The following is a 1,153,433-nucleotide window of genomic DNA, read 5'->3' as shown; positions in this document are numbered from 1 at the left end:
GCCACTTGGCTGCCCCACAGCATAGTTTTGAAGAGGGACAGAGTTGAGAAGACAGAAAAAATAAAAGATATGGTGGTGGGAAGGAATGGATGGAGGGAATTACAAGCAGCAATAACTGTGGAAAACTATAGAAGTAATGTCTATGATGTACTTATGAGAAAGAATGTGATCCAAGAGAGACAGAACTGATGGTATCAGAACACAGACTGAAACACATTTTCTTCTACTTCTTTTACTTTATTTCCCATGAGGTTTTATATTTTTGTGGGGGAGGGCATATTACATTTACTATTTATTTTGTTTAAATTAATTTTTATTAAAGATATCATTTGAGTTTTACATTTTCCCCTGATCTTGCATCCCTCCCCCCTCCCCCCCCACAGACAGCACTCTGTCAGTCTTTACTTTGCTTCCATGTTGTACCTTGATCCAAATTGGGTGTGATGAGAGAGAAATCATATCCTTAAAGAGAAGAGAAGTCTAAGAGGTAACAAGATCAGACAAAAAGCTATCCGTTTTATTTCTTAATTAAAGGGAATAGTCCTTGCACTTTGTTCAAACTCCACAGCTCCTTATCTGGATACAGATGGTACTCTCCTTTGCAGACAGCCCAAAATTGGTCCCAATTGTTGCAATGATGGAATGAGCAAGTCCTTCAAGGTTGAACATCACTCCCAGGTTGCTGTTACGGTGTACAGTGTTTTTCTGGTTCTGCTCATCTCACTCAGCATCAGTTCATGCAAATCCCTCCAGGTTTCCCTGAAATCCCATCCTTCCTGGTTTCTAATAGAACAATAGTGGTCCATGACATACATATACCAGAGTTTGCTAAGCCATTCCCCAACTGTAGGACATTTACTGGATTTCCAATTCTTTGCCACCACAAACATGGCTGATATAAATATTTTTGCACAAGGAATGTTTTTACCCTTTTTCCTCATTTCTTCAGGGTATAGACCCAGTAGTGGTATTGCTGGGTCAAAGGGTATACACATTTTTGTTGCCCTTTGGGCATAGTTCCAAATAGCTCTTCAGAAGGGTTGGATGAGTTCACAGCTCCACCAACAGTGTAATAGGGTCCCAGATTTCCCACATCCCTTCCAACAATGATCATTATCCTTCTTAGTCATACTGGCCAATCTGAGAGGTGTGAGGTGGTACCTCAGAGAAGCTTTAATTAGCATTTCTCTAATAATTAAAGATTTAGAGCATTTTTTCATATGGCTATGGATTACTTTAATCTCCTCATCTGTAAATTGCCTTGGCATATCCTTTGACCATTTGTCAATTGGGGAATGGCTTTTTGTTTCAAAATTATGACTCAGTTCTCTGTATATGTTAGAAATGAGTCCTTTGTCAGAATCATTAGTTGTAAAGATTGTTTTCCAATTTACTACATTCCTTTTGATCTTGGTTACATTGGTATTAGCTGTGCAAAAGCTTTTAAATTTAATGTAATTAAAATCATCTAATTGGTTTTTGGTGATGTTCTCCAACTCTTCCTTAGTCATAAACTGTTCCCCTTTCCATAGATCTGACAGGTAGACTAGTCCTTGATCTTCTAATTTGCTTATAGTATCGTTTTGTTTTGTATGTCTATGTCCTGTAACCATTTGGATCTTATCTTGGTAAAGGGTGTGAGGTGTTGGTCTAATCTAAGATTCTTCCATACTAACTTCCAATTTTCCCAGGAATTTTTAGGAAAGAAGGAGTTTTTATCCCAATGGCCAGACTCTTTGGGTTTATCAAACAGCAGATTATTATAATCATCTCCTGTTTTTACACCTAGTCTATTCCACTGGTCCACCACTCTATTGCTTAGCCAATACCAAACAGTTTTGATGACTTATGCTTTATAATATAATTTTAGATTGGGTAGGGCTAAGCCACCTTCTTTTGCACTTTTTTTCACTAAGCTCCTGGGAATTCTTGACTTTTTATTTCTCCATATGAATTTACTTACAATTTTTTCCAACTCAAAGTAATTTTTTGGAATTTTGATTGGTAGGGCACTAAACAGATAGTTTAGTTTTGGTAGAATTGTCATTTTTATTATATTAGCTCTACCTATCCATGAGCAGTTGATACTTGCCCAGTTATTTAAATCTAATATAATTTGTGTGAGAAGTGTTTTATACTTGTTTTCAAAAAGATTCTGAGTCTGTCTTGGCAAATAGACTCCCAAATATTTCATATTGTCTGAGGTTACTTTGAACGGGATTTCTCTTTCTAGCTCTTCCTGCTGTTTCTTGCTAGACATATATAGAAAAGTTGAGGATTTATGATGGTTTATTTTATAACCTACAACTTTGCTAAAATTGCTAATTATTTCCAGTAGTTTTTTAGATGATTTCTTGGCATTCTCTAGTTAGCCCATTATGTCATCTGCAATGAGTGAGAGTTTTGTCTCTTCCTTCCCAATTCTAATTCCTTTAATTTCTTTTTCTTCTCTAATTGCTGCTCCTAACATTTCTAAAACAATATTGAATAGTAGTGGTGATAATGGGCACCCTTGTTTCATCCCTGATCTTACTGGCAATGCCTCTAGCCTCACCCCATTTAATATAATGCTTGTTGATGGTTTCAGATAGATACTGCTAATTATGTTAAGGAACAGTCCATTTATTCCTACACTCTCTAGTGTTTTTAATAAGAATAGATGCTGTATTTTGTCAAAAGCTTTTTCATCATCTATTGATATGATCATATGATTTCTGATAGTTTTGTTGTTGATAGAATTGAGTATACTAACAGTTTTCCTAATATTAAAGCAACCCTGCATTTCTGGAATAAAACCTACTTGATCACAATGTATTATCCTAGTGATGACTTGCTGTAATCATTTTCCTAAGATTTTATTTAGGATTTTTGCAACTATATTCATTAGGGAGATAGATCTATAAATTTCTTTGTCTGTTTTAACTCTTCCTGGTTTAGGTAACAGTACCATATTGGTTTCATAGAAAGAGTTAGGCAGAGTTCCATCTTTCCCTATTTTTCCAAAGAGTTTATATAGGATTGGAACCAATTTTTCCTTAAATATTTGGTAGAATTCACTTGTGAACCCATTAGGCCTGGAGATTTTTTTTTAGGGAGTTCAGGAATGGCTTGTTGAATTTCTTTTTCTGAGATAGGGTTGTTTAGGTATTTAAACTCTTCTTCATTTAACCTGAGCAACTTCCATTTTTGTAAATATTCATCCATTTCACTTAAATTATCAAATTTATTGGCAATAGAGTTGGGCAAAATAATTTCAAATTGTCACTTTAATTTCCTCCTCATTGGTGGTGAGTTCAATTTTTTCATTCATGATACTAGCAATTTGGTTTTCTTCTTTCTTTTTTTTAATCAAATTGACCAGAGGTTTATCAATTTTATTGGTTTTTTCATAATACCATTTTGGTTTTATTTATTAATTCAATAGTTTTTTTGCTCTGGATTTTATTAATTTCTCCTTTAATTGTTAGAATTTCTTATTTCGTATTTGATTGGGGAGTTTTGATTTGTTCTTTCTCTAATTTTTTTAGTTCCATGTTTAGTTCATTGATTTCCTCTTTTTCCAATTTATTCATATAAGCATTTAGAGCTATAATATATCCCCTGAGAGTTTCTTTGAATGAATCCCATAGGTTTTGGTATGTTATTTCATCATTATCATTATCTAGGATAAAATGGTTAATTCTTTCTATAATTTGTTTTTTGGTACACTCATTTTTTAAAATGAGGTTATTCAGTTTCCAATTTGTTCTGGGTCTATATCTCCTTGGCCCAATATTGCATATGACTTTTATTGCATTGTGGTCTGAGAAAGATGTAGTCACTATTTCTGCCTTTCTGCAGTTGATCATTAGTTATTTATGAACTAGTACATGGTCAGATTCTGTATAAGTTCCATGTACTGCAGAGAAAAAAGGTATATTCCTTTCTATCCCCATTCAGTTTCCTCCATAAGTCTACCATGTCTAATTTTTCTAACAATCTATTTACCTCCATAATTTCTTTCTTGTTTGTTTTATGATTCAATTTATCTAGATCTGATAGTGGGAGGTTGAGCTCTCCCACTAGTAGAGTTTTGCTGTCTATGTCTTCTTGTAATTCTTTCAGCGTCTCCTCTAAGAATTCGGGTGCTGTCCCACTGGGTGCATATATATTCAATATTGAAATGACTTTATTGTCTATGGTACCTTTTAGGAGGATAAAGTTTCCTTCCTTATCTCTTTTAACGCTATCTATTTTTGCTGCTGCTTTGTCTGATATAAGGATTGCTACCCTTGCTTTTTTTACTTCAGCTGACGCAAAATTTATTTTGCTCCAACCTTTTACCTTTACTCTATATGTAACTCTCTGCTTCAAATAAGTTTCTTGTAAGCAGCATGTTGTAGGATTCTGGTTTTTAATCCACTCTCCTATTTGCTTATGTTTTAATGGAGAGTTCATCCCATTCACATTCAAGGTTATGTTTACTAATTCTTTCTTGCCCTACGTGCTATCTTCCCACTGTTTGTATTCTTCCCCCTTTCCCCCCTTTTATCCATATTCCCCAGTCTTTTGTTTCTGAAAACCACCCCCTTCAGTGAGTTTGCCCTCCTATATCACACACTCCCCTTTCTTTCCCCTTTCCATTTTTCCCTTTTCCCTTCCCTTCCTTTTGTTATTTCCCCTTATTTCCCCCACTCCCCTTCCCTTTCTCCATTCCCCCCTCCCCTTTTCCCCTTTTAATAATTGAATAACTTATAATAACTTATAAGTTAACTGAGTATGTGTAGGTTGACTTTAAGCCAAGTCTGATGAGAAGAAGATTCAGGTGTTTCTCCTCTGCTCCCTTCTTCTTCACTATTACCATAGGTTTTTTTTTACCTCTTAGTGTAAAAAGATTTGTCCCATTCAATCCCCTCCCTCCTCCCGTCTCTTTCCTGTCCCCCTTTTTAGGGTGGTAGTGTTTTTTTTTAGATCCTTCGATCTAAGTCATAGAAAATTCTGAGTGTCTTGCCCTTCTAGTTCTGTATATTCTATTGAATAGAGTCAAAATTCCTGAGAGTTATTAGGGTCTTTCTCCCAAGTGGGTTTAAAGCTAGTTACATCCCATTAGATAGTAGTCTCATGGATAGATCATGAATGTCCATCCTTTCTGGCTAGGTGTATTATCTTTGCTAGAGTTACATTTCTCAAGGTTTGTGAGAGTCTTTTTTTTTTTTTTTACCCCCATGCTGGGATATAGCCAGTTTCAGCTTCTGGATTGCATTTTTTTCTGTTTTTCTGTTTAGCTCTGGTCTTTTCATCAGAAATTTTTGGAATTCTTCCATTTCATTAAATGTCCTTCTTTTTCCCTGGAAGAGAAGGCTTAGCTTTGCAGGAAAGTAGATTCTTGGCTGCATTCCAAGCTACCGTGCTCTTCAAAATATCTCGTTCCAGGCCCTTCGATCCCTTAAAGTTGATGCAGCCAGGTCCTGCATGATCCTTCCTGTGGCTCTTTGATATTTAAATTGTTTCTTTCTGGCTGCTTGCAGGATTTTCTCTTTTATCTGATAGTTCTGCAGTTTGGCCACAACATTCCTTGGTGTTTTCATTTTAGGATCTTTTTCTGGTGGGGATCGAGGTACTCTTTCAAGAACTACTTTGCCCTCCGATTCCATGATATCAGGGCAGTTTTCCATCACTAGATCCTGTAATATTAAGTCCAGGCTTTTTTTTCTCTTCAATGTTTTCAGGAAGTCCTATGATTTTCAGGTTGCCCCTCCTCAATCTATTCTCAAGGTCAGTGTTTTTGTTGATGACGTATTTTACATTTGTTTCTATTTTTTTTATTTTTTGATTTTGTTTAACTGACTCTTGCTGTCTCGTGGAGTCATTAGTTTCTGTAGACTCCATTATTTTTTGGGAGGAGGAGTTTTCTTCATTAACCTTTTGCAACTCCTTTTCCAATTGGTCAATTCTACTTTTGAAAGAGCTTTCCATTTGACCAATTGAGGTTTTGAGAGAATCAATTTCTTTTTGCATTTGCTCATTTGAGTATCTGAGAGAATTGTTCTCATTTTTAATTGTCCAGTTGATGATCTGAGAGATTTATTCTCCTTTTGTGTTTGTCCAGTTGTACTTTCTAATGTTTTGTTTTCTTGTTGCAAGGTATTAATTGTCTCTGCTAAATTTTTAAGCTCCTTCCTTATTTCTTCAAGGAAGTCTTTCTGTGCTGGAGACCAGATTGTATTCTCCTCAGAGGTTCCAGTTCTCTCTGAATTAGGGTCTTTCCCTTCCAGGAATTTTTCTATGGATCCACCTTTCCGCTGACCCTTCTTCATTGTGCTAAGACCTTGAGTTGGGGGGGGGGGGGGCTGGTTCACCTGGGCTTGGAATTACTAAAGGCTGTACTGAGTGCAATTTCTCTGGCTGGCCAGTAGGAGGTGCTGGTTGCCCTCTCTGGAGTGTCTGTGAGCCTTCTCCCTTTGCCCAAAGGGAGGAATCAGAAGTATTGAATTCTTTTGCCTTCAATCAATGGTGGGCTTTACCCTGGCCTGAGGTCATTCCTTAGCTGGGCTGGTTCTTCTGGTCACACACCTGGGCCTGAGGCAGAAGTAGTTTGCATTTGTTTGAGATGAGGCCTCTGTGCAATGGAGGCATACCCTCACAGTTTCTCAGACCTGAGCAGTTTAGGGATGGTGTCCGCAGCTCTCCTGTACCAGAACTCTATCCCCAGTCAGGTTCCCGATCTCCAGGGGGACAGCACCAACACCAGCACCTCTCTCCCCACGGACCCAAGCCCCTTTAGTCCAGCCCTACCTCTGATCCAGCAGGTCCGACTCTCCAGCCCTCAGACTCCCAGTTCCAATTCAGCTTTTAATCTGGCTGATCCGGGGCTGATCCTCCCTCTGAGCCCTGACTCACTTGCCCGAATTTGGACAAAACTGCTGCCAGAGACAAATCCTGAAGTAGATGTTCTTTCTCTTGGCTTTTCTTTCTGGGTTTTGTGGGTCAGATTTGTTTTAAGAGGTTTGTTTCTGTGATAGATGGGGAAGAGATCAGGAGACTTTAGAACTGTGCCTGTCTTCTCTCCGCCATCTTTGTCAGAAGCTATGTTTACTCTTAAACAAGAATATTTTAGCAATGTATGAATAAATGAAATTTTTTTTTAAAAATTATCAGAACCAGTATTTGAACACAATATTTCAGAATGCCAAAACTCCAAATGAAATGAGAAAAACCATAAGCACAACAAAAGGTACCTTTTAAGTTTTGTCTGGGAAAAAGGAGTTACAAAAAGGGCAAGATCAATGCTTTGGTACAAGAAATTGGGAAATAATCAAAAGATTTTTTCAGGTTTCTCTATCAAGGAGAAGTATATTTGGAATAGAAAGGATAAAACACAAATTTAAGAGAAGAGATGGTACAAAATAATCTACCTGCACCAAAGAATAAAAGTCTTTCTCAGGTTAACTATTTCCTAGGATATTGAACCATCTCACAGATGGAATTCCTGAGTATCACGGTCTTTGAAAAATTGTGGAGAAACACCAAAGAAGCACAAATGTCTTCACTTTATTGATAAGGAGGATAATAGTGTAGTTTTTAGACTATAAACCACTGAGGTTGACATATGGAAAATGTATAGAATACATTATTAAAAGGATGGAAACTAATGATGACTAAGGGCCAATATAACTTTATAAAGTCAGGTCAGATAAATTTATTTTCTTTTTTTTTTGACAGTGTTGACTGCAATATCAGGGGAAATCTATAATATATAACTACAAAATTTATGAAAATATTTGATGAAGTCCCTCATCCCATCTTGTGAATTAAATGGAGACGAGTGGTCTAGATGGTAATAAAGTTTAAAAAAATACAGAACTATATAAATACTGACTCAAAGAGTAAGCATCATCAAGTTGGAGAGAAAAAACTATGGAAATTTTTATTGTGTTGCTGAAAATTTTATTAGTTGCTTTCCAGTTTGACTAACTTTATGTGACTAGGGATTGTTAAACCCCAATGTTTCCCTGACCTCAGTAGAAGCCCCCCCCCCCCAGAATGTTGGAGAAGGCTACAAGGAATTTTGCATTCCCCAAAGTCTGAGGATCTAAAATATTTTTGTTTGTGATCTACATGCTCAGTACTTTTTTGGGGGTCCATCAAAGCTTGTGTTTTGGGTTCCTAAATTTTTTCCTAAAATTTATTGAATGTGTATATTTATAATATCCATCTGTATCTACCTTGTTTCTAATTAGCATAATGTGCCAGATCTAATAAATTGGAATTCAATAGTATTCAAAGCAAACCTCTATAATTGAGTTTAATAAATCATCTTTGCAAACACAGGATAAGGAGCCTTTGGTTAGATAACATTTCTTGTAGAAAAAGACCTGGCAGTTTAGTGGCAATCTAGCTCAATACAATGATATTTATGCCTAAATATATGAAGAAAGGAGAGAGGAGGGAATAAAAGCAGCCCCCCAAGGCCAATATTTTCATTACCTTGAAAAAGGTCTAGTACTTTCTGGTGATTGCACTTTAAGGATTTAGATGGAGCACAACATTAAAATGTAGTTCCCAAAACTGATCACAGGTTATTGATTAATAAATAAGTGACTTAATATGGTAAATAAAACTATGTCCAGTACTCTCTTGAACATGCTTTGTTTTGACTTTCCTCTTCTATTTGTGGCGCAGTGATGTATTCAAGGAAAATCTTTCCAGTCACTCTTCTTCATCCTCAGCCTTTATTTTCTTTGTCTACTTGGGTTTCCCAATATGATAATCTCCCTCTGTCTTGGAAAGTTGTAATAAATTAATATAAAAAATGTTCTTTTTCCAGCTCTGAGTGTACTCTTACTCTCATTATAGTTTTAAATCTTTCTCTAATTCCTCTCTCTGGAAACTCTCCTTAATTCCTTCCTCCCAAATATGTTCATAATAGGTTTCTATATCCAGAAAATCAAATATCTGATTTACACATTTATTTGAAATTGCCAGTTTAATCACAAAATAAACTTTAAAACTCTAAAATTAAGGTAAACAAACTTTCAAAAAGAGTCATGCCCATTCTTCTAGGAAAAAATTTAGATTTCTCTTTCTCTTCAGGATATGAAGAGAGAAAAAAGTATTAAGTGACAGGGAAGCCATTCTGATATGCCTTGAGCTTCATAAAAAAGTGAAGAGAAGAGTTGGGGAGAGAGAGATAGATGGAGAGGAAAGGATAATTTGGGTTCAAATCCTTACTAGCTTTTGGACCATGGAAGAGTCATTTAATCTTTTTGAGACTAAATTTCCTTATCTGTAAAAAAGTGGTTCCATACTACTTAATATATAGTAGTAGTTTGGTATTTAATGAGATAAAACATTTAAATTCTTGGGAAATATTTACACACTTATTTGAAATTGCCAGTTTAAAAACAAAAAAAAACGTTTAAACACTAAAATTAAGGTAAACAAACTTTCAAAACAAATCATTCCCATGCTTCGAGGAGCATTTTCCTTCAGTATATGAAGGGAGAGAAAAAAAAAGCATTAAGTGACAGGGAAGCCATTCTGATATGTTTTGTGCTTCATATATAAAAGTTGATTCTACAATTTTGTAATCGCAGCTTTGAGTCTCCTTCTACAGGAATTACCTTGTCTTCATTTGTAAGGAAAAGGTCTAAAATGTTCATATATATTCAATGCAAGTAAAAGTTTTCATTAATTTTCTAGGTAGGTAATAAATAATCCTTAATTCTTTATATTTTTCTGTCACTTCCATTATCATTTATTAAATATGTGAAAGAATTCCATTAATTTCTGTAGATTTTACTCTATTTTACCCACCAATATTTCTTTTGAAATTTGTTTGCAGTAGTTTAAATATTTGTCATATGTAGAGATTCCTCATATAGTTTTTGCAGAGAATAAAGAGACTATCCTCTCCCTGAGAACTTCCCATCTGCTAATTTAAAATTGATTTCAAGCAATTTGAGTGACTAAGAAATTCTTGCTGTAAATGACTCCTTAGGAGGATGGATTGGACTGGTATGGATTATAATTCTTTTTGCTACAATGTTCATGACATGCACTAATGAAAGTGTTCACCTTTATGCTCATCTTGATTATAACCAAGGTATTTTTAATGCTACATGAGAATAATTTTTTCTTTTTAGATTAGAATGGAACAAGATAATTGAGGGTTGTACTTGACAAAAACTTAAATCTAATAATGAAGGCAATATTGAAGTTGTAATTCTAATATATAGAAAAATAAGCAAAATTCTATTTTTTAAAATTAGTAATAAAATTATTTTCCAGGATAATATTCTGCACCGAAAAATGAGTAATAACTGTAAGTAAAACAACAGTGTCAGGACAATGATATGCATAAACCATAATTAAAGAATACTTGCTAATATTTGTGGTAATGAATGATCATTTGGAAAAGTATCAATATCTTTCATATTGATAACAATAGGAAACAATCTAGGCAAAATTACTACACTTAATTAACCTTAGGGTATACCAAATAGTGCTTACCTCAGGAACATAGGGTATATGTTATAGAGGAGAATAGGGGAAAAAAGCATATAAAATACAAGATACCCCCCCAAAAAAAACCCCAAATCTAAGAGTAACAATTTTATGATGAAGTCCAATCTATGTGGTGAGGATTTTGACAATGGTAATTTATGCCAGGTCTCACAGGATAAAGCAGTGATGGGTGAGTAGAGAGAAGCAACAGGAATATCATAACCACGTTCATATGATGATAATTCTACTATTCTTATCAATTCTCAGGATGAGTTAAGTTCTTCTGTGATAAAGTTATTGTGAAAGCATTATTCTTTTGCATGCAACCTTTTTTAGGACCTGAGCCAACACTGAAACTCTACCCATAACATATTTCACTCAGTGTTTTCTATGTCACCAGTCAGTATCTTCCCATCCCTGGGAGCCCAAAATTGTGGGTGAGGGTGTGAGACACAAAAACATGTTTTTCTTTAGAAACTTTTCCTGAAAAAAAGACTTGTTTCCTCTATATAGGCTGGATAGTTAGTCAAAGATAAATTCACTTTCTTCCTATTGTTAGAATGTAAGACACCCACAAGCAACTCTACTACTTGATCCTTTGATGAAGGACAATCATTAGGTTGACCACTAATTGCTGAAATGATAGCAATATAGAAAAGATTTAGTTTCAGATTACAAAAAGTAAAGAGCTTTGATGAATCTTCATGCATTATTTCCCATAGTGATTGCATGAAATTGGCATTTCTGCTGGAATCCATGAAGCAGACTGTTTTGTGCTTTTTCAGCCTGAACTCAAGTAGAACCTGATTTACTACTGTTCACTTCACACTGCTTCCCACTATACTGTGTACTCAATATATATCAACACTATTGATGGATTATAAACCTCTATCCCTGTATACTGGAGCTCAAGTTTTGATTCCCTTTAATAACACAGCAAGCATTCACATTTATTTCTAATTGCTAAATGGGGAATGGGAGGTTCATTTTTGTTTTTCTTATGCTAGTGATATATTTTCTTTCTTTTTTTAGGACAAACAAGTAACCAACAAAAAATGTTGACAGTATCTTTACTTTCTTTTTTCTTTGAGAATACTCATGGTATTTAGAGAGCAGGATGCACATTTGACAATTACAATTGACCAACTAACTTTTAAAGAAGTTTCACTACTTAGGAAAAACTGGATCAATCTATGGACTTGGAATTTTTGAGCCTTGGCTCTTATCATAGCTGTAAGTTATGATTCTCTTTATTTTACTGTTACAAATATGATATTTGTTTATACAAAGTTTTAACTCTTGTCTGCAGGTATATAACAATATTGCCTGAGTCTGAGTCCCTAACTATAAGATATGGAATTCACACATTTCCAATATTCATGGCTGTTGTTGAATAATCAAAGAAAATTTTCTTGCTAAACATTTATGTACCCTTGACTCAAAAAGAACTACTGTATTAGACTGTCTTTAAATAAATGGAAACTGCTTGCTCAAGTTGTGTGAGAGATGAGGTAGAGTTGGTGAGAACAGAAGAAGAGAGGTCCTGAGTTCTGACTTAAAGCTTTGAGAAAGAAGATATATAAATTCAACAGTTCTTCATGTCCCTGATAGGAAAAAAAATCTTTGAGTAGAAATGACATATAGAGAAACCGGTAATCTTTGTCACATACCTCCTAAGATTGAAACACTAGACAGTCCAAGGAATTTTATCTTGAGTGGGATCTGGGACTCTCCCCCTCCAGATGAACCGAACTATCTTGTTCCCAAAGGGATAGCTCAATTATATTTTGAATTGCCTTACATACATTCTCCTAGACATAATTTCTTTTATTTCTATTTTGCTATAAACTTGAATGCATAGCTTTCTGATTGTTTCATCTGTTTTGGTTTTTTTTTTATATATTTGTAATGTGCATTCATTATGGAACAGGCACTGGTAGGAATAGGGTCAAACTTGAATATAGAGCTTGGTACACTCTTTTCTAATTAAGAGACACCTATGAAAAGAGATAGCTCCTCTAGAATAATAGTGGGCAGCACAGTAACAAAGTGAATATAGTACCAAACATGAAGTCAAGAAGACCTGAGCTCAAATCTGGCCTCAGACACTTACACCTGTGTGATGTTAAACAAGTCACTGAACTCTGTCTTAATTTCCTCATCTGTAAAATGACTTAGAGAAGGAAATGGAAAGCTACTACAGTATCTTTGGGAAGAAAACCCTAAATGGGTCAAGAAAAGATTAGAAATGATTGATCAACAACAGTCAAATAGTATTTAGGGGAGCAAATAGATATAACTCTAGTCCAATATTCCTTCTCTCTAAGGAGAACAAAGTGGCTAAGCTCTTCCACCAACCTTTGTCCGCTCTTGGCAGAAATCAAAATCTCCCTTCAAAAAGACTAAAAAGAAAGGATCTAGAGATTTCTATTGTTTTGTTTACATAAATCGTATCTAGTTAGTCCTAAATAGAAACATAACCTACATAGACAAAACAACAATAGCACCTCCATATAGCATGACATACAAGTATATTTTATAAAAAGAATATCAATATAATACATTAATTTGTTCATTTATTTATCCTGGTTCATGTTAAAGGATTAATAGTATGTTTTCCAACATAGTATACATGTTATGAATGCTCAAAAATACCAATTTCCTTTGACTTTACATTGTCAAGGTAAAAAATCACCACCTAGCTGTGCTTGTTTATAATATTTTTAACCAAAAGTATATTTATCCTTTGTAAATGTGAATTAGTCACAATATTAATATATGATGATAATTGCTTTTGAAAGTACCTAGCTGTGTGACTTTAGGCAAGCCACTTAACCCCACTGCCTTGTGAAAACTAAAAAAAAGAAGAGAAAAGACTTCTAAAGTTAATTTAACATATCTATAAATAAAATGTACATTATGACTCTCAGAATGCCCAGAACCTTGCCTGACATTTTTACCTTTACAAACTAAATGTATTGATTTATTTTGTATTTTGTATCAGTACATTTTGTAGGTCATATTGGTAGGTTTTTCCTAAAGTTCAATAATTTAAATTCAGCTATGCAATCAAGTTAGAAGGGACAGTCAATCTGTAGCTGAATAAGAATTTTTACAATAAATTCCCCAACAAAATGGTAACTGCTTAAAGATCTCAAGGAATAGAAAACTTTCTTCCAATCAAATCATTTATCACTTTGGGGACACTCTAATTATTAGAATATTTTCTTTAAATTGAATTAATTATTAAAAGGAAGATTTTATTCTAAATGCACAAAACATTGAAGGAAGATGGAAATTGTTCTGGAGCTTAAAGTATACTAGTAGAATTGGAGTTAACTTCATATTCCACCTCTAACACTATTGGCAACAATATAGGTAAATCTCTTAATTTCCTTAAACCTCTCTCAACTGAAACTTGAGGAATTTGTACTAAATGACCTCTTAAGTTGCTTCTAGGTATAAATCTGTGATCATATAATCTAATAGATGACAATGACAGAGAGAATAGAAGAAATATATGCATTGTATGAGCTTCAAAAAAGGAAAAACAGTTGAATAGTAATTGCAGAACAATGATCAAGAAGTGTATACTGAATTTCTCTCCTGACTGCTATTGAGGAGGAATGAAGACTTTGTTTTAACACTAAAAAGGGTAGCAAAGGATATGATGCTATTAGAATAGAGTTTAAAATATAAACCTACTCTATTTGCTTTTTATTCTATTCCTTAACACTGGATAAATCCCATAACTAATTTATTCACTTCTTAATCATAGAACTTTAGAGATGGAAAAGACATTGAAGATAATCTAATTCAAGATGTCCATTTTGCAGATTGGGAAATGTATTGCCATGAAAAATAGCAACGAAAAACACAATTCCATCAACTCTTATCCATTCTTCTGCCAGGTCACTAATATCTCTGTACTGACTAGATCACTGAAACACACATATTATATTGTTGTAATAAAAATATTTTCTAGACACCATATTGAGCATTTAGAAAAATATTTTTTATTCTTGCTCTAGCATTTTATTTTTGCTGTCTAGCAAACCAATTTAATGAATCTTCAGGCTTCTACTATGTGTAGAATACTGTTCTGGCCATTGGATAAGATGCTAAGTTCAGATAACAATCCCTTCCTCTTTTCAAACTTTCTACTTAATAATAAAGTGCCAATAAATATTAATACATAGTAATAAATGATAGTCATATGACTGATTATTTTTATAAAGCCCTATGTGAGAACTTTAAGAAGAAAGTTGATGGATAAGGAAGAAGACTCCTGGGAGGTGAAAGATAAAGGGTGAACTGAGAAAAATGCAGTGGTATAGGATAAGGGTAGGAGAAGGTGAAGAAAGAAAATAAAAGAGAAGAAAGGAGAGGAGTGAAGACTAGAAGAAGGGATGGAGAAGGAGAAGAGGGAAGAAGGCAAAAAGTAGAATCTGGGGAACACTATAAAGAGGAGAGAACAAAGGAGACAAATGAGAGAAGGTGAAAAAGGCAGTAAACAGCTAGCCAAAAAGATGGTAATTGATAATGGAACTATAATTTCTACAACATAGTTTCAGATTTAGGAATAACAGGCACTTTGTCAGGGATGAAAAACACTCTGAAAAATGTGTTTTTCTCTAGACTTATCAATTTCATCAAGAAGGCTTTAAACTCAAAATGGAAATAAAGAGAAAAAACTACACATACAGGATACAAATCTAGGAAAACAAATATATCAAATGATAATAGGAAAAACAGGAAGAAGCATATCAGTGGCGGCCTGTATACAGGAGATATGATGCAAAAAGGACACCAGCCTTAACATATTCTTGGTCTCAAATATTTAATAGAAATCTTCAGACAATTGGAAATGAGCAAAAATTGACAAAATAAGCAAGATATGCATATCATAGGCATTTCTGAGATTTGATGAGAAGAATGCATGATAAAAGAGAATATCTTATACAAAGGATCCTGTTAAGTAAAGGAAGAACTAAAACAAAATTTTACATCAATTAAATATAACTATGAGGAAATCCATGATTTAATGAAAAGCATGGTATGTATCATTAAAGCAAGAAATAGAAGTAATACTATAGACAAAGTATATTGCAAGTCAAAAAGGGGAAAGAAATGATTTTTTCTTCATGAATGGAAGTATGAAAAATTAGTGATGAGTTATTAGTTAATCTATATATTGTAACATTTGCCAGAGCTTTCTCTTTGCTGAAAACAAAGCAATGCATAATTCTTAATTTTCCTTGATGATAATTTCATTCTTTAAAAGATCAAGTAAATAATTCAAAAAACTTCAAAGCTGACCTATTTATACACAAAAAAATAAAATAACATGCTAAAAAACATAAATAATAGAAATTCTGGTTGATACTGACTAAATGAGGAAAACAAAGTGATGATCAGGTGAGGGAGTAGCTAGGGTCTTCTTTGACCTTATCAGTGGTCTCAAAAAAAAGGAAATAATAAGCTCTCTAGTGAAACACTAGGCTTTGCAATAGAGAGCATCTGTCACTGTTTCAGACAGTAAGATAGGAGGATTTAAAGTGCTACACAATTTCAAAAATGTAATCTAGTCTTTTTTTTCCAAATATTTTTACCAGTAACTATACATTGACTATGTCTATGTTCTTATAGATGAATTCTATCTTTTAATAGTCTATAAAATTATTATTCTTCATCTATCTGGTTTCCTTTATGTGTACTGGTAAGCCAAAGAGTTGAAGATTTCATTTTAGGAAACAATTTGTTACAAGCATATTGCATTCACTCTTTAGGAAACTTCCCCTCTCCTTTCTGTATCCTCTACTCTGGTCTCTGTCTCTGTCTCTGCCTCTCTATTCATAAATAGATGTGTATAAACATATTAATAACTATGTCCATATATGTATAGACATATACATATGTATATATAAATACATTTTTCCTGAAATTCTTTTGTACTTGATAAAAGATAATCTTAACATATTATTTCTTTTTGTTTTCAATGTTAGCTTATTTCCCTAAATGGATTTCAAACTACAACAAGATAGGAACAATATCTTATCCTTCTTTTCTATATTTTGAAATTATTATATAAAACTCTTCAATAAAATGTTATTTGCTTAAGGAATAGACTATCATCACCGTGAGAACAACTCAAGCTCTGCTCATGAGACCTTGGACCCAAATGGTTGAGTTTTCACCTTGTCTTGCCCCAAACCAGGGCACCATTTCACTTCTTGAACATTTTCAAATCCTAACTGCCCTGCCCCGACGTTTCCAAAACTTCTTTCCTTTCACATGCTGTCTTCTATTATTCAAATGTAAACTATTTTTAAGTAAAAGTTATTTTGAAGAATTTGTATTTCTAATGATTAGTACTCTCAGAAAATTAGGAAGATATAAATAAATGCATTTCAATTATTCATTTCTATAGTATTTTCATTCTATGATAGTATTTCATTAAGGGAAATGCTGGGGGTAGCTAGGTGGTGCAGTAGATAGAGCACTGGCCCTGGAGTGAAGAGGACCTGAGTTCAAATTCAGCCTCAGACACATAATAATTGCCTAGCTATGTGACCTTGGGCAAGTCACTTAAACCCATTGCCTTAAATAAAATTAAAAATAAGAATAAAAAAGAGAAATGTTGACTGCTTCTATGGTGCATTAATCTTCTTAATTGCTGTGATTACTAAATGAACTATATTACTAATCCATGCTTACTAGAGAGGATTCAACATGTCTTTTTAAATGTCAATTTTAACAAACTATGGTTTTATTAACATCATAGAGATACTTTTAAAAATATGTATTTTTAAAACAACTTTCTATCGCAGATAGGCCTTTACTGGGGATACAAATGTAGAGACTATACAATTATTTTCTTCCACATCATGACTTTCTCCATTGTGATTTCAATATATCACAGGTCAGCACAAGCAATTAAATGAGAATTTTGGGGGGGGAGTTTTGTGGAATCAATACTCAACGTGAAAAGGTCAGCTGATGACACAGGGAAAGTGTAGAAACTCAGAAAAGCATCAAAGATATGTATATTATTTTATGTCCATATTGAGTATAAATATAAAATGTAATATAATATGAATTTATACATGCTATATATAATATACATTTAATATTTTCTAATATTTTTCTTTTAATTCCATAATAATTCAGACTTTTTCTATGGTACAATGGACCAAAAAATGTGTGCATTATTTTCACATAATTTTCAAATGGGGGGTGCAGAACCCATGATTTGAAAGGGATGTCTATATAGATCATGGTTTCAATATCTTCAAGGCAAAAAGACCAAACAAATAATTATACTCTAAAAGAAGAATAAGATAAGTATAAAAGAGAAATGTAGGAAAAGTACTATGAAAAATATAAAGAAAACTTTCATGTGGAAAATCATGTTACATGTTACATGTGTATGGATTATGGATTCATTTTGTCTACTTGTCTGTATAGCTTGTCTTTTTGTGTGTGCGCGTATTATATATATATATATATATGTGTATATATATATATATAGTACATTTCTATATATTTATACATCTACATACACACAGAAGCAGGTATGTCTCATTTTAATGAATTTCACTTTCATTGATTCACATATATTGCAATTTTTTCATAAATTAAAGGTTTTTGGCAACCCTGCATCAAGCAATTCTATCAGCATCATTTTTTTCAACAACATGTGGTCACAATCATGTCTCTGTGTCACATTTTGGTAATTCTTGCCTCTAACTTTGAAAGAAGTTGTACTGTGAGTAAAATGCTAAGAAACAGCATTGAACACAAAAAGTAATCTTTCATGAAGGGAAGAATCAATCAAGGTAGCAAACTTCATTGTTATCTGATTTTCAGAAATTACCACAGTTTCCCCAGCAACCACCATGCTGATCAATGAACAGCCATGAAAATTGAAGAAAAATTCTCTTACCAGAAAAAAAAGATTATGATTCCCAGAAGGCTCAGAAAACATTTGGTATTTTTTAGCAATAAATTATTTTTAAATTAAGGTATATACAATTCTTTTTTAAAAAATAATACTATTATACACTTTATGGGCTTTAATTGTACAAACATAACTTTTATGTGCATTGAGTAATGAAAAAAATTGTGTGGCTCACTTTATTGTGTTATATACTTTATTGTGGTATTCTGGAACCAAACCCCATAATATTTCTGAGATATGCCTATTTACTTCAAGAACAACCTGAAAAGATGTTTTAACTATTTCCTTATTCCTTTAAATATTTTCATAGTTCCTGTAACTCATTCAGCTTCTCCTCTAAAAATCTGGATGTCATACTGCTTAGTGCATACGTATTTAGTATTGAAATTACTTCATTGTTGGTGGTACCTTTTAGGAGGATATAGGTTCCTTCCTTTTTTCTTTAAATGAGATTTATTTCTGCAGCTGCTTTAACTGAGATAAGGATTGCTACCCAGCCTTTTTCACTTCAGCTGAAGCAAAATATATTCTACTCCCCTTTTACCTTTATTTCTCTCTGCTTTAAATGTGTTTCTTGTAAGCAGCATATTGTGAGATTCTGGCTTTTAATCTACTATGTTGTTCATTTCTGTTTTATGGTAGAGTTCATCCCATTCACACTCAAAGTTATAATTACTAACTCTTTATTGTCCCCCATGATAACTCCCTTCTGTTTGTATTTTTCCCTTTTTCACTTCATCCCAACTCCCCAGTATTTTGCTTCTGAATAGCACCTCCTTCAATGTGTTCATCCCCTTCTATCCAACTCCCATCCCTTTTCTTTCCCCTTTCCCTTTTCCTCTTCTTCCATCCCTTCCTTCTATCAGTCCCTCCTTCCCCCTCTCCTTGCCTTTACCTTATTAATACTTGAAAGGTAATGTGTGCATGTTAATCTCTCTTTAAACCAAATCCGATGAGAGTAAAATTCAGGTACTTCTCACCTCCTCCCTTCTTCCCCTTCATGTGATTTAATTTGCCCCATTCAATCTCCCCCTCCTTTTGTCTCTTTTCTGTCCTCTCTTTTTTACTGTTATTTTTTTAACCATTCCATCAAATTCATGGACATATATATTCCCTCTAATAGAGTTATTAGAATCTTCCTCCCAGGTGGGGATATAACCAGTTTTATCTTATTGGATAGCAGTTTTTTTTTCCTTTTTCCCTGTTTATTTTTCCATGTATCTCTTGACTCTCCTGTTTGAAGACCAAATTTTCTGTTTAACTCAGGTCTTTTTATCAGGAAAGATTGAAAGTCTCCTATTTCATTAAATATCCATCTTTTCCCTTGGAAGAGAAGGCTCAGTTTTGCAGGATAGTGAATTCTTGATTTTAATCCAAGCTCACTTGCTCTCTGGAATATATTCCAGTCCCTTTGGTCGCTTAATGTTGATGCAGCCAGGTCCTATGTAATTCTGACTGTGGTTCCTTGGTATTGGAATTGTTTCTTTCTGGCCATTTGCAGGATTTTATACTTGATCTGACAGTTCAGGAATTTGGCTACAATATTCCTTGGTGTTTTCATTTTGGGATCCCTTTTTTGTGGGGGGGAGGTCAATGTATTCTTTCAATGATTAATTTGCCCTCTGGTTCCAGGATATCAGGAATAGCTACCTCATTATATCCTGTAGTATAAAGTCCAGACATTTTTTCTTCAAGGTTTTCAAGTAGTCCTATAATTCTCCCCCCCCCCCCAAGGCACTGGGGTTAAGTGACTTGCCCAAGGTCACACAGTAAGGTAATTATTAAGTGTCTGAGGCTGGATTTGAACTCTGGTCCTCCTGATCCCAGGGCCAGTGTTCTATTCACAGTCCCACCTAGCTTCCCCTTGAGTCCTATGAATCTTAAAAATGTCTCTCCTGGATCTATTTTACAGATCAGTTCTTTTGACAGGGAGATATTTTATATTTTCTTCTATTTTTTATTTTTTTTATTTTAACAGATTTTTGGTATCTCATGAAGTTACTAGTTTCCACAGATTTCAATCTGTGGAAATTTTCTTCATTTACCTTTTACATTGTCTTTTCTAACTGGTCAATTCTATTTTTTAAGGAGTTGTCTTATTCTATTTGCCCAATTGTGTTTTAGGGAAAATCATTTTCTTTTTGCCCTTGTCCAATTGTATTTTCAAAAGATTTGATTTCTTGTTGTAAGATGTTAATTTTCTCTTGCTTTTCCTTTCCCAATTTTTTCATTTGATTTTAATAGTCAATTTTGAGCTCTTCTAAGAAGTCTTTCTGAGCTGGAGACTGAGTTGATACAATTCATATTCTCCTATGAAGCTCCACCCCTTTCTGAAATGTTATCCTTCTCCCTAAAGTAATATTCAATGGACCCCTCCTTGCACTGGCCTTTCTTCATTTTGGGCCCTTTCCCTAGAGTTGTATTGGGAGTTGTATTGGGGGAAGGGCTAGTTTGTAGACCATCAGAGTTGAGATTCCTAGACGCCTTTCTCACTGGAATTAGGAACTCCAGGGGGTTACTTAGTTCTGAGGGAAAGCCAGGAGAGTTTAAAACAGTACCTTCTTTGTCTTTGCCATTTTGGCCAGAAGTTGCTAGAGTATTTTCTAACCAAAAATGTAATAACTCACGTTTTTATACCTCTACAATAACCAAAAAACATTTTCCAAATGTAAGAGAACAAAGGAGACCTCTGATGATTTCTGAATCTATTGAGTTTCAGTGAAGTCACTAGGATTCTGCAACAAATGACTTAACTCTTCCTATTCTTATGAAATGAACAAATTAAAAGGATTAAGATAAGTGGTTAATTGTGGGAACTGAGTGGACTACACCAACTCCATATTGTAATTCAATTCTAAAGCTAGTTTAATTTTTATTTCAAATACAGTTCTACACAATTTCTATCTTGTGAGAAAATTCATTCAGTTATGGGAATTGAGAGAAAATTTATTGTTTGAATGCAAAAGTTAAAAAGCAATAACAAGAACAACTAGTAAATGAATGAAATAAATGACTTGGAAAATAAAAATAATTGAGTTTATGAGCATATTAATTTATTAAGCAATATACATACACCAACAGCCTAACAATCAGTTCTAGGTTCCTTTCTCATCTGAAGTTTTCTATATGAATACAGGTAATATGATTTCTAATTAGAAGAAAGAGTGAGGATATTCTTAGTTGGGAGGGGCAGAATGAACAGTTACAATTATCTGAAATAAGAAGAAAAGGTGTCTCACTCCTTCCAAATGTCTGTAAATAATCAATAGAATATGGAAACACTAATGATTTATCACTATGGGGCCAGTTTTCAGATTGGACAAATAGGTTGCTTAAGATGTATAATTGTGAGCTGGAGTCAGAAGTACCTGAGTTCAAATCCGGCCTCAAACACTTAATAATTACCTAGCTGTGTGGCCTTGGGCAAGCCACTTAACCCCATTTGCCTGGCAAAAACGTTAAAAAAAAAAAAGATGTATAATTGTAAGACAACATGCATTAATCTTTGGAGTCCACTATGTTTTCATTCAGTATAACTTAGGTCCTTGGTTATGGCTCTCTAAGCAACAGGGAGATGTAGTTTATTTTTCCAGCCATGCAGGGTTACGTTCAAATCATATAATAAAATTTTCTTCCAGTTTCCACAATCGAATGATGTTTTCTCACAAGACAGAAATTTGATTAGCCCCATAATTGAAGAGAAATAAGCTAGTTCCAGAATTGAGTCACAAGTCACATGGTTCACTCAATTAAACAAACTAACCACTTGCATCCTAAACCCCTTGATTCCCTCATGGATCTGCTAGAGAAATAAAAGTCATATGAAGGGAGTCAGGGGTAGAAGTAAAGGTAAGCATTTCAGGTAGGTGTAAGTGTGCTAGGAGCCTGGAAGAGCCAGTTACTGTCACCACCAATGTCACTCTTATCAGGGTGCAAACAAGAAAAATATGTTGTATGTCTAGGAACAGACAGGCAGACAGAAGTGGAATTAAAACTGAAACACCAATACAAAGATTATGTTATTAAGAAGGAATCACATGGCGTAGACTCAGAGTTCCTAAAACTGTTTAAAATGATGAGAGGAGAATTGACAACCTCTTCTTCCTCATCCACTCTCACTATCTTTAAAAAGTGATCAACCTATTTTTCTATTTACGGATGTTAAGAAATTTATTTTGCCTCCTCTTCTGTTTCTGTTTTATTTTCAGTTTCATTAAGATAAACTAAAATTAATTTCAGTTTCATTAAGATAAAGCAATTAGCCACTGCACTGCTGAACCATGCAGAGAAAGAAGTAAACAGTAGAAAGTTAGGTTTTACAACTTTTGGTATCCTCCTGACATGGAAGCTCAGAGCTAAACATAGAAAAAAAAATTTTTTTAGTAATAGTAAGGGAAAAAAAAAACATGAATCTAAATTATTCCCAGGGGGAAAAAGTATTTAGCAATCTTTGGTTCAAAGAAGATTGTGAGAGAGCTGAATGCTAATAGTATTGCTGAGAATTCTGACCTGGGCTCTTCTTCCACTGTCTTCCAACTGTGAAACAAGAGGACTATACCTTCCAAAAGGAAAAGCCAAGAGAGTGACTTGAGTTTTCCCTGTAAAGACAATTATGTCTGGACCAAATACACTCATGTAAAGGGAGGGTTGCATCTCTAGCTTATTATTTCCCAGTGGGAACTGGATCCACCAGAATTCTGTGAGAGTTCAGCAAGTTTTCACCTTAAAAGTTGCACAAGGGGCTAACAGATGAGATGTGGTACAGAGTCAAAGAGGGAAAGGAAGAGAAAAGGTGAAAAAATAGTAAATTCAAGTGTTTTCCCTGATTTGTAGCTTTTCCTGTTAGGTTGAGCAGACATTAAAACTTCCACAGCTCATACTGATCTAGGACTTTAGGGAGTTGACACAATACCACTACAGTAGCTCCTTGGAGGATATTTCCCTCCTATGGTCAAAGAGAGTTAGAATTTTGAAATTTTTGCAGTATAATTTTGCAACTCTTTGATTCTTCCCTGTTTGTGCTAGGAATCAACAGCTATATAATCCTAAGAATTCACTTGTTCAGTATTCTTAGGAATACTGGGAAAGATGATAAAATTCTAGACATCAAGATTTAACACTTTCATTATTCATTCATTACTAACATATCTTTTTATTGTTTTTTTAATCTGATTTAGGACTAGACTGGAGACAATTTTAAGTCATGGATTTTTTTGTTCCTGGAAGTATGATTAAGATATTGCTTGATGATTATGGCAATATTTGCATTATAAAGACTGCACCATACCATCAATACTTAGGAAAAATGCAATGTGCCATTGAATAAATACAGGGAAGGAAATAAACACTAATGATTTATGGAATGTGATAGAATAATATACTCCATAATGCTCAAAAAAATATTGATAAGATTTGTGGAGACTTTTTTTATTCCTTCAACTATGTTCTAGGAATTCATAGGAAAGTTTAAAATGTGCATGATGAGAGAGGAATGACCTGAGGATTAAGTATGGAGTATACTAGGAATAACACTGGCAGAAAGCAACTCATGCCCAATGATAAAGTGATAATACATCTCACTAATTTAAACTGTATTGATCTGATAACCTTCAGTAATGGAGGAGATTAATATAGTTAGCAGTAGAATATAGACTGTCATAAAAGTAGTCCTTTTCAAAAGACCAATCTCATCCACTAAAAGAGTAATTCTTTGATTCCTGGTTTAGATACGTTCTGGGATAAGTTTGATTTAGTAGTTCAAGTTTGCAATTGATATTAAAAAAGACAGCCATCTAGCTTTCAATTAAAAAATCTATTTAATTGGTATTACCATGAAAAGTCAGAAATTATATATCATCAGTTCAAATGGAAGCAGCTCCCTTCACCTACACATTCACAGTGTCATTTCATAGTCTAAAGAGTGTGTTGACTCCAGATCACCAGGGAATCTGTAAAGACATTCTTTTCATTTGCTCACCTTTTTTAGTGCCTTAGGCAGTTGGGAAGTTACAAAATGATTCAAGCCTTTGTTTCAATTAATTCTTAAAAAGATCCTCATTACCTTTTTAGTGAAAAAACTAATGTAGCCTATTTGAAGTACATGCTAACAAACTGATGAAGCAAGAAATGGAGTGACAGGGAACCAATGTGGGAAAAATTGGGATGCTCATGAAAATATAGAAGGATTATTTTTATGTAATCTATTTCTTATGTAATATTTTCATGTGGATTAAAAAGTGAGTTATTCAAATCTTAGATGTTTATGGTATTCATTGTTTGAGACAAGATTAACAGTCAGAGAGAAATGATAGCAATGAGAGTAATTACTGCCAATTGACTTTAGAATGTTTCCTCATGTATGGACCATCAAGACAAAATGAGAAACTGCCTCAGGTTTCAATGCTGAAACTTAAAGAAAATGTTTTCTGGAATGATTGGTACATTATGCAGTTACTCATCTAAGATGATTGCCAAATTGAAGAACTTCTAAATGTTTTAATTACAAATACCTATTTGAATCTACATTCATGAGATCTCATTTTCTTTCTTAAAATTTAAACAACCAATTATGCAAAACACACATGCACATACACACACATATGTTAGTGATTCAAAAATTTACTAAAATAAAAAACACTTTATCACATAACATGGAAAATGACAGAGAACAAAATCTTTTGACAATAATACAGTTTCCATTAAAAAATTTCCAAACAATAAGGATAGAGAAAATGAGTGTTATTCATTCCTTTATCACAACTTATATGAGTTCAAGGTCATAACCTTTTTCATTGAACTCAATCCTGAGGACCTGGTATTTGATAGTAACTTTTTCTTGAAATCAAAGAGGTAAAACATCTATGGAAAGACAAAATACTAAAATGTCAAAATTCTTAATGCAAGCTCTCCATGAGCTATGGGGATCCCCCTCAAATGAGCCATCAAAATGATGTCACTTGAATACCTGTCATTCCATGATCAAAATGAGCTATGTGGTCTCTCCAAAATCCACATAATTCATCTATTAGCCTTTTGTATGACTTCCTTTACTACTACTAATTAAGTTTTAGTGCAGAATTCTATGGGGTATAGTTCAAAAGAGAACCTGGTCTCACCTCTATCCAAAGAGCCCTCCTCTTTACTCATAGAGAGAAAAGAAAGATAACACAAAAATCTAAGTGTCCCCAAGGAATTTACAGGACACTGTAAAAATACATGCATATAGAAAGTTGAGTAAAGATAATTTTGATGAAAGAAAGCTCATTCTACTCTCACTTGTCTTAACTGAACATAATACCTTTGGTTCTTCACATCAAAGACAAGGTACACTTGTATTACATACACATGGATCTCAGTCAGGAGTAGAGATAAGGCAGGTTCTCAACCATGCTCTCAATAATATCTAATGACATTATTGCTAAGCATCAAGTTGATAGTAAGAGGAGAAAGAGAATTTAAATTAATAATAATTATAATCTTTCTCTGTCATGAGGTAGAGAATTGATGAATATGGAGAACAGGGATCAGAGAAAAGTCATTCCCACATTTCTAACCTAGTTCCAACCCTCATCATTGGAAAAGAAATTTATGTCTATCCCAATTTCTTTCATTTTCCCTCTCCCCATTTATAAAGAATGTTACTAGAGGAGGAATAGAGAGTTTCTTCAAGAAAATGAAAATAACAGCCTTCCATTACATTTCCTTGACTGGTATTTCTGGGCCCCTCATTATACTTTCAGATTATACTTCTCAGAATTAAATGAGTTAACATATGTTAAGTACTTTTCAAATGTTAGAGTACAATATAAATACTAGTTTTGATTAACAACAGTTAATTCCTTAGTGGGAAGCAGGATTCCATAGTCTTAAAGATCAGTACAAAGGTAGCAGCTACTTGATGCCTATGACATACATCCCTTAGGCAAGGAAGCTTACACTGGTGTAAAATCTGATTAAAATGTTTTCTCCTTAGCTCCCCAGAAGACAAATCAACAGTGGCAGCTAGATGTTAATGTTGTGACCTGCTTAATTAAGAAAATGAACTCTACAGAAAAAAAAAAAAACAACTTTGACATATTTGATCATTTACCAAATTAGCAAAGTGATTCTATTGAAAATATAAAAATGTTCCAAGTTTGCATTTCTTTTATAACTATAATAGTCTATATATAATCATAATGATAATATCTTGAATTTCTTTGCATAGTCATTTACAATTTATAAAATTATTTATAGAGAGCTTTATAAATTATAAATCACTATCCATTATCTCATTTGATCATAATAACTTTGAGAAAGAGTTAGAGTAGGTATTATACTCCTTTTACAGCTATTCCTTTCTTCTGAAGCTTAGAAAGATTGATATTTTTAAGGTCATATTTAGTAAAAGGGAAATTAAAGTCTAAAATGAAATAAACTCATAGAAATTCATAGATTGCTAGAGCTGAAAAGGACTTTAGAAATCATCCTAATTCCTACATTTCACAGATAAAGAAACTGAGACCCAGTGAGGTGATATGACTTCCCAGTGTGGCATAGCTACATGTGGCACAAACTGAGATTGAAGCCATGCCTGAATGGTGCCTTAGAATAGGCACTATTCTTTAAAAAAATGAAAACAAAAATCCAATGAACTTCTCTGTACCATGCTCCTTCCCTGTGTCCAAGATTTCCATAATTCTTATTTTATTTACCAGTTTATCCTTATTTGTAAGTATAAGTACCAGACTCATGCTTGGTAGCATATTTTATAATGTCTGATTCTTGAGATGTTGAAGTTGTTGGATTGATAGAGTTAGAGAGTTATGAGGAAGGATAAAGGTATTGGAATAGTGATACTGAGTCTAGAAACAATAGAGTAATTACCCAGGAGCAGAGGGCCACCAGACTTGAGGAGGGAAAGAAAAGAGAAATAGGTCAGGTGAATTAGCCCAGGTCAGAATAATGCAGCAGGGTAAAACTTCCATGACAATCATTGTGGCTATTGAGTCCATGCATGACTATTCCAATGGAAGCATGACTTCCAATCTAGGTGAAATAAGAAAACCCATTCTCTTAAAAAAAAAATAGATTCATAGTTGGCAGCTCCTACCATTCCCATTCCAAGTCCTATGACTGTATGCATGATAATACTTATACTACATTAGACTGCAATAATAATAATAATAATAATAATAACAATAACAATAATAACAACAAAACACTAAAACAGTAAACTAGCAATTTAATGTTCACAAAACGCTTTCCATGTGTTATCTTCCCTAATATTCATAACAAATCAGGAAAACACTGGCTATTATTATCCTTATTTTATAGAAGAATCAAGCTGAGAGAGATCTGCATCCTAGACCTTTCGAATCAATTCAATTTCTTAAAGTACTTATGTGTACAAAGCATTATGCTCAAATACTGAAAATACAAAGAATTAAATATGGTCCTTGTAGTCAAGTAAAAGAAGTAAGATATACACAAATAACCACAATTCAAATTTTAATGTGCATTTGAAGGATAAAATTGAGAGAAATATCTTCTTTCTTATTCTTTTTCCTCCTCTCTTAGTTCCTTCATTCCATCCCTCTATTTTTCACTTTTCTTCTTTCTACTAGTTTCTTCACCTCAGGTTGGGAAACAAAAATTAAAGCAATTCTAAATTTCTATCTCATACTCATCAGATCTGAAAAAATCAAAAAGAAAATGACAAATTTTGAAGGGGCTGTGAAAAAACTGGTACATCAATGTTTTATTGATAGAACTGTGAACTGATCTAGTGATCATGGAATGCAATTTAAATCTCTATCTCCAAACTACTAAACTATGTTGAATTTTTGACCTAGTAATATTTTTCCTTGGTCTATACTCCCCAAAGATTTTCTTTTAAATAAAGGAGAAGAACTCATTTAGACAAAAAAAAATTGTGGCAAATTCTCATGTATAGAGGTGTGTCCATGAATTAGGACTGAACAATATAGCTGAACAACCAAAGTCTACAATTTTTAATCTTTTTTTCTAGGATATTTTTTATTTTAATTAAATGATCCTTGCCAATAGTGATAGAGTTGAAGTCTGATCTTCAACCATTTTTATTCAAAATTCATTCCTTCGAGAAAACATTAACATTGATTTGGTGGGCAAAGATTGGGCAAATAGTAAAATGCATTTTACCAATGCGCGAGCACACACATGCATATATAAATATGTATGTGTTTAGAAATTTAGGTCTATATGTTGGGATATATAGGTATATATGCATCACTATAAATTTATTTATTTATTTATTTTATCCTAGGAGAATGTAACTCTTTCCTTATTTCATAATCCATACTTCAATGATGGGACAATGTCCACTGAAATTATTCTCTTGATGAAATTAAATGTTGATTTTCCAACTGGATTTGAAAAATGTAGATGTGATTCCTATAAACTGATTGATGCAAAAATGGATTTTTTGAGCCAATAAGAACAAGAAATTATCAATAGTTTTCTTTATTTAAAGAAGCACTTCATCATATGAGAATAGGATTCAGGAAATCAATAATCTAATTGTGTTAAAGTTCAAACTTTGTGGTGGTAGAATAAATTAATTTAAAAACACCTAGAAGTCAAATTGACTTCCATAAAAAATAATATTGAGAATGAAAGTTGTTCTATTGTCTTCTTTCTGCATCAAAGCTTCTTTCACTTAAGGATCCAAGAATTTAATTAGTCAACAGCTAATTAATATTTATTTGAGAGAAAAATAACCATTTGTTCTCTTTCACTGAAAAGCATACATTTTTGCTTTGAAATAATTGTACTCTGTCATAGATAGGGATAGGGAAGAAAAGATGAGCCCAATTTTGATGATGCAAAATCAGTCATTAGATCATTTCCTAAATGTTCAGAAAGCAATATCCTAACAATTATTTACTGATTAAATGTATACATTAAGAAATGTACCAGTTAGTAAAAAGGGCAAACACAAAGTTACTCTTTTATAACTTCATCACTTAGGTGGTATTGATTCTAAAAAAAAAAAATCCAAATTCAATTTCTGAAGGTTAAAAGCAGATTCAGATGATTATATTTAAAAAAGAAAAATCTTATAATCTAATTCCTAATTTTTACCCAAATTAAAGATAAATAGAAATTTAAAATTCTTTCCTGATAACATATTCATTAATTCATAACATTAAACATATCTGCTTTTAATCTCAAACTATTTTATGCAATCATGGCAGAAAATTCTCTAATACAATTTTTCTAATGTTTCTAAGGGTGTCAAATTATTTATGTAGCACATACTGTACAATGTGCATTTCCTCATATTTTAACATCAAGCTAGGGGGAGCTAGGTGGCACTGTGGATAGAGCACCAGCTCTGGAGTCAGGAGTACTTGAGTTCAAATCCGACCTCAGACACTTAATAATTGCCTAGATGTGTGGCCTTGGGCAAGCCACTTAACCCCATTGCCTTGCAAAAAAAGAAAAAAAAATTAAAAAAAAAAGAAAGAAAATCAAGCTAACTACATTACAAGGAACAAAATGACATACTTTATGCATTTGCAGAAATGAATGTAGAAACTTACTTTTCCACAAAAATGATAGGACAGACCTGTTCAAGTACCAAGAAAAGCTTGGCTAAGGATTTTTAAAAATAATTGTTAATCACTTCCCAGATGAAGACATGATGGCATAAAACTAGAAAGATCCCAGAACTTCCTGAAAGAACTTAAGTCTCTAAACAGACCCTAACACAACAGAATGCACAAAATGACAGAGAAAAACAAATTCTAAACTAGAGATATTTTGGAGGAACTTCAGAAAAGGTCAGTCTCAAGTGAGTAAAAGGAGCATAACCCAGCATAGGTGGAAGAGTTGAAAAGCCAGTAGGAGGCTCTAAACCACAACATAACTCAGGTCCTGGCTCAACAGTCCAGGAATATAGCAGACAACAGTGAGGGTCCCAATTCCAGCTCAGAAGACAAAGTTCTAGCCCAGAAATGCTAGTGAAATAGGTGAGAATGAATCAGGTAAAGGTTCAGGGATCAAAGCACTAGCACAAAATGCTTTATAATCTACCTCATAAGACAGAGAAATTCTCCCAGCATGATTACAAAACACTTTTCATACAATTTAAGTCAGATCTAAACAAATGGAAAAATGTGATTTGCTCATGGGTAAGCCAGGTTAAAATGATAAAAATAATAAATTCATTGACATACCAATTAAATTAGCTAAAAACTATTTTACAGAGTTAGGAAAAATATAGTAAGGAAATTCAGGTGGAACAAAAAAATGGTCAAGGATATCAAAGGAATTAATTTGAAAATCAAAGAAAGGTGGCATAGTTATATGAGATCAAAAACTATATTATAAAGTGACAGTCACTAAAACTGTCTGGTACCAGTTAAGAAATAGAATGGTGGATCAGTAAAAGAGATTCAGTACAAAAGAAATAGTAGTAAAATGACTATAGTATTTACTGTAAGATAAACCAAACACTTTAGTTTCTGGTATAAGAACTCACTATTTAATAAAACTGCTAGGAAAACTGAAAAATAGGATCGTCAAAAACTATGCACAGATTCATCTCACAGCCTATATGAAAATAAGGTCAAAACAGTACAGGAATTAGCTATAAAGATTGATGAATAAATTAAGATAACAATAAATAAATAGTCTATTTATTCAATCTTTGGAGAAGGGAGTAGTCTATGAGCAAAACAATACATTACAAATTGTAAAATGGATGGTTTTTACTATATTAAGATGAAAAAGTTGTTGACCAAACAAAAGTAAATGCAGTCAAAATTAGAAGGAATGCAGAAAGTTGAAAGGCAATTTTCAGGGTTAGTGATTTTGATGAAGAACTCATTTCTAAAATGTATAGAGAACAGAATAAAATTTATAAGATTACAAGTTATTCCTAAATTGACAAATAGTTAAAGACTATGAACAATTGTTTACAGATGAAGAAATAAAAGAGATCTATAGTCATGTGAGAAAACATGCTAAATCATTAAGAGAAATGCAAATTAAACCAACCCTCAGGAACCACCTCATACTTATCAGATTGGCAAAGATGACAAAAAAGGAAAATGATAAATGTTGGAGATGAAGTGCAAAACTAGGATACTAATGTGCAATTAGTGGAGTTCTGAACTCATCCAGCCATCCTGGAGAGTAATTTGGAACCATGTCCAAATGGCAATAAAAGTTACCCCTCTTTTGATCTAGTAACACCAACACTAATTTTATATCCCAAAGAGGTCATAAAAATCTGGAAAAATCCCCATGTATAAAAATATTTATAGCAGCTCTTTTTGTCGGATCAAATAATTGGAAAATGAAGGAATGTCCATCAATTGGGTATTGATTGAACAAGTTATAATATATTAATATTATGGAGTATTACTATTCTGTAAGAATCATGAGCAGCTAGACTTTAGAAAAACCTGGAAAGATTTGAATGAATTGATCCTGAATGAAGTGCACAGAACCAAGAGAATATTGAACACATTAATGGTAACATTGTAAATGGAAAATGATATCCATATTCAGAAAAAAGAAAAAAAGAAGAGCAAAAAAGTTAAAAGAGCAATTACTATAGAAACCTACTAGGGAGATAAAGATGATAACAATATCACCTCGGAAGAACAAAACAATGATAAATTACCCACAGTGGGTAGTCTCAAAAGAGTCTATGATTTGGACTCAAATTCAAAAGTTCTTAGAAGAGCTCAAAAAAGAATTTAAAAAAACAAAGAAGAAAGGAATGGGGCAGGAAGGAGCTTCTGAGAGATGAATAGAGAGGAAAGAGAAGAGGATCTCAGGAACACAAACCCCTGCCCATGACCAACTGAATGCAAATAAGGAAGATACTGACTTGTCTGCTTGCCCATCTACTTATAAAATGATTTGCAAAGACAGTATTTTGTGATTTTTCTTGTCAGCATTGCTCATTAATTTTTCTCTTGCCATTTCCTTCCTTATCACTGCCATATCATAACACATACACTTAAAATTTATTTGATGCTTGCAATTTTGTAATGTATTTTGTTTCCAAATAATGACAACTAGTATTCATATCATATGTTTTATGGTTAGCAAGGCACTTCATAATTAATATCTCATTTTATCTTCACAATAATCCTAGGAGTTTCCATTTTTACAGTTGAAAAGATTGTGGTAGACAGTGGTTAAATAATTTTCCCAAAGTCACACAGCTAGGAGGTATTAAACTGTATTTAATCTCAGGTCTCCCTGACTTCAGTACTAGTACTCCATATACAGCATCAAACAGTTGACTAATGAAAGAACTTTTACAGTATTCTGAGTGAGTATTTTTTGATAGAACTGTTAGATTCATAGCTCAAGACTTAACTAAAGACTTAAATTGAAGTACTCTTTTTTCCTCTTTGTCTTCTACTCTATTTCTGTCTCCTTTTAAATGAAGGAATAATCATATATTAAGCTCTTTTTATATGCAAAATACTCAGCCAACCACTGAAGATATAAAAAGAAAAGTAAAACACTCTCTAACCTCAAGGAGTTCATATTCTAATGGGTAAGTCATCGCATATGGAAGATTTCAGCTACAAATCAGGAGCAAAAAGTTCTGCATTTTTTATGGTGCAATGACAAAGCAGATATTCACTTTTAATATCATTCTCATAGGTAAAATTATGTTTTTAATGACAAAATATTTGATAATGGAAGAGCTTTCTTTTCTGGGTCTTCTGTAACTCTTACTACTGAAGGAGCATTTTCCATATTACATCTCCAAAGGGCTTCTGTGTCTATCTGTGTCTACTCTACTGAAGTGGCAGTTGGAAGGGACTTCTGAGGTGGAGCAAAGATGGCAGCAAGAAGCTAGCATGCTCTAGGAGCTCTTCCCTTCACTAAGCTAAATGAAGCCCCTGCATAGACATTAAAGGTGCAGATCTCTCCAAAAAAGGACAAGATCCAAAGAAGTTTTTAATTGGTAGACATCATGGAGCATCTTCAGTGATATTCTAGCCCAGCTAGAAAACCAGCAGAAGTCTTTTAGCCTCAGTGCAGTAGAAGTCCTGACAGCTATATAGCAAGGCAGTAGGGAGGGTCCCAACCCCAAACAAAGTACAAACCCTGGAAACACTGGAGCAAAAGACAGGACTGGGTTGGGAACAAGCCACTCATAGGCAAACCCTGGACATAAAGAAGGAAACAAACCTCTGAAAAAAGCAACAACAAGAATACATGGGAAATATCTAGATCAAGGACAAGCCAGGGATCAGACCCCAGACGCAAGTCTATTCTCCCTATACCCCAGGATTAGAGCTCAGACAATCAAGATGAGCAAAAGATCTGAAAGACTATTCACTATAGAAAGCTACTATGCAGAAAAAGATGATGACAATGCCACCTCAGAAGAAGAAAACTGTAAAAAATTACCTACAGGGGACATCTCAAAAGATTCTATGAACTAGATTCAAATCCAAAAGTTCATAGAAGATATTAGAAAAGAATTTAAAAACCAAAGAAGAGAGGAAGAAAAAATGGAAAAAAGAAATGAGTCATGTAAGAAAATTATGAAATAATTGATCAAAGAAATCAACTGCATTAAAAGCAAAAAATAATTAACTGGAAAAAGAATGTAACTCTTCAAAAGATAAAATTGATCAATTAGAAAAGGAATTCAGGGCCAGCTAGGCAGAACAGTGGTTAGAGCCAAGCCCTGAAGTCAGGAGGATTTCAGTTTAAATGTGGCCTCAGACACTTAATAATTGCCTAGCTATGTGATCTTGGGTAAGTCACTTAACTCCATTGCCTTACATAAATTTTTTAAAAAAGAAAGAATACTTGGAGGATTAAAAACTCCAAGAGTTATCATAACAAAATTCCAAAAATCTCAAATAAAGGAGAAAATACTGCAAATATCAAAAAAGAAATAATTTAAATACAAAGGAGACATAATCAGACTGATAAAGGACCTGTCAGCTTCAACACTGAAGGACCAGGGACCTGGAATGCATATGTTGGAGGGCTAAGAACCCCACTACCTGGTAAAAATTCAAAATATTTTGTCAGGGGAAAAGATGAATAGTCAACAAAATAGAAGACTTCCAAAATTTCCTGATAAAAATACCAGAACTGAACATAGAATTCAATCTCCAAAAACAAGACTCAAGTCATGTATAAAAAGGTAAACAAACAAAACAAATGTTTGTCAAGAACTTCAAATTGTATGTTACATTAAAAAGGGGGAGGAATAACAATTGTAACTCCTGAGAAAAGCATTTCTCTTAGGATAGTAAAAGAGTTGAATATATTTGAAGAAACTGGAGTTAGAGAATATAAGTATGATTGGTTCTTGTCTTTCCACTGAAGAGGACCAAGATGACATTACTATGTATGAGACAAGAAGCCCAAATGAAAAATTGAGGTGTTTACTCAGTTTCCTTTGGCCAACTTTTAATTCTGCTTTGCTCATAAAGCCTAGCACTTTTCTCTGTGCTGGGCAGTCTAGAGCTAATATTTCCCTTACCTTACAATGAATTGAAAAGTTCTTAAGAGAGAACTTCAGAGTGACCCAGTACTTAGAGCACATAGAAACTCTAGAGTTAATTAAATCAGAAATGTTTTTAGGGCTGGATTTAATCCATACTTAAGTTACCAAAAGTTTAAATATTATGATTGGGGAGCTAAAGAAGGAGTGTGGGAGAGTATTTGCTGGGGGGGAGGCAAAATGGTTAATGAAATGATTTGGCTTTGCATGATGCTTTGGTTCACGAGGAGTGTATGACCTTGGAGGGTATATATAAAAAGGATGTAGGGTATAAAATGCATTTAATTTGACATGATTCATGACACTTGAGAAGTGTATTTCTAATGAGAGAGAAGAGGGGAGTATACTTTAGTGACTATCAGGCAATGATGCATATAAGGAAATCAATCAATTTGTGATTGTACTTTGATAGTACTTTTGAATTTATCAAAGCAAACAAGCAATCAGGAAATCAATTAATAAACTTCTGATTGATGGTACTTTAATTGATGATAGTTGATTAATAGTATTTGATTGAAAGTACTTGTACAGATAAATAACACCAGTGGAAGAGGCACAAGATCTACTATAGTACAGGGAAAGAAGGGAGGGTATGAACACTAAGTAATTTCTTTTCAATAGGTTTGACCAAGAGAGGGAATAAGATAAATTCCCATGGGTTTAGAATCTATCCTGCTCTGCAGGGAAGTGGGAGGGGGAGCAGGGAATGGAAAGAAAAGTGAAGAAAGAACTAATAAAAGGGAATATGAAAGTATAAGTGAAAATAAACTGAAAGTAAAAATTTAAAAGAAAAGTTAAAGGGAAGAGGAACTAAAACTTTGGTGAGTCAGAATAAGAGGAAAGGAAAGAGAAAAATATAAATGGGTAAAGACGGTATGGAGGGAAATACAGAAATAGTAATAGTCTCTGTAAATGTGAATAGGCTGAATTCTCCTATAAATGGAAGTGGATAGCAGAATGAATTAAAAATCAGAATCCTACAATAAGTTGTTTAAAAGAAACACATTCAAAGCAGAGAGATACACACAGGGTAAAGGTAAAACCCGGAACAAGTATTTTATGCTTCAGCTGAAGTAAAAAAATCAAGATAGTGATCCTGATCTCAGATAAAGCAAAAGAAAAATTAATTTCAATAAAAGGGATTATGGAAGGAAATGACTTCTTAAAATACACCATAGGAAATGAAGCTATATCATTATTAAACATACTATACCTAGTGGCATAGCACTCAAATTCCTAGAGGAAAAAACCAAATGAATTAGAAGGAGACATAGACAGCAAAACTTTAACAATGTGGGACCTCAATCTCCCTCTCTCAGAATTAATAAATCTAACCACAAAAGAAACAAGAAGGAAGTTAAGAAGGTGAATAAAATCTTAGAAAACTTAGATATGATAGACCTCTAGAGAAAATTTAATAGTGATTAAAAAATATGCTTTTTTTTGCAACACACAGCCTATAACAAAATTGATCATGTACTAGGGCATAAAAACCTTAAAATCAAATGCAGAAAGGCAGAAATAATAAATGCATACTTTTCAGAGTATTATGCAATAGAAATTACATGCAACAAAAGGTCATGCAAAGATAAACAATAAGTTAATTAGAAACTAGGTAACTTAATTTTAAAGAACAAGTGGATGAAACAACAAATTATAGAAATAATCAATCCAAGAAAATGATAACAATGAGACATCATACCAAAATTTATGGGATACAGCCAAAGAAGTTTTTAGGGGAAATTTTATCTCTCTAAATGGTTATATTAATAAAATAGAGAAAGAGGAGAACAATAAATTGATTATGCAACTAAAATGTTTTTAAAAGAACAAATTAAATATCCTCAAATAACAAATAAGAAATTATGAAACTGAAGGGACAGATTAATAAAACTGAAAGCAAGAAAATCTTTTATTTTATAAGTTAGTTTTATGAAAAAACTATAAAATAGATAAACCAGATAAATCTTTTGTTAACCTGTTTATAAAAAAAGAAAGAAGATAACCAAATTACAAGTATCAAAGGTGAAAAGGGTGAAGCAATCACAAATGAGGAGAAAATTAGAGATAATTCAGAATATTTTGCCAAACTGTATGCAAATAGAATTTATAGCCTAAGTTAAATGCATGAATATTAGCAAAAATACAAACTGCCCAGATAAACAGGAGGAAATAAAATATTGAAATACTATTTTAGAAAAAGAGATTGAAGAAACCATCAATAAATTCCCTAAGAGAAAATTCTCCGAGTCTAGATGATTTAAAGTGAATTCTTCTAAACATTTAAGGAATAATTAATCCCTATTCTTCATAAACTATTTGAAAAAATAGGAGTTCTGCCAAATTCCTTTTTTGACAACAATGCTGATACCTAAACCAGGAAGAACCAGAACAAAGAAAATTATAGATCAATCTCTCTAAAGATCATTGTTGCAGAAATCTTAAATAAAATTTGAGCAAAGAGATTACAGCAAGTTATTAAAAGGATACTATACCATTATCAGGTAGGATTAATACCAGGAAGGCAGGAATGGTTCAATATTAAGAAAATACTCAACATATAAATAACAAAGCCAACTGAAATCATATGATTATCTCAATAGATGCTGAAAAGGTCTTTGATAATATACGTCACCCATTCCAATTAAAAATACCAGAAAGTAAAGGAATAAGTGTCTAATCTAAAACTATTAACAAATATATGTAATGGGGATAAACTAGGAGCATTCCTACTAAGATCAGGGGTGAAACAAGGTAACTAAACTGAAAATAAATGTTAGCTTTAACAATTGGAGAAGAAAAAGAAATTCAAGGAATCAGAATTGGCAATTAGAAAGTAAAGCTTTCACTATTTGCAGATGGTAGATGGCATGTTTAGAGAACCCGAGAAAAATCATCTAAAAAAACTCTTTAAAACAATTAACAAATTGAGCAGAGTAGCAGGATATAAAATAAACCCACATAAATCATCAGCATTCTATATATATATATATATATGGACATCAGATTCCATTTAAAGTAACCACAGAAAACTTTAAATACTTGGGAGTCTACCTTTCAAGGTAAGCCCAGAAACTGTGTGAACACAATAACAAAGCATATCTCACACAAATAAATTCAGATCTAAACAAATGGAAAAATGCCAATTGTTCATGGCTAGGTCAAGTTAATATAATAAAAATGATAATTCTGACCAAACAAAATTACTTATTCAATGCCAGACCAATCAAACTATAAAATAATTATTCTTACTGAGCTAGAAAAAATAGAAACAAAATTAATCTTGAGCAATGAAAGGTCAAGAATAACAAGGGAACTAATGAAAAAAAAAATGTAAAGGATGGTGGCCTAGTTCTACCAGATCTAAAATTATACTATAAAGTGACAGTCATCAAAAGTGCCTGGTACTGGTTAAGAAACAGAATAATGGATCAGTGGATTAGGATGGGTTTAAAAGCAATGATAGTAAATAACCACAGTAATCTGTTAATTGACAAAGCCAAAAACATTAATTTCTTGGATAAGAACTCACTATTAAACAAATATTGTTGGAAAAACTGGAAAAGAGTCTGACAAAAACTAGCATCTAGTTACATCCAATACCAAAATTAGGTGAAAATAGGTTCAGGATTCAGATATAAACTGTGATACCATAGACCAATTGACAGATCAAGAAATATCTGTCAGATCTTTGGAAAGGGGAAAAATGTATGACCAAGCAACAAATAGAGTATATATTATAAACTCCAAATTGGATGGTTTTCACTATATTAAATTAAAAGATTTTTGAACTAATAAAAACCAATGTTGCAAAAATTAGAAGGAAAGCCGAAAGCTGGAAACAATTTTCACAGCTAGGGGTTCTGATAAAGGTCTCATTTCTAAAATATATAGAAAATTACATCAAATACAAGTCATTTACCAATTGATAAATGGTCAATGGATTACAAACAGAAATTTTTCAAATGAAGAAATTAAAGCTATATAGAATCATATAAAAATGCTCCAAATCATTAACTGATTAGAGAAATGCAAATTTAAACAAATATAAGGTATCAGATTGACTAAGATGACAACAAAGGAATACAATCGATGTTGGAGAGATTGTGGGAGGATTGGGACATTAATGTCTTGTTGATGGAGTTGTGAACGGCATCCAACCACTCTGGAGAGCAATATGGGACTATGCCCAAAGAGTAATAAAAATGATCATACATTTTACTCAGCAATTGCAATACTAAACCTATATCCAGAAGAAATCACAAAAAATGGAAAAAAGTCCTTCATGTTCCAAAATATTCATAGCAGCTATTTTTGTGTGGCAAAGAATTGGAAATTTAGAGAGTAACCATCAATTGGGCAATGGCTGAACAAGTTATAGTAAGTCATAAAATATTGACAATAGGTCTATAAGAAACCATGAATTACCAGACTCTAAAGAAGCATGGAATAAATTAAAGAAACTGAAGCTAAGTGAAGAGAGGAGAAACTTGAAAACATTGTACACGTTAACAACATTGTGAATTGGTCAGCCTTGATGGACACAGCTTCTCTCAGTAGTTCAGATGTTGAGGGTCAGCTTTTGTAGGAAGGAGGACATCAATATACCAGAAACTAAAGTAACCAACAACAAGCATGTGTTCTAGCTCATTAATGGATTGATTGGTTCACCAATGAACCCTGACTTAAACATCTAGCAAGTTAGAGTTGTAGGAAGTCCACAGACTTCAAAGGATAAATATCGTAAATTTAACCATTGAAGACATGCAGCTGGGTTCATCTGATTTGTCATGTCTGAGATAAGTTTTGTTACAAAAGTCTGGATACTCAACAATAAAGTCAATCAATGTTCAGATGCACGCCTGAGTTGTCAGGGGTCCAAACAGGGGATGACTTGGAGGGGAATTAGTGTTGAAAGGAAAGACATGTCTGGACATCCTGCAGGTTACAGAGGGAGCTATATTGGGGATATATATATATATATATATATATATATATATATGTATGTATATGTATATGTATATGTATATATATATATATATAGTTTATTTTTTCACTAAGTTTAAATAGAGGGCAATAATATGGGAGAGGGACAATCTAAGGATAGAGGATATTAATTGAGAATGTTAAAGCATATAGTCAAAGAAAGATGCTTGGTAATAATAACAAAAAAATTGGTAGAATTTCGTGAATGTGTACAAAAATGTTGTCCATGAATTCCAGAAGGAGTGCTAAATGCTAAAAAAAATGGAAGATAGAAATCAAAAAAGAAAAGGAGGAAGAAGAATGGTGGCCTTTACCTCCAAAGCCACCTCATCCTAACCTCAGGATCCCTTGAAAACTGTCTAAGGACAATGCAATCCCCATCCAGAGGAAGAAAAACAAAACAAGCAAAAACTAAACTACAGAATTTTAATGAAAAATACATTCATTCTTTTAAAAATTTCTCTTATGTATTTCTTTCCCCTCTCAAGGTTTTCTTTCTTTTTCCTTAATCCTAATTCTTCATACTGAAAATGGCATCTGAAAATTTGTTGTATGTATAATATTTACCTGAATGTTCACTGATGAAGGGAAGGTGGTGAGAAGGGAGTGTTGAGGAAATTATGTAACTTAAAAAATATACATATGCATGTAGATGAATAATGAAAAACTTTCATAACATGTAATTAGAAAAATAAAATAGGACCTATGAGATCTAATGCTGAGCAAAAGGAACAGAATCAAGAAAACAATATACACATTAACAACAATGTGAGATGAACAACCTTGATGGAAGCAGCTCCTCTCAGCAGTCCAGAGAGCTAGGAGAACCATATTAGACCTGCAATGGACTATATCATCCCCATCCAGAGGAAGAAAAATAAAACAAAACAAAACACACACACACACACACACACACACACACACACACACACACACACACACACACAAACCCCAACCCTGCAGAATCTGATGAACACTTTATTAAAATTATCTCATATATCTCTTTCCCTCAGTCCTAATTCCTCATACCAAAAATTACTAATCTGTAAACATGTTTATCAAAATAAATATGTACAATACTAACCTGACTGTTCACCACTGAGGGAAGGGGGATGGGAAGAGAGGGTGGGAGAAAATTTTGTAACTTAAAAATATACATGTGCATATGGATGAAAATAAATAAAATTTTTTAAAAAGGAAGAAAATTAAATAAAAGAGAAAAAAATAAGTAAAAATTAAAATGACTCTTGTGCTCAGAGTCCTGGACTGTTTCCATTGGGGTCAGAAGGAAAGTATTGGTGTTGGTGGTTTGAATTAACTCTTGTCCATGATGTTGATTCTTGCATCTCCTCCAGGGTGCATTAACTTGTCTGACTTACCTATCTAAGCAATTTACTTAACAGGGTCAATTGTTCATTCTTTCTCTGTTTCACACACACACACACACACACACACACACACACACACACACACACACAGACACAAACAGAGAAAAGGATTTCATTCCTGAATGCCCCCAGTATCTATGGGAATAGAAATCATTGGGGTTTTCAAATTCACCTAAATAAAACTTGGTGTACACAAGAGTTAATGTCTAACTATGTTAAACTATAACATTAGTGAGCTCTCACAACACAGCCCTTTATCAGCTAACATTGAAGTCTCTTGATTAAATCATATAAATTCTGTACATATCAACTCATCTCAATTGTTAACAAGAGAAAATTTTTTGAAAAGTGAAACATTGTTATTCAGGAGCAGTTTTAGCTGACAATGCAACAGAATGAAGAAGAGGGAAGAATTACATATATTATAAAAAGTACCCAGTTTAGGAAGTGAAGTGATAAATGGTAGTGGCATGCAAATGCAGGATGTATTACATCTAGTGGTAGAATCCAGACTATTAAAATGATCTGTCAATAGAACTAAAGGAAAGTTTAGGTGATGAATAGCTAGCAGCTGCACCTTTGCTGTATAGTCAGGAATTTATAATGAGACTCTAGGTAATGCTGGTTTACTTGCTTCCCTTTCCTCCTTCCTCTGCTTTTTTTGACAATTAAGCATAGTTTGGGGAAAATTTTCTAAACTACATTATATAGGTAGATTCCTTATATTTTAGTTCTCATTTTTACTTCATATTGAAATTTCTAGAGTAAAGCAATGAATCATTTTAGTTTGGCCTGCCTACAAACAGAATTGCAAATTGTATTTTCAAAAATGGTTAGAAATAAATACTGAACTAGTAAATGCTTATAAAAGCAAAAATACTTTGAACTAATGATAAAATATGATAAACTTTATTGTCATAAATAACATTAATGTTCCAAAATATTGTTAAAGAAAAAAGTAGTTTGATATTTTAATAATCTCTCCTCTGAATGATAGGTAAGGAATTTATATAAGCCTAGAGATCATCTACATCAAAAGAATTCAAATGACCTTGTGTTTTTCATTAAACATTAAATTATCCTAGATAATAGCTTTCAAATTAAAAAAGAACATATATTCACTGTTGTTTTTAAAGACCTAGCCATTTAATATTGCTCATTAATATAGCAATATTTAATTATGTATGTGTATACATATATGTATGAATATTTTTGTGTCTATATATGCATGTGAGAATTCCTATGTTTGGGTATCTGAAAACTTGAGATTTCAACAACCTTGTTTTTACAGGAAAATTATAATATATGTGCTTAAAATATTGGGGTGAAGGGCACTGACATGTAAAGTATTATACGAATGCAATTACATGAATTCAGTCAGTCTCATTTAACCAGTTCTCAGCATGACTGAAGTGCTTCATCATTCCTTCCATGTGTATATCGCTCAATTTTCTTATCAAGCAAACCAATACAACCAGAGAACCACAGTATTTGAACAGTAACATTCTAGAAGAATTATCTTGCACTCCTTACCTTTATCAAACTCTCACAGCAATTTTTTTAAATGAAAACATTCTTTAAAACTCACTTGCAATCTTTGCCAGAGGGGATTTTTTTTACCCAACTTCCAATTTTCCACTTCTGTGGACTTCTCTCTGCTTCAACATTTCTGAATTGTGTGCATTTGATAAAAGCATATTTTCAAAAGTGAAACCAAGCAACCCTTCTCTTCTCAACTTTTCCGGGTGGTTGCATTAGTTTCACATCGTATGTGGTCTATGGTTGCAGACTTTGCCTAACAAGAAATTGCATAACCTTTTTTTGATATCATAATTCTGCAAATAGCATTGAAAATTTTATTTTAAAAGGATTAAAAAATATATACTGAACAAGGAGACTCTTATAAACACAAATATTTTGAATTGATGATAAAATGCAATACATTCATGTGTGTGCATATGAGTGTGTGTGTGCACACGCACACATGCAAGTGTGTGTGTGTCAGAGAGAGAGAGAGAGTTTTAATCACAGAGAAAGATTGTCAGGGAAATAAAATTTTTAAAAATGTTCACAAAATCTTTCCAACATAGATAACATAAAAGGCACTTACTGAAATAAATCATATACTGGCAACTTAATGTCTTGCAGTAATGAGAAAATTTGAAGACATTCCTAGCAACAATAGATCATACTACTCCATCAAAAGGAGCCTAAGATAAAATGGGGGGGGGGAGGACTACAATGCTCATTAATAGAAGGAACAGCCATGAACATTTTTAAAAATAAAGGAAGATATCATCTTTAAAAAAAATGGAGTTTGAGAACTAGGGAAAATTTACTTTAAACAGATCAAAAATATTTTAGAAGTGTACTTCATATTTAATTTTCATAATTCCCACACTCTTGTGGAGCTGAGAAAACATATATAATTGCTTCTAAGATTCATGAAGCTGGGAATACAATAATAGCTTTTGAGAATTTTTATAGTCAAGATGACTAGAAAGCACAACTATTTCATTCTGGGTCTCTCACCTTAGAGAGGAGAGTTCAGTCTCATGTTCAACCCCTGCTCAGAAATTTGGGTTTTTCAATTTAAGCAGAGGAGGGTCTGAATCTCAGTGCTTGGTTTGTGCAAACTGGTATCAGAAGATTAATTGAAAAGCAAAATTCCAGTATTTAAGTATATCATGACAGATATGTGTTCCCTCAGACTGTACCAATCATGTTTAAGAATAGCTCCTCTTGGTGCATAGTATCATGCAAGAAATCAAATTAGAGAATGTTATTTTAGAATTTTATTTTTACTGTGATTAGAATTAAAATAATAGAAACTGTGTTCATAAGGGATATTTTTATCAAATCTTATGACTTTAGTGAATTGTTCCTCCTCAGGCTAGGAATTTATCTATGTAAGAATGAGGGGCAGTCATCTAAAATTCAACTATCCTATGGCCTAAATAGTTCTAAAAATATTGACAAATTTTTTTTGAAAAAATAAATTCTCCTTTTAAAATATCCTCTATCGATGATGAAAAAGGGTAAAAACATCACTTGTACAAAAATATCCATAGTGGCCCTGTTTGTGGTGACAAAGAATTGGAAGTCAAATAAATGTCCTTCAGTTGAGGAATGGCTTAGCAAACTGTGGTATATGTATGTCATGGAACACGGAGGGATGGGAATTCAGGGAAGCCTGGAGGGATTTGCACGAACTGATGCTGAGTGAAATGAGCATACCAGAAAAACACTGTATGTCCTAAAAGCAACATGGGGACAATGATAACCTTGATGGACCCACTCATTCCATCAGTGCAACAATCAGGGACAATTTGGAGCTCTCTGCAATAGAGAATGCCATCTGTATCCAGAGAAAGAACTGTGGAGTTTGAACAAAGACCAAGGACTATTACCTTAAATTTAGGAAATAAACCCTGATATCTTATTGTCTGATCCTGCTATCTCTTATGCTTTATGTTTCTTCCTTAAGAATATGATTTCTCTCTCATCACACTCAATTTGGATCAATGTACAACATGGAAATAATGTAAAGACTGACAAATTGTCTTCTGTGGGGGGTGGGGGAGGGAAGTAAGATTAGGGGGAAAATTGTAAATCTCAAAAGAAATAAAATCTTTATTAAAAAAATATCCTCTATCAAACATCAGTAGCTTTTGTCATTATGATATTGGTACATAATAGAAATGTTACAATTAATTGGATTATAACTTACATCCCTTATATTACAGAATGGTGAGCTATTTCTGGCTTCTCATTTCAGTTCAGTTGTTTTTTAGTTGTGTCTGACTCTTCATGATTTCATTTGGGCTTCTCTTGGTAAATACACTGGAATGGCTTTCCATTTTTTTTTCTCCAGCTTATTTTATAGATGAGCAACTGAGGTAAAAAGGTTGAGTAATTTGCCCAGGGTCTTATAATATTTTCACAGATTAATAACATCATTCCATTACTGAATGCTTAATTTAAATACTTTAACAGTATTTTGTATTGTTACTGCTCTTACCATGTCACCACTGATAATGGTCCTGATAATGGAATGAACAGTTCATTTGTAGTCAAAGAATCTGGGGTATAATCCTTATTCTGTCCCTAGCTGGCTATGTGACCTCAGCTAGTGATGCAGTGGCCTTGGGGTCAGACGAATGGAAATTTGAATCCAGCCTCAGATACTTGATACTCACTAACTAACTGTGTGACCTTAGGCAAGTCACTTAACCCTAATTGCCTCACATTCAGGGGCAGCTCCATCCTGATTCATATCTGGACACTGAACCCAGATGGTTCTGAAGGAGAAAATGAGACTAAGGACTTAGCACAGCAACCCCCCCCCACTTAAATTCAGTTCACTTGCCTTTGATGGCATCACCTCTCTGATGTCATGGTCTTCTTAAAGAACAAAGGACAAACATCATCATCATTATCATCATTATCATCATCATCATCATCATGTGACCTCAGACAAGTAACTTTATCCTTCTAGCCTCAGTTTTTTTTTGGGGGGTTGTTGTTGTTGCTTTGTAAAATGAGGGGGTTGGTCTAACTGTCTTTGAAATAACTTGCATTCATAAATCTGTAACCTGTTAACACATGCTGGCTCCCCATTTATATAGGTTTAAATACAAATACCCTAGCCTTGAAAAATCGAGTCTCAGTTGGAAAAGACTTCAGAGACAATTTAGTCAAACTCATAATCAACCAAGGATCCTTTTCTCAAAACAAACAAAAAAAAAACAAAAAAGATATTTAAAAGTGCTTAAGCAATCTTTCCTCTGATAACTCTATTAATGTAGAACCTTATTTCTGTGGCATCCTACTCCATTTTAGGATATATCTAATTGTCAGGATTATTTTCTTTTTATCAAACAGAAATCTGCCTTCCCTTAATCTTTAATTCTTCTGCTGTGAACAAGCAGAATAAGATTAATCCTTCTTTGAAACAATCCTGAAAATACATAAAGATAGCTATAAATTTAACCCATAACTCTACCTTTCAGCAAGTGTCGCTCACATGTACTGTTCAAGAGTTCTATCACTGCCCTGAATGATCTTTTCTGTACACTCCCACTAATCAATGTTCTAATAAAGTGGTTCATAAAATTAAATATTCTATTTATGATATGACCAGAGTGAAGTTGAGTTAAAGTATCATATCCCTTGTTCTGGATGCCATATCTATCAATGCAATCTAAGTTAGTATTGTTTTTTAACTGTAGTATTGCATTATGGCTTCAAATTGAGTCGTTTTTTTCTTACCCAGCTGAACTGCTATCTAGCCTTACCTGTACAAGTAAAGTTGACTTTTTTATAACCCAAATGTCATATAATGCTGTTAAATTTCCTCTTCTATGAGTGTATGTGTGTGCATATATGTGCTTCTGTATCCAAGAGAGTGAAAGTAAAAGAAAAGGGGTGGAGGGGGAGAAAGATTAATCTTTAATGTGGCAACTATGGCATATAGGGGTCCTCAGAATTAGTTGAAAGCATCATGAGACTCTGTATAGATTTGATATGATAATTGATGATAATCCAAGTATTTCTTCTTTTCTTTAAATCAAAATACACAATAACTTCAAGATAAATATATTTAAGGAATTAACACTGTAAGAATATTTGAAATGGAAAAGTTCCCCATTTCTAGGTTATGGAACTTTCACACACACACACACACACATACACACACACACAAATACACTGTATAGGTAGGTAAATGGAGAATACATAGGACCTATACATAAATGACTCACACATGATGATTATATGTGGAGAATAACAGTGATTATAGCACTTCTCTTATCTAGAACTGTGAGAATGCTAATCAAAAAAGGAAACTAGGTTAGTTTGGTGTGTGTCTTGATGAAATTATGCTGACACTTCACAATCACTTTTTTTTTAAATTAGTTATCACTTTAATAATACAGACTAGAAGTTTTTCATAGATCTGAAAGTTTTCAGAATAAGCTCACTGGGCTATTATTAGCAGACACCTTTTCTTTAGCCTTTGGGTTGGGTAATTATATTGTCATTGGTGGCCTTTAAGATTGCATTTTCTCTTGTTTATGTTGAAAAATATTTTTAAAAGCATGGGGAAAATGTACTTTGCCTTAAAATGATAAATAATATTTGCCAAAACCAAGAGTCAGAATTATCAATAATGTAAAAATACTAACAACCTTTATGACAAGATTAGGGGCAGAACAAGGAATTCCACTATCACTATAATTTGATAGTTATAGAAATGTTAACTATATTAGTAAGACAAGAAAAAGTGATTGAATAAATAAGTACAAAGAGGAAATAAAATTGAAAATTTTTGCCTCTCTCTTTTTATCCTTTCCAATATCAAAGTCCTCAAATTACTTTTGGTATTTTATTTTTTATAGTTTCCTTTTATAGCTTAGAAAAGAATAGAATTCTCCCTATTATTTCATCCCTTCTTCTATTTCAGTGATGTCAAATTATAATACTCCTTTCCATGAATATTGTTTTAATCTCCCCTATAAACACTTTGTTTTTTCATTTTCACTTGGAAGAAATTCTAAAGTCTATTCATAGGAATATTAGTTCTCAGTGGAGGCAGTTGGGTACCCTAAAATCCAACTTTATGAGGGCTTATTTTTATCTTTTTCCTTATCTCTTCTGGTATATTTTCCTTCTCTTTAAAAATTTTTATTGTTTTTTTTCAGTCCTTTTTAGTCCTTTCTGAGCTGTGTTTTCCTCCCCCTGATTCCCAATAACTTCTTCCTTTCAGCCTCTACAATGGATTTGGAACTAAAATTTGATTCTTTTTCAAAAAACTGATATCCCAAAACACCCATTCCTCATGTGAAATTTGTTCATACTCCTTTCTTGTGCCCTCCCTTATTTGTGTCATCATTTCACAATACAATCAGAGTATTAGGCTGTAATAATAGGCATTAATAATCATCCATCTCTCTGTGAGCTATACTCCTAAGCTTCTATCCTTATTGTCTCTTCACCTGAAAGGGGAAACTTGAAATCCTCTCATCTACTTTTCCTCTTATGGTCTTAACCAGACTTTTCCTGTACCAATCTCTTTTCTCCATCCAACAAGAATTCTTTTTCTAAAATGTCATAACCTATAATTTTAGAAATTAGGGAATTTTTCCCTGAAATATTAATTCACTTGTTCCATCAAATTTCTTTCTGATTTTTCCTATATAATATTTCTCTAATTCATTGATACCTATTCATTTTCTTGATAAATTTCAAAAAAATGTTGGATTCTAAAAAAAGGAAATAAAAATGATTCAGTCTAAATTTTTTAAACTTCTCTAGCCTCAGTCTTTGGAAAACAAATATTTACTTTTATAGGTGTAAGAGCATAGATTTAGAGGTGGACAAAACCTTAGAGGCAAGGAAGACCTGATTCCAAATCCAATCCCTCAAACATTCGATAGCTGTGTGAATACTGGCTAAATCATTTAACCTGTTTACTTCAGTTTCTTCAACTAAAAATAGGGTTTATAGCAGTTCCTTACCTTCTAGAACTATTATGAGGATTAAATGAAAAACCAATGCTAAAGAATTTAGCACAAGGCATGGCACAATGTGATTAATGAATCATTAATACCAATCTAGTCAAACTCCATCTTTTTTTTTTTTTTTACAAATGAGGAGACTGAGAATCAGAAACATTAAGTGAGGTTTCCCTTTTTCAAGATTCCTCATAAAGCAAAGCAAGAAGAGGCAGAATTTATCCATGAAGCAAGGCAGAAATCTAATTGGTTTTCCTTTAAATCCTGTGCTCTTTCCAATGCATCACCTATGCCTTCCCAGTATTCTTAATGTATTGATATTTCTTCAGTATGGTCAGTTTTCTTTTAAAAAACACTATACACTTCTGGGTTCTTTTGAAATTTTTTGTCTTTGATGCATAAGCCCAGTTTTGTGAGTTATATTATTATATGTCAAATAATCTTTCCTTTTTTAAAATGGGTCTATTACAATTTTTTTCTTTAATATCCTTTAAATGTAGAGTAATTCTCTGTTATACTGACTGGTTGTCCTTGAACCTTAAATGGATTTTATTTCTTTCTCTTTCTGTGAAATTCTATTCTTTGTTGTTACAATACTGATGTATTGTGCATATAATTCTAAAGAAAATAAAAACATAATTATAAGCCTAAATACATTAACTTTCCTTAATGAAAAGAAAGAGAATGGAGGAAATTTTTTTAAATACCACACTTTCCTTCAAACAAGAAACATAGTAAATACATATGACTATAGATTCATAACTGGAAAATTAAAAGGCTCTGGAACAATCCTATGATTTTACAACTGAAAAAAACTGAGCTTGAGAGAATTTAAGTAACTTGTTAAAAGTCATATAGCTGAAAAATGTTTGAGGCAGTATTTGAACTTAATACTTCCTCACTCTAAATTTAGCATTTTAACTATTTTACCTAATTGTAATGGAAAATTTAAAAAAAACAAAGTTCAACAATTCAGGAATCACTAAACCAAAACACAATGAAAAAAACCTAGACCAGCATACATGAGGTAATATAATGACAGCAGTAAAGACTAAAGCCTGGAAGGAAACTGTATTAAGCTTACAGGCTTAAAAATATCATTATTATGTATATACACACCAAATGGCTTAATATTTTAGTTCTTTTTTTTTAAATTTATTTTTATTTATTTTAGGCAGTGGAGTTAAGTGACTTGTCCAAGGTCACATAGCTAGAGATTCCATCTAAGTTTTGAACTAAATTGAACTAAATTGAACTGAATTTATTACTGAGACATGAATAGGGAATTCTTAGAAGTTTTTAAAAATCAAATAAGCAATTCTTTGGCATATTTTGGAAAAAATATATATATAGTATTAATTATTCTTGTTGAGTACCTTCTAAAGTCCTGGTCCATTTTTTGATCACAGGATACTAAGTTCTCAATGCCTTCTTTTGCTATAGTAAAAAAATGAAAGCACAATAGAGTCTCAAAAACAAGCACCATTTTTCATTCTGCCAAGTTCATGAAAGTATTGCAGTTAATATATTGCTTCCTTGCTAATGTCATGGCATCTTAAATGTACTTTATTTTCACATATATATATAATGTACATGTATATATATATATATATATATTAGCATATAGTCATAGCTATGAATTGAAGGAATATTGAATTATATATTTTTAAGGTTTATTTTTTAAAATGTTTATCTTTAGAACATGTTTTGAATACAATGACTTGTCTTCTCAGTCACTGCCATAACTCTGGTACAGATCCTCATCACTTCAAACATATACTACTGCATTAGTTTGATGGTTGTTCTGCCAGCAACATGCTTCAGTCTATCCTCAACTCAATTATTATATTGAGTTTCCTAAAGTGCAGATATAACCATAATGCACAGACACACACACACACACACACAGGTACTCTAAAACCCACACCTCTTTTCAGTAAACTCTGGTATCTCCCTATCACTTTTAGGTTTGGCTTTTTAAAATCCTTGATAACTTGACTTCTTTCCTACATTTCTAATCCTCTTTATACTTTAATCCCCTTTGTTGTACAATGGTCTAGTCTCCTTGCTAAATTTCTGTCTCCAAAGAATGTTTATTGCCTGTCCCATATAGCTGACATACTCTTCTTTCTCCTCTGTATATCCTTCAAACCTCAGCTAAAATTCCATTTTATTCAAGAAGCTTTTAAATGTTGTGCTTTCTCTTTGAGACTTTCCCCAACTAATCCTATATATAGATATATATACATATATATACATATATATCTTGTTTATACATAATGTTTGTATATTGTTTCTCCAAAGTTCCTTGAGAGCAATTTTGTTTTGTTTTGTTTTTGCCTTCATTTGTATTTCCAAGCTTAGCACTATGCCTAGCACATAGTAGGCATTTAAAAAGCCATTTGACTGCCTAACTCACCCAACAAGCAATTCCTTATAACAAAAAAAGTAACAAGAACAATGGGGGGAATATAATAATTCACCAAAATGAATGCATATATTAATGTATTGTATTGCACATTCAGTATTCTATACTCTCCCACCTCTGCAAAAAAGGGAGTGAGGTACATTTTAAGTCTTTCCTAGGACCATACTTTAATTCAATTTCAATTCCAGAGTTAGCAAACTATTGACATATGAATTGAAGAAAATAATGGCACCTAATCAATATTCTTTCTAAATAGCTCTCATATGAGCATCTAACTGTGGGTGTTCACATACACTCCTTTTTCAGATATTATTTGTTATCCTGAACATGCAGGAATTGGTTTGTGGGCCAGAGAAATTGACTGTGCTAACTTCCAGGGCAGAACCAAGATGGTTACAAGAAGTTAACATGCTCCAGGAGCTATTCCCTACACAAAACGAAATAAAACCTCTGCATAGACAATAAAGCTATGGATGTCACCCAAAAAAGAGAAGATCAAAAGAAGTTTTCAATGGTAGACATCATGGGGGATTTTCAGTGAAGGTCTTTCTTTTGGGGGGGAGAAAGGAATAGTAAAGCCCAGTGAGGCAGGAAAGGGGGGAAAGCTGGGGGCGGGGGTGCTTTTAGCCTCAGTGCAGTCCAGGCTTCAGAAATAGCACAAGTCCCAGCAACTAAATAGCAAGCCAGCAGGAAGGGTTCCAACATGAAACAAAGTCAGAATCTTGGGAACACTGGGGCAAAAGAATATTTTGGGAACAAACCACTGCGAAGGTAGAACCAGGACAAAAAGAAGGAAATAAACCTCTGAAAAGCTGAGGAACAAGAGATAGAAAGAAAAATTCCATTTAAAGTAATTGCTGACAGCATTAAATACTTGGGAATCTACCTCCCTTAGGTCAACCCAGAAACTTTATGAATACAATTACAAAGCAATTCTCACACACACTAAGTCAGATATAAACAATTGCTCATGGTTAGGTCTAGCTAATATAATAAAAATGACAATTCTACCCAAACTAAATTATTTATTCACTGCCATACAAATCAAACTACCAAATAATTATTTTATCAACCTAGAAAAAAATAGTAACAAAATTCATCTGGAGCAATTAAAAAGTCAAAAATATCAAGGGAAATGATGAAAAAATTGTAAAGGAAAGTGACCTAGCTCTACCTGATCTAAAACTATACTCTAAAGTGGCAGTCATCAAAACTGCCTGCTACTAGTTTAGAAACAGAGTAATGGATCAGTGAATTAGGATAGGTTCAAAAGAAAGAGGAGCAAATGACTGCAGTAATATGCTATTTGACAAACTCAAAGACATTAGCTTCTGTGTTAAGAGTTCATTATTTGACAAAAATTGTTGGGAAAATTAGAAAATAGTATGGAAAAAACTAGGCATAGAATAACATCTTGCACCCTATACCAAAATAAGGTCAAAATGGGTACAAGATTTAGACCTAAAGGGCAACATCATAGACAAATTAACAGACCAAGAAATACACTATATATCAGATCTATGGAAAACGGAGAAATTTATGACCATAAAAGAAATAGAGTCCACTATAAATTGCAAAATGGATGATTTTGACTATATTAAATTAAAAAGGTTTTACACTAATAAAATCAATGTTACCGAAATTAGAAGGAAAGCAGAATGCTGGGAAACAATTTTTATAGCTAGGGCTTCTGATAAAGGTATTGTTTCTAAAATATATAGAGGATTTCATCAAATTTAAAAGGTTACAAGTCATTCCCCAATTTATAAATGGTCAAAATTTTCAAATGAAGAAATTAAAGCAACATACAATCATATGAAAAAATGCTCCAAATCATTACCAATTAGAGTAATTTAAATTAAATCTAAATTAAATGAAATGTAAATTAAAATAACCATGAGCTATCACCTCACACCTATCAGATTGACTAAGATGACAAAAAAGGGGAAAATGATCAATGTTAGAGAGACTGTGAGAGGATTGGAATGTTAATGCCATTGCTGATGGTGTTGTGAACTGATTCACTCATTCTGGAGAGTGTTATGGAACTATGCCCAAAGATCAATAAAACAGATCATACCATTTGACCCAGCCTTTGCAATACTAGGTTTATATCCATAAGAAATCATAAAAAAATGGAAAATCCCACATGTTCCAAAATATTCAAAGAAGCTCTTTTTGTAGTGGCAGTGACATTGAGGGGAATACCCATCAATTGGGGAATGGCTGAACAAGTTTTGACAAATGAATGCTATGGAATACTATTGTTCTATAAGAAAGCATAAATGGTCAATCTCTAGAGAATGACGGAATGAATTACAAGAACTGATGTTGAGCAAAAGGAACAGAACCAAGAGAACACTGATTACATTAACAACAACATTGTGAGTTGATCACCATGCAAAAGAAGAAAAATAAAACAAAACAAACAAAAGACCCTTTAGAATCTGAATGAACACTACATTCCCTTTTAAAATTTCTCTTATGAATTTCTCTTCTATCTCATGGTTTTCTTTCTTTTCCCCTTAATCCTAATTCCTCACACTAAAAATGATTAATCTGTAAATATGTTAAACAAAAATGTGTATGAATAATATTTACCTCAATGTTCATCCCTGATAGGAGAGGGATGGGAAGGGAAGGTAAAAGAAAATTATTTATCTTAAAAATGTGCATATGCATGTTGGGACTAGGCTTCCAAAGGCAGACAGCAATTCAACTGAGGACAGGGTAAGTTTTTAAAGGTAGAGAGATTAGGGGACACATGGATGGTGGTGGTGAAGGAAGGGAGTTTGATAACCAAGAGAGTAAAGATGACATAATTAGAGAGGGAGATAAGGAACTCTAGCTAAAAGACTTGATTCAGTAAGACTGGGGCAGGAATCTTTTGTCCTGTTGATAGGGGCTTGTCTTGTGCCTTGAGGGTAAAGATTTGCCTAGTCTTTGCTAGGTGGTAAGGTACTTCACAAAGTTTCAGTGACCTCATCATTTCCCCCCTCAAGGAGTAGGAACCCAAATTCATTTGAAGAACAGGAATAAAGGTTTTCTATTCTGTAACTGTTTCAGGCTAACAAGAGGATTAGAGATGTTTCTGCTTTACAGATTTCTTCTCTAGAAGGAAGATGATGTAAATAGAGCATATGGGGAATCTAGTGGATGCAGGAAAGTCTCTATAGGGACTATCATCTCTAATTTAATAGACTCCAACCTAGAGAATACAATCCTAGTAAAGCAGACTCAGGATTCATGGTTCAAATATCGAAAAGGGGACAAGGAAAAGATGGATTGACATTTTGACAAAATCAAAAGAGACAGTACTATTTGGTAAACTGATCTAACAAATAAAAGGTATACAGGGGCAGCTAGGTGGCATAGTGGATAAAGCACGGGCCTTGGAGTCAGGAGTACCTGGGTTCAAATCTGGTCTCAGACACTTAATAATTACCTAGCTGTGTGGCCTTGGGCAAGCCACTTAACCCCATTTGCCTTGCAAAAGCCTAAAAAAAACAAAAACAAAAGCAGTAAAAGGTATACAAAGCAAGGTGGTGACAGTGATGCAACTTTAGAGCTGTTCCTCTGAAAACATACCATGCAAATCTTGTTCAGGTATGCTTCTCAGAGCAGGTGTGTAAATCAATTTACTTTCAAAGATTTTCACTGCTAAAAGGACATCAACACAAATTTTTCCTAGCAAACAACCACATCAAACTTTACAATTCCATTATTAGAAAATGAAATTTAGAACCTTTTAGATAAGGGAATTTATTCTTTTGATTGGTCGGTTGTATGCTGATATATAGAAAACTCAAATAAAACCAATTTTTATACTCTGCATTATTCAGTCCCACATTTTGGAAGGTAAGATTCCACTAAGAAATAGATAATAGAACATTTCTATAAGAATATGAATTCTAATACAAAATGAATTCATTAAAAGTTGCTAGATTGACTTCATTCCTAACAAAAGGTCTCAGGATGGTGCATACATATATACATATATATATGTAAATATGCTTTAGACCTTCAAACATTGAAGGACAGGAACTGAACAACTTAGGAATTAAAATACTTTCATAAGAAAATGGACTCTAATATTAAAGTGAGTGCATTAAAAGTTTTTGGATTAACTTTAATTGTAGCAATAGATTCCAGGATGGTTTGTGTGTGTGTGTGTGTGTGTGTGTGTGTGTGTGTGTGTGTGTGTGTGACTGTATATGTGTATATACATCTATCATAAATTTCAGAATGGTATAGGGTTCAGTAGGCTATTTACAATAATATGTTTTCAATTTTTAGCCATGTTTAAAATGAACAAAACCCCTAGTCGAAAATGGATCGCTCCTTAAGACATTTTCAAGAAAGACCACAGGTCACCATCCTATTTCTGTTACAACTAGCTTTGCTGATATTCCTGTTCTTAAAACAGACTGTCATGATAAAGAATCATATCCTGCTATCATAAATCTTTATCATGTTTAATTATCCCCATAATATTGTGAGATACTACAGTATCTTGAATACTATGGGATTTGTAGCTAGCAACAGATGTCAAATTTGCTTAGCTAGTGGACAACTGGAGACCAAATGTCTTGAATCTTATACCTCCATCTTACCATAGTAATATAGATGTGCTTCAGGATTAGCCTATAAGATAAGGCTTTAATACTAATCACCTGGCATGAATATAGAAATTTGTCATAAAGAACAGCAACAAAAGGACATATATTCAGATGACAGTTTTTGGCAAAGATCATATAGACGGTAAACTGCATTGATACAGATCTAAAGTCTGCCAGTTAGGAGAAAGCTATCTCACTTGTGCCAAACAGTAACTCTCCCAGCCTTTCTCATGAGTACTCTTGAAGTTCATGCATTTGAAATCCCATAGAGTTGCTGGCATCATAGATCATTTATAATGTATTATTATTAATAATAATCATAATAATAATAACTGGAACCAAGACTCAGAACAAATCAGTTAACAGTCCTTTAAGGTCCTTCAATAGTAAATTCCCATAATCAGACTGTCAGGTGACTTCAAGTCCAAAGGATCCAAATGTTTCAAGTGTTGACTTAATCTCATGTTTATATCAACAAGAGAACCACAGGAAAACACAAATTATCTTGTTAAAATTGCCAAATAAGTTTCCTTCAAAAAGCTTAGAAAATAAAGACTTTCAAATATAATAATTCAAATGATAGTTATATTATGAAACATTGCTTATTTATTATACTCAAATAGACAGACTATTGTTCTCTGAACTTAGGTTACTCTTAAGAATTTTGCATATATCTCCTCACCTATTCTAATTCCATATTAAGCAATTAAAAAAAATCAGATTTCTAAATTAGACTGACACAAGATAGCTCATGAATTGTTATTCAAACTGAAGTGACATTTCCATACTAAAACCTTATTTCTTTGAGTAAAAAGCAGAATGCCAAGAGAGTTTCTTCACTTTAACCTTTTGAAGAGATTCTTCAGGAACTGAATCTTATATATGTATTAAGATCAAATACTAACTTAACCCTTAGGTGATGGACTGGAAACAAATTCAGATCAAAAAAGCAAGATCTTTTGCATTTACTACTTGTTACAGTAATTTAGATACTTTCATATTAATAGATCCAATATTAAATGATAAACTTCCACTTTTTCTGTCTTAATAATAGAAATTTTGTCATGAGAACGATAAGCAGGGACATGATTATAACAACACTAAAATTGGTTCTCAAGGCCTATACACAATTGAAATTAGCTTAGCGTATGGAACCAGGTGGAAGTTTTCTTGTATAGGACTATCCAACTTTTCCAAAAATAACCTCCCTACTTTATTTTCAGGGACAGATATCCCATATGTTGCTTTTGAGCTGCTGACTGCTGATGTTTCTCTGAATGTATCCATATAAGGTCCAAGATTATAGAAAACCCAAGAATGAAACTTCAAAAAAAGAATATTCAGAGTCTCATTAATCATAGTAGATTGGACATAAATATTATCAATATCAAATTATTATTGCAATAAGTTAGAACAGTTGTTTCATGCCAAGCATTTTTCAATCATGTGATCTTCACAATAATCCTTGTAGATAGGTGTCATTATTTGTTTTCCTCTTACAGAACAGTAAACTGAGGTAGCAGGCACAAAGTTATTTGATTGAGGTCACACAGTTAATAAATTTAAAATCAAATACAGATTTATAGTTGCCTAATGGCAACATTTTAAATTCTAAGATTCAGTAATCTTAGCACTTCAAAAAAAAGATTATTAGCCATAAAGACTTATAACCAAGGTCACACAGCTAGATAATTTTGGAACTCATGTCCTTCTGACTGCCATGGCATGTGCTCTATCCACTGCTCCACCTAGCTACCCTTAGTTGTCATTTTATAATACATTTTAAAGTCTATTAACCTTTCTTCATTCCATCATCAGTATGCCAGCAAGCACCACTGTGATTAAAATAGTATATATGGCATTGTTTATTTTTTTTCCCAAACAAATTATGCTGTCATTTCACCCATGTCTACCAAATATTCCATATTGGGATTTTACCAAGAATGTTGCCCAATGAGTAAATTACCTAAGGGAATACCCTCATTATTATTCTATTTTACCATGAGTCATTTTCTTTATTTACTTATTCCAGTATTACAGAGAGTTTTATATTCCCTCAGATATAGGTCTGTATGTCTCATATTGTGATCATATTAAACATATAATTTTATTTCAAGTAACTATGGGCATCTTAGTTTTACCTTTTCTGATATCCTCTCCAAGATATTGGTTTATAGTATTTCCAATTGTATGCCATAAAGAAGTTGTATCAGTGGACACCTTTGTTAGGAATAATAGGAATATTTAGTGTTAAAGGATATTGTAAACCTGGAATAGAGAAATACACACCAAGGGTTGTGTGAAAATGGAAGCAATGCCAAATGGTGGCAGATTCAAGACAGTGGGGATGACAAATGATAAAGTTTCTTTTATTCAGCGATTGCTATATGACAGTCATAGTTCTAAGGTCTAGGGAGAGAAAGAAAAGTACAACATTCTCCTTGATCTCAATGTGTTCCTAATCTAGAGGGTTGAGGTGAGAGGGAGAGAGACAATAGGCAAATGGGAATGTATAAAATGAATGTCTTTTTTAAAGAATTTATATTTTTAGTTAAAAAGTACTGGGAAGAGGCAGCTAGGTGACACAGGGGATAGATCACTGGGCCTGGAGTCAGGAGGACCTGAGTTCAAATCCATTCTCAGACACTTAATAATTGCCTAACTGTGTGACCTTGGCCAAGTCACTTAATGTCATTGCCTTAAATAAATAATTTTTTTTAAGTTTTTTAAAGAACTGGGGGAAGAAACTATAATTTTTGAAAAAATGCATTGCTAGAAAAATAATAAAACTGGTTTTCTTGGGTCTCATCATAGTATTGAAAGTGCAAAATCTTAGTTTTGAATATATTTTCAAAAGGAAACTAATCCATCCTGTGCTTGAAAGAGTTTTAAAATTATTATGAATAAAAGCAATATTGTTCCCATAAAGGTGCTTCTTCTCAAAATGATAACTTGCAATATACAGAACAAAGGACTGGAAATCAAAAAATTTGACTTTGTATCATCCTGTAAGCTTATATAGCATATACATATATATATATATGTACATACATATATATATGTATATATATATGCTCTCTGAATCTGTTTATTTATTTTTTACCATATTCCAGAGTGTATGGTTGCACAACTCATCTAAGGTGACCAGTCTCTACATTATTAGGTATATCTATTGAATTAGAATAGTATGGTAAAAATGAAGTTTTTCCTTAAAAGATATTTAATTCTTCCCATCTTGAAGAAAGTCACTGAAAAGAAGAAAGTCTTCATTTACACCAAAATGCTAATGGTGATATTCTTTTTCATCGCTAAGAATTAGAAATAAAGTAGCTGCCTATCAATTGTGAATGATTCAACAAATTGTGGTCAGTAATGAATGTAATAGAATTATTATTGTGTTGTAAGAAATGATATATGTGATGAATTCTGAGAAAAAATGAAGATTCAATGGTTTCTGGCTCTAAACTTCTGACCCTGTGATATGGCAATACTAAGGTAGGAGTTGCTTTTTTTTAAATAAATTTTATTTGAAAACCAAATAATTATTTGCATTATGTTTAAAATGTATGCATATATAGTGAAATTCAAATTAGAGGATAGAAGACAGATATGTAGAAAACATGTTGGTGAAGAAGAGCTTCCTTCTCCCCCCCATTTTCCTTCTCTCATCCTGATGCAAATTAAAATCTGCTGTGTGTATTAGTGAGGTTAGCAGAAAAGAAGAACATAACTAATCTACAGTGCCTGTCACACCTACTTATGTCAAATCACAATAAACTTTTTTTAATGGATATCTTTTAATATTTAAAATTATATCATATTATTTATCCCCTTATTAGAGTATAATTTCTTTGAAGGTAGTAATTTTTTATATGGTGTTTATCCCTCTTCCTGATCAACATCACAGATAATCTTTCGATCAGCATTCTCTGTTTTTGCTAATTCTTGGAAACTTTTATTAAAAATCTCATGAAGCATTCAAATTATTTTGTTTTGCTAAATTCCCTCAGATATCTATATTCTGTCTGACTCTTTTATACAGTCATGAACTAGTTTTTTTTCTTAAGACCTTTGGTTCCCTTTAGTTCATTACCACACATCTTGATCAATCTATAAAATATTTCAATGGTACATAAAGCCTTCCCTTCATCTTCCCCCAATATGACAACCAATGCATACAGGAACAGTAAGGATTTTTTTTTTCTCACTGACTCACTACCAAGGCCTAGGTCTCCAATCTCAGTATTATTGGCAATACATTAATATATATTGACAGATAGTCAAAACAGAAAATCATATTTTAAAAACAGTAACTTATGATATACAGTAGATAAGCTATCATTGATATTTCATATTATATCTCCACGCTGTGTATCTGTGAATAATTATTAAGCCCATCAAAGGGGTCAAAATCTTGTTACCCTCTATCTTAATGTTTGAAAATGTATTCTCTTTCTTTCTGACTCTCAAACTGCAAAGGGTAGAATTGTGATATTTTCCCTCCATCCTATTCCCACCCCAATAGACAAATTTGTCATGATTGTCTTCCTTTCCAACTCCTAGGAATCTTTTTACCACTATTTGACACTGGCTGGAATTTTCTGTCTCTGAAAAAAAGCAATTAAAAGGAATGGCTAGGTGGTGCTGTGGATAGAGCACCAGCCCTGGAGTCAGGAGTACTTGAGTTCAAATCCAACCTCAGACACTTAATACTTACCCAGCTGTGTGGCCTTGGGCAAGCCACTTAATCCTATTGCCTTGCAAAAAAAACCTAAAAAAATAAAAAGCAATTAAAAGGCCACTATGACATACATACAGAACCTATAATATTGGCTATACCCTCCCCACTCTCAAGTACAATACAAGTATGTATCCATTTTATGTTCCAAGGTAAATATTCTTTAAAACTCACTAGCTAGCTGCAACAATATTCAATAAGTATATATATATATATATATATATATATATATATATATATATATACAATCTTTCTACAACCCTAGAATTTATTGCCAACAGTCCTATCAATTTCTACTCTCTATACTGTGGCATAATTATGCTATGTTCTTAGTACCACAGGAAATTTAATATTCTCTCCTAATAACAGTTGCTCTGAATCTTCTCCTTGGTGTACACCCTAATCAGTACTTTATAGTGCACCTAAATGGACAGACTTCTAATGCTATTGAGATATATTGACACCATATGAGTATTCTCCACCCTTTATATAGTAAATACACCTTGAGATTAGTATATAAGAGTCAGGCTGCTACATTTATACTTCCATCCAGAGATAGTATAGAGGGCCTTGAAGGTTCATTTATATGAATTTGCAAAACAGGAGTGGGGGCAATAATGGAAGGAGGTAGAAATTAACATAAAATCTAAGTGAGTTAGATCAAGAATAAATGAGACCAAGGGCCACCCTTAATGGCACAATAAGAGGCAGAATTTAGCTCTGACAAAGAGTCTTAATTCAGAAATTAAAGCTGAGCAAGTGCATTAATGAAAGAAGCCAACATATGAGCACAAAAAATGTAGGCAAAAAGATGGCCAAAATCCAGTCCTAACTTCACAACAATTATAAGTAATCTTAATGGGAAAAAAGGGAAGGTAGCATTTCCAAAATGAGTGTTAAAAGGAATGAGGTAAGGAATCAAAAATGAAAGAAAAGCTTTGGAAAAAAGAAATGAAAGGAAAGTAAATAGCTGAGAAGAAAAAGTGGGGAGAGTAGAGCATAATCATGCAGGGAAGTCAGAAATTTACCTTGAATATCTTTATCTTTCCTAAGAAACAATGTTTTGGGACCTCTAAATGGATTCTGGAATGACAGCACCCACAACAAATCTGTTTAGAGCATTTACCAACTTTAGGGTATATGGCAAGGACATCAGAAAAGTCTGATCTTTCTAGGGTGGAGGGGAAGCATGACCCAACACAAGAAGTAGAGCAGAACCCAGAACAGAGAACTGAGACCACTGCAGAAATGGTGCAGAGGAAGCCAACCTGAGGCTCTAAGTCACAAGAGAGATCTGTGGTACAGGAAGTCTGGCCAAGTCAGCCAAAAGAAGAGTAGGACAGCTAGAAAGATTCCAAAACATGTCCCCTAAACCCCAGCTCAGCTGACATTACTGGGTTGAATAGCCATAATTCAATGGACCAGTTTCTCCTCTTCCCAGTGCAGGTCCCTCTCCCAGCAAGCCACTTTGGGTAGTGGATCCCAAAATGAGTAAGAAAAGTCAGAAAAAAGCCTTGCCAATAGAAAGCTAATTTGAAGATAAGAAAGAGCAAAATTCCATCTCAGAAGAGGACAAATAAAAAGTTTTACATGTGAAGCTTCAGAGAGAAAAATGAATTGGACTCCAGGTCAAAAAGTCATCTTGGAAGAAATCAAAAAAGTATTATAAAAACCAAATAGAAGTTCACATCTGACCAAGATGGCAGAGAGAAAACAGACACTATGTGTCTCCTGATCTTCCCTCATAAATAATATGAAACAAACCTCTTAATGGAAATAGAATATACTTAATCAGAAGTGATGGACACTCATGACTTTTCTGTGACTTAGATAGAATGATTTAAAAGCAATACCTCCTTTAAAAGAGTGACAGTAAGGAGCCTGGACGATGGGGGAGACTGAATGGGGTAAATCTCATTACATTAAGCGGTACAAAAGACCTATTGTAATAGAGGGGAAGAAGGGAGGAGCTGAGAATAACCTGAATCTTCCTCTCATCATATTGGGCTTAAAGTTAATTTATATACACTCAGTAAAGTTAAGAAATATATCTTACCCTTCAAGTATTAAAAGGACAAAAGAGGAGGGGTAGGGGAAAAAAGGGGGAACTAACAGAAGGAAGGGAAGAAGGGGAAAAAAGAAAGGGCAAAGGAAGGAGAGGGGTTTTGATGTAGAAGAGCAAACACACTGAAGGTGGCAGTATTCGGAAACAAAATACTGGAGAATGTAGAAAAAGGAGAAAAATACAGAGGGAAGATAACATGGAGGGAAATAAAGAGTTAGTAATTATAACTTTGAATGTGAATGGGATGAACAGTCCTTTAAATGTAAATGAATAGGGGTGGTTAGGTGGTTCAGTGGATAAAGCACTGGCCCTGGAGTCAGGAGTGCCTGGGTTCAAACCTGGTCTCAGACACTTGATAATTACCTAGCTGTGTGGCCTTGGGCAAGCCACTTAACCCCATTTGCCTTGCAAAAAATTAAAAAATGGGGCAGCTAGGTGGCGTAGTACATAAAGCACCGGCCCTGGAGTCAGGAGTACCTGGATTCAAATCTGGTCTCAGACACTTAATAATTACCTAGCTGCATGGCCTTGGGCAAGCCACTTAACCCCATTTGCCTTGCAAAAACCTAAAAAACAAACAAACAAACAAAAAACCTAAAAAAAAACCCAAAATGTAAATGAATAGCAGAGTGGATTAAAAACCAGAATTCTACAATATACTGCTTACAAGAAACTCATTTGAAGCAGAGAGATACATATAGAGTAAAGGTTAAAGGCTGGAGCAATATATATTTTGCTTCAACTGAAGTGAAAAAAGCAGGGGTAGCAATCTTCATCTCATACATAGCAGCTGCAAAAATAGATAGTGTTAAAAGAGATAAAGAAAGAAACTATATCCTCCTTAAAGGTACCATAGATAGTAAAGTAAATTCAATGCGAAATAGGTATGCACCCAATGGGATAGCATTCAAATTCTTAGAGGAGAAGTTGAAAGAGCTACAGGAAGACAGACAACAAGACTCCACAAGTGGGAGACCTCAAACCTCCCACTCTCAGTTTTAGATCAAACTAAGCATAAAATAAATAAAAAGGAAGTTAAGGAGGTAAATAGATTGATAGAAAAACCTGGATATAATAGACTTATGGAGGAAATTGAATGGGGAAAGAAAGGAATATACTTTTTTCAGCACTATATACAATTTACACAAAAATTGAACATGTATTAGGGCATAAAAACTTAGTGAGCAGTTGCAGAAAGCTAGAAATAGTGAATACATCTTTCTCAGATCATAATGCAATAAAAATCATATGCAATATTGAGACAGGGAGATATAGACCCAGAACTAATTGTAAAGTAAATAACCTCATTTTTAAAAATGAGTGGATCAAACAACAAATTATAGAAAGAATTAATTATTTCATCCTACATAATAACAATAATGAAACAACATACCAAAACTTAAGGAATTCACTCAAGGTGGCTGTCAGGGAATATATTATATCTTTAAATGCTTACATGAATAAATTAGAGAACAAGGAAATCAACAAACTACATATGCAACTAAAAATTAGAAAAAGAACAAATTAAAAAGGCCCAATTAAATACGAAATTAGACATTCTACACATTAAATGAGAAATTAATAAAATTTAAAGCAAGAAACCAAGAGTGGGTTTTATGAAAAAACAATAAAATTGATAAACTTCTGGTCAATTTGATTGAAAAAAAAGAAATAAGAAAACCAATTACTAATATCATAAATTAAAAAAGGTGAACTCACCACCATTGAGGAGGAAATTAAAGTAATAATTTTGAATTATTTTGCTGAACTCTATGCCAATAAATTTAACAATCTAAGTGAAATGGATGAATACTTACAAAAATATAAGTTGCCCAGGTTAAGTTAAGAGAAAATTAAATTCCTAAACAATCCTATCCCAGAAAAAGAAATTCAACAAACCATTGTTGAAATCCCTAAGAAAAAATCTCCAGGGTCATATGAATTCACATATTAATTCTATCAAACATTTAAGGAACAATTGGTTCCAATTCTATATAAACTCTTTGGAAAAAATAGATCTTTCTATAACACTAATACAGTGCTAATACCTAAACCAGGAAGAGTTAAAATAGAAAAAGAAAATTATAGGCTTATCTTGGTGATGAATGTAAATGCAAAAATCTTAAATGAAATCTTAGCAAAAGGATTACACCAAGTTATCACTAGGATAATACACAGTGACCAATTAGAATTTATCCAAGGAATGCAGGGTTGGTTCAATATTAAGAAAACTGATAGTATAATTAAATATATCAATAAAAAATCTATCAGAAATCATATGATTATATCAATAGATGCTTTAAAAGCTTTTGATAAAATACCCCACCAATTATTACTAAAAAACACTAGAGAGTGTAGGAATAAATGGACTGTTCCTTAGAATAATAAGCAGTATCTATCTGAAACCACCAACAAGCATTATATGCAATGGGGATAGGCTAGAGGCATTCCCAGTAAGATTAGAGGTGAATCAAGGATCCCCATTATCACCACTACTATTCAATATTGTACCAGAAATGTTCACTTCAGCAATAAGAGAAGAAAAAGAAATTGAAGGAATTAGAATTGGGAAGCAAGAGACAAAACCCTAACTCTTTGCAGATGATATGACGGTGTACCTACAGAATTCCAAGAAATCATCTAAAAATCTAGTAGAAATAATTAGCAATTTTAGCAAAGTCACAGGATATAAAATAAACCCTCATAAAACCTCAAAATTTCTATATATGACTAGCAAGATACAGCAGAAAGAGCTAGAAAGAGAAATCCTTTTCAAATATAAAATACCTGGGAGTCTACCTGCCAAAGCAGACTCAAAAACTTTTTGAAAAAAATTATAACATACTTCTCACACAAATAAAATCAGATTTAAATAACTGGGCAAACATCAACTACTTATGGTTATGTCAAACTAACATAATAAAAATGGCAATTCTATCAAAACTAAACTATCAGTTTAGTGCCCTATCAATCAAAATTCCAAAAAATTAACTTTAATGAGTTATAAAAAGTTTTAAGTAAATTCATATGGAGTAATAAAAAGTCAAGAATTTCCAGGGATTCAATGAAAAAAGTACAAAGGAAGGTGGCTTAGCCTTCCCAGATCTAAAATTATATTATAAACCATCAATCATCAGAACTCTCTGGTATTGGCTAAGAAATAGACTGGTAGATTAGTAGAATAGACTAGATGCAATAGCAGGAAGTGATTATAGTAATTTGTTGTTTGATAAACCCAATGAGTCCAACCATTGGAATAAAAATTCTTTTTTCGATAAAAACTGTTGGGAAAATTGGAAATTAGTATGGAAGAAACTTAGATTAGACCAGCACTTCACACCCTATACCAAGATAAGATAAAAATGGATACAGGATTTAGACATAAAAAAAATTATAAGCAAACTAGAAGATCAAGGAGTAATTTACCTGTCAGATCTATGGAAAGGGAAGCAATTTATGACCAAGGAAGAGATGGAAAGCATCACTAAAAACAAACTAGATAATTTTGATTACATTAAATTAAAAAGCTTTTGCACAGATTAAACCACTGTAACCAAGATCAAAAGAAATGGAGTAAATTGGGAAACAATTTTTACAACTAGTACTTCTGACAAAGGGCTCACTTCTAAAATGTATAGAGAACTGAGTCAAATTTATACAAAACAATAAGTCATTCCCCAATTGACTAAAAGTCAAATGATATGCAGAGGCAATTTACAGATGAGGAAGTCAAAATGATCCATAGTCAGATGAAAAATTGCTCTAAATCCTGACTGACTAGAGAAATGCGAATTAAAGCTTCTCTGAGATACCACCTCACACCTCTCAAACTGGACCACAAAGGACAATGATCAATGTTGGAAGGGATGTGGGAAATCTGGGACACTAATATATTATTGGTGGATCTGTGAAGTCATTCAACCTTTCTGGAGAACAATTTAGAATTACACCCAAAAGGACAACAAAAATGTCCCTTTTATCCAACAATCACAGTGCTGGGTCTATACCCTGAAGAGATGATTAAAAAAAGGGTAAAAACATCACTTATACAAAACTATTCATAGCAGCCCTGTTTGTAGTGGCAAAGAATTGGAAGTTAAGTTCATGTCCATCAATTGGGGAAAGGTTTACTAAACTGTGGTATTATGTATGTCATTGTTCTATTAGAAACCAGGAGGGATGGAAATTTGGGGACAGCAACATGGGGGGTGATGATCAACCTTGATGGACTTGCTCATTCCATCAGTATAACAATCAAGGACAATTTTGGGCTATTCGCGATGGAGAATACCATCTATAACCAGAGAAAGAATTGTGGAGTTTGAACAAAGACCAAAGACTTTAATTTAGAAAAAAATCCATTATCTTGTTATGCAATTTTGATATCTCGTATACTTTATTTTTCTTATTTAAGGATAAGATTTCTTTCTCATCACATTCAATTTAGATCAATGTATAAAATGGAAACAATGTAAATACTAACAGACTGCATTCTATGGGGGAGAGGGAAGTAAGATTAGGGGGAAAATTGTAAAACTCAAAATCAATAAAATCATTCTAAAAAATCAAATAGAAAAAATTGGGGAAAGAAATTGAAGAGAAATTAAACATCTTGTAAAAGGAAGATATATATATATAAATATATATTATATATATATAATAATAAAATATAAATCCTTTAAAAATACAATGGGGGGGGCACAGCTAGGTGGCACAGTAAATAGAGCACGAGTCCTGGAGTCAGGAGTACCTGAGTCCAAATCCAGCCTCAGACACTTAATAATTGTCTAGCTGAATGATCTTAGGCAAGTCACTTAACCCCATTGTCTTAAATTTAAAAAAAATTTAAATACAACTGAACTAATGGACAAAGAGAAACTTCTTTGAAAATTGAGGTTGACAAATTTAAAAGAAGATTCAAAAGCTAACTGAAGAAAATACTTCCTTGAAAAATAGAATTGGACAAATCAAAACTGATGACTCTATAAGTCATCAAGAATCAGTCAAAAAAATTAAAAATAATTAAAAATTGAAGCAAATGTAAAATACTTCATTGGAAAAGCAAACTGACATTGAAAATTTAAGAATTATCAGATTGCCTGAAAGCCATGATCAAAAAAAGAGCCTGGACAACATCATTTAAAAGTTCATTGAGGGGGCATCTAGGTGAAGAAGTGGATAGAGCACTGGCCCTTGGGGTCAGGAGTACCTGAGTTCAAATCTCACCTCAGAAACTTAATAATTACCTAGCTGCATGACCTTGGACAAGCTACTTAACCCCATTACCTTGCAAAAAGAAAACTAAAAAAATTCATTGAGGAAAACTACCCTGTCCTGCCTACAGAGAGCAAAATAGTCATTGAAAGAATTCATCAATCACCCTTGAAAGAGATCCCAAATGGAAAATGTCAAGAAAAATTTTAACCAAATTCCAAAATAATCATAAATAGAAATATCCCAAATAGAAAATTTTGCAGGCAGTGATAAAGAAGCAATGAAAATGCCAAGGAGTCACAGGAGATTACACAGAATTTGGCAGTATCAACATTAGAAGATTGAAGTGATTGGAAGATGATATTTCAGAGGGCAAAGGAGCTTGAATAACAACCGAAAATCAATTGCCTGTAAAACTGATAATACTCTTTCTAGGCGAAAGATGAACATTAAACAGAGTAGCTATCTTTCAAATTTTCCTGATGTAAAGACCAGAACAGAGTAGAAAATTCGATCTTCAAACACGAGATTCAAGAGATACATATAAAAGTAACAGGGGAAAAGAAAAAGAATGGTATTCAATAGGAAAGGGCTTGTAATATACCTCCATGGGAGGATATTTAAAACTCTTGAGAAATATATCTTTATTAGGGGCAGTGTACTTTGACAGAAATTATGGAAATAAGTTCATTTTGATGGGAAGATAATAAAGGATGTTATAAATGGATTTTACTGGGATGGGAAGAAGGGGGAGGTAGAATACAATAAATTATGCCTCAGGAAGAGATTCAAAGGACTTATTACAGGGGTAGCTAGGTGGTGCAATGGATAAAGCACCAGCCCTGGAGTCAGGAGTACCTGGGTTCAAATCTGGTCTCAGACACTTAATAATTACCTAGCTGAGTGGCCTTGGGCAAGCCACTTAACCCCATTGCCTTACAAATACCTAAAAAAAAAGGACTTACTACAGTAGAGGGAAAGAGGGACAGAATTGCTTGAATCTTGAATCTTACTTTAATTGGATTTGATTCAAGGAGGGAAAAATATATACACTCAGGTTTAGAAACTGATCTTATTAAATATGGAATTTAAAGGAAATGGAAAGAAGAACTGATGGTATGAAGAGAAAAAGATAGGAGAAAGGACAAAGAAAAGGGAGGGTGTCTGATAGAAGGAAGGGCAGATTGAGGGAGGTGGTGATCAAAAACAAAACACTGGAGAGGAGGAAAAGAATGAAACAAGAAAGAAAGCAAAATGGATAGAAGTTAGAATGGAAGAGTTAGCAATTGTAAATGTGGAGGTGATTGAGATGAACTTTGCCATAAAAGAGAAGAGTAGGACTCTGTTTTATATTCTACTCTTCTCTTTTATGGCATAGTCCTACAATATTGATTACAAGAAACATATTTAAGCAGAGCAGTACATACAAATAACAGTAAAGGCTGGGGAAGAACATAATATACTTCAAGTGAAGTGAAAAAAGCAAAGAAAGCAATGTTTATCTTAGACAAAGCAAAATGCAATCTCATTAAAAGGGATAAGGAAGAAAACTACATCTTTCTATAAGTTATCATAGAAAATGAAGTAATAGGGGCAGCTAGGTGGCATAGTGGAGAAAGCACCAGCCTTGGAGTCAGGAGTACCTGGGTCCAAATCTGGTCTCAGACATTTAATGATTACCTAGGTGTGTGGCCTTGGGCAAGCCACTTAACCCCATTTGCCTTGCAAAAAAACCTAAAAAAAATGAAGTAATAGCATTACTAAACCTATGCACCAACTTGTCTAGTACCCCAGATTCTTAGAGGAGAAACTAAATGTGTTAAAGGATGACATAGATTATAGAACTTTTGGAGTTAGATGAAATAAACATCAGGAGAAAATTGAACGGGGATGGAAAGAAATATAGTTTCTTCTCTGTGGGACATGGCACCTACACAAAAATTGATCATGTATTAGGACAAAAAAATCTCACAATCAAATACAGAAAGACATAAATATTAAATGGATCATTTTCAGATTATGATGCAACAGAAATTACATTTAATTAAAGGGTCATGGAAAATAGAAACTAAATAATCTAATGTTAAAGAATGCATGGTTCAAGATTTAAATAAGAGAATTGGTAGATTGGCATTAAATTATGAAAGAACTCAAGTACCAGACTAAAGACTTTGAACTTCAACAGGCTAATTGCTGTCAACTGTCAACTAATATTGGGGAAGCAATACCAAACAGGGCATCCATGAAGGAAGAAGCTGTCTGAAAAGGACATCACTTCCTGTTGACTGTTAGATGGTCTATGAGTGTCTCTTTTCATTCTGAAACTGAACTGAAACATGAAAAAAGTCTGAATCCATCCCAACCTCCAACAACAGTTTCAGAAAGTGGTATCTTTCACTTAATCAAGAGAATGAACCATAGGAATCTGGGAATCATAATTCAGACCAGGCTTTGCAAACAGTATTGTTGCCCAGAGGAGCAAGAAATAGTCTTCAGGAGGAACATTCAGGACCCAACCCAGGGGAAGAACTCATCTGGCAGAAATGACAATTTGGGGGCAGCAGGAGCAGTTAGTGCAGTGAATAGAGCACCAGCCCTGGAGTCAGGAGTACCTGAATTCAAATCCAACCTCAGACACTTAATAATTACCTTGCTGTGTGACTTTGGGCAAGTCACTTAACTCCATTGCCTTACAAAAACTAAAAAAAGAAAAAAAAAAGAAAAAGAAATGACACTTTGGAACTTGGTGGAACCTAGGTAGAAACTGAGCTAAGTTTGATCCATCCCCAAAGACTAAAGTAGTTTAGAGAAGAGTATGTCATGTAGGTACTGAGAGAAATGTCTGTACTTTGTCCTTGCTATATCTTTGAAATAGCTATCCCTTTTTTAAAAAATGACCAGAATTAAGTGATTAAATTAAACTATGGTACTAGCAAATCATCACTAACAAATGGGGGGACTGAACTGGCATGGGCTTCAATCAATGACAGAGAAAGGGACATCTTACAAACCCCAAAAGTACACTGGGGCCCTGTGGGGGAATGTAGCCAAGCTGCACAGAATAGAATAAAATTAATTTTTTTCTTAACAAAAAAGAATGCATAGTTCAAACAACAATCTATGGAAATAAGAAAAATATTCATCATAGACAATGACAATAATTCAAGAAAGCAGCAAAACTTGTGGTATACAGTCACTGCCACAAGCCCAAGTGTCCTTCCAGGACCCAAGGACCCCATGGGCTGTTCCTGGATGTTTAGAGCTGGTTTACTATACTGTAGTCCTTTCCAAACTCTGGTGGAACTGACCCTTCCCATGGATCTTCCTAGTTGTCTTGGATCTGAAAGTTGCTTCAGTCAGTCTTTCTGTGGGTTCCACAACTCAAGAATTTGGTGATTGTCATAATTTAAAGGCACTTTAAGTGACCTGGGGCAGAGCTTCTGGGATTTCCTGCCTTCACACCATCATCTTGACTCCACCTGAACTAATAAATTAAATAAAAAATGGTAAAATCAATAAACTTTTGGCTCATTTGGTCAAAAATGAAAGAAGAAAATTAAATTTCCAGTATCAAAAATGAAAAGGATGAATTCACCACTAATGAGAGTATTTTGCCAAACTGTATACCTATAAATTTGACAACCTAAGTGAAATGGATGAATATTTTCAAGATAAATTGCCCAGATTAAAAGAAGAGGAAATAATATTCTTAAACAACCCCATTTCAGAAAAAGAAGTTGAACAAACTTTCAATGTTTGTTCCTAAGGAAAAATAAACCATGGCCAGATGAGTTCAAAAGTGAATTCTACCAATATTTAAAGAACAATAATGTCAATTCTATATAGCTTATTTGAAATGGATGAAGAAAGAGTTAGACCAAATTCCTTTTATAATACCAATTTAGTACTGATTCCTATATCAGGAAAAGTCAAACAGAGAAATAACATTATAGAGCAAGAAATTGAAGGAATTCAAATAGGCAATGAAGAAACAAAAAATCAAATATGCTAAAAATAAAACAAAAACTACTTGAAACAATTAATAAATTTATTAAAGTTGAAAGTTGCAGGATATAAAATAAGACAACATAAATCTTCAGTATTGCCACATATTACTAAAAAAAGGTCAATAGTAAGAGATAGAAAGATAAATTCCATTAATGTAACTATAGACAACAAAAATATAGGGATTCCAGTTGCTAGACAAATCCAGAAAATACATGAAAAAAAATTACAAAACCTACTCAAACAAAGAAAATCGTAGCTATATAATTGGAAAAATGTGAATTGTTCAAGGATAGGCCTAATTAATATAATAAAAATGACAATTCTAAATAAATTAAATTACTTATTCAGTACAATACCCATCAAAATGCCAAAAAATTATTTATAATGTTAGAGAAAATAGTATTTGAAAAATAATTTTCAATTCAGTTCTGGTCTTTTTATCAGAAAATTTTGGAAATACACTATTTCCTTGAAAACCATCTTTTATCCTGACAGAATATGCTGAATTTTTCAGGGCAGCCAATTCATGGTTGTAATCCAAGGCTCTTTGCCTGCTGAAATATCATATTCCAAGTCCTCTGATCCTTTAATGTTGAAGCTGACAAGTTCTGTGTAATTCTGATTGTTCCTAAATTGTATTTAAATTGCTTCTTTGTGACTACTTGAATTATTTGTTCCTTTACTTGAGAATTCTGGAATTTGATTACGATATTCCTTGGATTTTTATTTGGGAGACTCCCTTTTTTTTTTTTTAGGTTTTTGCAAGGCAAATGGAGTTAAGTGGCTTGCCCAAGGCCACACAGCTAGGTAATTATTAAGTATCTGAGGTCGGATTTGAACCCAGGTACTCCTGACTCCAGGGCCGGTGCTTTATCCACTGCGCCAGCTAGCCACCCTGGGAGACTCTTTCAGGAGGTGTTCTATGTATTTTGTCAAGGAAAATTTTATCTTCTTGATCAAGTATATTAGGACAGATTTCCATGACAATATCCATGCTCTTTTTTACATCTAGGTTTTCAGGGAGGTCAATAATTCATAAATTATTTCTCCTGGATCTAATTTCTAGGTCATTTGGTTTTCCTAAGTTATTTTACATTTTTAGGCAGCTAGCCTCAGACACTTAAAAATTACCTGTGTGGCCTTGGGCAAACCACTTAATCCTATTGCCTTGCAAAAAAAACCACCTAAATTATTTTATATTTTCTTCAATTTTTTTAAGTCTTTTGATTTTGCTTATTGGAACCTTGTTTATTCATTTATTGGAATGGAGAGAGCCATTAGTTTCTATTTGTCCAATTTCATCAGTTAGATTTTATGCTTCTTTTCCAATTTTTTAATTTTACTTTTTGATGTGTTGTATTCCCTTTCCAGTTGATTGATTTTATTTTTTGATGAGTTATAATCTTTCTTTAGTTGGTCATGTTTACTTTATTTTTACTTTTTTTAATTTTTTTTAAATTTATTTACACATAACTAAAATATTCTTGTTTAAGAGTAAACATAATACCCCTCCCCCACAAAAATATAAAACCCCATGAGAAATAAAGTAAAAGAAAAAGGAAAAAAATGTGTTTCAGTCTGTGTTCTGATACCATCAGCTCTGTCTTGGGTGGATTTATCATAAGTGCATCATAGTAGTTACTTCCATATTTTTTCACAGTTGCTGTTGCTGATTATAATTCTCTCCATCCATTCCTCCCCACTACCATCTATTATGTTTTCTCTCTCCTTTCACTCTGTCCCTCTTCAAAAATGTGCTATGGGACAGCCAAGTGGTGCAGTGAACAGAGCACCAGCCCTGGGACCAGGAGGCCCCAAGCCTACATCCCACCCCAGAGTAAAAAAGAAAATGTCTTATATCCGACTATTGTCTTCTATGATCTACCTTCTCCTCTATCACCTACATCCCCCTCCCCTCACCCTGTCCAGCTTTTCTCCTTTTTCTTCTAGATGTCTATACCCTATTGCGTGTATATGCTATTTCCTCTCTGAGCCATTTCTGATGAGAATGAAGGTTCCCTCATTCCCCTTTGCCTTTCCCCATTCCATACCATTGCAAGAGCTATATGAAATATCTTTTACCTGAAATATCTTAGCCTATCCCACCTCTCCTTTCTCTTTCTCTCAATGTTTCCCTTTCACCCATTGACTCCATTTTTACAGTAAATTATATCTTCAAATTCAGCTCTCTCCTGTGCCTCATCTATAAATGCTCCTTCTACCTGCTCTATTAAATGAGAAGGTTCATATGAGTATTATCAGTATCATCTTTCTATAAAGGAATACATGCAGTTCATCATGATCATTAAGTCCCTCATAATTTATCCTTCTCATCCATCCTCTCTATGCTTCACCTGAGTCCTGTAATTGAAAGTCAAACTTTCTGTTCAGCTCTAATCATTTCAATAGGAACATTTGAAATTCCCCTGTTTCATTGAAAGTGTATCTTTTCCCCTGGAACAGGATGTTCAGTTTTGCTGGGTAGTTGATTCTCAGTTGCATTACAAGCTCTTTTGCCTTCTGGAATATTATAGTCCAAGCCCTATGAGATTTTAATGTAGTTGCTGCTAAGTCCTGTGTCATCCTGACTGCAGCTCCATGATATTTGAATTGTGTTCTTCTGGATGCTTGTAATATTTTCTCTTTGACTTGGGAGTTCTGGAACTTGACTATATTCCTGGTTTTTTTTTTTTTTGGATCTCTTTCTGGGCAAGGAGATTGTTGGATTCTCTCAATTTATATTTTACCTTCTGCTTCTGGGATATCAGGGCAATTTTACTGTAGAAATTCTTTAAAAATGATGTCAAGGTTCTTTTCCTGATCGTGACTTTCAGGTAGCCCAATAACTTTTAACTTTTCTTTTCTGCATCTGTTTCCCAGATCAGTTGTTTTTTTCAATGAGAGATTCCACATTTTCTTCTAATTTTTTTCATTCTTTTGATGCTGAGTTATTATGTCATTTTTCGCAAAATCGTCAACTTCCTTTAGCTCCATTCCACAATTTGTTTTACTTAGAGTGCTTTCTTATCTTCTTTTCCACCTGGCCAATTCTGCCTTTTAAAGTATTCTTCTCCTCAATGATTTTTTGAACTGTTTTATCCATTTGACCTAAGCTGAGTTTTAACATGTTATTTTCTTCAGCATTTTTTGGACCTTCTTGACTAAGCTGCTGACTGTTTTCATTTTTTTCCTACATCTCTCTCATTTCTTTTCTCAATTTTTCTTCTATCTTCCTTATTTGATTTTCAAAACCTTTTTTGATTTCTGCCCAACTTTTATATTTCTTGGAGTCTTCAGATGCAGAAACTTGGACTTTCTCATCTTCAGATTGAGTATTTTGATCCTCAATGGGACCAAAGTATTTGTCTATGGTCAGGCTCCTTTTTTTTTCCTGTTTACTCATGGGGTGCTTCCTGAGCTTTTAAGTATTATTGGGACACCCCCACACACAAGGAACTCATTGTGTAAGGCTCTGATTACTCTCTTGGTCTGTGAATGAGCACAAGCTCACCCCACTTCCCTGGAGGCTGTGAGGGGTGGGGTTCCTGCTCTATGGGGGCCCTAGATTTCCACTAGGGTCAGAATGTGGTCACAGCCCCAGAGTCCTCTTCCTGCTGGGTAGCTCCACAGGCCTACTTCTGTTTCCTGGGATCTGGGCTGCACTGAGTACTGCGGCCACCCTGAGAGCTCATTCTGGCAGAGGTCTCCCTGCTGATCTTCGAAGTTGTGCTTGGTGGTCCCTGGTGTGGCAGGTCAGGAAACTTGCTTCTGCTGCAGGGAGCAGGCACTTTCAGGTGCCTGGGGCTGCTCCTGGGAGTCTGAAGTTCCTTTGCTCTGATACAGTGCCACCTCTCCAACCCTGTGGAACACAGTTTTTCCCACTATTTTCTAAGTTACCTTGTACTGGAGCATTGCCTCATTGGAACTGTATGTGGGTTTTCTCTCTCAAAAATTTAGAGTCATAATTTTAAGGTTTTTAAAATATTTTGGAGAAAGCACCTAAGAGAAGCTCTTCTCCTACCAGCATCTTGGCTCCTGGCCATTTTTTTTACTTTTAAAGCAATTGATTTTTTTTTAGGTTTTTTGCAAGGCAAACAGGGTTAAGTGGCTTGCCCAAGGCCACACAGCTAGGTAATTATTAAGTATCTGAGACTGGATTTGAACCCAGGTACTCCTGACTCCAGGGCCAGTGCTTTATCCACTATGCCACCTAGACACCCCAGCAAGCAATTGATTTTATGGTGCAAATTTTCACAATTCTCTTGCATAATTCTCATTTCTTTTTTCTGTTTTTCCTTTTCCTCTCTTCTTTGATTTTTAAAATCTTTTCTTCCATGAAATTTTGGATTTGAGTTCAATTCATGAACTCTTTTGAAATTTTGTATGTCAGTAATTTGTCACTCTTTTCTTCTTCTGAGGTCACATTTTTACCATCTCTCTCTGAATGGTTTCTATGGTTAGCATTTTTATTAGGTTTTTACTCATTTTGATAGTTGAGTTCTGCTTCAGGAGTATAGGGTGTATCATTCTAAAATTTTTGTGCTGGGACTAGGGTCTGGTCCCTGACTTATCACTTGCCAAGGTGTTGCCTATGCAGAAGTTTGTTTCCTCCTTTATATCAGACTTTGCCTATGCAATGGTTTGTTTCATATTGAGTCCCATCTATCCAATGTTCTCAAGGTTCAGACTTTGTCTGGGCTGGGGACCCTCCCTGCTGACCTGCTATCTAATTGAACCAGGACTTGGGCACCTATATAGCTGATGGGACCTAGGCTGCACTGTGGTTAGAATCTTCCATGAGCTTTCCTGTTCTCCTGCCTAGATCAGCTACTTTTCCCTCTTTCCTCTGAAGAGGCAGACCCTCACTGGGGATTCTACATGATGATTAGAGCTGAGAAATTGTGTTGTTCTTTGTTTTGTTTTGTTTTGTTAGAATCTCTGGCTTTAATATCTGCTTTGAGGTTTCATTTAACATTGTGAAGGGAAAAGCTTCATAAGTATGCTAGCTTCATGCTTCTATCTTGGCTATGTCCTGGCAGTGGTGAGTCAAATTTATAACAGTACAAGTCATTCACCAATTGATAAATGGCCAAAGGAGATGAACAGGCAGTTTTAAGATGATGAAAACAGTTATAATCATATGCCTCTCATTCCTTTTTACCATTTTTCTTCTTCCTCTCTGTTTTTTTTCAGAAGAATCATATACATATACATATATATAGTCATGTGAAAAAATTTCTAAGTCATTATTCATTAGAGAAATGCAAATTGCAACAACTCTGAGTTATGACCTCTCACCAATCAAATAGGCCAATATGACAAAAAAAATGATAAGTATAGAAGAGGATATAGGAAAACTGGAATATTGTTAAGGGAATTGTGAACTGATCCAGCCATTCTAGAGAGCAGTTTGCAACTATGACTGAAGGAAATGAAGCCATGCATACACTTTGATCTAGTAATATCATTACTTGGTGATTTGATTCAACAATACCACTTCAAGAGATCATAAAAAAAAGAGGAAAAGACTCATATGTACAAAAACATTTACAGCAGCTATCTTTACAGTGACCAAGATTTGCAAATGGAGGGATTGCCCATCAATTAGAACAATTGAACAAATTGACTTATATGAATGTGAGATAATACTATTGTTCTTTAAGAAATCGTGAATGGGTAGACTTCAGAAAAACTGGGAAGGAATTACATGAAGTGATGCTGAGTGAAGGAAATATTGTACACATGAAAAGCAACATTATGTGATGATCAAATTAGTTCTTTTCAGCAGTACAGAAATCAAACACAATTCTAAAGGACTTGTGGTAGAAAATAATGTCCACATACAGAGAAAGAGCTATGTCTGAATGCTGAAAAAAAGTATACAATTTTCCATTTTAAAATTTTGTTTTACAATGTAAAGACTAACAGATTGCCTTCTGTGAGGGGTGGGGAAGGGAAGCAAGATTAGGAGGAACACTGTAAAATTCAAAATGAACAAAATCTTCATTTAAATAAAACAATTTGCTTTATCTTCTTTTGTTTTAACCTCTCACAGTTTTTTGGTTTTCTTTTGTTCTGATTTATCTTTCACAACATGACTAAAATCGAAATATGTTTAAGATAGTTATACATGTATAACATATCAGATTGCTTGCTATCAGTAGTTGAGGAGAAGGAATGCAGGGAGGGAGAAAAGTATGGAACTCAAAATCTTACCAAAAGATGAATATGGAAACCTATGTTTGAATGTAGTTGAAATAATATATCAATTTAAATTAGAATAAAGGTGGCAAAACTTATCTATGAAATAGAAATTAGAATAGACCAAGGAGAATTCAATTACTCTAAAAGAGAGCAAGAAATAGTAGAAAAAAATAAAACAATTGAAAAAATGAAGGTCAAGATAATTTAAGTATCAGTGGACTTCCTGCAAACTGACATGATTTGAATTCTTAAGAACACTGGTCACACAATGACAAGCATCTTCATAGGACTTGTGAGTCCAGTAACTTGTTGGAGAAATAGTATAAGGCATATAATTTTAAACATTTATATCGCAAGGATCCATTTTTTTTCCTATCAATTTATAATTTGGGAAGGATGCTTAAAGGAAGGGGAATGAACAAAAATGAGTCTCCTCAAAAGAGAATCATCATTCTTTTTGTTAAGAAAAATATTAAAGAAAACAAGAAAATTCAAAAATTTCTGAAAAGCAGTTCAGTTTGGATAAAAATATGTGATACACACACACAAGGGGGGGTTGCAAGGCAATGGAGTTAAGTGACTTGACCAAGGTCACACAGTTAAGTAAGCATTAAGAGTCTTGAGTACAGATTTGAACTCAGGTCCTCCTGATTCCAAGACTGGTCCACTGCACCACCTAGCTACCCCCAAATGTGCTTTTTGCTTTTATTGTGTTTTTTTTGGGGGGGTGCATTTTAGTTAAGAATAAAACACTTTTAAAACAAAAAAAGCGAATTTCAAGCAATCAATCCAGATCACTTTGTGGAGACCACTGTTCAGATGAACACAGAAGTTGGAAAGCATATTTGAGCAGATTTCACAGCAAAGAACCTTGACATGGTTCTACAATTTACTACCTGAGAGATCTTAGGCAAATTACTTAACTTCATGAAACTTAATTTTTCTTGACTGTAAAATGAAGGGAATTGTCAAGATGTCTTGTAATCTTCCTTTCAACTTAAAATATTTGACAAAAATGGTAATAAATATGTTCTTCAAAATTCATTTCATTTGCAGGGGAGGGGGATAAAAAATTTCTTCTTAAAAATTTCCTCCCCAACTCCCATCACACTTGGCCTAGAGTCATCTTTGGTAAGTCCATAGATGGTACATTTGAAATCTTAGTCAGTTAAAACCATTTGAAACAGAAGTGGATTTATATAGCACATTCATAAGCATACTCAATCAATGTTTTCCTCTTTCTTCTTTGTGTTTAAATGTTTTCCAAAAAAGCCTCACATTTTTATTCTGAGCTTTGTGCTACACAAAGAATATATAAAAATGACATGTCTTTAACCGTGCTGAGTATACTTGGGAATAGACCTAATAGCTTAATGCATAATAATTATGGCTTTACTGTAAGAGCAAAGAGAAGCAAGGAATCAGCTAATAACACTGAGGTTATTAATGGTGTTTAAAGATCATTTGCAAAGAACATTAGTTTCTGGAGGAAATAGTCATATTTTTGTTGGAATCTAATTCAGTTGACATATTTCCATTGCTGACCTATTCCAAAGCTGTGCAAAAATAATTTTTCTCTTCTTGATTTTATATTTCTAATTTCCCAAAGAAGATTGTAAGGTCACTACCACAATGTAAATTGAAATTGCTTCCAATATCATTAGTTCAGTCTAGAGTTTAAAAGTAGAAAGAGTGGAGGTAATGACCAAAAATCCTTCCTTGAAAAAAATGAGCATATTAAATAAATAACATTCCAGTCCTAAAGCAGTTTTACAGTATTTTTAATCTAGTTATTACCCTACTACCTTGATAGAAAGAAAAGACCACATGAAAGACTAATCTTGAGTAAACCATTTTGATAGTTGTCAATTTAGCAAATGTTTGTTGAATTAAATTCAATTGAACCTGTCACTTAAGTGAGGGATGGAGAATCTAGTTTTTTCATGCAAATTAATTATCATTTACATGGATAAGTGAGTAGAGCCAGGTCAAAATCAGATGTTTCAATTCTAATAAAGTAGAAAACTTCCTTTTGATTGGGACAGACAACAATCTTTATGTATACATGCATACATACATTCACATATGTGCATATTATGTGTGTGTGAATGTGTGTAAACACCTCAGTTGTTTTTAGTTAAGGCCATCTCAGAAGATCAGCTGATACTCAAGCACACTGAACATCACCTGATAGTAGTACTTAATTTCTGAGTCTAACAAGCTGAGGATTTCAGATATTCAAAGAAAGAAATAGACTCTGGAAGCCTAGTCAGAAATATTAGTGTTTGGATGCAGGGTGGGGAGTTGATAGCAATGATATTCTAGTCATATAACTGTCAGTAAAAATACTATAAACATCTGTACTTATTATTAAACAAGAATCTGGTTTTGAGCTAAAGTTGTCCCACATGAATTGTGGCACCATTTTTCATATCAACATTGTTGCTTTTTTATTTTATTTATTTTATTTTATTTAAATTTGATTAAAGGGGTAGCTAGGTGGCATAGTAGGTAAAGCACTGGCCTTGGAGTCAGGTGTACCTGAGTTCAAATCCAGTCTCAGACCTAGCTGTGTGGCCTTGGGCAAGCCACTTGATTCCATTTGCCTTGGAAAAAACCTAAGAAATTTTTTTTTAATTTAAAAAATAAATAAATAAATAAATTTGATTAAAAACAACTAAACCTGGTAGCATCAAACTACATGTCATATGAGGTCTAAAGTTTCATTATTAATATTATTGTTTTCATTTCAAGTCTGGGCAATTTAGATCATTTAAGATGGGCTTAGTTTACAGCTCATATATTAAATTCTATGTCAAATGTCACAACATAATTTTTCTTTTGTATTTCAAAGATTTTTTAAAAATTTTCTGGGGGTATTCTTCACTTACACTTTCAACATGGCATCCTGTTCTTAAATGGCATGTCAGACCACAATAATACTTGATATTGTACTATCTTACCTCACTTGATTGAGACTGTTCATCAACAAATGGAAAATAGATTAATGGGGGAAAGCTAATGGTTTCAAGGAAAAACTGAAAGAATGTGTACTGGGGAAAATATAATTACCTACAAAGACATATAAAAGGTAATCTTTTAGTTTTCTTTAACTTTATTAATTCATTTAGCTTTGCTAATGATAGGGGACTGAAATCTTCACAGGTTATGCAATTCATTTCATATCTTTTCCTTGATTATTGAGAATACATTTTAATTGCAGAAAATTATTCTTCAAATGAGACTTTGATTGTTTATTATAACATTGAATAAAATCATATTGACTATATCAAACTAAAATAGAATTAATAGAATAATGGCCTCTTAGAGATGATAAATACTTCATTCAACCTTTATATTTTACAGATTTAGCATTACCCATAGGCTATTTACACCCACACATGATAAAGGATGTCTCCAAATATATTTTTGTTGTCTATTTGACTTGAACCCTTAATTCTGGGTTTATAACAGTAAATCTTTTCCAAAATCCCATCCTTTTTTTTCTTCCTTGTCTTGGCAAAGAAAATAGAGCTTCTTAGAGGTTAGTAGACAATAATCACTAGACTATTGATTATGCAATAAATATGGATTGAACAAACTATAAAAGAGGAGGCTACTACTGAGTGATGATGTTAAAGGAAGATTTTGGAAATGACAATGGAAAGTAAAGAAGATTTTAACTCCTCTATCACAACCAGAGATTCTGAAGCTATTAGAGAATGTGAAACTAGTATTTGTGCATTCTGGAGGGATTCAGGTCTCAGAGAGAAGAAAATGGAGGAATCAGAAAAGGAAAATGTTTAAAATGAAAATCAATTTGTTACCTATGGAGCAGGTACAGTGGAAGGGATGAGTACCTCTAGAGTGAGATATGAAAGGAGTTCTGTAAAGAAAGTCAGAAATAGAGGAGCAGTCAGTGAAAATTACAAAAAAAAAGGATTTAAACAATGGCATCCTGGGGTTTAGAATCACTGGAATGGGAAGGGAAAGACAAAGATGAGATATGTTAATCTCTTGAATACTTTATATCATTTTTTCATTTTACCTAAGAGTTTTTTTTCCTTGTGGTGGATTTGTCCCATGGTATCAAGGCCTCTGTGTCTAACTGAAAACAGAAGGTAGGATACATGAATAAGAGTAGGAAAACTGATGTGGATTTTTCGGGAGCCAGACAGGACCAGAATATGTGGATGCCCAGGGAAGCTAGGAAATATTTCTAGGCAGGAAACAACAGTAACAACCAAGAGTCAACATAACTTGATTAAAAACAAGTTAGGCTTTTTCTTATAACCTTATAATAAATAACCTAATATCCTATTAGTCACATAGATCAATGAAATGTTCTTAAAGAATTAAGTTTGAAAATCTCATTAGTCTTTTTTTTTTTAATTTATGTATGTGTGTGGTAGAACAAAGTCTCTATTGAGTTAGGCCTGCCTTTATCAGAAAGATAAAGTAAACTTTAATTAAGTGTGTCAAATATTTCATCATCATGATTGCAAGTATTTCACTTTTCAAAAAGATCTCTGCACTTCAAGGATGGTTATTTTGTATATGGCAGCAAATGTCTGTGGCTGGATGACCTAGATTTCAGAGGTCAATAGATAAAGCCAACTGGGAATGGTAAATCAGATTTCTACAAATGGAAAACCACCTGTGCCTTTCTTCAAGTCCCAGAAAAATCTCATCTTCAGCAAGAAATCTTGAGAGGAACTCCTTAATGTTAGGGCTTTTCATACATGATTATCTCCCATTTATTCCCTCTTGCCAATGAAGGGACCTAAAATGAAACAGTGCAATATGCCAAATAAAATCATATATTGCCCAAGAAAAGACTTGTAGGTGAGTGAAAGTCTTACAAAGGAACAGAGAATTGAAAAGAATTCTTTAGTTGTTCAAATGGGAGAGAAAAGGGGGTGAGATGATATAATTTTTAAAGGTTTTAAGATGGGAAGAAGGTTTTAAGAGAGAAGACATCTGTAGATATCATAAATCAGAGAGTAAAATGTTTGGAAAGTCCTGAGTCTGTAGTCACTCCTCAAAATCTTGAGACATTTAAGGCTGGACTGGCTCTAAATGGCACAGTGGATAGAGCACTGGTCTTAAGAGTTGAGAGGGCAGAAGTGTGAATCCAGCCTCAGACATTTGACACTTCCTAGCTATGTGACCTTGGGTCAAGTCACTTAAGCCTGATTGCATGGCATCCAGGGTCATCTCCACTTGCTAGATAGCTCTGAAGGAGAAAGTGAGGCTGGTGCCTTAGTATAGTACCCCCTCACTCAAATCCAATTCATGTATCATGGCATCAATTCCCTGATGTTGTGGTCTTCTCTGAAAATGAAGGACAACTATTATTATTATTATTATTATTATGATATCACCTTTTATGTCCAAATCATGTAGCCATTTCAACCTTATCTGGTATAGAATATGAAATGATCCATACCTAGCTTCTGACTGGTTTTCCCAGCATTTTTTTCAAATTGTATTCTTATCCTAGCAGCAGTAGTCTTTGTGCTCATTAGAATAGAGAGCTACAGCCATTTTTCTACTGTTTCTTTTTCACCTAATCTAATCCACTAATCCATTACTCTATTTCTTTGCCAGTAACAAAAAATATGATGAATATCACTTTACAATATAGTCTTAGACCTAGTGCAGCTAAACCATGTTCCTTTACTTTTTTGAGGGGGGCTGTTTTTTTTTTTTTTTGCAAAGCAATGTAGTTAAGTGATTTTCCCAAGGTCACACAGCTAAGTATTAAGTGTCTGAGACTGGATTTGAACTCAGGTCCTCCTGACTCCAGGGTCAATGTTCTAGCCACTATACCACCTAGCTGCGTCTTCCTTTGCTTTTTTTAAAAAATATTTTCATTGATATTTCTAACCTTTTGTTCTTCTAAATGAATTTTGTTCCTTTTTTTTTTAGTTTTATTAAATAATTTTTGGTACTTTGATTGGTATGGTGTGCTAAATAATTAATTTAATTTAATAGTTTAGTGTACTATGTTCTATGAGCAAATAATATTTTCAGTGGCTTAGAACTGACTTTATTTAGTTTTGCAATTGTGTTCATATATTCTCAAGCATTTTGTGTTGTCTAAAGTTACTTTAAATGGAATTTCTTGGTAACATATAAAAATGCAAATGTTTTGTGTGGATTTATTTATGTGCTGTAATTTTCTTTAATTGACAATTTTTTCCAATAGTTTTTTAACTGATTTTCTAGAATTCTCTAAGTATACTTCCATATCATCTACAAGTGATAGTTTTATTTACTCATTGCCTGTTCTCATTCCTTTAATGAGATTGGATTAGAATATTGGATTAGAATATTGCATTAGAAATTTCTTATTTCTTCTTTTATTGCTAAAGCTAACATTTCTAATCCAATATTGAATAATATTTGTGACAATGGGCATCCTAGTTTCATCCCTTTTCTTATTTGGAATACTTCTAGCTCATTCCATTACATATAATACTTGATGGAGGTTTTAGACATTTTAATTAACATTTTAATAATGTTTCTAGTGTTTCTAATAGAAATGGGAGCTGTATTTTGTCAAAAAGCTTTTTTAGCATTTATTGAGATAATTACATGATTTCTGATAGTTTTGTTATTGATATGGGCAATTAGTTTTCCAAATATAGACCTATGCCTACATTCCTGAAAAAATGCTAATTGATCATAGTGTAGTGTCCTAGGGATAAACTGCTGTTATTTCTCTGCTTACATTTCATTTAAAATGTTTATATCAATATTCACTAGGCAAACTGGTCTATAATAGTCTGTCTTGGTTCTGTTTTTTCCTGATTAGGTATCATAACTATATTTGTATAATGAAAAGAATTTCTTAGAACTCCTTTTTTTGCCTAATTTTTCAAGTAGTTCATTTAGGTTTGGAATTAATTGTTATTTAAATGTTTGTTAGAATTTACTTGTGAATCTATCTGGCTTTGAAAATATTTTTCCTTAAGGAGATCATTTATGACTTTTTCAATTTCTTTTTTCTGAAATGTGTTTAAGTATTTTATTTCCTTTAGAGTTAAATTGTATAATTTACATTTCTATAAATTTTCATCCTCATTACTTCAATTGTCAGATTTATTGGCATAAATTGAAAAAATATCTCTTGAACTATTACTCTAATTTCCTCCTCACTGATGGTGAATTAAACATTTTCGTTTTTGATATTGGTCATTTGGTTTTTCAATCTTTCTTTTTATAAATATAATTAACCATAGATTCATCTATTTTATTGTGTTTTATTTCATAAAACCAACTTTTAGTTTTATTTATTAGTTCAATAACTTGATTACTTTCTATTTCATTAATTTCTCCTTTGATTTTTAAAATGTAAAATTTATTATTTAATTGCTGATTTTTAATTTGTTCTTTTTTAGCTATTTTAGTGGCATTTCCATTAATTTGGTTTCCTCTTCATTTTAATTATGGATGCATGTATAGATATAAAGTTTCCCTTAGTAACTGGTTTGGTTGCAATCTCATAAGCTTTGGCAGATTCTCTCATTATTGTCATTGTCTTGGATGAAATTATTGATTGTTTCTATGATATGTTGTTTGACACACTCATGCTTAAAAAAATTATGATATTTGGTTTCTAATTAATTTTTACTCCAACATTCTATGACCTTTCTAATATGTAATGTTTATTTAGCAATGATCTGAAAAAGATGCATATATTATTACTGCATTACTAATATTTGCATTTGATTGGGATGCATTTTTGCCCTGATACATCATCAGTTTTGGGGGGGAGGTGCCATGTACTACTAAAAAAGGAAAAAAGGTGTATTCCTTTCTATTCCCATTCAATTTTCTCCAAGAGGTCCATCATATCTATTTTTTCTAAAATTCTATTCACTATCTTAATTTCTTCTTTATTTTGTCATCAGATTCATCTCATTCTGAGAGAGGGGGATTAAAGCCTCCATTAATATAGTTTTGGTGTTTATGTCTTCTTTTAATTCAATTAACTTTTCCTCTAAGAATCTAGATGCTCTACTACTTTTTGTATATAAGTTTAGTATTAATATTACTTCATTACCTTTTAGGAAGAGTATTTTTGATCCTTATTCCTTTATTCTTTTTTTCTTTTTTTTTTGCAAGGCAATGGGGTTAAGTGGCTTGCCCAAGGCCACATGGCTAGGCAATTACTAAGTGTCTGAGGCCAGATTTGAACTCAGGTACTCCTGACTCCAGGGCAGGTGCTCCATCCACTGCACCACCTAGTTGCCCCCAATCCTTATTCCTTTTAATTAGAACTATTTTAAATTTTGCTTTGTCTGACATCAAGATTGCTACTCCTATTTTTTTTATACTTTCACTGAAATAAAATATATTTTGTTTCAGCTATTTACCTTTGTTTTGTGCATATATAGCTTAAAATGTAAAACAGCATATCATGGGGTTCTGTTTTTTTTAATCCACTCTGCTAGCCACCCCTGTTTTATGAGAGAGTTTATCCCACTCACTTTCATGGTTAGGATGAATAAGTCTATATTATCCTCCATCTTATTCCCCTCTACCGTTTTTACTTCTCTCTTTCCTTTCACCCTATCACTCTTCACCAATGTTTTGCTTCTGACAACTCTCCCTCACAATCTGCCTTACCTTCCTAAAGCCCCAATCCCTTATCTTTCACTTTTCATCACCTTCTTCTAGGCTCTTTTCCACCAGCACATCCTTCTGTTTTCTTTCCACTTTCCCTCTTATTTCCCTAAAGGAAAGACAAATTTCTATGTTTTCTAATTACATGAAAAATTAGTTTTCAACTTCTATCAATTTGCAAGTTTATGAATTCCACACTTTTATAACACTTTTTCCTCCCTTTTCATGACAGTGAACAATCTGATAAAAATTTTACAAGTACAATCATACTTAACAATACTGTGAAAGAAGAATCAGAACAATGGGGGAGTGGAGGAGAGAAACATGAGAAAGATTTAAAAAAGAAAAGAAAAGAAAATTTCAAAAATGAACATAGTATGCTTTGCTCGACATTCAGACTCCATGGTCTTTTTGTGTTGCTGTTGGTGTTTTTCTTACTGGATGTAGAAATCATTTTCCATAAAAGGTCCATCAGGATTATGCTTGATCTCTGAACTGTTAAGAGGAATTGCATCTATCATAGATGATCCATTTCACAATACTGCTGCTAATGTGTCCAATATTCTCTTGAATCTGTCCACTTCACTAAGCATCAGTCCATGCAAGTCTTTCCAGACTTTTATAAAGTTCATCCTTTTGTGATTTCTTACAGAACAATAGTACTCTACAACATAATGATTTGTTCAGTCATTCACTGATTGATGGGCATTCTATTTCCAACTCTTTGTCTCTGCAAAAAGAAGTGCTATAAATAATTTTATACATGTGGATCTTTTTCCCTTTTTTAAGATCTCATGAAGATGTAGACATAGTAATGATTTTGCTGGATCAGAGGGTATGCACAATTTTATTTTCCTCTTGGTATAGTTCAAAATTGCTCTTCAGAGAGGCTGGATCAGTTCATAACTCCACCAACAGTGCATTGGTTTCCCAGCTTTCCCACATGCTCTTCATCGTTGAATGTTTTCCATTTTTTGTCACCTTAGCCAATCTAATAGGTATGAGGTAGGTATCTCAGAGTTGTTTACTTTGCATTTCACTAATCAAGAATGATTTAAAGCATTTTTACATGACCATAGATATCTTTAATTTCCTCATCTGAAAATTGCCTCTTCATAGCTTTGACAATTTTTTCATTTGGAGAATGACTTGCAATCTTATAAATTTAACTGAATTCCCATATAGTTTAGAAATGAGTACTTTATTAGAAATATTGGTTGTCAATATTGTTTCCAAGTTTTCTGCATTCCTTACTATCTTGATTGAATTGATTTTGTTTATTCAAAACCTTTTTGATTTAAGGATATCAAAATCATCAATTTTGTCATTTATAATGTTCTCCATATTACGTTTGGTCATAAATTCCTCCTTTTTCCTTAGCTCAAAAAAATAGACTATTTATTGTTCTCTGAATTTATCTATATTAGTATCATCTTTTATGTCTAAATCCTGCACCCATTTTGACCTTACTTTCTTATAGATGGTGAAATGTGGGTCTATGCCTAGTTGTTGCCATACTGTTTTCCAGTTTTTCCAGCAATTATTGTCAAATTGAGAATTTTTATACCAGAAGTTAGGGTATTTGGGTTTACAAACAGAGAATAGCTATACTTATTTACTGCTATTTCTATTGCACCTATTCTATTCCACTGATCTACTTTTCTATTTCTTAGCCAGTATAAGTATCAGACAGATTTGATAAATGCCACTTTATAATATAGTTTTAGATCTAGTACAGCTAAGATACTTTTCCTTTGCATTATTTTTTCATTAATTTCCTCAATGATCCAGATGAATTTTGTTACTATTTTTCTAGCTCTGTAAAATAGGTTTTTGGTTGTTTGATTGTTATGGCACTGAATAAATACTTGAATTTAGATAGATTTTCCCTTACTTTTGTATCATCTTGGCCTGTCCATGAGAAATTAACATTTTTCAAGTAGGTTAGAATTGACTTTACTTGTATGAAAAGTCTTCTGTAATTGTGTTCATATAATTTCTGGATTTGTCTTGGCAAGTAGATTTCCAAGTATTTTATATTCTCTACAGTTACTTTTTCTTTCTGACTCTTGCTGTTTTGTTTTTGGGGTAATTTATAGAAATGTTTATAATTTACATAATGGTTTTATATAATATCATTATATAATCATATTATATAATACAACTTGTTTTATATCCTGCTACATTGCTGAAGCTGCTAAGTATTTCAAGCAGTTTTTTTTTACTTGATTTTCTAGGGTTCTCTAAATATACCATCATATATTGATAAGGAGTGAAAGTTTTGTTTCCTCATTTTTGATTCCAATATCTACAATTTCTTTTTCTTTTCTTACTGCTAAAACTGACATTTTAAATAAAATATTGAATAATGGTGTTGATAATGGGCATTTTTGTTTAACACCTGATCTTATTGAAATATATTGCTAGTTTATTGATATTACACATAATGCTTGCTGGTAGTTTTTACATAGATACTTCTTATCGTTTTAAGGAAAATTTATTTCCTTTTTTCCTCTAGTATTTTTAACAAAAATCAGTACTGTGTTTTGTCAAAGTCTTTTCCAGCAACTGTTGTGTTAATCATAATGATATAGTCAATTATGCTGACTATTTCCCTAATATTGAACCATCCTTGAATACCTGGTATAAATCCTACATTAACATGGTGTATTATCTTAGTAATACTTTGCTGTAATTCATTACTAAAATTTTATTTAGGAGTTTTGAATCAAATTCATTAGGGAGATTGGTCTATAATTTTCTTTTTCCATTTATGTGCTTCCTAACTTAGATATTAGTATCATGTTGTATCATAAAAGAAATTTGGCAAAACTGAATTTCTACCTATTTTTCCAAATAATTTATCTAGAATTTGGATTCATTATCCTTTAAAAGTTTGGTAGAATTGATTTGCAAAAACATTCAGCCCTGGAGATTTTTGCTTAGGGTGTTTACTGATAGCTTCTTCAATTTCTTTATCAGGAAATGGAGTTACATTACTATTTTATTTCCTCTTCTGATAATCTGGACAGTTTCTATTTTTGTAAATATTCATCCATTTCACTTATCTTATCTGATTTATTGTCGTATAGTTGAACATAATAAGTCAGAAATATTACTTTTCATTTCTGATAGTGGTAATTTGGTTTTCTTCTTTCTTTTTTAAAAAATCAGATTAAACTAAATCTATTTTATTGGCTTTTCATAAAATCAATTCAGTTTATTAGTTCAATAGTTTTCTTTCAATTTTATCAATTTTTCCTTTGATTTTCATAATTTCTGATTTGGTATTTAATTTTAGTAATTTTTAATTTTTTTCTAACTTTTTTAGTTGCATGCCCAATTCATTTATCTCCTGTTTCTCTATTTTATTTATATAAAATTTTCCCTAATAACTGACTTAAAATTATTTCAATGAGTTGTTATTTGATCCATTCTTTATTTACATATTTAGCTTTAAATGAATTTTTAGCTAATCTTTCCTTGGTCCTTTATTACATACAATTTTTATTGTATCATGATCTGAAAAAAGATGCATTCAATATTTCTACCTAACTACATTTTTCTGCGAAGTTTTAATGCCCTAATACAGGTCAATTTTTGTGTAGGTTCCATAAACCATAGAAAGCAACGTATCATCCTTTGTATTCTCATCTAATTTTCATTTTTGTTTTTGCTTCATCTGAGAACAGAGTTCCTTCCCCTGCTTTTCTTTTATGTCAACTGAAGTAAAATTTATTCTGTTCAAGTCAAAAAAATATGCTTAATTTTTCATGATTGTTGATTTTTTTAAAAAAATTATAATTAATTTAATTATTTTTTCAACTACATGCAAGATAGTTTTCAGCAATCTTCTGTTTGTAAGGCTTTTGAGTTCCACATTTTTCTCCTTCCCTTCCTTCTTTCCTCCCTGGCTTGCTTCTGATGTTGCTTGTGATATTTCTGTTTCTTGTGATTTGTTCTCTATGAGAGGTTTGTCCTACCCAGTCCAATCTACTCCACTAGTGTTCCTAAGCTGTAACTTTGCCTTCTGCAGTGGATTTGGGACCCTCACTGCTGGCTTGATCCTGGCTCTTTGAGTTGGGACTTGAGTTGCACTATGGCTAATAGACTTCCCCTAGTTTTCCATCTCTCCTACCTACACTGGGTTATATTTCCCCTTTAATCCACTTGAAACTAACCTTTTCTGAAGTTCCTTCATGATATCTTGATTTGAAAATATGTTTTACTCTGATTTTTTTGTGTGTATTCTTTCACTATAATGTCTATTTAGAGGCTTCATTAAAAGCTACTTCAAGAAGAGTTCTGGTAATTTCCCAGCTTTGTGCCACCATTTTTGCTGTATCCAGGAAGTATGGCAAAACAAATTTCTAAATCCAATTGAAATGTATGTTAGTCCCTCTTTAAGCCAAATCCAATAAAAATAATAATCAATCAATGCTCATGCCCTCTGTTCTTTCCCCTCTAATGTAATATAGATCCTTTACACCTTTTCATTTGATGTAATTTACTCTATTATTTCCCTTTATTTCTTTTCCTAGCAGAATTCTTTTTTAATGCCTTAATTTTCTATATCCACATCAAAATCAACTTAATCTCAGACTCTCAGTACACTCCTGATAGAGATACAGTTTTTTAAAAAACATCCTCTCTTATAGGGGTGTAAACAGCTTGATGTGACTGTATAATATTTTTTCTTTCCTGTTTACCTTTTTATGTATCTCTTGAGTCTCTTATTTGAAGATCCAGTTCTCCTCTGGTCTTTTCATCACCTAAATTTGAATATCCTTTATTTTATTGAATGTCCAACTTTTCCTGATGAAAGATTATGCTTAATTTTGCAGCAAGTTAATTTTTTGTTATAAGTTCTTTTGTCCTCCAGAATATGATATTCTGGGACCTGTGATCCTTTCATGTTGAAGCAGCCAAGTCCTGTACAATTTTGACTGTGGTTCTTTTGTATTTGAATTATTGCTTTCTGACTGCCTGCATTATTTTCACCTTGATCTAATAATAATTCTGAAATTTGACTACAATATGCCATGGTTTTTCACTTTGAGATCCCTTTCAAAATGTTATTGCTGGCTTCTTTGAATTACCAGTTTACCCCCTTGTTCTAGGACATCAGCACTGTTTTCCTGGATGATTTGCTGAACTGTGTTGTCCAGGCTCTCATTTTGATGATGGCTTTCAAGTAGTTCACTAATATTTAAATTATCTCTTCTGTATCTATTTTCCAGATCAGTTGCTTTTTCTTCTTTTTTTCTTTTTTTTTTTGCTTAACATTATTTGATTTTTTAAACTTATTTTTACAACTATATGCAAGGATAGTTTTCAGCAATTATCTCTTTGCAAAATTTTGAGTTCCACATTTTTCTCTGTACCTTGCTTCCTTCTCCCTGAGAGTAAACTAACATATGATATATTTATAAACATATTGCTATATTAATCAGGTTATGAAAGAATAATCAGAACAAAAAAGAGGAAAAATCCATGAGAGGGAAAAAACTTATAAAACATAAAACAAGTTATAAAAATTTTAAACAGTAAATTTTGGTTTCTATTCAGACTTCATAGTTTCTTCTCAGAACATGTATAGTATTTTCCATTACATCCTTTATATACTGCTGAGATGAGCAAATCTATCATAGTTGATTACCAGGCTAAGTTACTATTAATGTGCATAATGTTCTTCTGCTTCAGTCAGCATCAGTTTATTCTGGTTTTTGTAAAGTCCCATCCCTCATGATTTTTCAAGGCAGTGGGGTTAAGTGGCTTGCCCAAGGCCACACAGCTAGGTAATTATTAAGTGTCTGAGGTCGGATTTGAACCCAGGTACTTCTGACTCCAAGGCCGGTGCTCTATTCACTGCACCACCTAGCCGCCTCTTCTCATGATTTTTTACAGAAGAAGAATACTCCATCACATTCATATATCAAAACTTGTTTAGCCATTCCCCAACTGATAGGCATCCCAACAAATTTCAATTCTTTTCCACTACAAAAAGAGCTACTATAAAAATGTGAATATTTTTTACCCTTTCTTGTGATCTCTTTGGGTTTCAGTTGATCTGTGTTGTTGCTGAAAGTCTCCTACTGGTTTCCACAACATCCTCTTGCACTGGGCCACACTATTCCTTCAGCCAGGTGAGACACAACTTTACTAAAGTCTCTCCAAGATATCTCAAACTGAAAAATGGGCCCACTTTGGCTTTCTGTGACTTCTGTCACTCCAGAATATATTTAGAGGTTTGATTAACATTGTTTTTATGGTAACCTGGGAAGATCTCAGGGAAGTTCCAGGCTTCTCTCCTCCATCTTGGCTCTGCTCGTAGGTTTCTATTTCTTTTAAGGTAAAACTACCCCCAATTTGCATGAGGGTATGGATTAGGATATTTCTCTTAAACACAGAAGATAATAATTGCTTTTAATAGCTATTCTCATATACTAAGAAATAATATCTATAACATTAAGTTTATTATTTTTGCATTTTTTCCATAATTTATTTAGTATTTTTTCAGTTGAATGCAAAAACAATTTTCAGTAGCAATTTTATAAATTTGAACTCCAAATTTTCTCCCTTCCTCACTTCCTAACTGTACCATATGCCTCAGCTCCCTCACATTGAGAAAATAAGCTATTTGATATAGGTTATGCATGTAGTCAAACAAAAACATTTCCATAATAATCATGTTATGTGAGAAAACATGGGACCTCCCCCCAAAAAAATCAAGAAAAATAAAGTTTAAAAATTATGTTTTCATCTATATTTCAGACACCATCAGTTCTTTCTGAGGGCAGAGATAGCATTTTTCATTGAAATTTCTTCAAAATTGTCTTGGATCATTGTTTTGCTGAGAATCGCTAATTTATTCTCAGCTGATCATCTTATTAGATTACTGTCTTTTTTACACAGTATATTTCACTTTGCATTGGCTTATCTGAGTCTTTCTAGGTTTTTCTGAAAGAATCGTGCACATCAAGTCTTGTAGGAAAGTTACATAACATCATAATCGCATGGCACAATTTGTTCAACCATTCCTGAAATGATGACTATTCCTCAGTTTTCAGTCCTTTGCCACCTTGTTATAAAAATTTTTGTATATATATATATATATATATGTGTGTGTGTGTGTGTGTGTGTGTGTGTGTGTGTGTGTGTGTGATTTTCCTCTTTGTTTTCTAAATCTCTTTTTGGATACTAATTTAATAGTTGTATTGTATGGTTTCATAACCCTTTGGCCATAGTTCCAAATTGCTCTACAGAATGACTGAAGCAATTTATTACAACTCCACTAACAGTGCATTAATGTATCATTCACCCTCATCCACATCCTCTACAATATTTGTCATTTTCCTTTTCAATTCTATTAGCCAACCTAATAAGTTTAACCTGGTACCTCAGAATAGTTTTGATTTTCATTTTGATTTTCATTTCATTTTCATTTCAATCAATAGAGCAATTTTTTTGTTTTTTTGTAAAGTAATTGGATTAAGTGACTTGCCCAAGGTCAGCTAGGTAAGCAAATCAGGTTGGATTTGAACTCAGGTCCTCCTGACTCCAGGGCCATAATCTATTCACCACACCACTTAGTTACCCTAATAGAGCACTTTTAATATGGTTAAAAATAGTATTGATTATTCCATTAGAAAACTATTCAATTTCTTTGAATCATTTATCAATTGATAAATGGTTCTTGTTTTCAAAAAAATTGACTCAGTTCTCTTTTTTATGAAATTGAGGCCTTTAAAAGAGAAATTTGATTCAAAATATTTTCCTAAATACTACTGATAAATGTTTTTTCCTTCCATCCTTCCTATTTATTCTACTCTCTCTTTCTGTTCACCCTGTCCCTCTTTAAAAAATGTCTTGTTTCTTGGTACCCCCCTCCTCTAATCTGCCCTCCCTTTTATCACTGTCTCTCCTTTCTCTTATCTCGTTCCCCTCCTACTTTTCAGTAGGCTATGATAGATTTTTAAACCCAATTAAGAGTATATGCTATTCCTTTTTTTGAGCCAGTTCTAATGAGGTTCACTTTTTTTTCCCTCCACTAAAAATATTTTGTTTTCCTTTCCTATATTAATGAATTTACCTCATTCTACCTCTTCTTTTCCCTTTTCCCCAGGGCATTAAGTTCTCATTCCTTCATATTCAAGTCACTCCAGTGCATTTGTTTCTATATACTTCATTTAACTATTCTAATAATGAGAAAGTTCTCATGAATTATCAATATCATTTTTTGCATGTAGGAATGTAAACAGTTTACCTTTATAAGTTCCTTATGATTTCCCTTTCCTGCCTATCTTTTTATACTTATCTTTAGTCTTACATGTGAAAATCAAATTTTCAATTTAGCTCTGTTTTCATCAAGAATGCTTGAAAATCTTCTTTATCATTGAATACCCACTTTTTTCCCCTAGAGGATTGTATTCATTTTTGCTGGGTATATGATCCTTGGTTGTAATTCTAGTTCCTTTGCCCTCCAGAATATCAAATTCCAGGTCCTCTGGTCCTTTAAGTAGAAGCTAGTAGCCCTATGATACCTGATTTATTTCCTTCTGCATGTTGCCAATATTTTCTTCTTGACCTGGAGTCTCTGTAATTTGGTTATAATATTCTTAGAAGATTTCATTTTGTGATCTCATTCAAGAGTTGATATGTGGATTTTTTTCCATTTCTATTTCACCCTCTGGTTCTATTTTCTTTTTTTAATTATCTCTTCTGGACCTATTTCTAATTGTTTTTCCAATTAGATAATTCATATTTTCTTCTATTTTTTATTTTTAAAAAATTTATTACTTGATTTCTCATGAAGTCATTAGCTTCTGTTTGCTTAATTCTCAATTTTGTGGAATTAATATCTTCAGGGGATTTTTGTATTTCCTTTTCCATTTGGTCAATTCTACTTTTAATTTCAAGTCTCAAAGGGATTTATTAGAGATTCAGATAAGAGAAGGCTTATATGAAATTCCATCATAGCATTGGAAAGCATTTGATTCAAGTATGGATTATAGTAATATAACAAAAGTTCTGTTATTTCACTGGAAAGTTATAGATAACTCAATCATGTCAGTATTGCAAAGCTCTTCTAGCATTGAAAAGTTTATGTGGCATTTTGAGATGGATTCTCCCACATTTGGACTACTGTTCATCAGATTCCTACAAAGCCTGCTAGAGGTACAATGTGCTTTGGATTTAATGACTTTCCATACCAGTTGCTATCTCAGTCAGATGAACTGTTCTGGGACATTAGAATACATTCATTCTTCCAACAAACAATTATTAAGTTATTTGAGTCTTTCTGGAAACCACTCAACTTCCAATTTTTCCTTTCAAATATATTTTATGTGTTTCTCCATAGTTCATACTGTACTTCCAGATTCTTTTTAAGTACAGCAGTACCAATGAGTATTACAAATCAATTTTCCATTATGTACAGAGATAAGGACCATTTTATTCAACTTTCTTAAAGACAAATTAAACTAATGATATCCTATCTTTTTGGTCATGTTACGCTTAGGGATCTAGCTACATAATGGAAACACAGAAGAAAAAGAATTAAACAAGGCAAAAGAAGAATGATCCTGGGTTAAATGTATAAAGAGAATTTAGATGTGGGGACCAAGATCAAGATATTTGTTGCTGCTGCAAGGGAATGTAAAGAATTATAAAGATGAGGGGCAGAGCCAAGATGGTGACAGGAGAAGAGCCTCTATTAGGTGCTCTCTTTATATATAATATTTCAAAACTCATAAAATAATGACTCTAACTAAATTTTCAAGAGACAGAACCCACAGAGGGACCCGGTGAGGCAGTTCTCCAACCCAAGGTAACCTGGAAGATAGTGGAAAGGTTTGGCTCCACAGAGTTTGAGGGGGTGGCCCACCAGAGTGAAGGAATTTCAGTCTCCCAGAAGCAGCCCCAGGGCACCTGGGGAGCCTCAGCTCATGGCAGCAGGAGTAGTTTCCTGACCTACACCCCCAGGAGCACCGGGCACAACTTGGAAGATGGGGGCAGGGCTTCTGCCAAAGCAAGGGTGTGAAGCCTAGTCCTCAGGGCACTCAGCAAGCAGCATGGCCACAGCAGCCCAGATCAAGGAACCAGAAGCAGACAGAGCTGGTGAGCAGGAGTCCCCAGGCAACTGAGCCTTGAGTGCTCAGTCTAGGTAGGGGAGTGGAGAGAGACTTCCAAGGGCTGTCTTACATACCTGGAACAGGACTCGGGGGCTCTGTCCACATTCAGATCCTGATCACAGGCTAGCCCCCCCCATAGAACTGCAGGGGCCCCCCTCAGCCCCATGACAGAGCGGTGTGCTTGTGGTCAATCACAGAACAAGAGGGAAGACAGAGCTTCAAGCACTGAGATCCTTGTGGGGGTATGTCTCCCAATAATACTCAAAAGCTCAGGAAGCACCCCAGCAGGCTGGAGAAATAAGTAATCATAGAAAAACAAGGAATGCCATTGAGAAATACATTGTCTACAATCCCAAGAAGAATCAAAATACTGAATCAGAAGATGAGGAAGTACAAGTTCCTGCATCAAAAGACTGCAAGAAAAATGGAAATTGGGCTCAGGCTATGAGAGAGCTCAGAAAGGATTTTGAAAATCAAGTGAAGAAGATAGAAGAAAAATTGGGAAAAGAAATGAGAGAGATGCAGGAAAAACATGAAAATGAAGTCAGCAGCTTAGTCAAGGAGATCAAAAAAATGCTGAAGAAAATAACATGTTAAAAATCAGCATAGGTCAAGTGGATGAAACACTTCAAAAAGTTATTGAGGAGAAGAATGTTTTCAAAAGCAGAACTGGCCAGATGGAATTGGTAGAATGGAACTAAAGGAAGCTGCTGACTTTACAAGAAATCAAGATACAATACTTCAAAACAAAAAGAATGAAAAATTAGAAGAAAATGTGAAACATCTCATTGAAAAAACAACTAATCTGGAAAACAGATTCAGAAAAGATAATTTAAAAATTATTGGGCTACCTGAAAGTCATGATCAGGAAAAGAGTCTTGACATATTTTTTAAAAGAATTCCTACCAGAAAATTGCCCAGATATCCTAGAGGGAAAAACAGAAACTGAGAGAATCCATTAATTTTCCCCTGGAAAGAGATCCAAAAAAACCAATTCCCAGAAATATTATAGCCAAGTTCCAGAACTCCCAAGTCAGAGAGAAAATATTACAAGCAGCCAGAAGGACACAATTCAAATATAATGGAGCTCCAGTCAGGATCACACAGGACTTAGTAGCAACTACATTAAAGGCTCATAGGGCTTGGAATATAATATTCCAGAAGGCAAAAGAGCTCGGAACACAACCAAGAATCAACTACCCAGCAAAACTGAATGTCCTCTTCCAGGGGAAAAAAGATGGACTTTCAATGAACCAGGGGAATTTCAAATGTTTCTGTTAAAATGGACAGAGTTGAACAGAAAGTTTGATTTTCAAATAAAGGACTCAGGTGAAGCACAGAGGAGGAGAAGGGTAAAATATGAGGGTCTTAATGGTTATGGACTACATAGACTACATAGAAAATGATACTGATAATACTCATAAGAAACTTCACATTTAATAGAGCAGGTAAAAGGAGTTTTTATAGATAAAACACAGGAAAGAGCTGAATTTGAAGATATAATGTATTGTAAAAATGGAATCAATGGCTAAAAGGGAAATGTAATGGGGTAAGAGGAAGGAGAGGTAGAGTAAGCTAAGATATTTCATATAATAAGATTTTTTTTATTGCAATGAGCTATTGCAATGATATGGAAGGTGGGAAGGAAAGGGGGAAATGAGGAAACCTTTCCTGTCATCAGAGGTGACTCGGAGAGGAAATGGTATATATATATATATATATATATATATATATATATATATATACATATATATATACATATATATATACATATATATATATATATACATGTATATATATATATATGTATATATACATGTATATATGGTATATATATAATGGTATATATATATTTATACATGTATATATGGTATATATATAATGGTATATATATATATATTTATATATATATATATATGTCTATATATGCTCAATGGGTAAGAAGATGAGAAGGGGGACAGAGGGAAGGGGAGAGATGAGTGAAGAAGGAGAGGGTGAACCATGGGTGAGAGTGGTCATATATAACACATTTTCTTTTTTACTTCTTGCAAGGAGCTGGGATTGGACAGCCTGTCCAGGACCATAGGGCTGGGTGGTTGCTGGACCTTAGGGCTCCAAGCCTCTTGGCCTCAGGGCTATTGATCAGTCTGATGCACCACTCAGCTACCCTACAGCAGAGACAGAGTGAAAAGAGAGAGAAAATATAGTGTATGGTAGTGTGGAAGTATGAATGGAGGGAGTTGCAATCAGCAATGGCAACAGTGGAAAAATATGGAAGTAGCTTTTGTGATGGACTCATCATAAAGAATGTGGTCCACCCATGACAGAGCTGGTGGTGTTGGAACACAGACTGAAGCACATTTATTATCATTATTATTATTATTATTATTATTATTATTATTATTATTATTATTATGGTAGGAGTTTGTGGGGCAGGTGGGGTTGGGTGGCTTGCCCAATGTCACATAGATTATTGGGTGTCTTAGGCAGGATTTGAACCCGGGTGCTCCTGACTCCAAGGCTGGTGCTCTGTCCATTGTGCCATCTAGCAGCCTCTACTATTATTATTTTTATTTTATTTTATTTTGGTTTGGTTTGGTTTTTCCAGGGCAATGGGATTGGGGTGACTTGCTCAGGGTCACACAGCTGGATGTCTAGGGCCGGATTTGGGCTCAGGTGCTCCTGTTTCCAGGGTTGGTACTCTGTCCACTGTGCCACCTCACTGCCCCATCATTATTTTATTTAATTTTAATTTTTCCTCTTTCCTTTACTTTATTGCTCATGAGGGTCTACATTTTTTGGGGGGAGGATATCATGTTTACTCTTAAACAAGAATATTTTACTAATGTATAAAAAACATAATTTGTACAAAATTAAAAATAAAAGAATTATAAAGATGAATTGTATACAGTAAGCATTTAATATGGAATTTGCAGAGGGCCAGCCCCAGGGAGTGATATTCACATATCCTTGGTGACTTTTTCCATCAAACATATACATGGATTATTGCTCGTTGTATGGAACTGTTGGCTCACCAGTGAACCCTGACCTAGGATAATCTGTGGCCAGGGTAGTTGTAAAAAGGTTTCTTTGATAGAGAAGTATGCAAATTTCTAAGAAAAAATATTGTAAATTTACCCAAGAAATTGTAAAAGTGGGTCTCCTTTAACCGTCATTCCCGAGATAAGCTTTTGCTATAAAAAGTCTGAGTTTCCAAAAATAAAATTGGTAGATTTTCACTTCCCTACATTTTATGTTTGGATGTGTTTGTCTACCCGATCTGATTCTTGGAAATTCATGTCCAGACCCACACCAGAGCTATTATGGGTGATAGGAACTGGTTATTTTGAAGAGAAGACATGGGGGAGCACTTCATATTTTAAGTATTTTAAGCATTGTTACCTACAAGACTTGCTTCATTTTTACTCCAGAGGTCAGAACTAGGAGCAGGAAGGAGACACTGAAAGACAAATTTAGACATCACAACAAAAAGCATATCCTTAACAATTAGAGTTATTGCGGAGTGAAATAGGCTATTTCAAGCAAGGGCAGCAAGTTCCCTCTATTGGACGACTTCAGGAAAGGCTGGCTGACCACAGAGAGACCACTACTGCATGGACTTCTTTTCCAAGCATGAGTGATCAAGATCCCTTCCAACTATGATATTATGTGGTTTTTTGGACTAGTACTATCTTTGTTTAATAAGCAGAAGGAACAATCTAACAGAGGAAAACCTCCAGTGCTCTTGGTGCTCATTGCATATAATGATATGCAAAATGGGCAACTACAGCACTGTAATTCATCTGGATTAAAGTTTGATAGTAACTCTAAGACCTCTTTCCAACCTTCCTTTTGTCCATCCTTGCTCCTTTGACAAATGTGCAGATTACCAGGTGTGGTAATCACCCAGCAGAGGGGGAAGGGGGAAAAGAGGTAGCAGACATGCTCAGGAGCTGGTTTCCTAATTAGAAGTGTGACCTGAAAACAGCTTTGTGGGATGTGTGACCAGTTAATCAGAAGAATGTAGGATGGTTCTAGTACAGTGAGAGGAAAAGGGATAGGATAGCAAGCCATGGGAAGAACAGAAAATCCCTTGGTTATGGAAACCCCAAATGAATGTCACTGCCTCAGAGAGACCTGGACTTAGTTCTTTTGCACAGGCTCTTATGCCAGCCTGGAATGCACTTCCCTCTTATCTCCCACTTGGAATCCCTAGATCCCTTCAAAATTTTCCCTGATCTACAACAAATGATCTACTGAAAAAACAAAAGACTCCTAAGGAAGAGAAAGTTTCATTTTAATATTGGTATCCTGGAATAGTGCCTGGCCCAGAATAGTTGCTTAATAAATACTTGCAAGATGGTTGAGGGAAAGAAAATTCATGAATGTGCTGAAGGGATGCTCCAAGGGACTCTTTCTTGTCCTATAGATAATATAGTGTTGTGCATAATTAGAATAATAATTTGCATAATGCTTTAAGATGTACAAAAGGCTTAACCTTGCAACAACCCTGTAAGGTAACTAATATAAATATTATCCCTGGGGCTGCTAGGTGACACAGTGGATAGAGCACTGGCCCTGGAGTCAGGAGTGCCTGAGTTCACATCCAGCCTCAGACACTTAATAATTACCTGGCTCTGTGGCCTGGGCAAGCCACCTAACCCCATTCACCTTGCAAAACAAAAACAAAAAAATAAATATTATCCCCATTTTTAAAAAAAGGAAATTTGTCAGAGTCGAGACCAGAGTCTAATAGACAGATGACATAGGTAATTCATTACAAAACACAACACTTCACAAAAAGTTCATAATAGAAGTGCAAAGTATTCTACAAAGTCCAAGAGAGAAATCTTGTTATCATGGGAGAGTCTTCCTGGAGGTGATAATATCCAAGTTTTACTTCATCTGAACAAAGTCTCAGAAAGTGCACATCTACCTTCCTGGGAAAGAGTTTTACATCTGCAGGTCTCAGAATCTCAGTATTTGTCTACTCAGAGTTTAATAAAAACTTAGGGGAGGCAGTAAGTAAAGACTATACAATGAAGTGGCAATTAGATCTGACATTAACACTGTGCTGAATTTCTTCCTGTGTCTACACCTCAGTTTCCTATTCTGTATAATGAGATGTTTTGGTTAAATCATCTTTAAAATCCTTTCCAAGGTTTCCAAGGAATAAAACTAAGATTTCAACAATCCTGGTTTAATTATGAAAAAGTTTTTGCAACTTCAAGCAAATTTAAAATGTAAAAGTTAGCTTGAACTTGCTTTCACTTTTTAAGAGGCCTGGGTTACTCTCCTTTGGAAGAGACAGTGATCAGAAATGGGTCTCAAATTTTTGAATGGGCAACAAAGGTAAACTAAGACAAACTATGTGGATGGAGAAATAGTTTTCACTATTGAACTAATTTGGTCAAGAAAAAGAGAATGATGGTTTGAAATATGTTGTCCTTCCCTCCTATAGACTAGCAATCTATAACTAACTAACTTTAGGAAAGGGGAAGGAGGAAATTTGGAACTCAAATTTTCTTTAATGAATGTCAAAAATTATCTTCACATAGTATTGGAATAAAATACTATTTTAAAGGTTATAAACAATTTGATTCACAAAAGAAATCACATCCCTTGATCAAATGATCTCATTTTAAGAGCCATATTCTAAGGATATGGCTAAAGGTGGGGGGGAGCATTGTTTTATTATAAGTATTCATATCCACAGTTATCCCTTCCACATGTGGGAATGGAGGAAAGAAGTATGGCCCTCCTTGATTCAATTAACTTTTTAAGGAGCTCAGTTTGTTTTTTCCTTCAGTGTTCTGTGCCTCTTTTTCTATTTGATCATATCTTCTCTTTAAGATATTCTTCTACTCATTAGCTTTTTGTACCTCTTTTACCATTTAGCCAAGTATTTTATAAGGTATGTTTTGTCAGCATTTTTTGGTATCAAGCTATAGACTAATTTTTCATAATTTTCTGATATCACATTTCTCTTTACAATTTTTCCTCTGCCTCTTTTATTTGATTTTCAAAATCTTTTTTGAGCTCTTCCATGACTAAGACTAATACATTTCTAGGAATCTATGGATACAAGAGCTTTGACTTTGTTAACTTCTTAGTGTGTATTTTGATCTTCCTTGTCACCATAGTTATGTTCTATGCACATAATTTTTTTTGTTGTTTGATTTTCCTGATTTACTACTTGACTTTTAACTCTTTGTTAAAGTAGGACTATGATACCAGGATGGCGGGTACAATGTCCCTAGCTTCAGGAAGTTTGTGCAGTCCTTTTCAGAGATACTTCTGGGAACCTGTAAGTTTTCCAAGGTTGTGTGATATAAGGAGAGGTGTTTATTATTCCCCTTGACTATACCTCAGTCTATAATTGACCACAGACATTCTCTTCTGCCCTGGAACTGTGAAGAGATCTTTGGTCCACTGTGGCCATAAGCTCTATTATGCTACTGCTCCTCCCTGCTCTGGGACTGTCACTCAGAATTTTAACCTATATCTAAGTCTGAGTAAGTAATAGAATCCTGCCTCAGTGCAACAAAAGAGACCCCTGTGGTTCTCTTCTGACTAATTGTTCCACACCTTTTCTATTTAAAAGCTGAGAGTTTCAGAAGCAGCTACTGCCATTGTTTCTAGTTTGCTAGGGTGGGGTCTGCACCTGCCTAGTCTATGCTGAACTGCACTCTTCATCCTACCAATCTTCTAGGTTGTCTTGGGCTGGAAAATTATTTCACTCAGTCTTTAGAGTTATTATTTAAAGTTATTTTAAGGGATTTGTGGAGAGCTCAGGTGATTCCCTCCTTTACTCCACCATCTTGGCTCCAATTTCCAAGGACTAACTTTATTTAGGAAAACAGCATTTGAAATCCATCACTTAGATGCTTTTTTGCAATATGCTTTAGGTGTAACATGCGTATAGATATTAGAAATATTTTTGCATACATGTGCATTATGTGATTTGTATTACATATGTGTGTCATGGTGGCAAAGCTCTATATGTTCTGTTATCTGACTAACCCTCATTAAAAATAAGAGTATTTTGTCAGCCCTGCCTGCAATCTAGCTGGAGAGCAAGATTGGCAGAAGAATATCAAACCTTAGGTGTTTTGGGGGCAGCTAGGTGGTACATGGATAGAGCACCAGCCCTGGATTCAGGAGGACCAGAGTTCAAATCTGACCTCAGACACTTAATAATTGCCGAGTTGTGTGAACTTGACCAAGTCACTTAACCCTATTGCCTTGCAAAAGAAAAAAATAAAAAAACAATCCATAAGTGTTTTTTTAATACACCTATGGTTTGATACTGTAAGTCTGGAGAATACACACATAGATGATAATATATACAGATAGAGAGATATGTAGATAGAGAGATCAATAGATAGAGACACACATGCATGAATACATACATGCATATGTATTTATGTATGTTGCTGTTGTTATTGGTTGTCTTTTGTTCTCAAAGATCATGACATCAGGAAGGTGAGACCATGACAAACAAGTGAATTAGATTTGAATGAGGGGGTACTAAGTCACCAACCTCTCTCCCTCTGCTCCAGAGTCATATGGGTCCAATTGTCAGATATGAATGAGGACGACTGAAGATGACCCTGGATGTGAGGCAATAAATGACTTATCCAAGGTCACATAGCTATTGTCAAGTGTCTGAGGTCAAATTTGAGCTCAGGCCCTCCTGACTCCAAGGTTATTGCTTTAGCTATCCATCGCACCACCTAGTTGTCCTAAGATATGTATGTGTAGATATATGAATGTTTACATATATGTATGCATATCCATATATATAAATATATATATGGCAAGTTCAAATATTTCTTATTTTTTATAAAGAGGTATGATTCAAAGTTGTTCAGTACAAAAATTACTATCCCTAATCACTCTACAGGTAGAAAAGAGTCCTTAACTTACACTTGCTAGTTTGTTCCCTTTACCAAAAGTATTGGTCACCCAAAACACCATCTTGATAAACCATAAACAATTATATAAAGTAGCAAAGAGAAACTAGAAAAGTTATGCCAAGTAGAATATAACAAAAAATACATGGAAGCAAATGAACTTTTCATCTGGGAGAGCAATAAAATACAACAGCTCAATTAGGGAAAGTGGGACCAATATTGCCCAAACAGGGACATGATGGGGGGACTGGGTGCTCTGACTTTGGGAATTTAATTATCCATTTAAAAGTGCACATTCTTCATTTCAAGATTGATCTTTCCTACAAGAACCATCAAAATATGCCTCTAATGAACTGGAATATGTCTTCTCTTCACATAGCTCGTCTGCTCCTATTCAGTAAAGAATTATATGTCTTGTATGAAGGGAAAGTATCTCAGGAAAATTATTTGAATTGGGGATAGGAATAGATCCTCTGACCTGGGACTAACTCAGGTCTATCCCCAGGTAATTTAAATTGAATGTTAGAGAACAATAAGATAATTGGCAATCATTCAATAGATAGCAAAAAAGAGATCTCCTTAGTAAGCAAAAAATATTCAACAGAGAGAGGCATTCTGAGTACCTCTAGTTAATCCAGACAAATAAAATCTTTTCCCTAATCTGTTCATAGTTTTCTGCTAGCCAAGTATCAGAGAGGGTGCCTGGAGTTCCTTGTGGTTGATTTTATACTCACATGATTAGGCAGTAATGTTAACAGTCATTTTTTTAGTCTCTTGAGCCAATTAAATCTCCTGGATAGTCCCAACATCCTTTAAGGGAAAATCTAACCTAAATTATATGGGGTCAGTGGTTAAGATATTGCCTCTCCCTCAGCAGGGTTACATGTAATATGTCAGGAAATAAGACTTGGAAAATAAGGAGCAACAGACAATATGAGATCAGTATGTTCTCCAAAGCATATATTATGCAAATATTTGCTCTTTACAAAAGTCTCTAATTTTTGTATTGATGTTGTTAATGCCCCAGAAGAAGTTTGTAGTCGACAGATTTGCTTGTAGAAATCTTGCTGTCTCTTTCTTTCTTTTCTCTCAGGAAATGAATAGTTTTCCAGAATTTCATTTTCAAATGCTATTGTTCACCTAGACTTTTAAAGAAAAGCTCCTGCTTCTTTGTTACTAATCCCAAGACTAAGTAATGTTTTCCCCCCTATCCTTTTAAATTCTGTAACATTTTATAATAAATTTAATACATGCTGACATCAGATATTGTGACAAATTGCTCTGGCACTTTTTTTTCTACTTAACAAGTAATTTGATAATTTATACATCCTCAGAATTACTGGTAGGAAAACCTATTTTTATGAGTAGTCCATGGAGGAAAATATAAATCTCAATCTATTTTCAATATCATTATATTAACTTCAGTTTTGACAACTAATCTGCACACTAATATTTGCTATACAATTTTAATGTGTACCTTACATGATTTCTGTATATGCCAGGTTTGTCAGACCTAGATTCTAGTCTACTTTAGACACATCTAAATGTGGATCTTACAAGATTTCTGATTATGCCAAGAAGGAGAAATATACTGGACCAGTTGTCAGATCTAGGATAAAGTATACTTTATGCTCTTAATCTCCCTTTGTATCACTTTATTCATTTTCTTATGTCATACATTTTATAGAACTAAGGTAAATTTATTCAGTGAGGTAATGAATAAGTGAATGTTATTTGTCATTGAATATGGAGAGGGATATGATAAAAAGAATTTATATAGAGGTGTAGAAGATTTTATCAAAGAAATATGAGTGAAAAAAGACAGGGGTTAGCTTCTTATCAAGGAAAAACAAAATACCTGCATGATCCATCATTGTTGTTGTTCAGTTGTTTCAGTCATATCTCTTCATGACCTCATTAGGGTTTTCTTGTCATAGATATTGGAGTGGTTTTCCACAACCTTCACCAGTTCATTTTCAAATGAAGAAACTGAGACAAACAGGGTTAAGTGACTTGCCCCAGATTATATAACTATTAAGGATCTGAAATCAGATTTGAACTCAGTTCTTCCTGACTTGAAGTCCAGCACTCTATTATGCCATCTAGATGCCCTCAAATTCCATTGGCATCCTCTTAATGTCAAGAGAAAGTGAGAAAGGTGAATTCTCTTTTTTACCAAGGCCATAAACAAGAGGTTCATGAAATGCCTTCTAATTTGCATCATCAGAGGAAATATTCACATTGATAATATCACATTGAAATATTTGACTACTGAGCACTGCTATAATTTTCATTCATTTTATAAATACCTCAACCGTCTAATATATCACTGTGTTAAGTTTTGTGGGGATACAAGGAATAATAAGAAGTCAAATACTCCTTGCCTTCATGAAGTTTGTAGTGTTGTAGGGGAGATAATAGGTACAAGGTTTCTTGAACTCTTTACATCAACTGCTGATTCACTAGATGTTTTCTATAAGTCTAGTAGTCCACATTGGTGTGTATATATGTTTTGATTTATTACTATGAAGCAGTTAGGTAGCTTAATTAGCTTAGAATACTGGATTTTCAGTCAGGAAGATTTGAATTCAATTCTGGCTATAGATACCTAGTAACTGTATGAACCTAGGCAAGGCATGTAAACTCTGTCCTATCAGTTTCCTCATCTGTAAAAAAGGGTAAAATAATATCTACTTCTTATAGTGGTGTTAAGGATCAAATTTAATAGGTGAAATATTTTATAGTAAATTAATTTTTATAAAGAAGATATTTTAAGAATAATTGCTCGAAACATTCTCCTTAACCCTGGTACACACTCTTCCGAAAAGGTACAGTAGTAAGGGATAAGGTTAGAAAACTGATTATGTCACAGGCAATGGGTTGCCTCCCACTTCTGTACTTCATTCACAGGATCCTCATAAAGTCTCCTTAGTGTAACTCTCTCTGGACACTGAGGACTGACTCCTTTCTGGAGCCCATAATCATGACATGTAAAATTCTTTCAAGTTGTTATTGCCCTTAGTAATATTTTTTCATGTTATTTTATTTTCCCAATTACATGCAAACATTGATCTTTTGTAAACTTTTCAATTTGACAATTTTCTACCTCCCTCCCTTCCTTTCTTCCTCCCTAAGGAAATGAAAAATTTATTATAGGTTATTCATGTACAATCATGCTTAAAATATTTCCATATTAGTCATACTGTGAAAGAGGGACCAGAACTATAGAGAAAAAAATGAGAAAAAGATAAACCTACAAAATAAGTTTAAAAAGTGATATATAATTGCCATAAATCACTACTATACTGTTGGTCACTACCATTGATACCATTGCTACCACCCAATTCTATCTAATGATAGGACTTCTTGTGGGACATCTGAATATCCTCAATTCCATTTCAAAATTCCAACTTAGAATGTTCATTCATCCAAGAAAGGGAAAGAATGCATACAAAGAGATGGAGGTAAAATAGTCAGATGCTCATAGCCTCTGTAGGCCTATGAGGGTCAGATGTGATACTATTCCACCCCAATTTTTTTTTGCAAGTCAATGGGGTTAAGTGACTTGCCCAAGGTCACACAATTAGGATTTATTAAGTGTCTGAGGCTGAATTTGAACTCAGGTCCCCCTGACTTCAGGGTGAGTGCTCTATCTAATGCACCATCTAGATGCCCCCTTCCATCCCAGTTTTAAGGAAGCAGTTAAGGAGTCCTAACTTCTCTTGATTACAAGAGAAATAAATTGAATTAGGAGTGACCTGCCCTTTTACATACTCACTCGGTTCTGACTTAACAAACCCTAGATCATCAATTCTTTCTCCATGACCAAATAGTAGAATTCATCATAGAGTACAAACCATGCTTAATAACCCAAAATTGGACTTAGTAGACTGAAGTTAAGGAAGAAATATCTGTGTATAATATATCAGGAAGGGCAAATCCAAGCATGCTCTCTCTGTTACATTAATATTTTAGTGTGTTTAAGATGGCCCCCCACATCTCAGAGATGTTCTCTCAATCTAAATATAACAAAAACAAGGCTTTTGCTTACTTATAAGACGAGGAATTTTATCTTCTTTGTAGTAATGTAGTTAATGTATAAACAGCACACCATTCAATCCATTAAGTCCTAACTCCTTGAAAGTCTTTCATAGAGTGATTTGAAAATAATAATCATTTTGAACCTACACCACAATATTTCACACTTCTAATTTCTTTTATTACTTTTGGGTGGGGTCCTATGAATCCAGAAAGAATGAAGTACACACAACTATTGTTGCAGTAAAGCTTAGTATCTTCCTATCTCCATTTCCCAATATTGGGTTCCTAGAATTCAGTAGTTTACACAATAATTCTGTATTCCTCCCTTGGATACACAAATCCCTCAAGTTCATCTAAACCAAAACTAGAAAAACAGCTCTGTCCCTTCTCCTGTTGATGTCCAAGAAGGAGGTAGTGCCCCTAGATACTGGTCACTTCTAGTTTGTGGTCCTTTGATTCTAGGCTCCAAGTCTTGTATAAGGTTATACCACTCGGTAGATTTATTATAGGTTCCTTCAGTTGAGTCCAAGTGACTTACAGTTGTCTCTTGTCTTGCTCCTGTGTTCCACCCAAAGGAAAATGTCATGGAAAAAGGGAGAGATGAGTTTTTCTAAGTTATATTTATCTATCTATCTATCTATGTATCTATCTATCTATCTATCTATCTATCTATTCATGTATGTATGTATGCATATATATTTATATGTATTTATTTATTATATTTATAAAATGTATTTATAAATGTATTTATAAAATGAATGAAAATTATAGCAGTACTCAGTAGTCAATGTATATGTGTGTGTGTGTGTGTGTGTGTGTGTGTGTGTGTGTACTCCTTCAATGATGAATAGAGTTCTAATCCAACACAGCATTGTCTCACTCTGTGTTAGAGGACAGATAATCATGCTGCAATATATATATTTATAGTGGGAAGTTTATGAAAATCATATTAAATTCATTTAATTAAGTCAATTAAATCCATTCCTTCAAGAATTGTTCAAAATTTAGCAGTTTTCATTTGTACTTGATGAAGCCCCTGCACATTAGCTCTAGTCTAAACTCATCTAACTCTTCAAATATCATTATTTCTTTTCATTCTTTGTAGCTGACTACCCCCTCCAGTTATAAACTTGAAGGCTTTTTTTCCAGGGGTGTTCCGGAGCCAGCTCAAACAAACATAGGAGAGCCAATTGGTAAATTTTCAATGTTAGCAATTATAGCTTTAGAAATCACCAAACTGTAAATCAAAATTTTATCAACTGTTTTGTTGAATTTCAAACACTGAACAAGTTTTGAAGAAAATTAAACTTAAAATTGTGTTTTACATTATTACAGAGCTGGATGTTAAACATTTATTAACATGACCCTGTTCTTTCCCCTTTCTGCTGAATTATAGATGAAATTTACTTTGTATACCCTTGATGTGGTGTCCTACCACTACCAAACTATCTGTCAAGTCTCTGCAAGCATACTCGTCAAGTCTTTTCAAGCTTTGATATTCTGTACAATTTAAGAGTACCTTCAAGACTGTCTAAAAATAGACTCCTTGGAGCAGCTAGGTGGCACAGTGGAGAGAGCACCGGCCCTGGAGTCAGGACCACTTGAATTCAAATCTGGACTCAAGCACTTAATACTTGCCTAGCTGTGTGAACCTTGAGCAAGTCACTTAATCCCTTTGCCTTAAATAAATAAAGAAAAACATTTTAAAAATACATTTAAAAAAATTCATTCAAATTCCATTTTGAAACAAAACCCAAAAAATTCACTTAAAAATAAACTTTTTAAGGTATTTTGGTTTTGCTTCTGGCATCTCATATTTGTTTCCCTCAAGGGGCACAGGAGTTCTTTTCTAAGAACAATTCTAGTCTAGGTCTTTGTTTGCATTGTGCTATGATAGCATAGACTGTGAAATTTGGAAAGCTATCAGCACTTTAAATTACTCTTGATATTTCAGATGGTCTTTCCTTTTAGGTCAATGTTGATCTGTCTTCAGATACTCCTTCATTGATGAATAGAGTTCTAATTCAACACAGCACTGTCTCACTCTATGTTAGAGGACAAATAATCATGTTGCAATTCTTTCTAAAATTCCTGTCTTAAAAAAGAATTTAAGAAAGGTTCTTTCTTGTCTTCAGATAATTCAGTTTTTCTTTCTTATACTGCTTAATGAATACTTCTCATTTCTTTAAAGTATTAATGATGTCTCCTAAAATTTTGTAAATATTTTTGTCTCAAGTTATTTGATATGTGTTTTAAGTAGAAATCTTCTATGTGGCTCTGTCTTCATTGCTGGGAACAAGTGCTCTAGGGATTCATCATTCATATGACTTAAATCAGTGTCCATACTTGTAATGGATTCAGTAATGCAGTGGTTATTAGCACTCAAAAATTTAAGCCAATAAAAATTTTCTAAAAGTAGTTGGTTTAACTTGAATGAAAACAGACTGTAAAACTAACTGAAAAATAAATATAAAACTACAACAAAAAACAAAAGCCATTAATTTTTCTCCAGTATATCCCTAAAAACTAGGATATAAAAGAGATGAAAGTCTGGGGTGAGGAATACATTCTCCACTGGATCCCAGAAAATGGAAACAGAACTCAATAAACCAAAGACAAAATCCCAGAGGTGTCCATTTAGTTCTCATGCCCCCAACTCACATGGACAATTCAGAGAAACCACTCTCTCTTGAATTAGAGATGTAACCCTTGTTACTTAAAGTGAAGCTGTTAATTTCCCATAAGGGTGCTTCCCCTTAACATTTCAGCAGAATAACATTTATTTGATAGTCAAGGAAAGAAAAATTCTTATGAAATATTTCTCCACTAAACCTGGGACATGTTATCCCACCAATACATATAAAATCCTTCAAGGATTGTAGGCATAAACTTGAATTCAGTGAAGGGTTGATCAATGTTTAATAGCTCTCAGATAGAAAAAAGTATCCATCACACTTTGCCTAATCTGTAAACTTCAGCATGAGTCAAAATGAGCTAACTAGCACACCTATGCAAGGTAAAACACAATGATATTAAAGACAATGACTTAACTTCACTTTCATCTAAATTGGTTTTAAAAAAGAAAATAATTATATGTATTTAATTGGTAATAAAAATATATCTTATAGGAACTTTCTGGTTTGAGCCAAGGAATTCCCCAGAGTTTTTCCTGAAACAACATTAAATGAAGCCTCTAAACAGTTTCTAAAGCAACAGAACCCACAAAAAGACAGAGTGAAGCAACTTTTCAACTCAAGATTTATCTTGGAGGAACTTCAGTGAAGCTCTGTCTCCCTTGAATGAAAGGGGAGTGCAGACCAACATAGGCAAGGGAACCAAGCAGTCAGCAGGAAGTTCTTAGCCACAGAGTAGCTCAGTAACCAAAACATCTTGGTCCAGATTCAACAGACCAGCACAGAGCAAATCAGGAGTGAGGGCCCCAACCCCATGTCATAAGGTAAACTTCAAGCTTCAGAATAACTGGTACGGTAGCCAGACTCAGTCTGGTTACCCTAATGCAGGGAACAGGCACTGAGCACCTGAAATTTCAGTTTGGAAATCCAGGGACCAGACTCCAAACCCGAGCACAAAAAAAAACAAAATACTCTTTCTGTCCCTGGAACAGAACTCAGCTTTCAAAATGAACAACCACTTGCACAACAACAAGCAACAGAAAGGAGTACTATCCATAATAATGTTGTGTGACAAGAGAGAGAAAAAAACCAAATTTCTATCTAAAACTAAAATCAGATAATATCTCTAATGAGTTTAAACATGAAATCCCAGTAAGATCAGGGGTGAAGCAAGGATGTCTATTATCGAGGTAGCTGGGTGGCACAGTGGATGGAGCACCAGCCCTGGAGTCAAGGAGTATCTGAATTCAAATTGAGCCTCAGATACTTAATTATTATCTAGCTGTGTTGACCTTGGCAAGTCACTTAGACCCATTGTCTTGCAAAAATAAAAAAATCAAAAAAATTAAAATGATGTCTATGATTATAAATTTGTAGTACATATACTAGTTATAGCAATAAGAAAAAAGAAACTAAAGTAATAAAATAGGCATTGAAGAAAGAAATCTATCACTTTTTTGCAGATATGAAAGTTATATTTAGAGAACTCTAAATAAGTTAAAAACTAGTTGAAGCAATTAAAAATTAAATAGTAAAACAAAATAAATTCACATAAATCAAAAGCATATATATATATACATATGTGTATATATATATATATATATATATATATATATATATTAGGAACACAATGTTGCTATAGTACTGTTATTCAGTCTTATTTGACTTTTGGTGAACTCATATGGGTTTTCTTGGCAAAGATACTGAAGTAGTTTGCCATTTACTTCTCTAGTGGATTGAGGCAAAATAAGATAAAATGACTTGCCCAGGGCCCATAGCTGGTGAGAGATTGAGGCCAGATATTAACTCAAACTTTCTGACACTTTATCCAATGAATCATCCAGCTCCCTCCAGGAACAAAATACTTTAGGTCCCAGGCCAATCTGGACATTATTTGGACTTTGATTGACTCAGAGTGAATGTAAATAGCAATTGTCTATATTTTGGCTAGTGCCTTCCTCTCCTTCTTTGACTTTTCTTATTGGTTTGTTAAAAGAGGCCGTTCTTTGCCTTGTTCCTTTTTTACCTAGTTTAATCACTAAATATATATTGTCTTCAAACTGAGATCTGTTAAAGACCACTGCATCCATGCCAGTATCCAGTTATGGATCCATATCTAGGTACTGGATCCAGATGACTCCCAAGTACAAAGTGAAGCTGTTGACTTTGCATTTCTTCGTCCCTTAAATTATTTCACTTGCATGTCAAGTTAACACTTCCTTGAAGTCATAGTACTCTTTGAGAATGCAGGATAAGCAACCAGTAGCAATGACAGCAAACACTATAGCAAATGAAAATATTAATGTAGTGTTTGAAAAATCCAAAAATCCAGAAACTTTGGGAATCAGAAATCAATTTAGAACAAAAAATGCTAGGAAAACTAGAAAGCAGTTTGGCAGAACTAGGCATAGTCTAACAGGTTATATACTGCATAACCAGATGGATAAATGATTTAAACACAAAGGGAGATAGATATCATTGATAAGTTAGAGGAGCATAGGAAAATGTAGGTGTCATCTATGAATAAAGGAAGAGTTTATGACCAACAAAAGACATAGGTAATTAGGAGATAGAGGCAATTATAGGAAGTAAAATAATTTTGATTGCATGAAATTAAAAAAATTTCACACAAACTAATCCAGTCAACACTAGAAAGCAAAAAGGAAACTGAAGAGGAAAACGTTGTAAGAAGTTTCTCTGATAAAGGCATCATTTCTCAAATGTATAGGGAACTGAACAAAATTTTAAAAAATAAGAATCATTCTGTTGTGTCACGGTGAATACAGCACCAGGTCTGGAGTCTTAATCTTCCTGAGTTCAAATCTTACCTCAGCACCAGGTCTTATTTTCCTGAGTTCAAATCTTACCTCAGCTATTTTCTCTCCTACAATATGAGTTAAAGAAAGAAATGGAGAAGCACTCCAAGATCTTTTCCAAGTCTTCCATGAAGAGTTGGGTACAACTAAAATTATTGAACAACAAGAAAGGATATGAAAAAAAGTTTTCAAAAAAAGAAATTCAAGCCATCAAGTCACATAAAAAACGTTCTAAATCAATATTGATTAGAAAAATGAAAGTTAAACAACTTTGAGACACTACCTTACATCTATCAGATTTCCTTTTAGGAAAATAACATGCTGGAGATGATGTGGAAAAATTGAGATGCTAATGAATTTTTGATGGAGTTGTACAATAGTCCAACCATTCTAAAGAATAATTTGGAACTGAACCCAAAGTGATATGAAACTGTACATACCCTTTGAACCAACAGCACCATTACTATATCTATATCTCAAAGAGATAAAAGACAATGGGAAAAAACAACTTTTTGAACTAGAAATAATTATAGCAGCTCTTTTTTTTGGTAGCAAAGAGTTAGAAATCAAGAGGGTACCTATAAATTGGGGAATGGGTGACCAACTTGCTTTATATAATTGTGATGAAATACTATTATATTATAAGAAGTGATAAACAATTTTGCAGAAAATTTGCAGAAAAAATACTTGAGAAGATTTAGATGAATTTAGGCAAAGTGGAGTAAAACCAAATTGTGTATAGGAAAAACAATATTGTAAGAATGACAGTAAAAGACTGAGCTACTCTAATCCAAGTGATCCAGTGATCTAAGACAATCCAAATTATCATAACTGTGCAAAATTGAATGTATTGAAGAATACTTTTAAAAAACTTCATCCTTTTTGTGTTGTAGAGGACCAGCCCCAGGGAGTGATGGTCACAGATCCTTGGTGATCTTCTTCATCAAAGGTGTGTATGGATTATTACTCATTGTATGGATCCTTTGGCTCACCAGTGAACCCTGACCTAGGATAATCTGTGGGTCCAGGATGGTTGTAAAAGGTTTCTTTGATAGAGAAGCAAGCATTTTTCTAAGAAAAAATATTGTAAATTTACCCAGGAACTTGTAAAACTGGGTCTCTTTTAACCAGTCATTCCTGAGATAAGTTTTTGCTATAAAAAGTCTATATTTCCAAAAATAAAGTTTGTAGATTTTTCACTTCCCAATCTTTCATGTTTGGATGTGTTTGTCCACCCTACCTGACTCTCAGAAATCCATGTCCCGACCCACACCAAAGCTATTGCAGGCAATAGCTGGTGCCTGAACAGGGACTAACAGACTGACAGACAGACAGACAGATGGACAGATGGACAGACAGATGGACAGGCAGCTGGACCTGGTGGGGAATCAATCTTGAAAGGAAAGATAAAGTCTGGACACCTACAGGTCAAAAAAATGCTCATAAAGGGATGGCAGGCAATTAAGGTAAATAAGTTTTTTCATCAGGTCTAAAGCAGAGAGCATTAAAATGGGAAAGGGACAATCCAAGGACAGAGGACATTATTTGAAAGTGCTAAAGCAGATAGTTAGAGAAAGGTTTGTTAATAACAACAAAACAAATGGAAGAATTTGTTGAATGTGTACAAAAATGTTGTCCTTGGTTTCCAGAAGGAGTACTAAGTACTGAAAAATGGGAAACTGCAGAAACAGATGAGTGAACATTTTAAACAGCAAGGTCAGAAGGCATTCCCTATAGGAGTCTTTTCATTGGGGAATATTTTAAAAATCTGCCTGACACCACCTGAAAGTGTTCCTTTGGTTCAGAGGATATTAAAAGTTGATGTAAATGTTCAAACTATTCAGCAGGAAGATAAGAGTAAAAAAGAGTGGTGGCTTTTACCTCCAACTCCACCTCCAGACCCATGCCTGCCTCGTGGTAGAAGGAGGGGTGTGGAGGCCAAGGCCTAAGGGCCCTACCTTCCCAGGAGAATGCTCCTCTGGGCTCCCACTTTACCAGAGTCTCCTGGAGGCCTGCCCCACCCCCTCAGGTACCACAGGGGCTGTTGTTCCTGGGCTTATGGAGGTGGTGGCTCCCCAGCCAGCTCCACCTCTTCCTAATAACTCACTTTTTGCTCTTTTACGTTCTAAAGAAAAAAATGTTACCAAAGATAAGGGCCATATGAATATTGCTCAAATAGCCACTCAAAAAGCAATAGACAAGGGAGAGAAGATTCCATGGGACATGAGAGAGTCATTGTTCTCTTTTCTCATACTTGAGAGACCTGATCCAAAGATTTCAGGGATTGTTTTGAGAGAATACAATAATTTAAATTTTAAAACATTTAGAGAATTAAAATCAGCAACAAACACTTATGGTAAAACCAGTCCATATGTTTTGAATAAAATAGAAATATTAGGTAGACAAATTTTAGCCCCAAAAGATTGGACCATGAAAGCAAAAACTACTCTTACAACAGATTACTTAATATGGAAAACTGAATTTTTTGAGAATTATACTAGTCAGACTAAAAGAAATGAAGCAGCAGGGTTAAGACTAACATTTGAAATGGTCTCTAGCCCATGGGCAGGAGTAATAATCAAATTGGGTATAGTTTGCAGGCAAATGAACAGGCATGGCTAAAACTGCCTGAAAAAGGAGGCTATGGGAGTGAGAGATCAGACAGCTTGTTTGCTCATGGCTCGCTTATCTAGATCTTGAAGTTAACTGAGAGAGGATTTTAAAAAAAGCAGTAGATAAGAGAGAGAATTGTTTCATGAAGACTTGATAAAATAAAAATGCTAAATTTTTTAAAATGCTGTTTATTTCAAAATGACAAGATAATCAGGTTCATTTTAAAATACATAATCTGATTATTACAAAAACTAAAGGGACATTGAGGATTTAAAAAAAAAGAGAGAGAGAGAGAGACTCCCCTCCCAGAAAAGATTTAGGGCTGTTGAAGTTATTTGGTTTACTCTAAACTGATAGGGGGACAGGGGACATTCCAATTAGGCTGAGGGATTTTTGAATGACTGTTTGCCTTCTCAAAAATTGTAGTTATTTATGGTTAAAATCAAGAATTGTTATATATCAAAACCTTTGAATGGAAAAATGTATTGTGAAAAATGGAAGGTCCTCTGCATTTTTCCTATGGTTTCTTGGAAGATTTGTCACCTTTGGTGGTATTATCCTGTTGTTTTTTGTCTTTTTGTAATATTTAAAGGGACCCTCTAGTGTGAGAGCAGAGTGGGGTTTCCCCGGATTTGGGGGAACTCTCTGCTTCTAAATGCTCTGACTCCGTTTATGTGTCTATATGTGTTTGTTTTAAAATATGGGCAGAGAGAAGCTCTCAGTAGTCTCTCAGGTCTGCTGTTCTCTGTATTCTGATTGGCCAATGTTCTTTCCATTCTCTCTTTTCAAAATTAGATCTTTTTTTCCAAAACTCATGATTGGCACCAAAACAGGAGATTTTCCTGAGAATAATGTTATTTTTGGAGGAGAAGGGGTTCTAGGGGTTCTATTTTTTCCCCTTGTTTTCCAGTGTCTCTTTTCTGGTCTGATACTGATTTGGCAAATTACTGCTCTTAATTACATATATATATATATGAAAAGTAAAAAAATTGGGGGGTGAGCAAGGAATGATAAACAGTAAAGGTAAATAATTGGTGCATACTACCTTGATATCTCAAAATGTGAAGAATCTCCAATTCCCGGAACATTATTTTGTCAGTGAGGATAGAAAGCTCTTTTAAGTTAAGAATATTGAGAAGTTAGAATAGCACTGATACAGATAAGAAGTATTGCAAACTTTTATATTTTGGAAAGGAAAATAATTTAAGTTAATTTTGAATATGTTTGGAATTTATAGGAGAACTTTAAAGAAAATCTTGTAAACATAAAAAGGAATTTTAGAAACATTTGGTCTCAAGAAATTTTTATGTACTACAGAATTTTAGGGAGTAAAGATAATATACATTAAATTGAAATGTGGTATATATAATTAGTAAACTTTGTATAAGAATAGATTCAGACAATTTTTTGAAATTTTAATATTGTGTTACAGTAACAAACAATGGATGAATTGAAGTATCATCCATCACCTTTGTAAAGATTTGTTATAAGAAAACTGGAGAAACCTTGCCAACAAGGTCAGGAGGAAAGTCTTTTGGCTCAGAGTTTGTGAAAAGCTGTGCTCTTGCATCTACTGTTTCTTAAAGGGAATATTTATATGTAAGATCAAAGTAACTTATTTAATATCTGTTATTTAAGAAGAAGAAATTATATATGTGCCCTATAACCCTGGAATTGGTAAAAGTTCTACATTGGATTTTTTGAAATTATTATATATAAAACTAAATTCATATAGAATCTTATTTTTCTTTTTGAAAATAGGAGTGTATTTGGACAAGAGGAAAATAAGCTTATAAAACAAAGATGTGAAAGAAATTTATGTGTAACAGATATGTAGTTATAAGGTTACCTTTAAGAGAATGAGATGTCAGCATGGAAACATTGTTTCATGTAGGTTAAGAATTTAATGTTTAATTTTTAAAAAAGCAAAAATGGTAACCTTAGAAGAAGGTTGTATAAGAAGATGGGAATTTATAGCTTAACTGCAATTATTTCCAATAATACTGAATAAATGTGAGAGGCTTTGAAAAATGATTGTAACCCATAGTTAGGTAATTTACTGATAAGCAAGATGTTGTAAAGTTATATGATCTAGTTTTATCAAGATAAGCTATTTTACTGTAATGATGTCAAAACCTGGAGTTAATGATTGACTGCTCTGTAGAGATAATAAGGGAAAATATCTGAAGTTATGACACTCTATGTTTCCCTGAAATTTTTAGACAATGTGATAGACATTCTAGACCTGTAGGTCCAAGCATAAATGCAATTTAAAAATATAATTTTTAATCAAAAAAGAATGAATTATATGCCCAGTTAATGGTATTAATAGAACAGCTACAAACCCTTTATATTTTTACAGATATTAAGTATAGTTATAATGTGGTCAGATACGTAGAAACAGCTTTTATTAAACATGGCACTGATGAAAAAATTATATCAAGTCTTTAAAGAGTTACAAGAAGTTATAAGAGATAGATATAATCCTTTTGAATATATACATTCCTACACTGAATTGACTGGGCCTATATATGAAGGCAATCATAGGGCTGTTCAACTAACCCTTCCACTTCTTATAAGCTTAATAGAAAAGCAAGCTAGGCAGTGTCACAAAAAATTTCACTAGAATGCCTCTTTATTAAGGAAAGAATTTAAAATCACCAGAGAGCAAGCAAGGAATATAGTAATATCCTGTCAACTATGCCTTCCGTATTTACTTACCACTCCAAATTATTCTAAGAATCCTAGAAGCCAGGTTTCTAATGAATTGTGGCAGATGGATGTGACTCATTATGCACCTTTTGGAAAAATGAAATTTATTCATGTTACTGTAGATACATTTAGTTCATGTGCAATGGCAACAGGACAAAGTTGAGAGGCCACTCAAGGTATGATTGATCATTTATTTCATTGTTTTGCTATTGCAGGAATAACAAAATCTATAAAAACAGACAATGGCCATGGATAAACTTCTATGATATTTAAACAATTGAGGGCACTACTATATATCCACTTAGTCAAAACCAAATCTTGTAAATTGTCCTAGACTTCTCCCTCTCCTTTGACTACATTTCCAAAGAAGATATTAAAAGAAAAAGAGCCTCCTCTTCATCAATGGATAGAATTTGGGCCTAGAATACAGAAGACCTGAGTTCAAACCTAGCCCCTGTGAGCCCAGTTTCCATTTAGATAATATTAATAACTGCCACTCTAAGCTTTTGTGACAATCAAATGAGATATCATTTATCAAAAAGCACTTACCACAGTGCCTAACACATAACAGGCACTGTATGTATATATATATATATATATATATATATATATATATATATATGCATTTCTTCCTTTCCCTTTCTATCTGAGACTAGAATGAAAGAGAATATTAAAAAAAATTGTTGATGATTTCAGATGACAATACAACATATGAAATTATCTTTGAAACCCAAAATATTTGGGAATCGCAATTTTGTACATGAATGGAATTATTATTTTTCTTTATTGTTTCAAAAATTCCTTGACAGTTTTTTTTAACCCAGGGAGAATTCTACTCTACTTCAAATTGTGAGACCAGTATTTATTGATTTCATTAATATATTTCAATTCCCCCAAATACTTCAAGGCCAAAATAACTTGGGAAACATTGTGATAGATTATCATAATATTCATTCAGTAGTTCATTAATGTAAAATAACAAGTTTTAATACCAATAATCCAGTAGTCAAACTAAAAACCTACTATAGTGGGTTTAATTGGATTAGTACATCTCTTAAAGTGAATTCTAATATTTAAGTAGGAAAATACAGTGCCATTTCTCAGATTTCAGATATTAACTGAACTAAAAAATTCTAATTGCTTGAACTCAAGCACACAGAATATACAGGAATTTTGTAATCAGAATTCCACAATGAATATTATATAATACCCTGAAGTAAATATTTATTTGATGAAATGAGCTGCCTCATGAGGCAGTTTCTGTATTTAAATAAATGCTGAATGAACTTTTCTTGGATATGTGGTAGAAGGGGTCCTGTTTGGATATGATAGAACTAAAGGACCACTGAAGGTTCTATCAAAACTGAAATTCTATGATTTTTGTATCTCTTCCCGAGTAACATTCTCATTTAGAGTATATTTGTAAATTCTTAAAGCATGGAAATACATTTTATTCAACAACTTTCATTATATGAGGAATCTCATGTATGGCAACGGAAGTTTTAGTTTTCTTTTTAATAGTAAATGGTATGTTTTATATCTTCAAATGCAAGTAATATATTGTTGGTATTCACACAAACCAAGTAATTGAAGTTCATTCAATTAACATATTTACAAATATGATATGAAAAAATTACCCCAAATTTAGAAAGGAATAGTTTCTAATGGAATTAGAAGTAGTATATTAGCTACAAATACATATTAAATATAGTGTGAACAAAGTATAAGAACTGAACCTGTGACTTCATTGTTTCTGATAAGAAAACTTCCTTCACCAATCAATTACTTCTATAAAGTTTAAAAGTCTTAGAGAATTGTTTAGAGAAATCTATTGGTCAGATGACATGCCTGGGGTCATGCAACTGTCACGTATCAAAGACTAGATTTGAATTAATGTCTCCCATGGCTCTGAGGCTAACTCTCTATCCATTATTCCACATCTCTTCATAGGGTAAAAGGAAATAATATTTAATAATCCTGAAAAGGGGGATGGCTAGGTGGGGCAGTAGATAAAGCATCGGCCCTGGAGTCAGGAGTACCTGGGTTCAGATCCAGTCTCAGACACTTAATAATTCCCTAGCTGTGTGGCCCTGGGTAAGCCACTTAACCCCATTTGCCTTGCAAAAAAAAAAAAACCTAAAAAAAATTCCTGAAAAGGTAGATTGAAGTCAGATTCTGAAGGGTTTTAAATACCAAAAAAAAAAAAAAAAAAGAATTTCTATTTTATAGTTAATCCAAAGCTGCTGGAATCTTGTAAGTAGAGAGAGTAATATAATTGGATCTGTGCTTTGGGGCTTTATTTACCTGACTGAATTTAGAAGAGAGAAGAGGTAAGGGATACAATTAAGAAATCATTGAGAAGTGATAAGGGTGTGAATTAGGACAATATCTTTGTGATTTAAACAAGAGTATTAGTGTGAGATAGCTATACCTGCCCAATTGTTCTCATCCTACTTCTGTTTTTTCTAGCAAAATGTCTCTGCTTTCATGTCCATTTTCTCTTCCTCAATCACTTCCTATTAACAGACTTTTTTTCTGATGCCAATGTCTTTTCACATTTTTTAATGTTTTTATTTTATCTATTTTTTTCCTTTTCCACTGGTAACATATAAAAACAAATTTTACTATCAATTTTTAAAACTTTGAGTTTCAAATTCTCTCTTTTCCCCAACAGATCCCTCCTCATTAAGAAATTAAGTAATTTGATGTAGTTTGATGTAGGTTAAAAATGTTTCATCATGCAAAATATTTCCATAAGTCATGTTGTAAAAAAAAATAATGTCTCTCCCAAAAAAAGAAACCTCAAGAAAATTACATATATAGAAGAATGCATCAATCAGATACTGTCAACACTCTCTCTCTCTCTCTCTCTCTCTCTCTCTCTCTCTCTCTCAGGATAAATAATATTCCTTATCATATTTTCTTCACAGTTTTCCTGGATCATGGCACTGCAGAGAAAAATTACATCATTCACAGCTATCACCTAATAATGTGGTTGTTACTTTGTAGATAGTACATTGTACATTCACATTGACTCTGCTCAGGTCTTTCCAGACTTTACTGAGAGTATCCTACTCATTATTTCTTATAACGGAATAGCATTCCATCATAATCACATTTCATAATTTGTTCAACCATCCCCTTAATTTCCAGTACTCTGTCATTAGAAAAGAGATGCTACAAAGACAAAGGTCCTTTTCATTCCCATTTTTCATCTCTTCTGGCGTACTGAACAACAAATAGCATTGCTAGGTGGTTTATTAGCCCTTTGGGAATAGTTCCAAATTGTTCTACAGAATGTTTGAATCATTTCACAACTCCTCCAACAATATATTAATGTATTTTTTCCCCTTCATCCACTCCAACATTTATTATTTCCCCTTTCTGTTCTATTAACCAATCCAATAGTTATAAGGTAGAACTTTAGACTTATTCTAATTTATTCAATCACTAGTGAATTAGAACGTTTTTCTTTGGGGTAGTTTGAAAGTCTCCCATTTCATCGAACGTCCATTTTTCTACCTGGAAGAATATGTTCAATTTTGCTGAATAGTTGATATTTGGTTATAATCAAAACATTTTTGCCTTCCAGAAAATCATAACTCAAGCTGTACCATCCTTTAATGTAAAAACGAATAAATCATTTGTTATCCTGACTATGTTTCTATGATAATTGAATTGTTTCTTTCCTGACCACTTGCAATATTTTCTATTTGACCTGGGAGTTCTGAAATTTAACTATAACATTATTTGGGGATGTATTTCATGAGGTGATCAGTGGATTCTTTCAGATTCTATTTTACCCTCTTATTCTAGAATATCAATTTAAGTTTCATTGATAATTTCTTTTGTTTGTGTGTGCATGTTTTTAATTGATATTTTATTTTTCCAGATACATGTTATGAAAGTTTTTCAACATTTATCCTTATGCATATGCATTTTTTAAATTACATAATTTCTTTCCACCCTCCCTACTCAGCCCCCCCTCAATTATTAACAATCAAGTGAATATTGTACATACCCATGTATTAAACATGTTTACAGATTAGTCATTTTCAGGATGAGGAATTAGGATTAAGGGAAAAGAAAGGGATACAAAATACATGAGAGAAATTTTTTTTAAGTCTATGTAGTATTAATCATATTCTGAAGGGTAGGTTTGTTTGTTTGGTTGCTTGGTTTGGTTTCATTTTGTTTTTCTTTCTCTGGATAAGGATAATATTGTCCATATCTGGACTCCTAGAGTTGTTCTAGCTCTCTGAATTGTTGAGAGGAGCTGCATCCATCAAGGTTTATCAACTCACAATATTGTTTTTCTACTCCCTTCATGCAGCATCAGATCCTGTAATTGATTCCATACTTCTCTAAAGTTAGACCATTCATGTTTTTTTATATAACAAAAGTATTCCATAACATTCATATCCATAACTTGTTCAGCCATTCCCCAACTGATGAGCATTCCCCCCCCCCCACAGTTTCCAATTCTTTGCTGTAACAAAAAAAGAACTGATGTGAATATTCAGGAATATGGGAGATTTTTCCCATTTTTGTATGATTTACTCTGGATATAGGTATAGTACTGGAATTTCTGGGTCAAAGGGTATATGATCAATTTCATTGCTTTTTGGGCATAGATCCATATTGCTCTCCAGAATGGTTGGAGACGTTCACAGTTCCATGAACAATGCATTATCAATCCTCCCACAACTTCTGCAACAATGATCATTTTCCCTTTTTGTCATTATAGTCAAACTGATAGGCATGAGGTGACATCTCAAAATTATTTTAGTGTATTTCTCTAATTAATAATGATTTGTAATATTTCTTCATATGATATATATAGTTTTATTTTCTTTATTGGAACTGTCTATTCATATCCTTGGGCCATTTGTCAATTAGGGAATGACTTGTAATCATAAATTTGATTAAATTCTCCAAAATTTTAAAACAAGACCTATATCAGAATGCTTAGCTATGAAAATTGTTTCCCAACATTCTGTTTTCCCTCTAATTTTGGTAGGATTGGTTATATTAGTGGAAAAACTTTGGGATTTATTATAGTTGAAATCATTGATTTTGCAATTTATACCATACTCTATTTCTTGCTTGTTCATATATTTTCTCCTTTCCAAAAATCTGACATATTTTTTGATCTGTTCATTGGTCCATGGTTTTGCACTTTATGTTTAAATCCTATTCTTTGACCTTATTTTGGTATAGGGTGTGAGATGTGGGTCTGTGCCTAGGTTTTACCATTCTATTTCCAATTTTCCCAATAATTTGGTGAAATAGTGAGTCCTTATTCCAAAAGCTAATGTTTTTGGGTTTACCCAAACAGTAGATTTCTATAGTTGTTTACTACTGTTTCTTTAGAACTTATCCTAATCCATTGATTCATTACTCTTTTTCTTAACTAGGTGGTTAGTTTACTTTTGATATATGATACTAGTAATTTGGTTATCTTCTTTCTTTGTTCTATCAAATTTTATTGTTTTTTATAATATCAGCTCAGTTTTATTTATTAGTTCAATGATGTTATTATTTTCAGTTTTATTAATCTCTCCCTTGATTTTCAGAATTTCTAATTTTGTATTTAATTTGGAATATTTAATTTCCTAATTTTCTAGCTTTTTTAACTGTATACCCAATTCATTGATCTCCTCTTTCTCTTTTTCATTCAAAAAAGTATTTAAAGATCTAAAATTTCCCCTCAAAACTACTTTGACAACTTCTCACAGATTTTTGGTATGATGTCTCATTGTTATCAATTTTTTGGATACAATTTTTTATTATTTCGATGATTTGCTGTATAATCCACTCATTATTTAAAATTAAGCTATTAAGTTTCCAATTATTTTTTGGTTAATCTTTGATTACCCATTACTGCACATTGCTGCAATCTATTGCATCATGATCTGAAAAATATTTAGCTTTCTACATTTGATTATAAGGTTTTTATGTCCTAGTACATGGTCAATTTTGGTATAGGTGCCCATGTACTGCAGAAAAAAAGCTATATACTTTTCTATCTCCATTAAATTTGCTCCAGAACTCTATCATATCTAAGTTTTCTAAGATTTTATTCACCTTCTTAACTGCCTTCTTATTTATTTTGTGGTTGGATTTATCTAGTTGTGAGAGAGGGAGGTTGAGGTGCCCCATTATTAAAGTTTTGCTGTCTGTCTCCTTATAATTCACTCAATATTTTTCTCTAGGAATTTAGATGCTATACCTCTCAGTGCATGCATATTTAATAATAATAATATATCTCCATTACCTATGGTGCCTTTTAAGAGAATATAATTTCCTTCCTTATCCTTTTAATGAGATCAATTTTTGCTTTTGCTTTATCTGAGATCAATATCACTATGCCTGATATTTTTACTTCAATTGAAGCATAATATATTTTCCTCAATCCTTTTACCTTTCCCTGAGTGTATCTCTCTACTTCAAATGTGTTTCTTGTAAACAACATATTGTAGGATTCTGGTTTTTATCCATTTTGTTATCCAGTTCTGTTTCATGGGAGAGTTCATCCCCTTCACATTTATAGTTAAGATTGCTAATTCTCTATTTCCTTCCATGCTATCTTTCCCCATTGATATTTTTCTCTTTCTTTTCTCTTATTCCTCCTCACCAACATTTTACTACCTTTACCCTTTAACTTCTCTTTTAGAATTTAACTTTCAGTTTATTTTCATTACATGCCTTCCCTTTTTTCAAATCCCTTCTTCCCTTTTCTTTCTCTTGCTCCCTTCCCCTTTTCTGTAGAATGGGATAGATTTTTAAACTCAAGTGGGAATGTATTTTATTCCTTCTCTGGGCCAAATCTATTGAATAGGATTTACTTAAGAGTTCACACCCTTCCTTCATTCAATGTAATCTAGAAGTAGATCTTTGTGCCTATTTATTTGGTGTTATTTATCAATTCAAGTACCATCAAATCATGTATCATTCATCAAAATCTGATTAATGGATTGCTTGATTAGCTCAAAGTACTATCAAAGTATAATCACAGATTGATTGATTGATTGATTGATTTTTCTGATAAATAGCATTGCCTCAAAGTCACTAAGTGCCCTCCCCTCTTTTGTCTCATTAGAATTATCCTTCTCAAGTGTCTTGAATTACCTAAAATTACAATCATTTTCAAATACCCTCCAAGGACACACAATCCTCCTGAGCCAAAGTATCATCAAAGTCAAATTATTTCATAAACAATTTGTACCACATCCCCCAAGCATACTCTGTCCCATACTCTTCCCTTTAGTTCCCAAACCTGGGTACTTCAACCTTTGTCAACCAAAGTATGGATTAGGTCCAACACTTCCAAGCAGGTTTTCACCATCTTTGGCTAAAATCAAGACTCAAAGTGCTCTATGTACTGGGACATTCAGAAGGTCTCTCTTAAAATTTTTACAATTAATTATAAGGTATGGCAGACACTGGATCAGGCTTGCCCAGTATAGATTGACCTCATCAGAGAAAGTGCTAAGATTTATTAGCAAAGCAGAATTAAAGTAGGTCAAAGAAAACTGAGATGCAAGTTTAAAGTAAAGACAGTGAAGTCATCTTGATCCTCTTTAATGGAAAAACAAGAACCAACCATACCCATATCCTTTTAACCTAATTTCTTCAGTTATATTTGTGAGGGGCAAAAATGCTGACTTTTCAGAAACATAGTGCTAAATTAGTCTAAGTCATAGGCCTCAGTTTCTATTTCTCAAGAATCAGGTGAGCATAAGAACCAGGATATCTGGCTAGAAAAATTATGTCACCCTAACCACATAAGGTGTAAACAAAGACAAGCAAACCCTCCCTTCTCTTTGGACCATCAAGTTTGACCAAAGAGGAGGGGAAAGGGGGTGTGGTTTGTGTGATTTTTTTTAACTCTGCTTCAGCTTCTGTAATTGGCTTTTCCTGATCTCTCTCTCATAGAGAATTAGGAACCGCCCAGCTTCTTGAAAGAACTGAATTAAATTTTAATTCTTTACTGCCACTTTGAGAGGACTCCAAGTAGTCATTTGGAGTTAGGGACTCAATACCCCACACATATTCAACCCTTTATCCTAAGAGAAATACAGTTCTCAAAAGTTACAAGTGTTATATCTCCTGCTAAATGAAATAATTACTAAAAGTTTTTTATAAAACTCTTTTCCTGGTCAAAGATTGTGTTTCTTAAGCTATCAGGAGGATTGGAATGTGTCCTCTTTAGACTTAGAAAGGAAGATTTGTCCTGCCCACTTTAATCACTTTATAATTTGAAAAGGGAATTTTGCCTCACCTTCCTTAAATTAAGAGAAGAATTCAGTCTTTAGACTTTACAAATAAGTACTTATCTGCCCTCTCAGGAAACAAACTCAAAAACTCAAAAACTACTTACTTCCTACAATGAAAATAGCTTTGTAGAAGAATGTCTACTCTTATGTATCTTCTGTCCTCATCTCAGGAAGATCATTCTCAGAAGATCCCCATTACCTAATGATGGTGGGTAAATCCCAGAGAAATAAACTTTGTGTCTAACCTATTAATTTTTGTTGTTGTTACTTTGTTATTTAAATTCTGTTTTAAAGTTACAATTTTAAGTTAACACTTACTTCCCTTACAAGATTGTATATAATTTGATCTTTGTAAAGTAACATTTGTTTTCTTATGAATTGCTTTTTCCTTCCTTTTTTCCTTTACCTTTTTTAGTCTTATATTTGGAGATTGAATTCTTTTTAAAGTTCTTTTTAATCAGGAAATTTTGGAAGCCCTTTATTTAATTAAACATCCATCTTTTCCCTGTCAATATATCTGAATTTTGCAGGGTGATAAATTCTGGATTGGAATCCAAGGTCTTCTATCTTCTGATAGATGATATTCGAGGTCCCCAAGTACTTCAAAGTGGAAGCTGATAAGTTCTCTCTAAGCCTAATTATGGTTCCTTAATATTTAAATTGTTTCCTTTTTGCTGTTTGCAGTATTTTCTCCTTTATTTGCAAATTCTGAAATTTGGTTAAGATAGCCCTTGGAGTTTTCATCCTGGGGCCTCTTTCTGGAGAAGTTCTCTATTTCTTCAATGCCTATTTTGTGTTTTCTTACTCTGGCAGCACTTTCCCCTCATAATTTCCTCCAAGATATTTTCCAGGTTCTTTTTTTGATCTAGTCTTTCTGTTAATTCCAGTAGTATGTAAATTATCTCTCCTGGATCTATTTTCCAGGTCACCTGCTTTTCCTAAAAGGGACATAAAAAGTACCTTTATTCAATTTTTTCAGTTTTTTTTATTTTGTTTGATGAGTCTTGTAGTCTCATAGATTCGTTACTTTCTATTTGCTCAACTCTAATTTTTAGAGTTTTATTTTCTTCAATTAGCTTTTGTGTTTTCTATTCCAGTTAATCTATTTTATTTTTTGGAGAGTAACATTCTTTTTCCAATTCATTATTTTTACTTTTAAAGGAATTTTTTTTTCCTTTGGTCAATTTTTCACAATTTTCCTGCCTCACTTTCATTTATTTTTTCTATTTTTCTTCTTCCTCTCTTCTTTGGAGTTTAAATTCATTTTTAAGTTCTTCTAGGGGGGTTTGTATTTGAGTCCAATTTATGGACTCCTTTGAGGCTTCCCATGTAGGTAATTTTTCACTGAATTCTTCTTCTGACATGGCATTGTTATCTCTTTATCTGTATGGTAACTTTTGATAGTTGTTAGCTTTTTTGCACATCTTGATTGTCTGAGTTCCAACCTTTGGGTATAGGGAGCATAGACCCAAGGTTTTTATGCTGGCACTGGCATCTGATCCATGACTTGTCATTGGCCTAGATGTTGCCTGTGCAGTTCAGGACTTGCCTTTTTAGAGGTTTGCTTCTTCCTTTATGTCCAGGTTCTGACTATGCCTAGCCCTGTCTTTTGCCCCAGTATTCATAGGGTTCAGACTTTGGGATTGGATTCCCTCCCTGCTAACTTGCTATAGAACTGCTGGGACCTATGCTATTGTTAAGCTGTTGGGACCTGGACTGCATTGTGGCTGGAAGCCTGCTATTGTCATTCCATACACCTAGCTGGCCTTTACTTCCCCTTTTCCCCAAGAGAGACAGACCTTCACTGAAGATCTTTCATGATGTCTCCAGTTGAAAACTTCTTAGGCTCTTGTCTTTTTGGGGGGTGAGATCTGTAGTTTTAATATCAGTGTAGAGGCTTCATTTATCTTTGAAAGGGAAAAACTCTGGGAGTGTCCTAGTTTCATCCTGCCATCTTGGCTCTGCCTCCTTGATAATTTCTTGAAAAAATAATGTCTGCATTCTGTTTTTGATTATGAATTTATTTCAGTAATTTTTAAATGATCTCTCCTGATTCCATTTTCCAGGGCAGCTTTTTTTCCATTAAGACCATTCACATGGTCTTCTAGTTCTTCATTCTTTTAGTTTTGTTTATGTGTTTCTTGCTTTCTCACAATATTGTCAGGTTCTCTGCCCAATTCTATATTCTAAAGAAATATTTTTCTTCAATGAACCTTTGCACCACTTTTCCATTTATTCAATTCTCCTTTTTAAGGCATTCTTCCCCTCATTGGCTTTTTGCACCTTTTTCCATTTGGCCAAGTCTAGTTTTTAAGATGTTGTTTTCTTCAGTATTTTTGGTGATTCTTTCACTAAGTTGTTGACTCATTTTTCACAATTTTTGCTCATTACTCCTATGTCTTTTCCCAGTTTTTCCTCTACTTCCCTTACTAAATTTTCAAAATTCTTTTTGAGTTCTTCTCTGATCTGAAACTATTTCATATTTTTCTTAGAGGTTTTGACTTTGTTATTATCTTCTGAGTGTGTATTTTGATCTTCCTTATCACTATAGTAACTTTCTATGATCAGATATTTTTCTTCTGTAATTTGCTCATTTCCTCAGCTCATGACTTGATTTTAACTCTTTTTTAAAGTAGGGCTATGATTTCAGGGTGGAGGGTTCACTGTCCCAAATTTTGGGGTTTTTATGCCTGTTTTTGGAGATACTTCTAGAGACCTATAAGTTTTCAGTTATTCAAAGGTGGTATGATCTAAGGAGAGGTTTTTACTACTCTCCTACCCTGTGCTCTAGTCTTGGGCAAACAAAAGCACTACTTTCTGCTCTGGAATTATGAGGAGGATCCCAGTTCTCCTGCTGCAGCAAGTTCTGTTGTGCTACCACTTTTCCTCTTCCTGGAACTGTGACCCTGTACTGAGACCCAGATCCAAGAATAGGTAAGGCAAGTGAGTCTTGCCTCAGTGATAGGAAATAGACTTTCTCATCTCCCTTATCTCTTATGGCCTGAGAGCTCCAGAAGCAGTTGCTGCTGCCTGTTCAGTGACTTCCAAGGACTGCTCCAGATCTAGTGAGGCTGGGTCTTCACTGCTGAGACTTGTTTTGGACTGCTCCCCTTTCACTGGGATGCAAAAGACTTTCTGCTGACCTTTTAAGTTTTCATTGACAATCTCTGGGCTGAGAAATCTAGAAACTGACATCACCACAAATAGTCCCATTGCCTCTTCTTCTTCTTTTTTTTAAGGATTTTGCAAGGCAAATGGGGTTAAGTGGCTTGCCCAAAGCCACACATCTAGGTAATTATTAAGTGTCTGAATCTGAATTTGAACCCAGGTACTCCTGATTCCAGGGCCAGTGTTTATCCACTGTGCCACCTAGCCACCCCTCCCATTGCTTCTTAATAGGTTGCCAGGGCCAGTCTGTGCCACTACTGTGTTCTCTTACAGCAGTACAACAGACCTTTCCCACTGACCTACCAAGTTATCTTGGACTGAAAATTGTTTTACTCTCTCTTTTTGTGGGTGCAGCCATTCCAGAATTTGTTTAGAGTCATTATTTAAAGGTATTTAGAGTAGTAAAGAGGATATAGCAGCAGCTCCACAGACAGGAAACCTGAGTTCAAATTGATCTCAGACACTTAGCAATTGCCTAGCTGTGTGACCTTGGGTAAGTCCCTCTTAATCCCATTGCCTTAAAAAAATAAAATTTAAAAAAAAACATTATTTGGAGGGATTGGGGATGGTGGTGTTTGATCAAGTCTTTACCTTGACTTTGTAATCTTGGTTCCACCCAAAAGCCTCCAGATTTTTAAAAACCTTCACTTGATGCTACCATACCCATAGATATTTCATATCTCTCTTCCCTTTTGTGCCCATTTAAGAAAAATATCACCATTTCCACTGCCTTCTATCTTCAGTTTTAACCCTCTATAATTTTTCCTCTGACCTCAACAAATGAGGAATTGCCAAAATTTAATGTCCTTTTGCCAGTTCTGATATTTCTTGTCCTCTCATTATTTGATTATCAAGTACCTTCTTTTTGAATGTTCTCTCTTTTCTAGAGTTTTTGTGAAACTACTTTCTCCTACCTCTCTTGATATGTGTCTGACTGCTTTTTCCCAGTCTCCTTTTCTGGTTCTTCATTCATGTCATTCTTTCTAAATGGCTCTATTCTCTTTTCTTTGTATGCTAAAATATAATATCTGGTGATCATACCTGTTCTCATGGGTTCAACTATTATCTTTATGCAGTTGAGTCTCAGATCCATATATTACACTAATATATTTGCAGAACTATATAATTCTTAATCTGACACTCTTAGACACCTCAAATTGGATGTCTGGGCAACATTTCAAACTCAATAAATTCTATCTCCCTCACTATCTCCCTCGCAAACTTTCTCCTTTAAGAATCCCCTTACCCGAGAGGCTAGGTGGCAATGGATAAAGCATGGGCCTTGGAGTCAGGAGTACCTGGGTTCAAATCCAGTCTCAGACACTTAATAATTACCTAGCTTTGTGGCCTTGGGCAAGCCACTTAACCCCATTTGCCTTGCAAAAACATGAAAAAAAGAATCCCCTTACCATTGCTGAAGTTACAATTATTCCCTCAGTCACTCAGACCTACAGTTCAATTATCATTTTCAATTTATTCTTGCTCATCTCATATATCCAATATTAAGCCTAATCTTAGCATATTTACCTTCATAGAATCTCACAATAATTATATTATTTTTCTTCTCCATTCATATAACCACAACTGTAACTCAGGTCATCATCTTGGTACTATTATTGCATCTGAAAGAATACTTGGACTACTGTAATAACCTAACTAGAAGCTATTTACCTGGGTTCTGTGAATTCTATAATATTAGGTATTTTATGCATTTTAAATTATTTTTTTCCCTGAGAAATCTAAAGACTTCAAAACTGCCAAGGAGTATATGGGGCAAAAATGGTTGATTTTTAGTTTTGTTTTATTTTGGTTTAGTTTTTATTCCTACGGGCAAATAATAAGTATTCAAAAAAATTTTGTTAACTAAGAGTTTCTACTTTATCTTGTAGATGGTTCAGACCATAATATATTACTGGACAATGATGTTTGATTGATATGTTTTCTAGTTGTTCATGCCTTGAATATTAAACTATTATCAAGATACAATTGAAACAAAGTTTTGTCCTCAGAGGAAAAGTTTTCCTCTTATCTTAAAGACAATTTTGTTTATGAAAATGTTTTTCAAATTCATGTAAACTGAATAATATAAATTAAATAACTGTCTTTATTCCTTATTTAGGTAAAAATTCAACTCTGGGAGAATTTCTGGGGTAGAGCCAATATGGTGGCATGAAGCTAACCTGCTCCCAGAGATTTTCCTTACACAACACTAAATGGAGCCTCTGCATAGGCATGCCACCAAAAAAAGTGAATATTCAAATAAGTTTTCATCTGTAGACATCATGGAGGATCTTCATTGAAGATCTGTTTATTTGGGGGGGGGGGAAGGTAAATTAAACCCAACTAGGCAGTGGAGTGGCTTTTAGCCACAGCACAGTCCAGCTCCCGACAACTTGACAGTAGCATAGATCCTGGCAGCTATATAGGAAATCAGCAGTGAGAGTCCCAACCCTAAAGAAAGTCTGAACCCTAGGAATACTGGGGAAAAAGACAGGATGGGTTGGGAACAAGCCACCGCATAGTAAGAACATGGAATAAAGAAATAAACAAACTTTGGCAAAGGCAAAACCAGAACTGCATAGGCAACATCATAGTGAATGACAAGTGAGGAAGCAGATCTCAGCCCCAGCATAAAAAAAAACTTGGGTCTATGCTTCCTATATGCAGGATTGGAGCTCAAATGGTCAAGATGAGCAAAAAAACTAAAAGAGGCCTCACTATCAAAATTTACCATGTACATCAATTGGACCAATACAAAATGAGAATAATTCTCTCATATCCTCAATTGGAAAAATGCAAAAAAAAAAGAAAAAAATTCTCTCAAAACCTCAATTGGTCAAATGGAAAGCTCTCTCAAAAGTAGAACTGACCAATTAGAAAAGGAGTTGCAAAAGGTTAATGAAGAAAATTCCTCCCCCCAAAAAAGAATGGAGTCTACAAAAACTAATGACTCCATGAGACAGCAAAAATCAGTTAAACAAAATCAAAAAATAGAATAAATAGAATAAAATGTAAAATACCTCATCAACAAAACCACTGACCTTGAGAATAGATCAAGGAGGGGCAACCTGAAAATTATAGGACTTCCTGAAAACATTGAAGAGAAAAAAAGTCTGGATTTAATATTACAGAAACTAGTGATGGAAAACTGCCCTGAAATCACAGAATTGGAGGGCAAAGTAGTTATTGAACAAGTATATAGATCCCCACCAGAAAAGGATCCTAAAATGAAAACACCAAGGAATGTTGTAGCCAAATTCCAGAACTATCAGATAAAAAGAGAAAATCCTACAAGCAGACAGAAAGAAATAATTTGAATATCAAGGAGCCACAATAAGGATCACACAGGACCTGGCTGCATCAACATTAAGGGATCGAAGGGCTTGGAACGAGATATTTCGAAGAGCAAGGGAGCTTAGAATGCAGCCAAGAATCTACTTTCCCGCAAAGCTGAGCCTTCTCTTCCAGGGAAAAAGATGGACATTTAAAGAAATGGAAGACTTCCAAAAATGCCTGATGAAAAGACTAGAGCTGAATAGAAAATTTGTACATCAAACAGGAAGTTCAAGAGACACATGAAAAGGTAAAGAAAAAAGGGGGGGTGGGATGGTAAAAGGGAAAAACAACCCTGCTACTCAGTAAGTTGAAACTGGCTATTTCCCAGCAGGGAGGAAAAGATTTGGATAAATCTTGAGAATTGTAACTCTAACAGAGAGAATATACCTAGCCAGAAATGATGGACATTCATGATCTATCCATGAGACTGCTATATAAAGAGATGTAACTGGCTTTAACCCCATTTGGGAGAAAGACTCTAACAACTCTCAAGAATTTTAACTCTATTCGATAGAATATACTGAATTAGAAGTGACAGACACTCAGAATTTTCTATGACTTAGATAGAATGATCTAAAAAACACTACCTCCTTAAAAGGGGGAACAGGAAAACGATGGGAGGAGGGAGGGAGGGGATTGAATGGAATAAATCTCATTACACTAAGAGGTTCAAAAAACCTATGGTAATAGAAGGGAAGAAGGGAGCAGATGAGAAACACCTGAATCTTCTTCTCATCAGACTTGGTTTAAAGCCAATCTACACATACTCAGTTAACTTATAAAACATCTAATCTTTCAAGTATTAAAAGGGGAAAAGGGAAGGGGGGCTCAGAGAAAGGGAAGGGGAGAGGGGGTAAAAAGGGGAAATAACAAAAGGAAGGGAAGGGAAAAGGGAAAATGGAAAGGGGAAAGAAAGGGGAGGGGGTGATATGGGAGGGCAAACACACTGAAAGCGGTGGTATTCAGAACTAAAATACTGGGGAATATGGATAAAGGGGGAAAGGGGGGAATACAAACAGAGGGAAGATAGCATGGAGGGCAATAAAGAATTAGTAATCATAACTTTGAATGTAAATGGAATGAACTCTCCCTTAAAACATAAGCAAATAACAGCAGAATAAAAACCAGAATCCTGCAATATGCAGCTTACAAGAAACTCCTTTGAAGCAGAGAGATACATATGGATTAAAGGTAAAAGGTTGGAGCAAAATATATTTTGCTTCAGCTGAACTAAAAAAAGCAGGGGTAGCAATCTTTTTCTCAGACAAAGAAGCAGCAAAAATAGATAGCTTTAAAAGAGATAAGGAAGGAAACTTTATCCTCCTAAAAGGTACCATAGACAGTAAAGTTATTTCAATACTGAATATATATGCACCAAGTGGGACAGCACCCAAATCCTTAGAGGAGAAGCTGAAAGAACTACAGGAAAACATAGACAGCAAAACTCTACTAGTGGGAGACCTCAACCTCTCGCTATCAGATCTAGATAAATCAAATCATAAAATAAAGAAGAAAGAAGTTAAGGAGGTAAATAGATTGTTAGAAAAACTAGATATGGTAGACTTATGGAGGAAACTGCAGTACATGGAACTTATACAAAAATTGACCATGTATTAGGACATAAAAACATAATGATCAACTGCAGAAAGGCAGAAATAGTGAATACATCTTTCTCAGATCACAATGCAATAAAAGTCATATGCAATATTTGGGCCAAGGAGATATAGACCCAGAAAAAATTGGACACTGAATAACCTCATTTCATAAAATGAGTGGACCAAAAAAAAATTATAGAAAGAATTAACCACTTTATCCTAGATAATGATAATAAGGAAACAACATACTAAAACCTATGGGATTCATTCAAAGTGACTCTAAGGGGCTATATTATAGTTTTAAATGCTTACATGAATAAATTGGAGAAAGAGGAAATCAATGAACTAAACATGCAACTAAAATAATTAGAGAAAGAACAAATCAAAAAGCCCCAATTAAATACCAAATTAGAAATTCCAAAAATTAAAGGAGAAATTAATAAAATAGAAAGCAAAAAAACACTATTGAATTAATAAATAAAACCAAAAGTTGGTATTATGAAAAAATCAATAAAAATGATAAACCTCTGGTCAATTTGATTAAAAAAAAGAAAGAAGAAAACCAAATTGCTAGTATCATGAATGAAAAAGGTGAAATCACCACCAATGAGGAGGAAATTAAAGTAACAATTTGAAATTATTTTGCCCAACTCTATGCTAATAAATTTGATAATCTAAGTGAAATGGATGAATATTTGCAAAAATAGAAGTTGCCCATGTTAAATGAAGAAGAGATTAAATACCTAAACAACCCTATCTCAGAAAAAGAAATTCAACAAGCCATCCTTGAACTCCCTAAGAAAAAATCTCCAGGGCCTGATGGATTCACAAGTGAATTCTACCAAACATTTAAGGAACAATTGGTTCCAAATCTATATAAACTCTTTGGAAAAATAGGAAAAGATGGAACTCTGCCTAACTCTTTCTATGAAACCAATATGGTGCTGTTACTTAAACCAGGAAGAGTTAAAACAGAGAAAGAAAATTATACACCTATTTCCCTGATGAATATAGATGCAAAAATGTTAAATAACATCTAAGCAAAATGATTATGACAAGTTATCACTAGGATAATACATTATGATCAAGTAGGATTTATTCCAGGAATTCAGGGTTGGTTCAATATTAGGAAAACTGTTAGTATAATCAATTATATCAACAACAAACTCATCAGAAATCATATGATCATATCAATAGATGCTGAAGAATCTTTTGACAAAATACAGCATCCATTCCTATTAAAAACACTAGAGAGTGTAGGAATAAATGGACTATTCCTTAAAATAATTAGCAGTATCTATCTGAAACCATCAACTAGCATTATATTCAATGGGGAGAGGCTAAAGGCATTCCCAGTAATATCAGGGGTGATACAAGGGTGCTCATTATCACCACTACTATTCAATATTGTATTAGAAATGTTAGCTTCAGCGATTAGAGAAGAAAAAGAAATTGAAAGAATAAGAATTGGGAAGTAAGAGACAAAACTCTCACTCTTTGCAGATGACATGATGGTCTACCTAGAGAATCCTAAGAAGTCATCCAAAAAACTACTGGAACAATTAGCAATTTTAGCAAAGTTGCAGGCTATAAAATAAACCCTTATAAATCCTCAACTTTTCTATATATGTCTAGAAAGATACAGCAGGAAGAGTTAGAAAGAGAAATCCCTTTTAAAGCAACCTCAGACAATATAAAATACTTGGGATTCTATTTGCCAAGACAGACTCAGAATCTTTTTGAAAACAATTATAAAACACTTCTCACACAAATTAAATCAGTTTTAAGTAACGGAGCAAATATCAACTGCTCATGGATAGGTAGAGCTAATATCATAAAAATTACAATTCTATCAAAACTAAACTATCTGTTTAGTGCCCTACCAATCAAAATTCCAAAAAATTACTTTAGTGAGTTAGAAAAAATTGTAAGTAAATTCATATGGAGAAATAAAAAGTCAAGAACTGCCAGGAGCTTAATGAAAAAAAGTGCAAAAGAAGGTGGATTAGCCCTGCCTGATCTGAAATTATATTATAAAGCATCAGTCATCAAAACTGTTTGGTATTGGCTAAGATATAGAGTGGTGGACCAGTGGAATAGACTAGGTGTAAAAGCAGGAGATATTTATAGTACTCTGCTGTTTGATAAACCCAAAGAGTCCACCCATTGGGATAAAAACTCCCTCTTTGATAAAAACTGCTGGGATAATTAGAAGGTAGTATGGAAAAAACTTAGATTAGACCAACAAGTAACACCCTTTACCAAGATAAGATCCAAATGGTTACAGGACTTAGACATAAATAAAAACAACAATACTATAAGCAAATTAGAAGATCAAGGACTAGTTTACTTGTCAGATCTATGGAAAGGGGAACAGTGTATAACTAAGGAACAGTTGGAGAACATCACCAAAAATCAGTTAGATGATTTTGATTACATTAAATTAAAAAGATTTTGCACAGATAAAACCACTGTAACCAAGATCAAAAGAAATGTAGTAAATTGGGAAATAATCTTTACAACTAATGGTTCTGACAAAAGACTCATTTCTAAAATATACAGAGAACCGAGTCATATTTTTAAAAGAAAAATCCATTCCCTAATTGACAAATGGTCAAAGGATATGCAAAGGCAAATGAGGAGATCAAAGCAATCCCTAGCCATATGAAAAAAAATGCTCTTAATCATTAATTATTAGAGAAATGCAAATTAAAGCTTCTCTGAGGTACCACCTCACACCTCTCAGATTGGCCAATATGACCAGAAAGGATAATGATCATTGTTGGAATGGTTGTGGGAAATCTGGGACACTATTACACTGTTGGTGGAGCTATGAACTCATCCAACCCTTCTGGAGAGCTATTTGGAACCATGCTCAAAGAGCAACACAAGTCTGTATACCCTTTGTCCCAGCAATAGCACTACTGGGTCTATATCCTGAAGAGATGATGAGAAAGGGTATACACATTACTTGTACAAAAATATTTATAGCAGCCCTGTTTGTGGTGGCAAAGAATTGGGAATCAAATAAATGTCCTTCAGTTGGGGAAATGACTTAGCAAACTGTGGTATATGTATGTCATGGAACACTATTGTTCTATTAGAAACCAGGAAGGATGGGATTTCAGAGAAACCTGGAGGGATATCTTATTGTCTGATCTTGTTATCTGTTAGACTTCTTGTCTCTTCTTTAAGGATATGATGTCTGTCTCATCACACCCAATTTGGATCAAGGTATAACATGGAAACAAAGTAAAGATAACATATTGCTTTCCCTGGGGTGGGGGAAGGGAAGTAAGACAAGGTGGGGGGAGAATTGTAAAACTCAATATCTTTAATAAAAATAAATTAAAAAATAAAAATAAGCAAATAGAAAAATAATGTAACTCTTTAAAAAAGAAAATCAAACAACTAAAAAAGGAATGAAACTCAGCAAAGAGTAAAATTAACCAACTGGAAAAGGAAACAAAAAGCTAACTGAAGAAAATAAAAACTTGCAAATTAGAATTACACAAATAGAAGTCAATGAATTTATAAGACTTCAGGATTCCATCAAAGAAAAAAGCTTGAAAAAATTGAAGAGGGAAAAAGTAAACAACCTGGAAAATAGATCCAGGACAGATAATTTGTGAATTATTAGACTTCCTGAAAGCCTAGATCAAAAAAAGAATATGGAAAATATCTTTCAGGAAATTATCAGGGAAAAATGTCAACAACTGCTAGAGCAAGGAAACAAAATAAGCATTGAAGAATACACAGAACTCCTCCAGTAAAAGATCTCCAGAATAAAAACTCCAAGGATTATCATAGCCACATTTCAGAATTCTCAAATAAATGAGAAAATACTAAAAGTAACAAAAAGAAGCAATTTAAATTCAAAGGAAACACACTCAGATATACACTAGATTTTTCAGCTTCAATACTGAAGGACAGGAGGACCTGGAGTTCCATGTGTTAGAGGGAGAAAAGACCTTGGATTACAACTAAGTATTTACTGCTCTACAAAATTCAGTATATTCTGCCAGGGGAAAAAATAGATATTAAACAAAATAGAGGTCTTCCAAAATTTCCTTATAAAAAGAACAGAACTGAACAGAAACTATAAGTTCCATATACAAGCCCAAGAGATACATAAAAAGGTAAATAAAAAGGGCAAGAAAAAAAAACCAAAGAAAAATAAATGTTAATCAAGAACATTAAATTGTATGCATTTCTATAAGGGAAGGTATAAAACTTGAAATTCTTAGGAGTGGTATTTCTTTTAGGACAGTTAAAGGGTTAAATATAGTTTAAAAGATCTAATTTAGAGAATATGAGTATAGTTGGTTCTTATCTTTCCATTGAAGAGGACCAAGATGACATCATTATGTTTGAGACAAATAGCCCAGATGAAAAGCTGGGATGCTTATTCTAAATTTATATGTCTCAGTTTCCTTTAACTTAATTTAATTCTGTCTTGCTCATGAAACTTTTGCCAATGAGGGCATCCTATGCTGAGCAGTCTTAAGTCTAACATAAGTTATAATCAATTGTAAAGTTATTAAGACAGACTTTCAAAGCTTCCTGGGACTTAGAATATTCAGGGACTTTATAGTTAATTAAATCAGAGATGACTTTAGGGGCAGAGGGTGGGAATCTACTTAGGAGGATGAGGAAGTGATCTTATCTTAATCCATATTTCAGATAACCAGGTTTTAAGAACCATGGATGGGGGTGATGCCCATCAATTGGGGAAGGGCTAGACAAGTTATGGTACATGAAAACTATGGAATATTATTGTTCTATAAAAAACAATAAATGGTCAGACTCTAAAGAAGCATGGAATGACTTATGGGATCTGATGCTGAGTGAAGGAAGTGGAGCCAAGAGAACAATTATATATCAACATTATGAGATGAAGAACCTTGTTGGAAGCAGCCCCTCTCTGTAGTCCAGAGAGGTAGGACAACCATATTTGACAGATTATGGACTACATTATCCTGAACCACAGGAAGAAAAACAAAGCAAAACAAAATACACAGGAAAAAAACCCTACTGAATCTGATGAACACTTTATAAAAATTATCTTGTTCTCTTAATCCTAATTTCTCATTCCAAAAACTACTAATTTGTAAATATGTTTAACAAAATATGTATGTAAAATGCTTATCTGATGTTCCCAACTGAGGGGAGAAGGGTGGGAAGGGAGGGTGGAGGGAAAATTTGTAACTTGGAAATATACATGTACAAATGGATGAAAATAAAATTTTAAAAAGTGGGGCGGGGGGAGGAAGAACCATGGATGGGGTGCTAAGGGGGAGAGGGGAATTTGGGAAAGATTATGCTTGGGAGTGGTACAAATGATTCTTGAAATGATTTGAGTTTACATGATATCTGGTTCATAAGGATTGTGTCCATGGAGGGTAATTGAAAAGGGGGTGAGGTATAAAATGATTATAATTTGATTTGATTCAAGACTCTTGAGAAGTGTTTTTCTAATGAGACAGAAGAGGGAAGAGTACTTAATAGTTATGAGGCAAAGCTCCTTATGAAGCAATCGAACAATCAATTAATCAAAGTTTATTGAAGGAACTTTGATTGATAGTACTTGACTGATAGTACTTGATTGATAGAACTTCTATGATAAATAACACCAGGTGAAGAGACAGAAAGATCTATTATAAAAAGGGAAAGAAGTTGCACTGCTAGGTGATGCAGTGGATAGAGTACTGGTCCTGGAGTCAGGAGTAACTGAGCTCAAATTCAACCTCAGACACTTAATTACCTATCTGTGTGGCCTTGGGCGAGCCACTTAACTCCATTGCCATGCAAAAAGAAAGAAAAGAAAAGAAAAGAAAAGAAAGAAAGAAGGGAGGGTGTAAACACTGAGCAAATCCTATTCAATAGATTTGACCCAGAGAGGGAATAAAATATATTCCCACTTGGATTTAAAAATCTCTCCTACTCTGCAGGAAAGTGGGGAAGGGAAGGGAAGAAGTGACAGATAAAAGTGAAGGTGAAGGTATAAATGAAAACTAAACTGAAAGATAGAATTTAAAAGTTAAACTGGAAAGGGAGTAACACTTTGGTGAGGAAGAATAAGATAAAAAGAAAAAGAAATAAATAAATGGTGAAAAAAAGCATGGAGGGAAACACAGAATTAGTATGTTTAACTGTATATATGAATGGGATGAACTCTCCCATAAAATGGAAGTAGATAGAAGAATGGATTAAAAAATTAGAATCCTACAATATTTTGTTTACAAGAAACATATACATAGGATAAGGGTAAAAGGATGGGGCAAAATATATTATGCTTTAGCTGAAGTAAAAAAAAGCAGGGGTAGTGATTCAGATCACAGATAAAGCAAAAACAAAAATAAATCTCATTAAAAGGGATGAGGAAGGAAACCGCATCTTCTTAAAAGGCACCTTAAGCAATGAGGTAATATCATTATACACCTAATGTTATAGCATCCAGATTCCTAGAGGAAAAACTAAATGTATTACAAGGAGACATAGAAAGCAAAATTTTAAAAATGGGGGACCTGAATTACCCTCTCTCAGAACTAGATAAATCCAAACACAAAATGAACAAGAAGGAAGGTAAGGAGGTGAATTAAATCTTTGAAAATTTAGATATCCTAGAGTTCTGGAGAAAACTTAAAGGTGATGGAAAAAATATATCTTTTTTCTCTGCAATTCATGGCACCTGTAATAATTGAACACATGTTAAGGCATAAAATGTTGCAATCAAAATGGTGAATGAATGAAATAATAAATGCATACTTTTCATAGCACAATGCAGCAAAAAAAATTACATGTAATAAAGGTTCATGGAAAGATAAACCAAAAATCAATTGGGTACTAAATAACTCAATTGTAAAGAACAAGTGGATCAAATATCAAATCATAGAAAGAATCAATAATTTCATCCAAGAAAATGATAATAATGAAACATCATACCAAAATCTATTTGCTGCAGTCCAGGCAGTTTTTGTTTCTTTCTCTTTTTTTTATTTATTTACACATTACTAAATTAGGACTGTTGTAAGAGCAAACATAATCCCCTCTCCTCTACAAAAATAGAAAAACCTCACCAAAAACAAAATGAGAAAAAGAGGGAAAAAATGTACTTCAGTGTGTGTTCAGATACCATCAGCTCTGTTTCTGGGGTAGATCACATTCTTTATCAGTTTTTAGGGGAATATTTATATCTCTATATACTTATATGAATAGAATAGAGAACTAGGAGATCAGTGATTTAAGTATGCAAATAAAAAAGTTAGCAAAAACAAATTAAAGATTCCTCATTACATATCAGATCAGAAATTCTGATAATCAAGGTAGAGATTAATAAAATTGGAATCAAGAAAGCCACTGACCTACTAAATAAAACTAGGAATTAGTTAGATCAAAACCCATTAAAATAGAAAAACTTTTGTTTAATCTGACTAAAAAAATGATAGAAGAAAACCGAATTAACATTATCAAAAATGAAAAGGGTGAACAAATTACTGATGAAGAGGAAATGAAAGAGATAATTCAGAGCTATTTTGCTAAATAATATACCAAGAAATTTGATACCCTGAGGGAAATGGATGAAAATTTATAAAAATATTTACAAAAATACAAACTGCTCAGCATAGCAGAGAAGAAAATAACCCTTTTTCAAAAAAAGAAATTGAAGAAATCACCAAATCACTCCCTAAGAAAAAGGCTCCAGGTTGGGCTGGATTTACAAGTGAAGGAATAATTGATTCTTATTCTACAAAAGCAATTTTTAAAAATAGAAGAGGTATTGCTAAATTTCTTTTATGCTAGAAATATGGTCTGATACCTAAACCAGAAAGAAACAAAATGGACAAAGAAAATTATACATGTTCTCCCTGATGAATATTTATGCAAAAAAATCTCAAACAAAATTTTAACAAAAATATTACAGCAAGTTATTACTAGAATAATGCACCATGATCAGGTAGAATTTGTATCAGGTAGGCAGGGAAGTTTCAATATTATGAAAATACTTAATATAATTGAACATATAAAAAACAAAACCAAAAGAAAGCATATCATTATCTAAACAGATGCTGAAAAAAAACCTTAGACAAAAATATACTATCCATTCCTATTAAAAACACTAGAAAGTATAGAAATAAATGGAGTTTGTCTTAAATTAATAGTATCTATCTAAAATCTTCAACAAATATTATAAGTATTGGGGATAAACAAGGAGCATTTCCAATAAGGCCTGTCAAGAAACAAGGATGCCCATTATCATCATTACTATTCAATAGGTAGAAATGTTAGCTTTAGCAATCAGAGAAGAAAAAGAAATTGAAGGAAATCAGAATGGCAATGAGCTTTCTTAACAGATGATGTGATGGTATACCCCCAAAAATCACCTAAAAAACTCTTTGAATCAATTAACAAAATCAGTAGAGTATTGAGATATAAAATAAAGCCACATAAATCATCAGTATTTTCATATATGAACAATAAAGCCCAAGAGCAAGAGATAGAAAGAGAAATTCCATTTAAAGTAACTTCAAACAATGTTAAATATTTAGGAATCTACCTCCCATGACAAACCCAGAAACTGTATGAACAGAAGTATTAAGGACTTCTCACACAAATAAAGAGCTAAACAATTGGAAAAATATCAAATGCTCATCATTAGGTTGAGTTAATAAAATAAACATAGCAATTATACGCAAATTAATTTACTTAGTGCTCTACCAAACTAATGAATAATTATTTTACTAAGCTAGAAAAAAATTAGTAATACAATTTATCAGGAGCAACAAAAGGTCAAGAAAGTAAGGTGGTCTAGCTGTACCAGATCTAAAATTATACTATAAAATGGCAATTATCAGATTGCATGGTACTGGGTTCAGAAATAGAATAGTGGATTAGGCTAGGTTCAAAATAAATGGGAATAAGTGACTATAGTAGTATATTGTCTGGCAAACTCAAAGACATTATCTTCTGGGATAAGAACTCACAAATTGATAACAATTCTTGAGAAAACTGGAAATCAGTGTGGCAAAAACTAGGCACAAATTCACATCTCACAAATTAAAAGCAAAATGGGAACAAGATTTAGGCATCAAGTGCATAGACCAATTAACAGACACAGAAATATTCTCTGTGTCTGATCTATGGAAAATGTAGAAGTTTATGAACAGCAAGAAATAGAGTTCATTATAAATTGCAAAATGGAAATAAAATCAAAGTTACCAAAATTAGAAGAAAACCAAATGCTGGAAAAAAACTTTCACAGCTAGGCATTCTGATAAAGGTCTCATTTCTAAAATATATAGACAAATGCATCAAATTTATAAGGTTACAATTCATTCCCCAATCGATAAATGGTCAAAGAATATGAACAAACTTTTCAAATGAAGAAATTAAAGCTATATATATATATATATATATATATATATATATATATATATAATCATATGAAAAAATAAATGTACATTAAAACACCTATGATGTATCATCTCATACCTATCAGATTGACTAATAAGACAGAAAGGGAAAGTAATCGATGTTGGAGAGGTTGTGGGGGAACTGGGGTATTAATAATTAAATGTTCATGGAGTTTTGAATGGATCTAACCATTCTGGAGAGCAAAATGGAACTATGCCCAAAGAACAATAAAGTTGATCATATCCTTTGATCCAGCATTTCTAACATTAGGTCTGTATCCAGAGGAAAATCATAAAAATGAGAAAAGTCGCAAATGTTCCAAAATATTCATAGTGACTCTTTTTTATGGATGCAAAGAACTAGAAATTGAGGGTATGTTTATCAGTTGAGGAATGACTCAATAAGTTATCATATATGGATTTTATGGAGTACTAGTGTTCTATAAAAAACCAGGAATGGTCAGTCCCTAGAGAAAGATGGAATGAATTCTAAAAACTGATGCTGAGTGAAGGGAGCAGAACCAAGAGAACATTGTACACATTAACCACAGTGTGAGTTGATCAACCTTGATGGATGCAGCTCCTCTGAGCAGTTCAGAGAACTAGGACAATAGTATTAGAACAGCTATGAACAATGCTATTCCCATCCAAAGAGGATAGGAAGAAAGAAAAACAAAACAAAACATAACCCAATAATCCCCTGCAGAATCTAAACAAACACTACATTCACTTTTTAAAAACTTTCTTTTATTGATTTCTTTTCTGTCTCACGGTATTCTTTCTTTTCCCTTAACCCGAATTACTCATACCAAAAATGACTAATCTGTAAACATGTTAAACAAAAATGTTGATACTCAATACTCACTTGATTTTTCCCTGCTAAGGGTGGGGGGGGTGGGAAGGGAGGGTAAAAGGAAAGTTGGTAATTTTAAAATATGCATATGCATATGGATGAATATAGAAAAAAATTCATATCATGTAATTATAAAAATAAAATATCAATTAAAAAAAAGAATCCAACTCCAAGTCATGACAATGAGAATCATATTCATATGCTCTTCTTCTATGATATTAAATATTTAGTTTGTTTTATATTTGTAGAATATAAGATGTTGGTTTATTTTGCCAGAATGCTTTTCAATTTCCTCAGCAGTTTTTAAAAATATATTTCAGTTTTATTGAATATGTTGCTGAATTCCATTATTTATTTTTCCTTCCATCTTCAGTCTGTTCCACTGGTCTATTGTCCTTTTATTTTTTAAAAAACAATTGGCTTTTTTATTATAACTGCTTTATGATATAGTTTTAAGGAATGGTAAGTATCACTGTTTCATTTCTGTATTTTTGAAATTTCCCTTGAATGCTCTAGCTATTTAAATTGCTCTTTATTTTTACCCAATGATATTTTATTTTATTTTTCCAATTCTGTTTGAAAAATTTATCAGTATTCATCCTATTAAAATATAAAAGTTATTTAAAGTTTTTCTAACTATTTCCTGGTCAAAGATTTATATTGAAAGGAAACCTTATCTTGCCCTCTTTAAGTCAGAAAAGAATGAGTCCTTCTTAATCTTTGAAAGAAAGACTTGTCTTGTCCCCTTAATCCCTTCATAATTTAAAAGGAAAATCTAGTCCTGCCCTCCTTAAATTAAAAAAGAATTCTGTTCACCTTTAGACTTCAAAAAGTGTAGTCCTCTTGCCCTCCTGGTACTTAAACTTAAAAAAAAATGCTACCCCTCTCTAGGACAATAGCATTGTAGAAGGATGGTTTTCTGAGATCATATAACAGAATGGTCTCTAGGCAAGTTTAATATTTTGTCTACTCTTATAGTTTAAGATTTTGTCAACTCTTATGTATATCCTGTTTTTACTTTTTTGTTTTGCTTCTTAAACTTAAAGTTTCTCTGGGAATTTTGATTTTTTGTTTTTGGATTCTCACAGGTTGGTGAGAATTGTTTTGGTTTGAAACAGCCAGGTGGGTGCTCGAAGCCTCATTTTAGATCTAAGTGTTCACTCTTTGGAGTGATCTAGTGGTTAGATCTGGCTCCTTTGTTTGATAAACTACAAGGGTATTTCTATCATAGGTCCAGTGTCTATTATATGGTTTTTGTTTGCTTATTTAATGTCTAATTATGTCTTTTCATGTTTTACTTTTATCTACAATTACTGCTGCTTAACTTAATATTTATCAGACCCTGGGACAATCTAAATCTAGGGTCAGATATCCAGTAGAGAGAACTCCCTGCTTTTTAATGACCAAACATTATTATTCAAATGACCATGAAGTTTGTTGGTGTTGGTGTTGGTGTAAATTAACAAGTAATGCCCTAAAATTATGTTTGTCAAGACGGGAATCTTTTGAAAGACCTAAATTGAACTATGTTAAAACAAAGCTAATAAGGCTTCTTTTTATTTATTTAAGGCAATATGGTTGGTTAAGAGTTAATTGCCCAAGGTCAAACAAATAGGCAATTATTAAGTGTCTGAGGTCACATTTGAACTAAGCTCCTCCTGTCTCCAGGGCCAGTGCTCTATCCACTGTACCACCAAGCTGCCCCTAAAGACTTCTAAATATGAGTAGGGATGTTCTAATCACTGGTTTTATGAAATGTTAGAAAGAGCATAAGGCTGAAATTTCTTCACTTAAGGTTTAAGGAAAGGGGTTTTCTTTTCTCTAAACCTTTCACCTACCTTCAATTCCTCCACTTATGAAACCTCTGATGCCTTCCAAATAATCTCTTTTCTCCTTTCTGATTTTTTTTTTTAGGTTTTTGCAAGGCAAATGGGGTTATAAGTGGCTTTCCCAAGTTATTAAGTGTCTGAGACCGGACTTGAACCCAGGTACTCCTGGCTCCAAGGCTGGTGCTTTATCCACTGCACCACTTAGCCTCCCCTTCCTTTCTGACTCTTCTATTCAGTTTCAGTCTACTCACTCTTCTTACCCTCCTATCTCCTCCTTGTTCTATTCCCTTTTCCTATTCACCACTGCATTCCATCTCTTCCTCATTCTGTTTTATTCCAACTCCTTCCTATGTCTCCACTATGTCTCTCTTCATTGTCTTGTCCCAAAAGACTCTGTTTCTAATAACGTTTCCCTAGATCCAGATAAAAGGCCAAAGCCTAACACTGTTGGCATCTATCTCTGCAAGGTAGTAAATAGATCATGTTGTCAGGCCATTCCATCTATAGCTGCTTCTAATGTTAAGCCTTGCACTGTCCCACAGTAAAAAGATTTTATAGATTTCCATGATACCCAATAAGATCCAGTAGGCTTTAGTGAACAATTTAAAGTTATGTTGCAATCCTATCACCCCAAGAATTCCAGACATTTGCTGGTCAATCATAGTTTGAGTTTGAAAGAACAAGGTGAAGAATTGCTAGAGAAAGACAAAAATAAACCTACCTTTGAGGAGCTTCAGGAAACACATTAGGTAGTTTATGTAAATCAGCAAAGGCACTATTATAGAAGCAAAAACTTTAATAGAGGTATTCTCACTTGCTTTTCTCCAACCAGAGGATTTTTCAAAAATCAAAAATGTTATTCAAAGATAAGATGAGACAGTATTTTAAGCAAATTCCAGTCTAAAGCATGATGAGAACTAAGGATAGATTCAGCTTCTCTCTTATTTTGCTAACAATCTCCAATCTTCTAGATCATGAAATATTAAATTTACTCAGCCAGAATGGCAAAATAAACATCCACAGTTTATAGGTAAATTGGCAGCTCAGGGGGCACTAACATTGATGACCCAGGCAGCCAAAGATTTCCAAGAGAAAACAGAATTAAGAGCAAAAAATGATACAATATTTACTATGCAACTCATACAATTAATTTCATTTATTCATAATCCATATGTCACTAGGAGGCAGTCTGAAGAATAAGTAACAAGGATTTATTATTTATTGCAAGGAACCAGGGCATTGGGGGAAAAAAACAATGTAAGGCCCTTCTCAAAGATTTAGAAAGTAATAAAAAACCAGGAATTAAAAAGTCCTTCCCACAGTCTTTCTGAAAACTTAAAATTTCTCCTCTTTCAGCTACTCTGCTACAGGATTATTTTTATCTACTGTCCTTCCTGACTTCTATAGTTCCTACTCCCCTGCTATCTCTTGTTTGTTGGGGGTTCTCACATTTTGAGATGATTGTTTTTATTTTCCAGCTAGAGTGAGTGCTGGAGACATACACTTAAAATACATGGGTTTATTTGGAGCTTGTCTGGCACTCTGTTGTATTTGTTCAGGGACCCTCTAGTGTGAGAACAACGGAATTTATCCTTGAAGTCTGACTTGGCTTATCTGTTTTATGGGTGTTTGTTTTAAACTGTTTGCTCCATGTAGTGCAGCCAGAGTGAAACTCTTGGCTATCTCTGTCTGGTCAGGTTTGCTGTCCTATCTCTGTTTTTACTGGCTAACTTCCTCTTCAATCTCCCTTTTCAAAATGAGATCTTTTTTTCAGCTGGACCACAGGTTATAGAAGACTGAAGTCCTGAGCTGGAGTCCAAAAGGTGAACTCCATTCCCCCATACTGGACCAGGAATTAAGTAGAGGGTAAAACCTAAGGAGATCAGGATACAAATTTTACATTAAATAACCAATCAATTGTAAGGGGGAGCTCCACCCAATTTGAGCAGCCTTTAAGATTGCAAATTGTTTCTGTTACAGTCATAATACTCTACTTCTATGCACTTTACATCTCAAGAGTAGGTGGTAGTCAATTTACATCTCCTCCCAATTTCTACATTTGCAATTCTCTTCATCTTTCCCCTGCCTCAGATTCTCCTGGGTCTTTCAGAATACATTTGTAGATGAATGCATTACAGCAAAGACTTCATGGAGGCAGGGTCCAGAGAATGATTGGCTGGCACATCTGGTTGGTGTCCTGCAGAGTCTGATCTCAGAGATCTACAGCTAGAGAAACAAAACTCAAGGAAAAAACTTGAGCAAGCAAAAACCAGAGATATTGTAAAGAGAAGGCTATTTAATAGAGGTACAATAATGAGGAAAAAAACTAGAAGGTTTATAAGGAGCATGAATTATACTTTATGATCCTAAGCCAGTATTAAAATACCTTTTATAAGGACACGTGTTCCAATATAACACAGATTTGTTGATGGATGTCACATAACTTGTAAACAAAAGCTCAAAAATAGTATAAACAAATGTATTGAAAAAGCATTTTTAAACTGCTCATGTCCAAAAAGTAATTTGCAACAAAATTTTCTATTTTGCTTTGGCCATGTTCAGAATGAACAAAAATTCTAGTTGAAGAATGAATCTCTCCTTTAAAGCAGCTAAAAAATACACCAGTAGGCATTATTCTGATCCACTGGCTCACGCTCATACTTAATTATGTTGTTCCTGGAATGATCATGGCAATTTGCTATTACAGAGTAGAGAGGGACACAAGGACATGTTCCCTTATAAAGTCGTACAAACAATCCTTTTCAATGAGCCAGGTGAGGGATTCCTTTAAGAGAATCCTACCCTACTTGGTACTGATATCTAAGGAATTTGACTTAAGGTTGTTTGCCTAGTATGAAAATTTTGAATTTATTCATTTGGGGCACATAGTAGAGGGAACATTTGAGACAGGGAAATGGTTTTTTTCTGCTAAACTGGCCATACATCTTATGGTGCTCAAGGCAATATAGGCCCTTATCTAAGTTTTCAAGTTCTTTAGATGAGGTCAATGAACTTTTGGTACCTTTACCCTCCCTGATATGGATTTCCCGCCAGCATAAGGCAAACCCTTTTTAACAAAACAATGGATGCCTGAGCTAGCTTGAAAGGATTAAGTATTTGAACTATAGCCCCTCATCTACATCTCCTTAATTACCTCTTCTCTGAACTGAATATTTTGGTTACTTTGAACATTTTAAAATAAGGAATGTAATGGAAAATCTAACCTATTGTAAGAACATCAGTGTTGTAGAATTCAGGCAAAATCTGGTGATGTAAATGTGTAATTATAATTGTCAAGTGTGAGGAATACCGGGTGTTTGGGTTCCACAAGAATGTGAAGGGAGAATTGATACATTACAAAGACTAGGGTCTGCCTATATTGTTGCCTATGTGTGAGACAGACAACCACCAACCCAATTAATTAAAGGAGAGGCTTCTTAAGATAGACACAGAAGCAGTTTTATTCCATTTCTTCAGAAAAAGTCACCTGCTTTTAACCTAGTCTCGACCTTCTCCTTTGGGCATGCTCAAGGAGATCTAGCAGTTCTTGCTCATTAGTATAATGAGCAGGGAGGGGTAAATGTGTAGGAACCAATGTATCAATTAGATTTGTGACCTCATTCCAAGCATGAGGGGGCAGGAACAAAGCAGGAACAAACTTGCATAAAAGACCTTCCATTTGTGGAATTTCTTGCCCCAGGCTCCTACCATGAGAGAAGTGGATTATTTTGTTAAGATATCTTAAGAAAAACATTTTAATCATTCTGGACTAAGTATTTTCATACCATTTATAACACCAAGTTTGATTTAAATTAAGGTTAAGTCAAGACTATTGGAAAAAAAATCTATTGTGATAAAATTTGTAAAAGTCTGAAAAATTTTCATCTGTAAATTAATTCACCGTAATTGATAGGAGCTGTATCCAACTTTGATTACTGAAATCAGTCAGGATAGGGAATCTTGTATATTTTCATTGTATTGCTGTTTTAATCTAAATTTTCTGAGATTCCATGGCCGAAGCAAAATTTATATTTTAAATTATATGTATAAGATTAAATTCTCGAGGAATTTCACTTTCATTTGAGAATGAGTATTTTTTTAAGGGTTTTTTTTTGCAAGGCAAATGGGGTTAAGTGGCTTGCCCAAGGCCACACACAGCTAGGTAATTATTAAGTGTACTCCTGACTCCAGGGCCAGTGTTTTATCCACTGTGCCACCTAGCTGCCCCTGAGAATGAGTGTATTTAGGGCAGCTAGGTGGTACAGTGGATAGAGCAAGGGCCCTGGACTCAGGAGGACATGAGTTTAAATTTGGCCTCAGACTCAATAATTGCTTAGCTGTGTGACTTGGGCAAGTCACTTAACTCTACTGTCTTGCAAAATCCCACCCCCTCCCCCCCCAAAAGAGAGAATGAGGATATTTATGTAGAAGTAAATTTATTAAATAATATGAAGTCAAAGTTTAAACCTTTCCTTCTGTTTTGACTGTTTTAAAAAATGGTATTTGAGTAGGAAAATATGTTAAGTGAAAATACAATTTTACCCTGCTTGGAAATCTCATTGTTCGTAAAGTGGGTTTTGTGTTTTAGTTAAGTTTTATTTGTTTAAAAGGATTTCAAAAAAAGCAATGCTTTGTATTTATGTCTATATTTAAACATGGCTAATAACATACTATAAGAATTTTTTTTTCATGAAGTCATTTCAAAAGGTAATTGGATCAGTGCAACGATTAGGGACAATTTTAGGTTATCTGTGATGAAGAATGCCATCTGTATCCAGAGAAAGAATTGTGGAGTTAGAACCAAGACCTTCAATTTAGGGGAAAAAAAATTATTTTATTATGTAATTTTACTATCTCTTATACTTTATTTTTCTTCCTTAAGGTTATGGTTTCTCTCTCTTCACATTCAACTTAGATCAATGTACACTAAATGGAAACACTGTAAAGACTAACAGACTACCTTGTGTGGGGGTTGGGAGAGGGCTAAAATTGTAAAACTCAAAATACATAAAATCTTTCTTAAAAAAGGGCAATTGGGATTGTTGGATTTTTTTAATCCCAAGTTTATTTCATTTTTTTTTACCACAGTCCCTGCATACAACAATAGAATTTAATTATGAGGTTCTTCTGTAATAATATATCATTGTTGTCACTGAATGTTTATTGTCACCCTGTGGCATATTCTGATCCTTTAGATTATAAAGTTTAGAGTCAAATCTCCTGATTATAGGAAATTGCTATTAAAGACCTCATGAGACTGATAATTGAACTTCTGAGTTTGAAATCCAGGTATAAAGGAAATTTAGGTTGGACCAATGACTGAGACCAGTTGTCCCATGGGGTTCATAGATATTTGTGAGAGACAGGTTCATTGAGAAAGACTGAGGGAGCAGTTGTTCAACAAGTTCTTAGACTGGATTTTCCTATTTCATTTCTCAAATATGAAATTTGGAAATGCCTTAACTGACAGATTTAAAATCTGGCTCAAGGTATTTGGTCATCCACCTAGCCTTACCTGGAAACTGACATTTGGATGAAAAAAGAATAGTTGTCCTTTCTTCTTTTTTTTTGTTCTTTAGGTTTTTTTTGCAAGACATTGGTTAATTGACTTGCCCAAGGTCACAAAGCTAGGTAATAATTATGGTGTCTGAGATCACATTTGAACTCAGGTCCTCCAGACTCCAGGGTTGGTACTTTATCCACTGCACCACCACCTAGCTGCCTTTGGTTGTCCTTTCTTATATCTTTGATCCTTGTGATAAATTCCTATAATCAGGTCAGGTGATCAGTATAAAGGAAAAAAAATATATGCTTACAACTACCTAATTCCAATAACCAGATAGGCTAACCTTGATAATTGTCAGCTTCCTACTCTTGTGAGAATTAAGATCGTTTAGCTTTTTGGGGGGGAGGAGGTTTGTTTTTGTTTCTGGATTTGTTTGTAAGGCATGAGGTTAAATGACTTCCCCCAGGTTACAGGACAAAGTAAATATCTGAGACCAAATTTGAACTTAGGTCTTCTTGATTTCAGGGCTGATGCTCTATCCACTATGCCACCTAGCTACCCCTCTTTTAGCTTTTCAAAATGCTAAGGGGATATTTAAGCAAGTCAACTAAAATACATATAAAGAAGGATAATCTGTGGTCTTTTTTTGAAACAATATTTTTGTTTATGCTTTTTTTTCTTTTCCTGATTTTTGATTCATGGACTAAAGGTTAAAACTGATTATAAAACCACCTACTAGATAAACACTGTTCCAAAAATGATTATTCTTATGGAGTGTTTTTTTTTTTTTGGTTAGTCAAACAGTATCTTTCAAGTGGAGGAAAAATGAGGTAAGGTCAAGTGCTTTAGAATGAGTCTTAAAATTTTGTTGTTTAAAATTTTCAATTTGTAAACCAAGGTATCTGTGTGACAATTAGTCATAGGTTTTGACATAAAATTTGTGCTGAGACATTTCTTTTATCAGAAAGGAATATATATATACAGGTAACCTGAAAGTACTTGGAAAAAGCCTGGCCATTGACAGACTCCTAATGAAACAAAAGCTATCAGATGTATCCAAAATAAAGAAGAAATGGACCAAAAGTTTATTTGCTTTCTCCCTCTTGTACTTCTTGATTGTATGGGTGATTCTGTAAAAGGGGGACTACTCCTTTTTGATCTTTGTAATTTGTCCTTGATCTGTAAAGGGGTTGCCTCCTCCCTAACCCCCATCCCCATATATAGATGTTATATTTGTTGCCTGACTACTCTTCCAGCAATCTTAGGTTTCCTAGAGATGTTACTTTTCCTTCTGAGATGTCCTTCATGGTTTTTAGTTGTTCTATAGCTAATGTAATCACATCATCTTTGATCAAAATGTGAAAATATAATAATTACTATAAGTTTTTATAACTATTACCTGGTCCAAAGGTTGATGTTCCTTAGACCTGGAAAGGAAGACTTGCCCCATCTTCTTTAAATCAGAAAATAATGTGTCCTCTTTAAACTTTGAAAGGAACACTAGTCTTGTTCTCTTTAATCCCTTTATAATTCGAAAAGGAAATTTCCTCCTGCCCTCTCTAAATCTAGGAAGAATTTGGCCCACATTTAAACTTCAAAAACAAGTAGCCATCCTGGCCTTCAGGTACTTAAGCTCAAAAAAATGTTACCTCCCTCAAGGAAAATAGCATTGTTAGTAGGATGGTTCTTTAAGATCAAATGATAGAATGGTCTCCAGGCAAGGTTAAGGTTTTGTCTACTTTTGTTATGTATATTTTGTTTCCCCTCCCCTTGGTACTGTAAATTTTGTGATATCCTCATCTCAGGGAGATCCTTCAGAGATTGTTTCTATTACCTAATGGGGTAGGTAAATCCCAGAGAAATAAAACTTCTCATCTAATCTATTTTTTTTTGTTGTTGTTGTTGTCATGTTATTTTAGCTCTATGTTTTAAGGTTCTTTTCTTTTTATGGTTTTTGCAATGAGGGGATTGACTTGCCCAAGGTCACACTGGGTGATTATTAAATATCTGAGGCTGGATTTGAACTCAGATTGCCCTGACTCCAGGACAGGTACTCCATCCACTGTTTTAAGGTTCTTAAAAACTTGTAAACTAAGAGTTTTTACTTTGTCCTGAAGATAATTCAGATTATAATATATTATTGGAGAACGATGTTTGATATATTTGTTAGTTGTTGATGTGAATATTAAACAGTTATCAAGATATAATTGAAACAAAGATTTTCCCTCAGAGGAAAAGTTTCCTCTCATTCCAAAGACAATTTTATTTATGAAAAAGTTGTTCAAATTCATGTAAACTAAATGATCTAAATTGTCTATAGTTTCTATGAATTTTTCTCTTCATTAATTATTCTTTATTCTATTCTACCAAGACTATTTTCTTTATGTTTTTCCCAAGTACATCCAAAGATAGTTGTCAACAATCATCCTTTTGCAAACATTTGTCTTCCACATTTTTTATCACCCTCTCCATGACAGCAAGCAATCTGATTGTCATATAAGAACAATCATGTTTAATATATTTCCCTATTGGTCATGTTGTGAAAGAATTAGAATTAAGGGAAGAAACATGAGAGAGAAGTGCGCTAACATTTTAAAAGTGAACATTATATACTTTGTTCTGTATTCAGATTCCATGGTTTATATCTGGATGTGGATGAGATTTTCCATAAAAGATCTCTAGGAATGATCCTTGATCACTGAACAGATGAGAGGAACTCCATCCAACATGGCTGATCATTTCACAATGCTGCTGACAAAGTGCATAATGTTCTCCTGGTTCTGCTCACTTCACTCAGTATCAATTCATGCAAATATTTACAGGTTTTTCTAAAGTTCAGACACTTATGATTTCTTACAGAACAATAGTATTCCATAACATTCATATAACACAACTTGTTCAGACATTCCCCAATTCATGTGTATCCCTTCAATTTTCAGTTGTCACTATAAAAATAGCTGTTATAAATACTTTTCAGTATATGTGGGAAATTTACCTTTCTTATGATCTTTCTGGGTTATAGAGGTAGAAATAGTATTGCTGGAAGAAAGCATATGCACAGTTTTACTGCCCTTTGGGCAGAGTTTCAAATTGTTTTGAAGAATGGTTAGATTTCTTGACAATTCCAACAACAATGTATTAGTGTTCCACTTTTCCCAAATTCCCTGCAACTTTGACCATTTTCCTTTTGTCATTTTAGAGAATCTAATGGTTGTGAGGTGATATGTCAGAGTTGTTATTGCCTATTTATATCCTTTTGACATTTATCAATTGATTTATAAATTACACTCAGTTCTCTATATAGTTTAGATATAAATCCTTTATCAGAAATAATAGCTGTGAAAATTGTTTTCCAGTTTTCTGCATTTCTTCTAATCTTGGTTGCAGTGGTTTTGTTTGCATAAAATCATTTTAATTTAATGACAAAATGATCTATTTTGCAATTTATTATGCTCTCTATCTCTTGTTTAGTCATAAACTTCAGACCTTTCCATAGATCTGAAAGATAGACTATTCCTTGTACTCCTAATTGGTTTCATCCAGTATGCCTAAGTCCTATAACCCATTTTGAATTTCTTTTGGTATAGGGTGTCAGATGTGGGTCTATGCCTAATTTTCTTTCTTTTTCTTTTTTTTTTTTTTTTGCAAGGCAAATGGGGTCAAGTGGCTTGCCCAAGGCCACACAGCTTGGTAATTATTGAGCATCTGAGGCCGGATTTGAATTCAGGTACTCCTGACTCCAGGGCCAGTGCTCTATCCACTGTACCACCCAGCCACCCTATGCTTAATTTTTGCCATATAATTTTACAAGGAGTTTTTTCAAACAGTGTGTTCTTATCTCAGAAGATAGTGTTTTGGGGTTTTTCAAACAGTAGACTACCATAGCCATTTGCTTGTTTAGATTTGACTTTATTTGTGTGAATTTTTTGTAATCAGGTTCATTAAGTTTTTGGGTTTGTCTTGGAAAGTAGATTCACAAATACTTTATATAGTCTATAGTCATTTAAAATGGAATTTCTCTTTCTCACTTCTTTGATACTATATAGAACTGCTGATGATTTATGTGGATTTGTTTTATATCCTGCTACTTTGCTAAAATGTTTCAAGTAGTTTTTAGTTGGTTTTCTAGGATTCTCTAAGTATATCATCATATCATTTACAAAGAGTTTGAGTTTTGTTTCCTCATTACCTATTCTTTTTTTATTTTGAATTTTACAATTCCCCCCCCATCTTGCTTCCCCCCCAATCCCCATAGAAGGCAGTCTGTTAGTCTTTACATTGTTTCCATTGTGTACATTGATCTAAATTGAATGTGATGAGAGAGAAATCATATCCATAAAAAAAGAAAAATAAAGTGTAAAAGGTAGTAAAATTGCATAATTAAGATAACTCTTTTTTTTAATTAAAAGTAATAGTCTTTGGTCTTTGCTCAAATTCCACAATTCTTTTTCTGGATGCAGATGGTATTCTCCATTGCAGATACCCCAAATTCTGCCTGATTGTTGCACTGATGGTATGAGCAAATCTATTAAGGTTGATCATCACCCATGTTGCTGTTAGGGTGTACAATGTTCTGCTGGCTCTGCTCATCTCACTAAGCATCAGCTCATGCAAATCCTTCCAGGCTTCCCTGAATTACCATCCTTCTTGGTTTCTAATAGAACAATAGTATTCCAGGACATACATATACTACTGTTTAAGCCATTTCCCATCTGATGGACATTCACTCAATTTCCAATTCTTTACCACCACAAACAGGGTTGCTATGAATATTTTTGTACAAGTGATGTTTTTACCCTTTTTTCATAATCTCTTCAGACTATAGACCCAGTAGTTGTATTGCTGGATCAAAGGGTATGCATATTTTTATTGCCTTTTGGGCCTTAATTCCAAATAGCTCTCCAGAAAGGTTGGATGAGTTCATAGCCACCAACAATGTAATAGTGTCCTAGATTTCCCACATCCTCTCCTACATTGATCATTGTCCTTTCTGGTCATATTGGCCAGTCTGAGAGGTGTGAGGTGGTGTCTCAGAGATGCTTTAATTTGCATTCAGAGCAATTTTTCATATGGCTATGGATCACTTTGATTTCCTCATCTGTAAATTGCCTTTGCAGATCCTTTGTCCATTTGTCAGTTGGGGAATGGCTTGTTTTTTTTTTTTAAAACTTTGACTCAGTTCTCTGTATATTTTAGTTATGTATCCTTTGTAAAAATTGTTTCACAATTTACTACATTTCTTTTGATCTTGTTACAGTGGTTTTGGCCATATTGCCTTTTCTTAATTACTTCAATTCCTTTTTCTTCCCTTACTAATACAAAGCTGTCTGGCACTGGCTAAAGAGTAGAGAAGTAGAGCTGTGGAATAGATTAGGTCCAAAAGAACCAGGAGTAAATGACTAGTAATCACTGTTAATTTTGTCAAAGACTTTTTCAGCATCTATTGAGATAATTATGATTTCTGTTAATTTGTTGTTGATATGGCCAATTTTGCTCATTCTTTTCCTACTATATAACCCTTGCATAATTGGTATGAATTTTAACTAATCATTGTGTACAATTTTGGTGATCATTTGCTGAAATCACTTTCCTAAAATTAAAAATTTTCACATCATTATTTAGTAGGAATATTGGTGTATAATTTTCTTTGCCTGTTTTGGGTGCATCCTGATTTAGGCATTAGCAGCATATTGGAATCATAAAAGGAATTTGGCAGAACACATACTTTATATTTTTTCAAATAGTTAATATAGAATTGCAATTAATTGTTCTTTAAATGTTTGGTAGAATGAACTTATAAATATTTCTTCTTTTAGATATTTTTCTTAGGGAAGTATTGATGGCTTTTTTGATATCTCTTTCTAAAATGGATCTTCAAATTGCATTTTGTCTCCTGATATCTACATTTGTTTTTATTGTTGTAAAATACATTAATTTCATTTATATTATCAGATTTGTTGGCATAGTTGGGCAAAATAGCTCCAAACTATTACTTTAGTTTATACTTCATTGGTGTTTTAACCCTTTTCATTTTTGATACTACAATTTCAATTTCTTTTTTAATAGATTATTGAAGGTTTATTGATTTTATTGCTATTTTCATGAAACCAACTCTTACTTTCATTTATTAGTTTAATAGTTTTCTTTCAATTTTATTTATTTCTCCTTTGATTTCAGACTTTCTAATGAATTGCAAATATTTAATTCATTCTTATTCCTACTTTTTTAGTTATTTTTCCAATTTATTGATCTCCCCTTTCTCTATTTTATTCTTGTAAACATATAGACATATAAAATTTCCCCTAATGACGGCTTTGCTTGAACCCCATAAGTTTTGACATAATGCCTAAGCACTGTCATTGCCTTAGATGAAATTGTTGATTCCTTCAATAGTTAGTTGCTTAATTCACTTATTTTTGAAAATTAAGTTACTTTCCCGTTAATATTTGTTTATTTTTTCCATGACCATTTATCTTATGTAATTTTTATTGCATCATGATCAAAAAAGGTTTCATTTGAACTTTTTATTTTTCTGATTTTTGGAATTGGATTTGATTGGAAGATTTTTTATGCCCTGATACTTAATCAATTTTATTCTGGGTGTCATGTACTAGTCAGAAGACTGTATATTCCTTTCTATTCCTATTCAGTTTTCTGAAGAAGTCTATCCTATCTAATTTTTTAAAAGTTCTATTCACCTACTAAACTTCTTATTTATTTTATGGCTAGATTTATCTGATTCTAGATGAGGGTTTGACCCAACTAATATACTTTGCTGACTATATCTTCCTGTAACTCATTTCTCTTCTCCTCTAAGACTTTGAAAGTTATATCACTTGGTGCATATATGATCAATATTTATATTACTCCTTTGCTTATGGTATCTTTTAGGATGTTATAATTTCCATCTTCTGTTCTTTTAATCAGATATATTTTTGCCCTTTTTCTGAGAATAGAATTTCTACCTGTGCTTTATTTACTTTAGTTGAAACCTAATATATTCTACCCAGCCCTCAATATTTATTGTTTAGGCATGTCTCTTCATCATATGTGTTTCTTGTAAACAGCATATTATAGAATTCTGATTTTCAATCCCCTCTGCTAGTTGCTTACATTTTATATGACAGTTCATCCCTTTCACATCCATAGTTATGGATAACTCTGTATTTCCATCTAGCCTATCTTCCCCTGTTTGTACTTTTATCTCCTTTTTCCCCCTTATTCCTCCTCATGGTTTGCTTCTGACTCTTGCCTCCCTTAATCTTTCCTCCCTTTTTTAGTCCTCTTTTCTTTTCTTTTCTTTGCTTTTTCTGTTCTTTTCTTTTCTTTGCTTTTTCTTTTCTTTTCTTTTCTTTTCTTTGCTTTTTCTTTTCTTTTCTTTTCCCTTTCCCCTTCTTTCTCCTTTCTTTCTTTTCCCCCTCCTACTTCCCTGTAATGTAGGATAACTTTTCCAAACCCAGTTGATAATGTATGTTATGCAGTCATTGAGTCAAATCTATTGAGAATAAGATTTACTCAGTACTAATACCCTTCCTTCTTTCCTTCTACCATAAAAGGTCCTTTGAGTCTCTTCATGAGGTGTTATTTGTCCTCCTATGCTTCTGACTTCTTCTTCCAGTATAATAATTTTGTTCATGTCTTGGTATTTCTTGTACCCACCACCTCTATCAACACATATTCCTTTGAAATGCCCTGGGCGAAGTACAGTTCTCAAAGTTTATAAGCATCATCACACCATTATCACTTCATACCTTTACTCTCTCTCCATGTATGCTCCTCTCAAGTGTCGCATTAAAAATATAATTCTTGCAAACCAAAAGCGTCATATCATAATCAATTTATACTCATACACTCTGTCCAAGAACATGCTCTCCAATTGTCTCAAATATAAATAAAATCCTGAAGAGCTAAAAATTTCACCATATCAGAGTCAATTTATTCCCAGAACCCCTTTCCACATATACTCTCTCCAACATTCTCAATAGAAATATGACCCTTAAGAGCACAAGGATCATCACATCAGAATCAATTTATACCCACATTCTCTAAGTGTTCTCCCTTTAACTGTTCTAAGAGAAATACAATTCACAAGAGTTAAAAACATTGTCTTCCAGTGTAGGCATGTAGATAATTTAGTCTTACTAACATTGTTTTCTTTCCACTTACTTTTTCATGCAACTCTTGTCTTATATTTGAAGATCTCTGTTTAATTGAAAATCCATCTTTCCTCCTGAAAGATTATGCTGAATTTTTCAGGGTAGGTGATTCTTGGTTGTAATCCATGCTCCTTTGTTATGTAAACTATCATATTCTAGGCCTTCAGATCCTTTGAAGTTGAAGTTGATAAGTCCTTCATAATTCTGACTCTGATTCTTTTGTATTTAAATTTCTTCTTTCGGCTGTGTACAGCATTTTCTCCTTAAGCTAATAATTCTGGAATTTGGATATAATATTTCTTGGAGTTTTTAATTATGGTAAGCATTTCTCAGGGGGGATCAACAGAATTTTTCATGGACTATTTTATCCTCTTTTCTAGGATATTAAGGTAGTTTTCCATGATAATTTCCTGAAAAACCATTGCCCAGTTTCTTTTTCTTCTTGTGACTTTCAGGTAGATCCATAACTCAGAAATTATATCTTATGGATCTCTTTTCCAGATTGATTGTTTTTCCTAGGAGGTACTTTACATTTTCTTCTAATTTTTGGCTTTTTTGATTTGTTTTTTATGGATTCTTTATTTCTCATGTAGTCATTCATTTCCAATTGTCCATTTCTAGTGTTTATGATTTTATTTTCTTCAATTAACTTTTGTGTTTCCTTTTCCAGTTGGTCAATTTTACTTTTAAAGGAGTTGTTTTCATCTTCCATTTAATCAATTTTGCCTTTAAGTTTATTTTTTCCTTACTCATTTTATTAATAATTCTCCTGCATTTCTTTTCTCAATTTTTCTTCTTTCTCTCTTCTTTGCTTTTTAAAATTCTTTTGGAGTTTTTCCTAGGGGTTCTTTTGCATTTGAGATAAATTAATAAGCTCCTTTGAGTCTTTACATGCAAGAATTTTGTCACTGCTTTCCTCTTCTGAGATGGCATTTTGATCTTCCCTGTCAGAATAGTGGCTTTCTTTGGTTATGAACTTTTTTATATATTTGCACATTTTTTTAATTTAAAAAAAGGTAAAAATAGTATATTTTGATTTGTATTCAGATTCCATAGTTCTTTCTCTGGATTTGGATGACATTTTCCATTGCAGATCTTTTAGAGTTGTCTTTGATCACTGGATTTTTTTTAAATATTATTTTGGTTTATTTATTTTTATATACTACAATAATTTTGTTAAAAGAGTATACATAACCCCCCCCCCCAAGAAGATGAGAAACCTCAAGAATAGTGAGAGAGAGAAAAAAAAATATACTTCAGTCTGTATTCAGATTCCAATAATTTGGGTGAGTTGCCTTCTTTATCATAAGTCCATCAAAGAAGTTGTTTCAATATTTTACCCACAGTTTCTATTTAATAGCTCTATTCCTCCCCATTCTCATTTACTTTAGTCTCTCTCTCTCTCTCTTTTCATCCTGGCCCTGTCCAAAAGTGTGTTGTATCTGAATACCCTCTCCCACAGTCTTCCCTCTCTTCTATCACCTATTTCCCCCTTCCCTCCCCCCATGCCCTTGTATCCTTTTCCTTTCTTCTCATTTTTCTCTAGGGTAAGATAGGTTTTTATACCCTATTTAGTGTGTGTTATTTCCTCTCTGAGCCATTTCTGATGAGAATGAAGGCTCACTCATTCCCCCTCGACTTCCCTTGTTCCATGCCATTGAAAAAGTTTTTTCTTGACTCTTATGTGAAATTTCTTAGCTTCTTCTTCCGCTCCTTTCCCTTCCTCTCAGTACTTTCCTTTATCACCCACTGACTCCATATTTTTACTATATTATACCATTATATTCTGCTCATTCCTGTACCCTGTCTATATATGCTCATTCTAACAACTCTTATAAATGAGAAAGTTTATATAAGTTATCAATACCTACTTCCCATGCAGGAATACAAACAGTTCAACATCATTAAGTTTCTCATAGGTAGTCCTTCTTGTCGATGCCCTCTATGGTTCACCAGAGTCCTATACTTGAAGATCAAACTTTCTATTCATCTCTGTTTATTTCCATAAGAAAGTTTGAAAGTCCCCTGTTTAATTGAAACTCCATATTTTCCTCTGATAAAGGATGTTCAGCTTTGCTGGGTAGTTGATTCTCAGTTGTAACCAAAGATTTTTTGCCTTCATGAATATCATATTCCAATCTCTGAAAGCTCTTAATGTAGATGCCAGATCCTGTATAATCCTGACAATGGAGCCTTGGTAGTTGAATTGTTTGTTTCTGGCATCTTTTAGAATTTTCTCTTTGACTTGGGAGTTTTGGAGTTTGACTTTAATATTTCTGGAAGTTTTTCTTTTGGGATCTCTTTCAGGAAGTGCCCAGTGAATTCCCTCAATTTTTATTTTACCTTCTGCTTCTAGGACCTCAGGGCAATTTTGTTGCATTATTTCTTGAAAAATGAATTCAAGGCTCTTTTCCTGAGCATGACTTTCAGGTAGCCCACTGATTTTTAAATTATTTCTTCTGGATCTGTTTTTGAAGATTATTGTTTTTCCAAAGAGATATTTCACATTTTCTTCTAATTTTTGGCTTTTTTGGGAAGAGTTTTATTTCTTCCTAATTGCTTGCAAAGCCATCAGCTTCCTTTAGTTCTATTCTGCATCTGAAGGAGTTATTTTCTTCAGAGAGATTTTTAATCTCCTTTTCCAGCTGGCCATTTCTGCTTTTTAAGACATTCTTCTCCTCATTTGCCTTTTATTTTGTTTTTTCCATTTGGCCTAAACTGGTTTTTAGCATATTATTTTCTTCAGTATTTTTTTTTATTTCTTTCACCAAGCTGCTGATTTGATTTTCATGATTTTTCTGCATTGCTCTCATTTCTCCTTCCTGCTTTCCCCCCACCTCCCTTAATTGCTTTTCAAAATCTTTTTTTGAGTTTATCCATAGTCTGAGACTATTTTCTGTTTCTCTTGGAGGTTTTGGATATGGAAGCTTTGATTTTCTCTTCATCTGAGTATATGTTTTGATTTTCCATGGGACTAAAGTAATTTTCTATGGTCAAATTCTTCTTTTTGTGTTGTTTACTCATTTCCTCAGCCCAAGACTAATTTACAGCACTTCCAAGGCCCCCCACTAAGAACTTTATTCCTCCAAGGTCTTATGCTCTCTTGCCTGTGCTTTGATATATAGATGACCACAGTACTCCCCTCTGTCCTGGAGCTGTGAAGAGGATACTTAGTATCTTAGTATGGAAGGCCAAACTGCAACCTGGATCTGAGTGTATGTAAACAGCAGAGTCCTGCCCCAGGGAGAACAGAGAGATTCCTGCAGTCTCCCCTGATCCCCTTTCTTCAGATTCTCACTGTAGGTTCTGCAGCCCATGCTCCTCACTCCACACTCATTCTGCTGTAGCAGTTTTTTCACCATTCCTTCAAATGGTTCCCAGTTATCTGGGCTGGGCTGGGCAGGGGCCTTTTTCCCACTCCTGATCCTGGTAAAACACAGTTTTCCCATGGAGCTTCTAAGTTGTCTTGGACTGGGAAAATGTATCACTTAGTCTTTCTGTGGTTTCTAACCCCTCTAAATTTGGCCTAGAGTCATAATTTGATGGTTTTTGGAGTTTTTGGTGGAAGGAGCTCCCGGGAAATGCTGCCTTCATGCTGCCATCTTGGCTCTGCCCTATTTTTGCTCATTTTGAAAACCGTACTTGGTTCCTGGGATATGGTAGCTATAGTCCCAAGCTTTATGTGCTGAAGATCAGGTATCTAATCCCTGTATTTTTCCTGAATAGTCTTAGATGCTTGTGGTTTGTTCCCTGCATTAGGGAAGGCTAACTCAGTTCTATCTGCTACAGCAGCATTCTCTAACCCAAACGTTGCCTTCTAACCTGGGATTAACACCCTCAATACTGGCCTGCTGTACCTTTGTTATTCTGAGTGGGATCTGAGCTGTGCCCTGGTTTACAGCCTCTTGGTGGCTTCACAAGCACACTTATGTTGTGCTACCTTCCCCTTTTTCTTACATGAGCCATATTTTCTGAATTTCTTCTAGGATAAGTTGAGTTTATAAGTTGTTTCAATTTTTTCTGTGTGTGGGGTGGGGCAGGGTGGGCTTCATGGTTCTGTCACTTTAGGATCTGTTTAGAGACCTCATTTAAAGTTGCTTAAGTAAAAGCTCTGGGAGCTTGCTAGGTTTCTGTCACCATCTTGCCTCCTTTGTGGAAGTCCCCTGAATATTATCTTTAAATTATCTTTATTAGTTATAATTTTTATTTCATCAGTCAATAAAGGATGTCCTAATATTTCTACTTTTCTGTATTTTTATGAGATTTTTGCCATTTGTATTCTAAATATGCAATGTGCAGCTGTTTTAATTTACTTCTGGTTTGGATTGCGAAACACAAATTGCACTCTTACAGAGCATACTCCAGATTTATTTTATTAAGAAGACAAAGACAATACACTTTCCTATTGTAAAAATATAAAAATATTGCAAAACCCACTATGAACCATTATTAACTCTTAACTATTGGAAGCCACTTTTAACAATGGAAAGTACTATATACATCATCAAATTGGGGAAACATCTATAGCTGTATCATACAACTGAGGAGTACTGGTTCAATCTCCAGAGAACATCCATTGGAAGATCCTGGGCAATGTGTCCATTACATGAGTGACATTCCAAAGAGTGAAAGGGGCAGCCCTGCTTTCATCCTTCTTCAAACAAAGAAGGCTCTCAGTCAGCTAGAAGGTATGATTGAATGCAGGTCACATCTGTGTTGATCCAGGATATTTTTATTACTGGGAGAGTAACCAGTTCTTCCCAGGAAGCAAACTACTCAGATATCTATGTGTAGCAATGCACAGAGTACAGGCATTTTCCATCAAGGATGACATGTTATATAATAAGATAATGGAGTAGTAATGAAGCAGGCATGAAGTGGTCATGGCCTATACTACTATGGTCTATATCCATGGGAAGGGAAGATTACTGACAATTATAATTACCATTTCATCATGGTACTTGATCAATTTCTATAAAGATATCTTGTATAATTTATAAATATTTGCAATCTTTTTGGTTACTAATCAGGAATCTCCACAGATCTGTAATAGATATTTCTAAAATACTCTACATATTCAAAGTTCCTGTTTTGTTTAATCTTACTTATCTTTTAGTTAGAATTGTCTAACTTTGAAAGGGTATGTAGAAGTACACAGTAATTATAGTTTTGCATTTTATCTCTATCTATGATTTTTAAATCATAATGTAGTTTTCAAATTGATCTTTTATAGATCTGTCTGCTTAGTTCATAGGCTGAGATCATGACTATTATCTCAACTTTATTTTTAGTTAATAGGAAGCTTAGTCAATTCTTGATGTAGCCCCTATTTTTATCTCTGAAATTATAAATTTCAAGTGAACTTCTTATAAACATTTCAACTTTATTTTGGTATAATGTGTGAGATGTAGATTTATGCTTAGTTTTTGTCATTCTATTTTCCAGTTTTCCCAGCATTTTTTGTCAACTAGTGACAGAAGTTAGTGTCTTTGGGTTTATCAATCACTAGCTTACTATCATCAGTTACTACTATTTCTTTTGAACCAAAGCTATTCTATTGAACTACTTCTCTATTGTTTAGACAGTATCACATCATTGTGATGACTGCTGTCTTACAATATAGTTATAGATCAGTTACAGCTGGGACACCTTCCTTTGTATTTTTCCATTAATTCCCTTGATATTTTTGACCTTTAGTTCCCCAAGATGAAATTTGTTACTATCTTTTCTAGCACTGTAAAATAAATATTTAGTAGTTGATTAGAATGACACTGAATATATAATTTTATTTAAGTAGAATTGCCATTTTTATGCTATTAGCTAAGTCTACCTACCAGTACTTAACACTTTTCCATTTGTTTAAATCTGACTATATTTGTGTGAAAAGAATTTTGAATTTGAGTTTGGGGTTTGTCAGGGGAGGTAGATTCTCAAGTATTTCAGGTGGGCTACAGCTACTTTAAATGGATTTTCTCTATTTCTTGCTGTTGGGTTTTGTTGAGAGTATACTAATGTTGATGATTTATGTGAGTTTATTTTATATCCTACTACTTTGCTAACCAGTTACTTAGTTTCAACTAGTTATTTAGCTGATTTTCTATGTTTCCTAAGTATGCTATGTCACAAGGGAGAGCTTTGTTTCTCATGACCTATTATAATTCCTTCAATTTATTTTTCTTCTCTTTATTACTAAAGCTAGCATTTCTTTCTTTTTTATAAAGATTTTATTTATTTTGAGTTTTACAACTTTTCTTCTAATCTTACTTCCATCCCCCTGTCCCCCACAGAAGGCAATTTGCCAGTCTTTACATTGTTTCCATGGTATACATTGATCTAAACTGAATGTGATGAGAGAGAAATTATATCCTTAAGGAAGAAACATAAAGTAAAAGAGATAGCAAGATCAGACAGTAAGATATCAGTTTTTTTCTCTAAATTAAAGATAATAGTCCTTGGTCTTTGTTCAAACTCCACAGTTCTTTCTCTGGATACAATGGCATTCTTCATTGCAGACAGCCCCAAATTGTCCCTGATTGTTGCACTGATGGAATAAGCAAGTCCATCAAGGTTGATCATCACCCTCATGTTGCTGTTAGGGTGTACAGTGTTTTTCTGATTCTGCCCATCTCACTCAGCATCATTTCGTGCAAAACCCTCCAGGCTTCTCTGAATTCCCATCCCTCCTGATTTCTAATAGAATAATAATGTTCCATGACATACATATACCACAGTTTGCTAAGCCATTCCCCATTTGAAGAACATTTACTTGATTTCCAATTTTTTGCCACCACAAACAGGGCTGCTATGAATATTTTTGTACAAGGGATGTTTTTATCCTTTTTTTCATCATCTCTTCAGGGCACAGACCCAGTAGTGGTATTGCTGGATCAAAGAGTATGCACATTTTTGTTGCCCTTTGGGCATAGTTCCAAATTGCTCTCCAGAAAGGTTGGATGAGTTCACAGCTCCACCAACAATGTAATAGTGTCCCAGATTTCCCACAACCTTTCCAACAATGATCATTGTCGTTTCTGGCCATATTGGCCAGTCTGAGAGATGTGAGGTGGTACTTAAGAGAAGTAAAGCTAATATTTCTAATAAAATATTGCATATTAATGGTGATAATGGATTTCTTTTTACCTCTGATTTTATTGGAAATTCTTCTACTTTATCCCCATTAAATATAATGTCTACTGATGGTTTTAGATAGATACTACTTATTATTTTCAGGAAAATTCCATCCATTCCTAGACTCCCTGGTGTTTTTTAAAAGGATTGGGTGCTATATTTTCTTTTATATTTTTCTTTTTATTTTTTTGGGGGTGCTACATTTTTCAAAGACTTTTTCATGTTTGTTTTGTTTTTGATATGATCAACTATTTATTCTAATACTGAACCATCCTTTCATACCTGGTATAAATTCCATCTGATCATGTTCTATCATCCTAGTGATAACTTGTTGTAATCACTTTGCTAATAATTGACTTACAATTTTTGCTTCAATATTCTTTAGGGATATTGATCTATAATTTTCCTTGTCTGTTTTGACTATTTCTGGTTTAGATATCAGTACTAAGTTGCTGTGATAAAAGAAATTTGTCCCAACACCTTTGCCATTTCTTTTTCAAATAGTTTATATACAATTGGAATTAATTATTCTTTAAAAATTTGGTAAAATTTACTTGTAAATCCATCAGGCCCTGGGCGTTTTTTCTTAGAGATCTTATGGATGGTGTGTTCAATTTCTTTTTCTAAAATGGGGTTATTTAAGTGTTTTTTTCCTCTTCTGTTAATCCGGTTTTCTTGTAAATATTCATCCATTTCACTTATATTGCCAAATTTATTGTCATATAATTAGTCAAAATTGCTTTAAATTATTTCATTTCTCCCTCAGTCATCATGAATTTACCCTTTTCATTTTTGATACTGTTAATTTGGTTTTCTTTTGTTAAATCAAATGAACCAAAAGTTTATTGATTTGGTTTTTTTTTATAAAGACAAATTTTTTATATTAGTTCAATGATTTTCTTGATTTCAATTTTATTAAATTTTCCTTTCATTTTCTGAATTTCTAATTTGATATTTAATTTGGGATCTTGAATTTTCTTCTTTTCCAGAATTTGTAGAGTGATACCAATTTCATTGATGTTTTCTTTCTCTAATTTATTCATATAAACATTTAGAGACCCCAAATTTTATCTAATATCTGCTTTGGTTTTTTCCAAAAAGTTTTGGCATGATTTTTCAATCTTGTCATTATCTTTATTGAAATTGTTGATTATATTTATGATTTGTTGTTTGATTCATTCATCCTTTGAAATCAGATTATTTAAATTTCAATACATTTTTAGTTTATCTTTTCCTTTCCAATTATTGCATATGATTTTTTATTGCACTATGATCTGAAAAGGAATCATTTAAAATTTCTTTTTCTTGACATTGTTTGTGCCCTAATACATGATCATTTTTTTGTGTAGGTGCCATGTACTGCTAAAATAAAAGACATATTCCTTTCTCTCATGATTTCATTTTCTTCAGAGGTCTATCATATTTAACTTTTCAGAAATTCTTGATTTATTGACTTCCTTCTTGTTTATTTTGATAGTTGATTCATATAACTCTGAGACAGGGAGCTTGAGGTCCCCCACTAATATAGTTTTACTGCCTATTTCTTTTTTTAAACTCAATTGGATTCTCCTTTAAGAATATGGATGCTATATCACTTGCTGCATTTTTGTTTAATATTGATTTTGCTCCTTTGTTTATGATACCATTTAGGGAAAAATATAGTTTCCTTCCTCATTCTTTTTAATTTCATCTATTTTTGCTTAGGCTTTATTTGAGATTAGGATTGCTTCAGCATATTACACTTTTACCCAGTGTATGTCTCTCTTCTTCAAACGCATTTCTTATAAGCAACCTATAGCAGGATTCTAGTTTTATTCACTCTGCCCATTTTATTAGATAGTTCATCCCATTCACATTCAAAGTTATAACTACTAACTCTGTATATCCCCCATTCTATCTTTCTACTAGTTGAAATTTTACTCTTTCCTTATCCCTATTCACCATTGCTTTACTTCTAACTGCCCTTATTTCTGTCATTCCCTTTCCCCTTTCTTTCCCCTTTCCCCTTTTACTTTTACTCTACCTTCACACTTATCCCCCCTCTACATTTTATCTGCTCCGCCTTCCCTTTTAACCTCCTGTGTCCCTTTCGGATAGGATAAATTTCTAAACCCAATTGGGAATATATGTTATTCCCTCCTTGAACCAAATTTGTTCAGAGTAACATTTACTCAGTGTGCTGACAATCTTCCTTCTTTCTCTTTACTATAATTGATTCTTTGTGCCTCTTTATGTGGTGTTATTTATCCTCTTAATGGTTCTGCCTTCCTCTCCCAGTATGATACTACATCACCCCACACTATCTAAAAACATTCCTTAAAAATGTCCCAATAGATGCTATAAGTACTATAAGTATCATTAAAGCATAATAAATGTATACCCTCACCCTCTTTCTAAGTATGTTTCTTTCAACTGTTCTAAAAGAAATAAAGTTTTCAAGAATTAGAGATAATCTCATTTAGAAAAGTTTGATTTTATTGATTAACATTTTTTCTCTTTCCATTTATCTTTCTATACATCTCTTGAATCTTGTAATTGAAAATGAAATTTTCTCTTCAATTCTGGTCTTCTTTATAACATAAGTTTGAAAGTTCTCTGTTTTTCATCTCTTCCCCTGAATGAATATGCTGCATTTTGCACAGTTCATGATTATAATCTAAACGTTTTCAGAAGCCCTAGCTGTGAAAATTGTTTCCCAGCATTGCTTTCCTTCTAATTTTGGCAGCCTTGATTTTATTAGTGCCCAAATCTTTTTTAATTCAAGATATTCAAAATCATCCATTTTGCAATTTATAATGTACTCTATTTCTTTCATGATCATAAATTTCTCCCTTTTCCATAGATTTGACAGACAAATTATTTCTTGGTCTGTTAATTGAACTATGGTGTTGCACTTTATGTCTAAATCCTCTACCCATTTTGACTTTATTTTGGAATGGGATGTGAGATGTAGGTCTATGTCTAGTTATAACCATAAGATCTTCCAGTTTTCCCAACAATTTTTGTCAAATAGTGAGTTCTTATGGTAGAAACTAAAGTCTTTAGGTTTGCCAAACAGTAGATTGTTGTAGTCATTTACTTTTGAACTCATCCTAATCAACTGATCCATTCAATACTCTATTTCTCAACCATTAATAGGCAGCTTTGATGATTGCACTTTATAGCATAGTTTTAGATCTGGTAGAGCTAGGTCACTTTCATTTACATTTTTTTTCATCAGTTCCCATGCTATTCTTGCCCTTTTGTTGCTCTAGATGAATTTTGTCACTATTTTTTCTAGGTTGGTAAAGCAGTTATTTGGAAGTTTGAACGGTATAGCACTGAATAAGTAAATAATTTGGGTAGAATTGTCATTTTATTATATTAGCTTGACTTAACCATGAGAAATTGAAAATTTTCCAGTTGTTTAGATCTGACTTTATTTGTGTGAGAGGGACGTTGTGTTCATACAGTTTCTGGGTTTCCCTTGGGAAATAGATTCCCAAGTATTTAATGTTGTCTGCAGTTATTTTAAATGAAATTTTTCTTTCTATTTCTTACTCTTGGGCTTTGTTGTTCCTAGATAGAAATGCTGATGATTTATGTAGGTTTGTTTTATATTCTGTTAGTTGACTGAATTTGTTAATTGTTTCAATTAGGTTTTTTTTTTTAGGTTTTTGCAAAGCAAATGGGGTTAAGTGGCTTGCCCAAGGCCACACAGCTAGGTAATTATTAAGTGTCTAAGGTTCAAGTGGGTTTTTAAATTATTTTCTTAGGTTTTCTAAGTATACCATAACATCATCTGCAAAGAGTGAAAGCTTTGCTTTCTCATTGCCAATTATGATTCCTTCATTTTTTTCCCTTTTCTCATTGCTTATGCTAACATTTCTAATAATATATTGAATAGTAATGGCAATGATGGCCATCCCTTGTTTCTCCCCAGGTCTTATTAGAAACTCTCCTAGTTTATCCCCTACATATAATACTTATTGATGTTTTTAGAAATATACAACATATTATTATTATTATTATTTTGAATTTATTTTTATGAAAGATATTATTTGAGTTTTACAATTTTCCCCCCAATCTTGCTTCCCCCCCCCCACAGAAAGCACTCTGTTAGTCTTTACTTTGTTTCCATGTTGTTCCTTGATCTAAATTGGGTGTGATGAGAGAGAAATCATATCCTTTAAGAAGAGAAGAGAAGTCTAAGAGGGAACCAGATCAGACAATAAGATATCTGTTTTTTTTACTAAATTAAAGGGAATAGTCCTTGCAGTTTGTTCAAACTCCTTATCTGGATGCATATGGCACTCTCCTTTGCAGACAGCCCAATATTTTCCCGATTGTTGCACTGATGGAATGAGCAAATCTTTCAAGGTTGAACATCACTCCCATGTTGCTGTTAGGGTGTACAGTGTTTTTCTGGTTCTGCTCATCTTACTCAGCATCAGTTCATGCAAATCCCTCCAGGCTTCCCTGAAATCCCATCCCTCCTGGTTTCTAATAGAACAATAGTGTTCCATAACATACATATACCACAGTTTGCTAAGCCATTCCCCAATTGAAGGACATTTACTTTATTTCCAATTCTTTTCCACCACAAAGAGGGCTGATATAAATATTTTTGTACAAGTAATGTTTTTACCCTTTTTCATCATCTCTTCAGGATATAGACCCAGTAGTGGTATTGCTGGGTCAAAGGATATGCACATTTTTGCTGCCCTTTGGGCATGGTTCCAAATAGCTCTCCAGAAGGGCTGGATGAGTTCACAGCTCCACCAACAGTGTAGCAGTGTCCTAGATTTCCCACAACCCTTCCAACAATGATCATTATCCTTCCTGGTCATACTGGCCAATCTGAGAGGTGTGAGGTGGTACCTCAGAGAAGCTTTAATTTGCATTTCTCTAATAATTAATGATTTAGAGCATTTTTTCATATGGCTATGGATTGCTTTGATCTCCTCATCTATAAATTGCCTTTGCATATCCTTTGACCATTGGTCAATTGGGGAATGGCTTTTTGTTTTAAAAATATGACTCAGTTCTCTGTATATTTTAGAAATGAGTCCTTTGTCAGAATCATTAGTTGTAAAGATTGTTTCCCAATTTACTACATTTCTTTTGATCTTGGTTACATTGGTTTTATCTGTGCAAAAGCTTTTTGATTTAATGTAATCTAAATCATCTAATTGGTTTTTGGTGATGTTCTCCAACTATTCCTTAGTCATAAACTGCTCCCCTTTCCATAAATCTGACAGGTAGACTAGTCCTTGAACTTCTTATTTGCTTATAGTATTGTTTTTTATGTCTATGTCCTGTAACCATTTGGATTTTATCTTGGTAAAGGGTGTGAGGTGTTGGTCTAATCTAAGTTTCTTCCATACTAACTTCCAATTATCCAGCAATTTTTATCAAAGAGGGAGTTTTTATACCAATGGCTGGACTCTTTGGATTCATCAAACAGCAGATTACTATAATCATCTCCTGCTTTTACACCTAGTCTATTCCACTATTCCACCACTCTGTTTCTTAGCCAATACCAAACAGTTTTGATGGCTGATGCTTTATAATATAATTTCAGATCAGGCAGGGCTAAGCCACCTTCTTTTGTACTTTTTTTTCCATTAAGCTCCTGGCAATTCTTGACTTTTTATTTCTCCATATGAATTTACTTACAATTTTTTCTAACTTGTTAAAGTAAGTTTTTAGAATTTTGATTGGTAGGGTACTAAACATATTTTAGTTTTGGTAGAATTGTCATTTTTATTATATTAGCTCTACCTATCCATGAGCAGTTGATATTTGCCCAGTTAATTAAAGCTGATTTAATTTGTGTGAGGAGTGTTTTATAATTGTTTTCAAAAAGATTCTGAGTCTATCTTGGCAAATAGAGTCCCAAATATTTTACATTGTCTGAGGTTACTTTGAATGGGATTTCTCTTTCTAACTCTTCCTACTGTTTCCTGCTAGACATATATAGAAAAGTTGAGGATTTATGAGGGTTTATTTAATAACCTGCAACTGCTAAAATTGCTAATTGTTTCCAGTAGTTTTTTGGATGATTTCTTGGGATTTTCTAAGTAGACCATCATGTCATCTTCAAAGAGTGAGAGTTTTGTCTCTTCCTTCCCAATTCTAATTCCTTCAATTTCTTTTTCTTCTCTAATTGCTGATGCTAACATTTCTAATACAATATTGAATAGTAGTGGTGATAATGGGAACCCTTGTTTCACCCCTGATCTTATTGGGTATGTTGAACATCCATCTTTTCGCATGACAGTGTAAGCTGAATTTTGCAGGTTAGTAAATCCTTGCTTTAAATCCAAGGTCTTTTACCTTCTGATACATGGAATTCTAGGTCTTCTTTGTACTTCCATGTTGAAACTGATAATTCCTGTATGATTCTGATTGTTTTTTCTTTTGTCTTTAATTTGCTTCCTTTTTGCTACTTGCAGTATTCTCTCCTTTATTTGAGAATTCTGGAATTTGGCTATGATAGCCCTTAGAGCTTTTATCCTGGGGGTCTATTTCTGGAGGAATTCTATATATTCTTTCAATGATGATTTTGTCTTCTTGCTCTAGCAGATTTGGACAGTTTTCTCTAATACTTTCCTAAAAGTTGTTTTTCAGGTTTTTTTTTGGCTTAAGCTTTCTAGTAGTCCTAGAATTCATAAATTATCTCTCTTAGATCTATTTTCCTAGATCATTTGTTTTTCCTAATTGGTAATTTACATTTTCTTCAATTTTTTCAGTCTTTTAATTTTGTTTGATGGAATCTTGTAATCTTGCAGACCCATTGGTTTCTATTTGTCCAATTCAAATTTTTAGGGTTTTATTTACTTCAGTTAGCTTTTGTGCTTCCTTTTTCAGTTGGTTAATTTTATTTTTTTTTATTTTTTGCAAGGCAATGGGGTTAAATGACTTGTCCAAGGTACACATTAAATCTCTGTTTCTGAATTTGAACTCAGGTCCTCCTGACTCCAGACTCAGAGCTCTATCCATTGTGTTACCTAGCTGCCCCGATTCTATTTTTTGATGCATTACATTATTTTTTCAGTAGGTTATTCTTACTTTTAATGGAGTTGATATCTTTGGTCAATTTTTCATAATTTTCCTGCATGCCTCCCATTTCTTTTTTTTCCATTTTTTATTCTTCTGTTCTTCTTTGGTTTTCAAATTCTTTTTAAAACTCTTATGAGCTTTTGGATTTGAATCCAATTCATAGACTCTTTTGAAACTACCACTGTGGGTAATTGTCACTGTTTTCTTTTTTCCAAGGTGGCATTTTTTCCATCTTTATCTGCATAGTAGCTTTCTTTAGTGAGTGCATCTTTAGCTTTTTTACTCATCTTTAAATGTTTGAGCTCTAATCCTGGGGTAGAGGAAGTATCATCCCAATATTTTAATGCTTGAGGAAGGGATCTCATCCCTGGCTTGTCCTTGGCCAAGATGTTGCCTGTGCAGTCCAGGTCTTGCCTTTGTAGAGGTTTGTTTCCTCCTTTATGTCCAGGTTCTGCCTATGTAGTGGTTTGTTCTCAAGCCAGTCTTGTCTTTTGCTTCAGTGTTTCCAGGGTTCAGACTTTGCTTGAGGTGGGGACCCTACCTGCTGACTTGCTATCTAGCTGCTATGTTGTTTTCAAGGTGGTGGGACTTGGCCTATACTGGGGCTAAAAGCATTCTGCTGGCTTTCTCTGCTTTCCTGCCTAGCTAGGTTTTACTTTCCCCCAAAGAGATAGACTTTCACTGAAGATCCTCCATAATGTCTACCCTTGAAAACTTCTTTGGCTCTTGACTTTTTTTTTTTGGTGGGTTCTGGAGCTTTAATGTCTCAGCAGAGGTTTCATTTAGCTTTGTGTAGGGAAAAGCTTTAGAAGCATGCTTACTTCAAGTGACCATCTTGGCTTCATACAGAAGTGGGATCAATTTTGTTTTTAAAGAACTTGTTTTTGTTTTCCATTTGTCCAATTTTATTTTTAAAGATACTGTTTTCTTTACTTAATTTTTCATAACTCTCATGTATGATGCTCATTTTTTCCCTCAATTTTTCTTTTTCCTTTTTTCTTTGGATTTTAAAATCCTTTTGAGTTTTTCTAGGAGGTCTTTTTGTATTTGTGACCAATTCTTAATCCACCTTTGAGATTTCACATGTAGTCACTGCTTTCCTCTTTTGAGATAACATTTTTTTTACTTGTATGTTTTTCATTTTTTAATTTTATTTTTATTTTTCTTCAGAAAGACAATTTTTTTAGGTTTATTTTTTGCAAGGCAAATGGGGTTACGTGGCTTGCCCAAGCCACACAGCTAGGCAATTATTAATTGTCTGAGGCTGGATTTGAACTCAGGTATTCCTGAGTCCAGGGTTGGTCTCTATCCACTGTGACACCTAGCTGCCCCTCAGAAAGAAAATATTTTTAATAAAAATTTTAGTATTATAGAGTTGTTACATATTTATCAGAAAATAGTCAAATATGTTTATATCCTTTTGTATTTTGTCAACTAACAATGTTACTAATCTGTTTTTTGTTTGTATTTTCTTTTCCAAATTACATGTAAAAAAGAATTGTAAACATATATTTTTAAGTTCTAAATTCTTACCATCCTTCCCTTCCTTCCCCCCACAATTAGATATAGATGATGCATGTGCTGTCATACAAAACATATTCCTAAATTAGTCAATAGCCACATAGACTAGAAATACAAAAGAAAACAAAGAAAGGAAAGTAAAAATACTGTTGTTATAATGTAAAGTCTTCTTCTGGTTCTACTCATTTCCCTTAGCATGAGTTCATATGCTTTTCTTAGTTTTTCCTGAAACCATCCTGCTCATCATTTCTTATAGAAAAAAAATCCCAAAATAATCACATACAACAACTTATACAACCATTCCTCAATTGAATATTCCCTTAATTCCCAGTTCTTTTACACCACAAAAAGGAAACTGCTTTATATATTTTTGTTTATATAGGTCTTTCCCCTTTCTTTAATTTTTGCAGCTTATCATTTTAATTATTCCTTTTTCTTCCTTTTTTCTTATATTGATTTTTATTATTGTACAAATTATGTTTTTTAAACATTACTAAAATATTCTTGTTTAAGAGTAAACATAATGCCCCCCCCAAAATATAGACCTTCATGAGCAATAAAGAGGAAAAAAATTAAAATTGAAATTAAAAAATAATAATAAGGGCAGCTTAGTGGTGTAGTAGATGGCCCTGGAGTCAGGAGTACCAAGCCCAAATCTGGCCCCAGACACACAACAATCACCCAGTTGTGTGACCATGGGCAAGCCACCCCAACCCCACTGCCCTGCAAAAACCAAAAATAAAATAAAATAAATAAAATAAAATAATAATAATAGTAGTGGTGGTGGTAGTAGTAGTAGTAGTAGGAGTAGTAGGAGTAGTGGTAGTAGTGGCAGCCAGGTGGTGCAGTGGACAGAGCACTGTCCCTGGAGTCAGGAGCACCTGGGCTCAAATCAGGCCTCATACACCAAACAATCACCCAGCTGTGTGGCCTTGGGCAAGTCACCCAACCCCATCTGCCCCGCAACCCACCCCTCCCTCCAAATAATAACAAGAAGAAATGTGCTTCAATCTGTGTTCCAACACCTCTAGCTTTGTTGTGGGTGGATCACATCCTTTATGATAAGTCCATCACAAAAGCTACTTCCATATTTTTCCACTGTTGTCATTGTTGATCACAACTCCCTCCATTTGTACTTCCCCACTGCCATATATTGAGATAATATTTTGACCATTCCTGTCAGCATACTACCTTTCTATGGCTAGTACTCCTTTTTTTTTTATTTTTTGCTCATTTTGAAATTTGAGCTTTGCTCTAGGCATATAGGTTACCAAGCTTTTTGTGCCGGGAACCAGGGCTCTGGTACATGGCATTCTGCTTTGGAGTCTCAACTGCTCAGTTTGCTCTGTGCATTAGGTTTAGCTCAACCAAATCCTGCCTGCTGCACAAACATTCCATATGTCTTCATTATGTGTAGTGTCATCCTATATATTTACAACCTCATGAAAAAATGGGACTTAGTGTCAGAACATGCTCTTTCACTTTTCACAGTCATGGATAAGATAATTGATCAGCTCCTCTTTTGGTCCTGACTTCACTTTACAGTGTTCTTCCTCCTGTTTTCTATTTTCCTTGGTGTATCTGTGCTGAAGACTAGCAGACTTCAATGTCTTTAGTTAAGAGTTTTGTAGTTAACTTCCCCTGATCAAAGCATAATGCTCCCTATCCTATTCCTTGATCAGGGTTTTAGAATGGTCATCTGTCTCTCCCCTTGCCCCCCCCCCCCCCCCCCCCCATTCTGCTTGGCTTTTTGTGCCTATTAGCACTTTCTTGATCAGGGTGGTGGAGTCCTTTTAACTTTGTCTTCATCTTGGTACTTCCAGGAGTTTTGTATTTCCCCATAAGTAAGATGCACCCTTTTTCAAAAAATTTGGGGTCTAAAAACTGGGAGCATCTTACATAGTTATTGTAGATATTTTTACTTGCATTTCTGACTTTTTCGCACTTGTTGTCTATGTGATCATTGTTTTGCATTTGTTACCAGTATAGTAGGCTATGTTTTTCCATGTTCTGGCTAGAAATAGTTAGAAAAGATTTTTGTATAGTGTTGAATTTAAGTTCAAAGTGATCCAGTTTGCAAAAGTTAATGGAAATCATGCTGCTGAACATAAGTTTTGGCCTCCAACTGAGAAAAAAAAATGACTGGATAGGGAAAGAAGAAACTCTACTGAAAATGCCCTGGCAGAAGGCCATGAGAGGCAAGTCAACAAAATGACCTGAGTTAGAGAGGAAATTGAAGAAATGGATTGAAGAGCAAAGGGCTTGCGAAATTCCATTGAAACTATTCCACAAAGATAGTTCAGTTTGAGGCAAGATGAAGCAAGAAATGCTGATGAAAAAGAAATGATTGATTTCAAAGGATGACAAAACTGATGCTTCAGATTCATGAAATGGAATGGACTAAGTATATGTACATGCACAAGACTTGCCCAAAAGATGTCTGAAAGCCAAGAGCAGAAGGTACTTGAATTTTATGATGAATAAAACTTAAGTTCAATAACTTTATGTAATACATTTCTTTTCAAATTTTGGGCCCCCAAATTAATGTGTCTCTTATACATGGGAGTATCTTATATACATGAGGAAATATGGTACCTAGCAAAGTATTTCTATTTCTAGATTTCCCCCCATCAGGAACATGTATGGTTTCAGTAGTCCCTAGGGTTTCATTGATTAGGGTGCTGGAGGGTCTGTGAACTCCTTGGGTCCTTAATTATCAGAGGGTGGGTAGATTTTTTTATCCTCACTGACTTACCTGTTGGAGTATTATCATTTTTCTTTCTTCTGAAGAGCATTCAAGGCACTTAAGAGCATTAAAGGCATCCCCAGGGATGACTTCTCTTCTATTATCCCCCTTCCTCTAGAATTTTTTCTCTTAAGGGGCTGAGTAGTCTGCACAGCCTGGGGTTTCCTCAAGTGCAGAGTTTATAGTCTCCTTACCTTTACTAGGGCTACCTTAAAATTCTAGCAACCTTTTTGTATAGTTTGGGGGATATATAAAGTGGATTTTTAAAGTTTCTATTTGAATCTTTTGTTCATTGTTTTACCTGGTGCTGGAGTAAAAGAATTAAGTTTGGTATTACATGAGTCATCCCATCCCGTCAGAAGGCTCAGTCTTTTTTTTTTTTTTTAGGTTTTTGCAAGGCAAATGGGGTTAAGTGGCTTGCCCAAGGCTACACAGCTAGGTAATTATTAAGTGTCTGAGACCGAATATGAACCCAGGTACTCCTGACTCCAAGGCCGGTGCTTTATCCAATACGCCACCTAGCTTCCCCCAGGCTCAGTCTTAAATTAAAAATTGAAAGCAATTTTAATCCCCATACAAGATTCTACCTTTGTTACTAACACATTATACAGTATCATATATGATTTACTCATTTTGTAAAAGAAGATTTTAAAATTTCTTGTTTGTAAACTCATGGAACTTTACCTCATTAAAATAACCACACATCTGGAAGTATATGCTAATTTATAATTATATTTTTGTAATAACAACCTATATAAGCCTGCTATTTTCTTCATAAATACTTCTCTACTAATTTCTACCACTAAAAAAAAAACCAGCAATGAATGTAAATATTCAAAAGAGCATTGAAATGCCTATAATCTTTGTATTATAAATATTTGTTTATGAGTAATTCATATAGTGGTCTAAAAGTAAAAGTGCTCACATTGTATTTCTGATTGTGAATAATTAAGATTATTTCACAGAGTGCTTTAGTTAGATTTGAAATGTGAATGTTTTATTTTCCCCCAGTAAATATACAATACACATTTTTGATAGTACTAGTAACCAACTTTTTATGCCAATTTAACTTTGCTGTACTAACAATACCAATGTAACACATTAATAGTTGGGAATTTTTTGGAGACTTGAACAAGCTACAGACAAAAATAAATCTAGAAAAACAAATTTAAAAAGTCTAACTGCTGCCACAACATCCCCATCTTAAAACATGATGAATTCACAATCAAGGGTTTGTATCAAAATGAGATTTACAAAATAGTAAATTAAAGCACATTTGAATTGTACTATGGGTTGTCTTAAGTACAAATATTAGAAAGGAAAAATCATACACTTCATGTAATGCAATGGGGAGAGAAGTATTGTTATATATACCAAATTCTTGCCATATAATTTTAGAAGCAAAATATATAGGCAGATGAACAAGTTAGTCAATACCATGGTCCTGTACAACTTCAATACTGACACACACAATCACTTCCCATAGGAGCAGATAAATCACATATCTGAAATTAACTGGGATGCTTATGATTATGTTGTCAAGGAATAATAGTATAAATTTTTGACAGAAATTGTGAGTAAAGGTGTTCCACCAAAGCTAAACATAAACTAACTCAACACCCATCAAAGACATTAAAATTCTTAGAACAATAAAATATGAAGCTATCTATTAATAAATTTCATAGACTCATGGTATAGTGAGGGATGATAGAAGTCACCTTATCCAACTAACCCCCTCCACCAGAAGATATTATTTAAACATCTCTATGGGTAGGTCTTCTCCATATAATATGTAAGTGAATGAAAAGTCTAATGATTTAATTTTCGTGGTCTATCATTTAACCTTTCTTACACCAATCTTGGATTCAATTATTTTTCTATGTATTCTACTTTCATTCTCTTCTTGAGCTGGACTCATATTCAGTGGTTTTCAGGTAGCTCATCATGGCTAGCACCAATGCTATCTCTACTTTAAAATGGTATAGAAAAGATTTTCAACAGAAGTACTATGTCTACAACATAAATACAGAGCCCGAGATGAGCATTTGCTCTGATAGTCACAGGCATTTCATAGAAAGGAGTTCCTCAAACTAAATAGTATTGTGCTTATGCAGAGGTGGACATGAGGTAGCATTATCCTTGACTGCAAAGTGGGATGAAACTCCCTATATTCACATAAATCTGAGGAGGCCTTCAATTTGTAGATTTATATGGACTTGTTCTGTGACATATGGAACAGAGTACCAGGTATAATGAAATTACAATTTTACTGATATAGTCAACAAGGAAAAGTAGACTTTGCAGTTAGTAATGAATGTTTATATATTTGATTTGATGTCTTGGCTTACATCCTATTTGACTTCTTATAGTTAGCAAGATGAATAATGGTTTTTGATTTTAATATTATTGCTAAATTCCATTTGATAACTATAGTATTATTGTATGTCAATATGTAGGCCATATTCTGGTAAAATACACTCTCCATTTTCTAAGGAATAGATAAGACCAATTTACTTAGATTGTGAGGATAACAAAGAACATACATCATTCTGATAAGGCATTTTAGCTAAATATATTGTCACAATAACCACTCATTTTCTGCCCAGATCCTTAAATTTTATGTTGTTTGAGCAGATATGAGTGTTTTAGCAGCTACTGTCAACAAGTTACATGCATTTGACTAAAATAACACAATCCTCAGATATATGAACCGAATTTTGAGACTGAGAAGTTTTAAATTGAGTGAAGACACTCACATTAGGCATTGCAAATAACATGGTCTAAATTCCTCTTATGTAAGGTTTCTGGATGTTCATGTTATCATTTCCAACACAGTGCTCACATTATCATCTCTTTCATATCTCAAGAAAACCGAAGCTCGTTAAAGTTGCAGACACTGATGTTAGAAAGCAATCTGGATAGGAGCATGTGGGTATGCCCAAAAGTGAACTTCAATTTTGTTTATTGTCCACTGTGAAGTCATTGGTATGGAGTGAGGAACAGATGTTTCCTTAGCTCCCAAAGCATAGGCTGGTTCTTAACATTTTCCTATATTCATATGGGTTTAGGAAATGTAAAGGGAAGAAACAAATTTTACAATACCCAACTATTTTTCTAATACAAAGAGACGTAGAACTGGGTAATTCAAGCCAATAATATATTAAAATGTGGACTTAAAAGGTCCTTTCATTTCAGAGTTGGGGCCAACTCTTTACTGAAAGAACAAGCGAGTCCTCTTGGATGATGATGAAAAAGGATAAACAAACTCTAAAAATGTAAATGTGCCATGTGGACAAACTTTAAAACTGCAGTTTTCAAAACAGCTTTCACAAAACAACTAGTAGATATTTTAATAATTTTCTTCAAATTTGAGTTGCAGAAAAAATATTTTTTTATCATGAAAACAAAAGATGAAGTGGGATGCTTATTATTAATGGCCACTTCCAAGGTTTGGTTTTAATCAAAAAGTTTATAAATATGCATGCTTTTCTTGGTAATTTTTTTTTTGATTCACTCATAAAAGTAGATCAATATATTTTTGGTTGGTAGTCAATTTTTGAAAATGTTTTGCTTATTTCAAGAAATCTGCCTTTTGTGAAGTAAAACATATTCAGTACTGCTTTTAATACTCAGCACTTATAATTTGACTACAAATTTGGTAGAATAAATTTTACTTCTTAAAATAAAACATTTTATGCAAATTGCATTGTAAAAAAGTTATGAATTTCAGTGATGCAGCTCTATCCTCTAGTGTACTGTGCATATATCATAAAGATGAAATAAGATATTATAACATTTCATATTTGGAAGAAGCCTGAGTATGATCTAGAGATAAATTACATCTTTAACTACTTGCTAGATATTCTAGAGTTTATATTATTTGCTGCCTTGGGGAATTATATATATAATATTTTGACTTAATGGGTTGGAGAGATTAATTGTTACAATTCATAAAATGTTTTTAAAAAACTAACAAATATAGGTTTAGTGAAACACCTTAATTTCTTGTTTATATTAAATCACAAATTATTCAATTATATTTGGGCAAGTAAAAACTGATATTGCAGATTACCTTTTTTAAATCAATTTTAGTTTATCATTAGTTACCTGCATATTCTATACATATTCATTCCTAAATGCACCTTTCTTTTGAACCCCCATATACTTTTAAAAATAGTAAAAGCAGCCATCTTGCTTTTTTTTTTTAATTGAATTATTCCCTGATGGTCAAAAAAGCCTTCCCCAATATTAGTTTTCCTTTTCATCTTCTACATATTCCTAAAACCCCAGTGGAAAACCATGTAACATCCTGCATTATTCAGCATAGCTTACAGTACATAAACTCCCTTCACATTCAGTCTTTTTTCTTCATGTCATGAGGAGTAGAGATTTGTGCTTATCACCAAATAAAATTGCAGTGCAAACTTTAAACATAAAAGTTACACAATTAAAAGTTAATATATATGGCACCACAGCCTATTCACATAAAGTATAACAGACCAATAAGAATAGACAATAAAACAGTAGAACAAAGCTAATAAAGAGAGTGACCTTGCATAGCAATACAACAAAAGAAATTATATACAGAGGAAAATCCTTTTCATCCTGGAGGGTGATTTTTTTCTTTCTTTTCTATATACTCCTGACAAGAAATAGTTTAAGGTGGATGGTGTCTTTAAGAGAATACAAGTAAAATATCTGTGGGATATGTGTGGCTGTGAGTCTTTACATTGCATTTACAGTTCTTTTAATAGTACATAAATAAAGAAATTGTTCATTGCACTGTTTAGTGTCATCACTTCCATGAGTTTAGACCCGATGGTCCTTCAGAGCAGCTTTTCATTTTTCTTCTCAACTACTCTAATACAAGGAGAGAGAATGAGAGAGAGAGAGAGAGAGAGAGAGAGATAAATAAAAAGAAATTCACAAAAAAACAAACAATTGCAAAAATTATGCAAAACAGATAACACATGTGAGCTGGAACACATCTTATAGTCAATGTTAGTTTTATGAAAGCAAAGTTTTGCTCCAATCTCCAGTTGTACAAGGAGAAAGGAAAATCAGTTTAAAGCATGCTGATCATTAGGAAAATGATAAACAAATGTTAAAGTTATTTAGTTTAAAAATAAGGGTAGGTTCAAATCAGGTTCAGAAACATGGATGAAATAGATTACTTAAGTTACTCATGGCTTTTATCTTAAACATTATTCTCAAAACTGAAAGACATGAATGAATCAGACCTCTGCAACTTAATATTTGTGAAACTTCCAGTCACATTGATTTGTTTCAGAATCTCTGTTTATTTATTTGTAAAATGGAGAAAATTTTTCTCTGGATTGTTTTCAGAATCAAAAATAATGGTATTTCTTATTAGTAGACTTTGAGGACTTTTGAGGACAGAGTATGATGTATTACATCTGCATATTCTCTGCAATTAACAGAGCACTTTTAACATATGTGGTATTCAATAAAAATTTGTTAAAATGAAACGAAGCATTATATAGATGTAAATCACTATTCATATGGAGGAAGTGTAGAATAGCAGACTGAGGGCTGGTCTTAGAGTCAGGAAGAACTGGATTCAATTACATATTATATATGTAATATGTAATTGAATATATATATGTATATATACATATATTATATATATATATGTATATATGCATATATATATATATATATATATATATATATATATATATAGAGAGAGAGAGAGAGAGAGAGAGAGAGAGAGAGAGAGAGTCAAGGATCAGTCATTTCTCCATTTCCCAGGCAACATTCTGAGAATATAAACTAGAGATGTCTTGTTAATATTCATTGGTGAAGGAAGTTTCCACATGGAAAATTTCATCACTAGTAAAATTACAAGTTTGAAAAAGGAACAGTTGCATGTGCTATTATAAGCATAGAATTATGTATTCTAAATCTAGGACTATGTTGAAGGTCTTATGCTGAAGGGAGAAAAATATATTTTTAAACATTTGTAAGATCCTCTAGGAGCTAGAAAATGAAACTTCTAAGAGGAATTTCACTGTAGACTGGTATCTATATTAACAAAATCAGGCAAAAATTTGACTGAAATCTACTTTGTTTTCTTGCCAAATTTAAAATGACTATTTAGAAATACTATATCAGTAAGTCTATATTATTTAGTGGATCCAAGCTGACAATGGAAAAAACCACAATACTTTATAAAACAAAACAAAATCAAAATCACAATATCCTTGTGTTTATGTGCTTTCAATAAGCACCAGAGGTTCCCTAAAATTTCCAGGAACAAACATATAATCTTTTTTGGCTTTTACAATAGTATATCATAACCTGATCCCTTCCTATCTACCTTACAGACCCCAAGTAATCTGATATTCAATGACAGTGGTCTTCTTATAGTTCCCAGAATAAGACATTCTTATCTCTTAATTCCATGCATTTTCAATGTTTGCCCTCCATTTCTAAAACTCTCTTCTTCATCTATACCTCTTGTCTTTCCTGATTTCTTTCAAGTCACAATTAAAAGCTCTTTTGCAAAAACCTTTCCTGATCCCTCTTAGTGATTAAACTTTTTATATAAGATTATCTCCAATTCATTTTGAATAGACTTGTCTGAAAAGACTGATTTACATGTTGTCTCCCCATTTAGACTGTGAGCTCATTGAGGAGAGGAGAGGGAATATTTTTACCTTTCTCTGTACACCTGGTGCTTGGCATAGAACTTAGCATATAGTAGACACTTAACAGATGCTGATAACCTGACCAAACATGCATCAAAGGACTAAAAAATGCTTTAGTTTCTTTAAGGTAACCACGTTATTCTTTTGAAACCCTACTTGTTTTGCTTAACAACCACAGACTTTTAATCTATGATAGAACTAAAAACAAATTTGGTCTTTATAATAATTATCTCTTTAGAAGATTAATCTTTCTCTTTGAGTATGGTATATTACCATCTTAAAAAAATTACAATCTGAGGTATAAACACTACAAATTCAAAAATATTGAGAAGTTAAGCCAGGTAGGTTTTTAATTTTCTTGAACAAAGCTGATTAAGGCATTTGGAATTTAGGCATGGGGAGAGCCTTTCCTATTATTTGTAACATCATGCTAGGCACAAAGTAAATATTTACTAATTTTTTATGCATTTCTTTAGACGTCAAAGTGTGGAAATTAATTTAAAATAAGTTTAAAACTATTCTATTCACATTGATACAGCACTTTAGGTACTAAAAATTTTAGTCTTTTATTCATAATAATTCTGTGTAAATATTTCTGTTATTTCTCTTTTAAAATTAAGAAAACTAAGGCCATGATAGTTTGAATGGCATTTCTACATCTGGCAAGTGTATGGAGTAGGATTTAAGCTCAGGTCTTCTAATTTCAACTCAGATATTCTTTTCCTTTCTATAGAAAACAAGTAAATTCTCACAAAACTCAAAGTTCAATTAAATAGGAGAATTGAGTCAGAACCTTTGATTCTTTAAGTATCCCTAGATTTCTAACCTTTCTACTAAGATTTTTTTTGCTAGCTTTCTTCCATTATAAAGGTCCCCAATATTTAAAGAATAAATTCTGAGTTTGAAAATAAAAACCCAACTTTAAATCAACATTTTATATAATAAATAAATATTTAACAACTTAAATATTTGGCTTCATTTGGTTTCATATGAAGCTAACCTTCTTCTTGCTTCTTGCCCATTCCTTCAATAGATAATAGATATATATATATACAAATATACATAGCAATATACATGGATGAATGTTTATATACACCTACATATATAACTCATATCTATAAGCTATATCTTGTTATTCATATAATTTACATGAATAGTACTTTGAAGTTATTGGTCTAATTAATAAAAATGTGAAACTTTAGTAGTACTTCAACTGTCAATTATGAAACAATGCCCTGCACTGTAATTTTGATATTCTTTTTTTTAAGTTTTTTGCTAGGCAAATGGGGTTAAGTGGCTTGCCCAAGGCCACACAACTAGGTAATTATTAAGTGTCTGAGACTGGATTTGAACCCAGGTACTCCTGACTCCAGGGCAGTGCTTTATCCACTGTGCCACCTAGCTGCCCTATGTTTGATATTCTTAAAAAAGAATTAACTATTTTCTGAATGGAAAAGACTAATCAGCCCATGAAAGACTCTCCTCTGAAACTTGTATAATGATTAATTTAACTCAATTGACAGAACCCATTTGTTGTTGTGTTCTTTCCGCTGTGTCTGATTCTTGCTAACACCATTTGGGGTTTTCTTGGAAGACAAAGGAAATGACTTGTCATTTTCTTCTTCAACTTGTTGTTTGAAGATATTCAAAAGGAATAAGTATTTATTGAATATCTACCTGTACCAGCCACTCTGCTTTACAAATAAGATCTCATTTAATTTTCACAACAATTCTATGACATAGATGCTATTATGACTCCTTTTTATATAATTGGAAGAAATTGAGATACATAGAGGTTGAGTTACTTGTACAGGGTCACACAAATATAAAATATTTGAGGTTAGATTAGAATTCAGGACTTCCTGATTTCAGGTCCAGGATTTTTATCCACTGTGCTTTGCCTATGGTCAGAAGGCCAGGACATGTCTGAAGCCAAACTTGAATTCAGTTTGTGACATTTCATTCTGTAGTTTCTTATGATTGTTAAAAATAGGATTGTTAAAATTAAGACCAATAGGTTTTTTAAAGAAAAAATTGTGGCAAAAGTTCATGAATAGTTCAGTGCTATAAAGAGCAATGATCTGATTTACTGTTAGGACTCAGCTCAAAAATAATGATCTGAAATTTCTCTGGCAGTCAAGATGAATTTCTTTCCACTCTAATTAGTTTCATACAAAATGTTACCTCTATATCATTTTTAAAATTACAGCCTCTTTTAAACTGTAATTAGAAACTACTTACATAATTCACCTGTAAACTGTCCTTGACTATTGGATCCCATATAGCCTAGATCAAGAAGGTCACTGGCATTGCGCTGGTGACTTCCTCTCAGAACCTCTCCTTTCCTAGGTCCAGTTGATCCTTTTGAAGAAGCCGTTCCTGATGAGCTGTGTCCACCTGGTGAAGGGAAGCTGGGCTTACTATAGGGTACCAGTGCCTCCTCTGAAAAAGAAGTATAAGAAAGAACTGAAAAAAAAATTTGCCTGGGGATGGAAGAGACTTTCAAACTAAACTGGAGAATGTTTTGCTTGATGGTTTACTTTTAGTAAAATCAACAAACCCCCAATATTTCAGAAATTTCTACAGGTAAACAGAATTAGATCCAAGCAGGTTTTGCTTAGTGATGTTTTACATTATTTATAAAATTTGGACTCATGATAAAAGGGAATTGTACATAATAAATCATAGTTTGCCTATCAAAAGCAGTCTTGAAAATAACTTTTAGAGCTCAATGAAATTAAATAGATTTAAATTGTGACATTACTTCAATTAATATAAATGAAAACCCAGAGTAACTGTTAATTAAATAAGTTTCTTGAAGTTTAGTTGTTTCTAGCAGTAGGAATTCTTTTGGAAGTTCTTCATTTACTGAAAATAATAGTTTGGGGAACTTCTTAGTGTAATCAGTATTTCTGTCCTCTTACAATTTGATAAAGGATAAAATTATTTTCCATTTTTGTGAGAGTTAATTCTATTGATTTTAACCCTTCTGTTATCAGGGCAGTTGTATTTTAAATATACTATCTTTTATACATTGCAATTTGCAATTGCTTTATCATTATATATTCTTTTTTTTAAGGTTTTTTTTTTTTGGGAAAGGCAACGGGGTTAAGTGGCTTACCTAAGGCCAAACAGCTAGGTGAAAAAGAAAGCAAGGTATTTTTTCTGACCTACTTAGTGAAGGTATTGCAATCCATTAATTGTCTTTTACATGTCCTAATATAATTTTCATATTAAAAATACCTGGTAAAAAATAAACTTAAAATGTCTACACTTTGTTTTGGACTATATCACCACACACCTGATCCAAATGTTTGTTTGTGTGGGACTTTCCTTAAATCTTCTTGATCTTCTGTGGAATTTATCCATTCCTGAATTTCCCACTGCCATTCTAGTGAGGTTCTAACTTGTAGATACAATGAATTCTTTGTTTTATTTTTGGGAGATGCATGTTGCCTTTCCAGAGAGCTTCCTTTTCTCTTTCTGGAATTTTTCTATGTTAAAATCATGTTGGCTAAGGTTTATTTGATGCCTTAAATCCTGAACTGGTGAGGTATCTGGTGATGGTGGAAGATCTAAAAACGTTAAATAGGGTTTAGAATGAACTAAAGTATAATGGAATAATATTTTAGTTTCAATCTGATGAAAAACAATGACCTAATTCAAGTAGAACTAGAAAAAAATTAATTAGAGGAAAATATGATCAATTCTTAGATTTATAAATGCATAATGTTGAAAATCATTTATTACTTTCTACCAATGGGTCCTCTCAACTCAGTAATGGGTCCTCTGAAATGGAAAAAAGTTCTTCTTAGCAAAGGATATGTTATAAGCTGCAAACAGGAACTAGAACTAATAGGAATATAGAAAGGAATTAGGAATTTGCTCACAAATGTTTCCTTTCCTACATGCCCACAACCTCAGATTTTCTTCCAAAGCAGACATGCCATGACACATAAGAGCATTAATAGCATTACAGAAAATGTGGGTTTCTAATCAAGAGCCTAAGAAAAAATTAAAACTCCTCTGATGATCTCCACAGGAAATGATACCGTTGCAAATATTAGCAACTGTATGCTCAAGCACACATGGCAGCTGACTGTCTGCAACCATGTGGGTGGCATATTTAACAGCAGTTCAGAGGTTAAGTTAACATTCATTAGATGCAATTAACATTCTGCCTGACAAGCAATTCTGGCTATCTGTTTCATGAGTTAGCTAACGAGCTACAACTAATACATTATAATTTTTCAATGTACTATTTTTTAAAAGCAATAACTAATGCTCAGAGTACATACTGAATGTTTCATGGGGTTATAAGATCATGCATTTGTGAAATATATTGCTTAATGCTGCCTGGGATCACTGTAAAGTTATGTTATAACTTGCTCTTCCCTAATTTTATTCTCTATCAATTTCCCCCAAATAACTGTTCCATATTTGCTTTTTTCCCTTCTGTCCTCCAATATCACCTCCTTTCTCCTCCCTCTTCTCATTTTAAAATATCTTGAAATAATTTTTCATCTCCTTCTTTATTCAGGGGTAGATACGGTTCTTCTCCTAACCAAACCCTTACTTATACTCATGATCCTATACCTCATGTCTCTATTGACAGTCTGTTCTGAAAGTATACCAACTCCAGTTCCCCAGCTCCCATTCATCTTTTCCTGTCTGTTGACTTCTTTGCTCAGTTCTCTGTGCTGTTTTTTTTGTTTTTTTTTCTGCTAATCTCAGTTAAATGACTTGCCCATGGTCATTCATCTAGTAAGTGTCAAGTGTCTGAGTCTGGATTTTAACTCAGACCTGACTGCAGAGTTGGTGTTCTATCCACTGCACCACAAGCTCTCTTCTGTGTTATCCTTGGAAAATAAAAACAACAAAAGCCTCAACTATATTCTCCTATCAACCTACAGTAGCATCCTAAATTTTTCCTCCTTAAAAAAACTTTCTCTCCCTTCACTCTCCCCTCAACTTGCCACCCTCCTTTTACCTTTATCAATCAACTATGCTGTCAACTTCAAAGTTTTCAGTGATCTTTGAAGTTCTAAATCCAATGGTCCTTCCTCAGTTTTCATCCTTCTTGATGACAAATTTGATACTGTAGGTCACCTCTTTTTCCTTGATACTCTCTCCTGTCTGAATTTTCATGACATAAATTTTTCCCTATCTCCTTTTATTTGCCAGTTCTTTCTCAATTCTACTTTTTGTGCTCATCCTCCAAAGGTCCTGTATCAGAACCTGTTCTCTCTAAATACTCTGTCAGTAATATAATCAGTTTCTGTAGGGTTTAACTAAAATAGTAATGTTTGTCCTTCATTTTCAAAGAGGACTATGAATCAGGGAGATGATACCATGACAAGTACATGAATTGGATTTGAGTGAAGGGGTGCTGTGTTAGATCACCAGCTTCACTTTCTTCTCTAGAGTCATCTGGGTCCAGTGGTCGGATATGAATCAGGATGACTGGAGACGGCTCTGGATGTGAGGTAATGTTAAATTGCCCAATGTTAAACTTGCCCAAGGTCACACAGCTAGTAAGAGTCAAAGGTCTGAGGCTGGATTCAGACTGCTGTCCACTGGACTCCAAGGCCAGTGCTCTATCCACTGCACCACCTAGCTGTCTCAAGGTTTAACTATACAAATCCCTCACAAATCTACATGATTTTTTTCTCTCCTAGATTCTACACCTGCATTACCAATTACCCACTAGAAACTTTCAACTGGAAGTTTCCATAAACATCTCAAATCTATGTCTGTATCTAAGACATATTTCTATCCCTAATCCACTCTTCTTTATTTTTCTTTTTCTATAAAGGGTACCACCATATTTCTATTCACCCTGGTTCATAACTTTTGATTGATTATTTCCTTCAAAATAATGTAAGTTTAGAGGGTAGGGGGGCTATTTCTTTTTTATCTTTTTATCTCTAATGGGTAATATCTTAGTGTCTGGAACAAATTGGGACTTAAAATTAAAACACTTGTTAATTTTTCTGGATATCATATTCATAATTCTTATAACATATACTATATATGCATGCACATAATAAAATTATATATAACACAGTAGTATTTAATTCTTCTAAATTTATTTGTTGTCTTTTGTCCCTCTTATTGATTTGTGAAATATCTAGATTATAACTACACACAAAATTTTACTATCCCTTCTTTATATTTCTTCTATTTCTTCTTAGGTGGTTTTCAATTTGACCATATCAAAGTTTGGACAAAGTTCCTTCTTTTTTTTCCTTTCTTCTTTTTTTATTAGTACTAAAAATTCACTTGGGTAAAAACTATGCTTTTTATTTTGAAATTTTTCAAGAGTCAGAGTTTTTTCTTCCTTTTTCTTCTTTGCTTATTTTGTTATAGTTATAATTTTCTCTTTATTGATCTATTGAGCTTTCAAGTAAAATTGTGGAGAGAAATTATTTCCAAGTTTCTAACATTTCTAACATAAATGTACATTTCTGTATATTTTATTTATTAATTTACTCTTCTTAAAATCCAGATGGTTAGTTAAAAGGAAATTAGAATTAATTCAGTAAGAAAGATATTTTCTTTAAGGATCCATAAAGAGCTTCTTTCAAATGATTTCAAAGAAAATTTATAGTTCTTTTAATTTATAGAGGAAATATTAAGTCATGTTTATTTTGATGGGGTATTATCCTGTAATTGAAGTGATGATGATTATACCCTGTGAGGATCTGTTTAGGGAACTCTCTGAGCTATACTGCTATTCCCACTTATCATGTATGACCTCCAGTTAAATTAGGAATTACTAATTATTCAAGATAACAAGGTCAGTGTCTGGGGAAGGAAAGTTGCATCTGGAACATTTCTTTCAGAATAAAATACTATTTCTAGATTGAGCTGTTTGCTATACAACATGATTCATATAATGCTATATTATATGAATTTAGTAATTTCTTTTCTATTTAGAGCTGTCTTCAGTGATCTGTTACAAATATAGAAAATCTTTTCATGAGTATCTGAAGTGTCAAGCATTGAAAGAAGACCTAGAAATGTGTAAAACAAAATTGTATCTTTTCATTCTAGCTTTCTATTGATTTCCTCCCCACCCACAAATGCCTCCTTCTTATTAGAAAATCTTCCCTTAAAAAAAAGAAATGCGTAACTTTTAAATGAACAATAATGATAGCTGCTTAAGGCAGATGAGATTTAAATTCCTTATATTCTAACAACAGTTAGTCACATTCTTTAGGCATTTAATATCAGCAAAAAAGAAGACCATTATATTCTTTGATATAGACAAATTAAAAACCATACAATAATAAATGGTATGAAGAGTGAATGGATCAAGCAATGATAAAAGTATAAAGCTATTGATTTAATCAGTTTGAGTTACTGAGTAATGGTTCTTGAATCATTATTCAGTTTTGATGTTGATTCATCTCACCATTTAACTATATTTTCCTCTGTGATGAAGTCAGTGTAGTAAGGTGTCCACTATTGAAATGGAAGACAGAATGAGATCAATTTTATGACCTTGATATAAAGTGGTATGGGAATGTAAAGCTAAATAAGAAAGTTTACAGTTTAGGGGATGAGGAAGAATAGAATTAGGCTTCCAACTCTCCATTTATATGTTGCTGCAGCTACTAGAACTGGAACATCTAATATTCTACTTAGGGTCGATTTATACGCTTGGAGTTTTATTCATTTCTGTATATGTAGACATTATTTTGTTACTTGTGCTATGATTTTATTGGTAAAGGAGGCTTTTCAGTGAGGAAACTAACTCAAACCAATAAATCTTGGCACCTATAGTTGCTGTAGAGGTACCACAGCCAGTGTGTGTCATGTCAGATCTAACTCCAAGGTCAGATGTTCCCCATTCACTAATGCTATGCTGCCTCTTACCTCATAAAATACTAACATTAAATCCATAATACCAGAGTTATTGTGACACATTTTTTAATCTTTCAAAAATCAATGAAGCAAAATAATGTCTATCTATTAAGTTTTAGTACCATGCAACTAAACTCCACCAAGGGGAAAACTGTTTTCCAGTTGAATGGTGTGAATTGGTTTCTGATTCTATACTTTAGTGTACTATAATTCCTATTGAATAATTCTAACATTATCCCTTTGAATCATTGGTATCATTTTGTAAAATGAAGTACAAAATTTAATTGAGAATAAAAACTTAATTGAGAGTAATAATAAAAATATTCTTTTCTTTTTAGGTTTCCTTGAAATGAACAGAAATAAAATTAATGCTTTCTTTTGCATATATCTCAAGAACAGTATAGAGTAAGTAGTCTTCTTAGGAATACAATTGGGACTATGGCTACCTTATCAGAGAGATTGGACAAAGTATATCTATGAACTCTTGGGGGGTCTATAATAAACTCTTTAGCTCCTCCTAAATGTCTTGAGAAACTAATTAAATACATTTGTGGTGTCAGCTATATATATCTTTTTTCCTTTACTTCTTAATTTTTATTCTAATTGAGTGCATTTGTGTGTGTGTGTGGGGGGGGTGAAACTAAGGAGGAGGAAGATGTTTTTTTTTTTTTTTAGGTTTTTGCAATGCAAATGGAGTGAAGTGGCTTGCCCAAGGCCACAGAGCTAGGTAATTATTAAGTGTCTGAGGCCGGATTTGAACCCAGATACTCCTGACTCCAAGGCTGATGCTTTATCCACTACGCCACCTAGCCGCCTGAGGAGGAAGATGTCTTAATAGTCTTATTAGATAATTTTCCCCTTCATTTAAAACACAACTCATACTGGCTCTTATTTTCTGTATTTCACTGAAATAAAATACAGATTTAGAGATTTTTCTAGGTAAATACCACTTTGTCTAAATTCCTTGTTTTACTTTCTAAGAGACTTATTTGTTGTATATTTATCTTATTTATTAGTTATTTAACAACAAAATCTTTGAGGGCAAAGTCTAGGTCACTTTTGATCCTTGTAGTACCAGTGCTTAAGAAAGTGACTTGAATTAAAGAAATATGATTTGTACCAACTTATAACATCCACTTATGCTTGTTCTAACTTCCTAATGTGGAGATAGCAATGAGATAAAAACAAATAAAACAAAACAAAACAAAACAAAAAACCTACCATCTGTCACTCCCTCCCTGCGATGAGGCTGGTCATATTTACCTCCCTTGTGTTTTTTAGTGGGTCTTGGCCTCTGACTCTGATTTAGCGCTGTACTGGTGTTACTGTCAGTAGAAAAGGGACTGGTTGGTCGTGGTCTTTGAGAAGAAGAGAATGCTTTGCCTAAAAAGAAAGACAAAATGGAAAATACAAAACCTTATTATAATAAAGATGACTTTCCCCTTAGATATCTACTCTGATTAAAGGAGAGCTAACAATATTCGTTTTCCTAAAAGGATATTTTGGTCTCTTTTTACTCTTCTGATCAAGCATAACAAAGAATAATACACTACTCAAAAAAATTAGAAGAAAAAACTCCAACTAACCCAATTTTTGGCTCAATATGTCTAAGATTTTTGAATAAGTTAGTTCAATTTATTTCCATTATGTACTAATATCTACAATTCACTACATTCTGATTTTTCTTTCTATCATCAATGAGGAAAATTTCAAAATTAGCTAGTTGTTATGTTAGTCAAATTTCATTCTTTAATTCTTAGAAAAAATGAGTTTTTGATTTCCATCAAAAGAAAAAAATAGACACTTCAGAGAAATTCCTACTTAGATATGTTTATGAAATGCACCACATATAAACATTTTTTTAGTTGTTCTTCAGTGATAAATTTGGGGTTTTCTTGGCAAAGATACCATAGTGGTTTACTGTTTCCTTTTCTAGTTGTTTCTGATGTAAGGGCTAAGTGATTTGTCTAGGGTCACACAGGTGGTGCATGAAAGTCAGATTTGATCTTGCTGAAGATTTCTTCTTGATTCCATGCCATGCACTCTGCATTGCACCATTTAGCTGACCCCTCCTTCCATAAACATATCACACAATTTATTTTCTACTTTTTCCCCATACGATCTTTCACCTCAGTAACATTAAGTTTTGTGATACACAAAAGTTTAAGTATCCATGTATACTTAATATATTACAAGTACAAGTATACTTTTTTTTTGCTAAGTAATGGAGTTAAGTGACTTGCCCAAGGTCACACAGCTAAGCAACTAATTGTGCAGTGCCTGAGTTCAGATTTGAACTCAGGTCCTCCTGACTCCAGGACTGGTCTATCCACTGTGACACCTAGCTGCCCACACCTAGCTGCTGTACAAGTATCCTTCATAATAAGATACGTGATACTCAGCAGTCTAAGTGTGCAAGTATAAAGTACTCATGACTTTCCACTTCTAACTTGTGAAATCATTATGAAAACCGTAATCATTTTACTTTTGCTTTAATGTATGTATGTATGTATGTATGTATGTATGTATGTATGTATTCAAGGAAAGATGGTAGAATTATCCTGGTTTTAAAACAAATGCTAGATAACAATTTTAACACCAAATAGAATCTAACATGTATACCTTCTACAAGAAAGCATTTGGCATAGAGGAAAGAAAATTGGATTTAGAATCTGAAGGCTTGAGTTCCAGCACTAACTGATATTCCAAGCTTTGTGAATGTGAATTAGTTACCAAGAGTTTCATTCATAATATGAAGACAATACACTACCAAGAATCTTATAAAAAGTGACATGGCATCTATTGTTTATTATTATTAAAAATGATTATTATGAGAAAAGCACATTATAAAACTAAAAATATATACAAAGTTGAGCTAATGTGATTATTATATAAATATGTATTATTTATTCTAAACACACTTATCTAGCTGCTTGTCTTTAAGGTAATCTGATATGTTTCCTAATGTTTATTAGTATTAGAATTCATGAAGAAAATGAATTTATGCTACCTAATTTATTAATTTCCTTTAACTTTTCAAATTGTTTCTGCATTTTGTATATACCACATAAAACACTCAGTGAATATTCAATTTATGACCTAAACTTTTTCAAGCAAAAAAAAAATAAATTAAAAAAACTATTATCTTCCATCACATTGTAATTTAAATGTTAAATCCAAGAAAAGTCTACAATTCCTAGGCAGAAGAGTAAATTTAATATTTCAAACTTAATATTTTTTCTTCTGTGGATATAAATTTGAATTATATAGGGCATTTCTCTCTGTCTCTCAAACTTTTCAGCAACTTGTACTCTTGTGGGAATTGCCTCAGGCTACATAAACTATGAGTCACAGGTGGGGATAGAGCTCAAATCTTCCTGATTACATATGAGAGGAAGGAACCTTTGTATAATGGGTAGAGAGCTAATCTCTGCCTCCTAGGTTCAAATTCTATCTCTGAAACATTGACTATACAAACCCTGAGAAGTTACTTAAAAATTTAGGGACCTAGCCAATTCTTTTAAGATTATAAATAGCATAGTATTGCTGATTTCCCTTGAAAGAGGACATTTTCTCATTATTTATATATTAGGTACACACATACACTTAAGTGGATTATTAAAGCAATTTTGTTTCAAGAAAGACAAAAATGAAATTTAGTGATAATTTCTTAGAGCAATAAACAAGGTTCTTTTTTGGAGCAGTGAAAAATAAGGTACCATTATTTATTTCAGAAGGAAAAACTGAATTTTTTTTTGCAAGTCAATAGAGTTAAGTGACTTGCCCAAGGGCACATAGCTAGGTAATTAGTAAGTGTCTGAGGCCACATTTAAACTCAGGACCTCCTGACTCCAGGGCTGGTGCTCTATTCACTGTGCTTGCTACCTAGGTGCCCCGAAAAACTGAATTCTTAAAAAAAAACCCCTATATTTAAGAACCATTAAATTTAACTTGCAAATTCTTTAGGTGTCTTTTTAATTAGCATCCTGTAAAATAAAGTAAAAAAAGCAATTATTGGATTAAATAACAAATCTCAATTAACAAAACTATCCCGCATTTGCTCTTTTAGAGTGACAAACTTAGATGCACTTACCCCCATGCTTAGAAAGGCTTCCCAGAAAATGCATTTGCAAAAGAAATAGACTAGAAGTATAGTAATAGAGATAAAAGCTGAGTACTTTTTTAATCACTAGACAATTTACTTATTGTATGAGGATTTTGCAAAGCATGAACTATCAGATAAGTAAGGCCAAAATTAGTAGCAGCCTTGCTGAAATATAAAAAAAAGAAACATGTATCAATTAATTTATCTAGAAGTAGATAATAAAGGGAATAATTAGAAGACAGAATGATGCTCTATTACTTAAATTAGGTAGTTATGGTAAGTATTTATCCAGATTATTTGAGGAGAAAGATGATCAATAGGATGAAAAAGCTCATATGAATAGCATAAGGTTTCCACATGCAGAAACTGGCAATTTTGAATCTACCAACCTGTTTCTGTAAGACTGGTTCCATCCAGTCTAAAACCAGCTTTATCTGCTGCTGCAACCAGTGCTTGTACAAAACTGTTTCTGGTCAAGATGGAGTCATCTGAGGAGCTAACTACACTAGATCTATGACTAGAAAAGTTATGATCCTCATCAGATGCAGAACCCCATCCATTTACCATTGAACCTAAAAACAAACGTAGTTCTCCAGTGAGTTGTATATATCTTATATATGAACTGTTTGTATAATTGCATATGGTGCAGAGAAGATGCCACATTTAAAAAATACAATTTTAGGAAAGGGATTAATCTTTGGTCTTGTGATTTGATTTATATTAGGAACTTGAAATGAAGAAAAATCTGATGCAGGTTAGCATCTTTTCTGCAAATTATAGGCTTAGAGAAATGCCTTTGAAAAGGTAATTGATTAGTCCAGGGTCACCTATTTTATGTGAGAGGTGGAAATGGAAGTCAAGTCTTCTCCAATGCCAGCTCTTAATATAATGTATTGTTTCTTTATCAAACCAAAATAGGCTCTTAAACTAAACCCAACATCATTAATTTCAATGATTTCCTTAAAGAAGTTACATGTTAACATTTCAATGTGATGTGATAAAGATATAGCACATTTTCCTCAAATAAAAGAAATACATGTCATGAAATAGTTCTAATTTCTAAAATCACTTTGAATTCCAGAAACACACACAGATATATTAAGATAAAATGAAGTACTCTGTTTTTCTACCTTTTTTCTCCCCTCTACTTTATTTAATAGATGAAATCTATAAGTTTTAGTTAATTGTCAGGCTTTCATGCCTTCCATGCACTTTAAAAATCTGATAAGGAAAAGCAAAATAAGGCAAAAAACAATAATAACAAGAGCACACAGAAATTTAAGGGGTAAGAAGAATCTGTCAACCTGAAAGTATATTAAGTGTAGCAGTGAGGATGACTGAGTTTTGATTCTGTTTGCCAAAATCACACATTTTTTTTTTTTTTGCTTTCCAAACACAGTTCACTTGTCAAACAGTTGCAAGGAAATTAAGATAACAGAAGAAACTGAGCTTCTTCAGAAAGAACAACATTTGATTCCAAGTCAAGGACCATCAGGCAAAAGTTACAAGAGAAATGATGCAATGAACTTTTCCATATGATACTATAGTAGATAGGAGGAAACAAAATGGTCACAAAAAGACTTTAGAAAAGAATACACTTCTTAAAATACTGCAAGGATATTAGAGTTACTTCAAGGTTCTTTATAGTTCATTCATAAAATCTATGTTTTAAGAAAAATGTAATTTAATTTTTTCTAAATCCTTTTTTCTTTAAGTAATGACCAATTTTTGTCATATAAAAAATCTTATAAATAGGGAATATAATTACAGAAAATTCTTTATTACCTGGACAGCTGAAGGAGATATCTCAGAAATACAATAATCAAGAATAAAATAAATATTTTGTCTATATATTCAAGACAATAAGTCCCCACATAATTATATAAAAAGATTATCTAAATTGAAAGAATGTTATAAGAACAAAATTAAAATGACTGAAGTTTAAGCACTAGTTCAGAATATTATATCCATCTGAATTTGGTTTTGGTATTACAGAAACATCTTTTAATATTATATTTAGGCTTAATATTAATAATTTAATGATATTATAGAATATTCAAGGAAACATTAAAAGTAATCATAATCTTTTGATAATTCACAGTGTTTAACTAAGTTACTGAAGCCATATGGTAAATAAGGTTTCTGGTTAAATAAGGGGAGGGAAAACTAACCTCTTTATCCTCTTAATTTTTTCTTGTTTCCTAGCCTCAAACAAAATGTACTTTTGATTACATTTTTAGAGAGGACAGGAGGCATAGAGTTAGAAAAGGAAGAGCCAAAACTCTTTTTTCGCTGCCAATCTGTCCTCATATGTTCTTTTCCTGTACTTTGAACTGGCTAACTCTTCAAAGACTCAACTCCAACTTATTGTAGGAAGTCTTTCCTGACCTCTTGTCCCCTCCAAATCTCAATATCTTCCTATATTGAAAAACTAAAGAAGTTATTCTAATCCCAGATAAAGAAATGGTACAAATTTCTGGCCAATACAAACAAGGGATATACAAAAAGGATGGTGTATAAATAAACAAGATTTCTAAATTCTAAATTTCTAGATTCTAAACAAGAATCTAAAGCATTCCTTCTCCCCTCAGAAATGTTGCTCCAGCCATGGTAAGGAGGGGTGAACCTATAATGTTCATTGAGGTTAATATCATCTCTCTTGCCTATCCTCAATCCCAGTTATTTTATCCATGTTTGGTAGTGTATGTGCTGTCTCCTTCAATAAACTGAAAACTCTTTTATTTTGACTTTGCATCCTACAGCCCTAACAGTGATTGGGCATATAGTAGGCATTTAACCAAAGCATATTAATTATTTTATGGTGGTGCTAGCTCCCAATAAACTCTAAATAGAAATGGTGATATTGGCAACAAAAAAGTGATATAATAACAATAATGTTATATGTGTAATTTCCATATATATTTCAAGCATATTATATTTGACTACATAAATTTATATTGTTTCAACATTATATTGTAAGCTCCTTGAAGGCAGGGCATATTTAACTCTTGTTTTTTTTCATGTAATGAGTACATATTTCCTACAAGGAAAGTAGTACCATGATTGATTTATTAGAAGTATATGAGAAATTTGAATAAAAGTTATGTATGGTTAATAAAAGTATACTACTGAAAAATAAAGCAAACAATGTGTGAGTGATAAAACCTAGTTAACACTAGAAAATTTGAAATATAAGTTGCTAAGCAATCCATAACATTTTGACATTTTATAACTGAAAGTATTATCAATAAATACGTAAACATATCATAAAATGAATTCATGTCACTTAGTCCAATTTATTTCTATCTACATTTTTAATCTTGTCAGATTTTCCAGTTTTCAAATTGCTGAAAAGTCAAAAAATTCTTAATTATATTCATACTACTAAAAAATACACATTAAGTAGATGCTCAAATGTTACTGAGCAGTAAAATACTATGATATAAAGTGGCATCTTGCTGTGTCTCTATTACATCTTCAGCTCTAAAATTAATTTATGATCAGTCATCAATTCATTTACATGTCATTTTATGCTAAATCATTCCTAGTTGATGAATACCCTAGATGCATTAAGCTTGAGTAAATTCTATACTTTATAATATGACCTTACTAATTGTGGCATTATCATTTTTATGACATTAAAAAAACAATCTAGCAGTTTTCCATTTTCTGAACATATATTTATTCTATGAATCACACTTATTATCAAATACAATCTGCCTGTCTATAAAATAAAATCAAAGCTATAATTTATCTCTGAGCAAATCAATCTAAATAAATATTGACTTCAACTTTGACAATAGATGACTTAAGTAATTGATGAGCCCTACTCTATAAAAGTTGTTCTATTCCATTCAAATATATTGCATTTGCAAATATTCAATACATAAGAAGATAACAAATATGAAATGAATGTAAAATATATTAGTTTTATACTTTTAACTATGGAAATTGAAAATAAGTATGAGTATTTAAAATATTTCAAAGCTATTGTTTCTTTTGAAAATTTATTTAATTGATTTTGACAATGATAGTAAAAACATGGAATTGTGTTACTTGAATTTTTTCCAAATAATTTTTGATCACAGTTTGTATTCATCACATCCAATTTTTAGTAACTAAATTTTTAAAAGTTATATATCTTAATTTCAAGGAAAATTTCCAGATTTTATCAAAATTTTTATGATTTAATATTTTTTTTTTGAAAAGTGGACTGTACCTCTCAAAGCAATAAAATAGACATCTCCTTCCAATTGGTATATTCATGGACTCTAGTATTAAGTAGGAGAGTTTTATTTGTTTATTTGTTCTTTATTTGTTTGTTTGGTGAATACTTTCAGTTTTCAGACCACATTGTTATAGTACAATTCCATAGGATTTATATTATCATGTAACAGTTACAGTAAACGTCTAACTACTGATATGGGCTTAAGGAATAAGGATGAAGTTATATTTCTTGAACTCCGATCCACATTAATGAAGCTGAAATTTCCTTTGATTCCCTTTGATCAGGGAAAATAATAACTAACATTGAAATAATTTTTTGTTTCCTAGATGAATGAGATAGAAGTAACATTATATCTTTAAATTTGAAAATTTGGGAATATAAATTTGGGAGATTTTTGACTTTTCAGCAATTTGAAAAATCTGCAACAGCTAAAAATGTAAGAAAACAATTTGAATAAGATACATAAATTCATTTTCTTTATGTATTTAAATATATTTATTAAATTGCTGATTGGGTTTAATAATCTTGCAAATATATGTGAGAGAATTATAACTAGAGGAAAACATAAATGAGGAGTCAGTAATTATTTATTCAGTGCTATCATTTTAAAATATTTTTTTAAATGATTTCCATGGCTGTCTTAGAGAATTCATTAGAAATGGAGGAACTTATACTTTTCCCTCTCATTTGCTTTTGACTTTTTTCATGAACAACCAACAAAGAAGTGTCATTGCTGAATCACTAGTATAAGAAACAAAAATATAGATACAAGTTATTTTTATGGAAATAGTTTCAATACTATGCATTTTTCCTAATATGAAAGCTGTCTGAAAACAATGAAGGTAAGTAAAACCGTGTAATTTCATGTAGAGTCTTTTTAACCCTGCCTGTATTGGTTAAGTTTTGAATCTGATTCTGGTTTTTTTGGGAACTTTTGGGAATCCATACTAACTTGACTGTCCTGTTTTAACAGGATATTCATCAGGTTAATAAGTTAATAATATATGAAAGTAGTATAGAATTTTAACTGAAATAAATTATTCAATTATCCCAAACCATACACGAATTCAGAGTCAAAACTATCTTAGGTTGAAATAAAAATCTTCTATGTGACCGCTTAACATCTTAAAATAACTAGCAAGCAAATGGAAATGATGTGTTTTTAATTGCCCACCTCATTTAGCACTGTTAAATCAAATCTTAAGTGTCTGAAGGAAATAGAGGCACTTTAGCTCATTACTCATTAGCATACTACTCTTTCTAACATTCACATTTTATAGAATATATGCACCCAGAAATTCCATCTCCCTTTGCGAGAGGATACATTTACTAATAAGGTTAGTTCTAGGTTCAACAATTAAGACGTTAAGTGTCTTTCCCTTCAAACTTATTGTAGAAATTAGGTGGCCAGGGGGAAAGGCATGTTATCTGAATATCTGAAATTATTATATAACTCCATGTTTCTAAAAAAGACATAGCTTTATTTAGAAATGAACTGATCTCAGCCTATTATATCAGAATGTCTAAATATTTTTATAAATGACAGTAATTTAGTTGATTTCACATAGGAAAGTAGGTCTTGTTTTCTTAGCTATGAAAATTTCAATTGGATGATTGCTAAATTAACTACAGTAGAAGTGTAATTTCCTTACTCTAATAATATTTGAATACCTTGTAGATGCTAACAAATGAAGATGTAAATGTTCAAAATGATAGTGCATTTCCATCATTAATAATAAGCAACAAGGATAAACTGATTTTTAAAATTTATTTGTATGTAGAGCCTTTGCTAAATTTCTAGTGGGAAGGCTTCAGAGTTATTATTGAGATATGCAAAAGGATGCAAAATTATAACCCAAAGGAGATTAGGGCTGTAATTTAGCTACCTAATGCAATAAATCTCAACCCCTTTGAATTCCTAGATTTAAACTTTAATTCGGTAACCTTCATTTGGAGCTGGTTTTGAAATCATACCAAGTAGAGCTGCAGTCCTTAAACCTTCATTAACTTAGCAAATAGAATGACTTGAATGCAAGGAGACAAAAGGAAAATTAGGATAGTGCATTGCACACAATTTAATTCAACAAGGGATGCTGAGGAAAATTATAGGTACTGATTTTAGGTATTCATTATTGTCACATTCCAGTTTCCATCACTGGGAGTTTCAATGTATTTGCACACCTGCAATGCTAGATAAGGGTGTAAAAATCCTTAGAACTTAAAAATTAAATGGAAGAACATTTAAATGCCATCTAAGAGGAATGGCATTCTAAAAGAAAGTACAGAAATTAGTGGATTCTCATGAAGGTTGTACATTTGTAATGGATAGTTTTCTTCTCATTGAACTAAAGTATCATATATTTTTGATGTTAAGTAAAGGATTCATTATCTAAGGACAAAAGCAGTATTTATTCACACATGCTCATATGGTTTAAAATGTATTTCAAAACTAATATTTAATTCTGGTTCCAAATTTTGATGAATTCTTTTGCAACCTCTTGCACTGTGGCTAGAATCAAAAGCTAAGGAGAAAACTGAATAAATAATTATCTTTTTCTAGAATAAAACTATCAAATCCATGAATATCAAAAATTTTCTTTATATATTATGTTTTCTTCATTTTAAAATAATATTTTGTGCTGTCCAGTAGAAATCTATTCTGAAGTTTTTTCTTATTTTATCAGTAAATATTTTACAAAATAAAATATCTTGAGGCTTCTAAGATTGCATTCACTAACATATGAAATATATCATTTCCAAAAGCCAATTTTAAAAGATGTAATAGACTTGCTTCTTTGATAGACTGAACTTCTCAAAAGCTTTGAATATAATTGAGTTTTCTTTCATGTCTTTAGAGCTTTTTAAAATTCATGAATTTTCTTATCACTTTTGCAGCAAAGCAAAAATATGTCCAAATCCCTTTTTTGAATGTGTTTAGTATTAATATATTTAAACTATTATAGAAATAGAATGAAATAAACCTTGCTAAAATGTATTTGATATGTAATACATTTAAAATATATCAATAAGGCTATTATTTCTGATAAGTCAATTGTTACCTGTTACAGAACTGTCTAGATTGTCCATACTGGATCCTGGAGTCTGCTCTTGACCTCTCAAGGGTCTAGTAATTTCTAATGCTTCTTCTTCCTCTTCCTCCTCCTCCTCCTCCTCATCGTCATCATCATCATTATCATCATCTGGAATATCCATCTCCAAATCTGAAATCAGTGTTCCTGAAACATAACCTAGTGGTGGAACTGGGGGCTGAGGAGGATGACTGTTGCTCTGGATGTGCCTATAAGAGGAGAAAAGATACCTTTACACAGAATATATTTTAAGTTAAAAAAACACAAAATGTTAGTCTTTCTAATGATGACAACTTAGTTTATGAAGATGATTTATCTATAAAGTAGCAGTAGCTTACCATTTCCATTCAATACTAAATGTTTAAAAACTTTTATTCCTATTGTTTAGCTTAAACATTATATTGATAGCTAGGTGACACTCTTGACAAAGTGCCAAGCCTATAGTAAGAAAGTCCTGGATTCAAATCCAGCCTCAGACAATTATTAGCTGTATGATTCTCAGTAACTTAAGTTGTCTGCCTCAGTTACTCATTTGTAAAATAGAGATAATAATACTAGCTGACTTGCAGAGTTGTTGCAAGGAACAAATGAGACAACATTTGCAAAATGTTTAGCACAGTTGCCTAATAATGCCTGTTCCCTTTCCCAACCTTTATGAAAAATTAATTAGGTTACAGAAATATATCTCCCTATGCACGAAGACTCCAAATGATAAAGTAATATGTAATAGTGTAAAGTTCATGGAAGTGACCTAGGAGATACAGATTTCTGTTTTATTATGCCCGAACTACTTATAAGCCTTATCTAGGTCCTAACTTCTTTTTAAAGAAGGAGATTGTTGTAGATGATCTCAAAGTTTGGTTAGGACTAAAATTGCCTTCTTTGACCTCTATATCATCTTTAAACTCTCTCTTTTGGTGATCTCTCCTATTTCCATTGTTTCATTATTGTCTCTACACCTGACTGTGTAATCAGTATATCAAGTTTTTATCTCTCCCCTGGTTTAAAAGCATACCTTTCAGCTGCTTCTTGTACAGTTTTACTGAGTTGTCCCAGTCCTTCACAAATTTGACATGTTCATCATGAGACCTATTTTTCCCTCAAGACTATTATTTTTTCCTGATTCAGTAGCAACATGACAGGAGTGTGGTCAGATGCAGGAATGAAAGGGAATGATCAATGAATTTGTAAATCAAAATGAGAAGTAGGTTGGTGATATTTTAAGGGTATCAATAAATAGCTAGAGTACCAGTTATTCTTGTGTGCAAGTGATCTGGAGCAACATTGATTGTCATGAATAGAGCAAAAAAGAAAAAATAGCAATGTTTTTAGTGAGCATACAGTATGAATTGGCCTACATGTCCATTTCCAACTCAGCTATACCCTGTTGGATGCCATTGTGCCCCTAGGAACTTCAACTTCTTGTAAGTTACACCCTCCCTGGAATTCACACATTTGGCTCTCCGGCTTTGAGGTCACTCTGATTGGAGAGGATGGAGGATAGAAAATGAAGTTCCATCCACCTAATTCATTAAGGAGGATTCTCAGGATGATGATCTAATCATTTCCCATTCAGCTATACTCCTCTAGACTTCATGCTCTACATTAGATATCCTTTCCCTTCCATTTCTCAGATTTCCTTTGTTTTCTTTTCTCATTATGTTGTTAGACTTAAGAGCAGAGACTGTTCTTATGCTTTCCATTTTGTCCTCAGGCACTTAACATATGCCTAGCACATAATAGGCACTTAATAAATTACTACCTGAATGAATTTTGAGGGTTTTTTTCAACTGTCTCGTTCTTCTCTTGGTCTTTGTTTTGGGAAGAAAGTCTTTGAGCAACCTAGTATACCTTCGTCCTAGTGATCAGATTTTAAAATCTTGGAGTAAATTTTTTTTAATTCTTCCCCTTTACTATCTACTAAAGTGAATTGTTTTCAATTTTACTTTCACAGTTGTCATTCCTTCCTCACTCATTCGCAATAATACACTTCTCTCTCAGTCAATGACTTCCTAATTATTTTCTCTACCTTCAGTTTCAGTTTACATGGTTTATAAAATATCATTGCTTTATGTAAAGGTATGCCCATGTTACTTTTACCCTTGTTCAAAAACTTCTTGCAGCTTTCTCTTGAAAAAAATTCAAACTTAAGCCTGACATTTAAGACCCTCCACAATCTGTTTTCAACTTAACTGTGAATCTTTTTTCACTGACTCTTCTTACATAGTTAATGTTTTAGCCAAACTGAATACTCTTCCCCTTCTGCAGATTCAAGTAAGGCTTTTCCTACCCATCTACATCGATTTCCCCTGCTTCCTTAAAATTCATTCACTTCCAAATGTCTACCTCTTGAGGACCTTTTCCAAATAAGTCCTAACTTGGTTTCATTTCCACCATGTACCTTCCCTGATCCCAGCAGTTGAAAGTGGTATTTTATTTTAGATCAACTTTGTCTAGAGCTGGGGTTCTTAACTTAAAGACCGTGAACGATTTTTAAATATTATGATGATTATTGAATGATAGATGGTCTTCTTTATGATTCTACATATTTTAGTATTTAAGCATTATTCTAAAGAATTACAAAGATTTCCTCAGACAGCCAAAGGGTTGCATAAAACTACAAAAAAAGCTAAGATCCCTGGTTTAGAATTTCTTTCTTTGAACTTTTTACATATTATCTTATGGCTTACTTAACTATACATATAATTTATCCCCTGATTAAGTTAACTCATTTAGTCAAGCACTTACTACATTCCACTAAAGCTGGAAAAACAAGGGCAAAAAATAATAACAAAAATACAAACCTTGCTTTTAAGGAGCTCATTGTCAAGTTTTTCATCTTCATAACTTAGGTAGTGCCTAATGGAATGTCCTGTATGTTATTATAAGTGCTTAAAAATTATTTGTTGAATTGAATCTAGATTTAGAAAAACCCCTCTATTTCCTTATATTGTGATGATATAGAGTAAGGGGGAAAAAAAGAGGTATTTCAGCTCAGTTTATTTGAACATAATTCACCTAAATGAGAAACTGAGAGTCATCCTCGGGTACCAAGAAGCTGATAATGGCTATTTTATCAACTTAGACTACAAAGGACTGGTCAGAGAAGAGAGCAAGTTATTTTCATATTTTACAATATTTTGCAGTGACATTAGATTTTTGGCAAAGATTTCTATTAAAAACCTATTATGTATGCAATTGGAGTTCTTCCCAAACTTTTTAGTGAAAGATTGCTTACTATCCAAAAAAATGGCACAAATCCTTATTGATAGATAAGTGAAAATTCTTTCATTTGTGATATGCTATTAAACATCTTGATGAATGCTTTTATTTGACATTTGAAGCCTTTTTTAAAAACCTTGATAGGAAAAGGTCACCTGCTATTTAGGTGAGATTCAAACGATGTCGACATTTATTTTTGCTCCTTTTGCTCATCTTTTAAGTAGAATCAATGTCCTTTCATCTAATTATCTTGCCAATGTTAATTAGTTCTTTTGCATTGATTTCATATTTATTTTTTAAGTATCAGTTTTAGTGTGCATATATGATCATCTTTTGTATGAGCACTTCACATGTCTATGATCAGTGATTGAAAGTTAATTTCAATCTGAGAAATGACAGTTCTAAAAATTTAAGTCCTCAGCAAGTTATAGAAAACTGAGTTTTTCCTTAGTCCCTGAGAATGATAGGTATAAGTATAATAATTGTGAGATGCAAATATTTACTCACATATTAAGTTCCTCTGCTATCCAATTTCTTTTCTGATTTTCCTGCCATTTTAAGTGAAAAGGTAAGGAAGATAATATTACTCCAGAACTTCAGTCTTGGTTTTCCACCATCTTTCAGTCTTCATTAATCTTTGAAATGATAACTCAAATTAACTAAATAATGACTCACTTTGAATAAAATAATAATCAATGGTAATGTTAATTGGATGCAAAATCTCTTAATTTTTTTTTTCTTTAGCAAATCCTTAATACATGATTGCCACAGAGAGTATTTGGGAACCACAAAGAAAAAAAGATGATTTACAAGTGGTTTAAAGATCTCTCTCTCTCTCTCTCTCTCTCTCTCTCTCTCTCTCTCTGTCTCTGTCTCTCTCTGTCTCTCTGTCTGTCTCTCTCTCTCTCTCTGTGTGTGTGTGTGTGTGTGTGTGTGTCTTCCTTCCCAAAGATATATAAATAAAAGATATAAATATTTTTATTCAGAAAGTGATATTTCAATTTAGAAAATACCTGAGAATAATGATACAGCTATATTTTGGTATTTATTTCCTTTGGCAATTTGTTCCAATCCCATTTTCAATTTAATTTGAGAAACTGCACTTAATAGTCTAGTTACCACAAAGATGTAAGATCAACATGTAGTGGTATTTCCATAAAATTTCAAGAGATGATAATAGGAAAATATACTTTGATATTTATCCAAATTAATACTATAAAGTATCTAAGTGTTGTCAGTTATTAAAAAAAAACGATAATATAGGAAGAAACTAATAAGATATATGTATAAAATTCCAAAAATGATAGAGACATATCAATTCACTGCAATTAATTTTATGCTATTGGCATATATTAATAGGGTTGTATTTGGATGGATTTTGCAACTTGTAGAATTAATGTAATATGGAAAAAATAATAGCCTTGAGTTTATAATTAGTCATCTTTTAATTTAATAATACTATTATTATAACTATGATTATAAATAGCATTTATATAATGTTTTGAAGTTTGTAAAGCATATTAGTCATTGATTTTAATCCTCACAACATTTTTTGCAAGGTAAATGCTATTATTATCCTTCTATGACTAAAGTGAAATTGAGAGAGTTTAAGTTGCCCAAGGACAAACAGTTAATAATTATTCGAGTCAGGATTTAAACTTAGGTCTTCCTAACTCCAAGTCTAATTAACTACTATGATATGTACATGTGGTTGTCATGATAAATTTGGTGTTATCAAACATAGTATTTTTTCTTCCAAAATGTACATATTTGCATATAAAATGTATGTGTATGTGTTAATGAAACAAACTTTTGAGGAAGGAATTACAGTTGAATGTCAATAACAGAAGTTTATTATTCACACAAGCTACACATACCTAGAAATTTTGTCGGTGTATGTATTTTCAATTCAACAGGGAATGGGGGAAGTGGAAGGGAATAAACATTTATATAGCACCTACCATATGCCAGGTACTGTACTAAGATTTTATAAATATATCTCATTTTAACAGGCTTTTTAATGCCAACTACATGCAATATATATTTCAATTGTCAGAAAAATATGGATGCTAATCCCATTTTAGAAATGAAGTTAATTACTTAATTTTGTAATTAACCATCTATGAAATGTGGAAGTTTCATTACATGAACTCTATGGTCTCTTCTTGCTCTACTCTTCTATGTGTTTGAACACTATATATATATATATATATATATATATATGTATATATATATACATATATATATATGTATGTATGTATGTATATACACATGCCGATTTCTTCAGACCTCTATTTCTTTAGTTGTTATATTTACCATGTTTGCTTTGTTAAATCAAACTGATAAGCCCTGGTCAGCTCATCAAGGTGAGCCTGAAGCATGGGCTCCATTTCTTCATGTGGGGAAGGTGTTAGAGTTGCAGTAGACTGCTGTCCAAATGAGATGGCAGGTGAAGAGGCCACTCCTCGAACAGGAGGTGTTGGGACACGGTCATCATCTTCTTCTAGCTCATCCTCCATGCCTTGGTGTAAATATGTTTGAACTGGTAATGGTGGACACCAGTCATCACTGTCATAGCTGAAATTTTCAAATGAAAGCAAAAGAAAATTATCTTGACAGTTAAACAACAGCCACCATATCTAACTAGTTGTGGTCACTTTATCTTTTTGTTTAGGAAAGCTAAAATTCTAAAGTATTAATATGCTAATAATTGCCTAATGTGCTAATGTTCAATTGTTTGAGAAGAAGTATAAGGAAATGAAGGAAATGAAGTTTTGTCTGTGGTATAGACTGAATGCATTACCTTGGGCAAGTCATTTAACTTCTTATTTCTCTAGGCAATTTCCCATGCCAGTAAGTTTTAAAAAAAGATCCTAATCTCTATTGCTAGGTGGAATTTTCACATTGGCAATACCCATACCAAAGAAATCAAAAGTCTGGTAAAAACAAATAAACATCTTTGGTGCTGGATATAACAAATCTTATGTTTATTAACTTACTTTTCCAAATCAATCATATCTGCTATAGTTCTGTATTGTTTTTTATAATATATCTTAATGTTTTTCCCCTGAAGTCCTCCTAATAACTGAGGATTGAGAGCAAAATTTTTTGCTTTTTTAATACTATTTTTAAATCTTAGTGTTGTAGACATTTTGCAAGATTTCCTTACTAAATCACAGACTCTAAAGAAAGAAATTCTTGAAGTTAAGAAAGTTTTGAGAATGTTGTTATATTTTAACATTGACCAAACTAAGCTGGAGAGCAAGGAATTCTATAATATGACTTTTAGATTTTTGCACACACCTAAAGGGCAACTAAACTGATACCTTCAGACCTGGACTCATCTACATATTCAAGTTATTTCCTCTGGGATCTCCCAATACAAACTTAAAACAGAACTTTTTTTATCCATTTTTGTGCAAAATCAATTCTCTTTTTTATTTTATCACATTTTGAAAAATATCCATAAGAAGCTCAACTTGTCATTTTTCATAACTTTCCAGTGTTTATAATTTGATATTATATTCCATTAATCTTCCTTTTGAGATTAAAATATGAATTCAACAAAATAATTTTCTTTACTGTAATAAAGCAAATCCAGTTATCTCTTATGCAACTATTTTTATACCAGATTGAGTGATTCTGGCCACAAGTTTACCATCGTGTCTAACGATTTAACCATGGAGCTTAGTATTTAGAGGAAAAGTTTATCATATCATTCATATGGGTTCTTTTATTGTCCTGATAATTTGAAAGTTTAAGAAAGTGTAATAAAATAAATATTGTTATCCTGTTAATTGATAATGTCAACTGGCTCAGAATTATAGATATGTTTGTCATAATGGTGTTCATTTCAGTCATAGCAATGTGATTATTGATCATACTGAATAATCACAAGAAAATGTTTATAACTGGTTATTTTGGAAAGGTTCACTCATTTATTCAAACTCATTTCTTTGTTTACATTTTAAAAAATTTAGTTCAAGGGTCATCAACCCTCTAAATTTTATTAATCAGCACAATAACAATCATCACATGTAACTGGAATTATTCAGGATGTCACTTATGGCACTTAGAGAATGAGCAGTCATGACTTAAATCATAAGATTTTTGAGTTGCAATGAAATAATGAGGCCAACTAGTCCAACTACCTCATTTACTTTTTGAGAAATTTGAGTCTTAGAAAAGTAACCTGGCCTTAAGAAGATCAAACAGTAAGTGACAGAGAAAAGATTCAAAACCAAACCTTTTCAGTTGCTGTCTAATCCAACACGGTTGCCTTTTTTTTTTATCTGATTACGGAAAGAAGACAGAATATATAAAATAAATCATCAATATTAAAAGCTTTGTAGCTAGTTTCCTTAAGTTTTTCTTTATTTTTTTTTTAATTTTTCCCATTTCATATGTTTTGGGATATAGTCCTCTCAATCTCACCTACTATGGTAGGGCCATGGCCAGTCTTACTATGAAATGGGAGAGGGCTAACCCATGGCACAAAAGAATTTCAAAAGGAGGAGGCTCCTAGGTGGTAGTTTAGCCAAAAATTCAACCCATATGAATATAGGGAATATTACTGAACAATCTCCTACTCTATTATAGAGACTCAAAATACAGAGACTTCTTTATCCAAAAATACTGATGGTTCCAAATTGGTAATCTGGGTACTCTATCACATCCAACTAAGTATATCTTTGACTTGGGAAGATCGTCATTTCTACAAAGTTTACAAATGCCACCAGTCTTGGATCTGTCCACTTCAGAAAAAAATAAGAGGGAAACTGTACTTGTCAGCACAAGCATCACATATTTTTGATCTCTATTTTGATAGCTATATATATTTGGAAGCTAAGAAAGAAGTTTTTTAAGAGAACTTATTTGTGTATCATCAGTCATTCAGATCAAGTTATTAATAAATTTTGGGAGGGTTCTTAGTCTCTCATAAATTGCTTAATTAGCTTTTCTGGCATTAAAAAATGACTATCTATTCTCAGAATTGCCTATAATTTAAAAATATGATACATTTGTTTTGAATGACAGAATTTCATGTCTGTTTGCTTTTTTTTTGCTTATAAAAAGAAATGACTATAAAATGTTCTTGTTCCAAAGATCTTTGAGATAGTGCTTCAAAAACATTATGTAGTTTGACTTATTAGTCAGTTAAATAAGAAGTTAATACTATTTTACCTAGGAATAGTAATAAGACAGACAAGAAATCAATGTTGCACAAGAACTTTGTTCAAGGTCAAATATAAGGATAAAATTAGTAGTAACAATGCAATGAAGTCCAACAGTAGCAAAGAAATGTCAATTTACATTTGCAACTGAACAAAATAGTGATTTTTAGATTGAGCTCTTCCTAATGTCATATGAGCATTCTAAAAAATGCTCAGTATTAGGAATAATGGGAAATAATAGAGATTGCATAATTTTGCCAAGTGACATTATCCAGAAAGATGTGTTAATGAGAGCAATTATCATCCTGGGCTGCTGCATGTTCAGAACAACTATCATTAATTCCAATGGAGCCATGATTTGATAATTTTTGAAATGTGAAAACTTTAACATGGAATGAATTTTTAGGGATATCAGTGATGGTAATTAATTTCTGAGCAATTAAAGATCAGTATGTAGCATTACAATTAAAAACTGAGTAGAAAAATCAGTAGTTTGAAGTTTTGAGCAAGAAAGTATTATATTTCAGTTTATTATATATCTTAATAGAGTAGTAAATAGTAATACTACTTCTAATGACATAAATAAACCACAACTAAAAAATTGTTGATAAGGAAAATTAATAAAGAACATAAAAATTTGTGATTGTGTCCATGTTTTTAGTATCTATGAGTAAATAGTATGTATATGTGAATATATACAAATTATTTACATTTGTATAAAAGTTTTAAAAGGTTCAATATGTGATTTTTTTTATTAAAAATGTAAAGTTCTATCACCTATGATGTGACATTATCACAAATTTACAAGTGGTATAGAATTTTTGCCTATAACAATTTCCTTTTTATCACCCTTCAGTAGTTTCTTCTAATCTGTTCATGATTTTCTGGTGTATTTATTTTCTATTTTGTCATAAAAAGTCAACCTTTCAAAATTCAATCCTGAGATTTAGAGATTTAAATTCTGACTTTTTCCATCATTTCAGTAATCATTTTTATAGTGGGGAGATATAAGGCTTTGCATATAATAGAGTTAATAAATATTCATTGAGTGAAGATATATTGAACTAAAATAATGAAAATATTTACTATTAAAAGATATTTGCCCAAAATCTACCTCTTACCCTTACTTTTTGAGGGTGGGGGGTGAGGGAAGGGATTAGGATAGAGGATAGGACTGAATATCCAGAAATGAGAATACATTAAAAAAAGAAGTAAAATATTTCTATCTTTCATTTTTTTGGTAAAGTTGATTTCCAGGTCATGCTTTTGAAACTCTGGTTACAATTGTCATCAACATGGCATTGACAAATAACTGAAATTAGTAATATAATATATTAAAATCCAGAAAAATCAGATCTGGAACATCGTGAAACTTTGAATTCTTCTGAAAGTATTCATTGTTTGAATCTTAAATAACCAATGTGTGTATTCTGGAAAAATATACAGTTATACATGTATACATATGTATATGTGTATATATGTGTATGCATACTTCCTGGAAGAAAATATGCTACTACCAAAGAGTCAAAGCTCATGGCACAAAACTATATCAGTTTACTGTTCTTATATAGGAATATAGGAAATATAGTCTACAGGATACATATATTGAACTTTAGCTAAGTTATAATACAATTAAAATGATTTATATTTCTAGAACGTTATACCAATATGTTTCAGTTTTTATGTTTCAGAAATACATATGTATAGGAAGTATATTCATGTGTATAGGACATACATTCATATGCACTGGAAAAAATCTCTAATTCAGGGTCAAGTGAATAGATTAGATTTATTTTGAATGAATCAATTTTGACTTCAAAAAGTCAGAAATAGTACTTTACAAACATTAGTATGTTCTATTGAATTTGCTTTGCTGACTCTAAAGTGGTGAGGAAAATGGCAAGAAAAAGACATGAAAACTTAAACCTTTCCACATTTCCTTGATCATTCTTATTTTTTGTTTGGTTGACCATCTTTTTCCTTTGAAAGTTTGAATTTTCTAATTGTTCTGTCTACTATATTCAAGATAAATTCCATTTGCCTCAAGTCATTTTTATATTCAGAAATGTTCAGACTTTCCTTCCCAAAAAACCTGGTTTCACTGCTCTCTAGCATTCTGCTCTCTAAGGACCTATCTAATACCTGACATTATTTATATCTTTAATAGTATTTATATCTTTAACATTTATCACAGAAGGTCACACACTCTATTTTATCACAAAAAGTGAAAGGTAGTCCTTTTTGTGTCCTTTACAGATGTGCAATGTCTGAGGGAAATTACATCAATTAATTTAGTATATAGGCATTTGGGTATATATGGTAAGTGACATGAAAGGGAGGCAGCAGAGGCCATTTAGAAGGAAAGGTCAATTTGGCATTATATAGAAATTTCTGGTTTGAAAAGTTAACCTGCAAAACTCAGAATAGGCATGTCATAGAGAACATGAGGATGTTATTTGTTTATTGAGATAAATAGAAAGAGCTGGAATTAGTCTACAAAATTATAGAAAGAAAATTAAAAATGTTACCAATTGTGAGGAAAAACTATTCAAATAATTTTGGAGGGGAATTTAAATTTTGGCAAAATAATCTGGATGTGTACCTGTTAAATTATTAAATTCTAAATTTCACATATGTAGTTCAAGAAGAATTGGTTATTTGGATAACATTGTGGGGAGGGGCTGACTTATGCAATGATCTGTGTAATGAGTAAAGTGATTTAACTCTGAGTCAAAATCCTGAAACAAAATCCAGCTTCAGAAACTTATGGGCTGTGATCATGTTCAAGTTACTCAAATTTTCTCAGTCTCAGTTATCTTATCTGCAAAATGAGCCTTATGATAGCATCTTTATAACAGAGTTGGTATGAGAATCAAATGAATATGCAAAATGTTTTGCAAACCCTAGCACTCTGTATAAATATTAATTAGTGTTATTATTATTGTTGTTATTTTGATTTACAAACATTTTGGAATTTTCAGACATTATTCTTTTTTTTTGTATTGTGCTAAAAGCAGATATAAACTGTGCGCAGTTGACTAAAATGAGCAATATTTGACTGTCCCAAATACAAATACACATTTGTATGTATATTCCAAGTAATTCAGGTATCAAAATCCAGTGGGATGAGATGCTGTCCTTACTGGTGGAGATCAATTCCCTTCCCCTGTGTGAGAGGCAAGGTTGTGTGTGTGTGTGTGTGTACAGTGTACATGTACATGTATGAACAAACACACATATAAACCTGCATCACAGTGTGTGCATGCATATGTATATTTATGTGTCTATCCCTATATTGGTAGAGATAGAGATAGAAATATCTTTATAGATATATAGGGTAATTAGGTGGCAGTGGACAGAGCACCAGCCCTTGAGTAAGGAGAATTTTCTAATTTAAAAATATTTTTAACTTTTCTTACGATTACCGCATAAAAACTTATGATTCCCTTACCCACTGACCAGGTAGGTAATTGACCTAATAACACTAAGTTATTATAATATGATGCAATTTAATGTTTTTTCTAAATACAAAGTCACTAGAAAATTGTAAAGGATGATGAAATTTATTCTCTTTTAGATCTTCTTAATGTAAAATTAATGGCTTCTTAATGTAAAATTAATAATCAATACTAATTCTATAAGCCTATTCTATAATATATAGTAAATATAAGAGAGATTAAAAAGAACTTGACCTAAGAGATAAAGAATGAATCTTTGAGTTGGAAAAATCTAATTTTAAGTTCCATCTCTGAGATATATGGTTCTGTGACCTTGGAAAAATCAACCTGTCTTTGTTCCAGGTAGCTCTAAAATTTTATGATATAGAATAGTTTCAAAACAAGTCAACAAAAATTTATTAAATATTTATTATGGGCTGGTCACTGTGCTAAGAAATGAGGTCACAAAGAAAAGCAAAATCAGTCAGTTGTTAATCAATCAATATACATTTATTACAGTATCTATCATATAATCTGCAATGGTGATGGGGGTTGGCTTTCTGAGAGCTCCTGACATTGATGAAATTATAGATCTGACCCAAATTAAAATACATAAGCTAAGCTAAGCATAGAGGGAAGGTAAGAAAAAATAATTTTATATGATAACTTTATTATATATGTAAAGGCAATAGGAGGTTATACCAAATAGACTTGCAGTTTCATGTGTAATCACATTTTTATTATACTATGTTATGGAAATGTTTGCTTTATTCCATAAATTAAAAATATAATAATATATATCTATATAATATATAAAAGACATATGCATGTATGAATGTATATTTGTATATATCTTAAGAATGTTACCCAGCTTCCTGCTGATCTGCTGAATAGTGTTCTAACTCTGTGCCAGGGAGGGGTTGGACTGGAGGAGGTGGTAGTGGGACATTAGCCCAGTTTGATCCATTGTTTTTCTGCGATTTAGAAGCATTTTTATTTTTCTTCTTTTTTCCACTTTTCCCACCTGGAAACAACAAATGTTTCAGAAATACTAAATATTAGTGCATTTTAAAAATAAACTAAGGATATATATATATATATATATATATATATATATATATATATATATATATATATATGATTTACTCATATTTTTAAAACACCCTGAATCATTGTGTTACAGTTGGTAGTATAAACAATAAAATTATGTGAGAAAAAGTTTAGAAAATTACTCTAAATGATATTTTTCTTTTGACATTCATTACAGCACTTCAAAACTGAATAAGTTAAAATGTTTGCAATATCAAAGTACATTTATTGATATATTCATGTCTACATATTCATAGTCATATCATATATTTTCATGTCTGTAAATTCATATATTTTTCAAAGAAATAATGAACTGTAACACATTCTTTCAAATGTCAAATTTTCATACATTTATGATGTTCTTTTGCTTAAATCCTCTGTGGAAAGTGAAATGTTTAAGGATCTAACCCCCAAAAGGCATTTTGATAAAATTAATTCATAACAGCAATATTTTTATCTTTAAACTCTTAAAATCATAGATTTAGATACTTGTGAATTTTTCAAAGTGCTATTTTACAAACATTAAAATTAATAATACTTTTTTTTTTTTACAAATAATAAGAACTGTTCACTGGTTCAGCAACATGATTTAGAATGGGACAAACATTTTGTACACTTAGTATTGCAAAAATTTCACATGCACAGAAGAACAAATTCAAAGTAATTCAGCAGCAGCCTAGTCAGTTCAAGTTAAAAAAAATTAGCTTTTCTTTATTAATGAGAACACCACAATTTCTTTTGTTTGTCTGTTTTTTGCAAGGTGATGGGTTTAAGGGACTTGCCCAAGGTCACACAAATGGGTAATTATTAAATGTCTGAGACTGAATTTGAACTCAGGTCCTCCTGAATCCAGCGTCACTTCACTACCCCCACAGCATTTTAAGAATATGTAGTAACACTTATTTTTTACTATCAAAATCGAGGTCAATGTAAGTAGGGAGCTCGTGGTCATTAATTTTTTTTGATAGTAGAAATATTACTTCCATGATCATGTAGTTATTCCAAATTGCAGACCAAAAATAAACAATCATGTACTTGAAGAGAATGAATCACAATGATTTGTGGATATCTAGAGTCATCAGGCTGTTTTCTTGGTTTTCTATTAAAATCAAAATCAATTTAATATTTGGCATCTTAGAAAATTAAATTCTGAGGATCAGGAAAAAAATTCTATTAGTACAGTTTGGTAGTGAAGACAACCTTTCAAGGGATAAGAGAATAGTGGATAAAATTCTACCTCACCTCTTTTCTACTCTCCAAGGAATTTTTACTTCACAAAATAAGACATTATAATAATTTTAGCAGATACATTATTTAATTTGTAGACAATAATATAATTATTGCAGTCAAAAGATATTTTATGCTGTCTAGTGGACATTTCATTGAGCTGAAAGAATACTAAAGCTAAAACTTTAATGTAGATGCAATAGCTAGTTTTTATCTTTATAGAATTCTTACATACTAAAATGTATTAATATACTCTTCTACTGTACAGAATACGCGGAATGTTATGGAGAGTAATGAAAATATTGCTACAATTATAATAAATTATGAGTTAATGGATATAATCTTCCCTTTAACATACTTACATTAATATACTTTTCCTTTATAAATACATATACTTAATTTTGCTCCTGTTGTTATTTGTATGGCAGTTAAAAGGACAAATTTCTCTGACCTCTTTTCAATGTCTTTTTTATTTATTTACTATTTTATTTTCCCCTGTTATATTTTTTTAGGTTTTTGCAAGACTATGGTTAAGTGGCTTGCCCAAGGTCACACAGCTAGGTAATTATTAAGTGTCTGAGACTGGATTTGAATTCAGGTACTCCTGACACCAGGGCTGGTGCTCTATCCACTGCACCACCTTGCTGCCCCACCCCCATTATAATTTTTAACATTTATTTTTAAAATTCTGGGTTCTAAATTATTTTATTTCCTCCCTTCCCATATCACTTCAATGAGAAAGCAATCAAATTGATAAAGGCTATAAATGTATAGTCATGCAAAACATTTCCATAATAGTCATATTGTAAAAGAAAATATAGCCCACTCAAAAGAGAAACCTCAAGAAAATAAAGTGAAAAAGTATGCTTCAATTTGTTTTCTGAAAAGTATGATCTTTTTCTTTTGGATGGACAGAATTCTTCATAAGTCCTTCAGAGAATTTTCTTAGTTCATTATATTGTTGAGAAAAACTAAATCATTTACAGCTTATCATTCTACAATATTCCTCTGTGTTCACAGTACATTTTACTATGCATCAGCTCATGTAAGTCTTTTCAGGTTTTTCTGAGAGCATCCTGCTCATCATTTTTAAAGTAGAATAGTATTCCATCATAATCACACATCACAATTTGTTCAGCTATTCCCCAACTGATGGGCATCTCCTCAATTTCCAATTCCTTGAGACCATAAAAGAACTGGAACAACTGAATTTGTACATAAAGATACTTTTCCTTTTAGTTTTTCATCTCTTTTGTGACATAGCCTCTTCCATATAATTATTACACTTATTTATGTAGCACTTTTCCTTAGTCCTATGAATTAAGTAGTGCAATTATTATCTCCATTTTAGAAATAAATGAAATCAGAATCTTAAGAATTGAGGTGATATGTCTATCATCAAGCACTGTCTGTGGCAAAGATCATACCTAGGCTTCCTGATTAAAATTTCAACATAATGTTTACTAATTCATAGAGCTTCTGTTATGGAAATATGTGCAAGCAAAAAGTCACAGATGTTTCCTCTAGTTTGCATGTAGTATTTGAACCTAGGAACAAGCACTGTAATTGATATTGGGGGTTGGGAGAATGGATTCTGAAGCATTCTGATTCATAAACCTAGAAGAAGTTATCTATCACCTCACACCCTGTAATTGTTCAAAAGTCCTGAATCCTCAGCCAAAAGAGTTCAAATCATGTTCCCCTTTTCCCAAATCCTTTGTCTTAAGGTCCTATTTAAATCATAAACTCAAGAGGGTGGATTCCTCAGTTCTAATTGTTATCTTAATCTGAATAAAGCAAATAGCTAGTGCTGAGCATCACATTCTTGGGATTTAAAATACTCTGTTTGGGAGTGCAGAGAAACTTGCGTACCATATATAAGATCACTGTAGGACTACTGATTTTCATAAATACATAAGGGCAGGAAGAGTCAGAACTGACATAGGAGTGCACAAATAGGCCCCCACAGAAGTAGTGTCCTAGCCAATAGTCCCATCATAGAGCAGAATGACTCAGGTATTGATAATAATAGCTGTCCTCCATTAGCATATGAAAGTAGGGAAAGCAATTGATTGTGGCAGAGTAGGGTAGACCCTAGCAGGCAAAAACAAGGACTAAAGACAACAGAAAGCAAGAAGTAACAAGTCAATAAGATGAGAAGTGGGTAGAGATTCAAATGGTAGTGGACAACAGAGAGATATAGGTCCCAGAGATAGTATAGCAGATAGCAGAATAGTTCCCAGAGGCATTGGTAGTGCTCGAAAAGTGATTAATTGCATGTGCAGGGGGAAAAGGCATGTCCATAGCTTTATATTATAAACCACAAATTGTAGGCAAGACAATATTTGGAGATCAACTTTTCCTCAGATTGAGCATGGAGGAACAGGATGTAGTGTTATTGGGAAAGGGACTGTTTTCTAGCAGGGAAAGTTAAAATGTCTAAGTAGTACCTACAGAATGGATTAGTCCCTCAGAGACCTTTGATGAGGAAAAAAAAATTTGCATCCAAATTCCCCGCTGGCCTTCCCCAGATTGGGTTCTTAGAGAGGGATAGGATCCTTAAGTCCTGGATGGTAGGCTAAGTGGTTGATGGTACAGGACAGTTTTCCCTCACCTATAATGAAGATTACAATGCAATTCATGATTGATCTCTTAATATAAAAAAGATGGTCATAAGTAGGAGTTAGCACAACAAAAACCAGGACAATTATGACTACAGCAGAGATAATGGATGACAATTCTTACATAGGCATTAATCCTCAAAAAAAAAAAAACCCAGAACAACCAAAAAATATTCACCAATGTCCCTCTACTTTAGTCTTGGTTTGTAGCTTTTCTCAAGTTAAATAATTTACCATCAGTGTGGTAGCTGACCTTGATGCTATTTTTGTACTCATTGAAAGTAGCTGACATTACTGAAAACATGATGATAAAAAGCAAAGGAGCTAGCATATTGTTTTTTATTATTTTTTCTTTAATTTATTTACACATTACTAAAATATTCTTGTTTGAGAGTAAGCATAATACACCCTTCCCCACAAAAATATAAACCCTCATGAGAAATAAAGTAAAAGAAAGAGAAAAAATGTGTTCTGTGTTCTGATACCATCAGCTCTGTCTCGGGTAGATCACTTTTTTTTTATCATAAGTCCATCATAGAAGTAACTTCCATATTTTTCCACAGTTGTTGTTGCTGATTGTAGTTCCCTCCATCCATTCCTCCTCACTACCATCGATTGCATTTTCCCTCTCCTTTCACTCTGTCCCTCTTCAAAAATATGCTGTAGGGCAGCTGAGTGGCACAATGGACAGAGCACCAGCCCCAAGCTCATATCCCACCCCAGAGACCCAGCAACCACCCAGTCCCGTGGTCCCGGACAGACCACCAATCCCAGCACCTTATAAAAAGTAAAAAAGGAAATGTGTTATATCTGACAATCCTCTGATATGATCTACTCTTTCCTCTCTCACCCACATCCTCCCTCCCCTCCCCTTGTACCCCTTCTTTCTCTCATACTCTCTTTAGTGTGTATGCTATTTCCTCTCTGAGTCATTTCCAGTGAGAATAAAGGCTCCCTCATTCCCCCTCACCTTCCACCCTTCCATACCATTGCAAAAGCTACATGAAATATCTTTTACCTGAAATATCTTAACCTATTATACTTCACTTTTCTCTTGCTCCTGGTATATTTCCTTTTGACCAACTGACTACATTTTTACAATATATCTTCAAATTCAGCTTGCTCTTGTGTCACATCTATAAAAGCTCCTTTCCTATAAAAGCTCTACCTGCTGTATTAAATGAGAAAGTTCATATGAATATTATTATCAGTATCATCTTTCCATACAGGAATACATGCAGTTCATCATCATCAAGTCCCTCATAATTTATCCTTCTCATCCATCCTCTCTATGTTCAGTTTTGCTGGACAGTTGATTCTCGGTTGCATTACAAGCTCTTTTTCCTCCTGGAATATTATATTCCAAGCTCTATGAGACTTTTAATATAGTTGCTGCTAAGTCCTGTGTCATGCTGACTGCAGCTCCATAATATTTGAATTGTGTTCTTCTGGCTGCTTATAATATTTTCTCTTTGACGTGGTAGTTCTGGAACTTTACTATAATATTCCTGGGGGTTGTTTTTTTGGATCTCTTTCTGGGGGGGATTGTTGGATTCTCTCAATTTCTATTTTACCTTCTGCTTCTGGGCTATCAGGGCAATTTTCCTGTAGAAATTCTTTAAAAATGATGTCAAAGGGGCAGCTAGGTGGCACAGTGGATAGAGCACTGGCCCTGGAGTCAGGAGTACCTCAGTTCAAATCTGGCTTCAGACAATAATTACCTAGCTGTGTGGCGTTGGGCAAGCCACTTAACCCCATCTGTCTTGCCAAAAAAAAACACCTTAAAATAAAAAATAAAAATGATGTCAAGGCTCTTTTCCTGATTATGACTTTCAGGTAGCCCAATAATTTTTAATTTTCTTTTCTGAATCTGTTTCCCAGATCAGTTGTTTTTTCAATGAGAGATTTCACATTTTCTTCTAATTTATCATTCTTTTGATGCTGTTATTGTGTCTTGATTTCTTGCAAAATCATCAGCTTTCTTTAGCTCCATTGTACAATTTGTTTTCCTCAGAGAGTTTTCTTATCTCCTTTTTCATCTGGCAAATTCTGCTTTTTAAAGCATTCTTCTCCTCAATAACTTTTTGAACTATTTTATCCATTTGACCTAAACTGGCTTTTAACATATTGTTTTCTTCATCATTTTTTTTTTTGGATCTCTTTGATTAAGCTGCTGACTTCATTTTCATGTTTTTCCTGCATCTCTCTCATTTCTTTTCCCAATTTTTATTCTATTACTTGATTTTCAAAATCTTTTTTGAGCTTTGTCATAGCCTGAGCCCAACTTCTATATTTCTTGGAGTCTTTAGATGCAGAAGTTTGGACTTTCTCATCTTCAGATTGAGTATTTTGATCCTCCATGGGACCAAAGTAATTGTCTATGGTCAGGTTCCTTTTTTTTTCTGTTTACTCGTTTCCCCAATAGTTGCCTGATTTTGGGGTGCTTCCTGTGCTTTTGAGTGTTATTGGAACACCCCCTGAAAGGACCTCAGTGTGTATGAGGCTCTGATTGCTCTCCTGATCTGTGAATGGCCACAAGTTCACCCCCTGCCCTGGAGCCTATGGGGGGCGGGGTCCGTGCTCTATGAAGTGGCCTAGACTGCCACCAGGGTCTGAATGTTGTCAAAGCCCCAGAGTCCTGTTCCAAGGATAGAGAACAGACCTCAGCAGTCTCTCTCCACTCTCTTACCTTCCATGAGCTGGGCACTCAGAGCACAGCTGCCTGGAGGCTTCTGTTGAACAGCTCCACAGGCCTGATTCCATTTCCTGGGATCTGAGCTGCACTGAGGGCCTGGGCTTTGCACTTGCTCTGGCAGAGGTGTCCCTGCTGATCTTCCAAGTTGAGCTTGGTGTTACCTGGGGTACAGGTCAGGAAACTGCTTTTCCTGTCTACAGTTGGGCTCCCAGGTGCCCTGGGGCTGTTCCCAAGAGGCTGAAGTTCTTTCTCTCTGGTATGGTACTGTCCCTCCAACCATTGGAACAGAGTTTTCCCACTATTTTTCAGGGTGGGGAATTGCCTCACAGGATCTTTCTGTGGGTTCTGTCTCTCAATAATTTAGTTAGAGTCATAATTTTAAGATTTTTGAAATATTTTGGAGAGAGCACCTGAGAGAGGCTCTTTTGCTGCCATCTTGGCTCCGCTTCCCTAACATAAAGTTTTACATTACTTCTTCAATGACTGGAAAAGCTTGAGAGCATCATTCATTATCCAGAATCTGGAAGTATAACCAATGTATAATACTCATGAATTTCTCCAGATAAGCAAAATTAGACATAATTTTCCACAAGAATTCAAAACTGATGGTATCAAAGACCTTCATGTGCACAGACCTGGAACTTCTTTTGAAATTGTCAAGACAGCAAACACCATATTGATCATTCCTCAGCACATTGTAAAGCCACACCGTCTTCAAGGTAGTGATTGGGATTCAAATAAATTAATAATTGGTTCACTGAACTCAATATAAAATTAGCTTTAGGTTCTGCCAAACTGGTGTGAACCTACTGAATCCTAGCTGGTTCTAGGTGAAGGATCAGTCTTTAAGGAAAGACTGGTGAAAATCTTCTAGTAATGATGAAGATAATGAGCCCTTACCCATCATTTTACAGAATAATCAGAGATAGACAATGGAAGAATCCTTTTAATTCTGGGGGATGATCTCCTCTTGCCATGTCACCCATAAACATTCTGTTAGTTTTTGTATAAGCAGTGTATGAGCCTTTTGTCTAAGACTGGCCTGTAAATCTCAACTGGAATAGAATCAGTAATAGGTATTTTGCCATGTAAGAAGAGCATAATGGCATTCAAAACCTCTTTTTCAGTTGCAAATTATACTAAAAAGAGGTTGGCTTCAACCTGGGGTATAATGGATTGAAGAAAGGCAGTTGAGAACATTATAGAAGTTTTCAGTCCATTTCTTCTGATGTTCTTATCACTTACTAATCAATGTGATTCTATCAGCACTGAGATGCTTCATAGGTTTCTGTATCAGAAAAGCATTGTTTTATTCTTATTCTTACAGAGCCAAGAATTCTGCATCTCCTCAAGTTTAAATTGTCCTTTATTATTATTTTTATTTATTTAAGGCAATGGGGTTAAGTGACTTGCCCAAGGTCATGCAGCTAGGCAATTATTAAATGTCTGAGGTCAGATTTCAACTCATGTACTCCTGACTGCAGGCACAGTGCTCTATCCACTGCACCACCTTGCTGCCCTGTACTTTATTTTTGATGGAGTTAAAGGCTGCCTTTGAAGATCACCTGGAAAAATAAAATAATGGAGACTATGATTCTTTCTCAAACTGAACTGTCAAACATTAAAATTCTGCTGCAGTGATAGTGTGACTCCTGGAGGATGGTTGTGATGTTAGAATACCAAACATTTATGTACCTAAAGAATTATTTTATGGAGAACTCACACAAGGCAAGTGCTCACATGGAGTTAGAAGTGATACAAAGATACTCTCAGTCTTTCTGAAGAAGTCTGGAATCAATTGTATGGCCTAGAAGAAATTGGCAGACTTCCTAGTAATGCTGTGTCTGCATCAAAGAAGGAGCTGTGCTCTATGAACAAAGCAGAATTGTAGTAGCTTAGAAGAAACATGAGATGCTCAAATTTAGAGACATCTCAACTCCAAATGTTTAAATGGACTATTTGTGTCCAATCTGTGGTAAACTCTTCTGAACTTGTATTGGTCTGATTAGTAAGTCACACTATACCTTGATTCCCACATAGTGATATCATTTTGGTCATTTTTGATAATGACAGACTAAAACCATTAGGGTATTTTTTCATTAAAGGTCTTAGACCATCCTTGAGGTTTGGTTGTTTCAGGTTAGTGGGATGATTTTCTGGTCACAGAAACCAAGAGGAGCTCCAGGCGGTTTCTCTGATACTTGACTTGTGAATCACAATGGACAATTCATGCAAGGAATTCATACTCAGTTAAATCAGCCTAGCCTTGCTGAATATCATTTTCTTGTTATAGCTAAGTAAATCTCTTGAATGACTTATAAGGTTCTCATTTTTTTTCCAATATTGAAACTAAACTATCAGCAAACCAGCCTGAGTCAGATCTAGGCCCAAGAAGTGATGGTTAAAGATGAATTTTCATATGGATTTGAGTCAGAACCATTTGCATGTAAGAGCTTTACTACATGTAACTATTACCTTTTGCTAGGGAGTGGTAACTATGTTGGAGGTATGTGGTCATGATACTTCTGCTTTTCCTATTCACTGTTAAAATGGTTTTATGTCAGGAAAACTACTATGAATTTAAATTATTGTCACTGCAAGAATTTTACTTTTTTAAAGAGAATTTTTATGCTGTTGGATTTTTTAAAAAATCTTTCATTTATTTGTATTAGGCTTCTCCTATAGTTTTGCCTATGCTAGGTGTTTTTCTAGATGTAGTAGTAATTTAGAAAAAGTTCTAACAATATTTAAGAATTTTGGGAATTTTGGTTCCAGGGTATGATATTGGAACAGCATTTATTTTACCTATACTTCCCTTAAAAGAGGCAAGGGGACCATTTTTAGGGACATAAAATAAAAAAACAAACAAACCTCAAACTAATACACAAAAACTGACAATAAACTGCCTACTGAAACTTTGTATTCATGAGATCTGGCCAAGTTTCCACTTTCCTTCAGGGAGTCTTTCTGATCTAGTGAGGGGTACAGTGTTTATTGTTAGAAAATTGCATCATTTCAATTCTATGGTAAGTTTATTTTTATTGCATTTTATGGTACACAAGTGTTGCTCAAATCCAAAGCCTGAATCATTAGGTTGGCCTCAGATAGACCTGGTCCGAACTGAGCAAATGGGTGTCCATATAGTCAAGTCATTCCTATTTGACTCCTGAGTCATCTAAGCATTCCAGATTCAGTTTAAAAAAGAAAAAAAAAAACAAACATGTTATGACTTTCCCAAATATGCCCTGCCCAAACATGTTCTTTACAAAATCATAATCACTCCCTTGCACAATATAATGGTCTTTCATTCAGAGTGTAACCCTATTACACAGAAAGATATCTTATGGGACAATAGACCTTGGGGACCAAATGATGCTCAAACTTGTAAGCTTAATAAATGCATTTTTCTTTCTGATTCTAGTAATATGGATGATCCTAGTAATATGTTGTTCTGAAACCCCTGTGGTTCTTTGCTGTTTGTCAGGTGGGGTTTGAAAGACTGACATGCCACTGTTGGGAAAGCAAGCAATCAGGAGGGGAAAGTTCTAATTAGGGAGAGATTTCCTGAGGAGTTCAGTGGTTACAGATATCATCCTCGGCTCTCTTGTGATCTTTATCAATGGGTAAGGCAAGACATTAAAATCAGTGAGAGTACTCATTCTTGTGGCTGTTTCAGCTTAACTTAGATGAAATTGTTAAAATGATATAGAATATAAACAAAATTAATCACTGAGGCCTGTACCAATGATGTGGATATGTGTTGGAAGGAAGGAAATTATAGTGAAAAGGAACTAGATTATATTCACCAGAAACATGTAAGAAAGTATAGAATTCATAAATGAAACTCCTTCAGGGGTACTATGTATCTTTTGAGTTGCTTTTCATTTCATGCCTTATACAGTGAGTGAGATCACAAGGGGTCCAGAGGATAATATCCTGCAAATAAACTCAGAGGGGGAAGGTCAAAGGCTAGAGATATTCTTGGTATACCTACTGGAATACGGGAATCAGTGTCAATTTGACCCTTTGTCTCTCTTGTGGAGTTCACAGGACCCCTTTACCTTTACTTGAATTCTTACAAAGATTTGATTCCTGTCTAGAAGAATTCTGAATGGGACCTAGACCTACCCTCCAACTTCTGAATCTATGCACCAGCAAATATTTTGCCCTAATGGGGGAGACCCAGCACTATTTACATCTCCTGAAAACTAGAATTCAAATTATGGTAATCCCTGGAAGGGTGGCTCCTCATGGCAAAACTAAGTCCCTTTATGCAAGTTCTACTACAATACTCCTATAGAGAGAACAAAGGACCAAACCCATGTGATGATAAGGAGCCTTTCTTCTGCTTACATAGACAATTATAACAACTCCTGATGAATGTGTAATACTGCCATTGATCTATTATCCTATCTGATATGGCTGTATTGCCACTAGGAGTCACCACAAGATGAGAACCTAGACCCTCTCTGGTTGTTCACACTAAGCAATACCAATACAGGAAGCCCTGATAGGAAAACTAGCAGGGATTTTGAACTTCAGTCTTATGAAGTAGTAGTGTTATGTGACCAGTGGAAAAGACCAATGGTAAATGGTACTGGAGACTGACGATAGATTTTAGAGAACTTAACAAGGCAGCATTCCTTAGAACCCCAATTAACTGACATGATTACCCCCCAAAATAGATATTGAGCACCAAGGGGATTAGTATGAGTTAGCCAATGTATTCCTTCCATGCTCCATCCCTAAGAAGGACCAAAAACAGTTTGCCTTCCACCTGGCTAGGCTTCCATTAAACCTTAATTATCTTGCTTAAAAGATAACTTAACATTCCTTCTAAATATATCATAAGTTAGTGGTCTGGACTTCAGCCAGAGATATGTACTTCTTTCCCTTGAGTGTCGATCCTACATTATATAAATGGCATAATGATTGTTAGGCAAGAGACTGCCAAAAATACTTTAGACCAGGTATTAAAGTCCCTTATGGCAGATTAATTGGTTAATGGCACATAAAATCTCAAGCTAAGTATGGTCCCATGGGTATATATGGGTATGATAATCTTCATGAGAAGGTTATCACTATCTAGACAATATGTTGTCCTCCTTGAACTTATTCATTTCTGATACCAAATGTTGACTGGAAACTTTGATAAACAGAGCTTTCAGAGAGTGCAGATTTCCTGGTCCAAAGGCAGCACCACCTACCTTGAGAATAGAAACATAAAATAAGCTCTAGAGCAATAGGTCATGCCACAACCTTATAAAGCAAACTACAATCAATACAAGACAACTTGCTACAGTGATGCTTCAAGACTTAGAACTTTCAGACTCATATTCACTAGCTCTTGCATCCATCACTGAAGACTTTTTGGATGATTGAATCTTTGGAAGCAAAATGGAATGAAATCTGATGTGGGTACTAACATATGAACTAAAATAGTATCCATTATGCTACATTACCACATATTTATAACTTGTCTCAATGAATCAGAAAGACCTATGGAATTTCAGAAGAAACAAGGAATATAATCAAGCTCTCTCTTACAATGTTAACTGAATATCAAAACACACCAATAATGACCAATTGGTCAGTCAACTGAGGCATCTATCTAACCCTCAGAAGAGGTTAATAATACTGTTAATCAGTATCCATTTGCTAGAAACTTGAAGGGCCCCAACCCAGACTCCAGAGAAGATTCTAGATACAAGTCTAGATACAAGATAGCTGCTACTTTATGTATTCCCACACAATGGATAATTTCATCACTAAAAAGCAACATCTATGCTGGAAGTCTGAGCATTCTGAGTATATTTCTGCTGATAATGGGATATCAATTCTTTCTTTGATCATCATTTTTTATTATATAAATATTTTATTTTTTCTCAATTACATACATGGTAGTTTCTACCAATCATTTTTTTGCAAGGTTTTGAGTTTTACAAGTCTTTCTCTCTCACTCTTTTCCCTCCCCCCTCTCCCCAATAGAAGACAATCTGATATAGTCTTTACATTTATATCCATGATATGTATTGATCAAAACTGAATGTGTTGGGAAAGAAGAAAGAGATCCAAAAGGAAGAAAGAAAACATTAGAGATAGTAAGATTATGTAATACATAACACAACTTTTAAAAATTGAAGATAATAAGCTTTGGTTTTTGTTTAATCTCCACAGTTCCTTTGCTGGATACAGATGGTATTCTCCATCATAGATTAATGGGACACCATTTCTACTAAATTAATCTGAGAATGAGCAAGATCAAGAAATCACATGTTATCTACATACATACTATTAACCATAAAGGATTAGCCTTTTACTTCTCTGGCATGGATTGGTTAATTCCGTTCCTTAAACTGTTTCATCTTGAACTCTGCTGTTCCAAGAAAGAACTCTATTTGCTGGACCGAATAATGGGATATGAATTACCAAAGACTGGAGATGGAGATGAAGATCCAAGATTTATGCCAATGCAAACATAGATCCAAAAACTAACAGTTATTGCCCCTGTCATTTTTCCCCCAAAGGAAAAATTCAGAGGGTAGATGTTTTGTATGCTTGTACTCATTTGCCCTCTGAAGTAGTAAAAAAAAAAAAATTGACCAGTAAACCACAGATATTAAAGTCCTTCTCAACTGGTTAGTACTTGATTATTTCTTGAATAATCAAGACAGAATGTGTGCCTTAGTCAGTACCTTGTGCTATTACTAGATTAACATTATTGGATAGGTAGAACAAGTAATAGATTGAATTAAAGAATAGGCTATGTAACTCTTTATGTTGCATCAGAATGAAGCATGTTTTGGACCTCTTCTCCTATATAGGTCTAGGTTCTGGCTAACTTTGCTAGTAATACATCAGATTGACAGATATTATTGACCCTGGAAATAAATAGTACAGAATTCCCTCAATCAAAAAATTTAAGGAGTCTCAGGTATGAAGGGGGTAGATTGTATAACCTGGGCTATCATGCCTGAGCAAGACTGACTCTATTTTGTGAGGACACCTGTATTTGCCTCTTGAGTACCCTGAAGCACAACAGATTGTCCAAGTTATGTAAGGCTTGGTGAAAAATATACCATGATACTGTTTTCTAAACATGTTCTTTGTCTAAACATGCTCTTCATAAAACCATACTCCCATACCTCAAACAACTTTGTAGGCTCCTGTTACATGACTAGTAAATTTGCTGAGAAACTAACATTTAATCCCCAATAAATAAAACTCCCTACTACCAGCACTTTCAGTTATAAGTCTGATAGCCTAGCTACCTCATATGCTACCAATGAGACACTAGTGACACCAGAAACCACATGACTCCTAAAGCTGAAGCATAATATATAGTTGATTGCTGTAAGACCAACAGTATCCATTTTTAGATATTCTTCTGTTTTTTTCATGCCTGTCAGAAGGTCAAATCAGAAAGATGCCTCAAGTTCTTCACTGATCTCTATCGTTTTCCCAAAGGACCATCAATATGTCTCAATTCCCCCTAGGACTTGAATTTTGTGAATATTCTAGGTGGCCTTATTAGGATCATTTCATAGAAGCATGCTTTAGGCACAGAATATAAATAGAAACTTATTGATTAACCAATCAAGTTATTTAACCAAATACATTTTTGTGAGCTGACCTGGGAATGTTCTTCCAATTCCCTCTTTCTCATGATACCCTAATGTCTGTCTTGGCTCTTTCTTTCTTCTTATGGACAAGGATGAAGAAGTCAACATCCTTTGCTGAAAATAACTCCTGTACCTTTATGCTTATTTCTCTTCTCATCCATTTATGATTGTGTTCTTCCTGAAGATATTGCATCTTTCTCCTCTTTACTGGCAAAATATATAGAACAAGTCATATGTTTGATGCCTTTACCTCTTTATAACTTTATTTTATTGAAATCTAATTTCAACTCAAACAGCTTAAGGTCATTAATGACTTCAATCCTGATTTTAAATAGTTTTGGTTGTTACTGTTGATCATTTTCTTTGACTTCTCTGTAAGATTTTATATTGAGGACCATGATGTCTTTTTTTATATACACTCTATTTCTTTGATTTCTTTCATTTCCTTCCTAGGCTTGTTTCTGACTTTCTATGGACTTCAAAACCACATTCTGGAACACCCCCCCAGAATTTGGAGATTTTTCACATTGGAACTGTTTAAGATCCATGTTATCTGATCACCTCGTTATATCCCTCCATAAGGCCTGCCTCCTTACCCCTCACATTTTACCATTAGTAATTTACTTTTTTGAGTGTTTATTCTGTGAAGGGGTCCAGATCAGCTACCCTACTTTCCTGTAAAAAATATATTTGAGGTTTTCTACCAACCACTCTGCATCTTTTTTCTTTTGCTAGTTCCTAGTCATTCTTTCAACACTTAAATGAGAGTATATTCAAGATTTTTCTCTTTCTTAAAGTTTTTCTTTATACTTACTTAGTGATCTTATCATCTAATCCCAGTGTTTCAATTATCACATTCATATGAATGAATCTTAAATTTCTACATACTACTTTATCATGTTCTCAGAGTTCAAATGCAAAATTTTAGACCTGGATGTCTAGCCAGGAATTCAAAGTTGGGTTCCTCTCTTCTCCTGACCTACTGAAGAATAAAATATAATCTTATTTATTATCAAATTTCTCTTCTTGAAAAAAATTGTCCAGGTATTTTGAAATTTTTATAGGTTTTTGAATCAAACATTTTAAAAATGGAATGAATGTAAGTATTTATGAAGTAAAGGACTGCTAATATAAAAAACAGTTGTACTTCAGTTATTTGTAGAAATTGGCTTTTAATTAAAAACAATGTATTTTTTTTAAATAACAGTCTTCCTATGAGACTGAACACAAGAATTTGCACTGTTAAGAAAAAGTGAATAAAAAATAAATTGAACTAGCAAAGCCAAGATGGTGGAGAGAACCCTGGAACTTCCTTAAGCTCTTCCTGACTTTTTTAAAAAACAATGTTTATTTTTCAAACAATGAACTAATTCTGGAATGACAGAATCCACAAAAGAAAGGAGTGGAGGGAGAGTTGACCAGGAGCAGGGAGCACTATTATTCAATATTGCATTAGAAATTTTAGATTCAACAATAAGAGAAGAAAATAAATTGAGGGAATTAGAATAGGAAATGAGGAAACAAAATGAGAGTTTTGCAGATGATAAGATGATATACTTAGATAATCCTAGAAAATCAACTAAAAAACAACTTGAGACAAATTAACAGCTTTAGTAAAATTGCAAGAAATAAATAAATCTTCATAAATAATCAGCATTTCTATATATTATCAACAAGGCATAGAAGCAAAAGATAAAAAAGACAAATGGCATTTAAAGTAGACTACATGGGGCAGCTAGGTGGCACAGTGGATGGAACACCGGTCCTAGTGTCAGGAGGATCTGAGTTCAAATCTAACCTCAGACACTTAATAATTATCTAGCTGTGTGACCTTGGGCAAGTCATTTAATCTCATTGCTTTGCATAAAAACAAAAAAAATAAAAAAGAATGATCTAAGTTAAAAAAATAAAGTAGACAACATAAAATACTTCAGAATCTATCTGTCCTGCTAAACTTAGAAACTATATGAAAACAATTACAAAACACTTTCCCCACAAATAAAATCAGATCTAAATAATTTGACAATTGTCAATTGTTCATTGGCGAGCCGAGTTAATGCAATAAAAATATTAATTTTACATATTAGATTACTTATTTAGTGTCATGCCAATAAAACTCACAAAAAAATAATTCTATTGAGCTAGGAAAACAGTAACAAAATTTATTTGGAAGAACAAAAGGTCAAGAATGTCAAGGGAATTAATGAAACAAATGCAAAGGAAAGTGATCCAGCTATAACAGACTTAAAATTATAAATTATAAAATTATAAAACAGTAGTTATCAAAACTGGTTGATCCTGGCTAAGAAATAAATTTGTAGATATTTGGAATAGTATAGGTACAAAAGAAATAGTACAAGTTACATTAGGTACAAGTAGTAAATGACTACAGTAATCTACTCTTTGAGAAAGAGATAGAGAACATTATACAAAGCAAAATGGGCACTTTTGACTACACTAAATTAAAAGTTTTTGCACAAATAAAATCAATGCAACCAAGATTAAAAGGAATGCAGTAAGATGGGAAATCAATTTTTATAAAGACTTTTTTATAAGGACTCATTTCTGAAATATCTGAGCCAGATTTTTATGATTAGAAGTCATTTCCCAATTAATAAATGGTCAAAGGTTATGAACAGGTAGTTCTCAGTTGAAGGAATTAAAGTTATCTATAGTAATATAAAAAAATTCTCTAAATCATTACTGATAAGAAAAATGTAAATTAAAAAACCTCTTGGATACCACCTCATACATATCAGATTAGCCAAAATTACAAAAAAGGAAAATGATCAGCATTGGAGGAGATAGGGGTAAACTGGAACACAAATGCATTTTGCTAAAATTTTGAAATGGAGAACTTTCTGGAGAGCAATTCGGAACTATGGTAATAAAATTGTTCATACCCTTTGAACTAGCAATACTACTCCTAGGTCTTTATCCCAAAGGTAAAAAGTATACACACACACACACACACACACACACACACACACACACACATACATACACACAGACACACACACACAAAGACACACACACATATATATATATATGTATATTTATTTATTATAGCAGTTAATTTTGAGTGGCAAAGAATTGGAAATTGAGGGCATGTCCATCAATTGGGGAATGACTGAACAAATTGTTATATATGAATGTGATGGAGTGCTGTTATTTTATAAGAAGTCATGAGCAGCTGGACTTCATAACAATCTGGAAAGACTTGAACGAAGTGATGCTGAGTGAAGTGAGCAGAACCAGGAGAACATTGTATATATAAAAGCAACATTCTATGATGATCTTGCCCTTCTCAGCAGTATAAAGAACTATGATGAAAAATAACACCTACATCCAGAGAAGTAACTATGAAGAGTCTGAATGCACACCAAAGCATGCTATTTTCAATTTTTCAATTTTTTTTTCTGTTTTTTCCTCTCAGTTTTTTTTTTTGTTCTGATGTTTCTTTCACAACATGGTTAGTATGGTAATATACTTAGTTATATATGAATAACTTTTATTTAATTACACTCTGTCTCAGGGAGGGAAGGGATAGGGGAGACAAATGTGGAACTTAGTTTTTTTGAAAACTATCTTTTCATGTAGCTGGAAAAACAAATAAATAAATTTAATTTTAAAAAAAGAAGATAGTTTAAACCACTTGGGAATTACTAGAGGCAGCAATTGTAATAACCCTAAAATTTAATTCACAGAATTTTTGCTAGAAGGTTGTTTTGAGATCCATGCCAGTGACAACATCTTTTTAACAATGTTTTCATTATCTCTTGATCATTAAAATCCTTTGGATGGGTTCTAAAAACAAATCCAACTTTGAAAATTAGAGCTTAGAGTTTTTTCATTAAAAATAATTGTAGCTGGTACATAAATGAGGATAGTGTGGGATTAAAAAAAAAACAAAACCCAAACCATGATGCATGTTATTGAGTTACAATATTATGGTAACAGTAGTTTTAAGGATAAATGCCTTAATATGGTAGTGGTATTAACCATATTAACAATTTAATTTAATTTCTAATTGTTATTAGCAATAAAGGTCAAAAGTTGCTGAAAAGCAAGAATTTCTCCTTATGTAATGAACCAACCTGAGAGACTGCCACTTCTTTCTGAGCTGTTGTGGGAGCTGGTAGTGCTGAAATCCTGTGACTGGTTGTGTGGCATTCTATTAGACAATCCCTCAGCCATTCGGTAGTCAGGGATGTAAAGTAAGGCTAAGGGTTAAAGGGCAAAGGTCATAGTGGCATCATGTGATTAGTTCATAGCACAGGCCCATGCAGATCATGCAGTTAGCAAATTAGAAGCAGATGTTGTGGGACAGTGAAGAAATAGTGTTTTGCTTTATTTTTTTTTGACCTATCTGTCCTAATGAAAATACAAATGGGAGACTGATTACATGAAAAAGAATGAAAAACATGGAAAGGCTGGATTTAAGTGAAGTGTGGTTGTGGTGGTGGTTGGGCAAACTACCATACACATGCCGGTTTAATTATTTTTTTTTTAGGGTAATAAACCTGATAATGAATCAGAGTCAAAACACAAGTTTCTAATTCATGCACAAATAATACAACATTAACTCCAAGAAGTTAATAAGAACCTCACTCACCATTGTTACCTTTGTTTTGATCAGGAAGAGAATAACCAAATCCAATCAAGTCTGTTTTCTGCTGAATTGAACTTTTCCACTGAGGATCAGGAAGTTCAACAGCTAACTCATGAATGCTATTGGAGTGTAGGATCTGTGTGGTGGCATATGGTGTAGCTTGTGTTATTTGGCTTGAACTATTATAAGCTGTTTTGGTGGTGAAGTCAATGCTGCTATAAATGGCTCCATCAGAAAGCATAGTAGCTGTTTTATCCTCTTGGCCTGGCACTGTAGGCAGCACATCTGTGGTGAACATGGGATAATGAAACAAAGCAATAATGCACAAGGAGTCTAATATTATGAGGATTTAAGATGAAAAATAAACATGTCATTCTGCACATTTTCATTTCAGCTGGAATGGTCTCCATGATCCAGTGAAGGGAAGATGATGTACAGCTATCAGTATCTCTAACAGGATAACCCCTTATCCTTCACAACTCACTGCCTAAAAGCATCTCCCCTCTTTCATCCATGCCTTCCTCTCACTCCCTCCTGGTACCTTTAACCATGAAAGCAAACTTTGGAATATTTCACAATTGAAGAATATTTTCAATTTTTCATTCTTTTTTTTGGGTACCAATGGAATTGTCAGAACCTTATGGAAAGAATGAAAATAGTGAATATACAAACTGAAGAATAAAACATCTTTTACTTCCTCTCCAAAGTCATAAAAGAATTATTAAGATGTCCTTTCCAAATTATTTTCAAATTTTTTTTGCGTGTGATTTTGCTTTCTAATTATCTGATTTTAATCCCAAACTGGGAAATTAAATGTGGTACTATGTTTGACAAACTTTTTTTTTCCAGGAAAATATTCCTCAATAAGTAGTAACTAGATGAATTTAACAGGATTTAACTAGATAAAGCCATCTCACTGATCATTCAGTTAATTTATACTATTGACTTTTGCAACTAGAGAATTAACAGTTTCAAGTTGTAACAGAGTAAAATAAAATCTCAGAAGCAACACTGAATATCAATCACTGCATTTGATCATTTTCTGCATCTTGAAAAGTTTTTACAATGCACTTCGTAATTCAGATATTTCACATCTCCAGTAACTCTTTTTCTCCTTCCTGGAAAAGCCATTCAAAGAAACAATCATATGGAGTGATCTATTTGTTATTCTACAATACTGAGATCAGAGAGAGATTAACTATGATCAGCTTTCAATAACTAGTAGTCAGCAAAGTTTTATAGGACTTGTTTCACAAAACAACGTAATCTCAGATTTCAAAATGACTAAAAATTGTTAGCATTTTAATTGGTCCTGTTAATAAAATATATAAAAAGATATTAGATTGTCCCTGGGCCTAGATAAACACAGTTGCTAAGTAGAACCTAGACCCTAGAAAGATTTAGGACTTCTTTGAAAAATAAGAAGTAACTGCTAAACATGAGATACTATTATAATAATCAGTTAAACATTTTTAAAAATTCTTTCTTGGTGGGGGAGGAGGAGTGGGAGGAAGAACTTCCTATCTCACTCAGAGTGAGAAATGTAATGGTTACTCTTTGACCCAATCCGAATAACTATCAGCAGTGAAATTTTAATCTGCTCCATTTTTCTGACCTGGGTCAGTTTGCCATTAGTTCCATAGGATGGTGGCCCCTTACTTTTGGGGCTTTGACATATTGGTTCCAGACTTAGTGAAGATGAGATTAGCATTAGTCCTACAGCTCAAAGTTCCTGAACTCATTAGCACCTGTCTCCTCAGTACCAGGAATTACAGGTCTATGCCACAAGATAACATAGCATGCCAGCTTGCTTTTTCTGAAATTATTCTACAGTGATATCTGATGAGGCAATGGGACCAAGAAAACATTAAAAAATATTAGAAGTCTGATACTATAATTTTAATTTAAATCAGAGTTCTAGTCTTAGATTAAGAAGTTATAACATCAAAGAAAGATATAATTTTCTTGGCGATGTGGTGAAAGACAGTAAGATGTAATGGTTAGAAAGCCATTCTCAAATCCATGGAAAAAAATGGGTTCAAATCCCACCCTTGACAAATACAGGCTGTATGATCCTGAGTAATTTACTTAACCTTTGAGTCATCTAAATCTGCAAGTTGTAGAGTTCCTTAAAATATTTAAAGTATAGGTTATTCCTATTATTTCTGAAGTAAAAACAATTTTAATTCATACAATAACATATTTAAACAAAAAGAATTGTGTTTAAAATAATATGAAATCCAAATAAAATAAATATTTAAATGTTCATTAAATATAAATTTATAAGCCCTTTAAATTTACTTTCTTGGCATGAGAACTTTATAATGATTTTCTATAAATCTGTATTTTAGTCATATACAGGAGAAGATATTTGAGAGCAAATAAATATATATATTCAGGTAATACATAGAAATTGAGTTTTTGATCCTGAAATATAATCTATATCATAGCAATAGGATTCAGGTTCTATGGTGAGTGCTGGGGATTCAAATGATAAACATTAAAAAGTTTGGGTCCTCTTCCCAAGGAAACTCCTCTCTATTTCGGGAAACAATACACACATATATAAGTATATACATAGATGATCATATATACATACCATGTACATAGGTGAAAAATATGAAAATTTGGGAGATATAAAGGCATTATCAGGCAGGAAAATTAGGAACAGTTAAAAATGTACAATCATCTATATCACATAGAGAAAACTTTTGGGTTGATTCATAATTTTCTGGTTCAAATTGTTGCTTTCATCTCATTTGATTTATTGCACTAGCATTTCAATTCAATGAACAAATGAAATACATTATGTACATGCCTTCAAGACAACATAATTTATGCAGTCAGGCATATAAGTCCCATCACTGGTCCCCTCAGTGATCTGTGAGGATTGATTATTCTTAGTTGCTGGGTTGACAGTAAGTACTAGTTATCTAGCTGGGAACTCCTTTCTCTTCCTAACAGACTAGACTCTTCCAGTTTAAAGTAAATTATTAAATAAATAATGTGTATTTCTTACTCAAATTGTTACCAAAAGCCAGAAGAGGAATTAGTTAAGCTCTTTTTCTCTGTATAATTTTTGACCTCTAGTATTGGTAAGGGTTAAAATAAGATATCAGTTAAATCTTGTTTTCTTGGTGAAAAAAGAAAATATATATATATATATATATATATATATATATATATATATATATATGTTTAGGAAGAGAAGGAAATATAACTAGGACTTTGGTGTCATTTAGCTTCTTGTGTCAGGTGGTACTAATAACTCAAAATTAGGGAATTCTGATTAGCTTCTTTGACAGACAAGGGATTAGTTGGAGTCTAGAGACAATGGAGAAAACCATGATTTTCATGACTTATGTACTTGTGTCAATCAAGGCCTAGTACAGTGTCTTGCACACAGTTTTCACTTAATAACTACCTATTAAATTTTTTCTTTAGGTTTTTTCAAGGCAAATGGGGTTAAGTGGCGTGCCCAAGGCCACAAAGTTAGGTAATTATTAAGTGTTTGAGACTGGATTTGAACCCAGGTACTCCTGACTCCAGGGCTGGTGTTTTATCCACTGCACCACCTAACTGCCCCAACTACCTATTAAATTTAAGTGATATTTTAGCCAATCAGCCTTGCCCAATCAGGTACTAAAAAGTATACAGTAGATACAGAAAAAAATAATTTAATAGTCATAATTATCACTAAAGAAATGCTTTGTAATGGAAATGACTGAATAAAGGTAGAAAATATTGTTTCTCTAGCTTCTAAGTGTTTTAATTAAACAGACCTAGAACTCTTCTCACTATACTACATAGCTACCTCAAAACTGCCCACATGATTTCTATCACTATAATTTCTGATGGTGAAGATATTAATGGTACTAATTAAGTTGATACACAATATTCTATATACAGTATTATGAGAACATCATCATTAGCTAAGGAATATGTCTTGATAATTGGAAAAATTGACTAGAAAAAATTTTAGAAGGCTATAATGACAAAGAAAAGAGAATTTAACTTTGAAAAACAAAACTTACCTCCACGACCAAAATTTCCAATGTCATTTGGCCCACTACTACTATTGTTCACAGGCAAACTGGTAGCTGGCCAGGAGTCTGCAAGCCAAGGGTAAGTTGGGTCACTTGTATCTAGTAACCCTGGTCGGCTGAAGTGGGATGGAGGGAAAAAATAAAAACTTCAAGTTTGATAAGACAATTTGAAATATGAATATTAACAAGAAAAATGTTTTATCACCTGTTCTCTATAGTAAGAAATGTTAAATCAGTTAAAATTTTATTTTCTTTGAAATTATGTAGATTTTCAGAAATTAAAGACCTGAAATAGTTCATTAGGAATATATACAAATCACCATTTTTTCAGGACAAGTGGAAGCACCTTCTAGCTTCCAAACAATTTGTATTTCCTGCCTTGAAATAGATGAGAAGTTATCTTTTAGAAGTTATATTCTAAACTGAAATTGATGATAAATTTTGTCCTAAAGGGAAGAATCATTCAAACTGACTGCTAATATAATCTATTTCTTGTACTTTAGCCTACTATTTCTTCATTTCAAATCCCAAATGTGTGCCTGTCATCTACAAGCTGCCATCCCATTTTAGAAACTTTCCCAGTTCTTTTAGAAACAAACAAGTTGCAGCAGAATTAATGGAAGTTCCTTACAATTATGAAAACTAAAGCAAACTTGCAAGTTTTTTAATTATAAAATAGTAAATGATATACCAAAATACCAAATAGCAAAATGTCAAAATGAAGATACTGATGCTTTTAATGGACAAAATTAATGACAAATTTAATGGACAAAATTCAAAATACCTATTCCAAAATTTGAGAATAACTTATGAGACAGCTTATTCTTGTGACATAGTTAACTATGAAAACCCTCTTGTTAATACAAACATAGGAACCTGACTGTTTTTCAATTTACAAACACACTTCCAAAGAAACAGTAATATCCATAATTGTTGTACTTCCTCCCCCACCCCAATAGACCTCTTCTGGCACAATCCCTAAGAGAAACATGCGTTTCTATGGAAACTGCAATAAGGCAATCTAACAGCTTTTTTTGCTGCATCCACTTGCTCTCATTAGGTCTAATCTCTTTTTGCTAAAATATATTGATTAAATGGGAGACTAGAAGTTATTACCAGAGCCTAATTACAATCTCCATATTGAGAAAGAGAAAATAGTTGAGGATGGATGTGTTTATCAGGTTTTATCAATTTCAACTGAGTAACTGAAATTGCGGAATCCAGGCCTATCAATCTATAATTCATTCATCATCCATGAATCATTTATTTTGTCATTGATTATATGTAATAGTTCACTCACAGCAATTTAGCGAGAGCCAATAAGAAGTCTTAAACAACAGCAACTTCATTTGCTAATGTCTATTTAATGCAATATACATCCTGCTAACAAATGAACACATTCCTAGTGTTATTTACTACTAATTTCTTCTTAAGCATCTGGGAGATATGAAACATCTGGGTTTAATTCCTCTAAAGTGCACTACAGATACAGCATTAAACCTCTAGAAAGTCATTTAATTCCTTCCAGAATTCTCAGATTTACAAGTGATCATTTATTACAATAATAGCCTTTTCTATAAAGTTTCTCTGTTTTTGCTTAAAAATAATATAGAATTGAAACAAAAGATTTTAGCATACCTTCCATTGCTCATTAGTCCTGCATCACCTCTTTGAAAAGTGACTGTTAAAAAAGGAAATCATTATAAAAATTGCTATCAGTAACAAATGCATTTTGACCCCTAGTTAAGTTTCTGGAAGCTTTAACAAAATGTAATCAAAATAATTATATGTAGAATAACAAATAAGAGTATGACTAAGTTCTTTGCTCTAATTAATGAATCATTTCAATATGATATATAGTATTATTTTAAATACATTTATTAACATCATAAAATGTATTTAATAATTGGTCTCTTCAGGGCAAAGATACTTGTTAGTGATAGAGATTAAATGAATTTAGATGTAAAAATTCATTATTTCTTCATTGATTTATGGCTATGCTGACAAAATCAGACTATAGTAGGGTACCATTATATAATGATGACTATTAATGATGAAAATGTAATAAATTATAGCAATGCAATAGAAATTTCATCAAGAACATTTCAAATTATAAAAAGCTTGCTACTATACTTCTCAATTTGAAAATGAATGTTAACAGAGACTAGAACTAAAATTTCATAAATTTAAGGAACTCTCAGTACAATATCTCCCCATGCTGATGCAGATTAACAACTGAAGTGCTGAATAGGAATATTTCATAGCTAAATTATATAGCTGGTCTGTGTGAGAGTTAGGGTTTGAATTCAGGTCTTTCTGACTCCAGGGCTAGTCCTTTATCTACTAGATACACTCAATATTGGTTGAACAGAAATATTCAAAATCACCAGAAGTACATTCTATTAAGTCTTCGAAGGTTTGTGGTTTTATTTTGCTCTGGTTTTTTGATACCCAATGTCTAATTCAATACCTTCAGAAGAGATGGGGTAGGTCTTGAAATGTAATTATTTTGTTTCACAATAAATCACTGTGAATTGTAGACTATACTTATTTTAATACCATCTAGATGTCATGGAATGCAAGTCCTTTTCTAATTAGGAGCCTTTAGAATAATAAAACAACACAAGAATATTCCATGAAATTTACAAGCTGAGGGCACCTTTCAACTTAAATGATGCCGGCAGTATACAAAGCCATCAGTCTATAAGTGATTTTCATATATGGGTCCAAAAGTAAACATAACAATGCTCAGAGCAGTGGGTAATTCCAGAGGTAGGGGAAATGCCATTTCACATATGTAAAACTGCATATCCTTCCTATCTTAAATTAGATCAAAATAACAAACTACAAGTGAATATTGATTAATGTTCAAGAATATTAGAAACAAATGAAACACTTGTAAACAGAACTTTTTTGAATGGAAGATTTTAGCTACTTAAAGGATCCATACATTTTGTAGTCAAACCATTTTTTTCATAATTTTACCTACTTCAAGTTGTTAGAATCAAAATTTATTTTTTTTAAGTTTCAATTTTTCACAAATTCTTTTTAGGTTTTCATCAATACCTGGCCCATAGTAACCAACTAATGAATTCCTGCTGATTAGGAGTTTATCTTCAAATAACTATCATTTCTCTTGAAAACATGAAGAAGTAACACAAGAGGAAAAAGATCTGTTAAGACCATAGAAGATAGTGGCATTAATGTATCAAGCAGGTCTATCAGAAACAAAAATCATAGTGCGTTATCAATTTTTCAGGTGTTTCAGAAACTCATTATAAAACAAACCTAATTAAAATCACTTCTGATGACTTGCTCCTTTGGAAAGGTGCAACCCCTCATTTCCTATTTAAGTGAATTTGCTTCAAACTAGGAGTCAACAGTATGGTTGAACCACATTTGTGTGTGTGTGTGTGTCTGTGTGTGTGTGTGTGTGTGTGTGTGTGTGTGTGTGCGTGCGCGTGCGTTTCGTCTTTTTTGGCAAGGAAATGGGGTCAAGTGATTTGCCTAAGGTCACACAGCTAGGTAATTATTAAGTGAATAAGCTAATATTTAGGTATTATTATGAATATGTAAATAATTAGATATTGACTATGTCTGAAAACACAGTGTTAGGAAAAATAAGAATAGAAACTAAGTTATTCCCAGTAATTTGAATGCCTTTTTCCCTTTTCAAATATTCTGTCACTGTCAAAGGAATAAAGGGTACAAATAGTACTGCAGTAAAGTATATATGGACTAGAACCAGAATTGGCTGCTAATTATTTACATTTACAATTAAAAAAATCAACCAACATTAATTTATGTAAAAAATTCAATATTTTCTATTTGTGGTGACTAAGAATATAAAAGTATAGTGAAGCAAAAAATATCATTCATAAAAACTTAGCTCAATTTGTTCTTGGACAACAGACAGAAAACTTGCTGCTTTGCCTTTCTTCAAATCCTTTCCACCTGGAAAGGACCTAAAAGAGCATATTTTTTTCTGCCATATTCAAGACTATAATTGCCATTACAGCCATATCTGTATATATTTAGGGAGTATGCAAACTGATGAAATGGATCTTTGTGTGTTTGTGGGACTTGGGAATCCTGGGTGGGAGTCCCATATCTAAACCCCCTTTTGTACATGATATCAACCATATATATATTTTTTTTTCAGACAGTTTTAGATTCAGTTACAGGGAAAACTATTTTAATCCACTTTTTCTTCTCTACTTATTTCCTGTTTTAATTAAAGGATTAGAGCTAGGAACATATTGTATACTGAACATCACTGGAAGACTTTAAAGAACCACATGTTTTTTAAACAATATGGTACAACTTGGACGGTCTTGCCTAGTATAACTTGATTCATACACCTGTTTGTTCATCTGAGAACAATTCTACTTAATTACTTCTTCTTTTAATTAGGTCCTTGATAGTTATGGTATTAAAAGAAAAGAAAATAAGGAGAAGGAAATGATTTTGATCATCTTGTTGCAACCATGAATTTAAAATAGGAAAGTTTGAAATAACCAATGAATATTTTAAAGAATTCTTAAATGATTGTATCTAAGTATGATATTCTCCTACATGAAGAAATTAGTTTGTTATTTTATATATTTTTTACTTTTTGTATTTTTATATTTATATATTTTACATATTTTATTACTTTATATAATTTTTTAGTGATGTATAATTTATAAATTCTCAATAGATTGCAAATTCTTTGAGGGTAGGAATTGTTTTACTTTTGTCTTTGCCTCTTCAATATCTAATCCATTAACATGAATCAAATAGGCAGTTAATAAATATTTGTTTAATAGAGTGAAGGCAGGTGAATTTTAGTGAATATTTTAATAACTATAGAAAAATGTTTATAAAATATAAATATGAGAAAGTTACTGCAATTTTTTTCCTGAGGCATTTAAGTCAAAGTGTTTTTATATTATACATGAAGTACCCACACTATTAGCAGACAGGGTTAATCCCAATCACATGCCTACTAGTACTGAAAAGTATAGTAGATTGACATTTTGAGGCCAAGAAGCTCTGTGTGTGTGTGTGTGTGTGTGTGTGTGTGTGTGTGTGTGTGTGCCTATCTCTAGTAAACCACATTTTCCTAACACAAATGAAAACTTTAATGTTGCCAGCCAGTTCTCATTCCTTTTCCTGATAAGCTGTTTCTCAAATATGCATGTAGATTAATCCTCTTCTAATAAGTATTAACTCAGACTAGATAATCAGTGTATAAAAATTCCATCAAATCTATTGGCTGCTTTTGGATGATTCTGTCAAATAATTTATAGTACAGCAGTTTTAATACTGGTGCATAAAATATTTAGAAATTTATAATTTCTTCTCTAATTTTAATTTGTTTATATTGACTCAGTTTCACAAAATCCATAATCCCTAAGGGTAATACACACAAAGAAAACTTTCACTTGTTCATGGGAGGAAGTACAATTGCTTTCAACATTCAGTTGATGGCCTATGCTATCATAACATGATGACATTTTAATAAATATCAGAATATACATAAAAGATACTTGAATTCTACCATCTCCTCTCTTTTGCATGTTTATGCAGTATTCATCTATTCAGAAAGATTTTTTAAAATTCATTATATGTAATGAAATTTTCTCCTTTGTTTCAAAAGCTACCTCATTTTTTAATACTCTCTTCCCACATTTCCATTTCTGTAATAGTCACTAAGGTTATTAATTTCTTCACAGGTCAGGAATCAATATGAAGTGACTAAATTTTCAACAAAAAGAGCAACAGTAAACCCCATCCCTACTGTTTCTGGGAAAATGGAAAGAGCCCCCATATTCTATGGGAAGGGAGCGATACCTGTTTTGTTCGAGCTCCCCTTCTCTGTGCCACGTGCAAACCTGCCATGCATATTTGTATCTGAGGAATTTGAGTAGAGGGTGAACATGAAAAAAACAGGTTGTTAGTGTATAATGCAGCCTTCAGGTTATCTTTTATTTTTGGGTGGCTAAAAAGTAAAACAATTTTGGCCAAATTCTCCTCTCAGGTCATAAAATGCATAATACATAAGAAAACTGATAGTTGCCTGTTAACAAAGTTTAAAATAGTTGTCATTCTCCTATGTTTGATGCATGTATTTGTATTTAATTCTCTAGTATCTAAAAGGGGAAAGCTTAATACTGAATAACAGCTTTTAAATTTTCATTCAAGTGTGATCTAAAGCAATGTAATTATTATTAAATGGAGCAAGGTTTTAATCAGCTGTCATTCAACCATATGTGTGCACATTAAGTATCTTTTCACTTGCTTGATGCCTAAAAGGAACATCTCAAAATCGAATAATAGCTTTTAAGTTTTCAGTCAAGTACAATTAAAAACAGTTTAATTATGATTAAGTATAACTAAAGTTGGGAAGTAAAAAACTGTCGAAGTACAGTAATTTCAGTATCAGAAATGTACTGTGACCCCAAATATATTTACTTTCTGTTCCTAAAAGAGAGACAAAAAAAATGAAACCAATCTGATTTTCTGAAGACCAAATGAACCTGTTTCATATATTTCCTCATGTAAAACACTGCTTATCAACATTTACTACAAAAGGAACAAAAATTGTATCTCTTTAAGTGAGTATATAATGTAAGAGTTTAACATAATGCCAATGAAAATTTTAAACTGTATATTGTAGAACAAATTTATATACAAACTAAAGTTGTAAATTCTAAGTCAAAATACACTATTTGATTTGGTGATCTCATAGCAAAGTTGTTTTTCATCATTAAAATGTATAATCAATATAGTGGCAAGATTATATATAAATATACATGCATATATAAGTTCAAATACTTTAAACTTTTATCTGAAAAGAATAGCATAAAAATTATTCCATTCTATCTACTATGTGGAAATGAAAATGCCCACCTAATTCCAGTGTTTCTAATATTTGGAAAGAATGTACTTGTAATTAGTTTTGCCTTTAACTTCCAAGGTATTTTTTTCCTTAAGAAAATACCTAATAAAAAGGATTAACATTAATAGTTCTGATTTGCTGCATACCACAGAAGATAAAATTTGCAGTATCCTCAAGATGCATAAATTCATCAAAGTGAATGGAATTTAGGATTTCATGAAAAGTTTTATGTTCCTTTAAGAAAATTTACATTACTTAAATTGTAAGAAATGCAAAAATGCATATGAGGAGAAGATGAGGATTTGTGGATATCATTCCTTTGTGGGAAATAGTTTAAGATCAAAAGTGTATATATATTTCTATTTTCAAATGATAACAACTGAAGAAATGTACATGTTTTAAGGAAAAGTTTAGTGCTTAAAAACATGCAGACTTTTTTGGAGAAAAACTATGGTTATGATAGAAGAAATAAACTATCAATGTAGCATTATTTTTTTTGGATGGGAAGAACTTCTGCCTGTTTGTGCTCTAGTTCTGAAATATTAGAAGTATAAGAACTTATTGATCAAGAAAGTTACTCTTGATTTAGAATTTCTATTTCTAAAATATTTTATCCTGTATTCAGGCATACTATCTTTATGATAAGAAATATTCACAAATATATGCAGATTAATTACAGATTATCATAAGAGAGGAATTTGACCTTTTGTAAAACAAAACAAACAAACAAAAAACACCCCAAACCAAGCAAAAATAAACCAAAACTCCCACCCTATTTTTCTGTAGCTATTAGCCTACCAAAAACATTGGCCTGATAACTGTCAAATTATTTTGATTAAAATGATTAAAGTGAATGAATCAACAAATAGATAATATGACAAAGATGATGTGAGTTTAAATAAAGGCATGTTTAAATTTTCCCTTTAAGTAATTATGTATATCTCATTACTATTATTTTGTTATCAATGAAGATGAGTAAAACTAAGTCTTCCTCAATTTTGTGTCTCTCATTATTAAGAAATTTAGAGGAATATAAAACAAATGAATGAAATGGGATATGACCGAAGAAGCACATAGCTTGATGGACAATACCTGCAGGGGTGAAGGTGAAGGACTGAACTGCAAAACAAGAAGGTAAACAAATCATAAGTTACAGTTTCTGTCATCAATCACTAACTGTTGGGCATTTCTTTCTTTAAGAATCCCCCATTTGTTTTGTGTTACTCTAATTGCAACGATGTAGCTTTATGAGTTAGCCAGTCAGTAGCCAATGAGAAACAAAAATGGCAGAAGGATGATTACATTTTATGGTGTTTGACTTTAAAAGTATGTGCTATAGTATTTTAAATGGAGGAACAAATTCAAACATAATAATTATGATTTTTCTTTTGCTAAATATTTGTTTTTTGCAAATAGCTATTTTCAGTATCAAGTTCTAAATATTTTTTCTTAAGAACAGTTAAGCGTTGTCAGTGTTGGAATTAACAATACATTAAATAATGGACCTATTGCTTGAATTTTAATGAATGTTAGGACCTTCACTCAAAAAATGTGCTGTGCCAGTTTACTCACAGATAATAAAATATCTTACTAATATAGTAAAACTTTTAGGCTATACTACCAAAAGTTAGAACTAACTGAGTTGTGGTGGAAAGTCCTGAAAAGTTAAGTTCTAGTTATGAGTTCTAGTAATAGCTATCATTTTCCAGGTACCTTTGGACACATACTATCACCAAAATTCTATGATCTCTTTGAATCTGTTCTAAATCAAATGATGTTTTTAAATGTGATCATATATTTCATCTGTCCTGCCAAATGTCAAGTCTAAATACATACATGTATATATATATATATATATATAATTTAATTAAAAGCCTTTTTGCTATTTTTTAATGATTTTGATGTTCTTAGAGTCCTACTGAAAATTAATCAGTGGAAATTTTAATAAAATTGTTAAATGACCATGATCATCTGAAGCAGAAGGCTGTCTTGAACCTTTCTACAAATGTTTCCTTTAAGAATTATTTTTAAGCACCCATATGAAATCCTTCAAAAGCCCTTCTTGCCCACCCCATTTTTGTTTGTTTGTTTGTTTGTTTGTTTAAAGGGAAAAGTATTTTTTCAATTAGCTATTTTTGGGGACAATTTGTATTAAGCTCCTATTCTCAAATAGAAAATATTTCAGTTATTTTTATAAAATTTTGTAAAATTCTTTTAAAGACAGAACTGGTATGTTTCAGGAATGCTTTTTCAAATATGGCCCTCAGATCAAGACCTCAGGACCATGCAAAGGGGCTCTTACCATTGTTGTAATTGTTGCACTGAACCAATGACTCAGAGAAATAACTATATATTCTGTAATGATGTTTGTGATCTGTTTCCAATCTGATCAAATGCATAGTCTCATGATAATAATTTTACGTATGTTGAGCACTAGTTGAAGGTATATTTTCAACATACTTTCAGAACACACAAACTAAGACTATTCATTAATTCTATTCCTAAATCATTCTTTTTCTTATATCTTTGTATCTGGGTATTCTCTGTCAGTATACCATCAATCTGAAATGAGAAATAGTTCCTTACCAGCATAATTGCTTAGTCCCTTTCTCTTCTTTCTGCGCCAGTACAACCAGATGCTGAAGCCCATCAGAATTACCCAGCATGCACCTCCAATACCAGCTATAAAGGCTGGCTGCTTTACAACATCTGTTATTTGCTCAGTTATGCTGTTGTTATTTTCAGTGATGACAACTTCATTACGTCCTCCTTAATGGGAAAAAAAAAGAATTAAAGATAAACATCAAGAAAATGAATAGGCATACTCATACATAAATACATCTAAGAAGACAGACAATTTTCTAAGATTGATTCTTGTTTCTTGCTATGCTTATTTTTTGCTTAAGGTCATAAACTTGATAATTTTGTATAATTGGCAGTAATGTACTATTAAATACTTATCAAAACATGTATTAGAACCTAAAAAAATTAGTAACCTTCTTCAAATAAGGGCACATTATTTCTAAAAGCCATGAAACTGAGAAAAAATACTGAAGAATATAATTTATCACAGAGCAATGGCTAGGTGGATATTTCCTCTGCCTGTTTGGCCTGGCACTTTGACCATACTAACATATTTAAAATCTCTAGTTATGTTTGATATCATGATGCTTCCTTTTTTTCTCCATCTGATGCTGAAAGAATGTGAAATCAGAAATATTTTGATGGCAATCTGTCACGAGACAAGAAGTGAAAAGGCAAAGAGTCAATGACAGCATGTCCTGTGAGAGGAAGAGCATGAAGGTCAGTGTCATTTGATCATAAAGTTGAGGTGAATAAAGTATAAAAGGATTGAAAAAGCAGGGGAATTTTAGTTGTTAAAAATGCCAAAGGAAAAATGATATATTTGATCCTGGAGGTAATGAGAAGTCAGTGGATTTTGAGTAAGTAGTTTGTGTGACAAAGTCAGACTAGCACTTTAGGTAAATCACTTTGGAAACTAAGTGAAATATAGACAGGAGAGGGGAGAGACTGGAAATAGTTATTATGTTGAAACATAAGCTCCATGAGATAAAGGACATTTCTTTTTGTTTGTATTTACCCCCAATGCTTAGCACACTGATTGCTTAATGAATGAATGTTTTAAATTGGCCATGATGTTTGCTGAATCATGCAGACAACTTTAAAGACTATATTTAATGTCCAAAGGTACCAATAGTAGTTAGGATTATATAATGATTATTTATATATATATATATATATATATATATATATATATATATATACATATATATATATATATACACACACACACATATATATATATATATATATATATATATATATATATATATGTAGGTATATAAAGTGCAAAGCACTTTACAAATATTTCACTTTATGCTCATGACAACCCAGAATGGTAGATGTTATGAGTAAATCTGAAATAAAAATATTTTTTCTAAAACTTTATTTAAAAACCTTAAAAAATGTCATTAACCAGTTATTTATGGGCTGTAAGAATCATACATACTTAATGCTTTCATTATCTAAATAAGTGTAATTATTTCATATTTTGTGTTTCATATTTGATATTTTGCAGGTTATCAGTTCAACTAACTAGTGCACAAAGGGACGTGTGTGACCTGTAATGTTCCATTGTACCAGTTGACAAAAATATAATGATATAGATTATCTTCCTCTCGTGGCAGACTAATGAAGAACAAAACTAATGTGCTGGACCCCAAATTAATTAGGCATATCACATTTGACTGTGCCTATTCTTGTGAAAGTTTGTACCTATTCTATATATTATGCCAACTAAATAATGTAAGTGTGAAAGAACCAAATGATTACATAAAAATAATTATATTATTAGCCAAAATAATTGTAAATAAATTTTTTACTATTCAATTTGAATTTGGATATCTAGCATCTATCTCTTTATTGTATTCATGTATATATATATATATATATATATATATATATATATGATCATAAGTCCCAATGAAACAAAGAACAATTAAAAATAATTTCATTTTCTTATGTAAAAAATCATCATAAGAAAGGATGTCTCGGATCTAAAAGATTTTCACTGCTTGTAATAATAGATAATTAGCTTTATGTTGAAATATATAATATTTCAATCAAGCACTTCATCAATGACAATGATCAACGAGGATTCTGATTAAAGAAAGGGGAACAAGATATGTGTTAAAAATTAAAAAGGAAATGAGGATTAGATTAAGTTTCTTTGTATCTAAAAAATAATAAATATACACATACATATATGTCTACCAGACTAATTTGTTATAGCAGAAATTTTTGGATTCTTATTAAGAAAACAATTAAATTCCTTTATCAGGAAAACATTTAATGTAAAAAACAAAAATAAATTTTCAAGGAACAAGAAGTTTTCATTATTAAATTGTGATTACTTCTTATTTCAAATATCTCAATACTGTTTTCTACACTACTATCTTCAATAAGACATGCCACCATTTTAGTTCAAAATGAGAATAAAATTAATGTGCTAGCTAATGCTTCTCAGGGAAAAAGTTAATAAATTCAAAATCATGTTTCTAATACTAAGCTAACTTTCTTTAACAGAAATATCCATTCAAATTATTTTAGTCTTTAGAAGTTTGATTAGAACATCATTAAAATATGTGATCTAACAGTAAGCTCTGATAATGGTAGTGTTATGGGAAAAATAAAATGTGATATAAATATGAAGTGAAACATTTAAAATGAAAACAAGAGTAAGCTACTTCTCATGTACACAACACACACAGAATGTACATAGCACACAAATATATGCCTTTACTCTAAACTAATTGTTCAATAATATAAAATTTTACAAACTTAAATTCACTAGAACTGTTCCTAAGCTAGATATGTGACATTCTGAATTGCTAAAAGAAATGTCTCTGAGTCAAATGGTTGTGTAAACTGAAAAATGTAATCCTCTTATGGAAAAGGAGCCAAGAAGTCAAGCTGATATAGCATGGCAAGAGATAATTTTCCTTTAAGAAACTGAGCGGAGTAAAATAGAAACTGTCTCAAAAAAAATGAGTGGTTAAAATATCTAAAGTTATACTATAACCATCTAGGAAATTATTCACTTTAATCTTGTTGGTCTGCTTAGAAGGCTTATGGAGAAGGTTTTTGTTGAACAATACACATACATAGTTAACAGTGAATTTTTATTCATTTGAATTGGTTGTCATCTCCAATTTCAATACATAATTGCTTTAATAAGATTGCTATGATCTGGATTTAATTTTATTGTATAAATATAAATTTCATTTATTTACAGACCTCAATGCCCTGTTTTAAGTAGAGAGGGCAGATACTGAAAAGTCTACATATACTTGATAAGTGCATCTCTTACTGGGGGATGATGAGAAAGAACTTAAATGATATCCCCAGGCATTAGATAAACATTTTACTGTTAGATATTTTCTTCATGATGAAGATTTTGAAGTTATGATTAGAAGCATCTATGCTAAAGGTAATAAAGATTTTATATATATGTATATATATATATACATATGTATATACATACATATATTTGTACTTATATGTATATCTCTACCTATCTATTAATATTATATTATATCAGTTTTAACTAAATATAGTTGACTTCTCAGGTAAATTTTTTGTGATATGCTCAGATTCCTTTTCTCCATCGAATTTATGTTTTTTAAATCTTACAATGGAAAAATCATAGAATTTTCCCTTGCAGCAATATATTAATTCCATTTGAGAATAATTAATTAAGAATAGGCAGACATTTCAAAAAAAAATTTGATCATCAGATTTTCTTTTGTTTAAATTTAGGAAATTATTTGAGAGAAAGGAATAATTTCCTGAGAATACCTGAGAAACAGTTTTACATGTTTAGCAAATCTTTAGATTTTTGGAATTAAAGAGGAGCAGCAGAATAATATTATAATTACTTTAGTAAAGTTAAAGGTGAGATTTAATTTGCGTTTCTAGAAATCTGTCTATATTTCTAAATGCATAATGAAGAAAGATTTCTAGAATTATTATGCTAAGCAGTAAGGTAGTACAGTTGAAAGATTACTATAGCTGAAGTCAGGAAGATATGACTTCAAATGGGACCACAGGCACTTAAATAGCTGTGTGATCTTGGGCAGGCTCTTAACTTAAATTTGCATAAATTTTTTCATCTATAAAACAGGGATAAAATAGCACCTATTGTTATGTTGACCAGAATAGACAGCATTTAAGTGTCTTGTAAATCTTAAAGCACCATATAAATGATAGATAATATTATCATCCTTGCTAACAATAATAATAAAAATAAGAAGTCATTCCTTTAAAGGAATTATTATTATTATTATTGTTGCTGTTATTGTTAAGAACATTTTATTGAAAGTAAATAACTAAATATTTTAATTTAAATTTTTAAACAGATGTGTTTAATATTATTTAACTTAATATCACTGTGTCATTGTTAATAAAACAACAAAAATAATAGTTTCCAATGTCTTATTATGTATGGAACCTATGCCAGTAGAATGTAGGATCTGACAAGTTCTAATTCTATTGAAAAGCCTTCAAAATTTTGTCTTCTTTTTGAAGACCAATCTTGGTAAGTCTAGAGAGTTTCTTCATCAGTAGATGATAGACCCTTTAGGTATAGCAAACCATGAAACAAAGAAAAATACAAAAAAAGTATTATATTTGTGACCTCCTCTGCATTCTCATTGATTATAACAACATGATAGAACTTTTGCCAAGAATATTAACATAACTGTTAGAGTCTAAATTTTAAATCTTGTTTTTCCCAATTATCATTATACCAAATATTATTGGAAAAAACTGACTCACAACTGAGGAGTCATCCTAGACTCCTCACTAGCATCAACATCCACCATATTCAATTTCTTGTCAAGACCTATTAATTTCACCTTCACAACATTTCTCATATATGTTCTTTTATATCTTCTGACAAGGTTCGGGTCCTTATTACTTCACATTGGACCTTTGCAATAGTCTACTGGTGAGGTTGCTTGTCTGAAGTCTCTCTCCACTCAAAATCACCATCATTTTAGCCATCAAAGTGATTAACCTAAAGCACCGGTCTGATTATGTCATCCTTTTACCCAATAAACTCTAGTGATTCCCTCCTGTTATTTTGTCTTCAAAAATCTTTATAATCTAATTCCTTCCAACATTGCCAGTCATACTTTACTCCTTGCCATGTATTCTTTAATCTAGTGATGCTGGCCTCCTTGCTATTTCATGAACAAGACAACTTCATTTCATTTCACAAGGCATTTTCTCTGGCTGGCTCCAGTGCCTTGAATTTTTTTTCTTCGTCTTCACCTATTGATTTTTCTGGCTTCTTGTGTGAATTGAAACCTCATCTTCGAAAAGTCTTTCCCAATCTCTCTTAATTCTAGAGCCTGCCTTTTAGTTATTTCCTATTTATCCTATATATAGCTTGTTTCTATATATTTGCTTGTTGTCTACCCCATTAGAATGTGATGTTCTTGAAGCAGAATTGTCTTGTGCCTCTTTTTGTATACCCAGAGTTTAACATCTAGTAGGAACTTAATATCTTACTGATATTTCTATACAACATTCAATCAAATTATTTTTGAACCAAATTATTTTTGAACATTCTAGCAGCTAGTTAGTTTCATGACTTAGGAATTTTGTGGGATTACTCTGCTCATAACTTAAATAATTCTGTGAGCAAATTTCATAGAGGGGGAAGAAAACTTATTCCTCCCAATAACCAGTTCTGTATACAATGAAGACCAGCGGATGAGTGACTTTGATCCAAGTGAAGTACAAGAGTTAGATGATTGAATATGCTTTTCATTCTATGACTATGTAAACAACCTTTTTGTTAGTTATTGAATGACTTCATTTCATTGAATTGCTTCAATTCCTTCCAAAATTGAATCTGAAATCATAGATAGTACCAGGCAGTTAGAAGTTGACCCTATGCTATTTCTATACTAAGCAGTGAAGACTTATTTGAAAATGGAAAAAAGTACTAAAACATATTTGGTAGAAGTTATAAGTAAATATACTTTGGATCATTATACACAATGAAAATCTGTAATGATTTGTATTAATAGTTTGGAATGATCTGTTCCCTGAGGTGGTGAGTTCATGGGAAGTGTTTGTGTTGTTTTATTTGTTAAGAGATTACATGGAAAAAAAATTCAGTTTTGTGGGTTGGGGTGCAGGATGGTTCTAGGGTCTCATCTATGACTTTGAAGCAGAGATGACACAAAGCACATACTCACCAATTATGATGGGCTGTGGATCACTTTTCACTCCAATTCCTGCATTGTTGCTTGCTGCAACTTCTACCTGATATTGAATGCCTGGAAATAACCCACCAATCACCACAGATCGAATTGATGCATCCACAGTTTTGTTGATATGAAACCGAGTTTCATTTCCCAAACACCAGATCTAGAGTGAGTAGAAGAAAAACAACAAATCATATGGATAATATTTTCATTGTAATAAAAATATTAATTTATATTATAAAAACTTACATAATGAATATAGCTATAAATAATATAATAAAAATTAAATAGAATAAATAAATGCTTAAAGCAGTAATATTAATCTTCAAAAATATTAGCTTCCAAAGGAACATCAAATGTGTGCACAAATTGGAAAATAAAATTAGTTATAAGATATGTATGTACATATAAGCTTAAAGTAGTATAAAATGATTCTAATGGGTAATTCAGCAGGAGGCAGTTAGGTGGCACAGATAGCACAGACTATATTTGTTATGTGATCCTGGGCAGGTCATTTAACCCTGTTTGCCTTAGCTTCCTCAGCTATAAAATGAGCTAGAGAAGGAAATGACAAACTACTCTAGCTTTGCCTAGAAAACCCCAAAGGGGCCACTATGAGTCAGACAACAAGAAAATAGCAGGCATAATGCTATCTTATTGCTATAGATAGACTACTACTTACTCACTCTAATAGAATATTGAATATTATCATGTACAGTATGTCTGGGTTAAAGTCATTTCTTGATTTTTTCTCAATTTAAACAGAATTTATGGAATTATTCACTATAAATGATAAAATATTCACTTCATCTAAAAGTCAACATGTATAGTAAATATCTCTGTACTATATATTTAATTCAAGCAAGTATTTGCTTAAAATGTTTAAATTATCAGCATTAGAATTTATCCAATGATATTGGTAGCTATTGTTTATTGACAGATAATTTATAAAATATATCATTACATAATCTTTATACAATAAGTATAAGATTAAAGCAATTATTAATAAAATTCTCTCAAAGGGTTAAGTTGCTTTATCTTAAATAAAGGATTAAATCTTCTTTGAAAAAGCCAAACCCTAATAACCAATGTAAGTCAATATAAGTACTTCTAAATAATATCTATAGATTAAATAGATAAACAATACCTGTATTTTGTCATTATAGACAAGATATTTTAGATCAAGACTTATAATGTTCCTTATGATTTAGTAATATATCACTTAGTGTAAGATCTATATCTTTTCATAAATGAAATAATCATGGAACCATGCTTTTTTTTTTTTAACAGAAGAAACTAAATACTCTAGCAACCAAAAAAGGGCATTGAGCAAAGTTCCTCATTCCAGTAAGTGTAAGTTAATTTCTTCCTGACAGCTGGGAGGATAGGGGGTTGATCACAAGTTTAACAATCCTCTGAAGTAAATTCCTTTTTCCAGATCCATTTCTCTTTTTCATTGGGGCCTTCTAAAGGAAAGTCCTTTTTTACTTTATTTTTCCCTCATGCAGTTTCCTTTTGTCCATGATCTTCTGCTTTAAGGCCCCCCCTTCCAAGAAACAAAAAAACCATGCGACTCGACCTGTTAATTCCTCAAAATATCATTTCTTATTTAAAAGCAAGGATTTCTGTAGTGGAATTAAGAAAGTCTAATTCAGTGTTCTTCTTTGTCCAATGGAATTATATTCGAAACAAATTTAGTTCCTCTTTTTTTTAAGCCATCTTTGTAAATTAGTCAGGGTCTCTGACATTTGAAGAGTCAGTTGACTATGCTGAAACAAACCTTACAAATTAAAACCATACTATACTTGGATATACTTTTGTCTCTATTCCTTTATTTCAGATAATTGAGTATACAACGTGGGGTGGAATCTGACCAAAACCAGAGATCAGAACTTGGGGTTTCAATCCTGAGGACTTTTTTCTCTGAAGGAATTATCACATATAAGTTATCTGCCATCATTACAAACAGTATAGTCCATTGAAAAGCTTTTGTTTTATAATCATTTCAGTTGGGTCTGATTCTTTGTGATCCCATTTGAGGATTTCTTGGCTAAGATATTGACATGGTTTAACATTTCTTTCCATTTTACAAGAAAACAGAGGCAAACAGCTTAAGTGGCTTTCCTAGGGTCAAATAGGTGATAAGTATCTGAAACCAGATCAGATTTGAATTCAAAGAGATGAGTCTTGAACCTAGGCCTGACATTATATTCACTGCTCCACCTAGCTGCCCCAATATGAAGTATTAGGAGTAATAAATAACCTTGGGTTCTCAAATATCCAATGTTTATTTTTCTTTCTCTGAATGTTTCTTCATTATATCAACAGTGTTACTCTTAAAGAAATTGGGTATTATTATATGAATTTATGAATAAAGAGTTATTTTATTATGAGGATTTATTTTAAAAATTGTTTTGTGTACTTAAAAATGTGATGTTTTGAATTAAATTCCAGTTTTCACCTTTAAATTTTAAATTCCTGAGCAAAAAAAGTCTTAAATTCTGCTTAATGTTCTTTATTAATGATGTAGATACTCCATGAATATTCAAAAATAAAATCACAAGTTTTCAATTATAGATTTTTAATTTTCACAAATATTAATGAGATTTGAAACATTCATTTTTGTACTTTAATCTTGATAGATTTAGGATTCTATTCTTCCCAATCAGGTATATTCTCTATAACAAAGAGGAAAAAAGAAGAAAATTATGAGGCATAAGTTTTTTACACTAGCTTAAAAAAATTCATGGAAAATCAGTCAGTTCTCTTCAAGCAATGCTAAACTAGGTTTTTAAAGTTTTTCACTGAATACTGAAATAGCAAATTGGATCTTAATTATGTGTTCTAATTACACATTTGTTATATATTATTTTGGTAACTTTAGGTCACAATTTTTCTGTTCTGTTTGTCAGGAATATTTTCCTTTACCACTGTATATCAAATTGATATATATGAATCAAAAACTTTTATTATTTTATAGGAATTATTGAACAGTATAATTTCTAAATAGAATTTCTGGAATAAAGTATATCTAGTAATTTTTTTTCTTTAGTATTCTGTTCATACCTTATACTCCTGAATAATGCCATTTTGATGATCTGGAGGCGGAGGGTCCCAGGAAACACTGATACTTGTGCTGTTATGGTTTCCAATTGTTAACACTGTGACAGATTGTGGAGGAGCACTTGGAGCTGCAGAGGAAGAAGGAAAAAAATAAATTAACAACATGAATCTAACTTTCAAAGCAATAGTTTTAAGTATTGCTAGTTTACGAAGATCAGCAATGGTGATTTTGGAAAATTCAGTGATAACCCTAAATGCAAATGAGGAAGACTTAGACATTTTGAATAAAGGAAACTTTGCTATACCTTTCACAGCATATACATTTGGGAAAGATGTTTTCTCCTAGTATTAATATTAGAAATTAGTACTGAAAAAGACAGCTTGTTAATCAGTTTCCTCAATTACATACAGGGAGAGAGATTGCCACCTTTGATTTCTCTATTTGATCCAATAGAGAAAAAAATTGGGAGGAACAATTATGTAAGAAAGAAAGACTTGAACTGTATTAAAAACATCTTTTTCATAACGTCATATCATTAGTCATTCTGAAAGCCAGAGAATTACTGAAAATCAAATGGTATGCTAAAAACTTTAAACTTTAGGCTTGCAAGGTAAGTGAACAAGCAAAAACTCATTGGCAATATATATTTAAGTTTGTTGGGGCTGGATTATGGAGTGGGACAAAAGATAGGAGTATCACCTTAGTTGGTAAATGTTTTTCAATGATGGATATCTTCCAAATCAAATTTACAAATGACACAAAATACTTTGCCAATTAAAACAACTCACAACAATCCTAAACAAAAAATTAAATTTCAGAGTGCTATAATAATTTATTTTTATTATAAAAATATATGCTAGACATCAGGAATGATGAATTTATAAACTTTTATGTCTAACATGGAAATGGGATCCAAATATTTTAAATATATTATATGGTAGAATATTACATGACCATGCATTTGTGGGCATGTTGGTTATATAGGTCACCAAAGTTGTTTTTTGAGTTTTCCCTATGAGACAATCCCTCTCAGAAATGTGACACCATGCTTTTAATTCAACAACTTATCTGGCAGTCCTATTGTTATTAAATAGACCATTCTGAAGAATAACATTCTTAAAATGTGTTTCTCATTTTCCTTGGCTTTTTTTTTTTGTTTGGTAGAGTCATGCCAGCCTCACAACAGGTCAATTATTGAAATGTTCAAGCTTCTTTAGAGGGGTGAGAAGGAACTCTAATCAGTGCTCAATTTTTTCCGGATATAATTCCACTGAATTCTCTTTGTTAGTTTCAAAAGATGAAAGAGGTGGGAGTGAATAGATTCTGAATTATGATAAATACCTAATATAGAGGGAAAAATCCAATTAAGGAGAAATTGAGTTCAGAGTTCCAAATTAAATTAAATCTAGAGAGAATTTCCATTTTCCCCACCAACATACTGCCCAAGAAGTTTCGTTTTCTACAAAGCCTAATCAATCAGCAGTTCCTAAAAGTAATCACCATTCTGAAATATTTATTTAATTTGGATTTCCAAATATTTAAAAAAAAATTAGATTCTTTAAGAAGATAGGTTACTAGGGGCAGCTAGGTGGTGCAGTGGATAGAGTGTGTGTGTGTGTGTGTGTGTGTGTGTGTGTGTATGTTTCTGTGTGTTTATAGTATGTGTGAATGCTTCAAATCACTTATGAAAATAATACTCTTCCTAAAATGTCTGTACTCTAAAACATTAAAATTATTTTAAAAATTTTTTGAAAAATTTGATGAAGCATAAGCTATTTGATTAGGGAAAGGAGGGGTGATATTACAATGATTATTTATTTGTAGCAAATCATTTCATTTAAATCCAAATGACTTACAGAATATTTTCCTATTTGTTGTATTCAAGAAGGTTTTTTAAGTGAATAAATGATAAGAAGGAAAAATAAAAGACATTTTATATTGCTTTAGTCAAGGCAAAACCAGTTTAAAAATACATTTATCCATGCCCAGATCATATAGCTTACCCTTTGTATTAGCAGGGAATTTTTTTTAAACTAAATAGAAAATTATTGAATAAAATCAAGTTGCCATCAATTTAGAAAGTTACTTGCCAAACCATGTTGCATTATAGACTACCAAAAACACCTTACTTCTTTTATATAAATAAATTGACAAGAAAAAGATGTTGCCTACATATTTTGTGTTCCATAATTCCCTTCCTTTTATTCTTGTTCTAAATCAGGCAAATTCAACCCACTGTGAGTCCATTTTGGATTTTCTTGGCAAAGATATTAGAGTGATTTGCCATTTGTTTGTCTAATTCCTTTTACAAATGAGCAACTGAGGCAAACAGTGTTAAGTTGTTGAGATTCAAACAACTAATAAGTGCCTAAGGTTACATCTGAACTCAGGTCATCCTGATTCTGTATCCATACTCTCTATTACCTAGCTGCCACTTCACAGACAGCAACAAAGAACAAATGGAGGTGTGTGTGTGTGTGTGTGTGTGTGTGTGTGTGTGTGTGTGTGTGTGTGTGTGTAAAATGAGCAAAAGTTATAAGCATATTGAAAAAGACTGATGTTATACAATGTTAACCATAGTCAAGCAATAAACATTTATTAAGCTTCTACTATGTACTAGGCACTGCGCTAAACTTTGGGGATAAAAAGAAAGGTTAAAGAGAGTCCCTGTTCTCAAAGAGTTTATAATCTAACTGGGGAGAAAACAAAAGAAAAATTGAAAAGACAATTGAGAGAGGAAGGAGCATGTTTGGAGGTGGGGCAGGGTAAAGTCTCTTGTCTCTTGCTTCTCTGTCAATGCCCACACTTCTAACAAGGAGACCAATTTGAGTGGTATTTTGAACACATCCATTTTACTTAAGATAGAGCCCACAGTGTCCCTTATCAAGTGGGTGGGGATAATCTCCTTTGATATGCTGTTTTAACTGCTTTTCCCTTGTGCTCAGACTTTTATTCCGATTTCTGAGAAATGGATTTAGAGAGATTTGTTTCTGTTATGTGTTATTTGCCTTCAGTTTCAGGTGCAATAGGTAACCTGCAAGACACCTAGGAGTCTGAGCCATGGTTTGACTTTAGAGCCAGGAATACAGCCAGAAGAGTGGGGTAGGTCATCCTGGCATGGACATGCAGGAAAAAATTGAAGTGATTGATATGCAAACCTGAGGGGAGTGTTTGGACTTGGAGAGTATGCTTCCTTAATTAGAAACTGAGCAAATGAATCCTTTTCCCTTCCCCCCAACCCCAAAATAGAGGTGATACAGGGAAGGATATTGAAGGAATCTTGTTTGTGTATTTGGGATTATACTTTTGAAGTAAATATTTTTTGGTCAAAAATAGTATGATTATCAATGGTTAATGGACATAGGGCAGATGGAATCATTCTCTGAAACTGAGGAGCATGGTTGATGGGGGGGTTGGAACCATTTTCAGGAAGCCTAGACAAAATCTCAATTTCTTTAAAGGAGATGGAATGGGGCAAGGGAGGGTGAAAGGAAATCATGTAACATAAAAATATGCAAATGCATGTGGATGAATGTTGAAAAACTTTTATAACATGTAATTAGAAAAATAAAATAAAATATCAATTAAAGAAACTCTAGAAAATGCATAAAATGTCTGCAAGTAAATCTACCAAATTGTATGTAAATCTCAAAGAAAGTAATTATGAATTGATCTCAGGCCACAGAAGAGTTCAAAAGGAGTTTAAAAATCTAATAAGAAAAGAAGAGAAAAATTGAGAAGAGAAATTATGGGATTTATTATATTGCAAAGAAGAACTTTATGAAAAAGAGTCAGTATCTTGGTAAAGGAAGAACAAAAAATATAGAGAAAACAGCACCTCGAAAAAACAAAATAAGCCAAAATGAAATTTTTAAAAAATTAAGGCAATGGGGTTAAGTGACATGCCTAAGGTCACACAGCTAGGCAATTATTATGGGTGTGAGGTCACATTGGAACCACCTAGCTGCCCCTGAATTTTTTTTTAAATTCACTCTAGAAAAATAATTCCTTAAAAATAAGAAATGGACAAGTGGAAACTGATAGCTTGAGGAGAAATCAAGAAACAAAAAAACTGAAAGTATGAAAAGATAGGAGAAAATGTGAAATATCTCAGTGGAATAACAACTGACCTGAAAAAAATAGATCCAAGAGAGAATATTTAAGAATTACTTGACTACCTGAAAGTCATGATTTTAAAAAAAAGAGCCTAGCCATCCTATTTTAAGAAATTATAAAGAAAAAGTACACTGATATAGGTCCAGAGGGGATCATGAAAGAATGTAATAATCATCTCCTAAAAAAGATCCCAAAATGAAAAGGAATATAATAATCAATCCCTGAGTTTCCAGGTTAAGGAAAAAATATCACAAGCAGTCAAAATCAAACAATTCATATATCATAGAGCTAGTGTCAGGATAGCATTAGAATTAGCAGTTTCTACATTTAAGGATCAGAATTTGGAGTAGATATTTCAGAAGGCAAAAGAACAAGATTATAGTCAAGTATCACCTATCCATCCATCTAGAGGAAGGAAAAACAAAATAAAAAATAAAACACACACACACACACACACACACACACACACACACACACACATATACAAATCCTTCCAAATTTGATGAACAATTCATTTTTTTTTTTTAGGTTTTTGCAAGGCAAATGGGGTTAAGTGGCTTGCCCAAGGCCGCACAGCTAGGTAATTATTAAGTGTCTGAGACCGGATTTGAACCCAGGTACTCCTGACTCCAGGGCCGGTGCTTTATCCACTGTGCCACCTAGCCACCCCCTGATGAACAATTCAAAAAAATTATCTCTTATGTATCTCTTTCCCTTAATCCTAATTCCTCATGCTGAAAATTAAATGTGATTGGATAATTTGCCCCCCTCCCAAAATTAAGAAATGAGAAAGAAGAATGCACTGGGAAAGGAGGAAATGGAGATGCTGAATGAGACAAATTACCTGACTAAAGAGATTCAAAAAAAAAGATCTTATGGTGGAGGAGAAGATTAGAGAATGGGGGGAGGGGAAGAGAGAGATAAAACTCATGAACTTTACTTTCATCAGAATTGTCTTAGATTGGGAATAAGATACACTCTCATTTGGGTGTAGAAATCTATTTTCCCAAACAGGAAAACAGGAGAAGATGAGGACAAAATAAGAGGACACTCTTAGAAGGTATGGTAGAAGGAAGGTAAAAGTCAGGAACAAAAAACTTGAGAATAGATAGGATGAAAGGAAAGTCTGATAAATAAGCAAAAAATAGGATGAAGGGTAATACTATACTATCAAGTTTCTCTAATAAAGACCATATTTCTCAAATATATATAGAAAATGAAGTCAAATTTATAGAAATAAGAGTAATTTCTCAATTGATAATTTGTTATAGGATAAGAACAAGTGGTTTTCAGATAGTCATCATAGCCATGTATAGTCATATGACAAAAAGGCTCTAAATCACTATTGATTAGAGAAAGGGAAGTTAAAAAATATCACTTCTAACACTTTATCCCAAAAGCAAAGAAATGAAATTGAAGGGTTGTCTATCAATTGGGGAATGACTGAACAAGTGGTTGAGCATAATTGTGATGGAATACTATTGTGTTTTAAGAAGTAATGAGCAAGATGCTCCCAGAAAACCTTGGAAATACTTACATGAACTGATGCTAAGTGAAATAATCAGAATTAGGAAAAAACATATACAATGTGATTAGATCCTACGCAGCAATTAAAAGAATAAGAAAAACTCTATCTGTCAAATCTAAGGAGAGGGGAGAAACTTATGACCAAACAAGAAATAGAGAACATTATAAATTGTAAAATGAATGATTATGACTACATTAAATTAAAAAGGTTTTGCACTAATAGAACAAATAGGCACTGCAATTCTTCAGAGCATCAAAGAATTGAAAAGGAAGATGAGAGTGAGCAGGACTGCATTTTGAAAATGCAAATGATCCAAAACTCCTCTCAGCACAAAATCTCACCTTTAAACATCTATATTCTTTCAGAAGTAATGGATGGATAAGAATCAAAACTAGAGATGAATCAAAAGTGATTGGTAATGCATTGGTAATGCATGGCAATGCCTGGATAGCAAGTCTCATTAGAGATATTTTGAGGAAATGCATGATTAGATAAGAATGAAAGTAAGGGATAACAATAAGTAAACAAAATGGATAATTACTCTGATACCTCATAAATAAATGTAAAAAGACCCAGAGGAAGGTCTCAAACATTTGGTAAATCTTATTTAGTGGATATATAGAGAAACCATAATACATCAGGGACAGTAGCTACAATAATTAGATGATAGATTCATTTACATATTAAAGTATCAAGCAAATGGAGGAAAGGGAAATTTAAACATTACCATTTTAGTTTGGCATTTTCTATTATTTATGATCATAGCCTAGCCCTATGTTAAAGATGACCAAAAAAGGAATTAAGAAAAGTAATAAAAAATTGACATTATGATCTTAGTAAAATTTTATAATGAATTTCAATACTGACCTTCCTCAGTTGTACGAACTGACTTTGATTCACTGTCCATTCCTTGAAATTCATTAAAATATGGTCGAACTTTAATTTCATAAGTCACTCCTTTTTTCAGATTAACTAGAATAGCACTGCGTTCTAAAGGTACTTTGGCATCTAAGTTTTGCCATGCTGATGGAGACTGGAGTCCAGATGTCTGGCGATACAAAACCCGGTAACCTTGTATAAATTGGGGTTGACGATCAACCTGAAAAATAGAGAAAAGAGCATTAAATAGAAATCAGTTATGTCTATGTGATCTTGGGAAAACATTTAACCTATTTCTGTGCCTCAGTTTCTTCACTGGTAAACTAAAAGGGCTGAATTTTAAGTTCTGTTCCAGTTCTAAATCTAATTGTAGAAGGGAAGCTGAATATCCTAGGCAGACATATTAGGATGCTTGTGTAGGCCTTTCCTTGGAACATTTATGAAGATAAACTTGAACCTTAGCAACTTTAAACTATATATGGTGTGGCTGTGGTACTTTCTGTGAATTTACTCTGGTCACACCTGGTCACACATGTGACCAGCTCTGGTCTATAGCTAAAGTGCATGTGCATGACAATGAAGTCGGAATGGTTCTTTATTCCCTGTGTTGGAGTCAGGATGTTTTGTCAAAGATAAACCAGGAGGAGCCACCTGTTCAGTAATTTTCTAAAATATAAGCAATATCTACCATTATCTACTGTTTTACCCTCTTTGAATCTTTTTCCTTATATTTCTGAGATTAAGTGGGATTCCTTCTGTCCCTGGCCCAGTAGCTTGACCATGGTAGCAAAAGTAAGCCCCTATCTGAGTGAACCTGAAAGTGGATTACAGACTCAGTTGCTCTTTATGTGAGTGTGTGTATATGTATGTTTGTATGAGGGCGTGTGTGTGTGTGTGTGTGTGTGTGTGTGTGTGTGTGTGTGTGTGTCCTGAGACAGCTGATCAAATGACAATTGTGTGTTGGTGCTTCTAGACTCCATAGCAGTCTTGTGGATCAAAAATATCAGGAGCTCCTAGTTTCAAGCACTGGGTCTCAATCCTCTTACTACACATAGATTTAGAACAGGAAAAGATATTATAGTTCAACCTTTTCATTTTGCCAAGTGAAAAGATGAAAAAAAAAAAAACTAAGTCAGAGAATGGCTCCAAAAAGGATAGGGCCTGTGAGTTAATTATTTTAATAGTACAGATCTGAAATGAAAGTGAAATATGTATTAAGCAGTATTGGAGTTGTTTCATATGTTAAATCTTTGTCAAAGCATACTTCTGAATTTCGTTTTTTTCCTGATTTTAAGTATTTTGCATGTGTGTGTGAAGGGAGTAGGAGGAGGAAATAAATGAATACCTGAACAATTTTTTGATTAGCTTTTTAGAAAGTGCCCTGTAAATCTCTTTGGGGAGATCTGAAACAGGAATCATTATCTAAGCTTTTTTGAAAAATTTTCTTGAATTTTATTCTGGCGTAGAAGATTGTTGAGCTAAGAAGAATTTTTTTTTTTTTTTTTGCTAGGCAATAGGGTTAAGTGGCTTGCCTAAGACCACACAGCTAGGTAATTACTACGTGTCTGAGACCGGATTGAACCCAGGTACTCCTGACTCCAGGGCCGGTGCTTTATCCACTGTGCCACCTAGCCGCCCCAGAAGAATGTTTTTTAAAGGCCAGGTTTCTTTAGGACAGAATCTGATCAACTTCTGTTCCTTTGTGGGAGAAAAGATACCCTCCTCCACCTTCACCTGGTTGTGCTCTCAAATATAATTCTATGATCCTGTGGCTAATTGCAAATCATTTTATCCTCACGATGAGCTTCAAACTACTTATTCTCTCATAATAATGGTATGATGAAGTTTATTTTCTCTTATCCCCTTGTAACTTCTACCCACTAAAACTAATGTCTATCCTCCAAAGAAAAACTGATCACAGTACCTCATATTAGAATCCAATGCTCTCATAAGTGACCTTTTCCACCTTTTCCATAACCATCTAGGAGGTACAGCAGAAATAATGGGCTTAGGAGCAGCTAAGTAGTGCAGTGGATAGAGCACCGGCCCTGGAGTCTGGAAGAACTGAGTTCAAATCAGACTTCAGACACAGTAATTACCTAGCTGTGTGACCTTGGGCAAGTCACTTAACCCCAATGCCTTGCCAAAAAAAAAGGAAGAATGGGTTTAGAGGCAGAAAGATCTGAGTTCAAAACTGACCTCAGACACTTAGAACTTATACAATTTTTTTCAGTTTGGTTTTCTTATCAGTGAAATGGTTATGATCCAAAATGATTCAGAATTCCCCATCATTTCCCAGTTACTTCTATACAACGGTGCCTTCACTCCAACAATCACTGTTTCTATTTCGTGGTATTCTCTTCTTTTTAGCTATCCTAGAATTTGATCTCCATGCTACTCTCTGGCTACCTTTCTTCCATTAGAAATCCCTTTAGAGGAAAGAACTATCTTGCTTATAGTAGTTGTATCTTCAATTCTTAGCACAGTACATAATAAATATTTAACAAACTTTTTTCCCTCTCTTTCCCCTCTTTTTTTCTCTCCCTCCTTCCCTTCCTATATTTAAAGAATAGTAAAATGTCCCAGTTAAGCTTTCTTTTTTGCAGACCATACAACCTCAATTTCATTAAGAGAGTTTTGAATGGAATTGTTACTAGCCAATTAATTACACATTAACTTTAGTATCATTTGTGAGACTTGGAGATGTTGGAATAGGACATGCCCAGCATGGCAGGCCCAAATCAAAGAAGGTACTGTAAAGCAGAAGCAGTAGTTCCAAAGAAACAAGACCTTCACAAATCTAGAAACGTCTTCATTCCAAATGTTCAAATGAGCTATTTATATGACCTAAGGTAAAGTCTTCTGAATTCGGTTATCTTCAGAGACTATGAATAATCACAATTGGTAGCAATAAGCAGAACAAGTTCTTAATTCTCTTTATTAAATGTGCCAGGCATCTAGTTACAGTACTCAAGATGTAGTTTACTTAAGGCTGAATATAAAAGAACAATCTCTTTACTTGCTCTGAACAATGTACCTCTATTGATCTAAGTTAAGATCAAATTATTTTATACTCTGAAAATTCTTTTGAAATTTTCTCAGGGTAAAAGAAATTTGACCTAGGTTTCAAGTGATTAAAGAACAGTCTCCCATTAACTACCTTTCGGACCTTGCATGAGTCATTTAAATTCAGGCAGATTTTTGATGGAGTTAATAATATATGATTTTCCCTCAAACTATATGTTTTCTTGTGATATCCTTGATGCATCTCTTATCTATGGCTAAGTAAATCATTTTTATGTTTAACTGATTAATGACCTACAAGCATCTCATTCCATTTTAGATAGTATATGTGTCTTTGTGCATGTATGTGCTAGCATGTCTACCTATGTTTCCATTGGTTTTGTCTTGGTCCTAACAGAAGACAAATTTATGTTAGTCTCAGCTGAGAAAGCAGTAGACAGCTGGGGGCGGGAAGAAAAAGATAAGACTACTGAAGCAGAATCCAAAAAGGCAGAAATAGAATCAGTTCAATGTAAAGATTAAGGTGTAACTGTTAAAGTGCAGTCTTCCTTTCAAGGTGGTCTGCTAGATCAAAATTATTTACATAATAATTTGCTTATTAAAATACTCCTGCTTTTTCCAACTACATATCTGTATGAAGGCAGATTTGTCTTCATATATATATAAAAAAATCTATCCCAATAGGTTGAATATAGATGCAGATATGAGAATTAAACTACCTTTTTAAATCCTATACATTAAAGATATTTTGCAAAAATATGTGGAACAATGCAACTTCTCACTTTTTGGGGGGGAAATGTTTTTTTACAAACTTACTTATGCCAATATGTAACTTACGTTAATCTGTAATTTTTATTTTTTTTTGGCTTTTACAAGGCAATGGGGTTAAATGACTTGTCCAAGGTCATAGAGCTAGGAGCATTATTTTTAAATAAATTAAAACATATTTTACAAATTTATCTAGAGAGAGAGAGAATTAGAGTTGCACCCTCCATTAAAATTCTACTCTGTTGCTTCTTCATGGCATAGAACGGACTATTTTCAAAGGTTATGGCAGAGAAATACATAATCTATTAATTACCATCTTGGCAATTCTTTTTTTTTTTTTTTGCAAGGCAAATGGGGTTAAGTGGCTTGCCCAAAGCCACACAGCTAGGTAATTATTAAGTGTCTGAGACTGGATTTGATCCCAGGTACTCCTGACTCCAGGGCTGGTGCTTTATCCACTATGTCACCTAGGCACCCCTTATCTTGGCAATTCTTAAAGCATGGGTCTGGGAAAGAACTGTTATGTTCATTTGCCAAGGATCAGTCTAATCGAGTTTTTTTTGTTGTTTTTTTTTTAGATTTTGCAATGCAATGGGGTTAAGTGGCTTGCCCAAGGCCACACGGCTAGGGCTAGGTAATTATCAAGTGACAGAGGCTGGATTAAATTCAGGTACTCCTGACTCCAAGGCCAGTGCTCTATCCACTGTGCCACCTAGCCACCCCAATCAAGTTTTAAAAGGTTCATCAGCCATCTAAATAGGTTTTTACTTTACCAGATTCAGGAAAAATCTTAAATTCACAAGTTTTTACTCCCCCTTTTTTTTTTAAGTTTTTGCGCGGCAATGGGGTTGAGTGGTTTGCCCAAGGCCACACGGCTAGGTAATTATTAAGTGTCTGAGGCTGGATTTGAACTCAGTTACTCCTGACTCCAGGGCTGGTGCTCTATCCCCTGCACCACCTAGCTACCCCCTTTACTACTTTTAAAAATTGTAATCCACTAAACTACATAGTATGCCTTATAAGCAAAGACATGGTTTTGAAGTGGGAGAGTATGACACTTTTTATTTCCCTCAACATACTTTCTTTTGAAAATTGTAAGAAAATGAACTAATCAGTTTTCTCTATAAAATAAGAGGGTGTAATGTAAGTTAATCCTCATCTTTACAGACTAGAGGTTGTATCAGGGCCATGCTGTTGTAACTTCAAAATGAAATGGGGCTCTTGGTTGTTTTATAAATATTTATATTCATGAACAACCCGACCAAAAACAAAAAAGTCATAGGGCATGGATTTATTTCTGGTAGGAGGCAGAAATTAAGGATATACTTTTATTATTTTAACTTTATTTGGACAGTGTTTTAATACAGATCTAATTCTTAAATCTCTCCACAGATTGTGATTGGGAATTTCTCATATTTTCCCAGCTTGGGACACATTTTCTTTAGTTCAAGTACAATACTTATAATGGGAAAGGAAAAAATAACAGCAAATTGTCATAAACTTGTAATACATAAATGTTGATCTCAATCTGAGACTTCTCTACTTTGCAAATTCTATAGCTAACAAATGTGTAGATATATATATATATATATATATATATATATATGTGATCCTTTCTATTTAGATATCTAGGTAGTTGATTGTACTTTTACAACTGAGTCAGCTCCAACTCATCAGAGATTTTCGAGAATTAGTGCTACATTTCTTTGGGGATACAGAAAGAATATGTGAGCCCTGAACTAAAGACTGAGTACATTTTTTTAAAGTGTCTATTAGATCAAATACCTAGTTTTTTTTAGTATGCATACATGTGTATTATTGAGTACATGTTATTGTTTTATATACATGTATTTTAGAAGCATATATGTATAAATATCCCTAACAATTTGTTTTGATGACATTAAAGTAAATTAATTTTATGAAGTCAAATAGAGATGTCACAATTGTCACTGTTAAGAAATCTTCCAACATATGTTACAACGATATTATGTTTGCATTTTATAAACTTCTCTACATTCACTTTAAGTGAATTTATGCAGTGAAAGAGAGACATAACTCACAATAATAGCTTGTTAATACTGAAAGAAACAAGCTGTGTTTTTAAAAAGAACATTAAGCAGCTGTTTCCAGATGAAGGGAGGCTGTAAATCAGGGTAAATTGGTTTTATCCATGTTTGAGTTTCATTAATTAAATGTTTTACAGAGTTTATGAACCTCATGTTTATGACAAAATGTTGCTTTGCCCACTTTACTCCTCCTTGAAACCACAGCTTAATGGTGACTTACTTAATAACTAATTGAGTTTCAGGTGTTTTAACATGAATTTATATGGTTGCCATAGTTTTTTCAAGGGAGTTAAAAAAAAGTTGTTAGGGAGAAAGAAAAAGTAAAATGTCTGAATATATTTCATTAAAGAGAATGTACTGTTTCTTTGGCATATGCAGGCCATACTGTTTCAATAAATATTTTTAGGTTATAAATAATCATTATATTTAATATATATTTAAAACTATATATTTGTGAACATTAATTTTATAGGGAACTTGATAGTTTTTAAACTAATTGCTATTAAATATCAATTCAACAATAATTTGAAGGGAAGAGATACTTATTGATACTCAGTTTCCAGATATATTTCTACAGATCACATCTCATCTTTTCCTTCTCATTCTATGTGACTTTTTTCTTCTTAATCCAGTAGGAACCAAAGAAAACCCAAGTGTAAAGTCATATATTTCTCTAATAAATCTTTTAAAATGACTTTTTAAAAATAACTTTTGTTAATAATTTAGAGTAAACTTCCAGACACTCCTGTTATTGTATTTGAGAAACATGCACCCAATATATATCATGTTGGAAGAAAGTCTTTAAGACTGGATTTTGCATTAATTAAGCATTTTTTGTAATAATTACTAATCTTCAGAGTAGGAATTTAATATGCAGCATATCTTTTACTCAATTATAAAACTACCAAGAAGGAATCAGCTATAGAATAGTTTGAATTAATTTTCTCATTGATTTTATTTTTTTTCCTAGCACTCATCTATTTATTTATTTTTGTGACCTTTTTATTTATTTTACCAATTACATATCATGTTAATTTACAACAATCATTTTTTGTAAAGTTTTGAGTTTCACCTTTTTATCTCTCCTTCCATTGGCTCCACCCTCTCTCTGACAGAAAGCGAATTAACATAGTTTATCTATATCTAATCTATATCTATAATCTATATCCATATCTGTGTCTATACCTATGTCTATGTCCATGTCATCTAGGTCTATGTCTATGTCTATGTCTATGTCTATATCTATATCTATATCTAATCTATATATCTATATTTATATCTAGGACTAGATCTAGATAGATATTAATATAGATCTATGCTTAACATGGTTTATATAGATACAGATATAGATTTTAATTATATTTATTAATTATTCAAAGAATCAAATTAAAATGGGAAAAAAGATTAGAGAGAAAAATAACAATACACAAAACAACATTTAAATATTGAAGATAATAAGCTTTGTTCTGTATTCAAACTCCTCAGTTTCTTTTCTGAATATGCCTTTTAGAATTTATTTTGATTATTGTATTGCTGAAATGAACATCATTTTTGATCATCAAACTATATTGCTTCACTTAACATCAGTTTATACAAGTCTTTCCTGGTTATTCTGAAGTCCCATTCTTCATAATTTCTTCTAATAGTTCAAGAATGTTTCATCATATTTATACACCTCATTTTTTCAGTCATTCCCCAATTGATGGACATTCCTTCAATTTCCAATTTTTTTTGGCCATTATAAAAAGAGTTGCTATAAATATTTCTGTATATGTTGGGTTTTTGGCCCTTTTTTTGGTAATATTTTTGGGATATAGACCTAGTAATAGTATGGCTAGATCAAAGACTATAGTTTTAATGCCATTTGGGCATAATTGAAAATTGTTCTTGGTTATGAGATATTGGTCTATGCCAAGTTTCTACCATACCATCTTCCAGTTGTACCAGTAGTTTTTATCAAAGAATTCCACACATGTCATACACAATAATATATAATAATTTATAATTCATTGTCTTTGATGAAATTACTAATGTTTTTCTATGATTTGCTACTTGATCCCTGATTTTTTAAGAGTAGGTTATTTAGTTTCCAATTATTTTTAGGTGTGTCTCTCCATGGTCCTTCATTGCATGTGATTTTTATTGTATCATGATCTGAAATGGATACATTTACTATTTCTGCCTTTCTGCATTTGATTATGAGATTTTTTTTTATGACCTAAAAATATTTAAATAGAAACACTTCTGTTTTCTAGCATGTTGCTGACAAAGTTTCACAGGCATATTACAATGAGGTCACACAAAAGCTCTGTAAACCTTCAGTTTTGTAATCAGTCTAATAACTCATCTCTCCCATACTTTCAGAGACTCCCAAATATGAGCTAGCTAGGGCAATGTGTGTTTCAAGCCTCATTATCAATGTGTACCTTGCTGGAAGGCATATTAACAGGGTAAGTGAATTTATTCACAATATCAAAACTTCTCCATTTGTCATTAACCAATTATTAACCCAAAATTATCCCAAACAGTAGAGAAATCAATCCATGCTTTGCTGCATCTCAGCTTCAGAGTATTTACTGAGTGTATCAGCTGCGAACAGAAGATCATGCACCAAAACTCCCTCCACTTTGATCTTGGCTTATAACCCTTTCAGGTTGAAGAAATTGTCCAGCAGCAATGCTGTGCTCTTTTTTCAGTGAAATTTTTGATGCAATGACTGGAAACATCATATTAAAAAGCAGGGGAGCAATGACAGTCTTGTTTCACTTCATTAGTGACTGGGAAATCATGAGAGTATCATCCACTATCTAGAACCTGGGCACACATGTTGTCAAAATTGACATACAATCCTGATGAACTTCTCTGGACAAGCAAATTTTTACATAATTTTCCATAAGCCCTCACAACCAAAGGTATCTAATGTCTTGGTCAGATCTACAAATACAGAACTACTACTGGCATTTTTCCTGGAGTTGTTGGGCAATAAAAACCATATTGACTGTTCCTTAACCCTTTTTGAAGCCACACTGACTTTCAGGTGATTCTGTCTATTGTGAAGGAGGCAAAGGACTCTGGCAAGAATCTTACCAGCAATGACTAAAAAGAAACACTCCTGTGATTATCACAGGTTTTATTCCCTTTACCTTTATAGAGATGGACAATGGAGGCATCCTTGAATATCTGGGGAATAGCTTCTTTATGCCATATAATTGGACAATTTCAGTCAGCTTTTGGATGAGCAACTGATCCATTTTATGCATATAGTAACAATCCAAAGTGTTTTTGGAATGTGCTGAAGGCTATTTATGAGCCAAAGACATATGGAACATCCCAACTATTCTGTGCTGATGAAATCACATTGCTTAGTGATAGAAACATGACCCTAGAGAAATGGGCTGAACACTTCCATAGTGTTTTTTAACAGACATTTGTATTGACTATTTACTTCCAGGTAAAGTCAACCATTCTTAACTGAAGTTCTAACTGAAGAAGAGGTTTAGAATTCCATTAGATTCTTTTCATGTGGCAAAGCACCTAGTGCAGATTCTATTCCAGCTGAGATTTACAAGGAGAGAGGAGGGGTCCATTTAAAAAATATTATAGTTCTCAGGAAGTAGGTACCTGTATAGGCAGCCACTGATGTTGTTTGTTTCTCCCCCCCCCCAAGAGTACAAAAGAGAAGAGAGTGAGATAAAACTGGGAAAGAACATAACTTTTATTGATGTTTAAATCATGCAACATCTTATAAAATCGGCACTTAAAACCATTTTTTTGGACACATTGCACTGGAACAGTTAAATGAATAATGTTTGTCCTTCATTTTCAAAGAAGACCATGACATCAGGGAGTTGATGCCATGACAAGCACATGAACTGGATTTGAGTAAGGGGGTTCTGTGTTAGGTCACCAGCTTTACTTTGTCCTTTAGAGCCATCTGGGTACAGTGGCCAGATATAGATCAGGACAACTGGAGATGACCCTGGATGCAAGGCAATCAGTGTTAAGTAACTTGCCCAAGGTCACACAGCTAGTAAGAATCAAATGTTTGAGCCTGGATTCAAACTCCTGTCCTTCTGACTCCAAGGCCAGCTAATCCAGGAGACAGGAAGGCCATCTGGTCTCAAATACTTCTCTGACCCTGAGCAAGTCATTTAATCCTATTTGCTCCAGTTTTCTCCTTTGTAAAATGATCTGGAGAAAGAATTGGCAAAACACTCCAGTAACTTTTTCAAGAAAACCACAAATGGGCTCATGAAGAATTTGAACACAATGAAACAAATAAGCAATAACAAAACAATAACAGAACTCAGAAGCAAATACTGGTTTGACATTAGTTTTGTCAGAAACCATTGCACATTTTCCTGTAATTCTGCTAGAGTTTTGTGTTGTTGAGTTGTTTTTATTACAACTAGCTTAGAAAAATACTTTTTTTTTTCTATTTTGAAAATTACTGATACATTTTTGATCTCAAATATAAGAAAAGAGATGGGTGTTTTCTTATTAAATAATGTCTTCCAAAAATTTAAACATAATGGACATAATACTTAAAGGATTCAAAATAACATTTTTCCATAAAAATTAATATTTTCATGGCATTAGGTAGTTTTTCTTTCATTTATTAAGTAATTCATTTTTAGTGCTTCCACTAAATTAAGACATACAATAAAGAAGAATTATTTAATGAAGTTACAAATCACTTACTGTCCATGTGACTTGAACTGTGGTAGGTGTCAACACAACAGGGTTATGAAGACGTACAATGACATCTCCTAGTTCCTTCTGTACTTGTCTGTGATCTACTCCTTGTGCTGGTGGGCTTATATCTGTAGGTACATAACCATTCCCAAAGAGCATTTTGTTGCTGTTATTTCATAGTAACATTTAATCAATTTTACAATATTATGTTAGTTTAAGGATTTAGTATAATCTGGTCTTATAAAATGGATCATCAAATAATTTTTAAGTATCCGGTTACAAAAAGTTTTACTGGACAACATGCTGAAAAAGAAATTATCATCACCACTAGAAGGTTAAGTTTCCACAAAGGGAAAAATCATGTTTAAAACAGGTCTATTTGAACCTATATTATTTTCTTAATAATGAGCAAGATATCAACTAAAATATTTTGTTATAATATTCATTTCATAATAGTAGAGAGAATAAGATAAGTTATTTCTACTCAAATTTAGGAACTTCATGGGCAAGTTATGTCCTACTAAAAATGCAACATTTTAGAAAAGTAAATTAATTCCTTTAGGCAACAACATGATGTATCCCGAGCACACTTATAGCTAGTGTTTTGTGATAAACCACTGTTTTTCTTTTCCTGATGTTTTACCCAGAAATTCAAAATAGTGGCAATTGAATTGGGAAAAAAACAACAAAAAATTATGAAGGGGAAAGATGGTTGAATTTATGGGTATTATGTTTGTGTGTGTGTGTACTCACACATGTGTATTTGTGTGTATGTATATGTTAGAAATAGATAAGGGGAAATAGGCTAGAATAAACTTTTGGTGACAATATTCTCCCTCTGGTTTATCCTAAACAGAAGTGGTGATCTAATTAATAGCATTATAGCTATCTGGACAGAAAACAAGCACATAAGAAGATGGAACAAGTTTGAATATAGATCTTCTTGGCAATATAAGCAACATAAGGCAATATAGTAGATTCAGAGGGCAGCTAGGTGGCACAGTGGATAGAACACATGCCTTGGAGTAAGGCGGACTTGAGTTCAAATCCAGCCTCAGATTTGGGCAAGTCACTTAATCCAATTGCCTTGCAAAAAAAAAAAAAAAGCAAATACATATTCACTATATTTTACTGTCCTATAACTCAATCAATTTATATTTATATATATAGTTCCAATTTCATGTTAGAAAAAGAGACTACTCCTATAAAATAAGGTATATTGTATAAAAGTATCTATAAAATGGTTTCCCACTTAATAATTTTAAAACATGGAAGTTTCAACTATTCTACATTGACTTTTGAGGCTGAATTTTCCTTTTGATATACTTTTATATATTATATATTAGGAACTACAATGTTTAAAATAAAATAAAATTATATGCTTTCACAGCATTGTTATTACATTATGCACTGTTATGTACTTCATGATATTCATTAGACTCTTGTTATAACATTAAAATAGATTTGAACTTAACTTTGGAGATAGTATAGCAATTTGACTTGATTTTAATTTCCCTTTGTATGAATATAAAGTTTTAAAAATTTATTTGATTCTATGAAAAAATTAATTTTCTTTTAGTTAACTGATACTATTTTTTAGTTGTATGCATCATCCTATACCCTAATGTTAACTTTAACTGATGTCCAGTTATTTGCTGCTCAATGAGATAAAAATAAGAGATACTTAGATATTGAAATCATGGATGACTTTTGAAGGCTGAACTAACCAAGAAGTTCATTAATTAAAAAAAGGATTTTTTTTATACTCAAATCAAATCCCATGTCAACAATAGCAGTGATTGAATTGGCCCACTATACAATGTTAAGTCAAAAGTAATTGTGGTATTCAGACAAAAATGATGAATTTTCTTATTAGAAATTTATTAAAAGTGTATTTATTTTATCTTCTCTGTATTAAAACAATCAAAAACAACTTTTGGTGACTCCAATTTTTCATTTTTAAATGCATTTGAATCTATTATATTAATCACATAAGACAAAATATCCAATCTTCTAAGACTCATTTTGATATAGTCTATATTATATTATTTACAAAAGTGCCATTTCTTCCATTTGAGGAAATCAAATACCTCATTTCATTGTAATTGCTAAATTTACAAATTTAATTTTTTGTCTTACATTTTAAATTCAATTATTTAATTTATTCATTAAATACAGAATCATGTAATTAGATTTATATCCTGTTAAGGATAAAATATAACCATTATTTACATCTTCAAATTCCTTATGCTTTTTTCCTTCCACTAAGATAGGCTCTTAATCATAGAAAATTAATCATATAACTATTTAGTAAACAATAGCAAAATGTCTGTTCCCACCTTTAAATGTCAGTAACTTTAAAAAAGTCCCCTATTTAATATATTTCACCTGAATACTTTAATGAACCATTCCCCTTTATAATATTATGCCAGTTATCATCACTGAAACACAATATAATTATAATTTGTAATGCTTTTCAGAGAATAAAAATATCATTTTGTATTATATTTTTTTAAAAAAAGACTTTTACAAATAACTAACAGGTCCCTTTGACGTATAAAATAAAAAAAAATGACAGACCCTTCTTTATATTACATGATCATATTCACCTTTGAGGCTAATGGGGACTAATTCAGTAAAAAAGAAAAACATAAAAATGTGGCATAAAAATAAGGGGGGGAAATGTTTTTATACTTGAACCACAAATTTCTCAGCTAGGGCATAAAACACACTAAGAAGGAAGAGAACTTATTATTATAAGATTTTATAATAAGGTTCAGTCTATTGAGGAAGAAATATCTTCATTTCCCCCCATTATACATAGATAACTTCAGCAAAGTTTCATTATACTCTCACAGTCCATATTTTCATATTTCACTCACAAACTCACATACACACACATGCACACATCCTTACTAATGATAAGGTTATGTAATTTTTCTATTCTATGACTTCCCTTACTATCCTTGCAACTTTCCAGAGTAAAATATCTCTCTCTGTTGCCATTTCCTTAAATGTATAGTCTCCACTATTAGAATATATGTTTCAGATGAGGAAGGATACAAATGCAATAAGTTGTTCATAAATACTTTTCCATTCAATAGCTGGACAACTTAAAAGATAAAAACTTCCTTAATTTTAATCATGTACAAATGAGGGATATTGGTGTGCAATAAACACTTCCTTTCCCCTCTATTCTAAAGTATTCTGAAGTCTTCATCTTTTATTTCAATTTTTCTATGGTATCTTGAACAAAGAAAATAAAATGGAACTTTTTAAAACTAAGTCAACAGGACTAAGAGAGGCAAACTATCTTGCCAAAATGAATAATATATATATATATATATATATATATATATATATATATATATACATACATACATATCTTCATTTCAGAGTCAAACCTAATGAATAAATATTAAAGGTCATCATGAGATACTCATTTATCCTTGATCTTAACTATTTTATTCATAAAGCTACACCAAATTTATCTTTCTAGGCATCAAGAATAAAGTCTGATTTTTTTTTTTTCAAAATTACCTTGTGTGCGCACAGGATCTGACATGGGGCTAGGGTCACTAAGACCTTGAGCGTTGATAGCTCTCACCATGAACAAGTAGATTGTATTGGGTCTCAGTCCTCTTACAGTATACAGTGTCGTCTTTACATGGTTTGCCACAGTTTGCCAGCTATTGCTCACTGATTGACTGAAATGAGATCGAAGATTTACATTTCAAGCATGGGGAAAACAGGGCATGAATGATGTGGTTGAATTTCAATGACAAAGTTTAATGGTTGGAAATTAAAGGAAAACGCAGCAGAAAATAAAACACAAAGCACTTGGAATTTGCAGCTCAGTAAATGAAATGTTCTGATGAATTCAGATAATTCCACAACAAAGCAGAGCCTAAGAAAAGTGCCATGCACAAAAAAATAAACTCAGTTCAAGAGATGGGACAGCCTTTGCTAAATGCACTGCAGCCACGAAATGAACACCTGTAAAAGGAAAGGGGTGGGAGTGGGGACCAAGAATCACAACATCAAATCTGAACAAGAAATATGATCCTCTTAAATATATGCAAATATATGTATGTGCATTTTATATATATATATATATATTTATACATATATACCTTAGAAAGAATTAACCTGTAGAAAGAATTAATGGGCTACAGAGTAAATTATGCCAACACATTTTCTTGTTACAAGATGTGTTCTCTTTGCATCAAATCCACATGCAACATTACAACAGAGCCTTCTAAAACTACATCTGTAAAAGAAGAAACGGAGCGTGGAGTAAATATAGCTTTTTTTTAGGCTTACATTCTTAATAAAATTAGACAGTATATTGTGATCTCTCTGAATAGTGAAATAGCATTACATTTAAGAACAAAAAGCCATTCCACAATAGTTACAGAATGTCATTTTAACACTTTAAGCTTTAAGAATGAGGAAAGAATATGATTTTTAAAAATAGTTTCTAAATGTTTTCTTTTTCAGAAGACTTAGTACATCAAAATATTAAAATTATAAAAAGCACTTACTTATTTTCAAAAGAATTTTAACTATTTCTGATGAAATGCAAATAAAGAAATAGAGAAGCAAAGCTATATGAAGCAAAATTTATAAAATTCTAGGTTTATTCAACTTGATTTTTATTATATTTTATAATTATATAAAATAAGCATATTGAACTAAGAAAATAAGAATTTTATTTATTTTCTTGTATATCTTAGGACAATTAAATCAATTTGCATTTTATATTTATATATAATCTCACTTTATACATAGATATGCAATATAAACAGATTAATTCTGAAAATTTAAAACATGTTTATCTGTTCCCGTTCCCAAAAAGCATATATATTCTAATTGTGGTTTAAAATTTTTTTCTCAAACATTCTATAAATATACATTTGAATATATAAATTTCAAATATTTTAATTATTTTAGTTTATTCATGCTTAGTAAATGTACTCTATTCATATTTGTACTATATAAATGCATACACATATCTCTCTATTCCTATCTGTCTGTCTGTCTATCTATCTATCTATCTATCTATCTATCTATCTATCTATCTATCTCTCTATCTATCTATCTCTCTATCTCTGTCATTTACCTACCTATATTGGAAAGTGCCTGAGTTTAGCTATTCTGTCTAATTGACTAATTCTATTGCCATCTTGAGACACCAATGATCAAGATCAAGAAGAAAGGATCAATTGTGTTTATGAGCAGTCAACTATATCCTTGCAAATCTGAAGCCACAGACCTATTGTAATTTTAATTTTCTACTTATAAACAACTTATTAATGTAAATGAGAACTGTCTCATCTTTGATTTCTACTTAAGAAATACAGTCCCTAAATTAGTTTGCTAAATTGACATTTTCAACTTAACATCACTATTATAACTATACTTTAAGAATATATGTACTATATTACTACACTTCTAAGCACATAAAACTTTAAAAAAATAAAAAAAAAACATTAAGAAGAAAAATTGTTCACATACCTAAAGGCCTCAATGATATATGCACTAGCTGGTAGAGTTCCAGGACTGCCTGGCTGCCAGGACAAGGTGACACTGTTCTTACTGACATCAGTGACCTGAGGTTTGGATGGTGATCCAGGCAGGTCACTTAAATCATAATTTTTACTGATTGTTGCTCCAGATTCTGTATGGGGATCAAATGTAAAATAGTTAGCTTTCACTACTTAATAGATAATATTGTTCTTTTTAGAAAGATTGAGTTTTACAGTTTTTTGCCCATTCTAGCTTCCCCTCCTTCCCTCCCCCAGAAGGCATTCTGTTAGTCTTTACATTGTGTCCATGGTATACATTGAATATATAATATTGTTAAAGATATCAATGTGCCCTCCCTACTTTATACCTTGCTTATGTCACTCTGTCCCTGCCCTAGAATACATTTTAAACAGTAGTCACACTGTATTAGCCAGTAGTCACATTGCATTCCTACCTCCATTCCTTTGCTCATACCACAATCTCAATTTGACTTTTAAAATCTTAGCTCAAATATTAACTCCTCCTTGAGGCATTTCCTGTTTGCTGAAGTGGGAAATGACCTTTTCTTCCTTTGAATTCTATAATTCTCATCCCAATCTTAGGATGATAGAATCATGGATCTAGGGTTGAATGATACCCCAGAAGGTTTCTCCCTTAAGTCTCACATTTTACAGATGAGGCAATTGAGGTACAGAAAGTTAAGTGACTCATTCAAGGTGACACAGGTAATAAAAATGAGAGGTAATATTTTAACCAGAGTACTTCAGGGAAAATGCTTTTTCCATGTATCATGCTATTACCTCCTCCTCCAAGGTTCTTTTTTGGATTAAAATTATTTGTGTCATATCCTCCCACTCACTGTATTAAAATATAAAGTCATAGAGCTATGACAGCTATTAACAACAATAACAAAAATATATACAAGTTGTAATTCTTGCAATTTCTAAGACCTTTATCCTTTAACAAGAAAGAAATATTTTGTATAATTTTCTTTCTTGGACTTCCATCTTTGTCAGATTTCTCTTATTTTCTCTTTCTTTTAATATAAGAGTTGTAGTTAGAATGCTAACATTTGTATTTATTTTGTATATTTTTCTTTCTTGGGCTTCCATCTTTGCCAGATTTCTATTATTTCTCTTTCTTTATATATAACAGTTACAGTTAATATGCTGATAATTCTGGCTCCTCTTATTTCACTCTATGCTTTCTCATAAAGTTTGTTCCTTATTTCCTTATAAATTTCATATTTAGTTTCATTACTAAATAAATCATGACTTATTTATATAGTTTCACTAGTTAGATGTATTTGTGATTGTGGTTTTTAACTATAAAAACAGAACCGATAGGTCACTTTTTTCTTTTTAAATTTTTTGGAGGGATAAATGAAATGTTAAGATAAGCTCTGAGAGCTATTTATATTATTTTTTAAAACTTTTATCTGGTTTATTTTCCATAAGCATTTTTCTCACTTACAATTTTTCCTTTTAATTGTAGAAATATTTTTCTTATGCAAAATCACAGAATTTGAGAAATGGAAAGACTTTCACTGATTACTTATTCCAATCCATATGGGAAAGGCAATCCCATTACCTGCCAAGTAGTTATTAAGACTGTGTGAAAACTTTCAAGAAGAAAGGATCTGAAATTTCTCGAGGCATCAGATTCCAATTTTTGGACAACTCTGCTAGAATTTTTTTCATGACAGCAAAGCAAAATGGGTGTCTTGGCTCTTAGTTCTATTCTCTGAAGTCAAAAATGTCTAATCAGTCTTCTACATGACAGTTCTCAAAACAATTAAAAATCACTATCATGTCTCCTCTCTTTTTAAGATTTTAAAAATACATTGTTCCTTTAATTGCTCCTCATAAAATGTGGACTCAATGTATATTGAATAATGTATCAATTGTTCTCTTGGTTCTGTTCACATCAGTTAATACAAATTTTTCTTGGTTTCTCTGAAACAATCTTGACTATTCCATTATGTTCATATATTCTTAATTTGTTTGATCATTCACCATGTCTTAGTTGCCAGGGCAACTGCCTTTATCACCTTTATCAAAGCTCTTCTCTTAATTTTTTGTTGGTAAATATTGGTCCTTTTCTTCTTTTGGGATGCTTACATTATTTTAGCTCAAGCTTCTGTAGTTCCAATCAAGGCAGGAAGGCCTGGAATGTGAGGTTCATTATGTATTGTACACCTGTTATTCCTGGACTGGTCTAGATAAGTTTAGAAAGCTTATCATTTTCATGGTTAACATTTGGAAACTTTCCAATTTATCAATGTCCCTCTTTATTGTTATATGTCTTTTGATATTACCCATAATGGCATTAGCTGTTTTGTTTTGCTTTTTGACTTACGTAATATATGGATTACTCATATTGAACTTGCAATTTTCTAAAATCCCATATCCTTTTTTCATTTCAATTATTGTATAACCATGCCTCTAATAGGTTAGTGAAGTTGAGCTTTTGTTTAAGTGAAACACTTTGCCTTTATCCTTTTTCTATTGTATTAGAGTCAGCACAATGCTCTTTACTGTTGGGATCTTTTTTAATATTGATTCTGACACATAATATGTTAGCTATCTTTCATAGTTTTGGGATATCCATAAATTCTATAAGTTTAATACATGTACCTTAATATAAATCACTGATAAAATTTTTAACAGCAGAGGGTCAATCATAGTTTCCTGGGATATTTCATTGGAATTCTCCTATCATCCTGACATTGTATCATTAACAACTAGAGTACTCCTTGAATCTGCCCATGTAATCAGTTTTAAAATATATCTAATGTTACAGTCATCAAATCCACATATTTCTGTTATCATCACAAGAACAATACTTTCTTAAAAAATCCAGATAAACTATATCCACTCCTACCACTTAGTTTATCCTATCAAGAAAGGAATGAACTTAATCTAGAATGATGTTTTATTTTTTATTTCTCTTTCTAATTAATATTCTCTTTCATACATTTTAACACTTATCACTTTAATGATCAATTCTAGAATTTCTCCCAGTAATAAACTAATCAAAAGCAACAAGAAACTCTTACTATATCCTTACTAATTTTGGGTATCAACTCCCTATTTACCCATTCCCCCAATCATTTCTAGTCCAAAGTTGATTCTCCTTGTAGAGAAAAAGTAAGAATTAAGCAGTCTGTAATCTCATTTTTGTCACACTCAACCCAATAAAAGTTCCTATCCAATCCTCCCCAAATATATCCCTTTACAATCTCCTTATATTTCCTTGTCAAATTGCTCATTCTGAGATTGAGCCCTGCTGACATTTTTATAGGAAAATGTCATACTCTTAGAAACTTTTTAGTTACCACTTTTTTATATTAACAAATTTTAATTTGTTATTGTGATCCCTTTGTACCCATATCACGCCTTTTATTAAATCTTATGATATTTCCTCCCCATTGGAATTGTTTCCCTTTCTATCTTCAGAATTTCTCAAGCATATGCCGTTGTTCCTGGCATGTTTTCCCTGTAGCTTTACAGACTTACGGATTCTCTTGGCTCATCTCACATTGACACCTAAGTTTAGCCTTAGATCTATATTTTGGACATAAAAAAATAACTTGAAATCTTCCAGTTTCAAAGATAATGATCTATACCAAATTATTGTTAATAAATATTTGTTGATACAAGTACTGTTTTTCAAATGGATACATGTAGGTCCTGATCAATCACATTCATCGTCATTGTGATGGGACTTGTGACAGTACAAAAAAGAGATATGTTAAGGTCTCTGGTTTAAATGCACTTATAATATCTAATACTGATTTAACCTTCATTAATACTTAGACCATTGATATCTTTTTTGGCAGTCCATTCATAATTACAGATCAGTTCTCCATATTTTCTCATGGGGCACTTTGTATTTCTAACAATTTCAGAAGTTATTGTCAATCCCCCTCTGCTCTATTCCTTCTAAAATATGACCCCATCAATGTTAATCTTCTGATCATTAGATTTTCTATAGGTAAAGAGGGTGGAATTTAGACAACAAATAACATCTGTATCTCGTCTTATCTAATAGGAATGCTAGACCTTAGGCAGAACTTGACAGAACCCTAAGAATCTTCCCACAACATTAGATAAGTATTTACATGGGGGGGGTCTATTCAATAGAAGTTATTTAATCAGGCAAAATTTTTACATCTAAAAAAATTTAGTCTGCTCTCTCAAGTATTTCAATAAGAACTCACCAGTTACGTCTAACACAGCACTCCATGACGTCTCTCCACTTGAACTTGTAGCCACACATGTGTAAGTGCCAGTATCAGAAACCTATAGTCCAAAAAAAAGACTTTTTAGATAAATATTGCATTTCATTTGAGATAATCTTTAATTCCTTAAGGTAAAACTAAATGTTTGTCACCCTACTATAAGGTAAATAATATAGATAAGAGAAATACAAAGAAATCTTTAGTTATGGAGTTTTTAAAGTTTACTTTCCCAATATTTCTGCAATTGATTTTGAAATAATATGGCAAAGACACATCATGATTCACCTTTCCCTATCATACTATTAGGCTATGATATATTATCCTTATTTGCTTAGTAATTCTAAGAATTAGTCTATGTCTTTTTGCCTATATCTTTAACTTTCTCTGTATTTCTTTACTTTCTTCCTTCTCACTATACATGGAGATTATTTTCATCACCTAAAATTGATTTCCAAGGAGAACTATTCATGACATATTTAAAAATTCAGTATATAATATTTTCTCAGAATATTCAGGAACTTGAACTGATATATTTCAATAATTATTTAGTTTGTAAGTCTGTAAGTAGCAGTGAAATTATTTCAATGAACCTGTAAATGAAATTATGACTTAAATAAATTGTAAGAGAAACTATGAGTATACTTGAGCACATAAGCAATAAACAAGTAGACCATTTCTTTCTTTTTTTTTGTTACTTTCTATTTTCTCTAAACACATGAAAATGTGCAAAAAATGAAGTCATGAAATTAGATGAGAGAAGAGAAATAAAGATATTTTGCTTCAAAAATGCCTAGTTCTCTTAAATCTAACTATGACATTTGTCTTCCTCCCAGGGGTTTCCCCTGTATCCAGATAATTGAGCTCAGGTCTATTAGCTCCAGCTGTCAGAAAAATTTCATTTTTTAATCTGGCTCAAATTGAACTGCCGGATGTACTACCATGTACCCAAGACTCCTTCCTAGGTTATCTCTCGCTCTTATCTTGCTTAATGATCCTATCAGATTCTATAATTTCAATTATAATCTAATTTTCAGATCTATAAGATTTATTCTAATCTCTCTCCTGGGGTATATAGTCTTGCATCAGCAATGGCCTCTTTACACATTTCAAACTGTATATCCTTTAAGAATCTCTGACTCAATATGTTCAAAGCAGATTCATCCCCCCCCCCCCCCATCCCTACTTCCTTCAAATTTTCTTCTCTTTATCCTTTTCTGGCACTACTGGAGGGCATTATGATCCTCCCAGTCATATAAATTCAAAATTTGGATGTTCTCGTCTGAACTCCTCTTTCATATTCATTCCCCCAATCTAATCTGCTACCAAGATTTGTCATTTCAATTTTCATATCTCTCATTTAATGTCCCCTTCTCTTCATTTTTACAGCCATCACACTGGTGCTATTGTTATAACTTTCTGGTTGTTCTTAATTTCTCAAGTCTTTCTTCACTCTACTCAGTACTTTACTCATCTGATAAAATGTTCTTCCTAAAATCAGATAGATTATGACACTCCCACTCTTATTCAATACACTCCAGTGGTATCCCATTAATTTCAGGAATAAATGTAGCATCTTTGCTTGATTTCTAAAACTCTTTAAAACCTGACCTCTTCCTACCTTTACAATCTTCTTTCACTTTCTTCGCTCCATGTTTTATATAAACTATTTCTATACAATACTAGATCGCCCAACTCTGCACATTTTTACTTATTGTCTTCTATGACTAGAACTCATAGTCTTCCTTTAATTATGAGCTAAAATCTAATCTTTCTTAAGAAATCTTATTCAGTTCTCCTAAATCTTAGTGTCTTCCTTCTAAAAGGATCTCTGGTTTACATTGGATATATTTTGTACACAGTTGTTAGCATGCTATCTCTCTCAATAGACAAGGCTTACTTGAAAATAAGAAATGCGTTTTGCCTTTTTTCATGTCATTAGTATTGAAGACAGTGCATAGCGCTGTTAAAAAATGTTTGTTGTTGATGAACAATAAAATCTGAAGTATCAAGAAAGTGCATCCATCCAACCATCAAGTGTGACAGGAAAGGAACTTAATGACTACAAGAGTGGAAGTAGTAGTGTGTAAGCAAGTGTAAGCATAGAGATACAAGAGTATATATACATATATATATATATATATATATACACACATATATATATGTGTGTGTGTGTGTGTGTGTGTGTGTGTGTATACAAACAAGTAAGTTTGTAAGTAGCAGTGAATTTTCGCTCCTCAAAACACAAGTCAAGAATACACACATATTTGTTTATGTATATGTGTGCATGTATAAAGAGATATAGATTTGCATCCACAATACTTAAAAATATCCCTATATAGCCACACACCATACATACATACATATATATACAGACATATACACATACAAGCATATATATATATATACACACACAGAGAGAAATGTTATTATGCAGTTAATTGTATGCCTATGTAGTACTTAGATGTTTTTAATTTCTCCCAAATATTTTGATATATATATATATATATATATAAATATATATATATATATATAAAAATATATACACATATATGACATGCAGATTTTTATTAATTTCTGTCACATAGTTTGAGATAAATAGATAAGATCTATATAGCTGTCTGTCTATTGATCTATTTCTATTCCAAATTATGTGAAGAAATGAAAAAAAAAACCTGTGCATCACATTGATATATCATCTTTCAACACAGATTCAGAGAACTTTTCAGTAAAAAGAAACCTTAGAGATTATCTAGGATAAAATTTTCAACAATTTATGCTGTTAATCCTTTAAAAAATTTCAAATTAAAACATTTTCAATTTCAATATTAGTTTGAAGATGATTTTGTATTTCATTTTAAGAGATTCCTTGCTCAATTTTCTATTTATGAATTATGTTATTTTTTATTCCAAAGAAAGCAAAGCTGAGGGGAAAAAAGGAAACTGAATTAAAAATTCTAGAGAATATCAAGGAGATAAGGTTTCCTCAAATGAGCAATGCAAATGTACAAAAGAAAACAATAGGGATAAAAAAAACCTGAGAAATCTCCTCAAAAAAGAGATACAAGGGATCATTTCATGAAAAACTGGACAGGATAAAAGAAAAAATTATAGGGACTTAACAGAAACTGAAGAAATTAAGAGATGACAAGAATATATAGAACTTTATAAGAAATATCTTAACATCACCGACAAGTATGATGGTGTGATTACTGATCTAGAGGTAAAATTCTGAAATTGCAGTCAAGTGAGCCTAAGAAAATATTGCTAACAATAGATGATGCAGTGAAAGTGCTGTACTCAATATCAGCAAATTTGAAAAACTCAAAAGTAGTCACTGGTTTGGAAAAGGTCAATTTACATCCCAATCCTAAAGAAGGGTAATGCTGAAAAATGTTATAATTATAGAACACTTGCACTCTTTTCACATGCCAGCAAGGTCATGCTTAAAATTCTACAAGCTAGACTAGAATTACCAGAGAAGCAGGGTGATTGTCAGAGAGGTCGAGGAACTAGCGACCAAATTGCCAACATTAGTGGACAATGCAGTTAAGCAAGGGAGTTTCAAAAAACAAAAACAAAAACTTGTCTACTTTTGCTTCACTGACCATATTAAAGCCTTTGTAAGGATCACAACAAATGTGGTAAATCCTCAAACAAAGCAAAAAGCAAGATAATATTGTCTTTTAAGGAAAATGTACATGGGTCTAGAATACACAATCATAACTGAATATGAACAAATGATTGATTTAAGATTGGAAAAAGAATATGGCATGTTGTATAATGTCACCTTATTAACTTATATGCAGAGTACCTCATGAGAAATGTCAAGCTGGATGAATTAAAATTCAAAATTAAAGTTTCCAGGATAAATATCAAAATCTCAGATATGCAGACAATACCACACTGATGACAGTAAGTAATATGGAATTAAGAAACCTCTGGATAAGAGGAGAGTGGAAAAACTGGCTTTAAACAATATAAAACCAAGAAAAACTAAATTAAGATCATAAAAAAACTATTCTTAGTTTTGACAAACAGAAGAGAAGAAATGGAAGTAGTACCATATTTTTATATTCTTTGTGTCATAGATCACTAGAGTGTGACTGAAGCCATGAAAAAGATAATTTGTTATAAGGAAAGTTATGGCAAAACTGGACAGCATGCTAAAAAGCAGAGACCTCATCTTTCTGACAAAGATTTGACTAGCCAAAGCTATGATTTTATTTTTTCATAATCATGAATGGCTCTGAAAATTAGACTATAAGGAAAGTTGAATCTTTCAGAATTACCACTTTAGAATCATGATTCCAGAGAAGAATTTTAAGAGTCTCTTGGGGAGAATTTCAGCCAAGATGGCAGAAAGAAGCCAGGTGCTGTTTTAAGCTCTCTTGCTTTTCCTCAGAACCATCCTGAATCAAGCCTCTTAACATATTGTAGATAATCAGAATCCACAGAAGATCAGAAGGGAACATCATCTAGAAAGGTCTGTCACACAGAGCAACATGGAGTAGAAACCCAGCACTGGCATGGGCCCTGGGGTGAGGGAGGGGACTGACCTGAGAGTCACAGTGAAAGTCTTTGCTGTATGCAGCATGTCTTCCCCACACTGATTACCTGAAGAGAGCCTCTGACACAGATTCAACCCCAGGCCTAGGAAGTAAGCCTCTGACACCTCTAACATAGACAATTCAGAGAAAGCTTCTGGTTCCTTACCTGAGGATTCACAGAGTCACCCCTGGGAATTCCTGACTCCAGTGAGTTCTCAACACTGAAGGTCTGCCAACCAGCCTCTCCTCCAAAATAAGACCCAGGGAAAAAGCTAACATCCCCCAAAAGAAGAAGGTTAATGCAAAGCAGGTTCTATTGAATATTACCTTGGAGACAGAAAAGGTAGAATAGAAAGTGTGAAGTTTCAGAGGAGAATGTGAATGGGCCTCCAACACATAAAGATTTCTTAGAATGAGTTCAGAAAGGAGTTTAAAAAACAAATGAAAAAATTGGGAAAAGAAATACAAGAGAAAATTATCATTTGTGCATTTGTCCAATTGTATTTTTAGAGGATTTGTTTTCTTCTGTCATATAACTGGCCAAATGCAAAAAAGGAAATGATTCCCTTAAAAATACAATTGTGCAAATGGAAAACATAACAACTCCTTCAAAAATAGAATTGACCAGCACTTCCAGGGCAGAGCCAAGATGGCTGCATGAAGCTGAGCTTTTCCCTAGATAATGCTAAATGAAGCCTCTGCACAAACATTAAAGCTACAGATCCTACCAAGAAAAAGAGATGATCCAAAGAATTTTTTTTTAGGTTTCTGCAAGGCAAATGGAGTTAAGTGGCTTGCCCAAGGCCACACAGCTAGGTAATTATTAAGTATTTGAGACTGGATTTGAACCCAAGTACTCCTGATTTCAGGGCCAGTGCTTTATCCACTGTGCTACCTAGCCACCCCTAAAGACATTTTTCAATGGTAGACATTGTAGAGGATTTATAGTGAAGGTCTGTCTCTTTGGGAGAAAAGTGAAAGTAAATCCCAGTGAAGTAGGAGAGCAGGAAAGCCAGTGGGGTAGGGGGTGGGGGTGAGGTTTAGCCCCAGTGCAGTCCAGATCCCAACCACTTGACAACAGCATAGGTCCCAGAAGCTAGGTAACTGAACCTTGGGAAGAGAAAAGCAAAAAGCAGAACTAGGTTGGTAACAAATCACTGCATAAACAGAACCTGGACATAAAGGAGGAAATAAAGTCTGCAAAGGCAAGGCCTGGACTTCACAGGCAACATGTTGGCCAATTACAAGCCAGGGAAAGATCAGAGTCCCAGCATAAAAAGCTTGGGCCTATACTGCCTATGCCCCAGTATTAGAGCTAAGATATTTCAAGATAAGCAAAAAACAAAAAAAAAAATGCTCACTATAGAAAATTACTATGCAGAGAAAGATGATAACAAGGGCATTTTGCAAGAAGAAAAGAATGGAAATTTACTCAAAGGGGTAGTCTCAAAGGAGTCTATGAATTGGACTCAAATCTAAAAGCTCTTTTAAGATCTTAAAAAGAATTTAAAAAACCAAAGAAGAGAGGAAGAAGAAAAATGGGGGAAAAAAAGAAATGAGTTATTCAGGAAAATTATGAAAAATTGACCAAAAAAAAAATCAAGTCCTTTAAAAAGTAAAAACAACTAACTGGAAAAAAAAGAATATAACTCTTCAAAAAATAAAATTGACCAACTAGGAAAGGAATCACAAAAGTTAATTGAAGAAAATAAAACTCTAAAAATTAGAATTAAACATATAGAAACCAATGAATCTATGAGACTACAAGATTCTATCAAACTAAATAAAAAGGCTTAAAAAGTACATATTAGGAAAAACAAATGACCTGGAAAATAGATCCAGAAGAGATAATTTATGAATCATTGGACTACTAGAAAGCCCAGATCAAAAAAAAAAAAGACCCTGAAAAACATCCTGCAGGAAATTATGAGGGAAATCTGTCCATATCTGCTAGAACAAGAAGACAAAATAGCCACTGAAAGAATACATAGTACTCCTCCAGAAATAGATCCCAGGATAAAAACTCCAAGGGCTATTATAGCTAAATTCCAGAATTCTCAAATAAAGGAGAAAATCATACAAGCAGCAAAAAAAAAAAAATTAAATACAATCAGACTTTCATAGGACTTATCAGTTTCAATACTCTAGGACTAGAGGACCTGGAATACCATTTTCAGAGGGTAAAGGACCTTGAATTACAACTCAAAATTTACTAACTTGCAAAATTCAGCATTTAGTGATAGGGGAAGAATGGATGTTCAATGACATAGAGGACTTTCAAAATTTCCTGATAAAAACACAGGGACTGAACAAAGAATTCAATCACCAAATGCACAACTCCAGAGATGCAGAAAAAGGTAAATAAAAAGAGAAAGGAAAAACAAACAAAATAAAGCAAATTTTATTCAAGAACATCAAACTGCATACAACCTTATAAGGGAAGATATAACACCTGAAACCCTTGAGAATTGTATTTCTCTTAGGATAGTTAAAGTATTGAATATAATTGAAGAGATTGTATTTAGTGTATATGGGTGTGGTTGGTACTTGACATCACCATACATGAGACAAAAAGCCCTGATGAAAAACAGGGATATTTATTCTAATGTGTCTCATTTTCTGTTGATCTACTTTAATTCTGCTTTGCTCACAAAGCTTAGCACTTTCTCTGATGTGGATTGTAAGCAGGGCAGTCCTTACCTATAATCCACCCTAACATTCTTAAGAGAGACCTTCATAGTCCTACTACTTAGAGCACTTGGAGACTTTATAATTAATTAACTCTAAAAATGACTTTAGGTACAGAGGGTGAGAATCTACTTAGAAGGGTTTAATTTAATTCATAATTCAGTTAACAAAGGTTTAAGTACCCTGGATGGGGAGCTAAAGAGGGACCATGGGAGACAATATGCTTGGGGTGGGGTATAAATGATTCATTAAATGATTCAGTTTTGGATGATATTTTGACTCATGAGGATTGTGTGTTTTTGGAGGATATTTGAAAAGGGGATAAGGAATAAAATGATTATAATTTGATGTAATTCAAGATTCTTGAACAGTATATCCCTAATGAGACAAGAGGGGAGGGAACATAGTGAGTTTGAGGCAATGCTGCTTATCAATCAATCAATCAATTTGTGATTGTACTTTGAGCTTATCAAACAACCAATTCAACATTTGATTGAGTGTACCTAATCAATAGTATGTGATTAATAAATAACAGCAGATAAAGAGTCACAAAGATCTATTATGCCAGAAGGAAAGAAGGGAGAATGTGAACACTGAATAAATTCTATTTAATAGATTTAGTCCAAGAGGGGGGAATAAGATATATTCCCACTTGGATTTAAGTCTATCACTCTCTACAGGGAAATTGGGGGGGGGGGAAGGGAAAGAAAAGAGAAGAAGAGACTGATAAAAGGGATGGTAAAAGTATAACTGAATATAAATTGTAAATTAAAATTTAAAAGAAAAGTTAAAAGGAAAATTAAAAAAAGAAAAGTTAAAAAAGGAAATAAAACTTTGGTGAGAAGGCATAAGGGAAAAGGAAAGAGGAAAGACAAATGGGGATAGATAGCATAGAGGGAATACATAATTAGTAATCTTAACTGTAAATGTGAATGGGATGAACTTTCCCATAAAATGGAAGCAGATAGCAGAATGAATTAAAAATAATATGTTATTTACATCAAACATATTTAGATGCACACAGGGTAAAGGTAAAAAGGATGGAGAAAAATATATTATGTTTCAGCTGAAATTAAAAAAAATCAGGGTAACAAACCTGATCTCAGAAAAATCAAAAGAAAAAATAAATCTCATTAAAAGGGATAAGGAAGGAAACTACATCTTTTTTTTAGGTTTTTTTTTATGCAAGGCAAATGGGGTTAAGTGGATTGTCCAAGGCCACACAGCTAGGTAATTATTAAGTGTCTGAGACCTGATTTGAACCCAGGTACTCCTGACTCCAAGCCCGGTGCTTTTTCCACTATGCCACCTAGCTGCCCCTGAAACTATATCTTCTTAAAAGGCACCATAGGCAATGAGGTAATATAATTATTAAACATATATTATATATTATATATATATATATATATGTGTGTGTGTGTGTATGTGTGTGTGTGTGTGTGTGTGTGTGTGTGTGTGTGTGTGTGTGTGTATGTGCAAAATGGTATAGCATCTAAATTCCTAGAGGAAAAGCTGAGTGAATTAGAAGGATACATGGACAGTAAAACTTTAATAATGGGGGACCTCAACCTCCCTCTTTCAAACCTAGATAAATCTAATTACAAAATAAACAAGAAGGAAGTTAAAAAGGTTAATGAAATCTTGAAAAACTTAGATATGATAGGCCTTTGGAGAAAACTTAATGGGGATAGAAAAGAATATACCTTTTTTCTGCAATACTTGGCACCCATACCAAAACTGACCATGTACTAGGGCATACAAAAGCTTACAATCAAATGCAGAAAAAGGAGAAATAATAAATATATACTTCTCAGATCATGATGCAATAAAATTATATGTAATAAAGGGCCATGGAAAGATAAATCAAAAATTGGAAATGAGTGGATCAAATAGTAAAACATACACATAATAATTATATCCAAGAAAATGATAACAATAAGCCATCACACCAAAGTTTATGGGTACAACCAAGGCAGTTTTGAGGGGAAATTTCATATCTCTAAATACATATATGAATGAAATGGAGAAAGAGGAGATCAATGAATTATGTATGTAACTAAAAAAGGGAAAAAACAAATTTAAGATTCCCCAATTTAATATCAATTTAGAAATTCTGAAAATCAAGAGAGAGATTAATAAAATTGAAAGCAAGAAAACCATTGATATAATAAATAAAAGTGAGCTGTTTTGTTAAAAAAAATAGTAAAATAGAATAAATCTTTGGTTAATCATATTAAAAAAAGAAAGATAATCAAAAATGAAAAACATGAACTCACCACCAGTGAGGAGGAAATTAATGAGATAATTCATAGCTATTTTGCTGAACTATATGCCAATAAATTTGATAATCGGAGTAAAATGGATAAATATTTAAAAAAAATACAAACTGCCCAGATTAACAGAAGAGGAAATAAAATACTTGGATAACCCCATTTCCGAAAAGGAAATTGAAGAAACCATAAATAAATTCCCTAAGAAAAAGTCTCCAGGTCCAGATGGGTTCATAAGTGAATTCTACCAAACATTTAAGGAATAATTAATTCCTATTCTACATAAACTATTTTTAAAAATAGGAGGAGTTCTGCCAAATTCCATTTATGACACTAATATATTGCTGAAGGAGCAACCAAAACAAAGAAAATTACAGATCAATCTCCCTAATAAACATAGATGCAAAAATCCTAAATAAAATTTTAGGAAACAGAATACAGCAAGTAATTATTAGAATAATACAAAATGATTATACAAGGTAGGCAGGGATGGCTCACCATCAGGAAAACACTCAATACAATTGAACATAATAATAGCAAAACCAATAGAACTCCTAAGATTATCTCAATAGATGCTGAAAATGTCTTTGATAACATATAACATCCATTCCTAGGGAAAAAAAAAAACTACAAAGTACAGGAATAAAATGGAGTTTTGTTTAAAATAATAAATAGTATATATCTAAAATCATCAACAGATATTATATGTAATAGGGATAAACTAGGAGCACTTCCAATAAGATCAAATGTGAAACAAGAATGTCCCTTATCACCATTAATATTCAATAGGATATTAGAAATGTTAGCTTTAGCAATAAGAGAAGAAAATTAAAGGAATCAGAATTGGCAATGAGGACACAAAACTTTCACTCATTGCAGATGATATGATAGCATACTATCTGAGAAAATAATCTTAAAACATGAATTGCTCATAGGTAGATTTAATATAATAAAAATGACAGTTCTACCCAAATTAAATTAATTATTCAGTCATAGTGATAAAATTACTAAATAATTATTTTATTGAGATAGAAAAAATTGTAACAAAATTCATCTGGAGTAGCAAAAGGTCAAGAATATCATGGGAAAAAGATTAAAAAAAATTAAAGGAATATGGTCTCACTCTATCAGATTAAAACTACAGCAAACATGTAGTCATCTAAATTGCCTACTGTTTGACCTACTCAATGACATTAGCTTCTGGGATAAGAACTCATTATTTGACAAAAATTTTGGTGAATACTGGACCATATTATGGCAAAAACTAGGTATAGACCCACATTTCACTTCCTATACAAAAATAAGGTCAAAATGGGTACGTGATTTAGAAATGAAAGACAATACCATAGACTAATTAACAGACCAAGAAATACTCTGTCAGAAAGAGGAGAAATTTATGACCAAGTAAGAAACAGAGTACATTATAAATTGCAAAATAGACGATTGTGACTACATTAAATTAAGCTTTTGCACTAATAAAATCAATGACCAAAATGCTCCAAATCATTATTGATTAGAGAAATGCAAATTAAAACAACAATGAAGTATCATCTGACACCTATTAGATTGTCCAAAATGAGAAAAGGGAAAATGATCAATGCTGGAGAGATTGTGTGTGCATTGCTGGTGGAGTTGTAAATTAATCTACCCATTCTGGAGAGTAACATGGAACTATGCCCAAAGAGCAATAAAACTGATAATACCCTTTGACCCAGCAATTATAATACCAGGCCTATATTCAGAAGAAATCATGAAAAATGTCCCATATGTTCTAAAACATTCCAAAACATTCTCAATAGCTCTTTGTTTGTAGTGGCAATTAATTTGAAATTGAGGGGATGCCCATCAATTGGGGAATGGTTAAACAAGTTATGGTATATGAATGTTATGGAACACTGTTGTTCTATAAGAAACCATAAATGATCAGACTCTACAGAAACATGGAATGAATTTCAGTTTCTGATGCTGAGTGAAGGGTGCAGAGCCAAGAGAACATTGTACACATTGACAACAACATTGTTGATGGACGGAGCTCTTAGCAGTTCTGAGAGCTACAACAACACTGTTAGATCAGTTAAGAACAATATTATCCCCATCTAGAGGAAGGTAAACAAAACAAAACAAAACAAAACAAATGAAACAAAAAAAAATTTTCAGGATCTGATGAATACTTTTTAAAAAAATTCTCTTATGTATTTCTTTCCTTTAATCCATACTGAAAATGACTAATCTGCATGTTTAACACAAATGTGCACGTATAATATTTACCTGACAGTTTGTCAATGAGGGGAGGGGGATGGGAAAGGAGCGTGGAATGAAAATATGTAACTAAAAATATGCATATGGATGACTGTAGAAAAATTTTCATAACATGTATCTGAAAAAATAAGATATCAATAAAAATAGAATTGATCAATTGAAAAAGAAAATGCCAAAGGTAAATGAAGAATATTTTTCTTTAAAAAAAAAGATTGGAACCTGTGGAAAGCTAATGATTTCATGAGACACCAAGAATCTATTAAACAAAATTTTAAAAGAAACAGAAGAAATTGTAAAACACCTCACTGGTAAAAAATTGACCTGGAAAATGAATGGTAGTTAGGTGGCTTAGTGGATAGAGTACCAATCCTGAAGTCAGAAAGACCTAAGTTCAAATTTGGTCTCAGACAATTACCTAGCTGTGTGACCTTGGGCAAGTCACTTTAGTCCATTATCTTTTATTTTTAGGTTTTTGCAAGGCAAATGGGGTTAAATGGCTTGCCCAAGGCCACACAGCTAGGTAATAATTAAGTGTCTGAGACTGGATTTGAACCCAGGTACTCCTGACTCCAGGGAAGGTGCTTTATCCACTGCACCACCTAGCCGCCCCTTTAAGTCCATTATCTTGCAAAAACAACGAAAAAAAACTTATGAATACTTGAAAACCTTGAAGAACAATAACAACACCCATAAAAAACAAACAAACCCTGGACTCCATATTTCAGGATATAGGGAAGAAGAACTGTCTTCATAGCCTGGAACCAGAGGGCAAAATAGTCAGTGAAAGAATATATTGATTACCTCCTGAAAGAGATCCTAAAATGAAAACACCAAGGAATATGGTGGCCAAACTGCAAAAGTATTAGCTCAAGGAAAAATCCTGCAAGCTGCAAGTGACCAGAAAGAAACAGTTCAAATGCCAAGGAGTCACAGTCAGGATTACACAGGACCTGGCTGTATCACATTAAGGGATTGAAAGACATGGAATGTGGTATTCTGGAGAGCAAAGGAGCTTGAATTACAACCAAGAAATCACAATCCAGCAAAACTTAGCTTTTTTTCAGGTTAATGATGAACCTTTAACAAAATAGCTGACTTTCAGTCTTTCCTGATGAAAAGACCAGAGTTAAACAGAAATTTTAATCTTGAAACAGGAGACTCAAGAGATATATGTAAAGATAAACAGGGGAAAAGAAAGAATAACTGTTATCCAATAAGATTAAAATAGTTCCATCCCTACCTGGGAGGATGATTCTCATAACTCTTGAGAATTGTAACTTTATTAGAGGGAACAAATATTCTTAGGTAGAAAATATGGAAATTCATGGCATGTCCTTGACTCTTATGGAATGATTTATAACATACATATATATTTTTTTCCTTAAAAGGGTAAGACAGTAAAGAGGAAAGGGGAGGCTGAATGGGGTGAATAAAATGGTATGAAGTGGAGCTTAGGATCTAATGCAATAGAGGGGAAGAGGGGAGGAGGTAAGAACCACCCAAATCTTGCTCTCATCAGATTTGACTCAAAAAAGAGATAAAACACATATTCTCAGTTAAATTTAAAAGTTTACCTTATCCTTCAAGTATTAGGAGGGAAGGGGGGAAGGGAAGAAAAGACTGACAGAAAAGAGGGATGGAAGAAGGGGAAAAGGGAAAAGGGAAAAGGGAAAGAAAATGGAGGGATAAATAGAAGGCAGTAAACACATTGAGGAAGGTGGTATTTATAAGCAAAATACTGGGGAAGAGGGCTAAGATGAAAGAAGGAGGAAAAATATAAATGGAGGGGAAATAAGATGAGGGCAAGAAAAAGTTAATAATTATAACTGTGAATATGAATAAAATGAACTCTCTCACAAAATAGAAGCAGACAGACGAGTGGAGTGAAAACCAGAATCCACAATATACTGCTTACAAGAAACATATTTGAAGCAGAGAGACACATACAGAATGAAGGTAAAAGGTTGGAACATAATTATGCTTCAGTTGAAGTGAAAAAAGAAAAGGTATCAGTCCTTATCTTAGACAAAGTAGTTGCAAAAATAGATCTCATTAAAAGAGATAAGGAAGGAAAGTAAATCCTCCTAAAAGATACCATGAACAATGAAGTAATTTTAATACTAAATATGCACACATCAAGCAATTTGGTATCCAAGTTCTTAGAGGAGAAGGGAAATGAGTTACAGGAAGACATAGACTGCAAAACTACTGGTAGGGGGACCTCAACCTCCCTTTCTCAGAATTAGATAAATCTAAATGTAAAATAAGACGGAAATTAAGGAGTTGGTTAAGGAGTTAACAGAGTGGTTGAAAACAAATATAGATAATCATCTTGAGAAAACTGAATGGGGATAAAAAGGAATAAACCTTTTTTTCTGTGGCACATGACCCATACACAAAAATTGATCATGTATTAGGGCTTCAGAACCTCATAATCAAATGAAGAAAGGCAGAAATATTGAAAGCAACCTCTTCAGATCATGATACGATAAAAATCACTTGGAATAAAAAGTCATGGAGAGATAGATACAAAACTAATTGGAAACTAAATAACCTAATTTTAAAGAATGAGTGGATCAAACAACAAATAATAGAAGGAATTAATGATTTCATTCAAGACAAAGACAATGATGAGACAATGAATCAAAACTTATGGGATACAGTCAAAACAATTATTAGATAATATATCTCTAAATGCTTACATGAATAAAATAAAAGAGATCAATGAGCTGAGAATACAGCTAAAAAAAGTTAAATTAAATTAGAAATCCCTAATTAAAAACCCAATTAGAAATTCTGAAAATTAAAGGAGAAATTAATAAAAACCAAAAGCAAGAAAACTATTGAACTAATAAAGAAAACCAAGAGTTTGTTTTATGGAAAAAAAGCTGTGTGACCTTGGGCAAATCATTTAACCTTATTGCCTTGCAGTTACCTCCCCTCCCCAAAGGAATGTATTCAAAACTGGGAAACAATTTTCATAACTAGTGTTTTTGACAAAAGACTCATTTCTAAAATATATAGAGAACTGAGCCAAAACATAAAAAAAGTCATTCCCCAATTGATAAATGGTCAAAGGATATGGAAAGGCAATTCTCAGACAAAGAAATCAAAACTATCTATGGTCATATGAAAAAATTGATCTAAATAATTATTGATTAAAGAAATACAAATTAAAAGATATATCATGTACCACTTCATACCTTTCAGATTGGCCAATATTACTAGAAATGATATTGATCAATATTGGAAGGAATGTGGGAAAACTAGGGTAATAATGCATTATTAAATTTTTTAGTATACTTTACTTTTTTTCTAAACAATATATTTATTTTGAGTTTTACAATTTTCTCCCCAACTTACCTCCCTCCCTCCCCCCTCCCCCCCAAGAAGGCAATCTGTCAGTCTTTATGTAATAATGCATTATTGATAGAGTTGTGAATTGATCCCACCTTTCTGGAGAGTACTTTGGAATTCTTCCCAAAGGACAATAAAAATGTGCGTATTCTTTGATCCAACAATACCACTATTGGGTCTGTATCCTGAAGAGATAATGAAAAGGATTAAAAATCCTACATGTACAAAAATATTCATAGTAGCTGTTTGCAGTGGCAAGGAATTGGAAATTGAGGAATGCCTATCAATTGAGGAATGACGGAACAAATTGTATATGTATGTGATGGAACACTATTTTTCTATAAGAAATCATGAGGGATGGGATTTCAGAAAAGTCTGGAAAGACTTTCATTAATTGATGCTGAATGAAATGGGCATAAGTAGAAGAACATTATACACACTGACAGTAACATGAGGTGATGATCAACCATGATGGACTTGTTCATTTCAGCAGTACAATAATCATAGACAATTTTAAATGACTTGTGATGAAAAATACCAACCAAATCCAGAGAAGGAAATGTGGAGTTTTAATGGAGATCAAATCTTATTACTTTCAATTTTTGCAAGTTATCTTTTGTGTTGTATATTGGGAAATTTTGTTATCTCTAATGATTTCTTTCTTCCATTTGGATCTGATTCTTCTCCCACAGTAAGTTCAATTTCAATATATGTTTATCAAATTTAGAAATGCAAAGCCTATATCAGATTGGCAAGGCAGAGGGAATGGAGGAGGGGGAGAAAAATTGTAAAATTAAAAGCCTTGTTAAAAAAAAATTAGAAAAAACTACCATTGTAAGCAGTTGGAAAAAAAATAAAAAATATTTATTAAAAAAAGAGTCTCTTGGACAGCAAGAAAATCAAATTAGTCAATACTTTAAAAAGTTAATTAATTGTAAGTTCAAATATTAAAGGTGAAGTTTAAAAATTTTGATCACATAATGAGAAGACAAAATTCTTTGGAAAAGACCACAATGTTGGGAAAGATTGAAAGTAAAAGGAGAAGAAATTGGCAGAGGATGAGCTGGATGGATAGTGTCATAGAAACAATGAACATGAGCTAGGAGATAGTGGTGGATTAAAAGGACTGGTGTGCTGGGGTGACAATTGAAGGACTGAAAAACAAGAAAAAAGAAGAGAACCAATTTATGCTTAAATCATATGAATGTACTGGAATAAGCAAAAGGTATTTCTTAAAATTCCTAATTTGCTTTTTTAATTCTGTAATAATGTCTTTCAAACTGTAACAATATGTAGAGTCACAAAGATTAGAACCAAAAGAAATATGGAGGAAATACTTGGGACAGGACAGATGCAGTTACCTCCCCTCCCAACAGTACTCTATATTATTTACTCTATGCTAAATTCTATCTTCCTGGTTCCTGTTGGCTGAGATAATCAAGAGGTTCTGAGGGCTAAAGGCAATGGCAACAACCTGGAGTCAGGAGGACTTGAGTTCAAATTTGACCTCAGACACTTAATAAGTACCTAGTTGTATGACCTTGGGGAAGTTACTTAACCCCATTGCCTTATAACCCCCTACCCCCCCAAAAAAAACTTAAACATAAAAATTGCTTTTCCTAGAGAATTAAAAAGGCATAAAACAAAGGTCAAAGAAGGAAATAACAAATTATATCAATTTTTTTTTTGCCAAGAAAACTCCAAATGGTATTACAGAGGATCCAATCTGACAGTAGAGCAAAATAAAACAAATGGAGGTTTAAGATGAATGTCAAACTTAATATTATTTTATGATACATATTCAATTTATATATATATATATATATATATATATATTTCTAGGTTATGCCTTTGTCAAAATGAAAACTTAACTATACAACTACATTTTGTTAAATAATAAAGTTATTGGAAATAATCATAGCATATAGATAGTATCACTGGGCATTAGAAAAAGAATTCCTAATTTAAGTTTTTTAAAGTGCTAAAAGAAACTAAATATATATAAAATAACAAATAGCAAATACAGGGCAAAAAACTGGTATATAGTACACATCTCTTTCTAGAATTACTTCAGATAATTTTATAGATCTCTTTGAAATATTGACTTATATTGAAATGTTTTGAAATGAGTAGATATTTGAAAGACAAAAATCTTCAATACAGAAGACTTGCTTCCATTAATTTATTATTATTATATTTGGGAAAATGCATACTATGAACATCTCTGACAACAACTGAAAATTAAACTACTGAAGACTGAAGTTCCAAATGCTGGAACAGAGGTGTCAGTAGGGAGAAAAAAATTATATTGAATATGAAAGTAATTCAAGATGAAACACTGTAGTCCATGGAACATTATGAATAACTTATTCATATGGTAAGTGTGCCATGGTTTAAGGTTCTAGGATTGATTCTCAGTTAAATTCTAAGTATTTGGCTTTTATAAGGACTTTTACAATGCTCATTTTTATTTCTTTTCTACCTTTGTGCATTTTTAACTTGTGTTTAAATTGTATTGACACAATGTTCTTTACCATATTACTTCCTTGCTTTAATATTCTTGTTGAAGGAAAGTCAATAAGTAATTTATTTTCATTATATCATTAATATATTTTATTTCCCAACAAAAATAGTATTGTGAAAAGAATGAAAACTACTAAATGTAGGAATAAATGCATATATTGTATGTAATAGAAACATTTTATATTTGATAAATTAAAATTCATCTTATTGTTTCTCCATATTGTTAAAGGAATGACAGGGGAATTATTGTATACACAACCCTTTTTTTTCAACTGTAATTCTTTAATTATTACAATCATTAGAAATAGAAGACCTTTAGAAACATTATTCCCAAGCAAAAATTAATAAGTAGTTTTTGAATTTTTATAATTTATGAATAAAATATTCACAGTTCTAAAAAATACTACCAAAGCAAAAAACAAAACAAAAACTCCCCAAATCACACAAACCCAAACAAATGTCATTTCTACAAATGTGTCATACTAAGCAAACACTGCATTTTATCACTGCTGTTGAAAAGAAACATACAGTTTTTAAAAATGTGCAAATGTTATGAGATGTGACAAATGATTAAGTAATATTGCATCTACTTGTCATAATGGTGAGGTTTAATAATGAAATTATCCACCTGAAGCTGTTGTTGCTTTAATTGGAATCTATTTTCTCTCTCAAAACCAAGTCACTCATTAAAATAACAATTAACTAGTAGAAAGACAACAATGCTTCAATCAACAATGCTATTGGTCTGTCACAGATGTTTTTCATACTAATACCACTATGGGAAATTAATTAAAGAAAAATTGAAACAAAAAACGATCTATCTATAGAAACTTGTATGAGTAAAAAAATACATTTAAAGGTGATCTTTGTAAAAAAGAATGATTTTCTCCCATTTGAGTTTCACCCCCTAAAATACTATAAATTTTTTTATTATTATCATAGATCATTTTTTATATCATCATCACACTCATCTTAATTTAGTTTATTTTTAAAATTTTTTCTTTTATTTATCTTTATTGGTCATTAATACTTCATATTTTTCCCTCTGCCCTTTCATCTCTACATGTGTATGGATCAGGTGCTTCAAACAAAGAGATTAATGTGCTGGCACACTCCATTACCTACTCTTATGTTTGCAGAGTTGACTGCAGAGAAACCCCTAAGAGCTCCTGTCTCAGAGAGACTACTCAGAAATCTGTCAATGTGCAAAAGGTTTGTTTGAGATCATCAAGCTCCCACCTTTAATTGCTACTTTCCAACACTACTGGCAATCTTGACTATTCAAGCACACCCTTTACTCCAGTTTGTACAGGAAAAATGCATTAACCTTCATGGCCCAAACCTCTTTTTAGCCCAGAGAGAAAAGCTAAATTGTTTATTCAAGGAGAGCTAGCATTAATTTTTTAATAAATTCCATTTCAATGAGAGGTTAACAATTTATGATCAGTGATGAAACAGTGAAAGAAAATTTTTTTATAATTAATGTTTTCTTTGAATTAAACTATCACAATATTATTGCTATTTAAGACAAATCCAAGTTTTGTTCTATTTTCCATAAAAAAAAATTATTTATATAAAAGTAGAACATACAATCATCTCAGAACCATAGTTTATCTCAAAATCTTAAAAATATAAGCACACACAGTATGAATAAATAAATAAATAAATATAGTTTTAGTACATGGAACTAATTTAGATTTACTTTACAAAAAATCTGCCAATTTAACAGTCTAAATTACAAATTTATAAAATACTTAAAAAAGAAAATGTTATTTCATAAGACAATATAAAAACTTGTGAGGTTTCTAGTTCTGACCTCATTCCTATCTCTATAGTCCTTTATAGCTTCCTATCTACGAGATACCTTGTTTAGCCTAACAACTGAAATATTAATCTACCACTGAATTGATGGTTTCCTGTATTTTTCTCTGTGTAATTGACTGATCACACTATCCTCATAGTTACTCATGGCAAATAGCTTGACATTTTGATTATTCATCCTCCTTTTTCTCCATGTGTATTCAAAAGGTTTTGATGACCTTTCTACAAAATATCTTTTAGATCACTATTTTTCTCTACTCTTCAACAATAAGTTCCTAGAAATCAGATCAAAATTCAAACCTAATATAAAATGACTGCCTGCAAATTGGTGCTCATTTTATCTCTTCACTTCTATTAACACATATATTACAATATAATATTTTCAAAATATTCTTTTCATTATTTAATTCTTCTAATAAAGGATTTTCTGTATGGCCTATTGGTTCCAATTTAATTTTCACAATCTCTCTCTGGCTTTCTAGCAACTTCTCCAACCTCCAAAGCTACTTATTCATCTAATTTCAATTCCTATTAGTCTACAACATGCACATATTCAGGTTGGTCTACATAAATTATTTTTTTCTGAATCAATGAAAAACATCTGATATTTCCAAATTATTATTGGTCCTGAAGTTACAAATCTTTTTTTTAAAGAAGTTATAGTTATATATAAGTTATAAATCTTTTTTCCTAACTGGGAAACTAATACACTGTTAGTGGAGTTGATGAACTGATCCATCAATTCTGAAGAGCAATTTGGAAGTATGCCTAAAGGACAATAAAACTGTACATGCTCTTTCATCAGCAATACCACTAGTAGGTCTATATCACAAAGAGATCAAGAACAAAGGAGAAAGGTCCATAGGTACAAAAATGTTTAAAGCAGCTCTTTTTGTAGTGGCAAAGAAAAGGAAATTAAGGGAATGCCTATCAATTGGGGAATGACTACAGAAGTTATGATACAAGAATACTAGGGAATATAATTGTTCTGTAGGAAACAGTGAGTGAACTTCTGGCCAAAATGGCAGAGAGAAGCCAGGCACTGTTTTAAACTCTCCAGGATTTCTCTCAGAACCAACATGAATCAAGCTCTTGACAGATTTTGGATGGACAGAATTCACAAAATAACAGAGGTGAACATCTTCCAGGAAGGTCTGTCATGGGGGTAGGTGTGGGTATGCCCAGGGAAGACAGCAGAGACCCAGGGCACTGGGTGGCAAGTTGAAGGTGGGGCCTAATCTTAGAATCCCTCTAAAGTATGTCTGGTAGCCGAACTGGGAGAGCTCCAGCATGTGGACAGAGAGAGCTCCAGTTCCACTGCCCAGGACACTCATTCAGTTAACATGGCTAGTATGGACAACTGGAACCTTGAGACCCCAGTGTTACCAGAGGAGACCCCAGTGGGGGCTGTGGGATGGCCTGATTCTTCAGCACAAACACAAAAACAGCCCCAGGTGTTCACACTTTTCCCCAAGGTCAAGGTGTGGGCAACAAGGCTTCCCCAGCACTAACTGTCCAGAGTCCTGATGACCTAGGGTTGCATGAGGATAGCTCAGCTCCAGTCCAGGCCTAAGGAGTGAACCTCTGACACCTCCAACACAGACAATCCAGAGGAAACTTATATCATTCTTTACTAGTTTGGATCCCTGAGTAATTCCCTCCAGTTCCTAAGCCCAGGGAGCAAGGGCTCTAGGGTTCTCAACACTGAAGATCTGTGAACTAGCCACTCACTCAACACAAGACCCAAGGGAAAGTTCAGGAGAACTTGCTCTGATATCCTGAAACCAGAAGGCAAAATAGTCATTGAAAGAATCCATCAATTACCTCCTGAAAGGGATTCCAAAATGAAAATATCAAGGAATCTTATGACTAAGCTCCAAAATTATCAAATCAAGGAGAAAATCCTGCAAGTGGCCAGAAAGAAGTAATTCAAATACTAAGGAGTTGCAGTCAGAATTACACAGGATCTGGCTCCATCAACATTGAGGGATCAAAGGGTCTGGAATATAATATTACAGAGAGGAAAAGAGTTTTGATTACAACCAAAAATCAACTCCAGAAAAACTGAGTCTTCTCTTTCAGGGGAAAAGATGAACATTTGACAGAAAAGGTAACTTTCAAACTCTCCTGATGAAAAGATAAGAGTTAAAACAGAAAATCTGATTTTCATACAAGACTCAAGAGACACATGAAAAGGTAAATGGGAAAAGAAAAGTTATCCAATAAGGCTAAACTGGTTCCATCCCTACCTGAGAGGAAGATTCCCATAACTCTTGAGAAGTATAACACTATTAGAGGGAATATACTTAGTCTGAAGGCACAGACATACCATGAATGTGTATGTGTATGTATATGTGTATGTATATGTATATGTATATGTATATGTATATGTATATGTATATGTATATGTATATGTATATGCATATGCATATGCATATGTATATATTTCATTCTTTCATTAAACAGAGAAGACAATAAACAGATGGGAGGAAGGAGGAGGCTGAAAAGAGTCAATTACACGAAAAGGTGAAAGGACTTATTGCAATAGAGGAAAAGAAAGGAGGAGGAGGAGGAGAGACCCAGGGGAATCTTATTCTCATCAGATTTGACTCAAAGAGGGATTAACACATACCCTTAGGTGAGTTTAGAAATTTATCTTACCTTTCAAGTACTAGGAGGGGAAAAGAGGGAGTGATAGAAGGTAGGAAAGGATGAAGAGGAAAAGGGAAAGGGGAAAGAAAGGGGAAAGTGGTAGATAGAAGAGGGAAACATATTGAGGGAGGTGGTATTCCAAAGCAAAAAACTAGAGAAGAGGGATAAGGTGAAAGAAAGGGAAAATATAAATTTGGGGGAAAAGCATGGAGGGAAATAGAGAGTTAATAATCACAAAAGTGATTAACAAAGTGGATAAAAACTAGAATTCTACAATATGTTACTTACAAGAAACACATTTGAAGGTGAGAGTTATATAGAGTTAAGGTTAAAAAGCTGTAGCAGAATATATTGTTTCAGCTGAAATGAAAAAAAAATAACAGTTGTAGCAATCCTTTGTTAGGGAAAGCAGTTGCAAAAATAGAGCTCATTAAATAAGTGAAGGAAGTAAAAGACCATGACATAATTTCAATACTAAACATGTGTGCACCAAGTGATATAGCATCCAAATTCTTAGAGGAGAAGCTAAATGAGTTAAAGATAGCAAAACTCCTGGTGGGGATTTCAACCTCCCTGTCTCAGAATTAGATAAATCTAACCATAAAGTAAGTAAGAAGAAAGTTAAGGAGGTAAATAGAATGTCAGAAAACTTAGACATGATTGACCTCTGGAGAAAATTTAATGAAGATAGAAAGGAATATACCGTTTTTCTGTGGTACATGGCACCTACACAAAAACTGATCATGTATTAGGGCATTAAAAACCTTATAAATAAATGCAAGAAGGGAGAAATATTGAATGTATCCTTTTCAGATCGATGCAATTTAAAAAATCACATGCAATAAAGGACTATGGAGAGACAGACCTAAAACTAATTAGAATCTAAATAACCTAATTTTAAAGAATGAGAGGATCAGGGTCAGCTAGGTGAGACTGTGGTTAGAGCACTGGCCCTGGTCAGGAGGACCTGAGTTCAAATGCGGCCTCAGACACTTAATAATTACCTACCTGTGTGACTTTGGGCGAGTCACTTAACCCCACTGCCTTGCCAAAAATAACAACCCCCCCAAAAAAACCAAACAAAAAGAATGAGAGGATAAAACAAAAAATTGTAGAAAGAATTTCATCCAAAAAAATTAATGATTTCATCCAAAACAATGACAATAATGAGACAACATTCCAAAATTTATGAGATACAGTCAAAGAAGTTATTAGGGAAAATATATGAATAAAATACAGAAAGATGAGATAAATAAACTAAGCATGAACTAAAAAAGTTAAAGAATAAATTAAATTTCTCTAATTAAATAACAAATAAATTCTGAAATTAATCAAAAGCAAGAAAATTGTTGAACTAAAAAAGGTGGTTTTATGAAAAAAATAAATAAATTTTTGATTAATTTGATTGACAAAAGAAAGAAGAAAAAAATACTAGTATCAAAAATGAAAAAGGTGGCTTCACCACCAATAAGGAGGAAATTAAAGTATTAATTCAGAACTATTTTGCCCAATTATGTGCCAATAAATTTGATTATCTAAGAGAAATGGATGAATATTTCCAAAAATATAAATTGCCCTGGTTTAAAGAAAAGGAAATTAAATACTTAAATACTCTTATCTTAGAAGAAGAAATTCAGCAAATCATCAGTGAACTCCCTAAGAAAATATTAACAGGGTCAGTAGAATTTCCAAATGAATTCTATGAAACATTCAAGGACATATAGTTCCAATTCTATATAAAATATTTGAAATAATAGATGAACAACAAAGTCTGTCAAATTCCTTCTTTGACAGCAATATGGTACTGATATAAACTAGAAAGAGTCAAAAATAGAGAAAGAAAATTGAAGACTTTCCCTAATGAACAAATTTTAAATATAATATTAGCAAATTAATGTCAGCAAATTATCACTAGGATAATATATTATGATCAAGCAGGATTTATACCAGGAATGCAGAGTTGGATCAATATTAGGAAAACATATTTGACCAAATCGATAACAAACATAACAGAAATTAAATGATTATCTCAATTGATACTGAAAAAGCTTTTGATAAAATACAGCACATATTCCTACTAAAATACTAAAGAACATAGGAATAAATAGAATATTACTTAAAATCATAAGCAGTATCTAAAACCATCCACAAGCATTATATGTAAAGGGGATAAGATAGAAGCATTCCCTGTAAGATTAGGGCCCAAACAAGTATATCTGTTATCACCACTATTATTCAATATTGTATTAGAAATGTTAACTTTAACAACAAGCGAAGAAAATGAAATTGAAGAAATCAGAATTGATAATGAAGAAACAAAATTCTCACTCTTTACAGATGATATGATGATACACCTAGAGAACCCTACAAAATCATCAAAAGGTTACTGTAATCAATTAGAAACTTTAGCAATGTTACAAGATATAAAATATACCCACATTTCAGCAGTAAGATAGCCACAGATACAGCAGTAAGAGAAAGAAAGATATACCCCATTTAAAATGACTGCAAACAATATGTCTACCTGTGTCTACCTGCCAAGGCAGATTCAGAAGCTTTATGAAAGAACTATAAAACACTTCATACAAATAAAATCAGTTCCAAATAACTGGGCAAATGTCAATTGTTCAAAGGTAGATCAAACTAATACAATAAAAATAGCAATTCTATTTAAATTATTTAGACCCATATCAAACTTCTAGAAAATTACTTTATTGGACTAGAATATTTATTAATGAACTCATATGAATGAATAAAAGGTCAAAAATATCAAAAAAATTAATGAAAAAATGCAAAAGAAGGTGGCCTAGCCATTCAAACCTATATTATAAAGCATCAGTCATAAAAACTGTTTGGTACTGGCTAAGAAATAGAGTGGTAGATTCAATGGAATAGATTAGGTGACTATAATAATCTGCTGCATGATAAATCCAAAGATTCCAGTTTCTGGGATAAAAATTCACTCTTCAATGAAAATTTCTGGAAAAACTGGAACATAGTTTAGCAGAAACTAGTTATAGACCAATATCTCACAGCCTCTACCAAGAAAAAGTTGAAATGGGTGCAGGATTTAGACCTAAAATGTAATATTAAATGTTAAATAGGACAATAAGGGATGGTTTACCTGTCAGATCAGTGGAAAGGAGAGCAAATTATTACCAAAGATAAGATAGAAAACATTATAAAAAACAAACTGGTTAAGTTTGATTACATTAAATTTAAAAGATTGTTGCATAAACAAAAACCACTGCAACCATGATTAAAAGGAATGTAGTAAGTTGGGAAGCAATTTTTGCAACTAGTATTTCTGACATTTCTAAAGTATATAGAGAACTGAGTCAAATAGTCATCTCTCGATTGATAAATGGTGGAAGGATATAGAAAGTAAATTCTTAGATGAGAAAAATCAAATACATCTATAGTCATATGAAAAGTATTCTAAGTTATTACTGATTAGTGAAATACAAATTAAAACATCTCTGAGATACCACCTCATACCTCTCAGATTGGCTCTCATGATTAGAAGGAAAATTCAATATTGAAGGGGATGTGGGAAAACTGGGGCATTGATGCATTGTTGTTGGAGTTGTGCACTAATTCAAATTTTCTGAGAGGAATTTTGAATTATTCCCAAGAGCAATATATATGTGCATATCCTTTGATCAAGCAATACTCCTACTAGACCTGTATCCTGAAGAGATCATGAAAAAGGGTAAAAATCACACATGCACAAAAATCTTCATAGCAGCTCTTTTTTGTAGTGACAAAGAATTGGAACTTGAGGGAATGCCCATCAATTGGGTAAAGGCTGAAGAAATTGTGGTTTATATATGTGATGGAACACTATTGTTCAATAAGAAATCATGTGGGATGGGATTTCAGAAAAGCCTGGAAATTCTTGCATGAATTGATGTTGAGTAAAATGAACAGAGCCTTAAGAACATTATACACACTAACAACAACACGGGATGATGATCAACTATGATGGACTTGTTCATTTCAGCAGTACAATAATCTAAGACAATTTTAAAAGCCTTGTTTCAGAGAAGGAAATATGGAGTTTAAATAAATGCCAAAGCTTATTATCTTCACTTTTTAAAAGTTGTAAATTTTTTCTCTCTAATGTTTCCTTTCTTCCATTTGGTTCTGATTTCTTCTCTAACAACGTGATCAATTCTGACTTATTTAGCATGGTTATAAATGTAGATCCCATATCGGATTCCTTTCTGTCGGGGGAAGGTAGAGGATGGGAGGGTGGGATAAAAATTGTAAAACTCAAAACCAAGCAAAAAATATTATTGGTTAAAAACTACCTTTGCAGGTAGTTGGAAAAACAATATTTAAAAAAAAAGGGGGAAAAGAGATAATGAGTAGATGGATTTTAAAAAAGCATGGAAAAATTTGAATGAAATGATGCTGAGTGAAATCAGTAGAACTAGGAAAATATTATACATAATAGCAGTAACAAACTGAGATGGATCAACTATGATTGACACACCTTCTCTCAACTGGTCAATGATCAAAAAATACCCAGAAATACACATCCAGAAATACAAAAGCAAAAAATAAATCTCATTGCTGAACAAAGTGTATTGTGTTCACTCTTCAAAATTTCTTTTATTTTTTCTTTTTTTCTCATGGTTTTTTCCCTCTTCTAATTCCTCTTTCACAATATGATTAATATGTAAATATGTTTAACACAATTGCACAGGTACAACTTTTACCAGATTGTTTACTTTCATTACTATAGGAGAGGAAAGGGAGGGTGGTAGAAAAATGTGAAACTCATAAATTTGCAAATGAATGAATGTTGAAAAGTATCCTTGCATCTAACTGGGAAAAAAAGGAAAAAAAACCCTTTAATTCTTTATTTGTTAAATTAGTGTGGTGCACAAGTAAGAAGTATAGGAATTTTGTATAGATATTAATGGTTAAAAGAGGAAAACTATTATTAATATTAAAGTTCAAATAGCATATATAAATACATAGAACATCATTAAAGATATAGTTATGAAGAAGCTTATTATTCCAAGAATTTGACTTACACGTAAATTCTTAATCTGCAGTGTTCCTTCTTCTTGTAAAGATGTTCTTGGATCTCTAGTCAGAAAAGTGAATCCTTCCTTTAACCAGCTAATAACAGGAGGAGGATCACCCGTGGTTTTACATTTCAGCAGGGCTGTACCATCTACTGCTAATGTCTGGTTGGCTGGACCTTGTAGAATTATAGGGGGAGGCTTATCTGTCAAAACTAAATGATAAAGATGATTTCAGGACATTGTATATGTTTAAAAGGTACTCTTTTCTTTAAGTTGAGATAAAAAACTCGTCTATAGAACTTAGTTATTTGACGAATAATTAAGAATTTTTTACTGTTTTAATAATTATTAATTATTTAATTTAATAATTATATAATATATAATTATATAGAAAATATAGTATATTATACAATATATTATATTAGTATTTATAATATTAAATAATAAATTATTTAATTTAAAATAATTATTTAGAAAGACAGTGACTTGTTGATGTTGAAATGATAATGAGCTGTTTTATAAGTATTTGTAAATTATTGATTTTATTTCAAAATAACTTAAAGTAATTTTTTTACTTGTCTATATTCTCTTGCTTTCACTTTACAGCAGTTTATGCAGTTGAGTCATCTCCTATCATATTTTCATTAATTTGAGTTAGGCATGTTAACCCCATGTTTAATGTTTCCTATTTAATAAGATAGATGAATTAATTCATGGTTCATTGTTAAATAATTTTATCATATTTAAAATGAAAATGTTAATACATATTTTACATTTGATTATTTGCAGTATATCACAAAAGGTCAGGTTTAGATACAGTATTCCATTGTCTAGTGATTTATTTGCAAACAAATTTCCAAGTCCTTAAAAGACTTTATTCACTGATTCCACTCTCTACTACAATAGAGGTGAATATTTCATATTTAGTCATGTATTTGGCTTCATGATGTACATGCATATCTATACAACAATGGATTCTTTAACAGAGGTTCTACTAATTTTCACTAGGAGATTTATGTATGCTAAAACCTTATGTTACTGGTAAAATGCTCTAATGCTTTCACAATCCCAATGTGGGGGAATGAACATTTAATTACTGCATATTTCAACTCCTCCAAGTCTTTCTAAACCTGATAGTCTTACTGCAAACCATAAATTTTAAAGGGATAATACACCTAGCATAGTGGAAGATTTACTTTGTTGCTTTCATTATTTCAGATATGTCAATGTACTACATTTTTCTGTTGTTTCCCATGATGGGCCTCTATCTTTTCTTTTCATGAATGATTCATTTCCTTTTATAAAAAGAGATATTCTCAATATCTTTTATGTTACTTCACTTATACAAGCCACATTGCTAATAATTCAGCCTATTTACACTCATCTCTTTACATTGTTGTTTAGTTACTTGTAATTTTAATTCTAAGGCTGCTGTTCCATGGTTCTCAGTTATAGGACATCACTGGAAGAATAATGGGGCTTGAGTCCACAAAGATGTGCTTTTGATGTGGCAAGACAGGATTAATGAAAACATTGCATAATTTTTCAAATAGAAGAACCACTCAATATTGCTCTCAGTTTATTTTCTGAACATTGTAAAAAAGAAAATACTTTGTTTTCATGTAGTTATGGTTTGGGGTGTTCAGGAAAATGTAATTTACTTCTTATATTTAAAAATTCCAGGATTAATATTCATTTACTCAAACAAAATATCTATAAATATCTAATTATTTAGTCTAACATTATCCAAAGGTGCTCATTTTACTGAAAATATAAATTTTTATCTGGTGGTTAGTTGTCATTTTGAGAGAAGATCACTCAATGATCACCTTTACTTGGAGTCACAATATAGAATAGCACTGATATAAATCTAATGTGGAATTATATTGCTATTTATCAAATTTAGAAGACAAAGGTACATTAAACATTTATTTGAATTTAAAGTACCTAAATTTGCATAAAATTGAGGTATGATATTCATTTTTACTAGTTTTTGAAATAATATTCCTAAATGGATATAGAAATATGAAGATGCTTAGAAACATACTACATTTATGGCATTGGAAGTTTTCTTTAAAGAACTAGAGACTAAACCATAATTATATATTTACAGTGAATAAGGAACTACTGACATAGAGTGAGATAACTTAAAACTAAGTAAAAGGGGAATTGTTTGGATTATGTGAGGGAACTGAAGCTAAAAGCACAATATATCTATTTAAATAGTTACTAATATCATTTCTAAGATCATAGAAGAACAGTAAAATTGTATATTTATAGTAAATTTAAGAATATAAAATATAGTACTGGATTGTTAGGGATTCATGGTGAAGATCTTATATTCACAGATCTTATAGATTTATATAGGTCCTCTGCAGTTAAGTGGACAAGAATTGTACAAAATGAAACCATGCAGAAAGATAGTGATCTCAGTTTTGAGAGTGACTTCATACATTGATGAAATCACATATAGATCAAAGTAACAAAGCAATTATTTATGAGTTTTTCAAACTTTAATTTTGGAATGTCTATTAATAATCAAGCAGAAATATTCACTGGGCATAAATCATTAGCAATAAGTTCCCCACAGAGAACAGCTTTCTTTTACAAAAAGAGACTGCAGTTAAATTTAAAGAAGCATTCTTCCATTCTTTCTAAAAAAGACCTTCAAAGAAGGCAATTTTTTTATTTGTAATTTTCCCTAATCTTGTCATTTGGTCATGGGGTTTGCCTTTAAGAAGCTATTTTTGCATTATATAATAGGATAATGATTTTGGTTATCCTCCTGGATATTTTTTTAAATTTCCAACTGGTATTGCCACCACCTTTATATGATATGGCAACTCCTAACTTGAATGTGATATCCTTACTACTCATATAGTTTTAGAAATGGACTTGAAAATATAATATTTTTAAGATGGTTACTAGAATTTTTTGAAATTCTATTTTAGATTCAGGAACTATGACAAAAATCAGCAAAAAAAATGAATGAAAACATTGCATCTTCTGTTCTTGGTCTATTGACAACTTTGAGGTTTTTCTGTTGTGATACTGATCACAAAACACATGCTAAATATTAGATAAATTTCAAGGAACTTGATATGTATGAGAATTTTTTTCTTGTCATGAATATGTTAACAATAGACTGGTAGCATTATGCCTTTCTATATCCTGAAATTGTAATGAAATCATTAAGTAAAATATAAATAGCATATTTTAAAAGAAATTAAAACAATTTTACAGAAACATTAATATAACAAGAATCTTGAGTAATAATGTTTAGGTTTAAGAACATCAATATGAAAGCTTACTAGAATCTATTTTCTTTTATTACAAATCAATTTGTACAAACTAAGGACGATATTTGTCCAAAGACAAACTTTACAGTCAGTGAGAAAAGTCACTTATGCTTTATTTAAATATAATTCAAGCTTATATTTTAGTTTCACAAGTTCAATTCTACTCATATAATATTTATAATATTTGGGGATGGAATAAAACATAAATTCAAATATTTTATATCAACATGTATTTTATTTTAAAATGTATTCTTTACAGTTATTAGAAAGGGCATACAATAGTTTTTCCCTTCTGTCAAATTGGATGTCTTATAGTACTTTAAAAGAGAATGATCAATAAAATAATTGAAAATCTTCTGGTCCAAAGAAATGTTCAGTTTCAAGGATGTTATGGTTGAGATATCAACATGGCTTTCCATGAGACTAAAGTCAATAGGTAAATGAATACTTAAGGCTTTTAGTGATATATAAATAAATCTGTGGTCTTCGCTACAGATTCCTAAAATCTAATTTTCTGTTTTCTATTCTTAAATTTACCATAAATATACAATATTGCTAAGTTTCTTCTATGTTCTCAGAAATAACATAAGTGACTATTTAAAAATATATAATTCTAACTTCCTTTTCCTTCTAATACATGCAGCATATACATAATACATACATCAATAAGAATGAATTTCTATGAATGTCCTTTTGGGGAACATATGATTTATATTAAAATGCTGAATATATTAATCTAAAATCAGCAAAATTATCATTCAACTTTGCATATTTTATTATATTAATGCTTTTACAGTAGTCAATTCCCTTGAAATATTTCTAGATAAGAACAATTAGAAAAATATTACAACATAAGCAATGCTATAAATCACACAATTAATCAATTTGATATGGTTTTTACTTTGATTCTTAATATCAATTGGATCTTAATTGCCATGAATCATGGAGGAATGTGTTAAAATAAAAACTGTGACCTACTAATTATTAAAATATTAATCAAAATTCAAAAAAGTTATGCTCTATAATTTTAAATAAAAACTTATATTAGTATATAAAATTATATATCTTATTTGTAAAATCTTCAAATTGTATTTCTACTTTCAAAAACAATGATTTTCATAATGTCAACAGTATTGACTGCCAAACTATTTAATTGTCTTCTGAAGTAAAAATCAATGTAAGAATAACTATTTAATATAATGATACTAAATGTATTGACTCATCTCAATCATAAACCTATATCATTTTGTGTCATTTTTCATGGCTCTCTCCTTTTCTTTATTTTTATTTTCTTAGGTTTTTGCAAGGCAATGGGTTTAAGTGGCTTTCCCAAGGCCACACAGTTAAGTAATCATTAAGTATCTGAGCTTAGATTTGAACTCAAGTATTCCTGACTCCAGAGCTGGTGCTCTACTCATTGTGCCACCTAGCTGTCTCTGCTCTCTCCTTTTTGATGCACGAAACAAAAACTAAATTGGAACCTCTGGTTCTATAGTAGAATGACATAAATTTAGAATGACAGCTTAAAAATAAATTAATCATGCTACATTCATTTCTTTGGAGGTTTAATAATGAAAAAATAAAGTATTCTACAAAGCATATCAGTCAAATGAACATGCATTTCCCTTCATAAACCATTTTCTCACTTAAAATTATTTGCATTTTATTTCAAATGTTAGCTAGCTACTTTGTTCCTTTTTTGTTTCATTGATGTGGTTTTTCTTTTTTATTAAAAATTAATAATATATTTCAAAATAATATTATGCATTGCTGGATTACTAGCTATTGCTTAGGATAGTAAAAGACAAAAAAATTTCTGTATCCAAATACTTTCAACTAGATATATTTTCCATGCAACATATATTAGGATATTTTGTTAATTGATTGCTGAAAAGGATAAGAACTTTAAAATATTAATGATTATATTTTCATCCAATAAAGAAAAATAAAATGCAGGAGACCAAAAAACCTTGACTATCTAAAGGAAGAATGTCTCATCACTATTATCCTTGAACTCTATAGCAGTAAATCTCTAAAATAAAACATCGGCAGGTGCAGCCATTTTAACAGCTCAATGACCTCTCTGTTTTATTTTTTCCAACCACAGACACAGTATTGAATCAGGCAGCATCATGGGCAGATATTTTAAAAAATACTTCTTTATGCTAATTCCAAATGACCTTTTAATCTACATGTAAATTTAAATTGATTGACAATCGCAGTATTTTTGAGAGAGAGAGAGAGAGAGAGAGAGAGAGAGAGAGAGAGAGAGAGAGAAAAATAAATCACAGAACAAAGATTAGACTCTCAGTAACTAGTGTAAGAAAACTCAGGGCTTATGAAAATTTGAGATGGCAAAATTATTTCTCCTTGTCATAAGGATATGGACATCATTTAGGAAAGTATAATAATTACTTTTATGCTCAAACTTTTTCTACTCTGTGTCTGAATTTTTCTTAGGAAAATGAGATTATTCAATATTTAATATATTTTTCAAATTTCATTGTGAATGTAGATGTCATGTTTATAGATAATCTGTGATTACAGCAATAGTATCAATGAAGCTGATTAAAAAGGACAAATCTAATTGGGGAAATATTTGTATTATTTACTAAGAGTCGTCCATTATATTCTAAAATTAAAATTTCCCTTTTAATTTTTATTTGCTTTTTATACTCATTATTCCCATTGGGAAAAGAAATGCTGTTTAAAAACACTTGGATATTATTCAAACAAGATTTTCATTATACTAAAATTTTTAAAATAAACAATAACATATGGGCTATTTGATCAGCAAAAAAAATACATTTATAATTCGGTTTCTAGAAAAAAATCACTAATAATATAGCAAACCAAATAATGGTTCTCACCATCAGTAACTTCCAGTTGTGCCTTTGCCAAAATGCTTCCTGCAACAGTTAAGGCCTGACAAATGTAGTAGCCTGCATCAGACCTTTGAATGTTTGTAATAGTAAGATCTCCAGTTGGTGACACTGAACATCTGCTGTTGGGTTGTTGAGGCTGGTTTGGGAAAAGTAAGTTCTGTGGAAGCAAATACAATTTTATCAGAATTCTTTTCACCCCTCAGATAAAAAGAACAGATAAATTTGATGGAAGAATATTAACAAAGAAAAAATTCTGTACTTAAAATAGAATGAAGTAAAACCATATAAATACAATGAATTTTGTGGAATTCTTGATGACTCAAATGATGCTTTATAAAGGTTTACCAGAGATTCAAATAAGATATTAAGAGAAAATTATCAGTATTTCCTTTTTATGATCCAACAATGCTAAATGAAACATAAGAAAAACCGCAACATTAATAACTATTTATTTAGCACATTAAAGCACATTAAGTTTTACAGGAAAACTTAAATAAATTATCTCTTTTGCTCTTCTCAAAATCTCAAGAAGCAGGTATTATTATTATTATTATTATTATTATTATTATTATTATTATTATTAACCAGTCCCATTTATAGATGGCTAATTAGGAATGGAAGAGCTTAAGTGATTTGACAAATGATTATGAAATAAATGTAATAAGTGTGCATGAGGCAAGATTTGAAATCAGTTCTTCCTGATTCCATGCTTGAGAACCTATTATTCAGAATGAATTATGAACATTTAAACCAAATAATAGTGCAGTAACAACGATAATATAACTCAACAATGGTATACAATTAAAATTATATGTTGAATATTTTGATATAAAAAATTGAAAATTCCCTATATATGTTAAGTTTAAAATAAACAACAACTTGATTTTCATTGAGTGGAAGAAAATATAAGGCCTAGGTGATAAATGATGAGAGGGAGTGGAATAAAATTAACCTTATCCTTAAATGAGCACATCATCATTACAAAGTTTCAAAAGTTCTTTTATTAGTAAAATAATATTAACCTGCTTAATCAGTGTTATTTTATTATAGCTAAAATAAAGAAAATATTTGTTCCTAGTCATACTAAAGTACATTTCTAGGTTGGAATATAAATATATATCAACATTTATGTTGTAATTACTCATAAAAATAAACTTTTGGTATCAGTTTCTTAATATGGCAATCAATTCTCCAAGGTTTGTAATTGTTTTTGGAGTACAATAAAAGACACAATACACATTTTTACCTTAAAATGTTTTTTACCCTTGAAGACCAATAGAAGAGGATAAAATAGGGTATTAGCCACTTTTCAATTATGCTAAATTATTTTAATACAGCAAATGATGTACTACTTTAATTAGAAGCTTTTTACTCTTTACTACAACATGATGAATGTCTACTTTATTATATTCAAGTGTGTCACTATAAGCCCACTTTACATAAACATTATCATATGATTAAAAAGCTTTCTAAAAAGAGTGATGGTTGCGAACAGATAAGTTCTATTTGTTAAAACTGAAAATATTATGCCCCTCCTAGAGAAATTTTGTTACATTAAAAAGGTTGCAAATCTTTCATACAAGTGTATGATGTTTTTATAATACAATAATTATTCTATAGACTCTAAAGTGTTGCTGAACTAAACCAATCACAAATATTGGAACCTAAAACCATTTGAAAATGTTACAATAATTCAAAGCATGCACTTTCATTCAATTAAATGTTAGAATACTAATATATCGCATGAGCAAGTTACTCTCTGAGATGCCTCTTTCTATAATGTCATTTCAGCTCATCTGAAAAATTAGTTGATATGGCAAATCACAAATGATTTAAACTAACCCATCATTTTTATTAGACACTACTGTGACATTAGTCAAAGTGGGTTACAGGCAACAACAAAAAATGCAATCCCAGGCCCTCTTTTTACCTAAAAGGGCCTGGGTACCTTTTAATGCTAAGTAGAATTAACATCATATGTGAGTGAGATTATAGACCATTATATTCATAATCTTACCATTTGTATTGATGTATTGATGTATGATGTCATCATAAAAATTGAATATCATAGATAGTGAAATATTTTATTTTAAAAGCTTCAGAATTCAAGGATTGATATTATTAAACTTTATCAAGCTCTTCTTTCTTGTACGTGAGTGGTACATGACTACCCATATGTATGTGGTAGGGGAAAGAATAGTAAAAGAATTTATATGAGGCTAAACTTTCAACTATACTGAAGTCAAATAATTAAATACTTTCTTAATACAAATGTGCAAATCATGAATAAATATCCAAGCTAAATTTTCTTTAAATTGAAAACTTGTTTTGTCCAATGATGAAAAGAAACTGGTGATATAAAAGTGTAATGTAGAATTGAACACAGGCATAGCAAAGTAAGTAAGGCATATACCTTCTGGGTTCAGAGAAAGTGTGGGGGATAAGAGATTACACAAACTAAAGTGTATAATGATCTAGACCTAGGAAAGGACTGGTTCAAAGGATATATGTGATAATAATTTTTTTTCTTTTTTTTTCTTTAGTTTTTGCAAGGCAATGGGGTTAAGTGGCTTGCCCAAGGCCACACAGCTAGGTAATTATTAAATGTCTGAGGCCGGATTTGAACTCAGGTACTCCTGACTCCAGGGCTGGTGCTCTATCCACTGTGCCACCTAGTCACCCCGTGATAATAATTTCAAGTTATAGTTTAGAGTTCCCTATAGCTGAGGTATCAAGCACTGATGGTAGATGCCTCACAGTCTTTAACCCTTTGAGTTGTCCAGTCAGACTAAAATGCAATTGAGAAATATTTAGCAACATGAAAAATTATGAAATATAGACAATAATAATGTGTGGGTTTCCAAATCAGTATGTGGTCCTCAGGAATCCATTTATGTAGGGATTAATGGCCCTCATTACTATTTGAGTATGATACCATGAATGACTTATCTAGAGTCATATAGCAAATAATATGTCAGAAAAATATTTGAACTAGAGTCTTTTTAGCTTTACTCACTGTTCTAGACTACCTTTTATGATAGTTGAGAAAATAAAAACAATTCCTTAAAATTTGAAGATAAGTCTATATTATATAAATTTTAATATTAATTAAAATGAGAACATTAGACTATTAAGGTTTTTTGTTTTGTTTTGGCAAGACAATGGAGATAAAGTGGATTTTCCAAGGCCACACAGCTAGGTAATTATGAAGTGTCTGAGGCAGGATTTGAACTCAAGTACTCCTGACTCCAGGGCCAGCGCTCTATCCATTGTGCCACCTAGCCACCCTAGACTATATTGTTATAAAACTTATCCTATTTTCTTTGTATCATAAACTGATTATAGTTCATGAATTAATCTATAATATTTGGTCTTGGGATTACCAATTTAGAACTGGAAAAGCATTAAAGGATTGTGATGAGAATTAAATATGATAGTGTATTTAATAAATTGTGCTCCATAAATGACATAAACAGTGTCTGGAAACTTCTATGTTTAATAGGTGTTAGCAAGTGAAAGACAACAGAACCTAAGAGGTATGAATTCTAGAGAAATTAGGAGAATATAAAAAGGACAATTAAGATTTTTTTTTTAGGTTTTTGCAAGGTAAATGGGGTTAAGTGGCTTGCTCAAAGCCACACAGCTAGGTAATCATTAAGTGTCTGAGGCCTGATGTGAATTCTGGTACACCTGACTCCTGGGCCAGTGCTCTATCCACTGGGTCACCTAGCTGCCCTGACAATTAAGATTTTTGAAACATTATTATAAGAATTTTTATATGATATGAAGTAAATTAGATTTGATTTCTGCTTAATTATGCTTTGATACTGCATTAAGCCAAGTCTGGCTTCAATCATTGTCCTGAAAAAGCTCTATTATGCTAATAAAGATTGTGAGCGTGAGTAGAACAAAATGGAAATCAGACAGTTGAACATGAAGAGAAAACATAGACAAAAATAAGCTAGGTTTTGAAATGAAGGGATGGGAGACCCCAAGGTTAATTACATCATGTTCAGAGCAGTTTTAGAGGAAGTATGGGCTTTCTCTGGCAGGAATTAACATGAAGATAGTGATGCTTCTGTTAGGAACATTAATATCTTGGACAAGTTGGTTATAGTGGCATGCAACTGCTGTATCTCTTTTGAGTATCTTTATCTGAATTAATGTACTATCCATGCCTCATGAAAAAAAATATTCTAAAATTGCATCCTCAAAAAATCTCGAGAAGAAAATAATGTAGATATTTTATGGAGAAATTTCATGGACAAACAGCACATTAAAAATTCTAATATTTAGCTCTGCTAATCTATATATTTGTTATAAGAAGAATCACTTTCTGGGGCAGCTAGGTGGTGCAGTGAATAAAGCAGCAACCTTGGAGTCAGGAGTGCCTGGGTTCAAATCGACCTCAGACACTTAATAATTTGTAATTACTAAGTGTCTGAGGTCGGATTTGAACCCAGGCACTCCTGACTCCAAGGCTGCTGCTCTATTCACTGCACCTCCTAGCTGCCCCATTTGAGAAAACATCTTGTATAATACTAGGCATGTGGCTATATACCATGATATTATAGTCATTATAATATATATAAAAAATAATTTTTTTGTTTCTTTCCTTACTCTTACATAGTGATTCAGTCTTATGATTTGTCAGTTCTTCTACAACATCTATGTCCTTTAGTCCTTTTATTTTCAAGAACTCTCAGTTTAATGTCTGAATTATTGATAGTTTCAGGTATGAAATTCCTATGAGATGAATAATTTTCAAATTTAAGATTATGAGAGACCTTAGTGTCAATGAGAGTATTCAGAGATGTTAAACAACTTGCCACCACAAGTATTTGAGGCAGTACTCAAACTCAGATTTTTTAAATTACAAGTCCAACTTGTAGCTATTATCTGCTGCCTGTCAAAAAAAAAGGGGGGAAAAGTATTTCTAATGTCATTAGACATTGTTTGGAGCTGGAGAGGACCTTAGTAATCGTCTAGTTTATCTGATTTTACAAATGGGTAAATCAAATTTCAAAGAAGTTAAAATGCCCAGGATAATATAATTAGACAATGATAGAATCACATATGATAGAACCCAGGTCCTCAAACACCACATGTAGTATTTCTTTTTTTTTTTTTTTTGCAAGGCAATAGGGTTATATGACTTGCCCAAGGTAACACAGCTAGGTAATTATTATGTGTTTGAGTCCAGATTTGAATTCAGGTCCTCCTGATTCCAGGGCCAGTGCTCTATCCATTGCACCACTCAGCTGTCTCTGTTTTTTAATCTCACTTTTTTTCATGTTATTATTCATTTAAAAAATCTACAATAGTTTTCAGTGTCAGATTTAATTAACAATGCATGTGACTGTTATCCAATCTTTTCATTCACTTATATTTCTGCATGTATTCCTTCCTTTTCATTTTCTTATACTCTGATATTACTTGTTCTTAATATTTGTCTCTACTGAAGATGTACTTACCTCTTCTATATCAATGCAAGACCCTGATCTAAAAAAATCATCAATCTATTCCTTATAATTTTCTTTCAGTGCTATCTCTCCACTTTTATATAATCAGTATATCAGCATGTACTTGCTTGCATATCTTTGCAACTATTCCTTAATGTTGTCATATGTGTATGTTTGTATATGTACATTTATAAAATATATGCCACATCTGCATATATTCATGGAAATATTGTGCAACAATTGTAAAGGTACTAAATAAGTATGTGCATGATTATGTAATGACTATATAGAAGTATGGAGAGAGTACATAAGAAAAGTTGATGGAGAGTTGCTCTTATTATTTTTACATTCTTTTTTTTAGGTTTTTTAAGGCAAATGGGGTTAAGTGGCTTGCCCAAGGCCCCACGGCTAGGTAATTATTAAGTGTCTGAGGACCAATTTGAACCCAGGTACTCCTGACTGCAGGGCTGGTGCCCTATCCACTGTGCCAAATAGCTGCCCCCTACATTCTTTACATATAAAGTAAATATATAAATTTATATGTATAAGGTGTACCTTTTCACATGGAGAAGTATACTTAGACTCAGCTTAGAAGAAAAAAAAAGAATTCTAAGATGGAATTAAGGAGGGAGGATATTCTAGCAATGAGGAACAGCTAGTGCAAAATCATGGAGATGAAAGATGAGTGACACAGGAGACATAGCAAGAAGGTCAGTTTAGTTAGACCACAAACTGCATGAATAATATATAATACACAGTAAAATATAATAGAGTAATATAATATAATATAAAGCTAGGAAAGTTCAGAGTGAAATTACATATCAAATCTCTTCCATTTAAAAAAAATTCTCAATGTAGTTTATTATCCCTTCAACCTATTATTTGTCTTTTGTTCTTGAAGAGGAACAGTAACAATAAGAGGATGTTATCTAAGTTGAAGACCTTGACTATGTTGTCTCAATCAGAGTGTACTCAAACCAAATTAAAATGCAATTGAAAAATATTTGGTAATGAAAATAAAGTAAAATAAAATATTTCTAATATCATATGGTTTATTCACATGGATGCATTAATGACCCCAGTTTCTATCTAAATTTGCATCTAATGGTCTGAACTATTGTTTTTACTTCTTTTTCTCCCACTCTATTCTTAAGCCTTGGCAATTTGGCTTTAAACTTCATAACGCAACTGAATTGTAACCCAAAAAAGTTAATAGTGATTTTTTGGTTTTTCTTAATTCATATTTCAATTTCAAATAATCAGTAAGTAAAGGTATTTTAAATGCCTACTATGTTCTGGGCAGTGTGCTTAGAACAACCAACTTCCCTATAACTTCTGAAACCTTGGAGACATCTTCCCTCTGGGATAGTCTCTCTATTCTGTATTGTTATGATACTTGGCTCTTGGTCTGCCTTGGTTCTACAAATTGTCTAATCAGTCCCCTTTGCTTGGTAATCACTCATTTCATACCCTTTCACTGTGAACATATTCTGTTATAGGCCATTTTATCTTTTCTCACTTCATTCTCCCATATAGTAACCTCATTAGATATTAATATAGATCTGAAAAGTGCCTTATTTCTGGTCAGGCACTTTTCAGATCTATATTAGTATCTTTTTTTTGAGTTCTAGTCCTTCATTGTTAAACTGCCTATTGAATGAAAGAGGAGTTCTGTCAAATTTCTTTTATGACACTAGTAGGGTGCTAGTACCAAACACCATAAAGAGTAAGAGCAGACAAATTTCCCCACAATGAATACTGATGCAAATTTTTTTGGTTGTTGTTGTTGTTTTTTTGCAAGGCAAATGGGGTTAAGTGGCTTGCCCAAGGCCACACTGCTAGGTAAGCATTGTGTCTGAGGTCAGATTTGAACTCAGGTACTCCTGACTCCAGGGCTGGTGCTTTATCCACTGCACCACCTAGCTGCCCCATGATGCAAAAATTTTAAATAAGTTTTTAGCAAAGAGATTACTTTATTAGTTGGATAATATACCATGATCAAATAGGATATATATATACCAGTTATGCAGGGATGTTTCAAAATTAGGAAAACATTCAACACTGCCATAACAATAACAAAATTAATAGAAATCATATGATTATCCCAATAGATTCTGAAAAAGCCTTGGGAAAAATACTGCACCCATTTCTATTAGAAACACTAGAGAGCATAGGAATAAATAGAATGTTCCTTAAAATGATAGGACGTATCAAAAACTATCAGCAAGCTTTATATGTAATGAAGATAAACTAGAATCATTTCTAGTAAGATGGGGGTTAAACAAGAATGCCCATCATTTCAATTATACAATATTTTATCAAATGATAGTTTTCACCATACTATTTTCCAATTTTCTCCATTAGTTTTTGTCAAATAGTGAATTCTTAGAATACTATAATCATTTACTAGTTTCTTTTGTACCTAATCTATTCCACTGATCCATTTCTCTGTTTCTTAGCCAGTAGCAGATAATTTTGATGACTTTTGCTGTATAATACAGCTTGAGATCTGGTATAGCTAGATCTGTTTAGTTTTATCAATAAGAAAAGAAAAAGAAATTAAAGGAATTAAAATAGGTAAGGAGAAAACAAAACTTTTACTATTTGCAGATGATATGATGGTATACTTAGAGAATCCTAGAAAATCAGCTAAAAAACTTCTTGAAACAATTAACAAATATTCTGTATTACTCTATATGACCAACAAAACCCAAGAGCAAGAGATTGAAAGAGAAATTCCATTTAAAGTAAATGAGATGACACAAACTACATCAGAATCAACCTCCCAAGATAAATTTAGAAACTACATGAATATAATTCCAAATTACTTTTCACACAAATAAAGTCAGATCTAAACAACTGGAAAAAGGTCAATTGGTCATGGTTAGACAGAGGTAACATAATAAAAATGACAGTTCTATCACAATTAAATTAATATGTAGTGCTTATCAAGCAACTATCAAAATATTATTTAACAAAGGTAGAAAAATAGTTACAAAATTCATCTGGACCAACAAAAGGTCAAGAATATCAAAGGAATTAATGAAAAAATGCAAAGGAAGATAGACTAACTATACCATATCTAAAACTATATTATAAATCAGCAGTCATCAAAACTGTCTAGCACTGGTGCAGAGGCAAGATGCTGGAGTAAAGGCAAATACTCCCATGAGCTTTTCCCCAAACCACTCCAAATATCTTTAAATAATGACTCTAACCAAATTCTAGGGTGGAAGACTTACAAAAAGATTGAGGGAAACAGTTTTCTAGCCCAAAATTACCTGGAAGAACTGCGGGAAGAATTTAATACACCGGGGTTAGAAAGGCCCTCAGGACAGCAAATTGGCTCCAATCCTCCAGAAAAAGACCATGGGGTGCCTGGGTCCATGGTAGCAGCAGTAGTGCAGTTTTCAGATTTCTCAGTCCAGGGATCAGGACAATATGACAGGTCAGTATGAAAATTCAGCCACACCAGAGTGAAAGTGGAACCCAGTCAAGCAAATCCTTAGTGCATACTTGGATCCCCAGTAGACCTGGGGAGCCACTTGGAAGGGAGCCACTGGGCATTTGCTTCCAGAGTGCTCAGCCTACAAACAGTAAAGGGGTTGGGAAGATTGCAGAGGTCTTTTTGTTATCCCTGAGTTAAGACTCTGTAACTTTGCCCATACCCAGATACAGTGTATCCTTCATCCTGGAAGAAGAGTGCCACCTTAATAAAGAGTTAAAATTAAGTGAGTGATAGCCTGGGGATATGAGCAAACAAGAGAAGAAAAAAAACAATCTGACCACAGGCATTACTTTAGTCCTGTAGAGGATCAAAATATACACTCAGAAGAAGATAAAGTTAAAGCTCCTACCTTCAAAGCCTCCAAGAAAAATAAGAATTGATCTCAGGGCTATGGAAGAGCTCAAAAAAGTTTTTGAAAATCAAGTAAGGGAGGTAGAGGAAAAATGGGAAGAGAAATGAGAATGATGCAGGAAAATCTTGAAAACCAAGTTAGCAACTTGGTAATGGAATTACCAAAAAATACTGAAGAAAATAACATTTTAAAAACCAGTTTGGGGGGCAGCTAGGTGGCGTAGTGGATAAAGCACTGGCCCTGGAGTCAGGAGTACCTGGGTTCAAATCCGGTCTCAGATGCTTAGTAATTGCCTAGCTGTGTGGCCTTGGGCAAGCCACTTAACCCCATTTGCCTTGCAAAAAAAAAAAAAAAACTAAAAAAAAAAAACAAAGTTTGGGTCAAATGAGGAGAATAATTTAAAAAGCAGTATTGGCCAGATGGAAAAGGAAATAAAAAAGCTCTATGAAAAAAATAAGTCCTTAAAATGTAGAATGGAGCTAAGGGAGGGCAGAGCAAAGATGGCAGCATAGAAGCCGGAATTCCCAGAAGTTCTCCAGAACATTCCAAATGTTTTAAATTATGACTCTAATCAAATTCTAGAGTAGCAGAATCCAATCCAAGACAACTTGGAAGAACAGCAGGAGAGTCTGTTCTACTGGGGCTAGAAGGGACCATAGAACAGCCTGGGCCACTGTGCTGAGAAAACCAGCCTTCCAGGAATAGCTCAAGGGGTACCTGGGCCTCTGGGGACACCTGGATCCATGGCAGGAGGAACAGTTTCTAGGCCTCACAGCCCAGGAACAGCCAAGCACAACTTGGGAGGTTAGCAGGGAAAACTTTGAAGTACCAGAATAAGTGCAGGGCCCAGTGTAGCTCAGACTTCAGCAACTTGACCTTGGAAACCAGAAGCAGGCCTGTGGGGCCAGCTAGCACTGCCTCTAGAGTGCTCAGCCCACAGACAGTAAGGGGACAGAAAGAGACTGCAAAAATCTCTCTTCTATCCCTGGGACAGGACTCTGCTGCTGTACATCCTTAGATCCAGGTCACAGTCTGGGCAATTATTCTAACACAGAATAGCAAAGACCCTCCTCACAGCTCCAGGCCAGAGGGAAGGGATTGTGATCATCTACAGATTAGAGCACAGAACAGAAGAAGAGCAGTCAGAACCTCTCAGAAGACATTGAAGGAACGAAGGTACTTATGGGGGTTCCCAAAACACCCTAAAACTTGGGTAGTACATTAAAACCAGGTTATAGACCAGGGAAATGAGTAAAAAGAAAAAGAAAAAGAATCTGACCATAAATAATTACTTTGGTCCGATTCGGAATCAAAATATGAGCAAATTCAGAAAATGATAAAGCTAAAGCTTCCAAGAAAAATAGGAATTGATCTCAGGCTATGGAAATGCCCTAAAAGATTTTGAAAATCAAGGAAGGTAGGCAGAGGAAAAATTGGAAAGAGAAATGAGAGAGATGCAGGAAAATCATGAAAATCAAGTCAGCAGTTTATTGAATGAGATACCAAAAAACACCGAAGAAAATTACATGTTAAAAACCAGTTTAGGTCAGAGAGGAAAAAAATGAATACCTTAAAATGTAGAATTGATCAGATGGAGAAAAAGAGATAAAAAAGCTCTCTGAAGAAAATGTAGAATGGAACTAAAGCAATTGGATGACTTTGTGAGAAATCAAGGAAACAATAAAACTAAACTAAAAGGATGAAAAAGTAGAAGAAACTGTGAAATATCTCATTGGAAAAACAACTGATCTGGAAAACAGATCCAGAGAGAAAATTTAAAAATTATTGGACTACTTGAAAATCATGACCTGGAAAAGAGCCTAGACTTCATTTTTCAAAAAATTCTCCTGGAAAATGCCCTGATACCCTAGATGTAGAAGGTAAAAATAGAAATTAAGAGAATCCATCGATTACCTCCTGAAAGAGATCCCAAAATAAATACTCCCAGGAATATTATAGTCAAATTCCAGAAGTCCCAAGTCACAGAGAAAATATTACATTAATGGATCATGGGGTTTGTAGTATGATATTCTGCAAGTGAAGAGAGAATGAATTACAACTGAGAATCAGCTACCCAGCAAAACTGAACATCTACTTTTAAGGAAAAAAAGATGGACATTCAATGAAATAGGGGACTTTCAAAATTTCCTGTTGAAACGACTAGAATTGAATAGAAAGTTTGCTCTCCAAGTACAGAACTGAAGCAAAGAAAAGCAAAGGTGGACAGGAAGGACAGATTATAAGGATTTTAATGATGCTGATGTATTCCTCCTGCATGAGAAGATGACACTGATATAATATTCATATGAACCTTCTCATTTATTAGAACAGATAGAAGGAGCATAAATAGACAAGGCACAGGAGAGAACTGAATATTAAGGTATAATATATTATCAAGATGGAATCAATGGGAGAAAAAGGAATGTACTGGGAGGAAGGGAAAGGAGAGGAATAATGGGCTAAGATATTTTATATGAATCAAGTTAAAACATTTACAGTGGAGTGGAAGCAAGGGAGGTGGGGGGGATGAGTGACCTTCATTTCCATTGAAAATGGTTCAGAGAGAACACAACATACACATTTAATAGGCTATAGAAATCTATCTTACTCTAGAGGAAAAAGGAGAAAAGGGGACAAGGAGAGGGGCAGGTGGGGTATAGGTGATAGAAGAGAGGGAAGATAATGGGAGAAGGTAGTCAGATTCAACACAGTGAGGAGGGACACAGTGAAAGGAGAGAATAGAATAAATGGAAGTGGGGAAGATTAGACAGAGAGAAGTACAGTTAGCAACAACTGTGGGGAAACAAAATATTGAAGCAACTTATCTGATGGATTATGATAAAGAATGTGATCCAATCCAGAGATAGAGATGATGATATCTGAACACAAATTGTAGTACATATTTTTTTCTCTCACTTTATTTTTCTTGGTTTCTTTATCTTTGTTGGGGGGAGGGGAGATTTTGTTTACTTCTACAACAAGATATAAATAAAAATGTTTAAAAATATCACTTAAAATGGAGCTATAAGAAGCTGATGACTTTGCGAGGAAAATCAAGAAACAATTAAACAAGTGGTGGAATTAAATTAAAGGATGGAATTAAACAAAGGATGGAAAAACTAGGAAAAATGTGAAACATCTCATTGGAAAAAACAACTGTTCTGGAAAATATAACCAGGGGGAATAATGTAAAAATTACTGGACTACCTGAAAATCATGATTTAAACAAAAAAAGACCTTAGACTTCATTTTTCAGGAAATTCTCCAGGAAAATTGCTCTGATATCCTATAAGCAGAGGATAAAATAGAAATAAAAAAATCCATTGATCACCTATTAAAAGAGATCCCAAAATGAAAACTTCTAAGAATATTATAGCTAAATTTCAGAAGTGCAAAATCAAAGAGACAAGATAACACAAGATTTAGCAGCTTCCCCCATTAAGGATTCATAGGACTAGTTATATAATATCTCTGGAAGACAAAGGAGTGTGGATTGCAATGGAGAATCACACTACCCACCAAAACTGAACAAATTCTTCAGGGTAAAAGATGGATATTCAATGAAATAGGGGACTTTTAATCTTTCCTTTTGAAGCAACTAGAGCTGATTAGAAAGTTTGATCTTCAAGTTTAGGAATCAGGTGAAGTATAGAGGAGGTGTATGGAGCAGCAAACCATCAGGGATTTAATATTGTTAAAAACATATGAACCTTCACATTTAGTAGGGAAGTTAGAAGGAATATATATATGGCACAAGAGGGAGTGGAAGTCAAAGGTATATTAAATAGGGGAGTTAATGGGGGGAGAAAAATGGAGTGGGAGAAAGGGAAAGGAGAAGTAGAATAGAGTGTTATTTTACAGGCAAAAAAGGCAAAAAAAATCTTTTGCAGAGGAGTAGAAGGGGAACAGCTAGGTGGCACAGTGAATGGAGCACCAGTCCTGGAGCCAGGAGGACTAGAGTTTAAATCTGGTCTCAAACACTTAATAGTTGCCTAGTTGTGTGACCTTTGGCAAGTCACTCCAATCCCATTGCCTTAAATAAATAAAAATTAAAAAGGGGACTACAAAGGAGTAGAAGAAGGGGGAGCTGAGGAGGAAGGAGTGAGCCTTACTTTATCAGATGTCGCTCAGAAAAGGGGAGTAAGGCACACTCCTCAATTGGGTATAGAAATCTGTCTTACCCTAAGGAAAACAGGAGAAGAATGGGATTGGAGAATGGGGATGTGCAGGACGGGGAGGGTGTAGATGATGGAAGAGAAGGAAGATTGTGGGAAAGAGTAGTCAGATCCAACACATTTTTTGAGGAGAGACAGGGTGAAAGAGAGAAAATAGAATAAATGGGGGGTGAGGGATAATGGGATAAGGAAAATCCAACCTAACCAAAGCAACTAGGGGAAAAATGTTGAAGCAATTTCTCTGATGGACTTATGATAAAGAATGCAATCCATCCCAAAGACAGAGTTGATGGTGTCTGAATAGAAACTAAAGCATACTTTCCCCCCCCACTTTATTTTTCTTGCATTTCTCTTTTTTTGTGAAGGGGAAAGGATTATACAACATCACTATTATAACAATTTTTCATGGCTACACATTTTTAGCATACCGCATGAAATTTATTTTCTCAATGTGGGGAGTAAGGTGGCAGGAAGGAAGAGAATTTGGAACTCAAGGTTTTAGAAATAAATGTTGGGGGAGCGGCTAGGTGGCAGTGGATAAAGCACTGGTCCTTGGAGTCAGGAGTACCTGGGTTCAAATCCGGTCTCAGACACTTAATAATTACCTAGCTGTGTGGCCTTGGGCAAGCCACTTAACCCCATCTGCCTGCAAAAACCTAAAAAAAAGAAGTAAATGTTGAAACTTCTTTTTTTACATATAGGTGAGCAAAAAAAGTTAAAAATAAAATTATGAGATAAAACAAAATAAAAGAATTGTCTAGCACTGGCTAAGAAATAGAGAAGTAGAACAGTGGAATAGATTAGTCACAAAAGAAGCATTAGGAAATGACTATTATAATCTACTGTTTAATAAAAGACAGTAGCTTCTCACTTTATGTCAAAAACTGCTAGGAAAATAATATGGCAAAAACTAGGCATAGATTCACACCCTAAACCAAAATATGGTTGATATGGGTACAGAATTCATTCATTCATAACTAGAGCATAACTAGAGCAGTTAAGAGAACAAGAAATAGGCTATGTTGGATCTATGGAGAGGGGAGATATTTATGACTAAATAAGATGTAGAAAACATTATAAAGTGCAAAATGAATGATTTCATTTATATTAAATTAAAAGGCTCTGTTTGTGGCAAAGAAATGGAAATTGAGGGAATGTTCATCAATTGGGGAATGGCTTAAAAATTGTGATATATCTATGTGATGGAACACTATTGTTCTATTAAAAACCAGGAGGGATGGAAATTCAGGGAAGCCTGGAAAGATTTGCATGAACTGTTGCCAAACGAGATGAGCAGAACCAGAAGAACATTGTACACCTTACAGTAACATGATCAAACTTAATGGACTTGCTCCTACCAACAGGGCAACAATCAGGCACAATTTTGGGATATTTGTGATGGAGAATACCATCTATATCCAAAGAAAGAATTGTGGAGTTTGAACAAAAACCAAAGACTATTTAATTTATTTTATTTTTTCAATGTTTTATGGTTTTTTTTGGCAAGGCAATGGGGTTAAGTTGACTTGCCCAAGACCACACAGCTAATTAATTATTATGTGTCTGAGGCCAGACTTGAACTCAGGTACTTCTGACTCCAGGGTTGGTGTTCCATCCACTGCACCACCTAGATGCCCCTTATTACCTTTAATTTTTAAAAAAATATCATATTATTCAGTTCTGCTATATCACATATTATATATTTCTTCCTTAAGGATAATATTTATTTCTCATCACATTCAATTTAGATCACTGCATACTATGGAAATGATGTAAAGTTTAATAAACTGCCTTCTTTAGGTGGGAGGGAAAAGATTGGGGTAAAAATTGTAAAACTCAAAATAAATAAAACTTTTCTAAAATTAAAAAAAAAGTTTTTGCACAAACAAAACTAATTAAGATTAAGAGGAATACAGAAGGCAGGGAAATAATTTCTTCAGCTAGTATCTCTGGCAAAGGACTCATTTCTAAAATTTGTAGAATGAAATTTATATGATATGTGATCCTTCAATTGATAAATGGTTAAAAGAAATGAATAGTTAATTTGGGTTTTTTTTTAGAATTGAATGCTGAACTTGGAGTCAGGAGAATCCAAGTTAAAATCCTGCTTCAGACATTCACTATGTGACCTTAACAAAATCAGTTAACCACTTTGTGTAGATTTGAATTGATAATAATACCCACTTTCTAGAGTGGTTGTGGGGATTAAATGAGATAAAATATGCAATGGCCTTTGAAAATATCTTATATCTATAATTATATAACATAAACAAAATGTATATATTTATTATCTATATTATGCAACAAGCATATACATGTAAATTATATAACATATATAAAAGTTAGTTCTTATGTGTTTTGTCTAGATGAAAAACTAAGGTTCACAAATATGGTAATTGAGGTAGTAAATAAGAGTTAGGATTCAAACCCAAAGCCGTCACTCCAAAACTGAAACACTTTGGATTGACCCCTGAATAAAGGATTAGAATTCAAATCTTGGTGAAACTGTTCTTTTTGTTTTTATAATTCTGAGGAAGTCATTGAAGTCTTCTGAATTACATATAGAAAGTAAGGGGGTCAATAAAAAGATTTCTGAAATGTACTTTCCAAAACTGATGACAAATGTATTATTCTTAAATTTTTTCCATAATGTAAGCATGAGTTTTGAAGCTAAACTCCTCAAAAAATAGAATTTGGTAGAAATAGCAATGACTCTTAAAGCTAGAAATGTAATATATTCTAGAGTAACAAAAGCTTCTAATTCTACTAATGGTCTGTGACACAAATCTTTAAGTCATTTAGTCATTGATTTGTGTAGGTCCAGTTAGAGCATAATGTAGTGCAGATTCAAAAATATATACTATAGATAATCCCTGAGTGTTAGCATAGAAAGAGAAGCAGTATCTATTTAAAACAGTTGGATGAAATTTCTAGTGATATTATATTGTGTATTATTATAGTGTCTGAACATCAAGGCACAAATCTAACCAAAATGATAACTCTACTTTGTAATATTTTCCCCTATATCTAACATTAGCAAAGGACTTGCTTCTACAGTATGAAGGAGCTAAATGTAGAATTCTATTTGAACAAAATCTATTATATGTTACCTTGTATCTTTAGAAGATTACTTGCTTTTTCAAAGTCTCTGTGTTATCCCTGAATAATTCTAAATCAGAAGATATACTGATTTTTTATGCTTTTTTAATAGGAAAATAAATAAAAGTAATGCAATTTTTTCATATAAAAGTATAAATATGAAAGAAATGAACCCATATAGAACATTGCAAATTGTATTTTTAAGTAGAAAAGTTGAGTTCACAACTTCTTTTTTTTTATAAGCAATGGGGTTAAGTGACTTGCCCAAGGTCACACTGCTGGGTTAAGTGTCTGAGGTCAGATTTGAACTCAGGTCTTCCTGACTTCAGGACTGGCACTCTACACAGTGCGCCACCTAGCTGCCTTTCTTTCCCTTTTTTTAAAAGATGGTATGAGTCTATAGATCCAAAGGGAGAGAAAGAGATTTTTCCCTTGTCTTTTAAGTATTTATTTGATCTAAAGGAGATGCTACACTCTCTCTCTCTCTCTCTCTCTCTCTCTCTCTCTCTCTCTCTCTCTCTCTCTCTCTCTATATATATATATATATATATATATATATATATATATATTTGTGCCATGACATGTTCATAATAGTACTAAGAATAATAAACCTCAGGCTCAGGTTTATTATTCTTAATACTATTGTGAACATGTCATCGCACAATTATAAGAAAGGTAAGTATCATATGATTCATAATGTAATTAGATAAGACTTAAAATTCATTTTGCTAAAGATGTCTGATTCAATAGATATGTATATACTAGGTCAGAGGATAAGATCCTATTTTTCAAATATTAATTTATTGAGGAATGTATTGCAAGCAAAGCTTAAATCAGACTGCTCACTGTAGTCTCCAAACCTAGTGACTTTTTGTTAAATTAAAAAAAGAGAAATTAAAAATATTAAGTACTGAAGCACAGATCAAAGGACAGAAAGAAAGCGGAGTAAGAAATCAGTGTCTCTTACTACATTATAATCCATAATTGGGACTCTAAAAAAAATTGCATGTATCACCTCCCTTTCCACAGGTCCTGTATGTCTCCCTGATCACCTAAATGGGAATCATCTTTGGAAAGGAATCAGATTCTGAAGGCTAAAAGATGAAACAAAAGTACATCAATAACCACCCCTCTTGCCTCTATACTAAATGAGTGCTTCAGACTGCCAGGCAGAAATGAAATGGTTTATAAAGAATTGATAGCACCAATGGGAGGGAGAAGGCAGCAAAGTGACAATTTATCAGTAGCACAAAAACATGAATTAAGCATATAGACTTAATTTTATGATGCATTTCATTAATATAAGAAAAATGCTTGTGGCAGGAGACGACAATTGCTAGATTTAAAAAAATCATTAGGAAATATATTGGGTGAGATATAAATTTGGGAATATGGATAAGGATTGGGTCGATGATTTCATCAGTATAGAGAATTCCTCTGTGATAAATTTTCTATCAAAGCAGGATGTCTCATTCTTTCCAAGTTATAGTTTAGAGTTCCCTATAGCTGAGGTATCAAGCACTGATGGTAGATGCCTCACAGTCCTTAACCCTTTGAGTTGTCTAGTCAGACTAAAATGCAATTGAGAAATATTTAGCAACATGAAAAATTATGAAATATAGACAATAATAATGTGTGGGTTTCCAAATCAGTATGTGGTCCTCAGGAATCCATTTATGTAGGGATTAATGGCCCTCATTACTATTTGAGTATGATACCATGAATGACTTATCTAGAGTCATATAGCAAATAATATGTCAGAAAAATATTTGAACTAGAGTCTTTTTAGCTTTACTCACTGTTCTAGACTACCTTTTATGATAGTTGAGAAAATAAAAACAATTCCTTAAAATTTGAAGATAAGTCTATATTATATAAATTTTAATATTAATTAAAATGAGAACATTAGACTATGTAAGGTTTTTTGTTTTGTTTTGGCAAGACAATGGAGATAAAGTGGATTTTCCAAGGCCACACAGCTAGGTAATTATGAAGTGTCTGAGGCAGGATTTGAACTCAAGTACTCCTGACTCCAGGGCCAGCGCTCTATCCATTGTGCCACCTAGCCACCCTAGACTATATTGTTATAAAACTTATCCTATTTTCTTTGTATCATAAACTGATTATAGTTCATGAATTAATCTATAATATTTGGTCTTGGGATTACCAATTTAGAACTGGAAAAGCATTAAAGGATTGTGATGAGAATTAAATATGATAGTGTATTTAATAAATTGTGCTCCATAAATGACATAAACAGTGTCTGGAAACTTCTATGTTTAATAGGTGTTAGCAAGTGAAAGACAACAGAACCTAAGAGGTATGAATTCTAGAGAAATTAGGAGAATATAAAAAGGACAATTAAGATTTTTTTTTTAGGTTTTTGCAAGGTAAATGGGGTTAAGTGGCTTGCTCAAAGCCACACAGCTAGGTAATCATTAAGTGTCTGAGGCCTGATGTGAATTCTGGTACACCTGACTCCTGGGCCAGTGCTCTATCCACTGGGTCACCTAGCTGCCCTGACAATTAAGATTTTTGAAACATTATTATAAGAATTTTTATATGATATGAAGTAAATTAGATTTGATTTCTGCTTAATTATGCTTTGATACTGCATTAAGCCAAGTCTGGCTTCAATCATTGTCCTGAAAAAGCTCTATTATGCTAATAAAGATTGTGAGCGTGAGTAGAACAAAATGGAAATCAGACAGTTGAACATGAAGAGAAAACATAGACAAAAATAAGCTAGGTTTTGAAATGAAGGGATGGGAGACCCCAAGGTTAATTACATCATGTTCAGAGCAGTTTTAGAGGAAGTATGGGCTTTCTCTGGCAGGAATTAACATGAAGATAGTGATGCTTCTGTTAGGAACATTAATATCTTGGACAAGTTGGTTATAGTGGCATGCAACTGCTGTATCTCTTTTGAGTATCTTTATCTGAATTAATGTACTATCCATGCCTCATGAAAAAAAATATTCTAAAATTGCATCCTCAAAAAATCTCGAGAAGAAAATAATGTAGATATTTTATGGAGAAATTTCATGGACAAACAGCACATTAAAAATTCTAATATTTAGCTCTGCTAATCTATATATTTGTTATAAGAAGAATCACTTTCTGGGGCAGCTAGGTGGTGCAGTGAATAAAGCAGCAACCTTGGAGTCAGGAGTGCCTGGGTTCAAATCCGACCTCAGACACTTAATAATTTGTAATTACTAAGTGTCTGAGGTCGGATTTGAACCCAGGCACTCCTGACTCCAAGGCTGCTGCTCTATTCACTGCACCTCCTAGCTGCCCCATTTGAGAAAACATCTTGTATAATACTAGGCATGTGGCTATATACCATGATATTATAGTCATTATAATATATATAAAAAATAATTTTTTTGTTTCTTTCCTTACTCTTACATAGTGATTCAGTCTTATGATTTGTCAGTTCTTCTACAACATCTATGTCCTTTAGTCCTTTTATTTTCAAGAACTCTCAGTTTAATGTCTGAATTATTGATAGTTTCAGGTATGAAATTCCTATGAGATGAATAATTTTCAAATTTAAGATTATGAGAGACCTTAGTGTCAATGAGAGTATTCAGAGATGTTAAACAACTTGCCACCACAAGTATTTGAGGCAGTACTCAAACTCAGATTTTTTAAATTACAAGTCCAACTTGTAGCTATTATCTGCTGCCTCTCAAAAAAAAAGGGGGGGAAAAGTATTTCTAATGTCATTAGACATTGTTTGGAGCTGGAGAGGACCTTAGTAATCGTCTAGTTTATCTGATTTTACAAATGGGTAAATCAAATTTCAAAGAAGTTAAAATGCCCAGGATAATATAATTAGACAATGATAGAATCACATATGATAGAACCCAGGTCCTCAAACACCACATGTAGTATTTCTTTTTTTTTTTTTTTTGCAAGGCAATAGGGTTATATGACTTGCCCAAGGTAACACAGCTAGGTAATTATTATGTGTTTGAGTCCAGATTTGAATTCAGGTCCTCCTGATTCCAGGGCCAGTGCTCTATCCATTGCACCACTCAGCTGTCTCTGTTTTTTAATCTCACTTTTTTTCATGTTATTATTCATTTAAAAAATCTACAATAGTTTTCAGTGTCAGATTTAATTAACAATGCATGTGACTGTTATCCAATCTTTTCATTCACTTATATTTCTGCATGTATTCCTTCCTTTTCATTTTCTTATACTCTGATATTACTTGTTCTTAATATTTGTCTCTACTGAAGATGTACTTACCTCTTCTATATCAATGCAAGACCCTGATCTAAAAAAATCATCAATCTATTCCTTATAATTTTCTTTCAGTGCTATCTCTCCACTTTTATATAATCAGTATATCAGCATGTACTTGCTTGCATATCTTTGCAACTATTCCTTAATGTTGTCATATGTGTATGTTTGTATATGTACATTTATAAAATATATGCCACATCTGCATATATTCATGGAAATATTGTGCAACAATTGTAAAGGTACTAAATAAGTATGTGCATGATTATGTAATGACTATATAGAAGTATGGAGAGAGTACATAAGAAAAGTTGATGGAGAGTTGCTCTTATTATTTTTACATTCTTTTTTTTAGGTTTTTTAAGGCAAATGGGGTTAAGTGGCTTGCCCAAGGCCCCACGGCTAGGTAATTATTAAGTGTCTGAGGACCAATTTGAACCCAGGTACTCCTGACTGCAGGGCTGGTGCCCTATCCACTGTGCCAAATAGCTGCCCCCTACATTCTTTACATATAAAGTAAATATATAAATTTATATGTATAAGGTGTACCTTTTCACATGGAGAAGTATACTTAGACTCAGCTTAGAAGAAAAAAAAGAATTCTAAGATGGAATTAAGGAGGGAGGATATTCTAGCAATGAGGAACAGCTAGTGCAAAATCATGGAGATGAAAGATGAGTGACACAGGAGACATAGCAAGAAGGTCAGTTTAGTTAGACCACAAACTGCATGAATAATATATAATACACAGTAAAATATAATAGAGTAATATAATATAATATAAAGCTAGGAAAGTTCAGAGTGAAATTACATATCAAATCTCTTCCATTTAAAAAAAATTCTCAATGTAGTTTATTATCCCTTCAACCTATTATTTGTCTTTTGTTCTTGAAGAGGAACAGTAACAATAAGAGGATGTTATCTAAGTTGAAGACCTTGACTATGTTGTCTCAATCAGAGTGTACTCAAACCAAATTAAAATGCAATTGAAAAATATTTGGTAATGAAAATAAAGTAAAATAAAATATTTCTAATATCATATGGTTTATTCACATGGATGCATTAATGACCCCAGTTTCTATCTAAATTTGCATCTAATGGTCTGAACTATTGTTTTTACTTCTTTTTCTCCCACTCTATTCTTAAGCCTTGGCAATTTGGCTTTAAACTTCATAACGCAACTGAATTGTAACCCAAAAAAGTTAATAGTGATTTTTTGGTTTTTCTTAATTCATATTTCAATTTCAAATAATCAGTAAATAAAGGTATTTTAAATGCCTACTATGTTCTGGGCAGTGTGCTTAGAACAACCAACTTCCCTATAACTTCTGAAACCTTGGAGACATCTTCTCCTCTGGGATAGTCTCTCTATTCTGTATTGTTATGATACTTGGCTCTTGGTCTGCCTTGGTTCTACAAATTGTCTAATCAGTCCCCTTTGCTTGGTAATCACTCATTTCATACCCTTTCACTGTGAACATATTCTGTTATAGGCCATTTTATCTTTTCTCACTTCATTCTCCCATATAGTAACCTCATTAGATATTAATATAGATCTGAAAAGTGCCTTATTTCTGGTCAGGCACTTTTCAGATCTATATTAGTATCTTTTTTTTGAGTTCTAGTCCTTCATTGTTAAACTGCCTATTGAATGAAAGAGGAGTTCTGTCAAATTTCTTTTATGACACTAGTAGGGTGCTAGTACCAAACACCATAAAGAGTAAGAGCAGACAAATTTCCCCACAATGAATACTGATGCAAATTTTTTTGGTTGTTGTTGTTGTTTTTTTTGCAAGGCAAATGGGGTTAAGTGGCTTGCCCAAGGCCACACTGCTAGGTAAGCATTGTGTCTGAGGTCAGATTTGAACTCAGGTACTCCTGACTCCAGGGCTGGTGCTTTATCCACTGCACCACCTAGCTGCCCCATGATGCAAAAATTTTAAATAAGTTTTTAGCAAAGAGATTACTTTATTAGTTGGATAATGTACCATGATCAAATAGGATATATATATACCAGTTATGCAGGGATGTTTCAAAATTAGGAAAACATTCAACACTGCCATAACAATAACAAAATTAATAGAAATCATATGATTATCCCAATAGATTCTGAAAAAGCCTTGGGAAAAATACTGCACCCATTTCTATTAGAAACACTAGAGAGCATAGGAATAAATAGAATGTTCCTTAAAATGATAGGACGTATCAAAAACTATCAGCAAGCTTTATATGTAATGAAGATAAACTAGAATCATTTCTAGTAAGATGGGGGTTAAACAAGAATGCCCATCATTTCAATTATTCAATATTTTATCAAATGATAGTTTTCACCATACTATTTTCCAATTTTCTCCATTAGTTTTTGTCAAATAGTGAATTCTTAGAATACTATAATCATTTACTAGTTTCTTTTGTACCTAATCTATTCCACTGATCCATTTCTCTGTTTCTTAGCCAGTAGCAGATAATTTTGATGACTTTTGCTGTATAATACAGCTTGAGATCTGGTATAGCTAGATCTGTTTAGTTTTATCAATAAGAAAAGAAAAAGAAATTAAAGGAATTAAAATAGGTAAGGAGAAAACAAAACTTTTACTATTTGCAGGTGATATGATGGTATACTTAGAGAATCCTAGAAAATCAGCTAAAAAACTTCTTGAAACAATTAACAAATATTCTGTATTACTCTATATGACCAACAAAACCCAAGAGCAAGAGATTGAAAGAGAAATTCCATTTAAAGTAAATGAGATGACACAAACTACATCAGAATCAACCTCCCAAGATAAATTTAGAAACTACATGAATATAATTCCAAATTACTTTTCACACAAATAAAGTCAGATCTAAACAACTGGAGAAAGGTCAATTGGTCATGGTTAGACAGAGGTAACATAATAAAAATGACAGTTCTATCACAATTAAATTAATATGTAGTGCTTATCAAGCAACTATCAAAATATTATTTAACAAAGGTAGAAAAATAGTTACAAAATTCATCTGGACCAACAAAAGGTCAAGAATATCAAAGGAATTAATGAAAAAATGCAAAGGAAGATAGACTAACTATACCATATCTAAAACTATATTATAAATCAGCAGTCATCAAAACTGTCTAGCACTGGTGCAGAGGCAAGATGCTGGAGTAAAGGCAAATACTCCCATGAGCTTTTCCCCAAACCACTCCAAATATCTTTAAATAATGACTCTAACCAAATTCTAGGGTGGAAGACTTACAAAAAGATTGAGGGAAACAGTTTTCTAGCCCAAAATTACCTGGAAGAACTGCGGGAAGAATTTAATACACCGGGGTTAGAAAGGCCCTCAGGACAGCAAATTGGCTCCAATCCTCCAGAAAAAGACCATGGGGTGCCTGGGTCCATGGTAGCAGCAGTAGTGCAGTTTTCAGATTTCTCAGTCCAGGGATCAGGACAATATGACAGGTCAGTATGAAAATTCAGCCACACCAGAGTGAAAGTGGAACCCAGTCAAGCAAATCCTTAGTGCATACTTGGATCCCCAGTAGACCTGGGGAGCCACTTGGAAGGGAGCCACTGGGCAGTTGCTTCCAGAGTGTTCAGCCTACAAACAGTAAAGGGGTTGGGAAGATTGCAGAGGTCTTTTTGTTATCCCTGAGTTAAGACTCTGTAACTTTGCCCATACCCAGATACAGTGTATCCTTCATCCTGGAAGAAGAGTGCCACCTTAATAAAGAGTTAAAATTAAGTGAGTGATAGCCTGGGGATATGAGCAAACAAGAGAAGAAAAAAAAACAATCTGACCACAGGCATTACTTTAGTCCTGTAGAGGATCAAAATATACACTCAGAAGAAGATAAAGTTAAAGCTCCTACCTTCAAAGCCTCCTAGAAAAATAAGAATTGATCTCAGGGCTATGGAAGAGCTCAAAAAAGTTTTTGAAAATCAAGTAAGGGAGGTAGAGGAAAAATGGGAAGAGAAATGAGAATGATGCAGGAAAATCTTGAAAACCAAGTTAGCAACTTGGTAATGGAATTACCAAAAAATACTGAAGAAAATAACATTTTAAAAACCAGTTTGGGGGGCAGCTAGGTGGCGTAGTGGATAAAGCACCGGCCCTGGAGTCAGGAGTACCTGGGTTCAAATCCGGTCTCAGATGCTTAGTAATTGCCTAGCTGTGTGGCCTTGGGCAAGCCACTTAACCCCATTTGCCTTGCAAAAAAAAAAAAAAACTAAAAAAAAAAAACAAAGTTTGGGTCAAATGAGGAGAACAATTTAAAAAGCAGTATTGGCCAGATGGAAAAGGAAATAAAAAAGCTCTATGAAAAAAAATAAGTCCTTAAAATGTAGAATGGAGCTAAGGGAGGGCAGAGCAAAGATGGCAGCATAGAAGCCGGAATTCCCAGAAGTTCTCCAGTACATTCAAAATGTTTTAAATTATGACTCTAATCAAATTCTAGAGTAGCAGAATCCAATCCAAGACAACTTGGAAGAACAGCAGGAGAGTCTGTTCTACTGGGGCTAGAAGGGACCATAGAACAGCCTGGGCCACTGTGCTGAGAAAACCAGCCTTCCAGGAATAGCTCAAGGGGTACCTGGGCCTCTGGGGACACCTGGATCCATGGCAGGAGGAACAGTTTCTAGGCCTCACAGCCCAGGAACAGCCAAGCACAACTTGGGAGGTTAGCAGGGAAAACTTTGAAGTACCAGAATAAGTGCAGGGCCCAATGTAGCTCAGACTTCAGCAACTTGACCTTGGAAACCAGAAGCAGGCCTGTGGGGCCAGCTAGCACTGCCTCTAGAGTGCTCAGCCCACAGACAGTAAGGGGACAGAAAGAGACTGCAAAAATCTCTCTTCTATCCCTGGGACAGGACTCTGCTGCTGTACATCCTTAGATCCAGGTCACAGTCTGGGCAATTATTCTAACACAGAATAGCAAAGACCCTCCTCACAGCTCCAGGCCAGAGGGAAGGGATTGTGATCATCTACAGATTAGAGCACAGAACAGAAGAAGAGCAGTCAGAACCTCTCAGAAGACATTGAAGGAACGAAGGTACTTATGGGGGTTCCCAAAACACCCTAAAACTTGGGTAGTACATTAAAACCAGGTTATAGACCAGGGAAATGAGTAAAAAGAAAAAGAAAAAGAATCTGACCATAAATAATTACTTTGGTCCGATTCGGAATCAAAATATGAGCAAATTCAGAAAATGATAAAGCTAAAGCTTCCAAGAAAAATAGGAATTGATCTCAGGCTATGGAAATGCCCTAAAAGATTTTGAAAATCAAGGAAGGTAGGCAGAGGAAAAATTGGAAAGAGAAATGAGAGAGATGCAGGAAAATCATGAAAATCAAGTCAGCAGTTTATTGAATGAGATACCAAAAAACACCGAAGAAAATTACATGTTAAAAACCAGTTTAGGTCAGAGAGGAAAAAAATGAATACCTTAAAATGTAGAATTGATCAGATGGAGAAAAAGAGATAAAAAAGCTCTCTGAAGAAAATGTAGAATGGAACTAAAGCAATTGGATGACTTTGTGAGAAATCAAGGAAACAATAAAACTAAACTAAAAGGATGAAAAAGTAGAAGAAACTGTGAAATATCTCATTGGAAAAACAACTGATCTGGAAAACAGATCCAGAGAGAAAATTTAAAAATTATTGGACTACTTGAAAATCATGACCTGGAAAAGAGCCTAGACTTCATTTTTCAAAAAATTCTCCTGGAAAATGCCCTGATACCCTAGATGTAGAAGGTAAAAATAGAAATTAAGAGAATCCATCGATTACCTCCTGAAAGAGATCCCAAAATAAATACTCCCAGGAATATTATAGTCAAATTCCAGAAGTCCCAAGTCACAGAGAAAATATTACATTAATGGATCATGGGGTTTGTAGTATGATATTCTGCAAGTGAAGAGAGAATGAATTACAACTGAGAATCAGCTACCCAGCAAAACTGAACATCTACTTTTAAGGAAAAAAAGATGGACATTCAATGAAATAGGGGACTTTCAAAATTTCCTGTTGAAACGACTAGAATTGAATAGAAAGTTTGCTCTCCAAGTACAGAACTGAAGCAAAGAAAAGCAAAGGTGGACAGGAAGGACAGATTATAAGGATTTTAATGATGCTGATGTATTCCTCCTGCATGAGAAGATGACACTGATATAATATTCATATGAACCTTCTCATTTATTAGAACAGATAGAAGGAGCATAAATAGACAAGGCACAGGAGAGAACTGAATATTAAGGTATAATATATTATCAAGATGGAATCAATGGGAGAAAAAGGAATGTACTGGGAGGAAGGGAAAGGAGAGGAATAATGGGCTAAGATATTTTATATGAATCAAGTTAAAACATTTACAGTGGAGTGGAAGCAAGGGAGGTGGGGGGGATGAGTGACCTTCATTTCCATTGAAAATGGTTCAGAGAGAACACAACATACACATTTAATAGGCTATAGAAATCTATCTTACTCTAGAGGAAAAAGGAGAAAAGGGGACAAGGAGAGGGGCAGGTGGGGTATAGGTGATAGAAGAGAGGGAAGATAATGGGAGAAGGTAGTCAGATTCAACACAGTGAGGAGGGACACAGTGAAAGGAGAGAATAGAATAAATGGAAGTGGGGAAGATTAGACAGAGAGAAGTACAGTTAGCAACAACTGTGGGGAAACAAAATATTGAAGCAACTTATCTGATGGATTATGATAAAGAATGTGATCCAATCCAGAGATAGAGATGATGATATCTGAACACAAATTGTAGTACATATTTTTTTCTCTCACTTTATTTTTCTTGGTTTCTTTATCTTTGTTGGGGGGAGGGGAGATTTTGTTTACTTCTACAACAAGATATAAATAAAAATGTTTAAAAATACACTTAAAATGGAGCTATAAGAAGCTGATGACTTTGCGAGAAAATCAAGAAACAATTAAACAAGTGGTGGAATTAAATTAAAGGATGGAATTAAACAAAAGGATGGAAAAACTAGGAAAAATGTGAAACATCTCATTGGAAAAAACAACTGTTCTGGAAAATATAACCAGGGGGAATAATGTAAAAATTACTGGACTACCTGAAAATCATGATTTAAACAAAAAAAGACCTTAGACTTCATTTTTCAGGAAATTCTCCAGGAAAATTGCTCTGATATCCTATAAGCAGAGGATAAAATAGAAATAAAAAAATCCATTGATCACCTATTAAAAGAGATCCCAAAATGAAAACTTCTAAGAATATTATAGCTAAATTTCAGAAGTGCAAAATCAAAGAGACAAGATAACACAAGATTTAGCAGCTTCCCCATTAAGGATTCATAGGACTAGTTATATAATATTCTGGAAGACAAAGGAGTGTGGATTGCAATGGAGAATCACACTACCCACCAAAACTGAACAAATTCTTCAGGGTAAAAGATGGATATTCAATGAAATAGGGGACTTTTAATCTTTCCTTTTGAAGCAACTAGAGCTGATTAGAAAGTTTGATCTTCAAGTTTAGGAATCAGGTGAAGTATAGAGGAGGTGTATGGGAGCAGCAAACCATCAGGGATTTAATATTGTTAAAACATATGAACCTTCACATTTAGTAGGGAAGTTAGAAGGAATATATATATGGCACAAGAGGGAGTGGAAGTCAAAGGTATATTAAATAGGGGAGTTAATGGGGGGAGAAAAATGGAGTGGGAGAAAGGGAAAGGAGAAGTAGAATAGAGTGTTATTTTACAGGCAAAAAAGGCAAAAAAAATCTTTTGCAGAGGAGTAGAAGGGAACAGCTAGGTGGCACAGTGAATGGAGCACCAGTCCTGGAGCCAGGAGGACTAGAGTTTAAATCTGGTCTCAAACACTTAATAGTTGCCTAGTTGTGTGACCTTTGGCAAGTCACTCCAATCCCATTGCCTTAAATAAATAAAAATTAAAAAGGGGACTACAAAGGAGTAGAAGAAGGGGGAGCTGAGGAGGAAGGAGTGAGCCTTACTTTATCAGATGTCGCTCAGAAAAGGGAGTAAGGCACACTCTCAATTGGGTATAGAAATCTGTCTTACCCTAAAGGAAAACAGGAGAAGAATGGGATTGGAGAATGGGGATGTGCAGGACGGGGAGGGTGTAGATGATGGAAGAGAAGGAAGATTGTGGGAAAGAGTAGTCAGATCCAACACATTTTTTGAGGAGAGACAGGGTGAAAGAGAGAAAATAGAATAAATGGGGGTGAGGGATAATGGGATTAAGGAAAATCCAACTAACCAAAGCAACTAGGGGAAAAATGTTGAAGCAATTTCTCTGATGGACTTATGATAAAGAATGCAATCCATCCCAAAGACAGAGTTGATGGTGTCTGAATAGAAACTAAAGCATACTTTCCCCCCCACTTTATTTTTCTTGCATTTCTCTTTTTTTGTGAAGGGGAAAGGATTATACAACATCACTATTATAACAATTTTCATGGCTACACATTTTTAGCATACCGCATGAAATTTATTTTCTCAATGTGGGGAGTAAGGTGGCAGGAAGGAAGAGAATTTGGAACTCAAGGTTTTAGAAATAAATGTTGGGGGAGCGGCTAGGTGGTGCAGTGGATAAAGCACTGGTCCTGGAGTCAGGAGTACCTGGGTTCAAATCCAGTCTCAGACACTTAATAATTACCTAGCCGTGTGGCCTTGGGCAAGCCACTTAACCCCATTGCCTAGCAAAAACCTAAAAAAAAAAGAAGTAAATGTTGAAACTTCTTTTTTTACATATAGGTGAGCAAAAAAAGTTAAAAATAAAATTATGAGATAAAACAAAATAAAAGAATTGTCTAGCACTGGCTAAGAAATAGAGAAGTAGAACAGTGGAATAGATTAGTCACAAAAGAAGCATTAGGAAATGACTATTATAATCTACTGTTTAATAAAAGACAGTAGCTTCTCACTTTATGTCAAAAACTGCTAGGAAAATAATATGGCAAAAACTAGGCATAGATTCACACCCTAAACCAAAATATGGTTGATATGGGTACAGAATTCATTCATTCATAACTAGAGCATAACTAGAGCAGTTAAGAGAACAAGAAATAGGCTATGTTGGATCTATGGAGAGGGGAGATATTTATGACTAAATAAGATGTAGAAAACATTATAAAGTGCAAAATGAATGATTTCATTTATATTAAATTAAAAGGCTCTGTTTGTGGCAAAGAAATGGAAATTGAGGGAATGTTCATCAATTGGGGAATGGCTTAAAAATTGTGATATATCTATGTGATGGAACACTATTGTTCTATTAAAAACCAGGAGGGATGGAAATTCAGGGAAGCCTGGAAAGATTTGCATGAACTGTTGCCAAACGAGATGAGCAGAACCAGAAGAACATTGTACACCTTACAGTAACATGATCAAACTTAATGGACTTGCTCCTACCAACAGGGCAACAATCAGGCACAATTTTGGGATATTTGTGATGGAGAATACCATCTATATCCAAAGAAAGAATTGTGGAGTTTGAACAAAAACCAAAGACTATTTAATTTATTTTATTTTTTCAATGTTTTATGTTTTTTTTTGGCAAGGCAATGGGGTTAAGTTGACTTGCCCAAGACCACACAGCTAATTAATTATTATGTGTCTGAGGCCAGACTTGAACTCAGGTACTTCTGACTCCAGGGTTGGTGTTCCATCCACTGCACCACCTAGATGCCCCTTATTACCTTTAATTTTTAAAAAAATATCATATTATTCAGTTCTGCTATATCACATATTATATATTTCTTCCTTAAGGATAATATTTATTTCTCATCACATTCAATTTAGATCACTGCATACTATGGAAATGATGTAAAGTTTAATAAACTGCCTTCTTTAGGTGGGAGGGAAAAGATTGGGGTAAAAATTGTAAAACTCAAAATAAATAAAACTTTTCTAAAATTAAAAAAAAAGTTTTTGCACAAACAAAACTAATTAAGATTAAGAGGAATACAGAAGGCAGGGAAATAATTTCTTCAGCTAGTATCTCTGGCAAAGGACTCATTTCTAAAATTTGTAGAATGAAATTTATATGATATGTGATCCTTCAATTGATAAATGGTTAAAAGAAATGAATAGTTAATTTGGGTTTTTTTTTAGGTTTTTGCAAGGCAATGGGGTTAAGTGGCTTTCCCAAGGCCACACGGCTAGGTAATTATTATGTATCTGAGACCGGATTTGAACGCAGGTACTCCTGACTCCAGGGCCAGTGCTTCATCCACTGTGCCACCTAGCCGCCCCTGAATAGTTAATTTTCACATGAAATTAAATCTATCTATAACTATGAAAAGTGCTCCAAATTAGTGATTAGAGAAATGAAAATTACATTAACTTTGAGATACTACCTCACATCCTCATTGGCAAAAATGCCAAAAAAGGAAAATATTGAAAAAGACATGAGAAAATTATGACACTAATGTAATATTGGTGGAGTTATGAATTGATCCAACCATTCTGGAGAACAATTTGGAACTATGCCCAAAGGGCAATAAAACTGTGTATACGATTTTATCCAGCAACTCGTCCTATATCCCAAAGTGATCATAAAAATAGGGGAAGACCCACATGTACACAAATATTTATAGCAATTCTTTTTGTACTGGCAAAGAATTAGAGAATGGCTGAACAAGTTATGACATATGAATGCTGTGGAGTACCATTGTCCTGTAAGAAATCATGAACAACTGGACTTTAAAAAATGATGGAAAGACTTGCATGAACTGATGCAGTGTGAAGTGAGTAGATCCAAGGGTATACATTAATAGCAAGATTGTGAGATGATCAACTATGATGGATGCAGTTTCTTTTACTATGCCCCATTGTGTGAATGTCAGACAAGTATATATAATTCTAAATTGAATCTCTCTCTCTCTCTCTCTCTCTCTCTCTCTCTCTCTCTCTCTCAGAAGAGATGAGTGCTTGGACTCATGACTTCAATCTTCTCTTCCCAGAATTGCAGAAACCAAAATTTCCTTTGAAGGAGAGTGATCTGAGGAGGGTCTTAAAGGTATCTATTAATGGTTTCTTCTAAGTCATATAGAAACTGATCAAAAGAGATACATATACATAACCTACATGAACTGACATAAGAAGTATTAGGTTGAGTTAGAAAATTATCATGAATGATTGGGAAATAAGGAGAAAATTAATAGAGAAGAAAGAATTATTATTTAGCTAATCTTTACATAATGGAGAGGATAGCAAGAAATAGAAAGTTTTCCAAGAATAGTAAAGAAAAATGAACAAAGCATGAAGCATATATGACATTCCACAAGTATTCCTATTTGAAAAATAGGAATAAAAGCACTGAACTGATAATACATTTAAAGAAAATGAATTCAATAAGTCTGGAAAGTCAGTAGGGGATACCATATTGAGAAGGACCAGTTGAATAGTTAAAACCCAGTTTGACCATTTCCAATATATTTAGTAAGCAATAAAGAGGTGAAGATAGAGGTGACATGATCTATGGACAGGATAGACCAGTATGGGAGAAAGATTAATTATATTTTTATTACAATATTCAGTGATAGGAAAAAAACGTGTTGGCCAGTAGGGAAAATAAGAGTCAAGCATAGATGCTAGAGATATTGAGGCTATAGATAGATATTAGTGATGGAGAAGAAAGAAAGAAAGATAATAAAATCATGGGTTTGAATTTGGAATAATAGATGCCTTTAATAGAAATAGTCAAGTCAAAGGAAAGAACATGTATTAATGGACAGATGATAAGTTCTGTCTACAACATCCTGATTGAAGGCTCGAGAGGTATAATGATAATTCTAAGGGAAAAGTTTTCTAATATGCTAAATAAAGTCATTAGATTTTTATAAGAATAAGGACTCAACCTCTTAAAGTTACAATGTTAAAAACAGCATTCATTTGGATATATAAATTCCAGGTTATAAACCTTCAGGCTTATTACTTTGCAGTTACAACTTGCATCTCTATTTAGAAAGGGATGCAAAAGCCTGAGAAAATTATTTTGGTTCACTGGTACATAAACATTGCTGAAATGGATTAAAAATGAGTTTATTTGGTTCAGTATACTTAGGGTTCTCTCATTTAAGTGGAATTTTCAGAACAAAAGCTTGGAAACAAAAAGGTCTTGATCTATAGATGATTTGTGCTTAATTTCCTCCAAAAATATCTTTAAAAATCTATAAAATATGACTTCCTCCAAAAATATCTATATCTAAAAGTCTATAAAGATATAGCTCTTAGAGTTAAGCAAAACAAAACAAACAAAACCTCAAATACTACATAGATATGTAAGTTTAGAAGCTGGCAATCACTTTAATTTTTGAACAAAGAATAAATTTTTTCATAAAATCTTTCATAAAATCTAGGAATAAAAGAATTCTCAGAGACCATCTAGCCCACCCTTCTCATTTCACAAACCAGAAAATAGGTCTGGGTGATTCAGTGATTTGTTCAAATTTTCTTAAATATCTATATGATATCTATATCAGAAGTGTAATGCAAATTCAGAATCTCTGTCTCTAGAACAAGTGATTTTTTTTTTCTGCACACTGCCATACTACACTTTGGTAGTTGTGGTGTATTTTTTTCATTGAGTAAAACTATACTATAAAGATTCTGCTATTGAGATGAGAAAATTGTGCTGAGGAAGAATGCTAAATTTGCATCATACTTGACATTTACTTGGTCATGTACCTTTGGGCATTATTTCTAGAAAATAATTTCTAGAAATAATGATTCATATATAAAAGGAAGTAGTTGTATCTTATGGCCTATAAAATCTCCTTCAAACTATTAAATGAGCTAATTTATTAACATCTTATAGATAAAATATTTCAAGAAGCAGGAAAGTGTTACAACCAGTTGGGGAAACTAATGGGGAGTATTAGATGGGTTACTAGATGTGTTCTTATGATAAGAGGCTCTTTTAAAGAACTAGGTAGTAGCTTAAGTTCAGGATATAAAATAATGACCATAGTGATAGATTTACTGGTTCAGGAAATTCTAGATGAATAAAGAATCTCCTGGTATTATTATCTTTGAAATGGAAAAAATAATAGGAGAGTTTAATTTTTTTTGAAATGTATAGTATTTCAGTTATATTGTGATTTAGCTATTCTCAGACATCATGGGAATTTAAACAACATTTACAAAATTATTTTTATGAGAAAATGCATAGAATATTCAAATGATTTATACTTATAATGGTTTATACTTTTAAATGGTTTGGAAATTTTGGGGATAAAAAGTTTTATCATTGTTCTGCACAAATTCTAACCTTGAATGTAATTCTAAACTGAATTACATTCAAATCAATCTATCCTACATCAAATAACTTTGCCTTGTTACTTTCTTTCCTACTGAAAACTGAGGAAATGGAAAAGGTTTTTTTTTAATTTATGAATTCTACAGATAATTTTACATTCAAAGAATACACTGGATTTAGAATCATTAAATGTGGCTATTTTAAAATATCTCATCATGAGTATAAAAAATGCTCAGTTTTCATCAACAAGTGAACAGCTTGAATGGCATTTAAATAATACTTATAGTACTAAAAAGGAAAAAACATATCTAAGAAAAAGAAAAAAGAGGGAGACTATATTGAGAAAAATTATTCTTCAAATAAATGGTGAGAAAAGACATACATTCACTTAAACTGTTAAAATGCTATAACCTGTCAAGATGCTATAACTGTAATATCAGCACTTTAGCTAAATTCAATAGGCCCATCATATCCCATTATCTCATTTTAAAAAGGCATCAAGAATATGTCAATCTTCCTCTCTGATGCCAGTCAGACAAGACAGAAATCCAGAAATGTGATAATGCTAGAGCATTCTTTTTTAAGATGAATCTTCCATATGCAATTCTTGTATTTCTCATTAACATTAAATATATATAGATAGATAGATAGATAGATATTAGATAGATAGATAGATAGATATGTATATATATATATATATATATATATATATATATATGTCTTATAAGACAAGCTTTTATTTCATTGGTAAGGTCTTATTTATTTTTTAGGTTGCATATGCCTGCTACTAATATACTGGGAATGAAGCAAGTGTTTATAGCTCAAGACTTTATCAGTGCCACTTAAAATGAAAGCACAGTGGATTTGGTGACAGAAGATTCACATTTGAATACTTGGTTCTTCTTAATTTGAACAAATCACTTCTCTCTGGGTTTGAAATTTCATTTTAGCTTGATATCTCTTGTCTTAGATGATCTTTAAGATCACTTACATTCCCAGACCTTACAAACTTGATAACATAAATGTTTAGGGGAAGAATATAGATGTATGTATGTAGATGTTGCTACATCTAGGTTACAAAGTAGATAGGACCCTTGAGCTAGAAACAACTGGGTTCAAATATTGTCTCATATATTAATTAGCTGTGTGATCTTGAGCAAGTCAGTTAAACTCTATTTAGCTTATTAACTTCATCTGTAAAATGAGAATATTCTCTACTTCCCAAGTTTATTAGGAGGAACAAATGAAATAATATTTGTAAGGCACTTAGGACAATGCCTCACACATTGTAGGTACTATATAATAAATAGCTCTCATTATCTTTATTGCTATTATGCCTATAAATATTATTTCTCTGGAAGTTGTGATGTTTTTGCTAGATTAAGCAATTCATTATTTATTTTTAATGCAATTGGCATGCACAGATTATATTAAATTTATTTGTAACACAGATCTGTTTCATATGCAGAGTGTCCCTTGGAAGGGAAATCACTACATGGAGAAATTAAGACTCCTGCTTCCAGGACAGCTATGATGACATTTAATGTACACAAGCTAAAGAGCTTGTGGAGCATGTGGAGACATTCTAGTTTTGGTCTGTTAATCATATGGTTAGTAGTAGCCCTTTTTGATACTCTTTGTAACTAGAAATGGGAAATTTTTAAAAAGGTTCAAATGACTTTGGCCTCTTTGCTCAGTCACTTTGCAGTAATGGCATCTGGTAAGACATCAAACTGTAAGGAGAGAAACGTTGACATTTTTCCCATATTGAGGGATTAAAGCTGCCAACAAGATTCTCTGGTGTCCATGATTTAGAATCTGGATTTTGAAGCCAGCATGACATTGCTTCCTCAAATAATAAGAAAGACCTTATGAGCCTAGGTCATTAAAAATTGCAATGAGAAAGCATCCAAGAGCCAAGTTATACATGGAGATGAACTTGGAAGGATCAATGTTTTACAGGAACTGAACAAAATATGTGTCCCTGAGTATTAGGGGAAGATATATGTACATTTATTTTTTTGCTATATCTTTGAAATAAAGGTTCTTTCATAATAGTGAATTTGTTTTATTTTATTTATTTATACATTGTTTGAGAGTAAGCACAGGGGTGGCTAGGTGCCACAGCGGATAGAACACGAACCCTGAAGTCAGGAGTACCTGAGTTCAAATTTGGTCTCAGACACTTAATAATTACCTAGCTGTGTGGCCTTGGCCAAGCCACTTAACTCCATTTGCCTTGCAAAAAAAAAACCACTCCCTCACAAATATATAAAACCTCATGAGAAATAAAGTAAAAGAAAGAGAAAAAAATGTGTTTCAGTCTCTGTTCTGATACCATCAGCTCTGTCACAGGGTGGACTACTTTATCATAAGTCCATCATAGAAGTTACTTCCATATTGTTCCACAGTTGTTGTTGCTGACTGTAATTCCCTCCATCCAGTCCTCCCCACTACCATCTATTATATTTTCTCTCTCATTTTCCTCTGTCCTTCTTCAAAAATGTGCTATGGGGCAGCCAAATGATGCAGTGGACAGAACACCAGTCTTGGGGCCAAGAGGCCCCAAGCCCACATCCCACCTCAGAGTCCCGGATAGACCATCCAATCCCAGCACCTTGGAAAAAGTAAAAAAGAAAATGTGTTACATCTGACTATCCTCTCCTATGATCTATCCTCTCCTCTCTCACCCATATCCCCCACACCCCTCCCACTCTCCCCCTTCTCTTGTTTTCGTTCTAGATATCTATATCCTATTGAGTGTGTATGCTCTCCTTTCTCTTACTCCCAGTACATTTCCCTTTCACCCATTGACTCCATTTTTACAATATATTACATCTTCAAATTCAGCTCTCTTCTGTGCCTCATCTGTAAAGACTAACAGACTACCTTCTATGGGGGGGTGGGGGGAGGGAAAGAAGAATAGGGGAAAATTATAAAACTCAAAATAAATGTTGATAGGTTGAAAAAAAAACTCCTTCTACCTGCTCTATTAAATGAGAAGGTTCATATGAGTATTATCAGTATCATTTTTACATGCAGGAATACATGCAGTTCATCATTATTGAGTCCTCCATAATTTACCTTTCTCACCTACTCTCTATGCTTCACCTGAGTCCTGTATTTGAAGGTCAAACTTTCTGTTCAGCTCTCGTCATTCCAAAAAGAACATTTGAAATTCCCCTGTTTCTCTGAAAGTCTATCTTTTCCCCTGGAAGAGGATGTTCAGTTTTGCTGGGTAACTGATTCTCAGTTGCATTCCAAGTTCTTTTGCCTTTTGGAATATTATATTTTAAGCTCCACAAGCCCTTAATGTAGTTGCTGCTTAGTCCTGTGTAATCCTGAGTGCAGCTCCACACTATTTGAATTGTGTCCTTCTGGCTGCTTGTAAAATTTTCTCTTTGACTTGGGAGTTCTGGAACTTGACTATAATATTTCTGGGGGTTATTATATTTTTTTATCTCTTTCCAGGGGAGTTCTGTAGATCCTCTCAATTTCTATTTTGTCCTCTGCTTCTAGGATAACAGGGCAATTTTCCTGTAGAAATTCTTTTAAAATGAGATCAAGGTTCTTTTCCTGATCATGATTTACAGGTAACCCCAAAATTTTTAAATTATCTTTTCTGGATCTGTTTTCCAGATCAGTTGTTTTTTTCAATGATATAGTTCACATTTTCTTCTAATTTTTCATTATTTTGGTGTTGAAGTATTGTGTCTTGATTTCTCACAAAGTCATCAGCTTCCTTTAATTTCATTCTACAAAGGAATGATTTGTTTTCCTCAGAGAGCTTTCTTATCTCCTCTTCCATCTGGCTAATTCTGCTTTTAAAGAATTCTTCTCCTCAATAGCTTTTTGAACTGTTGTATTAACCTGTTATTTTCTTCAGCACTTTTCTGAATCTCCTTTGACTAAGCTGCTGACTTGGTATTCATGTTTTTCCTGCAACTCTCTCATTTCTGTTCCCAATTTTCTTCTATCTCCCTTGCTCAATTTTCAAAATCTTTTTTGAGCTCTGTCATAACCTAAGCCCAACTTCTATAGTTCTTTGAGTCTTTGGATGCAGAAGCTTGGATTTTCTCATCTTCTGATTGTGTGGTTGGTCTTTCATGGGACCAAAATAATTGTCTATGGTCAGGTTCCTTTTTTTTCTGTTTACTCATTTCCTTAGCCTGTGTTTTGTTTTGGGGTGCTTCTTGAGCTTTTGAGCATTATTGGAACCCTTCCCCCCACAAGGACCTCAGTGTGTGAAGCTCTGACTGCTCTCATGGTCTGTTGAATGACCACAATGACCCTCTACTATGGAGTTGTGGGGTGGGGTTCCAGCTCTATAGGGGGCCCAGACTATGACCAGGGTCTGAATGTGGTCAAAACCCCAAAGTCCTGTTCCAGGGACAGAGGGACAGACTTTTGCAGTCTCCCTCCACTCCCTTACCTTCCATGGGCTGAGCACTCAGGCAGAAGCTGCCTAGAGGTTTCTGATGGATGGCTCCACTTGTCTGATTCTGTTTCCTGGGATCTGAGCTGTGCTGAGTGCCATAGCCATGCTGAAGGCCTTGGCTTCTCATTTGCTCTGGCAGAGGTCTCCCTGATAATCTTCCAAGTTGTACTTGGTGATCCCTGGGTTTCAGGTCAGGAAATTGCTTCTGCTGCCAGAAGCCAGCCCTCCCAGGTGCCCTGGAGCTGTTCCTGGAGGCTTTAAGTTCATTTGCTCTGGGATGGTGCAGCTCCTCCAACCCCATAACCCCATGGAACAGAGTATTCCTGCTATTTTCCAAGTTACCTTGGGATGGAAAATTATCTCAGGCTTTTTTTGCGGCTTCTGTCTATAATTTAGTTAGCATCATAATTTTAAGGTTTTTGAAATATTTTTTGAGAGAGCACTTAAGAGAGGCTCTTCTCCTGCTGTCATCTTGACTTTGCCCCCCTCCCCCTCATGTGAATTGATTTTAAATGACTAAATGGATCTGGGGTCCATTCAAAAATAATGATACAATAGCTAGAGTACAGGAATTAGTCAGGAAGAATTAGATTCAAATTCTACTTATGATAATTACAAACTTTTTAACTATAAGCTATTTAATCTCCTTGGACCTTAGGCAAAACCCTAAATCTATGAAGTATAATGATCACCATAGATGGAAAGAGTTTCCATGTTTAAATTAATTTTTTATACCACTAAGAGACAAAGGATTCAGAAAGTGAGCTCAGTTTTAAGCTATTAAATTTAAACAGATAATATCTAATGTGCATATACATTCTATTGTAAGTATAATAGGAACTTGATCTTATGAAAATTTTGCCTGATTGTAGTTTGAAATAGACTTTATTATGTGACAAATAGATTTTAAAATGCATAGTCAAAAATTTCCAGTATGCAATTATTTTAAGAGACAGTCTTAAGCTTTTATTTTCTCAATAATTATATTTTTGAGATCAGGTTTAATTTTTGAATTTATTTAATTTGAAGTAAAAACAAAAATACCACTACTTCCTTAGAGGTAAGACTTAAAGAAACAAATATTTACAATATTTGCATTTTTCTAGCTTTTCCTTTCATGCATTGAAAGGTAAGAATAGCAATAATAATTATGATAATAATAATATTTACATTGTGTGTTAAGTTGAACAAATTTTTTTAACAAATATTTGATCTTCCAAATAATCTGGTTATATTTCTGATACTATTAGGCTTATATTACATAAAGAAATTGAGACTGAGAAAGGTTGGATGTCTAGAATCAAATATATAGTAATTGGCTGAAATAGAAGTTACACTCAAGTCTTCCTTATTCCTGGTCTAGTCAATAATAGTCAAATAACTAGCAAGAGACTGAGGCAGGATTGAAACCTCTGAGAAATGGGATGTCATTAACCTAAAATTTCTTACATAATGGGTACATGCCATAATTTGCTAAGTTTAGGAAAAAAATAGACCAGGATGATGCAACATTACATATTTTTTACCATGCCCTATATTTTCCTTCTGTACAACCAATGCATCAATAATGTACATCTATCACTTCAATTCCAAAATTAACTTTTCACAAAAACATCCTTAGAGATGTTTTTAAATGTGAGTATATAAATAAAGAAAATTGGTAAGTTGCTGCTCCTGAGTCAAAAAGTTATTTATTTATACACTATGATGATGATGATTATGATGATGATGATGATGATGCTTTCATCATCTGTTCTCAGAGAAGATCATTACATCAAGAGAGAAAATGCCATGAAAGTACATGAATTGGATTTGAGTGAGGGGGACTGTGCAAAGTCACTAGGATCACTTTCTTTTCTGAAGCCATCTGGGTCCAGTGGCCCAGTATGAATCAGGATGATTGGAGATGCCTTGGATGTGTAGCAATCAGGATTAAATGATTTGTCCAAGATTACACAGTATCAAATGTTTGAGACTGTAGTCAAACTCACCTTCTCTTGACTCTAGGGATTAAAAAAAATGGGCAGAAGAAAGTCCTTGCCTTCAAATATGCTTACAATCAAACAGAGTAGTAAGCAATATACATATGTATATGTGTACATTATATATATATATATATATATATATATATATATATATATATTTATATGAACAAGCTGTAATAATAATTGAGATTTATAAAAATGGAAGGCACTACAGTCAAGAGGCTTTGGAAAGGTTTCTTATAGAAAATGGGATAGAATTTGGGAATGAAAATAAACCATTGAAGTCAGTAGGCTGAGAGGAGGGAGACTATTTCAGGCACAGGGGATGGGCAGAAAAAATGCCCTAAGCCAAGAGATGGAGTATTCTGCTTGTGGAGCAGTTAAGGAAGCCAGTGATGACTGGATTTAAAAGGTATCTGATGGAAAATTAAAGTGGAAGAAGACTGAAAAAGTAAGAGGAAATTAGGTTTAGAGGATATTGAATGCCAAAGAGAGGATTTTGTATTTTTATCCCAAAGACAATAGGGAGCAACTGGAATTTGTTGATTTGGGCAATAACATGATTAATTATATGTACACTTTAATAACTGAAGGGAGGATGGATTGAAGTGAAGAGACAAGGCAAACAAAATCTCAAAGGAGAGAAGGTAATACACTTGGGAGATGCTGCAAAGAACAAGACCTTGGCAAGTTTGGATAGGGAAAGTGAGAGATAGCAATGTGCTTAGGATAACTCTTATAGGATTGTGTTGCCCTCTATAGTAGTAGGGAAGGTAGGAAGAGTGAATGGTTTAGGCATAAATGAAACATATTCATAAGAGACAAAAGTACTCACCATATATTTAAAAGTGACAGTTTCCTTAATTTTAGACAAGTTAAAGTTTGAAATTTTACATATGAAATTTGTTTATTGTATAGACATGCAAAAGAGAAAACTTTAAAAGTTTCCATTAAGTCATGCATCCCTGGTTTGCCTTTGATGCTTTATTAATTTTCATCTGATAAGCTCAGGTTTTATTTGTGATATTTTATGCAGTTGCTGCCAAGCATATGGTATGCAAGATGCAAAATAATAGAGGACTCATCTTTAGAAGCAAGGCAGCTGGTGGATTTGACAGTTCTATTCCAAATTACTCATTGTGTTTGGAGTTGCTACTAGGAAAAAAAATGTGTTGCCAGGCTCCAAAATAGATGTCCTTTTTTATTTATAAGCTGATGAAATACTTCCAATAGAAAATAAGAGTTTAGGAAGCAAGATATTCATCCCTGTTTATCCTGTTTACTTCTGCTTTTTCCCTTATCAAATGACTTTTCCATATGAACAAACTGATATTCCAATACTTTCAATTAACTATGTTGTGTTTTTTGTTTTGATTTTAGCACAAATAATGTTTATAGATCAGTAAAAAACCTCAATATTGAGGCAGTACTGGAGAGGCTGGATTTTTCTTGGACTAAAGTGACAATAGATTTTTGCAACACTCAGGTATTCCATATGAAATTTAGATCAAAATGTTCACAAATGGACAGAGTACCCATAGTCTTCTGGCCAAGATGACAATAAGAAGCCAGGCACTGTTTTAAGCTCTCCTGGCTTTCCCTCAGAACTGACATGAATCAAGACTCTTAACAGATTTTGGATCCACAGAACCCACAAAAGAACAGAGGAGACTATCTCCCAACAAGATCTGTCATAGGGGAGTTTGGGGTGCCCAGGACAGGTACAGAAGGGTCAGGCAGGAGTCTAACCTGAAAATCTCAGCAATGGAAGCATAAGTTTTTGTGGTGTGCTCAGTGGGTGACTGGGAGAGCTCCAGTCCTTGGATTAGGAGAGCAGGGCTGCCCAGGACACCCATTCCACCAGCTCAGCTGGTCTGGAAGGCTCTAGACCTTCAGCCCCTATGTTTCCAGGATAGGCTCCTGCATTCCAGTGAGAGAGCCTGACTTGCTCCAGGACAACCACAGAAACAAGTCCCAGGTGTTTGCACTTTTACTCAAAGGCCTAATGTGCTCAAGGATATCCCCAGTATTGATTATCCAGAAAGACCCTTTGACATTTCTAGCACTGACAGTCTAGCCCAAGGGACTAGATTGTAAGGGCACAGCCCAGATTCAGCCCCAAGGTTAGGGAGTAGGCCATTGACACCCCTAACATAGACAATCCAGAGAAAGCTTCTAGAGTTCCTTATTGGTTGGGTCATTGAGAAATTCCTTGGAGTTTCTAACCTCAGTGAGCAAGGCCTCTGGGGTTCTCAACACTGAAGGTCTGCAAGCCAGTCCCTTCCCCAATACAAGACCCTAGGAAAAGTTAACATCCTAAAATGAAGAAAGTTCAGCACAAAGCAGGGTTTATTGAATGTTACCTTGAAGGATAAGAATACTAACTCAGAAAAGGAGGATTGAAGGGATACTTTATGTGAAGTGTCAGCAGAGAATATGAATTTGTCTCCAGTCCAGAAAGACATCTTGGAAGAGATCAGAAAGGAATTTTAAAATCAAAAGGAAAAATTTGGAAAAGAAACAAAAGAGAAAATTAGCACTATGCAAAAAATTAATATCTTACAATAAGAAATTACAGAAGAAAACAAATCCTTTAAAAATAAAATTGGACAAATGCAGAAAGAATATAATGCCCTCAAAAACAACTGGACAAATGAAAAATGATAATGATTCCTTCAAAAATAGATTTAACAAAATGGAAAAGGAGATGCAAAGCTAAATGCAGAAAATTATCTGAAAAAAAGACTGTAATCTGTGGAAGCTAATGAATTCATGAGATACCAAGAATCTGCTAAAGAAAATTAAAATCACTGAATAAAATTGAAGAAAATATAAAATACCTCATTGGTAAAACAACCAACCTAGAAGATAGATCGAGAAAAAATTACTTAAGAATCATAGGACTATTTAAAAACCTTAAAAACTTAAAAAAACCCCCAAAACCTGGACTCCATACTTTGGGATATAGTTAAGGAGAACTACTCTGATATCCTGGAACCAGAAGGCAAAAATAGTTATTGAAAACATTCATTGATTCCCTTCTGAAAGGAATTCCAGAATGAAAACACCAAGCAATATTGAGACCAAACCTGAGATTTATCAGATCCAGTTGAAAATCCTGCAAGGGGCCAGAACGAGACAATTCAGATACCAAGGAAGCACAGTCAGTATTGCAGAGGACCCGACTGCATCAACATTAAATGATCAAAGTACTTGGAAAATGATATTCCGGAGAGCAGGGGAACTTGGATTAATACCAAGAAGCCACTCTCCAGCAAAACCGAGCCTTCTCTTTCAAGGGAAAAGATGAACAATTAACAAAATGGGTGACTTCCAAAATTTCCTGATGAAAAGAGCAGAGCTAAATAGAAAATGTGATCTTCATAGAGGAGATTAAAGAGATACATGATAAAGATAAACAGGGGAAAAGAAAAAAAAACTGCTATCAAATAAGACAAACTAGTTAAACTAGTGACATTCCCACCTGGAAGGAAGATTCTCAAAACTCTTGAGAACTATAATTCTATTAGAGGGAATATATATTTAGGCTGAAGGTATGGACATTCATGACATCTTCATGACTTTGATGGAATGATTTAAAAAAGATTTCCTTAAGAAAGAGGGGACTGTAAAGAGATAAGAGAAAGGGGGAATACCTGAGTTCAAATCTGGACTGAGACACTTAATAATTACCTAGTTGTGTAGCCTTGGGCAAGCCACTTAACCCCATTGCCTTGCAAAAAAAACCCCCTCTAAAAACAAACAAACAAGAATAGAGGTACAAAGGACCTATTGTAACACAGGAAAATAAAGGAGGAGGAGAGAACCATCAGAATTTTACTCTCATCAGATTTAGATGAAGTTGGATTAACACACTCAATTTAATTTAGAAATTTATCTTACCTTTCAAACATTAGGAAGGGCAGGGTAGAGATGGAGGGAATGGCTGAAGGGAAGGAAGGAAGGGGGGGAAGGGAAAGGGGAGATGGTGGATAGAAGGGAGAGACATTGAAAAAGGCAGTATTCAGAATAAAAACACTGGGGAAGAAGAACAAGGTGAATGGAGGGGAAAAATACAAATGGAGGTGAGATAGCATGGAAAAAAGTAAGAGTCAGTAATGATAACTCTGAATTTGAATGGGATGAAAGTTTCCATAAAACAGAATCAAGGTAGATTATAAACAAGAATCCTACAAAATGCTGCTTACATAAAACACATTTGAAGCAAAAAGATAATTCCAGAGTAAAGGTTAAAGGCTGGAGCAGACTATATTATGCAGCAGCTCAAGTGAAAAAAGCAGGAACAGCAATCCTTATTTCATACAAAACAGTTGCAAAAATAGATTCCATTAACAGTGATTAAGAAGGAAATTATATCCTCCTAAATACTACCCAAGACAATGAAATAATTTCAATCCTAATTGTGTATGCACCAATTGGAATAGCATCCAAACTCTTATAGGCAAAGCTAAATGCATTACAGTAAGACAGCAAAACTCTACTGTGGGGGACCTCAACTTTCCTCTCTCATAATTAAATAAATCTAACCATAAAATAAGTAAGAAGGGAGTTAAGGAGGTGAATAGAATGTTTGAAAACTTAGATAAGGTAGACCTCTGGAGAAAGCTGAATAGAAGGGAAAATTGAATGAAAAAGAAGAATTTACCTAACTTTTTTGAGGTATATGGAAAGTACACAAAATTGATCATATATCATGGCATTAAATCCTCATAATCAAATGCATAAAAGTAGAAATATTGAATGTAGCCTTTTCAGACTATGATACAATAAAAATCATGTTCAATAAAGGGCCATGGAGAGATAGACCTAAAAGTAATTAGAACCTAAATAACCAATTTTACAGAATGAACGGATCAAACAACAACTCATAGAAAGAATACATGATTTCATCCAAAACAATGACAGTAATCAAACAAATACCAAATTTATGGGATATAATCAAAGCAGTTATTAGGAACATATATCTCTAAATGCTTACATGAATAAAATAGAGAAAGGAGAAATGAACTTAGCAAGTAACTAAAGTAACTAAAAAAATTGGAGAATAGCAAATTAAAATTCCCAAATACTAAATTAGAAATTCTGAAAAGTAAAGGTGAAATTAATAAAATCAAAAGAAATAAAACTATTAAACTAATAAATAAAACCAAGAGATGGTTTTATCAAAAAAATTAAATATATAATTTTGGTTAATTTGATTTAAAAAAGAAATATGAAAACCAAATTACAATTATCAAAAGTGAGAAGGTAAACTCATCAGCAATGAGGAGGAAATTAAAATAATTCAGAATTATTTTGCCAAACTGTTTGTAAATAAATTTGATAATCTAAGTGAAATGGATGAATATTTCCAAATATACATATATATGTATATATATGTATATATACGCATACATACATGTATACATATACATATATCTATGTGTGTGTATATATATATATATATATATATATATATATATATATATATATATATATATATATATATATATGCTGGCCAGGTTAAAAGAAGAGGAAATTAAAAACTTAAAAGCCTAATTTCAGAAAAAGAAATTCAAGAAGCCATCAATTAATTCCCTAAGAAAAAAAAAATCTCCAGGAGCAAAATTTTAAAAAAATAATTTAAAATACAAAGAAGAGAGGCTGAAGAAAACTGGAGAAAAAGAAATGAGAATCACACAGGAAAATTATGAAAAATTGGGCAATGAAATCAACTCCTTTAAAAGTAGAAATTACCACCTGGAAAAAGAATTTAATTTTTAAAAAAAATTGATCAACTGAAAAAGGAAACACAAAAGTTAATTGAAGAAAAAAAAACTCTAAAAATTAGGATTGAACAGCAAAACCCAGTGAATGTATGAGACTCCAAGATTCCATCAAATAAAATAAAAAAGTTTGAAAAAAATTGAAGAAAAATCTAAAGTGCCTTTTAGGAAAAGCAAACAAACTAGAAAAATGATCCAGGAACATAATTTACAAATCCCTGGACTTACCAGAAAGCCTAGATCAAAAAAGAACCTGGAAAATATCTTCAGGAAATTATCAGGGAAAACTGTACAAATCTGCTACAGAAAAACATAAAATAGCCATTGAAAGAATATACAAAACTACTCCAGAAAGTGAGCCCAGGATAAAAACTCCAAGGGCTATTATAGCCAAATTATAGAATTCTCAAATAAAGGAGAAAATTCTGCAAGATACAAAAAGATTCTTGCAAAGTGTATTTCTAATGAGACAGAATGGGGGATGTATAGTGACTCTGAAGCAATGCTGCTTATCAAACAATCAAGTAATCAATCAGTCTTTGTACTTTGACAGGACATAGAGTATTTTATCAAGCAATCAAGCTTTATATGAAATCTTTGAAATCCTAGAAAAATCTTAAGAAAATGTCTCAGGTCCAAATAGATTTACAAGTTAATTTTATCAAACATTTAAGGAATAATTAATTCCTATTATATATAAACTATTTTTTAAAAATAGGTATACTACCAAATTCCTTTTGAGACCAACATGGTGCTGATACCCAAATCAGGAAGAACCAAAACAGATAAAGGAAACTATAAATCAATCTCCCTAATGAACATTGATGCAAAAATCTTAAATAAAATTTTAGCAAAGGGATTACAGCAAGTTATTACTAGGACAACACACCATGATCAGATAGGATTTCTACCAAGGAATGGTTCAATATTGGGAAAACACTCAACTTTGTCGAACAGATCAATAGCAAAAGCAACAGAAATCAAATGATTATCTCAATAGAGGCTGAAAAAGTCTTTGATAAAATACAACATTCATTCCTATTATAAACACAAGAAAGAATAGGAATAAATGAAGTTTTCCTTAAAATAATAAGTAATTTCTATCCATTACCATCAAAAAATATTATATGTAATGAGTATAAACTAAGAGCATTTCCAATAAGATCAGGGTGAAACAAGGATACCCATTATCACCATTCTTATTCAAAAAAGTATTAGAAATGTTAGCTTTAACAATAAGAGAAGAAAAAGAAATTTAAGGAATCAGAATTGACAATGGGGAAGCAAGCTTGCACTCTTTGTAGATGATATGATGGTATCCTTAATGAATAGAGAAAATCATCTAAAACTACTTGAAACAACCAACAAATTCAGCAAGAAGCAGAATATAAAATAAACTCATATAAATCATCAACATTTCTATAAATGAACAACAAAACCCAAGAATAAAAGGTAGAAAGAGAATTTCCATTTAAAAATAACTGCAGGCTTCTGGCCAAGATGGCGGAAAGAAGACAGGCACAATTCCAGAGTCTCCTGATCTCTTCCCCATCTATCACATGAAACAAACTTCTTAGAGGAAGTCCGACTCATGGAACCCAGAGAGAAAAGCCAGGAGAAAGACTATCTACCTCAGGATTTGTCTCCCGCTGCAGCTTTGGTAGAATTCGGGCGGATGAGTATCAGACACGGATCAGCCAGAGTAACAGCTGAATTGGAACCGGGAGTCTGAGGGCTGGAGAGTCGGACCTGCTGGATCAGCGGTGGGGCTGGATGAAGGGGCTTGGGTCCGCAGGGAAGCAGAGGCACTGGTGTTGGTGCTGTCCCCCTGGAGCTTGGGAAAGGGGCTGCAGGGAGAGGTCTGGTGCAGGAGAGCTGCGGATGCCATCCTTAGGCTCCTCAGGTATGAGGAACTCTGAGTCCACGCCTCCATTGCACTGATGCCTCCTCCAAAACAAACAATTGCAAACTACTTCTGCCTCAGGCCCAGATGTGTGAGCCAAAGAACCAACCCAGCTGAGGAATGACCTCAGGCCAGGGTAAAGCCCACCATTGATTGAAGGCAAAAGAATTCAATAGTTCCAATTCCTGCCTTCGGGCAAAGTGAGAAGGCCTCTCAACCAAGGTCACAGACACTCCAGAGAGGGCAACCAGCACCTACTACTGGTCAGACAAGGAAACTGCACTCAGTAAAGCCTTTAGCGATCCCAAGCCCAGGTGAACCAGCCCCCACCAACTCAAGGTCTTAGCATAATGAATAAGGGTCAGAGGAAAGGTGGATCCATAGAAAAATTCCCGGAAGGGAAAGACCCCAACTCAGAGAGACCTGGAAACTCTGAGGAGAATACAATCTGGTCTCCAGCACAGAAAGACTTCCTCGAAGAAATGAGGAAGGAGTTTAAAAACTTGGGAGAGACAATTAATACCTTGCAACAAGAAAACAAAACCTTATAAAGTATAATTGGACAAACACAAAAGGAGAATAAATCACTCAGGTCATCAATTGGACAATTAAAAATGAGAACAATTCTCTCAGATCCTCAAATGAGCAAATGCAAAAAGAAATTAATTTTCTCAAAACCTCAATTGGTCAAATGGAAAGCTCTTTCAAAAGTAGAATTGACCAATCCGAAAAGGAGTTGCAAAATGTTAATTAAGAAAACTCCTCCCCCCCAAAAAGAATGGCGTCTACAGAAAGTAATGACTCCACGAGACAGCAAGAGTCAGTTAAACAAAATCAAAAAATAGAAAAAAATAGAAGCAAATGTAAAATACCTCATCAACAAAATCACTGACCTTGAGAATAGATCAAGGAGGAGCAACCTGAAAATTATGGGAATTCCTGAAAACATTGAAGAGAAAAAAAGCCTGGACTTAATATTACAGGATCTGGTGATGGAAAACTGCCCTGATATCATGGAATCGGAGGGCAGAGTAGTTATTGAAAGAGTACATCGATTCCCACCAGAAAAAGATCCTAAAATGAAAACACCAAGGAATGTTGTGGCCAAATTGCAGAACTATCAGATAAAAGAGAAAATCCTGCAAGCAGCCAGAAAGAAACAATTTAAATATCAAGGAGCCACAGTAAGGATCACACAGGACCTGGCTGCATCAACATTAAGGGATCGAAGGGCCTAGAACAAGATATTTCGAAGAGCATGGGAGCTTGGAATGCAGCCAAGAATCTACTTTCCTGCAAAGCTGAGGATACTCTTCCAGGGAAAAAGATGGACATTTAACGAAATGGAAGAATTCCAAAAATTTCTGATGAAAAGACCAGAGCTAAACAGAAAATTTGGACATTAAACAGGAGGTTTAAGAGACACATGAAAAGGTAAAAAAAAAAAAAGAGGGGGGGTGGTAAAAGAAAAAAAATGCAATAAATGTAACTCTAGCAGAGAGAATACACCTTGCCAGAAATAATGGACATTCATGACCTATCCATGAGACTACTATCTAATGGGATGTAACTGGCTTTAACCCCATTTGGGAGAAAGACTCTAATAACTCTGAGGAATTTATACTCTATTCGATAGAATATGCATAACTAGAAGGGTCAGACACTCAGAATTTTCTATGACTTAGATAGAATGATCTAAAAAAAAAAAGAACACTACTGCCCTAAAAAGGGGGACAGGAAAGAGACAGGAGAAGGGAGGGGATTGAATGGGGTCAATCGCATTACACTAAGAGGTACAAAAAACCTGAAGGGAGCAGAGGAGAAACACCTGAATCTTCTTCTCATCAGACTTGGCTTAAAGTCAACCTACACATACTCAGTTAACTTATAAAACATCTAACCTTTCAAGTATTAAAAGCGGAAAAGGGGAGGGGGGATGGAGAAAGGGAAGGGGAGTGGGGGAAATAAGGGGAAATAATAAAAGGAAGGAAAGGGAAAAAGGGAAAGGGGAAAGAAAGGGGAGGGCGTGATATAGGAGGGCAAACACACTGAAGGGGGTGGTATTCAGAAACAAAAGACTGGGGAATATGGATAAAAGGTGGGGGAAAGGGGGAAAAATACAAACAGAGGGAAGATAGCACAGAGAACAATAAAGAATTAGTAACCATAACCTTGAATGTGAATGGGACGAACTCTCCCTTAAAATGTAAGCAAATAGCAGAGTGGATTAAAAACCAGAATCCTACAATATGATGCTTACAAGAAACTCATATGAAGCAGAGAGATACATATAGAGTAAAGGTAAAAAGGTTGGAGCAAAATATATTTTGCTTCAGCTGAAGTAAAAAAAGCAGGGGTAGCAATCTTTATCTCAGACAAAGCAGCAGCAAAAATAGATAGTGTTAAAAGAGATAAATAAGGAAACTATATCCTCCTAAAAGGCACCATAGACAATAAAGTCATTTCAATATTGAATATATATGCACCCAATGGGACAGCATCCAAATTCTTAGAGGAGAAGCTCAAAGAATTACAGGAAGACATAGCTAGCAAAACTCTACTAGTGGGAGACCTCAACCTCCCATAATCAGATCTAGATAAATAGAATCATAAAACAAACAAGAAAGAAATTAGGGAAGTAAATAGATTGTTAGAAAAATTAGATATGGTAGATTTATGGAGGAAACTCTATGGGGATAGAAAGGAATATACCTTTTTCTCTGCAGTACATGGAACTTATACAAAAATTGACCATGTACTAGGACATAAATAACTAATGATCAACTGCAGAAAGGCAGAAATAGTGACTACATCTTTCTTAGATCACAATGCAATAAAAGTCATATGCAATACTGGGCCAAGGAGATATAGACCCAGAACAAATTGGAAACTGAATAACCTCATTTTAAAAAATGAGTGGACCAAAAAACAAATTATAGAAAGAATTAACCATTTTATCATAGATAATGATAATAATGAAACAACATACCAAATCCTATGGGATTCATTCAAAGCAACTCTCAGGGGATATATTATAGCTCTAAATGCTTATATGAATAAATTGGAGAAAGAGGAAATCAATGAACAAAACATTCAACTAAAAAAATTAGAGAAAGAACAAATCAAAAATCCCCAATTAAGTACCAAATTAGAAATTCTAAAAATTAAAGGTGAAATTAATAAAATTGAAAGCAAAAAAAAAAACCTATTGAATTAAAAAATAAAACCAAAAGTTGGTATTATGAAAAAAACCAATAAAATTGACAAACCTCTGGTCAATTTGATTAAAAAAAAGAAAGAAGAAAACCAAATAGCTAGTATCATAAATGAAAAAGGTGAACTCACCACCAATGAGGAGGAAATTAAAGTAATAATTCGAAATTATTTTGCCCAACTCTATGCCAATAAATATGATAATCTAAGTGAAATGGATGAATATTTACAAAAATATAAGTTGCCCAGGTTAAATGAAGAAGATATTAAATACCTAAACAACTCTGTCTCAGAAAAAGAAATTCAACAAGGCATTACTGAACTCCCTAAAAAAAAATCTCCAGGGCCTGATGGATTCACAAGTGAATTCTACCAAACATTTAAGGAACAATTGGTTCCAATCCTATATAAACTCTTTGGAAAAATAGGGAAAGATGGAACTCTGCCTAAGCAGGAGATGATTATAGTAATCTGCTGTTTGATAAACCCAAACAGTCTGGCCATTGGGATAAAAACTCCCTCTTTGATAAAAATTGCTGGGAAAATTGGAAGTTAGTATGGAAGAAATTTAGATTAGACCAACACCTCACACCCTTTACCAAGATAAGATCCAAATGGTTACAGGACATAGACATAAAAAACAATACTATAAGCAAATTAGATGATCAAGGACTAGTCTACCTGTCAGATCTATGGAAAGGGGAACAGTTTATGACTAAGGAAGAGTTGGATAATATCACCAAAAACCAATTAGTTGATTTTTGATTACATTAAATTAAAAAGCTTTTGCACAGATAAAACCAATGTAACCAAGATCAAAAGAAATGTAGTAAATTGTAAAACAATCTTTACAACTAATGATTCTGACAAAGGACTCATTTCTAAAATATACAGAGAACTGGAACATATTTTTAAAACAAAAAGCCATTCCCCAATTGACAAATGGTCAAAGGATATGCAAAGGCAATTTACAGATGAGGAGATCAAAGTAATCCATAGCCATATGAAAAAATGTTCTAAATCATTACTTATTAGAGAAATGCAAATTAAAGCTTCTCTGAGGTACCACCTCACACCTCTCAGATTCGCCAGTTTGACCAGGAAGGATAATGATTATTGTTGGAAGGGTTGTGGGAAATCTGTGACACTATTACACTGTTGGTGGAGCTGTGAACTCATCCAGCCCTTCTGGAGAGCTATTTGGAACTGTGCCCAAAGGGCAACAAAAATGTGCATACCCTTTGACCCAGCAATAGCACTACTGGGTCTATACCCTGAAGAGATGAAGAAAAAGGGTAAAAACATTACTTGTACAAAAATATTTATAGCAGCCCTGTTTGTGGTGGCAAAGAATTGGAAATCCAGTAAATGTCCTTCAATTGGGGAATGGCTTAGCAAACTATGGTATATGTATGTCATGGAACACTATTGTTCTATTAGAAACCAGGAGGGACAGGATTTCAGGGAAACCTGGAGGGATTTGCATGAACTGATGCTGAGTGAGATGAGCAGAACCAGAAAAACACTGTATACCCTAACAGCAACATGGGAGTGATGTTCAACCTTAAAGGACTTGCTCATTCCATCAGTGCAAAAATCGGGAACAATTTTGGGCTGTCTGCAAAGGAGAGTACCATCTGTATCCAGATAAGGAGCTGTGGAGTTTGAACAAAGTGCAAGGACTATTCCCTTTAATTTAGAAAAAAAAAAACCAGATAGCTTATTGTCTGATCTTGTTACCTCTTAGACTTCTCTTCTCTTTAAGGATATGATTTCTCTCTCATCACACCCAATTTGGAACAAGGTACAACATGGAAACAAAGTAAAGACTGACAGAGTGCTTTCTGTGGGGGGGAGGGGGAGGGAAGCAAGATTGGGGGAAAAATGTAAAACTCAAATAATATCTTTAATAAAATTAAATTAAAAAAAGAAAGAAAAGTTCAAAGGAAAAAATAACAAAAATAAAAATAACTGCAGAAAGCTTTAAATACTTGGGAATCTACCTCCCAATGCAAACTCAGAAATTGTATGAACACAATTAGAAAGCAAATCTCACCCAAATAAAATCAGATCTAAACAACTGGAAAAATGTCAATTGCTCATGATTAATCAAGCCAAAAAATAAAAAAGACAATTCTCCTCAAACCAAATTACTTATATATTGCCATAACAATCAAACTACCAAATAACTATTTTACTGAGATAGGAAAAAATAAAATTCATCTGGAGCAACAAAAGGTCAAGAATATCAAGGCAATTTAAGAAAACAAAAGGAAGGTGGCCTAGTTCTACCAGATCTAAAGCTATCCTATAAAGCGGCAGTCATCAAAACCGCCTCGTTTGAAAATAGAGGAATGGATCATTGGATTAGGATAAATTCAAAAGAACCAGTAATAAATGACTACAGTAATCTACTGTGACAAACCCAAACACATTTGTTTCTGGGTACTCACTATTTGACAAAAATTCTTGAGAAAACTAGAAAATAATATGAAAAAAATTAGGTATAGACCCACATCTCATACTCTAAACCAAAATGAGGTCAGAAAGGGTACAGGATTGAGACATATAATGCAACCTTATAGAAAAATTAATAGACCAAGAATTATTCTTTGGAGAAATTTGTGACCAAGCAAGAAATAGAGTACAGTAAAAAGTTGCAAAACAAACAATTTTCACTATATTAAATGAAAAAGTTTTTGCACTAATAAAATCAATGTGGCTGAAATCAGAAGGAAAGCAGAAATCTGGGAAACAATTTTCACAGCTATGATTCTGAGAAAGGAATCATTTCTATAACATATAGAGAACTGTATCAAATTTATAAGGTTACAAGTCATTCCCTAATTGATAAATGCACAAAAGATAGGAACAGGGTTTTTTTTTTTTAAGAGTTTTGCAAGGCAAATGGGGTTAAGTGACTTGCCCAAGACCACACAGCTTATTAAGTGTCTGAGACTAGATTTAAACTCTGGTTCTCCTGACTCCAGGCCATATAAAATCATATGAAAAAGTGCTCCAAATCATTAATGACTAGAGAAATGTAAATACTATGAAGTATCACCTCACACCTATCAGATTGATTAAGATGACAAAAAGAGAAAATAATCAATGTTGGGGGATTGTAGAACAATTGGAACATTTAATGCATTGTCAGTGGAGTTGTGAACTGATCTAACCATTCTGTTTTGGGGATTTTTTAAATATATATTTGCAAGGCAATGGGGTTAAGTGACTTGCCCAAGGTCACACAGATAATTATTAAGTGTCTGAGTTCAGATTTAAACTCAAGTCACCCTGACTTCAGGGTTAATACTCTATTCACTGTGCCCCTGATCCAAACATTCTATAGAGCAATATGGAATTATGCCCAAAGAGCAAAAAACTGATCATACTCTGACCCAGCAATTCCAATACTAGGTCTGGATATAGATCCAGAAAAAATCATAAAAAATGGGAAGTTCCACATATTCCAAAATATTCATCACAGCTACTTTTTGAGGTGGCAACAAATTGGAAATTGAGGGGATGCCCATCAGTTGGTGACTGGTTTGAACAAGCTATGGTATATGAATATTTTAATACTATTATTCTATAAGAAACCATAAATAATAAGACTCTAGAAAAGCATGGAATTTATTACAGAATAAGATGCTGAGTGAAGGGAGCAGAATCAAGAGAATATTGTACATCTAAACAACAACATTGTGAGTTAATCAACCTAGATGGATGCAACTCTTTCTCTTAGCAGTACAGAGAGCTATGGACAATGCTATCCCCATCCAGAGGAAGAAAAACAAAACAAAACAAAACAAACTAGTAAAAAAAAAGCTCAGAATCTGATGACCATTGCATTCACTAAAAAAAATTCTCCTATGTATTTCTTTCCCTTAATCCTAATTCCTCATACCAAAAATGACTAATCTGTAAATTTGTTTAACACAAATGTGTATGTACAATATTCACCTGACTATTCACTACTGAGTTGGGAAGGGAAATTATATAATCTAAAATATGCTTATGCTTGTTGATTAATATTGAACACTTTCATAACATGCATCTGGAAAAAACAAAAGAGCAATTAAGATACATGTTATATGCATCTTCTAATTTTTGGGTTTTTTTATTTTATTGCTACTTCTAGCTATAATGACTTAATAACACTTTACCAAAATGAATCTAATAGGCAGAAAACTATTTTAACTAATAGGTGTATTATACAATGAAAAATTCAAGTTTTCATAATTATTTCTGATATAGACACTGACAATATATTCCTGGAGAAATTTAACAGCATTATCCTTGTTTTAGACAAGTTGACCTAAACATATAGATAGAAACTTACATATATATATATATGTAAATGTATATATGTATTTAAATATGTGCATATGTAAATAAATGCATACATTTGCATATATATACACACATACAACATATTTATAGTCAAATGGTCATTTTTTCTTATCATATAATTAGAAAAGATAGTTTTAAATATTTTCCTTCTTTTTTTTTGTTTTTTGCAAGGTGGTGGGGTTAAGTGACTTGCCCAAGGTTACACAGCTAGGTAATTATTAATTGTGTAAGGCTGAATTTGAACTCAGGTCCTCCTGAATGCAGGGCAGGCGTGCTATAAACTACACCACATAGCTGTCCCTTAAGCATTTTCAATAAGATGCTGAGTTAAAAATTTTTCTACTTTCCTTCTATCCCTTCATAATCAGTACAGTCATTGGATGTCAATTATATAAGTGCAATCTTATTAAATATATTCCCTTTCTTTTTATTTATATGAAGTTTAATTGATTACATTTACCTAGTGAATACAGAAATAAGTACAAAATATTGTAATGAAGTTTTTCCCCTCCAGGTGCATAAATATTTAATGTTATTGTGTTCCCAGTTACAAAAAGAAGTTTTGATGTTTTTAATTAACAATTTTTATCATTGAATTAAGAAACTGGATTTCAAAATCCCCCCAATGTATAGCAGAAATAAACAATAGTATTTGAAAAATAATTGTTTATTTGTTAATAAAAATATTAATTTAAGAAGAACATTTCTAACTCAGATATCCTGAGATGCCTATGTGAATCATTTCCATGTATAATGTAAAATGAAGTACTATAATACTTATATTTTGTCTTAGTTTATAACTACTTGGCTCTGTTTGCATTCTTTCTTAAATTTCGTCATCTGGTCAAAGTTTCCTGATGAACATGAGAAAAATTACTTTAAACGGGCATCAATATGAGGCGATATGACAGGCCTCTTCTTTCAAGAACAACTCTGGATGTTGCCTGCTCCACTTAATCCTCCTTGAATTCCTCAGATAGATGCAATCCCCCCCTTCAGATTTTCTTTGACAACTCTATCTGGACCAATTTTTTAATTTTCATATCCTATCTTTATAATTATTACTTTTTTATGTAGCTTATTAAAACATAAGCTCTGAAAGAAAAGAGATTGCATTCTTTTTCAACTTCCTATTGCCAGTGTCTTGCACAAAAAGGCATTTAATAAATAGCTGCTTAAAATTAAAAATTTAGAAGTCTTATGTTTTCTCATTTATAAATGGTGAAGAGTAGAGTAGAGAATAGAAAGGAGTAGTTCACACATCTAACATTCTGGGATTCTGATGATTTAAATTTGAAATATCCAACTTTAAGAATATTAGCCCCCAAATAGAAAAAAATGATGCAAATGCTGTGGTAGCATATGTGAATAAGTTAGAAAAGTAACAGGCACATTTCAAAAATGAGAGGTCAATATCTAAAAGGTGTGGAAAAGCAAACACCATTAATAGTTGCAGTAATTTTTATAGGCCACTTTGGGGTCTTGGAAGGGTAGTCGTTTGGTTCACTGCTGCAATAATTTAGCACGTATCCATTGGCTTAAATAAATTCATATATTTCTTAGTAATATTTTTATTTTTGACATTCTTAATGGATTGGCCATAAGTATTCTAAAAGATAAAATATATTTGTACAAAAATTTCAAAATAAATTGTATCACAATGTTATCAAATGACTTTTAATTTTTATTTATTTTACTTTTATCTATGTTTTATTTTTAACTTATTGTCCTTTGAGTTTTTTTAGTTAGAGTTTATAATGAATAATTAAAATCTTAGCTAATAGTTTAAACCATTAGGATTTCATACTGTTACTACTAAACTATCAAAAATACATTAACTAGTATAAATTACTTAGTCCTTAGTAGTGTACACCTTTTGTTCGGTGAAATATTTGAAAAATACAAAACGAGAAATGTTTTCTGTCAGAAGTAATAGTTGTTCCAATTCAGCTTCCCTATCTTATTTCAACTATCTATAATAGCATGAAGATAATGTTAATTTGATTACTAAAACATTTATCATACATTTATTTTAAGACATGCAGACAATAAGCATATAGCAATAATATTATGCCTCCCTCCTCCCAACCAAAAAAAAAAAACAAAACCCTGCAACTGAAAATAGTTAAAAATAGAAAGGCAAGAGAGCAGCTAAGTGGCGCAGTGGTTAGAGCACCAGCCCTAGAATCAGGAGGTCCTGAGTTCAAATTCAGGCTCAGAAACTTAATAATTGCCTAGCTGTGGGACCTTGAGCAAGTCACTTCATTGCATTGCCTTAAATGAATAAAATGGTTTTAAAAATGGAGATGTAGATGACTAATAAATTCCTAAACTTTAAATCTAAGTATTCTCTTAATAGGGTTCACTAAACAATGAGTTTTAGAGATACTTCACAAAAGAAAAAGGGAAATAAATTATCTATTTATTTTTTATTTTTTCAATTATCTATTTCTTTAAGAAAATTCAGCCAACTTTTTTGGTGCCCAAATATTTGTCTATTTGACAAAACCTATACATATAGTTTATCCAAAGTGATAAAGTGATGAAAAGATTAAAATAATTTTCTTGATGATCAAATCCCCACCTAATATGTTAATATAATATGTCATGAATGGACAAATAAATTTCATTCAATTAAATATTGTTTGCATGAGCTATGAAGCACTGCATAATGCCATGCTAAATGATTAGAAGGATGGCTACTTACCAACAGGGCGAGCTGTAGACATTACAATGGTGTGGTGAGAACATAAAAAAGAAATTAAAAAAAAGAAAATTGTCAGAATGCATGATGACTAATGTTACATTTAAGAATGGACAGTAGTGTGAATTTGAAATTTAGAAATTTAAATGTGACCAAAACTTTGGATTATTTGTTTTTTTTAAAAAAGGATAAAACTAAAGCAACTTTTTTGCTTTAAAAGAATAAATATATGACATATCTTAGAAATGGTTGCAGTGAAACAATTGACAAATATTTTGGATAAACATATGCTATGATTATTTATCACAATGAATGCCTCTTTGGAATAAAACTGCATTGTCCTACTAAAATATTATAGTATCTGATGATATCTACTAAAATTAAAATCTATCAAAGATCATGGTAATAAAGGAAGTAATTAATTGTCTATTTTAAATACCAACAGAATTTTAAATATGGCTAGTCAGAAATCTTATAAGAAAATACCATGCCACTAATTTCACTTACTGATAACAGCACATCATTTTTCAGTGACTGGAAGAATTGATGAAAATATAACAGGTTGAAATGACCTTAGATATTTTGATTCAATACATCCTAAATTACTGTAAAGTAAAATTTTCCTTGGAGGAGGTATAGGAAAAAAATAGTTAAATCTTATATCTACTAAGGATGACTTAAAAATGACTATTGTCGCAAATGATCTTATGATTATGAAGTAAAATTTTTATTTGAGAATACAACTATTAGGTTAATGTTACTATGCAATGGTGTTCAGTAAAATGCTAAATGTTCAGGAAATCTTACTCTTAAGGAAAAAAATTAGAAAAACAATAAAATTTAATAAATCAATCAGTGAACCATACATTTATTTTAACAATGTGAAAAAAATAGCATAACTTTAATGGTACGAGGCAGAAGTTGAATCAACCTCAACATGTGACCAAAGTAAATTATCTGTTTGTAGTATTGATATTGCTACAAAATTTGGGGAAGGATTTGCTTGGATTTTCTTTTCTAATATTAGGTATGTATATAAATTTATAATATTTCACTTGATAGTATTTAGTATGCATGGTATGGATTTTACATGATGATGTTTTGTATTTCTCCTACGTGGAAAAAAAAAGTCAATTCCAGTGTCTTCTGAAATATGTTTTGAACACTCTATCAGGTATGGTAGGTTACTTGATTTTAGTAGAAGGGAAAACATCATAGAGAAAGACAACTCTCACCCAATGTCCTTTCATATACCTTTTTTACTTCTAAACACAAATGAAAATAATGACTATTTTGATAGAAATAGCTGGAGTTGATTTTTAGCAATGAGATTTCTCCATCTTTTTGTCAATGTATGCTATAAATGTTAGTTAATATCAAATTTGGTCTGTTTAATTACATACCCTTTTTCATTTACATTTCACTCTGAATTTTGAACATTTTTGGTTCTCCAGTGCTTAATAACCATGTTTATGTCCTATACTACGATATATTACCCCTTTTCAGGGAAATATATTGATGAAAAATAATCTTTAAAAAAGACAAAATTCTTTTTCATTTTAATTTAGATAAGCCCTCAAAATGCAGACTTGTTTCTGATGTTTATTAAGGTAAACTAGTATTAAGAGAAATTATCTACTTATTGGAATCAGTCAATGGAAAGAACACTGGAATCAGAGACATTGCATTCAAACACCACTTCTGATACTTACTTATGCTTTGGTGCTTGGACAAGTGATTTAACTCTCTGGACCTCAGTTTCCTCATTGTCAAAATGAGGAAGTTGGACTAGATTATCTGTGATGTCCTAAGTCTTGATGCATGATACAATGATCCAACAAAATTACTAAGGAATTCAGTCAAATTTTGCATATATATACTGTCAAGTAACTAGTTTGACTGAATTATTATATTGTTTGCTGTGAAGTCAGAGAGAAACAACCAAGCTAGGAAAACCATAATTTTATAAGAACATAGGACTATGAGATTCATTACTAAAGTTAATCTGGTACTGTGTAAGGCTTCAATTGGCAAGGGAAAAAACAAAACAAAAAGATAGCTAGTTTCCGTGGTCATGCTAATATTTATTTAAAATTTACATTTAAAAATAATGGTATTCTTACCTTTTAGATATTAAAATATCTGTTTTCATGTTGTCTCATATGAACCTTATCATAATATTTTAGCAAATTATTTGGGGGAAAAACTTATCTTTGCTATGTAATATTGCTTTGTTTAGAAAGTTAATGGGTTAAATTAAATTGCGCTGTGTCCCAGAATTCAATGCATGAAAATGGAAAATGAGCTCTTTAGTCAACTGATTCCTGTAATCTACAGTGAACAAATACTCTACTGTGGGTACAAAAAAAAGAACCCTAGATAATGGGATTTTTTCTTTGCTAACTTCTCAGTGTTACACTGGAAATAATCAAAACATTCTACTAATCTATAATATCTTGGGATTTAACTTTAGAACAATATATAGTTTATTTATATAGTTATAGGCATTGTTGAGTACAGATTTGTGGAAATTTTTTTCTTCATATCATTTTGGAACTTTCAGTCATAGATAAATTCGTAGAAACAAAGTGAACATTTCACTCACTTTAAACTTTGCTACACAGTGATGGAACAGGAATTTTTGGAGAGGTAATTTAATAAAAATAACTGATACTAAAAAAAGGGAAGAAAAAAAGGTGTTTAATTCTCCTTAGAGATAAAATCCTCTTTTTAGTAATTTAGTAAGTACAGGGTAAACTAGTTAAATCAAATAAAAATGTTTTGCAAAATATAGTTATAAATTCTAAAATTTTCTGACAGAAAGGAAAAAATAATTTGATGCTATGACAAGTAGAACTACAATACAAGTATTTTTATATATTAAAAAATTTTTAAAGCAATAAATAGCTCATATTTCTTATCATTTATTTTGTTAGCAATATTTTCCAAATGGGCAGCTACTTATCTTTATGTTTTCCAATAAATTATAGAAGGAAAATGTACTTTATGTATAATTAGGGCATCTACATTGTTTTGTTCAGCTTTTGAATAAATTTCATTTCTGACTAGAAAAAGAAAAATAATCTTCAGATCATGTGAATAGTAAACATTGACATGACATTTTAAGAAAAAAGGAATATTAGGAGTACTAGAATTAAGAAGTTTAAATTTGAGTCTTTTATCTGTCACTAACTAGTCACAATACCTTATGAAAGTCACTTTAGTTCTAGAATCTTAATTTTCTCACTTCTGAAGGGAGAAATGATGTTTTAAAAGGTGTCTTATAGATCAGAAATTCTGATACTCATGTCATTTGCATGGCAAAAAAACTGTCAGATATACCTACTCAGTTGCTCTTCATTAAAATATTTATGCCAAAAAATCTTCTAAGAAAATAGCTTGTTTTTAGATCAACTACTATATTTGGGTTTTAACAGACTGAGAAAAATAATTGAATGAATGATAGTAGGATTACTGATCAATGTTACATGATATTTAAATAGAGGTTGTGTCTAAAGCTCCAAAAGCAAGTGAAGGTCTTATCTCTTTTAGAAAAAAAAAAAGAAATAACTGACTGGATTTAGTTCTCTGAGAAGTTAGTTCTCACAGTGCCAGGACTAGAACAACCCTTGTAAAAACTAAAAATGTAACTTCCATATTCTCTTCATCTTTCTTATGAGCTGTGAGCATGCAAATATGCACAAGGAAGAAGAAAGCAGTCATAGAATTGTGAGTGGAAATCAGTGGATGGGAAGAAGTACAATTTAGGCTTGAATAATGAAGTCACTTCTACTTTCTTTTAGATGGTCTTATTGCCTAATTACAAAAAGTATGAATGGAGAAGGCATCAATTAGGAAAATACAAGGAATGATTGAAAAATAAAAATATATCTGCAATTTTATGTTGTTATATGAAAATGAATGTATCTATTGTACCTATGTAAATAATACTTACAGAGCACATTGGAATATTTAATTTTTCCCAAGTGGGTCAAATGGTATACGTAGGGGACAGCTAATGCTTTCTCTCCTACATTAGTACTTTCACTGACTTTGTAAATATGTTCTATGATAGGGATGATGCATAATTTTGAAAAGTAAAGGTCATCATAAGAAAGTTTATTTCATCTTTTAAAATGCTATGATTTTCAAAAATTATACAGAGAGCAATTAATTATCTATGAATATAGAAAAAAAATTCATAACTAAGTGTTGGACTAGAAAGAACAATTGCAATTAGTTTGATAGCACTACTTAATGGAGTATCTTGTTTACTTTTACCAATTCCATTTAAAATAAGATAATCATTAAAACATTTGAAGGAATGGTCTTTTAAATAAAAAAATAAATTAGAATAGTTCTTTCCATTGAACAGAATTAGTGAAAATAGCATATTAGAATATGTTTAATTCAATCTAATAAAAATCAGATTAGAAAAAACTTTAAGGGGGGGGAAAATGTATAATCTGAAAATTATATACTCTCCAAACAGACCAAATAGTTATTCATTAATCATCTGATTAAGATTATTTTTGAAATTCTAAGTCACTTACCTCTAACAGTGAGAGTAGCAGCTGCTTCCACTCTTCCAACCCGATTCTCAGCAACACACATATAGGTGCCCTCATCTGAACTCATGGCTTTTTTAATCCTCAATGTGTAATCATCTTTGATGTCAAATCTAAATCAGAATAATAATTCTATGTGATTTAGGAAATTCTCAAGGAAACAAAAATTCTTATTTGGATAGTATAATGGAATTATATCAGGTTCATATCTTTTTATGATTAATTATGCAAAGTCAAATGACAGTACTCAATAATTGTCATGAGATTTTCACTGCATCTTGCAGTATGAAGTATTCAAACCTTTTAAAATGATATAATTAATTTTGACACATTCAGGTGATATTAGGACATTATCAATTAAAGAATAAATCAACAAGTATCCTGTAAGTATGGTTATAGGCCAAATACTGCACTAATCATTAAGCAGTCCCTGACCTTACTGAACTTCATAATCTAAGACACAGGACAATATCTTCATATACAAGGGTGAATAGTATGTATAAATAATACAAGTTATTCAAAACATTTTATTTCAATTTAAAGCTATTAATATTTTCATGAGTTTAAACATATTAATTATAATATAATCAAAATATAATATAATATTAAAATTAACTATAAATCTTCATATTTGTATTATGTTGGTAAATGTTAAAAGCTAGCTTTCTGAAAAGCAAAACTATGTAAGTCACACTTTTAAATTGAATCTGCAGTATTAACATTTGTCAATTGGTTTTGGGAAAAAGCAAAGCAAAAAGATAGCTAGTTTTAGTTGCTGTCATGCTACAACAATAAAACATAATGTCATGATTTGTAGTATTTGTCAATTTCTAAAAATGTATATGAATATATATATATAATAAATGTATATGTAAATGTGGATAATTTAACAGTAATGACTCAACTCAATATAAGCAAATTACTGGTGTATTCCTCAATTATAAATCTCTCTCTCTCTCTCACAAACTTTCTCCTCTCTGTAATAGCAATAAAAATACATGTTGCTGATGATGTTCATTTAAGTACACTTCTGCCTAAACATTATATATAGTTACTCTTTTCTAAAGCTGTTAATATTTTTGGTTTTGACTTTTTTTTAAAGTGGTTGGGACAAAAAACATTATTTAAATATATTTAAAACTTAGAGAATATTTAGACAAAAAAGGTACTTTCAAGTTTGGTATAATAATATTCATGGTATACATGCAATGGCCAGAGTCTGCATTTAATTACAACAAAGAAAGATAGAACAGATGTAAAAACATAGTGAGGAAATTTTTTAAAAATGGGTTATTTTGATTGTGAAATTTGGCAGTCTGTTTTCTTTTAATACATTCATTGTTGCTTGCTTTGATTAATGACAGTTATACAATCATGTGCTGACAGTTTCTGCCACCTAGACACATCTTCTTCTGATATGAAATACTACTGAAAAATAAAATACAATACAATCAGATTTGGCCCCTGGACAACCTGTACTATCATCACTGTACCACAAATTGAGATTCATTGTTACCTAGCTGTGACAAAGTGATAAAGTGGGGAAAGAAGTTTTGTAATTTTCTAGAAATAAAGGGGTGAAAAATAAAATAAAAGAAAATTGTGTAAAAATTATTATCATCCAATGGACCAAGTAGAAAATATTTATTGTATTTATAGCTCAACTTATATATAGTGCTAAATTTATTCACTTATCTTTAGATTTTTATAGATAAAAAGAATTTTTGTTTAATCTAAAATCACTTCCTTCTTAATTTCCTTTTTTACTTATTTTATGAAGATTGTCTAATGATAATTAATAGGAAAAATATAATTCAATTAAAAATATAAATTTTATTTGAAAAAATATTGGACAATTAAATAATTTTCTCAAAATCAATTTCTGCTTTTTTATTACTTCTGAAGAGAAAATGCATAAATAAGAAGCATAATCATCAACAGTAATAGTATTTTCTTTGGTCACATATATATACATAGGGCTAGGTAGTTTTAAAAATACTTTCTTCAAAACCATTTTTTTTCTGAGAAGGTAAAGTCAAGGTGGTAGAGAAAACCAAGAAATTTCCTGAACTCTCCCCATTTACCTTCAAGAACACATTAAATCAAACCTCTAAACAAATTCTGGAATGACAGAATCCATAAAAATATGAAAACAATAGTGAAAAGAATTTCCAGTCCAAAATAACTTAGAAAAACTGCAAGAAAGATCTGTCTCACTTGGGTAAAAGGGGAGAGCAGTCCATTTGCAGACAGTGGTCAGGCAAACCAGAGATAGATTCTCATCACAAAGTAGATCAGCAACCAAAGCCCTGTAACCCTGGCTCTGCTACCCAGTAACCCAACAGGATAGAGGGAGAGGGCTCCAGCAACAGTAGCTGTTAGCCTTGGAACCCTCTGCACAGCAGGTGCTACTGGGATGTTGATCCCAGACCAGTGGTAAAACCATAAGCCCCAGAGGCCCTGGACAGAAAGCAAGACCCCTGTCACTCAGTGAAAAAAAAGTTTGGGACAGTGCCCTCCATACAGTAATGAAAGAGGCTAGAAATTGAGCCAAAAACAAAAAGTCATGACTATAGAAAGTTACTGTGGCAACAGACAAATTCAGAAGAGATAAACAAAGTACCTACATATAAAACTTCAAAGAGGAATATGACTTGGTCTCAAGAATTCTGGCAATATTGTTTTAGATTATTTAAAATAGCCAGACCTGAGAGTATATCTGCCTAAATAGATACAGGAATTATATGTATATAATGCTTTTAAAAAAGAAATCAGATATAAAGTAATATGTATTATTCATGAATTATTAAAGTCAATATAATAAAAATACATTTTTATCTAATTTATTTATTCAATGCCATCCCAATAAAACTATCAAATAATTATCTAATTGAGTTAGAAAAAATAATAACAAAATTCATTTGGAAGAACAAAGGTCAGGAATTTCAAACATACTAGTGGATAAAAGATATAAGGAAGCAGATTTAACAATAGCAAACATTAAACTACATTATAAGGTAAGAAAATTGCATAAGTGTAAAATGAATAATTTTGATTATTTTAAATTAATTTTTCTGGTATAAATAAAGTCAATGTAGCCAAAAAAATGCAGAAAACTCGGAGGAAAATTTTCAAAGACAGATTGTCATATAGAAAATGACTGAGTTGGAATATTTCTGTGGTGTAGGAAATAATGTTATTGATTTAGAAAACATGAACTTATAAATAAAGATGCTATCCAACTTTCAGGAAAAGAGATAAGTACAAATAAGCCTAGTAGAATTTTACATCAAAGTATTTGGGTATATAAGTATATAAATGCAAATGTATATAGATATCTCTCTATATTTATAAATATCTTTGATTAATTGTGTCCTTCTTTAGGGCAGGGGTTGGATGGGAGGGAGGGGGAAATAAAGTAAAAAGTTCAAAGAAAATCTACAAAAGAAAAGAAAAGCTATGTAGCTTTGATAGCAATGCATAGGATAGCAACATAGGTTTTCTTGAAATGGGAATTTATTGTTTTATATTGAATCTTATGTTTTGTTATGTTTTCATATTTTTTTCTCACTGAATTCAAGTTTATAAGAATAAAAATATGTGGGTCAAAAATAATAGAAACAATTAGAATTTCAAAACAGAAAATGACAAATCTAAGACAGCATACTAAAATTTATGATATGTAGTCAAAGCAGTACTTCCATGAAATTTTACATCTCTAAAAGCTAAGATTAATAAGTTGGCTTTATATAATCTTTCTTCCTTAGAGTAGCCATGGTTTCAAATCTATGCATGCTGTTGATTTCAATTATTTGAATGTATTAAATTTGATTGGAATCAAATTAAGAAAATTTGGAATAGCATGAGGAAAATCTTTCTAGGTATTATCTTCCTATTACATGTGTTTCTTTTGTTATTATTTTTAAGTGTTTTACAATTGCAGAAAGCTCATTTTATGTTGATAAATTACTCAATACTTTTTAAATACATATTTTTCTAGAACTATTTCTTTGAATAAAGACTTGAAATTTTTCTTTATCCAACTGATTTATTAATCATTAGCTTACACAGTAGGAAAAATGAAGTTGAAATTTGGTCATAAAGACAAAGTGTATACAGCATCCTACAGAGTTTTGTAAAAACATTTTAAAATTCTTACATTCCTTAAACTTTATTCATATGTCAGCAAGTAAAAATCTAAGTAACAACTCCTAAGATTTTCTATATCCTTCAGAATCATCTTGAGCACAATAAATTTGTATATTTGACACATTTCATGCTATCATACTGATGGAATTGACATAGGAAGTTTATATATATATATATATATATATATATGTATATATATATATATATATTTCAAAAAATCTAAAGCATGTTTTCTAAACATGGTGTTTGAATTGACTATAGAACAACTGATACAATAATTAATAAGTAACTTGTTCAACAATTGGATTAACCATTGACTAAGATTTCAATAAATTAAGAGATCTGGAGTCCCATCAAAGTGAGTATTCTCTCCAGATATAAAGTTTCTTATCTGTCCTGTTCTGGACAGATAAAAATAGTTCATCTTTACGCATAAACCTTCTCCAAAAGATTCTCCAAACATTCAAGTTTCCTTTCTTTAATTCTCTTAATATTAAGAGATATAGTGTGTGGGTGATCAATCTTTCATTTTTAACTCAATATTTAGCTTAATGTAAAGAAATCAAGGAAGGAAGAAGATAGGAAGGACAGAAAGGACGAAGGGAGGAAAAAGGGAGGAAGAGAGGATGGAAGAAAGGGAGGGATGAAAGAAGGGGGAGAGGAAGGAAAAAAAGAAAAGTTCTCAATATATAGCTTTATTTAATAGCCTTCCTTCCAAACTGAGAACTATTAAAAACTTTAGCTTAAAAAGACCAAGGCTTACCATCTACATCTATCTGCAGTTGTACTGCTGATGTCATGGCATCATCTCCCTGCTGTCATGGTCTTCTTGGAAAATGAAGGACAAACAATAATCTCCGTGAGATCTGTGACTTACATTGATAGAGCTTTGCTCAAATATTATCCATTTATTGATTGTTCCAGGGAAAAAAATTAGTTTCAATGAAAGTATAATATGAATGGCTGTTCAATCACCTTTCTTCCTTTTAGTCAGTTCCAGGCCTAGTTCACTGCTGATTTTTAGTATCTAAAATACACATCTTTATAGATATTCCTCTATAGCATTTACAATTATGTCTTTCTCTTTTTGTCTTTACCTTTTTATTGGTAATTTTATAGAATAGGCCGAACAACAGTTATTCTCAAACACATAGTTTCAATGTTAAATTCACCTATTCATTGCTGCTTTATGCTTAGTAGTGTCTTAGGAGGTTTCTGTGATTTCATTTTATGTGCAAAGAAATCAGATATGCCTACAAAACTTTAACTACTATGTAAGTATTCATCTTCTTATTATCAACATTGCTTTTGTCATCACAAATATGATTGGAAGTAGTGTGATGATATTTACATCCTAATACCTTCAGAAGCCTCAGATGACTCTTCTCTCTACAGTCATCATTCTAGTTTAGGGATTCATCACTACTTGTCTGGCTATTGTAAAAATTCTTAACCATTTTCCAAGTACTCTTTCTTGTAATTCATGTTTTACATAGCTACCTAAATAATCTGTCAATGTGATTCTCCTACTCAAAAGATATTTATTGACTTCCTATTTTCATTGTGATAAAAAGCAAAGTCCTTATTGTGACTTTTTTCTACATACTGGCCCCCTAACAAGTTTAGTTTACATTAACTCACTTCCCACACTATTTTTCTAGTAAAAATAAACTATTAGCTCTTTCCTTGATTCATCCTGACATTTTCTGCCTCATAGTTCAAATAAAGGCTCCCCTCCTGCCTCTATCACTGTCTTTCTATTGAAAAATCACTTGGGCAATGGGGTTAAGTGACCTGCCCAAGGTCACACAGCTAGGTAATTATTAAATATTTGAGGTGAAATTTGAACTCAGGTCCTCCTGCCTCTAGGGTTGGTGCTTTATCCACTGGGCCATCTAGCTGCCCTCATAATCTACTTTGAACTGATCTATCCTTTGCCCCCAAACACTATTATTTTGCATCATATTTATTTGTATCTTCATATTCCTTCCATTAGAATACAAATCAAGAAAATATCTGCATTTTAAAACTAAATATATCTTGTATATCAACAAACTTTAACTCATATATCATTTAGTAGATACATTTTAGAGTTTCCTGGGTCAAATACAGATAACTGATATGCTAAGGTCCAGAAGTAGCATTTGAACACAAGTCTTTCTGACTCCAAACCCATCTCTCTATTCACTATATGACACTAGCTCTGCAAAACAATGCTTTGATAAATATTTAATAAATTCTATTAGATTTGAATTTGGTTGAATCATTTCTAGAAAAATTATAAGGATGTGCCATCTAGAAAGAAATAAAATTGTTAATTATATAAATTACAAAAGAATAGTGATGAATAGGTACTAGAAATAATAACTAAATCACTTAAATTCTTTTTTTAATTTAAAAAAATTGTGATTGTTTAGAAGGCAGATCTGTAAGATCTTTTTTTCTGAACTTTTTATCTACATGGGAATTATCTTGGAAATAAGGATGTAGGGATGAAAATTTGAAGGATGAGAATTCTCAGCCCTGAAATATGACTTGCATCCTTATTCAGTATGCAAGCAATATAGTAGACAATCTTTATCAGCATCTATAGTGTAGAACATTTGAGCACCATATTGTCAAATTAAAGGCAGCAAAAAAGAAACATGGGTTGGAAATCAGAAAACAAAAATGCATCAAAAATCCTGAACTCCTTCAATTAATTTAAGAGACAAAACTCAAAATTTTAAGGTAATACAAGGAATCAGTGTCAAAAAAACTCCATTCAACAATAATCAATAAATTACTTTTGAACTTTAAGAAGCAAATATTGGAAAGGTTGGAACGGAGAACAACTCAGCATATGAGAACAGATCTTCATGAGCTATCCTATGGTTCATGTAATCAACAAGACATAGGACTGGATAATTTCTTTGATCTGCATGATTTCCAGAATTGAAATTATGTATCAGAAATAAAGTAATTTGGGGCAGCTAGGCGGTGTAGTGGATAAAGCACCGGCCTTGGAGTGAGGAGTACCTGGGTTCAAATCGGTCTCAGACACTTAATAAAATTACCTAGCTGTGTGGCCTTGGGAAAGCCACTTAACCCCGTTTGCCTGCAAAAACCTAAAAAAAAAAACTGAAAAAAAAAGAAATAAAGTAATTTTAGTCCTATCTATTCTAAGACTGCAAGAATGGAAAAAGGTAAAAACTCCATGGAATAATATTTAACTTAGTGGCCTGTCCAACACCATCCACCATGATCCTTGTTGCAAGGTTTTCTGTGTGTTTGCAATGAAATACAGTCCACATTGTCCACCAAAATAATCAGAGTTTAATGAAAAAGTGTCAGTCTCTCCTTTTTATAAGAAAGGAAATATTTACTCTAGATTGTACACATACATAAGTCCAGAGTCTTCCCATTAGGATACTTTCCTAAGGGCTCAAGCCTCCTTCATTGCAGTAGTTCTATAAAGGGATCATGAGAAGAGAAAGCTGTGAAAAACTTCCAGTTGTCCATAGCATAACAGAACCTTAACATAAATAAAATGATATTTGAATAAAATAAAAAATGGAAATCTATGAGGAGTAAACGTAGAAACTCATCTGTTTTCCCTGAAACACCTCTAAATACCTTTCCATAAAGACTTTAAACAGATTCTCAAGTGACAGAATTCACAAAAAGCCTGGATGAAGCAATTTTTAGTTTAAGACAACTTGGAAAATCTGTGGGACGGGTATGTTACACCAGGTTTAGACAGGACCTGGGGTTCAGCCCAGACTATGTCTGAGCAAACTGGCCTCATCCATCCAGGAACAGACCATGGAGTACTTAGGTCAGTAGCATTGATGGCAGTTTTCAGACCTCTCAGCCCAGAGGCTGGACAAATTTGAAGTGTAAAGAACCATTTGATATTGACTTAATAATTATTCTCCAAGTCTTCCAAAAGTGTTGTAATGTTTGCCTTAGTTTCTCATTAAAGGTTTGTTAATGTGCTACAAATATACAAAATAGATTGATGTAAGAGTAAGAATGCTAGAGCACTTGAAATTCACAAAGACAATTGTCTTGTATTAAAATACTATTATATCAATTACAGCAAGAATAATTGATATAAAATTTGACATATTCAGTCAGGAAGTTAAAGCCTAGGCTCAAATGCATTATCATTTCTTTTAAAGAGAAATATCCATTGATTCTACCTTAGAAAAGGCATTGAAACTAAACATTTAGTCACTTGGTATACACGAAGTTACTGGACATCATCAGAAAATACATTAAACAGTCCTTTATTGTAATATGGAATCTTCCTCCAATGATTTTAAATTGGTATTTGAATCAGCATACAAGAACAGCAGAAGGCACCTATCATCACTCTTGGCTTTTACTTGAGTTATAAGAAGGCTGCTATGTTTATAAAATATGAGCTTTTATTGTACTATTTTTATTAAACCACAAAAAAGTAATAACTATCAATCTGTGTAACTTTGTAAAATATTGACAACATGATAGTCTGTTTTGGGATCATTTACATCTTAACTTCATTGAAAAATGTAAATAAATAATTTTATTTATAAAAATCTGATAACTTTTTTTTTAGGTTTTTGCAAGGCAAACGGGGTTAAGGGGCTTGCCTAAGGCCACACAGCTAAGCAGTTATTAAGTGTCTGAGACCAGATTTGAACCCAGGTACTCCTGACTTCAGGGCTGGTGCTTTATCCACTACACCACCTAGCCACCCTCTGATGACATTTTTTATTTTAGGTTTTTGCAAGGCAATAGGGTTAAGTGGCTTGCCCAAGGCCACCTGGCTAGGTAATCATTAAGTGTCTGAGATTGGATTTGAACACAGGTACTCCTGACTCCAGAGCCGGTGCTTTATCCACTGTGCCACCTAACCGCCCCTTATATTTTTAATAGATGTTACATACTAAATGCTTATAATCTTCAAATCACATTATTAATTCTATTTTACTTGAGAAACCTAAGGCAAAAAGAGAGTAATTTACTTGCCCAGTGTCACATAACTACTAAGTGTCAGAGGCTGAATTTGAAGTAATGTATTCCTGACTCCAGGTCCAACCAGTTGCCTATTAATAGAAGGAATGGGATAAAAAGTTTTCTAGTCCTGAGGACAAAATTTTGTGGGAATGTGATGATCTATCATCTCCATCATTCTCTCTGCTACTGATGCTTTCATTGAGCTTAAAGATAATCAGCCACATTCTAATTTTAATTACAAAAAATTGTTTGCATAAATGTCATATATAGGAATAAAAGTAGGATACCTTTTTAATATTTGAACTTCATGGAACATGATAGGAAAAATTATCTTATGTATTATCATAATTCTCATCATAATATTTGCTACATCCTTTAAAAATATAGTCTACTAAAAGACTTAAAGTAATTAAAAAGCTAAATCGCTGATGAATATGCCTCATGAAATTATTTTATAAGTAATTTGACTAATATAATAGAAGTTTAAATAGTTTTTTTCAATGAAAATATTCCTGCTCCAAACTCCTCTCTTCCTAGTCATATAATCAAATCACAGATTTAGTGGTAGAAGGGATCCCAGAGTTTAGATAGTCCAGATTCTTAATTATACAGCTGAAGAAGCTAAGGCACAGTGAGGTTAAAGGAAAGAAAATCAATACTACAAAGCAGACCTTTGTTTTGAATCCAGTTCAAAGGTCCCAAATTCAGTATTTTCCTTTTTTATTTCCCATTATTTTGATGTGTTTCACTTCGCACTAGTCAATGGATTTGTTTATCCCTCTCTTTTTACACATACACACTGTTCCTCATATTATTTGTGTATATAACAGGAATGAGATCTGATCTGCTGGGTTGGGACATCTTTCTTGGAATTGAACTTGGTTACATTGTCTCATGGGGATACAAATGTACAGATTCTGGAAATACTTGTGGTTGATAGAGCAATTCCTTCTTAGTCCCTATCATTGAGCATGGATTATAAAACTAAAAGAAAACAGAAAAGAAAAAAAGAAAAGAAAGAAGGAAAGGAATAGAGAAAGGAAGATAGAAAGAAAACAAAAGAAGAAAAGAGAAAAGAAATGGAAAGCAAGCATCAGTGACTGAACAAAGATGAGTTTTACACTCTCTAGTTTTAAAGAATGTTAAGTTTTGACTTCAACCTTTATTGAAGCAACAATTTGGGGGATCATAACTAAAGACAGCTGGTAGTTGGGGGTAACAAAGAGAAATTCTATCCCCTTAGCAATATATGCATAGTAGAGATTATTACACCTCTATATTTATTTCTTTGCAAATCTGAAAAAAATACTTTGTAAGGGCCCAGGCAGATTTTGTGGTAAGAAGCAATAACATTGTACCTATGAACACTTTAGAGTGGCTTGATCCAAATGGGAATCTGCCTAGCTGAAATTGTGACACATGAAAATGAAGAGTAATTTTGCATGTTCAAGCTTTGTTGAGACCAAAAGTGGTCATCATTATTTGGAGCTGGAGGATTATTAGCTTCACTCAGATACTACTGCTACTATTTTAAGTATAACTTGGATGTTCACTTGGGATTTGAAGGGTTAAGTTCATTAAACTCTAATTGCTCAATTCCTTTTGGGAAACCTCATACATATTCAAAACTTAACTGAATTTATTGAATCCTATTACTGTGTGAGTTTAACTTTCATTTAACATGTTTTTTGACTTTGTTGGTATCCACTAGAGAAGTTTGCAAATGCTCTGTTTTGTAGTGTAATCCTATTTGATTTGCCCTTTGTACTCAATGGAAAGCTGTAGGGATTGTTCCATGTTCTTGACAGGTCTACAGAGGAATTTTCATCTAGCATTTTTTTTTCTCGTTTGAGATTCCTCTAACTCTGGAATTAATTGGGGATATTCATTTTTTCTTTTTTGCTTTTCCCTCCCCAAAGTCTTATTATTTTATTTCAATTTTGTTCTTTACTATTTATTTGGGGTTAACAAAGATCTTTATGATCAAGTAGGAGAGAGAGTGATCTATGAGAAAATTGTGAAATGTTTCCTTGCTAAATTCATGTAAATTTGTATTTAGGTAGGGGTAGTGGTATGAGTATAATCTTCAGACCTATTATCATCTTTGGTAGATCTTGACTCTTAGAAAAGAATATAGAGACTAAGAACATAGTTGAATGGCTTGCTCTGATTCTTTGCATTTGGAAGGTCTTTGATATCTGTATTATGAGTACTTATTGAGAAGAAGGTTCAACATATGAGAGAAGAAGAAACTTAGATAGAAAAATCTTGAGCTTCACAGAATACTTTCTCAGAATCTTCATTTCTACACTTTCCTAAGTAACTCATTATCCTCCTCTACAAAGTTCTTCCAAAGATTTGTCATCCTTCACAAAACCTCTTTCTCCTCTTTTTCTAATTAGCTGAGAACTTTATTTTGCATTTTATAGAAAATAACTAATGGAGAACTTCTGGCCAAGATGGAGGAGAGAAGACAGGCAGAGTGCTAATCTCCTGATATTCCCTCATAAACAATATGAAACCAACCTCTTAATAGAAATCCCAACAACAAAACCCAGAAAGAAAAGCCAAGACTCAGATAAAATGATTTAAAAACACATCCTCCTTAAAAGGGGGGACAGGAAGGAGACAGGAGGAGGGAGGGGATTGAATGGGGTAAGTCTCATTACATTAAGAGGTACAGGGGTGGCTAGGAGGCACAATGGATAGAACACTGGACCTGGAATCAGGAGTACCTGGGTTCATACCCAACCTCAGGTACTTAATAAGTAACTAGCTGTATGGCTTTGGGCAATCCACTTAACCTCATTTGCCTTTCAAAAACCTAAAAAAAGAGGTACAAAAGAACTATGGTAATAGAGGGGAAGAAGGGAGGAGATGAGAAATACCTGAATCTTCCTCTCATCAGACTTGATTTACAGTTAACTTATATACACTCAGTTAACTTAAAAAACATCTTACCTTTCAAGTATTAAAAGGGAAAAAGGGGAGGGGGGATGGAGACAGGGAGGAGAAGAAAAAGGGGGAATTAACAGAAAGAAGGGAAGGGAAAAAGGAAAAAGGGAAAGGGAAAAGAAAGAAGAGGGGGTGCATATAGGAGGGCAAACATACAGAAGGGGGAAGTATTCAGAAACAAAATACTGGGGAATAAAGATAAAGGGTCAGATTTAGATAAATCGAATCACAAAATAAACAAGGAAGATGTTAAGGAGGTAAATAGATGGCTAGAAAAATTAGACATGATAGACTTATGGAAGAAATTGAATGGGGAAAGAAAGGAATATATCTTTTTATTCTGTAGCACATGGCACCTACACAAAAACTGACCATGTACTAGGGCATAAAAACCTAATAATCAATTGCAGAAAGGCAGAAATAGTGAATACATCTTTCTCAGATCACAATGCAATGAAAATCATATGCAATATTGGTCCAGGGAGATATAGACCCAGACCTAATTGGAAACTGAATAACCTCATTTTAAAGAATGGATCAAACAAAAAATTATGAAAATAAATATTTTATCCTAGATAATGACAATAATGAAACAACATACCAAAACCTATAGGATTCACTCAGAGCAGCTGTCAGGGGATATATTATATCTTTAAATGCTTACATGAATAAATTAGAGAAAAAAAGAAATCAATGAATTAAATATACAAGTAAAAAAATTAGAGAAAGAACAAGTTAAAAATCCCCAAATAAGTACCAAATTAGAAATTCTAAAAATTAAAGGAGGAATTAATAAAATCAAAAGCAAAAACTATTGAATTAATAAATAAAACCAAGAGTTGGTTTTATGAAAAAAACAATGAAATTGATAAACTCTGGTCAATTTGATTTAAAAAAAAGAAAGAAGAAAATCAAATTGCTAGTATCATAAATGAGGAGGAAATTAAAGTAATAATTCAGAATTATTTTTCTCAACTATGCCAATAAATTTGACAATCTAAGTGGAAATGGATGAATATTTACAAAAATCTAAGTTGCCTAGGTTAAAGGAAGAGGACATTAAATATCTAAACAACCCTATCTTAGAAAAAGAAATTCAACAAGTTATCATTGAATTCCCTAAGAAAAAAATCTCCAGGGCCTGATGGATTTCACAAGTGAATTCTACCAAACATTTAAGGAAAAATTGGTTCCAATTCTATATAAACTCTTTGGAAAAATAGGTGAAGATGGAACTTTGCCTAACTCTTTCTATGACACCAGTAATGTGCTGATACCTAAACCAGGAAGAGTTAAGAGAGAGGAAGAAAATTATAGACCTATCTCCCTGATGAATAAAGATGCAAAAATCTTAAATAAAATCTTAGCAAAATGATTACAAGTTATCACTAGGATAATACATTTTGACCAAGTAGGATTTATCCCAGGAATGAAGGGTTGGTTCAATATTAGGAAAACTGTTAGTATAATTAATTACATCAATAGATGCTGAAAAAGCTTTTGACAAAATACAGCACCATTACTTTTCAGTCTCCTTTGCTGGTTCCTTAGTCAGGTCATGCCATTTAACCATTGTCATTCCTCAGATTTCTGTCATAGGTCCTCTTGTCATCCCTCCATTCTACTTTAATTTGCAACTTTATTAGCTTCCATGGGATTTTATTAACATCACTATGCTGATGATTAGGGCTGGATACTTATCCATTGCTAACATCTCTGGTGACCGCTTCTTTTTCTCTAACTGCCTTCAGATATCTTGAACTGGATGCCATTTAGACATCTTCAAATCAATATTTCAGCATATGATTCCCCCCCTTAACTTCTCCTGCTTTCCAAACATTCCTCTGTCAAGGACACCACCATCCTCTCAGTCTCCCACAGTCAAAATCTAGGAATTAATCTCAACTCCTCACTGTCTTTTCCTTTTCAAATCCAATCTGTTGTCAAATTCTTTTAATTTAAACATTAAAACATTTATCAAATATCTCTGATTAGGAATTGAGTGACAGCAAAGCTACATTATGACTTGACTAAGGTCACATATTTGCCAAAAGCATTGGTAAGATTCCATAGGTGAGTCTTCTAATTATCTCCAATTGCTTATTGGATAGATCAAACTGGATGACTCAGAGGCATCTTGAATTCAATTATGTAAAAAACCTAATTAATTATTTTCCTCTTCCAAACCTTTGCTTTTCTTAACTTTTCCGCCTTACCTATAAGTTAGACAGCATACATTGCTTAGAGGAGACAGGATTAAAAATTCTAATTCTGAGGATATGGAAGATCTCTAAAACTTGTCATTTGCCTTTTTCCCTGCTCCTAGAGTCTCCTATTCCTTATCATCTTTCCTGTCTCTATCTCCAATATTCTCCTTGCACTACTTATTTGACCTACTGAGGTAACTTATTAACCTCTGGATTTTGCCACTGACTCAGTACTTTACCCTTAAGGTTACTGTAACATACTATCTACCCTATAGTTAAACTTCTGTGGATTGTTTCCTCAAATTAAACTGTGAGCACCATGTGAGCAAAGACTATCTTGCTTTTTCTATTTCTATGCACAACACTTAGAACATCTGCCACATAGTAAGCATTTACTAAATGCTCTCTTCATTCATTCATTGTATTAGATGATTATTAACTGTTTTGCTTTGTCTGGCATTTGTAAAAAGGCCAATAATATATTAATTCAACATTTCATTCTTTAATTTAACTATATGCTTCTGAACTAAATATTCTAAATAACTTTTAAATTGTGAGTTTATGAAGTTGAAATTTTTGTATATAGTACAGAAATGCATCACTCTATATCCTAAGTCAGACATGTCATGCCACAGATCATATTTCACAGATTATATTTAAGTCATAGATTCTACTGGTATTTAGAATTAATCTTCTTAACTAGCTTTATTAACTCTCCTACTAGTATTTAGGATATCATTATCTTCTCTGTCACCCAGGCTCACAAATTTAGATGTCATGCTCTACTCTTTACACTCTCACTACCTTCTTCCCACTACATTCAATCTGTTTCTAAGGCCTTTAGATTTTATTTTTTGTATTATCTCTCACTTATCTCCATTTCTTTCTCCTTATGCTACCACCATGCTGATTCAGGCCTGCATCATTACCTTCACTCACTATGTAAAATCTTGCCTTCTGCAAGAAACCATTTCTCTTCACCTTTAATCCTCATGCTTTCCTTCTTTTGATCAATTCTAATGTATGCTCAATATAGAATGATTTTTACATAATGATTGGATGTGGAATTTTGAGAGAAGTCAGTGTCAAAGATAACACAGATTATGACATCAAATGACTTTGAGAATGGAAGTGTCATCAAGATAACCAGAAAATAATAAAAAGACAAATTATATGGGGTAGATAACAAGGCTGATTTTGTACACATTACACTTGAAATGCTCAAAGGAATTTTAGGGAGAGATTCAGCTAAAAGATGTAACTTTAGTAATGCAACGTTGGGAAGACAGAAGTTTAGATTTAGGAGTCAATTAAGCAAAATATCCACTGTCCTTGGGAAAGGATGAAATCTATAAGTTAACATATAAAAAACAAAAGAGTACTAAGGGTAGTAATTTGGGGAGCACCTACATTAAAAGGAATAAAGATTGATGTTGTATTGTGCTTTGCAAATTTTAGGAACTTAATATGCATTTGAAAGATCAGCAGAGAGATTGGAGAGGAGATCAAATTAGTTTAAATTATAGATCTTGAGACTAAAAGACATTTTAAATAGGTGCTATTTAAGATGAAATTAAACATAAGAGATGAATAAACAATTTCCTTGTAGCACTGAGGGATAACTGAGCTCCAAATATTATGATTTCTGAATTTGATCTTATGACATTCATCTACATAGGAGCATGGATAGAGAAGGTAAATGAATGGATTTACCTGGACTTGAAGAAGACAAGCAGAGATGAATGAAGTTTTCTATTATTTGAACCTCATTCTTATTGATTCCATCCAGTGCCCTACTATTAGCAGCTGAGTTAGAAGGACCTGAATTTAAATCTAGCTTCATACAATTACTCTATGTGTGACTCTGGGTAAGTCATTTAAACTCAGTCTGTTTCCTCAAATTTAAATTTTTTAGTAGCACTTGAATGGTTATTGGAAGAATCAAATGAGAACATTTGTAAAGAACTAATAGTTCCTGAAATATGACAGAGACTGGATAAATATTTATTCACTTCTGTCCTCCTCTACACATACTTGATAATCTTTAAACAGCAGCTATTTAAAATAATGGTGAAGTTCTAAGTTGTAGTGGTTGAAATAGAATAGACATGGAGGTCATAGGACTTAATATTCAAAAGTTGGGAGAACACTCTGCTGGGAGAGGCCCAGTCATGTTTCACTTCACTCACACCTTTGAGTTTCTCTACTTTTCCTTCTTCTTGTCATATATCTGTCTGAGGCCTGACTTTCCTGACTGGTGACTATCCACTTAAACCACTGTCTCAGGAGGTGTCCCTATCATGCTTTACTTCATTCATAACTCAACCCTCTCTACTTATCCTCCTCTAAGACTTGTCATGGATATCTTTCTCTAGTATCCAAGCCCCTCCTTTCCACTTTACTGTCTTTTCCCATTAGAATGAAAGTACCTTGTGCATAGAAAGTCTGTCAACTTGTATGTGTATCTTCAAATGCCTAATACATAGTAAGTGCTTAATAAATGTTCTCTCTATCTCACTAACGGGGCAATCAATATGGAAATTTTAATGTTTGAGGCAGTTGGCAGGGGATGGAAAGGATGCTGAAGATACATTGAACTGGCTACCACAGTGAAAATCAAGAATGAAAAATTAGTACAAAAAATTCCATTTTACTTTTATTATTCTTATTTGCAGATTTTACTTATTTTATCCATAACATTAATAATATCATGATCACTTTTAATTAAAAATTGATATAATTTTTTGTCCAGGTCTTAGTCAATTGATAGCAGAAATTATTTATCACTATCTACACTGGACAGATAAAATGAAACAAATTTATTGAAAAATAAAAATATGCATAAGGTTGTGAATATAAGAGAAGTATTGAAAGAAGAAATGATTCCTAACCTTAAAGAGCTGAATCATAGAGAAATTAATGTCACATTTTCAAGGTCTCAATCAACATAATGTAGCTAGAAAGCTAGAGAAGAATTAATTATCTAGCATTCTCCCTACGCTTGCCTATTATCATTAAAGAATCTCATTTCCAATTCTTAAATTACTGTCTATATGTCTATATTAAGTAAGAAAAAAGTAAAACAACATTTACATCTTTTGTTTGTTTCATAGGCCTGCAATAATAACTAGTGATCCTTTTATTAGTTTTTGAAAATATATAATGTATACATTATGATATAAAATTCCATTATGTAATAGTCTTTATTTAAATTAAATTTTTAATAAAATGCAAAGGTAATGTTCAACATTCATCCATTGCAATTTTATGAGTTCCACATTTTTCTACCACCTTCTCTTCCCTCCCCCCTCATCATGGCAGTAAACAATCTGATCAAAGTGGTACATGTACAATTGTGGTTTAAATATTTCCATATTAGTCATTTTGTGAAAGAGGAATTAGAAAGAACTAACAAAAAAATTAGAAAAAAAGGAAAAAACAAGCGAAATTTTAAACAGTATGCTTTGTTTTACATTAAGACTTCATAGTCAAGGGACCCAGAAATACAACTATAAAGTTTATACTTCGCATAGATTAAAAGAAAAGGAAATGGTTCATTAGTACAAAAACTGAATAGATTCCCATCAATTGGGGAATGACTGAACAAGTGTAAGAAATGATGAAAGTTATCTTTTCAGAAAAGATGGAAATATTTATAGGAAATAATGCAAAATTAAGTGAGTAGAACCAGAAGAAAAATGTGCACAGTGACAGTAATATTATAACTAAAAGCAATTATGAAAATGCTTGGTTATTCTAATCAATACAATGATACACAAAAATTTTAAAGAACACGTTTGAGCAATACTTTCCACTTTCACTGCAGAGCGCATCATAATTTTTTTCTCTCTCTCTTTTTCTTGATTTATTCCCCATAAGACAAGAAATGGGAAATATTTGCATATCTTGCCTTCTCAATAGATGAGGAGAATGGGAAAGAATTTGCAACTGAATTCATTTTTAAATCATCCTAGGAAAGTGAGGAAGGGAAGGAATATCAATTTATTAAGTGCTATTTGCCAGAGGAAATTTAGATGGCACATTGGATAGACCCTGGAGTCAAGAGGACCTGGGATCAAATCCAGTGTCAGACACTTGACTCTTATGAGCTGTATGACCTTGGGAAGTCACTTAGCCATAATTACCTCGCATCTAGGGCCATCTGCAGTCATCCTGAGTCATATGTGGCCACTGGATCCAAATGACACTGGAGGAGAATGTGAGACTGGTGACTAAGCACAACACCCCCTCACTCAAATCCAATTCATCTGCTTGTCATGGCATTACTTCCCTGATGTCTTTTCTTTGAGAATGAAGGAAAAACAATAACAACAACTATTTGCCAGGCACAGTGTTTCACCAATGTTATCACCACTCTTGGAGACAGGTTTTATTATTATCCCCAATTAAAAATATGAGAAACTGAGCCATATGGAGGTTAAGTGATGTGCCCAGGGTCACAGTGCTGATTAGATCTGGGACTGGTCAAGAAATCCAACTAGACTTGGCCTTTCTGATTTCAGATTCAGTATACTCTGTGCACCCTTCAGCTTTTATGTTTTCCTAAAGGAGAAGGAATCATTTTTTCTTAGTATAAAATTCTTTTAATATCAAATTATATGTAATACCATTTATAGATGAATACTATAATTTTAGAACAATTTCTTTTTAAGTAGGTAGGGATAGTTCCTCCCATTGCCATGGGAACTCGGTATGTTAGAAATTCAGTTGCAGAGGATTGCGAGTGAAGACTCAGAGCTCCCCAGATTCCCATGTTTCTGACATTTTAGAAACTTCTTTCTTTCAGAGAAATCACTTACATTATGGAAGAAGGAAATATGTTTGGGTTCATTTTTATGTTTCCCTTGCCAAGTCTGTCAAGGAATTTGGAAATAGGAATGAGGTCCTATTTAAAAAGTAAAAAACAGAGACATGAAGAAAACAAATGTGCTAACTTGAGGATAAGAAGAGATGAGGATGGAAACATGAGAGCAGACCATACCAATAGCCTGACAACAAAGACTAAATCATCTGACAAATTTGGTCAGATAAATATAGCCCACAATTCCTTTCTCTTGCCCTATCCTTCTCTCTCCTCCTCCAGATCCCCATTTTTATCCTTGGAATGGGTTGAGTAAGGTTTATATATAGCTGTTCAGCATATATCTTTCGGTTAGCCCTCCCAATGGGATAAAGGAGGTATAGGAGATGAAGACAAAAAGGAGTGAATTCATTTTCCATTGCAATTTATATTGCAACTTGCATCTTATTTTACTATTTTTGATTTCCAGGCTACTGCTAATAACCTTTAAAGTGACTTTTCATCTAAGTTTGTGAATTTCCTGACTTGAAAGATTCAATCAATCATTTAGATAATTTCTGAAATTTTGATAATTTATTAGTTTATAGAATACACTGTGAATTTCTCTTGAACCAGAAAACTGTATTAATAAGGAAAATCCTGTAAACAGTTGATTCCTACAGAGGAATGTGAGAGTAGCTGCCTATGAGTGTACAGAGTACACTCTTTAAGGACTACTTTACACACACACACACACACACACACACACACACACACACAAACACACAAACACAAAATACTAGATCCACAAAGGTAATCCCCTCCTTGTTACATTCATTGAAGACATAGTTACTGAGCAAAGTCAGATGTTCAGACCCTGAAAGAAGACTATACAGATCAGTTCTATTTACAGATATCTTGAAGGGAAGTAAAAAAATTTTCAACTAATCTCTAAATATTGAAAACCTGGAAAAATATTTTTTCTTTATAAAATAATTTAAAAAGCTACTAGAATGCTTCATAAATGCTAACTTTTAATGGAAAATATTTCATTTTATATAAGGTAAAGAGGAAAACTCCATCTTACTGACTGGATAATTTTAGATGACACAGTTACTGTCCAAAGTATCACTAAAAATTTGGTAAAAATGAAATGATCTGTAAATCTTATTCAAATTTCACACACTGGTAAGATAAAGAAATGTCACAGTCTATTCAACATCCCACCCCACAGGAGTTTATATTAGAACAACTCTCTTTATTCTAAGAGTTAAATGATATTACAAAGCAAATGTTGCTGATTCTGGTCATGTTCAGTTTTAAAGACATTACCATTATTCTTTATCAAAACCTCTATTTTTTGCTCCCAGAAAATTAAATTTTATGGTATTGTTTCCAAATAGAAAAATAAACTCTCTAAAATGTCATTCAAGGGAGGGAAATATTCTGGCAAAAGTATACACTTTTCCCCTTCACAATTATATGATTCCGGTGGTAGGATAATGATAGTGATAATAAAATTTACAATCCTTAATTTTCAGTGTTGAAATACATTTGAAAATATTGAAATAAAACTTATTTTAGGAAATACATGTCTTTATCTTTTAACATCATAGTTTCTATAAAATTTAGTTGGATTTATATTGATGTAACTATTACATTCAAATGTATGAACATTGTGAATAAATGATTTATTCTTCATATTTAGTTGTCTGAAGTAATATTATAGTCAATTATACTTTTTTTGCAAGGCAGTGGGGTTGTGTGACTTACTCAAGGTCACAGAGGTAATTATTAAGTGTCTGAGGTCAGTTTTGAACTAACTTAGGTCATCCTGACTCCAGAGCCAGTGCTCTATCCACTGTGCCACCAAGCTGCTCCTTTAGTAACAAATTTTTGCTAACTTTTTAGACAATGTATAAAACAAAAATGAGGACTCTTTATCATATGGTCATTGTCTGTAAAACATGAATATCTAGGATTTAATTTTGACATGCTTTAGGTTTAACTTAAATAAAAATATATTTCTCTAATAATTTTAATTCAAGTATTCCATTGATTCAACAGCACTTATTATAAACCTGCATAATGTACTTTGTTAACTATAAGTAATACACTGTCTAAGGAAGATAACAATAGTATGCCAAAACTATCGAGATATGGATCCTCTCCTTTCATTATTGCAGGAAAGTTAATATTCAATTGTTCAATTATCTGATCTCTCTTAAACTACAAGACTCTTAAGATAGCATAGGTACAAGTCAGTCATACAATAACATTTATTTAGTTTATCAAGTGTCAGGTATTGTGTTAATAGAACTCTTGAGGTCTAATGGGGAAAATAACCATGTACAAAGTTGCACTCTCTCTCTCTCTCTCTCTCTCTCTCTCTCTCTCTCTCTCTGTCTGTCTCTCTGTCTCTCTGTCTCTCTCTGCATACGTATGTGTGTGTGTGTGTGTGTGTGTGTGTGTGTGTGTGTGTGTGTGTACATAGAATGGGACACACAGCAGGGGATATGATCTGGATACACACCCATCAAAAGAAATGGAAATGAGAGTTCAATTAGGTAAGAAAAGAATAAGGAGGGTATCACAAAAATCTAAAAAGAAAAAAAGTATAAAGGAGAAGAGGTTGATGAGAATACCTAAAAGGTCATTATATTTGGCAATTAAGAGACAGTTATTAGCTTTGAAAAGAGCAGTTTCAGTTGAAAAATTAGGTCAGAAGTCAAAATGCAAAGACATAAAAAATAAATGAGAGGAGAGGAAGTGGAAGCACCTATTATAGATGACCTTTTTAAGGAGTTTAGCAGTAAAAGTCAGGAGAGATATTGGATGATAATTAGTAATGATTGATGAATCATATAAGAGTTTATTGAGGATCAGGCAAGACAGGCACATTTATAGGCAGTAAGGAAGGACCTCCTAGATAGGAGAAATTGAAGATAAGTGAAAATGTGGGGTTGATAGAGAGGGTAATTTGCTGAAGAAGTGGGTGAACTTTGGTAAGAAGGGTCAACTCATATGAAGCAAGAGTGAAAGTAGAGATAATGACAGGAGGCATCTGGGTAATATGAATTGAAGAGAGAGAAGAGGGAACTCTGGCAATAATATCAATTTTATCAGTAAAATATGAGACAAGATTATTACCTTTGGGTATGAGGGTAAAGAGAAGTTGTAGAAGATTTGAGAAGGGTTGAAAAGGTTTAGAAGAACTTCTGTGGCGATTAGTGACTGTCAAGCTTTTCACTTAGCTATTTTTAGCTTTCACAGAACAACAGATCTATTTTCTTCTATTCATGAATTTTCTGATGACATCTTTCTTTTTTGTATTTTCTCTAATTTTGAATTGTAAGGCAATCCATTCATGCCCTTCATGCGCTTCTCATTGTTATTTCACAGCATTTGGCTTCAATTAGTAGTCCATGGTTTGGAGCCATATAATATTGCAGGAAGTATGTGGTTGTTAAAAATATGAACTTTAGTTTCTGGAAGAAGCTTGATTTCAATGAAAAACATATGTTATTTCCTCTCTTCCTCCAGCTCAGTTCTAGGCCTATTTCACCAACACTTTCAATTCAAATAAAACACTCAGGAGGTCATTTTTTTTACGTTTCTGCTGGGCAAATGGGGTTAAGTATCTTGCCCAATGCCACACAGCTAGGTAATTATTAAGTGTCTGAAGCTGAATTTGAACTCAGGTACTCCTGACTCCAGGGCAGGTGCTCTACCTACTGCGCCACCTATCAGCCCCTGGAGGTCATCTTTTAAATAATTAAATATTCTATTTTATATACTACTTTAGTATTTTCAAAATATTTATCACATATATTATTCCTTTTGAAACTCAAAATGCACCTAATCATGGCAACTATTGTAACATCCTCTTTAAATAGGAGAAAACTCAATCTCACAGGGATTGTGACTTTCCAGAATTCACCAAACTAGGAAAATCCAAACTCAGTTTATCTTAATTTTAATTTTAGAGTTTTATTCATCATTTCCAAACTCAAAGTATAATAGAAAAATGAGTATTAAACAATAAAAATATACTACCTACTTTTTTTTCCCTAAAGTACATAATAAATTCAACATTTAACATTCAAAGCTGTCCTACTGGCTTGAGAAACTCAAGACATGAAACTCAGACATGCTTTATTTGAAAACACAGATGAAAGTTTTAATTTCTCACCATGACTGGTTTCTGTGATAACTAAAATTAATGACAGAAACTAAACTTAGCAAATCAAGTAATTTTATCCAAATGCATAAGAAATGTCTGAAATGAAAATTGTAAAACTCAAAATAAATAAAATTTTTAATTAAAAAAAAGAAATGTCTGAAATGAAATGTAATGATTTTTAAGCAACACAATCAATTATTTAAATTGAGAAACCTACGTTGGACTAGAAATTATTATATAGTAATTTTTTGCATATTATAACGACTAAATGTTTTAAATAAATATTTTCATAGGAATCAACAATTGAACATAAAGATAACACTGATTAAATGTTTTAGTCAGAAAACTTCCAGGTTGTTTTTATAGTCAGTGTTTAGTCTCTGTTCTGAGATATAATAACACATCTGACTACTGAACATGATTAAATGGAGGCTTCCTATTCACCTCACACTCAAAAATGTCCAACATAGAGCTCATTATCTTTTTTTTTCTAGGCCTTCCTAATCCTGTTCTAATTCAATATATTCTATAAAAACATCATAATTCTTCCTTTCATTCACATTAGCAATATCAGAGTTTGTCTCAAAACTTCAATTTCACTCATGTTCCAAATAATGTTGCCAACTCTTACCATTTCTCCTGCTACCATATAACTTTCTCCCTTATATAGTCATTGTATGAGTAGTCTACATCTTCTCTCTGTCTCTATCTCCTCTTGTTTTATTGCTTTCCAATTATATGTAGAGATAATTTTCAACATTATTATTTTTTTTTTAGTTTTTGCAAGGCAGTGGGATTAAGTGACTTTTCCAAGGTCATCCAGCTAGGCAATTATGTCTCTGAGACCAAATTTGAACTCAGATCCTCCTGACTTCAGGGCTGGTGCTCTAGCCAGCACTCCACCTAACTGCCCCTCAATATTCATTCTTGTAAAGTTTTCTTTCTCACACCCTTCCCTCTTAAGTTTAGCAAGTTATCTGATAAAAGTTATGCATGTACAATTGTTTTACACATTATTTCCATTTCTGTGAAAGAAGAATCAAAAGAAAAAAGGAAAATACTGTAAGAAGGGAAAAGAAAAAAAAGGTGAAAATAGTATGCTTTGATCTCCATTCAGATTCTATAGTTCTTTCTCTGGTCTATAATAATTGTCTTTGATCACTGCATTGCTCAGTTGAGCTAAGACTCTAATTGTACAATGTTTCTGTTAAAGTATACACTGTTTTACTGGTTCTGCTTACCTCACTCAGAATCATTTCATGTAAGTCTTTTTTAGGGTTTTCTGAAATTTCCCTACTCATTGTTTCTTATATTGTAATATTATTCTAATATATTCATTTGCTACAACTTGCTCAGTCATTCCCCAGTTGATGGCCTCCCCAATTGAAGGGTATCCCCTCAGTTTCCAAATCTTTGCCATTACAAAAAGAATTACTATGATTATACTTGCATATATGGGTCTTTTCCCTTTTCCCCCCTTTCTTAATCTCTTTGTTATACAGATCTAGTAGTGCCAAATCTGGATCAAAGGGTATGCACAGTTTTATTGCCTTTTAGGCATATTTCCAGTTTGTTTTACAGAATGTTTGAATCAGTTCACAATTCCATCAACAATTCATTAGTGTCCCAGTTTTCCCCAGTGTAAGTGTGATGAAAGAAGCTTGGAATTTGTATAGATATCGGAGACACCAATATCATTCACTATATCTAGAACCCTCATTAATTGACTTGATTCTGTCTTGCCACTGGACTGTGATGACTTTGAAAATGAGAATGAGGTTCATAACTTCATACAACTTGTTCATTAAATCCAATTCACACACAGATCAAAAGATGTCACCTATATTATTTTACCCTTCTAATCATGAAGTCCAGTGGTGATAGACAATTGATGAAACACCAGGTCCAGATTACACTGGGTGCAGTAGTCACAACCCTGCACACAGGAGCCTCAGACCATAGGGTCATCTGCTTAATAGATGCAGGAGTAGGATTTGACAGACCCCTGGGTGTCTGAGAAGCCCTTTAAGGATCTCACTGCTTATTTCCTGGTGTGAGGAAGAATTTAGAAAAGGTGCTCAAAGGATTGCCTGCTTACTCAACTCTAGCCTGAGTACCAAAATAGGTGAGGTTGAAACACACACAAAGAGAATGCAAAAGTTTCTTTAAAGATGATTTTACTAATCATGTGCACACTCATAGACAATATAAGACTCAATAGACCTGAAAGATGAACAATTCATTGTAATAGATCTCTTGCAAATATCACTTCCAAATAGTAGCCCTAAGTGATATAAGACTGGCAAATGAAGGACACCTTATTGAAGTCAGATCTAGATACACATTTTTTGGAGTAGTCACAATGAAGAGGAGGTCTGTGAAGCTGGGGAAAGTTGTGAAATCAAAATTGATGTAGTCAACTTTATATGCCTACCAAAAGGAATGATAACTAGGTCCAAGATTCCACTTGCAAGAAAATACCATGCTACCATCATCACTGTCTGTGCTCCCATCTTGTAGAACCCTGATGAGGTCCAAAAAATATTTATGAAGACTTGGAAACCCTTATCATCAATGTACCTGAAGAGGACAAGTTTGTAATTCTAGTTGACTTCAGTGCTAGAGTAGGTTCAGACTATCAGACATGGCAGAGAATCCTTGGGAGGAATGGAGTTGGAAAATGCAATAGCATTGGTCACTCTCTATAGAAGACATGCATCTCATGACCTTCTCATGACAACCAACATGGTCTTCTAGTTACCTAAATATAATAAAATTCTTGGGTGCAACCTTGCAACAAACATTGACATTTAATAGATTGTATGATTATAAGGAGAAGAGACAGACAGAATGTGAGAGTGGTGAAGGCAATGTGTGGTGCAGAGTGCTGGAGTGATCACAGACTCATTTTCTCAAAGCTATACATTCACATGTAACTGGAATATTAACTGCAATGCACAATGATTACCAGAAGAATTAATTTCAAGAGATTAGAGTGTTTCTCTGAGCAGTTTTTGTTAACTGGAGGGAAAGGTGACCCAGTATACAGTTGGCTTTAGTGGAGTAGAAAAGGAGTGGGAAGCTTTCAGAGATTTGTATAGCACTGCATTTGCTCATCTGTGTCAGAACACTTGCAAACATCAAGACTAGTTTTATGAAAATGATGGGGAAATAAAGAAGTTGGTAAATGAAAAACAAGAACTCCACAGGGTTTACTAGCAGGATAGTTCATTTCTAAGAAATTTATTTTCATCACAAGTAAAGTACAAGTCAAGTTTAGAGAGATTTTGATTCTTGACTCAGAAAGAAGGCAGATGAAATTCCATTTTATGTGGATAATAACAATGATGGCCTGAAGGCTATTAATGGGGAAAAGACATATGGTGCATCTCGACTGCTCATTGCTGATGGAGTCTCATTGATTAGTGATCAGTTAGAGACATGATCCTAGAGAAATTCACTGAACACTTCCATAGTGTGCTTAACAGACCATTATCAATCAAAGCAGAAACCAATACATCCCTTACTGAAGTTCCAAATGAAGAAGAGGTTTAGAATGCCATTAGGCTTTTTTTTTTTATGTGGCAAAGCACCTGGTGCTGAATCTATTCCATCTGAGAGTTATAAGGTAAGGGGTTCATTGAACATACAAAAGTTGACTGAAATTTTCTAGGTTTCTCTCTTAGTCATTGCTGGCAAGATTCTTTCCAGTTTTCCTCAATTAATTGATTCTTCCTGTGGAAGATGGTCACATAACTGAGAGCCAGTGTGGCTTCAAAAAGAATTGAAGAGTCAATATGGTGTTTGCTGCCCAACAGCTACCAGAAAAATGCCAAGAGCAGAACAGGTGTCTATATGCTATGTTCGTAGATCTGACCAAGTTCTTTGATACTGTCAAATTATGTCAAAATTTAGTTGTCAGGAAAAATTAATCAGTATTGTATGCAATTTTCAGAGGGCCATGCATGCCCAGATTTTGAATGGTAGATGATACTCTTGTGATTTCCCCGCCACCAAGGTTGTATCCTTGCTCCTGTGCTTTTTAACATAATGTTTTCAGCCATGTCATCAAATGCCTTCACTGAGGATAAACATGGACGTCATCAAAGTCAACCACCACCATGATTCTTCAACTTTTAAAGACTACAAGCCAAGACCAAAGTGAAGGGAATATTAGTATATAATTTTCTGTTTGCATGTGATTGTGCACTCAATGCAAACTCTGAAGCTGAGATGCAAAAAAGTATGGATTTATTCTCTATTGCTTGTAATAGTTTTGACCAACATTAACACTTAGGAAAACACAGGTGCTCCAACAGACAATACTAACCCATCAACATATGGAACCATTTGCTAACAACAAATGTTGAAGCTCTGAATATTTTGGATAAATTCACTTGCCTTTAGAGTGTACTTTCAAGAGAGGTACTCATTGATAATGAGGTTTAAACACACATTGCTAGAGATAGCTCAGTATTCAGGAGGCTCCAAAATTAAGTGTGGCAGAGAAGTATACTGACTACTAAAATGAAATTCTACAGGACCACTGTGCTGACTGTTGCTATATGCCTGTGAGACTTGGACAGTCTACCAGCACCAAGACAGGAAACTGAATTGCTTCCATTTAAATTGTCTTAGGAAGATTCTGAAGATCACCTGGCAGAATAAGATACTAGACACTGAGGTCCTTTCTTGAGCTAAAGTGCCAAACATTCATTATTTCAGAGAGCACAACTATAATGGGCTAGCCACAATGTTTGAATACCAAAAATACGTTTGCCAAAATACTATTTTATGGAGAACTCACACAGGGCAAGCCCTCACTGAGCATGTCAGAAGAAGCAATAAAGAGACATTCTAGAGATCTCTCAGGAACTTTGGGATTGATTGTGCTGCATGGGAGACATGGGGATAGGACTACCCAGGAGCTCAAAGATAACATGAGATTTAGAAGTTTAGAGTACACACCACAGGTGTGCCCAGTCTGTGGTAGAGCATTATAAATTCTTATTGGTCTGATTTACTACAGGTGGAGACACTATAACTTGCCTCTATAGTAATGTCATTGTAGTCTTCAAAAAGGAAGGACAAGAATAATACATTTTCAAAGGACTCTATAAAGAATTCCTATTTAATTCAACATTCTCCTTGTAGTGTGAAGGGAGATCTTCAGAGCTAATTACCCCTAATTTCGTATCAGATATGTGAGGTGGAAGAAAAGAGCTATATATGGACCTAACAAATTTCTCATGGATCAGTCAATATCTTTGATATTAGCAAATGAGGTAATAAGTTTGATAAGACATATTTATAAAGGACATGGGCACTGTGAGAAGGCACATCTCTGAATGGACAATGGGTTGTAATTTCCAAATATGACTACACTGTTTAAGGAGATTAATATCCTAAAAATCCAAATTCATGATGGAATTTATTCATCCATTTACATCAACATCTCAGAAACAGATCTCTCTCCTCTTGACACTTGACACTGGGGACATCGATGAACTGCTCCAAAGATGGCATAACAGCAGAATAGCTGCCACTTTCTTCATTGACTTCAGAATCTGTGGTGCATTTTCTTTCCAGGAAAGAGCAAAAAGAATCTCATCTTTACAAAGAAAAAAAAATTTTTGAATTTCAATGTTGTCACCTCTCCTCTTTCCTGATCAACATGGTGGGCCATCATGGGGGCCCAGCCCAGAAGGTCCTGGAAATGCAGGTTATCATAGGACTTGTTGGGGAGCATGACATGAGTAAAGGCTTGTGGCAGTCCAGGGACTGGAGCAGCAGGTTGGGACCCATTGGCATGGAGTGGATCAGACTAAGGATAAGACACTGGCTCCAGGCCCAGACCCCAGCCCAGTCAAGCTTTTCTCACATTCATCCCACTCCCTAATAGAAGAGCCTTAATTTCTTCATCTGAAAACTTCTTGCTCATAACCTTTGACAATATATCAATTAGGGAATGATTTTAAGTCTAATAAATTTTATCCAGTGTTCTATATATTTTAAAAATGAGGCCTTTATAAGAAACACGGCCTGTAAAAATTGTTTCTAAACTTTTGGCTTTCCTTCTAATCTTGGTTATATTGGTTTTATTTGTGCAAAAAACTTTTCAGTTTAATGTAATTGAAATGATCTATTTTGCATTTCATAGCATTATCTATCTCTTCTTTTGTCATAAAATCTCCTTCTTTCCATAAATCATACTGGTAAACAATTCATTGCTTTTTTAGTTTGCTTAAGATGTCACTATTTATGTCTAAATCATGTACATATTTTGAACTTATCTTTGTATATGATGTGAGATGTTGGTCTATCTATGATTTCTGCCATAAAGTTTTCCAGTTTTCTCAGCAGCCTTGATCAAATAGTAACTTCTTATCAAAGAAACTGGAGTGTTTGGATTTATTCAACGAAGATTTACAACTCTTTCATACTCTATTTCTTAGCCAGTCCAAGCAGTTTTGATCACTGCCACTTTACAACATAGTTTTAGATCTGGTATGGAGAGGTTGTCTTCCTTTGCATTTTCTTCACATGATATAATTTACTTTTTGTCTTTCCCAATAAATTTTGTTATAATTTTTCTAATTCTATAAAATATTTTTTGATTAGGTGGATTGGTATGGCACTAAATAAGTAGATTAATATAGGTAAAATTCTCATTTTTAATTATGTTAGATTAGCCTACACGTAAGCAACTGAAATTTTTCCAGTTGTTTAGATCTAACTGTATTTGTGTGAAGTGTTTTATAATTATATTCATAAAGAACTTAGATTGTCTTGGCAGGTAGATTCCAAAATATTTTATGTTGTATGTGGCTATTTTGAATGGAATTTCTCTTTGTACCTCTTATTTGGTGTTGTGGCTTGCTTCCTTGGGGCCCACAGTGGTGATCTCCCTCCCAGAGGGGAACTGAGAATAAGGAGTCAAGCCACTACTGCCTTATGCCTCCAGCTCAATTTTATTACTGCTTAGCTATTACATATATACTGTTAGATCTTCCAGAGTAGAACAAAGAATAATGAGGTAATTGGGGGGATACATCAAGATGTATGTGCAGCATCTTGCATTACAGGATCGGGGGGTACCTTAGGGAGAAGGTGATAAGGCATAGCTGTGTCTAGTGCCCTTCGTCGGTGGGGCAGAATGTCCAGCTACCAAGGACTCCAGCTCCCAAGGACTCCAGCACACCTTTATCTCTAAGGGCAACTTGCCAGCTCCTGAGACTGTCCAGGTGGTGGTCCGTTAGAATAGCCTGTGTTCCCACAATTTGGAATTTTGCCATAGCTTCGAATTGATCTCTCCAGCACAAGTTTCCCTATTCTTCAGTTCATCTCCACACAGGTGCCAAATTGATATTCTGATCAGATCATGTCAACTCCTTGAAACATGAGTTTTCAAGGGCTCTCTAATAGTGCTAGGATAAAATTCAAATTCTGCTTTTGGACATTTAAAATTTTCCATCTGGCTAGAACCTAATGATATTTGGCTTAATTGCACTTTATTTCCCTTCAAAGATTTAATGTACATATCAAACTAGAGACTACATGATGTTCTCTAAATTCCCTATCATATTACATCACAAAAGAAATGTGAAATATGCAAATTTAGAAAATCTAACTCAAATGTTTACATGGGCTATTTGTGCCTGACATGATGTGGAGCATTTCAAATTCATGTGGTCTGATCAGTTACAGTTACATACATGGCAACTTGAGTCTAACATAATGATATCTTTTTGATATTCTTCAAAAACAAAGGACAACAATCAACCATCTCCATGCCATTGCTCCAAACTTTTGAACTGTATTTATTCCCCTCTCACCTCTACTCCATAGATTACCAAACTTTAGTAATGAGTTCACTAATACTATTGTTGATTCAAGTGATATGGTGGTTTATTAACATTCCTCACATCATTCAAATTTTTTATATGCAGAGTTAGATTAACTTATATTTTTCTCAACAATATCTATTTTCTACAATTTTCCCAACATTTTAGTTGGAACTAGCCCCGATTTTTGCCATCTTTTCCAATTTGGTATATGAAACCTCAGAATTGCAATAATTTTTAGTTCTCTATGTTTTGGGATATTTTGCATGATTTTAGTGTTTATTAATTCATTTTAAAAATTGTTTGTGTCCTTTGACCTCTATTCTTTTATGGAATAGTTCATTGTATAAATCCATAGATATATTTTGAATGCTAGACTTGTAAGAGAGCTCTTTTCCCCAATTGGTAGCTTCTATTTTGGTTTTTATAAATTGGTTTTATTTGCACCGATTTATCTAATACAAATTATGTCTCTTGTTATAATTATTCCTTCTTTTAAGAATTTTTATTTAAGGAGCAATGAGGTTAAATGACTTGCCCAAGGTCACGCAACTAGGAAATTATTAAGTATCTGAGACCACATTTGAACTCAGGACCTCCTGAATCCAGGGCGGGTGCTCTACCCACTTCGCCACCTAGCTGCCCTGTTATCATTATTTTTACCTTCTTATGAATTCTCCCACAAACTAGAATTGTATGCTATATAACTTTACATTCATTCCTTCTTAGTTTTAAATGACAATAGTCTTTTATATTTGCATCCTAATTCCTTTGTACTTTAAAGTTATATGAGTAAAGATTTTGATCTAACTCTACTATCCACCATCCTGCTTTCCAGTTTTTTCAATATTTTGTTGAATAAATTATATTTCTATAATATCTTTGTGTTATTGGATATATCTAATACTGAGGTAGATGATTTCCTTCTAATTCATATCTAATTTTCTTCTAATTCATATCTAATTTATTCTGCTATTGCATCTTTCTACTTAAACTAAATGTTTTTGACTAGTACTTGAATCTTTTAAACATTAGGTCTTTCTCATTCTTTGTTGCTGTCATTTTAGTGATTGTCTGACTCTTCATTACCACATTTGGGGTTTCCTTGGCAGTGATACAGAAATGTCATTTCCTATTCCAACTCACTTAATAAATGAGAAAACTGAGGTAAGCAGAGTTAAGGGACTTGTCCAGGGTCACACTGGTACTCTGTTCACTGAGGCATCAAGCATTCTTTCCTACTTTGTGAATATTGCTATTATTAATATTATCCTTGAGATATCTGACCTCTTCTAAAAATTTTTTGCTTGACTCTATAAAGAAAACCCTTTGCTATATACATTAAATTTCTGTATTATTATATTGACTATTTTGGCATAGCATAGTCAACAACAATTATTTTAAGAAGTCTTCCCTTATTTTTATAAGTAGTTTCATATTTACACAGTTCATCTATTTGTGTGTGTGTGTGTGTGTGTGTGTGTGTGTGTGTGTGTGTGTGTGTGTTTGGGCCTAAAGGTTATCTCCCAGATTGAGTATTTATTCTGTAGTTGTTCTTAATGTGTTTTTGCACTATTTCTATTTGATTTAATTTATTTTTGACTAATAGACAGACAACAAAAGATATTTTGGTACATTTATTTTCCATAGTCAAGTTTGCTCAAGTCACCCTGATCCTTTGGGATCTTTTATATAAACCATTTTACTAACTGCAAATGGAGTTAATTGTGTCTCCTGCTTGTCAATTATTATTCCTTTAATTTCACTTTCTAGTCTGCCTACCTGTATAAATGTGCAAATATGTGTACAGATGAGTATGTGTGTATATATGAATATGCATTTATGCAATATATACATGCATGAATGCATACATGCAGTCTCTCAATGGGTTAACCCCATTTTGCTGCAGTGTATTGCCTCCAACTCCACCTCAAAGAATCCATAGCTTTCATCAAATAAAGTTCAAGTCCTGCCTTCTACAGCATTTACTGATCCCTTTGTATTCCCAATTCCCATCACAGTGCCAAAACATAGTAGACAGTGATTAACACTTGTTGACTGATTAACCAGTTGGAAAAAACTCTTGTTATTTTGAAGTTATTATACTTAATGACCTAATATTCTGGGATTCTATCATGCACAGTTATCAAAGAGAAATAATTTTTCAGTTTGAAATTCTTACCTTCCTCTGGGTAAGTCTGTATCATCCTTCTTCCATCTAACTGTTGGTGGAGGATCTCCCTGGACCTGACATCGAAATTCAACAGCTTCTTCTTCCAGTATCACTTGGTTAATTGGCCGTCTGAGGAAAGTGGGTCGCTCTTGGGGGGGGAAAAAGGTTTCAAAAATGAAGTATTGTGAACATTTTGTGGGAATAGTTTATTATACTTCTGTACTCAGTGTGGCTATCCATGAACACTCTTTTCTATGCCCTTTTCACTTCTCTGTTATTTCTCCTTGATAATATCATTCCTCTCACATCATTCAATAAACAAGTCCAGGCAGTTGATTTAAAAATCAATGTCAATATCACCCCAACTTTTTCTAAGAATACCAGACCAGAATTTTTAAATGCTTGTTAATGTTTCCTTTTGGATGTCCTAAAGATATCATCATCCTCCCAAATCCCAAAGATTTAAAATTTTATTGTTATTTTTAAAGACTTTTAAGACTCCCCTCCTTTTTTCTCAGATCTCAATCCAATCTGATAGAAAATGTTATTGAATCTACACCTGCAATATTTCTCTTGTCCTTCTCCATCTCTCTGCTTACATAGGCCATTATATTATCTTACCTGCACTATTTTCATAGTCTCTTAACTGTTCTACTTGTTCCTTCTTTTTAAATTTTGTTCCATACTGCTGTCAAAATAATCCCCTTAATAAACAAGTCTCATCTATTTCCCCTAGAGGAGCTGTGGAGTATGCTAATCATGGATTAAAGAAGATGGGCTTTCAAGTCTTATCTGAGACACTTATTAGCTATATGAATGACCCTGGGCAAATAATTTAACCTCTCTGAGACTGCTTACCTATCATAGAACATAGCCTTTGTGAGAGTCAAAATGATGACAAATTTATGGAACTTTGTGAACCACAAAGAAATATATAAATGCCTATTATCATTATTTATTATTATTATTATTATTATTCTTGTTGTTGTTGTTATTGTTATTATTATTATTATTATAGCTTTCCAAACAGTCATTTAAATTCCATTTCAAGCCCATTATTACACCACCTTTTCAGCTCTCTTTCATACTGTCCAAATTGGACTATAGCTTTCTCCTTTAACATTATTTGTTTTCTCTGACTTCCATATTTCTGTGTTGGCTATTCCCATGTTCCCTCCTCATTTTTCTTATGGAAACCCATTTGATTTCATATTATATCCCCCCTTTTCATGAATCCTTCCTTGATTATCCTGATAAATAGTGGCACCTCTATCAAAAAAATTTTCTTAGAGCACTTTGTAGTAGGCTACAGATACTACAAAGTAAAGTAGAAGAAAGCTCTTCATTCCCATCATGAATACCAAATAGAACTATGGTTACTAATTACATAGATATAAAGTTGGAGATAGTAGTATTGCCTTTCCCCTGACCCCTCCAATGACTATGATGACTCAGTAGCAACAGTTACTTAAAAGTGCTATTGTGGCAAAAAAGGAACCAGAAATGAATGACTACAGTTGTTTTTCAACAGTATAATTTGTAAAAAATATGTATATGAGTTGGCATGAACATTGCATTCCTTAGAACACTTGGATTGTCGACAATTTTCCACATTATTGTTAGTTATGTTGCTTTACATTTTCAAAGATTTGTCTGTTATTCCCATCTGCAAACAACTCAAAGTATTTTTAACTTAGTTTTTATTTTGCTTCATTTTCTTCCACCATTCATTTCCATGGCTGTCTCTGTAAACCTATTGCCTTTTTTCATGAACTTCATCATTTCATACTTCCGTGCATTAAATATATGTGTACATATATATGTATACATACATGTATGTATATACATACATTTTAAGAAATGATGGTTGCATTCTCTAAAATGCATTAGTTCTTCAATTAAATTAAGTTTATTTTATGTGAAAACAATCTGAAATTTTGTGTGTGATTTGTTATTGTAAACTGTTTATTTTCATTTATCTTCCAATCACAGAGATATGTAGATACTCAAGATCTTATATTGAAATAAGAAAAACCTACCTAGAAGGAAGAGATGGCTTCAATAACTTTCATAAGATGATGGATTCAGAGATGGAAGGAAGGGACTTTAAATATCTTTCTGACTTGGAAGTTCAGTGCTGTACTAACTAGCACACCATGGTGCCTCATCTTAAAAACTCTATACTTTGTTTTTGTCAATTGCAACCCTCAATGCTATCATTTTCTATAAGTTACTGGGATACTGTTTTGCTCAGCATATAGGAAAATATTTTGAGTTAGTTCAACTTTATTTTACTACTCTCATTATTTAAGAATGCTGAGTAATTCCAATATATGATCTTGAGTCACAAATCCAAAATTATTCTACCCACCATAAATTTATGGGGAAAATCTCAGGTGGGTCCTCTTTACTACCTCTTATCACACCTCAGAAATAGTTGTATTTATCTCTAATTGACTACTTATTTAACTGCTCACACAAGCCTTTCCCAAGCCTTTTAATCATTTTTCAATCTTCCAATGTCACTGCATTTCTCCTGTACACAATCATTACTGGACCATGATCCTAACCCCCAAATATACCATACGTATATATAAAAGACAGATTGAATTTACCTTCTGATCACTGCTATCCTTTGCCTTTAAAGACAGTCCACATTTCATGTCTATCAATTAGATCTGATGTGAAATTTCCTCAATTTCTTGTGTTGCATGTAAAACTATTCTCAGTGGTCTGTCATGGCGAAATAGTTAAAGTCTTATATTTTCTTTATCTATATCTCTTGCAATTGTCTGTTCTTTTCTCAATACTTCACTACACTTTAGTACACAATATACACTTTAATACACTATACAAGAGTGTAGGCTATTATAACTCTTCTTTAAATTAACTTTTCACTTATTCAGTTAAAGTTTCTTTTACTGATTTTTAAAATAATTATATACGAACACATATATATGAAATATCTTTTGGTTCTTCATTCTGTATCAGTTTGAGCTCATTTTATTATTATAGTCCCCAATTATTCATATAGAAATTATATTTGAACTCATTTCTGTTTAGCTTTTGGGGGTACTACTTCCATAAAGAATGCTGACATATATGATCTATGTATCTTATAATTATATTGCCAGGAGTAGAAGTACTTGACTAAGGGATGAAGAAAATTTAATCATTTTTCATACTTATATACAAAACTGTTGCAACACTTTTTTTTCACAGTTCCTACAATATTAACTACAGCAATTCTTGGTTTTGTCAATTTGCATAATATAAATGCCAACTCAGATGTACTAATCTTGCATTTAACTTTCTATAAGTGAATTAAAATGCTTTAATATTTAATCTATAGCTCACATTTTTTCTTTGGAAACCTGTTCATTTAATTTGATCATTTATTATCTGTGGATAATTTATTCAATTTCCTGTTTATTTTGTATGCAATACTTTAATCAATGATAAAGTACAAATATTTTTCCACTTTATAATTTTTCTTTGAATTCTGAATTCATTGCTTTTGTTCATTTATGATTCCTGTCAGTTTTTTGCAGTCAACATGTTTTTCTTATATTAGAATGAACTATTATTTCCTATAAAGTATGCACATTCTATTGTAAAAAGTGAATATAATTCTCTTCTCTTTTTGTTTTTACTTTTAAAAAATTCAGAAATGAATTTTGAGCTTATTATAGTATATTATGATAATATCTATAACCATTGCCCTAAACTTAATTTCTACCAAATTTAATGCAAGTTTTTTTTTCTATAAAAAGTTGTTATTCTATAAAAGAGAATATCTGACCTAATAATTTGTTAATAGATTTATTAAACTTTTGGTAACTTTTATTTTTATTTCTTGCTAAACTAGTCTATTCCTTGATATACCTTTCTATTTCTTATTAATACCAGATTATTGCTTTATAATATAATATGTCATTTATATTTTTTATTATTGTTTCTCTTTAGATTCTGGAATCTTCATATTATTTGTTCAGTTATATAAAGTATCCAATAAATTATTTGATTGACATAGCACTAAATCTGCAGTTTGGAACAAACTCAATATTTATAGTATATCCATAGCTCAAACTTAAGTAGTAAATATTTTCAATTATATAACTATTTTTTCTAGGTCTTCCAGTTAAAATGGCAGCTCTCCCATTTAAACCCCATCTAATAATTGAAAAGTGACCTGGAAAAACAAATTATAAAAAGTGAGAAAAATAAAATAATTCCCTCCATCAAGCACAAAAAGAAAGCCAGAACCTGGCAGACTAGATCTTACCAAAGAAGGCAGCATACATGGGGGTATAAATTGGAGAGAGGATCTATAACAGGAAAGTCATTCAGTATTTGTCAAATGAACCTTAAGTGAGTCAGAATTCTTAAGAGAGGAGGTGCAAGCCAAACTGAGCTCTAATTGTGAAGGATCTGAAGTCAAATTAAACTATTGTTTGTCAAGTAACCCCAGTTCTAAAATTCATTAGTATGGGAATCTTTCCAAATTGGTTTAGATCAACTTTCCACACATGCACTGGGGGCAGGCAGAGTCAGTAAAGGTGAGAGAAGATCTCTTTAGTTTCTTTAATATCCTTTAATTTCTCCTCCAGTTATTGAGTCTCTTCAGATTTCAGGCTCTTCCACATTTCAGAGGAAAGACAAATAAGATCAGTCTTCTATGATCTTTAAGGATAAAGAGTCTGAGAAGACAAGAGAATAGCTGCTGACCTTCTTACTCTTATCTCCAACTTACTACACTAGACTGTGAAAATATCCCTTGGACAAAATCAGGTCTCTTTGTTGTTCTGTGTCTCATCACTCTCTGTCACCGTCTCTAAGTTGTTTCTTCATTCCTACATTCTGTACTGTGTCATGTATATATTCCTTTGTATACATTCACTGATTACTTGCTAATAATTTGGATTACATGAGTTTCTTGAATTAGTGCTATGTATGTTCATTATGAGATAAGTATTTGATGGGAAATGAGTCAAGTCTTGAATTTAGAGTTTGGGGTCCTCTTTTCTTCTCAACATTGAAACAATAATCAGAAATTAGCCTGAATCTGAAACTTATATCCCTGAACTGAATATTAAGAGGGAAAAGATAGTAATAATTCTGTCAAGGTGCACTTTCTTTGAGGAGAGTAGAATGGCAAAACTTATGTTGGCACTAAACTACTGCTTTGCCTCCAGTTAAGAATTAAAAGACTTTTGGGAAAAGGTGTGGAGAGTGCCCATCCACTGGGGAAATGGATAAACAAGCTATGGTACATGAAGATTATGGGACATTATTGTTCTATAAGAAACCATAAATGGTTGGACTCTAGAGAAGCATGGAATGACATGGGATCTGAGGCTGAGGGAAAGAAGCAGAACCAAGAGAACAATGTACACATAAACAACAACATTGTGAATTGATCTATCTTGATGGAAGTACCTCCTCCTCCCAGCAGTTTAGAGAGCTAGGACAATTGTATTAGCCTGGCTTTGGACAATGCTATCCCCATCCAGAGGAAGAAAAACAAAGCAAAACCAAAACCAAAAACAAAACAAAAACCCCTTCATAATCAGATGAACACTTTATAAAAATTATCTCATATATCTCTTTCCCTTAATCTTAATTCCTCATACCGAAAATTACTAATCTATAAACATGTTTATCACAAATATGTATGTCCAATGTTAACCTGACTGTTTGCCACTGAGGGTAGAGGGGTGGGAAGGGAGGGTGGAAGAAAATTTTGAAACTTAAAAATACACATGCGCATATGGATTAAAAAAAAGGTGTGGGGAGAAAAGGCTGGAGATATCTAATCTGCTTCCCTGTGAGCCATACACTCTCTTGCTACAAATAGTCAGCTCCTCACAAGTGAAGTCTCACCACAATAGATACAGGGAATAAATTTAGCCCATATAGGTCACTGTGCAGGAAGATAAGTACTAGCCATTCACTCTTCAACTTATCATTATCAAAAATGGGAAATCTACTCAATAACAGAGTATTTGTGCCATAGGAGCTGTTTGGATGCTTGAGTCAAACTTGCTTTGAAAGATAATTCTAGAGCTGAAGCCATGGCAGAGTACCCAGCTGGATAATAGACCCATAGAAGAAGATAGTGACTATCTATGGCCAAAATCCATAGTATGTTACCAGTATGATGAGTAAGATACAAATTAAGAAAGAGGTTGAGGACATAAGAAGCCTGAAGGAGATTAGCACAAAATCCCAACCTACAAAAGGAGGTTTAAATAGGAATTAATATAAATTTCTGGGAAAGCTGGAAAAATGTAACCAGCTTTTCACAATATGTATTTTATAATAAATACCAAGTAGATATGTGACCTAGAATCAAACAACCAAATATCATGCTGTAAATAAAATTAGAGGAGCTAGAAAAGAAATATTGCTAACAGAAGAAACTTTTTTTTTGCAATTTTTGTTTCTTTAGTGAAAGCCTAAAAGAATTTAAGCAAACTAGTAAGAAGAATATGAAAGAGCAACTAGGTGGAGGCAGTGGATAGAGCATGGGCCTAGAGTCCAGAGCACTTGAGTTGAATTCCAACCTAAATACTTACCTAGCTGTGAGACCTTAGACAAGTCACTTAACCCATTGCTTTGCAAAAACAAAAAAGTATGAAAAATTCCAAATTACTAATATGATAATTATAAATTATAACTTTATTGATGCATTTCATATCTATGAAGTTGTCAAAGGTGACAAAAATGAAAATGATAATTGGTGGAAAGACACATTATTACACTGATATTGGAAGTGAATAGTGACACAACCATTCTAGAAAATAATTTGGAACTTTATCCCTTTTGTCAAATCATTGAACTGTGCATAAACAAGAAGCAATGGACTCTACACACAAAGATACTTTATCTGATTATCAAGCATTTTTTTCTACACTTCCATATCTAACTCTAGAGGGAAAGAAGACAAAATTGAAATATTGTACAATAATATTTACAAATATACTTTTTGTTGTAGCCAGAAACTGAAAGACAGTGCTCATCATAATGAGTCATAATGCCTAAACAAATTAAGATATATGAATGGAATGAAGTATTATTGCATCAAAAGGAAAGATAGGTTCAGATATGGAAGACCTTAAATGAAGGAGAAAGAATTATGTGAGTAGAAAAAGAACTATTTATATAATGACTACAATGTTGTTAAGCAAAACAATTGTGAGACTTAGAGAGATTATGATCAATTCAATTACCAAGCACAGAAAGCAGACTTGTCAGAAGAGAGATAGGTTTAAGTGCAGAATAAGACAAATATTTTTAGACATAAAAAACTGCAGAATTATTTTGTGCAACTATACTAAATTGTTAAGAGAAAGGATTTTCTTTTTTAAAGGAGCTGAATTAGGAAATATTGATTGCGATGCCCATTAAGGAATAAAAAAGAAAGTAATGGTAATGAATCATACAAAAGCTAAAAAAAAAACCCAAGTTCCTTCAGAAGGGAACACAATCAAAAAGGTCTTTTATATTAAATTTGAATTGTGTTTTAAAAAATACCATGCTACATGTAGTGAAGAGTCACATTTTCAAATGTAGGCTTACTTTTTAAAAAAATACACTGAAATTTTAAAGGTTATTGAAGTATATGTAGTTTTTAATAATAAGAGAAAATTTTAAAACTCATTTTTATTTTTATTTTTTACTCTTGAATAAAATACTATTTAAGCTATTTTTTAATTAAATAGTTTATTTTTCCAACTACATCCAAAAGAAGTTTTTAACAATCTTTTTTTTGCAAGGCTTTCAGTTTTTTACAATTTTCTCCCTCCTGTCCTTCTCTTTCAATGTCTCCCAACAGAAGCAATCTGATATAGGCTTCACATTTGTAACCATGCTAAACATAGATGAAAATTAAACTTGTTATGAGAGAAGAATCAGATCTAAATGGAAGAAAGAGAACATTACAGAAAGCAAAATTACATAAGACAACTTTTAAAAATTGAAGGTAATAAACTTTGGTCTTCATTTAAACACCACAATTCCTTCTCTGGATATGAATTTCATTTTTCATCACAAGGTCCTTAAAATTGTCTTTGATTATAGTATTGCTGAAACGAACGAGTCCATCATGGTTGATCATCAACCCATATTGTTGTTAGTGCACATAATATTCTTCTGGATCTGTTCACTTCACTTTGCAGCAATTCATGCAAGTATTTTTAGGTTTTTCTGAAATCCCTTCCCTCATGATTTCTTATAGAACAATAGTGTTCCATCCCATACATATACCACAATTTGTTCAGCCATTCCCCAAATAATGGATATCCCCTCAATTTCCAGTTCTTTGGCACTACAAATAATGAATATTTTTTGTACATATGGAATTTTTACACTTTTTCATGATCTCTTCAGGACATAGATACAATACTGGTATTGTTGGGTCAAAAGGTATGCACGTTTTTATTATACATTGGGTATAATTCCAAATTGCTCTCCAGAAAGATTGGATCAGTTTACAACCCCACCAATAATGCATTCATTTTCCAATATTCTCACATCCTCTCTAAGATGGATCATTATCCATAGGCCCAATTAGCCAATCTGAGAGGTATGAAGTGGTGCCTCAGAGTGTTTTTACTCGCATTGCTTTAATCAATAAAGATTTAGAGCAATTTTCATAGCACTATAGAAAGCTTTGATTGCTTTCTCTGAGAATTTCATTTCCATATCCTTTGAACATTTATCAATTGGGGAATAACTTTTTTTTTATAAATTTGACTCAGTGTTCTATAAATTTTAGAAATGAGTCCTTTGTCAAAATCAATAGTTGTAAAAATTGTTTCCTGATTTAGCACATTCCTTTTTATCTTTTATCGTTTTTGCAGTGTTCTTGTTTCTGCAAAAAAAAATTGAATTTAATAAAATCAAAATTATCCAGTTTGTTTTTTAATAATGTGCTCTATCTCTTCCTTAAACATAAAACACTCCCCTTTCCTTAGATATGACACATAAACTAGACCTTGTTCTTCTAATTAACTTACAATATATCTTTTATGTCTAAATTCTGCACTCATTTTTATTTTATCATGGTATAGGGTGTGAGATGTTGGTCTATTCCTAATTTCTGCCATAATATCTTTTAGGTTTCCCAGAATTTTTTTTATTGAAGAGTGAGTTCTTATACCAGAAATTGGAATCTTTGGTTTTATCAAACAAGTAAATAGTATAATCATTGCTGTATCTTTTGCAATTTGTCTACTCCACTGATCCACCAATCTATTTTTAGCTAGTAATAGACAGTTTTAATGACTGATGCTTTATAATATAATTTTAGATCTGGTAAAGCCGAGCCACCTTCTTTTGCAATTTTTTTTTATTAAATCCCTTGATATTCTTGACTTTCTGCTTCTCCGTATGAATTCAGTTACTATTTTTTTCTAGCACAGTAATGTAGTTTTTTGGAAATTCGATTGGTATGGCACTAAATAAGTAATTTAATTTAGGTATATTTGTCATTTTTATTATATTAGCTTGAACTACCTATGAGCAATTGACATCTGTCCAGTTATTTAGATCTGATTTTATCTGTGTGAAAAGTGTTTTGTAGTTGTTTTCATAAAGTTTCTGAACTTTATAATATATATATATATATATAATGTATACATACATATATAAATATGATATGTATACAAACATTTACATGTTTACATAAAGTTTGGAAGTTAGACTCCCAAATATTTCATTTTGTCTACAATTATTTTATTTATTTATTTAAATATTTATTTATTTATCTACTATATATCCTGCAATTTTGCTAAAGTTGCTAATCCCAGTACTTTTTAAGATGATTTTCTAGGATTCTCTAGTTATACTGTCACATAATCTGCAGAGTGAAAGTATTCTTTTCTTCATTACCAAATCTGATTCCTTCAATTTCTTTTTCTTCTCATTGCTAAATTTAATAATTGTAATACTAAAATGAATAGTAGTGGTGATAATAGACATCCTTGTTTCCCTCTGATATTACAGGGAATACTTCTAGCTTATCCCCATTACATATAACGATTATGGATGATTTTAGACATATACTGGCTAGCATTTTAAGGAACATTCCATTTATTCCTATGCTCTTTAGTGTTCTTAGGAGAAATAGGAGATGTATTTTTTTCAAAACCTTTTTCAGCATAGATTGAGATAATCATATGATTTCTGGTAGGTTTGTTATTGATATAGTCAATTATTCAGATAGTTTTCCTGATATTGAATCAATCTTGCATTTTTGGTATAAATTCTGCTTGATTACAGTGAATTATCCTAGTGATAACTTGCTCTAATCATTTGCTAATATTTTATTTAAAATTTTTGCATCCATATACAAATTGGAAATTGGCTTATGATTTTCTATCTCTGTTTTAACTCTTCCTATTTTAGGTGCCAGTACCATAAAATCAAAAGCAAGTATACTTTTCAATTAATATAGAAAAATAGGAGTTGGTTTAAAACAATAAAATAGGTAAACTTTTGCTTAATTTGATTAAAGAAGAAAACCAAATTTCTTGTATCAAAACTGAAAACTGTGAATTCACCACCAATGAGGAGGAAATTAAAGAAATAATTCAAAACTATTTTGCCCAACTGAATGACAAAAATTTTGATAATCTACAAAAATATAAATTGCCATGTTAAAAGAAAAGAAAATTAAATGCTTAAATAGCCCTATCGCAGAAAAAAAATACAATTCATCAATGACTAAAGAAAAACATTTCCAGGACCAGAAGGATTTACAATTGAATTCAACCAAATATTCGAGAAATAATTGATTCCAATTCTATATAAACTGTTTGAAAAGATAGGTGAAGGAGGTCTGCCAAATTCTTTCTATTCCTTGCTTGACTGTGTTTTCTATAATTCATTTTTTCTTATTCTGAATGATTTGAGATATATGTACTAAAAGGAATTGGTCTTAAAAATGGATTTATTAGACTCCCAGGAATATTAAAGCCAAATGCTAGAACTCCCAAGTCAAGGTGAAAATATTACAAGCAGTCAGAAAAAAACAATTCAAATATCATGAAGTTACAATCAAGATTATACAGGATTATCAAATATAAATTATGAATTATAAAAACAAAATAAAATGTCAATAAAATTAATCAAGCAATGATTTAATCAAACTTTGAGAATAGTACTTCTGTCAGAATAGAAATATGTTTTGACAAAAGGATTATAGGTATGAGATGGGGTTAAATCAATAAAAGTATAAAAAGAAAGACTTTACTAGAACAAATTAGGCATTAATGTATAAATAACACCAGGGGAAGAGGCACAATGACCTATTAGAGTGGAGGGAAAGAAGCCAGGGAATGAATACTGAGTAAGTTCTTTTCTCAATAGATTTGGCCTAGAGAGGGAATAACATGCAATCCCAGTTGAGTTAAAAAGTCTATCCACCCTACAATAAAGAGGTGGTGGGGGAAGGGAATGAAAGGGGAAGAAGGGACTGATAAAAGGGAAGGCAAAGGTAAAAGAAAAAGCAAAATTAAAGCTTAAAAGATGAGTTAAAGGGGAAATGGAGCAATACATTGGTGAGGAAAGAGATGAGGAAAGTATAATTGCGGAAAGATAGAATGGAGAGAAATATAGAATTATTAACCTTAACTGTAAATGTGACTAGCATGAACTTTCTCATAAAATGACAGCAGATAACACATGGATTAAAAACCAGAATCCTACAATATATTGTTTATAAGAAACACATTTGAAGCATATATACAGGGTAAAGAGATACATACAGGGTAAAGGTAAAATGCTGGAGAAAAATAAATTATGCTTCATAGTTAGTAAAATAATCAAGGGTAGCTTTATGAATCACAAGGAGTCATAGACAGCAAGTCCATAATACTGGGGGGAATCTCAACCTCCTTATCTCACTTCTAAATTTCAATTTCCCCATCTATGAAATTACAAATATCCCCATGGATGAAGAAACTGAAATGCACAGAATTGTGGATCAGATGGGATAAAAATAGAAATTGTTTTGCAAAATTAAACTGCCATATAATTGCTGATACTATTGTTGCTATTAAAAGGAATGTTGAGTCTCATTTTAAATGTACTCGTTTTAATTGGACGTTTTTCCTTTACCTGTATTTTTCTGAGATAATGAGGTTTTCTTGTATTAGTTTATAGCTATACAAATGTTATGCTATTTTATGTTTGTCCTTTTTTTAAAGAAATTGCAACATCTAAAATACCACATTTGAATTGATACTTAAGGTGGGAAAATTTACTTTTTTTAATGATAAGTTAGTATTCTTTGGTAAATGTTTAATTTTTATAAAGTCAATATTCATATGAATTTTACTATTTGTGTAAACTTGAGCATGAAATTTTACCTCTCTTGGTATCAGTATCCACTACTTTAAAAATGAAGCTAATGAACTTGAATAAAACAAAATCTTAAGTCTCTTTTTTTACATTTCAATGCCTTTTTAATGAAGTCAAAATCTTCTTAAATAAGAAGGGAATGATGTAATTCACTGCTTTGGCCTACTGCATGTCTTCCTTATGCTACTTTGTATAGCACCTTAAGATTTGCAAAGCAGTTTACAAATATTATAGTATTTATCTTATCTCATTTGTTCCTCACACCTTCCTTGGGAGACAAGTTCTATTAGTATCCCCATTAACCACAAATGAGGAAACTAAGACAGACACACAGAGGTTAAGTGACTTACTTAGGGTCAAACAGTTAATGTTTATGGTTAAATTTGAACTCAAGACTATTGGATTCTAAGTTCAGTAAATGTATATTTAAATGTTACACTTTTTTCTACCACCCTTGCTTCCCACACCCTTCCCTTCATTGGCAAACATTCTGGTAAAAGTTGTACTTATACATTTGTGTTTAACACGTGTTACTCATTTTGTGTATGAGGAATTAATTATAAGGGAAAAGAAAGAAAACCATGGGGTAGGAAGGAAAACAATAAGACAAGTTTTATAAAAGTGAACATAATGTACACTCAGGTTCTGTAGAGTGTTTTTTTTTTCCAGTCACTTGTTTTTTTCCTCTTCTGAATGTGAATGATTTTGTCCATAACAAGTCTTCCAAGGTTGTCCTAGATTTCTGAAATGCATCCATTATAGTAGAGCAACTCACAAAGTTGTTAATGTGTTCTGCTCCCTTTGCTCAGAATCAGTTGTTGTAATTCTTTCCATGCTTCTCTAAAATCCAATCATTCATGATTGTTTTTAAGATTTTTTCAAGACAAAGGGGTTAAGTGCCTTACTCAAGGTCACAGGGCTAGGTAATTATGAAGTGTCTGAGGTTATATTTGAACCCAGGTACTACTGACTCTAAGGCCAGTGCTCTATTCACTGCACCACCTAGTGGCCCCTCATTCATGATTTCTTATAGAACACTAATATGCTATAAAATTCATATACCATTACTTGTTCAATCATTCCCCAACTGAAGGGCATACCCTCAATTTCAAATTTTTGTCCCTACAAAAAGAACTACTCTAAAAATTTTTGACTACGTTGGGCTCATATTGGTATTGCTGAATCAAAGGATATGATCAGTTTTATTGATCTTTGGGCACCATAGTTGCTCTCCAGTATGGTTGAATTAGACCACAACTCCACCAACAAAGCAACAATGTCCTAAAACATCCCATAACTTATCCTTAAGTAATCTTGACCTATCTGATAGCTGTGAGTAGGTACCTCATAATTATTTTAATCTGAATATCTGTAAGCAATAATTATTTGGATCACATTTTCATATGATTATGAATAGTTTTAATTTTTTCATTTGAAAACTGCCATTTCATATCCTTTGAACATTGTTCAATTGGGGAATTATTTGTAGTCTTATAAATTTGATTCAATTTGCTATATATTTTAGAAATAAGAACTTTTGCAGACCCCCTAGTGGGAAAATTGTTCTAAGGTGTGGATCTTTGCCTAGCTTTTTCCATACTATTTTCCCAGAAGTTTTTGTCATATCTTATCCCAGAAGCTAATATCTCTAGGTTTTTCAAGCAATAGATTACTACAGTCATTTACTGCTGTATCTTTTGTTTTCTTGTTGCAAGGTATTAATTGTCCCTCCCAAATTTTTAAGCTTCTTCCTTATTTCTTCAAAGAAGTCTTTCTGTGCTGGAGACCAGATTGTATTCTCCTCAGAGCTTCCAGGTCTCTCTGAGTTGGGGCCTTTCCCTTCCAGGAATTTTTCAATTTATCCACCTTTCCTCTGACCCTTCTTCATTATGCTAAGACCTTGAGTTGGGGGAGGGGGCTGGTTCACCTGGGCTTGGGATCTCTAAAGGCTTTACTGAGTGCAGTTTCTCTGGCTGGCCAGTAGGAGGTGCTGGTTGCTTTCTCTGGAGTGTCTGTGACCTGGGTTGCGAGACCCTCTCCCTTTGCTTGAGGGAAGGAATTGGAGCTATTGAATTCTTTTGTCTTCAATCAGTGGTGGGTTTTACCCTGGCCTGAGGTCATTCCTCAGCTGGGCCGGTTCTTCTGCTCACACACCTGGGCTGAGGCAGAAGTAGTTTGCATTTGTTTGTTTTGTAGGAGCCATCAGTGCAATGGAGGCGTGGGCTCAAGAGTTTCTCAGACCCGAGGTGCCCAGGGATGGTATCCACAGCTCTCCTGCACCAGACCTCTCCCCGCAGCCCCTTCCCCAAGCTCCAGGGGGACAGCACCAACACCAGCGCCTCTGCTTCCCCACAGACCCAAGCCCCCTTTGTCCAGCCCCACCTTTGATCCAGCAGGTCCGGCTCTCTGGCCCTTAGCTGTTAATCTGGCTGATCCCAGGCTGATCCTCCCTCGTTGCCCAGACTCACTCGCCAGTACTTAGCCAAGGCTGCTGCGTGAGACAAATCCTGAGGTAGATGTTCCTATCCTGACTTTTCTTTCTGGGTTTCTCAGTTTGGATTTCTTTTAGGAGGTTTGTTTCATGTGATAGATGGGAAAGAGATCAGAAGATTTTAGAACTGTGCCTGTCTTCTCTCTGCCATCTTGGCTGGAAGTGCTGTCTTTTGTATCAATTTTGATCCATTGGTACATTACTCTATTTCTTAACTAGAAGCAGTCAGTTTTGACTGACATACTGTGAATGCACATACCTTCAGCCAAAATATATTGCCCTCTAATATAATTTCAGTTCTCATGAGTTGTGAGAAATTTCCATTTCAAGGAATCTTATGGAATAACAGTGTTTTTCTTTTCATTTATCTTTTGAATATCCTAGTTGAAGATCAAATTTTCCATTCAGCTCTGGTCTTTTTGTCAGGGAAGTTTGAAAGCCATCCGTTTCATTAAATATTCATCTTTTCCTCTAAAAGAGAAGGTTCAGGTTTGTTGAGTAGTAGATTCTTGGTTGCAATACAAGCTCCCTTGCTTTCTGGAATATCATATTCCAGACTCTTTGATTCTATGATTTTGATACAGCCAAGTCCATTATAATCCTGACCGATGCTCCTTGGTATTTGAGTTGCTTCTTTCTGGTCACTTGCAGGATTGTCTGGAAAATTTGGTAACTCTGGAATTTGACCACAATATTTAATGTTTTAGTGTTTTTGTTTAGAGATTCCCTTCAGAATGTGACTGATAGATTATTTCCTTGACAATTTTCCCTTCTGGATCCAGGATATCAGGGCAGTTTTCCTTAATTATACGTTGAGGGGTAAATTTCACATCTTTTTTTATCAAAGTTTTAAAGTAGTTCCAGGATTCTTAAGTTGTTTTTTCCTGAATTTATTTAAACTCCTTTCCAATATCTTCTAATAATTCTTTCTGATCTGCAGACCAATTCCAATTCTCCTCTGAATCTTCACATACTTCCCTCCTTCTCTGAGATAGTATCTTTATCTTCAAGGTAACATTCATTAGACCCTATTTTGCATTGGTCCTTTTTTTTTTACTTTGGGATGTTAGCTTTCCCTAAGAGCTTGTGTTGGGTAATGGAATGGCTCACAGAACTTTGGGGTTGAGAACACTAGAGGCCTAGCTTCCTGGAGTTTGCTGAGTGGACTAGATGTTTTCTCTGGATTGTCTGTGTTGGAAGTGTCAGCTGCCCAATACCTATGCCTGAGGCTGTATATGGCTGCCCTGAGGCAACCCAGTAGCTAGGTTAGACTCACAGGGATGAAAATGCCAGTGGATAGGCAGCTGGGGAAGTCTGTTGCCCACACCCAGGCCTTTGGGAATGATGAGAACATATATTTATGCATTTGTAGCAGGGAACAGCTAGGTCTTTGCTCAAGAAAGTCAGGGGTCTCCTCTGGGAATGCCAGGGGCCAGTGGTTAGGGTCACCCAGATCAGTTCTACTGACCAAAACCATGTCCTAGGCAGTAACACTGGAGCTCTCCCCATCCTCCTATCTCACATACCTCAAAGTCTTCCTCTCCCAGTCTCAGATTAATCACCCACCTCACCCTGCTGCCCAATCACTGGATCTCTGTTTTCTGTCTTGGCATGCCCATGCTACCCCCTATGACAGACCTTGCTGGATGTTGTTGTACTCTGTCCTTTTGTGTGTTCTGTTAATCCAAAAATCAGTTAAGATTCTTGATTCTTGTCAGTTATTTTTGGAGTGAAAGCAGAGAGATTCAAACAGTGCTTGGATTCTCTCTGTCATCTTTAATATTTTTAAAATATTTATAATATATTTATAATGAATATTTATAAAAATATGAACTGCTTAGGTTGAAAGAAGAGGAAATTACACACTTAAATAACCCTATCTCAGAAAAAGAAATTGAACAATTCATCAATGAACATCCTAAGAAAAATATCTAGGACCAGATGGATTCACAAATGAATCCTACCAAGCATTCAAGGAACAATTAGGTCCAGTTCTATGAAAACTATTTGAAAAAATTGGTGAAGAAAAAGTTCTGTGAAATTCTTTCTATGACAACAGTATGGTGCTGCTACTTAAATTAGGAAGAATCTAAACAGAGAAAGAATATTATAAACCAATTTCCCTAATGAATATGAATGCAAAAATATTAAATAAAAGTTTACCAAAAATTATAGAAAGTTATCATTAGAATATTACAGTATGATCAAGTAGGATTTATAGTAGGAAAGTAGGATTGGTTCAATAAGAGGAAAACTGTCAGCAAAATTGACCACATCAATAACAAACCCAACAGAAATCATACGATTATCTTAATAGATGCTGATAAAGCTTTTTGAAATTTTATATTATTACAATAATCTTGTTATGAGTAAACATACACTCTCCCCCCCAAGAAGATGAGAAACCTTAAGAATAATGAGAAAGGAAAAAATGTACTTCAGCCTGTGTTCATATTCCAATCTGTCTCTGGGGTGAGTTGCCTTCTTTATCACAAGTCCACCAGAGAAGTTGCTTCAATATTTCTCCCACAGTTATTATTACAAACTGTACTTACCTCCACTCTATTCATCACCACTCTCATTTATACTGTTCTCTCTCTCCTTTCATCCTGTCCCTGTCCAAAACTGTTTTGTATCTGAGTACACTCTCACACAATCTTCCCTCTCTTCTATCACCTATTCTCCCCTTCCCTCCCCCGATTCCCTCTCATTCTATCCCTTTATTCTCATTTTTCTCTGGGTCAGATAGATTTCTATACCCTATTAAGTGTGTATGTTATTTCCTCTCTGAGCCATTTCTGATGAGAATGAAAGCTTACTCATTCCCCCTTACCTTTCCCCCATTCCACTCCATTGAAAAAAGCTTTTTATTGACTGTTAAGTGAAATATCTTAGCCCTTTCTTCCTCTCATTTCTCTTCCTCCCAGTACTTTCCTTTATCACCGACTGACTCCATCTTTTTACTATATTATACCATTATATTCAGTTCAGCTCCTTCCTATGTCCTGTCTATAATATATATATATATATATATATATATATATATATATATATATATATGCTCCTTCTAACAGCTCTTATAAATGAAGAAAGTTCATATGAGTTATCAATATCTTCTTCATATGCATTAAGTTCCTCATAGTTAGTCCTTCTCATCCATCCCCTCTATGGTTCACCAGAGTCCTGTACTTGAAGATCAAACTTTCTGTTCAGATCTAGTTGTTTCAATAGGAAAGTTTGAAATTCCCCTGTTTCATTGAAAGGCCATCTTTTCCCCTGAAAGAGGATGTTCAGTTTTGCTGGGTAGTTGGTTTATAACCAAGATCTTTTGCCTTCCAGAATATTATATTACAATCCCTACAAGTCCTTAATGTAGATGCTTTCAGGTCCTGTATAATCCTGACTATAGAGCCACAGTCATTGAATAGTTTCATTATGGCAGCTTTTAGTATTTTCTCTTTGACTTGTGAGTCTTGGAATTTGGCTGTAATATTCCTCAAAATTTTTCTTTTTGGATCTCTTTCAGGAGATGACTAGTGAATTCCCTCAGTTTCTATTTTATCCTCTGCTTCTAGGATCTCAGTGCAATTTTACTGTATTATTTCTTGAAAAATGAAGTCTAGGCTCTTCTCCTGGTCATGACTTTCAGGTAGCCCAATAAATTTAAAATTATTTCTTATGGATCTGTTTTCGAGGTTGGTTGTTTTTCCAATAAGGTATTTCACATTTTTTTCTAATGTTGGGCTTTTTGGAAGAGTTTCATTTCAAAGTCATCAGCTTCCTTTAATTCCATTCTGCAGTTGAAGGACTTATTTTCTTCTGAGAACTATTTAAATCTCCTTTTCCAGCTGGCCAATTCTGCTTTTTTAAGTCATTCTTCTTCTCATTTGCCTTTTTTCCATTTGGTCTAAATTGGTTTCTAACATTATTTTCTTCAGTATTTTTTGTATTTCTTTCACCAAACTGCTGATTTGGTTTACATGATTTAGCTGCATTGCTCTCATTTCTCCTTCCAATTTTTCCTCCACCTCCCTTAATTACTTTTCAGTCTTTTTGAGCTCATCCATAGCCTGAGCCCACTTCCTATTTCTCTTAGAGGCTTTGGATACAATAGCTTTGAGTCTGTCATCTTCTGAATCTTCCATGGGATCAAAGCAATTTTCTATGGTCATATTCAACTTTTTCTGCCATTTGCTCATTTCTTCAGCCTGAGACTAATTTACTGCACTTCCAAGGCTTTGGGGCAGGGGTTTGGAACACCCTACTGGGACTTTTATTCCTTCAAGGTCTTATGCTCTCTTGCCTGTGTTTTGATATGTAGATGATCACAGTCTTCCCCTCTGCCCTGTAGCTGTAAGGAGCATCCCTGTTCTGCTGCCTTAGTATGGAAGCCCAAACAGTAACCTAGATCTGAATGTGGCCAAACATCTCAGTCCTGCCTCAGGGAGAGCAGAGAGATTTCTGCAATCTCCTGCTATCCTCTTACCATCTGTGGGCTGCAGGTTGGAACCCCTGTTTCCTGCTGCTGCAGGTTCTCACCCTCAAGGCTGTTCTGAGGCCAGTGATCCTGCCCTCTGTTGAAGCAGAGTTCTCTTACCACCCCTTCAAGCTATTCCTGGTGATCCCTGGGTGTGCTGCAGTCAGGGATTTTTTCCAATCCCTGGTCCTAGTGAAACACACCTTTCCTATGGAACTTCTAAGTTGTCTTGGATTGAGAAATTGTATCATTCAGTCTTTCTGGGGGTTCTGCCCCTCAAAATTTTGGCTAAAGTCATAATTTGACAGCTTTTGGAGTTTTTTGCAGGACGAGATTCAGGGAAATCTTGCCTTCATGCTGCCATTTTGTCTCCACACCCATCCTCCTATAAAGCTTTAGTAAAAAATAAAGCAGTCATTGTATTAAAAACATTAAAGAGCAATCTACAAGCTTTATATGTATGAGGGATAAGCTAGAATCATTCCCATTAAGATAAGTAGTGAAACAAGGATTTCCATCATCACCATTATAATTCAATATTGTATTAGAAATGCTAGCATTAGCAATAACAGAAGATAAAGGAATTGAAAGAATTAGAATCAGTAATGTAGAAACAAAACTCTAAGTCTTTGCAGATGATATGATGGTATACTTAGGGAATCCTAGAAAATCATCTGAAACACTACTAGAAACAATTAGCAACTTTAGCAAAGTCACAGGATATCAAATAAACCCACATAAATCCTTATCATTTCTCTATATTACCAACAAGATACAGCAGCTAGAGATAGAAAGACAAATCCCAATTAAAATAACTACAGAAAATATATAATATTTGAGAGTCCACCTGCTAAAAGAGATTCAGATATTATATGAAAAAAAACAATAAAATGCTTTCCAAATAAAATCATCTAATTCTGGGCAAATGCCAATTGCTCATGAGTATGCCCATCTCATATAATAAAATGATAATTCTAGCTAATTGAATTACTTATTTAATACCATATCAATCAAACTTCCAAAAAATTACTTTACTGAGTTAGAAAAAAATAGTAATTAAAGACATATGGAGGAATAAAAGGTCAAGAATATCAAAGGAAGTAGTGGTAAAAAAAATTACAAAGTAAGGCAGTCTAGCCATGCCAGAGCTAAAAATATATCAAAAAGCATCATCCATCAAAACTGTTTGGTACTAGCTAAGAAAAAGAGTGGTGGCTCAATGTAAGCAGTTGAGTTCAAAAGAGACAACTCAAAAATTACTATAGTAATCTACTATTTGATTAACTCAAAGATTCCAGATTCTGGGATAAAAAAGTCACTCTTTGATAAAAACTGCTGGGAAAACTGGAAGATAGTATGACAGAAAGTAGTTATAGGCCAACATCTCACACCCTAGACTAAGATAGAATAAAAATAGGTACAGAATTTAGACATAAATTATAATATTATAAATCAATTAGGAGAATAAGAATAGTTTACCTTTTAGATCTGTGAAAAGGGGAGCAATTTATGGCCAAAGACGATATAGAGAACTTTATAAAAAAACAAATAGGATAATTTTGATTATATAAAGTTAAACAGTTTTTGTAGAAACAAAACCACAGCAACCAAGATGAAATAGAATGTAATAAGTAGGGAAAGAAGTTTTACAACTTGTGTTTCTGACAAAGAACTCATTTCTAGAATGTATAGAGAACAAAATCAAATATATATTTAAAAAAAACCCCAACATATCCCCCAATTGATAAACAGTCAAAAGCTATGGAAAGGTAATTCATAGACATAGAAATCAAAGATATACATACATATGTATATGTATATGTATATGTATATATATATATATATATATATATATATATATATATATATAGTCATTTGAAAAATTACCCTAAATCGCTATTAATCAGAGAAATTCAAATTAAAACATCACTGAGATACCACTTCACACCTTTCAGATTCACCAAGATGACTAGAAAGGAAAATGATCAACATTGGATAGGATGTGGAAAAATTGGGAAACTAAAGCATTCTGCTGGAGTTGTGTAGTTATCCAGTCTTTGTGGAGAGCAATTTCGTATTGTGCCCAAAGTTCAATAAAAAATGTGCACACTCTTTAATCTGGCAATACTATCACTGGATCTGTATCCTGAAGAGATCATGAAAAAGGGAAAAAATTCTTCATGTACAAAATTATTCATAGCAGCTGTTTTTGTAGTGGCAAAGAATTGAAAATTAGGGGCATGCCTATCACTTCAGGAATGGCTGAACTACTTGTGATATATGTATGTGATATGATATGATATAATATGAGAAAAAGAAAAATCCTGGAAAGACTTCCATGAATTGATGTGGAGTGAGATGAGTAGAAACAGAAGAGCATTATGTATACTAACAACAATATGGGATTATAGTCAACTGTTTCGGCAATACAATATTCAGAGACAATTTTAAACGAGATATAATGAAAAGTGACATTCACAGCCAGAGAATGAACTGTGGAGTCTTTAAGAAGACCAAAGCTTATCATCTTCAATTTTTAAAAGTAATCTTATATATTGTCATTTTTTTCTCTTTAATATCTTCTTTCTTATGTTTGGGTTTGATTCTTCTCTCACAACATAGTCAATATGGATCTTTTGTTTAGCATAGTTATAAATGTAGAACCTATAACAGATTGCTTTCTGTCAGGGGAGGGGGAAGGGAAGGAAGGGAGGGTGCAAAGTATAAAACTCAAAATCTTGCCAAACAAAGTTTGCAAACCTGCAGTTAACTTATAGTTTGAAAAAATTAATATTAAAAACAAAACAAACAAAACAAGATAAGGAAACAAAAACTTTCCTTCATTATTCCTTTTAATGAGATATATTTTTGTTTTTGCTTTTCCTCAGATCAAGATTGCTACCCCTAATTTTGTTACTTCTGAAGCATAATATATTTTGCTTCTCCTGTTTTATATTCACTAATGCCTAACTTCTTCCTTGTATTGTCCTTTTTATGTATTTATTGTTTTAATCCTCACTTATACCTACAGTCCCTTTGTCAAAATAAACTTTCACTCTTTACTGAGAGAAAATCATTCTCAAAGGTTCATTTATTGATTTCCTCATTGATTCATTGATAACCAGCATTGCCTCCTAGTCACTAACTATCCTCCCCTCCTCTCTCTCCTTAAAAATATAATTCTCAAGAATCATTATTCACATCAAACAATAATTGATTGATTCTGCCCCCTCTTTACAAGTACCCTCCATGAACACCTCATGAGCCAAAGCATTTCATGGATCATTTATCTCTCTCCTATCACCCTTCTCCCCAAAGCATACTCCTTCCAATTGTAACCGAAGCATAAAGCAAAGTTGTTTCATAATCTTTGCATGTCCAGTCTCTCTAAATATATTCTCTCCCTCTGTCTCTATAATACTTCAGTAATAGCAGCACAGCCCTCCCCCACCTGAGTATCAGGTACACTCTATCCCTCTGACCTTTTAGCACTCAATCCATGGTACTTACTGTAACTCTTGTTAACTAAAGAATGGATTAAGGCAAGATGCCCTCCTAATCTATTTATTTCCAACCCTTCTAAGTACACTACCACCCTTTGTCCCCATTGTACTATAACTTTAATTAAGTATCTAATAAAGGAGATTCCTTCATGATTTAAGTACGTATAGAGGCTCTAAATAGTCTCCCTCCCTCTCTCTCTAAAGGAAATATAAAATAATGAATATTGCTTCATGTCTCATTTATGCCTATATCTTTTCTTTTAGGTTTTTGCAAGGCAAATGGGGTTAAGTGGCTTGCCCAAGGCCACACAGCTAAGTAATTATTAAGTCTGAGACTGGATTTGAACCCAGGTACTCCTGACTCCAGGGCCGGTGCTTTATCCACTGTGCCACCTAGCCACCCCCATATGCCTATATCTAAGTCCCATCAACTATATTCAACCCTTTAACTATCCTAAGAGAAATGCATTTCTCAAGACTTACAGGTGTTATCTTCCCTTGTAGTGATGTATACTTTAATGTATTGACTAATGTTTTTTCTCCCCTTTCCATTTTTATGTATCTCTTGAATCTTGTATTTGAAAATCAGATTTTCTGTTTGGTTCCATCTTTTAATCGGAAAATTTTGTAAGTCCTGTATTTTACTGAAAAATCCATCTTTTTCCCTGACAGAATATGCTACATTTTGCAGCCTAGATAATATTTGCTTTTGATCCAATGTCATTTGCCCTATAAAATATCATATTCAAGGCCCTATGCTCCATTAATCCTGAAACTGATAGGTCTATTTAATTATGATTGTGCATCTTTGTATTTAAATTGCTTCTTTTTTCAAATGATAAGAATAGACAGTTTTCAAATGAAGAAATTAAAGATATATATATATATATATATATATATATATATATATATATATATATATAAAATCATGTGAAAAATGCTTCAAATCAATATTGGTTAGAGAAATACAAATTAAAACAACTCTGAAGTATCACCTTACATCTACCATATTGGCTAAGATGACAAAAAGGGAAAATTATCAATGTTGAAAAGGTTGTGGGAGGATTAGAACATTAATATATTGCTGGTAGAGTTGTGAACTGTTCCAGCCATTCTGGACAGCAATATGGAACTATGCCCAAAGAACAATAAAATTATGCATACCCTTTGACTCAACAATTCCTATTTTAGGCCTATATTCAGAAGAAATCATTAAAAAAGGGAAAAGTCCCACATGTTCCAAAATATTCATAGCGGCTTTTTGTAGTGGCAAAGAATTGGAAATTGAGGGGATGCCTAAGAATTGGGGAATAGTTAAATAAGTTATGGTATGTGAATATTATGGAATGTTAGTGTTCTATAAGAAACCATAAATGGTTGGTCTCTAGAGAAGCATGGGATGAATTATAGGATCTGATGCTGAGCAAAGGAATCACAATGATGATATACCCTGATGAATGCAGCATCTCCCAGCAGTTCAGAGAACTAGAATAAGCCTATTAAAACTTCTATGGACAATGCTATCCCCATTCAGAAGAAGAAAAACAAAACAAAAGACCCTTCAGAATCTGATAAAAACTACATTCACTTTTTTAAAAAAGTATCTATTACATATTTCTTTCCCTTAACCCTAATTACTCATACTGAAAATGACTAATCTGTAAACATATTCAACATATATGTGTATATACAACATTAAATCAACTGTTCAATGCTGATGGGAGGGGGATCGGAAGTGAGAGTGGAAGGAAATTTTGTAACTTAAAATATATATCGATGAATGTTGAAAAACTTTCATAATTTGTATTTGGAAAAATAAAATATCAATAAAAAAGGAATAAGCATAACATTAATTGATTTTTTTCCTCAAAAAAATCATGTCATGTGACCCTGGACAGACAAAAAATTGTGGGTTTTTTGGCTGCTTGCAGTATTTTCTCATTTGGTTGAGAAAATGGAATTTGAGAAATATGGAATTTGGCTATAGTAGTACTTAAAGATTTTATTCTGGGGTGTCTTTCTGAGGGTGTTCTGTCCATTCTTTTAAGTATTATTTTGTCTTCTTCATCTAGTATATTAGAACAGCTCTCCATGATTATTTCCTGTAAGATATTTCCCAGGTTCTTTTTCTTATCGAGGCTTTTAAGTAGACCAGTAATTCATAAATTACATTTCCTGAATCTATTTTCCAGGTTTTTTGTTTTTTTCCAAAAGGTATTTTATATTTTCTTCAATTATTTTCAGACTTTTGATTTTGTTTGCTGGAATCTTGGTATCTCATAGAGTTATTAGTTTCTATTTGTCTAATTGTAATTTTAATGGTTTTATTTTCTTCAGTTATTTTTTGTGTTTCCTTTTCTCATTTAAATGAGTTATTTTCATTTTCCAGTTGATAAATTTTACTTTGTGATGAGTATCATTCCCTTTCCATCTGATTGAGTTTACTTTGCATTCCTTTTTCGGTTGGATAATTTCATTTTTTTTTTGAGAAGTTACATTCTTTTTTCAGTTAGTCATTTTTACTTTGAAAGGAGTTGATATCATCACTAAGTTTTTTTATAATTCTCCAGCATGGTTCTCCTTTCTTTATTCCATTTTTCTTCTTTGGTATTTAAAATCTTTTTTTTTTTTTTAGTTCTTTGAGGTTTTCAATTTGAGTCAATTCATAAACTCCTTTGAAACTTTCTATAGGTAATTTGTCATTGCTTTATTTTTCTGAGATGGCAATTTTATTAACTCTATCTTAATATAGCTTTCTGTGATTAGCATTCTTTTTGTTTTTTGTGTTCATTGTGATAGTTGAGCTCTGTTCCTGAGGTTTAGGAAGTATAGTTCTGAGCTATTGTACCGTGGCTGGTATCTGGTCCCTGGTTTATCACTTTCCAAGAAGTTTTCTAAGCAGTCCAGGATTTGTCTATGCAGACTTCTGCTTACTGTTTCATGTCCAGTTTCTGCTATGAAGTGGCTTGTTCCCTAATCCAGTCTTGTTTGTTGCCCCAGCATTCCCAGGGCTCAGGCTTTGTTCTGGGTAGGGACCTTCACTGATGATCTATCTACCTGAGTCGGGACCTGGACTGCTATTTAGCTGAGGGGACCTGAACTACTTTCTTTAGTTGCCAGGACCTGGGCTGTGTTGTGGCTCAAAACCTCTCTCCAGTCTAGTTGGACTCTCTTTCACTGAAGAGAGAAACTGTCACTGAAGATCATCCATGATATCTGTAGTTGAGAACTTGTTTTACTCTACTTTTTAGTAGGATCTGTAGCTTTAATGTCTGTATAGAAGTTTTATTTAACATTACATAGGGAAAATATTCAGGAGCATACTAGCTTAATGCCGCCATCAAGGCTCTGCCCCAGAACCCTAGGAACTGTCTCAGAATTCCAAATAATATCTTTAGCTTACTTTATTTCTTCCATGTGCATGAATTACAAGCTCTTTTATTCTTTTTTTAGAGAGACAATAGGGTTGTCTCTTGTCCAAGGTCACATAGCTCATGAGTTTCAAATGTCAGAATATAGATTTGAACTTAGGTCCTCCTGACTCCAGTGCTGCCACTCTATCCCCTGCAACATATAGCTGAAAACAGTGAATTTCAAACAAGCTGAAGATCTTGTAAGATGATTAGGTATCCAGTCACTAGAACACTCTCCTACACGAACTCAACAGCAGCCTGGATAATTTTCAGGACTACTCTGCCATTCCAGAAACTTCAAATTGGCTTTTTTCCCCCCATCAGAAATGTCCTTGGAATAATTTATTAATTCCCTCCACAGTGATCCTAAAAGTGTTTGTTATGATTTATGATGGTGACCCAGGAAGTTACTTGAGCCACAGTTTCTAAGGGGAGGAAAAAGAGAGTAGTTTCTTATTGTTATGACCAGAGCAACTCGAGTTAGGATCTTAGTAATGGGCATTTTCTATTCCCTTCCGTCAAAATAAAGTTTTGCTTAGTGATTGAAAACAATCCCATATTGTTGGAGATATAAAGTTATATCAAGTAGTCCCTGATTTGAAGGAGAATAACAATAATAACAACAACAGCAACAACAATAAAACTGTTTGGCTGCAATATTCACAGAGACATGAATGGTAAAAATAATGACACACATAGAAATCAATTGATATATTAAAATGAGATTTGAGAAACCTGACTGCATTTTTAACTTTTGTGTCTTATTGAAAGAAAGAAGAAATTCCTATAATCAAATGATAGTGAAGTACTTAAGATTTATTTTAAAAATTATGATGAAGAAATGACAACTTTCAAGGTTAAAATATTCATATTTTCTCAAGTACATTTTTTTCTGCAGTGATATGTGATCTATATAAAGTCTTTGAACTCATTGTTACAAATAAAAGAAGTTTAATATATGCAAATATATTTTCCTTCAAAGTATTTTGGATATACATCCATATGAACATGTACAAATCCTGTCAGCTAAGTAAAAAAAGACTGCATATTGCCTGTTAAACAGATGATAAATTAATAGTTTTCTATGCATGAAAACAAAGAGGTCCCTAGAAAAAAAAATTTGTTTCCTTGAATAGAATCTGACTGATAACTTCCAAATAATTATAATGGTCAAATAAATGAAGGATAAATGACTAATAAAAGAATCACACTAACATCTAATTTTGCCAACTAATGGAAACATAAGGGGGAAATAAGGAATTGACATAGTTCAAACACATTATTAGACACTTGAAAATTACAACATTTTTTTCTGAGTTGACACTTTTTATGAAGCATGACCAATATAAATTGAGGAGAAAGTTATCTTAGATAATTTTCTGCATGTGTATCATTAAAGAGAATTCTCTAACTAGTCCAGTCTCTAATCATACAACTATAGAGTGTTTAGAGGAAATGTCATTACCAATTCAATGAACATTCTTTATGTCAGGTTAACTGGATTTGAATCACCTGCACAACTTGCTTACAAGGTTAATCACTGCAGCAAATAGTTCTCCAGCAGTCAAACCTGTCCAATTCCAAATAGGAACTTTGGAACATGCAAGCTAAAATATTCAAGTACCCAAGTATGGTGGTATAAATATTATCATTTTCTCAGCAATGCATAAAATACAATATATTTAAACTGACAAAGCTTTCATAAATTCAAAATGTATTCATCTATACTATTTCAAAATATACATAAATTTATATGTATGTTCATATGCATATATAGGTACATATCTATTTATATATGTGTGTATGCTTACCATAAAGTAAATTAAGCAGTTCTAGACCAAACTTTTGTTCAAGGAGTATAAAATTGGCAGTATTATAAATCAGCTATTTTCCAGATGATTTTTAATAATTCGTAAATTTTTTCTTTGACATTATATAGATAGCTAGTTCTTATGGGTGAGTGCCATAGTGTTCAACAAGAAAGTACAAAGACACTTAAAAAATAGAGCTAACTATTACAAGTTAAAGACTATCAGACATGAGTTTGTTAAGCAGGTATTCAATGGAATAATTTCATCTGGGTCTAGGAATGGCACTAACTTCTCCCTTTCTTTAAATTAACTGTCATTTAGGGAGATGGTGATAGTTTCTATTGTGAATTATGTGCTTCTATAAACCCCTCCAAAAATAAGTGTTCACATATTAACAATCTAAATGTAATTAAGTTTTAATTATCTTAATGTTTATCTGTGCTAAGAATTTTGTTCAATTGTGGTATAATACATAATGAAGATTGAATTATATTTAAATGTTCTTTAACAGCCTCTCTTTTTATTTTTGAGGTTAATTTTTTATTATTTTATTTATTTTCATTTATTTATTCCTATTTTGTACAAATAATTTTTTATACATTACTAAATATTCTTGTTTAAGAGTAAACATAAAGCCCCCTCCCCCCCAAAAAATATGTAGACCCACATGGTCAATAAAGTAAAGGGGAAAGAAAAAATTAAAATTAAAAGAAAAGAAAATAATAATAATAATAATAATTGTAGGTATGGCCAGGTGGCGCAGTGGACAGAGCACTGGCCCTGGACCCAGGAGCACCCAAGCCCAAATCCGGCCCCAGACACCCATGAAAGCCACCCCAACCCCACTGCCCTGCAAAAAACAAAAACAAAAAGACCCAAAATAAAATAAAATAGTAGTAGTAGTAGTAATAATAATAATAATAATAATAATAATAATAATGATAATGATAATAATGATAATAATGATAACAATGATAACAATGATGATGATGATGATAATAATAATAATAATAATAATAATAATAGTAGGAGTGGCTGGGTGGTAGCCAGAGCACTGGCCGTTGGGCCAGGAGCACTTGGGTCCAAATCTGGCTTCAGACACCCAACAATTGCCCACTTGTGTGGTCCCAGGCAGGGCACCCATCCTCATTTGCCCTGCAAACCCCTCCAAAAATAATAATAATAAAATTGTGCTTCACTCTGTGTTCCAACATCACCAGCTCTGTTGTGGGTGGATCACATTCTTTATGATAAGTCCATCACAAAAGTTAATTCCATATTTTTCCAACGTTGCCATTGCTGATCGCAACTCCCTCCATTCGTACTTCTCCACTACCATGTACTATATTTTCTCTCTCCTTTCACTCTGACTCTGCTGTAGGGTAGTTGAGTGGTGCAGCAGACAGATCTCTGGCCCTGGGGCCAAGAGTCCCTGAGCCCACATACCACTCCTTAGGCCCAGCATCCATGCAGCCCTATGGTCCTGGACAGGTCATCCAATCCCAGCCCCTTGCAAGAAGTAAAAAAGAAAATGTGTAATATCTGACCACTCTCCCTGCCCCCTCAGTGGTCCAACCTCTCCTCCATCACTCCCATCACCTCCTTCCTCCTGTCCTGCTTCTCTCCTTCTTACTCCAGATGTCTATACCCCATTGAGTATATATGCTGTTTCTTCTCCTAGCCACCTCTGATGAGAGCGAAGATTCCCTCATTCCCCCTTGCCTTCCCCCTTCCATATCATTGCAATAGCTCATTGTAATAAAGAAAAATCTTATTATTTGAAATATCTTATCCTATTCCTCCTCTTCTTTTGCTTTTTTCCCCACTATATTTCCCTTTTATCTATTGACTCCATTTTTACACCACAATATATCTTCAAATTCAGTTTTCTCCTGTGCTTCATCTATAAAAGCTCCTTCTACCTGCTGTATTATATGAGAAAGTTCATATGAGTATTATCAGTATCACTTTTCTATAAAGGAATATATATAGTTCATCATCATTGAGTCCCTCATATTTTCCCCTTCTCCTTCACTCTCTATGCTTCACCTCAGTCCTGTATTTGAAGATCAAACTTTCTGTTCAGCTCTGGCCATTCCAACAGGAGCATTTGTAATTCCTCTGCTTCATTGAAAGTCCATCTTTTTTCCTGGAAGAGGACATTCAGTTTTGCTGGGTAGTTGATTCTTGGTTGCATTCTAAGCTCTTTTGCATTCTGGAATATTCTATTCCAAGCCCTTTGAGCTTTTAATGGAGTTGCTAAGTCCTGTGTGATCCTGACTGCAGCTCCATGATATTTGAACTGTGTCCTTCTGGCTGCTTGTAATATTTTCTTTTGACTTGGGAGTTCTGGAACTTGGCTATAATATTCCTGGGGGTTGTTTTTTTTTTATCTCTTTCTCAGGGAGATTGGTGGATTCACTCAATTTCTATTTTATCCTCTGCTTCTAGGATATCAAGACAGTTTTTCTATAGTAATTCTTTGAAAATGATGTCAAGGCTCTTTTCCTGGTCATGACTTCCAGGTATTCCAATAATTTTTTAATTATCTTTCCTATGTTTTCCATATCAGTTGTTTTTTCAATAAGATGTATCAAATTTTCTTCTAATTTTTCATTCTTTTGATTTTGAAGTATTGTGTCCTGATTTCTCATAAAATCAGCAACTTCCCTCAGTTCTATTCTTTGTCTGAAGGATTTGTTTTCCTCAGAGAGCTTTCTTATCTCATGTTCCATCTAGCCAATTCTGTTTTTTAAAGCATTCTTCTCCTCAATAAATTTTTGAACTGTTTTATCCATTTGACTTATGCTTGTTTTTAGCATGTTATTTTCTTTAGCATTTTTTTGGATCTCCTTGACTAAGCTGCTGACTTCTTTTTCATGTTTTTCTTGCATCTCTCTCATTTCTTTTCCCAATTTTTATTCTATCTCCCTCACTTGATTTTCAGTCTTTTTTGAGCTCTGTCATAGCCTAGGCCCAATTTCTGTTTTTCTTGGAGTCTTTAGATGCAGGAGCTTGTGCTTCCTCATCTTCAGATTGAGTATTTTGATCCTTCTTGGGATCACAGGCAAAGTATTTGTCAATGGTGCTCCTCTTTTTCCTCTGCCTACTCATTATTCTAGACTATTCCTGGTTTTGGGGTGCTTCCTGAGCTTTTGAGTATGTCAGGCTCTGTCTTCCCTCCTGATTTGTGAATGACCACAAGCACACCCCTCTGCCACAGGGCTGAGGTGGGGGTGGGCTCTGCTGTTCTGTTGGGGGGTCTAGACTGCAATCAGGAACTGAATGTGGTCCATAATCCTAGAGTCCTGTTCCAGGGACAGAGGACAGAGCTTGGCAGTCTCTCTCCACTCCCCTACCTAAGCTCAGCACCCATGCCCTGGGGGCTCCTGCTTACCGGCTCTGCCTGCTTATGGTTTCTGGATCTGGACTGCCGTGAACTCTGTGTGCAATGAGGGCTAGGCTTCACATGCTTGCTCTGGTAGAGCCCCCCCCCCACTGATCCCCAAAGTTGTGCCTGGTGCTCCCTGGTTTGTAAGTCAGGAAACTGCCCCCACTGCCATGAGCCATGGCTCCCAGTGCCCTGGGGTTGCCTCCAGGATGCTGAAGTTCCTTAGCTCTGGCTGGCCACCCCTCAGATCCATGGAGCCAAGCCTTTCCACTCTTTTCCAGGTTACCTTGGGTTGGAGAACTGACTCATTGGGTCCCTCTGTGGATTCTCAACAATTTAGTTTATAAGTTTTAATCAAGAGCACCTAAGAGCAGGTCCTCTTCTGTCACCATCTTGGCTCCTCCCTCCGGTTTGTCAACAGCCTCTCTTAATACTATTTTAGATACTTTTTATGTTATTACTAGAATAGTCAACATCTTAAAGTTTAAAAGTAGATAGTATATAGATTATATTTTAATATAGTTTTAAAAATAATTATATTTTGCATTTCATGTTGATTTTGGTTATAAAGCACCTGCACATATATTATTATTTTATTTGATCCTCACAATAACTGAATTAAGTTGGAAGGATAGATATACCATTTTCTTCTTTTGGAAAAGATTGGAAAGAGCTATGTGATTTAAGATTCATAACCAGAAATTCAAAGTCCCAGTACTCTTCGGCAAAAAAGAGTTTTTTTTTATCTACTTCATATAAATGTATAGGTACTAATTCTAAAGTATAAGAAAAGGAAAAGATTTTTTTAAATATGATAGCATGTTGTAAAATAAATATTCTCCAGTTGAGAGAATGTTTTATGTATTAGGAAACATAGATAGTACTCTGTCATTTTAAAATGTGTCTTCCTAAAAGCAAGATAAAAGTAACTTTGATTTTTGCTAAAGTTTTTAGAAAATTTTCAGACAAGAATCTTAAAATCATAATATTACTAACCTATAGCTCAAGGGACTCCAGAAATAATCTAATCTAATTCTCTCGTTGTTTTATAGTGAGACCCCTGAAGCTCAAGAGGCAAATCAGCTTTTAGTATGTAGCTTAACCTCTCTGATATGGAATATCAAAATCTTAGAATGAGGGATTAGATGCATATAATTTTGTTCTCAACCATTTATCTATGATCCTATAATATTCTATACTTAGAATTCCTCAATGAAGCAGAATGACTGAGGAGCAGGGGTGTTTAGTTAACTTTGTAATGCTGCAAAATTAAATACTTGAGACAACAAAACTCATGTGAACAACATAGGTAATTATAATTTGAACTCTTAAGTGTACAATTTATATTAGATGCCTTCTCAAATATGTATTTTTGGAAATATATTCTTTACCAGCTACAACTCTTCAATAAAGAAATCACAATGCCTACACCCTTTGATAGAGGTATCCTAAAAATGCAATGGTCATGTGGTTTCTGAAGAATTTAGCTAAACAGAATAATCCTTGAGAGGGAAACACACACACACACACACACACACACACACACACACACATGCTTACAGGCACACATGTGTGGGTATAATTTCCCAAAAATACCTTATCACAAGGTTTTAAGAATACATAAGATATTCAAAGGTACATTTTAAACTTGAGTTAACTAAAAAGATAAGAAATATTGAGTTAAGAAAATAACTGAGGGGCAGCTAGGTGGCACAGTAGATCGAGCACCAGCCCTGGAGTCAGGAGTACCTGAATTCAAATCTGGCCTCAGACACTTAATAATTACCTAGCTGTGTGGCCCTGGGCAAGCCACTTAACCCCATTGATTTGCCAAAAATAAAATAAAATAAAATAAAATAACTGAGCAGCTAGAAATTATATATTAAAGTAATATGTTTCAAAGGAAGAATGATAAAAATATATCTCAAGATACCTGAGATCTTCAACTTACAGAATAAATACAGAATTAGAGATAATGAAATGTTTCCCTAGGATCAAAGCTGCAGTTAGCAATAAAGGTAAAACATTATGAGACAAAGCACCACAACATTTTGCAGAAATCATTTCTTGCTTACTGATAATAAGGATTGCAATATTCTTTTAAAGCCACATAATTGAAATGGCAACAATTTTCCCAAAGTCAGCTTTTTTCTCTAATAATTATCAGTGGCATAAATAAAATCTTTTAAGATAACTTGGAAAATTCTCCGCACCATGCCAATCCTAAAACCTTTAATTAGGCTACCATATAATGTGGATTTTTTTGTTCATTTAAAATCTTTTTTTAATTATATAAATGTTTTATTTGTTTTCTAATTATATACAATAGTCATTTCTACCTATCACTTTTTGTAAGTGTTGAATTTTACAACTTTTCCACTTCTCTCCTCTCCATAATTTCTCCCTTCCACAGAAGGTTGTCTGTTAATTTTTGCATTGTTTCATGATATTCATTGATCAAAATCGAATGTGTTGAGAGAAAAATAACATATCTTTGAGGAAAAATAAAATCTTAGGGATAGCAAAATTATGTAGTACATAAGACAATAGGTCATAATTTTTGGTTTTTGTTTAAATTCCACAGTTCTTTTTCTGGATACAGATGCTATTCTCCATCACAGATGCCCTAACATTGTCCCTGATCATTGTACTGATGGAATGAGCAAATCCATAAAATTTGATCATCATCCCATGTTGTTAGGATATACAATGTTCTTCATTGCATCAATTCACACAAGTCTTCAGGTTTCTCTGAAATCCCATCCGTCCTGATTCCCAATAGAACAATAGTGTTCTATCACATACATATACCACATTTTGTGGTATATTCCCTAATTGATGAACATCCCCACGATTTACAATTCTTTGCCATTGCAAACACGATCTCCTCATTGTATAGACAGAAGTGGTCCTAGTGGGTCAGAGGGTTTGCACACTTTCATTGCCCTTTGGGCGTAATTCCAAACTGCTTTCCAAAATGATGAATCAGTCCACAGCTCCACCGACAATGCACCAATGCCCCAGAATTTCCATATCCCTACCAACATTGAACATTATCCTTTCTAGTCATATTGGCCAATCTAAGAGGAAAGAGGTAGTACCTCAGATGCTTTAATTGGCATTTCTCTAAGCAGTAATGACTACAGATAGCTGTGATTTTCTCAACTGCAAATTGCCTTTACATATCCTTTCATCATTTGTTAATTGGGGAATGTCTTGCTTGAGTTTGAATAAAGTTGACTCTGTTCTCTATCTATTTCAGAAATGAGTCCTTTGTCAGAAACACTACTTGCAAAAATTGTTTCCCAATTTACTACATTTCCTTTATCTTAGTCAGAGTGAATTTTTTGTGTAAAAGTTTTTTTAATTTAACATAATCAAAATGATCCAGTTTGGTTTTTATGATGTTCTCCATCTCTTCCTTGGTCATAAATAGCTTCTCTTTCCATAGATCTGACAGGTAAATATTCCTTGTTATCTTTGTTTGCTTATTATATTATATACCCCTTATAGGGTATGAGATGTTGGTCTGATCGAAGTTTCAGGTCATACTATCTTCCAGTTTACCCAGCAGTTTTTATTTTGTTTTGTTTTTTTAATCAAAAAGTGAGTTCTTATCCTGGAAGCTGGACTCTGGGTTTATCAAACAGCAGATGACTATAATCATTTCCTGTTTTCTCTTTTGCAGCTACTCTATTCCACCGATAACTCTATTTTTTAGCCAATATCAGAAAGTTTTGGTTAATGATGTTTTATAATATAATTTTAGATATAAATTTAGATTAACCCACTTTCTTTTGCATTTTTTCATTAAATCCCTTGATATTCTTGACTTTTTGTTTCTCTGTATAAATTTAATTATAATTTTTCTAGCTCACTAAAGTAATTTTTTGGAAGTTTGATTTGTATGGCACTAAATAAATAGTTTAATTTAGGTAGAATTGTCATTTTCATTATATTATATTATTTATTATTATATTATATCATTCTGTCTATCCATGAGCAGTTGATATTTGCCCAGGCATTTATTTATTTATTTGTTTGTTTGTTTGTTTGTTTGTTTGTTTGTTTTTATGTTTTTGCAAGGCAAATGGGGTTAAGTGGCTTGCCCAAGACCACACAGCTAGGTAATTATTAAGTATCTGAGACCAGATTTGAACCCAGGTACTCCTGACTCCAGGACCAGTGCTTTATCCACTGCGCCACCTAGCTGCCCCTTTGCCCAGTTATTTAGATCTGATTTTATTTGTGTGCGAAGTATATCATAGTTGTTTTCATAGTTTTTGAGTCTGCCTTTGCAAGTGAACTTTCAAATATTTTATGTTGTCTGTTCTGCCATTTTTAAAAATAATTTGTTTGTAAAACACAAAGTCATCTTCTGCTTGGGAGAATAAGCAATATAAACTAATCTGCTATTATTTTAATAATAGCTTTATTTATAAGCCATATGCATCTTATACAATTTAAAACTTCATATCTTTTGTATTGAGTTAGAGAAATCTTAGAATAATAAACATTCTAGCACAGCTCTAAAAACGGGATTGTTACTTAAAGATTCATGGAAAATAGAAAATTGTACTCTATTGTTCTCAATAATATGACTATTAGAAGAATTGTAGGGAACTGTAAGGAAATGTGGGGAAAAACACTCCTTATTCAGGTCATCATTTCACTGCCATTCTTTATACTTACAATAGCATTTCTGATTCATTATCAGTTTTTCTAATCAGTATCATATAGACAGTAATAAATATGAGTCACAAAATATATTATGAAGCATGCTCGGAAGTTAAAATAAGGTTCCTTGCAATAACAGGGTTCAGGATATTGGAATTTTGTGGGAGTTAAACTAAAACTATTATGGGAGTTAACCTAAAATAGATAAAGAATTATTAGTTTCACTTTTTTTAAAAAGTTATTTTAAATGGAAAAAGGTCACATTTGAATAAAAAATCATCAAAAAACTGCAAAATACATACACTTTAGAAAATACTCATGCCTCAAGTTAAATTATTTTCTCTAAAATTACCAATGAATTTTTAAGTGCCAAATCTAATGGGTTTTGACACTATTGTTTACCCTACAGGAAGAAATAAAGTTATATTTTTATATTTATTATTTTGATTTAATGTTTGGAAAAATTATTTTACTCTTTAAATACAGCTCTATGTAATTAAATTTTGTATCCAGAATGTCACAGAATCTCTCTTTGGGATTCTGGAGATAGTTTCAATGAATTTTTGGTTTCCCTGAGTCATGAAGTCACCAAAATCATTCTTCTTTTTGGCTACTATAACCAATATTTGTTTTGGGTCCAACCAAGTTGTGTTTTGGCTTAGCCTAAATTTTATTGAATAGCCATCTCAATCTAGTACCACTTTCAAGTTGCTTTGTTAGCAAAATTGTTTTACTGGGTAAGGGTTGTTCTGTGGTTTGCTTTGACTTGTTTAAATCCTATATAGTATAAATCTAGAATTTGATAGATAGAAAAAGACACCTCCTTTCTGATTTGCTCTTCTCTACGAAATGATCTAGTATAGTTCTTTTAAAAATTATTTTGTATTTATGGATTTTTTTAAAAAAAATAATTGTTTATTTTGAATTTTACAAATTTTCCCCTAATCTTGCTTCCCTCTCCCCATCCCCTGTGGAAGGCAGTCTGTTAGTCTTTACATTGTTTCCATGGTATACATTGATCTATGTTGAATGTGATGAGAGAGAAATCATATCCTTAAGGGAAAAAATGAAGTATAAAAGAGCAAAATTACATAAAAAGATAACTTTTTAATGAAAGATAATAGTCTTTGGTCTTTGTTTTAAACCCCCACAGTTCTTTCATTAGATAGAGATAGTATTCTCCATTGCAGTTAGCCCCAAATTGCACCTGACTGTTACAATGATGGAATGAGCAAGTCTATTAAGGTTGATCATTACCCCCATGTTGGTATTAGCATGCACAATATTCTTCTAGTTCCACTTATCTTGCTCAGTATCAGTTCATGCAAATCTTTCCAGGCTTCCTTGAATTCCTATCCCTCCTGGTTTCTAATAGGACAATAGTGTTCCATAACATTCATATACCACAGTTTCTTCAGTCATTCCCCAATTGATGGACATTCACTCAATTTCCAATTCATTATGACCACAAACAGAGCTGCTATGAATATTTTTGTACAAGTGATGTTTTTATGCTTTTTCATAATATCTACAGGGTATAGACTTAGTAGTGCTATTTCTGCATCAAAAAGTATGTACATTTTTCTTGCGCTTTAAGCCTAATTACAAATTGCTCTTCAGAAATATTAGGTGAGTTCACAGCTCCATCAACAATGTATTAGTGTCCCAGATTTCCAACATCCCTTCTAACATTGATCATTCTCCTTTCTGATCATATTGGCCAGTCTGAGAGGTATGAAGTGATACCTCAGAGTTACTTTAATTTGCCTTTCTCTAATAAGTATAGTGATTTAGAGCAATTTTTCATGTGACTATGCATCACTTTGATTTCCTCATCTGTAAATTTCCTTTCCATATGCTTTGACCATTTGCAAATTGGGGAATGACTTTTTTTCCAATTTGACTCAGTTCTCTGTATATTTTAGAAATAAGTCCTTTGTCAGAAATACTAATTGTAAAACTTGTTTCCCAATTTACTACATTTCTTTTGATTTAGGTTGCAATGATTTTGTCTATGCAAAAGATTTTTAATTTAATGTAATCAGAATAAACTAATTTGTCTTTAATGATGTTCTCCATCTCCTCCTTGGTCATAAACTGCTTCCCTTTCTATAGATCTGACAGGTAAACCACTCCTTGATCTCCTAGTTTGCTTATAATATTATTTTTATGTCTAAATCCTGTATCTATTTTGATCTTATCTTGGTATAGGATGTGAGGTGTTGGTCTAATCCAAGTTTCTGCCATACTAACTTCCAATTTTCCCAACAGTTTTTATTGAAGAGAGAATTTTTCTCCCAAAAGCTGAACTCTTTGGGTTTATCAAACAGTGGGTCACTATAATCATTTCCTGCTATTGCACCTAGTCTATTCCACTGAGCCACCACTCTATTTCTCAGCCAGTACCAGACAGTTTTGATGACTACTGCTTTTTAAAGTAATTTTAGATCTGGGAGCACAAATCAAAACTCTGGGCGTTTTCACTTGCTTTTCACCCATTCCTGGAACTTCTCTCTTCTTATCTTGGCTCTTGTCTATCTTAGAGTCCTTCAAGTTTCAACTGAAGTCCTACTTTTCTACAAGAAGCCTTTTTTTAGTTGTCCTTTATCTTATTGTCTTCACTTTCCATTATTTCCATTCTATATATAATACATAAATAAATATACATACATGATTTGTATATAGGTAATTGCATACTCTATCACAGTGTGATTTCCTTGAGAATCCTTTCCTGAAGGATTGGTTATTTTAATTTTTGGGATTTTTGTTTGTTTTTGATGGGGGTGAGTTTGCCTTTCTTTTTATCCCCAGATCTTAACACAGTGCCTTGAACATAATATTCATTTAATAAATGCTTGTGGACTTGACTTGTTGGTAATGTCATAACTCTCAAAATTATGTTCTCAAATGTCATGCCAGTAAAATGTAAGGTTTGGAATTATTTCATTGTAGAGTGGGTTGAAAAATTAAATAAGGAAGTGTAAAGGGCTTCTATGATAGAGTAAGGTGAGAGAATATAAATTTTAGTGAACTCAGTTATATCATCCTTTGGCTCCATTCAATAGTATTTAAATTGTAGCAGTGGTTGAGTGTGGTAGACATAATCAATAATTCAATAAGGTGTGTTTTAAAAGACAAGGACAATAATGATAGAAAGCAGAAAGGGTTTTGAGAATAAGAATAAGGATAGAAAATATTTGAACTAACTGATGTCCAGATATGCTAAATTAAAACAAACTAGAATATTTTAAATTTCTAAGGAAGTTTTACTTAATGTGAAGCAATCAGAACAAAAAGATGCCAAAATAACCTTGAAATCCTGTCAACCAGGAAATGCATAATCTCCTTGCCAAATGAAGATAAATAGAATTCAACTGCAACACTATTTTAGAATAAATTTAAAATTTTTTGGAAAAACTCAGATTAGGATAAAAGAAGATAATTAACAATCTAATTTGATATTATAATGATAAATACATAGAAAAACAGAAATTCATAAAAAAGAAACCAAAGTCAAAGAATCTAAAAACATTTAAGAATGAATGTGAGAATTGCTTTCTGTGGGCCAGGGTGGGGGGAGGAAAGTAAGATTGGGGGAAAAACTGTAAAACTCAAATAAAATCTTTAATAAAAAAGAATAAATGTGAGAGTAAAGAGAAAGGTGATAATAGCAAACATTATTTTTTAAAATTTTTTTCATGTTACCACAGTAGTCATTTTGCAAAAGTAAATATGACCACTCCCCCACAAAGAAACAGAAACTTCAAGAAAATACAGTGAGAGATAAAAAGCATGCTTCAGTTTCTATTCAGATACAATCAACTTTGTCTTTCAGATTTATAGCATTCTTTATCATAACTCCATCAGAGAAATTGCTTAAATATTTTTTCCACAACTACTATTGCTAACTGTATTTCCCCTTCATTTTATTCTTCCTCACTCCCATTTTTCTATTCTCTCTCCCCCTTTCAACTTGTACCTCCTCCAAATTGTGTTCTATCTGAATATCCTCACCCACCTCTTCTATCCTCTATACCACCTTCACCCCTGTCCCCTTTCTCCGATCTCTTTCCTCTTCTATTTTCTAATAAGTTAAGAAAGATTTCTATACTAAGTTGGGTTGTGTATGTAATTTCTTCTCCAAACCACTTCAACTCCCCCTTTGTACTCCACTGCAAAAAACTTTTTCTTGCTTCTTTTATGTGAAATAACTGCCCTTTTGATCACACATTTCCCTTTTTCCCAGTACATTCCTTTATTAGCCATTAACTTCATCATTATAATATATTATATTTTCATAGTCAGTTCCCTCCTGTATCTCATCTATATATGCTCCTTCTAATTGCTCTAATAGAAGAGGTCCATATGACTTATCAGTATCATCTTCCCAAGCATGAATACAAGTAGTTCATCATTCTTAAATCTGTAATAATTTGCCCTTCCCATCCAACCTCTGCTGAGTCCTATATTTGAAGATTAAACTTTCTGTTCAAATCTGGTTTTTTCAACAGGAAAGTTCGAAATTTCCCTATTTCACTGAATATCCATGTTTTCCCCTAAAAGAGGATGATCAGTTTTGCTGGGTAGTCAACGCTCAGTTGTAATCCAAGTTCTTTTGCCTTCTGGAAAATCATATTCCGAGCCCTATGATCCCATAACATAGAAGCTCCTAATTCTTGTGTTATCCTATATATAGTTCCATGACATTTGAATTGTTTCTTTCTGGCTGCTTGTAATATTTTCTCCTTGACTTGGGAGTTCTGGAATTTGGTTACAATATTCCTGGGAGGATTTTTGCGGGGGGAATCTCTTTCAGGAGGTTCCCTCCTTTCAGGAATTGATTCCCTCAATTTCTGTTCTATCTTCTGCTTCTAAGATATCAGAGAAATTTTGCTGGATTATTTCTTGAAAAATGAAGTCAAAGCTCTCTTCCTAGTCATCACTTTCAGGTAGTTGAATAGTTTTAAAATTATCTCTCCTGGTTATATTTTCCAGATCAGTTTTTTTGCCAGTGATATATTTCATTTTTTTCTAGTATTTCATTCTTTTGGTTTTCTTTTGTTTCTTGATTTCTCATAAAGTCATCAGCTTCCCTTAGCTCCATTCTATGTCTGAAGAAATTATTTTCTTCAGAGAGCTTTTCTACCTCCTTTTCCATCTAGTCAATCCTACTTTCTAAGGTATTCACCTCATTAACCTTATGGACTGTCTTTTTCATTTGTATTAAACTATTTTTTAAGATTATTTTCTTCAGTGCTTTTTTTGGTATCTCATTCACTAAGCTGCTGACTTGGTTATATGATTTTCCTGCATTGCTCTCATTTCTCTTGCCAATTTTTCCTCCATCTCCTTTACTTGTCTTTCAATATTTTTGAGCTCTTCCATAGATTGAGACCAATTCATATATTTTTTGCAGGCTTTGCATATAGAAATTTTGATTGTGCTGTCTCCTGAGTGTTTATTTTGATCCTCCATGGGACCAAAGGAATTTTCTATGGTCAGATTTATCTTCTTCTATTGTTTGCTTATTTCCTCAGTCCCAAGGCTTGATTTTTAAGTCTTTGTTTAAGGTAGGGTTCTGCTTCCAGGGTGGAGAATGTAATGTCCAAAGCTTTTGAGGGTTTTTGCAACTGTCTTTAGGGATACCCTCAAGACACTTCAATTCCTTCAAAGTCTTATGAGAGTCTCTGACTGCTCTTTTGGTCTGTGCTCTGATATGTGAATGATCACAAGCACTCCCCTCTGCCTTGGAGCTGTGAGGAGGCTCCCTGCTCCTGTATGGCTCCTCTTACTGAGATTGATGCCCAGATTGCAATTTGGATCTGAGCATAGGCAAAGCCACAGAATCCTGTTTCATGGATTGATAGCAGAGAGACCTTTGCACCCCCCCACCCCCCCACATGCACACATACACATCTTTGATTGCCTCAAAAGCAGCTTCCTGGTGATTCACTGTTGGATAGCACCTGTTAGGTGGCTCCCAAGTCTTTTCCTGATGTCTGCACTGAACTGGGCTTCAGTATCACTCTGGTGTCACAGAGCTTTCCTGCTGAACTTCCAAGTTGTCCTTGGAAATTCTTGGGCTGAGAGGTCTGAAAACCTCCAGGGCTTCCATGGACCTAGGTAACACTAGGGATACAGATGGCCCTTGGGTTGTTCCTGGTTGGCTGGAGCCAGTTTGCCCCTGCACAGTCCATTTTGCACTAGGGCTCTTTCTAACCCTGGTGAAGCAAAACTTTCCCGAGGATCTTCCAAGTTGACTTGGGCTGGGAAATTGTTTCACTCAGTTTTTCTATGGGTTCTGCCACTTCTAGAATTTGGTAGTAGTTATTATTTAAAGATATTTGGAGTGGTCTGGGGGATAGGTTGTTGGAATTGCTACCTCCCCTCTGTCATCTTTGCTCTGCCCTCCCTCCAATGAGAAACATTCTTTCAAATTTTCACAACTAATTATTTTCTCCTGTCAATGCACATTTGCCAATGCACATTTGAATGAGGAAGGAGTATGTTATTATTATTATTATTATTATTATTATTATTATTATTACTGCTGAAAAAGTGAATAATTAATATTAATCTTTTCATATTCACAATACTTTTGAAGAATAATTTACAGGCAACAAGAATAGTTAATGAAAATTCTTGTAAACAATTCTCTGTGTTGGAACACATCTTTTGAAAAATACAATTGACTGAGAGTATAGGGAAGATAAGATCCAAATAAGCTTACTGTACTTAATTTTATTTTGTAGAACATATTTGATATTAAAACCTCTCTTATATTGTGTTTTTTATGCATATAGAATGTTAAGGTAAATAAACTTCCTTGATAGAAGAGATAACTTCATTTGAGGATCCTCTGATTATTAATTTCAACTGAGGCCTAAAAGAAGAAGACTTATGATCACAAAAAAGTATCTGACATGAAGTTTTTACAGCGGAGTGTCAAACTGAAAGAGGTGCTTCCTGTTTATATGTTACTTATATTTGACTGAATTTTATCAAACTGTGGAAAAATACAGAGACTTTTAAATTAATTCCATGAACAATTAATGAATTTAAAATTATTAAACACTTCCAAGCATTGTGCAAATAATGGGGATACCAAGAAAGAAAGATAAAAATGGTCCTTTCCTTCAAAAATGTCATATTCTAATAAGGGAGAATGGATCTATCAAGGAACATAATATATATATATATATATATATATATATATATATATATATATATATATATGTAATAGGAGGTATTTTCATAGAGAAAGCACCAGTAAGTAGGTCCATGAAAAGGTGAAGCAAGAAACACTTCCAGGAATAGATGACAGCTCACTACAAGGAGATGGAGACAAGAAGTGATGTGTACAAGGAACATCAAGGATACATGAATAGTTGAATAACAGTCTTATGATAAAGTTTAAAATTTGGTACTGTAAAACTTGCAATGAATGGAAATGAATAGAGTGTAACAAGACTAGAAAATATAAAAAAGATTTCAAATTGTGAAGAATTTCAAGTGTCAAATAGAGAGCACTGTATTTGATGCTGGAGAAAAAACAGCAAGCCATTACAGCCTCCAGAGCAGGAGGATTACAGATATACACTGAAAGGAAATCATTTTGTTATCATTTGAGTGAAGTATACATTAGAATAAGGATTGGCTTGAGGTAGAAACATGAAACAGAAAGCTATTGCAACAGTAAAGATCAAAGTTGCTTAGAACCAAAAGATTGTGAAAGTAGAAACAAAACATGCATTAGTTGATTAGATTTATGGAATGAGTGAGAATGAGGAGTAGAGGATGATACTGAAATTGTGAGCTTATGTAACTGGGATGACAGTAGTGCCCTTGACACTTATAAGGAAATTTGGAAGAGATGAGTGTTTTGGGGAAAAGATAATGAATTCTTTTTAGATATGTTCAGCTGAAATACCACTAAGACATTCATAGATGTTCAAATGGGAGTTAGTGATATGGATATAAGGATCCAGAGATATATTAAGACTATAATGAAATAGATATACATATACACACATCATACCTACATACACATATGCATATATACATGTAAGTGAGTAGAGATGCTAATAGAACCCGTGAAATCCAATGAGATCAACCAAGGAAGATCCTTTAGAGGAAGATGAAAATAGGATTGGAATTTTGAATGGAATATTGCAGAACATTAACAGTGAAAATAGACAAGAATTATACAGGATGAAAAGATATTGAATAGTTGTGATCTGGATGGAATATTTACACAGATATTATAAAAGATTGTTACATATGATTATTTCAAAATAAAAATAAAAGCTAATCAACAACAAAATCCTCTATCATCTATAAGAATATATCAGACTAAAAGTAGAAGTAGTGCCCTAAATAATAACTTTTCTGAAAATTATTACTTTAGGAGCTCTATTTGTCAATTTTGCATTTGCTTGTTTTATATATAAATGTTTATTTTTCTTTTTTAATATTTCATTATATTTTTTATGAAATTATTTTTAAAAATATGAGTTAGGCAAGGTATCACTAGGAATTCCCATCAGTCCAATACCTTCCATTATAGCATTTAGAAACTATAAAATTTTGTGGAACCATTATATCTGAAAAAAATTCAAAGCCTTGTATCTCTAATTAAGTCTACAATTTCTGTGGAAATTTGATCCTAATTCATGAAAAATAAAATTCATTAAATTTTTACGTACTTCTATATTACAAGAATAAGAGTATGACTAAGTATATCTTTAAGGTACAGAAGAAAATACAGGAAAATTATTCTAATATAATCATATTTCTTGCAACAACATTTTTGAAACCATATATTAAATCTCTTCAATTTTCTAGTTAAGGCAATTTTATTTGAATTTAGTACTAAATGATATTACTGCAATTATTTAGTTGGTTAGAATATTTGTAAGAACAAATTCTTCAATATAGTAGATATATAATATAAGGTCTAACAAATCAGCTTTTAATGACCACTAATTTTACTAGTACTAGACAAAGCTATACTTTATTAGTTATAGACTAAAACCTATTTTTAGAATATTATAGTTGACTAAGGAAATATAAGATAAAACTAATACTTCTCAGAATGCTCAAAATTGAAAATTTGTACATTGACTTTGAATGGCTATATTTTTACTATTTGATTTGAAAAATTATTGGTTATCCCAGCTCTCCCATTTTGGATGTCAAGTTGCTAAGTATACATTACTCAGTTTTAAGGTGGCTCTTTTGTATATATTCATAAAATATAACTTTAACCCTATGTATGTAATATGAATAATAAATAAACTTTTAAATATTTCTACTCTGTTCTTAATTCATAATTCTTTAGGGCATGGGGACCTTCTTTAGGAATCTATGCAAACCTTTACAGTCACAAAATGAAAAATCCCCTAGCTATAACTAGTAACAGTCACCTTTAATGTCTTTCACTGAAGTACATGATCATTATTCTAAAAAAAAGTTAAAATTTATGAAGAATACAATTGCATTATCTGTATTATACAAAATATTGTAAAGGAAAACTACCTTTCTTCATTAATTCACTCTGAGACTTGAATGAGATTTCTTAATATTGACCTCAACAATAAGGAAAATTATTTAGATTTCCATATCTCTTTAATTCTCGCTTCTCCCTAATGTTTTTACCTCCATTTCTCTATATTTCTCCTTTTCTCAAAATGTAACATATCTTCTGCCCACCCTTATCCCCTCCACCCTGCCACAGTAACAATTGCAGAACTTGAGAACTGGAAAAGATCAGAAAGCAACTGAATTTTACTGTCCACAAAAGGAATACTCACTAAAAAATTTCTACAAGTGGAAATTTAGCTTTTGCTTGAAGACCCCCCTCATACTCTTTAAGCATCCCATTCCATGTTTTTTCTTGACTTAAAACCTATGTTAACCTCATTGAAAATGCTACTTGGGTTCTGAATTTGGGGGCCTAAATTCTAACCTCTCCATGTAATGATGTCTCAATTATCCCTGAATTACCAAAAATCTAACTAGGAAAATCCAAACGATGTTCCAACTCTTATAACAACTTTGATCTCTCCCCTGTTTCATGTTTATTTGCTTCATAATTAGGCACAAATGCCTAATCATACATGAGAATAATTGCCTGGTTTCTAATTACTCAGTTAAGCCCTGACAATTTTAAAATCAAAATGTATCATGTTAACACAAGTAAATTTCTATTTAATTATAGTATATAAAATATTAAATAGTTGTAAAGTCTATTTTATGCAAATTAAATAGCAAAATAAAATGTTTTAATTTAGGTTTTCTTAAAGATGAATTGAATAAACAATTACTTTAAATTTTCTATCCCTGTATATTCTTTTTATTAGATTTAAAATTCAGTTTCAAAAGGATATAGTAGCCAAAATGGCCACCAAAAACCCAAATATAAAATCCTAGAACCTTAGACCAAGAAGGGAGCTGAGAGATAACTAATTTAAGTTCCCCATTTCAGAAATGAGGAAAATGAGTTTGTATGATTTGCCCATAATTACACAGATAAAGCCTGAATTGATTAGTCTGTCTCTAAATTCAGTCTTCTTTCTACCTAACCAAATTGCTCTCTTGAATATTTAATAAATGTGTAGGCCAAAAATGATAAATTCTCAATTTGAGGAATATAAATATGGTAATTAAAATTCAGTGTTTCTTGATCAAGTATCTCAAAATAAATCCAATGCCAGTTAAATAATAACATAACTATTACCTAATTTATCAGCCATTCAAATTGCAGATAAGCCATGGAAAATATTTTTATAACTTGAAAGTCCAAGTCTAGTATTTTCTTATTAGATAAAAATGATAACAATCTATGACAAAAATAATAATTTTATAAGAGATGTCTTTACCAAAGACGGTCAGTTCTGCTGGATCACTGTCTCTTTCTCCCACCATGTTTGTGCCAACACAGGTATACATGCCTGCATCACTCTTTCTAGTGTTTGAAATCATCAGTTTCCCACCACGGATCTGTTTCAAATAAAATATTAATGTTTATATAAATATATTAAATTCTTTATTCCATAACCAATAATTAGCAGCATATCTTTTTTTTTATTTAATGAAACCAAATAGGGAGGTAAGTCAGTCATATTCTAAAGATAAAAGAGGATACTTGGAGAGCTTGAGTATTGGGCTCAACAAAAGGATCCTCTAATGGTAAGACTCTTTGAAGAAAATTTATGGGGAAAAACATATCCTAGATTTTACTGCCAGTTCTTCATATGAAATAGGAATAATTCAGGAAAATAATATTAGATATTCACCAAAGGACAAAATTATCAAATATATCTTAACCATGTGTTCAAGTGACTTGGAATAGCCTCTTTGTCTACTCCAGATCTAAATTTTCTCTGACTTGGTATCTAATTAAACCCTTATCAGTTATTCCACTCACTTTTCTTTTGTACAAATCCATTAAGTATTTTCTCTATAACCTATCTACATGATACTTTGCAATTTCCCAGAAAATATTATTAGTGCTTATTTTAATAAGCACTTTGTGAATGATCAAAAATTGTTTTTCTCTAAATTCCACACTTACTGGGAATCAAACCCCCTTTAGCAATGAGGATTTCATTAATGTAGACAGCCAAGATAGGAATAATAAGCTTTATTATTTTTATGCTTCCTGGATTTGATTCAGTGATATAGACATAGCCTGTGGATAAAGAAAATCCACCTGCTAAAGATGAAAGATGACCATGGAAAGGCATTGATCCTCAAATTCAATCAACGATAGAGATTAAGTTAGATGAAATTCCACTTTGAAGAATGAAAATTATACTTAGCAGTGCTTCAAATACCATTGATTTTAGGAAATCCTCAGGTGAGACAACTCAATAAAATGCAACAAATGATGTGGACTTGGTCAATCTTTTTTTTTCATGTTATAAATATGGATTTTCCTTGTGCACAAAATGTAGTAGTTAAAAATGAATCTTTTAAAAATATCTGAAATATTTATTTTAATTTATTAACAAAAATTATATAAAAATTTATATGAACAAATTAATTAAAAATAAAAAGAAATTCTATTCATCATAAGTGCTTGCATCTTAAAAGATACAGATTTGTTTAATGGAGGGAAGATCAACTTTGAAGTTAGAAAAACTTTGATATAAATTACCTCTGATACATATTAGATTTGTGTGGGAACAACTTCACAATGTCCCTGTAATTCCTTAAGAATATAAAGATGAACTGTTAATCTGTATCATATGGTAAAGATTTCAGATGAAGTGTCCACCATCTGATAAAATAACAGGTCCATACAAAAACAAATTATTATCTAAAGTGCTTTTTTTCACTTTATGTCCTTTCTAAACATCTCTTACATCTTATTGAAATGAATTATTTATCATTAAAATTTTTAAAAAAGGAACATGGAGAGACATATTCATTTATACAAATAAAATGCTCTTGACTTATTAAAAATAAGTTCAGGGATAAAGGATTCAGCTTTATAAAATCTTGATCTATGTTGGATATAATCTGGAATTTCAATTGGACTCACACTTATTCTGTCTTCCCTGTCATCAATTCGAACTTTGTCCTTCTTCCAGTAGATGGTGGGCTCTGGATGCCCTCGGGGAGGCTGGCACTCCAAGATGGCAGGCTCTCCAGCTGCCACAACAACATCTGTGGGATTTTGCCGGAAGTCATCTCTTAATACTGAGAAAAGAGAATGAAAGTTTTAAAATATCATATTGACAGCAATTTTCATACATGGGAATTTAAGCAAAGTGTGCTTCTTGAGTTAATTTATTTGTAGTAAAAGTTTCCGGGTGATTATCATTGACAAATCATTGTTCTGACTGTTAACATTTAAAAAAAACCTCCAGAAATCAATTTACATATGCTATAGAACTTGGAGTAGAGGCAAGCAGCAAGAAAACTCTATGAGATGCCTTTCTTATGACATGAATTCAGATAGGACATGAGTTGTTTTCATTAAATTTCTTAAGGTAGATTCATTGATTAACATTTTAATATACTAGCATCCATATACACAGGCCTTCATTTTCATCCATTCTGTAATTCCACCTGCCAAGTGACATCTGGACAGCGTGACATGCAGAGGAGAAATAACCCTTATAACAGTTTTGTCAGGCTGACATTTGCCTCTTTTCATTAAGGAGAACAGCAGGTTGGACCTCAATTGTAATCTCTGAAAATCTGGCATGTCTTACTCTCCAACTGTCACCTATATACTTTTGGGGGGGGGTTTGTTTGTTTGTTTATTTGTTTGCTTCAGGGTAAATAAACTGCCTGGAGAAGTGATTCATTGTTTACTGGATTGAAGATTTATAATTTTAAGATTAAAGTAAGTATTAAATTTTAAAGGCTCTAAATTGTAAAACTGTTCAAGTCTTATAGGGCTTGCTGATATACCTAATGCATGACTGCACCTATTTTCTCTATTCATATTATAGTCGTGACATGATAGGTATTCCAATGAACAATAAGGAAAAATGGTTCATGACTGATAAAAGTAAACAAAATTAAGCAAAGAGTTTCTCATAAATTACACTCCTGTAAATTGGGATTAGGTAAATTATAAGATGTAATGTCCTATAATGGTATCTAGTTCCCTTTTATTCCAATTCATTGATCTAAGTCCCTGGGTTAATTGACATTTTCTAAATTAATAAATAAATATTCATCTCTTGAAAATAGTTCCAAAGAGATAATTGAGAACTGTAGTTTTCCTTTTCTTGACTTTTTGCTACATATTCTTTAACAGAATTTTCCATCTTAATGAAGTCATAACATTTGAAAGATTAGAAATAGTCTCCCATTGAAGGAACAATCAAGAAAACTTCTCCCTGGGTTGATCTTTCTCATTGTTTAAATAGTTAATCTAATGCTTTTAATAGTAAGAAAATATCTTAAAGTTTACACTGAGAAATACTTATTTTCTGTCCTGTCAACTTGTAGGCAAGAATGTGTGATCTATATGCATAAATTTTGTTTCTCTATGGTTTGAGGTATATGTACATATAAATGTGATAGACAATTGTGGTCTTACAATAATTTCCTTCTAGCAGGTTAAGTCCTCTATGTTTTGGTGCTTAATTTAATTAATTTATAATACCTAAACAGCTGCTTATTTATACAGTGCTAAAAAGTGCAAAAACATGGTAACAGGGTGATGAGTACTACAGTATCTGAGTCTGGCAACAAATGATATTTTGGCAAGGACCCAAATTATTCTAAAATGGCACATCTGGCAAGTTGAAACTGGCTTTAGAATTGATTTCCTAACAAAAAGCATGCCACACAGCAACTCAAAAATTACTTATAACTAATGCAAATCATTCTCAAGTACATTTACATTTTGACCACAACAATAAAATTTCTGAAAATAGTATCCTTTGACTTAGGAAACAAAAATAAACACAAATAGCATTGAAAACTGTAGCAGCATAACTAAATAGAAGGCATGGGTTGCTCCTGTTTAGCAATAGATCATATGTTTGTGGCAATTAAAGGAAAGAAAAGATTTCCATTTGCAAATGAAGTCAAGAAACCCAACTATGGATAAATACTTTTATGCTTGCAACTCATTTATCCCTGAAATATAACAATACAACTAAGGACTACATTCTTTGACAATAAATAAAATAGTCTGGTGTTGCATGAGTTTGTGAAATTTGCTTTTATTTATCTCTTCATATCATTCTCTTTATTTCAGTTTATCTAGAGAATCAAAATCCAAAATAGATGGATAGATAGATAGATAGATAGATAGATAGATAGATAGATAAATATTTAAAGTTTCAGTAGGAATAATAAAATCTTCTGGGCAATGTTAACTTAAAAATATTTATGCATTGGCCTAAATAAGATGTCAGCCATGACTGTGACAGGTCAACTAACCTTGAATTTCTCCAGTGCTTTTTAATTTTATCTGATCTTTGTATATGTGAACTGATATGATTTTACTTCTTAACGTTTTGTAACCACAAGTTTTACTTTTTACTCTCAAAAGTATAAATAAATCAATAGTATATATCAGAATATATTACATACATGTATAGACACATTTATGTTCAGGCACTATAATAAACAAAGGTGATGCTCTCTTTCAAGGATCTTTGTTAATTTTCTCTATCTTCCCCCTATGAAATTGATGTTAACTTTTCAAAAGCACTAATCCAGAAGAAAAGTGTTTGAAAGAACAAACCAAGGTTATTCTCCTGACAGATAAATGGCATTTATCTTATTGTTAATTATGGCTTTTTTTTTGCTTTTATACCTAACACCAGTCAAGAATGTCTCTCCATCCATTCCTTGAAGGCCCTACATTTATGGAATTATAGATAAAACCCTTCACTTTTCCCCTCACTAGGACTGAACAAATAAGAGAACTTCAGGTGAGTTTTTAACTTATCTTCCTGGAACCAGCACTTCATTTTACTTTTTAGACATTTCTAATCCACTATACTCTCACCATCTTCCTCTTCTTATTCTCCTCCATCCAGAACCGTAGACTCCATTCCTGGAAGCCTGAGCACTGTTAGGTTGGAGTTTTCTGTATCTTCTCTAAAACTAGAATTCTAAATCATTTTTCAGTCATTTTAAAAACCATATTGCTGCAGTTGTGCCTATTCCTTCCTCCTCTATTCTAACCTTCTTATATCTTTGTATCTTAAGCTCCTCTGGTATAGGGACTATCTTGCTTATTTTTACTTGTATCTCCAACACTTAGCATAATGCTTGGCATATACCAAATACATGCTTTGGCATTCATTCATTTATTCACACATCCTAATATGATACTTTTATATCCCTCAATCAATTACTAGTGGTAGATAACTACTTATTCCCCATAATCAACATCTTGCAGCACCTGGAGAGATCATTTCTAGCATACATCCAAGATATTTGCCTAGGCACGCACACACACACACACACACACACACACACACACACACACACACAAACTGAATAGTCCTCTGAGCCTCTAACTTCTTTAAGGGCAGAAACTATTTTTTTTTAATCTTCATATCACTAGAAATTAGTGTAGCATTTTGGGTAAAATAAGCATTTAACAAATATTTGTTGAATGGAAGTACATTGAATAAGATTTGAACAGGAGCAGGAATCATCATTCAATCCCAAGTATGAGCAATAGCTAGTGGACTTGGTGCAACTGAGTTTCAAAAATACAGGCAAAACAAGTTCTTTTCTCAGCCAATCAGTGAATATTGATTTTTCTTGAGTCTTTTCTTGGATATTCTTTCTTTTCCCTGTTCTTGTTTTTGTACTTCTTTTCTTTATGGATTTCCTCCCATTTACAGCAAATTTCTTAATTACAAAGTCCGAGAGAATATAGATATGATAGAACCAGTCATGTAAAGTAATGCAGGACAAAAGAGAAGGAAAACTGTCCTCTTTTTACTTTCAGAATGGAGTGTTGTGCAACAAGAAAACACAATATTCTAGACCTAGAAAACTTCCAACTCTTCCAGAAGCTTCTGTTTGTGGATGATATCACAATGATTTTATCAAGCCTTAGAAAAATAAAGTCCATATCAGTGATATCCACAGACACTTGTAATTCATGAAGAAAAATTAGAAAGATGCATATTTTTTCTGGATTATAAAATGTAGCTGAAAATTAAAGAATTAGAAGTTAGCTCATTTAGTGTGAATCTTAGACAATGTAGATAGAAAATTATCTCAGTTCAGCAATTAATCAATAGAATATAGTCATTCCTTCCTTCTCTCTGATACAGAAATACTAATGAAATCAACAGCTCATCACTCCAGGGATAGCACATGAGCATTTGTGTTTTATAGTTCCTTAGTATCACAATATTTAGGAAAATTAATACAAAGCTGTTATGTAGATGAATTGGAAAAGAAAAGATTGAAAGGCATGGACATAAGTTGGAAGATAAGTAGAATGATGATAATATTGCAATGAGAAAACTTTAAAGTATTTCCACTGCATAAATTCATTTTTTTAAACATCAATATTTTTCTATTGAGCTAAATAATTGTGAATCATGGAAAGTCATCATTTCATAAGATTCAAAACCATAAGTTCCAAAGTTTCAATATAAAGATCCATAGTGGGTAAAATTAGTTTACAATGTGCTATCAATTATAAATTATAATCAAACATAAAAGTCAGTATGAGGATGTATAGGTTCAAAAAAGGAAGAAGGCCAGTTAAGTGGCCAGAGATGGATGGGCAAGTACTGACTTTTGATAACCATGAAATACTAAAATAACCAGAGAAAGGCCTCCATGATATTGACTAGATCATCTATAGAAAATTTTCTTTTAAATGATGTATATGAGAATAAGAAAGGATGAGAAGGTACTGACAGATTATGAGCTCCACTACATTAGGGATTAGCCACTTTGATGATATCACAGGTCCATGTAAGTACCTGAGTACTTCAATCCCCTTCCACAACAAATGAAATTTGAACTGGAAGACATAGTTGAGTCACGTAGAATGCTTATCTTTGTATATCACTTTTATTATTTTCAAAGTGTTTTTACAAATTACACACACACAAACACACATATATAATATATATATATATGTATATGTATAGATAAAGATATAGATATATAGATATAGATATAGATATATGTTCATGTTCAAGTTGATGTCTTTTTGGGGCAGCTAGGTGCCGTAGTGGATAAAGCACCAGCCCTGGAGTCAGGAGTACCTGGGTTCAAATCCAGTCTCAGACATTTAATAATAACCTAGCTGTGTGGCCTTGGGCAAGCCACTTAACCCTGTTTGCCTTGCAAAAAAAAACCTAAAAAAAAAGTTGATGTCTTTTTCTATTTAAAAATCTAATAATAGCACAGAATCCATTCTAGATACAAGAAGCAGGGTGCTATATGGGAAAAAGCATTGAATTGATCCAGAAAACATCTTCTGGTTCAGTTCAATACCATTTTGGGGGTGACTCAGGAGATCAATTAATCATTATGTACACTGCTTTCACATCTATAAAATGAGCATGTTGGATTACATAATTCCTAAAGTCTCTTCAAGTTCTGAAGTTTAGGATTTTATATCATTTAAGAACATATTACTGCCCATTGAATAAGCTAAGTAAGGAAAACGTACCCTTAACCTCCATGTATTAGCAAAGATAGATAGATAGATAGAGAGAGAGAGAGAGAGAGAGAGAGAGAGAGAGAGAGAGAGAGAATACCATCCCAATTATATTGCACAAGATTTTTCCTGTAGTATTTTGTGTGTTAATGCATAAAACAAGTTCTGATAGGAACTAGTTCATTAGGACCTTTTTTCATATGTGTCTGTTATATGTGTCAGAACACTGTTATTGTTATCAAAAATAGAATAAATCAAAGGAAAATGAACCACAAGTATTAAAAATGTGAGATCCAATGATGAGTTTTCTTCTTGTATTTTGCCTTTTCTTCTAGTTTCTCCCAGCTGAACAATAAAAAGGTTTCAGTACTAAGAAGGACTCATATGTATTAGATAAAATAATTGTAATAATCTCTTTGTTTCTGTAGAGAAATGAGATAAAAGAAACAAAATCAATCATATTTTGGCTCTCAATATTTTAGGATAAAAACAAAAAGTTGTTTGAATGTTTTTTACTTCATTTATGACAAAAGAGATATTAAAGACTTTTTTTTCTCTCAAACAAGGTTGGTGGATCCAGCAACAGCTTAAGTTTGTCAATTGACAAGATAAGTTTGCTCTGTATGACCCATTGCCTTCTCCCTCCCATATTAAGTATTTTCATGAAGAAAAAAAATGTGATGCACCTACCATATGCAAGAAATTGTGTACTAATATAATATAAAAATAAATTTTATGCAATTCATATCCTAGACTAATTTAGAATATAGTTATAATCTAATAGAATATAATCTAATACGATATATAAGATCAACTATTACAAGTCAGAATATGACATCTTATTAGAAGAGATCTCATGTCATAAAAATCACATGAGATTTGAAAATGGAGACCTCACTTCTGGCTAAAGGATCAGGAAAATCATTCAAGGTAGATGAATTCTTTGCCTTAAAGAAAGTGAAAAGTGTAATTCTCTGGAATTCTCCAATTTGACTTGCTTCCCAAGAAATCATCACTGAATTATGCTGCAAGATTGAATCTGGCTGGTACCCTCCCCTTTGCTCTCTGACTTGGGTAGGGTCAGGGACTTCAAGGCTTCAAATTAAAGAGAAGGCTCAGCAAAATTTTTGTCACCATTTTGATTATCTTAATTGCTTCTTCTCCCCTTGCAGTTTTTCAGTTTCCTTTAGTATATTATCTCCCTTGTTATATTGCATGTTCCTTGAGGGCAAGAATTGTCGTTCCGGCATGTAGAAGGAACTTAATTTTTAATGACTGAATAATACTGAAAAACAGGTGTGTGGGTATTTTGGACATATATGCACACACACACATATATATCCATATACATAGATCTGCATATAGACATCTGTGTATGCATTGTGCAAGTGAGTACACATGTTTATGCAGATATCTCTCTGTGTGTGAGTGTTTGTGTGAATGGTGGTGATCAGGATAAGATTAGGGGAATGGCAACTAGTCCAGCTTTGCAGGAACAAAGTTTGTTCAAATGAGATCAGTAGAAAACAAATTTGTAAAGGTAGACTTGGGACATATAGATGGCCTTTAATGCCACTGAAAGGGTTTCTGCTTATTTTCTTAGCAATGGGGAGTCATTGTTTGAGGAAGTGAATTGATATGAAATTCATATATGAAAGGAAGTTTACTTTGTCAACAATGTACAAATTTAATTTCATTCCACCATCATTTATTATGATTGATTCATAAAATGGAATGGTTAGATGACAGAAAGGAAAGACTGTAGGAAGTAAAACCAGGTGGGAAATTATGCCATTAATAATCAAAAAGAGGAAAATTTTAGCAGTTGATGTAATTGGTGATGGAGAGGGATAAGTCAAAGTCAAAGAGGATTATGAGGGTTTAAGACTAGGTAACTAGGAAAAATGTAGTGATATAACATAAATAGGTACAGACTATAAATTTAAGAATCATATAAGTAAAAGTAATAACTGAAGCTACGGAGGTTGGTAAAATTGAAATTAGAAGGAGAATGAAAACAGAAGAGAAGGCTAATGGCAGAACCACATGGAATACTGAGGGGTCTTAAAGAGGAAAGGAGATAAGAAAAGGAGGGATTATAAAACTTAAAAGGAAGACCAAGATATTATAAAGAAAAAGGCATAATTTAGAAGGAAGTATATTCAATAGTATCAAAAGTAGTCAAGTGATAAAAATGAGATCTGTTGAAAAATTTTTCTTTGACAATTAGTTATCAAATATAAGATATGTGTATTTGTGCAAAGGTGATCTAGTATAGATCATTATACTTATAATGATAGAACATTATATTTAGAAGATATTTTTTTGGAACATGTTGGGAGATATGTTTCATAGATGTATTAGCAGTACAATCATGGAAAGTCACTTTAACTTCAGAGAACCTCAGTTTCTTCATTTTTAAACTGTGCCTAACAGTGCTTGCAGTACTTATCTAATAGGGATGTTGTGGGAAAAAAGGCCCTTGAGAAATTTAGTGTTGCAGTAGTGCGTGAATCATTTAGTGCAATCAATAACTTTGATATGGTTTGATGTTGTGCTTCTGTTTGTTTCAAATAGGTCAACATAGAAATCTGACCTTGAGTTGCTTTTCATATTTTCATTTAATTTTTCTTGTATTCATGTGATTCACAAATATTTCATTGATCCTTTGGTTTTGTTTTTCATTCTCTGGTTTTAAATAATGATATGTTAATCCAAGAAAAGTGCAAACATTGTAACATTTAAAGAGATGTTACAGGGCTTCCTAGTGTGGAGAAGTCAAGTGTTTTAGTCTAAAATGAAACTATCAGATACTTTGAAACACAAAGAAAAATGTTGTCAAAAATTTTGAAAAAATTGCTAAGAACTGTCAAGTAGTCTTATTATATTCCAGAAAACAGTTAAAGGGCTTTCAGAAGGATCTGTTAGATAGAAGGGTCCATTTTAGAGTACGTACAATATATTTGAAGTGGGAAGAAGTGAGAAGAAGTAAGAAGACATAAACAAAAATTACCATGAATAAAAAAGTTTATTATAGTCAAGAAAATGCAAAAACTGAAGAATTTAAAATTAGACAAAGTTGTTTTTCTTTAAACTAATGAAATTAACTTTTTCATTTAAGGCTACAACAAATAGTGAGAGAATATCAAGTGAGCTTCTAAGATCAGAGAATCTCTCTCAGACTGGAAAAAATCTACCCAAAATTATTGTGATGAACTTTTTTTTAACATCTAATGGGTCTGAAAGTCTCTTTTTTAAAAGAATGGTGATTTAAACATATATATATATACACATATATATATGTATATATATATATATATGTGTATATATATGTATATATGATGGAACACCAGTGTTCTATTAGAAACTAGAAGGGACGGACATTCAGGGAAGCCTGGAAGGATTTGCATAACTACTGATGCTGAGTGAGATGAGTAGAACCAAAAGAACATTGTACACCCTAACAGCAACATGGAGGTGATGATCAACCTTAATGGACTTGCTCATTCCGTCAGTGCGATAATCAGGCACAATTTTGGGGTATCTGTAATGGAGAATACCATCTGTATCCAGAGAAAGAATTGTGGAGTTTGAACAAAGACCAAAGACTATTACCTTTAATTTAAAAAAAAGCCATTATCTTATTATTTAATTTTGCTATCACTTAACTTTATTTTTATTTCTTAAGGTTATCATTTCTCTCTCATCACATTCAACTTAGATCAATGTAACCATGGAAACAATGCAAAAACTAACAGACTACCTTGTGGAGAGGGAAAGCGAGATTAGAGGGAAAACTGTAAAATTCAAAATAAATAAATTAATTAATTTGTTGAAAAGAATGGTGAATTCTGATAAACATGCTGATATGCTAAAAAGCACACATTTTTTTGGAGTGATATCACTTCCCAAATTGGAATGGATAGTGCAATAATGCCATATTTCATTAAATGTTATAGTTATTTTTTCAAGAAATAGAGGTAATGTTATTAAATGGTTTGGAAATTCACCTGAAAACTTATGGGTTACAATCAACAATAGGCAGAGCAAACAATGTGATAAAAAGAGTAACTCATAATGAAGAACTAAAGAATGCCAAAATCTTATGAAATGATAACAATTAAAGTAAAAATAAATAACCAGCAAAAGTATATATATATATATATATATATATATATATGTATGTATTATATAAATGTATATGTATCACATTAAAAGATATTTCAAATTTGTGAAAAACAAAGTTTACTTTATAAATCTCTTTAACTCCACATAAATAACCAGCTGCCAAACTTTGACATTATTTCTACCTGACTTGCATCTAATCTTTTCTCTCTACTTACACAGCTACTACCTTAATTCAATAAGGAAGAAATATCTTCAACTAGACTCTCCTTTGCACACTTTCACTTTCTCTGAGAAAGACATCTATCTCTAAACAAATGCTCTCTTATTACCAAAAATAAAACAACATTGATTGACATATCTCTCTGATATTCTTAAATGCTCATGCAGTCACAGTTCCTTACTCCAATAGTTTGCCCTAGACACAGGGCCATCTGAATTCTATTTTTTTTTAAATTTCAGTCCAACAGTACTCCCAAGTTTCAATATTATTAGGAAGAGTAATATAAAGTAAAATCATATACATATATATAACATTACATATAAAATTATATGAAAAAATAAAGTAATTTAAAACTCCTTTATAGCTAGATTGTAAAGGGAAAAACTGAGAGGCGTAGAAATAAATGAGGCTACAAAAACAATAATCTTGAGGTAAACTGATGAAGACTAGAAGTAAAAAATTGTTGAAGTTATGGAAGAAGAAATAAGCCCAAGAAACATTTTGGAGGAAGAATAGGTAACACTAGATTAGAATGAAAGAAGACTTCATAGATTTGAGGATGGATGGCAAAGGAAATGCTGGTTTCACTGAGAAAAAAGAATTTGGAATATGGAATACATTTGGAAGGGCAAAAGGGTAAATGTCATTTGGGACATGGTTACTTGTTGAGAAGGTTGATAGAGTTGGTGGACACATCTATAAGCATGATTAATAATAATATGAGCAAAAAATAAATATCTTAAAATTTATTTTGAAGAAGTGAAATTTCTAATTGTTTTTTAATGTTTTGTAATTTATCTCACTCATTCTTTGTCTTAAATCATAACTAAATAGGACTAAGGAATTCAGAAATCTATGACTAAAGAAAATAAGCTATGTGAAAATTCACATAAGAAAACTTAATAAGAAAATAAATACAGCACCAATTAGCTCATGGTTCATAATTAATCTTAAAGCATGAAAGAACAGAAAAAATTAGAATGTTGCAGAAATTGTTATTTTATATGGTATGAAAAAATTATTTTTCTTTTAAAAATAATTCTAATCTGTAGAAACCAAAACATTAAAGGTCAGTATGAGCTTATATAGTGTACCCAGAAAAATTAGAACAAATTACTTATAATTTGAATTATATAGATTTATATTTATAAATCCATCATTATGAAATAAATCTCTTAAGATATCTCTTGCAGAATTGGGTGATTGGAGAAATTTTATATAGTGAGTAGACATCATTGCCGTGCTCTGTGTAAGCTTATATTCCAGAACATCTCTAATACTAAGAGGATTCAAAAATAATACTTGGTCAGACCTGATTAAATAAGTGAAAATTAAATAAGTGAAAGGATCCACTTATTCTAGCTAATTTACATGGCGAATTACCCAGAGAGATAAGAAAAATGCATAATAAGCAATATTATCATTGACTTGTTCAAATTTATCCATGGCATTATGAGAAATATGTTTTAATGAAGTGGAATAAAAAGTCATGCTAAAGTAATAGTAAAATCTAAAATGACTAATTCTTTATTTCACTATCATTTTATGACCCTGCTCTCTCTTCATCCACATCATAATAGCAAATATCACATATAGAGAAAAGCCTTTATGTCTTCAATTAACATTTAAAACTCGATAAAGAATGCAGTGAAGATGTGTGGGAACAATCATAGACTCTATATAAAGTGTGTCATGCCTATATCACTTTGAGGGTGAGATTTGGGGGATGATTTATAAACTCATGTGTCATATGTGGTAAAAAATATCATTGACATCTGATCTTGATTGTTGTCTCTGGCAAACATTCTTTTGGGTGATAGTTAAGAAGTGAATTTTCATGTTGCTTTAACATTTGGTAGACACATTCAATGTGAAGACAGAGATCTAATATTTGACAGTGATATGCATTGCATATCCAAGAATTTATGAGAAGGTTGTGTATTGAGATTAATTAAAGTTTATTCGGTGTCATTTTCACCCTTATATGAACTGCTGTCCTTGAAACTGTTCAGACAAGAAAGATATCATTGAAGTATCATACACTAGACTGATAGTGTACTAGAAGACAAGTGCATCAATTGATATTGATTGTGTAAAAAAATATTAGCATTAAGATAAATATCTTCAAGGCAATTCACCTATTCTTCTCCAAACCAACAACAAACATAACAAAAATAGATTTGGGACCAGGACAATTAGTTTCCTAGCACCTGTTAATTTAGGTCTAATTCCAGCCCTTGTCAAAATGGAACCTCATTTAACTACAACATTATAAAGAAAGTGAATTCATTTTTTTGGATACTTATTGAAAAGAACTCTAATAGTGCTTCATAGTTTGTTGGACAATACATACAAAAATATTCCAAATCTCACAACATAACTGTAATCATATTTTTTGCTATATTAGTTTTTGGTCTGTTAACATACACATGCATACCCCAAAATCCCATAACATTTTTATAGAATTTACATTTATGTGATTATTACAAATAACCATCTGTCTGTTTCTAATGTTTCAATCTGGTTTATATCCCATGTGTCCCTACTGTATGGTCAAAGAATCAAAGCTGTATGGTAGAAGTAGGACTGTCAGGAGATTTGAAATAATTATATTCTAGTTGCCTCATTTTTTTTTCTATGTTGCTCTCCCCATATCCTTTCAGGTTTCTTTACCCTGAAGACAATGAATGCTTGATAATATAAGGAGAAGAAGGAAAATAAAGCTCTACACATTCATATTTATTTTTAAATATTTGGACTTTAGGAAAATATGTCTATTTTATATATGACTCTACAACTGTCATATTTAATTATAAATAGATATGAAATTTATATTAATGAGGTCTGATCCTTTGACTTAAATGGATTATTGTTTTCCTATTTTATTAACTCTATCTGAAAGCATTGGCTTTTATGGCATCAAAAATGTGAAAATTTTCATAAGGGTTATCAGACTCATGAGGATCTTCCAGTTATTCCACACATCCCTAATATCTTTGATTATTGCTCCACTATATCTCTCATATGAGGTAAGGGGAGCAACATGAATTACAGTGCTCAATAACTGCCAGATGTCATGAGTTATAAACTCAATAGTCTAAGGATTATTACACATTAGGGCACCCTACAGTGCAAGGATATTCTGAAATTTATTTGTAATTTATTACCTATTGGCAGAGTCTCAAGGTAATTTTACCCCTGCTGATGAAATGAGGCTTGGGAGGGGAAGAAGGTCAAGGACAACTTTTTTTTTCTTGTCAAAAATGTCAGTTAGTTTGTAACTTATTATTGCTTTTCCTTTTCGTCATTTCAATACAAAATCTTAGAGAAGGAAAACCATTCATAACTTAATTCAGGTCTACCTAACTCATTACCATCCTTTCGAATTTAAATTGGACAATTTTTCCACAAGAAAATAAATTGGAGCACTCACCATTGGAGGTCAGACTTACATGTCAGCTATGGATACCATCATGTTCTACTATCTGAAATATTTCTATGGATCTAGACCAAAGCTTAACTTTTCCTTACTATGCTTGGATTTTTTAAATGTAAATATGGTAGTACGTGAAAAAAGTACCTTCCCCATGTTTGTGAAGCTTCAATAAAATTTGTTGATTGTGATTTGAGGATGTCTTCACTACTGAAAAATTTACATTTTTAAAAATCATATTGAGATGAATGTTGCTAAAGTAGCATCCCCTGGAAACTAATATTTCATAATTTTCTACTGGTTAATGTAAGAAAAGATCATTTTTCAATTAAATAATAAGGCATGTATGTTACAAAGGATGACTGGAGGAAAACGTTGCCTCATTTATCTATATGCAATTATCTTCTTTTCCCCATCTAATGAATTCTGAATAGTTCATTTAAATGCTTAGCAATATCATTGCCCATTATAGTATAAATCTCCAACATCAAAATTGTGCATTGATGGTCAAGAAAGTGTATATTCAAAAAAATTTTATGAATGCAAAAGTTCAGTGCCAATGATTTCAAAAGCTGACATTACAGATGCAGAGTTACAGTGGATTCTGAATCAGAAAGATGTTTTCAAATTCTGTCTTTATGACCTTAGGAAAGACATTTAAACGTTCAGTGGCCTTGATAACTCTAAAAAATATAAATGGCAGAGTAATGATCTATCTGCAAAGATCCTGAATTTTTTCTCCACAGCTTTCCTACTTTGAAGGTATCAAACACACTCAGGTCAAATACCTCAACAACACTTTGGAGTATGGACCAAAATAAAAAGGAAAATGCTTACTATCTTATTTTAATGTGTTGATATATTTATATATAAAAGGAAATGTATAAACAATTCAACATGTACCCCACAAGGATGCTCAAGTACTATTTTTGGTGATTCTCTTTTTATTATAACCTGCAACCACTGTCCTAAATTTAAAAAAATCATAATCTAAAGAAAACAAAAAAACTAACAATAATAAATTAGTGACAATATAGAGGGTAATGTATTAGAAAATTATGTTTTGCCTTGGAAAATGAAATCACTGAATTTTATCTCATACTGATTTTATTTTTAATATACAAAATAGTTTGGAAATATAGAATTATTACTATGTGGATTTCCTACAAAACATACTAATAATTTCAAAAAAATCCTAAGGGATACTATATGAAAGATTATTTAACATCTTTAAAATCTTAATGGGTTTCACTGTCCCTGTTATTTTAGAAGATATTAACAATCTTATGAATAGATAATAAAATAATTTTTCTCTAGTAACCCCTCATATTTTCAAGACATCTAGAATCATATTAGTTCACCCACAAAAATATACTTAGCAGTATGTGAAAATATTTTCTATTATTATGTACTGTTATACCTAATATGTTGCTTCATGGACTTGCTACCAAGTCATAGTCAGGGACATCCAAAGATAAAAGAATCATGAATAGAATCACTCCCTTCCTGCTTAGATAGAAAACTAATCCCTACACAAATGTAATTATATTCTGAATACACATAATTATGTAAGTCTGCTTCCTCCTACCAAGGGAAGAGACCTAGAGTCATTAACTACAAAGAGTTTAATGATTTACTGGAATATTGCCAACCTTCTATTATCTTTACAAATGAAAACACACACATATGCATGCATATATATGCACATGTATCTGTATGTGCTTCTGTATGGCAAACATTCAGTAGAAGCAGTTGTATCGACATGCTTCCCCCCCATCACCAAAACCTTGTAAAAGAAGCAAAAAAAGAGGAAGTCAAAAGGAAAAAATGTGCTAATAGGAAAGGACAATCATTTTCATGTTATTGGATCAGAGCATATGTCCAGAAAGCATTAAGTGAGAAAGAGAGAGAGACAGAGATAGAGACAGAGAGAGAGAGAGAGAGAGAGAGAGAGAGAGAGAGACAGACAGACAGACAGACAGACAGACAGACAGACAGACAGGTAGACAGACAGACAGACAGACAGACAGAGACAGACAGAGACAGAGACAGAAATAGAGAAGGCATAGCTAAGGAAAGGGCTAAGTAAGAGGGGAAAGAAATCCAAGAGACTGATAGAAGGGAGGGGAGATTCAAGGAGGTGGTGGTCAGGAGCAAAACACTGTTGAAAAGGGATAAGTTAAAAGGAGAGTGAAACATATAAATAGGGGAAAAATAGGATAGAGGACATATAGAGTGAGTAAACATAACAGTGAATGTAAATGTGAAAACTCTCCCATAAAATGGAAATGGATAGCAGAGTATATTAAAAATCATAATTAAAAACAATGTGTTGTTCACAAGAAGCACATATGAAGCAGAGAGATACACATAGAGTAAAGATAAAAGGCTAGAGCAGAACATATTACACTTCAGCTAAAATAAAAAAAAACAGGGGTGGCAGTCCTGATCTTAGGCAAAGCAAAAGAAAAAAAAAAACCTAAATAAAAGAGAAAAGGAAAGAAACTACAACTGCTAAAACGTACCATAGACAATATGCCTATGCACTAAATGCTTTAGCATCCAAATTCTTAGAGAAGTTAAATGAGTTAAGGGAAGAAATTGACAGCAAAACTAAACTAGTAGAAGACTTCAACCTTCCTCTCTAAGAATTACATATATCTAATCAAAAATAAACAAAAAAGAAGTTAAGAAGATAAAGAAATTTTTTGAAAAATTAGATATGAGAGATCTTTAAGGAAAAGTGAATTGGGGCAGAAGGAAATATACGTCTTTCTCAGGGTTTCTTGGCATCTACACAAAAATTGACCATGTATTAGTACTTAAAACCTAACAGTACCATGCAGAAAGGGAGAAATTCTAAATGCATCTTTCTCAGCTCATGAGTCAATAAAAATTACATGTAATAAAGCATGATAAAAGATAGACTGAAATTAATTGGAAAATAAATAACTTAATTTAAAAGAATAAGTAGGTCAAACAATAAATCATAGAAACAATCAATAAATTGACCCAAGAGAATGACAATAATCAGAAAACACACCAAAACCTATGGGATGCAACCAATGCAATTCTTAGGAGAAATTTTATATATCAAAATGCTTACATGAATATAATAGAGAAAGAAAAGATGTATGGATTGGACATAGAATTAAAAGAGCTGGTAAAGAACAATTTAAAAATTCTCAGTTAAAAATGAGAAATAAAGAATGATTAATAAAAATAATTTTTAAAATATAAAATAATAAAAATGAATTTGAGAAAACTATGGAATAAGTACATATAAGTAATAGTTGATTTAATGCAAAAAAGTTCCCTTTGATTAATTTCATTAAAAAGAAAACAAATTATCAATATCAAAAACTCAAAAGGATGATTCCACCACCAAATTAAAGCAATAATTCAAAGCTATTTTGCACAACTGTATGACAATAAATATGACAATTTATGACAAACCATCAATGAACTCAGGAGGAATAAATCTCAAGGGTCAGATAGATTCACAAGTGAATTATTCCAAACAATAAAAAACAATTATTTTCAATAGTATATGAGCTATTTGTAACATGGGCAAAGAAGGACTCTTACCAAATTACTTTTATTACAGTAATATGGTACCTAAACCTGGAAGAGCCAAAACAAAGATAGAAAATTACACACCAGTTTCCCTAATGAATATTGATGCAATAATTTTAAATGAAATACTAGGAAAGAAATTATAGCAAATTATCACCAGGATAATACTCTATGAACAGGTGGAATTTATATCAGGAATGCAGAAATAAGTCAATACTAGGAAAACAATCAGTATAACTGACCACATTAGTAACAATACTATTTGTTGAAAGGATATGAGATGATTTCAGACTTCTTATGTGACTTGTGAATTGACTCCGTCATTTTGAAGAGAAATTTAGAACTATGCCCAAATAGACATAAAACTGTGTATATCTTTAGTTCTCAAAGTACTATTATATTTGTATCCTAAACAGAATATAAAAAGTGGGAAAAGACACACATATACAAAAATATTCATTGCAGTTCTTTTTGTGTTGGCGAAGAATTGGAGATTGAGGGAATGCACATCAACTGATGAATGATTAAACAAGTTGTAGTATATAAATATATTCTTGAGAAATTATGAACAGGTGGATTTCAGAAACAAAAACAAAATATATGGAAACACTTAGATGAACTGATGCTGAGTGAAGTGAGCAGAACCAAGAGAACATTGTACATAGCAAAAAACATTGCATGATGATCAAGTTAGACTTAGCTCTTCTCAACAATACAGTTTTTAAAGATAATTATAAAAGATTTGTGATAGAAAATACCATCCACATCCAGAAAAATGACTGTGAAGTCTGCATGCAAATCAAAACATTATTATCATTTTTTAATTTTTTTTCTTCTCAGGAATTTTTCATGACTGATGCAGAAATGTGTGTAATATGACTATGCATGATTATTTTCAGATTAGTTGCTATTATAAGGATAGTTATGGAAAGGGTGGGAGAAATAAAATATTACAAAAATGAATATAAAAACAATTTTTATATGTAATTGAAAAAAATAAAGTATATAACTGAAAACTCAGCAGTCAGAAGTGTCTGATCCAAACCAGAAACTTTAGTATATTACAGAAAGTAATGTGAGAGGCAAGCTGGAAGCTGCAGAACAGGTGATAACAGAGTCTTGGAGCCCGGATAATATAAAGTTAACTCACAATGCATCTCCAAATGCCCACCTCAGAGAAATGAAAGTAATGTTCACATTATAGAGACCCCAGAAATCACACTGCAATCAAACTACTTGGACTACATATTTTGATGTCATGAGGTTTATAAAAAAGGATATGTACCACCACAAGGTCACAAGCCAAGGAGCTCAAAATGAGATGCTCTGTCTACAGTCAATTTCTTTTCTATTGCTTGCATCTCTACAATAAAAATTCCTTTAAGTTGAATTGTAATAGTAACCTTAGCTTTTTGCAGGAAAGGTGACATAAAAGACATCAACAGATATCCCTGTTCCCAACAAAGGAGAGGCAAAAGGAGCAAGTCATAATTTATAATTTCATTTTTAAATACAATTATCAAGGGTCATAGAGAAAGGATTTCTAGTGGGGACCTGAAGTAGAATTTGTGGATGGTTGAAATCTATACCAGTATAGCTTATGATGAAATCATAGATTCATTGAAATTTCTAAATATAACTATAAACATGTGTATATTAATAATACATATATATGCACTTTAAATACATTTGTATAAACAAAATATATATAGGTAATCCAAAATCCTCCTTTTAGATCCTGGTGTCTTTAACAAAGTCTATATAAGAAGCTTCAGACAGATAGCAAGATTGACAGAATTCTTAACCTTTTTCTTTGATTATTGGATTAATAGTTGGAACATGTGAAAAAAAGTCTTGAAAAGCAGGAAATGAATGAAAAAATGGTTAATTCTTAAAGTGGGAAATTATATTGAATTTTTATTTCCATTTATGTAAAGTAAACACTAAGAATGTAAACTGAATGCATTATGAAGAAATCCAGAAACTAGAGAGTGTTAGCTTGATGGGCTGTATTTGGATAAAAGTTGAAAATCAATATTGCCATTGAAACAATGAAATTTGAACAGAAAGAGGAAATATATGAGGGACTTTTTAAAAAATAACAGCCCCCCCTCCCAAAAAAAACCCCATGATAAACCCCATGTAAAAATTCTGATTGAGATGCATTATATAGGATTGATACCATGATAAAGCAGATATTTAAATGGTTGTTTGCTTGTTGTCCTTTACATATAAAGAGAATCAAAAAGATTTAACTACATTTGTACAGTGTATTGTACTATGGCTAATAAGACCTATTGGAAGCTGACATCTCAAAATTTGCACATCTAATATTTCTTTTGAACCATTGCAATTGTGCTTTGCTCATAGAATGTAGCACTTTCTTTGATGCCAGACTGTGTCTTCTACCTGTGTCTCCAGTATCTCATAATTTATTACAAAGAGTATCCTTCTATTGCTTCCTTTGTCTGTCACAGTAAGCACTACATTGTATGAGTTCTCTGAAAAATGGTCTTCTAATTTGAACATGGTGAATCCATGGGAATTGCAATCTATGCAGAAGAGTTTGAATGTTGGGCAGTTTAGTTTGGGAGAAATTTCTCCATTTGCTGTTACAAGTGTAGATGGTATGACTTTGTTGGATAATGGGGAAGCTTTGTTTTCTTTTTAATTATTGGGTCAAAATTAGCACCACCAGCAGAGAAAGTATCAAAATTTTGTTGCACTTAACCTCAGGGGGCTGCATTGAGTGCATTTGTAATAGAAAGTTGTGTACCAACTCTCCCTGCACTATATTCTTCGCCTGTAGTCTTTTCAAGTTGAATAATTTATGGAATAGTAACTGACTTTGATGCTGTTTTTATCCTATTTGAAGGTGCCTCACATCACTGAAAACATCATGCTTAAAAGACAAAGGGAAAGCATATATCCCTGCTTCACTCCATTGGTAACTGAGAAAGTGTGAGAGTATTGTCTACTCTTTAGAATCTGGGCAAGCATGCTGTCATGAAACTGACATATAGTATTGATGACCTTTTCTGGGCAACAAAATTTCACCATTTCTTTCATTAACCTTTGCAACTGATGGTGTCAAAAGTCTTCTTTTAGATCAATGAATATTGTGAAGAGACTTCTATTTTGCTCCTGACATTTCTCTAGGAGTTGTCAAACAATCAACTGTTGTTCTGCTCTTTCTGAAGCCACACAGGTTTCCAAGAAGATGACCATCTTCTGAGGCTAAGGATTAGCCTATTAAGGAGTATTCTAGGCAGAATCATGCTCACAATATCTAAGAGAGATATCTTCCATCTTCCTCTCCCCTGAGTGTCATAGGACAACTTACTTTCCTTTCCTTTATAGAGATGGCCATTATAAGGACTTTTGAACTTCTGAGGAATAACTTCTTCTTGACATACAACTTGGGAGATTTCACCTTCTTGTATGAGCACTGAATCCACTGACTTGTACATTTCAGCAGGAATAGAATAAACACCAAGTACTTTGCCACATGCTAATTCCTTTCAAAACCTCTTCTTCAAGGTCATGAAAAAGGGTAAAAACATCACTTATACAAAAACATTCATAGCAGCCCTGTTTGTGGTGGCAAAGAACTGGAAATCAAGTAAATGTCCTTCATTTGGGGAATGGTTTAACAAACTGTGGTATATGTATGTGATGGAACACTATTGTTTTATTAGAAACCAGGAGGGATGAGAATCCAAGGAAGCCTGGAAGGATTTGCATGAATTGATGCTGAGTGAGATGAGCAGAACCAGAAAAACAGCAACATAGGGGTGATCATCAACATTGATGGACTTGCTCATTTTCCTTCAGTGCAACAATCAGGGACAATTTTGGGCTATCTGCAATTTGGGGCTTTTCTGTATTCAGAGAAAGAATTCCGAAATTACCTTTAATTTAGAAAAAAAACTAGTTATCTTATGTAATTTTGCTATCCCTTATATTTTATTTTTCTTCCTTAAGGATATGATTTCTCTCTCATCACATTCAACTGAGATCAATGTATAACATGAAAACAATGTAAAGAATAACAGAATGCCTTCTGGGGGGGGAGCAAGAATGGGGGGGAATTATAAAACTCAAAAGAAATAAAATCTTTCTAAAAACATCTTCTTCAGTTGAAAATTCAGCTAGAAAGGGATTGACTTCAACATGAGATAAATGCTTAATGGCTTTAGCAATAAATGATTATAGTCTATTGATAACAGTAGACAGTTCGTAACTTCTGGATCAAGTTATCACTAATCAATGTGCTTTTGTCAGCAATGAATAACTGAGATGTACCAGAGATCTTCAGTCCGTAAATGGCCTTCAGGAAATCTTAAAACCTTTGGATTGTTGCTATGAACATAAAACTAAATTTTATCTGCTATCTTATGAAACAAGAATCTTGAAACCTGCATCTCTCTAAGTTTTACTTGCAGTTTCCTTTTGATGGATATAAAAGCTGATTTAGTTGAGGCAGATGAACTATCCTACTGGTAAGCCCCGTATATTAATTTAGCAAACTTCTCAATTTCTCCACCATTTTTGTCAAACCAGTATTGGTGTTTGAAAGTGTTCTAGCCCAGTTGAGTAATTATGTTACTGTATACCAAATCTCTGAAAGTTATTCAATCCTTTTCCACTTCCACTAACCGCATGTTTGTTCAATTGTCCTTCCAATTTTCTGAATAGTTCCAACTTAGAGAAATGCTCTAATCTATTGATATCATTCATCTTGCCTGGAGACTGCCGATTTTTAAATGTGAACACAAAATTTGGAGTGGATAAGTCCAAGCATGCTATGTTACACAATACTTCTCTGTCACTCCCACATTCTGTCTGTCTCTTCTTATAATGACATAATCTATTTAATGTCAATATAAAGATGCAATCATCAAGTTTTATTACATTTAGGAAAATAGAAGACAGAGTTGGTGATGAGATCATGATATGCGAATTTTCATTAGCAAGTGATCACTAGTCCTGTTATTTCTGGCTATATTCTTCTCATGACTCCCTGAATTGTCAGATTGTTTGTGCTTACTATGGCATTAAAGTCACTCAGAATTATATGCTTTTCTTCTGTTGGTACTTTGATAATGATAGTCTTCAGGTCTTCACTCTCTCTTCCAGAGTCGTCATAGTACAATGGCAAGGCAACAATCAAAATATCTGGCAATAACTCAGTATTCAGTGGATGACCTTGGTGTCTTTGAAGCCTAACCAAGCTCTAAGCACTCTACAATGCCAAACTCTGCCACCTGCATGGCCATTAGAATAAATTGTTCTTATCTGCCCATTCTGCTGAGGCAAGTCTTTATATGCTCAACATGAACTCCCTCAACTTTTTGAAAGCTTGAGACTCTTTGATTCCTCTAAAGTTGGTTTAGCCCATCTGCCAAAACAGTTTCATGTTACAGCTTCTTAGAGTCACAAGTGAGAAATGGATAAATCAGGTGGTTGTCAATGGTGGACAGTAGCCTTAACTTTTAGGCATTACAGCCCTCACATCAGAAATACTAGACTTCTCTTAAGATGAAAACCAATATTTAAGTAATAGACACATATTGACACTTAAAGCCAATAATTCCTTGACTTGAGTAAGCAGAAGATAATTCTATTCTACATCTTATCTTCCAAAGGAACAAATTTGAATTTGGTGCTGAGTAGAAATTATGGAAGCTTTTCAGGTATCATTTTACCTTACAATTATTGATAGAAAGGAAAATGAAAGCTATTTATTCCTAGATTTTAGAGAACTGATTGTGAAGAGACCAAAGGAAAGATAGTTAAGTGATTAGTACATTTATATAGAGAAAGTTAGTCCAGAAGGAATGAAGTTCTGAAGAATCAGTTTTAAAGATATGCATGGAAGAAGAGGAAAAGGATGGGGAAATAAAAGGTTGATGGGGCCACATAAAGACTAAATTAGAATCTTGTAAATGTTGTATAAAGAAAGATAGAAAAAGGAAGGAAACAAGATGTTTGCAAATATGAAGAATTATTTTGTAATACTAATAGCATACATATTCATGAAGTGTGAAAGATATAGAGAATAATCAAAGAGATTTTTTAAACAGAAAAGAGGAACAAAGAAGAGATAAAATCATTATTAGGAGCTTAAGGAAATGTTAAGGGACAAAGGAAGATAAGTGGACTAGATCACCTGCTGATTTCTTTGCCATGAGAATAATGTTTGCCCTGGAAAGGAAATAACCAAATAACCCCCAAACAAACAAAAAGCAATGAAAAGAAATTAGATCCCTAAGATAAAAAAGATAAAACACCAAGGTGCTTTTGATAGGCTCAAGTCTCTGGTACTAGATGAACTATATCTTATGGCACGTTTATAAAAAATGTGATTCCTAAGACACCATCAATGTTCTTTGAAAAATTTTGAAGAGGAAACACATTGCAATACAGATATAGGACAAATGTCCCAGTTTGCAAAATGGAGATAAAATCTAATGTGCATACTGTGGGCCAATGAACTTGACCTCAATTTGCAGGAATTTCATTTTTACTTTTCAAATGACTTTAAGATGAGCAGAGTTAACAATTCTTTTAAAGTGAAGAAAAGAAAATTTATAGATATCTGTGTACAATAGAATGAAATTATTAAACCTATTATTCTTAGATCTTTTGAAAGTGCCTCTATATCAGGGAGCATCACAAAATGAATTCTATTTTGTCTTAATATAATTAATTCTTAATGAAACCTCCCCTTTAATGGTAAATTCAATTTAATCTAATCCTTGGTATGTCAAGCTCATTAAAATGTTAGTTAAAATTCATTAAAATGCATATTGAGAGGTAACAGCTTCATTAGTTCAAAATTATATAAAAGAAAAAATGAATGTTTTATTATCATTCAGTTGTTTCTAAAATATCATACATTTGCATAATAATAAGGATCCATTACATTTTCACTAGATCATAATGATTAAATAAATAAATCAGAAATTAAACATGTCTTTCCTAAAAAATAAATTTGCTATTATAAAAGGCTGATTTTTCATTCATGAAAAATACCCGTTTCTATATCTTGGAGGGACAAAAAAGATAAATAAACTAAGATGGTAAATGCAATTCATATGAACTTTTTTATGTTGTACTCTCTTTTCCAGAACACTCTACCCATCTCCATTCCTTTCAAAGGTCATTTCCATCTAAAAAGCTAATAATGCCATGATGTATAATTATTCATAATTTACAAATATACCTTTGACTCTTAAAGATCCTAATTTCTTTTCTTTCCTTGTTTTTTAGCTTTTTAAAATTTTCTTTAATATATTTACACATTACTAAAATATTCTTGTTGTATGAGTAAACCTAATACCCCCTCCCCCCACAAAAATATAAAACCACATGAGAAATAAAGTTAAAGAAAGATAAAAAAAATATGTTTCAGCTCTGTCTCAGGTGTATCGCATTCTTTATCATAAGTCTATCATAGAAATTACTCCCATATTTTTCCACAGTTGCTGTTGCTGATTCCAATTCCCTCCATCCATTACTCCCCACTACCTTCTATTTTATTTTCTTTCTCCTTTTACTCTGTCCCTCTTCTAAAACATGTTGTGGGGAAGTCGAGTGGTGCAGCAGCAGACAGAGCACTGGCCTTGGGGCCAAGAGGCCCCAAGCCTACCTCCCACCCTAGAGACCCAGCAACTGCCCGGTCCCATGGTCCCAGATAATCCCACCATCTAATTTCTTTTCATTGCTTTTTGTTTGTTTGGGGGTTATTTGGTTATTTCCTTTCCAGGGCAAACATTATTCTCATGGCAAAAGAAATCAGCAGGTGATCTAGTCCACTCATCTTCCTTTGTCCCTTAACATTTCCTTAATAAATGCAATATATTTGACTGACTTCCTCTATGATATCCTCTCCTCTATCACCTACATTTCCCCTCCCCTCCCCCTGTCCCCTTTCTCTCCTTTTTCTTCCAGATTTCTATGCCCTATTGAGTATGTATGCTGTTTCTTCTCTGAGCCATTACTGATAAGAATGAAGGCTCCCTCATTCCCCCTCAATTTCTTCCCTTCCTTACCATTGCAAAAGTCATCTCTTGACTCTTTTACATGAAATACCTTAGCCTATTCTACCTCTTCTTTCTCTTACTCCCAGGACATTTCACTTTCACCCTCTGATTCCATTTTTACAATATATTATACCTTCAAATTCGGCTGCCTCCTATGGCTTACCCATATATGCTCCTTCTAACGGCTCTAAAAAATGAGAAGGTTCATGTGGGTATTATCAGTATCATCTTCCCATGTATACATGCAGTTCATCATCAAGTCCTTCATAACTTTCCCTTCTTGTCCACCCTCTCTATGCTTCACATGAGTCCTGTACTTGAATATCAAACTTTCTGTTCAGCTCTGGTCATTTCAAAAGGAACATTTGAAATTCCCCTGTTTCATTGAAAGTCCATCTTTTCCCTTGCAATAGGATATTCAGTTTTGCTTGGTATTTGATTCTTGATTGAATTTCAAGGTCTTTTGCCTTCTGAAATATATTCCAAGCCCTACAATCCCTTATTGTAGTTGCTGCTAAATCCTGTGTAATCCTGACTGGCTCCATGATATTTGAATTGTGTCCTTCTGGCTGCTTGTAATATTTTCTCTTTGAATTGGGAATTCTGGAACTTGGCTATAAGATTCTTGGAGTTTTTTGGGGGGATCTCTTTCCAGGAGAGATTGGTGGATTCTCTCAATTTCTATTTTACCCTCTGCTTCTAGGATATCAGGATAATTTTCCTGTAGAAATCTGATTTTTAAAAAAAATTATTTATTTAAAGAAATGGTGTTAAGTGACTTGCCCACAGTCACAAAGCTAAGTAAGTATTAAGTGTCTGAGTTTGGATTTGAACTCAGGTCCCCCTGACTCCAGGGCCCATGCTTTATCCACTGAACCATCTAGCTGTCCCCTGTAGAAATTCTTTTAAAATGAGGTTGAGGTATTTTTTCCTGATCATTACTTTAAGGTAGCCCAATAACTTTTAAATTATCTTTTCTGCATCTGTTTTCCAGATCAGTTGTTTTTCAATGAGATATTTCACATTTTTTCCCTAGCTTTTCATTATTTTGATATTGAATTATTGTGTCTTGATTTCTCACAAAGTCATCAGCTTCTTTTAACTCCATTCTACATCTAAAGGATTTGTCTTCCTCAGAGAGTTTTCTTATCTCCTCTGCCATCTGGCCAATTATTCTTTTTAAAGCATTATTTCCCTCAATAACTTTTTGAACTGTTTTATCCATTTGACCTAAGCTGGTTTTTAACATGCTATTTTCTTCAACATTTTTTTAGATCTCCTTGACTAAGTTGCTGACTTAGCTTTCATGTTTTTCCTGCATCTCTCTCATTTCTCTTTTCAATTTTTCTTCTACCTCCCTTACTTGATTTTCAAAATCTTTTTTAAACTCTATCATAGTCTGAGCCAAACATCTATATTTCTTAGAATCTTAAGATGCAGAAACTTGGACTTTCTCATCTTCAGACTATGTGTTTTGTTCCTCCAAGAGACCAAAGTAATTGTCTATGGTCAGGTTTCTTTTTTTTTCTGTTTTCTAATTTCCTCAGTATGTGCCCTGATTTTGGGGTGCTTCCTGAGCTTTTTAGTATTATTGGGACACCCTCACAAGGACCTCAGTTCATTCAACTTCTTATGGGAGACTCTAACTGCTCTCCTGGTCTGTGGATGATTACAAGCTCACCTCTGTGCCCCAGGGCTGTGAGGAAGGTCCTTGCTCTATGGAGACTCCAGACTGTGACCAGGGTCTGAATAGGGTCAAAGCCCAAGAGTTCTGTCCCAGGGACAGAGGACAGACCTTGATGGTCTCCCTCCACTTATCTTCTGTGGGCTGAGTGCTCAGGAAGAAGCTGCCAGGCGGTTCCCTGCTGGATGGCTCTGAGAGCCTGCTTCTGTTTCCTGATAGATGGTGAAGGCCGCAGCTGCACTGAGGAGGGCCATACTGACCTGGATTTCATGCCCTCTCTGGCAGAGGTCTCCCTGCTGATCTTCCAAGTTGTGATTGGTGCTCCCTGGAGTGGAGCACTTCTTTTGCTGACAGGAGTTGGGGCTCCTAGGGACCTAGGCATCCTGGGACTGTTCCTGGAAGGCTGAAGTTCCTTTGTTCAAGTGAGCTGCTGTCCCCTCCAACCCTGTGAAACAGAGCTTTCCCACTATGTTCCAGTTTACCTTGGGCTAGAGAATTGCCTCCCTGGATCTTTCGGTGGGTTCTGCCTTTAGAAAATTTATTTAGACTCATAATTTTAAGGTTTTTGAAATATTTTGGAAAGAGCTCCTAAGAAAGGCTGTTCTCCTGTTGCCACCTTGATTCCACCCCACCAAGTTCCTAAGTTCTTCTAAAACTCAAATGCTACTTTCTATATGAAACTTTTCCCAGATATTTGCTCCTTTTCTTTCCTCTATTTGCAATGTCCAGGAGAGGTGATTTGCTCAGCATCAAACTACCAGGAAAAGATAGGGATGGACTTGAACTCATTAGTGATAAACGAATATACCTATTAATGTTGTGAATAATTTTAAATATAGTAACTGTTCAGAAAATATTGTTGAATAAGTCTCTTGCAAACATATTATCATAGATCATTTATTTCATCCCATGAGTTGAGCATTTCATATTCATTTTATGGTACTCTAATTATAATTTAAATTCTTATTTGACTCCCTACCAAAAAAGATTGATCATCACATTGTTCCTCTGAAATAATTTGAGACTTCAATTCTAGAGTTAATCATTGACTCTATTTTGAGGGAAATATATATATATATATATATGTGTGTGTGTGTGTGTGTGTGTGTGTGTTTATTATATATAAGCTGCCATTTTCTTCCTATTCAATAAAGTATAGTTGCTTAACAGAATACAATAATCTGTAATCATCAGGAGCACAGACAGAATATACCTTTGAAAATTAAATAACATTGTCTACTTGATCACTGCAATGATCGGCTCTAACATAAAACTGTCACATCATAGGAGGAAGAAAAAAATTCTATAACCTTCTAGTGCCAAATTGAAGGAATATAACTTTATTTCAGTTGTTCAGTATAGTTAAGGAATAATATGATCCAGGTAATTGGATTCTTAATTTTAAGTTAATTGATATTAGAGATCTCATCTGGATTTTTTAAAATTACTGCCCTAAGGTTCTTTTTAACTGATTTTTTTCAGTTATAGATATTAACTGGGTTTTAAATTTTGTGTCTTTCATCACCTTTCTGATTTGCACTATTGACCAAGGCTGAATTTAGAGTGTCAAATAAATTCTAAGTATTTAATTTTAATAATTATTCTTTTTCAAAAATATCATTTTACTTCCCTATTCCCCGCCACACACACACACACAGAGCAAAGATGGCAGTGTGAAGACAGGAATTCCAAGAATCTCTTCCCCAAAATACTCCAAAAGTCATAAAATTATGATTCTAACCAAATTTTAGAGAGGCAGAGCCACAGAAAGCCTGAGTGAAACAATTTCTATGTTCCAGACAACTTGGTAGATAGGAGGGGAAACATCTGCTCCACCAAGATCTGGGGTCAGAAAAGTCACAGCAGGGCCAGAGCTGCACCAGAAACAAACCAGCTCCATCCTTTCAGGAACAGCCCAGGGGCCCTGTGTCTCTGGAGGCACATAGGTCCATGGCAGCAGAACAGTTTCCAGAACTCTTATTTTCATTATTATCTTTTCAATAAACTAAATATAATCATACATCAAAATGTGATTGCTTGCAAAGAGAAACCATCTCCATTATGATTGCGTATTTGTTTACCTATTAACTGTGAATCTTCAAGTTTTTAAACTATCTTATTCCTGTGTTGTATTCATGGAGGAAATGATCTAATTATTTTTATATAGCAGTTAATAGAATTTCAATAAAACAATGGTTAAAGATTAGAATTGTATAGCATATTTTTTCTTTTTTTTTAAGGTTTTTGCAAGGCAAATGGAGTTAAGTTGCTTGCCCAAGGCCACACAGCTAGATAATTATTAAATATCCAGGCCAGATTTGACCTCAGGTACTCCTGAGTCCAGGGCCAGTGCTATCCACTGTGTAACCGAGCTGCCCCTGGATAGCATATTTCTAAGAAATTGGACAACATGTTTTAAGAAGAGAACATATTCTTTTGGAAAAAAATAAAAATTTAAAACACAATATAATTCTGAAGGGGCCTGGAACTGTATATTTCTCCCTTTATCTTAGTGGTAATACAAAAAAAAAACCATCTACTCCTGCAGGTCCATTTTCTACTTTCCATAATAATATTTCCATAATAATTATTTCCAATAATAACTATTGTTATTAGTCACAGAAAAGCATCTAGTCCATGTCCTCAATCTTTAATTGACTTCATAGAGAGTATGATCATGAGCTACTCAAGCTGCCAATTGTGCTGTCAATGACTCACACATGGCATTGTTAGTAAACATTGATCTTTAAAAGGGTGAATTGGAGATAGTGATCTGAACTCTGTGTGAGCAAGAATAAAGACATAGCTAGAAAAATACATTTTTTCAGCCATATTTTCCAATTGAAGGAAGACATTTAATGAGGTTAAAAGAAATGCTAAGGACTTCCAGCCAAGATGGCAAGAGAGAAGCCAAGTGCTGATTTAACTTCTCCTGGTTTTCCCTTAGAAACTACATGAATAAACTCATTAACAGATTTTGGATCAACAGAATCCATAAAAGAACAGAAGGGAACATCTCCCAGCAAGGTTTGTCACAGAGGAACATGGGCCTGCCCATAGAGAGAGCAGGGAACATCAGTGCAGGGAGCAGAGACCTCACCCCCAATGAGTTTGGGAGACTGACAGGGCCTTCAGGACAAAGACAGAAACAGTTCCAAGTGTTCACACTTATCCCTAAGGCCTGGGTGTTGGTAGTAGCCTTCCCAGCATTAACTGTCCAGAAAGAGCCCTTGGTATTTCCAGCCCTAACAACCTAGCCCAGGGACTGGGTGAGGACAGTCCAGATCCATCCCCAGGCTTGGAGAGTGGGCTCTGACACCCCCATCACAGACAATCCAGATAATGCTTCTGGAGTTCCTTACTGATTGGTCCATTTAGTAATTCCCTGGAACAAGGCATTTAGGGTTCACAACACTAAAGGTCTGGGAACCAGTCCCTTCCCCAACACAAGCACCTAGAGAAAGCTAACTTTCCAAACTGAAGAAAGACCAGGCAAAGCAAGCTCTATTGAATATTACCTTGGAAATAAGGATACTAACTCAGAAAGGAGAGTACAGAAGGGATGCTATAAGTGCAGCTTGGTCTCCAAACCAGAAAGCCTTCTTAGAAGAGACCAGAAGTGTTAAACAATCAAATGTAAAAATTAAGAAAAGAAATGCAAAAGAAAATTAACACTAAGCAAGAGAAAATTAAAATATCACAAAAATGACAGAATTAAACAAATTCCTTAAAGATGCAAATGGAGAAATGCAAGAAGAAAAATGAATGAGTGAATCAAACCACAAGTCATAAGAAAGAATTCATGATTTCATCCAAGACAATGACAATAACAAGATAAAAAACCAACATACCCAAACTTAAGGAATTGGAGAATATATAATATCTCTAAATGTTTATATGAATAAAATAGAGAAAAAGTCAATAAATGCACTGAGCATGCAGCTAAAAATGTTAAAGAAAGAACAAATTAAAAATTTCCAATGAAATACCAAATCAGAAATTCTGAAAAATACAATTGAAATTAATAAGAAAACCAGAAAACTATTCAACTAATAAATAAATCCAAGAGTTGGTTCCATGAAAGAAAAACAATAAACCTTTGCTTAATTTGATTGAAAAAGGGAAAGAAGAAAACCAAATTACTAGAATCAAAAATGAAAAAGATGAATTCACCACCAATGAGGGTGAAATTAAAGTAAGTTCAGAAATATTTTACCAAACCATGGCAATAAATTTGATAATCTCAGAGAAATGGATGCATATGTTCAAAAATATAAATTTCCCAGGTTAAAACAAAAGGAAATTAAATATTTAAATACCCTTTCTCAGAAAAAGAAATTCAACAAGCTCTCTATGAACTCTCTAAGGAAAAAAATCTCCAGAGTCACATGGCTTCACAATTGAATTCTACAAAACATTCAAGGATCAATTGGTTCTAATTCTATATAAGCTATTTGAAAAAAATATGTGAATGGAGCAGCTAGGTGGCACAGTGGATAGAGCACCAGTCCTGGAGTCAGGAGGACCTTTTTTCAAATCTGGCCTTATACACTTAATCACACACTTAGCTGTCTGATCTTGGACAAGTCACTTAACATCTTTGCCAAAAAGAAAAAAAAAAACAATATGTGAAGAATATTTTTGTGTTGTTGTTTTGTTTTGTTTTTCTTCCTCTGGTTGGAGATAGTATTGTACATAGCCATACTCCTAGGGTTGCCCTGGCTTTCTGAACTGCTGAGAGGAGCTGCATCCACCAAGGTTGATCACTGCACAATGTTGTTAATGTGTACAACGTACTCTTGTTTCTACTCCCCTTCACTCAGCCTCAGATCCGGTAATTCTATCCATGCTTCTCTAGAATCTGATCATTTTTGGTTTCCTATAGAACAATAGTATTCTATAATATTCATACACTAACTTGCTTAACCATTCCCCAATTGATAGGGATCCCCTCAATTTCCAATTCTTTGTTACTACAAAAAGCCACTAATGAATATTGTGAAATATGGAACTTTTCCCATTTTTTTATGATTTCTTCTGAATATGGCCTAGAATTGGAATTTTTGGGGCATACGGAATGAACATTGCTCTTTGGGAATAGCCCCATATTGTTCTCCAGAATGATTGGATGAGTTCACAACTTCACCAACAATGGATTAATGATTAATGTCCCATTCCTCTCACAATCTCTCCAACAGTGATCATTTTCCCTTTTTTGTCTTCTGAGTCAATCTGATAGGTGTAAGGTGATACCTCATAATTGTTTTAATGTGCATTTCTCCACTCTAATGATTTGGAACATTTTATATGATTGTATATAGTTTTAATTACTGCATTTGAAAACATCTCTTGACTATCAATTGGGGAATGACTTATATCCTTATAAATTTCATGCAATTCTCTATATATTTTAGAAATGAAAACTTTATCAGAACCACTAGCTTTGAAATTTATTTCCCAGCTTTCTGATTTCCTTCTACTTTTGGCAGCATTTGTTTTATTAGTGCAAAAGCTTTTTAATTTAATGTAGTCAAAATCATCCTTTTTGCAAATTATTATATACTCTGTTTTGTGTTTGGTCATAAATTTCTCCCCTTTCCATAGATCTGAGAGAATATTTCTTGGTCTGTTAATTGGTCTAGGGTATCGTATTTTATGTCTAAATATTATACCCATTTTGCCCTTATTTTAGTTTAGGGTGTGAGATGTGAATCTATGTCTAGTTTTTGCCAGCTATTTTCCAGTTTTTCCAACAATTTTTGTCAAATAGTGAATTCTAATCATAGAAGCTAATGTCGTTGAGTTTGTCAAACATTAGATTACTGTAGTTATTTCCTACTGTATCTTTTGAACCTGTCCTAAATCCACTGATGCATTTCTTTATTTCTTAAACAGTATTAGGCAGTTTTGATGACTACTGCTTTATAGTATATCTGGTAGTATAGTATAGTATATCTGGTAGAGCTAGGCCACCTTCCTTTATATTATTTTGTCAGTTCCCTTGATATTCTTGACCTTTGTTGCTCAAGATGAATTTTGTTACTATTTTTTCCTAGCTTGGTAAAGTAGTTATTTGGTATGGCACTGAATAAGAAATTTAATTTGAGTAGAATTGTCATTTTTATTATATTAGCTCAACTTAATCATGATATTTTTCCAATTTGACTTTATTTGCCTGAGAAGTGCTTTGTAATGTTGTTCATACAGTTTCTGAGTTGACTTTGGGAGGTAGATTCCCAAGGATTTAATATTATGGGCAGTTATTTTAAATGGAATTTCTCCTTCTATCTCTTGCTCTTGGGCTTGGTTGTCCATATATAGAAATGCTAATGATTTATATGGGTTTATTTTATATCTTGCTACTTTGTTGAATTTGTTAATTGTTTCAGTGAGTTTTTTCTAAGATTTTCTCACATTCTCTAAGTAAGTATATCATCTGCAAATATTGAAAGTTTTGCTTCCTCACTGCCAATTGATTCCTTCAATTTCTTTTTCTTCTCAGTGCTAAAGCTCGCATTTCTAATACTATATTGAATAGAAATGGTGATAATGGGCATTCTTGTTTCATCCCTGATCTTACTGGAAGTACTCCTAGTTTACCCTCATTGCATATAACATTTATTGATGGGTATTAGATATGAGAGTGTTTATATTTTAAGAAAAACCCCATTTATTCCTATTCTTTCTAATATTTATAATAGGAATGGATCTTGTTTATAACAAAGACTTTTTCAGTATCTATTGAGATAATTCTATTTCTCTTGGTCTTGTTATTGATGTGTTCAATTATGTTGAGTATTTTCCTATTATTGAAACTATTATCTACCTAGTATAAATCCTACCTGATTGTGGTGTATTATTCTAGGAATAATTTGCTATAATCACTTTGCTAAAATTTTATTTGAGATTTTTGCATCACTATTCATTAGGGAGATAGGTTTATAATTTTCTTTGTTTGTTTTGGTTCTTCCTGGTTTTCATATCAGTGCCATATTGGCATCTTGAAAAGAATTGGGCAGAACTCCTTCTTCTCTTATTTTTTAAATAGGTTATATGTGTAATAAGAATTAATTGTTCTTTAAATGTTTGGTAAAATTCACTTGTAAATTCATCAGGATCTGCAGATTTCTTCTTAGGGAGTTTGTTGATGATTTCTTCAATGTCTTTTTCTGAAATGGGGTTATTTAAGTATATTATTTCCTCTTCTGTCAATCCGGGAAGTTTGCATTTTTGTAAATATTAATCCATTTCACTCAGGTTATCAAATTCATAGCCATGTAGTTTGACAAAAAAAGCTCTGAAATATCTCTTTAATAGCCACCTCATTAGTAGTAATGCACACTAATCATTTTTGATACTGGTAATTTGGATATCTTCTTTCGTTTTTTAAATCAAATTAATAAAGGATTATCTATGTTATTTGTTTTGTCATAGTATCAAATCTTAATTTTATTTATTAGATCAATCATTTTCTTGTTTTCAGTTTCATTAATCTCTCCCTTGATTTTAAGAATTTCTAATTTGGTATGTAATTGGGGATCTTTAATTGTTTTTTTCTATTTTTTTACTTGCATACTCAATTTATTGATCTCTTCTTCCTCTATTTTATTTATATAAGCATTTAAAGAAAAAAAATTTCCCCTAAAAACTGCTTTAGTTGCATCCCATAAATCTTGGTATCATGTCTCATTGTTATCATTTTCTTGGATGTAATTATTTCTTATTTCTATGATTTGCTGTTTGGTCTACATGTTCTTTAAAATTAAGTTATTTAGTTTCCAATTAATTTTTGATTTCTCTTTCCATGACCCTTTATTAAATTTAATATTTATTGCAACATGATATGAAGTTCCATTTATTATTGCTGCCTTTCTACCTTTGATTATTACTTTTTATGCCCTAATACTTGGTTAATTTTGGTGTGGGTGTCATGCACTACAGAGAAAAAAGTATATTCTTTCCTATCCTCATTAAATTTTTCCCAGAAGTCTGTGATATCTAAGATTTCTAAGAATTTATTCACCTTCTTAATTTCTTTCTTGCTTATTTTGTGGTTAGATTAATCTAGTTCTGAGAGAAAGGGAAGTTGAGGTCCCCTATTATTAAAGTTTTGTTGTCTCTGTCTCCTTGAAATTCACTCATCTTTTTCTCTAAGAATTTGGATGCTATACCATTAGGTGCATACATGTTTAATAATGAAATAGCTTCATTGCTTATACTGCCTTTAAGATGTAGTTTCCTTCCTTATCCCTTTTTATGATATCTGTTTTTGCTTTTGCTTTATCTGAGATCAGGATCATTACCCCTGAATTTTTTTTTTACTTCAGTTGAAGCATAATATATTTTACTCTGATCTTTTACCTTTACCCTGTGTGTGTCTTTCTGCTTGAAATGTGTTTCCTGTAACCAACATTTTGGAGGTTTCTGATTTTTAATCCATTCTGCTATCCTCTTTTAATTCATTTTATGGGAGAGTTCATCCAATTCACATTTATAGATAAGATTACTAATTCTGTATTTCCTTCCGTGCTATCTTTCCCCATTTATATTTCTCTTTCCTTCCCTCTTATTCCTTCTCACCAAAGTTGTATTCCTTTTTCCGTTCAACTTTTCTTTTAAATTTTAACTTTCCCTTTTATTTTTTCCACTTAATATCTTTGCCTTCCATTTTTATCAATCACTTCTGTCCTTTTCTTTCCCTTCCTCTCTCTTCCCTGTAGAGTAGGATATACTATTTTAAAAGTATCACACAAAGCCAAATCATTTCATGAATGTTTTGTACCCCAGGCACACTCCCCTCCTTTTGCTCCCAACCATGGAATTTAAAATCTTGTTAACTGAAATACAGATCATTTCCAACCCTTCTAAATATGTTCTCCCTCCCCCAAATTGCTAAGCATTATGTGCAAAGCAAAATTAAAGTAGATCAAAGGAAAATGAGACACATAAGTTTAGAGTAAACACTTTTCTTACAGGTTTTTTGTCTCAAATATAGTGATATCACCTTAGTTCTCTTAAATGGAAAGACAATCAGACATATCCATATCTTCTAAATCCAATCTCTTCAATTATATTTCAACTCTTTAATTATCCTAAGAGAAATACAATTCTCAAAAATTTCAAGTATTATATCTTTCCTATATTGTTGTCTACAATTTGATGGTTTTGATTAACATATGTTTTGTTTGTTTACTTTTTATGTATCTCTTGAGTCCTGAATTTGAAGACTGAATTCTCTGTTCAGTTCTGGTCTTTTTATGAGGAAATTTTGGAAGTGCTATATTTTGTTGAACATCTGTCTTTTCTCCTGCCAAAATATGCTGAATTTTTCAGGATAGTAAATTCTTGGTTGTAATCCAAGGTCTTTTGCCCTCTGATATATGGTATTCCAGGTACACCTTTCCTTTATTGTTGAAGTGGATAAGCCTGACCAGGTTTCCTTTCTATTTAAATTGCCTCCTTTTGGCTGTTTGCAGGATTTTCTCCTTTATTTGAGAATTCTGCAATTTGACTATGATAGCCCCTGGAGTTTTTATCCTGTAGTCTCTTTCTGGAGCTCTATGTTTTCTTTCAATTTCTATTTTGTCTTCTTTCTCTAGAAGATATGGAAAGTTTTCCCTGATAATTTACTGAAAAAAAATATATTTTCCAGGTTGTTTTTATGAACTAGACTTTCTGGTAGTTCAATAATTTATAAATCATTTCTCATGGATCTATTTTCCAGGTTGTTTACTTTTCCTAAAGGTACTTTACATGTTCCTCAATCTTTTTTCAGCCTTTTTATTTTGTTTGATGGATTCTTATAGTCTCATAGATTCATTGGTTTCTATTTATCCATTTCTAATATTTAGGGTTTTATTTTTTTCAGTTAGCTTTTTTTGGTTTCCTTTTCCAGTTGGTTGATTTTACTCTTTGCCAAGTTGCATTACTTCCCAGTTGATCAATTATATTTTTTGAAGAGTTACATTCTTTTTCCACTTGGTTATTTTTACTTTAAAAGGAGTTGATTTCTTTTGACAATTTTTCATAATTTTCCTGCATGACTCTCATTTCTTTTTTCCATTTTTCTTCTTCCTCTCTTCTTTGGTTTTTATTTTTTTTTAACGTTCTTCTATAAGCTTTTGTATTTGAATCCAAATAGACTCTTTTGAGACTTCCCCTGTAGGTAATTTTTCCCTGTTTTCTTCTTCTGAGGTGGTATTATTATAATCTTGATCTGCATAGTATTTTTCTATAGTGAGCACTCTTTTAGCTTTTTTGCTCATCTTTGTCTGAGTTCTAAACCTGGGTTATAGGGGAGTATATACCCAAGATTTTTATGTGGGGATTGGGATTTGATCCTGGCTTGCAATGGACCAAGGATGCCTATGCAATTCAGGCATTGCCTTTGCAAAGCTTTGTTTTCTCCACTAGGTCCAGGTTCTGCCTATGCAATGCTTTGTTCCGAACTCAGTGCTATCTTTTTCCCTAGCGTCCCAGTTCAGACTTTGTTTGGGGTCAAGTCCTTCTGTGCTGGCTTGCTATATAGCTGCCAGGCCAGGACTTATACTATTGTCAAGCTATGGGGACCGAAACTTCATTGAGGCTAAAAACTTCCTGCTGGTTAGCTAGGCTTAACTTCTCCTATTTCCCCAAATAATCAGACATTTTCTGATGATCCTTGATGATGTCTACCTTTGAAAACTTCTTTGGATCTTGCATTTTTGGTGGAATCTGTAGCTTTAATGTTTGTGCAGAGGCTTTATTTAGCATTGTGCAGGGAAAAACTCTGGGAGTATGGTACCTTCATGCCACCATCTTGGCTCTGTCCCAGAAGTTCCTGAAAAACTTTTGACAAAATACAAAACCCATTCCTACTAAAAACACTGGAAAGCATAGGAATAAATGGAATGTTCCTTAAAATGATAAGCAACATCTACCTGAAAACATCAATACGCATTATATGTAATGGGGATAAACTAAAAGCATTTCCAATAAGATCAGATATGAAAGAAGGATGTTCTTTATCACCATTATTATTCAATTTTGTATTAAAAATGTTAGCTTTAGCAATAAGAGGAGATAAAGAAAGTGAAGGAATTAGAATCAATAATGAAGAAACAAAGCTCTCACTCTTTGTAAATGACATGCTGGTATACCTAAAGAACACTTGAAAATCATTTAAGAAACTACTGGAAATACCCAGCAACTTTAGCAAAATCACAGGATATAAAATAAACCCTATGTATTCTCAAAATGTCTATATATATATATATATATATATATATATATATATATATATATATTACTAACAAGATATAACAGCAAGAGATAGAAAGAGAAATTTCATTTAAAAGCACTACAAATAACATAAAATATTTGGGGGTCTACCTGCCAAGGCAGACTCAGACACTTTATGAAAACAACTATAAATCACGTTTTGCACCAATGAAATCCGATCTAAAAAACTGACAAATAACAAATGTTCATGGATAAGCTGAGCTAATATAAGAAAAATGACAATTCTACCTAAATTAAATTACTTATTTAGTGCCAAACCAAAAGAACGTCCCAAAATTACTTTACTGAGTAGAAAAAAATAGAAACTAAATTCATATGGAGGAACAAAAGCTCAAGAATTTCAAGAGAATTGGGACTCCCCGGCCATGTCATCTGAGGAGGGCCAATCAGTCTGGCTGCGAGCTAGGAGTTGAGCTTCCTCTCCTGCTGCCAGTCCGCGGGCCCCCGACCCCGGCAGACTCATCAGGGCTGCCTGCAGGTTGGGGTGTGCTTTCAGAGCTGTAGTGTGAGGCCCCTGGAAGTGTGATGGCAGGGCGCCTTCGTCCTTATGACAGCAACTCCAGCGATCCAGAGAATTGGGATGGGAAATTGCATGATAGACCTCGCAAACTTTATAAACACTCAAGCTCCCCGTCTTGTTTCACTATTAAAGGAGGAGTGGACCACAACAAAATGAGATTACGTGGAGCTAGTGGTGGACATGAGGGGTCAAGAGGTAGATGAAGGTCTGGTGACAGATCCCGGGACTCCTCCCATGAAAAAGCAGAGTCACAGTTAACTTTCTATATTAGAAATGTAACTTCTCCCATTCGGCAGCATCACATCGAGCAAGAAAAAGATCATAGTTCTTCTTGCCCAAGCAGTCCTCGTCCTCAAAAAGTTTCCCCCAACGGTTCCAGTAGCAGTGTTGGGAACAACAGCAGAAACAGCAGTCAGCCAAGTTCAGATGGAGGTTGTAAGACTTCTGGGGAAATGATATTTATGTATGAGAATGCCAAGAAGGGAGCTTGGAGTATAAGAACATCAGAATGAGTAACATTAGCTGTGGATAATACTAGATTGTTGTAGATCCATCTGTTTTTACTGCACAGCCAAATACAGTGTTGGGCAGGATGTTTGGAACTGGAGCTGTTTACTTAAATAAGTAAACAAGTACACATATCCTAATGGAGACTATGAAATAGCAGAGTTCTAATGTAGTTCAAGCTATTTTGGATACAAAACCGGAATAATCCCTTGTCCTGATGGCATATATATTCCTGAACTAAGAGAAGCATGTGACTATCTTTGTATCTCTTTTGAATACCGAGGTCTATCATGCAATTTCCCATCCCAATTTTCTGGATCGCTGGAGTTGCTGTCATAAGGACGAAGGCGTCCTGCCATCACACTTCCAGGGGCCTCACACTACAGCTCTGAAAGCACACCCCAACCTGCAGGCAGCCCTGATGAGTCGGCCGGGGTCGGGGGTCCGCAGACTGGCAGCAGGAGAGGAAGCTCAACTCCTAGCTCGCAGCCGGACTGATTGGCCCTCCTCAGATGACATGGCCGGGGAGTCCCAATTCTCTTGAAATTCTTGAGCTTTTGTTCCTCCATATGAATTTAGTTTCTATTTTTTTCTACTCAGTAAAGTAATTTTGGGACGTTTGTTTGGTTTGGCACTAAATAGTGTTCTCATGCATGAATTATCAAATGATGGTGCTTGTAGAAAAATTGAGTTTTATTTAGAGGAAATGATCCTCCCTCTGATGGTGGCCAGTGCCCAAAGTGGTGAAAGAGAATGTTATATAGTGGTACTCACAGATGATGATGTGGTCTGTTGGGCTGAAGAATACCCGCCACAGATGGGAGAAGAATATTCACAGATTATTTATAGCACGAAGTTGTATAGATTTTTTCAAATACATTGATGTGGCCAAATCTGTTTTGAAGGAATGGGGGGGTCTTAAGAAGATTTGATTGGTTATAGAAGGGTATCCTACTTACAAAGAGAAAGTCAAGAAAAGGCCTGGTGGGTGCCCAGAAGTAAACTTCAGCTATATCCAAAGACCTTTTACTGTCATGTCCTGGGAGAAGAAGGAAGGAAAAAGTTGGCTTGTGAACTTCCACTGTGTGAAAGGTAAGTTTATCACAAACCTAGTAGCAGCTGCCAAGGACATTCCCCAGGACCAGATGGTAGTCATGCATCCAACACCTCAAGTGGATGAGCTGGATATTCTACCTATTCCTCCTCCTGGCAGCAGTGAGATGAATCCTGAGGGACAGAGTCCAATGCTGTGATGGAGGCAGCCCATCTCTCAAATGCTAGCATACTCCTCTCACCAGTGATGCTGCCCTCATTCTTCAGCACTGCAAAGCCAACTGTTCTTCATTTTGAAATGCACACACCAGTGTTTAGGAGGGTATAGTGTGGACCACTTTTTTTAAAGACCAAAGCTATAAAATATGACATCCTGAGGTTCCTCTTATATAAATGTATTTGTTTACCAGTAGGTTTGTGAAATTGGTCCTTTGTGTACTGGACAGTTCTCTCTTGTTTATTTTTTCATTTTTTTAGGGTTTTTTTTTTGCCAGGAAATGGGGTTTAGTGGCCTGCCCATGGCCACACACCTAGGGAATTATTAAGTGTCTGAGGAGGGATTTGAACTCAGGTACTCCTGACTCCAGGGCTGGTGCTTTATTCACTGCGCCACCTAGCTGCTCCCAGTTCTCTCACATTTAGAAATGGTGGAATTGACATAGACTTTGGCCATAACCCATACAACATGCAATAACACAATATTGATAGTAGCACTTTAAAAGTTCCATGGAATTCTTAAAGCCATTTTTATAGTTGTGATACACAATGCAAGTTTAAACCAGTGCTTCTATCAAAACCTCTTCAGCAAAAGGTGGAAATGCAGTCATCATCTGTCATTTGTTAGTAGTGTTTGCTACTCACTGTTTGAGTGAGCACAAAGTATTTACCACTGGGCTCATTGAATGGTTAGGATGATATTTAGTAGCTGTTTAGTCTGTTTTCCAGTGCAGTTTTTTACTCATGTGAGTCACATGCAGGGATGTGAACAGCAGACGTGATTTATCATCCAGTCTGCCTTACCCTTAATCTGTTCACAAATATTTATTTACTGACAAGGTATTTTCATAAACATCATGGGATAGGAATGAAGTGTTCACTTCTCATTTACTAAATGATTGTAAACTTGAGTTTTCATTAAAATAAACTTACATTGTTTTCAAAAACATTCAAAAAGAATTTCAAGAGAATTAATGAAAAAAAAATGCAAAGGAAGGCAGCCTAAGCTATACCAGATCTAAAATTATATTATAAAGCATCAATCATCAAAACTGTTTGGTATTCGCTAAGGAAGAGTGGTAGATCAGTGGAATAGTTTAAGTGCTAAAGAGATCTTAGTAAATAACTATAGCAATCTACTCTTTGATAAACCCGATGATTCCAGGTTCTGGGATAAGAACTTATTCTTTGATAAAAACTGCTGGGAAAACAAAGCTAGTGTGGTAAAGCCTAGGCATAGACCAGCATCTCACACCTTATACCAAGTTAAGGTGAAAGATAATAGACGTGAAAGATAATATTATAAGGCAATTAGGAGAGGAAAGGAATAATTTACATGTCAGATCTATGGAAAGGGCAGCAGTTTATGACCAAAGAAGAGACAGAGAATATTATAAAAAACTAACTGGATCATTTTGATTTCATTAAATTAATAAAGATTTTCCATAAACAAAACTACTGTAACCAGAATTAAAAGCAATGCAGTAAATTAGGAAATTATTTTCATGGCTAGTGTTTCTGACAAAGGACTCATTCCTAAAATATATAGAGTACTGAATCAAATTTATTTTAACAAAGTCATTCTCTACTTGATAAATAAATTTTCATAGGATGTGGAAAGGTAATTCTCAGACAAAGAAATCAGATTTATCTACAGTCATATGAAAAATCATTCTAAATCACCAGAAAGGAAAATGATCAGTGTTGGAGTGAAGGTGGGAAAACTGGGATGCATAGTTGGTGGAGTTGTGAACAGATCCAACCTTTCTGGAGAGCAAAGGGCAAATACATACATACATACATACATACATACATATATACACACACTCATATATATATATATAGATAGATAGATAGATAGATAGATAGATAGATAGATAGATAGATATTTGTGTGTGTGTGTGATGGAACAATATTGTTCTATAAGAAATCATGAGGGATGGAATTTCAGAAAATCCTTGAAGATCTGCTTGAATTGCTATTTAGTGAAATGAGCAGAACCAGAAGAACATTGCATACTCTAACAACAACATGGGATGATCAACCATGATGGACTTGTTCATTTCAGTAGTACAATAATTAAAGACAATTTTAAGGGACTTGGGATGGAAAATGCCATCCATATCCTGAAAGACTGTGGTGTTTAATCTTCAAATTTTAAAAATTGTCATGTATTATGTTATTTTGTTACCACTAATGTTTTCTTTCTTTCTTTGGAATCTGATCCTTTTCTCACAACAAATTCTATTTCTATGTCTGAAAATGTAGAATCTATGTCAAATTGCTTTCTGTCAGGGGGTAGGAGGAGGGAATGGAGGGAGGGAGAATAATTGTAAAACTCAAAACTACAAAAAAAGATTGGTAAAAATTACCATTGTATGTAGTTAGAAAAACAATACAATATTCAAATAATGTTTAAAAAATAAAGTTGTGTTGGGAAAGGCCAAAAAATGTTAAATTTCAAGTACTCAGTAGTCAGCTGACAAAGCTGCATGTAGATTGAAATTCTGAGTCGTATCAGAAAATATTACATTCAATGGCAGAAAGACATTGGGACCTAGACTGCATTGTGATTAAAAGCTTCCTACTGGCTGAGTAATCTTTATAAAATTAATGATCATTCTTAGCCATGTATTTTCTAAACTGAAAATTGTTCACTTAAGCCCCAAAAGTGTTTGTATGTTTTGAGTTTTTAATCAAAAAATCACTAATCTATCTTCCTATGGAAAGTTTCAATCTACTCCTTTCTAAAAACAAACTTCCTTTCTATAGCATTAAATTTTCCACTTTACTTAGAGGTGACTCACAATCATCTGGCATTTATTAAGCATCGAGTATATACCAAGCATTTTGCTAAGACATTGTGAAACTAAAGAAAAAGAGAAAACAAAATCAGTTCCTGTTTCAAGGAACTCAATCTACATCTTTGGTAATTTTCCTGAATTGTTGTGACTAAAACAAAACAAAACAAAACATCATGAACTAACTAATCTTATCCAAATTTAAACAGTATATATATATATATATATATATATATATATATATATATATATATATATATATATATAATATACATATATATATATGTGAGTGTGTGTGTGTGTGTGTGTGTGTGTGTGTGTGTGTATGTACAATCTTCTTGTGGACTTGTATCCAAAAGCTTTCTAAAAAAGGTTTTAGAATTTTTGTAAGAAATTTCAAAGCTTTCCTCTTCTGAGAGTTTTACAGTAATTGGAAAATTGATAAGAAGAGAGGTTTTAGAGAAGATATTGAGTTCCATCTATCTTTTTAATATGTTGAATTAGAAATTGCTAGAGATGTTTCAGTTCAATATGCCCAAGAACATTTGATGATCAGCTCAGGAGAAAGATATGAATATCAGTGAATATCTGAACTCAAATGATGATTGAACCCAAAGAGTTGATAATAACTAAGTATAGCAGGGAAAGGGTAGAAAGTCAAGAGTAGTTAAATAAGTAGCAAAAGGATCAAGATAGAGTACTGTTATAAAAATTTAGAGAAGAAAGAGTATTCAGTAGGACAAAGTTACCAAATGAGTGAAAGAAAAGAGAGGTGAAAAAGTATGTAGAGTGAAAAAAAAACATTTGCAATTTATGAACTCATTAAAAACTTCGCAGAAAGAGTTTTTGGTTGAATGATTAAGTTTGAAGTCAGAATGCAAAAAGATAAGAAAATATTGAGTGGATAGGAAGGAAGGCATCTGTGTAGATGATACCTTTTCCAAGGAATATAGCTATAAAGGAGAGAAGACAGTTATTACGATGGTTGGATCAAGTAAAAGTTTTTTAAAAGATGGGGGAGACATGGTTGGGCTTTCAGCTAACAGAGAAAGAGTCGGTAGACAATCTGCTAAAGAAGAATGAACTGAATGAAGGGATTTAAGATAGCTATGGAAGGGTATCCTGGCACAGGAAAGAGCAGTTTCTTATTAGATACAGAAGTGAAGGTTGAGACAAATGGGATAGATGTGAAAGTTATATGAGAAGGGTAGGAAAGAAGCATGTGATCTCTTCAAATAGTTTTAATCTGTCCAATGAAGTATTCAATGAGATACTCAGCTGAGAAGGTAGGGGGAAGGGCATGGCAAAACTTGATGAAGGATAAAATGTCTTGGAATGTCCATTTTGGAAAAATAGAACAATAGTGAGTAGAATAGTAGAAAAGTAAACTAACTAGGGATCTATAAAAATGTTTGCTGAAAGTTATTTCCTTAATCATAAAATAACTACTAATATGACATCCCTCCTCCCATTTAAATAAAGTTCCATTATCTTCTATAAAAATGTAAATTCCATTATCATTTAAAACTTTTCACAATCTGGCCCCTTTCTACCTTTTCAAACATTATACTTGACTCCCTTTTCCAACAACTATGCTGTCACAGTAGCCCTCTTACTATTTCTCTGATCTCTTCTATTTCCATGCTTTTGCAATTGCTGTTCAACACATCAAGTATGCTCTCCCTCTTCATCTCTGCCTCTTAAATTTCATAACTTTCTTTTTAACTATGTTCAAAACCCACTTTCTGCAAGACATTTTTCCTTTTCTCCCTAAATGCTAATATATTTCCTTCTAAGATTACCTTTCATCTATTTCTCTCATATATATATATATATGTATATATATATACATATATATATATATATATATATATATATATATATATATATAATATAATTTGCAAATAACCAGGAAAAATATTTAACTCGTGGGCAAGGAATAATTTCATTTTTCTTCATAGTCCCAGAGTGGTGTAGTATGTGTCATATATCATAAAGTATACCTTAAAAATGCTGACTGACTGAGAACCTCATATAGTTAATACATTCTAGAATAACTTTCCTCTAAAGAGCCAAATAATCAATAAAATTTATGTAATAGATTTGTTTAGAAAGCATTTTTATCCTAACAAATCTGTGAAGTAAGCAATGCAATTATTATCATCCCATTTTGAAGAAGATAAAATTAAGGATCAAAGAGGTTAAATGATTTTCCTATATTCACAAAACAGAGAGCAACCATGTGAAGGACTCAGTTTTTATGGCTGTATATCTGTCTAGTCATCTTTTCAATAAACTACTGGTTTTATTAAAGAGTTTTACTTCACAAATGAAATGATGTAAGCTAATAATGATATCTGGAACCTATTTAAGTCTGCAGAGGATTTTTTTCTCCCAAGTTTGGTATGAAAAAATGAAGAGAATAAAAAGAAAATGGATATTTTTGCCATGCTTTAGAACTTTTCTTCTAGGTGTTTTTTTCAATCACTATTTTTTTTATTTGAATGTTTCCCTCCCCAGCCTAATCCTAACTAATATTCAATATTTTCATCTAAAGTATGAAAATAAAGGCTATTATTATTATTCAAATGATTTACAGACTTTCCAAAAGAGTTGAATATCACTGCTCATTCTGGTCATTCAGATTGTCTTCCATAATATTTTTCTCTTTTTGAAGGCATGAACTAAATGATAAAGCATCCATACAACTGAAGTCTAGCACTATTTCAGCTGTTACATACTCCTGAGAAACCAGGAAATAATTTTTCTGCTGCCCAAAGATATCTTTTTAAAGGAAGTCATACACTTAGAGCAATTGCTCTTGAGTTTTTACCACTTAACAAAACTATACCTCATCTTGATTCTGCTGCTTTATGTAATTTATTATCTAAGAATATTTGGGCTATTAGAAAGCACAATAGTAATTTTCATTATCAAGAATAATGATGAATTTGCTAACCCTATTAATAGATTCTGTTCATTGTGTTATTTTACCAAAGGTAATACTGGATTTATACTTTTCTGGGTACTTTTACTTAGTCTCCCTAGGAATCTATTATATATGTTTATGAGATAACAAGCCAAAGTTGGGGATGTAGGCTGTGGCCATGGGACTACTAAAATAAAATAGAAAGTGAACCATCCACATATACAAGCTACTTCTTTCAGACAGGAAAAAGAATCCTGGAAATGGCAAGACATCCCTACATTAATCTTTCCTCTAATTGAGATTCTAATCTTTCTTCAAGTTGAGATTCATGGGCATCATCTAGGAAAGCAACAACTGTGAAAAAGAGGTCATCCATTTAAACCAACTGTCAAGGATATGCAAGCTAACCCAGATAAAGAGAGAAATAGAAAGAAAGCAGTATGTGCCACAAAGTCAAAAAATTAACGAAATCCTGACCACCCTCTCTCTCCCCAGTCAAAATGCCCATGTATCTTGTCCACCCCCCCTAATTAGAATATGAACTGCTTAAAAACAAGAGTTATTTTGCTTTGCATTCTGATTCTAAGGATTTTGGATTTAGTAAATACTTAAATTCTTTCATTCACATTACATTACCAATCACCTTATCAACCAAAATATTATGACTAAGAGCCTGTATGTTAACCTCTTGCTTTATACTAAATATAGACACATCTGCCTAAGGAAAGCAATTAGCAATAGTAGAATAAATTCCTCTTAATTTAAGAAAATCCACCATTTAAGAAGCCATAGTAGTGTCACTAAAATATTAGACAAATGGTTGATGGCTTTTTTAAGGATATTTAATGCCTTAGCACCAGCAAGAACATTATATAACAAAGTAAGAGCTCTGAATTGTAGATTGAGATTTTTTTTGACTGGAAGGATATAATAGCTCTTTTTCCTTAAGCATAAATTTTAATAAATCAAAAATAGGCATCATAAGGCATGTGGGGGGAAGGGGAAGAAAAGGAAATGCAGGGTAAAAATGACCCTAAATAAATAAAGTGTGGCAAATTTGTGGATAAAAAGAGGAGTTAGAGTATGTTGTATAAGCTAACCATAAAAAGTTGTGAAAATAAAGGGCAAGATGGGATGAAACCTTGAATCAAAAACAGTGGGCCATTTTCATTCCAAAGAATGAAGTAAATAGACTCTTCCAGACTCAATAATCAGAAAGTATATTTGTGATCATTGTCTTAGAGTTTGGTATGGAATATGAAAAGGGTCTTAACCAGTTTTTCAAAATACAGTTAAGGAATATATTTCAGGAGCAATGAAGGGAGAAAATTTATTATTCTAATAAATTAGCAGAATGAGAGAAAATGTAATAAGCCATAAGTCTTTAAAGATTTTCTCTGATGAATTATTTTCATGAAAACATTGCAAAATTAAGTTAAAAACTGTAAAGCACATTTAAAGTTGACTTTAAATTTCAGCATGATTAGGAAACTAAATAAAAATTATACATAATTCTCAATGTTTAGTAAAATGTTTAATGAACTGGGAATTTTCAGTAAAGAGAGAAATCATGTGGGCAGAAAATAACATACCCAAAATTTCTTGCAATTATCTCCGAAAGGTAGTAAGTGGAGGGAAACATTTTCAGTCTTGAAGAATTAAGTAAAAGTAAAGAAGAATAAAGCTGCTCTCACTGATAGAATGACGAATATGATAAAATAAATATCAAGGCCTTTGGAATTCAAGAGAACTTTCAGCTTGCACATACTTTGATGATAGATAACATTTCACTAAATGTTTTAATTTTTAACAAATTTGCATAGTATTAATGGCATATATATATATATATATATATATATATCACAGCAATGTACTTCATTTACATTAACTCATTTGGTCCTAACAATAAGTACTTCAAGCATTCTTAAGTCTATCGTAAAGATGAGGAACCAGGCTCAGAGAGGTTAAATCTCCAAACACATGGACAACATCAACAAAATTTTTGAATTCAGGTCCTCCTGGTGACTCCAAGTCCATCTCCCTTTCCCTCTTCATTAGATTGTCTCATAGTTAAATAAAAAATATTGTCTAGTTTCTCTTAATGCCATGAAGAGCTTTTTAAAACCATAAGGACAAACAGTGATCTGTTAAAATATGTAAGATGGTAACTCAAATAATTACTTAAAATTTTAAAATTTAATTTAATAATCACATTACACATGTATGGCCAAATGAAAAGATAGCAGATAGCAACAAAATGTATAATAAAAATATGCAGATAATTCAAAAGTTGAATTCTATCTCATTGTTTCCCACAACCTGATTTCAGAAAGCAAAACTAGCCATTATAAATTTAATTTATTTTGCTTGCCTAGTTCATTTGTTAAAGTAAGACATAATAAAGAAGCATAAATAAAGTTGTAGAAATGTCTACAAATTTTAAAAAAGTTAACAAAAATTCAGGAAAATTTTGAAGGAAAAAAGTCTCCAAATATTAATGATTAAATCAAAATTAGCTCCAAATTAAAATTTATGCTTTCCACTTACAGAATCATCAAAAATTATGTTATAAGCTAAAATATTTCAGTCAAATGATCCTTAGTTCATTAGTTTCCTTATTTTCAAAATAAGAAAAAACTATCATTTATACCAAGAAAAACTTCTTTACCTTATTTTCTTATGATTATGAGAAAACAATAGCAAATTCCCTAGAGGTTTTTTACAGTCCATTAAAAAAAATAAACTTGAGTAATTGTTTAAACCAATTCATATTTTTCTGGCTAAGCCTGTAGAAGCCAAATAAAGTACATTCAATCACATAGATTAGGTACTCAAAATCTATCATGTCTATCAGAACTATTTCTGTAAAAATCTTTCATCCAGTGCATAGAAATGTGGTTTTGAGTTACTTTCAGTTAAATATTATAGAAAGATGACTATATTAATATTTTAATTAAATATATTAATTTCTATCCTTGTGTAAAATAACCAACCCGCTAAAAGGAGAGGATGGATATGGAAAAGGAAAAGAAGGAGGAGGTAATAGAGAGAAAAAAGAGAATATGGAGGAGAAGAAGAAAGAGAATGATTTATGTAGATACAAACAATATCTAGACAAAAAAATGCTAGATTTGATGTGATGGAATTTTAGTCTTAAATCACAAATCTCTTAGAGCTAGAATGCCTATGTTTTCTCTCCTATATACTGCAAAAACTTTTACTTTGGGAGAAGGAAGAAAATTGAACCTTTGATTTAATCTTTTAAAGGAACTACTAGCTAGGAAACTTGTTCCATCAACAACAATTGACAATTCATCTGTATTTTAGATAGCCTTAGAGAGTTTTGGGGATGACTGTGAGATTAAGAAACCCATGGTCCATAATGTAGCTATTTTAGCAAAATAGAATATATTTAAATAATACTATTCATCTTATTCCACTTAGAAATTATTTTTAACAATAAAAGAGTGCTTCTAACAAGATCAAAATGTCTTGAAATGCTATAAATAACCATCATTAAATGTATTTTTTCTATTTTTAATTGGAAATTAAAGAAATTTACATTTTTCTCTTTCATTTTCTTTCAATGTATCTTTACAACAATTCTGACATGCCAATAAGTTTAAATGTTTCATATTATCAAGTTTAAGGCTGCAATTAAAAAAACACCAGCATTTTAAATGATTTAATAAGATGTTGGACATTGTATACTATATTTTAATTCTAAATAATATTCAGGCTACATTATAATTGCTCTTTACTATGGTTGTATCTTTCCATTAATCAACTGATATTAATGATAAAATTTTAAGCATTTCATATAAGCATTTTTCTTTTTTTGTTATCATTACACGGTTCTTACCTCTCTAGGATCACAATTGACTTACTTTATAAACAAGTTTATCACATTCAAAAAGAAATAATTTCTCTGCTCATATTGATTTCCTACTGCATGATATCCTGGAATTGGTTCTATGCACTATATAAGGGCATTGTATATTATCCTTAAGACTAGGTATGGGTTGTATTTTTGTTTCTGATGTAAAGCTGTCAAAATGAAAAAGTAGACTTGAGCACACTCATCATCATTTTCCTATCAGATTATAAATTGGAATTGCAGAAAGATGATTGAATTCTAGAATAATGCACCAAAATCAAGATAAATGTAAAGAGCACTCGATTTGAAGTCATGTGACTTAGTTTTAAATTCCAACTTGGTCAAATTCTGCCTTTGTGAAAACCTAGCCATTTATTCTCTTCAGGTTTTAATTTTCACATCTGAAAGCAGAAGTGGATGAAATAAATGATGTCTAAATTCTTTTCTAGATTTAAATCTGTAGTCTTATATGTGTCAGTATAAACTCAAATAAAAGTAGTAAGAAATTCATGAAGCTGAATGAATAATAAAAGTCAGAAAGAATATTAGAAGAAAGAACTAATGATAAGAAAAGTAGGAAACAAGTCATTAGAATGACTAAGGGGAAAAATAAGACAAAAAGTAAGAAATAATCTGAAAATTATTAAATTCTATTAATTTACGGAAATTGATATAAAAATCCAAGGAGAAGGGAAAACATTACAATAAATTTTATGAGTCTCTTCTCAGACTCTCTTCCCCATGATGATGGAACAACTTAACTTGCAAAAAGATTAAAAAAATACAATTATTAAAAGAGGAAATATGGATGGACAACAAGACAAGGATTATGACTCTCAAAAAAAGACAAATAATCATAGAAGACTTAAATAAAATAATAGTTCTCCAAAGGAATAAATTTTCATCAAAAGAGAATTGCAGATGTGAAATTAGAAAATACAAAAATGAAAAAATAATCAAAAACAATCAAAATACAAGATTAGAACACAGAAGATCTAAAAACTAAGAAAAATAAATCAATGAGAGATTAAAAAATAAACCATCTGAGGATAATCAGTCTTCTAGGGAAAAAATAAAAAAGTCCAAGTTCCATGATTCAGAAAGTAATACAAAAAAAACTGCACCAAAATATTAGAAAAGGAGATGAGATAGGAAAAAAAAAATTTAAGTCACCAAGAAATGCCCATTCAAATTGGAGTTCAATGTCCAATGTTGATATGATGGATAGTAAGGAAAATCTGGCTTCAAGTCATCACTATCTATTTGATCTTCTGACCATTTATCCATTGGAGAATAGGTTCTTGATAGTGTATACATTTATATATCATGATATATATATGTATTAGATCCTTTAAATTAAATTCTTATCATCAATATTCCTACCAAAAAAGCATTTCATTTTTTTCATGTAGCTAATCTTTTATTTTCTAAAAAAAATTGATTCATTTAAGGCAAGGTCATATTTAAACTCAGATTCTCCTGACTCCCAGGCAGATGCTCTAACCACTATCAACACCACGTAGCTGTCCCAAGGACATTTTTCTTAGTCAAAGTTGAATAATACTAAAGGAATAGTACTTTCTAAAATTTTTCTTATTTAGTTTTTCAATATATGAGTCAATAAAATGTGCATTGTGAAAAATCAATTATGCCTAATTTCTCACTTTTTCTATAATATCAGGAATATCATTTGAACAAGAAATATACCTATGAATGTTAAATATGCCATACAAATATCATTACATTCTTTCCTCATTCTATGGCTAAAATCAATAAAAGTTTATATTGCTGGTGAATCATAGATAATTACATGGCATTGAAAAGAATGATTTATCTGAAGCATAGATATAAAAACATCAGTCAAAATGACAGAAAATCAATATAAAATTTTCTCAAAATTAACAAATATAAAAATGCTGATGATTTATGTGCATTTATTTTATATGCTGAATTTGTTAATTGTTTCAAGGAGTTTTTTAGATGATTTTCTTGGGTTCTTTCAGTATATTATCATTTCATCTGCAAAGTGAAAGTTTTGCTTCCTCATTTGCCAATTCTGATTCCTTCAATTTGTTTTTCTTCTCATTACCAAAGCTAACCTTTCTAATACTATATTGAATGGTAATGGTGATCTTATTGATCTGATCTTATTGGGAATGCTCCAAGTTTATCCCGATCATAAATAATATTTGTTGATGCTTTGGATAGATACTCATTATTTTAAGAACAACTCCATTATTCCTAAACTTTCTAGTGTTTTAATAGGATTGGATGTATTTTATCAAAGGCTTTTTCAGTACCTATTGAGACAATCCCATTTGATTTCTATTGATTTTGTTATTGATACATTCAATTATGTTGAGTGCTTCCTTAATAATGAACCATCCCTGTCTATCTGTTATAAATCCTACCTGATCATGGTGTATTATCATGGTAATAATAACTTGCTGTAATCTCATTACAAATTTTTTTTAAGATTTTTGAATCAATGTTAATTAGGGAGATTAATCCATAATTTTTTGAATGCTTTCTTCTTCCTAGTTTTTGCATCAGCCCCATGATGTCTTAGCAGAACTCCTTCTTCTCCTATTTTTTAAAAGAGTTTATGTAGAACAGGAATTAATTGTTCTTTAAATGTTTGAAAGAATTCACTTGTAAATCTTTTTTGGACCTGGAGACTTTTTCTTAGGAAGTTTATTGATAGTTTCTCCAATTTCTCTGAAATGGGGTTATTTAAGTATATTATTTCCTCTTCTGTTAATCTGGGCACTTTGTAAGTATTCATCCATTTCATTCATCCATTTCATTCAAATTTATTGGCACGCAGTTTGAAAAAAAGCTACTTAGTATCTGTTTAATTTCCTCCTCATTGGTGGTTAGTTCAGCCTTTTCATTTTTGTTACTGGTAATTTGGTTAACTTATTTCTTTTATTTTTTTAAATCAGATTAAACAAAGGTTTATCTATTTTATTGTTTTTTTCATAAAACCAACTCTTAGTTTTATTTATTAGATCATTGAACTTCTTGCTTTCAATTTTATTAATCTCTCCCTTGATTTTCAGAATTTCAAATTTGCTATTCAATTGTGGATCTTTAATTTGTTCTTTTTCTAGCTTTTTTAGTTGCATATGCAATTCATTGATCTTATTGTTCTCTATTGTATTCAAACAAGTATTTAGAGATATTGTTTCCTCTCAAAACTGCCTTGCCTGCATTCCATAAATTTTGGTTTGATGTCTCATTATTTTATTTTTTATTTCAGTCAATGGGGCTAAGTGACTTGCCCAAAGTCACACAGCTAGGCAATTATTAAGGGTCTGAGGCCAGATTTGAACTCAGATACTCCTGACTCCAGGGTGGGTGCTCTATCCACTGTGCCACCTAGCTGCCCTTTGATGTCTCATCATTATCATTTTCTTATATATAATTATTCACTATTTCTATGATTTACTGATTGATCCACTCATTTCAAATGAAGTTTTTAGTTTTCAATTAATTTTTGTTTTTTCTTCCTGTGACCTTTTATTACATTTAATTTTTCTTGCATCATGATCTGAGAAGCATGCATTTATTATTTCTGTCTTTCTGTATTTGATTATTAGGTTTTGTTGCCCTTGTATATGGTCAGTTTTGTTATAGGTGACATTTACTGCCAAGAAAAATGTTTATTCTTTTCTATTCCCACCTTTATAACTTCCTTCTTATGTATTTTGCTGTTAAATATATCTTATTCTGAGAGAGGGAGGTTGAGGTCCCCTATCATAATACTTTTGCTTTCCATGTCTCCTTGTAATTCACTCAAATTTTCCTCTAGGTATTTTGATCTTCTAACACTTGGTGCACCTATGTTTAATAATGATATAGCTTCATTGCCTATGGTGCCTTTAAAAAACCTAGTTTCCTTACTTATCCCTTTTTATGACATTTGTTTTTCTTTTTGTTTTATCTCAGCTCAAGATTGCTACCTCTGATATTTTTTTATTTTAGTTGATACCTTTCTCCTGTGTGTATCTCTCTACTTCAAATGTGTTTCTTATAAACAACATATGGGAAGATTCTGGCATTTAATCCATTTGCTATCCATTTCTGTTTTATGGCACAGTTCATTCCATTCACATTTATAGTTAAGAATGCCAATTCTTTTTTCTCCTTCCATGTTATCTTTCCCCATTTATAATTTTCTCTTTCCTTTCTTCTTATTTCTCCCCATTAAAAGTTTAGTCCCTTTCCCCTTTAACTTTTCTTTTAAAATTGAACTTTCATTGTTTTCACTTATTCCTTCATCTTCCCTTTTCTCAATCCCTTCTCCCCTTATCTTTCCCCTCCCCTGCACCTCCTCCTTCTATGTAGAATAGGGTAGATTTTTAAACCCAAGTGGTTATGTGTCTTATTCCCTCTCTGTTCCAAATCTTTTGAATAGAATTTACTCAGTGTTCACACCCTCCCCTTTTACCCTCTATAATTATCAATCTTTGTGCCTCTTCACCTGGTGTGATTTCTCTCTCAAGGACTATTAATCAAATATCATCAACCACAGCTTAATTAATTGATTGATTGATAAGCTCAAAGGGTTATAAATTTTGATGTGAAGCATTGCCTCAAAGTCACTAAGTCACCTTTCTTCTTCTATTTCAATAGAAGTACACTTTTCAAGAGTCTTGAGTTACATCAAATTATAATCATTTTTTTACCTTACCTCCTTTTTTTCCAAGTACCCTACAAGGACACAATCCTTATGAGTCAAAGTATCTTCCAAAGCCAAATCATTTCATGAACTATTTGGACTCCTGCCCCCAAAGCATAATTTCTCCCAAATTTCCCCCCCCTCCCCACCCAGGGCACTTAACCCATTTTAAAGTAAACTATGGATTAAATCCTACTTCAATTTAATTAACTATTAGAATCCACCTCCCCCCACCCCATCCAGGGCACTTAATCCCTTAAATAGGCCTTAAATTCAACCCTGATTTAATTAACTATAAGAATTTCAAAGGGCTCTAAGTCCTGGGGCATTCTGAATGTCTCACTTAAGAACTTTACAATTGACTGTAATTTATGGGAGACATTGACTCAGGGTAGCCCAGCTTATGATGCCCTCATCAGAGAAAGTGCTAAGCTTTGTGACCACAGCAGAATTAGAGTAAGTCAAAGGAAACTGAGACACTTAAATTTAAACACCCCTGCTTTTTCATCAGGGTTTTTTGTCTCAAACATAGTAATGTCATCTTGGACCTCTTCAATGGAGACACAAGATCCAACCACATCCATATCATCTATGTTCTATCTCTTCAATTATATTCAATCCTTTAATTATCATAAGAGAAGTAGAATTCTCAAGAGTTATGCATTATAGGTTTGAAAATCAATTGGTTTGAAAACCAGTTTGATGTTTTTGACTTATATTTGTGTTGTTTTGTCCTTCCCCCTTTCATTTATTATTTAATGCATCTCTTCAGTCAGATATTTAGTGATTGAATTCTCTGTTTGGTTCTGGTCTTTTCTGTCAGGAAATTTTCGAAGTCCTCCATTTTGTTGAACATCCATCTTTTCCTCTGATAGTATATGCTGGATTTTGCAGGGTAGTAAATTCTTGGATGTAATCCCATGTCCTTTGCCCTCCAATATTCCAGGTCCTCTGGTCCCTCAGTATTGAGGCTGATAGGTCCTGTGTGACTCTGATTGTATTTCCTTCGTATTTAAATTGTTTCTTTTTTGTTGCCCACAGTATCCTTTCATTTATTTGAAAGTTCTGGAATTTGGCTACAACTGTCCTTGGAGTTTTTATCCTGGAGTTTCTTACTAGAGGGATTCTGTATTCTTCCAATGGCTATATTGTCTTCTTGTAGCAGATTTGGAGAGTTTTCTTTGATAATTTTCTTCATGATATTTTCCAGGTTCTTTTATTGATCCAGGCTTTCTAGGAATCTGATGATTTGAAAATTTTCTCTCCTGGATCTATTTTCAAGGTCATTTTCTTTTCCCAAAATTTACTTTTCATTTTCTTCAGTTTTTTCAGCCTTTTATTTTTTGTTAAATGGAGTCTTGCAGTCTTGTAGATTCATTGGTTTCTATTTGCTCAATTCTAATTTTTAGACTTTTATTTTCTTCATTTAGCTTTTTTGTTTTCTTTACCAGTTGGTTATTCTTACTTTTAAAAGAGCTGATTTCTTTTATTAATTTTTCATAAATTTTCTTCTATAACTCTCATTTCTTTTTTTCCATTTTTTCTTCTTCCTCTCTTCTTTGGTTTTTAAATTCTTTTTTAAGCTCTTCTATGAGCAGTTGGATTTGAGTCCAATTCATATACAAATTTGAGACTTTCTCTGTGAGTATTTTTCACTGATTTATTCTTCCAACATGGTATTGTTATCTTTATCTGCAAAATAGTTTTCTAGAATGAGTGTTCTTTTAACTTTTTTTGCTCTTCTTTGTTGTTTTAGCTCTGGGCTATAGGGAGTATAGATCCAAATTTTTTATGCTGGGCTGGTATCTGATCCCTGGCTTGTTGTTTGTCAAGATATTGCCTATGTAGTGCAGGTCTTGCTTTTGCAGAGGTTTACTTCTTCCTTTGTGTACATGTTCTGTTTTCACAGTGGTTTGTTCCCAATCCAGACTTGTCTTTTGCTCTGGGGTTCCAAGGGTTCAATCTTTGTTTGGGGTTGTGACCCTTTCTGCTGGCTTGCTGTCTATCTGCCTGGACCTATGCTGTGTCAAGTTTTCAGGACCAAGACTGCACTGTGACTTAAAGCCTCACACTGGCTTTCTCCCTTGCTGGAGACAGACCTTTTCCCCTAAAGAGATAGACTTTCACCGAAGATCTTCCACAATTTCTATCATTGAAAACCTCTTCGGATCTTCTATTTTTCTTGCTGAGATCTGTAGCTTTAATATCATTGCAGAGGCTAAATTTATTTTTAGTAGGGAAAAGCTCCAGGAGTATGTTAGCTTCTTGCAGCTATCTTGACTCTGTCCAGGAAGTCCCTAGAGATAGGTTTTGAATGAATAACTGTCCTCCAGAACACTGACCTCCAAACCAGAAGTCTAGCTACTTGCTAAGCAAAAAGCAAGAAACTAAGGAATATGTGTTCATACTGTCAAAGGGTAGAAAGATAAGCTATCTCCAGTACAAATTCATCAAATTTTCAGAGCTCCAAGATCACCATGGTTTGAACTCTCATGATATTTTATTATATTAATATATCACAATTATTTAGGCATTCTCAAATTGATGGGAATCTTCATTTCACTGCTGTCAAACTCACCACACACATACACACACACACACACACACACACACACACACACACACACACACAGACACACACAGAGTCAGGAAGCAGAGTTTGAATAATCTCCCTGCTACAGAAGAAAGAGACAGACATACACACTCACTCTTACAAGTTGTTTCCTGTATGAATTACTGACACTCAGTAGAAATTACCTTTATACATTCTTAAAGTCATGTATCTGCTCTTTCATGGGTTTCCTACACAGAAACATTTCTTTTCCCTACCCCCTCCCTGGTCCAATCCCACTTTGCAGCTGGACCTGGAGGTCTTTGTGTAGGATCTTCTAGCCTAGAACATTCCAAGTTTCATCATTGCACAAAGCTCTAGTCAGGAGGAAAAGGAAACATATCCCCCAGTCCACCTTGTCTTAATTTTCAAAATTCTTCAGGGTTTTGCTGATAGCTACCCCAATATCAGTGCAGATCAGAGTAAAGGCATCACTAGCTGCATTATTCCAGTTACCTAGCAGTGTTCTCCTAGGACATTACCTTCCCCTCAGTCCTCTACTGGCAGTCAGTGAGAAGGAAGTGAGTAGAGCTGGGGAACAAAGTGGGTACAAGGTGGATTTTGGGATGATGGAGGGGAAGGGTGAGTATCTTTATTCTGTTTGCAGATTTTTTTTTGTTTCTTAAACAAAAATTGATTTCTTTACCTCCCTCCCTTATCCTCATCCCAACAGTTATACTCCAAAAAAAAGAAGGAAATTCTTCATTATTATAGCCATCTCCCTGGTCCCCCAACGGAGATAGCATCTCCTGGAAAACTTCAGGGGAGTTGTGCTGCTGTGATGGTAGCTGCATGTGCTGTTCCACTGAGTCAGATCATGGGTGATCTGATGTTCTTTGGGTCACTGTGGCCACACATTCACCTTCTCTTCTGTGCATACCTGAAACTGTCCCTAGGAAGTCCTGCCTTTGTGGCAAAGCTAGAGCCCCAGATGGTGAGGCTTGGGTAGGTAGCAGCATCCACTGACAGATATGGGTCTGAATAAAGATGGCATCTGGAAGTTACCGATGACCACCTGAGGGGCCAAGGACTTGGATGCATCACGGGAGTGGGGGGGCCACATGGTTCAGGTTAGGTTGGGTGCTAGGATTTCAGGCATGAGCTGTGCCCTGAGCAGGAATGGAGTAGTGGGAAATCTGGGCAACAATTGCCCTGCAGAAGTTGGTGATTCTTTGATAGTCCAAGGAGAAACCAGGTTGTTGTTTCTGAAGTTCTCTGGTGTTCTGGGGTTGGGGGCAGTGGGGGGGGGGAGGGAAAGTGCTGTTTTGGAAGAGCAGCTGTTGGCTAGCTGGGACAATGTTGCTAGTGATGCCCTTTACTCTGATCTGCACTAATATTGGGGTGAATCTCAGCAAACCGTTTATTAAATATTTAATTTTCAAGTAGAGAAATTAATGGGAGAGGCAAATATTTCTAATCCGCTTTACTCAAAATGATTGAATGGACTAATGATTTCATTCAATTGAATATTCCCTCTAATGGTTCTGATGGTTATTAGTCTAGGCTGACTCAATCTGGGTCACTCTAGTCATTATCTCCATACTTTTGGCACAGGGAGTCTATTCAAACTCTTGGAGATCTTCCTCATTTTTTTCCATGACATCTAAAAGATACCAGTGGACTATCAGTACATCTTTTCATCTCTTATGAATCAGAGAATAATCCTGTAGCTGAAGTAAGAAAGGCCTAAGTTCAAATCCAGCCTCAGATATTCATGGGATCCTTGGAAAATCATTTAACTTCTACTTCCCTCAGGTACCTGATCTATGAAATGAATAAAATAGCACCTAACTCCCAGGTTTTTTGTGAGGATAAAAAAAACTATAATCATAATTGTCAAGTGTTAATGTGCAAAATAAATGTTAGATGTTGCTAATAATTAATAATTACTGTTATAATAATTATTTTCTTTTGAAATTCTTTACTCTCTTTGCAATCTATTCACATTGGTTATTGATCTATGCATATTTATTAAGGGCTTACAAAGTACCAAGTCCTGTGCTATGAGCTGGGGATGCAAAGACAAAAATGAAACAAAAAAGGACTTATAAGTATCTCAACAGAGAGTGCTTTATTCCTAAAGACTCATTAATAGATTTGATTTTTCAGTAATTAAATAATTTTCCATATAATTCTAACTTTAATTTTTTCCAAGTGCTAATAATAATTTTTCTTTGTTCACATATAAGAATTCTAATTCATATCTTAACTTCTTTCTCTTTAAAGTTTCAGGAGGTAGTGAAATATTGATTGCCAATAAACAAAAAGAAATATGACCTTTTAAGGAATTCCAGGCAAGACAGTAGAGAGAGGTCAAGTACTGTTTTAAGCTCTCTTGGCTCTACCTCAGAACTGACATGAATAAAGCCTCTTAACAGATTTTGGAGTCACAGAGCCCAAAAATAAACAGAGTGAAACATCTTCCATCTGTCACAGAGGGAGCATGGGCTGACCAAGGACAGAGCAGAGACCCAGAGCATTGTTGGACTGGTGAGGCCGGGGACTAATCTGAACACTTCCTCAATGGGATCACAAGTCTTTGTGGTATACACAGTGGGCACACTGGGAGAGTTCCACCATGGCTGCCCAGGACAGTCACTGGTCAGCATGGTGTCAGGTCTGGACAACTTGACCCATGAGTTCCTGGCATTCCTAGAGGAGCCCTCTAGGTGTTTCTGAAACAGCCCCAGGATTTCATACCTTTCCCCAAAGCCTGGGTGCGGCCAATGGACTTCCCCTGTGTTGACTATCCAGAGAGAATTTATGGCATTTCCAGCACAGATAACCTAACCCCAAAACTAGGTTGCAAGGGGACAACCCAGATCCAGCACCAGGCACAGAGAAGATGCTGTTGATACTTCCAACACAAACAATGTAGAGAATGCTTCTGGCATTCCTTACTGATTGGTCCACTGAGTAAACCCTTGGAGTTTCTAACTCCAATAAGAAAGAAAGTTTCTCAACACCAAAGGTCTGAAAACCAGCCCCTCTCTCAATACAAGACCCTAGGGAAAGATAATATCACAAAATGATGAAAAGCCAGCCAAAGAAGGGACTATTGAATGTTGCCTGGAGATAAGGATACTATCTCAGAAAAGGCAGAAAGAAGGGATGCTACACTATTTGTGAAGCTCCAGAGGAGAATATGAATTGGTCTCTGGCCCAGAAAGACTTCTTAGAAGAGATCAGAAATGAGTTTAAAAATCAAATGGAAAAATTAGGAAAAGAAATCCAAGAGAAAATTAAGATCATGCAAGAGAAAATTAACATCTTACAACAAAAAATGACAAAAGAAAAAAATCCTTTAAAAATACAATTGAAGGGGGAAGCTAGGTGGTACAGTGGATAGAGCATGGGCCCCGGAGTCAGGAGGACCTGGGTTCAAATCTGCACTCAGATATTTAATAACTGCTTAACTATATGACCTTGGGTAAGTCAATTAGCCCCATTGCCTTAAATAAATAAATGAAAAATACAATTGGACAAATGTAAAAAAGAAAATAATTCACTCAAAAACACAACTGAACAAATGGGAAAAGATAACAATTCCTTTAAAAAATAGAATAAACCAAATGGAAAAGGAGATGCAAAAGTTAAATGGAGAAAATATCTCCCTGAAAAAATAGATTGGGACAAGTGGAAGGTAATGACTTCATGAGACACCAGGAATCTGTTAAACAAAATTTTAGAAATGAAACTTTGTAAGGAAAATATAAAAAACTTCATTGGTAAAACAACTGACCTGGAAAATAGATCCAGAGAGACAATTTAACAGTAATAAGACTACCTGAAAGTCATGATCAAAAAAGGAGCCAGGGCAGCATAACTCAGGAAATAGTAGGGAAATTATCCTGATACACTGGAACCATATTACAAAATAGTTGTTGAAAGAATCCACTGATCACCTCCTGAAAGGGATCACAAAATGAAAATATTAAGGAATATTGTAACCATACTTCAGAATTTTTCAGATCAGAGAGAAAATCCTGCAAGCAGTCAGAAAGAAGCATTTCAAATACCAAGGAGTCACAGAGGATTGTACAGGACCTGGCTGTATCAACATTAAAGGACTGAAGGACATGGAATATGATGTTCCAGAGAGCAAAGGAATCAACTATCCAGCAAAACTGAAACTTTTCTTTCAGAGGAAAAGATCGTACCTTTAATAAAATAGGCAACTTTCAAACTTTCTTGATAAAAAGACGAGAACCAAGTGGAAAATCTGATCTTCATTCACGAGATTCAAGAGATTCATGAAAAGGTAAACAGGGGGGTAAAGTGATTATATCCATACTTAGGAGGAAGATTCTCATAACTGTTGAGAATTGTAACTTTATTAGAGAGAATATATTTAGACTGAAGATATGGACAGTCATGGCATGCCCATGACTTTGATAGAATGATTTAAAACATACATTAAAAATGGACAGTGGATGACTATAAAGTGACAGGAGGTGGGAGGTGGAGAATGGGATAAATTGCATCACATGAAGAGGTTCAAAGGAGCTTTTGAAATAGAAGGAAAGAAGGGAAGAGGTGAGAATTGCCTGAATCTTACTGTTATTAAATTTGACTCAAAGAGGTATAATCACAAAAAACTCAATTTGAGTTCAGAAATTTATTTTAACTCTTAGGTATTAGGAGGGGAAATATGGGGGAGAGAAGAAGAGAGTGTTGGGAGGGAAAGAAGTGAAAAAAGGAAAAAGGAAAGAAAAAGAGCTTGGTGGATAGAAGGGGGGCACATGGAAGGAAATACTATTCAGAAGTAAAACACAACAGAGTTGGAATAAACTGAAAGGAGGGGAAAATGCAAATGAAAGGGAGACAACATGGACATTAATAAAGAGTCTATAATTATAGCAATGAATGTGAATGGAATTAAATCTCTCATAAAATGGAAGAAGGACGCAGAATAGATTAAAAGCCAGAATCTTACAATATGCTATTTACAAGAAACACATATGTGTTGAACACGTATGTGTTGAAGCAGAGAGATACACAGATAAAAGTAAAAGGCTGGAGCAGAATATATCATACTTCAGCTGAAGTGAAAAAAGCAGGAGTAGAAATCCTCATCTTAGAAAAGCAATTGCAAAATTAGATAACATTGAAAGAGATAAGGAAGGAAACTATATCATCTAAAAGATACTATAGACAATGAAATAATTTCAATAATAAATGTGTATGTACCAAGTGGTAAAGCATCCAGAATCTTTGAGGAGAAGCTAAATGAATTACTGGAAGACACAGAAAGCAAACTATACTGGAGGGGACTTCAATCTCCTTCTCTCAGAATTAGATAAATAAAACTATAAAATAAACAAGAAGAAAGTTAAGTATGTGAATGGAATGCTCAAAAACATAGATATGACAGACCTCTGGTGAAAACTGAAGAGGGATAGAAAGCACTTTACCTTTTTTTATCTGCTGTATATGGCACATATAAAAATTGATCATGTATTACAGCATTTAAACTTCATAATCAAATTCAAAAAAGGTAGTAATGTTGAATGCATCTTTTTCAGATGATGATTCAATAAAAATCACATACAATAAAGGGTCATGGAGAGATACACCTAAAATTAATTGGAAATTGAATGACCTAATTTAAAAGAATTAAAAATTTCATTCAAGACAATTATAAGACCACATGCCAAAACTTGTGGAATACAGGCAAACAAAACTCCCAAAGCAGTTATTGGGGAAATATTATATCTATAAATGACTACATGAATAAAATAGAGAAAGAGGAAATCAATGAACTTGGCATGTTACTAAAAAGTTTAGAAAAAAGAACAAATTAAATATCCCCAATTAAATACCAAATTAGAAATTCTGAAAACTAAAAATGAAACTAATAAAATCAAAAGCAAGAAACTATTGAATTAAAAAATAAAACTAAGAGTTGGTTTTATGAAAAAAAATAAAATAGATAAAACTTTGATTAATCTGCTTAAAAAGAAACAAACCAAATTTCCAGTATCAAAAATGAAAAAAGGTGAACTGACCATCAATGATGAGGAAATTAAAGTAATAATTTGGAACTATTTCCTCAATCATATACCAATACATTTGATAATCTAAGTGAAATAGATGAATATTTACAAAAATATAAACTACCCAGGTTAAAAGTAGAAGAAATTAAAAATTTACATAACCCCATCTCAGAAAAAGAAATTGAATAAGCCATCAATAAACTCCCTATGAAAAAATCTCCAGGTTCAGATGGATGTATAAGTGAATTCTACCAAACATCTAAGGTACAAATAGTTCCAATTCTATACAAACTATTTGAAAAAAATAAATGAAGAAGGATTTCTGTCACATTCCTTCTATGATACCAATATGATGCTGATACCAGGAAAAGGAAATAAAAGAAAATTATAGACTATTTTCTGTAATAAATATTAAATAAAATAAAAATTTAAATAAAATTTAAATAAAAACTTAAATAAAAAGTGGTTACACATTATCACTAAGAAAATATACTATGATCAAGTAGGGTTTAGACCAGAAATGCAGGGTTCATGAAATATTAGTAAAACTATCACCATAATTGAGCTTATAAGTAAGAAACCTAATTAAAAATAATATTATTTCAATAGATGCTAGAAAAACTTTTGGCAAAATATAGCACCCATCCCTATTAAAAACATTAGAGTTCATTGGAATAAATAGAATGTCCTTTATTTTTTTAATTTAAAGATTTTATTTATTTTGAGTTTTACAGTTCTAATCTTGCTTCCCTACCCCTACCCCCCAAAGAAGGCAATTTACCAGTCTTTACATTGTTTCCATGGTACACATTGATCCAGATTGAATGTAATGAGAGAGAAATCATAGCCTTAAGGAAGAAAAATAAAATATAAGAGATAGTAAGATTACATAATAAGATATCAGTTTTTTTCCTAAATAAAAAAAATAATCCTTATCTTTGTTCAAACTCCACAATTCTTTCTCTGAATAAAGATGGTATTCTTCATCACAGATAGCCCCAACATTGTACCTGAATGTTGCCCTGATAGCCTGGGTAAGTCTGTAAGGGTTGATCATCACCCCCATGTTGCTGTTAGGGTGTATAATGTTCTTCTGTCTCTGCTCATCTTGCTCAGCATCAGTTCATGCAAATCCCTTCAGGCTTCCCTGAATTCCCATCCCTCCTGGTTTCAAATAGTGTTCCATGACATACATATACCATTGTTTGTTAAGTCATTCCCTAATTGAAGGATATTTACTTGATTTCCAATTCTTTGCCACCACAAAAAAGATTGCTGTGAATATTTTGGTACAAGTGATGTTTTTATCCTTTTTTTCATCATCTCTTCATGGTATAGACCCAGTAATGGTATTGCTGGATCAAAGTGTATACACATTTTTGTTGTCCTTTGGACTCAGTTCCAAACTGCTCTCCAGAAAGGTTGGATGATTTCACAGCTCCGCCAGTAATGTATTAGTGTCCCAGATTTCCCACATCCCTTCCAACAATGATCATTATCCCTTCTGGTTATATTGACCAGTCTGAGAAATGTGAGTTAGTACCTCAAAGAAGCTTTAATTTGCATTTCTCTAATAAGGAATCATTTAGAACAATTTTTCATATGACTATGGATCACTTTGATTTCCTCATCTGCAAATTGCCTTTCCATATCCTTTGACCATTTGTCATCAGGGAATGGCTTGTTTTTTTCAAAAAATTGTCTAAGTTCTCTGTATATGTTAGAAATGAGTCCTTTGTCAAAAACACTAATTGTAAAAATTGTTTCCCAGTTTACTGCATATCTTTTGATCTTGGTTACAGTGGTTTTGTCTGTGCAAAAGCTCTTTAATTTAATGTAAACACAATCATCTAGTTTGTTTTTAGTGATATTCTCCATCTCTTCCTTGGTCATAAACTGTTTCCTTTTCCATAGATCTGACAGGTCAACTAGTCCTTGATTTTCTAGTTTGCTTATAATATTGTTTCGTTTTTATGTCTAAATCCTGCATCCATTAGACTCTTTTCTTGGTATATGGTATGAGGTGTTGTCTAATCTAAGTTTCTTCCATACTAACTTCCAATTTTCCCAGTAGTTTCTATGGAGGACAGTATTTATCCCAAGAGCTGGACTCTTTGGGATGGTCAAACAGAAGATTACTATAATCATTTCCTGCTATTGCACCTAGTCTATTCCACTGATCCACCTCTCTATTTCTTAGCCAATACTAGACAGTTTTGATTACTGATGCTTTATAATACCATTTCAGATCTGGTAGGGCTAAGTCACCTTGTTTTGCACTTTTTTCAATGAATCCCTAGAAATTCTTGACTTTTTTTATTTCCCTATATGAATATACTTCCAACTTTTTCTAGCTCACTAAAGTAATTTTTTGGAATTTTAATTAGTAGGGCACTAAACAGGTAGTTTAGTCTCAGTAGAATTGTCATTTTTATTATATTAGCTTGGCCTATCCATGAGCAGTTGATGTTTGCATAGTTATTCAAATCTAATTTAATTTATGTGAGAAGTGTTTTGTAATTGTTTTCAAAAAGTTTCTGAGTCTGCCTTGGCAAATAGACTTCCAGGTATTTTATTTTGTCTGTGGTTACTTTCAATGGAATTTCACTTTCTAGTTCTTCCTGTTGTATCTTGCTAGTCATATATAGAAAAGTTGCAGATTTATGGGGGTTTATTTTATATCCTGCAACTTTGCTAAAGTTGCTAATAGTTTCCAGTAGTTTTTTAGATGATTTTTTGGGATCCTCTAGGTATACCAACATGTCATCTGCAAGGAGTGAGAGTTTTGTCTCTTCCTTACTTTCTTTTTCTTCCCTAATTGCTGAAGCTAACATTTCTAATACAATATTGAATAGTAGTGATGATAATGTACATCCTTGTTTCACCCTGATGTTATTATAATCATCTCCTGCTTTAACACCTAGTCTATTCCACTGGTCCACCACTCTATTTCTTAGCCAATACCAAACAGTTTTGATGACTGATGCTTTATAATATAATTTTAGATCAGGTAGGGCTAAGCCACCTTCTTTTGCACTTTTTTTTTCTTTAAGCTCCTGGCAATTCTTGACTTTTTATTCCTCCATATGAATTTACTTACAATTTTTTCTAACTCGTTAAAGTAATTTTTTGGAATTTTGATTGGTAGGGCACTAAAGAGGTAGTTTAGTTTTGGTAGAATTGTCATTTTTATTATATTAGCTCTACCTATCCATGAACAGTTGATATTTGCCCAGTTATTTAAATCTGATTTAATTTGTGTGAGAAGTGTTTTATAATTGTTTTCAAAAAGATTCTGAGTATGTCTTGGCAAATAGAATCCTAAATATTTTATATTGTCTGTGGTTACTTTGAATGGGATTTCTCTTTCTAGCTCTTCCTGCTGCTTCTTGCTAGACATATATAGAAAAGTCGAGGATTTTTAAGGGTTTATTTTATAACCTGCAACTTTGCTAAAATTGCTAATTGTTTCCAGTAGTTTTTTTGGATGATTTCTTGGGATTCTCTAGGTAGACCATCATGTCATCTGCAAAGAGTGAGAAGCTAACATTTCTAATAAAATATTGAATAGTAGCAGTAACAATGGGTGTTCTTGTTTCACCCCTGATCTTATTGAGAATGCCTCTAGCCTATTCCCATTGGCTATAATGCTTGTTGATGCTTTCAGATAGATATTGTTTATTACTCTAAGGAACATTACATTTATTCCTACACTCTATTGATTTTAGTAGGGATATGTGCTGTATTTTGTCAAAAGCTTTTTCAGCTCTATTGATATTTTCATATGATTTTTGATAGGTTTGTTATTGATACAATTAATTATACTAACAGTTTTCCTAATATTAAGCCAACCCTGCATTCCTGGGATAAATCCTACTTGATCATAATGTTTTATCCTAGTTATGAGTTGTTGTAATCATTTCGCTAAGATTTTATTTAAAACTTTTTTTTAATCTACACTCATCAGGGAGAGTATATAATTTTCTTTTTCTGTTTTGACCCTTCCTGTTTTAGGTATCAGCACCATATTGATGTCATGGAAAGACTAAGGCAGTGTTCTGTCTTCACCTATTTTTCCAAAGAGTTTATATAGAGTTGGACCCAATTATTCCTTAAATGTTTGATAGAATTCACTTGTGAAACCATCAAGCCCTGGAGTTTTTTTCTTAGGGAGTTCAATGATGGCTTGTTGAATTTCTTTTTCTGAGATAGGGTTGTTTAGTCATTTAATCTCCTCTTCATGTAACCTGGGCAACTTATATGTTTGTAAATACTCATCCATTTCACTTAGATTGTCAAATTTATTGGCATAGAGTTGAGCAAAATAATCCTGAATTATTAGAATAATTTCCACCTCATTGGTGGTGAGTTCACCTTTTTTAAATTTATGATACTAGTTATTTGGTTTTCGTCTTTCTTTTTTTTAAATCAAATTGACCAGAGGTTTATCAACTTTATTGGTTCTTTCATAAAACCAACTCTTGGTTTTGGTTATTAATTCAATAACTTTTTCTTTTGATTTTATTAATTTCTCTTTTCATTTTTAGTATTTCTAATCTGGTATTTATTTGAGGGGTTTTAATTTGTTCTTTCTCTAATTTTTTAGTAGCATATTTAGTTCATTGATTTCCTTTTTCTCTAATTTATTCATGTAAGCATTTAAAGATATAATATATCCTGTGATAGTCACTTTGAGTGAATCCCAGAGATTTTGGTATGCTGATTCATTATTGTCATTAGCTAGGAAGAAATAATTACTTCTTCCTATAATTTCTTGCTTGATCTACTCAACCTTTAAAATGAGTTTCCAATTAGTTCTGGGTCTATATCTCCCTGGCCCAGTATTGTATATGATTTTTATTGCATTATGATCTACAAAAGATGTATTCGCTATTTCTTCCTTTCTGCATTTGTTCACTAGGTTTTTATGTTCTAGTACATAGACAGTTTTTGTATAACTGCAGAAAAAAAGTATATTCATTTCTGTCCCCATTCAATTTCCTCCATAGGTCTGTCACATCTAGGTTTTCTGACAATCCATCTACCTCCTTAACTTCCTTCTTGTTTATTTTATGATTGTCTTTATCTAAATCTAAGAGTGGGAGTTTGAGGTTTTCCACTACTAGAGTTTTGCTGTCTACATATTCCTACTCTAGCTCTTTTACCTTTTCTAAGAATTTGGATGCTGTACCATTGAGTACATATATATTTAGTATTGAAATCACTTTATTGTCTATGGTACTTTTCAGGATGATATAGTTTCCTTCCTTGTCTCTTTTAACACTATTTTTGCAGCTGCTTTGACTGAGATAAGTATTGCTACCCCTGCTTTTTTCACTTCAGCTGAAGCAAAATATATTTTGCTCCAACCTTTTACCTTTACTCAATATGTATCCCTCTGCTTCAAATGAGTTTTTTTGTAAGCAGCATATTGTAGGATTATATTTTTTCATCCAATCTGCTATTCGCTTACATTTTAAAGGAGAGTTCATCGCATGGAATATTCTTTAAAACTATTACCAATTTCTATCTAAAACAAATAATAAGCATTATATATAATGAGGATAAGTTAGAAACATTCCCAGAGGTGAAACACAGATGCCCTATACCACAACTATTATTCAATATTGTATTAGAAATTTAGCTCTAGCCATAAGAGAAGATAAAGAAATTTAAGGACTTAGAATCAGTAATGAAGAAATAAAACTCTCAATCTTTGCAGATGATATGATGGTATACCTAGAGAGTCCTACAAATTCATTTTTAAAATTGCTATAAATAATTAGCAACTTTAGCATAGTTGCATTTCTATGTGTAATTAACAAGGATTAGCAAAAAGAGATAGAGAAATCTCAATTAAAATTACTTCAGACAACATTAAATACTTGAGAATCTACCTGTCAAGGCAGACTCAGAAACTATATGAGAACAAAATCCTTCTTGCACAAATAAAATCAGATCTAAATAAGTGGATAAATGCCAAATGCTCATGAGTAGGCCAAGGTCATATAATTAAAAATGACAATTATACCTAAATTAAATTACTTATTCAGTGGTATACCAATCAGACTTTCAAAAAACTACTTTAGTGAACTAGGAAAAATAGTAACTAAATTTATATGGAGAATAAAAGAGTAAGAACATCAAGGGAATCAATGAATAAAATACAAAGGACGATGGCCTAGCCATAACAGATTTAAAATTATTTTATGAAATGTCAATCATCAAAGCTGCTTGTACTGGCTAACAAACATAGTGTGGTGTAAAAGAAAGAACAGTAAATGACTATAGTAATTTACTATTTGATAAATGCACGATTCCAGCTCCTGGGATAAAATTTCAGATAAAAAAATGCTGGGAAAACTAGAAGATTCTATGGCAAAAAACTAAAGACCAACATCTCACACCTTATAAGGTTAAAATGGGTACAGTATTTAGACTTAAAATATAATATTATAAGCCAGTTAGGAGAAAAAGGAATAATTTGCCTGGCAGATCTATAGAATGGGCAGCAGTTTATGAACAAAGAAGATATAGAGATATTATAAAAAAATGATAATTTTAATTACATTGAATTAAAAAGTTTTTGCAGTAACAAAATCATTGCAACCAAAATTAAAAGAAATGTACTAAATTGGGAAAAAAAATTTATGAGTTTTCTTGACAAAGGACTAATCTCTAAAATACATAGAGAACTGAGTCAAATTTATAAAAACATGAGTCATTCCCCAATTTATAAAGTTTTAAAGAATATGGTGAAGAAATCAAAGCTATTCCTTGTCATATGAAAAAATAGCTCTTTTTTTAAGTGGCAAACAATTGGAAATTGAAGGGATGTCCATCAATTGAGGAATCATTGGACAAATTGTGGTATATGAATGTGATAGAACACTATTGTTCTATGAGAAATCATGAGGGAAAGGATTTCAGAAAAGTCTGGAAAGATTTGCATAAATTAATCCAGAGAGAAATGAGTAGTCCAGAAGCACACACTAACAAAATGAGTTGATGTTCAACTATGATGGAAATATTCATTTCATCAGTATAATAATCAAAGCCTAGGGGCAGCTAGGTGGCATAGTGGATAAAGCACCCGCCTTGGAGTCAGGAGTACCTGGGTTCAAATCTGGTCTCAGACATTTAATAATTACCTAGCTGTGTGGCCTTGGGCAAGCCACTTAACCCCATTTGCCTTGCAAAAACCTAAAAATAAATAATAAAGCCTATTTTGAAACCCTTGTGATGGAAACTACTATCTATATCCAGAGAAAGAACTGTGGAATTTAAATGAAGACCAAAGCTTATTATCTTCAATTTTTAAAAGTTGTCATGCATTATATCACTTTTTCTCTCTCATGTTTTCTTCCATTTGGGTTTGATTCTTCTCTCACTTCATGATCAATAGACCTATATTTAGCATGGTTATAAATATAGAGCCTATATTATTTTGCTTTATGTCAGGGGAAAGAGGGAATTGAGAGGAGGGAAGGAAAAAAATGTTAAATTCAAAATCTTGCAAAAAAAATGATCATTTAAAAACTAACATTACGTGTAGTTACAAAAGCAAATAAATAAAATATTGGAAAAATATAAATAAGATCTATTTTTCAAAAGATACTAATTAATATTAAAAAAAAGTAAGATGATATTGATTTGAAAAACTTAATGTAGGAACTGCCTAAAATGTTTTTAAGTCTTCAGTCTTCAATTTCAAATGCACTCATTAACATTGATTTTTAGAAGATTAGAAACTAGAAATTTATTCTTCTTTTCCTTTTTTTTGAATTTTATTCTATCTTTCCCCACTTACATGTAAAAATAAGCTTTAATATTTATTTTTTTAAATTTTAGTCCCAAACTCCCTTCTACTCACTCCCCCTCCCCTTCATTGAGAAAGCAAATTATTTGATAAAGTTTAAAATATGTAGACATGTAAAAATGTTCATAATAATCATGTTATGTAAGTAAATAAAGGCTTCCTTCCCCACCTCCAAGAAAGAAACCTCAAGAAAAAATATATTCTTCTCCTCATTTTCATTTGGTCCAGTCTGGTTTTAAAGATGTTATTTTCTTCAATAGCTTTTGTGTCTCCTTCACTAAGCTGTTGATCACTTTTCAAGATATTCTGTTCATGACTCTTCCCAAATTTTCCTCTTCCTCCCTTACTTGATTTTCAAAATCCTTTTTGAACTCTTCCATGGCCAAGACCAATTCATATTTTTCCTTGGAGGTGTTGAATGACTTTCTTTTCTTCTTTTGAGTGTATATTTTGATCCTCTTATTTCTATAGTAAATGTCTGTGGTCAGAATTTTTTTCTTTGGTTGTTTACTCATTTCCAAGTTTATGACTTCACTTTAATTCTTTGTTAAGATAAGACTTTGCTTCTAAGGATGAGAGAACTGTCCCAGGCTTTTGGGATTTTTTGCAGCTGGTTTTACAGATACTTCTAGAAATCTGCAAGTTTCCACCTTTTTCAAGTATATATATATATATATTTATATTATATTATAGATTATAGATTATATTTTATACATTATATATATATTTATATATATAAAATCACAGGAGAGATTTTTACTACTCTCCTAGGCTGTGCTCTGATATGTAGGCGTATTCCTCTCTGCTCTGGAACTGTGATAAGTGTTCCTAATTCCACTGTGAAGCAAGTTCTCTTTTGTGCTATTTCTCCTCTTCTTCCTGGGACAACATCTTACTTGCCTTAGTATGGGCAAAGCAACAGAGTCCTTCCTCAATGATAGCAAAGAGTCCCCTGCAATCTCTTTCTAACCTCCTTAATTTCTGTGAACTGAAAGCTCTGGAAGCAACTTCCTCTAGCGATTCAATGGCTCCCAAGGACTGCTCTTATTCCACTGAGGTCATGTCTGCACTGCTAAAACCCTGCAGTGGTCTATGGTCCATTCTCAATCCGGTGCAGCAGACTTTTCTTGCCTAACCTCCAAGTTGTCCTTGGCAATATCTGGGCTATGAGGTCTGGAAACCACCACTCCTGCCAATGATTCAGTCACTTCACTTTTGTTTTGGGATTGTTGAAGCAGGTTCACTCCAGTGTTACCCAGGCTGCACTGTGCTCCTTTCTCACCCTGGTGCAAAAGACTTCCTGCAGATCTTCCAAGTATTCTTGAACTGGAAAATAGTTTCACTCAGTCTTTTTTGGGTGGTTTTGCTACACTAGAATTTGTTTAAAGGTATTTGGAGTGGTTTGAGGGAAGAGTTCAGGCAAGTTCTTGTCTTTCACTCCACACCTCACTTTATTCTTTTTTGTTTTGTTTTGGTTTATTTTTAATTTATTTTTATTTTTTTAATCCATACACACACACACACACACACACACACACACACACACATATATATATATATATATGTATACATATATATATATATATATATTATTAAGATACAAAATTTCCTTTTACCCTCTTTTCCCATTCCCCTCCCCTCAGTGGCAGTCAGGTTAGCATTGTATATACATGTTTTTAATAAACATGTTTACAGATTAGTGATTTTTGGTATGAGGAATTAGGATTAAGGGAAAGAGATATATAAGCGATAATTTTTATAAAGTGTTCATCAGATTCTGAAGAGTTTTGGGGGTTCTTATACTTTTTTGTTTTGTCTTGGTTTTTTTTGTTTTTTTTTTTTTACTCTTGATGAGGATAGCATTGTCCATAGTTGGTCTAATACGGTTGTCCCAGCTCTCTGAACTACTGAGAAGAGCTACTTCCATCAAAGCTGATCATCTCAGAATGTTATTGTTAATGTATACATTATTCTCTTAGTTCTCACTTTATTCCTTATATGTACATCTAAACAAGATAAGGTTCAAAGAAAATCCTTATATTTTTCTCTGCAAATTTTGTCTCAGGTAGTCATTTTCCTTCAGATTTAGCTGTCTCTCACTATTTTTGTCTCTCGCTGTCTCTCTCTTCTCTTTTTGTCTCTGTATCTCTTTTCCTCACTCCCCACTTATATGACATGCTTCAGAACACTGATCTGTAACATTAGGCAATTCGTTTTGCAAATATTTCTTTTTTCTCATTTGAGTGTAAGCTCAAAAATATATGCATTTTTAGATGTATGCATTTTAAATAAGCCTCCAATGACAAACAAAACTAGATAGAACATGAGTTCAAGTCCTAACTCTAACACTTACTAACGATTCTTACTAAAAACCTCTCTGAAACATTTTCTTATCCAAAGATATGAAGTTATATAGATTTGCATTATCTTCTAAAACTCATTTGAATTAAAAGTTTATAAAATATAAAGATTTCTTCAATTAGAAAAAAAGTATTGGGATTTTCTTTATAATATTTGGTAAAATAATTAATACTAAATTCTGAAGCTTCCTTATTCTAATATGTAAAAGATCTGTGATTTTATTTGATATAGATTTTGAAGGGACTTCTTTTAGTTCTGCTCTTGGCCCTACATATTATTTCATGTTCTTACTAATAACCTACTCATCCTAGAAATGTCTGTGCTTATCATGACTCCTCTTCCACTTCTCTTACCAGAGCATATGATGTAGGACCCAAATTTTCATGCTCCTGACCCACCAGAGTGAGTCCTCTGCCCCACTGGCTACTACTAATAATACTAAAATATGCATTATCAACATGGTTCTTCCCTGTTATATGTGTGATCTTCAATTTTCTACTCTTCCCCTTTGCAAATGCTAGTATTCAGTAGTATGCTGGTAAATGTTTAACAACCAGCTCTCTGAAAACAAAAATGAATGTGATATTTTTTCAACTTATGTTTGATCCTTAACTCCTAATTCTTTTGACCACTCCTTATATCCAATTAGGGTTTAACTTCTTTAATTTGTACCTTTGTAATATTCTCTCCTCTGCTACTGTCATCACTGTGGTGCATAAACTCACCACCTATCACCTTAACTATTCTAATAGTCTGCTGGTTGGTCTCACTTATTCAAGTTTCTCCATTCTTGAGATGGTAAAAACTGCTTGAATCATACTCTAATTAGATTTCATTGCTTTTCTTCCAGGCCTGGAATGTTCTTCTTCCTCATTTATGATTAATTATTCTCTTATTTCCTTCAATTCTCAGTCTAAGAGGTATCTTCGACAAATAACCTTTTTTATTCCTCAATCTCCCTAAAATTACTTTCAATTTATCTTATTTAAATCTTATTTACACAAATCTGCTTCCTTTGAATAAATTTCTCCCATTAGACTGAGTTTTTTTTGAGATCAGGGACTGTTTTTGTCTTTTTCCCCCCAACTACTTATAGGCACTTATAATAAATACTAATTTATTTCTTACTAAATGTGCTTATTATCCCCATTTTATATAGAAATGGAGAGTGTAACATGAGGATCTTGAATATGTTTGAAAATTTGTGAGCTAGAATTTTAAGTGAATAAAGAATCATGGAGGGGGTAGCTAAGTTACTCAATGGACAGAGCACTGACCCTGGAGTCATGAAGATCTGAGTTTGTCATTTAATAATAACATAGTTGTGTGACCTTGGACAAGTCATGTAACCCTATTGCCTTGTAAATTGCCCCCCCCAAAAAAAAAAACAGAATCATGGAGTCTCTTGAACCTGGATAACATTGCCAAAAAAAATCTCACTTGGGTGAAGGGGCTACTCAACCCAGCAAAGACAGAGTAAGGGAAGCCAAAAGAAGGCTCTTAGCCACTGAGCAGATCAGTAATGTAGGACCTTGGGTTCTGGTTTGGTGGGCCAGTAGTACAGTAGGTCAGTAATCAACTCCAGCAGAGAAAGCAAATCCCAAGCCCTGAAACACCAACTCAACAGATAGGACTGGGTCAGACTACCACAAAGCAGGGAGAAAGCCATAAGGCCACAGTGTAGAAAATCAGTGACTAGACCTCTGGCCCCTAGCACAAGAAACTTGGAACTGTGACCCCCAACTGTGGGCCAGAAGAAGATTTCATTTTTTTTAAATGAGTCAAACATCCCCATAAAGCCCTAATTAAAGAAAGCTACTATGACAACAGGAAAGATAAAATGCTAAAATCGGAAGACAAAAATGACCAAATGCCTATGTGTGATGCCTTAGACACCTCACTATTACTCAAATCAACATATATTTTTTGCCAGTAGTATTTCTGATTATTGCTAAGGCTAATTATTACTATAAGAAATAATGAGTTACATTTGCTAAGGATGCTTTTCATGCTATTGTTAATTTTTTTTTTAATTGTGGGATAGTCTATCAAAGTCTTATTTCATTCCAATGCTAAACCAGAACAACTGGATCTTTCCTCAGGTAGACCAAGTTCACTATACCATTTTTAAAATCTCTAAAAGTAAAAATTCACCAGGAATTTTTTCTTTCTTAAATTAAATTAAATTAAATTAAATCTTAATTCTTTTATTTTTATGAAAGTTATTTATCCTCCTTAGAGCAATTAACATTTTGTTAAATAGTAATAAATTTCACAATATATATTATTACATAAACCATTTACCAATTCTCTTCACTAATCTCAGGATAACAATATTTAACATTATTATAATAAATATTACTTGTACGTCAAGAGTATATGAATTACTATGAGGAGTAAAAGCAAAAATACAAAAATAGAATTGCCTATGAATATTGATTCTAAAGACATATTTCATTGATTGATTGGATAATTCAAAACCAGGTCTAGACTAAAAAAATTGCTGGATTTAACTCAGAAAATACTAGGAGGGTAGATAATATTGTCTGATAGACAATATTGTCAAAACATAATTTAGGCAATGAAGTCACTTTAAAAGTTATCTCTCTCTTGAAAGGGTTCTCATTGATTAGGACATTACCACAATGATTATTGTGAGCACACTATAAAATCCTCTCTTTTATTTGGAAACTTGAGATAGAAGTGAAAAATAAACCTGATTTTTGTCTTTTGAAATGGTAGAAATGGTGCAGGGAAATGTAGAAAATTACAAATGTAGCAGAACCAAAATCTGTAATTTTAAATGCTGTTAAATCTTATTAAATGGGTGTAGGTTTTCCACTCTTGAGATGTAAATTGGCTCCCATTGTTTCATTGTTTAATGTAAAATTTGTATTCTGTCTCTTCATTCCCAACCCCCAGCCACCTGAATTTGGTCACATAAGGAGAAGGGAATTCCTCTTTTTCCCTCAGAGCAGGACATAGGGGAAGGCATATAAAACCTGAGTTGGACTTGTGCTTGGGGCTGCTCCTCTCTCTCTGGCCCAATCAACTCTTCTTGACTGTTCTTTATCTCTGTCTCTCTTTACCTGTCTCCCCCTCTCTGTCTCACTCTCTCCCAGGTGACCACATCTAATTTTTGTAGTCTTAAGGACTTGATGACCCTTAGGGAAGCAAAGTTTTTTTACTTTGCTTTATTTCATAATAAAATTCAGAGCAGTTTTAACATCCAAGAAAGCATGTAAATTCCTGTTCTTTTCAGTGGCTACTAAATTCCTGTGTTTATCTGGTGACCCCAGATCCCAGAGGCAGCATAAATTTATTCTTTAAAGATAAGTTCTATGTGTTTTCCACATTTTCTTCTCTTTGTGTTGTCTGCCAAACCTGCCATGCATCGCAAGGTAGCGGAAAGTGGAAGGAGTGGTAGGAGACTACCATTACTTTTGTTTTATTTTATTATTTCTATCTCGTAGATTAGTTGGAGACAATTAGAAAGAGTAAATTTTCTTGATGTCAAAAAAGAGACTTGCATGCCCAACGTGGGGCTTGAACCCACGACCCTGAGATTAAGAGTCTCATGCTCTATGGACTGAGCTAGCCAAATTTACACAATACAACTAGCATTTCATTATTTTTTCATTTTGCTTAGATTTACTTTGCTAATAAACATAACATATAATAATTAAATTGTTATCAGTAAAAATTAGGAATTATACTTTGAGGTACATTCAATAAAAATTTCACATTAATTCTTTTTATATCAAATGTTAAGCTGTAAACTCCTAATGTTCTATAGTTATAGTATTATTATACCTTAGTAATTAGTTTTTTCCATTTTTCAGTCCAGTGGGATACACCTTCGAATACTATTATTGTATTATTATGTCTGTTAATAATTTTAATATGTTATACTCCTAACATAGTTGATAATGATATGCTAATTTAAAAATCTATTCTGTTTACAAAGCAGACAATTTGTTGAGACAACTTAATTGAGAGGCTTTAAGAGGGAAAATTAATATTTTCTTTTTATGGCTGTCTATAAAATGCACAAAAGAAATAAAAACAAACAAAAAAGACAAAAGAAATTAAATTTAAAAATGTGTGAAGGGTAACTAGGTGGCACAGTGGATAGAGCACTGCTCCTGGAGTCAGGACTACCTGAGTTCAAATCTGGCCTCAGACACTTAATAATTACCTAGCTGTGTGACCTTGGGCAAGCCACTTAATCCCATTGCCTTTCAAAAAACCTAAAAAAATGTGTGGAAACAATTATATATATATATATATATATATATATATATATATATATATAATATATATATATACACACACACACACACACACACACACACACACACACACACATATATATAAAGTAGTTGATGAATGAATAAATATATGAATGAGTGAATGAATGAGACTTTATGTACTTTGTATCAAGCATCATACTAAACACTGAAAATGCTTACAGAAATAAACTCATTATAATGGAGGCAAACACCTAAGATGAGCATGTGGACTCAGTTAAAGTGAGGATGGAAAAATTATTAGAAGTGCAGCAGATGAAAAGGTCATGGGTTCTTAAGATGTGTCAACTCAACAACATTGAGAAGGGGTATCATGTCAAAATGACCCAGAGATTATTGGGACCTCCAGCAAGAGTGTAAATGGTGGCAAGATAAGTGAAAGAGCAATGGGGAAAATTGTTAAGAAGTTTAGAGTCTAGAGGAGAAGAATAAGTATTTTTCCCTTCTGGCAGTAGCCCAGTTGAAGCTTCCGCCCCCCTCTCACCTTTGGCCAAAATCCCCCAAAGCCACACATACTCTTTGCTACATTATTTTCAAAGCTATTTTACATTATTTTTTAAATCTATTTTACCATGTTATTCTCCAATAGATTATAAGGTCAATTGTGTTGAATAAATATTTCTCTTTGTATTTCAACAAGTAGTATAGTTGCACACACTTTATGTTTGTTCATTTGAATTCAATTAAATTTTTATTTTCTGCAGGAAACAATCAGATCTTTAGCAATTCCTATAATCCTGAGTCTCTTATGCTTCCCCATTTCCTTTTCTACAATGCAAAGCAGGTGATTGACTCTGTTTCCTATGTGATCTTAAAAGGCTTCAAAAAATTACCAAATATGTACCCTAAGAGACTAAAATGAAACTGACTCTCCCTCAGTTCTCTAATTAATTTTCTTTTTTTTACTTGGTTACTCATTTTTTCATTCCTAGTCTTCCAGTCATCATAGTGACTGAGACTCTTCCTATATTTTCAAGAAATGGAAAATCCTCAAAACAAAAAAGACACAAGCCTTGAAAATACTTTCTGTGGTCAGTGAAACCAATTATTAGGGGGGGGGTCTATACATTTAGTTTTGGAAGTCTCTAGGATAGTCATCTTCATTAAAGTATGCTCTATTTTTTCAGACCTCGCTTATGTATGTTACTCTTCTTCAATTATAAAATTAATTGCATTTTGAATTTTTTACTCAGTAAAACCCATGACTACTGCATTCCTTTACAAACACCAATCAGTCTACATTATGAAATGTTTATTTCATTGTCTCCAATCATATGAGATGACTTTTTCCTTTCCTGCCCTTTGATGACCCTATTTCATTTTTAACTGATCTATACAGCATATATACATTGATTTGGTAGACAAAGCTCTGTCAAATGGAATCAATACATCATTCCTTTAGTAGCAAGACTGGCTCTTCTTTAGTTTATTTTTATTTTTTAACAGATCAATACCACTAAAGTAATGCATTACAAATTGGGAGTATAATTGCTCTCATTGTTGTGCTGGGAAAATGACAATATAATCTTATGAATAGATTTTTATATTAAAGATATTTTTAAACTGTTCAATTTGCAAATATCCTATAGTTAAATTCATAATACCTAAGGAATGCAATTTCTGAAAAATTAAAAAAAATCCAATTCCCAAATAATTGCTTCTCAATCATGTAATCACAAGTAAACATATAGCCAGTATGAAAAGTCACTACTTCTGGATTAAAGTAAATATCATTGAACTCAAATGAAACTGAATTTTATATTTTTTTATATTCTATCATGTAGCTCTTCTCCATCAGTCTAAAAAGAGCCCAAGTTTAATTCAATTATGAATAAGAAGGAAATATGTAAAAATAATGCTAATTAATAAACTAAAACATTTCTTAGAAAATTTCCAGAAAATAGATGACTATTAAGAATATTGAGTCTAAACTTTAAATTTGTCACAAACTCACATTGGGCACTTGTGCAGTTCAATATTCAAATGACACAATGTAATTATAACAATGACTTTTTTAAAGAAATTACATGGTTTCTAATATTTCTTTAATATATTCTATACCTACTTCTAAATCTGAATTGCTGTGGTTTATCTTACTGTAGATAGGAAACAATTATTTTCCTTGAATCTCATCAATAGATTCATTAACTGGATTTCATCAATTTTCCTGTACCATGAAAATATTAAATTGATTTAATGATTTTAGATTAAGTATACTTTTTTATTGAATCATTTGATCACTTCATGGATCACACAATAAAACAATAGTATCAGTCTTTATTAAAATAAGAAGCTATCCAAAAAGTCATTAAATTATAAAAGAGTAATAAGGTAAACAATTTTCCTAATTTGACATTAAATACCACTCACTGTTTTGCACTGATTCACTATTGACTTACTCTAGTATTAACTAATAGGGAAACAGACATCTTTGGATTATCCCTAGTTACAAGGAAGAAGAAAAAAATGTATAAACATGAAATTGCAAATTGTCATCTCAAATAAACAGCAGAGCATTCCATATAATAGTTTTAAAAATAATTTTAAATTATCATACTTATTAAAATAATCAAAATTTGAAAATTTATTTTGCCTGTTTAATTTATCTTTGATTACCTAATTTATAGACATATAAAAATCAAAAAGTCATGTGATTTGGACTCTGACATATCTAGCATAGTAAAACTATGTTTATATGTTTATATGACAAATTGTTTATATGATTAGCCTTAAAATACATAGTTAATACAAAATGACATATATTATCTTTAAAATTACTGTATTTTTATTTCTAGCATTAATAGCCAATTGTCTAGATCCTTCATAATACCATTTTCATAGTATGAAAAGAATTATGCAAAATCAATGACTTCTAGACATAACGACTAAAAAAGGAAGATATTTAAATTAGAATACATAAGCACAAACATGCATTAAAAGCTTGTTTATGTGTGTATGTGCATATATACCCATGAAATTACACACATATGTATATGTGTATGAATCCCACAGATACACATTCATGTATATATGTATATGAATATATATTGCTCAATTATAATTGTGTGTCTATATGAGTATAACATTTAGGTGCTAGAGAACTAATATTTTTCGTTTTAAACTTTTTTGACTATCTAAAATGAATTAATGAAAGAATGAATATTCATTCACTTCCAACCTATAAAAAATCAATATTGTGTAATTTTCATCTCTCTATTAAATATTGTACAGTTTTGAAGAAACGTCGCTTTTTTATCTACTGTCAAATACCACAATGGAAAGAACAATGGAATGCAAATTCCAACAGCTCAGAGAGCTTTGAGCATGTATCATAGAACAGATTAAATGTTTCTTGTTAGTCTTACTAAATTCAAACAGGTTTATCAACTTAAGAAATTTGGGCTACAATCTGATTCAGTTCAACCAATATATATGCCTATTATGTTCAGAAAAAGGATATGGAAAAGTGCGTAGCAGGTTGGCCTCAGTTGAATTCAAGTTCCCCCTACAGAGGTCTCTAAACCCCACAGAACCATTCTCTAAGACTATAAACTAAAGAGCAGTTAGACTTCTATACTGTTGTGTGCATAACACTCCATGTTATTTATGTCAGCAAAATCACAGATTCTCCAATAATAAATTTTTAAGGCATCATACTGAAGGTACTGAGGATCTATAGCCAAGATTAAAAGGATTCTTGATATAAAGAGGATTATATTCTATTAGGAGATTGCACTCTTAGAGAGGTTACAATTAATTAACCTCAAGTAATTTTTTAAACAATTTTTAATTAAAATATCTAAAAGATCAGCCACCTTAAAGAGTCTTAAAGCAGCTGAATTATTAGTGAGGGATGTTACAATAGATCAATGGAATGTTAAAGGATACCATACATTATGAAATTGATACAAAAAATGTCTTCACTAGAACTTCTTTAACATCATGTCATCATGATGTTTCATCATGTTTCATCTTGACATGATAAAATTAATCTAAACATAGAATTATGGCATATATATATATATAGTTGCTTCAATAGGAACAAGAATATGAGTTTGTGTAGCTAATTTTATTGAAAAAAGAAATAGAAGAATACAGAATGACACAATCATGAAGTTTTTAGGAAATGCTAGTTCTTTTATGGTAATATTAACAGTATTTTTTTCCTTTTTTCTAGAATGATATACCACAAAAAAAACTACTTTTGTGGTATATCAATGGCATGTTGTTTTTTTAACAAAAACCAGGTGAATGTTGTTCAAGAAATGACAATTATTATTGAAAATTAAAAATAGACTTTTAGGTGAATAGGAGCCAAGATTTCTTAAACTCTCATCGTTTCCCTTAGAAACAACATCAAGCGTGTAAACTGATACTAAAGCAACAGAACCCACAAAAGAACAGAGTAAACATTTTCCAACAAAGTTTGTTTGATAGGCAGGGTACACATAACTTAGTACATATGGGTGGGCATGGAGGGGGCAGAGCTTCTCAGGCAAAGGAGAGATCTGGTGCAGAGGACTCTGGCTTCTGGCTCAGCAATCCAATAGCACAGAAGGAAAGTTGGGAGGGCTCCAATACAGGTATCTCAGATCCCCTATTCAGTCAGCACCATTGGGTAGAATGTGCCAGCTCAGATAACAAATCACTAAGACTTCCCAACCCAGAAGACCCCAAGCCCAGTGAGCAAGGTGCTACCATTCCATTGAGCAAGGCTCTAGAATTGACAACACAAAAGTCCCCAAGGACTTTCCCCAGAACAAGTAGTTGGAGACATAACCCCTCAAAAAAACTCAGAATGAGTAAGAAAAATCAGAGAAAAGGTAGACATAAACAAAATTACACTGGAGATAAGGACAGGCAAAACACCCAGTCAGAGAGGGATGGCAGACAAAGCATTAAATGAAAAGCTGCAGAAGAGAATATGAATTGGTTTCAAGTACAAAAAGACATTTTGGAGCAGCTTAATAAAGATTTTAAAAATAGAGTAGAAAAATTAGGAAAACAAATGCAAGAAAAATTCTAAATCTTTTAAAAGGGAGCACAAAAATTCACTGAAGAAAATTAATCCTTTAAAAATACAATTAAGCAATTACAAAAAATAAAAATGATACCTTTAAGCATAAATTGGGAAAATGGAAAAAAATTTAACAACACCTTCAAGAATAAAATTGACTAAATGGAAAGAGATGTGAAAGCAAAGTGAAAGAAAAAAATTCCTTGAAGATTATACTTGGACAAGTGGAGGCTAATATCTCCAGGAGACATCAGGAATAAGTCAAACTAAATCCAAAAAATTGAAGAAAAATATAAAATTCCTCAGTGGAAAAACAGTTGACGTGGAAAATAGACCCAGGAGAAATATTATAAGAATGTGTAGACTATCTGAAATCAAAAATAAAAGAAAGGGTCTGGATAACATTTTTCAAGAAATTATCAAAGAAAATCCTCCTATTCCAGAACCAGAGGGTAAAATAATTATTGAAAGAGTCCACCAATCACCTTCTGGGATTCCAAAAGGAAAATGCCAAGAAATATTGTAGCCAAATTCCAGAATCATCACATTGATAAGAAATTCCTGCAGACTGTCAAAATAACAAGGAGCCCCACGGTCAGGATTATGTAGTACTTGTCAGCATCCACATTAAAGTATTGAGGTGCCTGGAACATGATATTCCAGAGGGAAAAGGAGCTTGGATTTCACAAAGAATCAACTACCCAGCAAAATTGAGCAAACTTTTTAAGGAGAAAAATGGAAATTTAACAAAATAGATAACAAAATAGATGTTTAAATTTTCCTGATTAAAAAAAAAGATCTGAACAGAAAAATCTGGTTTTTAAACAGGATTCTCCAAAGATACAAAAACAGAAAAATAAGTGAAAAGAAAAACAATGTCTCTCCATAAGATTAAACTAGTTATATCCCTACAAGGGAGGAATCTATTCATAGATCTTGAGGATTGGACCTCTATTAGAGGGGCTAAATTTATCTATTTTTTATGTTTTTTTGCAAGGCAAATGGGGTTAAGTGGCTTGCCCAAGGCCACACAGCTAGGTAATTATTAAGTGTCTGAGGCCAGATTTGAATTCAGGTACTCCTGATTCCAGGGCCGGTGCTCTATCCACTGTGACAACTAGCCACCCCGAGGAGCTACATTTAGCCATAAAATATGGACATAAATTGATTTTGTTGGGTTGATTTGAAAAAATTTAAGACAATGAAAAAAAAATTATACTGGGAAGGGGAAGCAGAATGGAATAAATTAGCTAACAAGAAGAGATTCAATTGTCCTATTAGATTAGGATGAAAGAAGGGAGGCATTGAAACTTGCTTGAATCTTATTTTCATCAGATTTTCCAAAAAAGAGGAAATAGCACAGGCACTCAGCTTTACTTACGAATTTATCTTACCCTTCAGACATTAGGAAGGGAAAGGAGGGAAGGGAAGGAGGAGAAAATTAAATGGGGAAAAGTGAAAGGGGAAATAAATTGCAGGATATGATAGAAAAGGAGCAGATTGAGGTAGGTGGTATTCACAAGCAACACACTGGTGAAGAGGGATGAGGTGAAAGGAAAAAGAAAAGTACAAATGGAGGGGTGATAAGATGGAGGGTAATAAAGAGATGGCAATTATAATTTTGAATGTGAATGAGATGAACTCTGACATAAAATGCAAGCAAAGTGGATTAAAAATCAAAATCCTACAATATGTTTTTTACAAGACGCACACTTGAAGCAGAGACATGCGCAATGTGTATAGGGTAAAAGGCTGGAGTAGAATTTATTATGTTTAAACTGAAGTGGAAAAAACAGGAGGAGAAATCCTAATCTCAAACTAAGAAAAGCAAAAATAGATCTCATTAAAATGGGTAATGACATCTTCCTAAAAGGTATCATGATATAAATCATGATATATCAATATAAACATATATGCACCGAGTAGGCTAGCATATAGATTCTTAGAGGAAAAGCTACATGGGTTACAGGAAGACATAGACAGCAAAATTATACTGGTGAAGGACTTAAATGTCCCTCAGAATTAGATAAATCTAATGATAAAATAAGAAGCAAGTTAAGCCGGTGAATAGGATGTTAGAAAATCCATATACAATAGAACTCTGGATAAAATTGAATGGGGATAGAAAATAATATGCTTTTTCTTAGTAGTATATAGCATTTAAATGAAAAGTAACCATGTATTAAGGTACATGCAATCAAATGCAGAAAGGCAGAGATATTAAATGCATCATTTTCAGAAGATATGTTAAAAATCATATGTAAAAAGTACCAAGCAATGACCAAAACAATATTTTACAAAGCCAGAAAGAATAATAAAATCCATTTGCAGCAACAGAAGGTCAAGAATATACAGGAAACTGATGAAAAAATTGAAAGCAAGGTGACCTAGCTGTACCAGATCTAAAATTACATTAGCAGCTTTCATCAAAACAGGCTGATACTGTCTAAGAAAAGAGTAATGGATCAGTGGATTTGATTAGGTATAAAAGAAACAGTAGTAAATGACTATGGCAATTTACTGTTTGATAAACCCAAAGATACTAGTTTCTTGGATTAAAAACTCACTGTTTGATAAAAACTGCTGCAAAAACCTCGAAAATTGTTCCACCAAAAACTAGGCATAGACTTACGTGTCACATCCTATAACAAAATAAGGTCAAAATTTGTACAGGATTTATACAAAAAGTCTGACACCGTAAATTAATTAAGAAAAATTATACCTGTTGAATCTATGGAAAGAGGAAAAGTTTATGATCAAACAAGACAGAGAGAACATTATAAACTGCAAAATTGTTGGTTTCAACTACATTAAATTAAAAAGTTATTGCACAAATAAAATAAATGCAGTCAAGATAAGATGGAATTTAGAAATTTTCACTATATTTGGTATATTTGTCCTATTAGATTAGGAGGAAAGAAGGGAGGCATTGAAACTTGTTTGAATCTTATTTTCATCAGATTTGCCAAAACAAAGGAAACAGCACAGGCTCTCAGCTTTACTTAAGAATTTATCTTGCCCTTCAGACATCAGGAAGGGAAAGGAGGGAAGGGAAGGAGGAGAAAATTAAAAGGGGAAAAGTGAAAGGGGAAATAAATTGCAGGATATGATATAAAAGGAGCAGATTGAGGTAGGTGGTATTCAGAAACAAAACACTGGTGAGGACAATATACCAATTTTCACTAGTGTTATGGATAAAAGACATTTTGAAAATATATAGGGAACTGAAACAAATTTATCAGATTAGAAGTCATTCTCCAATTGAAAAATGATCAAAGGCTATGATCAGGCAGTTATCAGATGAAGAAATAAAAGATATTAATGATCATAAGAAAAAATGCACCAAATCATTATTGATAAAAGAAATGCAAATTAAAACAAATCTGATATACCATCTAACAACACTCAGATTGGTTAAGATGACAAAAATGGAAAATGATCATTGTAGAGAATGGGAAAATTGGGAAACTAATGCATTGTTGGTGAAAATGTGAATTGATCCAGCCATTTTGGCAAGCAATTTGGAAAAAAAATGCACAATAGAAATGTGTATGCCCTTTGATTCTGCAGTACCACTATTAGGTCTACAACCCAAAGAGATTTATAGCAGCTTTTTTTGTGGTAACAAAGAATTCTTGGAATCCTATTGGAAATTGAGGGGACATCCTTCAATTGGGAAATAACTGAACAAGTCATGGCATTTGAAAGTTATGGAGCATTATAGTTCTGTAAGAAATTATAATTGAACTAGACTTTATAGAAGCATGGAAAGACTTGTATGGATTGATGCTAAGTGAGTGAGCAGAATCAAGAGATCATTGCACACATTAATTACAATATTGTGAGATGATCAACTATAATGAATGCAGCAGTTCAATGATCAAAAACAATCTTGAGAAATGTATTAAGTAACATGCCATGCACATTCAAGGAAAAACACTATGAATTCTGAATTCAGAATAGAGCAGATCATGCTATATTCACTTAAAAATTTCTTTTATATTTTCCTTTCATTCTCATGCTTTTTTTTGTTAGTTATAATTCTTCTTTCACAACAAGACTAATATGTAATTATGTTAAACATGATTGTACATGCACAATTTTTACCAGATCATTTACCACTATGGGTAGGGAAGAGGGAAGTAAGGGTGATAGAAAAATGTGGAATTCATAAATTTACAAATGAATGAATGCTGAAAAGCATGTAATTCAAAAAAATTAAGTGAAATTTCAACTAAAAAAGTAAGTTAAAAGGCCATGAAAGATAGATTAAAAATTAATTGGAAACTATTTAACCTAATTTTAAAGAATGAGTGGATCAAACTGAATAAAAATGTGGATAGAAATTATTAATAATTTTTTTCCAAGAGAATGACAATAGTGACAATATACCAAAACTTGTGGGATACAGCTAAAGTAGTTATTAGGAGAAATTTTATATCTCTAAATGCTTATAAGAATAAAACAGCGAAAATAAGATCAATGCATTGGGGCATGTACCTACAAATCTACAAAAAGAACAAATTAAAAATCCCTAATTAAATACCAAAAGAGAAATTCTGAAAAAAGCAAAGGAGAGACTGATAGAGTAAAAGTAAGAAAACTAAAGAACTAATAATAATAGATAAAACTGAGTTGTCTCATGAAACAAACTAATAAAATAACTAAACCTTTCTTAATTTAATTGAAAAAATGAAAAAATCAAATTACCTGCATCAAAAATGAAAAGGCTGCTATCCCCACTACTGAGGAAGAAATTAAAGAAATAATTTGGAGCTATTCTATAAAATTGCATGCAATCCATTTTATATGCTGTATGAATTTTGAATATTATTTACAAAAAATAAACTGCCTGGATTAAAGAAAGAATAATTAAATACTTATATAACTCCAATCCAGAAAAAAAGAAATTGAACAAGTCAAAATTTTAAATAAAATTTTAGCAAATTTATTAGAGCATGTTATTATTAGGATAAAACACTAAGATCAGATAGGATTTTATCAAGAATGCAGGGTTAGTTCAGTATTGGGAGAATTGTCAGCATAATTGATCATAACATAACTAACAGAAATCACATGATTATTTCAATAGATGCTGAAAAAGATTTTGACAAAATACAGCACCCATTCCTATTAAAAACACAAGAGAGAATAGAAATAAATGAAGTGTTCCTTAAAATGATAAACAGTATCTATCTAAAACCATCACTAAGCAATATATGCTATAAACATTTCTGAAAAGATAAGGGGTGGAACAAGGTTGCCTATTATCACCACTATTATTCAATTTTGTATTAGAAATGTTAGCTTTAGCATTGAAACAAGAAAAAGAAACTGAAGAAATTTTGAAGTGGTAATGAAGAAACATAACTCTCATTTTTGGCAGATGATATGACAGCATATTTAGAGAATCCCAGAAAATAAAATAAAGTGTTTGAAACATTTAGCAATATTAGTAAATTTGCAATATATAAAATAAACTGACATAAATCAACATTTCTATACATAAACTACAAGTACAGCAAGATGAGATAGAAAGAAAAATTACATTTAAGGTAATAGTAGAAAACATAACATACAAGGAAGTCTACCTGCCAAGATAAACTCAGAAATTACCTGAAAACAAAATATTTTGCATACAAACAAAATCATATCTAAATGATTGGACAATTATCAATTGTTTATGGGTCGGCAGTACTAATATAATAAAAATGACAATTGTACCGATATTAAATTACTTATTCATTATCATAATAATTAAACTACCAAAAATATCCTAATGCACTACAAAAACTAGTAATAAAATATAAAATGAAGGAACCAAAGATAAAGAATATCAAGAGAATAAAAACAGCAAAAGAAGTTACCAGATTTAAAATTATCTTATAAAGCAGCAATCATGCAACCTGTTTGGTACTGCCTAAGAAATAGAGTAGTGGATCAATGGAATAGATTAGGATAGTAATAAATCACTATAGCTATCTACTGCTTGACAAAGCCAAAGATTCCACCATTCTGTAACAAAATTAATGGGAATTTAGGGAATGGTTATACAAATTGTGATATATGAATATGATAAAATATTATTATTCTGTAAGAAATCATGAGGTGCAGGACTTCAGAAAAAACTAGAAAGTTTCTCTTGTACTGTTGCTAATTGAACTGGGTAGAACCACAAGAACACTACATATTAACAACATTGCGTGAAAATCAACTATGATAGATTTGCTCATCTCAGCAGTACAATAACCAAAGACAATTCTAAAGGATTTGTTAGGGAAAATACCATCCAAATCCAGATAAAGAAATATGGCATCTGAATGCAGATGCAAGTTTAATATTTTCAGTTTTTATAATTTATTTTTCCTTCCCCCCATCTTATTTTCTTCTCCTTTTGGTTCTAATTCTTCTTTCATAACATGATTATTATGGAACTATATTTAACATAATACATAAAATAAATACATAAAATTATGCATTTATACCTGTTATGTTATATAAATTAATAGCCTAATTTGATTACTCTTTTGTAGAAGGGAAGGTGGAAGAAAAATGTGAAACTTAAAATCTTCCTTTGCATTTTTTGCATTAATTTCCTTGATATTCTTGAACATTTTTTCTTCCAGATCCACAACCCAGAAACTGCCAAGGAAAAGTCTATCTCACTAGGGTGAGAGTAGAGCACAGATCCAGCACTAGCAGATGAGAAGCATATCTTGGGAGTCACTGAATCAGAGGGAGCTAGAGCTCTTGGCTCATAGATCACAAGGGGATCAGACAGGGATTATAGGATCCCTTTGATGGCACTGAGAAAAGATTCTTTGCTTTTGCCAAAGTTAGATCTGGGTCTCATTCCTGGGTCACAGTTCCAGGAAGAGGAGGAGCAGTAGAACAACAGATCTTGATACTACAGAGGGATGGAAATCCTGTCAGTTTCAGGTCAGAAATGTTACCCACATACTAGACCAGGAGATTAATAAACATTTCCCCTTAGATCTGAAAACTTCAGATAAGTATCTCTAAAAATAGTTGTAAACTGCTCCCTCCCCAATGCTTGGAATAGGGGGCAGTCCTGCCCTCTCCCTGCCTACCCCCTCTCAATTAAGCCCTACCTTAATAAAGACTTAAAATCAAGTCAAAGACTGGGGAAATGAATGAACAACAGAAGAAAAATACAACTTACCACAGACAGTTACTATAGTGATTAAGAAGTTCAAAACACACATTTAAAGAAGGTAACAAATTTAAAATTCCTACATGCAAAGTCACTGAGAAAAATATGAATTGGTCTCAGGTCATGAGAGCGAGCTCAGAAAGATTTTAAAAGTAAGTAAGGAATGTAGATCAAAAATTGGGAAGAAAAGTGAGAGTGAAAGAGGTGGTGGTGGGGAAATCATGAAAAATGAGTCAACAGATTGATGAAGAGAAGACACAAAAAATATTGCTGAAAATAATCCTAAAAAATAAGACTGAGGCAAATAGGAAAAATTGGTTCAAAAAGCCAATGAGAAAAATAATGCTTTAAAAAGCAGAACTAGCCAAATGGAATTCCTTAAAATATAGAATTGAACAAAGGAAAGCTGATGATTTTGTGAAATTAAGAAAAAAAAAACAAAATCAAAAGAATGAAAAACTAAAAGAAAATGAGAAATATCTCATTGAAAAAGAAACAAATGACTTAGAAATTAGGTCCAGGAGAGATCATTTAAAATTTATTGTACCACCTAGTAATCAAGATAAAAAAGAAGAGTCTACACGTCTTTCAAGAAATTATCAAGGAAAACTGTCCTGATATTCTAGAACCAGAGGATAAAATAGAAATTTAAAGAATCCACCAATTATAACCTGAAAAAGATCACAAAATGAAAACTCCCAGGAATATCATAGAAACAGAGCTCCCAATTCATGGAGAAAATATTGTAACCAGTTAGAAAGAAGCAATTCAATTATTGTGGAACCACACTCAGGGCAACATAAGATTAAGCAGATTCTCTATTAATGTATCACAGAGCTTAGAATATGATATTCTGGAAAACAAAAGAGCTTGAATTACAACCAAGAATCAACTACCCAGCAAAACTGAATACATTCTTTCAGGGGGAAAAGATAGCTATTTAATGAAAAAAGGAACTTTTCAAATTTTTGTGATGAAAAGACAAGAGCTGAACAGAAAATTTGACCTTCAAGGATGAGACCCATATGACACATAAAAAGACAAGCAGGAAAGAGAAATCATGAGAGACTTAATGTTGAACATGTCAAGATGAAACTTGTAACTTGCAAGAACCCTCTCATTTATTAGTTTGAAAGAGCATATATAGACAGGACAGTTGAATATGAAGGGATAATATATTAAAAGCAGATTGATTTAAGTGATGAACAAGAAGTTTCCAGAAAAAAAGGGTAAGGGGGAGTAGAATGGGTAAGTCATTTAACATAAAAAGGACAAGAAAAAGCTTTTGTAGTACAGCAGAAGAGGTGGGAGGTGAGGGAGTGAATGAGCCTTGCTCTCATTGGAATTGATGCAAAGAGGGAATAACATACACAGCTAAATGGGTATAGCAATCTATCTTACCTACATGAAAGTAAGAGGAGAAGGGAATGAGAGAAAGATGGGGCTAACAGAAAGAAGGGCAGATTGTGGGAGTGGGTTGTCAGCAGGAATGGAATAAAATGCAATTAACAATAGTTAACTGTGGGGAAAAATATGGAAATGATTTTGTCTGATAAAGACCTCATTTCTCAAACATAGAGAAATGAGTCAAGATTATAAAAAATAAAGACTATTACCCAATTTATAAATGTTCAAAAAATATGAACAATTCTCAGATGAAGTTATCAATGCTATCTATGGCCGGATTAAAAAAAAATCTAACTCACTATTAATTAAAGAAATGCAAATTAGAACAATTCTGAGGGAATACCTTATCATTATTGGAATAACTAATAGGACAAATGGAAAATGGAGCAGATGTAGGGAATATGAAACGTTAATGCACTTTAGGAGTAGTTGTAAAATGATTCAACCATTCTATAGAGCCATTTGGAACTATGCCCAAAGAGTTAAAAAATCATGCATACCCTTTCACTTAGAAATACCACTACTATGTCTATATTCCAGAAGAAATGAAAAATGAGAAACTCTTTTTTTTTTTGCAGTAAGGAATTGGAAATTGAAGAGATGCCCATCAGATGAGAATAGCTGAACAAATTACATTATGTAATTATGAAGGAATGCTATTCTGCTATAAAAACCTGGAAAGACTTACGTGAGCAGAGGCAATGTGAAATGAACAAAATACAAAGTAACAGCTATATTGTAGGGTGATCAGCTGTGAAAGACTTCACTTTTTATTATCAGTGTTGTAACCCAAGACAACTCTGAAGGACTTATGATGAAGAATGCTATCCATACAGCATACTTTTTTTAAACTTTATTTGTCTTGATGACTATTATGGAAATGTTTTGTATGACTACACATATATAACCAATATTAAGTTACTTGCCTTCTCAATGAGTATGGGGGGGGCAGGCAGGGTGAAGATGGGAAAGAATTTTCACAATGTTTTAAAAAGGAATGTTAAAACTTGTAGAATGGGGTAAGTATTTCACATAACAGAGTCAAGAAAAGGTTTTAGTAGTAGAGTAGAATAGGTAAGTATTAGTATCCAAAGATGTAGAACTTTAAGTATAATTTCAATTTTTAATATAGGCATTTATTTAAATATTTTATTTATTTAAATATTATAATTTATGTGTTTCTGGAAGTTAAAAGGGAAAGAAATAATGAGAAAATTTAGGTAACATAATTTATGCTAATAAAATCTGCTTTCAAAAAAGATACAACATGGATATTCACAAAGCAGAAATATATATATATATATATATATATATATATACATATATATATATATATATACATCTATAAAGATGTATCTTTTCAAAGGAATTTTAGAAAAAAACAAATACAGCTTATTGATTTTAGTATGAGAATTCACTTGTCTTCTGTTTTGGTTAAATAGCTTTTTGAAATGCATAAAACAGATTTTTCCCCACAAAAAATTCTGTGACATCTTACTAGAAAAGATAAGAATGTGCTGCTTGATCCAAGTTGAAAGGTAAATTAGAAAAAGAAGGTATTAGGTAAACTAAAATTGCAACTTTTTAGCTATTCTAATACAAGCTAAGGCAAAATGAAAGAAAAGAAGAAAAGCAATGTTTGATTCTTCATGAAATATCTTCTAAATATTCCATGGTTGGTAACAGACAAATTGGGTTTTTGTTGAAAACAGAGGTTTCATCATTATTAAAAGACTCAAAACCTTTAGTAAACAGATAGCAAATATGTTGCTGTTAATTTAGATGTTAAATAAAGAGACTTGGCCATCTATATAAAAGAAGCATGAATTTCTCTTTGAGTATAGAAATATTTATTGAGGATTTTACTCTTTCTTTTAAAATAAAATAACCTCATTATTAAAAGTAAGTTCCCAAAGGAAATGTTTATTCTATACTGCACAACAGGTCTATTAACTGCTTCAAGATCAAAATTTTCCCCAAGAACCAATGCCTGTGATATTCAATGGGATTTTTCCCCAAGGACTATTATATATTTTAAAATTTTTATTTCATTGTCAGATTTATGTAAGAAATCTAATTTTCCAGGGGTTTGAATCTCTTTTCTGCATCATCAACTGTAAAGAATTAGAATAACAAAAGCTTTTGTACAATCTTTTGTTAACAAATGCACTGAACAAATTTAATCCCATAATCCCTCATCTGTAACAAAGTTCTGTTAGTATAAAGTTTTATCCATATCATCTCTCTTTTTATTATGTCTGTGAAAACTGAAAAGTTATATTTTCCAAGGGATTTTTTTTAAAAAGTCTACTTATGTAGAAAACATTTTTTAAGTTTCTGTTTCTCCTGATCATAGAAATATATTTAATACTAAGAGACTGGTTTGGTGTGGGAAATTGGTTTGCCTAGATAAAGGCAAAAGGCCAGCAGCAGACCTCTAGGATTAGACCTAATTACCTCATATTTCATTTTAATTAACTAACTGATACAAGAGGTAAACTCTGCAGGATGTATGGAGAGACCTTAGGTCAGTAGGCAAGATAACTAAACCGTCATTGTTTACTCATGATAATCTCTCTTTTGAATTTCCCTTAATTCCTTCAAAAGCTCAGCTGAAGGACATACACTACATAGTAATTAACTATGCTAAAGAGAAGTAATATTTTTCATCATTCTTTCTGGGACAGAAACCACATTCTTTGCAATTGCCATAGCAATTGCAACAAGAAAACAATATCTAGTAAAATCTATCATGCTTGAGTCCTGAATGACAAACAGTCCAGGTTGCCTTCAAGCAGACATATTCATAAAGAATATATTCTGTGACAAAAAAAGCAAATTCATGATTTTAATATCCTCATTACCATCTATTTTTTTATACAGGCCTTGTGAATGTGTAGTGTGTATTTTATCTTCCCACAAAAATTCCAACCTAAAAGATGAGAAAGATGGATTACAAAAGAAAATGGGTCTTCTGATAAAGGGATATAATTACTAACCATTCATCCCAATACAACATGAAACACAGTTTCAAAAATTTTTCTAGACTTGGAATGCTAACTTTGAGAAATATATATGCCCTGCTGTTGTACAAATTATAAAATAAACAAAGCAGTAAAAATAGCTACAAATTATTGCTTCATCTTGAGGACTGAGAAAGAATTCCAAAGATTTGTGTCAAATCAAATCAGTGGTCATAAAACAAATAAACCAGCTGTAGTCTTGAAGTTTTTAATCAGATTGTACTTTTTAAATCCTTGTAAATCTCTTGAGCTCTTGAGGAGTTTGAGTAAAAAAAATTATGGATGCATTTGGGTTCTCTCCAATAAAACTTATTAAATAAAAAATTGTCTTATATAAAAAAAAACGACTTTAGTAATCACAAAGACACACTGGAATGTAATGGTTCCCAGGTTTCATGAAATTAGTAAGTCTCAATCTTTGGATCGTGGTCATAAGTTTCAGAAGTAAGTCTATGAATCCATATTACCTCAATCTATGCATATATAGTACATTTAGTAGCACTTAAGGGTTTTTGAAATTTTTTGTTATAAAGAGGTTTTCATTCTTTAAAAAAACTGGGAATCACTACAGATATAGTAGAAAAAGAATATTGGGCTTGTTGGAGATTTGGATTCCTGGCTCTGGCATTCATTAGCCTTCTAACCACTGGAAAATTGTTTGAAGACTTAGGTTTTTCAAAGATAAAATGAGACTGAAAGTTATGAATGTTGGATCTCAGTATTATCGTGAAGGAAATACTTTATAAATGGAAAATGCTGTACTAATAAAAAAAAGAAAGAGAAATAAACTGTCCAAAGAAGGAGAAACAAACTAATTAACAAAAAAAAAGATAGAATTCTAATTTCTGATGTTAACTCTAAATTTTCTGCAAAAAAAGATTAAAATTGAATATACATGTATAGACGAAGCTAGGAGAAACAGTGCCAGGACTGGCGTCTGGAAGACTCATCTTTCTGAACTGAAATCTAGCTTCAAATTATGATGCTGGGCAAGTTACTAAAGCCTGTTTGTTTCAGTTTTCTTATCTATAAAATGAGCTGGAAAAAGAAAGGACAAACCAATTAAATATTTTTTCCAAGAAAACTTTAAATAGAGTCATTTTATATAAGTTATATATATATATATATATATATATATATATATATATATATATATATATATTACTTTTAAATTATATTTTGAGTCATTTCAGAGACTTCCCACACCAGCCCTATGAAGACCTTTTCCCACCAAAGAATGTTCAAAAGATGTTACAAAAAGAGGGAACCATATAAAGGTCACATAATTAACATAGAAATGACTAATTTATTTAAAGAATAGATATAAATTAAGTTTAACTTCTAAATTTCCTAAATTTTCAGGTCTTGAAACAAAATATCTGTATATGTTCTTCCAAATTAGGCACAATTATGTGTCCCAGAATGATAATAGTCACAGGTTATAATTATTTTCTTTCAAAACTATTTGTATATTAGATGGTTTTTTTATTAAAGGATTTTCACATAAGAATTTTTTTAAATACAAGATAATTTCTATTTCTTTTTATTTATTTCATTTAAAAGTTTTGGTTTATATTTTTCTTATATAAATGATTATACCTCAATGAAAGTAAAATAAGCATAAGAGAAAAACATTTTAATTATCATATTTCCCCTCTTTACTTTGTTCCAGGCAAACCATCACCCTTCCCAGAAGAAGAAGAAGAAATATACTAAAATGTCTGTATATCATCTGTATGTGTAAAATATTTAAAACAAATTATCTGAAAGTCATTGTCCATCATCCTTATTTCAAATGAGTGTACACAAAGAATGGTCTATGATTTGAAGTGAAGCAATATTTTTTATATTATAAAAGATTATTGGTATTCTAATGTTTATATTGTACTGTACTGTTGACTTTTATGATTGCCTTGTTATTGATGTGTTTATTTCTGAACTAATTACTAAGTTTAATTATGATAAATGTATATTCCTAAAATGTCAAGGCTTATTATCTGAAAACTGTTAGAAGTGTTTTAAGTGCAATAAAGAATAAAAGTGTAATTATGAAATGATGCAGAAAGAATAAATGCCAAATTTTACATTCTTGAAGATAGCCGAGTAAATTTATAAACATAAAACACATGTAGTGGCATGTTTCTTAAGTCTGCTTGTATTTAATGTCTTCCTTATGTGTAACAATTAAAAAATAAACCAAGGCATAATCTTACCTGGAGACTTAACAAATCAAATGTTTTAGAATTTCACTTTGCTGAAAACTTTTTTTCAATTTTCTTTGCTATAGCTAAAGGTAACAATTAAGCACCTTTATTTAAATACAGTGAATGCTACTGGTATTGTCATTTCTCATTTCAATCAATTTCAAAAAATGGCAAAACATCAGACTGGAAAGCATTACAATTAGATTGGAAGGTATGCCTATTATAAAGCAATTTAGGCATATATTGACATGAGATTTATTCTACAGTACTGGGAACAAAATTATGTCCCTTATACCAAATTCATCTACTCTGATTGATATTCATTACTCTGGGAGTCTCTGTGGGATGTATTATATTATAGCCTATTACATTTTAGCAGTTAAATAATAATTAAACAACATGATATTTGCAAAATATGAGCATATATACAAAAGTATAAACTTCAGGGAATATGTAGCTTCATTCCTACGGGTACTTGCTCTCCCTACAGATCAATTCTTATCAGATAGTCTTTTGAGGAAACTGTGGCCAGAATAATTTATTAACTTACCAATGACTCCCTAGTGATGAGTCTTTCCTCAAATAAATGGGCTGGTTCTCATCAAACAGATCTAAGAGTTTGTTGTTAGACCTATAATCAACCCCTTTTGAGTTTGGAAAGAAGAAGGACATGACAATGCTTTTATTATACTTTTTTAGTACATTTGTACAATTTTATTTTGAAATTTTATTTTTATTTTTCCAACTACACCTCGTCCACTTGCATATTCATAAGTTGCATATTTTTCTACCACCCTAATTTTCCACCCCCTACCCACAGCAGTGAACAGTTCAGTAAGAGTTTTGCATGTAGACCCATGTTCAACATATGATGAATTAGAACCAAGGGAAAAGAAAGAAAATCATGTGATTAAGAAGAAAAAAAACATAAGATAAACTTTTAGAAAAGCAAAAAATGTATTCATTCAGATTACATGTTTTTTTCTGTTATTGTTTTCTGGATGTGTATGGTGTTGTCCCTAATAGGTCTCCCAGGATTGTCCTTGATCTCTGAACAGCTAAGAAGATCTGCATCCATTATAGGTGATCAATTCACAATGTTGTTAATGTGTACAATGTTCTTTTGGTTGTGCTACCTTCCATCAGCATCAGGTCATAGAATTATTCCCATGCTTCTCTAAAATTCAATCATTCATTATTTCTTATAAAGCAATAATATTCCATAACATTTATATATTGTAACTTGTTCAAACATCTCCCAATTGAGGGGCATCCCCTCAATTTTCATTTCTTTGTCATTACAAAAAGAGTTGCTATAAATATTTTTGAACATGTTGAACTTTTCCCATTTTTAATGATTTCTTTTAGATATAAGCATAGTATTGATATTGCTGGGTCAGCGTATTATCATTTTATTTCTCTTTGGGCATAATTCATATAGCTTTCCATAATGGTTGGATTAGTTCACAGCTCCACCAACAGTATATCAATGTCCCAAACTTCTATTCTCTAAAATTATTTACCTTTTTTGTCACCTTAGCCCATCTGTTAGGTGTGAGTAGATATCTCATAGTTGACTTAATTTGCATTTCTATAATCAATAATGATTTGAATAATTGTTTCACATGATTATATGATGTAGAGTTTTAATTTCTTTGAAAACTATATCTTCTTATCCTTAGGCCATTTAACAGTTGGAAAATGACTTATAACCTTAAAAATTTGATTCAATTCTATATATATATATATATATATCTTAGACATAACACCTTTATCAGAACCCCTAGTTGGGAAAATTAATTTCCAGTTTTTGTTATTTGTGTCTGATGTTATTAATGCAAAAATTAATATAAATTTTTTAATTTAATATAGTCAAAATCATCCATTTTGCAATTTATAATGTACTCTATTTCTTATTTGGTCATAAATTTCTCCTCTTTCCATAGATCTGGTATCCATTTTATTAGATGATATATCTTATATTATAAATATATAATATATATGTCACCTAAGTCATCCTAATTTATAATTTTAAAGTTTCATCAGCAGAAGATTTATTCTAAGGTGATGAATTATACTGTCTGCATGGACTCATGAAGTTATCTATTAAATCATGGAGGGATTGTAATCTGCACCTATAACACTAAAATCAGCTATCAATAATTAGTCAATACTCCCCAGATTTTGAGGTTCAGTTGTTTTAAGTCTTACTTGATTCTTTTGACTGCATTTGGGGCTTTGACATATGCTTTTCTTTTACAGATGAGGAACCTAAGGTAAACAGAGTTAAAAGATGGCAAAGTTAGTAAGTGTCTGAGGTCAGATTTGAAATCAGGGAGATGAGTTTTGGTTTACTCCATATCCAGTAGTTTATCCACTGTACCACCTAGTTTCCCTCCAAAAATAAAGTAAGCTAAAAAAAAAGAAAAAACCTTTAAGCTATGTGATATGTCTGATATCAATTCACATAGAGGTTTGGTGACCTTATTTTACAAAATGCATGATGGAGGAAACATATCCAGGTACTCTGACTATTGTCTGTCAGTCTTTTCAATTGACTGAAGAGATGAAACTGACTATCCATATAGAAGTCTTGAATAGATAAAAGCTCTTATTATATCTGGCAGTTTTTGAATGAAGAAGAAAAATTGTAGAACTCCATGAGATAAGAGAAGATATGTCAGTGATGGTTATGTCCACCACTTTGGTTGTACCAAGCAAGCATGATCAATGTTTCTTCTGTCCTTGCGTTTACCCCTTGACTTTTGATGATCAAATATCAGAGCTGGAAGGGATCCTATTATAAAATTATGAGGTAAACAGAATAGGCTAATAATGCTATAACCTGACAAAATAATCATCTTCTACAAACTGTGTCTATAAGATGCATGGCACTGAGAATAGTATAGATGAATATTAAAAGATAAGTATTATTACTGGGCAAAAATAAGAGTCTAAAGCAAAAATTGATTTAATCTTTAAGCAGCAAACATATGGTTATAACCAAGATTGTAATAGTGGTAGTATTCAGAGATTCAGAAAATCTCCAGATTGTACTGCCATCTGAATAGGAATACTTTCAAAAACAGCCTTGACAAATATTTATTTCCTTCTTTTTTGTTGTTTTTGCAAGGCAATGGGGTTAAGTGACTTGCCCAAAGTCACACATATAGGTAATTATTAAGTCTCTGAGGTCGGATTTGAACTCAGGTACTCCTGACTCCAGGGCTGGTTCTCTATCCACTGTGCTAGCTAAATCACCCATCTATTTTCTTCTTAAGGAGCTCAAGAGATCAGTGATTCAGTGTCAGGAGCTCTACAGGTAGCCCCTTCTACTTTTAGAAAGTGAAAATTGTAAGGAAGTGTTTTTTCCCTCAATATTGTACAGAATGAAAATCTGCCTTTCCTTAACTTCCATTAATTTTCATTAGCTGCTTTTGATTTGTTCTATCACAACTTTCAAAAACTTGAAGACCCTTATCATATCTCAAAAAAGGTTGGAGAAATTAAATTGATATTAATATTTTGATTTATTTTCTTTTAGTTTCTACTATTAATTAATTTCCAAATTCAAAGAAAATGTAATTAATATTAGAATGGGAGTAAATGCAAATATTCATTGAAGAACTAAACATAGAAAAACACAGGTTGAACTATGATTAGAACAATAGCACATTTCTTAATACCAACACTTTTTAAAGAAAAATTATATAAGCAATATTTTTGTGCATTTTCTTTAAAATGGCTCTTTATAACCCCCTCAAAGTAATGAAAATGCTTTAGGTAATTTAAATTAAATGCTGATGAGATAATATAGTCTGTTTGATTTTGAAACTGACTCAGATTGTGATCTTTGTAAATATACTCCTTCCCACTGCCCCGACCATCTAAATTGTAAGGCTCCTTCAATTTCCTCAAAAGTGTTCAATTTTTAATAAAGTAACATCTGGTTTGGAGATGTAGCTATGCTACCTGCTGATTCTCCTATCACTCTGGGGAAATAGGAAAAATAATCAGTTATTCAATATGATTCTTGTTATCTTTCTAACAGCTTTAGATTTAAAAGGTATACAGCAACAAAAACTAAGGTGAAAGCATTAAGCTCATAATCTATTGCCATATAGTATTAAATTGCTTTTAAACTATCCTAATAGAAACTTTATTAAATTTAATACATTATATTGGTTGAGTTTTTAATATATTTATTTAAAATGTAACATTCTTAGACCAATAGACAAGGGTCTTTAATATTTGGAAATTTAGAATATTCTCAAAAATACAACATAGAAGAAGAATCAATGAATCTTAAGGTAAAATATCCTCCAGTTTTATTTAAAAGTAGCTTTTGTGAAATTCAAGTTTCATATATAGAAAAAGAATTTAAAATGAAGACCCATTTTTCAGTCATTACTTCTTTGAAACTAAGGCTTCTTATATTCAACAATTGAGAGATTCATTTTGTTAATTTTTTAAAAAATATAGAAATCCTATTTAAGATATCTTTTACCTGGAACTTCTTTACCATTTTATTTTCCTTAATATATTCCATTGAGTGTTTTACTTCAGAAACATCGAGGTGGCCACTCAAAAGTCATTGCCTTGTAAACCTGAACACTAATCAGAAGTGGGTCAAATGTTCCTCACATAAAAGCATCTAACAAGGTCCCAAAGGATTCTACCTTTAAGCGGCAGCACAGAAGAGCATCATTGCTTTTTTATGGATGGGGGCTATTATCTTCCACTGGGCCAGCCAAGTATCTGATACAAGCTGCTTTGATGCTATAATAATTGCAGTTTCTTCTGAAAGACTATTCTAGATCCATGAATGATAACCAGTTATGGAAAGACATATTCATTGAAATATTTCAAATGCTTGGTGAATCCTTGTAGGTCTTCCTTTCTCAGTTTGAATTTTTTTTTTTGATTAGGTAAAAGTTATTCTCTGCCTCATTTCTCTCCTAATCTTAATCAATGAATGATCGTTGCCCCAATTAAACCATGACTTGTTAAAGACATTAGCTTAAAAAGGCCAGTGTCCCACTGCATCCAGGGACATCTCCAGTTGTTTTTTAGATCAGGTCATTGTACACAGATGCTTCTAGAGAAAAAAGTGAGACTTTGCACAGCCCTCCTTTACTTAAATCATGGCATCATCTCCCTTTTGCCTTGGTCTTTTTTGTGCATCATCTTCTTTGCATACATAGATAGATAGATAGATATAGATATAGATAGTTAGATCTAGTCTAGAGTTAGATATATATCTAGATATAGATATACAAAACAAAACAAAACTATTGATTTTTTCACTGCTTGCTCAAAAAAGAATAAAGAAAAGGGATTTCTTAGCTTTCATCAATCAATATTCATGTCAGCTCTAAATATGAGGCCTATTGCAGATTTTAAAAATAATCAGATGCTTATACTCCACTGATCTAACTTACTGGTGCTGTAAAAATACTTTCTCACCATTGTGACTCTATGAAGTTACCTAATTATTCTTTTGTAATTTTAAATAGCTGAGAGAAAAACAATTTATTCAATAATAAGTAGAACATAATTAACAGGATCAAAATGGGTCATATATTTGTGAACACATTACCTTTTGTGAAAGAGCACTGTGTGGATATGAGTAGAGAAGGACTTTCTTACTGAAATGGCAGTTTAAATATTAGTTCTGTGCTTCAGTAGAATCACTAACATTTAAAATTCATAAAAATAATTATTGGGAAACAAGATATTGATTATATTTAGAATTTTAGGCCTATTGTTAACCTTTTAGAAGTTTTGGTTCATACACCCCACATGACTCTGAAAGACCCTAAATGGTGGTATAAACCAATGGAATAGTTGAGAAATTTCCTATTCCAATTTCAGCCTTTAGCCCTTATGTAGACACAGTCTATGTAAGGTGTAAGACAATTTAAAGAAGGGAAATAGTCATCTTTTTATATTACTACTAGAAGATTCTTAAAAATATGGCTGATATTGAAATTTTCTACATGGTTAAATGTGTATAATCTATTTGTGATTACTTAACCGTCTTAGGGAAAGGGGGAGAGGGGAGGAACTCAAAAGGTTAAAGAATGTTAAACATTGTTTAAACATGTAATTGGGGGAAGATAAAATAAATTTTAAAAAATAAAAAGTATATTAATTGCTGTTAGGAAGTAAGAAACAAGAGGATAAGACCAAAACAAAATTAAGATTATTTTATTAATAATACATCTAAGCCAGTTATGATGGTGAAAATTATCTCATCTGCCCAAGGAATTTTCATTATATCATGATGAACATTCATTGCAAACAGATAATATTTATGCTAGATCTAAATGTCATTTTGGAATCTCTTGAAACAGCAGTTTTAACCATCATTATTGTCAGTCTTTGAAATAGCGACATAAACTTTGGGGATAAAATGAGGAAGATTTTGCTTGTATTTCAGACATTATTTTATTCTACCATGACTGCTTTGTATTTTTAAAATTACAGACCTCAAAAATTCATAATACTTCCACAAAAGCAAAAGGAAACAGACAAAAGGAAATAATCTTTTTGGAATAAAAAATTATTATCTTTAAATCCCACAAAATTAATGTTTAGCTCATGGATTTGCTGCTCATATCAAGGCCTTTCAAGCCTGAGGCAGGATTAGGTCAGACACATGTTCCAACAACTAGAAAAAAATCAATGAATTTCATTTTATTAATAATTAAAAAGCTAATGCTGTGTGGCAAATAATTAAAATGTGTTATTACATTTTTAAAAATCACAAATCTTTTTAATTCAGGCAGTGGAAGAAAGGAAAAAGGTTTATTTAAGAATAAATAATACAGGGGAAAAAAAAGCAAGGATGAAAGTTACAGTTGCAGAATTAGGTCAGTTTCTGCCTATACAGGGAAAGCAATGAATAATGAAATCCATAAAGGTATTTTGGAGTTATGTTGCAACAGATTCTGACACCTTCAATCATGTTAATCCCTTTGAGGATTACCCTAGACATAAACTAATTTGGCACAATGGAAGAAGGTGTAAGTATGGGAGGAAGAACTGGGTGGTGTGGGGAGAGGAAACTAGTAAGACATTTAATTTGAATGAACGTTAATAACTCAAGAACAATTCAAATAATGTTGCAAAAATCATATTTGCATATCCAGTAAATTATATTAATATGGCCAGTAATTTAAGATTAAAAAAAAAAAACCTGTGGTTTAATCACAGTTGGCAGCCTAGAAAATGAGGAACACCTACCAATAAAGAATGGAACTTGTTAAGTGTATTTAATAGGACAGGATGAAGATTTGGGTCTCCCTTTCTTCTATTGCCCAGAAGTATAGTGCCCACTCATGGATAAGTTTTAACTTGTTCCCTTTTCTGATCTGGGTTTAGGTCTAAACAGCCTTAGACAACCTGGTAATCCTCTCTTCTGGGGGCTCATCATATTGTGGTGACCTATTTGACTACAAAATTCTCTCTCTCTCTCTCTCTCTGTCTATCTGTATGACACAAAGACAAAAACACATGCATATATACATATGCACACACTCAAAATTTAAGGCATAATTATATATATATATTGCTTTAAATCTACTTCTGAAATGAAATATCAACTTTGTCTCAGTTTGGAGGGAAAAAACTGATTAATTTTTTTCTGACAGTGATTTTTTCTCACAGGTTCCAATTTATCTCCATAGAAACTTTATTTCTGACTTAAAGGTGAGAAAATATACCATCAAAAGAATGTACATAGAGGAATATATATATATATATATATAATATATGTACATATATGTATACAGTCATGTAAACTTTTCATCCACTATTCATTTTTTCAATGTCTTGAAGTCATGAACTGATATATCCTATACCTTAAAATTTTCAATTCCTTTTGAGTAAAAAAGTTAGAGAACTAAAAATAATCATTCAAATTTCACAGAAAACCATAGTACTGTCTGGGATTTATCAATTATCTAGAATATAGGGCATGGAAGGATATGAGATAGGTTTCTGCGGTCTGAAAGAAAAGGTATTTGAAATCATATTTGTTATGAAATTATATATATATATGCATGTATGTGTGTCTATGTATATATAGCTATTATATTATAATATTTATAAAAGAAGATATTTTCCCTTTACAAATACATTTAATGCACATATAAGTTGTGAAATTATGGAAGTGTTTATGTAAATATTGTTCATTTGGGCTAGTAGAATATTGATTATCTCTACTTATGATGCTCTGAATAATGAAACAATGAAAAATAAAAATAATACAGAAAGTAAAGTCAAGGCAATATACCAGATAATGATGTCATGAAATAATCTGACCACAATAAATGCTATATTGAATTGCTCCAATGAAAATATAAAAAAGGAAAAAATATTATTAAATAAAATGTTATTCATTTCCCAAATGCTATAGTAGATAATAGCTAGCTATATATGATATGTATATTCTCTAAGTAGCATATAATTGAATTTTCATAATTTGAATTCTATTTTCAATGGACTAGAGATTGAATAACTTCATACTTCAATACTTTATAAAGCAAAATATAACAAATAATAAAACTGAAATGGAGGTGGAGGGAACAAAAGCAGTTCAGCAAAAGCAACATATCAATTGCAGCTGGGTAATAATAAAATATTTCATCCTGACTCCCATTCTACCCCCTACCAATAGGACAAGGAAATGCATTTTCTAATTTCTTCAAGTTTGGTCATTATAATTATATACTATTCCCTTTAACTTTTCCTTCTCTCCATTTGTATTATTGTGCAATTAATACTGTATTTCATTCAGGTATCACAATTTGTTCAGTCATTCCCTGACTGATGAGCTTCTACTTTGTTTCTTTGAGCAGATATCTTTTTTAATCAGTGGAAGTTCAGTCTGATTTTGGGAATTTGGGGAACACTATCCACTACTTAAATTTCAGTCTCCCAAATATTACTTGTTTTCTCAAAGCCAAAGGAATTAGAAATATTGATGCAAAGTTAAAATGAATATTGATGGTAAAAATAAAACCATCTTGCTAATTAGTATTTATTTATTTACTTATCTTGATGCAGTATTTTATATTAGAAGAGTACTAAAGAGATGATTAATGATAATGTTAAAGATATCATCATTTTCAATGATACCATAATTAAATGAAGCATTTGGAAATGAAACAAGTCCTGTGTATACTGAGAGTGGAAATGAATAGAGAACTGAGCATAATCTTAACTCCCCATATTAGATGAGATGATATCTGACAGAGGGTGAGGAAAATAGTGGGGGGTGGAAAGATATGAGAAAGTGGAAAAAAGATTGAGATTATAAAAAGGAGATAGCGTAAGATCTGTGCAAAAAGGTCAGGAAATGAAAGGGTAAATAGGGAGATAAATAGTGAAGGGGAAAATCAGAGAAGGGAAAAAAGACATAAAGACAAGGAAAAGGAGTAGATAAAGTAAATGTTGAAGAAGAAGTAAGAACTAGAGGTAACAATAAGGAAGAGACAAGAGGCAAAGAATGTTTTATTTAATTGAACTCTATTTTATAAAACATTGTGCTTGAATTAAATAGTTCTTATAATGTTATCAGTCCAAAACAAATATTAAGTATATCTGTGTATAGTTCATATTTGACCTCAAGTCCTAACTGTTTATACCTGAACAAATCACTTAGACATCTTTGTTTAAATTTCCTCTATTAAAATCTATTCCTTGTACCTCTCCTGAGAGAACTCTTTAAGGGGTGACTGAATGATTTATAAATAGCATTACCTCATAGTCCCTGTCCAAGAATACTTCCCTCTTTAGATATATACTTCTCAAGAATAATAAATTACATTAAATTATGATAAGTTTATACCATATCCTCTTTTTTCTAGAATACTCTTAAGAAACAACTTATACTTTCCTCCTCTAAGTACACTCCCTCTAATTGTGAATAAATTATCAAGTAAAGTAAAGTAGCTCCATGATCTATTTATGTCCAGTCCCTCTAAGTATACTTTATCCTCTGTCCTATTGTGCTATAATCCTTGTAAACTAAAGTAGCTTTAAAAAAAATAAAAACAAAAATAGATAACATTGAAATAGATAAGTAAGGAAATCATATCTTTTTGAATGGTACCATAAAATTGAAGCAATATCATTATTAAACATGTTCATTCACCAAATGGTATAGCATCCAAATTCTTTCAGAAGAAATGAAATAAATTACAAGGAGACAGACAGCAAAACTATAATGGTGGGGGACAACAAGATCCCTCTCTCAAAATTGGATAAATCTAAACACAAGATAAAGAAGGAGGAAATTGAGAAGGTGAGTAGAATTTTGGAAAATTTAGATATGATATATCTCCAGAGAAAAATGAATGAAGATAGAAAGGAATATAACTTTTTCTCTAGTACATGAAACCTATATCAAAACTGACTGACCATGTATTAGGTTATAAAAATCAATAAAAAGGGTATGGAAAAAAACCCAAAAATTAATATACAAATTTATTAACCTAATTTTAAAGAATGAATTAATCAAACAACAAATCTTAAAAATAATAAACAATTTCATCCATGTTAATGACAACAATGAGACTTTGAACTAAAATGGAAGGAATGCAGTAAAAGCAGTTGTTTGGAGAAATTTTATATCTTTAAATGTTTATATGAATAAAATACAGAAAGATCAATGAATTGGACAAGAAACTATAACAAATTAATAGTCTCCAATTATATATCCAATTAAAAATTCTGCATACCTAAGGGGAAATTAGGTATATAGCCAAAAGAAATAATAAAAAAAAAGAAAAGTCTCACATGATCAAAAATATTTAGATTTGCTCTTTTTTGTAGTGGCAAAGAATTGGAAATTGATGGGATGTCCATCAACTGGGGAATGATTGAACAAGTTATGATATATGAATTTAGTACTATTCTTCTATAAGAAAGCATGAATTGTTAAAATTTAGAGAATCATGGAAAGTATCATATGAATTGATGCTGAGTGAAATGAATAGAACCAAAACATAGCATTGTGAGATGATCAACTATGATGGATGCAGCACCTCTCAGTAGTTCAGGGAATTGTGGACAACGCTGAGAAACTTGTTATGGACAATGACAAAGTATGGAGTCTAAATACATACTGTATTCACTTTTCAAAAATTTCTTTTATATTTTCCTTCCTTTCTCATGCTTTTTTCTTTCCTTTTAGTTCTCATTCCTTTTTCACAACATGACTAAAATGTAAAAATGTTAAACACAAATGAATGGATTTCTGACCAAGATGGCAGAGAGAAGTCAAACACTGTTTTATTCTCTCCTGGCTTACCCTCAAAACCCACATGAATCAAGCATGCTCTTGTTCAGGACACACATTCAACTAGTATGGCTGATCTAGAAAGCCTGAACCACTATCCCCAGGTGTTCCAGTAGAGCCACAGTCATCCCTGTGGGAGGGCCTGAGGTTCTCCAGTACAAGCACAAAAACATCCCCAAATATTCACACCAACCTAGGCAAGCTTAGGAGGTGGACCAGCTGACACACCTAACACAGACAATGTAGAGAAAGCTCCTGGAAATCCCTTTTGGATTTCCTTTTTGGTTGATTCACTGAGTAAACTGCTGGAACTTCTAATCCAAGTAAGAAATACCTCTAGGGTTATCAGCACTGAAGATCTATGAACCAACCACTCCCTCAAAGCAAGACCCTATGGAATGCTAACATCTCAAAATGAAAAAAGATTTGCCTGAAGCAGGGTTTGTTGAATGTTAGCTTTGAGATAAGGATGCTGATTCAGAAAGGGAGGGCAAAAGGTACATTATATGTGAAGTTTCAGAGGAGAATATGAATTGGTCTCCAGTTCAGAAAGAGTTCTTCAGAAAAGATCAGAAAGGAGAGCAGAGCCAAGATCATGGAGCAAAGGCAGAAAATACCAGAAGCTCTCCTACAGGCTGCTCCAAATGACTTAAAATTATAACTCTAACCACATTTAGCATGGTAGAACCCACAAAAACTGAATGAAACAATTTTCTGCCCAAAACAATTGGGAAGGTCTATGGGAAGGGTCTCTTCCACCGGAGAGAGTGCCATCCAGAGCAAACTAGCTCAAGTCATCCAGGAATAGCCTGCTTGGGTCCCTGGGTGTGCTTGGGTCCCCTTGTCAGTAGGGGTGGTTTCTAGACCTCTAAATTTAGGGATTGCCAAGAACAACTTGGAAGATCAGCAGGAAAACTCTGCTGCCCCAGAGAAAGCATGAAGCCCAGGTCAGAACAGAACTAGGAACAGCCCAGGTCCTGGGAAGCTGTGGAGCCATCTAGAAGCTTCTTCCAGAGCACTCAGTCCATAGACAGTAAGAGGGTCTTGGGAGATTGCAGAGGTCTCTCCACTACCACTGGGATAGGACTGTATTACCTTACCCATACTCAGATCTAGGTCTGGGCCCCCACATTACCAAAGTGGAACAGGAACCTTCCTCATATTTCCAGAGCAGAGGGGAGAGCCTGCAGTCATCCACAGATCACAGCACAGGTCAGGAGAGTGTTCAGAATCTCTCATTCCTGACCCTGGAAGCAGACCCTACTTTAACAAAGAGTTAAAATCAAGTAATGGGCTGGGGAAATGAGCAAACAACAAAAGGAAAAGAATCTGAACATAGATAATTACTTTGGTCCCATGGAGGATCAAAATACACATTCAAAAGATGGCAAATTTTAAACTTCTATAGCCAAAGTCTACAAAAAAAAAATGAATTGGTCTCAGACTATAGAAGAAGTCAAAAAAGATTTTGAAAATCTAGAAAATGACGTAGAGGAATAATTGAGAAGAGACAAGAGAGTGATACAGGATAATCATGAAAATGAAGTCAGCAGCTTGGTGAAGTAGATAAAAAAATTACTGAAGAAAATAACATCTTAAAAATAAGTTTAGTTCAAATGGAAAAAGAAGTCCAAAAGGTCAATGATAAGAAAAATACCTTAAAACGTAGGTTTGACCAAAGATATGCAAAGGCAATTTACAGATGAGGAAATCAAAGTGATCCACAGTCATATGAAAAATTGCTCTAAATCATTACTTACTAGAGAAATGCAAATTAAAGCATCTCTGAGGTACCACCTCACACCTCTCTGACTGGCCAATATGACAAGAAAAGATAATGATCAATGTTGGAAGACATGTGGGAAATCTGAGACTCTAATGCATTGCTGGTGGAGCTGTGAACTCATCCAACCTTTCTGGAGAGAAATTTGGAACTATGCCCAAAGAGCAACAAAAATGTGCATACCATTTGATCCAGCAATACCACTACAGGGTCTATACACTGAAGAGATCATAGAAAAAGGTTAAAAATATCACTTGTACAAAAATATTCAGAGCAGCCATGTTTGTGGTGGCAAAGAATTAGAAATTAAGTAAATGTCCTTCAGTTGGGGAATAGCTTAGCAAACTGTGGTATATGTATGTCTTGGAACATTATTGCCCTATTAGAAACCAGGAGGGATGAGAATTCAGGGAAGCATGGAAGTATTTGCATGAATTGATGCTGAGTGAGATGAGCAGAAGCAGAGAAACATTGTATACCCTAATGGTGGCATTGGAGTGATGATCAACCTTGATGTATTTGCTCATTCCAACAGTACAACAAATAAGGACAATTTGGGGCTGTCTGCAATGGAGAATACCATCTGTATCCAGAGAAAGAATTGTGAAGTTTAAACAAAGACCAAAGTCCTTTAATTTAGAAGGAAAAAACGATTATCTTAATATATAATTTTGCAATCTCTTATACTTTATTTTTCATCCTTAAGGATATGATTTCTCTCTCATCACATTCAACTTACATCAACTCAGTCCACACACAGTAAGAGTGTCTGGGGAGATTGCAGAGGTCTCTCCACTACCACTGGGATAGGACTCTATTACTTTGCCCATACTCAGATCTAGGTCTGGAAACAATGTAAAGACTAACAGACTTCCTTCTTTGGAGGGTGGGGGGAGGGAAGCAAGATTAGGGGGAAAATTGTAAAACTCAAAATAAATAAATTTTTTAAAAAGGAAAAAAAGTAGGCTTGAACAGATGGAAAAGGAGATAAAAAAGTTTTCTGTGGGGCAGCAAGGTAGCACAATGGATAGAGCACTGGCCCTGGAGTCAGGAGTTCCTGAGTTCAAATCTGGGATCAGACAATTAATAAATACCTAGCTGTGTGGCCTTGGGCAAGCCACTTAACCCCATTGCCTTGCAAAAAAACATCAAACAAAAAACTCTCTGAAGAAAATAATTCCTTCAAATATAGAACAGAGCTAAGTGAAACTGATAACTTTGTGAGAAATCAAGAAACAATAAAACAAAACCAAAAGAATGAAAAGCTAGAAGAAAGTGTGAAATATTTCATTAGAAAAACAACTGACATGGAAAACAGATCCAGAAAAAATAATTTTAAAATTATTGAGTTATTTGAAAGCCATAACAAGGAAATTTTCATTGTTCAAGAAATAATCCAACAAAATTTCCCTGATATACTTGTAGCAGAGGGAAAAATAGAAATTGAGGGAATCCACTGATCATTTCCTGAAAGATGTCAAAACAAAAGCTCACAGGAATATTATAGCCTAATTCAAGAATTTCCAAATCAAGGAGAAAATATTACAAGTAGACAGAAAGAAAGAATTCTGATATGGAGTTACAGTCAGGATTATACAGGATTTAGTAGTATCTACTTTAAAGACTCATAGGGTTTGGAATATGATATACTGGAAGGCAAAAGAGCTTGGATTACCGCTGAGAATCTACTACCCAGGAAAGTGAACATCCTTCTTTCAGGGGAAAAATGAACATTCAATGACAAAGGAAGCTTTCAAACTTTCCTGTTGAAATAACCAGAATGGAAAAGAAAGTTTGATCATCAAGTGCAGGACTAAGGAGAAGCATAGACAGGGTGAATGGAAAGGGCAAATTATGAGGAATTTAATGATGTTGAATACCTGTTTGGGGAAGATGATACTGATAAGTTTTATAAACCTTCTCATTTATTAGAGCAGTTAGAAGGAACATATACAGACAAGGCACAGGAGGGAGCTAAATAAGAAGGTAATATACATAATGTATATTACCTTCATACACACACGCAAATATATATATATATGTATATATATATATATATATATATACATATATATATATATGGATAAGATATTTTTCATAAAAGAAGTAAGAAATGCAGTGGAAGGGGGGAAGTGAGGGGGAATGAGTGAGCCTTCACTCTCATCAGAAGTACCTCTAAGAGTAAATAATATACACACTCAATAAGGGTATAGAAAACTATCTTACCCTAGAGGAAAATAGGAGAGGAAAGGGATGGGAGCAAAAAGGATGAGGGAGGGGAGAAGGGGGTATAAGTGACAGATGAGAAGGAAGATCTTGGGAGAGAGTAGTCAGATACAACAAACTTGTTAGGAAGGGCAGGGTGAAAGGAGAGAGAATAGAATAAATTGGGGTTGGAGGAATAAGATAGAAGGAAATACAGCAAGCAATAACAACTGTGAGATAAAAGTTTTGAAGCAGCTCCTCTGATGGACTTATGATAAAGAATGTGATCCATCTGATAGATGGAGCTGATAGTATCTGAACACTGACATGAGTCTATTTTTTCTCACTAATTCTTCTTGAGGCTTTTCTATTTTTTCCTGGGGGGAAAGAGAAGTATGCTTGTTATTACTATAAGACTATTGTAGTATTGGGAAAATTAATTAATTAATTAATTTTTTAAAATAAAGGAGATAAGAAAGGAGTTTAAATATCAAATGGAAAAACTGGAAAAAAAGAAATGCAAGAGAAAAACAACACCATGGAAGAGAAAATTAACATCATTTAACAAAAAAAGACAGAAGAAAGCAAATCCTTCAAAAATACAATTAAACAAATACAAAAAGAAAATAATTTTCTTTAAAAAAAAGAACTGATAAGTGGAAAAGGATATGATAGGGCTAAATGGAGAAGATTTCTCTCTGAAAAATAGACTGGGATCTGTGGAAGCTAATGAATTCATGAGTCAAGAATCTATTAACCAAAAAAAAGTGAAAAAAAAAGAAAAGAAAATATAAAATACCTCATTGCTAAAACAACAGACCTGGAAAAGAGATCCAGGAGAGATAACATAAGAAGCATAAGACTACTGGAAAATTGGATTTAAAAAAGAGTCTGGACTCCATTCTTCAGGATATCATTAAAGAGAACTATCCTAAATGTCCTGGAAATAGAGGGGGAAATTGTCATTAGAAGAATCCATTCATTCCCTCCTCAAAGGAATTTCAAAAATGAAAAAAAAAATCAAGGAATATTGTGGCCAAACTCCAGATTTATCAGATCAAGTAGAAAATCCTGCAAATGTCCAGAAAGAGAAAAATCAAATACCAAGGAGCCATAGTCAGGATTACACATGACCTGACTGCAATAACATTAAGGGATCAAATGGCATGGGATGTGACATTCCAGGGAGCAAGGGAGCTTGGATTGCAACCAAGAATGAAGGAAAACTGAACTTTCTCTCTCAGTAGAAAAGATAGATATTTAATGAAACAGGTGACTTCCAAATTTTCCTTGATGAAAAAGCCCAGCACTGAATAGAAAATTCAATCTTCAAAGACTCAAGAAATACATGAAAAGTTAAACTGGTTGCATCCCCACCTGGGAGGAAGATTCTTACTGCTCTTAAGAATTGTAGCTTTATTAGAGGGAATAGATTTAGGCTGAAGGTAGGGACCTTCATGGTATGTCCATGACTTGAAGGAATGATTAAAAATTGTTTCATTGTAAAAGAGGTGTCTTTAAAGAGATGGGATAAAGGAAGAGATGAAACGGGGTAAATTACAATACATTTGGAGATGAATTTTAATAGAGGGAAAGAAGGGAGGAGGTGAGAACTTCCTGAATCTTATTCTCATCAGATTTGACTCAAAGAGGGATTTTGGAAAGGGAGAGGGAATAAAGAACTGTTAGGACAGAGAAGGAAGAAGATGTAAAGAGAATAGGGAAAGAAAAGGAGAGTGTTGGACAGAAGGAGGGAAACAATGAAAGGGACACAGTATTGTGAAGCAAAAAACTGTATAGGAAGGATAAGGTGAAAGAAGGAGAAAATACAAATGGAGGGGAGATAGCATGGAGAGCAATAAAGAGTTAGTAATTATAACCGTGAATGTGAATGGAATGAATTCTCCCATAAAAATGGAAGCAAATAGTAGAATGGATTAAAAACCAGGTTCCTACAATATGTTGCTTACAAGAAACATAATTGAAGCAGAGATACACACATAGTAAAGGTAAAAGACTGGGAGCAGAATATATTATACTTCAGCTTAAGTGAAAAAATTGGGGTGGTAATCCTTATCTCAGACAAAGCAGGTGCAAAAATAGATCTCATTAAAAGAAATAAGGATGGGAACTATATCCTCCTAAATGGTACCAAAGACAATGAATCAATGTCAAAACTAAACATGTTTGCATCAAGAGGCATAACTTCAAATTCTTAAAGGACAGGATAAATTAGTTACAAGAAGATATAACAAAACTATTAGTGGGAGACCTCAGCCTCCCTCTCTCTATTAAACAACAAGAAAGAGGTTCAAGAGAAAAATAGAACATTAGAACATTTAGATATGATAGATCTCTGGAGAGAGTTAAATGGAGATAGAATATTAGAATATAGCTTTTGTGAGGTACATGGAAGCAACACAGCAATTGGCCATGCAAAAACCCTTGTAAACAAATGCAGAAAGGCAGAATAATTGAATGCTTCCTTTTCAGACCATGATGCAATATTCAATGATGGGCCATGGAGAAATAAACCTAAAACTAATTGGAAATAAAATAACCTATTTTTAATGAACAAATGGGTCAAACAACAAATCATGGAACAAATTAATAATTTCATACAAGAAGACAATAATGAGACAAAATATCAAATCTTCTGGTATAAAGCCAAAACACTTATTAGGAGGGATAATATATCTCTAACTATTTACATGAATAAAATAGATAAAGAGGAAAACAATGAACTGAGCATGCTACTAAAAACGTTAGAAAAAGAACAAATTAAAAATCTCCAAATAAATGCCATATTAGAATTTCTGAAAATTAAAAGTGAAATTAATAAAATAAAAAGCAAGAAAACTATTGAACTAACAAAACCAAACATTGGTTTTATGAAAAGAAAGATAAATCTTTGGTAAATATGGTTTTTAAAAAAGAAAAAAGAAAACAAATATTAGTATTAAAAATGGAAAAGGTTAATTCATCACCAACAAGGGAATTGAAGTAATAAGTCTGAACTATTTTGCCTAATATACCAATAAATTTGATGATCTATTTGAAATAGATGAATATTTACAAAAATATAAATTGTACATGTTAAAAGAAGAGGAAATTAATTAAGTAAATAACCTTATCTCAGAAAAAAACAAATTCAAGAAGTCATCAATTAACTTCCTAAGAAAAAACTCCAGCGCCAGATTGATTCACCAAACAATAAAAGAATAATTGGTTCTGATGATATGTAAACAATTTGGAAAAAATAGGTGAAGAAAGTTGTCTGTTAAATTCCTTCTATGACACCAATATGGTGTCACCTAAACCAGAAGGAGTCAAAATAGAGAAAGAAAATTATAGACAAATTTCCCTAATGAAAATGGATGCAAAAATTTTAACTAAAATTTTAGCAAAGCAATTATTGCCAAGTTATCACTAGTATTATACAGTATGTTAAAGCAAGATTTATAACAAGAATGCATGATTGGTTCAATATTAGAAAAACTATCAGCATAATTGATCATGTCAATAAAAAAACCTAAATATATCCCAATAGATGCTGAAAAAGCTTTTGGTGAAATACAGCACCCATTAAAACTCCAGATTGCAATGCCAAGTAAAACACACCGCTCAGATTGGCCAAAAAGACTAGACAGGAAAATGATGAGTGTTTGAGAGAATGTGGGAAAATTAGGACACTAATACAGTGTTGGTGGAGTTGTGAACTTATCCAACCCTTCTGGAGAAGAATTTGGAATTAGGTCAAAGGCCAATAAAAATGTTCATAACCTTTGATGCAGCAATACTACTACTGCATCTGTGTCTTGAAGAGTTCCGGAAAAGGGATAAAAATTTCATATGTAAAAAATATTCATAGCAGTTGTTTTTGTAGTAACAAAGAGGGGATGACCATCATGTGGGGAATGTCTGAACAAAGTGCGGTGTATGTATGTGATGGAATTTTATTGTATTATAAGAGACATTGAGGGATGGCTTTTCAGAGAAGCCTGGAAAGTTTTACTTGAATTGATGCCAAGTGAAATGAGCAGAACCAAAAGAACATTATACACATTAACAACAACATAGGGCGATGATCAACGATGATGGATTTGTTCATTTCAACAGTACAATACTCAAAGATAATTTTGAAAGACATATGTTGGAAAATACCATCTATATCCAGAGAGGAAACTGTGGAGTGTAAATGAATATCAAATCTTATTATCTTCAGTTTTTAAATGTTATCATGTATTGTCATTTTTCCCTCTCTAATGTTTTCTTTCTTTTTGTTTGTATTTGATTCTTCTCTCACAACATATTCAATATCGATCTGTGTTTAGTATAATTATAAATCTAGAGTGTGTATCCAATTTCTCTCTGTCAAGGGGAAGGTAGAGGAAAGGGTGGGGGGAATTGTAAAAGTCAAAATCTTGCAAAAAATGATTGGAGAAAATATTTTTAAAAACCCACAAATATACATTGACAACTTTTAACAGATTGTTCACCACCATGGGGAGGGGGAAAGGAAGGAAGGATGATAGAAAATTGTGGAACTGATAAATTTGCAAATGAATGAATATTGAAAAGCTATCATTGCATGTAATTGGAAAAATAAAATAAAATTTCAAATAAAAAACTTTCCTGGGAGAAGAATTTATTTTTGTTTTTGTTTTTTGTGTTTTGGCTTGACAAAATGTTCACAAAAGGAATATATACAGATATATATATATAATATATATATATATATATATATATATATATATACACACCTAAACATATATATGTACAGTTATTCTCAATTATTAAACTGCTTGTATTATTTGATCAAGCAATACCACTATTTGATCTAAATGATTAGGGAAAAAAAGAACTTATACATTCCAAAATATTTATAGCAGCTTGTTTTGTGGTGACAAAGAATTGAAAATTGTGAGGTTGTCTCTCAATTGCAGAATGACTGAACAAGCTGTGTTATACGATTGTGACAAAATATGAGAGTGTTATGAATGATCAGTTCAATGACATTTAAAAAAATACAAATAGATTTGCATAAAAAATGAAGAGTGAATGAATAAAACCAGGATAATTTGTATAAAGTATCACAGCTATTGTTTCAAAATAATTTTGAATGAATAATTCATTTTATTAGTATATATGGGAGAAGTTACTATCAGTATGCAGAAAAAGACCTGAAAAAAATTCTTATGTATGGCATAGTTTTATGTATTTCTCTTTAATGATAGCCATTTCTAGGATGGGGGAAGAAAAAAATGTAAAAGTGAAATGCCCATAATTTTATTACATTTTTAAAAGGAATCGCAAGTAGTATATTATAGATTTACAGCATCATGTATAATCATCTTTTTTCTAATGTTATGTTATAGACATAATTGTGTTTTTCCATGAACTAAAAATAAAATGAATATGTTTTTAAAATAATGGTAAAAAGTAAGAAAATACAATCAAAGGCTACTTATTTGGTATTTTGGAAATGAAGCTTTTCTAAAGTATTTTATGTTATACTGATAGAGATGCTTCCCCTGAAAGTGTTTTTTTATACTTTATTGGAATCTATAGTGTCATGGATGTACAAACTTGTGATTATTGGAAAAATGGGATGCATTTGTAATAATTTTTATCTGATCTTTGCAAAATGCAAAAATGGAGTGAAATCATCAAAAGAATGCTGAAAATCAAGAACTCCCATTTAAGAACCTTTTATGCAAATTTTCTTAGTTGAAAACAACTATGACCTATATCCAGAAATACCTAAGTAAGGTATAAGATAATAATGTTTTAATGGGCCAAAAGGGTATTTTCAATATTTTTAAACCTTAACACCATGGAAGCAGTAGAATGTAAGAACATATTAATAAGGATTATAAATGGGTGGTTTAAGAAGTATTCAAGTGGAAAAGATCACTGTTATTGAGAGTCAGAATCTTGTCATTTCACTACCTTTTAGTAAGGGGGAAAAGGTGTTAAACAATCAAGATTCATCAAACTTATCACTTGGAAGAATTCTAACAATAGAGAGAAAGAGAGGAAAATTCATCTGTATGCAGACATGCTGCTGAAATAATCCCTGCAAAATGCAGTATTTCGAATAAACAAGTTCACTAACTTTTTTTTTCCTGATTGAACAGGAAAACAAAACTATTACTTCTGTTAGGTCTAGAATCTAATAAATGCTCATTTGCAAATTTTTAATTGTTACCTGTTTTCATGATTTTTAACTGTAATAGGCAATCAGATTCCTGTCTTATTTTTTTTTCTTTTCTATGATGGTGAATTATTAGCAGTAATGTCTAAAACAAATTTTAAAAATTAGAAAAACTGGAGATTTAAATGAATTTGAAGAAAACTTAGTAATATACATAAATAAGTTCATTATGGATGAAAATGGGGAAAAGATTTTTAAAAAGAAAAATGAAGTGAAATTCACAAAGATAAATTAACAATTATTTTTATATCTACAGGAAAAATTCAACTGTCCCATTTGGATTCACTATTAATGTATGGCTAGAATCAGCATTGACTCATGCTAGATCTATAAAGAGAAAAAAATGTGAAAAAAATCATTAATAAGATAGATACACCTAGAGGAGACCTAGTTAGATGATACAGTTGATAGAATGCCAGACCTAGAATCAAGATGACCTGAGTTGACTAAATAGATCGAACCAAGATGATAGTGCAAAGCTAGGAAGCTCCTGGATCTTTTCCTGAAACAACTTTAATTGAAGTCTCTAAATAGAACCTAAAGTGACAGAACCCACAAAAAGTCAGAGTGAAGCAAAATCTCAACTAAACCTATTATGATGAATTTCAGAAAATGTCTGTCTCATATGGGTAAAAGCAAAATGTAGTCCAGGCTAATCAGGAAAGTTGGAAAGCTAGCAGGTGGCTCTTACCTACAGCACAGTGCAGGTCCTGGCCCAGCAGTAAGGGTTCCAACTCCAACTCAGAAGGCAAAGTTCAAGTCAAGTAGGTTTGATGAAGGAGGCACGACTGGATTGGGCATCCTATTGACCTGAGATGCTATGGTGGAAGGCCAGGGACCAGACCTGTAACTTCCAGCACAAAAGGATTGGAACTATACCCAATGGACTCCAGGATCAGAACTCAACTATAAAAATGAGAAACAATAACAAAAAGGTGCTAATCATAGTAAGTTATTAGTCTGAGAGGGACAATAAAAATGCCATCTCAGAAGAGGAAAGCAATGAAAAAATGCCTACAGATAAAGCCTCAAATTGATCTCAAATCCAAAGAGACCTTATTGAAAAGCTCAAAAAGGATTTTCAAAACTAAAAAGGAGAGAAAGAAGAAAAATGGAGAAAATAAATGAGAAAAATTCATAATTACGAAAAATATCCTAAAGAAAACAACACTTTTAAAGTAAAATTGGCCAATTAGAAAAAAGAAATTGACTTTAAAACTAAAAGATGATCAACTTGAAATGGAAAAGCCTCTTCTTTAAAAGAAAAATTGAAAAAAAAACAGAAAAGAAAACAACTCATTAAAAGTAAAATTAAACCATTGGAAAAGGCAACACAAAAACAACTAAAGAAAATAAAACCTTAAAAATTAACTTTAAACAAATAGAAACTAATGACTCTAGGAGACACCAAGATTCAATCAAACAAAATCAAAAGACTTTTGTAGAAGAAAATATAAAGTATCTCTTAAGGAAAATGATCTACCCTGTAAGAAAGATCTATCAGAGATAATTTATGAGTCATTAGACTAACAGAAAACCAAAATCAGAAAAAGAATATGGACAATATCTTTCCAGAAATTTACATGGAAATATCGTAGGAACAAAAGAAAAATAGTCCTTGAAAGAATCCATTTTCAGTTTCAGAAAGAAACTCAAGTTAAAAACATCAAGGAACATTGTAGCCAAATTTCAGAATTCTTAGATGAAGAAAATACTGCAAACAGTCAAAAAGAAGCAATTTAAGAACCATGAAGCCACAATTGGGATTACACAGGACTTAACAGCTTCAATATTAAAGAACTGGAGGACCTAGAATATGATCTTCCAGAGGATAAAGGATTTGGATTGCAAACAAGAATTAAGTACCCTAGAAAATTCAGTATATTATGTCACAGGACAATATGGATTTTCTATGAAACAGAGGACTTCCACTACTTTGTGATATAAAGACCAAAACAGAAACAGAAAATTTGATCTTCAAATATAAGATTCAAGAGATGCATAAAAAGGTAAATGGAAAGGGGGGAAAAAAACACTCATCAAGAACGTAATGCTATAAGGGAAGATAGCACTTGCAACTCTTGAAAATTGAATTTCTCTTAGAATAGTTAAAAGAAATATACTTAGAAAGAGGGTATGGATACAGGATGACCACAAAAGTGTGGAGCCTTTAGCCAGTACCTCAGCTAATAAGTGTTGAATATATTTGAAGGGATTGTACTTAGAGAATATGGGTATAATAGATACATGAAGTGATGTTGATTTTGAAGGTGGTATTTTCTATTGGTATAGAGAGAGGGAGAGTGGTTTAAGAGTCTACACACAATTTAAAGATACAAAGAATCTGCTTTACTACATAGTTTAAGGAGGGTTGTAGTATGAAAGGGACAGAAAGAGAAAGTGTACTTAGAAGGGTTAAACAAATAGATCATGAAGTGATCTTATTCCATACTTTAGTTAACAAAGGCAATAGTGTTATAGTTGGAGTACTATAGACATATATTTTAGTTAAGGAGGGTTATAATTCTATGGCTGTAGTATTATAGGGACAGAAGCAGAGAGTGTACCTGATATTTTGGTTGAGAAGTTTGGAAGGCTATGAAGTACTATTGGAACTAAGGAAGAGAGTGTACTTAAAGGGACATGACATGAAAAGATCATGGCTACAGTTGGAGGGAATTTGTTTGGAAGGGATGTAAATGATTCATGAAATGTTTTAATTTTGCATGATGTTTTAAAAAGGATGTACTTTGTTAGATTATGAGTATTCTTTTTTTAAGAAGTTATATTACTCTATGTCCTGCATATAGCACAATTTTCCTATTTTTTGTTATTTTACAGGATTAGATTATGAAAGGCTACAACATCATATAAAAAGTATCAAATGGAATAATAATCTAGATCTGATGCTAATATAATAGAATGCAAATAGAATGAAGGAAAGAATATGTTTACATCTAAAATCTATTACTAAGATAAATCAAGTCAGTAAAGCTAAGGAACACCCATCATTTGTCTCATGAGAGGTTAATATGGATGTTGCCAAAGGATTATAAGCATCAGAGAGTTCCAGACCTTCACAAATAGCCTATTGACCATAGAATATAAATTAATTTTTTAGACTGACATATCAAGTTCTTCACAATCTATTTCAAATCTTATCATCTATGATTTGCCACCCAAAACATTAGATTTTAGATTTTTTTCTAATATTATTCCTCAAATCTGCATTGATGTCAAACTTTACTACCTTCCCTAATGGTTCTAATTAGAGTATCCACTTTCCCCTATTTATAAATATCCTTTAAACTTCAGAAAACCAAAGAAGTCTTCTCTGATTACCCTAGCCTTTGTATTTAAAATAGAGAAAGCATAGCCACCTGGTGAATAAGTCATTGAATAAACACAAGAGAACTGTAGTTTGACACAAAGGAGAATGTAAAATACCAACTGAAAGACAAAAAGAAAATGAGTCAGATGCCATAGTTCTCCTATATGTCCCTTCAGGTAAGTTATGATCTACTATGAAGATTTCCAGCATCCCTACATACTGTGTCTTGGTCATGACATCATCAGGTTTTGTGCTCCCAAGTAAATAACTAGTGAATATCTCTCAGTCCCATTAATTTTTTAGTGGAAGAGGAATGAACAGACATGGATCAACTATGATTAACTTTCCCCACTTCTATTAAGAACACCACTATGCTAATTTCCCAGTTTATCAAGATCCTTTTTATCTTTGAATCCTCACCCAAATGAAACTGCTCTCTTCCAAGATATCAAAGATATCATATATTTGTACAATCTGAGTAATTTTTACAATATTGATTTTTCTTGCGCTCTCAGCAGAATTTGGCACTGACGATCATCCTCTCCTCTTGTGTATCTACTCTCCCCTCTTTGGCATTATATGAGTGTTTATTCTCTCTCTTAGTCCTCTTCCAATGTATCACACAAATCATTTTCAGTTTCCTTTGCCTGATCATTATCTATGTTATATTCTGTAATTGTAGGAGCAAGTCAAGTCTCAATCCACAGCCCTCTTTTCTTCTTTGTTCTTTTTTTTTTTAGGTTTTTGCAAGGCAAATGGGGTTAAGTGGCTTGCCCAAGGCCACACAGCTAGGTAATTAGTAAGTGTCTGCAACCAGGTTTGAACCCAGGTACTCCTGACTCCAAGGCCAGTGCTTTATCCACTATGCCACCTAGGCGCCCCCTTTGTTCTTCTTTTCAATTTGTGAGTGACCAAAGATATAATCATCATCTGTCTGCAATCTAAACAAGTTAAAAAAGAAGTGGATGTGCAATGTATAGAACTCTCAGTGGTAAAGTAGGTGGTAGAATGACATACATTGTTGATTCACCAAGCAGTACATGATCAATCAATTGGAAGATGAGAAGATAGGTCTTACATTGCTCTTCCTCCTTATAGCCAATTAAGGAATTATCATCAAAATAATTACAAGACCCCTTAAACAATAATATTGCTAATTTTTTAGGATTTTGCAGGACATGGATTCCTCTTGGGGTTATAACATATATAGACCTAGACACTCCAGCATGCAAACATCCAGTATTACTGCCCTTAATTCTAGTATTTTAACCCTAGCCCCTATTGTTGGAGTAGGCATCACTTGAAAAGTGGAATATATTCAGGGAATAATGATCCTCTCTATAACACACACTAAACACTCTTCTTCCAACCTTTGAGAAGATATAGAAGATAGCAGTGGCTTCACTAACCAGAGACCTTGAAACAAAGGGAACATTTGGACAGAGAAGTTCTAGAGAGATATGTATTACATGAGATAGGGCTTTTGAGAACTCTTCCAAAATTGGGATACTATGTTTTAATTCTGGAAGTTATAAGACCCACAGTATCAAAGTACTGGAGAGCTGTGAAGCAATTGAGTTATCAGATTCTGCATCTGCAATGGTTAGACAAATGTACCGGTATTAAATATGATAAATTAGGATCTGTTCAAAAGTTCTTGCAATAGTTTAGCCAAAGTACCCCTTCAAAAATGGATACAGTAAATTAGGAAAAACCAAAATCACAATCCATTTTTCTAAACCTAGAACATGCCCTTTTCAGATCATTCCTTCCAGCTGATGAAAACATTTTGTGAAACAAGTTTGTAGTAAGTACAACTTTGAAATAGAATTTGTTTTCATTTAAATAATCATTGTTGAAAAAATGTAGATGAACTTGTACAAATTAAAAATTGCATTAAACAAAAATGAAAAAATATTCATGTAATATAAATATAGTATAATAAGATAAACCTGAAAATCGGGATGAGATAGAAAAAATAATAAAAAACTAGATAGTGACTACATATTTTGGCTCTGTGATGCCACCAGCCACTTTGAATATGTGTGTGTGTGTATATATACACAGACTTCCAGAAATATTGCATATATTCTCATATACCTATATATGTGTATATATATATGCATATATATATATATATATATTTTCATTCTTGTGGGAAAAAATTCAGAAAAATAGTTAACACTAAAAATGCTTATTTACATAAAACACATTTTTATTCTAAGAAAAATAAAGTTGTTGAAATATATAGATCTATGAAAGCAAAATGATATTTCCATTCAAAAAATTAATGCCTCATATAATTTTGCTTTTTTCATCAAATGTCTCTCTATCTTTATTGGTTTTTATCACCAATAAAAGAGATCTACTCTAAACAGTCATCTTTGTTTCAAGTGTCAGATACTAATATTTCTTAGCATTCTGAAAGTTATTAAAAGTACAGAATTCCTTTGACAGGATAAGCCTTCTGTAAGATAAAGTCATATTTCAACTATAGAGTATTAATATAATTTTATTGCTAAGCATAATGCTTCCCAAGGAACCACAGAAAATTACTATTTCCTGATCTCAGTAGAATTTTTCATGTCTTCTTGATAATCCCTTATTACGATGAAGAAGACTCCAAATATTTTTGTATTACCTTTAATTTTTTCATGTTGAATGTTTTTGTTAGATTACACATCAAAGGAAAGTGACAAGACATTTTATCACTTATTGATAAATTGATTTTCTAATATTTTAAAGAAAAATAAAGATAATTAAAGCAAATCTGTCATTATCTACAGAACCAAAAATGAAATTAAAAGACATTACTCCTACTTAAATCATGGTGATAAACACATGCTTGCCTAGTCAAGTTGAAGATCTGACCTGAAGTCCTTGGTTGCCTCTTTTGCTTTTTTGTTTCTTCCTTTGAATACAGATGACTGAACATTGGTTCAAAAGATCAATATTATCAATCTTCATGACAACATTGTGAACTGCAGAAGTCCAAAGAAATTTTGAGGTTTGGTTTAATAACCAAAAGATAGCATACTCATCAAATATAAGACTTTAAAGGAAGGTGACCAGGAGAATGAGTTCAAGTCATGTGTCAGATGTTAAGTAGCTTGATCAAAAGCTATACAGCTAAAGTGAAGGTAAAAGTGTCTATAAAGAAGTCCTGCATAATATTTCATGTTTCAGTATTTTAAAAATCAATATAAAACAAAAGTATAACAAAAGTTTTATATTATATATACTGAGTGACTTTATACAAAATAACCTGGTTAATCTTATGTAGAGAGATATTAGAAATGAATCAAACTTAAGCTATGTTTAACAGATTGTCCTCAGAATAATGATGGGCCAGAGGAAATGAATAGGAAGAGAAAAGAGCATGATCATTCACCTTAGAAGTTAGGCTTCTTACATACATAAAGAGGAGAAAGAGGAGATCAATGAATGGGGCATGAAATTAAAACAGCCAGAAAAGGAGCATTTAAAACTCCCATTAAATATAAATTTGGTAATCCTGAAAATTAAGAGAAAAATTAACAAAATTGAGAGTAAGAAAAACTATTGAAATGAATAAAATTTAAAAGTTTTATGAAAAAATGAACAGGACTTCCAGCAAAGAAGGCAGAGAGAAGATAGGCACTGTGCTAAGGTCTCCTGATCTTCCTTCATATATAATATGAAACAAACCTCTTAACAGAAATTCAACCTACAAAACTCAGAAAAAGAAGCTAGGAGAAGAACATCTACCAACAAGGTCTGTCTTTGTGAATCATGGGTGAGCTGGGAGCAGAGAGCAGAGAGCCAGTGGGGGCATGGTGAGAGCCAAAATAACCTAAGATCAGCTGTGGAGGCTTTGACTGAAGGAGCCATGTCCAAGAACTGACTAAGGTGCAGAAGCTTTGACTATGGGACTGATGGTCTGGGAAACTCCAGCAGGGCTGGAAGGCAAGTTCCAACACAGAGAATTGCAGAATGGAGCTAGACATTGATCTGCTGGGCTCCTCTTGTCTGGAGGACTTCAGACTCCATACTTACATTTCAGCTGAACCCTCTTCCCAACACAAACACAGTAACAGCCCACCCCACCCCACCCAGGCTCAGGTGTGGGCAGCAGAGCTCCCTTAGTTGAATAGGAAGTAATATTCTCACTGCAGGGCCTAGCCCACATTTTTCAAGGATAACAGTATGGACCAGCACCACTCACCCCCTCTGGGCCAAGGAAAGGGGCTTCAAATCAAGGTCACATATGCTCTAGAGAAAGTAATCAGCACCCCCTAATGGTCGACCCACTTGGAGTTACTAAACTCAGTGAGCAAAGCCTCTAGGCACCTCAACACCAAACCTCTGTGAACCAGGCCCTCCAAAACACAAGATCTTAGGGAAATGAAGAAAGGCCACCAGAAGGGGGAGGCATAGAAAACTACCTAGGAAGTAAAGACCCTAACTCAGAAAGATCTAGAACCTCTGAGGAGAATATGATATGGTTTCCAGCCCAGAAAGATTTCCTTGAAGAAATCAGGAAGGAGTTTAAAAATCAGTAGGGAAATTTGGGAGAGCAAATGAACATCTTGCAACAAGAAAACAAATCCTTGGAAAATACAATTGGACAAATGCAAAAAGAAAATAATTCTCTCAAAACCTCAATTGGTCAAATGGAAAACTCCTTCAAAAATAGAATTGAATAATTATAAAAGGGAGTACAAAAGGGAAATAAAGAAAATTCTTCTCTAAAAAGAGAATGGAGCCTGTGGAAATGTATGACTTCATGTATTAATAAGAATCTGTTTTTAAAAACTCCAAAATTTTAAAAAATAGAAAAAAAGGAAAAAATACCTCATCGGCAAAATAACTGACCATGAAAATAGATAAAGGAAAAACAATTTAAGAATCACTGGGCTAAGGGGGAAGAGCTAAGATGGCGGCATGAAGGCAGCATTTCCCAGGAACTCCTTCCCCCCCTAAACTACAAAAGGCAACAAATTATGACTCGAGCCAAAATTTAGAGGGGCAGAAGCCACAAAAAGACAGAGTGATACATGTTCCCAGTCCAAGATAACTTAGAAGTTTCACAGGAAAGGTGTGTTTCACCAGGACCGGTGATTGGAAAAAAGCCACAGCCACAGCCCAGCCCAGCCCAGCCCAGAGATGACTAGCAACAGTTTGAAGGACCTGGGAGAGAATTCTGCTACACCAGAATGAGTGTGAAGTGAGGAGCAACAACCACAGCATCTGGCTAAAGCAGCCTGCAACCCCAGAGATTTGAGTTCTAATCCACCCTCAGACACTTAATAATTACCTAAATGTGTGGGGTTGGGCAAGCCACTTAACCCCATTTCCTTGCAAAAACCTAAAAAAAGAGAAAATATTGAAGAGAGAAGAAGCTTGGACTTAATATTACAGGATTTAATGATAGAAAATTGCCATGACATCATGAAACCAGAGGGCAAAATAGTTATTGAAAGAATACATCAATCCCTTCTGGAAAGGGATCTCAAAATCAAAACAGCAAGTAATTGTGGACAAATTCCAGAACTACCAAATAAAAGAGAAAATCATGCAAGCAGTCATAAAAAAAACAATTTATATTCCAAGGAGCCACAGTAAGGATTACACAGGTCCTGGATGTATCAACATCAAGGAATTGAAGAGCCGGGACTGAGATATACTGAAAAGCAAGGGAGTTTGGAATGTAGCCATGAATTCACTATCTGGCAAAACTAAGCCTTCTCTTCCAGGGAAAAAGATGTACATTTAATGAAATAGGAGACTTCCAACTTTTCTTGATGAAAAGACCAGACATTAATAGAAAATTTGGATTTCAAACAGGAGACTCAAGAGACAGATGAAAAAGTGAAAAAAAAAAGAAAGAAAAAAAAAACCTGCTATCCAATAAGATGAAACTGGCTGTATCTTCACCTGGGAGAAAGACTCTCATAACTCTGGGAAATTGTAAATCTGCTAAAGAAAACATACTTAGCCAGAAGTGATGGATACTCATGACTTCTCTGTGACTCAGATACAATAATTAAAAATTAAAATTAAAAAGGGGGGACAATAAAGGGACAGGAGTATGGAGGAGCTTGGAAGGGATAAATCTCATTACAGAAAGAGGTATAAAGGACCTCTTGCCATTAAGGGGAAGAAGGGAAGAGCTGAGGACCACCTGAATATTACTCTCATCAGATTTGACATAAAGTTTACATACATACACTCAGTTAAGTTAAGAAACTTATGTTACCTTTCAAGTATTTAAAGGCAAAACACATGGGGTGGGGGAAAGAGGGAACAAACAATAAGGGAAGGAAGAGGGCAACACAAAAGGGGGAAAGAAAGGGGAGGGTGTTTGGATATAGAAGGGCAAACACACTGAATGTGGTGGTATTCAGAAACAAAACAGAGGGGAATATGGATAAAGTGAAAAAAGGGGACAATACAAACAGAGGGAAGATAGCAAGGAGGGCAACAATGAGTTAGCAATTATACTTTGAATGTGAATGGGAAGAACTCTCCCTCAAAATGAAAGCGAGTAACAAAGTTCATTAAAAACTACAAGTCTACAATATGCTGCTTAAAAGAAATTTGAAGCAGAGAGACACATATAGAGTAAAGGTAAAAAAGTTGACGCAGAATATATTTTTCTTCAGCTGAAGTGAAAAAAAGCAGGAGCAGCAATCCTTATCTAAGAGAAAACAGCTGCAAAAATAGATCTTATTTAAAAAGATAAGGAATGAAACTATATCCTCCTAAAAGTTACCATAGACAATGAAGCAATTTTAATATGAAATATGTATGTAGCAAATGGTATAGTATCCAAATTCTCAGAGGAGAAGTTGAAGGAGTTACAGGAAGACATAGATAGCAAAACTCTACTGGTGGGAGACCTCAAACTCCCATTCTCAGATCTAGATAAATCTAACCATAAATTAAACAAGAAGGAAGTTAAGGAGTAATATAGATGTTAGAAAACCTAGATGTGATAGACCTATGGAGGAAAGTAAATGGGGATACAAAGGAATATACTTTTTTTTTCTGAAGAACAAGGCAGTTACACAAAACCTGACTACTAGGGCACAAAAACTTAATACTCAATTGCAGAAAGGCAGACATAGTGAATACATCTTTTTTTCTTTCTTTCTTTCTTTCTTTCTTTCTTTCTTTCTTTCTTTCTTTCTTTCTTTCTTTCTTTCTTTTGCAAGGCAAATGAGGTTAAGTAGCTTGCCCAAGGCCACACAGCTAGGTAATTATTAAGTGTCTGAGGCCGTATTTGAACTCAGATACTCCTGACTCCAGGGTCAGTGCTCTATCCACTGTGTCACCTAGCCACCCCTGAATACATCATTCTTAAATCACAATGCAATAAAAATCACATTTAGTAATGAGCCAGGAGAAAACTAATTGGAAACTGAATAAACTTATTTTAAAGAATGAGTGGTTGAAACAATAAATTATAGAAAAAATTAATGATTTCATCCTAGATAAAGACAATACTGAAACAACATACCAAAACTTACATATACAGCCAAAGCAGTTGTCAGGGGATATATTATATCTTTAAAGCCTTAAATGAATAAATTAGAGAAAGAGGAAATCAATGAATTAAACATGCAACTGAACAAATTAAAGAAAAACAAATTAAAAAACCCCAATTAAATATCAAATTAGAAATTCTAAAAAATTAAAGGAGAAATAAATATATTAAAAAGAAAGAAAATTATTGCAGTAATAAATTAAATCAAGAGTTGGTTTTATAAAGAAAAATAATAAAATTGATAAACTACTGGTTAAATTGATTTAAAAAATGAAGAAAACCAAATTGCTAGTATCATAAATGAAAAAGGTGAACTCACCACCAATGAGGAGAAAATTAATCTAACAATTAGGAATTATTTTGCCCAACTCTATGCAAATAAATTTGATCATCTAAGTGAAATCGATGAATATTTACAAAAATATATAATTTGCCCAGGTTAAATGAAGTGGAGATTAAATACCTAAATAACCGTATCTCATAAAAAAGAAATTCAATAACCCATTACTGAACTCCCTATGAAAAAAACCTCCAGGGCCAGATGAATTCACAAGTGAATTATATCAAATATTTAAGCAACAATTGTTTCCAAATTTATATAAGCTTTTTGGAAAAATAAGTGAACCTGAACTCTGCCTTTTTCTGTGACACCAATATGATGCTGATAACTAAACCAGGAAGAGTCAAAACAGAGAAAGAAAACTGTAGACCTATCTCCCTGATGAATAGAAATGCAAAAATCTTAAATGAAACCTTAGCAAAATGATTACAGCAAGTTATCATTAGGATAATACACTATGACCAATTAGAATTTATCCCAGCAATGTAGGATTGGTTCAGTATTAGGTAAACTGTTAGTATAATTAATTATATCAATAACAAACCTATCAGAAATTATATGATTATATCAATATTTGGTGAAAAAGACTGAGAAAATACAGCAACCATTCCTACTAAAAACACAATAAATGCATTGTTCCTTAGAATAATAAGCAGTATCTATCTAAAATCATCAACAATGGGGATAGTCTAGAGACATTCCCAATAAGACCAGGGGTGAAGCAAAGGTTCCCATTATCACCACTACTATTCAATATTGTTTTAGAAATGTTAGCTTCAGCAATAAGGGAAGACAAAGAAATTTAAGGAATCAGAACTGGGAAGGAAGAGACAAGCTCTTACTCTTTCCAGATGATATGATGGTATATCTAGAGAATCCCAAAAACTCATCTAAAAATTACTTGAAAAAATTAGCAATTATAGCAAAGTCAAAGGATATAAAATAAATCCTCATAAATCTTCAACATTTCTATATAAGACTAGCAAGTACAGCAGAAAGAGCTAGAAAGAAAAATCCCATTCTAAGTAACTTCAGACAATATAAAATACTTGGGAGTCTACCTGCCAAGGCAGACTCAAAAACTTTTAAAAATAATTATAAGATACTTCTACACAACTAAAATCAAATTTAAATACCTGGACAAATATCAACTGCTCATGGATAGACTGAGCTACTATAGTAAAAATGACAATTCTACCTAAATTAAACTACTTATTTAGTGCCCTACCAATCAAAATTCCAAAAAAAATTACTTTAATGAGTTAGAAAAAAAATTGTACATAAATTCATATGGAGAAATTTAAAAAAAAGTATTTCCAGGGATTTAATGGGGGGGAAAGTGCAAAAGAAGATGGCTTAGTCCTACCAGATCTAAAATTATATTATAAAGTATCCGTCATCAAAACTGTCTAGTATTGGCTAAGAAATAGAGAGGTGGATCAGTGGAATAGACTAGGTGTAATAGCAGGAAATGATTTTAGTAATCTTCTGTTTGATAAATCCAAAGAGTTCAGCTATTGGGATAAAAACTCTTTCTTCAAAAAAAACTGTTGGGAAATAGTTAATTATTATGGCAGAATCTTGTATTCAACCAACAACTCACACTCTACACCAAGATAAGATCAAAATGGATATAGGATTTACATATAAAAAACAGTATTTCAAGCAAACTAGGAGATCAAGGAATAATTTACCTGTAAGATCTATGGAAAATGAGGTAGTTTATGACCAAGGAAGAGATTAAGAATATCTTTAAAAACAAGTGATGAATTTTGATTCCATTAAATTAAAAAGGTTTTGCACAGACAAAACTACTGTAACCAAGATCAAAAGAAATATAGTATATTGGGAAACAATTTTTACAACTAGTATCTCTGACAAAGGACTCATTTTTAAAATATAGAGAACCGAATCAAATCCCCCCCCCCCAAAAAAAAACAAGCCATTCCTCAAATGAAAAATGAAAAATGGTCATAGCATGCGGAGGCAATTTATTGAGGTTGAGGTAATCAAAGCAAACCATAGTCATATGAAAAATTGAACCAAATAACTTTTAATTAGAGAAATGCAAATTAAGCTTCTCTGCTGTAGCACCTCATACCTCTCAGACTGGCCAATATGATCAGAAGGGACAATGATCAATGGTGGAAGGGATGTGGGAAATCTAGTATACTAATACATTGTTTGTGGAGCTGTGAACTCATTCAACCTTTCTGGAGAGCAATTTGGAGAATTCAGGAAAAAAGGTTAAAAACATCTCTTGAACAAAAATATTCATAGCAGCTCTGTTTGTGGTGGCAAAGGATTGGGAATTGAGTAAATGTCCATCAGTTGGGTAACAGCTGAACAAATTTTGGTGTATGTATGTATGTCTTGGAACATTATTGTTCTATTAGAAACCAGGAGGAATGGGAATTCAGGGAAGCCTGGAAGGATTTGCATGAACTGATGCTGAGTGAGATGAGCAGAACCAGGAGAACATTGTACACCATTACAGCAACATGAGGTTGATGATCAATCTTAATGGACTTATTGTGCAACAATCAGGCACAATTTAGGGTATCTGTGTTGGAGAATACCATCTGTATCTAGAAAAACAATTATGAAGTTTGAACCAACACCAAAGACCATTGCTTTTGATTTTTAAAGAAAAATTATTTTATTATGTAATTTTGTTATTATCTTATACTTAATCTTCTTTCCTTAAGGATATGATTTCTCTCTCATCACATTCAACTCAGATTAATGTATACCATGGAAGCAATATAAAGACTAACAAACTGTCTTCTGTGAGGAGTGGTGGGAGGGAAGGGAGATTAATGGAAAAATTTAAATTTCAAAATAAATAAATTAAATTAAAAAAGAAAAACAAATAAAATAAATGTTTGCTTAATTAGATTTAAAAGAAAGAAAAAAGAAATTATCAGTATAATAAAAGAAAAGGCTGAGAATATAAAGTGACTTTGATGGGATGATACCCAAAAATCAAAATATAGGTTTGTGAAAGAAGATTGCACTGGAAGAAGAAGGAGAAGGAAGATAGAATAGGATCATAGATAAAGGAGACAAAAAAGAGGTCCTATAATAGAAAGTTGGGGGTGACAGGCATAGTTTACACCTTCCTCTTGTCAGAATTGGCTAAAAGAGGGAATAACACACACTCAGTTGAATGCAAAAATCTACTCTACCCTAGGAGGAAGTAATGACAAACAAGGGATAATGAAAGGGAAGAGCTGGTGAAAGGGCAAGTAGATTTGGGAAAGTAGTGATTGGAGGCAAAGGGTGAAAGCTAGACTGTTGAGAAGAATAAACAAGATAAAATAGAATGGAGGGAAATGCAAAGTTAACTCTAACAACTATAAATGTGATTGGGATCATCTCACCCATAAGACAGAAGTGCAATTAGCAGAATGGATTAAAAAACCAAACTCCTACTATAAGTTCTTTAAAAAATTAAAAAACAATTGAAGCACAGAGACACATGCAAAGTAAAGATAAGGTACTCCAGCAGAATCTATTATGATTCAGTTGATGCAAGAAAGCAGGTATAGGAATCATGATCTCAGACAAAACAAAAAAATGGTTCTAATGATCAGAGATAAGGAAGGAAATTATATCTTGCTGAATGGATCCATAGACAATGAAGCAATATAAGTACCAAACTTACATGCATCAAGTTGCAAACCATCTAAATGTTTCAAGGTGCTGATTGAGTTATAGGAGGAAATAGACAATAAAACTCTTCGATTATTATATTCAGTTTTCCTGGGCAGGTGAATCTTGGTTGCAAGTATAGATGGACAACCTCAAAATTTCCATTCTCAGAACTAGTTAAATGAAACTAAAAACATAAAAAAGAAGTTATGGAAGCAAATAAAATTCTAGAATCATTAGATATGTTAGATTTCTAGAGAAAACTGAGTGGAAATAGAAAATATTATACCATTTTCTAATCAGTACAAGGCATCTCCATAAAAACTAACCATATATTAGAATATTAAAAAACCTCACAACAAAATGAAGAAAAGCAGAAATAGTAAATGCAATAGTAAATTACATTCAAAAATGTATAGTGGAAACACAGAATGAAATTAACTGGAAACTAAATAATCTGAACCAAATCAAGTTTGGCAAAAATATATTATAGAAATAAATTCTAATTTCAACAAATAAAAATGGAAACTATGAAACAAGATATCAAAATTTGTGGGATACAGTCAAACTGGTATTTAGAAGAAAGTTGTTTCTCTAATTCATTATAACATCAATAAAAATGAAGAAAGAAAAGATCAACTAATAGGGCATGTACATAAAAGTCAACTAGAAAAGGTACAAGTTAAAAATTCTTATTTGAATAGTGAATTGGAGATCCTGAAAATCAAAGAAAAGCTTAATAAAATTGAATGTAAGACAACTATTGAGCTAATAAAAAATGAGAAGTGCTTTTTATGGAGAAAAACAATAAAAAAATACACCATTGGATGATTTGATTAAAAATAATAAAGAAGAAAATCAAATTGCTAGTATCAAAAATAAAAAGAGTAAATTCACTACCAATGAAGAGGAAAGTAAAACTATTTTACACAATTATATGCAAATAAATTTCATACCTTAAATGGAATAGATGAATATTTACAAATATGCAAATTAGGGACAACTAGATGGCACAGTGCATAGAGTACTAGCCCTAGAGTGAGGAGGACGTGATTTCAAATGCATATGTATATGTATATAAAACACATAATTACCAAAAAAGATATAAAATATTTAAATAAACCAATCTTAGAAGAAAGAAATTGAATAAGGCATCAATGAACACAGAAAAAAGTCACCAGGATCAGATGGATTCACAATCAAATTCCACTAAATATTTAAAGAATCATTTCCCACAAAACTACATAAACTACTTGGAAAAATAGGCAAAAGAGTCCTACCAAATTCCTTTTATGGCACAAATGTGGTACTGATACCTAAATCAGGAAGAATCAAAACAGAGAAAGAAAATTATAGCCCAAATTTCCCTAAGGGATATTGATGCAAAAATTATAAATAGAAAGTTCCCAAGGAGATTACAGCAAAACAACACCAGGAACAAACACTATGATCAGCTGGGATTTATACCAGGAATAGAGAAGTGATTCAATGTAAGGAAAACTATTAGCACAATTCACCACATGAATTACAAAACCAGCAGAAATCATCTGATTGTCTCAGTAGATACAGATAAAGCCTTTGATAAAATAAACACCCATTACTATTAAAAAACACCAGACTGCAAAGGAATAAAAGGAGCTTTTCGTTATCTAAAACAATCTGTAGACATTATATGTAAATGGAGATTATCCAGCAGCCTTCCAAAGGATGCCTTCTATCACCTCTCTTATTTAATATTGTAATAGGAATGTCAATAATATCAAGAATATCAATATCAAGAAAAAAGAAATCAAAAGAATTAGAATAAACAATGAAGAAACAAAACTATCACTCTTTGTAGGTGATATGATGGCATACTTAGAGAATCCTAAAGAATCAACTAAAAAATTATATGAAATAATGAACAACTTTAACCAATTTACGATATAATATAAACCTACATAAACCATCAGTATTTCTATATACACACATATGCATACACATGTGTAAACATGTATACATACCTTGACACATACCTATATAAATATATGTATTTATAGGTTATATGATTGTATTAATGTACATACACACATATACTCAGAACATAAAGATATAAAATAGAAGATAACTCAAAAAAGAAAATGAAGAATGATGGATAGCTATGTAGATGGTAAGTAACTAGATAGGGTAGTTAGGTGGTTCAGTGGATGGAGCACTGGCCTTGGTGTAAAGATGATGGGAGTTCAAGTCTAGCTTTAGACACTTGATACTTATTTAATTGTGGGACCTTGGGTAAGCCACTTAATCCTGATTGCCTTGTATCCAGGGTCATCTCCTGTCATCCTGTTTCACAACTGGCCACTAGACCCAAATTATCTGGAGGAGAAAGTGAAGCTGTGATTTAGCACCCCCCCCAACTCAAATCCAATTCATGTGCTTGTCATGTCATCACCTCCCTGATATCATAGATATCATTCTTCCAGAATTAAGGGCAAACATCATCAAGTAACTAGACATTCTATATGTTTTTCACTTTTAATTATTTATATCTCCTCTTTTGAAGAAAAGACAACTGAAAATGACAGTTTCTAGATCTCTGATAAAATTAAATAGGAAAGATGCATGCACTACTTCTGCACCACGATCCCAACCCACTAAATATTCAATAGACTGATAAATAAGAGAGTCACAAATGAAGTTTTCTTACTTTTTCAGGATTCTTCATTGATTTAGGATTTGGAGAGACAGTTTTCTATTAAACTTTTCTTTGTTATCCTTTACCCCATCTTGCATAGATCCTAAGCATCTTTTTCAAAGAAGATTTCTAGTGTGAAAAATGTTTCTAGGGTGAAAAATGGAAGACTTGGGGAGGGAGTGCATGTCACACTGTGTTGCTGTTGTTTTTCAGGGAAAAGGAAAACAAAATATATAAATTCTATTTTTTAATATATTTATTTATTCTTATTTTGTACAAATAATGATTTTTATACATTAATAAAATATTCTTATTTAAGAGTAAACATAATACCCCCCTCTCCCCCTCCAAATAGAGCTGCATATGCAATAAAATAAAGGGGAGAGAAAAAAATTAAAATTAAAACTAAAAAAAAAGTAATAATTTTAGGTATGGCCAGGTGGCACAGTGGATGGAGCACTAGCCCTGGACCCAGGACCACCTGAGCCCAAATCTGGCTCCATACACCCAATTGTGTGACCCTATGTAAGCCATCCCAACCACATTGCCCTAAAAAAACCAAAAAAAAAGACCCAAAATAAAATAAAATAGTAATAATAGTAATAGTTGGGATGGCTGGGTGGTGGACAGCGCACTTGCCTTTGAGCCAGGAGCATGTTGGTCCAAATCTGGCCACAGACACCCAAAAATCACCTAGCTAGGTGACCCCAGGCAGGCCACCCAGCCCCATTTGCCCTGCAACCCCCCCCAAGAGAATAATAATAATAATAATAATAATAATAATAATAATAATAATAACAATAATAAATGTACTTCAGTCTGTGTTTCAACACCACCAGCTCTGTCATGGGTGGATTACATTCTTTATGATAAGTCCATCACAAAAGTTACATCCATATTTTCCCACATTGCCATTGCTAATAGCAACTCCCTCCATTTGTATTTCTCTACTACCATGTACTATATTTTCTCTCTCCTTTCACTCTGTCTCTGCTGTAGGGTAGCTGAGTGGTGCAGCAGATCCATCCGTGGCCCTGGGGCCAAGAGGCCCTGAGCCCACATACCACCCCTTAGGCCCAGCATCCACCCGGCCCTGTGGTCCCAGACAGGCCATCCAATCCCAGTCCCTTGCAAGAAGTTAAAAAGAAAATGTGCTATATCTGACCACTCTCCCCCCACAGTCCATCCTCTCTTCCATCACTCACATCCCCTGCTTCTCACTGTCCCCCTTCTCTCCTTCTTACTCCAGATGTCTATACTCCATTGAGTATATATGCTATGTCCTCTCCTAATCACCTCTGATAAGAGCAAAGATTCCCTCATTCCCCCTTACCTTTTACTTTCTCCCATTACATTTCCCTTTTATCTATTGACTCCATTTTTACACCATATTTTATCTTCAAATTCAGCTCTCTCCTGTTCTTCATCTATAAAAGCTCCTTTTACCTGCTCTATTAAATGAGAAGGTGCAGTATCATTTTTCCATACAGGAATACATGTTGTTCATCATCATTAAGTCCCTCATATTTTCCCCTTCTCCTCCACTCTCTATGCTTCACCTGAGTCCTGTATTTGAAGGTCAAACCTTTTGTTCAGCTCTGGCCATTCCAGCAGGAACATTTGAAATTACCCTGATTCATTGAAAGTCCATCTTTTTCCCTGGAAGAAGACATTCAGTTTTGCTGGGTAGTTGATTCTCGGTTGGATTCTAAGCTCTTTTGCTTCCAGAATATTATATTCCAAGCCCTACGAGCTTTTAATGGAGTTGTTGCTAAGTCCTGTGTGAGCCTGACTACAGTTCCATAATATTTGAATTGTGTCCTTCTAGCAGCTTGTGATATTTTCTCTTTGACTTGGGAGTTCTGGAACTTGGCTATAATATTCATGGGGGTTGGGGGTTTTTTTCGATCTCTTTCTTGGGGAGATTCGGTGGATTCTCTCCATTTCTATTTTGCCCTATGCTTCTAGGATATCAGGGCAATTTTCCTGTAGGAATTCTTTGAAAATGATGTCAAGCCTCTTTTCCTGATCATGAATTTCAGGTATTCCAATAATTTTTAAATGATCTTTTCTAAATCTGTTTTCCATATCAATTGTTTTTTCAATGAGATGTTTCACATTTTCTTCTAATGTTTCATTCTTTTGGTTTTGAAGTATTGTGTCCTGATTTCTCATAAAATCAGCAATCTCCCTCAGTTCTGTTCTTTGTCTGAAGGATTTGTTTTCCTCAGAGAGCTTTCTTATCTTCTTTTGCATCTGGCCAATTCTGCTTTTTAAAGCATCCTTATTCCCAATAATTTTTTGAACTGCTTCATCCATTTGACTTATGCTTGTTTTTAGCATGTTATTTTCTTCAGCATTTTTTTGGATCTCCTTGACTAAGCTGCTGACCTCATTTTCATGTTTTTTTCCTGCAGCTCTCTCATTTCTTTTTCTAATTTTTCTTCTATCTCCCTCACTTGATTTTCAAAGTCTTTCAGCTCTGCCATAGCCTGAGCCCAGTTTCTGTTTTTCTTGGAGTATTTAGATGCAGGAGCTTCTGCTTCCTCATCTTCAGTTGATCCTTCTTGGCATCACAGACAAAGTATTTCTCAATGCTGAGCCTCTTTTTTCTATGCTTACTCATTTCTCTAGCCTATGCCTTGTTTGGGGGTGCTTCCTGAGCTTTTGAGTGTGTAAGGCTCTGTCTTCCCTCCTGGTCTGTGAATGACCACAAGCACACCCCTCTGCCACAGGGCTGAGGTGGGGGGGGCTGCTGTTGTATGGGGGGCCTAGACTGCAATCAGGATCTGAATGTGTTCAAAACCCCAGAGTCCTGTTCCAGGAACAGAGGACAGAGCTCAGCAGTCTTTCTCCACTCCCCTCCTTAGGCTCAGTGTGCTCATGCCCGAGGGCTCCTGTTTACTGGCTTCTGTTTCCTGTTCCTGGATCTGGGCTGCAATGGCCATGCTGCTAGCTGTATGCCCTGAGGGCTGGTGCTCCCTGTGGTGTAGGACAGGAAACTCCCCCCACTGCTGTGATACATGGCTCCCAGCACCCTGGGGCTGCCTCTGGGAGGCTGAAGTTCCTTCAAGCTGGTGGGCCACCCCTCTGACCCTGTGGAACCAAGCCTTTCCGCTCTTTTCCTGGTTACTTTGGGTTGGAGAACTGTCTCACTGGCTCCCTCTGTGGATTTTGTCTTTCAAAAATCTAGTTGGAGTCCTTAGCTTACAAGTTTTAAGAGAGAGAGCCTAAGAGATGATTCTCTCTTGTTGCTATTTTAGCTCTGCCCCCGCAAAGTATATAAATTCTTAAAGCAGAGATTTTCTGAATCATTTATCAATCAACAAGCTTTATTAAAATCCCATCATATACCAATGGACATATAAAAATAAAACAGACCTTGTTCTCAAGAAATTTAAACTTCAGTTGAGAAGATAAAAATGCATAAGTACATATATGCAGAATATAATTTTAAAATAAATTACAAATAACTTAAGGTGGGAAGGAACTAGCAGTTTAATGAAGCAAAAAAGGTTTCACTTAGAAGATAGTGTTTTGAGCAAAATCTTAAAGGATAAAATATATTCTTTGAAGTAGACAAGGAAATGAATTCTACTTAGGAGGAAATAGGAAGAGTGTAAGGGAAATAAATAAGCATTTACATTCTATGCATACATCATATAATAAGAATGTTACTTTTCATCTTCTATTTCCTTTACAATTCACCTCAAGTGCCACCTTCTACACAAGATCATTCTGAGTGTCCCTGCTGGTATTATGTTCCCTGTCATGTAGATACCTATATACATGCATACTACATTGTCATTTAGAATGTAATCTCCTTGAGGGCAGGGTCTTTATTTTTTTTCTTTCCATTTCCATTCATTAACACGGAACTAATTTATTCAAATAGCATCTCATTTGACCATCATAACAATCTTGCAAGGTAGACTAGCAAGGACAAATGCTTGGAGATAATTGAGTAGATGTCATGTATAGGGACTAGATATAGCTAGGATGGAAAGTACAATATAGTAAGTTGAATAATGTACAATGAGGTGGAAAGGTGAAGTTTATAGTCATGTGGAAAGAGATTTAAAAGCTAAAGAGAGAAGTCTAAGCTTTAACCCAGGGAAAGTAATGAATCACTGGGGTTCACCCAGTATATTTACAGTTGTGTGGAAGGTGAATTGGAATATGATGAGCAATTAGGCACAACTGCAATAATTAAGATAAGAGGTGATGAAATCTGGAACAAAATATGTATGGTAAGAGTAATGGCATAGTAAAGGAGATTGAAAAGGAGAAGTCAGTCTGGGGGAAGAGAATCAATATAAATAATTATGAATACCCAAATCAGAGATAGTATCAGAAGGAAAGTGAGAGTAAAAGTGGCAAGGCCATAGAATGATCAAGAAGAATAAGAACAGAGAGTTATGAGAGATGACCTTCAGTGAAGTTTCTTCATGTCTCATGCCTTATACGCCTTTATCTTTGTAAGTTAGGTCAATCTGTTTCCTTGGTAACCCATATTTCTTAGAAATGAGTAATTTTGACAGACGGCTGGCTCTCTTTCTGATTGGATGATTCCAAATTTGGCCAAAGTAAATACATAATGAGATTTTGTAAAAGATCACTTCTAAAAGGGTACATATTAGCTATAGAAAAAATATGGAAATTAGGGATTGAAAACTGTAACTTTTTAATAGGATAGAGATTAGTTATGAATAATTAGGATAATGAATTTGGATTTGCATTTCCCTGATTGAGTAGTATTAGTAAAAAGATTGTGAGCTTGTCTTACCAGTCAATGATGGGATAAAACAGAATGTAGTAGTGTAAGGATGTGGATTAGGATAAAAGATATCTACAAACTTCTGCTTTTGAATGCCCTGGCTGATGCTACTTGGCAATGAAGACTGTATCATTTTTTTTCTCATGAGAAAAATAAAGAGATATTTTTGTGCTCTTCCATTCAGACTCTGAACTCAATTCTTGTGGTCTTCATCTCACATAGAATTAAGCATCTGTTCTAGCAATTAGGATAACTTGGGTCAAAACAGTTACAATTGAATGATGAAATAAGAAGCCAGATTGTCTCTTATCCAACTGTTAATAATCTAACTCCTTAAATTACTTTTTTGTTGATTTTGAAATTTTATTTGTATACATTTACATAAATAAATATAGAAACCAAGAGGATATATGTGTATTATATGTGTGTTTATGCATGCATGTATGTGTGTATTAAAATAACTTCAAAGATGGGATGAAATCAAATTTTACTCCAATATTACATACTAAGGGTGAATTTAAGTATATGTTAGAAAATAGTCTCCATTATACAATGACATTGTTTCTTTAAGATTTGCAAAGTATTGGGATGGCTAGGTGACAAATAATTACCTAGCTGTGTGGCCTAGGGCAAGCCACTTAACCCCAATGCCTTGCAAAAACCTAAAAACACAGATTTGCAAAATATTTTATAAATATTAACTCATTTATCCTCAAAAAACAATCTTGAGAAAGAAGTACAAAATATTTACATATAAAGAAAAGACTCATAGAGATTAAAATCACTGCTGATGGTCACAAAACTATTAAATGTATAGAGGATGATTTTGAACACAAGATCTCTCTTGATTTCAAATCTCATTAGCTTTATACACACACCATATTGTCTTTCCAATGTCATACATGCTTTCCTTATGACCTATAGTAAACCTTATATAGAAAATTAGATAACCAAAAAATTGATTAGCAAAGATTACTGACATAGTATTTCCAATAACTAGAGATTTCTTAATTATATATTTTGAAAAAAATTAACAATGAATATGATAGAAAAGCTAACAGATATTATAGACAAACACAGAAAAAGTCATTTAGCATAGTTAAAACTGTGAAAAGTGATTGCATTAAATGGTATGACTTTCAGAATAGAAGAGATTGAAATATGTGTCACAAGCCCAAAATGTGTTTTTATTTTATTTAAATGATCATAATGTAATTAGATGATATCTAAAATTGCTTAATTTGTTAGGAAATCAATATATTTTTGCTCATAATAGTTAAGTGGCATATTAATTTGATTCCTAAATATTAGTAAAATATAAGTAGAATGCTTTTAATTGATTCCCATGTAGAACACAGAAAGAAAATAACCAAGATTATAAAAATCTCAAATATTGGATCCATATTTACTATCAAAATGGATTTACTACTGCAACATCAGAAATCAATAAATCTTCTGAATTAATCATGAGAGTGACATAAAACTTTGGAGAGGAGCCCTTAGTGGATTTAAGGGTAAAAGAAAATTCAGTATTCCCTACCTGTATCCTCCCATTCAAGCAGCAGCAGATAAAATTTTTTCTACAATTAAACATTTATTTAAAAAAAAACAAAACTTAAATGTAACTACACTAAATATTCAGTTTTTGTTTTGCACTGACCTCAAACTGAATTTTCAATCCAGGTATTGAGAGTGCAGGGATGACATATGCTAGGCTTTCATGACTCTAATGATGCCCAGGGCTTTCATTTTCTTTTACATCGTGACAATAGAAAACATGGCCTCCTTATGTACAAAATAAAACCTAATAAAGTATCCAGCTGTTCTTTCCCCTTGTGATTCCTGCTGCCTCTATCTGAGGTACAGGAATGTCAAATTTTCATGAAAAGGGTTAGAGAACATGCTTTATAACTATACTATACCAGAACATCCACAGTACATTTGTCTTTTTTTCCCTTTTGCTTGTCTTTATATGTCAAATATACAGACAGAAGCTTTATTTCTCAGCGTTCTGAACCTGAAAGATAATGTATCTACCTAATATTTAGTTATTTTCACATTATTCTTTGAGAGCTTTCTTCTCCCAGAGACTATCGCTTTCTCTTTTTCAAACATTTCTGTTGCTGTTATTATTACCAAAACCACAAAAATTGCAATTTCTTTATTTAAATAATAAAACTAAAAATTCCTAGAATTTTATTTTCATAATGGCTTTCTACAATATATTTAATTTGGATAATTGCTCACATTAATATCCTATGACTAGACAATGCTTAAATACATTATTCATAAAAGAAATTCTATAATTTTTATGTTTAATTTTAATACTAAATCTGAAGAAGAATTTCCTAGAGTAGAATTTGAAAGTACATCATGTACCTTGTAGAAGGGCCATCATCACCTGTGATGGTATTCCCCTCATGGTCCTATAATATTTATAAATATTAGAAAATTATTTTTATTATTTAATTTAATTCTTCATAAACAATTAATAAAAATGGCATTCTTTATGCACCAAACAATCAGTATATGACCAAGAACATTTCACTGGCAGTAGCATTCAATTATACATTACTATTTGAAAAAAAATAGGTCTTAAAGTGAAATCAAAATATCATGTTGAGGAACATATGCAAATTGGTAATGTTTCTTGAAATTAAAGACTAAAAGATAAATATGATTTCCTCACTTTTGTTTTGATCTAGGTATTATATAGAAGCACCCTCAAGATTGAAGAGACTAGGCCAATAACAATCTGTGGGTCCATAAACATATCCAAGTATAGACAGATGCTCAATAAGTCATTGGTTTTGGGGAGGATTTCAAAATAGATGCCTCTAAGATCATCAGAAAAATGTAGTACCATTTTTTTATAACTAGACTTTGTTGCTTTCATTCACAAAGAAGAGTCTTTATACTTCATATTAGCCTAGACTAATGGATTTGCTCTCTCAAAATTAGGTTATATAACTAGTGTTATATCAACAGCTATTATCTGCTACTAATATGAAGCATTACTTGTCTTAACTTCTTAAAACTTTTTCAAACAAAAAAATAAGAAAAACTACTTGAGAACTAGATCAATAGACTAAAATTTGTGACAACTGATCAAAACTGGTGCATCCTTGCTGATTTTTCAAGGAATACTAAAATTCATTAGCATCAAATAGTTGGAAATGGCTATTGTTTCATATGAATGAAACTTGTTTTTGAAATATTCTCAAAAGTTCAAATGATAAATAAAAGTAAAAATATAATAAATCACCCATTTGAGTCTCTCAGTGATTACCCCCCCAAAATAATTATAATCACTTACCTAATGGAGAAATAAAGTTTCGAAAGCAATTTATGATCAAAGAGTAATAACGTTTTCCCAGATCCAAGTAAGATAGCATAAAAAAGAAACAATAAATTAACATTAGCATAATATTTTTGAGTGAATTCTCTTTTATAAAATGAGAATTATGCCCTATTGCTAATATAGAGAAACTAACAGGAAACATTTTGTACCATTCCTTATTGAGGAATAACTATAAAAATGTCAGATAAATAGATTAACTCTTCTTTGATTATAACAAAATCTGAATCATGTGATCTTGCCACTTTATACCAGCAATTTGCAAAGGACATTTTTGCAAAGGATTTGAATCAAATAATTAACTGAATATCAGTAGGCAATAAGAAGGAGTAGAAATTATACAATGAAAAGGAAACTCAACAATTCAGAAATATTTATGAAAAGTTGACAAATGGGGGGTATACCATCTATCACTAAAACAGTTTCTATTCATGATGTGTAGGAACAATAGATATAGCATTTGCCTGGTGTGAAAATTTTCTCACCTGGGTGAATTTGACAAATAAGAATTTTCAAATAAATGACTATGTGTGGGAAAGTATGGGATAAGGAGGAGGAACCAGCCACATAAAATGCATTAATGTTGCTTCCTTTGTTGCCCCAACTAATATACATATACATATACTTCTTCACTTATTCATTTATTTATATATATGCATATATAGATAGATATATAGAATAACCTAAGCAATAATAAACATGATATTTCTTATCCACAATCATTAGATGACCAAGAAATCTGAAGAATGTATGTAAAGTTGGTAGAATTTCTCAGAATTCAAGACTAAAAGAAACATAATTATATCACTTTTGCTTTCATCAAAGTATTATATTCCAGGTTCCCTTAAGATTTCAGGGAAAACTATACAAACACACACACACACAAACACACACACACACACACACACACACACACATATATATATGATTTTATATGTATAGGTATGCTACATATGCATCTATAGTTTTATATATATGTATATGTGTTGCATGAATATGGTATTATATATATGTATATTACTGAATATATCACCTATATGATTCTATGAATATATCATACCTATATATATATATATATATACCATACATATGCATACATTTGTTAAATATATTATATAAACATACTACATATACATACACCATATTCATGAAACATAAATGGCCAAAGCCATCAATTCATTCATAGGTCATATTTCTCTATAGATTCATGTCTTAGTTCCATGGAAACACAATTTGAAAGGTAAAAAATATTAATGGATCTTTTTTGCAGCTTTAAAAAGGATATCGATTAAAATATCATCTAAAGAAACACGACTGAGGGCTTTCCTTTTCCTTTTCATTTTAATATACTGATGATATATATTGACTATAATGATGCTTTTTGCTTTGAATTTCTCTAAGTATTTTCACAGGTGTGAGCTGCACTCTACTGCAGTCATCTAAGATTTCATCCTCAATGCCCAAGTATTAAAAAAGTACATTATAAAGAAAATTTAGGATTAAAATGCTTTAAACTGTCTACAGAAGAATAATTAAGTTAGAAACCAAAAAAAATTCAGGCTTTGGAGATATTTCTCAGTAACAGGAGTATTATGAATTTTCTCAATGTATTGGAATACTTGCTTTAGTTTGCAATATTTTTGTTCAGTCAATCACACTCAGAAATGCCTAGTCAACTTTTTAAATAGCCATCTTAAGTCTAAAAAGTGCTAAGTCAAGAATGTAGACAATTTTTTCATTCAACAAAGTTTAAATATAAAGAAATTAGAATGTTACTATTTTCCAAATAATAAAATAAAAAAGAAATAATTTAAATGCATCTCTCATTAAAAAGAAACAACTGCCTATATGCATAAAACAATAGGTTTACTTGGAGATGGTCAGATTATTCTTCAAAGCACAAAACCAAACAAAATATTTCCACACTCAATAATCTAGATGCTTCTTATTAAAAATCATGTATGTTTGCTTTTTTAAAAAAAACTCAGTTTGTCTCAGTTCTCTGCTTTTTTTTGCTTTCTATGTTGACATAGTAAAAAATAATAACAATAGGAAGTTCTTGAGTCACCAGATTTGCTTTTAACCTCAAAGATATATTTAAAGGACATAAAGTACTTTAAAACTATTCCTCTGAATTTCATCAGGCACAACAGATTTCATGAGAACAATAGTGTTCCAGTGAGATTTCTCCAATTATAAAAATTGATATACAATGTAAAATTTTTTATAAGGGAACCTCTCCTTTGTGAACCTCTCTCTCTCTCTCTTTCTCTCTCTTTGGGAGAATTTACAGGTTTAATCTGAGTCATATAAGGCTAAAGAAAAGGCAAGTTGCCTTCTCCATTTCTACCCTGTCTAAAATAACTGCTAAAAGCAGTAAACCCTCAAACTCTCTAATATTATCAATCCCTGTGATACTGAATAGACAGATCCATCAGGTCCCTATCTCAATTCATATTGCTTTACCCCTCATCCCAATCTAACTCAATGATACTCTCCAAGTGTTGCCCTCTAGATCTGCAAATCTTTTCTATATTGCCATCTAGAATTCTCAGTTCATAAATAACAAACTTCCCTTCATTTTAGATTTCTTTCTATCTTATTCCTATCATCTTTTGGTTCCCTTAGATGAGACCATATTCCTGGCACATCTTTCCATTCCTAGTTGGACCTCTGTTCATCCCCAATCCCAGTTCCCCCAACCCAAATATGAACACAAATATATTTACTGGTTCAGGAGAGGGAATTGGTATACTCCTCACTTCTCACTGACAGTTCCTCAATCTTTCCTGCTATTATCATTCAGCAGTCTCTCCTCCTTTGCAGTTCACATTATCCAAATTTCTGGTAGCAGTTATACACCAGATTCCATCTCATTCTCTTTCCTTTTTCAAACATTTTAGTGAATGACTAAGCAATCTTACATTTCAATTTCTTTCCTCAGTTAAAGAGAAGACTTCAGCATGCTTGGTGATATTCTTTCAAATACTATAATCTTTCAGTTCCTCTAGGTCAACTTCCATTAACATATTCATTTCTCAATTTCCCTTCAGCCAATCACAAGTATGGTCATACCCTTAATCATGTCATCATCCACAAATGTATTCAGTCATATATACATTCATTCATTCATCCAACTATTTAAGATACCCTCTTCTTATGCTTTATATCTACAAGAACTATGCTTTAACCACACTACATTCTTCATTGTTCATCAATTCTTGTACATGCCTTTGCTCTGGCTTGACTTTGGTTTCCTTCCCAATTTCCTTCTCTTCTCCTTTTGATTGACTTATCTTCTACTCTCAAATATGTATTCCCTTTTTCTCAGGTATAGCCACTGTCTAACTCTGAATTACTTCCACAAACAAGCTCCTCTAATCCTATACAGAAGTTGCTAAATGAATGAGAAAGAAGTAACACAAATCAGATGATTCAATTTATGACAATATATATTATTTGATCTCAACTAAATCATTATGATAGCAAGGTCATATTGAGTCTCTATCTCATTTCCCGCAAATCTGTTGCAAAACTTTTCTTTTCAGACATCTGGCCAAGATGACAGACAGAAAAACAGGCACTGTGCTAAGATCTCTCATAAATAATATTAAATATAAATAATATTAAACAAATCTTTTAACAGAAATTCGATCTATAAAACCCATAAAAGGAGCTAGGAGAACATCTACCAACAAGGCCTATTTCTGAGGATTGTGGGTGAGAACAGAGAACCAGCAGGGGTGGGGCAAGAGGCAGACTAACCTAAGGTCAGCTGAGGATGCTTTGACTGTGGGAGCTGTGGTTCAAGGACCAACTAAGCTGTGGAAGCTTTGGTTGTGGGAGTGGTCTGGGGAGCTCCATCTTGGCTGGTGGGTGAGTTCTGGCACAGAGAGCTACAGAGTGCAGCTGGAAATCCATAGTCTGGGCTGGACTGGTGTGGAGGACTATTACTCATTTCAGCAGAGTTCTCTTTCCATAACAAACACAGTAAGAGTCCACTGACTCCCTCCCAGGCTAAGGCATGGGCAGCAGAGCTTCCTCAGCTGAATAGGGAGATTAACATTCTTGCCCCAGTGCACAGCCCACATTGTTCAAGGATAACAGTATACAGAAGCACCACCCATCCCCTCCAGATCTAGAGAGAGGATTTGAAATAAAGGGCAAAGACACTCAAGGGAGAAATCAGCACCCCCTACTGGCCAGCCCATGCGGAGTTACTAAATCCAGCCAGCAAAGCCACTAGGGCATAAAACCCTAATAATCAAATGGAAAAAGGCAGAAATAGTGAAAATATCCTTTTCAGATCATAATGTAATAAAAATCATATGCACTAATGGGCCAGGGAGAGAAAGGCCTAAAACTAATTGGAAACTAAACAACCTCATTTTAAAGAATGAGTAGATCAAACAACAAATTATAGAAACAACGATTTCATCCTAGATAATGACAATATTGAGAAAACAGGACAGGGGATATATTATATCTTTAAAACTTTACATGAATAAATTGGAGGGAGAGGAAATCATTGAACTGAACATACAACTAAAAAAATAGAGAAAGAACAAATTATAAAAACACAATCAAATATCAAATTTGAAATTCTAAAAACTAAAGGAGAAATTAATAAAATCAAATGCAAGAAAATTACTGAACTAATAAAAAACTCATATTTGGATTTATAAAAAAACATTAAAATTGATAAACCTCTGGATAATTTGATTAAAAAAAGAAAAAAGAAAAACAAGTTGCTAGTATCATAAATGAAAAAGGTGAACTCACAACCAATGACCCAGAAATTAAACTAATAATTCAGAATTATTTTGCCCAACTCTTTGCCAATAAATTTGATAACCTAAGTGAAATGGATGAATATTTACAAAAATATAAGTTGCCCAGGTTAAATGAAGAGCAAATTAAATACCTAAACTGCCCTATCTCAGAAAAAAGAAATTCAACAAGCCATTATTGAACTCCCTAAGAAAAAAATCTCCAGGGCCAGATGGATTCACAAATGGATTCTATCAAACATTTAAGGAAAAATTGGTTCTAATTCTATATAAACTCTTTGTAAAAATAGGTGAAGATGGATATCTGCTTAACTCTTTCTATGACACCAATAGGGTGCTGATTAATGAACCAGGAAGAGTCAAAACAAGAAAAGAAAATTATAGATCTATCTTCTTGATGAATATAGATGCAAAAATCTTAAATAAAATCATAGCAAAATGGCTACAGGAATTAGAAATAAAAAACAATATTATAGGCAAACTGGGAGGTCAAGGACTAGTTTACCACTCAGATCTATGGAAAGTGAAGCAGTTTATGACCAAGGAAGAGATGGAGAACATCATTAAAAAGATAATTTTGATTACATTCAACTAAAAAGATTTTGCATAGACTGCAACCACTGTAACCAAGATCAAAAGAAATGTAGTAAATTGGGAAACAATTTTTACAACTAGTATTTCTGACAAAGGACTTATTTCTAAATTATATAGAGACCTGAGTCAAATTAAAAAAAATTCCCCAATTGACAAATTGTCAAAGCATATGCAGAAGCAATTTATAGAAGAGGTAATCAAAGCAATCCATAGTCATAAGAAAAATAGTTCTAAATCATTACTTATTAGAGAAATGCAAATTAAAGCAACTCTGAGGTACCACCTCACACCTTTCAGATTGGCCAATATGACCAGAAAGGACAATGATCAATGTTGGAAGGGAAGTGGGAAATCTGGGACACTAATACATTGTTGGTAGAGCTATGAAAATTCATCCAACCTTTCTGAAGAGTAATTTGGAATTCTGCCCAAAGGGCAAAAAAACACTGTGCAAACCCTTTGATCCAGCAATACCACTACTGGGTTTATACCCTGAAGTAATATTGAAAAAAGGATAAAACCATCACTCATACAAAAATATTCATAGCAGCTCTGTTTGTGGTGGCAAAGAATTGGAAATTGAGTGAATGTCTATCATTTGGGGAAACGCTGAACAAATTGCAGTATATATATATATATATATATACATATATAAACATATATATATACATATATAAACATATATATTATGGGACACTATTGTTCTATTAGAAACTAGAAGGAATGAGAATTCAGAGAAGCCTGAAAGGATTTGCATGAACTGAGTGAGATGAACAGAACCAGAAGAACATTGAATGCCATAACAGCAACATTGGGTTGATGATCAAACTTAATGGACTTGCTCATTCCATCAGTGCAACAATCAGGGACAAAGTTGGGGTACTTGCAATGGAGAATATCATCTGTATCCAGAGAAACACTTGTGGAGTTTGAACAAACACCAAAGACTATTATCTTTAATTTTTTTAAAAAAGTCATCTTTTTATGTAATTTTGTTATTTCTTATATTTTATTTTTTTTCCTTAAGCATATGATTTCTCTCTCAACATATTCAATTTAGATCAAAGTATAGCATGGAAATAATGTAAAGATTATCAGACTGCTTTCTGTGGGATGTGGGGGGAGGGAAGAGAAATTAGGGGAACAATTGTAAAATTCAGAAATAAATAAAGTTTAAAAAATTTTCTTTTCTCTTTAGGTACCCTTATGTCACACTTCACACACACACAATTCTCTGAGCTCATTGCCCCATACCTTACTAAAACACAGAAGCTATTCTTTATGAGATTGATCTTCTCAATCAATCAAGATATTATTATTCACTATTCTCTCATCTTTTCATCTAATTTCTAATTAGCAAGTGATACTTCCTCTCACCAAGGGCAACACATCTGTACATGTCTTTGATTACATCCTTTCCTATCTTCTTCAGTAGATCGCTCTTGAATTCCCTTGAATATCTCCTTGTCTTTCATCTACAAACATGTCAAAATTTCTCTCTTCCTTAATAAACTTTTACTTGTCCCCACTATAACTTCTCAGTCTCCTTTGTTGGATCATAATTTAAATCATGACCCTTTGCTACAGGTGTAGTACAATGCTATCTCCTGGATCTCATTCTCATCACTTTCTAAACTCTCTTCCTTGATGAGCTTATCAGGGTCCCCACCATAAACTCAATTAATATTACTATACAAATTACTCTTCTATATATTTAGTTCCAGTCTCTGTTCTGATCTCAAGTGCCAAACACACGCCTATTGAGGATTCTGAAATAAATGTGTGTTGCAGGAATCTCAAATTTCACAGGTCCAAAAATAGATCTCAGTTTTCTTTCCCAATCCTAAAACTACATTACTTCCAAGCTTGCCTATCTTTATGAAAGGCATTACTATCCTCAACACCTCACTTTCCATCATCCTTCATATTCATAAATTACTAAATTTGCTTGATTTCTGCTCCCACAATATCTTTCACATCTATCTCCTATCTTCAAACCTAACATCCAAGTTTAGGCCCTTGTCACATTTTGCCTGGACCATTAGAAGAAACTCCTAGCACCAAGTCTTACTCGATATTTATTACTCTAAATAGCAGCCAATATGATTCTTCTATTATTAGGCTGATCAAATACATCCTCTCATTAAATTCCTATGACTTATTTCTTCCCATATCAAAGTATAAGCTGTTGAAATTTAAAGCCCTTCTTACCTTACCTCCACCTAACTTTTATACATTAAGTCAATTATTAACTTCATATTTAACTTCATTATGCTTAGATATAATAAATTACAATTCACTTTTTGGAGGAAGCTTAATCTGCAATTTAATTTCTCTATGGAGTTTTTGGAGGTAGCAGTGCAAGTGTTCTGAAACTTATGTTCTTAGAGAATTAACTGGGGATACAGAGAGTTTAAGTAAGTTGCCCATAAAAATGCAGCCAGTATGTTGAAGTTAGACATGAAGTTGGATCCTTCTGCTAACACTGATGTTCTGCTTTTATACATTTTTCCATGATAACTATCATGGTTCTTTATTACATATGATTTTATTGCATCATGATATGAAAAGGATACATTCAATATTTCTGCCTTTCTGCTTTTAATTGTGCAATTTTTTAATACCTAATATATGTTCAATTTTTGTATAGGTGAAAACACATACAGAGAAAAAAAGTGTGCTCCTTCCAATTCCCATTCAATTTTCTCCAGAGTACTATCATTATATCTAAATTTTTAACATACTATTCATCTCCTTTGCTTTACTTTCTTTTGTTTATTTAATGATTTGATTTATCTAATTCTGAGAAAGGGAGATCATGGTCCCCCATCTGTCTAGGTCTTCTAGTAACTCTGAGAATCTGGATGCTATACCACTTAATGCATTTTAATTACTTCTTTGTCTATGTATTTTTTAGTATGGTGTAGTTTCCTTCCTTATCCCTTATAATGCAATCTAATTTTGCTTTTGCTTTGTCTGAGATAAGATTGTTCTCTTTATTTTTTTCACTACAGCTGGAGCATAATAGTCAGCTTCAAATGTGTTTCTTTTAAAAAAACTTATTTAGGATTCTGTTTTGTAATCCAGCCTGCTACCACTTCAATTATATGGGATAATTCATTCCAATCACATTTATAGTTATGATTACTAACGTTTTGTTACCCTCCAACCTATCTCCAAACAATTTTTATTTTTATTTTTCCTTTCACCTATCCCTTCTCAGCAGTGATTTGCTTCTGAATACTACCTTCCTCAGTCCATCCCTCATCTACAACCCCTTCTTTTTCTTACCTCCTTTCCCTTTCCTCTTCTTCCTTACCTCTCTTTCTACATCTACTGTTTGAAGGGTAATATAAATTTCTAAAGCAAACTGAGTTAAGTGTTATTACTTCTTTGTATTAAATTTGATGAGAGTAAGATTCAAGCATTTCTCATCCCTTTTTTTCCATCTCGTGTAATAGGTCCTTTGCACCTCTTCATGTGATATAATTTACCCATTTGCTTACCCCCTTCCTCTTCTCCCAGTACAATGCCCTTTTTATGTTTTTATTTAATCATCCCATCAAAATCACCACATACATACATATATATATCTATATCTCTATCTATCCTATCTATATATATATATATATATATATATATATATATATATATATATATATATATATATATATCTTTAGCCTAACTATAGTCTGAATTCTCAAGAATTATAAGAATCTTTCTCCAATGGAGGGATGTAATCAGTTTAATCTTATCGAATAGCAGACTTTTTCTTTTCCCCCATTTACTTTTTTATCTCTTGAATCTCCTGTTTGAAGATAAAATGTTTTGTTCAGTTCTGTTTTTTTTTATCAGGCAAGTTTGAAAGCCACCTATTCCATTAAATGTTCATCTTTTCTTCTGAAAAATATCCTCAGTTTTGCTAGGTAATTGATTCTTAGTTGAAATTCAAGCTCCTTTTCCTCCTGGGATATCATATTCCAGGCCCTTCATTTTTTTTAATTTGAAGGTGCCAGGTCCTACATAATCCTGACTATGACTCCTTGGTATTTGAATTGTTTCTTTCTGGCTTCCTGCAGGATTTTTTCCTAGATTTTATAATTCTGGAATTTGGCTCCAATATTCCTTGGCATTTACATTTTGAGCTCCCTTTCAAGAGATGATCAGTAGATTCTCTTCATAATTATTTTACCTTTTGCTTCCAGTATTATCTTGGCAGTTATCATTCAAGATTTTTGAAAAATGTTGTCCAGGTTCTTTGCTTTAATCAAGGCTTTTCAATAATTCTTATTTTTAATACATTAACACAATAGTCCCTTGCAAAAATAAACATAGGCCTCCCATCCCCCCAAAAGAAACCTCAAGAAACAAAATAAAAAAAATCATGCTTCAAAATGAATTTGGGGTGAATAGTATTCTTAATTATTAAGTACTAAGGAACAGCATTGCTGAGAAATAGTATGTCATTCATTCACAACTGATTTTCCTACACCATTGATGCTACTTGAGGAAGTGAGGGAGAGAGAGAGAGAGAGAGAGAGAGAGAGAGAACATTCCCCTTTGCATCTGCTCATGATGCATTTTTTTTTTTTACTTAGAGCATCCTGTTCATAATTTCTTATAGTAGAATGGCACTTCATCTTAATCACAAGCCACAATTTAGTCAGCCATTCCTCAACTGATGTGTATCCATCCCCTCAATTTTCTTATCAATAAAAAGAGCTATTATAAGTGTTCTTATACATATATGTCCTTTTACTTCCTGGTTTTCATCTTTTTTTGTAATGCAGACCTGGTAGTGAGTGTCATTACTAGATAAAGGGGTTTGGAATAGTTTTATAGTCCTGTGTGCAAAGTTTCAAATAGGTCTACAATATTGTTGAATCCTTTCAAAACTCCTCCAACAGTGCATTGTCCACATTGAGAACTCGAGGGTGTTGCTCTCTGGGTCATCCCTGTGGAAAACTCAACTGCCAGATCTCTGGGTCCTCTATGCTGGGAATGCTAGAAGCTTGCTCACTGGACCATCTGCTTTGGGGATGATGAGAATGCCCAGAGTTTGCTCTCTACTGAAAGGCCAGTAGCTTGCTCACTGGATCAAGCCTTCTGGGTTTGGAATGCTAGTGTCTTGCCATCTGGGCTAGGTTATCCAGTAAACTTAGGCTAGCTCAATAGGGATCCAGGGAATTTATTTAGGAATTCACCCATATGACCTGCTGTGCTGTTGACCTACTAAGCCCAGACTCCAGGGCCCTCCTCTGGAGATACCTCCTGTGGTGAGAAACTCGGTTGGCCCCATCTTGCCCACAATCCCTGTATTAGTTTTCCATCCCTACCCTGCACACATTCATGCTCCACTTAAGACAGACACCCTTTTTTTGTTCCTTTCTTTTCTGCATGTGAATTTTGTTGCTCCAAAAATCTGTTTACTTGATTAATGTTGTTTCTAAAGGTAGTCAGGAAGAACTTAAGAAATTTTCTGGCTTCTCTCCATCAGCATGTTTATTCAATTGTCTACATATTGGAGGATAATTCTTGAGTTTTATACATTTATAGGAATTTCTTGTATATTTTGTATATCATATTCTTATCAGTATTATCTGAGGCAAATATTTTCTCTCTTCTTTTTTAGCTTCCAGTTCTTTCTTTACTGATTTAATTTCTGTACAACCATTTTAATTTTATGAGGCAACATTAAATATATTATCTTTTAATTTTTTCCATTGTTTAGTTAAGAATTTCTTAATCATAGATACAATCATAAAATGGTACCTGGATTTCTTAACTTCTAAATTTAAAAAATGATCCATTTTTTGACACTGAGTGAAATGAGTTGAACAAGGAGAACATTGTACATATTAATAGTAACATTGCAAGATAATCAACTATTATTTATGCAATTTTTCTCAACAGTTCAGTGATCAAGGACGGTCCTATGATACCTATTATGGAAAATGTCATCCACCTCCAGAGCAAAAAATAATGGAGTCTGAATGCAGAACAAAACACACTATGCTCATTTTAAAATTTTCTTTTATGTATTTTTCTTTATTTCTCATGTTTTCCCCATTATTTCTTACACAAATGACCAATATAGACCTATGTTAGACATGATTGTACAGCCTATATCAGATTGCTCACTGCCATGGAGATAGGGGAGAGAAGGGAAGAAAGTAGGAAAAATATGAAACTTAAAAGCTTACAAATGAATGTAAACTGAAAACTATCTTTTCATGTATTTGGAAAAATAAAAAAATGATAAAAAAAAGTAACAAACAACAACAAACAAACAATTTCAGAAAAAAATGTAAAGACTTACTTAGTGAACAGAACCAGTGGAACATTATAAGCAGTAATAGTAATATTCTTCACTGAAGAACTTTGAATGCAATACAATGATCTAAAACAATCACACTCATACTGAATACTATCTGCCTCCACAGAAAGATCTGATGTTTGAAAACAGCCTAAGCCATGTGATTTTTTCACTTTCTTTCTTTTATTTGATTCTTCTTGTACAAAATGACTAATATGGAAAATTATTTGCATAATTGCACATGGAAAGCTTATAACTGATTCCTTAATGTCTCAGGGAAGGAGGTAAGTGGGAAAAATAGGATTTGGAACTCAAAACTTTTGACAAAATTGTTAAAAAGAAAAACCTGGAGGGGCAGTTAGGTGGTGTAGTAGATAAAGCCCTGGCCTTGGAGTCAGGCATACCTGGGTTAAAATCTGGTCTCAGACACTTAATAATTACCTAGCTGTGTGGCTTTGGGCAAGCCACTTAAAACCCATTTGCCTTACAAAACCCTAAAAAAAACCTGGAGAAAACAAGAATAGTTTCAATATGAAAGTTCAATGGTGAATTTCAAAGATGATAGAAATAGATATCAGAATTACTTGTATAATATTACTTTATAAAATCCATTTGATTTGTTTGATTAATATATGTAAACTCAGGATCTACTGCAAAGTAAAGATTAGCTTAATTATTTAACAATGACATAATTGCTTGATGATATAATACCTATAAGTAAAATAAATTCATAGACTCATTTATGAGACCATAAGTCAGTAAAAAAAGCATTTATTTTGAATGCATATAACATGTCAGACACTGTATTAATGGTTGGAGATACAAATCAAAGTTGAGACATTTCCTTTTCTTTAAGAGTTAACATATTAATGGGGTAAGATATTTAAATAATTATGCACATATGAGATTTCTGCAAAGTGGAAGATAATCTCAGAAAGGAAGGCATTTGCAGTTATATGGTTCTCAAAAAATCTCCTGCAGATTACATTTAAGGAAGTTAGAAAAATCAAGGTGCATTATAGACATAGGAAACAGTCAGCTCAACATCATGGAAATGGAAGATAATAGGGTGATATTTTGGTACAGTAAGTAGTCTAGTGTGGCTTAAAGATCCAGTGAGGAGAGAATAGTAAAGGGTAGTAGAAAGTTAGGAAAGCTTTACATTTTTAGAATAGGTGCTCATCTTTGATAGTAGAAATAATAGTAAGCCACTGGAGTTCATTAAGTAGAACAAAATAAATGGACTTAAAATTGTAAGAAAATCACTTTTATAACAGTAGAGGATTTATTAGAATGGAGAAAGATTTGAAAAATGGAGAGAAATTATGAGTCTATAATCTCCAAGGGATAGGTGATGAAAGCCTGAAATGAGGTGGCAATTCTGTGAGTGATGTGAAGGAGACACATGAGGTACTGTGAAGGCGACTTATTTGATATGTGAGGTGAGTGGGAGGAAAGAGTTGAGAATGAAAATGAAGTCAAAAGCTAGGGTAACAAAGAGGGAAGTTTTGAAAAGGAGTGAAGCTTGGATGGGGATAAACTTGTTTTGGTAATATTGAGTGTGAGATGTTTACAGGGCATCCAGTTTAATACAACAGAGAGAGGTTGGGAATATGATAGAGCTAAAACTAGATCTGAATGTATGGATCTGAGAATAACCTACAAAGAAATAACTGAACACAAAGAAATGAATGAGATGACCTAGTCGAGGGAAAAGATCCTATGGTTATAACTGTGATAATACAATAAATTAAGAAACAGTAAAGGCTGTTTTCCAGTCACTGCACCATTTTGAGAATAGTTCCAATTTTATAAAATTAATTTTTGAGTTTTTAGAACAAAAGAAAATTTTCAAAGAACTCTTGGAAGCTTCTCCAAACATAAGACTTTGTAAAGAGGAAATTGTACATTTTATTTCACATATTTACTATTTACTAGGTTTTATATATATATATATATATATATATATATATATATATACATATATATAATTATTATTATTTATAAAAGACTGACATTTTAGTGGCTAAAAAGTGTTAGTGTATCTTCAGAAAAAGGAACAATTTATTCCTTTTTTCATTTACAACATCAATCCAATTATGTTATTTAACCCACACAGACCAGTAATTAACAAACCTGTAAATCAGTTAAGAAGTGACACTTCTTCAATAATTGAATCAAGCTGAACAGAAGAGCTAGAGAATGATGAAACAATGTTGCAAAATGTGCCAAGTTATCACATTCTTACTGATAAAGATTACCCTAGGCTAACAGAAATGCTGAAACATATGAAAAAATTAGAATTCCTTTTCTACTCTCAGTTTCTTATTCAGAAACAAACAGAGAGCTTCCATCAAGAGATCTTGGTTTCTCAGATCATAAAAATACTGAGAAATTATGTTATCTGTTACCATACAAAATAGAAACTAAGTCAATGACCTATTTCAGTTTCAGTATTCTGCCAAGCAAATAAGAATTTGTTATTTCAATTTTAACACTTTTATTTTGTGAGGGTATGTTTAGTATCTCATAAACTTGTAATCTTCTGATTTAGGCTTTAAAATGTAAAATTTAATGAAAAAGAGAATCTCAAACATAGAAATCTGGCCAGTAAATCCTGATATAATGCCCTCAGGGAATGTTTTTTTCTGTTTGGATGATAAAAAATTTTTGGGCAGTGCGGCTAGCTGGCATAGTGGATAAAGCACTGGCCCTGGAGTCAGGAGTACCTGGGTTCAAATCCAGTCTCCGACACTTAATAAGTACCTAGCTGTGTGGCCTTGGGCAAGCCACTTAACCCCATTTGCCTTGCAAAAACCTACAAAACACAAAAAAAGTTTTTTTAGTCTATCAAGTAAATCTGACTTATAGGGACAAATAATTGCCACATCTGCCACTGTTGCTGTCTTACTAGGGCATTATTCATTTTAAAAGTTTCTGAAAAATTGCTTATATCAATGTTTTCTGCCACACTTAAGAATAATTTTCACTCTTTTGAACACCACCAATGACCTACTAATCTGTATTTCACCAAGAAACCTGTCATATTACACAAAGCTATCAAACAAATACAAGTTAGTGGAGTAAGAAAGAGGAGAAGGAAAAATAAAACTCTGAGGAATATCTGTCGGGGTTTCTTGATTGGATATATAATAATATATAATTTCATCACTGTAGACAATTCTTGGACAAAAGACACTTCCATTAATGCAAAAAAAGCAAATTTTCTGTAACTTTTCATTTCTGAAAGTTGTCTAGGCCCTGAGAAATTTAATGACTTACAATTAAGGAGACATATATACGTGTGTGTATACATGCATACATATATATGTCTGAAATTAGATTTGAAATCCCATGTCTCAGAGGCCAGCTCCATGTCAACTATGATATGCTGTCAGTCTTTAGAGGTGAAAGAAATGGTTAAAAAAATCATTCCAGTACAAGTATAGTGAAAAAAAGAATCTCCTTTTCCATTAAAAAATGGAACTGATTCATAATGGCTCAGATTATGAGAAAGAAAACCAATAGAAGAATTTGATACAGGCAATCTATGACACATGGTATTTTGGACATGAGGAAAGTTTCACTTTCATATAGTAAAAACACTGCTCCCCATATCCTCTTCCTCAACATCAGAGTACAGCATAACTTACTTACACTTTAGGTGGTTACTCTTTGTCATCTTCTCATCTCCTTTCCTGTATCCCTTTCTCTTTCCAACAATATAATCAATAGTATTGATATCTATCCATTCACCAGATCCAATTCTCCCCTGACAAGTCACATTGGGGCATAGAAGAAGGAAACAGACATTTATAAAGTGCCTACCATTTTCTATACACTGTACTAAATATTTTTACAAATATTATCATATTTAATGAGCATTCCAAATTAGTCCCACCCTCAAGAGGGACTATAATCAAAACTATTAATTTTTTTTAAATTTGATAATGCCCTTTATTCTGGTTTTTGATTAAAGCTTCCTATTAGTCATTAGTTAAAACCAGTTCAAATCCATCATGATTCATTCCATCATTACCTTATGAATAATCAATTGTAATGTTTCACAGAACCTAAAGTTTCACCACACTCATTATTGTTGTATGCGATCCAGTTAGAATATTGCTATTAAAAGAATGGGTTTTAGTTGTAGATAATAAAATACTTTGGTCTGATTAAACAAACATTATAATTTACAAATGAAATTTAGCATGCTCTTATCTTCCTATTTAATTTTGGGTCTATTTAACTTTGGGTATATTTAACTCATGGTATAGCTGTATTATTCAAGTATCTCCTTAAGATATACCCTGGCTATACTGCATCAAGAATATCATAAACATGCACAAATGCATGGATGAATGCCTACATTCATTCATTCACACATAATTCCTCTAAAATTAATATATAAGAAGGAAAGTATGCATGCATGTGTTTATGCACATGCAAAGTTTTGATTGTGAGGAGATGGATATATTTTCTTAGTTCATTCTTTTTAGAATTAAGAGGGTGTGTTTTCCTGCACATTTGGTTTCCTCTACTGATTTAGATACCTTATGAATTGAATTCTTCAACATTGTCATAATTATGTCTCTTTGGGCATAGCTGTTTTTCCTACCTTTGTTCTCTCTAGTGTCGTTTCTATCTCCTCTTAGAAATACATTCAAAACTCTGCCATTTTTAAATTATATAAAAATTTTTATCTGTTTTCCCAGTTATATACAATAGTAATTTCTATCAATCATTTTTGTAAGGTTTTGAATTTTACAATTTTCTCCCTCCCTCCACTCTCCACTCCCCCCACAAAAGGCAATCTGATAATCTTCACATTGTTTCAAATATATGTATTGATCAAAATTGAATGTGCTGAGAGAGAAAAAAAACATATCCTTGAGGAAAAAATTAACTATTAGAGATAGCAAAATTATGTAGTACATAAGACAACTTTTTGAAAAATTGAAGATAATAATCTTTGGTCTTTATTTAAACTCCACAGTTCTTTCTCTGGACACAGATGTTATTCTCCATCACAGATCCCCTAAAATTGTCCCTGATTATTGCACTAATAGAGTGAGCAAATCCATCAAAGTTGATCATCACCCCATGTTGATTTTAGGGTGTGCATTGTTCTTATGGTTCTGCTCATCTCACTCAGCATCAGTTTATGCAAGTCTTTCCAGGCTTCCCTGAAATCCCATCCCTCCTGGTTTCTAACAGAATAATAGTGTTCCATAACATACATATACCACAATTTGTTCAGCCATTCCCCAGTTGATGGACATCCCCTCAATTTCCAACTCATTACCACCACAAACAGGGTTGCTATGAATATTTTCATACAAGTGAAGTTTTTACCCTTTTCATGAACTCTTCAGGATATAGACCCAATAGTGGTCCTGTTTGGGGAAGTTAGGTGGCACAGTGGATAGAGCACCGGCCCTGGAATTAGGAGTACCTGAGTTCAAATCCGACCTCAGACACTTAATAGTTACCTAGTTGTGTGGCCTTGGGCAAGCCACTTAACCCCATTGCCTTGCAAAAATCTAAAAAGAAAAAAGAATAGTGGTCCTGTTGAATCAAAGTGTATACACATTTTTATTGTCCTTTTGGTATAATTCCAAATTGCTCTCCAGAAAGGTTGGATCAGTTCACAGCTCCACCAACAATGTATTAGTATCCCAGATTTCCCATATCCCTTCCAAGAATGGAAGGGTCATATTGGCCAGTCTAAGAGGTGTGAGGTGGTATCTCAGAGATACTTTAATTTGCATTTCTCTAATAAGTAGTGATTTAGAGCTATTTTTCATATGGCTATTGATCACTTTGATTTCCTCATCTGTAAATTGCCTTTGCATATCCTTTGACTATTTGTCAATTGGGGAATCATTTAAAACTATGCCATTTTGGTAAGAATTTGATTTTGCTTTGTCTATTGGTGGAAAGAATTTGTTATCAAGATCTTTTTGAGTTCTTTTCTACTTTTCTTCTTCTTGTTGTCCTCCTAATTTCCAAATAACATGTTAAAAGTAATCTGATTATGCATAAAATTTTGATATAACATTGTCAAGCATACAAACCACATCTAGGAAACCACACATCTTTACTGTTCTCCATTTTACCAACTGCAAGTGTCCTCAAAATGTCATCATTAATAAACAATAAAAGGCTTCACATCAACTCATTAAATAGGCTCCCTAAGGCAATAAACAACAAAATAAAATCAACTAGACACATCTAGCTATTGTCACTTAGCATTTTCTTTTTTTTAAAGTTTAAAATTTGAGAGATATTTATAAAGAGTTTAAGTGGGGTGAGAGTGGGACATAGAAGCAAAAATTAATCTAAAAAGAAAAAAATCTCATTCCTTTTAAAATCACCTACTGAATCTTTGAAAAAGTGAAATAAAGATAAATTCCCAAAGTCTCAGGCTAGTCTCCTTTCAGTTTCAAGTGCTTATTTGAGCATGATCTAAAATAAAGCTTACTCTCTTGACATGGAGTGATCCAGACTGAACCATATAGAATTTTGATCATTAGATTCACCATTTTAAAAAAAATGAAACTAGTTTCACTTGGATATTTAGAAATAAAATTACATATCACTCTTTTTTATTGGAAATCTCAATTATTTTTAAAATAACTGTTCAAGAAATAGTATTTTGAAACAACTTTCATTCTTCATCAAAATATGTAAATGTAGTTATCTATAAGTTAAAGTTCAGTCATATTAATCAGTCATCCAAGGCAATCAACAATCTAACCCTAACCTATTTTGACAACCTTACCTCCCATTACAACACTAAATTATTGTTCCACTTCAGACACATTTGATTACCAAATGTATGCATGCACACACATGTATGCATGCATATCAATATACACATGTAACCTACATGTATAGAGTTGAAGATATCTATAGGTTAAAGTTCAATCATTTTAGTCAATCATCCAAGTTAATCTTTTTGATATCCTTACCTCTGATTACTACAGTATAAAACTTAATAAATGCTGCACTTCAGATATATTATATTATCAGATATTTGCTTAAACACACATACATATATACATGCATACTATTTCCCCATAATTCCTTTTCAAATCTTCATTTATATTAACAGTATGACATATCAGATTGAACTCTGAACTTAGATTTAGAAGAATTAGAAGATTCAAAACCTGTCTCTAACACTTAATAACTGTGTGACCATGGGGAAATAGAAGACACATATCTTGCTCATGATGATCAATGAAAGATAATTGTGAATCACTTTGTACTTCTTTAAGAAATATTGATGATTAAGATGAAGAAGAAAGGGGCAGTTAGGTGGTGCAGTGTATAGATCACCTGCTCTGTAGTCAGGACAACCTGAGTTCAAATTGAGCCTCAGACACTTAATGTAATTTTATAAATTGTTTGGAACCAGAGAAGGTGTTAGACATTGTTCAGTTTCTAGGTCAGTGCAGAAAAAAATCATTTAATCAAGCATGCAATAAAATTATTTAACTTTAAAAGCCATACTCCAAAGGTATGCAATCTTGGGCAAGTCATTTAACTCCACTGCCTTGCAAAAAAAAAAAAATAAGAAGATGGAAGAATGTGCTAAATTGCATGTCTTTCTTAGACTATATAAAAAAATTAATCACTTATTTAACTTTCCTTAATAAAAAATGAGTATCAAATGTGGTATACTAAGAATGACTACTACAGGTTCAAGATTCTTGGTGAATTTGGGACTCATGAGTCTCAAATGATTTGCTTACTTATTTGTCTAGTTAAATAATACAATTAGTTCAAAGAAAAGGCATTTAATGAAATAGAATATTGATATAATTTGCAATAGGATGTTCAAATACAATCATGAAGTGTGCATCCTGACACAAAATATGCACACAACAAATGAAGTGGGTGAGAATTTTTGGAATCATACATGGAGAATAGAAGGGAGCCAAATGAGAAAGGATATATATGTAATAATTATAAACAGGGTATGATGTTTTACAAGTGCTTAACATTATTACACTTGGGAGAAAGTGGAAGATTAAATAAAGAACAACTATCTTACTTATGATTGTCCTTCCTACCCTCCATTCCCCATCAATGAGGTTGATCTTTATACTGAAAATGAAAGAATAAAAAATTTTAATAATGAGAGAGGAGGAGAGAGCTGGAGAGGGAGAGGGAGTGGGAGAGGGAGAGAGAGAGAGAGATGAATGAATGGGTGGTGAGGGGAAAGGGAAAATCTAATTTCAAATCATATATTTATTAAAAAAGGTTGACCAGAATCTACCCTGTTTCAGATCTCCAAGAATAACAACAAATTAGACTCCTTTCTTTTCTCCAAACATACTATTTCCTTCCCTGAAGCCAGTTACTCACTAGCTGTAAATCTATCATAGCAATGCATTTTGCATATAGTGCAAATGCCTACAAAAAATGATATATATTTACACAGGTATTTGTCAAATAAATATATTTCTTGATGTGCCAAGTGATGCTCTTCCCTCCCTAGTCTTGGAACCAAGAAACTTTTTTTTAAACTGTTTTGTATTCTAAATATTAATAAAGTTTGTTTTATGTTAATGTTGTACTTATCAATTTCAATCTACTGTCTAGTAATTTTTGTTTAGTTTTCCCTTCCTAGGAAGTAAATACTTTCTTCTTTCTGTTCATGTTTGGTTCTGGTTTACTATCACAGTAACTTGAAAATTACAATAAAATAAATTTAAGACTTAAGAAATTTAATTCCCATTCATGTAGGACAGACTAAGGGAGACATATGGATAGGGAATTTTCTCAAGCTTTACAAAAAGTACAGTTCAACACACATTCAAACTCTGTTGAGGAATACTTCAGTTTAAATGAAAAATGAAATGGAGATAACTGGCAGGGAAGTGACTTGAAAAATGCATTGGACATAGATAAAAAGATTCTCTGAGTTAATCCAGAAAAAAATTTCAGTCCTTTTAGGAGAACTGTAGTAACCATCATTGAATTAGGAACCTATGGAAAAAAAAATGCCCTACAAAAAAATTCTTCTTTTTCTATGTTCTCTCAATCCTATCTTTTTTCCCCCTTAAAGATAAAAAAATTGTATCTGGTTACCACTTTTGAAGTATGGCTTTTAAAGTTAAATAATTTTGTTGCATGCTGTATTAAATAATTATTTTCCGGACTGACCTAGAAACTGAACAATTTCTAAGACCTTTCTAAGACTATAAAACTATTCCAAAATCCACTTGGAATTTGTAAAACTATATCTTAATTGAAAAAGCAAGATGAAATAATGAATAGAGGACCAAACTTTTAGCTAAGCAAACTGCATGTGAATTCAGCCTTAGATATTTATTTACTATGCATATTGATATAACTGAAATTGAATTCCAATTCAACAAACATTCATTAGGTTCATACTCTGTTCAAGGCACTGTGCTTGGGAATATAAAGACAAAAATTAAAGTCTCTGTTCAGAAGCAATTTATGTTATATTTAATAAATCAAGGACATTATCATTGTAATACATAAATCATCATCATTGTAATACATAAAAATATTTATTTCACAATGGAATAAGGATAGAAGTTTATAAATCTTAAAATTACTATATATTTGCAAATTATTTTTGTCTTCACTATAATATTGTTTAATGAAAAATGATACACATGTTTTATTGGACTGCACAATGCATTCTTATCCTCAAAATGCAATTTCTTCTTAAAAGGAATTCTAAAACATCTGATAAGAAAAAGAGTAAAATAGAGCAAAAAAGGTATATCTAAAATAGTACAAAGACATTGCTGTAATTAAATTGTCTTGACTTAATTCATATCCCTGATGACACACATAAAAGCAATTTGAAGCTGTTCACTCAGGGAATTATTTCATTCTATTTGCTTTAATTATAACAAAATATTTTCAACTGGTTTTTACTAAAAAAGAATTGGAAAAATCTCCAAATCTTAGTTATTTTGATATCACTTTAAAATAAGAAAGAATACAATGAAAATTTGAACAATCATCACCTCCTCAGTTTAAGAAAATCAAAATTTTTCTGTAACATTTTTGAAAACTATATACTTTTTTTTTTTAACAATAATGGCTAATCTAAGCTTATTTATTCTTTACATTAATACTGTGTGCATCTTTCTCAATATTATATATATAATATCTCTCTCAAACATTATATATATATTTATCATGATTAAAGACTCAGCTTAAAACAACAGAACAATCACCAAATTTGGGAATTTACATTCCATTTATTCATCTATTCTCAAGGTTAGTTTCTCGAATATTTGTTTTAATTAAGGTCTTTGGCTTGATTACAATAATAAATAAATGGACTTATTTCACATGTAAGTTACATTTCACACTGTGATCTAACAGTACTAAATAAACTTTTTTACTAGTTAATAGTTCTGATCAGGTGATAAACTTCAGCAAACTAAATTCTCATCTTTTGGAACATAAGAGCAAGCAATATATATTGGTTAAATATACTCTTTGGTTCTATTTTTAGCAATGACATATAAACCAAACAGGCCTTCTTGATTCATGCCATTAGCTTTATTCTTGTTTCAACACAGCAACAATTTAAACAAAGACAATGCTCAATTTTAAAAGATTACCTGAATAATAAACAATTTTAAATCTCACACTTATACAATGTGCAGTAAATAAATTAATTTAAAATGGTGGCGTTTGTTACTGTGCTTTAATACTGAAATAAATGCTTTCAAAACTATCCAATCATAAATGGTTCTTTGACTTGGAAATTTCAAAGCAAACTAATTCTTTCTTTGTTGATTTCTATTTTTCATATAGTATTTATTTTTCCTTTTAATTTAAAGGATTTAGTGGTAAAATATGCTGCTCCAAAGATATTACTTGGTTCCAACCTTACTTAAGATTTGGAGTTATATGTTTAGTTTTTTTTTTAATTTCAACAGCAATCTCTTTGAAAGCTCCAAGATACAAAATAAAAAGGGTCAGCATTAGTACTTGTAAGTCAAGCCAAGGCTCCCTTGCTGTGGCAATTTATTACTGATAAGAAAAATGCCAGTCTAGTAAATATATTCAGGACATTATTAACTTTCTAGTTAAACATTTCCAGATAATAGCTATTCATTCCTTAGAATTAATTCATTGTCAGAATTTTAGGATGAATATAGCCATCAGGGTTAAGGAAAGATTGGCCTGAGTTTTGGATCAGACTCCATCCCCCATCAGTTAGACTAATTTCCAGCTATCAAGCAATAATCTCAAATGTAGTATTAAAGTATTAATTAAATGTATTAATGGTAATTTAGGAAAAGAAGCCATACACTCTTCTTCTCATCATTTATTTCATTGTACAAAATAACAACTCAAAAGATATATCTAATCTCTAATCTTCAGGACAAGTTGTCTTACTTACTCCTATGGTTAGTTAGTATACTCCAAGAGATTCATGGATTTTGGGAGCTAAATGCTGTCTTAGAGATAATCTAATTCAATACTTTTATAGTTAATATCTCCGGTAATATCTTTACCTGCGTTCATGCAGGTAGATTCAAAAGAGGAAGTTCCTAGCTTTTAAAAAAGCCTAGGAGGAAGTCTAGGGATTTTGTGGGAAAAAAAAAATAAATATTTGGGAACAGACAATACTCAACAGAATTGCCAGCATGTATCATTAACGTTTTCTTGAGAGCAAAGAAGAACAATGTAAGCTTTCTTTATGACTCACTTATTCAATCATTTAGAACACTTTAGTTGCTTTGCTGAAACCTTGACTCATTTAACAGTATCCAAATGTAGTAATGTGACTTTCTCAAAGTCTGTTCTTCCAGACTTGTTGGCCAGCTGCTTAAATTTAAAAGTCTTGTTAGTAATATTTTTTAATTTTTTAAAACATAGCTCAAATCTGATAATAGTGAAACTATTCAAAAGTTATGCCGAAAACTATGAATTTAAGTACTATGTGTTTGACCTAAGAGAGGGATGTAAAAAATCTATTCTTTGCCAAACCAAGGACTGTAAGAGTGGAATATTGAATATGCTGTCAGAAATAATTAATATGTTGAATGGATTCACTGAGATATTGTTTTTTCCCTCACTTTTATTTGTATCAAGAGATGGGTCACTGGTTAGGAAGAAACTGTAAAATACAGATGACATTTGAAAAAATGTAATGCAAATGATATTAAATGAAATGATGTATTATTTTAATATTTATGTATTCTTTATATTTATCAATACATCTCTGAAAGAAAATTAATACAGCTTAACTTAATAATAATAATAATAATAATAATAATAATAATGATAGCAACAACAACAATAACTCAAAATTCCATAGCATTTGAAGTTGGAAAAACTAGAAAAATGCTTTGTCTTCATTATTTCATTTGATTCTACAACAATCAAGTGAGATAAGAGCTCTTATCCTTTATCAGGATATGAAGAAACTGACCTTCTTATAGGTAAAAAGGGAATTTCAAGATAAATGTCTAAGGTAGGATTTGAAGATAATTTGGGGGGGTTATGAAGGAATATTGAAGCATTCTATTGATTATATTATGTTGCCTTTGCAAGATTCTGTTTTTCTGTCACTGAATCTGTACTTCCAGTATCTTTCAATAAGTCTGTTTTTCCAGAATAAGCTGACCTTAATTAGTACTGACAGCTAACAGTTTAGGTTTACTAAATAAAAATGCTATTTTCACTATCCATGGCTTGAGGATAGGGAGAAGCACCCACACTCACCAATAAATTATGTTTCTTGGATATGTCTGACTTTTTCTCAATATTTCTCTTCAGTTCTTCTAAAGAGCTTCTGGCACTGAAGGTGGGATGATTTAGGAATATAGCATAAAAGACTATGAATCATCAATATCACCCTAAATTTAATTACTGAGTGAAACACCAATGTTTGTTATACAAATCAATCTGAATTTATAATAAGCAAAATAGACATATGGTTTGAATTTCCTTAAAATTGCACAGGGCTATAAAAATTAATGGAAAATGTCCTATGTTTCGGATTCAACAAAACAACTTTAAAATAACGCACAAAGTTTGGAAAATCTCAAACACATCCACATTTTCTAGTCCTTTCACAAGCCACAATTGAGCCTAAATCATTTAAAACAACAAGAAATTATAACTAATTTTCAGCAATATCATCTAAAATGATTAAGAAATATATTTACAAGTTAAAGCAACACATATTTATCTGATAAATTTAGTTCTACCTACAAATTCATTATCAGCTTTAATTAGAAGTAGAATAGGTAATTCACCTTCATAGAGTGACTATCTTCAATAATGTTCATATTCTCCCTGAAATCTGATACTTCCTAAGGTAAAATTCAAACCTATCTTTTTTTATTTACACTTATCTCCTACATATTCATTCTTTTTCATTTATTAGATCTTTAATTCTTTTCAGAAATGCCTCAATTTACTTCAGAGAGGAAGGAATAGTAAATTACAGAAGGCATAAATTAGGAGTATACTCTTAGCTGATCTAGTGCAATAAATTCATCACAGGCCAGTCACTACATGGACCTCAATGTATGCCAAGATCTTGAGTCAGAAGAATCTTCCATCCCCAAGTAAAACATTTAAAGAACAAATCTCCCCTTCCTATTTGTTGTGGTCAAAACTTCCTATGAAATCTTTTAACACTTTTTTTTATTTTAAACTTTCTAATGGATTATGCATGATCTGTCTCATGTTATAATGATTATATCCCTGATTATTTACATTACTAGATTAAATAACTATGTAGTATTTGCATCTTATTCATGCTTGTTTTCCTGACAGCATGAATGGTATTGTGTGGTTTAGGACAAATTGATCATGAGTAGCAGCAGTACGAACAATTCTGTATTACCATGAAAAAATCTTCAGATAAATGATGATTTCTCTTTGTTCAATCTAATATTAGAAAAAATAAAATTTAGAACCACTTTGGTGATATACTGAATTTTATGTGATAGTACATTATAAAATGAGAGGTTCCTGGTGTAATTATTATTATTGCAGCTTCAGTTTTGCATAAATTTATATTGCCCATGAATACACCTAAGCTTATATTTTAAAGGAGCAGCAAAATAATACATATAATGCAGAATAAAGAAAATTACTTAAATAGTTTTGAAATCTTCTCTAATGATATTCTCTGCAATAGGTTGAAAGGATTTTTGCTTTTGTTCCTCTGAAATCCAAAGATATTTTCTCTTATGTATCTATTTCATTACATATTATATTATGATACTTTTATTATAGCTCTTTATCCTCTATTATGTTGCTTTTGTTAAGTGAAGGTTTTAGTCTAATTCAAATTTGTATCATCTTTATTCCCCAGCATAATAAACTGCATACCAGGAACTTTCAATAAAAACAGCATGAATGAAATCTATAAAGTGTAGTTAGTTCTTGACCAAATGAGATAGTTCAAGGAAAAATCCTCAGGAACTGAGTATTTAAGAGAGGGCTTTGCTCTCATTCATTTGAACAAATATACTGATGCTAGATTGATTTATATTTATATTTATGATCATATTTATACTTATATTTATATGTACATTTACATTTACATGTATATGTATATTTACATTTATAATTATTTATTTATTGTTGATTACAACACTACTGTTACTGTGTTTAGCTACATTTCCAAAGACTTCAAATATGTAATATTCACCTTTTGTGTGATTATTATTCACTTTTTTTACCTTATTTATTTATTTTCTATCAATATCCTCTTCAATTAAAATTATAGTTGAATAAATTAATATTATTAGAATAAATTTAGTATTATAAAGCTACAGTTTTTTATATATTCTGCCTTAGTCTTAGAAGTCTAAATGCAAGTTTTTTTTACCATTTTTTCTTTTTATTCTATTTTCTTTTGCAATATGAGTCATATGGATATGTTTTGCAAGAATATATATACATATATGTGTGTATATCTGGGTATATATACATACATACAAACACACACACACACCCACACACACACTATATATATATATATATATATATACATATAAATATATATTTATAATAGCTTGCCTCCTCAAGAACGAAGGTGGTGATACAATTTGGAACTCAAATTTTAAAAAATAATTCTAACATTTATTTACACATAATTGAGAAAAGATTAAATGTTTGAGGAAGAGAAATAAAATTTCAGTTACCTCCCAATAAAGCAAAGATTTTTTTCCTTTTTGTGCATCTTCTTGAAACTCTTCTTCCCCAAACAGCCCAAGGCAAGAATTAAATTTTGTTTAAAGGGAAGAAACTGACATTCATGAAGTCACTTAATAATCAATTATTGATAATAAACATACTGGTAAAGCAGGCTATAAAGTCAATAAGAACAAAGAAATAAAATATTTATTTAAAATGAAATAAAAATCAGAAGTAGAAATAGTATTTGGAGGATGGGGAAGAAAATATATTCTTTAAGCGTATCTTTAAAGTTGAGAATATACTCTAACAGAATTTTTCCAAATTCTGGGTAGAAATATTGATAAATTAAGGGATTTTTGAATTTTACCATGATAAAGGAGTCATTCAATTTTTAGAAAAGGAGAAACAATAAAGGAGATAGTCTTAAATACATTTTAAATAACAAAATGCAATAATAACAACATTGGATTACAATGAAGTTAAAGATTAGTTCATTCAACTCTTTATTGATAAAGAAATTGAAGTTAAGTAACTTTCCTAAATTTACATCTATACTTCATGATAAAGCTGTAATCCAAAATAAATTCCTTTAAATGAAATATTAGTGTTATTTATATAAAACATCTGAAAGTCATGAATAACAAAACTATTTAAAATTAGAATAAAAATTTTGTTTGAATATGGATGTGCATTTTCTACAAAAAAGCATTAGATTTCAGAGAGAATATGAACATTATTGAACAAATTTTTACCAACTAATAAACATTCATTAAGAACCTTCTATGTTTAGGGTACAATCTTAAGTGCTAATAAGACAAATAAAGATAAATGACAGTCCCTATCCTTTTTTTTTGTTTTAAAAAAGCAAATTTTGTATGACAAGAGGCTATTAGAAAAGCCTTTTAAAAATAAAAAAAAACTTTAAAATCATTTAGGCATCTAGACAACATTAAGTGTCTTGGATTTTTTCTTAGACCTAAATATGTATGCATTTTTAATGTTGCAATTTTCTACATTTTTAAATAATTTAGTATAATTAAATTACACTGAATTACACTGATTTAATCAAATTAAAATTACATATAATCAAATTCCATTAAATATCTGTATTCATCAATATATGTGAAATGTAAAGTTCTTAGAACAAATCATAAGCCATAGTAGGAACATTTACAAATTGTCAGAGGGGAAAGAGGGGTAAGGGGTAGTTATTTTTCATCCTGGATTATGAAATTGAAATTCCACCTTTAACCACTAGAGAGCGGCTCTCTTCAAACTTCAAAAAGTAGCAATGTAGTGTTATAACCTATTTTCTTTCTCAAGGCCAAATACTGGATCAATACTTTGAATAACTTTTATGTGAAGCAAATAAAAGGGGAAAACCTCCTTAAAAGTACTCAAAAAAGAAAGATATAACAAGCAAGTCTACTTTGCATCCTACATGTTCAAAGATCAGGGAAGAAAAACTGAGTCAAAAAACAAAAAGGCAGCTAGTACAACAGATAATTATTGTCATTGTTCAAAGATCAAGTGAAAAAAAGCAATGACCTAGTGAATATTTTCTATCTATTAATATGCTTTACATAAAATTAAATATTAAAACTTAACCAAATAGAGCTAGAAATAGCCAGCAATTATTGGAAATCAAGGGAAGAAAATACCCAATTGCTCTTAGGAGTGTTCAAATAGGAAAAGGAGCATAGTTGGAACTAAAAAAAAATGTTGGGAAGACAAGTCAAAATTAAACCCTTAGAAAATCTGGTAATTAAAAGAGGAATATTTTCCTTCCAGAAGCATATCAGCTTATTATTTTGTTACATAGAACTGCAAAGCTATGCTTTCACAAATCAGCATACTAATATAGTTTTTATATATAGTTTTAAATTTTAAATTGTTCAAATGTTAAATAAGTCATTCAAACTCACAAGTGATGTATTAAGCTATCAGATGACCCTTTTGATAGGATATCTTCATGGTTCTTTTGCATAACTGAAGTACTAGAAGTAGTTTGAGAGGGAATAGACAACAAAGGATGAATAGCATTCTGATCATTTTTTCTAAGTGCTGAGGAAGAATGAATGAATGAATGAATGAATGATGCGAAATCTCTTTTTTGGACATATTTATATTATAATATGAGTAATTTAATAAGAAATTAAATTTGAAATTTGCTCATTTGTCAAGTATGTATGTTACATACTGTAAACATTGGATAAAGCATTAAATATATTATCCTTTAATCCTTAGAAATTGTATTGTAGAACTGATAGTGATCATAATGAGAGACCTCTTATCTACTGCATAATTAGTGCAAATGCAATTATCTACATACGGACTAATGCTTTGGAAAAAAAGAATAGTCTAGTCATTACAGACCATTCAGTAATATCATAAATAATGTCATAGGCATTGGAAAAACCAAAGTCCAAATTTCCCATTACTATATTATTGTAAGAAATGTTTCATTTATGATTGGCTTTATATGGAAACATGATTTATGAGTCCATCTTTTTTCTAATGAAGATATATATTAATTATATTCTTAGCAAAGCATTTCAACAACTGATAGAGAAAAGAAAGCTCTTTCACCAAAGTACTTTGCATTGACAAATGGTTTAACCTCAGAAACTGATATGATTTTATCAGTGGAAAAATGACATTAAGGAAAGTGCATTATCATCTTCCTTGCTGCTGCCTCCTAAGCACAATAGTACCTTTCCACCTGACTTGTATTTAAATTATCTATAGACAAAATTTCTCCCATTAGAAATATAACTTTCACATTGCCTTCTGTCTTTTCTGAGTTAAACATTTGGTAGTAAAGGCATGAATATATCAAAGAGTAAATAATTATCCCTATCATTTTACCTGACTTCATATGTACAAAAAAGAAAGGATTTTCTTTTAAACCAACATTTCAAATTTATATTTTTCTGAATATATTACAAAAACAAATAAGCTTATAAAATAATAGCAGACAGATATAAACAACAAATATATACCTATATCAAGATATTAAAATTTTTAATAAGAAGGAAAAACATAAAAATGATGCTGTGTATGATTATATAATTGTTATATGATATATGTATATTTGGTTATGTAAGTGGAGGAAAGTGGGATTCCTATGGAAATAAGCGAAGGAAAGGACAATTTGAAGCACTTCAATGATTTATGTAAGTATTTTAGTTAATTGAGATAATTTGAACATCAAAAAAGGTTATGTGATTTACATCTGCCTTCTATGTGACTAAGGTAATTCCAAAGACGTTATGCACAAGTATACTGAAAAGACATATATTTGTGGCTAAATATACTTCCAATGATCTCTATGCAGCCCTATTTATAATCCTATTTTAAAAGATGATATATGTGTGGGAGGAAAAAAAAACTTCTATACATTGATGATGACAAAGATAATGATGATAGGAACATAGAGTTAAATTAATAATCTTTCTTTTTGGTTCTTGTGGTGGTGGTGATGATGATGATGATGATGATTTACTATTATGAGGAAGATTTACTATTAAATAATAATTCACAGAGATTAGAAAATGCAAATTCAATTCACAGTCTTTTTAACACTTTTTCAACTGTGAAACTGAGAGTTGTAGAAATATATCACATTACATAATCCATTACCAATATTTGTAACTCAAATATAAACATGATAATTATCATTTTAATGATATTAATAATAATATAAATACAAATGAAAATAGCCTGCATTACAAAGATAGACTTCCAAATACTCTAGAAAAGTAAACATAGAAATTATACTCAAACTGGATCATTATCACAAAAAAAATATTTCATACTCTTCCCTAGTCATAACACTGCTTCATAAAAATTTAAAACTGACACATTTTATAGATGTTACTATATCAGATACTCATAGTTTCCAACTTAGCTATATCAAAAATTTTCAAAAACTATAATTCTACTAGAATCCAAAAATCATGTGGGTACAAGATGAGATGCATATCATCTCTATTCTAACATCTGATGATAGAATTATATTGAAAATACCCTCAATGAGTCTACAAAGGAAGGCCATACAAATGAATGTATGTATGTATGTATGTATATATATATATATGTTAAGTATGTAATATATTGTGTTGTTAATAGCAATGTATGCATACATATCATTAATATTTTCATTGAATCACAAAAATTGTTTACATCATTCAGTAATGTCCCTGATCTCTTAACTGAGGAGAGGAGTTACATCCATCATTCCAATTGCTAATATTTCTAGATAACATTCTATTGTATCTAGAATAAAATACAACCCACTGAACCTGAAAGCTGTAGAAATATAAAATATCATATAATTCATTATCAATTCTGGCAATGATTTCTGTTTAGCTTTTAAATTCCTATATTATGCTCCTCCTAACTATCTTATTGACTTCATGGAAGATTACCACTTCCATACATTGGGATTGGGACCAAACTGGTCTTATCTCTGTTCTTTTCATACAACATACTATCACAGTGCCATTGTGATGGCCATCGCACAACCCAGGAGCTTGCATGTTTCTAACCTCTACATCATAAAGTCCACCTCAAGAAGCATCTCATGCATCATCTTTTACATGAAACATTTTTGATCTCTTCAAGTACTAGATAATTTGTTCTTTCAAACTAATGCAAATTTAAATATAATATAAATATATATTTATATATATCTAGATCTATATGTATATTCAATATATATATATATATATATATATATATATATATATATATATATATATACATACATATACATCAGGAATTTAAGGTGGTCTAATAATTCTTAAATTATCTCTCCTGAACCTATTTTCTAGGTTAATTATTTTTGAAAAAGTTATTTTGAATTTTCTTCTATTTTTTCATTCTTTGCATTTTGTTTGATTGATTATTGATTTCTCTCAAAGAATCATTAGCTTCCACTCATCACTTTTAATTTTTAAGGAATCATTTTCTTTAGTGAACTTTATCTACTTTTCCATTTGTCTAATTCTGCTTTTTCAGTAACTTTTATTTTTCAAATCTGTTGATTTTTTTCCCATGATTCTTTTGCATAACTCTCATTTCTTACCCCAAATTTTATTTTTTCTCTCTTATTTGTTTTTTAAAATATTTTTGATGTCTTCCAGAAGGAATTTTGGAGCCTGAGATCATTCATATTTCTCTGTGAGATGTCACATTGTTAAGTCCTCTTCTGACTTTTATACTTTGATCTTCTCTCTCCCCATAGTAACATTCTATGTTGAGGGATTTTATTTAATGTTTTTTCTTTATTTTCCTATCAATTTCTTCACTTTTAAAGTTGAGCTTACTTGTGAAGGACAAGGGATATTGTTCTAAGCTTTTTTATGACTAGAGCAGGGGCTTGTTCACTAGCTTTCTATCCTTGGCCCTCCATCTTTTCAGGCTCCCCTGTTGCACCAGGGGCTTGTGCTGAAATACTGCACTGGGGTTGCCTGGCCTAATAGAGTCTCTTGTGTTTGGAATTCTTGGGTAAGCATTTTGTCTACAGTGCTGGGGCCAGCAACCCCAAAGCTTGATTGCCAATCTGTGCTGGGACAAGGAGTTACCTGCTGATTTGCCCTGACTGCTGAGCTGAGCTGCATTATCCTTTTTCCAAAAGAGACGGAACTTCTCTGCAGTTCTAAGCTTTCTTGAGTTGGAATGTTGTTTCACCCATACTTTTGTGGGTCTTGTTGCTCCACAACAACAATAAAAGATCAAAACAAGTTTTCAATGACAGACATTATGGAGGATCTTCAGTGAGAATCTGTCTCTTCGAGGGAAAAGGGTAAGTAAAACCAACCTAGGTAGGTGAGCAGGAAGCCAGAGGGAGGTTTTAGCTATAGTAAAGCGCAGGTCCCAGCAGCTAGACAACAGCAACATAGGTCCCAGCAGGTAGATAGGAAACCAAAAAGGAGAGTATCTGTCTCAGACAAAGTCTGAACCCTGGGAAGACTGGAACAAAAGACAGTACTAGGTTGGGAATAAACCACTGCATAGGCAGAACTTGGACATAAAGGAGGAAACAAGCCTCTGCATAGGCAAAGCCTGGGCTTCACAGACAAATTTTGGTAAGCAAAAACCAATGATCAGAACCCAGCACCAACACAAAAAGCTTGAGATTATATTCCCTATATCTGGGGGGCAGAGATCAACAATTAAAGTGAGCAAAAAAAAACCCAAACTAAAAAAACACTCACCACAGAAAGCTACTATACAGATAGAGATAATAAAAATGCCACTTCAAAAAAAAGAAAGCAGTGACAAGTTACCTTCATTGGAATTCTCAAAGTAGTCTTCTGAATTGAACTCAAATCCAAAACCTTATAGAAGATCTAAAAAATAATTTAAAAACCAAAGAGGAGAGGAAGAAGAGAAACAGAAGAAAGAAATGAGAGTTATGCAGGAAAATTATGAAAAAATGACCAAAAAAATCAACTTTTTAAAAAAAATAAAAAATAACTCTTCAAAAGATAAAATCGGCCAACTTGAAAAGGAATGTAACTCACCTAAAACTCAAATTGACCAATGTATTCCCTGGAAAGGGATTACAACTCAGAAAAAGATAAAATTAATAAACAGGAAATACAGAAGGTAACTGAAGAAAATAAAACCTTAAAAATTAGAATTGGAGAAATAGAAACTAATGAATTTTTGAGACACCAAGATTTATCAAACAAAATCAAAAGACTGACAAATTTGAAGAAAATGTAAAGTACCTTTTAGGAAAAACACAAATGACCTTGAAAATAGATGCTGGAAAAAATAATTTATGAATTATTGGCCTACCAGAAAGCCTAGATTTTAAAAAAAGAGCCTAGAAACTATTTTTTTCAGGGACAGTTGTCCAAATATATAAATCATGAAGACAAAATAGTCATTGAAAGAATATACAGAACAACTCTAGAAAGAGTCCCCAGGATAAAAACTCCAAGGACTAGCATAGCCAAATTCCAGAATTCTCAAATAAAGGAGAAAATACTGTTAAAAAAGAAGCAATTTAAATTAAAAGGGAATACATTCAGAATTATACAAGACTTAGCTTCACCATTAAAGGATTGGAGACCCTGAAATGTGATATTTTTAGAAGACAAAGGGCCTTGAATTACAACCAAGAATTTACTACCCTGAAAAATTCTGTCAGGGAAAAAGATAGATGCTCAATGGAATAGAGGATTTCCAAAATGCCCTAATAAAAAGACCAGAACCAAATAGAGAATTCAAACTTTGAACACAAGATTCAAGAAATGCATAAAAATGGTAAAGAATTAAAAATTGAAGAAATACCCATCAATTGGGGAAATGACTAAACAAGTTATGGCATAGGAATGTTGTGGGGTTCTATAAGAAACTATTAATGGTTGGAATCTGGAGAAGTGTGGAAAGAATTACAGGAACTGATGATGAGTGAAGGGAGCAGAACTAAGAGAACATTGTACACATAAATATCAACAATATGAGTTCATCAACTTCGATGGATGCAGCTCCTTTCAGCTGTTCAGAAATCTAGGGCAACCCTGGGAGACCTGTTATGGATAATGCTAACAACATCAACATCCAGAAAAAGGAAAAGTAAAAACAAACAAAGAAACAAAAACAAAAAACTACAGAATCTAAATATTTACACTGTTCATTTTTTAAATTTGTCATGGTTTTCCTTCCTAAGCCACTTTTTCTTTTCCCTTAGTCCCAATTACTCATACAGAAAATTCCTCATACAGAAAAATTCTCCACACAGAAAAAATTCCTCATACAGAAAAAGACTAAGATGTAAACATGTTATACACAAATGTAGATGTACAATCTGCACCAGACTATTCTCCAGTGAGGGGGAATGGAGTGGGAAGAGAGGATGGAAGGAAATTATGTAATTTACAAATCCATGTGGATAAATGTTGAGAAACTTTCATTACATGTAACTGAAAAAAATAAAATAAAATAACAATTAGAATTTAAAAATTAAAAAAGTAATTAAAATAATGTCTGGGGGGGCAGTTAGGTGGCACAGTGGGGAGCAGCAGCCCTGGAGTCAGGAGGACCTGAGCTCAAATTTGGCCTTGGACACTTAATAATGACCTAGTTGTGTGACCTTGGGTAAGTCATAAGCCCATTGCCATAACAAAAAAAAAATGTCCGTAGAGTCTTTCTAGGATTTACAAATTTTAACTATTTAAGCTTAAATAGAAAAAAATACTATTACTTATAACAAATGGTACCAGAAGGCCAGCTGCAATTTTAGGAAGTAATTTAACTTTGAAAAAAAGGTTTCCCCCCCACCAATGTAGTGCTTTTAATGAAGAAAATAGTATGTATGCTATATGTTTATGATAACTATTCATGTGTGTTATGTTTAAATGAGGAAAATAACAGAAGTTGAAGTGCTAAAATAAATTAGCAGTTTGTGTCTTAATTTGGGGGAAGATGTTGGAAAGCAAAATGTAAGCTTTTATTAGAAATAATAGAAACATAACTATATCTCTAGAAATTCATTCAGTCATATATTAAATTGAAGGATGATTATAGGGTAAAATCAGCACAATGCCCAGTAAACATCATTACTAAGCACATAAATATTATCAAAAAGATCAAGGAACTAAAAAACAAATTCGGTTGGAAATTCATGACAGTAAAATACAAAAAAGTGTGATATTTAGAACACTTTGACCATTTTAGTTTGTGAAATAACGCAGCCATAGAATTTCATCCAAAAGAAGAACCACATTATTTTGTGTGCATATAGTGCCTTTCTAGTATACACATTGCTAATAGAACTGCTCAGTTCATAAGAAAAATCTTCTAACTACAATACAAAGACAGGCATCCAATATTTATCACGATGTTATCTGAAGGGAAGAAATCAAATTTTCTAATTCAAATAAAGTGAAAATGGTTCTTGAATTTGAGGTTCATAACACACTTATTAAAAATAAAAGTAGGTTATTTAGCTATATTGGACAGGAGGAGATGCAATACTGTGTGGCAATGAAATAGAAATTTGACTGATGGAAAATCATACTCTTTCCCTCTTGATAGTATAATAACCTTTTAAATCATGTTTGACATTTGTAAGTTGAGTGAGCTGGCAGTCCTATAAAATCCATGTCGTAATATATGTGGTAAACCCTTTCTGAGGCAGTAATCTCACTGCTTTGTCTAATAGCTCACACTTCATGTGGTCTACTTGTTCCCAAGAGACTTATTTGACTGTCTTCACTGAGCCACTGGTTGCTAATGTTCCTTATTATAAGGAAAGCAGGAAAGTGCCTTGGGGCAAATGCTACTGAGCTAGAGGTGCAACAACCAGTCAACCTTCTGTGTTTCTTTCTTTCTTTTTTTTTTTTTTTGGAGACCATAAAATATGCACATTTGTAACATAAAGGGGGTCCTTTGTGCTTCAAAAAACAATATAACAGTGAGATTTACTCTGCTCCAATTGCTAATCTGACAGGCTCCATCTGGTAAGCAGATCCTTTATGTCATCATCTCCCTAAATCTCTGAAAGAAAGTGGACACTAGTGGAATATGTCCATAGCAGGTCCTTATGCTTAATGAGGTAGCATATTTATGGCTTTAACTTTAAGAACACCTAAGAGAATGCCGTGTGGAAGATAAATGTGAAGAAATAGTGATTCATTAGTTCATTTTCCTTCAGGTAGCATTTCATTTCCACTTGGACAGAAATCTCCAGCATCATAATCTGCTACATATGTGAAACTTCTCTGAAAATATGAAATACTAGGAAAATAATCTGTTATTTTATGCTAATTACTCTCAACAATATATCATAAAATTTCTACTATCAACAATTCAAATTAAAAATCACTCATATCTCTAAAGTATAACTTTGAACTATTCATTTGAAATGGTCATAACAGGGGCTGCTAGGTGGTGCAGTGAATAGAGTCAGGAGTCAGAGTACCTGGGGTCAAATCTGACCTCAGACACTTAATTACCTAGTTGTGTGGCCTTGGGTAAGCCATGTAACCCCATTGCCTTGAAAAAAAATCTAAAATAACAAAAAAAAACTAAAAAAAAGGAAATGGTCATAAACATAATTGGTTAATATGTCCAACTTCTTTTATAGTAGTATCCACTCAACATATGTTAATTTACCTATCCATTCCACAAATATTTAAAAAATGCTCACATTAATTTTTTTGTGTTTATATGTTTCCATAATGTCCATCTCTTCATGACCCATTTGGAGTTTTCTCTGCAAAGATGCTGAAGTAATTTGCCATTTCCTTATTCAGTTCATTTTACAGTTCTTATTTTACAAATAAAAAAACTGAGGCAAACACAGTAAAGTAAATGGGCCAGCTAGTAAATATTTGAGGCCAGGTTTAAACTCAGGTCTAGAGCTATGTTAAACCTCCTGTTTCCGATGGTTGCACATGTACTTATGCTTAGAAACATAGAACTTTGTTCAAGTAGAGGATTGTATTATTTGTCTTCGGTATTTTACAGATAAAAAAAGCTTAATTCCAAACCTATAAATGGCTTATTCAAGCATCCTGCTACATTTGGTGTTAAAACCAAGACTAAGCCCAGTTTCATTTCTCTGTTCCCCATACCAGTTTCCTCTCAGTAAATAGCTTGAGAGTACTCATCAAACACGAGCTAAACTAGTCTACATTGACTAGGTTGGCTTATTATTTACATTCAAGCTATAAAGCAGTTCTGCCATATGTCCATCTGGCCGCAGGATAGTGAGTCATTCGAGGTTTTTATGTAATCTCTGGACATTGGTGGTCCCCCAGCCATGGTGATCTTGAGATGCAGTTCCCTGAGACTTTTCCAAGACCTTTAAGGTCGACACAGATCCTGTGACTGGAGTCCCTACTTGGTGTGGCAGAATTTGGGAAAAAGCCACAGCCCCCTACAGTGGAGGAAGTGGCTATATTGCCTCAAGATTCTATCCATCACCAAGAAAGGAGCATGAAGGATGAGGAGGGAGGGCCTTCAGGCTTTCCCAGTAGACAGAGCCCTGGTGTCAGTGATATTTAAGGACATAACTGTGGGTTTCATCCAGGAGGAATCTGGGTGACTGAACCCTTCTCAGAGGAATTCTATTGGGATATGATTATGGAGACCTATGCGAACCTGGTCTTCCTGGGGCTTCCAGTGTCCAAACTTGATGTGATCTCTCAGTTGGGGAAAGGAAACGCACATTGGATGAAAGAGATGGAAAATTCCCAGACATTTGGTGATTTGCAATAGAACTAAGAAGCAAAGTTAGAGATGGATATATGAATTTGGAAGTCCTCTCCATGTAATGGATAACTGAATAATTGATGAGATTCTTTTATTCAAGAGACTAAAGTCTGAAACCATGGAGTCTACTCTAAAGCAGAGTGTTTATAAGAGTATCATCCCAAGGAAGATTCAAAAAGAATGATTCCAAGATGGAAAAGACATGGGGATATGATAACAAATTAGAGAAGAGGAAAAAACAACCAAGAGAAACAATCCAGACAAGTAATAATAACTCCCCCAAATCTTGCTAAACAGAGGCATTTCCAGAAAAGTAATTCAAATGGGAGAAAGTTCAAGTTAGGATCGGTCTTTGTTCCAAAATACAAGATTCCTGTAGGAAAAATTCATCAAAATTATGGTACACAAGGAAACAACATCAAACATTTTCAGACCTGGATAAAAATAGTACATTCTTTAAAAGGTGGATCTTTCTGAGTTAAAGTAAGAAACCTTTCACTTATAACTTTGTTCAATTTGATCCATTCTGGAGATAAACCACATAAACATAATCAGCGTGGGAAAGCTGTCAGTAAAAGCTCATATCTTGCTGAAAACCAGAGAAATCATCCTGGAAATAAATATGAATGTGTGAAAGGGTTAAGCCATAGCAGAATCCTATCAGAAAATAAGAGGACTATTATTGGAGAGCAATCCTTTAAAAGTCATTATTGTATGGGGTGGCTAGGTGGCACAGTGAATAGAACACCAGCCTTGGAGTCAGTAGTACCTGGGTTGAAATCTGACCTCAGACACTTGAAAATTACCTAGCCGTGTGGCTTTGGGCAAGCCACTTACCCCACTACCTTGAAAAATCTGAAAAAAAGAGTCATTATTGTGGTAAGGCATTTAACAGCAACTCAAGCTTGAATCTGCATCTAAGAATTCATACTGGTGAGAAACCCTATGAGTGTAATGAGTGTGGCAAAACCTTCAGCAGTAATTTTAGTCTTATTCCACACCAAAGAGTTCACACTGGAGCAAAATCTTTTTTGTGTAATGAAAGTGGAAAAATATTCAGCCAAAAAAAGACACCTTTCTGAACAACAGGGAATTCATTCTGGAGATAAACACTTTGAATGCAGTGAATCTGGAAAAGCCTTCATCTAAAAAATATCCCTTATTGATTACCATAGAATTCATATGTGATTGTGGAAAAGCTTTCCACCTGAAGGGGTATCTTAATGAACATAAAATAATTCACACTGAAGAAAAACCTTTTTAATATAATGAATGTGGGAAAGCCTATATCTATAAGGGAAGTCTTATTGAGCATCAGAGAATTCATGCTGCTGAGAAACCCCTTGAATATAATGAATGCGGGAAAACCTTCAGCCATTGGAATTCCTTATATTCTCATCTGAGAATTCATACTGGAAACAAACCTTTTTGAATGTAATGAATGTAGAAAAACCTTCAGTCATAGGAGATCCCTTCTCCCTTACCAGAGAATTGGAGAATCATCACCACACTGGAGAAACCCTTTCAATGTAATACATGTGGAAAATCCTTCTAGTCATAACATATTCCTTATTTATCCTCACAGAGTTCAAATCAGTGAGGAATCCTTTGAGTGTAATGAATGTGGAAAGGCATTCAGTCAGCAGTGGCAAGATAATAAGTATCAAAGAATTTATACTGGAGAGAAATTTGTAAATGTAATTAAGGCAGGAAAACTTTCTGTCAGACAGAAAGACATAAGAGAGTTCATCCTGGAAAGAAACCTTTTGCATATAATAAATGTGGTAAGTCCTTCAGACAGACAGGAATCCTTGTTCAACACCAGAGAATTCATACTAGAAATAAACTCTTTAAATGAAATGTGTATTTAAAAGTCTTCAGTCATGGGACATACCTCATTTGTCATCAGAGAATTCACAATGGAAAATACACTGATAAATATAATAAATTTGGAAACTCCTTCAGTTTTGGTCATCCATGATCATCATAAATAAGTTAGGGTGGACAGAGGCTACAAAGAACCAACTAATTTGATAAATCTTAATCACAAACAACACCTTACTAAATACCAGAAAATTCATATTAATGGGAAACCCATAATTATAATGACTGTGAGATTGCCTTCAAAACCACCTGAACCCTTCAAGCACCAGAGAATTAGTACTGAAGGAAACACCTTACAAAAATTGTAACTAACAAACCTTTGATGCAGTTCATTCCTTATGAAGCATCAGAGACTTTATGTTGGAGACTGATAGTAATGATGAGGGCAGAATATTCTGAGGAAGACATCATGAAGAACTGCCACTTGTCAAAGATGGAGGACTTCACTACCAACTACACTGTAATTTGTTTCTTTAAAGTATAAAAAAACATATCTTCCTTCATCAAACAACTTAAAATACATATCAACTGCCTTCAATAACAAATGTTGCTATGAATATCCTTGATCAGGATCTAAAAAGGTATTTGAATAACCAAGAGTGCAAGAATTGTTTAGTAAAACTACAATTTTCTTAATTTTTTTCCTTTTAAAAAATTCTAGACTTACTATCCAACAACAGATAAAACAGTTGCCCAATCAAGAATAAAATATTGTACTTGAAACTATAGGCTCTTCTTTTCAGGGTGGTTTTTTTTTTTTGGAAAGACAATGGGGTTAAGTGACTTGCCCAAGGTCACATAGCTATATAATTATTAAGAGTCAGGGACCGGATTTGAACTCAGGTCCTCCTGACACCAAGGCCAGTGCTCTATCCACTTGTGTCACCTACCTGTCCCTTTGCAGTTTTTAAAATAAAACTGGATGCATTCAATTGAACAGGGCAATTAACTTGGAATAGTGGATTGTGGCCTTTGGTAAGCCACTTAACTCCTCTCTGTATAACAAGTACCTTCCAAGGAGGGAGATTCTAACAGCTCCTCCTATTCATATTGCAAGTATCAAAATCATTCTTCTAGTCACCAGCTTGCAACCTTGGAGTGATCCTTCCTTCCCATTCTCTTAATCTATATGCAACTGACTCTTGAACCTGTCCTCTTCTTCACCTTAGTTAAGAACTTTAGCACTTCCCACTTGAACTACTGTAGTAGCTTTCTGATAATACTTCTTGGTTCTTTTCTTGAAAAGCATAGTTAGATCCAAGTGGTAGAGTCACAGAACCAGATAGTAAGCATTTGAAAAGTAGGATTGGAAGAAGAGGAACCATTAAATGTATGTGGTTTTTTTTTTCCATTTTGAAGGTTTATTTGGGGATTTAAAGGAAATTGGTATAGACAAAATATTAAGTGAGGCTTTCTAAGCAGGATGAGATATTGTATAGCATAATGTAGCTTTTTGAGGATAAAAAATGAGAAGACACTGTAGGGGATAATTTTTTAAGGCTATTAAAGTTGAAAGTGAGAAGTTGAAAAAAAAAGGGTGGAAAAATAATCCAGTCTTGGTTTTTCCTTAGCAATCAGTTATCTCCTTTAACATCATACTTGTTATAAGCTATCTTTGCTGCTGGGGCAAGAGAAGTTCCCTCCCCCTCTGGCTCAACCCCTGGCTGAAAGTTGAGTGGAGAAGAAAGCTTCAAAAAAATGGAGAAAAGTAACACAAGAACAGAGCAATTTACAAAGCTCTCTCTTGTAGACCATATAGGAAGAGGATCTTCTGATAAGTCCACTTACACTAATTCTTGAAGGACAATCATTGTTGAATCAGGCCCAGTCTCTGGAGACTAGTTAGTTTTTTACATTTTCTCAGAAATGCTCTAAGACAAAATGTCTAGTTCCATGAGAGGATCTTCTGAAATCTCATCAAATGGATTAATGAGGAAATTTATCAAATTGAGCAAAAGTTCTACTGACCACCTCTACTACAAAAACAGGATATTTAAAAAAAATGTATTTTTTTCTGTTCATTTTTAAAATATCATGGAATGCTATGCTTTGTTATAGACTTATCAAATATTTCATGGTATGAATTTTTTTTGCTTTATGTGCTATAATATGCTGATTATATTGCTTATGTATAACAACATTTCGTTCCTGCAATAAACCCAGTTTCATTATTAGAATGTCAAAAAAAGATTCAAGCTATGAAAGGACCTATTTTTTTGCTACTCTTTTAAAATTTCTAACATTAATTTTATAGCATTTTAAAAATATTTAGGTACCAAATCCTCTCCCTCTGTTGAGATCCTGCAATACTCATTTGAGAAGGAAAGCAAAATAATATCAGTTATACATGTCAAAGCATGCAAAACATACTTCCCTATGAACCATACTACAAAAGTAAAAGCAAGAAAAATAGACATTTTTATTGATATTATATTTTTCCAAATACATGTTATAACAGTTTTATAATATTCATCTATATGCATATGTATATTTTTAAATAACAAAATTTCCTACCACCCTCCCCTCCCCCTCAGTGGTGAATAGTTAGGTAAATATTGTACATACACATTTGTGTTAAACATGTTTATAGATTAGTCATTTTCCGTATAAGTATTAGGATTAAGGGAAAGAAAGACACAGGATTCTTTTTTAAAAAGTGAATGTAGTGTTCATCAGATTCTGAATGGCTTTTTGGTTCTCTTTTTGTTTGCTTTTCTTCCTGTGGATGAAGATAGCATTGTCCCTAGCCAGTCTAATACGGTTGTCCAAACTGAGAGGAACTGCATCCATCAGGGTTGATCATCTCACAATGTTGTTGTTAATATACACACTGTTCTCTTGGTTCTGCTCCCTTTGCTCACCATCAGATCCTATTCATTCTATGCTTTTCCAGAGTCCAACCATTTAAGCTTTCTTATAGAACAATAATATTCCATAATACTTATATACCATAACTTATTTAATCAATACCCCAATTGATGGGCATCCCATTAATTTTCTTTTTTTCCCCTATCTCATGAATTTCTTTCTTTTCCCTTAATACAAATTCCTCATCCCAAAAATGACTAATCTGCAAAAATGTCAAACATAAATGTGTGTATATATATATATATTACTCACGTGAATATTCACCACTGAGCAGAGGGGGATGGGAAGGGAAGATGGAAGGAAATCATGCAACTTAAAAGTAGGCATATGCAAGGGATGAATGTTGAAAAACTTTAATAACATATAATTAAAAAAAATAAAGTATCAATTTAAAAAACAAGATGATCAACTTCAGAAGAAATATGAATAGGGATAAAAATATATAGAATTTTCTTTGTAGTACATGGCACATATCAAAATTGAACATATATCAGGGTAGGAAAATCATACAATCAAATGCAGAAAGGCAGAAATAATAAATCCATACTTTTTTAGATCATGATGCAATGAAATTACATATAATGAAGGGCCATGGAAAAATAAACTAAATTTGATTGAAAACTAACTTAATTTTAAGAACGAATGGATCAAATAACAAACCATAGAAATAATAAAAAATTTCATTCAAGATACTCATCACAACATCATACCAAAATTTATGAGATACAGTCAAAGCAGTTTTTAGGGGAAATTTTGTATCTCTAAATACTTATGTGAATAAAATAGAGAAAGAAGAGATTATGGAAGTGGACATGCATGCAGCTAAAAAAGCTAAAAAAGGAACAAATTAAAGATCAACAATTAAATACCAAATTCAAAATTCCAAAAGCAAAGGAGAGATTAAAAAATTGAAAGTAAGAAAAACATTGATATGATAAATAGAAACAAGATCTGATTTTATTTTTTTAAATCTAATAAAATAAATAAATCTTAGGTTAATTTGATTTTAAATAAAAGAAAAAATAATACTGAATTACAGTATAAAAAATAAAAAGGGTGAACTCACCACAAAAGAGGAGAAAGTTAAAGAGATAATTCAATTATTATGCCCATCTATATACCAATAAATTTGATAACCCATTTGAAATGGATGAACATTAACAAAAATACCAACTACCCCAGTTAACAGAAGGAATAAAATACTTAACCTCATTTCAGAACAAAAATTTGAAGAAACCATCAATAAACTCCCTAAGAAAAAGTCTCCAGGTAAAGATGGATTTACAAGTGAATTCTCCCAAACATTTAAGGAACAATTAATTCTAATTCTATATAAACCATTTAAAAAAATGGAGGACTTCTGCCAAATTCCATTTATGATACCAATATGGTGCTCATATCTAAATAAGGAAGAAACAAAATAGACAAAGAAATTTAGAGACTGATATCCCTTACAAACATTGATGCAAAAATCTTAAATACAATTTTACTAAAGAGATCACCACAAGTTATTACTAGGATAATACATCATGATCAGGTAAGATTTATACCAGCTAGGCAGGGGTAATTCAATATTAGGAAAATACTGAACATAATTGGATATATCTTTAACAAAACCAACAGACATCAAAAGAATATCTCAAAAGAGGCTGAAAAAGTCTTTGACAAAATACAGCATCCATTCCCATCAAATAACACTAGGAAAATATGGGAATAGAGTTTTATTTAAAATAATATTATCTATCTAAAACCATCAACAAATTTTATATGTAATGGTGAATACTCAAGACCATTTCCAATAAGATCAGATGTTCATGAACCAAGAATGCCCATTATCACCATTATTATTTGATATGGTATTAGAAATTTTAGCTTGAGGAATAAGAGAAGAAAAAAAATTGAAGAATTAATGAGAACGCAAAACATTCACTCTTTGTAGATGACATGATGGCATACTCAGAGAACCCTAGAATATAATCTAAAATACTACTTTAAAGAACAACTTCAGCAAGCTAGAATGATGTAAAATAAACTCTCATAAATCATCCACATTTCCATATATTAACACCAAAGCTCAAGTGCAAGAGATAGGAAAAGTAATCCCAATTAAAGTCACTGCAGAACAAAAAATACTTAGGAATATATCTTCCAAGACAAATCCAGAAACTGTATGAACAATTACAAAACAGCTCTCACACATATAAAGTCAGATCTAAACAACTGGAAAAACCTCAGTTGTTCATGCTAAGGTCAAACTAATATAATATAAATGAAAAGTTTAGCCAATTTCAGTGCCATACCAAATAAACTACCAAATAACTATTTTACAGAACTAGAAAATGTAGTAACAAAATTCATCTGAAAAAACAAAAGGTCAAGAATTCAAGGGAACTGGGGGGAAAAATGTAATTGAAGATAGTCTACTAGCTGTACCATATATAATACTGTACTATAAAGCAGCAATCATCAAAACTGCCTTCTACTGGTTAAGAAACAAAATAATGGATAAGTGAATTAATAAGATGGGTACAAAAGAAATAGTAGCAAATGACTTCAATAGTCTATTGTTTGACAAACCCAAAGATACTAACTTATGGGATGAGAACTCATAATTCGACAAAACCTATTAGGAAAACTAGAAAATAGTATGCAAAAAGCTAGGCATAAACCCACATCTCAAACCTACCAAAATGAGGTCTAAATGGGTACAGAATTTAGATATAAAAGGTGATATTATACAGCAATTAAGAGATCTATGGAAAGGGGAGAAATTAATGGCCAAATGATTGAGTATGTTATAAATTGCCAAATGAATGATTTTGATTATATTAAATTAAACATTTTTGCATTAATAAAATCAATGCTTCTAAGATTAGAACAAAAACAGAAAGCTAGGAAACAATTTCAAAGGTAGGCTTCTGATTAAGGTTTCATTTCTAAAATATATAGAGATTTGAATCAAATTTATAAGGTTACAAATCATGCCCCATTTGATAGTCAAAGGATATGAAAAATCAGTTTACAAATGGAGAAATTAAAGCTATATATAATCACATAAAAAATTCTTCAAATCATTATTGATTAGAAAAATGTAAATTAAAACAACTATGAAGCACTACACACAGGTTGGCTAAGATGAGAAAAAGGGAAAATGATCAATGTTGTTGAGATTGTAGGAGGATTGGGACCTTAATACACTATTGTTGGAGTTCTGAATTAATCCAACTATTCAGAAGTACAATATGGTGGGGGCAGAAGAAATCATAAAAATTGGGAAAAATCCCATTTATTCCAAAATATATGAGGCAGTTTTTTTTTTTGTAGTAGCAAAGATTGGAAATTAAAGGAATATACATCAACTGGGGAATGGTTGAACAAATTATGATACATGAATGTTATAGAGTACTATTGTTCTATAAGGAACTATGAATAACTGGACCCTAGAAAAGCATGGAAAGAAGTTAATAAACTGATGCTGAATCAAAAGAAAAGAAAGAGATTGTACACATTAACAACATTGTGAGTTGATCAATCTTGATGAATGCAGCTCCTCCCAGTAAATCAAAGAGCTTTACAACTGTGCTACTGGTTAAAGACAAAACCATCCATATCCACATGAAAACAAATGAACACACAGAACCTGAATGAATCCTATGTTGACTTTATAAATATTAATCTTTTTTCCTCTATATCCCATGATTTTCTTTCTTTTCCCTTAGTCCAAATTACACATACACAAAAAGATTAATTTGTAAACATGCTAAACAGAAATGTACATGCAGATCATTCACTAGACTGTTTATCACTGAGGGGAGGTGTGGTGGGAAGGCAGGATGGAGGAAAATTATGTAACATAAACATGGATGAATTTTGAAAACCTTTTGTAACATTTAATTGGAAAAATAAAATAACATTAAAAGGAATGTTGCCGAAGGGTTTTGAATAGGCAATTCAGTAAATATGTATCAAAACCAGGATTTGAAGGGTCTTCCTGAATAGAAAGATGATTCATACTATCATCCAGTGTTGGTTAAACACATAATAAAATTGAGAAATAATATCTGAACAGTCATAATAGTTTTTTGTCTCTAAGATCCCTTTCTAACATATTCTATACTACATATGACAGCATTTTTTATATCTTAGGAAATACAAAATCAAAATTTCCAAAAAAGTTTTATAAAAATAACCTCTTTAAAATTAGAAACAACAGATGGAGAGCACCGCTTAACTCATTCTCCTTACATTTTACTCAATTAAGTTTGAAGAAATAGTTGCCATGTTGGTACCCTTGCTAGATTTTCTGGTGTAGCCTTCATTAGAAGACAGTATTGATTAGTTCAAATTCTAGGTGGCTCAGAGCTCAAATCCCATTATTGCTTACCGTATATCCCCATGTATAAGATGCACCCTTATTTTTTTTTCAAAAAACCAAACCATTCCCCAATTGACAAATGAGGAAATCAAAGCGATCTATAGCCATAAGAAAAATTGCTTTAAATCATTACTTTTTAGAGAAATGCAAATTAAATCATCTCTCAGGTACTACTTCACACCTCTCAGACTGGCCAATATGACCAGAAAGGACAATGATCAATGTTGAGAGGGATGTGGGAATTCTAGGACACTAATAAATTTTTGGTGGAGCTGTGAACTCATCCAACCTTTCTGGAGAGCAATTTGGAATTATGCCCAAAGGGCAACAAAAATGTGCATACACTTTGATCCAGCAATACCACTACTGGTTCTATACCCTGAAGAGATTATGAAAAAGGGTAAAAACATCACTTATACAAAAATATTCATAGCAGCCCTGTTTGTGGTGGCAAATAATTGGAAATGTCCTTCAATTGAGGAATGGCTTAATAAACTGTGGTATATGTATGTCATGGAACACTATTGTTCTATTAGAAACCAGGAGGGATGGGAATTCAGGGAAACCTGGAAGGATTTGCATGAAGTGATGCTGAGCATGACGAGCAGAACTAAAAGAACATTGTGCACCCCAACAGCAACATGAGGGTGATGATCAAACTTAACAGACTTGCTTGTTCCATCAGTGCAACAATCAGGCACAATTTGGGGTTATCTACAATGAAGAATATCATCTGTATTCAGAGAAATAATTGTAGAGTTTGAACAAAGATCAAAGACTATTACCTTTAATTTTTAAAAAAGTTATCTTATTATGTAATTTTGATATCTCTTATACTTTATTTTTCTTCCTTAATAATATGATTTTTCAGGGACGGCTAGGTGGTACAGTGGATAGAGCACTGGCCTTGAAGTCAGGAGTATCTGAGTTCAAATCCGGCCTCAGATACTTAACAATCACCTAGCTGCGTGGCCTTGGGCAAGCCACTTAACCCCACTGCCTTGAAAAATCTAAAACAAAGAAAAAAAGAAAAAAAAGAATATGATTTGTCTCTCATCACATTCAAAATAAATAAAATCTTTCTTTTATAAAAAAAAAAACAAACACCTTTATTTTGAGACCTGAAATTTGAAAAAAAATGTATTACATAAAGTTATTGAGCTCTCTGCTCATAGCTTTTAGGCATCTTTTAGGCAAGTCTGATGTGTGTACCCAAGCTTAGTCCATTCTGTTTCATGAACCTGAAGCACCTGTTGTGTCCTTTGAAATCAGTCACTTCTTTTTCATCGGCTGTTCTTCTGGCCTCCTGCTGAACCATCTTTATGGACACAGGAATTCCACTTGCCCTTTGCTCTTCAATGTATAGCTTCAATTACCTGTCTAACTCAGGCCATTTTGCTGACTTGCCTCTCATGATCTTCTTCTGCTGTAGTGTTTTCAGTGGGGTTTCTTCTTCCTATAGCCAGTCTCAGATTGCATTCTCAGTTGGAGGAGGACCAAACTGACATTCATCAGCATGATCTCCATCCACTTTTGCAAACTGGATCACTTTGAACCTGAAATCAGCACTGTCTGAAAAATGTTTTCTGAGCTATTTCTGGGCAGAACATGGCAAAACATAACCTATTATACCGGTAACAAATGGGAAACAATGAGTGCAAAGACAAGTGTGAAAAAGTGGGAAATGAAAGTACAAAATCTACAACCACTGTATAAGACACTTCTGGTTTTTAGACCCAATTTTTTTTAAATGGGTTCATCTTATACATGGGGAAATACAATATACCTCTGTGCTGATCTTAGACAGTTTTACACAAAATAAGAGGAATACAAAATTTTTATTCTCAATGCTTCCTTCTCTTTCCCCTAAAAATGAAATTCATTTAAATTAAAGTCTAATTTATTTTTGGTTCAGATTCTTTGAGGTAATCAAAACTGTTCATAGTATGTATATATTATATATATATATATATATATATATATATATATATATATATATATATATGAGTTTTGGTTATATGAATGTACTGCAATTTAAAAAAAAAACTACCTAATTTTTTTCGTACAAAAATTAGATTCTATTAACATTTTAGGTGCAAAATAAAGTTGTACGTATGTCTAGCCTGAACTTCCATCTCCAGTATGGTTATGTGCCTTTAATCAGTGAATTATGAATTTTAATTTGAATTAAATTTTGGCAATATTTTATAAATATTTATAATGAAAATACTAAATTTTCTATACTCCAGCAGAAGTAGAGACTGCAGCCTTGGTAAGGAATAGGGTCATTTCTCAGAAGGAAGAAAAACAAGGAAGAACTAATTTTGAAGTACAAAATTAAAGCAAAAATGGGATTATTGTGAGGGATCTGTTTTCTAAGCAAAATAATTTTAAAATTCTGTTGCTGAGAGGAATGTAAAAGGGAATATTCTAAGAGACGTGAGGGTAAGAAGAGATTTGTAACTGCTCCTAGTGGAGTACTTCAATCAGGGAAAAATGAAAGTTTTGCTGAGTAGTTCTGAGAATTTCAATGAAGATTATGTGTAATATAAATTTGACTATGTTACTTTTTCCAGCCCCTTTTTACTAAAGGAGTAGCAAAGACATCTGAGTTAGCCAAGTTTGTGAATTTGCAAACCAAAAATAGTGACAGGACATAGAATAAGGAATTTGGGGGGTGGTAAAACACAATATTAGGATTGTAAAAAGAGAAAACTCAAAACAAAAAAGAGGCATTAAAGGTTAAGATGAGAACAAAAAATAATTTTCTACTATATGAGTCATAGTGAGAGATTTTGATTCATAAATTTATGATCAAGTATGAGAACTATAGAGTTCAAGATTCTTAAGGCATAGCAGAATTATGTGTGATAGTGAAATTGTGACCATCACTGTGAAGAAACTACAGTAGAGTGAATTTGGAGATCAGAGACCCTGGAATGTGAAAGGGATATCAATATACAGAGTATGCATTTGTGATCAGCTCACCTCCATCACTGGTGCAGTTTCTCAGTAAGAGGGAAAGACTTCATATAGAAGGAGAGGTAATGAGTCAATAACTGAACTATTAACTATAAGGTGGAAAATGACCTGAGGGCCAGATCAGGACAAAGTAAAATAAAGTAAATCTAAAAGAGGAATGTCCAATGAGTGATAGTGCCAAAGTAATTGTCTATAAGTTGTCCAATCTTCAGTCACTGTGTAGGAAGCACATGTATGAAGTAGCACCCACAAGTAAAGAAAGTGGACAAAGACGTAATGCCTTTAGTGAGAACCAGGTATTTTTAAGTACTAAAAGATGAAAAGATTTTAAGAGGAAGAGTTCCCCATTCCCCTCCCAAATACAACACAAAATCTCATTTTTTTCTTTCAAACACAAAGAAAAAATTTGATTTTTCAATAAGTTTTCTAGAAATAGAAAATACCTTGAAGTGAATGGGACATGCAAAATTTATTTCCTATTATTTTTGGTGTGAGTAGCTTGTTGCTTATAGTTAATATTCTTTTTGCTCAAGTTTTCATATGGCAATAGTATATATTCAGTGAGATTTTTAAAAAATATTTTGAAATTTTTAACATTTGGAAACTACAAGTATGTATAATATCATTTGATCATAGTTATTAGACCTAGTTCTCAAATTTTTATAGTAAAGAAATAGCTCCAATTTAGGAAGTACTTATATAAGTAAAAAGATCACTAAATCTGTTTGCTCCCACTGAGCTATAGGACTTCAATCAAATCACACTCTGAGCTTCAGGTTCTTCACTAATATATGAAGTTTATAACTAGACAATCTATGTAGTAAAGGTTTTTACAACTCCAAATTTCCAGGATTAAGTGGTAGTGAAAAACAGCATGTAATGCATACCAAACAAGCCTCCAGGGGAGAATTCTGGCTTCTGGCTCATCAAGAAAAAGGACATGTACTACATTTAGCAAAGAACAGTTTACTATTCTTTTAAACTAGTTTCAAAAGAACACATTCTGATATAGAAGAAAGAGAAGAACTGTCAGGGAATATCACTATTGATGAATCTAGAATGCAGATTTGGTTCCAAAATCAAAGATCTAAACAATTAGTACATCAGAAAAAAGTGAACATCTCTAGTTTCCACAGAAATATTGTATAAAGATCAGCTGCATGCAAAAGAGAGTATACTTTTTTAACTTCATTTTAATTTTTTTTGGTGTCTTTTTTAATTTTGGTGTGTTTTCTTTCACAACATGAATAACATAGAAATATGCTTTGCATGACTGCACATGTTTAACATATCAAATTGCTCGCCTATGTAATGAGGAGGAGAGAAGGGAAAGAGGAGGCTTAATGAATGCTAAAAATTTTACAAGTAATTGAGAAAAAGTTAACAAGTTCTAATTTTATAGGCCTTTTATTATTTGTGCTTCTGTTTATCATTTTTTTCTGAGAATTTTCCACATCTGTGTTGCAGCTTTCCAACAGTCTTTGGAATTCTTTTCCCTCAAAATCTTTCATTTCATTTTCAATGGTATCTAAGGAAGAATGATCTTTCAAACTTGTAATACTATTTATCATTTGAAGACAGTAGTCTTTGCTGAGACATGTTCTGTCTACATTTTATTCAATCTAATGAAAATCATTGATGTACTGCCTTGTTTCCCATACTTCTGATTACCACTTGCCAACTTCCTAGTTTCTGCTTTTCAAACCACCTAATATTCTCCTAGATAGAAGCATTCCCTCCATTCCCAGCTTGGAATATTTTTTTACTTTTTGACAACATTCAATCCAAGGACATTTTCTTCATTTCTTTTGTATGATTAGTCTTTGTTTCTCCCTAACCAAACTATAATCCCAATTTCTCCCTCCCTCAAAAGTTTTTGTTTTTCTACCATAAGCAGAAGAAAAAATAACCTATTTATTCTTTCACAAATGAAGAAAAGCTAGATAAATAAGCAGTGTATATATTTATATATATGCATATACTAAGATGAAATTTCATAAGTCAAATCCTGTTCCATCCTTCTATATCATTAATAACTTTATCATATATTTTAGAATGGCCCTTTATTTTTCAGGAATCCGAAACTATGGCAATATTGCAAGTGAAGGTATTCAGGCAAATATAAAGGTGTATTCAAGCAATCAATAAACAATTATTGAGTATCTACAATGTAGTAAGCATTGTGCTAAATGGTGGGGATACAAGAAAAGAGTGTAGTCCCTGTCCTCAAGCAACTTACAATCTAATTAAGGAGACAATAAAGAACAAATAAATATTGTAAGCAAATTACATACAGGATGAACAGGAAATATTAAAAAAAGAAAAGGCCCTGGAATTAGAAAAAATTGGGGAGGGCTTCTTTTAAAAATATAATTGGGAATTTTTTAGCAAAATAAACAAAAATAGATCATGTTACTATGTGGTTTTCCAAGTCAATATGTGGTTCGGAATGACCTTATATATTCCATTTCTGCATGAGTTTGATACTGCTGCCATAGACAAGGCATGTAACATTACCAGACTTCATGTAAAAAATGATGATGGTAATCCTTCCACTACCTGATTAACAAGGGAGTTAGGAACAAACTCTCCATACAAAGTACTATCTGATCTATTATCAATAATGTCATTATTCTTTATTAATATTCTTTAATAAAATATGGTATTATCTCATCCATAACACTCCACAAACCCTCAATGAAGTCAGAGGAATTTTAGAGAATTTGCTTTTCTTCAGAATTGTTTTAGTTTCCTCAAATTTCTCCAAACTATCAATGATAAGGTTATAATTCCTAATATTTCTTTTGACCTGGGCATAGAACTTTGAGTCAATACAAGGGGACACATCATTGTATCAAAATAAGCCTATTCAAATTATGACAGAATCTGTGAAGTACCAATGGATAGAGTGGTCAATTTTTTTCACATTTTAGCAAATACCCAAGAATTGAGTCTTACATATAGATGATGGGATGGGATATGAACACAGAAAGTAAAAGGGAAGCAAACTATTTTTAATGATAAAAAGGGACTATTAATTTTGTGTATCACCATACAATTTATCTAAGAACTTAAGAAATTAACTATCTAAATTTATTTAACATTTATTAAGCATAACATAGTGGATATATGATCTTGGATAAAGTAAGATCCAGGTTCAAGCCTTATCTGACTCATTCTTGTATTGTCATCTTGGACTAGCTGCTAAAGTTTTCATTATCATAACCACTTCTCAAACACAATAAGTTGCAGATATATTGGAGATGGTCATCAGTAGAAGGGATTTAGACATCAGATAAGTTCCTCAATGATGAAACTGGAGCTTGAAAATTTTTTTCCATTTCTTTCTCCATCCCCACTCCAAAAACAAACAACGATAACAAAAAAGCAAAACTTTGCACTTGGTGCTCAGAAATATAAAAGAAAATCAAGACAGTCATTCTCTTCAATGAAAAGAAAAACTAAATATTTAAATACTCTGTCATTAAAAGTGTGAAGTTGTGGCTGATAATAATTGTGACTTGTCACTTTTAAGGATATTTAAGTCTGATTTCATTCATAAAACAATAGACATAATATCAGCATACATAACTCAATGAAAATGCAACAGTACTCCACCATTTCTCTTTACATATTCTGTTCACAGAGTATTTATGTATCTTAAATAATCAGCTCTCTTTAACTTCCTCCAGTACATTGAATAATAGTCACTAGCTGTCAAGCATCTCTAACACATTCAATTATTAGCAGTTGTTCTGGGAAAAGTGCAATGACATTCTGTTTGGGTGTGTTTTCTACAAAATCTGTCATGCTGAGCAGATCCTCAGCTGTTGGTTCACAGAGGGTGTCAGACCTTTGAGCTGTCACATGGTCAAACAATGAAAAACAGCTCAATAGGCATGATAATTATGATAGTGGAAGAATAGCCATAATGAATTCTAATTGCTTGCAAGTGGCAGTTGCCATAAGGCAAAAACTCCAAACCAATCTTCCACCAGTAGTTATATCCATAAGAAATGGAATAAATGATATGGAGGCCTAAGAGAACTGGTTCTATATTAGAGACATTCAGTACCAGAGAAGTCTAATTATTAGAGCAATATGGCTTTGGTCTTGTTGGTATTCTCAAATTATGATATACTATTTTCGTAACACATTCATTCAACCATTCTAGTACCCCAGTATACAGTTATCCCAATTCTAGTCATTTTGATTTAATTCCCTAAATTTATTGAAACAATTTCGTGGTTGGTCAGTTGTGTTGTCTGTATTTGATCTTAATGTAAGAAGAGAAAGAAAAACAAAGATACAGCTACAAATTTACCAAATTACCAAAAATATTTTTGATTGAAACAAAAGTACTAAGTATTTTTATGAATCTAAATGAGAATATTCTGATGTATTTACTTCTGATTAAGCCCTGAGTGGTTCATTGAACATATAATTTAAAAAATTCATATTAATATCACAGCTTCAGTAAAACTTAGGAAAAAATAAACAATAAAATCTTAATGTGATCACCTGAGCAGTTATACTCTTGTTTATGTTGATTTAATCCAGATTGTTCTAGGGGCAATGACAATTAATTATACATACTCATTTTCTATAATGTTGTACTATCCCTAAAACAAACTGAGCAACTTCAGATTATCTGAATTTCCGTCATCTTCACAAGTACTAGCAAGTTGCACAATCTGAAGGTTTCAATTATTAGATAAGTTCCTCTACTGCTAAAATGTAATCACCTATTGGATTAGGAAATCTTACGGAATCAATTGGGATTTGAGTTTTCTGAGTTCAAGAAGTTTATAATTGGAACCAGATCATTTTTTTCCTATGAATTTTCCTATGAATTTCATTTCCTTCATTTAATTCTCCAAATGACGTTAATGTCATTAAAAAGGCATTAAGTTCTCATTTCTGTCATGTAAGAACATATGGTATTAGAAATTTCTATTGTGGGTTCCAGAATGGTATATTAAAAGCAATATGTTTGATGCTGAGAGGTACACATTTGGAGTTCTCAATAATATTGGATTTGGGAGTAGTATATTCCTAGATTCACTCAAGATTGACTGAAATCAAGACATCTGATCAAGATGGCAGAGAGAAGCTAGGCACTACTCTAAGCTCTCCTGGCTTTCTCTCAGAACCAACATGAGTCAAGTGGCTTAACAAATTTTGAACTGATAGAACCCACAAAAGAATAGAGAGGAACATATTTCAAAAAGATCTGTCACAAAGGAGCATGGGCCTGCATGGGGTAGAGATCAGAAATCCAGATCTGGCAGCAGTGTGGGGCAGGAACTAACCTGGGAACTGCAAGGGTGGGAGCTGAAGCCTTTACAGTATGCAGGTGGGCAGACTGGCAGAGCTCTAGGATGGTATCCCAGGGCCACCCATGCAATCAGCAAAGTTGGTCTGGACAGTCCACAAGCTTCCAGTGCTCCCAAAGGAGCTGCTGTCATTCCAGTAAGAGGAAATGATTTTCTCCAGTACAAGAACAGACACAATCCCAGGTGTTCTCACCTTTCGCCAAGACCCAGGTGTGGGTGGCAGGACTTCCCCAGCCAGAGACCCTTTAACATTTCTAGCTTGGTAGGCCTGGCCCAGTGACTAGGTTGCTTGAGGATAGCCCAGATCCAGGTTGAGGGAGTGGGCAGCTGACACCTCCAACACAGACAATATAGAGTAAGATTCTAGGGTTTCTTACTGGTTTCTTACTGAGTAACTCCCTACAGTTTCTAACTCTAGTGAGCAAAACCTCTAGAGTTCTCAACACCAAAAGTCTGAATCAACTCCTTACCCAACACAAGACCCTAATGAAAGCTAACATTCCAAAATGAAAAAAAGGAAATATTGAATGTCACCTTGGAGATAAGGATACTAGCTCAGAAAAGGAAGACAGAAGTGATGCAATATGTGAAACTTCAGAAGAAAATATGAATTGACCTCTTGTCCAGAAAGAATTCCTAGAAGAGATCAGAAAGGAGTTTAAAAATCAAATGTAAAAACTGGGAAGAGAAATGCAAAAGAAAATTAATACCATGTAAGAGAAACTAAGTATTGTATAACAAAAAAAATGACAGAAGAAAACAAATTTATTAAAAATACAATTGGACAAATACAAAAAGTAAATAAACTCCTCAAGAACAAGTGGGCAAATGGAAAAAAAAAAAAAACTTCTTTATGTTAGAATTCGTCAAATGGAAAAGAGATGCAAAAGCTAAATGGAGAAAATATCTCTCTGAAAAAGAGATTGGACAGCACCCATTTCTACTAAAAACACCAGAGAGCATATGAATAAATGGATTGTTTCTTAAAAATGATATGCAGTATCTATCCAACACAATCCACAAGCATTATTATGCAATGGGGATAAACAAGAAATATTTCAATATCAGGAGTGAAACAAAAATGCCCACTTTCACCACTATTATTCAATATTGTATTAGAAATATTAACTTTAGCAATACGAGAAGAAAAAGAAATTGAATGAATAAGAATTGGTAATGAAAAAACAAAGTTTTCACTCTTTGTAAATGATATAATGGTATACCTAGAAAACACAAGAAAATCATCTAAAAAAACTACTAGAAAAAAATTAGCAACTTTAGCAAAGTCACAGGATATAAAATAAATCCACATAAATCTTCAGGATTTCTACAAATATAAAATATAGTACCAAGAGAAAGAGAAATCCCATTTAAAATAAATTTAGACAACATAAAATTCTTGGGAATCTACCTGCCAAGACAAACTCAGAAACTTTATGAAAACAAAAATAAAACACATTTCATATAAATAACTGGGCAAATATCAAATCCTCATGGGATGGCTGAATTAATATAAGAAAAATTACAATTTTCCTAAATTAAACTATGAATTTAGTGCCATATCAATCAAACTTCCAAAAGTTATTTTAGTGAGCTAAAAGAAAAAGCAATTAAATTCATATGGAGGAACAAAAAGTCAATAATATTGAGGGGATTAATGAAAAAAAAATATAAAAGAAGATGGCCTAGTCATACCAGAACTAAAATTATATTATAAAGTGTCAGTAATCTGACTAAGAATTAGAGTGGTGGATCAGTGGAATAAATTAGATGCATAAGAGACAGCATTAAATAATTATAGTAATCTACTGTTTGATAAGCCCAAAAAGCCCAGCTTCTGGGATAAGAACTCACTCTTCCATAAAAAACTACTGGGAAAACTAGAAGATAGCATGACAGAAACTAGGATTAGGCCAACATTTCATACCCTATACAAAGATGAGGCCAAAATGGGTACAGGATTTAGACATAAAAGACAATATTCTAAGCAATTTAGGAGAACAAGGAAAAGTTTACCTGTCAGATCTATGGAAAGAGGCCCAGTTTATGACCAAAGAAGAGAAAAAGAACATTATAAAAAACAAACTAGATAATTTTGATTACATTAAATTAAAAATATTTTGCACAAACAAAATCACTGTAACCAAGTTCAAAGGGAATGTAATAAATTGGGAAGCAATTTTTACAATTAATGTTTCTGACAAAGGGCTTTATTTTTAATACATATAGAATGCTGAGTCAAATTTATAAAAAAAAAAGTGTCATTCGCCAATTGGTAGATGGTCAAAGGATATGCAAAAGAAATTCTCAGATGATGAAATCAAAGCTAACTATAGTCAAATGAAAAATTGCTCCAAATTATTACTGATTACCACCTCACACCTCTCAGATTGGCTGATGGGAACAGAAAGGAAAATGATCTATGTGGGAGGAGTTGAAGAAATGAGGGATATTAATGCATTGTTGGTGGAGCTGTGAACTGATTCAACATTTCTAGAGAGTAATTTGCAATTTTGCTCAAAGAGCAATAAAAATGTTTATACTCGTTGATCCAGCAATACCACACTGGATCTGTATCCTGATGAGATCATAAAAAAGGGTAAAAGTTCCACATGAAAAAAAAATATAAATAGCAGTTCTGTTTGTAGTGGCAAAGAATTAGAAATTGAGGGGATGTCCATCAATTGAGGAATAGCTAAACAGAGTATGGTATATGAATATGATGGAACCCTATTGTTCTATAAGAAATCATAAGGTACAGGACTTCAGAACAGCCTGGAAAGACTTGCATAAATGGATGCAGAGTGAAATGAGCAGAATGACAACATTCTATACACTAACAACAACATAGGATGTTGATTAACCATGATGGACTTGTTCATTTTAGCAGTACAATAATCACAGACAATTTAAAAAAATTTAAAAGATGTGTAATGTAAAATGCTATCTATATCCAGAGAAGGAACTGTGAAGTTTAAATCAAGATTAAAACTTATTTTCAATTTTTGAAAAATTGTTTTATGTATTGTCATTTTTTTCCTCTTTGATGCTTTCATCTATTTATATCTGATTCTTTTTTCATGATTGATATGGATCTATGTTTTGCATGGTTATAAATGTAAGACCCTTTATCAGGTTGTTTTCTGACAGGTAGGGAAGGAAAAAAATTAAAACTCAAAACTTTGCAAAAAATGATTGGTTAAAAACTGCCATTGCACATAGTTGGAAGAAATAAAATATTATAAAGAAAAGTGTTCAATTGAGGAGAGCTCTATTGCTGGAGATGAGAGATTGGGATCAATGGTCCTACCAGAAAAAGAATCACAAGAAATTCAGACCAGAATTTGGTGATTGGAGAGTTATAATGTTCAAAAAGAAGATGATCTGATTATATTAGAATAAAAATAGCTTTTTGCACATGAATAAATGTAGAATAAATGTTCATTAAAATGAGATACCCTGAAAATAAGCCCTTGATATATTTGGAAACAAAAAATTAATATATGATAGGTCTTATTTTTTCATAAGGATATGATACTATGAAGCTTTATGCTTCAAGAAGAGTTTATGTAGTAGTGTTGAGAAATAAGAGTTCTTAACTTTTTTTTTATTTTGGGCCCCATTGGCAGGTCCATATGGCTATTGATCCCTTCTCAGAATAATATTTTGAATGCAGAAAATATAATACATGTGATTTACAGAAGATATCAATGAGATTGAAATTCAGTTGTCAAGAGGTACTGAGGTGGCACAGTAGATAGAGTGCTGGTTCTGGACTCAGTATGATGTGAGTTCAAATCTGATTTCAGATATTTACTCATATTCTGGGCAAATCATTTAATTCTGATTGTCTGTTTCCTCATCTGTAAATAAATACATAAGCTGGACAAGGGAATGGCAAACCACTCCAGTGTCTTTCCAAAGAAAATCTCAAATGGAGTCACAGAGAATCAGATATAACTGAAAAAGTAAACAAAAACAGGTATTAAAAATAAAACTAATCTCATGAGACCCCAGTTAAGAACTCATAACAGAAGATAAAATAGATGTCTGCCACAGTAACAAAAAAAGCATGTTGTGAATATATCATATTTGATGATTTTCATTTAATTTGAAAATAGGGGAAAACTTCAGTATCTTTATTTACTACGTCTAAGAAATATCCAATATACCCAACAAATAATTCTATAACCTATGACTTAAGATTTACAAAGTGGAATAGTTCTCTACTTGCTGACATTTCCCTTTTACACAATTAAAAATATTAGAAAGTCTGGACAGCTAGGTGGCACAGTGGATAGAGCACTGGTCCTGGAATCAGAAGAGTCTGAGTTCAAATCCAGGCTCAGACATAAAATACTTACATAGCTATGTGATTTTATGCAAATCATTTAACCCCACTAATTTGCAAAAAAACAAAAAAATTAAGTTTTTCTGATGTCAAGCCTATATTTATCTCTTTGAAACCTTTACCCATTGCTCCTGTTTGTATCTTCTATGGACAAACAGGATAAGTCATATCTCACTTCCACATGTGTCCTTTAATCACTTGAATGAATCCTTTCATCAAGATTAAGTATTCTTAGTTGTCTGGTCATTAATATGAATGTATTTGTAAATGTTGAGGCAGAGAGCTGATGCTAGAAATTAATAGACAAAAATGTTTTTTTATACAATCATATCACATCTGAAAGTCAATTCTTTGTGTGTCTTTATAGATCTGCCTGATTCTTAATGAATCGGAGAGATTTCTGAGCATGGAAGCTACATAAGTGTGGTGAAACTGTAGAAATTAGAGAGGGGTCAGAAAAAAGGAAGGAACTTTTGATTGTCTGACTGAAACACATGGGCTTTAACATATGTATTGATTTCTAGCACTTGCATCTCCTAAGACATTCCCAGCAAGAAAGTTCTCTTCTTAATAAAACTGACTTTTCATCATGTTCTCAAATCAAAAATTCTTGTTGATTTTTATTATCTCCTTTAATTTGTATATTTTGCTTGATTTCTGTTTAATATTTGCATGGATTGCTGGATTCAGTCAATATTTAAGATTGCTGGGAAGGAACTATACTTGTCAAGAATAGGTAGGCTTTTTTCTTTTGTCCTGTTTTGAAAGACAAGGTATAGTAGCTAATATTTATTTTAAATTTTTCATTAAATTATTTCCATACTTTATTCTGAAAATAGTCCATCTATCCCAAAAATATTTTCTGTATAACAGATAGACATTATTCTAGCCCCATATTCAACTAGAAGAAGTAAAATCTTCTAGCTAATTTCTACTGTCACTCCATTAAGCTATTGGTGGTATAGACAAAGTTTTCATGCAGCTAGATGGCACAACATATAGAGTACTGGCCTTGGAGTCAGGAGGATGAGAGTTCATATCCGGCCTCAGACACTTGACACTTACTAGTTGTATGACTTTGAGTGAATCAGTTAAACCCTGATTGCACCGCATCTGGGATCATCTCCAGGTGTCCTGATTCATATATGATCATTGGATCCAGATGACTGATAGAGAAAGTAGGACTGGTGACTTAGCACAGCAACCCCTCCCTCAAATTCAATTTATATGTTTGTCATGGCATCATCCTAATATCATGATCTCCTTCAATAATGATGGATAAACATCATCACCGTGCAACTTTCTACAAAGGAAAATTCAAAGTTCCCTGTGGATGAGATAGATCTCAGATTAGACAGATATAAATAAATATAAACCCATGCTACAAACAAGTTAGTCTATATTAGAAAGAAATCTCTTATATATGGATGGTTTTCTTTATTTTACAATGAGGATTTCAAGCAAAATAACTAAATATTTACCAAAGAAATATTAAAAACATATTTATAATCAAAACAAAGTGGAAAGAAAGTTAGAGAATGAAAATTATGCCAGGAATCTATATAGAAGTTAAACAGCAGGCCAGGAATTCTGATTACAGAAGAAGTAGTAGATCACCATTTTGGGTAAAAGGCAATGTTCCTTAAAGAGGTCAAGAAGACAGTGCAGAGAATTAGGCTAATTGTCTCAGAAAGGAAAAGCATGCTCTTGTCTCACATACAGATAGGAATATACCCTTATACATACATAAGTGTTTGTGTATAATGAGAAGAATGTTAAAGTGCATGCTTTAATTCTTCTTGTCTTAGAATGCATTTCATTTTAAAACAGCATTCAGAAAATCTTTGATGGTGTATTCATCAATCCATCTGCTTAATGCAAATTATTTGAAGTGCAGGTGGCTTGTAAGATTGTGTTGGAGCAAGTAATAAACTTTCTGAATCTCTTGTGCTCTTTCATGCTCTGCTGAATTGTGAAATAGGGTTATCATCTTTAATTCTTTAGCCTAACCATATACACAATTAGAGATTTTCCTGTATTTTTACTAAATACAGACCAAATAAATGGTACAAAGATCACCAGGATGTCTCAAAATGGCAAACTGTGTATGCAAAGATGAATTGCAATCTGAACACACTGTAGCAATTTAATGAATGTCTCTTGAATTAAAGTAACTTGACTTTATTTTTAAAAAGTATTTCAATCAAATAACATTGTACTACTTTCTTTGATAAATTATTAATTCAAGTTTTAAACAAATTTATTTCCTAAATATTAATAAAAAGGCAAAACGCAAAAGGCAAAAATTTTTAATAAGAATTCATGCAAACTTAATCATCACACACTTTATAAAGGCAGGACTGGGGGAAACTAGTAAATTTTAAAAATTAATTTATTAATTTATTCATATGCACATGAATATTTTTAAGTTATGAAATTTCCTTCCACCCTCCCTTCTTATCCCCCTTGCTTCAGGGGTGAACAGTCAGCTTAGCATTGAACATACATATTTTCAATAAACATATTTACAGATAAGTAATTTTCAGTATGAGGAATTAGGATTAAGGGAGATGCATAAGAGATAATTTTTATAAAGATGTCAGATACTAAGAGTTGATTTTTGTTTTGTTTTGTTTTGTTTTTCTTCCTCTGAATACATCAGGAAATCAATTTCTTTAGTAGTAAAAAAAAGTCATTGAAATCCCTGAAATCTATGAACTGGGGTCCATAGATTCAAATTAAGGAGGAAGTGTCAAAAAGGATAAACTATGAAAGATTTTGAAAAAAAATACAGAATTGCCCTCACATGTTCCAAAGGAACTTACTTCCTCTATTAAATGGCATTTTAGACATTCATCATGTTATGCTTGACTCCGCATTCTTAATGCACATATCTACTCATCTGCCATATATTATCATTTCTTTCTCCAGTTCAATTCTGGGAAATGATTACTACAAATTAATATCACTAAATAAATAATTGTATGAGTCAGTGCAAAAGAAATTTGATACTTTTATCTGAGATAGGAAAAGGAAGAAAAGCCAAACATATGAATTAGATAAAATCAAGGAACTTGTGATTGAGTAAAATAAAAGTAAGAAGAGAAAGTTAAGGGAAAAGTATGAGATTCAAGTAAGTGAAAGTAAAAATCACTGCAAAGAACAGTGTTAAACTTAAAAAAGGAGATAAATCCATATATTTGTAACTCTGATTGTTATCATTAATTTCAAAAATAGAAAAAAGACAGCATTCCAAAATCTTTTTATGAGAAAAATATTGTCCTGTTGTCCAAATAGAGGAGATAACAAAACATAAGAACTGTATTTGTGATCATTGTTCCTTTTTTTCCTTTAAAAGGTCAATTTCTACTATATAATATTAATTTGAAGTTCAAATATAACTACCAAAAATTCAAGTAGGTGGATGTTAACATCTATATGTTAATAGTTTGTCTGAGGCAATGTCCATTTAATGACTAAGGCCTAGGTAAGCATTGAGATAAAAAATGGCCTAATTTATCATCACAAAATATCAATAAAGAAGATGAAGATCCTCTAAGTTCCTTGCCAGAACAGAAGATAACTGCTATTTACTTGTACTGCCTCCCTTGCAACATTTATTACCTTTCAGTTCTTTACGCACTCTTTTTTAAACCCAAACTAAACTCTAAATTCCATACTTAATTGAAACAATATTTATTTTCGGATCTAAAAGCCTTGTCTTAATTCTTGTTCTTCTTGATCTCTGCAGTTTTGGGCATCCTCTCCTTCTATAAGGGAAGATTCTATCTTAGCTGGATTGTTATAATGCTGCACTTTCCCAGTTCTCCTCCTATGTCTTATTCCTTTGTTACTATCTGTCTATTGGACATTTCTCAGTGAATGTGCTTTAAATAACTTAGATTAAGTGTGCCCAAAACAAAACTCATTATATTCTTCCAAAATCCACCCTACTTCTGAACTTTCCTTTATTTTTGGGAAAACCAGCACTAATGCTTTTTAGGTTTTTGCAAGGCAAATGGGGTTAAGTGGGTTGCCCAAGGCCACACACCCAGGTAATTATTAAGTGTCTGAGGCCAGATTTGAACTTACATACTCCTGACTCCAGGGCTGGTGTTCTATCCATTGTGCCACCTAGCTACCCCTGATTTGTTTTAGACATTTTTCATGTGATGCTTGACTCATCTTTCTTTTCTTTTGTTTTGTTTTGTTTTCTTTTTGTTTTTTGGAAGGCAATGGATTTAAGTGACTTGCTTAAGGTCACATAGCTAGGAACTCAGGTCCTCTTGACTCCGGTGCTCTATCCACTGTACCACCTAGTTGCCCCTCAACTCCTCATTCTTAATGCACGTATCTACCCAGCTGCTGACACATACACACACACACACACACACACCACACCACAGAGAAAGAATGAGAGAGAGAGAGAGAGAGAGAGAGAGAGAGAGAGAGACCCATTCTCCTGCATTAGCACTTATTACCTCCAGCCTGGACTACTAGTTGTACCCCTTCTTGATCTAATCTAACCTCCTCCAAGTTGTCAAAACTTTTTCTAAAACAGAAATTTGATCACTTGTCTCTGCTAGCTCCTCTAAAAACTATTACTTTGAAAATATATCTTAATTCTTCTGCTGGTAATTACAATACTTTTCAACCATTTTGATATTCCTGCACATTATCACAGAGGGTTTGATGTCACTTGACCTTCTTATTTTTCCTCATACCCTGGGTTTGCTCCTGCCTCTGCCCTTTTAAACTGGCTTTTTCCTATGCCTGGAATGCCTTTCTTTTTGATTATTCCTACTATCCCTCAAGGACCCACTCAAATTTCACCTCTCATGTCACAGATATCCTGATCCCACTCAGTTACTAAGGCTTTTCACTAAAGTCATCCTGTATTTATTTAATATCTATTTAGTATATAGTGATATGTACACATATTGTCTACCCCTTATTGATGATAAACTCCTTGGTGGCAAGGATGATTTTCACCTTTTTCTTTGTATCCCTAGTGTCTAATAAATGATGTATAGTTTCATGAAGATAATTTGTAAATGCTTGGTGATTAAATGGTTAAAAAGAAATCCACTATTTTTGTTACTTTGATTTATTTTTTAGTTTGATTGTAGATTCACTTCTTTAGAAACAGCTAGCCTTAAACTAAACCAGTCTAGCATATAATCTCTTAAATCTTGGTTTACCTATGTACATCATTGAGTAGCAGATAATTAAGAAGAATAAAATAATCAAAAGTTTATAAGCCTTTTAAAAAAGCATAATTTTCCTTTCTAGCAGAAAGGCATGTTGATTAAAAATTAAGTTCCCTAGGGGCGGCTAGGTTGTGCAGTGGATAAAGCACCAGCCCTGGAGTCAGGAGTACCTGGGTGAAAATCTGGTCTCAGACACTTAATAATTACCTAGCTGTGTGGCCTTGGGCAAGCCACTTAACCCCATTTGCTTTGCAAAAAATTAAAAAAATTAAGTTCCTTTTTCTTGCCAAAAGCAGGGTTGATCAAAGGTTAAATTCCCTATTCTGATAACTAGCAAAGGATAGTCAAGGGTTAAATTAATTCCCCACCACCACCCTTATTTTATCTTGATCTAGAGTCTAAGTTCAGTAATAGACTAGTCAAAGAAAGATGAGGATTAGGGATGTAATATTAAGCACTGACCATAAATTCTTCTTTCCCAGTACACCTTCTTTTTTGATAGGTACCATCTTGGAGAAGCTAAGTAGTAGTCATGTGACTAGTCTTTGTCTGATAGAATTATATTCAAATCATATTTCTGTAATTTTTCCAATTACTCTTTTTTGTTATAAAAAATCTCTGTAAATCACTCCTTGTCTCTGACTTCTGAGCCAGATGACCTGATTTGATATGCAAATGCTACCTTTGTAGATTAAATCATAAATGGCTTGGTAACTGTTTCCTCAGTTTCTTTTTTATTTCAGATAATCTATTGTATCACAACTCAGATATATTTAATGACTATTCCATGACCAGTGAACAAATAAGTTCATAAAACCAGGTTTGAAACAATAGGTTCATTCTAAGCACTGTGTTCTGTCAAATGCCCCTGTCAGGCTTATAATTTATTTTGATTTTGTTTTTTGAAACTTCATATACATATTTTAATACATATTGGCAGATTATATATATTTGAACTTTACAATGACTTGACATTCATATCATGGCAAATTCTCTGTTTTACTCTTAACAGTTTCAACATAGGCTACTTTGGGATGTCAAGATTTGAGTTTAACTTGCAGTTTACTCCGATTGTCCACAGGCACAGATAAATGTATATTTGCTTAGCTTTCAAAACTTACCCTGCAATAAAAGTAATTATGTGCTTTCTTTGGAATCTTTCACTGTATGTTCTTCTGTTTCAAAGAGCTTATGAATGTTTCCAGATTTTTCCTCTCTGCATGATTTCAAATGATTTCCATGGGTAGCACATGTATAATTTACATGAAGAGTTGGTATGAGGAGCCAGAGCTAAGATAACAGAGTAAATACAGGGTCTCACCAGAGCTCTTCCCCAAACCTCTCTAAATATCTTTAAATAATGACTGAACAAATTCTAGAGAGGTTGAACTCACAAAAAATTATTTCCCAGTGCAAAACAATTTGAAATGTTTGCTGAACCAAGGAGAGAGAATAGTGTGGTCCAGTGCAGATGTCAGACGGCAACTTAATCAGGGGAAGCAGTGGTAGTTTCCAGACCTCTCAGTCCACAGATGGCAAAGAAAACTTAGAAGGTTGACAAGAAACTCTGTCACCACAGGGTGAGAGTAGAGCATAGTCCAGTACAGGCCTTGGCAGTGCAGTCCTGGTTCTAGCAAATAAGAAGCAGGCTTCCAGAGCAACTGAATTGGCAGTTGTTGCAACTACTTCCAGAGCCCTCAGCCCACAGATGGTAAGGGGGTCAGTAGGAGATTTTAGGGGTCTCTTTGCTATCACTGAGGTAGGACTCTGGTGTTTTACCAATACTCAGATCTTGGTCACAGTCCCAGGGAGAGTAGGCCCAGTAGCACACCAGAGTATACTGCTCCAGAAGAATGTGGACCTTCCTCACAGTTTCAGGACAGAAAACACATTGATCGCCTCACAGATCAGGGAACAGATAAAAGGAGTAGAAAACACGTCTTTTAAGATTGTACCAGCTTGGGAGAATTGAAAACATGCAGGTACTTAGAAGGATCTCTGGAAACAGGTACAACAAAACCCTTGAAGCCTGGGACAGTGTGTCCTCCACCCTAGAAGCAAAGCTCTACTTTAACAAAGAATGAAAATCAAAATCATAGGTGGGGAAAATGAGCAAACAGACCATAGAAAGTTACTATGCTGATAAGACCAAAAATCATACTCAGAAAAAGAAAACAAAGTCAAAAAACTCCAACATCTAAAACCTCCAAAAAAACCTGAATTAATCTCAGGACATGAAAAAACTCAAACGTAATTTTGAAAATCAATTAAGGGCAACAGAAGAAAAAGTAGAAATAGAAGCAAGAGTGATACAAGGAAATAATGAAAAATGAATCAGGAGTTTGGTAAAGGAGACACAAAAACTGAAGAAAATAAACTTAAGATCCATACTAGATCAAAAGGTAGAAGTCTAAAAAGCCAATGAAAGAAGAATAACTTAAAAAGTATAATTGGACAAATGGAAAAAGATGTACAAACATTCACTGAAGGAAATAACTTCTTAAAAAGTAGAATCAGTCAAGTGGAAAAGGAGGTGCAAAACTCACTGAAGAAACTAATTCCTTAAAGATTAGAATTGAGCTAGTGAAAACTAATGTCTTTGTGAGACATCAAGAAATATTTTTAAAAGGGGCAGCTAGGTGGCACAGTGAACAGAGCAACCGACCCTGGAGGCAGGAGTGCCTGAATTCAAATCAGGCCTCAGACATTTAATAATTACCTAGCTGTGTGGCCTTGCGCAAGCCACTTAACCCCATTGCCTTACAAAAAACATTAAAAAAACAATAAGAATGAAAAAAATAGTTTGAAATATCTCATTTGAAAAATAACTGACATGGAAAATAGATCCAGGAGAGATAATTTAAAAATCATTGGACTGCCTAAAAGACATGATTTAAAAAAAAGAGCTTAGACATAACCTGTCAAAAAATTCTCAAGGAACATTGCCATAATATTCTAGAATCAGAGGGTAAAATAGAAATTGAAAGACTCTATCAATTACCTCCAGAAGGAGATCTAAAACAAAATCTGTCAGGAATATCTTAGCCAAATTCTAGAGCTACTAGCTCAAGGATAAAAGATAGTAGGCACACAGAAAGAATGTGGAACCACAATCAAGATAACAAAAGATTTAGTAATCTCTACATTAAAGTGTCAACAGGCTGGGAATATGACATTGCAGAAGGCAAAAGAGCTGGAATTTCCATCAAAAATCAATTACCAAGCAAAAGTGAACATCTTCTTTCTTCTTTTTTTTAAAAAAATTATTTATTTAAGGCAATGGGGTTAAATGATTTGCCCTAGGTCACACATATAGGGAATTATTAAGTGACTGAGGCTGGGGTTGAACCCAAGCCCTCCTGACTCCAGGACTGGTGCTTTATACAATGCACCACCCCACTGCCACGAACATCTTCTTTCAAAGGAAAAGATGAACATTTAATGAAATAAGGAACTTTCAAACTTTCCTGATGAAAAGTCCAGAGTTGAACAGAAAATTTGATAAGGGCAAATCATAAGGGACTTAATAATTTCAAACTATTTATATTCCTACATGGGAAATCTATACATATTATTCATATGGATGTTCTAATTATTAGGGTTGTTAGGAGTGTATATATATATATATATATATAGTATGAGCTGAATATTAAGGGTTGGTATCTAAAAAAATAAAATTCAAGAGTGAGAGGGGAATGTACTGTGAGAAAGGGAAAGGAGGAGGTAGAAAAAAAGGAAATTATCTCACACAAAAGAGGCAAGATAAAACTTGGAGTAGAATAGGAGGAGGTAATGGGAAGTGATTGAACCTGAATCTCATCCAAGAGGAAATAGCATACACGTTCAATTGAGTAAAGAAATCTTTCTTATCTTCCAGTAAAGTAGGAGAGGAAGGAATTCAGAGAAATGGGGTGATGAAAGAGAGGGCAGATTGGGAGAGGCTAGTAAAAATAAAACACTTTTGAATAATTGGGAGCAAGATGGACTGGGAGGGAATTATAGTTAGTAATAGCAGGAAAAAAAATACTTTGATGTGTGTTCCTCTGATAAAGACCTCATTTCTCAAACAAAGAGAACTGAGTCAAATTTATAAAAATAGGAGTCATTACAATTGATAACATGATCAAAAAAATATGGACAGTTTCAGATCAGGTTATTAATGCTATCTATAGTATTATTTTTTAAATGCTCTAGCTCACTACTGATTTGAAAAATGCAAATTGAAAGAATTCTGAGATACTATCTTATACTTAATGGGATAGCTAAAGAAAAAGAAAAGGAAAATTACAAATGTTGGAAGGGATATAGGAAAAATGATACATTAATGTACTGTTGGTGGACTTGTAAACTGATTCAACTATTCTATAGAGCAGTTTGGAGATGTGCCCAAAAGACTATAAAACCATTACCTAGCAAAAGAGATGAAAAACAAAAATGGAAAAGCAATTCTTTTGGAATTCAAAGAATTTGAGGCGATAATCATAGATTAGGGAATGGTTGAACAAACTGGTATTTGATGAAGATGGAATGCTATTCTGATTTAAGAAAACATGAGCAGGATGTTCTTAGAAAAATCTGAAGAGACAAGCTGATGCAAAGGGAAAGTACTGTATACAAAATAATAGCAATATTGTAGGAAGTTGAGCTGTGAATAATATCTTCTCCCACCTATACTGGGACCCAAGATGATCCTGAAGAACTTATGATAAAGAATGCTATCCAACTCCAGTAAAAAGAGCTAATGAGGTCTGAATACAGATTGAAGCATACTTTTTTTAAAAAAAAATCATGTTCTTGAAGTTCCTTTTTTTGGAGGGGGAGACTTTTTTTTCACAAAATGACTAATTACTAAAATGCTTTGCATGATTACACATTTATAACCTATATCAATTTGCTTACTTTCTCAATGAAGAGGGTAGGGGCACTAAGAAGTGAGAGAATTTAGAATTCTATGCTTTCAAAAATGAAGGGTAAAAATTGCTCTTAGATTTAACCATGGAAAAATAAAATACTATATAAAAATAAATTAAATAAATGGCATCAATAATCTAAAAAATCATTTCAAACTTCCTTGGTCTACATAGGCATAAAATATTTTTGACAATATAAAAATGCTTTTACTTCCTTCCAAAATATTAGAATTTTCCTCTAATCTTGTGATTATATGATATGGTCTCAAAGACAAGAAAAACCGAGTTCAAGTTCTGCTTCTCGTAATTACTGTTTTGTGATTTTGGTCAAGTCACTAATTTATCAGTGTTCTAACATTAAACCCTCCTAAGTTTCTTCAACCTCGATTAGACAAGAGATTTCTCCTCTGGCAGTTAAATAATCACAGGTTCAAACTCTTTCCCTACTTTTTTTTGATTAACCAATTTATCCGGGCCACAAAGAAGCAAACAGCTATTCAAAACAGAATATTAAAACAGAGAATGAAAAGATAAGTATTTAGCATCTACAAGGACTCAAGATATAGGTTATATCTTAGTCTTCCAGGGGTAACACTGATTTCTCGGCAGATCTATTTCCAATGTTTCCAAAGAGAAGTACTTTTAGATTTCAGAGCTTCAGTGCTCTTATCTGTGGAAATGGGAAAAAAAATCTTGTCCTATGTACCAAACAGATTAGCTATGAAGGAAAATGTTACATAAAAGTTAAACAACATAGAAATTTTAGTGATTATAATAATTTTGACTCATTTCTGGCTAAACAAAGTCTAACCCTCTAATCACCATATCCCCTAAAAACCAAAAAAAACATTTAATGAAAATAATTGTATTCTCTCACTTTCTGAGGCTTTCTGGGTCTTCCAGTGAGTCACTGGCTACAGTCAAACAAAAATATAAATATTTATTAACAACTCTCCCATGCTCTTAATATCTTAAAGTTTGACCTAATTTTAAATTTAAGTACTCTAAAGTGAGTATAATAAGTAATACTTTTTTATAATGTAAAAATCACTTATTTAATGAATCTTTTTTTAATTAAAGATTTTATTTGTTTTAAGTTTTACAATTTGTCTCCTAATCTTATTTGCATCCCCCACCCCACCCCCACAGAAGGCAATTTGTAGGCCTTTACATTGTTTCCATGGTATACATTGATCCAAATTGAGTGTGATGAGAGAGAAATGATATCCTTAAGGAAGAAACAAAGTATAAGAGATAGCAAGATCAGACAATAAGATAGTTTTTGTTTTCTAAATTTAAGGTAATAGTTCTTGGTCTTTGTAAAAATTCCACAGTTGTTCTATGGATATAGAGGTATTCTCCATTTCAGAGAGCCCCAAATTGTCCCTGATTGCTGCCCTGATGGAATGAGCAAGTCCATCAAGGTTGATCATCACCCCCATGTTGCTGATAGGGGTACAGTGTTTTTCTGGTTCTACTCATCTCACTCAGCATCAGTTCATATAAATCCCTCGAGGCTCCCTTGAATTCCCATCCCATCTGGTTTCTAATAGAACAATAGTGTTCCATGACATACATATATCACAGTTTGCTAAGGCATTCCCCAACTGAAGGACATTTACTTAATTTCCATTTCTTTGCCAACACAAACAGGGCTGCTACGAATTTTTTTGTACAAATGATGTTCTTATCCTTTTTCCATGATCTCTTCAGGGTATAAACACAGTAGTGCTATTGCTGGATTAAAGGGTATGCACATTTTTGTTGCCCTTTGGGCATAGTTCCAAATTTCTCTCCAGAAAGGTTGGATGAGTTCACACCTCCACCAACAATGTAATAGTGTCCCAGATTTCCCACAACCCTTCCAACAATGATCATTATCCTTTCTGATCATATTGGCCAGTCTGGGAGGTGTGAGGTGGTACCTCAGAGAAGCTTTAATTTGCATTTCTCTAATAAGTAATTATTTAGAGTAATTTTTCATATGACTATGGATTGCTTTGATCTCCTCAATTGAAAATTGTCTTTGCATATACTTTGACCAATTGTCAATTGGGGAATGGCTTTTTAAAAAAAATATGACTCGGTTCTCTATTTTAGAAATGAATCCTTTGTCAGAAATATTAGTAGTAAAGATTGTTTCAAAGTTTAGTATATTTCTTTTTTATCTTGATTACAATGGTTTTATCTATGCAAAAGCTTTTTTAATTTAATGTAATTGAAATCATCTAGTTTGCTTTTAGTGATGTTTTCATCTCCTCCTTAGTCACAAACTGCTTCCCTTTCCATAGATCTGACAGGTCAATTAGTCCTTGATCTTCTAATTTGCTTATAGTATTGGTTTTTTCATGTCTAAATCTTGTATCCATTTAGATCTTATCTTGTTATAGGGTGTGAATTGTTTGTATAATCTAAGTTTCTTCCATAATAACTTCCAATTTTTCCAGCACTTTTTATCAAAGAGAGTTTTTATACCAATAGCTAGACTCTTCGGGTTTATGAAACTGCAGATTACTATAATCATTTCCTGCTATTACACCTAGCTATTCCAGTGGTCCATGACTCTTTTTAAACCAATACCAGACAGTTTTGATGATTGAAGCTTTATAATATAATTTTAGATCAAGTAGGGTTAAGCACCTTTCATTTGCACTTTTTAAAATAAATCCCTGGAAATTCTTGACTTTTTATTTCTCCATTTGAATTTATTTACAACTTTTTCTATCTCATTAAAGTAATTTTTTGGAATTCTGATTGGTATCGCACTAAACAAGTAGCTTAGTTTTGGTTTATTATATTAGCTCTACCTATCCATGAGCAGTTGATGTTTGCCCAGTTATTTAAATATGATTTAATTTGTGTGAGAAGTGCTTTATAATTGTTTTCAAAAAGTTTCTGAGTCTGCCGTGGCAAATAGACTCCCAGGTATTTTATATAGTCTGAGGTTACTTTGAAAGGGATTTCTCTTTCTAGCTCTTCCTGCCGTATCTTGCTAGACATATATAGAAAGGTTGAGGATTTATGAGGGTTTATTTTATATACTGTAACTTTGCTAAAATTGCTAATTGTTTCCAGTAGTTTTATGGAGATTTCTTGGGATTCTCTAGGCATACCATCATGTCATCTGCAAAGAGTAAGAGATTTGTTTCTTCCTTCCCAATTCTAATTCCTTCAATTTCTTTTTCTTCTCTAATTGCTGAAGCTGACATTTCTAATACAATATTGAATAGCAGTGATAATAATGTGCATCCTTGTTTCACCCCTGATGTTACTGGGAATGTCTCTAGCCTCTCCCCATTGAATATAATGTTTGTTGATTTTTTTCAGATAGATACTGCTTATTATTCTAAGGAACAGCCCCTTTATTCCTACACTCTCTAGTGTTTTTAGTAGGAATGGGTGCTATATTTTGTCAAAAGCATTTTGAGCATCTATTGATATGATCATATAATTTCTGATAGATTTGTTGTTGATATAATTGATTACACTAACAGTTTTCTTAATATTGAACCAACTCTGCATTCCTGGGATGAATCCTAATTTGTCAAAATGTGTTATCCTAGTGATAACTTGTATTCATTTTGCTAAGATTTTATTTTAGATTTTTGCATCTATATTCATCAGGGAAATAGGTCTATAATTTTCTTTCTCTGTTTTAACTCTTGCTGGTTTAGGTATCAGCATCATATTGGTGTCACAGAAAGAGGCAGATTTCTGTCTTCCCCTATTTTTCCAAAGAGTTTATATAGAATTGGAACCAATTGTTCCTTAAATGTTTGGTAGAATTCACTTATGAATCCTTCAAGGCCTGGAGATTTTTTCTTAGGGAGTTCAGTGATGGCTTGTTGAATTTCTTTTTTCACTTAGATTGTAAAACTTATTGGCATAGAGTTGGACAAAATAATTCCGAATTATTACTTTAATTTCCTCCTCATTTTTAGTGAGCTCATGTTTTTCATTTATGATACTAGCTATTTGGTTTTCTTGCTTCTTTTTTTTAATCAAATTGGCCAGGGGTTTATCAATTTTATTGGGGTTTTTTTTTCATAAAACCACCTTTTGGTTTTATTTATTAATTTAATATTTTTTGTTTTCAATTTTATTAATTTCTCCTTTAATTTTTAGAATTTTTAATTTGGTATTTTATTGGGGATTTTTAATTTGTTCTTTCACTAATTTTTAGTTACATATTTACTTCATTGATTTCCTCTTTCTCTAATTTATTCATGTAAGCATTTAAAGACATAATATATCCCCTGACAGCTGCTTTGCGTGAATCCCATAGGTTTTGGTATGTTGTTTCATTATTGTCCTTATCTAGGATAAAATAATTAATTATTTCTATAATTTATTGTTTGATCCACTCATTCTTTAAATGAGGTTATTTATTTCTTCCAATTAGTTATGGGTCTATATCTCCCTGAACCAATATTGCATATGACTTTTATTGCACTGTGATCTAAGAAAGATGTATTCACTACTTCTGTCTTTCTGCAGTTGATCATTAGGTTTTTATGCCCTATTACATGGTCAATTTTTGTATAAGTTCCATGTACTTCAGAGAAAAAGGTATATTCCTTTCTATCCCCATTCAATTTCCTCCACAAGTCTATCATATCTAATTTTTCTAACAATCTATTTACCTCCTTAACTTCTTTCTTGTTTATTTTATGATTCAATTTATCTAGATCTGACAGCGGGAGGTTGAGGTTTCCCACTAGTTGACTTTTCCAGTCTTATTCTTACTGTAGTTCTTTCAGCTTCTCCTCTAAGAATTTGGATGCTATCCCATTGGGTGTATATATTCAGTATTGAAATCACTTTATTGTCTAAGGTACCTTTTAGGAGGATATAGTTTCCTTCTTTATCTTTTAATTCTATCTATTTTTGCAGCTGCTTTGTCTGAGATAAGGATTGCTACCCCTGCTTTATTCACTTCAGCTGAAGCAAAATATATTTTGCTCCATCCTTTTACCTTTACTCTGTATCACTCTACACTTCAAATGAGTTTCTTGTAAGCAGTATATTGTAGGATTCTGGTTTTTAATCCAGTCTGCTATTTGCTTACATTTTAAGGGAGAGTTCATCCCATTCACATTCAAAGTTATAATTACTAACTCTTTGTTGCCCTCCATGCTATCTTCCCTCTGTTTGTATTTTTCCCCTTCCCCATCTATATTCCCTAATATTTTGTTTCTGAATACCACCCCCTTCATTGTGTTTAATACCACCCCCTTCCTTGTGTTTAATGAATTCTTAATGTCATCATTCTTTATCATGGAAAATAATGAAGCTTGGGATCTCAATGAAGTTCCATTCTGATGGTTCATATTTATGTGTTATATGAGTCAAAAAGGCTTTAAGTAAAAGAAAAACAAAACTATAAGCAAATAAAAAAAACCTGACCCCCCCCAAAAAAATACATTCAGTAACTTGATACAGAACATTTCATAAGGGCTATGTCTGTAAATTTCAGAAAGTCTCTTCGCCAATTGACTAGCCAGCAGAAATTAACTATCTGGTTCACAGCAATTAATACAACTAAACAGTAAGCCATAGACTGTTTTGGTCTGCATCAGCAAAATGAATATGCATATTAAAAAATCAGCTCTTTTACAGATGAAATATTGAATTGTATTTGAACAGTATGTTTTTTCTATTTGGGGATTCATGTAAGATTAATTTAAAAAAACATATGGAAGCTTATTACTCAATCTTTCCAATCCAGATGTACACAATACTCTTTGCTTAATTCTATAATGAGAATAGCTAATTCAGAACCTCTAAAGAGAGTCTTTTCCAGAGTCAAAAAAGTAATTAAAGGATTTCCAATTGATATTTTCTCCATGCTCAGATATAACAAATGTAATTAGGCAGAATGATTATTAAAAATTAAAAAACAAATAAAGATAATCAACCTAAGGATAATTAAAATTTCATTGAAATACATAAATAGAATAGCTAAAGCAATAACTGCTACTATTTCATTCCATCATTGCTCTCCTACATACTAAAATAATTAGTTGATTACATTTTATTGCCTTCCCCTGTGTTTTCCCCATATTTTGATTTTCAGAAATTTCAGATCTCCTGAAGATGGAAAAATTAAGATCAAAAGGTTTAAAACCTCATCCAGTCAATTTCTCATTTATGGGTTGAACATTGGCACTACATGATTATTGAAAAGGAGCTAAAGAGGGTATTTTTATTTACATTGTATAAAATTATAACCACCTGACCTGTGTTTGCTGTGCTACTAACCAAAATAAAAACACAAAAATATTCTTAGGAGATCTATTTAACAGCACATATACTTTATTATTTGATGTACTTTATGATTTGATGCACTTTATGATTTGATGCACCATATTTATGCACATTAAAAAGGTAGATAAATATTATTAGAAAATTTGACATAAATAAAAATGCAAAATAATTTTCATAGTACTGTGTAGACATATGCCTAAAAGAGTAAGGAATTGATGAACACTGAAAGTAAAATCTTTTATATTTGCTTTAATATATGGAAATCTGTTATTTAACAGTATTTGCATGGATCATGGAGTTTTAAGTATTGCCACTAATAACAAAGCAACATGAGGCAGAATAGAAATCTGGACCTATGATTACATTGACAAAGCAAACACTTAGTGAGAAAAATTCTATCAATACAGATTGGCAACTGCAAATTAGTCCTTGAGATTTACTCTGAGGACCAAGAAATTAATACAGGAATTGAACCCACTCACACCTGAATGATATTCCAACTTTCTATTCACTCTTCCATGTTATATAAAATAAAAATTTTAAAATGAAAGAAATTCTAAAACTTTCCTCTATTTTCACCTCAAACATCTCAAAAGCTTAGAAATGAGAGCAGACATATAACTTGGTTTACCAAGCATATAAATATTTTTGAGCTAGAAAATATCATCACAATTCATTTCTATATAGATTTACATTTATGGAATAAAGAAGGAAAGTTTTTTTATTAAGAGATGGAATTGTAGTGATACTAAGAGTATGATCTCATTTGACAAATAATAAAATTCAGGTAAAGAATATTGAAACATTATGTTGTACATGAAGTACTAAGTAGAAAAACCAAGATTGTGACTCCATGTTAAATGCTCTTATCCTTCTTATAACTTAGTCTTTTTAAAAAATTTTAAACAATTTTATTTAACCTTTTGAGTTTACAAATTTAATTCTCCCTTCCCTCCCCCTTCCTGAGATAAAGATTATACATGTGCAATTATGTACATTACCATATTAGCCATTGGGTATAAGAAGACTTTAATTGAAAAGAACAAAAGTGAAAAAAATAATATACTTCACTCTAAATTAATCAAATATCAGTTTTTCTTCTGGAGCAAGATAGTATATTTCATCATTACTACTTTGGGAATGGCCACGGTCATTGTAATCCTGAAAATGGCTAAGAAATACATTTATTCATCAAATAATATTGTTATTACTATGCATAACATTCTCTTCATTCTGTTCACTTACCTAAGTATCATTCATGTAAGTCCAGATTTTTCTTAAATCATCCTGATTTTCATTTCTTTTTTTATAAATTTTTTATTCAATTTTTATTCTTTCCAAATACAAGCAAAGGTAGTTTTCAACATTGAACTTTTTGCAAGTGTTTGAATTCACAATTTTCTACTTTTTAAGACAGCATACAATCTGATAAAGGTTGTACATTTACAGTCATATTTTATATATGTCATTATTAGTCATATTGTGAAAGAAGAATTAGAAATAAGGGAAAAACAACCATGAGAAAAAAATGGAAAACTGGAAGAGAAGTTTTAAAAAGTAAACATAGGAGATGTCCTTGGTGGAATCAAAATGGTGGAGTGATCAGAAATTCCTGGAGCTCTTCTCAAAACAACTTTAAATGAAATCTATAAACATATGATAAAGCAAAAGAATCCACCAAAAACAGAGTAAGACAAGTTCACAAGTCAAGATATCATGGAGGAACTTTGCAAAAGGTTTGCCCCAAGTGAGTAAGAGTGGAGTGCAGCCCAGCCTAGGTGAGAGAATAGGAAAGCTAGCAGGAGACACTTTAACCACTGGCTTAGTAGGCAAGTAGTGAGAGTCCCAAACCCCAACTCAGAAGACAAAATTCAAGCAAAAGAGTGATGAGGAAGAATAAGGGTAAAGAAAAGAAAAAAAGTACACACAGGGGAAAATACAATGGAGGAAAATACAGAGCTAGTAATCATAACTTTGAATGTGATTTGGATGAACAGAAATGTATAGCACAGTGTATTGCAAACCAGAATCCTAAATTATGCAGTTTACAAGAAATACATTTGAATCAGAAAGATACACAGAGGGTAAAGATAAAAGGCTTCAGCAGAATATATTATATGTCATCTGATCTCAGACAAAGCAAAAACAAAAATAGAGTCAATTAAAAGGGATAAGAAATGAAAATTAACTTCCTAATAGGCAATGGAGCAATATCAATATCAAACATATTTGCAACAACTGGTATGACATCCCAGTTCTTAGAAGAGAAGCTTAATGAGTTACATGAAGAAAAAGACAGCAAAACTATGTTAGTGAGAGACCTCAAAGTCTCTCTCCAAGACTTAGACAAATCTAACTTCAAAATGAAAAAGAAAAGAGTTTTTAAAAAGTTAGATATGAAAGATCTCTAGAAAAAAATTAAGTGGGGATTAAAAGGAATATACTTTCTGTCCTGCAGTCCATCGTACCTACACAAAAACTGACCATGCATTATGGCATAAAGACCTCACAATAAAATGCAGAAAAACAGAAATATTAAATGCATCATTTTAGATCATGATAAAAAAATTACATGTACAAAAGAACCATGGTAAGATAAAATAAAATTAATTGGAAACTAAATCTACTGTTAAGGGATGAGTGAATCAAACAAAAATCATAGAAATAATAATTTCACATAAACAATGATGAGACATGACACCAAATCATATAATTTTTTTAAGGAACAACAGTATTCCTTAGATTGTTTAGCCATTCCCCAATTGATGGAATTGCTAGAAATATTTTTAAATATTTGTATCTTTATTTTTCTTTTTTATGGTCTCATTTTGCTCTACACAATAGTCAGATCAGTTCACAACTCTATCAATGTGCATTAGTGTCCCAGTCTTCCCATATACACTGCAACATGAATCATTTCCTTTATTTTCATTTTAGCCAAACTGATAGGTGTGAGGTAGTACTTCAGAGCTGCTTTAATTTCCAATTCTGTAATAAATAATGATTTAGAGGGTTTTTTCATATAACTATAGATAGCATTAATTTATTCATTTGAAAACTTCCTATCAACCCTTTGACCATTTCCCATTTAGAAAATGATTTATATTCTTATAAATTTATAAATTTGACTCAGTTCTCTCTCTCTCTCTCTCTCTCTCTCTCTCTCTATATATATATATATATATATATATATATATATATATATATATATATATTAATAATGAGTTCTTTAGTAGAAACGCAAATGTTCAATGATATAGCAAAATTGAACATATTCTTTCAGGGGGGAAAAACAGGCATTTAAAAAAAAGAAGTAGCTTTCACACTTTCCTGATGTAAAAAACAGAGCCAAACAGAAAATCTGATCTTCCAAGAGATCTTATGAGACTTAAGAGATACAGAAAAAATAAAAAGGGGTAGAGATAAAGACTGTTCACTAGGATTAGTCTGATTGCATCCCTCCCTGGGATGAAGATTCTCATAACTCTTGAGAATTGTAACTCTATTAGAAGAAGTATACTTAGGCAGAAGGTATGGCCAAATGTTAATTTCAATGAGATGAATTAAATTAAAATTAAGACATTGAAAAATGGGGTGGATTGTAAATGAGGCAGAAGAAAAGGGGAGGCAGGATGTGGTAAATTACATCACATGAAGAGAGGGAAAAGATCTACAGAGACAAAAGGCAGGGGATGAGAACAGTTTGAATTATACTCTCATCAGATTTGACTCAAAGAGGGCATAATAAATATACTCAGTTCCTTATGTATCACCAGTAAGGTGCTGATACCTAAATCAGGTAGAGTCAAAACAGAGAAAGAAAACTGTTAAACAATTTCCCTATTTAATATTGATGCAAAAATTTTACTAAATATTAGTAAAGTGATTACAGTAAGCTATAACTAGGAAATTACACTATGATCAAGTCAAATTTTTATCAAAAATGCAGTGTTGGTTCAATATTAGGAAATCTAGTAATTATCAGCATAATCAATGATTTTAAAAAACAAACTTAACATATATCATATGATTACTTCAAAAGATACTGAAAAAGTTTTTGACAAAATATAGCACATTTTCCTATTAAAAACAAAACAAAACTAGAGACCACAGGAATAAATCTTTTTAAAACCATCAACAAGCATCATGCTGGAACATTCCCAGAAAGAAGCTGGAAGCATTCCCATTAATATCGGGGTGAAACAAGGATGCTTGAATATTAGTCAATGTTATATTAGAAATGTAAGCTTAAACAATGAGAGAAGAAAGAGAAATTGAAGGAATCAGAATAGATAATAGAGAAACAAAACTCCCACTTGTTGAGGATGATATGATGGCATACTTAGAGATCACTAGAAAATCATCTAGAAAAAACTACTCAAAATACTTAGAAACTTTAACAAAATAGCAAGATATTATATAAACCTGCATAAATCATTACTATTTCTCTATATATTACCAAAATGGTAAGAGATAAAAAGAGAAATTCCATTTAAAGTAACTGTTCACAACATTAAATACTGGGAATCTACCTCCCAAAACAAACCTCAAAAATATAGGAACAGAATTACAAAACATTATTCACAAAAATAAAATCAGATCTAAACAATTGGGTAAATGTCAATTGCTCATGGGTAGGCCAAGCTGATATAATTAAAAATGACAATTCTAAATTAAATTACTTATTCAGTGCCATACCAATTAAACTTCCAAACAATGACTTTATTCAGCTAGAAAAAATAATAACTAAATTCATATGGAAGAGCAAAAGGTCAATAATATCAAGGGAATTACTGAAAAAAAAAATACAAAGGAAGGTGGCCTACTCATACCAGATTTAAAATCTTATTATAAAGAATCAATCATCAAAACTGTTTGGGACTGGCTAATAAATAAAGTGTCAAGAATGTCAAGGGAAAGTAATGAGAGGAAAAGAGATCTAGCAGTTAAGACATCAAACTTTTAAAAATGATAAAATAATAAATAAAATAATAAATAAAATAGATTAATGCAAAAGAAACAGTAGTAAATTACTATTGAAATCTGCTATATGACAAATGCAAAAATTGCAGCTTCTGGTAAGAACTCAAAATTATATTTTTCTTCGTGTTTCATCTTCATCAATTATTATTACTACTCATTTAAGGGTTGGACGGAAAATAACCTCTGAAGTGGAATTTCTATTCCAATCTTTTTGATTTCAAATAAAACACTCTGCTCTGCTATAATTCTTTTACACACACACACACACACACACACACACACATATGTGTGTGTGTATATATACAAAATGCATATTTAAGTTTAGAGTAGAAATTCAAGGAAACAAACAGGAAGAGGAGAAAGGCATGTTTAAAAAAGAGGATAAATTTAAGGAAGGATAATTTATGAGCAAAGTAATTTCAATTTTGTACTATAGACTGTAAAGTGGGAATGAAAAGGAGAAAAAATATAATTATTGAATATTTGTAAATAGATGAAGACAAATTGAGCAAAAGCAAATCATTTCAAATGTGATGAAGTGGCATTCCTATATTTTCTGACATTCTTCCATGTAAATATCAAGATTAGTGGCAACAATTTTAGGGAAAAAGGAAAAAAGTATATGATAGTAGGAAATATGTAAAAAAATACACAAATAATAACAAACTGTGAGTTAAGGAAATTAACTTATTCATATCATGAGAAAGATAATGAAGTGGAATAAAAAAGTAGAATCCAAAATAGTTTTCTTAAGAATCATATTTAAAATATTAATAAACTATTGAATTGACAAAATAAGTTGCAGTTTAAAAGAACTTAAAATAGACAAATTATTATCTCATATGATTAAAAAGAAAAAACAAATATAGTCAAAACAAAAAATTCACAAAGAACATTTCACCACACATGATATGCAAAAAAGAAAATTGTTAAAGACAACTTTTCTGGATATATGCCACAAAGATCACTTAACTATCCAGATCAATGGAAGAAGCAAAAGTCACAAAAAGAAGCAAAACTTCTAAAATAAATTTATGCAAGATTGCATGAATGTATAGGTGAATATTCAAATAATAAGTCCAATGCTACAAAAAGAATTTGCAAGAATATAGAAAGAAAGGATCCAAACAAACTCCTTCTATGGAAGACATCTGGACTTCATACCAAATTCAGAGAGAGAGAGAAAAGATAAACCTACAGACAAATATCTCCAGTGAATAAATATTGATATAAAAGTAATTAATGACATATAAGTAAAGAATATAGGAATATAAATATATATATAAGTATTTTATGCATATATATCATATGACATATATGTATATGTAAATGAACTATTGCCAGATTAGATTATATAAGTAATAAAAGATCAGTTCATTATTAGGAAAACAAAAAGTATACCATTATACTAACAACAAAAATCAATAAAAATCCCATCATGATATGCATATATGAAAATCCTTCTTATAAAATATAGTTTATGTTAATTACACTAGAAAGCAAAGCAATAAATGAACTTTTCCTTAATATGTTTCAAGGTCTAAACCAAGAGCTAATATTATCTATAATGAAAAAAAACAAAAATTATAGATACCTGTAATAATACCAGAGGAGTAAAGCAAATATGCCAAACATTTTCTCCATTTTTTACATTGTTCTAAATTTCTGAGGCTAATAATAAAAAGAAAAAAGAAAGTTATCATATTTGCCAAAATATTATTTATTTAGTGAATTCTAGAAATTTAAATACAAGAATAATTTAAATGATTAAACTTTCAGTAATCCCTTAAATCATATCTTTCTATAAACTACCAAAAGAACTCAATTGCAAAAGAAAAAATTAATGGTTAATCATTAAACATAATTATAACGATTTGTAAAATATCTGGAAATGCTCTTGCCAAGCCAGAAGATGAACAAAATTGCAAAATACTTTTTATAAAATTCTTATATTTTAAATTGTACATGATTAGACTGTGCCAATATAAAAACAAAACAAAACCATATGCATTGAATCAATTTACAGATTGAATATTATATCTATTAAACAACAAAGTAATTATTTTATTGGCTCAGGAAAATATTAAACATTAAACTTTTTTTGGAAAAACAGAAGGTCAAGAATGTCAAGGGAAAGTAATGAGAGGAAAAGAGATCTAGCAGTTAAGACATCAAACTTTTAAAAATGATAAAAACTATTTAGGATTAGATAATAAAACATAATATTAAATCTATTAAAGGGATTAAGGACACAATGAGAAATCAAACAGAGTGGTAACAATCTTGATTTTTCCAAAGCCACTAACTAATCAGATAGTCCTGTCTCCTTGACAAAATTTATTAGAAAAAATGTCTGGAAGAAATTAGGAACAGTTAAACCTCTCACATTAGAATATATCACAATAATTGCTAATTGGAGAAATTATATAGTTATAAAAATCAGATCATAAATAAAAGAGAAAAGAGAATATGTATTTCAAATCTCTGGATAAAAGTTTTTAATCAATCAAGTAACAGACAGGGAAAAAATCCTAAGAAATAGAATCAATTTATTTTGATTTCATAAAATTGAAAATGTTTAACGTAAACAAAATCTATGCAATTATAGTTAAAAAGATTAACTGCAACAATAACCACGAAAACAAGGTTCTCTAATAAAGGTAAATAAATAGAAGGATGAGATTAATTTCCAATAAAAAGAAATGGTCAAAGGACATGAATGATTGGTTGGTTCTTGTTTTTCGTTATTGAGAAAGACTGAAGGGACATCACTATGTTTGAGACAAATTACAGTATGTTCAACTGTGACTGATCAGACCAATATGATCTAGGAGTGCTCTACCACTGATTGGGTACAAATAGTTCATGTGAACACCTGAAGGTACTCTAAACTTACATATATCATGTTTCCTTTGAGTTACTTAAATTCTGCCTTCCTCAGCGAGTGCTGCACCCTTACTGATGAGGGCATGCCATGATAATCAGTCCTGTGTCAGTGCCTCCCATGCTGTAAAATCAATTCTAAAGTTCTTCAATGAGATCTTGTGAGTACTTTCCAAACTATTAGGAGTTCTCCATGAAATAGGTTTTTAGGGCAAGCATACATTTGGCATTCTAACATGTCCAGCCTATTGTAGCTGCATCCTCTCTAGTAATGTTGGAAGACTAAGCAGTTTAATTTAAGAAAGGACCTCAGTATCTGTTATCTTCTTTTGCCAGGTGATCACCTTCAGAATCTTCCTAAAACAATTTTAATGGAAGCAATTCAGTTTCCTGACATGGTGCTGGTAGACTGTCCAGGTTTCACAGGCATATATAGCAATGAGGTCAGTACAACGGCTCTGTACACCTTCAATTTAGTAGCCAGCCTAATACCATTTCTCTCCCACACTTCCTTTTCGAGCCTCCCAAATACTGAGGTAGCTCTTGCAATGCCTTGTGTCAACCCCTTTGTCAATGTGTACATCCTTGGAAAGGACACTGCCAAGGTAAGTGAACTTGTCCACAGAACTCAAAACTTCTCCATTTGCTATAATCAATGGTTCTACATATGGAGGGTGTGGTGTTGTCTGGTAGAGCACATGTACTTTCTTGGGGTTGTTTGTTAGACCAAAATTAGCCTGTACAGCAGAGAATAGATTCATACTGTGTTGCATCTCAACTTCAGAGGCTGCATTTGAGTGAACAATCATCTACAAACAGAAAATCATGCACTAACACTCCCTTCACTTTGGTCTGGGCTTATATTCTTTTCAAGATGAAGAATTTGTCATCAGTGCAGTAGATGACCTTGAGGCCATGCTCATCCTCAGTGAAAGCACTTGATAACATACCTGAAAACATCATGTTAAAAAGTAGGGGAGCAAGGACACATTCTTGTTCACTCCATTGATGTCTGGGAAATCCTGAGAGTATCATCCACTATCTAGAACCCAGGCATGTATGCTCTCATGAAATTAACATACAATACTCATGAACTTCTCTGAGCAACCATATTTTGACATAATTTTCCATAAACCCTCATGACCAATGGTATCAAAGGCCTTTGCTAGATCTACAAATGATTTATATAGACCTTGGTTCTGTTCCTGTCATTTTTCCTGTAGTTGCCAGGTAGCAAACACCATAATAACTGTTCCTCAACCCTTTCTGAAGCCACACTGGCTCTCAGGGAGGTGACCATCTTACAGATGAAGGATCAGTCTATTGAGAAGGACTTTGGTAATAACTAAAAGAGAAATACCCCCTGTGATCACCACAGGACAATCTATTCCCTTTACCATTATATAGATAGATGACGGTGGCATCCTTGTATTCTTGGGGGGTAACCTTTTCATGCCATATAATCTGAAAAATTTCAGTCAGTCTTTGAATGAGCAATGAACTCCTCACCTTGTATATCTATTAGAATAGACTCAGCATCAGTTGGAACCTTAGCCAGGGATTGATTTGACTTCAACTTGAGATAAATGGTCAATGGCTTTTGCATTGACTGATGACAGTCTGTTAAGAACACAATGGAAGTGTTCAGTCCATCTCTCTAGGATTATGACTCTATTGTTAGTCAAAGTGGGTCCTTCAGCACTGAGCAGTTGAGATGCACCATACATCTTTGGTCCATAAATAGTCTTTGTCATCATAAAAGCATTTTGCCTAACATAAAATTGGTCTACATAAATTTGATCTACATAAAATTAAATTTCAACTGCCTTCTGTCTTAGCCTAGTCCTGAATCTCTCCAGGCTTTGCTTGTACTTTATTTTTGATGGAATTAAATGCTACCTTCTTAGAAATGGATGAACTATCCTGCTGATAAACTCTGTGGAGTTTGCATTTTTCATTTCTAAATTTTCTTTATTTTCATGAAACCAGTCTTGGTGTTTGGGAGTTCTGGCCCAGATGAGCCAACTCAGTGCTGTACAACAGATCTCTGAAAGCTGCTTTCTCTGTTTCTGCTCCATTGTTGCCTACTGTGTGCTGGTTCAGTTTTCCCTCCAAGTTAGCAACAAATTTTTCTCACTTAGAGGGACAATCTAATCTCTTGACATTAATTCTTCTAGTTGTAATTTTTCCTTGGGAATGCCACTTTGGTTGAATGTAAATATTTAGCTTAGAGTTGATGAGTCTATGATTAGTCCAGCACTCTGTACCACACATTGCCTTTGTTACTCTCACATCCAGTCTGTCTCTGCTACTTACAATCACATAGTCTATTTCATGTCATTGTTTGCTAAAAGCATGCATCTTGGAAGTTTTGTTGCTTATAGTCAAATGGACGACAGTGTTTGTGATGAGAAGGTCATGAGATACACAAGTCATGAGTGGTAGGTCAGCATTGCTATTGCTGTTTCCAATTTTATTCTTCCCAAGGAGTCCTTGACACATCTGGTATTCTGAGTCTACTCTAACATTAAATGCACCCAGAATTATAAGCCCATCCTCTTTTGGTACATTGATGATAAGGGTCTTCAGGTCTTCATAAAATTTTTCTTTTACTTCATCAGTCTTTGTCATGGTGCTAGCATAGCCATTAATGATGGTGGTACCACATTTTCCTGGAAGTGGCAATCTCATTGTCATGAGCCTACTGTCCACTTCTCTTGGTAGGCATTCAAGAATGTTGACTGATTAGTTTTGATTGCAAAACTTACCCCAACTTCATGGCATTCCCCCCTTCACTGTGGTCACTCCAGAAAAGTGTTCTAACTTCAGTCAGCTGACTTCTGGGCTGGTAGTTGGATGAGTTCTTTTGCAACAAAAGCTGGTCATCATTCATGAATATTGGATCTTGTGTTGTCTATGAACGTACACACATTAATCAAAGCATGAAGTAATGAAGACCTGCACTAGTGTGGTGGTAATTCAGAGAGGAGAATGGAGTATATCTGAGAGATTTTGCAATATTTAAATAAACAGGTCTTGGCAAAATATAGGGGTTGAAAGATAGGGATAAAGAAGGACTCCTAGACTGCAAACTTGAGGGACTGAGGGGAGGTAGGTATCCTTTAAGAAAAGGGAAAGGACAATACAGCTAGGTGGTGCAGTGGATAGAGCACTGGCCCTGGAGTCAGGAAGACCTGAGTTTAAATATGGCCTCAGACACTTAATAATTACTTAGCTATGTGACATTGGGCAAGTCACTTAACCCCATTGCCTTGGAAAAAACAAAGAAATAGGAAAGGACAAGGTAAGGTAAGAGTGGGGGTGGGATGGGGGAAAATAATGAGGTCAGTGTAGGAGATATTGAGTTTTAGATGTCTACTGAAAAGTTTGAGATGACAGACAGAGATTGAAGATCAGTAGAAAGACTGAGTAAAGGAAAGATAGATTTGAGAATGATAGAGATAATAATTAAATATATAGGAGCTGTTGGGATCATCAAGTAAAGTAATAAAAATAAAATAAAGTACTTCCAGGTATGAAAAGTTTTAGAATTGGATATTTTTTTGGAGTAAAGAATTGAAAACAAAAGATGCTATCATGGAATTCAGAAATATCTGAACAAAGTATTCTACAGAAATGTAATGGAATTTTATTGTTCTATAAGAAATGACTTGTTAAGACCTGCCTGAACTGATGTGGAGTGAAATTAGCAGGACCAGAAAAATGCATATGGCATTGTAAAGGTAAATAAATTTGAAAGATTAAATTCTGATTATTGCAATGATTAGTCATATCTTCAGAAGTCTGATAATAAATCATGTTCCCTAGACTTTGGCAGACAAGTAACTGACCAGAAATGTAGAATTATATATACACATATACATATACATATATGCACACACATATATACATACATGTGCACATACACTTGTGCGTGCATGTATGTATATGCATATATGTACACATATGCATGTATGTTTTAGTGTAAAAATATACTTTGTCTATATTTCTTCTAAAGGAAGAAGGGAGCATAGAGCAATTGATAGTGTTTTAAACAAGAAAAGAAAAATTTAATGAAAAATTGAAAAGTTATACAAAGGAGGAAAGAAATAGAAAGAGGAAAGTAAGGATGGTATAAAGCTAGCATGTTAAATTTAACATACTATTCCAAAACTGCATGCAAAATAGAAAATTAACTATATCATATACAACTCTCTTTTGCTGTACTCTGTGGAAATAAATTATTAATATTTGCATAGCTCACATTTTTAAAGGTTTTTATAAGCAAAATATGCTTCTAAGAAGGAGGGTAGGAATAAGCAGAAATGCCTCATAAACAAGCAAGGACAGTACAGTACATTGCAAAAAATTTGGAAAGACATAAATAAAAAGTAATACCATGAGGGTTTAATATTTAGCTATTAACTCTGACTCTTAATTTTTTTGGGGTGACTCCTACTCAGTCACTAACTTCTCTAGCATCAGTTTTCTCACTTGGCAACTAGAGATAGTTGTAATACCTATCTTACAGAGCTTCTGTGATGAAAGTGTTTCATAAGTGGAAAAAATATAGGGTAATAGAATTAGAGAGAGAGGTCCTCAGAGGTCATGTAATCCAATTCTCTAATTTTATAGCATCGAATACTGAGGCCCAGAGAGGATAAATGAATTGACCATAGTCATTAAATTGCAAATCTGAATCTAAACACAAAATCCAGGTTCTTTGACTTCAAATCAGACATGCATGCCAATGCACAACTTGATTTCATCATAAGTTCCTATGATGATAATGATATTCAATTCAAGTAATAGTTTGTGTTATTGGTTATAATACTTTGTAGATTATTTGATGTTGTTTTAATTAAATAGTTAAAAGCAATTTAAATTATAGAACAATACATAACTTTCTTAATTTGTTATTGTGAATTCAAGGAGAAGAATAATGTAGGCCTTAAGTCCTAACTAAAGCAAATATTAATTCAAATACCAAAATATTTTCTACTAAATTTCAGCAATGATATCACCAAGTTATTTGTAGAAAACTTGTGTATTTTTTAAAAGCTTTATTTTTTTAATGTCTTGTTTTCTTTTGAGAGACCTATGTCCAAAAGAAAGAAACATCACTATTGGTGTTTCCATTGTAATGTCTTCAATTATTTAGCAGAGTTTAGGGGTATTTTTGGTATTTTTGGCCCCCGAACAAATTCTCAATATGTCCTAGAGAGGCTTAAATCCAAAAGAGAACAACCATGAGAAACAACAACCATAATAAAAACAAACAAACAAAAAACAAGGCCTAAGGGATTTATGTTTAAATTATTAAAGCAAAACTCTGAATGCATGTTTCATGGCTTATTAATAACATTTAGTTCCTTGCTCGATTATATTCTCTTGACATACTGGGGTTTTGGATAAGAAATGATTCCCACTTCTGGGTAGAGTCAAGATGACGAACTTTTCTAAAACTAAGCCTCAACACTGATATTAAAGTTACAAAGTCCACCAAAAACAAAGAAAGAGATCAAAACATGTCTTTAACTGTTAACTTGTATATGTTGGGGAGGATCTTCAGTGAAGGTTTGTCTCTTGGGGGGTGGGGGGTCTGTGTTGAAGAGGAAATAAAGCCCATCTAGGCAGGAGAGTAGGAAGGTCTTTAGCCACAGTTCAGCCCAGGTCCTGGAAGCTTTACAGCAGCACAGGTCTTGGCAGCTCGATAGCAAGTCAGTAGGAAGGGTCCCAACCCCGGACAAAGGCTGAACCCTGGAACACTAGGGCAAAAGACAGAATTGGGGTGGGAATAAACTACTGCAAAGAAAAATCCTAGACAAAAGGAGGAAACAAACCTCTGCAAAGGTAACATGGGCTGCATAGACAACATCATGAACAGCAATAAACCAGGAATCAGATCCCAGTCCCAGTTCAAAAAAACCTGTATCTATACTCCCTATACCCCAGAAGCAGAACCCAGACAATCAAAATGAGCAAAAAAGCAAAAAAGTGCTAACCACATGAAATACTATGCAGATAGAGATGATAAAAATGCCATCTCAGGAGAAGAAAGCTGTGGCAAATTAGACACATGGGAAGTTTCAAAGGAGTCTATGAATCGAACTAAAATCTAAGACTTCATAGAAGAGTTTAAAAAGAAGAAAGGAAGAAGAAAAATGGAAAAAAGAAATGAGAGCCAAACAAGAAAATTATGAAAAATTGACCAAAGAAATAGACTCCTTTAAAAGTAAAAATAACCAGCTGGAAAAAGAATGCAACTCTCCAAAAAATAAAACTGACCAACTGGAAAAGGAACAGAACTCATCTAAACCTCAAATCAACAACTAGAAAGAGAATGCAACTCAGCAAAAAAAAAAAAAAAAGTAAAATTAACCAATTTGAAAAGGAAACACAAAAACTAACTGAAGAAAAGAAACACTGAACATTAGAAATGAATAAAAACTAATGAATGTATGAGACACCAAGATACCATTTTACAAAGTCAAAAGGCTGAAAAAAATTGAAGAAAATGTAAAGCATCTTTGTGGGGTGGGGAAGCAATGTGGAAAAAAGATCCGGGAGAGATAATTTATGTCAACTCAAAGAACTAGCTAAAAAAAGATCCTAGGAAATATTTTTCAGGAAAACACCATAAAATCCTAGATCAAGAAATCAAAATAACCCTTGATAGAATACACAGAACTCTCCAGAAAGAGATCCCAGTATGAAAACTCCAGGGACTAGTATAGCCAAATTACAGAATTCTCAAATAAAGGAGAAAATGCTGCAAACAGTCAAAAATAATTTAAATACAAAAGAATCATAATCAAAACTGTGATTGATTTATCAAAGGGCAAAGGACCTTGGTTTACAACCTAGAATCTACTACCCTGCAAAATTCAGCATATTCATTCAGGGGAAAATATGGATGTTCAATAAAATAGAGGACTTGCATAAATGTCCTGATAAAAAGACTAGAACTGAATAGATAATTTGATCTTTGAATACAAGACTGGAGAGATGCATAAAAAGGTAAATGGAAAGGGGGGAAAAACCAATGTGAAGAACATTAACCCTTTGAGGACATGTGTATGATTGGTTATCAAATAAGACCAAATGTTTGAGACAAATTGCAGTGCATACAACTGTGGCTTATTAGACCAAAAGGAGCTCAAAATTCTCTAATATAGGTGAATAAAAATAGCCTAGGTAAACACTGGGGTGTTTACTGTAAATTTTTGCATCTCACTTTTCCTTTGAGCTACTTTAACTTTGCCTTACTCATAGAGCTCAAGCCATTCTCTGATGAGGGCACCTTATGCTGGGCAGGCCTGGGCCAATGTCTCCCATGTCTTACAATCAATGCTAAAGTTGTAAAGAGAGACCTTCAGGGTATCCCAGTACTTAGGGTATTTATAGGTTCCATATATGATTAAATCAGAAGTGATTTTATTTTACTAGATACTGAGAGGCTTATAGTACAATAGGGGCAAAGGGTAGGAATGTATTTAGAAAGGTTGGACATAAAGAGATTAGGAAGTGATTTTATCTTAATCCATACTTTAGTTAAAAAGGGTTTCATGGGAACTCTAGATGGTACAGTGGATAGAGCACCAGTCCTGGAGTCAGGAGTACCTGAGCTCAAATTTGGCCTCAGACACTTAATAATGACCTAGTTGTGTGGCCTTGGGGCAAGTCACTTAACCCTATTTGCCTTGCAAAAAAATTTAAAAATGGGTGGTTTCAGTACCATGGTTGGGGTGCTGAAGGGACAATGGGATGGAGTGAACCTGATACTTTGGTTGGGAGACAGGGGGGAGTGAGTATACATAGAGGGACTGATCATGAAAACATCATGAGCAGTTTTGCTTTGCTTGAAGCTTTGGCTATAATTGGAGGGTGTATGCTTGGAAAGAGGAGTACAAATAGTTCCTAAAATGATTTGGCATTGCATGATGCTTTGGTCCACAAAGGGTTCTTGAAAAGGGGGTAAGGTATAAAGTGATACAACTTCATGTGATTCATGACTCTTGATAAGTTAGTAAAACACTGGTGTGGAGGAATAAGAAGAAAGGCAAGACAAAAAGACAAATACAGAAGGATAACATGGAAGGAAATAAAGATTTAGTAATCTCAACTGAAAATGTAAATGGGATGAAGATTCCCATAAAACAGAAGTGGATAGCAGAAGGGATTAAAAACCAGAATCCTAAAAGATGTTGTTTACAAGAAACATATTTGAAGCAGAGAGATACACATAGGGTTAAGGTAAAATGTTGGAACAACAGAATACTTCAATAGAAGTAAAAAAAATAGGAGTGATGATCCAGATAAAGTAAAAAAAGCTAAAATTGATTTCATTAAAAGGAATAAGTAAGGAAACTATATTTTCTTAAAAGGCACCATAGGCAATGAAGTCATATAATTATCAAACCTAGTTCATACGTGCACCTAGTGATATAGCATCCAAATTCTTAGAGAAGAAACTGAATGAATTATAGAGAGACATAGACAGCAAAACTACCAAACCTCACTCACTCAGAACTAGATAAATCTAACCATATAATAAACAAGAAATATGTTAAGAAGATGAAAAAAAATCTTAGAAAATTAAATATGATAGACCAATGTAGAAAACTGAATGAGGAAAGAAAAGATTATATCTTTTTCTCTGCAGTACATGGAACCTATACCAAAACTGACCATGTACTGGGGTATAAAAACCTTAGAATCAAATGCAGAAAGGCAGAAATAATAAAAGTATAATTTTCAGATAATTACATGCAATGAAGGGCCATGGAAAGATAAACCAAAAATTAATTGAAAAGTAAATAACTTAATTTTAAATAATGAGTGGATCAAACAACAAATCATAGAAATAATAATTTCATCCAAGAAAAGGATAACAATGAGATATCATACCAAACTTTATGGGATGTAGTAAAAGCAGTTTTGAGGGGAAATTTTATATCTCTAAATGGTTATATGAATAAAAATGAGAAAGAAGAGATCAATGAATTGGGTATACAACTAGAAAAAAACAAATTAAAGATCCACAATTAAATAATGAGAAATTCAGAAAATCAAAGGAAAGATTAACAAAGCAAGAAAACCATTGATTTAAAAAATAAAATCGAATGGGTCTTATGAAAAAACTAATAAAATAAACATAACCTAGGTTAATCTGATTTAAAAAAAATAAAGAATACCAAGTTACCAGTATCAAAAATGAAAAGGGTGAACTCACCACTATTGAGAAGGAAATTAAAGAGATAATTTGGAGCTATTTTGCCCAACTGCATATCAATTAATTTGGGAACCTGAGTAAAATGGCTGAATATTTACAAAAACACAAACTTCTCAAATTAACAGAAGAGGAAATAAAATTCTTCAATAACTTCATTTTAGCTAAAGAAATTGAAGAAATCATCAATAAACTCCCTAAGAAACAGTCTCCAGGATCAATTCAATTTAGAAATGACTTCTACCAAATATTTAAGGTACAATTAACTCCAATTCTACATAAACTACTTTAAAAATATGAGTTCTGTTAAATTCCTTTATGATACCAATATGGTGCTGATATCAAAACCAGGAAGAGTGAAAGAGTCAAAGAACAATAAAACTGATCATACCATGACCCAGCAATACCAATACTAGACCTACATCCAGAAGAAATCATAAACAATGGGAAAAGACTTGTATGTTCCAAAATATTCATAGCAGCTCTTTTTGTAGTGGCAAAGAGTTGGAAATTGAGAGAATATCCTTCAAATGGGGAATGATTGAATAAGTTATGATATATGAATGTTATGGAATATTATTTTCTATAAGAAACCATGAGTAGTCAGACCCTAGAGAAGCATGGAAAGAATTACAGGGACTAATGCTGGGCCAAGGGTACCAGAACCAAGAGAACATTGTACACATTAAGAACAACATTGTGAATTGATCAACTTTGATGGATGCAATTCCTCTCAACAATTCAGAAAGCTAGGAAAATCTTGGAAGACCTGTTATGAACAATGTAACCCATATCTATATAAAGAAAACAAAACAAAACAAAACAAAATCACAAAGGTTACAAAATTTGAATAAGCATTATGTTAACTTTTTAAAAATTTCTCTTATGGTTTTCCTTCCTATTACATGATTTTCTTTCTTTTCCCTTAATACCAATTCCTCATATAGATAACGACAAATAAGTAAACATGTTAAACACAAATATGCATGTATAATATTCCCTAGACTGTTTTGCTGTTGAGGGGAAGGGAGTGGGAAGTGGGGGAAAGGAAATTATGCAACATAAATATGCATGTGGATGAATGCTGAAAAACTTTCATAACTTGTAATTAGAAAAGTAAAATGAAATATGAATTAGATAAAAAATTAAAAAAAAAGAAATAATCCCTTCTTTTCCTTATATTTTTGGCATTTTCTTATTTCATTTGGCCATGTAAATAACACTAAAGAATCAAATTGAGAATTCTGCATTTATATAACAGTCAACCTTTCTGTTATCTTTCCTCTGATTTTTTTCAAAAAGATAAAATTCCAGGTTGGAAAAAAAGAAAATTTCCTAAATTTGATAAAGAAATTGCAAAAGTATTCTTTTGTTGATGAATAAAAGTTTAGTCTGGATAAAAGTGAAACATCATATCTAATAACACTTTCTCATATATACATATTATATAATATACAAATGCTGAATATAAAATACTATATTACACATATTTTGTTTTGCCCTACTTCCAGAGAAAGAAATTCCTCATCATTCCTTTGGAGCTGATGGACAATTAGTGCGCAACTTAGAATTTAGAGAGTTGCCTAGAGGTTAATTGCCCAGGACAACTGGTAAAAAAAGTTCAAAATGAAACAGATATTCCTTATTTGGAGATTAGCACTTAATCCATCATACATAATCTGCATTGTTTTATAAATATGCTAATCACCACTAATATTTTAATTACATATAAAAAGTAGAATAAAATAGCTGATATTATTCATTTTTCATTGTCATCTGTACATGTGTCCCATATCTTAAGGAAATATGATGGGCCCTTTATGGAAACCTAACTTTGGCTTTCTCCACTTTATTAGTGACATTCTTTCTCTCATTTTTTTTAACTGATTGTAGGATGATAGACACCTTCCCCCCAATCAAAATGAGCAGGATATCCCCCTCGTGAAATTGTACTGTTCTGAGAAATTCAACTCTCACAATAACAGTTTTGTTTCCTCTAATATATATAATATATATATATATATACACACATATATGTGTATATATGTATAAACATTCTATTTTATTGGAGAAAATAATGTCAATCAAGTATATACACAGTGAGTAGCTCATTCAGCTATAATATGAAAATTAATGACTATGAAATGTTGGAGAAAAATGAACTTTATATATTGAAGGATTTCTATATATTATTATTGAGATCTAGAGCACTATGTGAGAGGAAAAAACTGAACAGTTTTGCTATTATTAAAACATATTATTCCACAATTCATATATAGTTTAGAAAATTCTCTTGAATGACAACTCTAGCATATTCTTTATTTATGAATTACATACTTCAAACTACATTGGAATAAAAAATCAATTTTGAAGAAAGATGCTAATTAAAATGTTAAATATTCCTCAATTGAAACTCATTGGCTACGTTTAAAAATTGTGCCTTTATTTGCAATTGTATACTGTAATTATAACATAGAAAATAATAAAAAAATAATTTAGTGAGTTCAAACCAATTTCTTTGTGACTAAATATTATAAATACCCAACAGGGAATGACTTATTACAGCTTACTCTTTTTTTTTCTTTCTAAGCAGATCATATAATATTTATTATTTATTTCATTAAATGTGATCATGGTACAAAATAATGTGCTCTTTTGTGTAGAAAGGGTTAAGTTATGACCTTTGTGAGCCATTAGTTGGAGATTTATTGGGGACTTAGTAAGTCTATAGTTCAATATATAGTGAGTGAACAAGGACCATAGGTGCAGAGACAGAGAAAGGAAGAAAGCTCAGTCAAATGATGCCTCTGGGGCTTTACAACATATGGCCCATCAGTCAAGGGTCAAGCCCCCTCACAAATTGCATGCACTTTACATAGCCATCTGCATCAATAAATTACTCCTCTTCTGTAGTACAAGCTCTAGTGCATGAGAATGAAGGTTCACTCCCACTTATAAACCACTATTTTTTTTACTCTTTTTCACTTTTATCTTGTACTTTGGTTTATCTTTTCCATAGGATATATAATAATATGCATTAAAACATGCATTTGCCTTTTTTATTAATCCAAAGATATATATATCTTGGATTGTTACTTTCTGTCAGAAGAATCAGGGAGGTGATCTATAAAAAATTGAACTCTGAACGCATCATCTGACTTTATCTTGTTTCTCTCAGCAGTTTTTCTCTCCTTTTGCAGCTTTGTAGTTGTTCTAATTAGAATAATGGCTTGCTAATGAACAGTTATTGAAATTTTGAAGCAATAAATGTTTAGTTATTTTCCTGTTAAACACTAAAACTGACAACTTTGAAAGTAACTAGTCTTACTTCCTTCATAAAATTAAGGCTAGAATCCCTTGAAATTGAAATCTAAAATTATGTGGAATATGAAAAATTAGTTATTATAACTTCAAATAAGCTAATTGATACAGATATGTGACTTCCAGAATAAAACAAATCACAATTAACATGATTGCCAAAAATAATAAGCACATACAACTATCCAAATTATATTTTGTATTTGATGATTAGCCCCCATACCTCATGGAAATAATGGAATATTTAATCACAAATGATATCTTTAAAATTCCTATTTTTTCATCACCTACCAAAAAAAAAAGATTTAAAAAGTCTGGGAGAAAGCACAAGAGACAGAAGAAAGGCAAGGGGATAAAAGGGATCAAAAATATCATTTAATATACTGTAGAAGTATGCTACAGAGGGAAAAATAATTGGCAACTGAGGTTCAAATCCTGTATGTTGATACTATATCAACAGCTTGATAGGTTAGTACTCAGTTTTATGAACAATAAATTAAAGGAGTTGCACTAGATAATATTTCTGATCTCTCTCTCTCTCTGTCTATGATCCTTATGACACAAGTGTATGTGTCTAAGAAACAAATCATGCAAATGATTGGAAGAGAAGCTTATAGTCTAATAAAAGAATATGAAATTTACTAAGGATTTCATAATATATGGAGTATATGAAAGACAGTCTGAGGGGGAAAAATCATTAGTACCTAGTAGAAACAGGAGAAGTTGGGGTGGGGAGATGTAAGAGAAAGGCTTTCTACAAAAAATGAAGTCTGGGCTGCTTCTTAAAACATGCCAGAGCAACCCAGAAACAGAGGTGAAAAGATGGGACAAAGTGATTGGAAGTGATGGTAGTGATCCTTCAATTTGGAAAAGGATCAATGACATCACAGATGATGCTTGACTTGCACATGAATAGAATTTAAATGAGACAAAGTTGCACAGTCGGTCATCAGTCTAACTTTCTTTTTCAGAATCATCAAAGTATAGTGCCAAAAAAAATCCTCAAGAGTACTGAAAATTACTCTGGATACAGGGGATGATCAATGCCTGACCAAGCTTCCATCACTTTCATGTCCCCTGGAACAAATTGTTCTCTACTCAGTTCACTAGAGGTAATCTTCATATTCTTTGGTTATACATCCTCCATGAGGTAGATATCATTAGCTGTTTTGAGGGTCTTGTCAGGTATCTCAACTTAGGTTAGCCTGTCTGCCAAGATGATTTTAGGTTTAATCACTATTTATGTTAAGGCTTCTTAAAGTCACAAGTAAATGTTGGGCTAAAGGTGTACACTTAAGGTCAATGAGCATCCCTGAAAAGGAGTTCTTACCAGAAGTGATAATCTTTCCTGGATACCTCAAACACCTCCAGTACAAAGTTTGTTGTTGTTAAGAAATTTTAATTGTGTTTCACTCTTCCTGACCCCTTTGGAGTTTTCATGGCAAAAATAATGGAGTGCTCTGCCATTTCCTTCTTCAGTTCTTTTTACAGGTGAGAAATTGAACAGATTTGACAGATTTGCACTCAGGAAAATGAATCTTCCTGACTCCAGGTCAGGCACTTAGTACAAATGTACAGAGATGCAAAATGCTTCTTTGTATAAGAGATACAGCAAGTAGGCAGGTGTTACTATATCACAAAAATTGTGGAGGGCGTGTTTGATAAAAATGATTTCAACTAGTGCACAACCGGAATAAAGGCAAAGAAATGGGAGACAGAATGTCATTTGTCATTTTTTAAGAACTGTTTGAGGAATACTCAGAAGTATCACAGACATCACAGCTGGATCATAGTGGATCTAGAAGGGGAATAAAGAAGAATACTGGAAGGGTAGAAAGGGGCAATTCTATAAAGAGTTTTAAATAATGAACAAGAATGTGTATTTGGTCCTAGGGGTAAGAGTAATTCCACTGAAATAAGTCACGTAAATATTTTAGAAAATTAAATTGTCAAGAAAACAAAAGGAAGAACCACCTGGGTCTCAATATGATAGACATTAACTACTCAAACAAAGAGATTATCTGCTATGAGAGTGAAGGGAGAGAATAAGCTAGCTACTTGTACCTCAAAAAGACATAAAATGAGTGATGGTGATGATGATGATTATGATATCCATCAATTACACATCATTGCTTATTTTTGCAAAGTATTTTCCTCACAAAAATTATATTAAGATAGTTTTAATATTATCTCCACTTTACCAAAGATAATATTTAGGTTCAATTTTCCAACTTAAGATACCATTAATGAGTATGGTTTGAAGGACCAGAGTCTGCAAAGTTGATTTCATTTTTCCCCTAAAATACCATGAAGAAATGGGACAAAATCATTTTGTTTTGTAGATCTTTTTGTAAGCCTAATTAAAAATACCACTGTGACAATACGACTTACATGCCACTATCTGTAATAAAAGATGAAATAATGAAGACATTCTAAGACAAGATTCTTTCAACAATTTCAATGCATGTATTAATACTTGGTCAATTTAAAGAAGAGAATGTTGAAAAATACTTTAGAAAATGGACACAAATTTTACAAAGCAAAAAAGGACAAAGATTTCTTAGCTTCCAGATTCTCCGAAGACTCACATAAACATATCATGAGCATGTAAAATAAAAGATCTAGGTCAAATAACAAGGACCAACCACCATCCTTCTCCCACCCCCCCCACCCAAAAGAAATAGAATTTATCTAAATAGATAGAAATGACTAGGTATTGTTTATGTTAGAAACACACATGACATAATTGGAGTATCAGTATTTTATTTTGGCATGAACATCAGAGGAATCATAACTTTCTGGTCAGAAGAGGACACTATACCTCTTTAGGAAGATAGAGTACTGTGTACAGAAGGGAAAAGTTTCTTATGTGGTCAAGTTGGTGCAATTCTTTCCTTCAAGAATGGGATTGGTGCAGTTCCTTTCAGGATTACAATCTTCCTAATATGATCTCTTCATACCATTTTTGGTATGTTCACTTCCTCTCATCATACTTCACATGTAAATAATTTTATGCTGGACATGCAAGTTAATATGCATAATACTTATTAAGCAGGCGCAGTTGTTTCTTAGGTCATACCTAAGTCAGGACTCCACTGGTTAGAACCAGTTTCCCCTTCATCCCACTCTTGTGGTTTTTACTCATTCTTTCTTAACCACAAACTAAGTTATGATTGGTTAGGGTCCCCTCCCAGACACTGTTTGCTTATGATTGAGCTGATTTAGATATTTTTCACTAAGCAATTGTGGAAACATAACTCTTTTATTGCTTACAAGTATATAATATAAAAATCAAGAGTCTATGTGCAATTACAACATTGTCTATTAAGAGTAGATCAAAATCACCTCTAAATCAGAAAGCTAAGTGTGACGATGACTGTACCAACAAACGCAACATTTTCAACTTAATCTAGTCAAATGAACTTTTGATGTTGAAAAGTAGTAAAAAATTATTGACCTTTACCATTACCATGGCTGGAAAAAGTTAAAAATATAAAATAGTCACCAAAATGAAGAGGTTAAAATTGACTATTCCATTGTAATGTATACTCCTTGTAATTTGAGATGTTTTTATTCATTGTATGTTTTTCTAATCCTTAAAAATGAAATAATTGATCATGATCCTTAACTTATTCCTGATGTATGATTCTATTACATTTCTCTGGATTTGCAAACATTTCTTTAATTTGTTTAAATGTTCTTCAAGAGCTTAGATGTAATGACATTGAACAGCAATGAATAAATTTTAATTATGAATGTTATTTTTATCATATTATGACTGTGAACATGGAATCTTTTCCTAATTATCACTTTCAACCATGTCTATTTTTAACTTTGAATTTTTTCACTGTTGCATTATTAAAATAATGGTTGCCAAAATTTTAATTGATTAGAGCATAATAAATCCTATTCTATTCCTTCACTTTAATTCTTTGTTAATCCCTACATTTCAAGTACATCACACATTGTTAGATTTTTATTTCTAATACATTCTACTATCCTCCTATCATTTTGTGGGTAAGTTTATTTCAAGGAAGGATATCAATACAAGTAATTTATAATTTAGTTGGTCTTCTCCTACTCCTCTTCCTCTGTTTTACTGATCCAAGACCCTGATTTTTGTTGGTAGAATTTCCCTTTTTTAACATTATTGTTTTTATGAACAGCTCTCTGAGGTTGAAATGTGATTTATTTATGATTAGTTACTCCCTATCTCTAACCTACTTATGTCCATCTCTCCCTTTTCCATGTTCCTCTATTATGATGCTTAAATTTTAATGTATTTCTGCACCAAATTGTTTTGGGGGGTAATATATGTGTGTTATATGTGAAAGTGGGACAGAAAATTAGACAGTGAGGGAGAAGAGAATTGAAAAGAGAGAAAAAAAGATAAGAGTGCTTATCTATGTAATCCTTGAATTATATAGTTCATAAAAGTATTAGGTCATGAGATGTACTGCTCCTACCCATTTATTTTTTAATGTCTGTATACTCTTCTTCTCATACATATCATGTTTTGCAGTTTCTTCCAGCTAAAGAAAATAAAATGTTTGCATTAAAATATTTCCATGTCAATATATAAAGAGTAATATTTCCATGATTTAAGATATACAATATCATTGAATATAGATGCACACTCTCTTTGGAACAGAATAATAAGCTATAAAAAGGCCCCTTAAATGAAATTTCCTTGGAGGGCTAACAAAATGGTAGAGATGCAAATATATTCAAAGTCTATGGATAATATTTATCAGAATAACTATTCATTTCTGAGTAAAGTAGTTTAGAGGGTTTAGCATTCTTATTTGGAATCTCATTGGAGGCTACTTCTTTGTATGGCTACCTAATATCTAAGGCTGATTCAATGAAACCCTTCACAATTGACAAGTAATTTGTTGCTAATTTGTACTAGCATGCACTGTTTTGAATGCATGCACTGAGTCTTGGTATAAGTCTTCTTTATTACCTTTGACCAAAAGAAAAACTACAGTTTCAATGGCAACACACATAAGCTGGATCAAATGTGAGACTTAAATTCTAGTATACAGAACTGAAAGCCCTGAGAAACCTGCCCAGAAGACATGAAAGGCAGACTGGAAATGCAGTGGCAAGGAATTTTCTGCCAGGAAATTTGCATGATAATTGGTTGTTAGTCCCATTTCCAGGGATATATATGTTAACTGAAACTCACTTTCTGAGGTTCAATTATCAGCATTTTGTCTGTTGGCAGTCCTATATTCATTGGGTATTTGTGACATTTTTATCTCTATATCACCTTATACTAATGACAGGGCTCACCTTGAATGATCTGATTTCTACTTGTCATATACCATACTAAAGCAATGCTTAAGTTCAACTTGTGTGTTACTACTTAAGAATGAGAGGTTTATGTCCAGGCCAAACAAAAATTACACCCTTATATTTAAATGTAAACTTTCTAAACAATGCAATAGGCTTGTATTTGCTGGCTGCTCTAAGTTGAAAACTTCATTCAATTTCATGAACAGCTTGAAAGTTACTTCTCTTCTTTCCTTTCATTATAAGAACTGAAACATTAGACTTCACATTCTATTTAAAGCAAAATCACCTCATTTATCTGAAAACATGATATGTCAATGAGATGAATGTAGGTTAAAAAGAAGATATGGGGGGATAGAGTCAAGAATGGAGGCAGGAATTCCCAGAAGCTCTCCCCCAGATTCCTCCAAATGTCTTAAAATTATGACTAAACAAATTCTAGAGTGGTAGACCCCACAGAAAGGCTGAATGGAAACTATTTTCTAGCTGAATACAACTTAGCAAATCTGCAGGAAGGTCTATTCCACCAGGGTTAGAAAAGGCAGTAGAACAGCCCTGGCCACTCCAAGCTAGAGTAAACCAGCTGGAGCAGGAGGCGGGATTCCAGATCTCTCAACCCAGGAATTGCCAAGGACAACTTGGAAAGTCAGTGGGAAAATTCTGCCACAGTAGAGTGAGCACAGAACCCAGGAAAGCCCAGGTGTCAGAGCAGCCCCAGGAACCCCAGGAACCCAGCCACCTGCCAACTGCTTCTAGAGCTCTCAGTCCACAACAGTAAGGGGTATGAGGGGAGACTATCACTGGGATAGGATTCTGCTGCTTTGCCCACACTCAGATCCAGGTTGTAGTGTGGATCCCCATACTATAATAGAGGAACAGGGTCTCTCTTCACAGCTTCAAGGCAGAAGAGAGGGCTTGTGGACATCCACAGAACCAGAGCACAGGCCAGGAGAACAGTCAGAGCCTATCAGAAGACCTTTGAGGAATTGAGGCCCTGGAGGAGTGTACCCCCAAACCCCGCCCCAACCTTGGGAAAATGCTTCTTCTACCCCAAAGAAGAGTCTCTTAGGAGTTAAAATCAGATCAAAGGTTGGGGAAATGAGCAATCGGAGTCTTAACATAGAAAAAGAATCCTAACATAGACAATTTAGTACCCTGGAGTATCAAAATATACACTTTGAAGATGACAAATTCAAAACTTCTGTATCCAAAGCCTCCAAGAAAAATAGTAATTGGTCTCAGGCTCTGAAAGAGCTCAAAAAAGATTTTAAAAATCAAGGAAGTGAGATAGAGGAAAAATTGGAAAGAGAAATGAGAGTGATGTGGGAAAATCATGAAATGCAAGTCCACAGTTTGGTGAAAGAAATACAAAAAAAAAATTCTGAAGAAAACAGATTAAAAACCAATTTAGATCAAATGAACAAAAGCAGTCCAAAATGTCAATGAGGATAAGAATACCTTAAAAAGTAGAATTGTACAGATGGAAAAGGAGAAATAAAAGCTGTCTGAAGAACATAATACCTTCAAATGAAGAATACAGTTCAGGAAAGCTGATGACTTTGTGAGAAATCAAGAAACAATAAAACAAAATCAAAAGAATGAAAAACTAGAAGAAAATATGAAATACCTTATTGGAAAAAGAACTAAACTGTAAAACAGATTCAGGAGGAATAATTTAAAAATTAGTGTACTACCTGAAAGTCATGGCCAGGAATTTCATTTTTCAAGACATATTCTAGCAAAATTACCCTAATACCCCCAAAGCAGAGGGCAAAATAGTAATTGAGGGAATTCATCAATCACCACCTAAAAGAGAGTCCAAAATAAAAACTTCCAGGAATATTATAGTCAACTTCCAAAACTCCCAAGTCAAAGATAAAATATTATAAGCAGTCAGAGAGAAACAATTCAATTACCAGTGTACCACAGTCAGGATCACACAGGATTTAGCAGCATCTATATTAAGGGCTCATAGGCCTTGGAACATGATATTCTGGAAGGCAAAAGAGCTTGTATTATATTCAAGAATCAACTTTCCAGCAAAACTGAACATCCTGTTTGTTGGGAAAAGTTGAACTTTCAATGAAACAGGGAACTTTCGTACTTTTCTGTTTGAATGACCAGAGTTGAACAGAAAGTTTGATGTCCCAGTACAGGACTGAGGTGAAGCATAGAGAGAGGATGGATAGGAAGGGCTAATTATAAGGGAATTAATGATGTTGAACTACTCATATTCTAACATGGGAAGGTGATACTGATAACTTATATGAATCTTCTTATTTATTAGAGCAGTTCAAAGGAGCATATATAGTAAAAAAAAGTCAATAAAAATCTTTTGAATTAGAGTGTAACGTGGGAAGGTGAGAGGAATGAGTGAGCTTTCATTCCCATCAGAAGTGGCTCAGAGAGTAAATAGCATACACACTCAACAGATTATGGAAATATCCTTAGAGGAAAAAAGGAAAGGAAAGGGATGGGAGAAAAGGGACAGGAGGAGGGGTAGGAGGTATAGGTGTTAGACAAGAGGGAAGATCACAGGAGAGAGCAGCCAAATAGACCACATTTTTTATAAGGGAGGGGGTAAAAGGAGAGAGGGAATAGAATAAATGGGAGTGAGGAGAAATAGAATGGAAGAAAATATTGTTAACAATAGCAACTGTGGGAGAAAATATCGAAACAATTTCTTTGATGAACTTGTGACAAAAAAAAATGTGATACATCCAGAAAGACAGAGCTGATAGTGTCTGAACACAGACTCAAATACAGTTTTTTTCTTTCACTTAATTTTTCTTGACATTTCTCTATATTAGTGGGGGCAGAGGGGTTATGTTTACTTTTACAAGACTATTGTAGTAATGTGAATTAATAAAATCTTTTTAAAATATATGATTCCTATTAAGTTGTAAATTTGTCAAGTGACATTATATAAGTGGAAAAGATAATTCTTAATTCTTTTCCTAAATCCACAAATGTCTACTCACAAGAAAGAAAATGTTTCATATTTCAACAATACAGAAAAATCTGCTTTTTTGAACTAAAAGATCACCTTTTTATAACATCTCAAGGATATTGCAGATACATTAAAAAATGTAAGTTGCATATACTCGAGTAATTAAAAAGGAAAATTGCTACTGCAAAGGCAAGATCTCCCAAGTCAAATGATTTAACCCCACTGCATGTCCCATAAGTAGTATCACAACCCAACAAAACTATTAGTGAAAACATCCAAAAGACAATAAAATAAACTAGCCAGAAATACAGATGAATCTGGATTTTGCACCTGGAACGCATAGCTCATATGTGATCATAATATTGGTACTGAGGCTTGGATGATTTAGGATTTGAAGTTCAACAGAAGCATTTGAAACATTGGCATAGCAAACAGAATTTCAGTTATGGAATTGCATATAGTCCCTCAAATATTTTTCCTATTATAATTTCAATAATTTACTTTATTACAATTCGTTGAAATGATAAGGTAATTTTTGATATTTTGAAGTTTTGTTCAAAAAAATGCAGTCTGTATTGAATCTTCCACATTCTTAAATCCACTCTCAAAATATTGAATCCTCCATATTTTCTTTTAAATTTTTTGTCTCATAATTTACTTTATTAAGATACCAATTCAGATATGATTCTTAGTTACTCGTACTTTCTTTCTATATTAATTTTTTATTTCTCCATTTCAAAAAAAGTTATATTTATTTAATTGACTTTGTTATTTGAAATTTGAAACTATATTACTCATTCATAGAAAAGCTTGTATTTACCCAATTTTAAGATAAGATAACTAAAGCAATACAATTAGAGCAAATTTATCATCACAATGTAAATTATATGATGTAAATGAACTATTCTGAGGATATGTATTTGTTCTACTCCATATTTTACCAGTAACTTTCATTATAACTAAATAAAGTAATTATGTATACCTTTATATAATCTTGAATTTAAATATTCCATTAAAAAAACTGCTTGTAGTATTTAGCCCTAACAGTTTATTTTTTGCTACATAATTTCACAACATTAAAACCTTTTGACTTTTCCTTTATGTTAGAATATGATTAATCAACTCATTACATAATAGATTTTTTATATATTTATTCTTCCCTTTAGAATAGAATTTCATGTTTCTGTCCTTTAGACTCTAAATTAAAGAAAATATTTACATTATAGTGGAGAAACAATTTCAGAATACTGAAGTTATTCATCTAGCATCTCTATTTAATGACCAGGTTTGAAGGAAATATTAGAACCATGCTTATTACTTGGTATGACTTTGGACTAACCTTCCTGAATATTACTTTCTCAATTCCTAACATATTCCAAAAAAGTTATCAAAATTCTGTTATAATATGGATATGTAATCTCTAATTTGTCATAGGCAATAGTATATCTGTTGTATATTCATGCATTTATATTGGTATGTATATTGTATGTATATATAGATATGTGTATGTATGTATATATATATATGTATATATATATATATATATATATATATATATATATATATATATTCACAGAAAATCAACTGATGATGTTTGTCCTTTATTCTCAAATAAGATCATGACTTCAGGGAGATGATACCATAATAAGGATTAAGTGACTTTCCCAAGGTCACATAATTAGTGTCAAGTGTCTTGAGGCTGGACTCTTCTCCTGAGGATTCCTGTCCTCCTGACTCCAAGACAAGTGCTCTATCCACTGCACCACTTAAGTACCCTACCGAATCAACCACTTTTTTATTAGGGAGGAGTTAAGTAAGCAATACCTGCAGAATGTCGATAAAGTCTTTCTAATTCTGATTCTAACACTACTGAAAATATTAAGCTTTGTCAATTCAACACTTTATTTTATAGGGTCAAACTATGTCTTTTCTCCTTAATTCTTCCATTAAGATAATTCTTTTTCATAAAAATAAAGGTATTTTTTTTAAAATTTCAGAATCTAACATGGTTTTTAAAAATTATTTCATCAGTTTCCTTTTCTAGATTTTCTCTGTTTTATTGCTAAAATCTAAGATATTTTGAAGTTCAAGTTTTCCAAGTCTGCTTATGGTAGTTTGCAATGAAATTTTGGCAGTTTCCTTCATTTCACTTCTCAAAAGAGCTTCTAAAAGTCCACCTGTTTTCTGAAGCAAGTAAGCAACAGTCTATTCACCATGCTTTGTTTGTTCTGCCTCATTCTATCCTTACTCATGACTTTTGTGCCTTGTTCTCTTCATTGAAAGGGTTGTTATTTTCCTAACAAGAACTGTCTACTGCATAGTGACCAGTCTACTTAAAGCATACCATACATTGACATAATAAAACAGATGCTAGCTGGTCATTAGGACAATTTCAGATTATCAAGTGTACATTAGCCAAGTATTTTGATAGTTCTTAATTACTGACAACAGTCTCATAGTATATTTGCCATATGCAGTACAGTCTGTGTAATAAGAAACCTCATTCTGCTCCTCTGAAATTACATCTTTTCTGAAATGTGGAGAGCGACTACCAGGTGTCTGGGAGGAATGATAGACTCTGTGGATTACCAAAGTGAGAGCTAATGAGTTTGTATTCTTTAAGAACCTTCATTCGTGAAAAGGCAAGTACATAATAGGCACATTTTTTAAAATAGGCTCTAAAATGTAAATGAGAAGATGACTGAGTCAACAAATAGAGCCTATTGAACATAAGGATTGGTAGTTCCCTCACAAATCTAGAGATACCTGTTTTTAGAGGTTCTTCTTTTTGATGAAAAGAAGTTGTTTTTAAGAAAAAAGAATACTCACATTCTTGACTTGTTTAACTTATTTCCTGACTGCTTCCTCAATTTACTTCCACCCCAATGGAATGTCTTAGAAATAATATGTAATAATACTCACATTAAAAAAAAAACTGGAGGGGCAATTTACAATAAAGCAAGGTAAAAGCTGAAAAAAATCCTAATGGGATTCAGCATATTTGAAACGTTGGGAGTACAAAGATTTTTAATGCAAAGTCAAGTGACATCTAGTATTCTTTATAGTCACTAATGTATCCCTTTAATGTTACTTTTTTCCTTATCAAGTATGGTTTATAATAATTAAGTTCACTTTAAAGCTAAAGGTAAGTAAAGTAGTAAAGTAGCTAAAATCTCTTTGATCCCTTTTTGGCTTATTTTTTTCTTAGTAATTTTTCATACATAAATGGATTAAATTTTTTAAAAACCCATATATTTGTTTAGAACTTTTTTTTGCAGAATGTTTTACACATATCTTTTTTGACAAGAACCCATGAAGTAAATAATATTGCTATTACTAACCCATCTTTTTGCAGATGAGGAAACAAGTTTAGAGAAATTAAGATATTTTCCCCAGTCACATGATGACTATAGGAGGCAAGGTTTGAATGCACCTCTTTCCTGATTCGCAAGTCCAAAGATTTTTCCAATGCATTACTCTTCTCTGAACTTGAATTAAACACTATCAATAATGTACTAATTCATTTTGTCCATTGATGAAGCATGGGGAGATATAAATATTACGCTTAGGATCTTCAGATCAGATTACTTTGGCTAGATGATATAGATATAGATATAGATATAGATATAGATATAGATATAGATATAGATATAGATATAGATATAGATATAGATATAGATATAGATGTAGATGTAGATGTAGATATAGATATAGATATAGATGATATAGATATAGATATAGATTAGATATAGATATAGGTATAGATGTAGATATAGATGTAGATATAGATATAGATGATATAGATATAGATATAGATATAGATATAGATATAGATATAGATATAGATATAGATATAGATATAGATATAGATATAGATGATATAGATATAGATATATATGATATAGATATAGATAGATATAGATAGATATAGATATAGATGATATAGATATAGATATAGATATAGATATAGATATAGATATAGATATAGATATAGATATAGATATAGATATAGATATAGATATAGATATAGATATAGATATAGATATAGATATAGATATAGATATAGATATAGATAGGGACCTATTGGTATTTATAAAATCTATACTCAAAGCCTATTTCCCAACCAACTAAATGAAAGGCTGAGTTGACTACCTGAACATTTATTCAGTAGAGATTCAATCACGTCTTGGAACAGAAATAAATATGAGTCACTAAATGGAAATATTACATTAAAAAACACAGCAAAACTAACACTGCACTCAAAAAAATATATTTTCTATAAAATATTTTCTGCTGTTTTAGTTTCTTGTTTTCAAAATGCTAAATTCTGACTACTCCCTTTACACTAAAGATGCACAGACTATTAACTCTGAAATTCTTCCCCAACTTTCTTACCAGTTCTCCAATACGATACTAAAATGTGATCATTTAAATTTTTCTAATATTTATGTAATGAGCCTGAATCTTAGTGAAGACATTATTACCAATTTAGTACTCTAAAATTATTACTTTTAGTAACTGATCTCAAAATATTCATATACTAGGCAGAAAGAGCTATGATTACAAGAAATTGAACTCTAGATTTCTGAAAAGATTCATAGATCACAAAAACAAGAAACAATATCATCTCTTTTTTTTCTTGCAAGTCAATGGGGTTAAGTGACTTGCCCAAAGCCACACACACAGCTAGTAATTATTAAGTGTCTGAGGCCGAATTTGAACTCAGGTCCTCCTGACTCCAGGGCCGGTGCTCTATCCATTGTGCCACCTAGCTGCCCCAAGAAAGGATATTAAAATATTAGTATGACAAAGAACAATTAACCCACCTTCTTCATTTTACACATGAAGAAATGAAAAATAACTTTCTTAATGTAATATAGTACCTATAAAATGTAGAAATATAATCACAATTTCAAAAGTTAAAACATCTTTTTTTTTCTTTTTTTTTTAGATGAAGTACTAAATTATCTCTTTCCCTCCATCGCCTTACTCACCTATTGGGAAGGAAAGCAAGTTATAAATGACACTTGTGAAATCATGCTAAATATATTTCCATAAAAATAAAGAAAAATGCCTCTCTGGAGGCAGCCAGCACTTTTAAATCATAAATTCTGAAGAATTGTCTTGGATCATTTCTTAACCTCCCCCTTGTCATTTCTTATAAAACAATAGTATTCTATCACAAGTACATAGCATAACTTATTCAGTTATTTCTCAATTGATGAGGATCCCTTCATTTTCTTTGCTGCTACCAAAAGAGATTTTATAAATATTGTTGTACATATATGCTATTTTCCTTTTCCTTTGATGTCTTTTGGGAAACAGATCTAATCATTGAATAGTAACATTGCTGGGTCAAAGTGTATTTACAATTTTAAAGCCCTTGGGGCAAATCATTCTCCAGAAAGGTTGGACCAATTCACAAATCTGGCAAACAGTGCATCAGTGTCACTATTTTTTCACATCCTCTTTCATATTCGCAATATGCATTTGTCATATTCCATTATTTGTCATGTTAGTCAATCTTATATGAGTAAGCTGGTGCCTCAGAGTTGTTTTAAATTGCATTTCTCTGATCAATGATGATTTGTCCATTTCTAATGATTATAAATAACTGATTTCTTAATCTAAAAATTATCTGTTCATATATTTTGACCATTTATCAATTAGGTAATGGTTCTTATTTTTATTAATTTGACTCAGTTCATTGTATCTTATAGAAATGAAATCTTTATCAAAATGCTTCTTTTCAAAAAGTCTTAAAAATAAGATTCACCTATATTTAACCAGATAAAGGGAATGAGTGTGAATTTGGTTTGGAAAGTCTGATACATTTTAATATTACATTTAGTCTGCATATATAATTTATGTTATTGGTTTGTCCCCATTATAATAGAACATCCTTTTAAGTTGAGGTGGTTTTACTCTCTATATTATTATATCTAATATGTTGCACAGTGTCTTTCACATAGTAAATGCTTAATAAATATTGGTTTTCTCATTGATTCATCTCCACATTTCAATTCCACTGTCAACCACCATGGTTTAAATCTTTAATAATATTGGTCCAAACAAATGCAATAGCCTTCTAAAAGATATTGTCAAATTAAATTACTCCCTGATCCAATTTGTTCTTTGTATTGTTGTTAGATAAATCCTTCTTAATTTAATTAAAATTCTTTAATTTGTGGCAGCAAGGTGATAAAGCAGAACTTAAGTTTAAATCTGATTTCTGACACTTACTAGTAGGCAATCCTAAGCAAGTTAATTAACCTTTATCTAATTGGTTACAAGTGAAAAACTAGAATCATAAAAATATCTGAGGTGATACCTGTAAAGATCAAGTAAGATATTTGAGTATGAGGCAATGTTGTTTATAAATCAATAAATCAATCAAACCTTTTGAACTGTACTTCCATCAGGACATATTAAAAGAGTAGATCTTGACCAAGATTGTGACTATAAGAGGGTTAAAGCAAAAAAAACACCATGAAAATGAGGATTACAGTAGGAGATGAACAGGCATTTAGAGGATAAATAATATAACATGAAGAGGGGAAAAGACCTATTACAGTAGAGGGAAAGAAAGAAGGATGTGAGCACTGAGTAAATCTAACTCTTAACAGATGTGGTCCAATTAGGGAATAAAATAAATTCTCAATTGGGTTATAAAATATATCCTACTCTACAAGGAAATAGGGGGAGAGTGGTAAAAGGTGAAGAAGGGACTGATAAAAGGGAGGATAAAATTAAAGGTATATGTAAAGTTAAGGTTAAAAATAAACATTAATGGTGAAAGGGAGGACTGCAAGGAAAAAAGGGCTGATTGAAAAGTAGCGATCAGAAGTAAAACATTAATGAGGAGGGATAAGGGAAAAGGAAAAAGAAAAATATAATGGGGGAAGATGGCATAGAAGGAAATACAGACTAAGTAATCATAACTGTAAATGTGAATGGGATGAAATCTCTCACAAAATGGAAGCAGATAGAATGAATTGAAAAACAGAATCCTACAATATGTTGTTTACAAGAAATACATTTGAAGCAAAGAGATGCACACAGGTTCAAGGTAAAAGGCTGAAGCACAATATAATAGGCTTCAATGGAAGTAGAAAAAAAAACACTGTGAGATGTTCAATCTTGATGGAAGCAGCTCCTCTCAGCAGTTCAGATAGCTAGGACAACTGAATTTAGACCTGCTATGGACAATGTTATCTCCATCAAGAGGAAGAAAAACAAACAAACAAAAAAAAAACAACCCTTCAGAATCTGGACACTTTATAAAAATTATCTCTCATGTATCTCTATCCATTAATCCTAATTCCTCATACTGAAAATGACTAGTTACAGATAAGCACGCTTATCAAAAATATGAATATACAATGCTAACCTGACTGCACTGAAGGGTAGGGGGTGGGAATGGGAAGGGAGGGTGGAAGGAAATTTTATAACTTAGATATTTACATATGCATATAGATAAAAAATAAAAAGACAGAAAGAAAAAAGAAAAAGCAGAGGAAGCAAGCTTGATCAAAACAAAAGAAAAATTGATCTCATTAGAAGGGATAAAGTAGGAAACGCCATCTTCCTTAAAGTTAAGTTAGACAATGAAATAATTTCAGTATTAAACATCTATGCACCAAGCCTATAGCATCCAAATTTTTAGAGGAAAAGATAAATGAGTTACAAGAAGTCTTAAGACTGTAAAACAAAACTGTTGGGAGGCCTCAACCTCCCTTTCTCAGAATTAGTTAATTTAAGCACAAAATAAACATGAAGTTAAAAAGGTGAAAGAAAAATAGAGAAAATGTAGATTTGATAGACCTTTGGAGAAAACTGCTAGAAAATAGAAAGGAATATACATTTTTCACTTTAAGTGAAACAAAAATTGAACATGATCTAAGGCATAACAACTTCACAGTTAAAAGAAGAAAAATTTTAAATGAATCCTTTATAGACCATGTAATAAAGGGAAATGGACAGGAAAAAAACCTAAAAATTAAATAACCTAATTTTAAATAATGAATGGATCAAACTACAAATCATAGAAATAATCAACAATTTCTTCCAGGGCAATGATAATAATGAAGCACCATACCCAAACTTGTGGGAAACTGCCAAAGAAGAAAAATTATACTTTTGAATGTCTATATGAATAAAATCAAAAAAGAGGATATCTATAAATTGGACCTGCATTTTAAAAAGTTAGAAAAATAACAAATTAAATATCTTCAATTATATACCAAATTAGAAATTCTGAAAATCAAAGAGAAATTAATAAAACTAAAAGAAAACCAGTAAACTAATAAAAAACTAAGAATTAGTTTCATTGAAAAAACCAATACAATAAACTTTTAGTTAAATTGATTAAAGGGGGAAAAAACAAGTTACTAGTATAAAAAATGAGGAGGAGGAAATTAAAGTAAAAATTCTGAACTATTTTGTCAAACAATATGATAAACTAAGTGAAATGAATGTTTACAAAAATAAATTACAGGGGCAGCTGAGTGGAGCAGTGGATAAAGCACCGGCCCTGGAGTCAGGAATACCTGTGTTCAAATCCAGCCTCAGACACTCATTAATTACCTAGCTATGTGACCTTGGGCAAACCACTTAACCCCATTTGCCTTTCAAAAACCTAAAAAACTAAAAATGAATAAAAAATTACAAAAATAACTAATATTAGTCAAAGAGGAAATAAAATATTTAAATAACACTATTTCAGAAAAGGAAATTGATGAAATCACCAATAAATTCACTGAGAAAAAACATTTCCAAGTCCAGATGGATTTACGAATGAATTCTACTAAACATTTGAGGAACATTCAATTCCAATTCCATATAAACAATTTTTAAAAATAAGAGTTATATCAAATTCTTTTTATGATACCAATATGGTGCTGGTATCTAAAGCAAAAAGAGCCAAAACAAACAGAGAATGCCAAAATTTTAAATAAAATTTTAGCAAATAGTTTACAACAAAATTTTACTAGAATAATATACTATGAGCAAGAAGGCAGGGATAGTTCAATATTAAGAAAACAATAAAATAAATTACTATATCAATAAAAATTATTAGAATTCATATGATTATCTCAATGTTGAAAAAGCTTTTTCACATATTACAGTACCCATTTCTATTAAAAACATTTGAGAGTATAGCAATAAATGGAAGTTTTTATTTAAAAGATAAGCAGTATCTCTCTCAAACTGTCAGCAAGCATTATATACAATGGGAATAAACTAGCAGCCTTTTCAATAAGATCAGGAGTGAAACAAGGATACACACTATCACAATTATTATTTCAAACTGTTTTAGAAATGTTATCTTTAACAATAACAGAAGGAAAAGAAATTGAAAGAATTAGAATAGGGAATGAGGAAGCAAACTCTCAGTCTTTGCAGATGGTTCAATGGTATTAGAGACATCTCAAAAAAATCAACTAAAATCTACTGGAAACAATTAACAACTTTAGCAAAGTAGGATATAAAATAAACCCATATAAATCATCAACATTTTTATATTGACCAATAAAGCCTTAGAGAAAGAGATAGAAAAGGAAATTTTATTTAAAATAAATGTAGATAATATAAAATACTTGAGAATCTATCTCCCAAGGCAAAACTAGATGAACACAATTACAAAAATAGAAATCAGATCTAAACTAGTAGAAAAAATGTTATTTCCTCATATTAGGCTGACATAATATCATAAAAATGATAGTTCTACCCAAAATTAATTACTAATTCAGTGCCATACCATTTAAATTACCAAAAATAATTTTACAGAACTAGGAAAAATATTAACAAAATTTATCTGGAACAACAAAAAGGGTCCAGAAAATCTAGAGAATTGATTTAAAAAGCAAAAGAAGGTGGCTAGGCCATCCCAGATCTAAAACTATATTATAATGCAGCAGTCATCAAATTGATCAGTTTAGTGCATACAAATTCAATGGACCACATTGCAAAAAAAGAGCAGAAACACCATCCTGAGTATATTTTAAGAGAAAAATGAAGAAAAATAAAGAAGAAAATGCTAAAATTCCTCCTTAATCAAAGCTAACAATGATAAAGGTTTTAATTTTTTTCACCCATTTAGTGTCTCTGAAGTCTCCATTCTATTCACACATACAACATTTTATAGAGAGAAGTTTAAGCTAAATGAATCAGTATGTTAATTATGTGTTCTAGGAGGATAAAGAAGAAATAAAGAAATAAATGCCCTCAGTTTCATCAGGTAATGAGAACAGCTTTGGGAGATACATGTCACTGTCCCAAAATCTGTCATGAGAATGCGCTTTGTTGTAAAATTCAGAGAATTAATTTTGAATTAAAACTATCTACTAAGTTTTTGGAACAAAACTACCTGAAAAATGTCAGTGGGTAATTTATCACAGGGCATTTAAAGGGTAGCAATGAATTCTCTGAACAAGTACAACAATTTCAGCTACCAAATGTGGAAAAATAAAATAAAATTGTTTCATGTCAGTCAAATTTGACAGTATGTTGGATTACTCCCACATGATATTTTTAAGCCTTAGGCAGATATGACAGGTGCCTTATTAGATTCCAAAAATAAAAATGTAGCACAAGAACGTAGCACATTCCAATGAGACAGTTAACTTATTAAGATGCAATATCTAAAACTTGGTTCAATTTATTTTTGGTTTTCTTAATTCCTATCCTTTTAATAAAATGATATTTATTAGTACATACTCAATATAAAATTATTCTAACTTTGAATGCTGCTAAGGAAGTTTATCATCATTAGCTACAAAAAAGATATTGATAGGGTTGGTTTATTAAAGTTGAAGATATCTATACTCTTATCATTAAGATGCAGTTGAGTCTTAGAGTGGGCTAAACAACATGAGACCTCATTCATGTTTGTAGAAAAAGTACTAGGTAGGAGGCAAGACTTCCAATCAAACAATAAATATGTTTTGAGCATTCAAAATGCACTTATTACTATGCTGTGAAAACTGTGAAAGGCAAGAAGGATGAAAAAGTACACCGTTTTGAAGACTTTAATATCTGGTTAGAAAATACTTCTGACTAGAACCCTATTAAAGATATAGGAAACATTCTCACCCTCTTTTTGACAATAGAATGTAATGGTTTTCCCATGGATTTAAGTACAGGCTAATCTAAGTTCTTGCTTACTTTTGCACTCGCCAAAAGTAGAAATAATTCTAACTGTACACTCTCCTGTAGATTAGTTAAATACTAGCTAAAGTTCTTAGAACAAGGATTGCCTTGTAAGTGCTTACTCTAGGGGATTCTGAAAGGGGGGCAATATATTTTCCAAAATAGGGTTTTTAAACTTAGATAACTCCCTTCATGTAAAGAGAGTGTTCTAATCAGCTTTTTTTAAAAAATATTCTCAGAACCTCTAAAATTTATTCAAAATCAAGGAAATTCTAAAACAATAAAAGTTGGCTTCTCAAATTTTTGTCTACTGCTAATTTATCATTTATTCTGACTGCTAGAGATAAGCTTGACTTTAAATGATGTAATCTAAAATGATTTTCTACCAAAGTCAATAGATAATTAAAGAATTAAAATGAGCCTTCAAAGAATCCCAAACTCTGCATTAAAATAACTATTTATTGGGAGTCAAGGATTAACAGTTGTCATTGAATCTTTTACATTTCTTCTTTTTTATTGGTTGAAATTTTATAAGAATAATGTTCAAAAATATACCACAGGACAACAGTATATTTATAAAAGAAATGTATAGAGGAATAAAAATTATACTAGGATGCATAATATGGGTACCTAATTGTGGCAAATTATAATTTTTAATAAATTGATGAATATTTACACAGGGCATCAAATAACCTTTACAAAGAAAGATAAATAACTATCTAAAATCTCATTTTTATGCCTGAAAATTAGTCTAGTAAATTATTCAACCAAAATAAACAAAAAATATGTAGATTACACTGAGATGTCTAATTCTCTGAGCTACTTACTTTACTTTTAATTTTCTTCCCTGTCTAAAATATTATCCTCTACTATATTTTCTTTTACTGCTGAAGCTCAATAAGAAAACTGTTTTAAACAAGAACATTTGCTATTTACAGTTTTCTGGTAAACAAGTCATGTTACTGATGATGTAATGCCATTATCAATTGCAAATCTCAATTCAAAGTTTGAACACTTTTCAAAAGTTACACCACAAACTTCTAAACAATATATTTTGCAATAATTGTAGAGAAGAAATAGATGCTGTTCTGTAAATGCTTACAAAATAGCTAAATTTTCTTAGACTTCATTTCAGTTCTTTAATCTGTAGCACTGTCTTATTTTCCCAAGAATAGGAAACTAGAGTATTTTGTGGGACAAAAAGTGCTATTTCTCTTTGCCAAAACTTTTTTTAGAAAACAAAAATAGCAGGAAGAAAAATCATGTACTGAAAGTAAATGCAGTTATCTATTTTCATCAATAATTCTGCCCCTTTGGTGCAAGTTTTAGATCCTTTGATGATACAACTTAGTTTTCCCCCCCGCCATGATAAATATAAATATACGTGAATCTTACTTAAAACATAAAATTTCAGGATTTACAGCTCCTCCCAACTGCAAATCATAAACAATGCATATTTTGGTATGAATACATTGGGAATATTTTGAGAAGAAAAAAACTGAATTAAAACAAAGAAATTTGAATAATGAAAGTTTATTTTTCAATTAAGTAGATCTATAAAGAAGTTTAAAAATTTCAGCTTGTGTCTGTTTTCCTTCAAATCTCTAAGAACAGAATGAATATTCAAAATAAGTAATAAAGTCAGATTCTCTGTGACATTAAATGTTTTAGATTGCATTCATATAAAGGACAAAATTAATGGGATAAATGGATATTCTTTTCTTGTTGAATACCTAATTTTCTATTATTGATCTTTTATGGATTCAGTGTGATGGAAAATGCCTTGAATAAGGAATGACAAAATAGGTATTTTCATCCTGATTTTGTAATTATTTTATTCTGTGATTCTGAATAACCTATTGGTAATTAGATTTCCTTTGTTTGTTCCCCCATCAGTCGATTCCTCCATCAGTGAAGAAGGGATTCTAAATTTTAGAAGTCATCTCTAAGTTCTTCTGCAGTTCATTTCTACATCAATCCACTAACCTTACAATTTATAAAACATTTTGTACTTTATATTTATTATAATAATGATCTCACCAGTCTTTGAGAGACATCAAACAATAGAGGGAAAAGAGTTGGTAGCAGAGATAGAAAGACCTGAGTGCAAGTGTCACCTCTAACACATACTAGATGTGTGATTGGTTAAGTTGCTTAAAATCTCAGTACTCTAGGCAAAATCTAAAGAATATGCATTACAGAAAAGCTGCTGCCCTGATTTAGTAGAGAGAATTCTATCCAAAGAGATCACCATATCTCTCTCCTAATGAAATTAAGTCTAGTCACTATTCCTTTCCTACCTTGCTTTGTTTTATCCCTTATCTTGCCAGTCACAAACCCAATAAATCCTATGACTTGCTCTAACATAAATTCAAGCTTTTACCCCATGCCCTGTGTTTCAATTTATGAGGTGATAAGTTTAACTTATTGCCTTATCTTAGGAGGCATCAGATCCATCATGATGCTTCTACTACTTTCATCAGTAGTTCAATCTTTTGCTTCTCTACCCCATCTTCCAGACCTCTAAGAACAAAAATCAGATGACTAGTGACATTCTTGGAAAGGACTTGTCAAATCATTCATTCTATGATTGCAATTACATTTTCTTTTATTTCTTTGCCTAAAATATTAACTTCTTGGCCAATATTCCCTTAAATATACTTTCTTCCTCTAATATAATTAAATTTCTTTGAGGGCAGGATTTTTTTTTTTGCTTACTCTTTTTATTTGCAGTGTATACCACTGGGTCTGGCACAGAGTAAGTAATAAATAAATATATTCATTGATTTCTTCATTCAACTTTTCATTCATTATAAACAGACTATAGAAACTATCCTGAAGTTTTACTTTCATATATTTTAAAATAATTAGTTAGATAATTTATTCTCTAATATTATAGATGAGTATTTCTTTCCTGTTTTCAACAAATAGTATTTCATGTTATGTTTTTTAAATCTTGTCTCTTTTATTTAAACAGAGATTTAAAGTGTTTATTCCTATATTGCTTTTCTGTGTCAAATTAGTCATCTATGATATGTCCTTCAAGATATACTTTAAAAACAATAACAATGATGCAATCACCTGAAAACAGCAGGATTAAGGGGATTGTAAGACTCTATTTGATTCTAAAACCATCACTTGAGTATTTGTTAACTAAAACAAAATTTCTTAACAAAAACCTACTAAACCTTTGAAACTGTATTGCTAAACTCTAAATGGATGAAATTTGGACTTTCCTTATGATACTTAATCTATTTCTAAATGCATTTTAATGTTGATCACTTCCATGGGAGGGATATTATATGTGAAAAACTCTTATATAGGTCTACAAAAATATTGCAAAATAAAAATAAACAAAAAATAATGTCACAAAATTTAATTTCAAAATATTGATAAAATTAATTTTTCTTTAGATCATTTTTAACTGTTCTTCGGGCTATTCTCCTATGTCTTATATGCCCTTCATATGCCAGATAACCTTTAAACATATTTATCTTGTACTTAAAAGAATATCTAAAATGTAGTTTTTTTCAGAATCTAGTCTACGGATCATATAAAGAATCAGGAAGATGATAGCCATAAATAAATCAGTAATGTTTATTTAGACATGAATCACATAGCTAGAAAAATAATAAAAGAGAGCTAAGCTAGAATACTCCCTCTAAACACCCAATGCTTACTTAGTGAAATCCTAATTTCATTTTATTTTGACATGAATGTCCCTGGGACTGCTGAAATAAATAAATAAATAAAATTAAGCAATGACATCACAGTTCTTAAGAAAAAAATGGATGAGTTTTGACACAGCATACAAACAAAGGAAGAGTGCTATCAGAGTAAGGGAACACAAAATCACATAAAATGTTCAATTTCCAAAAGCAAAGTGGAGAGATCTCAAAGCTCCCTGAAGGCTAATGATTCTTAAATCTGTTTGTTAGACAGGAAAGAATAAATGCTAAACTAAGATCATATTTGATAATAAAATAGTGTGATTGCTAAAATAAAGATATAGAAAGTAAAGATTTTTCATCAAAATAAAATATGTATATTTTTAAATGTTTAACAAATATCGATGTATAAAACAATAAAATAAACTAAGAAATTCCATAAATAGATAATTTTTGCAATTTTTATTTATGAAAGACTGAGATTTTATAGATTTTTTTATTCAGGAATACACTGATTCGGGTGAATAATAGCAATTAAGTGCTTTAAATATTTAAGATAAAACTTTTCAAATTTTTTTGTTCATAAGTGTTCTTTTTCCCTCAAAATAATTAATGTATATCATTGGTATGGCACAAGATAAATTATGAATAAATATATTAATGTCCAAAAAATCATAAAATGTGCTCAATCATAAAAATTCTCTCTAATGATATGGATAGGTCTGTAGAGAATTAAAAAGCATTAAATCATATATTCTACATACTTAATAAGGTTTTGTGGCAGGCAATCTCACTATGACATACCCATAAAATATGCCAGATAACTTTGTCTCCTGAAACCAGCATTATTGGTACACTCTGATGAATAAATAAATGAATTATTTATTAGCAGTCACTAAGTAAAAATTATTGTTGTACTAAGATTTAGAGCTACAAACAGAAAAGTAATGCAATTCTTATTCTCAAGGAGCTCACATTCTAATGGAGAGACAGCACATATGGAAAGTTTTCCCTTCAAATCAAATAGATAGAATAATTTTGTGATCCTTAAGGATGCAAGTTGTAAAGAAAATAGTATGCTTAATGAAATTTCCATTGACTAAAAAAATCATTTTCTGATGTGAACCATTAGACTACATCAAGGATTTTGCAGGCAAGAACTTTCCCCACCCTGAATTTTAAGTAGCTGTGGCTATAAAATCTGCAGGAATAGCTGCCAAGACCAATATCTATAGACATTAACCAGGATGATGGTAGATAACAGAAGCATGGAAACATTACTATTCCTGAAGTTCATGGACTTAAGACTGTGATATTGTTATCAGGGTCTGTTAGGGTAATGGTCAAAGTAATGGTGGAAGGACTTGCCTGGCACATGATCCTTCATACTAAATCAATTTTCTTGCCTCCTTTCACAGCTGATGCATTCCACTATTCAAAAAACATGACAGATATCAATTTTTTTAACCAATTCCCTCTTTGGCCACCCCTCCAGGGTTCCTAGTACTGAACAAATGTGAATGAATGATTCTATGAGACACAAGATTCCATCAAACAAAATGAAAAGGATGAAAAATAGAAGAAAATGTAAAGTACATCTTAGGAAAAATGAATGATCTGGAAAATAGATCCAAGAGAGCAAATTTATGAATTATTGATCTAAGTGAAAGTTACAATCAGAAAAAAAGCATGGGCAATAATTTTCAGAAAATGATGATGGAAAACTCTCCTAATATCCTAGAATAATAAGATAAAATTGTGCTTGAAAGAATCTATCAGTCACCCTTAGAAAGAGATCCCAAAATAAAAACCTCAAGGAAAACTATAACCAAATTTCAGAATTCTCAACTAAACAAGAAACTGGGGCAAGCAGCCAAAAAGAGGCAATTTAAGTACAGACAGCTACTGTCAGTATTACAGAGGTTTTATTTATCTTCAACATTAAAGGATCTGAGGACCTGGAATATGATATTCAAGAATATAAAGGAATTAGGGTTATATCCAATAATCTACTACCCTGAAAAATTCAGTGTATTCTTTTTTTTTTTTAGGTTTTTGCAAGGCAGATGGGGTTAAGTGGCTTGCCCAAGGCCACATGGCTAGGTAATTATTAAGTGTCTGAAACCAGATTTGAACCCAGGTACTCCTGACTCCAGGACTGGTGCTTTATCCACTGCACCACCTAGCCGCCCCAGTGTATTCTTTCAAGGGAAAAGGTGAACTTTTGATAAAATGGAAGACTTTCAAATTTATCTGCCAAAAGACCAAAACTGAACAGAAAATCTTATCTTCAAATATAAGACTCAAAAGAAGAATAACGAGGTAAACAGAAAGAGTATAGGAGAAAATATTATTCTATAATGCTATACGGTGTATACATACAAAGAAAATATTTGTAATTCCTGAGAAGTGTATATCTCTTATATTAATTGAAAGGAGTATTTTTAGGCAGAGGGTAGGGGTATAAATCAACTGTGATGTGAACAAACTTTTAGCTCTTGAGGGTTATGTTTATATAGGCACAGTTGGAGGGATTGTTCTTGAAAAGATTGTGTGAGTATTAATTGATTATGATAGAAAGATGCTCATGACTCTTGATATCGACTTCTATTAAGACAATTGAAATGAATATAATTTGATGAAGGGAGTGGGTGTAAGACAGTTATACAAGAATTAGGATATGGGAAAAGAAAAAAGGATTATACTGGAATAAGAAGAATTAGAAGATAAATAATACCACAAGAAGAGTCACAAAGGATCTAATATAGTAGAAGGGAAGAAGAGAGAGTGTTAGCCCTGAGGAAATCCTATTATTCACAGATTTGACTCAAAGAGAGAAGTACATATATTCCGAACTTGGTTTAGAAATTTATCAGACCCTACAGGGAAACAGAAGGGAAAGGGGGGAAAGGGGGGAAAGGGGGGATAGGGTGCTAAAAAGGAGGGGGTTAATAAAAGTAAAAGTTAAAAAAAAAAGAAATGAAAGGTCAATGAGAAAAGAAAAGTGAGGAGGATTGAAAAAAGAGAGGGCAGATTAAGTGAGGCAGTAGTCAAAAGCAAAACACTGCTAAGAAGAAATAAAGGAAAAGGAAAGTAAAAAATACAAACAGGGGCAAGATAGGATAGAAATCCAGAGTTAATAACCATAACTATAAATGTGAATGGGATGAACTCCCATAAAATGGGAATCCTACAAGGTGTTGTTTCAAAGAAACAAATTTGAAACAGGAAGAAACACACAGGTAAAGGTAAATGGATGGAGGAGAATATATTATATTTCAACTAAAATAAAAAAGCAGGGAGAGAAACCATTATCCTAGACAAAGAAAAAGCAAAACTAGATAAAATTAAAAAGGATAAGGAAGGAAACTATGTAATCCTAAAATAGAGCATAGAAAAATGAGTTTGAGGAAGGAACAGATATCAAAACTAAATTAGAGGGGTAATTCAAACCACCCTCTCTCAAAATTACGGATATCTCACCATGAAATAAACAAGAAAATAATTGAAGTGAATAGAATTTTAGAAAATTAGATATGATAGATGACTGAAGGTAATTCAATGAGGAAAGAAAAGAATATATCTTCTACTGTGCAATACATGACACCTACACAAAATTGACCATAGATATGGGCAAAAAAAACTCACAATCAAATAAAGAAAGGCATAAATATTAAATCCTTTTTCAGATCAAGAGGTAATAAAACTTACATTTAATAATGTGATATGGAAAGAAAAGCAAAAAAATTAAATTGAACTTAAATAACCTATATTAAAAATAAGCGGATCAAACATCTAAACATAAAAATAATCAAGAATTTCTGCTAAGACAGTAACAATAATGAGACATCATAACAAAATTGCACTGAAGCCAAAGCAGTTATTAGGAGAAAATTTATATCTCATTTATTTATTTATTTTTTCACATTGCTACAGTAGTCTTGTAAAAGTAGACATAATTCCCCTCACCCCCACAAAGATAGATAAACGTCAAGAAAAAGAAAGTGAGTTTAAAAAAAGGTGTACTTTAGTATGTATTTAGATTCCATCAATTCCATCTTTGATATGGAATGCATACTTTATCATAAATCAATCAGAGAAGTTGCTTCAATATTTTTCCAGTTGCTATTGCAAGCTGCATTTTCCCTCCATTCTATTCTTCTCAATCTGCATTAATTCTATTCTCTCTCTCTCCTTTCACCCTGTTCCTTCTCAAAAGTATGTTGTGTCTCATCACCCACTCCCATGATCTTCTCGCTCCTCTATCAGCTACATTCCCTTCCCATCCCCTTGTCCCCTTTTTAACATCACTTTCCTCTTTTTTCCTCTTGAGTAAGATAGATTTCTTTAACCTATTTAGTGTATGTTATTTCCTCTCTGAGTCACTTCCAATGGGAATAAACATTCATTCATTTTCCTTCACCTTCCCCCAATTCCATTACATTGTAAAAACTTTTTCTTGCCTCCTTTACATAAAATATCTTATCCCATTCTACCTCTCCTTTCCCTTTCTGCCACTATATTCCTTTGTTGTCCATTAATTTAGTCTTTTTAATATAACATACCTTCATATTCAACTCCCTCTTCTGTCTTGTCTACATATGCTCTTTTGAATTGCCCTAATAAATTGGAACGTTCATATAAGTTATCAGTATCTTCCTCCCATGCAGAAATACAAGCAGTTCAACATCATTAAATCCCTCATAATTAGTTCTTCCCATTCATCCTCTCTATGTTTCAACTGAGTCCTGTTCTTAAAGATCAAACCTTTTATTCATCTCTGGTTGTTTCAACAGGAAAGTTAAGTTCCCTGTTTCATTGAATGTCCATCTTTATCCCCTAAAAGAGAATATTCAGTTTTTCTGGGTAGTTGATTCTCAGTTGTAATCCAAATTCTTTTGTCTTCTGGAATATCAAATCCCAAACCCTATGAGCCTTTAATGAATGCTGCTAAATCCTGTGTAATCCTGTCTGTGGCTTTACAATATTTGAAGTGTTTCTTTCTTGCTTGTTATATTTTCTCCTTGACTTGGGAGTTCTGGAATTTGACTATAATTTTCCTTGGATATTTTATTTTGCTATCACTTTCAGGAGGTGATCAGTAGATTTCCTCAATTTCCTTTTCATCCTCTGCTTCTGGGACATCCAGGCAATTTTCCTGGAGACTTTCTTGAAAAATGAAGCCTAGGCTCTTTTCCTGGTCATGCCTTTCAGGCAAACCATTAATTTTTTAAAATATCTCTCCTGGATTTGTTTTCCAGGTCAGGTTTTTTTTTTTTGGTGAGATACTTTGCATTTTCTAGTTAGTTTTTAATCTTTCAGTTTTGTTTTATTGTTTCTTTATTTCTCACAAAGTAATCAGTTTTCATTCTACATTTGAAAGTATTATTTTCTTCAGAGAGTTTTTTTTTTAATTTCCTTTTCCATCTGGCCAATTTTGTTTTTTAAAGCTTTCTTCTCCTCATTGACCTTATGGACAGCCTTTTCCATTTGACCTAAACTGGTTTTTAAGATGTTATTTTCATCAATTTTTTTGTATCTTCTTGACCAAGCAGCTGATTTGGTTTTCATGATTTTCCTATATCACTCTCCTCCCAATTTTTCCTGTAACCTCTCTTAAATGATTTTTTAAGGCTTTGGAAAAAGAAGCTTTGATTTTTGTCATCTTCTGAGTGTGTAGTTTGATCCTCCATGGAACTAAAGCAATTATCTATGGTCAGATTCTTTTTTTTCTTCCATTAATTGCTCATTTTTCCAGCCTATGACTTGATTTTAACTCTTTGTTAAGGTGGGATTCTACTTCCAGGGTGGAGAATGCACTTCACAAGATTTTGAGAGATTTTGCAGCTCTTGACAGGGCCATCTCCCCATCAGCCCCTGCCTCAGGGACCTCAATTCCTTAAGGTGCCCTACTGAGCACTCCCCTCTGCCCTGAAGCCATGAAGATGGTCCCTGCTTTGCTACAGCAGCATGGAACCCCAGATTGTGAACTGGATCTGAGTTTGGGCAAAGCAACAGCATCCTGCCCCAGGGATAGTGGGAGACCTCTGCAGTCTAACCCTTACAATTTAGGAGCTGAGTAATCTGGAAACAACTGCTGGGTGGCTCCACAGGCCTGCTCCTGATTCTTGGGCCAGGGGCTGCACTGTGGTCTGTGCTTCTACTCACTGTGGTGTGGCAGAGTTTTCCCACTGATATTCCATTTTATCATGGTGATTCCTGTGCTGAGAGGTCTTGCCTGACTGCCACAGATCCAGGCACCCATGAGCTGTTCCCAGATGGCTATAGTTACTTTGCTTCAACTAATGGTACAATCCTGGCTGCTCTTTCCACCTTGCCAACCCCAGTGAAACAGACCCTTACTGCAGATCTTCCAAGTTGTCTTGGGCAGAAAAATTCTTTTACTCTGTCTTTCTGTGGGTTCTGCCATTCCAGAATTTGGTTAGACTTATAACTTAAAGGGATTTGGAGTGGTCTGGGGGAGAACTTCTGGTATTTCCTGCCTTCACTCCAACATTGGCTCCCCTTCTCAATTTTATATCTCTAAATGTTTATATAAATTAATTAGAAAATAAGAGATCAATGAATTTGGCATGCCACTAAAAAACTAGAAGAAGAACAAATTAAAAATTGTCAACAAATTCTAAATTCTGATAAATCAATGGAAAAATTAACAAAATTAAACCTTAAAAACTATAGAAATAATAAGACTGTTTCTTAAAAAATAAAATAGAAAAACATTTAGCTAATCTGAATTTTAAAAACATGAATTTTCAGTATCAAAAAAGAAAATGAAGAAATTGCCATCATAGAGCAAATAATTAAATAATTCAGGGATATTTTACCATATGCCAAAAATTGACAATCTAGTGAAACAGATGAATATGTACAAAGATAAAAATTGCCCAGACTGACAGAATGGGAAACAAAACAAATAATTCCATTTCTTACAAAGAAATTGAACAAACCATTAATATATTCCTTTTGAAAAACTCACCAGCGTCAGAAGAAATTACAAGTAAATTCTACCAAATATTTAAGGATCAATTAATTCCAATTTTTTACAAACTATTTTCAAAATTAGGAGTAGTTCTACCAAATTCCTCCTATTACACCAATATGATGCTGATACCTAAACCATGAAGATTTAAAGCAGACAAAGAATATTATAGATTAAAATCTCCCTAAAGAATATTGATGCTGGGGGTGGAAAGGTGATGCAGGGGATAGAGTACTGGCCCTAGAGTCAGGAATACCTGAGTTCAAATTAGACTTCAGACAGTTAATAATTACCTAGCTGTGTGGCCTTGGACAAGCCATTTAACCCCATTTGCCTTACAAAAACCTAAAAGACATTGATGTAAAAATTTTAACAAAGAGATTACTGTAAGTTATCACTATGATCAGATAGAATTTATATTAAATATGCAAAGATGACCCGATATTAGGAAATATTTTTTTTTATTTTATTTTGCTTTGTTTTTTGTGCATTTTCAAAAAAGACCATGATATCAGGGAGGAGATGTCGGGAAAAGAACAAGAATTGAATTTTTGTCAGGGGGGATACTGTGCTAATTCACCAGACTCACTTTCTCCTCCTGAACTATCTGAGTCCAATGACCAGATATGAATCAGGACACTTGGAGATGGTCCAAATGTAAGGTAATTCAGTTTAAGTGCTTGGCCCAAGGTAACACAGCTAGTTAGTGTCAAGTGCCTGAGGCACTTTGAATTCCAATTAGAATTCCAGTGCTCTCAATAGATGCTAAAAAAGAATTTGTTAAAATCCAGCAGCCATTCCTATTAATAACAATAGGAAGTATGTAAATAAATGGAGTTTTTCTTAAAATGATAACCAGTATCTATCTATATCCATAAGTAAGCATTATATATAAAAGAGGAATTCCCAATAATATCAGGTGTGAAATAAGAATGCACTTTATCACCTCTATTATTCAATATTAGATTAGAAATGTTACCATAAACAATAAGAAAAGAAAAAGAAACTTAAAGAAGTAGAATAGGTGATAAAGAAACAAAACTCAATTTTTGCAGATGATATGATGTTATACTTAGAGAACCCTAGAAAATAATCTAAAAAACTACTTGAAAAAATAAACAATTCTAGTAAAGTTATAGAATATAAAATAAAACCACATAAATCATAAGCATTTCTATATATTACCAAGAACATCCAGCAGCATGAGACAAAAAAGGGAAATTTATTTTAAAATTACTATAGACAGCATAAAATTCTTGGAAATCTACCTCTCATGACAAATCCAGAAATTATATGAACACAATTACAAAACACTTTTCACACAAATAAAGCACAATTTCACACAAATAAATTACAATTGGAAAAATGTCAATTGCTCAAGATTAGACTGAGTTAATATAATACAAATAAGAGTTCTACCTAAATTAAACTATTTATTCAGTTCCATATCAATCAGTCTGCCAAAATTATTTTGCAGAGCTATGAAAAATAGTAGCATAATTCATCTGGAGAAATAAAATTTCAGAATTATGAAGGTAAATAATGAAAAAAAAATTCAAAAGAAGGTGGCCTAAACATACCAGACCTAAACTATATTATAAAGTGGTGGTCATCAAAAGTGACTGGTACTGGCTAAGAAATAAAGAACTGAATGAGTGAAATAGAATAGGTACAAAAGAAACAGTAGTAAATGTGTAACAAATTGTTTGATAGAAGCATTCTAACTTCTGGCATGAGAACTCACTATTTGACATGAATTGCTAGGAAAATTGGAAAACAGTTTGGCCAAAACTAGTCATAGACCAACATCTCACACCGTAAACAAAGATATAATGGAAAAAGTGCAGGATTTATACATAAAGGGTGATACCATAAACCATTTAGGAGAATAAGGCATAATCTATATGGCAGATATGTGGAATGGAGAGACATTTATTACTAAAGAAGAGAAAGAGAATATAAAAGTTGTAAATGTATAATTTCAACTACATAAAATTGCAAAGTTTTTGCATGAATAAAACAAGTGCAACCCAAATTAAAAGAAATGCAGAAGCTTGGGAAATGATATTTATTGTTGTTATTTCTGATAAAAGACTCATTTCTAAAATACACAGAGTACTAAGTAAAATTTTTAAGAAAACAAGTCAATCTTTAATTGATAAATGAATAGGTGGATGAATAAATTAGTTATCTTTAGTCATTTGAAAAAATACTCTAAGTCATTATTAATAAGAGCAATCCAAATTCAAACATCTCTGATATTCCACCTCACTCCTATCAGATAGGCTAAGGTAACAAAAAAAGGAAAATAATAAATACTGGATAACATTTCAGCAAACTAGGACATGAATATATCAGTAGTGGAGTTGTGAATCAACCCAACCATTCTGGAGAACAATTTAGAGCTATGCCCAGAGGACAATAAAATCTTGCAAATCCTTTGAACTAACAATACCACCAAAATATTCCAAAGAGATCATGAAAGAGGGAGGGAAACCTTATGTGTTCAAAAAATATTTATAGAAGCTCTTTTTTTTGGAGGCAAATAATTGATATTTGAAGATGCTCATCAATTAGGGAAAGGCTGAATAAGCTATGGCATATGAATGCTATGAATATTATTGCTCTTTAAGAAATCATGAGCTGCCTATGAAGACTTAAAATAAAGACTTGTGTGAATTGATGCAAAGTTCAAGTGACCAAAACCAGGACTTTGTACACCCTAACAGCAACAATGTGAGATGATCAGTTACAGTGTACCTAAATGTCATCCATATCTAGAGAAAACTATGGTTTCTGAATTCATGACAAAGTATATTATGTTGACTTTTAAATCTTCTTTTATGTTTTTACTTTCATTTTATATTTTTTGTTTTTCCCTTAGTTCTAATTTCTTCTTTCACAACAGGATTAATATGGGTTAAATACAATTGGATATGCACACTTTTCACAGATTGCTCTCATACAGATAGAGCTGAAAAGGAAAATGGGGGAAAATGTTACACTCATAAGCTTGCAAAAAGGATAAATGTTGACAACTATCTTTGAATGTAATTTTGGTGGGGGGAAATTTGGAGTCATAAAAAATAAGGAAAAGAAAGCTACTGTCATTACAAGTATGATCAAAACTCCTCTCAGAAAAGGAAAGCAGTGAGAATATACCTATGTGTGAAGTCTCAAAAGGGATTATGAATTAGTCTCAAATCCAAAAAAATCCTCTTGAAAGAATACTTTAAAAATCACATTAAAACCAGAAGAAAAATTGGTAAAGAATTATGAGAAATTGGAAAAGGAAAACAAAATTTTTAAAAATAGAGTTTGTCAAATAGAAAAGGAGATACAAAAACTAAATGAAGGAAAAAAATCTCAAAGTTAGAATTGTAGGTGGAAACTAATTATTCTATAATACACCAAGAATCCATCAAACAAAATAAAAAGATTGAAAAAATGAAGAAAATATAAAGACTCTCATAGGGAAATGATCAATCTAGAAGGATAATTTATGAATAATTGGACAACCTGAAAACTGTGATCAAAAAGAGGTTTATATCCCACTATCCTTCAAAGAGAAAATATCCAATGAAATGATCTTTGCAAAACTTTTCCTTTTTTTTGTGTCTATAGTCCTCCCATCATTATATTTGAATTTCCTTGGATGATTTTGTTTACAGTTTGTCTAAACATTTTTTATAATTCTCTCTGTTTTATGAAATTACTTATAGTCACTATACATAACTTTCATTATAAAATTTTACAAGTAAATTTCTATATAGCTCAGTATCTCCTTTCGCAACCATCTATCCTTGGCTAAATAAACTTTGTGGGACACTTTGCTCTCCTTGATGTAGCAATCAATTTATTATATTTAATTGTTGGTTAAAACTTTTCTTAACACTTTATCCTTTTCAGTTACCAAGGAAGGAGGAATATAGAATGGAGGGTAATAAGAATTAGTAATCATAACTGTGAATGTGAGCGGAATGAACTCTTGAATAAAACAAAAGTGAATAGCAAAGTCATTTTAAAATTGGAATCCTATGATATGTAGTTTGGAAGAAACACATTTGAAGTAGAGATATATACACAGAGTGAAGGGAAAAGACTGGATCAGAATACATTATTCCTCAGCTGGACTAAATATGAATAAATTTTTTAAAAGTAATGGGAACTTCATAGCAGCTTTGTTGTGGTGGCAAATAATTGGAAATTGAGAGGGTGTCCATCAGTTGGGGAATCACTTAATAAATTGTGGTATATGTATGTGATGGAACAGTATTGTTCTATTAGAAACCAGAAGTCATGGGAATTCAGAGAAACCTGGAAGGATCTGCATGAACTGATGCTGAGCAAGATAAGCAGAATCAGAAGGAAACTGTACACCCTAACAGCAACCTGGGAGTGATGACCAACATTAATGGACTTGCTCATTCCATCAGTGCAACAATCAGGCACAATTTTGGGGTATCTGCAATGGAGAATGTCATCTGTATCAGGAGAAAGAATTGTGGAGTTTGAAAAAAAGACCAAAGACTATTACCTTTAATTTAAAATAAAAAGTTATCTTGCTATGTAATTCTACTATATCTCATACTTTATGTTTCTTCCTTAAGGATATGATTTCTCTCCCATCACATTCTACTTAGAGCAATGCATACCATGGAAACAATGTAAAGATTAATAGACTACCTTCTGTGGGAGTTGGAGGGGGAAGTAAGATTGGGGGGAAAACTGTAAAATTCAAAATAAATAAAATCTTTCAAAAGGTAAAAAAAATAAAAAGTAATAGGAACAATCCTGATCACAGACAAAGCAAAAACAAATAGATACAAATTAAAAGGATTGAGAAAGGAAATTATATCTTTCAAAAATTCACTATAGACAATGAAATAATAATACAGAATTATTTTGCCCAGCCCTAAGCAATACATATGCTAATCTAAGTGAATTAGATATTAAAAAAAAAAACTACCCAGATTTACAAAAGATGAAAAAAAAATAATTCCACTTCAGAAAAAAGAATTTAAACGAGACATCAATGAATTCCCTAAAAAAGAAATTTCCAGGGAAAGATAGATTTACAAATGAATTCCAACAAACAATTAAAGAACAATTAATTTCAATTCCATATAAACTATTTTAAAATGTAGGCAAAGAAGTTCTACCAAACTCCTTTTATAGTACCAATATAGTACTAAGATTTTAAACCAAGAAGAGCCAAAACAGACAACGAAAATTATCAACCAAATTCTCTAATGAATACTTATGCAAAAATTTAAAACAAATTAGCAAAGAGATTGCAACTAGTTTTCATTAGGACAATACACTTTTGATGAGGTAGAATTTATTCAGCAATGCATGGTTAGTTCAATATTAGGAAAACAATTAGTTTTGCCATGTGAATAACAAAATTTACAAAAATCATATAATTATCTCAAGAGATGCTTAAAAATCTTTTGACAATATACTGCTGTCATGCCTAATAAAAACACTAGGAGAACATAGTAATTAATGGCATTTTCCTTAAAATGATACACAGTATCAATCTAAATCCATCAGCAAGCATTATATGAATGGCAATAATCTAGAAGCATTTACAACAAAATCAACAATGAAACAAGGATGACCATTATCATCACTATTTCTCAATATTGTCTTAGAAATTAGTTTTAGGTTTTAGTAAAAAAGAGAAGAAAAAGAAGTTGAAAGAGTTAGAATAGGTAATGAAGAAACAGAAATCACTAATGTAGATGATATGATTATATACTTAAAGAATCCTTGAAAATCAAATAAAAACCTACTTAAAATAATTAAGAACTTTAGCAAAGTGGCAAGCTATAAAATAAACCCACATAAATTATCAGTATTTCTATAAACTACCAACAAAGTCCAGCAGCAAAAGGTAGAAAGAGAAATTTCATTTAAATAACTAAAGACAATATAAAATACATGGGAGTCGTTGTGCCAAGACAAACCCAGAAATTATATGAACACAATTACAAAATATTTTTCACATAAACAAAGTCAGATGTAAATAATTGGAAAGGTGTCAATTGGTCATTCATAGGTTGTTTATTTAATAAAAATGACAAGTCTCCCTAAGTGCCATACTAATCAAACTACCAAAAAAATATGTTAGAGAGGTTAAAAAATAGCCACATGTTCCATCTTGATGAAAAAAAGATCAAGAAAAACATGGCAATTAATTAAAAAATAAAATGTAAAGGAAAATGTACTAGATCCAAAACTGTATGAGAAAGCAAGCGTCATCAAAACTGTCTTATACTGGCTAAGACATAGAGGAATGGGATAACTCAGTGGAATAGGAAAAAAAGGAAAAAAATAGTAAAAGATTAGATCAATCTACTATTTGCTAAATCCAAAGATTCTAATTTCTAGGACAAGAACTCACTGTTTGATAAAAACTGCTAGGAAAACTAGAAAATAACATGGCAAAAACTAGGCACAGAGCAACATCTCACATGCTATAAAAAGATACAGTTGAAATGGGTACAATATTGAGACATAAAGTGTGATACCATAAAAAATTAGGAGAACAAAATCTTTGAAAAGGGAGAAATTTATAATGATGCAAGTCTTAAAAAATATTTCAAAAAAATCTGCAAATTGGATAATTTCAATTGCATTAAATTGAAAAGGCTTTGCACAAAGAAAACCAATCCAAGCAAGATTAGAATAAAAACCATAAAGTTGAAAAAAAAATTTTTACACCTGGTGTTTCTGATAAAGGACTTATTTCTAAACTATAGAGAGAGCTGAGTTAAATTTATAAGAATGTAAGTCATTCTCCAATTGATAATTAGAGAAAGAATATGAACAGATTGTTTTCAGATAAATTAAAATTATCTATAGTCATATGAAAAAATGTTCTAAATCATTATTAATTAGAGAAATGAAATTAAAAAACTTTGAAGTATCACCTCACACCTATTAGACTGGTTAAAAATGACAAAAAAGTGGGAAATCATCAACACTGGAGAGTATGTGGGAAAACTGGCACTAAAGTACTTTTGGTGGAGTTGTGAAGAGCAAATTGGAACCATACCAAAAGACAGCAAAATCGTCCAAATGTTTCGAACCAGCACTGCCCCTACTTTGTCTCCATCCCCAAAATATCATAAATAAGAGAAAACTCCCATATCTAAAAAGATATCTATAACAGTTTTTTTGGTAGGTGCAAAGAATTTTCTATGGTCATCAAATGCATTTTAGCCTTCTATTTCAAAATAAGCTCAATAATTTGTTGATTGAAGTTACTTTCACTTGCACAAACTAGTTTGATAGCTATAAACTACTTGATCAGTTTTTTTAAAAAAATAAAAAGGGTTAAACAATCGGATAATTTAGCTTACCAAATGATCAAATTATTCAAAGCAGTTAATTTAATTTTTGCATGGAATTGATAAAATAAAACTATTTTACAAATATTGTGTACAGAGAACTGTGCTGGGAACAATGAAAGATGCAAAACCAAGGAAAAATTTCCTGGTTTCCTATTCTTGTAGAAAGAAAAGACACATACTCATATGTGACAATGCATTTTAAGTGTAATAGAAAAGAAAATTAGCTATACTATGTGAGAAAAGAGATGGATGATCACTACTGATAGCAGGGCTCAATAAAGGTAGACAGACAATGTTTTTCAGATGATCTTGCACATCATAGAAAATACTTTAGTGTTTGCAAACAAAAATTCTACTTTATGAGTATGTAAATGTGCAAATATGGAGTAGGGGCAAGGGTAAGTCAGGGTTTATGTCTGTGTGTAGACAAGGAAGGAGGAAGGAAACAGCAGAGAAACTATTATACAATTACATAAATTTTATTTTTTGGATATTATACAATGATAAAGCTGAATCTTTAAACAATTTGCAGTACCATGTCATAGAACAATACAGATAAATTGAATCAGATCTCTAGAAATTCCCAACAATAGTTACTAGACCACAGAATCATTATATAGGTGAGCGATCACACAGTCAAATGGGTTGCATGCTTTTATATTTCAGGAAAATACTGGCATAAGTTTAATATAATGAATATCATGTGACAAAAGGAATATACTCTAAAGTTATATCTAAAAACTACAATTCTTGCTACATTCTAGGTTGGAAATGAGGAATTTAATTTAAATGTTTATAGTTTATCAAGTACTATTATGTTCTTATGAATGTTAACTGAGTTTCAATTATTCATTTAAATTTATGAACATATATGTATATATATATGATATATATTTTAATACACTATTATCTAACAACAGTTTGATAGAGAATTCACTCATAAATCCCTACCCCCTCCTCAGGGCTGTGAACAATCTGGTAAAAGTTGCAAATGTACAATTGTGTTTAACATGCTTATATATTAGTCATGTTGTGGAAGAGGAATTATAACTAAGGGAAAAAAGAACAATGAGAAAGAAAGAACAAAACAATAAGTCTTTTAAAATAAACATAGTATGCTTTCCTCTGCAATCAGACTCCAAAGTTTTGTTTTGTTCTGTTTTTTTTCTGTGAATGTGTACAAAATTTTCCTTAACAGGTCTATCAAGATTGTCCTAGATCACTGAACTGCTGAGAGGATATGCATCCATCATAGTTGATCTTTTCACAAGGTTGCTGTTAATTGTACAACTGTTCTCGACTCTGCTCACTTCACTCAGCATCAGTTCATGCAAGTATTTCTATGTTTTTTAAAGTCCATCCACTCATCATTTCTTACAGAACAATGGTACTTCATAGTATTCATAAACTATAGCTTGTTGAGTCATTCCCCACTTGATGGGCAACCCCTAAATTTCAAATTCTTTGCCATTACAAAAGGTGCTGCTATAAATGTTTTTGTACACATGGGAGTTTTCCCATTTTTTATGATGTCTTTCAGATATAGACCTACAAGTCTTATTACTGATTCATACAGAATCACAGTTTTCTTGCCCTTTGGGCATAGTTTCAAATTGTTCTCCAGAATTGTTGGATCAGTACAAACTTCACCAATAGAGCACTAATGTCCCAATTTTACCACATCCTCTCCAACATTGATCATTTTCCTTTTATGTCACCTTAGTCAATACGATAGGTGTGAGGTGGTACTTCAAATAGTTTCTGGATATATATATATATATATATATATATATATATATATATATATATATATATGTATGTATATATATAATTATATATAATTCTGGTACAAGAGAAGATTTGAGATTTGTTTTGACAAGATCAAATCAGTCAAAAAATTAACTGTATTAATTGAAAGGACAAAGAGTAAAACTGATTATGTGTGGCATCATAATGAGACTATAGAAGTCTGGAAAAGACTGATGCTAGGGAAGATTGAAAGCAAAAGGAAAAGGGGACAGCAGAGGATAAGATGGATAGTGCAAAAAAGCAACACAAATTAACCTGGACAGACTTTGAGAGTTAGTGAAGGACAGAAGGGATTGAAAGCTTTTTTTGTATGGAATCACAAAGAGTCAAACAGGATTGAATGACTAATATATATATATATAAAATAATTTGATGGAGGGGAATCAGAGAAGAGAGGATTAACAATTGGGGTAATTAGCAAAGGCCTCTGGCGGGGAACTTAGACAAGGTAAATCATGAAATAAAGAAAGCAAATTTTCCATCAAGTTTTTAGTGTTTTCTATAGTCTATCAAATTCTAAGTATTGAGAATTTTATATAATTTGTAGTAAATGGTAATATTCAATTAACAAGAATTTACGTTTTCCGAACGATTTTGAATAAATTGAAATTCAACAAATTACAAAATTTTTCACTTAGAAGCTAATCCATAAAGCATTTCATAGAAGATCTTATTTCATTTTGACTCAACTTTACATAAAACAATTTTAATTCCAAGTTGATATAAGCAACACAGATTCTTATATATTATTTATTTTACTATCTACTTAGGCATACAGGTAATGCCATGTAAGATGAGTTTGACTTTGTTGCTTTCAGTAGACAAACTGGACTTTGACTGCTAATTTGACAAAAATATCTGACCATATCATAAGTTTATGTAATAATAGTGTACTAGAAATATTAAGGTTTCCAAGTCATTCTATATTTAAATTGAATATTTATCTCTGAAGGACACAAGTAGCAACAATATCTAAAATACCATAAATATGAATGCTCAAATTCAGCATGACAAGTTTGAAAGTGGTTATATTATAACCAAGAAAGATGCTAAACTTTTGCTACATTTGGAAACTTCAAACTTTGACTATACAAAACAATAGAATCCTAAGAAACATAATTCATTATAATCTACTCACTAAGAAACCAAATGGAATCTTTTTCCTCTAACCTTAGAAAAGTACTTCATTTGTATCTTCATACTATGAAATGATACTTGGACATTATAGTGTTAAGTAACAGTTCAAAAGCTAAACTAATATTAAATGTATTCAGTTCATAATTACATTAAATTATGTGATAGTCTGGCAATGTGTCAAGCTCATTGTCAATGTGTACCTCCTTGGAAAGGACACCACCAAGGTAAGTGAACTTGTCCACAGTACTTAAAACTTCTCCATTGCTGTAATTGATGGTTTTACATATGGATGGTGTGGTGCTGACTGATGGAGCATCTGCATTTTCTTGGTCTTAATTGTTAGACCAAAATTAGCACAAGCAACAGAGAATCAATCTCAGCTTCAGAGGTCATTGAGTGCACAATCATCTGCAAATAGAAGATCATGCACCAATACTCCCTCCTCTTTGGCCTTGGCTTGTAGTCTTTTCAAGTCTCAGAATTTGTCATCACTGTAGGAGCTGATCTTGAGGTCATATTCATCCTCAGAGAAGGTGTTTGATATCATGGCTGAAAACATTAGGCTAAAAAGTATGAGAGCAAGGACTCATCCTTGCTTCACTCCATTGGTGACTGGGAAATCTTGAGAGCCTCATTTACTATCCAAAACCTAGGCATGCATACCATCATGAAATTGACATACAATACAAATAAACACCAGACAACCAAATTTTGACATAATTTTCCATAAACCCTCGTGACTGAAGGTATTAAAGACCTTGGTCAGATCTACAAATCTTATATACAGACCTCTGTTCTGTTACTGGCATTTTAACTGGATTTGCCAGACAGCAAACACCACATTGACTGTTTGACCCTTTCTGAAGCCACACTGTCTCTCAGGGAAGTGATCATCTTCCAGGTGAAGGATCAATCTATTGAGAAGGACTCTGACAAGAATTTTACCAGCAATGACTAAAAGAGAAATACTCCTGTGATTATCAAAAGACAATCTATTCCCATATGCTTTATAGAGATGGACAATGGAGGCATCCTTTAATTCTTGAGGAAATACCTCTTCATGCCATATAAACTGGAAAATTTGTCAGTGTTTTTGGGTGGGCAATGGACCTTGTAGATATCAGCTGGAATAGAATCAGCATTAGAAACTTTAAAGACACTTGAAAGGAACCTAATACTAATAATAGCTCAGTATTTGGGAGGTTCTGAAATAAAGTAAGCAAGAGAAGTGTTAGGCTGACTATCAAAATGAAGGTCTACAGAGCTGTTGTGCTGACTTTATTGCTCTCTGCCTGTGAAACCTGGACAGTCTACCAGCATCATGTCAGGAAAATGAATCTCTTCCATTTAAATTATCTTAGGAAGATTCTGAAGATCACCTGGCAGGAGAAGATACCAGACACTAAGGTATTTCTTGAGCAAAACTGCCTAGCCTTCTAACATCACTACATAAAGTACAACTATGTTGGTTTGGACACATTGTTAGAATGCCAGGCATATACTTGCCAAAAAAAAGCTATTTTATGGAGAACTCAATCTGGGAGAATGCTCACAAGGGGGTCAGAAGAACTGATACCAAGACACCCTGAAGGTGTTATTGAAGTACTTTAGAATTGATTGTACAGCATGGGAGACACTGGCACAGGACTGCCCAGCATGGGATGACCTCATCAGTAAAGGTTCTATACTCTATGAAGAAGGCAGAATTGAAGTAGCTCAAAGGAAAAGTGATATCCATAAATTTAGCATACCTACCCAAGGTGTTCACATGGTCTATTTGTGTCCAATTTGTGGTAGATCATTCCATGCCTATATTGGTCTGATCATTCATAGTGGGACACATTGTAATTGGGCTCAAACTTAATGGTGTCATTTTAGTCTTCTTTGCTAGCAAAGGACAAGAATTGACTAAACAGATCAAATAATATAAATTAGAAACTAGAAGCTTTCTTCCCCAGCTCAATCTTAGATGGTCTTAATATTTTAATGTTTTTGATACTCATGATCTACCAAATATGAATAAGTTATTGTTGATTTTAATAAGTTAATATGACAAACGGATTTTAGATTTTCAGATTAGATGTACTGGATACTTCATAGTTATCCTGGACCATTTTTTAAATCAAAAGATGAGTTATATATTTTGTAATGAAAGAAATCAAAAATATATGAACCTTTATAGTGAGAATACAGCTGTTTATATTAAAGACCTGGACAGATTCCATAATAGCTAATTTTACAACTTAAAGCTACCCATCAGTGGTCATCTATACAATTTCCACAGTATAAGACAAAGTCATATGTGTGTGCTACTTGATGCTATTTCTGCCAGAGCAAAGTGGGTTCACAAACAACATTCATGCATATTTAAAGAGGAAGTAAAGTGTTCTCTGGGATCAGGATCTTGAAGTGCCTAATATACCAGATGTCTACAGTTTAATGGATTTCCTTATTTAAAATTGAAAGAAAATAAATTTGGAATTAAATGATATCTTCCCTGGAAAAAATATAAATTACTTCCAAAAACATATTATTTTGGTCACTAAACAAAGATTTCACCTTTTTTTATATTATGAATTATTAAGACAATGTTAACTTTCTAAAAGTATATGAATGGGTCAAGTACGTATTAGGTGAAAGGGAAATACTTACAATTTAATGAACTTCTATGGATATGTCATTTATTCTATTTTCTTCATTTTTTCTATCCCAATTATTCACTAGCACAGGAGAGGCCATACAGAACTGAGTGCTAGTATATTTTTATTTGTTTCATGGGTTTTATGACTAAAGTATTCATTGTCTAATAGTTATTCCACTATTGCTGAACCACTTCACACAGTTAGATAGGACTTAATATAGCAAAAACAATATGAAGGAACACACTTCAAACATTCCACGCATGGTAGAAACTGCCAGATTTATGCTCTGTTGCCACAGTGTAAGATCAGAATTACTTTAGTAATTCTGTAAAGGTAGTACCTGCACACATCATCAAAATATGTACATTAAACAAAAGCGCTTAGCCTAGTAACTTCTTATATAAAATGAATATAGCTAATCTGGAGGGTCTTATTAGCCCTTTGACTTCAATGTGATATTTTTCTATTGTCACAATTATTTCCTAAGACTACATACATAATTATGTCATGTCTATACAATTATGTGTATTATTTCAAATGTGTCCATTTTAAGGATGAAAGATTAAAGTGAGATTTTCCCTATCAGCCATCATAGACTAAGAAGATAGAACTTCCTGAGCCCACTGAAAGAAAGCATGTTCATCAAAGCATATTCCAGAATATTCTTTGGGAACATTCCTCATAAACATGTTTTGGAGTCCACATCTGTGTATTTACATAAAGTCATTTGCAAAATGTGCTCAGAATCTGAAAGTGTTTTGACCAAAACTCACAGATCACTGAGTTCAGTTGTGTAAACCCTTGTATTTTTTTTTTTTTGCCACTTCAGAATAAGCACTATAAAGATCTTTCTTGGGAAAGAGGCTTTTGGAAGTCTCCCCCTTCAGAGAAGGCTCTCTGCCATAGGGACTTCCCCAACTGAGACCCTGAAGGATGTGATTTGAGGTACTTCCCCAGCCTGGCATTGAGGAGTGGAGTCTTATAAGTATATTAGCATTAAAATCTCATTTAAGACTTAAGAAAGAGTGAGCATGTCATTGTGGGGACAGATCGGAATCAATAATCTGAGTAATCTATAACCTTTCTGTTACACCAACACATATGTTTTATTAAGACCATTCTATGAACAAGATGGGCAGAGATACAAGGAAATCACCTCTTAGACAGAATATAAAAGGATGAATAATTCATGATATTTTTCTATAAGACTGACAGAACTACATATAATATAAAACTGTACATACCAACTATCTAGAAAACAAAAAGTACTATAAGAGACCTTAGGAAGGAGAGATCATAAAATTCAGTGGACATGGATCAGATCCTGGAATACATATAAGAGGCAGGATTTCAATTCATCTTGAAGGATAGATAGGATTTCAACAAATAACAATGCATGAAAGGAGTAGTATGTAGAACATTTTATGTGTAGTTAACAGTATATACAAAATGTGGGAAAATGTCAATGGCACTTATAAAAATTTTAAAATGTTTACGTGTATATTTTCATGATAATGAATGAATAAAAACACTTATAACAAAATGAACTATGTGCAAGACACTGTTAAATACTGGGATATATAAACTCAATAAATTTAACAGTCACTGTTCTCAAGAAACTTACATTCTAATGTGGAAAAACTCATAGAAGAACACGATAGGCAGAGTGGGAGATTTTTGTCTGGGAAGACAAGGATGATAAGAAGAATCATAGGATAGGATAGTTGATTATTATTTTCTTTCCAAATTGCTAATATTAATATAATTTTAATTCACCAATCATAATCATCTCTTTATGTTTCTATAAGAAATACATGATTCCATTTTCCAATGTAATAACATTTGAAATATAAGTTAAACAATAATTTATATTTTAGCTCATGATAAATGGACAGCTTTCAGGTGTAAGATTGAAAATTCATTAATGTCTAAATTATGAAAGTGATAGTAATCTTTCTTCATTAGTCAAATGAAATTAGTCAAGCCTAAAATGAAAATGTACTCAATATTTAACTGATTTCAAGTGCATGCAAATTCCAAATCCCAAGTTAATAGAATAATGTGGAAATTTGTTTAATAATTTCTTTAATACATTTGAAATTTCTCTCAAATAAGTACCTATGAAAGATTAATCAATCAGCTTAAGAATTCCATAAATTTTGGTAGAGAACTAGCTAATAAGAATATATCTGAAATTTTTTATGGTAATGCCAACATCTTTCTAAATTAAGGCTGAGGTAGATACAAGCTTTCTGTTTTCACCCTTCCATTTATATAGCTATTAAACAAGTAATCCATGAAAATATATAGTCTCAAAATAATTAAAATTTTGAACAAGAGTGCTAGTAAATTTTAAAAAATATTTTAATAAAACTTAAAATATTTTATTAAATATGTCAAATATATTTTGCTATAAAATCACAATTGAGAATTATACTTAAACCATCTAGCAAAGTAATATTAAATCTAATTTGAACAAAATACATTTTAATTTCTTCTTACTTTTCTATTTTTATAATATAGAACATATTATGGGATATCTACATTAATATATAGCATATAGACTATTAACATAAAATATATACATACTATGGAAAATATATTTATATACTTTATATATAGATGGTATATTATATATTTATATGTTTTCTATATTTTGCTATAAAGTATGTATATATATATATATATATATGTATATGTGTGTGTGTGTATAAAACCTACCCAAGAACTACAATTAAAAATGTATTAAGAAAGATCACTGTATGATATTAAAATCTTTAAACACCAATTGATGTTTGGAACACTTCTAATATTTTTAATTACCCTGAAGAGAGAGAAGGTGAAACAAAATAATAATTTGCATAGTTGTGAATTACTTTTAAAAAAAAGCAATTCGTACAATTAAAAAAATTAAAAATGAAATTTAGTACTAACTATTCAAAATGATGTTTCTTTCCTTGAACCACACAGCATTGTTTTACTTCTTTTGTACTCTTAGATTATTAATTATTGCAAATCCTGAACATTTGCCTTATCAGTGCATAATTACATAAATACTACATAAGACTCAAAAAATTATTGACACTTTATTGATTGTTGAGAAAATGAGTGAATGAATGATTAATTGTTCACACTAACAAGACAATAAGGAAACATACCTAAACTTTTGTTGTAAATGTCATAATGTATTCTTAACATAGTTACAAAATATAATCCAGTAAGAAAGGGATCTATCTATTTAAGTCTAATGTTACCTAAGTTCATGTGACTTGAGAATCTGGGCCTCAGTTTATCCATATGTAAAAGCTAGGAAGTTATTTGAGAGAGAAAATATGTGTAGTGTACTGAAAAGAATATTGGTCAGAAGTTTTGGGTTCAAATTCTCGCTATAACATTTACCATCTAGGAGACTCTATTTAATTTATATCCCCTCTCTGTATATAATCTTACCCATCCATTAAATGAGATGGTTGGATTTATTGAAATCTAAAGTCCTCTGCACCTCTAAAATTCTGTCTCTGTACTTTTATGTAACATTTTCCTTCTCTTAAAGACAATTCATAGTTTGCTTTCATGAGAATCAGAAAACAATACTTGAACATGCAATGATTCAACAAAATTTTAAAATGGTTTGATGACATCCTATCACCAATCATCAATTTTTTTCTTTTACAATCAGATTCTTTTGCAGTTTTACCTGACAGTTCAAATAATGAAGCATTTGAAAGATGCACAAGAGATAGCAATAGTTGCTGGAAAAGAAATTAGAAATCAAAATCAAATATATAAAAAAGTTCAACATAATCCTAAAAGAAATTATGAAGCCTATAAAAATCAGATACTGTTAAAGCAGAATAGAACAATGAAATGGGGACTTTTAAAGTTATTTTTGAGAAATGAAGAGGATCAAATGAAGGAATAGGATCATTCTCTACTTTTTATGAATGATAAAGGCAGGCAGAAAAGAAACAGAATTGCTCAAATTTGATGTGAATTTTCTCTGTCAAGGAGAAAGAAATCAGTTCTTGAAAGAATTCACATATAGAGGGGAAGATCCAAAATGACAGCATGGAGGCAGGAATTCTCAGAAGCTCTCTTCCAGAATGCTCTAAATACCTTGCAATTATGAATCTAACTAAATGCTGGAGTGACAGAAACACAGAAAGACTGAGTGAAACAATTTTCCAACCCAATATAACTTTGAAGATCCACAAGAAGGCTCTGTTCCCCCAGGGTGGAAAGGGGCCATGGAACAGCCCGGACTGTGTGGAACCAGAGTGAATGTGCTGCAGCCTTCTAAGAACAGCCTGCAGGGTTCTTGGGTTCCTTGGGATGCTTTGGTTCTTAGCAGTGGGAGCAGTTTCCAGTCTTCTCAACTCAGGGATATCCAAAGACAACTTGGAAGGTCAGCAGGAAAACTCTGTCAGGGTGAGCATGGAGCCCAGTGTAGCTTGGGTCTCAGTACAGACCCAGCCCCAGGAAATGGAAGCAGACTTGTGGAGCAACCCAGCACAGAGCCACACAGTAGATACTTGCAGAGCACTCAGCCCACAGATGATAAGAGGGTGGGGGAAGACTATGAATGTCTCTCTGGTATCCTAGGGACAGGACTTTGTTGCTCTGTCTGTATTCTGCTCTTGGTCCCAATCTGGGGCCCCACACTGCCATAGCAGAGCAGGAACCCTCCTCGCAGCTCCAAGGCCAGAGAGAATACTTGTGGTCATCCTCACACCAGAGCACAGGCCAGGAGAAAAAGTCAGTCTTTCATAAGACATTAAAGGAATTGAGGTCCTTGAGGTGGTGGTGGAGGTGTCCCAAAAACATTCAAAAGTTTGGGAAGCCCATTAAAACCAGGTCACAGAGGGTAGCTAGGTGGTGCAATGGAGGACCTGAGTTCAAGTCTAGCTTAAACATTCAATGATTATCTAGCTGTATGACCTTGGGCAAGTAACTTTAACCTTAAATAAATATTTTTTTAAAAAAATAGGTAATGCATAAAAGACAATATAATAAGCAAACTAGGAGATCAAGGAATAGTTTGCCTGTCATATCTGTGGAAAGGGGGGCAGTTTATGACCAAAGAAGAGATAGAGAACATCATTAAAAACAAACAAGGCAATTTTGATTACATTCAATTAAAAAATTTTTTCACAGATAGAATCACTGTAACCAAGATCAAAATAAATGTAGTAAATTGGGAAATAGTTTTTACAACTAGTATTTCTGACCAAGGACTCATTTCTAAAATACACAGAGAAGTGAGTCAAATTAACAAAAAAACCAAGCCATTCCCCAATTGACAAATGGTCAAAGGATATGCAAAGGCAATTTACAGATGAGGAAATCAATACAATCCATGGTCATATGAAAAATTACTCTAAATCATTACTTATTAGAGAAACAAAAATTATAAAGCATCTCTGAGATATCACCTCACACAACTCAGACTGGCCAATATGACCAGAAAGGACAATGATCAATGTTGGAAGGGAAGTGGGAAATCTGAAAAACTAATACATTGTTGGTGGAGCTGTGAACTCATCCATCCTTTATGGAGAGCAATTTGGAATTATGCCCAAAAGGCAGCAAAAATGTGTATACCCTTTGAACCAGCAATACCACTACTTGGTCTATACCCTAAGAAGAGATTATGAAAAAGGGTAAAAAGGTACAAAAATATTCATAGCAGCCCTGTTTGTGGTGGCAAAGAATTGGAAATTGGAATGGCTTAATAAACTGTGGTATATGTATATGATGAAACACTATTATTCTATTAGAAAACAGGAGGGATGGGAATTCAGGGAAACCTGGAAATATTTGCATGAACTGATGCTGAGTGAGATGAGTAGAACCAAAGAATACTGTATACCCTAAAAGCAGCATGAAGGTGATGATCAACTTTAATGGACTTGCTCATTCTATCAGTGCAACAATCAGGCACAATTTGGGGGGTATCTGTGATGGAGAACACCATCTGTATCCACAGAAAGAAATGTGGAGTTTGAAAAACGATCAAAGACTATAACCTTTAATTTAAAAAAAAATCTTATTGTCTTATTTTGCTATCTCTTATACTTTATTTTTCTTCCTTAAGGATATGATTTTTCTCTCATCACATTCAACTTAGATCAATGCATATCATGGAAACAATGTAAAGACTGACAGACTGTGTTATGTGGGGGTTGGGGGAGGAAAGCAAGATTTGGGGGAAAAATGTAAAATTCAAACTAAATAAAATCTTTCTTTTATAAACAAAAAGAAGGTTATAGACTAGGAAATGAACAAACAGAAAAAAAAAAGAATCTAACCATAGAAAATTACTTTGATCCCTAGGAGGAACAAAATACACACTCAGAAACTGACAAAGTCATAACTTCTATATTCAAAGCCTCCAAGAAAAATAGAAATTGGTCTAAGGCTTTACAAGAAATTAAAAAAAGATTTTGAAAATCAGGTAAGGGAGTGAGAGGAAATAATGGGAAGAGAAATTAGAACGTTGCAGGAAAATCATGAAAATCAAGTCATCAGCTTGGTAAAGAAGATATAAAACAGTGAAAAAAATGTCATGTTAAAAACCAGTTTATGTCAAATGGAAAAAGCATTCCAAAAGGTCAATGAGAAAAAAGAATGCCTTTAAAAGCAGAATTGGTCAGATGGAAAGGAGATAAGAAAGTTCTATGAAGAAAACAATTCCTTCAAATGTAAAATGGTGCTAAGTGAAGCTGATGACTTTGAAAGAAATTAAGAAACAATAAAACAAAACCAAAAGAATGAAAAACTAGAAGAAAATGTGACATATCTCAATAGAAAAACAACTGACCTGGAAAACAAATCTAGAAGAAATAATTGAAAAATTATTCGGCTACCAGAAAGTCATGACTAAGAAAAGAACTTGGAGTTTATTTTTTAAAGAATTTCTCCAGAAAAATTGCCCTGATGTCCTAGAAGCTAGAAGTAAGGGGTAAACTAGAAATTAAGGGACTCTACCCAACACCACCTCAAAGAGATCCCATAATAAACACTCTAAGGTATATATTAGCCAAATTCCAGAACTCTTATGTCAAAGAGAAAATATTACAAGCACAGAAAGAAACAGTTCAAATATCATGGAGCTGCAGTCAGCATTGTACAGGGATTAGTTCTGTCTACATTAAGGGCTTGTAGGACTTGGAATATGATATTCTGGAAGGCAAAAGAGTTTGGATTACAACCGAAAATCGACTACACAACAGAACTGAACATCCTCTTTCAGGGGAAAAGACAAATATTTTAAATAATGATAGACATTAATTCTTAAAAGTGAGTGGTTAAAATCAAGTATGTTTAGCCTTTATAAAATGTTTTCTGCTGCTATACAGTTAAAGTTTTTATTTTTAATCACTTATTTTGTTATAGTTTTAAAATCTTAAAGATGCATATTGTCATTTCATTCTTACAAAAAAACTGAGATAATTTAATACAGTTCAACAAATTCTTCTGAAAGACCCTACTGGGTTCAAGAAGTCAGCTGGCTGACAATGATGACAACAACAACAACAATGACAAACAAACAAACCAAAAAAAATTGGCTACTTGAAAATAACCTTGAAATTTTCTTGCAGGAACTAATTAAAAGATAGCTAATATGGATCTTATTTGTCCAAAATCCACCATTACACATAATGAAATAGAAGAAATATTTGGTATCCATTTCTGTCTCTATTCTCCCACAGACAATAATAATGGCAATAATAATATCAATAATATAGCACATTGAATTTGTCAAGGTGCTTTGTATGGAAACTAAAGTTGCATGAAAAAATTGACAGTTCAAACTCATAAAAGAATTCTAATAAATTTGACATTAGTGAACTCTCTAGTACTGAAATAATGGAAATGTTACTTGAGCAAAAGGAGGAAGTGAACAGGCATGTTATTGCTTGAATAAAACATAGGATATATCTAAGGAACAACACATAGAATCCACTTAAGCAATCCATTAACAATATATTACAGATTCTTCTTTCTATAAAAGAACTAAGAAACCCTCCCAAAGAACTATGGCATCATTTAGAGTCCACATGCATCACTTAGAATAGTATGAAATAAGAGAACAATGTGAAAGTGTGTAGACTATATAAGCCAGTAATTACAATGTGCAAAAGTTCAAGCCTTGGAGTATGTTGGGAAGCTAGATCTGGCTATTGAAGTTACTCAAGACATTTGGATTCTGGTGGTTGAAGAAGAAAAAAAGACCATATTACTTTGCCTAGATAGATTTCATAAGTTTGAGGATATGTCCCAGGGTATCTTGGGACTTTCAAGAGATAGGGAAAAAAACAATCAGAGACATCAGTGATGTGGAAATGTTATCTATAAATACTAGCATTTTATATGTAAAGAAATTGAAACAACATAAGGAAACAAGAGAAAATGCTTATTCAGCTTAAAATGATATTGATTTTACTGAAGGTCTATGACTGAATTAAATAAGAAGTAAAGGGAAAAAACAAATAACCCCTGTAAATTCTTGCAAATTCATTTTTTCCTTGGTTGCTCAATCAGATCCATCATTTGTGAAGATGGGGATGAGGTTATCTGAAAGTGAATTTACAAACATGTAAACATATATCTCAAAATATTCCTGCTGAATGCTCATTTAGTTTCCACATCACACATCTTCCAAATTGGGTATAACCAAAAGCTCTATCTTGGATTCTCTTCACATTATACACTCCGCTCTTTAGTTTAGTGACATCGAAGTTCCCATGGCCTTAACTTTCACTTCTGTGCAAAATATGTGTATTCAACCCTAGTTTCTCTCCAGAGCCCCAATCACTGATCAATAACTGTATATACCACCGGCTTCTCAAATTCAACATGTCCAAAATGGAATTCATTATTCTTCCCCCCAAACCCACTTCTTTTCCAAATTTCCCTATTTTTATTATGACCATCACTCTCATTCCAGACAAAGATTTGCAACCTTTTCATTATCTTTTGATGATTCTATTTCTACAACATTTCTGGCATTTGTGTTCTAAATATTTACCCAAACTCAAGTTCCATTCATAAAAGGCACATTACTAGACACAAGAGCAGGAGTTGGAGTTGTTCAGTAAACAACTCTCAAGAAGCGTAGTATGATCCAAATATGGTGCCAGAAAGCAGTGCTACCCAATACATGCCACTCTATGGCCATGAAAGACCTATATAATGCACTAAATAGATTAAGAAGGAGTACTGAAGTTAATGAAAAGTCTTTCTTATTAGCAGATGTCACTAAGAAGTGTGAGACTTCTGTTTTATATATTAGAAAACAGATGCTGCACATTTTGTAAACTTGTGATACTTTCCTATATTTACCTTTCAATCTCACGAAAGTAAGTAAATAAGTCTTATTTTACTTACGAATTATTCCACTGAATAAGCAAAGGTATACAGAAACAGGAGTTTTGCTAGTGTTGGAGGAGAAACATTTTCTTTTAAATTTATAGGTCCCCTGTTAGGATCTATTCTGAAAATTTTAAAGTCTATGAATCACAGAAATTTTAACTACAATAATAAAAATATACCTTACTGTCCCCTCCTCTTGAGCACTTCAAACACAATTGGTGAATATGTTAGAAAAACTAAGAGCTAAACAAAAATCTTAGTGGAGTCAATGTGGCATAATGCCACAGTATTTCTTCCATACCTGATGACGTCTGCAAGAGTCACCTTGTGCTTTGATACTTCAGAATATGGAGCAGAGGCAAATAATAACAACAACCATTATATGTCCTCTAAAAGAGTCAAGAAAGCTTACCATATAACCATATGTATAAGGCTGAAAAGAAAATAAGGCTTATAATTATATATGCATTTTTAAAAAGCTAAATAAATGGAATCTTTCTAGAATCCCATTCACAGATTAAAAATTGAAGTCCACATTTTAAATGTCAATACTGTCATGCCTAGAATCTTGTTAGTTCAATATTAATCTTTTCACTTTTCCAAGGAGATGTGAAAATTGATTTCTATTCATGTAATAAATGTACTGAGGAAATTAAATTCTTAACTTAAAATTATTCTCAAACTCTCAAATGGCCATAAACCATTCATTGCCTTTTTTTCTGAAATGGTATGTAATCAGTCATTCACATGACATATCTTCACCATAGGCTCCCTAATCCTCTTAATCACAGCAAAGAGAAAAATGGACAAAATGACATTTTAGCACAAACTGTTCTACAAACTGCATAAACAGAGACTAGCAGGGGTAAATTGTTCCTCTAAAACCTTTACATTTTGGCATATTTGCAACAAGATACACATGTAAATAACAACCTAGAATCTATCATTAGGTTGTGCCACAGTATAACAACATGCCCTTTACTGCCAAAGAGGTAAGGAAGACCTCCCTTCAGCTGCATTCCTCCTGATTTTGCAACATAGCTTAATATGAAGAATCATTCAGCTACCATTCATCAAAGCTATTCTCTGAGTAATGACTGAGAAAATCTCATTCTACATGATAAAAAGTTGTGTTTTCCAAGGGCAACTCTAGCATGTATAGGAAAGGACCTGAATCACTAATAATGCCACATTTGCTCCTCATATCACCATTGTAGCTGTACAACAGAACCGCCATAATCAATTCCCTGGAATAAGGGAATACTTGGGACATCACATGTTTATGAGTTATCAATTGAGTTTGTGTTAGGGAAACTCAAAATCCCTTATGGAAAGTATAGGGAGAGGTCAGAGGAAAAGGGAAGGAGAGAAGAGTTTTCAGAACATAAAAAAAATCTTAACATTTTCCCCAATTCCTGTGTTGAAGCAGGAAAATAATATTACTACATCACAAGTATTATGAGTTATTATTATTATATTAGTCCTATGAAATGTCACTATTTTTATTCATTCAGCATCGCTGTAGAACTCTAGCAAGATAGACATGCAATCAACTGGAACAAATTGGAATATTGTGAGAAAAATATTGTACAGTGGAGAAAATATTTCTATCAATTTTGCAACATGCATTGAAAACTAAAAAGCTGGGTGATCAATAATTTCAGAGTTGACTGAGTTGTCTTATTTTTGATATACTATTGAAGCATATTTGACATATTTTTCTTTAGCATCAAAATCTCTGACTACTAATTTTGCACAAAAATAAAAAGATGCTTTCCTTGAAAATGTAGATTAAGCAAGAAATATTCATCCTAAATTGACTCTTTGAGTTCTTATTTTATTTTATTTATTTAAGGCAAAGGGGTTAAGTGACTTGCCCAAGGTCACACAGCTAGATAACTATTAATTGTCTGAGGCCTCCTGACTCCAGGGCCAGTGTTCCTTCCACTCCTCTACCTAGCTGGTCCACCTCTGTGTCCTTTAAATAAAAAGGTAGCATTATAGCTGAATAAATATAAAATTTGAAGATAGATGTCTAGAGTCAAGTCAAGTTTTTTAATCATAGGGAAGTCTTTTTTTTATTTTTTAGCTCCAAGTTTTATATCTCTAATGTAGGAATAATAAAACCTATTTTAATTCTCTCATAAAAATGTCTTGTGGATCAGACATTTTAATTAAATGCTACATAAATATCAGCTATCACAGATAAATCAGAGAAACAGAGGGGATACAGTCAGGAAGACTTTTATTCAAAACTTGCCAATAATCCTTTTCAGACATAAGTCTGCTCCTCTATGTGGGGTGTCCCACAAAGCTCTATTAATGACAAAACACCCTCAGTTACCTTCTTGTCTTAGAACTTTGGAACTTAGAACTTTAAATGATGTTAACACTGATGACAAAACCTGGTTTTAAATTATATTCATTTGGTATGTCATTGTTAGTAACAATTTATTTTTATTTCATTTTACCTTGGTTACATGAAAAAACAGATTTCAACATTCACTTTTAAAACACTGAGTTCTGAATTCTCTCCCTTCCTTCCATCCCATATCCCCTCACTGAGAAAGTAAATTATTTGATATTGGTTAAAATATGTGGTTATGAAAAACATTACCACAATAGTCATGTTGTAAAAGTAAACATAACCCTTCTCCCCAAACAAAAGAATTCTCAAGAAAAATAAAGAATATGCATGCTTCAATTCGTAATCAAACACCATCAACTTTGTTTTTGGATGGACAGTTTTCTTTATGGTAGGTGCTTCAGAGTTGTCTTGGGTCACATCATTGTTGAGAAAAGTTAAGTTAGCCACAGCTGATCATCACTAACATTGCTGTTGTTTTGTACATAGCATATTCCTATTGTATCTACTCAAGTATGCTCTTTACTGAGAGAATTCTGTTCATCATTTCTTACAAGAGAATAGCATTCCATCTTAATGAAATACCACATTTTGCTCAGGCATTCCCCAAATGATTGGTATCCCTTGAATTTCCATTTCCTTGCCACAAGAAAAGAAGTGTTATAAACATCTCATAACTAAAGGTCCTTTAACCTTTTATTTTTCATCTCTTCTGGAATATAGACATGGTAGTTGCATTGCTAGGTTAAAAAGTACGCATGCGTCTAGAGCCCTTTGGGCATAGTTCCATATTGCTCTACAGAATTGTTGAATCCATTCACAACTCTTAAAACAGTGCATTTCCCCACATCCCCTCCAACATTTGTCATTTTCTTTCTGTCGTGTTAACCAATCCAATAGGTATAAGTGAGTAATCTGGAATTGCTTCAATTATCTATCAAGTTATGACTTTATATAAAATTATTTAAATAGATAGTAATGATAACTTTATCTGAAAACTGCTTATATCTTTAGATTATTTATCAATTGGCAAAAGTGTAATTTTTTTGTACAAATTTGACTCAGTCCTTTATGTTTGAGAAAATTAAGTTTTTATCAGAGTAATGTTCCAATGTTTTTCCCACAGTTAACATTTCTAACTATATTTCCCTCCATCCCCCCCCAAACCCATTTATTCAGTTCTCTGCCTTCTTTCACCCATTCTCTCCTCAAATACATTTTGCTATACCCTCCTACAATCTTGCCTCCCTTTCTATCATCTACCTCCTTATCTCCTTTCTCCCATCGCTTTCTTCTCCTACTTTCCTCTAGGGTAAGATAAATTTCTGTACCCGATTGAGTGTATATCTCATTCCCTCTCTGAACCAAGTCCAATGAGACTAGAACTCACTCCCTCCTCCCCACCTCGCCCCTGCCGAAGCCTTTTCTTTCCTCTTTTATGGGAAATAACCTTACTCATTCTATCTCCTTTATCTTCCTCTCAGTATAATCCTCTCTCACCTATTAAAGTCTATTTTTAAATTTGTATCCCTTCAAATTTAATTCCCAACTATGCCTTTTCTATATATGTACCTTTAACCTGTACTAGTAAATGAGAAATTACATAAGATTTAACATTATCATCTTCCCATGGAGGAATATAGGCACTTCAACATCATCAAGTCCCTTAGGATTTGTCTTTCTAGTTGTCTTTTTATGCTTCCATTGAATCTTGTATTTGATGATCAAATTTTCTTTTAAGCTCTGGTCATTTCATCAGGAAAGTCTCCTATTTCATTGCATCTCCATCTTTTCCCCTAAGAGAGTATGTTCAATTTTGCTAGATAGTTCTTTCTTTTGCCTTCTGGAATATTATATTCCAAGCCCATATTCCAATCACATAAGGTTATTTCACCAATACCTTAATGTAGAATGTAAATTTTGTGAAATCCTAACTATTGCTCCATGACATCTGAATTGCTTTTTACTAGCTGCTTGCAATATTTTCTCCTTGACTTGTGAATTCTGAAATTAGCTATAAAATCCTGGTAGTTTTCAGGAGGTAATTGGTGGATACTTTCCAGTTCTATTTTACCCTCTGCTTCTAGTATATCACAGCAGTTTTCTTGGATAATTTCTTGAGAAATGATGCCAGGTTCTTTTTTTTTTGGTCATGATTATTGAGTAGTTCAATAATTTTTTAATTACCTGTCCAAGATGTGTTTTTCAGTTCTATTGTTTTTCAATGAGATATTTCACATTCTAGTTTTTCATTCTTTATTTTTTTTTGTTTTTTGATTTCTCACAAAGTTATAGATTTCCATTTTTCCATTCTATATTTTAAGAAATTATTTTCTTTAGTGAGCTTTTGTATTTCCTTTTCCATTTGTACAATTCTGCTTTTGGGGGCTTTTTTGAACCTCTTTTTCCATTTGACACTATCTGATTTTTAAGATAGTATTTTCTTTTTTTTTTTTTGGTTTGTTTGTTTGTTTTTAGGTTTTTGCAAAGCAAATAGGGTTAAGTGGCTTGCCCAAGGCCACACAGCTAGGTAATTATTAATTGTCTGAGACCGGATTTGAATCCAGCTACTCCTGACTCCAGGGCCAGTGCTTTATCCACTATGCCACCTAGCTGCCCCTAAGATAGTATTTTCTTCATTTTTTTTGTATTTTCTTCACTAAGTTTCTGCCTCAGTTTTCATGATTTTTCTGCATCCCTCTCATTTCTCTTTCCAATTTTTATTCTACCTCCCTTTCTTGATTTTCAAAATCATTATAGAACTCTTCCACAGCCTGAGCCCAATTCATATTTTTCTTGGAGGCTTTGGATGTATAAGTTTTGACTTTGTTATCTTCTGAGTGTGTATTTGATCTTACATATGACCATAGTAACTGTCTATATAGCTGAATTTTTTTCCTTCTACTATTTCCCCAGCCTACAATTTGATTTTAACTTTTTGTTAAGGTAGAATTCTGCTTCCAGGGTGGAGGAGACAGGCTCCAAATTTTTGAGTGTTTTTGCAACTCTTTTCAGAGATGCTTCCAGGGACCTGCAAGTTTTCAATTTTTCTAAGATCTTATAATCTAAGGAGAGATGTGGCCTGCACTCTAGTCTGTGAATGACCACAAGCATTCCTTTCTGCCCTGGAAATATGAGGATGATCCTTACTCCACTGGGCAGTAAGCTCTGCTGTGTGTGCTTCCTTGGACTGGGACCCCAGACTACAACCCATATCTGAGTATGGGCAAAGTCACAAAGTGCTGCCTCAGAGATAGCAAAGAAACCCCTGCAATCTTCTTCCTATTCCCTTAGTACACATGGACTGAAAACTCCAGAAGTTGCTTCTGCTGATTCAGTGGCTCATGAGAGCTGCTCTCAGTTCTGCTGGGATTGGGTCTGTACTGCTGAGACCTGCACTGGACTGTGTCCCAATTTCATCCCAGTATGCTGACCTTCCAAGTTGTCCTTAGCAATCCCTGGGATGAGAGGTGTGGAAACCCCCACCACTGCCACCGACCCAGTCTCAAGCTCCCAACCCTGAACGACTGGGGTCAGTTCATTCTGGTGTGACTCCTGCTGTTTTGCATTTGTCTCTTATCCTGCTGTGGTCTTCCAAACTGTCTTGAGTTGGAATACTGTTTTACTGTCTTATTGTGGGTTCTGTTACTCGAGAATGTGGTTAGAGTAACTATTTAAGGATATTTTGAATGGTTTACAGAAGACCTCAGGCAAGTCCCTGCCTTTATTCCACCATCAAGACTCTGCCTCTGTATCAAAATTTTTTTTTTGTTTTTTAAATGACTATACTTTTAAACTTCAAATATCTTTTCAATGTTGTTTATTTTTAGATACAAAGGTTTCTATGGCACTTAGACATTAGCTGTCTAGGGTCATATGTCCAGTAGGTAGTCATGACTTTAAAAAAATACTCTAAAGTCAGAACTTTTATTTAGATGTTCAAATTCTAAACTCAATCATCTACCTATCACTCCACACACTGGACATGGAAGAACGTTCATAAGATGCTTGCAGTTCATATTTCCATATTAATTTAGTTTACTCACTTTATTCATTCTGTACTTCAATCAAAGTTGTCTCTTTGCTATGCACATCTGACATTATCTCTTCTGTCTTTGTGTCTTTACAGAGATTGTTTTTTTAACTGCAATGCACTATCTCCTCAACATTCATTGCCTTTTGGACATGCTGCTACTTGTCTTCAAGGATCAGAGCAGTTGCCAACTCTTCTAAGAGGTCTTGATTTTTCACATTGGGAGTGTCTTCCATCTCTGATCTTAGCATTATTTTGTCTTTCTTTGTGTGTTTAAATAGACACACATTTAGATATAATTGATATATATGTATAAATACATATTATATATATATATATTTATTAATGTATTCTTTACCATAATATAACATAAATTTACACTGATGGCTGAGAATGCCATTAACTCTTTTAGACTAAGAATGTTCTTATGCATTTCTTTGTATCTCCCACACTTAGCTCAGTGCCTATGTGGATAGTAAGTGCTTAATAGATGTTTAGTAAATATGACTCCTCAATGGTACCTGTTTTGGGTTTGTTTTTACTATCTATTGATAAATAAGAACTTGTGTTACATGAACCCTCAAAGGCCCTAGACAACTTCTTAGTACCCTAATTTACTGAGGTCCCAATCTGCACCAGTAAAGGAATCTCCATAGTTAGGAGTATCTCCTTGCCACTAATGAAGACATCAGCCTCCTGTCCCTGACAAATAATTATAAAGCAATTATATTAGCTGACTAATCGACCTATAGCCACTATGGACATCAATTATCTCATCTGTAAATGAGGTCTTTTGAAAAATCTAGGATTCCAATAAGAGTTGACATTATGTAATGCTTTAAAATTTATAGAACAATTTCCTTATTTTTAAATTTTATTCATAATATTTTAAGTGATCTATATCTTCTAATATAGATATCCCCCCTCCCCAAAAGTCATTCCTAGTAAAAAGAATTTTTAAAGAGGAAAAATAACAGAAATTCAATCAGCAAAACTCATTAACTAAATCATAAATATGTAGTATCTTTCATCTACTTCTGTAGAAAAGGGAGGAAGATGTATTTTTAATTGTTTTCTTTGAAGTCAAAATCATTTCTCAGTTTTACTTAATAAAACTCTATTTTTTTGTTATTCTTTCCATTTGCATTGTATTCATCTAGCATATAATGTCCTGATTGTTTGCTTAGCTTCTCCCCAAGTTCATGGTAACCAGAATTCCTCAGTTCACAGTACAACTGTTAAATACCTGTGAGCTAGCTGGGGCCCTCCACACAGCGAGGCACTTCGCAAGCCTTTGGGGACCCTCCCCGCTGTGGAGCCACACAGAGTGGCCGAATCTAAGATCTTACCAAATAGGCCATGAATATGAATAAATTATCAAAGCCCAACAAGCCAGATTGTCCACTTTTGCTCTCGGTCCTTAAAAGCCCGGGTCGGGTACCCGCCTCCCCCCCGGCGCCCCAAGCTAAGAGCAAGGGTTCGGTCTGCAGAGGACAGGGCTGCCGCCGCCGGGACTCAGGAGCCGTGTTGTGGCCCTCCGGGGCCGCCTCCCATGAGCTCAGAGGAAGAGGGTAGCTCTGGCTCGTCTTCGGGCTGACGGGGACATCCCCGGGGGTCTCTGCTGGAAGGTTTTTAGCCAGACCACCGAGGGTACGTGTCTAGAAGCATCTGAGGACAAGGGTCGCCCTCAGGAGATGTGCAAGGCCGGGGAGACCTTGGAGGGGCCAGAAAGCCAAAACGCACAAGCTTTGAGAGTTGGAGGGCGCGTGGGGAAGGTTCTCCAGTGCCCCATACAGCGCATCGGCAGCTTGGCAGCACTGCTGAGCAGCGGGGCCTTGGCGGAGATCCTGCTCGGGTTTGGCTTTGTGCCCAGCACCGGCAGGGCACGCGAAGCAACGGCAACTCACCCCCAGAGGGTTGGGGGGCAACTGGCTCGTGCCCTGGAGGACCTATGCCTCCCCCCTAACTCCAGGCCCTCCTTTCAAGCATCCGCTTACCATTTCACCACTCTTTTATTCCCCAGCTCCTTTCACAGAGGGGGATGCATTTCCCCCCTCTCTCTCTTACCCCTCTGGCGCTAACAGGCATGCTGGCTGAAGGGCTAGTCCATGCCTGGACAGAGAAGGTGAGAGAAGAGAGATGAGGAACCCCACAAAATATTTTGAGGTCTGGGAGTTGGTCAATTGATATCTCTATATCCTGGGAGTATTTAGGAACAGGGAAGAATGAGATCAATATTTTAGGGATTCATAAACAGAGTTTTGCGGGGAATGGGTGGGAAGGAAGTTGAAAATTTTATTTATTAATTTCACATCTCTTATATTTCCAAACTCTTGGGTTTTCTGGGGTTTTTTTGCAGGAGGGGGTTCTTTTTGCAAGGCAATGGGGTTAAGTGACTTTCCCAAGGCCACACAGTTAGGTGCCAGGTCGTCCTGACTCCAGGGCCAGTGCACCATCTAGTCACCCCTATCTCCCAACTCTTAAATAAAATAATCTTAAGCAAGTCATATTGAATCAAAGCCCTCCAAATATTTAAAGACTTCTATTGAGTCCTCACCTCTGAGGCCTCTAAATTAAACATTGCTTCAACCATTCAATATAAAATAGCTAGTATTTTATGTGGTAATTTAATGTTTGCAAAGAACTTTTCAATTTATCTTATTTGATCCTTACAACAATCGTGTAAGGTGGTGTTGTATAATATCAGAGAGGAAACTGCGATAAGATTAGAGAAGTTAGATTATTCACTATGGTCCTAATAAACCCAAAGTCTTCAAAGTAGATTTTTAACTCTGGTCATCCTGACTCCTGAATCTTAACATTATATATTAAGTTGTCTTGTCATATAACATGATCTTCATATACTTTATCCTCTTGGTTCTTATAGAATGGAACACCACAAATTGAACATTACATACTTGATTTGGTTTGAATAGATGCAATTAGATGGTACATAGATAGAATTGCTGGGCCTGGAACCAGGAAGACCCAAGTTCAAATTTGGCCACAGATCATCATCAGTTGTATGACTTTGGGAAAGTCACCTAACCAAACCTGTTTACTTCAATTTCCGTGACTGTAAAATGAACTGGAGAAGGATGTGGTAAAACAAACAAACAAACAAACAAAGAAAAAAAGAAAAAAAAACAAAATACCAATCTTTGCCAAGAAAATCCCAAACAGAGTCAGAGTTGGACATGATTGAGAAACAACAAGGACAAAGAACACAAAGATTTTACCACCCCTCTTAAAATTATATGTTTATTAATGTAGCATAAGGTCAGAATTCAAGAAAACCCCAGTTCAAATCTCATCTGTATAATAAAGTTTGGGGTTTTTGGAGAGGTTTTGGATTGTGTCTTAACGAAATTTGTCATGATTTCCCTTAAATATATGAGCTTTTGAAAGGTGAGGTTACAACTTAATTCTATTTTTCAAATTTCCTACTGACCTGATATATTAAGAACATCATGGAGTGGAGCCAAGATGGCAGCATAGTTTTCCTAGGAGCTCTCAAAAAATATTCCAAAAATCTTAAAATTATGACTCTAACTAAATTTTGAGAGACAGAACCCAAAGAAAGATCCAGTGAGGCAATTCTTCAACCCCAGGTAGTCTGGAAAATCATGGGAAAACTCTGTTCCATGGGGGTGGAAGGGGCAGCAGCTCAACCAGGATTATCACACCAGAGCAAAGGAACTCCACTCTTCCTGAACAGCCTGCTCAAGCCTAGGCAGCAGAAGCAGTTTGCTGACTTGACAAACCAGGGAACACCAAGCACAATGTGGAAGATCAGCAGGGAAACCTCTGCCAGAATGAGTAGGAGCCAGCATGGCCCTCAGTGCAGCCACACCCATCAGCATAGCTGCAGTCCTCAGTGTAGTCCAGATCCCAGGAAACAGAAGCAGGCCCACAGAGCCGCCTGGCAGCTGTGACCAGAGCTTTCAAGCCACAGAAGGTAAGGCGGTGGGGGAAGATTGTTGAAGTCTCTCCTTTGGCCCTGGGATAGGACTCCTGTGTTTTGTCCATATTCAGACCCTGGTCGCAGTCTGGGAGCCTCCTATTGCATTCACAGACCAAAGGAGAGCAGTCAGAGCCTCACATACTGAGGTCCTTGCAGCTCAAAAGCTCAGGAATCACCCCACCCAAACCAGGAGCAGGCTGGGAAATGAGTAAACAGATTAATAAAAGGAACCTAACCCTAGACAATTACTTTGGTCCCATGGAGGACCAAAACACACATTCAGAAGACAAGAAAGTTCCAGCTTCTGCATCTAAATCCTCCAAGAAATATAGAAGTTGGACTCAGGCTATTTCAGAGCTCAAAAAAGATTTGAAAACCAAGTAAGGGGGTTACAGGAAAAATTGGGAAGAGAAATGAGAGAGATGCAGGAAAAACATGAAAACAAAGTCAGCCACTTAGTCAAGGTGATCCAAAAAAATGCTGAAGAAAATAACATACTAAAAACTAGTTTACATCAAATGGGAAAAAAAAAGTTCAAAAAGTTAATGAGATGAAAAATACCTTAATAAACAGAATTGGCAAGATGGAAAAAGAGATAAGAAAGTTCTCTGAGAAAAACAAATTCTTCAGATGTAGAATGGAGCCAAAGCAAGCTGATGAGCTTGCAAAGAATCACAAAACAATAAAACAATAACAAAAGAATGAAAAACTAGAAGAAAACATGAAATATCTTTTTTGAAAAAACAATGGATCTGCAAAGCAGATCAAGAAGGAATAATTTAAAATTTTGGGGCTACCTGAAAGTCATGATCAGGAAAAGAACCTTGACTTCATTTGTAAAAAAAAAAAATTCTACAGGAAAATTTCCCTGATATCCTAGAAGCATAGGGCAAAATAAAAATTGAGAGAATCCACTGATATCCTATTGAAATAGATAAAAAGAATAAATGACTCACAGAAATATTACAGCCAAGTTCCAGAACTCCCAAGTCAAAGAAAAAATACTACAAGCAGCCAGAACAAAACAATTCACATATTGTGGTGCTGCAGTCAGGATCACCCAGCACTCAGCAGCATCCACATTAAGGGCTCATAGGGCTTGGAATATAATATTCCAGAAGGCAAAAGAGCTTAGAATACAACCAAGAATCAACTACCCAGCAAAACTGGACATCCTCTTCCAACGGAAAAGATGGACTTCCAATGAAACAGGGGAATTTCAAATGTTCCTTTTGAAATGACCAGGGCTGAACAGAAAGTTTGATCTTCAAGTACAAGACTCAGTTGAAGCATAGAGAGTAGACAAGAAGGGTAAATTATGAGGGATTTAATGATGATGATGATGAACCATGTGTATTCCTGAATGGGAAGATGATACTGATAATACTCATATGAACTTTCTTATTTATTATGGCAGTTAGAAGGAACTTTTATAGTCAAGAAACAGGAGAGAGCTGAATTTGAAGGTATAATATAATTTGTAAAAGGAGTCAACAGGTGAAAAGGGAATGTATTGGGAAAAAGGAAAGGAGATATAGAATAGACTAAGATATTTCATGTAAAAGAGTCAAGAAATAGCTTTTGCAATGGCATGGAAGGTAGGAAAGTGAAGGGGAATGAGGGAGACTCCATTCTCATCAGAAATGGCTCAGAAAAGAAACAACACACACACACATACACATATATATATATATATATATACATATATATATATATATATGTATTCTTAATAGGACATTGAAATCTAAAAGAAAAAGGAAAGAAAGGGAATGGGAGAAAGGCAACGGTGAAACAGGGAGGTAGGGGATAGAGGAGAGGGTAGATAATGGGAAAGGATAGTCAGATATAACAGGACATAACAAATAATTTTTTTTTTTACTTTTTGCGAGGTGGTGGAATTGTGTGGCTTGTGTCAGACCATGGGGCCAGGTGGTCGCTAGGTCTTTAGGTGGGATGTAGGCTTGGGGCCTTTTGACTCCAGGGCCAGTGCTATGTCTGCTATGCCACTCAGCTGCCCCAGGATGAGAGGCAGAGTGAAAAGAGAGAAAAAATATAATTGGCATTGGGGAGAAATAGATGGAGGGAATTAGAATCAGCAACATCAACAATGGAAGTAATTTCTCTGACAGACATGCTAAATGTGAAAGATCTCATTGGAAAAACAACTGACCTGGAAAACAGATCCAGAAGAAATAATTTGAAAATTATTGGACTACCTCAAAAGTCATGACCAAGAAAAGAGCCTAGATGTCATTTTTTTAAAGAAGTTATTGGGGCAGCTAGGTGGTGCAGTGGATAAAGCACCGGCCCTGGAGTCAGGAGTACCTGGGTTCAAATCCGGTCTCAGAACTGTGTCAAATATGTAAAAGACAAGAGCCATTCCACAAGTGATAAATGATCAAGAGATATGAACAGTTTTCAGATGAGATTATCCATGCTATCTATTTAAATGTTTTTAAATGGTTCTACTTCACTAATATTAGGAGAAAAATGGGTTGCAACAATTCTGAGATACTATCCTCTACCTGCTGGATTGGCTAAAAAAACAGAAGGAGAAAATTACAAATGTTGGAAGAGATGCAGGAAAATTGAGACACTGATGCACTGTTGGAAGAGTTCTGAAATGATTTAACAATTCTAGAGAGTGACTTGGAGCTATACCCAAAGGCAATAAATCTATGCCTACCCTTTGGTCAAGCAGAGCCACTACTAGGTCTATATTTCAGAAGAGATAAAATTTTGGGAAAAAAAATAATCTTTGTGTATAGGAATATTTATAGTAGCTCTCTTCTGGTGGCATGCAGCTGAAAATTGAGATGCCCAGAAGTTGGGGAATGGCTGAACAAATTGGAGTTTTGAGATGAAATACTATTCTGTTAAGAGAAATGAACAGCTCATAGTAAAACAACAACAAAAAAACTACATGAGGAGCAGCTAGGTGGCAGAGGGGATAGAGCACTGGCCCTGAAGTCAAAAGGACCTTAGTTCAGATCTGAATACAGATGCTTAATAATTGCCTAGCTGTGTGACCCTGGGCAAGTCACTTAACCCCACTGCCTTAAACAAATTTAAAAAAAAATTACATGAGCAGATGCAATGGGGAATGTACTTTATACAAAGAAACTAAAAAAAGTAATTTACAACCTAATGATAAGTTTCTCACAAGGGTAAATAAAAGAGGAGAACAATATACTATAGCCTTGTGGTCACCAGAAATATTTATTTAAAAATATATATTTGGAGTTTTTAATAGACTAGAGCTGCCAAATTTTTTTTGAAATAATCTTAACTGCTTTACTGTTTGGACCAAAAAGGAGATGATATTATGAATTGAATCAAATGGAGTATACATTTTTTAGACAGATATTGAAATATAATGTGACAATAATGGAGTAATCATCAACAAGATTTTATTAATAATTGTCATTTCAAGAATAATTGAATGCATCAAAGTTACAAAAGCCTATTCTAGAAAAGACTAAAGTCTCATAAAATTCCTAATAATTGACCTGATGCAGTAATAACATTCAAATATTAAAATGTTGGTATGTAGAAGAGGAATTATTATTTTTCTTCCTAGAAGCTACATGAATAGAAACAAGAATGAAAGGAAAGGAAATAAGGTAGAAAACAATAAATCAGTATGACTGTAGGATGTGAGAGACATTTTGCTAAGCTCTTTCAAAATATTAGTGTGAATTTCATAACTCTATAGATTAAGCACTATTATTGTCTCCTTTTCAGAGATGAGAAAACTGAGGCAAATAGAGGTTAATGCTTGTCTATGCTCATAAAGTATCTGAGGAAATGGAAATGCTTTGTCTTTTCCTCTTCAAAGGATTGAAGCAAGTATCTAATGAAATAAATCACTTTGTAAACCTATATAATACTGTCATATATTTAAATCATTATTAATGTGTCAGAATTTTGACTGAAATGAAATGGTCTGCTTTGTGATGTAGTGATTTTCATGCTATTTAGAGGTATTGAGAAAAGGTTTTTTTAGGGATAATTTTATAGAGGATTTATACTTGCTAAGAGTCAGCAAAGATTACTTTTAGGGTCTCTTCCAACAATGAGTTGACCAATGGCTATAACATGGATAGTAGGAATAACTTATAGGCTGCATTACCCCATCACTTTTTCATTTCTTTTTCATTTTCTATTATTATCTCCTATATCATAATGTACTTTCTCCTTTATACTGGTTATTCTTACTTATATCCCATTTCTTTAATATAATCTTAGCCAAAATGATCCCCGATTTTACATCGTTGTTTTCTTAGTGCCCATTATAGTTATTTTAAGAAAGGTTTAATTTAATTTTCTTTTATTACTAATGTAAAGTTTTTATTAATTGTGCTTTACACTAAAGGAAAACTATATTGACTCTCAAAATCATATTCAAGTTCAAAACTGACATTTTTGGTCTTGCCTCAGTATCATAGGGCTTTTGAATAAATGTCTTTTGATCATTTATTTCTAGGAATCTTTTTTAGCAACAAAAATTTAAATAACAAAAGTAACAATATTTATCCTACATATATTTAAGGATCAATTTCTACAAATATGAAAATAAATGCTCATAAGCAGTTAAATGAATGCATACTAAAATTTCATCTACCTAATAATAAAGTATGCCAAAATCTCTCTCAAATGGTCAAATAATAAAAAACAAAAAATAATAATATAAATTAAGACAACAATATGGGTTTGAGGAGTATTCCAAAGTCATTTATACAAAATTAATTTAATAAATGCCTTCCACAAAAACTTAGACACCCAGATATAGGTGCAAAATTAGCAAGTCAAAAAAAATCATGTTTTTAGATTTCTTGATTCCTTGTAAATTAATCATTCCCTGCTTTTTTTTAGTGACAGCAATACAGTATTTCCAATTTTCTTTCTTCAAAAGTAATAAAATACAATTTGGATGTGTTATATTTGCATTTCACCTTTGAGTTGTGATAATTATATAAAGTGCTTTCAAAGGGATCCCCTACATTCTCACACAAAAATGAGGACCTCTGGTCATACTTAGTGCTATCCTTTTAATACTTTACAATTATAAAAGGAAGCTTCTCTAAAAATGCTCTAACTATATTTGATTAGTTTCAGGCCCTCATTTTTAGCAAGTCATCACCCTTTTAACTGCAGATGATGCCCCCTAGTTCGAATCAATGTGAGTGGATCAGTTCACAAATGGCCTGGATTAATGATGAAAAATGTGTAGTCAGCCTGGAAGCCCTTGGATATTTATCACCCAATGGGTCTGCCATTTGTTGGTCTGTCCCTGATTCAATAGGACAATATTTTCTCCGCCTTAAAGAGAAAGTGTTCTTTTTAATAAAAATTTAACAAAGCTTGGTAGATGAAGGCACATATAAGAAGTTCTTTCTAATGATATAGGTCCTATATATTTCAACACCTATTATAATAAGTTTCATATTTTTTGAATTGTGTAAAGTGTAAAGCTATTATAAAATATACTAGAAATATATAATCATCAACATTAGATTTAAAATGTTTAATTCACCTTTGTAAAACAGAAACATCTGAAAAGTTGTGATAGTTAATCATTCTATTTAAATATTAAAAGATTTATAACTTAAATTATAAAAAATATTTTTAAAAATTTTAAATAGACTTTATTATGCTTCATTTACTTAAGTTTATTTCATATAGTAGACTTTTTAAAAATTAAAGATAGGAAATATTAAATAGTGGAGGACTTTAAAGAAAGCATTCTTTAAAAAAACTCACTAAAAAACCTTTTTTTTACTATTTTGTTTAAAATAAGAGAAATGTGTAACTCTCTATTTTATTTACAAATATATTTCTGATGGCATTCTCAACCTTCGTTTAGAGATTCATGCTCAGAGTATCCCCTATGCCACCTAGCCACCCCAATTTTTTTTTAGGTTTTTTGCAAGGCAAATGTGGTTAAGTGGCTTGCCCAAGGCCACACGGCTAGGTAATTATTAAGTGTCTGAGACCGGATTTGAACCCAGGTACTCCTGACTCCAAGGCCAGTGCTTTATGTACTACGCCACCTAGCAGCCCAAAATAAATAAAATAGGGATGTACAATTTATTTTTTGAAAGGAGATTCCATATCTGAATTTCTCACTAATATACCCTATGTCAATCTATTACTTATAATTTTAATTACAAAATTGCCTGAAACATTAAAGATTGAGTAAATTGCCTAAAATCATATAATCTAGTCTATCAGAGACAATCATAAGTCCATAAGTGAGTATTATTTATGTATTGTGCTAAGCACTGAGAATACTAAAAGAGGCAAAAGACAAGTCTCTGCTGTCAAAGAGTTTACAGATTATAAATTCTGCTCTCTGACCAATATACCATGTTGTCTCCTACTGAGGTGAGTCATTCTTTTTCCAAATTCCAACAAAGATTTCTGGAGTCCCTCCCTCATTATTCCATTTCTATTCTTTGCTGGAAGGATCCCAAAATTCCCCAATCCACTTCAGCCCTTAGAGCCACTCCTCCATGTCCTAGTAGTGGTGCTCTATTCCTCTTATTCTGTAGGACATCTCTGTGTCCTTAGGACAACTTAGAATGTTAAGGATTTCTGGATCTTGCCATCTGCACTGCCATAGTACTTACCATTACAATCTCAAAGTACTATCAACTATATTGCATCTAAAGCTTCCTCTACTCTCTATTTCCAAATTAGAATCTCTTTGACAGCAAGAACTGATTTCTTTGCCATCATGGTGACTAAAAGAGCCTAGAGTACCACCGCCCTGAAAAAGTAGCAAAAGGAAGAAAAATCTATAGTGAGAGGAAGTTTTGGATTGTTTTGAAAACGAAGGAATTTGAAGACTAAGTTCAGAAATGCTTCCAGTTTCAGTTCATGTAGAAGTTTTACCTAAATTTAGAAATAAGTGTTACTCTTAAATAAATTGTTTCCAAAACTTGAATACTATCATCTAAAGTTCATTAATGCTTTCACCTCACACTAATGTTATTAATAAAATATAAGGATTAATAATTATGATAAAGCTTATAAATTCTGAATAATTTTCAACAATATTTTCCTATAAAGAAAGAAATGTAATACAAAAAACCCTAATTTTGTCAATTGTAAAAACAGATAATTAAAATACATAAATGATTAATAAGTGGTGAGAATTTGAACCAAGGTCTTCTTACTGCAAAGCAACCATCTTTCCACTGCACTTTGCTCCTTACTGAGATTATAACTCAATTGAATGTCAAAAATCAAATATTTTGTGTAATTAGTTTCTTTATCATTGCCCAGTTGCCTTTGTCCTCAAAGTAAAATGCCTGTACCTAATTAGACCAAGGCTGACCAGTACAATAAATTAAAGAGCTTCCTTTTTAGTAAGAGTTCCCCTGATGTATGAATAGTCTGTTAATTCATAGTAAGCATTCATGAGATGTGTAGATAAAACTTTAATTTAACAGAGAATGAGGAGGATCCCCATGTGGACAAAGATCAGGAAGTGTTTTCTTCATCCTATGACAACAGCACACTTAAAATAAAAATTCCTGGGCCTGGTAGTGACTATGCTATTTTAAGAAAATGAAAGATTAAAAAAAATTCAGTACACAGTTCTTAGTACTCTGTGTTTGTGCTTTGAAGCATGCCCACTGTACCAAGATATAAACACCATAACATGGAAGCTGTTTTAAAGACTTACAAAAGAATCACAATAAAAGAAACATTATTGAGCAAATATTGTATTTGATATGGTATAAGAAACTATGTGGAAAGATAGTTTCAATGTTTAGGTAAAATAAGTTTTAACTCCTCAAATAGGTTTAATATGAATGAAAACCATATTAGAAACTCATAAAACAAACTGCTCGGTAAGGATTTACATATCAAGTAATTTTCAAAGGCAGGTAAAAGACGAGGCAGGATAATAGAGAAGCTTCAGGGAAGTTGTAACATGTAAACTTGCTTTTTAATTATATGGGAAGCAATTTAAGAGGAAAAGAAAGGTGGGATGAAATCACTGATTTAGATAACAACCCAAACTACTTAAGAAACAAAAAGGAGCTCTTCCATTTTTAGAAGTTGTGTCATGTTTTTTTCCTGTTTTTATTTCCTTCCACTTGGATTTGATTCTTCTTTCACAACATGATTAATATGGACCTATGCTTAGAATATGCATATCAAGGTTATATTAGATTGCTTTCTATAAGAGGGAAGGTAAAACTCCAAATTTTGCAAAAACTTGATTGCTGAAAACTACCATTGCATATAGTTGCAAAAACAAATAGATTGAATATTTTTTTAAATGGAGCAACTGAAGATTTCTAAGCAGAAACCATTTTATATAATTAAAGTATTTTCACAAGTCTTTGACAAGTCATGAAAAATATATAGCTATACATTAAAGCTTTATTTTAATGTTCCCAAAAATAGATACATTTTGTGTTTGTCTAAAAGGTTTAGTAATGAAACTCAAGGGACTTGCTTATACACAGTGTTTTTCCCAGGATGAAAACCAATATTGGTCAGTGCTATAGTACAAAGAGGCCTTTCACACAAAATGGAACAATAGCTTTATTTTTTAAATTTAATTAACAGTCAAATTGTAAATTTCAGTCATTACTTAATCAGATTATAATTTAAATAGTATGTACAAAAAAGTCACAAAGTTAGTTTTTATTGAGTAATAAGAATGGTAGTTCAAAATGGTAAACTGGTTTCATATATTATCTATTTATCCTTCTAGATGAAGGTTCATATGTTTCTTTGGTCATTATTTGAAAGACTGAGGATATAGCTGAATCCCAAATGAGTTTTTAGCCACATCACAATGTCCCAGGATAATTAAGAGGTTCTGCTCAATTTGTGAGTCTCAACTATAATAGAAGGTAGATTAACAAGTGAATATTAGAGTTCTTCCCTGAGCTATCAACATGTTAAGAGAATTCTCATTTTTATTGGTTCTCTGTGACATATAATTCAATGTTACAAACGTTAATTACTTTGCCTATAAGGAAGATACAATTACATATATAAGCTAAAGATTTATTTCTGTCACTGAAACTGAGTTTCTCTATTATTTTTCTCATTGCATGATGTACAGGCATTGTAGGGTTGTGCTTGTAAGTTCCATATCCTCTAAAATATAGGGGGAAGCTCAGAAGAAATGTGTTTCTATACAACAATATACTATACACTATACTGTATATTCTAGATGACTGTTTTGTAGTCTAATTATACAAGAGCTTTATTTTAAAATATTATTTTTGTTTTATAAACTCTCCTTAAAATATTTTTTTTTCCAAAATAAGAATGTTTTGGGGCAAACTCTTTGGGTAAGTGTTGAAAAATAGAACTACTTTACAACAAATTAAATGTAGTTTGGATCTAATTAACTCTTAAAATTAAATTAAATAATAAAGCAAATTCATTGTTCTCAATTGCATCCCTGCATGATTTCTCAAGAATTTAAAAAATTCAATATATTTCCTGCAAATTTGTTCCTACTTTAGCACTAACATTATACATGCAAAAGTTTATAGAATCATAATTACATATTATTGATTATGGTACTTTACTACTCAAAGATTTCTAATGAGGGGATGAATTATTGTTTTGCCATCTTATTTTAACTCCTCTTTCTGCTAGATGTGCTTTGATAATTAAAAAGTATAACATTTTGCATTTTTCAAGAATTGATTTTTTTAAAATAAGAAATAAAATGGGAATAAGAGATTATTTTATGTGCCAGAGATGACATGAAAAGAATTGTGGAAACAGAAATGGGAAAGAAAATGATCATTATAGTGAGGCCACATAATACATACTTTCAGCAGATATGAACTGGAAAAAAAGGAAGAGGAGGGGAAAAGTACCAGGGGAAGAAAAAAACACAGGAGGAGAGGAGAGGGGAAGAGAGACAGGGAGAGACAGAAAGAAACAGAGAGAAAGACAGAGACAGAAGAGATAGAGACAGAGACAGAGAAATTTAAATTCCAGCAATATATTCAATGACTAAACCAAAAGGAATGTGAAATATGAGGTATAAATCAGATGTTCTTTCATTATAATGTGATCTATGACATATGCTATTAAAAATTCTCTTCTTCATATGCCTATCTAATCATTCTGCTTAGGTTGGTAGAATTCATAAGAAGGAAGGTCTTAATTGGCCACTAAAGTTACTAATATTGTAAAAGAGAATATTGATCAAGTAGACTAAATGACCTCTGAGGTTCCTTCTAGCTCTGAAATTCAGTGATTCTGTGAGTATTGAATAAATGAAAAAATCCTTTCTACTTTATTTCATACTTTCTTGCTCAAATATCCTTTGCCCATAAGCACAATTAGTAAGTATATATGTGTCTGTGTGTGTGAAAAATAAAAATACTGTTCTAAGTATATTTCAATTTTTATTCATTTTAAACAAATCTAAAATGAGTAAAAGAAAAAAGATATTTTCATGTACACAACAGAACATCACAGAGAACTGAATATATAAAACCCTGAATTTTTATTTCAGTCTTGAAAAAGAGCAAATTAATAAATAATAAATACATTATTTTAACACCTAACAGCTTTTCTGGGTTTCTTCCTAAGTTTTCTTTAATTTTTTTTCCTGTATACTTATTTTTCTCCCTATTTCCCCACTACGCCCTAGAGAAGGCTGCAATTAAACATGAAAAAAGTAAGATATATATATATATATATATATATATATATATATATATATATATGTATATACACATAATTGCACACAATTAGGCAGGTCATATACACACTATACATATGCATAAACATATCTATGCCCACATATACATATGTATAATCACATGTAGGCATATTTATATATATTATATATATTCTACTTATGAGTTCTTTCTCTGGAATTTTATATGATCTTTCTTATTTCTAGGTCTTTCCATATTTTTCTAAAATCAATCAGCTCTGAGTGTATTCTGGGAAGATGTCTAAGTAGGTTGGAAATTTCCAGGCTCTATAGATTTTCTCCATAGATCAAAAATCGCCATAAATGAATACAGAGTAGCAAAAATAAAAAAAGAGTAATGTAGTTGAATCCTAAAACAACTGGAGAGGATCACAGATAAGACAGTCCTTCCAGGAATTAAGCTCAAGAAGACCTCCAGGCTGACTTCATTGAAGTAACAAGCAGTAGTTCCTGAGAGAAGCAGACCAGAAAAAAGTTCACCTCACTCAAGGTCTCAGGAAGGGATTGGTGCTGGGGTGGGGGGAGCAGGGAGGGTTGGAAAAGGGGGAACATATTATTTGTCAAACTTATGGATAGGTGAACAATTTATGAATAAATAAAAGGTAGCAGCAAAATTTCAAAGAAAGAAGAAAAATAGGGGAGGAGAGATCAGGGAATTCATACACAGTTTCTCACATAAAAGTCTCATATCGAAAATATATAAAAACCTTTGTCATATCTATAAGAAAGAGTCACTCTGCATTTGAAAAATGGTCAAAAGATATAAACAGTCAATTTTTCCAATGAAGAAATAAAAATAATTTATAGTCATAAAAATGTTCTAAATCATTGATTAGAGAAATAAAAATTAAAACAACCTTGAGAAAACATTTTATGCCTATCAAATTGGCTAAAATATTAGAAAGAGAAAGAAACAAATGTTGGAGGGAATGAGGGAAAATTGAAATACTAAATCTTTGAGAGGGAATAAAAAAGGAAAAAATAAATTTGTATGGGAATCTTGTTGTAGATTTCAAAGTATTAGCAACTTGTGCATATTATATTTGCAGCATTTTGTGTCATCATTTTTTTTCATTGAATTATGCTACGGAAAGGCTTGTTTTCATAAATAAAAAATTAAATAATTTTTTTAAAAACTCCTTATAGAGAAATAGTATTCTATCGCAATCAGATATCAAAACTTGTTTAAAGTTATTCTTCATTTGAAGGGCATCTATCACTTTATTTTTTAATTATGTAAATATTTCATTTGTTTTCCAATTACATACAAAAGTAGTTTCTACCAATCAATATTTGCAAGGTTTTGAATTTTACAGTTTCCCCCCTTCATCCTTGCATATAGTTTTTACATTTGTTTCCATTATATACATAGATCAAAATTAAATGTGTTGAGAGAAAAAAAATATACATAACGAAGAGAGAAAACATTAGAGATAACAAAATTATGTAAGACAACTTTTTCAAAATTGAAGGTAATAAGCTTTGATCTTCATTTAAACTCTACAGTTCCTTCTCTGGATACAGATGGCATTCACTATCATGAATTCCCTAAAATTGTCCCGGATTATTGCACTAAATGGAGTGATCAAGGTTGATCATCACCCCATGCTGTTGTTAAAGTGTACAATGTTCTTCTGGTTCTTCTCAGCATCAATTCAGGCAAGTCTTTCCAGACTTTCCTGAAATCCCATCCCTTATGATTTTTTATAGAACAATAGTTTACCATCACATACATATATCACAATTTGTTCAGCCATTCCCCAATTGATGGCGATTCCCTCAATTTCCAATTCTTTGTCACTGCAAAAAAAGAGCTGCTATGAATATTTTTCAAATGTGGGATTTTTTTACCCTTTTTTCAAGATCTCATCAGGATACAGACACAGTAGTAATATTTCTGGATCAAAGAGTATGCACATTTTAATGCCCTTTGGGCATAATTCCAATTTGTTCTCCAAAAGGTTGGATAAATTCACATTTCTAACAGATTTCCAATATCCCACATGCCCTTTCAATATTGATCATTATCCTTTCTCATTGTATCGGGCAATCTGAAAAGTGTGAGGTGATACCTCAGAAATACTTTAATTTGCATTTATATAATCAATAATGATTTAGAGCAATTTTTTCAAACAACTATAGATAGCTTTGATTTCCTTGTTTGAAAATTGCCTTTGCATTTCCTTTGACCATTTGTTAATTGAGGAATGATTTATTTTTATAAATTTGACTCAGTTGTCTATATAATTGAGTGCTATGTCAGAAACAATAGTCGCAAAAATTCTTTCCTAGTTTACTACATTTCTTTTAAACTTGGTCACAGTGGTTTTGTTTGTGCAAAAGCTTTCTAATTTAATGTAATCAAAAATTATCCTGTCTGGTTTTTTTATAGTATTCTCTATCTCTTCCTTTGTCATAAATTACTCCTCTTTCCATAGATCTGACAAGTAAACTATTCCTTGTTCTAAATTGTTTATAATAGTGTCTAAATCCTGCACTCACTTGACCTTTATCTTGTTATAGAGCATCTATCACATTAAGTAGTTTGAGATCATATTTCAAAGTTATTTTAATTTTCATTTTTTCCACGCAATTTCAAGATTTTAAATTAAATTTTATACAATATGTTTAACAAGCTTATAACTTACCTAAATAATGACATTCTTAATCCAAGATTTCTGAAAAGAAACACTGCACTCTTGACCATGATTTCACTTTTCCAATATCTTAATTTCCCTATTTAAAGAAAACTTGTATTTTTAATTATTGTTGATGTTGATATCTATTTTCAAAACTATCTTTTCCTGGATATACATTTATATTTGCAAGATTCATAATATATCTTGCCAGTGGTATCATCTGCCTACTATCCAAGATGAATGTCGAATATTTTTCAAATATTTCTATTAATAAAAAGGAGTCTCAAAATATTATAGGCCTCTTATCTATTTAATAATCATCTAAAACTTCTTCATTGCATCTTCATTTTATTCACAATATGCCTTAATTAACAAATAGTTTAGAGTATAAAGCAAAATAAAACAAAAACATTATAAGAGAGCAGAAATATTCTCCTCAAAGGCAATAACAAAATCTAAAAGCATTTTCAGCAGTAACATGGTACTTCTTCTCCAGACCCTATGTGTTCCAAGATTCTGCATGCTTTGGAAAATATGATATTGCTTGTCAATTTACTGTCTAAAAAGAATTATGATGTTTTTCCTGAAAAGAAAATAGAATTCATTCTTTACCTAAGATAAAGTATCATGTTAGATTTTATTTGTGGAGTTCTTAAAGATATCATACTTGTCTTCAGCCATTTATGATTGGAGGGAGTTCAGAGATCAATTTTTGTTGGTGACAGTATCATGGGAAAGAACATCCATCTGCTTTAGAGGTAGTGCAATTTACTTACCTAAGCTCTATCAAAAAATTTAACCATAATATTTTTCAGCATGCTAGAATTGTTATGAGGCTGTGAATCTGATTTCTTACTACAATTACAAATTTTGTTGCATTTGATGAATAATAAGAATTTAAAGTAAATTTTAGAAAAAATATTGAATTTAATAACAAAGAAATAGTTAAATATTTCATTATAGCAGCAAAAATGGTATAACTGTGGGTAATACACCAAATCTCCTCATTATAACCATGCACCATTCCAGAACAAAATAAATTGAATCTTTTATTCTAATCAAGTGACTGTTATAGGAGAAAGATAAATAGGTAAAACAATAATATCAGTCTTACAAAGATCACTCTGAAGTTTCAGACAATTTGAAATTTTTTTGAAGTTTCATCTTATATATAAATATATGTCTATGAATAAAGAATTATATATACAACATGCTATATTTTTTATAAATTATTTGTATGAAAAGTCTGTACTAGACTGTATTCAGCTGTGACATATATCTACAGTGACAATTCTCACATTGTCTCAGTATTCATGGATACCAATAATTGATTAGGTTAAAAAATTCAAGAAGAAGAATAATGTTTTAAGTGGAAATAGTATAGTTTAATCTGCATTTAGATTCCATGGTTCTTTATCTGAATGTGGATAGCATTTTCTATTCCAGGTCTTTTAGAACTTTCTTTGATTGGTGTATTGCTGAGAAAGACTATTTCTATCATAATTGATCATTGAACAATGTTGCTGTTAATGTGTACAATGTTCTCCTGGTTCAGTTCACTTCACTCAGCATAAGTTCATGTAAGTCTTTCCAAGTTCTTTCTCCAATCAGTATTGCTCACCATTTCTTTTAGAACAATAGCATTCCATTATATTCATAATCACAAATTGTTCAGCTATTCTCTAATTGATGGACATCCCATCATTTTCCAATTCTTTGCCATGAATAAAAAAGCTGCTATAAATACTTTTGTACAAATTTTTTTTTTATCAGTTTACTCTTATAGGTTTTCAAGATGAATATATTTCAAAGGATTTCACTGAGGTATAGTATGGTACTTGAAAAAAGTATAATAAATCATTTACCAAAATAATTATATTTGAAAAACAGAGTTTAAGTTTTCTTTTTTTAGGGTTTTTTTTTTTTTTGCAAGGCAAATGGGGTTAAGTGACTTGCCCAAGGCCACACAGCTAGGGAATTATCAAGTGTCTGAGACCGGATTTGAACCCAGGTACTCCTGACTCCAGGGCTGGTGCTTTATCCATTGTGCCACCTAGCTGCCCCCAGTTTTAAGTTTTCTAAAGAAACTTCCAAAGTACAGCAATAACGAGAAATTTTTTTAGAACAATATCTGCACACCACTACAACTGATCTGTGAAAGGTTTTTACATTGACTGGGTCAACACCATGCTCTTGAAACAAAACTTACTTGCATTTTAGAAGCTGTCATACTTTACTTAAAGCTAATGGGAAATAAAAAGCAAAGACAGAAAAAATTAAATGTGTAATTCAAAATATAGGGCTAGTGCTCCCCTAGTCAATTATCTCCAGTAACTCCCTACTGCCTCAGGACTAACTATAAAATGCTACTTTGCTTTTGAAACTCCATAACAAAAACCTTTGTTCTAGTCTTCTTATACTTTACAGCTCTGATAGCACTCTGTCATCTAGTGACAGTAGCCTCCTTCCCATTGTTCAAACACTATGCTCCATCATAAGACTATGTATTTATACTGGCTGTGTCTCTCTTTATATTCACCATCATTTCCTCCCAAGTTTGCTTGAAGTCTTCAATGAAGACTTTCTCAGGTCTCCTTAATTTTGCATTCTTCTCTCTCAGATTATCTCCAATTTACCTTATGATCTGTATACAGAAAGGTTTTTACTTAATGTCTGCCCCATGATATTGTGTATTACTTTAGAGTAAGGGCAATATTTTATCTTTCTTTGCATCCCCACTGCTTGGTATGGGACATAGTAGACACTTAATAAACGCCACTTGACAAACTCACTATGTTAACCATTAGCTTATATCAAATGAAAAGTATATACTCTATTTTTAAAAGTATACTAAAACTTTAATGTTCAATGTTATATTAGATGCACAGATAATAGCACTCATGTTGAACCCTTTCTACTCCATTCCTTGAATCAGACTATTTGCCATTTCAGATCAATAAAAGCCAAAGGGTTCTCTGACCAACTTCAAAATAGATATGGGAAGTTGATAACCTATGTAGATGTATTTTCAGAAATGCATTCTAACTATATAATTAAGTAGCTACTACCATTTCTGCTTATAATAACTATTCAAACTGATTTTCATCTTTTTATAGCTCTCTTTAAAAAATCTATTTGATATATTATAACTCATTTTTTCTTTGAACTAATTTCATCTCAACTTGTCTCTATAGAAAAACAAAATTATAAAAAAAATAACTTGAGATAAATCCACATGCTCAGAAACACATTTTTCACCTTTGTTTCTAGGGACACTGATGAGAAGCTGGAGGTCAGATTTTTTTTTCTATAAACTTGACATATCATTTTACATATAAAATCCAAATCAGAACCTACAATAATTTTATAAAGAGAAGCTACTTGCTTTTAGGAATCCTGGAGTTTCTCCTAAATATATTTTAAGCTCATTGTTGGAAAAAAAACAACATAATGAGTACTCTTATTGCAAGTATTCTTCATTTGTCCCTTGGGTTTTAGAGTAAAAGATATGAATAAATAAGACAAATATTTCTAATCTATTTATGCAATACAGTAGATTTTGAAGGTCTTTTTCTAATTTCAATACATGAAGTATGGCATGGTAATATTTAAAGGATATGAATCCATTGATAAAGCATTACTAAAATTCATGCCATGTCTAAATCTTCTTATGTTTATACAGTGAATGGATACAGAAATTGCTCCAATGCATAAAATAAGTACTCCAATTTGTGCAAAAATAAATACTTGTCACTGATGATGCAAAGAGGAAAAAAATACTTTAACTCAAAGGTTGAATTTTTCTACTAAATGTTTTATGCTGCTTTTTATAATTGCAGAATGATCCTTTTTTCTAGAAAAGAAAAAGATCTTCCAGTTGCATAAACTATAAATATTATTTTGTTTTTCTAAAACATATTCCAATTCAACTTTGTGAAGAACATTATGAATATTCCTTTTTATATTTGCCAGTGCTAGGTCATGATGAATTTTCTAAAGTTTCATTGTAACTAATTCATATTAAAATAGCTTAAAATGGAACATAAGATTAAATGAGTAATTCATGAAAGTCAAAATTAATAGGTATGTGAATTAGGGACAAAATCCCCACAAATCATAAATCCAGTCCAATATTCTTTTAGCCAGGTAGAAGTAGCAAGCATAAAATGGAAAAGAAAAATGAAAATATGTCACATCAGATTTCTGAGGAATTCAAAACTCTTTAAATTGTAAAAGCAATTCACTCACTGTCAAAAGGATTTTGCAAATTAGGGAGCTGGAAATGAAAGTAAAAAAGAAAAGAAATAATACATTATTGCTAGGTATTCCTACAAGATTTAAAAATGATTGACAAAAAAATCATATTTTTAATTTTCCTGTGAACAGAAATTTTTAGCCTAATACTAGAATTAAAAGCACATTTCTTTTATTCCTTAATATGAGATGCCTTTGTGAACCATATACCTAGGACATAAAACCTGCAATGAGAATTTCTAAGTTTATTGATAAATTTGTAATATTATCATCAAGATAATTTCTTCTTTGTTAAGTTTATTAATTATTGCTAATAAAAATATTCAGGTACTCATTTTGAATAAGTGAATATTGAGAACCATAGTTATTTTATGTAGATAATATGAAGCAGTATGAAAGCAATATTTTAATTATTTTCTAAGAAAAAAGGTTCAAATATGTTCACATTTGTGAATCAAGGAACTTTTGCAGTGCCTTTTTCAAATGAATGATAATTAAAATTTTTCATGAGACAACAAATAGAAGAATTTTCAGAACTCCCTGAAGTGTATCAGAAGTGAATCATTGGTTTTGCAAAACAAGACTATGAAAAATTGCCAATAGAAAGACTCATCATAAGCACGTAATTTTAAGTTTTTTTTCTGAAATTCTCTGATAGTAGCAAATGAGGTTACTTTCATTTATAGTTACACTATTTTGAATTCAATTTAGTCAATCTACGTTATATATTTATGACCACTTAAAATTTTAAATTTTTTTGAAACTATTTTTTTAGGTTTTTGCAAGGCAAATGGGGTTAAGTGGCTTGCCCAAGGCCACACAGCTAGGTAATTATTAAGGGTTTGAGGCCATATTTGAACTCAGGTACTCCTGACTCCAGGGCTCTATCCACTGTGCACACTAGCCACCCCTCAAACTATTTTAATCCAGAAAAATCAGTGTACGTTATTTGTAAACCACTGAAAAAGTGAATTCCAAAGAAATTTATATTATGGAGAAAATGTATTTTAAGGAGAAAACATCAGAATCTTAGTAATAAATTTATATTGGTATATTGGTAATCCCATGCAAATTTTTTATTTAAATGTTTGTTGGTTTTTAAGTTTCATAGCTCTAAAGTCTACTTTTCAATTCAATTGAATATTTTTTTTAAAATACTGATGATAGGCAAGTAAAGTAAAATGCTAAGTTAAATGGATACAAGGACAAAAAAAGTGCCTATCTTCAAAAAGTTTCCAATATATTCGCATAAATATACCTTGGGCATGAGTAAATAAGTGAAAAAGATTTTAAAGAAGGTGAGCTCACTAACAATTTCAACCTGGGCAAAATGTAATGTAGGAAGAATCTTCATAGAGATGGTACAAGAGCATAACTCTTGAGTGAAAAGACATTCTGAAAGTCATGGAAAAGAATCTGTACATTTCAGAGATGTGCATTTCAGAGATGCTATGAAAGTAGGTTGGAAAATATATTGGAGCCTGATTTTGATGGACTTTTAGTGTCAAAAGCTGAAGGGATATCATCAAAGCACAAGCTAAAAACAAACCATACGATGTTTAGTTATGAGTAAGCTCTGAAAGACTGCTGTCACTGAGTGGTAGGATAAGAGTCTGATTGTAAGGAACTAAAAGTGAGTGGGTGGTAAAGAAGTAGCAGTGGACAACTCTTTATAAAACCTTAGCAATGAAAGGGAGAAGGCATATAAAATATATATCTATTTTAATAAGGATTTTGTTATATTTAACAAAATTTTGGGTTTGTTAGAACATTTCATGTAAATTACTTTGGATTTTAGTTTTAGTTTTACATTCCAGGCATTTAAAATTCCAAAGTCCTAAATGATACTATGCTAGACATGACTGTTAACTCACTATTGTTAACTATTTATAGCTTATCATTCACAAAGAATGTGACCAGCACGTCTTAAATACACAGGGAAAGGAGCCATGATAGTGCCCAGACCTGAGATGCATTGGTATGAGGAATTCACAGGAGAAGAAACTTTCTCTCCTAGAGTAATGCTGTCTCCATAGCTTATTGCCATAGAAACGTTACTTAAGGACACTGAAAGATGAAGTCAATTGGCCAAGGTGACAAAACCAATATCTATTGGAGTCAGGGTTTGAAGTAGGGTCTTCTTAGTTTCCAGGCCAGTTCTCTATGTACTACACTGTCTTTCCAGTAACCACCATTTTACAACATTGATGTCATCCTCAACTCTTTACTCTAATATCCCATCAGTCACCATTTCTATTCACACACTATCTCTCACATCTTTTCCTCCCTTTCTCACTCAGCTACTACTTTAGTTCAGACCCTAATCATCTGTCTCCTACAATACTTCAATGCCTCCTAACTGGCTACAGTTACCTCATGGGTAGCAAATGCCTTTCCTAACTGACTCTTTATTGGCTCCCTTTTGATTCCTTATTTACTCAAGAATATAATATTATTTCACTTTTACCTCATTCTTTTAATTTTTCTTTTTTGTGATTGCTACTTTATATATATAAATATTAGGAAGTAAGGGAATAAGTATTTATTTTATGCATACACTGTTCCATGTACTATGACAAGTGCTATACAAAAATTTTCTCATTGGATACTCAAAACCCTCTGTACTAGTTTCTATTATGTCACGTTTTATATAAGGTTTTGCATTTTATTTTGCATTTAAAGAAACCAAAGCAGAGAAGGTTAGTGACTTGCCTACAGTCACATAGACAGTATGTAACTGAGGCAAATTTGAATTATGTGCTGCAATAATACAAACATGTAAACTAATGTGATAACTAATCAGTAAATAACACTTCATATATATTATTTGATAAGAAGTTGATAAGTAAATATGTTCATATATTTGAATTATATTCTATTTTTTCTTAACCAGATAAGCAAGCAAAAACAAGACAGTTAAAAAAAAAGAATAAAAAAATATTTTGGAATACCATCTTCATAAGAAAGTAAAAAAAAAAGATTATAGAAAAATGTTCTGGAATATCACATTCACAAGAAAGATACTGTTGTTAATATTTTGAAAATGTAGATAAAATAGACATAACTAATTGAAGCAAACTGGAAAACTATAATAAATATAAATTTTGAATATAAAGGGAGTGGTATATGAAAATGAAGTGTTATAAAATTCATTGATTTCATTTCTCTAATAATACCATAAATCAGTGCCTCATGAAATTAAAAAAAACAAACTTTGGATAAACCAAAGGAAAATTAATAGGTCCTAAAAAAAGTAGGGAAAATAGTTTCCTGTATAAGTGCAGACTGCAGGTCAAGATGGAGGAGAGAAGCCAGAATCAGTGTACCCCTTGTTTCCCTCAGAAACGACATCAGAGTGAAACATCTTCCAGCAAGTTCTGCACAGAGGAGTATGGATGAGTTCAGAGCAGAAGAATAGAAACCCAGCACAGGGTGGCATGGTGAGACAGGGGACTAGCTTGAGATCCTTGGTTCTGGGAACAGAGGGTTGGCAATTCAAATTCCTGCCATAGGGAGTCTGAACAGCCCAAACCTGATGATGAACCTCTCCCTTTCCTAGACAGGAGAAGGGGCTTGTATGCCAAGAAAACAACCCCAAGATAGTCCCAGATGCCCTACCTCTCCCAACATCCCAGGGAGCAAACAGCTGACTTCCCTGGCACTGACAGTTGGTCCAGAGAGGAGCTTCTTGTGTTTCCAACTTAGAGGATCTAGACCAGTGAAGGGGCTGCCTGAGGACAGTCTGGAGATAGCACTAGGTGTTCACACCATCCCCGACCACTCAGGGAGTGGGCTACTGACATCCCTAGGACAGATGGCCCAGAGAGAAAGCTTCAGGCAGTCCTTACCAGTTAATCCACTGAGCAACCTTCTGGACTTCCTAACATCTATGGCCCCAGGCAAGTTAGCAAATTTCTAAGGTTCTCAGCCTCAAGATCTTCAAACAAGTCCCTCTCCCAACACAAGAAACTTGTGACAAGCAACATATCTCAAAATAAATAAGAAAGGTTGGTGAAAATCAAGGTCCACTGAAAAGTGCCTTGAAGATAAGGACTGGCAAAACACAAGCCTAGAAAAGGGGAGCAGAAGGGGTGATCTATATATTGTATTGGAAGAGAAAACGAATCAGTCTCCAGATCTGAAAGATTTCTTAGAAGATTTCTTTAAAAAGGAGTTCCAAAATCAAATGGAAAAATTGAGGAAAGACATGAAAGAAAAAGTAGATATCTTGCAATAAAAAATGACAGAAGAAAACAAATCCTTTAAAATACAATTGGGCAATGGGATAAAGATAACAGATCTTTTAAAAATAGAATTGAACAAATGGAAAAGAAGATGTGAAAACTAACTGAAAAATATATCTCCCTAAAAAAATCAGATGGGACTAATGGAAGTCAATGATGTCATGAGAAACCAAAAATCTATTAAATAAAGTTTTTAAAAAAGAAAGCATATGAAAAGACAATTTGCAGGTGAAGAAATTAAAACTATCTATAGTCACGTGAAAAAATGCTTTAAATCACTATTGAATGGGGAAATGCAAATTAAAATAACTCTTTGGTACCACTTCACATATATCAGATTGGTCAATATGCTTTTAAAAATGGTCAATGGTAGAGGGAATGTTGGAAATTTGATGCATTTTTGGTGGAGTTGTGAACTGATCCAGCCTTTCTGGAAAAAAATATATAATTATGGCCATAACTGATTCTACCCTTTGACCGAGAAATACCCCTATTAGGTCTGCATCCCAAAGAGATCATGAAAAAGGGTTAAAAAAAATCCCTCATGTTCAATAATAATTATAGCAACTCTGTAGTGACAAAAGAATTGGAAATTGAAGGGATGCCCATCATTTGAGAAATGGCTGAATAAATTGTGGTATATGAATGTGATAGAAAACTATTGTTCTATAAGAAATCATGTAAAACAGGACTTCAGTAAAGCTTGGAAAGACTTGCAAGAACAGGTGTTGAGTGAAGTGAGCAGAACCAGATAGATAAACATTATACACTATCAGCAACATTGGGCAATGATCAAAGACAATCCTAAAAGACTTGTGATAGAAAACACTATCCATATGCACAAAAACTTAACTTCCGTTTTTTAAAATCTGCCTTATGCATTATATTTTTCTCTCTATTGTTTTTCTCTATTTTGATTTGTTTCTTCTCTCACAAAATAACTAACATGGATCTATGTCAAACATGACTATACATGTACGGCCTATGTCAGATTCCTGTCTGTCAGGCAGAGGGGGGAGGTAAGGTAGGGAGGGCGAAAAATGGCCTGGTGTCAGGAAGAATTGGATTCAAATACAACCATATACATATACATGTATATATATATATATATATATATATATATATATACATATATATATATATATTTACTGTATGAATCTGGAAAAGTCATTTAAAATTTACCTCCATTTCTATTTCACATGGTTTTTGTGAATATTAAAACATTATAGTCAGGTAAAGCATTTAGCACAGTCCTGGCAATTAGAAGGCACTCTACAAATGCTTATTGTCTCCTCTTTCCTTACCCTCTCTCATTATGAACACAGTTTTTCATAATGAAGCCCATGTCAATGTATGACGCTTTTGCCTGTCATGTCACACTATTCATACGTCTCGAGCTCACAGTTCCCATATGATTTTCACAACTAGGTGCCTTCCATCTCCTATATTTGAGAAATAATTTTATCTATGAAAATATGTCATGTTCCTACCTTAAATTTTCATTTACAATCCACTTAAATTAAGTTCAAAAATTTATCAATAGATGATGACTTTTTTTAATAGCAAGCCATAAACATTATATATTAAGTTTGAGAATGGTTACTTCTACTACAGGACAACTTATACTAAAGAGATCAAATAATTTTAAAGCATTAAAATAGCTATTAATAATTCTAAAGGTAGTTTCAAAACTATTTGACCTTTTGTTTACTAAAAGATGAATAATGCTAAGATCATTTTTCTCTTTAATGTTTAATATTATCATTTATTTGATTTTTCATTACATTGGATTATTGTTGATACAAATGAGTCTATTTTTGTCCATCTTAGAATGATGATAGAATGATAGCATGATGAATGATAGAATGAACTAATAAAGTTCAGGAAAATTATGCTGACATTTTATTCTTCTTTGATGATTACAGGTGTTTTTACTGGTAAATAGAAGATATTATGTATTTTCAGCACTAAATATGAGACAAAAAAGGTTTGTGACTTTTTTTCCAGGAGGCAATTTAAAGCTTAGCTGACAGTGTTATTCCAAACAAGTCCTGATGCTTTTATTGACTCTCACACCATCTTATGCAAAATTCAATATTCAATAAATAGCTGTCATTAAGTGGGAGCCACTAACTCACTGCTGTTGTCAGTATTCTTGGTCTAATTACAAATGAGATCCAGTTAAAGAAACTATCTCTTGCAACCACATCTTTTAGTGGATATCCTGTCTGTATTATCCGAAAAGTGTCTTACTTTTCAGTGACCTGGTATTGGAATTCTAAATGTAAAACTGTACATAAAAGAATTACAATAATACTTTGTTTTAGTGTAATCTAAATTTGAACTTGTCCAAAATACACATAAAAATTTACATCACTTTCTATGGGCATTTTTTCTTGGACTAGTTTGTAGTAACTCTAAATGTAATTTAAATAGTTGAAAGATATTACAACTTTACTAATCCACATAAACTAACAAGATTTTCCCTTTAGACAGGATTGGAAAAAAGGTATTTCTGTATCTCCTTCAGCTGTGAAAACACACTGTAAGCAACTTAATATAAAGAGAAAAATGAATTAAACAATTACATATTTGACTTTAGTACTAATTATGCTAAGATTTTGGACAATAAATATTAAACTCCCCACATCCCAGGAACTACAACGATATGAAGTTGGCAACATAGGAAAAAAGTTTGATCCAAACAAAGTAGATGAAAAACACTGTACCATAACTAGATAGACAACCCATTCAATTAGTCCAACAATATGAAACTCTCAGATGAACACCACAGAAATGAACCCAAGAATGTAGTGAGAGGGGGAAATCAAGATGAATTTAAGTTTGAAAATTGCTACAAACATTCTTATTATATAATTAAAGAATAAGAAAATTAATTAAAAACTCAAAGGAAAATATAAAGACATGGAAACTAAATTGTAATATGTTATTATCATTGACTTGAGAATTAAAAAGTGGAATAAAATAATAAGGTAAATAGAATAGTTGAACATATAGAAGAATAGAAGACAAGAGATGGGAAACCTGTTTTTTAATCCATTAGATACAAGTGAAAAATGGGAAAGAAGAAGACTAGTGGCATAGGGTAAAGATTTTCTAGAGAGAATTTGTGTTAAAACTTAGATGAGACTCACACAGGATGGGAAAACAAGGAAAGGAAACATTATATTGTGGAAAGAGATCTGGATTTGGATTTAGAGATCCTCAGTCAGCTACCTATTAGCTGTGTGATTTTAAAGCAAGAAACATTTCATTTGCTGAATTTTAGTTTCATCATCTGTATGGACCATTGGACTAGATGATCTTTAAGGCTTATTTGATTTCTAAAGTTATGATTGTAAGGGTTATGATCTATGTCAGAAAGTAGAAATACTGATGAAATCACGATCATGTTCATTGTTCAAAATTATTTTGCATATAGTATTTTTTAATTTTAGAAAGATTTTATTTATTTTGAGTTTTACAACGTTCCCCTTAATCTTGCTTCCCTCCCCCACCCCACCCCCACATAGAAGGCAGTTTGCTAATCTTTACATCATTCCCATAGTATGCATTGATCTAAGTTGAATATGACGAGAGAGAAATCATATCCTTAAGGAAGAAACATAAAGTATGTGATATAGCAGAATTACACAAGATAACATTTTTTTAAATTAAAGGTAATAGTCTTTGGTCTTTGTTCAAACTCCACAATTCTTTCCCAGGATACAGATGGCATTCTCCTTTGCAGATGTCCCAAAATTGTGCCTGATTGTTGCCCTGTTGGTATGAGGAAGTCCAATAAAGTTGATCATCAGTCCCATGCTGCTGTTGCATATAGTAATTTAAAAATTCAAAATGATATCTGCTTCTCTTTTAAAGAAAATCTATAAAGTAAGAATATTACAGGAGGTAGGATCTGTAAGATTCCTTACAAACATTAGTTCATAACTATAATTCTATATTTTCCAAAGAAATCTGTTTTAAAATCTCCATTTCATCTTTCCTTCAAAATGGGTGTCATTTTTCCAATACAGACTAAAAACAGGGAATATATATATATATATATATATATATATATACATATATACATATATATATATACATATATAGAAGTATAGCAGTTACCTGTCTTAATATATAAAGCAATTGATTATTTCTGTAAGGAGTAATGAGGGTATGTTCATAAGGCATATATATACGAAAATGTCATCCTCCACACACCACAGCTTATCCATAAAATAACTTATAAGTCTTGTTTATTGTACTTTGTATTGTATTGTATTGTATTGTATCTTTCATCTATCCTCTTCTTTCTATTTACATAATAATTATCCTAGTTTTATTTCAATAATATCTCACTTGAATTGCAGAAATGTTCTCTTTGACTCAAGTTTCTCTTTTCCAGTCTAACTTCCACATAGTTTCCAAACTGTCATTACTAAAACAACTGCCTAGGTCAACCTTCTGCTTTTTTCAAATCCTTCTGTGACTTTCTTTTTTCTTTTAACTGGTTAGCTTCTCTTATGAATATTTATTCATGATAAGATTAGTAAATAAGAACATTTATTCTCTTTTTGGTTCTCCCCATCACCCTAGGTGTATGTATATTAACATCTAAAATATTTAACCAATATTTTGTTGGTTTAATTATAAAAGAACTGATTATTATTTTTCCAACAAAGTATTCTATGTTCTAACTATATTTTATTCTGTTTAGTCATCCCTTTCTCTTTAATCTTTTATAGTCTGTTGAAATAATACTTCAAAGTTTTAAAACTTACACAAGATTCTCCTATATTGCTTTTATTATATCTCTTTACTTGAAATAACTCCATTTTATGTTCATCATCTTATGATTTATTACTTATTTATTATTTGCCTTTCAAATGTTTAGCTGTTAAGAGAGATAAATATACCTGATTTTTGATAAAGAGAATGACCATTTCCCTAGGCCTGATGGAAAGGTAAATCAATGCTGTCCCAGAGAGATCAAGTCCTGCCTTAGATTTCTGAGACAATATTCTGAAAAACAAATCATTTACTTTTAATGAGTACAAAAGTCAATTAGAGTGCACTTTATGTAAAGAAATTAATGAACTACTTTTGGTTGACATTGTGTGAGTCTTATCAGAAATGACTACTCATTCTAATCATTTGGAAATTTTATGCCCTATTTATTTACATTAAAATTACAATATAATGTTTCTATCAAATGAAAAAAAATGATTACAGAAAACTTGTAAAAATGTAGCTTATAAAAGAATCCTTACTGCAAAATAAAAAAAAAATGCGTCTGATGTGATTCTTTAAGACTATGACATATTATTTTTACCTCCATTCTGTGATTCTTCCTTATGTGATAAGCATTAGTCAGCTGTGTGCAAACCTGGCAAAAGCTTGCTAGATATACAAAGATGAGTTCCTCTTCCCAACTGTGATGTTATAAAGAACAGTTTGATTCTCAATATGGTATGATATAATTTAAAAACTCAAAGTTATATACATAATCATGAAATATGATCTGGCTATATCTAGATGCCTATTTTAACTAGCAAATTGCCTATCTTAAAAAGTTGCATTTTTTCCATATTATAGCAATAGTTGTCTCTTTGTAGGACTCCAGGAATCTAAAAATACACTACAGGATTCTGCTAGTCCAAATCGTTTATCAGATTGAAATGGGAGCTTATGTATAACTTGGAGCACTTTACACAAAATGATAAAGATTTATTCTAGCAGATTGCTTTACCATGGTTAAATGGTTTAGGGATATGAAAAGAGTTTCAAAGAAAGAAATTCAATCAATCATATTTCTTAAATTCCAAATCACTAATAGTTAAAAAAATTGTAATTACCACACTGTTTATATACAACATGCCATGTCATTTTAAAAAGTTTTAAGAAAATGCCTCAACTCTCTCAATTCCTGTTAAACACTAATTTTGGTATCAAATTGATGGAATATTCATTCATTTTTGTACTTTATTGAAATTCACTGGATTATACATTCTCTTCTCTTTCACTAACATAAATCCAGAAATACATTCATGAAAATTCTATTTTATATGCAAAATTTTCTTAAGAATATAGATATTTTTGCTCAGCAGATAATATTTCCTTTAATATAAACTGATAAACATAAAATCTTGCAATTTTAGAACTGAATGACTTTTAGTGCTCATTTAGATGAACTCTATTTTACATATAAAACTGAGACCTTCAGAGGTGAAATTTGTTGTCCAAAGATATCTGAGTAGAAAGATATCTTACATTGTAGTTTCAAAAAATGATGTTAAAAAAGACAAAGAAAAAAGAAAAGATAGAATATTCCAGAAATTATTTGGTTCTAAAGACTAATTCTCAATTAGAAACCTTGCTCATTCCTGGCTATAGTAGGATGATACTTCAAATATTATAAACCAAACAGTACACTAAATCATTGACACAAGAAATATGCCAAAACCCTGTTATTCAGAAATCATATATGTAATCAGAACTGACATCTCTTTTAAACCAATGCTACCTTTTTTGCCATTGCTATTTGTCTGTTACATACTCTGTTGTATGTGCCAATGCAGACAATATCTCATCACCATAAATGTCACTCAACACACTGTTAGTGATGAGAAGAAAAAGGTGACAGCCTTGACATCCCACCGATCATCCCTCTGGAAAAATTGATATTGTCCTTTGTAGTAAACAACAGCTAAAAAATCGACCAGTCTTGCTGGCACATCCCTGAACAATCAGCTTCCATTAAGGGCAAAAGCCACACATTTATCCCACTATGCACCAATCAATAAGGAACCTACTTGCTCATAGAATTTTAAGCATACTACTGTTTATTGTCTGCATTATTAAAAAAAGAAATAACTTCTGATTTTATTTGATTTAGTAAGATAGTGATGATTTACACATGATTAGAAAACTACACTGCATAATTATTTTATATACAAAAGTTGTGAGCAAAAGTATCAATAAATTAGAAGCTACATATCAAACTTGTACTTTTGGGTTTCCGAATTGTCTGTGATTCAATAATCCCTCCGAAATAGTCAAAACAAATATTGACTATTCTATATTTTACAAATACAAACTCATATGAACTTTAATTAGAATAACCTAATAGCATAATGAAGGCATGCATTTAAAGAGTAAGGAATTCCTTTTTTTTTAGATTTTTTTAAGTATTTCTTTTTTTCTTTAAGCAAAGAATTTAGCTTGTACTTTACTTCTCCCGATAAATTTAAGATCTAGGTATTATCAAGGTAAACTCTTGCTTCTGAAGCTATGGACTACCTTTTTTACTGAGTATTTTTTAACATAGCATTAAATATTAAAAGGAAGCTTTTATGCAAAAGTAATATGCAAGAAAAATTGTTGTATTAATTATTTTCTTTCTATAATGATTCGTGTAAACATTGATATAAAACTGTACATCTTTTCAACTAGATTTTTGCTGCATAATTAACTGCTGATGCCTACACAAAGAATTAGCAGTTTTTAACAACAACTTTCATGTTGGTTATGCAGTCCTAGCAGCAATTCAAATGCATGAGCAATCTGATAAAGAATATTAGCGACAAAATAGAAAAAAACGGTACTTATGGTTTGTTTAATGAAAAAAGTAATGTAAGCTTTCAAAAGGTGTCATGTCTTCTCTAGGGAAAAATGTAGTGAGTGGCTAAAGGGATACCAGATTAGCTGATTTATGAAGCTTCCCTGGTGTCAATCACAATGCATGGCATGTTGCTCTACCAGGAAACCAGAGTTAGGTGACAAAGTAGAAGGCACTCAGGGAAACCATGCTACCTCACATCACACTGCCACCCTCAGATTTCTAGAGAACCAGGGTTGTAAGAGTATTGCTGAACTTTAGAGAAAAGTTGTTTCCATTGTAACCCTAGTCTTTTGAAACACTTCTAACACACACAACCTTCCATGGGGTGATCTTTATCCCATTTATTTCATCTTATCTTATTTTTAAATGAGAAATAGAAGGAGGAGGAAGAAGAAAAAGAAAAGACTATAGAGATGTCTATAAAAGAAGCATATTCTAAGTGATAATTCCTTTTGCTAAAAATAATGGAAAAGTGAGGGAGAAAATTTTTAGAGATTTTCAAGTAGACAAGCAAAAGGGTTTAAGGTATATAATTCACATAATATGTTTCTTCTCATGCCACCACACATTCATCATATGTTTACTAAAATAAGTGGAAACATCATTATAGAAGTATTATTGCAAAATCTTTCAGAGTAATAATACTGACTATTTTGTCTGGCATTTTTAAATTTCTCAAACACACTGTAAATATCATCTGATGCCACTTAGCAAATTGATAACAAATAATCAATGTAGCATGACAAACTTAAAGAAAAAGAATCAGAGAAAGACATCACAACTGTGACTATGCATGCCAAAAAAGACTAGTTTTAAAGGAGAATCAGTTACAAGAGCACCTAAGTAATCAGCTTTTGAAGAGAAAGACAAAAAAAATATATCTAATCTACTTGTGATTTTGTTTATTTTAAAAATTTTACTAGGTTGATTAAACAGTTTAGAATGATAAAGACAAGGGTTAAGTTACTTATCCTAAAGAGGAAGTCACATTTGGTAATGGAAAAAAGATTAGAAGTCTAAGTATATTAGAACATTCTAGTTATGCCACATACTATGCATATGACTGAACAGCTACTTTTCTCTGAGTTTGTTTCCTCATTTGTAAAGTGAGGGGTTTGGATATATGAGGTAACTTTTCATATGAAATTTATGATCATATGATCCTATAAGTAAGAAACAGAACAAAAATAATATTTTCCTATTATTATTATTCAAATACTAGGTTTTATATTCTAATTCATATCTTTATAATCATTATTAATATTTGGGTCAAGAGAAAATTTTTCTTCACCTCCCTTCACCCACATGAAGTGTCTCCAATAGATCCTAGAGAAAGGGGAAATTATAAATTCTGAAACATTAGATCAATACTCTTGCCAAGTATATAGTGGTCACCACTTGACTAAGAGAAATGTCCCTAGCTCCCAATCTCAAGTTTAGCATAAGTACCTCTATGATGGAACTATGTAAGAGTGGCAGGAGGATATCAACCTATGATTCCTGACAATTCAATTCCCAAATAGTCTGGGTGGCTGGGAAGGAGAAGTTCAATAGTTAAGAATAAGACCCTGTATTTTGAATTGCACAAAGGAGTAAATTTTTTAAGAGTAAGACTGAAAATTACATTGTTAAAAATCACTTTTACATATCCCTAAGAAATAAGACAAGCTCCATCCAATTGAATAACAAATATTTATGACTTCAAGAAAATGAAGCAAGTTTAAGTTTAATAATGATCTTATATAATTAGTCATTGCACTTAACAGTCAAATACTTAAGGGGCTAAGCAATATAATTAGGGGCTTTGTTTTAAAGTCTTGATATTAGTATTGTTATGCCAAACCATTAGGGAGTTCATGATACCTTTCGATTTGTTAAATGGACACAATCAATACCTTAATGGTAATGTTTGCAATCATCCTTACAAAAACTAAATTGGCATATTACAACATTTTTTCAGCTATTGCATTAACTTCACTCATTTGAATTACAAATTTCATTTCTCAGGTCAGGATGAAATCAGATTTATCATTTACAAGCTCAGATTTTTGCTGTGTTAATGATTTACAGGTAACAATTAAAGTTAATGCAGCAAAGATACATGATGTCACCCCTTTGTAAGACAATCATAGTTAAGAATTTAGATTCTAATAACACTGAGGGAATCCATTTAAGATCTTTTTAATAAGAATGAATAAAAGTAAAAAGGGAAAAAGTTTAATAAAGCACATTAAAAATATTTACTCTTGTCATAATATAATCTGAACTGCAAAACACCATGGTAATCTAATGAATGCATATATATTTTATCAGATTGAAATTAAGTTATTAATTAAAGACATTATGAAGTGTTAGAGAGGAATGCTGTCCTCTGACCAGAAAGACTTAGGTTCAAATCCTGTCTCTGTTTACATTTTACTGTGTTACTCTGATAAATCTCCTAATTTCTCTGTTCTCATGGAAATTATCCTATGACATAAGTAGCAGAGAAAGTAACTAATTTGTATTGGTGAAGGTTGTTTCCTTAAGCAATAATTCTCACAGCTTCATCTCTTAACTCGAATGGTGGAAAGTCCAAAGTATATTTTTACACATACATAGGTGTGTGTGTGTGTGTCTAGATAGATAGATAGATTGATACAGATACAGATACAGAAACAGATACACAGATACAGATACAGATATAGATGATATAGATGATATAGATGATATAGATGATATAGATGTGGATGTAGATAGAGATAGAGATAGAAAGATGATATAGATATAGATATAGATATAGATATAGATATAGATAAAGATATAGATATAGATATAGATATAGATATAGATATAGATATAGATATACATATAGATGTACATATAGATATAGATGTAGATGTAGATATAGATATAGATGTAGATATAGATGTAGATGTAGATATAGATGTAGATAGATGATATAGATATAGATATAGATATAGATATAGATATAGATATAGATATAGATATAGATGTAGATATAGATGTAGATGTAGATGTAGATGTAGATGTAGATGTAGATGTAGATGTAGATGTAGATGTAGATGTAGATGTAGATATAGATATAGATATAGATATAGATATAGATATAGATATAGATATAGATATAGATATAGATATATGCACTCAAACATACATATATTTATATAAGTAACATGATGTGTATTAAGAGACTTTGTATTTACAAGGTGATTGCTGGCAGCTACTACATTGGATAGATAGCACATAACTTTGAAATACATAAGAATTTTAGTTTAGATGAATTATTACATTTTCATTTTGTCATTTAGTTTTGAGTAATTTTATTTTAGTAAACCTTGAAATATGGTATCCTTATTTTTTCTTTTTGGGTTCTTTTTGCTGTATTCTAATTTTCAGGATATCTACTATATAAAGAAGGTTTTTATTCTAAAACTGTAGTTTTTTATTTTTTCCTCTAGAGCTCCAATTTCATTTTTTAAATATTTCTTCTTTCATTACTGAAGCTCAATTTTATTTTAGAGTTCCTTTTATCTTTTACATTTACTTCTTAGACTTTTCTTATTTCTTTATTTTATTTGGATTTTCTTTTGGTTATTTATGTCTCCACACTCATTACCAGAATTGCTATTTTGTTCACTGACTATGCCCCCTCCCCTTCTTAATTACTAACTGGGAAGACTACCCAGGTGCTATCCCTGTGGTAGTCCTGAGGAAGCTGCCCCCTGTCCTCCTATTATTCTGCTAGAGTTCTAACAGGATGACTGAATTCCCCTATGTTTGTCCTGATTTTTTTGCTTAAACATTTTCATTTTCTCTCTCAATATTCATTGAGTAATCTCAACAGCTCCCTCAGATTTAATTATCATCTCCATTTAGATGATTTAGGCCTCTTCTCTTCCCGAAATTCAGTTCTCATTTCAACTGCTAGACATTTCTCCTTGTGTGTCCTATATTTGTAATAAATTCAATATATCCAAATGAACTCAGCATTTTCTTCCAAAACACATTTCTCTTCCAAACTTTTCTATCGAGGATACTCCATTCTTCCAGGAACATAGATCTACAACCTATGAGTCAGTTTTAATTCATTTTCACTCACTCCATTTATATTATAAGCTGCCAAGTCCTGTTATTTCTTCAACTTCAACATCTCTTGAATCTTGCATTATACCACAACTATGCAAGTTTGGGTTTCATTGTTTGTCACCTACATTTGTAATAACTTTCTAATTATTCTCCATGTATCCAGTTTCCCTTCAATACTTCCTCCATTGAACTGCTAAATGGAAATTCCTAATGCACAAGTTAGATCATGTCACTTCCTTGCTTAAACTTTAGAAATAATATGGTAAAATATAAATTCCCCTGTGTAGCATTTAAAATCCTTCACATTTGGACTCAAAAAAAAAACAACCCTTTGTAACTTATTTCTCAGCACCCTCCCTCTTTCTATTTACTAGTCAAGTTGATTTACATTTTGTTTTCTATTAAAATATTCCATCTCTTCTTCCATTAATTTTTCAAGACTGTCTCTCATATCCATAATGCTTTCTCTTTTCTGAAATCACTCACTTTTTTCAAGGTTCAAGCTTGTTCCACCTTCTTCAAGAGGTCTTTCCTGATTTCACTATGTGACTCATCTGGTCCCACAAGCTCCATAAGATCAAGGATTATTTCACTGTTGTCTTTTTGTTCCTAACTCCTAGGCAGTGCCTGACACAAACAAGGTATAGAAAACATTTAATAAAATATTTTTGGTTTATTTATCAATATGTACCATATTCACCACCATATTCTGCATTTTATATAAAAAGCATTTTAAAATACATACTAATTTGTTTAATCTAATTATCAAAAATTCATATGATAAGAAAAATCATTTGCAACTTCATCAGTGTGGAGAATTTTCTCCACCGATGCAAAGTGCAATTCAATTATGACTTAAGTCTTAAAGAGTTGCTTGAAGCACATAAAAATAAATTATAAGTTATCCAAATGTTAGCAGCAGGGTTTGAACCTAGTTCATCCTGACAATGTCAGGATTTTGATCACAATGTCAAGTCACTTTTGGTTAAAAAGAATGTTCAACAAAATGAAAAGACTAACATATTATGCGCATTTTTACTATTAGAGACAAGGAATTCATATATGTTAGTAACATTTAATAAAATGTAAATATATATATATATATATATATATATCAATTAATTTTTCCTCTTGTTTCTTCCCTCCTCTCCTCAACCTAGAATTGAGTACCATTAGAAACAAATAGGTATAGAATAGGAGGGAGCATGAGAAAACAATTAGATAAATAGACATATACATACATATATACACATATATACATATATACACACAAACATATGTATATATGACATGTATAGTTATTCCATATATATTTCTATTTATCAGTTTGTCCTCTGGATACAGTTATAGATAGCATCATTCTTTATATGCATCCTGTAGTTAATTTCAATATTTATAATAGTTAAATTGACTTTATGCTCAAAATCATACTTAAAACTATTCTGTTACTATATACAATGGTCTTCTCATTTCATGCTTTGCTATTTATTCAAGACTTTCCATTTTATTTCTAAGATCATTGAACTCATCATTTCTTATAGAACAATAATATTCAATGACAATCACGTACTACAACTTGTTCAGCTATTACCCAATTGATAGACATACCCGAAATGTTCAGTTATGTCACCATGAAGAAAGTTGCAATAAACATTTTAGAAATGAGTTTTTTTCTTAATTTTCTAATCATCTTTGGAAATAGTGGCATTGTTGGGTCAAAATATATAGGCAATTATTAATGTATCAATTTACTTTCAACTATCAATAAATATCTAAACATCAGTTATCTCAAATTTAAAAATTATCATTTTAGATACGGGTATTTGAAATAGGATTCAGAAAACCAGAGTTGTACAATTTATATAATTAAACAATGACTATGGTCCCTACTACTTCTAATATTCTCTAGGATTGTTTATTTATTTTGCTCATAATAACACTTCATTATATGCAGCATTTAAAATTTATGAATTGTTTTATCACATAACAATTCTATGGATAGAAATAAGAGCAATAATACCATGATTTTAGGTATAAGGAAACCATATTCATAGAATCTAAGTTACTTACTTACAATTACATAATTTGAGGACTTCAAAGTTGAATACAATCCTATTCATGTGACTTTAAAACTAATGATCTTCAGGGACTTATTAGACAGAGACAAGATGGTGGAGCAAAGTTAAGAAGCACCCAGAGATTTTCCTAGTTTCCCTCTGAAACATTAACTGAAGCTCTAAACAGACTCTGGAGTGTCAGAACCCACAAGAAGACAAAGTAAAACATTTTACCTAAAGACATAATTCAAGAAAGGTCTGTCTCACTTCAATAAAAGGGGAATGCAAAACAAAGTTAAATAAGCAAAGAATCAGGGATGCAGCTCAGCAGGACAACTGAACAGTAGACCAGCAGTGAGGGTCCCAATCAATGTGGAAGGCATATTAACAGCTGAGGAACACTGCTACAACAGGTGAGTTTGAGTCGTCCTACCCTCAAGAAGGCAGCACGTAATGAGCACTTGAGATCCCACTGTCGTAAGTCAAAGAAAAGACCACTGACACCCAGCACAAAAAAACCTGGGACTATGCTCAAAAATGAGGTGGGGAAAGCCCTAACCTTAAAAAGCTACTATGCTAACAGGGAAGAACAAAACTCCATCTCTGAAGAAGAAAGCAGTGACAAAATGATTACATGTGAAGCCTCATGTCTAAAAAGTCCTCTTGGAATTGTCCAATTATTATGAGATATGAATGGTTCATTAAACAAAATCAAAAGATTGAAAAAAATTGAAGAAAATTTAAAGTACCTTAGAGGGAAAATGATTGATCAGAATATAGATAGATAGATAGATAGATAGATAGATAGATAGATAGATAGATAGATATAGAAGAGATAATTCAAACATAATTGAACTACCTGAATATCATGGTCAAAAAAGATCCTAGACAATATTATTGAGGAGACTATAGAGTAAAACTATTCTAATATCCTAAAGCAAGAGGATAAATTAGTCCAGAAAGTGTTGCCATAATAAAAACTCCGAAGTATGTAGCCAAATTTTAGAATCATCAGCTAAAGGAGAAAATACTGAAAGCAGGGAAAAAGAAACAAATCAAATACCAGAGCCACAGTCAGGATTGCACAGGACTTAGCAGTGTCAACATTAAAATATCACAGGGCTTGGAATACACTATTTCAGACGACAAAGGATGTTGGATTACAAACTAAAATAAACTATCCTGAAAAATTTTAGCATATTCTCTCAGGAGAAAAGAAAATACTCAATGAAATAGGGGACATTCAAATTTACCTAACAAAAAGACCAGAACTGAATAGAAAATTTGATCTTTAAATAAAGAACTCCAGAGATGTGTAAAAAAATAAATGGAAAGGAGAAAAATGTTAGTCAATAAGACTGAATTCTTTACATTCCTAAATAGGAAGATAGTTCTTGTAACACCTGAGAATTATATTTTAATAAGAACAATTGAAAGGAGTGTACTTAGAGGATGTAGCTATAAGTTGTTATGGTGTGATAATATTTTTTAAAAGATTTAAAAAAGGATTATATGGGAAAAGAAGGGGAAAACAGAAGAGGGGAAAATCACATCACATCAAAAGGCACAAAGAACCCATTATAGTAGAGAGGAAAAGAGATAATGTGAGTACTGATTGAATGTTTACCTTAACACATTGAGCAGAAAATGGGAAGAGAATACACTCCCATTTGGGTTTAGAAATTTATGTTATCCTACAGGGAAATAGGAGGGCAAATGGAAATGAAAGAGGAAACATGGAGTTGATACAGAAAGGAAGGAAAGATTGAAGGTGGTGGGGGTCAAAAGATAAAAGATTAGTAAGGAGGGATAGAATGAAAGGAGAGAAAAAAAAAGTATAAACAGGGGAAAATAGGATAGAGAGTTAGTAATCATATTGGTGAATATGAATGACATGAAGACTTCCCATAAAAGGGAAGTAGATAGCAGAGTGGATTAAAAGTAGGATCCTACAATATGTTCTTTACAAGAAAGACATTTGAAGCAGAGATATACACACAGAGCAAAGGGGAAAAGAAAGGAGTAGAATACACCATAACTCAGGTGATGCAAAAAAAGCAGGGATATTAATCCTAATATCAGACAAAGCAGAAACAAGAAGGCTTAGATATGAGAGACTCCTAGAGAAAAATGAATGGAGATAGAAAGGAATATACCATTTTTCATAGAGATATATTACACTTAGACAAAAATTTCATTGAGGAGTTAAAAACCTCCCAATCAAAGGTAGAAAGGCAGGAATATTAAAAACATGATTCTTAGATCATGATGGAATAAAAATTACATGTAACAAAGGATCATGGAAAGATAAAATTATTTGGCAACTAAATAACTTAATCTTAAGGAATCATTGAGTCAAATGACGAATCATAGAAACAATTGACAAATTCCTTTTATGACACCAATATGGTGTTGATACCTAAACGAAATGAAGAACGAAAACAGATAAAGAAAATTATAGACAAATCTCCCTAATGAACACTGATAGAGAAATCTTAAATAAAATTTTAGCAAAGAGATTGAAGCAAGTTATTATTAGAATAATAGACCATGATCAGGTAGAATTTATACCACATTGGCAGGGATGGTTCAATATTAGGAGAACGGTCAACATAATTGAACATATTAACAAAATCAAAAGAAATAATAAATGACTATCTCAATAGATACTGAAAAAACTTTTGACAAAAATACATCTATTCCTATCAAAAATACTAGGGAGAATAGTCAGAAATGGAGTTTTCCTTAACATAATAAGAACAATCTATTTAAAAACAGCAATAATAATATATGTAATGGAAATAAAGTAGGAAAATTTAACATAAAATCAAGGGTAAAATAGGATTTCCGTTCCCTTATTATTCAATTTATTATTAGAAATGTGAGTTTTAGCAATAAGAGAAGAAAAGGCAAATGAAGAACTTAGAATTTTATTCTTTTCAATCATATAAAGGTATGCTTAGAGTACCCTAGAAAAACATCTAAATAACTACTTGAAAAAATTGACAAATTCATCAAAGTGGCAGAATGCAAAATAAAGCCACATAAATCATCCACATTTAATACATGAACAACAAAGCCCAAGACAAAAAGGAAGAAAAGGAAATTTCATTTAAAGAAACTGCAAGCAACATTAAATACAATATACAAGTATATACAACCCTACAAGGAAGATAATACTTGTAACTCTTGAGAATTCTATTTCTCTTTGGATAGTTAAAGGATTGCATATTCTTGAAGTTATTGTACTTAGAGGATATGGGTATAAATGAGACATGAAAAGATGTTGATTATGAGGGTGGTATTTCCAATAGAGACAGAAGGAGGGAGAGAATTTAGAGCTTCTGTACATAATTAAATCATGAAGTGATCTTCCTTTTCTATATACTTTAGTTAAGAAGCATTGTAATACAATAGGGACAGAGGGGGGTAGTGCATTTAGAAGGGTTGGATTAAGAAGTGAACTTGCCTTAATTCATACTTTAACTAAAGTAAGAAGCACAATCATAGTTAGATTGCTGAAATAACAGAGAGAGACAATAATACTTTGGTTGGAGTATTATAGAGATGGAGGGAGATAGTGCACTTAGAGGAATTTGACATGAAAAGATCATAAAAAGATTTGCTTTACTTTATGCTTTGACTACAATTGCAGGGAGTGTGCCTGAGGCAAGGAGAAAGAAACAGTATGTCAATTGATTTGGCTTGGCATGATGCTTGGGCTTATGAAGATTTTATTTCCATGGAGGATACTTGAAAAGATGGGATTGCATAAAAGTTATTTTTTATGTGACTAATGATGCTTGAAAAGTGTATTTCTAATGATACCAAAGAGAGAGAATACTTAGTAATCAGGAGGCAATGCTGTTTATCAATCATTAAACCTTTAAGAATGGTACTTCTCTCAGGTAAAATAAAAGGAGTATATTTCAAAAAAGGAATTGTAGATACAAGTTAGGGTGATAACAATGAAAACCTAAAAATAAGGACTATAGTTGAAGAAGGCCAGGTATTAGTGCATAGATAATACCAGGTGAAGAGACACAAAGACCTATTATAGTAGTGGGAAATAAAGGAGGTTATGAACATTGAGCAAATCCACTCTCAATAGCTTTTGATCCAGAAAAGGAACAATTCTCAATTCGATTTAAAAATCTATCCTATCCTACAGAGAAGTGGGTGTGGGGGAAAGGAAAGAGAAAGAAAGAGGAAGAACGGACTGATAAAGGAGAAGGAAAAGGGAGCAAAACATTTTTGATGAGGAATAAGAAGAAAAGAAAGAAAAAAGTAGAAATGGAGAAAATCAGGAAGAGGAAAATGCAGAATTAGTCAGCTTAACTATAAATGTGTAGGGATAAACTGTGCCATAACATGGAAGCAGATGGCAGAATAGACTAAAAACATAATACTGCAATATGTTTCTTACAAGAAACACATTTAAAGCAGAAAGATACACTCAGTGTAAAGGTAACTGGAGGAAAATAAATTATATTTCAGTAGAAATAAAAACATCAGGAGTAGCAACCCAGATCTAAAACAAAGTAAAAGCAAAAATAGATCTCATTAAAAGGGAAAAGAAAAGAAACTACATAATTTTAAAAGGCAACACAGATAATGAAGTCATGTCATTATTAAACATACACGTACCAAGTGATATATCATCCAAATTCTTAGAGAAGGTGAGTGCATTTCAAGAAGACATAAGACAGCACATTTATAATAGTTTACTATTTAAACCTCTCTCTTAAAATTAGATAAATCTAACCACAAAATGAACGAAGATGAATCTTTAAGAAGGTGAACAAAAATATAGAAATCTTAGATATGGGGACTGCTGGGGCAGAGCCAAGATGGCACCATGAAGTTAACTTATTTCAGGGGCTTTTCCCTACACAGGGCTATATGAAGCCTCTACATTGACATTAAAGTTAAACATCCCACAGAAAAAAGACAATGTTAAAACAAGTTATCTTCAGGGAAGGTCTGTCTCTTTGGGACAAAGGGAAGTAAAGCCCAGCTAGGCTGGAGAACAGAAAATCCAGGGAAAGGTTTTTAGTCACAGTGCAGTTCCGGTCCTAAAGCTGGACAGTAGCATAGGCCTCTGCAGCTATAAAGCAAGCCAGCAGGAGAGTTTCAAACCCAAACAAAGTATGAACCTTGGGAACACTTGGGCAAAAGCCAGGACTGAGTTGAGAACAAACCACTGCATATGCAGTACCTGGACATAAAGGTCTGCAAAAGCTAACTGAAGAAAATAAAACCGTAAAAATTAGAAATGGACAAATAGAAAGCAACGAATCTATGAGACTATAAGATTCCATAAAAATAAAGTTAAAAAGGATGAAAAAAATAAAAGAAAACATGAAGTACCTTTTAGGAAAAAAACAAATGGCCTTAAAAATAGATCCAAGAGAGATAATTTATGAATCATTTCACTAGTAGAAACTTAGATTTTACAAAGGGCCTGGAAAATGTATTTCAGGAAACTATCAAAGAAAGCTGTCTAAATCTGCTAGATCAAGAAGACAAGTAGCCATGGAAGGAATATACAGAAATCCTCCAGAAATAGAGCTCAGGATAAAAACTCCAAGGATTGTCACAGTCAAATTCCAGCATTCTCAAATAAAGGAGAAAATACTGCAAGCAGCCAAAAAGAAACAATTTAAATAGAAAGGAAATAATCAGATTTACAAAGACTGGAAGACCTAGCATATTTGACCTTGGATTAGAATGAAGAATTTATAACTATAAAATTCAGAATATGCTGTCAGGGGAAAAGATGGCTGTTTAATGAAATAAGACTTCCAAAATTTCTTGATAAAATTGAACAAAGAATTCATTCTGCAAATACAAGGTTCAAGGGATATATAAAAAGGTAAACAGAAAGGGGCAAAAAAAACAAAGCAAATATTAGACAAGTGCATTAAATTGTATACAACCCTATGAAGGACAATATAACCAGAATTCTAGAATATGATGTTAACAAGAAGCACAACACAGGGTAAAAGTAAACAGCTGGAGCAAAATATATTATACTTCAGTCAAAGTAAAAAAAAGTTTTGATCTCAGACAAAGCAAAAACAAAAAAATAGTTCTCATTAAAATGAATTAAGGAAGGAAACTACATTTTCTTATAAAACACCAGTATAGCATTCTTATATATTTATGCACCTAGTCAAATAGCATCTAAATTCTTAGAGAAATTTGACAGAACCCTGGTCTCTCCTGGTTTTTAAAAATAGTTTATGTAGCTGAGTGAATTACAAGGAGAAATAGACAGCAAAACTTTGATAATTGGGGACATCAACCATTTTTGCTCATAAATAGATAAATTTAACCGCAAAACAAAGAAGAAGGAAGTTAAGAGGGTGAACAAAATCTTAGAAAACTTTAATAAGATATGCCTCTAGAGAAGATTTAATGGGGATAGAAAATAATATAACTTTTTTCTCTGCATACATAAATCCTATAAAAATTGACCATGGACTAGGGCATAAAAACCTTAAAATCAAATGCAGAAAGGCAGAAATAATAAATGCATACTTTCAAGATCATGATGTAATATATATTACATGTAATAAAAAACCATGTTATGATAAACCAAAAATTAGTTGGAAACTAAATTACTTAATTTTAAAGAATGAGTGGATCAAGCAACAAATCATAGAAATAATCAATCATTTCATCCAAGAAAATGATAATAATTAGCATCATACCAAAATTTATGAGATGCAGTCAAAAGTAGGCATTAGGGGAAAATTTTCATCCTTAAATACTTATATAAATAAAATAGGGGAAGAGAAGATCAATGAATTGGGTATGAAACTAATAATGCTAGAAAAAAATAACAAATTAAAGATTCCCACAATTAAATGCTAAATTAGAAATTCTGAAAATTAGAGAGATTAATAAAATTGAAAGCAAGAAAACCATTGACCTAATAAATAAAACTAAGAGTTGGATTCTATGAAAAACACAATAAAATATATAAACCTTTGGAAAATCTGATTAAAAATAAGAAAGGAAACTAAAATACTAATATCAAAAATGAAAAGGATAAACTAACCACCAATGAGGAAGAAATTAAAGAGATAATTCTGAGCCATCTTACTGAAATGTACGCCAACAAATTTGATAACTTGAGTGAAATGGATGAACATTTACAAAAAATTCAAACTTCCAAGATTAATAAAAAGGAAATAAATACTTAAATATTCCCATTTCAGAAAAAAGAAATTGGAGAGACTATCAAAAAACTCTTCAAGAAAAAGTCTCCAGGTCCAGGATTTACAATTGAATTCATCCAAACATTTAAGGAATAATTAATTCCAATTCTACATAAACTATTTTCAAAAAATAGGAGTGATCGGGGTTCTGTCAAATTCCCTTTTTGGCACCAAGATAGTACTGATACCTAAACCAGGAAGAAACAAAATAAAGAAAATTATAGACAAATCTCTCTAATGAATATTGATGCAAAAATCTTCAATAAAATTTTAGCAAGGAAATTTCAATGTTATTATTATTAGGATAATACACCAGGATCAGGTAGGATTTACAGCAGGTAAGCAGGAATGGTCCAATTAGGAAAACGCTAAACGTAATTGAACATATCGATTATAAAACCAACAGAAATCATATGATTATCTCAAAAAAAACCTTTGATAAAAGACATCATCCATCCCTAGGATGTATATCCATTATTATAATTTATATTTAATATAATATTAGACATGTTAGCTTTAAAAATATAAGAAAATGAAATTGAAGGAATCAGAATTGGCAACAAAGAAACAAAGCTTTCACTCCTTGCAGATGATATGATGGTATATTTAGAGGACTCAGAAAATCATTTAAAAAACTACTTTAAACATTTAAAAATTCAGCAAAGGAGCAGAATATAAAATAAACCCACATAAATCATTCACACTTCTATTAAATAACAAGAAAGTCCAAGAACAAGAGAAAGAAAGAGAAATTCCATTTAAAGAAACTGGACACAAAATTACATACATGTAAATCTACTTTCCAAGAGAAACCCAGAAACAGTATGAACACAATCACAAAGTGCTTCTCCCACAAATAGAATCAGATCCCAACAATTGGAAAAATGTCAATTGCTCATGGTTAGGTCAAGCTAATATAATAAAAATAACAATTCTACCCTAATTAAAGCACTTATTCTCCACAATACCAATCAAATTACCAAATAACTATTTTACTGAGCTAGAAAAAATAGTAACAAAATTCATCTTGAGCAACAAAATGTCTAAAACTGTACAATAAAGTAACTGTCATAAAAATTGCCTGGCACAGGTTAAGAAATAGTGTGATGGATCAGTGGATTCAAAACACACAGTAGTAAATGTTGACAGAAATCTACTATTTGACAAACCCAAAGACATTAGCTTCTGGGATAAGTACTCACTAATTGACAAGAATTGTTGGGAAAATTAGAAAATAGTATGGCAAAAACTAGGCGTGGGTTCACATTTCACACCCTATACCAAAATAAGTTCAAATTCGGTGCAGTATTCAGACATAAATCTCAATACTATAGGCCAGTCAACAGACCAAGAAGAATTCTAATTATCAGACCTATGGAAAGAGAAGAAATTTATGACCAAGAAAGAAATAGAGTACATTATAAGTTGCAATATGGATGATTTTTGATTATACCAAATTAAAAATTTCTTACACTAATAAAATCAATGCTGCCAAAATTAGAAGCAAAACAGAAAGGTGGGAAACAAATTTCGCAGCTAAGAGCTCTGATAAAGGTCTCATTTCTAAATTATGTAGAGAACTGCATCAAATGTATAAGGTTACAGACAATTTCCAAATGAAGAAACCAAAGCTATATAAATAAAACCATTTGAAAAACTGCTCAAATTATTATTTATTAGATAAATGCAAATTAAAAACAACTATGAAGTTCCACTCACACTTATCAGCTTGGCTAAAATGACAAAAAGGGAAAATGATTGTTGAAGAGATTGTGGGAGGATTAGGACATTAATATATTGTTGTTGGAATTGTAATCTGATTCAACCATTCTTGAGAGCAATATAGAACTATGCCCAAAGCCATACTAACTAGGTCTATATTCAGAAGAAATCATAAAAACAAATGGACAAAGTCCCACATGCTCCAAAATATTCATAGCAGCTCTTTTTGTTGTGACAAAAACTTGGAAATTGAGGGGATGCCCATCAATTGAGGAATGGCTAAACAAGGCATGGTATATGCATGTTATGAAATAATATTGTTGTATATGAAACCATGAATGGTTGGACTCTAGAGAAGCATGGAACAAATTACAGGAACTATGATGAGTGAAGGGAGCAGAGTTGATCAACCTTCATGGATGCAGTTCCTCTCAGCAGTTCAGTGAACTAGGACAACCCAGGGAGACCTACGATGGACAATGCTATCCACATGCAGAGGAAGGACAAAGCAAACAGGCTAACCAACAAAAAATCTACAGAATCTGAATGAACACAACATTTACTTTTTTAAAAATTTCTTTTATGTTTTTTTTCTATCTCATAATTTTTCTTCTTTCCCCTTAACCCTAATTCCTCATACATAAAATGACTAATCTGTAAACATGTTAAGCACAAATGTGTATGTTTAATATTCAACAGACTGTTAGCCACTGAGGGGAAGCAGGTGGGAAGAAAGGGTAGAAGGATATTATGTAACTTTAAAATATGCATATACATGTGGATAAATGTTGAAAAACTTTCATAACATGCAATTGTAAAAATAAAAAATATCAATTAAAAATAGAAAACACAGATATGATAAACCTCTAGTGAAAACTGAATGGGGATAGGAAAGAATATATATTTTTTCTGTACTACATGGTACCTAAACCAAAATTGACTGTGTATTATGGTGTACAAACCTTACATTCAAATGCAGAAAGGCAGAAATAATAAATGCATGCTTTTCATAACATGAATAATAAAAAGTAACATTTAATGAAGTGTCATGGGAAGATAAACTAAAAATTAAATGGTAGCCAAATAACCTAAAGTTAAAGAATGAGTGGATCAACCATTTCATCCAAGAAATTGACAACAATGAGATATCATAGTTAAATTTATGGGATGCAGCCAAAGCAATTATTATGGGAAATTTTATATCTATACATTCTTATATGAATAAAATATAAAAAGAAATGATCAATATATTGGGCATGCAACTACGCAAGTTTGAAAAAGAACACTTTAAAGATCCCCAATTAAATGCCAAATTAGAAATTCTAAAAGTTAAGAGATTAATAAAATTAAAAGCAAGATAAACAGTGATATAAGAAATAAAATTAAAAGTTGATTTTATGACAAAACCAATAAAATATATAAATCTTTGGTTAATCTAATTTTTTAAAAAAGGAAAGAATAACAAATTACTAGTATCAAAAATGAAAAGGGACCCCTTCTCCTCATTTCCTGTCCTCTCCCTTTCTTTCCTATTTCTTACCCCTTTCCTCTCCTCCCCCTTCTCTTTCTCCCCTCTTTCTTCCTCCTCCTCTCTCCCTTCCCTTTCCTTCCCTGTTATTTCTTTCTTCCTCTCCTCTCCCTTTCCTCTCTGTCTTCTTCCACATCCTTTCCCCACTACATCCTGGGGGACACACTGGGGATCAGCACCTTTGACAAAGTGAAGGGAATGGGAGAGGAGAGCCCTCCCTTTTCTTGCCTTTTCTGTCATAGATATGGAAAATTGCTCTATAGCTCACACGAAGAAACTGCCTTACAGTTCTTGTGAAAATCAGCAAGGCCAACACTGGCATGCAATGAATTGACTGGGCACAAAGTTGCAGAGAAGATCCCAAATCAAGAGAAAATTCAAAATCTTGATGTGTTAGGAAAAATTCATAGAGAAATTCAGAACCTAAAATTTTCCAGATATCCAACTATCATTAGTGACTTGATACACAGGTCATTAGTATATTATCTTACTTTTCTATGGTGATGGAATATGTCTCTGAGGGAGAGTTTTTAAATTATAACTGTATACATGGAAGGCTGAATGAGAAAGAGTCCACGTTTATTTCAGCAAGTCCTTTCTTGCGTAGATTATTGTCCCAGGAACATAGAGACTTGAAACCTGAAAATTTTCTTTTTTATGCATTCATGAATGCAAAGGTAACTAATTTTGGTTGTATGCAGGTCCACAGGTAGATATTTGGAGCAATGATGTTATTCTCTAAACTTTATTTTGTGGTACTCTTCTACTTGATGATAATCATATGCCAAATCTTTTTTAAGAAGATATGTGATGGGATTTTTTATACTCCTCAGTACTTGAAGTCTTCTTTGATTAGATTTCTGAAACATATGCTATAGGCGGATCTAATGAAGAGGGCCATACCCAGAGATAACAGGGAACATGGGTGGTTTAAACAAGACCTTCCAAAGTATCTCTTGTCTGAGGATCATCATGTAATTCAACCATGATTGGAGATGAAGCTGTTAAAAAAGTATGTGAAAAAATTGAATATGCAGAGGAAGAGATTCTCAGCAGAAACCATTAGGACCCTTTGTCAGTTGCTTATCCCCTCATAACAGATAATAGGATAATATGAGGCCAAGAATTTTGACTTGGTTACAAGTCCACTAGATTCTTTCTTAGATGATCATCATTTATCTTGGCATACATTCTGAAAGAGTGTCATTCTTGGTTGCTGAAACACCAAGATCACATCATATACTGGATGAATTGAATCCTCAGAAATCCAAACACCAGAGTGTGAGGAAAACAAAATGGCATTTGGGAATTGGAAGTCAAAGTCAATCAAATGATATCATTGTAAAAGTTTGTCACTCAATTAAACAACTGGATTATGAATGGAAATTTGTAAACCCATATTATTTACATGATCGAAGGAAAAATCCAGTAACAAGCACATACTCATAAAAAAATAAGTCTACATTTATAACAGGTAGACAGAAGTACTTACTTACTGGACTTCAGAATCAATGATGATGAATTTGCTGAAGAAAAATTTGGAATTTCTATTCCACAAAGATCAGGTTCTATGAACAATTATCGATCTTGACAAAAGAATGATTCAGATACTGAAGCCCAAAGAAGATCCTTAGATGTTTCACTTACCGCATGAGTGACTTCACATGATTCTTCTACAGATGACTTAACCCCAAGACCAGGAAGTCATACTGTAGAGTTTTTTTTAATAAGTGCAAATCTTATAAAAATTCTTGCACAGTAAACATAAAAGTTTGCTAATTTCTTTCATAGCAATAAGCATGAAGAAATCATAGCCAAATGCTTCCATTTGTAATCAAGTTATAATTATGGCCCTGAGAAGAATAGCCCTTTCTAATTGCAATTTACATAGAGATTGGAAGATGATTAATAGGCTAACATGAAGAATTGAATTGTGATTATTTTATTGTCCATTTTTCAATAGGTATATGATGTATAATGAAAAAGGCACAATGAAGTCTAAGTTTCTCAAGTTCATTTGAATTTTGACTATTTTACTGAACACTGGAGATTTGTATACTATTACTGTTTTACTTCAAAAGCCTTTAAGTTTCTCTTGTTTTGTTAAATTTTTACTTCAAAATTTAAGTCAATAAAGACTTCCCTATGAGTCTCTAGAAAACTAAAAAAATGTAAACAGTAAACTCACTACCAATTAGGAAGAAATTAAGATAATTCAGAACTATTTTTCTCAACTGTATGCCAAGAAATTTGGCAATCTGAATGAAATGGATGAATATTTACAAAAATGTGAACTAACTAGATTAACAAAAGAGAAAAATAAAAAACAACTCCATTTCAGAAAAAGAAATTGAAGAAACCATCAATAAACTCCCTAAGAAATAGTCTCCAGATCCACATGGATTTTCAAGTAAATTCTACCAAACATTTCAAGAAAAATTAATTCTAATTCTATAAACTATTTAAAAAATAGTTCTGCCAAATTCCTTTCTTGACACCAGTATGGTACTGATGCCTAAACCAAAAATAAAAGAAAATTATACACCAATTTCTATAATGAACATAGGTATAAAAATCTTAAATAAAATTTTAGTAAAGAGATTACAACAAGTAAATACTAGATAATACATCATGATTAGGTAGGATTTATATCAAGTATGTAGGAATATTAGGAAAACACTCAACATAAACATATCAATAATAAAACCAGTAGAAATCCCAAAATTATCTCAGTAGGTACCAAACAAAACTCTGACAAAAAAACAACAATCATTCCTATTAAAAACACTACAGGGGCAGCTAGGTGGCACAGTGCAAAGAGCAACAGAATTACAAAAATAGTAACAAAATTCATCTGGAGTAACAAAAGGTCAAGAATATCAAGGCAATTGATGAAAAAAATACAAAGAAATGTGACCTAGCTTTATCAGTTCTAAAATTATACAGTACAGTAGCAATCATCAAAACTACCTAGTGCAAGACACAGAGTGAATGTCCATACTAATCTGCTATTTGACCATCTCCCACAGACATTAGTTTCTGGCATAATAACTCACAACATAACCAAAAAAAGTTTGAAAACTAGAAAATAGTATAACATAAAAAACTAGGCATAGATATATATCTCATACTTTATATAAAAATAAGATCAAAATGAGTACAGGATATAAATATAAAGGGCAATACCATAGATCAATTACCAGATTAAGAAATACTCTGTCCATAAAAGGTGAGGAATTTATGATCAAACAAAATACAGTATATATTATGAATTTTTAAATGGATGATTTTGACTATATTAAATTTAAAAAATGGTTTTGCACTAATAAAAGCAATGCTGCCAAAATTAGAAGGAAAGCAAAACTGGAAAACAATTTGCACAGCTAGGGGTTCTGATAAAGGTCTCATTTCTAAAATATACAGAGAATTGCACCAAATGTATAAGGTTACAAGTCATTCTCCAATTGAAAAATGGTCAAAGGATATGAACAGGCAGTTTTTTAAAGAAAAAATAATGTTTTACATAATCATATGAAAAAATATGCTCCAAATCATTATTGATTAAAGAAATACAAATTAAGCAATTTTAAGATACCCCTCATACCCATCAGATAGGCTAAAATGACAAAAAGGGAAAATGATCAATGTTAGTGAGGCTGTGGGAAGATTAGGACATTAATGTGTTATTCATGGAGTTGTGAATGGATCCAACCATTCTGGAGAGCAATATGGAACTATGCCCAAAAAGCAATAAAACTGATCATTCCCTTTGAACCAGAAATATAAATGCTAGGCCTCTATCCAAAATAAATCATTTCCATTGATCTATCACTCTATCACTTAGACAGTATCAGATAGTTTTGATGACTGATGCTTTATAATATAATTTTAGATCTGGTACTACTAGGGCACCTTCTTTTGCAATTTTTTCCAATCCCCTTGCCATTTTTGATCTTTTTTCTTCTATGTAAATTTGGGGAATTTTGAGGAAAATTTTCACATGTTCAAAAATGTTTATAGCAGCTCTTTTTGTAGTGGTAAAGTACTGGAAATTGAGGGGATGTCCATCAATTGGGAAATGACTAAACAAGTTTTGGTAGATGACTGTTATGGAATACTATTGCTCTACAAGAACCATGGAAAGAATCACAAGAATTGATACTAAGTGAAGGGAGCAGAACCAAAAGAACACTGTACACACTAGCAATAATATTGTGAGTTGATCAACTATGATAGAAGAACTTCAGAGATCTGGGATAACACTAGGAGACATATTATGGACAATGCCATTCATGTTCAGAGGAAAAACTTAACAAAACAAAACAAAAAACCCCACAGAATCTGAACATATGTGTGTGTGTGTGTATACACACACACACACACATATATGTTCACTTTTTTAAAACTTCTCAAATTTTTCCTTCCTATCCCATGATTTCTTCTTTCCTCTTAGTTCTAATTTGTCTTTCACAATGTACCTTACATATGAAGATGTAATACACGAATGTATATGTACATTTGCCAGACTATTTGCCACTAAGGGATCGGGGCGGGGCGGGTGCTAGAAAAATGTGTAACTCATAAATATATGTGGATGAATGCTGAAAAACTTTCATAACATATAACTGGAAAAATAAAATATCAATCAAAAAAATGAAAAAGAAAGGGAAATTCCATTCAAATCTTTTGTATTTAACAAAAACAAATTGGGGAATCTACTTCTACCTGTCTAGACAAACCCAGAACCTATATGAATAAAATTACAAAGCATTTTACATAGAAGTACAATCCAAACAAATGGAAATATATATGCTGCTCAAGAATATGCACAGCTAATATAACTAAAACCTGACAATTTTGCTTAAATTAATGTATGCATAGCATGCCATAGCAATCAAATTATCCCAAAATTAATTTATATAGCTTGAAAAAATAATACCCAAATTTACCTGGAAGGGCAAAAGATAAAATATAGCAAATTTTTACCAAGGGAATTAATGAAAAAAATGCAAAGGAAGGTGGCCTAGTTGTACCAGATCTAATGCCATATTATTAAGCAATAGTCATCCAAACTGTCTGGTACTAAGTAATATAGTGATAGATCAGTTGATTATATTTGATTCACAAAACACAGTAGCAAATTACTATACCCACTATTTGATAAGTCCAAAGACTCCAACTTCTGGGACAAAAAGTCACTATTTGACAAAAACTGCTGTGAAAACTGGAGATCAGTATGCCAATTTTAGTATGAAAAGGATGGAATCACAGAGAAATTGCATATTAATAGAGCAGTGAGCAAGTATTGTTATTTATCTTATCATCATTATTTGTTTAATTTTCATGATGTCAGGAAAGGTTCTGCTCTTCTGATGACATATCCATGACACAGAACAACATCTCACATCCAAGATAAAGTCAAAATAGGTACATGATTTAGACATAAAGGGTAATTCCATAAACCAAATGGAAGAGCAAAGAGTCATTTACATGTCAGATTTATGGAGAAGAGAATTTATGAACAAAAAAGAATGTCAAGAAATGCAAACAGGATAGTTTGAATTACAAAATTGAAAATTTTTTTTGCACAAATGAAACCAATACAAGGAAGATAAGAAGGAAAGAAGGAAAGCAGAAAGCTGGGAAACAACTTTTAATAGACAGTGTCTCTGATAAAGATCTTATTTCTAAAATACTTTAAGATCTGAGTCAAATTTTTAAGAATACCAGTCATTCCTCAATGGGGCAAAGACAATTTTTAGATGAAGAAATTAAAGCTATCTAAAATCATATGAAGAAAATACTCTGAATCATTAAAAATTAAAAGAAATATGAGGTGTCACTCACATCTGTAAGGCTGACTAATAAGACAGAAAAAAGAAATAAATGGTTGAGGGAATATGAGAAAACTGGGATGGTAATGCACTATTATTGCAACCATTCTGTAGAACAATTTGGAACTATGCAGAAAGAGCAATAATCCTGTGCATACTCTTTTACCATTCATAGGTCTGAATCCCAAAGAGATCACAAAAAAAGTTTGAATGATTCACATGAATAAGAATATTCATAGCAGCTCTTTTTGTGGTGGCAAAGAATTGGAAATTGAGGGGATATCCATCAATTGGAGAACGGCTAAACAAGTAGTAACATATGGATATAATAAAATATTATTGTTCTATAAAAAACAAAAAACAAGCAGAGTTCAGAAAAACTTGGAAAGACTTAAATGAACTGATGCTGAGTGAAGTAAGCAGAAGCAAGAAAACACTGTAAACTTTAACAGAACATTGTATGACAAAGAACTATAGTAGACTTTTCTCTTCCCAGAAATAGAGACATTTCTAATAGAACTGCAATAAACAATGTCATCCACACCCAGAGAATGAACTATGGAATCTGAATGAAGATTAAAATATATCACCTTTTTAATTTTTTTCCCCCTTTCTTGTGATTTTTCCCTTTTTTGGCTCTGATTCTTCCTTCACAGCATGATCAAAATGGAAACAGTTGCAACACAACTGTATATTTGCAGCCTATATCAAGATAGGGGGAGGGAAGGGAGGGAGGGAGGGAGGAAACAACTAAAATAAATGCTGAAAATTATTTCTACATATAATTTAAAAATATAAGTGAATTTATTTATTTAACTTATAAATAAATAAATAAATTATTTACTAAGAATGCAATCAATGACTTTGGATAAAAGCATCATTGATAAAAAAATTAATATTACAGTATAAAGAATAATTCAAAGACACTCAATTAAAGATCTCACAACAAGATATTGCCTTAATTACTTGCCAGAATGTCTTCTTAGTCAGAGTTAGATTAATAGGTCTGTGTGCATATGTTATGTTTGCATGTGTACATGTGTGTAAGCTTTTTGTTATCTTTGTGATAATTCAAGAATCCTCACTAATATATGGCATTTGTTGTTTTTTTATTTTTAACAAAGATTCAAACTTTTATCAGAGGAGCCAAATTACAAGATGTATATTAGCAGCCATACCATATGTACAGAAAAATTCCAAACAACTAAGGATCACATATAACATTTTATAAGAAAATAAAAAGACTATGATAAATATAGAATTTTAAAAGTGATGTAAACTGCATTTGCCTATAGCTACACAGTCAAGTGTACTCTTTATATGTTTAATAATGCCTATATTGTATTTTTACATATATAAAATATAGCGGTTATATATTTAATAACATATATAAATATATTAGTAGTTTGTTACCCTAATAGGTGTAGAAAAATATACTTAATTCAATTAAATATTTGTTATGGAGCTTTTATATCTACTAGGCCTTAGACTGTGGGGTTGTGAAGATAAATCATCACATGTTCTTTGCCTTCAATGTACTTATTAAATTGTAGGAGAGTTATATAAATACTTTAAAGGAAGATTAAAAAAGATAAAGTTAATAGGAAATATCAAACATAGCAACCTGACACATTCAAGTAGGATGTATGTAAAATTTACTTGGAGGACATGGAGCATGATTTCTCTTTTTAAAGGAATGAGTATTGTCAATAAACTGAATGGAAAAAGAAAATGATTGTAGGATGGAGTTTAGAAAGAGAATAAAAGCCATAAGAAGAACATTTGCCTGTTTTGTACTACAATGTATTTTGAGGCCAGTTATTCCTAGAAGAGGGAAAAGAAGAAGAAAACTCATAACACTTCATGCTCTTTCTAGTACTTACTGTCCTCGTTTTCTGGACTTCAAAACCATGCCTTTTCTGTTACTACTTCTTCTTGGAATTTCCCTCAGCACCTGGGGCCTCATGGCCCTGAAAAAAAAACAAAAAACCTACTTCTCAAGGACCAACCCATAACCTCCCTTTCTCCCACTATTGAATTTTTCCTAGCACCTCCAATTTTTGTAAGGATGTGGGTTGGATGCCTTTCAGTCTTTTATCTATATCTCTGATTTTCTGGGCTATAAAACTAGCATCTCATGTTTATTGGGTACCTTCTTCTCCACCACTGATCCCTTTGGTTGCCTTGCCTTTCCCTAAATTATAAGAACCTTGAGGACAGGGATTCTTTGTATAACTAGTGCCGACATACAATAAGTGCTTAATAATTTCTTCCTTTCCTCCTGCCTTCCTGCTTTTCTTCCTTCCTTCTTTGGTCATTCTTCCTTTTTTTCTTTCTTTGTTCCTCTATCCTTCTTCCTACTTTTTTCTTTCTCTCTTCATTCATTTCTTCCTATAAACTATCAAAATCTGGAAGATCTAAAAGGAAAAAGATTCCTCTTCTTCCTTCCATTCTGTCTTTAAGGGCAGTGTCCATTTAATCCATAAACAATATTTTTAAAATTATTATTTTATTATGTATCTTTTATCCTTTATATTCTGTTCTTCTTTACTAGGAAAATAATAATGTTTACCTTGCTAAAGATATAATAATTTTTAACTATTAGACTTTTTTTCTGGGTTAATGACATTATATGGGCATTTTCTGGGTTAATAATAGTTTACACAATATTCATTGTATGGAAATATAAATTTGTTCCAGATATAGATTTTATGCCCTTATTACTTTGTGAATTCCTTTCCCTTAATTTAAAAAAATCAAAGCAACCAATAAGCTATAAAAATTAATAAAACAGTGAAAGACCTTTATAACACTAAGAAAGAACTAATAGTCATTTTATAGGTTAACAATATAAAATTAGGATTTAATTATACATTTTAAAGATTAAAATTTGACATAAAATGCATTTTATAATAGTGAGCTGTAATATAGTGGATTTTTAAGAAACTTTCAAATGCCTTGAGCAAGTTTAATATTAAAATAAATACAATTTACAAAACAGTAATGATATCCATGTCTGGTCTGGTAGCAAGTGAATTTTTTAAGTTCGTTGTGTGATGAATAAGTGAACTTGGCAAGTAAAGAAGGGTTTCAACATGTCTGTTTTTCATTGCTTTTTTTTAATTTGGATAAAGGTGATAATTGAACAATTATATGGGATTTTTTTTTATTTGCAGAGTACTGTGTGGGTATCTCATAAGGAAAAATATCAGATTCTTGCCAATCATAATTCACTAAAGGAAGAAAAGAGATGGGGAAAAATGGGGAAACAATACATTTTCAGAAAATACAAGTAAGAGAATAGGGTTTCCCCCCCTCTATATTTTCTAAATTTTAAAACAAGTTTTCTAATTCTATAGCAATTGTACAGCTTTAATTTACAAGACACAAGATTATGCAACTGGTTCTTCGCTGAAGTTTCCTGAGAAATTGTTGCTAGATTTGAGAGAAGTCAAATAAACTATTGTGCTACATATGCTGAAAATATTCATGGATAAAGAGAGTTCAGTTATTGTGTGAAGGGAAAAAGCTGCTGCCATCAACTTCAAAATAATTTGCTCTTGATTTTAATCGAAAAAATAATTGTGTCTATGTGAAAAGTGACATGAAAATATTGCTTGAAGGTAAATCACCTTTGGAAACATAATTAATATAATTTTGTTAGCATACTCTGGAATAGTTTGAATGTTTTTGTACTGCTCTGCATGCAAATGAAGGACCATAAAATTATGCCGAGTTTGCATTAAAAGCAGAAAAGAATTTTGAAGTGTACATATAAAAATCCAATTTGAAATGTATAATTATTGTTGCAGTCATAATGTGTTTTTCTGGGAACTTAAATGAGTCAAATCCCAAGGGAATGAGATGCCCTAAGCAGTCATGTTTCACTGTGTCTTCTAAAAGAGTATATACTATAAAGCCTCCCGATGAAAAGTTGTAATTATCAGCCTATTCCAATCCACACAGTACTCCTCCTTTTACCTACTCATGCAACCAGTTAACCATTCAGTCATAAAAAATGTTTTAATAACACTTTGCATATTCATAATTTCATAGAAAATCAGGGAAGCCAGGGTCATAAATTACTCTCCTGAAAAGAGTACCTAATGCAGCAGTTCAAAACCAACATACAATTTCACTTTCAAGCTAGACTTTTAATTTGAAATTATAGTATCACTATTTCATAAGGTCAATATAAACTCTGACTACTGGGTAATTATATGCCAAATATGTAGTAATTATATGCTTTATATGAGAGCTGAAGTTATAAGACTTGTTCCACAACTTACAATTTTTATATTTTTGTGCTATAAGAATATTCAGTAGAGAGACAGCACTTAACCATTTCTGATTACATCATAAACCCTACATAGTTTTGATCCTAAATGAATTGTATAGTTACTATATAATTACAGAACTGTCCTTTTTGAGACTGTCAATCTTTAAGTAAAATAATTCTGAATAGAGTAAAATCTATACTGAATGTCAATTTTATACCATTTATATACACTTTTTATTAATGCTTTTTCTGTGCACTTTTCTCATTCATGGGAGAGGAATCACTTCCTTGAATGTACTTTTCATTTACAAAGAATTTGAAGATTTTTCATTTTAATTATTATTACCATAAAATACTATGTAAGGGGATGAGGAAGTGGTATTTTTATAATTAAATGTTAAGTTTAAATATCACTTGTGAATATAGAAGAAATTAATTTGTGTCAGAGTTTTAAGGTCTAGTATTATTAAGTAAATATACTAGAAGGTATATATTGTACATATTAATTAAAGGAGGAAAACACCGAAAAGCACACTAACTAGAAAAGGTCATTATTAAAAAGTAGCAATCATCCTAACAAAAGAAAATAAGAGAAAGAAATCTAAAAGATTGCACACTTTACCATCTGTGAATTGAAGTGGGAAAAAGAATGGGAAACATTGCTTACGGGATGGTGTAAATCATATTTTCTTGGCTTTTTTCTTCTTTGTTACCCATTTTTTAGTAGTATAATGTTAGCAGCAGACATAATATGATGCTTATGAAAGACAGAAATTCCTCCAATATGTAGAAAGAAAAGTGGGTTTTGAAGAAACCAATTATTCAATGTGGATTTAAAAATAGAGGTAGCCTCTGCATCTTAAGCTAGTGTTTCTATGTGGATGGACCTTGTATTAACTATAGAAAAAAAATTAAGAATGATGACTGAAGTGAGTTCAGAGCATAATCTCTACCCTGTCAACTATTCCTTAATGATAACATACTACTGCTTTCCTTAAATAGTTTCATGTCTTATTCAGTATAAATGGGGAAAATGTGGTATTTTAGAACCCATAATGTGTTTTTCTATTGATGCTGTCACTGTGACCAACTGCTAAAGGAAGAGTTGTTTGTCAGTTCCCATTTACTCCAGTGATTCATCAAATGATGGCAGTAAAAGAAGTGGAATAAATAACTTCCTTTCCTACATAGAAGACTCGGGTATTTTACTAATATTTCCCCAACTCCAGGGTATTTAATGAAAACTTTCCAAGGGAATTCCCACTAGCATTTTCAGGTTATAAACTAATTGTTGCTGCAAGGATTTATTATGTGTTTTAGAAATATCTCCTGAGTGGTAACACAGCCAAGAAATCTGTTATTTGATATTCCCATTCAAACTTTGATTCTGCCCTTTGGATATTTGTTAAAAAAATTAATGATGATCAAAATCATAAGATTAAATGAAAGCAACCATTTAAGGAAAAAATTCCTTTTCTGTGTTTTCCCCTTCCTTTGTGGATACAACATTTATAATTAAAGATATACATGAAAACAAAAACAGTTATGGTGAATTGTATTTTTTTATATAGCAAAAGTCTCCTTTGGTACTAACTGAAACAGAAAGAATAAACATAACTACAAAGAATGGCAAACTTTTAGAATATTATCTCAGTTCCTTCAAGAATGTCTCAAAATGAAAAGAGCAGGGAATTCAAGACCTAAATCCAATTATCAAATCATCCATAATCTGTGGCATCTCAGACAAGTCATTGCTTCATCTTTTGAATTGTCCTGGGTTTTAATAGGATAGCTTTTGCTTTATCTTGATGGTCCAGACCTCTATGTTTTCTACTAATTTCCAGTCACGACATTTTTTTATGTTTGTGTCCTTTCACTTTCCATTAATGGGTTGTGCTCCCCCTTTAAAATACAAATTTCTTGATGGGGAAGACTCCCTTGCTTGATGTTATTTATATTCCCAAAACTTAGCACAGAATTTAGCATATAGTAAGTATTTAATTAATTTTCTTCCTATCTATTTATCTCTGTCTATCTATCATCTATCCATACATCTACTTTCTCCAGTCTCCTCTTCTGTAAATTGAGTATATTAAACTAAATGATATTTTCCATTCCAAATATTCATTGTTCAAATATTTGAGAGCCTTGTTCACTTTGTAACTTATGTTACTTTAAGGTACACTATCCTACCTGAACAATATTTGTGATTATGATAGCAATAGAGCAAAGAAATGTGATGAGAGCAGAATGCATCAAGAGTAGCATTATTGTCAAATGGGGAAAAAATGTTGTATTCAATGTTATGGAGTTAGGTTTAAGTTTCAGCTTTCTGTTATATTCCCTTTGTGACTACAGGAGCCATTTAAACTTTCTGACCCTCAGTTTTCCCAATGAAAAAAAAATTTTCTTTCCTCAAACTGTTCAAAAATTATATTTTGGTTTTGTTTATAACTGTCTTGTCATCTTTTGTGTTATCTTAAGCACTATGAGAATAGAAAAGAATTTTATGTAAACTTTATGTGCCCCTTCCTACTCCAAATGCCCAGTGCTTAGGATAGTAAACATTTGATTAAATAAATGTTTCATGAATTGAAATCAATCACTGGAAGTGGTGTCGATTTTGCTGCACTTCTCAGGGTTTTTAGGAAATGTTTGTTTAGCATTCTCAGTCTAATTGGAATATAGTCAAATTTTAATAACTGTGAATATCTGCTAGTAGATTTGTATTGTTAATGACATGTTATATAATTATTCTCAAAGAGCACATTTGACAAAATACAATAAACTTCAGCTTTCTAAATGAACAAAAAGTCATAAAAATTGTTTTAAAAATGTCATCTTGGCTGAGTTTGTGTTTTTTATGATTGGTTAAATAACATTTCTTTTTAAAAAAAAACCTATCTAAATGCATTTGTGGCTATTGCTGAACCATTAAGTATATATATATATATATATATATATATATATATATATATATATATATATATATATAGTGACAGATTATAAAATACAAATTTATATTGCTTCTTTTGGAGCAAAGTTGATCAGCAGTCTATTAACAAGCCACTCACCTAATTTGTAGCTTTTTAAAATGATATTTATAATCCAAATCACATCAAACTTCCCCCAAAATATAATAACATTTAAACGATTAGCAATGCAGTTTATCAACTGAAATAAAAGATATAAATATACAAATAAAATAAAATAACTTGTATGTGAATTCTTGAAAGCATAATCCTTGAAGAATATTATCTTCAATACTAATACTGCACAAATTTAGGCAGCCCTATGCTTTCTTAGTTTAATTAATTCTCATTGATGAAAAATGTAATTGCTGAACATGTGAGACAATAAAATCAAACAGGTTAGAAACAGAATTTTCATTTGCATCACAAAGCAGGCATTCCTCTAGTTCAAACACCACATAAGAATATCAAATAAATAAGATTCAGTAAATGAGGAAAACAAAAAATTAGCCTAAAAAGTGTCATTAAGCTAAGAAATTCATAATTCTGCCAATTTAACACAATCTTCAAGGAATTTTAGTAAATCAAATTTTCCTAGAATACTGTTTTCATATTATAATTTGTATCACATAACACATAAATGGGTCTTAAAGTTTGGCATGCCATGGCAAAATCCTTTACATCAAAAAGATATATTTGGGGTGCATGAAATACAGATGAAATGAGAGCTTCAGTTTAAAATCATAGGGATATATAGTGCTATCAGTCCAAGACATATATAATTATACTTGCAGATTCAACTTTGTGTATTTGAGGTTCATTTATTTCTACAAAAGAACTACACAAAATCACTATGCCTTATTGCCTGAAATAAATTATATTTTTAGGATTGTTGATTTAAAAATGCTCTAAATGAATTATGTCCTTTTTATTTTCTATATTGATCTTAGACACTTTTGGAATTCCCAATTAACAAATCATTTTTAAAAAAAAATCAAAGTAAAAATTTAGAAAACAATTTCAAAATATTTCTTTTATGGTTGATATTTGATTTCATTGTACAGAGGAGGAGTAAGAAACTCACACTTGTCAAGCAAACTCAATAACTATTCTAAAATATATTATTAGAAAATTACTTGAAAGTTTAGTGACTGGTATAGACACATAATAATAATATGCAAGAATGGTGGGACTTGATCCAGAAGTAGCTGCAATATTACTTAGTCAATTTGTCTCTCTAAGATAGTTTTTGTTCTTCAATACTTGTGTCTCTTTCACCTTCGTAAAATTAATATGGCATGTCTGAGGGACAATTCACTGTTTTCTTGAATATGAACTATTATTAATGCTTTCTTTATGTGGAATTTTCAATATTAGCACAGTAAAACATATATACAAAGTTAGTTCAGAAATAACAAAATCTAGAAGGAAGGAGTTAATGGTTATTTTAAATCTAAATTTATAAATGCAAGTGGACCTAAGATCATTCAGTAAATGTATAATTAGAAAAAGAGGCAACCAACTCATCTAACATGATTAAGAGGAAATACATGGGCAGTGCAAATGATGTACTGATACTGATAAAAGCTTTTTTTTTTAAATTAATCCAGGGCGGCTAGGTGGTGCAGTAGATAGAGCACTGGCCTTGGAGTCAGGCGTACCTGGGTTCAAATCCAGCCTCAGACACTTAATAATTACCTAGCTGTGTAGCCTCGGGCAAGCCACTAAATCCCATTGCCTTGCAAAAACTAAAATAAAAATAAAAAAAATTAATTCCTCAATAGAAGATCTATTGAAAATTTGTGAGAGAAGATGGGTAAAATTCCCAGAGAATAAGGAGAATGGAAGAGTTGTATTGATAAAGGAAAAACCTAGTAGGATGAACTTTCATATCTACTGAGGTATAACTCAGTCCCTCACTTCTAACCCCAAAATACAGTAGGAATAGGATTCTCTTCTAAGAAGTAGTTCATTGATTTTTCAGTTTAGCTGGCTTGCAGAGAGAAGACTTTCCATAATTTCCATGTATTTTTAACTGACATTCCTACTTACCTTTATTTTCTATCAGTATTAGAGAAGATAGGCATCTGGGGAAAGAGAAACTCTAAAGTGCTTCCATATCATACAAAAAGAATTCTCATATAGGGATTAACTTGTGGAGTGCCCTTTTCCCCAAGTGCAATTTACCTCCAGGATCAGCATAAGATGCATTAGAATCATGATACTATAGGACAAATATAACTTTAAATTTATGAATTAAATTATAAATGGCATATTGAAATGTGACATTTTTTCAACACAGAATATTCAGATAAAAATTATTTTTTTGCCCTTATGGGGTTGTTGTAGGATCAAATGTGATAATATTTATACAAAGATTTTAGCAGAGTTGTGGGTATGGTTTGCCCTTCATTCTCAAAGAAGATCATCACAACAGGGAAGTGATGCCATGGCACTCAGATGAATTGGATTTGAGTGAGGGAAGTATTGTCCTAAATTACCAGTTTAGCATAATAGGTATACAGTAGATATTACATAAATGCTCATTCTTTTCATGTTCTCTATACACAGGAAAGCAAAGCAAAATTCTAGGACTAAGACACATGCAAGTGTTTTGATTCTCTCAAAATTTATCCCCTTGTATATTATAAAGTTCTTTTTTTTTTAATTTTTTAAAATTTATTTAAGGCAATGGGATTAAGTGACTTGCCCGAGGTCACACAGCTAGGCAATTATTAAGTGTCTGAGGTCAAATTTGAACTTAGGGTCTCCTGACTCCTGTGCTCTATCTACTGCACCACCTACCTGCCCAGTCATTGTATATTATAATTAAATCTACTTCACTCTGACTTCTAAGCTTTTAATACACAAGAAATTTTATTATTTTCTTTTTTTAGGGTATTTTTTTGTAAGGCAAATGGGGTTAAGTGGCTTGCCCAAGGCCACACAGCTAGGTAATTATTAACTGTCTGAGATCAGATTTGAACTCAGGTACTCCTGACTCCAGGGCCAGTGCTTTATCCACTGCGCCACCTAGCTGCCCCGAAATTTTATTATTTTCCAGAATATCCACTAGTACCTTGGATGTGCAAGCTCCCAACCTCTTCCATTCTCTTCAGGATGAAGCTAACCTACAAACTACTTATCACCCTCTCAAAAGCAGACACAGTGGTTCCTTTATTTCAGATCACCTTGTGACTATAGGAAGTACAAGTTATTCAATGGAATCCAGTATAAGTCTTTCAGTACTTAAAACTCATTTCCAGCATATGTGTGGTGTTATTTATGGTAGGCTAGGAAGACATTGATCATTTAGGGAACGAGAGTTCTGGGAGTCTTTATTGTAGCTAGCAATCATAATTTATGTAATCAGTGGTGGAAAAAAACAATTGCAATGAAATCAATTAATATCCAGTAGGTCATTACAACTAAATCAGCAACAACAAAAAAATCAATGAGGCAAAAGTAGATTTCAGGAAAATCAGTGAAGTAAATGTGGTTCAACCAAGGCAATTTATCCTTACCTAGCTCATTAACTGACAAGAAGTAACCCATTCGTAGAACATTCTTTCTGTGAGGGATCCTTTATCATTGTTTCAAGCTCCTAAACATCATTCCTATATAACAGATTCAAAGGTAATATGGACTGTAACAAGTGTTGGATTTTTTGTAAGAGGACCTCAGAGGTTCAAATCCTGTGCCACTGCCACTTATTATATGATTTTGGACCAGACACTTAAAGATTTTTCCCTGATTTAATAATATGAATAATATGTGAATTGTACTAGATGATCTCTAAGCTCCTAGAATATCGAAATGCCTGACAGAAGATATGAAATCTTGAAATAATATTTCATGTCACACTTGCTGTCACATGTTTCCTATCTCATATTGACTGACAAACATAAGATGAAAAAAAATCTCCAAAAGTAATTTAATGTATCTAAACAATTTCTTGCAGGGAAAAAAAAAACATAGGAACATAAAATAATTAGTGGATTTTATACTTGAAGTTCTACATCAACTGCATCCTAACAATGGCAAGTAAGAATAGTTTATTTAAAGCTTAGACAACTGGAGAACCATAGGAGAAGCACACAATCTGTATTGAGGGATTGAGGGATGGGGTCATGTTTTGAAATTGAAGAGTAGCTCCAAACTATGTGTATGTATATATATATATATATATATATATATATATATATATATATATATATATATATATATATATATATATATCTTTGGCTACCTTTTCTCCCTATAAATTTGTAGTAAGATAGTAAAACAAAGAAAGAGAGAGAGAGAGAGAGAGAGAGAGAGAGAGAGAGAGAGAGGATTATTTTTAAGAAAATTGTTAAAAATTTAATTTTGAAAGAAGCAATAATATCAGTTATTACTAAAATACTTGTGAAGTGACAACAGAAATTTCTTCTATTTCCTTAACAGGTTACTATGTAGCATTCAGTAGTAATGATGATGACTGTATCAATAGGAACTGCACATGTTGCGGTGGCCATGAGCCAGGTCAGTCTAAGGGGAGGTACACTCTACAGACCTTCTTGGAAATCTGTGAATGGTTCCTAAGTGACCTCATCTAAATAACATTAAAAATGTATTACTGATGTTACCTCTGCCTCTAGGGACTTATTTTTAATTTTTTTGCCACATTAAATATACGTATTACTCTAATTTTAAAGGTCTGATTACGAATGATATGAGCAACCAGGGAAGACTTATATGATCTTAAGCAAAATGAGGTGAGCAAAAAAACAAGAGAGCTATCTACATAAATGACAATTCTATTATATAGATAATCAACTGTAAAAGGCTTTTAACCTTAGATAAGTACAGTGATGCACAGCTCCACAGGATTCATGATGTAAAGTGATGAACAAGAATTAAAGTATATTTTCCTTTAGTTTTTTTTTTACTTTTTTCCATAATATGCTTAATGCAGAAATACATTTTGCATGAATTTATACATATCATGGGTTTTGCATTTCTTGCTTTTTCAATGGATGGTATAAATGGGGCAGAAGGGAAAGAATTTTGAGCTGAAAATAAAAAGGAAATTTTAAAATATTTTAACAACATTATATTTTCCATTTTAATTAAAAGTTAATTTTATCTTCACTTAAATGAATCATAATTGCTAATATCTGGAATTGTAGGGATGAATATCAATTATGGAAAGCTTAACAATTTGTGGTAAAAGATAGTGATGGAATATTATTGTGTTAGTTTTTGAACAATGATCAGTTGCCCACAGCTGTCCCGTTAAAATGCTTATCAATAAAAAATTAAAGACAACATATTTAATAGCTGGCACCATATTAAATGTTTAGAATTTTTCAAAATAGAGAGATCTAGCAGAGGAGATAAAAATCAACTGGATCCACAAAGAGATACATATAATCTCTCATTCTATTTGACATTGGAATTGTACTAAGAATGCTTGTAGTAAGTCTACAGAGGATAAATTTCATACTAATACTTTAATTAAACTAAGATAATTTTATTCTCCAGGATAGTAATATATAGAATGTTAAATGAAAATAAATATTATATATGTATATGCTGTATTTGTATATACCTAAAATAGATGTCTATATACTCTATCCACTGTGTCACCTACCTGCCCTGTGTGTGCCTTTGTGTGTGTACATACTTCTATATTCATAAACATTGGTATACATGTGCACATCTATGCATAGGGCAGCTAAGTTGTGTAAATGACAGAATATAAGACCAGGAATCATGATAATTCATCTTCCTGACTTCAAATCTAGTCTTAGATCCTGGGCAAGTGACTTAAGACTGTTTCCCTCAATTCCTCAACTGTAAAATGACGTGGAAAAGAAAATGACAAACCATTCTAGTATTTCTATCAAGAAAATTCCAAATGTGATTATGAAAAGCTGGACATGACAGAAAAAAATATTTATCAACAATAATATATTTACATTATATATGATGATAATAATAATAATAATAAATTCTTATCCTTCATTCTTGAAGAAGACTACAACATGAGGGAGGGGGTGTTGTTCTAAGTCACTAGTCTGACTTTCTCAAAGTCATCTGGATCCAGTAGCCAGGTATGAATCAGAGTGAGTGGAGATGTCCTTGGATGTAAGGCAATCAGGGTTAAATGATTTGCCCAGTTTCAAATAGCTAGTAAGTGTTAGTATCTGAGGTCAGATTCAAACTCCTGTCCTCCTGACTCCAAAGCTAAGGCTCTATTCACTAAACCAACCAGTTGGCCAAATATATACACACATACACACATATATGATGAGAATGAGATGATAAATATAATAATTCATATTTGATACCATTTAAAACTTACAAAAATATGACTTTTTTCATATTTGCTAAACATTTTAAAGTTCTAGTTTTAATAGTATAAGAATTAGTTTTATGGTTCATAAAGATATATATTTTCCCTATATTTACATATATACATGCACACATGCATATAGTGGTGTGCTAAACATTTTGAAAAAAGATTCAAGTTCATGAGAGCTGATTGTTAAAAATTTTGGAATAAATTTATATCTCAGAAATCTACAAATCTTACAAATTAGGATTTTATTTATTTTTTATTGGTACTTTAGAATTGATAAAGTGATGGGAAAAAATGTTAATAATGCAGACTAAATTTAAGCATGTGTTCTGCAAATATTTTTTCAGAGGGTCACTTTTAAACAATTATAGCATGCTCATACATATAATACAAACATTCTTAAATCATCCTCAAAAATCCAATAAAGTTGGATCCATAAGTATTTTAAGCTTACAAAATAGGGAAACTGAGGATCAGAAAGGTTAAGTGATTTGTCCATGACATGTGAATGTGAGAATGAAAACCAATTCCTCAACTCTGTATTCTCAGTAAACTCTAGTGCTTGCTGATCATCAAAGAAAGTCAAGAGTATACTTAGCAACTAACAGTTAAAAAAAAAGTTCCAGGAGTGAGTGAATATAGAGTATATCATTCAATGATTAAAAGTGACTTGATTGCTACTGCATGTAGAAGCAAAGGAATCATCTGAATTAGTAGCATTTCTTTGACATAATTAAAAGTGAATTTATTCAATATTTGCTATACTAACAAGTTAAGTCAAACAGGTTGCTATCAACCTTCAAAGACAATTCGGGGAGGGACGATGAGATTTACTTGCTATGTTACACTAGGGAAGTCACTTAACCCTTAATTCCTTGAGAAAAAAAGTTTAAATTACACTTATTAAAAATCAAGATTAAATTATTTAAATTATGTACTTTTAAGATGAATTTTAAGAACTTTAGCATTTCTTAGAGGAGAAAAAGAGAGACTCTTTAGGGTTATTATTAAGCTACAATTATTATTAAGCTACAATTGCCTGTAGGATGATTAATTTTTTGTATTAATATTCAGTAATTAATTAAGTATATTCATGTTTAAGTCTATCAGATGTTTACTCATGAAATGGATGCTACCTCAGTTAGTGAAAGGATAAAAGTCATATTGAAAAAAACACAAATCGGATCAAAAGCAGAAAAGAAAGAACCCTCCATGCTCCCGCCAAGAAATAGAAATGAGAAAAAAATACCACTTTCAAAATTTTTTCTACTTTTTCCCTTTTGTCTCCTCCATTTCAATATGGAGACAGAAAAGGAATGAAAAAGAAAATTCAGCCACACTATGTTAAAATACTCTTCGATTTAAGTTAAAAGTTGAGTACAGATTAAAATAAATAGGTTAATTTAAATATAGTTTCATTACAGCAGTTTTAAACTTTAGTTGATATTCCTGAAAGTAAATTGCTATGTATCATAAAGAGGAGTAATGAATCATTACATTCTACAATACTGAAGTATTCTTTTTTTTTTTCCCTTCTACCTGGAGCAAAGTAAATTATTCTAAAAATAGCTCAAGTAATTAAGCATTCTCAAGGGAAACCTCTGTGTCTCAAAGGAAATCCCTCCTAGCAATTCATATTGTTTACAGAAGACCCTTGGGAGAGAGTTGATTTGTGTCTCTGTGTTTGTGTGTGTGTGTGTGTGTGTGTGTGTGTGTGTGTGTGTGTGTGTGTACACACGATAAATAATACATAAGAAAATAACAGATTAAAGGACTCTTGCCCCTTTTTCCAGAGCTGATAAAATGATAGATCCCTTTTGTCCTTTACCCTGTTTCTCAGACCTGTGTACATACAACCAGAAGTTTTTAGGAACTCAAATGAACAGCAAGGGAATTCTTACCAAATGTCTTTATTTACAGATAAGGAAATGGAGGAGTAAACAAAAAAAAAGTGGTCATCTCATAGGGAAAAGAAAGAAAAATAAGAAGGAAAATATACAAATGAATGAAGTATTAGAAAAAAAAGACTTGTGTGATCTATAGGGACTTCTGAATGAGACTACTAAAAATATACTTTTAGTATCCTATAATGACTTTACAAAACATAAGTATCCTATAATGACTTTTACTAAAATAAAAGAATTGAAAAATTAAAAAGTCAAATATAATTAATATATTTTTATCTACTGTATTGCATGGCAGCTAGGTGCTGCAGTGGATAGAGCACCAGCCCTAGAGTTAGGAGGATCTGTGTGATCTTGGGCAAGTCACTTAACCCAATTACCTTAAATAATTAAAAATTTTTAAAAACAAATAAACAAAATAAAGTATATGCCATAAATCATTTAAAAACCAGTACAGTTTCTGGAAAATAGACAATGAAATCTACATCCCTCATGATGACAGAAAAAGGACCTCATAGGATTGAAGTCTGTATATATTGCCAAATGTAGTCACTTTATTGGATATTTTTACTCTGTCACATTTGGTTTGTTGTTGTAGTTGCTGTTGTTTAATATTATTTTATTAATTTATAAAAATAAAAGGCATCTTTAAAAAAAGAAGAAACATTTTTAACAATGAACCTGCTTTGTCAGGTACTGAATTCGCAATAATGAGATCATCTAAGATGGTAAAAGAGAATTCTCTTGAAGTAATTGGTTGTGCATGGTCTAAATTGGTCTAGGTTGGTCTAGATTACCTCTATACTCCCTTCCAAATCTAAAAGTGTATAACCCCCCCCCCCCAGATTGTACATGATTAACCCAAGAGTAGCTTTAAGAGAAACTTTCATTTGCCCAGGGAGTTCAATTCTTTCAGGGTTCCATTAGATCTTCAGGCATAACAGTCTTAAGAATGCACACTGCATGAATTTTTTAGCCTGTATATCATAAGGAACAAATAGCTCAATGACATTGTATCTTCCTTACTCATTTCAGTATTTAAGAATAGTTTTAATTACAAGTAGATTTGATATCTGACAGAAGTTTATTGTGTATATGTATGTATGTATGTATTGGTTTTGTTTTGTTTTTAAATCACTAACAACAAAGCTCATTTCATTAGCAAGGAAACATAGAAACAAAGAATATCTATATGCTGTATTGTGACATTTGTTTATATGAATCTTAATGTTGGAGTCTAGAAAATTTAACTCCTCCTGATATTTTACAATTTGTTTTTTTTTTCACTTTTGTAACCAAGTTAAGTAAACATTAAAAATCCAAGACATCTCTTTAGTTTCTCTGGCAGCTAAATGGTCCAATCTATGTATTTCCATGCCTGGAATTGGGAAGACTTCTCAAATGCAGACACAGACACTTAGTTGCTGTATGACCTGGGGTAAGGCATTTAATCTGCTAATCTAACTCAGTTTCTTTATCTGTAAAAAAGGAATTGTTATGAGGATCAAATAAGAAAATGATGATTAATACCTTAGTACAGTCTGGCACATAGTAGACATTATGTAAAAGTTATTATTATTATTATTATTATTGCTATTTCTCTCCACTGTTTGAAATTTATGAGTTGATAGATTCCTAAATTGTCTAATAAATACTATATTGAACAAAAATCAAGCTTGAATTTTGTCTACAGTATTGCATAGAACCAATAATCATCTCTATATATCCAAAAGAAGAAAATGTAAAGGGAACAACATCTAGAACATGTAATTAATAGACATAGTTTCATATGTCTCTTCAAGAAGCCAGAATTCTCTAAGGAATTTGTTATTAAAATTTGGCATAGATTTAATATAGACTTTTTCTCATCAGTGGGAAAAATACAGGATATGGAATGAAGATAATTTATTCTATAGAGCTGTTATTCTTTCAGAACTAAAAATTGTTATCAGCAAATTTTCAGAGAGTTAAGAAAAAAACTTTCAGCTCAGAAGATAAACAATATCATAAACTCTAGATTCCTGGTTTCCAATTTTTTTTATTACAAACCCCACTAGTAAGTACAAAAACACACATATGGATACACTGACATAATATGCATATTATTAAATCATTACATGCCTACTCTGTTATCCATTATAAAGTATGCAAAACAAACATTTATATTTATTAATTATTAAATATCTTTAGAATGTTATATATTGATAGATGAAAAATATTTTGCTTCACTACAACTGTATTTTTTAACAATTACTTATTTTTTAAGAATAATGTTCTTGGTGACAAACAGAGAATAAAAGTGAGAACTCAGGTGATTGGAAAAATGAGGATGCTCTTAACAAAAACAGAGACATTCATTGAGGGGTGAAGATTTGCCATAATATTCTTGATATAGATCACAATTCATCAATCACTACTTATTAAGTAAAACTTACCTTGCACGCAAATTGCTTTATTTTTCTCTATCAGATATCTGAATTTTTTCTGATTCTTCAGTTCTTTATATTGCAATTTATTAAAAACGAAAAATGGAGTCAAGGAAGCTTTTATAGGTTCCTTCCCTAAAGCACAGAGCTTGCTCTCTAAAGCGGTCCTTCTGAAGATACGAGGTGAAACTGGACACAAAGAATAGATTTGCTGGGGAGAAGGTGAGAGAATAAACCTGATCATTACCCCAGCTGATATATGCACAGTTACTACTTTGAGAATGAATATTATATTACATCAGCAAGAGTGACAGTCTAACATCAACGGTCATAATATAATTTTGTTGTATCTTTTGAGTACAGAAAGCACAAAAAACCCAGCAAGGAAATAATAAGTAGAAAATAGAATCAATAACTATAAACATAAACTATAAATCAGCTTAAAGTAATGTGATATAGTTGGGAACTACAGGGAAATGATAATAAAATGATAATAAAAAGCAAGTCAATTTGGTTTAAAAAAACAGTTATTAGAAAAACTGGGCCAGGATATAAGAATAGTATAGAATTATAAAAATGTAACGAATCTTGGAAATTGTCTAACCTAATACTCTCATTTATAGATGTGGAAATTAAGGCTCAGAAAGGTTAAAGATAGTTGGACAAAATAACTTGTCAAACCCTCTCACTTGGCAAATGATGACATTGAGATGTCACTTCCATGTCAAAAGCTTTGATTGAGCAAAAAAAAATAATAGACAAACAAACCACAGGGATATTATTATAATGAGAAGAGGACTGCAGTCAAAAGACCTAGATTCTAGTTCCATTGCTCACTCTTTTATTTTGGCCAGGAACTATTTCATTTTTGTGTTGGTATCACAAGCATCACACACAATGTCCCTCACTTAGCCAGGGTTTCATAAAGATTTGTTGAATTTGTATTATATGGCTCTGGCTTTGAAATTGAACAAATTATATTTGACATATTCACTGACCTCTAAATATTTATAAATTAATATTTTAAGTTGACCTAGAAATATACTATCAGATATAGTTTGGTATATTAAAATAGATATAGCAACAGATTTACTTAAGTTTTAATCACAAAATAAAATGTCTATGATATTCTTTATAACTTACTATTGTTCTCTCATATTATTGAATGAAGTTTTGAATGGTTTACAATTTAGAAGACTGAAAGTTCTTTATGAAGAAATCTTACTTCTATATAAAAAGCTAAAATAAATTTCAAGATGAAGACATACTAATATTGATCATATCTTGTTAGATCCAGACAACTGAAATTTTGGATTGAATCAAACAATTCCATCAAATACTACAAACTAAGTACTTAATTTGAATGATTTCTAAGCTTTTTAATTTATTAGATTTTATTGATAGATGATTGCCCCCTCTCTCCCTTCTCTTTGCACTCCCAGATAGCCAGTTCTTGTAACAAGGAACTTTCAAAAAATAAAAGAAGAAAAAAAAGTCAGAAAAATAAAAAACCCATTCGAAAAAAATCTGATAGCATATGCAAGATTTAAAACAATCAAAATGAATATTGTAAAATTGTAAACTAATAAGCCAGTCTCTAAAAAGATATATAAAACTATCTCCCCTCACTTTTTGAAAAATTTTAGTTGATTTTTAATGGAACTAATTTAGTCAAACAGACAAATCACATGTGAATATAAATGTTATGCATATGTAATATATCACATGTAAACAGTTATTCATATAAAATTGCTGATATGATTTTTTTAGTTTACAGATTATATCATTGCAATTAAATAATGCTAAAAAATGAAAGGAAGGAGCCAAGTTAGCAACAGGAAAAGAGCTGCTCTTAAGTGCTCTCTCTCAAAACTTATAAAATAAGGACTCTAAAATTTCGAGAGACAGAACCCATAGAGGGATCCAGTGAGACAATTCCAAGGTAACCTGGAAAGTAGCTGAAAGGCTCCACTCCATGGGCTTAGAGGAGCGGCCACCAGAGTGAAGGAACTTCAGCCTTCTGGAGGCAGCCCCAGGGCACCTGGGAGCCATGGCTCATGGCAGCAGGAGCAACTTCCTTACCTACACCCCAGGGAGCACTGGGCACAACTTGAAATATCAGTGGGGGGACCTCTGCCAGAGAGAGCCCATGAAGTCCAGCCCTTAGGGCACTCAATGGCTGTGGCAGCCCACATCCAGGAACCAGAAGCAGGCAAAGCCTGGTAAGAAGGAGCCACCAGGCAACTCAGCCTTGAGTACTCAATCTAGTTAGGGGATTGGAGAGACTTCTGAGGTCTGTCCTCTGTCCCTGGAACAGGACTCTGGGGCTCTGACCACAATCAGATCCTGATCACAGTCTAGCCCCCCCCCAATAGAACAGCAGCTCCACCCCACCTCAGAGGGGTGCAGTTGTGGTCATTCCCCCAGGGGGGAAGACAGAGCTTCACACACTGAAACCCCTGTGGGGAGTGTCCCAATAATACTCAAAAGCTCAGGAAGCACCCCAAGTCCAGGCACAGGATGTGGAAATGAGTAAACAGAAAAAGGAGGAACACCATTGAGAAATACTTTGTCTATGATCCCAAGAAGCATCAAAATACTCAATCTGAAGATGAGGAAGTACAAGCTCCTACATCTAAAGACTACAAGAAAAATAGAAATTGGGTTCAGTCTATGACAGAACTCAAAAAGATTTTGAAAACCAAGTGAGGGCGATAAAAGAAAAATTGGGAAAGAAATGAGATAGATGCAAGAAAAACATGAAAAAGAAGTCAGCAGCTTAGTCAAGGAGATCCAAAAAAATTCTGAAGAAAATAGCATGTTAAAGCCAGCATAGGTCAAATGGATAAAACAGTTCAAAAAGTTAATGAGAAGAAGAATGCTTTAAAATGCACAATTGGCCAGATGGATAAAGAGATAAGAAAGCTCTCTGAGGAAAACAAATCCTTTAGATCTAGAATGGAGCTAAAGGAAGCTGATGACTTTACTAGAATTCAGGATACAATACTCCAAAAACAAAAGAATGAAAAATTAGAAGAAAATTTGAAACATCTCATTGGAAAAACAACTGATCTGGAAAACAGATTGAGGAAAGATAATTTGAAAATTATTGGGATATCTGAAAGTCATGATCAGGAAAAGAGCCTTGACATCATTTTTAAGGAATTCCTACAGAAAAATTGCCCAGATAGCCTAGAAGCAGAGGGCAAAATAGAAATTGAGAGAATCCACCGATCTTCCCCAGAAAAAGATCAAATAAAACAATCACCAAGAATATTATAGACAAGTTCCAGAAATCCCAAGTCAAAGAGAAAATAGTATAACAAGTCAGAAGGACACAATTCAAATATTGGGGAGCTGCAGTCAGGGTCACACAGGACTTAGTTGTAACTACATTCAAGGTTTGTAGGGCTTGGAATATAATATTTTGGAAGACAAAAGAGCTTGGAATGCAACCAAGAATTAACTACCCAGAAAAACTGAAGTCCTCTTCCATGGAAAAAGATGGACTTTCAATGAACCATGGGAATTTCAAATGTTCCTGTTAAAATGGCCAGAGCTGAACAGAAAGTTTAATCTTCAAATACAGGACTCAGGTGAAGCATAAAGAGTGGAGGAGAAGGGTAAAATATGAGGGACTTAATGGTGATTAACTACATGTATTCCTGCATAGAAAAATGATACTGATATTCATAAGAAACTTCACATTTAATAGAGCAAGTAGAATGAGCTTTTATGGATGAAGCACAGGAGAGAGTTTAATTTGAAGATATAATATATATTGTAAAAATGGTGTCAATGGCTAAAAGGGAAATGTAATGGGAGTAAGAGAAAGAAGAGGTGGAATAGGCTAAGTTATTTCATATAATAAGATTCTTTATTACAGTGAACTATTGCAATGATATGAAAGAGGGGAAAGACAAGGCGGGATGAGGGAACCTTAGCTCTCATGACAGGTGGCTCACAGAGGAAATAGCATATATACTCAATGGGGTACAGACATCCAGAGTAAAAAGGAGAGAAGGGGGACAGTGGTAAGGGGGGATGTGAGTGATGGAGGAGAAGGTGGACTGTGGGGGAGGGTGGTCAGATACAACATATTTTGTTTTTTTACTTCTTGCAAGGGTCTGGGATTGGATTGCCTATCTGGGACCACAAGGCTGGGTGGTTGCTGGGCCTTAAGGGGTGGTATGTAAGCTCAGGGCTTCTTGGCCCCAGCGCCAGTGATTAGTCTGCTGCGATACTCAGCTACTCTACAGCACATTTCAGAAAAGGGACAAAGTGAAAGGAGAGAGAAAATATAATGTATGGCAGTGGGGAAGTATGAATTGGAGGGAGTTGCAATCAGCAATTGCAACAGTGGAAAAATACAGAAGTAGCTTTTGTGATGGACTTATCCTACATAATGTAATCTACCTGTGACACTTATGGTGGTGTTGGAACACAGACTAAAGCACATATTATGATGATGATGATGATGATGATGATGATGATGATGATGATGATGATGATGATGATCTGGGGGGGGCAGGTCAGATGGGGTTGGGTGGCTTGCCTAGGGCTGCACAACTGGGTGATTGTTGGGTGTCTGAAAGTAGCTTTGGACCTGGGGCCAGTGCTCTGTCCACTGCACCTACTGACCACCCCTATTATTAGTAGTAGTATTATCATTTTATTTTATTTTGATTTTTTATTTTGTTTTTTGCAGAGCAGTAGGGTTTGGGTAGCTTGCCCAGGGTCACACAGCTGGGTGATTATTGGGTGTCTGGGGCCAGATTTGAGCTCGGATGCTCCTGACTCCAGGGCCAGTGCTCTGTCTACTGTGCTACCTAGCTGCCACTATTATTACTATTTTTTATTTTAATTTAATTTTTTCCTCTTTGTTTTACTTTATTGCTCATGAGAGTCTTTATTTTTGGGGGGAGGTGTATTATGCTTACTCTAAAACAAGAATATTTTAGTAATGTATAAAAATCATTTGTACAAAAATAAATATAATTTAAAAAATGAAAGGAGATAAACCTATATTAAATACATTTAAAATTTATTTTCAAATAAAAGAGTACAAATTTTCTAGTTTCACAAAATTTATTTTTATACTATTAACCATGAAGAAGTAAGACTAAAAATTCTCAGAGAGTAGATTAAGGTTAAGTTATTTCAAACATTAATGAAATTGTTTTAATATGATAATCTTAATTCAATAACATAATATGCAATTGAATTACTATTTATATTTTTACATTTTCTTTTTAAAAATTTTTTGTAGTTTAAAATTAAATTCTTTTATCAACATTGTTTAATCAAGCTTTTATTCTTTGTAATTTACATGTTTACAAGTATCCATGGACAGAGGTTCACTAGGGTAGAGAGTTGAAAGGGATCTCATTTTTTTATACCAGGTATGTGACCATGGTCAACTCATTTAACTTTTCTTATGTGAAATCTATAAAATGGGGAACACATTACTTAAAGTATCCAACTCATAGAGTTGCTGTGAGACTTAACATGAGATAAGGTATGTAAAAACATTCAACATGGTCCATAAATGCCAATATTTTTTAATTTCAAGCTTAGAAATCTACTACTCTCGTCTCATTTTAAAGGTGAAGAAAGATTTAGAAAGATAAAGGCACAAGATTACACAGCAGGGAATCATTTTCAAATTATCATGACAAGCACTTTTCAAATGTGAAAACTCATATTGATGTATCATTTATTTATCGAAAGTAAATTTCATTGTTATATAGGCTTATTTTATAGATTAAATTACATAAAATTTAAATTGCAAATGTACATAGTTATTTCTCCAGTACCAAAACTTTTACTCTTAGTTGTGTATAAGTGTGTAACTCTTAATTTTACCTATATTCAAATAGAAACATCTAGTTCATTTTTTCCTGAAACAAGACATGACACTCCCAATGAAATCTTAGTGTTATTTGAAAATTTGGAAAACTAAGTACCTAAATAACAAAATTATGACAATATGATTTTATTATAATAAAGGAAAAAACAAAATATCATTGACAACAATTGAACTGCTTGCTTTACCTAGGAGATACGGTGCGTTGGAAGCTGCTACTATTAAAGCTAATGAAAAGCTACTTTTACAAGATAAAATTTACTCCCTTATTTTACAATTTCAAAAATATTTTCTTTTCATGTAATATCCAATAAAAATGAACTTAGCCTCATTATGAACAATCTCATTCTGATAAGGCATTTATGTAATCAACTTCAAGTTTAAAATTTCTTACAATGGTAACAATCGGTACTCTTTTGTCATTTTGTGCACAAGGAAAATGTATGGGCATTTAGGTACCATTTCATCAGTCTTTCTTTTCTTTTCTTTTTTGGATGGGTAGACAAAAAGAAAGGATCAAGCTTTCAGATAGATTCTTGTCATTTATAAAAAGTCTTTTAGGGTAAAAAGAACAGAAAAAAATTTCTAACGTAAAACAACATATGTGAAATCCCATGCTATTTTTCTTCCCTTCTCCACATTTTACACTAAAGAATTTTCTTTTGTTCTCAATGCAAATGGACACTGAATCATTTTCTCTCACCCGGGACAGTTATGTCACATCACTTGCCTAATACACATGCATTTGCGACTAAAAGACATTTTAACTGAAAGCTGTCACATCCGTCATCTCTACTCAGGCTGGTTAAAATTTTTATCTGCTGTCTTGAATTAATTTCAGCTTGCCTGAACCCAGCAGGGGACTTTAGAGTGGCTCAGTTAAATTCTTCATTTTTAAAAAAGCATTATATCACTATTTCTCTTCATTTACAGATATATACATTGAAAAGTCAAAGAAAAAAATTAAGAAGAAAATATAATTATCTAATTCTAACAAGTTCCTGAGAATACATCTTTTTTTTTGTCTTTGGTATTTTTCACAAAGTTCCCAGTTATTTCAATTGAGAAGTAAATACACAGACTATAAAGAAAATGAGAACATTTATTGAGAAAAAGTAAGGCATAAACACACAATCAAGGAAAATGAGAATAGTGAAAAAACTTGCCAAAATATTTCATACAAAACAACTCCATGACAAGTCAGATTGTAACCAAGACAATAATCTCTCCTTCTTTAAGCAATTTGTCCGAGTTTGTTGTTTGTGTAATCAGCAAATATATTGGTAGGTAAGGAAGTTCAAATTGTGAGTATGATACCTGAGGCTGTCTAAATGCTAACAAAACAATCTAAATCACCCCCTCCCCATGAGATATAGAAACAGAAAAAAGAAATACTATGGAAATACACAATTCATCATATTCACTACTGATTTCTTGAAAAAATTGTAATACATGTTGGAGGTATAATCATTTCTGTATATTCTCATTACATGGTTTCAAATTCAAAAAGGTTCACCAAGGATATGAAGACAAAACTTTAAATGTATTTGAATTAAAAAGTATTTGAAATATTGCAGTTTCTAATATGCCATTCAAATAAACTGAGGCATTAAATATTTGATTAATGAATATGACAATTAATACTAAATTAAAACTAAAACAATCCAATTTTTATAACTAATATTTTTATTGAAATACTGACATTTCTAAAATTGTAAAATACAAAATTTTATGATAAAAGAAAATATATTTTCCATTCAATGTGAACAAATGCAAGAAAAAGAAATTGTGAATTTTTATTAAATTAGTAAAGATACTATGATTTCTTTTTATAGGGGACTTCAGGGTGAGAAAACTCTACGAATCTAAGTTAACACTTTCTCTGCAAGTTATTATTTCATAGAGTTATCTGGGATACTGAGAAATTAAATGAGTGCGAAGGGTTCTACAACTAGCTTATATCCGAAGTAAAACTTGAATTCAGGTCTTCCTAGTTTTGATCCAGGTTCCTGGCTCTCTATTCACTATGCAACTGTCTCTTTGCATGATGCAAATTCAGTTTGAATGTATTTAATTCAAAATTATGAAAAGTGATTAATTGGCCAATCTAAAACTATAGTAATAAAAAGTTATTATTGTCTATTTTTCACTAAATTTGTGATTTCATTTATGGGGGAAACTTCTTGAATGTAGATATCAGATATTGATACTATAATTACTGAGAAATACAAAACTGAGATCCTTATTAGAAAATCATTTGTGATATAAAGTTTTAGGGAGCTGTATGGGGCAATGAAAGATTGAGATGACTACAGTCACACAACTAGAGGAGTAATATTCCTTTAGACACAATATAAGAATAATTTTTGTTTTTAACTTTTCTGGCCTTTAAGGATTAAGTGTACCACAAATATGGTTGTAATAGATTGGAAAAATGTTAAAGCTTTATTATTCTTAACCACATCAATTCTTGAACTTGCTCCTTGAATTGAAAGTTTGTTTGCCTTTATTATTAAAGAAGTGCTTTGAAACATACATTATAGTGAATATTGTGGTTTATCATTTTGTAAAGAAAAAAGTAGTAAGGAAGAAATTGTTAGGTCTGCTAATCATGTCTTAAAGATCTGTCTGGGGATTCTGAGAAAGACTCAGACTTATAAAAACTCTATTTATATATATGGTTATATTAAAACTTTAATTAAAACTTTTCCCATTAAAAATAAAACTTGAGATATGGTTCTTTAAAATCTTTCAAAAACTATTTCAATCTCAACAGAAATCTTAGCAATTCTTAATGCTCTTTCAGAGACTGGGAGCAATGACACTGACTAGGAAATAATCAAAAGGCATTTGAAAAATAGCATTTGTTGGGATTTTTTAAAAGTCTCAAAATTAAGCAATTATCAATTTAAAATGAATTACAGAATGTTCACTAGAAATAGCATTCCATTATTAAAATTCTTTTAATAATGAGCAACAATTAAGTACTTATACAAAAGTAGCAATCAATGCAGTTTATTGGTTGGGGGAGAGGGATTGAGGCATACAGGCATTTTAGGCTTATATGCCTTAAAATTTACTAATTCATAGCCATCTGGCAAGTTTGTCCCTATTATTATAAATTCTTATTTAAATGATAATAAAAATCAGTTGCTGACAGGAAATTAGTCATGCAAGAAGCTGCAGATGTACTGCCTTCTGCCCAGGCCCTGGAACTCTTATATACAAAGTTCAAGACTACTTATATGCTCAAACTGCATGGGGTAGAGAAGTAGTAACAGCTTTAAGTTTTGTGAAAAGTCACCTGAATTCATAGACTGTTCAGTATTTATGGCCTTTTATTTTAACTAATGAACCTCAAAATATATTCATTATACACAAGGAGATACTATATGATTTTTTTTAAAATCACTTCCTTTATTCTTTTTTAGAGTAGCTGTTAAAAAGAAGGAAAAGGGGAAACATTCTTTATCCTTTTTTGCTATTAATACTGATCAATTTGACATACATATAGAATTAAATATTCATCAATAATATTGCATATAGTAATCCATTTTGATACAGAAGACTTATTTGAAAATGTCACTTTATGATATGAAAACACTTCATTAAATGATTTTAACATGAGGAAAGGGTTCAACATTATAGACATTTCTATGAACCTACAAATTTTTCTTAAAATCAATAAATAGTATTTACTTAATATCAAAAATGTTAAAAATTATTTTATCTTACATCATCTTTAATTAAGAATGTGCATTTCCAACACATATATTTCAGACATTAGGACATATAATCAAATACTTCTGTCATATTAGTTCACTGCTGAAATTGTATTAAAGATAAGGGACAAATTCATACTGCAATCTACTTGCACAATCACCAAATTTGAGATTACATATATATGCATATTAATGATGATAAATTCATGCACACATATACATAGGTATTCATTAACATGCACATGTGTACACATATAGGAATACTAAACACATGTAGACCCCACATATATGTGTACATGTGTGTGCGTATAAACATATTGCATATGCATATATGCATAAGACTAGAATTCAAGCCCACATTTTCGTGTACTTGTTTAAAGTTTTAAAAAGTGATGTTTAGTTGTGATTAACAAAAAACTTTTAGTAGACAGATTTTACAAAATAAATGTTTAGGATTCATTTTTAAATATAGGATGCATCTTTTACATACAGATGGCAAAATTGCAACTACTAATACAAAAATAATCCAAAAAAGTTGATTCATCCATTAGAAATGCAAGTTTCTTGAGGGCAGGTCTTTATATTCTCTGCACAATTTCTTACACTTGGTGAGTGCTTATTCAAAGCTTGGTGAATTGAGCTGAAATAGAAATGCTATTCACAAATGTAAAGTTTTTCATGTATCAATGAATACACTACCACATATATTCTCATTTTATAATATTTGTAGTCTCTGCCCAAGTTCCATTTAACATCTACAATGTTAATTCATTTTGGGTCTTCTGACAGTAGTTTATTCCCATTAGATATTTGTGCTTAGCTCATGCATAATCAAACAGGTGCAAGGAACAAGGGTCTGCCAAAGTCAAGCAAACAGGTGGTACATGTGTATCTTGTTGATTGGCACATACTATTAATAGAAGATGACACACTCAGACAAAAAGTTGGTTCAGTAGATGGTTATGTGATTTCTTTGGCTTGATTACAAAAAGTAAAAGTTTGTATACTGAGAAAGTACTGATAATTTGAACCCTAAACATTCATAGCCATTTTGAGATGGATATAGGAAATAACAGATGTGATATTAATTCACAAATACAAAAATATTTGGATGAAAAGATTTTATAAAAGAACTTTGAAAACTCTAAGCAGTATGTTGTTCTACAATGAATCTATGTAATATATATATATATATATATAATATATAAACACATATCAATATCTCTAAATCTTGTTGAGGTTCTTATGAATTGTGTCCAAAATTTTGATTTATTTAAGAAAAGTAGCTAATATATAATAGTTTCACTTAAAAAATCCTTGAAAGCAGATAGGTGATCAAGTGAGAGAAGGACAGTGATATATTGGAAATGAACCTGGTATAGAGAAATTAGGAGAAGAATAAAAGTTATAGATGATGAATAGGCATAGAAGAGCTATTATGCTTTGAATCACTACAGAGAATAACTATACCAATGTGATAATTCATTTGGATATTTTAGTATTTAAAAATTCTAGGAGCAGCTAGGTGGCACAGTGGATAGAGCACAGGCCCTGGAGTCAGGAGGACCTGAGTGCAAATCCGACCTCAGACATTTAATAATTACCTAGTTATGTGGCCACTTAACCCCATTGTCTTGCAAAAAAAACTAAAAAAATTCGAGTACTTTATATTTTCATCAAAAATAGAACTTCTATCATGGATTCATTTTTAAATGAATTAAATAAATATTCATAATCTTCTTTTATCACTTGCTAAAGATAGTAAATCACTCTTAGATATGATTAGCCCTTAATTCATTAATTCCAGAAGTGATGTTTCAGGATAACATTTGTCTTTCATTTTCGAAGAAGACTACACACCAGTGAAGTATCCCCATGACAGGTACATGAACTGAATTTGTGTTAAGAGGTGCTGTGCTAAGTCACCAGTCTTACTTGCTCCTCCAGAGCCATCTGCATCCAGTGACCAGGTATATATCAGGAAAACTAGAGATGGAACTGGATGCCAGGCAATTAGATTTAAGTGACTTACCCAAGTTCACATAACTAGTAAGAGGCAAGTGTCAGAAGATGGATTCAAACTTCCCTCCTCCTGACTCCAAGGCCAGTGCTCTACCCAATGTGCCACCTATAAAATGCAGGCATGTTGAATCTGTGGCATACAATCTGTCTGTTTTAGAGTTTTGGAACTCTAATAAAATTCTTCTATTCATTTTCAGATTTCAGGAAATATTTAAATATTTTCCATTGCTTCTCCCTCCGAGTTCAGGACAGGAGGCTGGAGCAATAAATTTCTCACAAAGCCTTCCTTTATGGAGGGCTCACAAGCTTCCCTAGTAATTCCAGTTTTCACCAGCAGTTTTGCTTGCTTGGAATACTTATAACAACATGCCCCTTGGGTGACTTCCTCTAGAATCTGTGCCTTTCAGCTCTCTTCTGTATGTTCTCTCCTTCAATTAACCTATAAATCCACTGAGGTCACAGACTGTCACTTTTTTTTTCTAATTTGCAGTCCCAGAGCTAATGGATGGCACATAGTAGGTGCTTCATAAATGCTTATTGCATTGTAAACTGTTATTACTTTTAGGATCTGCCCTGTGGACTATTCTCTTCCCTCTTCATATTCCCTATATTGATGATTTTATCTTGTTCTATTCATTCAACTATTGTCTTAATAGTACAAGACCAGTCCTATAAAATGATTTTTAGGTCAAAAAATTATGATTCTATGTATGTATGTGTTATAGAAATACTAAGTATATATAATATATTAATAATATGTAATATATAAATGCATAATATATAATAAACTAATTATAATAAAAATATATCCTTCATTTACTTGGATTATTTTAGATTCCCAGAACTATTATTGGTAGCATTCTCATGCACTGAGCTACTTTGAAATCAACAAAAGTATAAAATCCAATGCTGTGCTATAGTCCAGACTACTTTAAAAATTATTTTAATGTTCAAATCTTTTGAGTTTTGCTGTCGTACTTTCTTTGGTTTTCTTTTCTTCTATTTCATAAAAAAGAAAAAATAAAACCTGGATTCACATTTTTAAGCAAGAAAAAGAGAAAAATGTACTATCACAAAAGATCAGTAAGCATACAATATGCTGTTACATTACAGAAGGATATTTATGAGTTTCTTTGGCTTGAAAATAAAAGTTTTAGGTTCCAGTTATTATATTTTCATCTCTAATTATAATGTGAAATGGATTCTAAATTTGTTGATACCAATAGCAGAAGTATTGCAAATAGGTTTTGTCTTTTCACATAAGTATTTGAAAACAAAACAAAAATAAACAAAACCATGCAAACACTCACTATACAGCTAACACAGAAGAAATATAGAAGAAAATATTTAAAAATGGAAATTTTGAGACAAAGGATTCATATATGGTAGACAATAAAAAAATAATCAAAAGTGGTTATAATGAAGTGAATAGTTTATCACAAAGTTTGGTCCAAATCTAAATCTAGAATCTTAAGGTTCTAAGTTCTAGAAATTCTAAATTATCTAATAATGATTATAAATTTTATAGAAATTTACAAAAGGAAAAGATCACACTTTCAAAGAATAGTAGGGAAAAAGGTTAGTTTAAAAAGTGAAACTTCTCAAGGAAAATATAGCAACATCAAAGGTACAACTAAACCCAGCTTCTGTAAGAATCTCCTTTGCAAAGACTTAGAATGTTGCTAGATGAAGCAATGATCAACAAAAGGAAAGACAAATAATAAAGTCCTCTGTTCAATTAAGAACTGTTCAACTAGATAAACAGAATTATATAATGAGTATTATATTATGATGTGTTTTATATATATATAATATTCATATAATTTCTTTATATTATATAATTATATTTATAATTATTATGCAGGTACACTAGTTGAAACAATTTCAACATCCAATTAGATTCCTAAAACCATCAGGATTTATAGAACAAAGTCAATTTCTAGTAGGTCACTGAATAAGAAACATAGATAACTCCACACTGTACAGCTTATAAATTCTCTGATATTTAGTGGTTGGATCATGGAATCAATAAAACAGAGATAAGATAATGGTGAGGTGGTTCTTCCTGATGACTTGAAGTCATATGACTTTTGATATCTAATGAGAGTTTCAACCAGAAATGAAGTCGTTTTAATTTTGTGATTCTGCAAGATGGAGACGATAGAAAAGTGGCAGAATACAGCACTGAAACTGAGTCACCAAAAAAAAATAAAGGAAACAAAAGATCTGAGGGAAAATTAGTATCTAATCCTAGATCAAGTGCTGTATTCAAAGCTAGAGTTACTAAAAGGAAAAAAGGAAATCATTTACATTTCAAAATAAAAACAAAGCAATGTCAAGGCTATCTAGAAAGTGGAAAAGACCCTGGATAGGTATACCATCCAAGAGGACAGGCAAGGAGAGATGAACATGACTTTGGTACAAAATACTAATCTAGGAACTGAGGCTTGAGAAATGAATAAACAGATGAAAACTGTATATGAGCATATCTATTCAATGAATCAATCAACTCATACTACTTAAAAGTAACAACTTTGTTCAGATAAGAATATTGCCTGAACCAATCAATCTATTCATCAATCAAAGGGATTGAAAACTATGTGAAATAATATTCATCAGTTTGGAATGAGGCAAAGTGATGACACAAAAGTAATAGATTCAGATTGGAAGCTAGTCCTATAGGATGAAAAAGTTCAACCAATTCCATTTCACATACAAATCTAATATCTCCAAATTTTATATTGAAATATTCATGTTTGTTGATGAATTTCCAAATTCATCTTGTAAATAAAACTTAAATATTGGAGATGAAATAGGCAGGTAGATGCAAAACAGATAAAAAACATGCACAATTAGAATGGTACATCTGAAAGATATGATAGTAAAAATCAATTTTACTTCCTCATTCATCTATCAGAGGTAAGGCTAACTTTGACTTCTGTAGAAGAACAAAAGACTATGAATGTATAATAATACTAAGACTAGTCTTTCTAAGTGTGGAGAAGTTCATTATCAAAATAACAACTGAGAATTTTATTACCCATAGCCAATCATGAAAATCATTCACTTAAATCTAAAGACAAAAATAGGCTTCATAGTTTTTGTGAAATCAAGAATCTCTAGGATCCTTGAAAGCAGAGACTATTTTATTTTGCTTTGCTTTGGATTCCCAGACCTTAACACTGTATTTATGCTAAAGGAATTTAAGGAAAATGATTGCACTGCAACATAAAATTCTTAATAATAAATAAGAGAGAAAGTTGAATGAATAAGGTAATGAGTGAGATCATGTAAAAAAGAGAATGATGAGTTTTAATTTTAGTTAAAAATAGGGGCGGCTAGGTGGCGCAGTAGATAGAGCGCTGGCCTTGGAGTCAGGAGTGCCTGAGTTCAAATCGGGCCTCAGACACTTAATAATTACCTAGCCGTGTGGCCCTGGGCAAGCCACTTAACCCCATTGCCTTGTGTAAAAAAAAAAAAACTAAAAAAAGAATTAGCTAAAAATAATAGAAAATCTGAAATCAAGTTTAAAATTTTCTGCAATGAAATTTTATGAGTACAGTATTTTATTTTATTGTTATTATTAGAAATAATAACAATTCATGTAAATGAGTGGTTTAATTTTTAGACTTTTCCTCACAACCAACTTGTGAGGTAAGCTGTCCAACTTTTCTACTGATAAGTGGACTAATAGGTCTGTGATGTATGGAGTAAGTTAGATGGAAGAAATAGCAGAATCAAATCATTTAGGACACTATCTCTTTAGTGAAGGTCTATAACGGTAAAGCTCAGACCAGGAATATGGGAATGGAAATGAAAATAACAAAGAAATATTTTTAATAAAAATCAGTAGTATAGTAATTTGATAAAGTATTATCAAGGAAATAGATAATTTCTTTTCCTGTAGAGAAAAGAACCTTTCTCTTCTCTTCAATATTTTCTTCTCATATCTACATTATAAAACCTACTGTAAGAAAGTATAATCTTGGTTTTATATGGATGGCAAAATATCTATTCTTTGGTCTTTAGAGGGCCCTGAGGATCCACTTTTTAAAGGCAATTTTAGCTTCCAAAGTACAAAATAATATTCCACTTGAAAGTATTCATGCATAAGGAGGTCATGAATACAGTATAAAAACTCCAAGTTCAGTTCAGTCATAATAGCATTCAAAATTTTATATATATATATATATATATATATATATATATATATATAATATTGATGAACATATAAGTATATAATATCAAATAAGTTATAAGATATTCTTAATTCATTTTCTAATTTCATTATTTTAGTCTTGCTTGTTTTGCTTTTCCTGGTGAAAAAAAAGTTTCATTTGATTTACCATCAAATATTTTCATTTATTTTGCAAAAGAAACCAATTGTTTTGTAATGGTATTTTAACTTCTCATATAGAAGATAATTTAGAAATATATGTAAAATTTTTGTCTTCCTCTTCATGAAGAGATGTATAAAGATATACCTATGTATACATTTCCCCTGTGGTGAAGAAGCTAAGGAGAAAAATCTCATGTTTCTTTAGCATTGTAGAGTGTACAAAATACTTTAATCACAAAAATTCCAAGATGTAAATAGTACAAGTATTGTCACAAGAATTTAACAAATGGGAAAATTGAAGGTCAGAGGCATAATTTGTTGAATGCCACAAAATAAAGAATCTTCATAGTCAGACTGTTAACCAAAAGCTCTTGACCAATACTCTTTTACTACACCATGTCACCAGACCAAAAAATTATCAAATACTTATGTGTATTTCAAAGTATTGCAGTTTTAATCTCCTATTTTTGCTAAATTATTGAAGTTTATAGGAACCATTTTCAAGTGTCTATCAAATAATTAAATTGTTATGTTTGCCAATATGTATTCACAAGTGAAAATATATGTCTATGCACATGGATGTATGAAAATATATGTGTATGTTTTATAGGCATACACACATACCTACAGAATGATAGAGGCAGGTAGATAGGGAGCTTCTATAAAATAGTGGATCTCTTCCAATTATTTATTGTTAGATAATGACCAATACTCAAAAAGAATCCTTTGCTATAAGTTCCAGGACTCCCAATGGAAGATGCCATTTCCAGTATACAGAGGAAGATATTAATTGTTTATAATCAGAAAACAAGTTATGCACTGCAAAGGCAAAGCATTATATTGCTAACACTACTCATGCAAGAGGTTTTCCAACCCACGAGTGTAGCAAAAATGAAAAATCATTCAGCAAGCCTATTTCATCTGCCTCTAATTTATCAAGGCTTACATCTCGTGCCTGCCAGCAAAGCCAAATTCATATGTTATTGTCCCAAATCTGTCACTTTCTGGACTGCTTTTTAATCTTTCTCCACGAATTCCATTCAGAAAGGTCACCACCACCCAATTAGAATCTTATCAAAGATGCACATGCAGGTTTGATTCACTTTATCATGAACAGGTCATAAAACCAAAAATTACACATCACCAAATACCATTACCATAATGAATAACTGAGGAGAAAAAAAGTGGCAAAATACCTCTGTATTTGCCACAGTCTTTAACGCTATTTTTGTTGGTGTCACATAGCTGGTGAACAAATGAAATGGGAACAGAGAAATGGAGAAATGAAGGTAAATTTAGCAATAGTCATTGTGAATTTTCTTCCATGATGAGCTAATAATTATATCCAGACAGTTTTTCTTCAAAGACAAGGATAAATGATATAAGAAGTATATCTATTTGCCAAGGGGAAATAAATTTTACCTATGTGTATTTAAGTAAATAAAGCAAATAGTGGCATCATGACTACAACACTACATTGTATGCATTGAAATTCACCCATTTTCAGGTTTAAATATATTCTTAAGTAGTTGAACTGAAATGTTCTCTTCAGTACTGTAAAGACTCAGTTATTTCAGCATATTTTTGTAAAATTTTTCATGTTCATTAGAAAAAAGTCACTACTCTGAAAAAACTTCATTTTAATATTTTCCTTCAAACTTAATATTTATAATTTCTTACTTTGAGTAAACCCAAAATCCAATATTACTAATTTACAGAAATAACAAAATTGTATGCAATCCTTCCCTTGACAGCATATGATCTTTTTTTATTTGTTTTAATTTAATATTTATTCTCAATTTGTACAAATAATGTTTTTTATACATTAATAAAATATTTTTGTTTAAGAGTAAATGAAATACCCCCTCCCCCCCCATAAATATAGACTCACTTGAGCGATAAAGTAAAGGGGAGAGAAAAAATTAAAATAAAAAAATAATAGTAATAATTGTAGGTATGGCTAAGTGGCGCAATGGACAGAGCACCAGCCCTGAAGCCATGAGCACCCAAGCCCACATCCAGCCCCGTACACCCAACAATCACGCAGCCGTGTGACATGCAAGCCACCTGAACCCTACTGCCCTGCAAAAACCCCAAAAAAGGAAAAAAAGACCTAAAATAAAACAAAATAGTAATAATAGTAGGGGTGGCTGGGTGGTGGACAGAGCATTGGTCCTTGAGCCAGGAGCACCAGGGTCCAAATCCAGCCTCAGACACCCAACGATTACCCTGCTATGCACCCCCAGGCAGGCCACCCAACCCTATTTGCCCTGCACCCACCCCCCAAATAATAATAATAAATGTACTTGAGTCTTTGTTCCAACAGCAACAACTCTGTCTTGGGTGGATCACATTCTTTATAATAAGTCCATCACAAAAGTTACTTCCATATTTTTCCACCTTTGCCATTGCTGATCACAACTTTCTCCTTTTGTATTTCTAAACTACCATGGACTATATTTTCTCTCTTCTTTTACTCCGACTCTGCTGTAGGGTAGCTGAGTGGCACAGCAGACAGATCCTCAGCTCTGGGGCCAAGAGGCCCCGAGCCCCCATACCACCCCTTAGGCCCAGCATCTACCTGGCCCTATGGTCTCAGACAGGCCATCCAATCCCAGGCCCTTGCAAGAAGTAAAAAATCAAATGTGTTATATCGGACCACTCTCCCCCCATGGTCCATCCTCTCCTCAATTACTCACATCACCCCCTTCCCCCTGCCCCCCTTCTTACTCCATATGTTTATACCCCATTGAATATATATGCTGGTTCCTCTCCTAACCACCTCTGATGAGAGTGAAGATTCCCTCATTCCTCCTTGCCTTTCCTCCTTCCATATCATAGCAATAGCTCACTGTAATAAAGAAAAATCTTATTAAATGAAATATCTTGGCCTATTTCCCCCTCTCTGTTTTCTTTCTCCCATTACATTTCCATTTTTTCTATTGACTCCACTTTTACACCATATTTTATGTTCAAATTCAGCTTTCTCCTGTGCTTCTACTATAAAATCTCCTTCTACCTGCTCTGTTAATTGAAGTTCATATGAGTATTATCTGTGTCATTTTTCTATATAGGAATATATGCAGTTCATCATCAAGTCCCTCATATTTTCCCCTTCTCCTCCACTCTCTATACTTCACCTGAGTCCTGTATTTGAAGATCAAACATTCTGTTCAGCTCTGGCCATTCCAACAGGAACATTTGAAGTTCCCCTGGTTCATTGAAAGTCCATCTTTTTCCCTGGAAGAGGACATTCAGCCTTGCTGGGTAATTGATTCTTGGCTGCATTCTAAGCTCTTTTGCCTTCCAGTATATTATATTCCAAGCCCTACGAGCTTCCAATGTAGTTGCTGCTAAGTCCTGTGTGATCCTGACTGCAGCTTGACGATATTTGAACTGTGTCCTTCTGGCTGCTTGTAATATTTTCTCTTTGATTTGGGAGTTCTGGAATTTGGCTATAATATTCCTAGGGGTTGGTTTTTTGGGATCTCTTTCTTGGGGGAATTGGTGGATTGTCTCCATTTCTATTTTGCCCTCTGCTTCTAGAATATCAGGGCAATTTCCCTGTAGTAATCCTTTGAAAATGATGACTTTCAGGTATTCTAACAATTTTTAAATTATCTTTCCTAAGTCTGTTTTCCATATCAGTTGTTTTTTCAATGAGATGTTTCACATTTTCTTCTAATTTTTCATTTTTTTGGTTTTGAAGTATTGAGTTCCAGTTTCTCATAAATTCATGAATCTCCCTGAGTTCTATTCTTTGTCTGAAGGATCTGTTTTCCTCAGAGAGCTTTCTGATCTCTTTTTCCATCTGGCTAATTTTGCTTTTTAAAGCATTCTTCTCCTCAATAACTTTTTGTACTGTTTTATCCGTTTGACATAAGCTGATTTTTAGCACACTATTTTCTTCAGAATTTTTTTGGATTTCCTTGACTAGTCTGCTGACTTCATTTTCATGTTTTTCCTGCATCTCTCTCATTTCTTTTCCCAGTTTTTCTTCTAACTCCCTCATTTGATTTTCAGTCTTTTTTGAGCTCTGTCATAGCCTGAGCCTAATTTCTGTTTTTTTTTTCTTGGAGTCTTTAGATGCAGGAGCTTGTGCTTCCTCATCTTCAGACTGAGTATTTTGATCCTTCTTTGGCTCATATGCAAAATATTTCACAATGTGTTCCTCTTTTTTCCTTTGCTTGCTCATTTTCCCAGCCTAAGCCTGTTTTTTGGTGCTTCCTGAGTTTTAGGGACACTCCCACAAGGGTTTCAGTGTGTGAGGCTCTGTCCTCCCTCCTGGTTTGTGAATGACCATATGCACCCCCCCCTCTGCCATGGGGCTGAGGTGGAGGGGGCCCTGCTGTTCTATGGGGGGGCCTAGACTGGGATCAGGATCTGAATGTGGTCAGAGCTCCAGAGTTCTGTTCCAGGGGCAGAAGACAGAGCCCTGCAGTCTCTCTCTCTTCACTCCCCTCCCTCAGCTCAATGGGCTCATGCCCTGGGGGCTCCTCCTTACCAGCTCCCCCTACTTCTGTTTCCTGGAACTCGACTGGCTGCTCTCTGTGTGCCCTGAGGGCTGGGCTTCACATGCTCACTCTGGCAGAGGTGCCCTGCTGTTCCCCCAATTTGTGCATGATGCTCCCCTGGGTGTAGCTCAGGAATCTACCCTGCTGCTGTGAGCCCTGGCTTCCAGTTCCCTGGGGCTGCCTCTGGGAGGCTGAAGTTCTTTCGCTTTAGTGGGCCACCCTCTGGTGGGCTGCCCCGAGGAGCAGAGCCTTTCTGTTCTTTTCCAGGTTATCTTGAGTAGGAGAACTGCCTCACTGGGTCCCTCTGTAGGTTCTGTTTCTCAAAAAATTAGTTAGAGTCCTTAGCTTATGAATTTTATGAGAGAGCGCCTAAGCCACGATCCTTTCTTGTTGCCATCTTGGCTCTGCGCTTCCCCCCCCCCCCGCCTACATACACAGCATATGATCTTTAAATAGCAAAGCTGCCTCAGCATGTTTAAAATATTTATCTCTCTCCAAAAAATGATTCACAGTTATTGAATTTATTGCAACATTCAATAAGAGTATGAAGTTTGGCCTCCTATCATATTTTTCTGGAGAAAATTACTATATTCCTGCTCTTCATAATACCAATGAAGAGAGCAATGATCTTAACTTATGTTGTAAGAAACTTTGAAATATTAAGAATATGCATTGTTATTTACTCCATTTGTTTTCAGTCTAATTAGAAATGTGCTCAGAACAATGTACTTTTCTATAACAAAAAGGGGAATTGGAATTCATTGTATAATTAAATGTAAAAAAAATCAGAATTGATATGGATATCTCAACTGTAAATATATGTTTTTATAATAGACATAAAGAACTCCCAACCCATCCCCTTTTTGTTAGTGCTACCTTACTAAATAATATTGCTTTAATTTTCTAATGTTAGATTCAGGACTTTAGTTCACACAGAATCTAATTATTACACTGATGGCATCATTTGCCAAAACCAAACAATGATGTTTCCTGGTTTTAAAAGTGATGAATAAGAATGTAAAAATGTTATATCATCTTAAAACTAAAGGGAATTTTAAAAATGCTATGATAAAACTAAAAATTTTACTGAAAGGTAGTAAAGAGTCGTATTTTTCATTGAGGAGTTTCCATTAGAGTGGTATGTCCATAGTCCACGTTTAACAAATAGAATGCAATTGTCCATTTGTGGAATTGAAAAGGAGAATTTCTCTCAAATACTATGTAGGTATCTTAAGTTGAAAAGGTGAGAGCAACAGAGGCATCTTACCCTCCTCCACTCTTGCTTTTCGTTTTTAGTGGGGTTTTGACTTTCTCCATATTACAGATTTTTTGGTGTTGACAATCATGTCACCTGTCTGACATGTGAGGTTGTCAGGATTAGATTGGATGGGAAAGCAATTGACTTTTGCTCATAATTATAAAAACAAGTGAAAGAAATGTGGCCAATAAGAAGCAGCTGCTTCTATTACTACGGCTTCAGTTTCTCAACTGAAGTTGTGTTTTTAAGTTCTGAGGATATTGGGCATTGATTCCTCAGACAAGCATACAGCTTTCCTTTTAATAAGAGTGTGCAAACTAATAAAACAACTAAATTCTTTAACATTGCAAAGATTTTATAACTTCTGTAGCTGTGCAATATTAAATTAATTGTATATGACATTTATTTTACATATGAAATCATTCAAATTCGAGCTTGTGAAAATTGATTGTAGTTACTGAAGTGTTTTAATATGTCTTACAATTGCAGAAATTTTTTTAAAATTTACTAACTATGCTGTGTCCAATGGGACTCATTATGTTAAAGGGTTGTCTATTTGTTAAGGAAGATTGAATTGATGATTAAAGATCTATTTTCCACCTCTCTTACCTACAATGTACAATAAGATTACTAAATGTGATTAGATTTTATGGAATATATTACATAGAATCAATGACATGGAGGGAAACATCATATATTAAAGACTATCTGTTCTAATTCCCCTTTATTTCCATATCAGTTTATTTTTTTTATGTAACCCAAATTCCCCATTTTAACTTTTGATATTCTTGGTTGTTATTAGCAACAGGTAACTGCTCTGAAAATAATTATCAGATTAAGTAGAAATATTTTCATCATATCCTCATTCTTAAGATATTTCTATGATTTTTTTCTTCATTCATTAAAATATCTAATATTTTAGAATCTGAATAGTTGAACAGAAAAAAATTAAAAAATAGACTTGTTCTTCTTGAACTCATAAAGTAATAATAGAATTCATGGGTAGAAGTTGTAGGAGGCAAATTTAAGTTTGCCACAAGGTAGAAATGCCTAATCCAAGAGTGAAATGGGCTGTCCATTCTTCAGTTCTATAGTCTTTGACACTACTAATCGCCATCTTTTCCTGAAGTCTCTCTCCTTTCTAAGATACAAATTGTTTCTTTGTTCTCCTCCTACCTGTCTGACTTCTCAGACTTCTTTTCTTTTATCTTCAATTAAATTACACTTACTAACTATGGGTATCTCCCAAATCTCTATTGTCATATGTCTTCTATTCTGCTTCTAAAGGATCTCACTAGGTGATTTTAGCTTCCATGAGTCACCTGGAAGTAAGTCTTTCAAAGGAAATTTCTCAACTCTATACATCCAACTCTAATAGTCTTTCCTGTGCCCTACTCATCATCAAAAGCATCAACTGACCTTTGGACATATTGAATAGTACATTTGAGATACCTATACATTTCAAACTTGCCATGTTCATCAAAGAGGTCATTATTTATTCTTTCAGCCCCACTCCATTTCCCTATTACTATAAAGTGCACTACCATTTTTCAAGTCATCCAGCTTCACAATTTCAGTGACATCCTCACTCATCAATTACACTTGCCCCACATAACCAATGTGTCAACAAATCTTGTCTAATATTGAAACATCTCATATATATTCCTTTTTCTTCCCTAAACCAATATGTTTATATAGGCCTTCCTTACCTCTCACTACAATATTGCAATACTTGTCCGGTTGATTTTCCTATCACCACTACAATCCATTCTCCACTCAACAGATAGAGTTGAAATGTAGTTCTGATCATGTCATACAATTATTAAAAAAAAAATTTCAGTGTCTCCCTGTTATTTTCAGGATTAAATATAGTTATGTGTGTGTGTGTGTGTGTGTGTGTGTGTGTGTGTGTGTGTGTGTGTGACAGAGAGGGAGAGAGAGAGAGAGAGAGACACTACACCCTTGTCCCTTTCTACTTTTCCAGTCTTCTTATACTCCAAACCTTTTTTAATCTACAACCCAGCTACATGATCCTCATAAATAAAATTAAGCTTCTATTGTTATTCCTGTGTACTATCTTCCATGACTGGAAATTGTTATAATCATCCCTTAATCTCTTGCCTTCCCTGAATCCATTCAAGACTCATCTCAAATGTTCTTTTGCAGGAATCTTTTTTGCCCCAAATTTCAACCCCCATCTCTTAGATTGCCTTTCACCTACATTGTATATAACTTTGTTCCTAATTATTTACATACTGTGTTCTCCATTAGATTCCAATCCCTGAGGGCTACAATAGTGGCTTTTCTAAAAAAAACTTTCTTGGCACTTAGTGGACTTCCTGACCAACTGAAAATGGCTAAATTACCATTATCTGGCATGTTATATGCTTAGGTTCAGATTATAATGTTCAGATCTGGATTAATCTAATTGTTTTTTGAGGTCCTTGAGTTTTCTTTCATCATACCAAGAGGCTCTCTTAGTATAATGGAAGCTATATAATGCTGATATTTAGGAATTCCAGTAGACTGAGTAGATGTTTTCTGAATAATATTTCATCACTTATTCATAATATAACCCAGAACTTCTAAATCATTCTCTAACACACAGTCAGACATCCCCAGTATTACATCTCATGCAAGTATTTTTCTAATTATAGGCAATCACCCTAAGTCCTGCAATCGTTTCTATTATTTTTGTTTCTGTCTTAAATTATGACAGAGCAGGCAGTAATAGAGTCAAACATTAAATTGTTCTGATTATATTGCTGTCATGACTAAACATATTATATAAGGAGACACCTCACAAAAGTTAATAAAATCTTTGCATATTGCTTTATGAATCAATTTGTTAGACTTTAGATCTAGTAACAATTTTCAAACTAGACCACATACCCTAAAAATATCTTTAAAGAAATTTCTGGTGCATATGTTCCTCCTTTCAATGCTGATTATTTCATTTCCATGCCAATCACAATTTCCTTTATGGTTTCAGTATAGTTAAGCAAGGCCTTAGAAAGAATGGAACTATACTGCCAAAATCAGAACAGTCAAGAGATAAATCCATTATTAAAAAGCCAGTGAATATCAGAGTCAAAATCCAATCTTTCATAACCTGACTTCAAGTTACACTGCTTCTCATTTAGTCACCCTTAAAGAATATTCTTGCCTCTGTTTGGTTGGTAACATAATTCCAGTGCAAGACATTTTGTCACAAAGGATAAGTCTCTTTTGAAGCTCGTAGCATGGGCCAAATCATAAATTCAAGAATTTTAGGGCAAGGCAGGAATTGTAGTTGCACTTTTCTTATTATTTCCTGTTATTTCTCTCTAGGGACGGGAAAATAAAACAAATGAATCACAGCTTTCTTTAGCCACAAAATTTAACTTTTAAAATATATAATTAAATGTTTTAAAAATTATATAATTAATAACAAGGGAGGGAAAACTCACATTACATTCTCCTTCTGGTAAATATGTCTTAAAATGTATGTGCATTAAATTTAGATTGTTGAGTATGAGAGGGGAAAGTCACAAAGAGGAATCTAGACAATTCAAACAAATGATATTAAAGTAAATATGTCCTTATCATAAGTTTTGGGTAGCATTTATACTAGATTGTAATCCAAGTGATGACTTCAAACTTAAAATACTGCTATTTGAATACTGCTTTTAACTTTTCTTCTTTTAAAACATGTGTTTTATATAGATTTCTTAAGAATTCTGATCCATGCCAGTAGTTGCAATTGCAAATTATGACTTCATAGTTTTGCATCTTTAAGACTGTCAGTACAGTTGTCAAAAGTGTGTAATTGCTATGTGAGACCCTTGTCACTGGCTTCTTTGCTGATCTATGTAACTACTCAATTCCACAGCTGTCAAAGTGCTGACACTGACTGCAGTTAATGACGCTGCATCTTCTCTCTAGCTCGTTTACCTGCCGTTCCTGAAAACAAATGGATCCTGGCAGGGATGGAGGCCAGCAGTGGTAAGCAGCAGATACCATATTTATCATAATCACTATGATCCCCAGTAGAGAAAAATCAATTTCTCTTAATCGAGTAGAGTGACTTATTAAGGGTTATGAGTCCTAGCTGGATAGCTGTACTGATTTGATTATGTTGGGAGAGAAATTAGCAGCAGCCTCCTATGCTGTCCTTTCCTTTGTCTTCTAGTTGTGTTTTTTTTTAATTCAATTATTATCTTAGTAAGCAGGTCATGTTTTGATCAGGAAGAGCTCTTAGATAAAGGGTGCTGAAAAGGCTTTGGAAGAGTTGACAGTGACAGATATGAACATTCACAATATTCCCAACGTTGTCTTTAGTTTAAATTTCAAAATACCTAGAAATAATACAATGTGCTTCCAATGCCTAAATCTTTTTGAAAGAATTAACTTTTGCCTGACAGCTCTACTTTTGTTTGACATTTCATCCAGTATACCAAAAAAAAGTATACAAAGATTTTAAGTTTTCTCATAGCCAAAATATTACATTCTTTGTTTTATTTTATGCAATGTTGGGAAATTGAAGAGAAAATGATGACTATTCTTTAAAGAATGCTTCCACTGAAGTCTGCAGGAAAAAATGAACAAAGGACAATATTTTTAAGAAATTTTAATATTTTTACTGGTTATAAATCTAGGAATTTCACTGAAATAGATATAGACAGCATTTTAAAGTGAAATTTATGTAAAGTTTTAAAATTACAAAGTGCTGTCACAAACACATCAATTGAGTCTCATTAAAAACTTTGCTGTAAATAAAACAATCTCCACCTTACCAATAAAATTGAGGGTCAGAGAGGTTAAGTGATTTGGCCATGATCACACAAGTGGTTGATGAGTGACTAAAATTCAGATTTGATCTCCCTTTACATCTTCTACTCTATTATACCCTAAAAGGGTAACACTGGATTATTCTTTGTTCTTAAAAATTAAAAAAAAAAAAGACTCAACTTAAAGGGACATCAGTCTGGTATCAAATGCCTTTATATATAAACAAATATGTATATATAAACAAAAACAAAATTCCTTCACATGTCTACTTTTCCACGCCCAATTCCAAATCACGATTTAGTACTATTTTCTTCAACTTAATCTTTCATCTATTGGCTCTTGTGCAATCAGCATCCAGCACAAATTGAGAGTTACTCTGCAGTCACGATTATGGTAACATTGAGCACTGCTATACTTGTTATATGTATCAGGATCTAAACTTTAATGCTTAGACTATATAAGAAGACTTTTAGTAAACAGGGTGTTTTCCTTCTAGTGCTTTCAAAGCTTGTTCTTTACACATTTGAAAATTAATGTTTTTCTAGCTCTCATCTTATCTACATATATATTATGCATTTATTATATATCTATATATCTAAAGCATATATATGTAAGGGAAAGACATATATACTAAGGTTTATGTGAATTATTTTCTCTATAATTTCTAATTATTGTATTCTTTACTCTTAATTTAATCTCGTAGTTCTGATTACCCAAGTCATTTTCAAGCTCCAGATTAGAGAATAAAGAAAGTCAACCTTTAAAAAGTCAATAGCCAAAAGAAGATTAAGAATAAATATTTTACAGTGTGTGAGGGTCTGGTGGTGAATACTATCACTACCTTAATGAAAAGACAGAAAAATTTCTATACTGTAGATAGATATAAGTTTAAGAATTACTTTGTTCTGACATCTACAAAAATATTTTTGATTAAACAAGAAGTTACATTTATTCTACTGGCAAAAGTAATTTTCAGCACAATAATGGCTCAACCAAAATGGTCTTCTCTGACAGCTATATCTACAACAGCTAGGTTGATGATAAATTTAAATCTGATACAAGTTGACATAGTACACTGAAAGGATCCATATTAATCAGGTGGTATTAGAACAATGTTTACCATTGAACCTTGTGCTAAATCATTTTATTGCTTATCAGTCAATAATCACCAAAAAGTGTTCATGTATTTTATCTGCTGACTTAAATAAATTAAAACTATAATACATTTTATATGTTGTATAATATCATTATTAAGCATCATCATTCAATCCTGGAGCATCTGGAAATCTTACCCCTCGAATAAATCATGTACACCTTAAACAAATCAACAAAGAAAAATATTACATAGATTTTAAAACTCAATTATTATAGTAAATGGTTTTATATATGTACATATATATATGTAATTGTTATCTTGTCCTAGAGAAATAAGAATTTGTATTATTATATTTACAAATTCATTTTGATTAAAAACTTAATTTTCTACAATGCAAATTTTACACTCTGCATATTTCCCTCATCTCTAATAACCACGAGGAAAATGGAATTCTTATTATTTATCAATAAAAATTAGAAAGTACCAATTGTAATATCTATTTCAAATAGAAAAATATCTCTTTTCAAAGACTTGCATCTCATTTTAGCATTAATATTTCATTTTCATTCCTTTCATCAAATTCCATTTCCCCAAAAGAAAATGTGTTTTGATGGAAAGAATGATAGAATGAAAGTGGGGAGATCAGGGTTCTGCTCCAGCATTTCTCTGAACCTCAGTTTCCTCAATATGAAATTAAAAGATAAAGCTAGATGATCTCTAAGATGTCTTTTATTGAAAATATTCTCTGAAAACTGAAATAAAACTATCTTAATCTATGGTTTGTAAAAGCTGTGTCTAAAGAATTTAATAATCAAAGTGTGTGTGTGTGTGTGTGTGTGTGTGTGTGTGTGTGGAAAGGAGTGTGAACTTCTACATTTTGTTTGTACATTTCATTTTCATGAACCTGAATCTGACAATTTTAAGGAGATAGATTAAGAACCAAAAATATGATACTTCTATTGCTTCTATAATAAAACTGCTAGGTAACCAATTAAAATTTCTATTTAATGGTCCTATATCTATCTTCTGAATGCATTTTGGAATTAGACTACAAAAAGGACTTAAAATTACATTTTTCTCTTTACTTACAAGTCATAACAGTATTGACTATAAATAACCATAACAACTAAATGATTGTCATAAATCTTTCAATTAGAAATTTTAACTTTATTACCCAATATTTTTTAACTTATTGCATTACTTTGAAAAAGAGCCTTCATTTACTTTGTCACTTTAGGTCAAATGTGTACAATAGCTGAGAGCTGAATGATTGCCACCACCACTATCATCACCATCATCATCATCATCATCATCATCATCATCATCATCATCCTCATCATTCTATTTAAGGATTATCATTTTCCATTCCAGAAAATAATTAAGAAACCCAATACTCAGGAAACAATAAGAAATAAACTAAATGTACATTTATTTCTTCATTTCCCTAATGAACATAGAAAATTAGATCAGAACTTGCATGTTAATAAATACAATATTGTGTAGCTTTTCCTAGTATCTTCTTACTTAACTCATTTTTTTCTGCTCACTTTCTTAGAAATGCTACTCAAATACTTTTCTGATATGACATGATGAACGAGAGTGATGAAGGTAATAGTGATAGAGTCCTAAACACAGTACAATGTGACAAATAGCACAAATCACCCCAAAACAAGTATATGGAGAGGAAATATGAGAGACTGAATCTTGACACATGGCCCATGTGGACAGATCACATCCCATGAGGTAGCTTGGAAGGGACATGCCATTTGAAAATACTGCGCATACAGAAATAAAATTTAAAACTATAGTATATATCAGCTTTAATAAAATAATGTGTACATATATGTGCATGTAAGTATGTATACAGGTATGTGTTAAATATTATTTCATTAAGTTAATGTGACTAAGAATTACAATAGTACAAAAACTATATGAAATGCCACAAAATTTCTATCTCTGTCTCTCTGTCTCTCTGTCTCTCTGTCTCTCTGTCTCTCTGTCTCTCTGTCTCTCTCTCTCTCTCTCTCTCTCTCTCTCTCTCTCTCTCTCTCCTCTCCCCTACAGGTTAAAGCAGAAGGCCTAAATTAGGTAACTTTAATGTGATTAAAACCTAGAATGTTATCTTCTTTATTTCCTTTAGATAAAACTTCTGTTAAACTTCTAAGATCATAAAAACACTTTAACCTAATCATGTGCACATACATGATACAATGACAGAGACTCTGCTCTCAGTAATTATGCCAGTACCTCTATTTAGAATACTTACATATATGCATCATACATACATACATACATCTGTGGCAAACTACATATAATCAACTATCACTGAAATCGGCTCCAAATGTTTAGAAATATCTCTTTTGGTTATTGCCCTCAACTTTTAAATAAGACTTCAAATTAATCAATCAAAAAACAGGTATTCAGTGTCTACCATATGCTAGGTATTGTGCTAAGTGTCCAATCTAATAAAGGAGACAACAAACAAATATGCATGAAGAAGCTATACTCAGGATAAATAGGAACTAATTAAAATAGGGAACAAGAATTAAGAGGGGTTAGGAAAAACTTCCTGTAGATGATGAGATTTTGGTTAGGACTTAAAAGATGACATGGAAACCAGTAGGTGGAGATGAGGAGGAATAACATTCTAGACTGGGAGACAGAAAGAGAAAAAAGCCCAGAATCAAAGCATAGAGTATCTTGTTCATGAAAGTAAAGCACTTTGCACAAACCTTAAAGCCCTATACTCTCAATTATTCCTGTCATCATTATTTGCTTAGCATCTTTCAAACAAAAATAATTTAATTCATCAATTTTTGAAAACCTGCTTCATGAAAGTTATAGATGCAGAATTTTTTTTAAAAAAATGATTGTTGAATGTTGAATAGATGTTTCTTTTTCCAACTATTTCTTTTTCAAGCAATCTTTCATATATGAAATAGATGCTTCCTCCACCCAAATACAAATAATGAAATATATGACAATATTCAATATTTTAAAATATATGACAATATTCAGTATTTTCAGAAATGATGTTAATTGTCTTAAATTTAAATACTCAGGTGTAACTGCAATGAATGATGCATTTATATTCAATTCAAGTCATATGCTTTTCTTTTTAAGTGCATTACACAAATACATTGAATAAAGTCAGTCTCATATATCATGTTTTTTTCTACTGTTTCTGTCTTACATGTATAATTCCCTATTTACTGAATATTTAATTCTATCAATTTAATCTTCCTAAATGATACAATCAAATAATTTCTCTATCAAAAAAAATCATCTCTTGAGTGCATTACTACCTATAGAATAAAATCCAAAGACCTTAACCAGAATTTCTCTAGTCTATAATATCTTACCCTTTCAACTTTATTTCTCTCTCATGAGGAAGTTACAGGCCAAGTTGATAAAATATGAACTTGGTCCCTGAGTTCAAATTCTTCTTCTATTACTTATTAGCTATCAGAGCCTAAAATACCTCTTAAACTCTTTAGCTTTAGTTTCTTCAAAATTGGGGATAATAACAATAACTTTAAAATCATTGTTGTTCTCAAATGAGGTAACAGGTAAAGTGTTTTGCAAACCCTAAAATTCTATATAAACCTTATATTATTATTATTATTATTATTATTATTATTATTATTATTATTATTATTACCTTAAGTGAAAGCCCTCTGCTACACTGGGCAACGAGGTTCCTCTTGCAGTTAGGTGGTACAAATGAATAGAACTTAAGGATTGGAGTCAGGAAGACAAGTGTTTAAATGCACCTTTACACTTATTAGTTGTGTATAACCTAGGAAAATCATTCAACCTCTTGTTTGACTCAGTTTCCCCAACTATAAAATGCGAACAAAAATAGGATCTGCCTCACAGGGACTACTGTGAGGATCAAATGAGCTAATATCAGTGAGGTGATTAGCACAATGCCTGGTTCATAGTTAGCAGTTAATAAATGGGTATTCCCTTCTCCTTTGCTCTCTTGCATCAGAACAGTTACACTTGATCTTAAATTGAAGTCTTTATTCATGCTTTTCCATCAACCTAGAATTCCCTTTACATTTTTTGTAAATTTACCTTTCTAAGTCTATCTTTCTTTCTTTTACTTTTTTTTAATTAGCTTTTTTTAGGGCAATGGGCTTAAGTGATTTGAACAAATGTCAAATAGCTAGGTAATTATTAAGTGTCTGAGGTCACATTTGAACTCAGGTCCTCCTGACTCTTCTATCCACTGTGCCAAATTGCTGTCCCTTACCTTTCTAAATCATAATAATACTTTAGGGTTTAGTTCCTCTCATCTCTTCTGAAATTCTTCCAACTTCCCCAAACTTTAGTGACCTCTTCTTCTTAATTGCTGTAGCACCACTCTTTAATATATTTTAACCATATAGTTCCTTGATCTGTTAATTTTTAGAAGCCTGTCTTATCTTCCCCTACTAAATTATGAGCCCCAGAGTACTTATAGTTCTTATATATTTTATCTTACTATTTAAAATGATTCATGAAATTAATTTGAGTCAATTCATCAAGCATTTATTAAGCATATTTGATGTATAAAACACTGTTTTAGGCACTGAGGATGCAAAAATACAAATAAAACAATCAAGGAGTATACATTCCAGAGTGGTGTTCCAGTGTGGACACTGATAAGTAAATACAGGGTAGTTTGAGAAAGGAGAGAGAAATGATTGCCAAATTAGGGGATTAGAAAAATTCCTAAAGTAAGCATCAAAAGAGAAATAAATATTTAGAGAAAATAAATGTTTCCAAAGAACTCTCTATGAATTAAGTAATTCTAAAACTATATAACAACATAAAAATGTCTCCTTGAATTGTTTTAGTGTGTCTGTCTGCACACTGTCTCTGTAACAGCAATAATTGTCATGAGACAGGTAATTGTAACAACCAATTTTAGTAGTCAAAGATTAATCAAATTTTTGATATGGGATATAAATAAATGCAGTACCAAGATACTTTGGAAAGTTAAATAAAAGTTTTTGCTCATGCACTATTTGGTATTTTCTCCAACAGAACCATATAACCAATATATAATCAATATTTATTCCTACATCTTGAATTTTCAACTTTTTCCCAAAAGCAATGCAGGCATTCATAAACATCAATTAATTAACATTTTTTCTGACACTATTAAATTATATACAAATGCACTTATTTCCTGTATCAAACTGCTAAGGATTGGAATTTTAAGATAGTCCCTTGTTTTTGGATTGATTCCTCTCCAAGCAGAGGTAGGTAGAGAGTTGCTTGGCGAAGTTGTATATACTGCAAAGAATAAAACCTCACATTGGCTTAGAGACTCTTAGGTAGAAAGGCTATTCACTGCAATCTTAAATTTATCAGATACAGCTTGTCAACATTTTGTCATTGGACTGTCAGAATGAAAACATATGACAAAACTATTTTAATAGTTCAGTGCTTGCAATGCCACATGTGGTATAGATCTAGGAAAACATCCTTTGGTGAGGCATTCATTATATGTTCATTTTTTATTCTGTCATCATCATAAGATAGATGCAATAAATCTAGACCTTAGATTTATGAGTGTGCATTTCCTCAAAGTTTACTCTTGTCCTTGCAAGAATCTTTGTGGATCTTTATCAGAAAATTAAAAACCAAAGAAAAAATGATAGGCACTATTACAGTCAACATTTATTTAGCTACATAAAAAACATAGCTAGATTAATTAAAAGAGCATAGGGAAGATAAAAATGTTAGCTAATCCAAAAAAGCAATTATGTTTGCCTTTGAAATCTGTTAGATATATTTGAAAGTTTCAAATTTACTTCTCTTATTTGGGTTTCCTTTGGCCAAAAACAACATTAGTTCATTTTCATCAGTTTTACCCCCCCCAAAAAAAAAGAAAAGAAAAAAGAAAATGATTGAAGTGGCAATCTAAAAAAATGTATAGATATAAACCTAAATGAATAGTCAAATGGAACTAACTAAAATTTTGTTGGAAAAATTAAGTATAATTGAAAGCAGAAGATTTGGAAAATAGACTTAATTTTAACATTGCTATGAAAAATCAATTCACCTCTAAGCCTCATTTTCTGCATGTATAAAATGGAAATAATAGTTACATTTCTCCCTCATATGTCTTCAAGAGAATTTTTTGTAGACTTTCTATTTGTCAAATTTAACAAATGGTTATGAAATATTTGATGGTTTGCTATGCACTGTGCTAAGGAATAGGGGTAATACCAAGTTTACAACATGGAGATGGACATAGAAAAACAATGCCTATATTGCATGAAAACTTCATTAAAGAGGGAAAGAACAAATATTAGGGAATATTATTCATAGCAGTAGACCTATTAAATGACAATCATGCTTTCATCATCTTGCAAAAAGTCCTTTATCATAGTTGAAACTAACCTCAGTTCTGAAACTACATACTTGCAAAGTATACATTTTGCCAAGTCTCCACTAAGCTGGAAAAGTTTCAAATACAGTTCCCATGATGGACTGGCTACATGCAACAAACAAGAATCATCTAAAAAAATCAGGTATTTTCATTACCATGAAGTTTTCCACCACACGGTGACAATTTTGTTTTACTTTGTCTTCACAGAAAATCATGAAGGCCTATAACAAAGACATGAAGAGACTGTGATTTGTCAGTAAAGGATCACCCATGCTAAAGAAATAAGGATCCCTCAAGTATTATAGCATGTATATACTAATGCATATATATATATATATATATGTGTGTGTGTGTGTGTGTGTGTGTGTGTACATATAGATTTATAACATATAGTCTTCATGTTTATGTGTATATATTTGAATATATGTGATCATTTATGTTCTATGCACACATGCATACATTATTTCCATATGCACATTGATTGGTCACAGAGTCCCTAGATGATAGAGATGAAATTTAAACTTGAGTCTTACTGACTCTAATGCCAATTATCTTTCCACTATACATGTTACTTTTATAAAATACATCTATGCCTTACATATAAAATGATTTTAAGATATAAATATACACATATATGTTCATAAATTAGAAATATAAATAATCAAGATCGTAAAATATCCAAAACATCTGCTATATCTATTAAATGTCAAATTATTTTAAAGTGTTTCTGCCTTTCAACTCTACATCAGGAGATTTTAAGTTGGGACAAATGAACTTCTACATATGATTATCTTAATGCATTTCAGTATAATTTGTCTCTCATGTTAGCCTATGTATTTGATTTATATGTACACACCATTATTCTGAAATTGGGTGCATAGATTTTACCACACTGGCAAAGGATTACAACATCAATAATATCAAAAATTTCTGATCTTATATCCAAAATACACAAAAATGGCAAAATGTAAAAGACTACTTAATTGTATAACTCTATGTCACTGCAGGATCTTCAATTATCAAAAAGATTAAGTTATATAAAAGACATTCAAAATACACATTAAGAATATTAATTTTCATGTTTTATCATACTTTTCAAGTATGCATCTGAATATTCATTTCAGAGAGACTTTCAGAAAGAGAGGGCAAACAACATCAACTACAAAAACAAAAGGCTTTCTGGTTAAACCTCACTTAATCAGGAAATTACATCAAGCACTATACACTATACCCTATTCCCATGCCTGGGGCATCTAGGTGACACAGTAGATAGAGTATTGGCCTTGGATTCAGGAAGACTGGAGATCAAATTTAACCTCAAACATTTGACTCTTACTAGCTCTGTGACATTGGAGAAGTCACTTAAACCTGATCACATCCAGGCTATCACCAGTTGTCCTGATTCATATCTAGCCACTGGACTCAGATGACTTTGAAAGAGAAAATGAGATTAGTGACTTAGCACAGCACCTCCTCATTCAAATCCAATTCATGTGTTTGTCATGGCATCAGCTCCCTGAGGTTGTGGTTTTCTTTGAAAATGAAGGACAAACATTATTCCCATGGCAAGTATTATATAAAAATAAAGATTTTAAAAATATACATGGACAGATTAGGAAATGTGTTTTCATCAAAATCAACCAATGAATAATTCAAAATAAGAAAATTTCCATTTATATTTCCATTTTTAATTGAATTTATAATTGAACAGGTACAACAATTTCCTTTTATTTCTCAATTAAGTTGTTTAAAACTAATCTAAGTAAAATATTTGCATCTCTATGAATTTCTTGAGATAGCTCTCATTTCTTCAAGTAATAGAGAAATAGAGAAGTTTAGTGACACATCTATTATATAGTTAATCATTTTGACTGAACTGCATGCACACCTCAATCTGACAATAGGTCAACAAGAGAGACAGAGAGAGAGAGAGAGAGAGAGAGAGAGAGAGAGAGAGAGAGAGAGAGTCAGACAGAGACAGAAACAGAGACAGAGACAGAGAGAAGACTATGAACACAAGAGTGTGTATGGACACAACATGAAATTAAACAAAGCAAGGAAATAGCTTATTATATAATTTAGCAAAGTTAAGACCATCTTAATGGTTAATTGGGGTTTATTTTCTTCAAGGTGTAGCCCTTGATTTTCATCTCTGTAATGTCAGAATAAAAAATTGCACAAGAGTTAAATTCCAACTTAAATGTTCAACTCTCACATAGACAGGTACTTACCATTTACACCTTCACAACAATCATGAGGTGCAGACTAACATAGTAATTTAGAGATCTAGCCTCCCAGCCTAGAAACGTGGAATCAAACCTTCCTTTGGTTTGATACAATTGATCTGTGTGACTGGACAGTTAAGTTGCCCAATGGTTAAAATCCTATCCCTGGAGCCTGGAAGACCTGAACTCAAATTCCACTTCAGACACCTTCTAGCTAAGTGAACCTGAGAAAGTCATGTAGTTCTGTTTGTCACATTTTTCTCATCTGTCAAAAGAATGGGAAAAGGAAACGGCAAACCATTCTACTATCTTTACTAAGTAAATCCCAAATAGGATCACAAAGAGTCAGATATGACAGAAAAAAATGAATAAAAATGATGACTAATCTATCTGATCATGGTTTAGTAACAAACTTTGAGCACATTCCTCAGTTTCCAAGTTAGTTTGCTGTGGAAATTACTCAAGATTCTGTGCTGGAGTCTTTTCTTCTCTATAGCCATTCCAACTTGGTGACTCATCAGCTCCAATGGATCCAATTATTGGAGGCATATTGTCTTATCTAATCCTTCCTCCTTTTCTCATATCCAACCTTTTGCCAGTTTCTTTTAGTTTTATCTTTCTAACTTCTCTCACAAATTTTCCTTTCTTTAATGCTACCACCACCCAGATACAGACTTTCCTAACTTCAATCTCCCTGCTCCAATCTATCCCCATCTCAGATGTCAAACTGATCTTCCTAAAACACAAATCTGATAGTGTCACACCAACCCATTCATAATTCAATAAACTCCAAGATCAAATATCTATAATTTTCAGGATCAAATATATAAACATCTGGCATTAAAAATCCCTTTTTGCCCCCTCATATATTTACAGTATTCCTACATCTTATTTAGACCCATATACTCTGAAATTCAGTGACATTTGGTCTCCTTGCTGTAACTTACACAAAGACATTTTGTTTCCTATTGCCAAACATTTTAACTCCTTAAGATCCCATGACTGGAATTCTTGAAACACAGTGGTAATTTTTTCTCTCTGTTTATTATCTTCAAATTATCTTGTATATGTCTTCTTTATATATAGTATTTTTCATGTTGTTCCCCCCATTTTAATGTGAACTTCTTGAGTACAGGGAACTAATTTTCCTTTCTTTATATCCCTAATTTAGTACATATTATGAACTTACTAAAAGTTTTTTGACTGCTCGGAATAACTCTCCAATAATTTCCAAAAAAAAAGTGAAGATCAATCTTTAAAGAGATAGTTTCCTCATTGAGAATTCACTCTATCAATGAAATCACAAGTTTGCTTCCCCTAAACCACTCAAGAAATATAGACACAAATTCGACTCAAATATTATTACAATTTTATAAAACATAATTGTAATGTAAAAGTAAGAGATTGAAGAAGAATACGATTTAGCCTAAATTTTTCTGTACATAAGAAACCAGTTAGTAATTGATCAACTTTGCTAAGTACTTAAATTTTATTTAGTTTTTTACTAATGTTTATTTAGTATATATTTTTAAGTTATACTTAGTATATAGTTAGCATACTATATTTACTTTATTTAAACTTTGAAGTATTCCAATAAAATCTTATAATTGATGGGGTTTTTTTTTTTTAAATCAAGTTGCAGTCTAGTCTTATAAGAATATAATAATATAGTAGGGTTATGTTAGAGTGAGTTGGTATTCATTTGCATATTGGGTAGAAGTCAGAAAGCTTCTATTCTATAATAATTTGGTGAACAATGCAGAAAAATACTGAAATTAAGTTTTTAAAAAATGTCCTCAGGGAGGCTAGGTGGCGCAGTGGATAAAGCACCGGCCTTGGAGTCAGGAGTACCTGGGTTCAAATCCAGTCTCAGACACCTAGCTATGTGGACTTAGGCAAGCCACTTAACCCCACTTGCCTTGCAAAAAAATGTCCTTGATTTTAAAATTTTACTATGATTCAAATAAGAATACTTTTCAATCTATTATTTATAATATGGCAAATATGTACATTTTAATTTTATTTTTTTAAACAAAGACCTCAAAAATATCTTAGAAATATATTTTACAAGTTTTACTACTGTTAATCATTATTTCTATTCTATCATGCTGTTTAAAATTATTAAAATGCAATTAAATAATCTGAACAATCTCTTAAAAGCACATTAGATCCCATTTCAACTTTACCCCACTAAACTTATGGCTTCTTTCAGATTTCCAAGCACTGATTCAGGATACTTCTAATTTCTAGGATATCTGTCCTATTAATTCTGAACAAGATACTAATAGCATTCGGAACCATGTTCACACAGGTAACTAAGCATGTGATTGTCCAAACAGATATGTTATGAATCCTCAAATGATGGAATACACTAAGGCCAGATGTCAGAGTTTTTAAAACTGCTAATCCATCAGTAATTTTCTGTCTGTCACAATTGAACTGACCCACTGAACTTAATAAATATGTTTAATCACTGACTGGACAACTTAACAAATAGTGCACTGGGGTCAAGGGGAAGGTCTTCTCTAACTGAAGACAGATATTACCTGACCCACAACTACCTGGTTGAAAGTAACTATATATTTTACTTTATTGAATTGAATTCATATTAAGAAATAAACTTTTAGTTTGGGAAAAGAACATATTCTACCTTTCAAGTTATAACATGCATTCTTTTCTATTTTTCAGCAAATAGTTTTTTCCTATTCTTTCTGACTATTAATATTTAGCAATATGTCATAGTGAATGCTATATCTTACTGTTACTATAGATACATGGAGATATCGAACCAACAAGCTGGTTTCTATACATCTACAACAGTTCATGAATAGATTTGTATGGAAGCTATAAACTTGTATGGAAGAAAAATCATTTTTTCACCTTTGAATCTTATGAATTTTATTACATGCAATTGAAATTTTTTTATAAGAAGCCATTCATGCTTAACTAGATTGTCCACTAAACTGTTCAAAAACCAATAACAAATTAAAAACTTCTGTGTTATATCTCTAAATGAAGTTTACCTTATCTCATGGTACAGACTGATAACCTTTTACTTTATAAACAAAGTAAAAAAAAATCCAAATCAACCCGTATGAAAAACATGACAAGGTTATGCTATGTAAACATCAATCATATTTAATGAGATAAAAGCTTTGCTAATGGGTAAATAAACTAAGTGACAAATCAGTCATCCCTCAATTGACTCTGTCACAAGCTGCAAGATAATAAAAGCCAATACTTATAACTGTTCAAGGACTGTTCAGACTCAGAAGATTAGATGGTACGGTGTTGACTACAAACACAAGAGCTGTCTCGTTCAAAGTCCACAGTGGTGAGACAAAAGATCTTCTTAGCATTAAGGTACCAGTGTCTTATGTTGTCATTTTTCTATGTTGGCACCTTTGTAGAAAGCACTAGGACTTGTTTATTCACAAATGTTTAATCCTATTTCTACAGAGTGACTCACACTCTGTGAAGTTAAGAAGATGGATGCAAAGAGTCAGGTGATGAGAGGGTTGGGGTCATGGTGTCACAGGATCTCATTAAGTACATCACTCAAGACACCACTCCAGAGATCACCCAAACTGAGGACTCAAATATTAAATGATAGAGAAATAGGTGTTCGGTAAATTGATATTTTTTTTACTCCAGTAGAGATGAAAGAAAATGAATAATTTGTGTCTGTTCTTGTTTCAAATTTATTTATTTGGGTTCAAATATAATTAATGCAAGAAAACATTAACTAATTATTTCTGTCGTTTCCATGTTTTCCTACCAAATAAAACAAACCATTGCTAAAAATTTTTAAATGTAAATTCAAAAATCATAATTCTATAAGTCAAAGGTTTGAAGAAACTTTTTTGCAATTTTAAATAATCATAAATAGAAAAATTAGTGGGAAAAACCTGAAGCCATTTATCATAGGATAATAAGAACATAGAAACTAGCTGTTTCAACTACAGCAGTAATTAATTAAAAAATTAAAACTTACAGAAATTAAGTGATTAGCTCAAAGTCACAAAGTTAGTAAACATGCTACTTACTGATTTTTTACAGGGGGATTGAAGTAACAAAAAATATTTCTGTAGCAATCATTTCAATCCAATAAAATTTTCTTGAGAACCTACTATCTACTATGGACATGTCACTGTGTTAGTTACTAGAAGTTCCTACTAAGGATGAGGTTTAGCAGTCTCTCTCTTAATAAGGGTCGAGAAGGTTCCAGTGGCCATTATAGCATATATCTACTTAAAGCACTGCTACCCAACCTATGGATTCTAACCCTATTTTTATGTACATGTGGTATCCCTCCTGTTGAATGTGAACTCCTTGAAAACTAGGATTATTTTGCTGTTCTTTTTCCATACAAAGAAATTAGTATAGTATAGTCCATTCCTCCCTGAATCAAAGATTCAAATCAGATTGAATACCAAACAATATAAGACAACCAAAAAAGAAAAAAAAAAGAAATCAAAAAGTCAAAAAAAATCAGTTTCTGTTCTCAAAGAATTTAGCTATTATTGGAAGGATACAACAGGTTCATCGGTAAGCAAGTAAAAATAATTTAATGAAGACTAGAGTAACAATTACAAAGTGACTAAGGAAGTTTTCACACAGCAAGTAGAAGGAAGTTAAATATTCTTATAGGCAAGAATGAAGAGAAAGTACATTCCTGGAATGATATATAGCTAATGCAAAGGTAAAATTTCAGAAATGCCAAATTAAGAAAATAAATATTTGTCAGAAATATGATTTATTTAAAAGATAAATATGAAATAAGTCTAGAAAGGTATAATGAAGCACAATTATGGAAGATTTTAAAATGCCAAACTGAGGAGACTGTATGTTATCCCAGAGATAAGATTTGGGAGAAGATAGTGAAAGCAGGAAGAATAATAAATAAAAAAATTAATACTCCAAGTGAAAAATGAAGAGAATTTGAACCTGCAAAGATGTGCTAATGTGTGATTTGAGAGAAGGGTGGAATGTGTGACATGCTGTATACAAATAATTGATAAAACTTGTCAAATGATTTCAAATAGTAAAAGAGAAAAGGGAGACGGGAATGGAATAGATAAGTTAAAGATGACTTCAAAGTTTCCAACATAGTAGTTAATGATTCCCTCAATATAAACAAGGTAGTTTGAAAAGGACAAAGGAAAATAATATCTTTTGGACATACCGAGTTTGGATGGGACATCCAAGTAGAAATGGCAAGCAGGCAAATGGTGATGTGAAATGAGAGATGAACAGAAGGCAGTTAGTGATCAAATTCCTGAGAACAATTAAATCTATATAAATTTAGATTTGTGAATAAAATAATTGACATAAAGATATCAAGTGAACCAAAAGTACATGTTAAGATAACCAATAAAGAGAATAAAGAATGAAAAGGGAGTCAAGGATAGAGTTTAGGTAAATAATAACATTCACCACACTTCATTACATTACAGAGAGAGAGAAGAGATATGTAAAGCTCTAACAAAGGAGACTAAGATAAAGAGTTAAGAAAATCTAATTGGTTTCAGAAATTTAGACATCATGGGTATTTGCAAAAGGCAATTTCAGAAGCAAGTGAGTTGGGAGTGTGAGGAAATGAGGAAGCAGGGAAAAGAACAAAAAATTTAAAAGTTTGTAGAAGTGTGAGTATTTTTATTTGTTTTGTTTTTTAGTTATCAGTTTTGGTTTTTGCAATGCAATGGGGTTAAGTGACTTGCTCAAGGTCACACAACTAATGTCTGAGGTTGAATTTGAACTCAGATCCTCCTAACTCCAGGGCAGGTGCCTTATCCATTGTCCCACCTTAGCTGCTCTGAAAGGTGATTAATTTAAAAAAAATAAATATGTCTGGTCATTTTTTCAGAGAAAATTTCAGTAATAGCAACTAAATGATTACACGAAATCTCTTCCAGCTCCTTAAAATAGGGAGAACTCTAAAACATACAATTTTTTTATATTTTTATATATTTTATTTAACATATATTTTATATAACTACTTGATGTATAAGTTGTCATTCATAGCCTGTAAAATAAAATTATAAAATAATAAATATTATTTTAAGCCAGGTGTATCAAACCCATGGCTAGAGGGTACATGACCCTTAAAGGCCATTCATAAGGCATTATTACATTCTGTTATTATATTTATTGGTAATATGCATTACATTACAGTTATTGATAAATAGTCATCATTTGACAAGTTTTTGTTGAGCGATATGGTGCAGAAGAATTAAAATATTAGACACCCATGTCAGGGAATCTATGGTTGTAGAAAAACTCTATAATGATTTATGTGACAATTCTGATGAAATAGTAATGAAATCCATCAAAATCTATAAAGGTATTTAAAGTTCTTCCCCCTACTGAGATTTTTTAAGTTCAGTACGCTGAGGGCTGCTGGGTGGCACAGAAAGCAGAGTGCTGAGCCTAGAGTCAGCAAGACTAGTCTTCAGGAGTTCAAATCTGGCCTCACACATTTACTAGATGGGAAAGTTTACCTCATTTCTATCACCAGTAAAATGACCTAGAGAAGGATATAGCAAACCATTCTAATACCTTTGCAAAGAAAACTCCAGATGTGATCATGAAAAGTAAGACACAAATGAAATAGATGAAAAAACAACCACCACCACAATTCCACAATCAATAAATTAGTGTCTCTGTTTTCTACATTCCCTTCAACAATTCTCACTTTCTCCTTCTATTGTTTTAGCCAGTCTGGTAGATGATATCTCAAGGTTGTTCAATTTGCATTTGTCTAATCAATAATGATTTAGAGCAATTTTATGTGACTATAAATTGTTTTGATTTCTTTGTTTAAAAATTGCCTATTCATATCCTTTGGCCATTTACCAGTTCAGGAAATGATTCATTTTATAAATTTAACAAAATTCTTACTGGAAAGGCCTCTAGTTTATAGCCATTACATAATAATGCTTGTTTATGGTTTTAGATATAAACCCATTAGATATTTAGATAAAACAGACTACTATAGAGACAGGGAAGCTCAGACCATGATTTAAAAACATTTACAAACAAAACCCAAAGAAAAATTTATGTTGGACATAAGCCCAACTGAAAGGCTTAGAAGTGTTAAAACAAAAGATAAATATTTTCAAGAGCAAAAAAGATTTAAAAAAAATTAAATAGCTTCAGAAAAAGAAAAATGGGGAAAAGAATTGAAGGGAACAATCTAAGAAAGTTGTGAAAACAGGATTAAGTGCTTGGTAAAAGAAGTACAAAAATCTTACTGAAGGAAAAAATTGCTTAAAAAATGGATTTGAACAAATTGGAAGTTGCCCATGAAATATTGAATTATAAAATACAGTTTAAAAATCCTGGAAAAAGTAAACAGAAGAAATGTTAACTATCAGAAAAAAATAATTAATGTAGAAAAAGAAGATAAATAATTGAAAAATTACTGATCTACCTGAACACCATAAACAAAACAAGAACCTCAGAATCAATATTTCAAAAAAAAAAAAAAAACCATGAAGGAGAACTGAGTTGATAGTATAGAATTAAATGGCAAAGTAGAACTTGTTACCCAGCAGTCAAGATGAATACTCTTAGGAATATTATGACCAAAATACAGAACACCCAGGGCAAGGAGAAAATGCTGCAAACATCCAAGAAGAAAGAATTCCAGTAACAAAACAGTATACTCAGGATCACAGAAGACTTAGCAACTACCAATAAAAAGAAATAAAGGACTTGCATTATATTCTGGGAGGCAAAGAATCTGGAATGGTAATCAAGAGTAAGATAACCCATTGAGTAAAACTGAATATAATCCTTCAGTGAAAAAAAGGAAAAATAAGGAAATATAATATTTGCAAGTATTCCTGATAAAATGAACAGAGCTGCAGATAAAATTAAACTTCAATCACAGGGCACATAAGAACCATAAAAAGGGAGGAAGAAATCATTAATGAACTTAATCATCACAAATTCTCTCAGATTTGAATGATCTCAAAAAAAAAAAAAGAAAAGATAGATGGAGTAAAAAGAAGAATGGGATCAATGGGATATGCAAGGAAGTGTTTATATATTGGAAAGGACAATGGTGGAGAGCAGACAAAGTTTGAATCTCACTCTCATCTGATCTGTTTCAATGAGAGAACAATCTATATACACAAGTTTGGGTGAGAAGTTCAGCTTACCCAACAGGGAAGTAGGAAGGAAAGGAGTTACAGGAAAGGAAGTGAATGGAAGTAGTGGATAGGTAGATTAATGTAGGAAATAGTCACAAGAAAAATAAACTCTTAAAAAGGGAATGGGAGGGAGACACACAATAGATGTAGGGAAAATACTTAGAATAGAACTACAGAAAAATTAAATGTGGTCTAAGTTACAGATGAGCTGGATTTTTTATCTTCAATGATTGAAGAAAAGTCCATATAAAGAGGTCTGCAAATTGATGAAATTACAAGTTAACTAAAACAAAACAAAATAAACAAAAAAATCACTAACTTCTGTCACCATTAACAATACAACTGTGAAGGATTGATAGAAGCAACCAAATGATGTTGTTTCTTTCAAGTAAAAGGAAGCTTAGTAAAGCAAAATACAATCTTCTTTGCTGGCTGAGATTATTATGATACATAATGTTATATAATATCATGATTTGTACTGGTAAAATAACTGTCAGAAAAGGACCAAGATATGGAAATGGAAATAAGTGAACTTTTAGTGGATATAAACCAGTAGTATTTAACCTAAATACATTTTGACTGGATGATGTCCAAATATTCCACCTATAAAAGGACAAACAGATTATTTTAAATAGAAGTAGCATGGTACAAAGAGATTGTCTATTTAATCCTCATTATAAACTTGGGAGGTAGGTCATATTATTGTCCTCACTTTATACTTGAACTGTGGCAAAAAAAAAAGTTAAGCATCTTGTCCAAGGTCACACAAAACTAGTAAGCATCTAAGGTCACATGTGAACATGAGGCTTCCTCACTCCAAGCCCAGCACTATATTCATTATACCACACAAATGTCCCTAAAGAAACTAAAGCAAAGACTATAAACAATTTATTCACAAACTAGTTTGTGCAAGAATCTTGATTTCCATTCAGAGACTGTGTTCAGTGGTACCTCTGCTTAAAATACTCTGCCTATCCTTCTACATGCAGGAATTGCAAAGCTAAATAATAATGCAATCATTTACTTTCATATTAGGAAAACTTCATACACACACACACACACACACACACACACACACACAAACTCTAATCAATATTAATTTCCAATTCAACACAGATGAAAAAGCACAATTGAGCATTTAGCAATCAGTTTTCACTATTTCTATCAAAATAAAGAAAATTCATTATAAATATATAAATAAATATGTGCATATATACACAGACAAGATGAGTATATATGTAAGAAATATATGTATATATGTATAAAATAAAAATCTTCTATATCTTATTACTTCATATATAATACTTTTAAGAAATTTTTTCAAGAGAAATTATTAAGCAGTTATTTTGATGTTATCAGAATTTTTATAACTATGCTTAAAATCTATTTTTAAACAGACATGAAGCTTTCTAAATAAATTTTACTTACCTTATACCAACTTTTGCTTTACTACATGTACAAATACTATTTTTAAAGAGACCTTAAACATAAAATGATTCATTATTTAAAATATGAAAATGAATCAAAAGATACCAATTAATACCTATATTTTAATCCCTACTTTAATTGGTATTTTTATGCTTTAGAAAAAGTAAAAGTAAAATCTTCATTCTCAGAACAGATGTACATAGCTCTTTTTTGTTCCCAATATAGGAAAATTGAAATCAAGTCCCTAAACTTTAACTACTTCCATTTCTAGAGGGGAAATTATATTTACGCCACATTTTCCTCCTGGGCTCAAGGAATGAATGGCAAACACTGCATTTGGGGATTTTTTTGGGGGGCGGGGTTATTTTCAAGACAGAAAGGGGTTAAGTGACTTGCACAAGGTTACACAGTTAAGTAATTATGAAGTATCTGAGGTGTGATTTGAACTGAAGTCCTCCTGACTCTAGGACTGGTTCTCTATTCACTGTAACACCTACCTGCCCCAGTGGCAATCACTTTCAATCAAGATATCTTAATTTTGACCCTGGTTCTGCCACTAACTAGCTCTGTTAATTTGACCAAGTGAGATATTTTTTGTGTTTTCAAAAGAAAATTTTTTCCATCTATGAAAAGTATACATTTTATGAGGGCATTTCTAATATCTTTTCTTTCTGATTTTATTATAATTGTACTATTTGATTTTTAAACATTAACTAACCATATATTTCTTCTGAAAAGCATTTATTAGTGTCCATGAATGCATTGAATATATTCATGTTAAAGAGTTAAGGTCCTTAATACAGCAAATAAATAATGGCCATATTTCCCAGAAAGCAATTATAGAAAAACTCTTAGAAATGATTAACTAGACTATTACTTTTTTCTTTTACAAAGAAAGATAATGTTGCATTTGCATGTCATCTTACAGAAGGAGAGATTTTATAATATAATGATCTATTACTAGTGAGTACTTCATTTGTAAAGCTTTTCCTTTTAAAGTGACAGGAAAAGACATACTGCATATCGCTCTAACATCTCTATTACTGACATACATTTTTGAAGAGTAGATTCATTTGACCTAAAGAAAAGAGTTAAGTACTTAAGAAGGATTTTTTTCGGAATGACCTATTAAAGGTGGTCTGATTAAACAGATAAGGCTGCTTTATGTGGAAATCCTATATGAATATTAAACACAGCCATTATTCCTTGAAGAAAATGCAAGCAGATCTAGAAAGAAAGCATTCATTTTAGGTTTTACTGCAGGCAAGATGCATGTTCCTGTGAAGTACATGTATGAAATAATGAATAGCTCCACAAAATGTACTTAATTTATTTATTTGTTAATCCAGAGTGATAAAAACTTTATATATCAGGAACTTTCAGCTAGAATTTGTCAGAGGATTCTTCCTAATCCCTTCATTCAGTAATTTTAAAATAATAGAATCATAGAAGTCTAAGGGACCCATCTACTTCATCAGTGAAGGAACTTATACCTAAAGTAGAAAGGAACTTACCACAGATCATAGAGTTAATAAAAACTGCACAACAGAAACTCAAATCTAGGGCTTTTTTTTAAGGTTTTTTTTTTCAAGGCAAATGGAGTTAAGTGGCTTGCCCAAGGCCACACAGCTAGGTAATTAGTAAATGTCTGAGGCCAGATTTGAACTCAAGTACTCCTGCCTCCAGGACCAGTGCTCAATCCACTGCAGCACCTAGCCACCCCAAATCTAGGGATTTTAATCATGTATCTGAAACTTTTTACAATGTATAATAAGCATGCTTTTCCTTCATTTCTTTTTTATTGATTTGTTTGTGAATATGAAAGCAATATTGTCCCTACTCTACCATTTCCTCTCCCCCACCCCCCACTCCCCCAGTTAATCAAGACTGAGTGGTTTACTCAGGCTCACAAAACTAGTAAGTATCAAATGACAATTTTGAACTCAGGTCCTCCTGACTTCAGGGTTGGTGCTCTGCTGAGCTACCTTGTGGTCCAATATTACTCCTTTACTCATAAAAAGGAATGCAAACCAACAACATACTTCATATCAGTCTGCTCTTTTGTGGAAACTGATTCTTGGTTTAGAAGGAAAATGTCATTGCAAATGCTGTTGAATCTACCTTTGTCCCATTCATGGCGCCCAATGTAATATACAATAAATTCATCAATCAACAAGGAACTTATATGATATCCTAAAAGGAGAGACAAATGCAGACATGATTATGAAATGATTAAATATAAATATTTACAACATTTAGTTAAAAAAGAAATGAAGTTGGGAAGGATGGTACTTGAAGGAATAGTACTGACTCTGAAGTCATGAGACGTGGGCTAAATACTATGCTTGCATTCTGCGTGACCTGGGTAAGGCCAAAATGAGAAGACTGGACAAAACTTGGAATTCCTGACTTTTCATGTCATGTGTCCACCTTTCACAGTCTGACAAAATCTATGGAATCCTTCTCAGAATAATGCCTTTAAATTCATAATATAAAATACATACAATTACAAAGTGAAGCAATTACATTGAAATATATTTACCAAAGGGACAGCACAATGTGTCAGACCCATTTTCCTGAGTTCAAACCTGCTCTTAGACACTTACTTAGCATATAATACTGGTCAAACACTTAACCCTATTTGTCTCAGTTTCCTCCCCTATAAAATGAGCTAGAGAAGGAAATAACAACTCACCCCAGTATCTCTACAAGAAAACCCTAAATGGGATCCCAAAGAGCCAGACATACCTAACATAACTGAACATCAGAACAATTATCAGGATAAATTTATAAAAGCAAATTCACCGATGCCAGGTTAAGAACTCTTGATAACAAGACAGAGCCAGGTTGTCAGCGTGAAGTCAGGAATTATCAGAAGCTCTCTTCCAAAATACTCCCCCCCTACAAAAAAAGAGCTTAAATCTGTGACTATAACAAAATTCTAGAGTGGCAGAACCCACAGAAAGATCCAGATAAACAATTTTTCCAGCCCAAGATAACTTGGAAGATCAGGGGAAGGCTCTGTTCCACTGTGGATGGAAGGTTCAGTGACAACACTGGCACTCTTGAGTTCCAGCCTTCCAGGAAAAGCCTATGGGGCCCCTGGGTCTCTGGGGGCTCCTGGGCTCATGGTGGCAGGAGCAATTTCCAGACCTCCTAACACAGGGGTCACCAATTGGAAGATATGTGGGAAAACTCTTCCAGAGTAAATGTGGAAGCCAGGCCAGCCAAACCTGAGTCCTGGAAATGTAAGCAGGCCTTCAGAGTCACCCAGCAGGGAGCCACCTGGCAGCTGCATCCAAAGTGCTCTACCCACCGAAGGTAAGGGTGGGGGGAAGACTATTGAGATCTCCCCACTCTCCCTGGGACAGGACTCTGGTATTTTGTCTATATTCACACCCTGATCATACATTGCCATAGCAGAGCAGGGCAAGGGGAGGGCTTGTGGTCATTCACAGACAAGAGTACAGGCCAAAAGAGCAGTTAGAGACTCTCAGAAGACATTGAAGCAATTGAAGTCTTTGTGGGGACTCAAAATGAGCTTGGGAAGCACCTCAAAACCATGGCAAAGGATAAGATAATTACTTTGGTCCCATGGAGGATCAAAACACACACTCAGGAGATGACAAAGTCTAAGCTCCTTTCTCCAAGGAAAATAGAAATTGATTTCAGGCTATGGAAGAGCTCAAAAAAGATTTTGAAAATCAAGCAAAGAAAGTAGAGGAAAAATTGGGAAGAGAAATGAGAGAAATGCAGGAAAATCATGAAAACTGGGGCAGGAACTAGTGAAGGAAAAAAAATACTTCAGAAAACATCATGTTAAAAACCAGTTCAGGTCAAATGGTAAAAGCAGTCCAAAAGGTTAATGAGGAGAAGATTGTCTTAAAAGGCAGAATTGGACTTAAGGAAAAGGAGATTTAAAAAAGCTCTCTGAAGAAAACAATTCCTTCAATTGTAGAATGGAGCTAAGGGAAACTGATGACTTTGTGATGAATTAATAAAGAATCAAATAAAACTAAAAGAATGAAAAACTGGAAGAAAATATGAAATATCACAATTGGAAAAAACAACTGACCTGGAAAAACAGATCCAGAAGAGACACTTTAAAAATTATTGGACTACTTGAAATTCATAACTAGGAAAAGAACTTTGACTTCATTTTTAAAGAATTTCTCAAGGAAAATTGACCTGATATATTAGAAGCAGAAGGTAAAAAAGAAATTGAGGGAATCCACCAATCACCTCCTGAAAGAGATCCCAAAATAAAAAGTCCCAGGAATATTATAGCCAAATTCCAGAAATCACAAGTCAAAGAGAAAATATTACAAGCAGTCAGAAAGAAACAATTCAAATATCATTGTGCTACAATCAGGATTACACAGGATTTAGCAGTATCCACATTAAGGGCTCATAGTGCTTGGAATATGATATTATAGAAGGCAAAAGAGCTTAGAATGCAACTGAGATTCAACTGCCTAGCAAAATTGAACATCCTCTTCCAATGATGGACTCTCAATGAAACAAGGGGATTTAAAATGTTCCTGTTGAAATGACCAGAGCTAAACATAAAGTTTGATTTCCAAGTACAGGATTCAGTTGAAGCATAGAGAGGTTGGACTAGAAGGACTAATTATGATGAATTTAATAATGTTGAACTGTGTGTATTCCTGTATGGGAAGATGATACTGATAACTCAAATATATCATCACAGCTAATAGAGCAGTTAGAAGGAGCATATATAGACAAGTCACAGGAGAGAGCTGAATATAATATATTATAAAGATGGAGTCAATGGGTGTAAAAGGATTGTACTGGCAGAAAGGGAAAGGAGAGGTAGAATGGGCTACGATTTTTTTCATAAAAAAGGCAAGAAAATGTTTTTGCAATGGAAGGGAAGAGTGTTAGGTGAAGGGGAATGAGTGAACCTTCATTCTCATTGGAAATAGCTCAGAGAGGAAACCATAAATGCATTTAATAGGGTATAGTAACCCACCTTACCCTAGACAAAAAAGGAGAGGAAGTGGATGTGAGAAGGGGAGGGGGGAGGGGAGGGGAAGTGCAGGTGATAGAAAGGAAAGATTGTAGGGGATGGTAGCCCAGAATCGACACACTTTTTTGTTGTTTTTTGCATGGTGGTAAATTGACTAGTCTGCCCAGAACTACACTGGGTGGTTGTTGGGTTTCTAGGGCAAGATTTGGGCTTGGGTCCTCTTAGCTACAGACCAATGCTCTAACCCTTGAGCCACTCGGGCCTTCTCCCAACACACATTTGAGGAGGAAAAAAAATGAAAAGAGAGAAAGAATAGAATAAATGGGAGTGAGTATGAATAGATAAGGGTTAATACAATTAGCAATAGTAACTTCTCTGGATGAAGCAACTTCTCTGAAGGACATATGATAAAAAATGTGATCTATCAAAGCTGATGTGGAATATTTTTCCTTTCTCACCCACTTTATTTTTCTTGAAATTTTCCTATTGTTGTGGGGGGAAGGGGAGGTTATATTTATTCTTACAACAAAACTATTTTAATAATGTGTAAATAAATAAAATTTAAAAAAGAAAGGCAAATTAAACTTAATAGCTCTCATTCAAATATATATATATATATATATATATATATATATATATATATATATATATATATATATATGTTTTATTTGGTGTTTTCAAAAGTTCAAATTTTTTTACTTAAAAAAGATGAAAATTAAATGACCTTTAGAGGTCCCCCAACTTAAAAAAAGAACTCAAAACAATATCTAAGGGTTTTGTATCTCATCTTTATAACATCTATATCTATAGCTATAAATACATTATAATTAAAGTATAAATTCCTTTATCATATCTTCTATATATTATTTCTTTGTCTATTTATCTATTAATAGTCCAGCTTTATGTGCTATCCATTCAATTATATATATATATATATATATATATAAAATATATATGATAAATTTTTTTAACTGATAAATACTGAGACTTTACAATGTTCTGAAGATTAATCTAAACTGCATTATCTGCTAAAGCATCAAGGTATGAAATACTATAATACTAAAAGGAAGAGAAGTCCAAAATTCTCCGAAATCTTAGAAATGTACACAGTCTTACTCTGGTTAATGTTGGACAGATGGGACAAGTCCCCAGAAACTGGGGCCTAATTATTCACCTTCTGCCACTCACAAGAGGTTCCTTCTTAGAGGTTTATAGGAAAGTTCTGAGTAAAAGAGTCAATAGTTGCAATGTCCTATTCCAGATGCCTTTGATAAATGGCTCAGAGAACCAAGATAAAATCCCTTAGCTACTGGAAAAGACATTCTGTCTGGTATCATTTAAATTTATTCAGTGACTTTGAAAGATTTTTCACATTTAGAGCAGGGTCTTGGAATTCAGTGAATGATTGATCTCTCTAGAATGTTATTATCAAAAGATTGTGAAGTCCTCAAGGGGAATGATGGTCATTTGCCTTTCTTTGTGCCTCTAGTAATTAACATAGTGCCTGGCATATAGAAGTCATTTAAAAAATATTGACTTATTATATAAGGACCGAACAGGGATAACTTCATGGCAGATACAAGTATGAAAGAGGAGAAAAAGGAGACAGCAAGATTACATTTTAAAATGTTAAAACTATTAGAAATTTCCTTTAAAGGGCAGGGAGGACCTGAGTTCAAATTTGACCTCAGACACTTAAGTCACTTAACCCCATTGCCTTGCAAAAAAAAAAAAAACAACAAAAACTAAAAGAAAAAATTTCCTTTAACTGTGAGGAAAATCACAAAGTATATACATATATATATATATATATATATATATATATTCAATAAAGTTCGGAGATTTTGTAGATCTGTGGTGTCAAATACACGTGCTCAACAATGGATGGATCACAACCATATTTAATTGGGGAAATATTTAACAAAATAAATAAAAATACAATAAAATTAGATAATATTATCTTTTAAAACTAAGTCAATATATGGATTCTTATGTAGAGATTAGTGATTCTTAATTCAATTTGAGTTTAACATCATTACTGTACATGTTTTTACTGCATGAAATGAGATGACTCCTATAGTCATTTCCAAGTTTACATGTTTATCAGATAACAATTCAAATGATCATTTGGATTCCAATTTCTTTTCAATAAATCAACAAACACTTTAACTCCATATCTCAATTTAAGTTTAAAACAATAGAAATATCTCAATTAATATTTACAAACATAATTTGCCAAATTTTAAAACCAAATAATCATCTTTGATTTCTGATTTTCTTTCTCTCTTATATGCAGGTACAAAAAGAAAGTACTTTCTAAGATTCTGTTCCAGATAGCTCTTGCACTTCTTTCCATTTTCTTGATCCTACTACTATTCTAAGTCTTGTCTTTATCAACTTACAACTGGACAACAGATAGAAAATGTTTTTTTGTTGCTGCATCCAGGATCTTCCCCCCCACCCCAGCAGTCCTTCTTATGTAACAGTGGAAGGTTTACATTTTCTAAACTATTCTTTAGTAATATTTCTCTTACCATCCTTTCTAAATCAAAAGCCATTAGTTACTCCCTTATTATCTAATAAGGATATAGAATGACTTCCCAGAATGTCATTTTAAAAGTAGTTAATTTAAAAGAGAGTCTACTAGGTTTATATTGACTTAAGAGAGAAATAAGAATAGAAAAGTAAAATCAGTGGAGTTTTTTGGAGTTTCTCATAAAATGAAAAGATAGAAATCTGGATTATAGAAAATAATTTCATTTTAAGTCACTAAAATGATAGGACCACTTTGCTAATGAAATGCATAGACTAGAGGAATAGATATGAATATAGACATTTCCAAAAAGAAAAAAAATATTACCATGGGAAGATTTTTAGGAAATTCAAAGGAAGTTCAGAACTGGGGTGGGGGGGGGGAATCATACATTGAGTTACTAAGGTATCATGCAAAAATACCAGTTATACAGAACACCTAGGAACAGATTTATCAGTTTGCTTTTAAGGAGGAACACATCAGGAGAGTCAAGGCCTAAATGAGAAAGGGGAGATAATTAAGAATACTGAAGGGAGCTCTTAAGTCAAACAGAAGCAACACACCCATGTGAAGGCAGATAGAAAGGACCCATATGGAGGAATGAAAGAGCTAACATTTGGGTGGTATCCAAAGGAAAAACGATCCCCTGCATTCAAGGAGGTTACATTTATAAATGGAACTATACAGATAAGAAACTGTGGATGAGACAAAGAAATGATATATCCTTGAAGAGGGACCATATTAAGCTAGGGTAGTGTGTATGTAGTGTTAAGCATATATTATTAGGCCATTTACTGATTATCATTTGTATTGATTAATTTGTACTGGTTTTTCTCCTTACATGAAGTAGTCTGTCACATGGTGCTTTGTACCTTGAGATATATTTATGTATATAATTATTGTGTATTTGATCAACTTCATAAGATTTTCAGGGACTAAAAAAAAATTTCCTACTGCACAAAGACTAAATTCTATATCTTTAAGAGGCAATAGATTCATAAACAGCTACAGTTTAATTGTTCATTCTTTTGAATTCAATAAGGAAATGAAGCATTTAATTCTCATTCTGGAGGGACTGTTAATTATTTTGACTGAAGAAAGGACAGAGAACTTAATTCCTGAGAGAACAGGGGATTATCTATCTTGTGAAGAAACAAGAAGAAAATTCTTTGGAAGATACTTTAATTGGTATCTTGAGAAAACTAAATAGTGGAACTCATCTTTTCAAAATTTCGAAATCAGCAATTGTAGTAAAGGCTAAAATTGTTTTTTTTTACTGTAATCTATCTCATAACTAATATATTGTAGACAATATTTTCATCTTCTTTTAACTATTTATCATTCTGTCAATAAATTTTATGACCAGCAACTTTGATATTTATTTAAGAGAGAGATTTATTTAAAGGGCTTAATATGAATAAAAAGATGAGCAAAAGTATGGGGGGAAATAAATTGTAAATGAGGGTGACAGTTCAGAGTTAACTAGTGAAAAAGATACCAAAAAATTAGTAACAAAAAATTGCAACATACACGCAGACATGGGATAAAATGAATATGGAAAACAATTTCTTGACAAATAGCATGATGACCCTATCTAGAAATGAGTGTGTGAGGTAGAGGATGTCAGTGTCTGATTCAAGCAATGTAACATTGAGGAAAACTAAACTAATCTGATTTGCTATGATCTTTGAAAAGAAAAGTTAACATCTTCCTCCTCCAGATCTAAATCTATGATCCTATAATAATTATTATATACTATTTTAGAATTTTAAATGGGAAAATTATAAATTATTTTATAAGTAAATATCAATATTTGCTTTTCATCATATGTTTAAGACTTACTTATATTTTGTCATAAAATTTTGATAAATGGTGATGTCATTTGAATAAAACATGAACTGAGAAATTGTTTCCATAGACTATGAAAAGTGTCAGCATATCCATTTTTTAAAATAAAAGTGATATGTCACATGTTTGGTAATTAACATTTTAAAGTACCTTTAAAAAAGAAATATGGGTCACGTAGAGTGAAAATATCTCAACAATCACTTATTAAGCTAGAAAGGATTTTTCTTTCCTCTATTTCTCCATTGTTTTTGATACAGACCTGTTATTTCAGCCTGATTCAGTCCAAAAACTCCATAGTAATATAGAAAGTTACTCTCTTAAGAGAGTTTGATAAGAATCACCTGAACTGCTTAAAATCTTATATCTAATGTATAGAAAATTTATGCCTTAAACCTAGAAACAAGTCTTCTAGATTCTGAGTCCTGCTCACTATTCAATGAGAGGATTCATCCATTTTTCATTATACATTAAAAATTCCTCACAAAGACAACCCCCCCAAAAAAAAACTTTAAAAGGACTATGCACTTCCTTCAGAAGCAGAAAAAAATGGAAGAAGTTCTAAAATTGCACAATTGTAAAAGAAAACACAAAATATTCAGGAAAAATAAGGTATGGTGGGAAGGAGGTGGTTTGGGGTTTAGTATTCATTATTATTGATAATTAGGATATCTTATGCATTTAAAATTTAAAGAAAAAGCAAATTCATTGTTAACTTAGAATATGGATGAAATATTTTACCCTTCACTCGATTTGAATAGCATCTGCGACCTCCCCTACTCAATTCATTCTTCCACTGTAACCTCTTTTACTGGTAAAGATAAAACATCAATTTAGTTGGGGATTTTAAAGTAAACAGGATCATTATGTTTGTGGAGTGCTCCAAATCTTTGCTGTTCCAGCAATCTGTGAGCTATAAATAATGCAAGACCATTTCTTTCTATAAGTGACTTCAGTTCAACCATGAGCCCTGAAATATGGAGATGAAAAAAAAAATCACCCCGCAGTCATGGAATTCAATCTATTCTTAGTGCTCCAATTGAATTATGAATCAGAAACTGTTCACTCTTTTGTAGTAGCACCAAAAATCTTCTTCTAACATTTATGCTTTTTATTTTGATATCAAAGCCATGGCAAATCCCAGCTAATCTGAAAAGCCCTTGTGTTTTGCTTTAGAAGTAAGAAAATTAGGGAGAAAAAAAGATCCATTTCTGTATGCCCCCTTGACCTCTGAACCACAACCTTCTTGCCACTAAAGTGTTCAACACCTCATTTAATCTCTCCTCAGTGTACTGGCATAGTGCTGAGAAAAGGAAAAGGGAAAAAAATAATCTGGGGACTTCATCAATTTTTCATGAATTTTCATTTAGGCCATAGTCCCCTCTTAGAGTGGTCGATAGATCAAGCTGCTGTCACATATTTAACACCTGGGGCTATGGCTGCTATCTCTTGGGGCTGCCACTGATTCAGCTTAGATCAGAGACAGTCTCAGTCTCTGTGAGGATTCCCCCATACACTTTCTGTTCCTTACATGTGGCACCCCGTTGCTGCAAAATGAAATGCTATTCATATTAGCAACTGCAACTTCTTTCTTTTGATATTCTCATTGGAAAAGCATCCAGTGAATTCAGTCACATCAAATACTGTTTATCAAAAATGGTTCTATTTGCTAAATGTTTAAATATTGTTTGAGCCTTGAGAATGACTGAGAAAAATTGATTGCTGAAATAAAATTTTGGCTAATAAATCAGTCTCAAAAGAAATCATGTGATTCTAAATTCAACTAATAGATTTGGTACTAAGTACATTTTTCTCCACTAAATATGCAGTCTTCCTCAATCTAAATTATTTATTAAAGGTATAAGGGGAAAGTACTGTCTGCCCTAGCAACTGACCTAGAGAAATAAACATTTTGAAACACTCTGACATCCATGAAGCAATGAGTAAAATGAGAGACCCTTCTCTCACTTAACTCCTCAATGTGATTATACCTCAAAATGAGGTATAATAATAATCACCTACTTCACAAAGTAGTTACAAGGACTAAATGAGATAATTAAATGTCAAATATTTTGAAAATAGAAAACTACATATTAACATTATCTAGGGCTTACTCTATTTTAGTTATTTTATTCAATATTTGTAAGCTACATTTTAATCTAATGCAGGTAACATTCACACTACACAGTCATATGATTTTACATCTCTTTATATGCTTCTCAGGTATAATTAATTTCTCATTTGTAATATCCTCTAGCCTGCTCATGCCAACTATATGACTCCAAACTTCGTCCTTCAAAGACTGCAATAGTCTATGATCTGTTCCTCTATATAAAATATTGCCACTTCACCATCAGATAACCAATGTGACCCTAATAATAAGTTGCATATTTCTAAAAAAGTGTATAACTTATTGGTATTGTGGAAAAAACCCTTGAACTATAAGTCAAAAGTGAGTGTCAAGAGTCCATTAATTGCCTATATTTTCTTGGGTAAGTTACTTAATCTCTGTAAGTGTCCATTTCTTAATCAGTAAAATGATAAAAAAAATAACTGATATTTATATATCATTCTAATGTTTGCAAAAATTGTGTATACATTACATACAAATACACCTTTACAACATTTCAGCCTTACCAGAATACAATCAAACAATTAGTATAAGTATAAATAGTTCCTAATCATAGAACCAGTAATTGAAGAAGTTAAACCAAGTGATCTCTAAGGTTTGGTTTAGCTGTAAAATTTTAAGACTTCCAATGCTTTAGGAAGTTCTTTAAAGTAAAAGGACAAAAATCATATGCCCATAGATTATATACATAGTAGTCTATGAAAAATATCATTGTCCAACAAATGTATATTCTTAAGAATATAAGTTTTCCAGGTTGAATTAATGCAAAATGAAATGAATAGAACCAGAACATTGTACAGAGTAAAAGTAATTTTGTATGGTGAAGAAATGTGAATGATCTAGCTATTCTTAATAATATAATGATAATTCTAAAATACAAGACAATCCCAAAGAACTAATGATGACATATATTATCCAACTCCAGAGAAAGGAATGGTATTTTTTGAATAGATTTAAATATGTTATTTTTCACTTTCTTTAATTCTTTTATATTTCATTTGAATTTTCTTACAGAAATTGCAATAAGTAAATAATTTACATAATTTATATATATATATATTTATTATATAGCTGATTATGTATCATCTAGGGGGAGGTTGGGAAAGGACAGGAGAAAGAAGAGGATAAAATTAGTAACACAAAACTAATAAAAAAGCGAATGTTAAAAATTGTTTTGCTATGTAATTGGGGAAAAATAAATGTTATTTTTAAAACATAAGTTTTTGTTATACTTATTATTTTGAAAGGAGTTTCATATCCTTAGAGCACTGAATTAGAAGGGCCACTAAATAGGAATTCAGGTCTTCATTAAACCAATTCTAATTCTGCATTTAATCAATGCTTATTGATTGATTTTTCTATTAATTTGCAACATGACTTAATAGTTTGAGTGTCTGTCTCAATTTCCACATCTATAATTGTTAATTATACTAATTGCCCTATAAGGGTCTTGAAAAAGGAAAATTAGTTCCAATTACATAGGAATGTATTTTCATTATCTTAAAAACAAAGTATTTTAATTGAGGTATATACTATTCAGACCATTGTTTATCTATATATTGACATCTATTCTAAACTTCATTTTGAATGATGAAACTATATTTTATTTAAATAATTACAAAATTATTATTTAATTCCCAAAGGAATTAACACCAATGACAAACATGAAACAGTAACATGATCTCATGACAGGTGCTTGATTGTCTGTCAAAAATTTCTTTTTATTTCTGTAACAATGAAAGGGAGAGGATCAACTGTATAATTTCACTGACATAGAGAAGAACACACCAGAGGGAAATTCGTCTTCCAAAGAAAGTCAGTACAGTTCTGTGAAACTTTCCTGAAATACTTAATATACTTTCACATTATTTGATACCTCCTAAAACTCTTAAGATCATTTCTAGTATTATTATTATTATAATGTAAAATACTTAATCAAAGACCTGGTTCTAGCATCAGTGATTAAATATGTAAATCAGAAAACAATGACAAAGCTCTCTAATGGATAATAGAATAATGTGTATAATTTAGTATAACAAAATTATGATTTTATTTATAAATAAAATAAGAAAAAACTGCAAAAGTAGAATGTGCTATTAGACAAATTAATCAGTTTGCTTACTGTCTTCCAAAAGACTGTTTATTGTAAAGAGGTTTTTCTCTGGTTATGTATTAGAAAAGTTTATTGTATCAAAAGAGGATCTATTTTTAAAGACCTTCTATTACAAGAAAATTATTTTGGCAAATCACATAATAAAATCACAAAGAATAAGCAGGTAGAGGGTGCAATCCATCTGATAACCCTGTTAAAAGATTTATCTAAACTATGTATTCAAGTCAAATTTGGGAGACTGTTCTGCATGAGCAGGTTTTAATGTTCAAGAGTTCATTTATATTTCCAATCTAGTCCTGAGAAGAAGACTCTAGTCCAGAGAGAAACATTTGTATTAAGATCTTTATTCAGATGAGTACTAGAGGGGGGAAAAAAGCCAGTTCAGTACTTTAGTAAGCTTAGGTAACTGAATACTATTTTGAACGGTCTGAAAAACTGCATTTTCAGACATCCAACTATATATTCTTAACTATATTTTCAATAAGATTAAGTTATATTTTGACTTTTTTCAAAGATGCATGAATGAAAGTTTACCAAAGAAATAAATGCATATGTGTTCCGAAAATTTCAAGGATGATCTTACTTACATGCCACTTCCAGAGATGCATTATGACTCATTGCCTCGCCAAGATAGTTCCTTGCCACACAGACATAACTTCCTTCATCAGGCTTGCTTCTACGTCCATGCACAATGCGCAAGAAAAATAAAGATCCACTAGGCAGCAGCATGCGGTGGGATCGAGGATCATCTTTGTCAGTTTCCACCCTCTCACCATCTTTGTACCATTCTATGGTTGGAGTTGGCCTGCCCTCAGCTTTGCAGTTCAAAGTTGTAGGCTCTCCTTTAGAGACAATAACATCTGAAGGATGCTCAACAATCCTGGGAGGAAAATCTTCCTGGCGAAGACGTGATCCTAAAAGCAAAAAAGAAAAAGAAAAGTTCTTGTATACATTTTAATTTTTTTCCTTATTCTCTCTCTCTCTCTCTCTCTCTCTCTCTCTCTCTCTCTCTCTCTCTCTCTCTCCTCCTCCTCCTCCTCCTCCTCCTCCTCCTCCTCCTCCTCCTCCTCCTCCTTCTTCTTCTTCTTCTTCTTCTTCTTCTGTAACTATCATGCACTGAATCTAAACCATTCATTCATTTATTCATTTTTTCAACAAAAACAATGAATCTGGGTACAAATTTGTCTTCTCATATAAAATTAAATACATGAAAGCACACACATTTCAAAGAATTGATCAAATACAAAACATTCATTTTGCTTCTTAAATTAATTTTCTATTGTTCTAGATTTTAAAAAAGGACTATTAAGTTACCCTGCAACATATAAATGTTCTAGACACATATCTTTGCTTTACATTCTTGATATTTTCCATTGGGAACTGCTCCAAAGGAGTTCCAGGTAGAGTAAACTGTCTACTTAGTAGTCATAAAATCATCTATTTTCATGGTAAAGGTATGAATAACTACTGCCTACTTGAAAAGTGCAAGATGTGTAGTGGACTAAAAGTCTTCTTATACACAGTTTTCCTACTTTACTAATTCACAATTCACACAAGGCCATGTCAACATCCCTAAGGTAAAGAAAGATTCATGTTATTCATCTACTTAGAACCCTTTGGGTATCCTCATTATTTACTAAATAAACTTGCCACAGAAAATTCTCCATAAACTAACGTACTCTATTATTTCCAACTATATCTTCCACTTGCTCGTCACATACTTCACATAAATTTTATGCTTTCCAAGATTTTCTCATCCTAGTTTCCATAGCTTGAATATGCTACATGTTTATATCTCATTTATCTTTTAAAATCCAGCCTAATTGCATAACTTTAATCAAAATGTCCTTGATCCTCTATTGGAGCAATAGTTTTCACTGCTTTGCAGAATTCAATTATTTCTTTCACGGCTTTGTATGTGCTTTGTTGTTGTTGTTGTTATATGCTTATCATATTTTATTTTATACAAATTATTTGGGCAAAGATATGATGATCCTTGAGACAAGACATGCCTTCTCTGATTTTTGCAACTCTTTTAGCTTTTAATATACACATCATAAAGAATAATTTATTTAAAGAGTAATTATTGAAATGAGATGTTTTTAGTATGGTCTCTATATTCAGAAATGGAGTACCTGTACTTAGATGCAGTCCAATTTAAATTAAGTAATTTTATAGAAATGTGACTCAAATTAGAGATAGCATATGTATATTGGATAACTAATATAAATAACCTGAAATAATTCAGTTTTATTTTCCCATTTCTAATAACAGTACATGTCAATATTTTCTTGTCCATGACTCCTTCCACCAAAGAAATGCTAAATTATCTATAATCTAGGAGATAAATCTTAGGCAGATCCCCAACATTAAGTGATCTATCCATGATCACACAGAAAGTTAAGTATCAGAAGCAGAAGTTTAATACATATCATCCTGACTTCCACTACTCTATCCAATGTACCAATATGCCGCCTTCTTTTTCCTCACCTTCTTTGTTTTACTCCCCTTTTTTCTGTTTCTGTCTCTGGTTGTCTCTCTTTCTTTGTAACCAAACCTTATTTAGACTCAGATGCTCAGTATTTATACCCCAGATAGCAGATGACTCAGATATCTGAATAACATAACAACTTGAGTAGTTGAGTGGGAATAAAATTGTTCTAAGGGGAGAAAAATTATTAATTAAAAATCATATATATATATATATAATTTTGTTCATTATGGAAGGATATTAAACATTTTGGCTTCAAAAGTGGGTATTATATTTAATATAATATATAGGTCTTTTTTTCTTCTTAATTTGAAAATGGTTCTAATAACTTCAATAACTTTAAATATAAATAGACATCATTTTAAGTGAGTATACAATATATTTCCCTGATAGAAAAATATGTCCTCTAAGAATTTATTTCTAAAAATCATTATATTCTTGAAGATACTGGAATAATGGCAAGAGGCATGCCTTAGCTTTCCTGAATTCTCTTCCAAACAAGTTTAAAATTATGCCTGAAAAGTAACTTTAGAGTGGCAGAATCAATAAAAGTGTGGAGTGAAATATTTTTCAAGTCCAAGATAATTAAGAAGGTTGACAGGAAAGGTCAGTCTCACTGGGGTGAGAATGAAGCATGGTTAAGCAATTAAGCACAGGTCACATCCAGGTAAGTCAGCTGCAGGTCTTGTGAGTAACCAGAGCAGCATCAGAAATTCCAGAGACTCTCAGCACACTGAAGTAAGGGAGTCAGACAATTCTGTTGCACTGCCTGTAAGAAGTTCTGGTGGTAAACCTAGAACAAGGAGGTGCATACACTACAACACTGGAGAGTGTGGTTACAGTTAAGTGAGGCTGCGGGTAACAGTTTCAGGTAGAAAAGAATAATTGTGATCACTAACAGAAGTCCTCGTTCCTTTTGTTCAGAATTTAATAGGAAGAGGAGGAGGAGTTACCTGAAACTACTATACTTTAGTATTCTTAGGAAGATAATCACCAAGAGAAATAATCTAACTTTGGCCCTTTTTTACCAGAAGAAATATACTAGGAGCTCAGGTAGGACAGAACTGGATAAAATGTAAAATAATCAACATCATCACAAAATGGGTTTTATATTCAGACTGTTTTAATTTATAATCTCCCAACCAAATATAATAGCGCTTAGCATTACTGCTGCTATAAATGGATATGTGACAATCTTTTTTGTATTTTGACATTTCTTTTGTGAATAGGCAATTGTATTGTCCTATAGCTAACATACTGAACACTGAGTACTTCCTCTCTTTTCCAGGAAACTTAGACATGAACAAAACTTAACAAAACATGTTCAGACTGGCAGGGTATAGTTTTAATGAGCCAAAAGTGTGAATCAAAGGAGCCTAGCCATGTTCTCATTAGAGACCAGTTTTCCCCAAAGACTGAACCTTTTTTAGGCTGTGTAATTCAGTCCTGAGCAAAAGAAGGACTAGGTAGAGATGGGAATAAGTAGAATACTCTAGCCACTGTGGTCCCTATGGTGATACATACTGTTTCCTAGGCATTTTTGTAAGTGCTTCATATACAAAGACAAAAATTAAATAGTCCTTGTTTCTAGGAACTTTGCAGTCTATCAGGAGAGACAACATGTTCACGTATAAGTATATACAAAATATATACAATTTAATTTTGGGGGGGAGAGAGAAACAGTAGCACCTGAGGACTGGGGTTGAAGAGGTATTTAGCAAAGGCTCCATGTAGCAAGTAGTATCAGAGTTGGGTTATATAGTAAACTACAAGTTCTAAAAGGCAAAGCAGGGAATATGTCAGACTTGGAGGAAATCTGTTTTACCAAATTGAGAAAGCAATATCTGTAAACACAAACGTCTCTTTTATAAAGCTGTTTACAACAAAATGTCCAAGAATTTTCATTTTCATCATATTGGTTTTACATGGCCATACAACATAAAAATAACTCCTAGGTTTGAACATTCTAAAGAGTCACTGACAAGATGGACTGCTGTAATTTCAAATTAGCTGTTATAATCCATTTGTACATTTGCATAATAAGCAAGAACAATAATGTGTGTAACAGAACAGAGTAATATAACCATAGATTTTTTTAGATAATATAGAATATTACAAAAAATTTATACAAAACAGCTGTTATTTTAGTAAATCTTTCAAAAATATTATAGGTCACTGACCTCAGAACAATAATTTAAATTACACACTATAACCAAAACAGTATGAAGTAACTTGGAGGTCAAATGATGTCTTCATTCATTTTCATGATTTTCAAGGACAAAATCAGGCTACATTTGGTGGGGGGGTTGCTGAGTATGTGTATGGCTATGGGGTGTATGTGTATATGTTTCTGTTTGATCTGTATAAACCAATGCATATTATGTCTCCTATAAGTAGGAAATAAACTACAGTTTTGGAAGTTCACAAAGTCAAGTGATATGAAAGAAATATATTATGTAATATGATATAATGTTTTGTGATTAATAGTAAATTAAATTTAAAATCCTTCAGAAAGTTGGAGGGGGTGTTGCAAAGCAAAGGTTAAAGTGACTTACCCAGGGTCATACAGCTAAAATAAATATTAAGTGTCTGAGACTAAATTCAAACTCAGGTCCTCTTGAGTCCTCAGGTCCTCCACCCAGGTGCCCCAAGAAAGTTATTTTTAATAGTCAAATAGCAATAGATAGATAGATAGATAGATAGATAGATAGATAGATAGATAGATTTATAATGTTTCTATTTTTCATGGGCCATTCTTACATGTGTCTTACTAAGATATCAAGATTACTAAAATAAATTAAGATGTCGAACTGACATTCATTTATGTTACATTTCAAAGGTTCCAAAATATTTATAATTGCTTTTTTGCTAACTATTCTAAGCTGAAAAGAATGTATCTCATACAATATGACCACAAGGTCTGTGTCCACTTTGATCAATGAGTTTAATTTAGAGTGAAGGAAAATGAACTCAATAAGCATATATCTCTTTAACTTTTGAATGTTTGGTGATGACTGAGTTTCAATACACTTTCTCTACTTGAGGAAAAAGAAGAAGAGATATAAAAAATGTCTCTAAAATGCCATTTGGATTTTCTGCATGTGACAGGTAAGGAAGAAAGACGACATTTGGATCATAAAGCTTATTTCATCTCCTCAAGACAACTTTAGTTTAATGACTACTATTAAATCATTCTCAGGAACTATTCAAGGAAATTTACAAATATCCTAAAGGAAGTTACAAGACTACTACCTCACTACACAGCATTTCCAGCTTCCTCATTTCTAATGAAAATACATTTAAATAAAAAAAATAAAAGTACTACAGCCACTTATGTTTTTCAGCAATTCCACATGGTGGTTTCTGTTCCCTTCAAATGAATTGATTGTTTCTCTATTGTCATAAAAACAAAAGACCTAGCATATTCTTCCAATTATTTAATAGAAAATCAATGAAAAGTAAAATTATTTCTGTTTTAAAAGTAAACAGGAGGGAACAACTAGATGAAGCAGTAGATAGGGCACTTGCCCTAGAATCAGGAGGTCCTGAGGACAAATCTGTCCTCAGACACTTGACATTTTATAGTTGTGTGACTTTGAGCAAATAATATAAACCCATTGTCTTGCAAACCTCCACAAAGGGGCAGCTAGGTGGAGCAGTGGATAAAGCACTGGAGTCAGGAGGACCTGAGTTCAATTCTGGCATCAGACAATTAATAATTACCTAGCTGTGTGGCCTTAGGCAAGTCACTTGCAAAAAACCTAAAAAAGAAGGAGAGAGAGAGAGAGAGAGAGAGAGAGAGAGAGAGAAAGTTTCTATCTTTGCAGCATGGTCTTTAGCCCTGACCTGGATGGTTATATCAGTATTAACCAAAGTGAATATCTCATCCCATTGTTGTCTTACTTTTATTTGAGATAGTTTGTTGAAATGAAACAGAATGATCTTGAAATACAAAGTCAGCAGTGCACAGAAAGGTGAACTTGGATTGGTCTTCATGATTCTCGAGATTAATTTGGTTATCTTTTTAAGAGATCATAGCTTCTTCCTAGAAAATATCACATACTCACAACCTGGTTGATTAGAGAGTATAACTGCTTGTGACCATTCAGGAAGAAAAGACCAATATAAACATGTTCTTTCTGTGTTTATAGGAGATGAAGCCAGGTCCAGGAAATGACAGTGAAATAGCACTCAGGCCTAACAAAACATTTTGAGCCAAAATAGAGCAACAAAGTTTAGGTCCAGATGGTGGAAGCCACCCATCACAGGTTGGTAGCAGTTGACCTTGCCAGAGTGGGAAACAGTCAGAAATATAGGGATCAGCAGTGGTGTGGGTGAGAGCAAGAGGTCAAAGAGAAAGATGTGAGTACCAAGGGTAGTGGTGGGTGTTGGACAGAGAGAGACAACTTCCAAGGCTACTAGCATCCCAGGGGCAACAGAATAGGTATGGCATAGGTAGTGGCAAAAGTTAGACCCAAAGCAGTTATGTAATCCAGAACTAATTGGTCTCTCCTAATGGCTACTCAACTAATTACTGCCAGTAAAGCAGATGATGCACAACTCCTCCTTGGGAAGGGCTAGGAGGAATGAAGTGAAAGTATTTTGGGGAAATGGTTTCCTTTCTGGAAAAGAGGAAGGTGAAAGTGAATGCTCAGATCCCACAAATTGGGGGGGGGGTGTACCTCTGAGTCCTCTAGTTGTGTGAATATTTTGTATTCCCAACTCCTCTGGGGCTCTCAAGGAGATAAGGGGAGGTTCTAGTTTGTTTCTAGTACTGTTTCTCCTCATATTGTACTCGACATTAGGACCACTTTGAACTGCAAAGATTTGGCATTACCCAATGACCCACCACATGATGGAACTTAGTGATCATTTAGACACAGGACTTAATCCTTCCAAAGATTTGGAAGAGAGGAAGAAGATTAAGTCTGGTCTATATTCTTCTATGTTCAATCACTCTAGGTAGGGTGAGGGGATTGGGACAGGCTGGGGAAGGAGTTTCACTATTCTATTATGTTTCTGCCATATTTCCATTTGAGTTTTTCTTTTCTTCCCCTACTGCTGCCTTGAATCCTAGACATGATATTTGACCAGGAAATAGCCCTCAGGTCTTTCTAAAGATCTAAAGATATTTAAATGAAATTACTTTAGATCTGGTACTCCTATGTAAATATGAATGAATGGATGGATGAATAAATATAAGTATGGAGAAGTATGGGTCTATTGAAATCTAGGAATCAGAAGAGGAAGCTTGATAAAGTGTATTGGGTGAAAGCATAAGGAGGGAGAAATGGAAGCAATTTTTGTCATTTGGAGTATGACATCTGACAAGTAAAAGAAGAAATACATAAAGATTTGGGAGAACAAATCTCAAGGATGACACAGAGGCATGATATTGTACTGATGGAGTTATTCAGTTATCCATGCATCTGCTAAAGCATTCTCTCTCGGGTCGGTAGTGCACAGAAAGGTGAACTTGGATTGGTCAAAATCAGAATACCTAATATTTTCATAATTTGTCTAAATGAAAATTCAATTCTTCAAAAGGTAGAACAACCATCAAAGAGAAATTCTATTTTGAATGTGATTCTTATTAACTGGGAGGAAATAGTTGCTAGGGTAGAAAAGATGGTAACCTTGGGTGAAAATGACTACTCTATTCTCAACTTAATGATCAAAAAAGAGCACAGTCTGATGTATATATTAGATTTTGTAAAGCACATTTTAATGGATTCATGGGAAAGATCAATAGGATGCAATGGACAAAAATGTTTCAGAAGATGTCAGACCAGGAAAGTTGGGAGATGCTTAAGAATAGAATTCTAAAGAATCTGAGGGAGATAATTTAAATGAGGAAGAAAAACTGCTTTGTCTAAGAGATCTATTTGTATTTACAGAGAATTAAACAATGTTATATTTTTAAAAGAGAATGCAGAGAAAATAGAAAAAAGGTTGGATAAAAGAAGATGTAATGGTCCTGTAAAAATGTTTTCAGAATTTCTCATGTTCAGAATGAGATGAGACTGATCAGTGAATATAACGGCAAAAACAACAATCTTTATTATTTATACTGAGATTTTTTAAAAAAAATTATCAAAGAAAACATAGGACCTTTGCTTAGAGTGAAGTGGATAGTAATAAATGACAAGAAAAAAAAACAGAGCTCAATTCTTAATTTGCTTGTTTTCTCTACAAAGGAGAATGAACTTTACCCAGAAAATGACAGAATGAAAATGACTAACAAGTTGACACCAAATATTAAGTAAAAAAGGAAAAAGAACACTTCATTGCCTTTGATGAATTGTCCTCTGGTCTAAATGAACCATGTTCTCAGTACCTGAAAGAAAAGGAAGGTGTTATTGATGACACAGTGTCAATACATGACGAAAAAAGTAAAAGATCAACTCCAAAAATATAAGATGCAGGGGAAATGAATAAAAAATGTTCTTAATATTCTAAAAATGATCTGTGAGTTTTAATGGACTGCAAGTTTAATGAGTCCACAAAGAAATAAGGAAATCCAAAAACCAAAGCAATTTTGAGACATAGCTTCCAAAAACAGTGAGATAATAATCTGTCCTTGTCAGACCTCACTCAGAGAATCAGGTTTCAGGATCCTTGATTAGAGTGTCCAAAGAATAATCAACATGATAAAGAACTTTGAGGCATATTTACTCTGAAGAAAAGGACACTCCAATGAGCTGTGATAGCTTTGTTATATATCCAAAAGAACTGTCATGTGGAGAAGAGATTATAAAAATTCTATTTGTTGCCAGAAGGCAGAACCAGGAGCAAAGGGGAATTTGCAAAAAGGACAACATTGCATGATAAAACAAAAGTCTTTCAAACAATTAGAGCTCTCCAAAGGTGGTTACTTTTGTTTCCAAAAAGAGTTTCCTTCTCCTTTGAAAGTCTTCAGGCAAAGGGAAGATGATCATTTATAAAATATACTCAAGAGTACTTCATCAATATGTTGAACTAGATTTCTACTAAGGTCTCTTGCAACTTTCAAATAATATGACTGTGATTTTGTCAAATTTTAATCATGTCTTTTATTTTTTACACTAATCATTTACTGCTGTAATTCTCTTCTAGAATTTCACTTGTAATCAAGAAAAACTGTGGGATAAACAAAACTAACAGAGTGACCTCTAATATTTTGCACCTAACATCCTATACCTCTCTAGCAATAAAAAGGCACCATGGTTCATCAGTTGACCTCCAGGTTCAAGACTGTATTTAATCTGGTGCTATATACTATTTGTTGATGTTGTTGTTAACATTTTGTGTGTGTGTGTGTGCAATGGATAAAGCATTGGCCCTGAAGTCAGGACCTGAGTTCAAATCAGATTTTAGACAATAATTTTCTAGCTGTGTGACCTTTGACAAGTAACATAATCCCATTGTCTTGCAAAAAACAACAACAATAATGTTTGATTACATTCATAAGTCACAATTTGTTTGGCTATTCCACAATCAATAAACACATACTTAGAATCTGTTTTTTGTTACCATAAAAACTATAGTTTGGTACATTTTGGAATACAATGGAATTTTTTTATTCTTTTATTCTTGAGGCTATACACCCAAGAATATAGTCAAAGGGTCACAGTATGAATATTTCAAATATCTTTCTTATATAATTCCAAATTATTTTCAAAAACATTAGAATGAACAGTTCTACCAATATCATCAACATGTCTTTTTCCATAGCCCTGCAGTATTGACAATTAAATATTTTTGTGTTTTTTGTCAATTTATTAGGTGTAAGGATAGTTCCAAGAGTTTTTTCAATTTGGATTTATCACATTTATACTTTTGAGGTTTTTCTATATGAGTGTTCATGAATTTACATTCTCTGTTCACTTATCAAATGAAGTTTTGCCTTACATATTTGTATAAATTCCCTACCAATCATAGGTAACAAACTTTTAGAGATATGCATTGCAGTGGTTTTAAAGAAAATTTAAATCTAAAGAATTGATTACAGATATGTAAACAGAATTTGTTAAAGATAATTAGCAAATCAGTAAGTTATTAGCTACCTTGATTATCCCCTAAATTTAATCACATAAATTCATAATAATAATACAAAGAAAATTGACAGAAATATGTATGTATATATGTATATACATATATATATATATATATACAAAGTTAAAAGCAAACAAAACTGAGAATTTAAAGAGAATGGATGCTTTCATGTAAAAATATAAATTCTTAAATTAGTAAAACAAGAAATAAAGGTCCTAATCAATCCAATATTAGGAAAACATTGAACAAACTATAAAGAAGAGAGAGAGGAGTGAGGAGGAAAGAGAGGAGAGTGAGAGTAGAGAGTGAGGAAAGAGATCTAGATCTAAATAGATTTGCAAGTAAAGTCTACTAAATATTTACAGAGAATGAATATTAATGCTATGAAGGTATTCCTATTAATTTAGAAAAGATAATTAATATCAATACTATGAAATTATACTTCTTATTCTAGAAAAATGTTATTCTATCAAATCTTTTTAAAAAGATAAACAGTTCTGATGTTGAAAAAAGGGAGGAATAAAGTATAAAAAGAAAACTGTAGTCCATTTTCATTACAAAATAATAATTTAGGGGTAGCTAGGCAGTGCAATGGATAGAGCACCAGCCCTGGAGATCTCAGACACTTAATAATTACCTACCTGCATGATCATGGGCAAGTCACTTAAACTTCCCAAAACCCCAAAATAATAGATATTAATTGATGCATTTTAAATAACAACTTACAAAGAGATTAAAGCAAAGTAAAACTGATGAAACTTTTTTTGGTAAAACAGACTGGAAAAATAATCATACACTGCTTAAATTTCTTTCTTATAAATATAATTTTCATAACCATAGTAAATGTAATTATAAAAATCTGGAAGCAACCAAAAAGGCCCCTAATGGGTAAAAGTAGATAAATAAATTGCAGTACATTAATGCAATGGAATACTTTAAGGTAATTAAGATGGCAATAATAAGGAATAGAAAAAAGATCCAGAGAGGACTTTTTAAAATATTTTAGAACAAGAATAATCAGAATGGGAAAAAACAGCACACATTAGTCATAGACATATGAGCAAAAATAAATGAGAAGAAAGGATGTTGATGTGGATAGAGGAATAAAATGGTAAAATAACCATTTCTGTGTGAGGATAAATTAACATGTAAAAGCAAGCATAATTGTTTGGATTTAAGTTTAATGCTTTTTCTAATAAAACTTTTTTTAAGGCAGCCCAGAAATAAAGCAAAAATTTGCACTATTACAAACAAGTATACATATGAGAGACAAAAGGATGGTTTAACATTAAGAAAGTAATTATTCAGACAGCTAGGTAGCATAGTAAATAGAGCACTGGATCTGAAGTCAGGAGGACCTGAGTTCAAAATTGACCTCAGTCACTTAACAATTACCTAACTGTCATTCCCATTAAGATCAGGGGTGAAACAAGGATGCCCGTTGTCGCCATTATCACCACTACTATTCAATATTGTGTTAGAAATGTTAGCTTCATCAATAAGAGAAGGAAAAAGAAATTGAAGGTACTAGAATTGGAAAGGAAGAAACAAAACTCATTCTTCACAGATGACATGATAGTATACCTAGAGAATCTTAAAAAATCAAATAAAAAATCTACTAGAAACAATTAGCAACTTTATCAATGTCACGGGACATAAAATAAATCCTCAGCATTTCTATATATTATTAGTAAGATACAGAAGCAAGAGCTAGAAAGAAAAATCCCATTCAAAATAACTTTAGACAATTTAAAATACTTGAGAGTCTACCTGCCAACACAGACTCAGAAACTCTATGAAAACAGCTACAAATAATGGCCTAGCTGTGTAAGCTTGGGCAAGTCACTTAACCCCATTTCCTTAAATAAAAAAATTGAAAAGATAGTAATTATTCTAATCAATTGTATAAATAAAATCACATAATTGGATGAATTAGACATAGACAACATATAGGAGATGCAATGTAGTGTATTAAAAACAGTAAGAAGAGTTTGGCTAGGTATTAGAGTTTATAAAAAAGATACATATATATGTATATATATACATATATATATATATATATATATAATTATCTTGAAAGGAGGCTAAATTCAGATTGAGAAAGGGTTTAAGAATTAAAGATGTTAGTCTATATTTGAGTCTAGAGGCAATAGAGAGAAACTGTAGCTTACAGAACAGGAGAATGATATGGTCCTTTCCAAGTACACAGAATATTTTTGGCAGCTTTGTGGAGAATAGATCGAAGAGAGAATGACTGAAGGTTGAGAGAACAATTAAGCCCTCAAGTAAGCTTTGTCATATGATAGAAATGTAGAGTTAATATAAACAAGACTTTGTAGATGGTAGATGTGGAGAGTAATAGTGCCTGAGATTGAAGAGTTAAAAATCATTCAAAAGTTATGAACCAGGGAGAAAAGAAATATGGTAGTACCCTTTATAGCAAAAAGGAAAATTAAGAAGAGTGAATCAGGGAAAAAAAAGATGTCTTAGGTACATATATTGATTTGAGACACCTATGGGAATTTCCAGTTGAAATTTTCCAATAGGTAATTGGTAAGGCAGGGTTAGAGCTTGGGAGAGAAAGAAATTATGCAGATTTGTGAGTCATTTGTATAGTTAAACCTTGGGGCAGTAGGTGGTACAGTGGCTAGAGCGCTGACCTTGGAGTCAGGAGAATGGGAGTTTGAATTCTGTCTCAGACATTTCACTCTTACTAACTGTGTAACCTTGTGCAATTTGCTTAACCCTGACTGCTTTGCATCCAGGGCCATCTCTAGTTATCCTGAATCATATCTGTCCACTGGAACCAGATGACTCTGGAGGAGAAAGTGAGACTGGTGACTTGGCACAGCACATCCTCCCTCAAATCCAATTCATGGGCTTGTCATGACAGCACTCCCTGATGTCATGGCCTTAAAAAGTGAAAAAAATACTATGTTGAGAACTATGTTGTATAGGATGTATAGATAATTTATATAAGTCTTTTGTGTGTATGTGTTTGTGTAAAACACATATCTCTAAAAAACTAGCATAATTTTGAATGGAGAAACAGTGGAATCACAGTAATTGTGAAGGAAACGCTAAGATGCCAACTTTCCTCATTATCATGTACTGTCATATGCTACTAAAAGAAGTCACTATGGCAATAAGATGAGAAAGAAATACATGTATAAACAGCAGCAAATAATATAAAAACATCACTATTTGAAGATGAGATAATGCTTTACTTAGAAAACCTCAAAGAATTGGGGGAAATTTAGTTCAATTTATTAACAGTTTTAGGAAGTTGCAGGATACAAAATAAAATCTACAATTAGAATATTATTACTATGTCATTACTATTACTACTATTACTGTAATAATAATATAATACTAACAAAAGTCAAAAAAAAAGGTTAAAAGTGAATACACATAAAGCACTTTCTATGTGCTTAGCACATGGTGTTAATTGTTAATGATTCAAAGAAAAGAATTTTAAAAGAAATCTTGAGAGTGGGGAAGATACTTTTACTTTTATAAAAAAGTATTTTAGAAGGGAAGGGAGGGTGGGAGGAAAATGTAGAACTCATAAATTCGTAAAATGAAGAATGCCGAAAATAATTTTGAATGTAATTTGAAAAAATGAAATAAAATTTCAATTAAGAAAAGTATATTATAACAAAAATCCTAGGCTTTGAATCAAAGTGTGGACAACTGCAGATTTGCTCACTGAATTAACAAATAGAAGGGCCGTTCCTGAGGACTGCTCCACCAAAAAGGTGACTAGGTCTCAAGAAATTTCAGTTAAACTTTGACTTCACTCAGCCTCAAAAAATTTCACCTCACAAACTTTCATTTCACAACCCCACAAACTTTTTATCATAGCAAAAATTTTCATCTAAAGAATAGCAGATGGAGGAGGAAGGGAAGACTGAAGGAACCCTGCTATTTTGTTCTAATGGATTATGAGTTTATTGTTTATTAATACCACAGATATTGCTTCCATTCACCTTTGGTCTAGTCAGCTATTTGCACTGGCTAATGAACCTACTCTCATGAGATTGTGAGTTACAGAAATTTTATAATTTGCTCTTAAAAAGGTGAACAAAGTACTGACTGAGAAAAATTGCAATAACAATATTGAGTATTTTATCTGGTTAAAAGTTTTAAAGTTAATAGTTTTATCTTTATTGAACTGGGAACAACAAAGTGGAGATTTGATAAATGTTTCAAATGTAAAAATATGGCATAATTATTAATCCCATTTGTCTTTCAAAAATGTATGAAATTTAACAAATGCAGTAATTTAAAAATTATCTTACAATTTTTGCTGTCAACCTTAAGGATTAAATTAAAATGATAATCTTTAGATTTTCCTGAATTAATAGCACATTAAAACAGAATTAACCTTCCTATATCTAGTTGAAATGAAATATGTCTCCTGTCATAGATCAAAAAATATTTATTGAATTATGTTGGTGTAGATTAAATTAGGAAAAAAGGATTGCCAGAATTCTGAATTTGGAAATCATAATATAAGATGCTTTTTTAATCTTTAGAATTTTGAATTTACTTCAGAATTTTACCTTTACTTTGAATTTATCTTTAGAATTTTGAATTAAATATCAAAAAAGTTTAGCAATATTAATTCATGTGGTATTGTAATTGATAAACTTTTTAAAACAAGGAAACTAGAATTAAAATCATGTGAACTAAAATTCCATGCAGTGCTATAATTTAGAAATGGACAATATTCATTTAGAAAATAATTGTATGCACTGTAATTCATTTGGTATGACTTATTTACATTTCTCCCAGAGAGAATATATAGAAAGAAGTCAAAAACATTCTGAACAAAGAATTGTCATGACATAGAAAAAAACAGTAATAGAGACAATTCCCATTATTTTTCCTCAAGAAAATGGCATGGGAAGTTAATTTTTTTTTTAGGTTTTTGCAAGGCAATGGGGTTAAGTGGCTTGCCCAAGGCCACACGCTAGGTAATTATTAAGTGTCTGAGGCCAAATTTGAACTCAGGTACTCCTGACTCCAGAGTCAGTGTTCTATCCACTGTGCCACCTAGCCACCCCAAGGAAGATAAATTTAAAACAATATTCTATTTATTGATTCATTAGTTTACATGCTAATATACACAGGTGAGAACATTAAACCTGGCACACCCTAATGCCTTAAGGCTTCCATCTCCTTCTGTGTACAGTGTATCCTCAGAGAAAAGGCTTCTTGGGGTTAGGCCAAGGCATCTCCCATATGCCTTAAAGCAGCTACTTCCATCTGAACCAGCACAGTGAAATATAACCTGCTGCCACCTCAGTCTTCCATTTCTGACAAGGAGAACCTCTCATGCAAAGAAGAACAGCCCTTCCTTTGACATCTGGTCTCCCATCTCCTGCTTTATATGTATGTTGAGAATAAAGTAGTGGTACACTCTGCTCAGTGATGAACTTCCTCACATCTGGTCATATTCTTCACGTTGCAGTGATTCTGAACTCCTTTAGATCAAATCCTATTCCAAACCCACTTCTGCATATTTTCTTGGGTTCATTCCTCAAAAATTTTTCCACCTCAGAGTTTTAACCTAACTCCACCCAGTCCTTCAACTGAACTTTCTGAAATGCCTGTTTCCATAGGCAATAAATTTCCCTTCATCTTAAGTTTTTCTTCTTCCACCCTTTCCATTTACTAGTTCTGACTGAAACAAGGTTTCTCTCTGATGACACAGTCTCCTTGTACACCTTTGCCAATACTAGCTACATTTTTTTCATTGTCTTTGGTTCACTGGTCAAGGAAGGAGAGTCCAGGTTCTTCCTCATGCTCCATCACTCAATAAACTCTCTTCCTTTGAGGTTCATCCTATTCATATCTATCACCCAATCAAAATTTTGGCAGAACCCAAGTCACTCCTTTTTCCTCACTGAGTTTGCTACCTGGCTCACAAATTTTTATTCTCCCTAATTCCTGCCATCATAATAGGACATCTCAACATACATGTTGATTCTCCCTCAAATACCCTAATCACTCAGTTCTCAATATAATCACCTTTCATAAGTTGCTCTTTCACCCAACCTCATACACAAAGATATTAATAGCCTTGAACTTGCTATCATCCTCCAAAAAAAAAACACTCCTTTGTTTGAGAATGATGAAGCCCCCTTATTCAACCATAATCTCTGCTTTCCTTCGCAAAATTCTTTTCTTTATCTGCACCACGACTTCCAACCCCTGGTTCTATCAGTTCTGTCCGAGACACCTGTATTAACTACTCTTGCTTCTTTTTCCCAGCTTGGCTTCTTGATTAAAGAATTCAACTCTATAATTCCCTCCTTGAAGCCTCAATATCATATAATTAATTATGTGATAATTAAACCTCAGCCTTGGATCACTCTTATCATTTCTCACTTTTGTTCCTACATATATGCTGCTAAATGAAAATGAAGAAAACCATAAAACTATTCGGTCTACTACAAATTTATGTTGTATAACCACAATTGGTCCCTCACTGCTGCTAAGAAATCTTCCTATACCTCCTTTATCAGCTCACTATCTTACTCTCCACTGTAGTGTTTCCAAACCTTTTTAATCTTTTTCAGATCTCCCATGTTTCCCTCTTTCCCCATTCTCTTACCTGATCACCTTACCTCCTATTTTTGCAGAAGTCAATTGAAGACATTTGCTGTGAATTCCTTCTTCTCCCCTCTTCCTCATTACTCATATACTATCTTGCATTTTCTCTTCCACCATTTCTGTCTCGCATGATGAAGAGTATTCATTCTTTCAAAAGCTAACCTTTCTGCTTGTTTAAGTGATCTCAATCCATCCCATCACCTCCAAAAGATTTTTCTCACTGTCATCCCCACACATTCAATTAGTTTCAATCTCTGCCTGTCATTGTCCTATTTCCTACTACCTACAAACATTCCTATGTCTCTCGCATCATAAAAAAACCCTCAATTTGTTAATCCATCCCCATTATTTATTGTACTATATCTTTTATGCTCTTCCTAACTAAACTCCATGAGAAGGCCATTGCCAACTGGTGCCTCTATTTTCTCTCCTCTAACTCTCTTCTTAATCCCTTCAACTTGACTTTTGACCATATTATTCCACAAAACTCCTCTCTCCAAAGTTACTAATGATCACTTAGTTTCAATATCCAATGACCTTTCCTCACTCTTCATCCTCTCTGCAGACTTTGAATGCATTCTGAACCCTTTTCTCTCCCCCTTGAGGCTCTGTTGACTTTAAGTTATATGGACACAGATTTCTCCTAATTCTCCTACTTATTTAAGCCCTCCTCTGGCTCCTCTGCTAAATCCTTATCCAGACTATGCTCAGTGCTTCTCATATTTATCTCTCCTGCCCTAATCTCTCTTCTGACCTCCAATCTCTCATCCCTTACTGCCTTTCAGAAATTTTGATCTGGATTTCCATTAGATATGACAAACTCAGTTTGTCCAAAACAGAACTCATTATTTTACCCTAAACCATCTCTTTCTCTTTCTCTCTCTCTCTCTCTCTCTCTCTCTCTCTCTCTCTCTCTCTCTCTCTCTCTCTCTCTCTCCTGTCTTCCCTATTACTCAAAAAGGCAACACTATCACGTCACTCAGACTTAAAATTTAGAAGTCATTCCAGATCTTCATCCTCATGATCTTTCACCTCCCCATAAGGAACCTTTTGCCCAAGTCTATTTCTCAATTTCACATTCACAATATTTCTCATATATGCCCCCTTCTACCCTCTGATGCTTCAATCACTCTGGTGCAGACCCTCATCACTTCAAGCCTAAATTACTGCAATATATTTTTTGCTAAGTAAAAGAGCCCATTTTTTGCCTCATTTATTTCCTAGTCTTAATCACTGATTGGTTATTGCCCCCAAACCGAGACTGGGGAAAGATCTTAACTTAAAAAGGCCAAGGCGTCCCAGTGCATCCTGGTCTAGATCCAATGGTCATGATCTATATTTTGCCACTGGACCCAGATGGCTCTGGAGAAGAAAGTGAAGCTGATGACTGCACAGTACTCCCTCACTTAAATTCAATTCAATTGCAAGTTGTGTATGACATTACCTTCCTGATGTCAAGGTCCTCTTCAAGATCAAGACAAAAAAAAAAGAAAGAAAAAAGATCAAGACAAACTACATTGTAAAAACATGTTGGTTTCGATTCAGTCAATAAAGAGCTTTTTCTGGATAATGAAGCATTAGTCCCACTCAATAAACTCCAGTGGTTTCCTATTGCCTCCAAGACCAAATGTTCTTTTTAGCATTCAATGTCCCTCATAATCTAGTCTTTCCTACTTTTCTATTATTATTTCCTTACTCCTCAAATACATATTCTTCGATTCAATTAGCCCCTTTCCTCTCTCACCCAACTCCTAACTTTTCCAAAAACAAGGTACTTCTTTTGGTTTCAGGCAATTTTTTATCTGTTCCCGATACCTGCACTTGTCTCACTCACCTGCTCTGAACAATGACCTCCTTGACTTAAAGGAAGTCACAACTTAAATCCCAACTTCTACAGAAAGCTTTCCCCAACCCAAGTGCCTTTTCTCTATTGATTATTTGCTATTCATTCCATACATGGTTTATTTTATATTTAATTGCATGCTGTCTCCCTCATTTGATTATAAGCTCCCTAATGGCAGGGACTGTCTTTTGCTCCTTGTATCCATAGCACAATTCTTGGAACTTAATAAATGGAAGCTTATTTACTATTTACTGATTGATAGATTTGGATTCAAGACCACAATAAAATACATGAGAACAATGAGAAGACTTTCTGACAAACAAAAAAGAACTAGTTTTTCAAACTTGGGAAATATTAACTGTATTACTTAAAAGTTCATATCTTGGTCACAGACATATGCCAAGGTTTTAGCAATACAGATTCTTCAGTGCATCCCCCTCACCAAAAAAGAACAGATTTATAGAGAACAAATATAATTCTATAAACAGAAGCTTTAAACAGAAACAAAATTGTATTTGAAGATACAATTACAAATAATGCTGCTATAGGAAGAACAAGGCCCATGTTAAAAAAATAAATAAATCAAATTGCCAGCACAAGGAAAAGTGTTAGACTAAGAGAATGATCTTAAAATTTGAAAATAAAGGGGGAAAATATGTTTGAGAAAAACTGAGGGCAAGACAAATGAGAAGATAGTAACTTAGGTTGTACAATGGAGGTGACATGGGACCAGAAAGATACAATTTGAAATATGACCTCAAACATTTATTAGCTATGTAAGCCTGGTCAAGTCACTAATTTTTCTGTTTCAGTTTCTTCAACTGTAAAATGAGGATAATAATGGCTGTGAGGATCCATGAGATAATATTTATTTTGTGCTTATCATAGTGCTGGAGATAAAGTAAGTACTTAATAAAAATACATGTTCTCTTTCCCCTCCCTTTGTCTCCTTTCTTTGAATGATTAAAGGTCAATAGAACCAATTAATTTGGGGGTATAGCAAGACCTTCTAGATAAATAAAGGCATTGTTGATAATCGGTTAGGAATAATAGGCAGATGCATAAGTCTATGGGTGAACAAATATTATTTTCATGGTTTAAAAGGGTGCAAATTTTGGGGCAGTTAGGTGGCATAGTGGATAAAGCACCAGCCTTGGAGTCAGGAGTATCTGGGTTCAAATCCAGTCTCAGACACTTAATAATTACCTAGCTGTGTGGCCTTGGGCAAGCCAGTTAACCCCATTTGCCTTGCAAAAACCTAAAAAAAGGGTGCAAATTTAAATAGTGCAGACATTACAACATTACATAAACTACAAATGTTACAACACACAGATGTTTTGTCCTACCAAAATCCTTTAAAAAACATAAAAGCAAAAACTTTGTTGCCTCACTTAGAGCCAAAAGGATTTAACCAAAAATAAGTCATGAAAGACTAACCACATTTCCATTTTAATGGAGCTACTAAATTTATATCAATAAAGCATAATCTATTTCCCCAAGATTAAGGCAAGCTCTCTTGTCTCTGAGGTACTATGTCTAAATCTATTTTCTGATAAAATGTAGTTACCTCAACATCAAGAAATTTATAGCAATCGGTGGTAACAACTTGTATATCAATCATTACAAGTATTTTGTTCACAGGTGTGAAAACCTATATCAACTTCTTTCTAAAAAAACACTTTTTCACTTTTTTTCTAGTCTAGACTTTTTTCCCTTTCTTATTTAGTTTCCAATTACATGCAAAGTTGGTTTTCAACATAATCCTTTTGCGAGCTTTTGAGTTCCACATTTTTCCATCACCCTCCCTTCCTACCCTCCTTCCCATGACAATAAACTATCTGATATAAGTTGCACATGTAAAATCATCTTTAACATATTTCTACATTAGTGGAGCTGTGAAACAATAACTAGAAGTGAGGGAGAAAAAACATAAGAAAGAAAAAACAAAAGAATTTTTTAAAAAGTTAACATAATCAGGGACAATTTGGGGCTTTCTGCAATGAGGAATACCATCTGTATCCACAGGAAGAATTGTGGAGTTTGAACAAAGACCAAAGACTATTACCTTCAATTTAGAAAAAAAAAGTTATCTTATTATGTAATTTTGCTATCTCTTATAATTTATTTTTCTTCCTTAAGGATATGCTTTCTCTCTCATCACATTCAACTTAGATCAATGTATACCATGGAAACAATGTAAAGACTAACAGACTAACTTCTGTGGGGGATGGGTGGAGGGAAGCAAGATAAGGGGAAAAATTGTAAAACTCAAAATAAAATCTTTCTTTAAAAAAAGTTAACATAATATGCTTTGTTTGCATTCAGATTCCATAGTTTTGTTTTGTTTTCTCTATGGGTGTGGACAGCATATTCTTTAACAAGTTTCTACAAATTGTTCCTGATACTGTTAAGAAGAATTGTATTGATTATAGCTGATCATCTCATTATGTTACTGCTACTGTGCATAATGTTCTCCTGGTTCTGCTCACTTAACTCAGTATTTGTTTATGCAAGACTTTTCCATGCTTTTCTGAAGTCAGACCACATATCCCATAATTTGTTCGACTGTTCCCCAATTGACAGGCATTCCCTAAATTTCTGATTATTTTTTACCACTACCAAGAGAGCTACTATAAATATTTTTGTGCATGTGAATTTTTTACAGTCATTTTTGTAAGGTTTTGAGTTTCATATTCTCCTTTCCTCTTTTCCCTCCCCTGCTCTCTGACAGAAAACACTATAATATCGGGTATACATGTATCAATCTGTTAAAAATATATATATATATATAAATCATAATATGATTAATTTATAATATAGTTTCAGATATGGCATGACTAAACTACCATCCTTTGCATTTGTTTTCTTTAATTCAATTGATATTCTTGACCTTTTGTTCCTCCAGATAAATTTCCCTACTATTTTTTCTAGCTCTGTAAAATAGTTTTTTGGTAGTTTGATTGGTATGGCACAGAATAGGTAATTCAATCTTGGTAGAATTATTGTTTTTAATTATATTATCTTTGTGTTAAGGTTTTTTGTCTTCACATTTTTCCAATTGTTTAGGTCTGACTTCATTTGTGTAAAAATGTTTTATAATTGTTGGTCTTTTAATTTCTAGATTTCTCTTGAGAGTTATATTCCCAAGTATTTTATATTATCTGGAGTTACTTTAAATGGAATTTCTTTTTTTATTTTTTACTACTGAGCTTTTTGTTTATACATACATATATACATATATATGTATATGAATGATGATGATTTATATTGCTTTATTTTATATCCTGCAACTTGTTTCAAGTGATTTTCTAGTTGATTTTCTAGGGTTCTCTAAGTATACCATTATATCATTTGCAAAGATTGAGAGTTTTATTTTCTCATTACTTTTTCAAAATCCTTGAACTTCTTGTTCTTTTCCTATTGCTAAAGCTAACATTTCGAATACAATATTAATATAGTAGTGGTGATGATGGGTATGTTTATTTCACCTTTGATCTGATGGGGAATGCCCTTAGTTTGACCCTTATTATTACAGTGTTTCATATAATATTCATTTCCATTTTTCCAGTTCTAATTTTTAAGGTTTTATTTTCTTCAGATAGCTTTATGTTTTCCTTTCTAGTTGGTTAATTTTATTTTCCAGATGTTCAATTTTATCTTTAAAATTACTGATTTCTTCAGTTGGTTTTTCATGATTCTCCTGCATGACTCTCATTTCTTTTCTCCATTTTTCTTCCTCCTTTTTTATCTTTAAAATCCTTTTTGAGCTCTTCCAAGGGTACATTTTTGAATTTGAGATCAATTCATCAGCTCCTTTGAAACTTCACATATAGGCATTTGGTCTTTCCTTTCATCTTCTGAGAAGATGTTGTTATCATCCCTATCAAAATATTAGCTGTAAATGGTTGGTGGGGTGTTTTTTTTATCATTTTGACAGTCAAGCTCTGTTCCTGTGATATAGGGTATATAGTCCCAAATTTATTTGTTTTTGTTATGATTTACTTTGTTTATTGAGGACTGGGGATCTGGTCTATAGTTTTCTGCTTTGGCATTGTCAATTTGCTCCTTGTGCTATGAGAGACTGATACTATACTAAAGTTCCAGAGTTTGAAAGCTTACTCTTCTTGCAGGAGTTCATACCCTTATAACTGATGGAGCTACACTGACACATTAACTTTGCTGTGGCTAAAAGACTCTAGTTGACTTTCCAGCTCTCCAGCCTGCACTGAGCTATATTCCCCTTTTACCAGTGAAACAGACCTTTTCCTGATGTCCCTCCAAGATATCTTGGTGAAAAGTTATTTTGTTGGGATTTTTTGGTTTGTTTATTTGTTCTTTCTGTCAGTTCTGTTACTTTAGGATCTATTTAGAGAGATCTCATTATAAATTGTTTCTGACAGTCAAGGAGATACATCTTTAAATGCTTACATGAATAAATTAGAGAAAAAAATCAATGAACTAAATATGCAACTAAAAATTAGAGGAAGAACAAATTAAAAAATCCCCAATTAAATACCAAATTAGAAATACTAAAATTTAAAGAAGAAATCAAGAAAATAAAAAACAAGAAAACTATTGAACTAATAAATAAAATCAAGATTTTATTTTATGAAAAACAAATAAAATTGATAAACCTCTGGTCAATTTGCTTAAAAAAGAAAGAAGAAAACTACATTGCTAGTATCATAAATGAAAAAGGGGAACTCACCCACCAATGAGGAGGAAATTAAGGTAATAATTCAGAATTATTTTTCCCACACTATGGCCATAAATTTGATAATCTAAGTTAAATGGATGAATATTTACAAAAATATAAGTTATCCAGGTTAAATGAAGAGGAAATTAAATACCTAAATAACCCTATCTCAGAAAAAGAAATTCAACAAGCCATTATTGAACTCCCTAAGAAAAAATCTCCAGGGTCAGATGGATTCACAAGTGAATCCTATCAAACGTTTAAGGAGCAATTGGTTTCAATTCTATATAAACTCTTTAGAAAAATAGGTGAAGACAGAAATCTGCCTAACTCTATCTCTGTCACCAATATGGTGCTAATTCCTAAACCAGGAAGAGTTAAAACAGAGAAAGAAAATTATGGGCCTATCTCCATGATGAATATAGATGCAAAAATCTTAAATAAAATCTTAGCAAAAGGATTGCAAGTTATCACTAGGATAATACATTATGACCAAGTAGGATTTATCCAGGTAATGTAGGGTGGGTTCAATATTAGGAAAAAATGTTAGTATAATTAATTATATCAATAACAAACCTATCAGAAATCATGATTATATCTACAGATGTTGAAAATTTTTTGACAAAATACAGCACCCATTCCTACTAAAAATACTAGAGAGCACAGGAATAAATGGATTGTTCCTTAGAATAATAAGCATTATCTATATATCTGAAACCATCAACAAGTATTATATGCAATGAGGATTATCTAGAGGCATTCCCAATAAAATGAGGGGTGAAACAAGGATGCCCATTATCTCCATTACTATTCAATATTGTATTAGAAATGTTAACTTCAGCAATAAGAGAAGAAAAAGAAATTGAAGGAATTAGGATTGGGAAGGAAGAGACAAAACACTCAATCTTTGCAGATGGCATAATGGTATACCTAGAGAATACCAAAAAAATCATCTAAAAACCACTGGAAATAATTAACAACTTTAGCAAAGTTGCAGGATATAAAATAAACCCTCATAAATTCTCAACATTTCTACGTATGACTAATAAGATGCAGTGGAAAAGAGCTAGAAAGAGAAATCCCATTCAAAGTAACTTCAGACAATATAAAATACCTGGGAATCTATTTGCTAAGGCAGACTCAGACACTTTTTGAAAACAATCACAAAACACTTCTCACACTATTAAAATCAGACTTAAATAACTGGGCAAATATCAACTAATCATGGATAGGCCGATCAAAGGTAATAAAAACGACATTTCTAAAAAAATTCAACTACTTGTTTAGTGCCCTACCAATAAAAATTCCAAAAAATTACTTTAAGAGTTAGAAAAAAATTGTAAGTTAATTTATATGGAGAAATAAAATGTCAAGAATATCCAGGGATTTAATGAAAAAAAAAGTGCAAACGCAGGTGGCTAGCCCTACCAGATCTAATGGTATCGACTAACAAGTAGATTGGTGCATCAGTGGAATAGACCAGGTGCAATAGCAGGAAAGTATTATAGTAATCTGCTGTTTGATAAACCCAAAGAGTTCAGCTATTTGGATAAAAATTCTCTCTGATAAAAATTGTTGGGAAAATTGGAAGTTAGTATGGAAGAAACTTGAATTAGACCAACAACTAAAACCCTACACCAAGATAAGACCAAAATGGATACAGGATCTAGGCATAAAAAACGATATTATAAGCAAACTAAGAGATCAAGGAATAGGTTACCTGTCAGATCTATTAAAAGGGAAGCAATTTATGATCAAGGAAGAGATGGAGAACATCATTAAAAATAAACTAGATAATTTTGATTACATTAAATTAAAAAGTTATAGCACAGACAAACCACTGAAACCAAGATCAGAAGAAATGTAGTAAATTGGGAAACAATTTTTATGACTAGTGTTTCTGAGAAAGGACACATCTCTAAAATATACAGAGTACTGGGTCAAATTAAAAAAAAAGACAAGCCATTCCTCAACTGAAAAATAGTCAAAGGATATGCAAAGACAATTTACAGATGAGGAAATCAAAGTCATCCATAGTCATATGAAACATTGCTCTAAATCACTAATTATTAGAGAAATGCAAATTGAAACATCTCTGAGGTACCATCTCACACCTCTCAGATTGGCCAATATGACCAGAAAGGACAATGGTCAATTTTGGAAGGGATGGGGGAAATCTGGGACACTAATGCATTGTTGATGGAGCTGTGAACTCATCCAATCTTTCTGGAGAGAAATTTGGAATTATGCTCAAAAGTCGACAAAAATGTGCATACCCTTTGATCCAGCAATACCACTACTGGGTCTATACCCTGAAGAAATTATGAAAAAGGGTAAAAACATCACTTGTACAAAAATGTTCATACTAGTTCTCTTTGTGGTGGCAAAGAAATGGAAATTGAGGGAATGTCCATCAATTGGTGGAACACTTTTGTTCTACTAGAAACTAAGAGGGATGGGAATTCAGGGAAGCCTGGAAGGATTTGCATGGACTGATGCTAAGTGAGATGAGCAGAATCAGAAGAACATTGTGCACTCTAAGAGCAACATGGGAGTGATGATCAACCTTAATGGACTTGTTCATACCAACAATCAGGCACAATTTTGGGATATCTGTAACAGAGAATACCATATGTATCCTGAGGAAAAACTGTGGACTTTGAACAAAGACCAAAGACTATTAACTTTAATTTAAAAAAAAATGTTATCTTATCATGTAATTCTGCTATATCACATACTGTACGTTTCTTCCTTAAGGATATGATTTCTCTCTCATCACATTCAACTTAGATCAATGTATACCATGGAAACCATGTAACAGACTGTCTTCTGTGGGGGGTGGGAGGGAGGCAAGATTGGAGAAGAATTTTAAAATTCAAAATAAATATAACCTTTATTTTATAAAAAAAATAAGTTGTTTCTGGAAAACCTCTAGGATAGTCCAAGCATTGTGCATCTTGACCCCAACGCTGAAGTCTTCCAAGAAAAATTTTTCAATAATGAGAAGTCAGTTAAGTTCCAGTGAGTTACATGCTCTCAGTCTTGAAGACCTTGTCCCATAGCAATTTTTGTGTGATCACTTGTAAGTCTCCTATTAACACCACTCCAGTTCCAAACCATATGCCTTTTCATTTGGCTGTGCCCTATTTTCAAAATGTCTCACTTTTCACCTCTACAGTTTAGCTTTTTTTATTTTGGCTTTCTTTTTTGGCTTTCTTTAAGAGTCATAACTAATTCTACCTTCTGTAAAAGGTCTTTTCTAATCCTCCCTACCACACACACAAACACACACACACACACACACACACACACACACACACACACACACACACACACAGACAGTGCCATGGCTCTGAAATTCCTTCCCATTTACACTATATATTGATTCCATAAGGTCAGAAACCATTTTTGCATTCCTTTTTCTTTTTAGTGTGTCTAGTAATTAAGAACTTGTTGAATGATGGATTTTATGAATTTTGAGAATTTGAGCAACCAATTACACAGACTATTTCTTTTTTAACTTTTACAGTAGTCTCTATTGATATTCCACAGGGCTCATATTTAGCCCTCTCTTTTTTGAATATTTTTATGATGATTATGTGAAGATACAAAATATAAGCTAATCAGATTTATAAATTGTTCAGAGTTTGCTGAGAGTGTTACCATGTATGAAAAATAAATTATCATTCAAAAGGCTAGAAAAAATACCAAAAATAATTTTTAAAATTTAATATAAATAAAATATGTCTTTTACTTAAGTTTGGAAGTGAACTTAAAAATATTCAGAAAACCTAGGTATTTTACTTATTGGATGAAAAATATCCTGGAAATGTTTAAACAGAGGCAAGATGACCACTTTTCCATTTGATCATTGTTTGGGCCCTGCTTGCTTAAGAGTAAATATAAATAGCAATTTTTCTAATTTGGCCAAAAACCCTAAGGACTTTCCCTTCCAAATTAATTTTTTTGGGGGGAGGTGTATAAGGGAGACTATGCAAAAGAGGCTCTCTATGCTTTGAAGATCTTATACTTCCAACTTTTTTTTTAGTTTTTTAAATTGGTCATTCTTTGCCTCCTTCTCCTTTCTCTCTTCCTAACCTTACTGATTGAATGGGCACTGCCTCAGTCAAGAAATATTTAGAGAAATATTTAGCTTTGAAAAGGTCAATTTCTCTTACCACCTTCAGAGCCATCTCCAGTAGTCCTGATTCATATCTGGCCACTGGACCCAGATGCCTCCAGAAGAGAAAGTGAGGCTTCACACAGTACTCCCTCACTCAAATCCATTTCACTTCCACGTAGTAGCATCACTTTCCTGATTGCATGATCTTCTTCAAGAATGAAGAACAAACATCATTGAAAGTATTGATATTTAGCAGTTGCCTAAGCTAATTGTTATATCCTTGATGAATAGCTTTTCTGTTTTATAGTTGAGTAAAGTTCCTTTTTTCACTAGTGAGTTATTTATGAGAATCTCATTTCATCCAAATATTAGATCTAAATTTACAGGGGACTGTCCATAGTCAACCTAAGCCCAAATAGATATACTTCAATAAGCTATAAAAACAACAATTATAAACCATAAACATTACTGTACTCATGTAGATATACAGAGATCACGCACTGTGGAAATACACATGGTTAGCAAGATAGTGATCAGATATTTGGTGTTTTTTTTTCTTTTTAATTACCCTATAACAGAAAAATCTTCAACATTTCATTAGGAATCCTTAATTCCTACTACTTGCCCAGTAGAAATCCATTTAATTGGTCCATTAACTTACAAATTTAAATTCTCTAAATCAAGCTTATGTAGCCAGGATTAAGCAGCATTTCCCTCTGAACCTAATGAAGAATCATTACTCTCTAGGACCTGCCATTAAAAGTCATGGCACATATTTAGCCAGTATTTATAGATTTTGCTGAAGTATTTTAAAAGAAAAGTTGTTTTTTGTGATTTGTGTCACTTAGAAAATTTCAGACTGAATGCTTTTGTTTCTCCTAAAATATCTATGAAAATAACAAATATAATTTTAAACTTATCTTAAACTGCTTTAATTCTCAAAATGAAATACAGCAAGACTCCTAACTTTGGAGAAAAGATTAGCTTTATAATTTTAAAAAAATCAGGTAGCTATTCATGTCACTATCACAGATTATATCTCCAAGCTTCCTATATACACAAATATATGTATATATAATATATATACATAAATATGTCAAAATTTAAGTTCATGAACTGACTGATACCCTTCAATAATTTATAAATTAATTGACTTATTCTCACTGTATTCACAAATCAATTGTTAATTTAACTATTCTCCCATTAAAGACATATATTTAAAACACAATGATTAGTCTAATATTAATCTTATTTTAATTTTATAAAGCTATAAACTTTTATATATATAAAGTTATAAAATTATATATATATATGAATTTTTATAAACTTATAAAGTCAAAGGAGTGCATGTATTTTGGCATCTAAGGATAATAAGAACTAAAATCGGTGGTAGAAAAGGTTAAAGAAACAAGACTAAGATTACTCCAGTAACAATTGCAGAATTTGTGATTCTGTGATTTCCTAATTATTTCTCTCAGATCTGAGATAGGGAGACAGATCAAGTACAGCAATTTGGAGGTTGGAAGGAGTAAATGCCTTTTAAGGCTATAACTCTCAATGAGGAAGAGGTAGGTGAAAGTTTAAACAGATTTTTGATATCTCTTGAAGCAACAGTCCTAGATATGGTCACCAAGGATTAATTCCAGAATTCATTTGAGAGAGAGAGAAGTAGGAACATTAGGGTAGAGAAGTGAAAGTGATTATCAAATATATCACTATTCTTATGCCAAGTAATTTTACTTTTATTTTTTAATTTGGAAATGATGTATGTATAGTTTTTCTTAAAACAGAGGCCCTAAAGTAGAGAGTTTATAGTCTGCAAAATCCAAAATTTCTCATGACAATCTCCCCTCAAACACTCTGATGTAAAGAAATTACTGGGAACATGCGGGGGGTAAAAAAAGACCTCAAACAGGGAGATTAAAACCATATACCAAGTTGTTGGCTTTTTTTTTTGTTTTGGTTGGGTTTTTTTTTTATGGTTTGTTTCTCTTTCTCCCAAAATAGAAGAAAAGAGAAAGAAGATGAAAACTAGACTCTCATCCTCTTCATAGCTAAGGGACAGGAAGTAGAAAATAGATAAGTTAACCATGTCTCAGCAGTACCCCCCCCAAAGTAGACATTCAATCAAACAGTAATTCATACCAAACAAATCACTATTTAAGTGAATTAACAAGCGAGACCAAACAATATTGTTCATAATCATATAATCATGATGTTCTATGATCCATTTGAAAACAGTTCTCAGTATTCTTTATCGTTCCAAAGTGCAGCTCTAGTTCTCTAACTTTCCTTCCAGTTGGGAAGACTATCCTTTTCAGAAATTTCCACTGCTGATATGGGACAACAATTAAACCAAGTTTTTTTTTAATTTAATTAATTCATTTGTTCATTTGTTTGTTCATTTATTTAGATATGTGCTTTTTTAATCAAATATTTTATTTATGTTTCCAACAACATGCAATGGTGGTTTTCAACTTTTTAAAAATTTTTTTTGTGTTTTTCTTCCTCTCTCCTTCCCTCTCTGCTCCCCCTTACAAAAAGTGATAAGCTATAAAAGTATAACCATGCTAAGCCTAGTAAATCAAGTGTTTTTAATTCAGAAACTACTTAGATAACTTTCCTTAATGTAATAAACAAAACATTCACTTCCTTAACAAAACATAAAATTAATATTCTCCATGTTTGTATTTTGGCATGAAATCATTATTTGCCAAGTGTTTGATATTTTTTAATAGCCAGATTTTTGCATGTGTTACTTGTACTTGCTCATCTAATCTTAACAGTTACATTTGTCTGAATTATTATTGAACTATAGTTTATCCATAGTTCTGTCCTTTAAGACCTAGATATGTGCTACCTTATATATAAGATGACTTTTAAATGAGTCCTTTTATTCCTGAAACAGCTTCATTTCCTTGGATTGTTCCCTAAGATAGAAATAATTGTGTACATAAGATGTACATAAATGTTTTTGTCATAAAAATGGGCCTTTTTCCTTTTTGTAGTAAACAATTCTCAAAAATGAGTCAATAGAAATAGATTGAAGAATATTAATTTCTATATTCTTTTAATAATACAAATGGTCAGATATAGTAGTTAAAAATTGATGGCAAAGCCAAAAGTTTATAGTTTCCCTATATCTAACATATATAAAACAGTAGCATCCATACAATTATTCTTATTTTCTTTCCTTTAAGGAAGACTCTGATATTCATCATTAACACTACAGCTTCATCTTTACTATAAAATAAGTTGCTCAACTATTTACATTCTTATTTTTCACAAATCAAAAATCCCTTCCCTGACACCCACTCTCCAATATAGGTTGACTCTTCTATTAGAATGTACACTCCTGGAGGGTAGGTACTGTCTTACTTTCATATTTGTATTGTCAACACTTAGCATGGTACTCATTCATGGTCAATCTTTAATAAATAACTTTTATTCATTAATCATAGAGAATACAAAAAATTATGCACATACATGGGATTTTTTTCCCTTAAGAATCAAGAAAAGATTTCAAATAACCTTGTAACTAGATTTAGAGTTTATTTCAAAGAATGGGGGGGAAATTACAGAGATTTACTATAAGAATCAACTGTAGCTAGCTCAGCTAAAGAGGGATTTCCACTTCTTGGCAGAACAACAATTTCTCACACAGAGAGGGTTTAGGGGTGAGATTTTTTCCTCCTGTAAGTAACTTAATGAATGAAGTACTAATTAACATTATGGCATTGATAAATGGAGAGAGAGATTAGGGCTGTACTCGATATTCAGACCTTCCCAGATGGACTGTCAAAGCCACATTAATTCCTATCTCATTGGAGCATCTGCTTCTCCCATAATCCACTGCCCCTTGGTACAAACAACACAAACTGTTGTGATTCAATTCGATTTATATCAATCTAATTTCTTTTAATCCAATTTGTATTCCAATCTACTACCTTCTAATCACTTAAATCTTCAGCCTCCATCTGGTAAATTTTCTCTCAAAATTAACAGAGCAGATGCCTCTGCAATTGTCTTCCACAGTCAAGCTAATCATGCCCTCACTGTGGCCTATAGAATGCACTGAATAGGGATGTGACTTACAGTGTTGGCCTTCTAGTTACAAACAGGGCAAAGCAAGAAAGCCATTTTATCTGTCATTAATTGGTTAATTTGCATAACAGTGCCAGGGAAGAAGCATAAGAAAAAAAAACTAAGAGGAAATCTACAAGAAGAAATCTACAATTGCCAAATTGCCAAATACTCTTTATACTCTAAACTAGCTATTATTTAGGGCAATAAACTTGAGACCAGAATATAAAAAGATATAGCAAGATCTAAAAAGCTAATCCCTGCACTTTACAGAAGTGGAGGAATTTTCATCTTGTCAGCACAAATTTATATTGAGATATAACTTTGGTTTTCACTTGTAATTTTTTAGAACAAATGTATAAATATACATGAATAGGGAATTCATGGTAACTTCACTGCAAATACAAATAAAATAACTTCTGGATAGTACCTAATTATACAAGTTCTATTAGGAGCCATAATTAATGTCAACGAATTAAATATTTCCTGATGAGCAAACTGCATACCACCACCTGTGGAATGAATATTATTCCAGAATCTCAGTAATTATCAGGGTGGGGGGGGGGGGAGTATGAGTCACACAAGGAATAGCAATAACTGTCTAAAATACTAATAAATAAGAAAATTAGTTTTTATCTGACTTGAATAGCCAAACTCATGTTTATACCTAAATAATATTATATTTAAAAGGTGATTGACTTAAAAAAAACTATAAATAGGAATGTTTTGCCCAGGTAGTATAGTACGGTCAATATAAAGTATAAAAATAATAAATAACATCCATTTCCGAAGATTTTTAAATTTACTAAGTGTTTTTCTCACATTAGTCCTGAAAATTCAGTCACTTATTATCAACTAGTTTTATAGATGGGGAAAATGAGGTACAGAGAAGCTTAAATTGATTTTCTTTATCTAGTAAGTATAAAAGCCAAGATTCAACTGCAGGACCCTTTATTGTAACTTGACATGGTAACAATTAAGAGTCATCTTAAGTGAACTGGAGTTACTTCAAGTAAATCAGACTACTTTCAAAAGAATTATAAAATAATTTTCAATAGTTTTCAGTCATGTCCAATTTTTCATTACCCCATCTGGAGTTTTCTTGGTAAAGATACTGGGAGAGTTTTGCCATTTTCTTTTCCAATTGATTTTATAGGTGAAGAAACTGATGCAGTTAAGTGACTTGCTCAGGGGTCACACACAGTTAAATAAGGGTCTGAGGCCAGATTTGAATGTAGGAAGAGGAATCTTCCTGACTTCAGTTTCACCACTTTAACCACTGTTCCAAATAGCATAAATGGATATGTTTCCCAACAGAATATCTTTCCAAATACAAAATAATAAGGGAAGGGAATAATGAACATTCAGTGCCTACTATGTACCAGGTATCATGGCTAAGTGCTGTACAAATTTTTTTTTCTTTGATCTCATTTGATCCTCACGGCCCTTACAAAATAAATAACATTTTATCCCTATTTTACATCAAGGAAACTGAGGCAAAAAGAGGTCAAAGTTCTATTGATATATGTGTGTGTATGTATATATCACACATATGTTTGTACATAATTACATCAACAAACATGTACATTTAAAGACAGGTATATACAAATATGTATCATATATGCATATATAGTATTATTTCTAAAAATAAATTTCTAAGCAAATAACAATATAACATAATATTAAATATTATTGATATAGAAAATTAAATACCTTTTATTGAGGAAATGGCAAAAATTTGTACAAAGAGAATGATCATGAATAACAAAAATTCTTTTTGGGCATATGTGTGTGCATTTTTTAATTAGGAAGCTAAAATAAAAAGAAAGAACCAACTCTGATAATCTAAAATGCTTTGAACACCAAAGTTTTACTGAAAAGATATAATTAAGAGATCTTTCTTATCAGTTAATGCATATCTTATAGAAAAATTCTATGCATACTAATACTAATATCATTATTAAAAGTTAAGTAAAAAAAACTTTAAAAGTGGGGGGGGGAGAATCGCTTTCCTAGATCTCATACAGTACAGCAAAACAATATTTAATACTTTTTAAAAATAGAAAAATTAATGAATATAATAGATTAAATACACAAAGCCAAGAAGCAATTAAAAATATTAACAGTGTATGACAAAATTAAGGACACTAACTATTGGACTGCTGAAAAAAATGTGCAAAATATTCTCCAGATATTAGGTTTTTAATAATACCATCCTATATTTGATAATTAGCTTCAAACTGCACACAATACAAATATAAAAGTTACTTTTTAATACAAGGAAAAGAAAGAAGATACATGTCACAACTTGAAAATAATTTTCTTGACTTAATAAACAAACAGTTCCCTTCAACTGAGGAATGGTTGAACAAATTAAGTTATACAGAAATAACAAAATATTATTGTACTCTAAGGGATAGATTCAGAGAAACCTGAGATGTGATGAAAAGTGAAATGAGCAGAAACAGAAAAAAACAATGATTATAACTTTCTAATTCTAAACAAAAAGAACCAGGAAAGATATAAGAATTTTATTAAGTGAAATGAACAAACATGACTTCAAATGCCTGAGGAAGAAAAGCATACTTCTCATATATTGGTAGAGTGGAAAACATAATTTGTTAAAAAAAAATTAAAAAGGGAGAAAGGCAAGCAATTTAAAAGAATAAAATTTATAACTGTCTCAAGAATGAAAAACCAGAAAATAGTGAGTAATGATATTATATAACATTTAAAAGGGAAAAGTATAAGATTTCAAAGTAAAAGCTACTATATTTCAGGGACAGCTAGGTGGCACAATGGATAGAGTACTGGCCCTGGAGTCAGGAGTTCAAATCCGACCTCCACACTATTATACACTATTATATTTCTACCATTTCATTCTAGTCTTAAACACTTATAGCATATTATAGTATATATAGCATAATATTTATAGTATATTAAGAATTTCTTCAAATTTTAGTAAGTACTCATTATTTTTATAAATCATCTGAATTCCTATTATGCATCATTCTTTAGAATAAAAAAATAAGCATTCTGAAAAGCCATTCCTGGTAGAGAGAACATCAATTTTTAAAAGATGTATTCCCTAAAAGACAAGAAATTATATTTTATTCTACTGTCATCTGTCTTCATTACAAAATCAAGGAACCAGCTGGATAAAAATCCTAACATACATGAAGTGGTTTAAAAATATTAAAAATAAGTTAGTAAACGTTTTCTCTATCTTTAAGAAAAAATTCCACATTTCATACTTAATAAATAGTTAAAAACATAAATTTTTCTCAGATTTGTGACTTTGATCATGTAGCCAGTTTAATAAATTTGAAGATTAATTTAAAATTTTCTTATGCTAAAAGTCATCATATTATTCATCACTGTTGTTCAGTAGTATCTGACATTTTGTGACCCTATTTTCCTTCTCTAGCTCATTTTCAATTGAGGAAAGTGAAGCAAACAGGGTTAAGTGACTTGCGAAATGTTTGAGGTCAGATTTAAACTCAGAAAAATGAGTCTTCCTGATTCTCAGCCTACCACTCTATCACTGCACCATCTAGTAAATCAATTATGTAGTACAGCTAAGGATTAAGGGTTACACTGCTTCCTAAGCCAAATCTCAGTGGGCTGCAACTTTTATGAAAAAGTCTTCAAGATTTTGGAGAGGAAAAAGTTCATTACACAGTTCAAAAGATAGCTGTCATATATTTTTAATATCTCTACAATAGCCAAATATAATTTTAAAAATCTATATTTCATAATTTTGAACATGTTATTTATTTCAAATGTATGAACATAATTTTATATGCATTTCTTTTTGTGCTTAGGCACAGAGCTATGTTTCCACTTTAGAAAAAAATATTCTATACTCTTCATTTAGGCACAAGGCTTCCAGAGACAAATATTTGCTCATATTAAACTAATTCTAAATATTTTTTTCAGAAATAAAGGAGCAAAGATGCTAAGAATCCATTTGGGGTTATAATTCAAAGTACTCCTGAAAAGAGAACACTACACAATATGATAGACTCCAGTAAAACATGCCTGAAATTTCAGTTAACCACAATAATCCACTGCCACTACTCTGGTACAGGCCCCAACTTCCTCACATCTGAACTATTATGATGACTTTCTGGTTGGGTGTTCAGCCTTAAGTCTCTTCCCTCTTCAATCCATTTTTAATTCAACTACCGAAGAGTTTTTCCCAAAACATGGGTTCAACCATGTCACTATTCTAGTCAGTAAACTCCAGTGGCTCCCAGAATCAAGTTCAAAATATTTTATTTGGCTTTCAAAGTCTTTTATGAACTACCAGTTTTCTCTCACCTAAATCTCTGAACATATAATGTGACATTGTCCTCCTGGCTCTTCTGCAAACTAAGACATTCCATCTCTTGGCTCTGGGCATTTTCTTTGGCTTTCCCCATGCCTAAAACGTTCTCCTTTCTCATCTTTAACTACTCTTTCTTGTTTCAAGTCACAACTAAAATTCCATTTCATAAACAAAAGTCTTTCCCAACCCCTATTATTCTAATGTCTATAAATCTTAGTGTCTCTCCCTTATTTATTTCTTATTAATTTTATAAGTATAGCTTTTTACATATATTTCTTTTCTTGATGTTTTCCCAACTAGGCTATGAGTTTTTTAAGGCAGAAATTGTATTTTGTTTCTTCATCCTCAGTTTAGCAGTGTCGACATATAGTAGATGCTTATTTTATTTTCTAAATATTTATTGACTGATAATGGCTGAGCTTTGGTAATCTGATGAAAACTATAGAATGCTTTTAAATGCAAAAAATAAAAAAGATTACCAAAATGTAGTTATGAAAAACAAATTTAAGGTCAGAGCCCCCTGGTTTAGAACACTTAGTCTGATCATTTCCCTAATCTGATCCAGTCAGGGAGAAGTAGAGCATGGCTCTTAAGCACATCAATCACAGGTTCTTTGCCCTTTATCCAGAAACCACATGAATTCTATCAAATGAATAAAATTCCTATAAGAATTTATTCCCCAAGTTTCCTCAAAGCAAGTGATTAAGCCTTTGATAAGAGTGATAAAAGGATTTCATTCAGGGCACAGTTTCACAACTGATAATTAAAGAAAAATTGAAAAGGTTTCTCTTTTAGATTGTTCCAAATACTTTAGCATTAGAATATGAAGAAAAGTGTCTTCTGAGTATTTCTAAAAGAAGAAGAGGAGGGGGAAATGGTTTTGCTTGTTATACTCCCATATCATGTATAATGTTAATTAATGTGAAAGAATTAGAAATTGCGTGATATTTATATGACCACTGCCTCACCCTACCCCCAAAATGAAGGCTGTGCTGTATAGTCCCAAGAAAATAGAATTAAATAAGACAAGTTGATAGAGTCCTAAAGAAAATGGCACTTAAAATTCATGATTGAAAATGTTAAATAGATTAATCCTAATGAATGATTATTTCATTGAATTTTGGTGTTCCAGTTTAGGATAACTGTGGTTGCTGTAACACATAGCAGTGGTTTGTTAGAAATACTTTAGCTTGGGCAGCTAGGTGGTGCAGTGGGGGCAGCTAGGTGGCACAGTGACTAGAGCATCAGCCCTGGAGTCAGGAGGACCTGAGTTCAAATCCCACCTCAGACACATAATAATTGTTTAGCTATGTGACCTTGGACATTGCCTTAAATAAAAAAAATTAAAGAAGTACTTTAGCTTGTTGTGAATTTAGTGATGATAAAATACCTTCCTTACTTTTACTGAAAATTAGTCACATGTCTCCTTTAGTCTTTGCTTGTTTTTCATAACCTCTTATAATTTCCCTTAGGTAAAAATCATTTAAATAAAGTTCATTTGGGAGAAGAGAAAGCATATACACATATTTGAGTGTGTTTGTGTATGTATATGTATGGACAATACCATAAAAGGACATTACTTAACCTAAGCCACTAACAATCTCTTATCAGCATGTCTTCTCTTCATTTTAAGAAGAGTTTCAAACATATATGCTCATTCTTTCTAACAAAAAAGAAATGGCAAGAAAATAACAAGTCATATTTATCCAATATTTAGAAGACATGTAGCCATTCAGACTATCTTTAATGGTAGTGATTAAATATAATAACAATCCATTTCCCATAGGCAATTCACTAACCCCCTTTGGATTATAATACTCTTTGTGGTAATTTTTAGCAACAGTTGTTTTCCCATCTATTAAATATTTTCAATTTGTGTTTTCTGCAGGACCTGCCTAGTAAAAGTTGTAGACATGACAAAACACGTTCTTTTAAATTATTAATTTCCCATTTCTATTTCCTAATTTACATCTATTTCAATGTACTAAATACCACAAAAAATCATGAATACCTATCAGCTATTGAAGAGGACCTTCATTATTTTAAAAAAGCCAAGAAATATTCTTAAAATATTAAACATGAATTCATATTATGGAGTGCTACTTCCAACAAGTTAAATCCACAATCACATAAGGCACATGCCAAAAAAAAATAATACATCTTATAATAGAGAATTTATTTTCAGTCTTTTCTTGGGTTTTCGCTTCCAGACAAGCTTAGGAGAATGACATTTTCCTGCACCAGTACATTAAAAGTATTGTAGACCAAGTACTGAAGACACCATGGTAACAGAACAGTCACATTCAAACCACCACCCTTGTCATTAACTTAAACTACCTACAAGGAATTAGCATGATCTTGAATAAGTACTAAAGGTCACTTGGCCTCAATTTTCAGTTTGATTCAATAAACATTTACTAAGGATCTACCATGTGCCAGGCACTTTGTTAAAACACTGGGGATACAAATAAGAAAGACAGTTCCTGACCTGAAAGAATTTACACTTCAATGGGAAAATATAACATTACAAGAGGAATCTGGAAAGAAAAGAAGGGAAGAATGTACCAGGGGATATCTGGCATCTTGTTTGATGCAGTTGAGACCAGGCAGAGATGTAAATGCAAAGTAGAGTGAGCTACAGTTTTAGGAAGAGTTTAGTTCTCCACCCTTCAGCCATCCAATCAGAGATGAGAAGAGGATAAGGGAATTGGAAAGTTGTTGAGTATATCCATGGTTGAGTTAAATAACAATGGAAGTTTCTGATAATCAGCTTATCCTGAGAGGTGTAACTTGTTCCATGGACTTAAGAAGAATGAAAAAGGTGTATTGTTCATCTTACAGGAAATAAATGGAGAAACTTAAACAATCAGCATTATTGTTTATAGTTAAACAAGTAAAGGGGAACAAAATAACTTTTTTTCTTGAAGGCAAAAACTTCGTCTTGCAGTAAATGTTTCAGTTAACATTACAACAATTTGTCCTACATACAATACAACTACTGTCACTGTCAATCCTAACCACCTTGATCAGAGTATATCCTTATTTGGGAATAAGAGGATGGAAAAGAGATAGCCAGAGGTTTGAAGTTAGGTCCAAAGTACCAAAGTATTAATTCAGACAATTAACAGGCAGATTGAATACTGAAGCTGAAGTTCAAAAACTTTGGCTACATAATGAGAAGAAAGGTCGCATTGGAATAGAAACTGATGATGGATAGTATCATAGAAACAACAAGCATGAACTTGCACTTACTTTAGGAGAAAGGTGTAGGATAGAAGGGTGGGCTATGGGCTATGGGAGTCCATGGGCTCACAAGACTGAACAACTGAACAATGACAACAACTGACAAATTACAAAGATTCTCTCCAAGCTTGGGGTAGAGTCAAAGGAGAGAGAATCGCAATGAGTTTTGATTTATTAATGATTTTATAAACTTCCCAATAGCACAAAAAATATTTAAACCATGGAACTCCAGTCCAGACCATTAAGCTAAGCCACCAGTAAGCAAACAGACTTAAGTAGTAGGATACTGCTTTCTTCAAAGTAATTAACCTCAGGTGATTTTACTTCTCTTCACTTTTGTCATGTCCTTCCTCTTCTCCTGAGCAAAGGTGACACAAACTTTGGACGGATATAGGAGCTAAAGGAAACAGTGGGAAAAATTTACTCTACTTCTATTCTTTCCATTCATTTTTAGGTGGCTAGGTAAAGAGGTACCTTACAGTAGCTAATTTGTCAATGAAACCACTAACACTACATACCAACTGTTATAAGTAAATACCAATATATTGTCAATAGGGGCGGCTAGATGGTGCAGTGGAAAAAGCATGGGCCCTGGAGTCAGGAGTACCTGGGTTCAAATCCAGTCTCAGACACTTAATAATTACCTAGCTGTGTGGCTTTGGGCAAGCCACTTAACCCCATTGTCTTGCAAAAACCCAATATACATATATATATATATATATATATATATATATATATATATATATATAGTCAATAACTACATATATATAGTCAATACATATATTGATACATATATAGTCAATAACTACAAAAGGTTAAGAAAAATAAAGTTTTATTACATTTAGCTACCTTTTTTATTACATTTGACTATTACATCTTGTAGAAAATTTGCTTTTTAGTAAAGCAAAAGACTGCTTTTTCATCTTAAGAAAAAATTATAACATTTTCTCCTGTTCTTTTGGGGATAAACTGTGATTATCTTCTGATTTTGTCTATCCTTATCTATTAGGAATAACTATTTTTTAAATTTAATTAATTTTATTTTTTCCAATTACATACAAAGGTAGTTTTCAACATTCATCCTTTTTCAAGCTTTTTCTACATTTTTCTACCACTCATCCTTTCTTCCCTTCCCTCTCCCAATGGAAGCAAACAATCTGATATGTATTTAACATATATCCATATTAAATGTTGTTGAAAGAGGAACCAGAACAAAGAGAAAAAAAATGAGAAAGAAAAAAACACAAAAGAAAATTTTAAAAGTCAACATAATATTCTTTCTTCTGCATTCTGACACCATAGGTTTTTCCCTCCCACTCTGGATATGAATGGTATTTTCCTACCTGGTCTCTCAGGTTGGTCCTTGATCACTGAACTTCTAAGAGTAGCTTCATTCATCATAATTGATCATCTCATAATGCTACTGTTACACATGTATAATGTTCTCCTGGTTCTGCTCACTTAACTCAGCCTCAGTACATACAAGCCTTTCCAGGCTTTTCTGAAGTCCACTGCTACTGATTTCTTCCAAAACTATGGGGTACTATTGTACCCCATAACATTTATATACCAAAGCTTCTTCAATGATTCCCCAATTGATGGGCATCCCCTCAGATCCTCTGTTTCCAATTTTTTGCCACAAAAAAGAGCTGCTATAAATATTTTTGTATATGTGGATCTTTTCCCCTTTTTTATGATGCAGACTAATAATCATATTACTAGATCAAAGGGTATGCACAATTTTATTGCCCTTTGGGCATAATTCCAAATTACTCTCCAAAATGTCTGGCTCAGTTCACAATGCCACCAATGTTCCCATATCTTCTCCAAAATTGATCTTTTTTTCCTTTCTTGTCATTTTAGCCAATCTGATATGTGTGAGGTAGTACCTCAGAGTTGTTTTAATTTGCATCTCCATATTTGATAATGATTTGGAGAATTTTTTCACATGGGTATAGTTTTAATTCCTTTATCTGAAAACTGCCTGTTCATAATTTTTAGCTATTAATTAGAGAATGATCTATATTCTTATAAATTTGACTCAGTTTCATACATATTTTGGGAATTTCTCCTCTATCAGAAGTAGTGAAAATCAGTTCCCATCTTCCTTCTTTCCTTCAAATCTTGGTTACATTGATCTTATTTTTACAAAACTTTTTAATTTAGTGTTGAAATTATCCATTTTGAGATTCAAAATTTTCCTCTTTCTCTTGCTTGGCCATAAACTCCTCCCCATCCCATAGATCTGACAGGTAGACTACTCCTTATTCTCCTAATTGGCTTATGGAGTAGCCCTTTATGTTTAACTCCTACACCCATTTTGACCTTATCTTGGTTTAAGATGTGAGATATTATTCATAACTATTTTTGACATACTATTTTCCAGTTTTCCCACCATTTTTTGCCAAATAGTGAGATTTTCTAGGAACATTTATAAAAAATCATAGATTACTAAAGTTGTTTACTGCTGTTTCTTTCTTAGTTAAATTATTCCAATAATCAACATCTCTATTTCTCAGCCAGTACCAAATGGTATTGATGACTGCCACTTTATAAAATAGTTGATCTGGTATGACCAGGACACCTTCCTTTAAATTTTTTTCATCCATTTCCTTGATATTATTGACTTTTTTCCTTCAGATGAATTTTGTTGCTATTTTTTTCTAGCTTTATAAAAGGTTTTTTTTGATAAATTCAGTGGTATGTCACTGAATAATATATTTAGTTTAAGTAGAATTGTTATTTTTTTATATTAAGTAGCTAGAACCAAGACCAATTAGCATGTCTAACTTTATGTGAAAAATGCTCTGTAATTGTGTTCTTAAAGTTAATGGATTCATCTTGGGAGATATATTCCCAAGGATTTTTATATTGTCTAAAGTTATTTTAAATGGAATTTCTATTGCTTATTCTCTTATTGTTGGCCTTTGTTGTTAATACATGTTGATGTAGAAATGCTGAAGATTTATGTGAGTTTATTTTATATCCTGTTTCAAGTAGTTTTTCAGTTGATTTTCTAGGTTCTCTGAGAATACCTTCAATTAATCTTCAGAGAATGAGTTTTTTTCCTTATTGACTATTCCAATTTGTTGAATTTCTTTTTCTTTTCTTATTGCTAAAGCCAACATATTTAATAAAACATTTAATAAAACTGATGCTAAGAAGTATTCTTTTTTCCCTGATCTTATTGGGACTGCTCCCAGCTTATACCCATTATAAATTAGGATTGTTGATAATTTTAGATAGATATTTATTATTTTAAGGAAAAATCCATTCATCCCTATGATCTCTAGAGTTTTTAGTAGATACAATTGCTACATTTTGTCAATTGCTTTTTTCAGCATTATTTTCAGAGAATCATAGATTTCTATTATTTTTGCTATCAATATGATCAATTATGTTGATTGTTTTCCTAAAATTGAAGTATCTCTGCATTTCTGATTTAAATCCTATCTCATCATAGTGTAGTATCTAAGTGATAACTTACTGTAATCTTTTAATAAAATTTTATTTAAAATTTGTGCATCAACATTTATTAGAAAGATTGGTCTATAATTTGCATTATCTATTGGTGTCATAACAGGAATTTGGTAGAACTCCATCTTCACTTATTTTTTTCAAATATTTTTAATAGAATTTGATTAATTGTCCTTAAAGTATCAGGTACAATTCACTTGTAAATCCATCTGGCAATGGAGTCTTATTCATAAGGAATTTATTGATAACTTATTCAACTTTCATTTTTCTGAAATGGGGTTAAGTATTATATTTCTTCTTCCATTAATCTGAGCAGTTTATAGCTTTGTTAAAATTCATCCATTTCCTTATATTGTCAGATATTTTGGCATTACAGCTGGCCAATAGAGCTTGAAATTATTACTTTACTTTCCTCCTCATGGGTGGTAACTTCACCCTTTTCAGTTTTTGATACAATTAATTTGATTTTCTTTATTTTTAAAATAAAAATAATCTAAAGGTTTATCTTTTACATTGGGTTTTTTAATAAAACCAATTCTTAGTTTTATTTATTAGTTCAATTGTTTTCATACTTTAGGGTTTATTAATTTCTCCTTTGATTTTCAGAATTTCTAATTTGGTGTTTGAGAATTTTTAATTTGTTTTCATTCTAGCTTTTTTTAGCAAGTGTTTAGCAAAATAATATGTCTCCCAAATAAATGTTCTAGCTATATCTCACAAGTTTTGATATGATGTCTCATCACTGTCATTGTCTTGGATGAATTTGCTGATGATAATTTTTATGATTTGTTGTTTGACCCACTCGGTATTTAAAATTAGATTTTGATTTTTCTTATTAATCTTTAGTTTTTCTTTCTATGGCCCTTTATTACATGAAATTTTTATTGCAACAGGATCTGTAAAGTATGCACTTAAAAATTCTTTTTTTCTGCATTTGACGTGATGTTTTTTATGCCCATAATACATGGTCATTTTTTGTATCGTTTACTCCTCAGGAAAAGTTATGAGGATAGCTCATTTGATTTTTTCTAGAGTTCTATCATACATACATTTTTCTAAAATTCTATTCACCTTTTTAATTTCTTGATTTTTGTGTGTTTAGATTTATCTAATTCTTAGAAAGGGAGGTTGAGGACCCCCCCTCTAAATTAGTTTTGCTGTCTAAGTCTTCTTGTAACTCCTCTAAGAATTTGGATGCTATACCACTAACACTGATATTACTTCATTGCCTATGCTACCTTTTTTAGGAAACGTAATTTCCTTCCTTATTCTTTTTAATGAGATCTATTTTTGCTTTTACTTTGTCGTAGGTGAGATTGTTATCCCTGTTTCTTTTACTTCAAGCACATCTACTGTCAAAACATTCTCCTTTCATCTGTCCTGACAGAAATACAAATCTCAAGGGTTATCAGAATCATCACATCATAATCAATTTATGCCCCTGTCCTCTATTCAAATACATTCCCTCTGCTGTCCCAAAGTATTATCATATTACAATTAAGTCATACTCCCACTCTCTAAATATGCTCTTTTTCAATTGTCCTGAGAGGAATATAAATTCCAAGAATTACAAGTATTGTTCTCCCACAGAGGAATGTAGCCAATTTAGTCTTATAGACAAACTATTTTTCATTTCATTTATCATTTTACACATTTTATTGAGTATAGTATTTGAAGATCAAATTTTTGACTCAGTTTTGGTCTTTTTACCAAAGTGAATATGAATATCTTCTATTTCATTGAAAATTTTTCTTTTCCCATGATAGAATATGCTGAATTTTGCAGGGTAGTTGATTCTTGGTTGTAATCCAAGCTCCTTTGCTATCTGCAATGTCATATTTGAGGCCCTCTGATCCTTTAATGTTGAAACATTAAACAAAGTCTTATGCAATCTCTACTGTGGTTCCCTGATATTTAAATTACTTCTTTTTGACTCCTTTCAGTATTTTCTCCTTTAGTTGAGAATTCTGAAATTTGGCTACAATATTGCTTGGAGTTTTTATTTTGGAACATCTTTCTAGAAGTGATAGATGGATCCTTTCAAGGACTATTTCATCTTCTTGTTTGTGGATATTAGGGCAATTTCCATGATAATTTCCTGCAAAATATTGTACATGCTCTTTTTTCTGATTGTGGCTTTCAGGCAGAACAATAATTCATAAATTATCTCTAATGGATATATTTTCCAGATTGGTCTTTTTCCCAAGCAGTACTTTAGGTTTCCTTCCATTTTTTCTAGTCTTTTGGTTTTGTTTGATAGAATCTTTGTGTCTCATGGAGTAATTAGTTTCTATTTGTCCAATTCTACTTTATTTTTATATTTCTTTTTAGGTTTTTGCAAGGCAATGGGGTTAAGTAGCTTGTCCAAGGCAATACAGCTAGGCAATTATTAAGTGTCTGAGGCCAGATTTGAACTCAGGTACTCCTGACTCTAGGGCTGGTGCTCTATCCACCTAGTAGTCCCCAATTCTACTTTTAATACTTTATTTTTTTCTGTTAGATTTTGTGTTTCATTTTCCAGTTGGTTAATTACTTTTGGATTGTTTTCCTTTTCCATTTGGTCAATATTACTTTTTGATTTTTTTTTAGTTTTTTTTCCAAGGCAATGTGGTTAAGTGGCTTGCCCAAGGCCACGCAGCTAGGTAATTATTAGTAAGTGTCTGAGGCCAGATTTGAACTCAGGTACTCCTGACTCCAGGTCCAGTGCTCTATCCACTATGCCACCTAGCAGCCCCTAATTTTACTTTTTGAGGAGTCATTTTTCTAGTTTGTCAATTTTACTTCTAAAGAAGAAATTTATTTTTTCCAAAGTAGTTGTTTTCTTTTTTCTTTTTAAAATTTGGCCAATTTTACTTTTAAGAGTATTGTTTCAATTTTTCATTATTTTGCATGACTTTCATTTCTTTGCTGAATTTGTGTTTTTGGATTTAAAATCAATTTATAGAGTCCTTTGAGACTTCCATTGAAAGAAGTTTTGGTCATTGCTTTCCTCTTCTGAGATGATGTTTTTAATCATCCCTATCAAAATTCTAATTTTCTCTGCTTAGTTCTCTTTTTGGATTTTTGCTCAATTTTCTGAGCTTTGCTCTTGTGACTCAGGGTATATTTTTTGTGCTGGGGAGTGGGGAGGTGGTCCCTGGATTTTTGCTCTGGTATCTCAGATGTTCAGTATGTACCCTGCCTTAGGGTATAAGAGTGCTGCAACAGAGTTCTGGGTCTCTCAAATTTGCCTACTGATCTGGGATAGGGACCCTCACTACTGTTCTACCAAGTTGTATCCTGAGTTGTAATTTGACTAGGAGCCTCCTGCTGGCTTTCTGCCTATGCTGTGCTATACTTCCCTTTTACCCGCAAGAGACAGATCTTTTCTGAAGTTCCTTCATGATGTCTTGACTTGTAAATTTGTTTCACTCTGTTGGGGCTTTTTGTGTGGGTTCTATTGCTTTAGGGTCTAATTAAAGGCTTTATTTAAAGTTGTTTTGGGAAAAGCTTCAGGAGCTTTCTAGTTTAGGGCCATCATCTTCCAGGGATAACATTATAAAAACATATGATTTAAGGGACCATTCAGGCAAAAGAAATATTTTGTACAAATTAAAACTTCTTTTTCCATCAAGTTCAAAAAAATCACAAAAACTGAAGCAATGGTAGGAGTCATCTAGTCTAAACATTTTATCTCTAAAATGTGGAAATTAGTCCTATAGGGGTTATGACTTCTTCAACATAACAGAAGTAGTAAAGAAGTAGGAAGGATTTGAAACCAGGTCACCAGAAATCATGCTCTTTCCACTAGTTCATACTTCCTTTGTTTATAATTTTGCTCCTTGTATTTATATTGCATTTGTTATTGATTACCAGTGTAATCATGTCAATGTTATTTTGGTTTACTTCTATTTGCCTAAGGTAAACACTATTTTTTTAAATGTTTGCTATTCTTTCTAGACTTTCTTCTGATTTCTTCTGTACATTTTTAAAAAGATGTCTCAATGACTTTTTCCTTACTTTTTTTCTTCTACTATGTTCTAATCTCCCTTATCCTTCCAAACCATGCCCCAATGAGGAAGGAAAAAAAGGAAAGGAAAAAATCTAAGGAACTGATTATTAAACAGCATTTATAAGGTTGAAAAAAATATTTTTCTTATCTTTTATTTCTATCCCTTGGAATAGATGATTTCTACTACATCAAATCAAGCAACTAACCTCCTAAGCAAATAACTTTAATTGTTGGGAATTTTTCCTTTCTATCTTCTGACAATTATCTCAGTTCTTCCCCTCTGTGGTGAGGTGAAACAGGTCTGATTGTTTTTCTTTTTAATAGTCCACATCCAGAGACCATTATCATGGTATCTAAAGCTCCTCTTTTCTAAGGAAAATATCTCCAAACCCTTCAATCTATTTTCATACATTATACTCTTTAAGTCATGATCTTCACAGTTTTATATGTCCCCAGAGCCAAAAGAAAGTTGATAAATTTTTTGAGTAGGTAAGTATATATTCTCTTTTATAAAGGAGTTTGTGGAAATGTTATCTATTCATTAGGGATTCTTCCCTTCATCCAGAACTCGAAATAGAAGATTGAAATAGAAGAAAACCAAATAAATATTTATTTCACATGTCTTATGTCAGGCACTGTGCCAAATAATTTTGTAAATATGATGTCATTTGATCTTCACATCTTATGGGATAGATGTTATTATTATTGTTCCCATTTTGCATTTGATAAAACTGAGGCAAACTGAGGTTAAGTGACTTAGCTATCATACAATTACAATATGTCTAAGGCCTGAATTGCACTGGGTATTCCTGACTCTAAGCTCAGCACTCTATCCCCTCACCACCTTATGCCTAATAGGAATCATACAACCAAACAAATTTATTTTCCTTAAATCTAATATATTATTGTTCTAGATCATTGAGATGGTTCTGAACCTTTAGCAAACAAATTAAGGAGAAAATCTAATTCTCTGCTCTAAGTTATAAATCACATAGGCCCTACAACAGAAGAAAAATGAAAAAATCCAGGAGGTAGGTTTTCCCTCAAGAGTTAGTTAAATTTTCTGATAGTGTTGAGTTTATATTATCTCTACTCAGACCAAATTCAAAATGCTTCTACTATCATCTAATACAAAGAGTGACATTCTGTCATGCAGTAAGGATCACACTAAAGGATATAAAGGAATTTATCCCAGATAGTCTATTAGAAGCAAATGAAAGATAGATATTTTCCCTTGCAAAATTTCATTTTATCTGATATTTATCTACATATAAAATTCATTTTGAGTTGTATTTTCTCGAACCATGCCCTTTTCAGACATATTCCAATGCCCCACTGTATTATTTCGGTACCTGCTTTGCCAGCAGGATTTAAATTCTTACAGATCCAACCAGTATTGGAAAGGTTTAGGGTATGGATTCAGGGATCGAAAGAAAGTGAATTTTTTATTAAAAACCTGTTTAATATAAGTTCAGAGAGGTCCAGCACAAAATTTCATGCAAGATAATGAGTTTTTCAGTTCAGCTATTTTCAAAAGAACTATTACCTAAGTTATGGAGAAACTCTGAGCTGAGTCAGTATAAGTCCTTAGATAAAATTACAAACACTGTACGAATTAAAGTGAAAAGGAGGCATCTTTTTAATGAAATAAACCAAATTTCAAATTTGTTGACCCCAAATGTGATTTTTTAAACTTCTCTTAAAAAATCCTCAAAACAGCACCTTAAAACTATGGAAAAATAGTCAATTATTAAAAATAAGGCCACAAAAATCCTACTTTCTATAACATACTAAACAATTATCTTACAAATCTTTAGTTCTCTTTTTCAAGCCTAATATCTACTCTACTGTCTCTAAACTATTTTTTAGTAAACAAAATAACCACATAATTAAATTCAGAGAGCCCTTCATATGGAACAAGTTGATTAAAGAAAATGCAAATAGATTCTACTGTCAGCAAAGATAAACAATTTACTGCAAATGTTATTCACTAAGAAGAAAATGTTCTTAATCATTGTTTTCCCCTAATCTCTACTGTACCATAAATGTCCTTTTAAAAGTGAAGTCCTTCTCTGTGAGTCACTGCATCTCAGGAGATTATAAATAATTTAAACATTTTTAGGTATGCACACTTTTTGCTCTCAGCGTATACATTTCTTCTGTCTGCCCACAGTCGTGTGATTTCCTGAGAAAGTTTAAAAATAAAACCTTCCTTATATGAGTTAATTATTGACAGCTTAAATGTTGAAGATACACATTAATTTCATGGGAAACAAACACAAGGTTTTTATTCCTGTTTTAGTGATGTTTAAATCATTGATATTCATGATCTTTTTTTGCTATTAATAATAATGCTATGATGCTGATATTGAAAAGTAAACCTGCATGGAAATAGAGGAGTTTTTACAATATCAATATCAATAACATCAAAATTTTTAGAATAAAAGTGACTTGCTACTGATGACTGAAAGATTGCTATAAATCTACTCTACACCCACCTGTGCTTATAAGCAAAAAAGAAAAAAAAATATCAAAGCAATGTCACTTTAGATCTTTATTGCTCTATTTTGATATGAAATATATAAAAGTCTCAATGGAATTTGATTTCCATTGATAAGCTTACATAAGTATATAAAGGCTTCTTATTTGGCTTCTTTTACCATAGAAAGTCATGAAACACAATGACCTTAAATCCTATTTGTAGTAACAATGGCAAATAGAAAGAAAAGTTTTAAAAAGATGCTAAGAATCACAAGTATTCTAAGATTCTTTATAAACTTTAATTCAACACTAATGTATAATGTTTCCCAAGGTTTAGTAATGGATATCCCATTGCAATAACTGAATAATATCAAGTCTGCTATGCTAGTTATAAAAGTTCAGCATTCTTTACTCCCAATAGAAAAAAATGGCTGGAAAGTGGGAGAAGTATAGTGACTTTGAGCAGGACATAATACCTAACAGAAAAAGAACTATCAATACAAACAAATAAATTAAAGACTATCATCAGAGAAATTTATGATAAAAATATGGACTGGTCAAATGATAAGAAAATAGCAGGCAGTCAACATGCTCTACTGGTATCCATTGAATTGCAAGAGAAATCAGGAAAGAATCAAACACTTAAGCAACCCTCCTGCTCCCATACCAATCTAAGAAGAGAAGATGGAAAAAATAAATAAAATAATACAGAGAATATGGACAAGTGTTGCACAATTGGACAGATTGGTTGTGAAAAACATCTCTGAAGGGAATTTCTCCAATAATGAGATAACAGATTCAACTGAGTACCGAGTAAACCTTTATGAGTAGACAATAAAAAATGAAAACTGAATTCTGAAAAACTCAAGATGTTCAGGGTTGTTAAGCTATGTACTGCTTACCAATATATTAATGACATATATTTTACATAACTTATTTAGATAATAAAGGTAGCTTGGCCTATAATGAGCCCTAAAGGGACAACTTAGGGTCAACAAGATTAGGTTCAAGTTCTACCTTTGGCACACATTTATGAAATGAATGAGTAAAGGTAAATCCATCAATCTCCAAGAGTCCCTGATAAAGCTTCAAGATAATAATTTCCAAAGGAGTGACAAATCCTATTAGTGCAGTGGAGAGGGGGTGATTTCCATAGTGACAGTTTTTACACTGATGAAATGACAAATCTGAACCATAAAGTGCATTAGAAACAATGTTGTAAACGACTAAAATTTCTCTTTAGAAAAGCAAACACACACAGAAGAAAAAAGTAATGGAATTTAATGTGGGTGGTAATTAAAAGCTATATTTAATTTTCTCTGAGTTATTACTAAGTTTGAGAGCTGGAACATGGGAGTTATTTATTACTATTAAAATGCTTCAAACTGATCATATTTTAGCTACGAGGATTACATGTATTATGAATTAAACTTTATAAAAGCACTTCACCTATAAATAATTATAGTATAATTATAAATGCTTTAGAATTATAAGTGCTTTAGAAATGTCAATACAAGGAATTATAAAATTAGACTACTCATTTGTTTATAAACAGGAACTTAGTTGAAAACACCTGTTTATCCTCTTGCCCATAATTTCTTTAGCATTAATGTATAGATATATATTATTTTAATTAATGTATATATATTTAATTAATGTATACATATAATACTTTAATTATTATTTCATCTCATTGTTTTGTCCAATATCTGAATTCAGTCACAAGCTTCCACCAAAAAAAATAGCAAAAGCATTTATAAATTTCTCACATAGTTTATTTCTCCAGCAATTTATAATTTCTCACATAAAAACTATTAATTCAAGTTGAAATTAGGATTGACTAGGATTTACGAGTACAATATGTATAATGAAATACTATTGAAAATAGAGCCTTAGAAGGGTGATTGGTGAAATGAATGAGATTCAACCTAATCACTAAGTCTTCCTTTGACCTTTTATTTCCTCAAATGATCTATTCCTCTAGCCTTCCCACAATTTTTTCCCATCATCCTTCACAAGATTCCCTCCCAGTTTATGCACCTGTATCAGACCAAAATTTTTGGATGTTAATTTTTTTGTTTCCTTGTTATGTATATATATATGCATACGTTTATATGTATATGTATATGTATATGTATATGTATATGTATATGTATATGTATATGTATATGTATATGTATATGTATATACTAATGCAACATTTTCATAGAAAAAGTAAGTTTAGCCTAACATTAGTGAAAGATAATTCCTTGCAATAAGAAATAGCTCCAGTGATGCCAACTCAATACTAAAAGAATGCCAATTATGTAAATTTTCAAAAATAGACACATGGGGACTTTGTAATGTGGTCTATTTCACCCAAGGGGCCAAGATCCTACCATTCATCTCAATTTACTTAGGACTTAAGGCTTAATTTGAACTGTGATCTCAAAGTTGAAAGGTCATCAGTATATTCAATAATGCTGTGGGCTATTTCCTAATGAAACTTGCTTTTTTAACTTCAAATTACATTATTGTGTAATTTTAGAAAATAGATTCTTAAATTTATCAGATTTCAAGTAACAAAAATAAACTTTAGGACATGAAGATAACAAAAAAAGAAATTAATAGCTCATATATAATTGAATGAAATTTCTAATTTAAGATATTCATTTCTAATTTATCAGTTGTCAAATGACTCCTGCCTAAAAAATTTAAAAATCATCTTATATTTACTGTCTATAATGGAATCTTAAAATGAGGAAATAGGAATGACAGGTTGTCATATTTTGGAAAGGGTGGTGACAAAACATAAGCTTCACCTATTAATGATTGTTAAAGAATGACTTGTAATCTATTTCTCAGAAAACAATAGAATAAATTTTGCCAACCCATGTATAAACTTTTTAAAAGCTGATTTGTCAATGGTTAAGAACACAAATGAATATTTTAAAATATATTCTTTTGCAGTACCTGATTTATTCAACCATGCTTTTCTAGGAGGAATATAAGCATTAATGAGATGACAACTGCCCCATGCTTTGACCCCAGGGAAAAGTTAATAGAAAATATTTAATATATACATACATGCATATATCTATACATATAAACTTATGTGTCCATATGTGTACATATATGTGTGTAAACTTCTATTTTCCATAATTTCTAAATGAATGTATTATTCCAGACCAAGCAAGACCCATCTTGATCTTAAACTATTGAAGAAAATTAATCTAGTCCCTTGAAAACTGCAAATAATCCAATTTCAATTACTTTCAAAACATTAGGGTTCCATGTAATTGCCTGTAAATTGTTATAATAATTATCAGGTTTAAGTGCAATAAGTATAAACATAAAATAACATACAAAATTCCCTACAATATTTAATTCACCTTTCCTTTTCCCACTTTTACTCAGAAAGCCACTAAATAGAAGAATATCTATTGTCTTTATTACGTGATTTTACATTTGTGTTAAACTGAAATAAATTTTCCAGAGATTTCATGAATCTCTTTTATTTTTCCCCCACTCTATTGTTGTTGTTGTTGTTACTGTTTTACTTGATAAGCAATTTCATTAACATAGGTAGTTTCTGGGGAGGAAATTCTTCTAAGATTGTGGACCAAAAAGGTTCATTTTAATAACAATAAAAATATTTATAAAGCAATGTTTTGCAACATGTTAATGTAATACAATCATTTTATCCTTACAACTATCTTGTAAGTAGTTGTTATTATTTATGGCAACTTTATCCATTTTATAGATAAGGAAACTAAGGCACAGAGAGGTGAAGGCATAGACTTGTCTGAGCAAAAATTGGACTCAGTTTTCCTTATCTAATTTGATCATTCTATTTACTATGCCACCATTCATTATTCATTTATTATGGACTTTAATGAGGTTGTTTATTACTGATTTTAAGATATTTTTGAGAATATGCATTTAAATGGATATTCTAAATGAATTATATATAAGAATAAATAGTAAGATACAGTTTGATTTAAACTTTAAAATTATTGTTTGAAAATTCATTTCCTAAAATTTAACTAACCTAACACCTTTGAACAGGAATACCTTTTCCTAGAAGAAAAATATTGAGCATACTCGTTTGCCTCCTGCTATTATCAGAATGATCTTAAAAATAAAAAAGAGAATCAATTGAATTTATACATAAAGTACATATATATTATTTTTTCCAATTAACATTATTAATATTTAAATGTTAAATCATTGAGGAAAAAAGTTTTATCCTTCCATCTTTGAAAAATAGCAAATATCAATACACAACTTAAACACTATCCGTGTGTGTGTATATATATATATATATATATATATGTGTGTGTGTGTGTGTGTGTGTGTGTATGTGTATGCATATATAAACACATATATGCATATGTTGACATATAAATACAGATATAATAAAAGAATATATGAGCTTGTACTTCGTTATCAATAAAATGGTGTTGGAGTTGAATTAGGTTACATACTGGAAGTATGGAAGTATAGTCTGGAAGACTGAATTCAAAGCCTGCCTAGGATCCTTAATACCTTTAAGACACTGAGCAATTCATTTATTTTCTTCAGTCACAATTTCCTCATCTATAAAATGGAGCTAATAATAGCACCTACTTTGATGGATTTTTGTGTGAATAAAATTAGATAACATAGGGCAAAACAACTTGAAAACCTTAAAAGGGATATATAAATACAAATTGTTATTGTTATGATTCTTTCTAAACCCCAAAATTATTCAATAACCAGTTCATAATCAAAAATAAAGAGGGATGAATCCAGCTGAATGAAGTAAAAAGAGTAGTCCTTGCTAAACTCAGAGAAAATGGGAACTAGATAGCAAAAAGGGGAAAAATAGGATGGGGGGAGGTTACAAAGATATAAGATCATTGGTAGATAATACATGGGTATCAAATTCTATGAGAAATGTACTTAAAGGTAAGAATTTAAAGAATAAAGAACTGATAATATGAAAAAAGTAATAAAGGAAAGATAGAGCCATGTGAAAATAGAAGTTGAGAAGAGATAAGAAAACAGGTAAGAGACATGAGGTTAATTTCAAAAGGCAGCAGATGAAGGAAAAAAATAACAGATCAAAAGTAGGTCTAGAATGGATGAAAATAAATAAATTTTTAAAATAAGAAGAAATAGATAAATTAATGGAAGTGTAAATGAAGCAAGAGGCAAAGGTGACAGAAGACTAAAAGTGAATAAAGGGTCATCTGGAACGTAAAGAAACCGAGATAGATAAATAGAGAAAGCAGGAGGCTGAAATCAGAAGAGAAAGATCTTTTTAAATTAGACAAGAGTATGAAGAGAATAAAGAGAAAGAGACTGAGACAGAATAAGATAGAGACAGAGACAGAGACAGAGAGAGAATGTCATGAAAGTAAAAGTCAGAGATGGATGAAAATGAAACTCAAAGAAATTTAAATAGATGCAGAATAAAATGTTTCCTATACATCAATTCTGAGTGATTACTCCTATTTATAAACTCATAGGACAACTAGGTGATGCCATGGAGGCAGGGGGATGTGAGTTTGAATCCAACCTCAGACATTTGATATCCATTAGCTGTGTGACCTGGGGCAAGTTACTTAACCTAGATCCAGGACCTTCAGACGTCCTGATTCCCATCTGACCCCTGGACCCAGATGGCTCTGGAGGAGAAAGTGGGGCTGGTGCCTTAGCGCAGCACAGTCTCACTCAAATCCAATTCACGTGCTTGTCATGGCATCACCTCCCTAATGTCATGGTCCTCTTCGAGAACAAAGAAAAAATATTATAAACTTAGAATAAGGTGCTGAGAAAAGTGTCTAGAAAACACTGCCCAGAAACTATGTCAGAATTAACAAGAAAAAAGTATGACCACATGTTATTTGGCAATATAGGCAGACAAAGGTGAAGGAAAAACGAAAAGACAAAAAGACCAAATTACAAAGAAAAGAGGGATAATAATTTAAAGAAAATAAAAAATTTTTAATTGCAACAACAGTTGCATATTTTAATAAAGTAGCCTAATTTCTAAATTTTTTTTTACAAATCTTTTTTATACATTTAAAAGCTTTTTGTTTCCTTTTACTATTTAACCAAGAGAAATTTCATTGAATCATCAAATCTTCTGAATTAGAAGAGCTCTTATGGGTTATCTGGACATAATATCAGAGATCTAGAGTTCCAAGGGATGTCTGAGGCCAACTGCTGTCATACATATGAAGAAAGTGAGATACAAGGAACCTAAATAAATAACATGCAGAATACAAATACAGGTCTTCTGATTATAGAACTAATGCAACTGCGTCATCTTGCAAATGCAAAAACAAAGGTCAAATGTTTTGTAGAAAAGCAACTCACTAGATAATCTCAGAATTAGAACCAGAACACAGGTCTCCTTGATTCCCAGTCTTAGTGTTCTCCACTATACAAATTTAAATCAAGATAGCAAACAAAAATTCTTCTTAATTCTTCTTTAAATTTACTCCATGGGGGAGCTATTTCATCATTGTAAAACAAATTGCTTCAGAAGAAAATAAGATCATGTGATTTTTAACAATTTAATCACATATTGATAAGTCATAAAACTTGCAAGTAGTAACTAGGCAATTACTCTAGTATTATAATGTGTTCAAAAGAACTACTTTGTATGTTCTTTCTGTTATAGTAACAGCAATTTTATACTAAGGAAGTTCTTTATTACTAGAAATGAAATGAGTCATTTCATGCTTACATTTTTTGGAAAATTTTGTAGTTAACCAGACAATACATGTGGCACACTAATCCACTTTAGGAGTAATTAAAAACCTTACCCTTTAAAAAAAGGTATTGAAATCCACTGAGGTTCAACTTTCTAAGTCAACATTAAAGAAATTTGGCTTTTAGTTTCCACATGGATCTTGCCTCAGGGTAATTGAATAAAGCCAGGTTGCTATCAAGTTAAAAGCATCTACTCACTTCCTATTCAATGTCCAGGTGTGATTTGAGAGATTGCTAAAAGTCTTTGAAAAATCTCACAATAAAGAATTCAGTATCCTGGAAGAATAGTTCTTTTCTTGGTAAATGAACTATAAGGAAATGAGTCATATTCCTTTTAATGCAAGAGAGAAGGGTGATGGAGGTGGGAGGGTGAAGAGAAATGCTTAAACATTTTGTAAAGAAAATACCAAATTAAACCACAACAATTTAATTTTAAAAAGGGATGGGTGATCAGCTTTTAATAACTAAAATAAGATGAAATACATAGAATAATAGCTGTTAAGTTAAATTCTTTCAAACAAGAAGAATTAACTACAGAATTATTTTTTAAAGAAATGAATCCATTGCTGATTCTCCAAATTTTTGAGGTTTAGAACTTTCCAAAAGTTCAGATACCTTGCATTTTAGACTTCATAAAACTTGCCTATTTGTCAATCTGAATAAGGGAATCCTGAAAAGTTCTATCATTAATATGGAATCCAGAATTTGAGAAATGTCTCCACTAAAACTACTAGAATTTTCTTTATTAATTTATCTTGCACAGGAACATCCAGTTATTAATTAGCAGATGTAAAATTTAAATCCAGCATCTTCCTTCTCCAAGCATACTATTGTAGCCATATTTCACAATAATTTGAAATAGTATATAAATATGAGTTATTTATCCTTACAATTAGGTAAATTAGATCAAATATGCAATAAACAATGCATGGATTATAGAGTAGGATTATAATTAAATTTACAAGTAATTTATTTTAAAGATTAGGAAACAGAAGTTGAATAAGTAATTTAATATTGAATTCTGAATTTTTTGTTTGTTGGTTGGCTTGGGAGGGGAAAGGAAGTAATGGGGTAATTTGTTCACATCCCAAAGCAAAGTAAGTGTCAAAGTTCAAAATTTAACTCAGGCCCTTCTAACTCCATCTTGCCACCTAAGTGTCATGAGTTTTGGGAGGAAAGGAAGGCAATAGGGATTAAATGACATACCCACAGTCAGACAGCTAATAATAAGTGTCAGAGGTCAGTTTTCCACTCAAGTCCTCTTGATGCCAGGTCTGTACTCTATCCACTGTGCCATCTAGCTCATGCTCATACACACACACACACACACACACACACACACACACACATACACACATGTACATTCACATACCTTTTTCACATTTAAGTTTTATAAAGTGGAAGTGAACAAATGAGAGACTTTTGAAGGAGTCGCCATTAGTTCCAATGACAGGAGGAAAATTCTGGCAGGGGAACCTTATCCATCAGCCTATTCTCAACAGTTTGGTAGCATAAGTGAAAATGGGTGGGCTTTTGGCCCACTGCATGCCATACCTTTGGACTCTAAAGGGAAGTTTATCTAACTGGGTGAAAATGCTCTGGAGTAAGTAGGGGAGAGTTGGGTCTTGAGAATTGTTGGTGATGTACAAGTTCCTAATCTAAGAATCTAAACTTGGATATAGAACCAGGAGATCCTATAAGGTCTTTTGGAAAGTATCTAAGATGAGATCATGTATTAGATGACAGCCAGGATTCTTAATAACCTCTATGATATATGATTATATCAAATATATACATATGTATGTATATATACATAAATGCAAAAATATCTCAACCTATAAGAATTATATAGTATGCATGTCTTCCCAGAAGGGAAAAAAAAGACAAACATGTGGATTAAAGGGCTTTATTATAAATAAAATAGTTTTCCCTTGTAATTACATTAAGGAAAATAAAAGAGAATAGTTATTTATCTATTTGGTGCCAATATTTTGATATTTTCTTAGATATTTTTTCTTTCAAAGGAAAAATTATACATATTTCTTTCCACTCTCCTGAATTAAATTCATTATTGAATGCATACCAAGCACAAGACACTATGCTCATAGTACAAGATTATTTGAAAAAGAGTATTTATATTAAATAAAAATTTTATTTAAATGTACTCATAGAAAAGTAAAATAAAGTCAAAGAATAGAATAGGCTAGAAATTATGTCTTTTGAAATAAATTTTATACTATAAGCATTTCATTTTATTTCCACAAAATTGTGAACTTAGTGAATTTAGACCCTTCATTTCACATCATTGGGTATCACCTAAAAATCAGCCACAGATTTATGTTGAAGACAGATGAGATGAATAGAAGAATAGAGGTAACTGCTAGAAAAGTGGATAGAGAACAGGGCCTGAAGTTACAAAGAACTGAGTTTAAATCAGACTTACTAGATATGTGACACTAATCAAGTCAATAAACCGATGTATGTGTCAGTTGTAAACTGTAAAATGAGGCTAATAATAGCAACTATCTCACAATGCTATTGAGATAATAAGATATTTGTAAAAAGAAAACAAAATGTATACCACTGAATGTTATATAAAAATTTATTTCCTTCCCTTCTCTGTCCTTGCATTTTCACATAAATATAGCTGTATTTATTTGCATAATAATTTAATTGACTAAATATCCATTTAATATAGTTATCAATCACAAATTTCAAAAATGAACCCCAGACAGGTACCCTTCACATCAAGCTAGTTATATCTGTGCCAGATCCTTTAATGAGAAAAGGCATAAGTTGGTAAAAGAGGGAATTGAACAGGTAATATGGTAAATGGGTGAAATAGTGTATACTAGATTTGTATCAAAGAATTCCTGTACTTACTATTCACGTGATGCTGTTCAAATTGTGTAACCTCTAGGTCCCAGAAAGGAAATTAGGAATGAAAGAGGTTAAATAACTTAAAAAAGGTCACACAGTTGAAAAGTAATACAACTACAAAACATGGAGACAGGAAAATGTGACATTTCCCTTTTCCCTTCTTTTCCTCTCCACTAAATTAAACTCTTAGAAGTGAAGGGTTCAACATGGAAAGATAAAAATATTCTTTTACAGTCTTTCTAGGCTATTTAAATAGGCTTAACTCATAGCAGCAAGCTGTATACAATCCTAGTTTAGTTACAAATAAATACATCCTTGAATAAAAAAAATACTAGAAGATACAAATATGTGTAAACTAACTAAGGTAAACTATATTCTACCTTATTTATTAGTAAAACACAATTCTATGTATATGTAAGCTATCTAGAATACTTTGAGAATTTTTTCAATTGAGAAAAATGATTTTCTTGAATTTATATAGTAACAGGAAGGGGTGGAGCCAAGATAGCAGAATACAATACAGTTTAAAACTATTCCAAACAGGTCTATGAAGTGTACCGGACTGAAGGCTAATAGAAAAATTCAGGGGAAAAAAAAGAAAGGTCAAAATGAAGCATGTGCCCTGCTCAAGACAGCATAGACACCAAGAGCAGCATGCAGATTCTGGGGACAAGGCTGAGCCAGAAGCAGGCTACAGGAAGCACTACAGATCCTAGAACAAGGGTACACATCAGAGCAAGAGGAGATTCCATATTTATAGCAAGGTACCCACATAACTCTAGGGGTGTAACAGGGGAAAAGTGCTAACACCACTAGCCAGGTTTGGGTTACAGATCAGAATGGACTGAGGAGGAGGAAGAAGTAGGAGCCCTTACCCATTAAGTAGACCTGGGCAATGTACCAAGAAAAGAGGAAGTCTAACAATCATGACGCTCAAATGTCAGGGAGAGAGCAGGTTCTTAGAACCAGAATCTAGTCCAGCCCTCAACGAAATAACAAGGGAAGTAATACCAAACAAAAAGAGAATCCCACAATTCTCTAAATGAATCTAAAGACCTCTCCAGCCAACAAAAAAAGGGGATGAGTCTAGCCTTATTCTACAGTTACTGGGTCTAAAAAACCAAAGTCAGGAATTTCCAGAAATTATGGAATGGAGGGATAAGTGATCAAACTTTGCAGTCCTTGCTTTGGATAAGGCCACTTTGAGGGTACTGAGAGTTCACTGGGCTCAAACTTGTGCCTGAGACATTAGGCAAACAACACATCCAGTACCTCATGAAAAGAGAAAGAACCAGCCCATAACAAACATTAAGTCTGAAGCCAGGAAGCAAACTGGGAGAATGAAGGGAAAAAGGATAAATTGCTTACATTCAAATATGAGGAAATGTGTCTCCTTGAAACTCTATCAAGAAGAAATAATTCAGACAAGGTCTGGGAGTGATTCTGTTATATCATGTTGAACTTAACAGAAAAATAGCATAAAGAAAGATAAGAGGAATTCATGGTGGGAGGGGAAGAAGGTAAAGAAAAGGAAAGAGGAAATTATCTCACTTAATGATGGTGCACAAGAAAGAAGGATAAAAAGGGAAATGGGAAAGAGAGACTGATGCTATGGTCTCATTCTCATCTCAACTGTAAAGCAAGAATGAATGTGCCTATACACACACACACACACACACACACACACACACAATAAACAGGAAGACAAAAGGGAAAGGAGAGATGAAGAAAGGTGTGGTATTAGATGGAGGGTATTAGTTTTAAGCAGAACAAACTAAAGATGTACAAAAATATTTACAGTTCTTTTTGAGACAAAAATAGTCATCTGAAGAGTGCTCATAAATTGAGAACTAAATGAATAAATGTAATGTAATACTTTGCACTATGAGAAACAATAGAGATGGTTCAGAGACACCTGAGAAGACTTGTAGAAACTGATGGAGAATGAAATGAATAGAATCCGAACAATTTATACAATGACAACAATACAAAAAAGCAAACAACTTTGGAAGAATTAGGAATGCTTATTAATGTAATGTCATACCACAATTCCAGAGAACTAAAAATAAAACATTCTACCCATCTTACGGAGATTTTTTTTGACTTGACTAAATCCATTTAGATTTGTCTATGTATCTATATCTATTTATGCATAATATATATATATTTATATATATATATATATATATATATATATATATATATAAAACCACGCACACATATATATTTTCAATAGATTTTGTTTTTTATTACCAGGGACAGAATAATAGTTGGAATGGGAGGACAAGAAGGCAGATTTTTCTGCTTAAAAATATTTTTTAAAAAAGAGAATCACAGAATTTTGGTTATCGAATTATTCAATCAGAATCTGGAACTATAGGTTACCAATAGAATATTGTTTCCAACCCTATAATTTTGTATCTATACTGTTAGATATGTTCACATTTAACAAAAATCTCATATCCCCAGAGAGGGCTATTATTATTATTGTTGTTGTTGTTGTTGTTGTTGTTGTTATTGAAGGCAAGTAAAGGATTATTATATTTTGTATTCTTATCAAATTTATCTTATCAAATTTACATCTTCTCTTTTCATAATTAAGTTTATTTACTTTTACTTTAAGCACATATGAAGTTTGTACATTTGAAATACTGTTGAGTGTTAAATTTACCTCAAGTAGTTCATTCTTGAGCCTCCCTGGAAAGATTATTTTATAATAAAATGCATCACACTATAGCTAATATTTTCAGATATGTGGACATTTATAAAGAAATGTAAATGAAAATGTCAAATAACAGCAACATTTTGCCAAGAACCTTCCATCCAGAAAAGAGTGGAACTAGGCAAAACAAGATTTTGGTTTAAGAAATTCTCATACTCTGAAGTACAAATCACTTCATTTATCTTATCTATTTTAGAGAAACAAACAGGAGAGAGAGAGAAGGGATTGATATTTGTAGTAGCTATTTCTTCTTGCTTTATTCTAAGATTTTTGGTTTGTTAGATCTAGTTTGGACTAGGCCTAGTATTTCTGTAACAAATTTTCTTAATATGAAGTTTAGATTTCTGAAATATTTCCAAGTTCCTAATATTACTCTCTTCTTAGTAATTGTTTGCACATTTAAGAAGGCAACAACTCACATATGTCTCTCCTTTATATCATTCCCCATCTAGAGATAAATATAGACTTTGCCGATAAATTATTCTATCTTCGTTCTGTTCTTTTAACTATCTCTCCAGATTTTCTTATCCAGTAATGAAATTCAAACCTAACATGATATTTTGGTCTTACCTAAAAAAAAAATGTTCAACGAGAAATAGTTTGCCTTTTCAATCAATTATTGCTCACTAAATATACATTAAAACAACACTGACATTTCCACTGTGACACAGCATTGGAAACTCTGAATACAATTTTGCTGCCCACTCACCATTACTTGTTTTTCTCCCCCGCCCACCCTCCTATCTTTCTTAATTGTCCCCAAGGTCCTTTTTGTATTAGTGCTTTCCAGGTTTCTCCTACTTAAAAATCTGTATATCTAATTATTTCCCTAAAGAATTAATTTGCATATATGTTTCAAATAAACTAGTACTTCTCTTCCTTTTTATTTTCTTGCTTATTTTGATTCTTGGTTTTTTTTGTTATTTATGGCATTTTTTGCATTTACATTATATCCTTTCTTTATTCCTCTGTTTCCTATTAACAGGGATGTTAAATCAGAGTGTACTTAAAAGTGATCTCTAGACATCTCTCACAAAATCATTACATATCCATCTAGATTGCCCTTGGGTATTACAACTTCTTAACAAGATATTTCACTTCAACAATGAGAAAATAGAAAACAGCAAACTCTAATACTGCCTTTAAATGCTATATGATTTCTGTTTCATACAGAATAAATTTTAAGAATTTGAAATGTAGGTAAAAACATATAAATGAAGGAAGTCAACTATGACATCATAGAAATGTTCTAAGGTAGAAAATATACAATATAAACACATATAAATATATTCAGAAAAAGAAAACAAGAAAGATCATGATTTACTAAGACTTTGTGCATGTCACTGCTTATACCAATTGGTTATCATATTTAAAATAGTATTATAAACAATTATATTATTTTTTAGTTATTTTATATATAAGGAAACAAAATATAATCAATATTATGCATACATTTAAAGCACATATGCATTATATATGTAATTAGCATTTTAAATAACTGACAATAATTAAACCAAAACAATTTGCTATTAATTCATAATTATAGAAAGCCAATCAAAAACTACTATGATATGAACCATATCTATATATCTATCATATATAATTAATGTTAAATTAAGTTCTTTTTACTACAAAACATATGTAAACACATATAAACAAAATAGCAACTTCTTTGTAAGTCACAAATATTTCTTATTTTGAAGTGCTCATGGGAAACTCACACCTGCCACCTTTAAAACTTTCTCATTAGAGGCTTCACTGAAATCTCAAGAGTGCTGTAATTAGTTTATCAAACAAACAAAAAAAGTGAATGAACGTAGTGGAATATATTTGTCTAAAATGCACCCTGAATATGATATATAGATCTAGTCATCCGAGTGATGGTTGCCTCAAAATCTAGTAAAATTATGCCGAGTACTTACTGAGTGTAAAATAAATTTTATCCTCTTTTTTTCTATTTCTGTACTTCAGAAATCTGCAATTTTTTTCTTAAGAAGAACTGACATGCATATATATCTAATTTGCAAACTTAGTGTCAAACTAACCTGAAGGCCTTTTTTGTCTATCTTTTCCACTTCCTCATTAAAAACAAAAGGTATTCATCACCAGATTTCAAAGGCAAGTGACTAATGTGATTCAGTCTGCTTTGCCTGCTCACTAATGTATAGTCCCATGAATAACTTTCAAGTCTTATTCTTTCTCAGAGTGGACAGATTCTTGCAACCTCCCTTTAGCATTCATCCTCCCCTTAATGCTCCCAAAGACATATATAGAGGATAGTTGAAAGAAAACATAATAGATTGTCAAAAGTTTGGTAGTGTTTTTGTAAGAAAAATGGGAACAAAGTGGACATATTAAAGACATGTCATGATTCATGCTCTGAACTGTACTTTGTTTCTTATGCCTTATCTCCATGGACTCTTTAATTTAACTGTTGATTAAGAGAAGACTAACTACTGAATTTCTCTGGCCAGTAAAGGAAAAAAGATATGTTTGCTCCAAGAGAGAATGGAAAAATTTGGGGTCATACAAAGCCAATACATGTTCTTTTACATCTGATTCCAAATTTATTGTGTCCAACAAAAGAGGTTCAATGTTAAATAAGTATGCTTGAAGCCTTATGTTAACAGTCTATAATTCCTAAATATTGAATTATCATCTTTGATATTTTGTTTTTCATAGCTATTCCAATCCCCATTCAAATTCTGACAGTTTTTTGGCCAATATCTTTCAGCTTTTTCCTTTCCTAACCTTGTTGTACCTCAATTTCCTCAACTGTAAAATAAGAGGCTTGAATTATATAACTTCCAAATCTAGATAAAATAATCTATGATCCTTGCATTCATCTCACTCTATTTTCAGTTTCAAAGTTTAGAACTAGTTATATTTAGGAGGCAGCTAGGTCGCACAGTGGATAGAGCACCAGCCCTGGATTCAGGAGTACCTGAGTTCAAATCTGCCCTCAGACATTTAATAATTACCTATCTCTGTGGCCTTGGGCAAGCCACTTAAGCCCATTGTCTAGCAAAAACCTTAAAAAACCCCAAAAAACTAGTCATATTTATTCTGCAATCAACATTATCATTTCATGAGTCATATTCTAAATCTGGGAATTTTATACTTTTGAAAACTAAACTAAAAAATTGCTTATATCATCTTAGATGTATGTCAAGTTTAGCTAGTTAAGATCAAAATATGTTCACAGAAGGAAAAACTAAATACATTTATTATTCACACTTTCACTTAGATATATCCATATATCCAAGAAATCTTGTTGACTGCTTCCTAAAATATCTATCCTATGAATACTGTAGGCACTACAATTTTAAATGCAAATATAATGACAAAGAACAAATACTTATGTGTCTCTATTTCATAAAAATAGAAGTTATCTAATTGTGATAAGTGGGAAAGCAACTTTAAAAATTCATGTATAGGCAAAAAAAATCACATGCTCAAACACTTTCCCTATATGTTGTAAATATCATATTTCTCTCTTTCAGAATTAAAAGTGTTTTATACAAGTGTTCAAAAAAACAATGGCTAAACTGAAACATTTAAAATTTTATTTAAACACAAAATCATCCATATTTTTCAGTCAAAAGCTTCGTAAGTCTTTTCCAAAGATATTAAACAGTACCAACTATAAAATGAAGTCCTTGAGAAATGACATTGTATGATACCCTGATGATGTTTAATATACTATCAAAATATTGATATTTTTATAACTTACATGAGAAAAATGTCAAGGGATATAGTAGTATTATAAAGTTTATAAAAGGTTACATTTGTTCTGTTCAGTTTCTTCAATAAGCAATGGCCTGTGCTTAACAGAAGCAAGTTTCAAAGATTTCTATATTTAACAACCTATGTCAATCATTTTCATTTTGTGTCAGATTTTGTTTTTAATGTCCACTAAGTTCTGATTCATGACAGAAATATTATTGGAAACTGTATTAGGGTTATTTCTGTGAGTTTATTCAAGTGCAAATTTATAAACTAAGTATAAATTCAGACTAAAGAGTATTCTCAAAATCTGAGAGCTCATATCTGTCTCCCTGAGAAAATGTTACACTGTAAAAAGACCAGTCAGAATTTGTATAGTCAATCTTCAGAGAAGATAATCTATTACATTTTTAAAAGGGGGTAAAATGATCTCTAGTCAATATCACAGCTATTTATGGAGCAAATTATAGATTGACAAATTCATTCCAAGTTTACCTGCATTTAGTATTACTCTGAAAATTATGTTCTGCAACTAATATAACTGAGGATAAGAAATTGAGAGCAGGCCTCTGGGTCAAGAAGATTTGGATTCAGGTCCCACCTCTGACAAATATTGGTTATGTGATCCTGGGTAAGACACTGAATGTCTTGCCTTTTGGTTTTATTAAGCATATTGGATTCTTAATGTTACTGATTCAGACACTGATTCACAAAATTCCTCTTAAGAGAATTCCCTATAATGATTCAATCACAGATTGAATTAAAAAGTAGAAGGGGCAGGGGGAAAGGGTGGATATTATTTATCTTGGAAAATTACTTAATTTTATTTTGGGGACTGGTTACCATTCAGTAATAAACATTTAGAATTATAGCTGTAAAAACCTGATATTAAGAAATCTTGGCAAAACTTTTTTTTCTAAAATATGCAAAAATCCTTTCTATTTTCATAACTTTTATATATTTTTAAACTATTACAACAAGGTAAAGGCTTTAGACAAATCACTAAAAAATGTATGTGGTTTTAAGTGGATGTTCTTATTGCAATTTGAAAATGGGGTAAACAACTTGAATTTCTCTCAAGTTGAATTCTCAAGCTTACTTCCAAAAAAAATCCTGGGAGTACAAGCCAAGTAATGAGATCCCACAAGAACCAGAATCAATGAGAAGAGAAAAAAGAAGAAGAAGAAAGAAGAAGAAGAAGAAGAAGAAGAAAAAGAAGAAGAAGAAGAAAGAAGACAAAGAAGAAGAAAGAAGGTGAAGAAGAAAGAAGACAAAGAATAAGAAAGAAGGAGAAGAAGAAGAAAAATTGTTCTCTAAATTTCATGAATCAAAATTTTGTGTTACACAAGGTACTAGTTATACCAATAAAATAATCCCTTCAGACTGTAACCCTGCTAAGCAGTTCTACCGATCTTGTTTTTTCACATTAAATTTTAAAATGCTTCATTTATCAATAAAAGCACATTTGAGTATTGATTAATGGACTCAGTTCACATCTTAAAATCATGCAGCTCACTTCATAAGTTCGGTATCTGTAGATTCCCAAAAGACTGTTGTTTATAATTTTAAGTATGTTCTCAAATAACAATATTTTTCTCCCCTGTATTTTGCAAAAAGATACGGCAAAATGAGAAATTTTAAATGACCTAATTATTTTATGAAACTTTCCTCTTGCAATTCTCACATCTCAAAATATCACACTGACTTAAGATCTTTTATATTCTAGTAAAATCAAACAAATCAAAGCTTATGTGTTCCCTTTCTTAAAAATCTATCACAAATAAATAACAAATTAGACAAGACTCTGAAAATATAAATGACTCAAATACGTAATAGAGAAATAGGTTGTACCAAAGTAAAGAAATATTTATTATATCAATTATGGCTAAAAGTTAATGAAAATACTTTTACCTTTATTAAATATGAAATCTACTATGGTAATGTAGTATAGTATATAGTACTATGGTACATATTGCTATTTTCAATATAGTACTATATTATATATATAATTTTATATAGTTCTATAGTAGACTTTAAGTTCTAAAAGAGAAAGTATTTTCATATAATACTATAACACATTATATACTTATGCACTTAAGGACTATTTTTAAATGTAAAATTGACACAAAAATCAAGTTTTGTGAGTATGCTTCAATAACTAATGCAACATATCATTTGTAATTTATCTAAAATTCAGTCCTTTCTCCCATGGTAATACTAATTTGGGAATCATATTTCTCCTATAATCTTTGCCTGATTTATGGATCACAAATATATGTATGTATGTATATAATGTGTATATACATATGGAGAAATATAAATCCACATACACACATATGATTACATTACTATCAAAGGTGCAAAGAAGTATCTCTTCAAGAATCAACAGAACTTCTGAATCAGTAACATTAAGAATCCAATATGCTTAATAAACCAAAAGGCAAACTGTTCTTCATAGAAAGAAGACCATCATGGAAGAAAGTTCAAGGTCCCTCATCTGGCATTCAATACTTCAACTTATTAATCAGTCTTATCTTCTCTATGCTTCCCCATTGCTTCGAAAACCCTGCTTGCTCACTTCTCAACGTCTCAGAATCCCTTGTTTCTTTCAAAATTGCTCAAGCACAACTGTAAGATTTTCCTCATTCTCACAGCTACTTCCTCCCTATTTCTCCAAATTATTCCCATGACATTCTAAATAATAGGAAAGACAGTGCTAAAATCAGGTTTACTTTTTTCCCATTACAATGTTCTTTCATGGCACCAAGCTATTTGTTGCTTTTTTTTTCAACATCTTCAAGAATGCAGTTATATAGAATCACATCATCTCTTAGAGATAGAAGGAATTTCAGAGTTTCTCTTGGCCAACTAATTGTTAATCTTTCTGACTGAAAACCTGAAATGAGAGGCAACCTGCCACCTCCTGAAACAGCTCACTTCACTTTTAGAACAACCTTATATTTAGGAAATTTTTCCTAATATGAAGCCTAAAATTTTCCTCTTTGCCACCTCTACACAGTGTGCCTGGTTCTGTCCTTTGAGGTCAAACAGAACAAGTCTAATTCCTTTTCCAGATGACAACCCCTTCAAACACTCAAACCGAGGTATCACATTCCTGTACAGATTAAATAACCACAGTTCCTTCAGTTGACTTCTTTGATACTAACCAAGGCCTTTGTTCAACCAGTCTTTAGTTTATCAGTCTCTTTCCTAAACTGACTCCAAAACTGGACCACAAAACTCTAGATATGGTCTGACTGAAAAAGAATAGAGTTGTATTTTTGCTACTTCTTTATTCTTGCTCAAACCAGTCTGAAGACACCTTAGCTTTTTGAGGGGCTGACACATTTTATTTAACTAAAGAAGCACTAAGAAAGTTAGCTGCTTTCAGGTAAATGACTATCTAACCATACCTTCCCCACTACATACCAAGTTTTCAGGGGAAAAAATATCTACTCTCCATCTTGGACAACACTATTTTTTGAATAATGATTTACATTTATTTTTATTAGATTTCATCTTATTAATTCAACCCATATTCTAGTTTGTTGAGATCATTTTAACCTGACTGTTTATTCATTGTGTTAAGTCATCCTTCCCAGCTTTATGTGACGTGAAGCTAATGATTATGCTTCTTATTTCTTTATCCCAATTACTGATAAAAATGTTAAGCAATACATAGCCAGAAACAGATCCTTAGGCATTCCACTTGAGACCTCCTGCCAAGCTGAGATTAAACCATTAATGACTACTCTTTAAGTATTTCAATCAGTCTCAAATTCATGAAATTTTATTATTGGCTAATCATATATTTCCATATTTTCCACCAAGAATAAGAGATATTTTATCAAATATTTCACTAATATCTAAGTAAACTACAATTACAATATTCCCTTGATGCTCTAGTGTAGTAATATTATCATAAAAGAAATAAGGTTAACCTCATGAGACCTGTTCTTAATGAAGCAATTCTGGCTTTCTAATCATTGCTTCTTTTTGCCATGTGTTTTTATTCTCCATCTCTGTACTAATTTGTTCTAGAATTTCCCAAGGAATCATAAGCTAAGCTCATTGACCTATTATTTGCAAACTTTATTTTTCCCGTTTGAAAAATAGAATTATTTTTCTCTTTTCTAGCAACATTCCATGTTATGTTAGCAAATAGAAAAGAGGCATTTCAAAGTTAATATGGTACACACTGACAGGTGGAAATATGAATCTTGAAAGCTTTAGGAAAGTCCCTTACTTCAAAGGATTCATATTTGAAAACTCCCTACTTGGCTACTTGTACCAAGAAGTAGATGTTTTAGGGACATGGAAGAAGGGAACAAGAATTGTAGCTATGAACCAAAAAAGGTACAAAGGGTCTTTTCCTTTGATCATAGTGAGGAAATGAAGGAAGTATAAAAAATCATCTTCCTACTGATAGTACAATTTGAAGACTTGTTTCTTTTGTTCCATTTGCTTAGGCACTTTGATATATTTATGAATTCATAAAGGAGAATACTTCTTTCAGTGACATAGATCACAGTCCACTGACTGTGGTACTTCATGGTACTAGTCCTTGTATTACTATCAGACTACCATTCAAGTAGCCCATTTTATAGTCTTCCTGACATGTGAATAATGCTAAGGCTTTTGAAGACATGGAAGTACATAAAAAAAGACTCCCTTCAATTTAATTTTTAAAGTTTATAATCACGACATATAGCTCTCACCAGCACCAACTGGAATTATAATTTGCTCCTGACTCTACTTTAACCAATGGTAAAATTAAGAATGTTTAAACAAGGATTAGATTAGGGAAGGGTAAGGAGGCCTCTCCAAGTTATAACTACACTAGATAGTACTCTACCAATTCATTATCCCAAAAGTCTTTTGGCTTTGAAACTAAACTATTAAAGTAATTTATTGAATCTCTTGAAAATAGCTTTAAATCTCTGTATGAAGAGAAAATGTCAGTCAACCAAAAAGCATGTAAGAGTTCACTAGGTATAAGGCACTGTGTTAAGTGCTGGGGATTGAAAGAAAGACAAATTCAATATCTCTGCACCCAAGGAGTTCACATTCTAATGGAATAGGAAAGATCAGATTTGAGTTTTAAATAACATAGTGTCCAAGACCTCCAAGAAACATGTGGAAAAGCAAACAGTACTCAGTGACTTCCTCAACCAGAACAAAGAATCTCCAAACAGGGACTTTTTTGTCATCTCTATGAGGAGAGAGGAAGGGGTCTTGAAAGATTCCTGACTTTGATGATGAGAGCATTTGTCCTAGAATGGGAATTCTGGAATAGGGAAGAATAAGAAAAAATAGTTTATGACTTTTAAAGTTAGGAAAATGTATATTTACTAAGAAATGTAATAAATCATTATAGAATAATCAGAAAACCCATAGAAGAGTATGTCAAGTTTTATTAGAAGACAATAATTGTTTCGGGGCAGCTAAGTGTGGCAGTGAATACAGTACCAATTCTGGAGTCAAGAGAACCTGAGTTCAAATTTCAACCTCATATACTTAAAGCTTAGCTGTGTGACCTTAGGCAAGTTATTTAACCCCATTGCCTTGTCCCCCTCCAAAATAAAGAATACAGTTTTTATTATAAGTTAACAACTCAAAAGCTAACTTTTACAAATATTAACATTCTATACTAGAATCTTGAATCCCTTTATCCAAAAATGGGAACAGGAGTATCTATGACCGTTCAATCTGTGAAGGAACCCAGTAACTCACAGTTCATAAAGAGTGGCCTGCTGTTAATGAGTGGTTGCAATATTTGCCATGTGGTCTGTGGGCTGAACTTTAACAATATTCATGTTTGCAATATGAAAATACTTATCTTTTGAATTCTATTACAGATTCATTTATTTATATTTATATATAAAAAGTATGCTTTTTTAGTATGATTTTATTTATAGTGAACACATCAACTAAGGGGGACAAGTAATGTTAAGAAGTTTCTGAGACTTTTGGATCATTAAAAGGGCCAAAGATTGAAAATAATTAACAACCATTAGACTAGTTCATCTGAATGTCTCCAGACAGGAATAAATTCAATTCATTTTAAAATAATAGCTCACTGTTTAATTAATTTATCAATTTTGTTGAACAAGCCTATTATTGACCATATATATGTATATGTCATATACATATATATTTATATACTTTTTTCATCTCTTCCCTCACCTAATGTCTCTGTCTCTGTCTCTCTCCTATCTCTTTGTCTTTCTTTCTCTGTCTGTCTCTCTGTCTCTGTCTCTCTCCCTCTCTCTCTCTCTCTCTCAAAAACCTTCTCTCTCACTCTCTGTTTCTCTCAGGGTTAATGTAAATGTACTTCTTTATTATACAAACATGTAAATTCCAGTATTTAAGTTGTCCAAATTATTATTCCCTAAATTCCCTTAATTTTCACAAGCACACGATTTATCCCTGTGCCCATATTGGCAAGTACAGTAAAAGGTAACAAAGGGCTTCTAGGGAGATGTAATGTTGTTGATAGAGAACAGTGGCAAAGTCTAATTTGGATTTTACCAAAGCTAAAGAATACATTCCTAAAGAATGAGTGTCTTTTAAAAAAAATCAAGAATGCACTAGATTTAACATTTCCAGTTATTTCTTCCCATTTTCAAGTGTTAACTCATGTGTCTAAGGATAAAACAACAAGGGTGTGGTAGAGGAAACTGAAAAATGTAATTTTATATACATATATATGTATTCTACCTTGAAGACTGACAAATTAACTAATATATACCTAAGTATATGTTTATATACTGTCCCGTTTAAATGAGAAGATATTTTAGGCAAGATCTATAAATATTATCTAGTTTGCTATGGGCATACATAGCTGAGATTTTTAAGGTATTATATAATAAATTGTCTCAGGATTATCATGAGCAGAGTTCCCTCAATTATAAGCTCATTTTTTGATTAAAAAATGTATCCAGTTCCTAGGAAATTCTTCTAAATCATGAAATATTTATATTACAAATTTGGCCAAATTTTGCATATTCCATGTAAATTAAAGCTTAATCAAATACAGTATCTCCAAATGAAATATAACACAGAAATCAAATATAGAATATGTAAATATCTCTAATAATAAATTTCAATTTTATCTGCATGCAAAATGGGTTTTATAATAGTTAATATGTGTCTTAGAGTAGATCTCTAGTAGGCAGGTCAGCAGGGCAAGATAGAGAATTTGCATGATGATCCAGAAGTCAAGAATTCAAGTTCACCTCTGACAAATACTGGCTATATGACCCCAGGTAAACTACTTAATCTTTCAATGGCCCAAGCAACATTATAAACTGAAAAACTTTCCAGTAGCTGATCTTCACTGGTAGAGGGAGATTTCTCAACCAGTACTTCCCTTCACCAATGAAATCCCAAGAGTGGAGCTAACAATAGCAAAAAAAAGTCAGGAGGGGTGTGGGAGTGTGGGAGATGTGAAAAGAGGTTGATGGGAGTGATATGCATGATACCTTTTGACAACAGTCAAAGGATAACTAAGTATGTCAGTGGAAAGTGCTTTTGTTCTCATTATTGAATGCATTGTAAAATATAAGAAAATATAGCCTCATTTAATAAAGATCTTTTATAATTACAATATTTGCATGTTACAGATGTACAAAGGTACAGATATAGAACACCAAAATTTAATGAAAATAATAAATTGTGGTGATTTATATCATTTCCTGGTTTTAAATAAAAGACTAGTGTTCTATAGCTGAATTAAAAAATAAAAAATGTAAAATGGATAAACTTTAAAAATATCCTTATAAAATGGTAGTGCAAATCCTCAGGTCTTATTTTGTGAAAGGCTCATTTTCTATTTACCACCAGATTAGCACCAAAAGTTGAAGGCAAAGTTTATTTGTGTACTTCAGTTTTTCAAGGGAACACTATGTTTGTTTATTTATTCTCAATAGATAACAAAAGGAATTCTGAAAAATCATTCTTTTAAAAAGCACTTATTTTTTATAGTTTGGTGAAGTTCTACCATCATCATAAGATAAAAATGTGCATATGATTAATTGCTACTGCTATACAATTGCCATATAAATCGTTGTAAATAAATTGTCACTAAATAAGATTAACCTTAGTACATAGCAACATGGTCAATATATCTTTCAGAATTGTGGACACTTCTCTAAATTTAAAATTCATAGAGAAAGTGTATAAAAGATTATTCTTCACAGAAAACTGATGAAGGAGTAGGAACCATAGAATCTTTGGGCTAGAAAGGAAATTAGATAGATCTGAAGAGGAAACTGAGGCCAAAGGAAATGAAAAACCTAAGCACCAATTTCCCCAGTCAAATCCCCTTCAGTGCCAACTCAATTTTATAATTCTTTGCTGAGCAACATACAAACTGTTCATTTCACCAAAATCATGGATTTCCTTTCACTTACCCTTAGTTTTTTTTTCTATTTTCCTCTCTGGATTTTTCATTATAACTTCATCTTCATAATTCAACAATAGCATCATATTACCCCATAACATCAGTGTATGCCAAGAGTCAGCATCAAACTTATTATTTGCATAACATGACCATAGAAACTTTAAAATACACTTCTTTGCTTTCTACACATATGAATACTAAGATTTTGAAAGGGACTTTGACAAAGTATTTTAAAACCTTTCAATTTCTGTTCCACAAATCCCACCAATTTTTCACTATTTCATTTTGAATCTGCTAGACAGTAATAGGTAGGCAAGGTATTAGATATCTGATTCATATGACATCCTCTCTTTTCTAATAAATACTAAATCAGAACAAAGGTTCTAGTTTTGCTTCTCATAGAGGAAAAAAAAGAATAAATTATATCTTTCTATTGCTGTTCTTGCAAGCTAGTTAATTGCATTTGTTTCATATACCGTCAAACAGCTTGGTACATTAATTATATTCTGTAACACCAAGCTCTTCTGATTCACTCTGTCACTTCCACTGAACACTTTAATTGTATTCCTTCTAGTTACACACCTTTTTTTGTTTGTTTGTTTCAACATGCTGATAATTGTGTAGTCTGTGCAATTTTTACATGTACATTTCTGATATTCTAACCATAACCTCATATGGAGATTAAAACCAATTTTTAAAGGCTATATTAAATGCTTTTAAGCATAACAATTAAAAAAAATAGGATGAAACCTCTACATTTCTTTATTTTAAACAAGCCAAACTTATAAAGCATAACCTGTATGGAATGGAGTACAGTTACCATACAGTAACTTGAAATGATTAGTTTCAAAACATTTCTACTTAAAAGAAAAAAAACAGAAGCAACAAAAGATAACATGCATTATTACCTCCTATCATTGGAGCAAAAGATAAGTTGCCCATGACTGCAAACATATATTATACAATAAGTAAACTAATCTGTATCATTTCATGTTCATATGGAGACCTCATTTTGATTCTGATTCCTAGAATTCCTCAAGTAGCAAAGCTTGTTCCCACAGAAATGCAAAAATGACCAGTGTCTGGGATAGTGACTTAAGTCAGAATACAAAAGCTAGTACAAAGTTAACATGGAAACTTAAAGGAGAATGGATATCAGGAGGTAGAACTAATATGGGCCCCAGAGACAGCTATTCTTCATGAATGTTAAAAGATGATATACAACATTACAATTCACATTATACAATATTGGTCACCATAGTATTTTGAATTTAAGTTTTTAACACAGCATGCCCTAATCCTTCCTTTTCTTCATTTTTTTTTTACTACTAATAAAAGTAAAGCCTACTGGTTCTACTATGTCAACATAAAATCCTTTCATATAAAGTCCTTTCATATAAAAGATTTTGAAATGCCTTCCCCCCCCACAAGAAGCTCCTATCATTTGAAAACTGCTCAGAAAATCAAATTTTAACAACAAAAGACATAAAAATCTCAGCACCAATATTAGTTCCTTGACAGATTGACTGAATCTAAAGAGAGACACCTACAGCACCTGTTCAAAATCCCATTGTCTCTGAACACTCTCAGCTAAGCTTTCCCTATTAGCTAGCCTATTTTTCTGAAAGCTCATTGCTTTCCTGTTTCAAAGACTCAGAAGACTCCCCCACCCTTCTTTTGACAGTTTTCTCCATAAAGCTCAAAATTCTTCATACTAATTTCATAATATAAATGAATATTCCAAAACACAGGTGTCATTAATCTAGATGTCTGTTTTCAAATTCCTAACTTATTTTTACCATCTTCCAAAATGAGCAATTACCATATTTGATAAGCTGATTCTCTAAACAAAAGTTTAGCCACTACATCACAGAAAATAATGTTAAAGAAAATGACATCTAGCCATATTTGAAGTATTTACTGACATTTCTTTTTTCTAACCACACTGATAAATTGCTATTTCTAGTCACTTTATCCATTCTTTGTCAATAGGGGGAAAATCTTATAAACATACTTTCAACAGTTCCAGAAACAAAAGAAAAAAAGAAGCTTCTCCCCCAATTACCCCCCCAAAAGCTCTTGTACCATATTACATGCTTTAATTGAAATAAACCTATTTAAGATGCTCTTATGTTATTTTACATATGTCTTCTATTAGGCTCAAGAAAACTACTCTAACAAAAAAAGAATAAATTTTTCTTGAGGGTTTTAAACTTACCATAAACCTGAAAATATACAAATCCACAGAGGAGGAGATGTGTAAACATTAGCAGACACATTCTGACATATTAAAAAAATGATCCAGATTGCATAAAATATCAGTTCCAGAAAGCAAAAGGAGAAAAAAAGAGGGTCCTTTTTTAAAAAACAAAAGAGGCAGGTCTTAAATTTAGACTTCCCTAGAAGCTAATTAAAGTAAAGGGCAAATCTCAAGATCAAAAGATGTTGGAAAGGTCTTGAAGAGAGTACATTTAGTTGCATCCAGATTAACAGAGGGAGTTCCAAAGGCTGCTAGATTTCCACACTCTGCTTCCTAAATTTGCACCCATCCACATCAGGTAAAGGATTTATCCAAGTGTGTCCTAAATGCGGTTCTTAGACATTCACTCCAAAGCCAAGTTCTTTCTTCAGAAGTCAAGAAGAAAAATGGAAGAAAAGGACCTCATTCCAAAAACGTCCCATTACATTGCCGAAAAAACCATAGGCTGGACTGCTTTTCTTCCCACCCTCTTTCTTTCTCATCCGCCTTAATTCCGTCCAGTTTTGGCTGTTATCGTTTGTTTGTTTTTTTAATTCATTTAATTTATTTTATTTATTTTTACTTAACTTCCATAAAAAGAATGTGACAATACAACATTTTTGCAGGCAGTCTTGACTTAGGGTTTGGGGGTTTTTGCTTTTTTCCTGTGCAACCTTTCTCCACTGTTTTCCCCCTTTTCCAAAAGAAAGTGAACAAGATTCAGAATTAAAATTAAAAAAAAAAAGAAATTGAGGTCTGAAACTCTCAATTCGGCGTTGCTTGAGGGAGGGAGGGAAAAAAGTGAGTGGCGAGGCTAGGGGTTGCTGCTGCTGTGCTGCTGCTGCTGCTGCTGCTGGCTCTGCCCCGCCACCTCCGCTGCTGCTGCTCCTGCTGTTATGCAATTGTGAATGGGAAGGGCTCGCGGGAAGGAGCTAAACTGGATGATGTTTGTGTGTTTGTGTGTGTTTGTGTGTGTGTGTGTGTGTGTGTGTGTGTGTGTGTGTGTGTGTGCGCGCGCGCGCCCCTCGATAGAGATGGAGAGAGTCCAGGGAGGCACCGTCCACTCCGGGCTGCTCCCGCCGCCGCCGCCGCCGCCGCCTCTGCTGCAGATCCAACCCGAGGCCTCCGAAGTAGGCGTCCTTCTCCCTTCGCAGATGCTGCTGCTCCTGCTCCTGCTCCTGCTGCTGCTCCTTCTCCTCCTCCTCCTCCTCCTCCTCCTCCTCCTGCTGCTGCCGCTGCTGCTGCTGCTGCTGCTGCTAGATGGACCAGAGGAGGGAAAGGCAGCCCGGAGTCGGTCCCTGGGCCAGGGGAAAGAGAATATGAGGGCGTGGACTAAGCTCCTTCCACTTCCAGACTCCACCACATGCCCATTCCCTGGGATCTTGGCTAGGAAGGGGGAGGGAAGAGAAGGGATGTGAGTGGATAAAGGAAAAGGGGGAAAAAAAACTATTAGGCAGCTAGGCTAGGGTGAAAACTGGCTGCGCAGACACTAGATTCCTTCCCTCCCCCTGAGTCTCCTCCCTTCCCCAAACCTCGCCCCTCTCTGTAGGAGAAAGGTAGAATTTACGTGCCTGCTCCTCTCTGCTTCCCGTTTAATGAGCAGGTAATTTTCCTGGTGAGTGGTTTCATAGAAGCACTTCCTAATTATTCATCCCCTCTATACCTGCACACGACCTTCATCTTTAAATGCAAGGAAGATAAGAAAGGAAAATGCAAAAAGCCTTCAAAGGGAAGTCACATTCTTTAGTCTTTCCCTTCCCCCATTAAAAAAAAAAAGACCAAATCTGTAAACATACAAGCTTGGGTTTCAGGTAACCTTGCCCACACACTTTTAGGCGAAAAATGAAAGGGCTCCAGCGCTCCGCATTAGTCTTATGACTTGAAAAGTGAATTTAAAGTGAGATCTCCTCTAGGATCCAATGGTATTTTAAGAAAATTTAAAAATCTCACGAAAAAGGAAAGGCAGAAGTTGGAATATTGCCCCATCTTGAGATAGAAACCTCAACATTAAATTTGTAAAAGGTCTAAAACCTACGGAAGTTGAGTCAGTTACGGCCACAATTAATACCAGAAATGGAAGGAGTGGGGGAGTGGAGAAGCTGCAATTAAAATAAAGTTTAAAAAAAACCAACAACCACAAGTGAATGTACTGAAAGATCAAGGAAGGGCAGATTTAGATCAAAGAGATCCGAGCATACCCAGGGTCTTTAGTGTAAATAGCGTGGATGAGAACACGTGTGATCACAGGCTAGCTGGTAGCTGTTTGATGCTTGTGCTAAGGATTAGACAGTAGGTTACAAGAACACACACAGGTCCAGAGCCAAGAACAATACTAGACAGTGAATCTTTACTTCCCCCTACTGGAACACAGTAGGAAAAATATTTTATACGGGAGCAATAATCTCCTATTTCTGTATTTCCGTCAACTTAATGTTTAAATTCAGCATTACTTTCTTTACATAATCCATCAGCATTTCTTCGCAGTAAGGACAACTAGCCAATTTAAGACTGACAAAATCTTTGTCATAAAATATTAATCAAACGATGAATTCTGTAACACAGTTCTATAAAAAAGAAATACTAGCTTCTTAGGCAATTCATATGCAATGATTTTGGAATAGGAATGCTTCATTTATGTTTTATATAATGTGAAGGTAAGGAAGACTGAAATCGTCTTAATAATTCTTGTCACTGGTGATAGGGGATGGTAGTCTTGGTAGACATTGAGTACTCACTGAGTGTGAGCTGTATTTTCTGGGTATTTGGGGTAAGTTTTGGGATACAGAAGAATGTAATGTGTTACAAGATCAAGTTAAAAGACAATTGTTGTATTAAGATGTATATCAGAGAATAATGGACATAATAACTTCAACCACACACACAAAAAAAACCATCTATTTCTGACCTCAAACTGCTATTGAAGATTAAGGAAAACCCCTAAAACCAGGAAAGTTATAAATATTTCCTCACTCATTTACCATCATCAACTTCATTTTAGCTAAACTTGTTGCCATCTTTGTGGTCACTATTAAGGAAGTAATAAAAAATAAATGTCTTAGTAGAGTAGAAAAATCTACAAACTACAACTTAACAATTAAATGTAAATTTGGCTCCAAATATAATGCCCCCCCCACCTTCAACAAGCTTCTGGATAAAGAAATTTTATATATATATATATATATATATATATATATATATATATATATGTATATGGAACTCTCTGCAGTTTTAGGTAAAACTTGAAAGATTATTATTATGTACTCAAGATGAGAATATTTCTGAATTTATATATATATAATCCTGATATATATATATATGTTTACATATTTCTATGTGTATACATTTAAAGAATACTGTGCATAGAAAAATAATTTGTATAAGGTGAACAAATAAACGGTCTTCTTTGTCACTGAATTGGCAATGATTAGAGGACCATCAATCATTCGTGTCAAACAATGTCTACAAAAATTATAAACTTTACTTTTTCCCATTCTGGGTATATTAATTACTTAGTAGGGTAAGAAAGCTGAAGTCTATTTCTTTGAACATTTCTGATGTCAACTCTAAATTTAGTTGATCCTCTAGTGCTTTAGAAACATGACAACATTTTAAACATATTATAATTGTGCTGATCAATTGTGATAATTGTGATTTTTGAAATATATTGTTTGATGTAGTTATAAAGAATACTATTCTAGTATTAGGCTTAATGATCCTAATGATCATAATGATCATAAACATGTAAATAATGCAAACAACCTGTACTTTTCCACTGTCCTGACTCATTCTGACCCTTTCTCAGATGTGATCTTGGTTCTTCAGTGGACCAGATTCCCTGCTCACTCAGAGTATATAAGTCAACAACTATTTCTGAAATCCACACTGATTTCTGGAATTCCTGTTTATGAATTCAAATCTTCACCAAATTTCTGGTCCAGATTAGGAAATTTCCCCACCCAAGTCTGGTATCAATAACAACCCAGAGAATTTCCCCACTACATCTGGATCTAGTTAGGAATTCCCCTTCCCATATTTGACTTTGATTATCTGTTTTCAACCAAGTCCATCTATAAGGTTTAAAACTTCCCTGATGAGAATCCACTTTGAGTCTGTACTCCCACCAAGATGTCTACTATAATACATTTCTCCCTCACATGCATGACCTGGGCAAGGTTTGTGTTGCTGAATGTTTGTGTCACCATATGGTGTGCATATGTATGCTTTTCTTTTTGCCTACTTATTCCACCACATAATAATAATCATATTAGCTTCCTGAGTAACAGTTTTCTTAAATCAGACCTGTTTCTTTAATCTAACTCAAGCCAAGGCCAAATGAAGCTTCAGTTAAAGAAGATTGGATGTAACTCCTTTTAAGGTATTTCTAAAATTTATTAAAACAAATAAAGATTACAAAAAATATTTTAGTGCTTTATATTGCATTGTTGATATTGAAAAAGAAAAATCTATGTTCAATAATTATGTAACTGATCAATAAATATTATGCCAAAATTAACAATGTACCAGGGCATAAAAACCTCATAATCAATGTAGAAAGAGAGAAATATTAAATGCACGTTTTTCAGATCATGACACAATAAAAATTATATAAAAAGGGCCATGGAAAGATAATGCAAAAATTAATTGGAAACTAAAAAGAAACCTAATTTTATAGACTGAGTAGATTACACAACAAATAGAAATAATAAAAAAACTCATCAAAGAACAATAAGACATCATTCCAAAATTTATGGGATGCAGCAAAAGAAGTTTTAGGGAAAATCTTATATTTCTAAATGCTTATGTGAATAAGATAGAGAAAGAGGATATCAGTGAATTGGGTAGGCACCTAAAATGGCTGGAAAAGAACAAATTAAAGATCCCCAACAAAATATCAAGCTAGAAATTCTGAAATTTGAGGAAATAAAAACCAAATGAAAACAAAAATCTATTGATCTAATGAATAAAACTCAAGTATTTGGCTTATAAAAGAAACAGAAAAATTGATAAATCTGATTTAAAAAAGAAAGAAAGCCAAATAACCATTATCAAAAATGAAAAGGTTGAACTCACCACCAATGAGAAGGAAATTGAAATGATAATTCAGAGCTATTTTGCCCAGCCATATGCCTACAGGTTACAAAAATATGTTATCCAGATAAACAGAAGAGGAAATAAAATACTCCCATTTCAGAAAAAAGAAATTGAAAGAAATTATCAATCAACTCCCTAAAAAAATCTCAAGACTTAAATGGATTTACAAGTGAATTTTACTAAGCATTTTAAGGAATAATTAATTCCAATTCTATAGGAACTTTTTTTAAGAAAATAGAAGAAGGAATTCTACTAAATTACTTTTAAGACACCAACATGGTACTAATACCCAAAGAGCCAAAATAGACAAAGAAAATTATAGTCCAATCTCTCTAATGAACATTAATGCAAAAATTTTAAATAAAATTTTAGGAAAGAGATAACAACAAGTTATTACTAAGACAATATACCATTATCAAGAAGGATTTATACCAGGTAGGCAGAGATGGCTCAATATTAGGAAAACACTCAACATAATTGAACATATCAGTAACAAAACCAACAGAAACCATATGATATTCTCAATAAATGTTGAAAAAGCCTTTGAAAAAATACAACACCCATTCATATTAAAAATGCTAGAGAGTATAGAAATAAATGGAGTTTTCCTTAAAATAATAAGCAGTGTCTATCTAAAACTATCAACAGGTATTATATGTAATGAAGATAAACAAAGAGCATTTCCAAGAAGATCAGAGGTGGAATATGGATGCCATTATCACCATTATTACTCAATATACTATTAGAAATGTTAGCTTTAGCAATAAGAGAAGAAAAATGAATTAAAGGAAATTGAATTTTCAATGAAGAAAAACTTTGACTCTTTACAGATGATTTGATGGTATACTTATAGAACCCTAGAAAATCATCTAAAAATCCATTTGAAACAAATAAATTCAGAAAAGTCTCAGGATACAAGATAAACACATAAATCATCAGCATTCCTATATGTAAATGATAAAATAGAAGAGCAGGACAAAGAAAGATAAATTCCATTTAAAGTAACAGTAGCAAACAAAATACTTGGGAATCTACCTCCCAAGACAAAGCCAGAAACCATATGAACACAATTACAAAATACCTTTTGCACAAAAAAGTGAGTTCTAAATAAGTGGAAAAATATAAAATGTTCATGGTTAGCCTGAGCTAAAATGATGAAAATGAGAATTCTAAGCAAATTAAATTATTTATTCAGTCCCATAACAATCAAACTTCCAAAAAACTGCTTTTTAATTACATGTGACCTTAGACAAGTCTTTCCTTTTTTCTTGATTGATGTTTTATTTTGTTTTTTCAATTGCATGTTATGAAATTTTTTCAGCATTCATCAACTTGCATATTTATAAGTTACACAATTTTCTTCCACTGGCTCTTCCCCACCCTAGCAGCCAACAGTCTAGTGAAGCTTGTACATGAACTTTTGGGTTTAATATGTTTGCTTATTAGTCATTTCTGTATGAAATTAGGACTAAGGGAAAAGAAATAACACATGGGATAGGAAGGAAAAACATAAGAAAAAGTTTTAAAAAGTCAACGTGGTGTTCATTCAGATTCAGTGCTTTTTGTTGGGGGGGGGGTTCATCAGGATGTAGATGGAATTAGCCAAGCATGTCTCCCAGGATTGTCTTAGATCTCTGAATTAGTGAGAGGGACTGCATACATCAAAGTTCATCAACTTACAATGTTGTTAATAAGTACAATGTTTTCTTGGTTCTGCTCCCTTTAATCAGCATCAGTTCAAATAATTTTCCCTTGCTCCTCTAGAGTCCAACCATTCATGGTTTCTTATAGAACAATAGTATTCCATAACATTCATACACCATAACTTACAGCCATTTCCCAATTCATAGGGATCCCCTAAATTTTCAATTCTTTGCCACTGCAAAAATTGCTGCTTAAATATTATGGAACATGTAGAACTTTCTCAGTGTTTTTTTTTGTGATTTCTTCTGGATTTTAGCCCAGTAATGGTATTGTTGGATCAAAGGGGATGCATCAGTTTTATTGAGCTTTGGGCATAGCACCATATTGCTGTTACAAATGGTTGGATTAGTTCACAACTCCACCAGCAATGCATTAACGTACCAATCCAAACCTCTCCAACATTGATTCTTTTCCCTTTTTGTCACCTTATCCAATTTGATAGATGTGAGCTGGTACCTCATACTTGTTTTATTTTGCATTTCTCTAATCAATAATGATTTGGAGCATTTGTTCAAATGATTATATATGGCTTTAATTTCTTCGATTGAAATATGCCTGTTCATATACTTTGACCATTTATCAATTGAGGAATTATTTGTAATCTTATAAATTTGATTGAGTTCCCTATAAATTTTAGAAATGATACCTTTATTAGAACACTCAACTATGAAAATGATTTCCCAGCCTTCTCTTTTCCTTCAAATCCTAAGTACTTGATTTTATTAGTGCAAAAATTTTTTCATTTAATATAGTCAAAATCATACAATTTGTTAGTATCTGTTTGTGAACTGAGACTTTTGTCAAAGAAACTTTTCAATATTTTTCCCATAATTAATATTGCTAACTATATTTCTCTACATTCTATTCCCACTACCCCTATTTATTCTATTTTTTTCTCTCTCTCCTTTGACCCTGTCCATCCTCAAAAGTATTTTGCCTCTGACTACCTTATTCCACTACCACTCCACTCCACTACCACCCACTTTCTTTTTTCCCCTTTCCCTCCTACTATCCTCTAGGGTAAACTAGAATTCTATCCTCAATTATGAGTTTCAGTTATTTCCTCTCTGGGCCAATTTAGATGAGAGTAAACTCACTCATTCTTCTTCACTTATCTCCTCTTCTACTCAACTGCCTCTTTTATGTAAAATAACTTACCTCATTCTACTTCCCTTTTCCCTTTCTCTCAGTATGTTCTTCTCTCACCCCTTAATGCTATCTTTTTAATTTATTCTTTCATATTCAACTTCTACCTGTGTCCTTCTAACTGCCCTAATAAATGAGAAAGTACATATGAATTATCAGCATCATATCCCCATGCAGTAATATAAGGAGTTCAATATCATTAACCCCTTAAGATTTGTGGTTCCTGTTTCCTTTTTTTATATTTCATTTGAATCTCACATTTGAAGATCAAATACAAATTTTATGTTCAATTATGGTCTTTTAATCAGGAAAACTTCAAAGTCCCTTATTCCTTCGAATGTCCTTTTCCCCTGGGTAGTTGATTCTTGTTTGTAATCCAAGCTCTTTTGCCTTCTGGAATATCATATTCTAAATATTTGGATCATTTGATGTGGAAGCTGAGAAATCTTCCCTTATCCTGACTGTGGTTCCATGGTAATTGAATTGTTTCTTTCTGGCTATTTGTAATATTTTATCCTTCACTTGGGAGCTCAGAAATTTGACTATGATATTAATGAGAGTTTTCATTTTGAGAAGTCTTTCAGGAGGTGATCAGTAGATTCTTTGAATTTCTATTTTACCCTCCGGTTTTAGAAGATTAGGGCAATTTCCTTGATAATTTCTAGGTGCTTCTAGGGCAGAGTCAAGAAAGCAGCTTGGGACTATACTACCTGTACCCCAAGAGCAGAGCTCAACAATTAAAATGAGCAAAATCTAAGAGTGCTAAATGTAGAAAGTTATTATGAGGATAAAGATGATAAAAATGCCATCTCAAAAGAAGAAAGCAGTGACAAATTATCTACATGGGAAGTCTCAAAGGAGTCTATGACTTGAGCTCAAATCCAAAAGTTCATAAAATAACTTAAAAAATAATTTAAAAACCACAGGGGAAACAAAAGAAAAATGGGCGGAAGAAATGAGATTCATGGAGGAAAAATATGAAATTGATTTCTAAAATTGAAATCAACCCTATAAGGGAAGATATATTATTTATAATTCTTGAGAACTGTGTTTTTCTTAAGATAATCTAAAGGACTGAATACAATTGAAGTGAATGGATTTAGAGGATATGGGTATGCTTACTTCCTGTCTTTCCAATGAATAAGATGATACCACTATGTTTGATACAAAAAGCCCAGATAAAAAGCTGGGGTATTTATTCTAAACTTATGTGTCTTAGTTCCCTTTGACCTAATTTAATCCTGCTTATTCATAAAGCTTAGCACTTTCCCTGATAAGGATATCCTATGTTGAGTGGTCAATGAGTTAGTCTCTCCCATATCTAATAATCAAGTTCTTAAGAGAGACCTTCAGTGTGACCCAGTACCTGAAGCACTTAGAGACACTATAACTAATTAAATCAAAAATGACTTTAGGGGCAGAGGGTGGGAACCTTTTTAGAAGAGTGGGATTTAATCCATACTTCAGTTACTACCTTGGTTGGGGGAATAGAGTGGGGGAATGTCAAAGTTTGATTTGAGGTGGGGGATGTAAATGTTCGTGAAATGATTTGGCTATGCACAGTGCTTTGATTCGTGACTACTGTGTTACCCTTGGAGGGTAAGTGAAAGGGGAATATGGTATAAAATGATTATAATTTGATGTGATTCATGATTCTTAAGAAGTGTATTTGGAGGTGGCTAGGTGGCGCAGTGGATAGAGCACCAGCCCTGGCATCAGGAGTACCTGAGTTCAAATCTGACCTCAGACACTCAATAATTACCTAGTTGTGTGGCCTTGGGCAAGCCACTTAACCCCATTACCTAGCAAAAACTAAAAAAAAAAAGTGTATTATGGGACAGGAGAGGGGAAAGTATTTAATGACTACTAGGCAAAGCTATATATCAAACAATAAAGCAATCAATCAGTCAACTTATGATTGTACTTTGATTGAAAGTACTTTAAGCTTATAAAGCAATCAATAAATCAATATTTGATTGATGGAAATTTGATCACTAATGCTTTATTGATAAATAACACCATGTGAGGAGGCACAAAGAGGCTATGATAATAGAGGAAAAGAAGGGGAGGTGTGAACACTGACCATTTCTATTCAATAGATTTGGCCCAGAGAGGGAAAAGATACATTTTCACGTGGGTTTAAAAATCTATCCTACTCTACAGGGAAGTAGGAGAGGGAGGAAAGAAAGAAAAGGGAAGAAGGGACTGATTAAAGGGAAGGTGAAGGTATAAATGAAAAATAAACTGAAAGTGAAAATTAAAAGTAAAGTTAAAGGGAAAAGGGATCAAAAGTTTGATGAGGAGGAATAAGAGAAAAGGAAAAAGAAAAATATAAATTGGGAAAGATAACATGCAGGGAAATAACAGAATTAGTAATCCTAACTGTAAATGTGAATGAGATGAACTCTCCCATAAGGTGGAAGCAGATTAATAAGCAGAACCCTTCAATATGTTGTTTACAAGAAACACATTTGAAATAGAGAGATACACACAGGGTAAAGGTAAAAGCCTGGAACAAAATACATTATTCTCCAGCTGAAGTAAAAAAAAAATCCAGGTAGCAATCCTGATCTCAGATAAAGCAAAAGTAAAAAATTGATCGCATTAAAAGGGATAAGGAAGAAAATTACATTGTCTTAAAAGGCACCACAGGCAATGAAGCTATATCATTATTTAATATATATGCACCTAGTAGTTAATATAACTTCCAAATTCCTAGAGGAAAAGCTGAGTGAATTACAAGGAGACCTAGACAACAAAACTTTAATGATGGAAGACCTCAATCTCCCCCTCTCACAACTAGATAAATCTAACCACAAAATAAACAATAGAAGTTAAGATGGTGAATAAAATCTTTGAAAACTTAGACCAAATCATTCTCAGAGTTCTCTACCACTGGTTGGGCACAAATAATCCAGGAGAATACCTGGAGTGGTTTTTCTACACTTATGTATCTCACTTTTCCTTTGAGCTACTTTAATTCTGCCTTGCCAATATGTGTGTGTGTGTGTGTGTGTGTGTGTGTGTGTGTGTCTGTGTTTATATCTGTGTCTATATCTGTGTCTATATCTGTGTCTATATCTGTGTCTATATCTATGTCTATATCTATGTCTATGTCTATGTCTATATCTATATCTATATCTATATCTGTATCTGTATCTGTATCTGTATCTATATCTATACCTGTATCTATATCTCTATCTCTATCTCTATATCTATCTATATCTATATCTATATCTGTAATTAAATCAGAAGTGACTTTACTAGATAACCTACTGGTTTGTAGTACAAGAGGGGCAGAGGATGGGAGTCTACTTAGAAGGGTTGGACATAAAACTGAGGGGGCAGCTAGGTGGAGCAGGGGATAGAGCACTGCTCATGGAGAGGAGGACCTGAGTTCAAAACTGTCCTCAGACTCAATAATTACCTACTGTGTGACCTTTGGAAAACACTTAACCCCACTTCCTTGAAAAAAAAAAAACACAAACAAAGCCAAAAAAGAAAACTTAGATATGATTGACCTCTGGAGGAAACATACCTTTTTCTCTGCAGTACAAGACACTGATATCAAAATTGATCCTGTACTAGGGTATAAAAACCTTATAGTCAAAGGCAGAAAGTCAGAAAAGGAATATTATACTTAGTAGCGAAAATAACCTTGAATGACAACCAAGATTTTACTTCCCTGCAAAATTCAGCATATTCTGTCAGAAGGAAAAGATGGATTTTCAGTGAAACAGAGGACCTCTAACATTTTGTCATCAAAAGATCATAAAAATAGAAAATTCAATCTTCAAAACAAGACTTGATATACATAAAAAGGGGGGAAATGTTAGGCAAGAACATTAGATAGTATACAAACCTACAATGGGAAATAACACTTGTAGCTCTTGATAATAAGGATAGATAAAGGACTGAATTTAGTTGAAGAGATTGTACATAAAATATATATATATATGGTAGGTTTTTGTCCTTCATTATTGAGGAAAAGCAAAATGATATTACTTTATTTGAGACAAATTATGGTGCATGCTACTGTGATTGATCAGACCAAAACATTCTCAGAGTTCTCTACCACAGGTTGGGCACAAATAATCCAGGAGAACACCTGGAGTGGTTTTTCTACACTTATGTATCTCACTTTTCCTTTGAGCTACTTTAATTCTGCCTTGCCAACAGAGCTCAGCATTTTCTCTGAAGAGGCCACCCTATCCTGGGCAGTCTTTGCCAATGTCCCACTGCTTTACAATCAATTCTAAAGTTCTTAAGAGACCTTTAGAGTATCCTGGTCCTTAGAGTACTTAAATGTGTGTGTGTGTGTGTGTGTGTGTGTGTGTGCATGCGTAATATATTTGTCTATATCTATATCTATATATGTAATATATTTGTTTATATCTCCATATATGTATATATATATATATCTGTATCTATATCTATATCTATATCCATCTCCATATCCACATCTACATCTACATCTACTTCTACCTCTATCTCTATCTCTATCTCTATCCTTATCTCTATCTCTATCTCTATCTATATCTATATCTATATCTATATCTAATTAAATCAGAAGTGACTTTACTAGATAACCTACTGGTTTATAGTACAAGAGGGGCAGAGGATGAGAGTCTACTTAGAAGGGTTGGACATAAAGAAATTAGGAAGAGATCTTGTTTTTAATCCATGCTTAATCCATTACTAGGGTTTTAGTACCACGGTTGGGGTACTAAAGGGACAGGGAGAGAGTACACCCCATACATTGCTTGGGAAGGATTGTAGGGTTATGGTTGGAGTACTATAGCGATGGAAGGAGAGAGAATACTTAATGGGACTGGACTTGAAAATATCATGAAGAGATTTTTGCTTTGCTTGACACTCTGGCTACAATTAAAGGGAGTATGCTTGGAGTTAGGGTATATAAATAGTCCATTTTGCATGATACTTAGACTCAGGAGAATTGTATATCTTTGAAAGGTACTTGAAAAGAGAGTAAGATATAATATGATTATAATTTGATGTGATTAGGGACAGCTAGGTGGCGTAATGGATAAAGCACCGGCCTTGGAGTCAGGAGTACCTGGGTTCAAATCTGGTCTCAGACACTTACTAATGACCTAGCTGTGTGGCCTTGGGCAAGCCACTTAACCCCATTTGCCTTGCAAAAACCAAAAAAAAAATAATTTGATGTGATTTATGAAGCTTGAGAAATGTATTTCTAATGAGACAGAAGAGGGAAGAGTACTTAGTAACTATGAGGTGATGCTGCTAATCAATCAATCAATCACCCTTTGAGAATAGTACTTCTATCGGAACAAATGAAAGAAGTACATTTTGACAAAAGCACAAGACAAGTTTAAAGCACTAAAAACCTAAAAGGAAGGACTGTACTAGGAGAAGGCTAAGCAATAGTGGGTAAATAACATTAAGAAAAGAGGTAAAATTATTATAGTGTAGAGAAAAAAGGAAGGGTGTGAACAGTGAGTAAATCCTTCTCAATAGATTTCACCCAAAGAGGCAATAGTATATATTGCTAATTTGGTTTAAAAATCTATCCTACCCTACAGGGAAGTAGAGGGGGGAGGGAAAGGGAAAGAAAAGGGGGAAAAGATAGTTAAAAGGGAAGGTGAAGGTATGAGTGAAAGCAATATTAAATTTGAAATTTTTAAAAAGTTAAGGAGAAAAGGTACAAAACATTGGTAAGGAGGATGAGTGGAAAGTAAAGAGAAAAGCATAAAAAGGGGAAGATAACATGGAAGGATATAAAGAAATAGTATTCTTAACTGTAAATGTGAATGGGATGAACTTTCCCATAAAGTGGAAGCAGATAGCAGAATGGATTAAAAACCAGAATCCTTCGATATGTTGTTTACAAGAAACATATATGAAGCAAAGAGATACATAAAGTGTAAAGGTAAAAGGTTGGAGCAAAATATAATATTCTTCAGGAGAATAAAAAAAAATCAAGGGTAGCAATCCTGGTCTCAGATAAAGCAAAAGCAAAAAAAAAAAAAAAGATTTCATTAAAAGGTAGAAGGAAGAAAACTACATATTCCTAAAAGGCATCATAGGCAATGAAGTTATATCATTATTTAACATATATGCACCTAGAGATACAGCACCCAAATTCTTAAAGGAGAAGCTAAATGTATTACAAGTAGATATAGATAACAAAATTATAATGGTAGGGGACCTCAGAAATAATTGAATAAAACCAATAAATATACAATAAGGAAGTTAAAAAGGTGAATAAAATCTTAGAAAACTTAGGTATTATAGACTTCTGAAGAAAACTGTATGAGGATAGAAAAGAATATACATTTTTTCTCTGTAGCTCATGGCACCTGTACCAAAAATGACCTTGTACTAGGGCCTAAAAACCTTACTATCAAAAGCAGAAAGGCAGATATAATAAAAATATGCTAATAAGATCATGATACAATAAAAATTACATGTAATAAAAGGACATGGAAAGAAAAACTAAAAATTAATTAGAAATTAAACAATATAATTTTAAAGAATAATTGGATCAAACAATAAATCATAGAAATAATCAATCATTCTATCCAAGAAAATGATAATAATGAAATATCATACCAAAATTTATAGGATGCAAAGTATTTTTAGGGGAATTTTATAACTCTAAATGCTGATATGAATAAAAGAGAAACAGAAGATAAATGAATTGAGTATGCAACTAAAAAATCAGAAAAAGAACAAATTCAAGGTTCCTAATTAAATACAAATTAGAAATTATGAAATCAAAGAATAGATTAATAAAATTAAAAGCAAGAAAAGTATTGATTTAATAAATAAAACCAATAGTTGGTTTTATGACAAATATATAAAACTTTTGTAATTTGATATAAAAAAGAATACCAAATTACAGTATCAAAAATGAAAAGAGTGAACTCACCACTAATAAGGAGGAAATTAAAGATACAATTCAGAGGTTTTTTTCCTCAATTGTATGTCAATATATTTGATAGCCTGAGTGAAATGGATGAATATTTACAAAAATACAAACCACTTAGGTTAAAAGAAGAAGAAATAAAATACTTAACTAGCTCAATTTCAGAAAAAAAAGAAAGTGAAGAAAAATCAATAAACTCCCTATGAAAAAATCTCCAGTTCAGATGGATTTACAAGTGAATTCTTCTTTTTTTAGAAATGTTTTATTTATTTTGAGTTTTACAATTTTACCCCCAATCTTACTTCCCTCCCCACACCCCCCACAGAAGGCAGTTTGATAGTCTTCATGTTGCTTCCATGATCTAAGTTGAATGTGGTGAGAGAGAAATCATATCCTTAAGAAAGAAACATATAGTATGAGATATAGCAGAATTACATAATAACATAACATTTAAAAAAAATTAATGGTAATAGTCTTTAGTCTTTGTTCAAACTCCACAATTCTCTCTCAGGATATGGATGGCATTCTCCATCACAGATATCCCCAAATTGTGCCTCATTGTTGCTTTGTTGGTATGAGCAGGTCCTTCAAGTTTGATCATCACTCCCATGTTGCTGTTAGGGTGTACAATGTTCTTCTGGTTCTGTTCATCTTGCTCAGCATCAGTTCATGCAAATCCCTCCAGGGTTCCCTCAATTCCCATCCCTACTGGCTTCTAATAGAATAATAGTGTTCCATCACATACATATACCACAGTTTGTTAAGCCATTCCCCAATTGAAGGACATTCCCTCAGTTTCCATTTCTTTGCCACCACAAACAGAGCTGCTATGAACATTTTTGTACAGGGGATATTTTTACCCTTTTTCATAATCTCTTCAGGGTATAGTATATAGTGTACAAGCTAATTCTACCAAACATTTTAAGCACAATTAATTTCAGTTCTACACAGTTTTAAAAATGGGAGGAGTTCAGCCACATTCCTCTCATGAAACCAATAGACATTAATATCTAATCCAAGAAGAGTCAAATAAAATTATAGACCAATCTCCCTAATGAGCATTGATATAATAATCTTAAATAAAATTTTAGCAAAGAGATTGCAAAAAGCTATTACTATGATAATGCACCATGATCAGGTAGAATTTGTAGTAGGTAGGATGGTTCAATAATAAGAAAATACTCAACACAATTGAATATATCAAAATAAAACCAACAGAAATCATATGCATATCTCAATAGATGCTGAAAGAGTCTTTGAAAAATACTTCATCCCTTTCTATTAAAACAATATAGAGTATTGGAATAAATGGAGTCCTTAAAGTAATAAGCAGTACCTATTTAAACTATCAACAAATATTATATGCAATGGGGATAAACCGGTAACATTTTCAATAAGATCAGGGTTGAAACAAAGAAGTCTATTATTACCATTACTATTCAATATAGTATTAGATAAATTAGCTTTAGCAATAAGAAGAAAAAATATTGAAGGTATTAGAATTGGCAATGAGGATTCAAAACTTTCATTCTTTACAGATGATATGATGGCATACTTAGAGAACCCTAGAAAATCATCTAAAAACTACTTGAAACAATTATCAAATTCAACAAAGTATATAAAATAAACCTTCATAAATCATCAACATTTATATTATATATTCATATAAATAACAAAGCTCAACTGCAAAAGATAGAAAGAGAAATTCCATTCAAAATAATTGAGACAACATAAAATACTTTCAATCTACTTTCTGAAACAAACCCAGAAATTGTGAGAACATAATTACAAAACACTTTTCACACAAATTAAGTCAGATCTAAACATTTGAAAAATGTCAATTTCTCATCATTAGGTCAAGCTAATAGAATATAAACGATAATTCTGCCCATATTGAATTACTTATCTAGTGCTATACCAAACTACAAAATAACTATTTTACTGAGCTAGAAAAAAATATTAACAAAATTAATCTGGAGCAACAATAGGTCAAAAATATTATGAGAACTGATGAAAAATGCAAAAATAATCATTTCTATAAATAAAAAAAGATGACTGAGCTCTACCAGATCTAAAACTATATTATAACATGTTAGTCATTAAAACTGCCTGTTACTGGTTAAGAAATAGAGTAATGGACCAGAAGATTAGGATAGGCAAAAAAAAAGAAATAGCAGTAAATGACTATATACTTTATCAGTCAGATAATTGGAACAGGGAGAAATTTATGACCTGTCAAGAAGAAGAGAACATTATACATTGCTAAATGGATTATTTTTTACTATATTAAATTTTAAAAGTTTTTGCACTTAAAAACCAGTGCTGCCAAGATTAGAAGGAAAACAGGAAGCTGGGGAGCAGTTTTCACAGCTAGGGCTTCTGATAAAGTTCTCGTTTCTTAAATATATAGAGAATTAAATTACATGTCATTCCCCAATTGAGAAATGATCAAAAAAGATATGAATAGGCAGTTTAAAAATGAAGAAATTAAAGTTATATATAATCATATGAAAAAATCCTCCAAATTATTATTGATTAGAGAATAGCTGACCTTGGCAATCTGTGAACTGAGAGGTCTGGAAACCCCACTGCTCAGTTACTCTTCCTGAATTTCTATCTGGGCTGACAGGGCTGGTGGTGCACTGTATTCCCACCCAGTGCAACAGACCTTTGGCCACTGATCTTCCAAATTGTCTAGGTCTAGAATGATGTTTCACTCTATCTTTTTGAGGTTTCTGCCACTCTAGAATTTACTTAGAATGATTATTTACAGGTATTTGGAATAGTTTGAGGGAGAGTTTGGGTGAATCCCTGCCTTTATACTGCCATCTTGGTTCTGCCTTTTCTCCCCACAATAACTTAATCCTAAAAACTGTGGCTCAAAGAATAAATTACAGAAATAATAGAAAAATATCATCAAAGAAGTGACAATAATATGATAACATACAAAACATGAAATGTAGCTAGCACAGTTGTGTGGAGAATATTTATATCTTTAGAGATTTTCATCAACAAAAATAATAAAATTCAAATATTAAATTGTTGGTACAATTTATAAATTGAATATGTTAAAAAAATCTCCAATCAAATAACAATGAAAAAATTTTCAATATTATGGAAGAGACTAAAAAATTAAAAACCAAAAGTTGGTATTGAAAAACTAATAAAGTTACAATGTGAATTTCTCTAATTAATAGAAAGATATCATTTCTCCATCAAAACTTTACAAGATAAAGTAGAAGTGACCATTGCATACTAAAAATATTACAAAACAAGCAAATCATAGAAATAGTAACTCTGTCTCTTCTATGTAGAATATGTGGAATGTAGATTAAATAAAAGCATGAAAATGTGGGTAGTACTCTGTTTTGTCCATAACTCCAACAAAGGCAAAGTTACTTGATTTTTTATATATGTTTCCTCTGTTAAAGATGAAAAGATAATTTCTAAATCCTAAATTCTCTTGCAGTTCTAAAATATGAATTTTTTTATATTTCAGAAAAATATCATTATACAGTTTTTCAATTAAATTTTACTACTGTACTAAAACTATGAGTTTTATCTGGCATGATGTGACTCTCTCCCTCCTCTTCACCTTCCATACAGGCCACATGAAGCAGGATAGATCATGAGCTTGAGCAGAAGGCAAAGCATCACAATATAAGTGAAAATTTGGGTGTGTCCCCTGATTGAGTCTTATGGATTGTCCATTGTTCTTTAGGGTGTGTCTTTAATAAAAATGAGTTGTTACAACAAACATTTATTATGTATCTTACACAATGCAAAAGCACTGCTAAATGTTCTCATTTGGTGGTTATTTGGGCTCTGATGACTCAGAGTGAGTATAAATAATAATTGCTTCTGTCTTGGCCAAGAAACCCTGAGGGTCTTCCCCTCTCAGATTGATTTTTTTTTTTACCAGGCAAAAGAATTCATTCTTTGTCTCATTTCTTATCTAACCTTAATCAATGAATGGGGGCTGTCTCAGACAAATGTGAAAAAGGCCATAGTCTCTCACTGCATCCAAAAACATCTCTAGTCATCCTGATCTACATCTTGGATCTAGATAGCTCTCTGGAGAGAGAGTGAGACTGGTGACTTTGCACAGGACTGCCTCACTTAAATCCAATTCACTTGCAAGTCGTGACCCCTTCCCAGTGTTGTGTTCCTCTTTAAGAATGAAGGGCAATGGGTAGCTAGGTGGTGAAGTAGGTAGAGCACTGGCCCTGAAGTCAGGAGGACCTGAGTTCAAATCCGACCTCAGACACCTAATAATTGCCTAGCTGTGAGACTTTGGGCAAGTCGCATACCCATTACTTTGTCAACAAAACAAAAAAGAATGAAGGGTAAACAAAAATTGAAGGAATGTTTTCCATAGAAACAGATACAAAATGCCTCTAGATAATAGTTTCCTAAATTATATATAACTAGAAGCTTAATTGCTATTAAATTCCTAGAGGAATTCCAGTGAAACTAGAAAATTTATCCTTTATGAAAAGGAATATATAAGAATAGGAAAAATGAAGTACAGATCTATGTAACTAATTTCTCATTTCTACAAAAATCTTCCAAAGAAAATAAACTTATGAAAGATGCTTTTGATGCAGGGATAGAAGTTGAATGTATGGGTTTTTGCAAAGCATATATTCTATAACATAATATTTTTCTAATTCCAAAGCATATATTTTATAACATAATATTTTTCTAATTATACAATCGCATGAAAGCTATAAAGAATAAAAAAATCGTGTGCTTCTTTATTGACTGTAAAAAAGTATTTAATTAAGTGGGCAAATATATCCCAGGTGTGTGTGTGTGTGTGTATGCAAGCACACAGTCCTCCTTACTTAAATCTATTTTACTTGCATATCATGGTAGTACATCACTGATGTCATGGTTCTCTTTACAACAATAATATACACATTCATATGTGAATATACACATATTTAGTATGTATATGCATGTATTTTATGTATATCTACACATACATTCATGTATATTATATTTAATAAGAGATTCCTTGAGAAGTGCAACAAGAGAAAAGCTTTATTCTGGGATCCACTGAATATAAATGTCCAGAGAACCATATAATGTAGAGGTATTTGTTTATCAGAGATGTTTATCAGTGTCATAGAGCATTTTAGCATTACAAACAGTATAGTAGTGTAGTGGATAGTGTTGGACTTCAGAGTCAGAAAACCCACTTTTGACACTTATTAGCTGTCTTTACTTAAAGAAATGATTTACTGTGTCTGAACCTCAGTTTCCTTATTTGTAAAAGGAAGGGGTTGGACTTATTCTTTATGGTTCCTTCTGGTCTAAATAGTTGAGTCCATTAGTATAAATGAAAGACAGATTTCCTTTAAAGAGGTAGGTCCTACAGGTACTCTAATCTACAGATGAAATCATACTGTTTGCATTAGCCTCAGAATATTGAAGTTTCTTATATGAGATAGCTTGTAACTCAGAATAAATTACTTCAGTCTATTCACTCAAGGAAAAAAAAAACAAATGGATGAAGAATGCTTATGGCCCAGATTTTTATATGCGGTTGAATGGATATTCATTTGAATTAACTCAATAATAAAAATATCTTGGACAGATATTGTGGAAGGACAATCACTTAGACTCTGAAATAAATAGGAGAATTATGAGCATTTGGGAAATTGGATAAGATTTTTAAGAACTGCAGCCTTATTCTTATGAGAAAAAATAAAAATCTATCATTTATATAGGCTATTTTTTTCACTAGTGTTCTATCAGTGATACAATAGGACTTAAAGCATGGAAGAGCATAGCCTATGAAGAAGGAAAGGTACAGATCATTCAAAGTATAACTGAGACCATCTATGATATCTCTTCAAGATATTTGTATTAACTTCTCTGAGGTTTAGTTTTCACAGCTGTCAAATGAAAGTATTGGATTTCCAAGTCTAAGACAATAATCCTATTGACTATTGAGCATTAGTGGAGATACATGAGTAAAACAATATGGGGTCAAGGGAACTTTAGACATCAAAGAAAATAAAATGGAAGTTTATCTATTTTTTGTAAGATCCTCAAGCTCATCATTTCTTATAGCATAGTAATATCATAATCTGATACCACAGCTTTTTCAACCATTCTCCAATTGACAGGTATCACCACAATTTCCAGTTCATCAACACTACAGAAAGAGCAGCTATAAACATTAGAACATATAGGCTGTTTTCTGTTTTCCTCTAATCATCCTTAGAAATAAACCTAGTTGTGGTATTACTGGATTTAAGAGTATAGATAGTATAACATCTTTTGGACCTAATTCCAGGTTGCTCTACAAAATGATTAGATCAGTTCATGGTTCCACCAATAGTGGAATCTCCTCTAATATCTGTTACTTTTCACTTAAATGATTTTAGTCAATTTAATAGGAGTGAAATATGTATTTCTCTAATCAATAATGAATTGGAGTATTTTTCATATATTATTTTGATTTCTTCATTGAAAAACTCCCTATTCTTCTCTTTGACCATTTATCAATTGGAGAATGATTTGCAATCTTATTGATTTGAAAAATTTCTTTATATATTTGAGAAATTAGACCTTTATCTGAGAATCTGTCTATAAAATTTTTTCTCTACATTCTACTTTCCTTATGATCTTAGCAGCATTTGCTTTATTTGTATAACACCTTTTAAATTTTATTAATCAAAATTATCCATTTTATACTTCACTCTGCTCTCTGTCCCTTGATTATTTATAAATTATGCATTTATCCAAAAGTCTGATAAGTAATATGTAAAATTCTGTTCTACTCTGTTCTTCTGATTTATCTTTCTATTTTTAACTACTACTGTATAATTTGTTAATCAAAGCTTCATTACATAGTTTAAGATCTAGTTGTGCTAAAACTCCCTTTAGTATTTTATTAGTTTTTTAAATATTCTTGTCATTTTGCTCTTTCGAATGAATTTTGTTATTGTTATTTTTCTAATTTAACAGAAAAAGGTTTAGGTATTCATTTAGATGGCATTAAATAAATTTATGAATTATTTTTGGTAGAATGATCATTTCCAATGTCTTACCATGAGCAATTAATATTTCTTCAATTATTTGAATCTGATTTTATTTGTATAAAGTTTTTAAAATTTTGTTCATATAGTTCCTGGGTTTGTTTTGGAAGGTATACTCCCAGGTATTTTATATTGTCTAGAGCTAATTTAAATGAGGTAACTGATTATTTCTTCTTGTAGGGTTTTGGTTTTGATAAACAGAAATCCTGATGATTTATGTAGACTCACAAAAACACAATTTCTTAATAAGTAGAGTAGATAAAGAACTGGTCTTCAACACATATTGACTGTGGGTTTCCTAGTCACTTTATTTAATCTTCTTCCCCCCATGCAGTTTTTGAAAGTGTCTACCATTTGGGAATCTGCAGTGGTGGAAGGAACTTCCTTACTAGAATTTTCTGATCTGTACATCCATATAAAAAATAGAATTTTAATAATAATGAATGATTCTTTATTTCTTTAAGGTTTGCAGAGCACTTTGCATACTTTATTTCATATGAATTTCTCAACAATCCTACCTGATAAGAACTACTATTAGTATTGTTTGATTTTTATGGATAATGAAAGTGAAGTTCAGTAAAATCAAGTGACTCTCCAGGCATATCCAGTTAGTCTGGGTCTGAGGGTTATTTTTTAGTATCACTTGTTAAAATAAGTTAAATTTAATTCTGCTAATAAAATATAGAGAAAATAAAGACATACAGAATGACCAATGTTATCTCAAAATATAACACAAAAGTATGATGGAGTTTGGTTACTATGGAGGTTCTCATTTAATAAATAATTGTTGACTGAAAATCCTCCAAAATTATAGCCTTTCTTTATCCATGGAATTATAATCTGATTATAGCATTAAGACTGGAGTAAAGTAAGGGCTAAATTCTTAAAAGGGAAGGTCATTCATTAAATATTCATTATATTTGTCACAATGGCTTTTACAAGCCTTTTCATCCCTCTCAGCTCAGAACCCTCATACTTTACTGAAAAAAAAATTGGGGCCATTCACTTAGAGTTCTTACTCATCTCACATTTTACAGATGCCTTCTATCACTATATCCTTCATCATCTCTCACATAATGAACCTTCTTTTTGACAAGGCAAACTCTTCTTGTATAAATGATCCCATTCCATTCCATCTTCTCAAGCAGATTGCCTTTTTTATCATTTCCACTCTTTTCATAGCATTTTCTCTACCTGTCTACTTCTTTACTGCCTACAGACATTCTAATTTCTCCCAAATCCACAAAGTCTGCACTTGATTCCTTCATTTCTGACTGCCATCCTCCTGTTTTCTCTAACTACTTTCTTTAACTAACTCTAACTACTCTAACTACAATAAATACTCCCATTTCCTTTCTTCTCTCTCCCCTTACTTCTCTATTACTTGTTTTCCAACTTTATCATTCACCGAAACTGCTTTTTTCAAAAATTACTATTGATTTTTAATTGTCAAATATAAGGTCATTTTCTTATCATTCAACTGACAATGAAATGTTTGTCTTTCTTGACCTCTCTGCAGTCTTTGATATTGTCAATCATTCTATTCTCCCAGATACTCTCTTGTTTCTATCTTTTCTTGATACTACTCTTGATTCTGGATATTTTCACTGACTGTTCTCCATGCCTGGAATGCTTTTTCTACACACCTCTACCTCCTGGCTACCTTCCAAATCCCAGAAAAAATTCTACCTTCTATAGGAAGCCGTTTGCAGTTCTTCTTAATTCTAATACCTTACCTCTGTTGATTTGTTTCCAATTCATAATCTTTATATCTTGTTTTATACAATTATCTCTATGTTGTGCCTGCAAATAGACAGTCATCTCCTTGAAATTAGGGACTATCTTTTGTCTTTCATTTTATCCCTTGAAATTAACATAATATCAAAAATGTTCATTGATTAACTCACAGCCCTATTTTCATATTCAAGTCATCAGCAAGTATTTATTATATGCCAGATACAGTGCTAAGATATGAAGGAATTTTAAAAAATACAAACTGCATACATATGTAATATATGAATATGCTTAGATTATGGTAAATATATAATACATATTATATAAGTAAATACACAGAAATTAGAGCTAAATATAGAATAATCAAAAATTAAGCTAAAGGCTTCTTACAATAGGGCCTAAGTCAGAGCCATGGAAGATAATCAAAGCTGACAGTATGATTTGGATGAAGATCCAGCAGAGGAAACTGAAAAGGAATGGTCTGATAGGTGGGAGGAGAAACAGAAGAGACAAGTGTCAAGAAAATTTAGAGAAAAGAGGATAATTGACTTGGTCAAAGACTTTGACAAAGTCAAAGAGAAGTCAAGAAAGATGAGCAGTTAGCTCCAGAGTTAAGAGAGAATGAAAAGAAAGGAAGTAAATATATTAATTGAACATCACCTTCTTTAGTTTATTAATAAAAGAAAGAAAAATATATAAATGATATATATATATTAGGGAATGGGTGGATCAGCTAAAGATAGGGAGATATGAGAATGGTTATGTACTTCACTGAATAATAATTCTTCATTGAAAAGGTTTTATAAAATTTTCCTGGCATAACTGTAATTATACATTATACAAATGAATTATAGTTCATAAGTATATTTATTTAAATGCGAAATGATTATTTTCAATAATAAAAGCATATGCATATAACATATTCTATTAGCCTAGAAAACACGTTAATAATGTATGGATTTTATTTCTGTTTTACTATATATGGCTCAGTAAAAACTGCTAAATATTAATATGGAGAGTTTTAATTTAGTTTGTTTGACATGAAAAAAATAATACCAACTAAATGAAATGCATATTTGGGAACTTTAATTTAAAATATTCCCAGGGGATGCCTATTTATACAAGCAATAGCCTAGAAATCAGCAATGATAAGATGTAAAAATGGGAACCAGGACATGATCATTTTATATGAGTCAGTAAGATTAGGTAAGCAATCCTAATTTGGCAACTTAAAAAATAACTAGCTTTTCAAGAAAGCAGAAGCTCTGGTTAATTTTCAAAAATGAATACATTATTTATGCTATGAATTTAGGTGGTATGCCCTATTCATGTAGATTTTAAATATATCTGTATGAAAAGTGACTCCTATTTGCCAAAGCTAAATAATCAACAAATAAACTGATTGAAGAAACAGAGATTCAACTTATAAATCCTGATAGAAATTTCAGACAAATACTGAATATAATGCTTCCCTCTACCCCAAAAGAAAAACAATGTCATTCTCTCTGTGATATACCTACAACTTATTCTCACAGTCATGAGTCAAATCCCTAGAAGTAAGGCTGTTTGTTCAGATTCTAGATGGAATAATAAGAATAGTAACTATAAAACATTTCCCATTCATAACCTCAGGTTGTACCATCCCACAAATACACACGATATCTGTATGAACTGTTGGCAAAAACCTACATAGTGAGACATATTCCTACAGGGAATGTGTAAGACTGAGGCAGTTCATAAGTCTGGCACTTGTAGGGCTTTGTGATTCCATGACTTCCTATAATGTCTTCACATTGCTCCCCATTGGTCATGGCATTTCTGTGAGGCAGGTTGCTTCACTACTACAATGGGCTTGCTCCATCTATCATGGTGTTTCTGCTAGGTTACTCTGCTAGACTCCCTAGGCTTGTTCTTCACAGAGCAGCACTAGTGGATCTATTTCAAATTTTGACTATGACATTGCTCTGATCTCTTAGAAAGAACAAAGCCAAGTGCCAGACCTCTTCTATGAATGACCCCTCTGCTGAATTGAGATGCTTTCTCCTCTTAACCTGTTCAGGTCATTAGAAGTAGGAGTAATGGATATAGCTTCACAGTAGCAACATGACAAAGAGGTCCTTAAACTTTAACCCAAGATTTTCAGTTTTTGCACTGGTTTGGATTCTAAGTTCTGCCACTTCCTGGGCAGAAGATAGATAGGAAATCAAAGTCTTGTTTTCTTTTCTTTGCATTTGTTCTTAAAAAGGAAGAGAGAGAGAAAGAGGAGAGAAAGAGAGAGAGAGAGAGAGAGAGAGAGAGAGAGACAGAGACAGAGACAGAGAGACAGAGAGACAGAAAGGGGGTGGAGAGGGAAGAAAAGAAGGAGGGAAGCAGAAAGAGAAAAAGAGAGAAAGCAAAAAAGAGAAAGCATGAGAGAGAGAAGGGGGGAGGGAATGAGAGGAGGGGGAAGAGAGAGACAGAGAGAGACAGAGAGATACAGAGACAGAGAGACAAGAGACAGAGACAGACAGAGACAGACACAGAAAGGGAGAGAGAGAGAGACAGAGCCAGAGAGAAAAATCTCTTTTTTTCTCCCATAGCCTTCTTCATGTGACTCACTCTCATGGACTGAGTTCTTCCTTCAGTGCTGCCACTACTAGTGCTTTGCGGTCCTTCTACCTCCTAGAATTGCCCTTATCTCAAACAATGTTTATTTAAAAATCATCTCAGGGCATGGCTATTTTCCTCAGCCAATAGGGTTACCCCTTTACAGATTTATTTAGAGTAATAACATTACCATTTCACAAACATTTAATATCAGGTGTTAATGCTTTAATACTACATTATGTGTATTATTATGTGATTAAATATGGATTGGGGAAAAAAGAGGTGGAACCCTTTTCATTATTATTTCTTTTATTCCACAAATATGTAAGATTAACTAAGTGACTAATTGACATAATGGTATAAATCTTTTTTTCTAACCAGATAATATTTCCAGAAGTCTGTGTAATCACATTACAGATATTCCCTAGCCATATATTGAGATGGCATGAAATTAGTAATTGACCCAATTTATTAGCATTGCAGACTTATGTTTGAAAAGAGTCAAGAAGTGACATGGAGCATCGTGACACAATTTGATTCTATTACTGTTTCAAGTCTACTATATTCTTTAATTAGGTTATATTTACTCTAAAATGCATGCTTTGGGAATGTTGACTGACAAAAATGAAACTATTTCTTTTCTATTTTGGGGGGCTTTTTTACAAGGCAATGGGATTAAGTGACTTGCCCAAGGTCATACAGTTAGCAATTATTAATGGTCTAAGGTTGAATTTGCACTCAGGTCCTCCTTACTCCAAGACCCAGGCTCTGTCCACTATGACATCTTTCTTTTTCTTTAGAAAGTCTCATTTGTTTTGCATAGTAAATTATTTGCTCTGAATTGTTTTGGCAATAACTATGCTGTTTGTGGTAGCACAGCAATCCAAAAAGTAATTGACTCATTTTTCCTGCTGTTTCATTGACATGTTTATTAAGATGCAAGTCATACATGTATCTTAGAAGCACATACAATATGTAAATGGTATATAATTCTGAAAAACATAATTTATGCCAAAACTATAATTATGTACATTTTATTTTATTTGGTTTCCCCTATGAATAATAAGTATTGCAGAATGAATTCTGAGCTAATATTATTTTTATGAGTGAACTCCAAGCATTTCTATTTTAAAATATGCAAAATTTTTAAATTTACTCACTCTAGGTTTTGCCAGAAATACACATGTGCACAATACATGTGTGCATGTGTATACATAGAAATATAGATACATGTATGTACATATACCCTCAATTCTTCAAAAGACAATTCACTCTGAAGTTATGCTTCTCTTTAAAATATTTTAACTTATGTTGCATTATTATTTTATATCATTTTTTCTTTCCTTTTTTTCCTTCCAATTGTTTCTGATTCTTCTCTTACAACATGATCTATATCAATCTATGATTAGCATAGTTATAAATGTAAAGCCTATATCAGTTTGCTTTCTGTTGGGAAGGAGGGAGGGAAAGGAGAGAAGGAAAATATTGTAAAGCTCAAAACCTTGCAAAAATTGATTATTAAAAATTGCCATTGCATATAGTTAGAAAAACAAATAAATAAAATATATTTTAATTAGTTTAACTTAAGAGACAGATGAGTGCACTTTGCCCCTCAAATGTCACTGCCAACCTTAAGGATATAATATCCATAGGACCTATGTTGCTATCCTTGTGAAATATTTAGACCTGTGATTTAGAAGATGAATGTAATGATGAAGTTTGTGTACTTGTACACAGAAAAACAAACTAATGCAAATAAAATAAAATTTAAAGCAAATATCTGGAGATGGTTGAAGGAGTCTTATTTTAGGGCATTTTTTAAAAGATGTTGGAAAGAATCACTCAGTGAAAAGTTGTGTTTTTCACTCAAAATATATTTGTGTCTTTTATGTAGAATAAATGTTTATTGTAAAAATCAAATAATAGTAGTTTAGAAATAAAATACATTCTATGTCCCTCATGCCTCATAAAATTTTATGTGTGCATGTATATGTGTATGTATATAGACATATATTTAAAGTAATATACATATGTGTGTGTGGAAATATAAACACATATGGCTAAAAACTTTGATATATATAGTGGGCTCGCATTATTTGCAAATTGTTTTTAGAATATAGTTTAAAGAAAAAAAGGGGAAAAGCAAATTCAAAAATCCTATTCATATTATGTCACCATATATAATATGTCAGGGTGACCAAAGAGAAATATCCATACCATAATCAAAGAGAAAAATCTCTCTGATCAGAAAGCAATAGGATGAAGGACACCTTGTACTACGTTTTCAGTGAACCATTGATGCTATAAATGGGGTCATTCCATTCCACAATACAAATTGTAATTCATCCACACTTTCTCACCAAGTCAGTCAGTAAGTCAGTCAATAAACCTTTATTATATGCCAACTATTTGTAACGTGTTACGGAGTCAAGGAAATGCAAAGGACCTTCTTGTCCTTAAGAAGTCCACAATATAATGGGGAACTCCATGCAAACAACTAATTAATAATAACTATGATTATTATAATAACTAGCATTTACATATTATCCCTTATGTGCCAGGTATTGTGCTAACCACAGAGGGAAATCACTAAAATTAAAAGGAATTCGGAAAGGCTTTCTGTAGACATAGAAATTTAACTGGAACTTGAAGGAAGCATTGAGACAGGGATGAGGAAGGAGAGCATTCTAGCTAGTCAGTGAAAATGCCTAATGGAAAAAAAATATAGTTCCTTATTAAAGAAGCAAGGAGGCAGTGGCACTGGAATGGAGTGCACACCAAATTATAAGTGAAAGGTCAATAACCAATGGAAGGATTCTAAAAACCAGAAGATTTAATCCTGGAGGTAACAAAGAGCCATTACAATTTATTGAGAATTGCAGAAGGGTGTGGGGCATTGTTGCATGCAGGTTTTGTGAAAAATCACTTTAGCACTGAATAGAGGAAAGACATGTTTATAGAGATATGTAGCAGGTAGATCAACCACTAGGCAATAACAATAATTCGAATATGAACTGATAAGGGCCTGCATTAGGGTAGGCAGTTCTTGTCTATGTTCTATTTGAAGACTACTACTTATAGTCTCCAATTAAGAACTACCCAATACCCATATCTGAAAACTCAAATGGGCCTGTGATCCTATTTCTTTGGAAATTTCCTTCACTATTGCAAATAACAATCCTCCAATTCTTGTCACTGTTCTCTCAAAAACTTTGCTGTAAGAGGTACATCCATCAAGTCTCACAAGCCTTCCTCACTTTCTCTTAACTTCATGAGAATTCCTAACTGACCATTAATCATCTCTAATACTTGCCTTATGACTAGTCCATCTTTCTTTCCTACCCTCTTTCATAAATTCCTCAATGATGACATTTATTCATGTGCTTTTTCTACACAACCATCATAAGCATCTTTTGGGTGATTTTAGGCTTGACTTCTCTGTAGTGTAACAAGTTAGTGCATCTAGGTGGCACAGGAGATAGAGTTCTAGGACTGGAGTTAGGAAAATTGGTCTTTCTGAGTTCAAATCTAACTGCAAGCACTTATTAGCTATATGATCCTGGGAAATTCAATGGACTTTGTTCTCTCAGTTCCTCATCTATAAAATGAGGTAGAGAAGGAAATGGGGTCACACAAAGAATTAGGCATGACAGAACCATTACTAAATTCGTGTAACAAGAGACATTCCATGAATCATGTCTTATTATTTCCCACTGTGATGCAATTGACTTCATATGAAATTTTGGGAAGTTCCTAGATACATAGACACATATTAACTCAGAGTTAATAGACATTTGTTCTGAAATGTTGAAGAATTACTCAATTAGCTATTGATCTAGAGCATATGTTAACCCACATTCTCTCTCTTCCACATTCACCTTCTGATGGAATCATGGAGCAAGTTATATAATCTTGTCTCTAGAATCTGTGGAAGAATGGTCTGGGCTCTCCCAAAACTGTGCTGCCCCAAATTGAGCTTGAACTCAACCAGATGAATTTGCACCTGGGCCAACCTGCTATATTTTACATTTCCTCTCCTAAGTAAGTGACCTTGAGTATTTTTTTTAACACAGAAACAACAGGATTTCAACAAATGTATCAGCTGGTCATTCTGAGGAGAAAGGAAATTATTAAGTGTGAATTTTAACTGTTATTTAGAAATCAGGCTCTTTGTCAAAAATTTCTTTTAAAAATTTGCTAGAGAGTTCTGATATTTTGAAATTGTATGAGAGACAGAGAGACAGAGACAGAGAGACAGAGACAGAGAGACAGAGACTGGGGGGGGCACTGTCGAGTAGATGAGTGATTTCTATATATTAGTTAACAAACAATCCTATCTGGTCAAAATAAATTTTGTTGTGTATACTTTTAAGTCACATTATTCAATCTTTTTTACTTTTCTCCTAAATTAAACTTAATCTATGATTAAATTTTTGATTCATATTATCATTTTTGTTTAAAATACCTTTTGGAACTCTAAGTAATATACAAAGATTTTGAATGGAAATCACATCCTCCACACATTGCATTTTTTTGTCACTGAATAAGCTGAGTTTGTATCAAAAACTGTAGTTGCTGATTCACTGAATTTAAAATTAAATTAGTTGACACATTTTCAGTTAGACTTTAGATTTTCTTCAGTTTCAAAAGTGAGAGTTCATATGTTCAGTAGTCAAATATATTTTTTTACACTCTGTTGTATAGGACCAAATTGTGCATAAAATCACACCTTACTTTAAGTATATACAATTTGCTAGTTAACTTGGATGCAAAGTTCAGTTTTCACAGGTTTTAAGCAATTGAGTCCCTAGGTATCAAGATATTTAACATAGTTAGAAAAAATCATTCTTGAACATTTAAATATATTTCAAGGGTTTAATTCCATTAAAATTACTTAAATATAAATATCTAATATTCATGGAATCACCAACTTGGAAGGGACCCCAAATCTTAATCTTGTCCAACCCATATCTTTACAATACTTTTCTCTGCAACATATCAGACAAAATGGTCATATAATCTTTACTTAAAGACCCAGTCAACCCATTCTATTTTTGGAAAGCTCTGTTAGGAGTTTTTTCTTTTCCTTATGTGAAATTTAATTATGTCTCTCCACAATTTCCACTCATTGTTTCTAGTACTCTAGAGTCAAGAAGAATAAAACCAATCCATGTTTGGGAAGACAGTCTTTCAGAATTGTGCCTAGAAATATTATGTCCTCCTAAATTTTATGCATCTAGATCTGTATCCTTAGCTCCTTTAACTATTTCTTATAAATCAAATCTTTGCTATATCTTTAACCTCTTCTAGTCACTCTTCAGCATAACAGCTTACTTCCTGAAATGTGAGGACAGATACTAAACCCACCTAAATCCACAATTCTCCAGATCTGATCTGAGCAAGCTAGATTTCAGAAGGATGATTTTTTTATCAAATATAATTCTTCTGTTAATTGATCATTATTACTTTGATTTTTTACCATAATATAAAAGTTTATTTTAAAATTATAGTTAATTTACTTTAATCATCAACAAATCTACTACCTCACTTCCAACCTACCACTGAGAATGAAAGAAAAATGAAACATACTAAAAACATGTGTAGTCAATTTAAACAAATTTCCACATTGACCATGTACAAAAATATGTTTCAGTCTGTACTTTGAGTTTTATACTACTTTATCAGGAGAGGTATTGCATATTTTATCATTAGTCATTTGAAATTGTGGGTTGTCCTTATGCTGAGTTCCTAATTGTTTCAAAGCTATTTGCTGTATAACTGTTGATTTATATTTTTCCTACAGTTCATTAAAATTTCCCAAACCTTTTAACATAAACTACTATCTAACATATAGTCTCAAATTTGAATCTATTGAACTCATTTTTGAGTCTAATTTTTTTATTGAATTATCGATTTTAATTTTTACTGATAATAAAATCTCTTTTAAAAACTATGAACCAGTATTCTAGCTTGAGTTTTTGGATGCTGGTACTATCATCCATCCAATATGTTATATTTTTCTTTGTTCAGAACTATCATCATGTTATCTGTGTTATAGTCCTAGTTATTAAAAAAAAAAAGATAAACAGCAGGGAACAAATAAAAGATATCCTTACAAACTAACATTAACTCTCTAATTAATCAAGCAACCCATTAGCATTTTTAAGTGCCTACTATGAGTTATTCACTTAGATATACAAAGATAAAATTTAAATATTTCTTTCCTTCAAGTGGTTTACATTCCATTACTCAAGACAAATGTATAAATAAAGGTAAAGATATACACATATATGAAGTATATATCCATATACATACATATATAAATTACATACATCTACATAAATATAAATTAAAATATATATAAGATAATTAAGGAAGGAGGAAAAGCACTAACAATTGCGAGATCCAAACCAATCCAATAAACATTTATATTGTGCCTACATGTCATGCACAGCCCTAAAGATGAAATTGGTAAAAAGAAAGACTGAATTCTGTAGAGAATAGCCACTGCAAAGACACATATATAAGAGATGGAGTGCTGTATGTGAGACTTCAATTTTGAAGTTCTTATTGAATCTGATCATTTAATCAGCTCCAAATCCACTGAGCTATATATCATCATCATTGTCATCATATCATTTATGTAGCACTTTAAGGCCTCCAAAACTCTCAGAATATTTTATCTCATTTGATTCTTAGATCAACTCTAGGAAGTAAGTGTTATTAACAGCATTTTAACAGTGCTGAAATTAAGACTTACAAATGTCAAGTGACTTGTTCAGTGTCATAGAGATCATAAGTGATTGAGGTAGAATTTAAACCCACTTCTTCCTGACCCTGTGAATCCAGTGCTTTATCTGACATACCATCTAGCTCCTACTCCTCCACCCAGTCTTTCTAACATCCAGAAGAATGGAAATGTAAAAATAAAATTGAGAACTTGTAAACTAAAGAATGAAATGAGAACAAGGCATGCAATAGAAACCTTACAAAAACAATTTTGAAAGTTGGAAGAATTATGATGAATTCAATGGCCAATCATGATTTCTTAAGATCAATGATAAAACATGCTATTTATTACAGAAAGTTGACAGATTTAGCATGCAGAATAAACTAAATTTTTCTATATAGGGAATTTTTTTATTTGATCATGCATCTTTGCTTTTCTTTTATTTCAAGGAGGTGGAGAGAATGGGAAAGATATATATATATAAAGTAAAAGATGGAGTTTCTTATCAATGGGAAATATTGAATGTATTTTTAAACAAAATCACAACATTATTAAAATTTATTTGTTTTATGTTGTTACAAAGGACCTTTCACAAAATAAAGGTATTCTGCAAATGTTTATAGTACAAAAACAAAACATATCATTAAAACTTTGGGAAAAAAATAGAAAAGGAAATTCTCTCAATTGCTTTACTAAAATTTGATAACTTTATGTGCAGCATTTCTTTGATTTGCCAATCAAGAATGGAAGAAAGGTGAATCTGATAGCCCAACTTCTTGATAAATCTATTCCTTTAGAGGATCACTGCTTTTCTAGATACATTTTATACATTTCTTTTAAAATGTTCTAGAATTTCTGTACACTATAACAGCAACATGGGGTTGATGATCAGTCTTTTTTTTTTAGTTTTTTTTGCAAGGCAATGGGGATAAGTGGCTTGCCAGAGGGCACACAGCTAGGTAATTATTAAGTGTCTATGACCAGGTTTGAACCCAGGCACTCCTGACTCCAGGGCCGGTGCCTTATCCATTGCGCCACCTAGCCATCTTGATGATTAGTCTTAATGGACTTGCTCATTTCATCAGTGCAACAATCAGGGACAATTTTAGGGTATCAGTGATGGAGAATAGCACTGGTATCCACAGAAAGAACTGTGAAGTTTAAACAAAGACCTAAGACTATTACCTTTAATTTAAAGAAAAGATATGATTTCTCTCAACACATTCAATTTTGATCAATGTATAGCATGGAAACAATGTAAAGACTATCAGACTACCTAACAACAAAAAAATTCTAGAATTTAAGCAAAAAAATATGTCAAATTGGGGTTCAGTGGATAAAGTACCAGTTCTGGAGTCAGGCAGACCTGAGTTCAAATCAGACCTCAGACACTTAGTATTTATGCAACTGTGTGACTTTGGGCAAGTCACTTAATCCCACTTCCTTGCAAAAAAAATGTCAAATTATACGTTTTTGGGCTCTTACCTTTTCTATAGTTATGTGGTACCCTTTCATTTTCTATGATTACTGATAACTTAAGTACTCATACTTGCTAGCTCCTTAAAATGCTCTGGCAGGTTATTCATCTAGCCCTACCTACTTTAATTCATGAATTGTTGATTTCATGGAAGCAATTTTTGCTTTACTCTTTCCAGTCTAAAGCATGTTTTCCTTTGTAGAAAAATGAGGCAACATGAGTTGAATAACTATGATTTTGTCACCATAAACAATGATACTAATCCCTTTTGTTTTCTTCTTTCCCCAACATCTCTCACCTGCTTTGTGTAAGTGTGTGTCTCAGGATATATTTACTTTTGAATTTTACTATTCCTGATAATGTTCTTAGAAGACTATATCTTTTTTTGTTGTTGTAACTCTCTTTTCCTTACTCTTACTTCAATTTCTTTGTATATTTGAATTACATTCATTAGAAAGTCAATAAGTATAATTTCTGTTAGTCCAGATTCCATTGTAAACTTGATTCCAATTTTAGTCAAAGGGCATCTTATGCCGTGTTTTCCCTAATTCTGGTGAAATCTGCTCCCTTAATCCAGAGGCTATTTTAGACTATGTCTTTCCTCCTTTTCTGCATCTCTCCCATGCAGTTGGGAGCAATCTTCAATCATCCTGTGCTTATCTTTCCACTGGACATGGATGACTCCAAAAGACAGAGTGAAACTATGATTTTGCACAGCCCTACCTTACTTCAATAAAATTCACTTTCAAGTTATATCACTTTCTTTTTTTTTTTTTCGATTTTTCAAGGTATTTGGGTTAAGTGGCTTGCCCAAGGCCATACGGCTAGGAAATTATTGAGTGTCAAAGGTTGGATTTGAACCCAGGTACTCCTGACTCCAAGGCCAGTGCTCTATCCACTGCACCACTTAGCCACCTCTAAGTTATACCACTTTCACAAAGTTATGTTCCTCTTCTAGTTCCTCATCTTTTATTCTATGTTGCTATTATATCTTTACAAATTTTGTTCTTCTAGGTTTCTCTTGCATAGTATTTCCCCATTTGATATGATTTTAAAACCTTTTATCAACAATTAGCATATTTTATTGGGCAGTCTTTAATATGCTGTTTTTTCTGATGAAGGCTAAACAAATCTCCAAATAAGCAAATATATTGGATAATATGTACTGTAATATAATGTGCAATATTTTGAAAGAAATATTTTGCTTCAAAAAACAAAATTAATTTTTGATCTCATATATAATAATAATCTTCAAGGGTTATTTTAGGAAGTTTGAGGAGTAGGTTAGAAATTGCTAGGCTCTTCAAAATTCATCTACAAATTCACAGAACTTTGCTACAAAATAAACAAAGAGCAACAAAATTAAAGAGGATCTTTAAAGGATCTCAAGAAATACAGAATTTCCTTGGACTGGGGTAAAATATAAACATTGAATCAACAAACAGCAGACCCTAGGGGTAGTTTCTTTAAAGAACAAAGAGGTCTCAAGAAATTTCACCTCATCAACTTTAATCTTCTGGTTTCAGGGAGTTTCAACTCACAAACTTTCAATGAATGAAAATCATACAATTCATTGAGGAAGGCTGAAGAACCTCTGATATTTATAGGTGTAGTGATGCTGACCAGATATGATTCCAGGCTATGGCTGTGGGTGAGGAAGAAAGAACACATCCCAATAAGTATGGTACCACAAGGAGCAAGAACATTTTGGGGACAACATGACTGGGGTAGCTAATTGTAGCTTAAAGGAAGAGAAGAAAGAATTGAGAAAAATAATAATAAGGAGGACCCAAGGCCTAGGCATCATTAACTACATCCCAGAATAAACACAGGATTATGTTAATAAGAATCTTAAATTAAAATAAAAGAAAAATAACAATAAAACTCGGCAAGCAAAACGGAAAGAAAGTGACCACAAATACTTACTATGGCATAAAAGAAGATCTAAGTTCATATTCCAAAGAAGATAGAAACTCCTACCCTAAGGAGTAATGTCAAATGGTCAAAAGCCCAAAAAGATTTCTTGGAAGAACTTAAAAAGAATTTCAAATATCAAATATGAGAGACTAAAGGAAAATTAGGGGAAAAAAGCAATCCAAGAAAAACAAAAATAGACAAGAGGAAACTATTAGCATTATAAGACACCAAGAAATAATAAAACTAGAAAAAAAACAGAAGAGAAACTGAACCATCACATTAGAAAAACAAAGATTAAAAAAGAACAATTATCTCATACAAACAAGATGTGAGAAGAAAAATTTATAGTCAAAGCAGATAGAGAAGAGGATACAGGAAGAATTAGGATAGAATAAGGAATAGGATGAAAAGAAAAGAAAATAAGGTACCTGGATTTGGTGTAATAAGAGAGCATGAGAAGGATAATAAGTAGAAATAAGTTAGAGGGGAAACTCACAAATTGTAATTATAACTTTGAATGTGAATGGGATGATATCACACAAAACAGAAGTGGAGAACAGAATAGATTAAGAATCAGAATCCAATAATTTGTTGTTTACAAGACCCACATTTAAGCATTAGAAATATTCAGAGCTAAATTGAGGGAGTTGGAGTATAGCTGAGTATGCTTCAGTTGATGCAAAAAAGACAAGGGTAGCAATCATAATCTTAGACAAAGTTATGACTAAAATAGATTTGTTTAAAAGAGATTAACTAAATTTTGAGAAAAATACCACAGACAATGAAGCAAGATCAACACTTAACTTATATATATGAAATACTATAGCATCTAAATAGTTGAAAGTTAAATGAATTATAGGAGGAGTAATGCTATAAGTGGAGTAGTGGACTTTAATCAGAACTTCAGAACCAGGTAAATTTAAAAAAATAAGAAAAAAGTTAAGGAAGTGATTTGCATTTTAGATAAGTTAGATAAGAGATACCTGAAGTGAATTGAATAGAAATAGAAAGGAATATTCCTTTACACAGAAGTTTATGGTACCTTTACAAAGATTGACCATATATCAATACATATGAGTTTTATAGTAAAATTCAGAAAAGTAAAAATCTTTAAAGGATATTTTTCATATCACAATGCATTAAAATATATTTAATAATTTTTGGAAAACAGATAAAACTAAATGAAAGTTAAACTTGTCTTAAAGAGTGAGTGTATTAAAGAACAAATCATAGAAATATTCCATAACCAAACAATAATGAAAGATCAAAACTTATAGCTGAAAATGCATCTATCAAAGAAAAAAAATTTCTAAATACATCAAGAAAATAGAGAAAGAACAGATAAATGAAATTGCTATTCAATTTAAAAAAACTAGGAAAAAAGAACAAACTAAAAATCCCAGATTAAATACTGAATTGGAAAACTAAAGGCAAGCATTGGAAAATTGAGTGAAAAATTATTAAATTAATAAATATAAATTAGAGTTAGCTTTAAGAAAAAAATAAACTACTGGTAATTTTATTTAAAAAAAAAGAGAGAAAACCAAATCACTAATAATGAAAGAGGTGAGTGCAACACAAAGATTTTTAAAATTAAAGCAATTGCAATGAATCATTTTGCCCAATTTTATGCCAACAAATGTAACAATTTAAGTGAAATGTATGAATATTTACAAAAATATAAGTTGTCTAGATTAGTAAAAAGGGATTTGGAATACTTCAATAGATCTATTTTAGCAAAAGAAATGGAACAGTTCTTAATTGAGCTTTCTAAGAAAAAGTAGTAGGATCAGATGGATTTTCAAATGAATTCTATCAAATTTTTAAATGTCAGCTAATTGCAGTATTAAATAAGTTATTTAGAATGATAGATAAAGATGGGATTCTACCTGACTCCTTTTATGAAGCAAATATGACACTAATATGTAAACAAGAAAGCGTAAAATATAGAGAATAGTGATGCAAAAATTATAAACAAATTACTAGTTAAAATACTATAATAATATTTATAAAGAACAGATTTTTATGATTTAGTGGAATTTATATTATGAATGTAGTGATTAAAATAATCAATGTATCAAAAATAAAGGCAGAAAATTATGTGACCCAATATGGAAGATGCCATTTTCATCCATAGAAAAAATACAGAGCAAAGTATATTGTGTCCCCTTTTAAAAATTACTTTTATGTTGTTTCTTTCTCTCTTTTGGTACCCCCTCACCACTGTTAAATTCTAATTCTTCTTTCACAACATGACTATTATGTAAATATGTTAAACATTATTGCACATGTACAAACTATATTAGATTGCTTGCTGTCATGGGGAGGAGTGAGGGAAGAGAAGGTGGAAGAAAAATGTTGACTCAAAAGCTTGCAAAAGGATTGGTGTTGAAAACTATCTTTGCATGTTTAGTTGAAAATGAAATAATTCTAGATTGCATCAATTATATACAATTATAAAGAAAAAAATTATATAAATAAAATCAAATTTATATAATTAGAAAACATTAGTTGTTCATTCATAAGTAGACAGGGGCCGATAAGAAAAATGACCATTTTACCCAAACTAATTGATATATTCAATGCCATCCCAGTTAAAAGTACCAATTCTTTTGATCGAATTAGCAAAAAATAATGCCAAAATTCATTTGGAAGAATGTCTAGAATACTAAAGGAAATAATAAGAAAAATGTGAAGGAAGGCCATAAAACAGTATCAGATCTTAAACTAATTATTAAAACAATAATTGTCAAAACTCTGGTGTTAGCTAAGAAATAGAAAGGTACATCAATGAAAAAGGGTAAACATACATTTGGAGTAGCAAATAATTATAGTAACTCTGTTTTTTGACTAATATAACAACAAGACTTTGGGATAAGAATTCTTTATCTGCTAAAAACTTGTAGTCAAACTGGTAAGGTGTCTGCCAGAAATTGAGTTTTTTATGGATATGTGACCCAGATTAAAAGAGACATTAAAAGACAATTGGAAGAACATGGAAGATACTGCTTATCAGATTTACGATTAGGTGACAATTTAAAAATGAATGAGTGAGGTATAAAATAGATAATTTGTATTATATTAAAATGAAAGGGTTTTGAACAAATAAAACAAAAGTCACCAAGATCAGAAGGAAAGCAGAAAATTGTAGGGGGGTGGGGTGGGGGTTTAATTTATTTTTTTGCTATTGGAAAGAAAATTTTAATATCAGTACAGTTGAAAATGACAATGCACGAAAGCACACAAGAAGCTATTGTCCTGGAGGTTTTCATTCCCCTCCCACTTGGATGCCAGGGAGAAAACAATTGAAGAAAACATGCAGTCACAAACAATGATCAACTCTATAGACAAGATATTTGGTCCAAAAGAACTCAATATGATTAATCCAATGACTGTGAAGAGCTTCGCTGAGTAAGATTAAGATAATGCAATCGTAGTGTTTCCTTGGGCTTCCCCTTCAGTGAACCGGGGGGCCTGCTTGAGGGAGATGAGGACTGAACGCCTGGGGGACACATCCTTAGCTCCTTGCTAGTCTTGGGGTTAAAGTCACACAGCCGAGCCACCCATTCCCACTCAGTGCCAAAGAGTCTCTTCAACATCATTTACAAAAACTACTTCAGCTGTCCTGTTATTTACTTTTGTTTTTTGTAGTTGTTCATCTTGCCTTGCATGCTACTCTTCCATTTCCTTTATTGCTTTGTCTTGCCATTCTGCTTCTTGCTTCTGAGAATTAGCATCAAGGACTTCTAGACGTTTCATTTGTCCTTTTCTCCATTTACGGATACTTTCTGGTCCTGACTGTAATCGATCCACTCGTGAAATAGCTTCGTAACCATCGGTTGGACCATTACTCTCCTGGTAGTAGTCTCAATTCATCACTCCATCAAGAGTGTCCAGAGGGCACACTGCCGCTGTCCAGGGTGCTGAAGCCCTCGTCCTTCTCAATGCCTGCTATCTCGCTCTCCTGCTGGGCTAGGAAGGCCGCTGTAGGATCTTCCTGGCTGGTCCCGCCGCTCGCCACCCGGTTACCCACTGCAGTACCCCCCGGGGCAGGGGTCGGGGCGGCAGCGCCGATGAATCTACTTCAGCCACGGCTCACAGAGCCGGAGCAGGCGGGCGGGCGGGCGGGCAGGGAGCAGGACTGGGGAAGGGAAGGCAGTCAGGGCCGGAGGTCAGCCGCCACTATGGTGGTGATAGTGGGGGCGAGCTGGGGGTGAATTTTATAGACAGATTCTCAGATAAAAGTCTCATATTTCAAATACATAATGCATTTCATCTCAACTGTAAGAACACAAGTCATTTTCCAATTAATAAATTATAAAAGAATAAGAATATTTTTCCAATGAAGAAATCAAAATAATTCACAATCATATAAAAATGTTCTAAATCACTATTTAATAGAGAAATGCACATTAAAACAAGCTTGAGGCTTAATTTTATCCCCAGTAGATTGGTTAAAATGATTGAAGGGTAAAGTGACAAATGTTGGAAGAGATATGAAAAAATTGGGACACGCCACTGTTGGAAATGAGAATTGTTCCACTCATTTTGAAGATCAATCTGGGATTATACCTAAAGAATTATTTAACTATCTAAATCTTTCAACCCAGAAATATTACTACTAAGTCTATTTCTAAAGATAATTAGGAGAAAAAGGAAAAGAACCTATATGTTCTAAAATATTTATAGCAACTCTAATAAAATAGAATTTTTAAAAAAATCCCTCAAGAATTGTTGTCTGATAACATGATGACTAAATGATTTATTACAAATATTAACTCACATAACAAGTTATTTAAGTAAATAATACAAATTATTATATTTTATTTGTCCTATAATTTTAATGAATTTTATTTAATAATTAAATATTGTTTTTGCCTTAGAAATTAAAAATACTCACATAGAGGCAATTTTTAAAAACTTAACAATGTCTATTAGGTATTACATTCACTCATTGACTTAATTGAGTATTGGTTGTACATATATTCACTAAAAGTTTTGTGATTTGCCAATCACTCTGATCTTGAACTTAGAGAATTAAGCTTGCTAAAGCAGAAATGTTATGTATTTGTAATTTTGCCAGCACACAGGCTTATTCCTTTGGATATTGTGAAGCTATCTAAAAAGTTGATAATCATGCTAGAAACTGCACTGTCCATTTCTTTCATTCATGTTTTTGCCACTACCCTACTTGCATCCATAAACTAACCAACTAGCCAACTTCTGTTTATTTTTAATTATTCCATGATCATTTCTTCATTATTATTCCCATGTTCTCAAAGAGGACCATGACATCAGGGATATGATGCTTTACATAAAAGTGAATTGAATTGAAGTAAGGAAAGGTTGTACAAAGTCACCAACTTCACTGTGGAACCATCTGGGCTCAATGGCCAGATATGTATCAGCATAACTGTAAATGGTCCTGAATGCAATGGGAAAACCTAATTTTTTTTACTCTAGCTCTCAATTTGATTTAGCGATGTCCTTTCAATGATTAACACTAGTTAAAAAAGAAATGAGGCAGAGGTAGACATCTTTAATCTAATCCCCTCCCCCCCTAAAAATCAATCTGGGAGGGAAAGACCCTCAGAATTTCTGGCCAAAACAGAAATGATTGCTATTTACATTCCCTCGGTCAATCTGAACACCAAAAATGACCAAGTGGAACCAGGCCTAGGATCTCTTGTTGGCCAACTGATGAGAGCTAGAGAGATTTGAAATACTAAAGTTTAAGATCATTTTTTACCAGATTTTAACTATCAAAAAAAAATTTACATTCCTGTGGGCAGAGAATTGAGATAAAACCTATAATGGTTTGTGTGATGGTTCTTGAGAATAAACAAGGAAAGCATAGGTTAGTAAAATGGAAACAAATGCTAGTGTTCCCAAAGAAATTTATTTTCTTTCACAGTTTTACTGCTATGGATACTGTACTTATGAACTATTTTAACTTCGTCTTTTCCATTAACAAGTTTTCTTACTGATATAATAGCACTGATTATAACTATTTTATCATGTATTGATGGCATAAGCTGCAGCTTTGGTGGAATTCAGGCGGGTGAGTATCAGACCTGGATCAGCCAAATTAACAGCTGAATTGGAACCGGGAGTCTGAGGGCCAGAGAGCAAGACCTACTGGATCAGCGGTGGGGCTGGAAGAAAAGGGCTTGGGTCCGTGGGAAAGCAGAGGCACTGGTGTTGGTGCTGTCCCCCTGGAGCTTGGGGACCGGGCTGCGGGGAGAAGTCTGGTGCAGGAGAGCTGCAGACACAATCACTGGGCTCCTTCGGTTTGAGAAGCTCTGAGCCCATGCCTCCATTGCACTGACACCTCCTCCAAAACAAACAATTGCAAACTACTTCTGCCTCAGGCCCAGGTGTATGAGCAGAAGAACCAGCCCAGCTGAGGAATGACCTCAGGCCAGGGTAAAGTCCACCATTGATTGAAGGCAAAAGAATTCAATAGTTCCAACTCCTCCCTTCAGCAAAGGCCTCTCAACCCAGGTCACAGACAATCCAGAGAGGGCATCCAGCACCTCCTAATGGCCAGCAAGAGGAACTACACTCAGTAAAGCCTTTAGTGACCCGAAGCCCAGGTGTACCAGCCCCCCCCCAACTCAAGGTCTTAGCATAATGAAGAAGGGTCAGTGGAAAGGTGGAGCCATAGAAAAATTCCTGGAAGGGAAAGACCCCAACTCAGAGAGACCTGGAACCTCTGAGGAGAATACAATCTAGTCTCCAGCACAGAAAGACTTCTTTGAAGAAATAAGGAAGGAGCTTAAAAATTTGGGAGAGACAATTAATACCTTGCAACAAGAAAACAACCTTAGAAAGTACAATTGGACAAACACAAAAGGAGAATAAATCTCTCAGATCATCAATTGGACAATTACAAAATGAGAATAATTCTCTCAGATCCTCAAATGAGCAAATGCAAAAAGAAATTAATTCTCTCAAAACCTCAATTGGTCAAATGGAAAGCTCTTTCAAAAATAGAACTGACCAATTGGAAAAGGAGTTGCAAAGGTTAATGAAGAAAACTCCTCCCCCCAAAAAAGAATGGAGTCTACAGAAACTAAAGACTCCACAAGACAGCAAGAGTCAGTTAAACAAAATCAAAAAATAGAAAAAAATAGAAGCAAATGTAAAATACCTCATCGACAAAACCACTGACCTTGAGAATAGATCGAGGAGGGGCAATCTGAAAATTATAGGACTTCCTGAAAACATTGAAGAGAAACAATGCCTGGACTTAATATTACAGGATCTAGTGACAGAAAACTGCCCTGATATCATGGAATCAGAGGGCAAAGTAGTTATTGAAAGAGTACATCAATCCCCACCAGAAAAAGATCCTAAAATGAAAACACCAAGGAATGCTGTGGCCAAACTGTAGAACTATCAGATAAAAGACAAAATCCTGCAAGCAGCAAGAAAGAAACAATTTAAATATCAAGGAGCCACAGTAAGGATCATGCAGGACCTGGCTGCATCAACATTAAGGGATCGAAGGGCCTGGAACGAGATATTTCGAAGAGCATGGGACCTTGGAATGCAGCCAAGAATCTACTTTCCTGCAAAGCTGAGCCTACTCTTCCAGGGGAAAAGATGGACATTCAACAAAATGGAAGAATTCCAAAAATTTCTGATGAAAAGACCAGAGCTAAACAGAAAATTTGGACATCAAACAGGAGGTTCAAGAGAAACACTGCAAGGTAAAAAAAAAAAAGGGGGGGTGCGGTAAAAGAAAAAAAATGCAATAAATGTAACTCTAACAGAGAGAATACACCTTGCCAGAAATGATGGACATTTATGACCTATCCATGAGACTACTATCTAATGGGATGCAACTGGCTTTAACCCCATTTGGGAGAAAGACTCTAATAACTCTCAGGAATTTAGACTCTATTCGATAGAATACACAGAACTAGAAGAGTCAGACACTCAGAATTTTCTATGACGTAGATAGAATGATCTAAATAAAAACACTACTGCCCTAAAAAGGGAGACAGGAAAGAGACGGGAGGAGGGAGAGGATTGAATGGGGTAAGTTGCATTACACTAAGAGGGACAAAAAAACTTTGGTAATAGTGGGGAAAAAAGGGAACAGAGGAGAAACACCTGAATCTTCTCATCAGACTTGACTTAAAGTCAACCTACACATACTCAGTTAACTGATAAATCATCTAACCTTTCAAGTATTAAAAGGGGGAAAGGGGAGGGGGGACAGAGAAAGGGAAGGGGAGAGGGGAAACAATAAAAGGAAGAGAAGTGAAAAGGGAAAAAGGGAAAGGGGAAAGAAAGGGGGAGGGTGTGATATAGGAGGGCAAACACACTGAAGGGGGTGGTTTTCAGAAACAAAAGATTCGGGAATATGGATAAAAGGGGGGGAAAGGGGGGAAAATAAAAACAAAGGGAAGATAGCATGGAGGGCAGTAAAGAATTAGTAATCATAACCTTAAATGTGAATGGGATGAACTCTCCTTTAAAATGTAAGCAAATAGCAAAGTGATCCTTTTCCAATTGGTCAGTTCTATTTTTGAAAGAGCTTTCCATTTGACCAATTGAGGGTTTGAGAGAATTAATTTCTTTTTGCATTTGCTCATTTGAGGATCTGAGAGAATTATTCTCATTTTGTAATTGTCCAATTGATGATCTGCAATATGCTGCTTACAAGAAACTCATTTGAAGCAGAGAGATACATATAGAGTAAAGGTAAAAGTTTGGAACAAAATATATTTTGCTTCAGCTGAAGTAAAAAAAGCAGGGGTAGCAATCCTTATCTCAGACAAAGCAGCAGCAAAAATAGCGTTAAAAGAGATGAGGAAGGAAACTATATCCTCCTAAAAAGGTACCATAGACAATAAAGCCATTTCAATATTGAATATATATGCACCCAGTGGGACAGCATCCAAATTCTTAGAGGAGAATCTGAAAGAATTACAAGAAGACATAGATAGCAAAACTCTACTAGTGGGAGACCTCAACCTCCCACTATCAGATCTAGATAAATAGAATCATAAAACAAACAAGAAAGAAATTAGGGAGGTAAATAGATTGTTAGAAAAATTAGATATGGTAGACTTATGGAGGAAACTGAATGGGGATAGAAATGAATATACCTTTTTCTCTGCAGTACATGGAACTTATACAAAAATTGACCATGTACTAGGACATAAAAATCTAATGATCAACTGCAGATAGGCAGAAATAATGAATACATCTTTCTCAGATCACAATGCAATAAAAGTCATATGCAATACTGGGCCAAGGAGATATAGACCCAGAACAAATTGGAAAATGAATAACCTCATTTTAAAAAATGAGGGGACCAAAAAACAAATTATATAAAGAATTAACCATTTATCCTAGATAATGATAATAATGAAACAACACACCAAAACCTATGGGATTCATTCAAAGCAACTCTCAGGGGATATATTATAGCTCTAAATGCTTATATGAATAAATTGGAGAAAGAGGAAATCAATGAACTAAACATGCAACTAAAAAAATTAGAGAAAGAATAAATCAAAAATCCCCAATTAAGTACCAAATTAGAAATTCTAAAAATTAAAGGAGAAATTAATAAAATTGAAAGCAAAAAAACTATTGAATTAATAAATAAAACCAAAAGTTGGTATTATGAAAAAACCAATAATATTGATAAACCTCTGGTCAATTTGATTAAAAAAAGAAAACCAAATTGCTAGTATCATAAATGAAAAAGGTGAACTCACCACCAATGAGTAGGAAATTAAAGTAATAATTTGAAATTATTTTGCCCAACTATATGCCAATAAATACGTTAATCTAAGTGAAATGGATGAATATTTACAAAAATATAAGTTGCCCAGGTTAAATGAAGAGGAGATTAAGTACCTAAACAACCATATCTCAGAAAAAGAAATTCAACAAGCCATTACTGAAGTCCCTAAAAAAAATCTCCAGGGCCTGATGGACTCACCAGTGAATTCTACCAAACATTTAAGGAACAATTGGTTCCAATCCTATATAAACTCTTTGGAAAAATCGGGAAAGATGGAATCTGCCTAACTCTTTCTATGAAACCAATATGGTACTGTTACCTAAACAAGGAAGAGTTAAAACAGAGAAAGAAAATTATAGACCTATCTCCCTGATGAATATAGATGCAAAAATCCTAAATAAAATCTTAGCAAAACGATTACAACAAGTCATCATTAGGATAATACATTATGATCAAGTAAGATTTATTCCAGGAATGCAGGGTTGGTTCAATATTAGGAAAACTATTAATATACTCAATTATATCAACAGCAAACCTATCCAAAATCATATGATCATATCAATAGACGTTGAAAAAGCTTTTGACAAAATACATCATCCATTCCTATTAAAAACACTAGAGAGTGTAGGAATAAATGGACTGTTCCTTAAAATAATTAGCAGTATCTATCTGAAACCATCAACAAGCATTATACTCAATGGATAGAGGCTAGAGGCATTCCCAAAAAGATCAGGGGTGAAACAAGGGTGCTCATTATCACCACTAATATTCAATATTGTATTAGAAATGTTGGCATCAGCAATTAGAGAAGAAAAAGAAATTAAAGGAATTAGAATTGGGAAGGAAGAGACAAATCTCTCACTCTTTGCAGATGACATGATGCTGTACCTAGAAAATCCCACTAAATCATCTAAAAAACTACTGGAAACAATTAGCAATTTTAGCAAAGTTGTAGGTTGTAAAATAAACCCTCATAAATCCTCAACTTTTCTATATATGTCTAGCAAGAAACAGCAGGAAGAGCTAGAAAGAGAAATCCCATTCAAAGTAACCTCAGACAATATAAAATATTTGGGAGTCTATTTGCCAAGACAGACTCAGAATCTTTTTGAAAACAATTATAAAACACTTCTCAGACAAATTAAATTAGATTTAAATAACTGGGCAAATATCAACTGCTCATGGATAGGTAGAGCTAATATAATAAAAAAGACAATTCTACCAAAACTAAACTATCTGTTTAGTGGTTTAGTGCCCTACCAATAAAAATTCCAAAAAATTACTTTAATGAGTTAGAAAAAACTGTAAGTAAATTCATATGGAGAAATAAAAAGTCAAGAATTGCCAGGAGCTTAATGAAAAAAAGCGTAAACAAAGGTGGCTTAGCACTACACGATCTAAAATTATATTATAAAGCATCAGTCATCAAAACTGTTTGGTATTGGCTAAGGAATAGAGTGGTGGCCCAGGGGAAAAGACTAGGTGTAAAAGCAGGAGATGCTTATAGTAATCTGCTATTTGATAAACCCAAAGAGTCTGGTCATTGGTATAAAAACTCCCTCTTTGATAAAAATTGCTGGGAAAATTAGAAGTTAGTATGGAAGAAACTTAGATTAGACCAACACCTCACACCCTTTACCAAGATAAGATCCAAATGGTTACAGGACATAGACATAAAAAACAATACTATAAGCAAATTAGAAGATCAAGGACTAGTCTACCTGTCAGATCTATGGAACAGAGAACAGTTTATGACTAAGGAAGAGTTGGAGAATATCACCAAAAACCAATTAGATGATTTTGATTACATTAAATTAAAAAGCTTTTACACAGATAAAACCAATGTAACCAAGATTAAAAGAAATGTAGTAAACTGGAAAACAATCTTCACAACTAATGATTCTGACAAAGGACTCATTTCTAAAATATACAGAGAACTGAGACATATTTTTAAAACAAAAAGCCATTCCCCAATTGACAAATGGTCAAAGGATATGCAAAGGCAATTTACAGATGAGGAGATCAAAGTAATCCATAGCTATATGAAAAAATGTTCTAAATCATTAATTATTAGAGAAATGCAAATTAAAGCTTCTCTGAGGTACTACCTCACACCTCTCAGATTGGCCAGTATGACCAGGAAGGATAATGATCATTGCTGGAAGGGATGTGGGAAATCTGGGACACTATTACACTGTTGTTGGAGCTCTGAACTCATCCAACCCTTCTGGAGAGCTATTTGGAACTATGCCCAAAGGGCAACAAAAATGTGCATACCCTTTGACCCAGCAATAACACTATTGGGTCTATACCCTGAAGAGATGAGGAAAAAGTGTAAAAACATTGCTTGTACAAAAATATTTATAGCAGCCCTGTTTGTGGTGGCAAAGAATTGGAAATCCAGTAAATGTCCTTCAATTGGGGAATGGCTTAGCAAACTGTGGTATATGTATATCATGGAACACTATTGTTCTGTTAGAAACTAGGAGGGATAGGATTTCAGGAAAACCTGGAGGGATTTGCATGAACTGATGCTGAGTGAGATGAGCAGAACCAGGAAAACACTGTATACCCTAACAGCAACATGGGAGTGATGTTCAACCTTGAAGGACTTGCTCATTCCATCAGTGCAAAAATTGGGAACAATTTTGGGCTGTCTGCAGAGGAGAGTACCATCTGTATCCAAATAAGGAGCTGTGGAGTTTGAACAAAGTGCAAGGACTATTCCCTTTAATTTAGAAAAAAAAAACAGATAGCTTATTGTCTGATCTTGTTACCTCTTAGACTTCTCTTCTCTTTAAGGATATGATTTCTCTCTCATCACACCCAATTTGGAACCAGGTACAACATGGAAACAAAGTAAAGACTGACAGAGTGCTTTCTGTGGGGGGGGGGGGGAAGCAAGATTGGGGGAAAATGTCAAACTCAAATAATATCTTTAATAAAAATAAATTAAAAAGAAAAAAAGAGTTGAAATGCCAAGCTACACATTAGAAATGAACAAGAAATTTTGTTGACTGAAAAACAGTCTTTGAAAGACAGATTTTTTTTGTTTGAGTTTCCAGTTTGAGGTTCTAGAGAATTTGAAATATCTTGATATATAATTTAAAAGAACTGTCATGACCCACAGAGTATAAAAACTTAAACACAAATTCTTTGCATATTTCTCAAGATAATCTCAATATATTTGAATGCTATTTATATGTTTATAATATATATATATATGTGTGTGTGTGTGTGTCAGGTTTCTACATATACATATATGTGATGAGAGGGACAAGAGGATGGCTTGGAGGGAGACAGGAAAAGAGAGAGTGTGACAAATGGGGGTGAGAGAGAGACAGAAACATGGGTATGTTAATTAAGGTCAAATATTTCACCTACTTCAGTAAGTGTTTCTCCACTCACTTATGTTTGATAGTTCAAAAAAATGTCAATAACTCTACTTTCCTAGCAGTTAGGACTTGGTACAAATCTTTATTTATTTAAGAAATGTTTAAAGCAACAAATACTGGGATATCAAGAAACACATTATCTATATGTGAAAATATAAATTAGCAAAAAAAAGCTGTGCTTGCTTTGTAGAATAAAACTAAAATAATTGAACAGTTGCACAGCTGTAAACAATTTTAATTGTTAAAGGAATAAAAAAAAAGATTAATTGGGAAATATGAATCCTAGCAGACACAGAGCATTTCAGAAAGTCTCTTCAATTAAATTGTAATCAATATTAATATATTCTTTCCTCCAACAAAATTAATCAATCATTTAGTTTGCATCAATTAATTTTAAGAAACTGTGTATATATACACATATACACATACAATGTGCATATGTATGTATATTGCACAGGTATGTATATATATACATGCCTATACACACACACACACACACACACATATATATATACATGCCTACACACACACACACATATATATATATATTTATATATAAATATATATATATATATATATATATATATATATATATATATATATATATATATATATATATATGTATATGACAGTCTCCAGAAACTTGCTGTCTAATATGGACAAGAAGAAAGGGAAGATTTGTTAAAAATAACTTTGGTACATGGGAGGATGAGGTCATTAGGAAAAAATAAATCTAAGTCAAGTGCTGAGAGTTGCTAAAAAAAAGTCCACATTCACCCAGGTGAACAAGATTTTCAAGGAACGTAGCAGATAAATTGGACTTTGATGGAAGAGAATGACACTCATTGAAAAATATAGAGAAATTATTTAAGTGCTAGGGGTCCACATAAACAAAAACAAGGATGCAAAAGAATTCAGGGAAAGAACAGGGTATCAACATTAATTTTATTTGGCTGGAATATAGGAGAATAAATATGAAGGCAAGTTTGAGTCAGAGTGTGGAGACTTTTGAATGTCAGAATATAGAATTATAAATTTTTTAGCTTTCTTGTTCAGAGTTTTAGTCAAGATAGAGAAGAGAAAAAAGGAAATATTGACTGATTGACTAATTGAATTGTGGCCTAGCCTATTGACATCAAACAGATTTTGATGGATTTTGCATTAGACAGAGGTTTTGTCCTTCAGTTTTTCCTGTTATAGAGATTTATGTTTATTATTTCAATCAGGATCGGTCAGATTCTAGGGAATAGTATGTTCTAAGTAAACTCAGAAGGGAATAATAAACCAGAAAGTCAATATAATCATTTTTAATTTGACAGAAACTTTTCTCCTTCTTAGGCAATAAATGTGTTTAAAATTTCTTCAAACTGTGATTGGACTGATTCATTCCAGTAATTTTAGACATGGGGGTTTTGGGTTTTTTTTTTTTTAACATTTTTTCTTCAATAAACACAAATTAAGTAAAACGCTATGATGGCAGTCTTGTATAAACAGAATTACACTGTAAATGAGAATTTGGAGTTCAAAAACCTGGTTTCAAATCTCATTTCTGAGACTTGAGATTTGTGTCACTAAAATTTCATTTCTTTTTTTTTTTTTGTAAAATGAAAGCATTGGACTAGATGAACTCTAAGTTTCTCTTAGCTCTAACTTTATGATCCCAGGTTGGAATACATTTTAAACTATCTCTGACATTTGTGATTCATTTCAGATTCAGAAGTTCCCACGATGAAATTTCAGTATCTAACACTCTTCTTTGGAAGAACATTCTCCCCATGCTACAATTTAAATCTACTTCTTTTTTTCTGTTTTTTTTCAGCAGTGAGAAATAGACATTCAGATTCTGCTAAATTTGACTTGAATAAAGACTTTTCCAGAATATTAGAAGTACTTTAAAATCCAATAGAATAGAGAAAAAGGTCGTTTGTTCTCTTTATAGGAGAATATATTTAGCATTTCCTTAATTGCCCAAACTAATCAGTTGCCACTGATGAGCAGAACTATAAAAATATCAATATTCTACATATATAATTGACTTCACTAGTTTGGTTCTCTGTAGCCATCATCCAGAAAAACAAACCTTTTGGACAAACCACCAAGCAAAGGGATCTGCAGGATCTGCAACCTCTACCTCCTCAGAAGCTACAGCTGCTGAAGACCTAGGAAAAAAAAAAAGTTTTAACTGCTATATTTTTGGAACCATCAAATGGTTCAGTGGATATTCTGTAACAATGGAAATGATCTGAGAAAAGATACATTACTATCTATTTTGTGATAGATTAGATAGATAGATAGATAGATAGATAGATTTGTTATATTTTCCTAGCATTTGAGCTATCTTTTCTTAGTTCCTTAAGAACTCTTTTCCATTTGAATCGCAATTTGTTAGCATAGAATCCAAGCACACTTGCATTTTACACATATTTAAGTATTTTTTATTCTTATGATTTCTGAATATTTTAATCATCTAAGTTTCCTGTTCCTTAATTCTACTTTACATAGAAATGATCACATCTTGGGAATAAAATGAGTTTTCTGTTTATAAAATTTAATGTTGCAATTTATTTGTTATTTTACAAAGAAATAACCTGAAAGCTATTTCATTAGGGTCTCTTTGACATCATAGAAAAACAAATGTTAATTTGTTGGGGGGGGGGAAGAGGCTTGGCGGTCGCTTAGCGGGGGAAACATAATCACCTTATAAGGGAATGTTACAGAACTCGGCCCCTCATTGGGTAAGAGTTCATGGGAGAGAGGACAGAAGGGATAAAAGTGTCTGCTGAGAGGTGGGGAGGAGCGGGATGTGATCACAGAAGAATAAAGACTCATTATCCACCTCAGGCGCTCTGTCTGGTTCTTCCCCCATCAAAGAGTGGGGGCCGGAGGTACCCCGAAGACTCATCACGCATTGGACTGGTGAGTAAGAGGACGGACTAGCATAAAGAAGCCGGTGTTGTAAATAAAAACCCGGCAAGTGGCACCCGGAACAGGGGCCTGATTTTGCTAGGGAACGTCTGAATCCGCTGGTCGGATTCTCCAGACAGCCTCGGTCGTTTCCGACCGGGAGGAAGGAGAGGGCGTTTACTCTCAGATATTGCCTGAAGGACATATCCCTATTGTGTTGACTATGCTTCCTTTCTCTTCCCTTTCTCCTTCTGCTCCAATCACGCTCCTTGCCGTGCTGGCCTGTCTGATTGTGCCCTGCTGCCTCCTTCTCTTTTGCCGAACGGGAACTTGCCAGTTCTGCCACCTGTTAGGATTGTAGCCTCGGCTAGTAGACAGCATGGGGGGCCGGAATAGTATTCCCGCCTTTCAGCCGGAGGAGAAAGGGGTCGTTGCAGCGCAGCTTTATAAACTCTGCGCTAAGCATGGCTGTAAATTACCTATCAAGACGTGCCGTGCTTTTGTTGAGAATATCTGGAACATCTGCCCTTGGGTGCAACATAGTGGGATCCAACCAGGTAAATGGAAGGTGGTAGGGCAGCAGATGGCCTCCTATGATGACACCTGCCCGGGAAAACTGACCCCTGAGGATTTTACAGTGTATAAGATAGTGGATGCAGCCCTGCATCCCCAGAAGGTGACTTTGGCACGAACAATCAGCACTCAGGTGGGTAGCTCGTTGGCGGGATCGGATTCAGAGAGCTCAGAGGAAGAGGGAAGGCCACCCCCTCCCCTGTATCCATGGGAGGAACTTAGAAGAAACAATGGGGGAACAAGGGGCCCCCAGGGAGAAGAAAATGCCACATGCCCCTCCTTACCGAGACAGAAAGGAAAGGGGGAGGGCGATGAATGTGGCGCACTTAGAGATTCAGGGCCGGAAGTTTCCGAGCGCGGGAAGGGAGGGGTGCAAACAGTCCTCAGGGGTGGCAGGAAGAGGAGCGTGAGTAGGTGGGACCGGGAGGCTGCTGACGAGGAGGGAGGAGTCCGCGCTGATTGGACAGCTGCCGCGCCCCAGACTTGGCGGCCCAGCCAGGAAACAGAGGCAAAAAATCCCCCGTGTTCCTTGTCCGCCCTTCAGAGATCCCCTCAAGGGCTCCGCCCATCCGGCCTACTTGCCGCGAGTGCCTCCATAGCAATAGAGAAAGGGGAGGAGGTGGACTGGGATGACTGGGGCCTCTACCCGGTATTTACGGACCCCCTTACCGGAGCCCGAGACTACCGCCCTGTCCCTTTTAAGATGCTTAAGGAACTTAAGGAGGCCGTGACTAAATACGGCCCAAGCTCCCCTTATGTAAAAAGACTGATGCAAAACCTCTTCGCTACGCACCCTTGGACCCCTGCTGACTTTGACGAAATTGCAGCCGCGTGCCTGGATGCCTCCTCATATTTAGCTTTTAAGGCTCAGGCCCGCAGAGAGGCCTCTAAGCTGGCAAAATCCCGGGGTTATACTCCCCTGGATTTAGCCATTGACCTCCTGTGTGGAACTGGAGCCTATACTGACCCTGCTGTTCAGGCCCGGTATGGCCAGTTTGAGCTAGAGACTGTTAAAGAAACACATGTTGCAGCTTGGGATAAGATTGGAGCCATGAAAGGGGGGGAGAGCCACACAGAAGTTGGTTGGGCTGAAGCAGAGAGCAGATCAGACACCCCTCTCATTTGTGAACGAGGTTAAAGAGACAGTGACTCGTATAATGGGAGACACCCCAGGATCTGATCTACTTATGAGACAATTGATTAAAGAGGGACTTCGCCCCAAAGGGATCGCAGCCATTAGCAGCCTTCCCCCCGACGCTTCATTAGAAGAAATTGTTGACAAATTGCTGGACATGCCCAGCGAGGATTCAATTCAAGCCTTAGTGACTGCCATGGAGAACCGGGAGGATAGCCTCCTGACCGCCCTTCGCGGTATGCAGATGAGACCCACCTGTTTTGGGTGCGGAAAGCCAGGGCACCTCAAAGCACAGTGCAGGCAGCGGCCCCCCTCCACTTCAGTTCCGACCTGTTATTCCTGTGGAAAGCCAGGTCACATAGCCAGGTTCTGCGAATCCAAAGGGAAGTCGGGAAAAGGGAAAGGGAGGGGCCCGGCCGCGGGCCCCCCCCCCCCCCCCCCCCCCCGTGCTCGAAGACAGCGGCCCCATCACTGTGACTATCCCCGTGAGGGTTGACTATAGAGAAGGGACACAGCAGAGAGAGATCGAGCCTTGGGAAACCTCGTGATTCCCATCGAGCTAACTACTTTCCCAGCGCTCATCACAGGGGCTGAGAGATGTGTGGACTTAGTCACCCATACCCAGGTCATTTTTGGTCCCGGAAGTCCCACATCCGTAAGGGTCACAAACCCCCACCCCTTTCCCACCTTGGTAAAACAGGGCCAAGAGGTGGGAAAGGCTCTGCCCTTGCGGACCCCTCCCGCTCATGTGAACTGGGTCCACCCGGTCAGCTCTGGGCGACCACTGTTAACCGTCACAGTGGAAAATCAGAAGCTCGAAGGGATAATTGACACTGGAGCCAATTGCTCTGTCATAAATAGGGGACAGTGGAGGCGCGAGTGGCCACTCCTACAGAGCCCTCAAGCAGTGACGGGGGTGGGGGGCAATAGATCTGCCATGAAAGCAGCACACGCCTTACGGTGGTCAGCTTTGGAAGAATCTGGACTCTTCACCCCACTGTGCCTACCCGACCTCCCTTATGCATTATGGGGTAGAGATATCTTGAGCCAGCTTAACCTGACACTTGCCACCCCTGATAGCCTGTGGGGAAATTAATTGGGGCCACTCTAGAGATGAGCTTTTCCCCCAGAATAACATGGATTAATAAGAAACCTATTTGGGTTGAGCAGTGGCCCCTGACAAAAGAAAAGCTCATCGCCCTCACAGACATAGTAATGACCCTCCTGCGCGAGAACAAAGTGGAACCGTCCCTTAGCCCGTATAACTCCCCCGTCTTTGTCATAAAAAAGAAAGGGGGGAGTTGGAGAATGTTGATTGATCTTCGGGCAGTAAATGCCAACATGGTACCCATGGGGACCCTCCAACCTGGTCTCCCTATGCCCACTGCAGTCCCGCAAGGGCGGACTATTATAGTGATTGATGTTAAAGACTGCTTCTATAGCATTCCCCTCCACCCGGAGGACAAAGAAAAATTTGCCTTTTCCCTCCCCGCGATCAATTTCCAAGCCCCCAGTAAACGTTATCAGTTCACCGTCCTACCGCAGGGAATGGCCAATAGCCCCACCCTGTGCCAGCTTTACATGGCCCGAATTGCATGCTCATACATTACATGGATGATATCTTGATTGCAGCACCTTCTGTGATGGGGGCTCGGGCTTGCTTGCAACGCACCACCCATGTCCTCCGCAAGAAGGGGCTTCACATAGCCCCGGAAAAGGTACAGATGGATTTCCCCTATGATTACTTGGGGCATAGGATTTTTCCGGGAAAGATTAGTAGGGCACTTCCTCTTCCATTAGCCCACTCCTTATACAGCTGCAATCCTCCCTCCGTGATAGAAACCACCCCCTGTTTGTTCTTCACGTGCGCTCTCACGTTTCTTCCACCGGCCCCATATTCCAGGGCAATGCGGAGGCAGATAGGGCTCTCTTGTTAAACCTGTCCACACCTGCCCAGCTGGCACATGGTAAGTATCACTTGTCATCCAGGTCGCTCCGGCGCCTATACAGCATTCCCCGGAAGGAGGCTCGCCAAATTGTGCGCTCCTGCACTTCTTGTGCTCCCTTTAGACAAGCCCTCCCCGCGGAGGGGTCTAACCCACGTGGGGACGGCCCCAATGCTCTTTGGCAGATGGACATTACTCACCTGGGTCGTAAGTACATCCATGTCTCGGTGGACACCTTCTCCTCCTTCACCTTCGCCTCTCTACAGCCAGGAGAAGCGGTTAAACACGTTCTCTCACATCTATATGCCCAGATGGCTGTCTTAGGCGTCCCCTCGGCTATCAAAACCGATAATGGGCCCGCCTACACCTCGAGAGCCTTTGCTTCCTTTTGCAAAGAATTTTCCATTTCCCATTCCACCAGGATCCCTTACAATCCCACTGGCCAAGCTTTGGTAGAAAGAGCAAATCGCACACTCAAAACTACGCTCTTTAAACAGAAAGGGGGAGTTGGCAGGTCACTGACCCATTCAGACCTGTCTCAGGTACTATTTACCATGAATTTCCTACAAGTCAGGGATGACGGCACTACAGCCGCCCAGAGATTTTTCTCCCCAAAAGGACATGCTAAGAAAGAACCAACGCTCCTGCCCTCTCCCACCAAGGCCCTACCAGGCTCTAAAGTCATGTGGAGAGATGAAGAGGGAGGTTGGCATGGCCCTGTAACGGTAAAGAACAGAAGACAGGGCCACCTGTCATTTCATCCCGAGGATAAGATAGAAGAGCCAGAAAGATGGCTCCCTGTTTACAAGATAAGAGACCTTGATTAATGCCCAACCCTACGGGGTGAGAGGAATTTCTTCCTTTTTCAGGCCTTCTGATCGTCGTAGGGATCCTTGGAGGTGCTCCATCTGAAGGGAATCTGACATGGGGAATACTCCGAGTTATTCCCTCTCCCCTTCCGGTAGCACGGAACTCCCCGATCTACCCTCGGCTGCTAGCGACCAATACATCGATGGGGCTCCCTTCTGCATATATGGACCCCGCTGAAGCACCGGTCCAGAACTCCTTCTGCTGGGACCTGAACAACTCCCTATGTTTCGACATTGGGGAAGAAAATCGGTCCTGGAACTTCAACTCCACAGGGCAGAACGATTTTAACTATAGCACTGCCCCGACTGACCCCTGCGTCGGCCTTTTCCCGCAGACGACTGTCAGCCCAGCAGGGACAAAAAAGGGGACCCAGCTCCGAGGCCTTCTGGGTTGGCGACCCCTGGTGAATCAAACTCAACGGGACTTGACGATTCCTCGGTGGGGCCCCTCATGTGTGGCCACAGGGGAAGACATCGAGGATCCCATACCATGGAGGGATTGCCAGATGGCGGGAGGGTACCCCCTTGAGGGTGAACAAGGACGCTGATTCTGGGAATCACCCTACTTGTTGTCTGTTTCTGCCGCCTAGCTAGGCGACAGAGGGGCTATATGCTTCTTACTCAGAAAGCCTTCATGGCCATGGAGACGGGGGAGGATCCCCAAGTCTGGCTAGCCGCCATGCATGACATGTGACACCTAGGGGTAAGACGAGGTAAACCCCAAGACGGGCAACCTCTCCTAACCCAGCCACCTAAGACAGGCCCTGAGGGTGTCGGGCGCCTAGGATGGGCAAGGTCCTGGGTTGAAGGAGATGACCTAAGACAGGGTTCCTTGCCCCCGGCTATCAGAGGGCAGTAGAAATGACACCGCTTAAGGCTAACCTCAGCACCGCTTAAGGTCACACCAAGTGATAACCTTGTAAAACAGAAAGGGGGAGATGTTGGGGGCGGGGGGAAGAGGCTTGGCAGTCACTTAGCGGGGGAAACATAATCACCTTATAAGGGAATGTTACAGAACTGGGCCCCTCATTGGGTAAGAGTTCATGGGAGGGAGGACAGAAGGGATAAAAGTGTCTGCTGAGAGGTGGGGGGGAGCGGGAATGTGATCACAGAAGAATAAAGACTCATTATCCACCTCAGGCGCTCTGTCTGGTTCTTCCCCCATCAAAGAGTGGGGGCCGGAGATACCCCGAAGACTCATCACGCGTTGGACTGGTGAGTAAGAGGACGGACTAGCATAAAGAAGCCGGCGTTGTAAATAAAACCCCGGTATTAATTGAAGAAAAGTTCTTTGCCAACTTTACTCAAATGCTTTATATTTTATAAAAATGTAACTGATACTAACCTGAGAAAACAGATAAAAACTTAATACATCGACATTACAAACTTCACTAAAAAATAATTAAACAGAAATGGATCTGGAGAATATTTTTCTCCCCTCCCTCTTCCAATCCAGGGAAACAGATTCTCTTTACTTCAATTCTCTACCAAATGATCTGTACAAATTTTAGTTCCTTCTTATGATAGAAAGCTTATATATTTAATCATAGTGTGTAATGTGCTATAATTTTGGTTATATATACCTTCTGAATTTCTCCAATTTTGCTTTTATTAATATATAATTATTTGAAGACTTTTACAGTCAATTTGAGGACTTTTACAGAATTTTTTGTAAAAACAGTTGCAATTCATTAAAACAGTTTTTAATATATAAATCAAAGTTAACTGAAAACAAATTAGCTTCCTTAAGTATTTATTCTGCCCACTTATTTTATGACTGCTGTACTGAAGATTAAAGCTCCACAGAATTAGATTTTAAAATAACCAAAAGGATCATATTATATATGATGAATTGAAGATCATAGAGATGAAATATATTCAAGAACACAGAGCACAAGAACCTGTAACCCACTATGGTTTTCAAAATAGCTTTCCATGTATGGATTATTTTTAAGGTTCAAGTCATTTTATTTCAACATTGACCTACACAATATAGACCATAGTGAAGAGCAAGCAACAGGGAAGAATAGGACTGAAGGGTTCATGGTAGGTTATATATCAAGTTATGTTGCCTAACATGGTGTAGTTGGTTCATATCAATTATTACTCCTCAAGTATATGAATCAGCTATTGTCTTTTGATAACTTTACATATATCAAACAGTTCCTTGTTAAGTAGGATGTTCGAGTTCGCTTTTTTTGAATGGCAAAACAGTAAATAAAATACTGCCCTTGGATTTAGAAATACTAGGGTTTTGTTATTACTTTAGATACTTAATATCTGTCCAATAATGGGCAAGTTATTTGATCTCTCTGAGTTCCATTTTCCTCTTTTAGCTAAATACCTATATTAGAGAGAGATATTGTTAGGCTTAAATGAGCAAATATATGAAAAACATGTTGTGAACCTTAAAATTACATAAATCCCACCATTTTAACCAATATTTATATTATTTCTTATAAGGTTGACAGGGGTCTTTCAAATACCTCTTTGATCAGTTGTAGGAGAGGGAATCCAAAGAGGATAATAACATCAATTGAAAATTTCATACGATGAAATAACTAAGTAAATTCACAAAACAAACCCCAGTTTAGTCACAATCTAAAATTTGGGGACTTATTATTGGTATAAATAGATTTCACATGTTTCAGTTTTCATGACCTCATGATTCTGATAATATTTGATTGTTTTATTCATTGGGCTAAATCAAGTTTTTGCTAAAAATGAATATATAAAAGAAGCATCTGCATTCTTTAATTATTCTTTTCACTTTCTTTGCTATCCAACTGGTGGATTATTTCACAGTCACGCAAATACTGCAGTGAATTATTTGCTAAGAAAAGACTTATCAACTAAAAATACTTTTAAGAGACTTTGTCATCTCTATGCTGCATCTCCTGGAATTTCAAAAGGGCTTTCTAGGGTGTGAAATGTTGTGTGAACATAGCATTACCACACCTTAGACAGCTGTTCACACCTTCTTATGAGACCTGACCCATCTTGGTGTTGAAACTTTATTGTGTATTATTTTTTTTTACTTTAAATAATCTCAGTTCTTGTAAACATATACTTGGGGGAAATAAAAAAGTGCTGAAGAGGAATTTTAAAAGAAAATGTTTCTTCAGTTCTATTAACAATGATGGAATTCTAATGATTCACATTTATATAGCAATTCAAAGTTTATCAGGAGCTTCAGAGTTTATATTTTTAATATTAAAAAGTTGTAAAAGGACAATCTCTCCATTTTTATTCTTGATCTGCTTCTTCCTAATCAAATGTTCCCAGCTATTAAATGAGGAATTCCCACAAATCTTCTTTATATTCTTTCTACACTTATACTTTTAAATCAATATATTTTGTCTTCTGGAAACCTACCTTTCCAACTATCTTTTGGATATCTCAATCAATCAATAATTATATACCAAATGAACTATATATTTAGCTGGGAATATAAGTACAAGTGAAAAGTTCTCTACTCTCAAGTTTGTATTCAATCAACCTAGATCTTATTCCACCTCAGCAATTTCTTACTCTATAGCAGATGTTATATTTCATGAAACATGTAAGGGAGTGAACCTATTGGAGACATACTAGGAAGCATGCTACAATGTGTCCCAGGAAGCATATTAAGGGACATCCTGCTTTAATACTCAATGGTTTGTACTTTGAAATGATGAACTAATCAAACGATCAGAAAGAGCTGATTATACATCTTTGAAAGGATCTGTTCTCTTCTCTTTCTTTCAAGCACAACAAGAGTCTTCAACGTTTTCCCTTTAATATCTGGGACAGGGTTGATGTCCTTTCCCCCTCTTATTGCCCCCATGCCCCACAGCATTGAAAAAATGATGAACTAAAAGAATATGACAACTATAAAATGTAAGGGCTTAGCTGATCTTGAGACTAAATCATGGGACTGTGGCTGCCAATTCTGTTTTTATTATTATTCCCATGAGTACAGCTAATGAAACAATGATTCCATGATGTATATGTTCATTCCTGGAGGACACATTAGAGTTCTAGAACTTCTCAGTCCTCAGTTGGTATAGAACACATCTTGTATATTTCCACATTAATAGCAAGAGAAAGAGCCCTGTTCTGGCATGACTTGCCAAAAGACATTTAACTTTAGGGGAGATCATGAAGAACTATGGTAAAATGTAAGAAGAAATCAAAAAAACTTCTTCCCCATGTAAATTCTCTAAATACTTGAAGAAAGTTATCATGTCTTACTTCCCCTGACCAAAAATGTTCCTGTTTTTCTAGTCCATTTCCATCTCTATGTCTCTTATCTTTTCATTATCCTAGTTGCCCAATTATAAACTCTAAAATTCTAGAAGTGAGCACAGGTTAAAGTGAAAGCATTCATGATGCTATGTTTCTTTTACTAGATAAAATCCCATTCATTTAAAAAATTATTATTATGTTATAGCTAACAACATTTAATTTATGCTTCTAAAACCCATAACTCTTTTCCTTACAAAAATATTTCTATCCAAGTTTCTTCCTTCCTATACTATTACAGTAGACTTTTAAACCCAAAATAATGGATGTACATTTATTTTTATTAAATTCAATCTTATTAGATTTAGTCAATTATTTTAGCCTGTACATCAGCTGAATCTTTTTGACTTCTATACTTCCCAACTTTTTGTCATCTATAAATCTGCTAAACATGCCATCTATGTTTTTATATCTAATATTAGCAAAAATGTTAAAGATTATAAAATCAAGAACAGTTCATAGGGCTATCCTCTAAAGATCAAGTTCTGGACTGATTTTGAACCACTATTTACAAATATTTTGGACCAATTATTTAACCAGAACATTGAATATTCTCCATCCTATCAATTAGGCCATCATAGGAGATTTTATCAAATGTCTTACTAAATATCAGGTATATTATGTGCCAGTCTCCTGTTTGTCCCTGTTTACCTTAAATGATCTGTGATTATGTCATCATATGGAAGCACTCATAAAATGGATTTTTTGTCATTCTTTTTGTCATATCTTTATCTAGCATAAAAACCTTCAGTAGCTACCAAATTGCTTATTAAATAAATTTCAAACTCTTTAGTCAAAAACCTCTTTTCTATTTTTCTAGATATATTCCATGAAAAACAAAATGTCCATGATTTCCTAATTATGTATCTTTTCTCATTTTGTTTTCTTCACATGGAATGGGAATTTCAAAATCTAGTTTTAACACCAATTCCTTTGATATCTACAATCAAACGTAGTAGTTTCTGTCCCCTGAACTATAGTACTTGACATCACTCTTATTACACATTCACATTTAATTCCATGATATAATTACTTGCATGTTTCTTGTCCTTCCTCTATTAAATTTTAAGTTCCCTCTACTTCCTAGGCATCATTATAACATTGTTACTTAGCACTCTTGTGATTAGTATATTTCTTTTTAATGAATGTTTGTATACAATGTGCATATAGATAAGATATAGTGAAAATAGAAAAAGTATTCCTAAATGCCAAAATAAAGGAAATCTCTGAGAAGGCAGAATAATAGAATTGTTATGTTGTTAATAGACGATCTAGATTCAAATCATAATTTTTTCAAGCACTTTTTGTCACATGAGTTTTTATCCCAGAAATTCTAATCCTCAGTTTATCAAACAGCATATTAAATAGTTATTTGCTACTGTTTCTTTTGCACCAATCTAATCCTATCTTCCTACTGTTTGTACTTTCCCCTCTCCTTTAACCCTCTCCCTCCTTACCTGTATTTTGCTTTAGACTGACCTCCCTCAATTTGCCTTCCCTTCTAGCATACCCCTTTTCTTCCCCCTTTACCCTTTTACTTTTACCCTCCCTTTATGAGTCCCTCCTTTCCCTTCTCTCCTCCTTATCTGTAGGATAGGATAAGTTTCTATATCCAACTGGGAATATATTTATTTTCCCCCTATGAGTCAAATCTATTGAAAGGTAAATTACTCAATGTTCACACCCTCTCTTCTTTCCCTCTATTGTAATAGTTGCTTTATAGCTCTTCATGTGGTGTTGTGTCTCTTCTATCTCTGCCTTCTTACCCCAATATAATTCTTATTTTTATGCCTTTATTGGTTTATATCTGTCTTATACCCAAAGCCTCTAAATATATTCTTTTCAATTGTCTTAATAGAAATACAATTCTCAAGAGTAAGAGTCTTTCCATGGAGGGATAGTTTAGTCTTACTGAATAAAAATTTTTCTTTCTGTATGCTTTTTATGTATCTATTGAGAATCATATTTGTACATCAAATTTTCTGTACAGTTCTGATCTTTTTATTAGGTAAATTTGAAAATCCTCCTTTTCTTTGGAAATCTATCCTTGAAGGGATATGCTGAGGGTAGTTGATTCCTGCTTGTTATTCAAGCTCCTTTGACCCCCAGAATATCATATTTTATGCCTTGTGATCCTTTTATGTTGAAACTGCTAAATCCTGCATAATCCTGACTGGGTATCCCTAGTATTTATATATCTTCTTTTTGGCAGCTTACAATATTTTTTTTCTTTAGCTGATAATTCTGAAATTTGGCTATCCTATTCCTTGGAGTTTTTATAGATTCTTTCAAGGATTATTTTATCTTGTTATTCTAGGACACCAAGGCAATTTTCCTTGTAAATCTCCTAAAAGATAATTTTTAATTGTGTTTGTGAGATAGTCCAATAATTTGTAAATCATTGCATCTGGATCTAGTTTTCTCATCTTTTGGTTTTCTTTGAAGGAATGTTGATAATGTCATTAATTTCCACTTGTCCAATTATAATTTTTAGAGTTTTATTTTCTTCAGTTAGCTTTTGTATTTCCATTTTTAGCTGATTAATTTTGCTTTTAAAGTTGTTTTCTTCTTTCTATTTGACCAATTTTCCTTTTCAAGGTATTGCTTTGCTCAGTCAATTTTTTGCGTTACCTTTTCCAGTTTTTCATAGTTTCATAGTTCTACTGCATGGTTTTCATTTCTTTTCTCAATTTTTTCTTCTTCTTTTCTTTTTTTGCCACTGCTTTATTCTTCTGAGATGGTGTTTTCAACTTCCCTGTCACCATAATAGCTTTCTATGGTTAATGCTCTGTTTGGTGGGATTTTTTTGCTCATTTTGAAAGTTTAGTTTTGTTCCTGGAGCACATGGGGTATAGTCTAAAACTTTTTTTGTGTTGGGACTTGGGGATCTGGTCCCTGACTTTCCTCTCTGCCATTTCATGTGCTCATAATTTGCTTCCTTTTTTTAGGGTAGCCTGAAACATTCCTGTGTACTACCAGTCTTCCAGGGCTTGAACTTTGTCATCTAAGCTGGAGTTGCGGTCTTCACTTTCAGCCTGCTCTACTGCTGAGCCTGGACCTGAGATGTTAAGAGCATCCTGCTGGCTTCCCAGTTCACCTGGGCTGCACTCCCCTTTTACCCTTGTGAGACAGATCTTTCCCCCAAGATATCTTAAACTGAAAAGATGTTTCGCTTTGTTTATTTTTTTTTTGTTGTTGTTGTTGGCTCTTTAGGTTTAAATCTTAACTCTATTGTTTATGACTTGTGTGACCTTGCAACAACTTATCTCTTTGGATTAAATTTATTCATCTGTAAAACAAAAGGATTAGACTAAATGAATGAATTCTTTCCATCATTTAAATTTTTGATCCATTAACCTTCAAACATATATATATATATATATGACAAACTAATTATGATAAAATTTGTATTCAGTTCTCCTCTAATTTTAGTTTATCACTCACATTATACATATCCTATCATAATCAAAATCCGTGCAGCATTTTTGCCAGTTTTGATCTTTCTGGTGTGACAAAAAAAGAAAGTATGCCCAATCATCCCTTCAAATACCCTTCAGGAACCCTATGAATATGAGAAGCTGAATAACTCTAGACCCCACCCCCAAACCTTCTGATCATATTTATTTAACACATAAAACAAGTAAAGCAACTAAATTCACTCGTAAAATGTTGCAGCTTTTATGTGAGAGAGTCTAATATCACAAACACTATGCAGCCTTGAAAGCTGCAGGTGTAGCAGCAGCAACTGCTTCAAAGATTTCATTCTACTTCAAAAAGCACAATATACAATCATCACTGTGATAGAAAATTATATGACTGTCTTTTAATTGCTCTGTGAAGTTGTTAATACTTGTTATTATCCCCATTTTACCAATGTCAGTTTAAGTGATTTGACTAAGTATACATAAGTTATAGAAGAATGGTACAACCTAGATTCCTGGAATTCTTATACATACTGGTTTTGTTCCTTCTACTCTGTGTGCCATTTAGCCTCTGAATGTTTTAGGAGAATTTTTGAATTAATTTGTAGTGAAGGTGCAGTCTAATATTAGCATTCCCTTTACCAAAGATTTCACAGCTAGTTCCTAATTGTCTCTACATAATGATAATCAATGGAGTCAAAAATTGTTCCCAGGTATTAGACTTCAAATCAAAAGCTCTTACTCAATATTATATTCTCTCTGTTGTCAGTTTCCTCATTTACAATGAGAAATGTTGTAAAAAGTGATCTCTTTTTCTTAGCTACAATTTTTCTATCCATTTATAAGGAAGAACATTTTAATAGGCATTTTTCCAGAGTTGATCAGTGAATTTTTTCTATTAGTATTTCATTTTCATTTCATTCTCATAAATTCTGTACTATTATTTTCAGATTGGGTTAAATGTTTTCTCCTATTGTTTTCTTCTGAGAGGTCTATAATCCTTGGATTATCTCTACACATTCTATTTTCAATATTCCTGTTTTCTTACCTAGAGACCATATATTTTTTTATTTATTTATTTATTCATTCGTTCATTTATTTATTCATTTATTTTTGTTTCTGTGTATTTGTATTACCAGTTAATTTTTCTCTTGTTTCTTTGCTATGGTTTGTCTTTACCAATTCCAATTTTTCTTCACTGCTCATTATTTTTGCTTGTATGTCATAATTTAAGTTTCCATAATTTTAATTTCTCTTTTGAACCATTCAGGACCACTATGTTGTGGTTCCAAGTTTTCCTCAAATTTCACAGGGTATTCTGTCATATTCAAGAGTTGAATCATTTTTCCTTTATTAAAGTTCATTTAGTCATACAAGCCTGAACTAATTTATTAGATCTAGAGGTCATACTTCTTTCTACTCTTTATGATTCCCTTGGTGATTTTTGTTCTTATGTTTAAAGTCTTTGAATTTTCTCCTTCCTGAGTTGTTTGGCAGTTTCCACTCCTCCCCCCCTTTATTTTCTGCATTTATTCACTTTCTGAGTGAATTAGCTCTGATAATGATTTCCTTGGAAATTGAATCTTAAAGGGCTTGAGTCTCCTTTCATATTAAGCATGTCAGTGTTCACCATTCTTTGTTTCTGCCACAAGTGACTTTTGGGTGGACAGTATTGTCTCTAGCTAAGCGATAAAAAAAAAAAAAAAAAAAAACTTTCCCTCCAGCTTAATAGAATGTCTATCTAGTTTCCTTTGTTCCTCAGCTCTCTGACTGAGTACTACAGTTCATAAACCTACAGTCTCATTGTTGCTATGGAATTATATGTGTTGCTGAAGCACTGGAAGGAGTCAGGGATAAGATGTGGTGCTGAGCTCTATTTTAAACCCCAACTTGTATCTGCCCTTTTTCTGGATGTCCAAAAGAGATCCTTTGCATTTTGGAATATTACCCTCCCACCCTGAACCAAGCTGTCTATGTGACCTTCGAGAGCTTAAATAGTCTGGAATATTTGTGGGCAAAGGTGGGAGAGACCAGAGTGTGGAGCTGTGTTCTAACTTTATGGGTGCACCTATAAAGCTTTGCTGCCTTATAGGTTGGAAGATGGGTAAATGATACTGAGTGAGGTCAGTATAAAAGTCAATTTAATTTTTTTTAACTATTTTGGTTTTCAGGTGTTCTAAATCATAGAGCAACTGAAGTTTCTTTATCTTTGGCACATAATTTCTGCTTTGGAGTAATGTTGCATAAATTTTAAGGGAAAAGTTAATGGGTCCTAGACCACTTATATTTGTAAGCTCTCAAGAACAGGAAAGCATATTTGAATATTTGCTTTTGAAAACTTTATTAGCTTTCACTATGGTACTTGCAAAAGCAGCAGCATCACCATTGGTAATCAGTGAATCAGTCTCTAAATTGGTCTTCCACAATAGTTCAAGATCAATAACTAATTTTGAAAACTGATTAGTTTGTGCCAGAGTAGTACATGGATATGAATTTTGCCAGAGGATATAATCAACCAGAAAGTAACAATATTAGAAAATTTGTTGATAATATGCCCCAAACCCACCATAAACTCTTTTCCACAAAGGATAATTCAAGACCTTTTAAGCAATATAACTTGTAAATGGAACTTTTTAAATGTTAAAATGAAACTTGGGTTTATAATGCTGTTTAATTGGTTAATAAGAGATGTTTGCAAATGAAGACCAATAAAGAAAGCAAGCTCAGCCTTGGGTGACTATTAAAGTGGCACAGACATTTTTACACATCTTTGCTGCTTGTGAATTCCAGATGTTTCCTACATGAAAAATATTATTTTCCAATAGTTAATGTTGTACTACTAGCCATTCAGAAGATGTATCTTCTTATTAGAGCAGGGATGTTGCTATGGCGATCATAGTAAAATTCTGAACTAGACGGAGAGGTTGTGATAAAAATGCACTAAACTCTGAAGGAAGAATATCAATTAAGTCAGTAACTAAAAAAGTAACATAGAGGTAAGAGAAACAAGAATACTTTCCAAATGCTAACCTTTATTACTAACATGTATAGTTTAATATTTGCATTTTATAACCAATAGTTTTATAACCAAGAGTAAACTAGTTAAACAAAATTTGTCCATTTGCTTGTACCATAAACTGGCACTACACTATTCACTATGACTTTAAAACAGTTCCAAATATACAAGTTATATCCTGGCCTTCATTGCCTGTTAAGTCGACGAGGAGATGGAAACCTGAAAAGTTGTATGAAATAGAACTTGTGAAAAAAGGTTTTAATGATTCAAATTGCACAACAAAAATATATCAACTAGCCAATAATGAGGTTAAAAAATACTTAACATTGCAAATTTACTTACTTTGTCATAATTGTCTCACTTATGTGAGGATTTGAAATATGTATTTTCACATGCAACTAGTTGCCTAAGCTTAGGATGGAAAAGACATATGAAATAGTATGTAAAAATCACAACCTAAATTCTGAATGGAGCTTATTTTTGTCCCAATTTTTGTTCATTGGGCAATTTGGATTTTGTTCAATACGGAAGACTGAATGCTTAGATGAGTACTTTGAAGGTAGAACTAAAGCTAAATATGATCTTAAGAACATTTTAGTGGAAAGATCTCTAAGGAAACTGAAGTCTACAGAGATTTGATGATACTCATAGATATTAAAATAAGTAAATTTTTGACAGGACTCAGAATTCCAGTCTAGGGTACAAATATAGAGGCAAGACTTACCTTTTTTGCATTCACTTTGTCATCATCATTGTCATTATCATCTTCAAATACACAAAATGAATATATAAGTAAATTTTGCAATATTTCCTCAAAAGTTCTATTAAAATAGATCTACTATTTCCTTTATTCTTGGGAGGGGGATAGTTTTGCAAGGCAATAGGATGAAGTGACTTGCCCAAGGTCACACAGCTGGGGAATTATTAAGTGTCTGAGGCTGGTTTTGAACTAAGGTCTTCCTGATCCCAGGGTCAGTGCTCTATCCACAAACTACCTAGCTGTCTCATAGGAAATGACTTGGGGAAGTGTGAAACTCACATTTATATAAACTTCTTGAAGACTTTCCTATTCATGTTTATGCCACTTTGGTAATATATTTTTTTAGTAATTCAATTGGGATGGCATTGAATATATAAAATAATATACAAAAATATCATTTTTATTATAGTGGCTTTGCCTACACAAAGAATTGCTAATTCTGAAATTATTTTAATCTGGGTTTATTTGTATGAAAAAGACTTCATATTTCTATTTTAAAGGCTTCAGGTTTTGAGTTTTTTGGGCATATGCATTTCCAGGTATTTTATACTTTGATCTCTGATCCTCCTGACTTCAAGGCCAATACTCTATCCACTATGCCACTTATCTATCCCAACATTTCTTCATTCTTTTTTTTCTGTTTTTGCAGGGCAATGGAGTAAAGTAACTTGTCAAAGATCACACAGCTAGGTAATTAAGTGTCTCAGGACAGATTTGAACTCAGATTTTTTTCACTTTGTAGAGCTATTTCAAATGGCGTGTATTTTACTATCTCTTTTTGCAGAGCTTTATTTGTTATATATAGGAATGCTGGTAATTTATGTGGATTTACTTTGCATCTTGCTACTTTATTAAAATTATTATCATTTTTTTTAGTCTTTGCAAGGCAGTGGGGTTAAGTCACTTGCCCAAGGCCACACAGCTAGGTAATTATTAAGTATCTGAGGCTGGATTTGAATTCAGGTACTCCTGACTGCAGGGCTGGTGCTCTATCCACTGCACCACCTAGCTGCCCCCTTTGTTAAAATTATTAATTGTTTCCACTAAATTTTAGTTAAATCTTTGGGATTTTCCAAGTATATCATCATATCACTTCCAAAAAGTGATAGTTTTCTTACCTCATTCCTTATTCTGATTCCTTCAATTTCTTTTTCTCCTCTTATTGTTAATGCTAGCATAATTGCTATTACAATATTGAATAACTGGACTTTCAGGACAGAGTCAAGATGGCAACATGAAGCTAACACGCTCCCAGAGCTTTTCTATACCAAAGATAAATGAAGCCACTGCATGGACATTAAAACTACAGATTCCACCAAGAAAATGACAAGATCCAAAGAAGTTTCCAACAATTGACCTTATGGAGGATCTTCAGTGAAGGTCTGCCTCTTTGGGGGAAAGGAGGAAGTAAGGTTGGAGAGGGGCAAAGCCAGTGGGAGCCTTTAAGCCACAGTGCAGTTCGAGGTCCCAAAAGCTTCACTATAGCATCCATCCTGACAGCTAAATAGCAAGCCAGCAGGGAAGGTCCCAAACTGTTGAGAACTGTCTGTCATGTATGGGAGTATTGTGAATTATCTTCACCTGGTGTCTTTGAACACCAGAGTCTTATTTTACTAAGTGCCATGGGAATGGGAATGTATTAGAGACTGGAAAAGCTATTTAGGCACTGGTGCTTTGGTGAATAAACAGAGCACTTGGAGATCTTGATGGAGTACTTGTCTCCTTTGTCATCCTTGTCTCCCATCCATCCAATGCTTGCCTGGGGAGATTGAGGGCATCCATAAGTGGGACTCAACATAAGAGTCCAGACAGGGACTCAACAGTAACCCAAAGCAAATTCTTAAACCTGGGAATACAAGGGCAAAAGATAGGACTCAGTCAGGAACAGACCTCTGCAAAGGCAAGGTCTAGACTGAATAGACAACATCTTGGCCAAAAAATAAGCCAGGGATCAGACCTCATCCCAAACATAAAAAAAAAAACTTGTATCTATACTCTACATATCCCAGGAACAGAGCATAAACAATAAAGGTGAGTAAAAAAGCTAAAAAAGTATTCACTATAGAAAACTACTTTGCAGATAAAGATGGTAATAATGCCATGTCTGAAGAATAAATTAGTGAAAAATTACTCACAGAGTAAGTCTCAAAAGAATCTGTGACTTGGACTCAAATTGAAAAGCTCATAGAAGAGTTTAAAGAAGAATTCAAAAAACCAAAGAAGAGAAGAAGAAGAAAAATGGAAAATTAAATGAGAGTCATGTAAGAAAATTATGAAAAGTGATAAAGAAATCAATTCAGTCAAAAGAAAAATAACCAACTGGAAAAGGAAACACAAAAACTATTGAAGAAAATAAAACCCTAAAAATTAGAATCAAACAAATAGAAACTAATGAATCTATGAGACTAGATTGCATCAAAAATTCCATCAAAAAATAAAAAGACTAGAAAAATTGAAGAAAATATAAAGTACCTTCTAGAAAAAACAAGTGACATGGAAAATAGATCCAGGAGAGATAAATTATGAATTGTTGGATGAACAGAAAGCCTAGATCACAAAAAAGAACCTGGAAAACATCATGTAGGAAATTATCAGGAAAATTTGTCCAAATATGCTAGAACAAGAAGGTAATATAGTCCTTGAAAGACTATACAAACCTCTCCAGAAAGACACTCCAGGATAAAAACTCCAAGGGCTGTTATTCCAGATCTTGGAAAAACTAATAGCAGAAATAAATAAAGGAGAAAATTCTACAAGCAGAAAAAAGGAAGCAATTTAAATTCAAAGGAAACACAGACTCATGCAGTATTTTAACAACCTCAACACTGAGGGCCCAGAGGAACTGGAATGCCATATATTGGAGGGCAAAGAACCTGGGATTACAGCCAAGAATTTATTACTCTTCAAATTCAGCATAAACTGTCAGGGAAAAAGATGAATGTTCAACTAAATAGAGAACTTCCAAAATTTCTTGACAAAAAAAAAAACCAGAAATAACTGAACAGAGAATTCAATCACCTAAAACATAACTCATGTTCTAAAAAGGTAAATGGAAAGGGGAAGGACAAAAAAAATGGATCAAGAAAATCAAAATGGATACAACCCTTTAAGAGGGAAGATACAGCACTTATAACTCTTGAGAATTGTATTTCTCTTAGGATAACTAAAGGGTGAACTATAGTTGAAGAAATTGAATTTAGGATCTTGTCTCTTCATTGAAGAGGTCCAAGATGACATCACTGTGTTTAAGAGAAAAAGCCCTGATGAAAAGTAGGGATGTTTACTCTAAACTTAAGTGTCTCAGTTTCTTTTGACCTACTCTAATTCTGCTGTGCTCACAAAGCTTATTATTTTCTCTGATGAAAACATCATAAGCTGGGCAGTGCTGACTCAGTGACTTCTATACTTTTCAATCACTTGTAAAGTTCTTAAGTGGGACATTAGGAATGTCTTGATACCCCACGCCCTTTGAGATCTTATAGTTGATTACTTCAGGATGGGAGTTAATCCATCAAGGGGTTAAATACCCTAGGTGGGGAGAGGGGAGAAGTGTCAGAGAAAGTATGCTTGGGGGGAAAGAATATAAAATAGTTCATGAAATGATATGATTTTGGATGATACTTTGGTTCATGAGGATTGTGTGTTCTTGGAAGGTACTTCAAAAGGGGGTAAAGTAAACAATGTTTATAATTTGATATAATTCAAGATTTGAGACAGAAGAGGGGAGAGTACTAAGTGACTTTGAAGCAATGTTCCTTGTCAATCAATCAAACAATTAATCAACCTGTGATAGTATTTTGATAACACTTTGAGCTTATCAAGTAGGCAATCATCTATCCAGTTGTGAATGATGATGCCTGGTTAATAATACTTGAGATAGGGGCAGCTAGGTGGTGCAGTAGATAAAGCACTGGCCCTGGAGTCAGGAGTACCTGGGTTCAAATCCAGTCTCAGACACTTAATAATTACCCAGCTGTGTGGCCTTGGGCAAGCCACTTAACCCCATTTGCCTTGCAAAAAAACAAAAATAATAATAATAATAATTGAGATATGGAAAACCAGGTGAAGAGGCATAAAGATTTATAATTTAAGAGGGAAAGAAGGAAGGGTGTGAGCACTGAATAAATTCTATTCAATAGATTTGGGTCAGAGAAGGAATAAGATATATTTCCACTTGGGTTTAAAAATCTATCCTATTCTACAGGAGGTAAGGGAAGGAAAAGATAAGGGAAGAAGGGACTGATAAAAAGAAATGCAAAGGTATATATGAAAACAAATTGAAAGTTAAAATTTAGAAGAAAAATTAAAGGGGAAAGGGAATAAAACTTGATGAGGAGGAATAAGAGGAAAGGAAAGAGAAAAATAGAAACAGGGAATGATAGCATTAAGGGAAATGCAGAATTATTAATCTTAACTATAAATGTGAATGGGATGAACTGTCCCATAAATTGGAAGCCAATAGCAGAAGAGATTAAAAATCAGAATACTGCAATATGTTGTTTACAAGAAATACATTTGAAGTAGAGAAATAATGCAGAGTAAAAAGGTAAAAGAATGGAGCAAAATATACCATGCTTTAGCTTAAGTAAAAGAAAAAATCAGGGGTAGCAATGCTGATCTCAGATAGAGCAAAAGCAAAAATAGATCTCATTAAAAGGGATAAAGAAGGAAAATGCATCTTCTTAAAAACACTATAGGTAATGAAGCTATATAATTATTAAATGTGTATGCACCTAGTGGTATAGCATCCAAATTCCAAGAGGAAATGTTGAGTGAATTATAAGGAGACATACATAGCAAAACTCTAATAATGGGAAAATTCAACTTCCCTCTCTCAGAACTAGATACATCTGATCACAAAATAAACAAGAAGGAAGTTAAGAAAGTGTATAAAATCCTAGAAAATTTAGATATGATAGACCTCTGGAGAAAATTCAATAGGGATAAAGAATATAACTTTTTTCTTTGTAGAATGGTACTTACAATTGACCACGTATTAGGGCATAAAAACCTTACAATCAAATTCAGAAAGGGAAAAATTATAAGTACATACTTTTCAGACGATAATGTAATTAAAAATTACATTTAATACAGGGTGATGGAAAGAGAAACCCAAAATGAATTAGAAACTAAATAACTTCATTTCAGATAATGAGTGGATCAAACAACAACACATCATAGAAATAATAATTGAGTCTAAGTAAATGATAATAATGAGATGCAAAATAAATTGGATGCAGCCAAAGCAGTTTTAAGGAGAAACTTTATATCTCTACATGCTTATATGAATAAAATAAAGAAAGAAGAGATCAATGAATTGAGTATGCAACTAAAAAAGCTAGATAAAGAACAAATTAAAGAACCCCAAGTAAATACCAAATTAGAAATTCTGAAAATCAAGGGAGAGATTAGTAAAACTGAAAGCAAGAAAATAATTTATCTAATAAATAAAATTGAGAAATGCTTTTATGAAAGAGTCAATAAAATAGATAAACCTTTGGTTATTTTGATTTTTAAAAAGACAGAAAGAAGATAACTAAATTATCACTATCAAAAATGTAAAGGGTGGATGAACAACCAATGAGGAGGAAATTAAAGAGATGATTTTGAGTTACTTTGTCAAACTGCATCCTTACAAATTTGATAACCTGAATGAAATGGATGAATATTTTCAAAAATACAAACTGCCCAAGATTAACAGAAGAGGAAATAACATATTTAAATAATTCCATTCCATTAAAAAAAGAAATTAAAGAAACCATCACTAAACTCCCTAAGAAAAAGTCTCCAAGTCCAGATGGATTTACAAATGAACTATACCAAACATTTAGAGACCAATTAATTCCTATTCTAAAATAATAATTCCTATTCTAAAAAATTTTCAAAAATAGGAGAAAGACTTCTGCCAAATTATTTTTATGAAACCAACATGCTGTTGATACCTAAAATATGAAGAACTAAAACAAAGAAAATTATAGACCAATCTCTCTAATAAACATTGATGCAAAAATCTTAAATAAAACTTTAGCAATGGCATTACAGGATATTATTACTAGGAAAACATACATTGAACAGGTAGAATTTATACCAGGTAGGCAGGGATGGTTCAATATTAGGAATGCATTCAACATAATTGAACATACCAATAGTAAAACCAACAGAAAGCATATGATTATCTCAATAGATGTTGAAAAAGTATTTGATAAAATACAGTGTCCATTCCTATTAAAAACCACTAAAACGTTTAGGAATAAATGGATTTTTCCTTAAAGAAAATAAGTATTATCTATTTTAAGCTATCAACAAATATTATATGTAAAGGGGATAAATTCAGAACATTTCCAATAACATCAAGGTTGAAATAATGATGCCCATTATCACCATCACTATTCAATATAGTTTTAGAAATGTTAGCTCTAGCAATAAGAGAAGAAAAAAAATTGAAGAATTCAAATTGGTAATGAGGAAGCAAAGCTATCACTCTTTGCAGATGATATGATGGTATACTTAGAGAACCTGAGAAAAATCATCTAAAAAACAATTTGAAACAATGAACAGATTCAACAAAATAACAGGATATAAAATAAATCTACATAAACCATCAACATTTATATATAAGAGCAACAAAGCCCAAGAGCAAGAGATAGAGAAATTCCATTTAAAGTATCTGTAGACAACATTAAATACTTGTGAATCTACCTCCCAAGACAAACCCAGAAACTGTATGAACACAATTATAAAGTTCTTCTCACTCCAATAAAGTCAGATCTAAATAAATGGGAAAATGTCAATTGCTCATGGTTAGGTTTAACTAATATAATATAATATAATATATATATATATATTAAAATAAAAATGACAATTCTACACAAATTACTTATTTAAGTGCCATACTAAACTACCAAATAATTATTTTACCAAACTTGAAAAAATAGAAACACAATTAATATGGAACAACAAAAGGGCAAGAATAGCAAGGGAACTGATAAGAAAAATGTAAAGGAAGGTGGCCTAACTTTACCAGATTTAAAACTATACTATGAAGAAGCAATCATCAAAACTGCCTGGTATTGATTAAGAAACAGATCAGTGGATTAGGATAGGTTCAAAAGAAACAATAGTAAATGATTTCAATGACAAAAGCAAAGACATTAGTTTCTTAGATAAAAACTCACTATTTGACCAAAATTGTTGGGAAAACTGGAAAATAGTATGGCAAAAACTAGGTATAGATTTCTCACATCTATACCAAAATAAGATCAAAATGGGTCCAGGATTTAGACATAAAGGGTAACACTATAGATAAATTAATAGACCAATATCTATTAGATATCTATAGAAAGGGGAAACATTTATGAACAAACAAGAAATAAAATACATTATAAACTGCAAAATGAATGATTTTGATTATATTAAACTGAAAAGTTTTTGCACTAATAAAAATCAATGCTGCCAAAATTAGATAGAAAGCAGAAAACTGGAAAACAATCTTCACAAGTAGGAGTTCTGATAAAGACCTCATTTCTAACCTATATAGAAAACTGCATCAAATTTGTAAGCTGCAAGTCATTTCCTAATTGATAAATTGTCAAAGGATATGAATAGACAGTTTTCAAATGAAAAAATTAAAGCTATATAAAACTGTATGAAAACATGTTTCAAATCATTATTGATTAGAAAAATGCAAATTAAAACAACTCCAAGATATCATCTCACACCTATCACATTGATTAAGATGACAAAAAAAGGAAAATGATCAATACTGGAGAGGTTGTGAGAGAATGGGAACATTAATGCATTGCTGGTGGAGTTGTGAAATGATCCAATCATTCTGGAGAGCAATATGGAACTATGCCCAAAGAGCAATAACACAGTTCATACCCTTTGACCCAACAATTCAAATTCTAGGCCTATATCCAGAAGAAATCATAAAAAATGGGCAAAGTCCCACATGTTCCAAAATATTCATAGCAGTTCTTTTTGTAGTAGCAAAGAACTGGAAATTGAGGGGATACCCATCAATTGGACAATGGTTAAACAAGTTATTGTGTATGAATATTACGGAATACTATTGTTCTATAAGAAATCAAAAATGGTCGGACTCTAGAGGAGCATGGAATTTATTACAGAAGCTGATGTTGAACGAAGGGAGTAGAACCAAGAGAACAATGTACACATCAACAACATTGTGAGGTGATCAACCTTGATGTGTGCTGCTGGTCTCAGCAGTTCACAGAGCAAGAGCAGCTCTATTAGACTGATTAGGGACAATGCTATCCCCATCTAGAAGAAGAAAAACAGAACAAAACAAAACAAAACAAAACAAAAATCTTTCAGAATCTGATGAACACCTCATTCACTTAAAAAATCTCTTATGCATTTCTTTGCCTTAATCCTAAATCCTCATACCAAAAATGACTATCTGTGAACATACTTAACACAAACATGTATGTACAATATTAACCTGATTGTTTACTTCTTGGGGGTGGGAAGGAAATTTTCAAATTTAAAATATTTGAATAAATGTTGAAAAACCTTTATATTATATATTTGGAGAAATAAAATATCAATAAAAAATAAAAATATTAAATAATTTTGGTTATAGTGGACATTCTTGCTTCATAACTGATGCTATTTTGACTACTTTTACTTTTTCCCCATTATAAATAATGTTTACTGATGGTTTCAGATAATTAATTTTTATCCATTTAAGGAAAAATTCATTCATATCAATACATTCAAGTCTTTTAAATCTATAAGAATACAAGTTATTCATCAACCGACAAGTGTCCAAAAGATATGAACAGCTTTTTCAAAGAAGTCATATAAAAATGTTCTAAACCATTACTAATTAGAATATAAATTAAAACAACCTTGAGATATCATTTTACACATATTAGATTGGTCAAAATAATTGAAGAAGAAAGTAATAAATATTGGAGGCAACATAGAAAAATTAGGACACTAGTTCATTGTTGCTGGAATTGTAAACTGATTCTCCCAATTTGGAAAGCAATCTGGAATTATGCCCAAAGATTTTTTAAATTTTGATCCAAAAGTATCACTACTTGGTCTGTTTCCAAAGATGATTAGGGGAAAAGGAAAAAGAACCTATATGTTCTCTTGGTGGCATTTTTTTAAAAACGCTGACATCCTTTGGACAATGGATGAATTAGTTGTGTTATATGATTGTGATAAAATACTGCTGTGATATAAGAAATGATGAGCTTGATGATCTTAGGAAAAAACAGGAAAAGTTCTACACAAAATAATGAAGAGGGAAATGATCAGAATCAAGGGAATATTTTATATAGTAACAACAATATTGATTTAAGAATGACTTTAAGTAAATAAGTTGCTTTAACTATTAGAAATAACCACAATAATTATAAAGGACATATGAAGAATGATGCCATTTACATCCAGAAAAATAACTGATAAATAGAACTCTGTATAGAATAATTGTATATATAAAAACCTGTTTGTGTCTAATGGTAGCCATTTCTAGGGTGGGGGGAGGGAGAAAAAAGAAAAAAGAAATTTACTGGAATATTTTTAGTATATTTAAAAGGAGTATCAAGTTATACATAATAGATTTGCAGTTTCATATGCAATCATCTTTTTATACTGTATTATGGAAATTCTTGTCTTATTCCATAAATTAAAATAGAAAAAATTCTACTCCATTCTTAATGTTGAGAATTTAAAAAGAAAAAGCTATTCAAAATGAATGTCAATTCACTTTGAAAGAGAATTATTAGTAACAAAATATTATAACCTCTAAATTGTCATAAACATAATAAAATAATTCAAACATTAGCAGATATTTCTGAAATATCTAGATTTGGCTACCTTTAAAATGCAAAAACGTCAAGAAACACTGAGAATGCTTTTGTTTATTTACTTCTCTCAAATAAATGATAATTCTTCTTAGAGTTTAGAATAATTTTTCAAGTTTTTCTGTAATCATAGCAAATGGAACTTGGCTTCATTTATTCAAGGACAAGATTTCCACTTGGTATAAAATTCACAACATCCCTATTATAAGAATTACTATAATGTGGCTAATGGGACAGTCATTAAGTTATATTTAAAACTAGTAGAACTAAGGTAAAAAAAAGAAAGAAATAGAAGGATAATTAGAACTCAAACAGTTACACTGCAATTCAAAGAATCAAATTCATTGAAACTGTGGGTTACGACTTAGTGCTTTGTCCTAAAACTATCTTGTTTTCATAGTCCTTTGAATTTAAAGGTACAGAAAGAGAAATTTATGGAAATTTATAGAATTTATAGAAAACACTTTAATCCCTTATCAATTCAAATTATAACAAGTATTTTTTTTCACTTTGGTGATACCAGTACCTAGATTAAATAGCCATGCTCTGAAAATGCAAGAATTGAATTCTACTGAATAAAATTAATTTGAACTCTTCAAATTCCAAATTTGCAAAAGTTCAGACAGAGCTAATTTAAAATTAAATTTTTCCTTCTCTATAAAGAGGTTGCTAAATAAACCAATAGTTAAAAAATTAAGAGGCTCTTGTTTAAAATACTTAAGGGAAAAATGCCTAAATGCTTCAGTCAATAAGCATTTATTAGGCACTTAATAGGCAGCTGGGTGGCACAATGGTTAGAGAGTTCTGCCTGCAATTAGGAAGTTTCATATTCCTGAGTTCAAATATGACCTCAGACACTGACTAGTTCTGTGACCTTAGGCAAGTCATTTAACCCTGTTTACATCAGTTTCTCATTTGTAAAATGAACTAGTCAAGGAAGTAATAAGCTACTTCAGTATATTTGCCAATAAAACCCCAAATGGGTTCAAAATGAGTGAGAAAACTGAAAGGATTGAAAAGCAAAAAAAGTACTTATGTCCAAGTACTGTATTAAGTATTGGGGATACTAAGGGAGAAAAAAAGACAATCTCTGCTTACTTTTTTAAATGGAGAAGAACGACACATAAAAGGCAGTTACACAAGAAAGGGCATAAATTTAAATTAGCCTGCATTTCCTCTTGCTCTAGAACCTTGCCTCTAACATTTCATCATTCCTTCTTATGTTTTCATTTTCTATCCCTTCTCCCAAATGACTCTCTAATGCCTACCTTGTTATAGACTGCTCAGGGCAATTATATCCTAATGTAACCCAGGTACCCAAAGCAGCAAAGGCAAATGAAATTTTTACCACATTTTCAGCATCCCCACAATTTATGCCCTTCCCTCAAATAGCATTTCCATCCACTGCCCTTGTTAGCAGAATTTTACTGAGCAAGTCTTTGACCTGAGATTGTCAAGTATCAGTTTAATTAATTTCATAGTGAAGAATACAGGAACTCTCCACACCCAAGAATTCCTACCTTGCAAAGATTATATCCATAAATCACAAGTGGCAAGAGGGAGGGTAGATAGATCATAACACAATCATTCCCAAGACTTAAATGGTTTTTCACAGAAGCCCATAAGTACAATACAATACAGACATAGCAGTTCTTGGGGAAAAATTCTTATCAAATCTTGGGGTGCTTGACTGGCAGAATGAAAGTCTGTGATGGGAAACAAGTATATATGAGCGTGTATGTGTGTGTGTAAATATATATATATTTCCATTCACTTCACTTAATACAAGCCGGCACAATATAGTGGAAGAATATAAACATTGTACATGTTGATTAATTATCTCAAGTCTGACTTCCAAACCAGAATCTGTTGGGAAAAATGCATCTCTAGAAACAAAATCATTAGTAAATTCATTACACATCTAATGATCAAAATGAAAATCATAATTTTCCTACAACCTCCTTACTTCAAATTTCACAGTCAACCCCTAAAAGGCAAGTTCTGTGTTCCAGGATAGTGGCAAGAAATATTCCCACCCTATCTCCTCACAGAAAAGCTCTATTCTTTTTATAGGAATGAGTAACACATGATAAGTAGACAAGGATAATATATTATTACATTATTACTTTCAAACTGACACCTCTTCCACTTTTTTCTATTTTTGCCAAGTGTTTCACCATCCTTCCAATCTCCCCAGGTTCTTCTATTATTGTTGAGGACAAGGATACTGAATTTTCTTGCTGCATCTGCTTGTGATGCATAAATGTCAAGAAAAGAGGAACACAAAGTCAATATGATCAATTCAAGATTTATTATGGAATTATACTTACAGGAAATCCCTGCATTTAGACCTCTTTATTAAATACCAATGAGCAGCAGGGAATACAATGGCAGAAGCTTATACAGTGACTTTGGTTCTTTACCTATTTATGTACTTTATTTAAATTACTTAAGAGAGAGGAGGTTGAAATATGTAGGATATATGGATCTATGCAGCCTAGGTAAGCAGAATATATTACTGTTCAGTCAAGCCTGAGTTGCTTGCTAGTGAGAATATTTATGAGCTTCTCTTCCCTAACTGCAACCATGATCCATTTAATCCACAACCATCTTCTCAACCTCTGATTATTGTTTCTTTCCTCATTACTAATCTCCTATATACTTATTCTAATGTTATTTCCTAAATATTCATCCTTCTTTACCTCTCTATAACATTTTGTAACTGTTGAATATTTTTATTCTTTCTGTCTCTGTGACATGGATTTTGCTTGGCTTTTCTCCTATAGCTTTGATCACTCTTTTTTTCACCTAGTTTTCTCTCCTCCATACTTTCTTTCACTTCATATTATAGGCTTTTATGGGTTAACTATCATTTCAAATCAGATGCTTCACAGTTTCATATAGTCAACCTAGTCTCTCTTCTCAAATCCAGTCTTTTTTTTAAATTTATTTTTATCCAAGTTACAAAGTTTCCCTCCACCCTCCCTTCCCTCCCCCTTTCCCTCAGGAACTGTCAGGTTAGCATTTTATAATACATATTTTGTAAACATCTTTATGAATTAGTAGTTTTTGGCTGAGGAATTAGGATTAAGGGAAAGAGATACATAAGAGATAATTTTTATAAAGTGTTCAACAGATTCAGTAGGGGTGTTTTTGCTGTGTATTTTGTTTTGTTTTTGTTCCTCAGGTTGGGGATAATATAGTCCATAATCTGTCAAATATAGTTGTCCTAGCTCTCTGGACCGTAGAGAGGGGTTGCTTCCATCAAGGTTGTTTACTTCATATTGTTGATGTGTAAATTGTTCTCTTGGTTCTACTCCCTTCACTCAGCATCAGATCCCATAAGTCATTCCATGCTTCTCTAGAGTCCGACCATTTATTGTTTCTTATAGAACAATAATATTCCATAGTATTCACGTACCATAATTTGTTTAGACATTCCCCAACTGATGGGCATCCTCTCAATTTCCAATTCTTTGCCACTACAAAAAAGGCTGCTATGAATATTTTGGAACATGGAGGACTTTTTCCATTTTTTACAATTTCTTCTGGATATAGTCCTAGAATTGTAGTTGCTGGGTCAAAGGGTATGAACAGTTTTATTGCTCTTTGGGCATAGTTACATATTGCTCACCAGAAAGGTTGGATATATATTCACAACTCCACCAGCAATGCCTCAATGTCCCACTCCTCCCACAACCCCTCCAACATTGATCATCTTCCCTTTTTCTCATCTGGATTAATCTAATAGCTAATCTAATATAAAGGAAGGTTGCCTAGCTCTACCAGATCTGAAACTATGCTATAAAGGGTTAGTCATCAAAACTGCCTGGTACAGGTTAAGAAACAGTAATGCAAAAATATTCATAACAGTCTTGTTTGTGGTGGCAAAGGATTGGAAAACAAGTAAATGTCCTTCAGCTGGGGAATGGTTTAACAAACTGTGGTATAGGTATGTGATGGAATACTATTGTTCTATTAGAAACCAGGAGAGATAGGAATTCAGGGAAGCTTGGAGGGATTTGGATGATGATACCTCATTGCTGCTTTAATTTGCATTTCTCTAATCAATAGTGATTTGGAGCACTTTTTTCATATATATATATATATATATATATATATATATATATATATATATATATATATTTAATTTCTTTATTTGAAAACTGTCTATTCATATCCTTTGATCATTTATCAGTTGGGGAATGACTAGTGACCTTATGAATTTGATGCAATTCTCTTATATATTTTTAGAAATGAGAACTTTATAAGAACTCTTGTCTGTGAAGACTGTTTCCCAGCTTTCCACTTTTCTTCTAATTTTGGCAGCATTGATTTTATTAATACAAAAACTTTTGAATTTAATATAGTCAGAATCATTCATTTTGCAGTTTATAATGTGCTCTAATTCTTGTTGGGTCATAAATTTATCCCTATTCCAGAGAACAGATAGACATAATATTTTTTTTGGTATCACTCTTTAGGTCTAAATCCTGTAGCCATTTTGACCTTATTTTGGTATAAAGTGTAAAAGATGTGGATCTATGCCTAGTTTTTGCCATACTGCTTTCCAGTTTTCCCAACAATTTTTGTCAAATAGTGAGTACTTATCCCAAAGGCTGATGTCTTTGGGTTTGTCAAAAAGTAGATTGTTGCAGTTGTTTACTATGTTTTCTTTTGAACCTATCCTTATCCACTGATCTATTACTCTATTTCCTTTTTTTCTTTTAAAGATTTTATTTATTTTGAGTTTTACAATTTTTCCCATAATCTTGCTTCCCTCCCCGCCACCCACACACACAGAAAGCAATTTGCCAGTCTTTACATTGTTTCCATGGTATACATTGATCCAAATTGAATGTGAGGAGACAGAAATCATATCTGTAAGGAAGAAAAATAAAGTATAAAAGATAGCAAGATTACATAAGATATCAGGTTTTTTCCCCCCTAAGTTAAAGGTAATAGTCCTTGATCTTTGTTCAAACTCCACAATTCTTTCCCTGGATACAGATGGTATTTTCCATCACAGATAGTCCCAAATTGTCCCTGATTGTTGCACTGATGGAATGAGCAAGTCCAAGAAGGTTGATCATCACCCCCATGTTGTTGTTAGGGTGTACAGTGTTTTTCTGGTTCTGTTCATCTTACTCAGTATCCATTTATGCAAATCCCTCCAGTCTTCCCTGAATTCCTATCCCTCCTAGTTTCTAATAGAACAATAGTGTTCCATCACATACATATATCACAGTTTGTTAAGCCATTCCCCAATTGAAGGACATTTACTTGATTTCCAATTCTTTGCCACCACAAAAGGGCTGTTATGAATATTTTTACATTATTCTATTTCTTAACCAATACCAGGCAGCTTTGATGACTGACCCTTTATAGTACAGTTTTAGATCTGGTAGAGCTAAGGTCATCTTCCTTTACATTTTTTTTTCCATCAGTTTCCTTGCTATTCTTGCCCCTTTGTTACTCCAGATGAATATTGTTAGTATTTTTTCTAGCTCTGCAAAGTAGTTATTTGGTAGTTTGATTGGGATGGCACTGAATAAGTAATTTAGTTTGGATAGAATTGACATTTTTATTATATTAGTTTGACCTAACCATGAGCATTTGACATTTTTCTAATTATTTATAACTGACTTTATTTGGGTGAGGTGAGCTTTATAATTGCATTCATACAATTTCTGGGTGTGTCTTGAGAAGTAGATTCCCAAATATTTAATGTTATATACAGTTACTTTAAATGGAATTTCTCATTCTATCTCTTGTTCTTGGGCTTTGTTGTTCATATATCAAAATGCTGATGATTTATGCGAGTTTATTTTTATAAATTGCTACTTTGATGAATTTATTATTTGAAACAATTCAAGGAGTTTTTTAGATGATTTTCTTGGGGTCTCTAGGTATACCATCATATCTGCAAAGAGTAGAAGCTTTTCTTCCTCATTGCTTATTCTGATTCCTTCAATTTCTTTTTCTTCTCTTATTGGTACCACTAGTGTTTCTAATACAATATTGAATAGTAATGGTGTTAGTAGGCATCCTTATTTCACCTCTGAATTTATAGGAAATGCTCTGAGTTTATTCCAATTAAATATAATATTTGTTGATGGTTTTAGATAGATACTATTTATTATTTTAAGGAAAACTCCATTTATTCCTAAACTTTCTAGTATTTCTCATAGGAATGGATGCTATATTTTATCAAAAACTTTTTCAGCATCTATTGAGATGATCATATGGGTTTTGTTGGTTTTACTGTTGATATAATTAATTATGTTGAGTGTTTTCCTAATGTTGAACCAACCCTGCCTGCCTGGTATAAATACAGCCTGATCATGGTGTATTTTCCTGGTAATAACTTGCTGTAGTCTCATTACTAAAATTTTATTTAATATTTTTGCATCAATATTCCTTAGGGAGATTAGTCTATAATTTCCTTTGTCTGTTTTGGTTCGTCCTGATTTAGGTATCAGCACCATGTTGGTGTCATAAAAGGGGTTTGGTAGAACTCCTTCTTCTCCTATTTTCTAAAAATAGTTTATGTAGAATTGGAATTAATTGGTCCTTAAATGTTTGGTAGAATTCACTTGTAAATCTATCTGGACCTGGAGACTTTTTCTTAGGGAGTTTATTGATGGTTTCTTCTATTTCTTTTTTTTGAAATGAGATTATTTAAGTAATTTATTTCCTTTTCTGTAAATCTAGGCAGTTTGCATTTTTGTAAATATTCATTCATTTCACTCAAGTTGCCCAATTTATTGACATACAGTTTGGCAAAGGAGCTCCTAATTCTCTCTTTAATTTCCTCCTCATTGGTGGTTAGACACCCTTTTCATTTTTTATACTGGTTATTTGGTTATCTTCTCTCTTTTTTAAACTCAGATTAAACAGAGGTTTGTCTATTTTATTGGCTTTTTCCATAAAACCAACTCTTAGATTTATTTATGAGAACAATTTTTTCCTTACTATTTTATTAATCTCTCCCTTGATTTTCAGAATTTCTAGTTTGATAATCCAGTTTAATTTTCTCTTTTTCTAGCTTTTTTAGTTGCATACCCAAATCATTGATCTCCTCTTTCTCCATTTCATTCATATGGGCAGTTAGAAATATAGTTTACCCTCAAAACTGCCCTGGCTGCATTTTATAAATTTTGGAATGGTGTCTCATTATTATCATTTTCTTGGATATAATTATGGATTATTTCAATTATTTGCTGTTTGAACCACCCATTATTTAAGATAAAGTTATTTAATTTCCAATTAGTTCTTGGTTTATCTCTCCCTGATTCTTCATTACATATAATTTTTATTGCATTATGATCTGAGAAGTGTGACTTTATTATTTCTGCCTTTCTATATTTGATTTTAAGGTTTTTTTGCCCTAGCACATGTTCAATTTTGGTGAAGGTGCTATGTATTGCTGAGAAAAAGGTATAGTCTTTTCTGTCTCCATTTTTTTTCTCCAGAGGTCTATCATATGAAAGATTTTAAAGATTTCATTCACTTTCTTAACTTCCTTCTTGTTTATTTTGTTGTTAGATTTATCTAGTTCTGAGAGAGGCAGGTTGAGGTCTCCCATTATTAAAATTTTGCTACCTATTTCTCCCTGTAATTCACTCAACTTTTCCTCTAGGAATATGGAAGCTATTCCACTAGGAGCATACATGTTTAGTAATAATATAGCTTCATTTCTAATAGTGCCTTTTATGAAAAAAAAAAAACTTCAGTCTTACATCACTCTCTTTAGGACATCTGGAACTGGATCTTTTATAGGCATCTCAAATTTAATATAGAGGTGGTTAGGTGGTGCAGTGGATAGAGCAGTGGCCCTGGAGTCAGGAGTACCTGAGTTCAAATCCAGCCTCAGACACATAATAATTACCTAGCTGTGTGGCCTTGGGCAAGTCCCTTAACCCCAAAGCCTTGCAAAAATCTAAAAACAAACAAAAAAATTTAATATAACCAAAACTGAACTCATATTAATTTTCTACAAATACACCTTATAAACTCTTTTTTCCTGCTCCTGGTACCACCATCCTTTTATACTTCTAAGTTTGAAAACTGGGTTTTATTCAGTCTTTATTTTGTCTCAACACAGATATCTAATTAGCTGCTACATCTTATCATTTGTCTCTACAACATCTCATTTCATCCTTTTCTCTTCTTTGATACAGACACCTACCAGTCCACTTTAGGCTTGTGATATCTCTTGACTGGACTTTTCAAATCCCTTCTAATTGGTCTCTCAACCTCAAGAGTCTCTTCTCTCTCATCACACTTTCATGTAGCTTCAAAATTTGTTCATCCCAGTGAAGACCTGTCCATGCCATTCTTCTATTTGGTAAAGAATCAAATATTCTATCATTCTTACCTCATTTTAAAAAAATTCTATCAGTGGAAAAGTTGTTACATAAAAATATTGATATAGCAGTATATATATATAATTTATAAATAAATACATGTATTAAAACAATTTTTTATTATTGATAAAGTCATTTGATCAAAAAAATTAGGGGACTACTTTCCTAATGATTTCTACTACTTAATGCATTTTGAGATTAGTTCTAATGACTATATTATTTGAAAACAAAAGATTCAGATTTTAAAATAAAATATGTTGCAAAAAATATATACAGTCAAAAGTTTCAGAGATTTGTTGAAATGTGAAAGAATTCACTTAAAAGATCCACTGACCCAGAAGAATTTATGGACAAAAAAATTATTTAGGTATTGTTTTGGCTAGCAGAAGCTAAGGGAAAAGATTAGCAACTGCAACATCAGTAATGGCAACCATCAAGAGAGATAAGAAAAAGGTAAGGTAAGAGGATAAGGTATAAAGTAAGGAAAGGTATAGGAACTTGAGAGTTTATTTGGGAAACAAGTCCCCCAAAAAAGGATTGACTTCCCAAAGGAAGAGGAGCCATCAGTGAATGAGTAGTAAGAAAAGGTACAGGGGAAGAAGAATTTATTTAGGGGTTGACATTCTCCATGAGTGAGCTAGTTTCCCAAAGGAAGACAAGCAATCAGGGATAAGCAATAGAGAAGGTTATAGAGGCCTGAGAGGTTATTTGGGGAATTTGCTCCCAAAGAACACTGACCTCCCAAAGGAAGAGGAGAAGCTCCACTGAGGAGAGGTAAGCTTTTAAAAGGCAGGAAGATAAGGTAATTAGGGATATATTGATGAGGGATGGTAGCTCAAAGTCTAATTCTTTTGGGCTTGGGCGGGGGTCCATTGTTTTGTTGATAGAGGCTTGTCTTTTGCCTGGGGGCAGGCATTTACCAAGTCTTTGACTTGGAAGGGCAAGGTACTTTACTAAAAATTTTAATGACCTCATCTCAGTAATCTGAAATATGGAAGCTTGGATGATAGAATAGTATGTGGGGGTGGGGGTGGGGAGACTTAGGGATAAGGGTTAATGTAAGGTATAAGGTCAGTGCAGAGGGAACAGATTAATTATTGAACATAGTTCTCTTAACATTACCACACACATACATATATAGATATCTACATATTGATGGATATATATAAAATATGAACATATATTTATAATATTTATATAGTCAGTTTCAGAAAAGCAGTTCTCTTAATAATAGATGTCAGAGATTAAATTCAATTTATCTGACTGGAAGACTGATACACAGTGACTCTCAATAGACTGTATCCAAATTATCTCTGGCAAGCTATATGTGGCCATCAAACTTCGGTTATGTGGCATTTTATAATTATACTCATTGGCTAATATAGTTTACATTGCAATCATAAAGATTAAATTCTATTTGACAAGTTTTTGTTGGGCAATGGGGTCCAGAAGAGTTAAAGTTGGACATTCATGTCCTAGATTTTTCTCAGGCTACAAATTATATACAAGATTCAGATTGGTTGTGGGAGTTTCTTTCACAGAAGGAATTCCCTGTATGGTTGAAATCACAGCTTTAGCTGCTTCTCCAAAATAGATTAGTAAGGTGTTGCTATATAAATATCTTGATTTGAATAAAAGCAGTTAAGTGTCTCATTTAAGCCTCATAATGACCTTATGAGAATGGGAATTCAAGTATATTATCCCTGTTTTATAAAAGTGACTTGACCAAAGCACTTGTAGGGTTTTCTTACTCAAAGTTTTAGCACTAACTATAACATAACAAGCAAGGAAGCAAAGAAAGAAGAATGAAAGAAACAAAGAAACAAAGATCTAACTTTAAGTTCTGACAAGATTGAGGAACAGTGAGCATATTATCTATTTGGTTTGTATTTCCAAAACTAAGGCCCTTTGTTCTCAGCCCTGTGATAATCTCACTCTCTGGCAAACTGAATTGCTTTTACCAAAGCCAGGTATTCTCACTGTTTCCTAGGGACCTAAAGAGCCAGAACAATCAACAGGTTGCAGCAGAAAGCAATCACTCAAATCTCCTGTCATGCTCACACTCCCTTTTTCTCTCCTAACTGCTAAATTAACTTAACCGGGTACTGCACCTTTTGTTCCTTCAGTGCTAACCCTGGTTAGCACTGGTTTATCAGTTGTACCTTGCTATCAAAAGGCTCATTGACAGTTTACACTTGACACAATCAACTTGGAAACTATTCTTGCTGGACCCAGAAATGGCTGCATTGTCTATGGACCTGCTATTTCCAAGTTTGCTCAAGACCTAGCAATGATTGTATCTTCTTCCAACCCCTTTATAATTTTCATGTATATAAGCCCTACCTTAACCTCAATAAGTCAAGCTCTCCTTCTCAGGAAGGTAAACTTCTGCTTGCAAATATTTTCCTCACTTTGAAATTCCTGGCTCTCCTCTCTCTAGCCTGCTAGAACAGCTTTGTTCATCTCTGTCGGCTCCCACATTAGAAGCTGGATCTGATCTGATTGTCAATCCATCTTTGGAAAATCAAACACTGGCAAGAGTATTGCCCTTCAGTAATCTATAGATTTTTTTTTAACAAAACTTCTTTTTAGGATAATAGCTGAGATGAGTACACAATATATTACAAACTTAATACAAAATGCCTTCATTAGAAAACCAGTGGAATTACTGCTCACTTGTCAAGCAGTTCTGAAAAGCTAAAAATGATTACAGAGAAATGATTGACAGTTTTAATGGTAAACAAGGAAAGCTTTATATATTCTTCCCCCCTAGGATGCTAATACAACTCCTAAAAGAGATAACAGTGAGTTATGCATACTGTCAATTCCAGATAAGGATGTTACAATATTATAGCATAGCATCTTCTAAACTCAAATCTAGTCACTGAGAGGCAACTGACAGTGCAGACTTCTGAATGTCTAGGAGAAGATGGGCTTAAGTAGTAAGCAGAGAGTAAATAAATTATAGACAACATAATTTTTAAAATATAAAAAAATATATATTTATCAGTAGCTTTCAATGCCTTCTGAATCACATTCCCAGAACTGAATTATTCACACCAAGTTCGGCAAACATTTGGGTAGAAGGAATTATTTTAATTCTCTATCCCTATTTATCTGAAGAGTTCTTTGGATGATGATCAATAATACTGGATTAAATTATCATGACTGAAAAACTGCAATGCTAGTTTTCTAAATCAGGAGAACTTAAAAAAACTGATTCATTCTCATATCTGCAATTGTTCAGTCTCCAAAATAAATTATTATAGTATAATTACTTGAACCATAGATTTCCTAGTTAATTGCTATAAAATCACATTAAACTGCAGAATGTTAGAACTGGGAAGTTTCTTAGAGCTCATTTATTCCAATTCCCTAATTTTACAGATACAAGATATTTAGCCTAGAGAAAGCAAATAACTTATCCACTTTCACATCAGTCAGTATCCTAGTAGTCCTTAGAATCTGATCTCTAAATTTCCAGTACAAAGCTCATTACCCTAGAAGCATTGTTGTACAAGGGGAAAAGGGCTGAATCTGAAGTCAGATTGGTTTGATTCCCAGCTTTGCCATTAATATTTGTGTGATAGGGCAAATCACAGTTTCTCTGAGCCTCACTTGTTTCATGTCAAATATCTTATTTGGATGAAATTATTTTTAAGGTCCCATATAATTCTAAATATATAAACTCATAAATATTCGACCTCCTTGGTAGAACTTTGATTTTTTTTATTTATTTTTTTATTTTTATTTTTATTTTTAGCCACAACCTCCTATTTTTATGTCTCATTTTTCCTTCTGCCTCAGTCTTCCTAAAGCAGCTATTTTTAAAAATTTTATTTTTTCCAATTATATGCAAGTGAAGTTTCTATATTCATCCTTTTGTAAATTTTTAGTTCTGAATTTTTCTATCATCTTCCCTTCCTTCCTCCTTTTTCATGGTATCTAAATATTTTATAATGATTATATATGTACAATCATATTTAACATATTTTCATATTAGCCATGTTGAGAATGAGAAATTAGAACTATGGGGAAAATCATGATAAAAAAGAAAATAATAAAAGAAATTTAAAAAGTGAGGTTAATATGCTTTGCTCTGCATTCAGAAACCATTGTATTTTTTCCTCTAGATATGGCTAACATTTTCCATAATATGTCTCTCAAGATTGTCCTTGATCACTGAACTTCTAAGAGGAGCTGTGTCCATCACAGTTGATCATATCATAATGCTTTTGACAATGTGTGTAATGTTCTATTCTTCTGGTTCTGCTCACTTCACTCATCATCAGTTCCTGTTCATTTTTCCAGGTTTTTCTAAAGTTCGGTAGCTAATGATTTCCTACAGAACAATAGTAATCTATCACATTTATATATCATAACTTTTTCAGCTAGTCCCCAATTGATGGACATCCCCTCAATTTCCAAATCTTTGCTGTTACTAAGAGATGCTATAAATTTTGTACATGTTTGTACATGTCAGTCTTCTTCCCACCCCTTTCTTATTATGAACATTCTATTTTCTTTTCATTTTTTACTTATTATTAATTGAAATTTATATTTTATTTTTCCAATTACATTCTATGGTAGTTTTTCAACATTCATCCATTTACTAATTTATGGGTTATTAATAAATGAGTAAAAGATATGGAACAGCTATTTGCAGATGAAGAAACCAAAGCTATCTATAGTCATATGATTTCTTTAATACTGATTCTGATTCCATCAAAATTTTTCTTCTCTTATTGCTAAAGCAAACATTTCTAATACAATATTGGATAATAGTAGTGAGAACGGTTTCACCCCGATCTTATTGGGAATGCTTTTAGCTTATCCCCATTACATATAATTCTTGTTGATAGTTTTAGCTAGTACTGTTTATTATTTTAAGGAACATTCCATTTATTTTCATGCTTTCTAGTACTTTTAGTAAGAATCAGTGCTATATTAGGTCAAAAGCTTTTGAAAAATCATGTAATTTCTGTTAGGTTTGTTATTGATATGGTCAATTATGCTGATAGTTTTTGTAATATTGAACCACCATTGAATTCCTGGTATAAATCCTGTTTGTTCAAAGCATATTATTCTAGTGATAACTAGCTGTAATAACTTTGCTAATGTGCTATTAAATATTTTTACATCCATATTCAGTGGGAAAATTGACTTGCAGTTTTCTTTCTCTGTTTTGACTCTTCCTAGTTAGGTATCAACCCCATATTGGTGTCATAGAAGGAATTTGGTAGACCACCTCCATCACTTCTTTTTCAAATTAGTTTATATAGAATTGGAGCTAATTGTTCCTTGAATGTTTCATAGAATTCCCTTGGGAATCCATCTGGCGCTGATTCTTCTTTTTTCTTAGTGAGTTCATTGATGGCTTCTTCTATTTTTCTCTGAGATTGAGTTATATTCATTTATTTATTTAATTATTTCTTTTAACCTGAGCAATTTACATTTTTGTAAATATTCATCTGTTTCACTTAGATTATCAGTTGGCCAAAACTGGCCAGTTGGACAAATTAGCTCTGGTTTATTGCTTTAATTTCCTTCTCATTGATGGTGAATTTACCTTTTTCATTTATGATACTAGTAATTTGGCTTTACTCTTTTTTTGTTCAAATTAACCAAAGGTTTATCAATTTTATTTTTCCCCATAAAACCAACCCTTGGTTTTATTTATTAGTTCAATACTTTTCTTGCTTTTGATTTCTTTAATTTCAGAATTTTCTAATTTGGTATTTAATTGAGAATTTTTGAATTTCTTCTTTTTATGACTTTTTAATTGCATGCTTGGTTAACTGATCTTTCTCAATTTTATTCATGTAAACACTTAGAGATATAATATTTCCCCTAATGACTTCTTTGACTAAAAATGTGATATCATCATTATCATTGTCATGGATGAAATAATTATTTCTGTGATTTGTTGTTTGATCCACTCAGTCTTTAAAATTAGGTTATTTAATTTCTAATTATTCCATCAAAGTCATGGACATAGCATGAATGTCCATACCTTCAGCCTATGTATATTCCCTCTAAAAGAATAACAATTCTCAAGAGTAACTAGAATCTTTCTGCAAGGTGGGGATGTAACCAGTTTAATTTTATTGGATAGCAGTTTTTTTTTTCCTTTTCCCTCTGTTTACCTTTTCATGTATTTCTTGAAATCTCCTATTTGAAGATCAAATTTTCTCTTCAGCGCTGGTCTTAAACTTACCTTTTTCATTAAATCTCCATTTTTTTTCCCCTGAAAGAGAAGGCTCAGTTTTGTTGGATAGTTTATACTTCATTGTATTTCAAACTCCCATACTCTCTGAAATGTCATATTCCAGACACTTCAATCCCTTAATGTTGATGCAGTCAGGTTCTATATAATCCTGATTTTGGCTCAGTATTTGAATTGCTTCTTTCTTAGTGTTTGCAGAATTTTCTCCTTGATCTGACAATACTCCTTGGTGTTTTCATTTTGGGATACCTTTCAGGGGGAGATTGATGGATTCTTTTATTTTTGTTTTTGCAAGGCAAATGGGGTTAGGTAGCTTGCCCAAGGCCACACAGCTAGGTAATTATTAAGTGTCTAAGAACAGATTTGAACCCAGGTACTCCTCACTCCAGGGCCAGTGCTTTATCCACTGTGCCACCTAGCTGCCCCTATGGATTCTTTCAATGACTATTTTGCACTCTGATTTCAGAATATCAGGTCAATTCTCCTTAACTATATTGTGAGGAATGAAATCTAGGCTCTTTTTTTTTATCAAAGTTTTCAAGTAGTTCTATGACCCTTAAATTATCTCTTCTGGATCTATTTTCTGCGTCAGTTGTTTTACCAATGAGGTATTTTACATTTTCTTCTATTTTTTTCATTTTTTGATTTTGTTTAACAGATTTTTGGTGTCTCATGAAATCAATAGCTTCCACAGATCCCAATCTATTTTTATAGGGAATTTTCTCTATTTAGCTTTTGTATTTCCTTTCGCATTGGTCATTTCTATTTTTAAAGGAGTTACCAATTTTTTTCCATTTGCCCAATTGTGTTTTGGAAGGAATTATTTTCTTTCTGCATTTGTCAGTTGTATTTTTAAAGGATTTGTGTTCTTTGTCATTTTCTGTTGTAAGATGTTAATTGTTTCTTGTATTTCTTTATCAAATTTTTTCCATTTGATTTTTAGGCTCCTTTCTGATCTCTTCTAAGAAAACTTTCTGGACTGGGGATCAGTTCATTTTCTCCTCTGTAGCTTCACATATAGTGTCCCTTCTGCCCTACTTTTGTGAGGTAGTATCCTTATGTCCAACGTTCAATAGAACCTGATTTATGCTGGTCTTTTTTTCATTTCGGGATGTTAGTGTTCCCAAGGGTCTTATGTTGGGGGAGGGGCTTTTTTGTAGATCATTGGTGTTGAGAACCCTAGAGGTCTCACTTACTGGGGTTTGGAACTTCAGGGGGATACTCAGTGGAACTAACATTTTAAGGGATGCCAGAAACATTCTCTTGATTGTCTGTTGAGGTTTCAGGGGCCCATTTGCTAGGCCTAGGGCTGGTTTGGAGCTATCTCACACCTCTCAGGCACTGGCTAGGCTGTCAGAACTGGAAACACCTGAGGGGTCTCTGTAGATAGTCCGTATTGGGGAAGTGGATCACCCACATCTGGGTTCTATGGAAAGGTGCAAACACCTGAGCCTGTTTCCTGTATTTGAACTGGAGAACCAGACCCTCCTATAGGAATGCTGAGGGCTCCTCTGGAAACACTTTGGACCTTGTGTATTGGGTCATCCAGATCTGCTGCCAGACTGGGTGTGCTGAGCAGTTGTGCTAGAGCTCTCAGTCTTCCCACCATATACAACACAAAGGCTTTTGTTCCCATGGCTGCAGTTTTCAGGTTAGTCCCTGACCTCAAGCTCCAGTCCCTGCACTGAGTCTCTACTTTCTTCCCTGCGTACATACACACTCCCCTGTGACAGACCTTGCTGGAAGATGTTCCCCTCTCTTCTTTTGTGGGTTCTGTCATTACAAAATCTATTAAGAGACTTGATTCATGTTGGTTCTGAAGGAAAGCCAGGAGAGCTTAAAATTGACTTCTCTCTGCCTGACTTCTCTTTCTCTCTCTGCCATCTTGGGCAAAAGTCACAAATATTCTGGGGATATTTTCTTTGAGGAGTTGATTCATAGTTTCTTCAATTTCCTTTTCTGAAATGGGATTATTTAAGTATTTTATTTCCTCTTCTATTACTCTGGATAGATTAGAATTTTTTAAAAATTCATCACTCAGATTATCAAATATATTGACATATACTAGGGAAATTAGTTATGAATTATCACTTTAATTTCCTACTCATTGGTGGTTCCTTCACCTTTTCATTTTGTGATACTGATAATTTGGTTTTATCTTTCTTTTTTAAATTAACACATGATCAAAGGATATGCAAAGGCAATTTGCAGACAAGGAAATCAAAGCTATCTAAAGTCATATGAAAAATTACTCTAAATCATTACTGATTAGAGAAATGCAAATTAAAGCATCTCTGAGGTACCACCTCACACCTCTCAGATTGGCCAATAGGACCAGAGAGGATAATGACCAATATTGGAAGGGATGTGGGAAATCCAGGACACTAAAGCATTGTTTGTGGAGGTGTGAAATGATCCAATCTTCCTGGAAAGCAATTTGGAATTACCTCCAAAGGGCAATAAAAATGTGTTTACCCTTTGATCCATCAATATCACTACTGTGTCTGTATCCTGAAGAGATCATGAAAAAGGGTAAAAACATCACTTATGCAAAAATATTCATAGCAGCTCTGTTTGTAGTGGCAAAGAACTGGAAATCAAGAGGATGTCCATCAATTGGGGAATGGCCAAACAAACTGTGGTATATGTATGTGATGAAACACTATTGTTCTATTAGAAAGAAAAAAGGATGTGATTTCAGAGAAGCTTGGAAAAACTTGCATGAAGTGATGCTGAGTGAGATGAGCAGAACCAGAAGAACATTATATACTCCAACAGCAACACCAGGGTGATAATCAACATTAATGGACTTGAGAAAGAACTGTGGAATAAGACCAAAGATTATTATCTTCAATTTTTATAAAAGCTGTCTTATGTACTACATAATTTTGCTATCTCTAATATTTTATTTCTTCCTCAAGGATATGTTGGGAACCGTTGTGTATTGGGAATAATGTAAATTATTATCACCTGGTGCCTTTGAGCATCAGAAGTTTATTTGGCTAAGTACCAGGAGAGTGGGAGTAGATTAGACTGGAAAGGTATTTAGGCATTGTTGCTTTGGTGAATAGATGGAGCACTTGGAGATCCTGATGAAGTACTTGTCTCCTTTGTAATCCTTGCCTTCCACCCCTCCAAAGCTTGTCTGGGAAAGATTGAGGGAGTCCAGGAATTGGGACTCGACAAGGATATGATTTATGTTTTTTTCTCTCAACACATTCAATTTTGACCAATGCATATCTTGGAAACAATGTAAAGATTATCTGATTGCCTTCTGTGGGGTGGGGAGGGGAGGGAAGAGAGGGAGGGGGGAAATTGTAAAATTCAGAACCTTACAAAATACTATTTTATATAATTAGAAAGCAAATAAAACATCTATATATTTAAAAAGATCAAAAATAAAAATAAAAACATAAAAGCACCAGTGCAATACTAGTATCCACAAAAAAATCAGATTAACTAAAAGTCTATTTTATTGTTTTTTAAAAATAAAACCAAATCATAGTTTTATTCATTAGATCAATATTTTTTACTTTCTATTTTATTAATTTCTCTTTGATTTTCAGAATTTCCAACTTGACTTTTAATTGAAGATTTTTAATTTGTTCTTTCTCTAGTTGTTTTTAGTTGCATGCCTAAGTCATTGATCTCCTCTTTATTTTATTGATATAAGAATTTAGAGATATAAAATTTCTCCCAAAAAACTTCTTTGTCTGTATTCCATAAATTTTTATATGACTTCTCATTGCTGTCATTGTCTTGGATAAAACTGTTGATTATTTCTATGATTTTGTTGTTTGGTCTACTCATTAAAATTTAATTAAAATAATGATTTTCCAATTTACTTTTGGGAAATCATCTTTCCATGGCCCTTTATCACATGGAATTTTTATTTCATCATGATCAAAAAAGCATTCATTTAATATTTCTGCCTTTCTGCATTTGATTTTAAGGTTTTTATGCCTTAATACATGGTCAGTTTTAGTATAGGTGCCATGTACTGCAGAGAGAAAGGTATATTCCTTTCTATCACAATTCAATTTTATCCAGATGTCTATCATATAATAATTTTCTAAGATTCTATTCACCTATTGGCAATTAGGTAGCTACATGGGAAACATAACTCAACTCAATATTCAATTATAAGAGGTTATAGAATACTTTCTTTCCTTGTAGTATCCTCAAATTGCTCTTTCCCTGAGTTCAAGGACTGCTCAGATTGTTTAACCTGACTCTAAATTTCCTTATCTCCATTGTTAAACTCTCAATGGTCAGGACTAATTCTCTCATTAATCCAATACTCTTTGTTTCCAAAAGATCATTCAGTTTGAAGCTGTTTCTTTTCCCTAAGTATGTGTGTCTCTATCTCCATTCCCTTTTGGACATCATATTTTCTAATAATTGTCTTTTTAAAAACCACAAGAGGCATAGTCTATCTTAAGCAAGTCAGTGTCAAAGAATTCTTCCAAATCAATTAGGCAAATTAGTTCATATTCCCAAAAAACATGAGGAACCATGGATATTGCATTTATTTTATTGGAATTTTAGTTAATAGGCTTGAACAGGAAATAAGAGAAAACTTGCTCATTTTCTCTGATTATTTTACCTAATATAGACTTTACAAGTACCAGCTCCCCACTTATACTAAAATTATTTCTTTTCTGCCCTCACTGCTCCTTTTATTTTATAAACAGGTCCTGAGCTATTAATGTGATGAACTTGCAGTAAAGTAGCTATTTGTGCCAATTTATTTTTAAAAGAAATTTTTATTCTGTTCAAGACTTTTTCGGAGCCAAATTCTACTTACTCATAGGATTCCACAGAGAATATGATCTTTCAAGTCCAACAGTGACCTAAAGCAAATTTATTCTGTTCAGTTTCAAAGACCTGAAGACACATGCTGTGAATATGCTAATTCTGCTCTAGCAAGGGTTGTATAATAGTGCTATGTTAGTATATTTTTGAGGAATATTACAATTGTATCTTTATAATTTGGGCCCATAAAGAATCTACTCTATAAAAGACATTAGGTTATGACTGAAATAATTACTATAATTACTATACTGAATGTAAGCACAACTGCACATTTATTCTTTATTTGTCTTCAAACTAATGTAAATACAAATTAATTTAAAGTGCCATCTTTCAGTTGTATGGGTCATTAGGCATATATATATATATATACATATATGTATATATATATATAAATGCAAATATTCTAAAATTAGGAAAATTTTATTTAAGTATAAAAGTACTTGTTTTGAACTATCAGAAATCAATTCAAGTCATAGGAACTGAATCCATCAAACTATACTTAAATTTAATGAACTCTCTGTTTTAAAACTGATTTATTTAGAAAAGCAAACAACTCACTCCCTCATTTTCCCTTAGAAATAAAATCATTTATAGTAAGTGCTTAATAGATATTAATTTAATTGCTTCCAAGTGGAAAAAAAATCTTGTACAAGTTATTTTGATAAGGTTTGATAGTCAAACTATATGAGCAACTAACAGAAATGCAGAAGGCAAAAAGAAAGCTATTCTCTATTAGATAAGTGGTCAAAGGATGTGATCCAAGAGTACTCAAAAGAAGACTTGCAAACTACTAACAAGTACATAAAACATTGCTCCAAATCACTAATAATGATAGAAAAGAAAATAAAAATGAATTTCAGGGGTTTGATATAATTATCTTGAACTAGTTTATGAGTCAATTCTTAAACACTTATTATGATCATTTTATATTATAGAAATTAGCAAGTGCAAAATAGGACTAGATTTGTCATGTTGATAATTGGTAAGAAAATGATGGATAAAATGTTAAAAATACAGATTAAACCTAGGAGTGTGCATGCTATTTTTAAAAGAGCTGTTGTTAAACATTTATCAGTACACAATTGAAAACAACCCTAAGGTTGTTAATAAAACTGATTTTGTCTAACAATTTTGAAATGTAATTTGGTATTATTCAATGAATTAACTAAAATGCCATTACCCCTTGAGCCAGATTTTTGTCTAAGTTCAGTGATGAATAGAAAGGCCCTATATAAATCAAAATATTTATAGCAGCAATTTTTTAGGAGTAAAGAATTAGAAAGTAAATGTCTCTTGAATGTGATGTAATACCATTGAGTTGTAAGAAAAAATGAATATGATGAAATGGAAGCGCAGAGAAAATGTCTGTCAATTGATGAAGCATATAGTAAGTAGAACCAGAAAGAGTATTTACACCTTGACTACAGTTATAGTGCCTGTAAAGAATTAAAATGAAGCAATAGAAACTAAATACTGTAGTAACCAGATTGTGGGCTAAATAGTTGAAAGGTACCTCCCTCTTTTTGTAGATGTGAAGGAAAATTGATGTGTAATGCAGCATCTTTGTTATAAAAAATGGCTTTCTGTGAGGGGAAAGGATTATACTGTGAAATGTCAGTTATGTCGAAATACAGGATGTTAGCAAAATTATTTTAAAGAAGAAGAAATGTTCCTAGTCTCTCAAGTTTGTAAACTTATACAGTTGTCTCTCCCCTGTTCCTCAATCCAGACAGACATTCAATGACTTCCAATGTTTTACTGTTTATAACTCTGGAGTATTTTGTGAATGAGGCTTCAGATCTCTACTTGTACTATAATCACCTCAATTAAGACCCTTCTCTCTTATTTTCTGAACAATTATTATAAAAAAAAACTTTCTGACTTATCTCTCTATTTCATTCAATCCATCTGCAATTCAGTTGCTTCAGTAATCATTCTATTAGACCATTACGATCACCTCTTCCATGACCTAAATGAAGGTTAAGTGCCTGTTGGCTCTCAAGGGCTTCTATAAAAGGACTTGATTTTGAATCCTGCATAGGCCCCTTATGATTTATGTAACTTTGGTAATACCACAATGCCTCTCTGGGATTCAGTTTCCTTATTTAAAAAATGAAAAAAAATTGGATTAAATGGCATCCAATGTTTCATTAAGCTGTACACTATGTGTGATTTTGTGGTTCTGTGTACCCTCACATTATAAGGACCCGATCAAATGGTGCTAGTCTCCATTTCCCAATGTAGTTCTACCCTAGGGAGAATAGCATCCAGAACATGGGATAGAATTCTGAACCTGAAGTCCAGAAGACCATTCTGAATGAAGGTCTCCTGAACTATCTCTTGAATTAAATCTAATCACTTAAAAACTACCTGGTTTGGTTTCTTGATCTGAAAAATGTTTATAATATTAGCACCTGACTTGAAAAGTTATTTTGAGGATCAAATGAGATAATAAAAGGAAGGTATTTTGCAAACTTTACAACGTTATGAAAGTGTTAGCTCTAGGAAAGGAGGTACTAATGTACTTTGGAATTTGTCTTGGTCATACTAGATCTGGAATATCATATCCATTTCTGCTTGCCACAAGTTAGGAAAGACAGTGATAAACTGAAAAAGAATTGACAATATTTAACTTAAAGAAGAGAAATTTTGAGAGGGAATTGATAGCAATTTTCAAGGTTTTGAAGTACTATCAAGTGGAAAATATGTAAACTTATTTGGTTTTGTCACAGTCTCAAGAACTAGAAGTAATGTGTAGAAATTTTAGAGATTGACAAATTCCATGTATTTAAAGCATCCTGATTATATAACTAGCATTTATATGATGCCAATTTTGTGTAAGCCAATGTATTAAGCACATTATAAATGTGATCTCATTTGATCTTCACAACAACTCTTGGAGTTAGATATTCCATGGAGTTATTAGTTCCAATTAGGGTTAAAAAATTGGGGGCAAATACAAGTTCTAACTGAGGCTTGTACAACCATTAAATGTCTGAGACTAATTTGATCTCCGGTCTTCCTGAGTCCAGGTCTATGGCCTGTTTATCCAGTATGCCACCTAAGCTGTCTTATTATCTTATTAATTCCCCTCCCATATTCTGAAGTAATCAAAGATTGCCTCTGTTCTAATATTTCCTTACAAATTAATAAAATTAAAATATGTTGGGACAGCTAGGTGGTACAGTGGATAGAGCACAGGTCCTGGAGTCAGGAGTACCTGAGTTCAAATCCGGCCTCAGACACTTAATAATTACCTAGCTGTGTGGCCTTGGGCAAGCCACTTTACCCCATTTGCCTTGAAAAAACCTGAAAAAAAATTAAAATATATCACCCTTTGATTATTTCATTAGTTCTGTCCTTCCAACTCAGTTTTTTAAAATTTTATTGTGAAATTGGAGAATATACTTTTTTGTAGAACATTTCACTATTTTTTCTAGATATGTCAAACTCCCTAATTTCCTAGACTTAAAAAAAATCAGGATTACTGACTGAATAATTAACATTATAACAAACAATAGAAAAAATTGGGGGAAGAACCAAGATGGCGACAGGAGAAGAACCTCTCTCAGGTGCTCTTTATCTATAATATTTCAAAACATAAAATAATGACTCCAACTAAATTTTCGAGAGACAGAACCCACAGAGGGATCCAGTGAGACAATTCTCCAGCCCAAGGTAACCTGGAAAATAGTGGAAAAGCTAGGGTCCATGCAGTTAGAGGGGCCGCTTGCCAGAGTGAAGGAACTTCAGCCTCCTGGAGGCAACCCCAGGGCACTGGGAGCTGTGGCTCACGGTAGCAGCAGCAGGGCAGTTTCCTGACCTACACTCAGGGAGCACCCGACACAACTTGGAAGATCAGCTGAGGGCCTCTGCCAGAGCCAGCATGTGAAGCCCAGCCCTCAGGGCACTCAGTGAGCAGCATGGCCTTGGGCAGCCCAGATCCAGGAAAGGAAGCAAGTGGAGCTGGTAAGCAGGAGCCCCCAGGCAACTGAGTGCTCAGCCTCCTTAGCGGAGTGGAAAGAAACTTCTGAGGTCTGTCCTCTGTAGCTGGAGCAGGAATCTGGTGCTGTGACCACATTCAGTTTCTGATCACAGTCTAGGACCGCCATAGAACAGCAGGGCTGACCCTACCTCAGCCGCCTGGCAGAGGGTTGTGCTTGTGGTCATTCACAGTCCAGGAGGGAAGACAGAGCCTCACACAGGGAGATCTTTGTGGGGGAGTGGTGTCCCAATAATACTCAAAAGTTCAGGAAGCACCCCAAAACCAGGCACAGGCTGGAGAAATGAGTAAATAGAAAAAAGAGGAACACCATTGAGAAACACATTGTCTATGATCCCAAGAAGGATCAAAATACTCAATCTGAAGATGAGGAAGTGCATCTAAAAACTGTAAGTAAAATAGAAATTGGGCTCAGGCTTTGACAGAGCTCAAAAAAAAAAGACTTAGAAAATCAAGTGAGGGAGATAAAAGAAAAATTGGGAAAAGAAATGAGAGAGATGCAGGAAAAACATGAAAAAGAAGTCAGCAGCTTAGTCAAGGAGATCCAAAAAAATGCTGACAAAAATATGTTAAAAACCAGCTTAGGTCAAATGACTAAAACAGTTCAAAAAGTTATTGAGGAGAATTCTTTAAAAAGCAGAATTTGGCAGATGGAAAAAGAGATAAGAAAGCTCTCTGATGAAAACAAATCCTTCAGATGTAGAATGGAACTAAAGAAAGCTAATGACTTTACGAGAAGTCAAGACAATACTTCAAAACCAAAAGAATGAAAAATTAGAAGAAAATGTGAAACATCTCATTGAAAAAACAACTGATATGGAACACAGATTCAGGAAAGATAATTTAGGGGCAGCTAGGTGGCATAGTGGATAAAGCACTTCCCCTGAAGTCAGGAGTACCGGGGTTCAAATCTGGTCTCAGACACTTAATAATTACCTAGCTGTGTGGCCTTGGGCAAGCCACTTAACCCCATTTGCCTTGCAAAAATAACCTTAAAAAAGATAATTTAAAAGTTATTGGGATACCTGAAAGTTATGATCAGGGAAAGGCCTTGATATTATTTTTAAAGAATTTCTACACAAAAATTGCCCAGATATCCTAGAAGCAGAGGGCAAAATATAAATTGAGAGAATCCACCAATCTCCCCTGGAAAGAGATACAAAATAAAAACAACCCCCCAATTCAAAGAGAAAATATTACCAGCATCCAGAAGGATGCAATTCAGATATCGCGGATTTGCAGTCAGGATCACACAGGACTTAGGAGCAGCTATATGAAAGGCTCATAGGACTTAGAATATAATATTCCAGAAGACAAAAGAGCTTGGAATGTAACCAAGAATCAACTACCCAACAAAACTGAACATCTTCCAAGGAAGAAGATGGACTTTCAATGAACCAGGAGAATTTCAATTGTTCCTGTTAAAATGGCCAAAGGTGAACAGAAAGTTTGATCTTCAAATATAGGACTCAGCTGAAGCATAAAGAGTGGAGGATAAGGGTAAAATATGAGGGACTTAATGATGATGAACTACATGTATTCCTGCATAGAAAAATGATACTGATAATAATCATAAGAAACTTCTCATTTAATAGAACAGGTAGAAGGAGCTTTTAAAGATGAAGCACAGGAGAGAGCTGAATTTGAAAATATAATATATTGTAAAAATGGAGTCCATGGCTAAAAGGGGAAAAAGTAATGGGAGAAAGAAAAAAGGGAAGTGAAATAGGCTGATATTTCATACAATAAGTTTTTTATTACAATTAGCTATTGCAATGATATGGAAGAGGGGAAGGCCAGGGGGAATGAGGGAAACTTCACTCTCATCAGAGGTGGCTCAGAGAGGAAACTGTATATATATATATATATATATATATATATATATATATATATATATATATATATATGTATATATATGTATATATATATACTCAATGGGGTATAGACATCTAGAGTAAGAAGGAGAGAAGAGGGACAGGGGGGAGGGCGGGATGTGAGTGATAGAGGAGAGGGTGGATTGTGGGGGAGAGTGGTCAGATATAACACATTTTCTTTTTTACTTCTTCCAAGGGGCTGGGATTGGATGGTATGTCTGGGACCATAGGACTGGGTGGCTGCTGGACCTTAAGGGTGGTATGTGGGCTCAAGACCTCTTGGTTCCAAGGGATGGTAATCTGCCTGCTTCACCACTCAGCTACCCTACAGCACATTTAATAAGAGGCACAGAGTGAAAGGAGAGAGAATATACAGTATATGACAGTGGGGAAGTATGAATGGAGGGAGTTGCAATCAGCAATGGCAACAGTAGCTTTTGCGATGGACTTATCCTAAAGAATGTGATCCACCCGCAACAGAACTGGTGGTGTTTGAACACAGACTGAAGCACATTTTTATTTTTATTATTATTATTATTATTATTAGGTTTTTGCAGGGAAATGGGGTTTGGGTGGCTTGCCCAAGGTCACACAGCTGGGTGATTGTTGGGTGTCTGGGGCCGGATTTGAGCACTGGTGCTCCTGACTCCAGGGCCAGTGCTCTGTCCACTGCACCACCCAGCTGCCTCTATTATTATTTTTTTATTTTAATTTTAATTTTTTCCTCTTTCCTTTTCTTTATTGCTTATGAGGGTTTATATTTTGGGGGAAAAGGTTATTATGTTTACTCTTAAGAATATTTTAGTAATGTATAAAAACATCATTTGTACAAAAATAAAATACAATAAAAAAGAAAAAATTACATACATATATGCACTTATTTGCTATATATCTCATTTGAAAAAGGTATCTCCTTTCAGTTCAGTTTACTTTACTGACAGCTTTCATTATGATCCTTTTTAAATAAGCTTCAATTTCTAAGAACTTATTCACTCTGAACTAACTTTTCTTCCATAAAATGTTTAGTGAGCTTCATCAGTGAGAAATAAGACGACACTGAGAAGCGATTGCTGGCAATGCAAATGCATAAGAATATCAAATGGATTAATCCACAAGAGGAAATCAGCTCTTTTTGTGACATTTTCAAAATGAAAGAATATAAGCAAATTAGGAATTTGTTGGGAGTATAACAAATTGGGGTTAGATACCTTCTTTCTCAAAAGAGAGATTTTTCCCCCCACAGCTAGCTCTTAGTATTATGCAAATGATTTGACAAAAAAAGCTGAGATATTTCTTTGGCTTTCACACCTTGGAGAATTTCAACACCTTTCTGGGTAAATAAATTTGCATAATAACATCACATTACTATAGAAAATTCTTTCCTCTAAAGAACCTGTTAATGTTAAGTATTTTATAGATGGTGCAAATGAAACTCAGAAAGTTTAAATAAATCATTTATCTTGGATTATGTCAGTAATAAGTGATAGAGCTGAGATGTGAATCCAGGTCTTCAGAGTACATAATTAAATCTTGCCCTTTTTTTCATAAAACCATACTGTTTCATAATTAGTATTTAAATCAGGACTATAAGTAAAAACTGACTAAAATGAATCACTAAAAAAGGGAGAACTGAGAATTAATCAATAAACATTTAGTAAGCATTTAATACATGTCAATGCTCTGGTTAACACTGGGGACAAAATCAAAGGCAAAACAGTATCTTCTCTTAAGGTTTTTATCCTATAAGAACTTATTTACTAAAGTTAATAACAGGTACCTAAAAGATGTACACAGAATAATTGGAGGGCAATTTGTGAGGGGAAAGCAAAGGAATTAGCAGCTAGAAGGATCTCAAATGCCTTTTTGTAGGAGGCTGAATATGAGCTGAATTTAGAGAAACAGCCAAAAGATCAGGAAAACTAAGAAATATAAGTAACTTGTTTAGCATTCAAGACCTAGGAGATTATCAGCATCAAGTCACATTGATAAGAAATGAAGTGTGTAAATATGCTAGCATAGCCCCCACTCTTAGCCTTTAGTAAATAGATTCTCAACTACATTCATCCAGCTGACAATTAGATTTTTTAAAGGAATATTTTATGGGGGAGTTAGGTAGATAGAACATGGGGTTTGGAGTAATTCATTTTCCTGAGTTAAAATCTGACCATCCTAGCTATGTGGTTCGATTTAAATCACTTAACCCTGTTTGCCTCAGTTTCCTCATCTTTAAAATGAGCTAGTGAAGGAAATGACAAACCATTCCAGTATCTTTGCCAAGAAAACCCCAGTGAAACACCTAAACAACAACCACAAAATTTACTTTAAAAAATAACAAGATTAAAAATACAAACATTTCCTCTCAACACCTGGAAGAAACATTGGCCTCTGTTTCTAACACAGTGGAAACTCTTATCATAGTTTATACATAGCCTAGGATTAAATTCATGCCTGATGAAGTTTCTTCTCAGCCAAAGTTAGGGCTGACTGCAAAATGAAATGGATTCCAACTCCAGACTCCTGAAATCTTACTTAGCTCAGAACCCAAGGCCCTTTTCATGAGGCTATTGGACTGCCTTAAACTCTGAGGGAGGAAAGATAATTATGAAGGGGAAAGCTTCAGAGGACTCCCCTTTCAGCATTGAATGAATAAATCAATAGAACTAAATCCTCAAAAGAGCAAATAAAGAAAATGGCAGAAGCTCTGACTAACAATTTTTTAATAGATTCGATCCCTCTCCAAAGAGAGAACCAATGAATTTGGATGCAGAGCAAAACGTATTTTTTAACAAACTTTCTTATTTTGTTCTTTTACTTTGTATTTTCTTTCACATCGTGGCAAATATATAAATGTGTTTTACATGAATTCATATTTATCATGGATAAATATTAAATTGCCTTCTCAAAGGGGAGAAAGGAACAAGTGAAAAGGGGAGGATCTGAAACTCAAAGTTTATTTTTTAATTAATTTATTTATTTACACATTACTACGATAGTCTTGTTGAAAAAGTAAACATAACCCCCCTCCCCTCACAAAAATAGAGATACCTCATGAAAAATAAAGAGAAAAGAAGAAAAAAATTCTACTTCAGTCTGCATTCAGATACAATCAGCCCTTTCTCTGAGAACAATCACATTCTCCATCACAAGTACATCAGAGAAATTGCTTCAATATTTTCCCCACATTTGCAATTGCTAATTCCATCTATTCCTTCTAACTCCCATTTATTCTATTCTCACTCTCCTTTCACTTTGTTCCTCTTCAAAAGTGTGGTGTAGCCAAGTGGTGCAATAGACAGAGTACTGGCCCGGGAGCCAGAAGGACCTGAGCCTAAATCTGGTCCTAGACACCCTATAACGACCCAACCCAACCCTGTGACCCCAGGCAAGTCTCCCCAACCCCAAAGTCTTGTAAAAATAAAAGAATTCTGTATCTGACCACCCTCTCCCACCTTCTTTCCTCTCCTCTATCACCTACATCCCCCTGCCCTCCCCCCTGTCCCCTTTCTCCCATCCCCTTCCTTTCCTTTTTCCTCTAGGGTAAGAAAGATTTCTATACCCTATTGAGTGTATATGTTGTTTCCTCTCTGATGAGAGGAAGGTTCATTCTGATGAGAATGAAAGTTCACTCATTCCCCCCTCACCTCTCCCTGCAGTTCACTCCATTGCAAAAGCTTTTTCTTGCCTCTTTTAGATGAAATCTCAGCCCTTTCTACCTCTCCTTTCCCTTTCTCCCAATACATTGCCCATTGACTCCATCTTTATAATATATTATACCTTAATACTCAGCTCTCATCTGTGTCTTGTCTTTATATGCTCCTAACCACTCTAATAAATGAGAATGGTTGTATGAGTTATCAATATCATCTTCCCAAGCAATTCAGCATCATTAAATCTCTCATAATTTGTCCTTTCCATCTACCTTCTCTATGCTTCACCATAGCTCTGTACTTGAAAATCAGACTTTCAGTTCATCTCTGATCATTTCAACAAGAAAGTTTGAAAGTCACCTGTTTCTTTGAAAATCCATCTTTTCCCCTGAAAGATGTTTGATTTTTCTGGGTAGTTGATTCTCAATTGCAATCCAGGTTCTTTAGCCTTCCATAATATCATATACCAAGCTTTATAACTCTTTAATGTAGATGCTGACAAATCCTGTGTAAACCTAATTGTAGTACCATGATATCTGAATTGTTTCTTTCTAGCTTTTTGCAATATTTTTTTCTTTGACTTGGGAGTTCTGGAATTTGGCTATAACATTCCCTGGATTTTTTGGGTGGGGGCGGATTACTTTCAGAATGTAATGAGTAGATTTCTATTTTATCCTCTGCTTCTAGGTTATCAGGACGATTTTACTGAATTATTTCTTGAAAGATGAAGTCTTGGCTCTTGTCCTTGGCATGACTTTCAGGTAGTCCAATAATTTTTAAATTATCTCTTCTGAATGTGTTTTCTAGGTCAGTTGTATTTCCAATGAGATATTTCCCATTTTCTACTAGTTCATTCTTTTGTTTTGTTTTATTATTTCTTGATTTCTCACAGAATCATCAGTTTCCCATAGCTCCATTCTACAATTGAAGGAGTGGTTTTCTTCAGAGAGCTTTCTTATTTCCTCTTCTATCTGCCAATTCTGTTTTTAAGGCATTCTTAACCTTGACTGTTTGGACTGCTTTTTCCATTTGACCTAATTTGTTTTTTTAGTTTACTTTTTTTTGCAAGGCAATGCAGTTAAGTGGCTTGCCCAAGGCCATGCAGCTAGGTAATTATTAAGTGTCTGAGATCAGATTTGAACTCAGGTACTCCTGACTCCCAGACCAGTGCTCTATCCACTACGCCACCTAAATTGGTTTTTAACATGTTTTCTTTGATTGTTTTTTGTATCTTCACCAAGTTGCTGACTTGGTTTTCATGATTTTCCTGCATCGTTCTCATTTCTCTTCCCAAATTTTCCTCTACCTCCCTTAATTGATGTTCAAAGTATTTTTTGAGTTCTTCCATAACCTAAGACCAATTCCTACTTTTTTGGAGGCTTTGGTTATAGGAGCTTTGACTTTGTCATCTTCTAAGTATATTGATTCTCCATGGTACCAAAGTAATTATCCATGGTCAGCTTCTTTTTTTCTGTTTACACATTTCCCCAGCCTACGACCTGGTTTTAATGTACTTCCCAAACTTTTGAGGGTTTTTGTGAACTTTCCCCCTGAAGACCACATTTCCTTCAATGTCTTGAGAAACTCTTGACTGCTCTCCTGACCTGTGCTCTTGTCTGTGGGTAACCTCAAGCATTGCCCTTTGCCCGACAGCTATGAGGAGATTCCCTGCTCCAATATGGCAATGGGGGCCCCAGACTGCAACCAGGATCTGAATATGGATAAAGCAGGAGACTCCTACCCCAAGGATAGCAGGGAAATCTCGAAAATCTCCCCTCACCCTCATGATGTTGTTTGTCCTTCATTTGTGAAGAAGACCATACTATCAGGGTGATGATGCCATGACAAGCACATGAATTGGATTTGAGTGAGGGGGTGCTGTGCTAAGTCACCAACCTCACTTTCTTCCCCAAAGTCTTCTGGGTCCAGTGGCCAAATATGTATCAGAATGCATGGAGATGACTCTGGATGCAAGGCAATTAGAGTTAAGTGACTTGTTCAAGATCACCCAGCTAGTATGTGTCTGAAGCTGGATCTAAACTCCAGTCTTCTTGACTCCAAGTTCAGTGCTCCCTGCTGGGTAGCTCAGCAGAACTACTTCTGGTTCCCAGTCAGGGCTGGGCTGAGGGCTGTGTTGCCCTGGGCTCCTTGTGCATTCTGGCAGAGTTTTCCCTGCTGACTTTCCAAGCTGTCCTTGGTGATCCCTAGCTTGCACATAAATGCACACATGCACAAACACACACACACACACACACACACATGCACACACACATAGATAGATATTTTCTGTATACAAACATACATTTATATACAAGCATACAGAGAGACATAAAAAAATCCATCTGAAAAATTTCAAATCAAAATCATATTTGGGAAAGACTTCCTGTCAAGATGGTGGAGAGAAGACAGGCACTTTGCTAAGGTCTCTTGTCTTTCCCTCATAAATAATATGAAATGACCCTCTTAACAGAAATTTGATCAACAAAACTCAGAAAAATAAACTAGGAGAAGAACGTCTACCAACAAGGTCTATCTCTGGGGACCATGGGTGAGCCGGGGCAGAGAGCAAGAGCCAAAGTGGGTGGCTAAGAGCCAGACTAACCTAAGATCAGTTGTGGGGGCTTTGACTATGGGAGCTGCTGTTTGAGGACCTACTAAGCCACAGAAGCTTTGGCTGTGGGAGTGATCTGGGGAATTCTAGTGGGGCTGGAGGGCGAGTTCCAGCACAGAGTGTTACAGAGTGCAGCTGCACATCAATCCACTGGACTTGGCTGGTCTGGAGGACAGCTGGCTCCATACTTTCATTTCAGCAGAGTCCTCTTCCCAGAAAAAACACATTAATGACTGCCACTCACCCCACACACTGCCAGGCTCAGATGTGGACAGCAGAGCTCCCTCAGCAGAATAGGGAGATTAACATTCTCCCTCCAGGGCCCAGCCCACATTGTTCAAGGATAACAGTATCCAGGAGCACCACTCACCCCCTCCATGTCTAGGGAGATGGCCTCAAATCAATGTCATAGACACTCCAAAGAAAACAGCCAGCACCCCCTACAGGCTGGCCCACTTGGAGTTACTAAGTCAAGTGATCAAATCCTCTATCACCCCTTACTGGCCAGCCAACTTGGAGTTACTAAACCCAGTCAGCAAAGCCTCTATGGGACCTCAAAACTAAAGGTCTGTGAACCAGCACCTCTCCCTACACAAGATCTTAGGAAAATGAAGAAAAGCCAATGAAAAGGGGAGTCCATAGAAAATTACCTTGGAGGCAAAGACCCTAACTCAGAGAAATCTAGAACTTCTGAGAAGAAGATGATTTGATCTCCAGTCCAGAAAGACTTCCTTGAAGAAATCAGGAAGGAGTTTAAAAATCAATTGGAAAATTTGGGAAAAGAAACCCAAGAGAAAATTAATACTTTGCAACAAGAAAACAAATCCTTAGAAAATACAATTGGACAAATGCAGAAAGAAAATAATTCTCTCCAAACTTCAATTGGAGAAATGGAAAACTCCTTCAAAAATAGAACTGACCAATTGGAAAAGGAGTTGCAAAAGGTAAGTGAAGAAAATTATTCTCTAAAAAAAAGAGAATGGACTCTGTGGAAACTAATGTCTTCATGAGACAACAAGAATCTGCTAAACAAAACCAAAAAATCAAAAAAATGAAGAAAAGGCAAAATACCTCATCTGCAAAACCACTGACCTCAATAATAGATCCAGGAGAGACAATTTAAGAATTATTGGTCTCCTCAAAAATATTGAAGAGAAAAAGAGCCTGGACTCAATAGTACAGGATCTAGTAATGGAAAATTGCCCTGATTTCATGGAACCAGAAGGCAAAATAGTTATTGAAAGAATGCACTTATACCCTCCAGAAAGGGATTCCCAACATAAAAACATCAAGGAATATTGTGGCCAAATTCCAGAACTAGCACATAAAAGAGAAAATCCTGCAATCAACCAGAAAGAAACAATTTAGATACCAAGGAGCCACAATAAGCATTATTACATAGGACCTGGCAGCATCAACATTAAGGAATTGAAGGGCCTGGAATGCATTACTCCAAAGAGCAAGGGAGCTTTAAGTGCACCAATAATTCACTATCTGACAAAACTGAGCCTTCTCTTCCAGGGGAAAAGATGGACATTTAATGTAATAGGAGGCTTCAAAATTTTTCTGATAAAAAGACCAGAGCTAAATAGTAAATTTGGACTTCAAACAGGAGACTCAAGACTCACATGTAAAGGTAAAAAGTTTAAAAAGTTAAAGGATAAAGAGAAAAAAAACCTGCTATCCAATAAGATGAAACTGGCTATATCCCTACCTGGGAGAAAGATTCTCGTAACTCTAGAGAATTGTAAATCTATTGGAGAGTAAATACTTAGCCAGAAGTGATGGACACCCATGACTCTGATAGAATGATTTAAAAACAGTATCTCCTTAAAAAGGGGGACAGTAAAGAGAATAAAGGATGTAGGAGATTGAATGGGGTAAATCAAAGAGGTACAAAGGAGAGGGGAAGAAGGGAGGAGGTGAGAACTGCCTGAATCTTCATTTCATCAGACTAGGCTTAGAGTTATCATACATACAATCAGTTAAAGGCAAGAAATTTATCTTAACCTTTCAATTATTAAAAGGGGAAGGGGGGAGGAAAGAGGAACTAACAGAAGGAAGGGAAGAATGAAGGGGCAAAAAGAAAAGGGAAAGAAAGGGAAGGGGGCTGTATATAAGGGGGCAAACACATTGAAGGTGGTGGTATTAAGAAACAAAATACTGGAGAATATGGATAAAGTGAAAACGGGAGGAAAAATACAAACAGAGGGAAGATAGCATGGAGGGCAATAAAGAGTCAGTAATTATAACTTTGAATGTGAATGGGATGAACTCTCCTATAAAAAGTAAGCAAATAGCAGAGTTCATTATAAACCAGAATCCTACAATATGCTGCTTACAAGAAACTAATTTGAAGCAGAGAGATATATGTAGAGAGTAAAGGTAAAAGGTTGGAGCACAATATATTTTTCTTCAGCTGAAGTGAAAAAAGCAATCCTTATCTCAGACAAAGTGGCTGCAAAAATAAATCACATTAAAAGAGATAAGGAAGGAAACTATATCCTCCTAAAAGGTACCAGAGACAATAAAGCAATTTCAATACTAAATATATATGTACCAACTGGTATAACATCCAGATTCTTAGAGGAGAAGTTGAATGAGTTACAGAAGACATAGACAATAAAACTCTACCAGTAGGGTACCTCAACCTCCCACTCCCAGATTTAGATAAATTTAACCATAAAATAAACAAGAAGGAAAATAAGAAGGTAAATAGATTGTTAGAAAACCTAGGCATGATAGACCTTTGGAGAAAATTGAATAGGGATAGAAAGGAATATAAATTTTTTTCTGCAGTACATGTCACTTACACAAAAATTGACCATGTACTAGGGCATAAAAACCTGATAATAAAATGCAGAAAGGTGGAAATAGTGAATACATCCTTCTCAGATCATCATGCACTAAAAATCGCATGCAATAATGGCCCAGGGAGAGATAGACCTAAAACTAATTGGAAACTAAATAAGCTCATTTTAAAGAATGAGTCAATCAAACAACAAATTATAGAAAGAATTAATGATTTCATCATAAATGATGACAATAATGAAACAACATACCAAAACTTATGGGATACAGCCAAGTCAGTTGTCCGGGGATATATTTTATCTTTAAATGCTTACATGAATAAATCTGAGAAAGAGGAAATCAATGAACTAAACATGCAACTAAAAAATTAGAGAAAGAACAAATTAAAAACCCCCAATCAAACATCAAATTAGAAATTCTAAAAATTAAAGGAAAAATTAATGGAATAAAAAGCAAGTTTTATTAACCAATAAACAAGACCAAGATTTGGTTTCATGAAAAAATACAATAAAATTGATAAACCTCTGGTTAATTTGATTAAAAAAAGAAAGAAGAAATCCAAATAATTAGTATCCTAAATATAAAAGTTGAACTCACCACCAATGAGGGGGAAATTAAAATAATAATTTGGACTTATTTTGCCCAACTGTATGTCAATAAATTTGATGATCTAAGTGAAATGGCTGAGTATTTACAAAAGTATAAGTTTCCCAGGTTAAATGAAGAGGAAATTAAATACCTGAGTAAGGAAATTTATGAAAACAATTACAAAACACTTCTCTCACAAATAAAATCAGATTTAAATAACTGGGCAAATATCAACTGCTCATGGATAGACTGAGCTAATATAATAAAAATGATGATTCTACCTAAATTAAACTATTTATTTAATATAATATCAATAAAAATTACAAAAATACTTTAATGAGTTAGAAAAAATTGTAAGTTCATATGAAGAAGTTAAAAAAATCAAGAATTACCAATGATCTGATAGGGAAAAAAAGTGCAAAAAAAGGTGACTTAGCTCCACCAGTTCTAAAAGCATATTATTACACATTAGTCAGCAAAACTGTCCCATCTTGGCCAAGAAATAGAGTGGTGGATCAGTGGAATAGACTAGGTGCAAAAGAGAGAGCAGGAAATTGTTATATAATCTGCTGTTTGATAAAGCCAAAGACTCCAGCTTTGGGGATATAAATTCTCTCTTTGATAAAAACTGTTGGGAAAATTGGAAGTTAGTGTGGCAGAAACTTGGATTAGACCAACACCTCATACCCTATACCAAGATAAGATCAAAATGGATATAGGATTTAGACAATATTATAAGCAAACCAGGAGATCAAGTTATAGTCTACCTATCAGATCTATGGAAAGGGAAGCAGTTTATGACCAAGGAAGAGATGAAGAACATCATTAAAAATGAATTAGATAATTTTGATTACATTAAATTAAAAAGCTTTTACATAGACAAAACCATTGTAACCAAGATCAAAAGAAATGCAGTAAATTGGGAAAAAAATTTTTACAACTAGTATTTCTGACAAAGGACTCTATAATATATAGAGAACTGTGTCAAATTTATAAAAAAATAAAACAAGCCATTCCCCAATTGACAAATGGTCAAAGGTTATGCAGAGGCAATTTACAGATGAGGAAATCAAAGTGATCCATGGTCATATGGATTTTGCTCTACAATTCTCTAAATCATTACTTATTAGAGAAATGCAAATTAAAGCATCTCTGAAGTACCACCTCATACTTCTCAGACTGGCCAATATGACCAGAAAGGTCAATTATTAATGTCTGAAGGAATGTGGGAAATCTGGGACATTAATACATTGTTGGTGGAGCTGTGAACTCATCCAACCTTTCTGGAGAACAATTTGGCATTACACTTAAAGGGAAATAAAAATGTGCATATCCTTTGATCCAGCAATATCTACTTGGTTTATACCCAGAAGAGATCATGAAAAAGGGGTTGTTTATTTTTTACCTTTTGTATCCCTTGTACACTTGTACAAAAATATTCATAGCAATTCTGTGGTGGCCAAGAATTGGAAATTGAGTGAATGTCCATCAGTTGGGGAAAGGCTGAACAAATTGTGGTATATATGGACATTGTTCTATTAGAAACATTGAGGGATGGGAATTCAGAGACCCTGGAAGGATTTGCATGAATTGATACTGAGCGAGATGATCAGAACCAGAAGAACATTGTACACCGTAACAGCAACATGGGGTTATACCAGATATGGGTCCACTGGAGGAGTAAATGAACTTGTAACTTTGAATAGCTTCCCCCCACTTAAATCCAATTCACTAACCTCCCTGATAGTATGGTCTTCGAGAAAAAGAACAAACAAAAACTGCTTCTTTGATGCAAGGTTGATCTCATTTTATTACAAAAGATAATGGATTTCACTAGAACCCCTCAAAGTATAGATTGTGTTTATATCATGATTTATTTACATTATTGCAATTTTTAATTTTTTTGTTTCATTAATATTTTATTTTTCCAATTACATGTTAGATTTTCAATATTCATTCACTTGCATATTTATAAGTTACACATTTTTGACCACTCTCTTTTCCCACACCCCCTCCCCTCAGTAGCAAAATGTCTAGTAAAAGTTTTGCATGTTTATTTATGTTTAACATATTTACATATTATTCATTTTGTGTATAAAGAATTAGGACTTAAGGAATTAAAGATAACAATGGAATGGGAAGGAAAAGTATAAGAGAAATTTTTAAAAGGGAACATAGTACCCATTCAGATTCAGTGTTTTATTTTATTTTATTTCATTTTGTTTTGCCCTATGTGTGGATGGTTTTGTCTATAATAGGTCTCCCAGTATTGTCCTAAATCTTTGAATTTCTGAGAATAGTTTTATACATTATAGTTGGCTAACTTACAATGTTGTTGTTAATGTGTGCAATGTTGTTTTGGTTCTTGCTCAGCATCATTTGTGTAATTTTTTTCATGCTTCTCTAAAATCTGACCTTTTTGTTCTAGAGCAATAAACCATAACTTGTTCAGCCATTCCTCAATTGATAGACATCCCCTCAATTGCCAATTCTTTGCTACTATAAAAGAAGCTGCTAAAATACTTTTGAGCATGTGGGACTTTTCCCATTTTTTCTGATTTCTTTTGGATAAAGGCATAGTATTGGATTTGTTGGCCAAAGAGTATGATCAGTTTTTATTTCTTTTTGGGCATAGTTCTATATTGCTCTCAAGAATGGTTAGATTGTTCTCAACATTAAATGCATTAATGTCCCAATCTTCCCACAACTTCTCCAACTTTGATCATTTTCCCTATTATTACAATACTGTATCAGAAAATACAGTATTCTTGGCCACCACATATGTTACTCTTTGGGGCTCATTTATTTAACAATTCCTTGCACAACCATGTTGGATTAGCAGAGGAGGATTACTGCTTCCAGCTGTTTCAGGAGTAACCCTGTAAAATTGTGGCTTCTAATATTTTTGAGTTCTCCATCAGGAGTGACCATTCAATTATCAATGAATCAATTGATAATAATGATCTTTTGCAAAGAGATATTTATTGAAAATTTATAGTAAGATCAAAAGTTGAAAAACATCCCCTTAAGGAAGGGGAAAGCTCTACTGTCTTCATCCATGTGGATTCATGGGAGAATGGACTCAATTATTAAGTATGGAACACTTATCAGATATAGAGAACAGATTTCTGGTTCTAGGGGTCCTTTTCTTTCCCTTTAGAGTCTGAAACAATTTGATTTCTTGGTGTGATATTGATATTCCTTTCCAAAATGGGAATAGTTCATTACAGAATATAGACTATTGATGGATGGGTCAGTTCACTTAAGGGCTATTGAAACAGGGCTGATTCCTCACTGGATCCATCTACTGCTGCTACTGGCATCATTGATATCTACTACCACCTTGTATTTCTGAGGGTATCTCTGCCAGTTCTTTTGAATAACCATATTACAGGATACTAAATTACCTAAGATTAGTAAAGGATAAACACTCAAGGAATAGTCACTATGTGTTAAGTATAGTAGGGAGCTAAGGTAATTGCAACCACTGTCCCTTCCCCTGCTTTGAGATTCACAACAGTTCTTTCTCACTTGACAAACCACACAGAAAACAGGGAGAATTTATCCTTTTGAATCATTAGGATACAGACTCAATTTTATCTCCTGAGTCAAAGGTTTTCTTTCACTTTGGTGAAAAATAGGTTCACCAAATCTCTGTGTGAAATGAAAATCAAGAAAGAATATTTCTCATACTCATTACTACAAAATGAAAATTTGTGCAACTTCTAAAATTTGATCAATGTCTTATTATGATTATAAGTAAACAATATGTTGCTTAATGAGTCAAAAGAGTAGGACAAAAATGATGTTAAGATCTCCTTATTAATTTTATGGTTAATATTGTGCTACTGGAGAAAAATCTAACATTTACAGCATATTTAATTATTGTTGCAAACTTTTTGACTCATTTTGTCATTCATGACTTATTTGGGTACTGCAAATAAGTAACCAAAATGAGAGTGCTAGAGAGTTTAAATTCCATATGGAAAACAGATCTCCATTTAGAAATTTTTTTTTCACAAGATAATGTTAAATTTGACATAAAATATAGGGAGTCAGTTAAAGTCTATTATGCTTCTTCCTTCTATGTTTCTTTTCCCCATGTTAAATAACTGTCTGATTCAGAAAAGAATGGATTATAAATTTTAAGTCAAAGAGAGAATTGCCCCAAACATCATTTTAATCTATTGTTGTACATAGATGGATGTCATATAATTACATAACTCCACTGAATGTTACCACATCATTTGAATTTTATCAGTATTAAATTTAATGTGCATTAAGGTAAAAAAGAGACTGGAATTTGCACTAGAATTTAGAAGCCCAATATTACCAACAGATTAGGGAAATTCTTATAAACACCTGTCTTCACCAACCAAGGCACATTGAGTTCTTAAGGAAAAATATGAAGCTTATGTAAGTTAAGAGACTGGCTTAACAATGGCAAGTATAATGGATGAAAAAGATTTAGAATAATTAGTACCTATACGTTACCAATTTCAGCATGTAGTCTTGCCATACAAATTGATATATGTGTGTGTGTGTGTGTGTGTGTGTGTGTGTGTGTGTGTGTGTCTTTAAATAAGACCTTGCATGAATTTAAAGGAAAATATGGCAAGATCAAGACTCTTTCATGAAAAATACAAAGGTAGATGTTCTCAAAGAAGGTTAAAAATGTACAGGAATACTTTTTGAACAATTGACCTCACTTTTAAACCAAAAGTCTAACTGGCTAGATAATACTGGTTTGGTGAAAGTAACTGAAAGAAAATATATTATGATTAAGATCTAAAAATGGAGTCAACAGGTTCTTTATTAGCAACATCCAAATGAGTCTAATCCATGATATATCAACAAAAGAGTATCACACACATAGTTGTCATGAAAATTTGCTCATTCTACTCAGGAGTTTGATATCTTTCAGAATTAGGTCATTGTACTATAAATTTGAAAAGTTGATCAATAAGTCTATTTTTAGTGTTTCCTATGAACTAGGCATATCTCTTAGAACTATATTGACTTGGTCAAAAGGTAACTGCCTTGGCTTTGTCAAGGAGAAATAGATTCTAGAAGTTAATACCTGTTAGTACAGAGGAAATTCTTCAATATTTCCTAGTTCAGTCACCAGGAGGTTTTCATTATAATCTGGTAGACTAGTCAGGTGGTGGTAATGGGATTCATAGACCTGTTCTGCTACTGACCACTGTAAAGAATAGTGCGCATAGAAAGTATAGAAGTAAGGAGTAAGCAAGAAATTTAAAAAGGGAGAAGCTGCATAGAGACACAAATGTGTAAATCCTGGAAGGTAGTCACCATGGAAGTTCAAGAGAATTTAAGTCTAGCCATCTCTGAACTCTAGAATGATGAAGTTTGTCTGGAAGGATCTGGTTTTGCTTAAAATCTCTCCAATATTCAAGACCAAATGAAGTGATTCTTCATATCCCTTGGTTCCTTTCCTCCTCTCCCTCCTGAAAGGAAACAAGAAAACTTGTTTCTCTTAAAAATACGTTTAAATATTTGTTTTGTCTATTAAGCTTGAAATTGTGTTAAACAATTAACTATTTGTAATGATAATCTATGTCTGTCAATTGATTCTTCTTCCTGGAAGGGGGAAAGAGCTTTAGAAGCTGCAATATTTTTGCCATCGATTTGTTAACTGGATAATTTGAAATAAAAAATAGAATTATTGATTCATATTTCTAGAGAATAGAGTAATTCATTATACTAGAATATCATTAGACCAGATTTTATCATTTTTGTTTTTAAAAAGAAGTTTGGTAAAGCCTATGAACTCAGATTTTTTTAAATGCATAATACAAAATGTATAGGATTAAAATGAAAGCCATTTATAATTTTCTTTACTATTTTATTTATTTTTCCAAGTATGTGCAAAGATAGTTCTCAACAATAATTTTTTTAAGGTTTTGAGTTTCATATTTTCTCCCCCGCTCTCTTCTTTCCCCTTATCCTGAAAGCAATATAGTATGGGTTATATGTTTATAACTATGGTGAACATATATCCATAGTAATCATGTTATGAACAAATAATAAAATTGAAACAAGAAAAACATTAAAGAGAAAAAAGCATAATATATATAAGACAACTTTTAAAAAAGAGTAGATTGTAAGTTTTGCTCTGCTTTTAAATTCCATAGTTCCTTCTCTTTATATGGATGGAAACCATTTGTATTGAAATTAAGATGCATTTTTTTTCTTTCCAGTTCATAGATGACCTGAAATCTATCCACAGGCCTCAGGATCCAGGTAAAAACATTATCTTGGTAATGAATGAAAAGCAGTGTCAGCAATTATTTAACTATAGATTTGTTCTGAGATTGTGTCTCTGCTAGTTTCCTCAGACTACTTTGGAGAAGAAAGCACAACCGAAAGACAAGGAACCCAGGGAGTTTCTAAAGAGAAAGCAAGAGCAAGAGGAAGAGGTGACTAACTTCCCCAAAAGGGGAAGAGCTGCTCAGTGGCATAGCACTAGAACCATTACACCACTATTAGAAACACCATTGTTATCTGTAAATATTTCCCATCAACCTGATAGCTTGAAAACAATACACCAAAAGTTTGCTATTCTTTATAGACTAATATATAACCAATCCCTGTCTCACCAATAAAAATTACCAATTATCCTCAAGAATTCAGCAAAAATTCTTCTAGAACCAAAATTGCAAGATGGGCAAAACTTTCTAGTAGCAGCCCAAATATAAAATCAATCCACAAATATTTAAGAATATTTTGGTAGATATTGCCATATCACTCATAATCTCCAAATGATTTGGAAGGAAAAACTTTCAAAATATGGAAATCTCATAGAAGAATATAAAATCATAGGTTTTAAATAGGATGAGATTAAATGCCATCTCTGAAGTCTTCTTTGGTATTGCAGTTGTTCCAATCAATCTATAGATGATTTGCTTACATTGAAAATTTTTTGTTAAATTACAATAAGCAGCCATATTATCTACCAGTGCAGCAGCTCATAGAATACTACATATACTATAATATTAGCAAGCATAAGAAGGTGTGCTTGTATCATTTTTATTTGAATTTATTACAACATGAATACAATGACTATGATATTAAAAATAAGATAGTCAAATTTTTGCTTTTAATTTTATTTTTCCAATTACATGTAAAAATAGTTTGCAACATTCCTCCATTTAAAAGTTTATGATTTTCACAATTACCTACCATCCTCCCTTCCCTCTCCCCCTCCCAATGGCAGCTAGCAATCTGGTAAAAATGTACATATTAAAATTTTTAAACATATTTCCATATTAGACAGTAGGGAAAGAGAAATTAGAGCTAAAGGGAAAATCATGAGAAAGAAAGAAAGAAAAAAACAAAAAAATTAAAAGTTAATATGGTGTGCTTTGTTCTGCATTCAGACTATATTGGTGTTTTTTGCTTTTTTATGATTTGGATGACATTTTTTCATAATAAGTCTCTCAAGGTTAATCACTGAACTGTTGAGAAGAGCTATATTCATCATAGTTGATCTATTTCACAATTTGACTGTTAATGTATATGATGTTTTCATTATTCTGTTTATTTCACTCTATATCAGTTCATGCAAGTCTTTCAGGTGTTTTAAAGTTGGGCCACTTCTGATTTCTTATAGAGCAATTAGTACTTCATCACATTCATCTATCATATTGTTTAATCATTCCCCAAATGATGGACATTCCCTCAATTTCCAATTCAAATCTGGCTTCAGACATTTAATAATTGCTTAGCTGTTAGATCTTGGGGAAGTCACTTAACCCCATTGCCTTAAATAGACAAAAATTTAAAAATATATGTGTTTGCACATGTGAGTCTTCATTTTTGTAATTTCTTTAATATTTAGTGATATTGTTGAATCAAAAGCCTTGCACAATTTTATTGTCCTTTGGGAATAGCTCCAAACTGTTCTCCAGAAATACTGGATCATACAACTCCACCAATAGTGTATTAGTGTCCCAGTTTTCCTAAACTCTCTTTCCTTTCCCAAATTCATTTTCCTTTATTGTCATTGTCACTAGTCTGATAGCTGTGAGGTGATATCCAATTGTTGATTTAATTTGCATTTTTCTAATGAATAATTATTTGAAGAATTTTTTTATATGACTATAGTTAGTTTTATTTTTTCACCTGAAAACTGCTTTGTTCATATTCTTTGAATATTTGTCAATTGGAGAATGACTTGTACCTTATGAATTGAACTCAGTTCTACATAAATTTTAAAAATGAGTCCTTTTTCAGCTACAAAATAAGAAAATTGTTTCCTAGTTTTTTGAATTTCTTCTAATCTTCACTACATTGGTTTTGTTTGTGCAAAAGCATTCTAATTTGATGTCATCAAAAACTATCCATTTTGCAATTTATAATACTCATTTGGTCATAAACTTCTTCCCTCGCCATAGAGCTAGCTATCTTGTTCACTTAAGACTATTTCTTGTTATCTTAATTGACCTAAGGTATCACTTATTATGGCTAAATCCTGTAACAATTTTGTCCTTATTTTGGTATTGTGTATGAGATATGGGTCCATGGCAAATTTTTTCCATACTGATTTTCCAATTTTCCCAGCAGTTTTTGTTAAATAGTAATTCTTATCCTAGAAGCTAGTATTTTAATTTATCAAATAGTAGATTACTATCATCATTAAGTACTGTGTCTTTTTCACCTTTATTCCACTACTCAACTTCTCTATTTCTTAGCTAGTACCAGGTAGTTTTCATGACTGCCATTACATAGCTTTAGATCTGGTATAGCTAGGTGATCACCTTCCTTTGCATTTTTTCATTAATTTCCTTAATATTCTTGATTTTTTTGTTGCTCCAGATGAATTTTGCTACTCTTTTTTTCTATATCTTCAAAATAGATTTTTGATATTTTGATTTACATGGTACTGAATAAATAATTTAATTTAGGTAGAATTGTCATTTTTATTATATTAGCTCAATCTAACCATAAGCAATTGACATTTCTTCAATTGTTTAGTTCTGACTTCATTTATGTGAAAAGTATTTTCTAATTAAGTTTATATAGTTTATGAGTTTGGCATGGGAAATATTATCCCAAGTAATTTATGTTGTCTACAGTTTCTTTATTTTTTTTGAATTTTGTGAATTTATTTTTTATTCTCATTTTGTACAAAAGGTTTTTACATTAATAAAATATTCTTGTTTACAAGTAAACAAAATACCCCTCCCCTCATGAATATAGATAGACTTGCTTGGGCGAAAAAAGTAAAGGGGAGAAAAAAAATTAAAACTAAAAAAAATAATAGTAATAATTGTAGGTATGGCCAGGTGGTGCAATGGACAAAGCACCAGCCCTGGAGCCATGAGCACCTGAGTCCATATCCAGCCTCGTAAACCCAATAATCACCCAACCATGTGACATGCAAGCCACCCGATCCCCACTGTCCTGTAAAAACCAAAAAGAAGAAAAAAAAGACCCAAAATAAAATAAAATAGTAATAATAGTAGGGGTGGCTAGGTGGCAGACAGAGCATTGGCCCTTGAGCCAGGAGCACCTGGGTCGAAATCCGGCCCCAGACACCCAAAGATCACCCTGCTATGTGACCCCAGGCAGGCCACCCAGCCCCACTTGCCCTGCACCCTCCCCCAAATAATAATAATAACAAAAAATGTGCTTCAGTCTTTGTTCCAACACCAACAACTCTGTCACAAGTGGATCACATTCTTTATGATAAGTCCATCACAAAAGTTACTTCCATACTTTTCCAACCTTGCCATTGCTGATTGCAACTCCCTCCTTTCTTTTTTCTCCACTAACATGTACTATATTTTCTCTCTCCTTTCACTCTAACTCTGCTGTAGGGTTGCTGAGTGGTGCAGCAGACAGATCCCTGGTCCTGGGGGCAAGAAGCTCTGAGCCCCCATACCACCCCTTAGGCCCAGAATCCACCTGGCCCTATGGTGCTGGGCAGGCCTTCCAATCCCAGCCCCTTCCAAGAAGTAAAAAAGAAAATGTGTTATATCTGACCACCCCCCCCCCCCATGGTCCATCCTCTCCTCCTTTTCACATCCCCACCCCTTCCCCCTGCCCCCCCTTTCTTACTCCAGATGTCTATACCCCATTGAGTATATTTGCTGTTTCCTCTCCTACCCATCTCTGATGAGAGCAAAGGTTCCCTCATTCCCCCTTACCTCCCCCCTTCCATATCATTTCCATAGCTCATTGTAATAAAAAAAAATTATTATGTGAAATATCTTGGACTATTCTCCCTCTCCTTTTTCTTTCTCCCATTCCATTTCCCTTTTTTTTCCTATTGACTCCATTTTTACACCAAATTTTATCTTCAAATTCAGCTTTCTTCTGTGCTTCAACTATAAAAACTCCCTCTACCTGCTCTATTAACTGAGAAGGTTCATATGAATATTATCAGTATCATTTTTCTATACATGCAGTTCATCCTCATTAAGTCCCTCATATTTCCCCCCTCTCCTCCAATCTCCATGCTTCACCTGAGTCCTGTATTTGAAGATCAAACCTTCTGTTCAGCTCTGGCCATTCCAAAAGGAACATTTGAAATTCCCCTGGTTCATTGAAAGTCCATATTTTTCCCCTGGAAGAGGACATTCAGCCTTGCTGGGTAGTTCATTCTTGGCTGCATTCTAAGCTCTTTTGCCTTCTGATATATTGTATTCTAAGCCCTATGAGCTTCCAATGTAGTTGCTGCTAAGTCCTGTGTGATCCTGACTGCAGCTCCAAGATATTTGAACTGTGTCCTTCTGGCTGCTTGTAATATTTTCTCTTTGACTTGGTAGTTCTGGAACTTCGCTATAATATTCCTAGGGGTTGGTTTTTTTGGGATCTCTTTCTCAGGGGGATTGGTGGATTCTCTCTATTTCTATTTTGCCCTCTGCTTCTAGAATATCAGGGCAATTTTCCTGTAGTAATTCTTTGAAAATGATGTCAAGGCTCTTTTCCTGATCATGATTTTCAGGTATTCCAATAATTTTTAAATTATCTTTCCTAAGTCTGTTTTCCATATCAGTTGTTTTTTCCATGAGATATTTCACATTTTCTTCTAATTTTTCTTTTTTTTGGTTTTGAAGTATTGATTCCTGATTTCTGGTAAATTCATCAATCTCCCTGAATTCTATTCTTTGTCTGAAGGATTTGTTCTCCTCAGAGAGTTTTCTTATCTCTTTTTCCATCTGGCCAATTTGGCTTTTTAAAGCATTCTTCTCCTCTATAACTTTTTTGAACTGTTTTATCCATTTGACCTAAGCTGGTTTTTAGCATGCTATTTTCTTCAGCATTTTTTTGGATTTCCTTGACTAAGCTGCTGACTTCATTTTCATGTTTTTCCTGCATCTCTCTCCTTTCTTTTCCCAGTTTTTTTCCAACTTTTCAAAGTCTTTTTTGAGCTTTGTTATAGCCTGAGCCCTATTTCTGTTTTTCTTGGAGTCTTTAGATGCAGGAGCTTGTGCTTCCTCATCTTCAGACTGAGTATTTTGATCCTTCTTGGGCTCATTTGCAAAATATTTCTCAATAGTCTTCCTTTTGTTTCTCTGCTTGCTCATTTTCCCAGCCTGGGCCTCATTTTGGGGTGCTCCCTGAGCTTTTGGGGCACTCCCACAAGGGTCTCAGTGTTCGAGGCTCTGTCCTCCCTCCTGGTCTGTGAATGACCATGAGCGCCCCCCTCTGCCACGGGGCCGAGGTGGGGGGGCCCGCTGCTGTTCTATGGGGGGGCCTAGACTGCGATCAGGATCTGAATGTGGTAAGAGCCCCAGAGTCCTGTTCCAGAGGCAGAGGACAGAAGAGCTTTGCAGTCTCTCTCTCTCTTCACACCCCTCCCTCAGCTCAATGGGCTCATGCCCTGGAGGCTCCTGCTTACTGGCTCCACCTGCTTCTGTTTCCTGGATCAGGGCTGGGGAAAGACCAAGCTGCTTGCTGTGTGCCCTGAGGGCTGGGCTCCAAGTGCTGGCTCTGGCAGAGGTCCCCCGCTGTTCCCACACTTTGTGCCCGGTGCTCCCTGGGGTGCATCTCAGGAGACTCCCCTGCTGCTGTGAGCCATGGCTCCCAGCGCCCTGGGGCTGCCTCCGGGAGGCTGAAGCTCTTTCGCTCTGGACTGCTACCCCTCTGGTGGCCCACCCCTCTGACCCTGGGGAGCAGAGCCTTTCTGCTCTTTTCCAGGTTACCTTGAATTAGAGAACTGCCTCACTGGGTCCCTTTGTGGGTTCTGTCTCTCAAAAGTTTAGTTAGAGTCCTTAGCTTATGAGTTTTATCAGAGAGCTCCTAAGACTCAATCCCTTCATGTCACTATCTTGGCTCCACCCCCCTACAGTTGCATTAAATGAAATTTTTCTTTCTATCTATTGTTGTTGGACTTGTGGGTGATATATAGAAATGCTGCTCCTTTATATGGGTTTGTTTTATATCCTGTTATTTTTTTTCTAAATTTGTTAGTTATTTCAGATAGATTTTTAGTTGATTTTCTAGAATTCTCTAAGTATGATATCATATCACCTGATCCTGGTTTCTAATTCATTCTGCTATCTGATTTTGTTTTATGGGAGAATTCATCCTGTTCACATTTACAGTTATGATTAATAACTCTGTAATTTCCTCCATCCTATCTTCCTTCATCTTTTTCTCTTTCCTTTCCCTTTATCCCTCCTCACCAATGTTTTCCTTCTGACAGCTGTCTCATTATAGCCTTGTCTTTTATCAGTCCTCTTCTTTTTCATTCTCCCTTTCCTATTTCCTTTTTAAAAACATTTACTGTAACTTTATATATTCTTTACTTTTACTTCCTCCCCTCCCTTTTATCAACACTTTTCTCTTTCTCTTCTTCCCCTCCCAACTTCCCTGCTGTGTATGATAAATTTCTAAACCAATTTGGAAAAGTACACTATTCCTTCTTTGATCTAGGGTGCAAAGAATTAATCTACTCAGTGCTCACACTCTCCCTTATTTATCTTTGCTATAATAAATCCTTTGTGCCTCTTCATATGGTGATATTTATCCTCTAATGCCTCAATTTCTCCTAGTATAATCTTTCTTTTCATATCTTAATTATTTAAACCTGTCTTGTAACAACCTCTGTCAATCTACATACTCTTTTTACCTGTTCTGATAGAACTAAAATTGTTAATGTTGATTGACTGGTTGATTGGTTACATCAAGGCCACAGATTCTGTCCAAGTACACTCCCTTCAATTGTCCCATTAGACACTCAAGAGCAATAAACATCATCAAATATAATCAATTTATACCCATACCCTCATTCCAAGTATATTCCCTCCAACTATCCCTATAGAAATAGAACCCTCATGAGCTAAAATACCATGCAAAGAAAAATTACTTTATAATTAATTTGTACCCACAGTTTTTAAGCACATTCTCTCCAACTATTCCAACAGAAGTAAGTACAAGCCTCAGGAGATAAAATATCTACTAACCATCATCACTTTAATGACCAATCCATACACTTACCTTCAGTTTATGTAAGCTTGTTTTAACTATCCTAAAAGAAATACAATTCTCTCAACTCCCCAGCAAAACTGAAGACCTTCTTTCAGGGAAAAGATGGACTTTCAATGAAACAGGCAACTTTCAAACTTTCCTTTTGAAATGACCAGAGCTGAGAAGAAAGGGTATTTCAGAAGGGTTAATTATGAGGGATTTAATGATGCTGAACTGTATATTTTACTGTATGGGAAGAAGATAATGATTGATAAGTTATATGAACCTTCTCATTTATAAGAGCAGTTAGAAGGAACATATATAGACAAGGCACAGGAGGGAGCTGAATATAAGGGTATAATATAGTATAAAGATGGAGTCAAAGGGTGAAAAGAAATGTACTGGGAGAAATGGAAAGAAGAGGTAGAATGAGCTAAATTGTTTCATGTAAAAGATTCAAGAAAAAGGTTTTGCAATGGAGTGGAAAGTGGGAGTTAAGGGGGAAATTAATGAGCCTTCATTCTCATCAGAATTGGTTCAGCTAGGATATAACATACACACTCGACAAGGTATAGAAATCTGTCATTCCCTAGAGGAAAAAGAAGAGGAAAGTGATGGGAGAAGGGGTCAGGGGGATGGCAGAGTGGGTATAAGTGATAGAAGAGAGTAAAGAACACACTTCTGAGATAGGACAGGATGAAAGGAGAGAGAGAATAGAATAAATGGTAGTGTGGAGGAACAGAATGGAGTGAAACATAGTTAACATTAACAACTATGGGAAGAAAATTGAAGCACACTTCTCTGATGGATGTATGAGAAAGAATGCATCCCATTCTAGTAAAAGGGCCAAAGGTATCTGAACACAGACTGAAGTACACTTTATTTAATCTCACTTCATTTCTCTTGAGATTTCCCTATCATTTTTTGGGAAGGGATGGGGTCTATGTCTACTTTCACAATAAGATTATTGTAGTGTTGTGAAAATAAATAAATAAATGAAAAAGAAAAATAAATTCAATTCTCAGAAGTTACAAGCATTTTCTTTCCATGTAAGAGATGAACAAATTGGCTAACATTTTTCCTTTTTGTTTAAATTTTTAGTATATATATTGAATTTTGTATTTGAAGATCTGGTCTTTTTAGAAGGTAAGTTTGAGGGGTGGCTAGGTGACACATTGGATAAAGCATTGGCCTTGGAGTTAGGAGTATCTAAGTTCAAATCTGGCCTCAGAAACTTAATAATTATCTAGCTGTGTTACCTTGGGCAAGTCACTTAACCCCATAGCTTAGAGAAAATATAAATAAATAAAATCTTTTATTTCATTGAAAATTCAACTTTTTCTCATAAAAGAATATGCTGAATTTTGCAGGATAGTTGATTCTTGGTTGCCATCCAAGCTCCTTTCCTATCCAAAATACCATATTCCAGGTGTTCCAGTTCTTTAATGTTAAAACTGATAAGGCCTGCATATCTGTTCCTCTCTAAGTATTTAAATTGCTTTTTTGGATTGCTTTCAATATTTTCTCCTTAGCTGAGAATTCCAAAATTTGACTTTAATAATCCTTGGAGATATTATTCTTTCTTGAACTAATCAATGGATCCTGCCAATTTAGTGTAGTTTTCCATAATAATTTCCTGAAAGGTTTTTGTTCGGGTTCTTTTTCTGATAATTACTTTCAGGTAGAACAATAATTCATAAATTATCTCTCCTGGATACATTTTCCAGGGTGGTCATTTTTCCTAAGAGGTGCTTTATTTTTTCTTCTATTTTTCTAGTCTTTGATACTGTTTGATGGAATCTTGGTGTCACATGGAGTCATAGTTTCCTTTTGTTCAATTCAAGTTTTCTTCATTTAGCATTTGTGTTTCCTTTTCCAGTAGATTAATTTTAATTTTAGATGAGTCATTTTCTATTTACAGTTAGTCAATTTTGCTTTTTGATGATTTACATTTCTTTTCCAGTTGGTCATTTTTACTTTGAAAGGAATAGTTTTCCTTTTCCATTTTATCAGTTTTCCTTTTAAAGATATTATTGTCTTCAGTCAATTCTTCATAATTCTCCTACATGACTGTCATTTCTTTTCTCTACTTTTCTTCTTCCTTTTTTCTTTGTTTTTTAAAATCTTTTTTTGAGCTCTTCCAAGTGGTATTGTTGGATTTGAAATCATAAAGCCTCTTGAAGAAATTTGTCACTACCTTTCACTTCTGAGGTGGTATTTTGATTGCCCATATCAGAATAGTAGATGTCTATGGTTACCATTCTTTTTGAACACCAAGATCTAGTCTAGTATTGCCTATAGTTTGTTTCATGTGCCCATAGTTTGTTAGATTTTCCCAACCCAGTCCTACCCATTTCACTAATGTTCCTGGTCTTGAACTTTGCTTTCTGAGCTGGTATGGTTCTCTCACTTCTGACTCTAGGTACCACTGACAACCTGAGCTGGGACCTGAGCTGCACTATGACTAAGAGCATCCCATTAGCTTCTCATCTTGTGTTGAGAATTTATTTTACTCTTATGTTTTTAAATTGGTTTTGTCACTTTAGGATCTATTTAGTGTCTCCATTAAAATTCATTTGGGGAAGAGTTCTAGGAGATTCCTATCTTCATGCCACCCTCATGGTTTCACCCAGAAGTTACTACATAATATAAGCTTTATCACAACAAAAATCTTGTAAAGTAAACAATACCATGGTTATTATTCTCCTTACACAGATGAAAAAACCAAAATTGTAGGAAATTAAGCTGCTTGCCCAGAGTTGCATAGCTAGTAATCCATGGAAGTATTCCAACCCAATTTTTTTCTATACCAAGACTAATAGCCATATTAATTTCGGAAGATTCCACTATCTAGAAACAAAAGAGCAGAAAGTGTCATATGTTAACATAACATGATGGACAACCTACAGTTTATTAAGCCAGAGTTGTTAACTTAATTTTGTTTGGTTTTTAGGGTAAGTAGTATCTTAACATTGCTATAAATTTTAGTAATATTCTTTAAAAAGAGATTATTTTATGTCAGATCTAAGATCTCTCATTTACTAGACAAGAAAAGATTACTTTTCCCTTCAGTGAACATGAGAAAATCTTAGATCCTAGGTAGTGAGACTGTAGAGGACTGAACTATTGGTTTGACCTCAGTAAATATCATGTTTCATCTTTATTCTGGCATATTCTCACACTTTGAAATTGAACAAATCGCTCACATTCATGAAGACTCAGTTTCTTTATCTGTAAAGTGAGAGATTCAGTGCTATAGATTTGGAGGCAACCTTTGAAATTATCTAATCCACCTTCTTTATTTTACAAATGAGTAAGTTGAGACCCAGAGAGATTAAGTGATTTGCTCAAAAAATTTTAAATTTATTAACTATGGAATTATACCCGAAAATCTCTTCTTTCTATGATTCAGGTAAGAAGTTTATAAATATATATGTATATATATATATATACATATATATTTATATAAACAAAAATGCATATATGTTCATATATAAAACTATATAGAAAATATATACATGCATATATATGTGTGTATATATATATATATATATATATATATATATATATATATATATGTAAAATGTTTACAAATTTTCTTTGTCCAATGGTTGCAATCTTTTAAACAACAGCAAGAAAAAGAAGTATGAAGACCTTTGCTTTTCAGGTTCTTGACAAATGACACAATTGCTCTTATCTCTTTATAAACCTCTTTACATTCTCTCCTTCATTGTCACTATCTTTATTATTCCTATTATCAGCTAAGATTATTACCTTACTAATTGAATATTGTATGCTTTATCTCCATTTTCAAAATAGCACAACTATACCCTTAAATATTGTTAAATAAATATGCTTTTCTTTTATTTAGAACCATAAAATTTGGTCTTGTGGGGAGAGCACTGCCCTAGAAGGGAGAGCAAAGCTTCATTTCCTATCTGCTACTTATTAGGTGGGTTACAATCCCTTAAATTCTCTAAGGTGTTCTCATCTTCAAGATGGAGATTACAGTATTGACCTGCCTAAAATGTTTACTTGAAAATGTGCTCTCAGAAATCTGCTCTGGTCAGATGATATTTGAAGTATGGTGTTGAATTCTCAGTGAAAAAGTTCAAAAGAGTGCTACTGCCAGCTCAAACTGGTTCAAAGGAGTTTACAATTAAAATTTCAGTATGACCATTTACATTTCAGTATTTATGCCTCAGAAATCAGCAAATACTACACACCAGGCTTGAATTATTGTTTTGTTGATTGTCTAGTCTTAAAAATATTGTTGGATAACATGTTCATACAAATTAAAATTAAAAGTTTTTTTCCTTTTTTAAAGTTGTTAAACATTTACCAGAACAACTCTGGAAAGAACTCTGAAATACTGGAGAGCATGCAAGGAAGGCTTAAGAAAATAAAGATAATTCTTCATATTATCATTCCATAGGAACCAGAATTGAAAGAACTTATTAGTTTAACTTAGGGAATAGATGACATATAAGATAGGTGTTGTCAAATATTTCACATCTTCATACAGAAATGAGAATAAATTTGCTCTCTTTGGACTACAAGAATAGACAAATGGATTTAGATTTAATATTTAAAAAAATCCTGACAACTAGAGCTGTTCAAAAATGAAACGGATTGCCTTTGCAATTATCTTTTACTAGAAATCCTTAATAAAAGGTTCGATAATCATTTGGTATATTGTAAATGAGATTTCTTTTCAAATTTGAAATGGATTAGGACTTTCAACTCTGAGATTCCATGATTCTATAATGTGTATTAAGGGTTATATCATCTTTCATTATTCTAATTGTTAGAGGTATAAGGTCTTCTAAAGAGTCACCAAGTTAAAAAAAAAGTCTTCATTCATTATTTTTCATGCAGACTTTCAAAGCAGAGATTAATTTCATTAAAAGTGAAATAAAGACACAAGGTATTTTTTCCTTAGCTTGTCTGATTTTTTTCCTTTCCCCTTTAGGGTCAGAAAGTATAAATTAAAAACATTCATTTTAAAATACACACACAGTCTCCATCTCCCCCTCTCTTTCCCACAGATATACACATGTGTGTGCACACACTCAATCTCTCCCCAGAGCATACATTCCCTGAAGTTATGCATCTGATCACAGAAGTTGATCTAGTTAAGATCAACCTGTTATACTACATTCATAAATACATACAAACACATACATAATAAAAAATGCCACGCATCAAATATAGATATAAGTATTGGACCAAAATTTCATTGATCCTGAGGATTTTCAAGTATGGAAACACTACAATACAAGTATCTCTCTTGCAATTCATTTCAGAGTTTCCTAAAACACTGAGAAGTTATAATGGCAAGAAATATAAAACTTGTATGTGTCAATGAAGGGACTCAAAGTTTGGTTTTATTGCCTCTCATCAGTCTGTCTGTCTTTCTTGCTCTCTTTTTTTCTCATATATATATATATATATATATATATATATATATATATATATATATATATAATTTATTTTTCTCAAAGGGAAAAATTCACAAGTTATGATCCAATCATATTTGCTACAGCTGTCAAATAAGCAAAAGGCATAAATTTTTAAGAAGTAAAAACAACTGCACTATTCTTTCCTCCCCATATGGAGTCTTTTAGTTATGAAGCAGTAAAGGAAAATATGCAAATGTTGATGGTTCTAAATTGTTTTTCAGGAATTTCCTGATATTGATTGTTCTTCATTAACTCTCTACTTATCAGTCATTTTCTGGTCAGAAGAAACCTCAGGTTTTATTTCTCCCCATTGAGACATTGTCTCTTAGAGTCACTGGAATTTTTGAATCCTCCCAAAATGAGATTTTTTTTTTTTGAGTAAGACTCTATAATTCTCAACAATGACAACAAAAAAGAAATTGCAATTACAGAGGGAACAAATAGCAATGAACTTAGTGCATAATCAGCAACAGACTCCATACTTTAACTTAATGGGACTCTTGATTGCTATACATAACAACATAAAAATGAAAGTCAAATTTTAGTACTGATTTCAAGCTATGAATTTTTTCTACTATGGAGATGAATGCCAAATTTTCCATTATTTTTATGAGTACTTGCCTTTAAGCCTAACTAAAATGTGAAGACTATTTTTAAGTTAATATAATTTTCTTTTTTTTTTAGGAAGAAAATTCTGTCTTGGTGAGATGGTGTGGAAATAAAATGGAAAGAAAAGAATAATTTTCCCTGGTCTGTTTTAGCTAATGAACATCCCAGGAAGTGCAGAATTGCAATCTGGTTGCTTTAGAGATCAAATACATAGCTCATTGCTGAAAGGATGTAGTTCTTGGGCCTCTCTCTCTCTCTCTCTCTCTCCACACACACACACACACACACACACACACACACACACACACACACTCACACTTTGCTCTCCACTGTGTGATTGGAGGGGTTGTCTTCTATTAAAGAGATATGACTTTGATAATCTCTTTTATTTCAATTCTCTCATTATGACAAGTAGCTACTCTTTCCCCAGACCTTTCTCTCCACCTTGGCATTTGGGGAACATGGACTCAACTAAGGAAACCACTGCCTTTTCTAATTCATGTTCCTTTCCTGATCATAGGTACCTGAAGGCAAATTCTGGGAAAAGCATGCTATCATCCTTGTTCAGAACAAACCCAAGGAGATTCTAAATAGCAAGGATTACTTTGTAGCCTAACTTGAAAGAAGATACACCAGAATAGAATTGTTTAAATGGTGTAGAGCCCAGGTGATATGTGAAATGTTAATTGACAGTCTCACAATTTTTTTAATATCTTCAGTTTTGAACCTAACTTCTGTGAGAGAGAAGTATTATTACTACTGTTCATTGCTTAGCTTTTCTGTCAATGCACACTTACAAGTGCAATGTGTTTGTGATGTGTATTTCTTTCGTGTAGAGCAGTTAAAAAACTATACTACTCTGTGTATTGAGTACCTACATGAAGAGACTATAAATATGAACCAAAAGCTAAGCTTTCAGAGATACTCAGATAGATGATGTTTGTTTTATATCATGTTTCAGGGAGTTTCTATACCAGTTTCTGACCATTATTTAACCATTCTGCCTATATTTTGGCTATCATTTTCATCTCTTCCTCCCATGAACTTGAACTTTGCTCCTATATCTCCCAATTACAAAAGCTGGACTTTAAACCATTTATTTCCAAGAAACAAGCCTAGTTGCCTTTTTAAACCATTTTAACACAGTACTGCCATGCTTGTATTTTCTCCCACTCCAAATTTATATGCTATCTTCTTCAAGATTAGAAGATAATATCCATGAGGACAAGAAACTGCTTTACTTGTTTGTGTCTATAGGTCTGCCTGTCTATATCTAGCTATCTAACTGTCTTCCTAGTATGTCAGAGGTGAAGGCATTAAAAAAAAAACAATTACACAGCTGGAGACATAGCATGATGCTCTCTTTAGAAATCTGGTTTCCCAAGGACTAATCTCAGTATATGTTTGAGTTAACTCACATTAACAATAATATTTGTAGCAACACTTTTAGTGAATGAAAAATGGATGCAAAAATGAGTATCCATAAACTAGAGAATGAATACACAAAGGTGATATATAATTATTATTGTCATTTTTGTCTACTTATTTAGTCATACCTGACTCTTCAAGACCCTGTTAACCAAAGCATGCCAGGCCCTTTTCAATCTGTCCAAACTTACAGTTTCCATGAGTTTTTCTTGGTAAAGGAATTCATGTGATTTGCTATTTCCTTCTCCAGTGAATCACCTTTTGTCAGAATTCTCCACTATGGCCTTCCCAACTTGGGTAATCCCAGCATAGGTCATAGTTTCATTGAACTATACAAGCCCTTCTGTCAATGATCTGGAAGGGACATAAATACATAGTAGACTATGATTGTGTTATAAAAGTGACCAAAAAACCCCAAAAATTCGATTTAGAGAAACCTGGTAAGATCACTATGAACAGATGCACGCGCTATAGAATCAAGAGAACAAATTGTGAGTAACAGTAGCATGTCTCCAAGTTCAACTGTGTCTCAAGATGATGGGCCTCTTAAATGAGAGGGAGAAGGTACAAAGCTCTTAAACCTTTTGATTTAGAAGAGGTTTCCAATTGCTATTTATCAACTGAGGAGACTTTTGTAAGTTTGCTAGTTTATATATTTTTTTCAACATATATAAATAATCTTTCTGTGGAAACATTGTAGCACTTTGTAGAATGTATATTCTGGCCTCTATCTTAAAAGTTAAACCTCTGCTTCTCTGGGTTCTTAGGCACCACAGGGAATTTGTGGTATGTCTCTCCTCTGCTATTTCTGGCACAAGTCCCCCACATATTATTCCTATTGACAAAGGATAGTGTAAAGCATGCCATTTCCACCTAACATTTAACACTAAGCAGGTTTAACAAAAGGAAAAACCTCTTTGAGAACAGGGAATATTTCACAGATATGTCTTTGTATAACAAACAGTACTTACATTCTTTTTTTTATATGCTTTATTGAATCAAATTCTGGGTTGAGCCTTTTTTAATTGCTAAATGATCATTTTATGAACTGAAACTCAGGTATTTTTAACAGAGAGAGCACAACTCAATGGAAAGTTTCATATCACAATTCAAAAGAAATATAAAGAAATAATAAAAGAATAATTATAAGACTGACAAAGGTTAAATTCATTGCTTATGATATATGCAAATATTATCAATATTCTTAAAAATATTATCCTTACTAAAATAGTCTGAAAGAAAGATTAAGGCTGAGTTGTATATAATGGGGTGATTCTGAAGGCAAAAATTAGATAGGAAAGTATAAAAAGTAACATTTATCTCATAAAAATGGAGCATTAAAGGAAGAATTAATAGAGAGAAAACAGATAATGATAATATTGGAACCTTACTATTATTTGGGTTGAAAAGGAAACAAAGTATACATCTGAATTGTTTGGGAAGTCTCTAAAACTGGTAGAGCTAAATTGATGATGTGGAGACAGGAAATCTCAGAAGTTCTTCCCCCCACCAAAACTCCAAAGGGTGTAAAGTTATGATTCTAACAAAATTCTAGAGGGTCAAAACCCAAAGCAAGACTGAGTGATACAATTTTCCAGCCCAAAGCAACTTGGTAGATCCAAAAGAAAGGTATATTCCACCAGGACCAGTTTAGGAAAGAGCTGTAGAGCAGCCTGGGCTACAAGTGCTCCATGGAGCAAACCAACTCAAACCTTCCAGAAAAAGCCTGTGGGTTGCCTCAGTCCATGACAGTGGGAACAGTTTCCAGATCTTTTGGCTGAGAGATTGCTGGGAAAAGCTTGGAGAGAGAACTCTGCTGCATTAGAGTAAACATGGAGCCCAGGCCAGTGCAGGCCCCAGGACAGACCCGGCAAGATATGGAACCACCCAGCACCAGCTTCTAGAGTGCTCAGTCCATAGAAGGTACTGGGGTGGGGTGAGACTGCAGATATCTCTCTGCTATCCCTGGGGCAAGACTCTCCTACTTTGTCCAAACTCAGTTCCAGGGCCCAGTACAGGCCCCATATTACCATAGAGGAGCAGGGACCCTCCTCACAGCTTCAGGACAGAAGGGAGTGCTTGTGGTCATCCACAGACCAGAGTACAGGCCAGAAGAGCAGTGAGAGCCTCTCATAAGACATTGGAAAATATTAAGTCCCTGGGTGGGGGGAGCATACCAAAAACCTTCAAAGCTTTGAAAGTACTGCAAATTGTCATAGACTGAGTAAATGAGCAAATAACAGAGAAAAAAAAAGAATCTGGCCATAGAAAAGTACTTGGTCCCATGGAGTATCGATACATTCAGAAGATGTCAAAGTCAAAGCCTCCAAGAAAAATAGGAACTGATCTCAGACTATGGAAGAGCTCAAAAAAGACTTTGAAAAGCAAGTAAAGGAGGTAGAGGAAAAATTGGGAAGAAAAATGACAGCCATGTAGTAAAATCATGAAAACCCAATCAGTAGCTTGGTGAAGGAGATTAAAAAAAAATCAAAGAAAATAACATGTTAAAAACCACTTTAGGTCAAATGAAATAACCAGTCCAAAAAGTCAATGAGGAGAAGAATGCCTTAAAAAAGCATAATTGGTCAGTTGGAAAAGAAGATATATAAAAGTTCTCTGAAAATAAGGAATTAGATGACTTTGTGAGAAAGCAAGAAAAAAAAAACTTGACTAAAAGCATGAAAAAAAAACTAGAAGAAAATGTGAAATATCTTATTGGAAAAAAACTGATCTGGAAAATAGATCCAGAAAAGGTAATAAAAATTATTAGGTTATTTAAAAGTTTTGACCAGGACTTCATTTTTCAAGAAATAATCCAGCAACATTGCCCTGACATCCTAGAAGCAGAGGAATTCCTAGGAATATTATAACCAAATTCCAAAACTCCCAAGTCAAAACTTCTTTTACAAGCAACCAGAAAGAAACAAATAATTGCCAGTGTGCTATAGTCAGGATTATGCGGGACTTGGTGGCATCTACATTAAGGGCTAGTGGGACTTGGAATATGATATTCCAGAAGGCAAAAGAACTTGGATTACAGCTAAGAATCAACTACCCAGCAAAATTTATCCTCTTTCAAGGGAAAAGATGAACTTTCAATGAAATAGGGACTTTCAAACTTTCTTGTTAAAATGACCAGAGCTGAGAAGAAAATTTGATTTTCAAGTACAGGACTAAGGTGAAGCATCGAAAGGGTGGATGGGAAGGGCTAATTATGAGTGATTGAGTGATTTAATGATGCCGAACTGCATAGGAAGAGCAGTTAAAAGGAACAGTTATAGACACAGCACAGTTTCGAACTGAATACATTGGTATAATTTAGTATTAAGGTAGTGTCAATGGGTGAAAAGGAATGTATTAGGAGAAAGGGAAAAGAAAGATACAATGGACTAGGATATTTCATGTAAAAGAGTCAAGAAAAAAGCTTTTGCAATGGAATGGAAGAGAGGGGGAGGTGAGTGGGGAAATGTGTGTGCCTTCATTCTAATCAGAATGGCTTAGAGAGGAAATAACATACACACTCACTATGGTGTAGAAATCTATCATACTGTAGAGGGAAAAAGGAGAGGAAGGGGATGAGAGAAAGGGAAAAGGGGGAAGGGAGGAGGGTGCAGGTGATAGAAAAGAGGGAAGTCATGGGAGAGGGTTATTAAATACAATATACTTCTGAAAGGGACAGGGTGAAAGGAGAAAAATAATAGAATAAATGGGAGTGGGACAGAATAGAAAGGATGGAACTGCAGTTAAGAATAGCTACTGGGGAAAAAATATTGAAGCAACTTCCCTGACAAACTTATGATAAAAAATGCAACCTATCCCAGAGACAGAGAGTAGAAGGTATCTGAAAACAGACCAAAGTACATTTTTTTCTCTCGTTTCATTTCTCTTAAGGTTTCGCTATGTTTTGGAGAAAGTGGGATTTATGTTTACTTTTACCACAAGATTATTGTAGTAATGTGAAAATTAAAAAAAATAAATCTTTAATTAAAAAAAAGAAGTCTCTCAACTTCTTGAGAGGTGAGAAAATTGGAGGATAGGGTAAAGTAGGGACTTTTAAAAGTATTTATATGGGCAGCTAGGTGGCACAGTGGACAGAGCACTGGCCCTGGAGTCATGAGGACCTGAGTTCAAATCCAGCCTCAGACATTTAATACTAACCTAGTTTTGTGACCATGGGCAAGTCATTTAACCCCATTGCAAAAGAAAAAAAAAGAGTGCATAGAATAAGAGTAGGAGAGTAGAGAGGAAAGATTAGGGAAAGATTTTTAGAGAGGTATATATTGCTCTTGCTTTTGTTGTTTCTCCTTCATTCTGGAAGAGGACCATGACAACAGAGATGTGATACCACAGCATGAAACTGAATTAGATTTAAGTGAGAAGGGACAGTGCAAAGTCATCAACTTCACTTTCTCCTCTGGAGTCATCTAGGTTCAGTGGTCAGATATGGATCAGGATTGTAGATGGCTTTGGATACAGTGTAAAAGGTTGATTTTTTAAAAGCTGAGATCTTTCTTTTCTTTTTCTTTTTCTTTTTGGTTTTTGCAAGCCAATGGGGTTAAAGAGGCTTGCCCAAGGTCACACAGCTAGGTAATTATTGTCTGAGGCCAGATTTGAACTCAGGTCCTCCTGACTCCAGGGTTGGTGCTCTCTTCACTGTGCCACCTAGCTGCCCCTAAAGCTGAGGTCTTTAACAAATCTCAGTTTGACCAAGGCAATACCCATTCAGTGATTAAGACAGGTAAGAAAGACATGAAGGAAAGAATGGCCTCTTTTGCATAGTCAAAAAAATCAGTCTGGCAGGGGATGACCCTCAGGGCTTCAGAATTAATTTATTTCCAAAAAAAAGCAAATATATGTCTTGTAGCAACTAGTGTTCCTCTTGTGCTACAGTCAGAAAGATATAGATAGATAGATAGATAGATAGATAGATAGATAGATAGATAGATAGATTAAATCATATACTATATGGACTGGAGATGGCCCTGGATGCAGTGGGAAACATTGATTTTTTTAAGCTAAGGGTATTTAACATGTCTCAGTTTGACTGAGGCAACTCCTACTCAGTGATTAAAGAGGGCTTAGTAAAATAAGAATTAAGTTGATAAGAAGAACTTCTGGTGTACATTTAAGATGGTGGCATGAAGTTGGGAAGCTCCAGGAACTTTTCTTGACACTTTGAATGAAGCCTAATCCTAAACTATGGAAGCCACCCAAAACAACAACAACAATAGTGAAATAACTTTCTAGCAAAATATTTTAGAGGAACTTCGGGAAAAGGTCTGTCATGTGAGTAAAATTGGAGTACAGCCCAGTTTAGGTGGAAAAACCTGGGAAACCAGCTACAGGCTTTTAACCACAGAGTAGTTTCTCCAGTTATGAAGATCCTAAACTCAGCCTGGAGAGTAACACTGATGAAGCTAATTACCGTAGCCAAAAAGAAAAGAAAAACAAAAAACAAAACACCAACAAAACAAACAACCATTCTGTAACTGATAGGCATCCTCTCAATTTCCAATTCTTTGCCACTTCAGAAAATGCCACTATAAATACTTTTGTACATGTGGGCCTTTCCCTTTTTTATGATATTTTGGGGGGACAATGGGGTTAAGTTCAAGGTCACACAGCTAAGTATGTACAAAGAGTCTGATGCCAGATTTGAACTCAGATCTCCTGACTTCAGAACCAGTGCTCTATTTAGTGCCCCACCTAGTTGTCCCTATGATCTCTTTTGGATAGAGAACTAGTAGTGGTATTGCTGGATCAAAGTTTATGCACAGTATTACTGCCCTTTGTGGATAGTTCCAAATATGGTTTATGATAGTCTACTTGGTCAAAAATGCTGCATATGCCTCAAAGTTATAAAATAACAGGATCAGAGGCATGATTAAAATAATAATAAATAAAATAGAGAAACCCACCTCTATCTACTATAGACTTTTGTTCTAATAGGCCCTTGTGAACAGGTAAATGAGTGACTATTTCTCTATATTGATATCACCAGATATTTAGAGAGCTTCAAACTGATTGTATTCAGTTCAAAAGGCTGTATTCTGAATAGTTGGGGCCAAAGGTCTGAAATCTAATTAAACTGTGTGGTTTGTATTCTTTCATAACTTGAGGAGGTTTTAAAAATGTTATTAGAAATTCCTGAATTAGAATTATTAGAAATTCTCAAAATTTTAAATAAGTGAGAGGCAATAGGCTGAAAAGGAGAAAGGAGAAGAGAAAAAGAGAAACAAAATAGGGATGAACCTTGAAAAACCCAGGGTTATGCATTCTTAGCAGTTTCGAGTATGGTAAACTAATTCCAGAGCAATCCATCACTTCACAGAATGAAGAATTAAAATCGAAACTAAAACTCAAAACCTTTTTCTTTTTTCAATTTCATCTGCCCCTCTGCTTGCAATTATACACACATACATATATACATATATGTATATATATATATAAACAAATATATATCAGTTTAAAGGGTTAACAAGACATTTAATATGCATATGTGCATACATATTTTATATAGATATATGCATTCAAATTATATACATGCAATACATATATGATGTATGTGTATATAAAATTTCTTAAGCCTTTAAACTCTTTATCCTAATTTGCTTTCTCTTTGCATAAAGCTTTTGATTGATCAAGAATGTTCTGCACTGCATTGTTTAGCTTCTGAAGATGGAATTGTGAAAATGGTGAGGTAAATACACAGAATTATATTTAAGACTTGTAGTAGGGGATTGTTACATTTTGGCTGTGCAATCAAAAGCTATGATTATGCTTTCTAAAAATTAATAATATATGTAATTATATTAGCTTCCCAACAAAAGGCTTCAATTAGATTTGGGGTTTTCCCTTTCTGTAGGGTCAAATAAGATCACTGTAGTGATCAGGTGTAGTTTATCAGAATGCAAGTATCTCAGACAAGACTACTCATCCAAAATAGGAAATCAGAAGAGGGAAGAAAGGGAAGGCAGTGTCCTAAGCCAAATCGCCCAGGAGGAGTTCATTGAGGCCTAGAAACATTCAGATCCTTCTTTTTCCCTGAAAAGAAGAACATAAGTATTTTGTAACCAAATTCTGCTCTCCATCAGTGCTAATTATGTTATAAACAAAAGGAATTTTTTCCCGACACAAAACTATGTAGCTCACTAAATTCCTAAACAAAATGATGCTACTTGCTATCTATGGATCTCTTTCTTTTTAATATTCTTCCAATTATTCTAAGATAAATTCAGTATTATGCCATGATTTATTAATCAACCTTTTAGCTGTTTAGGGAGCTAATCTACTTTAGTGCTTCTAATTATTTCCAAACAACAAAATCATGACTCCCATATTCAGTCTGGAAAATTAATGACTCTGACATCCACATTCAGCTTAGGTTCCTTAGTTGCTGCCCATCAAAATCTAAGGTTGTTCTTATTTCAACAGTGTTGCCTTTCCTATCTAATCACATGGATATCTAAAGTTTAGAATAATAAGAAGAGATTTTTTAAAGCCAAGATTTTAACCCATTTGTTAGCAGCATCAATTAATCATACCTAAAAACGTGAAAATTCTCCGACAAGCTAGTTAAAAAATATTGCTTACTGTTCAATCATGCCCAACTCTTCAGTGGTCTATTTGGGGTTTTCTTGGTAAAATACTTGGAATGGATTCCCATTTCCTATTCTGGCTCAATTTACAGATGAGGGAATTTAGGCAAAGAAGGACAAGTGATTTGCCCAGGGTCACACTTGTTTATCCTTTGTTCTTGAAGAAGACCAAGACTGCAGAGAGGTAAAGCCATGACATGCAAGTGAATTGGATTTAAGTGAAGGAGTGGGGATCTGCAAAGTCACCAGATATGGATCAGTCCAAAGACCAGATATGGATATAATCTAAGGTCTTACCCAGGTCTCAATATGACTGAGGCAATGCCTATCCTGTGATTAAGGCCGGGTAAGAGAGCAATGAGGCAAAGAAGCCAAGAAAAAAGAAAAAAATCATACTGGGAGGGCAAGACCATAAGGGTTTCTCAGTGATTAAGGCAGATAAGAAAGAAATGAAGCAAGGAATAATCTTTTTTTTTTACATAGTAAAAAAAAAAAATCAGGCTTCAAGGGGGAAGACTTCAAGTTTTCTGGCCAAAACAGAAACAATTGCTATTTACATTCACTCTAAGCCAGTCAGGGCCCAAACAATGACCAAGCAGATTTGGTCTGAGACCTATGTAAGTTGTTTGAGATGAGATTTACCTGAATCCAGATCCAGAAATCTAGGTACTATGCCACCTAGCTTCCAAATATAGACAGGAAATATTTTGTGGTGCTTAAGATGTTTGAGACCTTTTCAAATCATCTTTATGAATAACTGGTTCTGCATATGGAGCTTATTGAACTAAAATTTTTCTTACATCATTCTGTTTTTACTGAAGACAGATGGAAAGGATCCTCAGTATTTTATTCTGAATATTCCTTTCTATCTAAAAAATACTTTTCACTGTGCTTTACATTTTCAATCGGGGAGTGTTTTTAACAATAATCTCACTTTCTGCAACAAGAATACCTTGCCTCAACAGAGTCAGGGAAAGGAAATACCAGAAGTCATTATAAAAGGTTTTGCAAATATAACTTTCATTTCCAAACTGTAAAATTCTAACTTTTATAATAGCCCCCCAAAATCCCCAAAGAAAACTTTTTCTCAGTTTTACATTTATATTTATATAAACTTTACTTTCTATAATTCTGAATACTAAAAGAAAAAATAGGATTTAAAATTCCTTTAAATATAACATTCATTATTAAATTTAAAACACATCAAGAAAACACTTTATGGGCTTCTTATTTTCTAATAAATTATATTTCCCTTTGCAAATATATTTGCCTTTTGGGCAGCTAGTTGACACCAAAGATAGAATGCTGGACATGGGGTCAGGTAGGTTCATATTCTTAAATTCAAATCCATCCTTAGATATTTACTAGCTATGGGACACTGGGCAAATCACTTAACACTGTTTACTTCAGTTTCCTCATTTGCAAAATGAGAGAAAGAAGGATATGGCAAGCCACTCCACTATCATTAACAAGAAAGAACCAAATGAGATCACAAAGATTCAGACATAGCTAAAATGACTGAACAACCAAAAGTAGTTGTAATTTTGATTAGGAAATATGTATATTCATATGCCTGTGTACTTAGGCGTGTCATCTAAATTTTCTTCATGTATAAATTAGTATGTAGGTATAAATTTAAAGCTACCTTAATAAATGGCATGATATAGTCATATGTGTGAAATGACCAGAAAAATGTCTATTTAAGTTGCCAACAGCTACAGAAAATAAACTTAAACATTAATTCAGGCATTTTCAAGGGAAAAAATATTGCTCTGAATTATAAAGTTTTCAGAAGCAATTTTGAAGTGCTACAATCTATCCTTTTGCCTCTTCCTCCAAGCTTATCAAAACCGTTAAAAAAGAATAGCAATAATTACCTTTGATTTGAACCACTATCAAATTTATTTCTGTTTCTGTTTGAACTACCTAGAAGTTGTCTTTAGACAAATGGGATCTAAAAAAATCAACCAAAACAATTCCCAAAACTTTCCTGGTACACAAAGAGTAATCTTTGATAACTAGGTCATAAGGTTTTCCCTATCAATTAATGACTTTCAATATGAAGAAGACTTTTTTTAATTATTTGAAAGAAAAACTTCTAAAAGAATTTGAGAAGAAGATTTCTTTTCTTTTTCCTAATAATTGAAAATTTCAAAATGAGGAAGTTTATCCTAATAATTAAAAAATTCAAAAAAATTATGCTGTACAGAATGAAAGAGAATATGGTCTAATGTCAGTCCAACTAATACAATTTTTATTAGCAAATTATCTTTTTTTTCTAACCTGTATGATTTTTCAATGTTAATCTCTCATATATGTGAAAACTCCTTTTGGAACTTTAATCTTGACTTATCAAGACTTGACACCATGTCTCTACAATAGTTTCACTCTGAATCTTCATTCAGAGCAGTGAGGCTTCTTTACCCTTTAATATCCTTACATGATATAAGACCCCTTCTTTCACTGATGAGTTCCCCCATGATCTCCATTTTGGGAAGGGTTCTGACCCATCATCTTCATTCTCATTCTGGGTTCTGCATTTAATTTTTTACTTTTTCTTTTTGTTCATATTTGTATACCCTGAACTTGGCACAGTACTAAGGAGCAGAGTTCTGTTAATGCTTAATAAAAGATTATTGCCTTACCTAGCTTATATTGCTTTAATAATTTTATCTATTAATTACTTGATAATAATAATATGTATAGAGTTATGAAATTCACCATCTACTAATTTATTTTCACTTTACAAAGAAATAATATTATTGAAGTTAACTTTGTCAGTTAATATTTTTAATTTCAGATTACTCCATTTTATACTGCACCTCAGAGGATTGTTTTAATCCAGCAAATAACTACAGATCTTGGACCATCTTCTTCAGATATATGCAGTGCAAACAAGGCATTTATTTAGTCCTTGAAAATCTTTATTTTATTTTTTAAAATTGAACATTTCTTGATTAGTCATAATTTGAGAATTTCTTTATATGGTATTAAGTAAAGCCATTGCAATTTTAAAATGTATATGAATAGCTTAGAATCTTAGTTTGAAAAAATTGAGAAATTACTATCTAACTCCAAAATTTTGTAATGGAGTTAACTCAAGGATAAGGGATTTATTTACCAAGTTGATGTCATTCAATTCCATTCAATAAACAATTTTTATGTGTGTATATATATATATATATATATATATATATATTATTTGCATATGAAACAGAGTGTCATAGTAGATATAATCAGACATGGAGTCAATTAGACCTGAGATCAAATTTCTGGCATTTGCTGGATGTGTGACCCTTGGCAGGTTAACCTCTTAGTAATTTAAGCAACTCATTAAAGTAATAAGTATTGGAGTAGGCATTAATGTATATTAGTAGAAGGAGTTGAACTTTCACTGGAACTTCATTTTGCAATTTTATTTTAGCTATTAGAAGATAATGATTTTTTTTCATTCTTTCTGAAATTTTGTCACTATTTTGAAACACTTTATCGACTCAAAGCATTTTCTACATAAAGGGATTTTCTTTTAGGTTTTTTCAAGGCAACAGGTTAAGTGGCTTGCCCAAGGCCACATAACTAGGTAATTATTAAGTGTCTGAGGTCAGATTTGAACTCAGTTACTCCTGACTCCAGGGCCAGTGCTCTATTCACAGCGCCACCTGGCCGCCACCTGGCCACTCCCTCTGCATAAAGTTTTAAAAGTTAGCAATGATTTCCCTCTGTGGAAACATCTATCACATAAATCAATCAATTATCCAACTTTCCCTATGTTCCAAGTGTAGGTGTTAACAATACATAATACAAACAGAGAAAATGATATTTGAGGTAATCTTCTATTTCAGAGAGCCAAAAACGTTTGACTTAGGATACACTAAGTTAAAAATAATTACATTGAATATTTTATGCTATTGCCATGCAGATCAAATTAATATTGTGCTTCTAATTAAATCATTGCTCAATAAACATCAGTAATTAACTTAGAACTATAAATTTCAAATAGAAAATACGCTACTCTTCTTCAGTGGCCTTCATTTTACCACACATAATATTAGTGATCTCATTCTTTGGTCACTTAAGTTATCTCTTTAACATTTGTATTAAAAATTACCAGGTGTTTTTTCCCTTTCTTTGACCTATTTGTTCATTTGTAAATTGTCACTGTTTTAAAGGCCTATTTTGGGATTTAAAAAACATGACATACCTGCTTTTTGGGGGGAAATGAATGTTTATAAACACAAAAGAATTTTCAGTTCTTCCTTCATATTTAAGACCTTCAAATTTCCCCAAAACCTAAGATCAATGGCTATTAGATTAATTTAAAAGGAAAGAAAGAGAGGTTAGCTCTGATCAACAGGGGCTCTGCATATAAACAAATATTATCCACTTTACTGAAAGTTCTTTCCATTAGCTGAGAAACGAACTTGTTTTATACTTGTATAATATCTGTGAACCAGGAGATGGAATCATCAACAAGTATTGCAGTTTTTCATTTCTCTGAATAAATTATTTCACTTTACTCAAATAACAGAGTTTTGTTATCCTTATTTAGGAAGAAATAGATATAGAAGAATTTAAATATTTAAGAAATCTTCTTGAATTACATTAAAAGAAAACACAAATGTGTTTTAAATAAATACATTTTCTTCATAAAACAGAGATAATATTATTCAAAAAATAAATTATCTGAAAGTCTGATTTTAAGTTTTGTTTTTCAATATTTTTCCAATCACAGACAGATTTCAACTTTCACTTAGTAAGATTTTGGTTTCAAATTTTTCTCCCTCCTTTCCTTCCCTCACCCCTTCATAAGACAGCAATCTGATATAATTTTTACATGTATAGTCATGTTAAACATACTTCCATATTAGTCATGTTGTAAAAAAAGAATCATAACATAGAAAAAACCAAGAGAAAAACAAAAATAGATTTTAAAAAAGGAAAATAATATGCTTTGCTCTGCATTCAGACTTCAAAGTTCTTTCTCTGAATATAGAAGGCATTTTCCATCACAGGTCTTTTGGAATTGTTTGGTATCACTATGTTGTTAGAAGGGCTAATGTAAATCTATCAGAGTTGCTCAATGTTACTGATACTATGTACAATATTTTCCTGGCTCAGTTCTCTTCACACAACATCAGTTCACACAAGTCTATCCAGGTCTTTCTGAAATCAGCTTGCCCGTGATTTCTTATATAACAAAAGTATTTCAATACATTCATATACCACAACTTGTTAATTCATTTCTGAATTGATGGACATTTCATCAATTTCCAATTCTTTGACCCCACAAAAAGAGCTGCTATAAATATTTTGTACATGTGGGTCTTTTCCTCATTTTTTATGATCTGTTTGGGATCCAGACCTAGCAGTGGTATTTCTAGATCAAAGGGTATGCACAGTTTTATTACCCTTTGGGCATAGTTCCAAATTGTTCTCCAGAATGGTTAGATCAGTTAACACCACCAATAAATGCAATTGAGCAATAGTGTTTCAGTTGTTCAACATCCACTCCAATATTTATCATTCCCCTTTTCTTTCATATTAGCCAATCTGTTAGGCATTAGGTGGTACCACAGAGTTGATTTAATTTGCATTTCTCTAATCAATAGCAATTTAGAGCAATTTTTATAAGACTATAGCTTTAATCTCTTCATCTGAAAAGTACTTATTCATATCCTTTGACTGTTAATAAACTGGAGAATAGTTTATATTCTTATAAATTTGAATCATTTTAGAAACGAGGCCTTTATCAGAAACATTAGCTGTGAAAATTGTTTACCAGCTTTCTTCTTTCTTTCTAATCTTGAATTCATTGGCTTTATTTGTGCAAAATCTTTTTAATTTAATGTTACCAAATTATCCATTTTGTATTAATAACATTTTCTATCTCTTTTTTGATCATAAATTCTTTCTTTATCAATAGATATAAAGATAATCTATTCTTTCTTCTCCTAATTGACTTATGGTATCACCCTTTATGTCTAAATCTTGTCCCTATTTCGAACTTATTAAAATAGGGTGTGAAATGTATATATGCTGAATTTTTGCCATTCCAGTTTTCCTAGTAGTTTTTGTTAAATAATGAATACTTATCCCAGAAGTTGGAGTCTTTGAATTGATCAAACAGCGGATTAATGCAATAATTTAAATTTTTTGTCTTTTATACCTCAACTATTGCACTGATCCAACACTCTTTTTCTTGCCAATACCAGATAGTTTTGATGAGAACTACTTTATAATACAGATTTAAAACTAGTGTGACTAGGTTCAACTTCTTTTGCATTTTTTCATCAATTCCCTTGAATTCTTGATAATTTGTTCTTCTAGATGAATCTTGATATTTTTCTAACTCTATAAAATAATTTTGATTTTTTTGGTATGGGATTTAATAAGTAGATTTAATTTGATTAATTTAATTATTTTTATTTTATTACCTCACTCTATCCATGAACAATTGATATTTTCCCAATGTCTTGATCTGACTTTATTTGGTGAAGTGTTTCACAATTGTGTTCATATAGTTGCTGGATATGTCTTGACAGGAAGATTCTCAAATATTTTATATTTTTTATAGTAAGTTTGAATATAATCTCTCTTTACATTTCTTGCTACTGGACTTTATTGGTAATTGGAAAGGCTGATGATTTTTGTGGGTTTATTTTACATCCTAAGCATTATAAAATTGTTAATTGTTTCATGTGGTTTTTTAGTGACTCCCTAGAATTCTCTAAGTATACCTTCTTATCATCTGCAAAGAGTGAGTTTTGTTTCTTCATTGCCTACTCTTAATTTCTTTTTTATTGCTAAAGCTAATATTTCCTATTATTATATTGAATAATAATGGTGATAATGGGCATCTTTGTTTCATTCCTGATCTTACTAGGGAATGCTTCCAGCTTATCCTCATTAAATATAATGCTTGCTGATGGCTTAGATAGATACTGTTTATCATTTTAAAGAAAACTCTATTTATTCATACTTTTTCTAGGTTTCTTTTTCATAGGAATAGGAATTTTATTTTTTTGTCAAACTCTTTTTTAGTATCTATTGAGCTAATCATAGGATTTATTTTGTTATTGATATGGTCAATTTTGTTGATAATTTTCTTAATGTTGAACCAGCCCTGTATTCCTATATTAATCGCAATTTATCATATTGTTTTTCCAGGATTGCTATAATCTTTTGCAAATATTTTTATTTAAAATTATTTATCAATATTAAGGATATTGACCTATAATATTCTTTGTCTCATTTGTCTCTTCCAGGTTTAGATATTGATACTATATCTGTGTCATTAAAGTGATTTGGCAGGACTCCATTGCCTATTTATCAAAGTAGTTTATATAGTATTGTCTTTTAAATGTATGGTAGAATTCACTTGTAAATCTATCTGACCCTAGACATTTTTTTCCTTAGGCAGTTCATTGATGACCTATTCAATTTTTTTTCTGAAATGGGGTTAAATATTTTATTTCCTCTTCAGTTAATCCAGGTAATTTATATGTTTATAAATATTCATCCATTTCACTTAGATTATCACATTGATAAGCACAGTGTTGGACAAAATGACTCTGCATTATTACCTTAATTTCCTCTTCATTTTCCATTTTGGTACTGGCGATTTGGTTTTCTTCTTTCTTTTTAATCAAGTTCACCAAATGTTAATTTATTTTATTGTGGTATTTTTCATAAAACTAATTCTTAATTTTATTTCCTCTTTCAACAATTTTCTTACTTTCTTTTTTTTTAAATTTTATTTATGGCGATGGGGTTAAGTGATTTGCCCAAGGTCACACAGCTAGGCAATTATTGTGTCCAAGGGCAGATTTGAACTCAGGTCTTCCTGATTCCAGGGCCAGTACTCTATGCACTGTGCCACCTAGCTAAGCCTAGTTTTTATATTTTTACTTCAAATTTTATTAACTTCTTCTTTCATTTTCAGGATTTCTAATTTGGTATTTAATTGGGGGTTTTTTAATTGGTTCTTTTTCAAGCTTTTTAAAATGCATGCCCAATTTATTCATCTTTTTTCTTATTTAAAATTCTTTTACACATTACATATATATATATATTATATTTATATTTGTGATGAAAATTTATATGTACCTGAAATACTCATTTACTGAAACTAAGTCAAATCTGTTAGGTTGTTTGTGTCCATGGTACCCACAATTTGCACTGTATTTCATGTAAGTTTATATTTGTCTCCAAAATGCTTGTGAAACATCTTTTAACAATAAGACTGAAGTATGGCAGAGATTTCTTCCTTAGCAGTTTCTTTGGAGATAGACAAAGTCCATATGGTAGGTGCTTATAAGCACTTAATATCTTTGGAGTTACTTCCTGTTGGAATGGCCAAGATATTTCTTAGGAGAGGGTTATAATAACTTCCTGAAATTACTCTATAATTTGTCTTTAGGATAAGGATATAATAGCCATTCTGTTCAGTGCTTGACTGTGTCTTATTAGTATATACACATATGCATGCTAAAAAAATATTTTATATATATATATATACTTTAAGTAAAATACCTATATATGTATACATACATATGTATATATATACATATGTATGTGTACACACATACCTATGTACCAGAACATGTATTTCTATACATATACATGTCCTTAGTCTCTTGAAGTTACTGATTTCACATGAAAGTTATTAAGAATGTAGATCCAAAAATAGAGCAAGTTCAAAGGAGTAAAAAAAAATATTAAAAAATTAATGAATAGATCAGGAGATAGCAGAAAGATAGGAATTAACAGGAAGATGGGGTGGCGTAGTGGCGTAGTGGATAAAGCACTGGCCCTGGAGTCAGGAGTACCTGGGTTCAAATCCGGTCTCAGACACTTAATAATTACCTAGCTGTGTGACCTTGGGCAAGCCACTTAATCCCATTTGCCTTGCAAAAAAAAAAAAACCTAAAAAAAAGAAGAAGAAATTAACAGGAAGAAATCATTAACCTTGTTTTTAGTTCTACCAATAAGGCTACAAAAGTTTGACATTTCCCAATAATATTGGGAAATTCCCAATCATATTAATGCTAGTGGAGTAACTAGATGGCATAATGCATAGAGCACCGGTCTTGGAGTCAGGAGGACAGGAGATTGATTCCAGCCTCAGATATTTACTAGCTGTGTCACTTAACTCTGATTGCCTCCTATCCAGGGCCATATCTAGTCATACATGTCTGATCACTCTGGAGGAGAATGTGAGGCTGGTGACTTAGCACAGCAACCCCCCCACACAAATCCAATTCATGTGCTTGTCATGGTATCACCTCCTTGATGTTGTAGTCTTCTTTGAGAATGAAGGAAAAACATTATTATTATTATTGTTATTATTATTATTAATAATAATTATTATTATTATCAGTTATCAAAAGAAAGATCATATTTCAGTATAATTTTTCTCTAGAATTAGAGAGTATTAAGAATAAGGGGAATTATAAATATGGAAGTAATTTTGATTTGTTAAAATAGACATAACATGATCAGCCATCCTTTAAATTAATAGAAGCTTTCCAACCCTACACAAGTAAAGTAGGTTAAATTGACATACATTAAACTAATAGTAGTTTAAGGATTATGAACTGGATCTAGATAATCCAGAGTCACTAAAAATCCTCAACATGATAATAGAAACAAATGTTTTAACAAAGTTCTTCTCAGATGATAAGAAAAGACCTGTTACACGTCATAAAAAGTTAACTATTTACTCCAAGAGTCAAAGGAAAAAAGTTTTTCAATGGGTTTGCAACTTGTTTAAAGCTTATAGAACAACTATGACCTTTAATCAAGGCAAATTATAAAAAAATAAACTTTTCATTAAAAATATACTTAATATATTTCATAGGATGTATGTGTCTGGATGACAGAAAATTATATGTAAAAATATACAGTCTCAGAATCATCACATAAAAGAAATGATTGTCAGAATTGATGTACAAGAAGTTTAAGATGTAAAAACATTGTAAAATTTGCTCTATGAATCAATACATTTTATTATTCCTAACTGACACCTAATTGTGTACATGTACACACACACATGTACTAGTACAAGTACTAGTGTAAGTTTAAGACAAATATAAGGTTAGGTCATTTGATGATTATGAAAAATTTCCCAGGCAGTCATTTTTTCAGTCATGAAACTTTGAGTACCCATTTGGGATTTTCTTGGCAAAGATTCTAGGATGGATTGCCATTTCCCTCTTCAGCTTATTTTTACAAATGAAGAAACTGAGATAAACAGAGTTAAATGATTTCTAGAATGTTTCTGAGACCAAATTTGAACTCAGGTCTTCCTGACCCCACTCCTAACACACTACCCACTAAGCCACCTAGCTGCCCATAAAGAATTTCTAACAGACTGTAAGGATTAAAAATTTAAGGAAATATTGAAAATATGAAAAATTTAATATTTCCACCAACATTTAGCACAGTGCTTTAAACAGTGAAGTTTAATAAATTTTCATTAAAATGGATGGATTGAAAATATAAGTGCACCTAGAAGGCAATGAAACAGAAATCATTAAAAACATTATAACATGTCAACTAATAAACAACATGATGAGAACCATTCATAAGCCATTCAAAAATGAAAAGAATTTAGAGATTTTGCTGCCTTTTACCACTCTTATGTTATTCTCCCCTCACCCCCTCCCCCCTCCAGCATTCTTAAAAGAAGGTTAGATGTATAACTAGGTGAATCTCTTTAGCCATCATTTTGTAAATGAGTGATAAATAAGAGTGTTAGGTTTCAAGGAGGCCCTTGGCTGTACAACAGCTCCGAGGAATATTTCTTTTCAAATTTTCAATCTATTTTTTTTTCTTTGTGGCAGTTTAATTAGTTTAATTATTTCTGTGTGTTGCAGCTGATATTGCTACTTTTTATCTAGTGATAATCTTACTTGTTTAATAAAAAGCTGCAGTTGGAGCAAAGCCAAGATAATTCTTCCAGAGAATTCCATGGCCAGATTTTTGTTTCATTACTATGAGACCTGGTTAGGTTATGATGTGCCCCACTGAAAGAAGTACTCACACTTTTAAGAGCTTGGATTCATTAAGTACATAATTCTTTTTTAATAGACTACATCTTTATTAGATTAGCATACATATATTCTGTATATACCTCTAGAAAAAAAGTTTTTTTATTCAACCAATATGTCAAGTACTAACTATATTTCTTAATAAAACTTTTTATCAAAAATATTTAAAAATAAACATATGCTTCAATCTGTATTCAGATACATAACCTTCCTCTTCAGAGATTGGGTCACCAATCTCAGCACCACTGATAAAAAACTAAGTCATTCACATTCTACATATACTCTATATTTTACATTGCATCTGCTCTAGTAATTCTTTCCAGTTTTACTGAGCGCCTCCTGCTCATCATTTCTTGTAGCAGAATAGCTTTCTGTCTGTCATAATCGCATACCACCATTTGTTCAACTATTCCCCAACTGATGGACATCTCAATTTACAATTCCTTGCCACCAGAAATGAGCTGGTATAAATAAATGCCCTATTAGGATAGGTCCTTCTCCTTCCCTTTTTTCATCTCTTCTGAAATACAAACATAGAAGTCTAGGGTCAAAGAGTATGAATGGTTATATAGCCCTTGGGACAAAGTTTCAAATTGCTCTACAGAATGGTTGAATCATTTCCCAGCCCCTCTAACAGTATATTAATGTCTTATTAATGTAAGTATTATTAATTCTTATTAAAAAGGATTTGTTTTTAATAATGTAATTCAAAGTTATGAAATAATAAATTTATCATCTTGCCAAGTTAGTCTTTTTTATATCATAAGGTATCATAATAGTGTCATAGATTAATATATCAGATTTGGGGGATACATACCTAATAAGATAGTATATTGTTTATTTTCTTGGGTCCTCCACTAACTGTGAATAAAAAAGTCAAGAGGAATTAAATGACAGCATTAGAGTATTTTCAGGTCAATTAACAGGACTAGAGAGGGAATAGTCAAAGTAAATGCTTTATGAATCAGCAACAGAGAATGCTGCTCCTTATGGTATTCACTTAAATACATCTTCTCCCCCACCACCTCCAACCTTCCTGCTGCTATAAGTATGCACAGTTTTCCTCTCTATTGCAACTCTTCTTTTCATTCTTAGGAACTTCAATATACATGTTGATGCTGCATTAAATACTCTAATTTTCCTGTTCCTTGTTTTATTTCAGTTCCCATGATCTACTCCATTCACTGTAGCTCAGCTATACAGGATGATCATCCTTTTTTAAATTTCTTTTATCTGGTTTTATCTATAAAAGATAAAATTTTTTCTTCTCTCATCACTTCTCCTAAACCTATTTGTCTTCACAATTACCACCAATCCTTCCCTCTCTCTGATCATACCAGGCCATCTTATCTGTTTTTGCTAGTCTCTCATTCCTTCTCATGCTTGACCACCTACTGAAGCAGTATGACTCTGTGATATCCTCTACTTTTCAATCTCTTGTGCTCCTGTCCTATTGTGGATTGTGCCTTGCCAAATTCAGATTACTAAACTACCCTCACTCCTTCTACCTCAGACTCATGCTGCTGAATGAAACTACAGAACCATGATTAATTGGTCTACTATAAATTTGTGGAAGCTAAATTCAACTGAACCTTTTTTTTAGAGCAAGGTGAGTCTAGTACGCTACACTAGTTAATTTCCTTTCCCATCCACAATAACTGGTATTCTGAATCCTTTGTCTCTTAAAGCACCCCCCCATGATACTCCTTAATTCATGATACCATATTCTAGGGGCAAGAGACCTCCTCTCAGGGACTTTGATGCAGATCTACTTTGTGGGGCACCCAAGTGATTGCCACAATTGTAAAGGAACTATTCCATTCCATCAAATGGATTATAGTAGCTATCCCAACCCTCCCACAAATAGCAGTCATTTTTTCTTTCACATTTATTCATTCTTAATTTATAGAGTATAGCAAGCATTTTTAGGGCATAGTATAATAAAAAAGATGATTACAGATAAAATTATAAACCTATTGTGTACAACTTCTTATACCTGTCAAATATACAGTAAATTAAAAAGAAACATATATGATATAAAGAAACATGTAAGTTTGTTTTTTTTCCTTTTTGCCCTTCTCTCTCACCCTAGAGATACAAATTAGACACAAATATAAAGGTATACATGATTTGGATATAAAGAGAGATTCAATGAAATTAGAAAACATGGTACATTAGGTATAAAAAAGATGACTTTAATTACATTAAATTAAAAATGTTTTATCCAAATAAAATAAATATCACCAACATCAGAAAGAAGACAAAAAACTTTTAGGAAATTTTTATAAACAGTTTATCACATAAAGGTCTCATATGTCAAATATATAAAGAACTTTGTCAAATCTATGAAAATGTGAGTCATTCCCCAATTGATATTATAAATTTTATAAATTGATAAATAGATTGATGTCAAAGAATATGAACAATTGGTTCACAATGGAAAAATAAAAAAATTATAGTACTATAAGTCATTATTGATTAGAGATATCATTTTATACATACCAGATTGGCTAAAATGATTGAAGGGGCAGTCATTGTAGCATGATGTACTTCAAAATTGAAAAGGCCCTATGCTCCAGTGATAATAAGCAATACCTATTAAACCAGATGATAGCCTGGCTCAGGTAGTACTTCAATACCAGTGGAGTTGATACAAATTTGGGGATGGGACTATGCAACTAGCCTGAATAGTCATCACAGAAGTAGGGAGTCCCCAGGCAAGGTGGAGGGAACATTATCACCAAGTGGTGATAAAGGAATTACAGTTGAGAAGGAGACCAGGGAGGGGATGTCATGACATGCAGGTGAGTTGTTGCAGATATGGATCAGGACACCTGGGGAAAGCCCTGGATGCAATGAGGGACATTGTTTTTTCAAAACCTAGATGTTTCCCAGGTCACAGATTGACTGAGGCAACTCCCATTCAGTTCTGAAGGTTAGATAAGAGAAAAATGAGGCAAAGAGACCAAGGGTGACCAATTCCAAAAAAAGAAAAAAAAATATTGATAACCTCAGGGAATCTCAGTGATTAAGACAGATAAGAAAGAAAAAAACGGAATTACTTTTTTATATAGTCGAAAAAATCAGTATGGGAAGAGAAGAACCTCAGACTTTCTGATCAAAACAGAAACAACTGCTTATAAATTTGAAATAATCAATATCGGGAAACCATTAGCATTAAAGGGCATTAGGAAAGGGCTTTCATAAAACATGGGATTTTAACTGAAATTTGATGGAACACAGGAAATACAGGAGACAGACAGACAGACAAAGACAGAGACATAGACACAGACAGAGAGACAGAGACATTGAGAGAAAGACAAAGAGACAGAGAGAGAGAGAGAGAGAGATTCAGACTTGAGTGTGTAATTCAGGCTAGCAAAAATGTCCAGAATCTGGAGATGGAATATCATGTAAAAGGAATGTCAGTGTCACTGGCTGCAAGAGTGTGAGGGGGAAAGACAATACGTATGCTGTAAAAAGACAGGAAAAAAATAGGATGGTACAAGATTGTGAAAAGATTTTAATGGCAAAAAAAAGATTTTACATTTGATCCTCCTGAAGGTGATAGGAAGTCAGTGGAATTTACCAACTTAGGAGTGGTATGATCAATTCTAGTGGTGGGATTTAGCCAGTTCTCACCAGCTGGGTAAAGCAGATACTGATTTTTATGTTGTGAACCCATATGTCTGTGAACCCATTCCTAAATGGCAGTTGTAATAAGTGTTCTTTCTAAGGTGGGCACCTGGGCAACTGCTCAATGTGGAAATCACAAATTTGTATTCCTTAATTGTTGTTGGGGTTTTTTAGGTTTTTGCAAGGCAAATGGAGTTAAGTGGTTTGCCCAAGGCCACACAGCTAGGTAATTATTAAGTGTCTGAGACCAGATTTGAACCCAGGTACTCCTGACTCCAGGGCCGGTGCTTCAGCCACTGTGCCACCTAGCCGCCCCCCTTATTTGTTTTTTACCATTAATCTGTGAAATAGCATTTTCAAAGCACCTGTAGTAATGTTTATTCTGTCCATAGGTGAAAAAAAATGGACAGAACTAAACTTGTAATATTTATTTATTCATTTCTTAAAACTCATTATACCTTTGATGAAGTACTACATTTTAATTCCCTCACTGTTGTTACTTCAGTAAACAAACATATAGCATAAAGAGAAAAGGTGCCAAATAAGCAGAGGGTGACAAGCTGTAATTTATTTCTGCTTTGTGATATGCCCCAAATTTCCCCAAGATATTATTAGTGAGCTGATGTTCCTTGAACACTGAAACAATAGAAAATAATGTACTAATAGAAATATAGATTTCAAGAGATATCTTATCACTCATTTCAGAAGTTATGAAATAGAAGAAAAAGAGAGAATAGGTGGAATGAGTTTTGCTTCTGCATATGTTCCAACATTGGTTGCTGTAGCCATGTGGCTGCTTTCACTCCATAAGGATACATATGTTTACTGTGAGTAATATAACATAATCTAGTTGTGTATATCTCTACTATTGTTCCTATTTGAGTATTAAATACATGAAATATTAAGCTACTTTTTGGTATATCTTTTTGTATACTTAAAATGGTCATTAGGGCAGAGCTTATTAATTTATTTGAATCCCATCACTGATCAATTCTGTACTTTAAGATTGATTTGACAGATGACTAAATGATGGAGTCGAATGGAGAGTGACTAAGCAAGAGGCTATTTCAGTAGTCTAGGTGTGAGGTCAGGAGGATATGCACCAGGATGGCAAAAATGTAAGGGGAGAGAAAGGGGTATTTTCTGTTTTAGTATTGGCAATGAGATTGTGTCATCTTCAGCAGGAGATTCTTAACTTAACCAACAAATTCTTTAGTCAAAGCAGAGATGGTTCCAGAGAAGTTGACAACAAAAGCAGGCTTATTTATGTTTTCTTTACATGAGAGAGACTTGAGTATCTTTACCATGGGTCTTATATGAGCTTATGGTGAGGATCACCTCTCTAGTGTTTGGTTCTTTTATCTGTCTAGTGATATTCTTGACTTTTTTATCTTAGAGCTGGCCCTTACCAATTTTAATTTCATTCAAATTTGCAATTCAGGCAGTATTTCTTTTAAATACTATACCAATAGTCAAGGAATTAGGGATTTTAAAGATTTAAAATCAAAATTTAAAAATGAGATCTAGGGGCTGCTAGGAGGCACAGTGGATAGAGCACCAGCCCTGGAGTCAAGAGTAACTTAGTTCATATCCGGCCTCAGACACTTAATAATTACCTAGCTGTGTGGCCTTGGGCAAGCCACTTAACCTCATTTGCCTTGCCAAAACAAACTAAAAAAAAAAATGAGATCTAGTGGCTTATTAACATTATCTATTATTGTCGTCGTCATCATCACCATCATAGCTAACATTTAAATACTATTACTATGTCCCATGTACTGTACTAAGTGCTTTGAATTAATATTTCATTAGATACTCACAACAACTCTGGGAAATTGATATTATTAGTATTCTTACAAAAGAGTAAACTGAGGCCCAGAGCGGTTAAATGACTTGCCCAAGTTCACAAGTGTCTAAGATCTTTCTGACTCCAGGTTCAGCACATTATCACTTTTCCACCAAGATGATCCAGTGGCCAAATCCTTAATTTTAGAACATCATCAACATGTTCAGGCTGCTATTTCCTTATGTTTACTGAAAAAAATGAATGATTGAAAAATAGTACTTAAAAGGCACTTATTGGGTTCCATGCACTGTGCTAAGCATGGGGGGAAATAAGTAAAAAAAGATAATTTCTACCCTCCAGAAACTTATTTTGGAGAAACTGTTACCCCTGTGAACACTTAGTCATTTTAGGACCAACTTAATAATCAATTATGAGATTGAACCCTCTAATTTAATCACTGTAGCCAGGACCTCTCTATATATTGATATTTTGAACTCAATATTCATGAATTCAGTGGGAAGCTTTCCAAGTAGAGGTGAAAGGGAAAAGTGAATTAAGGCCTTTCCATATCATGTCAGGTATAAAAAGATACAGAAACTCTGAGGCAGAAATCCCCAAACTGGGGTAACATAACAATTAAATCCTAGGATTCCCAAGGGTACATGGGTACATGGAAGTGGGGAATTAAGTATAATAATCCAAACAAAGCTAAACCTCTGATTATGTGGTTAGAGTGGATTAGAGTTAAGCAAAGCAGTTCAAGAAGAAAAGGAAAATAATTCAATTATTCTCAAGGGCCAAAGATCAAAAAGAAAGGGGGAAGGGGAGAAGAGAGAGATTTTACCAAAGTCAGGAACACATAAACATATATTAGGGAAGACATTATAGTTTCTAAAATGAAATCATTTCAATATCATAAAGTCATAGGTGAAAGGAAATAAAAATTTTAACTAGTTTAATTTTAAAGAAATTTAATTTTAAATAATTTTTAAGTAGTTTAATTTTAAATAAATGAACTACTATGAACAGTGATTGTAACTTTAAAGCTTTGTTCTTGTACCCTCTATACTGCCATCAGGGTTTCAAATTGTTAGCTATTTTATTTGTGAATTACAAACTCTATAACTCTATAATTTTGCTACCTACAAAGCCATCAGAACACAGAAGTTGATTATATAGATTTTCTTTTGCTGAAGGAATGATAATATATAATAATGGCAGGCTAATATTTGCAGGAAATAATTTATATTTTCAATGTCTAACATTTTCTGTGTCCCCTCTAACCTTTATGTCTCTCTTTATACCTTCATGAAATCTATATGCACATATATGTAAATATGTACATACAAATATATGCTTGTAGACATATGTGCTTATTTATCTCTCTGTTCACTTACATCAAGTGGCATCTAATTCATATACACAGGGAATACTTAAAAATTGACTTAAAATATGTAAATGAGCATTATCTGTGCTCTTGCATTTTTGTCCATTTTTTCTTATTTTTAAAAATTTAATTTATTTACATACTAACTAAAATATTCTTTTTGTAAGAGAAAACACAATACCACCTCCCAAAAAAATATAAGACCCTCATGAAAAATAAAGGTTAAAAAAAAGAGAAAAGATGTCTTTCAGTCTGTGTTCTGACACCATCAGCTCTGTCTTAGGTGGATCACATTCTTTATCATAAGTCCATCATAGTACTTCCATATTTTTCCACAGTTGCTGTTACTTTCCTCTATCCATTCCTCCTCACTGCCATCTATTATATTTTCTCTCTTTCACTCTGTCCCTTTTCAAAAATGTGCAGTGGGGCAGCCAAGTGGTTCAGTGGATAGAGCACCAATCCTGGGGTCAAGAGGCCCAAAGCCCACACCCCACCCCAGAGACTCAGCAACCAACTAGCCCCGTGGTCCTGAACAGGTCACCCATTTACCACAGCCTTGCAAAAAAGTAAAAAAAGAAAATCTGTTATATCTGACTATCCTTTCCTATGAATGATCTACCTTTTTTTTTTTAGGTTTTTGTGTTAAGTGGCTTGCTCAAGGCCACAAAGCTAGGTAATTGTGTCTGAGGCTGGAATTGAACTCAGGTACTCCTGACTACAGGGCCAGTGCTCTATCCACTGCACCACATAGCCACCCCCTATGATATACCTTTTTTCCTATCACCCACATCCCTGCCTCCCCTCCCCCTGACCCTCTTCTCTCCTTTTTATTCTGGATGTCTATACCCTATTGAGTCTGAATGCTGTTTCCTTTCTGGGCCATTTCCGATAAGAATGAAGATTCCCTCATACCCCTTGCCTTCCCTCATTCCATACCATTTCAAAAGCTACATGAAATATATTTTATATGAAATATCTTAGCCTATTCTACCTCTCCTTTCTCATACTTTCAGTACATTTACCTTTCACCCATTGACTCCATTTTTATAATATATTTTATCTTCAAATTCAGTTCCCTCTCCTGTGCCTCATCTAGAAAAGCTCCTTCTACCTACTCAAATAAGAAGGTTCATATGAGTATTATCAGTATCATCTTTCCATGCAGAAATACATGCAGTTCATCATCATTAACTCCCTCATAATTTACCCTTTTTGTCCATTCTCTATGCTTCACCTGAGTCCTGCACTTGAAGGTCAAACTTTCTGTTCAGCTCTGGTCATTTCAACAGGAAAATTTGAAATTTCCCTGTTTCATTCAAAGTCCATCTTTTCCCCTGGAAGAGGATATTCAGTTTTGCTGGGTAGTTGATTCTTGGTTGCGTTCCAAGCTCTTTTGCATTCTGGAATATAATATTCCAAGCCCTACAAGCCCTTAATGTAGTTTCTGTTAAGTCCTGTGTCATCCCAACTGTAATTCCATGATATTTGAATTGTATCCTCCTGGCTGCTTGTAATATTTTTTTGACTTGGAAGTTCTGGGACTTGGCTATAATATTCCTGTTTTACTTTTGGATCTCTTTCAGGGGAGATCAGTGGATTCTCTCAATTTCTATTTCAATCTTCTGCCTCAAGGATATCAGGGTAATTTTCCTGGAGAAATTCTTTAAAAATGTGGTCAAGGCTCTTTTCCTGATCAAGTACCCCAATAATCTTTAAATTATTTTTCCTGGATCTGTTTTCCGGATTAGTTGTTTTTTAATGAGTTATTTCATGTTTTCTTCTAATTTTTCATTCTTTTGGTGTTGAAGTATTGTGTCTTGATTTCTTGCAGAGTCATCAGCTTCCTTTAGCTCAATTCTACATCTTAAGTATTTGTTTTCCTCAGAGAGCTTTCTTATCTCCTTTTCCATCTGGCCAATTCTACTTTTTAAAAAAAATTAAATTAAATTAAATTAAATTTATTTTTTAAGTTTTTTGCAAGGCAATGGGGTTAAGTGGCTCGCCCATGGTCACACAGCTAGGTAATTATTAAGTGCCTGAGACCAGATTTGAACTTAGGTACTCCTGACCCCAGGGCTGGTACTCTATCCACTGTAACTCTATCCACTTGTAACAAATTTGTATAATAATTATTCAGTGTATGTATCATCTATCAACCTGAATATTCCTTCCAACTATGTTAAATTTCACTTGATCATACCCATGTATCTTGAGTGATACCTTTTCCTCTATATGTCTCCAGATAAATTTGTCTAAAGGGAACCATCACAAATCCTGGAGTCTTTTTTTTGTGGACTCTTCACATTATTTTTCAATTGATGCAATAAGAAAAATAATTGTGTATATTAACATGAATGAGATAGGCTATGGCCAAATGTATTTTCTTTACAAGGGAGAAATAAGATACAGAAGAGGAAACAGAATTTCAAGATTAAGTTCCTAGGCAGTCCCATATTCAGAAATGCAGCTTCATGGAAAGCAGGGATTCCCTACTAGATCCCCTTCTTAGAGACGGGCACTCAAAAATTTCTTTCTTTCTTTCTAGATTACTGAAAGATTTTGCATTTGTGACAGATACTTAGTTGACCCCAAGAAGATATAAAATTAAAGCACCTAGTTAAGGAAAGAATCTTTTGTCTCCTCAGATTTAGTGGGTCCATCATCTCACATGAGTCACAACAGTGATTATCTGGGTTCAGTTTTCACCAGGAATATCAGTATGGACTTTGATCTGTGTGACAACTATATCTTTGCAAGTTAAATGACCTCTTTTAATAACCCTGCTTGTTCAGTGAATTGCTCATAATATCTGAATATAAAATGACTTCCAGCAGCCTCATGGGACATATGGTGCAACAAGGAAAGGGGTGAAAATGAATTCCTGCTTTAAATGAAGAGAGAAAAAAGTTGAAGCCTCCATACTACCCCATCTGCAGGAATTTTGTGATTCTAGTTCATAGTGTTTGGTGGCATATGTTTTGAAGATATTATGCCAACTGGATAAATTGTCTATCCTATTAAATTTTAAGGCATGGTGTAGTGAATGTAAAGGATCAGAAAGAGAGGAGAGTGGATGGTGTGTATGCCCAAAGATAAAAAAGGAAAGAGATGAGAAAAACATTACACTCATTTTGAAACTTGGTCCTAGCTCCTTTAGATTCAGAAATAGTTCAAGAATCTGCTCTGCCTCTTATGTGGGGAGAAAAAAAATTTCCTGTTTTGTTCTTTATGAAAACAAGTGACTATGTTAATAAGTATTTGTATTCTGTGTTGGGTACAAGGGCAGAAAAGTTAGAGGAATTTTTTGTTGTTTTTTTGGCTTGTTTTGGTGGGAAGTTTCTAAGTTTTCAGTTTTCTCTTTGTATTCTAATTTTACCTGTTTGAAGTGGAAAGAATGATAGAATAGCTTGTGACCTGGAGAGACTTACAGCATTGAAAACCAAAAAGCAGAAAACTACTTGATTCAAAGTCATGACCTTTATTAATGTGAATTTATAAATTATAATTTTATATTCTTTTCTTCTCCAGAAAATGAAAAATATTTATTGTTTTATTATATGTGGAGAGAGAAGAGGATGATTTATGACTGGACATTTTTTTCTTTGTTTTAAACTTACTACCCAAAGAATCAACTCTCTCAGACTTATATTGGCATCAAAGGTTTTGGAAATCTACCAATTCTCCTTATTTTTAATCTACCAAACACCATTGTTTTAAAGTTAAATTGGTTACAAACAAAATATCTTGAGGATCTATCAGAGATTCCCATAAGAATGCAACTTTATCAGCTCCGGGGAGAAAAAAAATGAATATAACTGCTTCTGTTGGAAGTAGTAGGGGCACAAGAAAATTTTGTGAATTTTTTTAGGTTTTTTGCAAGGCAGTGGGGTTAAGTGACTTGCCCAAGGTCACACAGCTAGGTAATTATTAAGGGTCTGAGATCAAATTTGAACTCAGGTCTTCCTGATTCTAGGGCAGAGCTCAATCCACTGCAATTCCTAGCTGCCCAAATTTTGCAAATTTTTAACTGGAGAAATTTCGGGTTCAAGTCATTAGAAAATTGTCTTTTGTATTTTTCAAGTTTATTTAATATTATATAAAGCTATATGGATTATTGAATGGATATAGTTAATTATGAATTTATCTGAACAATATTGTCCCAATACAGAGAACAAAACCCTGCATAGACACTATTTTCTCTTCCTGTCAAAGGAAAGAATGACAGTATTTAGCAGTTTAAGATAATGACCTAGGATAAATGTAGATAAAAAGAGTATGAAATGAGCAGAATAGTAACTTATATAGTTCATAAATTATATAGTGAATTGGCTATTTTGATTATAAATTGATGATTGTGCTCCAAATGTTTCTTACTTTTCCCATTTTTCTAGTTGTCTAATGTTGAGAAATAAATCAAAAATAATGAAATAGATAATCTTCATGTTTTGTATATTTTAAGCTTTTAATTCCTGTAAAACATTGATATTGCCTATAAAGGTTTCATCTCATCCCAGGCCTAGACTCTGAACTCTAGGCTATCAAGGAGAGAAATAGCCCTAAAACCTAAAGGGCAAAGACTCAGCAAGGGACTTCAGGCTACTAATAAGGTTGGTTTGAATTAAGACTTTACACCTTGGACCATTGATCTCAGTTGAAAATGTTTACCGACTGCAGCCTTCCAGTCTCACTTTGGCTAATTGCTAACAACTGCCTTTCTAGGTTTGAATAAATTGACAGGCTTTCTCTTTCTTTGTAAAATCCCTAATTGTGTTTAATTTTTATGATTCTTAATTTTTTTTATCATTGCTATTTGTTCAGGAATATATTAAGATAAAAAAAGAGGAAAATAGCTAAAAGTTTTCAGAAAATACTTTATTAAACCTAAAAAAGATATTTTCATTGACTCATGTATTGTTCTATAACTATGAATTTCTGGTATGAATGCTAACTTCAGAACCATTTACATCCTAAATCTAGTTGTAAGCAACTTGAGGGAAACAAAACTTTTGAGTAGGGAGTCCTAAGAAGGAGAGGTGATCATGAAAGAAGTCATGCAGGAACCTATTCAAAAATTAAGCTGAATGTTTGAGTATTTTTGGATTTACAAAAAAATGTCTGTGTTCTGCATTATTGCAGATGATTAGTATCATAGGGTTGCCAACCATGATGCAAATCAAGTAGTGAAATGTGGTAGGCTATGCCCAAGCCAAGGCACATTAGAAGGGAAGCAGCAGTCTCTGGGAAGATGATAGAATTTCAAAGGAACTCCCTAGGTTGTGATATAGCTAGAAATTCAAAACACATGTGAACTTGGAAATATTACTTTATACAGATCCTGCCATATTGGTAGCTAGGGCACAATGATTTCTTTGTTTCAGGAATAATGACATATTTGGCACTAGTGACAGAGTACTGGGAAGACCCATAGATGAAAAAAAAAGTACCAATTGTGGGTCCAGGGGACCTGTTGACCCCTCAGACATGTGGGGTTTGTTACCCTCCATGGTCCTTATCATACATTATTTGGATGCTGTTTGTATAAGAAATAGGAGACGGGGGAAGGGCAGGACTATCAATATACATCCTTGGTCTGTTTTTCACAAGTATGTACTCATAAGTAAATACTTTTTTAGCCTTTGCTTATATGCAAGCAAGTCATTTATGCCACCCTGATAGAAATTTGGGACAGCTGCCAACAGCCTCCTTCAATGAATAACTGATGATTTTTCCAAATAGAAAAAAATAGAAGATAAATTCAAAGTGATGAGAAGGAAAAAAATTATAGTTCTAGAATATAATCACCTTATATGTAAACTACAAGGCAATCTTTTTTGGTTGAAATGGATAACAGTTTTTTTTTTCCTGAATTAAATCCGTAGGATTGAGTCATATATGTAATCACATCTTTGCAAAAGCTCTCCATTCACAGTCACCACACTAGTTTAGACTCTCATCATCTCTCATCTGACTAATGGGATCTTCTTCTAATTGGATCTCCATATATGGAGTCCTTTCCTTTTCAAGTGTATCTCCACACAGCTGGCAAAGAGATATTCCTAAAGCTTAGGTCTGATCATAACCTTCTCCTTCCCAGTAAATTTACAATGATTCTGTGTTACTTTCCGGATCAAATACAAATTCCCCTGGCATTTTTTTAAATATTTCAATTTCATTTTATATTTCTCCACTTACATGTAAAAGCAAGTTTTATTATTCATTTTTTTAAACTTAGAGTTCTGAATTATCTCCCTTCTTCCCACCCCAATCTCCCTCATTGAGGAAGCAAGTTATTTGATATAGACTAAAAATGTGTAGTCAGGCAAAACATTACCATAATAGTCATATTGTAAAAGTAAACATAACTCTGCCCCCTAAACAAAATGAGAAACTTCAAGAAAAACAAAGTTAAAAAAGTTCACTTCAATCTGTATTCAATATTCTTTAACATTAGTCCTTTAGAATTGTCTCAAGTCTAGGAAATAGGTCATTCACAGTTGTTCGTCCTGAAATATTGTTAATACTTTGTATATAGTATATTTCCTATAGCTTCTATTCATGTAAATCTCTACAAGTTTTATTTAGAACATCTTCATCATTTCTTATAGCAGCATAGCATAGGATTACATCATACCTCACTTTGTTTAGCCATTTCCTAACTGTTGGGTATCCCTTCAATTTCCATTTCCTTGCCACTAGAAAAGAGCTGCTAAAAGTATCATTATGCACATAGATTATTTTCCTTCCTTTTTTTCATCTCTTCTGGAATAAAGATTTAGTAAAGTCATTGATTGATCAAAGGATAGGCATGGTATCATCACTCTTTGAACTTAGTTCCAAATTGCTCTACAGAATAGTTGACTCACTTCACAATCCCTCCAAAAATGTATTATTGCTCATTTCCCCAAATCCCTTTCAAAATTTGTCATTTTCTCTATCTGTCCTATTAGCCAATCCACATAAGGTAGTACCTCATAATATTCTAATTTGCATTTATCCAATCAATAGAGTTAGGATATTTTTATTCAGATGAGTTAATAAACTCATCTGAAAAATTCATATATTTTAATAATGTATTAATTGGGAAATGACTCTTTAATAAAGTTGACTCAGGTCTCTATGTTTGAAAAGTGAAAAGAGAAACTTAGTTTCAATATTTTTTCTGACATTTACTAATACTAACTGTATTTCCTTCTATCCTATTTCTCCTGCCCCTGTTAGTTGTATTCATTTTCTTCTTTTACTCTGTCCCTCCTCAAAAGTATTTGCATCTGATTATCTGCTCCCACAATATTCCCCTTTTTTCCATTCCCTTCCCCTCCTACTTTCCTCTAAGATAGTGTGTATATTATTCCTTCTCTGAGTCAATTTTGGTGAGAGTAAGGTTCACTCATTCCCCCTCAAATGCCCTCTCTTCCACTCTACAGCAAAAGCTTTTTCTTACCTATTTTTTTTGTGCAATAACTTAACCCATTCTACCTCCCTTTTTCAGGAATACAAGCAGTTCAACCTTATTAATTTTCTTATTATTTGCCTTGCCTATTTATCTATTTTATGCTTCACTTCAGTCTCAAATTTGAAGATCAAATTTTTGTTCAAGTCTAGTCTCATCAGAAAAGTTTGTAGGTATCCTATTTCATTGAATGTCCATCTTTTCCCCTGAAGGAATATGTTCAGTTTTGCTGGGTAGTTGAGACTTGGTTGCAATTCAAACTCATTTGCCACGTGGAACGTTGCATTCTGAGTCCTGTGATCCTTTAATGCAGAAGCTATTAAAATTTGTGTTATTCTGACTGTGGCTCCATGATAATTGAATTTTTTTCTGGCTGCTTAATATATTTCCTCCTTAACCTGGGAGCTCTGAAATTTGACTATGATATTCTTGACGAATTTCATTTTGAGATCTCTTTCAGAAAGTGATCAGTGAATTCTTTCAAATTCTCTTTTTCCCTCTGCTTCCAGAATAGCAGGGCAGTTTTCCTTTTTGATTTTTTGAAAGATAATGTTGAGAGTCTTTTTGACCATGACTTTCAAGTAGTCCAAAAGTTTTTAAATTATCTCTATTTTCCAGGTCAGTTGTTTTTCCAATGAGGTATTCTCCTGATATTTTCTTCTATTTTTCATTCTTTTACCTTTGTTTTATTATTTTTTTATTTCTTATAAAGTCACCAGTTTCCCTTTGCTCAGTTCTCTATTTTAAGGAATCATTTTCTTCAATGAGTTTTTGTATCTGCTTTTCCATTTGGCCAATTCTACTTTTTAAAGTATTGCTCTCCTTATTGGCTTTTTGGACCTCTTTTTCCACTTGATTCCATCTGCCTTTTAAGATGTTGTTTCCTTCAGTATTTTTTAGTGTATCATTAAACTGCTGGGTTGGTTTTCATGAATTTTTTTCTCATCAATCTCATTTTTCTTTCCAATTTTTCATCTACTTCCTCATTTGAGTTACAAAATTTTCTCTTCCGTGGACTGAGACCAATTCATATTTTTCTAGGAGGTTTTGGATGTAGAAGCTTTGACTTTGTTATCTTCTTCTGATTGTGCCTTTTGAGATTCCTTATCACCATTCTGTCTATGATCAATTTTTTTCTGTCTTTGTTAAGACAGGGTTTTGCTTCTAGTGTGGAGGGTGCACTGTCCTAACTTTTTGGAATTTTTCACATCTCTATACAAATATGCTTCTAGGTATCTTCCAGTTTTCAATTCTTCCCAGGTGTTATAACCTAAAAAGAGGTTTGAACAACTCTCTTGACCTGTGCTGTGGTCAGTGGGTGACCATAAGCAGTCCTTTCTGCTCTGAAAGTGGGAGGAGGGTCCTTGCTCTTCTGCAGCAGTATGTTCTATTGTGCTTCTGTTCCTTTTCCTGGGACAGAAAGATTTGGTCCTAGGAACAAAGATTGCAACCCAGATTTTAGTATGGACAAATTAACAGAGTCCTGCCTCAATGATAGCAGAGAAACTCCTATAATTTCTATTTACCTTACATTCCGTGGGTTAAGAGGTATTCAAGCAGTTGCTGCTTTTGATTCAGTGACTCCTGTCTGCTGGGGTCTGGTCTGCACTGCTGAGGACTGCACTAGATTGTGCTCCACTCACCCCATGGGGAAGACTTTTGCTGCTGACCTTCCAAACTGTCCTGGGCATGTCTCTGTGTTGAGAGGTCTGAAAACTATCACTGCTGCCACTGAGCCAGTTGTCTTATGATCTATTCCTAGTTTTCTGGGGCTGTTCCAGTACCTCATGGTTCTGCTGCTCTGAGCTCCTTATGAGCAGCAGACCCTTCCTCCAGATCTTCCATATAGTCTTGGACTAGAAAATTGTTTCACTCCATCTCTTCTCATTTGTGGATTCTGCCATTCTATAGTTTGTTAAGAATGATTATTTAAAGGTATTTGGATTGATTTGGGTATTGATTCAGAGGATTTGTTGCTTTTACTCTGCTGTCTTGGCTCTGTACCCTGTGGCATTTAAAACTCTTCAAAATCTGTTATCAACTTACCTTCCGACTCTGATTTTACATTATACAACATCTTATATTATCTTTTATAAATTCTTATCTTTTGCTCACACTAATCTTCTTGCTGTTTTTCCCACATTTTGTTCCATCTTCTGTCTCTGCACACAGTGTCTAAACACTTGGAATGTAGTGTTTCCCTTTCTCTATCTCATAGCCACCTTCAAATTTTTCATGAGTTCTTTCTTATCCTTCATAAAACTACCTTGTATTTATTTTTTTTCACTTTTACATATAGATGTTTTTTCTCTGAAAGAAACTTTTATCATTTTTTTACTTTCATTATTTTTATGGTGCCTGTCATGTAGCATGTTTTATATAAATGTTTGAATTATTAATGAAAAATATTATGCACACAAATACACATTTCTTTTTTTTGGCATTCCAATAAACTGAAGAAATAAATTCTAGTGTATCAATATAATAGAAAAACCATATAGAAAACCTTCAATTAACTATTCTTCCTTCACTAGCCTAGAGACACAATTCAGAAAGACACTAGTAATTAATGGCTATGTAAGCATCTGCTAAATATATTTTATTTGTTTAAATTGTCTCCTTATTTTGTCACTGACTGGGAAAAAGTAAGAAAAATCACAAGAAAGGTCATTCATGAAGTCTATATTGCCACATTTGACGACAATATAAAGAAGATAGCTGCACATGAAAGATTAGACATTCTTTTTCCTACCAAAAAATAATCAAGGTCTAATGAATGGCATCAATTTATATTTTTCAAAGCTACAATTACTTGCCATAGAATCTCTAAAATGGCCATAAGACTAAGCCAAACACATCAAAGATAAAATAGTTTTTACCTTGGTTTTTAGCCTCTCAAGAGAAATGTGAACATAATCTCTGGTAATAACAATAGAAAATGCAATTCAGTTTATAAGTGACTCTTAAGCCCTTCTTAGATACACAGGAATAGCATTTCTGTGTCAGAATATGAATGAACAGTAGTTAGATGCCATAAGTCTGATGAAAACAGAAATGCTTTGGACTAATAATCAGTGACAAGGTACAGGGGCCATGTTCAACAAATAATATTGTCAAGGAAAAAGGAAGGAATTTCCCCAGATTTAATGGATCAAACCACATTATCTCACATAGCCACACAGTTACCAGAATAGGAAAGATGCAGACTAAGCTTCTTCAAATGATTAAACATGAGAGACTACAATCACTTCCTCAACATAACATGATTTATGGATAAACTTAATCAACTAAGTATTTTCCAGGTTTTATTCTGATAGTTTTGCTCATAGAGGCAATTATTTTATGCTAGAGAGCATTTAACCACCAGCACAGAGAAACTATTTAGGGGGCAATGAAGCAATACTAAATTAGATTACATCGAAGTGTATTATACAAGTGATTGGTGTGTCTTCTTCATTTTTTGTTACGTTACATTCCTGAAAAAAAGTTCCCACTGCCTTTAGGCTTTACAGTAAGTCAAGAATTATTAATAGGATTTTGCTGCTTGCCATGAAAACTGACCTTAAATATCATGTAAAAGGTATGCTGTCAGTAAAAAGGAAAATGAAATACTGTGATAATTTTTTTTTTGGTGGGGAGAGTAGCCCTATAGAAATATCAAGACTTTTTGATCACCCTAGCAGAAAGAAATTATTATTTATCATCTGCAACAAATTACTAATGTAATTGATGATCAGGTTAAAAAATACTGGATTTGATCTGATTCACCCATCTACTCTTTTATAATTCTGTAGTTCTAAGTCTCATGCCCTTTTAGCATTTCACTATGTATATATTATGTAAATGTGTATATATATATATGTAAATGTGTATAAACATGGTTATGTGTTTATGTATTCAACCATACATATCTTCTATATGTATTTATATCTGTAGATTGTCTATCTCTTTTTTTATCAGAATATGGACTCTAACTCTTGGAATTTTTGTTTGCTTGTTTTATTAATGTCCTTGAAATAGATTTTGTAGACAAGGGTAAATAGTAGTTAGAAGGGATTTTCTAAGTACAAGTCATATAGTAATTTATGGCCTTGAATATTAAATAGTACCAAAAATGATTCCAAAGAATCGATATCTTCAGCAGGTATTTTCTTGGTTTCTGTAAGTTGGCTAAGTATGACGTTTCATAGCTTTGGGTATACACTAAAATTTTTTATTATCTCAAGGACTGAGATACCTCAGGAGAAGTACTTGGGGACATAAGACTGAAGATGACCTTGAAGAGGTGAAACAAAGCAAATTTAGCTGAGAATAGTTTAGTAACAATAAGATTAGTCAAGATTGCACAGGAAGTGTGATAAGTTGAGGAGCACTATTTACTAGAGTTATAAAGGTAATCATAACCACCCCACCAGAGGACAATGACAATACTTGAGAAGTAAGTTGAGCTAGCCAAATTAATTGCTAATAACACTTTCAAGAATGTTCTTTTTCCAACCATATCCCCTGTATATTTTTCTTCTCTCCATATTCTCTCCCCATATTTCCTGGTCATATATGCTCTTTGCCTGTGTGTCCTCTTCCTCGGTGGTGACAAATTGTGAGAGAGTATTTCATGAGTAATTTATTTTAATCTCTTTATTTATTATGAAATTTTATTAAATATATTTTGATTTGATACCTTGAAAGTGCATAATGAATGCTTATTGAATTATTTATTGGATTTAAATTACTATGTTCTTTGTGTGACTGGTTCAAGTAAACACATTGAAAAGAACTAGTGAGGAATGATTTTGAGAGGTGCTGACCTATAATATAAAAGTGTTTTGAGCCTGGGATAAGTCTTTTGGCAAGCAATGAGTGAGGGAAAAAGGTATTTAAACTCAATGAGTCTCAGTTTCCTCATCTATAAATTGGGAATAATAATATCTTGTAACATGTCTCATAGATTATTTTTTATATTTACAGATTAAGTGCTAACTGGCATTCCAATGTTTTAATTTTTTTAAATAATCCATTCATTTTTACCTCTTAGTTATTTGCTTTGTAAGTTTTAAGTCTTGTGGAATCATACTATAAACTTGAATTGACCATATTCCTAGACTCAGAGAGGTTCACTATTAAATATTTGCCTAGAGGAAGTCAAAAAGAGAAAGAAAATTACTAAATACACCAAAATAATCAGAATAAAACATTTTGTGATAGCAAAAATAAATTGAAAATAAACAAGATACCCATTAAGAGGGTAATGACTAAAAAGAATAATACAAAGAATTTAGTCAATGATGGGGAAACTTTTGTGTACTGACTTGAAGTAAATGGAAACAAGAAGTCACTACACCCAATAAAATAATGTACTATTAGACAATTAAAAATGCAACAATGCGGACAGCTAGGTGGCAGTGGATAAAGCACCAGCCCTGGAGTCAGGAGTACCTGGGTTCAAATCCAGGCTCAGACACTTAATAATTACCTAGCTGTGTGGCCTTGGGCAAGCCACTTAACCCCATTTACCTTGCAAAAACCTAAAAAACAAAATGCAACAATGAAAATGTAAAGAAAAAAACACTAATTTGACTATTGTATCACTCTGACCAAATCCATCTTGGGAAGAGACTTGAGAAAATACACCTCTTCCTTTTTTTGCAGAAAAGGAGAGTGATAGGTGTGCAGCTTTGCACATATTGTCCTAATCAGTTGAGATGTTGCTTAAATTTGTAGACCTTGTTTCAATGCCTGTTCATTAAAAAAAGCAACAACCAAAAAAATCTCTCATTTTATAGTCCTAAACAGATTTGTAATGCCATCACTGTAGTTAAGAATAAGATTCTTACTTTTGACACTTAACACTTAACTTTTTATGTCACTTAATTCTTTTGTATCTGAGTTTACTTCATTGCAAAAAAAGGCATAAAGATATTTGTAGGACTGAAGATCAAATGAGACATAGATAATTCTGCTATCGTTTGTACTTTATATTTCTTAAAGATATGATTTCTCTCTCATCAGATTCAACTTAGATCAATGTATACCATGGAAACAATGTAAAAACTAACAATCTGCCTTCTGGGGGGGGGGGGGACGATTAGGGAAAAAATTGTAAAACTCAAAATAAATAAAATCTTAAAGAAAAAACATACAGTAAAAAATGAGACATGGTGTATTATATTTTTTTTTGCAAGGCAATGGGGTTAAATGGCTTGCCCAAGGCCACACAGCTAGGTAATTATTAAGTGTCTGAGGCCAGATTTGAACTCAGGTACTCCTGACTCCAGGGCTGGTGCTCCATTCACTGCGCCACCTAGCCGCCCCGAGTATTATATATTTTTCAGGGTTTTAAATTCTTTAAAAATTCCAGTTATCATCTCTTGATTATCCAAGTATTGTAATATTTATTATGAAGAATATTTTTATTTTAAGCTTATTTTACCCTTTTATATAGGAATCTCCTCTTGCTACCAGTTAATATGATAATGAGCATGCAAATAATTTTAATACTTTCTGGCAAAACCAGCCTTTTGCACATAAATCTGGTGAAAAGTAATGAAATGTATTTCATTATAAAATTGAAATTTTTTTATTAAAAGTACTTTTCTTCCCTTGTTCTCCCTGTCATCTCTAGCATCAAACCTAAAATCCTCTGTTTTATGTTCAAAACTTTTTATAACCTACCCCCTCCCTAACTTTTCTTGTTCTTCAAACAAAAGATTCTATACCCTAACTTTAGACATTTTCACTAAGCAGGAAATTGTTCAAATACTGATTTCTGTTTATTCTTTTTTTTTCTAATTAGATTGTTAGTAGGTGACATGCCATAGTCATTAGATTTTAAAACTGGCCTAAGACACTCAATGATGACCCTGGGCATGTAACTCAGTTTGCCTAAGTTTTCTCATCTGTAAAATGTTGGAGAAGGAAATGGAAAATAAACTCAAATATCTTTGTCAAGAAAGCCCAAATGGGTCAGGAACAGTCAAACATTCCTGGAAAAGGGCTGAAAAATACACTTTACTTCAAATCTTGCCTCTGCTGATCTCAAAAAAAGAGAAAAGCTTTAAGTAAAGATATGAAAAATGCTCCAAATTATTAATAACTGGAGAAATACAGAGTAAAATAGCTTTAAAATTTACTTCATACCCTTAAGATCAGTGAAGATAACAAAAATCAGAAAATAACAATTGCTGGAGGGTTAATGGGAATATTAGTACACTAAGGTAGGACAAGAAAGTTGTCCAGCCATTCCAGAAAGTTATTTGGAACTATATTCTGTTACGTTCCTGTTAGACTAGCTGCTCAGGAAGTGTTAGGTTCCTGCTGGCTTATCCTTACCCAGGCTACTGCTGAAGGGGTGGGAGACAAGGATGAAAAGTTCTCCAAGTTCTCCAAGATCCCTGTTCATTAAACCAAATGCAAGTGCTTAAATATCCTTCCCAGTCCCTGGTCCACTTCCATTCCTGTGGCACTCTACAATCAAACAGTAAATAATGCTCTGGTGCTAGAGGACACCACAGAAAACAGTCCCTTCCATATCCCCCTTTTTGTTTTTTTTTTTTTAACATGAAATTCCTTAATTCAATTACATAATGAATGCATGAATCCACAGATTTATCCCAGAAGGGGGTCATGATTTGTGATGTTTCCCTTGCCATAAACGTGTGATGATAGTTGAGACAAAGAATATATAACATAAGTAACTGTTTCACAATTATATCAATTTAACGTCAAAACAAATCAGATAGTACAAATAACTTTTTCCCAAAAGAAATCAGTAGATTACATATGAGTCAATATTTCCAAATTCCTTGAAATACAATTTATTCCAATTATATTTTCCTTCTTAACACACCCAAATTCTCAAGATTTGTTACAAAATTTAGGTGACTAAATTACTCTCATATAGTTTCTTTTTTCTTTAAATACAAGGTAGAGGCCTTTTTCCCCCCTGCCTCTTTTCAAAACCTCCTGAGGGCAGGAAATCTACCCTACTTTGGATACAGCTGTCAATCAACTACGATAAATGGGAAAAGGTGTGTGGTTCAGTTTCTTCCTTAAAGAATTTAAGTTCTAACATTCGAAAGAACTTGTGGCCTAGCTCTTTAAGGAATTTAAATCCAGTTCTTTAAAGGACTTATGATTTAGTTGGAGATATAAGATTAAAAGAAATGAAGTGAGTAGACAGTAATAAACATATTAGTAAACATTTTATAGAATAACCTTACATTGAATTAGGGTTTAGAGAAGGAAAAGTTCTCTTGGGCTTTAGAATAGTTGAAGTCTCCATGAAGAGAGCAGTTAAGAATGAGGAGAATTTTAATAGACAGAGATGAATAAAGTAGTCATGTATGAGATAGAAATTAACAGTGTCAGAGGAGCAGTGAAATAATCATACTGATTTTAGTGTTTCATGAATGTTATAGCAGTGTTGCATAACTGATCATTGGACTTGGTGTCAGGAAGGTCTGGGTTCAAATGTCACCTCACCTTAGACATTTATTAGTTCTTTGCCTGTGGACAAGTCATTTGACTTGTCTAGTTATAATAGCTATAACAAAGACTTGGACTCTAATGGTCCTTCCAACTCTAACTATATGTGTTTTCCTATGAGTAATAAAAGATAACTGAATAACTGGGATAACATCAGATTATAGAAACCTTAAAAGGTAGATATGGAGGTTTAGAAAATATTCTTAAATATCAAATTGCTATTTTACACATTGTAATTCCTGCAAATTCCTCTCAAAAGGGAGTGTTTTGTAACTAAACCATAATTAGTAGTCAAACTAGGGAAAAATATAGAGTAAAAAAATTCATAATATCTATATCTATATCTATATCTATATCTATATCTATATCTATATCTATATCTATATCTATATCTATATCTATATCTATATCTATATCTATATCTATATCTATATCATCTATATCTATATCTATATCTAATCTCTATATCTATATTTCTGTCTCTATCTCTATATCTATATCTATATCTACACAAATGTGATTTATTGAAGAATATTCTTTTCAAGTTCAAGTTGACTAGAGATCTGCAATTTGGAATTTTTTAACTTCGTAGCTAACTGGTTGACATGAGAAAGAAATGAGAATGAGAAGTAGGAAATGAGTGATAATCTTTGTATGTATAGTGGACTTTTTAACCTTTTCTCATAGATATAGGGTCAAGTAATTAGAGACTGACTGACTCTACTGCTCTCTATCACTCTTTTTCTTCTCCTAGGTTCTCTGCATCTCCAAGTCATCAAGTGTTTCCAAAGCAAGTTTAATAAAATATTTCTGTTGCTAGAATAAGGTTTCCACAGTCACTGTATATAGTCTTAACTTTGCCAGAGCTCCTCCCCATTCAGCTGATTATGAAATATGCTTTGCATGTCAAACCAAAGAAAAAGCTACAAATGATTGTGCATATGCATGTCTGGTTTTACTCTCCTGAACCAGTTCCTAGACTCTGCTAAGGCATTATTTAAGACTGATGAATAGGTGTTTATTCATGCATTATCTTCCATCAATTAGATAGTCCACCAAGAAATTTCCAGGTGTTAGGACAGACATTATCCAAAGGTTCAGAAAAGAAAGACATTAAAACAAACAAAAAAAAAGAATAAAAGTAGTTGGAAATTTTAAAGAATTACTGCCACAAAGAAGTTGGAAAGTAAAGGAATTAAGGAATAAGTGATCAAATTTGGTGAAGGTTTAAAGGAACCAGGAAGTCTCTTGCAGAAGGTAGAATTTGAGCTGAGACTTGAAGGAATCCAGTAAAGTTCTGTGACAGAAAAATAGGAGACAGCATTTTTTAGGCATGGGGGCAGCCAGATATGGAAAAAAAAAAGATTCTGTTCTTTATGTCTGAAAGTTGTTGGCTTTTAAAGCAAAGTATGTGGAGAAGAATAATACTATAGAATACTGAAGCGGTAGGAAGTAATAAAGTTTTGAAGGACTTTAAAAACCAAGCAAAGGATTTAATTTTGTTCCTAAAACTAGGGAGCCACTGGAATTTATATGAGTGGGTATTTCAGGAAGATCATTCAGGCAACTGAATGAGGAGAAATTTGAGACAGGGAAATTAGCTATCAGGCATGAGGTATTTAGGACTTACATCAGTGTGGTAGCTCATAAGGGGAGAGAATGAAATATTTAACAAGAATTATAGTGAAGGAAGAATCATCTGAACTTTGTAACAGATTTGATATGTGTGATATATTGTGAATGAATGAATGATAGAAGATGATGACTACTTTTGACATTAGTTAGAAGTCAGAAAATTAGGAAGTTAGAAGACAGGGTTTGGGGATTAGAAATGACTCTAGGTGGAAGACCTATTCTCAACTCTTCACCTGAAACTAGGCTCTTTTACCTGGAAAAGTTTGCGAAAATCAACTATAATTCATTCATATAATACAAGTATGATGATCTTATTTTTTTAAACTTTTGTATTTAATCAAATTATCAAATTTTGTTGTTTCTGGTTTATTATTACATCAAATAAATTCTTAAGTAATGAGGCCTTATTTTGTTATGAATCTGATTGTATAAGATTACTAAAATCATTTAAAATATAATTCCAAAATATTAATTTAAGTAAATGCAAATTACTTTCTATTTAATACACAAATATTAATATATTTCAAAAGGTAGTACACTAAGGTTAATAATTACTGGAACCAAAAGTCTTTTTTTTGCCAGAGGAATAAAAAATAAAGGGTTTCTAACTTGATTTATAATACTGTTATTGTTAATGCTAAGCAAACACAAGAAATTAAATCCTATAGTATGTTCATATAGTAATGTTGTAAAATGTTTATCCTCTCAGCAGTTCAAAGGGCTAGACAACCATATTAGACTGGTTATGGACAATGTTATCCCCATCCAGAGAAATAAAAACAAAACAAAAACAAACCTTCAGAATCTAAGGAATACTTCATAAAAATTATCTTATGTATCTCTTTCCCTTAATTCTATTTCCTCACACAGAAAATAACTAATGTATAAACATGTTTATCAAAAATATTTATGTACAATGTGAATCTGACTGTTCATCACTGAGGAAGGAGGGTGGGAAGGTAAGGTGGAAGGAAATTTTGTAACTTAAAATATACATGTGCATATGAATGAAATAAATAAATTTTTAAAAAAGAAAATTTTTTATTAATTATAGTAAATATGGTAGCTTTGAAAAAGGTTGTTAAGGTAAAAAGATTATTATAGAAATGAAGTGGCATAGAGATTCTATGGTAGAATTTCCCTCAGTATATTTTTCTGTTTGCTGAAAGTGAACAAGAGAAATAATTAAATTGAGTAAATAGATACTTAACTGTAACTCCAAATTGATGTTTTGAAAGAGCATAAGACAAGCTACAAACTCCCATTTAAGACTTTTAGCAATAATAGTAGTCTTGCATTTCCACAATAACTCTTGTCTTTGTACATCAGAATTTAATTAGGCTATCTTGTATTTAATACAAGATAATGTAAATGAATAGTTAGTAATCTTAATTCATATGGAGTCAAATAAATCATAATATGAAATTTTTTCTCGTGTAGTTCTAAACCCCATATATAATTGGTCAAATATAAATGGTGTTCATCACATGCCTCAGATGAGTAAAAGGACCAGCAAATTATACTATTAATTAAACTGAAATATTCTCATTATTCAGAAAGTTTATAAAATAAAGAATACAGATAAAAATTCTATATAATTTGTTTACTCAGTATATTAAAAGATTTTGGTAATGACTCTGGTGTTTAATATCATTTATATGAACCATAAAAAATGAACCTCATAGTGGTGTCAGATAATTGTAAACATGGCAGGTTGATAATATTTTTAAACCTTTCTTACACACCATCATATTGGCTACTCTGTAAAATCCATAAAGTAATAAACTCAAGTATATGGACATTGTGACATCATAATAAATTCAAATAAACTTTAAGGAAACTTTTAAAAAGCATTTAAATACATTGTCCTATGCTGTGAGAAAGAGTTATAGCATAGGGTTATATGTTTTGGACTATTCAATATA

At 32.9% G+C, this 1,153,433-nt stretch overlaps 1 protein-coding gene, 1 long non-coding RNA gene, 1 other non-coding gene and 3 pseudogenes across 3 annotated transcripts; 3 read left to right on the top strand and 3 right to left on the bottom strand.

Moving 5' to 3' along the window:
* Nucleotides 1-180,682: 180,682 nt before the first annotated feature.
* Nucleotides 180,683-975,825, bottom strand: ROBO2 (roundabout guidance receptor 2). Its single transcript, XM_074192780.1, is given in 28 exon segments — nt 180,683-185,061; nt 189,119-189,319; nt 190,179-190,368; nt 190,370-190,452; nt 195,968-196,129; nt 206,139-206,377; nt 211,707-211,967; nt 218,869-219,025; nt 237,353-237,478; nt 237,871-238,152; nt 241,902-242,029; nt 243,552-243,594; nt 251,383-251,565; nt 257,586-257,757; nt 260,661-260,785; nt 267,170-267,401; nt 277,741-277,862; nt 281,275-281,441; nt 283,252-283,414; nt 287,486-287,567; nt 314,669-314,874; nt 320,832-321,044; nt 383,869-383,996; nt 417,188-417,326; nt 464,188-464,308; nt 465,855-466,012; nt 898,796-899,122; nt 974,316-975,825. Coding segments are annotated over 28 exon segments (4,500 nt in total). The 5' UTR covers nt 974,377-975,825; the 3' UTR covers nt 180,683-185,032.
* LOC141491367 (uncharacterized) lies at nt 346,176-355,855 on the top strand. The gene is made up of 3 exons (XR_012469577.1): nt 346,176-346,728; nt 352,589-352,689; nt 355,701-355,855. It is a non-coding gene; the product is annotated as an uncharacterized LOC141491367 (long non-coding RNA).
* LOC141491971 (BTB/POZ domain-containing protein 10-like) lies at nt 504,326-506,080 on the top strand (annotated as a pseudogene).
* TRNAK-CUU (transfer RNA lysine (anticodon CUU)) lies at nt 542,706-542,778 on the bottom strand. The gene has a single exon. It is a non-coding gene; the product is annotated as a tRNA-Lys (tRNA).
* Nucleotides 815,388-816,813, top strand: LOC141491366 (5'-AMP-activated protein kinase catalytic subunit alpha-1 pseudogene; annotated as a pseudogene).
* A 38,275-nt stretch (nt 975,826-1,014,100) lies between the features above and the next one.
* LOC141492304 (clathrin light chain A pseudogene) lies at nt 1,014,101-1,016,995 on the bottom strand (annotated as a pseudogene).
* Between the last annotated feature and the right edge of the window lie 136,438 nt (nt 1,016,996-1,153,433).

Source organism: Macrotis lagotis, chromosome 6 (assembly GCF_037893015.1).
Source record: "Macrotis lagotis isolate mMagLag1 chromosome 6, bilby.v1.9.chrom.fasta, whole genome shotgun sequence".
Taxonomy (NCBI): Eukaryota; Metazoa; Chordata; class Mammalia; order Peramelemorphia; family Peramelidae; genus Macrotis; species Macrotis lagotis.
Note: the sequence above shows the minus strand (reverse complement) of the source record. Positions and strands in the feature narration are given on the sequence as shown.